General features: G+C 38.9%; 2 protein-coding genes, 2 non-coding genes and 4 pseudogenes across 4 annotated transcripts; 5 read left to right on the top strand and 3 right to left on the bottom strand.

Moving 5' to 3' along the window:
* The first annotated feature begins 22090 nt into the window (after positions 1 to 22090).
* LOC116894847 lies at positions 22091 to 22197 on the top strand. Its single transcript, XR_004387062.1, has one exon. It is a non-coding gene; the product is annotated as a U6 spliceosomal RNA (small nuclear RNA).
* Positions 22198 to 29498: 7301 nt separating this feature from the next.
* Lama2 (laminin subunit alpha 2) lies at positions 29499 to 499731 on the bottom strand. Its single transcript, XM_032895270.1, has 66 exons — positions 499684 to 499731; positions 499559 to 499628; positions 498602 to 498772; positions 489432 to 489544; positions 451748 to 451990; positions 409348 to 409527; positions 405373 to 405462; positions 403892 to 404009; positions 397778 to 397956; positions 394907 to 395006; positions 391563 to 391723; positions 372995 to 373135; positions 369681 to 369854; positions 312558 to 312659; positions 311083 to 311294; positions 294955 to 295066; positions 288324 to 288437; positions 284140 to 284267; positions 276532 to 276618; positions 268151 to 268362; positions 264284 to 264390; positions 260840 to 261020; positions 256685 to 256821; positions 243306 to 243542; positions 241299 to 241442; positions 240456 to 240635; positions 240165 to 240353; positions 239951 to 240084; positions 236645 to 236762; positions 227780 to 227914; positions 212250 to 212374; positions 206138 to 206224; positions 203311 to 203504; positions 188853 to 188995; positions 184316 to 184414; positions 176082 to 176193; positions 171386 to 171548; positions 169947 to 170157; positions 159998 to 160114; positions 159175 to 159338; positions 157041 to 157179; positions 131435 to 131537; positions 119896 to 120012; positions 117969 to 118151; positions 116349 to 116354; positions 113393 to 113547; positions 107688 to 107831; positions 106793 to 106926; positions 104460 to 104619; positions 99193 to 99317; positions 92680 to 92842; positions 91868 to 92012; positions 83759 to 83897; positions 81797 to 81808; positions 78794 to 78914; positions 75973 to 76149; positions 56810 to 56958; positions 51439 to 51615; positions 51040 to 51208; positions 45763 to 45875; positions 45281 to 45470; positions 43170 to 43325; positions 41692 to 41845; positions 34979 to 35109; positions 32563 to 32785; positions 29499 to 29870 (listed from the first exon to the last, which is right to left on the bottom strand). Exons 1-66 carry the CDS (start codon positions 499729 to 499731, stop codon positions 29713 to 29715), a joined length of 9375 nt encoding a protein of 3124 aa, XP_032751161.1. The 3' UTR covers positions 29499 to 29712.
* Positions 321331 to 322172, top strand: LOC116892964 (annotated as a pseudogene).
* A 65138-nt stretch (positions 499732 to 564869) lies between the features above and the next one.
* Positions 564870 to 564973, bottom strand: LOC116894858. The gene has a single exon (XR_004387072.1). It is a non-coding gene; the product is annotated as a U6 spliceosomal RNA (small nuclear RNA).
* Positions 564974 to 787621: 222648 nt separating this feature from the next.
* Positions 787622 to 788978, bottom strand: LOC116894688 (annotated as a pseudogene).
* Positions 788979 to 892640: 103662 nt separating this feature from the next.
* On the top strand, positions 892641 to 893948 carry LOC116893558 (annotated as a pseudogene).
* Positions 893949 to 898116: 4168 nt separating this feature from the next.
* LOC116894689 (histone-binding protein RBBP4-like) lies at positions 898117 to 899729 on the top strand. The gene is given in 1 exon segment (XM_032896389.1): positions 898117 to 899729. A coding segment is annotated over 1 exon segment (1278 nt). The 3' UTR covers positions 899395 to 899729.
* Positions 899730 to 928523: 28794 nt separating this feature from the next.
* Positions 928524 to 929371, top strand: LOC116893559 (annotated as a pseudogene).
* Positions 929372 to 952500: the final 23129 nt, after the last annotated feature.

Raw genomic sequence — 952500 nt, forward strand, 5'->3', positions numbered from 1 at the left:
AATCCACAGCCCCAACACCTTTAATTTTAAGAAGAGCCTTGTGCTCTCTTTGGTTCCGGAGGCCTCACTTGTAGCCAGCAGAAATGGTGTTGCACCACAGCCTTCCAGACATACTTGTTTTTGTTTTTGTTTTTTTTTTTTAGAAGTCCTGTTCCCGGTTGGGGATTTAGCTCAGTGGTAGAGCGCTTGCCTAGCAAGCGCAAGGCCCTGGGTTCGGTCCCCAGCTCCGAAAAAAAAGAAGTCCTGTTCCCATCAGGCCTCCAAAGGTGCCAAGATGGTGGAAAGAGCCATCCTTCTTCTTGAGCTTCCTGTGGTCTGTGGACTGCATCTTGGGTAATTCAAGCTTTTTGGCTAATACTCACTTATCAATGAGTGAATATCAAGTGTGTTTTTCTGTGATTGAGTAACCTCATTCAGGATGGTATTTTATAGTTCATTCCATTTGCCTATGAATTTCATGAAGTCATTGTTTTTGATAGCTGAGTAATACTCCATTGTGTAGATGTACCACTTTTTTTAATCCATTCCTCTGAAGGGCATCTGGGTTCTTTCCAGCTTCTGGCTATTATAAATAAGGCTGCTATGAACATAGTGGAGCATGTGTCTATGTTGTATGTTGGAACATTTTTGGGTATATGCCCAAGAGAGATATAGATGGGTCCTCAAGTAGTGGAACGTCTAATTATCTGATGAACCTCCAGACTGATTTCCAGAATGATTGTACCAGTCTGCAATCCCACCAACAATGGAGGAGGGTTCCTCTTTCTCCACATCCTCGCCAGCATTTGCTGTCACCTGAGTTTTTGATCTTAGCCATTCTCACTGGTGTGAGGTGAAATCTCAGGGTTGTTTTGATTTGCATTTCCCTTATGACTAACGATGTTGAACATTTCTTTAGGTGTTTCTCGGCCATTCGGCATTCCTCAGCTGTGAATTCTTTGTTTAGCTCTGAACCCCATTTTTAAAAGGGTTATTTGTCTGAAGTCTAACTTGAGTTCTTGTATATTTTGGATATTAGCCCTCTGTCTGTTTTTAGGATTGGTAAAGATCTTTTCCCAATCTGTTTTGGTGCACTGTTTTGTCCTAATTACAGTGTCTTTTTCTTTATGAAAGCTTTGCAGTTTTATGAGGTCCCATTTGTCGATTCTTGATCTTAGAGCATAAGTCACTGGTGTGTTGTTCAGGAAATTTTGCCCAGTGCCCATGTGTTCAAGACTCTTCCCCAATTTTTCTTCTATTAGTTTGAGAGTATCTGGTTTGATGTGGAGGTCCCTGGACTTAAGCTTTGTACATGGTGATAAAAATGGGTCAATTTGCATTCTTCTACATGCTGACTGACAGTTGAACCAGCACCATTTGTTGAAAAATGCTATCTTTCTTCCATTGAATGGTTTTAGCTCCTTTGTCAAAGATCAAGTGGCTATAGGTGTGTGGGTTCATTTCTGGGTCTTTGATTCCGTTCCACTTATCTATCTGCTTGTCTCTGTACCAATACCATACAGCTTTTATGACTATTGCTCTGTAATACTGCTTGAAGTCAGGGATGGTGATTTCCCCCAGAAGTTCCTTTACTGTTGAGTATAGTTTTAACTATCCTCGGTTTTTTGTTATTCCAAATGAACTTGCAAATTGCTCTTTCTATCTCTATAATGAACTGAGTAGGAATTTTCATGGGGATTAACTTGAATCTGTAGATTGCTTTTGGTAAAATGGCTATGTTTACTATACTAATCCTTCAAATCCATGAGAATGGAAGATCTTTCCATCTTCCGAGATCTTCCTCAATTTCTTTCTTCAGAGATTTGACGTTCTTGTCATACAGATCTTTCACTTGCTTGGTTAAAGTCACAACAAGATATTTTATGTTATTTGGGACTATTGTGAAGGGTATCATTTCCTTAATTTCTTTCTCAGTCTGTTTATCCTTTGAGTAGAGGAAGGCTACTGATTTGTTTGAGTTAATTTTATACCCCAACACATTGCTGAGGTTGTTTGTCAGGTTAAGTAGTTCTCTGTGGAACTTTTGGGGTCACTTAAGTACACTATCATCTGCAAATAGTGATATTTTGATTTCTTCCCTTCCAATTTGTATCTCTTTGACCTCCATTCACTGTCTGATTGCTCTGGCTAGGACTTCGAGTACTATATTGCATAAGTAAGGAGAAAGTGGGCAGCCTTGTCTAGTCCCTGATTTTAGTGGGATTGCTTCTAGTTTCTCTCCATTTAGTTTGATGTTAGCTACTGATTTGCTGTATATTGCTTTTACTATGTTTAGATATGGGCCTTGTATTCCTATTCTTTCCAGAGTTTTTATCATGAAGCAGTGTTGAATTTTGTCAAATGCTTTCTCAACATCTAATGAAATGACCATGTGGTTCTTATCTTTGAGTTTGTTTATATAGTGGATTACATTGATGGATTTTCGTATATTAAACCATCCCTGCATCTCTGGGAAGAAGCCTACTTGATCATGATGGATGATCGTTTTAATGTGTTCTTGGATTCAGTTTGCAAGAATTTTATTGAATATTTTTGTGTCAATATTCAGTGGACTGAAGTTTTCTTTCTTGGGTCTTTGTGTGGTTTCTGTATAAGAGTAATTGTGGCTTCATAGAAGGAAGCTGGTAGTGCTCTGTCTGTTTCAATTTTGTGGAATAGTTTGGACAGAACTGGTATGAGGTCTTCTATGAAAGTCTGATAGAATTCTGCACTGATCCCATCTGGACTTGGCTGTTTTTGGATGGGAGACTTTTAATGAATGCTTCTATTTCTTTAGGAGTTATGGGGTTGTTTAGATGGTTTATTTGTTCCTGATTTAACTTTGGTACCTGGTATCTGTCTAGAAAATTGTCCATTTCCTCCAGATTTTGCAGTTTTGTTGAATATAGGCTTTTGTAGTAGGATCTGATGATTTTTTAAATTTCTTCAGATTCTGTTGTTATGTCTCCCTTTTCATTTCTGATTTTGTTAATTTGGATATACTCTCTGTGACCTCTGGTTAGTCTGACTAAGGGTTCATCTCTCTTGTTTTTCTCAAAGAACCAGCTCCTGGTTTTGATTCTTTGTATAGTCCTTTTCATTTCTACTTGGTTGATTTCAGCTCTGAGTTTGATTATTTCCTGCCTTCTCCTTTTTCTTGGGTTTATTTATTTTTTTGTTCTAGAGCTTTTTAGGTGTGCTGTCAAGCTGCTGACATATGCTCTCCCTTTTGCAGGCACTTTTTTGCAGGCATTCAGATCTATGTCCCATAAGTTTTGGGAATGTTGTATCTTCATTTTCATTAAATTCTAAGAATTCTTTAATTTCTTTCTTTATTTCTTCCTTGACCAAGTTGTCATTGAGTAGACCATTGTTCACCTTCCATGTATATTTGGGCTTTCTGTCATTATTGCTGTTATTAAAGACCAGTCTTAGTGCATGGTCATCTGATAGGACGCATGGGATTATTTCTATCTTCCTGAATCTGTTGAGGCCTGTTTTGGGACCAATTATATGGTCAAGGTTCCATGAGGTGCTGAGAAGAAGGTATCTCCTTTTGTTTTAGGATGGAATGTTCTATAAATATCTGTTAAATCTATTTGGTTCATAACTTCTGTTAGTTTCTCTACATCTCTGTTTAATTTCTGTTTCTATGATCTATCCCTTGATGAGAGTGGGGTGTTGAAATCTCCTACTGTTATCGTGTGAGGTACAATGTGTGCTTTGAGCTTTAGTAAGGTTTCTTTTATGAATGTAGGTGCCCTTGCATAAATATTTAGGATTGAGAGTTCATCTTGGTGGAATTTTCCTTTGATGAATATGAAGTGTCCTTCCTTATCTTTTTTAATGACTTTTGGTTGAAAGTCAATTTTATTTGATATTCAAATGGCAACTCTTGCTTGTTTCTTCTGGCCATTTACTTGGAAAGTTGTTTTCCAGCCATTAACTCTGAGGTAGTGTCTATCTTTGTCTCTGAGCAGTGTTTCCTGCATGCAGCAAAATGCTGGGTCCTCTTTACATATCCAATCTGTTCATCTATGCTTTTTGTTGGGGGAATTGAGTCCATTGATGTTGAGAGATATTAAGGAATAGTGATTGTCACTTCTGTTATTTTCATTGTTAGAGGTGAATGTTATGCTTGTTTGTCTCTCTATTGGTTTCTTTACAAGGATATTATATTCTTGCTTTCTGTACTATGTTGTTTCTCTCCTTGTGTTGGAGTCTTCCATCTATTATCCTTTGTAGGGCTGGATTTGTAGAAAGATATTGCATAAATTTGGTTTTGTCATGGAATATCTTGGTTTCTCCATCTATGTTAATTGAAAGTTTTGCTGGATACAGTAACTTGGGCTGGCATTTGTGTTCTTTTACAGTCTGTATGACATCTGTCCAGGATCTTCTGGCTTTCACAGTCTCTGGTGAGAAGTCTGGCATAATTCTTATAGGTCTGCCTTTATATGTCACTTGACCTTTTTCCCTTACTGCTTTTAATATTCTTTCTTTGTCTTGTGCATTTGGTGTTTTAACTATTATGTGATGGGAGGAATTTCTCTTCTGGTCCAATCTATTTGGAGTTCTGTAGTCTTCTTGTATGTTTATGGGCATCTCTTTCTTTAGGTTAGGGATGTTTTCTTCTACAATTTTGTTGAATATGTTTTCTGGCCCTTTAAGTTGGGAGTCTTCACTTTCTTCTGTACCTATTATCCTTAGGTTTGATCTTCTCATTGTGTCCTGGATTTCCTGTATGTTTTGGGCTAGGAGCTTTTTGCATTTTGCATTATCTTTGATAGTTGTGTCGATGTTTTCTGTGGTATCTTCTGCCCCTGAGATTCTGTCTTCTATCGTTTGCATTCTATTGGTGCTGCTTGTATCTACAGCTCCTTGTCTCTTCCTCTGATTTTCTATATCCAGAGTTGTCTCCCTTTGTGCTTTCTTTATTGTTTCTATTTCCATTTTCAATTCCTTCACCTGTTTCGTTGTGTTTTCCTGTAATTCTTTGAGGGATTTTTGTGTTTCCTTTCTAAGGTCTTCTACTTGTTTACCTGTGTTTTCCTGCATTTCTCTAAGGGAGTTCTTTATGTCTTTCTTAAAGTCCTCCATCATTATTAAAAAATGTGGTTTTAAGTCTAGATCTTGCTTTTCTGGTGTGTTTGGATATCCAGTATTTTCTTTGGTGGGAGAACTGGGCTCTGATGATGCCAAGTAGTCTTTGTTTCTGTTGCTTAGGTTCCTGCGCTTGCCTCTAGTCATTGGGTTGTCTCTGGTGTTTTCTTGTCTTGCTGTTTCTGGGAGTGACTTGGCCTTGCTGTAGGCCTCTGTGTCAGCACTCCTGTAGAACTGTTTTCCTGTTTTCTGGAGAACAGGTGCTCTGCTCTCTGCTGTGGCGGCGCTCCTGGAGACTGTCTTCCAGCTCTGGGCACGGGCAGGAATCAAAGAGTCCTGCCCCTGATAGCTAGTGTAGGTCCTGCACCCACGGGCACAGTTGGCACTATGGGATTCCCTCTTGGGTCTGGACTGTGGGCAGAGGGCATTCTCCTCTGACTTCTCAGGTGTATCCACACTTCTGAGGTTCCAGCTCTCTCCCCCATGGGATTTGGGTGCAGGGAGCTGTTTTGCAGGATCAGTTCAGTCCTGGGCAAAGACCAGAACCATGGGTACTGGTGGCTTTCTGTTCCTGTATCTGTCTGTCTAGAGGCACTGTGCAGTTTCCACTGGGACCAGGGATGTGGGCCGAGGTGTGGAGAGGTGGCAGTCTATCCTGCAGCCTTGGGGTGTCTGCACTCCTGGTTGGTCTGCTCTCTTCCCCACGGGATTTGGGTACAGGGAACTGTCAATTATCTAATTCTTATACTTAAAAAAAAATCATTGTTCTCTGTAATGCATAGCTACAAAATGATTAGAAAATTCTATGTTTTCGTGATTGTGTTATCCTAGAGTTTGCATACCTAAAGGAACATAAACATTGAGTAAGGAGGGTAAGATGTATACTTAGCACACTTGCTTGCTTACCTGGTATGCACAAAGCCAACACAAGAAAAACCGAATGGACCTCAGGCTTCTGGTCCTAGCACTCTTCAGGTACAGGGTAAAGAATCAGAAGTTCAAGGTCATTCTTGGCCATGTGACAAACCAGAATGGAGCCTGGACTACAGGAACTCCTATTTGGAAAGAAAGGGAGGAAAGAAAGGAAAGGAAGGAAGGAAGGAAGGAAGGAAGGAAGGAAGGAAGGAAGGAAAGAAAAGAAAGAGAAGAAAAAGGTAAAAGAAGGGAAAAGAAAAAAATAAAGAAAACCTATTTTGCTACAGATAATTGGTTTCTGTTCCCAAAGATAAGACTAGATCAGAATTCCCCCTCCCTTTCTGTAAAAGCTAAAGACAAAAATTTGAGAGAGAATATAAAGAGCTATAAGTCTTTCTCTGAGCTTGAAAATACATTAAAGTAGCTTCTAAAAATAATATTTACTTCACAAGAAATTCAGTAATGGAAACAAAAGGTTAGAGGGGTTCAGAAAATTCAATCATACATAAGTAAATTGTGTGAACTGTTGTGTATTTTGAATTAACCTGAGCAAATTCAGTCTGCTATTTTCTTTCCCTTTCTTCTCTGTTAAAGTATGGTTTACAAAGATGAACCTTTTTGACTGTCAGAAAAATATAATGTAAAAACTCCAGTGACTTTTAAGTCATTAACTAATGAGGGAAACGGTAATTTTCAAAAGGCTCAGAGCTTGGTAAGATGTCCAGTCCACGCATTTAATTCCATGATGAAATACGAGAACACTGTAGTTTAGTAAAATCCAGGCTGTTGTGACCTTTTAGTTATCTGGTTTACCTACTTGTGTCTTGGCAAAAGCTTCAAGTCACTTGCCCAGTGCAGTTCTGCAATAACTTAGGGGGAAGTTGAGCCTAGTGATACACTGAAAAAATACATCTAGAAATTTCATGGTTCTGCCTTCAGACTTGGGTATCTGATACTTCTGTCTGAATGATCTTAGTATTAGTGTCTTCCATCCTCACTCTTTAGGGGTCACACCCAGTCCTGGTATTGAAATCCTGATAACTCCTGATGACTATGTGGATAGTTCAGATCTCTCTCCTGACCTCCAGTCTCTTCACCTACCTGTTCACAGTGCCATGCCCTTAAAGCCCTGATACACAGTTGCAGTTCACCAAGACTAAAATTCTGTTTTCTTTTCCATAAAAGACTGCTTCCCTTACCTTTGAGGACTTTCTGATGGGTACTCTATCCGATCATCAGAGGTCCAACAGTTATTTTCTTACACTCCATGAGGATTTCTTCAGGAAAGAGGAATGCACCCTCTGAATTTATCAGCGATCACTTTTTAGCATGGTCACTAATCCCATCTCTTAACTTTTCAGGTGTGCCCTACAGAAGCCCTGAACTCCAGGAGGATATGGGAAATACATCAGCACTTAGATATGTCAAAGAGTTAATGATCACTCCTTTAAACCCTAGTACACAGACCAGGTCTTGAGAAAGTCCTCTCTACAGCTCAAGAAACTCTTATTATGCTCATCATTAGGTTACTGATTTATAATTCTATGTATCTATGTCCAATATTTTCTATGAACATTCAAAAAACCCTTGATTTAAATATGCTGTAGCTCAAGAGGCTGAGGCAGGAGGATTGCCATGAGTTCAAGGCCAGTCTGTGCTATAGAATGAAGTCCATTTAGATCAGGCTAAGTGATAGAGTGAATCTTTATTTCAAAAGCAAAACAACCAACGTTTAAAATGTGACTATTTTGTTACTTTATTATTTATTTTTAAGTTGTCCTACAAACTATTTTCATGTGTACTTCATTTTGACTGGTTCTCTTAGAACTATCATTATGTTCTCCTGCCCCACCCCATCTCCCTGCCCTTCTATTTTCCACTGTGACTTTTTACCTTACAGGAATACCTTACGTGCTCCATGGCTTTCTCACCACTCTCTTAAAGCCTCATCTGTCTTGTGGAGCCCATTATAGATTCCTGGACTTTGCCCAGTTTATTCCCATGTAGATACACATATGTAAACATTTGAAGCTGGATCCATGTATGAGAGAAAATGGGAGCCGTTCATCTGTTGGTGGCAGACTATTCTGATTCCATACCTCACATTCAGATTTCTCTGTAGTAGGGAACAGTCCTTTGGGTACATACCCACATGGTGGTTTGAATGAAAATGGTGCCTGTATGGTTGAATGCTTGGTCCCTAGTTGTAGGATGATATAGTAGGGAGCTGTGATAAGTTTATAACACCAGGCAGAGTAAATGCAGACATATATTATAGAAGTTATTATTAAATAAAAATCTGAGACTCTGGGTAGAGAGCTTAACAGATTGATATATTTTGGGCTAAAGTCCTGGTTTGATAAGTTGCTTATTGGTATTATAATTGATAGGTGTTTAATTTGTTTTATGAATTACCCTGCTAAAGGCCATATGGCTCATTGATGTTGGCTAGCGAGGGTTTGTGGTTATTTTTTATATTTACCACAACAGGAAGCTCTGGTTCTCTTAACGTGGGCTCCACGGGAATTTTGGGTTAATTTCCTGACATGACAGATTAGAAAAGCCTAACAGGATCATTGTTTAACACTATTGTAAGTCAGCCCCAATTAAACGTTGTTCTTTATAAAACTTACATTGGTCATGGTGTCTGTTCACAGCAATAAGACCCTAACTAAGACAGAAATTGGTACTGGGGAATGGGGTATTGCTGTGATAGGCCTGACCATGCTTCTGTTTGGAAGAATGTGAATTTTGGGACTTTGGATTTGGAAAGCAGTGGAATGCTTTAAATGGGGCTTAATGGTCTATTTTAGTAGGAATGTGAAAGTCTTTGTTTCTGAGAATAATTTGAATTGTGCAGGCCTGGCCCAAGAGGTTTCAGAGAAGAATTTAGGTATGTGCTGTAAAGACTGCTTTTGTGATATTTTGGTGAAGAATGTGGCTGCTTTTTGCCCTTGTCTGAAGAGTCTGCCTGAGGCTAAGGTGAAAAGACTCAGATTAATTGCATTGACAAAGGAAGTCTCAGAAACACCCATCATAGACTTTGTTCTCTGGTTAAGTCTCATGAAGACATTTTAATGAAAAAGGGAAGCTGAGAAAGGAAAAATACAAAATATATGGAGTATTAAAGGGACACCAGGAAGTGAAATGGAGCTGAATCCTGTGTTCCAGGATATTAAATTGAATTAAGGGAGTAATGACCTTGGGGCAAGATCCCACTCAGCTAAGTTAGCTCCAGGCAACTTAGTACACACCTTTAATCCCAGGAGATGGTCACACAGATCTCTAAATTCAAGGTCAATCTACAGAGCAAGACCTGGACAGCCATGTTTAGGTAGTGAAGGAGTTGGAAAAGAGGAAGCTAGTGATAATGTAAGTAAGTGATATGTAGAGTAAGGAGGCCATGTTCCAGCTCCTGTAAGCAGCAGAACTCAGCAGCTTCAGCCATGTGTCTCTGACTTTATATTCAAGAGGAGAAGGAGACTCCTGGGACAATTGATGCTGGTTAGCTGGAGCTAAGAAAGAGACCAACATCACTGAGCTGAAATTGTCTGGGAAGCATTTTCTAAGAGCACAAAAAAGCTGTGTTCCAGAGATAGTCAAGGTTGTATCTCATGCTGCAGCTGTACTTGGTAATGTGTAAGAGTCACCCAGGTGGTACTGGTTTTGAAAGCATGAAGAGGTCATGAAGAGCAGCTGAGGCTGGGCACTGTGAGGGGCCATAGAAGGCCATTGGTGAAGGTGCACCCTCAGTTGCAGTTGACAGCCCAGGACAGAAGGGGTCATACAAAGGAGTTGAGACTTGGCACCATGAAGAGGGCCTGTGAGAGGCTACTGAGAAGCCTAGTTGCAATGGAAAACCCCAGTGTATTGGATGATCACCAAGAACAGCTGAGGCAGTGGAGTGGATCAACCTGAGTGCTACAGAGGGTAGAGCTAGAGAAGTGAAGCCAGCCCTGTAGAGGATCATGTGTGGATCCCAGACATTGAAACAAGCTGCCTTGGAGACCCAAAGATGTTAAAGATGCCAGAGCCATGGGCTATCTGCTGAGGACAGCTGCTAACGGGGAGTGGAACCAACTTAGGAGAAAGAAGTTTGTTGCAGTCAACAAAGATGAAAAAGGAGTTGAAGATCTGAAGACTGCTTTGACATCAGACATGGGGATGGCAGAGTTTGAAGTTTGCCCAGCTATTGCCTGTCTTAATTTGGGGATTACAATTAAGTGACTGGATGGATCTCAGAAGAGACTTTGAACTTTGGACTTTTAACATTGTTGATACTGCTATCGACTATGGGAACTTGGGAAGTTGGACTAACTGTACTTTTTTATTATGCTATTTAGGTATGGCCTCCATAGACTCATGTGTTTGAACAAGCCTATGGAAGCCAGGGAGTGGAATGTGATGGTTTGCATTTGCTTGGCCCAGGAAGTGGTACTATTAGAAAGTGTGGCCTCATTCAAGGAAGTGTGTCACTGTGGGGGTGGGCTTGGAGATTGTCTTCCTAGCTGCCTGAGGATGCTTAGGCTGTTCCTGGCTTCCTTTGGGTGAAGAGGTAGAACTCAGCTCCTCCTGAATGCCTGCCTGGATGCTGTAATGCTGCCATGCTCCTGCCTTGCTGATAATGGACTGAACCTCTGAACCTGTAAGCCGGCCCCAATTAAATGTTGTCCTCTATAAAACTTACATTGGTCATGGTGTCTGTTCACAGCAATAAGACCCTAACTGAGATAGTTGGTGTGATCTTGTTGGAGTAGGTATGGCCTTGTAGGAGGATATGTGTCATTGAGAATCTATTTTGTGGTTTCAAAAACCCATGCTATATCTAGTCTTTCTCTCACACTTATGTGCCTGCCTGCTGCTATGTTCCCTGCCATGATCATCACAGCTAACCCTATAAAACTGTAACTGAACCCCCAATTAAATGATTTTTTAAAAATTGTTCTGGAGAGCTCAAGATATTGGGAATTCCAAAGCTTTAGACTATTTATCCAGGAGAGCTATAGAAGGGGTGGGATAAAGCCAGGGGAGAGAAGTGTATTGCATTCAACAAAGCTAAAAGGAGTGGGAGATATGAAAAATATCTAAGACCTTGGACATTGTATATAGAGTTGTAGAATTTGCAGTTTGCCCTAATAAGTTTCCATCCTGTTTTGGTTCAATATTACCTCACTGTTGTCCCAATCCTTGTCTATTCAACAGTAGTGTACATTCTGTGCCTTGCACGTTGGATGCATATGATCTGATTCTTGGGTTTGATTTCACAGGAGATTCCAATTAAGAGATTGCCTCGAGGCTCAGAAGGACTTTGGACCTTTAAACAGTGTTGAGACTGAAAAAGTATGGGAACTTTTGAACTTGGAGTGAATGGATTTTATATTACGATATGGCTACCAGCCTGCAGGGGCCAGGGAGTAGAGTTCAGTAATTTGAATGAGACTGGATTCTTCAGGTTTATACATTTGAATGTTTGGGCCCTTGTTAGTGGAACTATTTGGGAAGGATTAGGATGATAAAACAACCTTTGAGTATATGTACAAGAAAGGTGTATCTGCATCTTGAGTTAAATCAATTCCCATCTTCCGGTGGAACTGTCACAATGGTCACATAGTGTCTTCAATCCCATCAGCAATGAATGGTTATTCTCCACATTCCACATCTTCCCAATATGAGCTGTCATTTGTTTTACTGATCTTGGCTATTCTGACTGGTATAAGATGTATCTCAAATTCATTTTGATATACATTTCCCTAATGACTAAGGATGTTGAGCATTTAGTTTTTTGTTTTTTTTTTTTGTTTCAACTCTTTAGGATTTGTTTTAGATCTATTTAACCCTATTTTTAAAATGGGGTTATGTATCGTCTTAACATTCAGTTTTTTTTAAACATTGTTTATAAATGGATATTCTATCAGATGTATGGTTGTTAAAGTCCTTTTCCCAATCTGTAACCTGTCATTTTGAATGATGTCCTTTGCTATACTGTAGCTTTTAAGTTTCCTGAGGTCCTGTTTACTAATGGTTGTTTCTAGTGCCTAAGCCAATGGTGTTCTGGTAAGAAAGTCTTTTCTTGTGTCAATGAGTTACAGGCTATTCCCCACACTTCCTTTTCTATTGGATTCATTATACCTGGCCTTATGCTGAAGTGTTTCATCCACTTGGAGTTGAGTTTTGGGCAGCATGATTAAGTATGGGTCTATATTCATTCTTCTACATGTGGTCATCTAGTTTGAACCACATTCCTTGTCAAAGATGTCTTTAGGTGTGTGGTGTGTGTGTGTGTGTGTGTGTGTGTGTGTGTGTTTCTTTATCAAAAATAACTTGTCCTCAGGGGTGAGGATTTATAGGTTTCAGTTCTATTTCATTGATCAGTATGTCTGTTTTTATGCTAATACTTTATAATTCTTATTCCTCTAGCTCTGGAGTACAATTTTGTTCAACGGTGATGAAACCTGATATGTTTTAGATGATCTATTTGTGTGTCTGTGTGTCCGTGGTGTGTGTGTGTGTGTGTGTGTGTGTGTGTGTTTGTGTGTGTGTGTGTGTGTGTGTTTGTTTCTATATAAAGCTGAAAACTTTCCTTTCCAGTTCTGTGAAAAAGAATTGCATTTGAATTTTGATGGGAATCATATTGAATTTGTAGATTGCTTTGGTAAGATGGTCTTTTTCATTAATTTCATGTTAATCCTACTGATGCATGAGCATGAGAGATATTTTCACCTTCTGATATCTTCTTCAATGTCTTTCTCAATGCCTCATACAAGTCTTTTACTTACTTGGTTAAAGATACCCTTAAAATGTTTTTTTGAGGCTATTGTGAAAGGTACTGTTTCTCTGATTTTTTTTCCAGTTTGTCATATTTGTGTATAGGAATGGTACTAATTTTTGGTGTTAATTTTGTGTTCAGAGACCTTGTTGAAAATGTTTATCAGCAGTAGAAGATTTCCCGGGGAACTTTTATGGTCATTTACATATATGATCATATCATCTACAATTAGAAAAGTTTTGACTTCTTTTCATTCTATCTGTATCCCTTTGATCTCCTTCTGTTGTTGTATTGCTTTAGCTAAGACTTCAAGTCCTATATTGACTAGATATGGAGAGGGTGGACAGACTTGTCTTGCTCCTGTTTTAATGGGAATCCTTTGACTTTCAAATAGAGTTAATAAGGTTAATATAGGCCATGGGATTGCTATAAATCACCTCTATCGTTTTGAGGTATGTTCCTTGTATCCCTAGTCTCTCTAGGATTTTCTCTTTTTTTAATTTATTTTCCTATTATATCTATTAATCCATAAGCATCTGTAGCAATATGTTCTTACTATTCAGTCATGGTAGGCAAGCAAGAAAAACAAGAGTAGACTATATTGATTACAGTGTTTCTTTGGACATTCTCAATTGCAATTAATAGTGAATAATTACTCTATGCCTGGAATTGATAGTTTTATTTGATTACATATAGCCTTTAAGGATCAACACTGTTCACTTGAACAAAGTATATCTGTTTAAACTATTTTTACTATCATTTCATAATATCCCATAATTCTACAATGCTCCATTAACATTTTTCTTTCTTTTTATTTATTTATTTTTTCACATTTTTCTTTTTTATTGGATATTTTATTTATTTACATTTGAAAGGGTATTGTATTTTGTCAAACTCCCTTCTCCATCTAATGAGATGATCATGTGCTTTTTGGCTTTCAGTCTGCTTTCATGGTGGATTTCATTCATCAATTTACACAGGTTGAACATCCTTGCATTTCTAGGATGAAGCCCCTTGATCATGGTGAATAATCACTTTGTTGTGTTCTTGGATTTGGGTTGTGCTTTATTGAGAATTTTACAACCATGTTTGTAAAATTATCTCCTGTGTGTTTGTGTGTGTGTGTTCTTTATGTGGTTTAGGTATTAGGATAACTGTGGTCTCAAAAATATTGAGCAATCCTACTGTTTCTATTTTGTGGAATAATTTTAGGAGTATTGACATGAAAGTGTGGTAGAATTTTGCACTAAAACCATCTGACCCTGGTGTTTTGTTTGTGTCTTTTTTGCTGTTCTTCTTATTTGTTTGTTTTGTGGAAGTGTTGGTTCATAGACTTTTAATTACTATTTCTGTTTACTAGGGATTATAGGTCTGTTTAAATTGCTCATCTGATCTTGTTTTTGACTTTGGTAGGGACTATATATGGAGAAAATTCTGAATGTTTTTAGATTTTTCAATTTGGTGGATTATAGGTTTTTAAAATATGTCCATATGGTTATCTGAATTTCCTTGGTATCTGTTGTTACCCCCCCATTTTGTCTCTAAATTTGTGAATTCAGATTCTTTCTCTCTCTCCCTAACTCTCTATTGCCCTCCCTCCCCCTTCTGCTCTCCCTCCCTCCCTCCCTCTGTCTTCTTATTATTTGGCTGAGGGTTTGTCAGTCTTACTGATTTGCTCAAAGAAGCAACATGATTTCATTGATATTTTGATTGTTTATTTTGTTTCTTTGTAGTTTATTATTTCTTTCAGTCTACTCCTTTTGTGTGTGATAACGTCTTTTGGTTTTCAGAGCTTTCAGGTGTGCTGTTGTTATTAATGCTAGATCTCTTGATCTTTTCTTTTTTTTTTTTTTTCATCTTTATTAACTTGGGTATTTCTTATATACATTTTGATTGTTATTCCTTCCTGGTTTCTGGGCCAACATCCCCCCCTCCCCTCCTCCTATACATGGGTGTTCCCCTCCCATCCTCCCCTATTACCACCCTCCTCACAACAATCACATTCACTGGGGGTTCAGTCTTGGCAGGACCAAGGGCTTCCCCTTCCACTAGTGCTCTTACTAGGCTATTCATTGCTACCTATGAGGTTGGAGCCCAGGGTCAGTCCGTGTATAGTCTTTGGGTAGTGACTTAGTCCCTGGAAGCTCTGGTTGATTGGCATTGTTGTTCATATAGGGTCTCAAGCCCCTTCAAGCACTTTCAGTCCTTTCTAAGATTCAACAAGGGTCCCATTCTCAATTCAGCGGTTTAATGATGGCATTCACCTATGTATTTGCTGTATTCCGGCTGTGTCTCTCAGGAGAGATCTATATCCGGTTCCTGTTGGCCTGCATTTCTTTGCTTCATCCATCTTTAGTTTGGTGGCTGTATATGTATGGGCCACATATGGGGCGTTCCTTCAGTCTCTCTTTAAAACTTTGCCTCCCTATCCCTTCCTAAGGGTATTCTTGCTCCCCTTTTAAAAGAAAGAGTGAAGCATTCACATTTTCGTCATCCTTCTTGAGTTTCAAGTGTTCTGTGAAATGTAGGGTAATTCGGCATTTGGGCTAATATCCACTTATCAATGAGTGCATACCATGTGTGTTTTTCTGTGATTGTTACCTCACTTCAGGATGATATTTTCCAGTTCCATCCATTTGTCTATGAATTTCATAAAGTCATTGTTTTTGATAGCTGAGTAATTCCATTGTGTAGATGTGCCACATTTTCTATATCCATTCCTCTGTTGAAGGGCATCTGGGTTCTTTCCAGCTTCTGGCTATTATAAATAAGGCTGCTATCAACATAGTGGAGCACTTTATCTTTGTTATATGTTGGAGCATCTTTTGGGTATATGCCCAAGAGAGGTATAGCTGGGTCCTCAGGTAGTGCAATGTCCAATTTCCTGAGGAACCTCTAGACTGATTTCCAGAATGGTTGTACCAGTCTGCAATCCCACCAACAATGGAGGAGTGTTCCTCTTTCTCCACATCCTTGCCAGCATTTGCTGTCACCTGAGTTTTTGATCTTAGCCATTCTCACTAGTGTGAGGTGAAATCTCAGGGTTATTTTGATTTGCATTTCCTTATGACTAACGATGTTGAACATTTCTTTAGGTGTTTTCAGCCATTCGGCATTCCTCAGCTGTGAATTCTTTGTTTAGCTCTGAACCCCATTTTTAATAGGGTTATTTGTCTCCCTGCGGTCTAACTCCTTGAGTTCTTAGAATATTTTGGATATAAGCCCCTCTATCTGTTGTAGGATTGGTAAAGATCTTTTCCCAATCTGTTGGTTGCCCTTTTGTCCTAACCACAGTGTCCTTTGCCTTACAGAAGCTTTTCAGTTTTATGAGATCCCATTTGTTGATTCTGATCTTAGAGCACAAGCCATTAATTTTCTTCAGGAAAATTTCTCCAATGCCCATGTGTTCGAGATTCTTCTCCACTTTTTCTTAGTATCAGTGTATCTGGTTTGATGTGGAGGTCCTTGATCCACTTGCACTTAAGCTTTGTACAGGGTGATAAGCATGGATCGATCTGCATTCTTCTACATGCTGACCTCCAGTTGAACCAGCACCATTTGCTGAAAATGCTATCTTTTTTCCATTGGATGGTTTTGGCTCCTTTGTCAAAAATCAAGTGCCCATAGGTGTGTGGGTTCATTTCAGGGTGTTCAATTCTATTCCACTGGTCTATCTGTCTGTCTCTATACCAATACCATGCAGTTTTTATCACTATTGCTCTGTAATACTGCTTGACTTCAGGGATAGTGATTCCCCCTGAAGTCCTTTTATTGTTGAGGATAATTTTAGCTATCCTGGGTTTTTTGTTATTCCAGATGAATTTGCAAATTGTTCTGTCTAGCTCTTTGAAGAAATGGATTGGTATTTTGATGGGGATTGCATTGAATCTGTAGATCACTTTTTTGGTAAAATGGCCATTTTTACTACATTAATCCTGCCAATCCATGAGTATGGGAGATCTATCCATCTTCTAAGATCTTCTTCAATTTCTTTCTTCATTGGCTTGAAGTTCTTATCATATGGATCTTTCACTTGCTTGGTTACAGTAACACCGAGGTATTTTATATTATTTGGGACTATTATGAAGCGTGTCGTTTCCCTAATTTCTTTCTCGGCTTGTTTCTCTTTTTTGTAGAGGAAGGCTACTGATTTATTTGAGTTAATTTTTATACCCAGCGACTTTTGCTGAAGTTGTTTATCAGCTTTAGTAGTTCTCTGTGGAACTTTTGGGATCACTTAAATATACTATCATATCATCTGCAAATAGTGATATTTTGACTTCTTCTTTATCAATCTGTATCCCTTTATCTCCTTTTTGTTGTCTGATTGCTCTGGCTAGAACTTCAAGAACTATATTGAATAAGTAGGGAGAGAGTGGGCAGCCTTGTCTAGTCCCTGATTTTAGTGGGATTGCTTCAAATTTCTCTCCATTTAGTTTAATGTTAGCGACTGGTTTGCTGTATATGGCTTTTACTATGTTTAGGTATGGGCCTTGACTTCCTATTCTTTCCAGGACTTTTATCATGAAGGGGTGTTGAATTTTGTCAAATGTTTTCTCAGCATCTAATGAAATGATCATGTGGTTTTGATCTTTCAGTTTGTTTATGTAATGGATCACATTGATGGTTTTCTGTATATTAAACCATCCCTGCATGCCTGGGATGAAGCCTACTTGATCATGGTGGATGATTGTTTTGATGTGCTCTTGGATTCAGTTTGCCAGAATTTTATTGAGTATTTTTGCGTCGATATTCATAAGGGAAATTGGTCCGAAGTTTTCTTTCTTTGTTGGATTTTTGTGTGGTTTAGGTATAAGAGTAATTGTGGCTTCAAAGAAGGAATTCGGTAGCACTCCATCTGTTTCAATTTTGTGGAATAGTTTAGATAGTATTGGTATGAGGTCTTCTATGAAGGTCTGATAGAATTCTGCACAGAACCCATGTGGACCTGGGCTCTTTTTGGTTGGGAGACCTTTAATGACTGCTTCTATTTCGATAGGAGTTATGGGGTTGTTTAAATGGTTTATCTGTTCCTGACTTAACTTTGGTGCCCATTATCTGACTAGGAAATTGTCCATTTCCTGCAGATTTTCAAGTTTTGTTGAATATAGGCTTTTGTAGTAGGATCTGATGATTTTTTGAATTTCCTCTGATTCTGTAGTTATGTCTCCCTTTTCATTTCTGATTTTGTTAATTTTACACACTTTCTGTGTCCTCTTGTTAGTCTATTTCTACGGTTTATCTATCTTGTTGATTTTCTCAAAACCATTTTTGGTTCTATTGATTCTTTGTATAGTCCTTTTTGTTTCTACTTGGTTGATTTCAGCTCTGAGTTTGATTATTTCCTGCCTCCTACTCCTCCTGGGTGTATTTGCCTCTTTTGTTCTAGAGCTTTTAGGTGTGCTGTCAAGCTGCTGATATATGCTCTCTCCTGTTTCTTTCTGCAGGCACTCAGAGCTATGAGTTTTCCTCTGAGCACAGCTTTCATTGTGTCCCTTAAATTTGGGTATGTTGTACCTTCATTTTCATTAAATTCTAAGAAGTCTTTAATTTCTTTCTTCATTTCTTCCTTGACCAGGTTATCATTGAGTAGAGCATTGTTCAACTTCCATGTATATGTGGGCGTTCTTCCCTTATTGTTACTGAAGACCAGCGTTAGCCCGTGGTGGTCTGATAGGATGCATGGGATTATTTCTATCTTTCTGTATCTGTTGAGGCCTATTTTATGACGAATTATATGGTCAATTTTGGAGAAAGTACCATGAGGTGGTGAGAAGAAGGTATATCCTTTTGTTTTAGGATAGAATGTTCTATAAATATCTGTTAAGTCCATTTGGTTCATGACTTCTCTTAGTCTGTCTATGTCTCTGTTTAATTTCTGTTTCCATGATCTGTCCATTGATGAGAGTGGGGTGTTTAAATCTTCTATCAGTCTTGTGTGAGGTGCAATGTATGCTTTGAGCTTTAGTAAGGTTTCTTTTTTGTATGTAGGTGCCCTTGTATTTGGAGCATAGATATTTAGGATTGAGAGTTCATCTTGCTGGATTTTTCCTTTGATGAAAAGGAAGTGTCCTTCCTTATCTTTTTTGATGACTTTTGGTTGAAAATTGATTTTATTTGATATTAGAATGGCTACTCCAGCTTGCTTCTTCAGACCATTTGCTTCGAAAGTTGTTTTGCAGCCTTTCACTCTGAGGTAGTGTCTGTCTTTGTCTCTGAGGTGCGTTTCCTGTAGGCAGCAGAATGCAGGGTCCTCATTGCATATCCAGTTTGTTATTCTATGCCTTTTTATTGAGGAATTGAGTCCTTTGATGTTGAGAGATATTAAGGAATAGTGATTGTTGCTTCCTGTTATATTAGTACTTGGATGTGAGATTATGTTTATCTTTGTTGTGTTGCCAGGACGATTAGTTTCTTGCTTTTTCTAGGGTATAGCTTGCCTCCTTATGTTGGGCTTTACCTTTTATTATCCTTTGTAGTGCTGGATTTGTAGAAAGATATTGTGTAAATTTGGTTTTGTCATGGAGTATCTTGGTTTCTCCATCTATGTTAATTGAGAGTTTTGCTGGATACAGTAAATTCGGCTGGCATTTGTGTTCTCTTAGGGTCTGTATGACATCTGTCCAGGATCTTCTGCCTTTCATAGTCTCTGGTGAGAAGTCTGGTGTAATTCTGATAGGTCTGCCTTTATATGTTACTTCACCATTTTCCCTTACTGCTTTTAATATTCTTTCTTTGCTTTGTGCATTTGGTGTTTTGACTATTATGTGACAGGAGGATTTTCTTTTCTGGTCCAATCTATTTGGAGTTCTCTAGGTTTCTTGTATGTTTATGGGCATCTCTTTCTTTAGGTTAGGGAAGATTTTGTTGAAGATATTTACTGGTCCTTTGAGCTGGGAGTCTTCACTCTCTTCTATACCTATTATCCTTAGGTTTGGTCTTCTCATTGTGTCCTGGATTTCATGTATGTTTTGCACCAGTAGTTTTTTTCCCTTTTATATTATCTTTGACAGTTGTGTCAATGATTTCTATGAAATCTTCTGCTCCTGAGTTTCTCTCCTCTATTTCTTTTATTCTGTTGGTGATGCTTGTGTCTATGGCTCCTTTTCTCTTCCTTTTGTCTTCTATATCCAGGGTTGTCTCCCTTTGTGCTTTCTTTATTGCTTCTATTTCCATTTTTAATTCCTTCACCTGTCTGATTGTGTTTTCTTGGAATTCTTTCAGGGACTTTTGTGATTCCTCTCTATAGGCTTCTACTTGTTTATTTATTTTTTCCTGCATTTCTCTAAAGGAGTTCTTTATGTCTTCCTTGAAGTCCTCCATTATCATGATCAAATGTGATTTTAAATCAAGATCTTGCTTTCCTGTTGTGTTTAGATATTCAGTGTTTGCTTTGGTGGGAGAATTGGGCTCTGATGATGCCATGTAGTCTTGGTTTCTGTTGCTTGGGTTCCTGTGCTTGCCTCTCACCATCAGGTTGTCTCTGGTGTTACCTTGTTCTGCTATTTCTGACAGTGGCTAGACCGTCCTATAGGCCTGTGTGTCAGGAGTGCTGTAGACCTGTTTTCCTCTTTTCTTCAGCCAGTTCTGGGAACAAAGTGTTCTTCTTTCAGGCTTGTAGGCTTTCCTTTCTACTGGTCTTCAGCTGTTCCTGTGGGCGTGTGTCTTGGGCCCACCAGGCAGGTCACTTGGAGCAGAAGTTGGTCTTACCTGTGGTCTCAGGCCTGAAGTTGCTTCTGGGGGACTGCTTTTGAGGTCTCCATGAGGGTGGCAGGCAACCAGAAGGACCTGCCCTGCCTTTTCCCGGGCCCCTGCGCACAGGGTCTCAAATGGTGTTAGGTGTTTTCCTCTGGAGTCAGAAATGTGGGCAGAGTGTAATCTCTTCTGGCTTCCCTGGCATGTCTGCCCCTCTGAAGGTTTAGCTCTCCCTCTCATGGGATTTGTGTGCAGGGATCTGTTGACTGGGTCCCTTCAGATCCGGGTGGTGTCTGGACTGCAGGGGACATGCTGCTTGAGTTCTTCAATGTTTTTTTTTAATGTAGGCACTTAGAGCTATTAACTTCTTGCCCCTTAGAACCATCTTCACTTTGTACCCTAAGTTTGGGTACACTGTGTACTCATTTTCATTCAATTCTAGAAAGACTTTTAATTTCCTTAATTTTTGTCCTGAACCATTGTCATTCAATAGTGAATTGTTGAATTTCCCTGAGTTTATAAACTTTCTGCTGTTTCTGTTGTTACTGATATCTAGTTTTAATCCATGACATTTAAATAGAATATAATCACTTTGACATAAATTTTATTGTATCTGATGAGATTTGTTTTGTGTCCAAGTATGTAGTTCATTCTGGGGGAACATTCCATGAGCTACTAAGAAGGTATATCCTTTTGTATTTGGGCAAAATGTTTTGTAAATATCTGTTTGGTTCATTTGATTTGTGACACCATTTAGCTTTAGCATCTCTCTGGTTTTTAGCATGATAACCTATTTGTCAGTGAGAATGTGTCTTCACCTCTTTAGTTGATGTTTTCCCTCTAGTTTCTTCTTGGGGCTAGATTTATAGAAAGATTTTGCTTCAGTTTGCTTGTTTTTTTTTTTTTTTTTTTTTTAAATCATGGAATGTCTTATGTTCTCCATCTGTTATTTATTGAAGGATTACTGGGTATAGAAGTCTGGGCTGTCGTCTGTGGTCTCTTAATTTGTAGGTCATCTATCTAAAAGCCCTTCTGGCTTTTAGAGTCTCCATTGAGAAATCACATGTTATTGTGTTATCCAAGGTCTAACTTTTTATGTTATTTTGTCTTTTTCCCTTGCAGCTTCTAATATCATTTTTTGCTATGTATGTTTAGTGTTTTGCTTATTATGTGCTGTGGGGAACTTCTTTTCTGGACCAGTCTAGAAAAGAAGACCCGAACAAAGACTAGGGGATTGGAACTAGATGACATGAGGGAGAGTAACGATCTTCTACAGGATTCCCTGGCCAACATGGCTTATGGGGTTCTAGGGAGTGCCTGCAGCAGTTGGCAGCTGAGATGAGGGAATGGAGTTGTAGAGGAAGAGTCCAGGAGAAGATCTGAGTGATCTGCTGGGAATGGCTTCAGAGAGAGAGAGGGGAGGCCACAGCAAGCACTCTGTTACAGGACTGAGGATAAGACTGGGGCATTGGACTTGTAGGAGAAAGGCTCATTCATTTTCTTGATGATAGTCATTCTGACTGTGGTGAGATGAAATTTCAAAGTATTTTAATTTACATTTTTCTGATAGCTAAAGATACTGAACAGTTTTCAGAATATTTATTGGCCCTTTCTTCTTTTGAAAACTTTCTGGTGCTCACTTCTGCAGCACATATACTAAAATTGGAATGTTACAGAGAAGATTAGCATGTTCCCTGCCCAAGGATGACACACAAATTCACGAAGTGTTCCATATTTTTACAAAATTCAACACCCCTTCATGATAAATGTCCAGGAAAGAATAGGAATTCAAGGCTCATACCTAAACATAGTAAAAGCCATATACAGCAAACCAGTAACTAACATTAAACTAAGTGGAGAGAAACTTGACGCAATCCCACTAAAATCAGGGACTAGACAAGTCTGCCCACTCTCTCCCTACTTATTCACTATAGTTCTTGAAGTCCTAGCCAGAGCAATCAGGCAACAAAAGGAGATCAAAGGGATACAGATTGGAAAGGAAGAAGTCAAAATATCACTATTTGCAGATGATATGATAGTATATTTAAGTGATCCCAAAAGTTCCACTAGAGAACTACTAAACCTGATAAACACCTTCAGCAAAGTGGCTGGGTATAAAATTCACTCAAATAAATCAGTAGCCTTCCTCTACACAAAAGAGAAACTAGCCGAGAAAGAAATTAGGGAACCAACATCCTTCATAATAGTCCCAAATAATATAAAATACCTCAGGGTGACTTTAACCAAGCAAGTTAAAGATCTGTATGATAAGAACTTCAAGCCTTTGAAGGAAGAAATTGAAGAAAATCTCAGAAGATGGAAAGATCTCCCATGCTCATGGATTGGCAGGATTAATATAGTAAAAATGGCTATTTTACCAAAGGCGATCTAAAGATTCAATGCAATCCAATCAAAATTCCAATTCAATTCTTCATAGATTTAGACAGAACAATTTGCAAATTTCATCTTGAATAACAAAAAACCCAGGATAGCTATAACTATCCTCAACAATAAAAGGACTTCCAGAAGAATCACTATCCCTGAACTCAAGCAGTATTACAGAGCAATAGGCATAAAATCTTCATTGTAATGGTACAGAGACAGGCAGCTAGACCAGTGGAATAGAATTGAAGACCCAGAAATGAACCCACACACCTATGGTCACTTGATTTTTTGACAAAGGAGCCTAAACCATCCAATGGAAAAAAGATAGCATTTTCAGCAAATGGTGCTGGTTCAACTGGAGGTCAACATGTAGAAGAATGCAGATCGATCCATGCTTATCACCCTGTACAAAGCTTAAGTCCAAGTGGATAAAGGACCTCCACATCAAACCAGATACACTCAAATAGAAGAAAAAGTGGAGAAGAATCTCGAACACAAGGGCATTGGAGAAAATTTCCTGAACAAAACACCAATGGCTTATGCTCTAAGATCAACATCAGACAAATGGGATCTCATAAAGCTACAAAGCTTCTGTAAGGGAAAGGACACTGTCGTTAAGACAAAACAGCAACCAACAGATTGGGAAAATATCTTTACCAATCCTACAACTGATAGAGGGCTTATATGCAAAATATACAAGGAACTCAAGAAGTTAGACTGCAGGGAGACAAACAACCCTATTAAAAATGGGATTCAGAGCTAAACAAAGAATTTACAGCTGAGGAATGCCGAATGGCTGAGAAACACCTAAAGAAATGTTCAACATCTTTAGTCATAAGGGAAATGCAAATCAACACAACCCGGAAATTCCAACTCACACCAGTCAGAATGTCTAAGATCAAAAACTCCAGCAACAGCAGAACTAGAGAGGATGTGGAGAAAGCAGAACACTCCTCCATTGTTGGTGGGATTGCAGACTGGTACAACCATTCTGGAAATCAGTCTAGAGGTTCCTCAGGAAATTGGACATTGCACTACCTGAGGACCCAGCTATACCTCTCTTGGGTATATACCCAAAAGATGCTCCAACATATAGCAAAGACACGTGCTCCACTATGTTCATAGCAGCCTTCTTTATAATAGCCAGAAGCTGGAAAGAACCCAGATGCCCTTCAACAGAGGAATGGATACAGAAAATATGTTACATCTACACAATGGAATATTACTCAGCTATCAAAAACAATGACTTTATAAAATTCACAAGCAAATGGAATGAACTGGAAAATATTATCCTGAGTGAGGTAACCCAATCACAGAAAAACACACATGGTATGCACTCATTGATTAGTGGATATTAGCCCAAATGCTCAAATTACCCAAGATGCACAAAACGCATGAAACTCAAGAAGGATGACCAAAATGTGGATGCTTCACTCATTCTTTAAATGGGGAACAAGAGTACCCTTGGTAGGGAATATGGAGGCAAAGTTTAGAGCAGAGACTGAAGAGACACCCATTCAGAGCCTGTCCCACATGTGGCCCATACATATATAGCCACCAAACTAGATAAGATGGATGAAGCAAAGAAGTGCAGGCCGACAGGAACCGGATGTAGATCTCTCCTGAGAGACACAGCCAGAATACAGCAAATACATAGGCGAATGCCAGCAGCAAACCACTGAACTGAGAACGGGACCCCTGTTGAAGGAATCAGAGAAAGTACTGAAAGAGCTTGAAGGGGCTTGAGACCCCATATGAACAACTATGCCAACCAACCAGAGCTTCCAGGGACTAAGTCACTATCTAAAGTATATACATGGACTGACCCTGGGCTCCAAATTCCTAGGTAGCAATGAATAGCCTAGTAGGGCAAGCCTTTGGTCCTGCCAAGGCTGGACCCCCAGTGAACAGGATTGTTGGAGGGAGGGTGATAATGAGGGGAGGATGGGGAGGGTAACACCCATATAGAAGGGGAGTTGGAGGGGTTAGGGTGATGTTGGCCTGGAAACCGGGAAAGAGAATAACATTCGAAATGTAAATACCCAATTTAATAAAAATGGAAAGAAAAAGAAAACTTTCTGTTCAGTTAATTGGGTTGTTTATTGGTCATTTTGCATCGTTTTAGGGTTTAATTTTTGTAGTTCTTTACATATTCCAGATTTTAACCTTTTATCTGAAGCATAGGGGGCAAAGGTTTCCTCCCATTTTGGAGTGTGTTCACTTTGCTATTTCATATTTTTTTGCTGTGTAGAAGCTTTTCAATTTCATTTTCCTACTTCCAATTCTTATGGCGCTTTACTTTGCTATTAGAGGTCTATTCAGAGTTTTCTGTCTATACCCACATCCTGATTTATTTTCTCATATCTGTTTCAGTGTTCCTAGCTTTAAGGTTTTTGAGGCAGTTTGACTGAAGTTTTGTGCAGGGCGATCTATTTCCACTCTGGAAACGGATCCACACATATGGATCTATTTTCATTGTTCAGCTAAAGAACCAAAATTTTTACTTTTACAAATTATTAAACTTTTGATAACTGTAACACAAAGGACAATAGTCAATTTCAAAATAATTTATTTCTCTAACACACCTGTCACCATTCTGGAAACTGAAATGCACTGATGATGGAGCCTTAAATTAAGAACATATTATTTATACATTAATGAAGGAGCTCTTTGTGTCAGTTTGTATGGTGGTTTGAATAGGAATGGCTCTGATAGATTCATGTATGTGCATGTTTGGCCAATAGGGAGTGGTGCTATTAGGAGGTGTGGCCTTGGAGTAGGTGTGGCCTAGTGGAGGAAGTGTGTCACTATGGGGGCAGATTTTAAGGTCTCCTATATTCAAGGTACGCTCAGTGTGGCATAGATCAAGATCTAGAAACTCGGCTCCTTCTCTAGCACCATGTCTGCCTTCCTGTTGCCATGCTTCCCACCATGACAATAATGAACTGAACCCCTGAAATGGTAACCCAGCCCCAGTGAAATGTTTTCCTTTATCAGAGTTGCTGTGACCATGATGTCTCTTCATAGCAGTAAAACCCTAAGACAGTTTGCTTAACAAAACACTACAGACTGAGCAGTATAAACAATATAAAATTATTTTCTCATATTTCTGTAAACTGAATGTCTAAGTTCAAGGTGTCAGAGCAGGGGGTGGGGGTCTCTATCCAAGGCTTCTTTACTTTGTAAGTGGCTGTCTTCTCTCTGGTCTCTTCTTTTAAGGTCACATTGGTAACTGGAATAACTTTATGTCCTTACATCATTTTAATTAGCTTGTTGTAGGTTCTATTTCCAAAATTAACCATATTCAGAGCTGGAGGTTAGGACTGAACATGGATTTTGTGAGGACACAGCCCACTTCTAATATCCTCATATCAGTAATGGGCACAGAGGTCACACCCACTTAGGTCACTGGTTCCAATTCAGAGCTTTGAGTCTTACTACTATCCAGATTCAAAAGTAACACTTGAGTTCAGCACCCAGGCCAGGCAGCCTTTCTGTCCAGGTACCTTTGGGACCTGATGTCTGCCCTAATTTCACAGAAGCAAATGAGGAAACTTTGTTTTGATAAGTGGGCATATCCCTACTGACTAAACAGGAAAGAATAATCAAAACAAGATGAGATAGCTTGACCAGCAGTGTGATATCAGCAGTGTCCATTACTGATTTGAGGGTATTAGGAGTGAGGCTGTGTCCTCACAAAATCCATGCGCAGTCCTAAACCTCCAACTCTGAATATGATTAATTTTGGAGATGGATTCTATAACAAGCTAATTAAAACAATGCGAGGGCATAAAATTAGTGATAAAATTGCAGGTGCTTTTTAAAAGTGCCTCCTCACAGTTTTGCATTTGTGTTAATAATAATATTTATCAATTTTATACACAAATAAAACCAGCAAATTTACCATAAAATCAGAAGATTTCAATTTGTTAAAAAAAAATTGCCTTTCTTTTGTGAAATAGGAAATCTAGAAGGGTTTTGTAGTTAGAGACAATAGGCTAAATGGAAGCGGGAGACCATAATTACGATTTTTACAACTGCTAATTGAAGCTGTGTTTGTCAGTGTTCTGGTGACTTTTGGCTGAGATCTGTCTGCTCTCTTCTGTATTTTCCATTCTTGGTGACATTTACCATGGTAACTTCCATAAAACACCCTCACAATTGTTTAAAAAGTTCCAAGCACCTTTTTAAGAAGAAAGGCTAACAACCCGGCAGGAGTGAGTACTTGGAAACTAAATGAAAACTATTCAGCTTTGTCTGCGATTGCCACAGTGACAGAAGGCGGGGACATCACTGAGAAGGTCTGACTGAAAAAAACAATGTAACATATTGTGGGGTAAAAGTTAATGTTTGAAGTGGGCAATTAAGTATACTGGAGAAACTTCTGCCTTTCATAAGATTTATTTTTGATTTTAAAATCTTGATAAGCTCTGTTTAGGCAGAGTCAAGGGTCCAACCCTTCGTATAGTCTTTGATGACAGAAATCTAGCCAAAGACTGGTAGACTGAATTTCGCCCTCACAGTTACTTCTCTGGCACCATCTTGGGAAAATGTACTAATATGAACATTATAGCTCATTGTCACACTTCAGGCTACTTTTTAGTCCTACCCAGTGAAATATGGAGGCCACAAGAGGCTTGAGTTTTCCGTCTCAGTCATATATTAGACTCAGTCAAGACTGGGGAGAGAAGGTGTGAGAGGACCCTACTCAGGATAATTGCCTAATTGGTACAAGGCCAATCTCCACATATTTTTTGTTTAATGTCTTGCTAGAATTGGGAGCTACTCACTGCATCATCTTGGAGGCCACTGAACCCTTCCCTTCCCAAGCACTCAAAGACCTGACTTCAGTGTTACTTACCTGTGATAAAGCATCAGTCATGCACCTTGGCTTTCAAATCTATGTATCATTCTGAGCAGAACTTGAGGGACCAGGGCCTTTTTGTTTTGTTTTGTTTTTTAAATTTAAGGAAGGCATTTTTATTTGTGTTTATCTCACTTAGCATCCAAAGTAAATCCAATAATCTATGTCTAGGTTCACTGCAGAAGTAATGGTTGCCTTTTCAAGACACGTTGAATTTCAAATAGTTTAATGGCTTAAAGGCTGATTAAGAAGCAACTACATTCAATGTAATTTTTTATGTGTTTGAAAATAACCAAGTAGGAATTTCGAATGACTATAACACTCAGTTGCCAGGGCTCATGATTTTTTTTTCCTTAACAGTAATGATTTTCTTCCTGGGAAGGATTCTAAAAACTCTCCTTTTCTACACCAAATAGAAATTGCTCTATCTGACCACATGTTTTTTTTTTCTTTTTTTCTTTTCAATATCCCAAGAAATAGCTTTCAAACCTGAGCTTAGGTGGAGAATCATTTTCAATGGGTTAAGGATGTGTGGACAAATCTTAGAGAGCAAATGGCTAACGGTGAAATGTGTGGCAAGCACTCACTACCACAGTTAAGAAAACAGGACCTTCATTGTCCTGGTGGATGCCACCAAGCCAACCAAGGACTTTACTCTCCTGGAGCTCAAAGTACGACAATGAGGCAAGGTTCCCGGTCTTTTACATCAGTGACTCTCAACCTGTGGGTTGTAACCCCTCTGGGGATCAAAGGACCCATCCACAGGGGTAGCATATCAGACATCCTGCACATCAGATATTTACACTATGATTCATAACAGTAGCAACATTGCAGCTATGAAATCGCAATGAAAACACTTTTATGGTGAGGGAGCCACCATGATATGAGGAATTATATTAAAGGGTTGCAGCAATAGGAATGTTGAGAACTGATGTTTTACCAGTTCTGAGTTATTCAATCATCACAACAATTCCTTCTGAAGGTGGCAATTGAAATATTTCCTTTTAAACTTGATGAATAAAATCCTGACTAATTTTGGTTCCCACACCACTTTGAAGATGGCTGAACACGCACGCATGCACGCATGCACGTACCATGCACATATAAAATAGACTTTTTTTGATAGGAAATAAATTTGTGAGGTCAGACTACATCTTCGAAAGATTAAAGGGAAATGACTTTGAAGTTTCTGGTGGATTGTCTCTTGATAAACACAAATGCCTATCAGCATGCTTCCTCCTCATGGAGTGTAGGTTGTGACTCCCTCTTATGAATCTAGAGTTCATGATCTCAGTACAGTAGCAGGAGCTGTAAGCTTCATTGTCATTCTGCAGCCTGGCTCTGGCTTCCTCTTGAAGCCTATAAATCATTATCAAACAAGAAAATCAAGTAATCAAGCTCGCTGGCCTGAATCTGATCTATAGTATTAAACTCCAACATGAAAAGATATTCACTTATAACACTAGTTAAATGCTCTAATAATGAGCTTGGATTAGGGAAATGCTTCTGCATACACAGGGACTGGAGGTCCTCATTGCCTCTCAATCACACGTACAAAACCCACTCAGTCTCAGCGGCTTGAACACAAATCCAAAGGCGACAGGCAGCATACTAGGGAGAGAGGATGGCAGAGGTATTCGTAGATGTTGTCTCCTTTTAAAGTTGCATCCATAAATTATATGAGCTTTTTTTTTTTTCAAATTTTGTCTTCAAATGACTTCAGGACATGTTGCAAATTCATTTCATGGTCAGTTACCTTTCATCTTTAAAATCACACGAAACATGCAACTCTTTAGAATGAAATAATTGGTTTAATAATCATAAGCTTGAAAGAGAACTTGAGTTAAAATTCAATCTGTGGTCTGAATTATCACCATCTGACACAATGCAGAGAGAATTTTATGTATATGCGCACATTAGTTTTTATTAATATGGTGGGAGTGTATACTGTTTAACTTGATATAGTTGTCTTGGTGAATTCTTCTCCGGATTGAACTTATCTTTATTAGGTAGTCGGGCATGATACAGGTTGAACACCCCTCAGTTCCAGGGCCTTGGCAAAATTAACCTCCAGCGGCTTGCCTGTCCCTTTGGTGAGCCTCAGAGATCGGATGCAGCCTCGGAACCTAACGTTGGTGGTCAGGCCAAACTGATTGAGGCCACCTGAAAAGACATAGGAGGGGTCACTTTTGTTTCTCATTCTTACAAATGGTGAGGATCCAGCCCAGAGACCTTGTGCACACTGCACAAACACTCTACCACCAAGTCAACCACTACTCCCTCAGCCTCATTTCTGAAACATCGCTACAGCAAACGTTTGCAATCACACGTCCAAGTCAAGTCTCAAGCCTGAGGTCGACTCGGAACGCCGTCTATTGTAAGCTGTGTGATTTTGCTTGGAGACTTGCTAACTGGTTTGTAGAGAATTATCAACTTCCTACGAGTTGAATTATAAACTGTGGAAACCTCAAACAAGTAATTTGGTTTGGAACAAACATATTTAAAGTTATAAAGTCAAACTATGCAATTATAGCCAGGTCTGATGGTACATGGCTATAGCACCAGTGCTACAGGTGGAAAAGGAAAACCCAAGCTCTAGGGTAGCTTGGGCTAGACAGTAAGAACCTGCTTCAAAATTAATAAGGAAGGAAATAAGTTGTGGTGGTTTGAATACGCTTGGCCCATGGGACGTGGCACTATTAGGAGGCGTGGCCTTGTTGAAGTAAGTGTGTCACTGTGTAGGTGGGCTTTGAGGTCTCTTAATGCTCCAGATCTGCCCAGTGTAGAAGGAACTTCCTCTGGGCTGCCTGCAGAAGAGTCTCCTTCCTCCTGGCTGCCTGGTGAGCAAAATGTAGAACTCTCCCTCAGAGCACCATGCCTGCCTGGATGCTGCCATGCTTCCCCACAAGGATGTTAATGGACTGAAGCTCTCAACAGGCAAGCCAGCCCCAATTAAATGGTTTCCATTAGAAGAGATACCTTGGTCATGGGGTCTCCTCACAACAACGAAACCCTAAGACATAACTAAACAACAATAACCCCCCCCCCAATAAATCTTATACAGTTGTATTTGATGAAGCAAAGAATTGATAAAATACTTCTAGTGTTAAAGTAGGACACGGGATGTTCTAACACTGCAAAAATAAAACCCCCAAATGTTCTGTTGGTTGGGAGCTTTTGGGTTTTTTTTTTAAACTAACAAGACTTGCTTGTTGCAACACGATTCAGCAATGGAACTGTGTGAGGAGAATTCTGAGTGCTTTAAAAACAAAACAAAACAAGAAGTCGTATTGTGATCTCAGTTTCTTCAAAGCTCAGAATCGCTCTTGGAGCCTCTGCACTCCTCCCAGGTATAGAGGGTAGGGGTGAGATGATGTCCGATTACTCATTATTGCTTACTGGTGTTAATCGGTTACCTGTTTACACTGGCCTTTCTGTGGAAAAGTTTCTGCCATGTGTTGCTTATCCTTGTGGTCGAATACCTTACTCGTGTGATTCCTCTTGACCTTCAGAGTATAAATTGCCTGATTCTCTGAATAAAACGGGCTGTTGCATAGTTGTTTACTCTGCCTCAATTTTAGGCCCTGCTTTCCCAGGCTTATGCCCCCAACTAGAGCAGCAAACAGAGATGCTTCTCTCCCCAAGCCTGCTGGATCCTTGGGAGGATCTTGCTTCATAGCCTGTTGGCGGAGAGGTACGCTGTCTCCCTCAAAATACTGAGTTTGTTACTGATAGAAATATTTATTTATATAGCTCAAAAATTCGTATCCTTTAAAATAATGCACAGTTGTGGGTCTTTTTGCATAGTTGTGGCTCAGTGTTTAAGAGCACTAGCTGCTTTTCCAGAGGACAGAGGTTCAACTCCCAGCACCCACAAGGATGCCTCCCACTCTAATTCCAGTTCCAGGGGATCTGATGCCTTCTTCTTGCTTTCCTGGGAAGCAGCCATGCACACTGTACACAGACACACTGTGCACAGACACACACGCTGACAGAACACCCATGCCCATGATACAACTGTTAAAACGTTAAAGCCAAAAGTAACTCTGGAAGGAGCCCATTTGTCCCCTCTAACATCTTTCGTTCTGTCAACCTATGCTGAATACCGCACACTCTCTTTTCTTACACAAAGCCCTTCTGCCTTGGAAGCAAAGCTAAGCTTTTTTTCTAAAATTCTGAAAGCTTACTCCAGGACTCTGTATCACTCCAGTGCTCAGTACAAAACTGGACTCATTGCCCAGCAGCTCCTGCCCCTGGCTCCTTAGGTAACCCTGGAGTTCATATGCTGAATTTAATGCTGAATTTAATGTACTGGCAGGTTGGTTTTTTTTTTTTTTTTTGATGCAGATTTATTGCTTGGGCTCTCTTGTAATATGAATATAAACTCTTTAATAACCTATGTGGGAAATTAGCTCCGTTTAACCTGGAGAATTCTAGAATGAGAGGAAATAAGTTGGAGGGCCTTTTATGATTCCTCTGATACATTTCACTTTAAAACGGGGGGTGGGGGTGGGGGTGGGGGGAAGGGAGCCCTCACAATCCTGGCTTCAACCGCTGCTAAATACTTTATATCTTTTATAAGGTAAATTCATTTCCTTTAGTTTTAGCCTCCCCTTGGATAAAAACCTTGGGGGTGATTATGAAAATTTCAAGTCCCATGTGGTTTAAATAAATAGTCCTCTCATTTTACAGATTGGCAATTTTAGGCCAAGTGTTATTTATGGAAAGAGATTCTAAAGCGTAGAAACAAGTGGCCTTAAGTACACATTCTTGGACACGGTTATACAAATACAAATGTTTAAAACCACAAACATAAGGAGCAAAGGGCTCGTTTGCTGCGGCAACCAGCACTCACCTGGGAAACCGCCAACAAAAACAGGGTCGTTTGTATCTGCTGATGTCGAGGCTGCGTTTGGGCTCTGGGCATCCACCTGGTTCCCATCTACCACCAGCTCAAGGCGGTTTTTGATCTTCTTGGCAGTGACTTTATGCCATCGTCCATCGCACATATGGCCTGGGCTCCCAGCATCGTAGACCGCAGTGAATCGGCCGGCGCCATTATCCACATGGAACATAAGCTGGAAAGGTAGGAAAATGACCTGTCACAGGTGGCTTCAGTCGAGGCGAGCGCCACAGCCCGTACGATGAAAACCAGAGGCTGAAGCGAGCACAACATTTCTCAAACACTGGACAAAGTTAGGTCTGGAGAAATAGCTCAACTAGTCAAGGGCTCGGCATGCAGAGAACACAAACTGCTATACAGTTTAAACTAATTTATTTAAATATCCAAGTGTGCTTATCTACTCAGTGCGTGCGCATCCCAGCCTCTGAGTGCTTGGATGTTTTACTCTATCATTTATGGGAAGGTTTGAGGAGTGAGGGGAGGAGAGGGAGATGTGGAAGGCGCGCTTTAGATCACCATTACCTTGTGGGAAACATCAGCGTCACGGGACTGATATAACGGGCACTGTTGAAGTACTTAGTTTCAACTTAAGTTGAAGCTTTTAATTTGGTCCCCAGAACCAATGCGGGAAAACCTAGATGTGGCAATCAAGGGTTCCGAATCTCAGCATAAGAGGGGCAGATTGGCCAGATTCCCTGGCCCGCCCCCTTTCACAGCTCTTTGTACTCCAAATAGCAATGGATAGTACCTCAAACTGTAAGGTGAGTAGCTCCACATACTGTCCTCTGCCCATCATGTGTGCGTGCAACCCAGGCACAGGTGTGCATGTGCACACAGGTACACGCGCACACGCGTAGGCACATACCCAGGAACAAGTCGTAGTCTTTGCTCTTGGGCGTTGCCCGTGTTACTTGTGCTGTTTCAGAAGAAGCACCCAAGTCCTACACCAAAACAGAACCTAATCGGCACAAAGGTTTTCAGCTATCCATCTTTTTGGACTATGAGGTGAACCTTCCAAAACTTTCTTAGGAGAAGCCGCTTCAAGCAACTCATTAATGGGCTTTCAAATATACTTTAAAGTATTATTTATAAATTTAAGCTTTTGAAGCTTTAATTGTGTTTTTCTTTCTCCTTCATGGTTTTCACTCTAAATACAGGATTGAGAGCCACATAAATTACTTTTTTGGGGCACGTTTCATGTCACAGGTGCCAAAGACCCGAGCCAGAAGGCCAGTTAAATTCCCAACAAGGAAGAACTTGATTAGAAGTTCTTGTTTAAATGAGAAAAATCTGTTTTTAGTAACGTGGCAGGATCCCTGAAATTCGAGACATCAGAATTCTTTTGAAGCTGATGAAGGAAAGGAACATGTTGAAATATTAAAAACATTAGTCAGCTAGGCGGTGTACTTGACAAGGTGGACGAAAGAAATGCTTTGTTTGAAAAAGATTAATAGGGCTGGGCGAAGTTTGCAAAATGTATAGTATTGTAAATATTAGTGTTTGGAACACTGAGCGGAGTTTGTAAAAGTGACATTTTACTTCTATGAAGAGCTTGATGGAAAAACCACATGACAGAGTGACACATGAGTGGTAAAAGATTACAAGCAAGAAAGGGAATTTGAAAGAGATGCAAGGAACATAGGCTTTAAAAATTCAAACAGAACCAGAGAATTTTGTCTATCTTCATTTTTTCATCCTTTTTACCTAAAAGCACTTGGATATTTTTTTTTCTGTTGTTTTTGGAATCCTTTGAGCAAGAAGGAGAGAATGGCAAGGAGGGTGTGTTTTAGATCACCACCATCTTTCTGAGTGAGCCCGTTAGAAAATCTGTGAGATTTCTTGCTTATTTTCCTTTTAACCCGCTTTCTACATGTACAGCTCATCTCCCTATAGGTTGCTGTCCACAGGCAGTCATGGATAAGGATCTATTTATGATTAAGCTATTGCTTGTCCACTTGTCTATGTTTGATTTTGGGGGAAAAGTGTCTGAGTGCTTGTAAGTGAAAGTCAGGAACTGGTATGTTGCAGGTCTCAGTGATGTAAAAGGTAGGCTGCTTTCAGATAACTTGAGCCACCTCCTTCACTGCACTGGTAATTTTGCCAATTTAGGTGCACAGATGTAGACGTCCTTGGAGCATCACACTGAAAGCTGGGGATCCAAAACCACGTGAGCCTACAGGTGGTCAACCCAGCTCTTGGTGTAGTAGGATTGACACATTTAAAGTGTGGCTGGGTGCACAGGATGGGTGTGATAAAAGTGTACACGGATTGTGATGACCCAGAGGGTGAGAAGAACTGGCAAGACCTCGAACCAGAGCTTTGAGTGGAGAAACCAGTGTCAGGAGAGAACAAGCAGACATTTACCCACCTTCTCGTCAATCATTTCAATACCCATTCCATCCATCTTCTGACTGCTGACTCCCAGGAGGACTCCAGTGGGTCTTGTGGTACGGAATTCAAATTCTACAAGAAGGTCCAATCCAACTTTGAACCCACCAACTGGGGAGAAAAATTGATTAGACTTTGGGGTGAATTAATTTCAATCTGTGGCTTCCCAGAGTGTTTGTTGCTGATGCTAGAGGCCAGGATTTTAGACTGCTCATAATTTTCCTCTTGGTACTGATAGGAATCTGGTGCACAGTGGAGCTTTAATCATTGGATAACCAAATGAATGAGCACACTATAGGACTGACTGAATCAAGGGCTCTCAATACCAGGTATGAGGATTTTCAAAGTCTGCTGGGCTAAGGAAAGAATTTCAATGGACACTCAGTAAAATTTTATTGGGACATTCTAAATGGCACTACAGTGACTGGAGTGAGTTCTGAACGTCCTAAATATTTTATTAAATGAAAGATTGCAAATGTAATTTTTTTTATGGAAAGATTCTAGGACATAATCTTTTCTACTTAATCCAGTGAATCTTTTGGTTAGACATTTTGATATTTGACTCATATATTTAGGCCTTCTATAAGGAGTTAAGATATTTCATTTAGCAAAAAAAATGATTTCCTAAGAACAGTTAAGACTACATGAATTCTGCAAAATATTGGGAAAGCACTCAAGAAAATTCTATCTGTGCTTTCTATTTACCAGGTGGACCATACATGTCATGTGTGACCACAGCTGTCCCTAGTGAAGAGTGGTATTGATGATGTGCTAGACTTTTTGTTCTTCCAGGATCCTTGATGAGCTTGCATGGAAAAGGTGGATAGATTTAAAGTAAGGGTAGAAGGGCCAAACTGTTCAGGAAGATAAAATAAGAGGCAAAGAGGAAAAAGAAATGATGTAAGGTGCTTCAGCTGAAGAAAGAAACAGTGATGTGGTGAGATGATGTCCAGCAATTGGTGGGCTGGGTAGCTTTTAAGAACAGAGATATTGAGCCTCCTATAGGGAATGTGTATGGTTTGCACCAAAGTAACCTGCAGTTCTGACCACCCAAGTCTTATGTAAATTGTATTCTGCTGTGAGTTGAAGGGATGGGAAGAGCTGTTGGAAAATGGAGTTGAGATTTTTTGTTGTGTGTTGTTGTCGTTGTTCCATATTTTGATCTAATACCAAAAGAAGGTAGGAAGATCAGCCAACCCATCAGCCACAGAAGCTGAAGCCAGGTATCAAGCCTGGCTAAGAGAAGGGCATCACAGCCACTTGTGGACTGGTAGAAATCGTGGGGAACTTTTGGCTTTCACAGCACATGACATGGCTTTGGTGCAACATCATATCCTCCAATATTTCCAAATCTGATATGTCTCTGTATCTCAAGGTTCTGCCTATACAGAGGTGGGTTTCTACCCTAGCCTGTGTTAGAGGATTCTAATGTCCACTTCACAACTCTGCATAGAAGTATTCAACTCTGAATATCTATGCTTCAAATGCAAGGGCACCTACATTCATAAAAGAAACCTTACTAAATCTCAAAGGACACATTGCATCTCACACAATAATAGTGGGAGATTTCAACACCCCACTCTCATCAATGGACAGATCATGGAAACAGAAACTAAACAGAGACACAGAAAAACTAAAAAGTTATGAAAAAATCAGATATCTATAGAACATTTCATCCTAAAGCAAAAGAATATACATTCTTCTCAGCTCCTCATGGTACCTTCTCCAAAACTGATCATATAATTGGTCACAAAACAGGCTTCAACAGATACAAGAAGATTGAAATAATCCCATGCATCCTATCAGATAACCACAGACTAAGGCTTGTCTTCAATAACAACAAAAATGACAGAAAGCACACATACACATGGAAGTTGAACAATACTCAATGATAACTTAGTCAAGGAAGAAATAAAGAGATTAAAGACGTTTTAGAATTTAATGAAAATGAAGACACAACATACCCAAACTTAGGGACACCATGAAAGCAGTGCTAAGAGGAAAACTCATAGCTCTGAGAGCCTGCAAAAAGAAACTGGAGAGAGTATATATTAACAGATTGACAGTACACCTAAAAGCTCTAAAACAAAAAGAAGTAAATACACCCAAGAGGAGTAGATGGCAAGAAATAATCATACTCAGGGCTGAAATTAACCAAGTAGAAATAAAAAAGAACTATAAAAAGAATCAACAAAACCAGGAATTGTGTTCATTGAGAAAATCAACAAGATAGATAAACCCCTAGTCAGACTAACCAGAGGGCACAGAGAGAGTATATCCAAATTAACAAAATCAAAAATGAAAAGGGAGACATAACAAAGGAATCTGAAGAAATTAAAAAAATCATCAGACCATACTACAAAAGCCTATATCAACAAAACTGGAAAATCTGGAGGAAATGGACAATTTTCTAGGCAGATACCAGATACCAAAATAAAAACAGGATCAGTAAACCACCTAAACAACCCCATAACTCCTAAAGAAATAGAAGCAGTTATTAAGAGTCTCCCAACCAAAAAAAGTCCAGGACCAGAAGATAGGTTTAGTGCAGAATTCTATCAGACCTTCATAGAAGACCTCATACCAATACTGTCCAAACTATTCCACAAAATACAAACAGAAGGAGCCAATTCCTTCTATGAAGCCACAATTACGCTTACACCTAAGCCACACAAAGACCCAACAAAGAACAAGAAGTTCAGACCAATTTCCCTTATGAATATCAATGCAAAAATACTCAATAAAATTCTCCCAAACCAAATCCAAGAACACATCAAAATGATCATCCATTATCATCAAGTAGGCTTCATCCCAGGGATGCAGGGATGGTTCAATAAATGGAACTCTGTCAATGTAATCCACTATGTAAACAAACTCAAAAGAAAAAAAGCACATGATCATCTCATTAGATGTTGAGAAAGCATTTGACAAAATTCAACACCCCTTCATTTTAATAGTCTTGAAAAGATCAGGAATTCAAGGTCCATCCCTCAACATAATAAAAGCAATATACAGCAAACAAGTAGCCAACATCAAACTAAATGGAGAGAAAGTTGAAGCAATCCCACTAAAATCAGGGTCTAGAAAAGGCTGCCCACTCTCTCCCTGCTTATTCAATATAGCACTCTAAGTCCTACCCAGGGCAATCAGACAACAAAAGGAGGTCAAGGGGATACAAATTGGAAAGGAAGAAGTCAAAATATCACTATTTGCAGATTATATGATAGTATACTTAAGTGAACCCAAAAGTTCCACCAGAGAACTACTAAGCCTAATAAACAACTTCAGCAAAGTGGCTGGGTATAAAATTAACTCAAACAAATCAGTAGTCTTCCTCTATTCAATGGATATACAGGCTGAGAAAGAAATGAGGGAAATGACACCCTTCACAATAGCTACAAATAACGTAAAATACCTCAGAATGACTCTAACCAAGCAAGTGAAAGATCTATATGACAAGAATTTTAAGCCTCTGAAGAAAGAAATTGAAGACCTCAGATGATGGAAAGATCTCCCATGCTCATGGATTGGCAAGATTAATATAGTAAAGATGGCCATTTTGCCAAAAGCAATCTATAGATTCAATGCAATCCCCATCAAAATTCCTACTCAATTCTTTACAGAGATAGAAAGAACAATTTGCAAATTCATTTGGAATAACAAAAACCCAGGATAGCAAAAACTATGCTCAACAATAAAAGAACTTCTTGGGGAATCACCATCCATGACCTCAAGCAGTATTACAGAGCAAGACTGATAAAAACTGTATGGTATTTGTACAGAGACAGGCAGATCAATGGAATCGAGTTGAAGACCCATAAATGAACCCACACACCTATGGTCACTTGATCTTTGACAAAGAAGCTAAAGCCATTGATTGAAAAAACAACAGTATTTTCAACAAATGGTGCTGTTTCAACTGGAAGTCAGCATGTAGAAGAATGCAAATTGGTCCATTCTTATTGATTTGTACCAAGTTCAAATCCAAGTGGATGAAGGACCTTCACATAAAACCAGATGAATTAAAACTAATAGAAGAGAAAGTGGGGAAGAGCCTCAAACATATGGGACTAGGGAAAATTTCTTGAACAGAACACCAATGGCTTATGTTCTAAGATCAAGAATCAACAAATGGGACCTCATAAAACTGCATAATTTTTGTAAGGCAAAGGATACCGTTAGTAAGATAAAATGGCATCCAACAGATTGGGAAATATCATTATCAAACCTACATCCAATAGAGCACAAATATCCAATATATACAAAGAACTCAAGAAGTTAGACTTCAGAGCACCAAATAACCCTACTAAAAATGGGGTACAGAGCTAAACAAAGAATTCTTAACTGAGCAATATTGAATGGCTGAGAATTACCTAAAGAAATGTTCAACATCCTTAGTTATCAGGGAAATGCAAAACAAAACAACCCTAAGATTCTACCTCACACCAGTCAGAATGGCTAAGATCAAAAACTCAGGTGACAACAGATGCTGGTGAGGATGTGGAGAAAGAGGCACACTTCTCCATTTATGATGGGATTGCAAGCTGGTACAACCATTCTGGAAATCAGTCTAGAGGCTCCCTAGAAAATTGGACATTGTACTACCTGAGGACCCAGCTATGCCTCTTTTGGGCATATACCCAAAAGATGCTCCAGCTTATAACAAGGACACATGCTCTACTATGTTCACAGCAGCCTTATTTATAATAGCCAGAAGCTTGAAAGAACCCAGATGCCCTTCAGAGGAATGCATACAGAAAATGTGGTACATCTACATAATGGAGTACTAGTCAGCTATCAAAAACAATGAGTTCATGAAATTCACAGGCAAATGGATGGAACTAGAAAATATCATCCTCAGTGAGGTAACCCAATCCCCCCAAGAAAACCACACATGGTATGCACTCACTGATAGCCCCAAAGTTCCCATTACCCAAGATACAATCCAGAGACCACATGAAGCTCAAGAAGAAGGATGACCTGTGTGGATGCTTCAGTCCTTCTTAAAAGGGGGAACAAATATATTCTTAGGAGAAGATATGGGACAAAGTTTGGAGCAGAGACTAAAGGAATGGCCATTCAGAGCCTGCCCCACCTGGGGATCCAGCCCAAATATATACAGCTACCAAAACTAGACAATATTGATGAAGCCAAGAAGTGCAAGCTGTTAGGAGCCTGATATAGCTGTCTCCTGAGAGGCTCAGTCAGAGCATGGCAAATACAGAGGCAAATGCTAGCAGCAAACTATTGAACTGAGAACAGGGTCCCAGTTGGAGGAATTAGAGAAAGGATTAAAGGAGCTGAAGGGGTTTGCAACCCCATAAGAACAACAATACTAACCAACCAGAGCTCCCAGGAACTAAACCACTACACAAAGACTATATATATGAGCAGAACCATGGCTCTAGCTGCATATGTAGCAGATGATGGCCTTGTTGTGCACCAATGGGAGGAGAAGACCTTGGTCCTACCAAGGCTGGACCCCCTCCCCCAGTGCAGGGGAATGTCAGGGCAGTGAGGCAGGAGCGGGAGTGGTTGGGGAGGGGGAACACCTTCATAGAAGAAGGGGGAGAGGGATGGGATAGGGGGCTTATGGATGAGAAACTGTAAAAGGGAATATCATTTGAAATGTAAATAAAAAAATCCAAAAAAAAAAAAAAAAAAAGAAGAAGTATTCAACTCCTATAATAAAGCTTTTTTCAAGTATCTGTTTCTCCATTAAAAACTTTTCTGGCTTCTAGTCAAAATCAACCTTCATTGTAAATCTGTAGAATACTCTATATCTTTTATGGTATTTAAAAAATTTCTTTTCCTTTTTGTGATTTCTCTCAAAATTGAATTTTTATTATTGATAACACACTTCTAAAGGCAGAAATTACATCTTATTTTCCCATTTCTTATAATTGGCATTCACATATGGCCTGTTCCTTATTTTTTCTTCCTAATGAACCAATATGTGTGACTCATGGTCCTGAATGTTCTCTTTTAGTAGCTAATGTAAGGGGTTTTATGTGAACAGAGAATTACATCTTATTTTCCTTTACAGTGTGATGTTCAATTTCAGTAATGCAGACATATATTGGAAAGTGATAGTGAATGCCTGGCATAATGGCATTTTTTGCTGTTATCAACAACAAATGGGTACCACTGAACCTGTGTGTATGTAGATGTTTGCATGTGTGCATGTGTGCATATGTGCATGAAGAAATGGAACCCGGAGAGAACTTGTAAAGGAATAACGAGAGATGGTCTCTCATCTCCAGAACGAGAGACAGAGAACACTGAAAAGCAAAACATTACATGTGAGCCTTCTTGTATAGTTAGGTTCATTTTGCTGCCATTGTCCTCCAAATAGCCTTCCTTAAGTCACTTAATGTTTTTCCTTATAAGCTTTTCTCAGAATCACACACGTGAGTTTTTGTTGGCGGTGGTTTGCTTTGGCTCTTAGAGACAGAACTTAGGCCCTCAACCTTGCTAGGCACGTGCTTTACCATTGAACTACAGTCCCCGTCCCCACTATCCACATGTGAATGTTTTCGAGGTAAGTTTTTTGTTAGTTATAGAAACTAATATTTCTTTTAAATGAAGACTAATAGCTCAGGACCCTGGGGAAACTATCGGTTTTTGACACAGCAAGAAGTCAGCATTTATATGTCATGAATATTCAACAGAAAGGAAGCAGATGGAGCTTACCTGCTGTAGCAAAACCAGTTCCATCAAAGTAAGTCCCCTTCTCTGCATTGGCAAAGCATGTCCCAACGTGGAAATTGGAGGTAGGCTGGTCCAGATCAACAGGGGCTTGTTCCATGTGAAGATTCCTAACACAGCCATCTAGGCTGTAGGTTACCTGAGCAGTCAGGTCAGAAGGAACAGGTATCAGGTTTAGCAATGTTGGGCCTCTATGTGTAGTACAACCACCTGAGTGTACACTGCACACAGTCATTAGCTAGTTGTCCTAGAACACGCCTCAAAGCTTCCTGGTATTGGACCTCTGTAGCCCATACCTCACAGCTCAGGGGATAGCAACCCAACATCAAGGTTGTCTGCCAGGATGCATCTAGCTGGGACCATAATGACCTGATGTTCTGAGGACCTACTCACAGTATATGCCCACTGACTTGACAGAGCTGTGAGCCCCATGTAAGCAGGGTAACTTTTGACTCGTCTCTTATATTACTGATTCCATATTTCTACGAATAATTTGTTAACCTTACTATCAATGCATTCAGTTGTGATCTATGTTTCAATTTCTACTAAAAAAAAAAAGACAATTAAGTTTGGATCACTGTCTTTGGAACAAAAATCTAACGAAAGCAATGGTCCCTCCTCTAAGAAAATATATGTACAAAATATGAACGTTTGTATAAAGCATTTTAGAGATGACAGAACTTAGAACCAACTTAACTCAATGCTCTGATCCACTGTAATTCATTTGCTTTAGAAATTCAAGTTGATCATTTTTGTTGCCATCACTCCAGACTCTTATTTTTGATAGGTAGGTAGTAACCCATAATTATGAAAAGGGTGATTTATATAATCCATACAAACACAGACACAGGGAGAGAGAGATCTCCAATGACACTTGCTAATCAAGTGGGGAAGTGTAGTCGCTTGCATTACGAATGCTTATTAGATTTTCCCCAAAAACTGTTTACACAAGTATCTGCACATAGCTTCCTGGAACCTGCCCCCAGTTGGTTCTGATTGGTTAAAAAAAAAGATGCCAACAGCCAATAGAGGAGGAGGACAAACACAGATGGGTTTTGAGAATTTCTGGGGCTTGGGACAGGGAGAGAGGAAGAAGATGATACACCATGCTCGGAGAGGTAGAGGAAAGGAGAGATGCCTATGCCTGAGAAGAGTGGAGGGCAGAGAGACATAGTCACCATGTGAAGGAGCCAGCCAGGAGAGGACAGCCCAGAGGGCTGCCCAACTGGCCCAGGAAAGCCAAGATAGAACATAGAATTTAGTAAGCAATAAGAAGGGATTATTGGCAGGAGGTGGATTAACCACACGGAGGTTAGGAAATGGCCCAGCTATTGCATTAAGGCCTATCACAATATAATGGTTGTATGTGTCTTTCTCTCTCTCTCTCTCACACACACACACACACGTATTCATGCACAAGTCACTAACTCTACCAAATAATCAACAAGGAATCAGACACTCACTGGACCAATTCTGCGTGTGGTATAGTTGATCGGCAAGCCACCGACATACAGAATCCCCACAACATCCAGGATGTCGGCTTTCTTGGGACTGATGGTTTGGTTGGAGGCATCATCTACAGAAAGAATTCCCTCCTGCTTCACTCTCGTAATCTTAATCTACAAAACAAGGAGGCATCATCAATGCTAATCCTGAACAAAGCCACAAGACAAGGAACTTTCCTGGTAGTTCCAAGAGAGATTGATATCATTTAGGTGCTCAGTCCATAATACAAGTGAAGGTAAATATGTTTTACAGAGCATATCAAATTCTGACTTTGAATGCAATTTCTTTTCTGAGTAAGTTTCAGATAAAATTTCCAGCATAACTCAGTGGATATATGCCTCAGAGGTAGCTGTGCCATGATGAATTTTACAGACCGATAGCTCTGACTTGAGCTAAGAGAGCTGCCAAATTCATGCCTTGATTATTATAATCCTGATTATTGAAACAAGGTCTTATTACATAGCCTAGGTTGGCTCTGAACTCAAGATCCTACTGCCCTGCTTCTCTAGCACTGGTATGATATCAGTATATATCATTGAGCTAGGTTTCCAGCTCTATGTTTAGTCCTGTATTAATTTACTGGGCTCCTAATACATCTTCATGTAAGCATAGTAGCCCTCCTTGTACAACATCACGGGTGGGAAGATCAGGGCAGGGGAGGGGCACTGCTAGTCTTGTAGCAGCTGACTGGTTTGAAGTCAGGGAGAAAGAGAAAAACCTAAGATCAGTGAACACATGACAGGAGTGTAGGAGAGAGGAAAGAAAAGCAAGGCCTGGGGAGTCTGCATTTAGTCAGGGGATGATGTAGACCTTTAAATGCTGGAGCATAAGAGTGCTGGAAAAACAAGATATAAGAGGATTAGAACAATATAGCACAACATTTGAAACACATTTATTTATATTTAGAAAGTGGTGTTGTTTTAAACATTTACAAATGAAATCTGTCCTTACTACTAAGGCTAATTATCTTACATAAATTGCCTTTCCTAACCTCAACTTGGTGGTCCATCAATACGTCTATTTTTCTTCCCTCAAGCGTTGTATTTCCTTTTCTATTAGCTGGAGAACAGAAGAAACTGACAAAGTTTCTCTGACCAGAAGCTTCATCTACTACGTTTTTTTCCCCAAGCTAAAAAGATCTCATGTCTTATTTCTAGGGTTACAAACTGATCGGCTTGAGGTTTATATCGTAATTCTATTTTCTTCCATTCTTTGGCTCTCTCTCCAACATGACAAGCCAAAGCAGGTTAATATATCAAATCCAACATCTAATAATATTGCACTCTGAAAATTAAACATTTTATTGGTCTACCTAGGGAAACTTTACTTAATAGGCTATCGCAGGTGCAGAGACAAATTTCAAGAGTTTATTTTAATCAGGCCACATATTTTCTACCTGCAGTCATGCCAGAGAGGAGTAAGTTGGCAAATGAACCTTCTGTGCCCACAATAGCGCTAGTTTCTGGGTGGAAAGCCAGCATTTAAAGTTGTTGCCAATAGCTTTCGGTGGAAATGGTGCCTGGGGGCCACTATCCTTAGTCTTGCAGACTTTCAGTCTCCTGACTTTCAGATCAGGGTGTGCTTGGGTGAGGGATAAGTCTTAGGACCCATCGCAATGTATCCGGCGTATATTTTGGCCATGTATCGTTTTCTTGGTAGAGAGGAGTGCACAGTCTTGGAACAAACTTTGTTTCTCTAAGCTGAATACAGAAGCCTCATGGGGAAAGCGCTCTGTAGTCTTCTCATTCCTGATTAAACAGATGGAACCATCTGCAATGGCCTGAGTCTGGTTTGTTGATTGTTGCTTGGGAACCACAGTTCCATTACCCAAAGCAGGACTGTTGTAGCACACTGCGCCCATAAGTGATGAATCAGAGAGCTACCCACATCTAGACACGTTCTCAAACTGTGTCCTTGTACACACCACTGGCCTTTTGTCCCGTCTCTGCCATTGTTCTGTTACTCTAGAGTTAGGGGCTGCACTAACACAACAGCTCTGGCAGGGGACGGTCCATGGTTACTTCTAGAACCCTTCTTAGAAGACCACCCGCGTCCTGGGGACTGTTACCTTGTGCCACTGGCCATCGTTGATTCGGGTGGGGATCATGGTGCTTGTGTCCCCGCTCCCCAGATCATAACTGAAGTAGGGGAAGCCATTCCTCAGCTGAACAGTAGCAAAATCTGCATGATTGATCCGAGCCATGTAAAAGAGTAAGCCTGATTCAGCCTCGGTTCGCACTTCCAGCTCAATGGTGAGGCTGCCAAATGCAAATGTGGGAAGAAAAACAGATCGGAGCATCGTTAGGCTAAGACGCAGTGGTTTTCCGCAAGGATATGCATGAAGGATAGAAAACCGGAAGCAGAGGGACTGTCTAGGGCTACGAGTCTCTTACTTTTGAGTTCAAGGCAGACCGAGTTCTATTTTTTACTTTACTCAGTGAATTAAAAAACAAATCTCTAACGCTAGGAATCTGACACGTAATTGATTAAATGTGAATATTTGGTGCTCCGATGATCAGTTCTCGTGCCCCGTTGCAGAATGATACATACCGGTTTTTAACTTTGGTGTCATCAAAAGCCAGAGCAATGTGGCTGTTTCTGGAAAGCCCGAACTGCTTGCTCCCCGAAAGAAAAGCTGGTTCTGATTCTGCAACACACGGGCCCTGAGAAATACCAAGGACAGGAGATGAGATCATGGCCATCTGTACACGGGCAACGTTGCTGTCAGGAGTGTATCTTCTGTATTCTCTTCCTGACTTTGAACAATGCAGGATTCTCTAACACTAAAACCTACCTCTTATTCATCTCTGTAATCCGCAGGACAATAGGTGCTTATGAAGTGCTCTGTGCATTCGAACTAGTTTTTCTTAGCAATGCCTTGGAACTGCTACAGGGATGTGTTTAAAGGGGTATGGGTACATTTATATTCTCCTTATTCTCTAAGGAAAACACTGCTTATATTCCTGGGGAAATAGCAATTTCTTTTCCACATTTACTTCACTGATGGGGAGTTTTATTCTTAGAAGATAGACCAGGGAGAATTATGGGCTAGCTTTGGATTATAAGAGTAGAAAAATGTGTTCCTCCTCACCTCCTCATTTCCATTTCCCATCATAGTATTTTTCCTCGGAAATTATCAGTCCACTAGAAGGTTGCTGTAAATTCAGAATTTCAAGATGGTGTATCTTGAAACCTGCAAGTCAGCCCATTCAGGGCCTTAGCTGGTTGCTAGGCAACCAGCACATGTGGGTTTTTTCTTTTCTTTTCTTTTCTTCTTTTTTTTTTTTTTAAATGCAACCCACCGTACACCATTTCCCCTGCTGCTGTTCAAAGATCAGCTTCCTAGGGTCCTTGAGCAGGACAGCTAGGTACACAGATGTTCAGTCACTTGCTCTAATGCTATGCTGTCACCGCCTGGAAATTCATAATAACGTTTGATGAAGGGGGCCCTGCGTTTTCCCTTTGCACACGGCCTCACCAATCACACAACTGATCCTGGAGACTTGGACTATACAATGCAGGGCTCAGGAAATAAGGTTCCTCAAATGACAAAGCCGCACACAGTCTCCTCGCTCTCTGTCTTCTCAGGCTATCTTTATATACAGGTGGCTGAGGAAGTTGTTTAGAACCTGGGGTGTGTGAGAATTCACAACAATAACCTGCACCCTTGCACGAACGCATCTGCTTTTCAGATCCGAGTTTAATAGCTCAGAGAGGGAGGCAGCCCCAGCCACTGCTGACTAAGCAGGTCCTCCCAAACGGCCTAGGGCAACGTTTTGATGAGGCGTGTTCTTCTCCAACAGAGTACCTCAGACATGACTCATCTGCACTCGGGACATCTTTATGCGAGGAAAAGCCTCATTCTCTTTTTTTCTTGAGCTTGGTCAAAGGCGCCCTACATTATGCCACAGTAGGTAAAAGGGCTTAAAAGTGTTTCGGGAAAGCTATGAAATTGGTCTTTATGGAGGTAGTTCCTTTTTTTTTTTGCCTCCCAGGAGATGGTCAGTTACAAAAAGAAGACTGGCTGAAATTCATACATCTATGTAAAAGCCCAGTGGGCAAGGCGGGATAATCTATTCACAACACACAGCAATGCCTTTGCTAGTACAAGGCCAACAAAGAAAGCCCAAATGGAAAGCTTTCTGTATGTGGCTTAATGTCCTGGCCCTCGAAGGCTATTAATAGAACAAGGATCATTTTCAGCACATACTGTAGCATGTAGCCTTCTTTAGAATTCTCTGAGAGAATTCTATGTGCTGTGAGTTCTTGGGGAAGAATTTCACCAAAACATCTCTAAACCTTTACCTCCAGAAATAGACGTTGGGAACATCAATGGATGCCATGGAATTAGGAACCAATAATGGGCAGGCTGAAGAAATGTACCAGTGAGGGATGCTGCTGTTCCTGCTGCCACAGCCACTTAGCCATTCACCAAATAATATGCTAATATGTCATATTCTCTGATGGCTGTCTTTGAATGTCAGGTGATAGCCACACTCTATGACTTCGCCTGTCGGTTAACTGGAGAGGTATTGAACAGGTCCACAGCCGAGCAGCAGTCCCCTACACCTTGAACATATCAGATTGTCTAGACGGGCATTTCAGAAACATTTCCAGTTGGAAGAGAGAGAGGATTTAGTCTAGATCCTTTGATTCCTATGCCAATACATATGACACAATCACGTAGAAAGAGGGGCACGCTGTAAAGGATAAGTGTCACTTCTGGGCTCAAGGATACTCTTTTCCTGTGTTTTGGAAACAATAATCTCTGGGGAAAAAATGCTAAAACAACAACAGCAATAATAGTAATTTTTTTAAAAAGAAAAAAACAGCCTCAAGACGCCCATTAATCTCAACGTGGTACACTTCTGCCATCTGGTGGTGATGCTTCATAATACAGGTAGTATGTGTGTGTATGAGGGGGGAGGATAAAAGGCAGGAAGGATGATTTGTTTCTGCTTTGCAGGTGACAATTCTCAGGCACACAGGGATGCTGCGGAGGGACTACTGGAGTAGTGTATTTGTCGCTAAAGTAGCTTGAAAGGAAGCCACCGTCACAAGGAGAGGGGTCAGTTGTCCCAGCAAACCTTTCCACTCTGTTAAACGTTTAGGCCAGAATAAAGCAGTGGTCAGTTCTAATTCCAGTGCGGTGCCGACACTTGGAAATAGGTGACTGAATTCAAGGCCACGGATGCTTCCTTGGTAAGTGGACTTTGAGTTTAGATAGCTGGAGATCAGGGATTCCCACTGCATTTATCAAAATGAGTGGCAAGTGATGAGTCATGCTAAAAATTGTGTAATTTTCTTCCTTCATGAGTCAATGATCCCGCTAATAAGTGTGGGCTATGGTCCCATCTGATGCTTGCCTTCGGTGCTCTTTGTGGGTGAATACTGACTAGGTACTGTTTTCAGCGCTGGCTTCGATGTTCTGATGTATACAATGCCCGCTGCTGTGTTTGCCGAGACACTGAATCATGTTACCTCTTTCTCTGTGACCTCTTTAGTAGGAACTGACCATTTACAGGCATAAGCTGTAAGATGGGTCCAACTTGGGGTGTGGAGAATCCATTTTCCCTTTAAACACATGTCATCGCCCATGTCACTTATCCTATGGCTTCGACTGTAGCTAGCTTTTAACGCACTGGTACTCATGTTGCTACAGGAGCCACTCTCTCTTGCTCTCCCATTGTCCTTCTCAGCTCCGTTCTCTTCAGTTTCCTGAGAACCTTATCAGAACTCTTCATTTCTACCAGAATTTGGAAGTGCCACATTCAACTTTCCAGCAAGATTCACATAAAAGAAATGCACATGGTCTTCTCTATCCTACCCCAAGCAAAGCAACACACAGAGATGAAGAACTGCTGATGAGAAGGTCCAAGAGGTTTGCGTGACCAAGCATGATTGCTAATTAGAGGCCAACTAGTTGATGCATTTATTGGAAACACGCATGTGGCAGATCTCAGCAGTACCCCAGGAAGAAATCACCCCACTTGACCATGGCCTTCTGTTTTTTTTTTTTAATATATTATTTATTTAATGTATGTGAGGATACTGTAGCTGTCTTCAGACACACCAGAAGAGGGCATCAGATCCCATTACAGATGGTTGTGAGCCACCATGTGGTTGCTGGGAATTGAACTCAGGACCTCTGGAAGAACAGTCAGTGCTCTAACCGCTGAGCCATCCCTCCAGCCCCGGCCTTCTGGTTGTTAATTGGTGACCCTACGCATTTCTATTCTTAAGGAGTGGGATAAAAATGTTTCTAAAAATATACATAAGCGAAGATAAATATCACAAAAGTAATCATTTTCAAAGTTTCACATAACCACACCCTTTGATATGCATATTATCATAAGACTACTGATTACAATATAATCATTACTGTACTTTCATGATAAAAATTCTAGTGCAGGAAGATTCATTTATCAGAGGCTTAAATGCTGATTTGGTAAATACTCAGTTTTTCTGCATAATTATTTGGCTTGTCATGTAATAAGTATCTTGAGTGACAAGGAACCAGTTAAGGAATAAGCTAAGGAATGCTGTATCCAAGTGTTCTCAAAATCTTTAAAACCACAAATGCTTCAACCATTGTTAGCCATGGATCAGAACTGCAATTGATACGTTTGCTCCTGAATGCAGTGAGGTGGACCCTCTCTAATGTTAATGGTGAAGCTGTAAGCTGCAGTAACTTCTGGAAAAAGCAATTCTGACACAGGTGAGACCCTTATCTCGCCTGTCTCTTGGCTTCGTGGTTTCCTACTGGAAATCTAATAAAATAATGAGCTGTGATGGAGGACTTTAATTCTCAGATGCTCTTGGATCGTTATACCTTCTAATAGTGAAAACTAGAAATCCACTCAGTAGTCCTCACTGGTCTATCCGAGAATAATGACTTATGAGAGCTAGCCTTGAGACTCTGGCGTACTGGATTAAAATCACCATCCTGACATGTGTTTGAGTGAACTCGTGAGTTAACCTCAGATCACAAATTCTCGCCCAATCTACGGAAAGTGGGATACCCATTCATACTTCACAGAGCTGTGGTAGAACCTTAGCTAGACGTGGGCATGCGGTAGGTAAGCCTTGAAAACAGCAATGGCCAATCACTAGTGTCCCTTTAGTTTATTTCAGGCATTTAGAAACTGTCTTCTGAAATTCCTATGAAGTCTGACAACTGAGCTGTTCATATCCATACTTTCCAAGTTAGGTACCCGGGGCCTTGCTTCATAAAGTAGCTTTCTTTCCCACATTCATTAGGTGGTAGGTAGGAGAGCTGGGATTAGGACACGTGCTGGCTGACTGGACCTGAGGGTTTCATCAAGGATATCCCATCTCTTATACTGTGGTGTGTTTTATGTATGTGTAATGAAAAAAGCATGTTACACACAGCCATACGTTTAAGTGGTATAGACAGTTGTGATTATGGATTACCATGTTTAAAACTAAAGGCCCCAGATTACATGAGGTGTATGTGTAAAATTCGAAGGGACCAAAGGTTGACATAATTATCTCTGGGAAATGGTGTTATAAATGACATTGAATCTAAATTTTGAAAATCTCTGTCTTCTTCAACTCTTCAGTGGAAAATCATTTCTAGGTTACGAACATCAAAATACAAGGGATAGATATGAAAATAAAAGCAATCCAAAGAAGATATAAGGAGGGATTTTTGTTTGTTTGTTTGTTCATTTTGTTTTGTTTTTATAGACAGGTTCCTGGTCCTCCAGTGCTAGTGGCAGAATCTTACTAGATATCTTGAACAACTTCCCTTCTGAAAATGGCTCTAACTAGAAGGTTCTAAGCAGTGTCTATGTGAACACTTACATGTACCATGGTGGGGGCCGGGAAAGGGAAGGCAGGGGTAGGCACTGGCTGAGGCTGGACAGTAACTTCAGCTGGAACGGCATCGTCTTCATCTTCCCGGGGCTTTTGATAGGCACAGCGGCCAATGTCAGCATTTTTGAAAGCTATAGGCTGTGCAAAGTCCATGGGGCTAAGGAAACACAATCAAAATGAAAGTTTTTCTTATTTTTTCATTGTTTTCCTCCTTCACATTTAAATCAGTCCCCAACCCTGCCTTGAAATGGCCAGGGTAGAAATCCAGGTGTAAATTAAAGGTCTTTATAATCTCTTTCCTATTATGGTTTTAGATAATGTGGATGCCACAGGGCCCTTCATATTAAATTATAAAGCAAATGGGCAGCAGAAATATGAGTCACTTACATGGAGTTAATAACAAGGTTCCACACACAGCCTTGAAAAGCTGGGATATTTCTGAGTGGGGAGGGCTGGAATTCAGGAGGAGCACCCCCAACAAAGAGCTTTTTCACTTCGATGGGCTGCTCCTCTGTCAGGTTTTGCATATGTCTTCTGTTTTCATCAACTTGAACGGTGAAGACTCTGATAAAATATTTAAAGACAACCGATACGCAGTACCATTAGAAATGTCTTTCCTGTCCCACACACTCTCTGCTCCCAGGAATTTATTTTTCTATTATGTTGTCATTATTACTATTGTTGAGAACAAGTCTAGATACATAACCTGGCTTTGAACCCATGATTTTCTAGCCCATCAACACCTAGAATTTTATAACCATGTCTGTCCTATGGCATTCTGACCTCCCAGAGCTTCTTAGCTAGCCCAGATTGGATGACTAGGACCTGGACACCAAGCAACTAACACACACCTTTCTTTCCTAGGACTTTGTGCCTTGCTCATTAACTTGGATTGATAGCTCATTGAAACTCGGAAATTGCACAACTGTGTCACGTGTCTCCGATGCAGGTGGTAACACAGGTTTGCAGCCCAACACACAATCTGCAAGAAGAAAGGCTGCAGGGCTGAGCAATGTCTAATCGGATAAGGATCTGTAAGCTTGGCACAGCATAGGTTGCATTTTGTTTGGCTTTCTGTGTCTTGGTTTGTGCTAGCTATTATCTTCTTGCTAGGGGACAAACTATCCTCCTGAGAGCTTAGATTGGAGGAATTCAACAGCAAACACTTACAGTACATTTTATAAAGAATGTAGCTGCTGGCTTTTGAATAGAACAGGCAGGCCAGAACACCGAGCTAATTGTTCCTTGCAGTGATTTTCCTCAGTGGCTGTTTCATTAATTTCCTCTAATTTGCTTATGAGTGATTACTCACACACTACTAATTGAGAACTGCATACTATGTATTCACAACAATCCTTGGATCCAAAGGCAAAGAACCAAGAAATGGAGTTCTAATGATGAAAATGACCAAAGACATGTTTTTTTTCTTTTCTTTTTTCTTTTTCCTTTCTTTGTACGGGCAGGTTTTGAGCTTGGTCCAAACAGTGACTACAGTTCTGTTCACCATCATGGATAGACTGTAAATGGATTACCGAGAATTTAGTCTTAATCTGAAGATGAGACCTAAGTGAATATTAATTGATTTTTGTTAACAATGGGGGGTGGGAAAGAGAGAGAGGGAGAGGGAAAGGAAGAGGGAGGAAGAGAGGGAGAGGGAGGGGGAGAGGGGAGGGGAGGGAGAGGGCAAACAAGGTGATCAAGCTGGAAATAATAAATTAAGACATGTTAGGACTTAGAACTGAACAGTGGATCCATTTTGGTCTAATTCCAACATAAGAAAATAGAACAAAATGAACTTAGTCATGGCTTGAAATGGCATAGTTAAGCAGTTATAGAGGCACAGTAAAGACTTTGTTTTAAAACTAGGGAGAATTTTTTGTTTGTTTGTTTTTTAAGAAAAGACTGGAAGAATATGTTGGCAAAAACTGGAGGTGCAACTTCATTGCCTGGACTATCAGTGGTTTGTAAGACTGAGACAGGCATTCGCTTCCAGGCGTGAAGGACTTACTGAGAAGCATCTTTCCCCAACTTCCTCTCATGTTAAAGCAGTATTTTTCTAACATGCAGAACAGAGCTCCTGAGGATTTAGCTGCAGATTCAACCCACTACTAAGGAATGTTAACTTTCTCATCTTAATCAGAGTATTAAGGAATCGGGCCCAGTCTTTTTATGAGATAGATTCCCCAACAGTTCTGTTCAATCACGGCAGCACAACAACAGGCCTTACCAAGCAGTAATGCAGAAGGAATGTGAGATTCTAGGAAGCCAGATTGGAATTCAGTATTACTGTGGCGTCTTCCTAGCAGCGTGACCTTGGGCAAGTTATTTAATCATGCTTAGTTTCATTTTATTCATTTATAAAATGGAGATTAAAAATGCTTACTTCAAACAGTGGAATACATTAATTAAGAGTTTGCCCCGAGGCTGTGGAACATAATAGGGGCATTGCTAGAAGACTACAGTTGAGTTTTCCTCACATTTCACATTCAAGAAGCATTAAATATAAATAACTTATTCAGTTCCTTTTTAGATAAGGATGTTAACAATGTATGCATTCTGGCATGATAATCTGTTTTAGTTGTGTTATTTTTAGAGATTCATTGTAGCTGTAATTATGTGTGTGTATATTCCTCCCTGTGTAGGTAAATGTGAGTGTGAGGCCTCTGGAATGGAAACAATGGCATTGGGACACCCTGGAGCTGGGGTTCCAGGTCATTGTAAGCCATGGGATATGGTTTCTGGGAACCAAACTTGTTCACCCCAAGAGTAGTATGTACTCTTAACCACATCTCTCCAGCCCCTCATTTATAACTTTTAACTGATAGGCTACTTTATGTTAAATACTATAATAAATTCTCATCTCCCTATTAGTGCTGTGAAAACAACTAACTATTTTATAATTTCAGTGGTTTGATTCTCACAGTTTCATGGGTACTTTATTTCTTATATTTCATTCCTTATTTATCTGCAAATGGGTCCAATAATTCTCAAGTATTAGGCAATTGTGTATGTGGAGGAAGGCATTAAAAGCAGTATTTGTAATTTACATGGAAAAATAAAATGATTTTTTTAGTGACATATACTGAATGCTAAGGGAGGCAATGTTTGGATTGCTACATCTGAATCATGACCTCTGGAAGTCCTAACTTCTGAAAATCTACTGTCTTATTCTTTAGCTTAATTCTGCAACTGTGTACTGAATGCTTTTACAGAGAAAGGACAGACTCAGCCCAGGCCTTTATTTATCCAAGTCACCCAACTGGCTATTTCAGCCCTCAGGATTTTAAAGTTTTTGTCCAATTAGAACTGATGTCCGTGGGGTAGACTCCAGGGGAGATAAAAAATCAAGGCAGTCAGAAAAAGCAAGGATTGCTGGGTATCTGGAAATTAGATAAGAAGATGACTGAGCTTCTTTTCCCTAAAGGAAGAGGTAAAGAGGTGATGCTGTAGGGGCTAAAAGGAAGCAAAAGAGGAGAGAAGGTCAGCCTAGAGAAGTTTGTCTTATGATTTGATATAAATACAAATAATTTAAGGATGCTTCTACAGTCACCACATTATTCTGGAATTTAGGGGAAAAGAAAGATCGACATTTAGCATATGAAAAGCATTGGGAGAAAGCAAGTGTTTTCAAATTAGTAATAGGATATCATACTCAATACCTAGGAATATAAATCTTTAAAGTCCCCAGTGGGTAAGAACGAATAGCAGGCCAAGCACAGATGAAGCATTTAGGCTGGTTATAATTTGTTTTAAACCTGGCCCTTGTTTCTACTATGCAACTTGAGGCAAATTATGTAATGTTTTCTCATTTGGGATGAAAGGACATTAATACACTTCTCACACACAATTTAGAATGGTTAAACCACAATTCTGGCCTAGAATGTGGCACAGTGGATCCTTCAAACTGCTGGAGGAAGCGGTACAGCTTTTCTGAATGTAGTTTGTAGTTACTGTTTACAGTGTTGTTAGTGACGTTTGCTTATCCAGCTTCAAGTGTTTGCTTCTAGAATAGACAACCACTGTGCTTTGACCTTGGGGTGCCAAGGAGGACACAGTAGCAAACAGGTTCCTCTTATGGGCACAGAGATTAGATAACCACACAGTCATATGTCTAACACATCATCTCGTAATTAACAATGAATGGCAAACCTGTTTGTTTATATGACCAATTAACCGAGTGACCAGTTTTCAGAGGCATATTGTATACAAAGTTTAATCAAATGAAGGTTGGATTGATGGCCAACAGCTGTGAGGCTGGCATAATAAAATGCCCTTCTTGAAGAAACACCTGTTTAAAGGACATCTTAACACAACATGGTGATGTGGTTCGGTTTGGAATTTCTAAATTCTTTCTCTTGAAAATAACACAGTCTTGGTGAATTTGGGTCACCTATGTTTCTATAATCTGCACTTGTTTGTTGAAATAATTTGAGATCTAAGGACTTGTAAAATGTCCTTCTCACAAACAGAAGAATTAACATTTGGCAAGTAGCCTAAAATCTAGTAAAGACAAGTAAACTTGTATTCTAAAGCACTGAGCAAGAGTTAAGCGAGAAACGCTAGTTGCCCCCATCCCCACCAGACACCCTGGCTATGACACCTTGCTATTCAACCAGTAAAAGTTCTGAGTTGGTTGAATATTGGTCACTCATTGCTCAATCATAGTTTAAAACCTATCAGTCTAGATACAACACAAATGCTTAGTATTAATTCACCCTACAAGGGAATGCTCTGTATCATAACAACAAAGCAAAGTAAAGAAGGCTTTATTACTTATGTAGAAAACAACATGTCCTTGATACTTACCTAAACTCATACCTATATAACAGGTGCACTGGACCATCACTCTCATCTACACCCTTGCTGCCCTCCCAGGTATGCTCTGTGCTTTGACCTTTTATCACATTAGACTTCCAGTACTTTTTCTCTGCATTTGGTTTAATAAGTGGGTCCTGGTCTGGAGGTCTGAGGCCTCAAGTTCCTAGGCTTCTGTTTTTCCTGTCATTGTCCTTCTGAACTAGTTATCTCTCTGAGCTGTTCCGCAATACTCTGATGAAGAGCACAGATGATGTTCCCAATAGAGTAAGCACAAAGCACTGTGCAGAAATGAGGGACCAGTTTATATGCTTAAGGAAGATTCCCTTGATCAGGGACCAGGACAAGTATCCTAGCAGATTTGGAGAGAAGTGGCCACTAGAAATGATCTCAGATGGCCACCCTTCTTTTCTGCTTTGATCCATTTCTTCCAAAAAGCCACTACAGGGCCCTGCATACTTTAGGGAACAGATAAAAAGTAGACCCCTAAGAGACTCAGTAGATCTTACACTACTGTTTTGCTCCACTGTATTGATGGGAGGTTTCTAAGCAAACCTAAGCATAACTGGCTTGGAACCTAAATGAAGTAGCGGGCAGCAGTCAAAGGCTGCTGGCTAGCTCTGAGCTGTCCTGGTTACCTTATTAGAGGAGAGACTGTAGGTGAAGTGCAGGAGGAGGGATTTTCCTTCACAGCTTGAGAAGATGCATCATCAGTGAGTGAGATGCAAAGTGGTAAGAAAAAACCATGCAGAAGGGAAACAGGAATAGCAGAACTCCCCAGATGCCTGAGGTTCCCAAACACAAAATACAAGGAGGAAGGCACCAGTGAATGGTCATAGCGTGGTGCGTGTGGTCTGTCCACACAGGGTGGCTTAGGCAGAGAGCTCTGTTGACAAAAGGGGTTTACATTAGCTATAGTAGCAATCACTCTGTTTCTAATTACCCTCTGGTTCTTTCTACGTGGACAGAATGTTCTCTCCCATCATGGAACACATTTGGCTCTGGTTTGATGACAATTTTCCTCATCGTTCGTGTCCCCGAGGAGAGATGCACTTCCAGACGGCCCTTGTTGAGGAATATGGCATAATAAGCCTGCAGCAAAACACAAAAGGGACTGAAGTTTAAACAGGAGTCGCGTCTGTCATTACACGTATGACTTAGCTGTGGTCATCTGCTCTAACATTCTGTCTGTCTTTCTCACTTTGCACAGGTCCCCTCACTGAACCTGTACCTAACCTGGCATCCCTCAAGGCCCCAGCAAAAATCCCGTTTCTGTCTCCCATAGTTCTGGGTTATACGCTCTCTTACTGCCACATTCATGTATATCCTAGGGATTTGAACTCAGGTCTTCTGCAGAGGTCCTTAGCCATTCATCTACCCCCTAGCCTCTCAATATTTACTTAAACAGAGTTGATGAGATTGCAGGAATGACTTTTTTCAATCCATTACCATTTTCCTTGTTGAGTATAAGGGGGTAGTTGGATATATTAATATCAGTTCTCTGACAAGTTTCTAATGTCTGCTTACCCGTGCCCTCTAACTTACAGGAAACACAGGGTGTCAACGAGTTTTTCTTCATTGCAATCACAAGTGGGCAGCCAGGTTCCTGAAATTTGGTTGGACTCAATCGCCTGGCGTTTAATTGCTCGCACATTAATTTGTCTCCAAGCTGGTGAAATAGATCACTGCCACAGACACGTAACTTGTCTCCCACAGTCAGAAAGAAGGAAGACAATTTCCCTTCCACAAGCATCCCTGCTTTCTTCTTGTCACTGTTACCATGGCAACCAGTATGGTTTTAATATCAGATTATGAACTCCGGGGAGCTTGGGTGCAGTCCTTGTACACAGTGCTGCTGTTATATGTTCTCCTCTCCTAGGTAGTACTGAGGCACGTGCTGTACAGTGACCACTCCGTCCTCCATGAGTGAATAAGATGTATTCTGTCAGCATTACCATCTTTTCAATAATTCACAAGATTATCTATGCAGGTATGTGCCCAGTATACAATGTGCTCAAGGTTACCCCACATCAACCCACAAGCTACCTACTCAAAAACTATTTTAGCTGATTGTTTGATATCACAAGCATATGTAAGGTGACACAATCACAAATAACATTCTGGGTATGTCAACTGTTAGCTTTCACAGATTAAAATATATTCGTTTAGGCAGCACTGATTCATAACACACTTGGACAAGTTAAATGCTGTTTTCTTTTGAAGATAACAACTATTCCATGATTTTGAAAAGCTAGACATTTATTATCTTTAAATGTTTGGGGCATTAAAATTTTATCTTTGATGGACTTTGTGATTCAGTACTACTTATCTTTTTGTTAATTGTTTTAACAGGAACATATTCTATTTTAAGAACTTACCTGAAATTTGGTTACTTAAACCATTTATTCATTGCTAAGATATTTGGACCTGATAGGAATTTAATGGTAGTGACCAAAGGGACAAATGTCCTATAGTGAAAATTGAAAAATGTTTGGTTTGGCCCTTAATCTCAATATAATCCAAGTATCAGTTGCAAAAGTGAGAAAAGGTTTTTAGTTTTCACGATTAGAAGATGAAGGACTTGGTAGGACTCCTTTCAATATCTATTCAATGATGATTACTCTTAGTGAGAAGTTAAATATTACTTGTCTTCCTCTATGTGTCAAGAAAAAATTGAGACTTAAAAAATTTAAATTATATATATTTCTTCTTAATTCTCTGCAAGAGCTCAAGCCATCTTTCCAGCCCCTTGAAAATATTTCATCCTGATAACGTGGTCCACATGATACATTTATGTAAATCTGTGGTATTTTGCCATGCAATTTAAGAACCTAACACTATATATTCCATGAACTTCTTCATGACCCCCTCTTTCGACTCTCCCATCTCAGAGGTACCACTAATATAGGATTTATTATGCCAGGATTTTCATAATTATTTTTGAGGATTCACATATATATCTGTAAATAATATGCTCAAATGTTTCTTCTGACATACACCTAGACAAGTGAAGTTATTGTGTCTCTGTTGCTATTTAGTTCTCATTCATCCAGTTCATCCCTCTTGTCTTGTTACTTTGAGGATCATCCCTTGCTACTACTGCTTTCTACACCATTAAGTCAAAATACCAAGTTTACTGCTCTTTTCTCCAGCTGATGAACCTTTGGGTACCTTTTTCTTTCCTGTTGTAAATAAGAACTGTTCTTTGGGGGACACTTTTGTACCTGTCTCATTGCATAGCCATGTCAGTGTTTGGGTCTGTGTACCAGCACTGGCTTGTAGAGTACACATACAGAAGGGATCCAACCCAGTCACCAGAGCAACTGTATCAGTTTTCTCTGTTCCCAGCAGTAAGAGATGTCTTTGACAAAGCCTTGCCAGCACTTGGCATCATTGCACTTCATAATGTGTTTCATTTCAGTGGATATAGAATCTAGTGTGCATTAAAAATGCATTCCTCTATTAGCTTGATGTTGAAAGTTTTAAAAATAATTTGGCACCTTTCTCTTCTATGAAATGTCTGGTCAGATCTGTTCATTACTGTTTCAGTTGCATCTTGGTGTTTGTAAGTTTTTTTTTCCACATTGTGATTACTAGGCGGTTTGGACGTTGTATACACAATATCTTTGCTTTTTGAAGAATAGAGAATTTTAATAATATGTGGCTATACTTATACTCTTGTTTACTAGATCTCTTTTAAGAGATCGGAAAGATCAAAACTCTCTACCCACCTATCATTCATCTAGTGTATCTACAGCTATCTCTATCTATCTATGTATCTATCTATGTATGTATGTATGTATGTATGTATGTATCTATCTATCTATCTATCTATCTATCTATCTCTACAATGTATAGATGGAGGGGAGAGACAAGATTTTTCTCTCTGTGTAGCTCTGGATGTTCTGAAACTCACGATATATACCAGGCTAGCTCTAAACTCAGAGAGATATGCCTGCTTTTGCCTCCTGACTGTTGGAATCAAAGGAGTATGCCACCATGCTCTGCTATTTTCTTCTAAACTTTTAAAACTTACATTTATTTCCATATTTACATTTTTAATTTTTCGGGAACTTAATTTTCAGTTTGATACAAAGGAGAAATTGCTTTGTTATTTCCTGTATAGAATGATCTGGGATGCTACCTTGGGGAGAGCTTTTGGGGCTGCTTCTAGAAATTTGGCAAGCACTTGTCACTGGGCTCAAGGAAGTAGGCTCAGGCAAGAGTATTTTCATTAGAGCTAATACAAAGCTCAAGGCAAACTCAGCCTAGGAATGTGTGGCATTCCTTTTATCTTGGTAAGCCTCTAGAAACAGTAACCAAGGAGCTTTGTTTATTGCCTGATTTGATCCATTTGTTTATTACCTTGTTTAATTATTTTGTCTTTGATCTAAGAACTGACCCTATTCTCTGCAAGTACCTTGAATGGTATAAAAGCTGATTGGGAAAAAAAAAAATCAACCCTCTTCAGCCTCAGCACTGGCTGGAGTCGTGTTATACTGTTGTCTAATTGTCTTTTTCTTTTCAATCCCTCACTGCCTGTTGACTGACTTAGATGGCTTGGTTAGGTAAGTGAAGGACACAGTGGGAATAGAAAGTGTGTGCAAAGGTAGCAAAAGCAAATGGAAATAAACAAGATTTGGGCCAGCAGTGAGTACACCCTGGAAGACTGGTGAAGGTAATGGCAGAATGCCTTACGTAATTATACTTAACGCTAAAATCTAGAGGAACAACATTTATCTTGGTTCCCCGAGGAAGGTACAATAAATTTGCAGACATGGGGAAAAGTAGGAGAAAGGTTAAAAGGGTACAACCCATGGTCCTGAAAAAAATCTCCATAGATACTTTTAGCCTTTGGACCTTAGTTAGAGTTACTTTTGATCCTAGACATGAAAGTTTAAAATTAGGTAAGAAATTGGAAGACAAAGATAGTGAAAGCAAGAGGAAAGACAGAGTTGTTCCATCTGCACCTCCTATTGAGGTTTTGGACAAGACAGGAAAGAATGATTGACTTCCTGCTCTGGGGGAGGACTTTGACCTGGAGGAAGAAACTGCTAAGGATCATAACAAGGATTGGCCTCCTTTCCAGGACTCTCTCAAGGGTTTTTTGTTTGTTTGTTTTCTTTTTATTTTCTTTTTTTCTTTTTGCAAAGGAACATGCATGGATGAATTGGCCCAGCAAGTTTCCGTCTGCACCCTGAGCTGACACTATGCTACAGCTCTCTGTACTTGGATCCCACTGGGAGAAAGTTGGTCTCCCAGGCATCCTGACACACTTGAGAGCACAGGTAGGACAACACTTCTGCTCCCAGAAACCCACCTGGAGCTGTTGGGACACAGGAGCAGAGGAGCAGTCTGGCACAAGATTCTTCCAGTTTCCATCTGTGCCCAGAGCTGACCCTGTCCCACAGCTTTCTGGGCCTGGATCCTACCAGGAAAGAGTGGGTCTCCCAGGAGTGCTGACACAAAGACTTAGAGGTTAAACTACTGTCAGAAACAGCAAGACCAGCTAACACCAGAGATAACCAGATGGTGAGAGGCAATTGCCAGAAACTGAGCAACAGAAACCAAGGCCAAATGGCACCTTCACAAGCCAGTTCTCTCAATATAGCAAGTCCAGGATACCCCAACAGAAAAGCAAGATTCTGATTTAAAATCATATCCATGATGATGTTAGAGGACTTTAAGAAGGCCATAAATAAATCCCTTAAAGAAATACAGGACAACACAGGTAAACTGGTAGAAGCGCTTAAAGAGGAAACACAAAAAATCTCTTAAAGAATTACAGGAAAACACAACTAAACTGTAAAGGTATTGAACAAAACCATCCAGGATCTAAATATTGAAATAGAAACAATAAAGAAATCACAAAGGGGGACAACCCTAGAGATAGAAAACCTAGAAAAGAGATCAGGAGTCATAGAGATACCAATAGAATACAAAAGATAGAAGAGAGAATCTCAGGGGCAGAAGATACCATAGAAAACATTGACAAAACAATCAAAGAAAATGTAAAATGCAAAAAACTCCTAACCCAAAACATCCAGGAAATCCAGAACACAATGAGAAGATCAAACCTAAAGATGATAGGTATAGAAGAGGACAAGGATTCCCAACTTAAAGGGCCAGTAAATATCTTCAACAAAATTATAGAAGAAAACTTCCCTAACTTAAAGAAAGAGATGTCCATAAACATACAAGAAGCCTATAGAACTCCATATAGATTGGACCAGAAAAGAAATTCTTCCAGACATAATAATCAAAACACCAAATGCACAAAACAAAGAAAGAACATTAAAAGCAATAAGGGAAAAGGGTTAAGTAACATATAAAGGCAGACCTATAAGAATTACACCAGACTTCTCACCAAAGACTATGAAGACCTGAAGATCCTGAGCAGATGTCATACAGACACTAAGCAAACACAAATGCCAGCCCAGGCAACTATACCTAGCAAAACTCTCAATTACAGTAGATTGGGAAACTAAAATATTCCATGACAAAAACAAACTTACACAATATCTTTCCACAAATCCATCCCTACAAAGGATAATAGATGGAAAACTCTAACACAAAGAGGGAAATTATACCCTAGGAAAAGCAAGAAAGTAATGTTCTTTCAACTAACCCCAAAAGAAGACAGTCACACAAACATAATTCTACCTCAAACAACAATCATTGGTCGCTAATATGACTCAACATCAATGGACTCAATTTCCCCCAAACAACATAGTGTAACAGATTAGATAGGTAAATAGGACCCAGAATTTTGCTGCATACAGGAAATGTACGTCAGTGACAAAGACAGATACTTCCTCAGTGGAAAAGGCTGAGAAAAAAATTTCTAAGCAAATGGTCCCAAGAAACAAGCTGGAGTACCAATTTTAATATCAAAGAAAATCAACTTTCAACCAAAAGTTATCCAAAAAGATAAGGAAGGACACTTCATACTCATCAAAGGAAAATCCACAGAGCTGAACTCACTATTATGAATATCAATGCACCAAATGCAGGGGCACCCACATTTATAAAAGAAACTTTACTAAAACTAAACACACACATAACACCTCACACATATTGGGTGAGCTCAGGACCCCACTCTCATCAAGGGACAGATCATGGAAACAGAAATTAAACAGAGACACAGTGAAACTAACAGAAGTTATGAACCAAATGGATTTAACAGATATTTATAGAACATTTCATCCTAAAACAAAAGAATATGCCTTCTTCTCAGCAACTCATGATATCTTCTCCAGAATTGACCATATAATCAGTCGCAAGTCAGGCCTGAACAGATACAAGTAGAGATAATTCCATCCATCCTATCAGATTACCATAGACTAAGGCTGGTCTTCAATAATAACAAAAACAACAAAAAGCCCACATACACATGGAAGCTGAACAATGCTCTACTCAATGATAAGTTGATCAAGGAAGAAATAAAGAAATTAAAGACTTTTAAGAATTTAATAATAATGAAGGTACAACATACCCAAACTTACAGGATATGATGAAGCAGTGTTAAGAGGAAAACTGATAACTCTGAGAACTTCCAAAAAGAAACTGGAGAGAGCATACACTAGCACAAATTAAAGCTCTAGAACAAAAAGAAGCAAATAGACCCAGAGTAGTAGAGGGCAGGAAATAATAAAACTCAGGGCTGAGATCAACCAAGTAGAAACAAAAAGAACTATACAAAGAATCAACAGAACCAGGTGCTGGTTCTTTGAGAAAATCAACAAGATAGATAAATCCTTAGTCAGACTAACCAGAGGACATTTTGCAAATTAACAAAATCAGAAGTGAAAAGGGAGACATAACAACAAAAACTGAGGAAATTCAGTAAGTTCCCAGATCCTACTATAAAAGCTTATATTCAACAAAACTGAAAAATCTGGATGAAATGGACAATTTTCTAGACAGATACTAGGTACCAAAGTTAAACCAGGATCAGATAAACCATCTATACAGCTTCTTAACTCCTTAAAAAATAGAAGTTTTTAAAAGTCTCCCAATCAAATAAAGTCCAGGGTTTAGTGCAGAATGCTATGAGACCTTCATAGAAGGCATGATGCCAGTACCCTCCAAACTATTTCATAAAATAGAACAGGAAGGAACACTACCCAATTCATTCTATGGAGCCATAATTATACTTATACCTAAGCCACACAAAGACCCAACAAAGAAAGAGAACTTCAGACCAATTTCTCTCATGAATATCAATGCCAAAATACTCAATAAGATTCTTGCAAACCAAATCCAAGAACACATTAAAACGATCATCCATCATGACCTGGTAGGTTTCATCCCAGGGATGCAGGGATGGTTCAATATACTGAAATCCATCGGTGAAATCCACTATATAGACAAACTCAAAGAAAAACACCACACGAGCATCTCATTAGATTCTGAGAAAGTGTGTGACAAAATTCAACACCCCTTCATGATAAAAGTCTTAGAAAGATTAGGAATTCAAGGCCCATACCTAAACATAGTAAAAACAATATACAGCAAACCAGTAGCCAACATCAAGCTAAATGGAGAGAAACTTGAAGAAATCCCACTAACATCAGGACTAGACAAGGCTGCCCACTCTCTCCCTACCTATTGAATATAGTAATTGAAGTCCTAGCCACAGCAATCAGACAACAAAAGAAGGTCAAAGGATACGAATTGGAAAAGAGAAAGTCAAAATATCACTATTTCCAGTTGATATGTTAGTATACTTATGTGACCTCCAAAATTCCACCAGAAAACTCCTACAGCTGATCAATAACTTCAGTAAAGTGCCTGATATAAAATTAACTCAAACAAATCAGCAGCCTTCCTCTAATCAAAGGATAAACATCACCCTTTATAATAGTCACAAATAATATAAAATACCTTGGGGTGACTCTAACTAAGCAAGTGAAAGATCTGTATGACAAGAACTTCAAGTCTCTGAAGAAAGAAATTGAAGACCTCAGAAAATGAAAAGATTTCCCATGCTCATGGACTGGCAGGATTAATAAAGTCCAAATGGCCATTTTGCTGAAAGCAATCTACAGATTCAATGAAATTCTCACCAAAATCCAAATTCAATTTTTCATCGACTTAGAAAAAGTAATTTCTAATTCAATTGAAATAACAAAAAACCCAGTACAGCAAAAACTATCCTCAACAATAAAAGAACTTCTAAGGGAATCATCATCCCTAACCTCCAGCTGTATTACAGAGCAATGGTAATAAAAAAAACCTGTATGGTATTGGTACAGAGACTGGCAGGTAGATCAGTGGAATAGGCCAGAAATGAACCCACACATCTATGGTCACTTGATCTTTGACAAAGGAGGTAAAACCATCCAATGGATAAAAGAATTTTCCACAAATGGTTCTGGTTCAATTGGAGGTTAGCATGTAGAAGAATGCAAATAGAATCATTCTTATTACTCTGTAGAAAGCTTAAGTCCAAGTGGATCAAGGACCTCCACATCAAACCAGATACACTCAAACTAATAGAAGAAAAAGTAGGGAAGAATTTCGAACACATGGGCACTGGAGAAAATTTCCTGAACAAAACACCAATGGCTTATGCTCTAACATCAAGAATTGACAAATGGGATCTCATAAAGCTACAAAGCTTCTATAAGGCAAAGGACACTGTCGTTAGGACAAAATAGCAACCAACAGATTGGGAAAAGATCTTTACCAATCCTACAACTGATAGAGGGCTTATATCCAAAATAAAGAACTCACAAAGTTAGACTGCAGGGAGACAAACAAAGAATTCACAGCTGAGGAATATCGAATGGCTAAGAAGAACCTAAAGAAATGTTCAACATCTTTAGACATAAGGGAAATGCAAATCAAAACAATCCTGATATTCCACCTCACAGCAGTCAGAATGGCTAAGATCAAAAACTCTGGCGACAGCAGATGCTGGCGAGGATGTGGAGAAAGAGGAACACTCCTCCATTGTTGGTAGGATTGCAGACTGGTAAAACCATTCTGGAAATCAGTCTGGAGTCTCCTCAGAAAATTGGACATTGCACTACCTGAGGACCCAGCTATACCTCTCTTGGGCATATACCCAAAATCTGCTCCAACATATAACAAAGACACATGCTCCACTATGCTCATAGAAGCCTTATTTATAATAGCCAGAAGCTGGAAACAACCCAGATGCCCTTCAACAGAGGAATGGATACAGAAAATGTGGTACATCCACACAATGGAATATTACTCAGCTATCAAAAACAATGACTTTATGAAATCATAGGCAAATGGAATGAACTGGAAAATATCCTGAGTGAAGTAACCCAATCACATAAAAACACACATGGTATGCACTCATTGATAAGTGGATATTTAGCCCAAATGCTCAAATTACCCAAGATGTACAGAACACATTAAACTCAAGAAGGATGACAAAATGCGAATGCTTCACTCCTTCTTTAAAAGGATAACAAGAATACCCTTAGGAGGGAATAGGGAGGCAAAGGTTAGAACAGAGACTGAAGGAATGCCTATTCAGAGCCTGCCCCACATGTGGCCCATACATATACAGCCATAAGATGGATGAAGCAAAGAAGTGCAGGCTGACAGGAACTGGATGTAGATCTCTCCTGAGAGACACAGCCAGAATACAGCAAATACATAGGCGAGTGCCAGAAACAAACCACTGAACTGAGAACAGAACCCGCGTTGAAGGAATCAGAGAAAGGATTGAAAGAGTTGAAGGGGCTTGAGACCCCATATGAAAAACTATGACAACCAACCAGAGCTTCCAGGGACTAAGCCACTACCTAAGACTATACATGGACTGACCCTGGGCTCCGATTCATAGGTAGCAATGAATAGCCTAGTAGGGGCACCAGTGGAAGTGGAAGCAGTTGGTCCTGCCAAGGCTGGACCCCCAGTAAATGGGATTGTTGTGGGAAGGGTGGTAATGGGGGGAGGGTGGGGAGGGGAACACCCACAAAAAGAGGAGGTGGAGGAGTTAGAGGGATGGTGGCCTGGAAACCGAGACAGGGAATAACATTTGAAATATAAATAAGAAATACCCAATTTAATAAAGATGAAAAAAAAAAAAGAAATGTTCAACATCCTTAGTTATCAGGAAATGCAAATCAAAAGAACTCTGAGATTCCACCTCATATAAGTCAGAATGACTAATATCAAAAACTCAGGTGACAGCAAATGCTGGCGAGGATGTGGAGAAAGAGGAACACTCCTCCATTGTTGGTGGGATTGCAGACTGGTACAACCATTCTGGAAATCAGTCTGGAGTTTCCTCAGAAAATTGGACATTGAACTGCCTGAGGACCCAGCTATACCACTCCTGGGCATATACCCAAAAGATGCTCCAACATATAATAAGGATGCATTCTCCCCTATGTTCATAGCAGCCTTACTTATAATAGCCAGAAGCTGGAAAGAACCCAGGTGTTCTTCAACAGAGGAATGGATACAGAAAATGTTGTACATTTATACTATGGGATACTACTTAGGTATTAAAAACAATTACTTCATTAAATTCTTAGGCAAATGGATAGAACTTTAAAAAAATCATCCTGAGTAGGGTAACTCAATCACAAAAGAACACACATGGTATACACTCATTGGTTATCGGATATTAGCCCAAAAGCTCAGAATACCCAAGATACAATTCACAAATCATAAGAAGCTCAAGGAGAAGGAAGACCAAAAAATACTCAGAGAAGGAAATATGGAGACAAATTTGGAGCAAAGACTGAATGCAAGGCTATCCAGAGACTGCCTGACCTGCAGGATCCATCCCATAAAAGGATACCAAACCCAGACAATGTTGCAGATGCCAAGAAGTATATGCTGACAGAACCCTGATATAGCTGTCTCCTGAGATACTTTGCCAGAGCTGGACAAATAAAGTGTTGGATGCTCACAGCCAACCACTGTACTGAGAATTGGATTCCTAATATAGGAATTAGAGAAAGGATTAAAGGAGCAGAATGGGTTTGCAACCCCATAGGAAGAAGAAGAATATCAACCAACCATACCCACCAGAGCTCCCAAGACCAAACCCCTATCCCAAGTATACACAGGGATGGACCTATAGCTCCAGCCATATGTTTAGCATAGGATTGCCTTGTAGGGCATCAATGGGAGGAGAGCCCCTTGGTCCTGTCAAGTCTCGATGCCCCAGTATAGAGGCATCTCAGAGTAGGGAGTTGGGAGGGAGTGGGTGAGTGTGTGAGGGAGCAACCTCATAGAAGCAGGACAGTGAGATGGGATGCAGGTTTCTTGGGGCAGAAACCAGGAAAGGGGATTTAAAAAAAAGAGTTCATCAAGCTTATTGAAAGATTTGAGGAACTTCTCAGAGAACAAAGGAGCAGTGGTAGTTCATATTTGAAAAAGATGTACCAATAGCAGAGTCAAAATGAAGAATTTTGCCTCTTCCTGTGGGGTGATGTCACAGGTGAGGCAGGTACAAGATAGGAGTCCTGTCATTGGATGAGAAGGAAGGATGGGTGGGAGAAAAGTTTGAAGGGAGAGGAGGAGACTGGAATGGAAAGGAGGAAGAGACAGGAGGGACAGGGAGAGAAGCCAAAGGACAATATGGCAGGTGATGCTAAGATTCCACGCTGTACCTTTACAGGTTGTTATGAATGTTTTTAAGGGATGGACGTGTATTGGGCTTTGTATGTTTAGGTGGGCAATTATATCTTATCAATTGGTCCAAAGGTTATTGTGTTGTGTGTTCTTTCATGTAGCGATTTAAGTGTGAGAAAGTGTGCAGCAGCTGGTCGAGGCTGCCACGGAATTAGGATGTGTGTTTCTGGCATGGAAACCTGCCCTGGGAACTAGATAGGTAGAGAGATTGCTGCCAGGCTCAGAGAGAGGCCTTTGGCAGTGTGATATGGGATGGAGCAGAGCAGGTGAGACACTTTGCTGACTGAGAATTAAGATATCCAGCAGATATCTTGGGGCACTGTGGTGTAGACCTAGTGGGGATAAAAGACAGCGTTTTCTTTTTTGTTTGTTTGTTTACAACAGATGGAAAACCAACATGATAGGCTTGAATCTACTAGTAATCCTGAGTTGAGAGAAAGTTTTATTTTCTAAGTAAGAGGAGGCCAGCACCATGTTAAGTCATGTGATCTCTCAAGTGTGGGGATTTAAACAAAGAAACAGGGAAGTAGCCTGGGCTGGCAGGCTGTAGGTCCCCTGCTATGTGATAAGTAATGGCAGATCAGAGAGTTAGAGATTAAAAGCTGATTTTTATGAAAGTTGTTTAGAAAGTCTTTCAGGATATTCATATTCCTTTTAATGTGGGCTCCACAGGAATTTTGGGTTGAAATCCTAGTTAGACAAGCTACTTCTTAATGATAGGTATTATTAAAAGGTGATTTTGTTTTTAGAAAGAAGAGAATAAAGAGATTACCCGAATCACATGGGGATTTTCATCCATGGTTTGGAACTTAGATAGGGAAAAGTTAGTCACTGACTCCAAGTAGAGAGTTGTGATAAATGTCTGTAACACCAGGCAGAGTGAATACAGACATATATTATAGAAGTTATTAAGGTTAAATAAAAATCTGTGGCTCTGGGTAGAGAGCTTAACAGATGGATATAGTTTGGGCTAAAGTCCTGAGTTTTAAGTTGTTTATTGGTATTAGAATTGATAGAAGGTGTTTAAGTTTGTTTTAATGAGAGTACAGAGATTACCGTAATCATGTGGGGATTTCCATCCATGGTTCGGAACTTAGATAGGGAAAAATTAGTCACTGACTCCAAGTAGAGTATTGTGATATTTACAAGTTATTAAGGTTAAGTAAAAATCTGTGGTTCTGGGTAGAGAGCTTAATAGAGAAATATATATTTAGGGTATTAAGGTTAAAGAAAAACCTGTGGCTCTGGGTAGCGAGCTTTAAAGTCCTGGTTTGCTTATTGATATTGCAATTGATAGAAGGTATTTGGTTTGTTTTATAAATTACCCCGCTAAAGGCCATATGGCTTGTTGATGCAGGCTAGCGAGGGTTTGTGGTTATTTTTGATATTTACCACAACAGGAAGCTCTGATTTTCTTAACGTGGGCTCCACAGCAATTTTGGGTTCATTTCCTGATATCCTTAGAGTACAAAAGCCTATCAGGCTCATTGGGTAGTTTACTTCCTTTTTTTAAAAAAATGTTTAATCTTCATAATGCGTGTGACTTTGAGTTTTATGGTTATATTATTACTCTGGGACAGAGTGCAAGATACAAGCTTTTCTGGTTACAGACTAAGAAACACAGTATTTTGGGAGAAAGAGTTTGTCTTTGTGTTGTTAAAAAGTGTGATTAGGCTCTGGAAACCTCACAGAGTCATACTGATCAGATTTGATAGAGGTAGACCGCCTGAAAAAATTGATTCAGGAGAATCAAACAAAAAGATATCTCGATTCTAAACTTTTGTCTTGAGAAATACTTGTATTTTACAGAATGTGCCTACTTGGATTCCTGGTCTCAAGGACTTTCAGCTGGGTCTAGTCAGGACACATCCCACTACAACATTTGCTTCATTCTTCCTATCCCCTAACCCCATGTGCAGCTTGAAGAAGTTATGGAGGAGTCATCGCCCTAATTCCCTGGAATTCTGGGGGGCTCAAAGCAGTTATTCTAAAATTTTTATGAGGAATTTAAAGTTGGTTGTAATTTAACAGAGAGGAATTAGCTAGATTGAGTTGTGCAGTCATAATCTCATTTGGTAACTAAGCTAAAATCATATCTTTGCTTTGGTATAGAATTTATTTGTCAAAAAAGTTTAAAAGTACAAGGTTTAGAGCCAGTCCTTCTATTGATGTCATTACACACTTCTGAGTTGATTACACATGTGAGTTAAGGGCCAAATAACAAATTCATGGCTCTGACTTGGTGAGAGTACTTTCAAGATAATATTAAGATATAAAGAGAACAGTCTAGATTGTCTTATATAGATAGATGGTTTTCAAAAATGTCAGAAATCCACAAAATTTGAGATTAAAGTTATTTATCTTTTGTTGAGACATATCTGCTCCTAACAGTTCCCCTTTGGCGAATTTAATGAATTTGAACATCTCTACCTCCAGGTGAGCCAATACTTTGTGGCTAGGCAGCCACTGGACAAAACTGCCTGTTTCATCTACAGACAAAGTACTGTCCAGAAAAGGACAAAGTTTGCAGAATAGTTGACTGATAAGCTCTGCCAAGACAGGGTGATCAGCCCTTCAAAGTCTGCATTACAAAGGTTTGTCAGATGATTCTGGGCCTGAAGGCTGAAGACTGATGCTCCGACAATTTGAGGAATAGTGGGACTGTCCAGGTGATCAGCAGTCTCTATGAATTAGCTAAGTTTGGAAGCAATGTTTTGTGCTTCTCATATTTTCAGGTAATATTAATCACCCTTGGATTTCTGATGTGGTTGAAGACTGGTAGTCTAATAAGCAACCCAAGCTGTTTAGTATTGAGAAAGATAACAAGTATGAAAGGGTGGTTTTTCAGGTGGCATAGGATCTAAAACCAGGATATAAGTCAGGTATAGTCTTTTAGGAAGTGGTTAATGGACAGAATTGATGGACTGGGTGTTGAGTTTATCGTATGTTTTATAAATTAGTAGGATGGTAATAATTATACTCAATTTATATATAAGGGAAAAGGCTTTTTAACTGGACAAAAAGGGGGAAATGTGGTTGCCCTGGAGTTATCTGTATTTTGATGCTAATTCCTCTGCCCCAAGGATGGCTGCATAGTCTTGTATTCAGGACTCAGGTGACCTCATCAGAACCTTCTCCCATTGAATTTGTAAAATAAAGGCAAGAGTGAGTGATTTGGGCAGGGGAAGGGAAGTTGGAGGGGAGGAAGAGAGAGAAATCATCGGAGGAGAAAGGAGCTGAAGACTTGGCATGGAAAAACCGCAAGTTATGAGGGATTTCAGAGCTGGGGAATAGGATAGATCTGCCCAATCTAGGCGCTAGCTTGTACTCATATTAATTGAGTTGTGTTTTCTTTGCGCCGGTATATTCAGGTTGGAGAGGTTACTGCAACATCTTCCCGTGACTTTGAAGAGCAACAGAGATGAGGGGCAATCTCTTATTTTAAATCCTAGTGTTACTCTGTTAACACCTCTTCATGGAGGAGTATAACAAGCTGTAGAATGAGAGGAAGGCATACAAGGATATGTTTTGCAATGCCCTGTGTTTAAAGTGCAGGATCAACAAGGGAACCCTGTTAGATACACACTCTAATTTCCTTTAAACAGCTAAAGGAACTAAAAGCAGTCTATGTTCAGTGTGGACCTACTGTTCCGTTTACCGTGGCTATGTTGGGTGGCCTGTCCACTGAGGCTCTTCTGCCTGCATATTAGCAACAGTTAGCTAGTGCATGTTTGAGAGGAGGAGATAATCTGTTACGGAAAATGGAATTTTTTGAAAACTGCCAGCAGACAGCAGATTTAAATGCTAGAGCTAGCAATCTGGTTACTTATGAGATGTTAGCAGGAGAAGGTCAATATCAGGATATACAGAATCAGTTACAGTTTAATCCTGGCACTTATGTTCAAATTGGTGCTGCTGCTTGTAGGGCAGGGAATACCTTGCCTACTAAACAGGATTTGTCTCAAGATATTTCAAAAATAAGGCAAGGACCTGATGAGCCTTTGAGGAGTTAGTAGGCAGGCTGATGAAAGCATTCGGGAGAGTATTTAGAGATGCCAATGCTGGAATGCTTTCAGCAAAGCAACTGGCTTATGAGAATGCAAACACAGCCTGTCAGGCTGCCGTAATAAGACCTTATCGAAAGGCTGGAACTATTACAGACTGTATTAGATTATGTTCTGACATTGGTCCCACTTACGTGCAGGGTATGGCCATGGCCCTGGCACTACAGGAGAAAACTGTACAACAAGTTTTGCTTCAAAAGACTGGAAAAGGAAAAAGGAGAATTAATGGGCCTCCTGGAAGTTGTTTTGTGTGTGGACAGATAGGATATCAAGGGAGGAGTTGTCCAAATAGAACTAAGGAAAATAGTAATGAGAGAAAAACTGGGGCTCTGTCCTAGATGCAGGAGAGGGACACATTGGGCTAATGAATGCAGGTCTAAGAGAGATGACTTAGGAAATCCTCTCCCTTAGGGAAATGGGAGAGAGGGCCAGTGCCGGACCCCGAAACAATGTTATGGGGCAATGCAGTTCATTCCTCAGCAAAACAGTTCTTTCAGGATCTCTTTGGAGCCACCCCAGAAGTGCAGAACTGGACCTCAGTCTCTCTGACTACATAGTAATAACTCCTGAAATTGGGGCTATATGGTCTGTTACTGTCAGGAACTGTAGGACTGTTATTAAGAAGAAGCAGTGCCACTGTGGTAGGATTGATGACTGCTTCAGGAGCTGTAGATGCAGACTATACTGGGGAAATTAAAATTATGACTTCTTCGCCTACCCATATTTCTGTCATTCAACCGGGACAGAGAAGTACTCAATTACTCCTTATACTGTTGGATATTTTCAACCTTACATTGTTTCTAATCTGTCTGTTAATTTATGGGGAAGAGATGTAATGAAGGACATGGGAGTCTTTTTATACAGTCCAAATAACAAATGTTTGATTGTGGTTATTTACCTAACAAACCATTAGGAAAACAAATACCAGGGAAAATTAGAACCCATTATAGTTACCCCTAGAAAAGGAAAAAACCGATCTAAGGGTATTTTTAATGGAGACGTTTGACAAGCCTACACTCCATGTAGATAAAATTCCTTGGAAAAGTGATATTCCTGTCTGGGTGGACCAGTGGTCTCTTACTTAAGAAAGAAATTCTGGCTACTCGACAGCTAGTGCAGGAGCAATTGCAAACTGGCCATGTTGAACTTTCCATTTCTCCCTGGATCTCACCCATATTTGTAACTAAGAAAAAAAAAATCAGGCAAGTAGAGATTATTACAAGATTTATGAAAGGGTAGTGAAACCATGGAACTTACGGGAGCATTACAATCTGGCTTGCCTACTACAGCTGCCATTCCAAAAAATATGCATAAAATTAATATAGATTTAAAAGACTGTTTTCATACTATTCCTTTGCACTCTGATGATTGTAAAAAGTTTTCATTTAGTGTGCCTGTGTGTATAAAAGCTGAATGGGAAAAAATAAACCTGCTTCAGCCTCAGCACTGGCTGGAGTCGTGTTATAGTGTTGTCTAATTGTCTTTCTTTTTCTTTTCAACCCTCCCTCCTTCCCTTGAGACCCTGTTGGCTGACTGTGCTGGCTGGGTCACCACCTTTCGGCCATATCCATTCTTCTCTATTCTGTATTTATTACCAGGACAGAATTTCCCAGGAATGAGTATATTACTACAGTTTAAATCTCTGCTTAGAAGGAGCTAACGTCTGATACAGCAGCCCTCCCACCATATTTCTCTATTTATGTAGTTTTGGTGGATTTTGATCTTGAATATAAATTAAAAAAAACAAAAACGTAACATGCTATACTCGGCAAGAAAGACAAGATGGTGGTCTAACTGAAATGAAATCTATACATCGTATTAAGGAGAATTGACATATTTTTAATAAGTTCTTCTTTCTTAAAAAGATAAATATGGGCACTTATTGAGGATGCCTTTAATGGCTTTCAACAACACTTTACAGTTTTTTTTTTCATCTATGTCCAACTCGGTGTGTTTATTTTTAAAACATACAGTTCCTTTTGTTTTCTACCTACTCATTTTTGTTGTTGTTGTTGCGTCAGCGGAGAAGTCGATGCATATGAAACAGCCATCCTTTCTTAGGTCTTATTTTATAGCACGTCACATATCTATGATGTTCTTCCATCAGGACCAGTGGCCATCAGTTTTTCACAGACAGAATGTTTCTTCCTCTTAGTTCACTATGTGTGTGGTTTTTTTTTTTTTTTTTTTTGGTTTTTTTTTTTTTTTTTTGGGGCCCGAACCCAGGGCCTTGCGCTTCTTAGGCAAGCGCTCTCCCCCTGAGCTAAATCCCCAACCCCCCCCTTTTTTTTAAATTGAATATTGTTAAATTTTACCCAATGTTTTTTACTAATCTCTTGAGATGGCTGTATGATTTTTAATTTTAAAATATTGGATTGTAATTTCATTAAGAATTGTCTATTTATTCGTTTTGTGAATGTGTGTGCGTGGATGTGCATGGGGCTCTTGGGGCCATGGCACAAGGGATAAATGCAAGAATGAGAGGAGTGCTTTTGGGAGCCCATTCTGTTCTTCCCATATAGGCCCTAGGGATCAAACTTGTACAGCCCATCGCCAGCAAGGACCTTAGCCTACTGGGCCTTCTCATTTGCTTCTATCACAACAGTCTTGAGATTCTCATGCTTATGCAGTGTTTGCTCCTCTTAACTAATCTTTTCTTGTTGGTGTTATTGTGTTTTAGAGAAGGAAATGAAAACTCTATTGCCTACCAATGATTATTTAATATTAAAATGTTGCAGTTTAAAAGGTCTCCGGTCAAGGCCTGCGAGATAGCTCAGTTGGTAATGTACTTGCTTTGCAAGCATGAGGCGAACCTCAGTTCAATACCCAGAATCCATGTTTTTAAAAAATTCAGGTGTGCTGGGTCATGCCTGTAACTCTAACACTGAGGAGGTGGATACAAGCAGATTCATGGGGCATGCTGGCCAGGCAGCCCAGCCTAGCTGGTGAGTTCTAGACTAGTTTGAGACTTTGTTTCAAAAATAAAGATGGGTAGCTGCTGAACTTTGACCTTTACACTTAGACACAAGCACACATATGACAGACACCTGTGCCTAAACATACACATATCCTTCCCTACAGACACATATACATATACTGATATCTAATAAAAATGATACCATCTCATCTGTAAAGGTGTTTTCATATTCAAAGTTATATCTGTAATGCTGCTTGTATATTTGTGTGATCATACCTTACTTGGCAATAGCTATGATTTGTCTCACTTAGAATGATCAATCCCCAGCCAACCAAGATAATAGCCAAAATAAGTGATTCAAGGCTAAACTATAAAACCAATTAAATGGTGCAATGCAAGGTACATATGTCACCAACTGAACATCTCCCTACCCTCTAGAGGTGCTGTTTAAAAGTGAAGGGAAAATGTCTTATGACTGGGCTGTGGAGGTACCTGTGTAGTTTGTCTCCGTTTTCTCCTGGGTGGTGTGAGTGTCCCTCCACTTCCCAAGAGAATGATCCCAGACTCGTTCCTGGTACTGAAGGACAGGTTGATTTCCGTTCCGACATCAATGGACACAGCAGCAAGCTCTACAAAACCAGGCTTGGGGAAACTAACTGTGTAAACATTCTGTTGGGACAAAAGAAAAGGATCGTTAGAAATGAGGGGCCAAATTCTCCACACCACCTCCTTCCTCAGGAAATTCAACATGATTACAAAAATAGTGTAATTTTAGGGAGCATGAAATCTATAGTCACCTTGAAAGCTTAAGGACAGCTGAAGTTGAAGTAATATTGTTTCAGTGACTCTTCAGAATAGTTCAGTTTAAAATTTAAAAAACTATGGCCTCTGTTTTAAATATTGGACTATTGACATGAAGCATGGAAGATATTTGGTAGGTGAAATTTCCTTTTGGTTTGAATCTACCTTGCTGTCTCTTAATTCTCTTGACTATGTAGTAACAGTTTTGTTTTTTTTTTATATTTTAAAGGTGTGTGTGTGTGTGTGTGCATGCATGTGTGTGCATGTGCATGTGTTTGTGTGTGTGTGTGTGTGTGTGTGTGAGAGAGAGAGAGAGAGATATCATGGCTTATATCTATATTCTTCATCATGATGAACCCATGGGAAAATGTTCATTCATATCAAGAATATTTAGAATAATTTCTAGAGAAACAACCTAATTATTAAAAATAAATAAACCAAATATTCCATATCTGCTTTTTTTCAAAATAAAAACAATACCATTGTTTTCTTGTTGACCAAAGAATTCATATACTCATGCTTCAGAGACTAACACAGTACAAAGGAGAAAGTCACCCACTTCCTAAAGCCATGAAGAAACATATAGCCTTAAACAGATATCATCTGTTCATAAACTTTACTTTTCACAACCTTGTCCTCCTCTTCCTCCCTTCTATCTGTTTTATATCTAGATTGAGTCATCTTTTTACTTAGATTGCATTTAAATCTAAGTTGCATGCATGCATGGCTGTTGGTGTGTGTGTGTGTGTGTGTGTGTGTGTTGTGTGTGTGTGTACGTGTTGTGCATGTGAATGCAATGACCATAGAGGTCAGAAGAGGACTCTATATGTACCTTGTGATGGAGTTACAGACAGTTGTGAATCATCTTTTGTGGGAACACAGGCAATTCCTCTTCAAGAGCAGAACAGGCCCTTAGTGACTGAGCTATCTCTCTGGTCCTGCAACCTCTCTTTTTAAATAGAGAATTTTTTTGCCAGTAAAGATTGTTTATCACCACTTATAATATCTGGAGGAGTTCTACATTCTGAAAGTGTTGCCATTTATTTCAGCAAGACCATGTCATTGGACATTTAACTGACCTAAAATATTAATTTTTAAAAGTCTTGTGTTTTGATTTTTTTTGTTTTCTTTGTTTCTGTTTGTTTGCTTGTTTGGAGTAAAAGCAAAAAATCCTTTCATGTGGACTATCCCAGCTCCCTTCTGCAAATAGGGTTCTAAGCTCAGTTAAATGGCACAGAAGTAGGTGAAAAGTAGTTGGTAAAATCTCCTTTCTATTCTGATTTTCAAATTTCACAGTTTTAGATGGTTCAGATAAAACTACTGCACAGACTTTGCAATATATATCCATATTAAATTCCTGTATCCTGTTTTAGCCAAAAATTTTGATTCTGGAATGCCTTTACATATGCATTGCCAAGGTGCACACAGCTTGTCCAGTCCACTGCTCTCAACAGCTAGCTTTCCACTCTAGCAGATAAACCTTTTGACCACACATAAGAGTTAGACATTGAAGATTTAAACTCTCAGTAAAATTTTCTTCTAGAAGACAGCATAAACCATTAGAGTTTTAATTCCTTCCGCATTTCTTCCTTTCTCGTTAAGTTTGGTGTGGGAGGCTGTGACCATTTCCCACTAAAGCCTGTAACTACGAAGACCCAGGCAGGTCTGTTCCAATCTTGACCCACTGCTCAGAAGGCAAATTTACTCTTTCGGGTTCTCTGTCCTTTCTTCTGGAGTGACTCAAAATGACTTAGATTGGAGGAATCTATCAGAAGGAACAGTTTAACACAGTAGGTAAACAAAAATTTGTTTTTCATAGATTCAACATTTTCTTATTTTAAAATCTCATCATTATAGATTTTCCATAAAATTCTTGCTAGTATTTTCTGGTCATCTTTAATTGTACCATAGATATTTTAAGAGATAAAAGTGATGTTCTTTGTGTTTTCTCAAAACCAAATGGCCAGAATTGAAGAGTCACTCCTGAGTAGGCATCCCTGAGATTTTGCATCTATCACATGAGTCTTTGCAGACATGAATGAGGTACAACACACAACTTCAAAGCTGTAGGCAAGATGCTACATACTGGAGGGAGGGTGGATGATGCTACTGTTCGTGTGGACTACTGATATATCCTAGGGAAAAAGGTAATCAAGCTGTATAATATGGAAAGGGGAAATGGAGTTAGGAAAGACGACAAAGCTGAGAAATAGTATTATTGGAAAGGAAGAGAGACCCAATCAGAAGAGCTATTCATATTAAAGGTACCTGCTCTATACTTAAGAGCTATATGATTTGGAAAGTAGAGTATAATTTTGGCTCTTCATAATACATTTCCATTGCAGTGATTGGTTGAATGCTTTTGTCTTAATATGTCATGTACGCATGACTAAGAAAAGATCGGTACAAGTCTAAAACACACTAACAAGGGAACAATTCTAATAAAAGCACTCATGTGAAGTAACTGAAGTATGATAAAAATATGTTATAGAACCTTTAGTAACAGACCAACCTCCAGTGAACAGCCTTTGGTCACACCAACATAATTGGGGCTGCTGAGGATATTGTAAGGAGTCCTTGAAATTTCAATGTCCTTGAGGCAGCCGGAGTATTTCTTCACATTGACTTCTGGCCTGTTGAGGGGGGCAAATGGAGAGCAAAAGGAGTTCCATTAGATGGGTGGCGGTGTAGACTCTGAGCACTGGGGAGAGCCATGTGTAAGAAACACACACACAGGCAAGAGCATGTCTATCACACGTGCACTCAGTAAACCCTGATTTCTATATGTGATGGTTGGATTGAGAGCAAGTTGACATCACTCTGCACCAAGAATTCTGATGCTGTTCTCCTCTCTAAGAGAAACTTCACTGACAGCATTTTAATATGAGGCCAAGAAATCAACTCATTTATTAGTGCTTCACATGCATAATGAAATAAGTGCTTCTTGTTCCTTGTTTCCACTAAAGAGCAGATGATTGTGTGGGCAAAATAATTCAATTATTTACAAAAAGCTCTTAAAAGTTTTGTTTGAAATTGTAGGAAGAATATTTGGAAATGTTTATTTGACATCTTCCTGAAGATCTAGAGGTGTGTGTGTGTGTGTGCGTGTGTATGTGTATGTGTGTGTGTGTGCACATTTTTTGTGGATATGTTTGCATTTGTGAGTGCATGTGAGAGAGTGTGTGCATATGTACATGCATGTGTGAGTGTGTGAGAAAATATGTGTACATAAATGCGTGTATGTATGTGTGTGCCATAACAATAAGGCAACCTAATGCAAAATAGTTCTTTTAATATGGTTGATACCTTATCCACCTAAATCTCACTTGAATACTTGCTTTCTGCTCACTAAGACACAGCATGCATGTCAAAAATTACAAGTCAACTAGAAATTAATTCCTTGCCTTTAACTCTAACATGTGGCTCAGATTATTTGAAATTGGCCAAGTCATCTGATTTTTCTAGGACTCCATCCTTGTATCTATAGGACACATAACGGCCGTAGTGTATATGAGCAAAGTCTGCAGGTACTGCTGAGAACAGAACATCGGATGCACGATTGGCACATGCAGACAGGATGTGAATGGTGGTGACATCTCTGGAGTCTATGACAGCAGGACTCTGTGATGATAGACATGCCCTGTTCGATACTGTCCAGCTGATAGTTCACTAGTTCCCATGCATATGTGCCTACTGGGACTTGCAATGTGGTTTGTGTGAAGGAGAAGCCGAGTAATGTTAATACTGGGTATTTTAAAGTTAAATGGCCTCAGTGGTTAGCCGCTACCACATCGAAGAGTTGTCGAAATATAAGGGTAAAAATTGTAATTTTTCATTATGTACTGTTAATGAGCATCTGGAACGTGTCCAATCGACACCAATATTATACTTGATAGGCTAATGATTAATCCTCCACTCGGCGTCCCTTGATGCCAAGTTTCTCGTTTTCATCTTTATAAAAAGCACATGGCATGAGGGAAAACAGGTGGAAAAGCAAATTAGACCCTGGCAGTCTGTACCAGGTGATTTATTTCTTGTCAAGTATTTGTTCTGTTCTTCACCTTCATCCCCACCCCCTTCTTTCTGGAACTTCTTTATTTCCTTTGATCACGGTTGCTGGTCCCCAAGGCCTTCTCTTTCCGTTCCTTCAGTCAGTGATCATGAAGAACGTGGGCAGCTGAAGGGAAGGACTCTTGCTTATCATCATGGAAAGACAAACAGGATGTTGGACTTCATGTCCTGTGCTCACTTGTCCCCGAACTGTCTGTTAGAAGAGGACAAGTCTATGGCACTTTGGGGGGATGAGGAGAGTTTTGTCAATAAAGTAAATCGCACCAAGTTTATCGTTTTGTGGAAATACTGAGGTCCTTTACAAAAAGTAATGGTTTGGCAAAGTAAACCTTGTGAAAGCCCCAGGAAGAGACACGGTACAGTGATTTGCTTCCTAAGGAGACCACAAGTCTCTTTCCTGAGGTTCACCACTCATGCACAAAAACTACAAGGTGACTGTGATACCCTGCAGTTTTATTCATCCGTATGTATCCACTGAATGTTCAGTCTTTGCCTTTTGCTCATCTCTGCAAGCAGAGCATGATTAGTGCCAGAATGACGTCATGAAAAAAAAATATGAATTGTTATTTCCCCTATATTCAATGTGTCCTAGTTTCTGATATTAAACTGTGGTCTTTGCTTTAAACATCCGTGGATCATTTTGGCTTCATTATCTCCTGTTCAGAAATCTGGCAACAGTTAGGCTCCTGAAATGGCAAAACACCTTTGGCTTTGGCAAGGGTCAGCCAGCCATCTCCGGGACTTGATGAGCCACTCCTGAGGCTGACTAATTCTTACTAATACCTGCCAGCAGGGAAGAATGTAACGGTTTCTGAAAAGCCGTGGGGAGACTGTATTTAAACCTCTCAGATTTTAACTCAAATATTTACTTGAAATGTGGCAATGGCACAGGTTCTTTCCATAAATCTCCATAGATAATTTTCTATCTGACGACAAAGAAGCAGCTTTGATAAGAGATACGATGGCCGCGTAAATGCACATTTGCAGGCCTGAAGAAAGCGTGAAGGCGGGACTAAGCTTTCGGTAGCACAGGTGGCTGGGCAAACAGCACAGTACTAGGGAGGCCAGCATTTACGGTTCTGCTCTGGAAGCCATCTTACTATGGTTCCACAGAATTAGACTATATCCAGCTTGGCTGACCAGCCGCCCTTTCGGCATATCCTGCTGGCCGCTGGGAAGAACTGTGCCAGGTGTTTGAGGATGTTGTGAAATTCCCTTAGAGCTGGCGAAACGACAGACATTGTAACCCAGTGATGGTGGGCAAGCACAGGCTCGTCTTAAGTGCTGGGAAGCGTGAGGACTCTCGCATCATTTGCGCCTGAAATCTACTGTGGAAGCAACTCCATGGCGTCCCTCACAGTGCCTCTGCACTGCTTCTGTCCCCACAAAGCAGCGTCTCCCCAGCCATGCGCTTGAAGAAGGCATGCATAAATTTAAATTTTACCTTGCTTTCATACTAAGCCAACGGGAAAGAAAGAAAAAAAAAACAATTTACTCTTAATTGCATTTTCATTTAACAAAACAACAAACTTTAATAATAAATTTTGTTGTAAGCCCATCTTATAGAAAGGAATATTTAAAAAGGACAGACACCGAATAGATATATGTCCTCCATAGAAGTAAAACTGGAAATCAGAGATTTCCCAAACTATACCTCTTAGACATTTTTATTTTGGAATACAAATTCAAAGCTCTTACTTTTATTGGCATGATATATGGGAAAGTGAACCAACATGGTATTTATGGACAGCTTATAAATATTGCCTCTCAAGTTTAACAATACATGTGAAAATAATTTCTGTTTACCACAGCATCATATAGAGATGTTGACTGCACAAAACAGCAGGTAAACACTTGGCTGCTTTGTCAATCACGAACATGCGTGTAAAGATTATTTTGTAACAGAGCGCCATAGTACAGCAGTATTATCATTTAAATTGCCGGATGGAGAAACATTTCAGGAGTAGAGACTCAGAACATAATTTTGAAAACTATACCCAAGGTATAAACCATTCTCAATTAAGTTAATTCATGATGTGTTTGTGTTTTACAAACTTACTTTCTCGTGATAAAAACTGTCACTAGACTATAATGAAATATTTATAGGTAGTCCTATTTCACTACCTTTAATTCATTCTGAATATAGTTAATGATTTTTAAAGATAAATCTTGAATTTAAGTAATGGAATACCGGCTTTGGTATGCTGCCTGGTAGACAGCAGGTATTCAGCAATCATGTGTTGAGTGTCTGTTTAGCAAAGGAACTACTCAGTGGTAACCACATCACTGCTCCAATCACTTTGTCGTTCAGTGATTTTTATAACTTGATACCTCCAAATTATATTACTAAAAATAAATATGCTGATCTATGTGTAGATATATATGATAACATATGTGCATGAATATACACACATGACCTGTACCATGAAGATTATCAATACACACCTATAAAAGATTGGCAGTTAGACAGTCGCCTGGTCTATACATAGACTTTGGGGAAAGCACCTTCAGTTTATATGAAAGTGACATATAGGGAGTAACTCTCCTCCATGATTTCCAACTGTAGCATTTTAAAAATTCTCCAGATGTAGCATAGGACTGTCACACCCTAGATAAACCACCAATAAAAAGCCAAAATCCAAAATTGAGAAACCTCAAAGCATGGTACTTCTTTGAGGGTGTCATAGCTACCTGTAGTCTAACGAGATCGTTCATTCTGTCTTCACCAGATTCAGTTAATGTATAGTGCATGCTAGATACTTTACGGGAATTATTTCCCAGGTTTCATATTAAGCAGTAACTTAATTATATGATGCACAGACTATTTTCTGACTTTTTTAGTTCCTGTTTTTGAACTAACTGAACTGTGAGCTAAAGATGTCTTCCCGTCCTTCTGACTACAGAGCTTATGAGAAACTTCTAAAGTGAACTAGAGTAGGCATGTGAATAGCAAGTGTCATTTAGTATTAAGTATGTGGGAAAGCTCCGCTATGCTATTATGATGCTAATGACTCACAATAACACAGATTACACTCACAGCATCCTGAACACTGACTAATTTTCAGAAGCCTGCACAATGTCAAATGCCATTCTCTCTGGTGACTGTGCACAGAGAACAGCAATTACAAAACCCACAGTCAACTTCAGCTCCCATCTTTAATTACCTTCATAATTCTTTTCAGCAGGTGTATATAAGAGAAATAGCAATTCCAATTTATCTCTCTAGCAAAGATGTCAAATTAACCCCCCAGTTTCTAAATCTTGGTGCTGTTCTTACATGCAACGTTATTTTTGTGATTAGTCCTTTCTGTAGCTAAAGGTTATATGACATTGCTATTGTAATGAAACTTTACAACGCTACTGACCGCTTAATTAAAACTTTCACTTTAAATACGAACTAGATTACCTCAAGTTCCTCAGAGTTGGCAGGCCACCAAAATATATTTTGTCGTCTGCTTTCAAGTCAAGACCAAAGTTGTTTCCAGAAGATGAAGTAGCTATATTCTCCTCCTGGTTAGAATCAATGTCTACAATTGATACGTTCGCTGAAACGGAAATAGGAATATTCCACTTAATTAGCACAAGGATCACCACAGCTATGTACTTGCTGACAACTGGAGATGTGTTGTCCATGTTTCACACGGGCACTGGTATTCTCTCAGCATGTGTAGTACACATGTAGCCATTCAGTCTACTACAATAGCTTTGATGCAGTACATTATCGAAACATTCACACCAGAGCAGGAAAATAATGGCTTCCACACAAGGAAGACAGAGCAGGAGACAAAGAAGGAAAGTGTAGATGGCTATCAGCAAAAGCGCTTGATATCGTTTCTTACACTAAAGAAAATGGGTATTGTGTTATCACAACCATCTAACTAGAAATTGGGTAATTAGAAATGTTTCAACTCTTCGCCTCTTCAAATTTGCGAATTTCAGCATCCTCAGAACTACTGAGGTTTCTGTTCATTTGCAAAGTGTTACTTGAGTAAAACCATAGCACACAAAAGTAGAGACGTGTGGATAATTGGTCCCACGAGGTGACGAGATCCACATCTACTGTCAAACACAATGTAGACCAGGAGGTTGTGTTGCTGAGAGATGCCCTGTCCTCATGTCTTATTGCTTTCTTAGATCTCAAAGGGGTTTTCCCATGTGGAGGGGAGCAGACATAGGAAGGGAAGAAGACAGGAGTTATATCTCTAATGAGACTTCTTTGTTTAGAAAGCAAATGGGAACTCTTCATATTGTCTATTTTCTCACTCATTTCTAAGGGTCAGTCTTGGCTTCTTCTAAATTACATGCTTCCTCAGCACGGTACCTACTTAGACCTAACCCTTAAGTACTTCACATGTTTTAGGCCCTTGACGTATATTGAGGCATCAGCTTATTAATCTTACAGATTTTGCTTCTGGATCTTTGCCTGGTGGAAGACAAGAATTAGGGTGGGTTTGGAAATGGGCATTTGAGCCATAAGGGAATCTCTAAATGTTTACTGTTTGCAACGTTAGTTTCTTCCATGTCCCTGGTTCAATGCCTATGGTACATGCTGGACCAGTGTTGAACATATATCGTAATGCATAGCTGCCTGGATCTTTCAGCATGTTTCAGAACAACTCAGTGTTCTAAGAGAGGGGCACAGATGAGGCGATATTCAAATATGTTTGAACATGCAAGATTATTATACTCTGACCATTCATCATTGATTAGAATTGAGATTCTTTAGAACACAAAATTTACCAAACTCCAAACTTCCTTTGTAGTCTACGATGCTACTGTCCCTCAAAAATCTATCTTCAGTAAACTTGAATACCATCAACGCCTAAAAAATAATGACTCTAATCAAATATCCCAAACTTCAAACCTTTTGTTTGTGTGTGTGTGTGTGTGTGTGTGTGTGTGTACAGATCAAGTAAAATAGATTTATGCCAGAGCTGTTTTTTTTAAGACTTTTTTACATCTTCAATTTGTTTTTTACATTCATATCACAGAGAAAGGTTTACAATAGCTCTGTTCACTGGAATATGAGATGTTTCTTTGAAGACTTGGGAAGTATTTAAATGCTGTGTATGACATGAGACTCTGCTTCTGTCACCACCAGCACGCTAGTGTTTGGACATACTTTCCCTCTGTATCCATGAGAGAATATATGTAGTTTTAGAGGCCATTCTCAGAACCAAACAGCATCAACAGAACTCAAGTGGAACACACGAGTCCTACACTAACTCTGAGGAAGGCTCTCTTGCAGCCTTTGAGATGAGGAAGGTTTGGTAGGGAATGTTACTCTTGCCATTCTTTTTTAAATTTGTAGACTATCAAAGTAGCTATCCCCCATACACATTTAGATTTGGTGGGTTCAGCAATCCATTTTATGAGTAACCATGGGGAAAACGGGTGTCATTCCTTAGTAAGCACAGCATGGGGGCTTTTCATATAATTTTGAATCATCTCTAGGTTGCTATACACCATTTCTACCTTGTTAATCCTTTTCTTTTCTAAATCCAACAAAAACTTAGTTATTTTCAGCTTTGGTCCCATTCTGTGCACTCTGGGGATTATGTTCCTATTAGTCGCTCTGCTTTTACTCCAGAGTTAAGGAAGGTACAAACAACCTCACAGATTGATTCTGAATTTCAAGAGAGCAGTGTTTTTACAAACAATAGTCTGTACAAAGGAACAAATGTGGTCACCAATCAAATGCAATCACTTTCATTGCTACAGCCTTACTTCTTCTCACCTCAGTACTTGATGTGCTCCTATCTTAAAACCTTCTGGAATTCCCTCCCTACTCCTAAAACCTAAGCAACTTAAGTCCTAACCATAGTTTTAATGAGATATTTGATGCTGTTAGTATTTCTTTCATTGTAGGATTTTTTTTTCTTTTGCCTTCCAAGGTATCAACCTCTTTAGTATTTTTACCTTTAATTTTCAATCTCTTCCCCTTTATCCTTAAGGAAGGTTTTGATTATATTTATTAAACATGTGTCTGCTTGTGTGTATGTATGTGTGTGTGTGTGCGTGTGTGTGTGTGTGCGTGCGCGCGCTTGCGCATGCGCACCTATGTGTGGAGGTCAAGGGCAACTATCAGGAGACAGTTCTCTCCTTTGACCATGTTGGTTCTATGGATCAAACTGAGGAGGTCAGAATTGGTAGCAGGCATCTTTAGCTGCTGAGTCGTCTCACTGGCCCTTCCTACAGATCTTTGAATACTTAGGATATATATCGATCTGCACTAATGTTCTTTTCTTTGCTCACATCTTAGTTTTAGCTAACACAGGAAGCTCAAGTTTATTTCTATGTATAAATATAATAACAACATCCAAATATTCATGTCTGGTCCTGAATTTACCCAAGAATTCACACTCGGCAAGTAAGACACCATTATTGGCTTTTTTAAAATGAGAAACATATTCTGAACCGAAGTGGGGAACTCTGGACTCTCAAGCATCGATGAATTATTTTATTTGGTTGCATCGTTACTCCTAGTCAGTCTTTTCAACTTGAAGCATCCCCCTCAGCATTCATAGCTAATCAAATCGATGTCCTCACTGATGTGGTTATTCTATGCACATATACTAATTATGATATTTAAGAATAGCTTTAGTGAGGTATTGTTGATTGGCTGACATATTAAATGTAGCCTGTGTTTAATAGGTACACTCTGACAAAATCTGAAGTATCCATACACCCGTGGAAACTATGAACGTGTCTATCCTCTTCCTTGTGAGTTCCTGCAGGTCTACCTCCTTAGCCTACACCTCTGCCATCTTGAAACCCACAGACCCATTTGCTTTATGTGGGATAAATTGCTTTATGTGAGTATAGATGAGTTTGCATTGTCTATATAATTTAGTAAAGTTTACTCCTATTGCCTAACTTATATCATGAAATAATTTGTATTCATTCATTTGTGTTATATTGTTTGTTATTTTTTGTGGTCAATAAGTGTTTATAACAATTTATGTATGTCTATATGCTAAAGAATCACTCAGTCATTCACTCAAAATAACAAATACTTGCCAGTAATTTAGGACATGCTAGAAACCAATGGACAGCCCTAGAATGTTCTCTTAGCTCCTGACTCTTGCGCTCCAACTCCATACTCACAGTTGATAGCTACTACCTTTTACTCTCTCTCCTCTTGGATTTCTGAGTCAAGCTTCCTTTGGAATCAGTTTATTACCACAGCACCTGCTTTCCCACAGTCCTTTGCACCCTAATAAACAATTACAATCCTTCTATAACTACACTCCTACTGTTCTTTTCAATACTACCTTCAAACCACAATGTCTTCTACATCTCTACTTGTTATTAATTCTGTTACTCTTATTTCTATCAGCATTCTATGGTTTATGATAAGCTAAATTATTTTTCTTCCTTTTCCTTTGAGACAAAGTCTTATGTAACCATGGCTAGAATTTACTATTTAATCAAGAATGACCTTTAATCCTTAATCCTCTTGCATCTACTTTCCCACAGCTGGGATTGCAGGCATGTGCCACCAAGTCCAGCTCTTCATTCTTCGAAGAAATGTGTTCTTTACCTACTTTAATGTCAGGCTTTCACAAAGACTCAGTTTGGCTTTCTCTGATCATTTCTTTATGCCCCCTTTACAGGGTCTTCATTTAATTGCTGTTTCAATACTTGTGGGCTTTCAGGCTGTGGGCCAGCTTGAGCTGATATCATCCTACCCAGCTATTTTCAACGTAATCCGTCTCTGACCATTGTGAAGACAAGGATGGTTCCAACTTTTCCACCTCCTCTCTACATTTCTATTATCCTTACTACATCTAATTACCTGCCAAGTAAACAGTTTCCCTGGGCCATTGAAGATACTAAAGAAACTGTGAATACAACATTTCTCAAATAGAACTGACTTTTTCAAACACAACAAAATTCTTGATATTTTTCTTCCACTTTAGCAACTCCTTCAGTAGCACCATCATAATCTTGTTATCTAAGAAAAAAAGGATTCCTTATTTATCGACTATATGATATTTGAGATCATTCAATCCCATTCTTCCCTCTCCATTCTCATTACTAATTTTACTTTTATTCTGTTTACTGGACCTTTCAAGATTTCAGAAGCAACCAAAATGGTCACAAAGATCCTGGCCAAGTTGCTCTGAAAGAAATTTTCACTGGAGCCTAGATCTAATAGTACCACAATCTTGGTGGAGTTATGATACCCTATGGCTAACATCATTTTATTGGCTCACAAGGCTCTGCAGACTCACCCTGCTATCCAAGCATCATCCAGTAATTTTCTAACATCATCCATCCACTCAGTTTACAGATTTACTGATAGCGATTAGCGCGATTGCTAACACGTGTTTGGCAGAATATTGATGACGCAGTAGTGGAAGGGTTTGTGTGATTAAAGAACTTTGGGAAACATCCAATTAAATGTCCTTCCTGAACTACACAGAGTTCTTGTGGCTTGAGAGCTTTGTGTCTTTCTTACATGGGGACAAAAGATGCAGCATGTTAGTTTACACAACGGTAACATTAGCTTTTCTCTTCTCTAAGGAGTTTCTCCAAGGAGATGTATCTTCAAAGTGGTATATCTCATTCTCTGGTGGTCCCAGGATTTGTGCAACTTTCCTTTGAAAATTCTGCAGGTGCTTTTACCTAGGCCATTTTTTACCCTTCTTCGTGTCTCAGGGGTATTCCTTGGAGCTGATTTCTCCCTACCACTCAAATAGTTTTCTTCTGAGATTAGGCACCAGCTAGTTTTATATCAACTCGACACAAGCTAGAGTCATTGGAGAGGAAGAGATCCCAACTGAGAAAAATGCCTCTGTAAGATTTGCCTGTGGGCAAACCTGTAGGTAATTTTCTTAATTAGTGATTGATATGGGAGGGTCCAGCTTATTGTGGGTGGTAGCACCCCAGGTCTGGTGGTCCTGACAGCCAGAAGCTGGAAAGAACCTATATGTCCTGCAACAGAGGATTGAATACAGAAAATGTGGTACATCTACACAACTGAAAACTATTCAGTGATTAAAAACAATGACTACATGAAATTCTTAGGCAAATGGATGGAATTAGACAATATCATCCTGAGTAAGGTAACCCAATCATAAAAGAACACACATAGTATTCATTCACAGATAAGTGGATATTAGCCTGAAAGCTCAGAATACTCAAGATACAATTCGCAGACCACATGAAGCTCAAGAAGAAGAAAGACCAAAGTGTGGATACTTCAGTCCTTCTTAGAAGAGGGAACAAAATACTCACAGGAGGAAATACAGAGACAAGTGTGGAGTAGAGACTGAAGGAAAGGCCATCTAGAGACTTCCCGACCTGGTGATCCAACCCATGTACAGTCACCAAACCCATACACTATTGGGGATGCCAAGAAGTGCATGCTGACAGGAGCCTGATATAGCTCCTGAGAGGCTCTGCCAGAGCCTGACAGATACAGAGGCAGATGCTCACAGCCAACCACTGAACTGAGAATGGGGTCCCCAATGCAGGAGATAGAGAAAGGATGAAGGAGCTGAAGGAGTTTGCAACCCCATAGGAAGAACAACAATATCAACCAACCAGACCCCCCAGAGCTCCCAGGGGCTAAACCACCAAACAAAGAGTACACATGGAGGGACCCATGGCTCCAGCTGCATATGTAGCAGAGGATGGCCTTGTCAGGCATCAATGGGAGGAGAGGCCCTTGGTCCTGTGAAGGTTCAATGCCCCAGTATAGGGGAATGCCAGGGCAGGGAGGAGGAAGGGAGTGTGTGTGTGTGTGGGTTGGGGAGCACCCTCATAGAAGCAGTTGAAGGGGGCATGGGGTAGGAGATTTCCATAAAGGGGATATCATTTGAAATGTAAATAAAAAATCCAATAAAAGGGAAAAAAACTGAAAAAAGAAAAGAAAAGAAAGCCAGGTGAATAAGCCACAAGGAGCAAGTCAGTAAGCAGCACTCTTCCATGGTCTGTGCTTCAGCTCCTGCCTTTAGTGACAATATGGAAGAGTAAGGTATATAAACCCTTTCCTTCCCAAGTTGCTTTTGGACACAGCAATAGAAACACTTACGACGACAGCTAGCTTATTATACTCAGCTCTCCTAACAATTAACCATTTTTCTATCATCTGACTAAGTTTTTGAAGGCAAAAATTTGCTTCAGGTTTCCTTTAGTTCTTGCACTGTGCTAAGAAGATGATTCACAAAAAAATAAATAAATAAATTAATTAATTAAATACAGAGGGTGGGGTAAGGTGGTACATGGTTAAATCTAATTTTTCTTAAAATATTACATTGGCTTCATAAATATTAATTAGGTCTATATCTATTTGTAGAAGTATCAAAGTTTGGATTTCAGATATTGGTAATGCTATAGTAAAGAGAATTATGAGATTCTATCCAAATAATTGGATCATTACACCATTCTAAGTACTAAGAGACATGGCCTTCCATCTTGGTTATGATTAAACATCTTGCTTTAATTAGCTTTCTATTGCTGTGATAAAGCCCTCTGACCAACAACAATTTTGAGGAGCAAAGAGTTTATTCGACTTAGAGGTTAAAATTCATCATGAGAAAAAGCCTACATGGTAACTCAAGACTGGAACTTGAAGCAGAAGTCATCCTATTCTTTGGCTTTTTCCCAGTGATATCTTTAGCTACCATTCTTACACAGCCCATGTCCACTCCACTTTGGATGGACACATCTACAGAGTGCTGGGCCACTCTACTTTAATTGGGAATAAAGTACCTCACAGTCATTCCTTATACAGCAGCAGATAAATCTAATAGAAGCAGTTCTGGATGTGAGGTTGCATTTGCACAAGTGACTTGAGCTAACAGTCAAGATAAGCCCTCTCTCTCTCTCTCTCTCTCTCTCTCTCTCTCTCACACACACACACACACACACACACACACACACACACACATACTATGAGTACACTATCTATATGAATGCATTTGTATACACCCACACGTTTGCCAGCATACCTAAATTTGAAAGGTACATCTCCCATTCTCTAACAACAGATCAAAATACTTCCTTATATAATCAAGTGAGATAATGATTACTTCTAATAAGTCTCGGAACCATAATAAATGTCGTGCCATTTTTCTCAGTTAATTACTGGAACATGATTACAGTTTTGTTGACATTCTGGAAGTGCACAGAACTAATAGCTGTACCATACCGCCCTACAGATTCTCAAGGAAAGGAACATCTCAACAAACCAAAAGACACACAACCATTTCCAAACCTGTTTGTTATAGGGTATAACTTCATAGGCTGAGAGACACTTTCATGCTTTCCAATTAAGCTCTCGGTTTCAAAAAAGAAAATGACGGAGCACCATTTGGCTTTTCAATCAGTCTTATCTAATCCAAACCACCTATAATGTAAGCCAAAGAAATGACTGTATCTTTTTTCTTTAATAGAACATGTGAGTAGCTGAAATTACAGGCAAGGCCCTTCTCATGATGATGTTCATGGGTGCTTTGGGTGGTATGGCTTAGGCCAACACTGCATTCTCCCTTTAAAAACTCACCTTGTTTCTGAATCCTTGACAGCGTGAATGATTTCCATTTCCCATCATTATGGTTTTGATTGCTGACAACGGAAGCCATTCCTGAACCCAGGTCATAGCTGACTTTCACGTGTCCATCACTGAGCTCTACACTCATGAAATCTTTCTATTAATAGATCAAAACACAGCAGCGATTGGATACACAGAGAAATATGTGGGCATTCACTTTTTATGGGGTTTGTAAAAGGGTCTCTCGGCTAGATTGCTGTGCATGTCACATGGGACCAGAGTACATTTCTGAAATAGAACCAGTGTTAGACTTTGGAATATTTCTTGGCTTGTGAATGTGATGCTATAGGGCAGATGGCCACAATCAAATCAATGGGATATATTTTCTTATGACAATAGTGAAAAGGAGGTTCCTTTGAAAATGCATTAAGCAAATCAAACAGTAAGACCACCAAAAGAATTTACTAAAGAAACACAGATCTGAGAAAAATGAGGGCAAGGAGTATTTGGAAATATCTTTCAGCTTAGGTTTCTCAAATAGGAACAGGGAACTAGACTTGTTGCTACATAATTCCATCCCGGAAAAATGATAATTGTATGCTTCTCATAGTTATCTGGGGTCTGATACTGCAAAGGAAAAAATAACTACATTATATTGTGATTAAATCATCACTGAAAATATATAAGCATTTGCCGTATCATTCTTGGTTACCCCATAGCTATTATAAACTTCCTTTAGGCTTAACTGATATTTTATCAGTAAGTAATAATTATATTGGTATTATCCAAAAATGAAACAAACATATATCCATTCTCTATGTTACCAGGTCTCGTGTGGCAAGATACATCAGGAGAGCATTTGATGAAAATGTCCGGAACTTGAACATGACTGTGGAGATGTTGGGGTACCAGCGGATGGGACGGCTCACCAATGCATACCCTTCTCCATCAAACTGGATAGTCCCTTCACTGTCTTCCACTTGCGGGCTGAAAAGAGACATTTCACACTAGTTAGACCTCTTCAGTTTGTCATCCTTCAATGAACCATATTATTTCCTAGGACTGGATGATAAGCTGTTGTGGGACACAAACTATCTCAAACGTGGCATGGATCTCTCTCACCCCCACCTCCACAGGCCAGTATTAGAACCACAACCTCTTACCTGGACTTTCATGGGCTGAATCTAGTACACCACTTCCCATCTACAAAGCATGGTAGAACATATACTCTCAAAATAATCACCATCCAACAGGTCCTCCTTGGACAAATTACATTCAGATAACGAAAGATACCTGTGTTTTCACTCTGTCTCTTTAATTTGTGTTTATTATTAGTATGTGACTCTAAGAGGCTGTTTGGATATTAGGGGTCCCTACTTATATAGCAGACATATAGTCAAGGTCTAGGCTAGCCAATTTAATAGATTGCAGTAAACATTTATGGGCTAAAGGAGATTTTCATGGAACAAAAGAATTCATAGAGAATATATGTTCAATATTCATTTAATAATTAGTGATGGAGAAAAATCTTATAAATAAAACATTTGAAAAGTATTTGCCTTTCTTTTTTTCTGTGTGTGTTAGAACTTCTTTTTTTTTCCTCCATCTTTATTAACTTGGGTATTTCTTATTTACATTTCAATTGTTATTCCCTTTCCAGGTTTCCATGCCAACATCCCCCTAACCACTCCCCCTCCCCTTCTATATAGGTGTTCCTCTCCCCATCCTCCTCCCATTACTGCCCTCCCCCCAACAATCACATTCACTGGGGGTTCAGTCTTGGCAGGACCAAGGGCTTCCCCTTCCACTGGTGCTCTTACTAGGATATTCATTGCTACCTATGAGGTTGGAGCCCAGGGTCAGTCCATGTATAGTCTTTGGGTAGTGGCTTAGTCCCTGGAAGCTCTGGTTGCTTAGCATTGTTGTTCATATGGGGTCTTGAGTCCCTTCAAGCTCTTTCTGTCCTTTCTCTAATTCCTTCAATGGGGGTCCCGTTCTCAGTTCAGTGGTTTCCTGCTGGCATTCGCCTCTGTATTTGCTGTATTCTGGCTGTGTCTCTCGGGACGTATTTGCCTTTCAAGTGTGAGTTTATCTCATCTATCCATCCGGGCATTAAGTACCTAACCATGCATCCATCCACCTAGCTGTCTCTCCGCCCACACACCCAATCATTTATGTACCAGTTGTTCTTTCAGAACAAGTCTCACTGTGGGGAGAGTCTTCAAACTTTTAATAGCTGCATATCGCTTACTATCCATGTAATCTCTGAGCGGTGTATTGTTATTCGAGGGTAGAGGGGCTAAGGAGAAGTGTGATGGGCTTGACCTTAAACAAGAGCCTTAAAATGCTATTTTCCTAAAATCAGGGCTAGTGAGATATAAAATTGAATGTGCTGTGTGGGAAAAGCTGCTTCATATGTGTACAAGTTGGCTCGCTCTTGCTTCTGTGTGTGTGTGTGTGTTCATAAAAATCTTAATGTGAGGAACTGAATTAGCTTATTAATTACACACTTCCAGTGAGTAACTAGGTTATTATTTAGCCTTTCATTCCAATACAGTAGCTTCTGAAGCACTGCACTAGGAATGAGAGGATGGTACAAGAGACTCTATGGCTTCCTTGTAGTTCTCATTCGCCAGAGCTTTGCATAGTAAACCACCCTGATACCAAGAACATCCCAGAAAAGGGTTGCAAGAGTCCTCCCTCTCTGCTTTTTATGTGCTTTGTCCTCAGACTTTGCTACTTATTGATAACTTTAAAATTACACCAAAAATCACTACACAACTCTAGACTTAAAGGAGAAATGTCAGTTTATTTTGTGATATAAACATAGAAAGTTAAACCCTGACAGCCTCCTGTCCCAAATCTATCTACTTCTCAATGTGGATTAGATATCACGTACCCCAGGGACTGCTGCAGAATCTCACGAAAGTCATTTAAAGATTCGTGTTGGAATTTCCCAAGCGTGACATGAAAGTTTCAATCACTTTTAGATTTGTAAAGTCTCTCTCAACTCCACCACTTGACATTATCTCACTACGGCAAAAGACAATTTATGGGAAAGAGTTTTGGGTGGGCGGTGAGCACGGGCGCTGGTGTAGAACGGCTGCCTTCACCCGATTCACTACAGAGTTTAGTCAGAAAGCAAACTCCCACTTTGAATAACTTGGAGGTGAGAAAAGTCAGTTCATTTATGTATATACTATAATAGTCCAACATGTAGTATTTTATTATTAGATTTATATTAGATTGCCATGTCCATTTTGATCATATTTTTTAAAGGAAATGTTAACAATTGTTTCTCATACACAACAAATTCATAGTACCTTATTTTTCTTTATTTTATTTCTGTGCTAAAGCTGGGGATCTGGTCAAGTAAGCACAGAGAACATGTCTCCGTACTGGAGCAGTCACATCCTGTGCCTGTTTGCTCGTACGACAATGATATACACTGTGTCTAATCACTTAAAATTTCAGCATCATTTTCACGTTCAGCTAACTGCATTTTATTTCTGGCACTTTTTTTAAATTTGAATCCTAATGTGACTTTTCATATTGAAGAAAAGTTGAGTTATTCCTTATCTAATACTCTAAGTATCATGACAACTGCTACCCTCGATTTCACCTAAAAATGCAGCTTTCCAAAACTGACGTTCCGAGCTCTCCCCAGAACTTTCCCAGCCTACCTCCCATAGACTTATAATTTATCTTTCCCACAAAATCAATTTTATCCTTTAAATTGAATGGTTGTTCTTTATGTAAAAATGTGATAAAGCTTCCTGAGAAGAAAACAAAAACAACAGTAAATAGAGTTCTAAAAAATTATTATTGTAACAAATACAAGGTCACAAGGGTCAATAGTGCTGGAGATGACCACTCAAAACGTAGGCAACTATAGACTCAAAGCATATAAAACAGTAATAGCAACCCTATCGAAATAATTTTACAAAACAAAAAGATACTTTTCAAAATCCTCAAATATAAATTTTTTTATATAAATATAGAACGTTAAAAAGGAAAGATATTCTCAGTGTTTCTCTTTCTTGGCTCCCATATGCTCTCTTCCCCTCTCCCTCTCTTCTCTTCATCTCTCACTCCCCATCTCTCTACTCTCAGGGTCTGGCTCAGTCCGCTGGCCTGGTTCAGTCTGGACCGTCTCAGATGCCTCTGGCTCTTCTACCATTCCTATCTACAACGAAACTTCCTCAATGATAAAAACAATCATAAGCGTTGTGTGGCAGCAGGAAGCATAATGAAGGTCTCCTGAGTCGTTTTTGTCCTCGATAAGCTAGAGTCATTTGGGAAGAAGGAACATTATTGAGAATTTCCGTGAGCAAGATTTTCTTTGAGCAAGTCTATAGGATATTTCCTTGGTTAACGGTTGATGTGGAGGACAAAGTCCGCTGTGGACTTTTCTTCCACAGGGCACATGATTCTGGGTCCCAGAAGAAAGGAGGCTGAGGAAGCCACAGGGAGCAAACCAGTAAGCAGCATTCTTCTGTGGCTTCCGCTCCAGTGTCTGCCTTTAGGTTCCTATCCTTCTTGAGGTCCTGCCATGACTTGGACTATGATCTCATAAGCTGAGACAGACCCTTTCTTCTGGTTGCTTTCTTCTGGTTTCAAGTTGCTTTGAGTCCTGGTATTTTATCATGAGCAATAGAAATCCAACTAAGACAGGAGGGTCAATACTGCAGAGAGGTAGGGCTGTGGCAAAAATGTATCACGGCAGAGAACTGGGCAACGGACACTGACTCTCTGGGTTCCTCACATTCGACTTGGTTAACATTTTTATTGGACTTTCCTACATTCTTGAGGATCACCTCAGATGTTACCTCTTCCACAAAGCAGATTTGCAAAGCGGCACTGTATACCCTTCAAAGGGGTACTTATTTGTGCTTTCCATTTTACCAATCTTTCCTCCTTTCCTGGTGGTACATCTTTTCATGAGTGAGAATGAATTGAATTCTTCCTAGCATCAGAAGGTTGGAAGTATACATGTCCTAGATAACGTATTACATATTGACATTTTTTTTTACATAGCTGAACCTTAGTGATGGGATAGTCTTAGAATCCATGCATGACAAAAATGAACATTTGCTGTTTTAGAATAATGCTTTTTTCCATAAGATAGTTATGAATGTGACCCATGCATTGTAGATGACAGCATCCGACTGCAATCTCAAGGGATTGGATAGTTCTGCAAGACTCTTTTACTACACTTGCTAATAATCTTCTGAAAATGCCAATGAGAAATCTACCAAGGAGATGTTTAGGGCGAGTCTGGGCCTCGTGTGTCTCAGGCTGGTGTTAGGCTTAATAATCTTCCTACCTTGGCATTCTTAGTGCCAGAATTACAGGCATGTGCCGTCAAACCTGGCAACATATCTCAGGGTTTTGGTTGAATTGAAATATTAATATTCTGTGTTAATATTTTCTGGATAAAACTATCTTAAATATGTGAGACTCTCTGCTGCCATGCTGATAAGCTGTGATACCAGAGGGACTTGAACATCAAAACTTTCGGAGATGTCTTGGAGATCCCTCCTATATGATAAGGTAGAGATATTTAGAAGAAAATATAAAATGTTCTCTACTGTGTTGATGGGGGTTGGGATTTTGAAATGCCTATGCACTTGTTAAATTAGAATGAAAAAAAAAAACAAATGCCTTAGCAATTCTGAATTCTTGTCTATAGTATTTTAATCCTCCAGGTATTTAATGTATACTGCAGAGTATTACTATCATCAAATTATTTTTAGGCTCAAATTACTAGGCAGACTCTAAACTTTTATGTTGAGAAATCCCCTACTCTTAATAGTTTATTATTTTTATACTCTCTTGTAGGGTTAATGGTGGGATCCCTTGGCTACTCTGTCATAAGGCTCGGGCCACTCAGGGGAGGCAGAATGGGAAGCTGACAGCGCTTATCCCATGCTGGGTGGGTGTTGGGCTGTGGGAAGCCATGGGACACCGCTCCAGGGGTGGGGAAGGGCAGCCTGTGTTGTGGGATACAGCTGGGGTTGGCTTGGGGGTTCCTGGCATCTGGTTCTCAGGCTCTTGGGCATCCAGGTGGTGATGGGATGCCTCAGAAGAGCTGAGAATGAAGTGGGGGCCCACAGGGCTGGATCTAATCTGTGGCTGAGGGAGAGGGGAAGGTCTGGCAGGTCTTGGGGATACGGGGAGTCCTTGTCTGGATGGAGGTGGTAGTCACCGCTCAGAGCACAGGGAGATCTTCTTTGTGAGATTAGTCAGCCACTCTATGGATGAAGGCTTTCTCTGTGGCTCCCCTTGGAGGATCCCAATGAAAAGAGGCAGTCCATGGTTTTAAGGCATTTATTGTCATGGCTGAAAGTGGATGAGCAAAACCATAATCCATGTCTCAGAGTGGGCCTGAGATTAAATGCCTTTTGCAGGGAGGATTGTCTAGGAATAAAAGGTGATTGGCTAAGCCTCCAGGCCTTTAGGTACCTCATTATAATAAAGATCTGTCTTGAGCCTACATGACCTGTGGTCATGTCCTCTACCTGTGGAGGGGTTTGGGGCATTGCCCTTATGTGACTGATGGTCACAAAATTATGGAGGGCTTGCAGCTAGTAGCAGGCCTGGTTTCCTGGGAGTCAGGTGAAACACCTACCATCCCTTTCAGGGTCATTGGAGTTTCAAACCTTCTCAACCGGGAACCATGGTGCCTTTCACAGTCCCACACTCTCTATTCAGGTTTATATCAAACTATTTCCTGCATTTGCATTGTATGCTGTATATACTTTAAAATCCTGTTTGTTCTGAACTCCTTCTTACATTCGATGCTATGTATTATGGTTCTTCTTCCAGGATTGACTGGGTACCTGTTATCTCTCCCATCTTAAGCGGCATCTCAAAGTCCTCCCCAGTTATCCCTGTAAGCATTTGTAGGAACTCACATGTCAACTTGAAAACTCCTACAGGAAAACTAACATAAGCTAGGTTTCTACATGTATACTTTGTTTGGGGGGGTACTCTCCTTATAAAATAATAATTATGACCAGAAGTCATTAATGGGCAAGCAAACTTGTGGCTATGAAGAGACACTGGTATAGGAAGAGACTAATGTTATTGACTGTGGTTCAAATCTCTCATATGTGAAAAATGTATAAAAACACATAGCCATGTAAATGTACTGTGAAGGTTATTTTCAAGGTCCTAGGAAGATGCCCACACAGGTTGGGAAGGTATTTGAAGATTCACTGACTTGGTGAATCCACCGTAAATAGAATCAAACCTTTTCCATATCATGATAGATAGAGACCCAGCAAAATGCAAACTGTGTGCTGCATAGAACAGGCCTTCTCAGCTCAGCTCACCTGACAGTACATCCTTTGCAGTCACCTTCTTTCTCCCGGAAGTTCCACAAACCTATAGGCTTGTTGTCAAAGTATGTTTCTCCCATACAGCCGGTGAAGGTAGTCACACGTACAGCATCAGCCTTCTGCAGAGAGACGTGATATTTGTAGGAGTTAAGAATTTCATGAATTACAGTATTTATTAATTATTAGCAGCAGAGGGTAGAATAGTTCTTATATGTTCCATATGTTCCATATGACAATCTTAGCAGTCTTCTTTTAGCCTTTTTTTGTGTATTTTATTGTTTACATTTGAAATGTTATTCTCTTTCCTTTCCCACACATAAGCCACCTATCCCATCCCCCCTTCTTCTATAAGGGTGCTCCCCTCACCATCCACCCCCTTCCCACCCCTCTAACATTCCTCTACACTGGGGTGTCCAGCTTTGGCAGGACCAAGGGCTTCTTCTTCCATTGGTGTCCAACAAGGCCATCCTCTGCAACATATGCAGCTAGAGTCATGGGTCAGGCAATGTACAGTCTTTGGGTAGTGGTTCTAATCCCTGGGAGCTCTGGTTGGCTGGCATTGTTGTTCTTATGGGGTTGCAAGTCTCTTCAGCTCTTTCAATCCTTCCTCTAATTCCCCCCAAGGGGGTCCTGTTCTCAGTTCGGTGGTTTGCTGCTAGCATTCGCTTCTGTATTTGACATGCTCTGGCTATGTCTCTCAGGAGACATCTATATCCCATTCCTGTCAGCCTGCATTTCTTAGCTTCATCAATCTTATCTAGTTTTGGTGGAGATATATATATATGCCACATATGGGGCAGTCTCTGAATGGCCTTTCCTTCAGTCTTTGCTCCAATCTTGGCCTCCATAGACCCTCCTATGAATATTTTTGTTCCCCCTTTTAAGAAGGAGTGAAGCATCCACATTTTGGTCAGCCTTCTTCTTTAACTTCATGTGGTCTGTGGATTGTATCTGGGGTAATTCGAGCTTTAGGGCTAATATCCACTTATCAGTGAGTGCATACCAGGTGTGTTTTTCTGTGATTAGGTTACCTCACTCAGGATATTTTCTAGTTCAATCCTTTTGCCTATGAATTTCATGAAGTCTTTGTTTTTGATAGCTGAGTAGTACTCCATTGTGTAAATGTACCCCATTTTCTGTATCCATTCTTCTGTTGAAGAGCATTTCAGTTCTTTCCAGCTTCTGGCTATTATAAATAAGGCTGCTATGAACATAGTGGAGCATGTGTCTTTGTTGTATGTTGGATCATCTTTTGGGTATATTCTTATGGACTTATTATGCCCCCACAGCAACAACAGGGCAGGTCAAAAAAGGAAAAGCTCAAATATCTTATCAGTGGCTCCTACTTTAAATAATTCCTAAACTGGAACTCCATTTATGTGTATTATCTCCATTAGTAGAAGTAATCCTTCTTTCATATCCTCCAATGATTTATTTAAACACCTCAGGAATATACAGTCCTTTGATTCTGAAGTCTCTCAATATAAAATACAGTATAGTATAGTATTTTTATATAACATACATACAGGCTCCTGAATACTTTAAATAATCTTCAAATTACATAGTAAACCTAAAGAATATAAATTCTGTGCCATTAGCCATCGTACTATATTTTTTTCAAAACTGTAAGAGAACATCTGTACATTTTTGATATAGGTGAAATTTTATTTTTTCAATATTTTCCATTTTTCGTTTGTTGGGTGTGAGGATAGAAAGCCTATGTATACTTGTGGCAGAAATAAATGATTTCTGGCTTCCAACTTTAGGCTAGCTACTGAACTTCGCCATAGATGGCTGTGACATGGGATTATCGTGAGAGATCATTTCTGGTTCTCGGTCCAATGCCCACTATAGTGTGTGTTGCCATCATGTTTACTTTGTATAAATATGGCTTACCACATAATAAGATGTTTTTTTCCTTGAGATCATAAGCAGTTTCCCACTGGAGTCTCAGCAATGAAAGGGAGAACACAGGAATACAATAGGCTGTTGTGACAGTGTTCGTCTAAGACAGTGGCTCTCAACCTCCCCAATGCTGTGGCCCTTTAACACAGTTCCTCATATTGCAGTGATGCCCAACCATAAAATTATGTTTATTGATACTTTGTAACTGTAATTTTGCTACTGCTATGAACTGAACTATAAATATCTCTGCTGTTCAGTGGTCTTGGGTGACCCCTGTGAAAGGGAAGTATGACACTCCCAAAGGGGTGGTACCACGTCTTCCTCTCCTTTCAAAGATGGGTGTACCCACAGACCAGGAACCAAAATAAACCCTTCCTTTCTTAATTTTCTCTTGTCATGTATTTGGTCATAGCCACCAGAAGAGTAATGGACATATAAGTCTATCTGAATTATCTCGGGGGGAAAAAAGAGTAGATTGCGATGTTTCAGAAAATAAATGAGATGGTCAAGAAAGGGTAAAATATTCTGGTTACAGCTTTAGTCCTAATGTAACAATATGCATTTCTTCCCAGTACTGTGGCCATGCAGAAGAGCTGGGGTCAAAGGCCACTGTTTTAGTGAGACAGGTCTCTGGAATGCTCTTAACAGCTGAAGTGTCTTGGTTGACTGGAGATGGACCATCCTGCTGTGGCTTTTACTTGCTTTTCCAATTTCCCTGCATCCTGAGATGCCAGGCTTGAGAAATCTTCCTGCTCATTTGAATTTTAAGCAGTAATTTTGTTAAGTGCGTGTTTGTAGGTTTTGGTCTATCATTTGTGTAGCAGGAGCCTGGGAACTCTTGGTCCAAGTGATTTCTTGAGAGTTTCTACAGATTTCCTTTCTTCTGTGTTCTCTTTATCCTTAGACCATTGAAAAACTGCTTTGCACTAGTGGCACCTGCATGATGATGATGATGATGGTGATGATGATGATGATGGTGATGATGATGGTGATGGTGGTGATGATGGTAGTGGTGGTGGTGATGGTGATGATGATGATGAGATGATGATGATGGTGGTGGTGGTGATGAGATGATGATGATGGATGACAATGATGATGGTTATGATGATGAAGAATATTTGAGTTTGGGTTTGGGCAGGTGGCTTAGCTAGTGATTTTCCAGTGGCACAGCATGAGGACGTGGGTTTGGATCTAAAGCACATCCATGAAAGTCAGGCATGGCAGCAGACTGTAGCTCAGGCACTGGAGTGGACAGCATACTCCCATACTAGAGCTGGGAAAGTGGTTGAGGAGAGCCATACTGGAAGATACCTACCAACTGCCTTTGGTTGGTAAACACATATGTATGTGTGCATGCATACCCTCATGCACATGTAAATATAAAAACATACAAGTACACAAAAATTTTAAAAAACTATTTAAGGTATAAAAACCACACTCTAGGAATTTTCTATATATTTTAAACACATCCTCTCCCTCCTCACTGTGGGACTAAAGCATGAATATTAAAAGCAGTGTCCTCCTACCCCATGTTCAAGTTCAATCCCTTCCACTAATGACTATGTAACATGGCCAAAACATTCAAATTCTCCCTTCTTCAGTTTCCTTAATTAGGAAACAAGGGGGATTTTAAAATCTACTCTGCTATGGCCTGAATTTCTATATCCTCCTCAAATTCTTATACTGAAATTCTTACCCTACAAAGCCAGGTGTGGTGACACATACCTGTAATCCCAGCACTTGGGAGGCAGACAGCTGGATCTCTGTGAGTTCCAGACCACCCTAGTCTACACAGAAAGTTCCAGAACAGCCAAGCTATGTGGAAGTTTAGGAGGGTGGAGCCTCCATGAATGGGATTAGTGTCCTTGCACCAAAGGCCCAAGGAAATTCGTGTACGGTTGCTCATACGGGAAGCACATAACAATGTAGAGCCTCCCATGTAGAAAGGGCTCTCATTACAAACCAGCCTGTTGCTACCATGATCCTGGACCATTTAGTTTCTAGAACAGTGAAAAATTTGTTTATTGCTTATAAATTGAGTAGCCAAAATACATTAAGACACTTTCTTATGTGCTGAGTATTGAATAAATCATGTAAATTGCTTAGAATGCAATTTAGCACATGATGAGGATTATAAAATATTAAGAAAGTTTCTCATTATTTCTTTTAACCTGAAAGTGAGACATATTTTTTTACTGCTCTTTTGTAGTACAGAACACGGAGCACAAGGGGTTAAGTGTCTTACTTAAGAACATATTTTATACGACGGAGGAAGAATACAAAGGACGTATCTTCAAAATTCATGGCCTTGTACTACTATGTGTTGCCCTAATTTTTCTTTAGAAGAGTAGAAAAAGTTGTCAATATGACTATATATTACTGCGTACTATATATATTTATATGCAGTTCTATGGAAGAGGATGGCTTTACTGTGCAGCTGTAGAATCAGCTCCCGCATTTCAGAGTCCCATCGTTTGCACAAAGCAAACAAATTAGCTTCACACTCTGAGAAAAGTTGAGTTCTCACGAATGTGGGGTCACCCTGGCTTTTCACATTTTCTGACTAATCTCATCTCCGGGTGATTGTGACAAGTCCAGGATTATCCATTATATTCGGTTGTGTTCCTGCATCTCACCCTCGGGTCGTTTCTCAACACCTAATTCCATCTAATCAACATAAGCTTCTCTCAAATGCAAGCACTTTGCAATTTGAAATGCACAAGGACCTGCCACAAGGCAATTATGAATATTAAGTGTATTCCTCCATAAGGACGAAGAGAAGAGCAACTCAAAAACTTTTGAAAGCATATCATGATTTGAAAGCGTATGGCCCCTATGATATTTCCCGAAAACTCGTAAATCTTTTAATTAGATGTATGAACTTTATAGCACTTCACTTTTGTAAATCATAAAGTAATTGCAAAGATGATGCATAGTTAAGAAACACTTTGCTTTTGAAGTGACTGGAAAAAGAAAAGAATGCCAAAAAAGAGCATGTCGCAGTTAAGAAATAAACTACTACTGAAGGCTTAGAAATATGGTGCCTCCAGATTGGAATGTTCACAAGTCAAAGATGGCGGTTCTGTTGGGTGTCAGGACACATGCCTGTCATTATAACAGCTGAGAGGCTGAGACAGGAGGATTACATGTTCCAAGCAGGTCTGGATACAGTAAGACCACATCTCAAAAAAAAAATAACTCAGAGCAAAGAAAAAAACAAACCCCCGGAGAAGAACATTCTTTAAATGGAGATTCACAAACACAAGCTAAGAAAACATGGGCGGATGTGTACGTCATTCTCTACACCTCTTAGTTGTCTATAAGGGGGAGAGAAGGGAGGAGAAACAGCTCATTACCTTAATTTTTCCAGTCAGGCCGCCAACAAACAGCATTGCATTTGCGTCCACATCTAGGATAGTGTACCCAGGAGGAGATACTGAATGGTAGGTGCTGGGCACCATACTGGCTTTGGGCCCATCCAAAGCTCTCACAGAAATAGATCCATTTCTCCCCGTTCTTCAGGCATACATGTGTGTTGAAAGTGGAAGGGAAAAAAATACAGAAAATAAAATATGCATCACATTTGATCACCTTCAGGTCTCAAAGACATGAAGTAGAGATAGTCATCTCAGGTGACTTCAGTAAACTGTGTTTAGGGCCAAGCACTCTGAAGTCAGTGCTTCTGAAGCAAACACAAAGATCTGACATCTGTGTAGTATTTACCATAACATTCAAATAAGGAAAGAACAACCTAACCCAATTCTGTGTATGGCTGTTGATATGAAAGGAACACCGTAGTCAGCTGATAGAACAGTTACAGATCAAAAGGGAAGCATTTCCCTCTGGCTTTACATAATAATTTGCTGCTTTATACGACATGAAACGTAAACACATTTTATGACTTCATTTGTTATTTTGTCAAATTTAACTCAGCACGTAGAGTCCAAATGAGCCACCCTTCTGCAGAACAAGCTGCATAATTCTGCCTAAAATTCCTTTTAATGGATCTTAATTTGTTGGAGCAGTCTTCCCAGAATTGCGGGCCTTATTGTTGGTTATGTCATTTTAATGTATAGAGCACAGTCTCTCGTCTGCAGAGTTGTGTATACAAATTTGTAGAAGTACTCTTTTAAATTCAGTTACAGAAGAAAAAAAAAACCCCTGAAAGTCATTATCATTTCATTTTCTTTTTTTAAATGATTGATTTCCATAAGTTGTTAAATATGAAAATCTGGTCTCTTCAGAGACAAGCAGTCATAACAAACCTTCCTAATCATAGCCTTCTCCCTGCTGTCTCATTTTGGTAAACTCTATCTTTGAGGCAGTTCTAAGTGAAATCTGTGGAACAAGAGAAGTTTCTTGAATAGGGTGAATCTCTTCAGACAGAACTGTACACACATCATGAAACAGAGTAAAGTACTCAGTCCTTCCGATACTAACATGGGGGGTGAACTCGGCTTCGTCCTTTCTCCCTTCCCACCCCTCCTCTCTCTGACTCTTTCTCCTCTTACGTACATATCTTAAAAGGAACTAAAGTTACTGCTTTTGATTAAGTTAACATGTAAACATTTGTGTGCACTGGTATACATGAGTATATGTATAATTCGAGTGTATGGGTGGACAAGTGTGTAAGGCTTCATGTGCATGTATCTGTCCCTGCATGGGAATGTCCAAGGCTGATGAGCAGAGTCTTCCTCAATCATTTTCTCATCTTAATCTTTGAAGGAAAATATGGCAGTTGAAACCAGTATTCACTAATATGAGTAGACTGGTTAGGCAATTCTCTCTAGAAATTCTCCTTACTGCTCTCTGGATGCTAGAATTACTTGAGGACCACCACACCTGCCTGGCATTTCCATGGGCCTTGGAGGTCTGAGCTCTGCCCTGATGCTTGCCTGAGAAGCACTTTATCTACCAAGCCACCTCCCCAGCCCTTCTTTCAAACATTTTATTGTAGAAAAGTTCATTCCCATTTAAACTGAACTAAACTGTTTGGATCTCTCACTTTGAGCAAACCCGAGTCTTTCTCTTTCTCTGATGAGTTTTACCACCATCCTGAAGTCTTCAACAATTCTACCTAACCACTGGCTCATCTGGGCTCAACGGTGAAATATGAATTGGAGAAAGAGGGTAAGTTAAGGAGAATAGGATTAATATGGTCCCATATGTAGCCTACATGTTCCTAGATGTTGAAAACTGAATTAGAGTTTTGGAGAGAGCAGCTCTGTACTTTCCCTTTAAAATAGTATGGGTGGCTCTTGTGTGTTAGACCTACCCTGTATTTTGGGATAGAATAGGTCTGGGATTATAGGTGCTGTGTAGACTAGAAGTGAATGAAGTATACAAAGGTAGTGATGACGATTTTTATGCCCTCGTGTCTGTTTAGTAAGAACAGGTAGGTGCATTTTTTTTTCTCTTGTCTCTTCAGGTTAAGATGTGTGAGACAGCTTTTCTCACCCTACTCCAGCTCCTATCAGAAAACAGATTAAGAAGCCAGGGGCTGGAGATGTGGTTCAGTCATTAACACCTAGGTTCACAACCAAAAATATAAGTTTATGAAGTTAGTATTGGAATAGCTTTTCTGCCTCTGCACACACGGATCCTCCTATACAGCTACCTCGTTAAGATGACAGTGGACTTACTTTAAAACCATACCATCCAGTTATCTTATTCTTTGCTGAGAAGTTACCTTGATGCTTCAATACGGTACCAATATGAGTCGTCGATGGTCAAGTCCGGATACTCTACTCGGCCAACTCCAGAGCCAACATCCCAGAGGAAGCTGACTTTCCCTTTACGCATTTCTATCGCCAGAAAGTCAATCTGGTTCAAAGGAACAGAAAACAAAACAGATCAAAACCACACGTCAGGACAAAGCACTCTGAACAGTGGAGCTTTGGGGAGTAATTTTCAATGACGTGTAAAATAATTGGGTTGAGAATTCTTCATAGTTATACCCATGATACACATCTTATATCAGAGGAATCTGTGGTGATTTTAACAAAGTGAGAGAGGCCTCCTCACATGAAGAGCAAAAGCTAACTTCTGCCAGAGCCAGTCTGTTCAACACCTTCTTCACCTTGGAAATTTTCTATAAACAAGTCACGTTCACTCTAGTGTGTGAGAGTTTGTAGACAGGGCTTATGTAATTTCTGTTTGAGTCATAAATTCAACAAACAGCACGAGTTTGCCTTGGTTAGAACTAATACACAATTTGTTATTTTCACTTCATTAACACAGAGGGCTATTATTATTGAATTTGAGAACAGAAAAAAACATTTTTTTTATTCTTATTAGATTTTCTTCTTAAACAGCTGGATCTGAGCAAAGTATAATAAAAAGCAAATATCAGCGTACTGACAGATAAAAAAGAGATGTGCCTGGACCCGGGAAAGAATTGCTACCTGTTTATATTTATAACATAGCTAGAACTGCAAACATTTCACACCTAGGATTATGAGATTTAAATCATGAGAAGCTACTCCAGCCACTCTCAGAGCTGAACTACTACATTCTATATAATCTCCTCACTGACTAACCTTTGCCTTCTTCACACCTTTTCAAAAGTTGAATGTTACACTTACAAATTTTGCACTCCCAAGGTAGAAAAGGAGGTTGTCAGCAACAGCAGTCTTGACATGGACAACGATATTATTGTAGCTTCCTTTCTTGATTTCTGGCTTGTATGTTCGAATACAGTCACCTCCCGAAGATACAGACACTTTGATCTTCGAGGAAAACAAGAGGCAAAATCCTGTGAATCTCTACAGCTAAATGTCTCTGTAGATTTGAAGTATATCCCAAACCACCAGACAGTCATCCTCATTCCTTGAAGTAATTTTTCAGCCACCAAGCAGTATCATTAGATATCCACAGGCAGACACCATTGCGTTGACTGGGGAGTGCACGGAGGACTAGCTCTCTATTAGCATTTTGCCAATGATGTTCTTGTAATTCTTCCCCTGGCTGATAATCCTGCCGCTCTTTTGGAACCATGCAGCTAACACGCCTTCATACTATTCTTTGAAGGAAAACTTTCCAAGTGGGATTTTACACAAAAAAAACAAATGGAAATGGTCTTTACTGGGGCTATCTGATAAAAAAAAGTTTTAATTCAATTTTCAGTGATCTGGGTATCATTTTCAGAGGAAACCAGTTTTTGTTTATTTCAAGAGGGTACTGCCAGCCCACCCACGCACTTACAGTTTAAGGAGGCCAGGCAGAGTTTGTTCTAGATCTTCTAACAATACGAGTACTAATCATTGCTCTCTGAATACATATTTCAGAATAAATTACAGTTCTTATTAGCCTACCAAGAAATGAGATGGAAATAATTTTCAAATGTCTATCACTACTAATACATGTAACAGCTCCCTTTCCTTTTGAATAGTACTTCAAAAATTACTATAAATTGCTAAGAAGGGAATTCTCATGTGAATAGAAGGGCACTGTTCATGCCAATTTTTACTTCCGTGAAAGGAGGCTTCGTTCAGTCACAAATAGCACTATTTGATTATTGGATTTAATTTCCTTTAGGTCAGGTACAAAATCACCATCAGTGATTGCTGCTCGGCGCGGCAAGGAGAAGAGAAGATGTGGAACTACTTTGCTCCTTGTTCAAATGTCTGGTCTTAGGATACCTATTGGCCTTACCTGGTTGTAATTTCCCACTTTTCACATCTTCTTTCACTTTTCACTATTCGTATCGCTTTCGTGTTTGAGCAAAGCCAACTAATATCGTGGTTACCCCAATGGAAAACTTGTTCAGACTCTAAGATTGATTAGGATACCACACACCTCTATGTAGTATGGCATACATAGCAGGTATCTCCGTGAGTTGTCTCACGTTGGGTCTGAGCACTGTGTGTCTTTTCTATGGAAGAGGAAAACTCGCTGGAGGAGGTCTAGGTGCAAAATGTTTCATGTTTAGAAATGAAAGTCAAGGAATGCTATTTGGCTCTGACGGACAGATTCACATTTGGGGACTTCTGGGAAAAGAACGAGTCTGCTGATTCTCCTGCTGACCCTGCAGAGGCCTGTGCTTGACAACTGTTTCCTTATTTGGTCACTAAGCAATGTCTCTATACGGAGGAAGGGTCTACAAAGAAGCAGGCTTTGTGTGGTGGTCTGGACTTGTAGTTATATAAAAAGTCAACTTAGATGTGTGTGTGTGTGTGTGTGTGTGTGTGTGCGTGTGTTCACGCGTGCACCTTTGTCACTTGCAAAGCTGTGATCTAACTAGACAATGGATGGCTCAAGCCTAGGGGTCACCTTAGATCCCAGATATTTGCTCTGTGTTCCTCTTATAAGATGGCCTTGGTTGTCTCTCCTATGAAAGACTTTCCCTGCTATATGCAGTGCTGAGAGTAGTCAAAGCGGAATGAAACGTAGAAATTCCAAGCCAGTACTGTGAAGAAGCTGTGTGGGCAAAAGTCAGACAGCAGAATGGCAGCTGTGCAAAGACTTATCCAAGGGTCAGAGGTTAAAAGGATAAAGCAACAGAAAGGAAAGACCCTGTAATAGCGAGTAGTTAGACGAAAATGCAGTTGTCAGATACTTTTTAATGTTCAAACAGAGGTATACTATTTGAGGACTTTTTAAGAATTTGCAGTGTGTGAACCAGATGCTTCGTGGAAAAAGACCGCGGCACTGAACAAATTGGTGTCTGAGGCAGGTTCTACAAGCCCCTGGTATCATAAGAGGATCAAAGAGAACCTGAAATAAAAGATCTGACTGTAATTCATGAATAGGATTAAACAGTAGATGCAGCCATCCCTGGCAGGAAACCATATTCAGAATCACCAAGGGTCTGGACTCAACGATGAAAAGTAACTGTGCATAGTTTATTTTATCTTTACTCATAAGTGCTTTACAGGCATAGGTCTAATACCACGCTATCGCTGGGTGAATCGTAAACAAGTCATGTTTCTTTAAAGAACCCAATTAAATAATACCCCTCGGCTATGGTGTGGAGAAGGATGAGTATATAAAATGTAAGCTCATAGGATGAGGTTCAGACCTGCTCTCCAAAGCTAAGGTAGAAGTAATAGATCGCACAACTGGGACACCAGAAGACGGGGGTGCCAAACGGGAAGAGAGCACCCAAGTGAAATGATAAAGCTCAATTTGGGAGCCCAGTTCATGCGTGTGACCATTGAACCCCGGGCATGCATCATTTTACTAAGATTTGCAACTAAGGTACTCTGTCATACACTTTCCATATCCATAAGGTCTGGTTCTCTGACGAGAAGGGCGGTAGTATACGCAATGTGCCAGGATTATCCTGCAGAGTCACCTGTTCTCAGCCCTTACCCATTCATATAACCCCCTGGACTTGCTGTGTGTTTTTTTCTAATGTATCCTGAATACCTGGAATACTCAGACAGTCCAACTGTTTACAGCTAGATCATAACTATACATTTATTCTTGTAAGTACCATATGTTCTGGCTTCCAGTGGGTATAGGCAGTGGTAGAGTGTTTGACTGCATGTGAACAACTTAAAATAGCTAAATCAAAACAGAGCATTTACACAATTCTTGAAGAGAAACCTCTCGGATGTATTCCTCTTGCAAGAGGCGTGAAATTTCTGGAACACAAATACCCTATTGGGATATTCGGTTCTCCCGATTTACTGTATTCTAGTGTAACCTCATGGTGAGACTTATGAAATTACTGCTAAGATGTTGATGTTTCTAAGGTGCTCCTGGCACATTACTCACCGGATAAACACCATAAACACAGTTAAATTTTGTTAGGTATCCCAATGCTCTGCATACTGCAGTCTTTCAGCTAGTGATTAAAGAGCACAAATGACTCAATTATACAATCAATGAGCTGAAATAGCCACTTTTAAAAGAAGTGCACTGAGTTCCTTGATTAGGAAATGTCTTAACTGAGCTGGCAAGATAGGTCAGTAGGTAAAAGTGTTTGTTGCCAAACCTGATGACCTATTTTTGATTGACAGGACTAGTCCTGGACCATGTCTCCAGAGAGCTGCTGAGGGTAGGCAATGTATGGCAGGACTGGAGTTTGGCAAGGATGTTCTACGAGGCTACTGCCTGGATGGGTAAAGGTAAAAGCTAAGTTGCAATGGGAAACTCAGGTCGTTTTTACATGCCAGACTCATGAGCTAGGGAAAGTATTGGACTAGAGCACAGCCAACGAAAAAAGCTGTGTATGCTGTGGTGGGGCAGAGCCGGGGGAGGAGGGAGATTACCCATGCCTTTTATAGCCCAGAACATTCCATCATGAATGCTGGATGCTGGACATGGATCTTCAGGGTTTATTTTTTTCCCTGTTGTGTTTCTGTCCAATTAACCTTCTGTTCTTCCCCGTCAAAATGGAAAAGCTTATTCTGCATTGATATTTTTTAGAAGTATGCATTTTTCTTCCTTATTTTGGTTGGGGCTCAAGGTCAGAGATGGTCTTGTGAAAAAGCCCTACAATAGAGCTGAAATTGTCAAAGATTATGGGAACACTTGAGTTTGGGCTGAGTGCACTTTGCACTGAGCAGACAGAGCCTGGCAGGTGCAGGGGTCAGAAAAGTGGTATAATTGGGCGTGAAGTTTGCGAAGAGCAGAGTCGTGTGACTGACACTGAAAAGAAAATGTCCAGCTCGCCATCTACATTTGGTTAGATGAAGAAGACTCATCCTAACTGTGGGGAGTGCGGTTCCATGGGCTGGGATTTGGAACTGAACCGAAAGGAGAAGGCAAGTTGAGCACCAGCATTGGTCACACTCTGATTCTTGACTACAGACCCAGTATGACCAACTGCTTCCTGCTCCTGCTGCCCTATCTTCTCGGCCATGATTAACCACATCCCTGGGGAACACGGGCCAAATAAACCTGCCCTTCCTTGAACTGCTCTTTTACAGCGAGGAGACAGAAAACCAATATTAATCCCGATTTTCATCTACTCTGTTATCAACCTTCTGAGTACAACATCTACCTAATTCATCTTTGCATACTTCACTGGAGAAGGATTGTGCATAAGAGATACAGTTTTTCATTATGTATGTCTCTGAGTAAGCTCGTAACATTGAGCTTCATTTTACGTTGTGCAAAAAGCACACAATGATTACCTGTCAATCATACCACACCATTTTCATATTATAATGGAATAGGCATCTTCTCTAATACCATTACTGCTTCTTTTTATCTTGTATTATACCGTCTTCTCTAATCTGTTTTTTTTCCCCCTGAGGTTTTCTTTAGTAAATATAAGGTCCTTTTCAATGTTCTCCTGGAACTTGATTGCCACAGCCTTGTTTGGATGTCTTACATACACATAAGGAAGAACAAATATATACTATCATTTGGGCATATTCTTGGCCACTACTAAAAATAAAATAATTGATGGATTAATGAGAACTTCTTTCTGATTATCCCAGCTACTAAGTTTTTTTAATGAAATGTTTTATGAAATTTTAAGTTAAAATTGACAATACTCAAACGTATCTTAATAAAATCTATCATTTCTAAAGCCATCATGGCTTAACTTTGCACATCTAAAGTTTCAAAATGTCATTTAAGTATCCTAGTTCAGGAATGGTAAGAATTCTTGCTTCCAGCCTGACAGAGTTCAATCTCTAGCACCTACAGGGTAGAAGGAGAGAACAGACTCCCACATGCTGTCCTCAGACCTATACACAGACACTGTGGCCCAAACCAAAAGAAATAAATAGCATAAAATGTGACCACCCACTACCTTAGCATGTAACAGAGTTCTGTTTGTCTGAATAGTTTTTTAACTGAATAAATACAGGGCAAAAATTCAAGTGAGATATTTCCTATTTTTACTTCATAAATATAAAAACATCCTACAACAAAAATAAGTTTGTGTGTGTGTGTGTGTGTGTGTGTGTTTATAAAAATAGGCAAAGGCTATATAACACTTAATTAGAATAATGGTTCTATTTCTCCTACACTTGCTTGTTAACTCAGGTTGCAACCCTACTCATTGGACTTTTTAGGTCTTTCATGAGTAAGACACTTATGCCTTTCAGCATGGTACTTTTGTTGTCTGATTTACTATATTAAAGAATAAACAAAATATACTGGACTTCCTAATTCTCAAACAGTAAGTATGGCTTATTTTCATGAAATGCCTTTGAAATCTGCAGGGGAAAAAGAAGTGCTACCCTTTCCTTTCTACCCACCGAAAATAGCCTTTAAATGAAAAGGTAATGAATGATTCATTCATCAGGTCCATCGAGGAAGACTCTCTCTGGGAACAACAGTAACGCTTATTAATCAGTAGTTCTTAATTCTGAAAATAAGATCTTACAGAGTTAGCTTGTTTCCGGGCTTGGTTGATCAATTCCTTTATTTCAGAAATGTTTTTCTTTAGGTTGTCCTCAAGTTCCTTGATGGGCTTGAGTTTGTCTATTAGCCGATCAGCTTCCTGTTCTAGATTTCTCACAGTAGCGCCTGCGTCTGCAACTACACAGAGCAAAATTAGCATCGGTGTGTGTGGCGGGGCATGCACTGACTCCCACCCCAACCAACCACCACCACCACAGACACAGGAGACAGAACAGCAGGAAACAGTATTCATTAATTTCATTTTACCCACGTGACAAAAGCCAGACTGTGATTGATGGCTGAAAGACCGTGATGGCGGCAGGCCAATTGTGAATAGTTTAGTTAAGATTAGAGCAGGCCAGAGATGTTAGAGGAAGCCTTCAGCTTTGTGATGAAGATGAAATTTGGCATTCAAAACAGAAGATGTGATAAGCTTAATCAGAGCTGACTTTTTCTTCCCAAAGCTGACCTTTACAGGATCGAGCTTTAGTCATAGACAAATGAAAATGGGGTGTGTTTAAAATATTGCCTGGCCTGTCCACACATAAGCCACATTAAAATTAAGGTTCTTGAACAAAATTGTTTGGTTTGTCTTTTCTTTTTCTTCTTCTTCCTTTTTTTTTTTTTTTCCTTGCACATATTTGCGAGAGAAGCTATGGAGATACAGCTTGAAGAACATTATGTTGAACACTGAATCTAAAGTCCTTTGTTATTCTTTAATTAAATCTTTCAAATTTCAGTTCAATTTTCCTTTCATAATTCTGCACTGTATACTGGGTTTGTACGCTCTTTTGTAGGTTACAAAGAGGTTGAAAATTCGCAATTTTAAAAGCTTTAACCTAAAAATGGTTAAAGATTATCTGATGCAAGGACCAGTGTGTGCTCACAGGGCTGTACAAGACACCGTGGAGGGGCGTATAAGGGGTGGGAAGCCAATTATTCAATTTCTGGGATGCTGGCCATCTTATCCAAACCATGACATCTGTTGTCTAACCGTGTTTGTACTGTTCAGCTCTCTATAATTGCGACCCTAAAAAAATTCTACAAGGTCCAAATCTACCTGGTCTGGACTTAAACGATGACTAATCTGCTGCTTGGCTGAGGTTGGGAGGCTGAGAACTAATCTTTAGGACTGAAGTCCATATATTCACATGGACATAAGCTATTATTCTGTTTCATTTCGGTTTTGTCTGAGCTAGGGCCAGAACCCAGGGCCGAAGGCTTGATCGACAAAAGCTTGACTATTGAGCGCAGTCATCAGTCCTAAACATCAGCACCTTTAAACTGCATTTTGAAATAGGTAACTTGGATTTATGCTCATCAATGTGAATTATACTGTTAGTGGAACTTAAAACAATATACAGCTACTACTAATGTTTGCAGGGTTACTGGATTGAGGCGCCAGTCATATAGGGACCGTGTCATTGCTACCTCTTGTGTTCTGTACTTGTCTGTTGTTCTCTTTCTTCTAATCCTCTAGTGTTATAATTTTATGACTTATTCTAGAATTAATGGGGTTTTACAGCTAGATTCATAACAAAGAAAACGAGGAGTTAAGCCAAGACTACTAAGGCCAAGGTTAAATATTAGACCCATTTCTCCTAAATCTCCTGGAAGCCTTTTCAGTTGCTTTAAAATGGAAATAAATGGAGGTTGGCCCTCTGCCCTCTGCCTCTACTTTCCAAAGTTGTTTAAGCCCCATGGAAACCATCTTTCTGCAGCTCTGAGACCCGAGTCATCCGTGATGCTGGATCTTTGAGGCTTCGTGTACAGAAGTATTTGAAAATGTTCTCATTTTGCTCCCCAATTGTCTGATTGAGTAGATTTTAAACTAGCTTCTCCAGTTAGAGTTTGACCAATGGAGCTTTCTTCTGGAATACTGTCGGCTGTATGCTGTAGGCTCTAGAATGTACTAGGATGGACTTTTCCAAAGTACTCTCTTCACTGCTACACTTTCTTCTTTATATAGTTCTATGGCCTTTAGGAACTACCTGACTGTGCTTTCGTTTTTCTTGACTAACCCTCCAACTATCTGTTTTATCGTTTTCTGAACTCTAACTTATTAGTTGCTCAGTACTTTTTTATGTCGCTTTTATTTTTCTTATACTCCATGCCAAGGGTGAAGGCCGTGTTCTTCAGTGGTCCTATAGTTGTTTTTTTTTTTTTTTTTTTTTTTTCCGGAGCCGGGGACCAAACCCAGGGCCTTGCCCTTGCTAGGCCAGCGCTCTACCCCTGAGCTAAATCCCCAACCCCCAGTGGTCCTATAGTAATTCAGTTCTTCTATAACATTTTTCCACGAAGGCCAGCCTCAATCACGTTTGTTAGATTATGACGTGTTTGATGTTATTATTCTCCCTAGTTAAGTGTAGTGCTGCTATGAAGTTCAGCTCAAACTATGAAATGTTTAAGAGACAATATTTTTAGAGTTAAATGAGTTACTCATTTATTTAGGACCAACTTTATTTCAAGAAGAGTTGTTTAGAACCAATTTAATCATGAGAATGGTTACTTAGATTGAATGAGGAAAAGTAAGCTTTGGGGGTAGTGACAACATAATCTATTTTAGCTCCTTTCACTCATGTGCAGGGAAGTCATTCGAGCTCTTTGGCTGAATTTGTACTATCAGAGACTTGGTGATTTATCTCAATCTGTTGAAAAAGTCAGTTTTACACTTTTATGTGCCTAAGAGTCAAATATTTCACTAGGTTTCTACCACACTATTGAAACATTTTATACTGAATACACCCACATATTAGTCTCATTGGCAAAAGATTATATATATATATATACATATATATATATATACACGATCATGTAAAGAGTAGCTAGGCAGTGCTGAAAGCAGGTCCTATTCATGGTCACATGCAAACCTGAAGCTCTCTTGCTATAAGCGGAAGAATACAGAAGTTACTGAAAGCATATGGAGAAGGTATACATACTGATTTCTGCAGGAAATTCCATATGGAAGTAAAACAAAAAGAAATTAGAAAATTCGTGAGGGAAAGATTTTCTACAGGAATTATAAAGTATCATAAAAGTAGCACTTTTAAATAGATGCTTTTTACAAATACATTTTATCTTAATTCACATAAGCATTGAAGATAAAAGCACTCAAAAATATGATCAAAGAACACTGCACGAAAAAACATTTTAATTAAGAAAAAGAAAAAAGGCCCCTTCAGCAGGCTGTTTACACTGAAGATGTTAAGATAAAAAGATAATATTCAATTAATATTTAGCAATAGATGTTTCTTTGGTGGAGGATACAGTTACACAAGCAACAGCATCATGTCAATGGCTTCATCAGCTGAGATTCGTTCTGAACCACAACAAAATGATATCTTACATTATGAAGTAAGAGAATTAAAATGGCAAGTCTACTTTTAAATCTGTTTTCCTCTGACTTGAAGACGTGTTGTGGCATGTCAGAAGGAGTAAGTCCAGTGGGGTGGCTAAAACATATGGGTTATCGCTGGGTCTACACAAGAAAGAATAACATTTGTCCTTATCCCCTTTCTTCCTTGAAGAATGGTAAGGGGGTAAGGAGTGGGTCTTTCTTTCTTCCTCCCAGATCGGAAGCATATAAGTTTTGTCTTTACTTTCCTCCTTGCTCAGAGGGCTGTCATGAACATCTTCCTGAATGACTACCATAACAAGGTCTCCTGTCGTCACAGTCTATAAATGTTCTTACACTTTATCAAAATGCTAGTGGATAGTCTAGTTTCTTAAAAGCAAAAAGTAAAAAGAATTTACACATTCCCTTTATGGAAACCATATGCCATGATACTATCTTACCATGTGACAAGGAAGGAAAGTGTGGAAGAAATACCAATGTTTGTGGACGCAACTTAAACATAAATATAAATATAAATATAAATATAAATCGTTACACTAAATTCTTTCAGATTTCTCAATAAATTCTAATTAAGTCGACGAATTTGATGCAATATATGAGATGTGGGGACAGTATTAGTTATAAAGTAGGTAACTGTTTTGTTTCCTAGAGATACTAATTGGACTTTAAATAATAAATACAGAAAAACGTCTAAAGTTAATTAATTTTAAAGTGGTATCTTGCTCTAATATGACTACTGATGAGTATGCCCCTTAAACTCTGTTCCAGGCAACTCCAGTCTTTAAGCATATAGTCACCTGAGTATAACTGTATTTTTAATTACACTAACAGATTAAAAAATTTTGACATCTACATACCAAATAGCCTATAAACTTTGAGAATCCCTAGCTTCCCCTTGATTGGATAAAATTAAATGGAGAAGGCTCCTTGGCAGAGCTGGGAGACTTCAATGCTGGCATAGTGGGCCCTGCAATTCCATTTTTTTTTTCCTGGAGCTGGGGACCGAACCCAGGGCCTTGCGCTTGCTAGGCAAGCGCTCTACCACTGAGCTAAATCCCCCACCCCAGGCCCTGCAATTCTTACACCCGCATCCTCGCATAAGAGGGCATGAACTCAAGGGTTTCAAGCTCTACCACTGTGACAAGGCTACTGTCACAGAGTGGAGTAATAGATGATATTGTCACAGTGAGAAAGGCGCTCTTACTGTTTTTGGAAGGATCTTTCACCACAGCATTCGTTTTGGCCACGCTGTCTGCTAGTTTATTGTAGTTTCGCTTCAGGCCGTCTAGGTTCTGATGCAGATCTTTAACCTGGGCCAGGACAGCTTTTGCGGTGTCATTGGCTTCTCTGGCTTTCTCTTTGACAGCCTGCAGTTTAGCAGCCGTGTCTGTTGGCACAAGTGGGCATGAGAAAGGAAACAAAGAACAAACGTTGACGGTTCCATTCATGCTTGGCAGAGGGAGGTTGCAGCTGGCTGACCTCAGGGACGCATTTACGGAGGGCAAAGGCGGAGCTGGTGTTTCAATCAGCTGTAGCAAATGAAGCAATTGATTTTTGTTTTTTGGTTTTATTTTTTTTAACTAAATTAAATTAAATTTTCTCAGGGAGCTTTATGATAAGTGCCCAATTAGTTTTTAAAACAGCAAAGTGATTACTTTCTAAGTATGCAGTTTAGGGGCTATATGGAGATTTCCTGTGGAGGGAGGAATCCATACCCATGGTCCATGAAACTACATCAAAACTAGAGTTAAGGTTTTTCCTGTATGTCCATGGAAGGAAATGATTGTGCTTTCATTTTAGGGTAGACTTCTTGGGAATGTTAGAGTCTGTGATTCTGCATTTATACTTGTTTTCTGCACGGGCACTTTACCAGTTTCCATAAAAAGTTACTCAATAAAATAAAATCTAATTTTTAGTATTTTTTATTTTGTAGTATTATGGCCTTATTTCTGGATCGTAACTTGTATATAAAACACAGTCCTTGTGGTTTGGCTAGAAGTTCCTGTGTTAAAGGACTTTTGCCAGAGCATGGAATTTAGGAAGTGTTTGAATGATAAGTTATTTTGTTCATCTATGGATGAATCCACTGATCAAATAATAATTTGATTGCATTATTAGGGGGGTAGAAACTGTGAAAGATGGTGGTGCCTGACCAGAGGAAGTAAAGCACTGAGGTATGATTTGAAGGGTTTGATTCCCAGCCTCCTTCTTCTGGACCTGTCTTTTGGCCACTGTGAGGTGAGTGGCCACTTGATATTCTGTCTCACCACAAGGACAGCTGGGTAGTCAGCTAACCGTTCACTGAAACCATGAGCCAACATTCATCTGTTTCTTTAACCTGTTTATATGCTTTTTTTTATTTCAGAGATATAAAATGACCAATACAATTGTATAAACAGACCCATGCTTGTGTGGCTGTCTAGGTGGCTTAGGATAGAACTGCAAAGTTCAAATCTCATGCACATCACTTTGAACAATGGCCTTCACTACTCTGTTTCTTATTTGCAAAATAAAAATATCAATTGTAGCCACCTTGTAGAATTAGCATGAGAGATTAGCATGTAGTCTGCTAGTATAGTGTAAAAATAAGATCCCTAAAAGAATTTTCACTGTCAGAAACTAATGTCAAACAAAAATTGTAAATAGAAAACCATTGTCCAACAATGAGTTGGGCAATATTGCAGAAATGGGTTGACCAGTAATGTTTTGGAAATTTGGATTGGTTAAGGAGTTCATTCTAGCTGAGCAGGACACGAAATTGGTATAGGCTCTTGTCTGTTGCTGTGGTGACTTTAATAATCTGTGACTCTGTTATAGTAGAGAACAGTACATTATGATTTTGTTCTTTCTCACTGCTGCCAGAGTACTTAGGCCAAAACAGGGATGACAACATAGTAAGACGACATCTATATTCTCCTTTTATAACATTTTCCTATGCATGTCAGCTGAGGGTAATGAAGAATAAGCACTATCATAATGTTAAATGAGGTTCTGGTTCTCAAAAGAACAATGCATAATTAAGGAAGCCTGTGTCTGATGGAGATGTAATGTTAAGGAAAATGGTAAAAGCTACCAAGACTCATCCATGTTAGAGATCAGCTGGTGCAGAACGCAGAGACCCCGAGGCTTACCATTCGGAATGGCTGATAACTTGTCCATGGTGTCATTTAAAGCTCCTAGGAGTCCACTGTTTCTAAGGTCAGCAGTTTCTAACCTGGTTTTCAGGCCACTTAGATCATTGTGATTTTCTGTGAACATAAGCCAAAAAGAGATGAAACGGTTTATATTATTCTTGGATGTGTGAGTTCAATGAACTAACACACTGTTAATGATACACAAGAAGAAGGATATAATTCATTTATTATCATCTATCCATTCACACATCTCTGCCCTAAATACATAGATCTATGACCATTTGGGACATTAGAATGTTTAGCCATGCCACTTTTCTCCTCATGTCTGGTCTCCAAGACTTAATTTGATGGTTTCCTATGGGTTAGAAATCTCTAAAGATTGAGTCTGCTTGTGCATTTTTGTTATTCTCTTGATCTCACTCCATTGATTTTTTTTTACACATTCAGATTTTATTATCAAAATGGAACATTGTGTTCGGTGTTCAAAATCTCATATATATCACAGATAATAACACCCTATTTCAGTAAACATCACTTAGTGCTATTTGGAACAGAAATAAAGACTAAAGCAAAGGAACCCAGATAAGTCTGACATGTTTCACAGAGAAAGCAACCTTTTTAAAAAAAAACCCCTAAGAAGACTTCAGTGACGACTTTTGCCTTGCTACATTGGCTTATGTTATCTTGCACTCAAATCCAGTGCTTTCAAGTGATGACTTAATGTTTCATGTTCATATTAACTTATCTTTTTATTTGTATTAAAATTTTTTAAACTTTAGTTTTTATTGTCATAAGAACTGTGTGCTTTATATTTTAGCAATGTCGAGAACTTTGCAATCTCTAAGAAGTAAAATAAAGGTTAATTTAAGGATTTATAAAAGGTAAGCGTACAAATCTTAAGCTTTGTAAGCTTAAGGAATGAGTAAACCGTAAGTATACATGTGGTGGTTTGAGTTTGTGGTAGTTTGCTCCTTGCGACTCCCCCTCCCCAGTAGGGTGAGGTCTTTGAACACTTGGTCCCAGGGGCTGGTAATGTTTAGTGAAGTTAGAAAGCATTTGAGGAGCTGTCAGACCTTGCCGGAAGACACTTGGCACTGGAAGGCTTTGAGGGTTTTTAGCTCTGCCTGACTTCCAGTTCACTCTTTGTATTTTTGGGTGTGGATGAAAATGTGATCTCTCAGTAACCTGCTCCTATCCACATGTCTGCTTCATTACATCCATGCCTCCCCTGACATTATGGACACCCCTCCGAACTGTAAGCCAAAATAAACTATATAGTCTGTAATTGGCTTTAGGTCACAGAGTCATAGCAAATCATAGAACCAAAAGTCACTAATACAACATCTGAATATTGGAGTTCATCATGAGCCATCTTTTCTTTCATTATTTATAAATAACCAATTGTACTTGGAAAACCAAATTACATAAAATTGGCTTCACTGAATAGTATTTGCTATGTCTTGAGATGTGTGTGTGTGTGATGTATCTGTGTATGTGCAAGTATATGCACCTGTGTGTGCATGTGCATACATTGCAGAATGCAGAGGTCAATATTGTGTGCCTTTTTTCTCTCACTATCTTAACTGTTGAGGCAGGATCTCGGTTTCAGGATCTCAGTGAACACAGAGCTTGCCACTTTGGTTTGACTAGCTGTCCAGTTAGCTTGGCAAATCCTCTCATCTTTACCTTCCCACTGGATAGTAGGGATCCAAACTCAGATTCTTATGCTCATCCTTCATCCACTGAACCACTTCTTAAGTCCCTTTGAACATGTTTTTGATAGTTTATTATACCATAATGTAAATTTCCTTTGGGATGTGAACACTGACTTTTTTTTAAAGATAGCCTAAAGGAACGCAAAGTGGAGAGAAAATGGCAGAATCTCCAGGTAAGGTGGTACATTGAAAAGGGGACAAGGAAGAGAGGGTTCTTTCGTCTTCTTGAAAGCATTGGGCAGCATTTGGTTAGTGGTGATGGTAGCTGCCTGTCAGTGATTGGGTGATACATGACGCATGCAATGACTGACAGCTCTAGCAAGTCCCTCCCCTCCTTTCTCTCAGCATGATTTCAGGGTCAACAGAACGAGGGCATCAGGCAGTAATGGTCTTCCCACCTTCGCTCACAAGCCCAACCTTTCTGCACGTCCCTCCATCTAAGTGCCTCCATCTCGTGTCTCCTATGTTGTTACAGTTTCAGAAACGAGAGGAGAGTCTCACGTGTACAGTCCATGTGCAAAAGCAACAGGCTAATATGCCACGTCTTATGAACTGAAGATAATGGAAAAAATTGGCAAAGGTTGAATACGATAAATTAAAACAAAAAGAACCAGTTATAAAATTAAAATTCTCAACATTATCATAATACAAAACCATAAAGAAGAACCAAATATATATGTATATCTATATATGTGTGTGTGTGTTTACATATACATATGTGTGTGTTATGATGCCTCTCCAGTAGTAAGTTTTCAGATGACTTTTTCAAAAGGTCTTTAGTTTTTTTTCTCACGCATTTCATCCTCTGATCTACAGCCTCTCCATTCCACACAGCTCTTCCGGTCTCAGTCCTGTTTATCCATTTAAACCACTACATTATATCTTTCCTCCATTTAAAGCCACCTTCACAAATTAGCCCCTTACTAATTTCCTGACTTCTATGATATTCCAAGTAAAACATACATGTCTAAAGATTCCAAGTAATCACCCATCTTAACTACACGTGAATACCATGAGCTACAGTTATGGTATAGTAATAGCACCTACTATTAATATTCTACTAAATTGATATAATATTAAACCGGGTGCTAAGGATATCATTGCTCTAGCCATAGATTAGTGTATCTCTCAATCCTCATTAGAAGCTTCTCGAGTTTCTTTTCTTGATGGATGGTCATTAAAGCAGAGACACACGATTGGTCAAGGTACAGAGAGTGAGAATCTACAGAGCACAGGGGCGCCTGTATCATATCCCTCTTCCCAAGGCTCAAGGTTAACTGAGGAAGAAGGAGTAAGAAGATGACAAGAGATAATGGTGGTGAGGGTAAGACCACAAGGAAACAGCATTTCCTACAAATAAGAAGAAAGTTGGACATATAAGCTCACAGTGGTTGTGCTAGCATGCACCAGAACTAAACAAGTTTCAGCTAGATAAAGTCCCAGCACAGGCAGGAGATAGATATGAATACCCATGGTTGAGAAGCTGCTGGCAACTTTAGAAGATGGAGAAACAATTTTCGTTAGGGCACCTGGCAGGGCATCCGTACACACCCGAGAGTAAATGGCCAGCATGAACTGAATTTGATGAAGTTGATGGGTTTTAAAAAATACAAGGACACAGAATTGGGTGGGTACAGAAGTAGGGTATGGATCTCAGAGGAGTTTAGGGATAGGGTGGATGTGATCAAAACACATTGTATGAAATTTTTACGCAAATAATAAAAACGAAGGGAAAGTCTGAGAATATCAAGTGCTCACAAGAGTGGAAATTGACAAACAGTTCTGCTTTCTAAGGGCCCATAAATTTAAATGGACATGAATTTGGTTTGGGAGTTTATTTCAGTACTTGGGATTGAATTCAGGCCTCACACATGCTAAACAAGTGCTTTACCACTGACCTTTGTCCCCAGCCTGGGACCAGCAGTTCTACTATACAACGTAGCCCATTATTACATGTGTGGCACAAGCTTAAATCCTCAGCAATTATGAGGCAGAGGCTAGTGTAAGATATACAGAGCAAAAGCTTTCAAAGTTTACTAATTTATATCGCCCAGGATGCACATTAAATCTTCATTTTAGAGAAAAAAAAGAAACTGTTATGTAATTCAGTTAAGTGTATTCTTTACAGCAATATAGCATGTCCATACAATAGTATGTATGTATGTATGTATGTATGTATGTATGTATGTATGTATGTATGATGTAGCCTTTAAAAAGAATTATATGAATATATGTAGGTATATAAGGTCACTGAATCTTCTCTGTCAATCACAGTTCATCTTTCCTGTAACCTCTGCCTTCAACACTGGTTACTTTAGTAACCGAGTGGCTTACCAAAGCCTTATGGAGCTGGTCTGATGGCAAGAGCATCTCTGTGAATTCCCAGGATGACACTGAGAACCTGGAGATTTTCCTTGGTTTAGTTTTTTTTTTCTTTAAAGCCATTACTTTTGAGATACCATTGGGTTCATAGCATTTTGTGCATTCTCACAGTAAAAAAAATGGCTGAAAAAAATCTGCCCATTTTTCAGGAGAAAGAGTCACTGAGAAATATTTTGGTTGATACCCTTCAAATTGTATTTCGACATTACTATTTTGGTCCTTTGGTTTCTGTACTAGAAAATAAAAATGTAATATTATTAAAAACTAATGCACATACTCTGAGTATTCAGATTTCATGTTTGATCTCTTTGACTCTGAATCCTCCTTAATAATCCATCCTGACAATGTTCACTTTATTAGAATTTTAAATGGACCTGAATTTGGTTTGGCAGTTTTCTTCAGTAGTTTCTGGAGTGTCGTGAAGCAAGGGGAACGTCCTAGAGCTTTGTGACTAGAGCGGGTAAGCAACAGTTGGACTTAGTGAATGAAGCACGGATTCTAAGGCAGACTACACAAGGGCTGCAAAAAAGGCGAAAGGTGAGTACGGCAGCTACGTGAGGCCTAATGGAACCACAGCCATGACAGGACAAAGAAGATATGCGGTCCTCCTGGAATTATAACAATGAAGGAAACAGAGTCATCTACGGTAATCACCTTATCTAAGTCTTCTGCCTTTGGGAGAACTCTTGTTCTCCACAAGCTGCATGTATAGGCATGCCTTTTCCTTTCTACACAAAAAAACGACATCCAGGAACAGTAGCCACATCATTCTCTCTTGACTTCTTTCTGAAGATTACATTTACCAAACCTCAAACTCCCCCTCCTCGTTCTTGCTCTGGCTCTCTGGCTCTGGCTCTCTAGCGCTCTCTAGTGTTCTCTCTCTCTCCCTCCCCGTCCCTCTTTCCTTCCCTCGTCCCCTTCCCCCTCTCCTCCCTCCCTCTCCATTTTTTTTTCATAGAAGATCATGTTTCAAGCATGAGCTGGATACAGATGGTGCTCATAAAGTGAGGAACGCTGAAGCCCTCCAGAAGCAGAGAGCGAGAAGGTGCCTGCCAGCGCGACTTCCTTTGTTGCAAGCACAGTGGTTCCTATCCACACCAGAAAGTCCAGCCAAAGCAACTCCCTGGACAGAGTTGGAAATAGCATCTACAGTTGCGCTTTCTCAGGTTTTCCACGTCCCTGGGACAGTGCCATAGGCCCTCTACTCCCACTCTAGGGCTCAAGATAGTTTCAAGTTCTCAGAATTTCATTTTGATGTTCTCTGAGGTAAGATGCATAAAGAATATGGGGAAGGATCTGACATAGCAATTATCTAGGAGAGAGCTCAACTTGTTTGGGCCAAGAGTTGAGAACCACTTCCACGTAAAAACAGATTCGTGTTCATATGCTTACTTGACCACACTTAGTAACTAAAACAACAGAAGGAATGGGACCTTCAGATCAGGGTGCTTTGTCCTTGTTTATCTCAAATCTTAAGCGTTGTTTTGCAAAACGTGAATTAGGTTTCAAAACTGAATAACACCCAAAGCCTTTGATAAGTGTAGAAATTTGGTGGCTTCACCTTCCCCTGAAGTCATTTTCCTCAAAGCCTTTGTGGCTGTTTCTGCTGGAATGTACTTTTTTTTAATAACCATATATACCTATATAATTATTTATTGAAATTTCAAATGTCTAGATAATTTCTGCATGCTGTCATTATTTCGTAAGGTCTTCCTTTCTCTTAAATGTGTACACATACACCTTCTTTTAGAACATCCAATTCTTTGTTAAACCAATGAAACATTTTACATTATTCTTGATCATTACTTTATTTGACTGTTGTTTGTATTGTTTATTTTGCTCTGTTGAAAGTCTCATGTACGCTGAGATACCCTGTCATACAGGAGGGAAGGCTATATAACATGGCTATAATGTAATAGCCATGTAAACTTCAAAATTGAAATGTTGACTGGAGAACCTATCACAAACCCTTAATAGACTACTCTTCCTTTAAAGATTTGATGCAACCTGAAAAGATTTAGCTTACTTTAACTAAAGTAATGAATTTTTTTCTCCAACATTTCAAAAATTCTTTTGTTACCTATCTAGAAAATAATTTTAAAAGAGAAGAGTGTATTAGCCACATTGGTCCTAGCAGAAGAAATTTTATTTTTCCAAAGTTGATACTAACCAGGTTCACTCATATATATAAATGCACTGAATTATATATATTAATTTATAAATATAAAACATATATTACATTAATACATGACTGTCTACAGTATACAGTTTTATAATTCCTCAGATATATGGGACCTTCAAGATGTATATTTGCTGTGCTGTCCATCAACTGTCATGATAAATCAGAGACAAAGCTGAGATCATATTGTCTGCATGGCTTCCCTGGACCACAGTTCTTCCTGATTCAAGCACAGAACATCATCAAATGAGTCACATCATAATCTTAGTTTACTTTGTGCATTTCTCATTTCTCCCCAAAAATGAAAACATGTCTTTTATGCTATTTTGATCTCCTATAGATTTGGAAGTACACATGGACACACACACACACACACACACACACACACACACACACACATCACCATTTGTACATTTTACATTATTTACCAAGCACTCATTGAGGAAGCAGAGAACATCCAAATTAGGTCTTCTAGGACTGGGTACAGTGATTGACAGTCCCCTAATAGTTACCAGGTACAACTGCTGTGCTTTTCCTCCCACTGGGAGATCATAGCAGAGCCTTTCTGACAGGAGCTGGGGCACATGTCTAGTGACAGGGTCTCTAAATGTTTAGGATGTGGAGCGAGGTAGTTCTTTCCACACCTAGATTAATAAAACTAAATGACAAGACTTGAGACCCACATCCTATTCCTACCTGAGAGCCCGTAGACTTCTTTTGTTTTAGCCAGCAAGGTAATTGGACTTGAAAGCTTCTAAATAGGATAGGTCTCTCTGGTTTACTCATACCTCGTTACTGCTCGAGTTACACGGAAATTGAAGATATTTGTATTATCTCCACCATGTGCAATCTGACTGGTAAATTCCCTTCCACCTCCTAAAATCCTCGATTCTGGTTCTGAATGGAGAACGAAGCCTAGGTAACGTGCAGGTCGGGTACCCACTTGTGTTGTGTAGGATCCTATCTCTGCCTAAGACGGCACTAGTGAACTTCCTGAAGGTTCGCTGACAAAATGAGGGAAATGCTAACTAAGCAGCTTCACTCTCAGGGATGATCGTTCCTAGTGCTAATGTCTCGATGCTGCTACTGTTTTGCTATTTCTTCGATGTCATATTTAACAGTGCCTTGGTATTCCTATTTTTTTTAACATATGCATAAAATATATAATAAAATAAAATCTTTTTATAATGCTAGAACCTTAACTATAAGTATTGCAAATGCACCATCTCTGTTGTCTCAGATTTTTCAGATACAGTGGTGTGGGTTACTTCCCTGAGTATGTGGTACACTATAGTACAGAACAAAGGTATTGACTGTTGCAATAAATGTAAAATGATGGGAACACAGCTTTTCTAGTTTTATATGTGCACAGTACTTTATATCTAAGAATTCTCAGTTTGATTATTAGTTAATTAATTATTCTTGAGCATAGAATGATCTTTTTATTTCATGTCAGCAATTCCCAGTTTATTGACGGATTACTTATTTTCCCAAGTAATTAACTAATTTCACTTTCCTTGGGCAAAGCTAACGATTAGAGCTAAACCAAGAAGTGAATTAAATTGAAAGCGACTCCGTTGAGATAAAGCACATAAAATCTAGCATTAACCCAGTTTCCACACTGCAAACTACCTCACTCTTTGCCCTGCACATAGTCTGTGAGAACCCCAACAGACTATTTTATTGACAAAACTTGTCCCTCTGTAAGGCGGCATTCATCTGGTGGCGTGAATTCATCTTCTGACCTGTTCAATCCTCAGCTTGTCCCTCGTCCCAAATCCATCACCAACATGATTTTTAGTTCCACTGACATTCAACTGTGGGTTGGAGACCACTTCAGAGCTCAAACAAGTGCAGGGGCAAATTGACTTTTAACAGATGTATATTCAAAAATTAAAAAGCGAAACAAACCGCTGCTGGCAAGTTCAGACTCCCTCAAGGCAAGGACAGCGTAAAAAAGGCAGGGAGCAGCAGTAAGTCATTTGTGACCAGAGTACGGGAACAAACTGAGCTGTGCTGACTTGAACGAGCAACAAATTAGAAATATGGAAGGCATGCTGGCCCCACCATTTTTATTCTCTCTAACTCCAGGCGCCACAGAGAGAGAAATGACTAAATCTCTATTTTAATAGCTGCTGTCAAGAGTTTTGCTCTGCGGGGCCTATTTCAGCAGTTCCTCTTGGTAATATATGGCATTTCCCTGATTAACAGCCATTTTATAACCTGTGTAATTGGCCACAAATCAGGAGAATGTCATAACGTAGCAAGAAAACATTCCCATCTCCGTCATGGCCTTGGCTTGGTTTTCTGGGGGAATTATTACTTGAGTAGTTTGTGGGTTTTCATTACTTTAAATAATGTACTACCTGAAGTACAGAAAAAGACATTTAAACTAATGAACACTTCTGTCTCATAACCCTTTCTACCACCCGGGTCTTCAGATTTTCCAAATGTGACAAAATGGAATTGGCGTCTTTTTATGTGGAGCACTAGGATTTCGGGGAAACAAAGGCAAGGACGGGGTGGTCAGGAATGTCAAGCACTCAGCTACTCCATCAAGAAATGAGATCTGAATGAACGTCCCCAGAGCCGGTACTCAGAATACAAGCATTTTCATAGATGGTGTATTTTTTGAGACAGGGTCTCACATAGTCCAGACTGGCCTCAAACTTACTATGTAAGAAAAGGTGATGTTGAAGTTCTGATCCTCCTGCCTCTGCCTCTCTAGTGCTGAGATGACAGGTCTGCAGAGCTACACACAGTGTATTAGGGAGTAGGAACTGAATCCAGGGGTTCATGCATAATAAGAACATACTCTACCCACATAGCCACACTTCTAGTCACCTCCACTTCTAACATCAAAATTAATACAGATACGATTCATGAAGAATAATACATCAAATGTTTGAATAAAGACAGAGTCTGCCTCTGTATGGGCACAGACTCTTTAACTCTACTGAGTTAAGACTCCAAGTAAACTGTAGTCTCTGGCATAATCATTAGATAGGAAAGAGTAGCTATGAGGGATTTGGAGCAACTCTACTCATTCAGTAAGAAAACAGACCGTGGCTCTTTACTTAGTGAACGTATTATGTAACTAGGAACTTGTGCACAGTCCAAACCATCTGGGTATCAAAGTGACTGTTATATTAGAGGTGGCTCTTATAATTCCATTATCAGTTGCTAAAGGACTCCAAGCTATTTAACTTTAAAGCATATCAAATCTGAATTGTTTTAAGATTGTGTGTTCTAAGTCGAGTATAACAATTAAAAATTCTGCTGCTATTCACATATAATTTATTATTTATTTGAAGTCAGTAATTATTTTATAATTTGAGCTAGGCAGTAGGTTATACATTATAAATTCAATGTTAAAAAAAACCTTATGTCTTTCCTGAAGGGTATAAAGCCCATAACAGATGTGGTTTAACATGACTATGACAAAGATTGCACAGACAGATTGAGTGTAAATCGAAAATTCTGTTGTGTGTTAGAGAAGATATCTCAGTAAAGATTGTTTATATTTTTTTCTATTCAAAGTCTCACAGTTATTTAACTATTAACTGAGTGAGTGATGAGTGTGTGTGAGTGTGTGTGTGTCAGTGTGTGATAAGTGTGTGAATGAGTGTGAGTGAGTGTGTGTGAGTGGTGTGTGAGTGAGTGAGTGGTGTGTGTGTGAGTGTGTAAGTGTATGAATGAGTGGTGTGTGTGTGAGTGGTGAGTGTGAGTGTGAGTGAGTGAATGTGTGTACATGAGTGTGTGTGAGCATGAGTGAGTGTGTAGTAAGTGTGAGTGTGTGAGTGTGTAAGTGTGAATGAGTGGTGAGTGTGTGTGAGAGTGTGTAACTGTGTGAATGAGTGGTGAGTGTTGTATGTGTGTGTGAGTGGTGAGTGTGTGAGTGAGTATGTGAGTGAGTGAATGAGTGGTGAGTGTGTGTGTGAGTATGTTAGTGTGTAAGTGTGTGAATGAATGGTGAGTGTGTGTGGGGTGTGGGGTGTGGAATGGTGGTGGTGTGTGTGTGAGGGGGTGGAGTGGAGTGTGGTGGGTGAATGTGGTGCATGGTGTGTGTGCATGGGAGTGGGTGTGTAGTGTGGGGTGTGGTGTGTGGTGTGTGGGTGGTGGTGTGTGTGGTGTGTAACTGTGTGAATGGTGGTGGAGTGTTGTGTGTGTGTGTGAGTGGTGAGTGTGTGAGTGAGTATGTGAGTGGGTGAATGAGTGGTGAGTGTGTGTGGGAGTGTGTTAGTGTGTGTGTGGTGTGAGTGTGTGTGTGAATGAGTGGTGGTGTGTGTGTGAGTGGTGGGAGCATGTGGTGAGTGAATGTGTGTGAGTGTGTGTGAGCATGCCAGTGAATGTGTGGTAAGTGTGAGTGTGTGAGTGAGTGTGTGAAGAGGGAGGGATGGAGCCTAGGATCCTGTGTGCAGTAGGTGAGTCCTCTACCAGAGATTCTTGTCCCAGTTCAGGGACTCTTTTTATCTTGAGCTTGTTCTTCTCTTGCCCTTTCTACCTCCAGCATCCGCAATGCTGTTAACCTCTAATGTGATGCTGGTAGAAGATGTGTAGATGAAGAAAGTACAGGAGAACGAGCAAATTTAAGGAGATAGAATCTGACTATGAACATATGGCACCTTGGAATGACAGTGTGTGTGCGGGTCCATGTGTAGCAACAATTGGCGGGTGGATCCAAGCCAGACAATGCTAAGGCATGAGACCGGAGAAAGCAAAGTATTGAGAAAAGGTGACACGTGAATGAAATGATAAATACAATAGTCAGTAGTTTATATTGACAGCAACCATGTTTCTGAGCATTAATAATATATCAGAGTAGAAGTTACTTTATGTACTTTTATGTTTTCAATTAGGAAGAAAATACAAGACTATTTTGTAAATATTTATAGACTTCAGAATCTATTAACAAAACTGAAGGTTTCACAAACACTTTTCTGCCATATCTTCCTATCTGTTTTTTTTTAATCTGAATTTTATTTCTGAAACCATATAACATGGGGTTTGGCAGTATAAAGATTTATTACAGAAAAATTTTCTGTTTTAGATAGGTGGAGCAATGCTGTAGAAACTGGATTGAAATTGTGAAATGCTGTTTGATGAAGCTTGGAGATGAAGCATTGCCAGGCTTGTGAGAAAGGCCACTTGTATTACAGATAGGTCGTGGCACACAATTTCATTTTTAATGGTGTGGCATGGCATCCTCCCATTACAATGCTATTAACCTTATCATAATAGAAACACCGGCCACACTAACCTTTCACATCATTTGCCAGCTTCTTGGCTTCGTTGAGGATCCTGAAACTTTTCTGAAGGGAGCCTTTGGCATCTTCCTTTAATAAGCCCTGAGGACTTGTTGCCTGTGGACAGAAGAAGAGGGGTCACACATTAAACCGCAGGGTGGGAAACCATAGGAAGCAGTGCATATACAGAGTTCAGGAACTATGCTTTTAGAGTTGCGGGGTTTCCATGCATATTTGATGACTGGAAACTGTTCCTTGTGACTTGAGATTGTTTATAGCAGAATCCTTTGGTCTTTCCTGTTTAAGGCAAGTAGAGAAAGTAAGGCTGGTAAGTCCCTTGGCATACCAGAGAGGAACAGAAGAAATGAGGAGGGTTACTATAAAATTAACGACACAAAGTAGAATTTGGATTCCATGAATGAAACCTTCAAGAGTTGTAGGATATCATCTGTTAGTGTTAGGAGCTACAGAAGTGAAGCAAATTAAGACCTAAAACCATATACTAACCGTCCCTCTCATCATCTTTATTGTTACAGGGGGACCAGAAAGCCCTCCTTACATTCTCGGTGTGGGAATGGAGACAAATACCAATCGCTTCCCAAACACATCCCCAGGTTCCACTGTAATGGTGGACTTCTAAATGAAATCTTAGAACTGCAAGGATCTCTAGTGAAGTTCAGGCTTAGATCTGAACGGAGTGGTGTAAAGATGAGAGGACTGAAAACGCATTGCAGAGAAAAATAAGAACATTTTTTTCTATGTCCCTAGGTGTCTGTCTGTCTGTCTGTCTGTCTGTCTGTCTGTCTCTCTCTCTCTCTCTCTCTCTCTCTCTCTCTCTCTGTGTGTGTGTGTGAGAGAGAGAGAGAGAGACAGAGACAGAGACAGAGACAGAGAGAGAACATATTGAAGGCTGCTACCATTTTTCTTTGAGATACCATTTCCCATTGGCCAAGAACTCCCTGGTAGGGTTGGGAATCAGTGTGTCTCTGCTTCTTCAACCTTGGGAATACAAGCAACTATGCTTAGTTATGGTTTTTTTTTTTAAATTTGAGTCCTAGGGATTGAACTCAGGTCCTTCCTTCCAGACTAAGGAGAGCCTAACATTTTGACATAGCACAGCCTTGATACCATGACAACAGAAGCAGAGAAAACACAGTACTTTCTTATTATTCTCTTACTTTCCCCTCCACCCACATCTTCCTTATTTCATCTTATTTCCAATATCATGTTTGCATTTTATGCAGTCTTCTATAAACTGAACAATTTAGCGTAGCGTCCTTTTGTCCAGCTTCTTTCATTGGAATGCATTCGGATATTCCTGAGTTGGGCATGAATATTTGGTTGCAACTGGCATGCAGTTTCATTACACGGATGTGCCTCAAACCCTTTATTCATGTACTCATTTATCACCCGATGGCTGTAGGCTTTGTTTTTAGCCCTGTGTATGCTAAAGACAGGTTCTCTGACCATTCTTGCACTATGTGTTTACTAACATGTGTCTTTATTTCCTTAGAAGGAATTACCTTGAAATGGAAAGACTGGATCACAGATAGGTATAGGGTTGAGATTTTTAAAAAATACCACCAGGAGATGGATAAACTTTCTAAACTGTTTTAAGTTCTTACTAATATAGATGTTCTATTTCTGTACATTCTTTCCAACACAATCTCACTGTTTTGAAGTTTAATATTCCAATGTTGGCATTTTGCTTTCGTATTAGTTTTTCTATTGGCTCGCCATGCTAAGCATCTTTTTGTGTGTTTATCTGCCATCTTCCTTGGTGGGGAACCCGTTTAAATCTTTTGTTGTGTGCTCTGCGGGTTCCATGCAGCCCAGGATGGTGTAGAAGTTGCTCTGCAGCCGAGATTTAACTCCAGGTTTTCCTTTCTCATTTTCCACAAGTGCTGGGATCCCAGATGTGCCTGATGTTTAAGTGTTTTGTTTCATTTTTTTATTGAGTTACTTGTTCTTATTAAGTTTTGAAGGATATTAACATGTTCTTGTTCTGAGTCATTGATCAGACACATAATTTTCTAATTGATTTTACTGTATTGGGATTTAAAATCTTATTTTATTAAAATTAATTTATTAAAGGCATCATCCCCAAATTCTAATGAAACCTGTTTATAATTTTTCTCATGGCAAGTATCAAGCTTTCATTATTGTATACTAAAAATCTTTCCCTATGATGAAATATATTTCCTTCATATTTTAAGTGTTCCATATTTTTATACTTTATCCATAGGTCTATAATGTTTTGTGGGTACTTTTGGAATATGGTATAAGATATTTTTTGTACACAAATATCGAATTGTTATATGTGTATTTATTGACTTAACACGAATTGCTTTTGTAAGCATCAGGGTCTCTGGTCCATGAGGTCTTGCTATACCTCATGACTCTTCTGAATTAAGGAGCTGCTTGTTAACATCCCCCAATAACACATTGTCTATACATTGCAAGCTTGTGGTAAGTGTTGAAGTCCAATAGAGCAACTGGGTTACTGTAGTTTTTTTACTCCCAATGATTTCAAGAGATGCGTCATTTTATAAGGAATAAAGGCTAGCCAGGTTTTATTAGGATTTCTTTCAGTGTATATTCCAATATTGGATTTTCTGACCCATAGACACAGTGTATGTCTTGATTAGTCAACTTTATTTATTTCAAGAGTGTTCAGTTTCTGAGTATTTTGAGCTCTTACAAAATTTGTTCCTATCTTGATTAATGATGCTATTGCCCATTTTATACCTCAGCTTCGAATTCCTTTCTGACAGAATCTACAAATGATTAACTTTATGTATTTCAACCGTGATCAATCTGTTTATCAGTTTTAGTAACATTTTTTTAATAGGTGGCAATCGCGACCACACTTAGCATGGTCCTTCAGAGTGAATACCGATGTCCATTGCACTCAGTGTGGATAATGTTTGCTTCCTCTCCCCTCCCTACAGGTGGCTGGTTCTGCAGGACAGCAATAAATTAAAGTGATGAGTGTAGATATCCTTTCATTTTTCCTGAACTAAGATGAAAACTTTGAAACATTTTGCTCTGAAGTGTGATGGTAGGGGAAGGCTTTACTTCTAAGTAACAGACCCTTTACAGCTAATAAGCAGAGATGTTCTCTTAGTCACAGTACGCTGAGAATATTGTTAAGAAATGATCTTGGGTTCTGCTCCTTTCCCTACAGTCAGAGACATAACTGATATGATTTAATTCTTTAATATTTAAAGCATTGATTTTCAAATATTAGTTCTATTTCACTCCTTTAATTAATGTTACTTAGAAATATCGTATAATCTTTTTAATGAACAGTTGGATTTGAAGTGTTATAATTTTGTTAATAATTTTTACACATGCAGCCATGATGAAAAGTAGTGTATATTTCTGTTGTTACTCACTGGCTTTGCCTGGAATTTGTATGAGAGTAATAGTGGGCTGATGAAATGGAGTGTATGCATGTGTGCCTGTGTGTGCATGTATGTATATGTGTGTGTGTGTGTGTACGTGTGGTTCTAAACTACATTCTCTCATGAACACAAAGTTATACATTTCTGATATATTTTTTAGAAATTTTTGAGGGTTTTTATTTTTACTTCATGTGCAATGGTGTTTTGCCTGCACACATGTCTGTGTGGGGGTGTAGGATCCCTTGGAACTAGAGTTATAGGCAGTTGTGAGCTGCCATGTGGGTGCTGGGAATTGAACCTGGATTCTCTGGAAGAACAGCCAGTACTCTTATCCTCTGGGCCACCTCTATAAAGCTATACTAATTATTCATTTATTTGGGGGTAAATTTTAACAGTTTGAAATTTGTAAAAAAAAAGTGTCTATTTCAATAAGATTGTTGGATTATTGGCAAGCATAATTTAAAATATATTATGAATTTCTTTTCCTTTCTGCATAAGGTACAGGGACATCACATCTTTTATTCTCAGCTTGGAAGGTGATCAGTCTGGCTGGCTGGTTATCATCTGTCAATCATCTATCGCCTGCTGTACCTTTCTGTGTAACAAGCCTGCATTCTTCCTGGCTGATTTTCCTACGACCTCTGGTCTCATTTTGTTTCTTCTTTCACATTTGCTTTTTAAAATAAGTTGTGCCTTTTCACTCCAATAATCTTATTTTCCCTAAATTCTAGAAAGCTGGGAATTTCTGTAGAGCTATAGTTTCCTATTCCTCATTTACCTATAAGGAGATCAGTGATGGATAAAGGCAGAGAGGGGATAGAGTAAAACCAGTGTTGGTAAAGGCAGAGGGGCAGGCAATTTTGATGTATGGATGAGCAACCAAGTATTTCTATTCCATGGGCTTATGGAGTATGCAGACTTACCATGAAATAAAACGTCATTAGATGTGATCTTCCCATAATGTTGGAAATCAGATTAGGGGTACTGGGGAAATGAGCATTATATATAGTTTCAGAGTTGGTGAGTTTAATCGGTGTTATAATGAGAGAGACTGAATTGAGTAATTATAGAAGAAATCGTCAGTCGATCATTGCAGTAGGTCTGTGGAACTGAAAGGTTTGAATGCACAAAATGTAAAGGGATTAAAAAAAAAAACTGGGGCTGGAGAGATGGCTCAGTGGTTAAGAGCACTGACTGCTCTTCCAGAGGTCCTGAATTCAAATCCCAACAACCACATGGTGGCTCACATCCCTGAGATTGTATCAGGATGCAAAGCCTTACTTGGGTGTGTCTGAAGACAGCTAGAGTGTACTTTTATACATAAGTAAAAAAATGTTTTTAAAAAAAGCCTTAATGTTTTCAGACAATCTTCAAAATATTAAACAGCTGATGGGACGCAACTGTCAGTTACAAGCAATCTGCCGGTACCCAGGTTTGGAAGGCAGGCTCTCTGATGATAAAAGAACGGCGCACACTAACATCTTATGGATGAACAGAACTGTTTCGACTCGCTGGGATTTGGAGAGACCCTTTCCAACACTGCTCAGTGAGGTACTGAAGCACAGCGGCGGAATCAAGGCAGGTGATAAAGCAGCATTCTCTGAGCTAATTATGCCTCATACATATTCATGAGCACAACATCTGAGTTTCTGAGCTGTGTCTACAACATATGGGAAATACAAATGAGTGTCTCGGAGCTGCAAGATATTGTATTTCTTGTTTTTAAAGAGTGTATTTCTATAAATATGCTCTTTTGTTCGGAGCATATGGTTTTATATGTGTTGCGTGTGTATGTATAACTATACATACAATTATACAAATGTTATTTAAAATAGTGTTTATTTTATATACACTTCTGTATGAATTATTCATTTATAGTTAATAGGATGTGGAAGAGTTTAAGATATTATATATGTATATTATATATGAAATGATAAACTTTGCAAAGATTTAACCAAAGGATTAATGTTTAAGTGCACTTTCATGTAAATTTTAGTCTTTGTTAGAAACCCAAAGTGGTTCATATTAAAACAAAATATTATTAATACAAAACGAATTTATTAACTTGTCTGACAAATGTTTTTGGTTTTGAGCACAATGGTTAGTCCTGGGTTTCCAAAATGGGAAGACGGCAGTTTTTCCTGATGGAATTAGAGGGGAACAAAAGAGACAGATAAGCGTGAAAATCACTGCCAAGGAACAAATGACCTCTCCCACTAGGATCAGACGCATGACACCAGGAGCTGTGCTGTCAGAGAAGAGGGGGAAGGACAGGGTGTGAAAGGAACCCTGAAGGTCGGTTAGAGTTCATCAACTGGATAAAGTAAGCCTCGGTGACTCATTTTTTTAAAAGCTTAAAAGTTGTTTGTCTTGCTTTCTGTATTAGACTTTACAATGTCCCTGAAATAAACTTAACAGAGATAAATTTCCCGAGTTTGCTGGAAGAATTGACGATTTGAACACATGCAAGATATTCGTTTGTATTTTGTTAAAGCAGTAACTGACAGTGCCGTTCTGTTTATGAAATAACTCATTTCGGAAGACAAATTACACACTTCCAGAAGGGGGAATGTGCCAGGATAATATGCCAGCTGACGTGATTTTAAATTTAAAATGTTTTCAACAAAGAAAACTATTTAAAATGTAAAAGCCATAGGTAATGTTGGTGATCGGGCGCGATGTGTTTACATAAAGTTTGTAAAGAGGTAATTATACACGCTGTGGTGCTAGACTGTGGGAATTAAGAGCGAAGCCCTGGTTAAATGACTTATGAGAGGATCGAGGGAGTCCCCTGTTCCATATACTTGGAAATACATAACTTTGGAGGGTAACGCTAAGAATGTGTTTTTGAAGTCGGTTGCTGTACGACGCTACGAATCAGTTACACTCAAAAGACACAGTCGTGGAAAGAGTGTTAGCATAAGAAAAAATAAGGCATAGACAGACAACAACGTTAGAAATAATCATTTCTGGTTAGATGGATGCTGCATGGTTTGATTCTCTTCCCTCTTCCTGGCCCACGTTTCATATTTTTAAATGACAGACATGAACTGTCTGTATACTAATGCTATATGGTTCATATGTGTTTGAAAATAAGGAAACCACTGTGTATCAATTTAAATACAGTTATTAAAATTAACCTTGTTTTCTTTTTAAACTTCAGCATCGTTAACATCTGCGTGTATTAGACGCACGTGTGAGTGTAGGTGCAAACGTGTTTGCACACAAGTGGATGTTAGAGGACACCTGATTTAGGAGTCTCCTTCCACTTCAGGACCCAGGAGGTGAACTCCGGCTCTCAAGCCCTCCTAGCAAGCACTTTTGTCTGATGAACCATCTTGCCGGCCCCAGTTGTGGATTTTTAAAGTACGAGTAACTAAGAAGAAGTCGAATGGATCGAGTTGATCACTGGTGGATCACAGCACTACGTGGTACGTTCTAGAATGATAGGAGGACTGGGTGAGTTCTTGTGGAGGACAGAAAATGTGCAGAGTCCGCAGAAAATTCCCAGGATTACTTCCGGGAATCCGAGTTCACGGCTAACTTCTTAGCTTGCTGAGAACACAAAGACAACCAGAGGGGAGCTTAAAATATGAAAGAGTCTGATAAATATTCCGTCAAATGTCCAAAAAATAAAAACATAAAAATTGTTTTTCTTTGATTCTGCTATGATAGCCACAATCGATTTAGGGGCTGTAAGTGCCATGGGCTTACTATTATAAGGCATGAACTGGGCTGGCTAGACCTTTGGTAACATTTGATGCTATCACTTTTTAAATATGCCCAATGTCCAGCCATGAAAAAGCACTGGCTTTTTTTTTTTTGCTTCTGATAGACAATCATTTAGTCATTGACATAAGTGTGTGTACTGCGTATGAAGAAGATGACCGAGGTCCTGGTGGTACAATGAAGCTGGTTTTCACACGCAGGCAGACTTAGTATGGACTCCGCACCTTAGATCCTCTGTGACATTTTTGTATTTGCTCATGTGGGAAATGTTTGGTTTCCCACATGATGGCCACTCGACAATAAAGAGGAACAAGGTGCTGTTCACCACTTTCGATGTCACATTGAACTGTAACATCAAGTGTGGGTTCTTATTTTCTCACCAACATTACATGGGCATGCATGTTAATTCCTAAAATTATAAAAATTTATAAAGAGCCAATTGCTCTCTGGGTGACTGTTATGTTACTATTTAGGGAATAAAAATGGAAAACAAAAACAAGAAGTGCCTAGATTATAGCAGATGCATCATGGCTGATATCATACTGTATTTGGACTCGCAAAATTATTTCTGTAGGAAACTCTCCAAAATCACCTTCCTGCTTTTTTTTCAATTGTGTTGTTTCATCCAGTTATAAAAAGAAAATTTAAATATTGAACAAAACGTATGCCCATATATCTAAACAAACACTCTTTAGCAAGGCTCTAATGTTTAATCACGTAACTGCATGATTCAAATTGACTCACTGTCTTATAGTGAATAAAAATATCCTGCCCCCCTGGATCCCAGAGATATCTAAAGCAGATGATAAATTATTTGGGTTAGGAGTAACATGAAAGAAAATAATATATGAGAGAAAACAGCAGGAGGAACAGAATAAAATAAAGGAAATGAGGAAATTCTATAGATAATATTCAGGAAACCCTTATTTTTTATTAGCAAGACAAGTGATAAAAAAAAAATAAATGTTTATTCTTGATTTGAGGGCAGAGAAGAATTTCATTCATCTTCATATATCCTATGTGTTTAGTAGTACTATTTATTCATTAATTTTAGTTGCTGTACAATAAAAATAACTTTAATATTAATGAGGCAATAAAAATATAAGCATGTTTAATATGTCAAGTAAACAAGTACTTTATAACACATCTATTATGCATATTATAACTTTCCTGAGCTTGGGAATGAAACGATCATCTATAGTTGTAGAGTCAACTAAAATTAAGATCTAAAGTTGAAAGGCACAAAATCTGCCCATGGAAATCAGTATGTTTTGTTTCCAGTGGGATGCTAAGCACCCAATACAAACTAAGGAAATTCCCTTGTGACATATGCTCACACATATGGGTCACTGCCTTAGAGATATCAGCCAGGTTCAAAAAGACAAAAGCCACATGACATGATCTCACCACTGTGTGGCACCTGATGTTGTTCTCACAGAGGTAAATTGGTCATTTTGAGAGCTGTGGTTAAAGACAAATGAGGAGATGTAGGTAAAAGGATACAATTACATCACACAGCAGGCCTCCAACTGTCCTCCGGGAACTGTGGTTGATGGTGGCCTGTTTTATCCTCTTGAGATACTGTGCAAAGAATGGGCCTTAGCCACTTTTACCACAAGGTGGTAACACTGTGAGGTAAAACTTTTATTATTACCTAGGTTTAGTCATTCCACAGAACAATCAATGCAGAGAGGACTCACAAAGGATCATATCTGGTTTGTCTGTCTGCCAAGGACTCAGTCCTGGGAAATTTTTCTATATAGCAGTATTAAGATTTGATTAGACAATTAAGAGATGAAGACCACCCACCTCCGTGGGAGAGAGAGCTCATTGCCCAGACTTGTGGGCACTCCTGAGACCACCAGTACTGTCCACCCTTGCCCACATCCTTGGCCCAAGAGGAAACTGTATAGGGCCTCTGGGAGCAGGAAGATAGGGGCACGTAAGCTGCAGGAGCCCTGCGGTCTAGACTGTGCCCAGATCTGAAGGGACATGGACAAACAGCTCCCTGCACCCAAATCCCGTGGGAGGGAGCGCTAGACCTTCAGAGGGGTAGATACACCTGGGAAACCAGAGGAGACTACTCTCTGCCCACATTTCTGACTCTAGAGGAAAACGTAGCACTATCAGGGCCCCCTGTGCACAGGGACCCAGAAGTAGGGGCAGGCCCTTCTGGTTGCTGCCTTCATGAGAAGCTGAAACCCAGCCCTGAGGAGCGACTACAGGCCCGAGACCAGAGGTAAGACCAACTTTTCTGCTCCAAGTGACCTGCCTGGTGGACTCAGGACACATGCACACAGGACCACTTGAAAGCCAGTGGACAGGAATGACTACATGCCTGAAAGCAGAACACTCTGTTCCCATAACTGGCTGAGAGAAAACAGGAAAACAGGTCTACAGCACTCCTGACACACAGGACTATAGGATGGTCAAGCCACTGCCAGAAATAGCAAAACAAGGTAACACCAGAGACAACCTGATGGCAAGAGGCAAGCACAGGAACCCAAGCAACAGAAACCAAGACTACACGACATCATCAGAGCCCAATTCTCCCACCGAAGCAAACACTGAATATCCAAACACACCAGAAAAGCAAGATCTAGATTTAAAATCACATTTGATCACGATGATGGAGAACTTTAAGAAAGACATAAAGAACTCCTTTAGGGAAATGCAAAAAAATAGAAGTAAACAAGTAGAAGCCCTTAGAGAAGAAACACAAAAATCCCTGAAAGAATAACAGGAAAACACAATCAAACAGGTGAAGGAATTGAAAATGGAAATAGAAACAAATAAAGAAAGAACAAAGGGAAACATCCCTGGAAATAGAAAACCAAAGGAAGAGACAAGGAGCCGTAGATACAAGCATCAGCAACAGAATACAAGAGAGAATACAAAAGAATAGAAGAGAGAATCTTAGGAGCAGAAGATACCATAGAAATCATCGACACAACTGTCAAAGATAATGAAGAATGGAAAAAGATACTTGCCCAAAACATACAGGAAATCCAGAACACAATGAGTAGATCAAACCTAAGGATAATAGGTATAGAAGAGAGTGAAGACTCCCAACTCAAAGGACCAGTAAATATCTTCAACAAAATCATAGAAGAAAACTTCCATAACCTAAAGAAAGAGATGCCCATAAACATACAAGAAGCCTAAAATAGATGGGATCAGAAAAGAAACTCCTCCTGTCACATAATAGTCAAAACACCAAATGCACAAAACAAAGAAAGAATACTAAAAACAGTAAAGGAAAAAGATCAAGTGACATATAAAGGCAGACCTATCAGAATCACACCAGACTTCTCACCAGAGACTATGAAAGTCAGAAGATCCTGGACAGATGTCATACAGACCCTAAGAGAACACAAATGCGAGCCCAGGTTACTGTATCCAGCAAAACTCTCAATTAACATAGATGGAGAAACCAAGATATGCCATGAGAAAACCAAATTTACACAATATCTTTCTACAAATCCAGCCCTACAAAGGATAATAAATGGTAAAGCCCAACACAAGGAGGCAAGTTCCACCCTAGAAAAAGCAAGAAACTAATCGTTTTGCAACAAAACAAAGAGAAGAAAAGCACACAAACATAACCTCACATCCAAATATGAATATAACAGGAAGCAATAATCACTATTCCTTAATATCTCTCAACATCAATGGACTCAATTCCCCAATAAAAAGACACAGATTAACAAACTGCATATGTAATGAGGACCCAGCATTTTGCTGCCTACAGGAAACACACCTTAGAGACAAAGACAGACACTACCTCAGAGTAAAACAACTTTCCAAGCAAATGGTCTGAAGAAGCAAACTGGAGTAGCCATTCTAATATCGAATAAAATCGATTTTATTTATTTGAAATAAAATTTTCAACCAAAAGTCATCAAAAAAGATAAAGAAGGACACTTCATATTCATGAGAGAAAAAATCCACCAAGATGAACTCTCAATCCTAAATATCTATGCTCCAAATATGAGGGCACCTACATACATAAAAGAAACCTTACTAAAGCTCAAAGCACACATTGCACCTCACATAATAATAGTAGGAGATGTCAACACCCCACTCTCATCAAGGGACAGATCATGAAAACAGAAATTAAACAGAGGCATAGACAGACTAACAGAAGTCATGAACCAAATGGACTTAACAGATATTTATAGAACATTCTATCCTAAAACAAAAGGATATACCTTCTTCTCACCACCTCATGGTACTTTCTCCAAAATTGACCATATAATCTGTCACAAAACAGGCCTCAACAGATACAGAAAGATAGAAATAATCCCATTCGTCCAATCAGAACTCCACGGGCTAAAGCTGGTCTTCAATAACAATAAGGAAAGAATGCCCACATATACATGGAAGTTGAACAATGCTCTACTCAATGATAACCTGGTCAAGGAAGAAATAAAGAAAGAAATTAAAGACTTCATAGAAATTAATGAAAATGAAGGTACAACATACCCAAACTTATGGGACACAATGAAAGCTGTGCAAAGAGGAAAACTAATAGCTTTGAGTGCCTGCAGAAAAAAACACGAGAGAGCATATGTTACCAGCTTGACAGCACACCTAAAAGCTCTAGAACAAAAAGAGGCAAATACACCCAGGAGGAGTAGAAGGCAGGAAATAATCAAACTCAGAGCTGAACTAAACCAAGTGGAAATGAAAAGGACCATACAAAGAATCAACAGTTGGTTCTTTGAGAAAATCAACAAGATAGATAAACGCTTAGCCAGACTAACGAGAGGACACAGAGAGTGTGTCCAAATTAACAAAATCGGAAATGAAAAGGGAGACATAACAGAATCAGAGGAAATTCAAAATATCATCAGATCCTACTACAAAAGCCTATATTCAATAAAACTTGAAAATCTGGAGGAAATGGACAATTTCCTAGACAGATACCAGGTACCGAAGTTAAATCAGGAACAGTAAACCATTTAAACAACCACATAAGTCCTAAAGAAATAGAAGCAGTCATTAAAAGTCTCCCAACCAAAAAGAGCCCAGGTCCAGATAGGGTCAGTACAGAATTCTATCAGACCTTCATAGAAGACCTCATACCAATAGTACCCAAACTATTTCACAAAATTGAAACAGATGGAGTGCTACGTCTATGAAGCCACAATTACTCTTATACCTAAACCACACAAAGACCCAACAAAGAAAGAGAACTTCAGACCAATTTCCCTTATGAATATTGATGCAAAAATACTCAATAAAATTCTGGCAAACCGAATCCAAGAGCACATCAAAACAATCATCCATCATGATCAAGTAGGCTTCATCCCAGGCATGCAGGGATGGTTTAATATACGGAAAACCATCAACATAATCCACTATATAAACAAACTGAAAGAACAAAACCACATGATCATTTCATTAGATGCTGAGAAAGCATTTGACAAAATTCGACACCCCTTCATGATAAAAGTCCTGGAAAGAATAGGAATTCAAGGCCCATACTTAAACATAGCAAAAGCCATATACAACAAACCAGTAACTAACATTAAACTAAATGGAGAGAAACTTGAAGCAATCCCACTAAAATCAGGGACTAAACAAGGCTGCCCATTCTCTTCCTACTTATTCAACATAATTCTCCAAGTCCTAGCCAGAACAATCAGACAACAAAAGGAGATCAAGGGGATACAGATTGGAAAAGAAGAAGTAAAAATATCACTATTTGCAGATGATATGATAGTATATTTAAGTGATCCCAAAAGTTCCACCAGAGAACTACTAAAGCTGATAAACAATTTCAGCAAAGTGGCTGGGTATAAAATTAACTCAAATAAATCAGTAGCCTTCCTCTACACAAAAGAGAAACAAGCCGAGAAAGAAATTAGGGAAATGGCACCCTTCATAATAGTCCCAAATAATATAAAATACCTCGGTGTGATTTTTAACCAAGCAAGTGAAAAGATCTGTACAATAAGAACTTCAAGACACTGAAGAAAGAAATTGAAGAAGATCTCAGAAGGTGGAAAGATCTCCCATGCTCATGGATTGGTAGGATTAATATAGTAAAAATGGCCACTTTACCAAAAGCGATCTATAGATTCAATGCAATGCCCATCAAAATTCCAGTCCAATTCTTCATAGAGTTAGACAGAACAATTTTGCAAATTCATCTGGAATAACAAAAAACCCAGAATAGCTAAAACTATCCTCAACAATAAAAGGACATTCCAGGGAATCACTATCCCTGAACTCAGCAGTATTATAGAGCAATTGTGATAAAATATATATGGTATTGGTACAGAGACAGGTAGATAGACCAGTGGAATAGAATTGAAGACCCAGAAATGAGCCCACACACCTATGGTCACTTGATTTTTTTCCAATGGAAACCATCCAATGGAAAAAAGTTAGCATTTTCAGCAAATGGTGCTGGTTCAACTGGAGGTCAGCATGTAGAAGAATGCAGATAGATCCATGCTTATCACCCTGTACAAAGCTTAAGTCCAAGTGGATCAAGGACCTCCACATCAAACCAGATACACTCAAACTAATAGAAGAAAAACTAGGGAAGCATTTGGAACACATGGGCACTGGAAAAAATTTCCTGAACAAAACACCCATGGCTTATGCTCTAAGATCAAGAATCGACAAATGGGATCTCATAAAACTGCAAAGCTTCTGTAAGGCAAAGGACACTGTGGTTAGGACAAAACGGCAACCAACAGATTGGGAAAAGATCTTTACCAATCCTACAACAGATAGAGGGCTTATATCCAAAATATACAAAGAACTGAAGAAGATAGACAGCAGGGAGGCAAATAACCCTATTAAAAATGGGGTTCAGAGCTAAACAAAGAATTCACAGCTGAGGAATACCATATGACTGAGAAGCACCTAAAGAAATGTTCAACATCATTAGTCATAAGGGAAATGCAAATCAAAACAACCCTGAGATTTCACCTCACACCAGTGAGAATGGCTAAGATCAAAAACTCAGGTGACACAAATGCTGGCGAGGATGTGGAGAAAGGGGAACACTCCTCCATTGTTGGTGGGGTTGCAGACTGCTGCAACCATTCTGGGAAATCAGTCTGGAGGTTCCTCAGAAAATTGGACATTGAACTGCCTGAGGATCCAGCTATACCTCTCCTGGGCATATACCCAAAAAAGAGATAACATATAAAAAAGACACGTGCTCCACTATGTTCATGCCAGCCTTATTTATAATAGCCAGAAGCTGGAAAGAACCCAGATGCCCTTCAACAGAGGAATGGATACAGAAAATGTGGTACATCTACACAATGGAATATTACTCAGCTAAAAACAATGACTTTGTGAAATTAAGTAGGCAAATGGTTGGAACTGAAACTATCATCCTGGTGAGCTAACCCCAATCACAGAAAGACATACATGGTATGTACTCATTGATAAGTGGCTATTAGCCCAAATGCTTGAATTACCCTAGATGCCTAGAACAAATGAAACTCAAGGCGGATGATCAAAATGTGAATGCAGATCGCTCATGAGAGACACAGCCAGAATACAGCAAATACAGAGGCGTATGCCAGCAGGAAACCACTGAACTGAGAACAGGACACCTGTTGAACAATCAGAGAAAGAACTGGAAGAGCTTGAAGGAGCTCGAGACCCCATATGTACAGCAATGCCAACCAACCAGAGCTTCCAGGGACTAAGCCACTACCCAAAGACTATACATGGACTGACCCTGGACTCTGACCTCGTAGGTTGCAATGAATATCCTAGTAAGGGCACCAGGGGAAGGGGAAGCCCTTGGTCCTGCTAAGACTGAACCCCCAGTGAACGTGATTGTTGTGGGGGGGCGACAATGGGGGGAGGATGGGAAGGGGAACACCCATAAGGAAGGGGAGGGGGAGGGGGATGTTTGCCCGGAAACCGGGAAAGGGAATAACACTCGAAATGTATATAAGAAATATTCAAGTTAATAAAAAAAAAATAAGTAAACAAAAAAAAAAAAAGGGAGTCTAATAACCCTATTAAAAAATGGGGTTCAGAGCTAAACAAAGAAATCACAGCTGAGGAATGCCGAATGGCTGAGAAGCACCTAAAGAAATGTTCAGCATCTTTAGTCATAAGGGAAATGCAAATCAAAACAACCCTGAGATTCCACCTCACACCAGTCAGAATGGCTAAGATCAAAAACTCAGATGACAGCAAATGCTGGTGAGGATGTGGAGAAAGAGGAACAGTTCTCCATTGTTGGTGGGATTGCAGACTGATTTTGCACTACCTGAGGACCCAGCTATATCTCTGTTGGGCATATACCGAAAAGATGCTCCAACATATAACAAAGACTCGTGCTCTACTATGTTCATAGCAGCCTTATTTCTAGTAGCCAGAAGCTAGAAAGAACCCAGATGCCCTTCGACAGAGGAATGGATACAGAAAATATGGTACATCTACACAATGAAATACTACTCAGCTATCAAAAACAATGACCTTATGAAATTTATAGGCAAATGGATGGAACTGGAAAATATCAACCTGAGTGAGAGTAACCCAATCACAGAAAAACACACTTGGTATGCACTCATTGATAAGTGGCTATTAGCCCAAATGCTCGAATTACCCTAGATGCACAGAACACATGAAACTCAAGAAGGATGATGAAAATGCAGATTCTTCAGTCCTTCTTTAAAAGGGGAACAAGAATAGCCTTGGGAGGGAATAAGAAGGCAAAGTTTAGAACAGAGGCAGAAGGAAAGCCCATTCAGAGCCTGCCCCACATGTGGCCCATACATATACAGCCACCAAACTAGACAAGATTGATGAAGCAAAGAAGTGCAGGTCTACAGGGACTGGATGTAGATCTCTCTTGAGACACAGCCAGAATACAGCAAATATATAGGTGAATGTCATTATTAAACCATTGAACTGAGAACGGGACCCCCGTTGAAGGAATTAGAGAAAGGCCTGAAAGAGCTGAAGGGGCTTGAGACCCCATATGAACAACAATGCCAAGCAACCAGAGCTTCCAGGGACTAAGCCACTACCCAAAGACTATACATGGACTGACCCTGGGCTCCAACTACATAGGTAGCAATGAATAGCCTAGTAAGGGCACCAGTGGAAGGTGAAGCCCTTGGTCCTGTCAAGGCTGGACCCCCAGTGAATGGGATTCTTGGGGGGAAGGTGGTAATGAGGGGAGGATGGGGAGGGGAACACCCATAGAGAATGGGAGGGGGAGGGGTTAGGGGGATGTTGGCCTGGAAACTGGGAAAGGGAATAACATTTGAAATGTAAATAAGAAATACCCAATTTAATAATGATGGGGAAAAAAAGGAAGATCCCATGCATGACATGCATGTATGAAATTATTAATGAATTAAGAGAAAAAATTAAAATAGAATTTGACAGTCATCAAATTCTGCTTCAGAAGGAGCTCGCATTTTATTGTAGGATTCACCTAGTTCTCACAAGAGTTTAAGGTAAGAATAAACCTCTTTTGCCCAGACTCTCTTTTGTCCTTATCACAGGATCTCATTCTCTGATACAAGCTCCCACTGAGACACCATTAGTTCATTGTGCTTTAGAACACTGTATTAATGATGCCATCTAATTTTGGAATTTCAGTCTCCAAAGCTGTGGGATAAATAAATCTCATTTCTTTATATATTCCTCAGCCTTGGGCATTTCATTTCACTGGCAGAGAATGAACTAATTGGGGATGAAAACTTAAATAGAGATAAGGGAGTTAGAAAACAGCCACAGAAAACATAAAGGAAGAATGCCACACACAGGGTCACGTGTTTTTTGGTTTAAGATATATCAGGAAAAGCACAAGCGTTAAAAAAAAAAAAGACAGACAAAGGAGAGTACATAAAACTAAAAATCTGTGTAGGAAGGAAGAAATTAACAGAGTTTCTTATTGAAGGGGAAGAAATATATTTAAGCAACACACTAATTCCAATGAGTATAAAAAAAGGAGCTCAGGAAAAAGGAGAAGATAACAAAGATGATCAAAGAAGTGAAGTGGATCTCTGAAGAAGAAGGCAATGGTGTTTATGTAAAGCATTCACAAGATCATCAACCACCAGGGAAATGCAAAGTAAAGCCACAAACTAAGATCTCGAGCTTACTAGAATCTCACTCAACAGGCATGCTATGTTACAAGCTTGAGTTTGTCGGTTAAAAATAGTAAAACCTACAAGCTAAACTGTACATTCTAGGAACTGCCTCTGGTGTAAGAATTCAACCAGCAAACCAGCAAAGGACAATCCACCCCGAACCATGTTCTGGGAAATATAAAAACATAGTGACAGATTACTGCCTGGATAATGAGAGACAGAGACAGAAACCTAATCCCCCAATCTCACCCAGTATTGTCTTCTCCTAATGTGAGTTCCAAGCATAGTGTTTGAAGCTAAGTAATTGACGTCTTACAGAACATTTAGACTCACACAGATATTTAAATGGGGCCCAACCTATGGGCAGAGAGAGAGGGGAGAGAGAGGGGGGGGAATATTTGTGTTCTGTGTTCAGCTTCCCTATGTCTGTGTCAATATAAATGTTTTATTAACTCTTAATATCTGTATCATAATTATTATGTATTTCTAGTTCTATTATCTGTGTCTGGGCATGGAGGAGGCATTCAGGGTTTCCTAGTCACTAACTGTATACAAGGCATAAGAGGGACAAGTAGTGTTCAATAGTCGTCAACTCCATGGAAGGTACCTATAAGAAAACTACAGAATACTGGGTAGAATGAAGTCAAAGTCTCAGGGTAATTTTTGGTTATTCAAGTTTCTGTTCACTAAGGAAGTCTGTTGACAGCTTTAATTTTAAATCTGGAGACACTGTAGAAAAGAAGAGTAGAAATAAAACACTGTCACTACCAGGCAGAAAATGCAGAGAGAGGAGCCACCAAGTAGACGTTTTACAACCAGGAGAAGAGAGAACCTCAGACCTCCCCAGATCTATCTAGGAACTGTAGATACCAGGGTAGCACTCGAAGCTTCCATCCTTAGGCAGAGAGAAAAGGCATGTGGACTTTGGCTTATGAAGTTGAACAGATTGTCTTTCCTACCTCAGACCGTAACTAGTAGACCGTTGGAGGCCCCTCAGATATTTTTCCAATGGTTAGAGGAAAATACAAAGTAAGAAATATATACAATAGTTAGAGGAAAATACAAAGTAAGAAATATATATTTTATGTGTATGTTACTCAAGTTAAATTTGAATTTTCACCAAAGGACTGGTCATTCTTTACAAGATAGCATTGAGAATGGAGGGCGGATCACTGGGGAATTAGAAGTAGAATGGAGGTCTATAGAGAAGTTCAAAGAGGCCACCCCTCAGCAGAGAAAATTTTCATCTACGGGATGGACGCCCTTCTCTACCATACTAATATGTTTATATGGGTATTTAATTTTCTACAGTTATTCCTTTACATCCCATATAGAGGAGAATAAAGCAGGGGGTTAATCCACAGAATCTGTCACACAAAGACACCGGGAAACAGAGGGATGTCAAGGATTGGAGTCTGTCATGAGAACAGAAAGAAACTTCTCTGCCCTCTGTCGTCCCTTCCTGCAGAGTGCCCCCCCCAACCCCTCTGGAGGAAGAACAACCAGAGGGTGTCCTTTAAGGAAAGCAAATGAATGGAGAGAAAAGATTCCTTCATGAGAAAACTGTAGGTAGAGACCTAAATCATCCCACACCACTCTACACATGTGGACCCACTGCCAGGTTCACTGCCACGAACAAGAAAAGGAGCCTTGGGGATGATGGCATCATTGAAAAAGCAAAGAATCCAGACAGGGTCTGCGCCAACCGTGGGTAAATAAAACCTCGGGTGGATAACTCACTGACCACAGTGGTAGTAAAACCTATAACACCCCACGCAGGGATGAATGAAACCCACACCGGCAAGACAGATGAAGAAACACTTAAAAAAAAAAATCTCAAAGTCCTTGCTCCCCAGTGTGTGATCTCAGAAGTGAGAAGTGAGAATTTTACAAACGTGGGTGTATCATGAGCCCACAAGAAGTGGGGAAACTCTGCCTCCAGGCTCCTTTTAGTCTTACTTTCCAAATTAAAAAAACAAAAACAAACAAAAATAAAGGACAAAAATAATAAAAATAACTAACCTTCTAGACATGTTTTAAATTTTTCCTGTTCATTTTTATTTTAAGTAAAACATTTAACTAGATGATAGTTCAGGCATACAGAGGAGAAGAGAAATGCAGACATCTGTACTCTCGGCCGTATCAGAAACAGGATCTTCCAGAGTCCTAAGTCCTACATGTTTTAATACATTTGATAATGTTTTACATAAACTTCCTCATTTCTATTAAAAGGATTGTTTTATATGTAAAAAAGGGATGAAGGGAGGCAGGGAGATGGAGGTGGGATGGGGGAGGGGTGTGGGTTGGGGTGAGTAGGGGGCTAGGGGTGGGGGGCAGTGGAGGAGGTGGGAAGGGGAGCAGGGGGCAGGAGGGCAGGGAAGCAGAGAACAGGAAGGCAGGGGGAGGAGCAGAGGGGGGAATGAGAGACAGGGGAGGGGGCAGGGAGGCAGGGGAGGCAGGGAGGCAGGGAGGCAGGGAGGCAGGGAGGCAGGGAGGCAGGGAGGCAGGGAGGCAGGAGGCAGGGAGGCAGGGAGGCAGGGAGGCAGGGAGGAACTAACTCTTTAAAAAGTTGGAAAAGTGGCTGGGCTGTTGAAAGTGGCTGAGATGTCAAGAGCACACACTGCTCTTGCAGAGGCCTGGGGTTCGGTGCCCAGCACCCATGACCAGACAGCTCGCACGCTCCTTGTAAGTACAGCTCCAGAGCGCCCTCTTCTGCAGCAACCTGCACATGCACAGAACTCATTCCCAGGGATACACACATGCACATGCGCAACACAACACGGAAAATAAACCTGAACAACAATACACATTACCATTAGCCCCTGAGTTTGTACCCAAGATATTTTTCAGTTTTATAAAATAAGCTGGGGGCCCTCGCTTTCCTTTCCTGTGCTTTGGGAAGTTTTGTTTGCGCGGTCCTTGAATTCATGGTAGACTTTACCATTTGGCTGGAGATAAATTGTGAGCTACTGATTTAATTCATTTGACAGAATTCTTTGGAAGTCTATGATTTTGTTTCTTGAGATAATTTTTCTCTAGACTTATTTCCTCTTCATCTGAGTATGTAAAGTATATCGCTGCGGTGGGACTCCGGTGTATTCATGTTCTGTTTTGAACCTGCACGATCTCTAGTAGCTATGGGCTTTTCATTCCTACTCCTGCTCCTGTGTTTGCTTAACCCACTCTGCCTTCTCCGTTGATGTGCTGCCCGTTTGTCTGATGAACCAGTTTTCTATTTTGTTAAATCTAATGTTTTTTTCCTATGTCATTAATTTCAGCATTTATTTTATTTCCTCTTTGGCTTTTTAAATGCCTCAAACAGAACCTTAGATTTAATTAGTTTTCATTTCTATCTTTTCACAACATCTTTCAGTAATTACCAGTTTATTTGCAGTCCATAATTAAGTTATTTTTGGGGGGCTACATATTTGGTGTTTTCAAACTATTCTGTATCCTTTGACTCCTGAAATATTTAGAAGTGTGTTTTAAACTTTAAACTTATACTTACTTGTATTTTGCATGTGTAAATGTGTGCATGGATGCCATGTGTGTGCACTGTACCCATAGAGGTCAAAGGAAGCTCTTAGATCCTCTGTGCCTACAGTTCCCGGTTGTTGTGAGCTGCCATGTGGGTGCTGGGAAGTCTGCAGGGACGGCCAGTGTTCTGAACCACCTTGGGTTGAATTTGTCCACGGACAGTTATGCAGTGTTTTGTATGCTTCTGTTTTTATTATCTATGATGATAGTCTGCAACCTGGATGACCTCAGGTCATCATGTCTTTCTGTACATCCTTTGTTCCCTGTTTCACAGTCCTGCTGTTGATGTTGTTAGAGTCCATGAGGACTTTAACTAATGAGGCATGAACAATTGATCCTCTGACTGTTACAAGGTTCCAAAAAGGCATTCGTTCATCCTTTCTATGGTACTTCTTAAAGTTGCATGCCTATGTTTCTCTGCCAGACCTGTCAGTTTTTAAGAGACATGGGAAAGAGTCCCACTACAGACCAAATGAGTTTTTTCATGATGGTCTTTATTTATTCTCAGGCTCTTCTGTAAAGACCTTGTGAGTTTACCAGGCCTGAGTTTTACTATGAATTCATTCTCTTCCTTTTACTCTAATGAGGTTTCTTATTGTTCCCTAATAACTCCTTCTGTGAACTCTAAAGCCAATTGTGATTGTTGCTATTAACAATCTGTTCCTCCATTTTTTTTCTCATTACTTTCCTGAGTTTATCCTTCATTTACTATCTTGCCATATCCTCACAGTTCAGTGGTATTTTGTGTAAGCTCTAACAGTTTTAATCCAGTATGAAAATCATTCTAAACTGGCTGAATATTTGAGTCACTTTGCATTTAATTATAAGAACAACTTGTGTTATAGCCTGTTGGTTCTGGGCAGCATTTTGGTGCTTTCTTTATGCTTAGCCTTCACGTGGCTGGATTGGGGTGCTACTCCATTCTGGTCAGTGCTCGCTTGACCCCACATGCATTCAGGTCATGCATCATATGGCGAGAGCTAGAATGTTGCTCTCCCTCTCTGACAGGACAGCTCCGAGTTCTGCGGAGTGTGGTGTTAGCTGCAAGGAGGACAAAGACTGTGCCTTGCACAATGGACTGTGATGTAAGACACAGAACTGAACTGTGTCAGGATCTGAAAGTTCTAGACTATTAATGTCGACTAGTGAAAACTGTTCTGACTTGTGTACTTGGGCTTTATAAATTCTATCGTTTTAATCACATATGTGCCCATGAATGTGACAGTTTTCCATTTGTGTCAGCCTTGCCTTTTATGGCACAGATTGAAGATTGTTCTTCTGATCACATCGTGGTGGTTATTCTGGTTGTCAATGTGGTTAGGCTGTGGTTCTAGGTTCTGATTCAAAGATGTATTCTATCCCTGCTTTGTAAGCTGCGGTTTATGGAATGCAAGGGCCACTAAAAACGGGCGAGCAGTCAAAGGTCTCTGAACGTGTAAATGTGAATCCCAGGCATGCTGGCCACTCTGCCCAGCGTTACTGCAGCCTTGACACAGGAAGTCCACACTTTGCACTGTGGACTCTGACACAACACACTACACCAGTGGAACATCACCATTCAGATTTGAGACTGTCGTAGGTTACAAATCGCAATGATTTGATTATGCACGTGCTCTCTGCTCTTATAGAAACATAATGGTTTAATTATAGAAAAGAAAATATTTTCCAACTATTTCCAGCATGATTGTAGCACATTATCATGTCTTTATTATGTTAGCGTGCTTGGCTTTAAAACATGCTGCTTGAATTGCTGAACTGAATTGCATAAAACATCATTATGTAAAATTTTGTTTAGGACTAGGGCAGAATTTTCAATAAATCTTACAGGTTGATAAACATATTTTTGTCATTTTGAGAACATGTTTATGTGAAGTGGTGCCAATTACAAAATCAAAATATTATCTCTGAAAAAAAATGTTGAAGATTTTCTGTGTTCTGCTATATTAAATATTGAGCCAAAAATTTGTCCATGTAAAATTAAACAAGAGTATAAATCCCATTATTAGGCAAATTTGTTTAAAGTTTTTATGAATCATAAAATTATATGTATATCAACCTAATATTTAAATAAATGTATGGATGTATGGTCTACTTTTAGTAAATCTCTGATACATATGAATACACCAATAATTGCTATCAATACATATGTTTTACATATCTATTAACTGGGGTTCTGTAAAACTTTCTCAAGCTAAAAGAAGTCAAGGAAAGTTTAATAGAAACTAGTTTAGATGTTGTTATAATTTTATTTTTAATTATGATTACATTTTAATTCAGTAGATTTTGCATAAAACAGATCAGTCTCCTTATGCTAAGAGTTGGAGCAATATTTGTCCATGCAAAAATAAACAATTTCATCTCTTTTTTTAAGAGGAAAGACTGAGGTCCATTATGAAGAGCTTTTCCCTCTTCCTCTAGAGTCAAGATGGCAGCATGCCTTCTTCCTGGGCTTCCACCCTGCTGGGCTGACCCACAGATCCAGCACTTGCCAGATTTCACAAATTCTTGAGTTAATTCTTTATAATCTCTTTCTGGAGTCGGACATGAGCCATGTTTTGGTCGAGAAGGATTACTTATGCAGTGGTGCTGCCCACCATACGGGCTAGTATGAGGCCAAAGGCATTGCGTTCTGTGTGAACTCATGGGGCTGCTACGTGAGCAAATGCCTAACACTGCATTTCTCAGGACAATAAATGTTACGAATCTATGCCAAGGTCTAACCAGTTCTATTTCTCTGGAGAGATCTAGTGTTATTATTTTTATGCATTTATGAACATTTTCAATATTATATCTAATAAAGTTTATACTTTATAAAGGTTGGGGGTGGTCAGCTATTTCACTCTCTTTCCCCAAATCCAAGAACCCTAAAAATTTCAAACTGCCCACTTGTTTTGTTTCCCTCTCACCTCAAATATTTTAGTCCTTCCTTTTATAATCTGTGCATTACTAATAGTTATCATTATGTCTTTTCATCACATTTCCTTAGATTTATACACAGCTGTTATTTTTGTTTCTCTATGTGTCTTTAGTTCTCATTCTCATTTTGTGCAAGTTTAGTTAGTGAAGTGAATTTGTCACTCGTGGACTTCCCCTTGCTTGTCGGCCAGATTATGCTGTAACAGTTTGTTTCTCAGACATTTGAACCGAAACAAGGAAAATGTTCCTTGGAGTTTCTGCAGATTTTTATTCTCCTCATATTAGTAAAGGACCACTGGCAAGTCCCTTACAAAAGCCACTTCACTTATATATCAGGACACAAATTGACTTTTAAGGCATTTTATATAGACATTTTCTATAAAGGCTTCACATTTTCTTCTATTTGGATAAATCTCATGTATTGTTCATAGCATTTTAAAAAGATTTATTTATTTATACATTTTATTTATATTTGTATTTTGCCTGTATGTACATTTGCACACCAGAAGAGGGTATTGGATCTCATGGGATTACCACAGATGGCTGTGAGCCACCATGATAGTGCTGACAGTTGAACTCACGACCTCTTGAAGAGCAACCATTGCCCATAACCACTGAGCGATCTCTCAAGCTTTGATTGTATTATTCTTTACTATCCTTGATTACTGTTTCAATGAGACAATGCATATATTTCAAATTGCTCAGACTTTCCTGTATTTTATGTTTATCATAAAAATGCTTGGGAAATACCCTGCAGAAGACTTTTAGAATCACATCTCCCAAGATATATGAGTTAGTGCAGAAATGAACACCTTGGTGTTGAAGAACTTAGAAGACTGTTCTAGGTCTTGGAACTGAAGGCTAGTGTCATGGTTATGCATCAAACTGTCTTGACATTGGTGTCCAGATAGAACTTTGTCACTGGGTTTGTCTAGGAGGATGCTTTGAGATCACAGTAAAGAAGGCACACTACTTATGAAAGGCTATGCATGGATTATTACCATGACTGGAGATAAAAATCTTTCAGATATATGTATAACCTAGAACTTCAAATCTCTAAAATATTAGTCCCACACATACTTTGAACAATGACAAAAAGAGAGGAAATCTTTAGCTCAAAAATATACTCTATAGACTTTAGAAACACATGCTCTGATGTGTTTTATAAAAGTGCACTTGAAGTTGAACTTCATATACAATCAACACAAAGGTGATTGAAAGCAGAAGTGTTCATTTCAGGATATATTTCAAAGCTGATTCCATGTGGACTAATGGTGATTACAGTTTTGTTTAGAGCCATCTATTTGTTTAATTTTGTGAGCTGCAACAAAAATCTGCTTGAGAGTGAGCAGTGAGCTCTGAACTTGGACAATATTAAGTAGACTTGACTGCTGTGACTATAGATAGAGAATATTTTAGCTGAAGTTTTATGAAATTTTCAGTAACGAGTCTGAATTCAAATAATTATTCCAATTTACTAGGTTTTTCATATCTCACTTAAGTTTGAAAATTAATTTTAAAAGATTTGACTAGCTATCCCCTAGAGCTAACCAAAGAGCTCCACAGAACTGATAAAGAAAATGTGGTCCTTATACACAAAGGAAAATTTTCAGACACAAAGAAGAATGAAGCTAAGTTGTTAGTGAGAAAATGGAGCTAATGGTATTGAATGAATCAAGCCAGTGACAGAAAGACAAATATTGTATATTTTCCTCGATTCTCAGCATCTGGGTTATTTTTTAATAGTGATATAAATCATGTATGTACATGTGAAGTTGAAGTTGAATTGAGATTGTCTTGAAACGAGGAACACACGTGGGAGACAGGAGGATTGAGAAGTAGGAGGGATGGGCATGGGGGACAGGTTGAGTGTTTCAACTTTCATTGTTTCATGGTTTAACTTTCATTGTTAGCACAAGGTTCCCCCGGTTTCTCACCAGTTTTGTAGCCTCGTGAGCAAGCTCTTTGGCTTCTCCGGCCACTTTCTCAGCTTCATCGATGTAGTCTTTAATATTACTGTAAGCTCTGAAGGCCGCCGTGGCATTGAAGGAGATGTTCTTAGCCTCATCCAGGATTCTGTCAGATTAGACCGAGAAAAGAACTTTAGAGGAATTAGCACTCAAATAAAGAACAGTCAAGCCGTAACAAATCCAGCTTCAAAGGGATCATGGCCAGTATACCCAGAATAATTCTAAACCCTAGTGATGTGTCTATTGATTGTATTGTGCTGTATTGTTCCATTGAAACTTACATTCCTCAAGGCTTGTTGTGAAGGATAGGCAACATTTCTTTAAAAATTTACATTCATTTAGTTTCTCTCTCTTCTTCCCATCGTCCCTTTCTCTCTCTCTCTCTCTCTCTCTCTCTCTCTCTCTCTCTCTCTCTGTGTGTGTGTGTGTGTGTGTATTTGTGTTTCTCTGTGTGTATACAGACAAAGATATATGCACATGTGTATAGCTTGATGGGAGTCAGTTCTCTCCTACCGTTTGGGTTTTACAGACTGAACTCACGTTATTAGGGATTGAATTCAGGCTTGGTGGCAAACATCTTCACCCACTGAGCCACCTTGGTAGCCCCCACCAATATATCTTAAACATCTCGATAGCCTGCAAAGGCTCGTGCAACTATGTGACCAGGCAAGTATGTTCGGGGCAACTGTACTTCCTGTTATTTGTGAAGCAAAATACAGTTTCCAGAGCACTTGTATGCCATTAATCAAATGAATTTTACAATGCCTTCAGAGTAGGCAGACTTCCCAGAGAGCATAAAAAGATCACAGAAAAATCGAACCATGACTAACACATCCCTAATGGGATATCTGGAACCTGGGTCTGCCGATTACTGGCCACTAATTCATCTACTACCCTTTGTCTAGACTGGGAAAAGTTTGTGGGGAAAAAAAACTAATTGTGCATGGGTTGCCAAGTTTTTAAATCGTAATTCTTTCTTTCTACATCAATGATTATCAAAGATGATCTTGCATATAGTACATATTAAATAGATTTATTTTGGAAAATTATTCCTAGGATGACTAGCTCTTGTGATTTTGTTTTGTTTTGTTTGTTTTATTGCTGTTGCTTTTTTTTTTTCTTTTTTGTGCCAGTCACAAAAGCATAAAGTGGTGGTTCTCAATCTGTGGGTCATGCCTCTTTTGGGACAGGGTGTCAAATTATCCTTTCTTAGGGGGTTCACATAGTAGATATTTACATTATGCATATCAGATATTTATATTATGGTTCATAACAGTAGCAAAATTACAGTTATGAAGTAGCAATGAAATAATTTTATGGTTTTGTCTACCACAAATATGAGAAACTGTATTAAAGGGTCACAGCATTAGGAAGGTTGAGGACCACTGAACCAGGGCAAGTAAATCACATCTAAAATGCAGTCTAATGAACAAACCCTGTTCTCCAGCTTCCTTTCTCTGACTCATGGGATAATCCCCACTATAGGGAACCGTTATTTATTTCATTTCTTTTTCTTTTTGGCAGGCTTTCTTATAGCCCAGGTTGGCTGTGAGTATACTGTAGTTGAGGCTAGCCTTGAACTTGTATCCCCATAACCACTTTTCAAGTGCTAGGGTCGCAGGTGTACACCATCAGCTTTGAACGGGCATTTCAGGGAAGAGCCTGCAGATACAGGAGCACAGAGACCGGAAGGCACTGCATTAGGCTATACTTTCCGAGGAGAACAAAATGATTAGGTTCCATTAGAAATGTAAAATTAAAATTTGCAGCAGAATGAGTTCATGTATTATTTAAAATGCTAATCAGACAACCCCTGTGCTTTCTAATGGAGAACAGAAACAGTATTGTTTGAGTAGCCTGAGGCTGTTCGTTTCCTAACCAGGCGTTGCTGAATTCACTTTTAGCTGGGACTGGTGATGCTTTCTCAGGAGTTCTTTGCCTCCATTCTCCTAATTAGGATCTTCCATAGAAAAGCCATGCGGCTCTTTTGTTCATAATTACAGAAATCAAGACTTGAAAGTGATTTTCCACCCTTTCTGCTTGTCTAAACTTTTGGATGAGTGTCAAGCTAGGCAGACACTTCCAACAATAAATGCCTTACCCATCAAGCACAGCAGATGAGTCGTTCAGCTGAGCAGCGTGGCTCTCAGCCTGGAACACCTTCTCAGCAAGCCTTCTGTCCTTTATTTCCTGGGCGAGGTCATCTATTTTGTCACTCAGCTCCTCAGACATTGGTGGCAACTTAGTTTTAATGTCTTCGACATACTGATACAGAGAGAAAAGAGACAGCATCAAGAGCAGTCCAGGCCTCTTTGAACTTGTTAATTTCTCTAGGAAATACAATCGCATATGGCTAGGTTTCTGCCTTTAGAAAACTATTAATCTACCAGCAAAGAAAGTAGAGAATAAAAACTGTTACTTAATAGAAAAACACAGAATTGCATGAAGCCAATTTACACTGGAATGTCTATTATTTTTGGTAAGGTTACTTCCTAGTAACAAACGAACAGGCGATGGTCATTAGGACCTTTTCGTGTCCCTATTCTTGCACATCACGATGCATGAGACACAATGTCAAAGCTTTGTTACAGATTTGTATTTCCTTTATAACTACTGTTATATGGGATAATGACAGATGGTAAGTATTTGCTTAAGGACCAGGAATGACCTGGCCACAACACTTAAAAAAAAAACCAAACCAAACCAAAACAAACAAACAAACAAAAAACCAAGTACCCTAAGGGCCAGTTCTAGTAAGAGAACTATTGCCAGTAGATGGGTATGTCCACAACATTATATTTCAATAATATATTCTCACACAAAAACAAATCGAGGTTCTGTTTCTGTTGCTGAGTTCCATTGGCAGCGTATGAGGGAACTGTGCTGTTATCATCTCTTGATTCCAACCTGTATTGAATACTCACATCTATGACTGAGGTAATTTCGCCCGCGAGTCGGTTGGCTTCATCAAGTATGTCATTGCCTTCCTTTAGAGTGTTTTCTATTTGTCGCTTGCTACCTTCAATAGCCTCCTTCTTTGTCTGTGGCATGTGAAGAAAAAGGTTACAACAGTGTTTGGGTAAAATCCTTCTCTTGTGTATTCTTATTTCTTCTGAGTTGTCTGAACAAATGGTTTGCAAACACAGTGTATGATACTGACTGTTAGGCTAGACAACAACAGTAAAACTTACCCGGTTAACTCTCTTAAGAATTCTTCAACCTAGAACACATCTAGGTCATTTTTCCTTCTCAACTGACAGAGTCATCCAGGCAAAGAGAAGAAAGTGATAGTTGGTAAAGAATTGAAAGAACTGCTTAAAAAAGTGGGATATCCATCTTCAGGACAATGCCCGTGTAGGATGTCTGCTTGGCATCTAGTGTGCCAGACTAAACGGGAAGTATGTACAGCGTTCTACTACCTATTAGAAATAGTTATGTTAGGGTTGGGGATTTAGCTCAGTGGTAGAGCCCTTGCCTAGAAGCGCAAGGCCCTGGGTTCGGTCCCCAGCTCCAAAAAAAAAAAAAAAAAAAAAGAAAAAAAAGAAGTCCTTCAGGACACTCATAAAAAAAAAAAAAAAAGAAGAAGAAGAAATAGTTATGTTGTGAGCATAAACATGCTCTAGAGAGAAAGTGTAAGATTGAGAAGGTAGGATTTTTCAGGGAAGTTGGAGAAAACACTTTTGAAGAAGAGGAAGAAGAAAAGGAAGAAGAAGAGGAAGAGGAAGAGGGGGAGAAAGAGGGGAGGAGAAGAGGAGGAGGAAGAGGGGGAAGAGGAAGAAGGAGAAGAAGGAGGAGAAGAAAAAGAGGAGAGGAAGAGGAAGAAGAAGAAGAAGAAGAAGAAGAAGAAGAGGAAGAAGAAGAAGAAGAAGAAGAAGAAGAAGAAGAAGAAGAAGAAGAAGAAGAAGAAGAAGAAGAAGAAGAAGAAGCAGCAGCAGCAGCAGCAGCAGCAGCAACAGCAGCAGCAGCACCACCACCACCACCACCACTACCACCATCATCATCATCTATCACCTGAAGGAAGAACCCTAGTGGACTATTTCATAAGATGGTAACAGAGTAACTTCTCTGTGAAACTTACAGCTGTATCAGTGCTATGTGAAACTCATTCCTAGCCTAGATGAGGAAAATCAATGGGAGAAAATTACTGCCAATGCCTTCCTATGGAGTTTACCTTTGCCTATTATTTTCTTTATACTTCAAATGCATTCATATCCTTCTAATCCTCATTCTCCCTACATGTTCAATGAAAATAATTACAATGTAGGTCTCTGGCCTTTATATGTTCTTTGAATAAATTTTAATAATAGTTTATATTCATGGGTTTTTTCTACATGTACAGGGCAGTCTGTAAGTCTTTGATTCTATGGGTCCAATGTTCATCGCTAAAATGAGCAGGAAACCAAGCCATTGCAGTGTTGTGGACTTAGTGTTTGGTCTCCATCAAATTTCTATGTCAAGGTTTAATACTCCAACGTGTTAGTATTAGGAGGTGATGACAGCCTGCAATGAAAACCTCATAAATGGGGCCAGTGCCCCTATGAAAGAGTCCCAAGGAAGCTTATTCACCTTTCCACCATGTAAGGACACAGCAAGGAGATGAGCTTGTGAGCCAGCAAACAGGTCTTCACTAGTCACTTGTACTCTAGCACCTTGATATTGGACTGTCTACTCCATGTCCCCTGGGCTGTATGTTATACATATGTTAGAAAATCCTGGTTATTTTATGATAACAGCCAGAATGGAGTAAGACATTATCTGGTCTACGCAAGGAACCATAGGCAGCAAAGAGTAGTTGAACATGTAATGCTGTGGGTTTGGTACTGAAGAGATAACTCAGCAAATAAGAGCACTTATTGGTCTTGCAAATTACTCACGTTCCTTTTCCAGCAACAGCATGGTGGCTCGAAACTATGTGCAACTACAATTCTAAAAGATCTTAAACCCATATGACCTCCCTGTGCCCAGGAAGGCATGTGGTACATATACATACATTCAAACATACATATATACATATAAAACAAACACAAATTTTAAAGTGTACCTCTGTTATAACTAACAGAGTGGGTTGTGACAGGACCATGTCTTCGATTACAGAAATTACACTTAGTTGCATGGGGTAAGTGCTAATTTCATATCTTCTTTTCCTAATCTTACCACTTGCCCCTTCACCATGCTCCCAGTACACAGGCCTTCTCAGTTCCATCTACCACATGTTCCTCAGCCCTTTGGCCTTGCTCCTCTTTCTACTTTATGCTCATGGCCAATTTCCTGACTGTCTCCCTGAAACAGCACCTGTGTTCATCCTAACCATTATGTACATACTAGGAATTACAGCTTAACACCAGCAACAGCCTACCTGCAATGAATCCGGCTTAGAAATCTACAAAACTCTGAGCAAGCAACATGGCCTCTTCCAAATTGCATAGTTCCTCACTACTCGAAGTGAGGCTCACTGAGAAGCAGCCTTGGCCTCAACAAGAAGCTTGTTAGGAATGCATCATCTCATTATTTTCTGGGAAGTACTGACTCAGAACCAACATTGTAACAAGAACTTGGGCTTCTGTGAAATCAGATAGAAAAGACTTGGCTGGTAACTGCTGGGCACAGGGACAGCCTATGTGATTATTAACCATTATGTTGATGATTTTGTTCTAGTCCCTCTTATCTGAACTGTGTGTGTGTGTGTGTGTGTGTGTGTGTGTGTGTGAATGTGTGAGTATAGGAGTGTTGTGAATGTATGTGTATGAGTATGTGAGTATGTGTGATTGTGAGTATATGTCTGTGTGTGTGAGTGTATGTGAGTGGTGTGAATATGCATGTATGGGGGTGTTGCGAATATGCATGTAGTTGTGTGTGGGGGTGTGAATATGTGAGTGTATTCATGATTGTATCTGAGGGTAAGCGATGTGAATATGTATATGAGTGGGTATGAGTTTTGTGAATATGTATATAGGTATGTGTAAGAGTGTGAATGTATATATGTGAGTATATGTGTGATTGTGTGTGAGTGAATGTGAGTGGTATGAATATGTGTGTGACTGCATGTGAGTATATGCATGTAAGTGTGTGATGGTATAAATGTATGTGTGATCGTATGTGAGTGTGTGAATGTGTATGAGTAGTGTGAATATGTAAGTGTGAATGTCTGTGAATGCGTGTGTATGTGTGACTGTGAGTACCTGAGTGTATCTGTGTACATCTGAGTGTTTGCTCTTATATGTCGTAGATGTATGTTTAGGTGGGTAAGGTCATATCTGCAAGTAGAAGCATGTTCACATATGTACATGTGCATGTGTTAACAATAGATGTTCTCTTTAGTCGCTCCTCATCTTACTTCTGACACAAGGTCTATCCCTTGAGCTCTAGCAAAAAGAGCTCAAGGGTGTGTCTTGCTGAATGGCTGAGGAGCTGCAGGGATCTGCCTGTCTTTGCACCCAGTCTCTGGGGCTGCAGGCATGGGCTGCTAGGTAAGGGACCTAAACTCAGCTCCTTGGGCTTATGTTGGAGGCATTTTGTCAACTGAGTCACATTTGAATTTTATTCTATGGGGTGTTCATCAAACATAAAAATAAAAATGACTGTTACTTTTTAATATAAGTTGACACATCTTTTTAGTTTTATTGGGGTGAGTTCTAAAAAATATAAGTTAGTTAGTTAATGGACATCCAAGAAATAAACACACAGATTCATAGTCCACTAAACTGTGTATAGAGATGGTCCACATACCAAACATATCATGAGGAATCTTAATACAGATTGCAGATCATGCATATACAGCAAACCATTACTATATACATTATCTCACATGTCCAGACACCCAAACATTTCATAGACTCTCTAATTGGTACCGTGAATATATTCTTCATGACAGTGTGAGCCCCACAGACAGTCTTATGCATCACTGTCTCTCTGGTACCTCTAAGAACTTCCTCAATGAATGGTTTTGAATGAGTAAGTGAAGATGAAGTTGTGTTGTGACACAGCTGACTGAGGTACTCTGGACAACTCAGTGGAATATTTGATGTGTCAATGCCTCTTCCTTGACAACAAATGCAGACGAAGTTTCTATGTCCCTGATTTCTGACATCTTTGCTTCAAGAGTCTGAAATTCATTATATAATAGCCATTCACTCACTCTTGTATAAACTTATGCAAAGGCACAGTATACACAGAAGCTCAAAGTGTTCTTTTGATTGTGGCTTCTTTGTATTAATACACTAAGGTCATTTAAAATAATACACCAAATAGGAGGAAGGGCTATTTCCATGGATGTGTTAAGCAAAGAGCTAAGTTTATTTCAGTTTAAATAAACTGGAGAATATGTGTTTATAGTTCTAACTAGGTCAGTTTAGAAAGCCAACTTCAATATAAGGTCACCGTGTTCTTTATCACAATAAAGTAAATGATGATCTTGACAGTAAAGCACTTTTAAAAAGAACTAATTTTTCATGTTAGATGATATACTCTAGCTTTGAAACAAAGAAATATGGAGATTTGTAGCTTGGGAGGAAGTCAGAGAAAACATTGATCTCTCTTTGCTTTATGCCATTCTTCTTATTGATTAATGAAAGTGTGTTGTATTTGTGCTGTCAACCATTTGGGGTTCTGAGGATACAATCAGAATAAAAGTGTGCTTTTCATGATTCCTCTGGAAGAGTATTATGGTATAGATCTTAAATATTCAACAAAGGCCACAGGTACCACTAATGCACAAAAGTGAAACATTTAGCAGAGGAGTCAATCTCTCTCTCTCTCTCTCTCTCTCTCTCTCTCTCTCTCTCTCTCTCTCTCTCTCTCCTCTTTCTCCCTCCTTCCTTCCTGGCCATCATAAGGTCACCATATTTTCTCTACTATGATTTTCCAGCCATGATGCTGCTTGCTTCTAAGTGCATCAAGTGGCCAGGGACTGAGATCTCTGTCAATTGGAAATTAAATAACCTTTTCCTCATCATTTTTTTTTAATTTTGTATTTGTTCTGTTGCAGTGATTGAGAGATAACTAACACAGGAGGAAGAAAGCATTTCAGTAGATTAGTGAGTCATCTTAGGTCATCATGAGATTCGTGCTATAAAATTAAAAAGGAATGGATAAAGATTGATGGAATTGTTATTAGAATTACAAGACAGGGAATTCAGAGTGTCTAAGAGACCAAAAAGGAAGTCCCATATATAGAGATATATAGAGATAGAATTTTATAAATTTAAGCCAGCGATGGGAGAGCATTGATGAAGTCATAAGGACTCCTAAAGAGCTATTGGCAACCGCTGGCTGCTGTGGAAGGGAAAAATGAGTTTTCTTTAAAAATGCAGCCATTGCTTCTCGGCCTTTTGGCTAAGATCAAGCGTAAAATGTAGGTTATGCTAGCTCCAGGGGATGACCTCATATCTATGAATATATTTAAAGTGGAAGGTCCTAGTTTCTTTGGAGATGCTGGAAGATTGTAATGATGCTTTGCTGGGGCAGACAGGTGAAAGTATGTTTTGCTGAAGCAGACCTGGGTGAAAGTATGTTTTGCTACTAGCAAACACATGAAAGGATGTTCAGGAGAATAATGTTTAGAAGAAATATAAGTATGACCCCAAAGACAGTGAGAGTTCAAGCATTGGTTTACTTTGCTCCAGCTCGCTCGTCTTCACTGAGGACATGAACGAATTAAGTCACCTTCCATTGCATTGCTGAGATTTGCTTGTGGTGACGTCATAAAAAGAAACTCGCCAAAGAACTTCTTGTAAGGTTCCTGTATCTTCTTCCAGCTTCCGTCGACTCAGGCCAGTTGTCCAGCCTCATGGTTTCAATTGGATTGAACCGCCCTTGCTGGTTTGTGTGTGGTGTCTGCCAAGTGGACTGGACTGCACCTGCCGATTCATGTTTGATGTTTGCTAGTGGACTCGACCAAGAAAACTGAAGGTTGGAATTGCCACAAAGAACTATTTCTAATCAGGTCCACCTCCGCCCATATCCTATTAACTTTCCTTTTTTACTACTTCTGGTGGGTGGTGGACTATCGAGGAGGTTAAACCCTTACTAAAATAGGGTGAGAAAAATAGAGGCCTACATATATTGGTAGCTCTAAATAGCCACAGTGGAGTTAAAAAAAAAGAGCAGACACATGAAGTTGGGATGGGAAAGTGGAGTGCGTTGGAAAGAACTGGTGGTGGATTTGATTAAACACATTATAGGCATTCATGAAACAATAAAAACATATGCCCTAAGCATAATAGTTAATTCATTTGTTTAGATACCAAGGATGGTTATACTCCCGACTTTGCCTTCTAATTGATTAGATTCATCCATTCAGAGCCCTTCTGGATAAATGCTGTCCTTCCCTTCCACTTCTGTTTATCACAGCTTACACACCATCTCCTTGTATGCCTTTATGTTTTCTTTCTTGCCTTCTCTTCTCCAGGCATGTTGTAAGGGAAGACTTTGGGGCAGAGGGTTCGGTGTGTATCCCTTGCTTCCCTGAATTGTACATGTAATGTCTTTCTGTTCATCAGTGCTCAATCCCTACCCTGGTTCCTCTCCACTCCTCGAAATACCTTTCTAACTAAGCTCCCACAGTATTTGGGGCTCAAAGCCTTCTATCATGTCATCCCAGCTGGCATTTATGTAGGTTATGAAAGAGCTGGCCCACTCTACCTGACATTTCCCACAATCACCTTGTACCTTCACAGTATTGTATTTGATGCATATCGTTCTCTCTCATTCCTTTAAATTTCTCACAATGTTTTATGTAACTAAATGTGACAATATTTTTACAAATCTTTTTTGACCCTCCTAGCCAATATAAATTACATATTAAGTATAGGAACAGATAAACTAGATATTTTTCATATTATAAGTTTGATGCAGCCAGTAATTATTCATGAGTGTGTTACCAACAGCAGCTAGATTTGATCAACATTTAAATGTTAGATCTGTGTACTCTCTGAGCCTAAGAGCAAATTATTTAATAACACGCAGCTGAGTTTTCAGTTTACACGTGCCCTTACCAAACACTTCAACGTGTAATTTTAATATATGACTCCGCATTTTGATTGCTTCCTATAGTGTTTAAGCCACAAACAACACTCTGTAGTCACACAAGCCAACTTTCTTGTAATGAAGAGTCTGGAATGTGCTTATTCCAGCTGGCTATCTCAGCCACTATCCAGCCATACGCACGCTGTTCCAATTCTACTAACCATGAATTCTCCATCAGATGTTAACTCTTTCTTTACTTTATAGGCTCCTGTTTCTAAAAGGTACCCCGCCCCTGCTTCTACTGAGTGGTACTCATACAACAAACATCAGAATCTCGACGAAGGTGCAGAGAAGCTGTCCCTATCCACTTCTATGACTGCTGTGATAATTCAGTGAACAAAGTGGTTTGCGTCTTTGCCTGTGTGTATCTCCAAGTAGATTCGGGTTATTAAAACCACCAGTTGTTGTTTTACATCATTGTTTCTTAGACTTCCGGTTGTATCTGAGTGATTGGAGAATTTGTTTTGTTTTGTCTGTTTCTCTTGATAGGGCTGTGACAGGCATCCAGTATTGTTTGGAATGTATCCTTCTGCTTCTACCCCACAAGTACAGAAATTACAGGTGTGTGCCACCACTCCCAGATTTAGAGAATATTTTTAAAAACAAGGTTACTAGCTGACTACCTTAAAAAATAACTATCCATTTCACCTGGATCTTAATATCATTTTAATAGTAGATCCAGTACAATGGATGCTTAAAGCCATATCATTATTGAACTCACTGTGTACAATGCACAAAGCCAGTGTTTTCAAATCTGTGTGGCTAGTAAGCGAATCCAAGGAGTCTTAGGATATGGGTCACCAGGTAACATCCTATAAGAGCCTATACAGATTCTTCAGGGGAGCCCAAAGACCATGGATATATGGATATACTCTGTTTAATGAATTCTCAGTTGACTTTTTTTACAGTGTGTGTGTGTGTGTGTGTGTGTGTGTGTGTGTGTGTGTGTGTGTTTCTGTATGTGTGTATACTCATGGAAATGTGCATGCAAAGGTCAAAGAACATAGAGTCAGTCTTCTCCTTCTACCACAAAAGCTCTAGGAATTAAACTCAGTTTATCAGGCTTGGGTATAGGGCTCTTCCCATGGAGCGATCTCAAATGGCCCCAGGTGACAATTTTTAAAGGCTAGTCTAGCATCAATCTTAGTAGAGCTGCCAACTTAAATTACACATAATTTATTTGTAAGAATTTACACAATTCACCTCTTTTATCCAGCAAGCATTTAAATAAGTCTTTAGTTAAGCATAGCATCTGAGATAAAAATATGAGAATGAAGTCTTGGAACTCCAGGGGTAACTGCATAGGCTCCAAGCCTCTCCCACAGTGCCTGAGAAGTATAGTTCTTGGTTTTATTCACCACTAACGTGAGGAACAGCTGAAATTCCCATTCAGTGTGCTGCTATAACACCTCTCAAAATAATTTCCAAATATCGAGTATGATTTCCACACAGGGAATTTTAATTTCTTAAACCGTTGCCATGAAGTGGAAAGAGAACTCTGTGTAAGTTGCTGCACTGGGGTGTCTCAGGCTGAGTGCGTCATGCCACAGCCGAGATAGCACAGCCTTAGCATTTCCTGCCTTTCCAGACAGCACTTTCTCTTGACTATTGCTAGTTTGTTAGTGGTCCCAGATTGGTTAAGATTAGTCACATGACTTAGAGTGAAAGTCCTCTTCTTCAGCTTTCTACCACTATGACAAGGCTAAATGCCAGGACAGAGAACATCTTCTCCAATTTTCTCTTATTTGATTGTCTTTAGACTTAAAGAAAAACAGGTCAAATAAGAGAGCAAAAACTAAAATGTGTGGTTATTTAGTTTTCTGTCAGTGATACTCAACAAACATTTTAGAGATCTTGTGCAATGCTTGAACGAGTATTGAGTTATTGAGAAATTCTACATTAGCAGAGCTGTGGGTTTCCTGAAGCATTCAGATCCTCTAAGAAGCCAACAGCCAGATGTAGGGTTATAGATGGAGAGGAAGATGTTTAAATACCAAACACAATTGTGTCCACTAAATACAGTCTCAGAGAATATAAGTATTAACTATGTTATGATCAAGGAAGAGACTGAAAACAGTAAGAGAAAGAAACATGGAAGGGAGGGGAAGAAGGAGAGTGTAAGAGAGGGAAGGATGCTATTTTTATTTTAAGCTCAGCAGCACTCTGGGAAATAGTGACTGGTCTCTGTGAGGAAAAGGAGGGAAAATAATCCAGACTCATCAGTCACATTTGTACCTTTGAAAATGTCTTGTCCATAAAGTCATTGCACAGAAGAAGAGAAGGAAGGTCCCCTAGCTCTAGTCTCTCTGGTTTCTCCTAAGCTCAGCTTCCTCACAAGCAGAAGGCACTGTACTAGTTGCTGGCAACCGGGTCTCTGCACTCAACATGTGGAGTAGGTAGGTGAATCTCAAAACTGTATGACACTGGGGTTGAGCCATCCTTTGTGTAACTTCCATTATAATGACTCATTGTAGACTGTGGAATGGATTAATCCCAGGTGGATTTCTAGGTGATAACTTGTCATTGATATGAGATTCCATGTTTCTCAGGGATGAGCTTCTTCCATGCAACTTTTTTTTTTAATACAAACCTTCTACAGTCTGACTGCGTCTAAGTGGTCATTGACTCAGTGGGAGATGGTCATTAAGGATACATGGACACATGGAAAGACAGATAGACAGAAGACAGACAGACACACGCAAAACAGAGACACATACACTGTTCTGTTTCTTAGAAGCCTTTACAGAGTCATAGTCTCGCCTTTGTAAACGTATGTCAACTTCATTATTCTAGACACATTCAACCTGCTTCTCATTCCAAGAGAGTAATGAGTGGATCCCTAGCTCTCACCTCCAAGATGGTCATATTCTTTTGGTTGGCAGCAGACAAGCGATCAGCATCTTTAGTTTTCTTGGTGGCTTCTCTCAATAGATCCCATGCATCATCAAGCTTGTTCTGGTACTCTGCCAGTTTCTCACGGAGATCCTTTTCCATTTCTTCATTCTGGGCTCTGGGTTCTCCAAACAGCTTGTTTACTCTCTTCAGAAGGCCTTCTGCTGCCCTGCAAATACCCCCAGCCCGAGAGAACAAAATGATATCATTGCTCATCTGAAGTCTTTCCTTATGTTAAACTAAGTTACAAGGGGATGCTAACATTAAAAAGTTAAAAATACATGCAAACACACCAACAGATTCACAGTGATTGTCAAGGGGAACTGATACTGAACTGTGGCAGAAATTTTTATTAAAATTGAAAAAACTTGCTCAGTTTATTAGTAAGCTTACATTTTTAATTGTTTAGGAGTCTTGCCACATGGTCACATTGTGACTGACAAAAGAAAAAAATTATGTTTTACTGCACCTGCAAAAGCAAACAGACCAAAATGGCAGCTGTCCCATCACAATGAGAAACTTTCTTTGACTGTATAGGATTGTTGACATGCTTGCTTAGTAATTGCAGATAGAACTCTCATGTTTTTGCCATCTTCACCTAATGCCATAATTTTGATCTTCTCTACCTTTTCTTACAACGCAGCAGTCTGAAAATTCCTTGACTTAACTTACCAGAATTTTCTAAAATGGTAAATAATGATGACCTTGAAAAGTGTGACATTATGTCATTTATTAACGTAGATGGTTATGTCCTTTTCCTTTTTCTGTCCTTCATCCTCCTAGTCCTCCTCCTATTCCCCTTCTCCCTTTCCTCTTTTTTTTCTACTACTCCCTCCCTCTTGACTTGCCTCCATTTCTCCTCCTCCTCCTCCTCCTCCTCCTCCTCCTCCTCCTCCTCCTCCTCCTCCTCCTCCTCCTCCTTTCCAATGAGACAGGGTTTCATATATACTAGGATGGCCTTGGACTTGTTCTATGGCCACGATGATCCTGAATTTTGGATCTTCCTGCCTTTATCTTAAAAGTTCTAGGATTGTAGTAGTGCCATCCTGTCTACTTTCCATAGTGCTGGGAATCAAAATCAGACATGTTAAGCAAGTTCCCACTAATAAGCAAGTCACAGCTCCAGCCTTATTGATAGTTCAAACATTTCTAACACCAGCAATTGACAAAGCAAGCCCATCAGCCTAGTTATAAAAAGTAACACTGCAAAGTTCAGTTATTTTATATACAAGCAAACATGGTTTTAAAGCAAAGTATGTAGGGCTAACTGAAGACATGAAGAATAAGTAGCACATATTCCCAGATAAGAAAACTGTGCCCTGCTCACCTGTAGGAGAGAAACTTAGTACGGCTGTTCATTTGCCAAATTAATAGCCCCCCCCAGAATGTCAACTTACACCAGCTCATCCTCAGCAACTTCCTTCTGTGTCTGAAGATCTTTACTTCTAAGTTCTTTCAGCATCCGGTCAATCTCCTTCTGAAGCTCTTGTAAGTTTCTCTCTGCTGTCCTGTCTTGACTTCCTAAGGTCTCATTTAGTTTTATAGCTTTTTCATTTACAGCTGTGAGGGGCGGGAGGTAAGGAAAATTTTGTAAATTAAGTAATAAGCATATTATATGCAAAACTGGCATTCAACACTTGGTCTTTCCATCATCCCCAGGGTCTTGCTGAGAACCAGTGGCAGGTACCAGGCCAGGCAGCGAGGAAAGAAAAAGTGACATAGTTCTCCAGGCTAAACTCCTTTTGAGAATATAGTAGTTTAGGTATTGTGTGTAATGGAGGGCATATAAACAATGAACAGACTCAAACTCTCTTCAGGTAAGAGGTAAAAGTAGGAGATGTATGGTTCAACACTATGTTGCTAAACACGTAAGATCTTTCACATTGTTGACCAGTTATATCTACCAGCTTTAGAATCCTGAGGATAGAAATACTCTGGGCTGTGAGCTTACATGGACCTGTCTGTGCACTTCTCCAGCCTTGTCACCGTCAAGTTTTAAAGAAGGAAAGGTTCATTGGTCTAGGGGAATAGATTAGGCTCGAAAGATGCCTTCAGTAGTAAAGCCCATCCCAGGAGTCTGTGTTTACAATGACGTAAACAGGGTTTGGAGCTGTGCTCTTTGGAATATTAGGATTCTCCAGGTGCTCAGAGTACTCTACAAATGATGTCTGCTCTGCCAGGAAACTGCATGATAGGTTGGCGTTCTGTGCACGATTTCATCTGGAAAAAGAATTCTCTGTCAAATAAAAGTTTAAAAACTTGGTGAATTGAAACAGTTACATGGCGCTATCATTCATTTTAGCCTTGCGCTCTCTGAAGAGTGTTCTATGGGACATTAATTTGGTGAGTTGAAGGGAGATATTTTCTCAAGCTCTGTGTCTGTGGAATGTATATTTCTACAATATTCCACATGAAAATCTTCAGAGTGAAGAGTCTGGCCTGCCCAAGAGCTCTTTCCTAACATTTAAAGGTACATCTGAAGACCTGTTTAAAGTGTAATAGATCATGAACTTTCCTTATTAGAGAGATTATTCAGATTTTCACTTGGCAGAGCTCCGTCAGGCACACACAGAAGCCGGGATGGGCTTTGAGTAGGTGGCTCTGAAATCTTGAACTCCATCCAGAGGCAGCAGGAGCAGCTTGGAGGTTTTTAAAAGAAATGCAGATTCCTAGGCTCCACTACAGGTTACCTGAGACAAAACTTCTGGGAGCAGGGACCTACATCCTGGTGTTGGACCAAATCCTTCAGAGGCTTCTAATGCTTGCTCGGTAGAAAGAACTCTGAAGAGTGGGAGAAACTGAGGCTGTCTCATCTGTTCTTTCCAAACCATACCTTCTCCTTATAAACGTGTTCAGGAACGGTGCTACAGCCAATAGCTTCCTGAACATCACAGCTAAAGACAGGATGTTTATTTTCCTTCCAAAATCATGATGCAAAATTTAATTCTTACAGGATGGTAGGTAAAGATGGGGTCTCTGGGACCTTATGGTATCTTCTCTATCTGTTCTCAAAGATAAATCTCTGCAGAGAAAATGAGCAGAGAAGAATGAGGAAACCCAGACCTCAGCTGCATCCTCTGGAATGCACGTTACTTCTCTTCAACCGAGGTGACATGCGAAGAACTACGGAAATTAATGGGGCATGGGAAAATCATAAAACAAGCAAGAAAATGGTGCTGCATTAAGAAAGAGAACACCATTTTTATATAAGCAGGTCAAGGGTCAGAGGTCAGTGGTAGAACATTGCCCAGCATACACTTAATTCCCAGCACTAAGAAGAAAGTTGAGTAGACCAGGTTTGATCTTTCTACTGCTTATATTGTATAGGTGGGATGAGATTGTAAACTAAAGATTAACGGGTTATTAAATCCTTATTCCAAAATATATAGTGTCCCTTTCAATATCTTTCCTGCAGGGTTGAAAATAATTGTAAAACATATTGCATGCATTGACTCTACTTATTCCAATGTAGCTTGAGAAGAGGGTTTTATGCTAACTAAAACTTTCTGAAGACAAGATAAAAGTCAACTTAAAGGGAATGAAGAGGAAAATGAAAATGAGGAAAGTATTTCTAGATAGAAAGGTATACCATATTGTTTGTTCTGAAATACTACAAGTCTACTTAAAATCATGGCAGCTGCTGGTGCATAGCAGAGAATAGATGGGGCCTTCTTAAGAGAAGTGGTCAGCACCCTTAAAACAACAGCTCACTGGGGGGAGGGAATATACTTTCCATATTAAATCTGAAAAACCCTTTTATGAGTTAAGTTTATCAGGAACAAAATTTGTTCACCTGTCCTGAGAAACAGCCAAAGAAGATGACTAATATTAAGTCCTGCAATAAGCTAGGACATAAATAGTAATGGGGTTGAGCTCTGTCCCTCACTAATTCTAACCCAGGAAATAAAGTGTCGTTCACTCATGGTCAGATGGAGAGTCAGGGCATAGTAGATATAAAATTACAGTTGACATACAAGTATACTGCGGTTGAATAGAAGTTGATTATCCATGAAGAGGTCATGACACATGATGGAAGGCACTATGTGAGATGAACAAGCCATCTATCTAAACAACAGACAGATGCCAGGGAGAACCACTCATTTTCCATAGCAACTTAGTGCCACTAACAAAATACAAAAGTGCTCCTGATTACCTCTATCAGCGAGGTATAGGTAAAGGAATAAGAAGGGTGGCTGTGTAGCATAATATAGTTAATATTTAGGCAATTCCTTTTCCTCCTTGCTTTCCTTCTCATCTCCTTTTCCCCTCACTCCTCTTCCCCAAACCATTAAGCCTTCTGCAGTACATCTTGTAGAACGTCTTAACTAGAATCTAGCATATTTCCGGTACACTGTATGTAAATTTGAAATTTTATGTAATTGTAGACATTCTACTAATTCTACCAAACAGTGTCTGCTGGCAGAAATGGACCCAACTATCCCAGAGGACACCATACATGAGGAAGAAGATGGTACACCAGCACCACAGATGTATGCAGATCATCTGACCAAAGCATAACGGAGAGAATGAGCGATCTTTCTGCTGATTGGCAAGGCTTCGCCAGGCCTACAGACCCGCAGATCTGGTTGGGGATCATCTTTACGTTACTCCTCATGGTGACTTAGTGCCACTGACCAAACTGTAAGATGATACCCAGGAAAACAAACAAATGAAAAAAGCCTATGCTGATCAAACTACAAAGCCGTATCTATGTCTCTCTGTAGGTAGAGGGGGTAGGAGGTGAAAAAAGGAAGCTGTGGTGAAGCTGATGTCCACTAAGCCATATTAGCAGTTATGTTTGTGAACACACACACACACACACACACACACACACACACACACTTGTATTTTATTTTATTTGTATGTGCATGTGTCTTGAGTGTTTTATATGCATACCTCATGTATGCAGATGCTTTTCTGAGCTGCCTGATGTCAATGCTCAGAATCAAATCTGAGTCTTCTACCAGAAGGGCAAGTATTCTTGACCCACAGATTGAGGCTGAACTGATTTTAAAACGAGTCTCCAGAAGACTGTCGGGTGTTGAGACTTCAGACAGAAGATGGGGAAAGTTACCACGGGAGATCCACCTGGAGGAACGTGGCTCTCTGTCATACACTTGGTATTTGGGGATATTTTCAAATAGCATCAGTGGAAAAACAACGCCAGGGAGCACACCACAGTTTCATGGACCAGAGTATGCAGCACCGTGAGATTAACTGAGATGCTTTTCTGGGGGAAGTAACTTGTACTGTCACAAAAAGGACAGCCTCCTCAGAAAATGCTGCTGCTCCACACAATGGGTAGTCAGCCATTTCCGATGAGGAAGCACCAGTTAAAATCTACTGTGAGCTTGAGCTCATATTATCAAAGGTCCACAGCACTGTAGCACAGTAAAGATGATTACGTTTACCCACCTTTAAAGATGTTTAGAAACACAAGAAAGCCACCTTTTGAACCTTCTGAACATGCATGCGTATTTAACGTTTATTTCAAGAGACTGGAGAACTAAGGGCTTCTTCGTCTGGGTGTTTGCCCAGAGAAGTGACTTTCACTTCAGTTCTCAGCCACATTGGGGGATGCCAAGAACTAATTCCTAGGGAACTGTGGACTAAATGCCAGGGAGCCTCTGGTGAACGTGGGTCGCCAAATCCCAAGCACCAGATGTTCTCCTGCAACTCGTACCAAGTACTTGAAAAACCATTTCGAGAAATGAAAGATCGGCATCCGTGTACCAAATAGAATGGTGAAAGTCACTTTTAAAAAGAAAAGACGAGCAAATTTTCACTAGCTCTGATCACAAAAAGAGCGAAGCATAAGTTTTCAATGAATTATTTAAACAGCCTAGAATTCATTCCTATTCTGCACCCATAATCTTTATTTCATCAACTATCACTGCTCACTTGGTGCTACAGGCTGTAGATTTCAGCTAATCATGACCCTGAATAGCTCAACAAAATGCTTTTTTATACCTATGACTTGAATTTAAAAATAATACCTCCTTATAGGGGCTATTCAAAGCCCCTGCAATTCCTTCTTTTAATTTTTCTGTAAGAGGAAAAGTAAAAGTTAAAAATGTGATATTTTTTAAATACCTTCAGCGTGCTGGACAAGCCCTTTAATGAATTCTTCCAAGGACTGTGCTCTGCTGTTGGTCCTCTCAGCGTCTTGTCCCGTTTGCTCACCATCTGCTGTCACTTTGGTTGCCTAATGATCCAAATTTAGGAAAAGCATAATTAATAGAGATGATGAAATTAGAGCTAGATAAGCTCCCTCTGGCTACATTTTTCTTTCAGATTTTACTTTGAGCCCAATGCAATCGATGAATTATTGATCAGATGTCCTGGCAATGACACCCTGTGCTCAAGTATACAATTAAACTTTACGACTGTTTCCATTTAATGGAAATCAGAGAGCCATATTTGGTCCTATTAAAGTCCCTTTTATAGGTTGCGACACAGAAGTGTTAAAACACGGTCGTTCTGAAGTATATCTTCAAGGTTCCAATGCTCAAGTCTTTAATGGAATCCTTAGCCTCCACATGTTCCTGTTTTGTCTGAATTGTATTTTATGAAACCTTGTGGAATGCAGCAGTGACCTGTTGAGAGAGGAACCGGCCATCTGTCTCCATAAGCTTGATCTTATAGATTCAGTTTTGATCAATACATTAATTAAGAAGCACAGGGGGCAGAGAGTACTTAGCTCTTCAGTAGTAAATTCTGTTTTGTAACACTCCAAAGATGCCCGTAAAACATTAAGGCAGAATTAATACTTGCTTTCCCGTATGACATCATCAGAAGACTCACACGCCATGGTCAGAAATGGAACCAGAAGGCCCCAAACATCTCTGCCTTCCAGTGTGTAGCCTTAAACATACTCATTTGTGTTCACGTTGGACATTCCTTGGATGCAATGGGATGGATTTGCCTTCAAGGCAGACATAACATGGTCAAATACAAACAGTGTGGATGATGTTAAATATTTCTTAATAAAAAAGATACAAGGTTTCCATCACAATAACATGGGCTTAAGTGCAGTTTCTTGATGTCATAGGACTTCTCTTTTGTTCAAAGAGGCTGGTAATCTAGTTACTGACAGTGAATCAAAGAATCAAAAGGTGCATTTGTGTGCTATTCCACGATAATCAGGTTTGCAGAGTTTAACATTCTAGAGCAGTGGTCCTCAACCTGTGGGTCACGGCCACTTTGGGGGTAGGCCAAACGATCATTTTGGGGGGTCAAATGATTTTTTTTCACAGGGGTTGGGTAAGATCATATATTTACATTGAGATTCATAACAGTAGCAAAATTACAGTTAGAAAGTAGCAAAAAAATAATAATTTTATGTTTGGAGAGGTCACCACAGGATGAGGAACTGTATTAAAGGGTTGCAGCATTGAGAAGGTTGAGAACCACTGCACAGTCTTATGTCAGAATGTTTTCATTCTAGGAAGAACCAGAGAATTAATTTTTTTTATATAAATATACAAGTGGATTTTAAATAACAAGTGTTCGTTTGGCCAGCACATAACAGGACGGGAGATGTGACAGGAATTGATCTGCCTTTTATCTCTATGCTGGGGAGGGAGGAAGCCCCCCATTGCAGGAGGGGCATAAATGGTTAAATTCAAGGTGGAACCTGAATTCCAACTATTGTTACACAGTCTTTAAATTTGCAAGTATGAACATCACAAGGATGAGAAGGGAAGACCCCATTGGACCATTTAAAACTCCAGTTTGAAGCTGGCAGCAATGACTCTGAGAATACTAATCAACACACTTGATGCTCTGACATTCTTCTGAAATATTAATAATAGGACTATTTTTCCTTTAGATTTTTGACAATTCTTTTCAGAAGTAAACTATGCACATAATTTCCAAGTATCTCAATTACCTGCTTCCATGGTAATTGTTACAAATGTGTCCCCGGTGATTTATTTCAAATCAGCGTTCTCTAGCTATTTATAGTCATGGCTTAGATGGGTCAAATAATTTTACACATACATACACCCACATACACACACACTTCAAAGTTACTTTTTTTTATTGCTAACTAAGCTAGACTATTCAAGATATTGACAGTCTGAAATATCTTAGAAGTTTTTGTAGTGTAAACGGTGTCCTGATTCTGCCTGCCCTCCATGACCCCTTCTATGTTAACATGTCACAGAACACCATAATGGAATTGGCCTACAATATGGTCATCTTCCAATATCTTATGAATAAGTATATCCACCAGTACCTGTATATCTTAATACACAGAAATATATACTTTTTCACTTAAAGTTTAGTTTTTGCCTTGCCAGTATCTTTTCTATATTACCAATATAGTTGCACCATTAGGTGCACTAATTCTTAAGAATTTAATATATCTTCTCCTTTAAAACATTTATCGGTATGCTCTCTCCTATATTTGGATGGCCAAGAACATATCCATTGTATTTCTCTCCTGAGTTATTGCATTTATTGAGTATTGTGCAAGCAACTTAATTAACAAATACTTCAGGTTCACGTCTTGTCAGCACTCTAGTGTCATCTTGGGTAAGAAACATGTTTACAAAGGTAATGGCTAATAAAAACTCCCTGGCTCCCCTTGGGTATGTCACATAAGCCATGTATTCCCCTTCTTTGAATTCTCTTGTTTCTTATTGTCTCTATCCAGATGAGCTCATCAGGTAACATTCAAAGACTTTTTGTTTATTCATCCAGTCCCTTTCCAGTTTTCTTCTAAGCCTGGCTGTGGACAGGGCTCTTACCTAGGTTTGCACATTCACTGCAGACAAGTGCTTCCTCCATTGCACAGAATGTTTTAGAACCACACTATAGAGAATAGATAACCGACGTACCCACTTCGTGACTTCCCCTCTTCCCCAAAACATAAGCACCATGAGAGCAAGTTGTGGCCTGCCGTATTCATCTTTCGGCATCTCTCTCGGTATGGTGCCTATCTTAAAATAGTTCGTGCATCTAGTTAACTAGGTCACTAAACAATTGTCCACACAAAACTCATCAGAATTGCTAGACAATTTGCTGTATCTATCTAATTTCCACCGTCGGGTGCTAGCGATTCTGTTTTACTTTCTTTATTCCTGAGCAAACCAGTTATAGTCTGAGGCAAAACTGCAGGGGTTTTCAAATGTTGGATGGATGGCTGGTATAAAAATAATCAGACCAGCCACCCTTCTGAAGTGCTAAAGCCTGCTGGAGGGATCCAGTGCCATTCAGACTGACCATATGCCTGGTGATATGCTTGCCAGGCAATGTGGACAGCGGAACAGGTTTCTGGGCATTTCTCACTGCTCACATGAAGCGGCTACTTATGAACTGCAGCTGAGGACTTGGGAGGAGAGCCAGGCAAGAGGCTCTCCATTTGCAGGGGCACCACATTCTGTCTCATTCTGGTAACTCTAAACTCTGACGATACATGAGACTCCAGGATGTTGAAGGCAGCAGGGTGGAGGTTCAGGATAGGTAGAGTGCTCGAATCCTGTTCAAGGCTTACTTAGGATGAGTCTCTTTGGCACATATAATCACTTCCTCTCCCTGGCATCAAGACACTGGCTTGGGTGGAGTAACATGTTAGAGGGCAGATTATAAAGTCAGCCTTCACCAGACTGCATTCAGTGCACAATCACAAGGGCTTACAACACTTCCCATCCGCAACTTTCCTTCCCTGAGAGATATCCCAGAACCTGGGCCCAATTTCTCCAGGATACAAGTGGAAGTGACGGAAGCTCAAATGCTCTACTTGAAATCACAGATATGGAGCTGAGGAGAAAAACCCTGCAGATTTACTGACTTTTTTTTTTCTTGGTCTGTGCCAAGTGCTATTGCATATCTAGCTACATCCAGGTATATGGGGAAAATACACAGAATGTCAGGCCATCTGAGGTGCGAAGAGGAGGCCATGGTTGACATGAAGTGTATTAAAATCATTTGATAAGTCAACACACTTCACAGTCCACACCAGAACATCCCTTAGGGATAGATATTTCAAATCATATTATTCCATATTACCTAGGTCACCATCTCATCAAAAGGGCCCCAGAAGAAACCTAAGAAGGAAGTCTTCTACGAACGCTCTGTTGCCTAGGGCAGTGGACATTAGCAGAGATGTCACTTAGGGTCATCTCCGACTTTTAGTGCTAGGACTGTGTATTCCTAAGATTACCAGGCACCATCCTTCCTACTAGATGTCGTCATTCCTGACAACTGGCTTGGTGTACACAAGGAATCAGTTTACGCAGGACAGGCTGTTGGCAATACCACTGAAGAGAGCTAAATATCAGCTGATTGGAGTTGCCTCCCTCCAGGATTCAGTCTGGAAGTTCTTCTGTTTTAGAAAATTGCCACTCCTATCTGTGAGCCATCCTCCCTTTCCACTGCGGTTAATACCTTTTACTTATCCATACGCCTTTCATCATCTTTGATTCTCTTACTTTCCCTGCTTGTATGCTGCAATGTTCCCATATAAAAATGCTATGCACCAAAACGTCTCTTTACCTCTGATTATCTTTTGAAAATATTATGCTCCTTCAACTAGATTATTTTTCCCCTGGTTTTTAGTTTTTGTTGATTTATTTCACAGTATTTATATTCAGACAGCATGCTTGACCACCATGCTGACATTAATTTGCATCTGAATGGTAGCTTTTCCCTCCCTGAGGTAGCTCAAGCAGGTCTCACCACATCTCTTAAAATTTGCACATAATTTTCTTGGTTGGATATTACTAGTATCTTACATTGCAGGCTTCCCTATGTTAAAACAAGAACCTAATGGAGCACATCTAACTACTGAATAGACGACATTGCCTAAATGCCATCCACTTCTGAATCTGCACACTCATATGAGTTCTTGCTATAATTAAATTTCAGATTGAATTTAATATCATTTACATGATATTTTGAAGGCCATCTTTAGTCACTACTTGTGCCATATTATATCTAGGTGGTAATTGGTTCACTCCACAGCCAAGCTGTTGGGCCAACAACATACAGGGAGAGAGACAGGAAGCTGTCACCTGGCCCTGTGGAATGACAAGGGAGACATTTCTAAAGCAATGCCTTCCTAAATATGTCCTGTGTCAATGTTCCAGGGCGCAAACTGAAGCAACGTGAGGAACAGTAAAGGGCGAGCAATGCCAGCTCCTTGAACTTCAACTTTCAAAAACTGAAAATAAGCAGCGCACACATATGACATTGCTGGTACGTAAACATTGAAAAAAACGAGGTTTTGTTACTTTGCAAGCGCTTCACCTCCTTTAAGCTTGATTTCCCATAGACAGTAAAAGACAATGTAAGCAAAGCTAAGTTTTGGTATCCGGGCTGTTTATAGCACTGTCTTCTCATAGAATGTAAAGCACGCGGGAAGCAGCTTTCAAAGATCATATCTAACTAATGTAAGTGCTGCCTCATTTTAGTCCAGTGTCAAGCCAGTGCTGATTTGGGAGTTTTCTACATTTCTTGTAGCTAGTCTTAGACTTAGGTGTAGAATGAAAAACTTTAAAGTTACCAAAGGGTAAGACAATTGCAGCAGCAATAAGAAACCCAGACATCCTTGGGTGATGGTGATGAGTTCTAGGCTAAAATGCCAAATAGACTCTCTCATGAGGATCAAAGAAAGAACAAAGCACAGACTGATACACTGGACTACATTAGAATGAGAAACTCCTGCACCTTTAAGAAAATGAGAAAATAAGCTAAGAATAGAAAACAATTACCCAATAGAAAACAAAGACAAGAACCTTTTAAGTTTAACAGACAGGCTGGGGAAATGGCTAAGTGGGTGTGGTTCCTGCTTTATAGTCAGGAAGAGCAGCACCCAGGTCAAAAGCTGAGCATAATATTCTGACTCTATAATGGCCCAACTCTCCAAACCTAACAATACCAAAACCCACTAGGGAGGTGGAATGACAGAAACTCCCACTCAGTGCTTGGAATTCAAAATGGTATCCCTAGTTCAGAAGACACGGGAACTTTCTTATGATAGTGAACATACTCGTGGAGAAAACACTCCAGCAGTTAGGCTGCTTCACGCTTACTCGAATGAGAAGCCTATCTACACAAAAAATCCGAACGGAGATATTGACAGTGAATTTCTTCACAATGCTAAAACTTGGAAGCAATCAAGACATCCTTCATTAAGTACATGGATAAATCAACTGTGGTGTGTGAAGGGAATATTTAGAGCCAAAAAATAATGAGCCAGTAAGCCCGGAAGGATGGAGGGGAGCCTTAGGTGTGAATAATTCAGGGGAAAAAATAAGTCAGTCTGAAAATGCATTTTGTGTTTCCAATTATGACATTCTGGCTGAGACGACATGACAGAGAGACCCTAGAAGGTATTGGCTCTATAGGATTGTGTGCAATGACAGGGGTGAATGGGAAACCAGGTGACAGACCTTGGAGAATACATAGCACTGTATTGTACATAGTACTGTAGGTTCACTGACAATGGCAAATGACAATGACAAATGTCCCATTCTAGTTGGGCAGGTAAACAGTGGAGTAGTTATGAGTAGGGGGCCGAACGGTGTGTAGAGACTCTCTGCACTTTCCAGTCAGGTTTGCTTTGAGACTTTAACTGTTCTTAAAAGACTTCTAAAAATATGCAAATTTAGTCTGTTGAAAAGAAAAATAAAAGGATGTGGGCTGAGACATAAAAGAGATTTGATGTTTGCAGTGAAATAGCCCTGTGTTTCTAGACTGAGATCATTAGGCTACACAGGTTCCGGGAGGGCAGGAACCGTGGCAGCTCCCCTTGCAGGTTTATCCACAGGTCTTGCCATAGAGCTTGCAATGGTGACACCAGCAATCAGCTGCTGGGTAAGTGACATGCTGCCTGTTTCATGGCCTTCTCCTCTAATTGTGCTTGACCAGATTAACCTGTTGTAGTTTTAGGCATTTCTCATGTATGTTTTCATTCATTTCATACTTTATTATGTATTTGCATGCAGTTATATTATCCTGCATACACCAAAACACACACACACACCCACACACACACACACACACACACACACACACACACACACACACACACACACACACACACACACACACACACACACACACACACATTAATATACATGACTAAAGGCTCCAGGAGAGTGTGTGGAGCCTCGTTTATTAATATTTTTCATCGGCCAACCCTTAACATGGGCTTTGGACGGAGTGGACAAAGAGAAGAGAATGAGTTGAACGGAACTGAATTTAACAAGACTTCCTTAAACTCTCATTCACGCAACAGGTAAAAAGCAACTAGCTAAATTAAACCAGTATAGGTTTTTACCAACTTCAGCCAGAGGTTTTGCTCTGTCTTCAAGATTTGCTTGGGTAAGCTGGAGTCTTTCAAAAGGGATTTCCAGTGATTTGGACCCTTAAGACGGTTGTTCATCAATGTGTACTTAGCCATTTAATTTTCCTGCAGAAGTTTCCCTGATCCAGTAGCAGATTTTGTGGAAAGGACAGGACCAGGGCCAATCTGGAGCTGGGTCCTGCTCAGGACTCCCAGACTTTTAGCGAGTTGTAAAGCCATTGTTAATTTATTCCCTGTTAAGCCTTTCTTTAAATAGACTAGGAACTCTCCAAGGATATTCTAACTCCAGCGTTCTTTGTCATTTAAATCCCGTGGATCCTAGATTGTAGGCCAGTCTCCGGATTCATGAATTTTTCTAGCCACAAGATGGCAGACTTTATGCTGTTTTTCTTCTGCTTCCAGTGGTAAAACAGGGCCTTCTTGCGGGTTTTGTCAATTTAGCCTAAACCAATTGCTGGGAAAAGCCGGCTAGAAGCAGCATGGATTTTTATATCCTGACTCTAAATGGTGTCTTAAATGCTCCAGATTTTGACAGTAAAGATTTCATTTTCTGTGTAGGAGTACTGCTTGAGACTATATTTCTGTAAAAAATGTAGAAACTCCATAAGGATGAAAGACACAAGTATTTTCATCTGTTTTTCTTTTCTTTTACACAACCAAGGTCAGAGTTTTTGATCCTTAGGATTGATTAAAAGAAAAAAACAACTTGTACAGTGGAGTCTACTAGATAAGATACTCAAAATATATAGTCATCCTTCATCTTTTTCCCCAACCAAGGGCAAGTATGTCAACCCTGTTTATTGATTTATTATTTGTGCCTTTGGAGACCACCACAGGGAAATAAAAATTCCTTTGGAGAACATTTAACCAACCATTATTCCTGGAATTCATGAGAAAAGTTATGAATTAGAAAGGAGATTTCAGAACGTAAGTGTTGTTTGCTTTAATTTGAAGGCAACCAATTCCCTAAGAGATGTGTGCTTTAGGGACATCCACGGCTTTTCCGACTCACTCTGGTCAGAAGCTCATTCATTTCCATCACGAGTGTGTTCATGTTGCCCTCTGCCAATTGAAGGAGCCTCTCTGGTGCCCGCTGCGGCGAGAGCAGGTGCTGGAAAAGATTTCAGACCGTATACATCTTAGTAAATGCTTTGGCAGTCACCCTAGGGTCGAACAGAGCACATTTCTTTCCCTCTATATACCGAATACTTAGCACTTCTACTGTCAATACAACAGAAACTACTCTAAGTGGGCAGTTAACTCATCAACTGCCAAACCCAAACCAGATATGGAGGTAAATATTAAGACTTGCTGTGCTTTATTGAGAAATTAGAATGCACTAAAGTCTTTTGTTTGCTTCTTTGTTTATCCTTCCCCCCACCCCCATTAATGTCTTATAAGAACTCGGTGAGATAAAAGTTACTCCGTTTTCTGGACGAGCAAATGTTGACTGTAGAGAGTTTTTAACAATGGCTCATGAGCTGGTACCAAGCTGCATTTAAAATGATCTTTGCATTTATCAATACTCACATTCCAATCAGCCTAGCTGCCGTTTACAAATGAGAGAGAGAGAGAGAGCAGCCGCTGCTACAGGGACCTTGCTTGCTAGGCTGGTCCTGTTGTCAAGATGGGTAGGCGCTAGCTTTATACACACAGCTGTGCCAGATTCCGCCATAATCTACGGGGCACTATTTTTAGACAGCGTCGCCGTGATAGTGATAAATGTAATGAGAATTAGGCTACCAGGCCACTCTGCAAGCTTGTCAAAGGGCAGACATCTCCATGTCCTTGTACATATCAAAAAATAACTACCCCCATCTCATGACTAAGTAGGAGTGGCCATTATTCCTCATTAATCATAATTTTAGTACTCCATTTTTCTTCTCTAGGTAAGATTCACTAGAATTTCCAGTTAGGGGTTTACTCTCTCTATCGAATGGCTCAGTTGACTACTAGCTCCTGTATCTAGGAATCTGGTCCATGGTAGAGGCCACGTACAAGTCTAAAGATCATCTGTCATAGTCCATGCACTCTCACGGAGATGTTGCGTGATTCCACGTGGCTTAAAGACAATGATGGCAAGGAGTTAATACCTTCAGCTTTGGCCATCGTATGTATTGTCTTGAAGAATGTTAGAACCATAACACTACAAAATATAGTTTCTCAGACGCTGTAAATTATCAAGAGAGGATCTTAGGTTTTCAAATAATAGATAAATCATGGGAAAAGGATAGAGATAAAGAACAAAGAAAAGACTGGAACTTCGGAACTATCAAGGTCATTTTCATAAAGTCTAAGGCATAAGGAAGGGGAATGACAGAAGCCTTTGCTATTAATGATGCCCATAGGTAGATCCCCTCAGAGAGTGCCTCCAAGAACCTCGTCATCCACTGGCCACATGCCATTTAAAAAAAATGTTTATGCCCAATGGAAATATTTGATTTTTTAACTAATTTCCTAGCCTGTATTCTTTCTAAGTGTGTGGAAAATCACTGGTCAGGCTCCTTTCCATGTAGTATTTATGTCTGAACGGGAGATGTGAGGTAAGTGGGTCTATAGCCTAGCTGTCAAGGTTTTCCTTTATATTGGCCTGTCCTCTAGAGTTTCAGCCTTATCTTTCCCAAGCAGACCAGACTTCTAGCATCTGCTGACAGGTCCAGTGCATATCTGTGCACTGTGCATATCATGCAGGTGGCTCTCCTAGGCAAGAACCAGCGGGAAGAGCCTGGCCTTGGGCCAGGGAGGCCTCAATACTGGTTGAGTAGATTTTTCTCACATGAATTATTTTTGTCTCTTTTAGGTTGGAACAGATGTTCAGTCTCAAAGGCCCTAAAGTCATACTGCCTATATTCAAATGTCACCTCAACATTTATTAGCCACGTAATTGTGCTTCAGGCAAAACTATGCCTCAGTTTCCCTACTTAAAAATATTTAATACAGTACTTTTGTTTTAGTATTTTTGCAACAAAAATTTCCATAGGTGGCTTGAACAAAATGGATAGTTCTCAAAACCGAACAGCCTAAGGTGCCAATGAACTGGGTTGCTGGTGAGGCCTGAATATGGTTGTCATCTCCCTGTGTTCTGAAATGGCTGGTGAACAGGAAGCTCCTCCTCCCATTCTTACAAGGATCCTATTGAATCATGCGGGCTTCATTCTCTGTCCACAATTTAACAAAGATCACCTCCCAAAGATTCCATTTCAAAATACCTTTACAATGGGAAATGGGGTTCGTGTCGTTCATGAACTGATGTGTTGAGAGGCTACTCCTGTAAGGTGCTTTCGGGAAGTGATTAGGTGATGAGGGAGCCCCCTCCTGCTTGGGATTGTACTCTGTAAAATATACCCAGAGAGCTCGCGATTCCTTTCTCCTATATGGGGACACAGCAAGCAGTCACCCACATACAAGGAATGAGCCCTTACCAGAAACAAGGCTGCCTTCCACTTGGGCTTTCCAGCCAGCAGAAGTGTTAAACTAGCACTGCTATTGTTCATAAGCCAGCCAGGTATGGCATTTGGTTAAGGCAATCGAATAGACCAAGACACAGTCTCAGAGTAGAAGCTTAGGGAGGCATATAGTTCATCAGAAATCCATTTCTGCTTCTTGTGTTTTGTTGCTATAATACATTAACAATCTTTTCTTTCTCCAGAGAACACTGGTCTAAGCTACCTTAATGTGGAAGCACATTCACCACATAGTCTTCAGATCACAAAACAGAAGGAAAAACAGGCATTCTATTCCATGAAAAGCATTTATATACATTCAGGTAACATGATTACATCTAGAAAATATAAACCAAATCAGCAATATTATCTTATTCATACTATTCATACTTATTCATACTATATAAAGACCATTAATATTTTTCTTTTTTTGCATTATATAAATTTTTCATGAAACGTTCACAATTTTAATTATATAGCTTTTCAACAAATGTTAGTAATTTTTACTGCTATGAGCAATGGTGACAATTAAAAAATATTAAAGAATATATTCCCTAGAAAAGCAGAACCCCTAGCCAGTTACTGAAGTAATGATTCCCCCCTTCCTCACTAGCATTCTGCACTTCTCATCCTATTAAAGCTGCCTCTGCCAGACAAGCCCTAGCAAGCCTGTGCTCTCACCAGTTTTTTCTGATTATTATTACTTTTTGTATTTCAAAGTTTTAGAAGGTATGTGGTAACCATGCATTTCTGCTCATGGCATAATTATTCAACTTTTTTAATTTTTCATTTTTTATTTGTTTAGTTCTTTTATTTTTTGATTTTTCCTTTTTCCTCTCCTCCTCCTCCCCCTCCCCCTCCCCGTGCCCCTCCCTGTCCTCCTCCTCCTTTTCCTCATCTTCCTCCTCTTCCTCCTCCTCCTCCTCCTCCTCCTCCTCCTCTTCTCTTGTTTTACTTTTCTGTTTTATCTTTTTAGACAGGGTTTCATTGTGTGGCCTTGACTATCGTGGAACTTGCTCTGTGGACCATGCTGGCCTCAAACTCATAAGAGATTCACCTAACACTGCCTTCGAAGCTCTGGGATTAAAGGTGTACACCACTATCCACTCATTCCACTCCTCATTTAACTATTTTTTTTTTCTTAAGCAGCAGAGAATGTATGTAAGCTTCCTGAATGTATGGGAAAATGCACAGGGAACTGAGTGCAACTGGGGACCCTATGGATTTTCAAGTACTTAAAAACTGGGTGACAACATTTGAGTAACTACTTCTCACCCCGTGTAAACCGCGTTAATTTCTAAATATGACTAGCCTTTTACAGACTGAAAGCTTAAGTTTTAGAACAGCTTAGAATGCCTTGAAATGGTACCTTCCAAAGGACTTTCACAGATGCTGAACATTTTAATCAATTTGGTTTTTCAGGAATATTAAAGACTAGTGAAAGCTTTCCTGGACCCCAGGGTATGGAACTTGGAGACAGGCGCTAGCTCTTAAGACCTGCTTTGGCATTGGTCAAAGGTCAATTTGAGTGCATAAGTTGTGCGTGTTGTCACTTCAGGACCCTTTGGAGGGGGCTGTTTAGTCCCCCTGTAGAAATGTGGAACTGAGTAACCTACCTGCCACCTGCAGGGGTAAGAGGCAGTATTATAGTCAATATCATAGTCTCCTTGCAAGAAGCAATTTACTTTCAGCCAAAATCATATTACTTTAGATTAATGCTTTTAATTTGAGTTTTATTGGATTTGCAGACTTTTGCAAGGATTAATTTGTTTTGATTTTATGGAGCTATAAGTATAAGGGGTACATACCTGATTTTATGTTTGCACATATTTAAGTCACGTAATAAAACTGATTTATACCAAATGTAGGGGGATAGAAGAGTATTTGTCTTTAATGGCACTCTGCGTAATACAGTTCTCCAGTTTGAAACACTACTTTAGGAATTACTTCCTGCATTTGCTTTTCCTGGTTTGGAGAAGTTAAAAAAAAAAAAAAAAAAAAAAAAAAAAAAAAAAAAAAAACCATGGAGTAATGATGGCCAAGACCATTTAGGATGCCTCATTTATCTCAGCCCCTGGACCTGCTGCTATTAGGGCTTGCACCTACCTTGAGCTCCTGAGTTGCATTTTCAAGACCATACAGAATTTTATATGGAGCAGGCAGTGGGCCAGTGAGGTTGATGTTCATGGCCATCTGCTCTAGACGAGCCAGGTCACCAAGAAGAAGGCCTGTACACTCATCTCCACAAACTGTGAAAGGGGAAGAACAAAGAACGTTTGTTCACGCGGAACTCTCCAGCCAGATGTTCAAAGATTCCAGCCGTGAAACGGTTTATGGCCCAACCATAAGTCTATGACGATGGTGACATGCAGCATCTCAGATCATTAATGTTATCACACCGACGACAGCTGACGAAGAATGAGAACAACAAAGGGGCAAGTAATATCTGTTACCTGGAATGTGAAAGACAGAGGGACCCAAGAAGAAGAGCAAATGGAGTCTGTAGGGGGGAGGAGGAAGCATATTGCAGAACTAGAAAGGAAAGGCAAAGCACAGAAAGTGAATCTATGAGAACATTGGAATGTTCTCTCTACCCAACATGCTGTGCATCCTCTGTGGTACAGCAGAACATCTGTAGCAATTTCTCCTGCAAAGGCTTCATGTACTATGAAAAAAGGCCCATAAGTACTATCTTGCTACATAATAAAAAGATTTTGCATGTGTCTGTGTGTGCATTTATGTACAAGTGCAGGTTACATGTGGGGATTCTATGTGCTTATGGAAGCCAGAGGTCAATGTTAGGTACTATCCCTGGACAACTTCCCCAAAGCTGGGATTATAGTCACACCTAGCTTTCTACTTGAGTGTTAAGGATATGACCTTAGGTCCTCATGATTATATGGCAAGCGCTTTACTGACGGAGCCCTCTCCTCCTCCTCTGGTGAATTTTAAATCAAAAGAAGGAATCTTTCTTTCTGTGGTGATTTTCTTCCTTGTTTTGATGTTCACCATTTTGGCCAGCATCTCCTCCTTCCCCAAGCATTTTCTCTCTCAGTGAGCTGCAGCTCCAGGAATCTCTGCCCTGATGTTAATTTTATCCAGGCTGTTAAGTAAGCAGCTCCCAAAGGGAGAGCACGGTCTAACCGTTACATAATTGACGTTGCTGGTACTAGTCATATTATCTTTAGTGATCAGAAAAAGAAGCTATTCAAGTTCCTAGAGGTGGTGGTAAGAGTTGGTAAAAAGAGAAATGGACTTTTGTTAGTATGTTATCCAGTTAAACTTAAAATTAGCATCACAATTTCTAAAGAGAAAACATATTCATTCTGTGGAAAATGTAAAACCGTACATACTTAGTTTTGCCTGTCTTTTAAAGACAAGGTCTTATTTATATAGCCCAGGAGAGCAGTGAATGTGCTATACAACGGAGGATGCTCTTAAAATTCTGATGCTCTGGACTCTACCTTCTGAGTGTTGAAATTACACGCATGAGCTGCTCTGTCTTGTTTACATAGTACAGGAACCCAGGGCACTGCGAGTGCCGCGTAAATCCTCTGGCAACGAAGCTACGTCCCTGTCCCCACATGTTGCACCATTCAGTTTTACATGTAGAGTAAGGCATGTATCTTTACACCAAGGAGAAGAGAATGCCGTAATTATGCTGTATACATAAATCCACATATACAGATACAAACTCTATCTTCTAGTCTATTGATGGATCAAAACCACATCCATGTTAGAAGAGAGAAAAATACGTGACTTAGAAAACACTGAGTTCTGGAGCAGGATTGGCTTGTGCCCCAGACTGGCAAGAATTCAATTAGTTCTCTAAACAGCACTCCCCTGAGCACTTAATGGAGAGGAAACCATTAACAGAAGCTTGTAAACAAAGAGAAAGAAGTACAGAAGGGGAATTTTTGTGATAGGACAAGCAGTTAGAGGTAAGCTGCCATATCCCTTCACAGGGATCTAACAGCCCCAGCAGGGCTTTTAATAAATCACTTCCTTGCGGGTGGCCAGTGCAAGCGTAGCGTGTCATCTGAGTTACTCTGCAAGTTCCTGACATTTTACAAGTGAGTGAACAAGCGTCTCGGGAGGCAGGGGCAGAAGTCGAGAGCTAGGACCAGGCCTCTTACTGTTCCTGCTAGAAGGAAAGAGAATTTTTGAATCATGGAAACAAAGTAAGAGGAAGAGGGAGCAGTGGCTTCTTCACACCCTTGGGCTGTGCGAGCTTCAGGAGACCTGTCGGAATTCGGCTAGAGATGAGGAAGTGCTGGCCCAGTGTGGTTCTCAGACTCCATTTGGCTTCTGGATCACTGAGAGGGGTTTTAGAACTTCAGAGACAAGGCAAACTTTTGGATTTCTCATTCTGGAGGTAATGGGATGCCATGCTTTCTGATACTTATGTTGAGAATGCACTTCCCTGACGAGCTCAAAAGAGACACTGATACTTCTGGTTTGGGCACAATACTGTGATAACAGGTGGACCAGGAGTCTTGGCATCACCTGGGAGCTTAATAGACAAGCAGAACCTTGAGCATATCGATCCCAGACTGCACAAGTCACAGGCTGCACTTGAGAAAGAAAGAGTCCATGTAACCCACATAGGAAAAACTGGCCAGTCTGCTGGAGACCAGTGGTTCTCAGCCTGGGATACACAGCAGAACCACAGGGATTCACAGTGTGCTCTGACCTGGGCCTTCCCCTTTCCATCTCCTAAGAGCTGGGTTCAATATGTCCATGGAAAACTCAGCCATGAGTATTTCTGAAAGATTCCAGTGGATTCTGGAAGCCAGGGTTTTGAAAGGGTGTGCTAATATGAAATGGTGGGAATTCCCCAAAGAGGAGGATATTGTGCTTGTTATCTTCTCTGTCTGGGGATTTCACCTTCACCGACCTGGTTCATAAGCCATCAGTTTAAATGTTAAATGATTTTTCTGAGAAGGAAAAGCTGACTAGTGAAGTTATTGCTAAGTGAGCTAATAAGTCGTAACTCTCTCCTGTATTCTTCATGTTTTAACAACTTAACTCTTGTGCCGGCTATTATATTTTATTGTTTACACATTGATAAGTTGTTTCTCCTTGAGTTCAGAACAGACTTTAAACATCTTTTGCTGAGGACTGGTCTTTTGCTTGTGTTGTCATGTTAAATACTGGCAACCCAAGGCCTGGTTGCTCCCAGGGATGAGTGTGTGACTCTATATAACCTTGCCCCGAGTTATCCTTGACTGGGGAATAAAGATGTCTACGGACAATAACAGGGCAGAAAAGAGTTAGGCAGAGTGTTTGGATTCCTAGATTTGGGGTCTGAGAGGTCTACGAGGGAGAAAGAAGGTGGAGAGGAGAAAGACACCATGGGTTAGATGATTCCTGAGAGCATGCCCGTGAGGGCTGGCCAATTGGAGTTAAGTGCAGCTAAGATAAAACCTAGTAAGTAATAACTTGGAGTTATCAATAGGAAATATATTGTTTTTTTTAAGATTTATTTATTTTACATATCTGATACATTTTGACTGTCTTCAGACACACCAGAAGAGGGCACTGGATCCCATTACAGATGGTTATGAGCCACCATGTGGTTGCTGAGAATAGAAGAACTTTCAGCTACTGAGTTATCTCCCCAGCGCAGGAAAACAGATTCTAACATCTTAGAGGATAGATATCTGCCCAGCTCTAGTGCTGATTAAGGCTTATTATAATAATAAAAGTTTTGTGTCCTTTGTCTGGAAACTGAATGATCAAAGGCAGGATAGATAAAGCAGATATGAGATTAAACATTCGTGATAATAATCCTTGCCACAACGTCTAGGACACTGTACACAGTAAAAATTCAATGGATGTTTGCACATTGTTATCTTTGCTAAAGAAGGATAAGAAAGTATTTTGGACAAGAATAACAGGGGTCAGCATGGCATAATTATGCACATTCCTGAAAAGAAAGGAAAACCAGGGAGGTGATGTTTGAATGTGAGAATGCTGTGTTTAATGGCAAACAAAGAGCCACATAGATGCCTAAGGAACACAAAACAAATAAGAACGACCGTTGGAGGAAAATATGGTAGCGTGGGTGACTACAGAGGACATCTCTAATCAAGATGGATGGTTGCTCTTGTTATGCTCCTGGCAAGATACCTAGAGAAGTTTATATCCCCACCCCTGAAAGAGTTGCTTATCTGTGTTATTGCTTCTCAACTCAGAATAGCTAAGAGAATCAGCTAAGAGGTGAATGAATAACGAAAATGTGAAAAAAAATCACACAACAGAACTGCCTTCAGCTACGAAAAATTGATATGGAATTTGAAGGTAAGTGGGTGGAAGCAGAAAAACATTATAAATCAGTTTTGATTCCTCTTCAGTTATTGAAATGAAACTCACTTAATTGCCTTTCCAAGAACTCACTGGTGTCCTTTTAAGTCTCTGGATCCAAGGGTCTACTATTCGTTCCTATGTTATGGTCACTGTATTTGCTTTTTAAGGAACAAAGCAAAGCGGATTTCTATAAGCGAAAGGTAAGTTTTATAGTAAGTGCCAGGTATTACTTTCACGTCTGTCTGAATCGTTCAAAAAGACCTATGAATGTAACAGCCACAGGGGACTTTTCAAAGCTTCTACCCAACTGAACCATGGAATTTTAAGGTGTATACACTGGTCGCGTTACCATTTACTTAATGGCTTGTCATTTTATTCTGACACAAACCAGTTTACTTATGCCACAAACTACCTGAAAGTGTATGGAGTGTATGGCGATGGGCACGCAAAGAAAACAAATTGAATTTACTAGGACAGGAAGATCTGAAGAGCATGGAGAGACATGGGGGCCTTCTCATCCTATAAGAACAGCTCTCCAACAAGACTGCTGGGTAAATTAACACCTGTCTCATAATCAGGACACCCTCCAAACCTCTCCAGACCATTCTCCTCATTCCATAATACAGGTAAGATCATAAAGCTAGAGCCTGCCAAAAATGCATGAACGTAAAAGCAAATATTTCAAGACTATGATTAGATTTTACATGACTAAACGCTTCCGAGTCTTTGTCTATAAAAGTGTCAGGATAAATTTGTGTCTGATATTAACAAATGTGGTGCTAAATCCAGATCGTTATAGCTGGGCACACTGAAGGGGCAAATCGTGCAGCCGATATTGCACATCTTTCTGTTAGCAATTAGTTCAAAATATTGCATTTCCACCAGGATCCCCCATGCATAGTAATTGCCGGCTTACTATCACAAAAAATTCACAAACCACATTTAAAAAACGAAGGAGCTGAAGCCGAAATGAGCACACTGACTGCTTGGAAAGGCCAAACTCTTTAAGTAATTTTAGACAGAGATTCATAAATTGTCTGCTCAGATCAACTAGGGGTAAGTGAATATAAACTCACATTTTTAACAGAAGATAAAATGTATGCCATAATATGTATCTGTTAACTTAATTAGGAGAACTGAAAGACATTGATATATATCTTTGGCTCTGATTGTGTGTGTGCATGTGCGTGCGTGTGTGCGTGTGTGTGTGTGTGTGTGTGTGTGTGTGTGTGTGTGTGTGTGTCGCTTAGTCGCTTGAAAAAGCAACCCTCAAGCAGGACAGATAGTTCACATTTACAACTACTGTGTTTTAGAGGAAAAGACAGGAGAATTGAGAGTTCAAAGCCAGCCTGGGATACATGGAGAATACGAAACTAACCTGAGGTGAAATCCCTGTCTTAAGAAACAAGGAAACTTTGTGTTACCCAATTTGGGGCTTAATTAAAAACAGATTCGGTGTAATATTTCATCATTTATAAATCAGAGTCTGTTGTAAGATTTGATTTCAGACATATTCAAAAAGTTTATTCACCTATTCTTTCTTTTGTTAAGAGGAAAAGTATTTGGTAATTGTTAGACTGGCATGGGAAGGCCCATTATGAGAAAGCACCACCTCCTAAGCTCCACCTCTAGGTGGAGACATGCTGTCTCCTTGTTTAGAGTTAATCCCGTTGGTCAGATCAAATGGCCTTGCTAAGGGAGGCAGGTTCACCTTAAGCCATATTACAGAGGCAGAAAAACTGTCCCTAAGGAGATGGTCTACTTTATTTTCCCAGAATTCCTGCCATCTTGGACAGTCCCTATGAGGCACGGTGAGACTCTGCCAGGTCAGACTGCCTTTCTGAATCCTGACTTAGACAGCACTAACTGTTCTTGTTCCTTCTCCTGTCTTTTTCTTTCCAACGCCCAGCAGAGCCTCATTCTGCTTTTCCTGGTACTATAGGCTTTACTTTTCCTCCAAAGCCCACTTCCCTGCTGTGTACGTGCCTGTTTACCTTGTGGCCAGCATCCATGCTGTCTTAAGCTCAGACAGCATTGCTTTGTTTCTTTGTCTTTTATATTCTCTCCTCTGGGGTGCTGCAGAAATCCACAGCTTGCCTACGCTGAAGTTTTCTTCTCCTCTTCTCCTTTCCCTCCTCTCTCTCTCTCTCTCTCTCTCTCTCTCTCTCTCTCTCTCTCTTCCTTCCTTCCTTCCTTCTTTCCCTCTCTCCCTTCCTTCTTTCCATCCTCCCTTTCCTTTCTTTTTGGCTTTTTAATAAAATCATCCCAGGCCTTCTGTTTAACTTTGTTCTTACATCCTTTTATTGGGACTAAGAATTACAAGAGGGGACCCTGATTTCTCTGGTCACATCAGATAACAACAAAAACGTCTCCCAAATTTCTAGTAATGTGAATTCACTAGGTAGAGATTCAGAAGTCTGTACATATAGAAGCTGCGAAATACAATGTGTGTACCATTTAAAAAAAAAAACAAATTATATGAGTAGGAAAAGCACGATTTGGAAAGAACTCAGACAGTACAGTGCTTGCCACACAATATGAGGACCTGAGTTTGAGCCTCAGGACATCCTTAATAACCCAGGTATGATGGGAAGTCAGAAACAGGTGGATGCACTCGGCTTAGTGGCCAGCCAATCCAGAGGAGTCAGTGAGTCCTGGACCACAGAGAGCCGGCCTCAAAACAAGGGCACAGAACTTGAGGAAAAATAACACCTGAAGTTGTTCTCTGTCTTCTACATATATGTACACAAAATTGCACACATACTGGCAAAATACAGAACACACACACACACACACACACACACACACACACAGAGTAAAATTCAATGGAGAAAAATAAAGCAGTAAAGACGCGCCTATTGCAGTTCAGTGATGATAAAATTTTTCAAAAACAAAATGGAATCATAAAAGCATATAAACACCAGAGGAATATAGCTTTTGTCTGCATAACAGTTACACCACAGTGGGCAAGTACTTTGTCAGCTCTAGCTCACATGATCCTAACAGCAGTTTGGCGAGGATGGAAACCGTCATGGACAGTGGTTAGGACTGTAGAAAGAATGAGTGCAGAAAGGAAAGAGGAACGTAGAGAGAGCCTGAGAAAGGTTGTCACTGACATGGAGTATAGAGAACTAGAGATAATTAAGAAAAGTGTGATTCAGCCGTAAGCCAAGGAAATATTTCATCCAAAACTAATGAGACGTTCAAAACACCATGCTTTTAAAAGTAGCCAAAGTGTTAACAGGAGAGGTCAGGTTCTGCCCTGGCCTGCTTTCTATTGAGAGGCTAAGCATAATGATCAAAAGCAACTTGGGGAGGAATGGGTTAATATCATCTCGCAGTTTATAATCCATCATGACAGGAAGTCAGGACAGGGACCTGGAGGCAGAAAGGGAAGCAGAAGCCGTGGAGGGGTACTGCTTTCTGACTGACTTGCTCTTCCTAGCTTGCTTAGTTTGTTTTCTTAGACAGCCCAGACTCACCTGGCCAAGAATGACACCGCCCATGGTGGGCTGGGTCCTCCCATACCAGTCTTTATTAATAAAAACAAACAAACAGACAACAAAGCAAATCAAACCAAATCAACAACCAAAAATCTTTCCCAAGTCTTTCCTACAGGCCAGTTTGATGGAGACATTTTTCTTACCTGTAAATCACCCAAGTGTGTGTCAAGTTGACAAGAAAACTAACTAGCATTTTTATAAAGATACTATCAATATGTATTATTTCAGTTCTAGAGATTATGAACCAATAGGTGAGTCTACTCTTCTTTGGGGAGGGGGTATTAATAAACCTCTTGGGCTCATTCAGAGTGAAAAATTGAAGTAGACTTTAGTTTACTCTTAAATCAAAGTCTGATTCAAATAAAGGCAACAACGACTAGCAGTCTCCATTAGCCACCTGCCCGGTGCCTTAATTTACTAAGGCACAGGGTTGTCAATGTGACACGAAGAGAAGTCATCCAGAACCAGCCTCACAAATGCTGTTTTACACAATAGTAGTACAGAATGATGCAGAGTAGACTGCTAACAAGAAAAACAAGTGCGTACTACTACTAAAAGAGATAAGTAGAGGAAGGCTCATAAACTACCTTAGCACACCGCTCTGCACTTGAATTTGAACATCACAGCATGGCTTAAAGTTCTACAAAGCTACGGCCAACATACTAGCCTTTGCAAAGTAGCCTCCTTGAAAGCTAAGCGGTGGTAGAGACAGTATGACATTTAGGGGTGAGAATACAGGGTGATCACATTTGACATCATAGATTAATAAATCACTCCTGGAGATCTTGTTAAGCCATATTTGGAACAGTAAGTATTGTGTATTTGTATAATGACAGCATTCCACTATGTGTTCCTATATATAGGAAAGATTAAGTATCCTTAGTAATCTTTGATTAGAATGGGTCACCAGTATTCTAGAAATAACAAGGGCTTGTATCTTATGATGGTGAGGTGCTTATTGGCAACTAGCTAGCTATTAAGAATGTTGGGCCAGTGAGATGACCTGATGATTAAGGAGGATTGCTGCCAAACTCAGTGATCTGATTTTGATTCCCACAACTTACATAGTGTAAGGAGAGGATAAACTTCCTCAGGTTGTCCACTGAGCTCCATATGGGTTCCATAGCATGGATGGCGCCCTCACCAATAAAGACCATGAAATAAGATATAAAGAAGATGGACCCTCACTGTGTCTCTGCAGAATTGAGAACATTTGTAACTGCAATACTGATAAGAAAAGCACCTTTTTATATGCTACATTTTAAATAAATTGTGATATAAATAATAAAACAGATATGTCACAAATACCTCTTATGCACTGGCTAGAACCATAAGCACGAATTTGATATTTATAAGCTATGAGGTGGAATTTTGGGTTCATTCTATGGAGTAAGATTTTGTCAAAGTTGCTAATTTTAATTGCAGTTCCCCAGGAGTTTTCTATATTTTACTCTGCCACTCATGGTCTATTTTAAACATCGTGTGAGTTAGTCTGTTAACTATACATTTAAAGAAAATAGGACATGAACAAATCAACTTTTGGATTTCAGAAATTTTTTCTTTTGCATTGAATACATAACAGCTTTCATGTTTGTTCTCAAATTTCAGGGTAGGTGGGTATTCTCATTTTATGAAATGACATATCAGTTATAAATAAGAGAGTAGGATGGATTTGTATAACTTAACTTGACCAAATAGAAACCCTGTTCTATGAATTACAATAAAATATTCAGAAGCACAAATACACCTAAGGGATAAACATAGTCCAGCCGTCCTAAGTAAGTCCTTTTGTTTTAAAGTTTGGACTAGGATGTAGTTCAGTAGTAGACTGCCTGGATAGCATGAAAAACAAGCAAACAAACAACAAACAAACAAACAACAAACCAACCAACCAAAATCCTCTGAGTTAGAAATAAGAAGAAAGAAAAGTCATGAATTAACCTAAGCACCGACATCTTGAATCTTTTTACTGCAATGAAGTACAGCCTCTTTAGACAATGCCTGGTGAGTAAGTATTGATATTAATTAGATATATGATATTTCAAACTTAAAGCCAGGCTCTAAAAGAACAACAGATGACCTTGCGTTGATTAGACAGCTCAGCAGGCAAAAGGACTTGCTCCCAAACCTGACAACATGAGTTTTTCTTTGGGATCACAAGGTGAAAAGACAGAAAGCAATTTCTCTGAATTGTTCTCTGACCTCTGGAAACATGCCTTTTTTATACTCAGACATGTTCACAGGTACACACACACATACATGAACACTCATACACATACTCACACATACATGGACTAAATACCTAGAAAAATGTAAATGCCATGAAATAATTAAAAAAAAAAACCAAACTGTAAAGCCTATCTAACATGCTTTTTAAAATAGTGGGTTTCTCTGATTATATCCCTTCTTGTCCTAACATGTTTCAAATTATAAAACCTTATGTGTCTTCTACACTATGGTCTATGGGTCTCACGCCACTCCTCTGAATTAGGATCACCAGGGGGCTGAGGTAAGGCCAGAACGGGTTCTCAGTGACATTTACAGATAGGCTGCAAGAATGACCAGGAATGCATAGGGGTTGAACACAACCCAGACACTGGGACGTCCCCTGCAAGGTGAGCCTCTAAACATTGTTATGACAAACCTGTTTGTGGTGAAAGGAGTGCTTCAGGGGATGTCTGACATCTGAATTTGGAATCTGAAGGGGCTGGGTACTGAGTAATTATTGACTCAGTGGAGTGAATTAATCACTATGACGGTGCTAAAGCCGGCTTACTGAGAGACTCTGGGGCCTCCATATTTCCCAATGAAACAATTATTGTATAAATTATTATTATTATTATTATTATTATTATTGAAATATAGTATATACAATGATTGCATCCTGTAGGAAATTCTCCCTTCCCTTCCCAGTTGATTTCTTTTTCAGACAGGGTCTCCTGAAGCCCAGGTTGTCCTCAAACTTGTGCAGTAGCCAAGGGTGACCTTGAACTGCTGATCATGTTGTCTCTTTCTTCTACTTCTCAAGCACTGGCTTACAAGCATTCACCACCACACCAGGTTGAGGAAAGTCCTTTTTAAATACAGTTGCCTTATTGGCCATGATGCTCATAAATAACTAACAGACATTTGCAGAAATTCAGGTAGTGAGAGACATCACAGGATTTCCTCATTTGTTCTGTGTTGTCCAAACTTTATAGCATAAATCTTCATCTTTTATTAAACAAATAGTGAGTCTGTAGATCTTAGGCCTTATGACTGTATGCAAATGTCCTATATAACACAGTACCAAGTTCAATGGCTATACATGATGAAAAAAAGTTTAGGAATGAAAAAAAAATAAGGATTAAAAACAAAACATTTAAATTTATGATATGAATCGATTTCAATTGTGTTTCTTAAAGAATAATAAAGGAGAACCAATTTAACTCTCATATAATCCATACAAAGAAATCATCAGAGTAGTATCTGGTTTCTACCAAGCCGAGACATAACTCTTCTCGCAGCCAACACAACACTCACCGAGAGCAGCATGGACATTTATTTTTCTTACTTCTCATATTCTGTCTCTGCGCTGAGTCCTTCTCCTAACTCACACCCCCAGGCAGTGTGGAAGCCCACTGTGATCCCATGTGATGAAGCAGGCCCCAAAGATAAGAGGCACCCGGTCAGTCTAGTCTTTGGTCCCTTGATCTAATTTAGCTTGGGGATAGAGAAGTCTCTTACAAAGAGAATTGAGGATGAGGCCGAGTTAAGTCCTTGCTGGTTCTTGTTTTCTTAAGATACTTTCAAAGCAGGGGTAGGAAGTAGGAATTGAGAGCTGTAGGCTGAGGGAGGGGAGCAGCTGAAGCAAACCACGGCATGTTTGTACTAAACCGCAGAAACTGTCAACGATGAGAAAGGAAGGAAAATCCAGAGTAGCTCTGTGTAATGGTTCTTAGGCTCAACGTAAAGAAGGGTGGACGGAAAGGTGCAGAAGCAAGAGGGAACCACGAAGCCTGGAGGAAGATTATAGAAGTAATGTCTACTTATACAACATAGCTATAAATAATATAGGATAGAGGTACAGAGAGCAAAGAAAGTTCCACAATTTAACCTTTTATCACGAGATAAGAGTCACTGTAATATTCCAGAAGGAAATGAAAATCTCCAGGTCACAGAAATGGGGATGAACCCCATGGTCAACGGGTGAAAATGCACTGCTAGACAAGAATAAAGCGAACGGACAGTCCAAGGTTAAGTGGCTGTCACCACGGGCTCAGTGCTCTTCACGTGAATATCAGATAGAGAAAGTGGAAAATAGAGATGTACGTCAGGGATGAGTTAAATGTTCGTATGATACATTTATTCACTATGTAAATAAAGAATTAATCACCAGAAAAAGAACATGAAGCTAATTTGGCTGAGAAAAAAAAAATCACAGTTCTTTTTGAAAACAAATGTTTAGAAGAGTAAACCTTTTATTTCATCTTTTGTTGCTTCTAATGTGCTGTTTAATGTCTACATACCTCATTAAACATGTTCCTTTTCCCAGGTTGACACCTGCATGATTAATAAATCGATTATTCATAGTTCAGTGATTATTGAGATGTGTTTATATGTTACTCAGCTGGTTATATATCCATGATATATGATGGAAAAATAAATTATCCAATAATGAAAAAGTGCTGTGGAATATTTGGCAGCCCACTAAAAACCATTTATTTATTTATTTATTTATTTATTTATTTATTTATTTATTTGTGTCTGTGTGTGTCTGTGTGGGTGTGTGTGCATGTGTCTGTATATGTGTGTCTGTGTGTGTCTGTGTGTGTATGTGTGTGTCTGTGTGTGTGCATGTGTCTGTGTGTGTATGTATGTCTGTGTGTGTCTGTATGTATATGTGTCTGTGTATGTATGCATATGTGTCTGTGTGTGTCTGTGTGTGTGCATGTGTCTGTGTCTGTGTGTGTCTCTGTGTGTATGTGTATGTATGTGTGTGTGCATATGTGTCTGTGTGTGTGTGTCTGTGTGTATGTCTGTGTGTGTGTCTGTGTGTATATGTGTCTGTGTGTATATGTATGCATATGTATCTGTGTGTGTCTGTGTGTGTATGTGTATGTATGTATGTGTGCATATGTGTATGTATGTGTGTGTGCGTATGTGTCTGTGTGTATGTCTGTGTGTGTGTCTGTGTGTATATGTGTTTATGTGTGTCTGTGTGTGTGTCTGTGTGTGTATGTGTATATGTGTCTGTGTGTGTGTGAGAGAGAGAGAGAGAGAGAGAGAGAGAGAGACAGAGAGAGACAGAGACAGAGAAAGAGAGAGAGAGAGAGAGACAGGAGAGAGAACTGTACTATAATGTCTTGGTATCGTCTCTTTATAGTCTTTCCTCACGCCAACCCTCACTCTTGGTGTTTCCTATTATTCCCCATCACGGTGCAAAGGTCACGAGGGAGGCTCTGCACAGGTGGCTTAAGGGCTCCAACACTCACCCACTCACCCCCAGAGGCCTTCTCATGTACTTCAAGCATTACATATTTTCACTAAAGAGACTTGGAATTCAGAGAAAACCCTGCTTCCGAGTGTAAACACACTTTTATTTGTGGATGTGCAGTGTGTTTCTGTGTGGGTGTGTGCACGTGAGTGCAGGTGCCTATGGCCTTCGGAAGAGCCCTTTGGATCCCTGGAGCTAGAGTTATAGGCAGTTATGACCCCCTGGCATGGGTGCTTGGCATTGAACTTGGGTCCTCTGAAAGAGCCACAAGTACTCATTCTCTGAGCTACCTCTTCAGTTCCTAGCCCACATTTAAAAATTTAAAATTTAAAACAATTTCCAAATGGCCCAGTCTGAACGTTTTAACCTAGTTTTAATCCCACCTTTAGCTTTTGAGGCAACTTTTTATCAAGCTGGAGCACGACCTAAGTTCTTAAAATGCAGCTCAGGATGAGACACAATGAGACCATGGTAAAGGGAAGACGAGTCTGCACACTGAAATCTGTAAATACCACAGGAAAACGTGGTGAAATAAATCTCTTTAAGAAGAGCTTAGCCTGCCTCACCAGTCTCCCTTTGACTTTATAAATAACTTATTCTAGATTTGAATTGATATAAGTAATTTTCAGTGTTACATATTTAAACTACTGAATCCAATGTAATTTCAACACTGAATCCAGAATCAGGTGCCATGAGAGACAGTCAGATAGGCAAGGGTGGGGTATGGGGGGTGGGGGGGATGAACAATCCGTCCTCCACTGTTGACGGAGTCAGTAAAAGTACTTAAACACTTGAATGTACTGTAACCACATCCAGTGTTTGTAGTTCAAGAAGAAACCGCAAAGCATTATGTAAAAGCCGTGGAAAGAAATCAGTTGTAATTCAAGGCTTAAAATGCCTATCTAGCCAATTACAAATTCAGGAGGATTCTAAAAATTTAATACACCGGGATCTTTAATCTGTCACAAAGGCAGCGCCAACTTTGGGCGAAATGGCAAATCCTGAGATGGGCAAAAATAAGACTTGCCTGGGGGAGCGTCATCGTAGGTGTTCAATGAATTGACTAAAGCATGCTGAGAATTTTTCCACAGCTCTTTGCTTAGCGGGAGGGAAACAAAGACAGCATGCCAGCAGCAGAAGGTGGGCAGATAGCTTCAGAAAGGAGGCAGAGTAGCACCAGCTACAGCAAACAAGGAAATGCGGACGGAGCTTGTAGGAACCGAGACAGACATGGAGGGCAGGACCACAGAACTAGCTGCTAAGTTAGTATACGTACAGACACACTCCGCGCCCTCGCGCGCATGCCCGTGCTCGCAGCCATCACACTTCCTTCCTGTGGCTCCAGGACGGCACGTGCAGAGTCCCGTGACCGGGTCACAGGGAACTGGCAGGGAGCCATAAGGGTCACACTCACATTCTTGGCAGGAGCCTCCAGGGCTGCTTGGGCTGCCAGCGTAGCCTGGGGCACACCTAGATTGGAATAGGAGAAAAGAATGGAGATCAATGAAAGTCTTAACTTTGTTAAGTCTGCTTGGTGTGTGTGTGTGTGTGTGTGTGTGTGTGTGTGTGTGTGTGTGTGTGTGTGTGTGTGTGTGTGTATGCACTCATGCTAGTGTATGTGCACATGTCTTGCATATGAAAACGTATACTGTAAATCTCTATTCATTTTTGCTTTTGTATTCAGTTACCCAGTTACCCAGCCTGGTCTTAGAAACTCAGTTTGTAGCAGGTTGAACATGCCATCCCCCTGCCTCAGCCTCCTGAGTAGCTGGGAATTGACTTGGCTTGGTTACTGTCATTCCAATCTAAGATAACAAGTGTTTGATAAAAGCATTATTTAAATAAAACCATTGGAATTGTTCCCTAACACACATGCACATGAAATGTACATTCTAAGCATGTTCAAATTGATTATCTCTTTCAAGGGTTCATTACAGGACTAATGAAGATAAAGTGTAGGGAGGGGCTTCTCCATCACAGAACAATCAAGAAACACAAGCAGTTTTAGACACTGACTGCATCTGGGCAGGTCATAAGGTGATTTAAATGATTTATGGAGCTCTCATAAGTGGAGCACATTTATCTGGGAGGTTACAAAAAAAATGTACCCAGACCTTTGGTTTAATTTTGCTGAATAGAAGCAGGTTTTAGGGAACTATAACCTGATCGCTCATATGCTAGCGATGATACATTCAAAGCCATAACGACACTTGAGAATTGCGAAAACAATTCAAACCACGCACGTTTGCTAGTATATGACCCTGCTCATCCATAAACTGCATGAACTGCCAACTCCTACTGATTCTATATTAATGCATATTAAAATGATGGATTTTTGTGATCACTCTGCTACCAAACAGTAATTGTGATCTTACTATACACTCTTCTAGTCTTTTCTACACAGCTGCTTTGGTAGATAGCGGTAATATCAATTTACAAAGTTATTTGCAGCATAAAATATTTATATTATGAATTGCTACACAAGATCCATTGGTACCCAGGGTTGCTTTCAGTCATGATGCTACTGGTGTTTACAAGGGCATTAAACGAATATTCATTTCAACATAACCCCAAAGGACATGGCAGCCATAACGAAGACCTAACCTTATCATCTGTAATCTATGTCCAAATGATGTATGCATCTTCCAAATAACTGAAAATGTTTTTGGGTGATTATACTATAAACTGTTGAATCTCTGCTAATTCTTAGTGATCCAGGCCATATGAGCACATCATTCTGTACACATATGAAAGTGCTAGGTAAAATGCATAGTTATGATATACAGATCTTTGAAAATATATCTTATAAACATATATTTTATTGGAATTCATAAAACCTACATCTAGTTTCTCCATTCAATTCTATAGCTATTATCCATATAACTATTGCTAGTTGTATAAAAGACTCATAAGTAGTTGAAAGGGAATAATAGCAAATACTTTTTTAGTTTAAAATATGACTAACAGTTTCAGGAGCTTCTAGGAATCTCTAGTGAGATGGGCAAACAGGCTATGGGAATGAAAACTGTGTTGAGTGTGATTTCAGGTGACTTGCAATCTTAGCTTTCTTAGACAGAAAATTTTAGAATATAAAGAAAATCTCAAAATTTGTTCTGCTTTGAGGCAGAGGATATAGACTTTTGAAATCCATTCTCTTGTTAATTATTGACCATGAGCCACCAGAGAAAGATGGGGAGTAAATTCTTGGGCAAATTATACCTACTCCTGTGAGGGAACCTGGGCAGGATACCAATGGGGTCCCTTACACACCTGATGATCAGGAAAACAGTGTTAAGCAAGAAGAACAATGGGACCCAGATAAGTTGCTGGAAGTAAGTTATATCTAGGAATTGTTATGAAACTGTTAGATTGTTATCAATTATACTAAGATTACAGAACATGCATATTCCAGTAATAGTTTCAGTTACCCTGCAGTGTCTTAAATACTGGTGCTAGTAACCATTTGAACATCTAGCTTCCTGGTCTCATGAAAATGTGTATGTGGAAAATGTGAATTTGCTTCCTGAGAAAGAGACTGGGGCTGTATCCTTAGCTGGACATTTGCATGGAACCTAATTTTGGTTTCGTGGTGCTTCCCCAGATTTTGTGTTTTCTGAGTTTTTTAAGAATATTGATTGCCTATTAAAAAGGGGGCTGAATAACAAACACTTTATTTTCTGGATAGGACTAATTTCCCTCATTACCATGTAATTCTAGAATACACAAAGTACACAGGCAAAGAGCAAAGGAAAGTACCATGTTTTAAGTTATTGCTGGATACTATTGGCCAATGACCTGAGAACAGTGTGGTCAGTGTCTCAATTTCCATAGCTACCAAAAAGCTTTGGAAGCACACTGGCATTTTGTTCTTATAAAATTATGTGCCTCCTGATGGTATTACAACATAAATTAAATAATCATGAAATTATTTAGGATCACTAAGTTCTCAACCTGAAATTAGAACAAATACATTTTTAAAGGAGCCTTTTTAAAGCTATGAAAGTATCCGCGAAGCAGTAATTACTCAAATATAAATGGTGAAAGTCACGAAAGCAATGAATGGTATGGTGACCCTTTACGGTCCCATGTGCGGTTGTCAGTACCTTTCACAGTACTGTCCTTCATACCCCCTTGGGCAGGCTGTGCAGCGGTAATCTTCCAGACCTTCCAGTACACAAGACGGGCTGAAACTGAACCGGAAAACAACACAGAAAATGTTAGTCTCATACTTGATAAAATTCAGTATTTCTACCCATTACCAAGGTCACTGGGACATTTTGTTGGGGGTGCGTGATAAAATATTTATAAATGTTGATAAAGTTCTTATTTATGGTAAGACAATTAAAACTACTAGTGATAGATAATGAAATCCACATAAAAATAAAAATATCAGCATTTTGAAATCATAAATTATTTTATGAAACGTGTATAAATATTACATCTCAACACAATCACAGTTGTTATTAATTCCAAGAATTTTGATGTGATTGTAAGTACACAGGTCTCTTAGTGGGCCAGGGATTGCTGAACACCCACCAGGTTAAAACCAAACCATAAGGAGGATACAAGGACCATGGTTTTTATTTTCTCTGAACCCTTAGTCTAACTTGCACCGGAAGTTTAATGTATGAAATGTGAGTGGATGTTTCACACAGAATACAACAGGGCCCTTTGCAGTCTACAGACTTCAACACTCAAAGTACGCAAAGTAATTTGATTTAGCGTGTGGCAAGAAGACAGAGCTTTCCAAACCAAAATGAATGAAATGTGCTGTTTTATGGGCTTTTAAATAATTGCCCTGTAATCAACTTCCCTATCCCATGTGCAGACCCCAGCCAGACCCCAGCTCAAACCAGTGCTACATTCCCAGCAGAACATTAGGAAGAGACTACTTCCTCCCTGTAAAGGGGTGATTCAGATAACTGATTTCAAATCATTCCATACAAAGAAGCAATAGGAAGGATTGTTCTCAGGCCAAGACCCAAATAATAGCACATGATAACACCAGACTCATTGATTTGGACATCTTTAGGGTTGTATCTTATTATAGCTCAAATCCATGGTTTGTGAATGGATGCCAGGTTTTAACTTTTGCAAAGTGTGTGAACAAATGGATCTACTACTCATGACCTCATTATCTGACCAATTGATTTTTTTTTGTTTTCCCTAGATCTTGGATCACCCCCTCCCCAAACTGGTAACTTATACATTTATCAAGTGTTCAGTTCTTTAACTTCACATTTGATGCTGAAAACATGTGTGTGGGTGCATGCCCATGCACAACACACTGACTAATAGTCATACATAGGCCCTGGGAAACAGACTCTAGACATCTTAAATATAACCTACGCTGGCCTGTAGAACGAAACTACAATCAATTTCTATTAAAAAATACCTCCCCAATAAATAAAATATTTTAAAATATTGTATGGGAATACAGCAGTTCTAGACGAGTTGATACAAACTGTTGAATTACGTGTTTTGTTGCAGAGTTTGATTTTTTTTTCTTCAAGCACTAAAGGGGCTTTGGAAGGAGCTCAGAGGGATGGAACAGTGTTCAACAGCTCCTCTCCACTCACGCCTCCTATTTCATTTGCAGAAGCACTTGGAAATCCTTGTTCGGTTCGCTTAGGGGCCACTTGTTTTTATTTCCCTGTGAAGACTAGTTTCTAACACATCACCACGCAGTTTGCAAAACTTACAGGGTCTGTTTTCTGCGAGACCCACTCTGGATCACAGAACTGACTGGGCTCCTGGAAACCACTTCCTTCCGGTTTTGATCCCCGCTCTCAGTCTGCTTTTTTAATGGATCTGTGCTGGTAACATGATTTCGAGCTCAGGGTCCGATTTCTCCTCTAAGTCACTGCCTTCCTCCTAGGGGCTTCAAATACGGTGTTGACTTTAACATCTAAAGCTGATTTTCAACTCCTCTGGAGAAACTGCGCTTGATTTTCCTCAGCTTAGTCAATGGTTATGCTTCTGTGTCCTCTGCTGAATGCACAGGGAATGTTGTCCCCTTCTTTTACAGTCCATCAGAGTGCCATTTGATGTCTAAATGTCACGGGAGCCACTCTCAGTCACATCATCCTATACCGTGCCGCCTCTTACCTTCATGGAAATTCTACCTCGCCCAAATCGCTCTACTTTAGCCGTATTAAACCGGTCTTTGCCAGCTGCCGGCTAGGCAGAGGTTTTGCTGTAGAGTCAGTGCACTGTTTCCCCTCAGCTGGATTAATGCTGCAGCTTTTCCACAAGCTCTTTCTACCAGTTCCATTCACATCTCTTGCACCAGCCACATCTGTCTGTGGAGGTCGTTGGCCCTAACTGAAAATGCCCCTCCCTCCAAAACACACACACACACACACACACACACACACACACTGTGGCTACATGCTTTTCCTGGAAGCGCTGTCTCAAGCTAACGATTACATTACGAGACAGTGTTCTAGATGGCACTGCCACTCAATATTAGTCATCAGAGGAATAAATAAAATGCTACCCCTATCTTCATGGAACGTACACTTATGTGGGACCCGTACACAAATGTAGGGCAGGACTTGTTTTTTCTCTCTTATTCGGGATATTGAGATGGAATACTTACTATTTAGTAAAATATCTTGATATCTGAAAGAGCATCTGACTGAAGTCAAGACACCCGTAAAAGCACTCGTGGCATGAAAACGGATGAAGGCGGGCGGTGCCAGGGAAACCACTCTCATGGAAGTGGTCCTTGAACTGGATTCTTAAAACTGGCCTGGATTTGATATGAATTGTCTCGGGCCTTAGTGAGAAGAAAGATTTCTTAAGTTTGTTTGGACACGAGCTAGCGTCTAAACTCAGCCTAACGTGGAAAGGTGCTGTGAGCCATGGCTTGCAAAGACAGACGGGCGTGGGTTCCTGGTGCTACCATAAAGGGGTCTGCCCTTCCCTTGGATGTACAAAGCACAGCACGCAATGGTGTGTGAATGGCGCTGCTGGGCCACATGGCTGAAAGTCTGTGGTATCTGATGTGAGATAAGGAAGCTTAGACTGTGGCAGTGATCCACTCAGCACTCAGTGTTCCTTGCCCTTTCTTCTCATGGACCATGCAAACTGAAGTCACAAAATAAGACATTTCACCTCTCCCATCTGTAGCTCAGACTCTATTTTTACAAACTGGAAAAAAAGAGTGTCTCTCTTTGCCCTGACTTGTTTTTCTACTTTGCCTCTTAATCCTTCTTACCATTCACGGAACTTTTTTTTGTTAATTAGGCTAAAATGTTCCAAGCTACTGCTGGCGAGATTAGTGGGTCATGAAATCAGCTTAGTCTTTTTGAGTAGCATTTCTCTAAAACGTACGAGAAGAAAATTTAATAAATGGTAGGATACACGCACATATATTTGAGCGTCTACGTATTGGCTTTTGAACACTGGGTTATGATATTTTAAAAGGACTAGTTACAGTTGTGGTTGATAAAATCCAAGTCCCATTGAGGCTATAACTATGATGTTTTAAGTCTTTCAGGCTCCTTGGAATAGAATTTATATCCAAATAAAATATCAAATTATGATATAAAAACTGAATGAGATGTTTTATTGATTCTGCTAACCAACCAAGTTAGAATTGTATATTTTCGACTTCCTAAAACTGGCAGGTTCTCTTAAGACTTCCACTATTGGTGACCTTCAGGAGGGACACTTTCAGGTCCAAGCTGCTACGGGTGCCCAGCCTCCCCTGGAAGAACAACACTGGATGCTGCTAACTATTGTTCCTCCCTTGGTAACAACACAGCCTGAGGTTTGGTCCCTCTGGCTTCTCCTGCATTCGCTCTTCATTTTCTAGTGATGGAGACTTCTCAACTAAAGTCCCATCTTGCCTTCATTCTATGTGCACCCCCTCAGGGAACATCTGCCTGGGAAATCCAATCTGACTTTAATTCATTTATTAACATATTTCTTCCTTCGTCTGCTCCCTGCAATTTTCAGATTTCCATTCCGCCAAGCTATTTGCATATTTCCATTCAGACAGACCTTTCACATCAATTTGAACCCATTTAAACCGTAAATTACCTGTCCTTAGCAGCAGCTTTCTCCGGATTCCCTGTGTGAGCTCATGGTGCCGCCTTTTTGGGGGCCGAGCTGGCTAAAATCATCAGCCCAACTCCTGCCTGTCTGCCCCTCACATCTAGTTAGTCACCAGTTGGGTAGTGCACATAAAGAAGTCCCTCCCACTTATCCCAGTGCTGCCCTCTTGTGCCTGTTACCTAGATACTGGCTCTCAATAGCTCTTGCCCAGGTTAGTGCAATTGCCTTTTAATTGGTCTCATTTCTTTTCTTCTTTGCCTGTTTCATTTCTTTCCATTCAGGTCCCCCATGACAGGCTTCCTAAAATGTGCATCTGACCATATTAACCGTTTTGAAAAGAAAGCAAGCCTGGGTGTTTTAAATTAATATAGAAAGTTAAGTAGTAATTTCATGGACTGGCACTCAAATCTTTCTCCAACACAGTCCCCATGTCTCTCATCATCCCCACATCATCTTCAGTAATTGCAGAATCCCGTGTATAACGTGTGCTCCAAATCCTTCTGTTTACTAGCTCTTAAGCATGCCTGCTATTTGTTTTCTGAGCATTTGTGCATATAATTTCTTACCATCCAAACCTGCAAAAATCCCTAATTTACTCTTGGTAATATATTATATATAATAGTATTTCTTTCAATGTGTTCTTGACTATTCTACAATTAAGGATGATATTTGGGGACTGGAGAGATGGCTCAGAGGTTAAGAGCACTGACTGCTCTTCCAGAGGTCCTGGGTTCAATTCCCAGCAACCACATGGTGGCTCATAACCACCATACAGGTGTGCATGCAATTAGAACACTCATAAACATAAAATAAATAATACATCTTTAAAAAAGAATGGTGTTCATGATTTTGAATTCTGTGACCATTTCTTTTAGTCCCAAACTTTTATAAGAAGCATCTCTAAGAAGTGGCAGTATTTTTATTTTGCACACTGTAGCTGTGGGTATTATAGTATACTCAAGAGGGAATTATTACTGATTTTGTTTTAAATCTAAATGGTTCACATTTTAGTAAACAATGAAATGAATGGCATTCCTTTGTTTAAGCACGGGCATCAGAGGAAGAGCTGGGAAAGGGAAAAATAATATTCTATTTCATACAACTATAATTTTGTACTTGAGAAATAAAATCATATATTTTTATCTTCGTCAGTAGCTACCATACCTAACAATCTTTGTTTGACACTGTGGAAAGAATTGTACTTTTGAAAAGAGAGGGCGGTGATTTGGACGAAACTGTTTTCACAACGCAGACAAAGCTAACGGTGAGGAAACAGGATAAGTGTGCACCATCGGAGGTTCACTTCATCTGCATGGCTTTGTGGCCTTTTTATTCCTAAGGTGTCCAGAATTCTAACGCTAGACAAACTGTTATACTTTCTCTTCAAAAGCAAATTCTTAGAGGGAAATGACTTTACCCTGTAGAGATTGCAGTATACAAATCACCCAAGAGAAAGTCCTGATAGTCTTAGCAAAAAGGTAAATGAAAACATGGAGGGGTCTGCAATAATAGATATAAACAACAACAGAAGTTTCAGACAGCATGGAAATGAGATATTTCACCACTTCTTTCCCCGTGGCAGTGTTTCCATGGTACCACGCTCAAACCATCTGAAACAAAAGGGGGGGTCTGTGCTCTTAGCCAGCGCCGACTTCTTAAAAAGCACTTAACAATAAGTGACCCTGACTTCCTCATGCTCTTTTTCAATTGCTTCTTTGATAATTATTTCCCAATATTGAACCAACACATAAGATGAAACATCCACATATGTGGTTTGGTGTATATTCAGACTTTCCTTTCCAACTGAATCACAGATAACATGTAAAGCTTACACAAGACCTGTGCATTCATCACACCACATGCATCAACACATGCACACAGCATTTGTCTCAGCAACGGACCCAATGCCAATATTGATAGTTACATTTATATCAATAAGTATTAATTACTTAAAAGAGGGTTCTAAAACAGAAATAGATCATAGAGTATACACACACTGACATTACTTGTGTTTCTATCTCATTTTAAAAATATCTGCTGTGGCTTGAGATTTTTTTTTGTCTATTCAGAAACATTGGCAAATCATAGAGGCCGTGTGCCAGGCAGATGGGATTACTCATGGGAAAATGCGGTAATGTGCATCAATCTTACTTGTTGCTGGGCGAAATCAGAGGACAAGCGCATGGTTGGCAGTCATTTGGCAGTCCCCTGACAATTCCATAGTAGCCGAGGGCACACCGTTCACAGAAGTCACCGGCGGTGTGATGCTGACAATTCTGGAAAAGAAAATAAAGAGTTGCTTTCAGTGTAAAAGGGGTTACAGTGCATTGTATCCTACAGTTTCCTAGCAATACACAGAGGTCGAGCTCACACACACACACACACGCTCACACACACACACACACACACACACACTCACACACACACACACACACACACACACACACACACACACACACACACACACACACACACACACACACACACTCACACATACACACACACACAAGTACACACACTCACACACACACAGAGAATAGACAGTGATCAATTCTTAGAGATACATTTTTATTTAAGAAGCTGATACATGTGTAGTTGCTATGTTATCAATAAGAGCTTCTGTTTCACATGAATTAATTTCTGTGTACATTGTTCTTTTACTCAAAATTAGCAAATAGAAATTCAAGAATATCTCAAACTTTAGTTCTGTGAGGAGCTCGGGGAGATGCTATAAAATCAGGGCTCTGGTGTACGTCCTTTGAGGGATGCCAAAGTCAAACTAAAGCAGAAAGCTTAGCTATATTGAGAGATGATGCACACAAAAATGACCAGTTTTTATTACAGCATGAATGTCATTTATCTATTTCCTGGGAACCATGAGTGGTTCTTCACCATCATAGAGGAGTCAATCTGACATTGTAATAACCTTTGGTCAATATTTCCTTTTCATGTCTTCTTTAAAGGGAAGATATTCCACTATGTTTGAAGGCATTTTTATGAAGAAAGGAGATGCTCTACGGAGTAAGATACAGTTTTGATATAAAAATGCTCACCATGTAGAATCATACTTCACAAAAAAGCAATCAGTCTAGATATAAAAGGAGGTACCCATGACTCAAGTGAGGAGAAGGATAAAACAATATCCTACCTTGATGAATTTATATCCACTCTAAGAATTTGGAAACAATTAGGAAACACAACAACAAAAAATGTAACCACAAGTATTGTTTAGGAAATATATGATACAGTATTGAGAGTGAGAGGGGAAAAAGGGACACAGGGAATTTAGAGTGAGAGTTCAGGTTGGTTTTGTAAGACAGGATTTGCAGAAGTCAGAGCAATGACTAACTCCTTAATATGCTGAAAGAAAGACTGAAATACTGCAGTAACAAGATATATGTAAATGTATGCCCCCTCTCCAGCCTTGTCTCCAGCCAGTGCTGCCTATGTACTTGGAGCTCACCTCCAGAGAGCATCTGAAAGTCCCTACTTAGGTGTGACCCGCCCTTCCATCGGGGACTTTTCATTTGTAAATCCTGTGTTCAGTCAGTGTCATTTCATCTTCTTACTTGTGCAGCTCATATCAAATGTCTTTTTCTCTCTACCACAGTCCCTGGTGTCCTAAACGTGGTTTAACAGCTCCTTCTATTTAGCTCAAAACAGGGAAGGAAACGCCATCAGCATGTTATTATTCTAAATGACTGAATGAACGAATTCATGTCCTAGGCAGCATGGATGAGATGGGTCAAGATTTTTAAATATGATAAAGGACAGGTACCATAGCTCATAAATGCAGAAAAGTGGTTAGCAGGACAAAATGACTTGTTGAATTATGATGCTAATTTAAATGCCATAATCCTCCTTTACTTGACCATCCAGAGGAATCTACATATTTTAGCAGTCAAAGCCTTTCCATACTTCACTGTAGCACTCTGAGACAATGATTCCAAAATAGATTACTGCATATGGATTTTTGTGTCAAATTATCTAACAAGCCATTGAAGGAATGCGTTTCCCAGGGAAGCCATTAAGATCACATTTTCTAATTACAGAAATAATAATGCCCAAGACAAATGGGTCTTTAATAGTTTTTGGCATTCTGGCATTTACAACAAAATAATTGATTTTTATACAATGTATATATAATGCTAACAACTGAAATCAGTTGCTTAAGTATAATGACCACTGCTAAAAATACAAAGGCCACAAATTGTGGTTTTAATTTTCTTAAATATGAAATTTTACATTATCTCATTACCAAAAAAAAAAACAAAAAACAAAAAAACAAACAAACAAACAAAAAACCCCAAGCATATTTTAACCTTTTCTGAATTACTGAATTTTCACAGATACAGTAACATGCTATACTTGGCTAAGTGAATAAAATATCCTGGCTCATTCCATAAACAAGGCATATAAGTCGTAATGCTATTTTAGAAACGTTGCCACACAGATCCTTCTTATGACTACCCAATAGGTTTTGAAACAGGATGCATAGTATTTTTTCTTACATAGGACATTTTCCATAGGGAAATTTATATACTGTACATGCCTAACAAGCTTAAACACATCCACAGAAGTTTAAACACACTAGTAATTTTCATTAGTATATTAGAATGTGTGAAATTTGCATGCTTGCCTTACACCCTGGATTACAGGTGGTCCATATGACTTCTATACTACCCAATGAATATAACCCAATTTTGTAGCATTTTAGACTTAAGGTGAGGAGTAACTGAATATAATCTTACACTATAGGGACATTTTCTAAGTTTTCTTTCGGGTATGACAAAATGCACAGTTCTTGTAAAGCAGGCCTCTCAGTCTCACATGACTGTAAGCTAGAAAATGTCCCTTGTGCCATGCCAACATTTCATTTCCTTCAGTCTTGTTTTAAGGCAGCAATCTGAGTTATGAGTTCTGCCTTCTAATGTTTGGCAGATGAAGTCCAATTCTCATTTCCCAGAGAGGTGCTCAAATATCCAACATTACTTCGCAGATCTCTCCTAACAAGCTAAGCTGTAAACAATATCCTTACTCAGAGTTTCTTTCAAAGCATTGTGGGTGGGGAGGGTTTACAAGTATGCTGCTGAGATTTGCAAACGTATTATGACTCCTTCCATCCTTGATTTCCAGAGCTTGTAGGCACATCAGTGCCAAGCATGAGTACCTAGTAAATCTGCAATCCAGTGCTCACATCTACATCATCTAAATTAATATAATATGCTGCTATCTTCATCTTCGTATCCCAGCACTGAACACAAGATGGACATATTGGAAATATTTGTAATGAAAGCCACAAGAACACATGGACAGGTGAAATAAATTATTTTTTTCCTGTTAATTTCATATTGTTAATTGTGGGTCAACAGGTCACCTGTTAGCATGTTTCCTGTCATCCTAAAAGTTAGGAACCATTTCAGCTTTATGTAATGGAATATCACTGGGAAACACTTTGAACTTTTACTGTAGAGGGTGTATCCTATGGTTAGTGATGTCTCTGGAGTCTACTGTGTCCCATCTTTTGCTGCCATTTTTACACTCCCTTAATCTTTCAACTATGACTATGCAGATTCCATCTGTAGCTTTGTTTGTGGGGATAATCATAGAACATGAATCAGTTGTTTACTTAAACAATCCGGCATTTGAACAACAAATCCCATCCTCACTGTTTTTGGCTTAAGCAAGTTATTAATTCTGTCGTATCACCTAATCTGTTATAAAAGAAGAAATGATACTGCCTGTCTTATAAATGTATTATAAGAATAAATAAAAAAATCTATGTATAGTGGCCTGTATTTTTACCAGTATATTACCAATATATTTCTAGTCCTGATATATACACATAGTTGGACACACACAGCTAACATTGTTTTAAAAGAATTTGAGATATAATTCATCATCCTGCCTAGGATTGTGATAATATACTGCAGAACAAGAATGTGAAGCCTCACGCATTGTCTGTGTAGTTGGCCTTCCAACTGGCTGGATGTTCGCTATGCTCAAAGAATCTCTTTTCATCTCTTGAAAACAATGTTTATTTTTCTCCAGTTTATAAAACCTTGTTAAATAAACCATAGTGAGATATCAAAATTAACCTCTTCCCTGAGATTCTCCTACCCTGTTTTAAAAAACAAAACCTGGACAGACTTATAACTCACTTCTACCCTGGTACAAATTTTACATTTTGATAATCTCTCCAGTATTTTTCATACGGACCTCTTAATCACCCCTGTAGAATCTGCTTGTTCTCTAGAATTCACCTGAGCTTTCAAAAAAAATCAAACATTCAATAAAGTAAGCATGTGTTCCCTCATCTAGGTTTTTAAACAGCATTTTGTAGTCAAATTAAAGCAAAATTTTCAGACTATTTGGCCAAAGATTTAAAGGCTACCTCATTTTTTAAGCATTAATATTCAAAGCTATTACAAAATATGAATAATCCATATTTTGGCAATGTTGCTAGATATATTAAGGAAAGTTTACATTTTTTAAATACTATACACTCCAATTAATGTCTATTTCTTGAAGAGGAAACTTATTATTTTATTGGATATTTTTTATTTACATTTCAAATATTATTCCCTTTCCCGGTTTCCTGTCCATAAGTCCACATCCCCTCCCTCTCCCCTTCTTCTATAGGGTGTTCCCCTCCCCATCCACTCACCTTCCTGCACCCCCCAACATTCCCTTACATTGGGGGTTCAGCCTTGGCAAGACCAAGGGTTTCTCCTCCCATTGGTGCCCCAAAAGGCTATTCTCTGCTACATATGCAGCTGGACCCATGGGTCAGTTCATGTATAGTCTTTGGGTAGTTCCTGGGAGTTCTAGTTGGTTGGCATTGTTGTTCTTATGGGGTTGCAAGTCCCTTCAGTCCCTTCAATCCTTTCTCTAATTTTCTAACAGGGTCCAATGGGGACACTGTTCTCAGTTCAATGGTTTGCTGCTAGCATTTGCCTTTGTGCTTGTCATGCTCTGGCTGAGCCTCTCAGGAGACAGCTATATCAGGCTCCTGTCAGCATGCTCTTCTTTGCTTCATCAATATTGTCTAGTTTTGGTGGCTGTATGTATTTATGTATGGCCTGGATCCCAAGATAGGGCAGGCTATTAATGGCCATTCCTTCAGTCTCTGCTCCAAACTTTGTCTCCATATCTCCTCCCATGAGTAATTTTGCTCCCCCTTTTAAGGAGGACTGAAGCATCCACATTTTGGTCTTCCTTCTTGAGCTTCATGTGGTCTGTGGATTGTATCTTGGGTAATTTGAGCTTTTGGGCTAATGTCCACTTATCAGTGAGGGTATACAATGTGTGTTATTTGTGATTGGGTAGCCTCACTCACACAGAATGATATTTTCTAGTTATATCCATTTGCCTATGAATTCCACGAAGTCATTGTTTTTGACAGCTGAGTAGTACTCCATTGTATATATGTACTATATTTTCTTTATCCATTCCTCTGTTGAAGGACATCTGGGTTCTTTCCAGCTTCTGGCTATTATAAATAAGGCTGCTATGAACATAGTGGAGCACGTGTCCTTGTTATGTGTTAGCGCATCTTTTGAGTATATGCCCAGAGTGGTATAGCTGGGTCCTCAGGTAGTTCAATGTCCAATTTTCTGAGGAACCTCCAGACTGATTTCCTGAGTGATTGTACCAGTTTGCAATCCCACCAGTAATGGAGAAGTGCTGTTTCTCCACATCCTTGTTTACATAGTGGATCATGTTGATGGATGTCCATATATTGAACCATCCCTGCATCACTGGGGTGAAGCCTACTTGATTATGATGATCATTCTGATGTGTTCTTGGATTTGGTTTTCAAAAATTTTATTGAGCATTTTTGTGTCTATATTCATAAGGGAAACTGATCTGAAGTTCTCTTTCATTATTGGGTCTTTGTGTAGTTTAGGTATAAGCATAATTGTATAAGCATAGTTGTGGCTATATAGAAGGAATTGGGCAGTGTTCCTTCTGTGTCTGTTTTGTGGAACAGTTTGGACCACATTGGTGTGAGGTCTTCTAGGAAGGTCTGATATAATTCTGTACTAAACTCACCTGTTCCTGGGCTCTTTTTGGTTGGAGACTTTTAATAACTGCTTCTATTTCTTTAGGAGTTATGGGACTATTTAGATGGTTTATCTGATCCTGATTTAACTATGGTATCTGGTATCTGTCTAGAAAATTGTCCATTTCATCCAGATTTCCCAGTTTTGTTGAGTAGAGGCTTTGGTAGTAGGATCTGATGATATCTGAATTTCCCCAGATTCTGTTGTTATGTCTCCCATTTCATTTCTGGTTTTGTTAATTTGGATATTCTCTCTGTCCCTCTGGTTACTGTCACTAAGGGTTTATGTATCTTGTCAATTTTCTCAAAGAACCAGCTCCTGCTTTTGTTGATTCTTTGTATAGTTCTTTTTGTTTCTACTTGGTTGATTTCAGCCCTGAGTTTGATTATTTCATGCCTTCTACTCCCTCTTTGGTGCATTTGCTTCTTTTTGTTCTAGAGCTTTTAGGTGTGCTGCCAAGGTGCTAATGTGTGCTCTCTCCTGTTTCTTTTTGGAGGAACTAAGAGCTATGAGTTTTCCTCTTAGCACTGCTTTCATTGTGTCCCATAAATTTGGGTATGTTGTGTCTTCATTTTCATTAAATTGTAAAAAGTCTTTAATTGCTGTCTTTATTTCTTCCTTGACCAAGTTATCATTGAGTAGAGCATTGTTCAACTTTGATATATATGTGGGCTTTCTGTCGTTATTTTTGTTATTGAAGGCAAGCCATAGTCCATGTTAGGATGCATGGGATTATGTCAGTCTTCTTGTATCTGTTGAGGCTTGTTTTGCAACTGATTATATGGTCAGTTCTGGAGAAGGTACCATGAGGTTCTGAGAACAAGGTATATTCTTTTGTTTTAGGAAGAAATGTTCTTTAGATATCTGTTAAATCCATTTGGTTCATAACTTCTGTTAGTTTCTCTGTGTCTCTGTTTTGTTTCTGTTTCCATGGTCTGTCTGTTGATGAGAGTGGGGTATTGATGTCCCCCACTATTATTGTGTGAGGTGCAATGTGTGCTTTAAGCTCTAGTAAGGTTTCTTTTATGAATATAGTTGCCCTTGCATTTGGAGCATAGATATTGAGGATTGAGAGTTCATCTTGGTGGATTTTTACTTTGATCAATATGAAGTGTCCTTCCTTATCTTTTTTGATAGCTTTTGGTTGAAGGTCGATTTTATTCAATATTATAATGTCTACTCTAGCTTGTTTCTTGGGAACATTTGCTTGAAAAATTGTTTTCTAGACTTTTACTCTGAGGTAGTATCTGTCTTTGTCACTGAGGTGTGTTTCCTTTATGCAGTAAATTTCCGTGTCCTCTTTACATATCCAGTCTGTTAGTCTGTCTTTTTATTGGGATTTTAGCCCATTGATGTTAAGAGATATTAAGAAATAGTGGTTGTTCCTTCTGTTATTTTTGTTGTTAGATGTAGAATTATGTTTGTGTGTCTCTCTTCTTTTGGTTTTGTTGCAAGGAGATCGCTTTCTTGCTTTTTCTAGGGTGTAGTTTCCCTCCTTTGTGTTGGAGTTTTCCATCTATTATCCACTGTAGGGCTGGATTTGTAGAAAGTCATTGTGGAAATTTGGTTTTGTCATGAAATATCTTGATTTCTCCATCTATGTTAATTTAGAGTTTTGCTGGATATAGTAGCCTATGATGGCATTTGTGTTCTCTTAGGGTCTGTATGACATCTGACCAGGATTTTCTGGCTTTCATAGTTTCTATGAGAAGTCTGGTGCAATTCTGATAGGTCTGCCTTTATATGTTACTTGACCTTTTCCCCTTACTGCTTTTAATATTCTTTCTTTGTTTTGTGCATTTGGTGTTTTGACAATTACGTGACAGAAGGAATTTCTTTCAATCTATTTGGAGTTTTGTAGGCTTCTTGTATGTTTATGGGCATCACTTTCTTTATGTTAGGGAAGTTTTCTTCTATAATTTTGTTGAAGATATTTACTGGCCCTTTAAGTTGGGAGTCTTCACTCTCTTCTACATCTATTATCCTTAGGTTTGATGTTTTCATTGTGTCCTGAATTACCTGGATGTTTTGGGTTAGGAGCCCTTTGCATTTTAAATTATCTTTGATGGTTGTTTAGATGTTTTCCAAGGTATCTTCTGCCCCTTTGATTCTCTCTTCTATTCCTTGTATTCTGTTGGTGATGCTTGGGTCTATGACTCCTGCTATCTTTCCTAGGTTTTCTATCTCTAGGGTTGTCTCCCTTTTTGCTTTTTTCATTGTTTCTTTTAAAACACTTTTAGATCCAGCATGATTTTGTTCAATTCCTTCACCTGGTTTGTTGTTTTTTCCTGTAATTCTTTAAGGGATTTTTGTGTTTCTCTTTAAGGGCTTCTACTTGTTTACCTGTGTTGTTCTGTATTTCTCTAAGGGAGTAATTTATGTCCTTCTTGAAGTCCTCCATCATCATCATCATCATAAAATGTGGTTTTAAATCCAAATCTCGCTTTTCCAGTGTGTTAGGATATCCAGTATCTGCTTTGGTGGGAGAACTGGGCTCTGATGATGTAAGTAGTCTTGGTTTCTGTTGCTTAGGTTCCTGTGCTTGCCTCTTGCCATCTGGTTGTCTTTGGTGTTATCTGGTCTGGCTGTCTCTGACCGTGGCTTGACCCTCCTGTAAGCTTCTGTGTCAGCATGCCCAGAGGCTTGTTTTTTTTTTAATTTTTTTCAGCTGGATCTGGGACCCGAGAGCTGCTTCTGAGTTTGTGTGTCCTGAAGCCTCCAGGGAGGTCACTTGGAGCAGAAGGGTTGATCTTACCTCTGCTCTCAGATGTGTCAGAGCTCCAGGGGACTGGCTTTTGGCTGTCAGCACAGGCAGAAACTGGAAGGTTCCTGCTGGTGATTGATTGCTCCTAGGTTCCTGTATCCAGTGGGCATTAGGCAGATTCATTTTGTTCCAGGAATGTGGTCAGAACTGGCAGTCTCCTGTGAGCTCTCAGGATTGTCCCCACTTCTGAGAGTCCAGCTCTGTCCCCCCATGGGATTTGGGTACAGAGAGCTGTGGGAGTGTTTCAGCTCTGGGTGCAGGCAGAAACATGGAAGTGTCCAGTTCCAGATGACTTCTGCCTTTGTGTGTCCTGAGGCCACCAGGTGGGTCCCTTGGAGAAGAGGAGTTGCCTTTACCTCTGCTCTCAGGTGTGTCAGTGCTTAACTGGCTTTCTGCTCTTGGCCAAGAGAAAACTTATAATTAAATTACAGGTATTGATTTTGTGTCAGACAAGAGTGAAGGGGATTTGTATTTTTTAATTTCCTTCTAAAATTATACTTCAAACACAATAAAAATATTATTATTACAAACTACCCCTTTAAAATATAAGTTAGCTAAAGGTTCAATATTATGGAAAATAAGACATAAAACTTACAGGTGTATAGCGATCATTACGTGACAACAGCTACTGTGTATGCCTCTACCCACCTGTCGTTTATCCATATGACTCCTTTTATATGCCTCTCTATTCACTCATAGTTAGCACACTACCTCTACTTCTTAGAGTGTAACATCTCATAAGTTTTAACCTTTCATTGATAGAAAACCAAGTCCTATCAGGATCAAGGACAGCCACTGACATATTTGTAGTAAGAAACAGTGTGGAAGGTTTAGAAACTATCCAAACCAAGGATGAGGCGACCACTCTCTTGAAAATGTCATATGGAATTAGGAAGAGCACAGCCACACAGTAGTGCTTATTGGGAGAGTTGTTTAACCACATGTTTCTCTATAATTATATGCATATTCTTTCTATTACTAATAAAGGATGATAAAAAGTAAATATAGTAAGAAGAATAAATGAGCTCCCACCTCTAAATACCATCTCTTCAAGGGGTTTAGCTTGGAATTTGTTTGTTGAATGTCTATACCATTATGGTCCTTTGATGTAATCCTAACTCCTAATGGCATGGTCTTGGGAAGTAGCCCTTTGAGATGTAGTAGAGGATTATGTTTGAACACTCCTGGTTGGAACTGGTGCTCTTACAAAAGTTAGAGTTCCTCTACCATGTGAGGACATTGAAAAATAGTGTTCCTTGTGACCTGGAAATGTCTATACCAGACATAGAAGTTGGTGAGTAGTCCAAATTTTAGAACTATAAAAATTATTTTTGTTGTTTATAAGCCTATGAGCTTGTTGTATGGTGTTTTCTTGTAGTAACTCCAATAAGCTAAGATAGAAAATGTTGCATAGTGCTAGACACAATAATGATTATTTGGATTGTGATTATATATTAATTAATAGCTTGTTAGTTTTAAGACTGCAAATGAAGGATAATGTGGTAATTGTCAATGCCACTTAGAGTGCCTTTTAATTTTATTTTAAAACATTCTATTTAGTTTTATTTTATGTGTTTTGCTTGCATGTACATATGTGCATCATGTGACACTCATGGAGTATCAGGTATATGTGGACTCCTCAAGAGTGTGTTAGATGCTTTGGAACTAGAATTACAGGTAGCTGTTAGCTTCCATTTGAGTGCTGTGTCCTGAACTTGGATCCTCTGGAAAAGCAGCAAATTTTCTTAACCACTGAGCCCCATTTAACTGCTTTTTATGAAGTCAACCATCTGCTAAGTCATGTTTTAAGCTGTTTATTGACTATTTTATTTATACAATAAATAAAATCTGTATACAAATTCGCTGAGAGGTACAACTATTATTGTTATCAATTGATAAATATAGAACCCCAGGCACCACAAAAATTAAAGAAACTGCCTAGGTTCATCCAGTCAGTTGAGAGTTGAAGTCAAAATTTGAGTCAAGATAATGGAGCTAAAGCCTGACACTGAAGCAAAATTAGGGACACAGCAAAGTGTGACAGATATAACTTTAAGCTGGTATGGTAGTTTAAATATGCTTGCCCAGGGAGTGGTACTATTAGGAAGTGTGGCCTTGTTGGAATAGGAGTGGCCTTGTTGGAGGAAGTGTGACGTCATGGCAGGATTTGAGTTCCTCCTCCTAGCTGCTTTGGAAAACAGTCCTCTCCTGGCTGCAGTTGGATCAAGATGCAGAACTCTCATCTCCTTCTCCAGCACCATGTGCCATGTCTGCCTGGACACTGTCATGCTTCCTGCTGTGATGATAATGAACTAAACCTCTCAAATTGTAAGCCAACCCTGATTAAATGTTTGCCTTTATAAGAGATGCCTTGGTCATGGTGTATTTTCAACGCAATAGAAACCCTAGCTAAGACAGCTGGAGTCCACAGAAATCAGTATGCTTCTGTCTCCTTGATTGCACCATGAGGTTATAATAATAGTTGTTTCCTATTTGCCTCAGAAGCCTGCTTCTAAGATAAATAAATATGTCTAACTTCAAAAGTTCCCCTAAGGACAATATCAAAATTCAAGGCATAACAATTTATATATAACTGTGTGTGTTTGATGAACGTATTTATTTGTTTCTTACTTCATCTTGGGATTCTTAGAAAATAGACTCTCAGTGAGGACTCTTAAGGCAGAAAACTATTCATAAAAACCAACTGAACAACAACAATAACAACAACAACAAAAAAGAAAACAGGAAAAGGACAATAACTTTTGTTTAATAAAAGGGAAATTAAACTTTCATTTATGACTGTGTTTAAATCAATCATTTGAAGCAAATGTAATCCTTTAAAACTACATAAGGCTAGTGCATTTAACTTCCACATATTATCTGTTGAAATTTACAGACAAGCAGAAAATAAGGCTATGACATCAAAAGCAAATACTAATTATTTTGGGAACTCAAGGAAAGTTAATATTACTTATGATTTTACTCTCAGTTCTCTCATCTTTAGTCAGAAAAACTATGCACAAAGACCTCTAGAATCTGCCTTTATTCTTGTTCCACCTGCCACAATCATGTGCTGTATTTTAATAACCTTGCCTGATTGAAAGAAGTATTTCTGAGAATATAGGAATAAAAAGACATTTCTTAATATGACAAGAAACAATTGTCTTTCTCAAAAATTATTTTCTTTTCCTTTATAATAATTTATGGTTTATTTTATCTTATGTGCATTGGTGTTTTCCCTGTAGATTTGTCTGTGAGGGTGCCTGATCTCCTGGAGCTGGAGTTATAGACAGTTGGGAGCTGCCATGTGGGTGCTGGGAACAGAGCCTAAGCTCTCTGCAAGAGCTCTTAAGCTCTTAAGTGTTAAGCCATCTCTCAGCCCAGGAATGATTTTTCTTTAATAAACCAGCTCTGTCAAGCTTACTGTAGAAGAATGAGACTCTAATATTAAGATCATGAATTAGAAAGGTTGTTGATTATTTATCTATTTAACATTTTAGGCTATTCCTGTCAATAAAATTTATAAAATAATTATTATAGATATGGTATATGACAAGAAGCTAACATGTACTGTAAAATAATAATCAATAACTATACAGTAAATATAACTAGCTGAACATTGATAGGTTGTGAATAACAATGTTTGAATATCAAACACATATTAAGATTTTATGATAAAGACTAGTTAGCAAATGATCTGCTAACAAAAATACTGGAATGTTAACTACTGAAGTTAAAATATATAATATATATATAATTTTAATGTGCAAAATGTATAACCTATCCTTTAGAATAGTTTAACCATAAGATATAAAATGTTTAAAGAGAGAAGACAATAACATTCCTAGCTTAAGGAAGCACAACCGACCTGTATAAATACAACAGTTCCTTAAAGTGCAGTTTATTTCAATTTCAATCAAAATCCTAGTTATATATCTTAGAAAATGGATAAAATGATGATTAAAATGTCACTGGAACTAATATATGGAATCTAGTTCAGAAAATTACAGGAAGTAAGGGTGATAAAATCTGTGTATGTTACTAAATAGCACATTCTAAAAGGAAGGGAAGCAAAGCATTACAGTAAAAACCAAAGGCAAACAGACGATCTGAGCCTTAAGCAGATTTTAATACGAAAAAAGATAACAATGCATATTTAGAAATCATGAGTTATAAGGAAGAAGGGATATTAATCAAGAAGATGTGTCTTTTAATAATATCTTTGAAGGAAAAAACCACTACCACAAAAACTTATAGAATTACTAGAGAAGAATTAAAATTAAGTGGTAGGAATTATGCAAATAGTGTGGGATCACTGTCTAGGTGCGATCCTTATGCGCCTGTTCCAGATCACTATGGGAACATGTGTATGTAGAGAAGCAAAAGGCCATCCTGGGAATGCAATGTATTGATATCAGGGTAATGAAAAGAGAGGGACAAAGAGAGGAACCAGGGGGAGAAGGGGGTGATTCGAAACCCTCATGCTGGCATAGCTGGACAATCAACCAAACATCAACTTCCGAAAACAACGCAGAGATGTATGGTGACAAACTCTGTTGATATGTCACAAAGGGTAAACCCTGGGACTGAGTGAATCACGGGCTTTACCATAGCCCTGGAAGTAAAAATCTTGATTTTATTAACTGGAGTTCACATAGAATAAGAGAAACTGCGAATGGCATAAAGAAAACTCTTTGGTGATGGAGGGAGTGGTAGTTAGAAGGAGGTATAGAGCCAAAAGACTTGTTCTGTTTTGAATGATGGTGTGAATGGGATGGGAGATTAAGAGAATGGTATCTTTGAACAGCAGAAAGTGTGAGAATCAGACATACACAGTGAAGCCTTGTCTCTCCTTCCTGGACTTACACTCTCATTTACCACTCGCTAGACTCTAAACACACAACCTCGTGTGTGCTCCACAAGAGCTCCACTATGAGTTACATCTCTAGCCTAAGAGTCTGTCTTTTCTAGAAAGAATATTTTTTCCAATGGAAGGAAAAGAGTCAGAGTAAGAGGTAACAGAGACAAAAAGTGATCAAGGGTTGCTGAGGTCATGTGAGCTACAGCCTCCTTTCTTCTGCTTGCTGCTGGTTTCATATGAAACAACACCAAGGGCTGAGGAGATGTCTCAGTTAGAAAACACTCCATCCACACAAGCATGAGGGTCTGCATTTGAGTCCGAGGACACAAACAGGCTTTGCATGGTGTTATGTGTTTGTAACCTCAGCTCTGTTGCAGCAGAGCACTCTGACCAGCCAACAAGGGTTACTCGGCAAGTGCCATGGCACTGAGAGACCCTGCTTCAAAAATCAAAGAGAAAGAGAAAGTGAAAGAGAAGGGGAACGAGAAAGACAACAAAGGTAGATGGAGAATGATAAGAAAGCCCACGAGGACATGAGAAATATAGTGTTAAGTCTTGGTGAGATTATGATGTTGAAAGGCTAAGGGCTGAACAGGAGAGAGACAGACAGAGGCCCAAAAAGAAGATATTCAAAATGGAGAAGGCAAAGGCAGAAGAAATTAAGAAGGCAGAGAGTGGAGAGTTGGTTTTTTATGATCATTAAAATCAAGAAGGATTACATCAGTGGTTTGCTTAGGTGATGGAAACGACACAAAGGAAACCGATTAGAGAATTGGGCGTCTGTTCAGGGGCAAGTGGTTAACTAAACAAGCAGACAGAGCAGAGACAGACATGGGAAAGAGCTAAAGCTGTCTGATGCCACAGAGGAGAAGGTGGGGAAGGCTGAGACTGGCAGTATGGGACAGGGATGCCACCTTCTCTTCAGGGTCAGGAACATGAAGAACAGCAGAAAACAATGACTACTTAGGAGGGCCATATGGGTGGCAGACTGTGAGGGGACAGCCAGATTTCTATAAGCAAACTGAAGAGAAAGCTAGGGGGAAAGAGAATGGTACATGGGATTTTATTGATGTTTTACCGTGAGTTCTACAAGGTTCTGTGGAAAAATGTCAGAAGACTAGAAGAAGATGGGAGACATGGATGTCTAGAGATATAAAGTGATTCAACTTTAGGGGATCAGCAATGACAGAGGATCCTGAAATACCAAGTGTGAGAGACTGGAGGGCCCAGATGGTTCAAAAGCAAATGGTGGTTCAGGGTTCTGCCTGTCACCAGGAAGATGCACCACTAACAGTTGCCTTAACTCTATGAGAAATAGGTAAGTTACAGTGTATACAACCAACGCACTTAAGGATGTTCATGATAGCCACATGTACAAAGCACAATATAAAACTCTAACAGTACTGCATGCCCGGTTTTTAAACACAGACAAACCCAGTGGGAAATATTTAAAATACTAAAATATTTTGTCTTAGGTCGTATTGGGGGAAACTTTTCTGTAACAACTTTTCTTTCTCTTTTCTTTTCTTTTCTTTTCTTTAGATCTTCCTTTTTCCACCACCACCCCTTCCATTGTTTTCTTTTGAATTTTCAAAACTGGAAATCGAAGTTAAGACCTCATATAGGCCATTTGCTCGCTCTACCATCCTAACCCTTTAAGCATTTTGTTATAATTTCCAGATTCCATAAAAACCCGCTTTTGCTCATAATTAGAAAATAATATACCACATAATTTTTGACCAGTGTGTTCTCCTGCGCTCTAAGATGATATTATTCCATTTTTTGGAGAGGAACTGAGGGTTTTTCCCCATCATAATTCTTCATTACATCTTAAAACGTAGAACATGGCGACTGTCCTTGCCCCTTGCGTTTTCCGTTTCAAGCACACAGCTACGCTCCTTGCCGAGGAATCTGCCTCTGCGTGGAGGACTGCATATTTGGAAAGTGAAAGGAGTGCACAGGTCTTGTCCATGAATCTGCAGGTACCTACCTGGCACACTGAGGTCTCAGGATCACACTGGCTACTGTGTCCATTACACTGACAGGGAACACAGGTTCCTAAGGTTGGTCCGGGAGTTCGGCCACCTGGTTCAGAACGCACTCGGTAAAATCCTGGTGCACACGTCTAGAAGAAAAAGAAGGCGATTAGGACAGGTATGTTAGCATGCTTGCTTCCGCACTGAAGTTCTTCAGTGGTTTTAAAGATGTCCTCTCTGTGTGTATGTGAATTTGGGGAGTCCCACTTATAAGCATAAATGACAATTTTAATATGTTTCTGTCGTGGTTTGCCCTGGAGTTATCTGTAAATGATGCTAACTCCACTGCCTCAAGGACAGCTGCCTAGTCAGTACTCAGGACTCATGTGACTTCACCAGAACCTTCTCCCCATTTAATTTGTAAAATGCAGGTGAGGGTAGGTACAGGATAGAAGGAGGCCTGTCACTGGATGAGAAGGAAGGATGGGCGGGAGAAAAATTTGAAGGAAGAGGAGGAGACTGGAACGGAAATAGGAAGAGGGAGGGAGAGGGAGAGAAGCCGTGACAGACCAATACGGAAGGTGACGTTAAGATTCTGCTCTGTGTATTTACAGGTTGTTATTAATGTTCTTAAGGGATGGATGTGTATTGGGCTTTGTATGTTTAGGTGGGCAATTATATCTTATCAAGTGGGTCAAAGGTTATTGTGTTGTATGTTCTTTCATGTGTAGATTTAAGTGTAGTGGAGTGTGGGCGGCTGGTCTGGGCCATCACGGAGTTGGGATGTGTGTTTCTGGCATGGAAACCTGCCTTGGGAACTAGATAGGTAGAGAGATTGCTGCCAGGCTCAGAGAGAGGCCTTCAGCAGTGTGATATGGGATGGAGCAGAGCAGGTGAGAGGCTTTGCTGACTGAGAATTAAGATATCCAGTTGATATCTTGCGGCACTGAGGTGTAGGACCTAAAGTGGGTAAAAAGACATTTTATTTTTTATATTTTTACAACAACATACTTCTGCTAGGTCCCTCTTCTGTTCTCCAGCACAGGCAGCCTCATGCCATCAGATTTTCGCAGAGGAAAGCTTTCATTTGCATCTATTGCCTTTTGCCTGAGAAAGCCTGAAAGTGTCCTTTTCTTGAGTGGTTTATTTTTAACTAACATTGTCATATGGACTAACGAGATGCTAGCCCAGTGTCCTTGACAGCTGAAAATATGCTTTTCTACGCTTGATAGCTAACTAGCAAATGTCCAAAAACATCTTAGTAAAACAAAATAAAAAATCCTATAGTTACATTATTTATATCAATATGATTTAAAACTCATATAAAGGAAAAAAATCAAAATAATAAAATCTCTGGGTCTTGAAACTACCAGACATTTATAAAATTTATTTTTTCCTGATCTGTATTTTTTTTTCATTTTGCAATGAAAACAGAGCTAACAGAAAATTGTTGGTAAGCCTGACATATGCAAAACCCTGAGTTTCATCTTCATGAAAGTTTCGTTATATGCTTGTATCAAGAATAGCATTGGAAAAAAAAAAAAAAAAAGAACAGCATTGGATTTCTGTGAAGAGGCCCTCAGTTTGAGGTGCACTGACATGCATACCAGGCTCAATGCTGTCTCTCATCAGACAGTGTTTGATTTCTGATTAAGAGATGGAAGGCAGTTCCTGGATACCACGGAGGATTATGAAGAGGCTGTTTAAACACCTCTCTTAAAACTCTCTTCTGTTGAAAAGAGAATGACAGCTCGCTAAGTAGGCATATATGTTTTACCAGGAGCTTCCTAAAGCATGCACATGCTTTGGATCTGGCCTAAGTAGCTCAGAATAAAATAAACAGAAGTTCCAGAGAGAGAGAGAGAGAGAGAGAGAGAGAGAGAGAGAGAGAGAGAGAGAGAGAGAGAGAGAGAGAGAGAGAGAGAGAGAGAGAGAGAGAGAGAGAGAGAGAGAGAGAGAGAGAAATCAATGCTCAGTGCTCTCCTTGAATTTATTTTGATTTGTTTAATGTGTACCTCAATTAAGCACTTAATGAAGGGTCTCTTGGCTTTTATCAGCCTATAAGAAATTCTAATGAGATTTAATTCCTTTCCGAATTTGAGCAAACTATAGAAAGGCTGAACCCATTAGTAAAAAAACAACAGAACAAACAAACCCAAAACTTTGTATCTTTTCGGTCTTATAGTACATTCAAATATATATTGTACCTTTGGGTATGTAATCAGTCATGTTATTGACACTTGAGGTTAACTTTCCCCATTGTTACAGAAGGAGTGTAGAAATTACAGCTGAAGAATTCATTTATAGATAACTACCCTGTGAGCTACAATGCATGCTTTGAGCTTTAGTAAAGCTTCTCTTATGAATGTGGGTGCCCTTGCATTTGGAGCACAGATATTCAGAATTGAGAGTTCATCTTGGTGCATTTTTCCTTTAATTCGTACAAATTGTCCTGCCTTATCTTTTTTGATAACTTTCTGTTGAAAGTCCATTTTATTCAATATTATAATTGCTACTCCAGCTTGTTTCTTGGGACCATTTGCTTGGGCATTTGTTTTCCAGCCTTTTATTCTGAGCTAGTGTCTGTCTTTGTCACTGAGGTGTGTTGACCCTCCCGTACCCCTGTGGGTCAGCACTCCTGGGAGACCAGCTCTCCCCTGGCCAGTTTTGGGTATAGAGAGCTGTGGCAAAGGGTCAGCTCTGGCACCGATGGAACCCAGAAGCAGGCCTTTCCTTTTGCTGTTCAGATATTTGGGGAATTTTGAAACGTTCTGATACTTGGCTTTACCCATAAAGACTACAATTGAGTTGATAAAATGAAGGGCAAGAGGCAAGTTAAAACTCCTGAGAAGGTGTTAGTAGTGGTCATGGCCGAGGGTCACTGAGGGCCACTCATCATCCTGTGTTTTTAAAGTGTATTTGAAAGGGGAATGTGGGCTCCCTGGAACTGCACCCTAATGGACATGGGAGCTGTGATTTCGAAGTAAGTCTGTGTGAAGGCTATGGTCCAATTATTGTCTTTTGGACATGACTTCCTTATCCCACAAATCAGCAGGTGTATTAACTGAGCTGACATCTAAACTTTCTTCTTAAAAGTTTAATTTTTTTTTTAAAAGCTCACATTCTCTTTGCTCCTTGCTCTCTTGCTCTTCCCCTCTTCCCCTTTGTCTCTTTTTACCCCAATCCCCTCCCCTCTTTCCTCCACATGCTCATGGCTGGCCTCTATTCCTCTCCTCTTCTATTCTTCTTCTCTCATTAACCCTTTCCACATTTGAAAAAAAGAAACAGTTTAATATGGTGTTTTGGTGGACTGTATTACTAAACAAAGAAAAAGTGACTCTTTTTCAATGTAAGAATTAGAGTATTATCAGATTGTTTTAAAACAACATGTCACATTTATCTCCTTTTAATCCTGTCCTTTCCTGGATCACCTTGAATTTATTATTTCCATTAAAAGTTAATTGGAGGTGTTTTTAAAATATCAAGTCTTTCTGCCCTCATTGAAGACAAAGGGGACAAAATTCAACAGCACAAGAAAGCCTGAATAGGACAGAAAAGGCATTACTTTCACATGTTCTCAAAAAAAATTTTTTTTGGAACCCGATGAAGAATTTAAGAAAAGCAAATAAACACATCTTCAGACTTCATTTTGTTAGCTTTTCTTCCACCTATAGTTCCGATTTTTCCAAAATTCTATTCTCCTGTCCTGAAATTGGCACAACTCAATTTTTTTCTGTTCTTTTTTCATTTTTCCTTTCACCATGTGGCATCTCTCAAAAAACTTTAGAATCAAGTGTGTACAAAAGATGTGGGGAGTAGAGCTAATAGAATTAAGAAGAGCGGTGGGCCAGCATCTCTCAGATCCTCTCCTCAGAGACAATGGAAGCTGACAGGGGCAGGAGCCAGTGAGCACACTCTTCCTGGGATCCCTGTGCTGGTTTTGCACCCAGGCCAAGATGGCTTTAGCTTTTCTCCTGACACTATCGCTGCAGACAGGTTTTGAGTGCAGTCAGCCTCAGTTTCCTGACGTGAAACATGTGGATCTTTTGTATCATAATATTTGAATGTAAGGAAACACTTTTAGAAATAAATAAATCTCAGTTTAAATTACAGCGCTTCTATTGCATAGCTGTGCAATGGTGGGCATGTTCTTTTACCTGCCTGGGCCTCAGTTTCTTCAGTGGGAGATTATAAGTAATGCTCTATGAATAAGTCTGACAGTGTACGTATGCCATAAGACGTGTTTGGGGTTGTACAGGACACAGTACGTGTACAGTAAACTTTATTCTTGTATAGGAATGTTGTGGGGATTAATCCACATACTTAATGCTTTCTACAAATTAACATAACTGCTCTGTCCCAGATAAGATTCAGATGTAGTTGCTGAGAATAAACTAAAAAATAAAGGCAGCAAGAAATTTTCTAACGTTCTCAGGAGAGAAAATGACAGCACAACCCATCTCTCTGTAACGTGTTACAAAACAATGCTTCTGTCAACTACATACCATGTACACAGTAAGGGCCTTATAGATTTCTCTGACTGGGAACATAACAGTCATCTTACTGGGTGCACATGCATGCCATGATATCTGCATAGGGTACAATCTCCTAGTGACACAGTTCTCACATTATGTTCCCACTGTTAAGAACGTACTACATGAAAGAAGCCCTCAGGTCTCCCATATGCCATGACACTGAACTGATAAAGGATCCCCTGAGGGAAATATGCATGTGGAAGGGGCCCACTCTTTCCATATTATGAATTTTGAATTTTCTGACTAGTAAGTATGCATTGGGGACTTTGCTCAAACCAATAGATACCAGTTCAACTCTGATCCAAGCAAATAAGACCTGGGAAGAGGAATTGAGAGAGTAGAACTCTCAAAACATCAAGTAGGCATCATTATTAAACTTCTTGTCTGTTATATCATTGCAGAATGCCATATACACAATGCTGGAAAGTCATAAATAACGGTGTCTGTGTGTAACTGAAAGTGATTATAGGTTTAGGTAATAATCATACCCTAAGCTACTCTAGAAAACTGGCTAAGTATGGGGGTTCTGGAAACAAGTATGATACAAAGAGAGAACCTTTTATTTGACTTCTATAAGAAATCTAGTTTCCACTTCAAATTATTGTGATCATAAATCACAAGAACTAGCTCTTTCAAGGACAGGAATCTGTGCTGAGGAGAGCAATAGGCAGAAGAGTAGTATCCTTGTAACTGGCTGCGTTTTAAATGGCAATGCTTAAGTCTGTCTTCCTGCAATCGTATTTTGCCTAAACATATGAAGTTGTTAGCTTACCAAATGTAAATATCTGTAGGATTCTGCACGCTTGGTGAAGATGTTGTAAAGGAACCGTTTTGTGTATTCATAACCCAAAGCATATGTTACTGGAACGGGCTGGATTATTTCAAAACCTTCCTTAGCTCTTGCTTTGATGATTAGATTTTATGCTTGGGTAATTACACTTTAGAATCAAAATGAATTATAAATAAGATGTATAATGGATTAGAGGCAGTGGGGTGTGGAGAACATGTCAGGTGTCTTATTATGAGAGATAAGCCTTTATCTCCATAATCTCTCCACTAAGTCCTCACTGTGATCGGTGTCTGTAAATAGGAGCGGCGCTCACGGGACACAGATGGAGCTGAGTGTTCACACGTATGTAGGCTACATTCTAGGCGTTTCCCATTTACCTTCATTTGCATTTGCTTAATTTCTGCTAGTTCATATTTTCAAATAAGGGCAAGTCATGAAAATGTCAATGCTAAAGTGTGTTTTAGTCTTCTTAGAAAGCCTATAAATCACAAAACAAACATATAATGTGAAATTTGTGGATAAATGTAGATTGTAGTGAAATAATTTTATTACCTTCCTGTTTTTGTTGAAATATGAAGAGAATCGTATTAAATAAGTGGGGAGAAATGGATACATAATATCTTTCTTCTCAAGATACCGGAAGTCAAGCTTGATCTGGATATTTTCCATAGGAAAATTACGTTACCAAGTCAGAAATTTCAGAACTTCTATCCTATAGTTTTAGATAACTACATAACAATAATTATATATAATGACTGCCAGTGCAGTTAAAGGATTTGGTCAAACTCACACAGCTTTCCAGCAGTGCAGCCACACAATGAAACACAATTCCCTTTTTCTGGAAAGTTCCATGTGTCCTTTCTGCATCCATCTCTCCTGCTTACAAAATGTTAGCCCATTGTGTGTGTGTGCATTGCCTCATTTTCCGGCCACGTTCCACCGACGTTTAAAAGGCATATGTAGATAAGTGTAATAGTTCGTGTTGCATAGAAATGCACGTCCAGGGGAAACTACTGCTTAATAAAGAGATGTGTTATTTGATTGTTTATGAGACTCAAGTGTGCATGTTACAATGAATATCTCCCTTTGAGCAGGCGACGGAGCTACTTCAAGGCAGTTTAGTCATCCCATGAAGTTGTTCTCTCAACACTGTGCAGTCATACAGTGGTGGCTAAGCTAACAGCATTGAATTTGCAGTGTGGTTTTTCTTCCGTGAATTCTCATTTATATTAATCCTTGAGGTGATTCAATAGGTAAAACCCTGGGGTTCAGCAATAAGTCAGCGAAAGAACCTGAAGTGGTGAAGTGAGACAGGAGTTACGACTTTGTTTGTTTGTTTATTATTTAATTTATATGTGTGTGCTTTGGTTTATGCATACCACAATAAGCATGTGGAGATCAGAGGGCAATTCGAGGGAGTTTGTTATCGCTTTCTACCACGTGGGTCCTGGAAATTTCAACAAGTCGGGTGGTAAAGACTTGGTGGCAAGGGCTTTTGCCCACAGAGCCTTCTCACCCACCCCACTTCAGAATATTCAAGATGCACTTTGGCTTTGGCCTTGAGTCATGCATGCCATTCTTGAGAAAATTTCCAAAATCTCATTTACAAAGTTGTCAGATTAAACTACATTAAAAATATATCAGCACATAAACCTATAATTAGTACATGTGTCATAGTATTGACTTGATACAAGTGCCAGTGACCACAAACTAGTGACTTGTTTAAGGTTCCCAGCCTATATAATTGTCATAAGAGTCTTAATCTGTAGTAGGAGGAAACATCAATGACATCAAATCTCATGCAAAGGGCACTAATTCATGTGACCAATGAGACAGAATGCGGGATACAGTAGGTCCCAGAAAAATCTTTAAAGTCAGGAATTTGTAGAATGGCAGGTTATGGAATACCACTAATTACCCAGTCTTGAGTATTTATCATGTTTAGTTTCTAGAGCTTTAGATATCTATGCAAGGTCTCAGCCCTAGTCCTCATACAAATAGCTCTAGTACTTGATGAAGAAGTTCAAATTCATCCCAGTTCCTTATCTCTTCAAACTTACCAATATTGTAGTATTCTTTTGACAAACTAGTATTTGTAGAAATTGATTAGACTACCAGAAGGCATTCAGAAGAATACCTTCAGTCCTACATTGCGGGGGGGGGGGGCAGGACGATTGTCGGAGGTGGAGAGAAGGGGAACAGAAAAGAGGGGGAGGAAATAAGAGTGGCAGCATCAAGGTCTGGAGAAGATATGAGAGAGGTATAGAAAGCCAGAAAATCAAACACAAATATGTAGCAGGGAGGATGGGGAATTAGGGAGAGCCACCAGAGGGTCTCAGACACCAGGGAAACAGGACGCTCTCAGGACCCAAGGGGGATGACTTTAGCCAAAATGCACAGAGAAGTGGGGGTAGATCCTGTGGAGACCTCCTTCAGCAGATAGGCATGGTCCCTGGTCAGGAAATGGGGCCACACACCCATCTCAAAGTTTTTAACCTAGAAATGTTCCTATCCAAAGGAAGAACTTGGACAAAAAATGGAACAGAGACTGAAGGAAGGGCCAACTGGGGACTGCCCCACCTGGGGATACATCATGACTGCAGACTCTTGCCATGGTCAAGACGTACTTGCCAAACCTTGTATGGCGGTTCCTGAGGAAGTCTGGCCAGCAACTAACATGAGTCTAGACCCCACCAACCAAGGCGTGTACCTGGAGGAATCCATGGTTGCAGATTCTATGTAACACAGGATGGCTTTTCCTGACAGCAATGGGAGGGGAGGCCCCTGGTCCCAGGGAGGCTTGATGCCCCAGCATAGGGTTTGCTGGAGGAGAGGGGTAGAAGAGTGTGTGTGTGTGGGGGGGGGAGCACTCTTATAGTGGTAAAGGGGAGTGGGAAAGCAGATGTAGGTTGGGGCTGGTGGAGGGGTAACAGGGAAGTGGGATATCATGGGATAGAGGTGGGTGGGTGGAGGGGGTAACTGGGAAGTGGGTTATATGAGATACAAACGAATGGAGTGATTAATAAAAACATTTAAAAAATAGAAAAAAGCCAATCTAAATATAATTGAAACCCAATAAAGGAAAGAAAAATGGTTTTAAAATTGTGATAACTGAATGAGGGTAGCACGTGGAAACAATTAGGAAGACTATGTTGAATGGAACAGCCTGCTATTTAGTGTAGACGTTTTGTCTTTTCTATATAAAAAACACTCTCAAACTGGATAGGACCATATCTCATAATCACTACCATTTAAACGCCCTAACTGCTCAGAAATGGTGCCAAGAAGATAGATGGGATATACACGCCAGCCTTTTGAGACACGCTTACCCCTGGCTATGGCATATTGTTACAAATCTTTTAATCAGATATTTCCCTCCAGTTAAGATTCTTTACAAGCTAACAATGACAATAACATATTGCCAATATGCACGACTAATAATCAAATAGGCTAAGAGTACACGTGGAAATCAAGGGCAGAGGAAGTTTGAGAAGGACGCCCATTTGGCTCTGGAAGGGAGCTGAGCTCAAGGGAGTTCCTAGCAGCTAGCTTACCTCACAAGACAAGCCGGAATAGCCAGGAGGGCAGTCACATCTTTCTATCAGGTTTGCCAGTGGGCTTGCTGCTGACACGTGTCCTGGTTCGGCTACTTCCATGGAGATTTCAGAAATGCTACAAAGATTGCAAGCGGAGTTAATGATCACACAAGCAGATATAGCCTCCAAGAACTACTCAAGGCTTAAGGAAACCCTCCCCCCTCAGATTTCTGCCAGTCACAGGTAAATTCTTTTCTTTGCTTCTTTCGATGAACCAAAACACATCTGTTTATTAAGGTAACATGAAATTACATATTGTAGAAATGGGGCCATCACATTAATAACTACACTGTTTTGAAGTCGCTTAAGTTCTAGGTGCTCATTTACCTTGTCCAATTACTGCATTTTTATTTCTTCTCAGACTGAGGTTATCTATTAGGAAAATATCCACATAAATCCTAAAGAGTTTACTAAATTGGATGTCTGCTATCCTGTTGAGAAGTTATTATAAGGATTTTTACTCCTCGGTTTTCGAAATGTGAGTAGCTTCATGCAGACATGGCCGATCAATTAGACATTTATATTATTTCAAACAGGCAACCCAAGGTCACCGTCTCTTAGAATGTCTCCTGTAGTCACAAGTGAGATTGCTTTTAATTTACTCTCTTCCTCTGGAGCCTCTGTATGTCCTTTCGAGAACTTGGGAAAAACCCCTAGAAAACAATGCCAGGCATCATCTGACCCTGATCTTTAAAAGGATAAGGTGCCTTCCAAATTAATATTTTATTAGCTTTATTAAATAAATCCTTCAAGTGACTTCCTATTGGTGGGAAAGCCCTTACGGTAAAGGAAACATTCCCAGTGAATCCTCCAGTACTTTTTTCATTAATTTGAAATTATGCATTAAAATATATGCAGCCCATAAACCCAGACTATTTCATGACTGACTGACTGCAACATGAGAATGTTCTGCAAATAAACTTTTAAGTGAGACACTGGGTAGTTTTGCCTCCATAAAAGGCACCTCCGATAGCTTAAGGAGGTTGAATCATAAACTTTATAACAAGTGTAGGTAAGTTTTATTGAATTATGAATGCACATGCTGATTTCACTAGCATTGTGATGAGCGCTTGGGAGCCCTTACAAAACCAATTTTGGGCTAAAATGCAGGTTTTGCTTCCCTCGCCTAAAGCAGCATCGTGGTAGCAAGGGTTGCACAGAGCTGTAAGCAGCCACTCCTCTCTGATAAGAACGCCTTCACTCTTCCACTCCCTGTGGACTCCGTGATGCAGGAGGAAAAACCACTATTTGTTTGACTAGTCTTCATTCCACTGAAACCTTCTGTGGGGATCCATAGCTACTTGTAGAAGATATAAACATCATCTTCCTTCAATTTCTTGTACAGACATGCTTACGAGAGAGCAGGGCTTAAAATCAAAGGCTCTTGAAGAGTGGCAACAATAGATCCTCTGCTGTGACTACTGTTTCTCAGGTGGTTAGAAGAGCTCACATGTGGATGAAAGGGTAGAGAGGTGAGGAGGACGGAAGTGCAAGCAATGGCTTAGCTTGTTTCTGGATATGGCCTCCACTTAAATGCATACTGAATTCTAGAAGTTACTACATACATAACTCACCCGTAAACTCTGGCATTGCCATAGTTTATGTAATGATAAAGATGTTGGGTTATGTCTTACTGGGGGATATTTTAACTTTTATCATATTTCCCCTATCTTAAATATTCAAGTGCTGGTGATGTATCTGCCTCATTTGTTTTTCTGGTGAATATACAATTTTGATAGGGCTTAGAAAAAGTGATATATAATGAAAAATGAAGAAAACTCTGGTCCCTGAAATAACACTAACAACGTGTGCTGTAAACTACTAGACTCTTAGGGTGGTCTGGAGGAATTTGCAAAGTAGTTCACTTGCATATCTAACATGTAAGCCAGCTTTGGTGTCTATAACTGATGTATTTTGCTATTCTAAAACAGTGATTTGTTTCCAGTACATGTTTTTATCTTTATGATAAAAATATAAATATTTTTTAATATAAATGAGAAGATGAGATTTGGCTCATGATGATCTTTCACTGAAAGCTCCTTTACCAATCTAGTGAGCAACTAAATCTTCTATTAGACAAGAGCGAGTCCTAAGCAAGATTGTGTGTATGCTTAGCACAACATGAATATCTGATATATATATATATATATATATATATATATATTTAGATTCATTAATTTGATTATGAGAGGCTTCTTCTATTTTCTCTAGCTTGGTCTATTCATTTGCCACAAGACTAATTTACAAACATCTATGGTCTCCATGTTTTTCCTGAACACAAAAGGAATATAAGACTTAAAAGAGACATTGAGTTATTGAGTAAATTAACAAAATGTTTAGCCTCTGCGGCAAGAAACTTACTTAGATCTGTGTGAATCCTCCTTTCATCTCTTTGGAGGATTCCTTCTGCTTGTCAAAAATCTCCTGGAGCCTCCATTGTTCTCTCTATGCATTTTATTCTATTTTCTCTAATCGCCACCTTTATCATAATCTACAAACATGCTTACATCATTGTCCAGTGAGACAAACATGCCTTGATTTTATCACTGGGTCCTCCCATCACTGTGTGACTAGAGTCATGGAAAACAGTGTTCACAATTTCAATATTACATTCTTCGTGTCTCATTCATTCTTTAAAAATTTGAGACTATTTCCAACCAAAGCCCTCAGTGAATGCTGACATTGAAAATGATTCCAATGTGGCCCCAAGTGCCATTGTCAATGACCCTTGTATTAATGAACCTCTCTAATCATTTTTTTTTGAAGTGTGCCCTGTTTGGCTTCCTTGATGTCATATATGTTTCATCACTTCATCTGTGCTTGGTTTTGTTTGCTATGATTTTCAATCAACGTACATCATGCTATCCAGGGTAAATAAACATACATGTTTTAATGGCGTGGACACATGTGTTTGTTTAGGGATGGAGGACTGGACCAACCTGACCTTGTCTATTCCTCTTTGTGCTTCAAGGTCATTTTCTGAACAGTGTTATAATGGACATACAGCACTACCGCTACCTACATGTGACCTACAGCATGTGTTATCCTGAACTTTCTCCTCGTGCATTTAACTCACCATGACTAATGTAAGAATATTGTTCTTATGTTATTTATTTTGGGGGTAAACAATGGCCATCCCCTGTCAAGTGACTGGGAGCCTTCTTTTGGCCTCAGTCACAAACCAACCAGTTATTGATTTCTAATCCGATGTCTTCTTGACCAACCCTATAGACCCTAGAATAAGAACTTAAGTATTTTCCTTACCGGCTTTGTCTCACAACATTGCCATAAGTAGCCTTGATCAGAATATAGTGAATATCATACAGTATATCCAAGAAGTCTTCCCGGGTCACAGTTCTACTGATTCGAGGATCATCACCATAATATTTCCATTCTTTCTGTAAATGAGAACCAGAAACACCTTCGTGACAGAACTGAGTGAAAAACCGTTAGTATCTTTGCATCAAAACAACTTTACCTCTGTCATTTCAATCTCATGCCGTGTCAACTGGCCAATGAGAGGGGCAGCCATGTGCCTGGTAATAATTCTAGCATGAGTAGGAGTTCCACCTCGAATGATAACTTGAGGTTTATATGTGGCAAAGCCTGTCTCATCCCGGGCCTCAAAATAGATGGTATACTTGAGTTTGCCCCCGTAGGCCATCAACTGAAAAGAAAAGAATAGAATAGAATAGAGATGAGGAGGCAAGCTTCTAATGACCTGACTCCTACTCCATGTTTATTTAGTTCACGTGTGAGGTATTTTTACCTTTTCCCCTTCAAATTGTTCTGGGAGTTTCCAGTAGAAAGGTTCCAAATGGAGATCTTGCCTGACTTCATCCATCTTTGCAACAATCTCTGGTTTCTGGAAAGCAATGCCTTTGGTAGTCGTGTGCTGCAGGGCCTCATCCACCAGAGGCAGAATGGTCTGTTCATCACGCAGAGTCACCTGCACAGGTCAAATTTTAACAGGAAGTGAGATATGAGTCTCTCGGGCATTCTTTTAAAGCTAGGTCTGAGGACAGGAAGTCCTGTCCCCACTTTGGGGAGTTGTCCCAGAAAATGAACTGAGATGTGGTTGTCGAGAGTGGTAGGAAATGATGCTTTGGAATGAGTTGCCATAACTAAACTCAAAGTCTCTGAAAATTGCAATATTTTTTTCCCACTAACAAAAGTTGAAATTAAATTCTGGAGAAACAAAGGGAAATCAGTCAAAATAAGCACGGCGCCATCCAAACAATGTACGGTGTCCTATGGCTGGGGGGAAGATGTGTAACATGTTCTGATTTACGGGGCTGCTTTAGATGGCCACAGTCACCCTTCAGTGCCTCCTTCCTCAGGATGTAGCTGCCTCCAGCTACCACAATGCTTCCGGTTTCCGCCTGCCATTTCCTCATCAGCAGCGAGTGAACAACCTCCTAGGAAGAATTTTCAAGAGGTGTTTGCACTGACTGTCTAATGGCACATAGAGCCTTTACCATTTCTGAGTGCACAGAGGGGATGAGGTTACTTAAATGTTTTGCTAGTTGGTACTACCCCTCAGGGCCCGGCTAAACGATTCCTGAAGGAAGGAGCGCCATACCATTACATGCCTCGGCAGCTTCTTACTCACCCACGTACGGACCAGTCCCTTTGCTTCAGAGCATTGACTGGTGACTCCGAAGCAGTAGCAGCTGCTGCAGCCAAGTGGGTTCTTGGCCTCTAGTCCAAATTTGCCAGGTCGGCACCTGTCACAGTGGATACCTTCCACGTTCACCTGAAGAAAGAGGAGGGTCCTTCAGGGTTCGTTGTAATTGTTATTATAAGGGAAATCGACTTAAGAACAGGGAACAACGATACATTCCTTTTTCGCTAATGAACACCAAACAAATGAATGAAGACCAGGCTACTTACGCATACCTCAAATGGTATTTTGAGTTCACAGCCCCGTCAGGATCTCCTGGGATTTTGAAAGGTACCTGATTCCTAAATGTATCTGTTACTGAGGGCCCTCTATACTGTTTGTGAGGTCTAAGCTGTGCATTTAATACAACTCTGTTGTGAGTAATGAAATTTTCAAAAGCAAATGAAACCAATGATTCCCACCGATAAAAAAAAGGAAACTAAATTCCACATTTATATATTTGCTCTAATATTATATAATTGCTATATTATAACACATATGCAACATGCAGCAAATGTAACATATCGCCATAATAGCGTGTGTATGTATAGAGCATGATAATCTGTTTAAGAAGGGTCTTTCACATAGAGGCTATTTTCTTAAAGTCAAGGTCATATTCACCATGGCTTGTTTACTCCCCAGGTTTCTGTCTACTGTTTTTGCTGGCTTTCTAGGCATAGACTTTGTCTTGAAAAGCTATCTGTGACACTGTTTTAACCACATTTATCCTGGGATTGATTTTTTTTTTCTTCAGGAATATATAAAGGATTAAAAACCCATTTTAATTGGCTGCTTTTCTCCACCATTTAACAGTTTTAATGAGGGCTGAAATTTTCACATAGTTACCCACTGTTTGTAATGTCAGTGTTCACATGTAATGAAATTTTACTAGATTTACATAGGAATAAATATGCTTCGGTGTGCAGTGCCTACCGACTAACAGCTGGAGAAAGGGGTTGCGATGAGCTTGGTTATCATCTGTGGCTTTTCTCTGCCTGTGCCTGAAAGACCCCACTGCCCACTGTGCAGACATGTCTTTAAGCGAGAACACAGAAGCAAAACAACTTCAGTCACTGTGGAGCCTATACCCTGTGTACTGACCAGAGACAAGGTTGCATTTGGGTTGAAAGTAGTTCTTGAAAAGTGGCATCTGTATGCCAATGAGCACATGTCAAGGAAACCTGTGTCTGGACATGAAGGTTTGTTTGCATTGCTTAATGAGGCAAGAACAGAAAACAGTGAATGAAAGTAAAACCAAGACTTTAACATGAAGGAGTGCTGAATTTTGTCAAATGCTTTCTCAGCATCTATGAGAAGATCATGTGTTTTTTTTTCTTTCAGTTCGTTTATATAATGGATCATATTGATGGTTTTCCATATATTAAACCATCCCTACATCCCTGGGATGAAGCCTACTTGATCATGATGGATAATTGTTTTGATGTGTTCTTGGATTCAGTTTGCGAGAATTTTATTGAGTATTTTTGCACTGATATTTATAAGGGAAATTGGTCTTGAAGTTCTCTTTCTTTGTTGGGTCTTTGTGTGGTTTAGGTATAAGTGTAATTGTGGTTTTATAGAAGGAATTGGGCAAGATCAGGAATTAAAGGCCTATACCTAATCAGCATCAAACTAAATGGAGAGAAACTTGATCCCACTCATCAGGGACTAAGCAAGGCTGCCAGGACTAGACTAGACAGTCAGTGCCAGGAAGCAGGAGGGTGTGGGTGGTTGGGTGGGAGAACACCCTTATACAAGAAGGGGAAGGAGGAATGGGATAGGGGGTTTAGGGACAGGAAACCGGGAAAGAAGATAACACTTGAAATGTAATAAATAAATAAATAATAATAATAAAATAATAATAATAATAATAATAATAATAATATAAAAGTAAAACCAAGTGACAGAACGTCTAGTGAATGGTGCCTTTTCTTGGAGCAGCTCAGTCATTCATACCTTACAGGTGCACTGTCCGGTTTGATCACTACAGGAGCATTTCCTAGTCTCTGAATCACAAGTCGTGGCATCTGTCCCTGGAAGAAAGCAGTCACAGAGACTGCAGAGAGGATAGTTCCAGTGACCTCGGTTGCACTCTGAGCATTTCAAACCAGAGAATTTTGGGTGACAGCTGCACTGGCCTGTGTTTACGTTGCATTGTGAAGACAAGGACCCCACCGTGCTGCAGTTACAAACCTGTGGAAGGGAGAAAAACAACTGCTGACTTAACTGCATAGAAAACTTCTTAAAGTTTTAATCCTAACATTTCAATCCCATTATGCACATATCTCTTGAATCCTTCATAACGTCGAAATTTAGTTCTTTGGGAGAAATTAGCGAACATGGCATTAAAAAGCTTCCTGCATTTAGAAAAATGGGTGATAATCTAGAAATCACAATGCTATGTGATAAGAAAGAAAACGTAGGCTTTGATTTGTTGTTTTGTTTTAATCTAAGTTATTTTAATTATATTGTTTATTTGAGGTGTGCACCAATGTGTGTATGTATGTGTGCACATGTGCTTATAAGTTTGTGTGCACATCTTCCTATAGGTGCATGTGGCAGAGGCTGGCCTCAAGGGTCCTTCTTCAAGGACTACCCATCTCATTTTTTGAGATACTGTTTATTACAGGAGCCTGAGGTATCACCTGGCAACCTGTCTTTGTGGGTTTGGGGGATCAAGGGTAGGGCTTCATGTGTGGCAAGCACCATGCACACTAACTATGGCCTCAGTTCTGTTAACAAACTATTTTCCTGTCTCTTCATTTCTATGCAGTGAAGAGGCTGAGAGAGGAATTGCCCTGGAGAGTTTTGAGGGCTAATGAGATGGCTCAGGGGTAGAGAGTAGTGCTATGCTAGTGTACAGGCCAAATAATCTCATCTTACAAGGTGAGAAGAGAGCTGACTCCATGTTCATGCTATGGTGCATGTGTGCCTGTCTGCAGGCATACACACACACACAGACACACACAGACACACAGACACACACACACACACACACACACACACACACACACACACTCTTAAAAACTATCCTTAAAATGTTATTTTATACTAGCAATATGTACTACGGTTATTATTATATTACAAATATGGATTCTTTCCTTTTTCCTTTTTCCTTTTTCCTTTTTTCTTTTTCTTCTCTTTTTCTTTTTCTCTCTCTCTCTCTTTTTTTTTTTTGCAGGGGTGGACGAGGCTGTCTTTCCCTTTCCATTTATTTAATTATACTAAACATAACAATAAAAGGGAACAAAAGGTATTATATGGGTCAAAAAAAATTCAAAACAGGGCTGGAGAGATGGCTCAGCGGTTAAGAGCACTTACTGCTCTTCCAGAGGTCCTGAGTTCAAATCCCAGCAACCACATGGTAGCTCACAACCATCTGTAATGGGATCTGATGCTCTCTTCTGGTGTGTCTGAAGACAGCTGCAATGTACTGATATAAATAATAAATAAGTTTTAAAAAAATTCAAACAAAACCAAAACAAACAACCCATTTCTATATTGTATTCCTTCCTCCTGAATATGGGAGGAATTAAATTTAGTAATTTAATTTAATTGAAATTGAAATATAAATAAGCTATTGAGAACTTGAGAATTCATCATGTGCCTGGAACTATATGAACATTTTCACACTTTCAGTCCCACACTCTAAACATTTTATTTTACTTCCACATGAATTCAGTAAGCAGCAGAACTTTATTGTCGTGTGATAGCTAACACTGTACAGTGGCAAAATTATGTGTCCAGACCTGTGCTTCACTTACACCAACCACTTATTAGCCATACAGCCTCAGTCAGGTTACTTCAGCTCCTGATGCGTCAGGTTTTCCTATGCTCAAGAAACAATGCCCAACTCATGGAGATGCTGCGAGGAGGTCATGAATATCCAAGGGAGTCATTTTTGTTATATTTCACAGAAAATGAGAAAGAAGTTGTAAGAGGTTTTCATACTTGCCCAGTCACAGTTAGGTGACAGGACAGAGATCTGAATGAGCATGTTCTTCAGGAGTGTACAGATTAGTGAGAAAGTAAGAGAGAAAGCCAGATGCACCTTTTCCTAATTTTGAAGAAGGATGTAGGGACACTCAAGACTGCCCAATAGTCAAGCTAGGAATGGGCTTCCAACTCAACAGAGTCCTATGTTCCTGGAGGGAGAGATGCGGCAAGAAGGGGCCTTCTAACAAACAGTTTCCAACACAGAGAATAAACCACTGGGTTGGCTCTGGTGCCTCATCTTGCTTGTCAACTATATTACATCTTGAATCAAATAAAACCCAAGCTCTGGGCTTTCCTGTGAGCGATTTTATTAGATTATTTAAAACAAGAAGGCCCAGTTTAAATCTGGACTGTACCTTGGGGCAGTCCACCTAAAGTCTCACGGAAGAAGGAAACTTCACTATTTGCCTGTTTGTAACTCCGTCTTTATGGCAAATCCAACTCTCCTGTGGCTGAGTCATTTCTTGGCTGTCATTAAAGCCAGGTTTGTGGGCATTCCAATGTAGACTGAAGACAAGCAGCTCTCCAGGAACTGTCCAGGACTCCAGGACCAGAGTGAGACTGCTGAGTGACTGGCCTCATGGACAGAGCAAATACAGGATTCTCTGTTTTTCCTTGTGATGCAACCATTGTTTGGACTAGCTGGACCAAATCCTATAAGCCAACCTAAGAAGTCCCCTTTTAATATAAATATGTATTTCTATTCATACTGCAAGCTATGTCTTGTAAGAGAACCCTGATTAATACAAAGACACTCACATAACTCACTGTTAAAGAATATCAGATGTAGAATGAACTTTCAAAATTAAAATGATTTAGTTGTTCACAGAAAAAAAAATTTGATCCATTTCACTTAGTATGTATAGTCTTGCTTAAAATAACCAGAAAAATAATAATGACATGGCATGGAAACTATCATCATGGGGTAGATATTAAAAAAGTTCCAGAGAACATCCTTATGTTTAGATAACAAAAGTATGAAATGTCTTCTAACCACTTTGCTGTGTACAATCAAGTAACTAGTTCTTGAAATGTTGCTGACAGTACAAGTAGACCTTGGTGTGGGTCCAAATCAGGAAGTTTATTTGAGAAGTTACTGTGGGAATAACTGAGACAGTCAAGTGTATGTTTAGATAGCACTATACCCAATATCAAACTTAAATTAAAATTAGATGTAAGACTTGATTAGCCACAGAGGATTGATTCTCCTATCCTCTATGACTAAATGATGGCAGGCTGGATATTCTCGTACGAAGGCAGCTCAAATGATGTGCATGCTCACACCTCTGCATGGAGCAATTCTTGGTGGCAAAAAAGCACAAAAGTCTCTAAATCTCAAATCAATGTCGTTTTGAACTATAGTCACCCGAGTAGAATGCATGCTCATAAGTAATTTCTAATAGCCACATGGATTTTTATAAATCCTAATAGAAAAATGTATACTCACTCAGAAATTTTGATTTTTTAAACAATAGTTCAACATAATAAAATTCAAAGTAATGTTTATTCAGTGACTAGTAAAGAATATCCCAAAATAACTTTCAGGGACATGAAAGCACATATCTGCTTGATTTATATACTGACTGTAAAGAATCAGCTTTAATTTTAAGAATTTTATTATTAGTATTTGTTCATATGCATTCTCATGAGTATTTTTTTAAACAGTCCCAAGTGACTGAGTAGACACTTGAGTTTGACTTTAAAAAAATCACTTAGAAACTTAGACCACTGTTTGCACTCAACAAAAACTTTCAAATTAATTGAGAAAAGGTATCATTTTTCGAAAATTTACTACTATAGAATTTCAAACTTAATAATACCATGAGAAGTAAGAAAATGAGCATTCTGTCCACTGTTTATGATGCCAAGTCATATATTGAAGCCAGATGTCTTAACTTCCTTAAACACTTATCAGTACTGTAATTCTTTTTGAGGTCAGGGTATTCTAGGCCAGTGTTCACCTTGAGTTAAATTTTTATGAATTCTTGGAGAATTTTGAAAAATGTATTTTTATTAAATTCACTCTCAATCCTCTTTCTGCTAACACTTTCCAGACCTACTACTTACTGTGTGTTCTCCTTTTAGGTTTTTAAAATAACCCATCAGCTCTAATTTGTGCTGACAATATCCTTCTAGTATGGGCCAGCCGCCAGGGCATGGACAGCTTATGAGGAGTTGTACCTTAATAAAGCTGACCCTTCCTCCCCAAGAAGCCATTGACTGCCCATATCTCCTTCCTTAGAGGTGGGGAAGGGAATCCTTTTATCATGTAAAGATACTTTATACCTACTCCATTGAGAATATAGTTCACCTGTCTAGAAGATATTGCCAGGGTGCTTGAAAGACCATAGTTTGTGGTCACATTTCTTTATTCCCAAACTCCGTGTGACTGATTGGTCCTTATCTAATGCTTCAAACACAGTAGATAGTTTAGATCATCCCTGAACCTTTTATATTTCACACACACACACACACACACACACACACACACACACACACCCCACACCCCTACTTATTTTTGGAAACTAATTCTGTGTTTAAGCCATTAAACTATAACAGCAAAACACAAGAAAAATGCATTTAGATATACTTGATAATAAGGCAAAGAACTGATATTTCTGAGAAAAGAGAAGGAAATGAGACTGTGAATAGAGGCAGCTTCTAGGCTATACCTCTAGAAAGAAAGCAGGCCAAGAAAAGGCCCAGCAAACAGCTGATCTGAGAGACAAATGGTACTTGTTTTGAAAATCTGAAGAAGCTAAAATTTACAGGAGCAAGCATAATGTGCTCAGAACGGGAGTTCTATACTGAGAACTCTAGAGATATGCAAAAGAATGTGTGGGGCTGGGGTTGATGCAGATGTGTACAGGGAAGAAATGAAACCATGCTGGGAGAAAGTGAAGCACTGAAGACATCTAGGAGGAAACACTTTTAGACCTCACAGAAACCTTAAACTGTTCAATAGTTCTGACTATAACTGGGAGAAACTGAACAATGCTTTGGTTCAGAAGGGTTATCAGTTGCACTAGGCTTTGTAGCACCTTCCCATGAAAATATATAAGCAAGACTCCTAAGGGTCAAATGATCAGCGAATGAACAGTGTTAGGTAAATTCCAACACTCTTTAAAGGAATCCAACGAAACCTACAATACATTTTATCTAAATACCCAGGAAATGCTGGGAATGAGAAATACAGCTGGAGGGTTTATATGATCCATTCCTTGCTATAAAACAATAGTAATTAAGTCACTGTAATATTCATAAAGTTAAATAAGGAAATAGAAAAGTCTCAAAACCATGAACATGAGACCAGATACTCTGATAAAGGAAGCAAGCTGATTCAATAGGAAGGGAGTCTTTTCAACAAATGCTGTTGGAAAAATTAGACATAAAAGAATAAATTTAATTTCCTCACACTAGATAAAAATTTATAGTAAATGTGTAATGTGAATCTAAATTTAAGAGATAAAATTTTTACAAGAAAACATACACACAACAAAAGAAATCTATAGGTTTAGGCAAACAAATTGTTCCAAGGAAAAACATAAGAAACAGGATCTAGAAAAGAAATGATACAGACTTGTTCATACATATAAGATTTGGATTAAGATACTAAGTAGTAGGCTAGTTACACTCTTGGTTTACACGTGTGCATTTCATGTGTGTGTTAAAGAACAGATATTTAGAATACACAAAACTCTTATAATTAATTTTAATGGAAAATGTTCTCAGAAGAAAAGTGAGACAAAGACTGGGATCAACTTCTTAAAAGAATGTACACAAATGGCAAATAACTGATTAAATAAGCAACCCGATTCCCACCATTGTTTGGCCTAAAGAATCGCAAAGGAGAAAAATAGGAATACACAACCAACTAAATAATTCAAATAAAAATAGAATAAATAGAATTGTCTGTATTGGCAGAGGTGTGGAGTATCCTTTAAGAGAAATTAGAAATTTGTGGTTTATGAATAGACTGCTAACTCCCACGCTAATGTTCATAGCAAAGTTACTAATGTATGCTCCAAACTGCCTATCAATATAAACAAATTAACAAGTTACAGTAGCATATACAATTTATTATTATTAAGCAACTAAATAGAACAAACTTTGGGTGTATGCAATATGAGAGAGAAACTACAAAAGCATAACCCTAAGGAACAGAAGGAAAATCAAGTTCTCTTTTCTCAAGGCTAGAAAAAGCAAAATATAGATGTCATCGTGATTCCTATAATTCATACGTGTGTGTGTGTGTCCTCTCCTAACCTGTCCAGACTAGAGCCAAGAAGTTGTCCTTAAGCCTTCTCCTTGTTGCCTGGAAAGTAGAGGGTTCAATAAGATTCAGGTTTCTGCACTGAAGCCCATACCACAATGTCATTGAAGCCACAGGGTCCTGCCATGGCATCTTTCATGAATATTGCTATAGCAGTCGCATGGCTCACGGATGCTAAGCAAATCTGGTTATAACACTTTTGATAGTCTGTCCACAGGGAAAAAGTGAGAATATTTGCAAGCTCAATATAGTTTATTTGACTCTTCATATTCCTTTCAATCACTTCTTGAAAATTGAAAGCAAGATAATTTGGTACATTTTAACAGCATTTTTAGAAATTAATGTTTTAGTCTCTAATTTTACAGTTGTGTTTTATTATGTCTATGAATAAGATAGTTTTTTGAGATTTTATTATATATTTATTGCCTTTTCCCTTGTCTTTTTATTGGATTTTTAAAAAATTTATTTACATTTCAAATGTTATCTCCTTGCTTGGTTTCCCTTTAAAAACTCTCCTATCCCATCCCCCTCCCATTGCTTCTATGAGGGTGTTCTCCCACCCATAAGCCCACCCCTTCCCACCTCCTCGCCTTGACATTCCCCTGCCCTGTGGGGTCCAGCCTTGGCAAGACCAAGGCTTTTCCTCCTATTGGTACCCAACAAGACCATCCTCTGCTACATATTCAGCTGGAGCCATGGATCTGTCCATGTGTACTCTTTGGCTGGTGGTTTAGTCCCAAGGAGGTCTGGTTGGTGGATATTGTTGTTCTCTTGGGGTTGCAAGCTCCTTCAGCTCCTTCACTCCTTTAACTCCTCTGATTGGGCCGGTTCTCAGTTCAGTGGTTTGCTGCTAGCATCTGCCTCTGTATTTGTCATGCATTGGCAGAGCCTCTCAGGAGACAGCTCCTGTCAGCATGCACTTGGAATCAGCAATACTGTCTGGGTTTGGTGGCTGTATGTATATAGGCTGGTTCCCCAGGTGGTGCAGTCTCTGGACGGCCTTTCCTTCAGTCTCTGCTCCAAACTTTGTCTCCATATTTCTGCCTATAAATGTTTTTGTTTCCCCTTCTAAGAAGGACTGAAGCATCTATACTTTGGTCTTCCTTCTTCTTGAGCTTCATGTGGTCTGTGAATATTATTTTGGGTAATTTGAGCTTTTGGGCTAATATTCACTTATCTGAGAGTGCATAGCATGTATGTCTTTGTGTGTGTGTGTGTGTGTGTGTGTGTGTGTGTGTGTGTATGTGATTTAGTATTTTTTTTAACTCGCACAGTATGATATTTGCAAGTTCCATCCATTTGCCTATGAATTTCATGAAGTCATTGTTTTTGATAGCTGAGAAGAAATCCATTGTGTAGATGTACTGCATTTTCTGTATCTGTTCCTCTGAAGGGCATCTGGGTTCTTTCCAGCTTCTGGCTATTATAAATAAGGCTGCTATGAACATAGTGGAGCATGTGTCCTTGTTATATATTGGAACATCTTTTGTGTATATGCACAGGAGTAGTATAGCTGGGTCCTCAGGTAGTACTATGTCCAATTTTCTGAGGAACCTCCAGACTGATTTCCAGAGTGGTTGTACCAGCTTCCCATACCACTAACAACGGAGGAGAGTTCCTCCTTCTCCACATCCTTGCCAGTATCTGTTGTTACCTGAGAATTTTATCTTAGCCATTCTGACTGGTGTGAAGTGGAATCTCATAGTTGTTTTTATTTGCATTTCCCTGATGACCAAGGATGTCGAACATTTCTTTAGGTATTTTCCAGCCATTTGGTAATTTTCAGTTGAGAATTCTTTGTTTAGCCATGTACCCCAATTTTAATAGGGTTATTTGTTTCTCTAGAGTTTAACTTCTTGAGTTCTTTGTATATGTTGGATATTAGCCCTCTATTAGATATAGGATTGGTAAAGATCTTTTCCCAAACTGTTGGTTGCCATTTTGTCCTGATCACAGTGTCCTCCACCCTACAGAAGCTTTGCAATTTTATGAGGTCCCATTTATCAACTCTTGATCTTAGAGCATGAGCCATTTGTGTTTTGTTCAGGAAATTTTCCCCAGTGCCCATGTGCTCGAGGCTCTTTCCTAATTTTTTTTTATCTATTAGAGTGTATCTGGTTTTATATGGAGGTCCTTGATCCACATGTACTTCAAGCTTTGTACAAGGATATAAGAATGAGTCAATTTGCATTTTTCTACATGCTAACCTCCAGTTGAACCAGCACCATTTGTTGAAAATGCTGTCCTTTTTCCATTGGATAGTTTTAGCTCTTTTGTCAAAGATCAAGTGACCACAGGTGTGTGGGTGTAAGATGTTATACGTCTTACACCTGAGGCAGGTACAAGTTAGAATGAGGCCTGTCATTGGATGAGAATGAAGGATGAGTGGTAGACAAGTTTGAGAGAGGAGCAAGAGACTAGAGCAGAAAGCAGGGGAGACTGGAAGTAATGGCAGAGAAACCACTGGGAGAGAACATGGAGCTTGTTGTTAAGATTCCATGCTGTACCTTTATAGGCTGTTATGAATGTTCTTAAGGGATGGATGTGTACAGGGTTTTTTATGTTTATGTGGTCAATTATATCTTATCAATTGGATCAGAGGTTATTCTGTTGTGTGTTCTTTCATGTGCAGATTTAAGTGTAAGAAAGTGTGTGGCGGCTCCGCGTTTCTTGCAAGGTATCTAGCAGATATCTTTGTGCACTGAGGTGCCAGATTTAGAGGGGGTAAAAGACAACATTTTATAATTTTACAGTAACATGTAGGTTCATTTCTGGGTCTTCAATTCTATTCCATTGATCTACCTGCCTGTCTCTGTACCAATACCATACAGTTTTTATCACTACTGCTTGATAATACAGCTTGAGGTCAGGGATGGTGATTCCCCAGAAGATCTTCTATTGTTGAGAATAGTTTTTGCTATCCTGTTTTTTTTTTATTCCAAATGAATTTGCAAATTTTACTTTTTAAATCTATGAAAAATTGAGTTGGAAATTTGATGGGGATTGCATAGAATGTGTAGATTGCTTTTGACAAGCGGCTGTTTTTACAATATTCATCCTGGCATTCCAAAAGCATGGGAGATTCTTCCATTCTCTGAGACCTTCAATTTCTTTCTTCAGAGACTTGAAGTTCTTGTCATATAGATCTTTCACTTGCTTGGTTAGAGTCACACCGAGGTATTTTATGTTATTTGTGACTATTGTGGAGGGTGTCATTTCCTTAATTTCTTTCTCAGGCTATTTATCCTTTGAGTAGAAGAAGGCTACTGATTTGAGCTAATTTTATATCCAGCCACATTGCTAAAGTTGTTTATCAGTAGCAGGGGTTCTCTGGTAGAATTTTTGGAGGTCACTTAAGTATACTATCATATTATCTGAAAATAGTGGTATTTTGACTTCTTTCCAATTTGTATCCCTCTGACCTTTCGTTGTCTGATTGCTCTGGCTAGGACTTCAAGCACTATATTGAATAAGTAGGGAGAGAGTGGGCAGCCTTGTCTAGTCCCTGATTTTAGTGGGATTGCTTCAAGTTTCTCTCCATTTAGTTTGATGTTAGCTACTGATTTGCTGTATATGGCTTTTACTATGTTTAGGTATGGGCCTTGAATTCCTGCTCTTTCCAGATCTTTTATCATGAAGGGGTACTGAATTTTGTCAAATGCTTTCTCAGCATCCAGCGGATGATCATGTGGGTTTTTTTCTTTGAGTTTTTTTATATAGTGGATTATGTTGATGGATTTCCATATATTGAACCATCCCTGCACCCCTGGGAAGAAACCTACTTGGTCATGATAGATGATCATTTTGATGTGCTCTTGGATTCAGTTTGCAAAAATTTTATTGCGTATATTTTACATTGATGTTCATAAGGGAAATTGGTCTGAAGTTCTCTATCTTTGTTGGGTCTTTGTATGATTTAGGTAAAAGTGTAAGTGTGGCTTCATAGAAGGAATTGGGTAGTGTTAGTTCTGTTTCTATTTTGTGGAATAATTGAGACAGTATTGGTATTAGGTCTTCTCTGAAGGTTTGATAGAATTCTGCACTAAAACCATCTTGCCCTGGGCATTTTTTTGGTTGGATGACTTTTATTGACTGCTTTTATTTCTTTAGGAGTTATGGGATGGTTTAGATGGTTTATCTGATCCTGATTTAACTTTGGTATTTGTCTAGAAAATTGTCCATTTCATTCGCATTTTCCGGTTTCCTTGAGTATAGGCTTTTGTAGTAGTATCTGATGATTTTTTTAAATGTTCAGATTCTGTTTTGTGTCTCCTTTTTCCTTTCTGATTTTGATAATTTGGATACTGTCTCTGTGCCCTGTGGTTAGCCTGGATAAGAGTTTATTTATCTTGTTGATTTTATCAAAGAACCAGCTCCTGGTTTTGTTGATTCTTTGTATAGTTCTTTTTGTTTCTACTTGGTTGATTTCTGCCCTGAGTTTGATTATTTCTTGCAGTCTACTCCTCTTGAGTATATTTGCTTCTTTTTGTTCTAGACCTTTCAGATGTGGTGCCAAACTGGTAATGTATGCTCTCTCCAGTTTCTTTTTGGAGGTACTCAGAGCTATGAGTTTTCCTCTTACCATTGCTTTCATTATGTTCCATAAGTTTGGGTATGTTGTGCCTTCATTTTTATTAAATTCTAAAAAGTCTTAGTTTATTTCTTTATTTCTTTTTGACCAGGTTATCACTGAGTAAAGTGTTTTTCAGCTTCCATGTCTATGTGTGATTTCTGTTGTTTATGTTGTTATTGAAGACCAGCCTTAGTCCATGGTGATCTGATACAATATATGGGATTATTTCAATCTTTTTGTATCTATTGAGGCCCGTTTTTGGACTGATTATATGGTCAATTTTGGAGTAGGTACCATGAGGTTCTGAGAAGAAGGTATATTCCTTTGTTTTAGGATGAAATGTTCTATAGATGTTTGTTAAAGACCATTTGGTTCATTATTTCTGTTAGTACACTGTATCTCTGTTTAGTTTCTGTTTCCATGATCTGTCCATTGATGGGAGTGGTGTGAAGTCTCCCAGTATTATTTTGTGAGTTGCAATGTGTACTCTGAACTTTAATAAGGTTTCTTTTATGAATGAAGGTGCCCTTGCATTTGGAGCATAGATAGTAAGGATGGAGAGTTCATCTTGGTAGAATTTTTCTTTGATGAATTTAAAGTGTCCTTCATTATATTTTTTCGTAACTCTTGGTTGAAATTCCATTTTACTCAATATTAGGATGGCTACTCCAGCTTGTTTCTTGGAACCATTTGCTTGGAAAATTGTTTTCCAGCCTTTTTCTCTGAGGAAGTAACTGTCTTTGATACTGAGGTGTGTTTCCTGTATGCAGCAAAATGCTGGGTTCTATTTATGTATCCAGTTTGTTAGTCTATGTCTTTTTATTGAGAAATTGAGTCCATTGATATTGAGAGATATTAGGGGCCAATTATTGTTGTTTCCTGTTACTTTTGTTGTTAGAGGTTGAATTATGTTTATGTGACTATCTTCTCTTGGTTAGTTGAAATTATATTACTATCTTGCTTTTTCTAGGGAGTGGTTTCCCTCCTTGTGTTGGAGTTTTCCATCTATTATCCTTTGTAGGGCTGGATTTGTGGAAAGATACTGTGTACATTTTTTTTTTTATGTAATATCTTGGTTTCTCCATCTATGTTAATTGGATATATAGTAGCCTGGACTGGCATTTGTGTTCTCTTAAGATGTGTATGATATCTACCCAGGATCTTCTTGCTTTCTTAGTCTTTGCTGAGAAGTCTGGTGTAATTCTCATATGTCTGTCTTTATGTTTCTTGACCTTTTTCTCTTACTGCTTTTAATAGTATATTCTTTCTTTTTGCATTTGGTTTTTTGACTATTATGTGATGGCAGGAATTTCTTTTCTGGTCCAATCTATTTGGAGTTCTGTAGGCTTCTTGTATGTTTAAGGGCATCTCTTTCTTTAGGTTAGGGAAGTTTTCTTCTATAATTTTTTGAAGATATTTACTGGCCCTTTAAGTTGGGAATTTTCGCTGTCTTCTATATCTATTATTCTTAGGTTTGATCTTCTCATTGTGCTTTCTATTTCATGGATGTTTTAGTTTTGGAGCTTTTTACTTTTTGCATTTTCTTTGACAGTTGTGTCAATGTATTCTAGGATATCTTCTACCCCTGAGATTCTGTCTTCTGTATTCTGTTGGTGATGCTTGCATCTAAGACTCCTGATCTCTTTCCTAGATTTTCTATCTCCAGAGAGGTCTCCCTTTGTGAATCTTTATTGTCTATTTACATTTTTAGATCCTGGATAGTTTTGTTCTATTTTTTTCACTTGTTTGGAAATGTTTTCCTGTAATCCTTTAAGGGATTTTTGTGTTTCCTTTCTAAGGGCTTCTACCTGTTTACTCTGTTGTCCTGTATTTCTTTAAAGGTGTTATTTATGTCCTTCTTAAAGTCCTCTACCATCATCATGAGATATGATTTTATATCAAAATCTTGCTTTTCTGTTGTGTTGGGGTATCCAGGGCTTCATGTGGTGGGGGTACTGTGTTCTGATGATGCCACGTGGCCTTGGTTTCTGTTGCTTAGGTTCTTGCCCTTGCCTCTAGCCATCTGTTTATCTCTGTTTTTAGCTGTTCCTGCTGTCTTTGACAGTGGCTTGACCCTCCTGTAAGCCTATGTGTCAACACTCATGGAAACTAGCTTTCTCCCAGCAGGATCTGGGTACAAAGAGCTTTGTCCCTGGGTTAGCTTCAACTAGAGGCAGAAACCAGAAAGATCCTATCCCAGACTCCTCCTAGGTTCCAGTGTCCAGAAGTTTCTAGGCAGATTCCTCTTGGGCCAGGAATGTGAGCAGGAGTGGTGGTTTCACCTGTACTTTCCCTCTACTTTTGTAGGTACCATAAATTCAAATAATAAATGTCTCTGTCATAGTAAAATGGATAATAATGGCTTATGCCTTTAAGATACTCTTTAATAATTCTGTTATTTGGTGAGGTGATACTGGGTTGAAATATACAGTTACTAATCTCAGCTGAATGAAAACTCTATAGGAAGTGATTGGAAGACCATGACCCACTTACCTTACAGCCAGTGACAATGCTGTGGCCCCAAGTGTTGGGTAGGCACTCAGAACACTTTTCTCCAATTGTATTGGGAGGGCAAATGCATTGACCAGTTTTTGGGTTACAATTGTTGCCCAGGTGAGAACAGTCACAAGCTTCAAATGAAAAATAGAAAACAAAGATGAGTCAAAAAAGGTAAAATTTGATATAAAATGTCAAATTCTTAACTAATTGCTTTGCTTCTTTCTACTTTTAATACTATGCTTAAGGATCCTTGTGTGGTGGGGGGTACCTACCTTTCTATTTATATCATAGTATAGTATGTCTCACAAAAGTGCTCCATCAATAAATGTTCCATTTTGTTTTGTAATTTCCAAATTTTTGCATTTCCATTTTTCTATAAAGTAAGCAATACTACTAAATTCCCTAACTATTTTTATATAGATACTATAAAATATGTTCATGTACATAGATTTATTTTATTTATTGATTTGTAGATATTGATTGTTCTTCAATTAAAACGATGAGGGGCTTCTTTCTCTCTAAGGGAGTAGATGCTTGTATATTGTGGCCCAGGGACCTTGGGGGTTTTACAGGGTAGATTGGGGACTCTGGAGTAGAAGATTCCATCTAAGGTCTGGTTTCCTACAGTCTCAAAGCTGTAAATCCTGAAGAAACTGGATATGTTGGCCTTATTGTCAGGAGATCCCTAACTACATAGAGATGGCATCAACATGTCAACTTCTTGGCATGATTTTGGGCAATCAGACTTTTATTCTATACCCCAAGGGAGGAACAAGGGTAAGGGAGGCTTCAGGTTGTTTTCTGCTAATATGGCAGAGTCAGGCTTTTAGGGTCTCTCTAATTGTCTAACAGGGATTAGGGTGGTTGATTTCATATATTTATTTCAAGTTCATTACTATTTTTTCTTTGCTATAAAAATTAAGTTTTTCTCCCTGATAATAACATATCAGATTTTCATTAAAACAAATAAATGTAATATTAATGTCCAGTATGCAATCGTAAATAGCATAGTATATTTAAGTTTTATATATATTTAAAATAGTTCCATTATAAAACTTTTAAAGTAAAATTATTTCTAAATTTTCTTGTTATCCAATTTAGTTCTTTAATTCCCATGTTTTTTCTCACCATAAATGAATTATAACATTATGATTTTCCTATTTCTCATATATTCTCAAAGATGGTGAGAATTGTGTTTGGGAAGATCTTCAAAGCCTACCATGAGAAAAGTGATAAATGCTATTTATTGTGTAGACTCAATCCAACTGCTAAGAGTACAGTTAAGCACAGTACTTAACAAAATAAATTATTCCAAGAAAAGAAATAAGAATACTCAAATTGAAATTGAAGATCAGTGCTGTAGGCAAGCTTTTTACTGGTCACCTGATGGCTAAATCATTTAAGTATTTGATTAATTTAAAATTTAAAGTGTCATACTTATCATTACTCAAAGTGTATTATACCAGCTGTGACTGCTTAGCACAATGCTTGACACAGAGTAAGTGCTAAATAAATGTCAGTGGTGACTGCCAGTGTTTTTGCTAATGATAAGCTGATACCATTATTTACATATGACATTCATTAAAAAGAAATAGATCATTATGTGATATAATTTAAATTTATGTGCTACAAAACATGATGGTACAGTGGAATCATTATTTGAAAATAGAAATTCTCTGTGTAGAACTTCAGTGTGATCACAGAAAGATCTGAGCAATGAATTAGTTTTCTCTGCCAAAGCATAATGTGTGCTACAATTAAAACTGTTAATAAAGATAATGACAAGAAGTAGGATACTTATAGATCTCTAACCGTTATTCTAAAGCTATTATTAACTCAGTGAATTCTTACAAATCCTTTTGATATACTTTTTATATCCTATGGTACAGGCTGAATTTTTCAGTGATAAAACATAATCATATTACAGAATCAAGGTCATAAAATTAGTTTCTAACTGTGCCTAACCAGATACATATCCTATAGAGGATGTTTGGCATGAGTGATACTCTTACTTTGTAAAGACTCCTATGGATTTGGAATCATCCTAGCTCTCAACTCTGCATGTGTCTACTAGGGAGTTTCTAGTGATGCTTAACTAAGAAGGTAAAACTAATCATTCATTCCGTGGCCTGGGATCCCAGATCAAATATAACAGGAAAGAGAGACAGCAACTTGGATACCATCATTGATTTCTCTTCTGAACAATGTGGCCAGATGCCTTATGCTCCTGTCAACATGCCTGCTCCAGCAGGATAGAATATGTCATCAGGCTATGAGCCAAAATAAACCCTTCCTTAAGTGCCCGTCCAAACATTTAGATAGAGACATGAGAACCCTAACATATATGATTATAATCTTATCCAGTCTGATTTTTGCTCTTCTCTATTCTGTCTTTCCGGCTTACAATGAAATTAAGAATGCATTTGTCATGTTCTGCCACTTGATAAATTTAAATCTTCTTATTTTTATCAATAACTTTTGCTAGTAAATCTCTTTCAATATATAATAGGCCATGTGTTACATAGCTCTTTTTTTTGCCAATCTGATTCAAATTAAGCCTATTTGGTGGGTGAGAGATCCTCGATTGAGGAAATGCCCCCACCAGACTGGCCTGTGGGCAAGCCAGTGGGGAATTTTGTTAATTGATGATTGACACGGGTGAGTTCATCTCAACATGAATGTTGTCACCTCTAGTCTGGTGGCCCTCAGTTGTATAAGAAAGCAGGATATGTAAGGCATGAGGAACAATCCACTAAGAAATTCTCCCTTATGGCCTCTGCATCAGCTCTTGCCTTTTGGTTCCCACCTTGAGCTCCTGCCCTGATTTCTCCTAGTGATCGAGTGTGACCTGTGCACTGTAAGCCGAAATAAACCCTTTCCTCTCCAAGTTGCTTTCGGTCATGGTGTTGTATCACAGCAGTGGAATCCCTGACTTAAATAGCTCAAAATTAATTCATAGCATGTCAAAACATTAATCAGAATTGTGCTTAAAGATCAGAATATTTTCAAGTGGTTCTTGATAATTTTGGGGGGGCTTACAGATATTAGCTGAGGGATCACATACAGTTCTTGGAAAATCTTTACCACATCACACATGGTTTAAAACGACTTTCTGATAAAAGCCATAAGTTTAAGTTTCAGGAGACAATCTGAAAGACAGTGGCTCTTTAAATCCTTTGAAGTGTTATTTTGATCCCAACATAAATTTGTGAAAAGAGTCAATGAAAACATCTTAAAATCTTTCACTGGGGCTGTGAATAAAGCATGGAGGTAGTGGCTGTCAGGCCATGAATTTAGCAAGCAGAGGTGCAACTCATTTTTGTGGTCGTTGGAATAGCATCAGTAGTGATATATAAATCAAAACTAATTTCAATCTACTATCACTACTAGTATGCTAATTGGTGTGTGTGTGTATGTGTGTGTGTATGTGTGTGTGTATATGTGTGTGTGTATATGTGTGTGTGTATATGTGTGTATATGTGTGTGTGTGTATATATGTGTGTGTGTATATATGCGTGTATATATGTGTGTGTACATATGTGTGTATATATGTGTGTGTGTGTTCAGTTCATGACTTCTGTGAAAGCTCTGGTTCTACATGCAGAAACACTCTTTCAGGCTACCATGTTAGAAACTCCAATCTATATTTCCCCATGAATTAAATTCCAGGGGCCAACTTGTTTCTCTCCTAGAATGTCAAGGTTTCTGAGACAGCTTTTGTACTAGAAAAACAAACAAACAAACAAAAACACAAAAACAAACTTCTTGGGTACATTTTTTTGTAGGAGAAGTTGAGATGTCTTGGTTTGAAAGAGAGTGTGAGCTAAGATGACCCTGGCATACAACACCCTGAACACTGCAAGTTCAAGCTACAACAGTCATGGGATTGGAGGGCAGAGATTATAGGGCACATCTGGATTGGGATCTGCTGATGGCTGTTCAGTACTTGAAAGCATAGTTACACTCAGTGTTTCCACCTGCATTGTGCTCTTTTAATTATTAGAAATTAATGTATTTGTTACTTTAAATATTCTGCATTGCGTATTTGACTTCCTTATACCTTTGCTTTAACAGATAAATCATTAACAAGAACCAGGACTACAAAATCCACGAGAGAATGGACAGGACATATTAGTCTCAGTCACAGACCTGTGCAGCCTCCTTCTTGGAAGTTGAAGTAGCCGTGGGCACAACGGTCACATTTCTTCCCTGCTACTCCGGGCTGGCACCAGCATTGTCCACTCGCTTCACAGTCAAAGGATTTAGAGCCGAAAGAATTGCAGTTGCAGGGAATACATCCCCTTCCCAGTTGTAGGCCAAAGGTTTCAGGCTGACACGGAAGAGAAAGGAAAGCTAGTGATTCTCAGTAAGCCAGCTGAGACCCTCAATCTAGACAGGGCGGTAGTGAAGACCCGTGGGCCACCAGGTTCTGTGGTGGCATTGAAAACTGTCTATTACTTAATAGATTTCTTTATTTTGACAACGTGAAAAGCATACTTACTTGAAAATGTTATCAAAATTGTATCAAAACAGGCAGGATCAGTATGTTTTTATCTGAGTCTCAGCAGCATTTATGGTCATTTTTTGGTTCCAACAGCAATGGTCACATTTCTGGTTTTAACTTAAATTTTTACTCTCTTTACACTAAACTGATTACTTCCCACTTTTGCAAACTTGTTTAAAATTCTTTTTAATATTCAATATTCTAGATCAAAACCACTTTGTGAAGAGAGATCAATTCATTACATTAAAAGGGTAAAGCCTTGTCTTTTATACAAGTTTGAAGACTGTAGATCTCACAGCTATCGGTACCACATCTCCTTCCCATCATAGGTTGTATTACTAGCTTTGAAGACATTCTTGATATATATGTTATCAGGCCCAGGGTAACTGATTAAAAAGACTGGAGGATTCGGGAATTATCAGTAGTACTAGGAAAATGGAGAGTATATATTCTACTTAAAGTTCACTACTTTTCTTTTACAAATATAAAGTATGCCACATTATTATGGCATTTTAATCTGGAAAATTACTCTCGGTAATTACTTCTTTGTCAAAATAATTTGTATTTAGGAAGATTAGACTTCATAATTACTTCTTGGTAAAAAATTAATCTTGCCATTTATTTGGAATCACGAAAAAGAGAAATGAATAAGCTTTCTCAGATTTTTAATATTATTGTCAGCAGTATTAAGAAATTTGAAAAATTAAAATTACACTGAGAATTAGACTTAATATGACTAGCTAAGAATAGCTGTATTGTTTAAAATGTACAATGAGGTGATTGAATGTGATAATCATGTTAATTTTTACTGCCAGCTTTATTTTAAGTTTTAGTTATAATTCAAATTTATCATATTAAAGTAAAAATTATATAGCAGTGACAATAATGAATAATTTTTGAGAATAAATTTACCTATAAAAAAGTAAAAGTAAAGTAAAACATTTTTATTCACACAAAAAAGTCATTTCAACGTAAAACCCTTAACCTTAGAGAAATCAGCTGTCAGAACAATGAGTAAATAGCAAACATGCTCAGTATACAATGTTCACCACAGCATGTAATTGTAGCAACACTCAAATCTTCACAGTTAGAGATGCACCAAATAAATTATATTGTAATATATTAATGCTATGAAATGAGAGGCAATTAAGTAAACTCTATTTTCAAGTAGTTTTAATGATAAGAATATATTTATGATGCAATGCCAAATAAAAGTTCTAGAAAGCAGCATACACATTATCTAGACTATAATTTCACTTACATAATGTGTCATCGCACTCACACAATGAAACCCACAGGGACACACACACATATCCAGAAACACACACATAGAGACACGCATACAGAGATACACAGAAACACAGATACAGTCATGCATGCTCACAATATGTCATGGATACAAGCACTGGCAGGCGAGAGCACTTGAGTGAGGTTGGCGGAAATTCCAAGAGGATGTTGGAATCCTTGGAACATGACCGACTGTGAGCCGCCCAATAGGGAAGAAACTTTTGAAAGTGGAAAGTTTCTCTTACTTTGTGTCTGTAAGCGTGAGAATGTGTTTCTTGTGTTTGGTGTGCACACGATGAAATTAGCCACATCTTAATTTAAATGAAATGAGATTAAGTTAACATCTTCACTAACTAATTGCTTTAGCTCTCAATTCTCTAGAAAATGTCACTTTTGATACCTTAAATTCCCTTCAACTAAAATGTTTTGGTTTGTCCATAGACATGCTTTTAAAAATACTTTACTTTTTGTGTATCAGTGCTTTTTCTGCATGTATGTGTGACACCATGTTGGTGCCTGGTGCCTGCAGAAAGGTGGTGTTGGATTCTCAGGAACTGGAGTTACAGAAGATTGTGAGTTAGGTACTAGGAATCAAACCTGGGTTATCTGGAAGAGCAGTTAACGCTCTTAACTGCTGAGCCATCTCTCTGATCCCCACGGCCTTGCTTACTGGAAACTTACACACTGAATGCAATTTTGAAAGCATAAACCCCCCAATTTTTAAAAGACAAGCTTTAAGTCAGGCATTGTCTAATTTCTACATTTGCAGTTGGCATACTTAGTGACCAGTCTGCACACTTAGCGATCAAAATTATTTGAGAAAAGATCTCCAATGCAATTCATGGGCAGCCCAGGAACACAGCATTACTCAGACAGCCATGCAGTGCCTACCCGCACAGGAGCCCGATAGGCTCCCCGAGGGCACCCGCTGAAGCCGCTGGAACCCCACCGCCGCGGAGACCCCAGCACCTGCTGTGCTCTCCGTGAAGGCTCCTCCTGATGGCGCATCTGCCTGCTGAGGCTGCACTGTTTTCCTACAAAGCCTGATTTACAAATACATCTTCCTGTCACAGCACACTGTGGTGACACAGAGCCCAGGGGACTGCAGTCACAAGGCTCACAGAATCGCTTCACTGGGTCCCACCAGGTACTGAACTTTCAGACCCAATGGAAGGAAAAACAAGGAGACAAAGCAGAATGATCATGTGATATTATTCAAGAATTACAGGCAGGGATATTTTGACACTTTCTACTAAAGCCCAGCCTGGAGCCTGAAAATTACTTTCTTGTTGTAAGAAAATGTATCTACGTGTCAGGAGCTAGAATCTACAGGCTCTAGGCACCTGCCTTATGCAGGGTAGAACCATCATGTAGGAAGGTACTGAGAACGACATTCCAGTTGATGGGATATTTCATTTCAGCCAACTGAAAAGTCTAAAACCATATGGAAAATCTTCACTAAGTAGAACGCTTATTCACTGAAACTGACTCTTAAAGGACTTGAGGAGGTGGCATTCGCTAACCTCAAAGGAGTTGCACATTTTAACTTCCCCAAGGTAAATTATTGAACTCTGAATAGACTAGAATTAAATCTATGTTATTTGTTGAAGAAATACTTAAATTACAGTAATCACTATATAAATTCCGGAGGTAGGAGCACAGGTCAACGGAAATGTTGAGTTTTCTGTTTGAAAAAGTGTTTCAGTGAGTACAAATATCTCATCTTCAGAAGTAAACAAGTCTGCCCCCTTTGTTCATCATGAGGGTGAAATCCATTACTGAAAGGTGAGGGTAATCCTTACCTTACACTCATCACAGCGCTGCCCCTGCACATTGGGTCTGCACTCACATTGTCCCGTTTTCCTGTGACAAATCTCTGAGAAGGAGCCATTGACGTTACAACGGCACGCTGCAAAGACAAGATACACAAGCGATGAAAACAGTCTTACAGATTACAAATATGGATTGGGTAGCCCCTACCTGAAATGCTTGTGACCTGAAGCTTCTCAGATCTGAGATATATTACGTTTGGAATATATGCATAGACTTCTCTGGTTGAACATTCCTAATCTAATAATATAAGATTTGAAGTGCTGAAAATCTGTAGGAGAGTTATTAAAGAGAACTGAAGCCATGAGAATATCAACACCTGAGTTCAGTATTGGAATGTCTTCTAATGTGCTGGGTCGTCTTTCAGCAATTATTTATTGAATAATAATTCTATTATTTAATCCCTGCAACGTCTCTCTACATTGTAGACATGCTTGGCACATCATTCTACTTAAGTATCAATACAATTGTTATTATGACCTTGAGAATAAAGACAAAGAAGCAAAACATATAATGTCACATGTGTGGTAACTGTTATAGCAGGTCCCAGAATCTGCTTGAGCCATGAAGTTCCCCTTTTCCAGGTTCAGTGCTTTTACCTTTTCTTAGACACATTGGGGTAACATCTAATTGTCATATTCCAATTGTATATAATATAGACCCCTGGAAGGCTGGAGCACTTTTGAGAAATTATCAATATCGATAATCCTTTTGACACAGCATTAGTATCATTTGTAATAAAACATTTCAATATGATATTATTTAATACTGCCAGTTTTTTACTAATCTTCAATAATAATAGTATTTTTAAATGAATATTTATCCATTTTATACCACAAAAGCATTTAAAAGAACAAAACGTTATTTCAAATCTATTAAAATGAAACATAATGATATTTATAATTATATATTGCTAAAAACTCACTTTTATTTTACAATTTTTATTTTTCTCCAAATGTAGGAAGTATAGTAACTTTAATAACTTATCAGTTTTTTTTACATTAGAAAAGTTTTGTAAAGATATTCTGAAACATTACTGACTATGTAAGTCTAAAACCTGTTTTAGCTCTCAGGTATGAGCAGTAATTAATGCCTTACTCTGCTTTGGATGTGTATATTTTTAACGGTATAGGCAATTGTACTGATACCAGAATAAAGTTGTGAGGGGGAGGTGACATGGGATTTAGTCATACATGGCTTTGATAAGTATGTACAACATCACAGTTGATGAATTTCTTGTCAATAGATACAGTGAAATCTTCTGATATTATTCTGTTGACTTGGCTCTAGGTTCTAACATTCTTAATTGCTTTTCAAAGTCCCTCTTCCATCAATGTTTGGCCTTCTCAGTGACCTCCAATTTGAGACCATAGAGAATTTGGCCCAGCCAATTAACCATTCCTTCCTCTCAGTCAAGAGCCCAAGGAGAGTCTACAGGTGGAGTCTAAGAACAGAGTGAGAAAATAAATCATTAAAAGTTCACTTTCTTATGAACATGAGAATTACTCTGCATATTATAACTTTATATATAAATTTCTCATGTATATTATGTACAAGCTTTGCAAATTTCAAATTATTTAGAATCACTAACTTGACCTTTTAAAAGTGGGAACTACAAAAGTAAATTTACCAGGAAGGTGGTGGTGACTGATAAATGTCACCTAAAAATAACAAAAGCAATATCAGATTCATATCAAGTATTCAATATCAAGTATTCATGAAAAATATAGGGTACATAATTTAAAATATTTCTATATACTAGTGAGATATCTATGAAATTTATATTGACAAAAGTACAGTTTTAATAAGAAACATGTGTGTGTGTATGTGTGTTTGTGGTTGTGCATGCTTTAAGATGGTCCCAGTTTGTAGCCCAGGCTGGCCTAGAAATTTGTGATCCTCCTGCCTTAACTTTCTGAATGCTGTGATTACCACAAGTTTAGCACCACGAGTTACAAAGTTAATATAGATGTGGGCTTACTTTCTGCATAGAGGAGATACAATACACCTGAAAATTATAAAAATATTCAGTAAAATATTTTATAGGTGTTTAAATCAAATTATATGCTGAAGAGCCTTAAAAGCCACAAGCAGATCTATATTTCCTGGCAAACTAATGGTGATTCTTATGTTTAGTTGTTGCTGTTCTCAGATTTTTCTCTCATGATCTCACAATACTTCAGGCCATGGATCATAGTAAAAATGAGTTGAATGTCCTTAGCTTCGTGGAGGGAGTTATCGGAAGACATACAGAGAAATTGTGAAATGGATTAACTAGACCTAGAATTAGTGAGGCACCAATAATTATGACTACACAGGGAGACCACTTCCAAAGACTGACAATGGGAGGGATCTCCTGAATCACAAGCTTGCCACATTCCCTGTACCTGCTACGTCCATTAATCCCCACAGAAAACGTGTGACCCTTTGCGTATGGGGAAACCATTCCTAGAGTCACATAGCTGAAACTCCCAGGTAACAGAAAACAGTCTTGAGTTCACTGATGTTTCTGAGTAATGCCAAATTCCATAGTGTTTAACGTTACTCTGGTCGTGGGAAATTTTTTTTTCATCTTTATTAACTTGAGTATTTCGTATTTACATTTCAATTGTTATTCCCCTTCCCAGTTTCCAGACCAACATCCCCTTAACCCTTCCCCCTCCCCTTCTCTATGGATGTTCCCCTCCCCATCCTCCCCCCATTACCGCCCTCCCCCCAACAACCACGTTCACTGGGGGTTCAGTCTTGGCAGGACCAAGGGCTTCCCCTTCCACTGGTGCTCTTACTAGGCTATTCATTGCTATGTATGCAGTTGGAGTCCATATTTAGAAAGTCGATTTGCGGTTTTAACAAGATGCCAATTATTCCAGAGGGTGATTTATTTTGACTTACAAATTATCACTCTGAAAGGATAGAAAGCTAATACTTGGCATTATAATTTCTGAGAGAAACTTCTCTTCCTTTGTGATGGGTCTCCAGGCTGAGTTTCCTTAGGTTCCTGCAATTCCATAGTTCCCGGTCCCACCTCAGCATCAATTCTCTTCTTACAACATTAATTCCACAGAAATAAACGACTGTTAGCCTCATAGCTTTCTTCCTAAAGATTCTAACAGTGATGTTGATAACTGACAAATAGATCGTCAGAACACTGACATGCATTCATATTTTTGTGCTCATTTTCTTTTGCATATCGTTTACTATAAAACAACTGTAAAATCTGAGTATCATTGAATTCTATACGTAAGGAGGAAAAGATTAGAAGAAGAATATATTGTAGCAAAAAGCCTCAAAGCTTTGAGAAGCATTCTATAAACAATTCCGGAATGTGAATTAATCAACTCAACCAGCAGGTGCCATTCCATAAAAGTATTTACACTTATAAAATAAAAAGAAGCAAAAACCTGTAAAGTCTTCACATGAGAGCAAAACCAGTTAACACCTGCTGATAGGTATTATGCAATAATATAGAGACATGATTTATTTCAATCAAATGATTAGGTTGATACTAATGAAAAAGTCCAACGAAGCCTGTATCATTTCTAAACTCCTTTGTTAAAGATTTCAATTCAATTAAAACAAAATTCCTTTGTAGGCATAAGTACAAATATGTGTACCCCTTAAAAAACCAATATTTAGCAATATGACAAGTTTTAAGGATTTATTCTATTTACTGCTACAAGAAATATTTTGAAACGTGCAGACTTCGTGTCTTCATGGGCATTCGTCATCCATGTATTACAGATAATTTCCTGGTCTCCCATCCTCACTCGAGAGCTCATCAGCTCCTCTGAGGTATCATGCATCAATTCTGTCAGGGACATCAATAGTTCAGGACTTACGTTGACAGTTCTTTGCATCAACTGCATCTCCAAAATACCCGTCAGCACAGAGCTCACAGAACCGGCCTGTTGTACCTGGCTTACAAATCAGACAGGAGCCAGACAGGCTGTCACAGCTGCCAGGGATGGAGAAGTCAAGGTTGTCATTGCACAGGCATGGCTGACATGATCCTCCAGGTATGGAAGGTTGTCCAAAATAGCCTTCCGCACACCTAAGGTGATAATTTCCAACAGTGAGATTTTAGTGTGTAAGGACAGGGGACAGCAGGAGGGGAACTCAAGAGTCCCACCCAACACAATGTTTACATTTCTATCATATTCCTCTGTGAGAATAATGGCTTTTCCTCTTAAGTGCTCCTTTCCTCAACTGCAGAGTGATTTTTAAAAATGCCTTTGCGACAACTGCAGTATAGATACAAGATGAAACACTGCCTGTTTCACTCATAATTAGATTTCAGCCAAAAAAAAAAAAATCCTGTCACTGACATTGAACATGAGACCAAAGAAAAGCAAGAAAATGTGGCCGGCACTCTGAATTAAATCTAGGTTCATACTACAAAGCCTTTGTAATATAGCACATCATTGTCTCCACCTCCAATTGGTTGTTCTCTGTCCACATATATAAAGTTCATATTTCTTTTTTTGCTGATGTTCTTATAGCAAGAACTTCTTATGCAGAAACAAACTCAAATACAACATTTGTCAGATAGAAATTGTGACTCGGAAAATAGTGACACTTGGCTAGGAGCTCTGGGCATTTCTGAATTAGTAACAGATTTGTATACATTTGCACATAGATTAAGATGGTAGGTTCAATGAAGTTCAATAACTCAGGAGGAGTCTAAGAAGAAATGCCTGCCTGTTATGATACTACATGAAAGGGCAAAGCTGAGAGGTTACCCAAGTTCACATCAGAAAATTCTAGGTTTCCATAAAAATAAAACCCAACCCCAAACTATATTTATTTGAAAAAAAAACTTAAGTTTATCATGTATAAACTGTGGCAGAGAAATTATATACAGCTTTTCCTATCCACTTGTCCTTGATGTATGTGTTTTACAGTGCTGCCCAGTGCTACCGATGTTCAGATTCACACTTGACAAGGTCTCACTTCCATTCAGCTTGGTCCTCTCAGTTAAATGTTCTCATGCTTTGCATGAAACCCCACTCATCAAAGAAGAAGTGAAATAGCATTAGAAGGCTGTGGCCAGTGTACCTCTGTTATCTGTGGCATCTTATGAAATAGCATACTCTGCAGCGAGGATGGAGAGTGAGGGGAAACAGGAGCTTGGTGCGAGAATATCATTAACTTCATGGTATACAATACTTGTGTTCGGCTCAGATGTAGAAATATACTAGAAAGAGGCTTTCTATCATTTGGAACGCAAGTGTTTGGACTCCAATATGGGGTAGGAAGGAAAGCATTAATAACATTATTAGGTTGATGTTAATTTGATGCAGATACATTTATCACTCTTAGTTTTATTGAAGCTTTATAAGTGACAATATAACGATACAGATTTGAGGTTTTATCATCATCTTTTAAAACTTTTTGAATTATAATCACAAAATGGTTTATAAAATTATAGCTGAATATTCAGAGAATAAAAGAATATTGCTACTAATTAATATTACCAATATTACTTATAAATTTTATTTTTTATTGGATACTTTTATTTACATTTCAAATGTTATTCCCTTTCCCTGTTTCCCGAACATAAGCCCCCTATTTCATCCCCCTCTTATTCTTCTATAAGGGTATTCTCCTCCCCAACCACTCCCCTGTTCCTGTCCCCCTGACATTCTCCTACACTGAGGGGGTCCAGCCTTGGCAGGACCAAGGACTTCTTCCATTGGTGCCCCAAAAGACCATCCTCTATAAATTTTCTACTATAGACAATGAAATGGCACTATAGTGCAGAAAATTTCCTCACAATCACTTCTAGAGTGTATTCAAGATAAATGATTAAGGATACGTCTTTGACTAGTAACCTGATTTTTACCTTATTCGATCTTTAGATATTATGATAGTATCTACATATATTCACATCCCATTTGGCTTATCCTAAGAGTGCCTTTGGCCAGTTAGAATGGGTTCTACAACAGACAATATCAAACCCCACAGAAAACTATTACTTTCATCTTGCCCCCTTCAAAATGTCTTAGTGACCCCAAGAGAGATGGAACTATTTAATAGAGTATTAGACATTTTCTTAACAAAGATAGCAATAAGTCCAAATTCTCCTGGAATTGAAAGTATATACAGAAAATATAACTAAAAAGAACGAGGAAACAAGCATTTGCCATTTTAATTTCAGATATATATATATATATATATATATATATATATATATATGGAAAATGCATGAATATCTATGACAACTCATTGGCCACTTGACTAAAGTAGAACTATTTTCTCCCTCCAAATGCATAGTAACATGTGAGTAACCTCTTAAACAGTTAAACATTGGTTTTTATTACTAGTGTGTGGTGTTTGCACATGCATATGTATGTGTACAACCATAAATGTGCATGTATGTGTATATGTGGTGTGTGTGTGTATGTGTGTGTGTGTGTATTAGATTTTAAAAAGAGGTAAAAAGTTGAGGGATGTGGCCACCCACCCATCTCAAAAATTATAACCCAGAATTGTTACTTTTTAATGGAAATGCAGGGACAAAAAAATGGAGCAGAGACTGAAGGAAAGGCCATGCGGAGACCACCCCACCTTGGGATCCATCACACCTGCAGACACCAATCCCTGACACTATTGCTAATGTCAAGAAGTGCTTGCTGACAGGAGCCTGTTATAGCTGTCTCCTGAGAGACTCTGCCAGCATTTAACTAAGACAGATCCAGATATTCACAGTCAATCATTGGACTGAGTCTGGGGACCCCAAAGAAGGAGTTAGGGGAAGGACTGAAGGAGCTGAAGGGGACTTAAAACCCATGGGAAGAACCACAGTATCAATTACTTGGACCCCTCAGAGCTTCCAGGGACTAAGCTACCAACCAAAGAGTATATAGGGAGGGACCCATGGCTCCAGCCACATATGTAGCAGAGGATGGTGTTATCTGGCATCAGTGGAGGGGAGGCCCTTGGTCATGTGGAGGCTTGTTGCTCCAGCATAGGGGGATGCTAGAGGGGTGAGGTGGAAGTGGGTGGGTGGGGAGGGGAGCACCTACTTAGAAACAATGTGGAGGGAGGATGGGATGGGTGTTTGTGGAGCGGAGACTGGGAAAGGGAATAACATTTGAAATGTAAATAAATAAAATAAGCAATTAATTTTTAAAAAGAGGCAAAAAGTTTCCATTAGGGATTAAAAAGTAATCCTAATCATGGTGAGTATTATTCTGTGTGTTGACTAATAATAAAAATTACTGTTATTACTTATTGGGTGATCTAATTAAAATTAGTAAATATCAATCCCATAGGTCTTCCCAGACTCTCAGATTTTTCCCTTCAGTACACTAATTTGAATGTGAAATCTCCATCTCTTTCACTTTTACCAACAATACAGTGTGAAGACAGTAAAAACAATTTGTAGGATTCTTTGTTAAACATGGGCATCCTGGCTATACTTTTTCATATTAATTAATTTTTCAAATCAAATTATAATAGTTTAACAAAAATCTCTTTAAATGTAAATGTGAATTCAGGCCACACAACAGTTCTGTAGCTGAGTGGCTGCTGCTAGTTTAGGACAATATTATTTATTATAGGAGGAGAAATACCAATGAAAATGAATGGCAGACATAGAAACCAAGAAGGATAGAAAAGCATGGAATAGGACCGATGGACCTCTGCCTCATTCTGTTCCATTATTCCTTAATTCGGTTTTCTGTAATCATCTGTGACCTACATTCCCATCCCCCATCTTCCTTAAAACTTCAAAAGAAGAATAGAGGAATCGACAGAGCCATTTTATATTACATTATTAGAAACAAGGAATTGTATTATTTTACTGTCTAGGCACAAGAACTACGCACTTGCTTATCTAACACAGAACAACTAGAGATACCCAAGAGTCAGAATCAAAGCCTTTTCACAGTGGTGGAGCTGAATGCTGGCAGCTGAACAAGTGACAGTGCCTGGTTCAAGTTTAGAATGACTGCAGTCTTCCAGAGAGAAAGCTACATCATCAGAGGAGGAGCCTGCAGTCTAACCGGGTTGCCTAGACTGTACAATGCTCTCATTGCTTCCCATTCAGCTAAATGCTGGCTTACTCACATGGTGCCTGTGCCAAACCAGAAGGCACTGGTGAGGCAGTAGGCCCAGTTGGACACCTGAGCACAGCCCAGAAGCTGCACTGGCAGGAAACAGTTGTTGGGCACAAAATATGGTGCTAGATCCAAGAGCCGATTGCTCCTTCCTCGTAGTGATGAGATTACTTGTGCATAGCCTCTAAAACCCTCAGCTGTTACAATTCTGATAACAGTGTCAGGAAGGAAGTATACTTCTCTCTATGCAGCCAAGACCCAGGGACTAACGATCACCTCTTGGGCAGGAAATGGCTGCAGAATTGCACCTGAGGGTGAATGGACTTGATCTAGATTAAGATGTTTCTGAAGTAGAGAATATATAAATGATGTTTATGACTTGAAATAAAAAAACTCCATTTATATCTAAAATGAATCTTGTGGTTAAAACTATAGGTGCACTTTCATAATGTTAAGCCTTTGGAGTCAAATTGCCTTTCACATTTTCAAGGGTTACTTGTAAGTAGCCTTTGGGCTTCTCTCTCTTCAACTACTGAGTTCTCTGTATTTGCCATTTGGGGAGAAGATGGGTTTAAGGAATCCGCACATTGCACTGTTTTATATTTTCCTATAGTTAAGGCATCATGGATTTTTGATCGTCTCTATGATGTATGATCTGTTGTTTCAGCAGTAGACGCTGAAGTTGGGTATCAACTGTCACTGACCCTTCATTAGTTTCGTGTTCTTTGCTTTAACTTTCCTATACTGTCCATTGCTCACTTGGTCCCTTCGTGCCTGTGGAATGCTATTTCTTTCTGCTTTTCTAAGCAATAAAAATCTAGAATCGAATCATAATAAATGTCTCCTTGTCTTATTATCCTAACTTTTATTTCCATTATGAAACTATACACAGCATAGAGACTACCCGAGAGTTTCCAAGCTATAATTAACACTTAAAATCCTAAGGACTCCCCTTGATAGTTTGATCCTTAGCAGTATTTACAAATTTCATTCCACCTTTGTTGGTGGGTTGAATTGCTTGTGTGTCATTCCCTCAATTCAAGGAGCAAATCCATCTTGTACGATATGCCACAGGAAAAATAGGAAAAAGGGAATATAGGGAATGTCTAGGCTTTGGGTTGTGGTTTCTAGTGGCTTCTCACCTCTTGTAAGTCTTGTTCAAACAACAAAAGTAGGGTGATTCCTCAGCAGAGTGGAGGGGAGGTGGACACTAAGTCCATGTTACAGAGCTGTTGGCCTTTGTGTACCATTGGAAAAGGAAAAGCCAGCCTTCTTCAATAAATGACACCATGTATATCAACCACACTCCTGAAGCAGTCGCACAACAAAGTGGATTCCACGCATTTGAAGGATTTTGTTTGTTTGTTTGTTTGTTTGTTTGTTTGGTGTGTGTGTGTGTGTATACATATGTGTGCGCACGCATGTGTGTGTGTGTATGTCTGTTTTAAAGAGGGAAGAAGAAATTGGACTAGAATGGAGGTGAAATCTCCATTCTTTCAATTCTTTCGATGATTTGGAAGGAGCTAAAGGAGCAGAATGAATTCAAGAAAATATGTTGTATAAAATTACAGAGAATAAATGCATTATTTAAAAAATGAGTTGATAGAGTCAGAAAGAGACAGAGAAATAAAGATATAAATACAGTCAGATCCCAGTGTTATCCTCAAAGAAGATAAATGGCTCTTGAACAATTGTTTCCCTAAGAGTGAGAAGGAGGGGGAGAGAATTAGCTGAAATATTGGAATGGAAAGCTAATGGTGAAGACCAGGGAAAGGAGAAGTCAGCTGCAACATACTTGGGCACATCATTTTGGACTGGTCAGCCACACTGTGTCAATTCTTCTGAAACACTCATGACCACAAACACTCGTCTACTGAGTACACACATGCACACAAACTCCTTGAACTGCATCAACTGGTTAGAACTTTAATTCATGATGGCTTGCAAAAGAGAATGAAGAAAAACTCTACTTATCTAGTCCATTCTTCTAAGGCATCACAACTTCCACAGAAGACTGGTGTCTCAGGAAGGAAATTAATTGAGATAGAGAATATAAAGTTGGATCGTATCTTCTTGACACATTCATGTCATAAAATAAGTTTGCATGTATAGTCAATGATGAACCAGCCAGGCTGCCTAGTTTCCTCACTATTCACTACAGGGAATGTTAATATGTCTGTGGATATCTCCTAAGCTTAAGTGATTGTGAAAGTCCCTACTGTAGGAATGGTGACATCATGGAAGACACCTTTTCAGCTACAGAATGGTGGGTTTCACTGGGCTGCGAATTCAATGTTGGGTTTGGTTGTGCTGACTTCAGATTTCTCTCCTTTAATGCCCACAGATGCATTTAAAAAATATTTCTATTACTATCTCTGATCCATCTGATGGGGATTTCGACTTAAAAAAAAATCCTCTGAAATGGAAAATCTTAAAATATTCAAGGAAAACCTTAACCCAAGTTCTGGCTAAGGAAATACAATATCTCATTGCCTCTCTAAGAATACTAGATTATTTTAGGTTGGCAAACTTAAATTGCAAGTAAGATGTACCATTTGCCACACAGTCTATGCATCTTACCATCTTCCGACTCTGATTAATATAGATTTTAGACAGGGCATCATGCTTTCTGTCAGCTATTTCTTTCCTTGCAGACTTGTACTATTCAATTAGAATTCTCCCTAGAACTCATGTGTCTATTCTCGCCCACATTCAAGAAGGTTTTGAACTACTTGAGGACAAAGATGGGGAAAAGGCCTCTGTTTGCATTCAGTGTCTTACCTTGTACCTACCATATGGCACTTGGTAAATAAATATTTATTAAATAAAATGTAGCTTGTTAAATTGAAGATGGCTTGGGAAGGACAGAGCACAAAGCAAAGCAATGTAAATGCATCAGAGGCCATGCTCACCCAGATAAGCGGATTTAATAGCCTTGTATGACAGAGCAGCTGTCATTTTCTAGTTGCTTAAAAAAAAAAAAAAAGGTTGCCTGTGGTAAGCTAGGGGGTATGAGACATTGACACAAATCTGTCCTGGCAGTGCTGTGCTGTCCTATTAGAGTGTCATGCGCATGTGCCTTTCTTTATTTAAAAGATACACAATTAAAGACCTCCAGTTTCTCAACTGCACACAAATCCCCCTTTTCAGGTCCGGTCTTCCCTAGATCATTTACAGAAGCTGCCGCAGTCATAAACAGGACTTATTACTGCTGGATACTGCTATTGGCTTGCTGTACACAGACTACTAGCTACTGGCCAATGCTCTCTGGGTGAAAGCTTAACAGTGATGGCTACCAAGAAGGTAGAAAAGGATGGGTAGACATAGCAGCCCTTGGAGTTAGCTGTGGCGAGGAGAAGAAAAACCAGGGCATGGGCATGGACATGGACATAGACATGGACATGGCCTTGCCTTCTTCTTCTGCCTTATCCATATTTTCAGCAGTGGTTACTGAGGCTACTACATTTCAAAGTTAAAAACCGGTGGGACGGTTATTTTATTTGTCTGTGTCATCAAGGAAGAATTTGCGTCTCTTTTAAAATTGGGACTGAATACACACAAGAAAAGTTCCTCCAAATGTACTTCAGGAGAAAATATGTGATTATGGAAACCATCTGAAATAACATCTATGTCCCTGCTCCCCAGAAACTCAACAGGAATTAAAACACCAGTTTAAGAATGATTAGAAGGGGGATATAAATCATGATAATAAATTATGCTTTGTTTTGTTCCAAATATGTTTACAGTAACTTATAGGCCACTTGCTGAACTATGAACTATAAATTTAAGCCACATTTTAAGGACAAAAAGCTAATTATGAAAAATAAATGGTGCCAAGGGAAGACAGCAAAATAAATCTTAAAGTGATGGCTTTCCACTCGAGCAACAGTTTTTAAAGAAAGAGTGTAGGTTAATGCTCAACCTTTAAGATTAAAACATTAATCAGATATACTCAGAGTGAATGGAGATTTATAACCAATTTACAGAGGATAAATAAACTATAAAAATAGAGTGCATCTGTGTGACAGGTGTGATAAGAAAGTTTATTTCCCCCCAGTGAGCACCACAGCTTTTCTGGAGCAGGGAAAGATCGTGTCTGTGGTTTTATAACTCTCAAGGTAGAAGAAATCTTTTTGCAAGGCAATGTGGCACGTGCTTACCTCTCACAGCGTGGTCCTGCATACCCGACAGGACACTCATCACAGATCAATCCCAGACTCCGGTCTAAATGGCATGTTGGACTAAAGCTGGGTGACAGTGTTCAGGAGACAAAGAAGAAACATATACATGAGATCATTAGCAGCATATTCTCATATTTCTTTCTCTGCTACTGCTGTGCCCGAAACAGACAGGCTGGCCATTCTCCTCTCCCAGACAGAATAGAGTCTGGCCAATGGAGGATGAAATGACATAAAATGCTATTTTAGCAGACATGAATCTAGCTTCAGTTGAGAGCAAGATCCCTGTGTCATGTTATTAACTGACCTTTGACTATTCTGGCTCTGAGATCACCGACAAAGAGAGTGGACACATAGCAGCTCTGCAAAAACTCTCCAGGTTGGGGAAAAGAGAGTCTAGTTCACATTCCTCATTTCTGGGCAAAGAACTGAGAATCAGAAGCAGCCTGGAGAAACCTGAGAGACGCTAAAGAGCAGTAGAGCCATAGTGGCTGTGTGGGATCGACATCCAGACCAGGGGCCATGGGGTCTGTGCGTCTGCTATTGCAGCTGTGGACCCACAGGCAGGACGTCATGTGGATGGAATCCTTAGAAACACTTTCAGCAAAGACCTAATGCATACACTCTGCTTCATTTGTAATCAAACAGATCAAACAAAACTAGCCCTTGCCATGTCATATCTCCCAGCATGTTCCAACATACGCCTGTCTTTAAACACACTTCCAGTTCGGGACAGAAGTAACAGAGTGTGATGTCAAGACCAACCCAGTACTATTATACGGTAGCATCAGTTTTACTTTTTTGCCTGGTAAGAAACACCTTCCGTGCAACAACTGACCTGATATTCCCTTTTTTCTGTTTTTTTCCATGAACCCTTGTCCACTTTGAGTTTTGCATTACACTGTTTTTTAAATTTTTTATTTTTAATAAAAATTTATATGAGATATATAAATTACATTAATATAATTTAAAATTTATATAATATGATCATATTTGTATATATAAACATGTATACATGTATATATATGTATATCTATAATTACATATATATATACATGTATATATATATATGTAATTACATGGAGTGCCATAAAGTTTTTCACGGTATAAATTGTTCATACATAATCATGTTAAGTATACCTCCTAAAACATCTTTTATTTCTTTAGGGTAAAAAGTTTCAATGTCACATTTGCATATTTTTGCAATACCCCTTTTATATATACCCCTCTTATATATAATGTCATATGAGAGATTCTTGGTCTCAGTTAACTATAACTTCATATGCTTGATCAACCTTTCCCACTTCCCTGCTTTCCATGGCTCTCCTACCCTTTTCTCATAAGAATGATCTCTTCAAGATCAACTTTCCTAGACTCTACACCACCATTTTAAAGGGAAACTGTTCTCAATTAATCTTACTCCAATTATGTTTTCCCTGTGACACTGTCTATTTTACAGTACAAAAGAATGGCTTAAAATCAAATGATTAGATCACAATAAATTAAAAACATTAGGCCCTGTCTGGTTCTGCTTCTGGAACACTTTTCCATCTTTGCGGCTAATCAGATTATGGCTACCTCTTAAAAGTAACCTCGCTCTGGCTTACCTCTGCGCAGACCTGCAGTGCTTCAATAATTCTCATTTGTCTATAGTACCAAGTTATTAGGATGCATTAGGCACATCGTACTGGCTATTTCGACTCATTTCAAAATCTAAATGAATCTGTGGTGTCAGGGAGAAAGTCTGGCCAGAAAAAAAAATAAAACCTTTGAATTTATAAAAGTTATCCAAGTAAGGGAGGGTGTGATGGGTGCTGGGGAACCCAGATCACGGGCAAAGGAGGAATCTTCTGTTAGAGAAGAGCTTACAACAAAAGGGTTCACATGTGTGATGTCTTAACACATATTAAAACAAACAAATGGAAAGCTGATTCCTCCTACTACTTACTTGTGGTTTGTGTTGTTTGCAAAATTGAAAGAAGGAACCAGATTCTGACAACTCACAAGTACGTACATGTGTTTTTCCAAAATCGCCACTCTCTAGTTGCCTCACGTTTAAGAAGAGAGGGACCTCCAAGGAGAAAGCTGGGTTCTTTAATCTTATCGGACCACATGCTGTGACTGCATGAAAACTGCATGAATTGTTCTTCTAAAAATTCTAAATCAGTTTACCATCACGACATGTCAAAGGTGGCTGATGTGTGGCTTCTGACACCTTAAATCCATTTCTAAAATAAATTTCAATTTCTTAAAAAAAAAATACTCTCTTGTCAGTTAAAACTAAGAGCAGTAAAGTCAAATGTGCTCCCTGACAGAGAGTAATACTTTTCCAGGAAAGGTATTAGGCAATAACAATATAGTCTATTTGACTGACTCTTACATTTTTTTCAGAGTACTTTTTATCATAATTGTACTGAATTTTAGCAAAATCCTATAAGCTGGTTGAGACACTCCTAATTTTACTTCAAGGTTGCACACTATTCTCCAGGAGAATTTACATGAGATCCATAACTCCGGGGTCTTCTTTTGATCCTCTCCTTAGCTCTAACCGCCTGTCATTCAAACTTGCTGATGAGATTTCCCGAGTGCAAGGTCCCGTGCTTACTTGGCCATGCTGTATTCAAATGAAATCTCTTCTTAAAATACCCCCCTATGCATGCATGCTTTCACACTCTTTAAACAATGCTAAGTGAGCATTATTTCTTGCCTAGAGTGATTATAGTCACAGTCACAAGAGAAGGTGATGTGCAACAATATAAGTGAATCAGAACAGGAAACTAATGTACATAGTTATGATGCCCCGGGACTCTGGACTGGCGGAGTGGGCATCTTCCCACCGACTCTGTCCCACGTGTGGGGCTAATTGCTGGGAGACACAAAGAGAGAATGAGAATGACACAAGAGATCCCAATCTCGGGCCATCGAACACTGGTTGGTTCATGCATCACTAACAGAAGAAAAAGATCCTGCTTCATAGATTTTCCAGCCCATGACACCCAACATTAAGTGAGCCAAGAGCAAAATGGGAAGAAAGGCAAGGTATTGTTGGAATGAACTGTACAGCCTTTCTCAATAGCCAAGTATATATTATATGTACAAGGACTTATTTATAAGTATGTATGCATATATGTATGTATGTGTACATATACATATATATATACTTATAATTAAAGTCATATATGACTATGTGTGAATCTATATGAAATATTAATTCACATGTACAGTTATAATTAGCTTTCTTTTAAAACATTATCACAAAATATATTGCTATAGCTTATCTTGAAACACATTTCCCAATTATGAGTACTAAATTTGATAATTCAAATTACTATGTGCATAGAGGTGTCCATATGTGTGACTTACATGTGTGTGTATGTACGTATGTATGCATGTGTGTATGAGGCTGCAAATGCATGTGTGTCCATGCTTGTAGCGGTCTGAAACTGATGCTAGTTATCTGACTTAATTATTATCTACTTTAATTATTGATGTAGTGTCTGTCTCTCTCTCTTTAGACCTACTGCTCATCAATTTGGCCTAGTCCAGCTAGGTAGCTTGCTTTCTCTTCAGACCTCTTTTCCTTGTTTTCCTGATTGCTGAGACCGTTGGTCTCTACCATGCCTGGTTAGCTTATACATAAATGCTGTGAATTTAAACATTGGTCAGCATGCTTGTATGGCAAGTACTTCATCCATCGAGCCATCTCCCCACGCCAATAGAATCTTAGGTGTAAACCCAAGAATCAGCTCGAGAAGTGTTTTACCATTTGACAAACATAGCTCTTAGCATTGCTGATGCCCACCAAGTATTAATGTGACAGTGGTACACAGGACTTGTCACGGCTCCACCACGTGTCCATGCTGTGACAACAATCCCTCTAACGGCATTGTAGAACTATATAACTGAGGGATAGTTCAAAGGGCTTTAATGATAGCATCTACTTCCGTACAACCTAAGTACTCGAGCAAAGATATTCATGGGTTTTGTCTTTAAACTATAGGCTTTGAAACTAAAAATGAATGAATACAAACGGAAATGCTTATACTTTTGTTTATTTCTCCTCCAGATGTAAATTTCATTACTTCAGTTATTATCTATAGTTAAATTATAAACATCAGTAAGATGAAAAGGACAAACTGTACCCACTGAGAGTTGCTGATGGAAGTGATCTTTATTTATAATTTATGCATTATATGCTCATCTCTATCCATATATCTTAATAATCATACCAATCTATCTTTATTTCCCTCACAGTTGATTTATTTAGCAATATTATCTAAGAAATTTGGAGCCCAAATGCCTGCGATTTCTAAGATTCATGGCCAGGGTTTAAGAGATAAATCACTAAGATAAAGTTAACACTAAGCCTGCACTTCGAATGGAGGTTGTAGCAACCTTTAGATCTTTTGTATTATTTCTGAATAACCTGTGACAATTCAAACCTCATCTTACAAACTAACTGTGACTATTCAATTATACCTCTGAGTACCTAGCTAAGACTATAACAGTAAAGTTTTTCAAAGATATTTTTCAATTATAAAGATGGTTTCCTTTACCAGTGAGTAGCTATACTTACTGAATATTTAGATTATTAGATAAAGATAGACTTTTCCCATTGCAGTTGTATACTACATTATAATAACTTTGTAAATTGTTCTCAACTTAATAGAATATATGACTTGAGTTGCAAAACTTATAAACATAAAACTTATGACTATGCATAACATAAACTATGTGGAGTACCATTGATTCTTAATTTTATTTAAAAAAAATACAACTAAATCTGTAATTTAAAATAGGCATCACTCTCCTCACAAATCCACTATTAAAGATAAAAAGACTATGGCACATTGAAATAGTTACTGTTGATAAAATTATCTTAAAACTCAATGAATTATGCCCTGTGTTACTAATGCTATCATATTTTTATTTCTTAGAAAACTTGACCAACATAATTAAACGAGACTGGAATGCATTTTTGTTTTAGGAAACACCATTAGACACTGGGATTCCAATCCCTTTGACAGGATGGATGGGGTTTTAACGTTTGCTGAGTTTGTTGTCTCAGGAAGAAGTAATTAGAACTATTATAAAAAGAGACACACAGCAAACCAAGAGGAGACATGGGTCATGATTACGTGGAATTAGCCATCTAACTTCTTCCCACAAAGGACTCTTCTTCTCTCATGTACAACATTGGTCAGATTTGAGAGGAAGTCCATTATATCTATACATCCAATCATCTCTAAGCTTTCAAAGTATACAAGGTGGGATTGACATGATACACTGAGTGGTCAGTATTACTGAACTGACAGCTGTGTAAACCATTACAGTGTTTTGGTTGGGGAGATGCATTGTGGGAAAATCCTGGGTACCACCTGTCTTTCTCTGTAAAGATTGGTGTGGAGCTGTGATTTTTATGTATAGGCAGATGGTTTGGACAATATCATTCAGCTGCAGTGAACACAGAGGTCTTGCATTATGAGGGTGAACCCTTCAAATGAGCAGCTCTCAGCAGTCTTACCACATTATGTCCAGCAGAGACCTGTGTAACCATTACTTAGGGAGGAACTTCCTTCTTTTATTCCCTTCCAGTCTTTGCTTTTTTATTTCCTTCTTTCCTTCTTCTTTCTGATACCATTATTATTATTATTATTATTATTATTATTATTTGGTTCTTTTTTTTGGAGCTGGGGACCGAACCCAGGGCCTTGAGCTTCCTAGGTAAGCGCTCTACCACTGAGCTAAATCCCCAGCCCCCTCACACCATTATTGATTAAAAGTTCTTTGGTCCTGAGTCTGTCTGGACTCCTTCCCTGAATGCTAGAAATGTATTATCATTAAAATACATCAAAGCGGAGTCTCATTTCTTTTCAGCCTCTTGTCCTCTCTAGGAAGTCCAATTTACCAGGCAGATCCATGAATTGTTTTTAGAATTATCACTTAAAATACATATTTTATTTTTGAAAAAAGTTATTTGGTATATACTGCAGAGGAATGAAAACAATGAGTTTAAATAACTTCACATTTCAATGGGCTACTTGAAATTATGACTGAATAAGTCCCTTTAAATCTGTTCTCAGTTCTCCCTTTCATCCACTATTTTAATTGGCCTGGACATCTGAATGGTGTTAATTCTCACACAGTTCCACAAGGGGGTTAAGCCGGTGAATGGAGTGGCGTTTTGGTAACCTGCTCAAAGTTTTGCATCTGGAAGTGTGGAGTTAGCATGATGCCAAGGAATTCTAACTTTCGATATGACATCTAGAGGCTACCTTCTTTTCAGAAACTTCATTTATTCATCTACAAGAATGGAAACAATTCTATCGACCTCACTGGGATATTTTTGAAGATGAAACACCCAAACGTAATATTCTGGTCGATGTGTAGCTCCGGCAGTCTGTCCTCACTAAAATGTTTGTCCTTTCCTTTTGTCAGCAATAAATTTGGAATAGGGGCAGTTGGAGCAAAGGGTGAAAAGTTCAGAGGTTTGGAATAGCGGGAAGTTCTCGCTAGGACTTAAGGAATGGCAGGGTTATTTCCCAAGCCTTTTGCTTGGACTCTTACCCTCTGAATCTAACAGATGACCATACCATATAACACAGGGATGTCTTGGATATAGCCTCAGAGTTTGCCTTACTTAATCAAAATCTCGTGTTGAAAGGCTACAGCTGATAGATTTCCCTTAATATTTAAACTTCCGCTCTATAGTGTTATCCCAGCATCTGGAAAGGGCTGAAGGAATATATTACAGCAAGAGGTTTATTAAGCACCAACTTTGCCTTCAATAGGCCTCTTCGAAAAGGACTTTTCTTCATTTGAAGGTAGTGGCTGAGCTCAGTGGTAGAGCATGTGTTCAGTCAGCACGCTCTGAGTTTCATTTTCAGTACAATGAATGACAACAATATGAAATAAAATGACACATATTTATAAGTATTTCTTCTAAAAATACTAATTTATGTTCAATGTGGTGTTCCTAATAATGGAATTTGTTTGTTTGTTTGTTTGTTTGTTATGGGGCCATTTGCTTAGATATGCCTGTGCTTTAGGGATGTGTCACTTTAGGAACTGAGATGGAGTATTCTCATTAAGACTCAGTCAAGGTATTTTGTTTTTTTTATTTCTTTTTAAAATGTCTGCTCCCACTTGTAAGCGCGCAAATGAGAGAGACTGATTATAAAGCTTGCGTTATACTTTTTCAAAGTCTACATTATTTATGTAAGGTGATACAGTAAGCATCACTCGGAGTTCAATGCTCATTTACGATACAGTATATGCTATGGAGCAAGGTTCGTAAGACATATATAACATAAATGTATTACAACAAATGATTATTCCTCAAGAGTATAGATTTGTACAAAAGGGGTCTGTTCCTCTGAATTAATTTAGGAATTTGAGTTTTATCCCTTAGATTCTAAATCAGATCTATAGCTGAAATAGCAAAGTCTTTCGAAATGGTTATGATTTTAAACACTTCACCTTTCAAAACATATGTTACTCTCTTGAGAAATCCACAGTCTCTTCTGATATCAAAGGGGCACTCAGAGCAGTGGAAGGGAAGCTCTGTGGTTAGGGGAATCTGCTACTTACTTATTTGATGGGATATTGAGTGGACAGGCACAGGGCTGGCAGTCTTCAGAGGTTCCTCGAGTAGGATCACCATAGAAACCAGGGAGGCATTCGTTGCAGTATGGCCCACCAGTGTGATCCTTACAGCTCTGTGAAGGAAGTACACACCAGTTCTTTGCTTTCATCTCAAACACAAGCACGTTACTACAGATAGTTCTACAGAGTCATTAGTGTGTTCCCAATGGGGAGAGTAATTTCCCACACTCAATGTTAAATTTCATTGCAGGAAAAATAGCATTGGAAATTAATTAACACACAATTAATATTTACCTTACAACTTCTCTCTAGTTTTAGTGTAACAGAGTTTTAAAACATGACCAAAATTCATTCAGAAAAGTTTTCAATATGAAAATTGCATTTTGTTCTATTTCATAAGGCAATGTATAGGTGGTGTGTGTGTGTGTGCGTGTGTGTGTGTGCGTGCGTGTGTGTGTGTGTGTGTGTGTGTGTGTGTGTGTAGGTATAAAGCTCTAAGAACATTAAAAGGAATGCTGGTTTAATGAGAACTGTAGCTCAATATATAAATCTCCTTTGACTTGCTTTCTTAGCTAAGACAATAATCTGGAACTTAGTAGACTCCGATGGATTAGACAATGCATTCCCATATGACATTTATAAGGGCACTGCTTGGGGGCATAATTAAATGTAAAAAAATAGTTTAAAATACAATATATAATCACACACATATATTTATTATTTTACAGATAATCATATATGTACCATTATATAATTACAATATATAGTTACACTACAGGATATGTAACTATTGCCTTTAGAAATAAAAAAGATAGAAACTGCATTTTCTTGCCATTTGTTTTGAGAACACATGTCTTTTTCAAATTGTAATAAAATAATTTACTTCTTGATCTCTTCATATTAACTAGGTACCTTCCTTGGGTTGGGCCACATTTATAAAGGTCACCAAGTCTGAGATTCAGGTGAAGGACTCAGTGACCCTCAGTAGAATTGTCTCTGAGGGTTCCAAGAGTCAACACCATTAGCCTCCAATGATCAAATAAGTGTGTTGACTTCAAAATGCATTAATTATTACTCAAATATTTTCAGTTTAATAAGAATACACAATTATAATTTTCCTGAATTCGGCAAGAGTTCATAGACCCCAGGAGTATGCATCCTTTATTTTATGATCAATAGACAAATTCTGTAAGAGAAATAGCTGAAATATAAATTAACCTTAAACTGAATGTATAAAGTTATTAACCTTTATGACCATTGGAATAGACCAAGTTAATGACAGTCTGAATATTATTTATTTTGATGTTTTAAAATAAGAGTGATCTCAATTATGTTCAGTAAATGGACTGAACAGGAGGATAAAAATAAATAAGTAAAGATACAATTCTGAGAACAACTTATTAAAATTCCTTGGAGAGGTCAGGTTTATTGGTTGAAAGAAATCCAAAATACAATTTATTCAATTAACTTCGAACCTCCCATTTAATTCTGTGAGGTAAAAGAGCTGAAGTTCATTAACTACAAATACACAGATTTGTTTTTACATTAACTGGTACATTTAAAAATGAGTTTTTCTTTGTTTAAAATTATTTTAAAATTATTTAGCAAGCATTGTTTTAAAAGGGCACAGATATTAGTCTTGCTGTTAACGGTTATCGTGCAATACCTCAGGGTCCATTTCCAGTCAATGGTTTTCCCTTTGACTGGGTCTTCCTGACACTTCCTCTCACTTTCTAAGTTCACTTTAAATTGCCTAGTTTTTAAAATTTAAGAAATTGTTTCTTCTTTGAAAGAAAATGGTTTTTGTATATTGTCAAGATGAAAAGATGAAAATTAGATCTATAAAATCTTTAAAAAAGAAAAAACAAAAACCTAGGATCCTTAAACTGATTACACAGTAACCAGGCCAAAATAAGAATTTATGAAATTCAACGGAAAAATCTTGAATAATTTGCATGTCTCCAACTACAGATTTGAAAGAGAAATAAATGCAGTGTGCTCCTTATACCTTCTGTTTTTCGCCTTTCATCGAATTGAAACAAGAGTAATCTTGAAACTCAAGTACGTTTGTAATCAAAAATGAGCTGGCATCAGGCAAGCAACACAATGGAAATCAAACCTGGGAAAGATAAATGTTTTCCTCTGATGAGCTGCCTGCTTTCATAGGTAGCTTTTCTATCAAAGTGACTTTTAAACGTCGCTTGCGATTCATATCATGAAAGCCCTGAAATCCAGACACCTCCCGAGCTTCAAATGCTCCCTGGGTTTTCTCCAAAGCATTAAGAGTCCGGATGACCTCGCCATACAGATCCACTCTATGGCAGAAGCCTGGATCCCATTTTGAAGCCCAGAGTGCTCCTTTATGATCATGTAATAAAGGTAAGCCACACGAAAACACTGTTTTAGAAAGAACTAACCTGATTATGTTCTCCCTGAATAATAAAAAGGAGAAAAAAATGAAAACTTGACTGAGCAGTAAAAATTCCTTTCATATGCGATATTCTAATATTCCTCTGTGCAGACTGTATCAAGAGTGATACATTCAAAATGGGAACTCACCACAGTTAGTTCTAGTACAAGGAAGTGGAACTTCCCCATCTCCCCACTAGCTCCTGCCGGAAACTCAGGAAGAAGAGATTAAGCCTCACTAAGATGACCATGGTTTGCCCAAGACCCTTCCTTCATTTAAAGGTAGACTTCTCTCTAGGCCCTCACACTATCAATAATCTGGTTGGCTCCGACTACCAATTTCCTCATTGTTCCTATTCTCAGCACTGTGCTCAAGAACTATTTTTCTCTGAAACAAACGTTTCCTACTCTGCAATTATCATATCATCAAATGGACCAATATCAGGGTAAGATTAATCTTAATGAACTCAACCTCATATAATACCTTAGAGGGACATTATGAGGGTTGTACTGTGACATTTATTTTTTGTCCTTTCAGGGTAAGAAAAGCAAATTCATGTTAGTTTGGAATGGTATATTTTTTATGGCACGCTAATAAAGTGTCTAAAGGTAATTCAGTATTTTCCCCAGAGTCATTTTAAAAGACTATAGTATAATTAAAATGGAAATCACTCAGTATTTTATTTGTAAGATCATCATTTGAAAAAAATCTACGGATCCACAAATTAGAGCTATCATGCTTTATGCTGCTACGCAATTGAATACGATCTTATACAGAGAAAACAGAAAAAGCATCAATAAAGTGAAATGCCAAATTATATTAGAACAGAAGTCCTAATTTTTCACCTTGGATTCTCCCCAGCAGCATTCAAGTACAGGAGAAAGCAGAGAAATGGGTAAGAGGAATACCACATAAAAATTACAGACAACAGAATCAGCCTTAAACTCTGCTGAGAGAAGGGAGTAGGGTATCCTGCCAAATTGGCATTGTTTCAACTTGTGCTTCTGTGAGCCTAATGCCATGAGAGGTGTAGTTTTAAGCTTCATGTCGTGTCGGGCAATATATAGCTAACAGCTCTGGAGTTACCCTGGATGTCTGTTCTAAGAAACTCTCCAGGTCTTGAGCTCCTTAGTAGCACGGACGGAGCTCACCACTTTGTACAGTCTATTGTCTGGCTGACAATACAGAGCCGATTGTACAAGAAGGAACAATCTGCTGAAGATGCATTACATATGCTTAATATTTTAAAATCTATGCGCAGTGTTTTAACTGATCTCAATGCTCACGAGTTCAAATAAACGTATGCAATATGCTCTGATTGCCAACGCGAAAGAACCCTCTAAGTATAAAAATGTGAATTGTTTTTATTTAATGGTTGCAAATTATGTTTTTCATGCTATAGGGATATAAATCACCTTATGTTTTAGAATAGTCCACTTTGGGTAGATTTACAGAAGAAAGAAAAGGCTTATATATTAAGAGTAAATGTGTATTTGAGTCATTAGTTACACTTTACAATGATATATTTGATCCTAATTCAGTTGTTAGACAATATGAAAAAAATCACTTTTTCATAGTTGCTAGGGAGATCAGATATGAAAGAGCATTCTTAGCTTCTAACTCACTTCTGGATAAAGATGTTTGACCCATCACTTCTTGACCCACATGTTTGAGATTGCAAAGGTAGCAGACAAATTCCAGGGCTTGCTGAGTGAATTTCAGCCTTGTGGATTAGTAGCTTCAAGAGAGAAACACTTACCAGACATTCTCCTGTGACGTCATTACAGGCTTCCGCGTGACCAAAGCACTGACATGGTTCACAGAGGCCACCGAAAATAGTGCCATTAACTCTTCGGTGCCGAGGCCAACACGCCTAAAAGAAAGATAAGGCTTCAGTCACTTTCAGTATTAAAAATAAAAAGAAAGCAATTCCCTTTTTCTGATAATAGAAAACAACCCAGGTAGCAAACTCAGTAAATGTGCTTGTCAACGTGGATCCATTACGGAAACATTACTACCATACCATTACCCCTGACACCGGGGCTTCATACTGACCTTACTGGCATTGGCAGGTATGGGATTAGAGGAAGCATTAGTTGGGTGTCTCTTCTGAAATGGTAAAATAAAGCACAGATATAAGGAAGTGAAATGAGACAGTCTCAAAGGTAAAAGCACAGACGAGGAAACAGAAGGAAGGGCACTGAGAAAAGCAGACAGCATGAAAGGGACCATACAGAGTCCCAGGGCAAAAAGAGTACACAGCGTCATCACAGACTGGTTCTTGGCATGCACTACCTTTCCCCGCATACTGACTGCCTCTAATGCTGCTACTTGCAGAAAGTCTTTGGGATAGTTTGGAAGACATACCCGTCTCCCCTCTTTCATTGGGAAATACACCCAGTGACTGGTTCATGCTCAGAATTTGTACATTTCATCTTTCATTTCCCCCATCCTTTATGCATTCTCAAATTTCAATAAAACAGACTATGATTTATTTAGCATACACTGCCTTGCTACTTTGTTATTTGACTATAAGAATTCACCACTGATTTTTTTTAATTTGAAGTAAAATTATTTATAAAAATAGATATTTATTTATTTATAATAGAAAGCCAATTACAGAGGGATACTGGCACGGTGGGTTTTACCTGTGGGTGAGCATGCCATGTCTCTTCTCGTTGTTTATTACGATGCCTTTGTGTGTGGACTTTCACAGATGAGAGGAGATGTAAAAAAAAAATGTCCAAATATTGCTGCCCTCTGGAAGTTTATGATACCTTCAGGTTGCAATTGCATCTTGTGAGTTATTTACTAGGTTTCTGGATGGTTAAATATACCATCATATGTCAAAAAAAGGTCCCTATTTTGGAAGGAAATGGAAACTAGAGAGAACCACTGAAGTAATAAACTACATAGAACCATGCTGTGTCACGTTGGAAATGATCCTTTTGCCTCAGGATGTGGGGAATCTTCTATCTGAACAACAATAACAAACATATGAAAGAGATATACTGATATTTCTTATCTGAGGAGAAAGTAAAATCTACTTTCCTCTTAATTTGGGCAGTACGGAGACAATTGTTCTAATTTATTTTCTCCTTTCAGTAAATTTTTCTCTGTTTTAATACAAAGGATTCTTTTTCTAAGATATATTTTTCAAGACCTGTAAGCCTACACTATTCAGATGGAGATAAAATGTAAAGATGTTGACAAGACAAAGAGAAGTGATTTGTTTTTGTCAAATCAGGTCCTCGGAGTATCATTCTTGAACACTTTTTTTTAAAACAACACTTTTGAAATGTACTTGAATCAGTCCTCATTCTAAGAGTGTTCCAGTTACTTATACTTTCCAGTGGTTTGAATGAATATAACGTCCGTATGCTCACATACTTGAGTATGTTGTCTCCATTTAGTGGACTTATTTAGGAAGGACTTGGAAGTGTGGCTTTCTTTGAGGAGGTATGCTACAAGGGCTCTGGCATTTCACAAGACTAGGCTCCATTCACAGCATGCCCTCTGTTTTCTGCTTGTAAGTCAATATGTGAGCTCTGAGCTGTTCATACCAATGTGGATTTGCTTTGCCACTATTGCCTATACCCTTCTGAAGCTGTTAGCTAATAATTTCTTCTGTAAGGTATCTTGGCCATTGTATTTTTTTCACAGCAATAGAAAGGTAACCGACACACCCTTTTCCTTAGCCATGGAATTTATATTAATGCTCTCAGAGAAATTAAAGCCATGATACTCATCTTTCCACTTATAAGCCAAATAGCATCAAAATATATCCACACCTCTCTTACCCATCCCCACCTGAAATAATAGGAATGAAGAGAACAGAGTATTTTAGAAGGAATAATATTTTAGATTCTAGAACCCAATTTATGTTTTTATAACATATGTTTTTATAATCTGTCTCTCAGATTTTTTTAAATTGAATAATCACTATCCTTGTGAAAATAGGGCCTATTGTCTCCAGGTAAAATGATCGCACAAGGCAAAAACAGCAAAATCACCCTTATAATCTGTAACTGTCTTGTTTCCAATAAAACTGACAGCATTTCCTTCTCAGTGATCTTGCACATTTTACTCTATTCTTATGTCTACTCAAGCAACATTGTGTTTGCACTGGCCCAAAACTTCAAGGTAGCCGAATGAAATCCTACTACTCCATTCTATTTCACCCGTCATCCTTGTCATGTGACCAGGTGAGTCCTCTCTCCCTCAATAGCTTCTTTTCCAACTCTAAGCCTTCACACTTCCAAAAAGTTCCATCCTTTCTCTTTGCCATTCTTTCCACAGGTATTTAATGGACTGTTATCAGAAGGTCTCTGTGCAGTACTCTTCATCTTAATTCCCATGCTCTTTCTTGAATAACTGATTTGATGACTTAACCCCAACAGTCATCAAACTGGAGAAATGTGCTCATTCACATCCTACACTCTAATCACCCTGACATGGATCTCAGAGACTGCCCAAACAGTCTTATTTCTCAAACTGACTCTTAACTTTTCTCTTTCTACCAATCAAAACATCCCTTTCCAAATCTTCTTCAGTTCAACTGTTGGCATTGTATGTTGCCATTTATCAAACCACAGCCTCTCATTGCTTTCTATGACATTAAAATAAAATCTCAAATTCTTATTAGGCAATCCAAGGCTCCGCAAGTCACACCATAGACTACGCTTATTAAGTTTTGGTTATTTGCACACTCATAGCTTAATATCATGAGTTTTCTGTCTCTGTTACAACAGCTATGCTTCGGTTCTTCAACATTCAGTTTACCGTCACCACAGAGAGACTATTCTCACATTTTTAAGTAGCCCCTCCAGTTTTGTACACTCACACTCACCCATCCATCTACAGCTTCCTTTATTTAGTTCAGCTACTTTAAATTGTATTTATTTACTTTATGCTTTGCTTGCATGTCTGTTTATCACACATGTGTTTTGTGACTTAGCAGGCTAGGAGAGGGCATTATATTCCCTGGGACTAGGGTTACAGATGTTTGTGAGCAACCATATGGGAGCTGGGAACAGAACCAGCATCATCTGGAAGAGAACACAGTGCTCTTAACTGCAGATATGTCTTCTCAACTTTAGTGATGCTTTTAGACTCAACATCTGTAATACTGAAAACATCTATGTCTAAAGCCTTAGTTGTCTCAAAAATTGTCAGCTAAAGGAAAATATAAATACATCTGGAAAGTAGTTAATTCTAATTTAACTTTATAGAAAATAAAGCATTTGCATAAAACCTTTATTATTAGCCCACTTCATTTTCACTTCTTCCTCTATCAGAGAGGCAAATTATAAAATATTAGGCACAAAAATTTTTTAGAAACTAGCCACAGTAATTCATATGATGTAAAACACAATGAGAAGCAAAATAATAGAAAAAAACATTCTGGAGTCAGTGTTCAACACAGAGTTGTGTCTATGGTGGGTCATAGCAAGAGGAATATTTTTGTTCCTAGATATAGAGAGCATACAACCTATATTATTATAAGACTTACTGCAATAATCCTATAAAACTCTCTATAAGCCAAAGTACTATTGTAATACTAACTTATAACTTATCTATTTAAAAGGTTGTTACTCTTCATGAAGAATTACCTCTGATATTTTGTTCCTATAGCATTTTGAAGTAAAATTTGATAATTAAAAATAACCTATCAACCATTATTCTGAGTCAGCATTGTGACCTCCCCACCCCAAAATAAAAGAGAATACTTAGTAATAGCATCATCTGATGGACTGATTTGACTTATCAAGCTAGATAGAACTTTAACTTATAACAGTCTTTGTAGCTTGTTCAACCACACGTCAGACTGTTAGTAATGACAAAGTAAGAGCGACTTGCCCTAAGAATTAAGCTCAATGATCAAGGCAAACAAAACCAGTCAAGGTCAGAGATGGAGAATATTTCCTCTGGGGGAAGAAAGATTTGATAAAAATTTCTGGGGTTAACAGAGGTTAAATAAAGAAAAGGAAGTCCAGAGTTTAAAAATTCATTGCCCCAACTCAATGAGGCCTTTTTAACCATTTCAAATAATTATCCATTATTATACTAGAAGAAGTTGAAGCTTTTATTTTCTCTTTTCTATTTCTTTGTTCTTTCCATGCTTGCATGCTTCCTTCTTCCTCTCTATTGCGTCTTAAGTTCTCCATGATACTTTGCCAGACGTCTCCCTACACTGAACAGCTCAAGCTTTGAATTATTGTCACCATTACGATATGCACCTCTTACTGCTCCTTTAATTACAGGAGTGCTGTGACTCAATCTCCTAGTGGTATTTGTTCTGTTTGTCTAAACAGATTACTAGATCTTTAAGGACAGAAATTATGCTGTATACTTATTGCTAATTTATATATATTTCATAAAATATACTAAATATAAAATTTATTAAAAATATTGCTAAAGGAAAAAGAAAGAAAGCATATAATCCAGCAAGCCCAATATTCAGATGATTTTATATTCAATGGGCATATAGCAAAAAAATTGATAGGGAGATCTGAGAGTAAAGTGGGACTAAATTAAAAGCAAGAATAGAATGAGGGCATTTATTATTCCAACTGAAATAGGAGTTTAAAGCTTCAAAGGGAGCTGCCTGGTTTGAAATCAAAACTAGAAGTCTTGTAATAAAGGAATATCTAATCAAGTACAGCATGTGTTTTATATGTAAAATCAAATTTGAGTTGACATAACTAATTCATATCCATGATAATTTTTCTCTTATCTCTATAAATTTTAGAAAAGCAAGTACTTCAATGAATTCCATTTAGTTTCATTTCTAGCTGGGCAAATCTGTACTCAGGTTAAAAGAAAACACATTAGTCATGAACATGACTTTAAGCTCTGTGTAGCCTCTGGAAGCATGTATTACTTTAAAGCACATGAGAACCAGCAAAGTTATGCCTGGGGTGTTTCTACAAATGGCATAAGTAGTGTTGTAGAGTTGAACATCCCAGAGCACTCAAATGATTCCTTCAAGATACTATCTTAATGAAACTTAAACTCTTATTTACCTACAAGCCATTTCTTCCAACTAGAAAAATCACACACACACACACACACACACACACACACACACACACACGAGAATACACATACACATAGAGAGATTTCAAGTAAATCAAATTTCAAACTACCTATAAGAAAAACAGAGAATTAATCTTTCAAAACTTACTCTAAAATGATATGCCAAGTTAAAAATATTAACATTTAAAAATTACAAATCTAGAACAATAAGACACCAATAAAGATCTCAAGTCTCGCTCTTTTTCTCTTGCTCTCTTGCTCTCTTACTTTCTTACTCTCTTCCTCCTCTGCCCTCTACTCCTTTACTATTCTACTCTGTCTGTCTCTATTTCTGTCTCTGTCTCTCTGTCTCTGTCTCTCTGTCTCTGTCTCTGTCTCTGTCTCTGTCTCTCTCTCTCTCTCTCTCTCTCTCTCTCTGTGTGTGTGTGTGTGTGTGTGTCCCTTTCACTGTCTCTACTATCCCCTAAACTCCCCTCCCCATGCCCTAAATAAACTCTATTCCATACTGTTAAAAAAATGGATTTCAAGCTTCATGTACTCAAGCATGGAAAAAAGTCTTCAGGAGTAGTTATTTCTTTCACATGCTCTGCTCTTGAAGCTTTAAGGGTTGAATGCTTTAGAATACTGGGCCTTGAACACTTTCTTTAGAAAGAAATGGAAGGGAAGGGTGATAGGACATAAAAGAGGGAGAGGAAATAGAAATAAAAGGAAAATATTCTGGAATATTATTTTGCTACAATCAATGGATTGCTGGCTAAAGAGGGAAGAAATATAGAAATCACAGTTATAGTAAGACAAGATACTTTAAAGATAGCTTTGAAAATACATGGTTAGTATTCTATTTAAAAGCCATGAGCTCTAGGCAGACATTCTAATTACTCCATTCATCTAGCATGGATGTAGGAGGGGCTCCTAAGGCCCTACACCTAACTGAGGAGCCACTAGCAACAGACAGTTGCTAGGAGAGGGAGAGTCATTCTTCTTTGGGGTTATGGCCACTGTGGGGTAGGCTGTTCATGCTATTTAAGATGGTCCATGCCCAGACACATATGGAAGGCACTCATTGGACTTAGCAAACTAGTATCAACAATCAGAAAGTAGACACGCATTAGAAAAAGAAAAGAGAACTCATTGGGGGACCCAATGACCTGGTGGAGGAAGTAGGGCTAGATATCATCATATTTCATCAAAAGCACTTATGGAATTATCAAAGGATTAAACAACAAAGCCAATTTTATTTAGGTAATATGCTGTCACTTGTCTGTGAAGCCACAGGCTGAACTCTCCAAAGCATCCATTTTAGAGCAGTTCATTGCCCACACTGTCTGAGGGGCTCATGCCTACGAACTTACTTCACAAGAGCTGCCACTGTACCCGGGTGGACACTGGCAAACTTCCACGGCAGACGCGATACTTCTATCAGTAGGATAGGGGACGGCAGATTCAAGATTCACAGAGCTCAGCCTGGGAAGAGAGTAAGTATAGAAACTATGACGTATTTAGAAACCAGATGGATGGTAATATGTGATTAGCCATAACAACGTAAATATGAAAGAGTTACATATGCTGAAAAAGAATGCTTCTATAATTTGAAGCTTCCACCTTTTATTATAGGATGAATATTGACTACCAATGGACTCGGCATCCATTGACTCAACCACTGTAGACTGAAAATACTTGGAAAAAAACCCTTGCATTTGCACTGAGCAGCTACAGACTAATTTTTGTCAAATTTTGCAAGCTTTATTTTCTTTTTAAATTATCTTTAATCTTTTAAAATATTCTTTGTCATTATTACCTAAATAATAAGTCAACAACCATCTATTTATATAATACTAGGCTTGTATTAGGTATTATATATAATCTAGCAATGATTTAAAGCTATAATTTAAATTTAAAGTGTCCTATATGGTTTCACATGGAGTGTTGAACGCTTGGTCCCCCACCAGCGGTAGTGTTTTGGCATGACTGTGGGGTCTTCTGACATAGGCAGTAGATCACAGTGTGTAGTCATAGACTTTGTCCTTTAACCCTATTTCTGCCTCAAGATATTTCTGCTTCCCAACCCACTGAGACACAACAAATGATACTATATAAAAATGTCTTCCAAACATGCATGTGTTTGAACATACTCCTTAGATGATGGTGCTGTTTTGAAAGGCTATAGAATCTTTGGATACTGGGTGACTGGCAGAGAACTGTAAAGGTATATCTTGAGGGTTATAGTCCCTCTGTGCTCTGGTCAAGCTTTTAGTCTACGGAGAGACTGGTTCTTAAGTTGCTTTCTCCATTAAACTCAACTATAAGCCAAAATATATTTCTCCTCCCTTTAGTTGTTACAGTCAGGAATGCTCTTTAATTTATTTTAACCTGTCACCGTATAATCGAAATATGTATTTAGAAAAATTTGCCAAGGCAAAGAAACAGAAACTATCCAGATGGTCAGTAAGGAAGTTAAGCTACTCTACTTGTTATATTTACCATGTGTGTGTACATGTATAACTATATAGTTATTTATCAAGAAAAACTTAGTGGCTAGAATGTTATAGAAAAATCAGTATGGATAATTTAGGAAAATTTGTGTACATTATCAACAACATTGCTGAGATAGAAATTAGGAAATAAATTTAATTCTAAAAATATCATGTAATAAATTAACCTAAGAAATAAGTTCTTCTAGAATGAACATTAGGACAACAGTGACAGAAATTGAAGAGGAAACAAACTAAGTGGACATCTAGAATTCATGGATTGTAACGTCTAATAGTATTGAAATGCCCATAACATGCAAAGCCTACTACATACATATTCAATGCATTTTTCATTAAAATATTAATGGTATTTTTATGGAGCTAAAAACAAAGGAGAATCAACAATTCTCTAATTCAAACACAAACATTAGAGTCCTGTAACACAGAGAGCAAACTTCAACAACTCTGGATGCATTTCAGTGGCCGATTTAAAAATATTTTTCAGAAGCCATAATGACCTGACTATTCTGATGACCAGAACACTTAGAAAAATTAAACAGCCAACGGAATAAAAAAAGAGAGAGCACAAAAACACATACACAATATTTTTTAAAAGGTATCAAAGACCATACATTAGAGCAGGAGAGCTGGCCCTTGCTGGCTAGAGCATTAGGTGATCTGGCAGGCACAGTGCTGGAAAAGCTGGTCCTACTGGTGTGGTATAGGAGAATTGGCAGGCTCACCAACTCAGTTTCCACCTAGGGCCAGATCTGAGTTGGCCCACTCCAACATCTACCCCATCTATGAACACCTGGAGTGTGTGAAAGGACCTGTCTTTCAGATCTAAACCTTCAGGATCTCCAAAACGGGAGGAAACATCAGGATAACCAAGAGAAGTCTTGGTGAGGATCCAGTATTGATGGTGTAACAGAAGCCAGAAGGCCCTGAACCAGACCAATGTTTCATTGCAATGAGCATTTGCAAACAAAGATGTGTGGACATACTGTGCCATGCTACAGCTTCCATGATGAGATATTTTTATGCTTTTTTATTTTCTTAACTTTTGTTTTCGATTTTTGTTGGGGAAGGTTGCAAGGACAGAGGGCAGATTTGAAGAAGTGGGAGTTGAGTGGGATTGGGGTGCATGATGTGAAACTCACGGAGAATAAAACCAAGTTAAAATATAAAAGTGACGACACCTTCAACAGTTAAGAGAAATCTGTATGCAGATGATCAAGCCTGAACTCTATCTCTCCTTCTACACAAAACTAAACTAAAACAAACAGAAAGAAACAAAATAAGACACAATGACAGAAAAGGCAAAATTGATCAAAGTCCTAAATGTAAGAAATTATGAAACTAGTGGAAGAAACTACAGGTTGGAATGAGTTATGCAGCAAAATTTTGTCTCAGAAAAATAAGATTATTCCACTTAAATAAAAAATTGGTAGATGATATGATCATCAAATAAAAATCCTAGTATTACATGTGGGATAACTCACTATCAGGTAATTGTACAAAGAGGCCCTGACTACGCCAAACAATACAGACTATTGTTAATGTCCTTGATTGCCCAGCAGAATTAGAACAGAAACCCATGTTGCTTAAGACAGCACACACTTGGGTTGTAGGATATTTGGAAATCAGGTAGGATCTGAGATGACATTCCCCTTCTGACTAGTTTTCATAGCACTGAGATAGCTGTGATTCAAGTTGTTTGAATGAAAAAAAATGCCATCAATAGTCCTACTAAGCTGTAAACCCTATGAGGTACAGCAATGACCTAGTGGAGAAAATGTCCTCCGGCCTAATAATGACATGTTGTTATAGGAGTAACCAGTAATTAAACACATTCTGATGAATTATGACCAAAATGTCATGGCTGGGAGATCATACACCCTAGGGTTAAGATAACTACTGTTTTCCTTAATGGTCATAGTGTCATTTTGCCTTCTGAGTATTGATTAGTGTTTCTCTCAACTTTCATCAAGATGTTTCTTTTTGCAGTGGACATTGGTTAATGAAGAGACTCATAACCAGTCAAACTGATGGGAACCAGCAACAGTGGAGGGTTCCTATATAGGGCAGTGCTCTTCTCCCAGGCTCAGGAACACTGTGAAAGAGAGAGAAGAAAGAATGTGCAAGGCAAAAGACGCATAGGCATGTTGTGAGCCCTTGGCTTGCAGTTATGAATAGAGCAGGTACAAACATCTATATGCAAGTATCCCTGGGGTAGTATGAAGAGGACTTCGATTGAGTAGTCATATAGCGGGATCAGAGGGTCATGATGTTTTTAGAAGCCCCACATGGATTTCCACAGTGGCTACACCAGTTTACCCTCCCACTAACTATAAACAAAGGCGCCTCATTCCCAAATCCTCACTCATATTTACTGTCATCTGTTTTCTTGATGCTGGTCATTCTAGTGGAATGAGACGATCTAAAGCAGTGTTAAGATCTGTTTCCCTGCTGGTTACAGATACTGAATACATTTTAAACTATGGATTCCCTACTTTTGTTTCTTCTTTTGAGAGCAATCCATTCAGCTCATTGGTGCCTTTATTGGTTGAAAGTTACTTTCTTTCTTCCTTTTTTTTTCTGCTATTCACTTTTTTCCTTCCTATTACCTAGATAGACCATTGGAATAGGTGTTAATTTTTATATAATCCTTGAAGCAGAAAAGGAAATTTAATTGAATCCTTTAAATAGGTTGATGGATGGAATCATTTTGGGCACTTAGTGACATCTGGAATCTTAAAGTGCATATCCTCTACACACAGTCAGCACTATTTTTGAGTGCTTTCTTTGAGGCTCTTGGTGAAAGGTCTTAGATTGATAGGCAGTCTTTATGGTGTTTCTATACAAGCATTACTTTAAAAAAATCACAAGGTGGAGTTTTTGCTCACCAGGTAAGCCTATACATGAAAGGCACACTTTCATGGGCATTTCTTTATGTATCTCTTACTCTTTAAGATTACATCCACAAAATAAAATTAGTATGCTTTTTTATTAGTTGAGAATTTCATACACATGTAAAATGGATTTTGATCAAATACATTCTTTACTCCTTCCCCTTCACTTCCTCCTCTATTTTCCCAATCCCTTTTCCTTTCTACAAAACAATATAATACTCAGTTCATTGAGTGCTGCCTATACATGCTAAAGTGTGTAATTCTATATACTATATAGATATATAGTATAATTTCTATAGGGCTCTATTCCTGAAGAAAATTGACCCTCTCTGTCTGTCTCTTTCTGTGTCTGTCTCTTTCCATCTTTCCATTCTTTCCTTCTTCCTTTCATTCCTCAATGAATTTTCAATAATTCCACAGTTAGGGGTAGAATTTCACGAGCTCTTCTCTTATTTTAAAGGGTACAATTATGTCATTTTGGATACTCACAATATCATAAAGCAGCTACTTCTATCTAGATCTGTGGTTTTCAACCTTTCTAATTCTGTGGCCCCTTAATACAGTTAGTTCTTTGTGACTGGTGACCTTAATCATACAATTATTTTAGATGCAACATCATAACTATAATTTTGCTACTTTTCTGAATAGTAATATAAATAACTGATATGCAGATGGTCTTAAGTGAACATTATGAACTTCTGATAAATACATGGATGGATAGTTGAATGGATTAAGGAATAAATGGATGGTTGGATAAATGGTAGACATATTCAGGATTAATTAAAATACACATACGTTTGTAGGTAAATGGAATACTGTTACATTACATGTGATGTCTAAATTAGCCAATGACAACCGGTCTATCCACATTTCAAAAATATAAAAAGCAGTCAGTAAGAGTTAAATTATATATTTGATCTGAAACAGAAAAAATGAGGAAAAGTTAATTTGGGCTTAAAACCAGAGTCTAGAAATGTCCTTAATGTATCATGGCATCTAGCTGCCTAGAATTAATGTACTATCAAATAATAAGCCTATATTTCTGATCATTAAGAATCAAATGGTTTCACTGTTGATAAATTAGTTGATTACCATATAAAAGAGCCACAGCTTACTAACTAGCAGTTTGATTTATAAAGACAGATATGTTTCAGAACTTTCATTATAAAATTGACATTTAAACCCAAAGAAAGGACATCTAAAAGAATGATCATTTGAGTTCTTTAAGAAACAATTTAAAAATGAGGATGCAAAACAAAAAATATTTTCAGTGAACTGCCAAGTCTCCTTTGTCTTTTGAACAGCAGATGTTCATCTCCTTAATCTCTTAACCATTTTGAGCTGTGAGAAATTTCAACACTAAACCATCTTTCCCTGTAATATTCCACATTAGCATTCACTGAGCAAGCCCAATGTTCATTAAGTTCTGCTGTTTGTTAAATGAGAATTTAATGCGTTTAACCATTTTAAGTGTTACCCAGGAAGAAGGCTGTGGTTTATTTCTTTCCCCCCTCAATATGGCCATTTGCTTTTCTTGATACCAGGCTGCATTCATTTAAATACAAAGTGTTGGCAACCATAAAGTACTGAACATTGAAAATGCATGAACTCTCAAAGCATTGTCAAAGAAGTCAAATGCTTGAACTAATTCTCCTTATGATAACTTAAAAATATTGGTAGGATAATGGATGGAGAAAGGAGACATGACCATAAAACTCACTGTGGAAAATATGTGAGTCACGTCAGACACTGTCCTGTTAACATATTCTGGTTGGATTAAACTTCTCAACAAAGTTGACTGAGTTATGGTACAACTAAACCACCAAAACAAAATGAAATGCTGGTATCATTTGCCTTTTCTTTTGTACACACATTTTACTTAACCAAAGACTTTCATTTTATTCAACTTAAAAAAATTAACTTAGGATTAGTCAACATAGAAAGATTTTATGGCTAGAAAAATATTTTATTCTGTTTGCATTTGTCGAGGCCTAAGGTGGAGATTCAGCATGAGCATCAATATCGAGCTTGGCTATGTAAGCTTTTGATAACAGCATTCGGAATACTAAGAGGCATAAACAAGGCCATTTCAAGGCCTGCTTGAGCTACAGAACCATCCATGACAACTCAAAGACTATGCTTTAAATGCAGAATAAGAAGAAAGCTGGGGTTTTAGCTCAGCATTGAAAGGATAGATTAACAAGGGTAAGACCGAGATTAACCAACACCAAAAGCCTGTGTGGCCACTATATTTTGGGGATTTTACAAAGTCTTTCTCATTAGAGGTGACTGATCACTTCTACCTCATTTCTTCTAAACAGGCGACAGGATGACTTACTAGTCTGAAAGAAGTATGTGTGTATGTGTGTGTGTGTGTGTGTGTGTGTTTGGAGTTTATGATGTGGTGTGTGTGGTATGTGATGTGTGAATGATATGTGCGATACATGTATATGTGTTGTGTGTGTGGTATGTACATGGTATGAGGTGTGTATGTGTTATCAAGTACTTTAACTGACTTGTATTATGACTTGAAAATACAGATAAGGAGAATTGTGGACAATCCTGACAGCACAGGGGAGACCACCACTTCTGCTCACATTCCTGGCCCAAGAGTAATCTGCCAGGTGCCCTTTGAACACAGGAACCAAGGAGCAGTCTGGGACAGGACCACTCTGGTATCCACCTGCGTCCAGAGCTGACCCTATCCCACAGCTCTCTGTACCCAGATCCTGCTGGGAGAAAGTTGGTTTCCAGGAATGCTTACAGGAGGGTCAAGCCACTGTCTGAGACAGCAAGACCAGATAACATCAGAGACAACCTGATGGTGAGAGGCAAACTCAGGAACCTAAACAACAGAAATCCAGACAACTTGGCAAAATCAGAGCCCAGTTCTCCCACTAAAGCAAATACTGAATATCCTAACACACTGGAAAAGCATGATTTGGATTTAAAATCACATCTCATGATGATGATAGAGGACTTTAAGAAGGATATTCCTTAAAGAAATACAGGACAACACAGGGAAACAAGTAGAAGCCCTTAAGGGGGAAACACAAAAATCCCTTAAATAATTACAACAAAATACAACCAAACAGATGAAGGAATTGAACAAAACCATCCAGGATCTAAAAATGGAAATAGAAACAATAAAGAAATCACAAAGGGAGATAACCCTGGAGATAGAAAACCTAGGAAAGAGATTAGGAATCATAGATGTAAGCATCACCAACAGAATACAAGAAATAGAAGAGAGAATCTCAGGTTCAGAATATAACACAGAAAACAACGACACAACCATCAAAGAAAATATAAAATGCAAAAATTTCCTAACCCAAAAGATCCAGGAAATACAGGACAAAAAGAAAAGATTAAACCTAAGGATGATAAGTATAGAAGAGAGCAAAGATACCCAACTTAAAGGGCCAGTAATTATCTTCGACAAAATTATAGAAGAAAACTTCCCTAACCTAAAGAAAGAGATGCCTATAAACATACAAGAAGCTTAAAGAACTCCAAATAGATTGGACCAGAAAAAATTCATCCCATCAAATAATAATCAAAACACCAAATGAGCAAAACAAAGAAAGAATATTAAAAGCAATAAGGGGAAAAGGTCAAGCAACATATAAAAGCAGACCTATAAGAATTATACCAAAATTCTCACCAGAGACTATAAAAGATAGAAAATCCTGGTCAGATGTCATAGAGAACCTAAAAGAACAAAAATGCCAGCCCAAGCTACTATACCTGCAAAACTCTAATTAACATAGATGGAGAAAGCAAGATATTCCATGACAAAACCAAATTTACACAATATCTTTCCATAAATCCAGCCATAAAAAGGATAACAGATGGAAAACTCTAATACAAGAGGAGAAAAAGCTAGAAACTAATCTTCTTGAAACAAGGCCAAAAGAAGAGAGCCACACAAACATAATTTCACCTCTAACAACAAAAATAACAGGAAAAAAAATCATTGGTCCCTAATATGTCTTAAGATCAATGGACTCAATTCCCCAATGAAAAGATATAGACTAACAGACTGGATGCATAAACAGGGCTGAGCATTTTGCTGCAAAAAGGAAATGTACCTCAGTGACAAAGTAAAACACTACCTCAGAGCAAAAGCCTGGAAAATATTTTTCCAAGCAAATGGTCTCAGGAAACAAGCTGGAGTAACCATTCTAATATCAAATTAAATAAACTTTCAACAAAAAGTTATCAAAAAAGATAAGGAAGGACACTTCATATTCATCAAGGGAAAAATCCACCAAGATGAACTCTCAATCCTGAATATCTATGTTCCAAATGCAAGGGCACCTATATTCATTAAAAAAAAAACCTTACTAAAGCTCAAAGCACACATTGCACCTCACAGAGTAAGAGTGGGAGACCTTAACACCCCAGTCTCATCAATGAACAGATCATGGAAACAGAAACTAAACAGAGAGACAGAGAAACTAACAGAAGTTATGACTCAAATGGATTTAACAGATATCTATAGAATGTAATCTACTATATAAAGAAACTCAAAGAAAAACACCACATGACCATCTCATTAGATGCTGAGAAAGCAATTAGCAAAATTCAATAACCCTTCATGATAAAAGTCTGGTAAGGATCAGGAATTCAAGGCCCATACCTAAACATAGTAAAAGCCATATACAGCAAACCAGTAGACAACATCAAACTAAGTGGAGAGAAACTTGAAGCAATCCCACTAGAATCGGGGACTAGACAAGGCTGTGCACACTCTCCCTACCTATTAAATTTAGTACTTGAGGTCCTTGTCAGAGTAATCAGAGAACAAAAGGAGGTGAAAGGGATACAAATTGGAAAAAAGAACTCAAAATATCACTATTGCAGATGATATGATAGTATACTTAAGTGACCCCAAAAATTCAACCACAGAACTCCTAAACCTGATAAACAACTTTAGCAAATTGGCTAGATATAAAATTAACTCAAACAAATCAGTAGCCTTCCCCTACTCAAAGGATTAACAGGCTGAGACAGAAATGACACCCTTCACAATAGTCACAAATAACATAAAATAACTCAGTGTGTTTCTAACCAAGCAAGTGAAAGGTTTGTAGGACAAGAACTTCAAGCCTCTGAAGAAAGAAATTGAAGAAGATCTCAGATGATGAGAGAATCTCCCATGCTCATGGATTGGAAGGATTAATGTTTGCCATTTTTGCCAAAAGCAATCTATAGATTCAATGCAATCCCCATCAAAATTCCAACTCAATTCTCCATACAGTTAGAAAGAGCAATTTGCAAATTCATTTGGAATAACAAAAAACCCAGGATAGCAAAAACTACCCTTAACAATAAAAGAACTTCTGGGGCAATCACCATCCCTGACCTCAAGCAGTTTTAGTGATAAAAACAGTGAGCAACAGTGATAAAAACTGCATGGCATTGGAACAGAGATAGGCAGGGAGATCAATGGGATAGAATTGAAGACCCAGAAATGAACCCATACACCTATGGGCACTTGATCTTTGACAAAGGGGCTAAAACCATATAGTGGAAAAACAACAGTATTTTCAACAAATGATGCTAGTTCAACTGGAGTCCACCATGTAGAAGAATGAAAATTGATCCATTCTTAATGACATGTACAGAGCTCAAATTTGAGTGGATCAAGGACCGCCCCATAAAACCAGATACACTCAAACTAATTGACAAAAAAGTAGGGAAGATCCTCAAACACATGGGCAGTGCAGAAAATTTTCTGAACAGAATACCAATGGTTTATGCTCTAAGATTTAGAATAAAAAAAATGGGACCTCATAAAATTGCAAAGCTTGTGTTAAGCAAAGGACACTGTCATTAGGACAAAACGGCAACCAACAGATTGGGAAAAGATCTTTATCAACCCTACATAAGATAGAGGACTAATATCCAATATATACAAAGAGCTCAAGAAGTTAGACTCCAGAGAATCAAAGAACCCTATTAAAAATGGGGTACAGAGCTAAACAAAGAATTCTCAGCTGAGGAATAGTAAATGACAGAGAAGTACCTAAAGAAATGTTCAACATCATTATTCATCAGGGAAGTGAAAATCAAAACAGCCCTGAGATTTCACCTCACACCAGTCAGAATGACTAAGATAAATAACTCAGGTGACAAAAGAGTCTGGTGAGATTGTAGAGATAGAGGAATACTCCTCCATTGTTGGTGAAATTGCAAGCTGGTACAACCATTCTAGGAGTTCCTCAGAAAATTGGACATAGTACTACTTGAGGACCCAGCTATACCACTCCTGGGCATATACCCAAAAGATGCTCCAACATAGAACAAGGACATATGCTCCACTATGTTTATAGCAGCTTTATTTATAATAGCCAGAAGCTAGAAAAAAATCCAGTTGTCCTTCAACAGGGAATGTATACAGAAAATGTGGTACGTTTACAAAATGGAGTACTACTAAGCTATTAAAAACAATGACTTCAAGAAATTCATAGTCAAATGGATGCAACTAGAAAATATCATCTTGAGTGAGGTAACCCAATCACAAAAATACACACATGTTATGCACTCACTGATAAGTGAATATTAGCCCCAAAACTTGGATTATCCAAGATACAATCCACAGACCACATGAAGGTCAAGAAGAAGGACCACGAAAGTGTGGATGCTTCAGTCCTTCTTAGAAGGGAAACAAAAATATTCATAGGATTAGATATGGAGACAAAGTTTGGAGCAGAGACTGAAGGGAAGGTCATCCAGAGACTGCCCCACCTGGGGATCCAGCACATATATATACAGCCACCAAAACCAGACAATATTGCTGATGCCAAGAAGTGCATGTTGACAGGAGATTGATATAGCTGTCTCCTGAGAGGCTCTGCCACAGCATGATAAGCACAGAGGCAGATGCTTGCAGGCAACCATTTCACTGAGAACAGGTCTCCCCACTGGATGAGTGAGAGAAAGATGGAATGAGCTGAAGGCGTTTGCAACCCCATACAAACAACAATACCAACCAACCAGAGCTCCCAGGGACTAAACCACCATCCAAAGCAAACACATGAACAGACCCATGGCTCCAGCTGCATATGTAGCAGAGGATGGCCTTGCTGGGCACCAAAGGGAGGAGAAGCCCTTGGTCCTGCCAAGGTTGAACCCCCTAGTGTAGGGGAATATTAGGGAGGTAAGGAGGGAAGGGGTGGGTGACTTTGTGGGAGAAAGGGGATAACCTATGAAAGGTAAATTAAAAATATCCAATAATAAAAAAGAAAGTATAGATAAGATAAAATTGTATGTGTATGTATGCTATGCTTATGTCAGGGATACCTGTGCATTGTGTGTGTATGTCTCTGAGAGGTCTGTGTGTTTGGGTGTGTGTGTGTATGCGGGAGAGGTACATGTTTGTGTACGGTGCATGTTATGTCTGTATGAATATTTTACTCGTGTATGCCAAAAGCATGCATGTGAGCATGCACGAGGTCAAAGTTGGGTATCTCCAGGAATATTTCCCTAGCTCATTTTTACAAACATGGTTTTGCACTCTCAAAATCTGCAGTGCACCAGTTGTACTAGATTGACTGTCCAGTGCCTCATTGGTAATCATTATCCTCATGTCCAGGGTGCTGGGATTACAGTGGAAAGTTGCTGCTAGGGCTCTAAATTTTAGTCCTCATGCTTGTGTGCCAAGCAGTGCGTTTAATAAACAACCTCATCTCCTCAGCCCTTCTCCAAATAGTTTGATCTGTGTCAAGTCGGAGAAATGAAAGAGGGATTCTGATGCTACTACAGTCATTTCTATAAACATAAAATGCTGGCATAAGATTTCATTTCCTTTTCCTTAGCCATTCAACTGCACAAAGTATTTAATCATATTGCAGCAACCCTTATATTACTATAAGTATATGAGTCTTGCTTCTATTTTGGATTTTGCTTTCTTTGAGTTCGTTGCCCCATATTGCATCCCAACCAATGCTGGTAAATCAGGTGCTAGACAGGCATTGTTCCCTCCCCTCATCTTCATTCCAGAAATTCAGGAAATTACTTCCGCCAGTTTACAAGGCTAAGCACTGAGATTTACACGGATACACACGAGACGCTCAGCATGTGTTTGCAGATTGAGTGAGTCAAATATTTACAGACACATGTTAAAGATGCTGGGATGAAACGCCTGTGGGTTTAAGCCCTGGCTCTATCTCTCATTAACAGCAGGATGAAAAGTGTGTTCTGTAAATACTTTTAAGTCCTAGGCTCCTTGTCAATGTATTTTGTTAAAATATGGACACCTGGACAGTTTATTTCAAAAGTAGAGACCAAGTATGTACTCATCGACGCCATGTCTCTGATTACCAAATTATTTTGCTCTTTTTGCTTTATCTTGATAGATAGGACTCTGTCAAATTGTATTCAATACAAAACTTCTAAATTCATTATTAAATTCACATAAAAATATCTTGGCTTTAAAAGGTTCTGTGTAAGGCTGAGTTCAAAGGGCACAATATACCTGAATAAAATACTTATGAAGCTCCTCAATATGTATAACTGTTATATGTTAAATAAAAACGTTTTCGTGGTGCTGGAGAAATAGCTCATCAGTTAAGAGGCACTGGCTGCTGTGCTAGAGGACCGAGGTTTGGTTCCTAGCACCTACAAAGCAGCTCATATCTGCCTGTAACTCCAGCTCCAGGTAAACGTATACCCTCTTCTGGCTTCTAATGTCACCAGATGTTCACATGGCGCATCAACATACAACCAGGCGAAGCAACAATATAATAAAATAAACAAATAATTTAAACGTTTCTTTTTAAAGATGTTGTACTTGTTTTCCTTCAATGAATGCATTTGAAGTGTACCTTCAAAAAGTCACAGTGGGCTTGAGTCTGTCATGGTAGCTACTTCAAATTTGGATCCAGGTCTATAGGGGGATTTCAAAAAATCAACCTTCCTTCAGTAACTAAAAGATTTAAAAAGCCAGGACACTGTCGTCCACATCCTGTTGGAAGTTCAGGTTATTCGTTTTTCTGGTTGTTGAATACACTCTAGGAAGTCTTACACTGGTGGTTAAGTGTTCCCCTTCAGGGAAGATGCCAATGACATTAGTTTCCTTTGCACTGACCAAACTACATCCTCTGCTCTCAAGAGCAAAGGGGATGTAAAAATTTCCAAAGGAATAGAATTTGGCGAACTATGATAATGTCTAGTGTGGAACCAGAAGAAAATTTGTGAAGAGTTTTGTGCCTTATAGGTACTTAGGAAATATTTTGTTTAATTTAATTGTCAAGGATGTTACTAAAGTCAAGATTTAGGAAACGTATAGGGGAAGTACACGCAAGTACTTGATTTATCTTACATTTCTTATTTTGGGGTGTGCGTGTGTGTGTGTGTGTGTGTGTGTGTGTGTGTGTGTGTGTGTGTGTGTGAATGAGTGTGCATATGGAGCCAGAGGTTGGTACTTGATGTCTTCGAGGATGGATATGAAACTTCACATACTGAGACAAGGTCTTTCACTTAAACCTGGAATTTATCAATTTGTCTAGTTTAACTTGCTTTAGGGAACAATCCCCTGTCTCCACTTCTTTTTTTTTTCTTTTCTTTTTTCAGAGCTGGGGACCGAACCCAGGGCCTTGTGCTTGCTAGGCAAGCGCTCTACCACTGAGCTAAATCCCCAACCCTTCCACTTCTTAAGTAATAGAATTCCAGGCAAATGTTCATGCTCACCCGAGACTTAGGAGGAGCTAGGTATCCAAAATGGTACTGATGGTTTGTGTGCCAAGACATTGTTCCATGCCTTTATCTTATTTTTGGAAAAAATAACAAATATGTTTTCTATTCACCTTACTAAGTTAGATCAGAGGATTGATTAGAGGATATCATCAGCCACACTGACTGAGTCTGTCAGCATTGTACATGACAACAGCAATAACAGTTGTGGAAATGGCAGAATATTTCATATGCTGGATGTCTGCAAGTCTAAATGATATTTATAGAAAGTATATTCACCTGGAATGAGATTGGTCAGACATAAACACTTCCTATGTGTGAGCTGATTTTTCTGTTAGAAAAGTGTTTGAGCAATTCTCTAATTCCATTCCCAAAGTGACCTCCTGAGGTTGTCGAGGCAATTGTCTTCCTTGTTTCAGAAACGAAGTGACTGGGGCACAAAGAGGTCAAAGCCATATTCATGTTTACAACTATTAAGTAGCTGTGTTGGAAACAGAAGTCAAAATCCTTGACCCTCAGCTCAGTTTCCTATCCAATTCCACCTAACGGCGGAACTGGGCAAACCTAAGCCCATTTTGCAGGGATAACTATCCTTCAGTAAGTCTAAATATGAATTGTTGCAATATCTTCAATTTCCTTGTGCTTACACATGAATGGTACACCAACTCAGAAGCCCACGGTGCAGCACGAGTTGAAATCAATTCAGGCGGTGTTGAACAAATATGACTCGTTCTATTGGTAGATCAGAGATGAATAAAATATGGCAAGCTTACTAATTCAGGATTCATGCTGACTTTCAGCTCTCCTAGAATGAGTTGGGCCTTCAGTCTGACTCTGTCTCTACTTCTTAGAAAATAGCCCTTCAGTAATAAGGGTGGCAAAAAGCAGTCACCTGCTTGAAAAGCTACTAAATCTCTCCATATAGCCATACTTCATGACCACATTTGTAAGTTCAGAGAGAACCCCAGAAAGATTTAAATGAAACCATTTTAAGATGGGTAGACTTTGAAATTGTCTGACATAAATCAGGAGGAAGTGTCTTTGAATTAACTAGCCTGAGAAACAATGCGACAACAAGAAATAAGCCCTCTAGCCACTTTTGGTCAATTTGGTTGTCATTCACTCTGAAAGCTAGAGGACTCATTTCTTTATACTGTTTAAACATCATGACAATCTCTATTTACTAAGCGGGGGAAAAACATAATTAATTCCTAAGTGCTGCCTCTCATCTTTACAGCACTTTAACCCAGCGTCTAGCAGAATTGCCTATGCAAAAGAGGTACATTGTTTGGCCATGATTTTGTTTATGAATCTGCAGCTCCCTCCTTTGGGAAATGGTAATGATGATTGGAATTTGCTGAAATATTACTAGTGAAAGACAAGCCCAGCAGCACTAGCAAACAGTTGTGGTAGAATCTGCTACTGAAAAATCTGGAGGACGATTAATCTGATTGAGAATGAAGGCGCGATGGTATTTTGTGTTACTAACTGGATTTTAAAAAGGACGAAAAGCATATTCCAGTATATATGAAATAAGTTTTGGTTTTTTTTTTTTTTGGTTCTTTTTTTTTTTTTCGGAGCTGGGGACGAACCCAGGGCCTTGCGCTTCCTAGGCAAGCGCTCTACCACTGAGCTAAATCCCCAACCTGAAATAAGTTTTTTATCAGACAGGATGTCATTGTTTCTAATTTAGAAACATGGGAGATTTTAGTCAGACTTTGGAGAACATTTTTGCTCAAGTCATGGTTCTTTCTTTATAATAAAATATATAGATACTAAGAAGGAACTAGCCTTTTAAAATGACAAAATTAAATATTATTTCAACCATACCCCTGAGGGATGAGATAGATATTGTTAAGGGCTTTATCGAACTTAAAATCGAGGTTCCATAAATACCAATAAATTGCCTAGATCAAAAGAGGGTTATCTTCAAAATCTTCTACTCTTTCCTATCATATGTGACAGTGTTTTATAAAGAGATGTGTGATGATGTAAGTGAAGAGGCCTGCATTTCTTATTACAATCTAAATTCTATTAGAAACTAGTTGATTGATTAATAAAAGAAATATTTTACAAACCACTTTTTGAATATGAGCACCCTGCAATCATGTATCTTCAGTATTTTGCACTCTGAGATGCTGTCCTTTTTGTTTGTCAATAAGGGTCATTATCATAAGCTCTAAAAAAAACTATAGAGGATTTATACGTATTAAAAGTCCAGTACATTGTTCTCAACATTTAAAATTTAAAGGGTGTATATAATTATCTCCTAGAAACTAGAACTTATGGCTATTTTTTTTTACTTAAAGCCATAAACCTTTTAAAATATGTTTTTCTGGCATACCTTCGTTTGCCTCAGATACACAATGGCTCTGGGAGGTGGGGTTCTCGATCTTACCTGAAGATGACGTCCATCCCTAAGTTGTACGTGGTTTGGATGAGGACTCTCTCCAAATTTGTGAGCAAGATCATGAAGTCCTTTCTACTGACTGGCAGATTTGTTCCATGTACGGTAAAGGACTCTTCCTTGAGTGATAATTCCTCAACGTGTTCTTCAGACGGCTCTAGGTGCACCTCCTTATAGGCTGTGCTGATTCGTAAGTTATTTCCCTAAAGGGGGGAAAAGTATATGTAGATAAAATTGCAAGAAAGGTACAAAAATTAGAAAGGGCCTCTGAGTTTGGACTCCCTACTCAAAATTTTCCTCATGAGGGCTTTAACTTAAGGTCAGTTTTCTCTGTCATTCAGTATGTTTCTGATGAGCATGAAGCAAAGACTTAGCAATGGATGATCACCCTTCTTCTCCATGACAGAGTCCACCATTATAATTTTGTATATTTTCACTTTCTCCATTAACTGAAATAATATACATCTTATAAACATATATTGTTACAATACATCTTATAAGCATATATTGTTACAAACGGTTTCACTTCATGAAAGCATGAAACTATAATAGAATTATGGCAGAAATAAGAATTAGAGGAAAGTAGGGAGGGAACTTTCAGTAACATGTACATAAAAAGATTTCTGGCGTCTATAGCAGGAAAGAGCTGCACACTAATGTTCAAAATAGGACAGCAGTCTCATGTTAAAAATCATGTTCACTGAATAAAGGCTTTCACGTAACTGTTTTCATTTAACATTTTAGAGGTACATCATCTCTTGATCTCCGTGTGCAAGAGAACTTCAATTCTGAGAGAAATTCTTCTGCGAGAGTGATGTTGTCATTCTGACAATGACCCCAAAGCAAGCAAGAACAGTGCCTGAAGCTAAGCCAGCACCTTCCATTTGGAACCACTAACTCACATTCATGTGTGTGCCTATGGTACCCCTGTGGCTGAAGAAAGTATTACCACAGCCCAAGAAAGTAAGAGTTGTAAGCATGTTACTGTAGTAGATCTGGACCATGATGGTCCATAGCCTTCTAGTTCCCAAATGCAGTTTATCTCTTACCCTTTCTTCCTAAAGTAAGATTTTGAAGTCAGGAGTTGTCAACAGCTCAACCAGTAAATTACTCTCCCCCCTTTCCTTTTGGCTATCAAAGCAAAAAGCAAACAATAGAATCTACAATATAACACGTTACATAAATCAGTATCGATACAACCTTATCAGTATGGAAATGTAATCACATTTTAACTTTAAGTTTCAAAATATTTCTAAATGGTCTCTCCTTTTTCATCAGCACTCATTTTTTAAAATTTCTTGACGTGTTTCAGATGAAAACATGAACATGGCAGGAAATTGCTGAGGTGTATTTTCTTCCATAGTGTGTAAATATATGTCAGTCAACGTGTATTATAAGCAGTGTGAATGATCTGAGGTAATGTAAAGATATCATATGTTTGCCAAGTGACACGCTTATTTTCCCACCTCTAAGATAATCATCAGCTGAAGGATTTTTTCTGTATCATCTTCCTCTTCTTCGAGGTCATATGAGATGGTAAATGACAACTGTCCTCCAACTGCTGGGAGCTGGAAAAGAAAGATGCATGATAATCTCAGCAAAGGAGTTGTTTTTAAAGTAATATTTCATGTATACCTTAAAATAATTTTATTGTTGTAGTGGGCAATACTTGGAGAAGCAGCGATCACCGAAGTTCAAAGTGGAGAGGACAGACATTTGTGTAGGAACAACCTTTATGTGAACTTTTGCTCATCAACAGCAAGCTTGACATGAACAGACATCCATGTACTATTTCCCCAGGAAGGCAGGCTTGATGAAGGAAGCTAGGTTCTAATCACAGACTCTCCTCTTACCTCCTTAGTCTGTAGTTCTAGTTTCAGACTCCTAAAACAGAAGGCTCAGTGGACAGTGTTCATGCATCCCTATGGTTACCTACATTCCGTGACTCTGAATGCATTCAACAAAGACACTCTTCCATTTGAAAGACACTTTACATAGGCCATGAGCTAAGTTGACAAACATTATTGGTCAAAGAAAAATAAAGTTTCGCTGCAAAATTTACATGCAAATTCGATCAGAATATGCCTGAGAAGGTCTACTTTTGCCCACGTAATCAAATAAGCTACTCTGAATGAATGTTATTACCCGACTTTCATTAAGCAAACTTCATTCCTTCTAAAGTCTGCTTGATGTCTACATTTTCTGACACTGACATTAACCTCGTAAAAAAATATATTTTTTTTAAATGGAACACAAGATCATTTTACAGGGCAGGAATCAAAATTAGATCTGTGAGTGACAGACTCAATGCAAATGTGCCAGGCCTTTCAAAATTCCTCCCTGGCCCTGTAAACAAAGACATTCCTAGAGCAAAGCTGATGATCTGTATTCTGCTGCATGCTCTCTGCTGATATACAGCGTCCCAGCTTCTCTGACCTGGGCTCTCTTTGTCCTTTCATGGCAGACCCTGACCAGAAGGCACTGCCCGGAGAGGCAGTGGATGGAGGAGGAGGAGGAGTCCTGGTTTTTGTAGTTGCCCCATAGGACCACACAGAGCTGGCTATGGTTCATTACACAGGATTTTATACTGCAGTTCAGCATTGGCTTAGAAGAGCTCATTACATGGTACTCCGGAGGGACCGAATTTCAGAAAACATTTATTCCCTTGCTCCGCCGAGAAATGTGCTACTCTAATGTCTTTTCATATATAAAATAACAAGTGTCTGCCTGGACAATAGCAGTCGGAATTATTATAAGTAATGGGGGATGGATCTGTGTACCAAGGTTTTAGCTCCATTAGGGTAAGCATCCAACATTTCACACAGCCAGCTTGCTCAAACCAGTGAGATATCAGCAAGAAGCTAAAAAGGCTGCACTGAATTTTATTAATATCTCAAAGAAATCTGAATTATTTAGTGCTTTCTAAATTAATAAACAGATGCAGCAGGAGGTAGAGATTAAAGATTCCAACTTGGAATCTTTAATCCTGTCTGAGGTAACGGGGACCTTGGCATCTGAATTTTGGGTGACATAACTTAACTCAGAGTTGTATATTAAATTGTCTAATAACACCTCAAATATTCAATACACCCATCTTTAGCTTCGTTTCCTGAATCTTCCTTGAGGAGAAACTTGATCATTTTTTTTAAACTTCCATTACTGGGTCAAGGCAAATGGTGCATTTTAACTTTGTATACAACCCAATATTGTTTTTACATTATTAAATAATTTTCAAATTAGAATGTTCTTGCTAGAGAATTTCTTATAGAATCCCTGTAGTTTTTCAGTAGCACAAATACTTTTCTGTTTGCCTGGTTAATGTCTCAACAGCAAAACCTCTAAGGAAAAGCTTTCCTTAATCCTTCTGAAGCACAGTAAGGAATGATTATAAAACATCATGAGTATTAGAGCTGAAGGGTTCTAGAATGGGTACAGATGTGGCCGGTAGCATTCACTGAATAGATTAACAAAACATGATATCCATGGAAAATGTGTATTGCATGTAGTTAATTTGCCATAATTTGTGGCTTTCTAAAATCCATTTCTAAATCTCATCACTGGGGCTTTCAAATTAGTTCATTTTCATAATTTTATTAAGCCTTGTCATACATCAATAGAACATCTAATTTACTCCCATGATGCAGGAATGCTTTCTTGCTCTCTCTCCATGAGCTAGAGAGGGAAATGGGGCTCGCACAGGTGGAAGCAGGGCACTTTCAGCTCTCTTCCATTTGGTTCTTGTATTTACTGGATAGATTAGACTATCCCCATAAGAGATGAATGTTGTATAGCTTTTCAATGCTGAGAAAAATTAAATTTAGTGAGAATACATCATTCTGTGAAATGTGATATTGACTTAGCATTTTACTTTTTTCTCCATATTTATTGGGGATTTTTTTTTCCCTGTGGGGAGACTCGGCTTAGAAGTAAATAAGAAATTTCCCACTGAAAATACAAACAACCTTCTATTCCAGATGTGGTTTAGGGCTAAATTCTGCACTCTCCAGCCCTCCATTAAGAAAAGAACATTACAGATAGCTCTTTCCCAGGAGTATCTGCTTTAATTCTTCCTTTGTTGGAAAGAAATAGCTTGCTTGCCTGTACTGCTGTTTCCATGCAACATGGGCCACCCGTGTAGCATAAGGACATGGTATACATGGTATACTTTTCATTGAAGATCGAATCAATCAGGAAAGTTTTTCAATAGTGAGTAAAAAATGCTGAAGCTAATTTGTAAAAATTAGCTTTACCAAAGTATTGGGTATGGGGTTGTATTTGTGTTTATTCTACTAAGTTTCAAGAAATATAAACTGGAGGAGTGTGTGGTGGGACACACTATTAAGAACATTGTACGTGGAGAGGAAATTCTTCTCAGAAAACAAGCTTTGGTTCTGTGATCTCAGATTATCATCACTGCTATTCCAGTAAGTGGATTGTAAAACTCAATATTTGCTTCTTCTTACCAGAGCAAACATTTCAAGAGGAATGTAGTGAAATGAAATGGCTAAAGAGCTCTGTAATACTGAACCAGATAAATTAAACATAGCTGTCAGTTTCTGTTTAGTATAACAGACAAGTGATTCATCTTTCTGGATTCTGAAGACTTAAGAGACTAAAATTCTGAAACATTATCCCTTCTTCCTATACAAGTGTTTACAGTGTGTGTGTGTGTGTGTGTGTTTATGTTCAATCTACTCACTGACCAGCAAAGTCCTGTTGTTGTCTTCTATACATTTGTCACACTGAAGTAGAAGCATCATTTTCTTTCCCCAGACTTTATTAGAATAAAGCAAGGCAGAGGGTATGAAGTTATAGAAGATGCAAAATCAACAAAGGAGATGTAAAACTTTGTCACCTTTAGCGTATAGCTAATACGCATATAGCAACCAAGGTGCTGAGGTTGCCAAAAAGAGATGATATATGCTAGAAACATTCCTTTAGAAGGCAAGACATCTCACAGTATAGTTTCTATAGGCAGAAAGCTAGATATTTCCATAGAATCCATGCTGCCATTGCATCAGTGGGCATTTATAACCATTGATGTGCTCACATCAATTGAAGCTATGTATGGGTAATGGCTACTTTTCTCTCTGATAGCCTACACAGCGCCTTTCTAAACTGTTAAAGGTACTCACTGAACATTATCCAGATCATTACCAGCTTTATTTCTCTAGTTTATAGTTCAAGTATGCAATGTCTTCAGCAAAAGAGTAGTAGCATCAGGTTCAGAAGGATTACTGAGAGAAAGGGCAATAGACTACTGTGCTTAGGGGTGACTTGGCCTGACCCCACTGGCCATCAACTCAGGAAGACGTCTCAGTGCTGAAGACCTTATTTTCTAATGGGTAGGGTCTCATAGGAGCACTGTTACCCTATTATAGGGTAACTGCATTTAAATTCTTTTATGTATATGTGTGTATATATTACATATCTATAGTTTTTTTTCTATTCTTATTTTTGGAGCTGGGGACCAAACCCAGGGGGCCTTGCACTTGCTAGGCAAGTGCTCTACCTCTGAGGTAAATCCCCAACCATGTCTATAGTTTTTAAAGGCCCCACAAAACTAGAAATATTTCCACCACATGATGTAGCTATACTGCTCTTGGACATCTGCCCAAAGTACTCTGCTTCCTACAGCGGAGAAAGGGCTTGTCCATGGTCACTGCTGCTCTAGTCACAATAACCACAAAATAGAAAATAGCCTATATATGTAATATATAATATACATATAATAAATGTATATTTACACAATGAAATATTATTCAGATATTATAAAAAATAAAATCATAAAACTCATAGGTGAGTGGATGAAAAAAATAAGCATTCTGAGAGATGAAACCCAGACACAGTAAACTGTTTTCTCCCATATGTGGATGTTAGCTTTGAATCTTCAGATATGTGTTACTCATTTGGAATACCCACAGAGGTTATAAAAACAGTAGACGGCTGTGGGGTGAACAAGGCTTGCAAGGGAAAGGGAAAGAACACAGTGATATAATGGGGGATTAATGTAACTGGAAGGAAAAATGAAATGAGGTGTGAGGTAGAAAAGCAGGTAAGGAGGAACAATGGGAATAATAGATGCTAAAGGATTTGAAAGTATTAAGGTTTTTAAAAACATACACACATAAAAGGAAGTATCAGAAATTATTAAATATTTTCCCAAATATTTGGAGTTTGTCTCTTGAGAACTTTGTGTTTTGGTTCCTTGACCTAATGTTTAATTGAAATGTTTTCTTTCATGAGCTGTAGACTTTTGAGTTCTCTGTATGTTCTCGATACTAACCATCTGTCCTATAACACAGCTATAGGACTAACTTTCTGGTCGTATTTAAGGCCTGTTCAATGAGATGGATCCCATTACTGGCATGACTAACTGGCTCAAGAATGTAAGATTAGATAGATCATAGGCTGCATGGCAGAACCCATTAGTATTATTTCACTAAATGGACTTAGTATTAAAGCATGTCCCAATGACTTATCTCTATAGCTATGGGTTACAGCATCTCTCAATCCTTTTTCCCCAAGAAGATGGTAGTTAACACAGAGACCCACAACTAAGTCAACAGCAGATTGAAAAGACGAAATGTTGAGCCATAATTGGGATATTTGTATTATGACCCCTCTCCCTGAAGCCCAGGGATCATGTGGAAGAGGCAGAGACATGCTGATCCCCAGATGTAGTGGATGACATCAAGGAAACTTTTCTGCGAGAGCAGGGCAGGTGCACATATGAACTCATAAGTGGGAACATGCATGGCACCTGTAAAAACTCAAGCCAGGTAAAAAAAATCTCAGCAGGAAGATGTGAGGGGAGGGGAAGGAAGGTGAGGTGGGGGTGAGGTGAGGTGAGGTGGGATGAGGTAAGGTGAGGTGGCGTGAGGTGAGGTGAGATGAGGACCAAGTTCTATGCCCAAATGAGGAACTTTTGGGAATTTATAGTTGCTGGCAGAGGCATGTTTGGTCTTCTTTAAGAGTGCCACTGACCAGTAGTATTTGACAACATTCTAGGACAGCCTCAATACCCAGGAGTGTTTGGGAAACAGAAACTGGACTCAGTAGTCTCTCTTCCCCTCTCCCCTCTCTCCCCTCTCCCCTCTCCTCTCTCCTCTCCCCCTCACCCCCCACAACATTGTGGTTAGCAAAGTGGGAGAATCTTCTGAAGTATTAGGGTATGAACACTATCCAAATATATTAAATACATTTTTAAAATATTTAATCAAGTATTATTCAAGAGGAAATTGGAGACTATTATTCTTTGTGGCTGTAGTAGAGGCTTTCTTCTTCCCTCTCCAACCTGCCTGCTTTCTCTCCTACACTTCTTGTTTTCTTTATTCCTTTGACCCATGTGATCCATTACTTTCTTTTCTTTTTCCTAACTCAACAGAGTTCTAACAATTTTCACTCTTTTTATTTCATTAATTAGATCTGGAAAAGGCAAAATCTAACTTCTGGACCTTCCTTTTCAACATTACTACTACAATCAACCCAATCTGATTATTTTAGATTACTTAATATCTGGCAGAAAATAAACTTTGAAAATAAAAATGTAGTGGTGAAAATGTATGTAACTGCACTTACAACTGATCTGGTCTGATAATCAGGATTGTTCCTCAATGTAACCAACCAGGGATAGTTCCTCACTATAACTACCAAATCCATGAAACATACAGGCTCAGCTCACTAAGTTTATTATGCTTGAAATTTACCATATTTCACTAATTATATTTTGTTGATGTTTCTTGTTGATAATTATAAGATAAAAAGTAATATAATGTTTTGATTAATAACACAAACAATAATTGTGAGAGCTATATAAAGAGGGAATGAGAGACCAGTGTCCCCATGCACATACTGGTGAATCTATGATCCCATGGATATATTCTTCGTACATTTTATGTTCCATGTTATAGACCAAGACCAAGTTACATGGTTCATACACTCATCTATATTCAATTAAAATAGTATTATAAAAATTTTGCTAGGTTACAATAATTTTGGCTAAATGAAAACCACACTATTGGTCTACCTATAAAAAGAAACCTGTTGATTTGTTTTCATATGTAGCAACCAGTTTAGTGTTTCTTTGCCTCATTTCTAGATGTAATTGTGGTCTCTAGAAAGTATCAATGACCTCCAAACATATTCCCTGGACACTGCATAGAAGATGAAGAAAACTTTAAAAGAGAAAAAAGGAAGCTTCCTGTATAGTAAATTAACACTTGCTGTTTCCTGAAAGTCGCCTTACTCAGAGAGCTATTTATATTTTGTGATACACACTGATAAGATCTTGGGTTGAAAGTGGAGACTCTCAACCAAAGCAAGCTTAGCAGACAAATTCACAAAACTCTTTTGTGTTCTCAGGCTCAGACTCAAAAACAAGGTCTTTGCAACAGCTGTTCACTTTCCATTACTTATGTTTGGATAGAACATTCCACTGGCACTCTTGCCATGAGGTAGATTAATTTATGTGCAAATATCCTGTACAAAATACATATAATACATAATTAAACATGGATCTAATCAAATAAACCATAAAATATAGCTTTATATATATGCATTATATATGTATGTATTATTTTTCTGTCTAGGGCTTACATTTTTCTACGATCTCTGCCAAGAAAATTGCATCATCATGCTTAGGAGACACAACATTGATGCTGGTTAAAACAACAGAGTGCATTTGAATCCAAGCTATATTAAATTAAAAATAAATAGTTTTATTGTTGTAACATAAATGACAGAGGGGTAATATCGAGATGAACAAGCCTTTAAAAATGTTGTGGGAACACTGGGGAGAGACAGAGAGAGAGGGAAAGAGAGAGGGAGAGAGAGAGGGAGAGGGGGAGAGAGAAAGGGAGAGAGAGAGGGAGAGTGAGGGAGAAGGGAAAGAGAGAATAAATCATTGCTATTCTCCTTTCAAAGGAGAATTATCCCTCTCTCTCTCTCTCTCTCTCTCTCTCTCTCTCTCTCTCCTCTGTTTAGGGAATTGTTTTATGTCTTAAGGACATTTATTACCTTTTATTGGATTAGCCATCGTCCAGTTTTCCCTTGCTTTATTACCAAAACAGAAACAAGAGTGAAGAAAAACAGAACTTTTTCCCCTTCAGGGAATCCTCAGTATTTGCAGCTTTGGTAACCCGAGCACAGTCTACCTGGCTGCCTGTTCAGTTCCTTTCAGTTCACATTATTCAGACGAAGAGTGTTTTGAAAGAGCAGTTAATATTTTCTGCAAAAGCCAGCAGTATTCTGATTTGATTCTAAACGTTACTGATCCACTAATATTTCATTTCCTCCCCTCCTTTGTTCATGAACTCTGCAGGTGACTCTTTATGAGGGCAGCAGGAGCTGCTTGTGAATTTCAGAAGATAAGAATTCTAGAGGTTCAGAGGATATGCACTCAGACTCCAGAGAAGAATCAACAATCCAGTAAAGGACATTCAAGTGTCTTCTTCCAGAATAAATGGCTGGGCTTGTGTCTGGGATTTGATGCTTCTATTAATATTCAAGTCTTATATAAATCACATAGAGATGAAGCTCATTCCTAGAGCTTTAACATCCCCGTTTGGTATTCAGACGTTGCCTTTTTGTGGTGTGTTGCTCTTGGGGAATTTATTTATACTTTCAGAGGTTCAGTTACTTTTTACTAATATGACCTGAATTGCTCCTCCCTTAAAAGTTCATTTTGGTAATAAAATAAGATAAACATGGAGTTCGTTTGACACCATGTACATTCCATTGTAGTAAGTGTCATCTTCCAAATTAAAATTCTACAAAGAGCCATCACTTAAGCAGTAATGGCAAGGGTATTTATTTCCTGATTCTAAATGTTACTTTTTTATTTTGAGATTTTTGGGGAGATCACAGTGATGAAAGGCTCAGCTGTCTTAATGTTTCCCTGTGGTACTTTGCAAAAAGCATTTCACAAAGAGTAGACCTTGCATAAATATCTGTTGAATTTTAATAGCATTCATAACCATCTATCATTCCAATGTATTATATATGGAGAGAGTATGAAAGCAAGATAAAGTTGGGCCACCCCAGAGATAATCTGCAGTTGTTTTTAAAACATGCATCTCTTGGTTTCTCTATTCTTATCTTTATTAGTCCAAAAACAAACCAAAGCAAATAAATTCACCCCTGAGTTCACTAAAGTGCACTCTATTGCTATCTAGCAAACAATAAATGCATCAATTTTAAAGGAAGAAAACTTTACCATTTAGAAGTTTGATCATTTTCAGTTGTGAACCAAAGGCTGACAAAGACTATCACTTTGAAGAATGATGAAGATGAGCACTGGCCATCATTAAGAATGGTCAGGGGCTTGGGGATTTAGCTCAGTGGTAGAGTGCTTGCCTAGCAAGCACAAGACCCTGGGTTCGGTCCTCAGCTCCGGGGGAAAAATACTCACGATAAAGAATGGTCAGTTTAGGGCAGGGGCAAAAGGCGAATTACACATTGTAGAGACAGAAGCAATGAACTACGAAGATGGTCCAGTTAAACTAACACTAGCAACTCTAAAAACGTCTGTACAACCAGCAGCTTCCCTTGGGGGCTTTGCGGTTACACCGTCTGTGTCTACCTAGTGGACAGCACCTTGTCACTACAGAGGAAGATATAGAGTCAGAAGATGAAGATGAGGATGACGAGGATGTAAGACTCTTAAGTATGTCAGGAAATCGATCTACCCCTGGAGATAACAAGGCTCCACAGAAAAAGTAAAACTTGATGAAAATATGAGGATGATGATGAAGAAGAGGAGGAAACAGAAGAGAAGGAGGAAACTGAAGAAAAAGCTCCAGTGAAGAAATCTGTATGAGATACTTTAACTAAAGATGCATAAAAAAAGAGCCAAAATGGAAAAGACTCAAAACTATCAACAGCAAGATCAAAGGCTCAAGGGTCTCTCAAAAACCAGGAAAATATCTTCTAACACCAAAAAGACCTACCTCTATAGAAAACATTAAGGTAAAAAGTGCTAGCAAGTACGGAAAAAAGGTGGTTCTCTTCTCAAACTGGAAGCCAAGTTCACTAAGTATGTGAAGAATTATTTCCAGATAACTGACCAGGTGGCCATTTAAATTACCAGCATGGAAGGAAATCTCTTTTAAAAAATGATTTAAACAGTTTGCAATATTCCATCTTACTTTATTCTGTAACCCCTGATGTCTTGCTGTCCTTCTTATAAGGCAAAGTGAAAACTTTCCCTACTGTGTTTGGTAAATGTAGTCCACGTTCCATTGCCAGGAATGTGCTGTCTAAGATGTCTGTCTGGCTTTCAAGGATGGTGCTCCACCCTTCACTTGGTTTGAAGTAGGTATGCGACATTATGACGGGTCATAGTAGTAGTGGTGGTCAGATGTGAAAACGATAGGGAGACAAAAATATACATGTGAAATAAACGAAGTATTTTAACAAAGTAGCACTGTTTCTATTTGGTTAAAAACCAAAACCAAACCAAAACGAACACATCCATGAGAAGACAGAATTGAGGAAACAGAGATGCGCCTGTACCTGGCGCTCATCATTAGTTCCTGACATCACCGTGTCAAACGGTAGCTGACAAATTCATCGGAAGAGGCGTGGGCAGGATGCTGATGGCCAGGCGGGCTGAGCCAGGGGTTTATAAAGGTAATACAAGTACTTAATCTTAGAAGGCTAAGCCTTTGAAAGGCTCTTTTCCTAGAACATTTGAAGGCTTATCATGTGTAATAGAAAGGGAAACTACTGTTTACTGTGTGTGTCAGAAAACTGTCAAGGGAAGGGTACTTGACTTTTTTAATTGGTTATTTTATTTATTTACTTTTCAAATGTGTCTTCCTTTCTGGTTTCCCCTCCACAAATTCCCCGTCACATCCCCTCTCCCATTGCCTACAAGAGGATACTTTTATAAAAATCCTACATAAAATTGACGTCTGAATCTAGACTTGTCTGAAATGAAGTAAGTAAGTTGTGAGCTATCTATGTCTCTGAAAGAGTAGGAGAGAGATATCTGTGTATCTGGAAGGTAGAGAAAAGCGTCTTTATTAGCTGAATTATGAGACTAGAACTGGTGTCTTAGTAGGACATGCGATTCCTTCCTGATAGCCTTACAATTCATTTATTAAGAGTTGATTTCTTTAACGTTAGAGGAAACCCTCTAAGGTTTAGCATAAGGCACCAGGAGAGGAATTAGTTTATTCATACCTGCTTTGAGATTTAGGGCTAAACCATATTCATGGCACAGGGATATAGATTTATAAATACATATAAATAAATAAGTTAAATATGTAAAAATGTAAAAACTACTACCTCTCTAAATGTAGTTCATATATTTACTTTGTGACCTTGAGGGAAGTTAACTCTGAAGTAAAAAAAGGGGGGGGGGGGAGCAACAACAACAAAAAGAAGTTTGAATCTAAAGGGCAAGAATATTTTCCTGCAAGTTTTAGGTTTCTTTTTAAAGCAAGGAATCTATGACAGGAACATGTGTGTAAAGCATATTCTTTATCTTCTATATGAGACATATAGAATTTATTTAAATATCTCTTTTGCTTTTTTATTTGTACTGGGAATTCCATTAAAATAAGTTTAAAAATGTGAAGTGTATAAAAACAGAAATATTATTTTCAACATTACAACATAGTTTCCATCGGAGAGAGACTGTTGAAGTAGTATCAGTCACCTACTAGACAGATAAAGATTAAAATCCTAATAATATGCTCCAGAAGTGAGTTTGGAGGGAACAAATATATTAGGTGTACAACAGCTGGGGAGGAATTGTTTACGGTAAACACAAACCTTAGAAAAATACCCTCATGTCTATTAATGTGGATGTCTCATTGACATAAAAATGATGTGACTGAAGACAATGGTTAAGTGACACGGTCCCGGGTGACACTCTGAGCTGCACTTTTACAAAAGTTAACCTATGATATGCCTGGCCTTAGGAGACAGGCATGTTAGTGCTGACATACTTTCGTTTTAACCCTTGGGAAACATTAACTTGGAATGATGACATATTCAAGGACATGATGTCATAGTGTGGGTCAGAACCAGGGAGCCAAAGACTAGCACAAGAATCAACAGTGAACATTTATGCCAAGTGCTAAGCCAATGTGAGGCTATCGATTCAACTGATAAAGCATTTTTTCACGTTATATCAAATAAAAACAAACTACAACATACGTGGCATTTGATAAGGATTTTTATATATATTTACTGTATGACTTTGAGAAAAGGTAATTTAATTCTGAAGTAAAAAATAAATGTTTGTATCTAAAGGATCAGAATTCTTATCTTTAAGTTTTAGGTTTATTTTCAAAGCAAGGAATATATATATGTATATGTATACATATATATATATATATCTGTACATATGTATATGTATATGTGCATATATATGTGTGTGTATAATATGTATGTGTACATAAGAATAATGTATATGAATGTGTGTATATAAATGAAGTTATATTTAGAAATATAAATATGAAACTAATCCAAAAAATATATGATTATTATTTTGATGTCATTTATTTTTTAAATTTATCAGATGAAATATCTCTCCCTAAAAATGTTAAGAAAAACGTTAGCATTCTTATGTAGAATATGTGAGTGAAGTAAAATATTTGCAAATCTTCACTACCTGCAAAATGTCATTGTTTTTGAATCAGAACTTGACTTTCATGAAGAGTACTTTGAAAATGCATTCAGGAATTCTGAAGGAGTTTCTCTTTGGCTAGCACAGACAGCACAGGGGAAAAGCATCCCTTAGATGAGTAGTGCTCACTTAGCTATGCCATTTAAAAAATAAATCACTTTTTTCTTGAACAAATACATACACACCAACTCCCACCCCCAAATATGGACTATGGATGCAAAAATATGAGCAGATATGATGCCTCAGTTTGAGTATTTCTTGGAGTTATGGCTTGGAATAATATTTATTTATCTGCAGTGAGCTTTAAAATCCTTATCTTTTGTGCGTAAATTTCAACATTGTTATGTTTGCTTTGAGATGTGTTCAATATATTTAGGAAGTACACGCATGCAAATTTTTAAAGAAGGGCTATTTTTAACATTTGAAAATGTTGCCTTTGCTTATACTGTACTTTGAGTATAGCCACTCAACCTCCCTAGTTTCATGAACTGTTTTCTTTTTGAAACTCACTAATTCTCCTTAGTGCTAATGGTATATGCATGGCTGTAGGGTCATCTACAAGAGCATGGGTAGCCTGCCAGTGAGCCCTGAGCAAACTGACTCATTGGCCCTTAATCACCAATTCTCAGTAGCTCCTTTAGAGGGGCAGAGCTTAATAACTCGCCCCCATCCATGCTGGGTTTCAGCTGGCCTGATCTTACATATGCACTATCTCACTGTTTGACACCATTAATTATACGTTACCTATCCAACGTGGAATTTACGTTCACCTAAATAGAAAACTCACGCTTCTTAGGTCATACAACTTAATGGGAGTCCTCAAGATCTCTTGTTTAACTGAAAAATTCTTAATCATGCAGAACTCACTGCCTCCCCGTGAACGGGTTACATAGTACTTCAGACTTTCCTTTTATTTTCTATAAATAGCTTATTAGCATAAAAGGCTTCTTGGGAGCAGCCCTGGGGAAGAAGAGGCAGATGGATTTCTGTGAGTTCAAGGCCAGCTATGGCTACTTATTGAGACCTGGTCTCAAGAAACAAACCCAACCAAGCAATGAAACAACCAAGGAAGCAAAAAGCCAGTTTTCTCGGGATCTGCATATTTAATCATTTGTATATTATTAAGTAGTTCAGACTGTGTCACTCCTAGCCTCAAGAAGGAGAGGAGAGATGAAAACTAATGCAAGAAGAAGAGAACAAACGAAGAAAAGCAAGAAGGAAAACCATGCCCAGTTTTCTAAGGGAAGTTGAGCATTTGCTCTATGATGTACGAGTAAGTTTGGGATGTTTTTCTACGGTGCTTAATTTCCATAAACTATAGGTACCCTTCAAGAACAAAGGGAATACAAACAGTATTCTTTACTATTTTCTAACAAAACAGAGTTCCTGACACACAAAAGCAGACAGCCCCTCAGGGCACCCCACAGTCCCCGCTAGGAGTTCAAAGCGGGACAGGAAACCCTTGCTATCAATCACTACATGAAACGCAGTTTCTCACACTCTCATGGGGCTGCACATGTTTGTGCAGCTTGGGAGACTTGCTCCCTGCATGCTCTTTCACATCAGCACAGTAAATGCATACTTAGTTGGGGGGTGGGCACTTCCATGTGTCCTGTGAACTTTCACCCACTGCTTTAGATTTTGCAGCATGCAATGGATTTTATACATGGTTTCTGCTTTTCTTTATAATTTTTTTGTTTCTTAATGAAAACCCCTTCCACACAGACCAGATGTTTCTCCACTTGGAAGAAGGGAAGTCATTTCACATCATAAATACCAAATCACATCTCAAGGTCACAGTCAAAAGCTTTTATGTCTCATTAAATGTCAGCCTTGTCATTTATTTCCCTCATTGAGCGCCATTTAGATCTTGGACTGTGAATATGCATGGGCCTGGTATTATCAGTGAGAAGGCTTCCAGCTAACAACTAATATAAAACATCTCCAATTACATATCCAGCACTTCACATGCTTACATCGGCAAGTAGCAAACACTTTCCTAATTCAAAGCTCCAAAAGCTTTATGGTCCATGGAACAGCAACTTGTCCCATGGAGAAAAAGAAACAGGATGCCTTTGTAAGGTAATCCATAACATAACTACTGAGATACAAATGTATTGATCATTACTTTTTCTCCAATTAAATGAATTTAGGCCACTTGTAATTCTCAGAAGTGACTGTTGTAATTCTTATATAGTAAAAATAATTCTTGGATTCAGTAGTGAGCAAAGGCAATTGTAACATTTATTCACCCAAGTCTAAGCCTCAGTTTTCACATGCTGACCGAGTGGTATTTTGAGAACAGGAACAACATTCCAGCGCTTCATAACTTTTTACAAGCTTACTTTCAAACGTAATTGTCCATCATCAGGCAAACAGACTCCAATGAACTATATTCATATCCTCATTTGGTGAAGAATCTTGGGTTATTTTGTTTTTAGTGAAGTCCTTATTTCAACAAAGAGAAAACATGATACAGGGAAGATACATAACCAGCTAAAGTCTACCAAAATATTGGTAGAGAATCTGGGCCTTGAGCTTCAAGCTCACATGTTCATATGTAATCCTATGTATTAATTGCTTGGATCAATATGGTTTTTTTATTTGCTTTACCTTGTTACATTGATTTTAAAATATAGCACATATTTTTTGGCATCCATTCCAGTGAGTCACTGAAGCCTTTACAGATAAACAATTTAAATAGGCATATAAACAATGGTAAAACAGAAGCAATGATTAAAAGTTTCCCACCAATGCTCATCAAATTATCCCTCAAATAAAAACAGAAGGAAAATCAACAGTGGTATTTTAATATGGTAGAGTTACCCTGATACTGAAACCATATAAAAATTCAGCAAAAGAAAAAAGGATAACTACAAACTGATTTCCCTGATGAATATAGATGCCAAAATACTCAAAAAGTAATTTCATAATAAATCCAAGAACACAGCAAAAATATCATCCATAAAGGCCAAATAGGCTTAATCTCAGAGATGCAGGAATGGTTCAATATATGAAAATCAATAAATATAATTTATCATATAAGCAAATTGAAAGGAAAAAATGATCATCTCCTTAGATGAAGAAAAGGATTTTCACAACATTCATTGCTCTTCCTGACAAAAGTCCTTGAGAAATTAGGGGAGTTGACTTTAACATCCAACTCTCACCAATGAACAGATCATGGACACAGAAACTAAACAGAGACACAGTGAACCTAACAGAAATTATGAGCCAAATGGTCTCAACAGATATCTACAGAACATTTCATCCTAAAACAAAAGAATATACCTTCTTCTCAGCATCTCACAGTACCTTCTTCAAGATTGACCATACAACCAGATATAAAAGAAGCCTCAACACATACTAGAAGATTAAAATAATCCCATCCACCCTATTGGATCACCACAGACTAAGGCTGATTTTCAACAACAAAAGTAACAGGAAGCTGAACAACTATCTACTCGATAATAACTTGGTCAAGAAAGAGAGAAAGAAAGAGAGAAAGAGAGGAAGAAAGAAAGAAAGAAAGAAAGAAAGAAAGAAAGAAAGGAAGGAAGGAAGGAAGGAAGGAAGGAAGGAAGGAAGGAAGAAATTAAAAACTTTTCAGAATTTAATGAAAATAATGGCATAAAATACCCAAACTTATGGGACACAATGAGAGTCGTGCTATGAGAAAAACTCATAGCTCTGAGGGCTTCCATAAATAAATTGGAAAGAGCATGCACTAGCAGCTTAACAGCATGTCTGAAAGCTCTAAAACAAAAAAGAAGCAAAAACACCAGAGAGGAGTAGATGGCAGGGAATAATCAAACTCAGGGCTGAAATCAACCAGATAGTAACAAAAAGAACTATACAAAGAATCAACAAATTCAGGAGCTGGTTCTTAGAAAAAAATCAACAACATAGATAAATCTTTGGACAGTCTAAGCAGAGGGCATAGGGACAGTATCAAAATTAACAAAATCAGAAATGAAAATGGAGACAGAATGACAGAAACTGAAGAAATTCAAAAAAATTATGAGATCCTACTACAAAAGCCTATACTCAACAAAACTGGGAAATCTAGATGAAACGGATGATTTTCCAGATACACGCCCAGGACAAGATTGTTTGAGTACAGAATTCTATCAGACCTTCCAGAAAGACTTAATATCAATACTTCTCAAAGTATTTCATAAAATATAAACAGAGGGAACACTACCTAATATATTCTATAAAGCTACCCTTCCACTAATGCCTAAACCACACAAAGACCCAACAAAGAATGAAAACTTCAGACCAATTTCCCTTATGAATATCGATGTAAAAATACTCATTAAAACTCTTGCAAACTGAATCCAAGAACACATCAGAATGATCATTCACCATGATCAACTAGGCTTCTTCCCAGGGATGCGGGCATGGTTCAATGTACAGAAATCCATCAACATAATCCAATATATAAACAAACTCAAAGGAAAAAAACCCACATAATCATCTCATTAGGTGCTGAAAAAGCCTTTGACAAAATACAACACCCCGTCATGCTAAAAGTAGTGGAACTAATAGGAATTCAAGGCCCATACCTAAGTATACTAAAAGCAATATACAGAAAGCTAATTGCCAACATCAAACTAAATGGAGAGAAACTTGAAGCAAAATCAGGGACAAGACAAGGCTGCCCACTCTTCCCCTATCTATTCAATATAGTACTTGAAGTTCTAGCCAGAGCAATTAGGCAACAAAAAGAGATCAAAGGGATACAAAATTGAAAGAAGTCAAAATATCACTGATGATATAATAGTATACATAAGTGACCCCCCCCAAAAAAAGATCCACTAAAGGACTTTTACAGCTTACAGTGAACTTCAGCAAAGTGGCTGGATACAAAATTAACTCAAACAAATTAGAAGCTTTCCTCTACTCAAAGGGTGAACAGGCCAAGAAAGAAATTAGGGAAATGACAACATTTATTATGGTCACAAATAATATGAAATATCTTGGTGTGGTGCCAATCAAGCAAGTGAAAGATCTGTATGACAAGAACTTCGAGTCTCTGAAGAAAGAATTTGACGATTTCAGAAGATGGAAAGATATCCCATGCTCATGGATTGGCAGGATCAATATAGTAAAAATGACCATCCTACCAAAAGCAATCTACAGATTCAATGTAATCCCCATCAAAATTCCAATTCAATTCTTCACAGAGATAAAAAGAACAATTCTTAGATTTATCTGGAGTAACCAAAAAACCCCAGGATATCAAAAACCATTCTCAACAATAAAAGAAATTCTGGGGGAATCATCATCCCTGATCTCAAGCTATACTACAGAGCAATAGTGATAAACACTGTATGGTATTGGTACAGAGACAGATAGGTAATCAATGGAATAGAAGTGAAGGCCCAGAAATGAACCCACACACCTATGGTCACTTGATCTTTGATAAAGGAGCCAAAACCTTCCAGTGGAAAAAAGACAGCATTTTCTACAAATGGTGCTAGTTCAATTGGAGATTAACATGTAGAAGAATGCAAATTGACACATTCTTATTTACTTGTAGAAAGCCCAAGTCCAAGTGGATCAAGGACCTCCACATAACACCATATATGATGAATCTAATAGAAAAGAAAGTGTGGAACCTGGGGATGTATAGCTACCAAAAGTGGGTCATTGGAGATAAGCCATGGAGGTGGTATCAACTTCTCGTTCCATCCAAACTCCTTTTCTCTTGAGTCATCAAGATATAAGAAGTTGCTACAAGCTCCTCCTGCTGTAGACCAATCACCCCTGGCTGCAATGCCATTCTTACCTCCGAAATCATGGACTAAAGAAAATCCTTTCTGCTTAACATGTTTCTGACATGTATTTATTCTATTAATGTGACCAGAGAAATAATTGTGTTTAGCTTCATAGACACACTGTAGTTAATGTCCAGTTTCACATGTCTGAGTATGGTTATGACGACTGAGATCGTTAAACTATTGAATATTTAAAAATCCGTTCCATGAGTTTGAGTAAATGACATTAGATACATATACATTGAGCAGTGAGCCTATTACTGTTAACTTACATTGATAATACCTAATTTTAAAAATGCAGTTTGGAGTTCGAAACTATTCATAAAATGTGCTTATCAGAATCAATATTTTGGTGTTGTAATAAGATATAACTAAATGTAGGATGAAAAACCAATATAACATAAATGGGAGGAAAAAAGGAACAGGATTACAGTCTATTCTCATATCATCGCCCTTCCTTTGTTTAATTTCAAGCATCTGGTATTTTGATGGAAAATTTGAGCAAAACGGCTTGGACTTGCTGAACATCCACAGTGGTGAGAGAACAGAATACATTTATGCTTTGTAAAAACATTTTTATATGGACTCAATTCAAATTAACTAGGCATATTTCACTGCTGTGCACACAATGCTAAACATGCCTGGACCAAAGCTCTAAAATGGATCATTCGGTATGAGGAACCCCATTTGCTCATATTTTTCATCAAAATATCTCTTTTTTGGGCTGGCGGTACATGCCACAGAGACTCAGGAGACTGAGACAGGCAGATTACAAATTCAACTGTAGCCTAGGATACATAGTGAGATCATGATCAGCTTGGGAAGATTTTTCTGTAAAAAAGTATCAGTATTCAGTGAAACAGGCCCTCCTGTAATTTGCCATAAAGGGTTTGTCACAAACCCTTTTCTTTCACTCTTTTGTGTTTTGATGGTTTTCTCTTTTGCAATAAGGGTCTAGATATTTTTCCGAGGCCTTAACAAAATGGGAGATAGGAAGGGGGCATATTTCTTCATTTCTTTTATCCCACTGTTTCCTCCTAGTCTCGTATATAAAATAATTCCTAATTCCCTCTATCCAGAGAAGGAGACAATGTGGTGTTAGTATGTGTATGTTATCATTGTGGCTTCCTATAGTATTGGTGTTCTTTTGCTGTCTAAGGAACTTAGCAGTTACCTCAGGTACTAAACAACATAAACATATTTTATCTCTGCTCCATAGGTGAAAATTTCAAAACAGGTTTCCATGGCAAAAGCAATTCGAATTGTTTGTATGGAATATGTCCCCTCTGCAGCTTACAGGGTAAAGCTATTTTCTTGCTTGTGCAGACTGATGGAAGAATCCAGCTGTTGTGGTTGTGCTAGTGAGATTCCCACGGATATGCTGGCTGGCAGTGTCCATTTCCTGATTCTGAAAATGCTCTATGTTCCTGGGCTCACGTGCTCCTCTCTTGGCAAGGTCAATGAGTCCCGTTCGCCCTTCAAATTTCACCTCTGTGCTGACAACACTCTGAAGCTCTTTTGTCTTCCTCTTTTGCATTTAATGCCTCTTATAATTAGATTGTGCCCTCCCTCTTCATCTAAGACAGACTTTCATCTCGAGGCCATTCAGGAGTTAAGGATGTAATTTAGCCAATGATGTCCTTGTCTAGCAGGCCATATACAAAGCCTTGTGGCAAACTCCAACACTGCATAAATCCAGGAGTACATCCCAGAACTTGGGAGGTAGAGGCAAGAAGACAAGAATTTCAACATCATCTGAAACTACATAGTAGACTATGATGGCCTCAAACTCAGAGACCTGCCTTTGCCTCCAGAATGCTGAGATAGATTAAAAGTGTGCACCACCACACCCAGCTATAGAATACATTTGATTACATATATTAGCATATTTACAAGGTTGAGATATTAGGATCCTTGTATCTTTTTTAGGGGGCTATCGTTTATCCTACCATAGCAATATAAGTAAATACCATTCTAGAGCCATATAAATCAGAAATTCTCAACCCGTGGGCCACGACCCCTTCTAGAATGCATATCAGTTACTCTGCATATCTGTATTTCCTCTATATGTATATATTTACATCATAACTCATAGCAGCAGCAAAATTATAGTTTTGAAGTAGAAACAAAATAATTTATGATTGGGGGTCACCAAAACATGAGGAATTGAAAACTTGGGGAATTATATGAGGTAGATTGAAAATCACTGATATAAATAAATGTGCCCCACGAGAAGGTCACAGGATAGGATTTTTGCAAATCTACCCAGAATTTTGGTTTCGAGTCAGGTGCTATGATTATAATTTTGAAATAATGTATTATAACTTTTGGGAGAGGCCTTGTTATAAGACATTAGATGGCTGCACAGCTCTCAGGGAGTAATAGAATTAAGCAGATTAAATCACAATATCCAGAAAACGACAAATCACTGAAAATTCTGACAGGCTTCTAGTAACAGGACTGCAGACCGAGCAGACACGGCTTATAATAGAAACCTTCCCAGCTAATGTCATTCTGCCGAGTTTCAAGCCGGAAGACGCTGAGATCAACTCAGAATATAAATCATGTCAAAAGTAAGAGTTAAATACCAAAATAGATTCCTTAAAGTTTAAAAGTGACTTTGCTAAGGCCAGCACACGTTGACAAAAATTAGAGCCATGTTATATTACTACTTTGTGATAACGTTTTCCCACCAAACAAAAAGCATGCTTTCAGATTGTGAGCTGAAAAGAAAGAACATTACAAAATTAAAAGTTTTAATCAAGGGCTGGGGATTTAGCTCAGCGGTAGAGCGCTTACCTAGGAAGCCCAAGGCCCTGGGTTCGGTCCCCAGCTCCGAAAAAAAAGAACCAAAGGGAAAAAAAAAAAAAAAGTTTTAATCAAGGGGAAGTAGGTGGCCACTTTTAGATTTACACCCATTTGGGTATTTTTGTGTGTGTGTATGTGGAACTCCATGTGTGTTTTGTGGGTGCTTCAAAATTAACTGTATATAGTCAAAATAGAACTACACACTTATAACAAATGTCCCCAATATCTAATGGCATGCTGTTTCAGAAACTGGCATTTTCCTTCGAGGGGTTAAGTCTTTTGATATTTGAGATGATCTGAGCACTATTTTAGAGCGCACATGCATCGCTGGCTTGCATTTTCTTCAAAACTCAAACCCAAATAAAATATGAGCAAACAAACAAACAAACAAAAACAACCATAACTCTAAATCTTAGTCATCAACATGAAAAGCGAGGAAGAAGAAAAAAATGTAAACAGTTTGAGGGACTAAAGGACAGAAACATAAAATGTGTTTAAGCCTTGGGAGGCAAAGGTATATTCTAGTGCAGTTATCCCAGATTGAAAACATCCAATGCAGCCTCTGGTGTGGATGAAGGATGAGTGCCCACCCTGGAGCATCGTGAAGCACCCCTCCCTCACTGAGGAGTGAGCACACTTCATACCATGAGCAGTATAGTGAAGGGAATGGCAACATACTAGAGAAATATGCGAAGAACAAATCAGACAATGCAGGTAAAAAAATTAGCACTGTGCAAATTACATATAAAACACTGAACCTATGACACACACATGTGTATCCTCAATACATTTAGACTATTTATTGTTATTGTTCTTGTACAAGAAATAAAGTAACTATGGAAACCACCAGTTGAAACTGTTCCACATGAAGAAAAGTGCAATTTCTCAGCATTGATTTGGCCTCTCTTTGTTGCAATATTTTATTTGTGATAGAACAAGCACATGATTGGTATTTTTTTTTGAGTCTGCGAAGCATTGTCATATTATATTAAGTCATTTGGTTTTAGGGAGAACTATAAAACCTCCACTTCAATGGAGAAGGAACTGCAATATGTTTAAAATCATGACAAAGATTACATACTACTCACCAAATGTATAATGAAGTAAGTCAAAGCTACTGAATACCGTAACTGCCTTGAATGGGCAGAAAATCCAAGACTTGTCCAACATCCATTGCTCAACAATGTATTGGGTTTTTTTTGTTGTTGTTTTTGTTTGTTTGTTTGTTTTAGTTTTTGAGACAGTTCTGTACTTTGTAGCTCTAGCTGGCCTAGAATTCTCTAGTCAACCAGGCTGTCTTTGAACTCCCAGAGAACCACCTATATTTGCCTCTAGAATGCTTGGATTAAAGGCAGAGACCACCATGACTGTGGGTGTTTTACCAGCATGTTTATCTGTGTACATCCTGTATGCCTGCTGCCAGCAGAGGGCAGAAGACACTGGGTCTCCTAGAATTGGAGCTAAATGCAGAGCATTGTGACCTGCCTTGTGGGTACTGGGAATCGAACCTGGGTCCTCTCCAATAGTAGGCAGCCCTCTTAACAGCTGAGCCACCTCTCTACCCCCCAAGTATAGTATTGTTTTATGGACAAGGAATAAACATCTCTTCTGACTTAAATGCATCTGTCCTGATGGCTCAAACATTTTTTTAATCTCCTATTCAGATTTTTATACTGAACAGCAGATCTGTATATTATCATTTTTTTAATATTTCCATTTGGATATTTCATAGGGTTCTCTGGAATCTTCTTTCATATATCTCACAGGCAAGATGGATAATCTTCCTATGAACCTGATGGGATTTAGAACCTCTGTGTGGTCATACACCTCTGGTTTTACCCATGAAGAGGTTTCAAGGACTTTAGCAAAGCAAGGAAAACCCACCCTGAATATTGTTGGCACCACCCCATGCCCTGGTGCCATAGACCACATGAAAAGGAGAAGAGAAATAAGCTGAACACACACACTTAGTACTTGTGCTCCCTAACTGCAGACATTATGTAATTAGCTGCCTTATACTTCTGCAATCATGCCTTCCCCAACCCCATGGTGCCTTTAAATTAACAAGAAGATTACCATTGGGTTCAAAAATCTGTCAGTCTGTCACATCTGCTACTCCCCCTCTGGACCAAAATTAACAGTGACTGGAAAATTATGGTGTAAGGAGAACTGCAAGTCTTCTTCTGGTTCTTGTCCTTTTTATTCTTGCACAGAAATATTTGATTGTTAAAAAAAATAAATAAGGTGTGCAAAGTCTGTTCCCGATTCTTGAAAAAATAAATACCAATTATAGTGGCAATTCCCTGTCCATCTTGTCACTCTTGTTCCCTGTCCTACTTGTTCCCCATCCATCTCTGTTTCTCTTCTCACATCTTCCTTAAATGTGCAGGGACATGTATGTGTTGTGCTCTATGTGCTGATTTTCTTCTTGCTTTAGTACCAGTTTTTGTGGAAGAAGGAAGACCCACCCTCAATGTGGGCAGCAACATCACATGGGTTGTGAGGTGATGGCTAAAAATTAGGGGGGGCACACAGACATCAGCTTGACATCAGCATTAATCTCTCTCTGCTTCCTGTTGGCACACTTGGGAGTGAACAGCTAGTTCACACCTCTTCTGTGATGTCATTCCACCCTGGTGGATTGCATTCCTCTAAAATGAGAGTCAAATAAAAAATTTTGGTTTTAGTTTCCTTCCTGCTAGATATTTGGTTCCAAACTAAGAACAGTATCCAATATAAGTTTCTAAGTGTGTGTGTATGTATTCTACATAAATATATATGCCATAATATAGCTGTGCTTTTATTAAAAATATAAAACACATTTTAAAAAAGAAATAAGCATTAGTTTAAAGTAGTAATTTGTTGATTTAAAATTCATTTGGCCCAGTGGTTAGGAGCACTGACTGCTCTTCCAGAGGCCCTGAGTTCCATTCCTAGCAACCACATGGTGGCTCACAGCCATCTGTAACGGGATCTGATGCCCTCTTCTGGTGTGTCTGAGGACAGCTACGGTGTACTCATATGCATTGAATAGATAAATCTTTTAATTCTTCTCACTGTAATAACCTCTTATAGATGTAATGTACATACAATTACATTGTAATGCTTGAGGATATGAAATGAGAAAAAAAGTCCAGTTTTTGTACTCAGAATAATAATACACCTTATAGGAGGAACAATGTAGTAAAATATGCTTTTACATTTAAAAAGATATTTTTCTATGGATACAAACATCTGAAGATCTGTTTTGTTTATTCAATACTACAGATTAATGATTTTGCACACAAATGATACAAAAATATTTACCCTAGGATAAGAATTATAGCTACACTGAACCTATTAAGTATGATCCCCTTCTTTTATGCCTAATTATTTTAGGATCCAGTTAAAATTTAACTAACATGTGCCTATTATTATTATCCAATATTCTTAAACTATAATAGTTTAAGAATACATTGATAGTGTATCATTTTAACATGTTTGAAAGAAAGGATTAAAGCAGGAGGAGGAGCAGGAGGAGGAGGAAAAGGAGGAGGAGCAGGAGGAGAGGAGGAGGAGCAGGAGGAGAGGAGGAGGAGGAAAGGGAGGAGGGGCAGGAGGAGGAGGGGCAGGAGGAGGAGGAGGAAGAGGAGGAGGAAGAGAAAGGGACACCTACCACACCACAGGCCAAAGGTGCCATGTAGTCCTCTTAAAAAGGGATGAATGGCTAGGCTGGAATAGCATAGGATCTAATGTACAGAGATTTGACAATATTCATTATCATTCAGAAATACATTTAATAAACAAAATGAACATACATCTAAATCTATGCTCTTACAAATGAAAATATTCTCTACATGTATGATATCATTGGACATATCATACAGAAATGAGCAATACTGCCTGTGTCAAAATTACAATTTCACCTTGTCTCCCATTCACATGTTTTCTCTACCTAGATTGCCAAGATTCTCTCATTTATCTTACCTCTGACTATGTATGACAATGTTATAATAACCACAATCTCTTCATTATAATCAATTTTCAGAAAACACTGGTTAGTATTAGGCATTTAATGAATGTTATTAAAAAATATAAAAAATACATTTTAACTTAGGTCCTATTGCTGATTTATATTGCAAATAAAGGTTTCCACAACCAAGCATCTTTCCAGTTTTTCATAAGAGGCTTTATAATTATCACAACTACACCGAATGCATACTAAGATTTTTAAACGAAGACTTAGTCATTGTTATTGGATACAGTAAGGCTGCTGAACAGCTTTTGTGTGGAAGGGCATAAGAGGATTTACGATCATCAAAACATTGTTCCCTAGGTTAAGCTGTTTTGAGTTCTGAGGAGAAGAAACACTGAACTTTTTCATTAGAGTAAGATAGTTCAGTTCAAATATCGTTAGATTACCACAAATTATCTTATTTTTGATATATTAGGAGTTAATTTGGATGCCCTGTATAGCAATGGTGAATCTGCTCTTAACGTCATCTGAAATAATGGACTTGGGAACAGTATGTGTATTAATCTAGTTCATATTTCAGGGCTTTAAGCTCTGATTCATTACGCTCATTTTCCGTTCTTGCATTAAAAAGGCTGAACGCACAACGAGAGGTTGATGTTTCTGTATTTGATAAAGAATTCAATAAGTTCTGGCAAATTCACAAGGGCTCCACAGGAAGAGTAACTGCGTCATCTATCCTGGACCCTTGGAGGCTTCCAGAGACAGAACCGCCAACCAAAGAGTGAGCATGCACTGGTCCTCTGCCTGGAACACATGGAGCAGACATGCAGCTTGGTCTTCATGTGGATTCCCAACAACAGGAGTGGGGCCAGTCCCTGACTCTGTTGCCTGCCTGCCTGTCTGCCTGCCTGTCTGCCTGCCTGCCTGCCTGCCTGCCTGCCTGCCTGCCTGCCTGCCTGCCTGCCTGCCTGCCTGCCTGCCTGCCTGTGGTTCCCATTTGCCTAGTTGGGCCACCTCATCTGGCCTCAGTGGGAGAGGATGTTTCTAGTCCTGAATGACTTGGTGAGTGTGTAGGGAGTGATACCTGGAGGGTTCTTCATTCTCAGAGGAGAAAGGGAGGGGGAATGCGAGAATGATCTTTGTGATTGGGGGTATTGGGAGGAGAGGGGCTCTGATATTAGGATGTAACACAAATAAGTAAATAAATTTAAAATGGCTGGCAAATTCAAGTACTGTGGAGTACATGCTTTTGACTGACTTTTGAAGAGATCTATGATAATCACACATGGTCGGAATTTCACTCTGTTTCTTAGGGACAAAGGGAGAAAGGTCCTTTTTTTTTGACTCTACCTTGCTCCTAGGAATCTGCTAGATAGAAACTGTATGCCATTACCCCAAATGTATTGTTGTCAAATGACAGTTATATAAACATGTAGGGGAACTTTATGATGTCCATTTGTATCTGAACTTTAGACGTATTTCAAGCCACAGTGGCTGACTATACCCTAGCCTATAAATCTGAAACTGTGTCCAATCGCTAATAAGTCTAAAACACATTACACACTGGGGCCTCTCAGAACCTTTAGTTTCTTTTTTTTTTTCAATGAGAAATACTGAAAAAGCAACAACTAGACCCTCTATTATCATTTCAAAAGGTAGAAGCAGTTCTTGTTGTAATAGGAACAGAATGAAAAGTTTGAATTTCCTTGTAATTTGACAACAGAGCTTGTCCATGCAAGGAACCTTGAGGATGCTTGCAGGAAAAAAACTTCTTTGAATAGAGCAATGCACTGTCTTTGGTAACCTTGCTGACAATGGTTGATTGATATCTGTTGCTCTGAACTAAAGAGAAAACCAACTATGACATAAAGAGAGTAGCGACTTGCTAAAAATAATTGGAAGACTGTCCGAACCATCTCTGTAGTGATGCTTATACACATAATATAACTTCAAACCCTTACACATGGGCAAACTGTAGATACCTGATGTTTGGGCTTACATACAAAAGAAGTATAGTAGAAGGTAATGATTCTAAAACTGTTTTGTGTTCTAAATGCAGCCCTGATTTACTTACTATTTTAAGAATGTAATTATATAGATTACTTTCTTGCCCCAAATCTTATTTTCAATAAAAGATCTTAACACAACTTTATGAAATAATATGAGTTTCTGATAATTATGCCACCTACTAAGTATTCTACATAACTTAAAAATATTTTCTAATTCTTGACCAGAAAGTTGACAACATAAATATTAAAAATTTTACTTTTCTAGTTTTATCTTATTATTTAATATTCAATGTGTTAGTAAAAAGACAGTAGTTTTATTTAAGAATGAAAATAGAAACCATGCAGTTCTTAATTCTTAAAAATTCAACAGTAGCATGCATCTTCATAATAAATATCTTCAGTCACAAAGTAGATTATCTTATACCCCCAAGAAAATGTCTTTTGTATTTAAACCATTAATTAATAATTACTGGTAACACAGCATGATTCATTATATATTCTAGAAAAGCAAAATCTACTTACTGTAACAGTAGCTCAAGGCTATTCAGATAACCATGTGTCTCCATATTTATTTCTGAAGAACATCATTTTAATTGCACAGATTACTTATTATTTATATAACGTACCAGAACATGCTCTGGGCAGTCGTAACATATGAAAGGCATGTTTTGCCCTCAAGGATGTTCTTATACCCTCAAACTGACAAGAAAACAAAGGAAGACCATTTCATAAAATATAAATGATGGCTCTGCAATCTCCACATTGTTATTTACTCTGTAGAAAGTTGCTGCAGGTAACCAGGACGGTCAACCGGATTTTATATTTTCCATTTGCTCCTTGGGTTGTCTGTCATTTCAAAAATAAAATTTTCTTTCTCATTGGAGTTTTTAATCACATTGTGAGCTGTTTGGATTTTTTCAACCATTCCTGTTCATATTTACACTGAAATCATCATTCTATCCATAACCTTGAGAGGTATGGGTTATGGTTTTGCTTTATCAAAAGCAGAAAGCATATACTCAGCAAAAAGCTGTTCAAATAACAAGAAGACAAGCTACCAACAGGAAGTATTTATATAAGACTATATCTGGTTAAAAACTTCTCAAAATATTCAATAACCACTTCAATATCAATAGATAGAGCAAGGAGTTGAAATAGGAAGTTGCTTCATCCACTCCATGTATCAACCTAGTATTGCAGTAGCACCAGGGATGGCACAGCGCCTCTGGGGAATAATGATGGTTAAATAAAAGATTTAAAACTCGAAAGAGAAAAAAAGAAAACATTTCTCTAGTGTGGTCATTTCTGACCTATTTTCTGTAGTACAGACTGTCTGGACCTCCAGAGACAGAAGCAGAAGTTGGGGATGAAGTTCAGATGGCAGATTCTTTGACTAACATGAGTGAGGCCCTGGGTTTGATCCAGCATCATATAAAATTAGACATGGTAGTGTATGTTTATAGCCCCAGCGTGGAAGCAAGACAGTCAGAAGGCTCCTTGACTACATAAAATTTGAAGTCAGCTTGGGATATGTGAGACTGTCTAAAAAAAGGAGAAAAGAAAAAAGATAAAGAAAAGAAAAAGAAAAAAAATGAATATGGGTTCAAAAGTGTGCAAGCACATGAAGAAACCTTGTGAAAGATTACACACACATGAAATTAAGCTTGTGAAGAGGTGCTCAGCACCAAATCATTATAGAATCATAAGTCAAAACAACAAAATGTTACCACTCACCTATTATAATAGCTTAAGTGTGAAATAATAGAGTGTCAGCAAAGATTGAAAACAGAAGACTTTCATGCTAATAAAAATATAAAAATAGCACAACTGCCTCCCAAATGTAAACAGATTAAATTTATTTTAACCAAATTCTTAACTCTGATGTCATAAACTTGAAATTGATGTTTAAAAACAAGTTGCTTGATTTTGCCTTATCTTGTTGATAAAGTGGCCTATGTTTTTTTTGTTTATTTGTTTGTTTTTTGTTTTATTTGTTTTGGTTTTTTTTTTAACATTTTGCACTGGAAAATAGAAAGAGGTCTTAGTGGATGTCGAAAAGTCATAAATTCTGTGTGAGCTTGATCTAAAGAAGTTATTTATTCAAATTTTACTTAATTGCTTGGTTTTGCACCTTCCAATTCCATTCCAGGTGTTGTTGAAATGTTAAACAGGTATCAGAGAAAACAAAACAACACGAACTAACCCAAAACACATCCACTTAAGAGGAAAAAAGAAGCCCTATTGCTCCCTGTTGCCTCCTAACACAGAATGGATGACAATAGGGAACACAGAGAAGCCACATCAGGGCTCAACAATGCAACAGGGTTTAGAAGCCAGTAAGAAGAGGGAAACTCAGACTTTTCAGTCCTGTGTCTGTATAATTGCTCATGTCTTAAATTCCTCCAGAACCCAAGGAAAAGACTTGCATCCACATACAACTCTATAGGTTCATAAAACTAGAAGGTTGGGAAAGAATTTAGAGGACTATTTAGGTCTGCCTGTTGGTTCTGAACAGATGTGAACTTAAATGTATATACATTACATAAAATAATATATGTTATATACATATAAAAATATACATTTAATATACATATTAAGTGACCCTAGGTATATTTTATGCAATGTGTATATATATATATACATTATATAAAATAATATACATATATATGTGATCTAGTTAGATATATATGATATCTACTTAGATATTTCTCAGAAAAATCAAGTAGTTTTACTCAAGTTTCTATTTTTTTTTCTTTAAAGAGTATTCAACCTATATTTTCCCTTCCTCATCTTCTAAGGAAATAGAAATAATGACTATCATCACAAAAATCACGTATTTACTCACTCAGATGAAACTGTAGAACTGTCTAAAGCAATCTTTGTGCTGCTGGGAGTAGAGAACCGAGTTGGAAGAGTGGAGGAAGTAACAGAGTCAAAAGGAAACGTCCTGGTGTTTGGGGAGGGCCCAGGAAAGGGCCCACTCCAGAGCTGTCCAAAGTCACTCCTATAGAACTCACCAGTCTTCATCAATCAGGAAAACTGTGGATAAGATGCTGATGTGAAGAAACTGAGGAAGCATGAGATGTTTATGGACATTTAATGGTGGATGGCGGCTTCTTTTTTTTTTTTTTTTTTTTTTTTTTTTTTTTTTATTAACTTGAGTTTTTCTTTTTTAATTTTCGGATTTTCTTCCCTTTCCCGGTTTCCGGGCAAACATCCCCTTCCCTCCCCCTTCCTTATGGGTGTTCCCCTCCCCACCTCCCCCATTGCTGCCCCCCCGACAGTCTAGTTCACTGGGGGTTCAGTCTTAGCAGGACCCAGGGCTTCCTTCCACTGGTGACCGCTGGCTTTTTCCAAGGGGTTTGCGACAGAAAGCGCTCTGGGTTTTTATTTTATTTTTCTAACGTTTGGCTTCCTAATGGAGACATTGGTAAGCAAGTTCAGGTTTCCTCAGCCTCTCCCCATCAGCTGTGTGAATAGCATTTTAGATCCGGAAGGTAAGGTGCAAAGTTCAGTGGAAGTTTCTGTAATCTAGGCAGAAAGCAATCGGCCCCAAACACTGGTCGTTCCCGGACCTGAATCATCTTTGTGGCTTTGCCTGACACTTTTCCCATTGTCAACGGCTGTGCTCATATCTCATCAGCACATCCAGATGTGGACAATAGCCCAGCGACCAAAGCTTTTCTCTTTTCATCTGTGGTCTGATGGTGCCTTTACCATAGTTTGTCGAGCTTTTATTTCCTGCCTCATAGTCAATGGAAAGAATGATTCTCTATGGTGTTAGATTCAAGCTGTAAAGTCTGCACGACGTCTAATTCACCCCATCTATTAGTTTGTACAACATGTGGCTCCAAAATTAGGCTTTTCTAATCAGACAAGAACTAGAGGTATAATGTAGAATGCCTAACTGTATTACCTGCCATATCTACCTCCGACCAACTCCTTGCTCTCCGGGCCACTCTCTTAGCCACTGTCTCAGTCCTCCACTTAGAAACCCACCAGGTAAGATGTTATAACCATGTCCTGTTCTTGTGGCCCTGTAGCCAGCACCATCTCCATCCCCTGTAATCAGAATTATTCTCACTCCCCCTTGAACCAGTGCCACGTCATTTTCCTAAGTATCTGATGACATACCACCACCTCCTCAAACAAACGCTAGTCTCACCCTTCTGTAACCAGTGTCCTCACTTCTTTCCCTTGCAACTGAAGCAATATCCATACCTACCTCTGAGAGCAAGAACTATTCTTTCTTTTTATTGGACATTAATTTTATTTACATTTCAAATGTTATCCCCTTTCCCAGTTTCCCCTCTGCAACCCCCCTATTTCAATCCCCTCCTGCTGCTTCTATGAGGGTGTACCCCACCCACCCACTCCTGCTCATCTCCCCAGCATTCCCCTACACCCAGGCATCAAGCCTTCACAGGACCAAGGGTCTCTCCTTCCACTGATACCCGACAAGGCCATCCTCTGCTATATAGGTCCCTCTATATATACTCTTAGGCTGGTGGTTTAGTCCCTGGGAGCTCTGGTGGGACATGGTTGGTTGATATTGTTGTTCTTCCTATAGGGTTGCAAACCCCCTGAGCTCCTTCAGTCCTTCTCCTAACTCCTCCACTGGGCTCCCTGTGCTCAATCCAACGGTTGGCTGCAAGCATCAGCATTTGTATCAGTAAGGCTCAGGTAGAGCCTCTCAAGTGACATCCATATCAGGCTCCTGTCATCAAGCACTTATTGGCATCTGCAATAGTGTCTAGGTTTGGTGTCTGCATATGGGATGGATCCCCAGGTGGGCTGTAAATGCCTCAATACTACTTAGAAGGAGGAACAAAATACTCATGGAAGGTAGAGGATAGGAGGGATTTAGGAGGATGAGGGGAGAGGAAGTGGAAAGGGGGGCAGGATCAGGTATGAGAGGAGATGTGTGTGGGGTGAAGTATAGAGGGTCAGGAAATTGAACAGAAGTGTGTAGAAATGGGGGATGAGGAACTGCCACCAGCAAGTCCCAGATGCCAGAAAAGGAAGAGGCTCCCAGGACCAACAGGGATGAGATTAATGGAAATGCCCAACAAAGGGGAGGGAGAACCTGTAGAGAGGGGTTCTCTGGTCTGTAGATATCCAGAGGTTGGCCATGGCCCCCTGTTGAAGGATGGGGCCACCCACTCATCTCCAAAATTTTAACCCAATATTGCTCCTGTCTAAAGGACATACAAGGATGAAGAGGGGAGCAGAGACTGAAGGAAAGGCAAGAACTATTCTTATCTCCTCTACCCAGAGTACTATCCCTCTGTGGTCAGAGACACGTCTACCTTCAACTAACCTGGGCTATCCCATTCTCTTACAACCTCCTCATACATATCACCTATTTAGTGAGTTTTGAACGTTCTAATTAAGAGTTTGTTTAAGAGCCTGCTTTTTCATTGGTTTATTGGGCAGAGGCACCCGCACACAGACCAGATGACCTGAATTTGAAATCCAGATTCTATGAACCTACTCCAGAGGGTTTCTTCTAACCATTCATTCCATGGCATGACTGTACTTACACAAACATATGCCCACACAAACATACAATGATGGTGATGGTGATGGTGATGGTGGTGATGATGATGATGATGATGATGATGATTTTTATTATAAAATGATTTTGTTTTAAACTAGGTCTCTGGCTGAGTGTAATCACTATTCCTGGCAGTCAACTTGTCTATATCTGGAATGAAGTATAATCCAGAATTGGAGGGCACAGCTGTGATTCAGATCTTGTGGCTGGAAGACACAAGTTTCTGACTTGGATCTTGGCATGGAGATCTTGAGGACAGTGACTATGAAAAGCTTAGGCCCAGGCAAGGTAGTGCACTGTAGTGCACTCCTTTAATTCCAGGAGACTAAGGCAAGGAGATCTCTGAGTTCAAGGTCAGCCTGGGATAAAACAAGTCCCAGATCTAGTCGTGGTGGTACACACCTTTAATCCGAGCCACACTTTCTGCTGGTGACCCACATAAGGACATTGGAAGAAGGAAGATTCGCTCTCCTTTGCTTGTTTGCATTTACTAGCCAGCACATCTGTTGGAATCTGCTTCTACAGAAAACCAGCTGAAACAACTAGCCTTATGGGACTGAACAACTACTAGAGTTTTGGACTTCCAATTCACAGCTGACCATTGTCCGGGAGCTAGACTACAGACTGTAAGTCATCTTAATAAATTCCTTCAATATAGAAAGACATTCCATATTTTCTGTGACTCAAAAATCCCTGCCTAATACAATGAGAAATTATAGCCTTCCATTATGTGAGGACTTGAAGCTGTGTGAGCTAAATAAAGGGGTTGCCTATGTTTGTACTTGTACTAGTGGTATCCATATGGCAGCACTCTAAACAAACTTTGGGAAAGTTGTAGCCCTTGTAGGATATGAAACTGTTCCTGACCCCCTCCCCCCAAAACATTCTGTTCTTGCCAATTCCCATTTCTTCCTCATTCCAAAAATTAATGGCTGTGCATATTAGACTTCCTATTCTGAAAGAAAACAGCTGTTTGCTAAGATTAATTTTCTCCCTATGTGAATGTGTGTGCCTAGATTATTCTGCTTATAATGAATCTGGTAATAAATTTAGATTTGCATAACTTGTAGTGGTAGCTGGAAGAGATGTTATGGTTTTCTTGTACATACTAAACTATTAGAAAATAAAGCCAGCCTTTAAATTCAAATAAAGTATATTACAGTAAATTGTCTTAAACCTTGGAAAGCCTAAACTTGCAGAACCATCAACAGATAACTATGCATGGGTGGTTTTAGAAGTCACCCTAAAAAAGTGTAGCGCCTATTGGTAAGGTTGCTCACCTATAGATTCTGGGGCTAGAGAGATGGTTCATTAAATGGCATGCTCGCACTCATGTGATTAATTGACTTCAGAGTCTTATAGAGTACATCAAAGTAAGGCACAGCAGCTCTAAATTCCTATAACAAGATGGGAAGCAGAGAGGAGATTCTAACTGGCAGGATGGAAACTAACTGGCAGGCCAGCTAACCTAGCACATACATAGCTGTGAACAACAGAATGACTGTCTCAAAGAAGGTGGAAGGCTAGGCCAACACCTAAATGTATCTTCTGACCTACAGATACAAAATCACCCACAAGCATCACAGACATGTAGCAGCACACGTGCACACACACACACACACACACACACACACACACACACACACACACACACTTTTCTTTTAAAACAGAGAGGAAGAGGGAAAGACAGACAGACAGAGACAGAATTTTGACTAAAGTATAGATTCTCAGGTATTTGCTCAAGACTTCTGGGACAAGAGATAGTAGTGTTGATGCTAATGAAGACCTCAGATGACTGACACCCCAGGGATGGAGAGACCCACCCTTCAAAGGCTGCCACGGCTATCAATACAACTCACTTTCAAAAACAGATTTAGATTTAATTATTTTCTTAACCCACTACTGTGGTCTGTCTCCTTTTAGTAAAAATATTACACTGTGTGAGTCAGGAAGATGGAGTTAAAGGCTGACCGGGCTGTGCTTAAGGAATCAAGCTGTTGTGGGCTTCATTCCCAGCACAGTCAACATTCTCCCTAGCCTAGATATCTTCACTGACAGGAAGATCAAGAGCTTGGCACACAGAATGATTTACTTTCAAACCAAAATCCTATCTATCATACTCCATGTATCTGCCAGACAAGAGGTATACTGAATTACTATAGTTTAAAGTTACAAGATTCCTCATCAAGACAGTAATTAAGATTAGGTGTTACCATATGGAAATTTTATCTCTAGACTTATTTGGATGGAGAAAAAGCCAGAAAAAACACTTTAATCTTTAAACAGTACTATTGAATCAAAACTTTAAATTATTGGATATAAAAATAGCAACAGCAACAACAACACATGGATCATCTTTTTCTGCTGTGAGGTGAGTAGAAAGAAGCTTGTCAGTAAAGGGCCCAGAGGGTCAACCATTTTGTCTATTGGTTGTTAGTGCTCCATTTCACTAAGGGGGACATTACCTAGGATGACAAAGCTGAGGAGTCCTTCAAATCCAGCTCTAGATGAAAATCAGAGAGACAAATCAGCATCACTTCCTAGACAGGATAACAGATCCTGCTAGTCATGAGATAGTCAAAATACTCTGAAATTAAGTTTACATCATTGGGCTCTTCCTACTCATTTCCTTTTGTATTCTATTTTTTTCATTCTTCTATTTACTTTTTCTTCCCCTCTACCTCCTCCTTTTCTCTTTCCCTCCTCTCCCTACTTTATTTTCCTCTTTCCTTTCCCTTACCCCCCACCTCCTCTTTTTTCCCTGTTTTTGTTTTCCTGTCTTGGCGAATTATAGTAACGCCTCAAAGGAATAATTTCGCAATTAGAGTTAACAATAATAGCTGCACGTAGGTATCTATTATTTTCAAAAACCATTGTTGATTGATGGATATTTAATTCATTTAATTCCCACAATTGCTCTATGAATTAAGTATTAATATTAATCCATTTTTCACTTGAGGGAAACTGGATACAATGAAATGTTACTACACAGCATTCATAAAGCAGCTGTCTGTAAGAACAAAGGCCAACAGAGTTCCTTGATTCCATGTTAAGCAATATTGGGGCTGAGCATAATTTCTAATCCTTATTGTAAATAAATGAATATTTGAGTATGTGTCAAGATAAATTTCTTTCTCAACTAAGATCCAGCTAAGCTAGCATATTTATGGATTTAAATCAGGCTCTTCAATGTGTGATACAAGATCTTTGCCCCATCTTGTTGACAAATGCCAAGGTTTTATAAAATGTGTTCTACATAGTACCAAGAGAGGTCATGCAAGAACTACATCAAAACTCTTGTTTCTCCCTAAAGTCTATAAGTATCACCCCCCACCCACACTCCTTCTGAGCTGCTATTTCTAGTCACTCAATATGTTGAGGCTTTGATAAAATTACAGGTATTTTTTTTATAATTTCCAGAATTTAGAAGCCATTTTTCTAATACATTATAGGAAACAAAAGACTATATTCTTTAATTTGAAATAACTATCTTTGAAGTTCTCCTAAAGCCAAAATGTCAGCTACAGTAGCATATGAAAACTACCCAACTTCAATAACTTCCTGCAGAATTTTTGACACTCCTTCCACAAATCAAAGCATCTACATTTGAGTGATTTTTAAACTACTGTCCTTTATAAAATTTCTCTATAAATAAAAAGAAGGCTCTAAATAGTTTCCCCTGCCCTCATGAAAGATTTAAGAGTTGAAGTTCTTTGTTTCAAAAATTATTCATACATTCATATGTCTTCAGTGGAAGAATTTTTCTTTGTAAGTTTTACACAACCAAGAGACCAACAAGAATGAAATATTCAAACACTGTAAACAACCAAAAACTTAACAAAAGAAAATTCCCAGTCCTATAACCTCAGAACATTACACCAAGAGAAGGCTGTTTCCTAATGGAAGAAGCCAGTACTGTAAATCTTTCCTGTATCAATACATAAAGCACAAGAAGGCCCATTTCTTTGGGAATCACTGTAAATATATTCATCGTCATGAAACAATCATCTGTATCTAGTCATGTGTGCTCTCTGCCTCTGTGGCTGTCACTGCTGTCGATCTGAGGCTGAGAGGTAATGGCCTCATGATTCAAGGGAACTGCTGGAGTGTGTGTTGAGACTTCACTTTGACCGATGGCTTCATTCATCATCATAATAAGCCATTACTGCTGATAGGTCACAACTCATCGAAGAGACAGTCAGTGTAATTGGCTCAATTCCGCTAGCTCTCGATGTGCCTCAAGGAGATAAGCACTCTTTTGCAGGTAATTTTCAATCACCTACAAAACTACCTGTTTAGCAATTCATCACATTGGGATCCTATTGTCTAGCTCCTTCTTCAATGTGGCAAATGTTAGATTTGGGCCGCTCAGCAGCACAGACTGGGTTATGCAGGGCGAGCTTTAGAATGATTCGCAAAGGAGAGAGCACCTGTTCTGACAAAGCCGCTACCTCCGGAAGTTTCAGGAAGACACAAAAAATATCATTTTCAACTGTGTGCTTCTGAAACAGGCCCCAATGAAAAAGCCAAGATGTACTGAAGAGTCTGGAAAGACAAAAGTACTGCTGCTTGAATCTCTGAGATGACTTAAGCGAGACAACCACTTTTTATTTTTTTTTTTTTTTTTTTATTATTAACTTGAGTATTTTTATATACATTTGGGAAAGTGTTATTCCTTTCCGGTTTCCGGGCAAACATCCCCTCCTCCCCTTCCTTATGGGTGTTCCCCTCCCAACCCTCCCCCCGTTGCTGCCCTCTCCCCAACAGTCTAGTTCACTAGGGGTTCAGTCTTAGCAGGACCCAGGGCTTCCCCTTCCACTGGTGCTCTTACTAGGATATTCATTGCAACCTACGAGGTCAGAGTCCAGGGTCAGTCCATGTATAGTCTTTGGGTAGTGGCTTAGTCCCTGGAAGCTCTGGTTGGTTGGCATTGCTGTACATATGGGGTCTTGAGCTCCTTCAAGCTCTTCCAGTTCTTTCTCTGATTCCTTCAACAGGGGTCCTGTTCTCAGTTCAGTGGTTTCCTGCTGGCATACGCCTCTGTATTTGCTGTATTCTGGCTGTGTCTCTCAGGAGCGATCTGCATTCACATTTTGATCATCCGTCTTGAGTTTCAAATCTAGGGTAATTCAAGCATTTGGGCTAATAGCCACTTATCAATGAGTACATACCATGTATGTCTTTCTGTGATTAGGTTAGCTCACCAGGATGATAGTTTCCAGTTCAACCATTTGCCTATTTAATTTCACAAAGTCATTGTTTTTGATGGCTGAGTAATATTCCATTGTGTAGATGTACCACATTTTCTGTATCCATTCCTCTGTTGAAGGGCATCTGGGTTCTTTCCAGCTTCTGGCTATTATGAATAAGGCTGCGATGAACATAGTGGAGCACGTGTCTTTTTTATATGTTGGGGCATCTTTTGGGTATATGCCCAAGAGAGGTATAGCTGGATCCTCAGGCAGTTCAATGTCCAATTTTCTGAGGAACCTCCAGACTGATTTCCAGAATGGTTGCAGCAGTCTGCAACCCCACCAACAATAGAGGAGTGTTCCCTTTCTCCACATTCGCCAGCATTTGCTGTCACCTGAGTTTTGATTAGCCATTCTCACTGGTGTGAGGTGAAATCTAGGTTGTTTTGATTTGCATTTCCTTTATGACTAACGATGTTGAACATTTCTTTAGGTGTTTCTCAGCCATTCGCATTCCTCAGCTGTGAATTCTCTGTTTAGCTCTGAACCCCATTTTTAATAGGGTTATTTGTCTCCCTGCGTCTAACTTCTTCAGTTCTTTGTATATTTTGGATATAAGCCCTCTATCTGTTGTAGGATTGGTAAAGATCTTTTCCCAATCTGTTGGCCAACCACTTTTTAACAGATAGGATGAGACCCTTAATGCATATTAAGGGACTGCATTTAAGGAGCGATTTTTACAGCAATGTGCAGAAAGAGAAATAACAGCTGATAGCAGAGTATAAATTAAAGTTGTTTTAGTTAACATATATCATTTCACAAATTTGACAATTTTTTCCTGAGAATGGGAATAGAACAGTCTTTGACACAAGTTATTCTCAATGCAAATGTTAAATGTGACTCTAAATAACTGAGCCACCATATAATTATATATATTATTTTCCACCACTTGAAGATGAATGCTTGTGATATATGTACGTGTATGTATGTATACCATGTATACACTTAAGCTATTTAATCTATGTGTATCACTATCATCCATTATTTTGCAGCTTCTATACAATAAAATTCTAATTTATTTACTGCTATATGCTGTTTATTTGTATGGCTATAACAACCTGTAAGGTGTCATCTATTGTCTTAGTTAGGGTTTTACTGCTGTGAACGGATACCATGACCAAGGCAAGTCTTATAAAGGACAACATTTAAATGGGCTGGCTTATAGGTTTAGAGATTCAGTCCATCATCATCAAGATAGGATTAAGGCAGCATTTAGGCAGGCAGAACTGAGAGTTCTACATCTTCATCTGAAGGCAGCTAGTGGAAGACTGATATCCTGGAAGATAGGGTAAGAATCTTAAGCCCATGCCCACAATGACACACCTACTCCAACAAGGACACGCTTTCTAATGGAGCCACTCCCTGGGCAGAGCATATACAAACTATCAAACTCATTGATTGATGGATATTTCAGAAACTATGATGCACTGGTGACTCTTTTTACAGTTCTACAGACTTCTAGGCTAAGTGCCCAAAGGCGAATTTTGTAGGAATATGTGCATTTGAGACTTCAGTGACAGTTTCTAAAGTTGGCTTCTTGGATTGCACCAATGTATGTTCCAACTCTCAGCTGATGAGGATCTGTTTCTTTAAGGCCTCATTAATGAGCATACTATCTGTTGTCTTACTTTATCATATGCCATGAGATGAATGACTGCTCAATTTAATCACCATAATACAAAACAATTGTTACATAGTTTCTCATATTTCAGAGCCATTTTCTTTCTTCTCCAATGAACCATTTACTCATTATTATTCATTATTTCAAATGTTATCTAACCCCTTCTCCCTCCTCCACTTCCCCTTCCTGTTTCTGTGAAGATGCTTTGGCTCCCGCTTATCCACTCCCACCTCAACACCCTGGCATTCCCCTACACTGGGGAAATGAACCTTCACAGGACCATAGGCTTCTCCTCCTAATGATGCCAGACAATTCCATCCTCTGCTACATATATAGCTTGGACCATGGGTCCCTCCGTGTATACTAATTGGTTGGTGGTTTAGTCCCTAGGAGCCGTGGGGGTCTGGTTGGTTGACATTGTTGTTCTTCAACTTCCTCAGTCCTCCACTGGGGTCCCCGTGCTCAGTCCAATGGTTGGCTGCAAGGATCTGCATCTGTATCAGTAAGGCTCTGGCAGAGCCTCACAGGAGACAGCCATAGCAGGCTCTTGTCAACAAGCACTTCTTGGCATCTACAATAGTGACTGGGTTTGGGGGCTACATATGGATGGATCCCCAGGTAAGGCAGTCTTTGGAGGACCTTTTCTTCAGCCCCTGCTCGACTCTCTGTCCCTGTATTTTCTCCTAGAGTATTTTGTTCCTCCTTCTAAGAAGGACTGAAGCATCCACATTTTGGTCATCTTCTTGAGCCTCATATTGTCTGTGAATTGTGACTTGGGTATTCCAAGATTTTGTGATAATATCCACTTATTAATGAGTGCATAGCATGTGTGTTCTTTTGTGACTGTGCTTTTCTATTTCCATACATTTGCCTAAGAATATCTTGTAGTCATTGTTTTTAATAGCTGAGTATACTCCATTGTGTAAATGTACCACATGTTCTGTTGAAGGATATCGGAGTTGTTTCCAGCTTCTGGCTATTATAAATAAGGCTGCTATGAACATAATGGAGCATGTGTCCTTGTTATATGTTGGAGCATCTTTCGGTATATACCCAGGAGTGTTATAGCTAGGTCCTCAGAAGTACTATGTCCAATTTTCTGAGGAACCACCAGACTGATTTTCTGAGTGGTTGTACCACCTTGCAATCCCACCATCAATGGAAGAGTGTTTCTCTTTCTCCACATCCTCACCAGCATCTGCTGTCACCTGAATTTTTGATCTTGGCCATTTTGACTAGTGTGAGGTAGAATCTTAGGGTTGTTTTGTTTTGCATTTCCCTGATAACTAAGGATATGAACATTTCTTTAGGTGCTTCTCAACCACTCAGTATTCCTCAGTTGAGAATTCTTTAGCTCTGTACTTCATTTTTAAATATGATTCTTTGATTCTCTGGAGTCTAACTTCTTGAGTTCTTTGTATATATTGGATATTAGCCCTCTATTGGATGTAGGATTGGTAAAGATCTTTTCCCAATCTGTTGGTTGCCCTTTTGTCCCTTTGACAGTGTCCTTTGCCTTACAGAAGCTTTGAAATTTTATGAGGTTCCATTTGTTGATTCTTGATCTTAGAGCAGAAGCCATTGGTGTTCTATTCAGGAAAATTTCCCCTGTGCCTCTGTGTTTGAGGCTCTTCTCCATTTTTTCTTCTATTAGTTTCAGTGTTGAGGAAGTCATTTGTTTATGACACAAGATGATATGTATTAACTCTTTTCTGAGATGTTCAAGATAAAGTGCAAAATATTCTGCAAGCATTTCAAAGATCAACTATTTCTCTTTGTTGCAAAGCTGCTATTGAAGTCATACAATCTTCTTACTTATTAAAATCTCCATAGATGGAGAAACTAAGATATTCCATGTCAAACCAAGTTTATGCAGTATTTGTACACAAATCCAGCCCTACAAAAGATAAAAGGGGAAAACTACAACATAATGGGGGAAACTCCATCCTAGAAAAGGCAAGAAAGTAATTTTCTTGCAACAAACCCAAAAGAAGAGGGCCACACAAACTTAAGTCTACTTCTCATAACAAAAATAACGGGAAACTACAATCACTATTCCTTAATATCTCTTAACATCAATGGACTCAATTCCCCAATAAAAAGACATAGACTTACAGACTGGATATGTAAACAGGACCCAGCAGTTTGCTGCATACAGGAAACACACCTCAGTGACAAAGACAGCTCTACTTCAAAGTAAAAGGCTGGAAAACAATTTTCCAACAAATGGTCCCAAGAAATAACCTGGAGTAGCCATTCTAATATCAAATAAAATCGACTTTCAACCAAAAGTTATCAGAAAAGATAAGGAAGGACACTTCATACTCATCAAAGGAAAAAATCTACCAAAGATGAGCTCTCAATTCTGAACAACTATGCTCCCCATGCAAGGACCATTTTCTATTTGACTATAGGACTTGCTCATATCTTTCTGATTTTTTTTACATAATTGACAGATTGCCTTTTGTTTGCCAAATATTATACTAGGAATGACTGCTATTGTGTTTTTAATATTGGGAATTAATATTTCATTATCTGCTTTGTAAGGCTGCCATAATAAATGTCATGGACTCGACTGTTTAAATAATATAAACCAATATGTGAGGCTAGTGCTGCTGAGAAGGAGTGATCTAGACATCTCTTTATAGCCGGAAGACTGCTGTTTTCATGTTCATATGCTGTTCCTGTTCTTGTGCCTGTCCCTAAACTTCCTCTCATGCAAAGACCCCAGTTATATTGAGTTTGGGTCCATCTTAATTGTTTCAATTTCATTTGCATTATTATTCTTGCCATGAGAGATTGAAGCTTATTTCTTGGATCCAGGACTGATGAGCATAGGATATTCAAATCCTTTTAGTCTCCAAGTCTTCAGAGAAGAAAAGAACAGTGGGCTGTTTATGACATGACATGGTATATATTAGCTCTTTTGTAGGACATTCAAGATAAAATGCAAAATGTTATGCAGGCGTTTCGAAGATCAACTATTTCCCTTTGTTGCAAAGCTGCTATTTAAATCACATAATCTTACTTGTTAAAATCAACATTCAGCTTTAAGGACAGCATTCTCTCCAATTGTTTGGGGACCCATATGAAGACTCAGCTGTACATCTGGGGATCCCACCCTCTCAGAGGAGAAAGGGGGAGGGACTGTGTGAAGGGTGCAGCAGGAAATGGGGCAGCAATTAGGAGGTAAAATGAATCAATAAATTACTGGGAAAAAGTCAATGCTCAGACTCTCTATCTTCATTTGTAATGCAATCATTACCATCAAGTTTCATCTCAGCAACAAACAGACATAGACATAAGTGCCCTTTAACAAAACCCTTTTCTGATATGAAGATTGCGTAGGATGTAAGTGATCATAGCAGATAGCTATAGAAAGATCGCAAAGCAAATTATTTTGGCTGAAGATCTTCTGTGTACCTACGGCATTTTTAAAGAGCGTTGTGGAATTCTGAAGCAGTGTTCTAACTCTTACTTTGAGAATCATGGGAGCCAAGCTTGAGTGGATCATAAGACTATTGAACATCCATTGTCTAACTCATGTCTGAGTAAGATATATAGAAAAAAAACATTAACCAATGTCACCACGAATATTACTAAACCAGGTCATTTGTTAACATACTTAAGAGTTTTCAGGGATTTCTCATGAAAATGAGGAATTAGAAATTGGTTTGGAAGCAAATTGTTGGCTAGGACATTTATTTTCTGTGCAGTGTGAGGAAGAGGTTCCTCTCTTTGGCCTATTAATAGCCATCTCCTCCCTGTGACTTTGTACCATTTCATTCTGCAGACCACAGCATCTACATGGTTTGTTGGTCACAATGCATAAACAAGTAAAATAGAATGTCAAGGGAACCCTTCCTATGACAGGTCAGAAACAGCATAACAAACTGGACTTAAGGTTAAGTATTTCCCCAGTATTAGAGCGGTTTCTGGAGGGCCTGTCCTATATAGTACTGGCTAGTTTGCCACCTTACCACTGGCTCCCCTAGTCCTCTACTAGTGTGCACAAGGAACATAAGTGTAAAATGTTGAGTGGAATACAGAAGAAAGATGCCCCTTTTACATGAAGAGATGGAACATGTGCTTTTGAAATGAACACTGCTGCGTTCTCTTTGGTTTTGAGTTAAGGAGTGGGGAAGAGCAGGGGCACTCTTTGAAAAACACTTACCATGTAGCAGTCTCCCCTTTCCTAAGTTCAGAGAGTGGTTTTACTCAAGGGTTAGTTGAAGTTCTAGATTAAGTTGCTGTTTTGGGTCATTTATTCAATAAACATTGTGTTTGACCTGAGGGCTGAAAAGGTAGCTAGCCAGAGGTCTTGTTTCGACTAGAGGTGGTACGGAAGGCTAAAAACTTCTTTTGTTTATTTTTTAGTACATATAATCTATCTTACAGAGCTAAATTTCTATCCGATACGGCTTGCGCCATTGCCTGAAGAGCTTTCTCCATCTCCTCTAATGTAGCTCTCTGTGATTTATTTCTCTAAAAGAAGTCTTTGTCTTCATTTTTCAAAGATATTTTGGTCTGGTGAAAAAAAATATACTGACAGTACTTGCTTTCTTATTTCTGTTGCCTTTCATTTCTCAAAAAATGAGAGAAAACTCTAAAATTTCTTCGTATTATATTTTAGTTTGCAAAGTCTTACTCTGTAACTACTGTAAGAAAATACCACAAGTGGGGTCACTCGCAAACCACAGTGATTGTTCAGTTTGAAGAATAGTGGGTCAACATCAACTCATCAGTAGATTCAGTGTCTGAGGAAGGCTCCTTCTCTGCTATGTATTATGGCTTCCAGTTTTGTGTTTTTTATGGAATTCCCAAGCATGCAATCGAATGGGTCCCTGTGTCTATATCTGTTTCTTATGCCTTTTCTTGAGTTTTTTTTCATTTGTTTTGTCCTATTCTGACCTGATTTTGTTTCATCTTATTATTATATTAGTTATATTATACTGTTATACATTAGAAGCCTCTTATGTTTTAACAAGAGACAAAAAAGGGGGATAGCTCCAGATGGGTGAGGTGGTTGAGAGAAACTGGGAGGAGTAGAGGGAAGGGAAACTATAATCAGAACATAGTGTACAAAAAATAATCTATTTTCAATAAAAAAGAATACTTTTAAAAAAGAAAGAAAGCTCAACCCTGCGTCCTTAGAGGCCAGGACAGATTTCTTTACCTTTTCACAAGGGAATGAGTAAATCACTTCTCAAAGGTCAATCTATTAGCATTATCACATGAGGTTTGGCATCAACACCCCGATCATCTTACAAACTGACAGACAAGTTTCTTGGTTTCTTTCCTCTTAGTGTGATAAAGTACTCGGGCAGAATCAGCTTTAGGGGAAAAGAGTTTATTTGGTTCACAGATCCAAGCTTCAGTCTATTATGTTTGAGAAGTCATGGGTACTCGAGTCTGAAGCACCCATGATCAGGAATCAAAGAGGGATGAATGAACGCAGATATGTTGTTGCTTGGTTCTCTTTCCCCATCAATGTGACCTGGGACCCTAGCTAGATAATAGTGCTGCCCGAGTGGAGAGGTCTCAGCACTTCTATAATTAACATAAACTGGCTAATCCCCACAGTCACTGCCATATGAGCACCTCCCAGACGATTCTTTATTCTATCAACTTGACAAATGACACAGATATGAATCTGCTGTCTCTTGCCTTTTTCTTCTCTTCATGTTGCATCACTCATTATACCCCAGCTTCTGCTTCTTTATCTGCTCTGTTCCTGCGGTGCTTTGAATAGTTTGGCCCCCATAGGTTCATGTGTTTCAATGCTTGGGAAGTGGCACTATTAGGACGTATGGCCTTCTTGGAGTAGACGTGGCTTAGTTGGAGAAAGTGCACCACTGCATAGGTGGGCATTGAGGTCTCCTGTGCTCAAGATCCACCCAGTATGGAATCAGAGCTTCCGCTTGGCTGCCTGTGGAAGAAAATCCCATTCTGATGCCTGTGGATTAAGATGTAGAACTCTTGACTCCTCCAGCACCATGTCTGTCTGCACATTGCCATGGTTTCCACCATGATGATAATAAACTAAAACTCTGAAACTGTAAGCCAGCCCAAATTAAATGTTATCCTTTGTTAAAGTTGTCTTGGTGATGGTGTCTCTACTAAGACACTTACTAATGTGATTCTATCATTCATTATGGTCTTCCTGTAACTTATGTGTCTCTTTCTCTGACCTGATTTTGCTTCAAGTGATGACTCATATGCTCCACTTCTTCGTGTGCCTCATAATATCTGATGTGACACCAGACATGGTGAATTTTAGGCTGCCTAGTCTTGAATTTCGTTGTCCTTTAATAGGATTGGACTTGGTCTTGGTATGAAGTTCATGTTTTGGAAAATGGTAATTCTTTTCAGGAGATTCTCTCTAGAATTTTCTTTGGGAATTGTTACCATGAGTGAAGAGTAACTTTGGTCTGGAGCTAAGTAAATCCCTCTACTAAGAAAACATCCTTTGATTCTTTACCTGATGTCCTTGCCACTTTATAGGTATTCCAGGTTGGATCATGGGAAAGCAGGTCAATTCTAGAGAGCAAGTTTTGTTCGAGGCATTTTTCTTTTTCCCAACTACTACAGTTTTTGACTCTTAGAGCAGTTTTAGCTTCTTTTCTTCATGCATTGGCCACCTAGCAGTTGGGCCCCTCCTCACAGCTTTGCCAACTTCAGCTCAACTCTGCCTTCGGCAGCTTATTCCTCCTTTGCATTCTGCTGAGCGGACTCTTGCCAAGTTGGCCTCTATGAGTGCCAGTCTTTCTGCTTGGCCTGTTCACGCTCAACTGTGACTTTTCCTCCATGCGTCACTTCAGAAACTCTGGCCCAGGCACTAATCTGAGGCATCTGTAACTCTTTGATCTGCCTTTCTCAATGACTGCATTACCCTAGCAACCGATGCTCAGTACTATGACATGTTCAGATCCATAATTTTGGTCAAGTATTCTTGTGACTTAAACTAAGGAAGTAAATCTAGATCCTGTCAGGCAATCATGACCAAAAGCAGAAATCCCAATGCATTCTCTTCGTAGAATTTACCTAATGCGATTGTGTAGTTTTAATCTTTGTTTCTGCCTGAAGTTCATTTTAATGAATGAGGAAAGGTAAGACTCCATAACTTACCATTTTCCTGTGCAGATAATCTTGGCTGCACAGCCATGGTCTATGCTACTGCCATTCATTTGCAATATGGCTAAAAATCAAGTATTTGTGTGTGAGGGAGGCAGTTACAGACTAAATTTTAATTATGTTAACTTTCTAAACCTTAGTTTGCCTCAATGATTGCTAAAGGGCACTTGTCTCTGTTTACTTTGGATGATGTTTCATGTTCTTACCTCCCTGGTCAAGGTTTATTTCGATCAAGGATATCAAGCCACATAAAATTGCATGAGTTTTATAAGACTGAACACAGTGAGCGGATTTTCCACCTGAGTCTCTGTCACTGTATTGCATTTAGTTATTTTTAAAGGTATTCAAACTTAGTATGTAAATTTCCATGTTTTGACTTTATTTACTTCCTGATATTTCCTCTTTAGTTTTTGAAGTCATTTTTTATGTTCAAATCCCCAATCTTTATTCAAAGTCATTTTAAGTATTATTTCTTCTGTGTGCATGCCCATGCATGCATTTGCATGTGTACATGTGTGTTTGTGCATGTGGAGGCCTGAGTCCATGTCGGTTGCCCTCAGTTGGTCTCCACCACTATTTTTTTGAGAATAGGTCCCTTACTGAACCTGGAATTCGCCAATTGAGATAGATGAACTCTCAAGTAAGCTAGAGGCTTCCTGTTTTTGGCTCCTATGTGCTGGGGGGTTAAAGTCAAGAGTTGCTACACATGGCCTTTATTTACAGGCTGGAGATTCACCCCAGGTCCTCACGCCTGTGCAGCGGACACTATACTGATTATGCAATCACCACAAACTTCCTTCCTGCTTTACATTTCTAACATTGTCATTTCCCTCTTTTGCTTATTTTTTCATTCTATTCCTTCTAATATCAAGTTTGGGTCTGTGTTTCCTCTGTTGCCACTTGTATTCCATTACTTTTATTTATATTCAGATATATTAATATCTCTCTTCAGTCTTTGCTTGAGGTAGGATCCTCTAGCTCAGGCTGGTTTGACCTCAAACCTCTTGCCTCAGTCTTCCAAGAGATGAGACTGAAAGTAAAAGGCTTCGCAGTCTGTTTATTATTTCTGCTCATATGCTTTCTGTGGGATATGCTGCTTTAGTACTTGGATTGAAAGCCAGTGATTTCAAAGAAGTAAGCAGTAAGTAAGTAAGTAAGTAAATGTCTGAACAATGCCTAACTCTGAAGGGTGGCACACATTTAGATATAACTGTGCCTTCCTTGTTTTCCTAATGAAGATATTTCATCTTACTAACAATTTTGACTGTGCATTTTAACAAAGATGAAAACACAAATTCACAGCTGAGTGAATATATTAGACGGTAAGTGTTATGTAGAATTATAGTGGCCACTGGTTCCTCTGGCATGACCAGTACACTTCTATTCATATAATCCTAGATTTTATTAGTTTTGCTGTGAACCAAACCACAACCTATTTAAACTGAAATAGTCCTAAGGGTTTATTTATTTATTTTTGTCAAATTATTTTTAACAATTTGGCTATTAAACTGAACGTTCCCTTACCTAACTTAACTCACTCAGTTAATTTAAAAAAATGAACTTTGTGCCTGTTTCATTTCACTATAGACTAAGGAAAACAAAACACATATAAACATTAGAATGCTCTTTTTTATACTAATCTTCTAGAAGAATTAAGGTAAATATCAAACTAATACTACAGGAATGACATATCTTTACTGTAAAACTATTTCTTGTGAATTTGAACCCTTCTTGGGCATAGGTACTTTTACATAGCAGACTGCACAGTAAAAATACTCAATGAGTGACTTTTTTGGTCTTTTTTATGTTTTAACATTAATTCTCTCACTTATCCATAACAATTTATATATGTTATTCCAGGCAGAAGAAAATTCCTGGGTCTTACTTTATTTCATTATTTCTAGGTATTGGGTTTTGAAATTAAAAAGGACTGCAGTTGATTCAGCCTTATAACTTTTATGACCAGGTCTTTTTCCACATTCATAGTGATTTTTATTAGTCCTTTTGAATTAATCCAACATTTACATTAGAGGAAATTGTGGGTAGAGAAGAGTGTCAAATTCCACTTTTTTGGTTGCTTTTAATTTTAGACCGGGTCTCACTCTATCTCTTTCATAGAGTCACTATGTAGCCATGTCTAACCTCAAAATAATATGATCCTCCTTATTAGTGTTCTGGATTTCCCATGTCAGTACCCTGTCCAACTTGAATTCTACTTTTGAATGATGTCGAGAATTATGATTGTGACTGTTTTATCGTTTTATCTTTTTTTTAATGTATAAGCATGAAAATGGCTTTCTAGTTCCACACAAACTGCCTCTCAGAGGTCAACAGACTAATCAAAATAATTTTGTTTTGATACTTGTTTAAGAATGTGACATTAATTCAGGTATTTTCTGGGGCCTTTTTATGTAATAGTATCATCGTTGTCTGAGCAATTCCGGAATCTACTTTCTTGTTATACACAGACATGATGTGGTCTCTCCAAAGAAAGTTAACAAAGATACAGAGGCGGATGCTTGCAGGCAACTATTGGGACTGAGAACCTGGTCCCCAATGGAAGAGTTAGAGACAGGACTGAAGGAGCTGAAGGGGTTTGCAACCCCATAGGAAGAAAACAATATCAACCAACCAGACCCCCAGAGCTCCCAGGGAATTTAACCACCTTTGAAAGAGTATGCAGGGATGGTCCGATAGCTCCAGCCACATATGTAGCAGAGGAGGGCCTTGTCCAGGATCAGTAAGAGGAGAAGCCTTTAGTCCTGTGAAGACTGGATGCCCCAGTGCAGGGGAATGCCAGGCCAGGGAGGCAGCAGTGGTATGGGTAGGTGGGGGGATACCCTCATAGAAGCAGGGAGAGGGGGATAAGTTGGGGGATTTCCAGAGGGGAAAACTAGAAAGCAGATAACAGTGAAGTGTAAATAAAGAAAAGAAAAAGGTCAAGTAACATATAAAGGCAGACCTATCAAGAGTTATACCAGATTTCTCACCAGAGATTAGGAAGGCCAGAAATACTGGGCAGATGTCATACAGACCCTAAGAGAACACAAATGCCAGCTCAGGCTACTATAACCAGCAAAACTCTCAATTAACATAGATGGAGGAACGAAGATATTCCATGAAAAAACCAAATTTATACAATATCTTTCCACAAATCCAGCCCTACAAAGGATAAGATGAAAAACTCTAACACAAGGAGGAAAACTACACACTAGTAAAAGCAAGAACGTAACCTCCTTAAAAAAGAGAGCCACACAAACATAATTCCAGCTCTAACAACAAAAATAACAGGAAACAACATTCACTATTCCTTAATATCTCTTAGCATCCATGGACTCAACTATCCAAATAAAAAGACAGACTAACAAACTGGTTACGATGTAAAGAGGACCTAGATTTTGCTGCATACAGGAAACACAACTTAGAGACAAAGACAAACACCACCTCAGAGTAAAAGGCTGAAAACAATTTTCTAAGCAAATTGTTCCAGGAAACAAGGTGGAGTAGCCGTTCTAACAATGAATGAAATCGACTTTCAAACAAAAGTTATGAAAAAGATAAGGAAGGACATTTCATATTCCTCAAAGAAAAATCCACCAAGATGAACTCTCAATCCTGAATATCTATGCTCCAAATGCAAGGGTACCTACCTTCATAAAAGAAACCTTACTAAAGCTCAAAAGGACACATTGCACATCACACAGTAACAGTGGGAGATTTATACACACCACTCTCATCAATAGACAGATCATGGAAACAGAAACTAAACAGAAACATAGAGAAACTAACAGAAGTTATGAACCAAGTGGATTTAACAGATATTTATAGAACATTTCATTCTAAAACATAAGAATATATTTTATTCCCAGCACCTCATGGTACCTTCTCCAAAACTGACCATATAATCAGTCACAAAACAGGCCTCAACAGATACAATAACACTAAAATAATCCTATGCATCCTATCAGATCACCACAAACTAAGGCTTATCTTTAATAACAACAAGAAACCCCAGAAAGCCCACATAAATATGGAAATTGAACAACACTCTACTCAATGATGACTTGGTCAAGAAAGAAATTAAAGAGTTTTTAGAATTTAATGAAAATGAAGACACAAGATACCCAAACTTATGAGACACAATGAAAGCAGTGTTAAGAGGAAAACTCATAGCTCTGAGTGCCTCCAAAAAGAAATTAGAGAGAGCATATATTAGCAGCTTGACAGCACACCTAAAAGCTTGAGAACAAAAGGAAGGAAATACACCCAAGAGGAGTAGACTGCAGGAAACAAACTCAGGGCAAAAATCAAGCAAGTAGAAACAAAAGGTTCTATGCAAAAAAATCAACAAAACCAGGAGCTGGTTCTTTAAGAAAATCAACAAGATAGACAAACACTTAGCTAGACTCACCAGAGAGCACAGAGAGAGGATCCACATTATCAAAACCAGAAAGGAAAGGGGAGACATAAAAACAGAAACTGAGGAAATTCAAAAAAACCATCATTTCCTACTACAGAAGCCTATAGTCAACAAAACTAGAAAATCTGGATTAAATGGACAATTTTCTAGACAGATACCAGGTACCAAATGTAAATCAGGATTAGATAAACCATGTAAATTCTTCCATAAATCCTAAAGAAATAGAAGCAGTTCTTAAAAGTGTTCCAACCAAAAAGAGCCCAGGACCAGATGCTTTGTGTGCGGAATTCTATTATACCTTCATAAAAGACCCAATACTAACACTATCCAAACTATCCCACAAAATACAAACAGAAGCAACACCACCTAATTCTGTCTATGAAGCCACAATTACACTTATACTTAAACCACACAAAGACCCAATACAAAAAGAGAATTGCAGACCAATTTCCCTTATGAATATCAACACAAAACTACTCAACAAAATTCTCACGAACCGAATCCAAGAACACATCAAAGCAATCATTCATCTTGATCAAGTAGGCTTCATTCCAGGGATGAAGGGATGGTTCAATATATGGAAATCCATCAACATAATCCACTATGTAAACAAACTCAAAGAAATAAAAACACATGACTATCTCATTAGATGCTAGAAAGCACTTGACAAAATTCAACACCCCTTCATGTTAAAAGACTTGGAAAGATCAAGAATTCAAGTCCCATACCTAAACATAGTAAAAGCAATATACAGCAAACTAGTAGCCAACATCAAACTAAATGGAGAGAAACTTGAAGCAATCCTCCCCTCCCCCCAAAAAAAACCCCAAACAAACAAACCCGGAACTAAACAAGGCTGCTCACTCTTTCCCTACTTATTCAATAAAGTACTCGAAGTTCTAGCCAGAGCAATCAGACAACAAAAGAGGTCAAAGCAATACAAATGGGAAAAGAAAAAGTCAACATATCACTATTTGCAGATGATATGATAATATACTTATGTGACCCCAAAACTTCCACCAGAGAACTACTAATCCTGATAAACAACTTTAGCATAGTGGCCTTCCTCTACTCAAAGGATAACAGGCTAAAAAAAAAATTAGGGAAATGACACATTCACAATAGTCACAGATAATATAACATACCTAGCAATGACTCTAACCAAGCCAGTGAAAGATCTGTATGATAAGAACTTCAAGTCTCTGAAGATAGAAATTGAAGATAATCTCTGAAGATGGAAAGACCTCCCATGCTCATGGATGGGCAGGATTAATTTAGTAAAGATGGCCACCTAGCTAAAAGCCATCTACAGATACAATGCAATCCCCACCAAAATTCCAACTCAATTCTTCATAGAGTTAGAAAGAGCAATTTGCAAATTCATTTGGAATAACAAAAAACCCAGGGTATTGAAAACTATCCTCAGCAATTAAAAAACTTCTGGGGCAATCAACATCCCTGACCTCAAGCTGTATTACAGAGCAATGGTGATACAAACTGTATGGTATTGGTTCAGAGACAGGCAGGTAGATCAATGGAATAGAATTGAAGACCCAGAAATGAACCCACAAACCTATGGGCACTTGATCTTTGACAAAGGAGCTAAAAGTACACAGTGGAAAAAGATAGCATTTTCAACAAATGATGCTGGTTCAACTGGATGCCAGAAAGTAGACCCAGCTATACCTCTCTTGGGGATATACCCAAAAGATGCTCCAACATACAACAAAGACACATGCTCCACTATGTTCATAGCAGCCTTATTTATAACAGCCAGAAGCTGGAAAGAACCCAGATGCCCTTCAACAGAGGAATGGATACAGAAAATGTGGTACATCTACACAATGGAGTACTACTCAGCTATCAAAAACAATGACTTCATGAAATTCATAGGCAAATGAATGGAACTAGAAAATGTCAACCTGAGTGAGGTAACCCAATCACAGAAAAACACACATAGTATGCACTCACTGATAAGTGGATATTAGCCCAGAAATTCAAATTACTCAAGGTACACTCCACAGACCACATGAAGCTCAAGAAGAAGGAAGACCAAAGTGCAGATGCTTCAGTCCTTCTTAAAAGTGGGGTAAAAATATTCATAGGAGGAGATATGGAAACAAAGGTTAGAGCAGAGACTGAAGGAATGGTCATTCAGATCCTGCCCCACCTAGGGATCCAGTCCGTATATATACAGCTACCAAAGCTAGACAATATTGACGATATCAAAAATTGCATGCTGACAGGACACTGATATAGCTATCTCCTGAAAGGCTCAGCCAGATCGTGACAAGTACAGAGGCAAAGGCTAGCAGTAAACCATTGAACTGAGAATGGGGTCCCTTTTGGAGGAGTTAGAGAAAGGATTGAAGGATCTAAAGAGGTTTGCCACCCCATAAGAACAACAATACCAACCAACCAGAGCTCCCAGGGACTAAACCACTACCCAAAGACAGACCCATGGCTCTAGCTGCATATGTAGCAGAAGATGGCCTTTTTGGGCACCAATGGAAGGAGAAACCCTTGGTCCTACAAAGGCTGGAACCCCCAGTGTAGGAGAATGTCAGGGCAGGGAGGTGAGGCAGGAAGTGGGGGTAGATGGGGAAGGGAACACCCTTATAGAAGAAGGGGAGGGGAATGGGAAAGGGGGCTTATGGAAGGGAATCCAGGAAAGGGAATAGCATTTGAAATGTCAATAGAAAGTATCCAATAGAAAATAAATAAAAAAGATAAAGAGGATCAAAAAAGAAAAGAAAGGAAGGAAGGAAGGAAAAGAAAGAAAGAAAGGAAGGAAGGAAGGAAGGGAAGGAAGGAAAGAAAGAAAGAAAGGAAGGAGGAAGAAAGAAAAAGAAATGTCTAATAAAAGAAAAAAAGACAACAAAGCAACTTTCCTCTAGGGAAGTTCCTGTGTGCAGTGGCTTTCATCAGGAGGATTTCAGTGCCTAACTGCAGGCATTCCAAGCTTCAGAAACGACTGCAATGTTTCTCTATGATAGCCACAAAAGTCCAATATGATGCTGTAGAAAGTGGGAAGTGTTTTTGCAAGACAAAACAAAACAAAAACAGAACAACACAAAAAAACCACATAAGGTTAATTCAATAATGTTCAGAGACAGAATTTCAAACCTTAAGAGCTGAGTAAGAACAGAAACAAGCACGCCGCTGATGCTGTTTCTCAGAGAATTTCATGGACACAGAGAACCACTCTTGGCTCCCGCACCGACTATTTCCGTCCGTTAGGGGAGCCCTAAGCAAGTGACGTCATCGGTGTTCCAGCCTAGATGAGTTTACTAAGGCAGTGAATTAGGCTAATTCTGAAATTCCCAAACTGTTTTTGAACAGCAGTTGCTATAAGGGATCTCTGTTCTCAAGACTCCCTCCTCCACTGACTGTTTCCATCCTCTCTTCTGCAAATACCCTAAAGCCAAGCAGGACGATTTGCCTGGAATTATGAAAATAAAACAGAACCCACTGCAACCCAATGGGTAGCTGACTTAACACTCAAGAATTAGATGGGGGAAAATACATAAAAACAAAACAAACAAATAAGACTTGACAGTGGTGCCTGCCAACTGCTCATGTAGGAGGGAAAAAAAAACATGTTATGATTACTATCGAAGAATTAATTCATAGTTGAGATGGTCACATTTGATTGGTGGCCACATCAACGGGCTTTGCTCTTCTGAGCTTCTTCCTCTATCCACACGTAGTCCCCCAGCTCCTTACACATGGCTTATTTTCCACAGAGCAATGTTGTTTCCCAGGATAAAATGTGTTCCTTATTAAATTGGCTTGTGTCTTTGAGTTTGATGACAAGCAGGACTACCTGTGTGTTATCACAGTGTGTCCCAGCAAGGGGCTCTCGTATTATGTCTGGTTAGGATCCTAAGAGTTGAGGGAAGAGCTGTCATTATGATAGGAACAGTTGCCCAGCACCTCTCCCTTCTGTCGCAAGCACATTCCTGAATCTTTTCCATCTATAGTTAGGAAAAAGAGATCACATCTCATAAATAAATTTTTACTTTACGAATTAACACTAAAAACAGTCGAGGGGACACCATATACTCACAGCCTACAAACCATGCCTATCAATAAAACTCAGTGATTAGGCAGATGTAAAAGAAAACCATGATGCACTTTTCCTATCAGCTTCTGGCAGTGACTCTTATTCAAATGGCAATTACTGGCAAAAAAAAATGTAGCCTCAACTATTTAGAAAAGTGGCTTTATTGAATTTACAAACAAGGACCTACAATTTTCCATTTCCTTAGCAAGATATTAAATCAAGCAAGCTAAGTGTGTCATCATGACTATAATTTACGTGATGTGACTTGACAGTTAAGATGTACTGTGGTAATTTCTGAGAGCTGGCAGTATTATTGTAGTATCAAAAATTTATATGGTTCAGTTATTAAGGCAAATTGTTTCATTCATACTGAGAAGGCTGACAGCAAACCACTGAGGGCCTCCATGGTACACTAGAAAATGCCTTCCATAGTCAAACAATTTGCACACTCCGTTACCATCGTTTTGCTCACTGAATGGAAATGGGGACAGAAAGCAGGCAGGGATTTTTGGAGAGAAAAAAGATCTGCTGTGGAATATGAAGCGTTTCATTGTGGGTGGTTAGAAGAAACAGTTCAGCCAGAGGAGGGAAGTTATCTTTGGGATCCAACCACTACGAACAGGATGTCCAAATTCTTAGCTCTGCTGTTATTTAATACCCCGATTGCTTGCTTTCCTTCCGTTGGTTTGATTTTCAGCCAACAGAAAGAAAAGGCATGTGACCGAGAAAGAAATCATGGAAAATATGATAATGGTAATTTCTATTTGTAATTGTCCTTAATTTAAATTTTAGGGGAGAGAGAGAAGAAAGAGAGAGAGAGGAGAGAGAGAGAGAGAGAGAGAGAGAGGAAGGAGGAAGGGAATGGAAGGAAGGAAGAAGGAAGGAAGGGAAGGAAGGAAGGAAGAAGGAGGAAAAGAAGGAAGAAGGAAAGAAGGATGGGCAGACCTGAAACTCATCTGACTTTGACCCAAATTTCTCCCTCAAGCTCCTTTCAGGAATAAAAAGCAGTTTATTTTTATTTTTACTCTTTGACAATGTTAAGCAGTACAAAGTCAAGCTGCGCGCTGTTTTGTTCTTGTCAGGGATATAGGAGATTTCTAACTAGGATAAAATGACTTCATGTCATAAAGGGCCTAGCAAACAAGAGTTTAATTATATTTTTATCACAGCTATTGGATTTTATGCAGCATATGCTGTCTCTTTTAAAAATACATGCGCATTGGAAACCTACTTTATTCATTTACACATTTTTGTAGTAGCATTTAGAAACCTGTTAAAAATAAGAAGCTAGCTATGAGTGCAAATGTTTCAATCAACTAAAATTACAAATTCCCATTCACTGAGCAGTATATGAGTTACTATTATTTCTGTTTCATTGCTCAAATATCATGCAATACAGACAATAATTGTATGTATACTTTTGTTTACTTAGCTAATGAACATTTTTTCAGTATTAACAATATGTTATTAGGGGACAGGTGACACTGTTACCCCATCACCACCTTCTATAATGAGCTAACCTAATCCATGATGAGGTATTAATTTTCACAAAAATACTCACAAAATATTTAAATTTAGTTTTTAACAAATGGTTTGGGGAAAAAAAAGCAAAATTCTAAACACCAAGAAATACATCTAGAGAGAATTCATGTACAATAAAAAAAGCTTCACTCACACACACACATACACACACACACACACACACACACACACACACATTGAATTTTCAAGGCTACTCTCCTTGTTTATTTGTGTGTGCATTTTTACATGTAAGTCTGCTTGAAAATAACATGCATTTTCAATATGGCAAGTTCAAGACACTTCTATCTCCAATGTGCAGAAAAGATGTAGTTTGCACATACCTCATAGCAAGCATTGAAATAGATACATAATAAATCAGTTTCTCCAGTTAGCATGCATATTAGCTAGAAGGGTAAAGGGAACTTTGCTTATCAGTTTTGAGATAAAATTGAAACAGATGAGGAAAACTTTGTAAAAAAAAAAAAAACTAGACTACTGTAAAAGCAGTCATATTTAAATAAACCTATCAGTTTCCTCCAATGCCTAAAATATGTTTTTAAAAATCTCTAGAGATTTCATTTGTATTTGCTCTTTCGAAAATTTACCTGGAACGTATATGAAAATCTAAAAGTGCCATAGGCTTTTGTCATCTCCTACTACATCAGGCACAGCCCATGGAGAAGGCCCAACTTGATCTCATTTAGTTGCCTCTGGAAATATAATATGGTGCATGTTTGATTTCACTTAAAAATATTAAATAAACTCGCTTTCTGGACAGGTCAGTTAAAATACAGTTGCAAGAAGAACGTCACAAGTGGACTTACTTTGTTTCTCAGATATGGCGCTGGTGCGCTCCAGTAGTAACCGTTTGGCAGGGATCGCCGGGCCTCAGAATTACTGACGCTGATCTGCTGGGGTGCGTCAGGGTTATCAAGCTGGGGGGCCACCAGAATGCGGCCAGAGAGGTCTGTGAGGTACCAGCCGTGCATGTCTTGAATCTTAAAGGAAACATAACGTCACCAGTTACAAAACAGAAATAAACAAACAAACAACAGGAGCAGCTTTTGTCCCCCTCTGGCATAGTGCTTGGGGTTTTTGAAACTAGGGGAAAAGCTACAGACACTTTAAAAACATAGGAGTCATGTATATTGTGTCTATCATCAATATTATTGTGTGCACTCACACAGAACCCATTGTTTACTTTTTTATTTAAGTTTTTGAGAACCCTGATAGAACTATGAAATGATCAGTTTTTATTGTTTCCTTAAACTGTGATTCCAAGTACCCTCTGCTTGTGTGCGCGTGCGTGTGTGCGTGTGCCTGCGTGCGTGCGTGTGTGTGTGTGCGTGTGTGTGAGCGTGCGTGTGTCGCACATTCTCATGATTAGCATCCCATATCTTCTTCCTTGCTCTCTACCTTTTAGTTTTTGAGACACGGTCTCTTGCTTAACCTGGTGCTGAGTTAGTTAGCCTGGCATTCAAGCCCGGGGGTCCTCCCATCTCTGTCTCCCCACTGCTGGGATTATAGGTGTGCCCCACTGTATCAGCAATTATGTGAGTGCTACGGACTTAAACTCAGGCCCTTTTGCAAACTGAATCAAAAAATACTGAAATCCATGCTGATTTATACAATGTGTTATAATGTTATATAGTATGTCAAAAAATTTAACCTAGAATCTCACATTTTTGACTTCAGTAGTATTTCTTACAGACTTATGAAACCTGACATCCCACAAGTGTCGTCTATGCATTCGTAAGGCAGAGGACAAAGGAACTCATATGTGCAGGACTAAAAAGGTAGCTTTTGCACAATATTTCCATTCTTCCTACTTTATGAATTTTCAGTTTTGAGGCTCCGGGTCATTTGAATCCACAAGAATGTTGCTATGACAACATCTCCCAAAACTGTATATATTCTTTGTCATAGGATCAGAAGTACTCTGGGGACCCATATCCTAGCCCAGAAAATGAATCACTTTAAAGGAGGAATAAAAGCTGAGTCATGATTTGCTTCACAGTATTATAACTCAGTCAATGATAGGTGTACACTCCCACTTACAAATGAGACCATCCTGTGGAGTTTAGACAAAACGGTTTGCTGAGCTGGAAGGCCAGGAGACATCAGGGTTGTATTAGCTTTATCATCTCTGAGATCAAATTCATCATGACATCAACAACTTCAGAGGGGAAAAGCTTATTTTGCTTCCATGTTCCAGATTTGTGGAACACATTTGTCCATCATAGTGGGCAGACTGTAGTAGAGTAGAACCATTTAACTCAAGACAGCGGGGGGCAGAGTATCCAAGGCCTGATGTTCATTCCCTAAGCTTGCCCGCCTTGTCTTATGTCCTCTGACCAGGCCCCACGTCCAGTGTTCCCACCTTCTCCCAATAGTCTACTCAAAATTTCAATCTATGAATAGAATAAACCATTGATTGGATGAGAGTCCTTCTGATCCAGACATTGTTGTGTAGATCCAGAGGGGATCTCTACTCAGACTACTCAAGCTGATAGCCATGGTTAATCATCGAAGGGGCGGCCAGTTTCAGAATTTTACTGCCTGAGACGTAACTGATGTTACAAGCGATAGCAATCAGAGTAATGATACTAACGACATATAGATTAAATATAATTTTAGTTTTCTTCTTAGGTAGGGATTATTTGAGTTTTGGTCATTTTAAAAGCTTTGGGATAGTGAAGACTGCTTTGGTCAAAAGAAAAGGCCAAACCAGGTCAAAGGCCATTGGCTAGGTAGGTAATAGTAAATTCTGACCTCTGGTTCCCTTTTGGACTTTAGCTGTCCTCAGGTGGTCTGAGACATTTGGGGAAGAGTGTACACCTAGGTTCTGAAGACCAAGACTTGCTACCTATTCCCTGCCCCTGGAAAGCCATGAGACTTAAATCTATTGGTGCCATTGCTAGGAATGTTTCACATGACTCTGTAAACAAAATGTAAAAATTAGACTTTGAGTCCATTCATTAATGTTTTCGTTGAAATCAATACATGGATAAGGCTACAGATATTCACACTTAGATACAAGAGTACAGTCAGAAACTACTTATTTCAAACTTGGCTTAAAAGCAGTATAGACAGATTGGTTGGCTGTGTTCTGGATTCGTTAGCAGATCAAAGCTGAAAGAAAGGAGTGTTTAGGAGATAGTTTTTCATGTTCTGTAGAACATGAGTGTGATAGGCTACTCTGCTGTTCACAATCTATTAATAGCAATCCAGGTAGAACACCAAGTGTCTCAGTCAGAGGCCTCTCTCCTGAACTTAACGTCCTCATCCACCCTGAACGTCTCTTTCCAGCCTGAATCCTCTATGCTCTGCCTCAAAGCCAAGCCGATGTAACTATGGCAATTCCAAAATCCTGTTCACTACTCATATGTTTTCTACTGGGGAAGAAATGGCTCTCCACGGACAGGCAGTGGGAAGCATCCTGGGCAATGTGGGTTAACATATAAAACATGTTTGTTTTGAGAAAGATACTCTAAGTTATTGATGGAGAACTAATAAGTCAGGTTTTTCTTAAGCAACATCTAGATTGTATTGGTGAATGAAATGGCAATGTTTACTATTGAGATCTTACATTTCCTCTCATACAGCTCGTGCTTAGGATAAAAGCAACATGATTTTCATTATGTTTTCCCTTATGGGACTTGACAAGGGTTGTATCAACTTCAGAGAAGACTCAGTCTGTATATTAAAGAATATATAAAGAAGATTATTTTAGTTGTGTGTGTAGGCACACATGCGCATGTGGGTAAAGTATGTGCATCTAAGAATAGGAACCCACAGAAGCCAAAGGAGCATAAGATCCCCTGGAGCCAGAGTTGTGTGTAATTGTGAGCCATCTGATGTGGACAATGGGCACTAAACCCTAGTCCTCTTCAAGAGCTGTAAGCACTGAGTCATCTCTCTAGGCTACGTATAAAATATGAGAAGCTTGGAGCCAAAAATACACAAATTACATTTGAATGAAATTCCACGCCCTTTCATTTTGGATAAGTTTCAGTTGTATCAAGGGTTGTTCTGTTGATGTTTTCTGTTTGTCTTTTCAACTTTCTACAGCAGAACAAGAGTAACAGAGATAAGGAGGCACACGGGGCAGGGCGTAGAGGGCCATGAGCATCCTTACATTCCCATAGGTCCAGTAGGAGCTCTGACATCTGTCCGACACCCCTGAACAGAAACACTCCTCACAGCCTTTCTGATTATCCTCTTGCAAGTTGAAGAAGCCAGATTTGCAACGGCTGCAGTCTTCACCTTCAACATTCTCCTGAAAAGGCAGAGAAGTGTATTAGCAACAGAGGCATCCTTCGAAGCAAGAGCTGGATCTGTGCCCGTGTAAGGAAAACATAACCAGTCCTTACCTCGCCGTTTCATTCATTTCTAAAGCACTGTGCATACTGGTGAACAACGGCCCTAACGTTTCCTGTTATGATCCATTCTTGTACCATCACAGAGGTTATGTGCATGGTAGGTTTACTGAACGCTAAGCACTGTACTCAAACTGTTTTGATCTGTATTAAGAATATAGATTAAAAACTATCATAAATCAAAAAAATGTGTTCATCTGCTGAAAGTTAGCCTCAGCAATCTGTGTTAGGGAGCAACTCCATCTTCAATTATATAATGAACTTAAAACATTTCATCATACAAAATTATCAAATGCCTTCCTATTACAGGTTAAAAATATATCTATTTGAGGCAAGCATACAAAGTTGCAAATATGTACTGCATTTTCCTGATATTAATAAATAGAAAAGGGAAACTTTTTCCCAGCTTAATTTTTTTTACAATGTTTCCATCTGCACCCTGGTCTAGTAATATAGTTATATAGTAATATTATGGAAAAATATTCTTGTTTTGGGACTGTTCTCCAGATTAGTTTCATTAATCCTAGTCCCAGTACATGGAAAATATATTTGCTTATAGGTGAGGCTGTAATGTGTACTCAGAGGAAAGAAAGCTGACTATAAATGAAAGTCTGGGCACGGTGTAATCTCTCTATTTAAGAAATACTTAATCTGGACCACAACCTCCAAATGAAGGCTTCTCTCTGCAGGAAATAGATTTCCAGCATCCTAGGCACGCATGATTCCTCATTCTCTCTTCCTTGCATTCTTCTTCTACCTCATTGTACAGCAATCCCTTTCCTCCTGGAGTTAACTTGTTTCCCAGCTGTTTCTGTAGCCTTAAATGCAATCCTTTATTACAAGCTCAACACTATATCCTGGCATACAAAGGTTATTCTTTCCCAACACACGTCATATTTAGTCAGAGGTGGAAATTCTCCTGTGTATATATTCCCAGAAAATAATAACAGGTTCCTAGACAAGGTTGAAAACTGGCTTTACACAGTTTTATTAAGATTAAATAAATTGCTCCATGGTAGTGTTTTTATGCATGCCAAAGTATTATATCCACATAGTAGATGCTCATTAAAAACATTTGAAGGGCTAAGGAGATGGTCCAGCAGGCAAAATGCTTGCTGCCAAAGCATGAAGAGAGACAGGAGTTTCAGCACTAACATCTAAGTTGATAAACAAGCAAAGAAATAAATAAACAGCAGCAAAAGAATAACAAAAGAATAAGCAAAGCAGTGGAATGCCTCATGCATAATGTGGTAATCCCAACACTGGGGAGCCAGAATCAGGAAGTCCCAGGGGTTTCCTGTCTACCCAATCCAAGCTGAATTGGCAAGCTCCAAATTCAGTGAAAGAGCCTATCTCAAAATAGAAAGGTGGAGTGTGATAGAGAAACACATGTAGCATGGCCTTTTCTGGCTTCCACACAAATGTACACATAGACAAACCTTCACATTCACACACACACAAATATATCTGAGTAAGTCAAGAATGGAAGATGGGTTGGTAAAATATAGAAAAACAGAAGACAGAAAATGGGTCCCAATAAAGAGACACTTGTAACAACAACAACAACAACAACAAAAAGGTTCTCCTTAGATCTGAAAGAATTTGCTTAAACTTCAATTTCTGTTTCCTCGTGCCTGTGATCCATTTAAAACTCCAACTCTGTGCACACCTAAGGGCCTTAGCCAGGTGGCATGCCTATGGTGTTATTTCATAGCTTAAATTTTCATATCTTGACACATACAGTATCAAAGAATTACTAAATGTTTCACCAGTTTTAAATTTTCAAGGCTGAGTCCAAATATTTTGAGACAGTAGATGTCAGCGAGATAATCAATGCCCTCTCAGATCCACTGGGACAAAGGAATCTCTAAAGCACAGAAGTGGAGAGCATCTTCAAAAGCGTGTCCAGGCAGGAAAGATGAAACACGACCATAATTATAATTTAGCTTTTTCCGTTGAGGACACAGTACAGCTGTTCTGAACACCGTGTTCCTCTGTGCTTACTCCAGTCTACTTTTCATTTACTCTAATTTGAAAGCAAGTAATGCCACTTCCTGAGATCCAGACCGAGATAAACAATTAGACCATTTTTTAGACATTAGCTACAATATTCCTTCGCTCCAGTTTACCTTGTTATGTGACCTTGAGAAGAACTATGAATCAATCACCACTTAGTCGATTTAATCTTATAACCTGAAGCAACATGTTAAAGTGGGAATTCGGGGTACTGGAAAGACGAGGGCAGAGTCAAAGTCTCTGTTCATAAAAGCCAGTGTCTATGTAGATAAAGAGGAGATGCCTGAAATCAACTTTACTGCTAGGTGGAAAATGGTCCGTGCATGTCAGAAGCAAATTAGCTCATGAGAACACACTGAAGGAGGTGCGGATCCTTCCTATGAAGGTTTTATGAGGCTTTAGGATGGGAAAGGAATCGCAAATAAACCTTGAGGCCTAGTTTGAAAACTTCTACTTGATCAGTAAAGATAGAAAGACAACTATGTTAGTAAAGATAGGGAAATAATATTTAATATGGGGCAAGCTTCCAAAACAAATATAATGGAAACTTCCTGTGTGCTAGGAATCTCATTTGCCACTTAAAATGGAAGGCCCTATTCTTAAATAATGAACATTGAGGGCTGATCTAAGAGAAGGGAGCTCTTCTCTTAGGCAATGAGAAATAATGAAGGAGACAAAAATCAGAACTATGACTGAGGCACCTGAGTTGACAAAAGCAGGTAAAATGCCTCTGAGAAGTGAGAGAGTGGGAAAGAGATCTTTCACTAGCATATAGCACAGGAATGAGTTAACTCAACATGCTCGGATGCTCATACCCATGGTGTAAAAATGAATGCTATGTTAGACCAGGGGTTCTCAACCTTTCTAATGCTGCACCATTTAATTAGTCCCTTGTGTTACCATGATCCCCCTCGCCAACTATAAAATTATTTTGTCCTGACTTCATAACTGTAATATTGCTAGTGTTATGAATCAAAATATAAATATTTGGAGGGAAAGGGGCTTGCCAATGGGGTAGCAACCCACGGGTTGAGGACTGCTGTGTTACAGGGAATAAGTCAAAAGATCTCTCAAATAGCCTGATAGAATGTTTTTTTGTATATGTGGGAATTATGTTCCCATTACCTACTTTGTAGTAACATGAGAATTCCATATTGACATAACTTTCTTTTTGACAAGTCCCTGAACACAAGACTTGAATGAACCTCTTAGTTGTCGACACTCCCTCCTTGTCACAAATGGTAGGAGCTTTAATACTTGGCAAGCTTCTGCTGAGGAAGGGTAATATCCTGTACTTCATTTCTCATGCACTGTACATCTCCTGTCTTCAGTAATTCTAATCTAAAACTGCTCATGTAATAAAATATAACATAAATATAACATAGTTCTCTGAATCCTAAGAATAGTTCTAACAAGTTACTTAAGCTAACACGGTCTCTAGGAACCCCCAAACATCATACTAGGGATGTAGGAACCTATAAAGTCTTCATAGGACTAATGAGAACATGTGGGCCAACTGTTATTTTTGTCTTGTTCAGTTTGACAATTATTTGAAACAAGGTATTTTAGGTCTGGTTTGCTGTTCTGAAGTTAATCATCCAGTCCTTTTATAATAGGCTATAATTTACCAATATCAACAAGCCTTATACCTAACTTAGAGGATAACATTGCAACAGATGAGTTTCATCCAGTTCCAAGCATCTGAGCCTCAGTTAATTGGAATCAGCTAATTGGTCAGACCATGGTCAGATAGGTTAAATATCTAGACGTAACCATTCCAGCTATTCCTGTATTTGACTTTCTGTTTGTTTACAGGTGCTCATTGCTCATGTTTGACAGCAGAGCTCTCTCAGTATCCTCTGGTTCTGAGTGCTACCTGATTCATGAGGCCATCTTTACAAGTAGATTTCATGTGAACTTCTGAAGCGTATCTAAAATGTGCTGTCAGGTTCTACCAGAGACAAAGGTTATCACACAGCTAAGTAGAAAGGTTGATTATAGGACTTTGTATCGTTCTGGTTACTGTTGTACCTTGAATTAGAAATGACCCTATAGACTCAATCGCTTAACTACTGCTTTCTATAGGTGAGTACTACTCTCGAGGCTTGTAGAGCCATTGGGGGATAGAGCCTGCAGGAATAAATGACTCATCAGGACTCTGAGCTATGATCATGTAGCTTACTTCCCGTCATCCTATTTTCCCTGACTGTAGCCCCCTGGTACACCCGCACCATGAAGGACTGGCTCTCCTTGAAATGGTAGACTCGTTAAGTCACAGTAAGCCCTCCCTCTCTCCTTCCCTCAAGTTGCTTCACATTGCTTACTTCATGGTATCCCGAGAAGTATCTAATACCACTACTCGCAGGGCCATTTAAATTTAGTAGAAAAGGCAGAATCAGAGAAACTCTTAGTTTAGTTTAGTTTAGTTTAGTTTAGTTTAGTTTAGTTTACTAAAACTCTATACTTTCTAGGCTTATTGGGTAGGATACCCTTCATTTACCAAATCCACTCAGAAAGAAGCACGTGGGACAACACATCTAATAGTTATGCCTAAAACTGCTTTCTTTAAAAATACTGGTTTCAAGGCCATAGGTAGCAGTGAACAGCCTAGTAGGGGCACCAGTGGAAGGGGAAGCCCTTGGCCTTGCCAAGGCTGGACCCCCAGTGAACGTGATTGTTGGAGGAGGGCGGTAATGGGGAGAGGATGGGGAGGGGAACGCCAATGTAGAAGGGTAGGGGGATGAGTTTGGGGGTCTGTTGGCCTGGAAACCAGGAAAGAGAATAACATTTGAATTGTAAATAAAAAATACTCAATTTAATAAAGATGGAAAAAAATGAATACTGGTTTCGAAGTGGTGACTAAAGAACACTGTAATACGGGACGCGCATTTCATGTCACAAAGAGTAACGTAATGCAAAGACAGCAGTGGATGCCGGGAGCTTTATGTGTCTTAATAATGCCAAAGGATCTCCCACATTCTACAGTGTGTGCTACACAATCATTGTATAATTAATACCTTCATACTAAAGCATGACCTTGGAAGCCTGTGTCTCACGCTTTCTGCAGGTTTGGGGCATTATGCTTGTGGTTCTGTTTTAACCTGTGAGTTAACATTCTGCCCATGATTCTCATTATCAGAGTCTCTTATCAGATGGCCAGTTGACACAGAAAGATCTTCACAGGTACCTGAGATCTGGAACTTGCAGGGTTTGACTTCTAGCAGGAGAATGTTCTACAGGTGAGCTCTTTGCATAACTTAATATTCCTTGCTACCACTACTCAATGGTTCATAAATGTCCTGCACAGCATTTCTTCCCATGACTCATTCATTGAGTCCCAGCTGAGCTTCTCTAATGCGGGCAAGCTAGAGGATAGAAAACTGCACTTCAGGGGACTGTGGCGAAAACAGGTGGAAAAGTACGCAGATAACTTAGGGCACATTGGAAAGAGAATCTCTGCCCCGAGAGGGGAAAAAGGAACATGTGCTGTCACCAGCACCATATTATTGCCACAGTCCCCAAGTTTCCAAAAAAAAAAAAAAAAAAAAAAAGCAGAAAATGGGCAAAGTTGACTTTAAAGATCCATTTTTGTTTCCTGCCTAACATAAAAAGAAGCCATTACAATATGGCCTCTGCTGTCGGGATATTCTGGGTATGCTACCTGGTGAAGGTTATTTGCTGAAATACATAGATAAAAACTTTGTTTTTCTTCTTCTGTTAGCAAGATTGGCAGGTCATCCAGCTGGTCCCCAAATGACAGGTTGAAGTATAACTGACCCTAAACATTGCACATTGAGAGTGAGTGTATGATTACTAATTATTATGATCTTTCTCCTCCTTTTTGTCCTATTGCTTCTTTGTGCCAATTACCTTTCTAAAAGTTACTAACATAATTTGATGTTTTAAAAATACTAAATGCTTCTTAATCATATCTTGATCAGGGTCTACTGTACTAAAGCTCTCAGGATTTCCAATGGGCAGCTCTTTTCAGTTCACTTTAATATTTTAAGTTTTTACAGCCTATTAGTGATTTTGCCAATTTACATATTTAATGGTAGTTTCTCCATTAAAGCCCATGAAATGGCACCATATAGAGGTTTAATTTTTATTATAGAAGATTTTGATATGTGTTCACTGTTCTAGGTTATTCTAACTGCATATACTAACTTTGAATATGAACCAATCATAGGCTATGAATTTCCCATTGTAAACAACCCATATAATACATCTTCCATATTGTGATATTAAAAATGTCACTTTGCTTGAGGCCAGTGTTCTTAATGTATGTGAATTATTTGTCATTATCATGATCCTCAAGGATCTGCTTGGTGGCAGTACCGTCATAATCCTAATTGTGAAGCCTTAAAACTTCAGATAGACTGTCTGTGCAGATGGCCTGTAGAAAAACATTGATCTGACATATAAAATTGATGATTTTGTCCCTCCAGAACTAACACCTATTCCCTGAGGAACAGTTATTTGTTTGAGCTGATATTTCCACAGTCTGTACCTAGTCAAATGCCTAATAAAAAAAATACTGTGCTCTAGCCTACAAAACTCTCCTAGTGGTTGCTGTTTACTTCTTCAGTGCTATTTTTGCCACAAAATAGATCAATTTGAAAAGCCTTACTAGGTAGCTTCCCTTATTTATTTATTTTTTTTTATTTCTTCTGATCAGAGGCTGCTGGGCTGACATCAATTTTTTTTTCAATAGCTTCCTCAGTACAGCCCCTCTCTGGAGAAATGGAGTCACAATAGCTTTCCTGTTTCACTCTCATGAAGCTGCCTCCTTATAAATTAGCTACAACTTCAGCAATGTGTGTTCAACTGTGACTGTTAGTCAACTGGGAATTCTATTGACAAAGTTACTGAGAACATTTATGGTGACATTTAAGTTATTGTTTTAAAATGATAATTGCTTCAGAAATTTTGTAGTCACGCTTAGTTTTTGAGGCCTGTGTAGTCAATTATAGATTTTTTTCCAAGAAGTCCTTTGTTTTACTGTGCTGTAGTATTAAAATAAGTCAACACATGGAAAGATAATTAGTTAATTAGCAGTGTTTGCTTAGTGCATACTCTTTACATACATTGATTCTAAGTTATGTAATAAGTGGTGGTCTAGGAAAAGACAAAAAAGAAATGAGAGTGTTTTCACTTCTCACAAGCTAATTAATTAAAAAAAACTATCAATATAGTAGTTAAAGTAGGCAAAAACAAAATCAGATTTTACCCAGCAACAATTCAAATAAGATATGAGGTCCTCTGTGCCCTCCATTGCCTGGCCTACAGCTCTTCCTGTATTCCCAGAGGCCTGCTGACATCAGTGACTAGTAGGCCTGCCAATACCAAGGACAACCAGATAGCTAAAGACCAACGTAAGAACACAATCTACAAGGGTCAGGCACTACCAGAGCAAACTATCTTACTATACCAAGCCCTGAATATCCTATCACAGCTGAAGCACAAGAAGATGACCTTAAATCCAAACTTAAGAAGATGACAGGTCCTTTAAAGGGGAAATGAATAAATCCTGTAAAGAAATACAGAAAAATACAATCAAATAGGTATAGGAAATGAATAAAACTGTTCAGGACTTGATAAATAGAAGCAATAAAGAAAACACAAACTAAAGGAAACCCTGGACATGGGAAAAGTAGATAAGAGAACTAGCATCACTAAAAGAATAGACAGATGAAAGAGAGACTCTCAGTCAGAAAAGATATGATAGATGTACCTGATACATTGATCAAAGAAAATGTTAATTCTAAAATGTTTCTAATGCAAAACATCCAGAAAATTTGGGATACTATGAAAAGACCAAAACTAAGAATAATGGGAATAGCAAAAGAAGGTTCCCAGCTCAAAGGACAAGAAAATATTTTCAATAATATCATAGAAGAAAATGTCTCTAATATAAAGAAAGAAAACCCTATAAAAATACAAGAAGCTTAGAGAACACTAAATAGCTTGAAACAGAGGAGAAAAATCTACCTAATACATAATAATAAGAACACTGAATATACAAAACAAAGAAAAAATACCAAAGCCATGAAGGAAAAAGGCTAAGGAACACATAAAAGCAGACCTATCAGAATGAATGAATGAATGAATGAATGAATAAATAAATAAATAAATAAATAAATAAATAAATAAATAAATAAATGCAAGCCCAGGGCCAGATGGTTTTAGCTCAGAATTCTGCCAGACTTTTAAAAAAGAGCTAATACAATATTCTTCAAACTATTCCACAAAATAGAAAAGAAGGAACACTATTAAACTCATTCAATGAGGCCATAGTCACATGCCAAGGACGAGACTCAGTGGAGAGGGATTCTGAGAGAAGGGGTGTCTGGCAATGGTGAAAATAAACAACTGGAAGTGAAATCATGCTTCTGAGCTGGTGGCCTACGTTCTACTCGAGGTCACTTTCCAGATTGCTTTCTCTCTGTGTCCTGCTTTTTCAGGAGATCTCCATTCAGCTTTATCTTGAGAAAGCTTTCTGTTGCTATTCTTTGCTGGAGATAGTTCTCCAAGAAGCTCCTTCTTGCTATTCTAAAAAAATTTTCTGGATGGCTTATTTCTTGAACATCATAAGCCCAGTCCTTTATTATACACATCACTTGAGTCATTTACTCCAGGTTCCCTTCTGATTATCCTATCAATCAGTATCTCATGGCCTTAGCCCCTTGACTCTTAGGAAGAGATAAGAAGCATAAGCACAGACAATATGATAGCTGGGTAAGACTCTACCCTGGAATTATTATTCTCATCATTCCTTGATCCAAATTTGCTCTGTCTCAGGTTGACTTTGAACTCAGGAATCTGTCTGAATCTGTATCTGCCTGTCTTTGTATCTTTCTGACAAGCTGGCTCATAGTGTAGCTGCCTCGGTTTTGTTTTTTTTTTTTTTATATCTTTGAGGCTCCTTAGACAATAGATATTGCATACTTATGCTTTTGCATATCTGAGAAATTATATTTTTGAACTCATGTTTTTAGAGTTATTTTCCATAGCCTTAAGGGCTCTCCTGAATTTCCCAGCATTTACCATTTTGCTAAAGACATACACACACCCTTGACTTCTGGACTCATGCTGTTTCTAGTCATTCTGGAGTCATTGACTTTACCTGGGAGGTCATTCTTCAAAGAAGGAATATGAAAATATATACATAATTATGCAAATGATCCTCATGCTCACAGCAGCCATCAACACTCCTGGACACTTGTGCCCTGTTAGCCCTAGTCCAGGGGTGAGAACTGTGTCTTTCTACCCCTAACAAGGCCAGGCCAGACTTGTCAGTTACTCTGATATCTAAACTACACAAAGACTCAACGAAGAAAAAGAATTTGAGACTAATTACCCTTATGAACATTGTGGTGGTTTGAATATGCTTGGCCCAGGGAGTGGCACTAGTTGGAGGTATGGCCTGGATTGATTAAGTAGGTGTGGTCTTGTGGCAGGAAGTCTGTCACTGTTGAAGTCGTCTTTAAGATCTTCATTCTAGCTTCTTGGAAGCCAGTTTTCTCCTAGGTGCTTTCAGGACAAGAGGAGGAATTCTCAGCTCCTCCTCCTCATGTCTGCTGGATACTGCCATGCATCCACCTTAATAATAATAGAATGAACCTCTGAACCTACAAGCAAACCCCAGTTAAATGTCGTCTTTATGAGAGTTGCTTTGGTTGTGACGTCTGTTCACAGTAACAAAACCATAACTAAGATAGTTGCTGTGGATAGGTCTGATCATACTTTTGTAAGGAAGAATGTAGATTTGAGGACTTTGGACTTGAAAAGCAGTATGATGCTTTAAGTGGGGCTGAATGGGACATCCTAGTAGGAACATGGAAAACTTTGTTGCTAAGGGTGATTTGAACTATGGAAGACTGGTTCTAGAGGTTTCAGAAGAAAAAATTTTAGTATGTGGCTGAGAGACTGTTCTTGTAATATTTTGGTGAAGAATGTGGCTGCTTTTTACCCATGGCTGAAGAGTCTACCTGAAGCTAAGGAAAAGAGATTTATATTAATTGCATTGACAAAGGAAGTTTCAGAAAAGCCCAACAGAGATTTTGTTCCCTGGTTAAGTCTCATGAAGAGCCTTCTGAACAAGTGTAGCAGTTTAGAAAGGAAAAATACAATATGCATGGTTCAAGTAATAAAGGGGCACCACAGAGGGAAAGGGAGTTGAATCCTGTCTTCAGGAAGATAGAGAGATTAAGGAAGTAGTGATCTCAGAGCAACATCCCACCCATCTTAGCTTACTGTTTGTGTTTACAGCTGAACAAGGAATAGTTTTAATCAGGAATGAACTACAATCCAGAAATAGAAGGCATACTTGTGATCCAGGTCTTGAGGCTGGAAGACACAGACTTTTGATCTGGATCTTGAGGAAGAGTGCCCATCAAAAGCTGAGGCCCAGGCAGGGTGGTGCACACTTTTAATCCCAAGCAACAAAGACCAGCAGATCCCTGAGTTCAAGGCCAGTCTGGTACAGAGCAAGGGCTAGGTGAAGAAAAGAAAAGTCCAGGCGTGCTGGTACACGCCTTTGATCCCAAGATTCAGGAGACAGAGCCATGCAATTCTCTCAGCTCAAGATCGATCTACAGAGCAAGTTCCAGGACAGCCAAATGTAGGCAGTGAGGGAGTTGGAAAATAGAAAGTTGGTTATAGAATAGGGAGGGGGGCATGTTCCAACCCCAGCAAGCAGCAAAAAATGGCAGCTTTAGAACCAAAAATAGAAGGGACTACTGGGACAATTGATGCTGGTTTACTGGAGCTAAGAAATTTGCTGTGATTCAGAAGAGAGCAGCATCACTGAGGTGAAATCTCAGAAGTGTTTTCTGAGAGCACAAATAAGCAGTGTTGGAAGTCATCCTGTATCTGGACTTGGTAATGTGTAAAAATCACCCAGGTGGTACTTGTTTTGAAGATATGAAGGGGTCATGAAGAGCAGTTGAGGCTTAGCATTGTGAGAGGCCATTGGTGAAGGTATAGCTACAAGTGTGTAGGTGGCCTAGTTCCAGCCAGTGCGTACTCTCTGGTTGCTGGTTCAGTCTGTGTGAGCACCCATGGGCCCATGTTCGTTTATTCTATAAGACTTTCTGTGTAGTCCTTCCCCATACCAGTTCCCTCCTTTCATCTCCGCACTCTTCTACAAGCCTGAGTTCTGCCTTCTTAGGTTGTGTGTTTGTGCATCTCTTTCCATAAACTGCTACATGAAACCTCTCAGAAGACAGCAATGGTAGGCCACTGACTAAAAGCATAGCAGAGTATCATTAGTAGTGTCAGGGGTTGCCTCTCTCCTATGGAATGGTCTCACGTTGGGTCAGTCATTGGTTGGCCATTACTTCAGTCTCTCCATCATTATTCCTGAACTGCTCATAGACAGGACAAGTTTTGGATGGAAGGCTCTGTGGGTGTGTCCCCACCCCTCCATTGGAAGTTTTTTGTTGCTATAGAAAGTGGCTTCTTCAAGTTTCATAGTCTTCACAGCAAGGAATCTCAAAAGACACCTGAGGGTCTCCCCTGTCCCAGAGCTACCACCCTTCCACTGACTTCTATTTCCTCTCTCATTCCTCCCTTTACACCCTCGTTAACCTAACCCCTGCTTCCCTCCCTACCCCTCCCCTATACAGTTTTCTCACTCCATCTACATCAGAAGTCTATTTTGTTTCCCCTTCTGGGAAGACTGCTACCCTGGATTAGAGGATTAAAAGATAAAAGTATGCGTGTGTTGCATATAGCCTATTGCTCTTCACATATATTTTTCTCTATTCTATTTTGATTAGTTTGTGGTACAGGGATCAAACCTAGGGTTTTGTGCATGATAATCAAATACTTAAACAGTGGCTAAATTTCTAGCTCTATCTTTTCATCCTGTGATGAGTTGAATCTACAGAAATTATGTTCATCAACAAGGAAGGTGAGTTTATTATAAACAAACCATCTAAAAATAGAAAAAGAAGCAATAAAGAAATTCAAAGGGAGACAAAGGTGGAGATAGAAAACCTAGAAAAGAGATCAGGAGTCATAGACCCAAGGATTACCAAGAGAATACAAGAGATAGAAGAGAGAATCCCAGGGGCAGAAGATACCATAGAAAACATTGACACACCTGTCAAAGAAAATGTAAAACACAAAAAGTTCCTAACCCAAAACATGCAAGAAATCTAGGACACAATGAGAGATCACACTTAAGAATAATAAGTATAAAAGAAAGAGAAGATTCACAACTTGAAGGGCCAGTAAATATCTTCAACAAAATTATGGAAGAAAACTTCCCTAACCTAAAGAAAATTATGCTCATAAACATATAAGAAGACTATAGAACCTCAAAGAGATTGGACCAGAAAAGACATTCCTCCCATCCCATAATAGTAAAAAAAAAAACAAATGCACAAAACAAAGAAAGAATATTAAAAGCAGTAAGGGAAAAAGGTCAAGTAACATATAAAGGCAAACATATCAGAATTACACCAGACTTCTTACCAAAGTCTGTAAAAGACAGGAGATACTGGTCAGCTGTCATAGAGACCTTAAGAGAACAAAAATGCAAGCCCGAGCTACTATATCTAGCAAAACTCTCAATTAACACAGATGGGCATACCAACATATTCCATGACAAAAACAAATTTACACAATATCTGTCCACAAATCCAGCCTACAAAGGATAATAGAAGGAAAACTCAAATACAATGAGGGAAACAGCAAGATACAAAAACCAAGAAAGTAATCTTCTTGCAACAAACCTAAAGGAAGAGAGGCACACAAACATAATTCCACCTCTAAAAAAACAACAGAAAACAACAATCACTATTCCTTAATATCTCTTGACATCAATGGACTCAGTTCCCCAATAAAAAGACATAGACTAACAGAGTGGATACATAAAGAGGACCCAGCATTTTGCTGTACAAAGGAAACACACCTCAGTTGTAAATACAGACACTACCTCAGAGTAAAAGGAGGCTGGAAAACCACCTAGGAAATAAAAGGAAAAATCCACCAAGATGAACTCTCAATGCTGAATATCTATGCTTCAAATGCAAGGGCACCTACATTTATAAAAGAAACCTTACTCAAGCTCAAAGTACACATGCCACCTCACAAAATAATAGGGGAAGATTTCAACACCTCACTTTCATCAATGGACGGATCATGGAAATAGAGACATAGAGAAACTAACAGAAGTTATGAACCAAATGGATTTAACAGATATTTATAGGACATTTCATCCTAAAATGAAAGAATATACTTTCTTCTCAGCACCTCATGGTACCTTCTCCAAAATTGACCATATAATCGGTCACAAAATAGGCTTCAACAGATAAAAGTAGATTGAAATAATCCCATCCATCCTGTCAGATCACCATGAACTATGGCTGGTCTTCAATAAAAACAAAAACTACAAAAAGCCCCCCCACACACACACTGAAGTTTAAAAACATTCTACTCAATGATAATTTGATCCAGGAGGAAATAAAGAAAAGAAATTAAAGACTTTTTAGAATTTAATGAAAATGAAGGCACAACTATCCTCAACAATAAAAGAACTTCTGGAAGAATCACCATCTCTGACCTCAAGCTGTATTATAGAACAATAGTGATTAAAAACTGTATGGTATTGGTACAGTGATAGGTAGATAAATAAAATAGAATTGAAGATCCAGAAATGAACCCACACACCTTTAGTCACTTGATCTTGGACAAAGGAGCTAAAACCATCCAATGGAAAAAACATAGCATTTCAACAAATGGTGCTGGTTCAACTAGAGGTCAGCATGTAGAAGAATGCAAATCGATCCATTCTTATTGCCCTGTACAAAACTAAAGTCCAAGTGGATCAAGGACCTCCACATCAAACCAGATACACTCAAATGAATAGAAGAAAAAGTGGGGAAGAGCCTCAATACATGGGCATTGGCAAAAATTTCCTGAACAGAACACTAATGGCTTATGCTCCAAGATCAAGAATGGACAAGTGGGACTCCATAAAATTGCAAAGCTTCTGTAAGGCAAAGGACACTGTCATTAGGACAAAACAGAAACCAACAGGTTAGGAAAAGATCTTTACCAGTTCTATACCTGATAGAGGGCTATTATCCAATATATACAAAGAACTCAAGAAGTTGGATTCTAGAGAATCAAATAATCCTATTAAAAATGGGGTACAAAACTAAACAAAATGTTCTCATTGAGGAATATCAAATAGCTGAGAAACACCTAAAGAAATGTTCACATCCTTAGGCATCAGGGAAATGCAAATCAAAACAACCCTGAGATTCCACCTCATAACTGTCAGAATGGCTAAAATTAAAAACTCTGGTGACAACAGATGCTGGTGAGGGTATGGAGAAAGAAAAACACTCTGCCATCGTTGGTGGGATTGCACACTGGTGCAACAACTCTGGAATTCAGTCTGGCAGTTCCTCAGAAAACTGGACATAGTACTACTTGAGGACCCAGCTATACCACTCCTGGGCATATACTCAAAAGATTCTCCAATATATAACAAGAACACTTGCTCCACTATGTTAATAGCAGCCTTATTTATAATAGCCAGAAGCTGGAAAGAACCAAGATGCCCTTCAACAGAAGAATGGATATAGAAAATGTGTTACTTTTACACATTGGAGTACTACTCAGGTATTAAAAACCATGACTTCATGAAATTCATAGGCAAATGGATGGAACTAGAAAATATCAACCTGAGTGAGGTAATCTAATCACAAAAAAATACATGGTATGTACTCACTGATAAATGTATATTAGCCCCAAACCCCAGCTTACCCAAGATACATTCCACAGACCACATGAAGCTCAAGAAGAAGGATGACTAAAGTGTGGATGCTTCAGTACTTCTTAAAATGGGGAACAAAAATATTGATAGGAGGAGACACAGAGACAAAATTTGAAGCAGAGACTGACAGAAAGGCCATTCAGAGCCTTCCTCACCTGAGGATCCAGCCTATACACATACAGCCACCAAACCCAGACAATATTGCTCATGCCAAGAAGTGAATGCTGACAGAAACCTGATATAGCTGTCTCCTGAGAGGCTCTGACAGAGCATGACAAATACAGATGTGAATGCTAGCAGCCAACCATTGACCTGAGAATGGAGTCCCCAATGGAAGAGTTAGAGAAAGACTGAAGGAGCTGAAGGGGTTTGCAACCCCATAAGAACAACAATACCAACCAACCAGAGCTCCCAGGGACTCAACTGTCATCCAAAGAGTACACATGGACAGACCCATGGCTCCATCTGCATATTTAGCAGAGGATGGCTAATATTTTTCTTGGAAATCAAATCAATTTTTGTGGAGGAGAAGCCCTTGGTACTGTCAAGGCTCGATGCCCCAAAATAGGGGAATTTCAAGGCAGGGATGCTGGAAGGGGTGGGTTGGTGGGTGGGGAACACCCTCATAGAAGATGGGGGAAGGGGATGAGATAGGGGTTTTTATGAACTGGCAACTGTGAAATGGGATAACATTGAAATGTAAATAAAAAATTCAATAAAAAAAAGACAAAGAAAAAAATAGGCCTGAGGTTCCCTAATGAAGTTCTTTAAATTGTTTTCATACCTAATGGTGGGCTCTTACTCAAGGAAACCATGAAAAGAGAGCCAGGCCAGCCAGACAACTCAGCACATAAGGTGCTGTTTGCCAAAGTGACAACCAGTGTTCAATTTCCATGCTTTACAAGGAGTACTGAAAAAAACAACTTCTGCAAGTTCTCCTCGATATTTATAGGAGTGCTGTAGAATTATGCTTACACACACACACACACACACACACACACACACACACAGAGAGACAATAAATCAATAGTGTAATTTAAAAGTTTGAGAAATAAAAACATTTTACAAGTCAGTTATGAAAAATTCTTATGTAAAAATATAAAGAGATATATGTAAATTATTATTAATATGTATTTTACAGATGCATACTTATATACCTATTATTTATATCTATTTTATATTCTACTCATAAATATATATCCTTAAATATAATTATTTGAATATTAATACTACATGAGCACACATGTACACACCTACATACATACATACATACATGCTTTAAACCAAGACAAACACTTATCATTTTATTGTAATATTAGGTAACATTTTTCTTATGAGGCATTTTGATACATTTATCTTTTTAATAAGTTGGCACATCTGATTCAAATCATACTTTAAAAAAGGAAATATCTCATTGCTTTATGCACAACTAGGTGTTTAGTATTTAAATTGTATGTATGGCTGTTTTAAATACTTAGCTATTTATCATTCTGGTAAACAAGAGACAATGGACAATTCATCACAACGTGTTGCCTCTACATTGTGCCATGGTTCATTATTTAGACACCATGATATAATTATGCTGTGACAGGATTTTGTAATAGAACTAACTCAATCACTATGTGTGTATATTTTTTTTTATAGTAAGAATTTTGTTGGAATCTTATAAAACTAGCTTTTGGCAAAATTTTATCATAAGACTTCTTAAGAGGTGATTTTTTTTGCATTTAAAATATTACATTCTTGAAGGACGTTTGTTAATGATGCTATTTAATTCATTTTAAATCACTTTTATGATTTCTTAATCACTGGTTGTTGTAGTATTTTAATCGTGTGTTTTAAGGCTTCAAGTGGCTTTGTGGAGGCATTTTTCTCATGGTTACAATCACTCCTAACAAGACTTGAGGACAGCTTCCAGAGCTGTCCCTGTGAGCACAGTTAATTTCCTTAGCCCTCCTGCTCCAGCCTTTGGGGTTCTGCCTCCCTTAGAATCTGAAAGAGATGAAGCTCGTCCACCTCTTCTATCTCTCCTCCCTTAAGCAGAACAGAGGCATAGGCTCTCTTTAAGGTGTGTATCTAAATGTCCATCTTTTCTCCTGCTTGAGTTCTGTGTTCTACAGACTCACAAAGCTCCGCTCCTGCTTTTAGCCTCGCCCTACCTGTCTGCACTGGAGCAAATGACAAGATGAGAGATGGCTGCAGCACTCTGGGAAAACAAGGAAGCATGAGCAATGTTTGTCCCAGTGCTTTTTAGAGGAGGAGAACTGAAGGCTGTGGGGTGTATGCCATAGCATTCAGTGCAGGGGCGGGGGTTCTGAACCACAGCCACTACTCAATCACTGGGGCTCAGTACTGGTCTGAGAGAGCAATTTTTCATTTCCGATAATACTGGAATGCAATACACTAAATCTAGAAAATTTATTATATTTCAACACATGAGAGCCTTTATAACAGCTTTCTGGTCACTGTATAGCCAATAAGTGGTCCAGTTTTAATAGACCAAGATAGGGGCTTAAATAATCTCTAATATAATACATGTGTGTTACACAAACATTTTATTTATATAGTTTTATTATTATTATACGTGTGTAAGTAAATATACATAAAATAGACAAATAATATACTATGTAGCATTTAAAATGTTTTTTGATACACATTTAAATTAATATTACAAATATTTGTTATGCTACAATATTTGTACACACCAAAATATATATTACTATTACCATGTATACCTAAATATGTGTAATAAATTAATAAACTAAAGGAAGGTTTTCATTTAAATGTCTTTGCTTTTAATAAGGCTCCATTGAGGATATTAAAAGTATTTTCATGTTTATAATAATATGAATGGCACTATTTGAAAAAGATTGCTCATTCACCCAGAAAATACAGTTCCACATTAATCAAAACACCACGAACAGACTTCTGTAGCTGAAGCAAACCAGTCCTATCATTTTGGACTTGTGCATGCTTCTGTTTCCTATGTGTCTGGAGGCTACAGGTGTAATATGTCTCTTAGTGTTAACCTGATGAGCTATTAGCTGATTATGTACAAGAAATAAAATTGCCTTCCTGCAAGTCCCCTTGGGAGAACATATCAAATCTTTAATCAATTCCACTAGGCCTTCTTTCACTTTGATGATGAGACAGAAGAGTTCAAATATGGTGAAAAATTTAAAGACCTGTCTTCATTCAGATTTTTCAGGATTATTTTTTTTTAAATCCAAAATTAAACCCTCAACAGAATTCTTTTAGGAAGCAGATACAAAGGTATATAGTTTTAGTTTGAAACACTTTTGCACAATGGGAGAAAATAATTTTTTTAAGAAATAACATAGACCACTTGATAGAAGGTGTGGTAGTGAGTCTGCCCACCATTTAATGACGCATAGAGTAATATTCACATAATAGATAGTCGTGTGCCCAGGAAAAGCTTTACAAATGTCTAGTAGCAACAGACATAACAGAAGCTGTCCTAAGTCTCAACAGTGGGATAATCAAATTAACCAGCCTACCTTACAGCTACAGGGCCCAACACAAGGGTCCTGGTTTGTGCTCCCCAAGCCACTGCAGTTACAGGGTTGACAGTCTGGGTAACCACGGTAACCCCTGACACAGCGATCACAGTTCATGCCTCCAAAGCCAGGTTTGCAGTAACAGGACCCAGGTTTCAACCCTAAGGGAAGAAGCATTGCACGTCAACATAGTCAAGGGAAAACGGATTTAATTCTTCAGGTTTCAATTACAGTAACTGTTAAATTGGATTTTGATCACAAAATTAGATTTTTTTTTAAAAAAAGATTCTATTTTTTATAAGCAATTTTAAATTTAAATGTATGTTAGTCATATTCTTCCCTACCCCTAAGTCGTTCCAGATTCTCCCTGCTCCCTACCAATTCAAGTTTAAGTTCTTTCTCACAAATAAAAACCTAACACAACAGCAAAAGCTAAAAAACGGAATACAGCACCACCATAAAGAACACACAACACACACACACACACACACACACACACACACACACACACACACACACACACACACACACGAAACTCTATCTAAATAAAAGTACACACGAAAGCTGTGGAGTCCGTTATATGTTGGCCAGTTACTCCAAAACATGAGGACTGCCCTGGAGCAGCTAATATACCCAGCGTTGCTCTATTGAAGAAAACTGAGTTTCCCTCTCCTAGGAGGTATAAGTGACAGTTCAGTTGTTAGCCGTTACCCTAGTGGCTAGTTTGTTATTCATATCAAAATAAAATATTACAGGACAAAACGAAAACTATCACATCCAAGTTGGACAAGATAAATCAACACAAGGAAAAGAGCCCCGAGAGAAGGAACAAGCATTAGAGATCCACTAGTTTGCTTGCCCAAGAATAAAAACACTAAACTGGAAGTTGTAATATCCACAAACAGGGCCTAGTGCAGGTCCTGTGCATTCTCCTTCACTCTCTGAGTTCATATGAACTTTTCTCATGCAGGCTTAAATGACTTTCTTTTCTCATGTATGTCACTAAAGCTAAAACTAGAGAGTCTTTTGGGGCCTAAATAAAAATCGCAGTGGTTATGCAAACATAGTAGTTCTATGTATCTGTAAAATGTATTAAAAGCAAGTGGCTAGAGAGATGGTTAAGCAGTTAAGAGCCCTTGCACATCTTACAGAGGAGCGGGTTTGGTTCTAAGCACTAACATGGTGCTCACGATCATCAGTCACTCCTGTTCTAGGGGATTCCGCCAGCTCTTCTGGCTGCTGTTGCTGGTACCAGACACTCACATGGCATGCATGTATACATTTACTATACATATATACATATGCATACACATACAGATACACATACATATACATGCGGACAAAACATCCATGCCCATAAAATAAACTGTGCTCTCCATGAAGCAAAGACAAGCACAATGGAATGCAATGACACAGTGTAGAAGAACATGGCAAAGAGGAATAGTGAGGATAAACAAGACAAGCACACGTTCCACTACTATCAAGAGTAGGCTTGCATAAGGTGCACAGGGGTCTGGAACATGGCTGGAAATATTAAACACAGAGGACACGAGTCTATGTCAGGAAAGGACGAGGAAAAGTAAATACTATTTAGGACCATGAAATAGGACTTAGAATCATAAACACTAGGTTTATATTGATAAAGATGGATTTTATTGTTTGAGTTTTGCTTCAAAGTAGTACTAACTATAGGTGCTAGAGAGATGGGCCTATGGTTAAGAGTTCTTGCTGCTCGTCCAGAGGACTCTGGTTCAAGTCTCATCTCCCACATGGAAAGTCACAATTATCAGTGTCCCCATTTCCCCTTCAGGACCCGGTAAAAGGAAACAGGTGAGGCAAGAGGAGTACAGTATTAGGTTGTTTCTCTTTATACAATTTTATTATTGTTGCTTCTAAACTACCAGTATATCATATATGTATTTTCCTAATTTTTCTATTTCTAATAGATTTTTTAAAACAATATACTTATTTTAGTGTGGAACTTAATATTATTCATAATCCCATTGGGAATTTTTTGTCATTTAAGGAGAAAAAGACTTCATGATGACAGACTTTAACTTTAAGGTTACTAGGGCGAAAATGTACACGGTCTTTACTATTTGCTACTTCCAATATGGTACCCATCCTGGGCAGCTGGCCTGAATGTAGCTCTCAAATGTTAATTTCATTCTGTCGTCACACTTGATTCCTTGACGTTGAGAGTTTATTGTGAATTTTAATCCTTGAAGTACTTGGTTTCGCCTCATAGTACTGCCCTCTGTGACCCTTCCCACAGGTGTGATGTCACCTACATCCCATAGTGTGATTTTCATTCACTCCCAAGGCTGCACGTACATCTCTCAACACTGCCAACTTATACTGGGACCAGTGAAGTTACAAAGCAATCTAAGTAACAGGATGTAAAACATTATATATATATATATATATATATGTATATATATAATATGTGTGCTTTATACATAAATACCTTTTCTTTTTATACCTCCCCCATCTCTGTCTGTCTTTGTCTCTCTCTCTCTCTCTCTCTCTCTCTCTCTCTCTCTGTCTGTCTCTGTGTCTGTCTCTCTCTCTGTGATTGTCTCTGTCTCTCTCTCTCTGTCTCTGTCTCTCTCTGTCTCTCTCTCTCTGTCTCTCTGTCTCTCTGTCTCTCTCTGTCTCTGTCTCTGTTTCTCTCTGTCTCTATCTCTCTGTCTCTCTCTCTCTGTCTCTCTCTCTACACATACACACACTCACACACACGATTGTCTCTGTCTCTCTCTCTGTCTCTCTCTATGTCTCTCTCTATTCTCTCTCTGTCTCTCTCTGTCTGTCTCTGTCTGTCTGTCTCTCTCTGTCTGTCTCTGTGTCTGTCTCTCTCTCTTAAACACACAAACGATTGTCTCTGTCTGTCTCTCTCTCTGTCTCTCTCTCTCATACGCACACACAGACACACACACACGATTGTCATATATCATCATTTTTATCAAGGATACATCACATAGATGACAGTGCTCCCATAAGACTGCACTGCTTGGTGACATCAGAGTTAGTATAATGACCACTGTGACACTTCTACAATTAATGTGGTTAATGACAAATCTCTAAGAATTTATTTTATAATAAAGTGACACGTTATTATACACACACATCAAGGCAGATGATCAATATTTTTGTTTGCTTTTCAAACAATGCTGTTCAGCACAAAATAAGTTATTATGGTAAAAAAAAATGGGGTCCTACAGAGTACACCATTTGATGTCAGAATCCCGACTGTGTGACTGGAATTAGTGAAAAATTCTCCGCAAAAAAATGATGTTTGGCATCTGGTCATCGTTTCCTCAGTGTGACAGTTCACTGTGCCTCACCTCGCCGGGTGTGTTTCTCATCCTTGATACAGACGTCACTAAGGGAGCCAGCTGGATCGCAGTGACATGGCTGGCACGGCCTTGGATAACTTGGTGACACCTGAAAGATGGATATGGATTGAATCAGGCATAATAAACATGCCAGTATTTTCAACTCAGCGAACAATTCAGGATAAATTAGTTTTAAAAATACGTTGCAAATTATTCTGATAAAATTATAAGTATTTAACACGGATTGGTGGACTTCTACAATCCAATTTCGCTAAGTGGGTACACATCTGCTACTTATGTGTAGCCCTTGGGTGCCCTTTGCTTGGTGACTTGGTCTCTGGGAACCAAGGGTTCAGGTTAGTTTGACTCTATTTGTCTTCCTGTAGGGTTCCTAGCCCTTCCAAGTTCTTTAATCTTTCTCCCCTGGGTAGGAAATTTCAATTTGATAACACCTACATTATGAGACTTTGCCATAGATGCAAGAAGCAAAAAAAAAAAAAAAAAAAAAATAAAATCTAGATTTAGCTGTTTATCTAATTTAAAATTAATTAATACCAAATTTCATTATAAGCAGCCATGAAAAGGGAGAAATCCAAAGCTCAGGAACCTTATTTGGGAATTCTAGTCTAAAATGTACTTAATGTTTGGAACCAGTTTAATTTCCATCCCACACAAATGTTTTTTTAATCTGAAAAAAAAAAATGAAGCATTTCCCAGCTCTTTTGTTTGAGGCTGGTAGAGCCTATTATGAATGACTGACAAAAAAATTGTAAAAACAAAGAATTAAAGTTCCAAATCCCCTTTTCAGCAAGACAAAAGTCCTTAACTAAATAAAATCACACCTTGCGTGAAAATTATATTGTTTTTATAAATTAACCATACTCGATAAAGAAACGCAAAACTGTTTTTACGTCTTGCGAGTGAATACAAATGACAAAGCCAACAGGGAAAGTGAAAATACTTATATTTATTTTAAAAGATGCAGAAGAACATTTGACAAAATGCTTCAGCCTTTTTTTTTTTTTATTATAAAAATGCTCAGCTACCTGGGAGGAGCAGAGAAGTTGCTGAATCTGATAAACAGGATCCATAAAAATCCCATAAATCACATCACACTCAATAGTGAATTATTGTGTTTATATTCAGAGGGAGAAGAAAATAAAAATGTCACCTCTCACCATTTCTATTTAACATCGGAATAAATCTTGCAAAGTAAGGAGTGAGCCTGGCACTATTTGTAGATGAGAGTCTAAGTGCAATTCCAAAAATTACCTTAAGATCACTAGAACAAACAAATGCATTTTCAATCAATACAGATGATAAACTCGGTATTAATTTTTCTTAATAGAAGCATGAACGAATTGGGAAAAAGTTTTACCTAACCATTAATCATTATTTTGGATGCAAAAAAAATTCCAAAAGGCCCATTTAAACTAATTAAAGATATGTAAGGTCTCTATTAAAAAATTATTGTTACAAATCAATTTTTGCAAAGTACATGGAGAAATGATGTGTTCATAAAACGACTCAACTTTAATATGATATTCTTTCTTTCCTTATTATATATAGATTCTAAACAAAGAGCAATCAATGTTATCTTTATTTGAAATTTTGATTGTAAAATTCTATGAGTATTTCTACTGATATGCACCTGGCCAGTCTGAAAACATACGAGTAACATTGTACAGAACCCCACATACATGTATATAATACCACTTAATGAAAAAAGAGGCCACAATTTAACTAAAAACACCTGAAAGGGTGGGTAGAAAGTACATGGGAGAATTTAGAGGAAATAATGGGGTGTGAGAAAGAATTTAATTATAATCTGAAAAAGTAAACAAAGTGATTTTTACAATGATGTTAATTCAGATAATCTATTGAAAAGAGAGTCTTATTCCAAATGCCGTATTAAATGAGTGAATCTGCATTACTTGACACTAAGTGTACTAAGTGTCTGTACAAATTGATTCACATTCTATGGCTATATCATATGTCCAAAAATTTGGTCAAGATGTTGACTAAAATTGAAAAATAAAATTTTATAAGCCAGAAAAAGGTATCTTTTCTTGAGCATGTGCTTCAAGATAGATGGCACACAAATGACCAACGGGCATGTGAGATCAAAATTAAATATATGAAAGAGTTTCAAACCATTGAGAATGACTAAGATCCAAAACCACTGTCAACCATAAAGAGCAGGAACTCACACACATCAAATATTTTTTACCAACCTGTAAAATGTCATTGATAATTTGATAACAATGTGACAATTTCTTATACACTTAAATATAGACCTGTCCTATGGAATGACCATTTTATTTTTAAGTACTTCCAGAAGCTAAATTAAAATGACCATAACCTGGCCTGCATAGACTTGCTTGTTAATCAGAGTCCGAAAATCACCTAAATATTCAATGAGGGGAGAATGGATTGAATGACTTTATTTGCTCATGCAAAAGTATACTATCAGATCCTTAATGAGGAATCATTGGTGCCTATAAGGACATGGATAAATAAATCTTGAAATGTTATCATGTGAGAAATGAAAACACAAATGAATAAGTACTGTATGATTCTACTGCTTTTGTTTGTTGGTTTGTTTTATGTTTACTGAGAGATAAACCTAATTAGTGTTCTAAGATAAGAAGATAGTTTTTCAGGAATCAAATCCAATTGGAAAAAGGCAAAACAGACATTTCTGGAGTGGCCGTAGCACCACATATCACATCCATAAGGAGGTGTGACACTTTGAGATAAGAAAAGTTCTCGTCACCTTAGGAAGTATGGCGTCCAGGGTTTATACATCTTGTTAGTTTGGGATAGATACTTTTTGTGGAAAAGCAAAAATAAAACTTTATGAAAATAGGTGTTCCTTACCCCTTTTGGTCTGAAGAATCCATCAATACACGTCTCACAATTTATCCCAGCCGTGTTGTGTGTGCAGTTGATGCAAACACCCCCTCCAATGTATTTCCCATGTATATTTAGACTTAGATTTCTGCTGTCAACAGTTTCATCATAGTAGCATTCTTCAGCTTTTCCATGACAATTGCATGCTACGATCAGAATACAAAGTGGTAAGTACTAATTTCAGGCTTCAAATATATTTAAAACTATTTTATTATCCATATAACATAAAACATAAATCTATTAAAAGGCATTCTTACTATATATATACACATATTTATACATATATATATATATTCATTCCTGTAATGGAATTTGAAATAATTAAAATCTATAAATTTAGCTGAGTAGCAAAATGCCAATAATTCACTGGTTTTTTAAATATAATTACAATTCTATATAGTTTGACCTACAATCTATTATGACAGATAAATTATTGAACAAACCATGAAATGATTACCAGCCACATAATCTATGATGGATAATGCCCATAGGTGACCCTCTGTACTATATCCTGTGGGTAAACGGACAGGGAGGAGTTAATATATCCTTTTGGTCATCATCAATAACAAGCAACCCTTTGCAATAGGTCAGAATCTCTGATAGTCATTCTACATTTGCTATTATTGATTTCAATTACAATGCAACTCTCTTCATACCTCACTAAACCAAGCCAGAGACAGGTGATTTTGCTATGAGATACCCTCATCACTAGATTCAGGAATCTGCATTCCAAACACTGCTACAGTCCTCTCTGATCCTTCCCAAACAATGAGACAAATACATGGTAGGTTGTAGAGAGAATCTTTTGTGCGCTGGGTGGAACCATCAATAAAAAGCTGATGGCCTATGAGCATAAGGCAGGAAATGCTAGGTGGGAGTTCCAGTAGAGAGAGATAACAATGCTGGGAAAGAATCAAGAGTGGGAGATTCACCCAGACTCTGAGGAAGACAAATACATTAAAGTGAAGAGGGGTAAGTATGCGTCTGGCACACTTAGAATAGAATAAATGGATTACAAAAGTTGATGAGCTAGTTGGTGAGGGAGACAAAGCTTGTGAGATCCTGAGGTAGTGTGGATCAGATGAACTTGCCCGGGGTTAGCAATTATGTGCTATGAATAATGTCCTTATATAGTGTGTTTTCTCATAAACATGAGACAGTCAGTAGTCATTAGCAGATGGGGGTGTCTAAAAGCATTTGCTGAGCTGACGAATACACCACCATTACAATGACATCATTTCCACAATGCCATCACCATAACGCTATCACCGTGTCACCTTCACCATAATGTCTTTTAAACGCATTTGATCAGCTTGTCCTGCTCTCCACCCTCTTTTTCTTTCTCATGTTATATGGTAGGGATTCTAGACAGAGCAAAGGCGAGCAACTTTTCCCAGCAAAGGCTGTGTAAAGCTTTGAAATGTATGGGTCATTTTTATGAGGGTAAGAATCAGGGAAAGATATTGTAAAGCCTCCGAAAGATTTGGTTCTGTGTTCTTTCACTGATTTGAGTTTGTGTATCAGAAGGTGTGCATGTGCACGTGTGCATGGGCACACACACACACACAGGTGTTCATGTATGAACACAGCTGTTTTATGTATGTATATATTCTTCTAAACTGCCTGGCCTTATTAATAGTTGTTCTTAGCCTATCGCATAGGTATCACCTAAGGCTACAAAGAGAACTACTAGAAAGAAGAGGAGGTATGTGTCAGCACCCTGCTAATGGGCAGTTATGGTTATTAGGAGGCTTGTCCTTAAGCAACAGTTCACACATACTGAAGTCCAGGGGAAGGCTGAGAGTTAGGATCTGATCTACGAAACTAAACACTTTCCTGTGTTAAGGAGACATTTCAAGTGTTGGTGCCATTTTATGACTTACTTCTTTCATTTGTTTTGTAAGTGCAAACTACTTTAAAAAGAATTCTGGAGAGGTATTCTTCAAGAAATAAATTAGTAAAGGCAATTAAAAAGACTACAATGGGAACTAGAATGTGGCCTGTGAAAAATATACGATGCCACCTTTGGGTTAAATTTTTGAAAGTGTAAATTTTTTAGACTAAAGCTATGTCAACTTGAATTTTAATAGACTGACAAATGGGCATCCTAAAATGTTATATTATCTCTACTCATAGTCATGGGGTGAAAGTCATGCTCTATAACCTCACAACTATATTTTATCATGCTTTTAAAACCATTATTAGATGCAGTAAGCATACACATATTAGGAGGATGAAGACATACACTGACAAATCAAACAATATTTCGATTGTCTTTATTGGTGTGTGGGTCATCCTTTTTAGTCTAAATTATGAATGCCATTTATACTTTCAAAAACATAAAACTCTTTTGGTATTTGTTTATAACAGTGTTATTGTTTTTCTTATTGCCACATAAGATTTTTCCAATATAGTAAGAATGATAGCTCCTTGTCATGGTTGTTGAAAAAAAAACTGTTTCCAGCCTGCTGACTTTCAATTTAGATATATAATTTCATTATATCTGTAGTTTTTCAAGCTTTATTTAGGGGCAGACACAGAAATGAACATGATCCTGTGTGTGCATTAAAAATGATTTTATGGGTTTAGAAAAATTCACACAAATATTCAAACATCCTCTTTCAAATATATACTGTAAGGAACAGTGAGCGTTTCTGCTGGCAGTGTAGATGAAACTGTGATACAATACTGAATTATAATCAACGCAATAATTACAATGGATGTTGCTGAGTTGTAGACTGGGAACTAATATTTAATGTTTTCGTGGCTGTCCTCAGCCTGTAACCAGGACCCTCAATCTATATATCAACATCAATGGCACTGTGCCAGCGCTGGATATGTGGGCTGCAGAGGACAGGGATGGTGTCTGCTTTGCATGAGCCATTTTCTACTCTGTCTTCAGTAACCTTCTACCCCCACAGAAAATCCTTGAAATGTGCTTTAAAGTCTTAGTAACAGAATATTTGTACACTTTAAATGAGATGGATCAATGAAAATCCAAATTAAACTCAAATTAATTAGTGATTATCTTTTATACATATAGAGTTTCCCTATCACAGGAGAGTTTCCTAATGCTAAACTTGGGAAAGAGACATTTTATGTTTGGAAATGGATACATTGCCAACGGTGTGATCCTCAGCTAGGCCTATGATTAAGACATCTATCATTAATTTCTGGTTTTTGAAAATCTTTAATCTTCAGACTATGGAAATGTACCCTACAAATAAAGGACTTTAAAATCCCCGATATTTCAAAATTATAGAAGGACTGATGGATCCTGCTAGATCAAGGATGGCTGAGAGCAAATAGTGGCCCTCCAGTGGTATCTGACTATTCAATGGCAGCTAGGCCTCTACATATGTCCACTAATGATAGAAACAATTAGATGCATATCAAAGGACAATTTAAGTGAAGAAAGAAAAGATACTCCAAATACAGATAACATGTGTAGCAGCAAAAATCTCAAAAGAAGTGTGATTTACGGTTGGAAAATATTTTATTCAATTGTCTCAAAGTCTCATTGTGTCCAATATTTATGGTCCACGATAAACATAAGCTGAATTGGTTTATATGCAATGTTTAGACACAATGTGTAGGGCTTGTGTTTCTTACTTGATAGTAAGTCTGCCATATTCTTGAACTTAAACTATATGGTTTGGGTTGACTCACTAAAATATTAATACTGAATTCAGCTGAATTTGGTTCCCTGTAAGTGTGAGTCCACGGTTGTGCAAAGGTCTGTGTTTGAGTCTTCTCTTGATCTAAGATAATCTAGTCTATAAATACAGAACTCTCTTCATTTCACGTCACTGGGTGGGCTGCTTAGCCAAATTAGGACATAAACACGGGTGGTAGTCATTTTTGTCAGTTCCTTCAGAAGAAGGCAAACACATTCATTTTCTCTCAAAGATAATGATTTAAAGTATGAACTCTGATTAGCACGTCATTCACTATTTATCATTTCTGTCTTATCTTTTAATGTCCATTGTCCATCAAATGCTACCGCCTAAATTGTGCTAATAATCGCCACAGGTATTTCTTCATTGTAAGTAGTTCTATATTGGTGCTGCTATGAAGAATCTATATTTAAGAGCATTTTGACTATTGGTAATCAGTATGCTAAAGCCACATTTCCCCTCCCACGCTTATTACAGCACTCTTCAAGGCAGTCAATATATGGAATCAATCTAATGACTGTTTATCACTCTAGCTGGCAGTGTGAACCTGGGAGAGTAGGGCCTAGTGAAAGTCTCCTGCAGTAGCTAACTCACTCAGAGCATCACAAAATGTATACTCTTATGGTAATGAAGAGTCACGCTGGGACAAGGCTAAGCCTCAGGTGGCAAAAACTTGCTCTTCCATAGAGGCACCTGAATAAGAACAGTTGAGGTAAACTCACTCCTATCCACTCACTACACCCCTGAGGAGCATGAAAACCAATTCCAAGAGCACTTCTGTGTTTTGAAGAAACTGAGGCCCCAGGATCTTGTTTACTTAGAGTTTTCTCACAAGCACTCAGAATTTTCACAGGACTCCATTTCTGGAATGTACTCTGGCAATGTCTAGTTATTGAGGGAAACAGATGTGGAATAGGTGCACAATGGAATACTATTAAGGCAAAAGGATTATTCTATTCACCATCAAATGAATCAAACTGGGTTATAGTATGTTAAGTGTAACAAATCAGGCACCAAAAGACAAATACAACTTGGCCTCGCTTATATGCTTGGTCTAATAGACATAGGCTCATTATATTTGAGAGTGTTGATTAGCAGAAGTGGGCAGAGCGGGTGGGAGGACGAGAAGGGCGAAGGTTGCATACTGCTTACTAACTTAGTGTTAACTAGAATAGCTTCTGTTGTCTCATCTAACTTATTATACAAAATGATAATTAATATAATGCCTATTTCACAGAGGAGAGGGAATGAATAGCACTACCAATGAGATATGATAGCGGTTTAAGGTTTTAGCAGTATGCAAAATGTATATATAACTAGCACATGGGACCCCATAAATCCGTACAATTTAAAAATGTCAATTTAAAGAGGGATACTCATGTCCACAAAGCTTCATGTCTTGACATCCTTGTCACCTTCCATTATCTTTCCCGGCTCCTGCTCATCAGCCATGCACACCCTAAGTGTGATTAATGAATCCTTTCATTTTTGGTTAATAGCCTGGCTCTAGCTTGAACATAATCCCTCACCTTTGGCTGGACCCTCATATTAGCTGATGAGTGTTTAAAGGCTATTTGGTGCATTGTAAGTGATTATTTGGACCCAGACAGCTAATACAGACGGAAGACCATTTCAGAAGTATCTGTGCTTAGAAGGCTAATACATAGAATCTAGGCTTCACAGACTTCTCATTTCTGCTTCCACTCACCTATGTGGGTGTTGGGTGTTTCTGTTGTCTCTTGTGTCTCTATGAGTATGTGTGTCTGCTTCTGTTTGCGTTCCTGTCTATGTGTGTGTGTGCACGCTTTTGTGTCTTTATGTGTAATCCTGTATGTGGCTATGTAGGTACAGGGGTATGTCTGTGTATTTATGTGCTTCTTTTTATTTCTCTGTGTTTCTGTGTATTTTGTGTGTTTATATGTGTTTGAGTTTCTGAATTTTTATTTATATATATGCTTGTATATGTATTTTGTGTATTTTCATGTTTGTATGCATTTGTATGCATATTTGTTTTTGATGTTCATTGTATGTTATTGTACATTTTACATGTGGTTGTGTGATTTTGTGTCTACATATGTTTGTATGTTCATGTCAGTGTTGTATGCTATAGGTATGGGGTACTTTCTGATGACAAAAAGCATACAAGGATTTTCCTGTATTTCCAATTATCCAAACATTTACAATAAATTAATATCCATTGGGCAAATATTTAACCAATTAGGATAAAAACCCAAGAAAGTTGAGGGTTTTAAGACAGGTGGGTGGTGAATTTACTAGCTCTGGCCTTGGCTAAAACATGTAACTGAAATAGAAGATTGCCTCGTCAACAGTCGCTCACAGAGATGGCCCTCGTGTCCCTAGCCAAGCAGAACCACAGGGCTGTTCTCTCAGGTCAGGAACCTACCTTCACACTCAGTCTTGGTCAGGAAGGTCCCAGCTCTCCATGGCTTCTGATGGAATCCGGGGCAGCACCTGTCACAGCTCTCCCCACAGGTGTTATGTTCACACTCACAGCGCGATTTCTAGTCACAAAGGGAGAGGGGTAAGTTTGGAGGGTTGTACAGAACCACAGAAGAGGGGTTGTCCCTGAAAGGCGGGTATGGCACGTGACAGTTGGATTCAAACCTTCTAGATTATACGCAAAAATCTACAATCTTGGTCAGCATGTGCAGGAGACAATGGCAGTGCTTGGGTTCTGCACTCGTGTGGGCTGGTCCTTGCCATAGCTGGAATCACTAAGTTTATGGTTCTAAAAGGAGTAAGGAGGCCCCGTTGAAGACTGACTTCTCAGTTTCTGTCCCTTTGAGCCTTTATTTTCTGGAGCGTATGTCTATTGTAAAGTTCTCTTCAAGTCTCATTAACAGGCTCAGAATAACAAAACATCACGTTTCATTTCTACTGAGCACCTAGGTACTTAGGAAAAATGGGAGTTTCGACTGTCCTTATGGAACCTGTGTCCTGTGTTCTTGTATCTATTCACAGTCCTTCCAAGGTTGCTTTTTGTACTCTCAATTCTCCAAAAACAGTGTTTACCAGTGACACTGATAGATAACAAAGGTACCATGGAGCAAGCGACATGGCAACCTCGTCCACGAAAATCAGCAGAGTCTTTCATCTTCCTAGGAGATAACAGGATGCAACTCATTCATCAGAAAAGTAGCTTTGAGTATAATGCTACTTGTAGTATATTTTAATAGATGGAAAGAAAGCTGCAAGGCCTTATAGATATCCGCTCATTTTCCAATTCGACATCTCTTCTCTAGGCTACACAGTTGGTGATTTTGAATTTCACCAGTTTGTTTATGACAGGAGAAAAACACACGCTCATCTGTCTTCTTGAGGTTATGCTCACTCAATACATTCATTGTCATTAATGAAAAAATTCTACATGAAAGCTTTCATGCTTGCTCTAGCTTGACAGTCTCAACACCTGAATATTCTCCACCTGGTTTCTTAGTGTCCCTATCCACGTCAGCTTGCTGTCACCGGGATACCTATATGCACACGATTTTCATTTCTTTGCATGATTCTTTTTTTTTTTTTGATTAAAAATTTTCTAAAGGACTGGACAGGTAGATTGATGGCAGCCATTCTCAAAGAGCTAAATCATGCATCAAGCTGTCATAGCTAGAAAGACTTCAAAATAGATACCGCGTTGGAACCTTTATGGGAAAAGAAAACTAATCTGTTTCTTGATGTAGTGACGTTGGATTCAAAGTCTATCATCCTAACTGCCAGCTGCACTTCACCCTGGCAAGGCTTCCTGTTAAAGCATCTAAGTGGGGACCTGACACCCATTCACAGCAGTTCCTTTCAGTAAGCCTCTCCTGAAGTATTTCACAATGTGGCATTTCATTTTCCTAAGCATCCTATAAATATACCTACATTGGTTGCAGGATCAAGTGGACAAGCCCGGGCATGACCATAACAGATGCACATCCCGCCGACTGAAATATCCTTGACAGAATAGTAATACTGAAAAAAAAAGCCAGAAAGAAATATTGTTAGCATTGCTGAAAGGGAAGAACAGGAAGACCGGGCAGGGGGACGCAGGGCAGTCAGTTAAAATGTCACATTTTGCCTTCAGACTTTCTGAAAAGCATTCTGTGTTTCCTGAGGTTAAGTAACTCCTACTTATACACTGCTAGCCCCAGGAAAGGCTGTTGATTTATGCTACATGCCCTTCCAGGATTTCTCTCCCATGGGCACTACCATGTTCAGGCTAGAGCACCCACTGCCACAGCAGCTTTCACCTTAGGGCTGTGGACCGTCGTAATTCTTCATAAAGTTGTTTTACACAATTTCTCATAAAAACAGAAACAAAAACAAAAACAACCTCTTTAGTTGTGATCAAGAGAAACCAAGTATTTATGAGCCAGAATGTTCTCTTTTACTTGATAAATTTGAAACAGAACAATACCTTTAAGGGAAACGGTGGTAGTAACCACATAATTTCTATAAAGATTCACAAGAAATTTGGAAGGAAAAAAGAGGAATGTGAAAGTTTGATGTACTGAGAACTTGCCTTTTTGTTATGTTAAAATGTTCTTACCATCACTTTCCCATCTGAAATTAATACAAAGCTACAGTCATGCTCATTTTAAACCATCAGCTATTTTTAAAATACAATTCATAATTACAGTGCTGGACTAAATTGAAATTTTAATTAATGTGTATAAGGTTTTATAAGCACTGGAGTTTTTTTTACTTTCTCACTGAGTATCCAAATACCCTTCTCTGTGAAAGAAAGTTCTATTAGTACAACAATATACAAGGAGATATGGCAATGTTAGTAAAAATAATGGACATGTATTTGAGTTTCCTAACTAAAATCATTTATTCTTCTCCATATTTATTTTTTATCTTCCCTTTGTACTGTTATATGCATATAGTAGCATGTTTTATGCTATTTGTTATATGGTTCTGACTCCAGAAAGCCATTGGAACTGTGGCTAATTCATCTCTGATTAGTCTCTCTCCTGGTGGCTCTCTGCTAGCCACGGACTCCCTGGTTCTAGCCACCCAGTAAAATCAAGACCCAATAAACTGTAACCCAGCAATCAGATTTACATGTTAAATTCTGGAAGGAGAAGCCCTTGGTCCTGCCAAGGCTGGACCCTCCAGTGTAGGGGAATGTCAGGATCAGAAGGTGGGAAGGGAGGGTGTTTGGGGAGGGGGAGCACCCTTATAGAAGGGAAGGGGATAGGATAGGGGGCTTATGGACTGGAAACTGGGAAGGGAATAACATTCAAAATGTAAATAAAAATATCCGATAAAAAAAAATCTCAATCCATAATATACCCACACAATAAACTTACAACCAATTGATAAGGATATAAACCACCCACCTAGATAAGATGTAATTTGCCCATCTAGATATACAAAATCCTGTATACATCCATCCCTTACGAATAGTCATAACAGGGGCCGGAGAGATGGCTCAGAGGTTAAGAGCACCGACTGCTCTTCCAGAGGTCCTGAGTTCAATTCCCAGCAACCACATGGTGGCTCACAACCATCTACAATCAGGTCTGGTGCCCTCTTCTGGCCTGAAAGCATCCATGCAGGCAGAAAGCTGTATGATGTATACATAATAAATAAATAAATGTTAAAAAAAAAAGAATAGTCATAACAATCTGTAAATATGCAGAGAGGAATTTCCCTAGGCTGCTCCCTCTCCTCGTTCAAGTCTCCTCTGCCTTTCTAAAACTTTTCTCCTGCCCATCCTTCCGTCTCATCCAATGACTGGCCTCATTCTCTCCTGTACCTGCCTTCACCTGCACAATGACATCATCCTACATATACCTATACTTTGAACTAATGGAAATTCTGGGAAATTTGGGTAACAAAAAAAACTCTCGGGGTTGGGATTTAGCTCAGTGGTAGAGCGCTTGCCTAGGGAAGCATAAGGCCCTGGGTTCAGTCCCAGCTCCGGAAAAAAGAAAAAAAAAAAAAAAAAAACCTCTCTTTAGTTAATTTCATGACTTAATAACATAGGTACAAATTTTCTTAAGAGTATTTTTGTGAATGCTTTTAAAATTAGGAAAAAAGTTTTAAGTGTCAGCACACATTGCTTTTGATTTTGAATCTGACAAGTTGAAATGTAATATTCTATTTTCCTTATTTAAATTTGCATGTAGTGTTCACTTAACTTGAGTACTTTTGGGAAATATATATATATATATATATTCAACTGCTCATGTACATTGCTATTATAAACACCATTCAGCCCTGTAAAAGATGATAAAAAGGGTTGGGTATTTAGCTCAGTGGTAGAGCGCTTGCCTATCAAGCACAAGGCCCTGGGTTCGGTCCCCAGCTCCGAAAAAAAGAAAAAAGAAAAAGAAGAAAAAAAGAAAAAAAAAGATGATAAAAAGTAACAATAATTTTTTCCTCGATTTTCCCTGATGTACTTATCAAAGAAGAAACCTCACAATGATACTATTCAGACTTCTTCATGCTAAAAAGAAAATTAAAGGTGTTTTGTTTCAATCTGTGAAGAATCCAAACAGTATCGTGAAGTAATGATTGCTTCTGCATAAAGCAATTGACAATCTGGTGAAATATAATACAAAGTAAAATGGCTTCAAGTTTGGAAAATGGAAGGCGCTATAATATCTACCATATGCTGGGTAGAGATAATTAAAACTCCAGCAGCAGTTATATTGTGATGATGGAGAGGTCACCCATGGGTAGGTTGAGCAATGAGGAGAGAGAGCAGGTGAAGAAGGATGAGAAATTTACACTTGTGTGCTATCAGTAAGTTCTCTGGTGACAGTAGTCTGCTTTTCATATGATCCAGATCTAAGAGCTTGACCTACAGGTCTAGGCTCAGATGACTGTGATTTTTCTTTCTTTCTTTTTTTCTTTTTCTTTTTCTTGACTGTGATTTTTCTTATTCTACAACCTGCAGTCATCAAGTACACTGGTTGCTTACCATGACTGTGCCTTAGGATTCAAGACTGACTTGAACAATTGCAATAGGTTGGTTGTATGGGACCAGACCCTACACAAACTAGTGCTTAGAGTGTGGAGTGCTTAGGGAGGATTGGGCATAATCAAAATCAGGAGTGGTAAGCAGGCTGGTCATCTTTCTCATAATGAGTTTTCAGTTGTCTGTTTGATATTGAAATAAAGCAAGGCCTTAGCTTTGGTTGACAACTGTTGAAAGGCATATGTTAATTGTGTTCCTAAAGAAAAAAATAACACTTGTAGAATCATTTTTATCACCTTTCCCCATGGCAGAGCTGTGTGTGTGCACACGTATCTCTCTGTGTGTGTGTGTGTGTGTGTGTAGCTCATAACTAATGGAGCCCTTAATAAATAAATATTTGTTAGCCTGGTCTTTGGACCAGCAATATTGACATCTCTGGAACTTTCAAGAACAGTCAACTCTAGTCCTGCTGAATCTACATCTACTGAATTAGGTTATAGTTTCCACAAGGACAACAGCTGTGTACATTAAATATATAAAATTTATTTCTTCATGTGACTTACTGTCAAAAGTGTTTCAAAGGCCCTGTACTTGAACACGTAGCTGCTCAGAGCCAACTGTAGGATTACAGATTCTTTAGGTAAAGAGACAGAAACTAATGTCGTTCCTTAAGATGATTATGAATGAGATACCGTAGTGCTCATTTTAAAAAGAGGAAATTTAAGTTGAAAAATGTTGGAAGGCTAGGTAAATCCCATGTAATTAATAAGTCACAGAGCTCGGATTGGTACAAAGGAGGGTCTGCTAGGTTCTAAGGTCACTAATGATAAATGGTTCTACAAATCCCAAAATGGTTTTTCCACGTCTAGACAGACCGTGAGGAAGATGGGCACAGTTCAGGCGCCAATGCGATTCTCAGCACTTACTCTTCGCGTGACAATGGGGTCGATTTCTCTGGGGTCTTTGTGAGCAAACATCATCAAGTCAGCATTCAAGGTGCGGATCCGCTGAAACCTCAGGCGAATATAGCGAGCGGAGGTGAATTCCAGCAGTTCAGGGGAGGGGTCGTCAGCACTTGGTCTCCCATTGATCAAAGAAATGTGAATCTACATGAAGCAGAAAATGGTTTACAGACTTACTTTTCCTCCTTCTTTCCCACACTGCAGATGCAGTCTCGTGCTCACACACCTGAGTGTGGTAAAGTAATTGAGCCTTTCAATACACGTGCGTGGAACGGTTGGCTCATTCCTCCCCTGCTCCATACACTGGATGCTGCATTTATTTGTAATTGTGTCTTCTAAGCCATTTCATCATCTTGCTTCTCATAGCATTTCCAGAAATTAAGTACTAAATCAACTATAATGTTCTCTACAAATTGGGTTTTTAATTATTTAAAAATCTGTTATATAGTTTTAGAAAAAAAACACTTGGTAAGAAAAATGCTAGGCTGTATGTGAAAAAGCTAGGACTCCCCCCACAGTGCATTAAAAATAATTCTGATTTTTAAATCTTCCCATGACAAATGGGGAAATATATTTCAGAGATGATATACAGAGCAAAAATGATAAATTTTGATGGAAACTAGATAAATCTTTGCTCCCAGACATTCCAATAGATTTGTTTTTGTTATGATTTATATATTTTTTAGTAATTGATAGACCAAGAAGACAAAAATTTACACAGGCTATTACATACAGTAAGGAAAATAGATTGCCTGAAAATGTATTAAACCTGGATGTGATAGTGATATTTTTTAAACAAAAATAACAGCACAATTGACACCAGAAGAAATACAATTTGATCAGCCCATTTTCCAAGTACAAATGGAATTCGCCCAAATACACAAAAAGCTGGTGTGCTTTCACAGGCCTACTTCAGGAGCAGATAATCCTTTCTTTCAATTTTTTTTATTTTATTAGTTATCTGAGAATTCCCTACAATGTATTTTGATCATATCAGTTCCCTCTCCTCACTCTTTTCAGATCTTTCTCCATTCCTTTCCTACCCAAGTTTGTGTGTATGTGTGTGTGTGTGTGTGTGTACATGTGCACACATACATGTGCACATGCACTTAAAGTCAATCAAGTACAGTGTGATATCCATTAACTCTTGCATGTCGGGACTTCTCTGAAGCATGATCCACACAACAGCAATTACACACCTAAAAGAAAGTGTCTCTTCCTCTCCCAGCAGCCTATCAACTTCCCACAAAAGAACAGACAACCTATCAGAGAAGAATAGATAACTGTAGGTTTAAATAAAAGAGCTACCACAAACAGAGGAAGTAGAGTCCTTGGTACCTTTAATAGTGTTTTTAAATCAATAAGGGAAAGAAAGCCCCAAAACTAACAATAAATCGGGACAGAGATATAAAAGCATTATTGAGAAAAACCACAATTATGGCTGCTCATCAACAACTGATAAAATCCTATCATTTATGGGGCTGGAGAAATGGTTCCGTAGTTCCGAGCACTGTCTGATCTTCCAGAAGACCTGGATTCAGTTCCCAGCACCCACATGGAAGCTTACACACATCTGTAAGTCTGGCCCCAGGGTTTCTGACACCTTCACATAGAAAGGCATATGGGCGAAACACAACTGAACATAGATGAGAATATATTAAAAATTCTATTATTCATAATATGATAAATGTTAACTAGAAGTATACTGATAAACTATTTTTTTTTTCAGTTTTTAGGTTGATAAATCCCCAATACTGAAAACACACTTTGAGGACAAGGCTAGTTTTGTCACATGTCTTATTTTTATGAGTGTTTAAAGCTAACTGACTAACATCTCAAACATGAATTGGGCAATGCATTTCAGAATGAGAACATGCCTGGTTATTGATTTGAAATTTCTTTTTTGTACAAAGTATATATATTGTAATAATATGAACGGAATATATTCAGTATATTAAAAGTTCCCATTGTCCATTCCCAGATGTATGTGCTGAGTCTGATTTAGTGTGTTGATACATGGAGGTGGGGAGGCCCTTTGGAGGTAATTAGACCATAAAGATGGTGTCCTCCTGAGGGGGATTAGTGTTCTCATGAGAAGATTCCAGCGTGCTAGCTTCTTTTGCACCAAGAAAGAACACGAGACTAGAGTATGAAATCTAGGAAGAGAGGTCTCACTAATTGATGAGCGCTATGCTGACCTCTGACCTTAGCCTGCTAGCTTCTGGAGATGGGAGAAACCTAGTTCTCCCCTTTAAAAGCTATGCGAGGGAAAATCTACCAGCTCAAATACACATGGATACATTCTTCTAGCCCTTTTTGAAATATAATAAGAGAAAGAAACCAACTTGTCAGTGTGTGAGCAGTTCCATAAATCACATACTTACATTCTGTATGAATGGCATATTACTTATAATGTAATTCATCAAATCAAAATTATAAAATAAATGTTGATTTGGTAGTATGCTTTGAGAATACCACATCCAAATGAAGCCATGCACACTTTTGTGTGAAGCATACGCACACGAAAGCACTTGTGAAAGTGACACCGGATTGTTAAGTGTGGAGTGTTTGAGCCCCAGTGGAGGAGAACGCCGTAAAGTCTGTGTATACGCTGCAGAGTCTTGACTCAGGTCAGTCTGGAATCCTCATCTGCTTTGGAGGACAGTATATCATCTGTGTTAATTACATTTTTTGACAGGCAAGTCAATGATATGTATTTCCATCCCAGAATTCCACTTTTAGATAACCCCAGAGAGCATTTTACAAACTGACTGCCAATAAACTACTTCAGGCAGTGGAAAAATAGAGCAAACACTGAGAGGAGAAAACAATTCTGATGCTACACACAGACACACAGACACACACACACACACACACACACACACACACACACACACACACACCAGACTAGGCTGAAACGCATTCTGAGTAAAAATAAAAAACCCTCCAGCAAACTGAATCGAACTCTGATATTTAGTGTTGAATCGACTCATGGAATTGACACATTGGAGGGAGAATGCTCTACAAAAAGGCTGACTCTCACAACATTGAGTATCTTCTGCTGCTGGAGATCTTGAGGCTTACCTGCATTTTCTAATATTCCACGGTTCCAGCGTCTAACCAATGAGCCAAAAAATGTGTTTTAAATTACATTGTTTCCTCTGTGTGAGGAAGGATCAATTAAATGTTTAAAGAAAGAGTAAATGGTCCAGGAAGTTCTTGAAGGTTAACATCAGCACCCTCAAAAGGTTACTCTGTTTCTTGAATGTGTGCCTGAATTTCTTTCCCCTCTTCCCTGGATTGCCCTATTCACAAACAATTTGAAGTGAAAGAGGAACCTATTGAATATGTTGGACTCTGGACTCGATGGTTCCTTGATGTAAATGGTACAGGGAACCACGCTGGGCTATGTGTGGATCAGTGAATTTCTCACACAAACATTTTTTTTTAATTGTGTAAACGTGTTCATTTAGGTTAGTCAGCCCCAGGATAGCACCATGAAGTTTTCAGCAAGAGAACACTTGTCCTCACAGCTTTGGTATGTTCACCAAGTCACTCTGCCAAGAGATCCTGTGAGCATAGTCAGTCCCAAGCTGTTTCGGGTATAAAGAATCAGCCAGCTGTTTGTTCATCATGTGGGCTGCTTCCTTAGACTCTCTCTCCATCTCCCTCCTCCTCCCCCTCTCCCTCCTCATCTCCCTCTCCTCCTCATCTCCCTCTCCCTCCTCATCTCCCTCTCCTCCCTCATCTCCCTCTCCTCTCCTCCTCATCTCCCTCTCCTCCTCCTCCTCCCTCCTCCCTCCTCTCCCTCCTCATCTCCCCTCCCTCCATCTCTCCCTCCTCATCTCCCTCTCCCTCCTCCCTCCCCTCCCTCCCTCATCTCCCCTCTCCCCTCCTCCTCATCTCCCTCCCTCCTCATCTCCTCTCCTCCCCTCCCCTCCCTCCCTCATCTCCCCTCCTCCCTCTCCTCCCTCATCTCCCTCTCCTTCCTCATCTCCCTCTCCTCCTCTCCCCTCCTCATCTCCTTCTCCCTCTCCTCCTCATCTCCCTCTCCCATCCTCATCCTCCTCCTCCCTCTCCCTCATCTCCCTCCTTCCTCTCCCTCCTCATCTCCCTCTCCCTCTCCCTCCTCATCTCCCTCTCCCTCCTCATCTCCCTCTCCCCTCATCTCCTCCTCCTCCTCCTCCTCCCCTCCTCCATCTCCCCTCCCTCCCTCCCTCCTCTCCCTCCCTCCCCATCTCTCCCTCATCCCTCTCCCTCTCCTCCTCCTCTCCCCTCTCCCTCCTTCCCCTCCCTCCTCATCTCCCTTCCTCTCCCTCCCATCTCCCCTCCCTCCCTCATCTCCCTCTCCTTCCTCATTTCCCTCTCCTTCTTCTCTATCTTCTCTCCCCTCTTGTCTTCTCCCTCCCTTGTCCCTTGTCTCCCTCAGTATGTGTGTGTCTGTGTTTGTGTGTGTCCTTCTTTCTTTCCCTCCCTTCCTTTCCTACCTCCATGAGTATCAAATCACAACATTGGATAAGACATTTCCTCTGGCAACACGCTGTCCAACTTCCAGTTTTCAGGGCTGTTTAACATACTTCTGATTTCCTGTGGTCTGACAACTAGAGGGTGTCTGTCTTAGGCTGAAACTAGAGGACTTTAAGAGCACATCCGCCTCGCTGTGAGGCCATGGGGAGCTCTGAACGTCTAGTGCCTTCTGTAATGTTTTCCATTGCAGATAATACTGGTGGGCTGACAGCCATGCTGGCACAGGAAATCGGACCACCTGAAAACATCTGACGATGGCCCTTCGGATTTTAAAATGGCTTTTCTCAGAAAATGCGTTTTTCACAGGCAGATAAATGGGGAAAGTTTGTCAGGATGTTTCTTTCCATTGATAAATGGCTGCTCAGCAGTGCATCCGGTCCAGCAGTTGACTGGTCCTCAGTAGGTAAAGTAAACTACATGCCAAGTTTACCTTCAGATGGCTAAGAACTCTGTGTTTATTTTATTTGGCTTTAAAATGCAATTTTAAATTATTTCATCCAACAAATAATCAGGTTTCTCCTCTGGAGAATCATTCTTTATTATGTGATGATATCTGCTTTAGATGGTTGGAAGCGCTTGTAGTCTTACTAACTCTCCCAGGGACTCAGGGTTGCCGTGGTACTGGGTGGACAATAAAAAGGTTTGGAGGTCATTGATAACACATCAGAAACTTTTCACTGAGTAGTGGGAGGAATGAAGTTCAAAAAGTAGCGTAACCCCTCAGAATATTCTTAAATCCAGTTGGTATCAGCAACCTCGAAGAGTATGCCAATGAAACAGGCACAGCATAATCAAAGTGAACAGACCCCAGGAGGAGAAGCCCTTGGTCCTGTGAAGGTTCTTTTCCTCAGTGTAGGGAAAGCCCGAGTGTTGAGGCAGGAGTGGGTGGGTGGGAGGGGGAGCATCCTCATAGAAGCAGGGGGAGGGGTGGGAGAGGGGCGAACCGGGAAAGGGGATGATAACATTTGAAATGTAAATACATAAACTATCCGATATATAAATAAATAAATAAATAAATAAATAAATAAATAACAACGAGGGTGTATGTATAGAGTAAGATCATCCAATCAGAAGCACCACAAAGGTTTTTACTCAGGAAAGAATGGAAGCTGGTAATGAAAGTTATAAAAATAAGCATGCCTGTGAGATCTAAACTCTGAAAATGACTTTGAAAAATTAGCCTAAGTATTTCATTTTTGGGTGTGTAGAAAAATGATTTGTAGAATGGACGGGGAGTGGGGGAGATGAGGTTTAGAAAGAGGAGATAGTGTGGCCTTTGTTCCACTGCTACTATGGTTTGGCCCCCAGTGGTAATTGGCCTTTTCTGGTTTCCACCTCACTCATACTCTTACTGCTCCAAAGCTACTTCCATTCCGTGGCACTGGCTTTCCCAAAAGTCACCAACAGCCTTTGCAGGATTAGCTAAAGTGACCAGTTCTCAGTCTGCAGTACATCGGACCTACTTCGGAACTGAATATCAATTACACTATTGACAGACCGAGATGGCAAGCTTTCCTCATTTGGATCCTACTCCACCTGACTTTCTCTTCTCAAGCTTCCTCAGTATTTCAGTTTGACAGCCATTAACTGAAAACCTCTAGGCAGAAGGGTGCCACTGTAAAATGTTGTAGATCTCAGATATTTCTGTGCACCTCACATGATATCTTCAGAATGAGAGATATTTTTAAAGATGAAAGTAATTCGTCCCATTTTGGGATGTTTCAGCTTGCATTTTTGGATGAAGTTGTTCATCGCATGCCTTAGCCTCCTCCACTACTGGAGTGGCATGGTGCTTCTCCCTTCTCTGCATTTTCACCTGCTTTTAAAAAACTTCATACATGCATGCGTATGTGCACATGCACACATACATGCACATGCACACACACACAAGCACACACACACGCACACATGCGTACATACATACACGTGTACATACACATACCCATGCACACTTGTGCATGCACACACACATGCACACACACATGCACACACATATGCACACACACATGCACACATACACATGCACACACATATGCACACACACATGCACACATACACATGCACACACATGCACACACATGCACACACATGCACACATGCATGCATACACACACATGCACCCACACACATCCACATACATGCTCACATGCACACACACATGCACATAGACACACTCACACAGACACACACATACAGAGGCACACATGCACACATGTACACACACACATGCACACATGCACATACACGTGCACACACATATATGCACATGCATACACACACACACACAAACACCCTTGCTAATAACTAAAGGTAGTATATAATACAGGTAGGCTAGGCATATAGAACAGATCATGAGCAGCTTCATATCTACTTTTACCCTTCAGGTATTAAATGTATTTTATGTACTTTTTACCATCAGTACAGGAACAAAATAATTATGTTTTTTCTTCTCTAATCTCAGTTACTTGTGCAGTCATTCGGTCAAACCAACGGCTTTACAAACTGTCAATACAGCCATCTTCTATGTCTAGGTCCCCAGGGCTGACTTCTTAGTTTGCATAGCTGCCCAGTAGGAATAACTAGAGCTCCTGCTTTTCATTACCAGCCGTTTCACTAAATAACCGTCCCTCCAGCTACTTCCCACCAACAATGTAGAATCATTAGAGACTTCCTCTTTTTAATCCTCTGTCAAATTTACTTGGAAATATCATTGGTTTAACCTTCAATATACAAGGTAGCCAATCACTGTCCATCACTTGATTGTAACCATCACGTACCACATTCTCCTCATCTGTCTTCCTCTTAAACCTGAGGCATTTCTGCTGATGGTTTCTCTGGGTCTTCTAGAACATGAATCCCTAGTCACAAGAAAGCTCTGGGGCTTATCTTTAAAGTAATGTAATAGAAAGCATAGTGGCTCGTCTCTGGCAAAAAATAATGGCTGACTCAAATTTTCTGAATGAAGAAAGTTAATGAAAGTCGCAAAGACTTAGTAAATTCTACTATTTTCTATCAAGAAAAAAACTTCTTAGGTTTGTTGATGAAAAATTTCTATTAATGTAAGTATGCAGTTTTCATAGAAATCAAATTAAGATTAATAATCTTTCATCTTTTTTATTTCTGAGCATTTTATGTTAAATTGATTTAAAAAAACTTTATATATTAATTTTAGCCTATTATTCCCTTTCCTCTTGTCATGTTAATATGTCTGCAATATAAGTAAATTTTATTACACTTTAGGTTTCCTTTGATATACTATTTTTATCCAAGATTTACACATAAATGTGATTTTAGGAAAACATGATATTGTATTTGAACTTAGGATCTATTCACTGTGACTTACTCAGTCAGAAAAGATCTCCGTTTGTTAATCCCATATCTTTAATAAATCACTGAGAAATTATTAAATCTGTCATCACAAAAGAAAAATTTCTGTAAAGAAAATTAATGGAATCTGCTTGTAAAAATGCATATGCCCCTCCATGGCCCTTAATAGTCCTTTTAAGCAGAACCGGAAATATGTTCTTTATAGCATATAGCATACTCCTTTAATCTAGAGAACGTTTGGTAACTGTCACTTCATTCATTCAGGACCCTAACAGGAATAATTACTCCTTCATGGTTGATGATTTCAGAGTTGATTAGAGAGTGATCCTTTAAAGTTGGCATGCTAAAGACTACGTGGACCTGACTTCTTTACGCACCCTATTCCCAAACTACAGGCCCATGTTAGCCTAGCGAACTGCTTATCACATAGGACTGCACCATAGACAACTCTGTGTTTCAGCGTCCTCTCAGCCCTTCTTTCATTTTCTCATACCAGGAGTTTTATTCCAGACATATACTTTGTTTCAATCGCTCTAAAACTGACATTGTGTTTCTCCCAGTTTTTTTCCAGTGGTAATTCTTGCAATTGTCTTTCCTGGATGAAAGCTTTCCCTGCCATGAGATATTTAAACAAATTCTTCACTGTCGAATAGATTGCCATTAATAATAAGAAACATAATAAGAAAACCAGCCATCTTCATAGAATATTTGTCATCCCTTCCTCTTACTTCTCTAGTCATCTAGTGAAAATCAAAATCCTGGGCCTAAAGGTTTGCATGATTTATCAGCTAGTAAGAAAATATCTTTTGCCTCTTATTTTGAAATAGAGTAGGAAGAGACTTTTTTTTTCTCTCCATACAAAAAACAGATTTCATGGGGCAGTGACTTCTGTGTTCCATAGAACTAAAGACCCCACAGATGACTTAAATTTTAAGCAAACCCACGGACAGATTAAAGTCTCAGCTGCTTTAAAGGTTCTAGTTTTCTCAAAGTCTCAATGTTGAGATTTTCCTGGATTTCAGAGTTTGTCTTATGGTCTTCTTGGTTTCAACAGCTCAAAGCAATCCAGCAAAAACTTTTTTTCCCAAGTCCCCTGTTAAACATGAGCTTTACTAACTTTCCTCTAAACATGCCCTGATGGGTAACCTGTAATCCATCATAATTAAACGAAAGAGCATACGACTCCCACTGGTCATGATGTGTGAGGAGGAGGGAGACTAGTAAGTGCCAAAACTTTCTGAAAGGAGTAAAATCATTACTACATGTGCACCACACCCTTTCCTTTGATTTCTAACTTTGAAAGGTCCTTGGCATATACAAGTTTCTTTTACATACTGTATTCTTAGTGCTTTTAAAGTAATAAAATAATGACCTAGGCACAACAATGTATTTACCACTGTGTTTTTCTTTACACAGTTCTCTAATATTTGCATGGATTAAAAAAAGACTTGTCAAAAAAAGGTTTTCTCAGTCACTTTGGGGAGCTTCTCAGCTACACTTTATCAAATGCAAATGTCATTGCTAAATCTTTGTGCTTTCAAGCCAAGACTATACAGGGATACAGTTATCATGTGATCTTCACAGCCAGGAAGGAATCCAAGCGGAGCAGTTCCAGAGCAATCCATGAGGGAAAATACTAGCAGGAAACTCTCTCACTCTCCTCAGACATTTGCCTTGCTCCAAATTTTACTTTGGGTGTGACTCAACTGGAGATAGCTTAAGAAAATAGAATCATGAACCATCTACTCAACTCCCTCACGTATTTCATTTTGACCTTACAAGTGGACATAGCACTGGTTACTGTTACACGGTTAATACCTATCAGAAAGTACGACCAGAATGTACTGACTGATGCCACCTTAATTCCTGCTAATGCTTCCTGAGAGTTATTACTCTTTCTTAAGGAATAGAAACGCTGGATTTTAGCAATTATGTCCAAGTGTAGCTAAGATGTGTCCTAATTCTATTCTGATTTCACTATGCACATCAGCCCATCTTTACACTATCAAACAGATCAATGGTTCAATAAGCAGCCCTTCAATAAATAACATCTGGTCATGTGGATACAACTGGAAGACTTACAACAGCAGGAAGCCACTGCTGCTGAGTCGTCCATACATCTGTTCCCCATTCTGTCATAAGACATGCTTCTTACTATCCAGCTGTGTCTAGGACAGTGTTGCCGTGTCCTCTCCATTTCCTCTCTGGGCCTCACCCATGATTCTTCAGATTCTTTGGTTCTTCTTTCCCTTAACTAATTTATATGGGATTTGCCCCTCCAGTCTTACGTATTGAGGACTATCTGCTGTGGGATTATTATGACTCTGTTGTCCTACACAGACATCTCTGGAACAGACTGAGAAGAGATTTCTTGAAAGGGGACAGGCTCAAGGCAGCAGAGAGCATGGAAGATTACCAAGCCATGGGACGGTTCCACACTCAGTAGTCCATATAACACTACTCATATCAACAGAGACTCTTCTGGTTTCCAGAAGTAAGCTTTTGGGAAAATCACAACCATAACTACCATTATTATCCAAGCATAATTCAAATTCTACATTTTTTATTAATTTCAAATTTTTCCAAATTTTTGTTAAATTCAGCATGAGCAAAATGTGTGGGTAAAGTTCTGCTTTGTAAGTATTTTATTAAGTGAGAACGGTGGTACACAAAACAATTCACACTTGGTGAAAGCTCTACAAGGTTAAAGTACTAAAACGTTGAGATATAGGGAGATTTAAAATGTTCATACTCAAAATAAGCAGCTGTGAAATTAATAGAACTTTCTTAAACACAGAGATATAAATTAGAGCAAGTCCTGAATACAGGGAGTGTTCCATGACCTACATTGATAGCACAGAACAATTCGTACCCTCAAAAGCCATATAACAGCACAAAGGAAGACTACAGCAACATTTTTCTGTTTTGTTTTCAGTCCCTGTGTGGGAACACTTGTTTAAAATTAAAATCTTGGAGCAGGCAGTACAAATAGTACGCCAGATCCTGTGTCATCCCACTGGAATAAAGCCTGCATGTGTGTTTGAAGGAGAAAAATCAGTCTCCTTCAGCCTTGTTCTCTGATTCAAAGCCTCCTCAGGGATAAAGTATGGTTGGACCTCACAAGCATGACAATGAACATATTTACATTAATATGCTGTTTTGATGAGACATTTTTTTATGACCACTGACAGACTCAACTGATTTAGAGTCATCCGTTGTAGACAAACAAAAAGATCTCTCTGAAACAGCAAGACATAAGAAACTTTAAAATACAGTATAAAAAGGTACTGATATTTGGAGAGAATTTGAGATGTAGCACTACCAAGCTGAGCGTGCTCCTTAGGCTCACTATACTGATGACTGTGGTGCCGTGTGTTTGCAAACCATGATTCACCATCCCACCCTGACTTTTGCTCATTCCTTATTTGACTACCCTTTTCCTCTTCTTCTATTTTCACATTATCCACTTAGTGTAGTACTTTCTACATCTTTTGTCTTGTTCATCTAGCTGTTGTTTAGCAATTTCCTCTAAGATAAGCCCTTCATCTTGAAGAAAGGTCATGTTCAGACAAAAGATGTTAAAAGAAAAGAAAGAAAAGGATGCTCTAAGGCACCGTTTGGGGTTGACTGACCCATTCACAGTGGTTGCATATCAAAAATCCTACAAATCGATGTTTACATTAGGATTCATAACAGTACAGAATTACAGCTATAAAATAGCAACAAAAATAATTTTATAGTTCATTGTCATCACAACATGAGGGACTGTTTTGAAAGGTTACAGCATTAGGAAGGTTGAGAACCATTGCTCTAAGGGGATATAAAACATTCCATCCTGCAGGGAAGCTCATTAAACTCAGGAAGTAAACAATTTAGTAACATCAGGAAGTCTCTGAAACCGACTAGATTCAATCCCAGAGCACACATAGCTATAAAATCAGCAGAAAGACATTCTCAGACAACCTGAAGTACAGAGATGATCAGAGCAGCTGAACAGCACGCAATAATAGGTAGACATGAGCTACATTGCCTACAAGAAGCAGAGAGCACTCAGATGCCTGGAAAAGACTCAGACCAACTTAACTGCTGGGAAAGGACATCCTTCCCACTCTGTTGACCACCTTCAGGCTACCAAGTATCCTCCAGATTTCCAGCTTGCATGAGATGTCACCTGTCCTTTTGTAGATGTCTTTGAGTCAATTCTTCTTTGAGTAACCATCTGTATTCTTCTAAGTAATCCCCATAAAAATCACTGCTTCTCCAAGCTACACATTGGTGGTATCTTTACATTGTTCTGGTTTGGCTTTCCTATGTGGAGTAAGTAGATACTTGTTCACATCTCCCCAGGAATAGTGAAACAGGACACTTGTCCTGCCTACATTCTCATTATAAGAGAAACACTGTATCAATGGTTTGTTAAGTTTCTATGCTTTAAGTGAAGTCACATGTTTCATATCTCTAAACATGGACTCAATTATCTTTGTGTCAGAAAATACTGGTTTTATTCCTCGTGTTTCTTATTTTTTTTTACTGCATAAGAAAACTTTTCTATAACTTTTTTTTTGTAAAACAAAATTTGCATTGCCACCACTGTTAATTAAGTGCTTTATTTTAGTGGGCTTGTGATCAGACCTTAACGTGGGATTCTCTGTGTGGCAAAACTCTTTCTAGTTGTGTGCACATGCGTTTGGTTTTTAACATCTCACTAATTGGAGATAGTATGTGTTCAATGAGGTTTTGGCTACTCACTACTCTGATGATTATTTGAATCATCAATGTCTGTTATTTTTTTTCTTTGTATAAAGCAAACAATAACAATACCTTAAACTTCTATTACGTGGATTAAAGGAAATTCATGTGAAGTTATTATAATAGGACATAGCTCAAAAGGGAAATGTTGTTATTTGTTATTATTGAGAGTAAAAATATAATCATGGAATTACTATGTATCTCATAGTGCTTTCCATTTATCCCAGTTACCTATTGCCAACCTGTCCTGCCTGAGACAGGGGTGACAGCAACAAAGTTTCAACTCACGATGGAGATTCCACCCTGCAGCTGTGAGATATTAAGGTACTTGAGTGCAAAAGGAAGAATATACAGGAAGCCCGCCAGAACATATCCTTGTATCTTCTCTCCTTATCCACATGTGACTTCTACAAAACCAATTAAGGGAGAAAATAACAGAAAAGTTCCAAGCTGAAGACAGCCACATGTGATGAACCTGTTGCCGTGGAAATGACATGATGGTTTCAAGGACTGAGATCAGAGGATGTACCAAGTACCAACACATTAGCTGCAGGAAGAAGAGACTACAGAATTGCTAACATCTGGGCAGGAACTTGTAAGAGGAGAAAGATGAAACGAAAAAGAAGGTAATGTAACAAGGGACCCTCTACAAATCCAACTTCACACTTGAGAGGTGGCTGGGGCCGCTGTTGTGTTTGTGTCTCATCTCTGTGATGGGCATAGACGGCTACATATTCCAAACAAATGAAGTTTAAAGAAAATGTCTCACAAAGAGGTTGACTCATCATGTTGTGTGCTTTACGGAATGAAGGCTGACAATTATTGCCAGTGGCTGTTGCTGACATCCCGAATCGAGGCTCCTTCTTTCACTCTGTATGGCGTAGATCCTAATAATTTATTTACTAAGTTTGTAGACTCTTGGCTCGCTGCACTCTGACATCTGTACAACTCTAACAGATCCTGGGTCCTTTCAAAGAAATAGAGTGTTCCTAGGGACTTTCTGCCCACACACGCGGAAGATGAAGGTTTCTGCAGATTCACTAAGTACACAGTGTTCTTGTTCTTTTTCTGGCTCCCAACTAATAATTGACCACAGGACGCTGCTGGTCGGTGCCCTCAAAGCGCCTCAGAAACAGTGTACGCTGCTGCTGAGCTGTCTGGTGGCAGGACAGACTGAAACCGGGGGCCTTATTTTCTACAAAGACCTGTGCAGAATTACAAATAGTTGGAGACATTAAAATTTGAGGAAAAAAATAAATAAGCCGCTGATTGGAGGTCATCGATCATTTTTTTTTTGTGTGTGAGTAATTCATCTAAAGGAGACATCGTTACACAACATTTCTTTTCTCTTTCCTCTTGATAAACACAGTATAAATGAAAGGTAAGGAGAATAAAGAATTTAATCAATCATCCAGGAGCCAAGGCAGAATTGCTTTTTCGTATACATGTGCTGCCAAGTTCATAGACTCAGGTTTGTTTCCAATTATTTGTAATATGTGTTCCCAGAAGAATTCATAATGGGTTGTTTAGGCACTGCTCCCTCTTCTATTAATGACCAAAACACAACGGTTCCTGCTCAGCCCAAAGCAAGGCAGATAAATTAGGAAATTGTTATGGATATTGTTGTTGGTCTTGGGAGGTAGGTGTTGTGTTTGTTTTTGTTATAAACTGTCTCTAATGAAAGCAGGGACAGGACTATTTTCCTTGCCTTGTTGCTGTGGCTGCTGCTGTAAACTGAGGTCATAGGACTCTTCATCGGGGAAGGTTATCATAATGACACCTTGAAAAATTAAAAGGATATATCAAGGTTACAGGATGTGGCTCTTGCTGTTCAAACACTTGTAAACTTGCTCCTAAAAGCATCACATTTAGTGCCTGAATGCAATACTTCTAATACCTAGATATCATCTGCAGCTCCCCGGTGGCCCCTGCCCTGGGTGGTCATGCCCCTCACAGTCATCATCACAGCCATCCTCGGACTGAGTCAGGTGCACTCAAGGGCTCAAAGGAAGACACAGATTTATTACCAAGAGGAGCCATTACCTGTTGGATGGCTAAGTCCAGCAACTCTGAAACCCCGTTTACAGCAGACAGTGTCCTGAGCTCCCATGCAGACATGATGTCTTACCTCTTCTTGTTCTAAACATTTCCTTTCATCCTATAGGTCCAGAGATCACAGGGGTCATGCTACCCTTCCCGTCTTTTTCCACACGGAACCTGGATACGCCTCTCAGGAGGCAGCTTTAAAACACCTCACGCCTCTGGCAGTGCCGGTATTGGTTGGATTCTTCACGCAAGATTTCCAATAGTCTGGTCGATAGTAACTTCTTTGACTTCATTTGTGAAAAGTTATTTCCATTGTGCTTGTAGTCATAATTAAATCCTTGACTACATTACCACATTAGCCTCTCATCCTCTGTTAACATACATTGTTTGGCTGAAGTAGCCCTCTGACCTAAATACTGTTTCTCTCTCTCTCTCTCTCTCTCTCTCTCTCTCTCTCTCTCTCTCTCTCTCTCTCTCTCTCTCTGTCTCTCTGTGTGTGTGTGTGTGTGTGTGTGTTTCAAGTCCCCTCACTTTATCTCTAAAGTATCCAAATTTAAAACTAAAATGTAACTCACTTTTACTTCTGAAGGGAATCAGCATTTTGCTTTCACTGGACCACCTACCCCCATTATTTCAACACTTCCTTCTTTGCAAAATGTGAAATGACAAGTTGAGATCAATACTAAGGAAAGGATGTATTTTGGGTTATAGACGCCATCAATGACATATACAGTTCGTATGGAACTACACACAAAAGCCCATTTCTTCCAGAGAGGTAAGAACATACCAATGTGTGTGTGTGTGTGTGTGTGTGTGTGTGTGTGTGTGTGTGTGTGTGTTCAAAAACAATTCTAAAATAAGTACTCCAGTGCCTGTCAAGAAATATTGTTTATTTCAAATAATTATTTGAAGTTACTATAAAGAATACTGACTTGTCTCAATACATTAGTTTAATCCAACTATAATTGTTTCTTAGTTTTATAGTGACAGGAAGGAGAAGAAAACTTCAAGGACAAGTAATACTTGGAGAAAGAAAATAGGACATAAATATAAAAGGTCAGACTAAAACTCTAGCTGACACTGGATTTGCTTTCAATATAAAGTAGACATACTCAAGCTCAAGCTTTATGGAGCAGGGCTACAGTTGTGCTCTCGTTACCCACAATTTCTGGGGCCAGTTGTACCAGAATTACCCACAATTCCAGTGATTTCAGAATCCTTCAAAATTACAACAGACAGCTGCTGGGAAACACTGAAGATTTAAGGGAAGAATTGCTAACCAAAAACCATTTAATACACTGCTCCCTTCTAGCAGCTACCTTTTTCTTTAACTTGGCTTAGTCTCAATGACTTGTGGTCATCCATAGTCTCCATACACTACATTTCTATAAATTTAAGACAGACCACATATGTTTAGTTAGAGTACATTGCTATTATTGCTGAGTTAATTATTATCATTAGTCTTTTATTATACCTAACTTAACAATAGATATTATCTCAGATCTGGATGCAAGGGGATATTGAGAGGATTTGGGGTTCTGTTTTTGGTTTTAGGGATCTCCTATGGGTCTTAGAATATCCCCTATAGAAATAAGGGTGGGGTCTACCTTACCTCAAAATCTAATCCATATCTTCCAGTTAAGACTGAACACCATTCATCACAGAAATCAGGTTAATGCATCCACGTCACTTGTTAGAAAAGCTGATTTAGAATTTACAACCATTGGTTAAAATCTGCAATGTGCTTGACCTTAAATTTCAACATATTGCAAATTACCTTTTTAAAAAAATTATTCTGTGTACAAAGTGAGTGCTTATTACTAAAGAGGTCATAAGAAGGTGTCAAAGCCTCTGGAGATGAACTGATACGTGGTTATGAGGAGAGGACTAGGAATTGAATTCAGGTCCCCTGCAGAAGCAGCACATGCACTTAATCATCGAGTCCTCTCCCAAGCTCTACATATTATATTTAAATTATGTTTTATGTTATAAATTCTTTTTAAATTTATAATTCTGCCCACTTGTCTTTTCAGTCAGTAATATCATGGAACCCTAAGAGGTTCACGCAGAGTTTTACACATGATCTTTGAATGTAAGTTCTCATTTCTATAAAGTAACAAGCCCTATTTCACACACTGGGTTATGTTTATAAATTGTGTTTCCTTTCACTCCGCAGACCTAAGATCAGTCCCACACTGGCAGGTCACTGCTTGCCCTCCCAGATTATAGAAGAGGTGATATTTGTTTTCAGAAGAACATGTATCTGACAGATTGCAATGCTCTTTCTCACTTGCCTGACACCAGATATCCATGGTTGACTAGCAACATCACCCAGGTTCAGACATGTGTATGCCATCATACATGACACCGGTTTCGTTTAGCACAAACATAAGTGTGTTTCTTGTATCTGGCGCATCCTGAGAGAAAATTTTCAAAGAAACAAATACTTCATTTTTCTCAGTATATACAATTCTACCTGAAAAGCCTAACTTGCATAAATTAACTTGAAGACAACTATCTCTCAACGTTTGCGTGTACAAACAAAAGCCAACATTGAAAGCTAATTATGAATAGCCAGTGTTAAATGAGACTGTCCATTAGTGAATAGGTCTATTAGTCAAACATTTTGCACACTTGAACTGAGTCTATTCTTCAAATATTCCATGCCACTGTAATATATTTTTCAGTACATAGCAGTAAGCTCTGACAGAGAACATTGACTAGGAACCCTCAAGGGTAAGAAGCATGCAGTAGTTTATTTAAAGTTTAGAGGCTGGCCACAGCTTTCCTGCTGGGTCTGGAGCTCCCTTCTCTTGTCAAGGTTTTTGAGGAACACATTCATGTTCTTGTATGCCTGATGGAATTAAAAAACATTGCTCACCACTTATTCATAAATCACATCCCATACAAGTGCACGCTTCTCAAGCCATATGTCACACCCTCCAACCAAGACGCTCCAGAGCATGTGCAATGTCCTAGTGAGAAAATTTACCTCAAACATTGGGCTTTGAATTTACAGGCTGTTCTCTAACTTGTGAAGGATGATGCCCCTTGTCAGGCAAGGAATGCTATCTTCACAGACATTTTTGACAACATTAGTGCCCTGGTTTTCAATCTCCTGAATTTTATTGCTAAGTGGCACTTCTCATGTAGATTCCAGACTACTGTATAATGTCCATTCACCCTCTACACAATACTGAATAGATCCTTTATGGTTACTAAATCTCACACTGAACTGGACTCCCCTATCAAAATTCCCTGTACTCTTGGTCTTCCCGAAATCATTTAATGGTAACTCGATCTTTACAGTTGCTTCAACCCAGGGACTCATCTGGTCAGCTTCTCATCTCCTTACACCTCATGGAAAAACCATTAATACCTCCTCTTGGCATAACCCGGTAAGTCAGGAAATCCTAGTGGCTCCCATTGCAAGTGTCTGTTCTTTCAGCCATTCCTTACACATTCGCTGCCTCTGCTGCGCTCTAAGCTACCATCATCCGTTCTCCCAACTGTTGCGAGCCTCCTACCTGCTCCTAGCTCTCCCTCATGGCTCCGGCATTGAGCGAGAACAGCTGGAGCAAGAAGCGAGGCAGAGAGGGTATGGAGAATGGCCGTTTCCTTACTGAAAGTTGCTCTTACGAGGGCTGGGCGTGATCTGAGTTTGGATCGTGGTGACGGCTGCAAAGCTGTTCCTATCCTACCCGTGGCTAGCTTGTTCCTGTCAGACTGGTGAGATGTTGGGGAAGGAACCTCCTCGGAAGCTTTTTAAAAAACACTTAAAAGACTGTGAGGGCTCTGAGACTTCATCTTATTTACGAAAATTAATTTAGATGCTAGAGTTTTGTGGAGGCTGGAAGGACATGTGCAGACTGCAAACCAAGGAAGAAGATCACTAACGCTCAACCGCAGGATGCAGAGGGGCACGCAGAGTGCCAGGTCCCACAGCGGCGCATTCTGCAGCAAGGCAGAGGCAGGGCCCGTTGTGTCTGAGTGAACTGTGAGCGACAGGAGATGAATCCTGACTTTAGAAGCAGCATTTTCTTTTTCTGGTATGTGTTCAATGGTGCTTAGCCCTCCCTCTGGATGGAGACCTTGCCCATTCTTCCCAATTTTATGTGACCCTACCCTCCAGGAGATGCCACTTACGCTTGTGGAGGTTGCTGTTCTGTAAACAACTTCCAAACGATTGTCTGGACGACAGGTGATTCAATCTGTTTTAAAAGCTCACAGACGCCTTGCCAAGGTTTCTGAGTTCAAGCCGGAGCTTTTAGATTTTAACTATTAGCTGAAATACTTTGTTTCACGGACACACAATGTGACTCACATGGCTTTGTGTGGTAGGGGTATTTTTTAAAAGCAGGCATTCATATTAGCCTTAAAAAAACACTAGATTGTTGGAGGGAGGGCGGCAATGGGGGGAGGATGGGGAGGGGAACACCCATAAAGAAGGGGAGGGGGAGGGATTAGGGGGATGTTTGCCGGGAAACCGGGAAAGGGAATAACACTCGAAATGTATATAAGAAATACTCAAGTTAATAAAAAAAAAAACACTTTGTGGTTTGTTAATAACATAAAATTGTAGTGAACGCAACTCCAGGAGTAGAGAGTTAGTTATTGAAGCTATGCCAGAATCTTTTGCACCACAAACATGCCCACAACCACCCAAACTTTCTTACAAAGGTATATTCTTATGACACAAACATGTGACATGAGGTCTACTGCATTAGGAATTCTATGATATTCCTGGAAATGGTTAGGTACAGCACCCTATGCTGTAGATCTCTATATCCACCCTACTTCACTGAACCTTTGTTGTTCTTGATCAGTCTTTCACATGCCCTCCTTCCACAGCCTCTGGTAAGCACAAATCTCGTCTCTGCTTGAATAGGTTTTGACTCTTACATGCCATGTAGAGGGGAAACCTATAATATTTCTGCTGTGTCTGGCTTGCTTCATTTATGTCTTCTAGTTTCAAACACTTTGGGTTTCATTGGATTTCTTTCTTTTTAAAGGCTGAAGAACATTCTCCTGGAGGAGGTCCACTCCACATTTTCCTATTTGTCCACAGACAACCTTTTGCTTTTCGTCCATGATTTTGCTATTATGATAAATTCTACAAAGAATGCTAGGGTCTAGCTGTCATATTGAAATACTAATTTTCAAATCCTCAGAAGCAGAATAGACAGTGCTTTTATTATTAATGACTCCACATTGTGTGCTGCCTATAACTTCAATCCTCACCAGTTAATTCTCACAGTTATAATGGTATTGCTAATGGTCCCTACTTTTGCAGGTCAGAAAAGGTTTACAAGATGTTAAAGAATTTCACCAAGAGCAGAAGGTTGAAAAGTTGGTAGGTGGGATTCAATTCTAAGCGCTGGTGAGCTAGTGTGGGCCATGATAAACGTGGCCAACATGGTGAATGCATTGGGCTGGGGCAACTCGACCACAGTCCCTGTCTAGCAACCTGACAATGACTGGTTTTACTAATGCCCAAGTCATACCATTTTTAAAATGTTATACCTAAGGTGCTAGACTTCATGGGTCATCTTGATTTCTGTTGTGCCTTTTAGGAACAGAAAGTCTCACGTAGACGTACACAATGGAAAGTACAGAAAACTACTAAGTGTTCCTCAGTCACCTTGCCCTGATATTTATTTTGATCACAGTATGATGAACTCTGCCTTTGTAAAGTTCATTTATACCCAGGTGCATAGACAGGAAAGACACCTGTGCAGGTGCTTGCCCACCTGGCAAGAATGTTCTACAAGGAATAAGTGCTTTTATTTACTAAGATACTTTAAACCGAGTCACAAATGAAGAGAAATCTATTTCCTCTGGTATTCGTTAATTTCTAAATTACTAGCTCTCAGTATGTTTTCCCTAGCAGTTAGCTGAAATTTTCATAGGTCATTTACCTACATAGAAACTGATGACATTGTAGAATATTTGAGTCTGATTATATGTTTTCAGAAGGGAGTGATCTCTTCGCACATAATTCTGAAATAGTCACCCTGATAATGATTAACAGTCACCAACTGCAGCTTTTCATGTGGTTTAAGTAGCAAAGCATCAAAGTGGATTCCTTCCACCTCCTTCAACTGAAGTGATCACCCTCAGGAAGTATCTACGGGGTTAGGCCATTTCTAAATCCTCAATACCTCAGTGCCTCATAAATTGACAATGATTAATTTAAATTTTTAAATTCAAAACATGCTGTTTTCAATTGGTTACTGCTTTTTAATTGGGTTATATTGCAGTCTTTTCCAGATTGTTAAAGAGTCCATCAGTATGGTTAATCTCTTTAAAAAATCTTGCATGTATATATGACAGGAAAGCAGACTTCAACTGTCTAGAACAATCGGACTGATGTGGGGATGAAATGGGGAACAGGAGGCAGGTGAAAATTTTAAATATATATATACATATATATGTATATATATATATGTTATATACTTGGGAGAAAACTCTAAAAATAAACAAAATTACAAAAAAACAAAAACAAAAAAATAAAACAACACACATACACACAACCTCAATGGACTGAGAAAGTCCAAACTAGAATCTTGGTAACAAAATGATTTTACTTTTCCACAGTGCACAGCATCCCAGTTGTGCTAATCTCTCTGGCTGTTGCTTTACTCCAGGCGTTGTGGGATGGGGGGCTCTGCCAGATTCCATGTGAAATTTGGGGAGATCTTTGAGGCAACAACAACTTCACTAAAAACACAGAGATGCAATGACTAGTTGTGCTGCTACTGAAAATTGTATCTGCATAAGAATGACCCATGCTAAATTAAAGTATACAGGTCAAAGAAAAGTCCGGCAGTAAACCCCACTGTAGGACTCACAGTAAAAATGGAAAGCATACTTGCAAAAGATGCCGTTGTCCTCAAAGAAAAAAAATTTCAAAATGTGTTTCCTGTTGAACTTTGAAATCTTCCAATTTTAGAAAGCCAAGTAGACAAGCATCTCAAAGCAGGGCAAGTGTAATGATGAGGGTGATTCATTTGTTGTTACAAGTTCTCTGTAAATAATTATTTCTGGAAATACATCCTGAGCCCACCATCAGTGAGGAACAATTGTGAGGGCGGTCTCTGACTTCTCAGCAGGGGCCTCTAGGCTAATACACACTCCCACCCACTGTGACCACAGCACAGGGCTCTGGGTAATTTAACTTCACATACTGTTATTCCTGTCAGGATTCACAGGGCTGTCTTGCCAAAGCGCTCTGATTCATGTGGGTTAAAAATATTTTTTCCATTCATAAGTGATTTTCTTTATTAAAGGCAACAAAGGAGTCTCAAGAATAGACATTAGATGCTTTTGGGCATTTCACAGACATCATCCAACATTCCCCTCTTTGGCCTCAAAGGCAAAAGGACTGTCCCGACCTGGGGTGACCAGTATGCTGGAAGATTTTACAAGCTACCATGAACAGACAGACAGACTGAAGCTTCACAGTGAGATTGCCTGAGAGAGTAAATGAACCTTTCAACCAAGCAGGAACAGAAACAACAGCCAAGTCATGAAAGAGAAGGAAGGGGCTGCTTTCTCAGGCCAGGGTATCACACCAGAGGCAAGATGTTTCCATCACACTAATCATGATCTTTTTAGATAGGTCATGGAACAGTTCCACTTAATTTGTTCAAATCTAAAATCTGATTTCTTTTTTAATTTATAAGATAAGTATGCATTTCTACTAAGCCTGGTCTTCAGGAGGCCTACCAAATTCAATGTTTTGTTTGACAGCCACTGTGACAACCTTTGTGACTAGCCACAATTTTTATGAGTGACCAAACACTCAGAGTGATTCAATGCCGATGGAACAAAGCCCTTTTGCTTTATCTCACTCTGTTTGACTTTCATTTTTTAATAGATGATAAACTTTTAAAATGACAGAAATGTTTCATTATGAATTTTTCACTGTTCCAAAAATCCCCAAACATTTAAATGTCCGTTTTCCATGTTGGCTTATTACAGTGGTGATTCGAACACAAATGGCATTTTAGATGTTTGAAGAATTTTTATCTTGACCTTTTTGGGGGGGTAATGGAATATGGATACATTCATCTGAATGTCTCAGATTGAAATATCTTGAAATGTTAAAATAGCATTGATATTGAAATATTGAAACCTTGTAAAGTTGAAATAGCAACTTCAAAATGTTCTTGATGTATTTCGTATGTAGTGTTGACAATTTCTGCCTATAAATAGAACTCTTTCTGACACCGGTGGATGGATATTAGAAAGTATACTTTAAGCCTTCTCACTTGATAACATAAATACAGCTAGAACCTTTATAAATGACTTCTACTAAGGAAACTTATGTCTCTAAGCATACTTAATTATTGTCATTACTTTATCATGTGCCAGTGTGCATCTAAAATAAAATATCCATGTACATTTTGTATGTTTGTTTTTCTTTTTAAATTTTATTTATTTATTTATTTATTTATTTATTTATTTATTTATTTTGGAGCTGGGGACCAAACCCAGGGCCTTGCGCTTGCTAGGCAAGCGCTCTACCACTGAGCTAAATCCCCAACCCCTTAAATTTATTTTTATTTACTTATTTTACTTATTTTTTATGATATAGTCTTTAGCCTGACATATTTGCAGAAGATTTCATGGGAGAACAAGAATGAACACAAGATGTATGTTTGCAAGATACAAGATGTCCATCCAGTATGGATAAATCATGAAAATCTAGAAATGACACAAGGTACCATAGAGACCATAGCATCTAGGGATATGAGTAAAAATATTACAAAGCATCAGTACTGCAGAAGGATTTGGCATTAATGTTTTAAAATACACCAAGGTGTGGTAGTACACAGCTGTCATCCCCAGCAGCCATGAGTACTCATGAGGCAGGAAGATCATGAGTTCAAAGCCAGCCTTGCTATGCAGAAAGTTTTGATACATCCTTGGGGACATGAAATTCTGTTTCATAAAAAAAAAAAAAAAAACCTAGGGTCAGGACACAGCTTCATCATAAAGTGATGAGGATATGGAGACTCTGTGTTGGCTATCAAGCTCTGGAATTAACAAAATAGAAAAATGTATGTCATAGAAATGGAAATGCCCTATCATAATCTCCTGTAAAGGAGAACTGCATTTGTAGGCAAATAAGAATAAGCAAAATTAATCCATCGAACTGAGAGAAGAGAAACATATTCAACTGTTCACTGCTCCAACTGGCCCCTCCACATACGCATGCTTTATATGACACCATTTGTTTTGCTCTTATATTTCTAAAGTGTTTTCCTGGTGCTTAAGTACATATTATACCATTCCTGCTTGTTCCCTTAGAGATTGTACTCCAGTTACCATTCTGACACGAGGAGCGATAAGAACAACTTGGCTTCTCTTCTTGAGAGCTAGCTTCAACCTCTTACATTGCTTAAAGAAACATTGTAAAAAAAAAAAAATCACACATCCTTCTTGCCTTCAGAGGGATCCTATAGATCTTTTTATGTTTCTTTCAAGGTATAAACTCTGCATGCCCTTATTGTACGTCACAGTCTCGTTGTATTTCCTGACAGGCAAGTTCAGAGTAGTAGGAATAAAGTTAGGACAGTTATGACCTGTCACATACTGTCCATTTAATAGACCTAACATAACGTGACAACATTCGTACACTAACTGGCTGTGGTGCTGTCCACCCACGAGACTTGTGTGAACGTTTTGGACTTTGAGATTGCCTCAGAATATCACAGGGTAGAAAGAGAAGGAATCTTAAGCCAACTTATAGATAAAATATAGTGCCTATTAGTTTGCCTAAGGTCCAGAAAAGCTGAACATTAAAGGTGCAGTTACTAAGTACTAAAATTTAGAATTAGGGTAAATAAGATAGTTCGTTAGATAAAGGTGCTTGCCACCAATCCTTAATTCCTGGGTACCAAACCCAGATACGTTCTAGAAATTATCCTATAATTTCCATACATACCATGTAGCATGGACATGCTCTCCAATTCCCTACCCCAAATAAATGGAAGACAAATTGAGAATCAAATCCTGTGGGTTGTTTTTCCTTTTAAAATTCAGTACACTTCCACTACACCATAATCACCATCCAAAGATGAACATTCCATTTTACTCTGGTACCTATGATCCTACTCGTTTATTTGCTCTGCTATTTTATACTGTTTTCAATTTTCTTTATCCCAGCCTTGTGACCATAAAGCAGTTCTGTTCCGTTCATTTGAAGATATTTGGAGAAGAATCATATCAGTGCTCTTCCATGCCTACGTCAGTAAACTTTAGCTAGTGTTTCCTTTATTATAGTTCATGGTATGTCCTCTCCTCATTGCCCCTTACATGTGTGAGCCCACAGTAGCTATCCTTTCGTGTCTACGGGCATGTGCAAACTCATAGACTACTTGATGGCGTTCTCATGACTGACTACTGACGCCATTTATACAGCGTCAGACAGGATTCACGCCTCAGCTCCTCACAAGTGAGATGCATAGTCCTCAGAATGTGAGTAGTTCTAATCAATTTCCTTATTCATAAATGGGAATAATAGTGTTCACTCCATGAGGTACTACTGTTACTAAACACCTTATGGAAGAGCCCTGAATGGGACAAGTAAATGACAGATATTAGGTATTTTTGTTCAAGGTAACATTGGGAAGATATCGATGTCTGTTGCTATCACGAGGTTCTGATAACAAGCAATCTTAAAATATATTTTCGTGTGTGTGTGGCAGCCAGCCTGCTCTCCATGTGAGTAGGAATGCATTCCATATGTACTCATGCCGAAGACCACGCTAATAGGGACGGTTGATGTTGAGCTCCCATTGGGTAGTGCTACCAGAAGAATTTGCCTGTGCACGTTACATTTGAGAGTTGCAACAAATGCACCCAGTCCCCATCATCGCTAGGGCTCTCTGGAGGTTAAGTAATTATGGGATGTCAGAAAATTGTAATGGACTCATTATCATGTTTTCTAGAGACATGGCAACCACAACTGAGCGAAGCATGTTTTTGTATTTCCAGGTTTCTAGTGTGGTAGAAAGAAAGGGTCAGTGTTTTCTTCTTTCTTATTGCCTTGTACCTTTGGCTGTTTGAAGTCTTCATCGAAGGACTTCATTGAAATTTGTTCTGAGAGTGCATTGCCAGGAAAACACTTATCTTGAAAGTTTGGACGGTTTATGTGTTATCACACAAGGAAACAATAGAACAACATTTTCCTTTCTTTTTTTTCTTTATTTGAAAATTCTGTATTCATAGTTCCACTGAAGTAGCCCATTCACCCCAGATGAGCAGCTGACCTGGATTTTAAATAATCTAGATATCTTTTCATTGTTTGATTGTATTGAAATTATGCTTCGCTTTACGGCATTCCATTTTCTTTTTCCCATAAGTTGAGATGTATCATGGGCCTTGTTCTCACCCTAAGAAACTGATTTGTTTTTGCACCTTTCTTATTAACTTGTCTACCTGACTCTAGAAAAGATTTTTCTCAGCATCAGAGAAAGAATGAAAAATTATGCACATTCGCTGCTGGGTTTCCTTATAGAAAAGTATGAGAATAATCAAACTTCATAGAGAAAACCATTCTGTTTCAGAATACTCATATGTAATTGACAGAATTAAGATTATTTTCCTATACTCTGCTAACTCATGATCTGGGCGTGATGGTGGGATAAGCACGCCCACTTTTTATTGAGAGTGTTTTTAATTAATTATAGGAGACTTTTGTACTATTGATTTTATTCACGTTTATCCTCTGTTTTCCCAATTCCCAGATATGTTCCCTCATTCCTCACACAACTTTGTGACTTTTCTTACTTTGAAACCAAGTCGTAATAGCATATATCCTTGAATGTGTGGCTTCGAATGGAGCTGGATTGACCTAAGAGGGGTCACACTCTTACAGAAAACGGCCTCTCTTACTCCAAGCAGCTGTCATTTGGCTAAGGATGAGGCTTTATGTCCGGCTCCACTCCTCACGGTAAATACAGTTTTTAGTCTGTACCCTAAGAGCTTAGGATAAGGGTATTCCCTAATTACCCTTTAACAAAGTAAGTCAGCTACACTCCTTCCTTCTCCCCCACTGAAAGAGCAATAAGTGCGGGGACAAGGTTCTATCTCAACTCCCCAAAATTTTGTTCCCTGGAAAACTTGCTACAAAGACCAAACTACTAATTATATGCGTAGACTTCGCTGGAGGTCAAGAAAAGAAGGAATCTTAATTGTGCTCTGTAGCACATTGTGACAAGCACTCACGCCAGCTGTTGCTTATCAAATCTGTACTTTGAGCCAGATACATTATTTAAATCATCCCATTTAATATAAATAGCTGGGAAGGATTTTATTCTTCAAATCTTGAAGTAAGAAACTTGATCTTTAGAGAGTTACTCAAGGTTACAGAGTTAGCGACTAAAAGACCCAGCATCCAAACAAGCCAGATCTCAAGGGTTCCTAACTCAAGGACACTACTGGTGACATTTCTCATTGTCCCTGACGTACATATTTTCACTATTTATTCCAGGGCAAATGATGATGGGCAAAGAAAAAAAAAACTCATGGGATTTCAGATTAAACATGTTTTGCACTTCCTATGGAATTTTATATGCTGTTATATTTGCTTAACCACATCTTAATAACATCTAGGGAAATTCATTTCTTCAAGAAGTAGTCTGTATGCGTCAGTCAGTTACAAAAAAAATTCCACTCCAGATGTTCATATGAAAGTATCCAGATGTTACAAAATGATCATCCAGAAGGCCAGTGACAAAAGGAAACCAAACTGAGGAATAATTTCAAAAGAGAAATAAAAATGGAGACAGCAATTTGGTGATTGGGGTGAGGGTCTGCTTGGCTGCAGAAGAATGATTATGACTCTGCTGTTTTAGTGCACATGTATAAGAGAGATCTCTAAACGGACAGACGTAAGAGTATTGCTAAATTGTTTCCTAAGTGGAAAAAAATAATAGCTTTCCTGTCCAGGACAATAATCAAGGTCCACCAGAACAGATTTACTGCAGTATAATTTTTTTTTTAATTAAGAGAGCACCTCTTAGGCACCTCAGATATATAAATGTGCAAATAATTTATGCCCGTGAGTAATCTTACGTGCTGCCCAGATTAATATCCAGAAGGATACCCCTTTACCACCAACTCTGCTGTTTCCTTGTGGGTGAGTGAATGGTACACGCAAACACTGCAGAAGTCCAGGGTTCTTCCCCGTCACTGATTCGATCAAAACTGGAAAACTAGCTGGTTTACTGTTCATGACTGTCTAGTAAGTCTGGTTCCACCTTCTACTGCTACGAGTGACTTAAAAGAGATGATGGTCTTCGCCAGAGTCACTACACATGACTATGAAATTATATAAACCGGGAGAAGTGAATGCAGGCAGGAAACATGGTTCCCTATTCATGGGACTCAACAGCTGTCATTGTGACTCCTGAGCGGAGATGACTATAAAACGCCTGATGTCCTACGGAAAGACAATGCCTATAGACACTGTCGAGATTCCTTCATAAAGCAAATACAGCAAGAGGATTCACTATCTGATCGACTCTAATGAACAAACAGGCAAATATGACTTTTGTTCCTGTTTCCACAAATGTCCTTTAATACTTTCTCCTTGGGGACTTGTATGAATTCTAAACACACCAACAGGAACCAGGGATTTCAATAGTTCTGAGTCTTTGGCTGTCCTTAACCATGAAACCTTCTCACAGGACTTGTTTACTTCTCCTCTGCAGCTGGGAGTTTTGGACAGAGTTGTACAGACCTCGATTTCCAAAATTACTCACAATCTCTCTTCCAGACCACACTATCCGTATGCCGTTTGGTTTGGCATATCTCATACTTTAAATCCAACACTGGTTTACATCTATCTCATTAGATATAAGTCCTTTAATTTAGAAAAATAAAAGTGTCCTATTTATCAAGATTTGATATACTTCCAATTTTTTTACTCTTAAAGGACATGGAGATGTTGGTTCCTTTCTGTGGAAACAAGCGTTGGTACGCGGGAGCACCATTTCCCTCTTCTCATTCAGTCTTTGTTTCTTTTTCTGATAGATATATCATCTAGCTGAAAATTACCCATTCTATTTTTAATATGTCCTTATGCCTGAATGTGTGGCTTTAGCCAGAGGATAGCTGACCTTCCTGGCTCCTCCTAGGTGGTCCCACGGAGAGCCCTGCCAAGCTTTAAGTAGAGGCACTGTAGAAAAGAAATCCAGGAAAACTCCATGTTGGTGCACGGAATGTTTCCCCTGCTTATTTGTTTGATTGCTTTCTTGTTGTTTGATTATGCAAGCGTATGTGCTTAACACAGAGACATACAAGAGGAAATGCATTTGTCGATGATGTTATCGTTGTGTGACTATTACACTCCTTGACTGTGGCAAATCTCCTTGGAAGAGCCACTTCATATACATGCTATGTGGAGTGTTTGTATGTGTGTAGCTGGTATGTGTGTATTTGAAGCTGTGTGTGAAGAGACTGTGTGTGAACTCTCTCTCTCTCTCTCTTTCTCTCTCTGTCTCTCTTTCTTCCCTCTGTTGTGTGTGTGTGTGTGTGTGTGTGTGTGTGTGTGTGTGTGTGTGTGTGATAGCTTGCGGCTTCTAAATCCACTAAAAATGAAACAAAATATGTGACGAACTTGTTCAGATTCAATCAGTCTTAGTTGGGAGAACCAGAAAACACAAGTTCCATGAAGCGGGGGCCATTTTCGTGCAGATGACTGCTGTTTAATAACTTGGAAGAGTGTACCTTAAAATAATGCAGAAAGGCTTGAAAGGCACGCAGACAGAATTGCTTCCTCATTCTTACCGCTGAGTGCATTGTGATGTGTTTCCTGAACATACCATGTGTTTGTACAGTGGACAGCACAGTCAGTCTATTTATACCGGTACTGCCACAAACATGAGGAATGTGTCATGCAAAGGCGTTAGGGCAGCCACAAAGTCACTAGACATTAGGAACGTGTCAGATCTACCATATTTTTCTAGATTTATGTTGTGATTGGCTGCAACATCACCATGCAGGGCATGCTGGCATTTAAAAAGCTCACATAAATAGCTGGGATTTTTTTTTCCTTTAGCATGTTGAATGGAATCACTGAGCGGGAAATCTCATGGGCGATCTCACAGCTCTGGATAGTATAGGAAATGTGTGAAGACAAAGCTGGGTGCTCTGAGGATGACTTTTCTCTCCACATCTGTGTTCCTGACTCCTCTAACTCATCCCACCACTAAGGAAAATACTTATTTAGCATGGCAAGGAGATCACAGCCATGTTCTTATAACTAGACAGATTTGTCTATGACTTAAAAGTCAAGTACCACCCTAGGCTTGTTCAGTGAATTATTCAATGGCTATCCCTCAATAGAAAGGATTATTAAACCACTGAGAAAGAGGGAGGATTCTGAAACATTGCACATCTAGCGATGGAGTCCCTCCCCATGAAGAACAAGCCCCTCATTATGTGATCATCGCAGGAGAACAAAGGCACAGTAAGAGTCAGCTTGTGACTCAGACCAAAACTTCAAAGGCTTTGTCCTTCATGGTCATAGCCACCACCCACTTCTATTTCAACAGCATCTTAGCCGAGACCACTGCATGAGGAAAGCATTCTCCTCAAATCTGTCTATGTTTCATCAACATGGGTGGCTTTTTTACTCTATTTTTTTCTTTCCAAAAATGTAACTTTAAAAATGGAATTCTCTCATTCTTAAATTGTTTTACAGCTCTGTACAGAGGGCAACTTTACTCAACTTATGGAGTCATTCCTCAGCTTGAAAAAAAAATCATGTTGAGTGCAGGCAATTACTAACAGCACAGGCCATATTCCTTCACTCAACCATGCAGTTCTTCAAACAGGTCCCTGCCATTCATATTCATTCATTCATTCATTCATTCATCCATCCATTTATTCATTCATTCATTTTCTCTACCCCTCTCTCCCTCCCTACCTCCAGTATGTCTTTTCAGTACCCGAAAAATGTTTATCACCTTCTCCCAAATTCTGAGATCTTTTCTCTGACGCATTTCCTGTCTTATATTAAGCCTCTAAATATAATGCACTTTTATCTCTATCCAAGACAAGGTTTGTCATGCATATGGTTCTCAGTATTTGTTGAATGGAAAAATAAAAGATAAACCTGTACTCACACTATATATTCTCGTGATTGTGTTTTATTTTTTTAAATAGCAATCCATCTGTTGGGTGCACTGAAGCTGTATCAAGTCATATTTTCATATTTTTGGGGTCCTATCTTTTGAGTAAAACATTTGCTTAGAGGCGATAAAAATGTAAGCTGCTCTCCTGCAGCTAATTCAACCCGAAACTTTATCTTGTTATGAGATAACCGAGCACAACATAACAAACTGTTAGAATGAAAAGCACCAGCTTTTCAACCACAGAAATAATGTGCTGATAAGAAAGATGGAAAAATTAAACCACTGTTCTGATTCTCTTTTCCAAAATGAAACATCCTTTTTCTTGACATAATCTCTGAGAGTTATTACCAATAATCTTAGAATAAGATAATACATCTTGAGACTACTAGATTGTCACTCTAAGGGGATATCAGGTTTAAATATACATAAAATGTTGGTTCAGAGACGGCAGCTGTCAATCCTGATAGAGTGAATGCCTACATGTGTGATCATATTGCACATGAAGAGGAAACGCAGTGAGCCCCTGGAAGTACAGATATGCAAATTCATGCAAATTTACAGTCCATGAGGCAAAACACAGGTCCAGACCCATTACTTGTAACCAATATTCTGTCAACATCCACATGCTCCCCACAGCATCTAAGGAACATAATTAGTCCTATGAAAGTGCCACATTTGACCTCCTTTGCCCCCCCCATGAAATGAAATATCAGATTTGATTTGACTTTCGTGAGGTTAGTTAATCATCATACCAATAATTCACCCATAGAAAGACCTTTATAAATCAATTATCAGAGAGTGCTATAAATTATTGTTTCAGCAGAGAGTGGATTCGGTTCCTTTTCGATGCTGTTACTGAAAACGTTGTCCACAACTAAAGCTATATTTAGGATGTTTACCTTTCTACAAGTATTTCCCTTCAGGCTTTCGCATGCATTACTTTAAACCATACAAAACTACATGTATTTGACTAAAAATAGTCTGCTATTGGCAATCTCACGTGGCTGCCAATGGGGCTGGGTATAGAGGGCACTTTTCAATAGAAAAGAGAAATATGCAATTCCTGCTGGATGAAACTGAAAAGCGGCATTGCGGAAAGAAAATGTGATTTTTGTAAGTTGCAGCCTTGCCAGGTTTGTCAAGTGTCTCCTTCACAAAGCAGCTATCAGGGCTCCAGCTACCCATCAGGGAGTGGAGAGTAAACGCTGTGTCTCATGGACTCCCCTGGTAGCCAAATTTAGCAGACTGACTAGTTTTATGTGTTTCCAGTGAAAATATTTCATTGCAATCAGTCTGCTCTCGTGCAAAACAATACACATCCTCAGGCCAGACAGTCCTCTGCAGCAGGTTTTTCTATACTGCTCAACTTTTAGCAGAATGTCTGGTGAAGCAGCTCCGGGTATCTCCCTATGCTAGCTCATAAAGAGTTGTCATAACCATTCTGTTCCTAGGTTACCTGTCTTGAGGACGTTTGATAACAGTTTGGGTGTTGAAACAGTTTCCCTATGGAGCAGAGCGTATTTAAATCGCTTCCAGATCCTTTGTTTCATTTTCAAGTATACTTGGGCAATAAATATTATCTTTCCTGTGTGAGACTGATTAACAGACATGGACACACCTTCAGGTTTTCCCAGCAAGAGACAGTTGGCTAGCATTTAGCTATCCACAGTGTTACCCAAGTCCTTGGGACCAATGGAAGCACATTTAGAAGATGGCTAACTGGACCTGAGGGTTTTGTTTATGGAATTCACCATCAGAAGATCCAGACCTGATATTAATGTTTAACATTAGTCACTTCATGACCTCAAACATCCCTTAGCCTCTATCCGTAGAAATGAGAATGGTAAAATATCAGCTTCCGGTGTCTCTAAGACTTTGATGAGACTTGATGGAAAAACGGATGACAAAAGACTTTAGAAGTCACAAAGTAAATTCATGGGAATGGGTGGTGCAAAAAAATCAGTGATGACAAGCATGATCATCATCTACCAGCCTTCTTCCATGGTTTCCTGGGAGTCACATTTTAACTGGGAGCCTTTAGGATTGTCCTGGTAATGTTGCCTAGAATTGAGGAACCATAGCAAAGCCCGTGCGACCTGTCATTCCTGCAATGGTTTGTTGGCTCAGCAACTGAAAATTGATTTTAAATGTTACAAGATGCGTGAGCACTCAGAAGCAAAAGTGCACAGCGGTTGAAAGCAAGACATGTAACAAGCGGTCACTGAAAAGAGAGAGGTAGAATGGCAAGGGGTGGGGACTCCCAGCAGATATCCCAGAAAATGCTACATACACAGGAAGGTTTCTAGTTCTCCAAAATTGGCATGGGCATTAAAATCAGATGCAAATACTACATGGTTTCTACCACCCTGGAAATGTTAGTTAACTTCTGTATGCCACCGTCTTCTCTGTTGTAAATGAAGATGATTCTTTTATGGATGTTTTGATGTCCACAGGTAATTGAAACAATAGCCCCAAAGCTTTGTATTAAAAAATCTCAAAATTAATTAATAAGTTTCAAATTGTGAATTGACATTAATTATTACTGCAATGATAAGACATCATACCACAGTGCTCCATCCAGGGGTTGTACTTTGTTCCTGCCCATTGCTCACTAAATAAACATGTCTTTCAACGTCACTGTGGTTGTTGTATCTGCAGAGTTTATATTAAAAAGACCCTTAACATAAATAAATAATGACCTGGGACACAGGAGTCATGGTGTTGATGATTCTAGCACAGCATGCCTTCAGAAGTGATCTATTCCATTGTTTGTTGTTGATCTTACCCTGCCTATTGATACATTACACTTATTAGAGTCGTGTGCTTATAGTAGAAGCCATAATATGCATATGATTTCAGCACTCTTAATGGATTCACACATTCACTGGGAGCCCTGAGCTGATCCTGACCCTCTTGCATACAAGCAAAGTGCACGAGACTGCTATATGTGAGTTTATACTTATAAATCCCTTAGATAAGATCTGCCATCAAAGTGGTATGCTATAATTACAAGAATTATTAATATCTCCTGGACCTGAGCTAATGTCCCATCAACACTTGAGGTCGTCTTCTATGCTTTTTGGGAGTTCATTCTTCATGGATATAAAGTTGTTTGCTTCGCTTCTTTCTTCTATACTGTTTTACAGTCCCTGATGCACTCTAAAATTACTCCATAGAACAGTACTACATGGTCCTGCTTCTGGGATGCTCCCTGCTCTCCATCCAGGACAGTTTATCTAAGACAGGGGATGAGCTATAGTAACCAAGAAAATGAGAGACTCTTCAGTCATGTTTTACAGGGTACATGGAAGCATTGCACACATATTGTTACTTATCTCTGTTCCATTGTTGCTTGCTGGCAGAACTACATCGGCTACAACACGTGAAGTGAGAGCATGTAGTCAGTACCACTGCGCTGCAGACCTACCATAGTCCTGTCCAGGCTGGAAGGGATCAGGTTTCCTGTTTCCTTTCCGTGGATGCTGGCATATTCACCTCCATAACGGCTCCCTTGGATATTAGTGTTGTCTCCTTAAGATTCCACTCTTTCCTGCCGGTTCCTCTGCTCATCTTTATTTGCAAAGATACTGCATGAATTTAAGAAGCCCCTTTGTGAAAATGTGGTACATCTACACATTGGGGCACTACTCAGCTATCAAAAACAATGACTTCATGAAATTCATAGGCAAATGGATGGAAGTAGAAAATATCATCCTGAGTAACCAAATCAGAGAAACACACACATGGTATGCATTCACTGATAAGCAGATATTAGCCCAAAAGCTCGAATCAGCCAAGATACAATCCACAGACCACAGGAAGCTCAAGAAGAAGGATGATCAAAGTGCAGATGCTGTGCTCCTCCTTAAAAGGGGAAAAAATATTCATAGGAGGGGATATGGAGGCAGAGATTGGAGCAGCGACTGAAGGAATGGCCATTCAGAGCCTGGCCCACATGTGCCCCATATATACTAGTCACTAAGACTAGATAGGATGGATGAAGCTGAGAAGTGCATGCTGACAGGAAACAGATAGAGATGTCTCCTGAGAGACACAGCCAGAGCATGTCAAATACAGAGGGGAATGCTAGCAGCAAACCACTGAGCTGAGAATGTGGTCCTCATTGGGGGTGGGGAACTAGAGAAAGGATTGAAAGAACTGAAGGGGCTTGCAACCCCATAAGAACAACAATGCCAACCAACCACAGCTCCCAGGGACTAAACCACTACTCAAAGACTACACATGGTTAGACCCATGGCTCCAGCAGCGTATGTAGCAGAGGATGGTCTTTTTGGCCACCAATGGGAGGAGAAGCCCTTGGTCCTGCCAAGACCCCCAGTGCAGGGAATGTTGGGGGGGTGCAAGGGGAGTGATTGGGGAGGAGAACACCCTTATTGAAGAAGGAGAGGGGGATGGGATAGGGGGCTTACAGCTGGGAAACTGGGAAAGAGAATAACATTTGAAATATAAATAAAAAATATCCAATAAAAAGCACCTCCAACCTATTTTTAAAGCTAGGTTTTTGGATACATTTTATGTTAAACATATTTTTACCAAATAAAGGAAGAAAGTTTTTTTCTCTTCAGAAGGAGGAGAAGGAGGAGGAGAGGGGGAGGGGAGAAGGAGGAGGAAGAAGAGGAGGAAGAAGAAGAAGAAGAAGAAGAAGAAGAAGAAGAAGAAGAAGAAGAAGAAGAAGAAGAAGAAGAAGAAGAAGAAGAAGAAGAAGAAGAAGAAGAAGCACCTGTTGCTATTTTCTATGTACACCATATCTAATGTGTATATATTAAAGATCAATGGACTAGCAAAAGAAAGGAAGAATCCAGTCTCACTAACTTTATTCTTATCAGAAAGGTGCATTTTGAAGCATAAGAAATAAAAAAACTTAAATGAATGAAATATAATATCCACGTGTGTAACACTTTATAAACTAAATAACTTCAAGTACTCTGTGTTTTTCATAGTGTATGATAATCTTCAGGGCACAGTGTTAGTTCCATGTTATATGCAGTTCAAGAGCCTGATGCTTGTTATTGTAATGATTATGTATTGGGAAAGATATATAGCAACTGTAAGTAATTATTTACTTCAATCTCTGTTTCTAACAGATAGGAATCGGTAATGTCCTCCTGCTTCTTCCTGAGGGAGCAATTCCAAGGTTCACATAGAAGGGAGAGCTTCCTCATTTCCATGTGCTCATTTTTATAGAAGTTCACATGAAATCATACTAGGCCATAACAGTGTTACATCAAAAGAGAAGCTCCGAAACAGTTTTTAACATGCTGTGTTTGTGTCTTCTCTCCCTTGTCATTTTCAATTCTAAGGATCATCATAGTTATCAGGTGATGAAAAGAAAATGAAAAGTATTCTGTCTCACTATATAAAATTCTGTCATACCAGAAATCAAAATACTATCAGAGCTATAAATATGGCTTTCCAAAAGAAGTGTCTTCAAGAATTAATGACGGTGTCTGTGGGGATTTTTTATATCAGATTGCCAGGCTTCAAAAGTAAACTCAAAGGGAATCTAAATTCCATTGAGATGCACTCCTGTGGGGTGGGAAGGGTTGTATTAATAAGGAAGGAAGATCACTTGTAAATAACTTAAGGTCTCTATATGAGGAAGTTGATGCGACATCACCATGGAAACCATGCATAAGTCAGTTATTTGGTCTAGCATCTATCAAAATACATTAAAAGCAATCCTAGCCACAGGACAAGAAAATTTCATGTGAGTAAAAAAACATTGATTACGATTTTGACTTTAGAATCCCTTAAGCATTGCCATCCACACAGTCATTCTCCTCAACACTGTCAACGTAATTCCTCTCTGCTGCGCCTCCCCAAACATCAATAACTGAGTACACGGTCCAGGCTATTCACTCAGCTTCAAAGCACCCAGAGACTCCACTCACTAAATCATACTAGGTTTCCTGAGGGCAATATGCTTATTGTCTCTCTTCAGGTACAAAATTACCAACATTCTTTCCTTAAGTAACACATTACTCTGTTCTTCTCCAGGGACTGAGGAAGCCAGATTTGTCCGAAAAGGAAGCCAGGAAGCAGAGTCTTCAGGATCAGAGGCACATGTTTAAAATATGCTTCCCATGCCCCTGCCAGATGTATTAAATAAATGAGAGGCTCATTCCCTAAAAAACACACTCTTAAGGAAGCGATTTATGGGGTTTACAAGTAAATCAGACTTCTCAGGGATAAGTCCATTGGCAGCCAGGGTGAGCAGTTCTCAGGAGCTTCCAATAGCAGCTACTTTGTGCAGATGCAACACTCACGGTAGCAGAGTTGCTCTCTGCAGCTCGCTGGGGAGGCATGTCTACATATGGGTGCCCATTACAGCTTTCTCCTGTGGCTAGAGGCGCAACCTAATGGAGGCTCCCTGTGGTCTGCTGCCTTATAGCCTACAACTCCTATTACTGAATTCCAGATTATTCTCTCTGACTAAAGGAAAGCAAATTCCTGCTGAATCCTCTCAGCACTGATGATACAAAATTACTTTTTCTAAAATTAAACTCTAAAGGCTTTTTCTCAATGCCCCCCATGTTTTTCATCCGGGATAACAACACAGGGGTTATCCCCCCAAGGTCATCCATCCCCCCACCATGCCAAGCCCTAATGCTTGATGTACAAACTTTATCATAGCTCACAGGGAGCTACTCTGCTCCCTTGGGATTCAAACCCAGCATGAAGAGCTAATCTCTTTCTTGGTAGTAGTTGAAACTTGTTATCTTGGGAACTTAGTGCAACCCTCAAGTTCCCTCATAGTGAAGCTACATGGTAAACATTTTTTGATCTCTCGAAACTCATGTAGAGTGTGCTGAGAAAATTCAGAGAAGGTAGTGAGTCAGATGCTGGACCAATGAGGTCTGAGAAAAGAGTGGGCATGATGCAGCCAAGAGGAAAGAGGTCAAAGTAAGCACTGTGCAGTGATGATTCCAACAGAGGCAGTAGCCAGCACACATTCTGGGCACAGATGCCAGACTAAGGACCTAGCCTTTACAGGATCAATGCTGAATTGACCTAGTTATCTTTTAACCCAACAATGGTGTATTATCTACCTGAAACAACAAATTAGAATAGCTTGATGGTTTTGATGTGTCTTTAAATGTCTCCAAAAAGTGACAGTGTAATAAACCTACACTCATTGAATTGGACACTCATCATGAAGAGATGATTTTCTATTTATATTCTACTATTAAACCTAAAATAAGTTATATCAGTGCATTATAGTTAAGATGTTCTTATTTCATTGGGTCTTCTTTTCATTGATGGGCTTTAAAATAATCCTTTTCTTAGTTATGACTTAATTTTATACTTAAAGGATATTATGATGGTCTAAATAAAATGATCATTCCATGCTTAGTCAAAAATAGGTACTTCAGATTGTGGTGGATATTTAGTTAGACACTGCTGCCCTTAATAAAAAGTTATCTAGAAGCATAATTTTATGAATGAATAAAAATGTATAAAATATATATTGACTTAAATAAGAGGAGCAAGAGAAAGCTGTTTCTTCCATGATAGTCTTCCCCCAAACCAGGTCAACTTAATTTTTAGACATTAGGCTAGTCCAAACTGAATAACAGTCTACAAAATATTTTTTCCAACAGATCTTAAAATTGTCACAGATTAGAGATTTTGAAAGGAGTACGATCATAAATTTAATGCTTTCTCCAAACTGTATCGAAGAAGAGAAATACAGACACTGATGGAAAAAATAAACAATATCTGAACAAAGTCACTACTTTGGTTCATAATCATGTAACAATGAAGGTTGGCTATTTCACAAACTCATTGTGTAAGACATCGTCTGTATCAATAGCAGTGTGAGAATATCTCATGAGTCTCTATTCCTTATAATCATGTAAATTTAATACAAGTCCAAAATGGAAAACTACATATATGACTTTGATTCTGTTTCTAGTAAGTTAAATAACCAGAACCAACACGTCCAATGACAAATACCAACCAAACGACAAAATACAGAAGAACATCTACTTAAAGCCATTTACGTGCTATAAGAGGATAGAAATGAATGTCCAGAGATGCCTTGGTACAATGTGACAAATCTAAGCCTGCGATGCTTTCCCAAAGACATGGCTGAGCAAACTAAGAATTGCTTTAGACAACCCTGCTGTAATAAGACAGGAAAAGTTAGATTCTGAAATTTAAAGGGATTGGGATTTAGTAAATCCCATGTATATCAGTTTGAACTCCAAAGACAGGCACCCAAGGAATGAGTGTAACTGGGATTAGCGCAGCTGTGGTCAGGTTCCTCCAGAGCTTTACTCGGAATGTCCCAGGAACTCAAATCTGTAAACTGTTTAAAAAGGATCCAGGATGCTATGGCATGGCAGGAACATCAGAAAATTCCCACAGGATAATCATATCCCAGTTCTTCAATTAGGTCCACAAACACTCTTCAAATATAAATTTGCTATTCAAAGTAATCGGGCATACATGGACATGGACGATGTAAAATAGCACCAGCTAGTATTTGGTCAACCAAATACAAAGGTCGGTCATTAGTTTTCAAACAAAAATTTCAAATAATTATAACTTTATACTATGGGAAATAAAGACACAATACTGAGAGTATATATATATATATATATATATATATATGTATGTATGTATGTATGTATCATATGTCTACATGAGTCTGAATAGAAGGCAGAGGGCATCAGATCGCTTGACGCTGGAGTTGCAGTCAGCTATGGGCTGACCCAGGTGCTGGGAGTTGAACTTACCTCTTGTATAAGAACAGTCTGTTCTCTTAACCACAGACACATCTCTCCAGCTCCATAAAGTAAATGTTTGATAGATATAAAATTCCAATGAAAAGTTAGTAACCCTAAACTTCTACTGGAAAATGAACCAGAGAAATTTTAGAAATTAAAAATGATCCTAAACAAAATTAGAGGTTTATAAACAGTTTCAACAGTTTTTCCATAGCTCTGGGAAGAATTTAATACACTAAAAATATGCCATAGCAAAATATTCATACTAATATACAAAAGGAAAAAGGGACAAAAGGTAGATAAGTGACAGACACAGGTGTAAGTAACAAGCATGGTCTAATTTGTTTTTAATTGGGATTGCAGAAGAAAGACTGAAAGAAACAATTCTTGTGGAACTACACACTCATTGAGTTATTTCTTGAACCAACGAAAAACATCACTTTGTAGATGTGTAAAACAAAATGATATCGGAATCTCATCAAGAAATTGATATAACCAAGTGCAGCACTTCCCAACAGAGCCAGGCAAGGTCAAAGGTGCCCTAATGGTGGAAGCCAGTGGCTTGTCATGCACACCTACTGCACACTCAGGATGTGAGGAGTGCAACTAACCAAATTCTAATACGATTTGAAAAAGCACAGATTTGATTTAAATAACTGCAAATGGCTATTGCCTTTTGAAGCATGTATTTGGAGCATCAAACCCATACTACTGCAGTACAAAGGCCAACATGAACACCTTTAAGGAAATCAAAGAAAAGACACCTTGAGGAACAGTTTGGGTAGTTCTGTTCTCTACAGAAACAATGGAGCTCAGAAAACAATTAAATATGCAAAGACTAAATGAATACGCTCTTTTTTCCTTCCAAAGCATGGGGTTGAGTTGAATTCTAACTCAGTGTTAGACCTGGAGTTGGGAGTGCAGAAGGAAGAATGGGATTTGATAGACACAAGGGCTTCCGTAAACAAATAGTTCTGTCTGCCTAAAGCATGGGATGAAAGAAATGGGTTTATTTTCTAGAAACACAGATGACCCTTGGGAACATGTTATGGATCTAGATGTTAGCATATATGTGATCAACTTGTTTCTGGGGACAGTGAAGTGAAAGTGATATCTTCTAAAGACTAGCCCCGACCATCAATACAGAGTTGGTCAATCGACTTTACATTTCCAAATTGGCTTTTTACTTGTTTTGTACATCATCTGCATCTCCATAACCATAAACGTTACTTTTTAACATGGAATTTGAGTACTGTTTCGAATTGTAGAATTGAATTGCCAAAGAAGAGTCTGGTCACCTTATGTCAAAGGCTAAACTTCTTTCTCAGAGGTAATTAGAAGCAATCTAGATTGGCTACAATCCTTTGAATAATAAGATCGGAATGTGAGTTTTCTGGAAGCTTGTATACAAGTCCTTGGATATTGGACTGGGGAGAGAATATTAGAAAGGGCGTACAGACCATGTCCCACAAAGGAATATTTCTGTTTTGATCTTGTGGTGCTGAAAAAAAATGCCATGCATTCAATAGAAAGATCCTTTCAATCTGGATCTTTTTCCAGGGTAGTGACATATAGGACAATTCCTTCCTGTGAAGCCTAATAGCCTTAGCTTCAGTCCTCTGCCAGCCCATGGCACAATGAGAACCAATGAGCATTCTGCAGCAGACTGTGTTGGTGGGTGTGAAATTGCAGTGTTGGTTGTAGAAGATTGTGCTTCCACATCGCAGGTCTCTAAGTCATTTACCTGTGTCTCCAGCTGAGGTCACATATCCACACTGTTTTAGTTTTGATGGCATGTTCATCAAATTGCAGGAGCCAACTCTGTGTCGTAAAGTGGAATTAAATATGTTTGCTTAAGCCAGACTGGTGGAATTGCTCTGAGCATATGTAAGGTAGGTTACAGAAAGCTGTGATGTCTGGAAGGTTGGTCCATTAAATTCATTAGCCAGTTAATGATATTTTTACCTTGTGATAGATGCTTTAAGATATAAGCCCATGGGTAGCTTTATGTGCAATACATTGTTTGATCATACTCACATGTTCATTTGCTCAAAAGCAAATACATTAATTATCTCCAGGGTTCCTAACTTATGAACTAAGGCACAGAGAATTTAAGCAACTGGACTGAAAACAGACAACTAGCATCAGGTCATGCCTTGGATCCAAGGCTTAAAGCTAATGAATAAAAACTAGAATATTATCTCCAGAACCAAAAACAAAACAAAAACAAAAGAGCAACCGCTCTTGAATTATATATGCATGCATATAATTAAGAGCTTAAGCACCTGTATGTGACCATCCAGGAAGACTTCACCCAGAGAGCACATCATGCCTTGGCCCTCCATGGTGAAAGCAGAAATGCATACAAAACCTGACATGATTTCTTTTTATATGGTTTATGTTTTTGCCTTGTTTGGGGTTTATTGTTGTTGTTTAGTTCGTTGTTTTCCTTTTTCTTTACAAAGCCCTTCTTTGTCTCTATTCTGAGACTGCGTTTGCGCACTGTAGAGCTTTCATTAGGTTTCTAGCCTCCAGCAACTGTCATTATTGGAAAAGTCTCTTTAGTAGTGAAATTTATCTCTGGCTTCAAAGCCAAACCCATTTCCTCATCTCTGATCTTTGAGAGAAGAGACACATGAAGGCATTTAACATTCTAATCACCGCAGGTTTTCTTTTTTTTTCCCTAATAACACATTTAAATTGACTTCTGTTAAATTCCATTTTAAAACCTCGCTGATATTAATTACTGACACATTCATGTCTTTATGACAGAGCTATTTTACAGTACTCGATGTGGCTTCTCCATCTTACCTCTCCATTTTCTAAAGGGTGGATCTTGGAATAAAATGAAGTGCAGATGACCTCATCGTCTTTGGCATAGGATGGTGGCCCAGTGCGGGGATAGATATTGTAGAGGGTCAGGCACTCCGTGTCTGTCACCGCGTGATACTGCCAGGGTTTGTACTCCTCGTTGTCCAGGGAACGCTCCAAAATCCAGTTTCCAGGCCGAGGGGAATTGGCTGCTTTCACAATTACGTAGGCAATCTGGAACACCTGTTGGTGGGTGACAACAGCACAGTCCTGAGTTCCGAGGTGCCCTCTCTCAGTCATGCCAAACAGAAAGGTGGCTACTATCGAGTTTCAGGTGTAACTCAATTGTGTTCTGTAAAAATGGTTTTAGTATTGCATAGTCACGTTTGGCTGAGACAAGCTGTTTTATTTTGACAACCATGACTGAAAGCAATATTTAAGTCTCCCTCAGATTTCTGGTGTGATCAAAGACCAATCATAGTCTCTTAGCCAACCCAAGCTATTTAGTATTGAGAAAGATAATATGCATATATATATATATATATATATATATATATATATATATATATGAAGATGGCTTTCAGATACTGTACAAACTAAAACCAGGACATAACAGGTGTAGAACTATAAGTCTTTTAAGTTAGGATAGATGGTAGAGTGCTTTATTTAATTGACAAAATTGATGGGTGGGGTGTTAAGTATATCTTCTACGTTAGAAATTGCAGAGCAGTAATAGCTGTGTTCAACTTATGTATGCAAGAAAAGAGCCTTTTAATTGGGCATAAAGAGGGAAATGTTGTCGGTTGCTGTTTGCATTTTCTGCTTCCTCAAGAGGGCTTCCACAATGAGGAGTAAATCACCTACTCAAGTGATGTGAGGTGAAATCTTAATTGGTCGGCTAAGGCTAGAGCCTGTGAATGGACAGTGGAAGGAAAAGGCAGAGCTGAAAGCTTTAAAGAAGGGAGAGAAGAGGGAGAAGAGGAGGGATGGAGGACAGAGGGAGAAGATAGAAGAAGTCGTAGAAGACGGAGCAGACCCAGGTGGCCTGGAGGAGCGGCGAGTAGCTAGGGATCTTATAGCTGGGGAATAGAGTAGTGTAAGTTATGTTGGCCCAACCTAGGTGCACAGTTTGTGTTTGCATCACTTGAGTTTTGTGTTCTTTGCATGGGAAATTGGGGTTGGAGATTTACAGTTATAAATCTGGCTGGCATAAAAGAAAAAAAGAGTAGACTTGAGTCCTCCAGCAACTCAGTAGAGCATTGTTTCACCCAGTTATCTAAGGTCTCTTATGGCATCAGCATGCAAAACACTGAACACCAATTTTCTCACCTTAGAGTCAAGAAATAATGTACTAAAAACAAAACATGCTTATTGAAATCCACTTCATCCTCAAAAATGGAGACCTCATATGCAACATCTAAAGCAGCATAGCACTTCAGGGGCACATTCCTGTGCTCAAATTATGGGTCCAGCATGACTGAAAACCTAGGAAGATAATCTTTTCCTAGCTGTAGCTTCATTTTCTATGAACTAAGATCAAATGTAAGTGTACCCACAAGACACCACTGGACTAAATGGAGTATTATACACAGAACACCCGGAAAAGCACTTGGCAGTAGATATCTAATAGATGTGGGGTCTTCTGCATCCCCACATAGAAAATAGGAAGTTTAAATTCCAATGGTATAGAGACAAGTGATTGAAACCACAACATATTAAGTGGGCAATTCTGTGCTTTCTCTTTACAAACAGTAAAAACCTGCAATGTCAGAGAAGGAGGGAAGAAACATCATTGCTATAATTTGAGAGAGTAAACTCAGCAAACAGAGGACAATGATACCTTCGAATCGCCATGCAGTTTAGTGGAGAGAGAGAGAGAGAGAGAGAGAGAGAGAGAGAGAGAGAGAGAGAGAGAGAGAGAGAGAGAGGAAGAGGAGAAAGAGGAGGAGGAGAGGAAGAGAGGAGAGGAGAATAGAGAGGAAAGGAGAAAGAGAACATCTAAATATTTGTAACAATGTGTATGTGCCTGCAATGCAATCTGAAAGTCTAAAATAATAATGTCCAGATATTATAAAGTGACTTTTTTGTTGTCTCCTAGACAGAAATATAGATAAAACCTAGATTAAAAAACAGCATTTGCTTAGAATAGAAATTATAAGCCATGAAGAGTAACAATAAAGCAAGAAGATAACATATAGATTAGTAGATCCTATACCTATAGAGAGATCTTGACAGCTTTAAGGTCTGAATGAAGTGGTCACTAGAGGGGATGACCCAAGTGATGGTTCCATCCAACAATGTCCTACTGTGTCATAGGAACTAAGAAAGTAATATTCTAGAGAAACTGTCTTAGCTATTGGAATTCCATGAATTCATGTACAGTATCCGTGTGACAATTTAGATAATTTTAAAATATGGAAACTTGATATAGAAGGGACAATATGGACACAGTTGTTTCTGGAAGATGTTTCCTTGAATGTGGACACATCATGTATTGTGAGATAAAAACAATTCCTTAAATGATTGAATTTAGAGCTAGCATTTACTGGTTACGCCAAGTTGTGGGAAAGCCTAAAATGTTGAATTCTTTCTGCTGGTAAATCACAGTTGCTTAACCATTTAAAACCTTCACTTTCTTGAGGACAACAGATTAAACCAAGAAAGATAAGAAAGATCCAAGATGTCTACTCTGTTCTGAGAGGCCTTGTGTCATTCTGTTCTAATGAGAGCACATAGATGGCAAGTATTCTATTTGTGAGTTCTCTCCTCTCTCTCTCTCTCTCTCTCTCTCTTGTGTGTGTGTGTGTGTGTGTGTGTGTGTGTGTAGATTCTGGAACTCTTTTTTGACTCTTCTCTACCCAATTCAGTAAGGCAGAAATCTTTCACTGAACCCAGAGCTTGCCAATATGGCTAATCTGGGGGGAGCCAATTTGCTCTAGGGTTGTTCTGTATCTGCTTCAAAATTCTGAAATTATTAGCAGACTCTAATATCCACCCGGGTTGAACTTCAGTCCTCACAACTGCACACAGGTGTTAACTGCTCAGCAATCTCAGAGCACCCAGGTTTATATGAACTGTAATGTCAGGGACACACACATCTATGTATACACATGTAAATATCTGAAAATGTTCATGACCACGTTAAAGCCATTTACTTTAAGAATGAGGAATCAAGGAGAGGTAGAACATGAAGATGATTTCTTTATCCCTGTACCCTGTTATTTTGCTAGTTTAACACAGATGTCTTTCTTACCAACAAAGCTTTTGTTATTACTATTTTATGGTTGCACAACTTAGACAAAGAGCCTCTCACACACCAGAGGAACACAGTACCATGGGGCGAGTCTCTAGCCTTAGTTTGTTCTAACTTTCCCTGGCTTGCTTAGAACTTGTGATCCTTCTACCTCAACTTGAAAGTAGGGACTATACTTAAACTAGCTTCCTATGAATCGGGTGGATCATACCCCATTAGCCACAGTATTTGCTGTTTCCAAAATTTTAGGCACTGCCCTTAAGGAATTATCTCCATTTAAGTAGATCTTACTCAACAAACTGTCACATGGATTCCTTATGAGGAAATTTGTTAAAGAATATGCCAACTGATCCCTCATGAGGAATATAAAGGGAAACTGGACTGTACCATACAGTTATGAAATAGTCTCCTTGTAGTTGTCTGTATTCCCAAAGCAACCCTGGTAAGCTTTAAAACAATAAGAAAAGGGAACACCTAAATTGTGACAGCGCAGAGGACTAGGTTCCAGCTATTACATCTTTAAAATTGGGGTAGTTTTTACTACCATATTTTGAGATAGTACATATTTAGCATTTATTACATGTAGCAGAATAATCAAAGTCACCATAGTGTCTGTGGTTCTTCTGTTGGTTTAGCCCTGGTGATTTCTGTTTCCAACAGCTTAAATCCTAGTCAACACAAGGGCATACATGACTTAGTTGGAAGCAAGGCATCCATTTCTCTCTTGATGATCTTTTTCAGCCTTGCTGGCCTAAGGAAAGTAAATAAAACCCTTTAGCATTCCACCTCTTAGGATTTCTTTTCCAATGACAACCCAAGGAAGAGATTGTGAGATAATGAGTCCCCACACAGTGGCTACTCCTTAGATTAGCAGACCTGCTGCTTGTATATTTGAGTTGGTATCTTTTCTTCTAGGAAAAAATGTACAGAGATTTTTTTAAAGATATACAAAAATAAAAGATAGTGAAACATGTTAAGAGAACATAGTTAGTCCATAAGAAAAATAAGGACACACTGGGGTTATAGATAAGGAAGTTGGTTTAGCAAGCAGCCCAGCAAGCAGATAGAGGAACAGGCCAACTTCTCTTGGGGATGTGACATAGATTTATGACTCCAGAGCATCTGTGTTGTTCCTACAATAATCGATGAAAACTTTTTAAACAAAGTATCGTGGAGCCTCATTCCATAATTCAGTAGAACAGCCAGCATTAGGTGCCACAGAAAAGCAGTTACTGCTTTTTACATTATCAAAAGAGTGCCATTTCAAAACAATACCCTTCTTTCATTTGTTTTCTAAGGATTCCTCTACATCACATGCAACATTAATTAAATTTGTTGGCATGTACTATTATGAATAAACTCCTTAAAGTGTTGCTAAATAGCATTATTGAAAGACACAATGAATAGAGGCCTTCTTTGAAGGCCTCAGAAAGTGAATGTGAAGATTTTAAGAGATTTTCTAAGTATTCCACATTTTCAATGCCTCAAACAGAATAGCTCTTTAACGTTGTCTATGCTGTTTTCATTAACTGTCTCTTGTGTTTTCCATATTTAGACTCTCTAAAATCAGTAGCATTTATACCTTATTCATGATAAATACAAGTAAAATTTTTTACAGTGCAAAGGTGCAGCAAGGAAAGTGAGCATCTCGTTGTAAGAGCTACTAAGATCACTAGGCTTCAATGACCATATACTAATGTGATATGCAAATGCTTTTTTTCATTTATTGGTTGGTTATTGTTCTTGTTTCACTTGTTCTTTTGGTGAGAAGGTATTTTTTAAAAATTTAGTGCCTGTAAAAAATTCAAAATCAATTTAAAAATAACAACAAAAAACTGAAATGTTACTGGAACAAAGGGAACTTTCTAGTCCCAAGGATGCTTACTGCTCATTCACATGTATGCAATTATGCAATTACCTCAACTGTGGTAGTGTTGAACTAGATGTTCTGTCTCTAGTAAGTGGTCTAATTGGGGTTTTGAAAGTGGAGTGTTCATTTAGAATGTAATTGGAGAAAGGGGTTCTGCTGAAGGATCTTTCCATAAAAGATCTTTCCACAAAAGATACTTTTCCATGCTGTGGATAAAATAATGTGATGTTGTATAACACTGCCTCAAGTAAGGAACCTGGGAGCTTGGAGTACTTCAAGTTCTTCTGCAGTGAGGGTTATTTGCATTCTCACAAACTATGAAGTCTGGCTGGTTTTCAGAACCAACTAATAGAAGTGTTGCTGCATGCTCTAACATTGGTTTCTGGAACATTTAGGATTCTCCTTTCTCCAAATACCTTGATTGTCAGAAGGATGCTACCAAAAACATATTGTGTTTTGGGTAGTTGAGAGATTTTGAGTGTCTTTGGTATACAGTTAGAAGGTGCAGGGCAAGGAATGTAAAGACGGCTTAACAGTTAAGAGTGCCTGTTGTGTAATCAGGACCAGTGTCCTCATCCTAGTAACTCACAAAACAACCCAGGAATCAAGCAAACGCTGGAAGAGGAGCTTGACACCCTCTTCTGACTTCCACATACATGAACCTACACCCCTAACACACACCACACATGTACATATAAAACACATGCATACATGTATATACATAAGCATACACACATGCACATGCATACTGTGCACACACATGTGTATAAACACATACACTCACATAATGCAATCGTGCACACTCATGCACATGTTCACACACACAATTGCATTCACAAGTGAGTACACAAACACACTCATGAACACACATACACATGCAGGCACTCACAAGCAAATGTATAAGTGTGTTACATTTTTTCCTAAAATGCAACAGGATGAATGTAATTCCTTACAAATGAAACAGGGCCTTCTCTTTAAACTCTTCACAAAGGGCAAACAAATGGATGAAGGCCAGTGGCTTTAAGTAGCAGTGCCCTCAGGGAGAACTCGACCCAACTCCCTCCCCTCTGAGTCCCCTTCCGTTGTTGCTTATGAGGCTAGCCGGTGGATTTCTGTCTTACGTTGTGTACTACCTCCTTCCCTGCACGATGTCCACTTGGGAACCATAGGCAGTAGTTGCCAGCAGGAATGCTTGCAGTATTTTAATAACTGCTTTTGACCATGCTATGGATTTTAACATTTCTCACAGATGCAACAAAATCTCAACATTACAAAAACTGTATTTTGAAAGCCCAATTGTATTCTTTGCTTTGAAATGGTCCATGATCCAAATTGTGTCATTTGGCCATCTTGTTTGAAAGCGATGAGAGTGATCTATTGTCCAAACCAGAAAAGACTGTCCAGAGTATGAATGTTCAAGCTAGGGAGGAATTTGAGATGTTCATAGCGGTATCTATGTTTCTTTGCTTGAGTCAATGGACATAACTCATGTGGCTATTTAGTTGATTTCATCTACAACTACTAAAGAAAAATTAAGAAACAAAACAAAATTCCAATAACAGCAAAGAGTTCAATGAGGAGAGCTTGATCTGTTTTTCTGGAAGATTCATGACTATTGCTGAAGGAAAGCAGAGGTTATAGCCCAGTGAACAACTCAGTCTGAATGTGGCTGTTGTGACAGCCCAGGGCCTTGTACACAGGGCCCTGACAGAAGCTGAAGCTTGGCATAGGCTGAGGGGAGGAACCTCCACACATCTTTGTACAAGGAAGTTATTCGTAATAATTCCCATCTGTGGCACATAGGACCAGGTTCTTATTCTATACAAATGCCGGAGTTATCTAAGAAAAACTATACCACATTTCTCTTTAAAAAAGATGTTAATATGTATGTGCTGATAATGAGATTAAGATGAAATTAAAACATAAGTCAGACACCAAGTTTAAAGGGTTTTAAATGAGCTTTTAAACTTAAAAACAACGAAAAATATTAACCTAAAACCGTCCGCAGTCATTACACTCTATGTGAGTTTTATGTCTATTTATCTATTTATTTCATCCAGGAAAGACAGAATGATACACAGGGGCCTTCAGAGGAATATACTGGCCCATGCGTTCAGTCTTTCAGAAGATTCATTTCAAGTAATTCCATGTACTAAAATGATTTGTAACTGTCACTCAGTTATATAAAGGTGGGCCACTTTACCCCACCCTACCCCCTCCCACAAATACATTAGCACTGCTGAACAGGGATTGATAGAAGTTGCAGGTAAGCAGATGAACCCCTCTGCCTCTGGGTAAGATGTTCTGCCAGGTCACAGGAGGAACAGGGACACTTTGCTCCCAATTAAAACACATTTCTGAAATGCTCATATTACCCTCATGGAATTAATACGTTTGAAAATGAGTGGTTCCAGCACCTAAGGTTTTCTTAAGAAACAATGATCTGACTGGATGGCTAACAATAATCCTATGAAGAGAAAATTTGCAATTACTTGTTGAAATTGGATTTTTTTTTATCATAGGTTTAAAACAATGGTTAACTTTTCAACAGTCTGGAGGGACTTTTTTTTTGTCTCATTCGACCAGAAGGAAAATCTTTACCTCTGGCTCAAAGAAATTAGTTATTTTCCCTTTCTCTTCATTGATATACAATCAACATATACTTGCATACAATAATATGCAATTCTATTTACTTCACTCGAAATACTAGATAGATTTCCTCCAGAGAAGGACAGGCTTATCATAAAGTTAACTTCTACAACATTAAAACCAGAATAGCCAAGAAGACACCAAATTCGAAGTGTAGAGGGATACACCTTAAAATGACAAGAGTCTACATGGGATGTGTCACCACAGTTCATGGCTTGCTGTTTCTTATCATGAGGGAGAATGTATTTTAATCTATAGTTACTTGTACCCACCGATGACCATTGATATCCCCAAAATGGAGACAACTAGACATTCTTACAATATGTTAGAATTATGGCTGGCCACCTATAAAACAGTCATGCTGAAACAGATAAGTCTACTAGAGGAAATCTAAGCTGGGCTATTGTCAGGTCCTCCAGTGGTATACAAACTTTAGTACAGGAGACAGTAAAAGGGAAATGCTAGGACCTCCATCAGACGAATCACTAGAATCCTCAATTAGATAAAGGAATTTCAAGTAACCTAAAAAATACTTTACAGATCAAGAGAGATTTGAAAGATTTAGCCAAATAAATGCAATGTGTGTCCTCATATGCATTAGGATGAAACTAGTCAGCCATTCAGAAAGAAACCATAAGCAAGCACAAGTCTTAATAGCAACAAAAGATAGGTATTAATATTCATCAAGTAGTAATCTTTAGGCACGATGATGATTTTACTCACCAAGCGAAACAATCACCTAGAGAGAGATGTACCAGAGGTTGCTTCTGAAGAACCTTGGGGTTCGGTCAGTGTAGGGTGTGGTTTCGTTTAGAACCAGCATAGGTGGGGGTGCTGACAAAACGGCTCACTGGATCAGTGTGCTTACTGTGCAAGTCTGTGGGCCTGAATTAAAATGCCTAGCACCCTCACAAAAGCCAGGCATGACCTCAAGCAGAAGTGATTCCCTGGTTAGTCAGCCTAGTTGACACCATAAGCTTGAAGTTCCCTGAAAAACCTACCTCAAGGAAATAAGGGAAGCAGACAGAGGAAGATACCTGCCTGGTCTCTTCTCCCCCCCGCCCCCACACAAATAAAAATAAAAATTAAAAAATTGACATGAAGGAAGCCATGAGTTAATTCTTATAAATGAGTGAACATTGAGTCCATTCACATCCATGCTATTTTTTACACTTTTGTGTATATTTGAATTCTTTTCACGACTAGAATAAAAGGCTTACTAATGTATCTCATTTTAATAAACAAATATTTCTTTTTAACAGAACAGTATTACCACTGGCAGTAATTTAGTGCTTGTTCCTAACGTGCAAATGTTTAATACATTTTCTTAATTACCGTGATAAATAGCTAGGCCCTTTCTGTGACTATACTCCATTCAGAGATCAAGAAACGTGTTTTAATAATTATCAAGTCCAATAGCACTGTTGGCCATAAGGTCTCAGTATTTTAGCCCAGACTCACTAAAACTACAGCAAGAGGAAGTAGACTCCAAATTGGATTGAGCACAGCCCTCCCTCTGCTTATTAACACATCTAGTCATCTATGCTTCGTTAAGTTGCTATTGTTTTTAACAATGTTGGCTGCAGGGGAAACCCAGGCAAGCATTTTTCTTGTGTTTAGCACTGCCCTTGACATTCCTCTCCCTTCACAAGGCTTCTTTCTCATTTGAGACAATCTCAAATGGTTTCAAAAGATTGACCTGCCTCCTGTGAGGAAGTCGTTGGCCCAGCATGTCGTTCTCATCAGCTACTGGTAAAAAGAGCAGGTGGGCTGAGCCCTCCACGGAGCAGCCAGTCCTCACAGTTCAGCCGTCAGAGAGTGCAATATTGGTGTGAATCACAGAAAATCAAAACTGTGACAGTTTAATACCTGCCTCCTGAAAATTATGCACTCTAGAGGAATATCCAGCCTTGCCTTGTGTTTCTCCACTTCTACAGTGAGCAGGATAAGGACAACCATCATGCTTTCCAATGGTAACATTTCCGAAGTCACTGAAGTTCAAAGCATTTGGGGAACAATGGGAAAGATGTATCGTGATGAGGAGAGTGAGAAATGGAGTTTTAGCAGTGCAGAATTAAAAAAAACAAAATCAAAGATGGCTGGAAACTCTGTGCTTTTGGTTCATGATTGCTTCCCTCAGGTCAGACACTCAAAACTTACCCAGTTTACCTACTGCAAATGAAGCAGCACCCGCCTTTATCAAATTTGTCTGTTTCTCTACCGTCATGTCTTTCTTTATGGTCATTGTAAAGTAAATGTTGTTCCTATCTGGAGCTTCTAGATCACAACTTCACCACACTTATATAACATCTCCAGAACCAGTGACCTTATTGGAAATTTTATTTTACTTTTTTCTACCTCCATCTTCTTTGAAATATCTACAGAATCTCATTATGCTTCTCTCTCCTCCAACTTTCTGAATCTTTCCCTTTAGAGAAAGGGGACATTCAATTTCTGGGCAGAGTGGCTCATACTTGTAATCTTAGCATTTAGGAACTGTAGTTCCAAGTGTCTACTTGTGAGCCTCCAACCATTCCTTAACATGGGTAATTTGTTTGTTTAAACAGGCATTTCTAGAAAAAGTCTGCCCTCAATTCCTTCTAAAGTCATACAAACTGTTATCTGTGGATTCTGGTTCTGGAATCATTAGCCACTCACCCCCAAAATTGTGTCAAAAGTTTAGAAGCAAAAATGACACATCTCTGGGAGAGTGTTTTCCTTGGCACTGAATTAAGTTTCGTTTCATATGTGAAAATTCAGACAGGAGCCATAATCCAGGAGCTTCCCAGCAAAGAAGACAACAGAGCAGATCAATATATATATATATATATATATATAGATAGATAGATAGATAGATAGATAGATAGATAGATAGATAGATAGATATAGAGATAGAGATAGAGATAGAGATAGAGATAGAGATAGAGATAGAGATAGAGATATATGCCGAGAAAACCACAAGTGGAAATAGAACACAGCAAGTCTTGCCTTATGTCTTATGACATGAAGTCAAGGCTCTAAAATTAGACCATACAGCAGACAGCTAAGAATTGGCCACAATTGTCAGTGAAGATCTACAAGAAAGATGAAAGGTTGAGAATTGGCTTTGAGAATACCTGGCTCTATGCAAGCAGTCACTGTAGGATGGGTATGGAGTTTATGCTCTAAACAGGGGTAGTCGCTGGAACTCACTTTACATGCATGTTCTATGGAGTAGATACCTCTATCCTTCTCCATTAATCATCTGACATTGCCAAGATCACACTGAAGGAAGGGGAGCCACATGACTCTTAAAATTTTCCAGAATTCTCCAAAACAATCCTTCTAATGTCTGGATAGGAAAGTGAAGTTTGAAGATAAGAGGGGGAAGAGGTCATAATTTCTATTGCAGATGTCATTGATATAGGCATAATGTATTATGTACATAAGGTATATAAATATAGTGAAATAACTTCAGGCCAAGCTTTCCTTGCTGAATGTAAATGAAATTACTTAAATATGAACAGGGTATATAGGGATGCTATTATTCTTGGTAAACAAGGGATCATTAAAATAAGGATTAGGGTGAGTCCCAAAATAATCAGTGTAGAAAGGACAGTTGTATCTGAAATAAAATCCACTTGGAAAAGGCTAAGCTCATTTTTGCTTTCCAAGGTACCAATTATAGAATCTGTATATGTATATTAAAGGCTCACCAAATGGTGTTTTAATTAGTTCACTAATGCATTTGTTTTGCAATTATTGGGTAACGCATCATTTACTGTGCCATCCTGTAACGTAGGTGTTGAAATACAGAGGTAAATTCAAAATCCTTCTCTCAGTGGAGTTATGTTTCAGAAAAACAAAGGGCATGCCAGAGCTGTGGGAGAATCAATTCACATGATTTTCAGAAGTCAGTGTGAATGCTTCTCATCAACACCACTCCCAGTGACATTTCGTGAGGTAATGTGCAATCAGCCACTGTAGGAATGGTTTCCTCATGGAGAATGGCTAACAATTTAACTCATGGCTTTGCTGTCCCTTAGAGAGCCAGTTGCTAAGCACTGGCCAACATGCTACTGTACTGACAAACATGGTCAGTAAGCATGTAAAGGAGTTTTAAGTAGAGTTTTCTCTAAAATAGTCACAAAACACTATTCTAAGAAGATGGCATTGAAGTAAAGACTTTAATGACACAGGGGACAAAACTATGTTTTAGCTTAGTGAGTAGCATTTGAGGACAAGTCACAGCAGGAATGGAAGTCTTGATGATGTAGGAATAAATATATTTTATCCCAAGAAATACCCTGTGATCAGAGTAAATTAGACTAAATGTGTAGTCAGAGATGATGCTGGATAGCGCCAGAACCAGGTCACAGGGACACACAGAAGGTAAGGGTGAAAATTTGGGTCTACACAGATTGAGATGCTACAAGGAGGCATGCATAGAGGATAACAGAATCCAGTTATATTTTAATTTATTTGGCTATTCTTGACTACTGGAGGGCAAGTTGGCAGCAGACAGGGATATGGAAATGAGTTAGATCTGCCCTGGTGAGAAGGGGATAGTGGTTTGGATTAGGAAGGGGTGGGTGATACAGATAGTGTCGGATACACTCATGATGTGTTATATAGGTAGTTTTTGAAGTATCTGTATGAGAAGCAGGAGGAAGAAATGATGCTTGGTGGTTATGTACAGAGGCTGAGACCCTACAGCAGGCTACTAAGGATGAACTCTGTGTAGAGTATTGAGGAATAAAGCTGAGACAAACTAGATGAGACATTTAAAATAAAGCTGCTCATTGGGAAATTGATGCAATATGTATTAAATGGGTCTTGTCCCAAAGGTAGTTTTTAAACTTTCTATTCATTGAGAATCTCTTCTGAATCTGGGCAATAGACATAACAACAATAATTCCTTTATGTAGCTCTGACAAATATACTTTGGGACACATTTGATATGCCTAGAGAAGGCTTACCTATACTAATCCTCATTGAAAATTAGCTGTGACAATCAGTGATTGCTTTATTTGTCTCCTAATTGATATATGAGATAAAAGTTATATAGTGACATAATCTTCAAAGGGAAGCTTTATATAGAATTGAAAAATGATCCACATTGAGTATATTTTTAAAAATTTTAACTGAGAAAGAAATTAAAATTGTGGTAGGTACTTATCAATTGGGGATAAACTTTGTCTATGTCTAGACTTCCATCTACACACCAATAGTCATTACAGTTACAGTTTATTTTGTTGGACTTGTTTTTTTTAAAAGATGGTACTAAATGGAGAATAAAGAAAATATGTTTTGCAAACACTACCTCAGAGTAAAAGGCTGGAAGTTTTTAAGCAAATGTACCAAAGAAACAAGCTGCTGTAGCCATTCTAACATCGAATAAAATTGACTTTAAACCAAAAGCTATCAAAAAAAGATAAGGAAGGACACTTCATACTCATCAAAGGAAAAATCAACCAAGATGAACTCTCCATTTGGAACATCTATACTCCAAATGCAACGGCACCCATATTCATAAAAGACACTTTACTAAAGCTCCAAGCATACATTGTACCACACACAATAATAGTGGGAGACTTCAACACCCCACACTCAGCAATGGACAGATCATGTAATCAAAAATTAAACAGAGACACAGTAGAAACTAATAGAAGTATGAAAAATGGATTCAACAGTTAGTATAGAACATTTTAAAACAAAAGAAAAATTTTCAACACCTGATGGGAAAAAATGGAAAATAATAGGTCACAAAACAGGCCTCAACAATAACAAAGATAAAATAATGCCATGCATCCTATGTCATGGACTAAAGGCTGGTCTTCAACAAGAATGCAAACAATAAAAAGCCCACATACACATGGAAGTTGAACAACGCTCTACTCGATGATAACTTGGTCAAGGATGAAAGAAAGAAATTAAAGACTTCTTAGAATTTAATGAAAATGAAGGCACAACATACCCAAACTTATGGGACACAATGAAAGCAGTGCTAAGAGGAAAATTCATAGCTCTGAGTGCCTCCAAAAAGAAACAGGAGAGAGCATACATTAGCAGCTTGACAGCTACCTGAACGCTCTAGAACAAAAGGAAGCAAATACATCCAAGAAGAGCAGACAGCAGGAAATAATCAAACTCAGAGCTGAAATCAACCAAACAGAAACAAAAAGAAGCTGGTTCTTTGAGAAAATCAACATGAGAGATAATCCCTTAGCCAGGCAAACCAGAGGGCACGGAGACAGTATGCAAATTAACAAAATCAGAAATGAAAAGAGAGACTTAACGCCAGAAACTGAGGAAGTTCAAAAATCATCACACTGTACTACAAAATCTGGAAAGTCTGGAGGAAATGGACGATTTTCTGGATAGATGCCAGGTACAAAGTTAAATCAGGATCAGATCAACCATCTAAACAGTCCCATAACTCCTAAAGAAATAAAAGCAGACATAAAAGTCTCTCAACCAAAAAGAGCTCAGGACCAGATGGATTTAGTGCAGAATCTATCAGACCTTGAAAGGACCACAATGCTCTAAAAAAATTCCAAAAATAAAACAGAAGAAACACTACCCAACGTTCTTTGATGCCATAAATGGATTTCAACAAAGTTATCTATAAAGAAAGAGAACTTGCATTTCCTCCCAAACAAAAAAAATCAACAAAATTCTTGCAAGCACAAACCAAACCACATCAAAATAATCATTCACCATGATCAAGTAGGCTTCACTTGATCATCAGGGATGCAGTGATGGTTCAATATCTAGAAATCTATCAATGAAAGCCACTATATAAAGAAAACACAATACATCTCAAAGATAGAAATAATGTCAAAATGCAACACCCCATCATGTTATCTTGGCACCATGGATTAAGGCTGGTTTCAACAAGAATCAATAATAGCAAAAGCCCACATACAATGAAAGTTGAACAATGCTTTACCTGACTGATAACATGAATTCATTATAACACTTGAAGTCCTAGCAGAACAATCAGATAACAAAAAGGAGGTCAAAGGTATAAAACTGTAAAGGATCAGCTCAAAGTATCACTATTTGCTGATGAGATTTAAGTGACCCCAACAATTCTACCAGAAAATTCCTATACCTGATAAACAACTTCAGTTAAGTGGCTGGATAGAAAATTAACTCATACAAATCAGACGCTTTCCTGCACTCAAAAGATAAGCAGGCTGATATAAAATTAGGGAAATGACACCCTTCAAAATATAGTCACAAATAATATAAAATACCTTGGTATGACTAATCAAGTAAGTCAAAGATCTGCATGACAAGAATTTCAAGTCCCTGAAGAAAGAAATCAAAGAAGTTCTCAGAAAATGGAAAGATCTCCCATGCTCATGAATTGGCAGGATTAATAAATAGTAAAAAAGGCCATCTTGCTGAAAGCAATCTACAGATTCAATGCAATCCTCATCAAAATTTCAACTCAATTCTTCACAGAGTTAGAGAGAGCAATTTGCAGATTCATTTGGAGTAACAAAAAAACTCAGGATAGTGAAAACTTTTCTTAACAATAAAAGAACTTCTGGGGGAATCACTATCCCTAACCTTAAGCTGTATTACAGAGCACTCATGACTAAAAACTGCATGGTACTGGTACAGAGACAGGCAGGTAGATCAATGGAATAAAATTGAAGACCCAGAAATGAACCCATACACTTATGGTCACTTGATCTTGGACAAAGGAGCTAAAACCATCCAATGGGGGGAAAAAAGCAACATTTTCAACAAATGGTGCTGGTTCAACTGGAGGTCAGCATGTAGAAGAATGCAAATTGACCCATTCTTATCTCATTGTACAAAGCTCAATTTCAAGTGGATCAAAGACCTTCCCATAAAACCAGATACACTGAAACTAATAGAGGAGAAAGTGGGGAAGAGCCTGGGGAAATTTTCCTGAACAGAACACCAGTGGCTTATGCTCTAATATCAAGAATCAACAATTGACACCTCATAAAATTGAAAAGCTTCTGTAAGGCAAAGGACACTATCAATTGGACAAAAACGCCAACCAATAGACTGGGAAAAGGGCTTTACCAATCCTATATCTGACATAGAACTAATATCCAATATATACAAAGAACTCAAGAAGTTAGAATCTGGAGAGTCAAATAACCCTATTAAAAGTGGGGTACAGAGATAAACAAAGAATTCTCAACTGAGAAATATCAAATTGCCAAGAAGCACCTAGAGAAATGTTCAACATCCTTAGTCATCAGCGAAATGCAAATGAAAACAACCCTGAGATTCTACCTCGCACCATTGGAATGGCTAAGATCTAAAATTCAGGTGACAAAAGATGTTCGGGAGAATGTACAGAAAGAGGAACACTCCTCCGTTGTAGGTGGGATTGCAGACTGGTACAACCATTCTGGAAATCAGTCTGGAGGTTCCTCAGAAAATTGGACATTGAACTGCCTGAGGATCCAGCTATACCTCTCTTGGGCATATACTCAAAAGATGTTCCAACATATAACAAGGACATATGTTCCACTATGTTCATAGCAGCCTTATTTATAATAGCCAGAAGCTGTTACAAAACCAGATGTCCTTCAACAGAAGAAGGGATACAGGAAATGTGGTACATTTACACAATGGAGTACTACTCAGCTATTAAAAGTGAAATTCTTAAGCAAATGGATGGGAACTAGAAAATATCATCCTGAGTGAGGTAACCCAAACACAAAAGAACACACATGGTGTGTACTCACTTATAAGTTGATATTTGCCCAAAAGCTCAGTACAACCAAGATACAATTCCCAGACCTTCAGTCCTTTTAAGAAGGGAGAACAAAATACTCACAGGAGGAAATGCAGGGGCAATGAATGGAGCAGGGAGTGAAGAATAGGTCATTCAGAGTCTGCCTTATCTGGGGATCCATCCCACATGCAGCCACCAAGCCCAGTCACTATTGCTGATGCCAAGAAGTGCTTGCTGACAGGAGCTCCTGAGAGGCTATGCCAGAGCCTTACTGATACAGATGAGGATGCTTGCATCTAATTATCTGACTGAGCATGGGAACCCCAATGGAGGAGTTAGAGAAAGGACTGAAGGAATGGAAGGGGTTTGCAACCCCATAGGAAGAACAATATCAACCAACCAGAACCCCCAGAGCTTCCAGGGAGTAAAACACCAAACAAAAAGTACACAAGGGGGGGACCCATGCCTCCAGCTGCATATGTAGCAGAGGATGGTATTGTCTGGCATCAATAAGAGGAGAAGCCCTTGATGTAGTGAAGGCTCTTTTCCCCAATGTATGCCATTGTATGCATTGTATGCCAGGAATGCCAGGGTGTTGAGGTTGGCTGGGAGGGTGGGAGGGGAAGCATCCTCATAGAAGCAGGGGGAGGGGTATGGGAGAAGGGGGAACTTGGAAAGGGGATAACATTTGAAATGTAAGTACATAAACTATCTAATAAATATTTTTTAAAAAAGAAAATATGTTTTAAGTACATACAATGGCAGTATGAATTTTAAATGTGTTTGGTTATAGACAGGCATACTTACTTAGAAAGTTCATGTTATGATCCCCATGATAGGAACAGACATCATAGTTTAGCAGAGTTTTCTTAAGCTGAATTTATTCACCTTCAGTTACAATTTCCTTACATTTCAGATAAATCACAAACCTGACCTGTTCTATATTGGATAAACATCAACGTTATGCCAATTCCTCAAATCTAACAAATACTGGCAAAATAAGTGAGACATAAAAAAGAATTATCAAATGGAGTTATATATTTTCACTCTAAAGATTGGTGTATTTTTTCCTATCTTTTAGCCTAATTATCTAGTGGTTATTTCATTTCATATATAAAATATTAATATCTTAAAGTTCTTATCGGGCTTTTAGGGATATTTTGATACTGATGTATTTCTTAAACCCTAGCTGTTTGTTATAGAAATTTAATGAGTTTATGATGAATCAGGTTTTTTTCCAGGATACTATGTTAACTTCATTTAACTCGTTGACTGCATTTTCAGAAATTCCATTGTAAAATATTGAGCGTACAATTCCACATAATGTATTGAAACAATAAGAACATTAAATGCCCTGTTGCCATGGAGACACTCAAGTCTTCAGTGTGATTATTGCAGGGAAGTTAAATGTTCTTTCTCAGCAAAATCAACAAATCATACTGAAAGTGAAGAAAAGGGGATTTAATTTTCTGTAAATTGTCTTGACTAATTGGATCAATAATAATAGTTCAGTTCTGTCTTTCTAGTGGTCCTTTTGATGCAATTAGTTTTTCTGAGCTGTCTTTTCAGCTTCCCAAGTCTATATGGCTTCATATGTAAAAATTACACTGACCAATTAACACACTAATATAGTAACTCCATCCAAGTTATTCTCAGAGAGACATCAACACAAACAAACATTAAAGCAGTTAAGAAAGGGGGTGAGGTTCTACCTATAAATGTATGTTAGAGGGTAATAATGGTTTTTGATAAATGGTCAGTACAGTCCTGTGACCAACAGAGAAAATCCTGAAGCTCCTAAATTCTGAGTTTTGCATATGACATTGAAAAACATCTGCTTGGATTCTTAAGGGCAAGCTGTGAAACCAGCATGGAGCTGGGCTCAGATTCCATTGCTTCCCCATTGTTAAATGTTCAGCAAAATGCTTAATCTCTGTCATGCAAATGTTCTCATTTGTAATATTATCTTCCTTCAAAAGTTGAAAAAAGCCCAAATGATGATTCATGGATTCATGTAAAACATTTTGTTCACTGTCCAAGACAAAACAGATTTTCGAGTAGTGCCTACAGCAAATCCCTAATGACACGAAAACCTCTTGAAATTCTAGACATGAGCATGCACACATTATATTTGTATGATAAAACTATAATTTATGCAAATAATAAAATAGCTCATTTACTACCTGACTCTTTTTGACTTATCATGAGCCTTTAACTGATGACATATTTTAGCAGGCTGAACAAAATTGAACAGGATTTAATTTCCTTTAATGCAAGGTTGTATCTATCATGATCCAGGACTTTCAAATTTTACAGGGCACTCCTCATTGCTATTCTTTCCAACAGCAGGTAGTTTAAAAATTATTATGTATTTCTAAGGATGTGTCAAAAATGACCTCGAGAAATATTAAAGAACTCTAGTTGAAAATACGAACCATTATCTTCTTAAACTGATTTGGAAAAGTGTAAGCAGGAAACAGGAAACAGGAAGTATGTGAGGGGCTTCAACTCCAGTGTCCTGGTGATAGGAAAGTCACTGTGAAAATAGTATATACCTTACACAAAGAACTTGTTTAAAATGGAGGTATCTTTTGTATTAGCAAGTCTACCTGCAGGCGCACAAACATAAAACAAATGAATAAATATGTTAATATATATAAAGCAGAAAGAACGGGAAGAAAATTGGGACCTGAACAGATATTCATACTAAATGACATTAACAAAATTATAACCATAACCCAACAATCCATCAGTGAAGTGGGGTTGGGAGATGTACACATACAGTAAGTGGCATTTACTGGGTAGTTCAACCTGTACGGTACCTACTGTAATCACATTCATTCATTAGAATGAGATAGGGAAATATTGGGGTGGGAAATATTGCTTGACAGAGTCTGGGGTGAAATGGAGGGTTTTCATTTAATGAGTTGTATGTGTCAAGTTTTGCAAGAGGCAGGGGGTTCTCTTGACAGATGATACTGTGGCCCCAGAAGCAACATCAATGTCTCAAATACCATTGAACTTACAGATACAGTGATCATGATCACCAAATTTATGCTATAAATTTTTTTATCATCGCCTTGTTGTTGACTGCAATGGTTTACAAAGAGAACTGCAACAGCTCAGTCTGAGAAGACAATTGTTAATTGAAGAGATTGCTCAAAATATTAAATGCTTTCTAAACTGAAAATGGTGACCTCAAAGAAAACAAAATTATTGAGCGACGTGGACCATTTTCCTGTCTGTAAAGAGCTGATTGATCAAATAAATAAGGGCAAACTGTTAAGTTTACAGCAAAACTGAAGAGATGGAAAGAGTATATTTTTTAAGAATATATTTTTTCAAATATGTTTGACCTTGTAAGGAAAGGATCACTACATTATGAAAATCTCCCAAAAGTAAGTTTTTGACCATCTATGGAACTTCAATACACATAATCATGCTACATCCCTATGTTTTATCAGGGTCCATTCTGTGCAATGACATATTTGTATACAACATTATAGTACCGAGATAGTGCTCACTATCTAGAAACCTTGTGCTTTACAAAACGTCCCCACAATAAACTCGCAACCAATTGACATTGGTATAAACTACCCACTTAGATAAGACAAATTGTCCTATAAAAATTCATCCCTTATGAAATATTAATAGCTACCTGGGGCCCTTTAAGGCCACACAGATCTGGGTTGTCCTTCTCTGCCTCCATGTTGATTCTTCTCGCTTTGTCATCTCTCCCGCCTGACAAAAACTCTGCCCCTGCCTTTCTTTGTCACTGCCCAATTACAGGCCTTGCCTTATCCTGTGCCTGTTCTCACCTGCATATAGACCTCAATCCACAGTTCCTAGTCTCTCTTCATTTTGGTTTTAAAATAGTCTCTCATTGAACCATCTATTTGTTGAAAGTTTCAAAATCTCCTTATTTCCATCTTCTCTGTGCATAGATTACACACAGAAGCCTTCTGGATAGATTTGGGAGAGAACTCATAACTCAAACCAAGCACCTCACCTCCGGAGCTATCTCTAGCCCCTGAATCTGTCTTCTTGTATCAGAATGATGATGACGCACTGCTAAGAAGTAAGCTTTGCACCGATTTCCTGACTTGTACCAAATTTCCTTAATTCCTGTTCATTGTTTCCATTAATTTGAGATTAATCTAAAATCAGCTTCCTGCATTCATCTTGGCAGAAAAGCTGCATTAAAATATTTAGAAAAACAAACATGAGATATTTTGACAAAAATACTATATTACTTTGAATATTTAGACACAACCTGGCTAATAAGCAAAGATATTATCACCTCTATTTTATTCTGAACAACTTCATTGGCTATTCTCTTAATTGAAAAGTTGCAGTGTAAACATTTGTGTACTCAAATAATTAAACTAGTTGCTGGTAGATTGTACCGTGCTATAAAAGGTTCCAAATGACATCTCACTGTTTGTAGTCACTTGACATTTATTAAAAATTCTCAAAAAAATCAAATCTACAACAAAAAGAACCTAGATATGTTACTAATTGAAATATAGATGGTGTGGGGTTGTTTTGCACTTTTCCCCCTGCATTCTGGTATTTCTGGTACCCGGGTAGTGGGCTCATCTTTCTCAACACTTCAGTTCCCTCTTGACCTAGTTACCTGTCACCTATAACTCTGGGATGGCCAGGATTTCCTATGGCCCTCCTTTTAACTCTCAACTTCCCTTTTAACTGATGGTAGAGAATGTGTTAAATGCAACCCCAGCCCCATGATCTCCAAGCTTGCACCGCCATGCCACTGTTTCCTGAAATGAGGCTTCTCATCCAGTTCTCTCCTAATTCCACATCTGTAATGAATGAACATTTCAAATATAACAAGTTAACCATGCATCATAATTACCACCAATATCTAATACAACTTGCTTCCTTGTCTGGAATATTATCATAGGAAGATGCACTTCTTGGGCCAGAACCCTCTGGGTCAACATTCTTGCCACCCTCCTGGATTTTTCCACCATTAAATCTAGTCACGTCAACGTCCATCGTAAATTTTAGACCAGCACTCTTCTGCTCTGCCACTGCCCGTTCCCTGAAGTCAGCTCATTGCCAAGAAACAGCATGGTCTAACTGCCTTTCAGTTGGCCCTTCCCTTTCACACAGTGATGCTAACAAAATAAAGGAAACCAGGTTACTTCCTGCTCAAATCTCAATGGTAGGTGACTCATTATTCTCAGAGATAAATCTAAAGTCCTCCTGGTGACTGATTTCTCCCTGCAGTGGCTAAGCAGACAAAGCTATTTCCCCAACACCGCCTCTCATCACCCTCTCCTTTGATCTCTGTGCTTCAAGAACGTTGGCCATCTTACCTTTCTTTTTGCTGAAGACAAATGTACTCCGGATTTTCCAGGGTTAGCATTTCCTGTTACTAAATCCTCAGCTCCAATAGCCCCTGTTCCAGATTGCATACACAGAATGTTTAAATGAAGGTGCTCCCTGTCAGTCCTTATGGGGTCACAAGGCTTTATTTGCTTTTGACCTTGGCATTGTCACTCTTCTAAATGTTTAATTATCCACCCTTTAACATTGACTGTAGAATTATGGAAAGCAAAAAGCCATGTCTCCTTCATACCCAGACCTTCTGTCTGCTAATACCAACCATTCCCTTCACAGTACGGAATTTTCAGGAATGTTATTGTTAATTATTTTTTGAGATGGGATGTTAGTTTAAAGCCTGGACTGCCTCATTGTATATCCCAATCTAATCTCAAATACACAATCAGTCTTCAACCTTCCAGGTACTGGGATTATAGATAGAGCAGGGATTGGTTTAATTATTTTCTTTAAGCACTACTTGGGGAAGACACCAACAGAATCAAAGAACGACATTTCTCTTGAGTATAGCATTTGCTTAAAGTACTCAATAAAACTCTTTTACCTTTTCCATATTTCCTGGGTGATCATAATTTTACATACTCTCTCTGAGTTTCTCAAAATATTCTAATAATTAGCATGTTTCGTTACCAGGACAGATATTCAAAATATTCCTTAAATTCACGTGCACAAATTTTATCACATACCATGTTCTGATATCTGTTTTTGAAGCTCTATTTTATATGTATACATATATTTTATTGGTTTTTTACTTCTCTAAACAAACATAAAAACTGAATAAGAATCAAAGAGCAGCTGCTTGGTGGTGTCAAGAAATTACTGAAATTTCCAGTCTTGAGCAAAGGGCAACAGACCCATATGAACTAGAATGTTCCTCTTGGCAACGTCAATGATTTATGCAAAGGTGAGCAGGGGGTTGAGAAAACCTCTTCCCTGGAGTTAGCCACAGCTGCAGAGGCAAGAAGTTCCACCCTGTATTTCAGGGATACAATGTGGGCTAAGGCTTGGGAGATGGTGATCCACAGAGAAATGGGGGGAAGGTCTCATTTCAGCTTTGGCTTTGAGAGATCTGACAAGAGGTAAAGGGCCAGGAGACAAAGAGCATGCAAAATATGACCCCTGGTTAGCAAAGAGCTAAACTGACTATTAGAAATTTAGACACCTGGGGAATCTGAACTTTGCTAGTCAAGCAGGAAGGGCTCTGGCTAAAAGCTAAGACCTCGGTTCTGCTTCCAGAACCAGTGCCAATTAGAGCAAGTCACTAGAGTTCCGGCCATCACAAACTATGGAGGACCTAAACCATGTTTCGAATTAAGGCCACCTGATCCCTCTCTTGCGTTTGTGAAGATGTAACTAAATCCTCTCCAGGGAAAACATTGTCCAGATTTCATGACTTCTCAGACACGGGGTATTTGGTTCAAATCCATCATGCATGTCACGAGTGAGTCAACAGGGAAAAATGGGGAAAGAAGATTCACATGGACTTTCAGGTATTTCAAGTGTTTCAGTCATTAAGTATATAGTGAGAAATGCATAATATGCACTAGATTGTCACGGGAAAAAAGTGCCCAAAATTTGTTTTTTAAAAGTCTCAAATGATACTTTTAAGAACAGAAAAACAAACAAACAAACAAAATGAATGGAATGAAGTCTTCCAACAGAAGACTAAAAAGTAATCAGGATGATAGAGATATTATCAGAAAGACAGGTCACTAGAAAATGCACAGGAAGAGGATATCCCCACCTCTAACAAATGGAAGAAAATAATAGAATGTGCCACAAACATCATTATCACCCTAATGTATAATTGGTGTGCCACTGAGAATGGAGACATCATATTTGAGAACACAATCTCTTGGAATTTGCCAAAACTAATGAAAAATATTACCTGACATTCTAGGAGTTTAGAATTTCAGGATATTTTTATAAAACAAAATTATGATACTATGTCAAAAGTATCCTGGGCAATTGAGCAAGTTTACTCAGTGACTAAGTCATTTACAGTGTAAGTCTGACAATCTGAGTTCAGCCCTCACAACCGACATGAAGTTCCAAGCAAAGAAGGGACTCCATAAAGTTATCCTCTGACCTTTGCTAACTGACCACAGCATGCACACCTGAACACATACGATGCACACACACATACAAGAAAAAGATAACTAAATTTTCAAAATCACTCCTGGGTACATAAAAAAAAATCTTCTGAATACCGCAGACAAGGTAATAGTAATAGAACAACAAGGGGAAAAAAGAATATTTCAAAGAAAGCAACAGTAATAGCTGTTTCTGAATTCAGAACAAAAATCATAAAAGCCAGGCAATAATACCATGGCATTTTCAAGATGCGAGACAAAAATAACTTCCCACCAAAATTCTGTATTTAATGGGGAAACAAGCATCAAGACTAAACACATCACAGAAAGAAAGAAAAGAGGGAAATCACAGAACCTTCTTTCGAATATACCTTACTTAGTAAAAGAAAAATATTGCCTAGTGGATAATGAATTTGATGCAGGTATGGGGACCAGAGTTCAGACCCCTAACACACATGACAAAACTGAGCAGAGTGGATCGTGGTACCTTCCTCTACCCCAGTGCAAGGGAGACGGAGTAACAAAGATACTGGGAATACAAAAGATACTTCCTTTGATTAAACCCAGAAAAACTTTAAATTTTCCCCAAGAAAGCAAGCAAGCCCTGAGTAAAAATTTTATTACAACAAAATAGCATGAACCAAATAGAAATAAAACTATAGCAATATGAATCTGAATGTCAGCTGTAACATTCAGTATAAGTGAAACAGATGTCTGATTTAAGGGGCGGTTTTTCAGACTTGTTTAATTGTGAATCAAGTCAAACATATAATGCTTATAGAATCCATATCTATAATATACAAAGGCATCCGAGAGACTAAGAGAATCTATACAACAAAAACAGTTATGGAAAAGAAGCTAGTAACTTCAGTCAAAGACAACTCAGAGTAGGATTGCTAATAGTGATGCTAAAATGTGCTGATAAAGCTCCCATCGTGGTCTGTATGCATTTGCTATTAGTTTCAAATAGAAACAAGAACACAAGAGTTCACTGATGTCTATGTAATACTGTTGTCAACGGCTGCCGATTCTGCATTCCTGCAGTACAAAAGGCACTGACATTAGTTGAAAGAAACAGATTTCCAAAGAGCTGGGCCTTAAAGAATCAAAAGTATACTGACTACAGTGGAATTAAGTGAGAAAAAAAAATGTCAAAAGACAGAAAACTTTCTGTAATTTAGATATAAAGCCCACCCACCCATCTCAAAAATTTTAACCCAGAAGTGTTCCTGTCTAAAGTAAACTCAAGGACAAAAGAATAAAACAGAGCAGAGACTGAAGGAAAGGCCATCCAGAGACTGCCCCATCTAGGGATCCATCCCATCTGCAGACACCAAACTCTGGCACTATTGCTGATGCCAAGAAGTGCATGTGGACAGGAGCCTGATATAGCTGTCTCCTGAGAGGCTCTGTCAGCACCTGAGCAATACAGATGCAGTTACTCACAGCCAAGCAACAGACCGACTCCGGGGACCCCAGTGGAAAAGTTAGGGAAAGGACTGAAAGAGCTGAAGGGGATTGCAACCCCATAGAAAGAACAAAAATATCAACCAATCAGATCTCCCAGGGACTAAATCACCAACCAAAGAAAACACATGGAGTGACCCATGGCTCTAGCTACATATATAGCAGAGGATGGCCTTATAGGGCATCAATGGGAGGGGAGGCCCTTGGTCCTGTGGAGGCTGTGATGCCCCACGGTACAGGGACACTAGAGTGGTGAGGCAGGAGTTGGTGGGTAGGCGGAAGAACACCCTCATAGTGGCAAAGGGGAGGAAGTGGAGATGGGATGGTGGGTTGCAGAGGGGAAACCTGGAAGGGGGACAATATATGAAATATTAATAAATAAAAAAGTAATAAATATAAATATAAAAAACCTTTTCAAAAAAATCACCAAAACAGAAACATTACAATGGAAAATTTAAAATGTTTTCAAATAAATGATACTAAAAAAATTCAGTGCCAAAATTATAAAATAGTCAAGCCTATGCAGAGACAAAAATGTTGCCGTATGTAAACATGCTAGGAAACAAGAAAGACTGAAATATAAATAATCTATTTATCTAGTTCAAGAAGCTAGGAAAAATATTAAAAATAAAATCCAAATTAACTAAAGAAAGTAATTATCAGGTCACATAAGGGCAAAATCCAACCTAATACAATGATTTGATGAGAGATTTATAATCAAGCAGTTATTTGAAAAGACTGATGAAATAATACATGCTCGGAATGTTCTCAATTAAAGAATTACCCATGTTACACATATGGTAATGGGCAGGGAAATGACTATGAAACCTTTATACATAGAAAAATAAAAAGAGTAGATGACACACAATTATATACCAAATGTATTTGTATTTGTAAGGGGAAAAGATAAATGTTTCAAAAAAGCTGACTTACTAAACTTAGATAAAAACGGTTCCAACATTTTTTAGTTATTTTCTATTGCTGTGATAACACATGACCAAAATGACTTAGAGTACAAACTGGTTGGAATCCAGAGATCTATACAGACCCAGAGATCTGTTACAGATCCAGAGGTTTAGAGTCTATTGACAATCAAGTAGGAAGCTGGTGGTTGGAGCAATGGCTGAAAGCCATCTTAAATCATAAACAGGATGTTGTCTCAACTGGAAATATATTTCAGTTTTCTACCTATCCCCAGAGAGCTTCTTCCACACACTTTACTGACAGGTACACACATGCTAAGCCACCCCAAATAGGTCTAACTGGAGATCAAGTATTCACATTTTCTAGAATATGAGGAATATCTCATTTAAACAAACACACTCCTTTTCTTCCCAAACAAGCACTAACATGCTCAGGTCTCTTCATCAGTGCGGTTTGATTATGTATTTTCTCTGTGGCTAAACATTTCTTTTTAATAATAAAATGCCTTTTATTGGATATTTTTATTTACATTTCAAATGTTATACCCTTTCCCAGTTTCCCATCCATAAATCCCCTATCCCATCCCACTGCCCCTTCTTCTGTGAGAGTATTTCCCCACCCAACCATCCATTCCTTCCTGCCTCCCTACTCTGACATTTCCCTACACTGGGGGTGGGGGGTCCAGTCTTGGCAAAACCAAGGGCTTCTCCTCCCATTTATGCCCAAGAAGGCCATCCTCTGCTATGTATGTAGCTGGAGCCGTGAGTCTGTCCATGTGTACTCTTTGGATGGTGGTTTAGTCCCTGGGAGCTCTGGTTGGTTGGTATTGTTGTTCTTGTGGGGTTGCAAACCCCTTCAGCTCCTTCAATCCTTTCTCTAACTCCTCCAATGGGGACCCAGTTCTCAGTTCAATGGCTGGCTGCTGCTAGCATTCACCTTTGTATTTGCCATGCTCTCTGGTAGAGCCTCTCAGGACAGCTGTATCGGGCTCCTGTCAGCATGCACTTCTTGGCAACAAGCAATATTGTCTGGTTTTGGTGGCTGTATGTATATAGGGTGGATCCCCAGGTGGGGCAGGCTCTGGATACCTTTAATTGCTTTAACAGCTATGATAGTGTGGTGTGTGTGTGTGTGTGTGTGTGTGTGTGTGTGTGTGTGTGTGTGTGTGTATGTGTGTGCTCATGTTTAGGAATGTGGAACAATTTTATCTCAGAAAAGCTGGCAAATGCTACAAATGGAACTTATGGATACATCCTGGGAGGAGCTAAGAAATATGAGGGCTGTGAAAGCCTGGTTCAAGAGATTTCAGAGATGCACAATGCTAGCAACTGGTAAACAGGCCATTTGTTCTTGTGATATTTTGGCTAGAGTTACTTTCTGTCCTTGTCCTAAGAACCTGTCTAAGGCTAAATTGTAAAATATAGACTAATTTTTTTGGTTGAAGGGATTTCAAGAAAGCTTAATAGTTACTCTGTCATGGTGTTGTTAGTATTTACTGTAAAAGTAACTTTTACTTACCTGATATGATTGTCATCTCGAAGGCTTACTGCTGAATAAGCTCATCCTGTCTAGCTCTTTCTGAACTCTGGCTGGCTGGTTCAACTCAGTTGTTCTGGCTCAAACTCCTCTCTGAGCTGACTGCTTCAAACTGGCTTCGCTCAGCTTCTTACTGAATTGCTCTGCTTGGCCTCAAACTAACTCTGGCAATCTGTTCTAATCTTTTTGGCTCCTTCTCATTCTATCTTCACCTGAATCTAGCTTGTTCTCTCTGCAGCCTGCCTCTGAATTCCACAGAACTGAACTGTCATGGTCTCTACTGTACTGCACTGCCTCTCAACTAAGATTCAAAGGAATTTACTAGTACTCAGACATCTGTAGCATGTCTCTGTCTCTTCAGTGTCTCAGGTGAGAGAAAGAGACCCCGAGAGACCACTGTATGATGCTGTAAAAGTCTGAAGTTTTTCTGAACAACCCGATTGTTAGAAGTTCCAGTGTTATGGCATATCTTCCAAGAACTGCGTAGAGTGAGAGGAACCAGCCCAAGAGAAGGAAGAATAATATATGCACCAAAGCTGGTAAGTCAGAGCCACCTCAGCCCTGTGACACTGGGGACAGAAGTACACAATTTGAAGTTTACTATGCTTAGTGTCTGTTTTATCTTGGTTCAGTGTTTCTCACTATACTCCAGTCTTACCTTATACTATGTACATTCTGTCCTATTGAATGTTGTAAATATGTAATTTACTTTTGATTTTACTTAGGGTGACAGCTATTGCTCTGAGTCATAGAAGACTCTGGACTTTTAATGAAGATATGAAACTCTTGAGAGTTCTGAAGCTATGCTAAATGTAGTTTGCATTATGATGTGGCCATAAAAGTTTGAGTGGTTAGGCGTAAATGTGGTGGTTCTAATGAAATGGTGCCATATTCTTGGGAATTTGAATGCTTGGTTCCTAGTTGGTAGATAAGTTTGGGGAAGGCTTAGTAGATGTACCACTGTAGGAGGAAGTTTGTCACTGGAGATTAGCTTTGCAGTCCCAAAAAATTACACACAACCACAGTGGACTCTCTTGACTTCTTGTTTGCAGTTCTAGATGTGAGCTCTCAAATGCTACTTTAGCCACCTGCTATTTCTGATCCACCGTCAATGACCCTAACACTCTGGAACTGCTATGCCATAATTAAATCTTCTATAAGTTGCCTTGGCCACAGCGTCTAATCACAGCAATAAAAGTATAAGTAACTGATAAATGAGGCAAAGAGGAGGGTAGAGCAGGAAAGAGAATAGAGATTATAGAGTATCTCAGTCTCCATGATGACTGTTAGTACATTGAGCAAATATTCACCAACTTTGCACATTTTAACATTTCTAGCTTTTATGGTAAAGACATTGTTTTATTTTATGCACATATATATATATATTATGAAATACATGTTTTATTAAAAAGCACATACTCAGAAAAGACCAAATCTCAAAACTCAATTATATACTGTTATCGGATAAAACAAAAAGTAGCAAAGTATCTTTACTAATAAAGAAATAGAAAATGGACATGTAAATGGTAACAGAATAAGGCAAAGTAAGATCATCATGTAATGTGTTTATTTGAAGAATAAAGTAGTAATTGGTGAGGTTACTCCTTGATTACAATCAAATAATCTAGAAGACGTACCAAAATATAATGCAAACAATTATAAAAGTGCATCATGACAAAATGATACCTGTTAGGTCCTCTCTATGTAAATTTGAATTAAATAGATTACATTTTTTTCATCTGGCGTAAGATGTGTGCTATCATAAACAGCAGTGATCAAACTCTTTCTGATTTATTCTAGTTTTGCTTGGCTTCTCTACATTATACTCATCAAAATTAGCCCAATTGTTCTCTGCTCAATACATTTCAGCATAGATGACCAGGAAGTATTATTTACTGAATATCAAGTAGACTTGCAGCAAGATATGAGACATCTGCCTACATATTATTAATTATTCCTTAGACCAATGAGGCAGTGACATTGTTAGACCTGTTTTTCACATGAACCAAGAGAAGCACCCATGAAAGTGAAAGACTAGAGAAGCAACAGGTGAGTGTAGGAGCTTAGACCTCCTGATGTTTCCCTAGTCTTCTTTTGTTCTTCCTTGGCCCTTTCCTTACATTTTATAAGCAGAGTAACACAGATCATGCCCCATTTATGGAATAAAACAGAGATATTCCATTTTTATAACTAAAACATGTAGCTATATTGATGAAAGTAAATATGTATTGCAATTACAATTAATACATTTATAATGATATAATTCGTAAGTCTAAGACATGTGTGTATAGTATAGATAACAAGTAGAAAGATAGATTCTAAGAATAAAATGAGAAAACACACAAGATGCCAGTAAAATGATGAAATAAAGATGTTTTGTGTGTGAAAGCATCAGACAGCTGTGAAAATTGCCCTCTTCTATTTTGGGATGTCTTATTCAGGCTTCCCATCATAATTTTGGTATGATTTAAAATGTTAACAGATCTTTCCCACAGCCTTTAAAAAAAAACAACTTGTTTCTCTACGTTCTTTTGTTCCTACTTTTTATTAAGTAATCTAATTTAACCAGTGACTCCGAGAAGCTTTTCCTCAGCAGGCATTAACTTTGCTGCAATAGGATATACATCTCCAAATATTTAGTGTTTTCATGATGGTGCTAGACTTGAGTCTATCTGTGCCGCCAATTACATAAACAAGGTAATATGTCAACACATGTTTAAATGGTATTTCAGGCGCATTATGTCAGTCTTTCCTGGCCCCGTATTTTGCCTGATTATTTTACCACTTGGAGAAACAAAATGCCAATCCACAACAAAATAAATTCAAATAAAGGAGTAAATATAGCCTGTGGTTCCCAATGTCATTACAGAGAGTTATGTTAATTGGAGACTCTCAAAGAGTGCTGTACATATGATAGAGTCACATGGACAGTGGAGAGGTGCCTGACATTGGAATATGTTTGGAAAGATGATTAGGGGAGACCATTTATTTTATGCTTTCTGGGAACTAAACCCTCAAGGTAAATCCTTCATGAATTGCAGAAACCACAGAACACCATAAGGACAAAGCCTTCATTAGTGGCCTTTTAGGAGAGATTCCAGTAGATTTAACTGTTCCTTCTGGGAATCAGAGAAAGGACTGGAAGAACTTGAAGGGGCTCGAGACCCCATATGAACAACAATGCCAACCAATCAGAGCTTCCAGGGACTAAGCCACTACCTAAACACTATACATGGACTGACCCTGGACTCCAACCTCATAGGTAGCAATGGATAGCCTTGTAAGGGCACCAGTGGAAGGGGAAGCCCTTGGTCCTGCCAAGACTGAACCCCCAGTGAATGTGATTGTTGGAGGGAGGGTGGTAATGCGGGGAGAATGGAGAGGGGAAACCCATATAGAAGGGGAGGGGGAGAGGCTATGGGGATGTTGGCCTGGAAACCGGGAAGGGGAATAACAATCAAAATGTAAATAAGAAATAAAGTTAATAAAGATTAAAAAAAAAACTGTTCCTTCTGCCAAATATAGCTACAATAGATCCATGGTGTTCGTTTCTATCATCTTCAATTACTAATATCCATATCTATGCTTTATAGATTTTATAGTTCTTCACTTCCTTCCCCATTGTGTATCTCTAAATACTTTGTTTTATATTGTTTATTCAGTGAAGCAATATTCTCTAGATTTTTAAAGATAGTTTATTGACAATGCAGAATAACATGCTTTTACTGATATTTTTCCTAGTTCTAACTATTCTGGTGGATTCTTTCAGTTTTCTGCATATAAGAACAAATAATTTGTAAACTAAGAAAAACTAACTGTTTTTTTTTTCAAAATTTGGATGTTGTATTTATTTTTCTTGCCTAATTTCTCCGGCTTTCTACTACATACTGAAGAGAAGTGGTAACACTTTTGCCTTGTATGAAGTTCCTTCTTCTGGTCTCTTGAGTACAATGTTGTTAATTATGGGTACATCTTGGATGGAATTTACCCTGTTGATATTCATGCCTATGATAGCTACTTTTAAAAGTATTTTAGCATTAAAAAGTTGGATTTTTGTCAATTTATTTTCTATACCATTGGGATATTCATATGATTTTTATTCTTATTCTGTTAATAAGCAATATCATGAGGCCACCCTTGTTGACTTGCCCTTGTTGGGCTGTTATTTTAACAAGTATTAATTCTATGTGGTTATGGTGAATGAGTCTTTGAAAGTGATACTGAAAGTATACAATTTATAGCATTTTATAAATTGTAGGTTCAACAATTATGTTGACTTATAATTTTTCTTCAGTATATTGGTCTAGTTTTAATATCAATATTAAATATCTCATGGAAGAGCATTCCAGAGTACTACAAAACTTTTTGATTTGAGAAAACGGTTTGAGAAAGATTTGCATTGTTTCTTTAAATGTTTGGTAGAGTTTAGCAATTCATGAGGTACTGGGCCTTTCTTCAAAGGGAGACTTTAAAAAAATATTATCAATGTGTGTGCGTGCATGCATGCATGTGTGCATACACGTTTGTGTACCAAAGCACAAGTGTGGAGATCAGAGGACATCTTGCAAGAGTCTGTTTTCTCCATCTTCTAAGATTAATCAACCTTCGTGGGACACAACTTTGTAAATGGCCTATCTAGGTCCTTCATGGGGCTAATTTTTAGTGGGTAATTTCCTTATTCTAATGGGTTGTTTTTATTTTTCATGACTTAGTCTTGGGAGATTGATTATCTAAGAAACCATTTCTCCCAAGCTTTTTAAATTTATTGCTATTTAAATAATTATTGTCCACAATATTCTTGGACCTGCTCAGTCCATATTGTATCTGTTGCAATCTGTCTTATTTCTGATCTCACTAGAATCTTTTCATTTTCTGGTAATCTTGCTTTGGTCTGCCAACATTGTTCATATTTTTTTTAAATTCTAGTTTTATTGATCACTTGTGTTTCATTATTTCTGCTCTGACCTTTTTTATTTCCTGATTTTTGCTAATTTGGGGTTGATTTGGTTTTTGTTTATTCCTTGAGGAAGAGCAGTAGGCGGATAGAGAGTTCTGTTTCTTTTCAGAAAAAAACAGAAGTATGTGTTCCTACTCAGGTTGCTCTTAGAATTGCTTTTGCTTTGTTCGTTAAGTTTTGATATGTTGTATCTCTATGTTCACCTCACGATTTAGTTTTATTTTCTTTATATCCTCTCCACCTATTACTTGTTGGAAAGAGTTTTGCTTAATTTTTGAATATTTGTAAATCTTCAAAACTTCTCTTTGAGCCATGGGAATACAGAAGAATATTAACAATTAATTATATAAAATAATTAAAACACTGTAATATTTATTCCTGGGTATATGTCTATGTGGAGGAATATATATACAAGTCCTCACTGAAGCCAGAAGTTGGTATCAGATCTCTTAAACTAAAATTACAAACAATTGTGAGCCACCCAACATAGATGCTGGGAATGTGACTTCAATACTTTCCAAGAGCATCAACCACTTATAAACACTAAGTCATTTACCCAGCTCTCATATAATAAAATGTCTTTTAAAACAAACAAAAATTTCTCCTACACATTTGCTCCTCTCTGTGTTACTCCATCTACTAATCTGCTTTCTCCCTAAGCAAATTCAAGGGAAGCAATAAATGAGGGAACCAGATTACCAATAACAAAATGAAATCAGAAATCATGACATAGTCATATGGCAACTTGAAATAGAGTAATGACAATGTGTTAGACATCCTCTTAATCCTTGAGTGTCCATTATCATCTTCTAACTTGCTATATGATTTTGCCTATACTTCAACAGAACATTTCAGTTTCTACTTGAGTTTATGCAAATTCTACATCCTAATAATAGCCATGTTTGCCAGATGGAATTTAGTTGTTATACCGCTATAATCATGATTCCATATTCTTGCTACAATGTAATATTTATTCTGCTAATCTCAGTGGCGAAGCACAGTGTGATTAAATCATTTGCTCAATATAGGTTGTGAGTAAATAGAGCTGGGAAATGTTACCATCCCTTAGTAATAAATGTTGGAAAACAATCTGTTTATGAAATAAGGAGCTGCTTTTTCCTAAATAAATTGTCTTTATTTTCCTAGTGCTTCTCTCAAATGCGAAAACATTAAAGGATCTTCTAAGTGTAATTGGTAAAGATTTGATCAAGCCACTCCAAAGACTGCATCTTATATTTAAAATAGTAATTCATTAAAAACATCTTACAGAGGAGTCAAGGATATGCAAACAAAATCACTAGTACTTTCCAAGATTTTATACATAAAAATAAAAAATAATGAACCTTTTTACTGAGTCAGTGATGGTCAGTGATGACATTTTTTTTAATTCCTAAGCACATCACTGCTTTGACTCTCAGTAGACAACAGCTAGTATGACACTGGTGTGATGTCCCTACAGGGCATGTGTAGAAAGAGAAATTATATCATTTTAGATGTATAATGGTATGTATCAAATACTGAGAGATCTAGCTAGCTGTCTTTGATAGCATAGGCATTAGTAAAGTTCTCCTGATAAAAGCCAGAAGGACAGTAGGTTGTCATTCCTTGAGCCTGAGCTATGTACGGAAATATATGGGAAACAGCAGTAACTCCATGAGCTCTGGTGGGCCTGGTTCTTCAGAATCTTTTCAGACTGGGACCATTCTAATTTTGCATTTAAACTCTTCAGTTGTGAACCACAGCCTTGCCTGCTGGGAGCTTTGTAAAAAAAATTCCAACTCATCCTTCTAAGTCTCTGTGCTTTTCAATTATTAAATGGGAGCTTTTGAGTTCTGACCAATGATTAAAGTTCTTTGCACAAAGTCAAGTCACTAAAAGTGCTAATTTTCTAAGCAGATATAATATTACTCATTTGGGAAAGTAAATGTCTCAGAGTTTAAAGCCTCCAAAACCTATTGAAAAGGAGTAGTAGCACCAACTGCCTGGAGGAGCTGCTGTGAGAAGCGAGGGAGAAGATAGAGAATGTTTATATGTTCTCGGTTACCACAGCATTCGAAAATACCATCCGACATTTCTGCCCTGTAACTAAGTACCAAGAGATTTTCCAAGTTTATTTATTCCACAGACTGAGGATAAATAAAAGTGTGAAACCCCTTCGTGGTCAAAGGAATTCTATTATAAAACCCTGATTACAAAACATGATAAATTATTTTACATCTTTAGTTAATTAACTAAACTAAGATCTGGGGTCAAGTAGAAGTGAGCACTTTCTTCTTATTATAGATTATATGCATATTCCTTCACTTAAATGTATATAATAGACTAATTTTTAAGAAGGAAAAGAAATAAATATAAACATCAAAATGATGAGCATCCTTATAGAAGCAGGGGGAGGAGGGAGAGGAGAGCAGGTTTCTGGAGGGGAAACCAGAAAATGGGATAGCATCTAAAATGTAAATAAAAAATATCCAATGCCCCCACCCAAATAGATGGACATCCCACTATCAGATCATTTGACCCCATAGCCTCTGAACCTTGGTGAATTGAGACTTTAGAGTTGGGCTGACCTTTATTATAAACATAACTTTTTTTTATTGTGGGAACCTCTTGGGTCCCCTGCAGTGTTTGACCCCTGCTGAGCCACACTGATGCTTGTAGAAGCCTTTGTTCCTAACAAAGGAACGCCCTGACCTGGTAGTGACACACCTGGGTGGTACACCTGGGCGATGGTTCATTCCTGTCTTTCATTCTCAGTCTTTGTCCCTGGGACTTAGGCTAGTTTTCCTGGATTTCTCCCCAGTAAATTTGGGGCACGCTTTTGGTCTTTTGCTCCTGAGGCCTTAAGCTGGTTTTCCCACTGTGCTTCCTGGAATTTTCCACCCAGTGAACTTGGGGTATATATTCTGTGAATAAAGCTACAGATTTGGCATTCTCTCTTAACACTAATGACCTGAAATATGTATGTTTTTTTAATCCCAGGCTTACGCCTAGATCTCAGTTGTCAAAAGGGCATCGACAATTTATTATGAAGACCCTTCAGAATATCAGTTCACCTTAAGGTTACTACATGGGAGGAGGCACAAACACAAAAAACAGACCTACTGTGGTCATGTGGAAATCAATACAAGAAACACAGTTAGGAAGTCATCCCTGCCTTCCCTGAAAAAACATGGCTTCCATTCAGGTGAACTCCGAATTCCTAACTTAATGATGAACTAGTTAACTATACAGGATTAATCGGTGATTACACAATATGACTGTACATTGGAGGGGATATTCTGTTCTATTTGATAATGGATAAATGATATTGTTGAGCTCAAAGGGGAGTTTAAGTAATCTGTGCAGATGGTATTAAAAACTGACTTGCTTGATCCATGTGCAAGCTAAAAGCATCAGTGGAGAGTAAATAAGAGCAATAAACATTCACTATTTATTGAGTCCCTATCACCAGCAATGACCTGAGTCAATAGACTGCCATCTTGCTCTTGATGGAAAAGGCTGATTTTTTAATGATCACATGGCGGCGGCTGGGATCAATAAATGACCACGATGCCTTTACCCAGGAAGTCCATTTGGAAGGTATGATCCTCTGGAGACTCACCTACAAATTCTCTAATCTAAAGAATAATCATACTATAAGGAAGGCATTGCCACTCCATGACCAGACAATGATCTGAGACTTCCTAGGAATTAAGAACTAAACTCTAGGCTGACACCTTGATAATAGGTAGGAGTAAACCCCGGTTAGCTGGTCATTTAGCAGTACCATTTCATTTGCACTCTCCAGTTGCTCAAGTGCCATGGAGTCCCTGGAGGGACAAAGGAAGCTCTTCTATGAGACTTACCAACTTCCTCATTCCGAGAGCAGCCATTTCTAACATAGGAATGTGTGCTCCATTGCCAAGATGGGTTGAGAAGCAATAGAAGGGATGCTTAATTCTTGGGTATAGCGTCGATCTATTCTGCTAGCTGATCTCATACCACAGTATCCTATGATGACTATGACTCCATTGTATAGTCTGTGTCAATAAACATCTTCAGCCTCCTTTATTTTCTGACTAGTCTATGTCTACACTGACACAGGAGGAGCAGCCGGATGATTTTCTATGTTGATACAAGAGAGTGAAAGTAAAACAGACCCAACACTAAAAAAACTATCAAAGTCGAACATTTCTTGTCTTAACACTATCTTACGTGAAATTATGTGAATATCTTTTCACATTCCTTTATAAATCCATATATAAGCCTAAATAATTTGGGAATGAGTATTAGTTCTGGTTATTAAACTCAGCCTGACGTGAATATTGTGAATAAAATTAAAAAGTCAAGAGCAGAAGGCAGGCGGGTTTATGTAAGACAATCTCTGACTTCTAACCTAAATTTAGTGGCCCAAGTTTAATTTGAGAATCAACTGTCACTGCTTGTTCAGTTCTCAGGAATAAGAAACAATTGGCTTGAGAACCTTGCCACCCAGGAGCCTTATATGCACCACATTATCAGCAGTGGTATCAGTTTTGTCTTACATGTTTTAACCTGTGCTGTTGTGTTCCCTTCACATAACATTTTGTGGATCTGCACTTTCGGCATCACTCCCAACTAAGGAACTCACACTCAGCTTCTAACTCATTCCTAAACCACCCGCATGGCTCCGTTGGAGCTGTGCTTTAGAAGTAAGTGCCAATAAATATCATAAATGGCTATCTGTGAAACGACAGGACCCTTTGTCACAATATCAAGAAAAGAATAGTGATAAGAATCATCACTATTCACCTTTCATCTAAAAATTGCTAACCAGACAAATAGCAGGCGCAAGGGAGAATTTCAGAAGTGGAAAGTGACGGAAGGCATACTCTACCTGCTGTAAATCCAGGGTAATCGTCACATAATGGTATTCCACTCCGTTCTTGATACTAGGGCTCTGCCACCAAGTGTTCTTGCCATCAATAGCGTTCGTGATCGGGTGCCTCTCTACGGAATCGGCAGCAGCATGAGGAGGAGGAGAAAAGATCAGATGATGAGTTTATACCCGTCTCTTCAGGGCAAAGGCAAAACAAAGATGAGGTATAACAGCCCTGTGAATAACAAGCGTTAGCCGTCAAACCACCTCCGTGATTTCATACTCTACCCAACACGCAGGAAATGACGTCATCACGCCTGGGCTACAAAAGAAGGTATGAAACATTGACCACTGGCTAAACTGGACAACCTTAAAGATACAACCAGAAACTAATGCAGAGAAATAGTACAGACATCTAAATAGCATGCTGATCATACGATAAAGAAAGATTCTCCTGTTGAAAAGGTGCTTGAATGTTGTCTACTCATGCATGTTCTCCTTTGCAGAGACTTGGGCAGTCCAGTATACATGTGGCTTTACTATAAAATGATACCATTTTCTGTCTATGAGGTATTTTCTAACAATCTTTAGCTTGTTACTTTTTTTTTGAATTTTTCCCTTTTTATTGGATATTTTATGTACTTACATTTCAGTGTTATCCTTTTCCCTCTCTCCCCCTCCCCTGCTTCTATGAGGAAGCTCCCACTCCCACCCACCCACTCCACCTCAACACCCTGGCATTCCCCTACTGGGGAAACGAGCCTTCACAGCACCAAGGGCTTTTCCTCCTATTGATTCCAGACAATGCTGCCCTCTGCTACATAAGTGGCTGGAGCCATGGGTTCCTCCATGTGTACTCTTTGGTGGTTTAGTTCCTGAGAGCTCTGGAGCGGGGGTCCTTTTTATTATCATTCTATTCATTTGCATCTCAAATGATATCCCACTTCTCAGTTACCCCTTCCACCAATCCCCCCATCCCATGATATTTTACTTTCAGGTTACCTCTGCACCAGCCCCACATCCCACATCTGCCCTTTCCCCTACCCTTTGCCTGTATGAGATTCCCTCACAATGTAAAACTATATTGGGAGATTCCCCAAACCCCCTATGCAGTATTTGCTTGGCTGTGTATCCCTAATTCCAGAGGAGGAATCTAGTCAACATTTGCAAGCCAGGAGAATGGCGCATGAAACTTAAATGTACCAACCAAACATAGGCTTTTGCACACAAACCAAATCAGGTAGATTTGAAGAAAACCTATTGTGGGATTTAAACAGAGCCTGGAGTCAGTAAGGATGTGTGAGCACTCCTCCAACCATGACTGTCTTTTGTAGGATGAGGTCATACAGTTGAGGCATGTACGAGATAGGACGAGGCCTGTCATTGGGTGAGAAGGAAGGATGGGCAGGAGGAAAGTTAGAGGGAAGAGGAGGAGACTGGAACAGAAGGAGACTGGAGACTGGAGAAGAAGGCAGAGAATCCTCGGAGAGAACATGGAGGCTGACGTTAAGATTCCACTCTGTGTATTTACAGGTTGTTATGAATATTCTTAAGGGATGGATGTGTACAGGGCTTTGTATGTTTAGGTGGGCAATTATAGCTTATCAATTGGATCAGAGGTTATTGTATTGTGTGCTCTTTCTTGTGGAGAACTGAGTTTGCGAGAGTGTGTGGCAGCAGACACACTGGGCTGCCATGAATTTGGGATGTGTGTTTATGGCAAGATATCTACTGGATATCTTGGGTCACTGTGGTGCCGGACCTAGTGGGGGAAAAGACAATCTTTTAATTTTATAATTTTACAGCAACAGTCTTTTAGTATAGTTCTCTTTTTTCTTACAAACCCGTAGCTTATAGATTCTCCTGTTTTCAAATTCATCTTACATATCTGAGAGAAGAAATATCCTCATGTTTCACAGCCGTGATACATTTTGGGCTGTATTGGAACCTCTTCTCCTACCTCATGAGTTCTAGGTCTTTCTTTCTCATGTAAGTATACACAGACCACACCTGGCTGAGGACGGCTGGAGCAGTGGCCATTGACTCTTTCTGCTCTCAGGGCTACAATAAAGATGTCTTAAGTGCCTCAGACCTCCCATGGAAGCCAGCAATTCTACTCCCTGAAATGTCCACCAAGTGTCATGAGAGTCTATGCTAGCGTGCTATCCTCCTGCTCCTTCTGATAGAAGTGTGTCCAGCAGTGCCAGCCTTGGGAACTTGAACAAACTGTCTCAAACAATATTCAGAGATATGGTGTGATGGTTGATTTTGTTTCTCAACCTAACTTGATCTAGGATCAACCAACAGACCAGCTGCTGACACACCTAGGCAGAAATATAGATGCACCTTCCAGTGGCAGCCCAGATAAAAGGAGGTGCAAGAGAAAATCTTTATGCTCCTTGCCTTGTTGCCTTGGCATCGCACTAGCAAGCTTTCTCCTCTGTTGCTGCCTCTGATGCCAGTGGAGTTACATCAAGATTCTTTGGGCTTCCCACATGCACTGGAGATCAATGGCCGTCCAGAACTTCAGCAGCAGGTTGGGATGTCTAATTGAGTGGCCACTGTGTTCTCAGCTTCTCCTTTGGGAAGACAGACATTGTTGGCCTATCCAGGTCATATTGTGTAAGAAATGTTGTTTTAATATATATTTATTTTAATAGATCTGTTGTAGAGAACCTGAAATAATTTTGTCACCATGAGGATCAATCCCATCCTCCTAATTTGCCAACATAATACAGGAGGCAGGACATATATTTCATCTAATGATAGGGAATGAAAGACCATGACACTTGGACTACAAAAAGGAGGCATATAGATGCTAGCTGTTTCATGGCCCCTTGATTTAACACTTAACTGGCCATAGACTAATCATTTAAATTCCATTTTATCCCTAAAATGGGGGCGGCAACACTCCACTCACAGTAGCATTTTCCAGATCCTCGACTTCCAGGAGAAAAGTAAAATCAGAAAAAACAATATGCACATAAAAGATTTAGGAGTTAATATTCTACCCTAAGAATTTTATAAGAAACAGTAATCTTGACTCTGATTACCCTTCATCTGATAAAACCATGAATCCAAAATTCATTCATAAGTTAATTAACATTTAGAAACCTATGATTAGCTTAAAAATATCAAATTAATGAAAATTTAGTCAAAATTTTTCTTTATTCTTATATGAAGACTATGGATGCTTATTTATTGACCTTAGTAGCCATTGATCAGTACAGACATTTGGGTGGGATCCCTTTCTTCAGAGGCTTCCCCATGAGGAACATGTTTATGTAATACTATAATAAATTTTAAGCCTGTTGAGAAAGCATATTGTTATGAATCTGATAGACATATTCCACCTAATAAAAATTGAAGATAAAAATAAAAATTATGGTTTTTGCATATAAAAATCTGATATAATATAAAAATTATCTTTAAAAGAAAGAAATACAGTTTAGTCAGTGAAGTACTTATTTTGTGAGCAGGGAAATCCCAAGAAAGCAGCGTGGTGTGGTGTGGTGTGTGTGTGTGTGTGTGTGTGTGTGTGTGTGTGTGTGTGTGTGTGTGTGTATGTGTGTGTGTGTGTGTGTCTGTATGTCTGTGTGTATGTGTGTATGTAGGTGTGTGTGAATTTGCTCCACACCTCAGATCCTGGTTAGAATTTGGACTGTACTGGAACTCTTTCCAGGAGAACCCTTGGGATTTTTCTGACCAGCCAGCATAGTTGTTTAGGCAAGGTCCAGGAAAAAATGACAGATAATATCTCATTATCAAAGATGGGCAGTTTCCAGGTTATCTTCTGTCCTTTTCACACGCCACAGGACACACACACACACACACACACACACACACACACACACACACACACCCCACATCTGTGTACTCATATACATGAATGAATACATGAAAGAATGTTGATTAAATTTGCTGTTTTTACCTAGTGAATATTTTGATGTTAATTTTGTTTAGACTTCTTTATAATCTTCAATGACAAACATAAATTAGGTAAAGTCTGATGTTCATGTTTTAATCTAGCTACGACAATATAGGACAGAATGGTAATATAGCATTGCCAGTGTTCCATGGACTTGAGTTTGTACAAGTCTTATCACATCAGCAGGCCATTGTGATGAGGCATCCTATCTTATTAATAAAAGAAAGCTGAGGAAGGATTTAACGATCAGTTCCAGTTGGATTCTGTTGATGCCAGGTATAATGTCCCTTTATAAGAACAGCAAATGGCAGGAACATAACTGAATACCAACAAATGTCTCTGGTAGTGTGGGTGAATGCAAAAATCAGCACATTGGGAGCAAAACATAATGTATTATTGGCATTGTCCTTACAGAGAGTTAAATATATAGGTGATAGATAGATAGATAGATAGATAGATAGATAGATAGATAGATAGACAGATAACATTCCCACATCTTCCTTTTTTTGTCATTGCTGTTATCATGTGTTAGAATTAAAGCACGCACATACATCTCTCTCTCTCTCTCTCTCTCTCTCTCTCTCTCTCACACACACACACACACACACACACACACACACACACACACACACATATCCAAACAGAATTCATAGTTTTCAGTAACTGCCAAGAAAACCTGTTTAAATGGGAATCTTGACATCTGCTACCTTGGGTAAAATTGATATGAGAATTAGCCAGGAAAAAGATGAAGATATGTATCAACAGTAAACCAAAACTCTTGCTTTAATAATTATAATTTTCGTATACTATTAATTTTTGGCAGATTTCCCTTATTTAAAAAAAAGATAGAAACATTATCCACCAAGAGAATAAACTGTAAAAGTCAAACGGAGAGGCAACTGCATCTAAAAACTGGCTGGGGTGTCATAAGGCAGTTTCTCAAACAGTTTGTGTTTTAATTAAGAAGCACAAACTCCTAGCAGCCAGAGAGTTCACCTTTCACTTTTTTCGCGTGGTCAGTGTGGGCCTTGCAGATTCATTCTAGAAGGTCCCTGAACGTGTGGAAATTTACCATCTGATACTCCAACTTTTACTCGAACATATTCACATAATTTATTGCCAAATTTTTATCCCTGTCAGAGCCTATTCTTTCTGAGTTTCCGGTATCAAAATTGATTTTGAAACGCAATGAAGCAGCTCACACTGAAAAGTAACGCGAAGTAAATCCCTGTGACAAGTACGTAAAAGTCACGTGAGCAAGCCGAGAAGTCCGCAGCTCTCCTCCCATGCACCTTCCTTCATTGAAAGAATCAGTTCTGGCTTTGATGTGAAAAACTCGGTGTGTCCTCGTTGAAATATAAGCATCTTCCACTGAGATGCGAGAGACCCCAAATAAAAGACAGAAGGGTGACAAGATGGGTCTGCAGCTCTGCTGGGCAAGGGGATGAGTCATTCATTTCTCCAACCCGGAGACTCTACTCAGTTACTTAACATTCTAAACTCTGCATCACTAATGCTGGTTCTATGATACTACTCACTCCATCTTTCTACATTTTGTATAAAATATATACATATACTTAAATGTATTTATATTCTGTATATACTATATAAGTACATTTATATTTATATTATTATAAATATTATTATATAACTATATTGTTATTATAAATAAATTACAAATATTATTATAAATATATATAGAGAGACCATAATATAAAGAACATTTTAATTTCATATTTAATACATATACTGGCTGGTTTTGTGTGTCAACTTGACACAAACTGGAGTTGTCACAGACAAAGAGAGTCTCCCTTAAGGAAATGCCTCCATGAGATCCAGATGTAAGGCATTTTCTCAATGAGTGATCTAAGAGGGAGAGCCCAGCCCACTGTGGATGGAGCCATCCCTGGACTGGTGGTCCTGGGTTCTATAAGAAAGAAAGCTGAGCAAGCCGTGGGGAGCAATCTAGCAAGCAGCACCCCTCCATGGCCTCTGTATCAGCTCCTGACTTCAGGTTCCTGCCCTGTGTAAGTTCTTGTCCCAACTTCCTTTGGTAAAACAGCAATGTGGAAGTATAAGCTGAATAAACCCTTTCCCCGCCAACTTGCTTCTTGGTCATTATGTTTCGTGCAAGAATAGAAACCCCGACTAAGACAAAATGTGTGTTCTATATGCATAAACAGTGCTGTGAACACATTTATCTTTCTAATCCTTCTCTTTCCTACCCTAATCTATGCACACAGCACACCTTCCTTCCACCCCATGTTCATCTTCCCCCTACCTCACTTTTTAAATGTTAAAATATATTTCTTAACTGCATTTTTATTTACATTTTAAATGTTATCTCATTTCCTGGTTTCCCCTCCAGAGACTCGCTATCCCACACCCACCCCCTGCTTCTATGAGGGTGCTCCCTCACCCATCCACCCACTCCCTCCCACCTCCCCACCCTGACATTCCCCTACCCTGGGACATCGAGCCTTGATAGGACCAAGGGCCACTCCTCCCATTGATGTGCGATAAGGCCATCTTCTGCTACATATGTGGATGGAGCCATAGGTCCATCTCTGTGTTCTCTTGGGACAGTGGTTCATCCCTGGGAGCTCTGGGGGCTCTTGTTGATTGATATTGTTGTTCTTCTTATGGGGTTGCAACCTCCCTCATCTAGTTCAGTCCTTTCTCTAACTCCTCCATTGGGGACCCTGTTCTCGGTTCGATGGTTGGCTGTGAGCATCCACCTCTGTATTTGTCAAGCTCTGGCAGAGCCTCTCAGGAGACAGCTATATCAGGCTCCTGGCAGCATGCACTTCTTGGCATGCACACTATTGTCTGGGTTTGGTGTCTGTATATGGGATGCATCCCAGGTGGGGCAGGCTCTGGATGGCCTTTCAGTCTCTGCTCCATGCTTTGTCTCTGTATTTCCTCCTATGAATATTTTTGTTCCCCCTTCTAAGAAAGTCTGAAGCATCCACACTTTGATCTCCCTTCTTCTTGAACTTCATGTGGTTTGTGAATTGTATCGTGGGTATTCCAACAACCCTCATGTCTTAATGGAAACTTTGAGCTACCAGTCCCTGGATAAATGGTAATTTCTGTTCATCAGATCTCATCTCTATTCCCAGGGAAGAGGTAAGTTAATATCCATTAATTCATTTCTTTCCTGTTTTTTCTCCTCTACTGTCTCTGAGTTCTCCTTGACAGTCCATCTACTTATTTCCTAACTTCTCTTTTTTAAAGCCTGACTCAATATCTATACCTCCATCATCCTTCCTTACTCTCAACTAGATGTCACATTTTCCTAATTCCTTGCCTTGAATTTTTTAAGTCTTTATCACTAGATTATGTACAGTAATTCTCTTACCTAGTAATACTTCTCCAAGTTCTAACACTGGCCTTTGGTTCTTAATATATCAAAACACAGACATAGCAAAACCTACCTCTCCCAACTCCCATGCTCACATCAGAGTCACTAAAAGAAAAAATCTCCTCATGGATGCCCTCCATGAAATACATTCATTTTTTCAAATATTCTGGATATACAAGATCAGCAATTTTAATCACAGAAATATCCATATTCCCTATATATGGAAATATAAGTATCCAAGTTTTTTAAATTTATAAATTTGATATGATGTCATTTCGCTCTCTCTCTCTCTCTCTCTCTCTCTCTCTCTCTCTCTCACTCTCTCATAGTTTCATTATTTGCTACAAATTGCAAAATATTCTTCCTTCCTCATCCATTAAGAAACAGTTCAATATAGTAAAAGAACGTTATATATTTGTTCAAGCCCAGAGGCTGTGCATTACTCAGAGTAAGACCCACTGTGTAATGTAGGTTTCTGTGTGCGAATCAGCACTGTAGATGGGGAGAAAACCCTGAAGTTTTGTTAGGAGGCACACACATGCCAGGGAAGGAATGTTTGAGAAATCTTGGTACTCTATTCTTTATTATGAGGCCAACCTAAAACAGTGTTTAAAATAATATACAAAGGAAATTTAAATTGACCAAATTTGAAAATTGTCTAATTATAAAATTTTCATCAGCACTTCAATTTCCATTCAGTATTTACTCTATCAATGCCTTTTCTAGATAATCAATATAGACACTGATATAGTTTCTAAAACATATCTCTGAATCGGCCTTTATCTCTAAAATTAGTAGATTAATTCCCTTTTTGCTCTATCATGTCATATCTAGGTTTATGTATTACTTCTTTTGATAATCCAGTTAGTCTTACTAACTTGTACACTCTCTCTCTATACATGACTCCCTCCCTGAATGTGGGTCTTGGCCTGTTCTTAGTGCCTGATTTACATTTTGTCTGCCCCTGATTTTCTCAATTTCTCTATGACAAAGAATATTTACAATGTTACTTTGTGCTCCAGTATTGATCATAGTACATGTCATAGTACCTGTACTTATTCTGTGAAATAGATATCTGGTTCACAGAGGGCAATCAAACAGCTTAGCAAGCTCCTCTTCTCAGATACTTGTCCATTGGTTTGGAGGACCCTTCCTTACCCAGTTCCAGCTTCTACATTCCACACATGATGAAACTCTGCTCTCTGAGTCTCAACGATTTCAGTTCTTATCATTCTTAACTACTTAGACATCTTTTCCACAAGCAAGCTTTTCTGTCTTATTCTGATTGTTTTCCTTCTCGCCTCTCTCTTCTTCTCTGTTATACTTGTACTTATTAAACTGGTTCGTGCTTGACCTAAGTTTCCACTTCATCATGGTTTCATTGCCAAGAGTTCTCTCACATTGAAACTGAATTTATGACCCTCTTCTCTCACTACAGGACCTGTGTCCATGAACCCTTGGCTCACTAGCTGAAAACCAGAACGTACTTTTTTCCTATTGGATCTGAAGAACAGTACCTAGAAAATAAGTAACCACGGAACAGTCACGTCTCACGTGAATCAGCAAATCCCCAGAGAGCATTCTGAACCAGGGAGTCTAATAATTTCCTTAGAACTTCGACTAGTTAATTCCCCTCTATTACTGAACTTTGTATATGTATGGGACACTAATGCTAAATGTTTATAAAATGAAAAAGAGGATTCATAAAAAAAACTCACAGTAAAAGAAAATTGTGGAATTTTTAGGCTCATGAGTTCTTTGAACTAAATGCAATTTGGCTTCAATGGCTTTGTGTGTGTGTGTGTGTGTGTGTGTGTGTGTGTGTGTGTGTGTGTGTGTGTGTGTGTGCATTGATTGCATTCAGTGCCCCATACAAAATCCATATACAATACATACGGTATGGATGGCTGCTGTTCTGATTGCAGATTCGACACTGGGGATTCCTCACAGGCTGCCCAGGGACATGTTCCACCAACTTGCAGTACATCTCAGGTCCTTTTTCCCCACATGTAGCATTGGTTGTGATGAGCGCATTCGAAGCAAGATTCAGGACAGCAGGAAATAAACCTGAGAAAAGGTGACAGAAGTGGATCAGACCTTTTTTGCTTTATTTTTAAAGTACAATTTAACTGGCATTTTTCAGGGAAGTAAATCGATACAAATAGAAATAACTAGTCAACTAAATACCAGAGTTAAGTCAGCAGAGTGCATCAAAAGTACTCTATTAAAAGAACTCTTTAAAATAGGTTCTGGGTTTTAAGATGTCCTCTTAACATTCAGCCGCTAGTATTTAATTTAAATAGTTATTCAAACCAGACATTACATACCTAATATGATGGCATTATTCTATCAGAATCTTCTGTATCCCATGTCATTTGTACCCAGTATTAAGCTATGGCATGTGTAATTTCTATACAACTGTGTATTCATGTTCTTTATCATCCTTGTATGCCTCAATTACCATTTAGCACAGATTGATGCTACAACACCTCTCTGTGTAGACTGGAGAAAACTATTTGTTATTGATTTCTGTACCACCAAAACTTTATCATAGAATTTAATGGTCTTAGGCCAGAAATTGCTCATTTGGGTGTAATGGAAAGATCTGACTTATGTAGGCCTAGCTCAGGGCAAAGCTGGAGAGGTCTCTTGTTTGCAATGGGAACCCAGTGGAGTCTTCACTACTGCTTAGGTGATGCCTTTCTGCTACACAGAAATGCTACAACTTGCATTCTATGAACCTCCTTCCAGTAATAGTGCCGTAAAACCATTCATCAAAAGCCCTTCTTTAACTGAAACCTCATCATGGAAGAGATATATTTGAGATGTCAACTAAGCGGACTTGAGTTGTACCTGGAACATTCTTAATCCCTCGGTTTCTCTTGGCTCTGCAAATGTTCCAGCTACGTCTGTATCGCTTCGGCTGTTAACAAAAAGCCCTTTGTAACTTTATTTTATACATGGTGCTTTACTGAGACCCTTAGATTTAGCAACTCAGGAATGCTTTCTGCCTTAATTTCAGGCATTGTCACATGGTGAAGACATAGTTAGGACTCAGTATCTGCAAAATGGGGAGGTGCCATCTTGGCTCAAGCATCAATCCGAACCAGCTGCCTATGTTAATATCGCCTTTCCTATTAGTGTACATCCACAGCATGCCAGACACTATTCTGTCTGCGTCTGCCACTGTTCTTGTGCTTTTCATCTTTGGGGACTAATTTGTGTCACAAAACCATCATGTGATCTGTGTGCGCTCTTTTACCTTCACTTCATTAAGCGCTGAATAACTTGCCTGGGATACAGCTGGCAAGCAGCAAGGTTTTGCTTCCCAGCCCCGGTGCCTGACCCAAGAGACTGACATTTACAACTTTCCCTCATTTTCTAGTATTTAACATTAACTTCGTTTACATAATCCCACTGACCAGCTCAACCACTCTTTTTGGAGAAGTTACTCATCTCATCTCTGGTCCTCACAACATGACCCATTCTATCCATGTGTCATGTTATGATCGCTGTTCAGAGAAATATTAGCCCGTCACAAAAATACCGTATTTACCTCATGAAAAAATGGAGAAATATTTTGTAACAAGTAGGGAGCTCACCCAACAGGCATCCATTCTATTTTTCATTTTGTCTTTTCTTCAAGCCAAATAAATGTTATTGGAAATAGTCTTACCATTTTGCGAAGTTATCAAGTGGCAAATTTTAAAGAGTTAGTCCCCGGAGAAACACTTCTTCATTTTAGACATTTTACTCCCTCATTTAGTAAATTATATATGATGAAATAATTAAGGTTCATCTAGGTGTCTTCCTCCTCTGTCATTCTGTACTCCTTTGTGCTACTGTACAATTATTCTTTCAGAGATATTTTGAACATGCACAAAGCCATATATCCAAACACTTGAGAGGTACTAAGATGAGTTTTATGAGGTAGGGAAATGTAAATGAGCTCTTGGGAAAAATACTGAAGTTTACAGGAAAGAACAGGTGTGCCAGGCAGAGGAAATGGTACCTGGGCTGGACTCTTTGGCCTTTGGGAAGCTTCAGAGTATTTGACCCAATCTTTGTCCTAGCACATAAGAGAATGTCTTTGGGTAGGTATGTGACATGGACATAGATACACAGTTACACATAGAGTACATAGAGTGATTCACCAAAGCAGATCATCACATGGTGTCATTGCTGACAACTTTCCCCTCTTCTTCAAAAGTTTAAAGTACAACACAATAGTGTAAGAAAAACACATGTATGGTTTTCTGCTTGGGAGAGAGCTAGATCTTTCTTTTTGGGTAGTAACATGAGGTTGGGTAAGTAAATTCTCTGCCTAACACTTTCCAGGAGAGCCCGTGTGTTTGTTTATTCATATATTATATATATATATATATATATATATATATACACATATACATATATACATACATACATTTAGCAAATATATATATTACCCATGGCCTGCTGGGACATGTCTAAAACTTACTCGGGACCCTGTGAATTTGATTCTGTCAAATTTTCTCTTCCTTAACTATATGTCTCTTCCTAACATATGAAGTCTTGAACTTCATATGGCCATTGGTCCTATCTTGCCAATATTGACAGACATCTTTTCTCAAGTGGTACGGTGCTACAGGGCTTAATTTGAGACCAGTCCTGTGCTATCAAAGGTCAAAGCTGTTATAAAAGAAGGACCAGAAAGAGACAGGAAGGATCACATTAATTAGTGTGTATTCTAGGTTTATAATATGGAAAATAGAATTCCATGTTATTTCCCCCACAGGGATATGTGGATAAAATGAATGAAAAAGATTGAGACATAAGAGGATTATAGATGCCTAAGTGACATTGATCAAGAAACTATGCTCTGTTCTTCATAATGTGGATTCCCAATCATCTACTGTGTAATTGTACTTTTACAAGGCAGTACAATTCATTGATGAGTAACACACAGTTAAGACGGATAATGTAATTTGAGCCTAGCTCTTGGAATCTCAGATTGCTCGAGGAAGACTTAGACCCTGATCCTCTGAAAATCTTAACAATTTATATACTTCGCAAAATACATAGTTATCACTCCATTATTGCTTCCTCGGGTATTTAAACATTATACTGAAGATATTAATACAATTAACATTTAGCCCTTTTCACTTCTTTCCCATTGATTTGTTTCTACTATACGTATTGATTGCATGCTCAAAATTAACCTCTTCACAATATAATTGCCTTGCTTCAAGTTCAGGGAGCAGCTGCTTTATCAAATTTTATCACTATTTTCTGTTTGTTTTAAAAAAAATCAGTACAGGATAATGGTCTTGGAAGGCCCTCAATTAGTTGTTAATGACCAATTCAAAGAATTGGTCGATATTTGAGCTTTTATTGACTCCTTGGCATGTCATATTATGGATTGCAATACGTTTTCATTATATGCTAAACCTATTAGGCTATTCCCATTCATTCCCTCTCAAAAGCATCAGGGTGATACTTATTGTCATATTGATATGAGTCACCTGATAAGATTATGTAATCATTAGGAGTGTAAGAGACCTACAAATAGCTGATGAACATTCTAAGAGTTATTGACCTAGAGTCGCTCAGTTTAATTTGAGATTCTGTAATTTTAATAACATAAAACCTAGTAGTTATTATTTTATATCACCATGATTGATGATTTTCTGAGTAGACTCTAAATAAATTTAGCCATATTTACAGTCATAAAACACCAAGTCTGGTGTAAACCAAATGACTATTTACCTTTCATATTTCATGTATATGAGAAAAAGTATATTCATACTACTTACAAAGCAATATATTTATTTTTCAAATGTAACTAGACAACATGGGAAAGTTTAAGTCTAAGTAAATGAACTAATAAAAATTTTGCTCCCATATGGCAAATATTTAGAAAATTCACTACAAGGTCATTGGTTTTGTGGGCATATTTACATCGCATGCTTCTTTATAAGATAGCATGCCCATTTATGTTGGCATGTGTGGATTATGCACTAAAGCATCCACGGATAGAAGTTGTAAATCCCCTAAATACCTGACAGTCTGTTGACATGGGAGCTGCTGTCAGATCTGAAGAATGGTGAATATTCAAGGAAGAGGACACATGTGTGTACACACAAGAAGGAAATGACATGGGATCATTTCACAAAACCTACTTTCATTCCCTGAAGGATCAAAGAGGAAAACCGAGGAGCCATAACAGTGCTCAAGTGATGTAGGAAAATACTGGTTCAGAGGAATGCAGGAAAGTTCCCTAACCCCACCATGTCACATGCTCACCAAAGGTTAGATGCTAAGAACTCAACCCTAACGGGTTAATAGAACTGCACAGATGGTAGAGATTTGAATCAGATGTGTGAATGCAGTTAGTTACCAACACAGAGGATAGGTAAACATTATTTACAAGAACATAACAGAATCCAGAGTTTCTATAATCAATCTTTCACAAAATCCAATCTGCATTAAAAAAAATTCCTAAACAAAGAAATTATAAAATTTAACTGAAATAAATCTCAGTGGGGATCACTGCTGAGATCAAACAGATATGAACATCAAACAGGAATGAGCATTTAAATCTGTTTTGTTTTATGTTATATTAACTAATATACACTCATGGACACACACATGAATAATGCTTGCAATGGCAAGAAATTTAAAAGTCTTGTTATCAAAGTTGAAATAACAAACACATAATTCAGTTGTCTGAAAAGTTTAAATCAATCACATATTGATAAAATTAGTTAACTAATAAATAGAAAACTGTGATATAACAGAAAAAAGTAGAAACATAGATGAGTGAAAAAATTAGTAAATAAAAATTAAATTTAAAGAACATTAATGTAAGCAGTCATACTTAATCTCTGGAAAAAATCAAATAATTGCTGCTTTTAAAGGCAGAACATATCAGGGAAGAGGCTTAAAGAAAACTCTGCCCACAGCAGTGCTCCTGCCAATAGTTTGTATTATACGAGCATATGCATCTGTGAAAACGTGCTTTTACCTGGTATAAATGAATGCTATATTCAGAAATGGCTGATGTGTTTTGTTGTGGGTAATTTTAACCCAGAAGAAGTATAGCAGTAGATAACTCCTATTATTAATGAATATGATACTGCATTGTTTTCAATTACGAAAGGGCTACTTCATTGAATAACTAGGGAGAGAATGGACAGTCTTGTCTAGTCCCTGATTTTAGTGGGATTGCTTCAAGTTTCTCTCAATTTAGTTACTGTTGGCTACTGGTTTGCTGTATATGGCTTTTACTATGTTTCAGTGTGGGCCTTGAATTCTTGATCTTTCCAGGACTTTTATCATGAAGGGCTGTCGAATTTTGTCAAATGCTTTCTCAGCATCTAATGAAATGATCATGTGGTTTTCTTTCTGTTGAGTTTTTTTTTTATATAGTGTTTGTATTGAACCATCCTTGTATCCCTGCGATGAAGCCTACTTGATCATGATGGATGATCATTTTGATGTGTTCTTGGATTCAGTTTGCAAGAATTTTATTGAGTATATTTGCGTCAATATTTATAGGGGAAATTTGGTCTGAAGTTCTCTTTCTTTATTGGGTCTTTGTCTGATTTAGGTATAAGTGTAATTGTGGCTTCATAGAAAGAATTGGGTAGTGCTCTGTCTGTTTCTATTTTGTGGAATAGTTTGGACAATATTGGTATGAGGTCTTCTATGAAGGTCTGATCGAATTCTGCACTAAACCTATCTGGTCCTGGGCTCTTTTTGGAAGTACTAGCCAGAGGAATCAGACAACAAAAGGAGGCCAAAGGGATACAAATTGGAAAGGAAGAAGTCAAAATATCACTATTTGCAGATGATATGATAGTATACTTAAGTTACCCCAAAAGTTCTACCAGAGAACTATTAAGCCTGATAAACAACTTCAGCTAAGTGGCTGGGTATAAAATTAACTCAAATAAATCAGTAGCCTCCTCTGCTCAAAAGATAAACAGGATGAGAAAGAAATTAAGGAAATGGCACCCTTCACAGTAGGCACAAATAACATTAAATACGTGACTCATACAATTAAGTGAAAGATCTGTATGACAAGAACTTTAAGTCTCTAAAGAAAGAAATTAAAATGATCTCAGAAGATGGAAAGATCTCCCATGCTCATGGATTGGCAGGATTAATATAGTAAAAATGGTTATCTTGCCAAAAGCAATCTACAGATTCAATGCAAAATTCTTTCTCAATTCTTCAGAGTTAGAAAGAGCAATTTGTAAATTCATTTGGCATAACTAAAAACCCAGGATAGCAAAAACTGTCTTCAACAACAAAAGAACTTCTGGGGGAATCACTATCCCTGACCTCAAGCAGTATTACAGAGCAATAGTAATAGAAAGTGTATGGTATTGGCACAGAAACAGGCAAGTAGATCAATGGAATAGAATTGAAGACCCAGAATTGAACCCACATACCTATGGTGACTGGATCTTTGACAAAGGAGCTAAAACCATCCAGTAGAAAAAAAAGATAGCATTTTCAACAAATGGTGCTGGTTCATCTGGAGGTCGAACAATAATGCAAATTGATCTATCCTTATTTCCCTGTACAAAGCTCAAGTCCAAGTGGATCAAGGACCTCCACATAAAACCAGAAACACTCAACTAATAGAAGAAAAAGTGGGGAAGAGTCTTGATCACATGGGCACTGGGGAAAATTTCCTGAACAAAATGCCAATGGCTTATGCTCTAAGATCAAAAATCGACAAATAGGCCCTCATAAAACTGCAAAGCTTCTGTAAGGCAAAGGACACTGTCGTTAGGAGAAAACAGCAACCAACAGTTAGGAAAAGATCTTTACCAATCCTACACCTGATAGAGGGCTAATATCCAAAATATACAAAGAACTTAAGAAGTTAGACTCTAGAGAGCCAAATAACCCTATTCAAAATGAGGTACAGAGCTAAACAGAATTCACAGCTAAGGAATATTGAATGGCTGAGAAACATCTAAAGAAATGTTCAACATCTTTAGTCATAAGGGAAATGCAAATTAAAATGACCCTGAGATTCTACCTCACACCAGTGAGAATGGCTAAGATCAAAAACTCTGGTGACAGCAGATGCTGGCAAGGATGTGGAGAAAGAGGAACACTCCTCCAGTGTTGGTGGGATTGCAAACTGGTACAACCATCTGGAAATCAGTCTGGAGGTTCCTCAGAAAATTAGACATTGCACTACCTGAGGACCCAGCTACCTCTCCTGGGCATATACCCAAAAGATGCCCCCTACGTATAACAAGGACACATGCTCCACTCTGTTCATAGCAGCCTTATTTATAATAGCCAGAAGCTGGAAAAAACCCAGATGTCCTTCAACAGAGTAATAGATACAGAAAATGTGGTACATCTACACAATGGATTACTACTCAGCTATTGAAAACAATGACTTCATGAAATTCATAGGCAAATGGAGGGAACTGGAAAATATCATCCTGAGTGAGGCAACCCAATCACAAAAAAGCACACATGGCATGCACTCACTGATAAGTGGATATTAGCCCGAAAGCTCAAATTACCCAAGAAAACATCCACAGACCACAGGAAACTCAAGAAGAAACACAACCAAAGTACAGATGCTTCACTCCTTCTTAAAAGGGGGAACAAAAATAGGACAGGATATGGAGGCAGAGTTTGGAGCAGAGACTGAAGGAATGGCCATTCAGAGCCTTCCCTACATGGGTACACAGCCCATTTATATACAGCCACTAAAACTAGATAAGATTGATGAAGCAAAGAAGTGCATGCTGATAGAAGCCTGATATAGCTGTCTCCTGAGAGGCTCAGCCAGAACATGACAAATACAGAGGTGAATGCTAGCAGCAAACCCCACTGAACTGAGAATGGGGTCCCAGTTGGAGGAATCAGAGAAAGGATTGAAGGAACTGAAGGGGCTTGCAACCCCATAAGAACAATACCAACCAACCAGAGCTCCCAGGGACTAAATCACTACTCAAAGACTGCACATGGACAGACCCATGGCTCCAGCTGCATATGCGGCAGAGAATGGCCTTCTTGGGCCCCAAATGAAGGAGAAGCCCTTGGTCCTGCCATGGCTGGACCCCCCCGGGGTAGGGAACTGTTTGGGGGGTTGGAAAGGGGTTGGTTGGGGAGGGGAACACCCTTATAGAAGGGCAGCGGGATGGGACAGGGGGCTTATGTCTGGGAAACTGGGAAAGGGAATAACATTTGAAATGTTAAAAAAAAATGTAAAAGTCCAGGTTAAAAAAGAAGAAAGATAAAAAGAAAGGGCTACTTCAAACTCTTGTGACCTCGGTCAAATACCCCTCACACTGGATTTATTTCCTGATATTGTTGTACTGAGTTTGTTTCCTTCTTGGTGTGACTTAGCACATTTTATCATAAACCTCATAATGTTTTAGTCCTGTGCAGTAGATATCTAGTCCATAACTGAGTATATCAATAACACCAGCTAACATTGATACCACTGAAATGAAAATGCATTAAATGAGACTAAAATATGCACTGGAAACTCTTTCTGGAGAGGACTCACCCACGATGTCCATACATTTACGGGAGTCTAGGAATGATAAAAATATGGAACTGTTTGGAAATTTAGCCAAATGCAAGAAAACTGAAGGAAACTCTTTCCGTGGTTGGAAAATAAAGGAAACTTTTTGGGTGACTTGCTACTCTGCATCCCTGCTCCTTATCTATTTCCTTTGTTTTTATTTTTTCTATTTCATTCTTTCTATCCTATGACAAGTGGAAAAAATGAGAGAGACACCTATGCACAGATGCCTCGTTGAGATATTTATGGGAAAAGAAAAAACAAACCCCCCCCCCAAACTGTGCTTTTCCTGTTGCCCACAGCAAAACAGCCCGATGTCTTGGTAACCTGAGCATGCGCAGTGAGAGGCCAACCACCGATCTCAGGCACCAATCGCAGCAACCAATTACGACTTTTTTTAAAAAAGGTCCAACAATAATCCAATGATGATCCATAGCCACGGGTCATTTAATGATTGAATTTAAAGGGAAAAACATCTTTCTTTACTTTTCAGCCATTAAATCTTCTACTTGTGTTATCTTCGTGTAAATTTGAACTTCTTTTTAAATATCATTTAAAAATATCTAATGTACCTAGTGTATATACTCAAGAAAATGTGATACTATGTGGTATTAATACTCAACAGACAGGTTTTGTTTCTGTTTTTAGTTTAATAAACTAAATATTGTGGAATAGCTATCTTCATTACTTATGACTATTAGTACAATATTTTACTTCTCAATTAACAGTCAAAGGCACCTATACGAACACCTATGGATATGTGCGTGCGCGCGCGCGCGCGCGCGCGTGTGTGTGTGTGTGTGTGTGTGTGTGTGTGTGTGTGTGTGTGTTGTGTATGCATATATATGTACTCGATTTTTCAAAGAATGCTTCTGGTTACTTTTCATAATATAGCTTGAAATATCCACGTTAATATATGCAACTGATATTCAGTGGTATTTGGTGGCTTGCTGGGAAAAATCCTTGAGTCACTGAAACAACTGTTTTCAATATGCTTATTTTAATTGTGGTCTTCAGTCATGTATTATTAATAACACATGGCAGATCTCTGACTTCTTCCTTGTCATTTCCTCCCTTCCTGTCATAGTAGTCTGGATGCACAGAATTTCTTCTCCGAGTTCCTGCCAAGCACCTATCACCTTCTGAGAGAAAAAATAGTGTGTGGAATGGGGCTGTTTGAATATTTCTAATTTTCCATTTCAGTTTCTGGGTCTGTGGAGCATCTTAAATATATTCATGCGTGTAAACAGGGCTGTTTGCAAGTGATTCGCTATTTAAAAGACAAAAAGAGAACATGCCAATTGCAAATGTTCTAAGATGTGTCAAGGAAGTAAAAGAGACACTTGTCTGCTGAAATCCCAGCTATGTGGGTGTGTAGGAATACACTAGTATAAAACGAAATTGGAAGAAAACAAAATGTTGAGGAGAATGGCTTCCAGCTGTGCACCACGGGAAGGAGCTTAATGCTCTCCATCCACATTGCAGATGGAGAGTTTTACAGAACTGAAAAATCAGCCCAATTTGAACTAATAGCCGTCCAGACACACAGCGCTTGGAGAGAAATAATGTTGAATCTACTTGGCCAGAAGCAAAGAAGCCAGGAGACAATGTATTCCACTTCTGTTTGCATGGCTTGCAAATCTGTGACTTAACTCTGCCCTTCCAAAATAACAGAACATTTCCAAAGGTCTCTGCCTTACTTTGGTCACCGGAAACAAACAAATAAAAAGTAGTTCATGTTCCTCTGTGGAATTAATTTTAAAAGTCACACAACTCTTAGTCTTTTAATAGACAAAGATGAAACGTAGGCTTTCTTCTTTCATCACCAAAAGGGAAATAAACCAGATGTGATCTGCCATTGGCTGTGACATGATCAGCTGAGAGGCATCTGTATTAACTCTGCATTATAGGCACCACAATAGAGTAAGCTTTATAAACACAAATAGCTTCTCACCCATTTGGTCCAGCTTAGAAGACACTACTGCATTCTTCACAAAGGACACCATTCTTTTTTTTTTTTCTTATTTTTTTGGTTCTTTTTTTCGGAGCTGGGGACCGAACCCAGGGCCTTGCGCTTCCTAGGCAAGCGCTGTACCACTGAGCTAAATCCCCAACCCCACCATTCTTTTAATTAAAGCAAAACTACCTTATCAATTTTGCGGGGTCTAAAATTTAGCCATACCCGAGAAAATAGTTGTCATTGCATTCCAAACACTTGGTAGGACTCTAAAGTACACAGAAAAATCACAGTAGTCTAAAAACAGTGGTTTCCGAGGGTGATATTTGTACATCAAGCTCTCCTAGTTTCTGAACATACTTTATGAAGCCAGTTCTAACTAGACTATGCTTGGCAAAGTACTTACTCTAACATGTTTCTTGAAGTTAAAAAAAAAAAAACCCTCAGATTTTGCAAGATACCTTTTGGATTAGATTGGACATATTTTAATCTCAAACTGAACTGCCCTGGAAACAGGTCCCCACCATACTCTGTTCCCTTCCTTACCAAAAATCCTGCTTTCTTGCAAACACTGCGCCCCTTGCATTTCCAGTCCCTACACAGGGCCCAGAAATCCTCCCTGCCACCCGGCAAAGCTGCAATCCACCCACCATTTTGTTTGGGTTTGATTATGTTCTTCCTGTAAGAGAATCCTGAATAGGCATCCCGATGGCTTTCAAAAATCAGTATGTTAAAAAATAATTATCTTTGTTGAAACATTTCTTTGGAAGGTTCTAGCACGAGAGTACCCAAATATTTACTGAGGTAGCAGTTGGGGTGAAGCAACTTCATCCAGGTTCCTTCCAGCCCCACTTCATCAGTATCAGCAGAACATACACTCACCACCTTCTCTTGTCCGCCTACTCCAAAACCAACCCTTCCAATCATAGATCTCATTGGCAGGTCTTTAACGCACTAATGCTGGAATCGAGAGACTCATGGTGGCAATACCATAGGAGAGGTCTTTGTAATACAGAAAAGTAAACAGAAAAACTTTGTCTATTTCTGCTGTTAATGATTTAATAAAAAAAATATGCCAATGCTATACCAGAAGTACATGCTTGCAATTATGGCCTTCAAGCAAAATTATCAGATGGGACTCACACGTATTCTAATGAACGCAACTCCCTCGGGAGAGAAGGTGCCACATGATCTTTAGTGTCTGCTCCTTTATTTCTTATCTCTATTGATGAAACCCACATGAAAATCTGGTTATGCATTCTGTTTACCCTGGCTTAAGAGGACTACAGGAGTGGAAATAAAAGGCGCTTTCATTTATTTCACACTTGGTTTGTTTCTATGAAGTTCCTTGGAAACTCTTATTTCATTCTTTCCTCCCAATAATTTCATATACTTCCAAGTCATCTCTGGAGTCAATAACTCTTCACTGTAGCTGCAGGCGAGAAATGTTTCTAAGCTTTAGACTTGTTTACCCTCATCCGGCCTGGTGAGTCCCCTCAGATGTTCAAGACACATCAAAACTCTGCTCAAAGGAAAGATGGGGATTTCCCATGTTCTAAAATTTACCCAGCACATACCCTGGATTCATTTCTCCTGTGTTTTCTCTACTATGCTACCTGGTCCACCAAAGGCATCATGATGAAAACTGGAAATCAATAAATATTCATGTCATTTCACCACTCAATATTATTCTAATTCTAAGCCAATTTTAAATCCAGCCGTATTTCCAGCACCACTGCCGACATGTAGAAGCAAGTCAGAAGGATTTATAACATCAGGACTTCTGCAGTCACCTCTGGGCAGACTCCTGATAGCATTTTGCCTTTCTTTCAACATTTTCTAAATACATAAAATGAATCCTCTGTGAGATGCAAAAATGACTAGGTCACTCCTTTTCAAAAGACTTTTTCAACAGACTGTTACTCTGGATGTAATGTAATATTATTGCAGTGACCAACGAGGTCTTCCCATCCCATTCTCAAGATTCCCATTCTTAGTAGGCTGCTTATAGAAAAGGCAATGCTTTTGCTTTTCTTCCCCATGATTCTAGAAGAGTCTTTGCTATGTAACATTCACCCACTCCTTAAACCTTCCTATCTCTTAAAATTGTTTCTTCCTTCCACTTTGTCTTCTCTGTTTTCTCAAGTGGTGTTATTGTGTGTGTGTGTGTGACAGAGACAGAGACAGAGAGAGAGAAACAGAGAGAGAGAGAGAGAGAGAGAGAGAGAGAGAGAGAGAGAGAGAGAGAGAGAGAGAGAGACACAGAGAGAGATTGAACTCAGGGCTTTGTACATACTACATACTAGCCAAACATTCTACCAATGGGTTATAAACCAATCTTTGTTTTAATTTTTCATTCCCCTCTCCACAAGATATGGGTCCTCTGTAGAACAGTCTGGCTGATGTCCTAGAACTTTTTTGTAGACCTTATAGAACTTGCTTTTGTTTTCCTGGAACTCATGGAGATCCACTTGCCTCTGTCTCCCAAGTGCTGGTATTGAAGGCATGTGCCACCACACCTGGTTTTATTTTTTATTTTTTCATTTCTTTATTCCAATACAAGGTTGTTTACTTATGTAGGTTGTTCTTGATCTTGTCATCCTTCTCTCTCAGACTTCCAAGCATCTATAATCATAGGCCTAAGGCACCAGATAGCATCTTCTGTTATAATGCTTGACAATTTTTTTCTTGTAAAGAACTAAATGCAATATATAATTTTTAAAAATGTGTGAAACATGAACTCTGTGGTGGAAGAAATGATATTTGCTTTTCTTTCTGTTGGTGCTGATTACCAAATTCTAAGAATGCAGGGAGCTATACACTTAAGGTCCAGGGAAATTTCCTCCCATTCGAAAATTGTCTCAGAATTCAGTATAAAGTTTGTGACGGTTCTGAACACCCAGCACAGCCCTACATATGCTACTCACAAAATAAAAACTAAGGAAGCAAGTAGCCAACACAATAAAAACTAGATACAATGAGATATTCCTTTCATTGTTCTAGTGACAGGCAGATAGAAAGTGTTTAAAGCCAGTGTTTTCTATTTACTTTGTTAACTGTTTCTTAAAACCCCACACTTTTCTTCTTGGTGGATTTAACATTTTCTGTGTTGGAACATGAACAAAGCTTTCATATTTTGTGTGCTTTTAATGAGCTATTTTTAATTTGTTCATATTCCCCAGTCTATGTTTCTAACACAGATTAGAAGACACAAGTGGATTACTCAAGTGAATATACTTTTCAGTACCATTAACTAGGATATAGCTTCTAGAACATTCCCACTGCATTTTAAACTGTACCAGGCCTCACTCTAACATGTAGGCTTAGGAATTAGAATAAGAGATGAGGCAGACCAAAAGACAAGTGGGGGCTTTATAGCTGACATATGCATCTAATTCAGTTTTGTGCTATCAAGGCAAATTCTATACACTTTTAGTACATTTATGGAAAAACTTGTTTTATAGCAAATTCCCTTTAAAGTGAAATCTGACTGTTTATAGGAAAACACTTTGTTTTCTAGCAGCTGTTTGAACACACTCATAAAAATGCAGGAAAACACAAATATTCTGCTTCTTCTTGTAACTACTTGAAGTAGGAAAAAAATCAGCATTTTACAGTCATTGGGCACAGTTTTGCTAATAATGCTTTTCATTTACCAAGTACACGTAAACTCTCACACATAATGAGTTTTCTGTCAGAATTTTATTTTTGTCTTTTGACACCCTTCTGTGACCAGTTGACTCTCAATTCCTTGGAGGCTGTCGCTGTGGTATCTTAATCTTTTCATTCTCAGATACTGGTCTTTGACAATACACACACACACACACACACACACACACACACACACACACACGCACGCACGCACACACACACTCAATCAATCAATAGCAAAAAAATCATTAAATATCCTTTAAAATGAGTGCATCACCCTAGACTATGACCTTTGAAAAGTTCAACGTGGAGTACATTCATTATACTGTATCTGATCTTAAATAGGGCCAATAAGAAAATACAAGTCATGCATCTTTGTCAGGTACTTGAATCATGAACCTTTGAGTCATTATGGATAAAACATATGGAACACTCAAATTTACAGGAGTATTTTTACTTTTCTCTGGATTGAATCTCCTCCCTCCCTCCCCCTCCCTCCTTTCCTCTCTCCCTGCTTCCTTCCCCCCTCCCTCCTTCACTCCCTTCTTCTCTCTCACACATAAATCTCTTACATATACTGGGCAGGCATCATTAACTAAATTTCAGAAAGCAAATCAAGGAATATCAACAATGAAAGATGGCTTTCTAATGTGAGACACAGTTTTCTATCCAAATGAAGGTTCTTCTGAAAGTATCTGACACGTACTTACTGAATTTCTCTATCTGTTATTCAACTGAGACCTAATGTCCCAAAGTGACAGGCACAAGAGACGTCCTTTGTTTCCATAGAGCTACCGAGCAATGCAATGTAAATTATGTAGCATAGCTTCTGAATACATGTTAGAAAGCACACTGCCATATTAAAAACGAAAAGGATCTAGAGAGAGTCTCAAAGATAAGGAAATGGAGTCTAGCTTGTAGTCAATCATAAGGTGAGCAATGATAAGAGTAGACAGAAATACAGGGAAATAAGCCCCAGCTGGTATTTACATTCTTAGGTGAGGATCAGCATACGAGCTTGGAGAAGAAGTGAGGACAGACCTTGAACCAGTTATCTTCCTCTCACCCAGCAGCTTCCCTAGGAAGCAGCTTCCAGATGAGACTCAGAGAGACCTTTAATATCCAAGCAAATCTAACTCTATAATTGGAGATAAGACATTTACAACTGGTCACCCTAAGGTCTTTGAAGGTAAGTGGACACCGGGGGTTGGAAGATGGCTCAGTTGGTGAATGACACATTTGAGCTCAAGTGAGGAACTGTGAGCTTGGATCCCCCAAACCCAAGTAAAGCCAATGTGATAGGGTAGGTCTGTGACCCCAACTCTTCCAAAGAGAGAATGTCGCTGGGACAGGGGAATTACTTTCTACAACATGAAGAAAGTGCCTCTTGCACTAAAATGAGCTGCCCCTGTTACACTGACTGATTCCCAATCAGCTTGGCACTCATACTGGGGCAGCTGTTGCGTTCTATCCTATTTGGGATAAAGGGAAACATCTCTTTAATGTTTCCAAGGAAGGAAAGAATTGGGACTGTTATTCTCCCTACAAGAAAGATACCCAAAGTGAGAAATTTTTATCTGAAATCTGCTACAGAAGCATTCATGCAACTGTCCTCTAATTAAATAATTTTAATCAGTTTTCATCCCCCACTCCAACAACATGACTGCCTAAAATTCTATACACTTCTGAGGTTTTATGTTCTGCCACACATGACACGCTCTTATTTATACTCTCTGGTATGTAACTGCATGATTGTTAGAGCTTCCATTGTTGATGCCTAATGAAATCTCAGTCCACTCTGGTATCTCTAGCTATTTTCCCCCACACTTGTATGTAAAGTAATTTCTTCATCATCCTGTTCTAGTGCCATAAGATTTTCTGCTTTCCCAGTAAATTGCTTTTTTGTTCCTGTGTGAAACATCTGATTTGTGTATTGCTCTCTCCCTGAATCCTGACTAATGTTTTGTCTATTCCTGTATTGTTGGCTAATTTAGAACTATATTATGTCATCCGAACTCATAAGTAGGTATTATATCCTGAAATTGCTTTAGAGGGGAAAACATATTTGGGGATTTGGTCTTGGTATTACAACCAGTGGCTGGCCATTTTTTCCTTATTATTATGGAATGTCACTATTGCCACCAGCAGGAACTCTGAAAGTTGGAATTCGCAGTTTAAGTAAAATATTCCAAATATGGTTCATTGACTCAAAATAATAATAACAATAATTAGAACTTGAAAATATGCTAAGTACTTAAATAAGAATATACCTATATGATTAAGCCTGAGACCACATTCTTCTGAGCTCTAAATGTATTCAGAACTCAAGGTTAGCTTAGCAAACGGTGTGTTTTCAGTGTATGGATTTATTCACTCACAAAACTGTAAATATTAACTTGTCCCAATTATGTCAAAGCAAACCATTTTGAAAACACTAAATATTTGCTTGACAATAGCAAACATGTTCAGAAAAATGCTATTCTTTAGAAACATAAACGTTGCCCACTTGTCAGATTTGGAAATCATGTATATGAAACGAAATGGTTAAATTTGGAGCCTCAATACTACACATGAAAATAATATTGATTATTTCTCTCGAAACCAGATTGAAAACACTGTCTAATAATTTACCTGCTCAATGTAATGCCAGACCCAATAAAATACTCAAATACTTGACAAATGAGTTGACCAGAACACAAATACAGCACATGAGGCAAATGCCGGCATCAGTCATAGATGTGGACATTGCATAGAGTATTACAAGTGGAACATAAAGCAAGAATATATATATATATATATATATATATATATATATATATAGTATGCTCACAAAACTTGGACTCAAGATGAAGCAGACCTTCCTTCTTTACAATCTGCAGATGTTATTTTTATTGTCCTTTTAAATTCTGATTATTCTCCATGATACTGCAGCAGTCTTCATTTACATTAAAAGAGATTAACATAATTTATTAGATTCCTATGCATTGGTGTAGATTAAGGATCACAGAAGTCCACTTTTTTATTACCATAGATCTCTAGAAACTGAGATATTTTTCAGTTAACTCCAATATAATTTCCTCTAAGAAATCAAAGTATTTTACACTATCACCGTAATCTACATTAGCTATCAAAATGTATTCTAATTTTTTCCTATTTAATTCTCAATTAAAGAGTCATTTTGTAGTTAAATGAGTCCCGTCTTCTCTCTCACTGCACCACCCAACTTCCTACCTTCTCCAGATGCTGTTCATGGCTCCACATGAATTATTCCTCATAAATTCTAGAAGTGTTTCCTTCAAACTCTGTTCAAATTCATCTCTTTGGACTAAAAATAAGTCTTCATTCTTTCTTGTCCTTCAGCAATGACTTTACAGAATATGACATTTTATTTTAAAATTCTCCTTTTACTTTTAATGCAGTTGGACTTGTAACATAAGCAGCCGTGCTTCTCCTCGTCTGAATTTCCACAATGCCTGGCAGATCTCTAGGTATACTGTTAACACGCAAAAGTTCCTACTAAGCCCAACTTCATTCACTTACAACATAATAACACAAATTTTCCTGTAAAAATACATGTTCACAGGCTCATCTCCACATATAAAAACCTGCCAATCAGTTTGCTAAAAGTATATCCATATAGGCAAATTAATATGTGTGAGTCATTTATTCTTTCTACACTTGCTAATTATGAGACTGTGTGGTTGTTAATTTATCTAACTTCTTCATGATTTCCTTGTATATGGAAAAAAATAAAATGTGTTGAAAATAAACAAAAGGCCTTTTAATCATGGAAAGAACTCCCCCCGCTTTTTTTCTTTTTTCAATTCTTTTTTTTTTCTTTTAACAGCTCTAAGATACTCTCTTTCAATTAGGGACATTACTTTTAAGTTTTAATACCAAACAGTTGACTTTTTTTTTTTTTTACTGTCTTGAAAATCAAAAACTAGCTGGAATTTTCCAGTTTTAAAAACTGTTCAGATTTAGTTACACATGAATAGAGAAAGTTAGGTCTGAGCAGATGGCTGTCAAAACACCAATGACTGCACACCATGGCTGAGAACTTGCACACAAAAATATGCAACTTGGTGCACAGTATAGACTTCTTCCATGTAAATGCCAATGGCCATCTGGCTTGAAAGCTCTGCAGAATCAATTTGATGCAATTCTATATTTGCCCTGTCTTCCACGGGTATTAAAGTATATCAGCATCTGTTAGAATCCCTGACAGGAAAAAAAAAATTCTGTCCCCAAAACCGTTCCACGCCCCTGCATTTCACTTTTCAACATTAAAAAACAGCTGGAAGCTAAAACATGACTCCCACAATAAGGCAGTCACTCACATGAATGGAGACGGTTGGAGACCAGAAAGAGCTAATGTGTTCCACTTAGAATAAGCCATCTTTCCCCTATGGGACCACCTCTATTGCTTCCTAAGGGTGTAGACACTACATTCCTCTCTACGGTTAGGTTCAACTTAGTGCACATTTATGCAAAATACTTTTACTACCATATTGCTGGAAATTCAACAATCTGCTTTAATTAAAATGTCACGTAAGTTAATAGAGAAATATACACTCTACAAATTGGGTTTTGTCTGTTGGGTAAAAATATATTTTTTTTTCTACACAACAGAAAGATAATTGCCATTATGACTTTATTTGGTAGACTCTTTCATTTTATGCCAGATTATATTAAACACGAAATCACTCACTGATCTTACAAGAAATATTCTCATGAAATAAATGTTTATTATTGAGGAAGTACATTAGGATACAGAGAAGAACACAAATTTAAGTTGATAACTGAGTTTAATACAATAAAGAAATATATACTATAACCTTGCATGCATGAGTGTGTTCAGAGGTGTTCTGTATTTTAAGTGTAGAAAGGTTAGGAAGCTATTCTGGAAGTTGTGGTACAAAAGCAAATTCTTTGTTCTACCAAAAAAAAAAATATCACCGTGGATTTTCTTGTTGCTCTTTGATGAAAATAGCATTTACTTAACTAAGCAGAAGCATCCACAAGTAGATTGTGGCCACAGAGCCCCCATCTGTGCTGCTCAGTGGCTGGGCAATTTCCCATTAAAAATGGATGAAATTGCACATACTATTGAAAGGAACAAAAGTGGTTTCTGTGATTTAAATATTCTCAATTTATTTTGAACTCTCACGCGGTTAGTCTCTTTCCTCCCAGGACTCTTCAGTTTACGTAGGTTTCCCCCTTGACTCAGTGGCAATGCCATTGGTGAATAAGGTGACTGCAGCCACAATGAAGTAAGAGGTCATGTCCCCTTCCCATCCACAAAGGCAAAGTAATCATTCTCAGACCTCGATTTAAAAATATCCTTCAGCAAAACTTGTGATCTGAGCTCTAGAGTTTGTCAAAGGGATAGCATGTACTTAAACACCATCCCTTCTATTAAAATGTCTACCAGTGCCTTAGTCAGATGATGTACAAGCTTAGAATAGAGGAGTGGAAACTAAGAGAAAGATTTGCATTTTTTGTAATTGAAAATGAAAAGTCTACTTTATATAAAAATAGAACATATTTCATATAATTTTCTACGTCTCAATGATTTCTTTCCTCAGTGATTCTAACTAAATTAGACTCTCAGCTAAGTCTTCAATACAGACACTTGTAATATTTAACAGGGAACATTCCCTCCTGCAAAATTCACGTCTAAATGTTATGGGCACTGAAACTATTTAGCAACAGACTAATTTTTAAATGCTATGAGGAGAAAAAAAGAAAAAATTTTAAGACCTTGAACTTTATATTTTGATTTTACCACACTGTTGCTTAATCAAAAAAAATAGAAAGATGCATTCATATTAAAAATCATGTAAATTTAGGCTTATTTTGGGTAATGCTAAATGGTCTAAATATGTTTATTTGACGCATATTTCCTCCAGAAATTAGAAAGTAGTTTTGACATGCTTTTTATGTCTTCCCATGTGGTATATTTATCTTACATGTATGTAGGATGGAGCTCAAATATGTTCAATACCAAGGCTGTGTAAAGGGTCTACATTAAAATTCTGGGTAACGGAGGGATGGTTCAGTTATGTAGAGCTAGTAATACTCTTACAGAGAACCCTGTTCAATGCCTGGCAGCCATGTCTGAGACTCCCGCCTGTATAGAACTCTAGCTCCCTGGAATCTGATGTTCTCTTCAAGCTTCTGAGTGCACTAGACACATGTGCAAAAGCCCATACAGATACATTTGAATACACACATGTTTAAACCTTTAAAATTCTTGAAAGTATGAGTTATCTCACAGACCTGTAACAAGGGCAAGGAAGATTTAAAGAACTGCTATGCTGCTGTTTTTGCAGCCTTTAAAATGTCATTCAATATCTATGACCAACAGGTCATCCTCACCCCCTCTTTTCTTGGTTATTATCATTTAGTTTAGGGTCCTTTAGTCTGTATTTTTCGTCTATATCTTTACTTCTGCATGCTACTTTCAGACACACACACATTGACTACTATGGCATGGGATGAATGGAAAATAAAAAGTATTAATGGTAAAAGCAGTATCTGATACTTCATAAAGCTAATGAACTGGACTCATACATCTTAAGTCAAATCTGATGAAATGTGGTGCACGCTGATATATTATGTAAAATTTAGAGACATCAGGGTCATTGTCTAAATAGGGCTTGCCACACTATCAGCAGCTGATCAACAGGTATAGTGCATTAATATCTTGGGCATGATGCAAATATGGCTGGATAGTACTGGCATTGGGTATGGAGAAGGAGAACCAAATCAAGAGACATTTACAAGGTACAAGCAAGTGACATCGGTGGTCCATTGATGTCAGGATAAGAAATAAAATGATTGGAGGACTATCCAGGTTTCTGTGCTGGTACTCACCAAGTGACAGGTCACATTGGAATCCTAGAAACAAGAGTGTCTAATGATAAAATAAGCAATGTAGTTGTGTTATTAGATACACACTCAACAACAACAGCAACAACAACAACAACAACAACAATAGCAACAACAACAGAACCACAAGCAATACTACAGAATCCAGGACACTCCTTTACAAGAACTATACGGAGAAGTTTGGGTGACATGGGTTTCTAGATACAACTTGAAAATAATTACTAGTTACATAAATGGATATAAGGCATGAGGGAAGAATGTGGATATGACAGCATATATTCTAGCTTGTTTTCTCTTTACAGTGAAAAGGAACTACGCAAGTGAAATACCGAAAGTATTGGGCAAGGGGAATTTTCTAGACCCCAGACATTCATCAAGCTGCTGGTCGGCCTCAACCGGCCTCAACCGCACTATGATTTAGACAGAGCCACAGAGTAACAAAATATAACTATGAAGACATCATAACAAAATGAAACCATAACGATGAGGTGGAGAAAGATACATTGAAATGTAGATGCAGACTTCACTCTTAAATATCTAGACCGGAAACAATCATTTCTGAAGTCACATTATCCTTGTGAACAATGGTATCTTCAAGTTAGACATTCTGCTCTGCTTATGAGTGTTAGTCTATCTTCTAGAAAGAAGGTTTCTTCGAGTAGGAAGTTGAGAGAGTAATTTTTTGGTTGTAACAAGTGTTCTTAGTGCTGAAAATAAAATTTACCCTCCAAGCTACAGTGGCGAATACATTTGAGGTACGATGATTTTATTTAGGCTCTTCATATTCATCTATTGATTTTTGCTCACATTTATCGAAATCTAGCAAAAGGCTGACACTGCATGTCAAAAGACTATTTTTTTTGCTAAACTTTGTGGCTAAATGTGATTAAAGTACAATTTCTTAAGTGCCAAGAAAATTTTGCAACTGAGAAGGAATTTATAACATGCATATCACTGAACGCTAAATTTTATAGTAAATGGGGGTTTGGCATTGTGGTGAGTATACAATGGGAGCTTGTCAGTGGACAGCATTTTTTTCTGTGCCTCATGAATAAACAACAATGTGGAATAATCAAGAATGTGCAGCCCCATAACATTCCATTTAAGTAAAACAAAATAGAAACTTGCCCTTAGAAACCTCAGAAATGTATGACGTTATCTGAAAGCCCCCTAAAAATTGTTAGTCTGCTGGCCCAAGGAACTTTATGTATATGCTGAAAATCAATAAGCAAAGAAATTAACAAATAACCAGAACCCACACACCAACTGAAATGACAACATGGATGATCCTGTACTTGGGCTCACCCAATCACTCCTTGCAGGAAAAAAATTTCCAATGTGCTTCCCTTCTTTTTCCTTCTAACACTGTCAAAAGTGCTGGGAAACTCAAATGGATGAAGCATCCCCAAGCCTTGTTTCTACAGCTTCCTGGCATGCCTTACGGGCTATTTTTATTCTGTGACCTACTTAAAGCCATGTTGTAGAGACTTTCTTTTGGAAACAGAGGCAAGTAGAATTTCCAAATTAGTCCTCATCTCTTTTGAAACCTGCAGACCCTAAAGAAATGACATAGATTTAAGAGGAGGAACACAGCATGCTGTCCTGGCTTTTTTTTCCCCTTTGGCTATTTACTAGTCTCTTGTTACTTTCCCCACAAGTTCTTATCAGGGTAGGACACACTTCCAATTACACAGAAGTCACTTACGGGTTCCTCCCAGGATAATAACACTTGTTCTTGCCTGAGCCATTCAAGGGGATGGATGCTCTGGGCATGCTTTCCCTACCCTTTCTCTCCAAAGCTGACACTAATTCTTGTTGTTAGAAAAGCAGCCACACCATAAGATGCTTGTAGCAAATGGATGACAAACAACAGGAAAAACCTTCTTTGCACTTAACATTTTTATTTCCAGAATTATGCGCACTCTCTAGGTAATTTCAAGAAATGAGCTATATTATACACAACATATATTTAATCCACCTACAGTCTACTTGAAATCAATGAAAATCTAATTTCAGCTTCTGAATAATTTGCTTTATTTTTCAAAATTATCTTTTAACTTTTATATAAAAAGGCCTACTTGAAAGAGTAGTAGTCTATAAATGCAACATTTTAAAGTACTATAAGTAACATACTATTTGAAGCAGCTCACCAACATGTTGGCCAGTGTTTTCGTGTTATAAATTAGTGCCCAGAAATCATGAACAAAATTGATTGGACTGTGAATCAAAGTTATAATTTTCTTCAATGCCAATATTTAAGATTAATAAATATTTAAATGGAAATCCAAAATGGAAACTCTTCAGGGGAGTTAGTGGAGAATTTAAGTTGAGAGGTCATGTTGCTTTTGTTCTGTTATATGGAATAAGGCTGAGAGATCTAATTATACTATAAGCAGGATGTTTTTCTCTCCTTGTGGCTCCTATTTTATATACATACATGAAATCATAAGCATGTATATGACCTAAGAGTACATGGAACTGTCTAGGGGAAATGGGGTGCTAACAGGACCAGGAAAGGTGTGACAGAAGAGAGCTATGGGATGATTTGTTCAATGTACAACATACACTTACATAAAGATAACCTTATGTGATAGCGCCTTGTACAATAACAATACACATTGTAAAGGAAAAACAGAAATGTAATATGTACAAAATATCGGAACTCTTAATACAGGAAAACACTTCTTACACTTGTACCCAAAAAAAAAGAGCTGTGACCCCAGAGCACTTGTGACTGCCAATCGCCTAAGAGGAAATGTGGAAGTCAGCTCTGCAGGGAGACAGCCCAGAGGAAAAATGCCGACAGTGAACTGGGACTTTCTGATAACTGACTGCCCTGTCCTATCGTAAAGTGCTGTCAATCACTTCAATTGGCCCCTTGGGTTATGTCAAGGATTTCACAACAAATTGTAAATAGTCAAAGAGAAACATGAAATGTTCTGAGCTGACTCACTTGTGGATGAGAGGGACCAAGATGGCCATGGTGCCTTTAAAAGATACATTGCTAAGGTTCTACAGATACTGGGAAAAGAAAGGGCTAACGTGACATGAAATAGAAATGACAAATCCAAGAATGTGTTTGAGGAAATAAGATATAAAGCAAACAAACAGGGGGAGATTAGGGAAGTAGTGTGTTCAGATGTCTACGATGATGGAAACCATACAGAAGTAAGAACATGGAGGACAGGAAACCAGGAAAAAGAGATATCCAAACCACCGAAACTGATATGCATGTTCATGGGATCATTACAGGAGAGGACAGTTTTCATAAGGTTGAATCTGTGAGGTGACTAATTTTAATATAATTAGAAGGATCAATACAGAAGACTGGAAGATGAAGTGTAAGAAATATGCTTCAAAACCAAGAAATATTAATGATATGGAACTGAGAAGAAGATGGTTAGGAGGAGGGAAAGGGTGAGGTGTGTCTGTTTCAATCGGATGAATTAAAACACACAAAACTGTCTTCTCTCGCTAAATTTTCCTCAATTTATGTATCATTTATCAGCCCTGATAAATTATCCCTCCCCTTTCCAGAAGACCTTAATCAGCTCCTCCTGGAGTGATAGTACTGTATAGGCAATTGTGAGTGGCCCGGCAAGAGTGCTGGGAACCAAACCCAGGACCTCTGCATGATCAGCGTGTGGTCTTAAGTAACCATCAACTCTAGCCCCACCAGGATCATTGCTGAGACTTCTGGTTTACGCTAAGGTGACTCATTTAGACTCATTATTCAACCTCTCTTAAGATATTGAGTCTCCAAAAGTAATCAATGAATAGTGGGTTCGGGAGTGTAGAGAGGAAGAATGCATCAAATTGGGTTTGGCCATGGTGGGAAGAGGGAGAGAAGAAATGGAACAAAGGGGATAAGAAATAGTCTTGATTTATTTTAATAAATAAAAACATGAATTAAAAAATTTAAGTAAGGATTTCCAGCACACCTCTTTGATTCTTATTTCAAGGAAAGAAAATTTGACAAAGAAATATGTTTAATCTCCCTTTTATGTTGTTCATGGAAAGTAGGCAGGAAATTCGCTCTAAATTAGAGCACAATGGGAAAATATGCCAATAGAGATAAAGCTACTGAAATCTGGACATTAGTGTCCCAGTAAATACACAGCTGTGCAGAATCTAATCCAAAACAACTGTATTCACCTCCAATCTCCATGATGTAGCTTTAGTCTGTGCATATGCATGTGTATGTTCATGTGTGAATTTATTGAGTGTGCAAATGCATGTGAAAGTCAAGAGTTGAGCCAGGTGTGTTTCCTGTTTCCCACCATATAAATTGAGACAGTGCCTCTCGTCTGAACCTGGAGCTTACTAGTCTAGCTAGTCAGCCCAACTATCACTTCCTCAAGAGCTGGGATTAAAGGTAACAGGCTAGTAAGCAGATGAGATCAAGCCCCTTATCCCCTACCCCAGCTTCCCAGCTCCTTGATGCTAGCATTTTAAACAAGGATTTGATTATCATCAGTGATAGCCTTCAAAGTTTTTCTAAAATGGTCACTTTTCTCCTTATTAGGATGGATGAAGCCATGTTTTCAGAAAACAGACTCTACTGATTTTGAAGCACAAAACAATACTTTACCTCTTGTCTAACATCTCCTGTCATGTGTGTCCTTAGCCATGGCATGGTTTATTCACATTATATGTATCTGGTAGAAGATGGCTATTGGTGTTGCCTTTAGTATTATTTTGGAAAATACATCCCAATAAATTTTTTTAAAAAAATAGATCTTTAACACATTAATTGCATGGTAACCTTTTCCTAGAATTTCTGTTACCAAAATTCAGCTGCCAAATGCCAGGTGAGTGGACCAAAGTCCTTAGTTTACTTGATATACTTTACAAGCTGCATGTGTATAATTAATAAGTGTGAGTGTTTGCATTTGTGTGTGAGAGAGTATGTGTGAATGGTATGTGTATATAAGCGTGTGAGAACATGTCTGCTCACTACTGAAATCAATAGTACCTTTATCCACAAAATTGAATGAGAATTTCTATGTGTCTGAGATACATGTATAAAAATTATACAATGCCTCCCAAAAAAGAAAAGCAAAATAAAGTTATTTAATAAAGAAAACTGAAATGAACTGTTTAACTAGATAAAACATTAGATACAGCCGAAAGGCTGAGCTTTAAAAAATTGACTCCTATTAAACCTGTTTATGGTCAACACACTTGCAGTTTATTCCAATGCAAGGTCTCACTTGAATTCTTTAAGTGGCTAAATCAGATGAATGTAAACCTGTTCTTCCGCAGATGCAGAACTGCTTACGTGACAGGTTCTAACACAGATGGCCCACAAAAGACACTGGTATGATTGAGTGGCATGCCTTGGAGAGGAATAGAGACTTTCTTATTTACTTAACATTTTCTTCTTTCTATTCATAAGACATTTTAAAACCTGGTGGATAATAAAAACTCTGTGTGTATGTGTGTGTGTGTGTGTGTGTGTGTGTGTGTGTGGTACGAGCACTGTTTCCCACTCTGACTTAAGCTTTGCTCTCCCCAAGAAGAATACTGCCTTCTCCCTAATGTGAAAACCAAGCTGTGTCTGTACTCGATAGTTACACAGATGAAATCAGGCTGTATCTATTCTTCTATATCTGCCATCTTCTTTTAAATATTACTTTTAAGGGTTTAGCAGTGCTGGTGGCCATGACTCTTGCTGCTTTATAGTTCTCCTTTCATCAACATGCCATCAAATATTTATCCATGCTAATACAATGTCATGATGCCCAGTTACGCATTCCTAACCACAGCACTGCACATATTCTCCAGTATGTGCTTTGGTGCACAGACGTGCACGTTTCTCTCGTGTCTGTGATTACCAGTTGGCTTGCCGCGTCACGAGCACACATATCTTAAGTAGAGCAGATAATGTCAAGCAGCTTTCCAAAGTGGTGTATGCCACATGCTTGTTTTTTTTAAAACATTTTCTGTGTAATCTGCATCGTAGAGAATTATTTGGCTGTTGGGCCCTCAGATAATAGGCCTTGCCCTATTACACATAATGATATAAAATGCAACTTTAGTTTTACTTTTAACATTGCTGTACATGACACCTTAAACTGTTCTTCAGCTACATGGAAATTTCTGCAGCACTCACCACTTTAAGACACAAAAGCAGGAGAAAACATTTTTCTCTGTCAAATACAGCATGCCATGCAGATGACAGGTCCTAGTACTAAAGAAACCAAAACAGGATCTCCTGCTGGCTGAAGTGCAGACAAGAGTGGTGCTTTTTCTCAGCTCGATGTAAGTGTACTGTACTTCACAGCTGCCACAGACTTCAACTAAAGATTCAGCTGCCACAAAAGACAGAAGGACTCCAGATACCATTGGCAACTGTAAACGCAAACGCTTGTGAATATAAGCCATCTGAAGCGACATAAGCAGCCAAACCGGCCACCTAGCAAGCCACACTTCATGGACAGCGTAATCAGGCTACAGCGAAAGTGAGAAGTGATAAGGAATGCCTTAATTCTTTAATAGCTGCCTTTATCGCCCACATCCCTCAATCCCCAAAGAAAGCAGCACAAATCCAAAACTCTAGAGTGTCTTGGACATTGAATTTCCTAATAAAAGCAGAATCGATTTTTAAAAAGTGTAGGTTTCCTGTTTCATAATTAAAATGTTTAGTGGTGTTAATGATTAAATACATGAATGTCACTAAACTCATATTCCAAAGACTCCGATAATTCACAATCCAAATCAACTCTAGAGGGCTGCAAAGGCTGGTTGAGTATCTAGGGCCCTGGTGTCTCTGAGCAGTGCTTCTTAGTCTGGTCTTATCACCATTCGCTTACTCACCAGTATGTCTTAGATGTGATGCATGGCTTTCATGATCTCAGGTCAGAGATATCAATGATCCTGGTGATCTCAAATTTGTTCCGCACATGACTTAGGGTGTAGAACCCTGGAAACTGGATATGATTATGAACCCTTTATTACATATACTTTGGTTTTGGGCTCATCGTAGAGTACTTCACTTCTGAACTCAGATGCTTGTAAACTCCTTTAAGAAAGGTGCTTATACATTTACTGATAAATGACCTATATTAAGTTCAGTTTCAGACAAAGCATTCTCAATTAATATGGAAAAGCCTTAATTGGTGACTTTATAATAAACTGCATTTAATTCCTTGTGAATAGACATTTTTTAAAATATTTACTTGTTATGTATACATCATATAGCTTTCTGCCTCCATGTATGCCTGCGGGCAAGAAGAGGGCATCAGATCTCAATACAGATGGTTGCGAGCCACCATGTGGTTGCTGGGAATTGAACTCAGGACCTCTGGAAAAGCAGTCAGTACTCTTAAGCACTGAGCCATCTCTCCAGCCCCATGAATAGACTTTTAAGTTATGCTTCAAAACACCAAGGCTAGCTAATTCTCCTTCCAAAATATAATACCCAGTATAGTCATGCTTCATTAGCTGCTAATGATAATATTGGACTATTAATATTTCAAATCTGTATAATCTTCCTTTGCTACAGTCATAGTATCAGCACTATTAGAGTTTTAGTTCCTTGTTTTAAAATCAGAGGTCAAATAATTCAATCACAGATTAACATTTAGCAACTGGAAGATCTGGCATTAAAGAACAAATATAAAATAACCAGAAAAGGGAAAGTGCAGATGAAATATCCACTCCTTCCTCTGACTATCCAAAATGTGAGATGCCCTTCCCCCAACACAAGGTCATCATGCTCTGTGCGCTCTATCTCTCCAATGGAATGCAATTATTCCCATCTATGTCTAAGCTCTCCCACATGGTAAGCATTTGTCAAAGGCCTTCTTCCTATTGTCAGTTTCCTTTCACTCCTGAACCATCAATCTTTCCGATCATTCAAGTCAGTCCATAATACGCAATATTTAAACATCAAAAGGGATAGACATGTGAATGATTTCTTCCGTTCCTCTCTTCCCTTCTTCCTTGCCTTTTCTTCTTATCTCTCATGGAAAGCCACACTGAAGAAAATAGCTAGTCACCTTCTCACGCCCATCTGGACCATGCAACAACACAGAAGATGTTCTTCCCATATAGTAATCTCCAGCTGTTCATATAACATTTGACAGTGCTGACCGTGTCCTTATACATTTTATCTTCCATTTTTAGTTCTTTATTTTGGAGATTGTATTTTAACTACAAAATTCCTCCCTTCCCTTTCCCCTCTCCAAACCCTCTCATATAGCCTTCACACCCACCCTTCAAATCCATGGCCTCTTTTTCAATTGTTACATCATACTCATATGAATTTGTTTAACCAGCCTGTTGAGTCCATATAACGTTACTTTTATGCATGCTTTAGGGGTAATCACTTGACGCTGGGCAGTCAAGGGGGGTGTTCTTCTTTGGGGAGGATCACCTCTCTCCCTCTCAGGTTCACTTGGTCACCTCGCGATCTCTGTGTAGGTTTGAGGACTCATGGAGTTCTCCCCATCCAATTTGCCATGTTCATGTGTCCTCCTTGGTCAGCTCAAATTTAGGAGGTCATGTTGGTGAGACTTTTTGGTGTAGCTTCTGATATTGCAAGGAGACCCAGTCTCGCAACAATCTTCAGCAATTGTCCCTGAATCTTAGGTTTGGGAAAGCTTTGTTAAACAAATCAAAACAAAACCACCCAAAAAAACTAGCTAGCCAGTCAGCATTAGTGAAATCATGGTTATTAGAGGAAAATCTTTAACTGTTTACTTACTAATCCAGAATAATGCCTAATAAGAATCTATAAACATATTTTCTTCATCTTAGGAACAGTCTTCACCCCTCATTAACATCATCTTTGAAACATCCTGAGATGACAGAGAAAACCACCAACAAGCAAAATGGCGGAGTTGTGGGGTCAAGTCACAGTGGATACACGTTCTCTTCTTAGCCTGGCTGAACTGCACCCATCTACTTCCATACTGTCAACATAGCTATTACCTCACCATCTTGTCCACAGTTTTGCAATCTTTTCTGAAGTGCCACAAAGCGAAGTGAGAACATCCTTTATCCACCTATTCAATCTTAGTTCATGACGTTCCTTTACCTCAGTTCTATGGCTTTAAGCACTGCCTATAATCCACGGGTTTCTACTGTTGCATCTGCTGGTTAGTAGTTTTCTTAGAAAATCACAGCTACTTTATTCAAATATCAAGACAGCATGTCTATTGGGATATCTAAAGGGTATCTCAAATCCAATATGGCTTCATCAGAATGCTTTATTCCCTGGCTTTCCCTTCCTGAAACACTGTTTCCTATCTGATCCATTCTATCAGTATCTAAGGATTTGTTCAAGATAAAAAAAAAAAGCACACTTTATTCTTCCTCACTAATCATGCTGATTAAAGTTTTTCCTTGGTCTCTTACTTCCTTACTACAATTGTTTGTTCCATCTGACAAAGTATTCAACTGGTTTTGCCAGTTTCCATGAAATTCACCCTGTAGCGTGAAATAAAAAATATGGATCCCACGCTCCTGTTAGAAAGGCATTGGTGGACAGGAATGCCTGGCCTGTTCTTAGCCCAGCAGACTCTCTAGACCCGGAGCTCTCAAATCTCTCCACCTAGCTTGCTAAGCTCCCATGGCAGGGTGCTGCCACGCCAGCCCCACGCTTCCAAATTCTCATAGCCTTTTGGAGTGCACTGCTCACAAACCCATCCTTTCCCACTGTACCTTTCTCTCTGGAACCCAGTTGAGTCGTCATCTGAAGGAAAACACCACACAAACTTAATTTAGAATCAACAGGTAACACTCGCCGAGTGCAGCAACTAGCATCCTAATTTGTAAGCCATTCTAAGTTAAATCCTCTGGTAGCAGATTACAACGGATCCGCCACCTGAACTGGAGGCCTCCAATACCTATATTTTGGCTCCCATGGTCCTCTTCTGTCCAAAAAGGAAGTATCTTTCTCCTGCTGCCCCTCTTCCTTTCTCTGACCCGGAAGTCCCGCCTAGTCCTACTACCTAAGCCATTGTTACTCTTGGCTTCCTACAGCTCTAACATTTTATGCCTCAATAATATATTATCTTTCTGGTAGTCCGGCTAGCATTTCCAGAATTCAGGAAAGAAACAAGTCATATTACAGTTTAAAATCTACATCAAATCAAGTCGAATATTCCTCCTGTTTAAAGTGTTTCACAATCACATTCACCACCCATGTCTGGTATTTTTCTGTAATACAGAGATATTTCACTTCTCAACACACATCTTTTATGTTTCAGCCACACTCGTCATCTTTTTGTCTTCTATCAATGGATATGTTGATTGTGTGAGAGGCCCTTGATTCTTGGTAGCTGTCTGGTCAATTTCTAGGGTACTATTCTATTTACTCAAAACATTTTAATAAAAATGTCAGTCATGAAGAAATGTTGAAAGATTAGTTCAAATAACAACTAAATACCCTCTTCCCACCTTCAATAATTTGGTGATATTTGGCCGTATTTGCTTTGTCTTCAAATGTGACTTTTATACCATAGCCTGGTGTCTACAGGTAATAATGCTTCAGGATGTGTGCAATATTGTATTGGTGCGCGTGTGAGAATATGGTGGCTTTCCCTATTTAAAATGAACAAATCATAATTTTTTTAGCCTAAAGAAATTTACTTACTCTACATTACACCCTCAGAAAATATAAATCACATAGGCATGATTCATGGAAGCCAAGTACAGAAAATTCTAAATTATTTTCTCTTAATAAACTAAAGGACATAACTAGCATTCTCAATGGAATACTTATACATTGCCTAAGAATTATCACTCTGATGAAGCAATAGAAACAAACAGCATAGAATATATTTGGCCTTTGGGAAGTAAATATTTGTAGAGCACCTTTCTTTCTGGAATAAAAACAAAAGCAACCGACTAGCTTCAAAAATTATATTAATGAGGCCAGGATAACTCTGAAAGACTTACGTAAAAATTTGAAGTCTGCAACAAATGCTCAACGAGGAAAATGTATCCTAAAGCAAACTAAAATATGCATATGGAATGAAGGTATATTTTATCAACAGGAAAATACTTCATTCATAAATAATTACAAGAGGGTCTTTTCTTTGCTCAATCTTGAGGCTATGTGCATATTGATTCTAGGGTTGGACAAATTTTGAAGAAAAAAACTAAAATTGACAACAGGACAAGAGTTGGTGGTTGTATATAGTAGAAATGGATGGTTCTAAATGAGTTAACAAGGCATAGCATCACGACTGTATTCAGATGAGAAATAAAGCTATAAAAATAGTGTGCCACAAAAATAGGTAACTTGATTACCTACAGTCTATTTTAATAGCATATCTGAACACAAAATATAGCTAAATTCAAAATACATTTCTGCTAAAGAATATATTTCCTGTGGTTTGTAGATGAATGAGATTTGAACTGCCCATTCATTTTTGCTTTGCCAAAAAATAAAATGTAGTGTGGAATTCTGTTTAATAATGACAATGATAATGATAATCTCACCTTTTTCAATTGATTCCAGAAGAGAAGGGCACAAAAGGATAAAGTATATGAATGAAAATGACCATATTTGCCATTCTATTTAGTCAATGTTCCATAGTCAACAACATTATACCTGTTTTGTTTACAGTTGAACTTTGATTGAAAGTGTAACAATTTTTAAAAGCCTAAAATCATTTAGATTTCTGCCTACCCCTTATCTCCATCTCTTCACTAGTTAAGATGAATTACAAGGTGTATGTAAGAAAGCTAGCAAAAATGGCTTTGAAAGAGAAGCGAAATTCATTGCAAAGCTTTCCCACTGACCCTGAAAGTCCCGAAGTAAACAGCAGGAAGAGAAATGTGTGCTCAGAATGGGAGATTGTCACAGCCATCTCCGGGAAGGTCTTTTCTTTGTTCAACCTTGATGCCGAGTGCATTAATGCTGCCTTCGATGCTTGAAAAGCCTGGGAAGGACCAGGAGAACAATTCCCTTCCATTAGGCAGAGCCTAACCTAATTACATGAATGCTTGAAAAGACATAGAGGACAAATCGCAGCAATTTCATAAATGTGCCAAGGGCACGGGAATGGGTCCATGGTTTCCAAATAAGAGAACAGTTAGTATAGCTCTCTTTTCTCCACACTGGGAGCTTATGCAGTGTAGGTATGTCTAGTCCAGTGACACACAGACAGCAAGGACATGACACTATAAATACATGGCGACTGCAACATTTGCCACCCAAAAGATCTATGTGGGCAACCTTTGTAGCCGAGGGCTCTGTTAGGTGAAGGCTTTATTAGTAAAGGAATAAAAGGCAGAGTGTGAGTGAAAGGTTCTAAGAAAAGAAAGTAAGTAGGCTGAGAAAATAGAATGCAGAAGGGGGATATACAGAGATAAACAGGATTAAGACTAAATCTGCCTTTCTCATGAATAACATTTGAATATGGAAAAAAGGAACCCTGGAATATGTCTGGTTGTTGATATTCATGTATAAATATATAAAGCTGCAGATATGAAATGTGAGACCCGTGCCACTCGCTTCGGTTTGGATTGGTTTGCGTCTGGGTTTATTGAGAGTTTCCTTTATAGAAAGCAAACACTTCAGGTAGAGTAGCATGTTGCAGAAAGCATTATTGCTATGATGAATAATAAAAGAATTGCTTTCCCAGTCACTTACCTGAGATGCTATCCCTATGACGTTCTCAATACATAATGGTGTAGACTAGGAGGACAAAGATAGTTTATATTCTGACTTATGGGTTCCTTTTACTTTATTTAAAGTAGGGGGAATATATTTTGCATTAAAACTGATCATGAGAAGCTTTTTTTGAACCCCTTTCTGTTAAGAAGAGAATTTTCTAGAATAGTCAAAATTACATCCATCAAGTCACAATGTGAGCATCTTCCAGGCAAATTTCTAATTAATAGTATCCTTCAATGCGCTTAAACCACAGACCGAGAAAACTACACAAATACCATCCCCTTGCCTTCTGCTTTCCAAGATTTTTGATAGAGCGTCTTCCAGTATGGGATACGCCTGGGAGAAGGCTGTCTTGGTCCGAGACCATGAATTATCAGTTCCCAAGTATGGGAAATCTGCCGGTCACAACATAGATGTAGGATCACGCCAGTTTGCCACATAAAACCAGCGTCTTTATAACAAGGAGACTTTTTAAGTCTTTCAAACAAGCCCTTCAGCATCCAGTTGAAGTCTGATTTATTATTGTTGTCGCACTATGCCTGACAAATAACCCTGCCATAATCAGCAACAGCTGCCCACCAACAGGTGCTGCCAAGAACATTGACACATTGAGCCGCGAGCCAGAACCAATTCGGTCCTCTTTCCTGTTACAGCCAGAGCATTTTTAATCTTTCCTTTAATATCTTTCAGAAACAGAGGTGGAAAAACAGGACCCCACTGTATCATCAAGAAAATACACTCGCCGTCACGATAATTGTTCTCCCGAGCCTCTCATTTTATGACTTCGATATAAAACTTAGGAGGGAGGTCATATTCTGGAGTCTGAGCACTGCCAGTAGGCAGGAAGAATCACTGTACGTACACTCCCAGGCCGAGATGTTGTCCTCCAGGTTTCAAATTGTAAACAGTAATCATTCGCCATCTTGGAATTAATATTAAGGCATTTAAAACCGTTTTTGTCCCCTGGCCCAGAGTCTGCATTCAACCTTTACTTTTAATGGCTTCTCTCTTTTAGAAAATGGTCATTTGAGATCTAACAAATAAGGTCAAATATTTTATTAATGACTTCAAACTTCTTTTATTAAGAAAAAAGATTCCTTCGCTTTTCTAAAGACATGTTTTAATGTTTTAATTTCTACTTCTATTACGTTTAATTTCTATTTCTCAACCTGAATTTTTGGATTAAGCATGTTGTGACTTTTCAAAATGATTCTCCTAATTAGAAGAAAATGTGGGATTTTCATCAACGCTTTAGCTTAAAAATAAAACTAATCATAACATCTGATTTTTACCGGCTATGAGCCGAAATTTATAGTGCTTAGAAAAGGAAAAGAAAATTCATTTTTACTCATGTGACTGATTTTGATCTTGCTTGGAATAAAGGTAACTTATTTCTACAATGTCAATCAATTATAGTATATACCATGTTATTCTCCAAATGAGCCTTAATTTAACTAAAAAGTTAATATCTATAGTATATTCTCCAAAGACACCTGAGGAAGAAAACTTTCCACATGACCTCCAGAGGAGGCTTCAGAGGGGACCTGCTCATTAATTATGCTTATTAGAAATGCTAGTATGATTAACATTATGAAGACATTTTTAAGGAAAGTGTTTGCTTTGTAGTTAGAACTGCTAAAGCCATTAATCTCAACCTAAGCCTCTGGATTATGCATATAGATGGAAAACTTACAGACCACACTGCAGTGAGCATGTTGAATCCTGGGAACAATGCCTTTGTTATCCCCTAATTGTTTTCCAAGCTACGTAGTTAATTCTGGGTGAGTTGTCTAGAAAATTCCCACAAATGATCCTATCCCAAACATCATCTTTCCTCTTGCCAAAGTTCCTGACAGCACGTAGATCCTGATTTGATCAGTCAGCTCAAGGAAAGTTTAAGAGGTTTTTAAACGGTGAAATAGATATTCTTAAACATAGATTTCCATCAACATTCCATTACCTTGAGAAATATTATTTTTCACATGTAGGTTTAATAAAGAGCAAAGCATGGTGCAAAAATTAAAAGTGCAGTCTGCTCTTACAGAGAACGAGAGTTTAGTTCCTGGCACCTGCATTTTCACATGGACTTACAACTCTATCTCCTGCTTCAGGGGATCCAACCCTAATCTTTATCCTCTTCATTCAAGCATACAACCCCACCTTAGCCCACCACACACATACATAAACATAATTTAAAATAAAAATGTTTAACAGAAAAATGACTGTTTTGATAATCTTCAATAACTAATTAGAATATAAATCCTGGTTATTTCATCCTAGGATCAAATGCCAGCATACCATTTAGTATCTTGCTGGTGTAATAAAGATAATATTTCCACTCCTCTGGAAATAAATTAGATGACGTATGTAAATTACTTCACAGTGGTAAGACTTTTGTGAATATCGTGCTTTATACTCTCACCTTTCAATACTAAAAGTGAACTTATCTTACTTACCTTAATTTTCAAACATTTAAAACCTTGTATCACCTTACTTAAAGAAGCAACCATAAGATCCAGAAGATGGACAGCAGTGTTTGAACCAGTGAGTGTACCAGGGTTTCTGCAAGCTTTGGCTCAATAGCATAACCTGGGGTGATATCATCATTCCACTGCGCTATCCATGAAAGCAGGTGTAAAAGCTGAATAAGCCTTGTGTTTTGTCTTCCATGATTTTAATTAACCCTTAGCTGTCCTTATGTAATTAAATTGGTCCTCTTTTTACTTCTAAAACTACCTTGCTACCAGAGTGGAAGTTTCTCAAGGATGTATCTCATTAGGTCAAAATTGCCCATAAAATATAATAATTAGTGAACACACAACCTACTAATTGTAGCAGGTAGCAGGTAGCAGGTAGAAAGGAAGCAGCAGTGGACCCCTGTCCACCCAGTGCCATAATCTGGTAATTTAAGTGTACTCCAAAGACAAATACACCATAAATACCATTGTACCAGCAATATACTGTGTTTCCATATTTCAAAGGGCAAGTTGGGTATGGTTGATGTGTAACAGCTCATAGGGAGAAGATGGCAACCTGAAATAGGAAGAACAGGCTGTTGGTGTTCCTGATTTATTCCTGCATCAGAAGGCTCTTGATAGAGAGTTTCCCTTTCATAGTCACCATCAGCGGATGGAGTTAGACTAGATGATCATGCAATATTTACATACAGATAGTGATAGTTTAGCTTAATATCTTTAGATCCCACACATCTTCATCACCTCATACTGCATTACAAAATAAGTCTATTAAGTGTACTTTACACTGCCTTTCATAAATGACTTACTATGAGTTTAATAATGGCACCTGCAATTCTTGATTCAAGAATGTTTATTAAGGGCCTACTAAATGTAAGTCATGTAATCTATTTGCCAAATACTATGTGGAACTTAGGGTACGTATAGATAGGTCGCAGGCATAGCCCCTATATTATAAGTGCTCATAGAAGGAACCAGGGGCAGATATAACAAAAGATGCTTAGATTTCCTTTTATTTCCCCTTCCTTCAATAATCTTCACAGGCTTTCCTGTTTCCATCTTATGAACATCATCATGTTTTCTTGAATTGTTTTCACCAGATTTCTTCCATTAATTTCATCTCTGCAAGCTCATCAGGATGGAGACAGTCAAGGGTGATATTGTGGAATAAAAGATATAAATATTGAGATCATTGAAAGACAAAATATGGTTGTTTGCAGATCAGAATGTCCAGATTCAAGAATTTTTTTTCTTTTCTTTCAGAGCTGGGGACCGAACCCAGGGCCTTGCGTTTGCTAGGCAAGCGCTCTACCACTGAGCTAAATCCCCAACCCTCAGATTCAAGAAATTTTTAAATGTGATGGAGTATTACTTTTACAAATAGGTATAAGAAAGACATAGTCATCTGCCTGTGGGGCACTATGCATCCACAATTTTCAGGAAAGGCAAAATGCAGCCTGACAGATATACTGTGCAGGTAAGAGAGCTGTCAAGGATTGGCTTGACATGGTGAGTGAGAACCAGATTATACAGAAGATACGTACCTTATTTTAAGTTGTTATTTACATTCATCTTGAAGATGTGCTGGCTACTTTTATATCAACTGGAAACAAGGTAGACCCAATGTGGGAAGAGAAAAATTTCAACCGAGAAAGTGGTCCCGCCAGATTGGTGTGTACACAAGCCTGTTAGGTGTTTCATTGGTTGATTGATGAAGAGAGGTAAGTGATGAATAATGTGGGAAATCAACTCACTGTGTGTGTGTGTGTGTGTGTGTGTGTGTGTGTGTGTGTGTGTGCAGTGCCATTCCTGTGCCAATAGTCCTAGATGCTATAACGAAGCAGGCTGAGCAAGCCAGAAGGAACAAGCCAGTAAATAGCACTCCTCCTTGACCTTTGAATCAGAGAGCATTCAGTGGGAATGATATGGAATTGAAGGTGAGTATTCTAGGGTGCTGCCTATGATAACTCAAGAGACATTTTAGAATAAAAGGAATAAAATTTCTGGCTGCAGGATGGAAAAGAAGGAGGCAGATTTCAGAGAGACCTCAAGAGGCAGTATCTTTAGAACTTGGTTCTGTTGAGAGTGAGTGTAAAATAGCCCTTTATCATGTAAATTGCAGTGCTGATGGATGGACATATGAGTGAAAATCAGTTAAGTGGAAGAAGAGATAGAAGTCACTCAAGCCATTCAACAGTTGCTAACGTTGAGGCAAACAAGATTAATGGGTAAAATAATGTTAAGAATATTGTTCATACCATATTTCTCATTTCTTACTGAAATACTTACTTTAGCACAAGTAAAAAGACATTAAGCTCAATGACCAAACCATTAAAATGCTCAACAATTATTAATTCCTGTAGACGTTTCCAGATGCTAACTAAAATGGTGCTTGTTCCCCACACACAATTATGGGGATTTATACTATCAAACTGTTCCTTGTTTTAGACCCTGAAAGTTGGTGTTTATTCAAATACAGAGTTATTGAATACTTATTGAGCATTTACAATCTGCTACTAATGACAATGATGGACAGTGATTATGGTGGTTTAAATAAGGAAGAGAAACACTCTTCCATTATTGGTAGGATTGCAAGCTGGTACAACCACTCTGGAAATCAGTCTGGACATTCCTGAGGAAATTGGATATAGTACTATCTGAGGACCCAGCTATACAACTCCTGGCAATATACCCAAAAGACACTCCAACCTATAACGAGGTCATGTGCTCCACTATGTTCCTAGCAGCCTTATTTATAATAGCCAGAAGCTAGAGAGAACCCAGGCTAGTATGTATGCCCACAGGGCAGACTGCAGCATCCTTGGTCTCTAGGCCAGTGCCTGTGGACCAGTACGTTACACCTACCTGAGCTCATGGAAATGCACAGATCTTCTAGGACACAATTCTATTCTCATGCTTACAAGACAAGCACTTTATCAACTGCTGGCTTATTTCCTTTAGCACTGTCTCCTTCAAAGCTTCTTACCTATCTTTTTTGATTCAAATTATCAATTTGAGAAACTTCAGACCTCACAATCTATTACATTTAGTTTTTCACCAACTTCCTTTTTATTAATATCTAATTCCTTGAACTATGGCATTGACATAGTATTTGACTCTTAAAATTCAATTCACAAACTACCCCAATATCAAATATAAAACCCTAGCTTGAAACTAACATGCTACCAGTTGCCTAAATATCATAGTATATTATTGAGGTGATTAGCCTTTAATTCAAATATCCATATATTGACATGAAATATGCTCTTGTATTTAAGAACCATATTAGCTTTACTTCTGTACCTGTTAATTACAGTAATTTTATGAGATCAACCAGGTGGAACTGAGAGATGATTCCTTTCTTTCATAGAGAACTTATTTCAGAAATCCCTCTGAATCAATCTCAGTGTCTCTCTATCTCTTCATATTTTGTAAGCCTTATTAAAAGTAACTACTAATCCTGCATCAGTAAAGGCTATGTATCTTCATGTTGCTGCAACAATGAATCCTAACAAGGCACACCTTACAGAACTATATTAATAGTAAAACCTGGAGAAAGTAAGGATATAGGCAATGTTTTTTTTCCTATTAAGATAATGAAAAGCTCACACAAGGGCAAGAATAGACACGTCCAACTAGCCTGACTTGATGTGTACAATACACTCTTAATAAAATATGTATAAATCGAACATATATAAGTGAATTTGAGTTAAATCTCCAGCTCTTCATAGGTTGCTTAGCAACAGAGGCACCATGAGCCACTGTCAAGACAGCGTTGCTGAAATTTGTGAAAGGTAACTGTTCACCCATTGTTCAGCTAGAATCTATACATATTATATGCATATTCTTACTGGATTTTTCCATAATCTCCATTGGTCAACAGTATCATTATATGGAAAGGGCACCTTATTATTTTCCTTTGAGTCTTTTAGTCAGAATGATTTGAGTAATGTGTGTGTGTGTGTGTGTGTGTGTGTGTGTGTGTATGGAATAGTGAGCCTTGAGCTGTGGTTATTTAAAATGTACTGCTGTGGTGAAGTGATTTCATCCACAGGAAGGTTTTGCAACATAGCAGAGGAATGGTTTTCACTGAAGGCAGAGAATTAAATAGTACCAGTGATGGGATTGGCATATGATAGCCCTTACTTAAAAGATTCTGCTATCACCTCATATTCTTCCTTTGCAAAAGCCTGAACTAGAGCTTCTCCTTCTTCCTGACACAGAGGTTCCCAACCTGTGGGTTGTAACCCCTTTGGGGGCATCCCATCATATGTCCTGCATATCAGATATTTACATTACAATTCATAGAAATAGCAAATTTACACTCATGAAGTAACAACCAAGTAATTTAATGGTTTGGGGAGTTACCACGGGATGAGCAACTATATGAAAGGGTTGAAGCATCAGGAAGCTGCACGGCAAGAACAAGTGAAGGCCGTGCAGCGAAACCACCATACACAGTGATGACAGAATGGCCAAAGCCATGTGAGAAAACCAAAAACTCACAGCACAAGATACATAGATTGTTATAAACTATGACGTCAGTATTGACCTTTAGCTAGGTTTGCTTGTTGGCCACCTGTGGCTGAAATTAGAGCACAGATGTCTATCATTACAAATTTGAGACCAAATTAATGCCTGAGCTTTCTTACAATTACCTGAAACTATAAGAGTTGTAATTGTGAATGTGAAATATTTAAATGCCAGGGACTACTCACTGGAATACAAAAAAAAATATTAGTGGGATATATTAATTGCCCTGTAGGATTCATTATATATTGTAGAATCAATTAAATAATCTTTGTATAAAAAAGTTCTAGCCATAAATAATGGTTGAAAATCTATTATAGTTTAAAATAACATGGACTTAAAGCGTCTATTGGACTGTGACTACATCCTCCCATTCATTCTCAGATGAGACTTCTTACAGGATATTTTTCACTTCAATTAAATGCATATAGAAAGATCAAGTGTACATAGGAGGACTGTTGCATGCTCAAGTCTAAACGGGATTTCCGTATCACCTTCCAATGCACCAGGAACATCACAGAAGATGTACATGAAGATTGATGTAAGAGCAGGAGAAGACAAGATAGCCCACCAGAAGAAGAGCACAATTCCAACAAACTGCTGACCTGAGTTCAATCTCTGGAATCCAGAGTGGAAAGAGAGAATGGACTTCCAAGAGTTAGCTTTTTTTTTTTTTCTTTTCTTTTTTTCGGAGCTGGAGACCGAACACAGGGCCTACCACTGAGCTAAATCCCCAACCCCAAGAGTTAACTTATAACTTAGACATTCTCTCTCTCTCTCTCTCTCTCTCTCTCTCTCTCTCTCTCTCACACACACACACACACACACACACACACACACACACACAAACACACACACACACAATCCAACAATAATAGTAAACAAAAGCCTCAAAGAAATGCATGAGCAGGTGTCAGGAAAGAAGTGCAGAGTCCTATGGATATCAGATGGCCCTTGTACATATGAATTTATAGTCACAGCTGCTACATTTTCTGCACAATGCTCAGAATCGGGATAGGGAAAGGGCTCATGGCTCATGTGCGGTACTTTTTCTTGGGAGATGTGGGCATGTGATGGCTTCTGGGTGAACAAGAGAAATTATCTTTAGTGGTATAGCTATCCCATGATTCTGTAGCTATTGCCACTTCCATGCCTATACACACCTAGACAGCTCTACTTAAACTCAGTGGGTCAAAGGTAACAACAAAAGCAAACCAAAAGATGGGAAAATAAGAGAGGAAAGGTTGGTTGGTGTTGGAAGAAGATCCCAGATCATGAGGGTGGAGTATGCTCAGAATTTATTATGGCATTAAGGACATGTATAAGATTATGAAAGAATGGGATTTCTGCCTGCACTTGGAGGCAGATCTCTATACCCAAATCCCATGGCGGAGAGAGCTGGACTCTCAGAAGTGCTGAATTTCTGAAAGCTCAGGGACGACTTCCATTTCTACTCATTGTCCTGGTCCAAGAGGAAATCACCTAGTGCCCTCTATGCCCTCTGCACACATGCATCTAGGAGAAGACAGAGGTAGGACCTTCCCCGTGTCTGCCTGCTCCCAGAGCTGAAAGCCAGTAACCAGGAGAACCTACACACCTGAGAGCAGAGGTAAGACCAAGTCTTCTGCTCCCAGCAACCTGCATGGAGGCCTCAGGACACACAAACCCAGGAAGAGTCTGAGACAGGACTCTTCTGGTTTCTGACTGTGCCCAGAGCTGAATCAGTTCCACAGCTCTCTGTACCCAGATCTGGCTATAAGAAAACATGTCTACAGGAATGCTGACACATAGGCTTACAGGAGGGTCAAGCCATTGTCAGAGACACTAAGACAAGCTAACATCAGAGGCAACCTGATGGCAAGAGGCAAGAGCAGGAACCTAAGCACCAGAAACCAAGACAACTTGACGTCATCAGAGCCCAGATCTCCCACCAAAGCAAATACTGGATATCCAAACACACTGGAAAAGCAAGATTTGTATTTATAATCACATCTAATCATAATGATAGAGGACTTTGAGAAGGACATAAGTAACTCCCTTAAAGAAATACAGGACAACGAAACCCTTAAAGAGGAAAAACAAAAATCCCTTGAAGAATTACAGGAAAATATAACCCAATAGGTGAAGGAATTGAACAAAACCATCCATGATCTTAAAATGAAAATAGAAACAATAAAGAAATCACAAAGGGAAGAAACACTGGAGATAGAAAACTTAGGAAAGGGATAAAGAGTCATAGACGCAAGAATCACCAATAGAATACAAAAGCTAGAAAAGAGAATCTCAGGAGCAGAAGATACCATAGAAAACATTGACACAATGGTCATAGAAAATGTAAAATGCAAAAAGTTTCTAACCCAAAACATCCAGGAAATCCAGGACAAAAAGAGAAGATCAAACCTAAGGATAATAGGTATAGAAGAGAGCAAAAACTCCCAACCTTAAGGGCCAGTAAATGTCTTCAAGAAAATTATAGAAGAAAACTTCCCTAACCTAAAGAAAGAGATGCCCATAATCATATGAGAAGCCTATAGAACTCCAAAGAGATTGCACCAGAAAAGAAATTTCTCCTGTCACATAATAGTCAAAACACCAAATGCACAAAACAAAGAAAGAAAAGCAGTAAGGGAAAAAGGTCAAGTAACATATAAAGGCAAACATCAGAATTACACCAGATTTCTCACTACAGACTCTAAAAGTCAGAAGATCCTAGAAACATGTCATATAGAACATAAGAGGACACAAATGCCAACCCAGGATACTATATTCAGCAAAACTCTCCATTAACATAGATAAAGGAACCAAGATGTTTCATGACAAAACCAAATTTACATAATATCTTTCCACAAATCCGGACCTACAAAGGATAATAGATGGAAAACTCCAACACAAGGAGGGAAACTACACCCTAGAAAAAGCAAGAAAGGAATCTTCTTGCAATAACCCAAAAAGAAGAGAGACACACAAACATAATTCCACCACTAACAACAAAAATAACAGGAAACAACAATCACTATTCCTTAATATCCCTTAACATCATTGGACTCAATTCCCCAATAAGAAGACATACACTAACAGACTGGATACATAAAGAGGACCCAGCATTTTGCTTCATACAGAATATGCACCTGAGTGACAACAACAGACACTAACTCAGAGTAAAAGGCTGAAAAAATATTTTCCAAGCAAATAGTCCAAAGAAAGAAGCAGAAGTAGCCATTCTAATATGAAATAAAATCAAGTTTCAACCAAAAATTATCAAAAAAGATAAGGAAGAACACTTCATATTCATCAAAGGAAAAAAATCCACCACGATGAACTCTCAATCCTGAATATCAATGTTCCAAATGCAAGGGCACCTACATTCATAAAAGAAACTTTACTAAAGCTCAAAGCACACATTCCACTTCGCACAATAACAGTGGGAGATTTCAACATGCCAGTCTCATCAATGGACAGATCATGGAAACAGAGACATAGAGAATCTAACAGAAGTTATGAACCAAATGGATTTAACATATTTATAGAACATTTCATCCTAAAACAAAATAATATAGCTTCTTCTCAGCACCTCATTGACCATATATTCAGTCACAAAAGAGGCCTCAACAGATAAAGAAAGATAGAAAGAAATCCCATGTGTCCTATCAGCTAAAGCTGGACTTCAATAAAAATAAGGAAAGAACGGCCACATATACATGGATGTTGAACAATGCTCCACTCAATGATAACTTGATCAAGGAAGAAATAAAGAAAGAAATTAAAGACTTTTAAGAACTTAATGAAAATGAAAGCACAACATAACCAAAACTTATATGACACAATGAAAGCAGTGCTAAGAAGAAAACTCATAGTTCAGAGTGCCTCCAAAAGGAAACTGGAGAGAGAATACAATTAGCAGCTTGACAGCACACCTAGAAGCTCTAAAACAAAAAGAAGCAAATACACCCAAGAGGAGTAGACACCAGGAAATATTTAAATTCAGGACTGAAACCAACCAAGTAGAAACAGAAAGATCTATACAAAGAATCAACAAAACCAGGAGCTGGTTTGTTGGGAAAAATCAACAGGATAAATAAACACTTAGCTAGACTAACCAAATGGCACAGAGAATGTATCCAAATTTAAAAAAAAAACATCAGAAATAAAACAGGAGACATAACAACAGAATTGGAGGAAATTGAAAAAAATCATCAAATCTTACCACAAAAGCCTATATTCAACAAAACTTGAAAATCTGGAGGAAATGAACAATTTTCTAGACAAATACCAGGTAGCAAAGTTGAATCAGGATCAGACAAACCATTTGAATAGTCTCATAATTCCTAATGACATAAAAGCAGTTACTAAAAGTCTCCCAAACAAACAAACAAACAAACAAACAAAAAAGCCTAGGGCCAGATGGGTTTAGTGCAGAATTTTATCAGACCTTCAAAGAAGACCTCATACCAATACTATCCAAACTATTCCACAAAACAGAAACAGATGCAACACTACCCAACTCTTTCTATAAAGCCACAATTACTCTTACACCTACATCAGACAAGACCCAACAAAGAAAGAGAACTTCAGACCAATTTCCCTTATGAATATAGATGCCAAAATACTCAATAAAGTTATTGCAAACTGAATCCAAGAACACATCAAAATGATCATCCATCATGACAAAGTAGGATTCATCCCAGGCATGCAGGGATGGTTCAATATACGGAAAACCATCAACGTGATCCATTATATAAACAAACTGAAAGAACAAAACCACATGATCATTTCATTAGATGCTGAGAAAGCACTTGACAAAATTCAACACCCCTTCATGTTAAAAGTCTTGGAAAGATCAGGAATTCAAGACCCATACATAAAACATAGTAAAAGCAATATACAGCAAACCAGCTAACATAAAACTAAATGGAGAGGAACTAGAAGCAATCCCACTAAAATCAGGGACTAGACAGGGCTGCCCACTCTCCCCCTACTTATTCAATATAGCACTCAAAGTCCTATCCAGAGAAATCAGACAACAAAAAGAGGTCAAAGGGATGCAAATTGGAAAGGAAGAAGTCAAAATATCACTATTTGCAGATGATATGATAGTATATTTAAGTGACCCAAAAGTTCCACCAGAGAACTACTAAGCCTGATAAACAACTTCAGCAAAGTGGCTGGGTATAAAATTCACTCAGACAAATCTGTAGCCTTCCTCTACTCAAGGGATAAACAGGCTGAGGAAGAAATTAGAAAATGATACCCTTCACAATAGTCGCAAATAATATAAAATACCTTGATGTGACTCTAACCAAGCAAGTCAAAGATCTGTATGACAACAACTTCTAGTCTCTGAAGAAAGAAATTGAAGATCTCAGAAAATGGGAAGATCTCCCAAGCTCATGGATTAGCAAGATTAATATAGTAAAAATGGCCATTTTGCCTAAAAGCAATCTACAGATTCAATGCAATTCCCATCAAAATTGCAACTCATTTCTTCATAGAGTTAGAAAGAGCAACAAATTTACCTGGAATATTAAAAAAACCCAGGATAGTGAAAACTATTCTCAACAATAAAAGAACTTCTAGAGGAATCACCATCCCTGACCTCCAGCTGTTTTTACAGAGCAACAATAATAACAACTGTATGGTATTGGTACAGAGATAGGCAGGTAGATCAATGGAATAGAATTGAAGACCCAGAAATGAACCCACACACCTATGGTCACTTGATCTTTGACAAAAGAGATAAAACCATCCAGTGGAAAAAAGATAACCTTTTCAAAAATGGTACTGGTTAAACTGGCAGTCAGCATGTAGAAGAATGCAAATCTATCCATTCTTATTGTCTGTACAATGCTTAAGTCCAAAGTGGATTAAGGACCTCCTCATAAAACCAGATACACGGAAACTAATAGAAGAAAAGGTGGGGAAAAACCTTGAACACATGGGCAATGGGGAAAATTTCTGAACAGAACACCAGTGGCTTATGCTCTAAGATCAAGAAGTGACAAATGGGACCTCATAAAATTGCAAAGCTTCTGTAAGGCAGAGGACACTGTCATTTGGATAAAACAGCAACCAACAGATTGGGAAAGGACCTTTATGAATCCTTCATCTGATAGAGGGCTAATATCCAATATATACAAGTAACTGTAAAGTTAGACTCCAGAGAAGCAAATATCCTATTAAAAATATCATACAGAGCTAAACAAAGAATTCTCAGCTGAGGAATATTGAATGGCTGAGAAGCGCCTAAAGAAATGTTTAATATCTTTAGTCATCTGGGAAATGTAAATCAAAACAACCCTGAGGTCCACCTCACACCAGTCAGAATGGCTAAGATAAAAAACTCAGGTGACAGCAGATGCTGGTGAGTATGTGAAGAAACAGGAACACTCCTCCATTTTTGGTGGGATTGCAAGCTGGTACAACCATTCTGGAAATCAGTCTAGAGACTACTCAGAAAATTGGATATAGTACTACTTGAGGACACAGCTATACAACTCCTGGCAATATACCCAAAAGATACCCCAACCTATAATGAGGACATGTGCTCCACTATGTTCATAGCCGCCTTATTTGTAATAGCCAGAAGCTAGAAAGAACACAAATGTCCCTGAACAGTGGAATGGATACAGAAAATGTGATATATTTACACAATAGAGTACTTAAAAATAATGACTTCATGAAATTCTTAGGCAAATGGATGGAACTAGAAAATATCATCCTGAGTGAGATAAGCCAGTTACAAAAGAACACACAGGGTATGCACTCACTGATAAGTGGATATTAGCCCAAAAGCTTGAATTACCCAAGATACAATCCACAGACTATATGAAGCTCAAGAAGAAGGAAGGCTAAAGTACAGATGCTTCAGTCCTTCTTAGGGGGAAACAAAAAATATTCATAGGAGGAAACATGGAGACAAAATTTGGAGCAGAGACTGAAGGAAAGACCATCCAGAGACTGCTCCACCTGGGGATGCAGCCCATATAGAGAGAGTCACCAAACCCAGACAATATTGCTGATGCCAAGAAGTGCATGCTGACAAAAGCCTGATATAGCTGTCTCCTGAGAGGCTCAACCAGAGCGTGACAAATAGAGAGGCGAATGGTAGCTGCAAATCATTGAACTGAGAACTGAGTCCCCATTGGAGGACTTACAGGAAGGTTTGAAGGAATTGAAGGGGCTGGCAACCCCATAAGAACAATACTACTAACCAGAGTTCCCAGGGACTAATCCACTACTCAAAGTCTACACATGGGCAGACCCATGGCTTCTGCTACATATGTAGCAGAGGATGGCCTTCTTGGGCACCAATAGGAGGAGGAGAAGAAGCCCTTGGTCCTGCCAGGGCTGAACCCCTCAGTGTAGGGGAATGTCAGGGCGGGAAGTGGGTGTGGTTGGGGAGGGGGAACACCCTCATTCAAGGAGCGGGAGGGAGATGGGATAGGGGGCTTATGGACCAGAAACCAGGAAAGGGAAAAACATTTGAAACGTAAATAAAAAAATCCAATAAAAACAAAACAAGACAAAACAATGAAGATTATGAGAGAATAAGTTCTTTTAAAGAACCATAAAACTAAAAGAGAATACATAGGTATTATTTCTGAAATTAAAACTTGAGTGATTTTCTAAACATATCAATTACTCACATAATTATGGTCTTATTTTTTCTCAGAATAGATTTTGCAGGCTATGTGTAAGTTTCCTTTACAAGGTTTAAGCAGTTAGCAGAGAGCAGTACCTCCTTTCTCCCTAACAAAACAAACGATTCTTTAGAGCCCTGCTTTTGACTTCACTGCTTGATATGAACAGCAGATTGTTTTCTCTTCTTCAATTTATTGCGAAGAATTCTAAGATGAGTTTGGATGTAATGGTGTGAGCTGACTATATTTCACTCCGAAGGATTCGTAAAGTAGAAATGAAGGTGTCTCTGCTTCTGTAATAGATTGGAGCAAACCTATCCATTTGCATCAGGAGAGCCCTGGGTAATCTGAAAAGGCTGCCCCTTCATGCTGCAGGACTGAAGAACAGATGGGAGATCGCCAATAGAAGCAGTAGTAGTAAGAACTCTGTCTGTTGATAGAAATTTCTATTTGTTTAAAAAAAAAAGCCATCATGCAGTGTAGAAGAAAGGAAGATCAAATCTAGGAGAATGAAATACTTTTCAATAGGAGGCTGTACTGGAAGTAAGTTAAATGAAATTAAACACACAAAAAGGCTCCTTTTCATTTTTTAAGGCTAATACCCCAATGTCCCAAAACTTTACACTTTGAGTCACAATCCAGTTTTAACAATCACCTCTCTGCTGACAGCTATTTATGCTGCTTGTTCACAATCTTCCATCTACTCTAGGAAGGAACAATGGAATTGTCCTCTTTCTAATTAGACATAAATGTAAATGCCTGTATTTTTGCCAGGAATCCTTCCACAAGGGGATTCTTCTAACTTAAATCCAAGGACACAGATTAAGGTATCTTCTTTGCTCACAGAAAGAGATAAATAATACCATGTGATTGATGTTCTTTCAAGTCATGTGCTTACCATTCAACTAAAACCACTGCCCTCTCACTTTTTTTTTTTCTTTTCTTTTTTTCGGAGCTGGGGACCGAACCCGGGGACCGAACCCAGGGCCTTGAGCTTGCTAGGCAAGCGCTCTACCACTGAGCCAAATCCCCAACCCTGCCCTCTCACTTTTTTAAAGTGGCACACATATACACAACACAATCATTTCATGGGAAAGCTTTGTAATAAACAGTGGACTTTCTGCTGAAGACAAGATGAATAGTGAAAGGGATCTACTTGAACTCAACAAAAGTAGGAGCTTGCCTTTAACCGTGGTAAAGACCTAGTTGAAGACCCAGCTCCAAGACCCACTATAATGGCGAGCCAAAGAACGGCACCACGTTTTGCGGTGGGTTCTTTTGCAGGATGCCAGGCACTGCATGCACATTTGTATCTGAGATGTTTGCTTTCCTAGCTAGATGTGCACGTACGAGCTGCCTCCCGTGCACTGCGTTTATTGTTATTTTATTACTGTGGGCCGGATAAAATGATTTCCCTTAAAACCATAAATAATCAATAATTAAAATAATTGCTTCTTTCAGAGAACTAATAAGAAATACAGAAAAGAATAATATTTTCTTCCTATATAGCACGGGGTGAAAACTCACCCCACCCCCAAAACACAGAAATGCTTAATAGCATATATACGTAAGGAAAGCTAATAAATATTTCCTTTAAACAAAACTACATAAAAATACTGATATTACCGTTCCATTTCCGGTTTTGTTTGAACAATGATGACAACAAAGAATCAAAAAGTCCTGTAAAAGACATCATGCCCTGGCCCCAATTCTGTCTCTTGGTCTCTCTGTCTGTCTCTACTCTCTCTTATACCCTACTCCAAGAATGTCTCTTCTTCCCACTTCTCAATAAAGCTCTTGACTTAGATCTGTTGTGCGAAGTGATCTGTGCAGCAGACCTTGGCCTAGAACACCTAGGAACTTACTCATGCATGTCATTCTCATGTTACTTCATAATTGAGATTTTTTTTAAAAAGCTGATCACCTGTGAGAAGCATGAGTGACTTCAATGCCTTGAAGGACATGAACAGCTCTCTCACTCACTTCATATCTATCCCCTTTGCAGCCCCTAACTCTGTTTCGCTCCATTGGCCTTCATGTTTTGCATGTGATTTGCCAACTTTTGAAAACAAATATTTTATGTGTATGTAAGCTACTACAGATGCTATTGTGAGAACTTAGAAGAACACAGAGCCCATTTTTGAGCCCGTTTAAAAACATAATTAAAGAATTATTGAGTGAATTAAATTGGATATTATGGAACTAGGGAAACTAGCTTCCAATATAACTATAACATCTTCTTGTTTTTATTTTAAATATCTCATAAACATAGACCACCATCATTACCAATTTTTGCACTTTGTGGAAGAGAATTCTTTACTCTTCTAGGATGTGTAAGTAAGGGGTGAAGGGGAGGGGTGTATTCATGTATATACATATATACCTATGAAATCATGAAGGTTGTTTTCTTTAATTGTCCCCCAAAGGATAATTTCAGTTTTATTTAGTATCCTATTAATTTCAACAAAATCTAATAGACATTTAAATTAACAATTTCAGCCTGAAGAAATTTCTGCATTTTCTAAATTAAATGCTTCTTTTTTAATTTATTTGGCTTAACTCTGATGAGTTTAATCTCTAGCCTACATGGAGAGTAAAAGTGAACAAAATTTCTCCTAGTCATATGATTTAAAACCCTTAAATTTAAAAATAATAATAATTAATTTGAAATTCTAAGAAGTTGTCCTGAGCTCTCTGTGACTGACAACGTTATTTGTGTTTCCTTCCTCAGGTCTTGGACTAAACTTTGTATGACATACAATACCTAAAATAGCTCTGGGAATCAAAGTTTACTAAACTTATTCATCTTGTTGATTCTGATTTTTGCCTATACAAACACAGAATTTTATATACTCATCCAAGGTTGTATACTCAGAGCCTATGTTTGGTTTTACATTCTCAGGACTTTCTTACCAGTACTTACTGGATACTTTTACCCGTGGTGGACTTTCCCTGATCATGGCCCCCTGCTAAAATTCTTTTACTTCTGTTTCCATAACTACTGTTTAAAGAGAATGATATCTAAATACAAGACTGAATGCTAGCATGGCTGCCACAAATAAGAGGATAAATTAAATAAAATCAGGTAGGAGCTTCAGTTAGCCGTTCATTTTCCCTGATTTTGATTTGTCTTTTAAACACCAAACATTGTAAAGGAGTTTGAAAAGGTGTACCTGGCTTCCAGTTGGTTACATTTTCTTAAGAAACAAAGGAGAAAAATAAAATAAAAACGCATATTCAGGTTGAGCCCCCAGCTTTTGACTCTCTTGCAAATGAGTTTTTTCCGCTTTCATATTAGAGGCAACACATCTACTAAGGATCATTTATCTCCTCGAAACATTATCAAGTGACAGTTTTTGGAAGGATCTAATATTGAGAGTTCTGGAAATATATAGACTTCTAAATTAGTAGGCAGCATGAAGGCCAGCATGCTTTTTACCTTCTCTAAAAGTTGAGGTTGAACTCACCCTTGACTAAAAAGCTACAGAAACCTAATACCACCTGGATAGAGGTATTTATACTTATTTCCTTTAATTTAGACAGAGGGCTTTCATCCCAAGCATATTGAGAAACCATAATGTTAAAGAAACCAAGAGGTTTCCTGAAGACTGTTAGGAATCAAAAGCAGAAAAACTTACTAGGGATAAGATTTGATACCAATATTGACTGTATCATGGCATAGAGTATATAGTAGCACTATTCTGTAGAAATGTACTCCAGCATTATTCTGGACAAATGAGACTATATAGTCAACCCACTGAAGTGCCCTTGATCACCTATGCTGGACTTATGGCTTGATGCACACCCATACACACAAGTATATGAAACCATTCACACTTACCACAACCCACACTCAGATAATAAGGTTGTGATTATATATGACCGTGTCAGTCTATCAAAAATATTGATACCTATGGCTATGTAACCTTAACCCTTAAATAATCAGTAATCCTTTCTTAATCTCACTTACTCATTTGTCCAGCAAGGATATTAGCTCCTTCTTTATGAAGTCTTTTAAAAAATAATTGGGTAATTATTGATGCAGCTAAAGTACTTAGCATGTCAATGTAAATGCATTAACCATTATCATCGTGACTTATTTCACATATAGTTTTTGGCCTCATGAGATGCTCCAGAGTTCGTTATGATACCAGGAGTCTTAAAATCACCAGACAGAAATACCCTATATTTTTTAATCAGAGGACAAAAAAAATCCAAAAGTATTTACCAATAATTATCATTTTAGCATTTTAAAATTATGTGCTTAGTAACTACTGTGGACAAGGATCTGTCATCTCATTCATAGATGTCCTCTGATTCAATATTCACCATAGAACTATGAAGCAGATGACAGAAGTTAACCGGTCAAAATCCCAACAATGAAACAATACTCAAGGGCTCATTGGAATTAAACCTGAGTCCTTACATTCTAAGTCCAAGATCCTTGTCTTCAAGTTTTGTTTTCCTTTTTCCCCCACAACCAACTATTCAAGATTACTGTTACCAAAGCTCTGGGATATAAATGTTAGCAACATACTTAACTGAAGAATGGGTTGAAAAATTAACCTGCCACACACCAATCTTAAAAGTACAAAATGGCACCACTTCCAGGAGACAAAATTATGTCCTCTGATCAATAACCACATTCCTCGAAGAAGACACACGGACCGAATGACTGTTGCAAGACTGTTTATAGTAGTAAATGGAAAGGAAAAAGTCTTGGGTAGATTTCCTGAAATTAAAAAGTTCTACATAAGATTGTATTTGAAACTTCAGAGAATTCACAATCATTGGGAAGAGAGAAAAAGAGTAGAAGAAGATGGGGACAGAGGAGGAGTCTGTATATCTCATTCCAAAGACTTGACACTAGACCTATGAAAAAAAGTTTTCCTTCCTTTCTTTTTAAGGATATTTTGTGTATTTACATTTCAAATGCTAGCCCCTTCCCCTGCTCTCCCATCCCACATAACATCCTCCCACTGCTTCTGTGAAGATGTTCCAACTCCCACCCATCCATGCCCACCTCAACACCCTGGCATTCCCCTACACTGGGGAAACAAGCCCTCACAGGACCAAGGGCTTCTCTTCCTATTGATGCCAGACAATGCCATCTTCTGCTACATATGCAGCTGGAGCCATGGTCCCTCCATGTATACTCTATGGTTGGTGGTTTAGTCCCCGGGAGTCCTGGGGGTGTCTGGTTGGTTGATATTGTTGTTCTTATGGGGTTGCAAACCCCTTCAACTCCTTAAGTCTTTTCTCTAACTCCTCCATTGGGGTCCCTGTGCTCACTGATGGTTAGATACAAGAATCCTCATATGTATCAGTAAGGCTCTGGCAGAGCCTCTCAGGAAACATCCATATTAAGCTCCTATTGGCAAGCACTTCTTGGCATCAGCCATCTAATCTCATATCTAATGATCATGTGTGGGTTTTTTTTCCCTTGAGTTTGTTTATTTAGTGGATTACATTGATGGATTTCTGCATATTGAACCATCTCTGCATGCCTGGGTTAAATCCTACTTGATCATGACGAATGATCATTTTGATGTGTTCTTTGATTCGGGTTATAAGATTTATTTTTTGGAATATTTTTGTATCCATATTCATGAGAGAAATTGGTCTGAAGTTTTCTTTCTTTGTGTGGTTTAGGTATAAGTATAATTTTGGCTTCAAAGAACAAATTGGGTTTTTTTCTTCTGTTTCTATTTTGTGGAGTAGTTTGAAGTGTATTAGTATTAGGTCTTTTAAGGTCTGATAGAATTCTGCACTAATCCCATTTGGTCCTGGGCTTTTTTTTTTTGATTGGGAGACTTTTAATAACAGCTTCTATTTTTTTCAGGGGTTATGGGACTGTTTAGATGGTTTATTTGATCCTAATTTAACTTTGACACCTGATATCTGTCTAGAAAATTCTCCATTTCCTCCAGATTTTCCAGTTTGTTGAGTATAGGGTTTTGTAGTAGGATCTGATAATTGTTTTGGGATTTCTTCAGTTTCTGTTTTATCTCTCCCTTTTCCTTTTCTGGTTTTGCTAATTTGGATACACTCTCTGTGTCCTCTGGTTAGTCTAGCTAAGAGTTTATCTCTGTTGTTGTTTTTCTCAAAGATCCAGATCTTTGTTTTGTTGACTCTTTGTATCGTTTTGTATTGTGTTTCTATTTTATTGTTTTCAGCTCTGAGTTTGATTATTTCCTGCAGTCTATTCCTCTTGGGTGTATTTGACTCTTTTTGTGACCAATTATGTGGTCAATTGTGTCAATGTTTTACATGGTAACTTTTGTCCCTGAGATTCCTTCTTCAACCTCTTGTATTCTGTTGGTGATGCATCTATGACTCCTGATCTCTTTCCTAGGTTTTCTATCTCCAGGGCTGTCTCCCTTCGTGATTTGTTTATTGTTTCTATTTCCATTTTTAGATCCTAGATGGTTTTGTTCAATTCCTTCACCTGTTTGGTTGTGCTTTCTTTAAATCTTTAAAGGGTTTTTGTGTTTCCTCCTTAAGGGCTTCTACTTGTTTACTCCTTTTGTTCTGTTACTTTTTTAAGGGAGTTATGTTTATCCTTCTTAAAGTTCTCTATCATCATCATGAGATGTGATTTTAAATCCAAATCTTGTTTTTCCAGTGTGTTTGGTAATCCAGAACATGCTGTGGTGAGAGAACTGGGTTTTGATGATGCCAAGTAGTCTTTGGTTCTGTTGTTTAGGTTCCTGTGCTTGCCTCTTGCCATCTGGTTATCTCTTATGCTCATTTGTCTTGTTGTCTCTGAATGGAGCTTGTCTCTCCTATAGGTCTGTGAGCCTGTGACTTTAGGAGTGAGAGCACTCCTGGGAGACCAGCTCTTTCCAGGCAGGATTTGGGTCTGGAGGATTGTGGGACAGCCTTAGCTCTGGAAGCAAAATTTTATATCAAATAAGAACCAAAATTAAAAATGTAAAATAAATCTAGCTATGGATAAAATTTGTGCCTTGGTTATACAATGTTTGGTGTTCTTTTTTATTTTTTTATTGGGTAATGTTTACGATGTCCTAAGGAAATAGACAGATAGTTCTAAAGTTAGTAAAGCTTGCTGCTCTTGCAACACACCAAAATTTAATTTTTAGTACCCAGGTTGAGTGGTTTATAATCATGTGTAAGTGCAGCTTCAGGGATCCAAACCCTCTTCTGGCCTTTGTAGATATTTACACTCAAGTTTGCATAACCCAAACACAGACATGTATACATACACTAAAGTTAAAAGAATACAAATCTTTAAAAAAAAAACACATACACACACAAAACAACTATCAGGAGAGTTATCTCAGTAGCTGTTATGTAGAAGACAACAGCATTATTCTTATGAAATTACACATAAGATACTGTTGGCATTATTCTTCTGAAGTTACATATACAGACACCCAAGCTGGTAGACGAAATGAATCATCAGGCATGAAAGTTTTTAATGAATGAGGAAAAGCATCACTTATACAAAATGTAAGTAAATACAAAAACATCCACCCTAAATCCCCCAAATGAATATTGCAGAATGAACTCATGGGGTATTTTGATTCTTTGGCCAACTAACACTATAGTAATGGTGACAACCCCTGCATGCTAGATGGAAGTCTTCTGTACAATGCTATGTTTCATGCTCCTTAGTGATATTACTCTAAGATGACGGGAGGAAATATATAGGATCATTTAACACCATCTCCATATATACTAAAAAGCATGGAAATAGTGATGGGATGGTTGGCTTGAGTGGTCTAAGAATACATAATAGGGAATCTTCCCTAGCCAAAGAGAGGTCCATTTAGGCAGGAAGGAGGTATTAGCCACAGTAGATCGAAACACATCTCATACATTGAAAACCCATGATTTCACCGAGATACCCCCAAAATAATCATTGTAAATTTTTCTATCCAAAGCAGCCAAATAAATGTTTCACTGTGAAAAAAATCTACCTGGTGGGAAACAGTTAATGATTAAAGGCTTTTCTTTCTGTAAGTATCCCAGCCAAAACAACAACAACAATAACAACAACAACAACAACAACAACAACAAAAACATTTTCTAAGGCTCAACAGTGGCTATTTGAAGATAGGAAATAATTAATGCTGAATTTTATAGAACTGTTGATTTTTAAAGCTGCATTACTAAAGATATGCAGATTACAGATTATAGGACATGGTATCATTGATTTTAAAAAAGCCAGGCAGAGCAGGGGGAAATCAGAAAAGGTAGCAATGATGTTTGCCGACCACCGCCATCATGAAGCAGACTGAAGTCTCCTCACATGCTATCCTCCACTCTTTATTTGCTAACATTTCTATAACAAAATGTCTGAAACCTTAGGATATCAGATTTTTAAAGTAGGCAGTCCACTGATACTCCATTCAGCTTGGCAATGCTCTTATTTCTTCATTGCTTTTTCTACATCGTGAAGGTGCAAAGAAATTTTTATTAAAGTCAGTCTTTCTCACCCTCCCAATCTTCCAACATTTTAATCTCTATTTTTTCCCCTCACTTTCCAATGAAATGTCTGCTCCTGTCCCAACATCAAAAGCCCAGAATTTTGCCATGAGCACCGAATAGTTTCAAATTTCATGGTATCTTGCAGTATCCAGCCTGGTAACAGAACTGTTAACCTTGACTAATCCTTATTTTAAAACAGCACCCTTCAAAAGAGCCAGGAAGATATTGATTTTTTTTTACCCCCAATCTGCACAGACAACCATATGACCCACTTTTCTTCACAGAAACCCATTTCATACTCAAGACCACATATATCATAGGCATAAACCTAGCAGGAATGAGGAAAACTAAGAAAGGAGATTATGAAACATGATGCATAGAAACATGATGCATGATGTGCCCTATGCAGAAAGACTTGAAACTGATATAGAATGCGGGAAAAATGCATATCTTCAGTCCAATAACTCCCCCCCCCTTTTTTTTTTAGTTCTATACCCAAATACCAAGACAATGATCATTTTGTAACAATGTACAAAACAGTCATGAGTCTTTATTTTCTACCCTGAGGTGTACACATGTACTCCACGGAAGATAAGAAATTGAACTATGCTGTATTTGGGACTGTCTAAGGGGCTATCAGCCACAGTGGGAATTAGGGGGAAATAATGCTATTGCTTAGGATTACTTCCTTAATGGTTTCAAGAACAAACAAAGCAAATTCCTCAAATTCCCACCTATACAAAGAAAGCTTATTCCTCACGGAATATTTTCTTAAGAGGAAGTTGAAAGTCTACAATGTTTTAAATAACACATCTGTGTGTCTAGAAAAGGGCGTAAGGCATCTAAGCTGGATGCTTGTCACTACTGACCTTCCTCTTTGAGGGGTATGAATGAGTCATTCAAGAGGAAGGTCATTCCTCTAACACTGCCCATAATGGGGAGGTCTTAGTCAAATGAGCTTTACATAGGAGCTCTCACACAGCAAGAACAGGAACAGGGCATAAGCAACCAAAGATCACATTGGGTTACAGAAGGGATTTGCTAGCACTTCTGAATTGTATCAGCATCACAGCAGGAGATAAATAAAAGGATGTGGTTTCTGAATTCTATACAGGACATGGGAAAGTGTGAGTGACTGAAGACTGGAATAAAAAGAGTTGAATTTGTAAGAAACTTCCACACTACCAAGTACAGGTACTGTTGTCCAGGTAACCACTGTGTTTATTCATTATTTACTAGGCTGGAGATACAATGGAAAACATTGGGCAATGCTTAATGGGGTCTGATTATTTAAATTTTAAGTTTAGTGAAGAAAATAATAGTATTAATGGTATATGTTAAAGAAATATCATTAACATTTATATTGTGTTCACAAACTAATTCAAATCACTGAAATACAATTTATCAGGTACATTGTAATTACAGTCAATTTTTCTTTGCTGCAAGTTCTTTCTGCTCACTTCAGACCATTAGCATTTTTTGTCTGGTCTACAGCAGTAGTTTTCTAAATTGATTTCTGTTCCATATCTTCCCCTCCCTAATTCCTTAACTTCCAAAGTATCTTTCACAAACTCATTCTCTAAAATGAGTCACTGACGGAGATGGTACCCTGTTAGAGCCCATTAGTGAAATTCCATCTAGAAGATGAAGCCTAATCTGTCTCCCATGGCATTTCCCCATCTTCCTTTCTCTCCTGTAATTCTGTAAAGTAAATACTAACCTAATAACCTCCCACCTACCCATATATCTAGAATGTTCCCATCTCCCCAAGCCTCTGGGTATTAAGGCTCATTTCTTTAGAAAAACAGGAAGTCACTAGCAGTTCAGTTCTAGAATATCAAAGTCCAAGGGAAAAAAGTCTTTAATTTTATTAATAAGAGCACCAATGATATATCAGTTTAACTGAAAGAATTGAGAAAAATAATTTACATAGCAGTCTATCTTTTGGCATATTTATCTAAAATTAAATTTTTGGTGGTCAATCAGCAATTTTTAAGTAAATATATAAGAATTAATTAGAAAGGCCTCACCACATTTCTGAAATTAGAAAACAAGAAAGCAAATATCACAGATACATAGCACCTGAGTTTCAGATACAGTATGTGTATATACCATAGTGATTGTAATGGAAATAAAAGCAATAGTCCTATGCTAGCATTTGTAAAGGAAGAATGGGAGTTAGGACAGATCATGTCATGCAACATTTATCATTTATTAAGAAAAGGTGACAATATGTCAAAAGTTCAAATTTCTAAGGAACAGGAAAGAAAAGATAGATTTTATTATTTCCCCACAAATTTATTTTAGTGTAACAATGATGAAGACATGGTTGGTACTACCATGGTTGGTGCTTAATGGCTTCAAACAAGTAAAATGAACTACTCTGTGTGAGCAATTCGACTGGAAGGACGCACTGTGCTGTGGGTGGAGAAAGGTGAATTTGTTTCCTGTAGAATTTTTTTCCATAACCAAATATTTGAGGGGATAAAGGGAAAAATGATTTCTTTTGTCTTATGGTTTCGTTGGTGTCCGTCAACTGTGGTGGGAAGCACAAAGGAGCAGAACAGTCACATCACAGTGAACTAACTGATCAGGGCACTAACCTTTTCCATGTCAAAAATTAAAAAAGAAAACACCATTTTAGTCTCAATACACTTGGTTTTTGGCAACAATTACCACTGAAGTCCTGAAAATGAATATTGAAGCTATTGAAATACTATCACACATTGTGTTACATAAATTTAAGTAAACCTTTTGTGGATTCTAGATCTTTTCTCGTGACATTTATATCAACTGAAACACATCACGAGATATATACATGAATGAAATAAATCTGCTTCTATTGTTGAAAGGAATTTTTTCCCTCGTGGAAAGGTTTAATGAGAGAAGAAGAGTAGAAGAGGAGAGGAGTAAAGGCCAGCTGTGAGCACATGGAGGGAAGGGGGAGGGGAATGGGGAGAAAAGGGACAAAGGGGAAGAGGGGTAGAGGGGAAGGGCATGAGAAGAGAGCAAGAGCTAAAGGAATTTGAAAGGAATTCATAAGAACCAAGAAAAAATTTATAATATCCACTGTGATTTGCTAAAGAAAGAAAGAAAGAAAAAAGGAAGGAAGTAAGGGAGAAAGAAAGAAAGAAAGAAAGAAAGAAAGAAAGAAAGAAAGAAAGGAAGGAAGGAAGGAAGGAAGGAAGGAAGGAAGAAAGAAAGAAAGAAAGAAAGAAAGAAAGAAAGAAAGAAAGAAAGGAAGGAAGAAAGGAAGAAAAGAGAAAACAGACACACATTTACTAAGCAGAAGTGGGGGAAACATTAGTCAATGGTCATGATATGTCAGCTGGTAGAAATCTTTTTATATAAAAAGTCTTAAAATAAGCTTGTTTATTTACAGATGTGAATTTCCTTTGTCAGATATGTGGACAGCTCAATAAACATTCGTTTCCTAACCCTAACCTAATATGACCCAATATTCCATGAGAACTCATCTACAAACAAAAAAATTGAGAGTGTTATTTCATACACAAAAATTAAATCCCTAAGAGAAACTCTCGATTTCTTCCTTTGCTCTCGGTGAATATTAACATATATAAAGTAAAAACTGTAGTCTAACTAGTCTGCAAACTGCAATTAGTGTGCTAGTCCTAAAGTCAATGATCTTTTGTATTCAAACTGTCCATACTCAGAGTTTACTGTCATTTCAAAAGTTCCATTCAGATAGGCATCTTTTTATTAGAAAAAGGAAAATATTTTAAAATGTACATCCATTATTTGTGTGTGTGTGTGTGTGTGTGTGTGTGTGTGTGTGTGTGTGTGTGTGTATGAGATTTTGGTGTAGAAGAACAATACATTTTGTTTCCTGGTGTCATATTTAATATTAGGAAACACCGTTGCTATCCATCCATGATATTTTGATTAGTGAATGTAACATGCAATTTGTTCTACATATTAAGCTATACATAGGGTGGTATTGATCACTTTCCATGTCAAGGCATGAAGAGTAGAGTTGGACCTTTACCTGTCTGCCTCCGTCAAGGTGATCACCACTTTGCCAGAGAGTACAGCATGACTTTGGTCATGTCTGGCCTGTAGAACAGTGCTGCTTTCTCCACATCCCTGATAACTGAGTTACAGAGTGAACTAAAATGAGACAAACTCTGTTGTTTGAAGCAGCCAAGATGTGTGGGTTTGTTTATTTTATCAAGACTGTCTTGACTAATGTAAAGGAGTATAGTAAAGGCCCGAGGTAACGGTAACACATCTCTGTGGTCTCCAGGGCTAAGGTGGATAATGTGCAGCAAAACAAACGTTCATCTCCATCTAACTTCTAGTAGTTGTCCATCTTCTTCAAGAATAACAAAGAGAAACTCTATTCCTGAAGATCTCAGGAATATGACATGGCACTTTATCTCACGTGATCTTACCTCAGAGAGAGAGAGAGAGAGAGAGAGAGAGAGAGAGAGAGAGAGAGAGAGAGAGAGAGAGAGAGAGAATATCACATCCTGAACAAATACAAATACATGGTGGTTCTCATTGTGTAAGGCACTGTTTTATACATGACTGAAGGATACACTGGACAAAACATAATAACCTCACTTCACCATGAGGAAAGAAGAATTTCTAATTGATCAGTAAAATAACACTACACACAAGTATTCAAAAGTCTGAGTTGTACCTCCTGGGATTTTTTACTCTTTACTTTTAGACACATAGATGGTAGCTTGTCCAGCCCTTGAATATCCTTGAATATGAGGGAGTGGGGTAACTAACTCCAAAGACAAGCATTTAACTGCCTATCTGTGCCTTTTGTCTATTATGACCACCAGTACTGGCGAAACATTGACTGCTCCAACCATTTAGTAATATCAGTGACTGCCACTAATAGATGCATACTGACACCCCCTAGGATGTACTGTGAGGGGCAAATGTGTTGGTTGGTGGTGGCTTCTAAAATCCTGAGAGGTGACATAGCCCATCCTTAGTATAATATTTTCTTCCTTTGTGTTCAGCATTCTAATCTCAAAACTTTTAAATCACCAAGTGACGTTTGACAAAGAATTTTACAGTGGTCATGTCAAGAGAAAAATTACCATACCATAAAACATTTCTATGGAATTATTCAAATAAATGAGTGCCAGGAGCCAGCAAAATGGCTCGGTGGGAAAGAGTGCTCACCACTAAGCTTGGTAACCTAGATGCAAACTTTAGGACCCACATGGTCAAAAGAGAGAACCAACTCCTGCAACATGCCCTCAGACCGTCACCCATGCTCCCAAACACGCATCATTCACACAGATACAAACACATTAAATAAATAATTTGAAACTAAAATCAAAAGAAATGAGTGGTGTGATTGAAGTCTTTTTGGCTTCCCCCGAGTTCATCTGCATACTTTGATGCTAGCTCATCATTCTTTCCAGCTTAAGCACTAAACCCATGCTGCTCATGGGCAGAACCCTTTGTCTACAGAGACGGTGGGTGCTATGAATCAGAGGAACTTGAGTGGAGCCTCAGAAGAGCGTTTGTTCTTGCAAGAGGCGCTTAACTGCATCCTTTGAGCAGGTTCACGTCCCTAGTGATCCTTGCTTTTCAAGAATCCTTTCAAACATTTTTCTTAGCTTCCATTCCCTCTAGTATCCAATTTCTGGCATTTCTTTTTTCTTTCATGTTATTCCTCTTGGTACATGATCCAGGCTGCTGCTTTCTTTTTGTGACAATCCATCAAAGGGAAATCAAAGGACTTCATTTTTTTTTCTTAACCTAATTTTCAATGTATAAATTTCATTGATGCTTGCTGAGTATTCATGATGACAGCCGTCTAAGTATATTCATATTAGTACTGTGGAAGCATTTGGAAATAGGACAATAACTTTAAATTTTACTTAACCAGGGAATATGCAAGGTGCTATCTGTCACTTATTTCACCAATAAAGTTTTATTGAAACACAGTCACATTCATTTTCATAAGTGTAGTATATAGCTATCTCCTCCTTGCAACATTGTGGCTGCATCATAACACAGACCTTAAATCATCTGCAGTATTTACTATGTGCCTTTTATAAATATGTTTTTGATCTCTGACAACTATCACTTAATAAGAACAAGCATTTCATCCGTAAAGATTAAAGAGAACAGAGACTATAAGCAAATTCAAAGATAAAGCAAAATCAAATATGTTTTTGACAACTATTTTGTAGCAAATGATGGGTCTGTTCTGTGATACAAAGAGCCTCACTTTGGAAGGGAAAGGAACCTTAGACCAGATCTTGTCCAGGTCTTCTGTACTTGGGTGACAGTATTTTCTACATTTGCAAAGTCTCTTGTACATGGAACAGAAACCTATGCTTCACATAACTTGTTTGGATTCATTTGCACTAAAATGACAGAGATTTGAAGATCCCGAGAGTCAGTTCACCTTGGACACTAACATTCTTCACATTGCACTGTTTGTTAACAAGACACTGTATTAAAGCTAGTCTGAAAAACAAGAGATTCTTTCTTTGTTTCTATGTTCATGCTTTTCTTAAAGAGAAAACTGTAAGCACAGAGTACACGCTGGGGCAAGTTTCTCTTCTCCCAGGCTTTTGCTTTTCTCATGTACCAAGCTCATGCCCTGGACTCTGCAAGTCTGCACTAGCAGTAGCCGTGGACACCAGTGAACCTTGTACACTAAAGTACTGTAGTCAGTTCTGTGAAGGCCAACTCTACTATGGTCTGACTCTCAACACTCACCTGGAACTGGATGCTTATGAAGTACCAGAAATTAGAAACTAAATTAAACTAGGAATTCTCATTTCCTTTCAAAACTTGATTTTCCTTCAACCACATCAGAAGTCTGTGTGTTCCATCATGCCCCTTCTTCTACCATATACTCTATATGTAACCGATTACTAAGTCCTGTAGAATAGAAACGCTGCAACAATCAGCTGGTTTATTTCCATAGTCCATCCCCTCAGCAAGCATCCTATTTCAAGACTTGAAAATTCCTTCAATTACTCAAACAGATTCTATCTTTTTAATTATTTAAAATTTAATTTTTTAAAATAATTTTTCTGGCATAGGACTCAGAGGCACCTGAACTGAATCTGACCTGAAGGCTTCCTTACTGAGGACCAGCATTCATGGTAACAGAAGGTGTCATGAACATTTCCAAAGCAGAGAAGCACCCAATAGCCCTACCTAGCTACGTTGTCTATGATCCACAACTATCATCACACCTTGATAGCCTTTATAGGTGCTGTAGTGGCACACGTAGGTGGTAGTGGCCAACAGCTCTCTAATTGGACTCACAACCTACTCAACTGGAAGAAATCATGCCTGGTATTGGAAACCTCTTCAACTACCCAGGGCTATGAAAGCCATGGGTCTTAGAGGAGAACACACATTGCTACCTTACTAAACCACCAATATCTCTAACTACAGTCTAAATATTTGTAATTGAACTCACTGGTAAGTATAGTCTTACCCCTCATTAAAGAAAGGTCTTTTTGCAACCATTACAGAAGACCACCGCCAATCAAAATGCAGAATTGTGAAGCTTATGCTTAGTTCCAATTGATACATCAACAACATGTAAGATGATCCTGCGCTTGAGGCATAGAACATTATAGAAGAGATGGTGGGAAGAGTGTAAGAATCTAGTGAACAAGGAGCTTGCTGTAAGATTCTTAGGAATATCAGAGGCTACCCCCATATAGCCTTGCCAACATGACTGACTAAACATAAGCTGAATAAGGATATCAAGGAGAGATATGCCAGAGAAGGAAGTTCAGAGAAAGACCATATGTCTCAACTCTACACACACACACACACACACACACACACACACACACACACACGCACGCAAAACAAACAAACAAAAGTAGGCAACTGAGGAATGCTGAGAGTAGAAGTCTTCCTTACAGAAGGGACACTAATTGATTATTTAATACCAAATAGTCAATCAGGAAAAATATATACATACAAGTAACATTGTATATCCTGAGTAGGTTGTGGTTTTGTGTTTAGAAATTCAATTACAAGGCCATAAATTTGAAAGAGGGCAAGGTATACACCCAAGGTAGAGAGCTTTGGAGGGTGAAAAGGGAAGGGGAAATGATATAATGATATTATAATCTCAAAATAATGAAGGAAATGACTTTTATAAGTATGTGTCTGTGAGTGAATATGTACATATATGTTCAGGTACCTGTAGAGACCAGAGGTGTCTGGTCCCCACACAGGCCCCAGGAGCTGGAAATACTGGTGATTGCAAACCTCCTAAAATAGATGTTGAGAAGCAAACTCAGACCCTTCACAAGAACAGCCCTTGTCTTAACCACAGAGCCACCTGTCCAGTCCCATTTCGGTAGACTTTTAATAAACTTTGACTCTGTGGTCCGCCCAGCTCATTTCCAGCCTGCAGTCAGAAATCTCTAGCAAAGCTCACAATGCAATCCATGACTTTACCTCCTCATAATCTTTACCTTTGACATTCGCTTCCTCTTCTAGATCCCTTATTCTCTACATACTCTGTAGAGGGTTGAATATTCCAAATCTCTTTCAGAGCAATTAGTAATAAATAGATAGTAAGAAATAGTAATAAACATGTCTGCTTGGTTGGGTTCTCGTCATAATCTATGCTATATTAATTCTCTGGACGTTTTTTTCTTTATTAACTTGAGTATTTCTTATCTACATTTCGATTATTATTCCTCTTCCCGGTTTCCAGGCCAACATCCCCCTAACCCCTCCCCCTCCCCTTCTATAGGGGCTTCCCCTCCCCATCCTACCCCCATTACCACCCTCCCCCCAACAATCACATTCACTGGGGGTTCAGTCTTGGCAGGACCAAGAGCTTCCCCTTCCACTGGTGCTCTTACTAGGCTATTCATTGCTACCTATGAGGTTGGAGCACAGGGTCAGTCCATGTATAGTCTTTGGGTAGTGGCTTAGTCCCTGGAAGCTCTGGTTGCTTGGCATTGTTGTTCATATGAGGTCTCGAGCCCCTTCAAGCTTTTCCAGACCTTTTTCTGATTCCTTGAACGGGGGTCCCGTTCTCAGTTCAGTGGTTTGCTGCTGGCATTCGCCTATGTATTTGCTGTATTCTGGCTGTGTCTCTCAGGAGAGATCTACATCCAGTTCCTGTCGGCCTGCACTTCTTTGCTTCATCCATCTTGTCTAGTTTGGTGGCTGTATTTGTATGGGCCACATGTGGGGTAGGCTCTGAATGGGTATTGTTTCTGCCTCTGTTTTAAACTTTGCCTCCCTATTCTCTGCTAAGGGTTTTCTTGTTCCCCTTTTAAAGAAGGAGTGAAGCATTCGCATTTTGGTCATCCCTCTTGAGTTTCATATGTTCTGTGCATCTAGGGTAATTCAAGCATTTGGGCTAATAGCCACTTATCAATGAGTGCATACAAAAATATGGAACACTTCACGATTTTGCATGTCATCATTGTGCAGGGGCCATGCTAATCTCTGTATCGTTCCAATTTTAGTATATGTGCTGCTGAAGCGAGCACTCTCTGGAAGTTTTATATACTCTCCACACTTTACTCAACTCTAAATTCTGTTTCTCTGAACTTCTCTTGCTTGTTCTAACATTTTCAGACTAATACATCTTTCTTCAGGAAAACTCCCTTAACTCATCTGTGACTGTTTATATATGCTTGGCCCCGGGAGTGGCACTATTAGGAGGTGTGGCCTTGTTCGCAGGTGTGTCATGTAAGTAGGCTGTAAGACCCTCATCCTAGCTGCCTGAGAGCCAGTCTTCTCCTAGCAGCCTTCAGAGGAAGAGGTAGAACTCTTAGCTTCTACTGCACCAGGCCTGCCTGGCTACTGCTATGCTCTTACCTTGACGATAATGGATTGAACCTCTGAACCTATAAGCCAACCCAATTAAATGTTGTCCTTATAGGAGTTGCATTGGTCATGGTGTCTGTGAACAGTAGTAAAACCCTGAGACATCATCTAAGATTCAACTAATCATCTACCCTCTCATCCTACAGCATCAGTCAGTAAAAATTTGTTGTACTTATTTCATTGTATGTCAATTACCTTGCTTTCAAACATTTTCTCATTCAGCTGTGTCCTAAAGAAGATACAAGACCTGTTTGATTTTTTTCCACAGTGACTAGATCAAAATTGTGTATCATCAGAGTGACTAAAAATGTATTGCAAATACCAGTAGAAGTTTAGGGCACACTGTTCAAACTCTGACTAGCATTACTACTATCAGCCCATTATTAGAAAAAATGTGAGTTGTTAGTCCAGGAAATCTCCTGCAAAGGGTATCTGAAACTGCATAGGCACTTTCCATTCCATCATCTGACAGGATTAAATGAATTTCAACCTAAAACAGGATGTAACTGTATAGCCTATTCACACTTTTTGCTTCTACTTTGCAAATTTTTATTTATGTCTATATATGTGCACATGATTGTATGAGCCAATGCGTGTAGGTTGCTTGCGAAGCTTCAAGAAGATGTCAAGTCTCCTACAGCTAGAACTACGGTCAGTTGTGAACCACATAATATGAGTGCTGGGAATCAAACTCAGATCCTCTGCAAGAGCAGCCAATGATACCAAGTGCTGATCTGTCTCCCTGGCCCCCATTTTGAAAGTTTTTTTCACAAGGTAGCACCATATAACCCTATAGGTTTTGCTAGCCTTTGGCATACTGACAGCAAAGACACATTCGTTTTTGAACTTGAGAGTTAGGTCAATCTCCTTGACTGATCTCACAAGTCACAATGCTTTTGGTGGAAAGACAACATTAGAAAAATACCAGCAAGTGCTCTGTAATTTCAAGCCACTCCTTTGGTAGGATCCAGAGATATATTTTGTCCTCATGGTCATACCTGTGTTTGATAAAGCAGGTAGAGAGTAACCCAAGATGATACAAAAGACCAACTAAGATCCTATGTAGAGCACGCTGGTGCTTGGTTACTTACTTTGATTAGATTAGTTAGTAAGTGACAGAGTAGGACTTTTACATGGTATAGTAGGTCTCTTTTAATTCCAAAAAGCTTTAGAAAGCATTTAAAGAAGATAAATTCATTTGAAACACTGGTCAGCATTTGTGCCAGGATTCCCTATGCTTAGTGACATTGTCACTGAAAAGAAGTCACTATATCCATTCGCAAGGTAGATAGCTATCATCGTGATGAGCCTTAATCATCTACTCATTGGCACAAGAAAGATTTGTGCCCTTGCCTCTGTAACATTAACTTTCAGCCCTTCATTGCCCCACTGAGAGACTAAAACCCTCTTCCTTTGTCTGCCTCCATATTTTCCCATCCTTTGTCTTCAAATTCCCACAAAAAACAAGAAAATTCATAAGGAGTAATGGCTGAGAACAAGAGACTCTTAATCCATATAGCTAGGTAATTATATAGTTATATATATATATATATATATATATATTACATATATATTTCCACACTGTGTCATGAATGAACTATACCACTAATCAATGAAGCCGGAGTTACAGGCAGTTTTGAGTCACCCAACTATGGGTGCTGAACACGGCCCTTTACAGAAGCATCACGTATTTTTAACTGCCGAGCTGTCTCTGCATCGCACCAGCGAAGCTTCTAAAGCTATTGTGAATAAAATAATGCCTAAAGCAGAAAGAACAGTGAAGTTTTAATAATGCTTCTGGTGTATTGCTTGTATGTTTTGTTTTAAGTAACGTCCTGTCCTCATTCCTTTTGAGTGTTTATAATGTGATTCTGGCAGAAGAAAAAAATTTGAGGCATGTCAAGTTTCGTTTTTATCAGGATCCTTTCCTGCACGTGGCTGTGTTTTTGAGCCAAACCCAGAGGCAGGACTATCACACCATACAGAAATCAGAGTCCCACTCTGCAGTGAGATCTTCTGTTTTCAGCTCATTAGCACTGGCGCCAAAGTAGTAAAAAGTCTGGAGCACATTAGATGGCTTTGATTCAGCACCATTTCCTGTAGCCATGGCTTCAGCTACTAGGGTAACTCTGTGGAGTCACCAATGCTAAAAAGCCTTTTTTTCTTTCTCATTTCCATATAATAACTTGCTAGTGCACTGTCTTACATTTGAGATATGATAATCAACTTGTAATTTTCTGTATATTTTCAATAAACTCATTTGGTATTTAGTTAAGAATTTCTATGTCAGCACTGAAAGAATATTTAGACAAAAACACAACAGCAGCATAGCTAAGAGGCCATTGGTATGTTTTCAAAGAACAGTGGGAAAAGCATTTTATGAGACATAGAGACCACTTAGGATTATCCTTAAGGCATTACAACATCACTTCAATAAAATGACTTTTCCTTGCCATATATTTTCTGGGCCTCTAAGATTTCTGTAATCCATCCTCTCTAATGCTTCATTATTTCTAATTAAGCAATTTCTTATCCATGAGGAAGCAATCGTAGAGTTGTAAAGAGACAAACTGTGAGGAGGCCTCCAGGCCAAGAACATACACATACAAATGCCAAGGTGGCTGCCTCCTAGACCCTAAGTCCAAAGTCTGATCCTCAGAACTCACCAACGCCACTGAAGGTCTCACAGAGAACATAAAAGCTTTGGAATAAACTAATACATACCATCCAAAGAAAAGTTATTGTTCACCATGCACAGTGTTGAATTCTCCAACGTTATGCATATAACATTCACAGTCTAGCAGCACTGCTCATTATAATCTACAACAGATGCGTACCAGAGGATCACAATGGTCCAGTAATGAACATGACAATGATACTCGGGCAGCAAAAGACAAAGCCGTGGTTAAGGGTAACTCTTTCTAACTCAAAATCCAGTGCTGTTAATGGGCAAAGTGTCTCACTGGTTAAAGAAATAATTCCAATTGGAAGTCATAACCCATGCGCAACAAGTATTTCTGTTGAGCTGGACTACTGTCACATGCTATAGCCTTCTGTGGAGTAACCCATGTTTCCTCTGCTTAAATTCTGCTAGTGCCTTCTCCAGAGTCCTTCTCTAGACCCAAGTTTCTATTTCTGACCTTTAACAGGACTTGACTGCCAGTGGTTTATCGCTGAGTCATTGCAGAGCGGGGCCGTTGTGAATGACACCATCCTTACCTTGAATCACCTACTGACCTTGATCCCACTCTTTGGTTATAGCCAGTAACTAACTAAGGAGGAAAGACTAGCCAGATCCACACCCTGAATATTGCTTGGCTCTCATCAAAGTTACACCAAGGCCCACTTTCTCCCATACCCTTTGCTCTTTTCCTCACATGGTCAGAGAAAGCAGTCTCTACTAATCACGTATCCTAAGTGCCTGCTACAGGCTCTGATTTCAGACCCTTCTGCCTCCAACCATTTCTGGCTTCCCGCTCATCTCTGCCTTCTTCAATCCCAATGAGTGCAGTAGAAGCCCTGCCTCCATTGGCCATGTCTTTCTCTGACTATTCAGTTCTCATTATTTTCCTCAACATTCGCACATTGCTTTTGTGTCTGTCTTCTATGACAGCACTTTACCTGTTTCCCCACGAAAATACGAATTTCTTATCTCTAGCCATCATTAGATAATGGACTTTGTTAAAAGAATTTTTTACGGGGCTGGAGAGATGGTTCAGTGGGTAAGAGCAATGACTGCTCTTCCAGAGGTCGTGAGTTCAATTCCCAGCAACCGCATGGTGGCTCACAACCATCTATAATGAGCTCTGATGCCCTCTTCTGGTGTGTCTGAAGACAGTGACCGTGTACTCACATACATACAGTAAATAAATAAAATCTTTGAAAAAAAAAAGTATTTTTTACTCCATTTCTACCTATGACAACACTAAGAACATTAAAGCCACTGATCATCGATTGGATTTGTTTTGAAAGACCAAAATAGGCGTTGTGTTCATTGTGAATATGATCAACAGAATGTTTTTAAAGTGTGTTCTCTATATAATGATTAGTTTGGGTCATTTGTTTGTTTTTATGTTTGTTTATATTTTTTTCTTATTTCAGTCTCCACTGTCTCAGTGATATCAGGCACAGGAGGGGAGAAAGACAAGCTGGTTCTTCTCGACCATCAGAGCTGTGGAGACAAATTCTTCTGATTCAAATGACAGACTGTCACAGAGAAGGAAAGGGTTTCACATGCCAGCTACAAAAAAAAAACAAATGGCTTTGGCTCTTTTTCCTATCTTTCCACATGGCCACCAATAAAACCAGCCATATTCTAAGTAAAATTGGCTCCCCGAGATATGCAAAAGAAGGCTACCAACTCTTACTAGTGACATATCTTGCTTTTAATTCTCATAGTTGAATGTTATTCCCATCCCACATTACAACATAATCCTTTTCCTTCAAAGACAACTAATGCAAGACTTCAAGGGGCAATGAATGATTTTGTAATGGTCATGCAAAGCCAAATCCTAAAAGCCTTTAGGAAGAAGGTGCCTATGTACTTAAAATAAATAAGTCACAATAGGATTGGACATAATTTCCAACAATTGACTATCTTCCTTTTGTAATGGAAATGTATTTGTGATTATTCAGGAATAGGATTTAAAGAAAAGCTGATTAAGAAATACACAAACACACACACACACACACACACTCACACACACATTTGTACTAAATGAAGTTATGCTTAAATCTATTAAACTTTTGAACTTATTCGCTTTCCGTTATAAAGACCTAGATAAGTCATCTTTCCTACCTGCATTCACAAGATGTTAGAAAAATTAAATAGAGAAACCTTTTAGGCACTTACCATTGGCTGGCAGTATTCTACAGAGAAAATGATTAAAGGTGATTAAATTCTCTTCACATTTTAAGTTATGCTGTTGGGCTTTAAATTTTTCACTGAAACAACACCTTTTTAGCCATAGGTTCTTGTCCTAATCTAGCTCTGTCAGGAAAGCACAAGACTCCTGAACATAGGCGCTTACCTTAAATCTTTGTAAATTTGCATTCATTCACAGATTGCTGTGATCAAATCATAACACACATGGCTATGACACTACATTGGGTAAGAATATTATCTGTTTTTAGAATAGTTAAAACTGATCACTTTTAAAATATGAGTGTTAGAAATTTATACTTATTTCTTAAAGATAAACATAAACAAAGAAACTTAAATTTTCTTGAGAGATAGATTCCTAATTTAAATTAATATATTTAACACTGCTTTTTTCCTGCTGGGTCAATCATATTCTTTTTTTTTTTTTTTTTTTTTTTTTTTTTTTTTTTGATGCGTGTAAATGTTTTGCCTGCATGTAAGCTATGCACTGTGTCAATACTTCAAGAGGCCAGAAGGGAGCATTGAACATCCTAGAACTGGAGTTACAGATAGTTTTGAGCTGTCATGTGATTTTTCTTTTCCTCTGGCCATGAGGCCCTCTAAAATGAGTAAATCCTAAGAACATTAATGTATTCCTTTCTGCTTTTCCTATTGTGTAGAACAATGACTGGCACATAGTGGGAGCTCAAACTTATTCACTCAACAAATAAAGAAGCACATGGGTATTGTTTTCCTTGAGATATGTAGACCTAGAGCTGGGACTTCCATGGTCCTTAGAGAGCAAGTAAATTGGGGATGACCCAAGATGTTAAATTACATCTCATACTTTATTCATCCACTGAACGGTAGAGCCTGTGCTTCCCTAGGGAAATAAAGGAATCTCTCTTGGGGATACTTGTTCTCAAAACTGTTCTCCCTCATTTCCTTCCTCCTGAAGCTCATCCAAGGCTTAGACCCTTGATTGACAGGTCTTTCTTTACACTTTCCGGGATGATAGTCTTTACTTAGTAATTTCCTGATAGCTGGGACAGTTCCTGCTGGAGGAAAGGGTCCTCAAGCCTCAAGACGACAACCACCCTTGGAAAATCCATGACATTCAACAGATACCTGAGATTCCTGCTCAATGATACACAAGCTTCATGTAGTGCAGGGTACTCAAAGAGAAATGTCTTTTGTTACTTATCATCCAAGTTGGGATGAGTTCTAGGTAATGCAGCTGCCTTGCCATCAGCCATGTTCCTCTGAGTAACCTACATAAATTCACTGACTAATTCACTAAGCTAGATTTGGGTGGAACTGTTTATCTGATCTGTTGTGAGTGTGCTCCTATCTGGGGTGAAAATATGTTCATATTTCCCCAAGAAAAGTCATTCAAGAATAGTTTTTTTAAGTGTTTGGCAAAGTTACTCATCAAGTACTGTTTGGCATACATTCTGGTCAAATCCTGATCACTATATAAGGCGAGCATCACATCTCTCATTAAGGGGGCCAGGAGTATATTTTGAGCTGGCCATCCTCTGTGTGCTGCTGGTACAATGCACACAGAGACAATCTAACAGTGTTGGGTACGCAAATATTTTATTCAATAAACATTTGGTGAAATTACTGAGATTTTCTTTCTTTGCTGCCTTGTTAAAAAGATAATTTCCTTGTGTCCTTCCTTTTCCAAACTCTACTTCATCATGTCTCTTTGAATGAATGGACTAATTTTCCATGGTTTTGGAAAGAGTGGAAAGCTTGAGTCTATTAGATTTCTGAGTTCTAGGTACACATAGTTTCTTTGCATGTTTGCTGTGTGCTGCAGTGCCTGTCATCTCTGCCTGAGCCCATGCCTAAGGTTTCACAGCAGCAAGAATGCATTGTACTGGTTCATTCTCAGGCATGTTTCTAGTCTGTATTCACAAGAATCGGAAGCAAGGATCTCTAGCAAGTTATACCCAGCGTGGGAGCACTTTTTCATCCACCATAAGTCACTCCATGAAATCTGGACCTTCACTGGTTGTATAACAAAGAAGAATTGTGTCCTTGAAATGTTTTCTATGCAGTGTGTGCACAATGAAGTTTAATTAATCAATTCTAGATTAAAAACAAAAAGACCATTTTTCTCTGTGGAGGATTTTCATTATTACAAGTACCCTATTTGCTGGGCTGATCTTTGCTCTTATAAAGTGTACAGAATTAACCATTTGGTAAAGAGAAAGCTCATTTCTCATCACGCTGACCTATTTTTTTTTCTTAACCTACATCACTTTAAAAAGGTTTACGTGAATGAATAGATACTTTTTGTGAATATTTAGCCTTGATAAAACAATAGAATCATTTATCAAAATAATAAGGGTTTTTCAAGCTATTCAGCTAAAGGCACACACAATGCCTTCCCTGAGGAGAGTTGGCACGCTTGAGCTTGGCTCAAGGAAATCTTGGGAGTTGAAATTATTTTTCTTCTGTTTCTTGTCTTTGTCCACACATACTATTTTATTTTATTTTTAGTTAAAGGTCCTGTGTACTAACCAATAACAGCATAAGATATTTCAAGAAATTATTCACAGAAATTATAAATTACAGAAAAAAATGTATTTCCTAAAAGTTATTTAGCTCCAAAAATCAAGAACTTGAGCAAGGGCTTATTTTCTAAATTAACATGAATAGCAAACATTTGAAAAACCGTCACATTTTAAAATTCATGATCAATTTCTAAGACTGTTCCTTAGCAGAAAAATGAATTCTGAATTTCAGAGACAGGCCAGAGTCAAGGTGAAATTCCACAGATTTAAAGATGTAATTCTAATGGATAACTACTTAAATACTCAAACTATCATGTCCTTCTGTTCTTATTGTAGGCTGGATAAGGGAAGGCAGATCAGACTGGCCTCAGAACTGTAGCAATCCTGCCTTGATCTCAATGTTGGCGTTGCAGGCAGAATCCTTTAAAGGGAGCTTCCGTTTCTTGTAAACTTCTGTGTGGTATTGCTATTCTCTTTTGGCATTTAACAATATCCAGGACACCCCAGATTGGTTTAAACATACACAAAGCAGAGCAGTTTCCATGCTAATCTTTAGAAGAGCAAAGGTATACCAATGGGAAAAACATGTAGAGAGGGGGGAGTTTTTTTCTAGTGCATTTTAATACTTTGATTCTAGACTCAAAAAATGAGAAATTAGAATGTAAATTGAATTAAGAATGATTTAAGGATGGCACGTATAAGCACATGCATCAGAACTACTGACCTCTGTCGGGTCCCCAAAACACATGGGGAAGGAAAGGACTGATTCATGAAAGTTGTCACCTCTCCATGCTGTCCCTGATGGGTATGTGTATGTATGTGTGTGTGTGTGTGTGTGTGTGTGTGTGTGTGTTTATTTACATGTGCATATACACACAAAATGATGATGATGATGATGATGATAATAATAATGATGATGATGATGATGATAATGTGAAAAATTTAAAAGTATGACTCAAATATTTCTCTCTGGAATAACATTGGGCAGCTTTTTGCAGAATAATTTGTGAAAATTATAAAACAAATGGAACTCAAAAGACGATACATTAGCTGTTTGAAGTTTTATATGCCATAAGTAATAATATCATTTAAAATTGTTTGCAGTTTCCAAACACCTACACTCAAAATCTGTTTTAATTTTTTTCTTATTTTCTTTTGAAACTCAGGTTGCTCCTCCCCTCCACTAAAATTAACAAAAGGATAAAATGTGTGATTCAAGTAAACAACCACTAATGAGAATAAATTTTAAAAGTTGAAAATGCCAACTGCGTTGCCTGTTTTAGAATAATAAAATAAATAAGATAATTTGTTTTTGAGCATGTTATAAGAACTGTGTCTTAGGGTCTTATTGCTGTGAACAGACACCATGACCAATGCAAGTTTCATAAAGGGCAACATTTAACTGGGGCTGGCTTACAGGTTCAGAGGTTCAGCCCATTATCATCAAGGAGGGAGCATGGCAGCATCCAGGCAGGCCTGGTGCAGGAGGAGCTGAGAGTTCCACATCTTCATTTGAAGGAAGCCAGGAACAGACAGCATCCTCAGGCAGCTAGGAGGAGGGTCTCCAAGCCCACCCCCACAGTGACACACTTCCTCCAACAAGGCCACACCTTCTAATAGTGCCACTCCCTGGGCCAAGCATATGCAAACCATCACCAACTGCCTCCTATTCTCAGACCTGTTTCTGTACTTGGATAGCCTGAAAGAGTTTCTGCTTGCTACAGTGCATTTAAATGCAAACAGTCTCACTCAACTTGAACTAGAAAAAGATGAAATCACACTGATTAGCCTTGGTGGCCCCGGCCTCAGATGTCAAACAGCAACATCAAACTATTCTGCTCGGAAACATGTATTCTGGAGTATTTCGGTTTGCTCATGCACTGATGAGCTCGGCACTCCTCAAAAGTATAAATCCCTTCTTCCAATTGCTATTTGCCAAAAACATATATTTGAGATAAGATTCGTGAGTGTTTTGGAGGTGTCTTTTCTGGTGATTTAGAGTGTCTCAACAGCACGCTGTTCCCTGTGGACTCCTGGGATATCACTGGGCTTCACTTTATGAGCCTCCCGTATAAATTGTTCATGAGGGGGACTCCTCTTACCAACTCCAGAGACAAGAATGCAGCCTGTACGTTTATGTTACAGGTTTATGGTGATAGATTGTTCTTGCCACAGAACTGGAAGCAGCCCAAGCCAGTTTATAAAATCTGTTAACAGAAACAGTCCTCACACTGACGCACCCTCATTTACTGAGCAACCAAACTATGGGACACATATTCAAATTCTCTAGATGCAATCAGAGTTGCCCTTCTATAGGAGGAAGTATGTATATAATAAGGACAGGAGTTTTAGGATTTTAGCCTTCAGTTCTCATTTGTGAAACTTAAATGCAGGTGACTCATTTGACTGATAAAGTGCTTTCTGTTTTGAGTGATGTATTTGTCAAAACATGCAAGTTTGCAATGTTGCAATATAATGGAAGGAGACTGAAGTTTGCCTACAACATGGTGCTCACCTCTTTTGTGTATGTCTGGTTCTACACATATACACTTAAAGCCAGAGGTCAACCTTGGGTAGCATTTCTCAAACGGGGTCCACTTTTTTTTTTTTTTTTTTGAGACTTTCTATTAATGGCCTGGAATTTGCTGATTAGCCGAGGTTAGTAAGCCCCAGAGGTCTCCCTGCCTTTGCCACCCGAATGCTGAGATTGTAGAAGTGGATCGTCTTTTTCTGCTTACTAATGTGGGTCATCCTGAGGATTAAGTTCAGTAACCATGATGGCACAGCCAACACATTATGGGTTGAGCTGTTGTTACAGACCCCAAAGTTCATCTGCATACATTCGAACCTATTGTCAATAATTGCTTCTCTAAACCAACATCTGGAAGGAGAAATTCAAAAAGTTGTGGATCTTTTGTCTGTGAGTGCTCTGGAGCACCCTGGCCTGTGAAATTAGGCCAGCATTCACGATGGGAGAGGTGAATTGTATTTGACAACGTATTTGCAAGCACTGTGTAATGAACCTTCAAACTTCAATTAGAACCTATCAGAAAGAAAAACAAACACAATTTCACTAAAATGCTGCTTTCAGGAGAAAAGCAAGTCAGCTGGAAAATACAAGTTCAACATCATTGGTTACTCATCAGCCGTCCACATCCCGTGGCAGGTATCATAGAAAAGACAGATTTTTGAAAGGCAATAATAGAGCTCACTCTTACTTTTAAATTCGGGATATTAAGCACACGTGATATTCTTTGAATTGCAACAATTCCATACTCCAAACTTTAATGGTTTCTCTTCACTTACCTCAAAAGAAAATAATATTTTCCCCAAGTGCATTGGAAGCCACTGTTTATTAAAGGTGATCAGAAATTCATAGCTCCAAAGGAATACAAAATCTTCTGGAGACAGTTCAGAAGCACAGAAAGAACCAACATGTTGGGAGAAATTAATCTAGAAGGACGCAAAAGGTTCATATCCTGAACTTGTGACGTGCTTCCTGTACCATAATTTAAACTATTTGGGTGATGAATTTCTGAGTGTTTCACACAGACAGCATTTCAACAAATGTTTTCGTCAGCTAAAATGCTGAAGCCAGCTTGCTTGTAACCTCTGCCACCAACGGTATTAGGAGTCTGCAGACATTTTAACTATGGGAAAAACAGACACGAAGGGGGCAAAATGATAAGCCCAGTTAGTTCAGACATGGAACAGGGCTGCCATTGCTGATGATGTAAATTACAATGGGGGTATCTGGCTTCTTCAAGGTTTTACTGAGACATTTTGGAGCAAGTTCTCTATGGATGAAACATGTTGATTTAAATTTCCTGGTGTGGAAAGAAAACACACGGTGGGGTTTATTGAAAATGAATTCTGCAGATAGCCATATGGAATCACTTCACATAAAACAAGACTTGAACAGCATTTTTATGGCCAGAGATACTGTGTACCAAGAAACAAATCAGATTTACCAAAATACTCAATACCATCCCAGGGTTTTCCATAATCCATATTGAGGGAGAAGGAGTGTATATTTTAAAGTGTCTATGTTTGTGTGTCTGTATGTGTCTATGTATGTCTAGGTGTGTGTGCGTGCGTGTGTGTGTGTGTCTATGTATGTCTAGGTGTGTGTGTCTATGTCTGCACCTGTGTTTCTGTGTGTCTTTGTATGTAGGTGTTCTTGCAGCTGGAGGTACTAGAGTTGTGAGTTGCCCAACATGAGTGGTGGAATTTAAACTTGAGTCATGTGCAACAATAGTGTGTAATCTTAAACACTGAGTCATGTCTCTGTCCCTACAACTGGATTTATCAATCACTCCACTAGCTCCAATGTATTCAACATTCATGGAAAGGCCTTGGGTTAAATTTCTAGATTCATTGTGCTCATAAGATCATAGATTAAGAGAAATGCTACTTTGACACTTAGTAATTTAAAACCACTGCCCAATATCTAACAACATTGAGTGTAGTTAAACTAAAGTTTCATTGTCTTTTTTTTCTTAATGGAGAAAAGCTTCCTCACAAAAAGCTTGCAACTGAAAAAACATGTGAGGCCAACACCTTTTTTTCCGTAATAACATAACACACATAAAAGAACCAAATTCACAGCTGGACAACTAGTAAAGTGACTGCCACATAAGCATGAGGAACTTGAGTTTGATCCCCAGAATCCACATAAGGTATTTTGTCTATGCTCGTAATCTCAGAACTGGGAGGTAGAGACAAACCGATTCCTGGGCTTTTTAACAGCCAGAGAGCTTGTCTAATCAACAAGTTCTAAGCAAGCCAATGAGAAAACCTTGCAAATAGCAAAATACAAAACTAATAAGAAAAAAATGACAAACAGGAAACAGCTCCTGGAGAATGATATGACACCCACTGTTGACCTCAGGCCTTCGCATGCACACAGACACATACATAGGTACTCATATATGAATTCATGCAATACACACACACACACACACACACACACACACACACACACACACACACGTGCAGCTTCATGGCGTTATTCTTGATGTGATCATAGTATAAACGGGGCTTAGAATCACTACCTCTCAGAAGCAGGGGGACTGAGAAGGTATCATATTTTTGCCTCACAGGAAAAGTAGCCATTCTTAGAACTTGGGCTAAACAGGGCCATAAATACACATTCATTAAATAATCCTAATACAAAACTTGCTGAAATAGGACTTATCGAAGGAATAAAAAAGGTGCATAAGCATTAGATAACCAAGTAAAAGATGACAGCAATTAAAAAAGAGGAACGTATGAGAGAGGATCGAAAAATGGATGGAGTGGAGGTGGCTCAGAGTGATATGGAGGGGTCCTTCAATACAGAGGAACAAGCCACAGCAGTTGGTGTTGCTAAGTCCCTGAAATTTTCTGAAATGTGTGGAATGAAATAATGCATAAGGATACAGGAAGTACTGAGGTTGTGAAAGTTAGTTTCCCATGTCTTTCTGCCAGGCCTATAAAGCCTAGCTACTAAACCCACGCTAGCAGGAGTCATGAAGGACGGATGTACTCTTTAGAGTGATGGTTCTCAACCTCCTTAATGGTGCGATCCTTTAATACAGTTCCTTCAGTTGTGGTGAGCCCAACCATAGAATTCTTTCATTGCTAATTCATAACTGTAACATTACTTCTAATTTACATAATTTTAAATCATTATGTAAATAGTTTTGGAGACAAAGGGTTGTGACCCACAGGTTGATAATTGCTGCTCTAGACACGTTGACCTGCTAACTCTTTAGTGTTCGTGAAGTAGATAAGAAGAGTAAGGGAATATTCCATATTGAAAACAAAAAGTAAAATCCCTTATACTGAAGAGAGCTAATTATTCTGTTCTCTTAACCCACTTCATCTCCAATAGAAAGAGCAACTGACAGAAGTTTGGAAAATATCTGTCCATAAAAACAATTTGCACTTATTGTAGGACACAATAAGTCATACTAGAGTTAATATACTTTTCAGATATCCATTCATTTCACAATGTTGGTGATCCCAATTAAAATTAGACAGCCAAATTTATTCATAACTTTTATATTTGACCTGGAAGGTGGAAGAGTGGAACACAAAAAATATGTGTGAGGTACTTAAGGAAGCTATAGCAACTTTCTAAACTCAAAACTCAGAGAAGCAGCAAAACCTATGATGCACATGAAAAAAAAAAACACATGGGAACACTTTGAATGGCATTTTAATGGGTATTCTAAGTATAAAATAATTATCAAAATTAAAATTATAGTGCCAAAACAGCTATAAGAAATCAAAGATGAAACCTTCCAAGTGGGGGGGGTAAAAATGAAAGTAAAAAGAATGAAATCAAGCAATTAAGAAATAACAAAAATTAAATCATTGATCTCTAAATGCAGCATATAACTAAGAGTTATAGAGATACAGAATTCCAGGCAGTGACCCATGTGATGGGTTAATACCATATACAGTCATATGACAATTTATTAATAATCAATACAAAGATCAGAGCCATGTGTTTGAAGGTTAAGAGACATTCATAGCATAAGGTTTTCATCATTAACTGCAGAATATTGTAGATCAAGATGTGACTTCAAAAGTATAGCGAGATGACCAAAATAAAGAAAAAAGAAAAAAAAAAGTATAGCGAGATGAAACTTAACTTGTACATAAGATATGTTGGATGAGGAAAGCTGGCAAGACCTCTCTACTGCAACGGAAAAAAAAATAAAATAATTTAACAAATATTTTTGCATCATCTAAGCACGTTTCCTGTTTGTTTCAGTAATTGCAATCCAACACAAGTCCTTACACAATCTATGCACTCTAACACAAGACCTTAAACAAGCGAGGCAATTGAATAGAGGTCCGTACACAAGCTAAGCAAACTCCCTACCACCCAGGTATATTCAAAGCCTTCTGGGCTCTTTTATAGATGTACAGTGATGTGTATAGTAGATTTGAATATGTCAATTATTAAAAAGAAAAGAAAGTAGGAGGACAGTGAGAAGGTTCAGTAGGTAGAGGTACCTGGAGATACACCCAATGACCTGACTTTGATTTCCAGGGCACACATGATTTTTTCCTGAGCTAGACATGTCGACTGTGGAAATTCTGTACCCCCGCAAACATGTAGACATAATTAAATATAATTTAAAAATTTTCAAAACTTAATTTCTCCACCTTATCATATTTTTATTTTTCTCAGAGAGCATGAGGTATTGTGAGTGAAGCAAAGATACACAATAAGGGTTTCTTTAGGGAAGTGGTCTGTACAGTGTATTTAAAGATAAGAAAGGAAAACAAATTGGGACCAAGTTCAGGAAACCAAGATTAGTAGGGCAGAATCAATTTGCGAACCTACATGAAGAGGTACAAGGCGACTTCCTGGGAATGGTCCATTTTCTTAGTTTTCAGTAAGAGGGGAAGCCATGAAGACTTTTTGGGAGGAAGAATTCCATGGAGTGGCCCATAACAATGGGTCAAAATCATACATAATCACATGACATTTTTGTCCCTCATGAGGGACAAGGGTAGGATATAAGACAAACTATACACATAATTTTATTGCATAATAATATAATAAAAACTATAATTTTTAAGTCTTATTTTTATGACTTTAATATAAAGTAAGAAAGATAAAATGCATTAAACATATAAATGACACTTTGAAATTTTCTTCTCAAAGGAATTCAGACTTTAATGACACCATTTGGAAGTCACAGAAAAACTTTCCACAGAACAAGAATGTTAACAGAAAAGAAATAGTTTTGGAGGATCATGTCTTGAAATAAAATTAAATTTAAATGATACAGGATGGGACAGGAGAGAACCACAAGTAGAGAAATGCTTTTGCAAAATGTTAATGTTTTCCGAGTTTGAGAAAATTGTATATTTCCTAATCAGAATCTAACAACACATGCTAAATATTAGCAAACCTTATTTTTGACTGATGTGATTATTTCTACTTGTATGAGTTTTTCATAATTTAATAACAGTATGCTATATTCTCGGACCAGGAAACAGAACATGTGACAAGAGAATAGAAGGAGAAAGCAGAATCAGGCTATAGAACTTCACTGAGACACATTCTTTCCTCTAATGGCTAAGGATTTTCAAGGGAGACCTCAAATTGGTAAATGACACATCTCTGTGACTGTGAGAATCACAGAAAGAACCGTATTTAAGTGACAGCTCTCAAGCAAGAGGCAGAAAATGGGCCTGAAGTATTATACGGATGAAAACACTCCACATTACACTTGTCAGTGACAAGTTCTGAGATCTCAAGAACCTATTGTCACTTGCTGTAAAGTACTCCTCAAAGACAACAAATTCTGGGCACCGAGACAGCCAGCACGATCAATGAAATTATTCCTCATCACTGGACTCCAAAATAGTGGAACATCTCTCCACCCACTCACACATACATACAGTCCTATGGAAATACACCTACAAGATCTGATGGATGACAAAGAATAAAACTCTCATAATGCAGACACTGAAGGACAGACATAGTCAATCCTTGGTGCTTACAAAATTTGTTCTGTCCACCACACCACACCACACCCATATCCGTCATAGACACCAAAATCTGCTGCCAAACTTCCCTATGCAAAATGGTGTGGCATTTTCATATACCAAGTACACATTTTCCTATCTACTCTCTTCATTTCTTGTCTCACCTAATATGAAGTAAGCGTGTGTGTGTGTGTGTGTGTGTGTGTGTGTGTGTGTTCATTTATGAGTAACAATAAGAAATCTGTGCATGTTCAGTATACATGCAATTTTGCCCAGCAATTTTTCCACTGGTAATTAGTTGTGTCAGTAAGGTTCTGGACCTGTGGATGGGGATGCCAATTGTATCTCAGCCTGGGGAAAAAAGGGGGGAGGGAGGGAGGGGAGGGAGAGAGAGAGGCAGACCCAAGGGCCATGCCCTTTGAAATCTACAAATGACATAAACATTAAAACTAGAAATACGGGGTTGGGGATTTAGCTCAGTGGTAGAGTGCTTGCCTAGCAAGTGCAAGGCCCTGGGTTCGGTCCCCAGCTCCGAAAAGAAGAAAAGAAAAGAAAAAAAAACTGGAAATACATCAAACTCTGGCAGAGCCCAGGCAGTAGACCTGGTTTTTTTTACCTTGAATGTGAAATGTTTCCAGTGGGCTCAGGTATTTGACCATTTGACCATAGGGCTGTTTTAGAAAGGTCTGAAAACTTTAGGAGGCAGAGATGTAGATGACCATGGCCAGCCTGAAGAACATATAGCCAGTCTTCACTTCCTGTTTTCTCTATTCTTCCTGAGTGTGGTCACAATGTGATGGGCTGACCTCTTTCTCCCATGATGCTATACCCTTCCACCATGATGAAAGGATCTGCTGGGACCATAAGCCAGAAGAAATCTCTTCTTCCCTTGAATTGCTTTTTGTCAGGAGTTTGTCCAGAGCAACAGGAAGATTCACTGAAACATTCTTCAGGCACACAGGAGTAAAGAAATGAAGACAAAAGGAATCGCAAATATCAAACCTATAGGATCTAATTAATGGCCTTGAACAAGATGATGCCCATATGAATTCACAGAGACTGAGACAGCCTGAACAAAGCCAGCACGGATCCGCACCAGTCAGGGTCCTGGAGCTAAAGGGAGAAGTGGACGCATGTCCCCACCCATTCCTAGCTCAGAAGCAATCTGATAACCACTTGTAAATGAGAATTCCGTTTTCACCAGGGGAGTCTCACTGGGGAAACAAAGTATTCTGAAGCATAGGTTGCAAGCCCAGCCATAGACAAGAAACAAATGTAACACTGTCTTTGGAGGTTCCTTATCTCATAATGTAGCATTGTTTCTTTTTACACTCTGGAGCCTTTGCACATATATTGTGGCTTCCAGTTTAGTGGATTTATGGGATTCCAGAGTGTGCCAATTAGTGGGTCTCTGCTTCTTATGCCTCCTCTTGGGGGTCTTTCCTTCTGTTTGTTTTGTCCTATTCTGATGTGTTCTTTTTTCCATTTGCTTTTGTTAGATTTCATCTTACTAGTATCCTTTAGAAGACAGCTTGCTTTCTAACAAGAGATCAAAATGGGGTGGATCCAGACGGGAGGAGAGGCGGGAAATGAAGGGAACTGAGAAGAGTAGAGGGAGGGAGGGGGAATTGTAACCAGGATATATTATATAAGAAAAATCTATTTTTAATAAATGTAAACATAATTAAACACACTCTAGCTCTTTTTGGGTTGCTGTTAGCACAGTACCTCTTCCCTACCTCTTTATGATTAAGTCTGTAGGTAAAGTAAATGTGTGTACAACATTTACACAGCTATATCGTATCAGTTAATATACTCTGTTAGGGGTGGGGAGGTGGGAAAGGGTGGGTGGCTGGGTGGGGGAAAGGGGATAACATTTGAACTATAAATAAAAATATCCAATAAAGAAAAAAGAAGAGGGGCTGGAGAAATGGCTTAGTAGTTAAGAGCACCGACCTGCTCTTCCAGAGGTCCTGAGTTCAATTCCCCACAACCATCCCTCTTCTGGTGTGTCTGAAGACAGCTATAGTGTATTCATATAAATAAAAAGTAAATTTAAAAAAAGAACAAAGAAATATACTCTGACAGTGTTTCTTTTTTTTAAGTAAATTCATATAAAGTAAAAGTTACAGTTAACTGAAAGAATAGTCCACATTTCCTAATTCACCCAGAAATTAGTTGGTACATTGCTCATAATGAATACTTATAAGAAAAGAAAAATCACTTAACAAAACAGTGTAACTTAGGAATACATCCCTTGCCTGGTCATATTGACACCATGAAGCCCCTTTCCCGTGATTTGATGTCACATGAAAGTCAGATAAATAACTAAGGCATTGTAGTTCTTATAATAATATAATGCTCTGTATGGACGAAATCCTAACACAAGAATAAGCTTAATTTGTGGAAGAATTGCCTGGCTTTGAGATTACCATGTACTAGGACTTGGAGCATTTTATTTTGAATTTCTCACCATACAAGTCAGTCACACATAAAACCCATTCACACCATCATTCAATTTCAGAGCTCGATTCTTTTCTTCATTTGCCTTCTTTGTGTCCTGCGAGAACTGCATTCCTGGAGAACGAAACATGAATTTGGATGACATGACAGATAAAACGGAAGCAGGCGATTGATCGTGGTCGCCAGAGGCAGTGCTGCGTCATGACACAGAACGACACTAAAAACTCGCAAAGCATAGTAATTGTCAAGGTAGAGAATTACTAGATACATCTCTCTCAGTATTGTTAGTCTCTGAAAGAATGTCATCAATGCTGTTTTCTGTTCCTTATATATTAATACTCTTTGTTCTCTTTCGTCTCTCAGTATTGCTAGTCTCTGAAAGAATCTCATTAATGCTGTTTTCTGTTCCTTATATATTAATACTCTTTGTTCTCTTTCATGAGCAAAACTATTATTGATCTATCTGTACTTTCGGACTAACAGACCAATACATAGTGAGGCTTTGAAGAACATCTCTGTTTCAGCTTCATTGTTGGAGTCATATTGTGTCAAAACTTACTACCAATCTACAGAGAGGAAAACTATGGAGAGCTGCATTACCTCAGACAATCTAGAACTTATTTTTTTTTAATTTCCCTGAGGCAAGGAAGAATAAATAGCTATACCCCGAGGGCTCGTGGCACAGTTCCAACTTCTAACATAACAGTCATGGCTGTGAGATTGCTTTGAAGACTCGGGCAGGATATTTTAAAAATGCAAATATGTTATTCTTCTACAAGACATTTTTAAATATTAAAATGTTGCCAAATTTGCCTTTGAACAAAATCGATGGCCTAAGACAAACCTCCATCTTCCTACCACTCGGGACATCCTATGTCTCTGACGATAATTGCTCTCCAAACAGAATCCTGAAGATTGTTTTTTTCTGTAAAGGGGATAGTAAAGTTCATGGTATTGTAAGAAGTCATAAAAATTCATGTGTTTTGATCAAATGAGTTTATTTTAGCTTTTTGCTCAGAAAAGACATCTTTACAGAACAGGGTGTGCATTTGAATATATATATATATTTTTTTTTTTTTCCGGAGTTGGGGACTGAACCCAGGGCCTTGCGCTTGCTAGACAAATGCTCTACCACTGAGCTAAGTCCCCAATGCCTGCATTTGAATATATTGATCAGCTACCCTATTTGTTTGCACGTCTGCCACCATTTGTAGCTCTCACTTAAAAGATATAGTTATTTAAAGCGTGTTTGCAATGACAGGTTAATGATTTGACTTCATGTTAATGCATTTTTAATCTCTGGTCTCTAATGGTACCTTGATTTTTGGACCTTAAATTTAGCAAAACTAAATTTAAATAACCAAATAAATGTAACAAGAAAGTACTTAAGAGGAAGCGACCTTAGAAATTTAAGCTATATAGAAACTCCCATGGCGAAGAGTAAAAAGGTTAGATGTGTTTTTTTTTCTATTAAAACACACTGACAGAGCTGAAAAAATACGTTACTTGCTAAAATACTTGCCTTGCAAGTTGCAAGTTCATTTTCTGAACTTCACATACATGCACACACGTGTGTACATGCATAACACATGTATATACACCCTGATTATTTACAATCTGGGGTGCTTCCACATAGTTTGATGTTTCCTTTTCAAATACAGCAAGCATAGCTCCAATGTATCCTCTCTATATAACTTACTAAAGCCATAACTACCAGGAATTGAATCATAGATTCTAGGGCCTATTCCTACGGGCCCAGGTACGAGTTTTCTGCAAACCTGCTGTGTGGCCTTGGAAAAGTGACTTAAGGCCTGAGCTCTGTGTCTGTGAAATGGGTGCAGCAGTAGTGCCCATCTCAGGGTTCTTGAGAGAGAGAGAGGGAGAGAGAAAGGGAGAGAGAGAGAGAGAGAGAGAGAGAGAGAGAGAGAGAGAGAGAGAGAGAAATATGCATCAAGCATCAGAACATGTGTGGGCACAGAATGATCACCATAAAAGATGTCACTTTGTTTATCTCCAATAACTTCAGGAGCATGGTGCATCCCGGAGGTGCCATAGTTCACAGAGTAACTGCCATGACTGCTGCGTCTAGCACGTTGTGAAGCTTGGAGGCTCTTTTAACTGCGAGGCTTCACAGCAATGAGGTACGCTACATCATTCTTATCCTTACTGCTCACCTCTCGCTTTCATGCTATCGTTCAGCCTGCAAAGGCTGTTAGATCCCAGTCTTCTGTCCCTGACAGACTGAAGGACATTCATTAGTATTGAGGGAACTTAAATGTATATGTAGAGTTTGTAGAATGGTAAAATTCAATAAAGGGGTTGGAAGAGTAACTCAGTGGTAAGCTACTGCTTTAGCATGGGCAAGATCATGACTTCAATTTTGGTAGCACAAGAGCAATGATATTGATGATGATGATAATGACAATAATAATAATAATAATAACAATAACAATAATAACAACAACAACTGCCACTTGAACTGGACACATGGGCTCATCTCATCTCATGAGCCCCATGAGAATGTACTTTTCTAACGGACATGAAAGGGTGGTTTTAAAAATTCTTAAATAGAACTCCTTCCGTGACTTACAATGTCTTCACTCAAATGAATTGCATTTGCCTGTGCACTTAAGCACAACGGAGTGTTCCTGTTGAATAGATTTATCCCCTATGATAGGTCAGCACCAAGAATAAAAATTAAATCAAGGAGCTGATAATGTAAAAACGCCAACACACCACATATGCCTAGAAACAACTCTGTGTTTCAGAAATGTTAAATAAAATCAAATATGATGACTGGTAGCAGCCTTCTGCTGATACAGAGGTTTCTTTCGAGGGACCATAAAAACAAGACTTTTCTCTCAATGAGACGCAGAGGATTTCCAGAGCTTGCAATTTCTTCCTGACATAATAAAGTATGAAAAACAAAATCTAATTTAAATATTCATGCCTTCACTTTATTTAATGCCGTGGCAATGTGACTGTAGAAATTGTACTTTAATGCCCTATGGTGCTTCTCCCTGCTTTAAAACAGCTAAAATGATAGCTATCTTCAAAGGTACTATGAGAATGCACTGGTGTGTTGGCAAGTTTTTCTTTCTTTCCTTGAAAGATTTGTTCTACTACAAACAGCCTCTGTCATACACATACTCCATTTCCAAAAAGGAAAGAAAAGAAACCCACTGGTGAAGCAGACAAACTTTGGGATTCTGTCTCCCAGAGGACTTAGGCAGAAGAGATGGGATCAAATTTAACAGAACAGGAAAAAAATCTGAATAATATAATTTTTTTCGCTGAAATTTTTATAGTAAAGAAAAATCAACTGGACTTCAACATTTAAAGCACATTGTCAATACATACAATAATACAGATGCACTTTGCATTGTTGGCCTTTGACTAGAAGCAGCTGATAAATGAGCTGATTTGAGAAATGTTCTCATTAGAAGAGGAAAGTCTGCCCCCTGTGTAGAGTGTGCACACAAAAAGTATCCATTAATTAATTCGTAAGAGAAATCGGGCCATTAATATCAACTGTAATAGCATCTAAAAAGCACAGTCTACTCCTTGCTTCTCACTAAGATACCGCATGCAAACTCAAACATACACATCTATGTGAACATGTGCACACGAACCAAATGCAGGTTCTGGGAACATTGGGTATATCCAGGTGGTGGCAGTGAGTTACAGGACTGGAAGAGCTTGAAGGGGCTCGAGACCCCATATGAACAACAATGCCAACCAACCAGAGCTTCCAGGGACTAAGCCACTACCCAAAGACTATACATGGACTGACCCTGGGCTCCAACTGCACAGGTAGCAATGAATACCCTGTAAGAGCACCAGTGGAAGGGGAAGCCCCTTGGTCTGCCAGACTGAACCCCAGTGGCGTGATTGTTGGAGGAAGAATTGGTAATGGGGGAGGATGGGGAAAGAAGCCCACATAGAAGGGAGAGAGGAAGGTTGGGGGATGTTGGCCCAAGAAACAGGGAAGGGAATAACAATTGAAAGATAAATAAAAATACTCAAGTTAATAAGGAAAAGAAAAAAGAATCCATGTTGTATTTGTGAGAATCCCAGTGTTTTACAAGTTCTTTCCTTTCTTAAAGATTAGATTCATTAAGGAAATGTGATTTTTCAAAAGAGAAAAATATGAAAGGAACTTACATTTCATTTGTACTTGCAATTGACAAGTGACAAGTCTTCACATACAATTAATACAACAAGACAGGAAGCAGTCTTGCCCGAAAAGTACTTCTAGTGGAGGCGGGGAGATAATTTGGAAGGAGCTTGGATTCTCCTTGCAAACCTACTTTCCTTGGGGGAGCAATCACACCACCCAGTTTTCCCTCAGTGAAACCCAGCAGTGTATTATGTAAACTCATCAAGGTACTATGTTCCTTGTGAGGAGATTTATCTTCTATGGTTTGGAAGGTAGCACATGTAAAGTCATCAGAGAGTACAGATTTTGGAAATGGGCACTATCTGTCCTCTTGTGGTTTAAGTGACTGACTTCATAACTATTAGTGGCTCCTTGTGGAGAGAGCCCCAGTGCAAGTTGGGACAAACAAGACTAAATGCTATGGTGTGTGCAGGAGGGACACAGAATGGTGAGACACTAGAAGAATGAGGAGAGAGGGAGAAGAAAAGGAGATGGTAAGGTAATACTGAGCAAATAGTAAAAGTGCCAAGGATGCCATTCTGCCTCAGATAATTGGATGGTGCAATCAAGACTCCAACTCTGACCTGGACAGATGACTTTTGTACTTCTTCTTCTTCCCCATTTATTTATTTTTTATTTATTTATTTATTTATTTGTTTTATTTACTTTACATCCTGATCCTGCCCCCCTCTGGTTTCCCTCATATAATCTCTCCTCCATCCCCCCTAACTTCTGCTCTCTGAAGGCAGAAGTCTCCCCCTGGGTATCTGACCCTGGCATCTCAAGTCTGTGCACCAGAGCTAAAACATCCTCTCCCCACTGAAAGGCGTCTTACAGAAGAGTTATAGGAGAATCAAAGCGCCATGAAGAGGATAAGGGACTCCACAGTAAGGCTAGCAGAGTCTATTTACCTGGACCCTTGAGGGCTCTCAGAGCCACCAACGGAAGAGCACATACTGACTGAGCATAGGCCCTGCACACATATGTAGTAGATGTGTAGCTCAATGTTCATGTGGGTTCCCTAACAACTGTCACTAAAGCTGTTGCCTGTCTGTGACTTTGTGCTTCTATCACCTACCACTGAAGACAAACGTAAGAGAATCTTACATCCACCTAGGCCTAAAGTATCCAGGATAGTACACAGAGGTTCTCAACAATGTTAGACATTACTGTGTTGATGAGAGCACAGGCCTGTTTCCTGTTCAGAAGGAATGTCCAAGTTTTACACTGTAAAATTCCATGCCTGCAAACAGAGTCAAATTCTTTGATTCTCTAGCTTCGTTAAAACCAACAATGCTAATTATCACATTCATATTTCTTGGTATCTTAAGAGTTGAACTTCAAGAGTTTCCGTTGTATTGTGTCTAAATTGTATCTAGGTCCAAGAACATGAAGTCAGTGCCTTAATGTAAATTCTCACAGATCATGTGTCATTGATATCACGTGGCAATGATTGCTATTTCTGTTGGAAATGTTCAGATTAGTAAGAAGTGCTCGACTGCTTAACCAAATCCCCAGTAACTTTAAATTTAGAATGCATAATAAGAAAGGCAGTTGCTTTTTCACATATGTAAAGATGAATCTTTTCTTCAAATTTAGAAAGTGGAACTAGGAGAACTCAGAGTGCTTTTGAATTTTTGAGGACTGGTGTGATTCATGGGCTACAGAAACGTTTAAAATCAGTAAAAAGAGGTTGAAAATATCTTTAATATGAAAGCAGGACTAGAGAAGCTGCATTTGGGGGGAGGAGGGCCTATGGAGCCAAGCTTGTTGCCAACAGCTTTGGGGGTTACCAAAAGCTTTCGCTATTGTAAAGGACAGCTGGCCTGGAGAACATAGACTGAGACAAATGAAACCTACAGTCATCAGTCTAACAGATTTCAAGATGTAGCACAGTGAGTTGCTTGGTATAAATTCATAATGTAATTTATGGTTACCACTTAATTTGGCATTACTCATTAAAAAATAATCCAGTATCAAACCTAATTTTTTACCTAGAAGCATGCCATCTTTATTCTACCAGCTTCCTTTACTTACAGCTACAACATATAAAGATTTCCTTGGGCTAAATATTTACCAGTTTCTGCTGTCTGTTATCACATTTAGTCCTCTGTATAAACCTTACAAAGTAACAAGACTTCATATTATAGTTTTTGTTTAGAGCTGTGGTCCTCAACCTTCCTAATGCTTTGACCCTTTAAGAAAGTTCTCATAAAATTATCTTCATTGCTTACTTCATTACCCAAAGTTTTGCTAACCGTTGAGAATCAAAATATAAATGTCTGTGTTTTCCAGTGGTCGTTAGCAGCCTTATTTAGAATAGCTAGCTTAGTTGTTGTTGAAGGTATCTGTACAAGACCAAAGAACTAGAGAGAATGAGATGCAATTGAAATTTGAATCCACAATAATTCCAGTGTAGAAAAACGATTACAGCTTTAGGAACAGTCAGAAAAGCATCACATGTCAAAAAGTGCACCTAAGTGAGTAACCCAATCCCACCCTCCCTACTACCATTTAGTCTTCTTTTTTCCTGGTTCCTTTTAGGTAAGTTCCATCAGAAATGCTGACATATACCCATCATTCACCCATGCAGAGTACTCACTTTTCTCAAAGTATCATAGCCTTCCTAGATGGCCAAAACAAAAGACTCCACCATCAGTTACAATCTTGAGTACCTCCTTTACGCAGCACATTAGTGAATCCCAATAGAATAGACATCAATGTTACACCTGATTGACTGCTTTCTGCCATTTGTCTAATGAGGGTATCCTACGTTATCTATGGAGACAATGTTTTATTTTATGTTTTAGCTCCCTGAATTACCTGTGATGAGTGTGTGTGTGTGTGTGTGCGTGTGTGTGCATGTGTGTGTGTTTCTTGAGAGTTCACAATCCTTTAGGTATACAGGACAAAACGATAAACCAACAGATTGGAAAACTTTACCAATCCTACAACAGATAGAGGGTTTATATCCAAAATATACAAAGAACTCAAGAAGTTAGAAGAGGGAGACAAATAACCTTATTAAAATGGGGTTGACAGAGCTAAACAGGGTAAGCTTCACAGCTGAGGAAATACAATGGCCCTGAAAACACCTCAAAGAAATGTTCAACATCCTAGTCATAAGGGAAATGCAATCAAAACAAGCCCTGAGATTTCACCCTGCCCCCAGTGAGAATGGCTAAGATCAAAAACTCAGGTGACAGCAATGCTGGGAGGATGTGGGAGAAAGGGGAACACTCCTCCATTGTTGGTGGGGTTGGGACTGCTACAACCATTCTTGAAAAGTCTGAGGTTCCTCAGAAAATTGACATTGAACTGCCTGAGGATCCAGCTATACCTCTCCTGGGCATATACCCAAAAGATGCCCCAACATATAAAAAAGACACGTGCTCCACTATGTTCATCGCAGCCTTATTTATAATAGCCAGAAGCTGGAAAGAACCCAGATGCCCTTCAACAGAGGAATGGATACAGAAAATGTGGTACATCTACACAATGGAATATTACTCAGCTATCAAAAACAACGACTTTATGAAATTCGTAGGCAAATGGTTGGAACTGAAAAATATCATCCTGAGTGAGCTAACCTAATCACAGAAAGACATACATGGTATGTACTCATTGATAAGTATTTATTAGCCCAAATGTGAATTACCCTAGATGCCTAGTAGAACAAATGAAACTCCGGATGATCAAAAAGGGAATGCCTACTCCAGAGAGACACTTTTTAACAGCATGTTTCTTTAGAGGCAAGTTGCCAGCAGGAAACCACTGAACTGAGAACAGGACCCATCATTGAAGAATCAGAGAAAGAACTGGAAAGCTTTTTTGAAGGAGTATCGAGACCCCATATAGCAACAATGCAAAACAAAAAGAGCTTCAGGGACTAAGCCACAACCCAAAGATATAGCCATGGACTGTAGTGACTTCCCCATAGGTAGACAATGAATATCCTAGTAAGAGACTAGTGGGAAGTTCTGGGTCTAATAAGACTGTCCTGTGAACTAGACTGTTGGAGAGAGCAAGGGGGGGGGATTTTATGGGAGGAAACCCCTGAAGGAAGGGAGGGGGATGTGTGTGTGGAGTGAATAACACCTAAATGTATATAAAAATACTCAAGTTCAATAACCTTTAATAAAATATATATATATACACAATGCTTTATTATATTTTCATAGTCTAAATTCTTTACATACATCAAAAGAAGTAATTAATATTCTTGCTAAATTTGAATTGAGTTTATCATTAACATTGGGGGTAAATGTCAAGTTGTCACATAAAATATAAATCCCAGGGTTGAGAACATGATGGCTTCAGAGAAAAATGAACATGTAAAATGTGTTATGTGAGAAAAGAACTAAAAATGATTGACTGGTTTTCATTGCTGAGTGACTATTTGGGTTATTTTCTTAATTTTATTTTGAGTCAATATAGCTAAAACTCACCTGCAGGCAGTTACAGAGAATCACACTTTGCAAGCTTCCCCTCCCATCTGCTGTCCTTTCTATTTTCTCCTTCTCTCTCTCTTTTCTTAGAAGTTAAAAATCTCCTAAGTTTGCCCTTTTGTGTTAGATGCTTCCCAGTGGGGTATCTGTATTGTCTTGACTCCTTCACCACCACAACACACAAGGGCACTTGCATGTTCATCTGTGCACACGTGCATGCAGACACACAGACACACAATTAATGTCTTAAGGTCTAACTTTCACACAAATTTTCATGAGAAGGTCTATAATTTTAAATAACTCAAGCATAGTGAAAATTGTATGTGTGCATGCATGTGCATGTGAGTGTGTGTGCATGCGTGTGTGTGTGTGTGTGTGTGTTAAAAGGTTTAGAGACAGTAATGGTCTATCTTCAAATAAGAGAAGACAGGCTAGGATCGGGAGAATTCTGTTTCAGGAAGTTATCTGCAAGTATGTAAACGTGGAATTTACTAACGCTCAACTCAATGTTCAACCAGACTGCATTTGGTTCCTGTAGTTTTTCTGCTCTACCACAGGGGTGGCTCAGGGTGGCTCCAGATATGCGGGCCAATCTACCAACCAGTCTGGAATATATTCAGGTCTCTCTGTTGCTTTATTTTGTTTATTAAATGTTCTCAATCTTTACTTCCCCAGGACAGCCTTCCACTCATTTTACTTAATCTCAGCTAACAAGCTGGCTTAATTCAAACTGTGAGTTTCAGCTGTGCACATGCCTTGTCCCCATTTCTGCATTTTACACAGCCTTCTCAACTCTTCTTGCAGTCTGAGGTTCCCATTCTCCATCTGCAGGCCAACCTTGTCACTTACATTTCAAATCTACATTAACTCTGCTCTTCTTCAAAAGTATTGCTGTTTTTCGTCTTTTTTCCTTTGTCCAGATTGTGGTGACAGTTAAACATCACTCTCCATATGTTCTTTCTTCCTTCTCTGTTGCTGGGATAAAACACTGACCAAAACTAACTTAGGAGTTAAAAGCAGTGGTTTGATTGGCTTGTACTCCCACACGACAGTCCATCACTGAACATATTCAGAGCAGAAACTCAATCAGGAACCAAGAGGCAGGACCAAGACAGAGACCAGAGAGGACAGCTGCTGTTTTTGTTATACTGCATGGATTCCTGAGCCTGCCACCTTATACAACCCAGGCCTCCTTCCCCAGCTCCTGGAGTACTCAGAGTAGACTAGACCCTCTCATACCAATTCATAATCATTGTCAAGAAAACATCTTCACACATATGCCCACAGTCTGAAGAAGGAAATTCCTCAAGTGAGGATCACTCTTCCCACATGACCCTATTTTGTATCAAATTGGCAAAACCTAACCAGTGCCCCATAATATATTAATTTTCCTCAGTCTTACATCTCCCTTGCTGTCCATAATTTCTGCATCTGCATCCTCTTGTTTCCTCTTATACTTAAGATAGGATCTAACAAAGCTAACAAAGCTAACAACTAAAATAAACCAATAACAAACAAAAACCAGACAATCACTGCCTTACTTGCCTTAAAGTACTCTCTCTTGTGTGTGTGTGTGTGTGTGTGTGTGTGTGTGTGTGTACACATACCCGTGTGTCTGTGTTTATGGTCACAAAAGTAATGCATGTTTAAGTATATGTGATTTAAGAAAAATGTGATCTCAAAAATAAAATCTGTTATCTTATAATTAAGCTATGCCCAAATGTCTTTAGTTTGAAAGTATTCATTTACAAAAACTAAGAGTAGAATTATAAACTTTGGATTATCCATGTTCTCAGAACTGAGGAACAGAGCATATTATGAGGATCTGACAAAGACTGATAAACCAATAGGTAAGTATAACAGTCTTGAGATTGGAAAAGGTATGTTATGACAATGTTGTTTATGTTTATGACTACATACAGTGTCTGAGTACATATAATATTACACTGTAGTTTCTGACTACAATGCTTATGACAATGTGATCACTGAGAGGTCAATCATCTACCACGTCATACACAAGCATTAGATTAACATTCAATGTTCCTGGATCAGAGGGAAATGACGTCATGTTCCTTATACTTTCACCTGATTATGTAGTGTGTCTCAACCAATAAGATTCATTTTATAAACGTTAACAGAGAATTATCTATAAGAAAATGTCAGCCAGATAGCTCATGCATATAAACCCAGTACTTGAGAAATTCAACAGGGATTTGCTCTGAGTTCAATGCCACACTGTGGTGCACAGTCACTTCCAGGCAAGTCTAAAATATAGCATGAGAACCCTCTGTCTTTAAAACAAAAATGAGTGAAAAAAATCATAAATCTAGAATTCAAACCCTGTTTGAATCCTGTTTTGACTTGTTAATGAAAGAAAAGGAAAAATATTTTAAACTATTTTTTTAATTAATAGGGATAGTCTACACAAATAGAAATATTGCGTGTTAGAAAGAAAACATTTGCTGTTTGAGTAAGGAGTATCTACCTGATGATATTGCTTAACTGGATGCATTTTATAAGAAATTTCCATAAACTTAGTAGCTTAATTAAACATATGTTTACTATCACAGTTTCTAGTGGGCAGGAATGGTTACATAGTAGATGGGTAACCTACATAAGACCCACCAGGTAACAGTCAGCAGTGATCTTGCTTGGTCTACCCCTTTATCCTGGCTGTCACCCAGGCTTCCTACAATTCCTAAATTTCCCCTCATGATTTGGCCACCTGTTCTTTAGGACCACCCGAGATGTTCTCTCAGCTGCAGGTGTTCTGCTAAGAGGGCAAGGGGTCAGTGAGGCCAACTGAAGCTAACCTCTCTCTTGAATATCTCAAAGAAAGCTAATTATATCCTCTACTTTATGATACCAGTTACCCTAATCCTCTGAGTGACACTTTCGTTGAGTCCCATTTACACCACTTTAGAAACAACTATACAGAAGAGATAACCTAAGGATCGAGGAATGTGAACATTCCAGAAACTTCTGTTTCACTGAATCACCTTCTAGTCTTCCAGCATAAAAACCAGTTATTTTAAAATCAAGCAGGATTAAACTCAGCACTATTTTTCTATGTCCTCTTATTAATATTTAAGCTAAGCTTCATTTAATAGAAAATGAGTTCTGATTTAAGATTAGGCTATTGGAATTACCTTGGAAAAATTCTGGTCTCTAGTTATTAGCACCTGGATGTCATGACAGATGAAATGAGATGAAAAGAAGACCAGGAGTTGTTGTTTAACTCCCGATGGTATCAGTGTGACATTGTAAGCTGGTAGGTCAGTTCAATGGCAACTATGGTGCTTTAAAAATAAACGCAGATCTGAGTTCAGAGAAACAAAGGTATCTTAACTGATATAAATACATCATTTTTATCATAGGAGGAGGTTTCAAAAATTCTAACAGATGATCATGGAATAAAAAGGCATATTTTAACTTGCCAATGAAAATATTCAATCAAAACTTCTTAACAAGTAAGGCACACAAATGAATATACATCCTAATGACAGTCTTTCAGATATTTAAAGACAAAGAATACATGTTTTTATATCAGATAATATATGCTCCATCAAAGATGATATTGTAAACCTTGACTATCACTGCAGCCTTCTGAAGTGTGGCAACCTGAGATTTGTTTTGCCCTATTTTGGTTAACAAAATGAACACAGGTCAACTGCCACTATGAAAATCTGTTGCAATAGGGGCACAAAAGTTGTTGTAAGGAACCAATCACTATTGGCTTGATTTGAGGCCTGCTGCATGACATGGAAGTCATGACTAACGCTGCTCAAGCAGCCATGGATCTGAGACTAGGTAGGTCACAAACATGTGGAAACGACAAACACTACTGTTCTAATAAAGAATGTAACACTCAAATGTTTCCTGATGACATTTTGCTATACTCATAGAACAGTGTCTTGTCCAACCATCATTAGCAAATCTTCTTTCTGTAATAGGTGGGAGCAAATACAGAGTCCCACAATAGACGATGGACAGAGTTTGAATGCAAAAAGGGAGTCCATTAAGTTTACTCCTCCAGGGTTCAACAATCTTTTCAGAAGAGAAGGCAGAAACATTTTAAGAGTCAGTGAGAATGAAGGACACCAAGGAAACAAGGCCTTCTAGATACAGCACATATAAACTCACAGAGACTGTGGCAACATGGCAACATGCATGGGGTCTACACTGGCCAGATAAATTCCAAAACCAAAAGAGAACATGCACAACACGCCTCGCCAAGCCAGACTCAGAAGGGTTACCTATCTCTAACTGACAACAGCTTACAAAGGGAAGATTACTTTACTCCAATGAAGTTTCTCAGGGTATACAAAACATATTTAAGGGCAGGACCCCTGTCCATTAGTACATGGACAACACAAAATAAACACAGTGGTATTTTTCAAGGGTTTTTGCCTCTCAATATTTCAGCTGATAATCATTTTTAGTCTTTTTTTATTGGATATTGTTTATTTACATTTAAAATGGTATTAACTTTCCTGGTTTCCTATCCAAAAGCTCCCCATCCCATCTACCTTCCCCCTTCTTCTATGAGGGTGTTCCCCTTTCCCAATCACCCAACCCTTCCTGCCTGCCTACCCTGACATTTCCCTACATTGAGGGGTTCAGCCTTGGAAGGACCAAGTGTTTCTTCTCCCATTGGTGCCCAACAAGACCACCCACTGCTACATATGCAGTTGGAGCCATGGGTCTGTCCATGTGTACTCTTTGGGTAGTGGTTGAGTCCCTGGGTGCTCTGGTTGGTTGGTATTGTTGTTCTTATGGGGTTGAAGCCCCTTTGGCTCCTTCAATCCTTACTCTAACTCCTCCACTATTCTCAGTTCACTGGTTTGCTGCTAGCATTCACCTCTGTATTTGTCATGCTCTGGCTGAACCTCTCAGGAGACAGCTATATCAGGCTATACTTACTGGCTTCATCAATATTGTCTAGGTTTGGTGGCTGTATATATATTTATGGGCTGGATCCCCAGGTGGGGCAGACTTTGAATTGCCATTCCTTCAGTCTCTGCTCCAAACTTGGTCTCCATATCTCCTCCTATGAATATTTTTATTCCCTCTTTTCATCATAGAAGACTGAAGCATCCACACTTTGGTCTTCCTTCCTCTTGAGCTTCATGTGGTCTGTGGATTATATCTTGGGTAATTCAAGCTTTTGGGCTAATATCCATTTATCAGTGAGTGCATATCATGTGTGTGTTTTTTGTGCTTGGGTTACCTCCCTCAGGATGATATTTTCGAGTTCCATCCATTTGTCTAAGAATTTCATGAAATCATTGTTTTTGATAGCTGAGTAGTACTCCATTGTGCAGATATACCACATTTTCTGTATCCATTCCTCTGTTGAAGGGCATCTGGGTTCTTTCCAGCTTCATTTTTAGACTTATAGGTCTTTGGCTCATATATTATTGTTTCCATAGATTGTGTTTTTATGGCATTTCTATGTGTGGGAATGTGTGGGTTTCTGCATCTCATGTTTCTTCTCTCTCTCTCTCTCTCTCTCTCTCTTCCTATTTATTTTCTCCTATTTTCTTTTTTGTTTCCATTTGTAAGTTGCCTATTTATTTTCTAAAGAGAAAGTAGGTATGTGAATTTGGCTGTGTTGGGAGGTGGGGAGGATCTAGGAAAAGTTTGGCAAGGGGAACTCTAATCAGAACATAGTAATTGAAAAAATTCTATTTATAATTTTAAAAGGAAAGAAAATAGGCCAAGGCTATCAACTTCCATGTTTAGCATAAACATATAAATTCTGAAATTATATAAGAAGTTTGGGGAAAGTTCAAATTTCCAAAAACAATCTACCAATTGTGATTTAATTGAATTTAAGGGCACACTACATTGTGTACTTCTAAATCTGGGTATTTATATTAGTTAAACCTTTAAGGAATCACGTCTAGTAAAAATGAAGTCCTCTAGTATTTTGATTTTTACTTATCCTATCAGAGTTAAGACATCTAATAAATTTCCAGTCCACTAAACTCCCTAACATTTGATATACAGGGTAAATACTATGAAGTATTTGCCTGTCAGAATTTTCAAAATCACAGGGGTTTTGATATATCACTATTAATTAAATGATAGAAATATTTTTCAAAATTTGAAAAATCCTGGAAAATGTTTTGAGATCTTGAGTTTGGTACACACACACACACACACACACACACACACACACACACACACACACACATCAAACACGCTTGCTGTCGAAAATATATTTACAGATGCTTTTCTAACTTTTTAATGCCGGATACTATTTCCTTCCGAGTCACCTCCTTCCTCTCTGAAGCCAGGCTTCTGACCTACATGGTTCTTACAAGATAGATATGTTCTCTCCCTTCCTTAATGCTATAAAACAGTGTAATGCTTTCAGCTCTGTTTTCTGGGATAGTGACTGGCAATATTTTTAATTGATATTTTATTTATTTACATTTCAAATGTTAAACCCTTTTCTGGTTTCCCTCCACAAACCCCCATCCCATCCCCTTTCCCTGTTTCTATGAGGGTGCTCCCCACCCGCCCACCCATTCCTGCCTCTGCCTTCCCCCACCCTGGCATTCCCCTATTCTGGGGCATGGAACCTTCACAGGACCAAAGGCCTCTCCTCCCAATGATGCCAGACAAAGCCATCTTCTACTACATATGTGGCTAATCATGGATAGCTCCATGTGTACTCTTTGGTTGGTGGTTTAGTCCCTGGGATCTCTGGGGTATCTGGTTGGTTGATATTGTTATTCTTGCTATGGGACTGCAAAGCTACTTCAGTCCTTTAATTCCTCCAATGGGGTCCCCATGCTCAGTCTAATGATTGGCTGAGAGCATCTGCCTCTGTATTCGTCAGGCTCTGGCAAAGCCTCTCAAGAGACAACTATATCAGACTCCTGCAGCATGCACTTCTTGGCATCCTCAGTAGTGTCTGGGTTTGGTGTCTGTATATGGGATGGATCCCCATGTGGGGCAGTCTCTTGATGGCCTTTCCTTCAGTCTCTATTCCATACTTTGTCTCCATATTTCCTTTAGACAGGAGCAATTCTGGGTTAAATATTTGGAGTTAAGTAGATAGTCCCAACCCCCAAATGGGGGCCTTGTCTAACCTCTCGATATGGTCTCTACAGGTTCTTCCTCCCCTTTGTTGGGCATTTCAGCTAATCTCATCCCTGTTGGGTCCTAGGAGCCTCTTGCTTTTCTGGCATCTGGGACTTGCTGGTAGCTACCCCCAGATTCCCATATCCCATCGCTACAAACCTCTGTTCAGATTTGTGATCATCTATATACAATCCCCATCTCCTCCCATACCTTATTAAATGGAGAGAAGCTTGAAGTAATCCTCTTAAAATTGGGGGCTAGACAAGGCTACCTACTCTTTCCCTACTTATTCAATATAGTACTCGAAGTCCTAGACAGAACAATTAGACAACAAAAGAAGATCAAAAGTATACAAAATGGAAAGGAAGAAGTCAAAATATCACAATTTGCAGTTGATATGATAGTATACTTAAGGACCCCAAAATCTAACAGAAAAACTGTCAAATCTTATAACAACTTTAGCAGAGTGGTTGGATATAAAATTAACTCAAACAAATCAGAAGCCTTCCTCTACTCAAAGGATAAGCAGGTTGAGAAAGAAATAAGGAAACACTTTATAATAGCCACAAATAATATAAAATACCTTGGTGCAACTCTAACTAAGCAAGTGAAAGATCTGTGTGACAAGAACTTCAAGTCTCTAAGGAAAGAAATTTAAGATGATCTCAAAAGATGGAAGGATCTCCCATGCTCATGGATTGGCAGAATTAATATTGTAAAAATGGCCACCTTGCCAAAAGCAATCTACACATTCAATGCAATCCCCATCAAAATTCCAACTCAATTCTTCATAGAGTTAGAAAGAGCAATTTACAAATTCATTTGGAATAAGAAAAAATTCAGGATAGAGAAAACTATCTTCAACAATAAAAGAATTTCTTGGGTAAATCATCATCCCCAACTTCAAGCTGTATTACAGAACAGTAGTGATAAATAGTGCATGGTATTGGTACAGAGACAGGCAGGTAGATCAATGGACTAGAATTGAAGATGCAGAAATGAACCCACACACCTCTGGCTACTTGATCTTTGACAAAGGAACTAAAACTATACAGTGGGAAAGACAGCATTTTCAACAAATGGTACAGGTTCAACTGGCAGTCAGCAAGTAGAAGAATGCAAGTTGATCCATTCTTATTGCCTTGTACAAAGCTCAAGTCCAAGTGGATCAAGGATCTCCACATAAAACCAGATAAACTGAAACTAATAGAAGAGAAAGTGGGTAAGAGCCTTGAACACATGGGCACAGGGAAATTTTACCGAACAGGACACCAATATGATGTCGTAATAATTGCAAACCTTCTGTAAGGCAAAGGACATTGGCAATATATTTGTAATATTATTTAATAAAACAGAAATTAAAAAGGAATGTCAGGAAAGCATCATTGTTTTAGAGAGCTCTCAGAGTATACACATGACCTTAAGGAAAGTCTAAGTTAATTTCAAAGAACATAGGTTGTTTAGTATACAGTGTTAATTTCATAGGAACAAATCTGTATACTTCAAAAATTAATTCATGTTTAAAAGAAAAAGAAAGGAGACTAACGATGTGCCTAAATTGGTAGGGTGTTTTCTTAGCATGTGTAACACCCTCCCTTGGCTTGATCCTCCGCTGTGATCCCATGACTCAGAGGTAAAGGTAGGAGAATCAGAAAGTCAAGGTCATCTTTGATTACATAGCAAGGCTATATTAGACCCTGTTGCAAAAACAAAGAACCGTGACCTGATAACAGTAATGACAGAGAAAGGTATAAGAAATGACATTAGAGAGTGAGAGGGCATGACGGAGTGAACTATATGGAGCATATGTGATAGAATCTTCTGGAACATAGGAATGGACTCTTCAGGGAATCTGTTGCTCTCTAGCAGCGTAGATTAAGAAAGGGCTGCGCAGGGTTGGGGATTTAGCTCAGTGGTAGAGCGCTTGCCTAGTGAGCGCAAGGCCCTGGGTTCAGTCCCCAGCTCCGAAAAAAAAGAAAAAAAAGAAAGAAAATAAAAAGAAAGAAAGTGCTGTGTATGGACTCAATAATAAACCCCAAATTCCACCCCTGTGGATCTTCCTGCTGGTCAGTTCCCTTGGTAAGACCCTGGCTTAACTAGGACCAAAGAAGCCTCCGTTTGGGTTGATAATTGTCATTATTCCATGAATATACAGCTATGTTTCACTTGTTAAAAACAGAACAATCAACTAAAGAAATCTGCCATCCTCAGTATGAAAAACTAAAAAGGAAAATATTTTCCTCTCCATGACAACAATATTCAGACACACACAAAATTATATCTTTTAGAACTCATTTAAATAAATCAATTCAGTTATAAAAATCAAATTAAAAGTATTAATTTATTCAGCACGTCTGGTTATTCCTTTTTTGCAAGCTGAACTGAAAGGAAAAAAGTTCTTTTTAGCTCTCATTGAAATTTCAGTACACACAGTAAGTTACAGCACAAAAGATCAGATACTTTGAGAGAGAGAGAGAGAGAGAGAGAGAGAGAGAGAGAGAGAGAGAGAGAGAGGCGGGGAGGGAGAGAGACTCTATAGATTTGCTATTGTATTAAAAGAGTTCAGGTGAAAACTTCTGACTTGTACAGATTTTTCAAGGTTTTTCTAAAAGAATTTGTTCTATTCATGTTTATTATATCCATACAAAACACTGAGCAAAAACAACTGAGGAAGAGAAGGGCTTTTGTCACTTACAGGCTGTAGTCCATCACTAAGGGAAATCAGGGCAGAAAATTAAGGCAGAAATATAGAGGTAGGAATTGGTGCAGAGGCCATGGAGAAATGGGGCTCACTGTCTCAGTTTCCATAACTTGCTCGGCTTGCTTTCTTACTCAACCAGGACCAGTACCTCAGCCATGACATCAATCATGAATCAAGAAAATGGACTACAGATTGCCTATAAGCCAATCAAATGGAGGGAAACCCTCTTTGCAGATGAGTCTAGTTAGTGCCAAATTGACGTAAACGAACCTTCACTGAGCTCAATATAAAACAGAACATTGGATAGGTGAAGACCCACAACTGTTTCCAAACAGGACCTGAACAGGTAGAGAGTTGAAAGTAAAAGTCATGAGAAGTTAACATCCTCTGCGCTTCAGTTGTAGGTGGTCGGTTTACCTTTTAATCATGTATCTTGGAATTGTTTCCTGAGCTGGTCTTAATGAGATTGTTTTCTGCTGCTCTTAAGTGGGGTACCACTTTGGGCATCGCTAATTTAGCCAGCGTCCTCTAGAGATGCTCTTTTCGAACTGAGATTAACGAAGGCCAACTTCATTCCCCTTCATCATGTACTGCTGAACTTCTCAGTGTCAGAGGCTTGTGAGGGTTCTATATGGGTCCCTTGCTTCCCAACACATTTGAAAAATCACTGTCAGGAGGAGATAATGGCACAATGGGCATAGAGAATAAAAGTAGCATCTACCACATGGGAATGTGGTCTTGTTAATGAAACTCATTATCATCTTCTCACTTGTACATTTACCATCTCTCAAAATGTTTAGGTCTATGCCCTCTTTTTTCTTTTTAATAGCATGCTGCTTACTTGTTTGCAAAACTTAAAATTCTGACTCCTGATGAATGCAAATAATATTAAAATAACTCCTAATGGTTGGTTAAACTTGTTGATCAGCACATCATTTAACCCTCACCACAGACACTTCGTGCAACAGATGGCAGTTAACAGAGAGACCCACAGCTGGTAGATTTTCAAGAATAAAAGCCAGTGGATTACTTAGCTCTAAATGGTTGTCTTATATCACATCTGTTGCCTCTAGGTTCAGGAATCTTCTTGGAAGAAAAGATATTATGAGAGCCAGGGGAAGTAGATGATTTCAAGTAAATACTGTTTTCCAAGAACTGGGAAGTTGCATGCATGAACTATAGTGATTATCACAATATGTGTCTGAGCACGGGCAAGCTCAAGCCAGATAAAAGCCCAGCCAAAGGTGGAGAGGTAGACACAAAGTCCTATACCTATTCAAGTATCTATTGGCATTTAATGGTGGCTAGAAGACTGGAAGATAGTTTTCTTTCACGGCATGACCACCAATTTACTGACAACACTCCAGGGCAGGTCCCACACCCAAAAGTACTTTGAGAACACAAACTGAACTTTATGGGGGGAAAAGGCAAACACAAAGATTGGTGGATAGTGAGGGTAGGTGAATTTGAGAGGAATCGAGGGCTTATTATGATTCGAGTATGTTGTGTGAAATCCTCAGAGTTGATAGAAATAGTATTTTTTAAACTACTTTTTTCCTTTAACAAATTAAAAAAGATCTTAATGGATTCGTGAAAAAAGCTTAGAGTTCACAGTTGAGGGAATAAACCTATCCAAGGATATTTAGAACAGTCTCTGACAGTATGATTTCATTTACTTGATTAATTTACTTACTCATTTACCTATTCATCCAAAAACATCCTTCATAACTTAACAACAATCTTTCAAAATCTTTCTGCATCCTAATGTGAACTCTATGTATTTTACTTTTTATAGGGGCAATTAATAAGTAAGACAAAACAAAACATAGGAAAGCTCTTCAGTATTTTCTTTGCAAATACTTTTTGGATATGAAAGCATAAACATAAACCAAAGGAAAAACAACCAGACACACCAAGATCAAAACCAGAAAGGTTTTCACTACAAAGGAAATGGCATCAAAAAGAACCAGGCAACTCTGAAATGACATAAAATATTGGCAAACTGCATATCAGATGAGGAATAATAAAAGAATACATGAACAAATCATTTAAGTCAGTTACATCAAAAGTAGCATACTCATTATTCAAAACAAAGAACCCAAAGCAGTGTAAAGAAATAAATGTTTTTCCTAAAATGTATAAATGGCCAACAGGCATATGAAAAGAACAAAGATCTCTAATCATCAGGGAAATGCAAATCAGAGCCACAATATCACTTCATACTTGTTAGGATAGCTATTAACAAAAAGACAAGATGTAACAAATATGCGGTAAGGTGTGGGGCAAGGGACCTTTTCTGTGTGCTGTTGATGAGAATGTAAATTGCTATTGCTAATATGGAAAACAGCAAATGCTGTTTTGAAAAATCAGACGGTAACACCACATGGCACTATGTAATCTATCTGTGGGTGTATAGTCAAAGGAAATAAAAACAAGATTTCAGTGAGGTACCTAGATCCCCATTACCACTGCTGCATCACTCACAGTACCCAAAATACAGAATCGGCTCTTGTGTCTATGGGTAAACAAATGGCAAAAAGGAAAAATGTGTATGCGTTAGAAACTTATTTAGCTGTGAGGACAGATGGGCTGAATGATAGTTCGATTGGTAAAATGCTTGTCTGGCAAACCCTATATAACCCTATAAAAAAGCCAGTCTCCATAATACCTACTCGTAGTCTCGGTACTGGAGGGGCAGCGAAAGGCAGCTCCTCGGGGATGACTGAGCAGCTGCTCAAGTAGCCTACTTGACTGGTTCTAAGCCAGAGTCACGTAGTCTCCATAACAATGTGTACATCATCTGAGTTATAATGGCCCAGGCTATCCTCTGAAGTCCAGATGCACACACATGTCTACCACACAATATATTAAAATACACACACACACACACACACACACACACACACACACACACACAAAAGAAAGAAATTCTGCCAGCTACAATCACACCAAGAAACTCAGGGTATTAAGTGAAATAAATCAAGCACAAAAACAGTAATCAAACAAATTTTAAAATATGCTCCCCCTTGTGTGAGGAATGCTGACAGTTGAACCCACAGAAGCAGGAAGTAGAATGGCCATCACCAGGAGCTGGCCTTCAATGGGAAGAGGGGAATGATCACAAAAGTTGCTTTTTCTGGCCACCTTGGGAAGAAGGAAGTTGGGAAGACCTTCTAGAAGGTACCAGAGACCTGGGGAGTGAAAGACTCTCAGGACTCAAGGCGGGGGGAGGGAGGGACCTAGATGAAAAGTCTACAGTGGGTAGAGGGAACTTATTGAATCCACCTCCAGCACACAAGGCATCAAATGGGTTGCTGTCCCACAGCCAATGCTCTGACCCATAATTCTTTTCTGAAAGAACTGCAGGGATGGAAGTGGAGAAGAGCCTGAGGAAAAGAAGGTTCAGTGACAAGGCCCAAAGGGAGATCTAGCTCAAGGGGAGGCCCCAAGACCTGACACCATTACTGAAACTATGGGGCATTCACAAGAAGGGACCTAGCATGACTGCTCTCCAAAAGACCCAACAAGCAGCTGAAAGAGTCAGATGCAGATATGAGTACCCAACCAACGAACAGAAACTGCTGAGCCCTGTGGTTGAATTAGGGAAAAGCTGGAGGAAGCTAAGAAGGAGGGCAACACTGTAGGAGGACCAGCAGTCTCAATTAATCTGAACCCCTGAGATCGCTTAGACACTGGATCACCAACCAGGCGGCATACACCAGCTGAGATGAGGCCTCTAACACAAATACAGCAGAGGATTCCCGGGTCTGTGTTTAGTCAGAGAAGATGCACCTAACTCCCAAGAGACTGGAGGCCCCAGGAAGTTTAGAGGTCTAATGGGGTGGGATCATCCTTGTGGAGATGGGAGGAGAATGTTGGGTTGGGGGCAAGGAGGAAATATGGGATGTGGAACCCTCGGGGGAGGGGGTGGACTGGGAGGGGAATAAAATCTGGAGTGTTGAATGAATGAATGAATGAATGAATGAATGAATGAATGAATGAATGAAAAATTGCCTTTCCTAATACTGCAGGGAACAGTAACCTGGGCTGAGGAGAGGGGGCTTTATTCCATCTCACAGGTTATCTACCATTAAGAGGGAGAGAAGCTTGGTATTTCACACAGCAATACCTCCAACCAAGGAACTCATTTCACCACCAAAGAAGCAACGCAAAAGCCATGAAGGATGTGGCTGGCTGGATGGCTGGCCTTTGCTTAGTTTTCTTACATAGTTCAGAGACCAAGTACCTAGAATTTAGTAGCACCCACTCTCCTACATCAATTAAAAATCAAGCCAATTCATACAAGCATGCTCACAGGACAAACTTATCAATGCCAGCCCTCAGGGATAACTCTCTCTTTTTGGTGGACTTTCCATTGGAGTGGAAATTTCTGATTTCTTTGGAAATCAGTTACATCAAATGATATTTTGTTGAGGCACATAGATGAATGCATGTTTTGCTAAAGCAAACATGTGAAAGGACTGGTGATGTTAAGAAGGAATATAAATATAATCCAACAGCCAGGGGACGACACTGGATGGTATCAGTATGCCTTGTCATTCCTTATTGATCATCGTTTGTTGTTACTTCACAGAAAAAATATGCATCAAAAAGAAAAAAAAAACATTCTGGTGATGTTCTTGAAGCGTCTTGCCGCTTTTGCAGACTCCAGTCAATTGGAAAAGGGAAGAGGAGTTTCTGAGAGACAGACTCATGTGGTCTTTGCCTGTTGTAAGAGCCATGGAGGACACCTGATGTTCGAAGGAGGAGTATAAATGGGGCTCAATAGACAGTGACAGCGGGCTTGTATAGCTAGCTTTGCAAGACTTCGTTGGTCTCACATCTTCGTCTTCGCCGATTTTTTTCTCTTCATTGAGGGAAGCATGGTAGAGAACTTCTCCTGACATCTCTGTTGGTCCTGTTAGCTCCTGCTGACTCGGGCCAATTTGGCGGAGGTCTGGCTGTTTCTGTTGCGTCGCGCCATTGCTGCTGATTCGTGTTTGCTATCCCGACACCGCTAAACTGGATGGCTGGTATGCTGACAACTGGGAACCGAAATTGTCCCCAAGAAACTCCTTCTAATTGGCAAAGGGCAGAACCTGCAGCTCCTTCCGGATCAACCTGCCACTGCTGATTCATGAACGATGTCTGCAAATGGATCAAGCTGCTGCTGCTTCATGAGGATTGAGCTGCTGACAATACAGATTGGATTTGCGCCAAAAGACAGGCACACGTAAACTCTGTGAGATGATACACTTAACCATGGTAACTATTTTACAGTGTGCATAGACAGAGTAAATCACTACTCCTCTCTTTACGAGTTATATTTTTAAAGCCCAGAGATAAAAATCACACCTAACTCTAGAACGTGGTCTGTTTTTTGTCAAATTCCACAAATTACTCATAGCTCACTAACTGATCCTTAATGCTGCCTAAATACTGTTCTTCTGCACTGGTAGATTGCTTCTGCTTCTCGATTCTCCTACTCGGAGACTGCGATGTATACTTTGAAATTTAAACATTCCTTCCCATGCATTTTTCTGTAATGTACGTGAGCCTTGTCTTGAATATAAGCTGTGGATGTGAGCTTACATGCCGTGGTAAATATTCTCCTTGGTAAGAGCTGAAGCACAAGTATAGTAAACTCATGGTGCATAGTTGTAGCGATGGATTTAAAGAGCCCAAGGCACCGCTAATGGAAAGAAACTCAACTGGATAGATTTACATAAGATGCAGTCACTCCCACTGAGGACACCTCATTAGCAAAAGTGAAGCCCTGGCTAGAGAGCTCCACTTGTGAGAATATGGCCATATCTATTTTTGGTTTTGTTGTTATTTCCTGGATGGCTGCCATTACAGAAGATGGGGTGGGATAGACTGTTGGAGTCAGAGGAGATGGAGGGCACCAGAACACAGCCCACTGAATCAACTAAGCAGGGCTCCAGTGGGCTCATAGAAACTGAAGCATCGAGCACTGGGCCTGCATGTGTCTACATCAGGTTCTCGGTATATGTCTATGGCTGCTAGCTTGGTGGTTTTGTGGGACTCCTAACAGTGGTAGACTCCTTTGCCTGCTCTTGGAACTCTTGTCCAGCCTGCATATGAGGGATTTTGCCTTGCCTTATCTTGCCTGGCTGTCATCTTTTGGAAGCCTGTTGTTTGTTTGTTTTTGTTTTTTTGTTTTGTTTTGTTGGGATCTTTTAAAAGGAAATAAAGGGGGAATGGATTTGAGGGAGAAAAGAGGTGAGGGGAAGCTAGGAGGAAAAGAGGGAAGAGAAACTATGGTTGGGAGTATTGTATGAGGAAAGAATCAATCTTCAGTTAAATATATATTCACATACACATACATACATATATATGTGTAATTTTAAAAGAATAAATTTAAAAGTAGAGACCCATTAAATATGACTTTACATGAGAAACAGTTTTGAAATGTTTTCTTCTTTTTGATAATCAAAGCTATTAGACAATGTAGACCACTCATTTATCTTACTCCCTTGCCTTATTCACTTAAAAATAGTCGGTGCCCTCACAGCAGTTAGGAAAACTATAATGAATAACTATTTTTAAGGAAATTAATTTAAAACGAAAAGATGAACATTGTTTCTACAATAGCAGGAGGAGTGAGATAGTCTCTGCAACAGTTTATCTAATAAAATTTTAATGTTTAAAACATAAAATGAAGTCACAAAGAAATGCTTGAAAATCAAGTAAGTTTGGAGTCTAAAGGAAACCTCAAGACATATTTCAGACAAAATAGTTTGTAAGGACACCTGAGCTAGGAAAGGCAGCATGCACCTAAAACCACAGGAGCCGAGAGACAGAGACAGGGGTTATGGGATGTCTGAGGAGAACCTGGGTTGCACTGTATGTTCAAAAGCAGTTTTCCTACAGGGCAAGGCCTCATCTCATTGAAAAAAATAAATCAATAAAACAAGAAAGTAAATATTTCTTAAAGAAAATGATTACCATGATATCTACATTTTTTAAAACGATTTTTATTGGATACTTTTTATTTACATTTCAATGTCGTTTTCTTTCCCAGTTTCCCAGCCATAAGTTCCCTAACCCATCCCCCTCCCTTTCTTCTATAAGGGTGTTTCCCCTTGCCAAACATTCCCCCTTTCTGCCCCCCCGACATTCCCCTGCACTGTGGGTCCAGCCTTGCCAGGACCAAGGGCTTCTCCTCCCATTGGTGCCCAACAAGGCTATCCTCTGCTACATATTCAGCTGGAGCCATGGGTCTGCTACTTCAATCCTTTCTCTAATTCCTCCAACAGGGACCCCATTCTCAGTTCAATGGTTTGCTGCTAGCGTTCACCTCTGTATCTGTCATGCTCTGGCTGAGTATCTTAGGAAATAGCTATATCAGGCTCCTATCAGCATGCACTTCTGGCTTCATCAATATTATCTACATTTTTAATAAAAAAAATTTTTCTGGCAATGCCTATCTCATTGTTGTTAATGATCTCAAGGCTTTAAAAGAGAAACATGACAAAAAGGAGAAAAGCAAAATTCTTTTATTCCTTAACTTTAAGGTACTTTTCCCTATGCATAAGAATTTGGAACAGTGTCATTTCCAAAAGAACTTTATATAAGCAACTTATTCTTCCCAGAAGTATTATGACAGAGCAATCCACTAGGTTCCTTCCACTGAAGGAGGAAGAGGTCAAAATCATAAGACGGAGTCTTCTAGGATTCCAGGATGTTGCATAACTTTGATCTGAAGTCTTGGGAAATAAAACCAAAAACCAAAACAAGAATTATTTTCTGCTTCTTCATGTGATGGGTAGAGTGAGTTCTTATTTTCTGAGGTAGCCATCTGAAAGGTCATTTGTAGCATGGCAAGCGATGTCTTGGTGTTAAAGGGTTCAGCCTAAGAATATGTTATGTTGCTCCTGCTCATATGACCTTGACCTATGTCTAACATCATATGATCCTCATGTGCCTGAAAGGAGAGAAACTAGAAATAGCTATACAAAAAGAAAATAGCAGCACCTACTTCAAAAATGATGCAGGCAAAGTTTCAGAAAGAGAAAGAACTTGGCAAAAGTAAGAAGTAGTCTAGAAATGACATTGAGACCTGCTTGATAAATATAATATGAGAGGAGAGACAAGGATCTAGTAGGGGGTTTACTGCTCTAAGGCTGGTAGTACCTCTTATAGATTTTTCAAAGTAAGAGAAGAAAGAACTAATGGAAAATAAAGAGCAGAATGAGACGCTTCCAAGGCAGAATGCTGGGACTCCTAGAAAGACCCATGAATACAGATATCCAGAATTCAGATGAAAATTAGAAAAGAGAGTTCACAGAAGAGGAAACAAACACTCTGGAATCACTAACAGAGAAATGACTCTTTAAACTATGTGGATTTAGCATCCGCCACGTGACTTGATCACATTCTTGAACCAAGAGAAAGCTCATCTTATTTCTGTGGTTTTATACCACAGAAATATTCCGGGGTGGGAGGGTGTGTGTGTGTGTGTGTGACAAGGGCAATAATCATATAGCGAAGATTTCTCTGGAGCACTGCTATTTTAAGGATTGAAATCTGGGGTGGAATTTTGAGTCCTTCAGGAGCCCTTTGTTAATAGAGTCTTGCAGCTTTCACATGTCACTCCTACAAGGTCACAGTGTAAATACAGGAAAGATGGCTGATATGGCCTGAGATAATTAAAAAGTTCATGCCTGACTATGATTCTCAGAAGTGTGCCATAATACTCTTGTTATTTATTTTTTTTGAAGAGGTTTCTTTCCCTTAGCCCTAGTGTGTACGGACATGAACTTTAAAAAAAAAAAAAGACTACTGAGGGAAATCTTTATGAGAATTTTAAGAAAGTTTTCTGAGCAGAGACGGTAGCTCAGAGAAACATGCTTACTCTCTGGCCACTCCTCCTCAGGAAACACTCACTCCTCAGGAAGTTCATCCAGTCCCATGATAAAGTCAAACATGAAATGAAACAGTCCAAGGATGGTTTCTGAAAGTTGTTGTTAGCATATGTTTATGGATTTTTAAATTCAGTTTAGAGGGTCAGAACCAGTATTAACAAAGAACATAGAAAAGGAACTGAACTAGAATGCAATGACCAGTCAGTTCAGTCAGTTGTAGTATTTCCTCAAAATAAGTTATATCATTATTTATTTGTTATCATTATTATTTCTCTCTCTCTCTCTCTCTCTCTGTGTGTCTGTGTGTGTGTGTGTGTGTGTGTGTGTGTGTGTGTGTGTGTGTGTGATGGAGATAAATGGTTAGAACTTATAGATTTTGTGACTGAGAAAGTAATTTGAAAGTTACTATTCAAGAAAAGTCAAACAAGAGAAAGCCCACTAAGGAACTGAACAATGAACACTGCAGGAAATTCATTAGAAGGGATACCACAGAGGGTCCCAGTCTACCTTCCATTTTAGCTCAGCACTAACACATCGTTCTGAAGTCTTTATTCCCACCAGGTTTTAAATAGTCTTTGTGAGTTTGTACGGGAGTTTAGTCTCCCAATTTTAGTTAACGGTATTTGGAAAACAGACATTTACCTAACTGTGGATTTCTGAGAGAAGGCTAGAGTAGGGCATTAGAACTACTGTCCCCATGATTGAATGGAAGGGGGGTAGAATAAGAGAGGAGGGAGAGGAAGGGGGAGGGAGGAGAGAGGAAGAGACAGAGATCACAAAGAGACACACGTGAGCTTGTGCCTTATTTCCAGCCTCTGAAACAATAAATGAAAGCCTCTTTTCTTTATAAGCCGCGTGTGCCAGGTACTATGTTACAGTACTTCGGTACTGACTACCATATGCCTGGCTTCTCTCAACTTCGCTATCCTGTAACTTACTCCCCAAACTACACCATAGAGGATGACGGTGTTCAAACTGGATGTCAGCTTTAATCATATTCATAGTATACCCACTTAATTCTCCATTTTGTCTTTGTTAACTGAGCTTGAGTGTACTGGGATTTGTTTCACAATTTTAGCAATAATACAACAGTGTTGTCACTGATGAATACTAAAACACTTTCCAGCTCAAAGCATTAGCACCACACTAAATCTTTCTAATTGGCAAGAGGTCTTATCTATTTCAAAGAGAGAAAGGGGTTAGGGAGAAAGGATTTTCAGAATTTACTACTATAGAGGAATCATCAATGTTAAAGGCAGGCATCAATTTACAAAATATGACTCCTAATATCATTTAGGAACATGATACCATACTGATATTAGATAATATGAAACACCAAGTTTCTCTGTGTTGGAAAAAGAAAGAAGAAGGCTTGGCGGATCAAGAGTCTGTCAGTCTGTTAGAGCATCAGAGCCTAGAAAAGCTTTGAGAACCCTCGTCTTCATTTTGAGTTCACCCTAAATATTGTGAAAAATAAGATTAGTAAAGAATAACAAATTCATGAGTAAGCTCCGTGGAATATAAATTTGGGTAATGTGTTTCCATCCTTGAAACTGACCATGACTTATGTCTACATGAAGCAGTTGTAAATAACAGCAGAAATTTGTCCTTCCAAACCCTGTTCCCACAACTTAAGAGACTAAAAGTTAAGGAAACTTAGAGTTGTGCATATATGTAAATTCAACTTAGGAGAGCAATATTTAACACCCCATATGTCTCTCTCTCTCTCTCTCTCTCTCTCTCTCTCTCACACACACACACACACACACACACACACACACACACACACACACACACACACACACAAGGCGCTTCTGGATTCAAGCATAATAGGTATACTTTAGGTGAAACAAGCCAGCGTTGAGGGAAGTGGTATAAATGATACCGGTAAAATACTTCGAAACACTATCAGAATGGCTCATTTGTAAGAAAGCAACGGACAGCATCAGCCTTGTGCTGAAAAGACCACAGAGCATATCAGGAAAGTGACATACCACCAACTCCATTTGGGCTGGAAGTTCTCATGCCTCTCCTCTCATAGCTGGGCATCATGGAACATGAAGAACAAATTGTGTGCATGTGATACATCTGTGTAAACAATGAAGTTAACCAGCATATAACTGAGTTAGAATGTGAAGTGGGTGAGAATGCAAAGAGGAAAACCACAGGCTTTCTCTAGATAAACACTTGTGGTACAGTAATTTTTGAAGTTTTCTTAAATTGTGGAAAAATACATGTAACAGAAGTGTGTCATCCTAACTATCTCAAGGGCCTGGTTTGACACTATTAATGACCTTGACAATTCTCTGCACCCATCAACACTGTCCATCTCCAAATCCCCCTGCATCTTTTGAAACCTAAACACTATACTTTTGATGCACTAACTTACATCCCTGTCTTCCTTCAGCTCCCTACAACCAACAGTTTATTCAGTCTCCAGAAATCTGGCAACTCTAGGTATCTCAAGTGAACCATATAGTCTAGCATTATTGATGTAAGGATAAAATAAATTGAGGAGCATAATGTTTTCAAAACTTGCATGCCTTTAATAAACCTTGAAGACTGTATTTTTTCATCAGTAAGCTTAAGAAGAAATGTCTGTAGTTGTTCCCATCAAGTACATCTTGTATCCCATATACAACTCTGCCCCTAGCAGTTAAGAAGTTCAGAGTTAAATTCAGTATAGTAAACTCCATTTGCTTTCCTTAGTGAATTATTGGAGACCTGGCGTCAATTCTATGTTAATTTCATCTAAGCCTCAGTAACTGGGGAAACCATCGATCTAGCTACTGACATCACAAAACCAACTGGAACTCTGACTCATTCAATGGACCTGCCTACACATTGCATTATTTCCTAATCCAAGAAGTAATCATGGAAATGTTGAGAATTTTGAGTTATGGTTAAGCCCTGATCGTATGACTCCAGTAGACTAATATCAAAGTGAATTAACAGTGAAGTGGAGAGAAGAAACCACAGTGGGGGACATGCGGTGTACAGAGCTAGATTATACAATGAGAGGTCACGTCTTACGGGTAGGTCAGGGGGCTTAGCTGTTTAGAAGATGCACTGCTCTTACAGAAGACCCAAGGCTGGGTGCCCTGGTTCAGGCAGTGCACGGCAGCCTATCGCTCCGGCTCCAGAAGATCTTGCACCTCTAGCCTCTCCATGGGCATCAGCGCTCACATGTGTGCATAGGGACACGCACTTTTTCAAAAAAATTTTTTAAACTTTTAAAAGCCATTTTAAGATGAGAAAGGTGAAAGAGAGAAAGGGAATACATGTAAGGGGAAAGAGTCAGAAGGGACTATGTAGGAAGAAGGGGACCAGGAAAACTTCCAGGGGTATGAAAAAAGGCAATGAAGGGGGATAAACAAACAAACAAACAAACAAACAAACAAACAAAAAACCCAGACCTCATGATACCCAACGGAACTCCTCAAGGCATGTCCATCATCATTCCTTCCCTTCTTCTCCATCCAAATACACTGATGTATTTTCTCACTTTAAAGGAACTCTACTGGCTGCCTCTTGATGCTGTACCAAATCACATCATCCCAGGTGGCTTTAAAAGAAAGATATTTACTCTTCTGCATTTCTGGATACTAGACACTCTTGGTCAAAGCATCTGCAGCCTTGGTTCCTGTAGACTCCACGAGAAAAAGAAACCTTTTGCCCTTTCTCATGAGACATGGAGATCCCTAGGGTTGCGTGGTTTGTGAGACTATCGCTCAAATCCCTGCCAGCCTTCCTGTTTCCTCTATCTTTCTCCATCATAGGGCTCAAGATCATCCTATCCCAATATGACATCATCTTAACTGAGTCACACTTACAAAGTTTCTGTTTGTGGAAAAGGTCACAGCCGCAAATACTGAGAGACGGGAGTTCCAAATGGCTCTTTGAGAGACACAATCCAACCCATAAAAAGCAGCTCAGTAACGATGTTCCACTTCAGCGTCCTGCTTTCATCTTCTGGAAGTAAACACTATAAATTGGATTGAAACAACCCTTACTTTTGTCACCATTTCAAAAATTGTTTTTTTGTTTGGCTTAACCTGTTACCAACTTTAAAAGGAGAATTCATCTTTGTTCAATACTTTCTCGAACTCAAATAAAATTACTCTTTATTGGCAGAAATTATGTTACTATGTAAGATGCTCTAATGCAACTGAACACTATAGGAAAATATAGTAGACTTCAGGTTCTCTTTTATTTTCTTTTGTTTCTCATCCTTTTCCTCCTCCTTCTCTTTTTTCTCATTCTCCTCCTCCTCCTCTCTCCTTCCTCTCTCCTTCTTCATATGTGCTTGCTAAGTGCAAGCAACCACACAATGGCAGGGGCAAACAAGAAACAATGGAATACAGTTGTCCATCCAAATGGTCAGCTTAAAGGATCTCAGGTATTTCCCCCATGTTTCCCTCTCTTGATATTCAGACACAGCCCTGTACTTTCTCTTTTGTCTTTGGTACGGCGGTGTAGACATACGGACATACAAATGGACACACATTAATAGCACCTAAATAACCCAACATTTATAAAGTCTTGTGAAAAAATGAGAAAGCACTGTTTTACTGCAATTCACACTTTAAACTGCAGCACAGAAGTCAGTAGACGAGCACAGTTAACTGGGGAACAATCTGATTGGGTAGTTATGGGGAAACTGGAAAAGAGAGAAATTCAAGCCTGTAGTTCCAGCACGCGGGAGATAGAGGGCAGAGGATTCAAAACTTATTCAAAACTTAAGGGGAAATCTCAGCAATACAGCAAACTGAAGGCAAGCTTGGGTTATAAGTTAAAGGCAGAGTTAGGTGGGGGGAGGGAGGGAGAGAGACAGAGGCAGAGAATTCAACGTCCTCTAAAGATGGGAACCTGTGTTTTGAAAGAGTGAAATAAATGTGACCATGGTAGCTGTCATGTATTGCTCTCATTAAGACAAAGGATGTTTCAGGACTAAGGTACATGATAGACCCCCAGTTCAGAAATGTCATATCCATATAAGCAAAGGGATTACAATGGTGGAAGCTCAGATTATGACAGGGAAAGGTGGTGGTAGATACCACAGGAAACTTGTAAAGATAAGGCAGCCATATAACTAATCATTCAGACCAGACCACAGTTGAGACTAAACGGGTGCACTGCTATTAATTAAGCTGGGACTGCTGTCAGCGTAACTAGCCACTCTCCTGTTAGCAGAGCTTGGACTTTGTACGAGTGTCAACAAATAAACCATGGCATTTTAGAGAGAGGATTTTCGTTTTGGTTTTATTTTGCTTCCATGAGATTGTCTCTTGCTTGAAGTACAGGAAACATGTGGGAGAACGCTAAATTGCAAGCAAGAAGATCCATTAAAAGACCATTCCGATAACTTCTGCCTACTGAGATAACGGTTTCCTGAACCATTGTAAAGGTTGGGTAAGGACTATAAGGAAATTGATAAAGCACTATTCGGTTGACTTACATGAAGTACATGAAGTTGCTGAAATTTCTTGACCTAGAGCACGGCAACTTCATAAGAGTCCCCCCCTGAAGGATTTTAAGAAAGTAGAATTGGCTGGTCACAAATGTTAAACATATAATTGTTCCATGAGGGTACAACAATAAAAATTAGCGAGAGCATTATCATTATTTCACTGACTGATGTAAACTATAGATCAAAATTCAAAGGGTTGGAGATTTAGCTCAGTGGTAGAGCACTTGCCTAGCAAGCGCAAGGCCCTGGGTTTGGTCCCCAGCTCCGGAAAAAAAAAATTCAAAACATGGAACATGTACTGGGATATTAGAAAGCTTGACTAGATATGGCTCCTACACGTAGGCAGAGAACCAATCCCAGGAAAACAATACCCATGAGGACGCCAAAGCTTTCAAAATGGCAGGTGAGGGAAACTGTATGCCATTAGACATACAGCTGAGAAAGGAGATTTGAATGGAATCAGTTTGAAGTGAAATAGGAATACCCATTACGTATCCCCAACCTAATGCTTTCCTCTGCGCTGCCACGTAGGTCCCAGTCTTTTGTGTACACTGAAGAATGATAAGGAAATTGATAAAGCACTATTAGGTTGACTTACATGTAGTTGCTGAAATTTCTTGACCTAGAGCATGGCAATTTACTCGAATCATTCCCATTAACAGGGAGAAAAGACCCAGAATGAAGCAAATTCGACACCCTTCCAATTTTACCTGACTGTTCCAACCAAAGAGAAGCTGAGTGGCGAGGCTCAGGCTTCTCTCTCTCTTTCTCTCTCTCTCTCTGGTGATGGGCTGACTTCAGAGCCACCACTGTCGTGACACCAGAAGTGTCTCTATGCTGTGGACCAGCTCGGTCTTCCCCAGGTTGATACGATTCCAAAGCACTAACCTAAAAGCAAGGGCCTCAGAGTTTGAAGAAGCCTGCAGCTACCATAGAAGCCAAATCCTAGTCTACGACGGCACATTACAGGAGTAGGATGTGAGATCCCAGTCCTTTCATAAAAGTAGATTTCAAGTGGCGTCCTGATAACAGTGACACTACCAACATGTCCCAAGTCAGGTATCCAAGAAAGGGGACGCACAGGCAATGCATGCAAGCTGAGAGAGCAAAACTTGCTATTTGCAGATAGTGCTTTCTCCTTTGAGTGCCTCCAAATCCAGTGAATAGAAACAGAAAGTGGCTGATGACCACCATGCCTGGTCTCCATTCTCATGCTGCCCACTTAGGGCCACGAACCCAGGACTGACACTTGAGATGAACAGAAAGACTGTCACCAAGAGAGGCGAGTGGAGAAAACACAGCAGCTCTGAAGGCACAGTGAGTAGAGTATTCACTGACATGACTGACTGAGCGGCTCGCTACCAGGCACGCACAATCTCACATGTTTCAACTTCACTGAAAATCATAGTTAGATATTTTACACGAATGTCTTAGTTAAATTATTCATACTATTTTTGAACTGCAGAGCAAGCACATTATCTCTCATCAAATGTACACGATGGACTAGGACCAAGCCGTTGAATTTATCTACAGTCTCATTCCTTAATTTATTGTTCTCTCCCAGGGAACAATTACAGCTTTCACTACAAACATCTAAATATAGACTTGTTGAATTTCTCTTTCTTCTGTGACCTCAGACGTCCACTTCTAACCTATAAAATAGCTGGGAGGCTCTCTACTTGCATAAACATTATTCCAAATTGTAATACAATTCATGTCAGACAATGTATTTCACACTGGTTAAGTAATACTCCCATCGAGTAGAGTTATATAAGACACCACCAAGTTTACCTGCAGGGAAACACACTTCAGTGGTTCTCACACAGCATGGTTCCAGCATTTCTGACACTATTACTGGCTTGTGGTAAACTGCCGTTGAGCATATTCAGAGGCCTGTACTTACCCTACACAATTGGAAGACAGCCTTCATGCTGTTTTGAAGAATACGAAAAGAATCAAAAGTGCTCTGGGGAAAATTCCTTTCTCATATCTTGCCCTATACTCCCTAAAGTCAAAAAAAATACTACATACAAATCCACCCAGCACAGTAGGAATTAAAGGACGAAAAGTAGTGCGTATGTGCACGCATTTCAAGAAAGGTAATGAGGTTTTCTTTTTGTTTGGGTTTTTTTTTCATTAGTCTTTCTGTCTTGTTTGATGTCTAAGAAGAATGTTTGCAATGTGCTCTTCTTCGTTCCTTTTTTTCTTCTTTTGAAAATGACAGACAAGAATGTGTTTATTGTGCAGAACATGATGTTTGACATGCTCATCACTGTAAATGTTTGCACAGAGGCAAAAGTAGTTAATTTTCAACATTTGGCCAAATATAGAAAAATAGCGGTAGCATTTAGGCCAAGGTCCATGTGAAACCAGTGTCTGAAATTAAAGCAAATAGTTTCCTAGCTTACCCTTAACTGTCTCAAGAAATCTAGAAATGAAAATAATAAAGTCTAAGGGCAAAGCTGTTCCTAGGTTGGTTTGTTATTGTTGTGTGTGTGTGTGTCTGTGTGTGTTTGTGTGTGTGTGGTATGTTATGTATTTGTGTGTGAAGGCCACTGCACTGTATATTTTAGGCTAGCTGTCCCATAAGCTTCCACAGAGTGGATGGTTCAGCCTGTCTCTCGCTTCCATTTCATCAGGAGTGCTGAAATTATAGACCCGTGCTACCACCTCTGGTTTGTACTTGGGTTCTGGGGATCTGAACCTAAGATGTGAGCTTGCCCAGCAAACAATTTTGCCTGCTGAATCATTTTTGTGAGCTCTTCTTTATAGTGTCCAATGTTCTGACTTCTGCTTAAAATCGTCTACGGGTAATAAGGTCTTCGTTACGGTTTCCATTCCTGTCATGAAATACCGTGACTAAAGGAAAGAGTTCATGCCATCGTATAGCTTATAATCCATCATCCAAGGAACTCAGGGTAGACACTCAAGACATGGACACAGAGAGAGGAACTGATGCCCAGACCATAGAGGAACATCATTTACTGTCTTGATCCACATGGCATCATGTTCATGCTACTTCCTAGTACAACTAGTGGAGGGGACAGCACTAGTCCCCTCCCTGCATCCATGGATGGAGCTACCCACAAAAATAACCAATTTTTTAAAAATAACTATAGATAATCTGTAGGCATTTTCTTAATTGTCATTCTTCTTGCCAAATAATCCTAGCTTATGTCAAGCTAAAATCAAACCACCAAGAACAAAAACCAAACCAAACCAAAACACATAAACTACCAACAACAACCCAACCAGGACAAACAGATTAAGATATTGGTTAGAAGGTGTTATTTTTGTTGCTTTCTATAAGCTAAAGTTTGTGAAAAAATAAATGAATGGCATAGCGAATTAACCTCAGAATTTAGATAATATAAATTAAAGCATGTGTAGATTCATTCTTAGTGAGCTCAAGGATCACTAACTCTGGTTCAATCATTGTGTTTAGCAGATTGCAAAGTTCATCATAAAAGAATTATCTGGAGGACATATAGCTGGGCCGTTTACCTCACACATTTCTAGCACAGGTATCCACAAAAGTCAGCTTTGTTATTTTCCTATGGGCAATCATTTAAAAACCACAGCCTATAAAATAAAACACGTCTGTGGCAAATTCGCCTTATGAAGTGAGCATACTTATTTTCGACTTAGACATGCTTGAGGTGACACTGGGGACTACTGAGCCCAGCAATGGTGCTGAACTTGACAGTATGGCATCCATACATTACAGAGGATGACACACTGAAATTACACAGGACAGTTGCTTGGTTGCTCAGTATCTGTTTGCATTTGGATTGCTGGTTTCAGCTTGCACTTGGCACGTAAATACACATATTTTTTCCAAAGTGGAAAATGAAATGTACCTAAATACTATTGAAAGAGCGTCTACCCAATGACTCGAGTATCAGGTTAAAAGACCATCTCCAAAACCATGTTTAGTTTTGTTTTGTTGTTTTTTTTGTTTCTGTGTTTTGATTTTTAAATTTCTGGTAGTAATAAAGTATCTAAGAAAATTAAAAGTATAAAACTTCCTCATTCCACAGCTATTTGAGAAATTATATCACCTAATAACCTTGGAGGAAAATAGATGAGTTAGCTTTATTCTTCCAGTTTCTCTATCTCTACAATCCTTCTTTGCTATTTTTGATATTTTGTCCAGGTTTATTTTCACATTCACAGTATAAAACAGCAGCTGTTCTTATAGCTCCCACACATATTCTCAAAAAAATTGATGATTTTGGATGTGATAATAAATTACACATATATGGTCTATTCAACAGATTTAAAATCACACACACACACACATACACATATATAATTTAAATTATATATATATATATGTTCTATATAACAGATGAATTTTGACTACCCATGCAAACAAACCACAATTATAAACTTGTTCAATTTAGATTAGCTGTGAGCTGAGGTAATTTCCTAACATAAGGTATGTTTGTGCCTAGTGTATTTTGACTATACTTTATTGTTAATTAGCACTGTATAATTTGCTATGAGAGCTTAACACTGATTGCTTTGTTACTACAATGGTGTGTATCATGTAGAGGGTGTCATAAATCAATTCCAGAAGTGGAAATACAGGAGATTTACTCATTGTATTGCAGTAAGTTACAAGTACAGAGTTTTTTTTTTGTTTTTTTTTTTAAAGAATCGCTGGTTAATAGTCACTAAACCCAAATTATGAAATTTATCTAACCACAGAAGAATAAAGCTTACATTCATGTGGACATTTATCTCAGAAGAAAGGCTGTAAGAAGAAACAAAGGAAGCTAGTATAATTTTTTTTCGTGGATATATGTCACAAGAAAAGTTATGCTAAATAAATTGTTAGAATAATCAATCGCTTGGGAATTTGGCTAAATTTTGAAAAGTACTTGAAGAGCTAAAGAGATGGCTAAAATTAAGAGCATTTATTGTTTTTACAAAGGACCTGAGTTAGCTGGACCGCAGCAGCCATATTAAACGACTAACAAACACCCACATGTGCATGGATACACTTATGCACACACTTCAAAATAAATCTTTAAAAGATAAAAGTAACATACAATATGATCAGACATTTAAAAACCATCATCTGTTACAATTACTAGTATGGGAACTATCTTTCTCATGGCTTCCAGACCTTCTTAAATCCAGGAGCTAAGTCTGAATGTCATGTCAAAAACATATAATGAGACCCTGCTTCACCTTTCACAATCTTTCTAGCAAATACTGCAGACTCGGAAGAAATTCTACATGTTTTCCTTAGCATGAGGAAGTTAAAAAGAGACGCCGACTTACAGGTGGAAGAGTGACTGTCAGGCTTGGGAAGAGGGTCGTCATGGGATGGGGCAGAGAAAAGGCGGCAGCATCTGGTTGGATCACGTTGTTTGCATATACTGAAACGTCACACGGATGCTCCTTAATGTAGACCGTTAAGATACATTGATCAAATGTTTTTAGATGATGTTGGGAGTTGGAGAGACAGTGCAGCAGTGAAGAATGCACTCCCGGCATTGAGGTCAGGCTTCTCACTGTTGCACGGAACCTTTTCTGATCCAGGGGATCCAATACACTTTCCTGGTTTTCTAGGGTCAGTACCGTGCATACGTAAATGCACCCACAATTTAAAATAAAATTTTAAATTACTTCTAGTTTTTCTTCTTTCAAGATAGGTTTTTTTAATTGGATATTTTTTTACATTTCGAATGTTATCTCCTTCCCCAGTTTCCCCTCTGCAACTCTCCCACCCCATCCCCACAAACCAGAATAGTAATAAGCTTACATTCAAATAGTTTTTAATACTGATAATTCTATATCCCTGGTTGTAAGCCTTGACTAATTTCTGTGTCTGCCTGTGAATGAGGAATTCACACTTGCAGCCCAGCGCTCCCTCTCCCTGAGTTGCTTTGTTCCGATCTGCCCATCAAAAGTCTGGTGGACTCAGTACAAGTCGCAACTTCTTTGTAATACTGTCCCTTTTCCTATGAAATGGAAATTCCTTTCCCTTAGAATCTAAAAACACTTTAATAACCGTATTAAAACCCTCCACATACACTGTCCCTATGTTTACCTCATTATATAAGATACATTTTTTTTTTCTCTTTCTCTACTCATATAATTCTAGTGGGAGAAAATTATACCTTTGTCCTATTTGTATCTACATTGCAATTTTTTTCTTACTTGAAGCACCTGGTTCGAAGCATTCCTGTAATAGGGTTCTTTTTTTTTTTTTTTTTTTTTTTTTTTTTTATCCCTTATACCATCCCATTGCCTAACCTGCGAGAATAATGCAGGAAGAACCAATAAAAAGCAATTAAACAAAATGTATTTATTTGGGCCAGTGTGGTAGTTCAATGGATAAAGTTGCTGTCATCAAGCCCGATGGCCCACTTTTGCTCCTCAGAACCACATGACGGAAAAAGGGAACCAAGACTTGCATGTTGCCCTATGACCTCCGCATGAACACTGTGGCATGCATATAAATAAATACATACACACATGTATGTGCATGCATGCAAACACACACACAACATACACACATTCATACATATACATGCACACAAACACACATGCGTACACACACATGCACACACATTTGCATAAGCACAAACACAAATATTTTTAAAGGTACTATATATTTATTTTATGGCATCCACCTTAACAATTTTTTAATATTAGCTTTGTCATTCTTTTATAAAGATAAAATCTTTCCATATAACAAGCTTTTTCACTTTTATATTTTAAAATTATATGAAAAGGGCCAAAATGTATAAGAAAATATGAATTATAGCTTCACCTATTACCCAGAATGTTTACTTCCATTCATGTATGTATCTATATACAGTAACACAGCACTCCCCTGTTATCATGCTGTGGTTTTGAAAAACAATTTTCTCCTTTGTAGTAAGATTAAACAATATTTTACACAAAATCCATATATTTCACTCTAAATGTGAGAAATGAAAACATAATCTGCAAAATAATTGTGAATGTCAACTTTAGTCACAGTAGTTAAAAAGTATAGCCTATATATATACATATATATATATCATTAATAAGCAAATTTGAAATCGAAGTGCATCATCTGTACACGGGACATCCTGGCGGCTTGGAAGAACAAATATCAATGGACAACATCACCTTTGAAACGAAGTCATCAACTTAGGCAGAAGAAGGAATGCCCTAAGGAGCACAGAGTTGAATAGCAGGGGTTTCAGAAATTCCAGGACAAATTTGAGGACAAAAGCAACTATTCTGATAAGAATTTGGAGAGAGTGGGAGGAGACTGCATACTCCCCGGGTGGGGGTGGAGGAGAACTCACTCACTGGAAAAAGTTCTATGTCTTGATTGGGGTGGTGGTTATATGAGTGTGTACCTTGTCAAAAAAACATACATCTTTACATTTATTATTAGATATGAACTATCCCTCAAAGGGTTAAGTTAAAGCATAAATCATGCCTTTGTGATATTTCTGACAATCCCCCAATTCAGAGCAGCTGCCTACCCTGCTGTAGAGTCATAATTGCAATATTCTGAATCCTCAGTGAATCTCAAGTATGGCTGAACCAACATGAATAGGCTGTCTGGCACATAATTGGCACTACCCCTTAGAGAGAAGAAAAAAAAATAGTCAAGGGTTATAAAAGCCAAATGGAGATGAAAGGTCTAAATACAAACTATATTTCAAAGAAGGTCATCACACATTTCTGCAGGTATGTATAAAATCCAAACACTTTTCAAATCACATATCAGAAAACAGCAGTGGTCTGGCTGTAAGTCATTAGTTAGACCAGGGCTCTAAGTAATAGTTACTAGAAAGGTTGATTTCAAAAGTAAAATGGCAACCTATGCATTTCACCAGAAACTATAACCTAGGATACAACGTGCAGTAGAGAAAGATTTGAGGATTATCTGGTTTGTAAGACTCTACACAGCCATGCATTGAAGTGAGCAGCAATAGCCTGATTTCCTTCCAAACAGCTCATTATTTCATTCAGCTTCTTAATTCCTTCAATTAAATTTCACATATAAGCAAATGAAAACCATGCATAATTTGGAAAAGAGACATTATTCTGTTAACTCCCACACATACACAAGAATAGTAATCGTAAGCAGCTGTCTCTCTTTTAACTAAATTAACAATGCTTATTATGTTCTGGCTTCTAGATGCAGAATAGCATGCTTCCTGTTAATACGCTTGGTTTCTGACCTGACAATAACGCCAAAAAACTCAGCAGGAAACTCTACTCCCACATAGTGCCAGCTAGGGAGAGAGGGGCAAAGAAAAATCGTGTTGCTGGAAATTAAGAATGCTTATTACGACCTGCATCAAGGGCATTTCTGAGCACAATCTGTTGCTATAAGTTATGAAGATTCCCTCAAAACAAGCTGAGGAATCTGTGGGTAGCATACTGATGAAACAGAAAGCTACCAATTGAGGTTACTAACTTGGTGACTCTTTCGCTCCAGACCAGGACAATGAGGAGGGCTGTGGTAGTGCTTTGACACTGGGTGCTGGTGAGTGATATCAACCAGGAAGAGTGTACAGATATCCTCCCACCACAGTGGATGCAGTAGATGTGTCTTGGGCTTTGATCTCTGATCTCAGGCCCTTGGGGAAAAAAATGGTTCCAGAACTCATAGTGTTAACCTGCTTACAAGACAAATGTCCTGCTGGTCTAGCACAGTAACACTCTTTCAAGCCTAATAAATGAATTAATTAAATGAAAAAGACTGTTTGTTGGCAAGTGTGAGACTTCTGAGGACAGATGAGATCCTAGCACCAAGATTTCAAACCCAAGGTCACTTCATCTATCTTTTCTTTGGTTTCCTCCTTCAACACAGATCTTTCTCCCTTTCTGCCCACACTGCAACTGTTTAACCAACACAGTCCCAAAATATGTAATCTAGTAGAGGATGTTATTCACAGTAAGCTCTGTCCCCTAAGCTTGGGAAAAATTGATAGATGATGGATGGATGGATGGACGGATGGATGGATACATAGAATATATATAATATAGAGAGACAAACATAGATGATAGATTAGACATATATGTGATAGAGACATAAATAAAATTGACAGATGATACAGATAGAAGATAGAAAGAAAAAAAGAAAGAAAGAAAGATACATAGATAATAGATACATAGATAGATTGATAGATAGATGATAGATGTTGCAAGAAAAGTACTTTATGCTTTATAAGGCATGGTGTCACATAACCTGGCTGGTCTTGAACTACTAGAATGGAATAGCAGGCATATATCACCATTATCTTTAGATATTGCTAGGGGTCAAACCCAGGGCTTTGGGGATACTAATCAATTATCCTGCCAAATGAGTTACATCTCAAGCCTATAATACTTAATTATGTACAAAAGCTTGATTTTTTAAGGTATAGAATAAAAGAATATTGTGAAGAAAAACTACAATTATATCTTAAGATCCACAGAGGCTTTAAGAAAGTTTATAATTGGGCTGGAGAGATGGCTCAGTGGTTAAGAGTACTGACTGCTCTTCCAGAGGTCCTGAGTTCAATTCCCAACAACCACAGGGTGGCTCACAACCATCTGTAATGAAATCTGATGCCCTCTTCTGGTGTGTCTGAAGAAAGAGACAGTGTACTCTCATACAGAAAGTAAATAAATAAATCCTAAAACCAAGAAAGTTTATAATCCATAACTTACCTCATTTTATCCAATAATTGTTTTATCTAGTAATTTCAACTACACTACAAAATATTTTCAAATGATTTCAGAAACAAACACAATTCACTCTAAAATCATGAAATGACATTTAAACAGAATTCTTCCTTGTAACAACTACGTAAATCAATGGTCATTTCTTTAAAACTGAATTGAAAGTGCACATAATGCATGTTAATGCACAACAAAGACTTTAAGGTCTGAAATTATATAAATGTCAATGTGTCTGGAACACACTTATTGTTGAGTCAAATGGAATGAAAGTCCATTTATAATGAAACAGAATGGAAGGCTTCATGATATCAAAGGAATGTAATGCACAAAACACAATTCCAGTCATGGTAAACAGTTTCCAAAAAGAATTCGGTGAAATCATTTTGCTCTGAGAAACTCTGAGATTGTTCAAATACACATACTAGATTTGGACATCAATAATTAACACAGTGAATCATAATACATTCAACCTTCTAGTGTAGGAAACCATATACAAATATATCATAAAAGGACAAAATATGTTAATGAGAAATGAGGAAGTATAGATTCTAAGATGTTTCTATTTATGAATAGACTGTAAAAATAAATTATACAAGTGGATAAGTGACAGTTATCATAAGCACATGATAAAATGGATATATGGCTCATTTCAGAGTATGAGAAATCAACACATCTTAGTACATTCTTTAAAACATGTATTTTAGGTTTGTTATAGGTATATTCTAAATAAATTCTAATCCTATCATGTATAAATATTGTTATGCTGGTATAATTGTCATGTTAAATTTCTCAGACTTCAACTGTTTTTTTTTTCAGTACTGAGTGAAAATGTGTAATTTATGTAGCACTTGAATCCATTTTAAGATGTGAAATACATGGAGGTTTGTCCCCTTGTCATTATCAGTCTGTCATGCACTCTTAGCATTGTTCCCCTGCATCTCCATCTACTGGTTACACTGTAATATCCATTATAGATTCAAGATGCGAAGGCTAAACCCCCATGATGCCAGGTGCTTCACAGATGGAAAGAATATGATAGCAACATGATAGAGCGGGAAATTATAATAATATAATCAATCAGTCATGGTTTTATGGTATTTGTTCAAGGAAATGTACAGAGATCCAAAGTAATCCTAGTTACCTAAGAATAGAAATTTAATTTGTAGAATCTGTGTTAGTCATCAAGGTAAAATTTATTTTATCTTAGAGTGCTGTATGTTCAAATTCAAGACTGGGCAGTTCCATTGGTTTTGGGTTTTTGACTAGGATGACCAGGGCTGATACGTTTCTTGAAGCACATATATCTGAAGTCAAGAAGCTGAGAGGAGACAAGGAGAAGTCCCACAATCTACTTTGGTAGCACACTACCCATGATTCAACCAGCCTCTGAATGGGCCATAGGGCTCCTCCATGCTGCAATGCTAGAGAGCTAGGTTTATAAATGGACAGTTGAGATATCCATCCAAACTAGTAGCAGTTGGAATAGAAAAACTGTAGGAACCGGAAGATAGGGGCACTCGAGCGGCAGGTACCCTGTATTCCAGACACCACCTGGACCTGAAGGGACCCGGTCAACAGTTCTCTGTACCCAAATCCTGTGGGAAGGAGAGCTAAACCTTCCGAGGGGCAGACACGCCTGGGAAGCCAGAAGAGACTACACTCAGCCCACATTTCTGACTCCAGAGGAAAACACCTAATGCCATCTGAGAACCCAGTGCAGGCACTCTTGATAGCCACCCTCATGGAGAGCTCAAAAACAGTCCCCAACAAGGAACTTCAGACACAGGACCGTAGGTAAGACCAACTTTTCTGCTCCAAGCAACCTGCCTGGTGGACTCAGGACACAGGCCCACAGGAACAGCTGAAGACCAGTAGACAGGAAAGAATACATGCCCAAAAGCAGAACACTCTGTTCTCATAACTGGCTGAAAAAAAACAGGAAAACAGGTCTACAGCACTCCTGACACACAGGCCTATAAGACAGTCTAGCCACTGTCAGAAAAAGCAGAACAAGGTAACACCAGAGACAACCTGATGGCGAGAGACAAGCGCAGGAACCCAAGCAACAGAAACCAAGACTATATGGCATCATCGGAGCCCAATTCTCCCACCAAAGCAAACATTGAATATCCAAACACGCCAGAAAAGGAATATCTAGATTTAAAATCACATTTGATCATGATGATGGAGGACTTCAAGAAAGACATGAAGAACTCCATTAGAGAAATGCAGGAAAACATAAATAAACAAGTAGAAGCCTATAGAGAGGAATCACAAAAATCCCTGAAAGAATTCCAGGAAAACACAATCAAACAGGTGAAGGAATTAAAAATGGAAATAGAAGCAATAAAGAAAGCACAAAGGGAAACAACCCTGGAAATAGAAAACCAAAGGAAGAGACAAGGAGCAGTAGATACAAGCATTACCAACAGAATACAAGAGGTAGAAGAGAGAATCTCAGGAGCAGAAGATTCCATAGAAATCATTGACACAACAGTCAAAGATAATGTAAAACGGAAAAAGCTACTGGTCCAAAACATACAGGAAATCAAGGACTCAATGAGAATATCTAACCTAAGGAAAATAGGTATAGGAGAGAGTAAAGACTCCCAGCTCAAAGGACCAGTAAATATCTTCAACAAAATCATAGAAGAAAACTTCCCTAACCTAAAGAAAGAGATGCCCATAAACATACAAGAAACCTACAGAACTCTAAATGGATTGGACCAAAAAAGAAAATCCTCCTGTCACATAATAGTCAAAACACCAAATGCACAAAACAAAGAAAGAATATTAAAAGCAGTAAGGGAAAAAGGTCAAGTAACATATAAAGGCAGACCTATTAGAATCTCACCAGTGACTATGAAAGCCAGAAGATCCTGGACAGATGTCATACAGACCCTAAGAGAACACAAATGCCAGCCCAGGTTACTATATTCAGCAAAACTCTGAATTAACATAGATGGAGAAACCAAGATATTCCATGACAAAACCAAATTTACACAATATCTTTCTACAAATCCAGCCCTACAAAGGATAATAAATGGTAAAGCCCAACATAAGGAGGCAAGCTACACCCTAGAAAAAGCAAGAAACTAATTGTCTTGGCAACAAAACAAAGAGAAGAAAAGCACACAAACATAATCTCACATCCAAATATGAATATAACAGGAAGCAATAATCACTATTCCATAATATCTCTCAACATCAATGGTCTCAACTCCCCAATAAAAAGACATAGATTAACAAACTGGATATGCAATGAGGACCCTGCATTCTGCTGCCTACAGGAAACACACCTCAGAGACAAAGACAGACATTACCTTAGAGTGAAAGGCTGGAAAACAACTTTCCAAGCAAATGGTCTGAAGAAGCAAGCTGGAGTAGCCATTCTAATCTTGAATAAAATTGATTTTCAAGAGGAACACTCCTCCATTGTTGGTGGGATTGCAGACTGGTAAAACCATTCTGGAAATCAGTCTGGAGGTTCCTCAGAAAACTGGACATTGAACTACCTGAGGATCCAGCTATACCTCTCTTGGGCATATACCCAAAAGATGCCCCAACATATAAAAAAGACACATGCTCCAGTATGTTCATAGCAGCCTTATTTATAATAGCCAGAAGCTGGAAAGAACCCAGATGCCCTTCAACAGAGGGATGGATACAGAAAATGTGGTACATCTACACAATGGAATATTACTCAGCTATCAAAAACAATGACTTTATGAAATTTATAGGCAAATGGATGGAACTGGAAAACTATCATCCTGAGTGAGGTAACCCAATCACAGAAAAACACACATGGTATGCACTCATTGATAAGTGGCTATTAGCCCAAGTGCTTGAATTACCCTTGATGCACAGAACACATGAAACTCAAGAAGGATGACCAAAATGCGAATGTTTCACTCCATCTTTGAAAGGGGAACAAGAATACCCTTGGGAGGGAATAGGTAGGTATAATTTAGAACAGAGGCAGAAGGAACACCCATTCAGAGCCTGCCCCACATGTGGCCCATACATATACAGCCACCAAACTAGATAAGATGGATGAAGCAAAGAAGTGCAGGCCGACATTACCGGATGTGGAGCTCTCCTGAGAGACACAGCCAGAATACAGCAAATACATAGGCAAATGCCAGCAGCAAACCACTGAACTGAGAACAGGACCCCTGTTGAAGGAATCTTAGAAAGGACTGAAAGAGCTTGTAGGGGCTTGAGACCCCATATGAACAACAATGCCAAGCAACCAGAGCTTCCAGGGACTAAGCCACTACCCAAAGACTATACATGGACTGACCCTGGACTCTGACCTCATAGGTAGCAATGAATAGCCTAGTAAGAGCACCAGTGGAAGGGGAAGCCCTTGGTCCTGCCAAGACTGAACCCCCAGTGAACGGGATTGTTGGGGAGAGGGTAGTAATGGGGGGAGGATGGAGAGGGGAACACCCATATAGAAGGGGAGGGGGAGGGGTTAGGGGGATGTTGGCCTGGAAACCGGGAATGGGAATAACAATCGAAATGTAATTAAGAATACTCAAGTTAATAAAGATGGGGGGAAAAAAGAGTTTAACATAAGAGCAGTTAAGCACACTAGCTGCTCTCCCTGAGGTCCTGAAATCAATTCCCAGCAACCACATGGCGGCTCACAACTATATATATATATATATATATATATATATATATATATATATATATATATAAATACTGTCAACTCTTGCAAAGGGCTCTTGCAGGCTATAGATCATAGCCCACATTGGAGAAAGTCAGGAGAAGGACTTAAGCAGAAACCTGAAGCAGAAACAATGGAGGACAAATCCGTTCTGAAACAGAGTTGGGGGCCAGCTTCCATCTTGTAAGTTGGTGGATGTGGCTGAGCCAGCAGTTTACAGAGGGCCACAAACCTTTGGGAATGAGCTCTAAAATGATCTGAGAAAGACAATTCCCGTGCAAGAACACTGACATCATGGGGCTCAGGGCTGGTGCAAGTGTGTATGTGTACTTGCCTTTCACACAGGGCACACAAGGTAGTATGGAAGAAGGCAACATGGCTAGGGTTTAAGGTGGGCCTGGGTGTGCAGGGCTAAGTTTAGGTGTAGGGATAGAGATGCCATTCAAGTGTAAGGACTGTTTGCAAAGCTGAGGTGTGGCCTGTACCCAGACATCCCTTGGAGCAGTGGAATGGGACACACCTATGTAACTGTGTCTAAGTGTGAACCTGCGAAATGGGAAGGGACCTAGAAACATTTAGGGAAAGTCCTTTGTGAAGAGGGGACAGCAAAGGGACCCCCAGGAAGTGACCTCACTTCCTTCACAATGACCCAACAATCCTGAATGCTGATGACCAGGCAGCCAACTGCTTAGAGACAGCCCAGCAGGCTCACTTGTCCAAGAGCTTAGAGAGAGCAGGATGTTCTCTTGTTGTGTTTGGACTACTGAAGGCTCAGGCCTGAAGAAAGATAAAAATGAAGGCCAGGGAGGGACCTGGAAATTCATGCTTCTTTCTTGCCTGCAATGTCTCTGGCCATTTGCCCAGAAGGAAGCAGACTTGACCCAGGACAACCGGGCCCAGGACCACGCAGACGAGGGTGAGCATGAGTGTGCCCCGAAGGTTGTGACGGAGCCCTGTAGAGAGTCCCGCATCAGTGCAGACATGGTAGAAAATATGGTGAATCGTCTCGTGTCATCTCTGCAGGGCGGGGACCCCTTCTTTATCCCTGCCTTCCTGTACGCATACCGACAGTTCACCACCACACAGCATGTGCTGGATCTGCTGTTGAAGCGGTTTGCGTACTTCTACCTGGGTTGTGAAGAGGATGAACAAATAAAGAGCGCTCTCTGTTGTTTCCTGGACACATGGATAGACCAGTACCCTGAGGAGTTTAGTCAGACCATTCTAAAAAAGTTGAAGACCTACTTGACGGTGAACATGCCCTCCTCCGATCTGAATCTCGGTGTCCATGTGCTCCTCAAGGAGTTGCAGCAAGAGTCCAATGAGTCAGAGGGAAAGGATGATGACTCAGTTTCACTGCCCGTTACCCTTCTCTACAAGACTGCGTCGGCTGCAGATTTGTCTTCATCTGTAGAAGTGGGGAGCCACACCTCTGGAGATTTAGAGATCGAAGCCTGGTTTCCCTCAGGGAACGTGCAGCCGGAACCAGCTTATCCGCACGAGACAGAGACCCCACAATCCACCATAAAGGTCATCTCTTGGGACTAGATGGGACAGCAGCAGCCCAGCCAGCATACCTGCTAGCAGCTGTGGAGCCTGTGTCTCACCGTGTCAGCCAACACCATGGCCTTTCATGCACCTTCTACCCTTCTCGACCTTGTTCTATCTCCTTAGAGAATGACCCTGTCATTATCACCTCTGGGCGTCTCTCTTATATCTGCTCTGCAGACAGCACCTGTCTGATGTACTGGCAGAACCATTCCCTGATTTCAATATAGCAACCTTCCTTGCCCCACAGCCAACCCTCACCTGAAAAATGGCCTTTTTACTTGTATGGTTCTTTTTATATTGTTTCTTTTAAGTATTTGTTTTAATAAATTGTTAGTACTCCTTAAAAAATTGTAGTATGTGTCATATCAATTCTAAGTATTGGAGGAATATTTACCATAAAAGAAACTTACTACTGGGCTAATAACTCTACATCAGGCTACCGAGTTTTTCTTTTGATCATTTTACTTTTTCTTTATCTATGAAGAACGCACTGGACAGGAAAGTAACAGTTAAAGCAAGGTACCAGGGGTCATCAGGAATAGATGCACAATGAGCTGAAATTGATCCTGGGTCCCAAGGTGGAAGGAAAAAACTGACTCTCAAAAATCACCTTTCAGGGTTCCCCACATGGTAGCCCACAACCATGTGTACTGAGATACTGAGATCTGATGCCTTCTTCTGTCATACAGGTGTTCATGCAGAGAGAGCATATATATATATATATATATATATATATGTATATATGTATATATGTATATATGTATATATATGTATATATGTATATATGTATATAATGTAAATCTTTAAAACAATTGCCTTTGGATCTCTACACATACACATTCACACATGCCCATGTGCACCCACATATTATATGCACAAACATACACTTTAATGATCAATAATTTTAAAAGATGTGATTTTTGTTGTATTTATATTTTTCCACTTAAAAAAATGTTGCCTAAACTTAGTGAGCTTAGAATTTAATGACAAGAAAGTTTAGAGAAATTAGTTTAGAGAAAGCACATAATTTTGAGGCTAATTCTATCTTTTCCATACTCTTAGTATGTAAATACAAAGATTTAAACTAACTTAAATAGCTCAGCTAAAAGAGAGCTTGAACACAGATACAAGTATATAAAAGGATCAAGAATTTTATGCCATACATTGTGATCATGGTGCTAACATGACACCACCATCAGACAAATGCATTTTTACCAATTGTCTTAGTCAGGGTTTGTATTCCTGAACAAAACACCATGACCAAGAATCAAGTTGGGGAGGAAAGGGTTTATTCAGCTTATACTTCCATATTGCTGTTTATCGCCAAAGTCAGGACAGGAACACACAAAGTGAAGAAACTTGATGGCAGAAGCTGATGCAGAGGCCACGGAGGGGTGCTGCTTATTAGCCTGCTTCCCCTGGCTTGCTCAGCTGGCTTTCTTTCTTTTTTTTTTTATATTTTTTTATTTTATTAGATTTTTTATTTACATTTAAATGTTATCCCCTTTCTCAGTTTCTGCTCCAAAAACCTGCTAGCCCATCCAGCTCCCCCCCCTTCTAATGAGGGTGACCCTTCACCCACCCACTCCCTCCCACCTCTCTGCCAACACATTCCCCTAAACTTGGGAAACAGCCTTGACAGGACCATGGGCCTCTCCTCTCATTGATGCCTGGACAAGGCCATCCTCTGCTACATATGGAGCTAGAGGCATGGGTCCATCCTTGTGTACTCTTGGGATGGTGGTTTAATCCCTGGGAACTCTGGAGGAGGGATTTGGTTGGTTAACATTGTTTCTCTTATGGGGTTGCAAACCCCTTCAGCTCCTTCAGTTCTTCCTCTGACTCCTCCATTGAGGACATCGTTCTCATTTCAATGACTGGATGCAAGAATCCGCCTCTGTATTAGAGAGGCTCTGGAAGAGCTTCTCAGGAGGCAGCTATATCAGGCTCCTGTCAGCATGCACTTCTTAGCATCTAGGTTTGGTGTCTGTATATGGAATGGATGCCCCAGGTGTGGCAGTCTCTGGATGGCCTTTCCTTCAGTCTCCACGTTTTGTCTCCATATTTCCTCCTGTGGGTATTTTTGTTTCCCTCTCTAAGAAAGCCTGAAGGGGAGGGGGACGGGATAGAGAGCTTATGTCTGGGAAACTGGGAAAGGGAATAATATTTTAAATGTAAATAAAACAAAATCCAATTTAAAAAAGTGAGCAAAAATAGATTTTTTTCTATTTCTTTTTTTTTTAATTTTTTTTATCTTTATTAACTTGAGTATTTCTTATTTACATTTCAATTGTTATTCCCCTTCCTGGTTTCTGGGCCAACATTCCCCTAACCCCTCCCCCTCCCCTTCTATATGGGTGTTCCATTTTCATCTTTTTAAAAAGATGAAGAAACAAAAAAGAAAAGAAATGTTCAACATCCTTAGTCATCAGGGAAATGCAAACCAAAACAACCCTGAGATTCCACCTCACACCAGTCAGAATGGCTAAGACAAAAACTCAGGTGACAGCAGATGCTGGGGAGGATGTGGAGAAAGAGGAACACTCCTCCATTGTTGGTGGGATTGCAAACTGGTACAACCACTGTGGAAATCAGTCTGGAGGTTCCTCAGAAAATTGGACATTGAACTACCTGAGGACCCAACTATACCACTCCAACACATTACAAGGACATATGCTCCACTGTGTTCATAGCAGCCTTATTTATAATAACCAGAAGCTGAAGAACTCAGATGTCCTTCAACAGAGGAGTGGATACAGAAAATGTGGTACATCTATACAATGGAGTACTACTCAGCTATTTAAAACAATGACTTCATGAAATTCTCAGGCAAATGGGTGGAACTAGAAAATATCATCCTGAGTGAGGTAACCCAATCTCCAAAGAACACACATGGTGTGAATTCACTATTAAGTAGATATTAGCCCAAAAGCCTTTAATACCCAAGATACAATTCACAAACCACATGAAGCTCAAGAAGAAGGAAGATCAGCTGGCTTTCTTAATAGAGACCAAGACCACCAGTCCACGGATGGCACCACTCCTAATGTGCTAGGCCCTCTCCACTTGATCACTAATTGAGAAAATGCCTTACAGCTGGATCTCATGGAGGCATTTCCTCAAGGGAGGCTCCTTTCTCTGTGATAACTCCAGCTTGAGTCAAGTTGACGCACAAAACCAGCCAATAGAACGGAGAAAACGTTGCTGAAACCTCATTTCAAAACAGAAGAGGAGGAGGCAGCGTGTTCCAGAGGAGGGGGAATAAGGAAGAACAATGATGGCGTTTTTATGACTTAAGTATTCTAGTAAAATCATTAAATGGGTAATCACTTTGGTGTGTGCTGAGAAACAACAAACAATTGGGAAATGGGGGCACTGTGTCAAGCTGATAACCTTTCATCACTAGGAGAATATGTCTTTAAGGTTTACTTATTACTTCTTATTTTAGCAAAGGTCTCATAAATCCAAGGCTGGCATGCAATTTCCAAGGCCGCTCTTGACCTCCGAATCCACCTGCCTCTATCTCCTAGAGGCTTTGGATTACGTGCATGCACCCCAACATCCAGTTTTATGTTTTATGGATGTATTAAAGCCATGCTCTCCTGAAAGATAGACAAGCACTCTAACAACAAAGTGAAACCATCAGTCTTGAACCTTTTATTCGTTCTGCATAAGCCACCCAATTTGATTGTTATGAAGTACAAGGAAGATACCACATCTAAAGGAACGTTCCAGGCGCTGACTTGTTCTGCAGTTCTGTGGAGACTTTAAGAAATTCTTTTCTGGGTTTCGGAGGGAAAATACTCTGTGATGTTTAAGACAAAACAATGGAAAAAGAAAAACAGATGCCAATCAAGTCTCTCTGTGTGAATTATTATTTCCTCTCTCCAATTTACATCTTAAATTGGTATTATGATCTGCTGCATTGCAATTCCTCTTCTAAATGGCTTCAAATACCTAATAGCTCTGATTAAACCAAGAAATGTTCATTTCTCATCCAAAGTGTACAGGCTGTTTAACTCTCACTGGAATGTCTAAAGGAAAAAAAAGAGTAACCCAAGAACCAAGATTTAAGGTGGCCCCCATTTCTAAAGTACTTCATTTATCATGTGAGTAGTCCTGATACTGATCTCCTGTAGCTGCATGTACATGTGCATCCATGGAAATTTATATATTATATAAACTCATCCAGATAGCAAACCTGAGGGAAAATAAAATGGAAATAAATGCTTTTGGGTAGAGCTAAAACAGACTGAATTATTCATGTAGTTGGTACACTTTTTTTTTCTTTTGGGCACTTAACACATGTCACATTAAGTTAGAGATAAACCGTTTTAAAAATGAATAAGTAAACAGCTAAAGGTTTATCGTTATAAATTTGTGAGATTGTTTTCTGTTTATTAAAACACTGAAACCACTGGGAAAAAAATGATTGACTAAAAACCCTTCTAACTTTCCATAGGAGGCTGCTATGGATGAGTCATAATATGAATGGACTCATCTTCTTTTATATTACATAACTGGGCATCATAAGCAAGAAATTCTTTATTTATATGAATCCAAAGTTGACTTAGCTCATGGAATTACGTTCAGAAGAGACTAAACACAGCCCTGTTCAACCTAAGAAATATTCATGCACAATATCCCCTGGGCTCTGGAGATGATGGTTCACCTATAGCTTGCATTCTACCAGTGGCAGAAGACAGACAGAAAGTCAGAAATAAAGACCTTCTTAATAAACATTAAGCTGTCCAAAAAATGTATAACAGGAAGATAAGTCCACAAGAAGAGCTAATTTAAACTAATGCTCAGAAAAGATCTGCGAGGAGATGCTAAAGGAAGTATGCACGAAATGGAATGCAATGGAATGGAGTAAGCTTGGCACATTTAAACAAGAGGAAAATGTCCACACTGCTACTGGAAAACAACAACAACAACAACAACAACAACAACAGAATAGTTTGACATCGGAAAAGACTTTGGAGCTCACTAACAGATAACGGGGTACACCATGGAGCTTCTATTTCATCAGACTGGAATTCTGTGGACACTTCAGGAGGAGGCAGATCTAATATGATTTTCTCTTTTCTGAGCTCACTTTGACTGTTCCCTGGGAAATGGATTACAAATTGGGCAAAGGAAAGACTGAAAGGGCAGCTGTGTGTGGGAAGAGTACTTCACCTCAGACTGCAGCCAGGACAAAAATGTACGGAACACAAGAAGTAACCTTCGGTAGTGTAGTGAGTGACAGAAGTAATTGTGATTTAGATAGGAGGCAAAGGAAAGAAAACAGTCTGATGTTATTCAGTAGGTGTGTGGTGATGTTATTTTCCACGCTGAGGAAAGCTAGACTGAAAGGAACACAGAGGGCGGCAATGGGGGAGGATGGGGAGGGGAACACCCATAAAGACGGGGAGGGGGGAGGGGGATGTTTGCCCGGAAACCGGGAAAGGGAATAACACTCGAAATGTGTATAAGAAATACTCAAGTTAATTAAAAAAAAAAAAAAAGGAACACAGAGTACTTAAACTACTAGACTGCTAGAAAAGTTCATTCCGAGAGGCGAAGTAAAGAACCAGGTCTTGATGTGAAGTAGATACCGCCCCTATCAGGTGAAACCGGTAGTGCAGCTTAGATTTAGACCAGCAGGTGATTACCTGTAAGCAATGAAAACTATAACCAGACAGGCTAGTTCTATCTGTCCTAAGTCAAAGCACTAAGTGGTAATGTTGATAACAACACACGGAGGAAAGGACTTTGAATGATGATGCCACCATTCTCTTTTTCATATGAATTTAGCCCCTGATTTCTTGCAATCGTGAGACTAGACCAAGAAAGCTATTAATATTAGCACAATTTTAAAGATGGAGACGATGCTTGAAAGAAGCAGAATAATTCACCCAACATCATTCAGCCAACAAGGTATGGTTTTAGAGCTCAGTTTCCAGGAAATCTAATTTCAAGATATGCATGTTTAACACGCACACCAGCTGGATTTCTGATATAAAATTATAGTCTTAGAAGTAAAGGATCTATCAATTAGGAACTTCACTATTAGAATTAAGATGATACCCTTTGCTCCGATGTGTTATGAAAAACATGCCTTATTTAGTTATAACACTCCAGGACAAGTAAACCGGAAGAAAATCATCATGATTCTGTTAGCACGAAATGAAATGTTTAAAGAGCGTTCAGAAGTAAAAGATAAGTAATAATATCATAAAAACACATGAAAGAATAAAACTCAGATATTATAAGCAGCTATTCCAAAGAAAGATAAAAGAATCAATTCTAGTAACTACAGTAAAAAGAGTAACAAAGAAACAAGTCAAAAAGATACAATGAGAGATGAAAACAAATAAAAATAAGTAAAACAACAGAAAATAATTAACAATTAATGAAATGGCAGGATTAAATTCTCACCATTAACAAACTGGAATATAAAAGATTAAATTCATCAAACAAGAGACTGAAAAAAAAAAGAAAAAGAAAAACCCAGCAAACAATATACTGCCTACAAGAAACTCACTCAGTAAATACATAGACATAAAGTAAATATTAAAGATCAAAAAAAGATATTTTGTGCAGGCCAAACCAAAACCAATGAGAAGTAGTTAGACTTATGTCAGATACAATTGATTTTTAAATATCAACTTTGAAAAATAAAGACAAAAGAGGCAACTACAAAACAGGGTGTCTACATACTAATAAAAGGAAGAATTCAATCATAGAAAATAATAATAAACATATATGCACCTAAGAATACAGTATACAAGTAAGAAAACATTGTTAGATTCAAGGAAAAACAAAGTTCACAACAATTGTAAGCACTTTGTGATTACATTGTAATTAGTGGACAGACTTAAACAAAACATCAGTAAATAATAGATAGCATCATTCCAGGGATTAAACCACTACCGAAAGACTATACTTCCAGGGCTCCAACTGCTTAGGTAGCAGTGAATAGCCTTGTTGGGGCACCAGTAGAATGGGAAACTTTTGGTCCTGCCAAGGTTGGACCCCCAGTGTAGGATGGAGAATACCTGTATGGGGGAGGGGGAGGGGACTTATGGACAGGAAACCGGGAAGGGGAATAACAATTGAAATGTAAGTAAAGAAATATACCTAATAAAAATTTTTAAAAAAAATAATAGCATCATTAAATGATGCTACAGAGTTAAAGGCAATAGCAGATACTTATTTGCCATTTCCACTAACTTTAAGGCAAAACTCTTTTTTTCCCACCTACAGGAGAGACCATAAGCTAGACTGCAAAATAAATGTAAATAAACACTTTTAAAAATCATGTCAGCACTCATGGCAGCTGTGACTTTATGTACAAGACTTGCATAAATACAATCCAGTCAACACTCCAGCTTGGGTTTTTGAGGGATTCATGATATTCCACCATTAACTGAAGAGATTTGGCATGGCTGCTTGTGGGAGAAAGAGGAAGTTATCTTCAGGAATGTTGGCCCTGAGAGACTGCTCCTGCTACTGTAGACTGTCCTACACACATGCACACTGAGTGAATTATCTTAGCATATGAAGTTGGGAAGGAGGAGTGGTAGAGGCTTTTAGGGAGAAATTGGAAGGAGGGAAGATGTGAGTTTTATTATATGCATACATGATACATATGATTTTTACCTAAAATTAGATAAAAATTAACTAAATGAAAGGAAACAGCTTGCTATAAATGCTTTATTGCTTACTTTAAAATGTTTTATATATGTTACCTAAGGTTTTTTCTATTTTCTTCAGAACTGGTTAGTGTTTTTTCTTTTTAAATATATTGTTATTAATTCTTCGAGAATTTCATAAAACTGAGTGATTTTCATTGTATTCATCCTCACTCCCAATGCTGACTCCTCCTAGATCTACCCCACTTCCCAACGCCCATGCTACTTTGTGTCCTATTGTTTTGCTAATAACCTCCTCAGAGAAAATAGATTTTATTTTCCTAAACTTTTCTTACCAAGAGGACCTTAAGACATAATAAAGAGGGGTTGGAGATTTAGCTCAGTGGTGAAGCCCTTGCCTAGAAAGTGCAAGGCCCGGGGTTAAGCCCCCAGCTCTAAAAAAAAAAAAAAAAAAAAAAAAAAAGACATAATAAAGCCTGGAACTGTCAGGAAACGCCAGCAGAAATTAACTCACAATTAATTGAATCTTAGCATCATAGTAGGCACTTTAGAAAAGAGGAAAGAAAAAGGTTCTCTCCAAAGGAATTAATGCCCGAATATAAAATTTGCCAACTTCACATGGTGAGAAGCTTTAGAATTCTGTTGTGTCCTCCACACTTCTCAGATAATGTCATATAAGGAACACAATGTATAAAATCAACCACACAAAGTTGAGCAGAAAACATTCTGCATAAGGATAAGGAGGAAGATAAAAGGAAATGAAAAAGAGTGTTTAATGAACAGGTAAAGAAATTATGGTACACTTACACAATGGAATATTACTCAACTCTTTAAAGAAAGAAAATCATGAACTTTGTAGGCAAGTGGATGGAACTATAAGAAAATCGTCCCAACTGATGTATCCAGCCACAAAAAGATGAATGTTGTATGTATTTGTTTATAAGCAGATGTTAGCTGTTAAGTCCTCAATAAACAAGCTACAACCCCTATAACCACAGATATTATATACAGACGAGCATGAAGGGAAGGGTCTCCCTAAGGAGAAAAACTAGAATAAACAGTCATGGATGAAGGGAGGCTGTTGAAACGGGGTGATTAAACAGTGAAGGGGAGGGGAAAGAGGGACGAAGGAGGAAATACAGCAAGGACTGAAACTAGAGACCATTTGAGGGGGTCATATGGAAAAGTAATATAGTAGAAGCTTCTTAGAAATCCATATACCTATGAAAGAAATCTAAATGAAATCATCAAATAACAGTGGAGACAAAACCCTAGCAAGACATCTCTTGCCACCAAATGAAACCTCCAGTATCTGAAATGGCTTATATCGAATCAAGTTGATGGCCAAAGGGGGTCTCATGAAAACCCCCATAATGATCCAAGTTATGGCCGAGGCTATAGGTTGGTCTCCACAAACCAGTGTTAAGTTCCCATTGCTGGAGACAACACCTATCTACCTCACTGAAGACAGATAAGGCAAACTTGTGCCTACCTAGAGCCTTTCCTTACTGACTGCTATTCATGGGACTAGAAGGCACTCTGTATCCTAGCAGAAGAGAAAAGTAAACACCAAGTCAGTTACAAATCCATCTATCTACAATGGTGTCCTGCCTACAAGATATGCAGAGACAATAGTGGCACAGACACTGTGGTAGTAACCCACCAGTCCATGAGATCAAACTCATGCTTGACACAGGCTGCCATGAGCTTCATATTAGTTAGGCTACAGACCTAGGGAAAACCAACTACTGTTTGCTGAACAACACAGCAATAAAATGACTCATAACAACATTCTGCTGTACTCATAGGTCAGTGTCTTACTCAACTGTCTTCATAGAAGCTTCTTCCTGCCCAGATGGGAACAAGTACAGAGACCTACATTTGGATGCAGTACATCAGGATAGAGCAAACTCATTCCTAAATGGAACGTTTCCATCAAATCTCTCCCCTCAGAGCTCAGAGAGCTCTGGAAGAGGAGGCAGAGACATTGGGACAGACAGTGAAGATGAGACAGCAAAGAAACAAAGCTCTGTAGAGAGAACAGAACATCTACACCTACAAATTCACAGAGACTATGACAGTATTCACAGGGCCTACACAGGTCTAAGTCAGAGGAGGCCCCAGTACTGAGAGGAGAAGTGAACACAAACCTTCATCCCTAAACCAAAAGCTATCTTTAGTTGCTAACTACTCACAAGGAAAAATTGGTTTACATTTGTAAAAAAAAAAAAAATATATATATATATATATATATATATATATATACATATATATATATATTACACTGTCAGTGGCAGGTCCCATGCCTAGGATTATGTACCTAACACACATGCACTTACATACACAGGCGTGCATGCACGCATGCACGCACACATGCACACATACATACACATACACACACACACACACAAACCAATACCTTTGGTAATTTTTGTTTTGCTTGTTTGATCTCAAAGTATATGTGATTTTGTTTTTTTTTGTTGGTTTTTTTTTTTTTTTTTTGCTTTTGTGCACTTGTTTTTGCTTATATGGCCTTTTGGGTTTTGTTTCTATGGGTTTTCTGTGTATGTGAATATATGTGTCTCTGAATCTGTATGTATTTCTTGTGATTTTTCTTTTGCTCTTTTTTTCCTATTTGTTTTATATCATTCTGATTTCTCTGTTTTTATTTCATCTAATTTTATATTGTTATTATTTTTTAAAATCCCTATATTTTAGTGAATGAAAAGGTGTGGATTTGGATGGGTGAGGATGTTGGGGATGATCTGGGAGAAGTTGGGGGTGGAAACCATAATCAGAATATATTGTATAAAAAATATATTTTCAATTTAAAGAGAAGATCTGATGAAAATTAGAATAGAAAGATTATATCTCAACATAATAAAAGGCTGTATGACAAAAGAGGGAAAAGAGAAAAGTATCTGTGCTTGATTATAAAATGCATCACCTATACATAAAATGTGTCTAGAATGAATTACGAAACTAATAAAGATGGAATAGCTACATTTAAAGTTTTTCCTCCCATATCAATTTTCCTTTTCTGTTATTAGGATATGGTGCAAGAAAAATGTAGAGAAAATAGAGTTTTCTCTCCTATGAATAGCATAGATTTTTAAAAGGTGTGAAAAAGGAAGAAACTATTTGAGTTTAGGAAGGACCAAGTGGAAGAGAAATAGGAGAAGATGATTTGAAGAATGAATATAATTGATGCGCAATATATACAGCTATAGAAAGATCATAATTAAAATCATTATTTTATACAATTAAGGTTTATATTTAAGATATAATATATAATTAATATTTTAACATCTCTCTCCAGGTTAGTATGAAACCTTCTTTCATGACCATCATTTCTCTTTGTTAGACATTAATATAAATAAACTACAGTGAGATATTTTCTACAAAACATATTTTCTCCATCTCACCAAGCAAGCATATATACTTTGTAGGTGAAGAATAATAGCTAACCTTTACAAAACACTGTGCTGTAGTTTTCTAAATTCACTACATGCATTACAGCATTCTATTAGACTTTATCAATACTTACTTAGCAAGTCTCTAAAACTGAGAGAGACTGAAAACCAAAATCACCCTTTAACTGAAGGAAATGCAAAGTCGAAAAAGTATTCAAAATGTCTACATGGTGTTGTCTGTTTCAAATCACTTCTCGCACCGAGTTAGTGCCATAAAATTAGTTCATTATAGATGCTTGTGTATCCTGTTATTTCACATACTGACCAGGGTAACCCTGACAGAATTTTTCAACACATCTACACTGAGTTGGTTTTGGACATATATTTTAGAGTGTTTTGCATTTATAAGCAAAATTAAACTCATGCGTGCTAAAAATATTATGGTTGAGCCTCATGCTCAAAAGAAAAAAGTAAAAAGAATAGTCACTGATTCACTACCAATCACTTTCATGTGCATTTTCTAGCACAATTGTGATACTAATAGGATAAACTTTATAAATTAAAATTTTGATATTAGTCAAGTAGTGATGATTTCTCTATCGATTTAATTATTGTCATTTTCCAGGTCCTTGCTGCTTCTCCCAGAGTTATTTGTAAAACAGGGGAATGGGTGTGAAAATTGAAAATATCAGGAGACACACAGTACTAATTATTACAGCCTGAGATACAAAGTTCAGACTACAAGAGTAGAAATTCTAATTATATTTGAATTCATACATTTCTTTCCTCAAGTACAGAACCAAAGATTTTCACAAATTGTCTTTGGTGAATTTGGTCAGACACAGTGTTGGGAAAAAGTATTTTGTTGAGCCAGAGAATTTCTTGGCACCATTTCAGCCTTTCACGCTACTGAGGAACTATTAGAAGTTGAAATATGCCTCGTGTGTTACCAAACCTCCTGACAGGTAACTGAGACAAGGTCTCCCCACCATGATAAAATTGTTTTATTTTGTGTTTTTATTCATAAGTTAAGCCTTATTTAATCATTGCAAAAGACATCTCAGGCAATTAGCCTGGGAGCTATGACACTTATTAGGACTTGGAGGAAAGACACAAAAATATATACTCTATAGAGATTATGTTTTCTCAACAAATTAAGAAACCCTAATGGGTTAAGAAACCATAAGTTAATAGATAGTATATTAAATATTCTAAATGTAGTAATGAAATATTCTATCACAGAAGAGTCCAGATAGTGACACTTAAGATATGTATGCATGTCCATGCAGCTCAAGATGTGTACGCATGCCCATGCAACGGAAATATAGGCAACTGACATCTTGTGTTCACTAAGTCACCTCCAAGGGGCAGTCTGAATATCTTTATGAAGTTGGCAGTTCTTCCTTCTGTTCAGTAGAAAGATATAGACTAACCCTTCTCTGGTTTTCAAGTACATACGTTTTAAATTCTTTTCTTTCATTACTGGCATTTTTTTAATTCACTTCATAGAGAATACTATTGCTTGAAACCTGCAGAAGTAATTCCAGAAATGCCCATAAAGAACCAGTTAATGCTTTCTTATAGTAGTCCACCCAAGCCCTAGAGGTTTAGGGATTAAAATGTAATAGATTATTTCATTAATAGTTTTAGTTAGTACATATGTTTATATGTTCACAGGGTTCTATGTGTTATATGTAGTTTACATGAAGATAGCCTCTAATGAGTATAGTCTAGCGATTTTGTTTTCTAATTAGAATAACATAATTCACAGGGAAGAAATTATTTTAAGGTATGTTATAAAGCATAAACATCTAAAACTCAAACAGGGATGATTACTTAGAATTTATAAAATTAGAGGAACAAAACTGAACTTTTAAGTCTCAACTTACACTAGAATTGTTCTTTGTCCTTGACAGACTGGAAGACAAGATCCCTTTCCCTCTACAAGATAAGAATAATTATGTTAACTCACTAGATACCCACATTGTGTAAGTAATATGCTAATGTATAAATTCTACTAAATACTATTATACCAAATTAAGCCATCTGGCATCCGAGAGCAGTTAAATGGAGAGCCCTGGGGAGATATGCAACTCACAGTCAGCTGAAAGGACAGACATGGGGAAACATTGTAGCATCACACGAGGTTCTGTGCCTAAGTGCCAGGCACCACAGCACCCCAACAGTGTTCATGATTCAGACTTTGCATGACTAGCTTGCTCTTTGAGATAGATTAAGCTTCTTGTGGTATTCTAAGGAATGACCCACAAGTAGAATCAACCTCATGATTCGTAACTAAATGACATGTCTCTAAGTAAAACTAAAAATATAGCAGAAAAAACTCTCTGCATTAATGTTTACATTCAAAGGCTGGAGTATGACTCAGCAGGAGCCCTTGTTAACATGTATGAGGCTCTGATGGTCAAAGTCTTGGATTTCATTCAAGATAATGCAAAGAGGTGTGTGGTAGCACCAGTGTGTGAGTCCTGAACCTGGGCTATAGAGGAGCAGCATCAGGAGTTCAAGGTCACTTTTGGTTATAAAGAATTTTTAACACAAGTTGGGATACATGAAGCCTCACATCAAAAAAGAAAAACAATAAGTAAGAGGATCCAAGGGGAAAAATTAATCTATGTTATGTATCTTTGACTAGCCTTTAGCTTTAATTTGCCACCTAAATTCAGATTGTCTCAGAAGCATCTTAGATAGTAAATATCAGTGCCCTTTAATAGGAAAGATGTAAGTGAAATTTCCCGCTTATGTCTTCTTAAAATTGTAACGCTAAAATCATCTCTTTCAACTAGCAGGCTGCTAAAGAAGAATTGAAAAAAAAAAGGCCACAAGGGAAAAGCTAAGCAATTTTCTTCATGTAACTTTTGTCTCCAATGACAGAATTAAACCATGCCTAAATTGCATTACTTTGGCCCAAAGGTCACTGTAAGATTTACAGTGGTTCTTAAAGTATTTATAAAAATTGAAACAGAATAGAGAATAAACTTCTGTTCATAAGACAGGCAGTATTTCAAAGTTCGTTTCATAAAAGAGGTCATCAGACCAATGTATCTTTCTGTCATTTTAACAATGATATCTAAAGTTTGCTTTGATATTGAAATGGATAATAACAAAGGAAACTCAAAAGTACAGATGAATATGTATAGGACTGAAAATACCTTACTTTTGTTTTAAAGTGAATACAAGTGAAAATTACCCTTAGACGTGCCCACTGTGTTTCTGAGAACACTGGCAGAATGTTAAGATAGCTGTAGATGTCCCTTGTATAAAAGTATTTATGGAGGCTGGCACTGACACACTTTGTATTGTGAGATAGTACTGATGACTAAAGGAAGACAATGTCAGAACAGGTATCTATGTTTCATAGCAAGAAGCATTTTGAAGGAGAATGTTCTACAACACGGAATCACTTAATAGCCTCCATGCACAGAACCTGCTGGACAAGGAATAAGTACACCCCAGCTGTCTTCAGACACACCAGAAGAGGGCATCAGATCTCACTACAGATGGTTTTGAACCACCATATGGTTGCTGGGAATTGAACTCAGGACCTCTGGAAGAGCAGTCAGTGCTCTTTACCACTGAACCATCTCTCCACCCCATGGACAAGGAATAAATGGAAAATAATCTTATTCTTGGACATTGGGTCTAGGCCCAGTGACCTGTGCCTACAGAAGAAATGATGTATGATTTCTTTCATTTATTAACAATGATCAAAACCTGTACCATTTCTATGTCACTTAGACTATAAAGCTGGATATTTAAATGGCCTATATTGTGTGATCTAGCTTATGTACTTAGACTATAAAACCAGATACTTACAATGACCTATACTGTGTGATCTAGCTTATTACTTCTTTGAACCTTCAAATATGGCCCAGTCAATGTGCTTCCTGTTTAGGGAGTCCACTTCCACCAGATAACTGCAGTGACACTCTACTCTATCTGTCAGCATTTACGATACTAGTCAATCTCCCTGCTCTTCCGGGGCCCCATCTTCCCATTGTATGCTTGTCACAGTGTTCATCATCAACCAGATTCGGCTTTTATGTATGACTTTGTTACATCATTATATATTCACCATATTCATGTCTATCCCAACTAAGTATAAGGTCTACAGGGAGCAGGGTTTGTGTCTCGTGTCTTTTTGATACACAACACTCTTGACAAGAATTTTGCCCTAATCAGTTTTTGGTTTTCCTCAATTTCAATCCTTTTTTTTTTTTCACTCGCCATACCTAGGCTTCTGACCAAGCTATCCACTTCCTACCAGATTTAAAAATTGTAAGTGTACTCAAATCCTACTCTTCGATCTCTTTGATTAAGAGGAGAATAATAGCAGGCTTGTTAGCCTCTAAACTGCTAAACTAAGACTTGCAAGCTTGGCAGGTTACTTGGGGTAACAACAACAACAACAACAACAATAACAACAACAACAACAACAATAATAATAATAATAATAATAATAATAATAAAATTTCTCTCTACTTGGAAATCTTTCTAGCTGGCTCAAACACAAAGTAGAACTCTAGAGACTGGAGAACTACTGTGGCATGAATTAAGCACAATGTGGTTTAGCCTTTGTACTCTGTAACTTAAGCAGCCAGTTGCCCCACTGAGGTTGCAGTATATGATCCAGATTAAGGTTATTGCCATTCTTTGGACCTTACTAGGTACTCTACTTTCATTGTGGACAGATGTGTGGTCCTCTGATCTTGTATGAAGAAAGGTATATGCTAATAGGGTTTACTTTCTCCTATTATGTCTATTTTGACGCAAAGAAGTAGCTTTCTAGTTGCAGAGGTGAAGCGCATTGACTGCCAAAGACTATTTGGTATTTACTAGATGTGTGAATGAACTATTAAGTACCAGTGCTCTGCTCTGAAAAGGAAAACTGAAGTGAATGAGTTGGGAAATGTATCAAGCAAACTTTTTAATTTATAGCTATTGTAAGAAACTATCCAGAAAGGGGTTGGGGATTTAGCTCAGTGGTAGAGCGCTTGCCTAGCAAGCGAAAGACCGTGAGTTCGGTCCCCAGCCCCCCCCCCAAAAAAAAGAAACTATCCAGAAAAATGTAGGGGTTGGGGCATTGTATTTTATACATATTTATGTTACAAATATATGTGTGCTCATATGTTAGCCAGAGGTCAACATCAGTGTCTTTCTTCACTAGTTTTCATCTTACTTCCAAGAAAAGGTGCCCTGGTAAACTTGGAGTACATCTTCATTTCTCCAGTTCCTGAACTGGGTTACTGGGTTATAGACATGACCAGCACTCCCGGATTTTACAAGAGTAGTGGTGTTCCGAAACCAGATCCTCATGCTGTACATCTAACGCTCCCCTCAGAGAACCATCTCCCCAATCTTCTGTTCTGAAATTCCTCCTACTTAATCCCTCCCATAAAATATGACAGCATGTTTCCCAAAGCAGTCACTCATGGCTAGAATCTTTGGGTTACCTAATTGGGCTTTATAATGGCCATAGGTAAAGGTGGCAGCTGAATTATATTAAGGAAGTGACCTGAAACAGAACCATAAAAGCATGCCCAATTCTTACCTCTTAATGACCAACATCCTTGAAATAGATGCAATTCAGTACTTTACATGATATTCCTTGATACAGAAATCTTAAACTCCACACAGAAATCTTCATACATTAATATATGAAATTTAAAGCATTTGCATAAACTTTATTAGCCCTACTATATAAATCATAGCTGTTTTTGAATATGTTCTTATTCTCAATTTTACATTATGAATAAATTTTACAAAACTACTAGGTCAGTCAACAGTAAATACTCTATCAAGTCATAAATATAGCAAAACAAAAGTTAAAAAAAAATAGCTGGGTTTATGACCAGAATAAACCCAATGACACTATCTAGGTCATTTATAAACTGTTCTCATATTTTATAACACATGATGTTTCAAAATCTTGCAATTGTTAGTGATTTTGAAATTCCTTAATAAATGTTTAAGTATTTTTGCCAAAAATGAGCAAGGTTTGTCCCAAACATGTTTTTATTTTAAATTCCAGAAGGCATCTAAATACATATTTAAACACTCTTAACATCTTGTTGACATTTTTAAGAACCCAGATATTAGAATACAATGTTCACTCCAAAAACAATAGACTGTAATTCCAGAACATTGGACCTGAAACAGGATTGGAGACATCACATGCTGTAACTTCCTCTCCGCATAGCATGATACCCTAGGGCACACTTGGCATGTTGGGCATCTTCCCACCATGGGGACATGCCAGAAGCAAGGAGCCCCCAGCTGTTGCTGAACTGTTCAGAATGATTGATAAGGAAAACATGGCAGGCAGAAGAGGATTCCAATTTGTTTTAGAGTGAAGCCTGTTAACTTCTCATATTCTTCTGTGGACCCAATTCAGAAAGCCTCTGTCAGCTCTTACCAGGTATCAATCCCTTAAAGTCTGAAGATACTTTTTATAAACCCTTTCCCTCTCTCCTTTTCCTTCTCCTCCTCTTCATTCCCCTCCTGTCCTCCTTCTCTTCTTTTTTCTGTCTTTCTTTCCTCCTTGTTCTTCCTCTTCCTCGTCCCCTTCTCCTTCCTCCTCTTTCCACCTCCCTTTCCTTCTCCTTCCCTCCCTCTTCCTTTTTACCTTCCTTCCCTCTCCTTCTCTTCCTCCTCTCCCTCCACCCTCTCCTCTTCTCCTTCTTCTACTCCTTACCCTTCTTCAATGAAGTCTTCCATTGGACTGTTGCTCCTGTGGATCTTTTCAAATCCTTAACTACTGTTCCCTTGTCTGTGGATCTGTCTGTCCAGGACTCCACTGTGCTAACATTGTCCCATGTATATATGAAAGTTGACTTTTCTGCCATAGTTCCAGACGATATATTCGCACTGAAACTACTGCAATTCACACTGGTATTTTCATCCACATTCCTGTTCAGATAACGGGCATAGTACATTTCCAGAAGAGAATGAATCATTTAGCATCTGGATATGAATAATAAATGAATTTCATACAGATTCTATGGAGTGGAGAACTCTGAAATTGCTGGACCTGTTATTCACCACCAACCAAATTTAGACAAACACATCAACTTCAAACTAACTGGCTTTCTGGTAACTTAAATGGCATATCAAGACAGGAAAGCAGAGGAAAGCTATCACACTACCAGACTGAGCTCACTTATTGTACAATATTCTTGTGAAACTCTTTTTCCTCAATTATAGATCACGTAGTATTATATTTTCATTACTAGATATTAATCACAGGAATATCAGACAGCATTTTTATTTTCTGCTGTGCTAAAAGGTAAATTTACTTTGACTCAATCACTCTATTTTGTTGCTATTAATAGGAGAGTAAAAATTTTCTTATAAATGAAAACTTATTGAATCGATATTTCCACTACAACTCAATATTCTATAGAAAGTATGTAATATTTTCAATAAAAATGAGAGGCAAATAAATAAAATTTATTAGGTTTCTACTTCTGTTTACAGCAGTGGCTCTCAGCCTTCCTAATGCAATGACCCTTTAATATAGACCTTCATGTTATAGTGACCCTCAATCATAAAATTATTTTTGTTGATACTTCAAAATTGTAATTTTGCTACTGTTATGAATGATAATGTCAATATCTGTTTTCCAATGGTCTTAGGCAACCCCTGTAAAAGGACTGTTTGCCCCCCTAATTGAGTCACAATACATAGGTTAAGAACCATTGTGTTGCAGAGTCTAAATACAGGACAAGTCAGCATCCTTAGTAAGTTGGCACTAGTCTATAAGGGAAGACAGAAATCTTTCACAGTTAGTGCCAGGACATGAAGGCCATTGCAGGTTCATACAATCAAAACTAGAGAAGTTGATGTTAGCCAAGAAAACATTTTTTGTTACACCATATTAAGTGACTCTTACTGATATGCAATACCAAAGGGGAAACAACCTTCTAAAACAGAAGGAAAGAGACCATGGCCCCAAGAAAAGGGAACGTGAACATGAACTATACTGAGTGCACTTTTAGTTTCTGACAACAATATTCTCATTAGTTATGTGAACTTCCATGGCTATTACTCAAGGCTTAGTAGCCCTGTGGGAATAATAACAATGGAAGAGGAAAGCAGATCTTGTGATCCAAGGGTATATGACTTCTGCATAGGTTCATTAAATTATAAGGCACTACATTCATTTAAGCCATCATAAAAGGTATCTTAAATATACCTTTTATTATTAATAAATTTAAATCACTTATCCTAGCCCTACCCTCCCAACACACTGCAAATGACTGTAACAAAGACAGTAACAGAGCCCAGGGAGAGAGGGGAGATGGCTCCTTTACTAAGGGCATTTGCTCAAGCTTAATGACATGAGTTTTATACCGGGAACCCAGATGGAGAAAGGAGTTCTGATTTATCCAAGCTGATCTCTGACCACACACATTTCGTCACATTATGTGTGTACCCCCACTACAAACAAACACACAAACAAATGTAAAAATAGATCCCAGGAGGAGAACACACACATGAATACTCAGAAAGAATTCTCCGGAATTCAGTAGGGTACTACACTCCAGGAGTGGAAGCTTTGGCTTTATTCAAAGTGGAGGAGAGTACAAAGACCATCTCTCCTAGTTCCCCAGCAGAATTAAACTACCACCAATTTTGTTAATCACAATTGAAGAAAGGACAAAAGTTAAGTGTAGCATTTTTTTCAAACCAACTGCCAAGGACATTTCCCCCAAAGTACAGTCTCAGTAATTCTATTATTTGCACCACACTGACCCCATTTTACCTCTGCAAAAATAGAAGGTTATCTGGAGAAACTGGGCGTCATTTTTATTCTAGGAAGTATAATCAAAGATTATGGTGAGGCGCTCATGCTATCTGTTATGTTCTCTTAAACAGTTCTGTGCAAAGTGCTAGACTAGAACAAGAATGTAGTGAGACCTATTAGCATGGCTTGGTTCCAGTTAATGAGAGAGAGACAGAGACAGAGAGAGAGAGAGAGAGAGAGAGAGAGAGAGAGAGAGAGAGAGAGAAATATTATATTTCAAAACTCTCCCAGACTCACCCTCATCCCACTTCCTAAAGTTTTTTCCTCTAGATTTTGCACTTTTGAAGATAAATCCTTTGAAACAAAGCTAACATGTTTCTGAAATACGTTTTATTTTGATTCCGATTTTTCAGCTTTGGGAAACGTTTGCTGGAAGAACGTGTTACAAATCATGTTTCTCAGTGCTGTGCATGCATCTCGTTAAAAACTCTGAAAACTCTTCCGAGACTACCAAGCTTTTAAGAAAGATATGCACATAAACAATCGGATGCTCCGATAAGAATAATTTAGCTGCATTGTTCCTCGAGGTCCCTGAGGTGAGCTTGTGACCGCTGGAATCCAAGAATGCACAGAAATCTGGTCTATATTCTGAGCGAGAGGAGGTTTCACAAATGTGTGAGTGGAGGTGTTAGCCACATACCAAACTACTTTTTGTAAATAATTAGAAACATGATCCTTAAAGTTAAAAAAAAAAAAGCACAATTACTTAACTCAAAGTTCTAAGATAAACTCAACTACAGCTCAGGGAGCTCTCCTCTGCAGGAACAGAATCTAAATTGATGAAATGTTTTCTCTCAATTGAAAAAAAAAAAAAAAAAAAAGTCTGCCTTGGGAACTTTAGAAGTTTTCCGTTGAGCAGTTTCCAGGATTTAGTGAGCTGAGTTTGGTGAACCTTCAGCTGGAGGTAATTCCCCTGCCCCGCTCTCTCAGGGGTCTTACTCTGAACTTGCAAACGAAGTCCAGTCCCTTGCGCCTGGAAGAGCATGCCCTAAAGTAAAGCAAAAAAAAGTGGACCCCAGCCAGCGACTCTTTCCCACTAGCTGAAGTCAGTTAGGAGCAGCGATCCCGGGAAAGGGCGCCCTGCACTGTACCTCGCTGTTGATGAGCTGGAGACTGTCGCCGCTGCTGTGGCCGCTGAGTCTGGGAGCCTTCGAGTATCCCCAAGAGCAGGAGCAGGAGGATCCCGCCGGCCGCAGGCATCCTGGCCGGAGCAGATCCACTCCTCTGGAACCCACGGAGTTGCTGCCTCGGGTCCACCCAGTTGAAGTGAGCAGCTGCGAGGGAAAGAGGAGGAGACAGCCCTCCCCAGCTCTGTCCTGCCACCGCCCAAGGGTGGGGGAGAAAGGGCAGTCCCCACCCCTTCCCAGGCTTGGGCCTTTAAAGGGTCCTTGGTTGGAAGAACCTGGGCTCCCTGGTGCTTCCCTTGTCAGGGGAATTGGGCCTCTAGCAGGAGTTATTCAAACTTCTTTAGCTTTAAGAAAGTAATTGATACCAAGGCACTCTGGGGTCTGTGAAATCTTACCAGATGGAAAACATTATCGCTGAGAAAGCCACATAGCTAAAAACTTTGGCTCCTCAGAAGGTCCTGGAAAAATTGCACGCAGCTACCCTAGGTCCAGGTGATCCCAGACTGCCCCAAGGTTATGGTGCGAACTACTAGGGAACTGAGGCTGCCTATGGGAACCCTCAAACTGGATGGCGCATTGGGCAGGGACTCCAGGAAGGCAGCTGTCCAAGCATCAGTGGGTGATGGACTAAAGCTGTCCCAATGCTACTGAAAAGTTTCTGAAATCGCTCCACTGGTTGGAAGCTATAAGCTATAAGCGAGGGACGTTATTAAAAGGGAATGGAGTGTCTGTGTCTGCAAGGATTTCCTATCAGTCATCGCAACTTCTTTTAACTCAACAGAAAAATATTCTTTCCTCTGTCACCAGTTCACATGACCACTCCATAACAGGTTGTAATTGACAAGGCCACGACAGTCGGACCTCGGATAGCAACTTCATAGGTTTTAGGAGGCAATCCTTTGCATCAGTGTACCCTGGCATCAGGATGTCCTCATAGGACAGAGCAACCCTACACCATAAACTGTTCCCTCTTGAACTTCTGAATGACTGAATGAGCCACCTCGTGTGTGTGTGTGTGTGTGTGTGTGGGGGGGGGGGAGTCAATTTGAAATAGTATCTCACTATGGTCTCAGATTTAGAGATGCACCTGTCCCTGTCTGTCAAGTGCCGGGATTAAAGCCATGGGCGACTCACGTAAATATTTCTAAGAGGAAAAAAAAAGCTTTATATTTGAAATCTGACTGAAGTTTGCTTGCAAATAAAAATTTGTATTTATTAGTTTTACAGGATGTACCATTTAGGCCAACTGAAGATAATACTTTATGGGGTACCAGTTCACCAAACTGTGCACAACATTTCAGACCTATTAGTATGTTCTGGTTTGCCTACTAATACGTTTATAAATACATTTCTCTATGGCAGTGCACATAGTTACATGGATGACTAAGTTTCTTTTGAGTTTATAGTTAAGATGTATCCATTTTTAAGATGCCACACAGAAGCTACAGTATTTTCACTTCTTAGAAAAGAAAGTAACTCTTAAAGGATTGATGAGAATCCACAGTTAAGATCCACCCTCAAACGGTGATATTTTGACTTCTTCCTTTACAATTTGGATCCCTTTGACCTCCTTTTGTTGTCTATTTGCTCTGGCTAGGACCTCAAGTACTATATTGAATAGGTAAGGAGAGAGTGCAGATAATATGATAATATACTTAAGTGACCCAAAAAGTTCTACCAGAGAACTCTTATACCTGATAAACAACTTCAGCAAAGTGACTGGATGTAAAATTAACTCAAACAAATCAGTAGCCTACTCAGGATAAACAGGTTAAGGAAAAAATTAGGGAAATGATACCCTTCAAATAGTCACAAATAACATAAAATACCTCAGTGTGACTCTAACCAAGCAAGTGAAAAATCTATATGACAAGAACTTCAAGTCTCTGAAGAACGAAATTGAAGAAGATCTCAGAAGATGGAAAGATCTCCCATGGTCATGGATTGGCAGGATTAATATAGTAAAATTGCCCATCTTGCCAAAAGCAACCTACAAGTTCAATGCAATCTCCATCAAAATCCCAACTCAATTCTTCATAGAATTAGAAAGAGCAATTTGCAAATTCGTTTGGAAAAGCAAAGAAAAAAAAAAAACAAAACAAAACCCAGGATATTGAAAACTACTCTCAACAATAAAAGAACTTCTAGCGGAATCACCATCCCTGACCTTAAGCTGTATTACAGAGCAATAGTGATTAAAAACTGCATGGTATTGGTACAGAGACAGGCAGGAACAGAATTGAAGACCCGGAAATGAACCCACACACCTATGGTCACTTGATCTTTGACAAAGGAGCTAAAACTATCCAATGGAAAAAGGACAGCATTTTCAACAAATGGTGCCAGTTCAACTGGAAGTCAGCATGTAGAAGAATGCAGATTGAGCCAGTCTTCTCTCCTTGTACAAAGATCAAGTCCAAGAGGATCAAAACCTCCACATGAAACCAGGCACACTGAAACTAATAGAAGAGAAAGTGGGGAAGAGCCTTGAACACATGGGCACTGGGGAAATTTTCCTGAACAAAAGACCAATGGCTCTGCTCTAAGATCAAGAATTGACAAATGGGACCTCATAAAATTGCAAAGCTTCTTTAAGGTAAACAACACTGTCAATAGGACAAAACAGCAACCAACATATTGGGAAAAGGTCTTTACCAATCCTACATCTGATAGAAGGCTAATATCTAATATATGCAAAGAACTCAAGAAGTTAGACTCTAGAGAATCAAATAACCCTATTAAAATGGGGTACAGAGCTAAACAAAGAACTCTCAGGTGAGGAATATGGAATGACTGAGAAGCACCTAAAGAAATGTTCGACATCCTTAGTTATCAGGGAAATGCACACCAAAACAACCCTGAGATTCCACCTCACACCAGTCAGAATGGCTAAGATCAAAAACTCAGGTGACAATAGATGATGGTGAGGATGTAGAGAAATAGGAACAGTCCTATGTTTTTGGTAGGATTGCAAGCTGATACAATCACTCTGGAAATCAGTCTGGAGGTTCCTCAGAAAATTCGACATTCCACTACCTGAGGATCCAGCTATACCTCTCTTGGGCATACACCCAAAAGATGCTCCAACATATAACAAGGACACATGCTCCACTGTGTTCATTAACAGCCTTATTTATAATAGCCAGAAGCTGGAAAGAACCCAGATGACCTTCAACAGAGGAATGGATACAGAAAATGTGGTATATTTTCACAATGGAATATTACTCAGCTATTAAAAATAATGACTACATGAAATTCTTAGGCAAATGAATGGAACTAGAAAATGTCATCCTGAGCGAGTTAACCCAGTCACAAAGGAACACACATGGTATGCATTCACTGATAAATGGATATTAGCCCAAAATCTTGGAATACTTAAGAAAAAATTCAGAGACCATATGAGGCCTAAGAATAAAGAAAACCAAAATGTGGATGTGAGAAAAAATACTCACAGGAGGAAATACAGAGACAAAGAATGGATCAGGGAGTGAAGAAAAGGTCATCCAGAGACTGCCCCACCTGGGGATCCAACCAATCATATACAGCCAACAAACCCAGTCACTATTGCTGATGCCAAGAAGTTCTTGCTGACAGGAGCCAGATATGGGTGTCTCCTGAGAGGCTCTGCCAGAGCTCTACTGATACTCAAAAGAATGGTTGCAGCTAACCATTGGGCTGAACAAGGGGTCTCCAAGGGAGGAGTTAAAGGAAAGACTGAAGGAGCTGAAAGGGTTTGTACTCCATAGGAAGAACATTAATATCAACCAACTAGACCCCACCAGTGCTCCCAGAGACTAAACCACCAAGCAATGAGTACATATATAGGGACCCATTGCTCCAGCTGCATATGTAGCAGAGGATGGCACTGTCCAGCATCAATAGGAAGAAAAGTCCTTGGTCCTGTGAAGACTCTGTAGGGGAATGCCAGGGCATTGAGGTTAGAATGGGTGTGTAGGAGTGGGAGTTCCTCACAGAAGCAGAGAGATGGGGGAGGGTTATGGGAGAGGGGGAAAGGAGATAACATTTGAAATGTAAATACATAAAATATTCAACAAAAATAAAATAAAAAAAATCTACCCTTCATAAGGGACCCTCCTAAAGGCACGTCTAAGATTCTACTTTTAGATCTATGTGTGTTGCCTGAAAAACAGGTTTTAGCTCTCTCTCTCTCTCTCTCTCTCTCTCTCCTGTCTCTGCCTCTTGCCCTGCCCTCATAGAGGCAACATTTGATACAAATAGTATAGTTCTTCATTGGATGACTTTCCCCCTTTTGTTCTTCCCAAAATGAATTCATCCTATGATATATGTATATATTACATATATATATATGTGTGTGTGTGTGTCAGTTTCCTTATATAGCTTTAGAATCCTGTACTTGTTTATAAAAATAAATAATTAACTACTCTAGACCTTTTGCATTTTACAGTAGTTGTTTAGAGAAAATGTTTTCATTACTAAAACTAAGCATTTTTACTTTATAGTTTTAGAACTATTTTAGATTGATATCAATAGAGCAGAAATTAAAAGGTGTGTGTGTATCTGTATGTGTATGTATGTGTGTGTGTATGTGTGTGTGTGTGTGTATGTCCTCTGTTTCCAACACTCCCTCATAAAGGTACACTTGTTACAAGTGGGGACTCTTTCACCACCCAGTCTGCACAATACATATTAAGCTGCTGCCTCATATGAATGTGAGTTTGAATAAGTATGTCATGCTGGGTCATTTCACTACCCTAAACTCACTCCCTAATTTACCACTTCATCTGCCTTCTCATCTTCTGACCCAGCAATCTTAGGCAATCACTGATTATTTTAAGCCTCCTTATTACTTCCAAGCTTGAGCAAATACTAATAGTTGTTACAGGCATCTGTACACAGGTATTTGCATGGAAAAGACTTTTCAGATCTTTGGGGAGACACCCAGGATCAATTGCTTGATTGGATCACAAGAGTATGTTCATTTCTATGAACCCCACAGCACTAACTCATCAATTTCTGCTTATGTAAAAGAGGTAATAGGGACTTTGACAGCAGTTAATTTGAGTCTATAAATTAAATGAAGGAAAGTTGGCATCTAAGTAATTCTGCAACTTCCATGCCATAAAGTATCACTCATAAATTTACATTTTTAATATCCTCTCACATGCTTTCAAGTTTTCAACACACATGTCTCAAATATACTTTGAAAACTTTAAAGGCTTCGTGGTTTAATGGAATTCTGTTTAGTGTTTTGGTCTTCGAATAGCTATACTGATAATAATATAACTAATGTAACTTTGGACAACATAGGTTGAATCTTATTTGCAGGATTAAGCTACACAAAGCAGGCGATTTTTTGGCCATGTGCGTCTAGCAATGACCCCACGTTGAACGCAAGGGTTGAGAACTGACACACCTGCCTTGATTCTGATCAGAACAGGAAGAAGCCAACCCTTCCACTGACACCCATCATAGGAAAATGGCTGTAGGTTTTCAACGGGCACTCACCATAATGTGAAGTTTTCTTCCTGGATGAGAATTCTGTGATAATATTCAATTTTGACATTAAAAAAAAAAAAACCTAAATGAACATCAGCAATACCAAAAACTCTTCTCTGCATCTACTGTAGCTGGTCTTTGCTACTTTGTAGGTTCTTCTTTTATCCACCCTTTATGCCCCTGGTTTCACCCCCTTACACTAGATAGGGGAGAAGAATAGGGGAGAGAGAGAGAGACAGAGAGACAGAGAGATTCCTGAATTTACTTTCTTTCCTTTTGTCCTCTTTGAGCATGACTACCAACTCCACCTAGTGTGGGTCTAGCATTTATGTACCCTCCAAAAAGTTCCCAGAATTCCTAATGTCACACAATCACTTGGGCAAATACCCAAAAGATGCCCCACCGTACCACAAGGGCACATGTTCCACTATGTTCATAGTAGCCTTATTTGTGATAGCCAGAAGCTGGAGACAGCCCCATGCCCCACAACAGAAAAATGGATACAGAAAATGTGGTTCATTTACACAGTGGAATACTACTCAGCTATTAAGAATGAGGACATCATGAGTTTTGCAGGCAAATGGGTAGAAATAGAAAATATCATCCTGAGTGAGGTAACTCAGACCCAAAAGGACATGCAGGGTATGTACTCGCTAGTGAGTGGATAGTAGCCAAAAAAGTACAGAATACCCAGGACACAATCTACAGAACTCAAGAAGGCTAACAAGCTGAAGGGCCCAAGTGAGGATGCCTCAATCTCACTAAGGATGATGAAGAAAGCAATCCCAGGAGGTGGGGATGATGGGAGGGATGTGGGTGGGAAAGGGGACAGGGAGAGGAAGAGGAGAACAGGACTAAAGCCCTGAGGGCCAGCAGAAAGAATGGAAACAGGCAACCTTGAGAGGTAGGAGGTTGGGGGGACATTCTAGAATCTGAGAGACTTGGGAGGTGAGAGATCCTCAGGACTCAAATGTAGGGACCTTAGATGAAATGCCATACAGTGGGGAGAGGGAACTTGTAGAGTCCACCTCCAATAGAAAGACAGGGCATCAAGTGGAGGGATGGGGTTGCCATCCCACAGTCAAAAACTCTGACCCATGATTGTTCCTATATGAAAGAACTGCAGGGACGAAAATGAAGAAGAGCCTAAGGAAAAGGAGGTCCAATGGCAGCCGAAATTGGGGTCCAGCTCAGGGGGAGGCCCTAAGGCCTGACACCATTACTGATACTACGGTGTGGTTACAAACAGGGGCCTATCATGACTGTCCTCCGAAAGGCCCAGCAAGCAGCTGAAAGAGTCAGATGCAGATATTTACACCCATCCAATGGACAGCAGCTAGTGACCCCTGTAGTTGAATTAGAGAAAAGCTGAAGGAAGCTGAGAAGGAGGGTGACCCTATAAGAAGACCAGCAGTCTCAATTAACCTGGAACCCCGGGATCTCTCAGACACTGAGCCAGCAACCAGGCAGCATACACCAGCTGATATGAGGCCCCCAACACATATACAGCAGAGACTGTCAGGTCTGGACTCAAAGAAGATGAACTTTGAGCCTCAGGGGATGGGGATGTCTGATGGAGTTGAGGGGTGGGGTGCAGACATCCTCTTGGAGATGGGGGAAAGAGGTGCATGATGTGGAACAGTCCAGGATGGACCAGGATGGGGATAAAGTCTGCACTGTAAAATAAGATTAAATAGGTAAGTAAATTGAGATCATATGCAATGATTAGACTCCTCCTTTTGAAGGGAAAATATTTAAAAGTGTCTAGGTGCATTTTTAAATCATCACCATCCTGTAAAATAGTTCTTTGAGATTACAGTTTCCTCATGTAAGGCTTCTGGTAATGATGAAGCTTGTCAATGGTGCTTATGTATATATATCCTACCACCCTTGAATGAGCAAATATTCTATCACAGTGAAACCTGAAAACACCTCTGGAAACGTCTTTTTGCTAAAATCCACTGATTATGCAATTCCTCTTTGGTTGCCAGACTGCCCATAGTCAGCCTTTGTCTCTTACAGTCAACATTTAATTGAGTGTTGCATTCTCTGCTGTATTATTCTGGTGTTTGCACTTGAACTTTGCAGTGCAGCGGCCACAATTGCAACTGATTATGTAAACTGAAATAAATAAAAGTAATCATTCGGTTCTTTATTTCTTCAGCCACTGTCCAAGTATCCAAACAGCACATGTAGATAATTTGCTGTCTGAATGGGGACCTTGCCCTTGTCACTGGAAGGTCAACATGCACTTCTGATTCATGATCTGTGGGAGAGAAATCAGCATGAATGAAAGCAGCCCTGCACTCTAGTCACAAAATACCACTCTCTTCTGTAAATTTCTATTGGTTTGCCCAGAAAAGGATAATATTTAACTAGAAAGCTTATAAAATCCACAAAAATATTAGTACAAACAAAACATAAAAGCAAAAGATGCCCTTTAAAATGCAAATAGTTGAATTTTATATACTTAACAAAACATAGGTTGAGGTAATAAATATACTTTAATCAGTGGATCTTAACTATTTTAATCCTTTAATACAATACTTCAGGTTGTGGTGACCCTCAACCATACATTTATTTTATTAGCACTTCATAACTGTAATTCTGCTACGGTTATGAATCATAACATACATATATGATATGCAGCATATCTGATATGGTACTCCCATTTGAGTCATGACCACCAGGTTGAGAATCATTGTTCTAGATGAAGAACTTACAGATTCTTTCTCTTTGCCCTAAACTCTGTTATCAGTGGAGGTTTTTGCTGTTGCTGTGCTCGTCATGAACTTAAGACTCAATATGAACTCTAAGATTTTTTTGCATAGTATGGTCTATTTGATTCTACTCAAAACCTACAGTGGACTGGGAGTAATTCTGCTGCTTTCTGTGTGCTAAGGAAACTGACGTCTGTTTTGCATTTAGGAGGGAATGGTTTGTAATCTGGGAAGTATCATGGTCAGATCTCTGTGCTTGATAAATGGTGAATCTGTGCCACCAGTGTTTGTTAAGCAAGGAGTAAGGGAAAGAGAAGCCAATGAACCTAATAGTGAGGGCCGCATGTGACACCTTTATTCCCTCATTCATTCCTTCATTCATTCTTTTTACCAAGTGACTGTTAGGAGTTAGGAGCTGACACAGTAGTAAGCAGACACATTGGATATAGCCCAGCTATTGAGGAATTTACATGCAAGTGAAAAAGCAGGGTGCGTTAGTAAAGAGTGGGAAACGAGTCACAACAAATGGTTTCAGTGGCTATAAAGGAAACGAAGAGGCTTAGCAGCAACTGTAAAAGGATGCTTCCTGAACGGCGTGTCAGGAAATGCTCTCTCAGGAGGTGACATTTAAGCTGAGATCTGACAGGGGACAGGACTCCTGTGAATGCAGAGTCAGTCAAGAGGAAAGAATAGTTTGGAGATCATTGGGACAGTGAATTCACAAGTCTTGTGAATCAACCGGACATGAAGAGTTTAGGATCCTTCTAAAGTTTCTGCCTGGAGCAATGGGCTGTCTGGCAGGGAGAATGCCTGTGATAGCAAACACAGGCTGGCTGCCAGGTGTGAGCTCAATATGGTGAGGTACTTGACACTGGAGGTATCTGGATGGCTATTTTTAGTTTTGATAAAAGCATCTCGTAGTTGTTTTGTGAATAGAGCATATAGGCAAGGGAAAAGATTTTTCTACAAAGAAGAAGAATGGGTGTGGAGGAAATAATTAGAAAACATAACACACCTAAGAGCAAAATAATTTAACATCTGTTATCTCATTTGCAGCATGAATTAATATAAATAAGGAAAAAATACCAACTGCAAAGGTTTAGGCAACTGGCTAAGAAATTGTGGAGATGTCAAGTCAATATTTCACATATACAATTCCACGTAATCTTATGATCAAATGTAAAGATAACTTGTATAAAGTTATGGGTGAATTAAGGAAAATGCATAAAAATTCACTCTAGTACCTGTGAGGTAGGATTAGGGAGTAGGTAGTTGGAATAAGATGTCAGTAAAACGTAACACTTGAAAATAATCTGGCATTGGTTCTGTTACCATAGAAAATAATCCCTAGGGTAAAAGAATGTGATAACATTTTATTAGAATGTGAAATCACAGAATATCTGGAATATTGGAAAAATGGTATAAGATGGGTCATGGAATAGAAGAAATAAAAGAAAATATTTTGTAATGATAGAGAGATTCATGCCAAACCAATTACTTGGCTTTCTAAGACATTTTCAGAAAAACGGCACAAACTACTCTGCCTCCACATGGAACAAGAAGAATGAAATAAATGAACTGACTAAAGTTCACCCATTGTCAAAGATCAGCAATTAGAAAACAGGTCCCACTCTTTAATTTGCACAGGTCTGTGTCCTTAGAAAAACACAGAACTAGGCCTATGATTTAAAACTCAGGGGTGATGCTGTACTCCCAAAGCAAAAAGTGAGACAGAGATTGCAATCATGCATTAAAGAGGAACCAGGAACAGACACAGAGTGAGCCCATCAATCAAAAGTCACCAAAGCAGCCAGCTCTGTCATTCAGTGCTTGGGTAGCATGTAGGAAGCCCAATATTCAGTCCCTGACACCAGATGCACAAAGCAGCAAGTAGAGCAAGTTACAGCCATAACTTCACCTGCCTCCAGCTCTGAGGGAATGGAGCAAGCTTTCCTTAGGCTATTATAGGAGTAGGATGAGTCATGTGTATGCACTTGAGGTGATGAGATTTAGAAGATTAGAGGATAGATAAAGGAGAGAATACAGCAATAAGAGACAGAGGGTAAAGGGAAAAATAGCAGTTGCTATTCCAAGGGCAGACACTCTTTGAACTGTAACTGACCTTATCACAATCACAGTTTAAATTATTATTATTGTTATTATTATCATTATTATTGAAAACACATTCTCTTACACAATACATTCCAACCACAGTTTTCCCTCCCTCCATTCCTTTCAGCTCTCCCCAACTTCTCTTTTCCCCATATCTACTCCTCTCTCTGTTTCCCAAAGACCAGGACTCCAAGAGACAACAACCAAACACAACTAAACAAAATACAATAAGACACGGCAAAAGCCCTTGAGACGGAACAGGGCAACCTACAAGAAGACCAAGAAGCAAGCAAAAGAATGAGAGACACATGTGTCCCCATTGTTAGGAGTCCCACACTAATATCAAGATATATATATATATATATATATATATATATATATATATATATATACATACATACATACATACATACATACAGCGGACCTGGTGCAGACCCATGAAGGTCCATGCTTGCTGATTAAGTCTCTGTGAGCCCATATGAGCAATCTCCTTTGTGGATTCCAGACCCAAACGTATAGGTTTAATGTATAACCTAGACTAACCACAGAAGGCAGAAATGCAGAAGGGAGCATTGAGAAAGAGGAGAAGCCCTAGAGGAGTAGCAGGATATAGGTGCTATTAATGAGGAAAGGGAAAAATGGAGGAACGTAACTGGGGGAAAGGGATAAAAGGATAACGTAGCAGGAGACAGGAGGAAGAGGAATAAGTAATACCAAGGATTTTTTTAAAAAGTCCTAAAGAAACCTATTTCTTCGATAAGATGACTTAAATATATATATATATATATTGCAAATGCAGTTATCCTATATGTGCAGTAATGCCCACCCAAGGAATCATAAACTACCAAACAGAAATCCAAGTGCCAGGCAAAATACCAGAGTTGTTGGTCAAGGGGAGTCCATGAAAATCCCAAAACAATATAAGATACTGCCATTACTTTTGCTCTCCTGCTAGAACATGAAGGCAAGTCCCTATTGCTGGAGATACTGTACATTTTGTTCACAAGACTTAAAGAAATCATATTGCTACTAGCATAGAAGCTTCCTTCTAGAGAGTTTCCTCTCACTGTGTCAGAAGATGTTATCCAAGCTGCCAAGGAGAAAAGCAATGAATAGTCCTATACAGCTATAAATCCTGAGAACCAAAACAACAATGGGATTGACAAGTCATCTTGTGGGCAACAAACAGCTATCCAATTGCACTTCAGTCCAGTTTAATTGTAGGGAACTTTGCCTAATAATGTAAGGCTAGCCAAGAATTCATAACTACAGATGTCATAGGCCCAGACAAAAGCTACTACTACCATATTACTAACACAATGTAGTTTCCGGTTGCCTTTACAATTGTACCCAACAACAAACACAGCTCTCACATATCAAAGTAGGTCCTTTTCTAGCAGATAGAGACTAGTAGAGATCAAAAACCCTTCAAAATGCAGAGAAAAAGCAACTACACCGTGCCTAACTCTAAATGGAAAATTTATAATACAACCCCTACACCTAAGATTCAGGAAACATTGCAGAAGAAAATGTAAAAATTTTGAAAAAGCCTGAGAACCAAGACAACTACTGTGTGATAGTTTCTTCTGGGTCAGCCAGGGTGTTGCTTTCCTAAATGCTCAATCAAATATTAACCTGCTCAAGACCTGTAAAAGCTGTGTCAATTGACATGTCAACATGGAGGAAAATTTCATAAGACCATACCTCTAGCTAAAGAATTGCAGGCAGTCAATGACAGAGGAAGGAAAAAGAATCAATTTGGTTTTGTAGGAATAAAACCCTAATTTAAGGGGTCAGCTCATAACAGCTAAAGAAAAAACAAAGATTAACAGGGGAATCATAAAATCAAAGATACATATTTCTCTTCTGCAGCCTTAGAAACATTAATGAAAATAGTAATGAGGCGTCCATTTTAACTATCATGAGTAAAATAAATTGGTCAAATATTTAAAAGTTAACCATCCACATTGAAACAGGTAAGAAAACAGAATGACATTCTCAAAGCCTGTAGATAAATTGTGAACAATATTTGGGAGAACACTTGTACAGAATCTATGACATGTAAATTTCATTCATTCATGCAATATTTAAAGCACATGGAGCCTTTGACCAATTATTCTATTTGTAGAATCATTCATTTCATCAACACAGTCTGTTTCATCCCAGCTCGGATTTATCTGATGTGAATTGGTCACATTTGATTCATAAATAGGTCATAGATGTAAAACATCACAAAGAACTTGGACGCATTCAATAACCCCCCTCCCCTCCCCCACACAAGAGAACAGCAAGGAAAGGATGGGCAGATATATAACCTTCAGTGAGCAGAAAAGCTCAGAACCTAGTTCACACAGAAGTAGAATTCCATTAAGAAATGGTGCCTACTCAATGAATATATGCATCACAACTTCGCATCATACCTCATAAATATGTGCAAATATTATGTGTCAATCAAAAGGAAGAGAGTCAGTGCCTGCATCCCGACTTCTCCTGTGATGGCTCCCCTTCAGCCTTATTAGTTCTCATCTTATGGCCGTTCTTACTGCTTCCTCTGCCACCCCCGTCCCCCGCCCCCGTCATCCTCCCGGCTCCCAGCTCTGATCCAGCAGCCCAGGCTTCACCTTCATCAGGTCTGCTCTTATCGGCAGTTTCCCTTAGTGATTTCAGCCATTTTTTAGCATCCACTGTGATGGCCTCCAGCACAGCGTTCTCTAGCCTGGGTAGCCCACGTTACCTTGAGTACCAGTTTCTGATTCTGCGCTTCTGATTTCAAAGGGTCTCGGGCTTGGTAGGTTTTATTTGCTGTTGTGTGTAATTTTCATTCACCCTAATTAAACTATTTTGAAGAACGTGACTCCTCTTTATTAAGAGTTCAAAGAAGAAAGCCTATATTTGGAAAAAATGTATAAAATTGTTCTGTGGGTATAAGGATGATGATGGAAGGAGTGTATCCAATAGGATAGAACCAGGAGGCTAGGATGGGTCAGTAAGAATAAATTATGATCTATTCTTTCCATGGGATGCTAAACCATCATAAAATGGATATTTATAGACATGTGAATTTTATAAAAATATTCTATTTTCTTAAAAATTTAGTAAACCGTGTGTGCTTTTACATTTAAAATGAGAATTACATAATTATATTTAGATATACCTAATTGTTCTTATGTTTACATATAGGAATGGAAATATTACCAATGAAATTTTGTCTATGAACACACTTCTCCAAAACTTAAGACCTCTAAAGCAACTTACATGTGTTCGAGTCAGAAATTTAAAAATATCTCATCAATTGAAAAAAATCTAAAACTTCCCATAAAATACCCAAAACTTAAAATAGAGAAAACTAGAAACAGAAAGAGATAGTCTCCATTAATAAGATTCAAAATGTTTAAGCAAAATGAAAACATGAACATAGCCTTGAAAAATCTGAGACAAATCGGACATGAGAAGCTCTCTTTTTACATTTTAGTCAGGGTTATCCAGGGATTCCCGAAAGATTTTAGGATACTGGTATTGCCCTTGGTTTCCTATAAGAGGCAGAAGGAAAATCCCTATTGCTGAAGACACCATGTATTTTGGAAATAAGACCCAGAGGCCCCTGAGCTGGCAGTGACCTGATGCCCCATCTGTGATAACTAGCTTTCATGGTACCATACTGAAGCCTCCCCAAAACAACATCTCCACCCAGCTTAGATGCTTCTTACCAAAATGACCAGCATAGAAAGATAACCCTTAGAGTGGAGTAGTGGTACATATACCTTGGTAGTAACCAACAGCTTTTTAATTGAACTTAAGACCCACCCAACATGAGGAAGATCAAGTCTGATCAAGTATGACTGGAAACCTAGTCAAATATCCAATGTTAATAAAAGCATGCATCTTAGAGAATCTACAACCAACTAAATCCTTACTTATCCAGAATAATCCTAGCTACACTCTAGATATTTGTTCTTATATCCATGAATAAGTGTAGTTCTCGCCACTCATTAACAAAAGCCATATTGATACAGAGTCCTTGAGCCCAGCCTACAGCAAAACTCTGCACCTAGGGTTCAGAGATCACTGCAAAAAGAGAGGATGGAAAGACTGAAAGGAACGGAGAGTTTTCTGTGAGCTTGTATCTTTTAGAAAGGTCAGAAGCTACAACATAAAATCTCATGTCTCCCTAAACACGAGGTGAACAGGGATGGCACCAATAGACAATTCTAATGGGGATGGGGGAAAGCTCATAAGACCTCAACCCTACACAAAGAATTCCAGCGAATAAAGCATGCTGAGACTCAGAGAAATAACCTGCCCAGGGAAAAGCACACCAATTTATTATCCAATAGCAAATGGTCATCCCTGAAAACATACATACAAGTAACATTATACAGACTGAGGAGGTCGTATTGGTGTATTTAGGAGTATCTGTGGTGTGTGTATGTGTGTGCTTGTGTTGTGCATGTATGTGTGTGTGTGTGTGTGTGTGTTTGTGTTTATGCGTGTAATAACAATAAAGGAGACAAGGAGCATTAAGCTAAAGGCGAGCAAGGAAAAGTATAAAGGTAGATTTTTGAAGAGGGCAAGGGAGGGAGAAATGACAAAATTATATTACTATAATATAATATAATATCAAAACATATTCTTGATCTGTGTCTTGAAAGCAAGAGTTCTAACAAAAAAATACAGAGAGAACAACAAAGTCCTTATAGCCTTTTTCTGACACTGCAGTGCCACAGATATCTTCGGCAGTAAGCACACTTACATCAGATGATTTAGTCACAAAGAACATAACACCATAGTCTCTCCTAATTTTAAGTGAATGAACAAATTACCCTCCCAAAGTTCAAGTACCCTAGTCAGGACATAGAATCCCAAAACACTCTTAATGACAGAGACTCAGAAATGGCCAGAGAATAGAAGGTCAAATTTAACTCTCCTACTCTCATTTTGTTGGTGATGTTGTTCAAGGTTTGGGGCTTTTATTTTTGTTTTGTTGTCTGGCTTTGACACAGAGTCTACTTTTATAGCACAAGGAGGCCTCCAACTCCTGTCCCAGCCTACAAACTGATGGGATTAAAGGAATACATGGGCAAGCCAGGCTTGACTTCTTCTTTAATCATTTCCCATTTTCCCTAGAGGAATAAGCAACCTGGCATAGCTATGGTGAGCACTTCAGGGCTTTGGATCAGACTTCTACTTAGTTGTTTGTGACAGGGCCTCCAAAGTCCCCCCAGAGTCCTACCTACGAAAGTCCCCATTATGTCCAACTCGCCTTGCTATGTGCCTGACCTTATCAAATGGGGAAATGTGATATCTATTACTTTTGCGTGTCACTCCAATTATGTCTTGGGACTTAGTAATCTAAAGAAGACAATATCATTGGCCTGAGTCCTATGCCACTTCTAACAATGTGGCATATAATTGAGACATAAGCACTAGCCATTGTAAGACTTTCAATTGGTGCCCCTTCTGGACTCATGGGGATGCTTTCCAAACAGTAACTGTCCAGGAAGAAGGAAATAACAGGCCATTTCCTTTTCTGGATTAAAAATAAGCAGCACAAAAAAATTATTCTTTTAGTTTATATTCCTTTGTGTCTGCATGAGTTGATTTACTAAAACAGGAAAATGATCATCCACTCTAATGACCTACAGACTTAATAACTAACCACCTTTATTTCTGAAAAAGAAAACAGAAACAGCTTAATGAAATTCAGAAGCTAAATTTCAGTCTTATCTTTTAAAAAGAACACCTATCATTTGCTCTCTGATCTGCATCTACACGCACAGTCATTTATTAAAAGAAATCAAAATAATACTGACTTTTCTTCCATTAAAAGGAAAATGCAGCGGCCTGTAATTCCAGAATCACATAAGGTTCTATTTATTTTTCTGTGAATAAGCAGACTTAAATTAATCAGAGAATGAATAATGGTGGTGCTTTTAGAAAACCATGTAATTTTCAAGTGAAAAACACTAATCTTAACATATTCTTAGGCGAAGAAGGGTATGGCCTCCTCAGAAGAGCTCCATGCTTTTGACTAAAATAACACTTTTGAAAAGAGTCTCTACACCTTGCTTTGAATAGTACTTCTGTCACAAGAAAATGCTGCCAAATGCGTTCACAACTGATTAATAAGGAAAATAATTTCTTCCTGCTAATTCCAATCTTCCCTACATCTTTGCCTCTCATGGACTAAGCCTGAAGACTACGTGGCATAATTGTCAAATCTAAATCTAGCTTCTCCTCGCCAGTGGCCAATGAAGTGCAAACACAAATTAAACTGAATTGAGGATTCTATTGCTTGGCTGTTTGAAAATTTATTTTACTGCAAAGCTTGCAGGCAGAGAGAAGCAGATGGGCAATACCGAGAAAATTTTCTTTCTGGGTATTACCCATCTGTTTCCCATTTTTGTTTTTCTACTTCAAGCTATTCTAGATGTCCTGTTTCTTTTTATGCAATGGCACAAATTAGTTATTCAACTATTCAGTGGTCATACATGTAATATCAATTTAACCATTTGAAAATAAGCAATAATATAATTTTAATTTATAGGGAGTACCTACTGGGTTCTTGTCATGTTCCTAAACCTTGAAAACGTCTTACAATTTTTTCATTACACTGAATAGATCCTATTATCATCTTCATTTTACAGATGAGGAATTTGAAGGATAAAGAGCTTAAGACAATTTTCCAGTTCATGTTGCTTGGAAATGTTAGACTAGGGAATCATTGCTCTTTGAAATGCAATGTCTTGGGCACAAGGGAGAAGGGGCATTTTGCTTCTTTACCCTAATATTTGATGTACTCATCTATTATTAACTTCGGAATTTTAAATAAAGAGTCCAACATAAAAATACATTTTATTTAATGTCCCAAATTCATCAAAGATCTTTTAACACAATTGAGATGTCTCATATTTTCCCAAACTTACTTCTGTTATTAGAACTGGTGAGAGTGCAATTGTCAGGCCACTGATTTCAGATTTGGAATGGGTATCAAATGTGCTCTTATCCAAGACTCATCAAACAATTAAGCAGCAGGACCTTATCCTCAAATGATATTTGATGGAAACTTGATACAGACAGCCAGTAATTGCTATGGTTGGAGTGAAAGAGGGCAGGGGTGTAAAATAGCAGAGTTGGCTCCCATCCACTCTGTTGTCCTCTCTTCTTCCCCACCTCTCCCTCTCTTTCTGACCCTCAGTACTCACTCATGTAGCCCTTGTGCATCTCTGATTGAACCTGGATGCTCTCTAATGACAACATCTGCTTCATAAGACAATGCAGTGCAGTAAGAGCTAACTCGGTTAATCTCACAGTGTAATGTGGACTCTTACCATCCTCAGCCAGCCTGTGTCAAAAATGAACCTTAAGAAGACCATTAAAGCCTTTACCTCTTCTACATGTTTCTAATGGGGGGGAAATGAAGCAAGCTTTAATGAACCAAGCTTGGAAACAGTCCTAAGAACAACACTACCAGCATTGCCCATCAACCTAAATTTAAAACATTCTCAAATTTACATGCAACGATGGTAGAAGATGAAGAAATCTGGATAGCTTTGGACTAGAGATCACTTTGGATCTTGAAACCAAGTTGGGTCAGGGAATCATGTCAAGCTAATCTTCAGAAGTAGATCTACATGGAAAAAAATCACTAAGTAGAATGGAAGATAGAGAATTGGTTTCAGTTATTAGCTTTACCTGTTATCTTTTGTTTCATTGTTTTGTTCCTTCTACAGTCAAGGCAGAAACATGGTGCTTCTTTTGTCTCCTGGTGTCTTTCATGTAATCCTTTTCCAAAGAACTGAAAATATATATTAGCAAATCACATTCTATCAAATTTAGTGTCTGATGGGGTCAAGTTGACCACTGGGACTAGCCTAGTGACCAAGCTAATTAATAATACAATATATTTTACTTAAAAGATAACAATTTAAACCCCAAGTAGCAAACTACAGGAATTTTAAGCAACAAATCCACTTTATTGATAGAATTATCTATGCACATGTGCACTTGCAAATATATACAGCGTATCATTAAACCCTTAAACATTAGTGCCGCCATCCCAAAAGGAGATAGATAAATACTGGAAATTAGCCACATTAGAAGTTCTGGTCAAACATAGGAACTATGAACGTGAGAAGATGTAAGAGATGCAGGGATCTACCTCATTAGTGGAATCTGGAAGTGGTTGTGTGTAAGGTTTGGTGAGGTCCTGCATCTGCTCCACCACAGAGCTCTGCCATTCAGGGAGGCAGCTTGCAGGAAGTTGACGACGCTTACCTCATGCTGTCACCGAGCAGGTGTCAGGGGGCTATGATGAGGCTGGGGCCATCTGGGTCTCAGGCTCTTGGACACCCAGGCACCACGGATGCCATGGAAGAGCTGAGAACTGAGTGGGGGCCACAGGTTGGATCTAGCCCAGGGACAAGGGGAAAAAGAGGGGAAGCTCTGGCTGGTCCCACAGAGAGAGCCCCTGACTTGTTGGGGGTTTGCTTGAGCTTGACTTGGCAGGAGGCCATGGGAGCTCAGATCGGACTTCTACAGGAGATTAGACTGTGGCTCTATAAGCAAAGGCCTTCTCCCCATCTCCCCACGGTGGGTCCCGATTAAAAGATGTAGTCCATGGTTTCAAGGCACTTATTTTCATGGCAGAAAGTGGATGAGTAAAACCATATCCCACTTCTCAGGGTGGGTCTAAGGTTAAATACCTTTTGCAGGAAGGAGTGTCTGGGAAGGAAAGCTTATTGGCTAAACATCTAGGCCTTTGGTCACCTCATTAAAATGGAGGTCTGTCTTGAGGTCACTTCCTCTACCTGTGGAGAGACTTGGGGCGTTTTCCTTACATGACTGATGGCCACAAATCTATGGAGGGACGCGGCCAGTGATAGGGGCTTCGTGCTCGTGAATGAGGCAAAGCGCCTACCATCCCTTCAGGGTCACCGGGGTTTCTAGCCTTAGCTCAACCAGAAATCAGGCTGCTTTTCACAGTTATGTCAATGAGTTGAGTCATGGCTGTACGACTCCTCTAAAGGATGGGGCAAGCCACTCTGCTGCACACTTATTAACACAAAGGAGGAAGTGAAATACGTGGTAGGAGCTCTGGGTTGCTTTCTTTCGAGTTTTTGCTGACAATTAGTTTTTCCCGGGATCATATTTTGGCTTCAGTGAATTACCCTGATAAAACAGGAAAGCTCCATGGATCCGATCTGCGTCTCCTTACCACAGTCATTCTGTCTCATGTCTCAGGCAGGTAAATGAATGTTTGGCTAGTTACTACACATATAAACTCCAACCACACACATACCAGAAATGCCGAGGTAAGTAATCACAATCGAGCAGTCCTTATTGGTTGACAGAAATACTCATTTCTCTATCTCATCATTGCTACTAGCAGCCAGCAGAATATACCACGACACACATTCTAGCTCTCACCTACTCTTTCTATCATGTGGTAAACATTCACAGGCCAATTATATATCAAGAATACCTTAGCAGAAATTGTGCCTAAGTGATGCCATTTCCAAGGAAGAATTTACTTTCTGGGAGCAGAGTTAGCATTTTTCCCATTACCTTGACCCTACCTTGAACATGACTATGGAGGGAAACACCACAGTGGCCAACCTTTGACACGACAAAGCAGACATGTTGAACATGTTCACTCCTTTCAGATGTTATGTGAATTTCTTTTTATCACATTCGTTGGATTTGTATCGCCAAAAGGGAGATAGCATCTTCATAGGCACATGTGGGTTGATCGGATGATTAAATAAGACTGCTTAAGCCATAGTGTCTCTTTGCATTGAAAATGCAGAAGCTATATTCATAATTGGATGGCATCTTTCATTGGCAATCCAAGTACTACTAAAAACACAAGCTAATGGTGTTTTGAGAAAAATCAAAAGGTTAAAAGGGAAAGGAGGAGCTGCAGGAATAACTCAGTGAAGTACTTGCTGTGGAACCATGAAGGCAGGTTTGCTCTCTAGAGCCCATGCTTTGAAAGCCAGGTATAGCGGTATACACTTGTAATCACAGCGTGGAGAAAGCAGAGACAAGGAGAGCTATGAGGCCCACGGGCAAGCCAACCTAGCCTACAGGCTGACTTAGATGCCAGAGAAAGTGCCTTTAAACACACACACACACACACACACAATGGGTAGATAGTGCCTCTAGAACAACATTCGAGGTCGATTTCTGGTGTGTGGATACACAACCCCCCCACACACACACACACACACTCCATTGTACAAACATGCACTCTGCCCACAAACACAAATCAATCAATTAATTGATCAATTAATAACAAAAAGTCAGCAAAGCAACAAATTCACTCATGATTCAGGAACACGGAGTTGGGGATTTAGCTCAGCGGTAGAGCACTTGCCTAGCAAGCGCAAAGCCCTGGGTTCGGTCCTCAGCTCCAAAGGGGGTAAAAAAAAAAAAGATTCAGGAACACAAACCTTTTGTGTTCGTTTTGTTTTTCACATCCCATCTGTATACAGCAACAGATGATAACATACGCCCCCCCTTTAACGTGGTCATAAAAATTTTGTTATATCCAGTCTCTGCCCTAAGCTAAGAGTTTTTGAATTGAGGACACCACCCTCTGTTTTGAGTATGTCCATAAATTTGAAAAAAAAAATCGTTCCACCCATTGGAAGCCTTTCATGCTTCTGTGTAACAGCAACTGGTCTCTCAAGAGCCTTGCACTAAATGGATTTTTTCACTGTAGATGACCACAGGGAATAATTTAATTAGTGGCGCAAGTGCCACATGCCATTGACTAGCAAAGGTCTTTAATATTCACTAGAATCTTTTTGCCTCCGGTCTCCTCACCCCTCGTGTGCCCTCACCCTCCAGTTTCCCTTAGGCTTATCACTTGCAAACATGTTCTGACTCCAATTCTATATTAATACGAGTTCTGCACTGAAAGTGACAAATACTGACTATCACTGCATGGTTCAAGATTTAAGTATATAAAAAAAAGATGTTTTGAAGGAAATTCCGATGAGGTTGGAGAATCAGTTTCCAAAGTCTTATAGCCATAAGAGAAGACAAAAATCACACTGTAAGAGTGAACTTGACACTCTCAATGACCACTGCTGTCACTGATGAAACTGGTTAAAAGGCATAGGAAGGATGTCTAATAACAGGAATAGCATTGCTGGTCTCCTGCTAATGCCGACCCTTTAAGTTCACTGCCATGGTTACGGCTGCTTTTGCTTTCTAGCAGGCACATTTACGTGTGCAAACTTCTTTGCATCAGGATCTCACCCATTCCAAAGCAAGGTTTCTAAGCCTATGTTGAGGGAATCTAGATAGATGAGCACACTAATTACCTGACAGTAAACTTCTACATAGAAAGACTGACTCCCACTCTGTGTAGCTCTGTATAGGAAAGCCCATCCCATGGTGTGGGAATGGGGTGTGCCAACCTGGGTAGGTTGTCATAGGTATGCTATGAGGTGCAAGCCAAGAAATGGTGTTTCTCCACATCCTTTTCATCGATTCCTACCACTAGGTCTTGCGCTGAGCTCCTGCACTGACTTATGAAATAAAGCCTACTCTAGCCAAGTTGCTTTCAGTCATGGCAGTGTATCACGGCAATAGAAACCCTAACCAGGACACCCTCCAGCAAGGAGTTCTGGTCCGGAACAAGCAATCATAAGGACAATATTCAGTAGAAATTGTTAGCATATCAAGTTCCTGCCACTACAAAGCCCTGCTTTATGGACTTTCTTAACATTTATTTATTTATTATGTATAGCCATACAGCTTTCTGCCTGCATGTATGCCTGCAGGCCAGAAGAGGGCACCAGACCTGATTATAGATGGTTGTGAGCCACCATGTGGTTCCTGGGAATTGAACTCAGGACCTCTGGAAGAGCAGACAGTGCTCTTAACCTCTGAGCCATCTCTCCAGCCCCGCTTTATGAGTTAACTTTCAATCTGTTAACTCAGTAGACTTCCATTTCTCCATCTTCCCAATTTCTGGCATAGAAGCTAAAGTATATGAGGTTAAGCGGCTTCTCTGAGGTCGCAGCTAATAAGAGACAGGCGAATTATTACTTCGCTGAAGCCCTGTCACATACCACCTTCCCTTCATTATGGCCTTTGTTTATAATTGCCTAATTAATTGCTCACCGGGTCCAATGTACAATGTAGTTTTGACATAAAATTTCATCTTTATCCTTTGGGGGAAGTTTGAGAAGTACCGAAAATGTATCCTGTGAACAGAGAAAACTGTGAGATTGTTATTGAATCTAAACCTAAATCATTAAATCATAAATTGTGACTTTGCCACAGGCCTCAAAGTTTCTAAAATCACAAAATTGGGTCAAAAGACTCTAGCTATTAAATTATATTTTCCGCTAGAATATATTGCAGACCTCTGAGCAGACCTCTGCCGGTGTATGTTTTCTTTTCCTGCTCTGAAACAATGACTCAATATCCTGCTTTCCAGATAACACCTGCAAAGATAATAAAGAAAGTGATATTGCCAGGGGTTCTTTTCTCTTTAATGGACAATAAAACAGCAAAACACTGGTTTCTGATATTGGCAGAAGTTATATGGTATAGAAGAATGCTTGCTTTCAAAGTCTGAGTGATATAAGAAATGTTCTCTTTTTCAAAGTGTCTATATTTTAGGTTAATAGATATATTTACATGTCTTTAAGATAATATGCTGGTTAGTTTTATGCCAACTTGACCCAAGCTAGAGTCATCAGAGAGGCAGAGCCTCAAATGAGAGAATGCCTTCATAAGATCCAGCGTTAAGGCATTTTCTTAGGGATCATTTAGTGACCAATGGGGAAGGGCTCAGCTCCTTATGGGTGGAGTCATCCCTGAGCTGGTAGTCCTGGGTTGTACAAGAAAGTAGGCTTAGCAAGTTATGAGGAGCAAACCAGTAGGCAGTACCCCTCCATGACCACTACATCAGCTCCTCGCTCTGGCTTTCTACTCTGCTTAATTCTTGCTCTAATTTCCTTGAATGATGGACTTCAGTGTGGACGTATGAGCAAAATACACACTTTCCTCCTCAACTTGCTTCTGGTCATGGTGGTTTTTTTGTTTGTTTGTTTGGTTTGTTGTTATTTTGTTTTTCATAGCAATAGAAATTATTTTTTAATTGGATATTTTATTTATTCACATTTCAAATATTATTCCCTTTCCCAGTTTCCCCTCTGCAAACCCCCTATCCCATCCCCCCTTCCCCTGCTTCTGTGAGGGTGCTCCCCCCCACCCACCCCTCTCCCACCTCACCACCCTAGCATTCCCCTACACTGGGGCATCAAGCCTGCACAGGACCCAGGGCCTCCCCAGTCAATTGATGCCAGATAAGGCCCCTTCAGCTCCTTCTGTCCTTCCCCTAACTCCTCCTTTGGGATCCTTGTAATCAGTCTGATGGTTGCCTTCGAGCATGCGCATCTGTATTGGTCAGGATCTGGCAGAGCCTCTCAGGAGACAGCTGTATCAGGCTCCTCTCAGCAAGCACTTCTTGGCATCAGCAATAGTGTCTGGGTTTGGTGTCTGCATGTGGGCTGGATCTCAAGGTGGGGCAGTCTCTGGACGTCCTTTCCTTCAGTCTCTGCTCCACTCTTTGTCTCAGTATTTCCTTTAGACAGGAGCAATTCTGGGTTAAAATTTGGGAGATGTATGGGTGGCCCCATCAGTCAACCAGGAGCCATGCCTTACCTCTGGACAAGATCTCTACGGTTCTCCTTTCCCTCTATGGGGTATTTTGGCTAATGTCATCCTGGCAAGCTTTCTCTTTCCTGGCATCTGGGACTTTGTGGTTGCTACCCCCAGTTCCCCATCCCCCATGCTTCACACCTCTGTTCAATTTCCTGACCCTCTGTACATTGCCTTCATATTCTCCCATACCTGATTCTACCTCTCTTTTTTCTCATCCCCTCCTTTTTTCCCATCCTCTACTTCCCATGATTATTTTCTTCCTCCTTCTAAGTAAGACTGAAGCATTCACTCTTTGGTCTTCCTTCCTCCTGAGCTTCATGTGGTCTGAGAGTTGTATCATGGGTATTCCAAGCCCGTTGCTTAATATCCACTTATCAGTGAGTACATTCCATGTGTATTCTTTTGTAACTGAGTTACCTCACTCAGGATGATACTTTCTGGATCCATCTACTTGCCTTCAAATTTCATGAAGTCATTGTTTTTAATAGTTGAGTAGTATTCCATTGTGCAAATGAAGCACATTTTCTGTATCCATTCCTCTATTGAGGAGATCTGGGTTGTTTCCAGTTTCTGGTTATTATAAATATGGCTGCTATGAACATAGTGGAGCATGTGTCCTTGTTACATGTTGGAGCATCTTTTGGGTATATGCCCAGGAGTGGTCAGAAATCTTGACTAAAATACTAAAATGAAAGTATTAACAGAATATAGTAGATTTTACATGCTTATCAAATATAATGCTCCTGAAGGTCCATAGTCTGGATCATGGTACCTGGACGCTGTTTTGTAATTGCTTTCTGATTGAAGAAATGCCTTCTCTTTTGCAGTACCCTCTCCATTTTTCCCCTTCTTTCAAATGTTCTCTTTCATTCTTTAATCTATTTCCTCTGTCTTTTTTTTTTCAGAAGAAGACAGTCAGAAATAAAAATTCATCAACTAGAAAGTAAAAAGTGTGAGTTTGGATATCAAGGAGAAAATTTTAGTCCCTTCACAGTGACAGGGAAATGTTAGTGATCCCAAAAAAACAGAGAGGACCCAATCTGATGCAACTCAACAGCAGGATCTTTATTCTATTTGAGCTAGTTTGTGATGTGGATTCAGTAGCAGGGTAATAATGCGGTTTAAAAACTGAAGGGCTGTCACTAAACAAAAAGTATCATTGCAGATAAAGCTGTCACATGTGGAAAGGATAGAGAGAATCAGGAGTTTTGTAGGAAAACCACAATCTCCACTACATAAACAATCCCCTCCCAATAATAAAAGTGTACCAGCTAAATTTGGCTGAAACTTTTAATAGGTCTTTTTAAGCAATAAGCAACATAAGACCATTCTAGGGCAAGGAAATGAGGTGATGCATAGTTTGAACATTTAATATTGCATCTTCAGAATTTATGTACTTTACAATAGAAAAGATACTTTACATGTCATACAGAGACAAGGCTAGAGACATTCCCAGTAGGTTGCTGGGGCAAGACTTGCATGGTGTACATATCCTAACTGCAGCCTATCCTAATTCACCAACCATGGAATACCTTCTGCTAAGTGCCTTATGTGTGTTTTCTCTCCTGTACCTCAAAAAACAACAAAACAAAACAGAACCAAAAATCCACAACACAGGCACTGTTACCTCTAACGTATCGAAAAGAGAGCTAGAAGTCAAAGTGGTTATTCAAGGTCAGGCTGATTAAGAAGAACTGGGTTTTGAACTAAGATCTGGAAGCTGAGTTCAGACTCGATGACTGCACGGGTGAGCTCTGTCTGCTCTAGGAGTGGCTTGAAAAACTAAGTACAAGGGAAGAATGAGAAAATGGAAACCAGAAAGAGGTTGTCCTGGTGTGGCTCTCTGCTGCTGAGATAAAACCTGGACCAAAAGCAACTTGGGAAGGAAAGGGTTTATTATCTTGCACTTTACACTCACCACTGAGTGAAGCCAGGGCAGCAATGGATGTAGTCTGTACTGATGACCAGCTTACTCTACTCTCTCTGGCTCCCTCAGGCTGCTTTCCTATACAAATCAGGTCAGCATTTCCATACTGTCGGGGCCCTGTCATATCAAGCATTAATTAAGAAAAAGTGCCCTCACAGACTTGACTACAGCCCAATATGATGGAGATATTTTCTCAGTTAAGGTTCCCTTTCACTAAATAACTCTAGCTTGTTGACAAAAACCCAACCAACTCTGGGGCAATGTTACATGATTCTTAAAGAGGAGAACAAGCATTTTGGTACACAAATGAGACCAGCCTTAGAGGAAAGAAAATTTGATTCATGGCAGTAGTGTGGAAGGAATGAGGTCATCACTATGCTTTCTGCCTTGGACAATCAACTGTTACGGAAGAAGGGAAATGGAAAGAAAACGTTTATACCTGCTCTGATTTGAATATGGTTTGTTCCTACCCAAATGTAAACTGAGGCTTCATCTCTGATGTGGTAGTGTTGGGAGGTGGAGCCTGAGAAGCTTTTCAATAATGGATTGTGATAGGCAACGATTCTAACACTAGCCACATTTCCAGTCCCTATTTATATGCTAAATAGAAAATGAACAGGTTATTACATGTGTCAGTAGCTCTGTAGAAAATATGATCCACTTACCAGGCAGAGTGCTTAGCTTAGTAAGTGAAACCAACAATTCATAATACAGGCAGAACTCGAAATATATTGAAAGAATATACTTAAATTAAATGAACAAAAAAACAAGTTCTACCTAAGATCCTTGGAAAACACCAGTGTTGAGGCAATGTAGAAATGATATCAATGGCGGCAGGACAAGGACAGTAAGCTCTTCTGAAATCTGATGATTACACTAAGCTGTTTTTGATCTTTAAAGCATCCATTCTCAGTCTGTGGGTCAAGACCCCCACAGGCAGTATCCTATCAGATATCCTTTATATCAGACATTTGCATTATGGTTCATATCAGTAGCAAACTTACAGTTATGAAGTAGCAATGAAATAATTTTATGGCTGGGGGTCACCACTGAGGTAAAGGGTCACAGTTCTAAGAAGGTTGAGAACCACTGCTTTAAAGACTTTCCTTGGTAATTTTAGCTTCCCACACTATGAAAGGGGACTCCTGGGTCTGACTTGATTTATTTAATTCTGCATGTTACTGGTAACTAAACTAACCCATAGCCATCCACTATTCATCCACTGAAAGTAGAAGTCACTGACACAGAAACATACAATAAAGAAATGGGCATTTTTTTTCTCTCACTGAAATACATAACATTACTATAACATTGGCAGTTGCCTCTTCTGTTGTAGATTTAGTATCAAGCTCATAGCATGAAAAAATGACTGATATCTATGTGCTTTAACAATGAGACAGTCTTATTAATAGCAATAACTCAAATAAATATTGCTGGGTTTCAAACCCAGCAATAAAAATTACTCAGAACCTACTCCCAGCTTCCCATCACTGTCGTCTTATCTCATATTAGTTTAGAAGCAGTCCACTGTTCTGTATCCAACCTCCCCCAGAAGCTTCCAATCCACGAATATCCTCTGAAGAGAAGCCCCCACGGGACTGCTGGTTCTGTGCCCACCATGAAAACGTTTTTTTTTCCAAAGTAAGGGCAGCATCTCTTGCTGCTTATAGAGTCATAAAGTCACTAGGGAACAGAATAACACTGAATTTCCTTCAGCCATCACTGTCTGTGCCATGCTGTCTTGGTACAGAAAAAATAACAATAAACAGGTATAATGCTCTCTTCTTCTCTCTGTCTTGGTTACATTTCCAACCAGAACTCTAAAATGGCAGCGCAGGAACCTCCTTTATCTAGGAATTGGTTGTTTAAATCACTTATGGTTTTTTTAAAATTTTTTGTTTGTGTTTTACCTGCATGTAAGTATATGTACCACATATATACCCAGTGTCCATGGAGGCCATAAGGTATCAAATCCCCATGGAACTGGAGCTACAGATGACTGTGAAGCACCACGATGCTGCAGGCAATGGAACCTGGTTCTTTCACAAGAGTAGCTCTTTTTTTTTTTTTTTTTTTTTTAATTAACTTGAGTATTTCTTTTTTACATTTCGAGTGTTTTTCCCTTTCCCGGTTTCCGGGCAAACATCCCCCCCCCCCCCCCCCTTCCTTATGGGTGTTTCCCTCCCACCCTCCCCCATTGCCGCCCCTCCTCCTGACAGTCCTAGTTCACTGGGGTTCAGTCTTAGTAGGAAGGGCTTCCTCTTCCACTGGTACTTTACTAGGATATTCATTGCACCTATGAGGTCGAGTCCAAAGTCCATGTATAGTCTTTAGGTAGTGGCTTAGTCCCTGGAAGCTCTGGTTGCTTGGCATTGTTGTACATATGGGGTCTCAAGCCCTTCAAGCTCTTCTTCCAGTTCTTTCTCTGATTCCTTCAATGGGGGTCCCTTCTCAGTTCAGTGGTTTGCTGTTGGCATTCGCCTCTGTATTTGCTGTATTCTGGCTGTGTCTCTCAGGAGCGATCTACATCCGGCTCCTGTTCTTCACTTCTTTGCTTCATCCATCTTGTCTAATTGGGTGGCTGTATATGTAAACATGTGGGGCAGGCTCTGAATGTTCCTTCAGTTAAGAGTATTTAACAGCTGAGCCATCTCTTCAGCCCTTCATAGAGTTTCTAGAAAGATTCTCTGTTAAAACCTTCTGGCCAACTATGCATAGGCTAAAGCCCTTTCTCACATTCCCACTGCAACCCAGCCCCTCTATCCTTCATCTAAATCAGCAGATACATGCTATGACTTCAAAATAAGCTATTTTACATACTAGGTACCAAACTCTGTTATTAAATTGAACCTACTTTTTTCGAGAACTACATTATCCTTACTAGCACAACAATCCTTCTGGGGATTTTTAATTTGAACATATACACATCTTCAAGACATCCATCCTCTGTTTAAAAAAAAAATGTGTAAACAGGATGGGCAATATTACTCAGCAGGTAAAGGTATTTGTCGCCAATCCAGGGGACCTAACTTTGCTCCTGGAACCCAAATGCTGCAAGGGGAAAGCACACATGTCCTCTGATCTTCAAAAGCATGTCCCTGTGGCCCCTTCTATCAATATGCCCTCCTGCCCCCTACACTAAATAAATAAATGTAACTAAAAACTTTAAACAAAAATGTATAGATAACTAAAAAATATCTCTATAGCTTTAAAAGATTTGGATCAAATCTTTCCATCCTGTTCATAACAGCTGTTAAACAAATTGCCTCTGTCACCCATTAGTCAGTTTCTAAGAGAAAGTGTCCTCCTCTTTTATTAGGTGGAGGCTAATTTGACGTCTCAGCTTTACTTGGTCCAGGGGATACTCAGGGTGATTCTGAGAGAGATTAGCATTTAGATAGGTAGTGTCTTAGTTAGGGTTTCTATTGCTGTGAGGAGACACCATGACCATAGCAACTCTTATAAAGGGAAACATTTCATTGTAGTTAACTTAAAGTTTCAGAGGTTTAGTCCATTATTATCATGGTAGGAAACGTGACAGCCTCCAGGCAGGCATGGTGCTAGAAAAGGAGCTGAGAGTTCTACATCTTTATCTGGAGGCAGCAGAAGGAAACATTCGGCCTAACATGAGCATGTGAGAGCTTACAACCCATCTCCACAGTGACACATCTCCTCCAGTAAAGCCACTCCTACTCCAACGAGGCCACACCTAATAGTGAGACTCCCTATAAGCCGAACATTCAAGCACATGAGTGAGTCTATGGGGACATTCCTATTCACACCAGTATAGGAAGGATGTTAAAACTTATTTTACACCCTAATGTAGGCTTATCAGAAAAGATGGAGCTTCCGAGCAGAGAGATTTCTTCTTGCATTCATGCCTTCAAGATAAGACATTGGTTTGTTTTAATTATTTTATTTGTTTTATATATGTGTGTGAGTGTGTTTTCCCTATGTATGTATGTGTGCACCACCTGTGTGGAATACCAACAGAGGCCAGAAGGAGACACCAGATTTCTTGGGATTGTAGTTACAGACTGCTGTGAGCAGCACTCTGAGTGCCAGAAAACACACCAAGTTCCTCTGGAAGAGCAGTTAGCATTCTTAAACACTGAGCTGTCTCTCCAGCCCCAGGAGCACTCTTTTTTATTTGTTTGCTTGTTTTTCTGCTTTCTTATTCAAACAGAAACATTGGCTTTTGTTGGATCACTAGGTGTGCAGGCTGTCCACCAGTCATCATGCTAGAATTATACCATCTATTCATCTTGTATTTGAGGCTCCAGACTAATTTAGAATAAAACACCAGTCATGTACTTTTTATAGTTTTCTAGTTGCTGGGAACATTTTAGCCTCTATGGTTATGTAAGGCAATTCCTCTATCTATCTATCTATCTATCTATCTATCTATCTATCTATCCATCTATCGATCATCTACCTATGTATCTGTCATTTATTCATCTGTCATTTATTCATTTATTCATCTATGTATCTGACATTTATTCATCTATTATATCTATAATATATATATGTATTATATATTATCTATGTATCTATAATCTATACATCTATCATCCTTCTATGTATTTATCACCTATCTATCATCTATCTATCCATCCACCCTATCTCTAAAGTACCCTACCCACTATCTATAACATAGTATTATTCTCAATCTCATTTTAACTGGAGTTGCCTCAGCTCATCCACAGGGATTTTGATGAAGCCAACAAAAGAGAGAGGAATGTTAACTATTCCTCCATGCCTCAAACATGACATCATTGTTTTTTACATGTGATTTATTTCTTAATTGAAAATATTCACTATGTTAATCTTACTGATTGATGAGTGTGAGAGATCTTGCTATCGTCAGATGTCTTCTTCAATTTCTTTTATCAGAGATTAGTAGAAGTTCTTGCCATACAGGTCTTTCATTTGTTAGAGTTACATCAAGGTATTTTATATTATTTGTGACTATTATAAAGGCTATTGTTTCCTTAATTTCTTTCTCAACCAATTCATTGTTTGTATAAAGGAGGGCTATTGATATTTTTAGTTAATTTTGTATCGAGCCACTTTGCCAAAGGTGTTTATCAGTTGTTGGAGTTTTCTGGTATAATTTTAGGGTAGCTCATGTATACTATCATATCATCTGCAATTCCAGTTTGTATCCTCTTCATCTCCTTTACTTATCTTATTGCTCTAGCTAGAACTTCAAGAACTATATTGAATAGTTAGAGGAAGAGTGGAGGGCCTTATTTGATTTACAATTTTAGTGGAAATGCTTTAAGTCACCCTCCATTTTATATAATGCTGGCTATTGGCTTGCTGTATATGCATTTATTCTGTTTAGGCTTGTGCCTTATATCCCTAATCTCTCCAAGACTTTTGTCATGAAAGAGTGATGGATTTTGACAAATGCTTTTGGGGACTCTAGGGAAATGATCATTTTTTTTCTTTCAGTCTGTTTATATAGTGGATGCCATTGATGAATTTCTGTATATTGAACCACCCCTGCAACCCCTAGAATGAAGCCTACCTGATCATGGTGAATGATGCCTTTGATGTGTTTTTTAATTTGGTTCACAAGTATTTTACTGAGTCTTTTTGCATCAATGTTCATAAGGGAAATCGGTCTGAAATTCTTTCCTTTTTGAATGTTTGGTTTGGGAATCAGGGTGACTGTGGTCTCCTAGAATGAGTTTGGAGAGAGGAACAGATGGCCAGGATAATGAATGGAAATCTGCAGCTGGCAGGACTTGGGGCCTCTGGGCTGGGAGATGCAGGGGGCATCTCTAGGATATCCCAGAGACCTGGAATGAGGGAGGCTACCAGGAGTCTATGGGGGTGACTTTAGCTGAGACTCATAGCAATGGGAATAAGGAACCTGAAGAGGCCACTTCCTGTAGCCAGGCAGGAACTGCAGTGGAGGAATAAGGACAGTAACTCACCTTGCATTGAATCTGTAGGTTGCTTTTGGCAAGATGGCCATTTTTACTAAATTAATCCTGCCAATCCATGAGCATGGGAGAGTGTTCCATTTTCTGAGTTCTTCTTCAATTTCTTTCTTCAGAGACTTAAAGTTCTTGTCATGCAGATTTTAACTTGCTTAGTTAGCATCACACCAGGGCATTTAATGTTATTTGTGACTCTTGTGAAGGGTGTGCTTCCCTAATTTCTTCCTCTGCCTGTTTATCCTTTGATGAAAGGAAGGCAACTGATTTCTTTGAGTTAATTTTATATCCAGCCACTTAGCTGAAGTTGTTTATCAGGCTTAATAGTTCTCTGGTGGAATTTTTGGGGTCACTTAAGTATACTATTACATCATCTGCAAATAGTGATATTTTGACTCCTTCCTTTCCCATTTGTATCCCCTTGATCTCTTTTTGTTTTCTGATTGCTCTGGCTAGTACTTCAAGTACTATATTGAATAAGTAGGGAGAGAGTGGGCAGCCTTGTCTAGTCCCTGATTTTAGTGGGATCGCTTCAAGTTTCTCTCCATTTAGTTTGATGTTGGCTACTAGTTTGCTGTTTATTGCATTTACTATGTTTAGATATGGGCCTTGAATTCTTGGTGCTTCCAGGACTTTTAACATGAAGGGGTGTTGAATTTTGTTAAGTGTTCACATGATAAGATGATCATGTGGGGTTTTTTTCTTAGAGTTTGTTTAAATAGTAGATTAAGTTGATTGGATTTCAGTATGTTGAACCATCCCTGCATCCCTTGAATGAAGCGTACTTGATCATGATGGATGATCCTTTTGATGTGGTCTTGGATTCTGTTTACAGGAATTTTATTGAGTATTTTTGCATCGATATTCATAAGGAAAATGTTCTGAAGTTCTCTTACTTTGTTGGTTCTTTGTGTGGTTTAGGAATAAGCACAGTTGTGGCTTCATAGAAGGAATTGGGTGGTATTCCTTCTGTTTCTATTTTGTGGGATAGTTTGGAGAGTATTGGTATTAGGTCTTTTATGAAGGTCTGATAGAATTCTGCACTAAACTCATCTATATGGTCCTGAGCTTTTTCGTTTGGAAGACTTTATAACTGCTTTTATTTTGTTAGGAGTTATGGTACTGTTTAGATGGTTTATCTGATCCTGATTTAACTTTGGACCTGGTGTCTGTCTAGAAAATTGTCCATTTCATCCAGATTTTACATTTTTGTTGAGTATAGACTTTTGTAGTAGGATCTGACTTTTTTTTTTAATTTCCTCAGATTCTGTTGTTATGTCTCCCTGTGCCCTCTGGTTAGTCCGGCTAAGACTTTATCTATCTTGTTGATTTTTCAAAGAACCAGCTCCTGGTTTTGTTGATTCTTTGTATAGCTCTTTGTGTTTCTACTTGGTTGATTTCTGCCCTGAGTTTGATTGGTTCCTGCAGTCTACTCCTTGGGTGTATTTACTTCTTGTTGTTCTAGAGCTTTTAGGTGTGCTGTCAAGCTGCTAATGTATGCTCTCTCCAGTTTCTTTCTGCAGGCACTCAGAGCTATGAGTTTTCCTCTTAGCACTGCTTTCATTGTGTCCTATAAGTTTGGGTATGTTGTGTCTTCATTTTCATTAAATTCTAAAAAGTCTTTAATTTCTTTCTTTATTTCTTTCTTGACCAAGTTATCATTGAGTAGAGTTTGGTTTAACTTCCATGTGTACGTGGGAATAGTGATTGCTATTTCCTGTTATTTTTGTTGTTAGAGGTGGAATTATGTTTGGGTGGCTCTCTTCTTTTGGGTTTCTGGCAAGAAGATTACCTTTTTGCTTTTTCTAGGGTGTTGTTTCCCTCCTTGTGTTGGAGTTTCCCATCTATTATCCTTTGTAGGACTGGATTTGTGGAAAGATATTGTGTATATTTGGTTTTGTTATGGAATATCTTGGTATCTCCATCCATGTTGAGAGTTTCGTTGGCTATAGTAGCCTGGGCTGACATTTGTGTTCTCTTAGGGTCTGTATGACATCATCCCAGGATCTACTGACTTTCATAGTCTTTGGTGAGAAGTCTGGTGTAATTCTGATATATGTTACTTGACCTTTTCCCTTACTGCTTTTAATAGTTTTGTGTGTGTGTGTGTGTGTGTGTGTGTGCGTGCGTTTTGTGTTTTGACTATTATGGGATGGGAAGAATTTTCTTTCTGGTTCAATCTACTTGGGGTTCTATAGGCTTCTTGTATGTTTATGGGTATCTCTTCCTTTAGGTTAGGAAAGTTTTCTTCTATAATTGTCTTAAAGATATTTATTGGCCCTTTAAATTGGAAGTCTTCCCTCTCTTCTATACCTATTATCCTTAGGTTTTATTTTCTCATTATGTCCAGGATTTCCTGGATGTTTTGGGTTAGGAACTTTTTCTGTTTTACATTTTCTTTGACAGTTATGTTAATATTTTCTATGGTATCTTCTGCGCCTGAGATTCTCTCTTCTATCTCTTGTATTCTGTTGGTGGTGCTTGCATCTATGACTCCTGATCTCTTCCCTAGGTTTTCTTTCTCCAGGGTTGTCTCCCTTTGTGATTTCTTTATTGCTTTTATTTCCATTTTTAAATCCTGGATGTCTTTGTACAATTGCTTCACCTGTTTGGTTGTGTTTCCTATAATTAGTTAAGGGATTTTTGTGTTTCCTCTTTAAGGGCATCTACCTATCTACCTACGTTCTCCTGTATTTCTTTAAGGAAGCTATTTATGTTCTTCGTAAAGTCCTTTATCATCATCATGAGATGTAATTTTAAATCCAAATCTTGCTTTTTCTAGTGTGTTTGGATATTCAGTATTTGCTTTGGCGGGAAAACTTGGCTCTGATGATGCCAAATAGTCTTGGTTTCTTTTGCTTAGGTTTCTGCATTTGCCCTCTCACCATCAGGCTGTCTCTGGTGTTAGCTTGTCTTGCTGTCTCTGACAGTGGCTTGACCCTCCTGTAAGCCTGTCTGTCAGCCCTCCTGCAGACCTGTTTTCTTTCAGCCAGATATTGGTACAGAGTGCTGTGGGATAGGGTCATCTCTGGATGCAGACAGAAACCGGAAGGGTTCTGTCCCAGACTGCTCCTGGGTTTGTGTATCCTAAGGGCTCCAGGCAGATTGCTAGGAGCAGAAGAGTTCATCTTACCTCTGCTCTCAGGGGTTTCTTGCTTTCAGCTTTGGGTGTAGGCAGAAAGTGGAAGGCTCCTGCCCCTGACTGCTCCTAGGTTCCTCTTCCCAGAGGGCACAAAGGGCACTAGGCAGGTTCCTCTTGAGCCAGGAATGTGAGAAAAAGTAGTGGTCTTCCCTGAATTCTCAGGATTGTTGGCAGAAGGCAGAACCTGGAAGGGTCCTGGCAATATGTACCACTTTTTAAAGCAGAAAAACTAGGCAGAGTTAGGAATTAATCAATCAGAAGGTGAATTTTTTTGTTACTTTTTAATTCTAAAACTATTTTGATAAATGGGGCAGAAGTGATTTACAAAGCTATTTTAAACTTTTTATATTCATTGTATATAAGTAGTTGACAATTTATCATCCTATGTGGACTCAGTTACTTTTCACAAAACATAGTTCATGATGTCCCAATGACCTGCAATACAATCCAATTATATTGACTGAGTATCAGCAGTCTATCCTGGCACTTGTGGGAACAGAACAGCTCTTTCTAGGGATAGAAGGACATTGCCACCCTAGGGATAATGTCAAAGCATTACTTCTGATAGATCTCAGGAAGTCTCTTTTGCACAAGGAGCCTTCCAAACACTGTAAAACTCAATGGATCCTGTGTATACAATGTAGCACTGATAACACTGGCCCAAGAGTGCCATTGCTGCTTTCATTTCAATAATTCATCCCACTAAACAATGAAGCTCAAAACCATAATCCCATCACTGGAAGTCATGAGTTTTGATTGAGTCTAACTGACCAAGCCCTGAGGTAATGAGCTTTTATTGTCCCATCTTCCTGGTTCCTTGGCCTACCAGTCGTGATAGCTACAGTGACCCCAACCCCCAACAGCTCCTGACTTGTTTGGCATCTGTGGAATGAATTCTGGTCTTTAGACTTGCACGGCAAACACTTTTACTCATGTTGCTGGTCCAAGTCATGGTTCTAATGAGTAAAAAAATAATATTCTATTAGATTTTTCCTTAAAAACTCCAAGGATACAGGGTGAGAGAGCAATGAGAATTGTAGAATATTAGTGGCTGTTTAGCTCACTGTAGCAAGTTGGATTATATCTTTTTACAATTTTATTTATTTAAAAATTGACTTAATTAGTAAATACACAATTAGTAATGACACACCTCACAACCTCTTGACCCATAATTTTACTTCAACTGTTAATATTAAATCCAGCTGTATATAAACAACATCTGGTTTCAGTGTTTGGCTCTTGCTCTTCTCTCCCTCCCTCTCTTTCTCCCTCCTTCCCTCCCTCCCTTCCTCCCTCCTTCTCTCCTCTCTTCTCTTCTCCTCTCCTCTCCTCATGAAAAAGAGATTCTCTATTGTTTCATTATTGAGTTGTCAGCAACAGTCCACTGAGCCATTGAAATACAGAAGCAAACAGCAATGCAAGGAACTTCACACCCTGTGGGCAACACTTAGCCATTAAGGGGTGTAGGTGGGGAAGAAGGAATAGTTTTCTCGCTCATTCTGTAATGGCACTTGACCTAGGATTTTACAGTGATCAGCTCAGTAACCACCCTTGGGGTATGTTTCACTCTGTCCAGTTCCCTATTCCTGTCCCTTGGGATGACACAGCAAAATTAGTTGTCTAGACAGGAACCCCAGGCACTGGCTTTGTTTCGTGGGTGAACTTGATGGAATAAAGGGAAATTAAATTACAGACTAGAGTGGATTTTTTACATATCAGACACATCAGTTAAAATGCTCTGACACTAGGGTTCTCTGGGAAGCAGATTGTAAAAAACATAGGAAGTCAGGAGCCTCACTGGGCAGGAATGCCCGCCAGAGATAAAAGCTGAACAAAGTAGGGTATGGCACAAGGCAAGGGACCCCATGGAACTCTCACACTTAGGAGAAGGGATTAGGTAGAGCAATCTGCCAACAATGCATCGGACCCCACTGGGAACCCTCCAGCAAAAATTGTCACTCAACAGAGCCTGTCCTTTGCCAGATGACCAAAGCCAGTATCCATGCATGATTCTGTGGATATGCATAGCTTTCTGAATGGGGAGGGATCTGCCTTCCTGTGTCATATTTAATTAACCTCAAATAGCATTTAGAGATCATACTAGTTGTTAAACTGATCTCACCAAGTATCTCTGGTGTCTTCCATTAAGAATTTCTAGCCCCATGCCATTTAAAAGCGGCAACCAGGTGAAAGATGTTGAGGGCACAGCTGAAGGCTCAGACCTGAGGAGCCTTGGGAAATCCCGAGAGGAACACTTCAGTTTGCTTGCAGCTCTCCACGGCTTTTAAGAGATTGTTTTTCTGTCTTTGAACAACCTTAAAACTAGAGAGGTCGTTTACGTTAAGTCTCATGGGAAAAACCACCATGGACATCTTTCTGGAAAATTTACTGTCTCACCTTGCATGCCACCACCCGGGAAAAAATGGTTATCACGCTGGGTACAAGTTCAAAACACAATGTACCAAGTTACCCTCTGTGACATTACACTACCCACCTGAAAATGTGACAATAGTCAGACTGCAATCAATCAGGTACAGGGTTCTTTTTGTTACTCAGAATAACAAAGCCTTCTGCAAACAGGCGTGCTGACACAATCCTCTAATGTCAGCACTCAGAAAGTTGAGGTAGGACAGTTATTAGGCATTACAGACCATCATGAGCTACATAACAAGTTCTGGGCACACATCTACACATTTCAAAACATGGTATATTCAAAGAACTTTAAAATCCTTCTATGAAACTTTTCAGAATAGTAGGTCTATCTAAATGGTTCAACATTCTGTACAAAACTTTGTGAAACACACACTTTGTTCAATGTAGTCACTTACTGTTTCTAACTTTATTGGGCATAAAGGTTCCACCAAGCACTATCGCATATTGTTATTTTTATAATACAAACTGACTATCAGCTACCGGACACTCTCAACTAAGCCAGAAGCTCGAAATAAGTCTAGACTTAGTTGGTACATTTATATATAACACAGCAGAACCGAAGCAGTTATTTCTGGTCACTACTTCACCAATTCTGAGAATAAGCCTGTGAAGTCATGAGTGCAGGGTGTGACTGCTCCATTTTTGCTGTGTTCAGTTATAGGCCTAGAACACTCCGGTGCCTGAGTGTTTGCCATGGCTCCTGAGCTGGTGATGAGTAACGTGTCTTAATCAGCAACATAAAGCAGATTCTTTCCAAGGGTCCTCCGTCTCATTTTATGACACAGAGAACCTGTAAACACACGGCTGAGAAAATGACTAAGGGCAGATAGAAATAGCATGGCAAGAAGAAGGCTGGGTGGGTTGAACGAGGTAACCGCTGCACTATAGAAATGAAGCCAAGGAGAAGGTGGTAAAGCGGTCTTCTGGGGAAGAGGAATAAAGAAGGCACTGACAACACTGACTAAAGGAATATGTGGTATATGTATGTGTGACATGGGCATGTGTACATATATTTGTATGTGGGCTAATGGGTGTGTGGGCGCATATGATAAGCCACGTATCTTTTTTTTTTTTTTTTTTTTTTTTTTTTTGGCCATACTGTTTTTTTTTTTTCCTCCATCTTTATTAACTTGGGTATTTCTTATTTACATTTCAATTGTTATTCCCTTTTCCGGTTTCCGGGGCAACATCCCCCTAACCCCTCTCCCTTCCCTATATGGGTGTTCCCCTCCCCATCCTCCCCCCATTACCGCCCTCCCCCCAACAATCCCGTTCACTGGGGGTTCAGTCTTGGCAGGACCAAGGGCTTCCCCTTCCACTGGTGCTCTTACTAGGATATTCATTGCTACCTATGAGGTCAGAGTCCAGGGTCAGTCCATATATAGTCTTTGGGTAGTGGCTTAGTCCCTGGAAGCTCTGGTTGGTTGGCATTGTTGTTCATATGGGGTCTCAAGCCTCTTCAAGCTCTTTCAGTCCTTTCTCTGATTCCTTCAACAGGGGTCCTGTTCTCAGTTCAGTGGTTTGCTGCTGTCATTCGCCTATATATTTGCTGTATTCTGGCTGTGTCTCTCAGGAGCGATCTACATCCGGTTTCTGTCAGCCTGCACTTCTTTGCTTCATCCATCTTATCTACTTTGGTGGCTGTATATGTATAGGCCACATGTGGGGCAGGCTCTGAATGGGTGTTCCTTCTGCCTCTGTTCTAAACTTTGCCTCCCTATTCCCTAGCAAGGGTATTCTTGTTCCCCTTTTAAAGAAGGAGTGAAGCATTTGCATTTTGGTCATCCTTCTTGAGTTTCATGTGTTCTGTGAATCAATGATACATGTTCCACTATGTTCATAGCAGCCTTATTTATAATAGCCAGAAGCTGGAAAGAACCCAGATGCCCTTCAACAGAGGAATGGATGCAGAAAATGTGGTACATCTACACAATGGAATATTACTCAACTATCAAAAACAATGACTTTATGAAATTCATAGGCAAATGGATGGAACTGGAAAATATCACCCTGAGTGAGGTAACCCAATCACAGAAAAACACACATGGTATGCACTCATTGATAAGTGGATATTAGCCACGTATCTTTTTGAGACACTGAACCTAGAACTCATTAATTCAGCAAGACTGTTAGGCCAGGGGCTCTCCATGGATCTTCCTATCCTTACCTCTCCTAAACTTGGATTTGAGGTGTATACTACAACATTCAGCTTGCTACATAGGTGCTAGGGACACAACTAAATCCTCACACTTGTGACTGAGTCATTGTCACCACCCCTGGTATGAGCATTTAGTACTCTCTTGCAGACCTAAGAATCCTTCTGTCTACGTGTAGGTTCTGTTTAGGCCTGCAAACATTTAATGAGGATCTATCACATGCTGACCCTTGGATTCAGTGCTGTCAAGGAGGCAAATACCCCTCAGACAGGCCTAATAATCAAGACATTTACAATCTATCTATGGTACTAATTTTCACACGTAAAATCATTAAAACCTAATTAGGGGTACTAATCTGAAGGCAATAGTCATTCAAATCTACACCCAGCAGAGCTGAAACTTTGTCTTCAGACTAGGCAAGAGCTATGATGAACTCTGAGGGTAGGTAGAGATTTAAGACAAAAAGAAATGTGATTTTAAGACTAGAAAATGAGAATAATATAATATTCACTTGGTATTTGGTGCCTCGGTAGCAAAAACCCTCAGATAACAATGAAGTTGATTGACATGTTTCACTGGAGAGAATCAGAGTTAGTGTTTTAAGTTCAGGAAAAAGCATAATTGTAGCTGTCTACAAAGAAACAGATCAGACACTAAATTGGATGCTTTCTGATTCAGATTAAAAAGAAACAAATAAGTACTTGTGAAGTTTCAAGTACTCATGATACAAGGCAAAGGAGAGAAATATTTCCTTGTGTCTCATATGTCCATGCAATGTACTAACTGTCTTAGTTAAACTACAATTGCTATGATAAATATGATCTTACTATCCCAACGTCAACCAACTCTACCCCACTTAATTGTAGACATGTCTCTATTAAGGTACTACCAGCATGGTGTAATATTGCAAGAGAATTTTCTAACATGTAATATCATCTAAAGGAGCCCCAGTGCTTCACTAATGCCTGTTTTCTTTGCCTATACCTATAACCAGAGCAATGGAGGCTCCACCCTGAAAGTACTCCTAACATTTGCAAATGTCCAAATTGTTCTGTACTGACTGAAAAGGCTGTTTTAGACTCTCAAAATCAGGTACAAAAGCATTTAGACTCAGTTACTTCAGGAAAGAAATTTCAGGTATGTATCTTCCTTCTGTTATCTTGGTTAACTTTCGCAGCACAGCTCCAATATCCTCCACATTGACAATCCAGCTGATGTGATGATCCTGCCCTCCTTCCCAGGTTCTTCAGTCTCTATAGACCTCACCTCTCCCAGCAGGCGGCTGCTCCTCAGAACTGTTGGCTTTTGGACAAGCATGTTCCTCTATCCTTGTACTTGATGTGTAAGTTCCCTGTATTTCTCTGCATATCAGTGCATGCCTGTCCTACTTTGCCCCCTGTTGTTATGATAAACAGAGATCAAAAGTCTGCCTAGGGGAGCAGATGGTTCAATTGGCTTAAAGGTTGCATCCATCATCAAGGGAAGCCAACCAAGAACTCATAGCAGGAACTTGAAGGCACGAACTGAAGGAGAGATAATGCCTCTTTGCTCATTGCCTTTGGCTTACACAGATAACTTTCTTAAATATCCATGCCTATCTGTTCAGGGCGGGGGTGGGGAAGATCCCACAGTAGGTCGGGCCCTCTCACAGCTATCAGCAGTCAAGAACATGTCTCCACAGCCATGCCCACAGACTCGTCTTAACAGAAGCAGTTCTTCAGTGGAGGTTTCCTCTTCGCAGGTGACTCAATTTATATCCAGTTGACAAAACTAACCAGCATGGTGCCCCACCTCTACTGTGAAATGTAGCTTAGCATAGCCAAACAGATTTGCTGCTCATTCTTTTACATGTGACAGGGCATGCATTGAATGGTACAAGTAACATCACACTTGCCCCTCTGTATTGGTCATTTTTTATTGGTGTGATAAATCACAATGACCAAGGCGACATTGTAATAGCTAGTTGGGTTTTTTTGTTTGTTTGTTTGTTTGTTTCATTTGTTTTTTGCTGTGTGTTTCCAGAGGGTTAGAGTTCAGGGTGACAGAGAGAAAAGAAAGCAGAAAGAGTAGGAAGCTGAAAGCTCGCATCTTGAACCACAAACAGAGGGCACACCGGAAATGGAATAGGTATTAAAACCTCAGAGCCCAACCTCAGTGACCCACTTCCTCTACCTCCTCCACTAACTGGGTGTTCAGACATCTGAGCCAGTGGAGGACATTCTCATTCCAACCACCTCACCCTGCAAATTGTAACTTCTGAGAGTCTGACCTAGAAGTTCTCCTTCATCTGCATTTCATGTGGGTAGTCAGTAAACTTCTCCAAAAAGACTCCTTTCTGTGTCCTTCTTAAAAGTTGAGCATTCTTTACATGCAATGCCAAAATGCTTGAAGCCAGAAGTGAAACACTGGGTTTTATATATTTTGTAATATTTGCATTCACATAGTGAAATATCTTAGGAATAGGACCTAAGTCTAAACTTGATATTCATTCACGTTTTAAATACATCATACAGACATATGTAATTTGATGGTAATTTACATAATACTCTAGTGCATGTATCCTACAGCAACACATCACTGAAAAGTTCAAGTGTGGAGTTTTATTTCTACCTGTATCACTCTGCCGATGCTCTTAAGTTTTAGATCCTGAAACATCTTGGCCTTTCCTATTCCAACTAGGGGTAGAAGGTTGTATTCCATAAGCAACTTAATAGCAGACATAGTTATTCTTACTAGGGGTTTCCATGCCTGGCTAACCGCTGCAATCTTTCTTATCAGTCAACACTCAATGCAGAAACTGTATCATATTCATAGTGAATTCTTACTAACTTACATATACATAACTGCAGTGCCTCTTCAAAGAATATTTTTTGCTATTTTCCAGATTTGAATGAAAAACCATCACCTAAGCCCAATAAAATAAAGGATATTTTGCTGCCTAAGAATACATTCGTGCTGAGAATACTTAATAAGTTCAATGTATAACATATTTGTGTGTTTGTATAATGTATATATGCATATGTGCATGTTTGTGTGGTATTGGCATATATATGCATGTACATGCATGCTTGTTCATTTACCTTTATAAGCATTAGCAGTTGTCAAAAAATAGAAATTGTCAAAAAATAGAAATTGTATGTGCATATTACATTTTAATTGCTGAAGGTATCTTGATATAGCAATTTCTTTAATGATTACTTATTGATTACATAAAAATTACTTTGGTGACACATTATTCCAGGATACTCCAGATAATACAGTCTTGTTATACGTATGCATAATTATCTAGTTGGGAGGCAAATCTGGACCCAGTAATTATAGATACAACACGGTGACTTATTGGGATTTACATTTCATAGAGGCACTGATCTGGGTTCTTGGTCTAATTGACAGACTGTGGATTTATCATGCAAGAAGCCTTCATCTGGGTTGGGGTTGTACTTAAGATACACTGGTTACTTAGTATCCAGGAAGCCCTGGGTTTGATCCCAAGCACCATGTAAACCAGGCATGATGATACATACTCTTATTCCCAGAATATGGTTAAGTGGAGTCAAAAAGATTAGGAGTTTAAAGTCACCGCCACCTACTTAGTGAGTTTGAGACCACCCTCTGCTACATAAGAACCCTCAAGCATGAAGAAAAAGAACTTTAGCCATAGAAATCTCCCCAATCTTTATATTATAAACCTTTTGATTAAATATTTCTTCATTAACACATGTTAGCTGGCTTTAGGACTGAATACTTCTCCCTAAATATATTCCTACATTACTTAACACTTGAAAGGAGTCTAAGCTAAGGACTCATGAATTAAATTTTTGTAATAAGTTCACCCCAGAGTATGCCTATATTAACCCAGGGCTTCCTAGATACTAAGTAACCAGTGTATTTTAAGTACAACCCCAGCCCAGATGCAGGCTTCTTACATGCTAAATCCACAGTCTGTCAACTAGATCAGGAACCCACATCAGTGCCTTGATGAAATGTTGGTATAGTTACTACTGTCTGTCTAAGCTATATGCATGTGGATATGATTTAAAGTACTGTTCTGAGGGCCTTTCTGAACAAACCAAGAGAGTGCATTAAGCCCCAAAGGAAAGCCAAGTGTCAAGAAATAATATTATTCTGCAGTCAATGTGCACAGTACAGTTTCACAATAACACATTTTTAATGAATAGAAGGCTTTTTTAAATAGCAAATCTGAAAATTCCAGTTCTCTCAGCCAGAAGCCTTAATTCATGGTTGTTTATGAACTCTAAGGGGCCCTGGCTGGGATTTCCTATTTTCATGTTTCATCTTGATTTGAGTGGGAAGGCAATGTGACTATAATCTAATAAATATATTCATTAACAAAACCCAGTTAATATGTAAACCTAGAACATATCTGTTCACTATCCTTATCAAATATTCTGTGTGCTGCACTGTATGTTCCGTGCAGCCAAGGTGGTAGGGTTATTGACCCCAATGTCACAAGAAAGAGATAGAAATAGTCACACACTGCCATATTTTGCAGGCTACAGTGTCATGGGGGCATGGGAATTGTTCTCCTCTGTTATGAGAGCACTTCCGTAAATGTGATCCATGACTGACACATGTCATGTCAGCAGCAGGGGTCCAAATTCGCACTTAGGGGCTGTCTTCTTGTGGTACCCGTGCTTTCTATGTTCGTGCCTCTTGTTTTGCAGCACCTTCCCCTTTGCTCTGAAACGAGGAGGTGACCCTGAGTGAGTGAGGAGCATTGTCATCTCCCACCATGCTGTCGTTTCTGTGTATTCTGCTCTCTGTCATCAGTTTCTAAGTTTCTGTGTACGGCTGCTACAAAGCTTGAGTCTTTGTGCTTTGCAAACTTCTTTTTCCCAGTTTCTGAACTCTGACTTCTAAAGAAAAACAAAATGACTTTTACTTACTTGATTGTGCCTCTACCAATTTTCTGTAACTTAAGCTGTCGCCTTCAGCTGCTAAATCAAAAAACCCATACCACAGCGATAATAGCAGCTTTTGCCTGTCACCTTTTTCATGCACAGGTTGGGGCCAAATGCACAGGGCTGAAAACAGAAATTTTAGGGCATGGTTTTCTGGGACAACATGATCAATGTCAATTGGTTTTAGTGAAGTACAAATCTGTCTGTTTCTATGCATCTTTAGAATTTCTTTTTCGTCCAACTCTGATCGTGGAATATTTACCTAAGAGCAGTTATGCCTCACAATTTGTGTGATTAGTATCCAATATTAGCATGATAGAACGGCGACTCACCTGGGAGCTAGGACTCTGGAAATATCTGTAGGAGGTTAATTTCATTGCATTCACTGAGGAGGAGACAACTGTGCCCTGTGTGCGTCTGAACCTGATTCCCAAAAACTATCTCCCCGATTGTTTTGATTTCCTATACTCCCTTGGTTCCCAAGGTTGCTCTTCTTACATTAAATTCAAACCATGAAACATGTAGCATTAAGGCCATCTCACTTCTTCTTCAGTAAACATGGGGTTGCCATAGCTCACATTCCATTATAACAGGAGACTGGCAATTTGGCGTTAATAACTTGCCATCAGGGATTCTCTCTGCAGGCACTGGAGATATGACTTCGTGGTTAAGAACAATGGCTTCTCTTCCAGTGGAATGGAGTTTGGTTCCCAACATCTATGTCAGGTAACCACCAGTAAGTCCAGATGTGGATGTTTTGACGTCCTCTTCTGGCTTCCACAGGAACCTGCACACACACACACACACACACACACACACACACACACACACACACACACACACACACACACACACGATATCCTACCATCAGCTTTCACTGATAGAACATTGGCAGAACTATTTCAGTTGTAAATACTGAATGATACCCCAACAACATAGTAATGAGTGCTAGCAAAAAGTGCATCGTGGAGGAATTTTTTGAAGCAGGACCTTACAGTGCAGCTCAGGCTGGGCTGGAACTGGTGATCCTTCTGCCTCACTCTCTTGAGCATTCCAGGTTTGGGCTCCATGCCTAGCCTCCTTCCAAATTTCCTCTCCACTTGAATCACTTTGTGTATTTATTTTGAATATCAACACAGGATTTCCTTCAATAATTTTTAGGTTAGCCAATCCATTTTGTTATGGCCTTGTCATACATGCTTTGTTGATCCCCCCACCTCTCCCTTTTCCTATCCCCCCTCCCCCTCCTATTGTTTTCTCCCTCCTCAAAGTATCTCCCATTCTGTTCTGATGTCACACGTATTATCTTGCCATCTTCCTTTTTCCCTTAAAATCCTTCCCCCATGCTGCTCTCTCTGCTCTCATGCACACCTGCACACCATGCAGTGTTTCCACGACAAATATTAAACCTTTCCCCTCATCTCTTCGCTCTCATCTACCCTACCCTTTGCTGCCAGCCAGGAAATGCTGTGCTCTCTCTTCCCCAACAGACCCTGAAGGCAGCTCTAAGACTCTCCTAATCTCGTTTTCATTTAGTATTGTTGCAAGGCTAGCGATCTCAGCAAATATTATGGAATTACTTGGAAATTGGTCGCTTATCATCTCCAGAAAGATACAGGCTTGGATACAAACAAAAGGTACCCGTTTCATACAAAGCCAATGAGTGGCTAACCTGGGAAAGGAACCAGCATGTTGGCCAGAGGATGGCGTTTATTTTCATTTTCATAGTACTAAAGAAGATATCTAGTTGTGGCTATGGGTTAAACAGAGTTCTATCCATGAATATTTGAAGAAATTTAATTTTAAATGTCCATAGAATTTTTACTCTGTAAATGGAAGGCATTCTGATGGTACTTTTAAAACTATTTTAATTACATTTATTTATTGGCAGCACATGCACAGCACACATGAAGGGGCCAGAATAAAAGTTCCAGGAGTTCTCCTTCTAGCAGTATAGTAGAGGAAACAGGTAGAGTTTAAGGTAAAGTGAGCTACTCTCAAAGGTCAGTCAGGCAATGGCAGACCCTACCACAGAGAAAAACACCCAAGAAGAGAGAGTGGACAATGGCCAAAGATACCACTGTGTACATGGTCAGGAAGGCTCCATCCTGTGTCTACCATCGTAGGCTAGACAGTTTTCCTGACCTTGCTTTCCTGTACCTTCCTTGGTCGATAGGTACATTTGAATAGTTTCCTGATTTTTTTTTGTTTTGTCTTTCATTCTCTTTTGAAACTATAAGCATGCACCAGCAGAGACTGGATTAACTCTTACACGAGAGGCAAGAACAGGCCAGCTCTCTCGCTAGATAATAATCTTTCTGAATTTTACAGCAGTTCAAAATGTCACATCTCCGGAAGTGAATAGATTAAGATTCCGTTCTTCTGGCCAGTCACTGTGAACATAGCAGATTAAGAGGCTTTAAAAACAGAAGCAACACAAATAAACTTATGGGGGGGCATGTTTTACCACAAAGAAGTGACCCTTTCTTCATGAGCCTCCAGCTTCCCCTTTCTGTCTAATCAGTAGCTACTTTTAGAAGGAGAGGCTGGAATGTTATTTCTCCTTATTTACTGTTCTTCAGTTTTAAGTGCAGTCTGTCATAGGGGCACAGGAGAAGCAGCCTGGAGCTAGTTTTCAAAGAAAAGAGTTAACTGCTGGAGTTCAGAAACAAAGAACTCTGCTAAAAGCATAAATATCACCAGTCATTCCATACCCTACCCCAAGAAATTACTTCTGAGGGGAGGGTGTACAGGAAGTGCATTTCTTCAAGATGAACAGACTTCAACCCATTTCTCTATGTTCAAAATGGAATAAAATCATCTTTTCCTGTGATATCTAATTCCAGATATTTGAGGAGAGGAGCAAGTTGTAGAGCCTCCTGAGCCCACGACGATTAGAACTGTAAACTTTCAGTTCTTGGATTATGTCCAATAAGTTCCAAGCGAGCCTGCTAATATCTAGCCCATTATACTCAACGACGAATAGAGTGTATGGTCAGTGGTCAAAGCAACTTTCAGGGCTCTCTAAAGAAACTCTGTAGACCAGGCTGGTCTTAATCTCACAGAGATCTCCCTGCCTCTGGTTTGCAAGTGCTGGGGTTAAAGGCACATACCATTGCCACTGGGCTTTAAAGAAAGTACCTTAAGACCACTGTGTATATGTTGCCCGTGCTGTGGCAGAAGTCTGTGTTGATGTCTTTGGTCTGTACTGCTACCGGAGACCATGCAGAGGTCCATGGTAGGTGCTTACAACAGAAACCATGTAAAACCCTGATCTTTGCTCCTGCTGATGGCAAAAGACAAGGAAGCTACTTTTGCAGTGACAGTAGACTAACTAATGGCTGAGGAAGAGGGACGTAGGTTTCTGTGATAACCCTACCCCAACTCCAACACATCACCCCCAAACAATAACAGCCTAGACAGATAACCACTGAAGATAACTCTAACAAATGTGTTAAGGATGCTAAAGTATAGTTCACCGAAATCGATGGCTTCTGGCTGGTATGTAGGTGAGGAAGGAAGGACGCAGTTTTCTCTAAGGGGACGGCCACTGGGAGTTCGACCATGCTCCAGTGAGTACATGGGCAACAAATATTGGATTGTAATTTTTCTTATGTCTCCTCTTTTTTCCTCCTCCTCCTCCTCTTCCTCCTCCTCCTCCTCCTCCTTCCCCTTCTTTCACCTTATCTCCTCCTCCTGAATGGAGTAGTAGTGTTAATGGCAATTGATTTCTAGCTCCCCACTGAGAGAGGATCCTTTGAGTGACTGAACACTCTCCTCCATTGTGCTCAATCAGGTCGAGAATACTTTCTCACATGTGTTTTTAGTTTGCTGACGGAAGGTCTTGGTAAAATTCATACATTGGTTGCTAAATTTTGTCTAATGCTTCTGAGGAGGTGACCATATTTTTGTACTCTTTCTGATTAATATGCTGAAATTACATTGACTGATATCAAATGTTGAATCAGTTTTGCTTTTGCCTTCATAAGGAGGCGCTTGGTCATGATTTATTATCCGTGTTACATGTGGCTGCCCGTGAGCTCTTTGCTGCATTACATTTTGTTAGGGCTGTCTTTAAAAGTAAACAAACTGGGTGTTGTAAAGCGCAGAAACTGATTGTCTCATGGTTCTGGAACCTGCGACTTAGTATCTTTTAAATGAAAACTTACAACTGGGTATGGTGACTCATCCCTAAAATTCAGCTCCATGGAGGCTGAGGCTAAAGAATTTTTTTTTATTTGAGGCCAGATTAGGCAACTAAGAGATAAAAACCAGTCTTATCTAAATAATGATGTGGAGGGAGACGACTAGCTAGGGAAAGAGTTCAGAAAAAAAAAAAAAAAAAAAAAAAAAAAAAAACACTTATGCATAAGCTGGAGGACCAGCACTTAAATTTCCAAGAATGATGTAGTGCCATATTGGATTTGGGCCTGGCAGCTTTGTAACTGCATGGCCACAGTTAAGAAGTCATGGGATTGTTGGACAGAGGCCTGTCCCATGTATTTACGGCACAGGAAGAAAAGACCAAGTAGTAACACCCGGTGTCTCCACTGCATGACCTCTGCTGAGCCCGGCTGATGCATGTGGAACCGACACACCTGGACCACACCTGGGTGGTGGTCAATTTACTTCTGCCTTTTGCTTCTTCAGCCTTTATCCTGGAGATTTAGGCTGGCCTTCTCGGATTTCTCCCTAATTAATTCAGGTCTCCTAGTCGGTCTTTTGTTACCGAAGTCAGGAGCCAGGTAGTCAGGAGCCAGGGTTTCCCACTGTGCTTCCCAGTTATTTTCTACCTGGAGACTTGGGTATATAAGTGGTGAATAAAGCTACAGGAGACTCTCACTATTCTACCTCACTCTCACTCTTCTTCCTCACTCTTCCTTCCGCTCTTCCACTCTTCCTCTCTCTCTCTCTCTCTCTCTCTCTCTCTCTCTCTCGCTCTCTCTCTCTCCTCTCTTCTCTCTCTCTCCTCTCTCCCTCCTCTCTTCCTCTCCTGGCTTGACACGATAACCTGTATGTGTGTGTGTGTTTCTTTCATCCCGTAGGTTTTTGCCCGATTCTCGGTACTGTGTCGGTGCTGACGCCGACAGAATGATATATAAGATGACTATATTAGTGAGCATCTGTAATCTCAGTGTTCCTTTGGGGGTTGGGGGAAGCTGCCTGAAGAATCAGAATCTCATGGCCACCTAACTTGGTATACGTAGCAGCTAAGACCAACAGACTGATTCAAGCAGACTGGGAAGGCAAAGACCAGCATCAAAAGTTATCCTCTGACCTTTACAGGTGCACTATGGGAATAATACACACTAACACATAATACATATTTTAAAAAGAAAGGAAAGAAGAGATAGATGAATGGATGTGTAGATGGATGGATGGATGAATTGTTGCACTAAAAATAAAAATGTGGCAGAACTGGTTCCGAGAGGACTTTAGTCCCGGCTCCAACGACCATTGGAACTACACTAATTCATCTGAGATTAGTATCTCTCCTGGTGGCTCTCTGCTATCCCAGAACTCTCTGGTTCCAGCCGCCTGGTAAAATCAAGACTCAACAAACTGTAACCCAACAATCGGACTTACATGTTAAATTCTCAATCGACAATACATCCACAGAATGAATTCGCTGCCAATTAATACAGATAGAAACCGCCCACCTAGACAAGATAAAAATTGACCTAGACCACCTGGAGCAGAATCCTCCTCTCCTCTGTCTCCATTTTCCTTCCTTTGCTCCTCCTCCTTCTCCTTCCTTCCTAAACTTTTCCCAGCCTACCCTTCCTTCTCATCCAATGATAGGCTTCACCTTATCCTGGACCCGCCTTGCTGCATAATGACATCATCCTAAAATGAATGGATGGAGGAAAGAAGAAAAGGATAGAGGAAGAAAAGATAAAAGAAAAACCCTCTTGCTCGACAAGAGGCAAATCTTGGCGTCTTTAATAGCTCAGTTTCTGCTTTCCTCTAGAAATCCTCGTTGAAAACTGTGCCTGCAGTATTGGGGGATGGGCATCACTCCCCTGTCTCTCTTCTTGCTGAGACACCCTATTCTAAACATCTACGCTCTTGGTGTTTTCATCTCTGTCTTTCCAATCCAGTAAAACTGGAAACTTTTATTTGTTCTCTATTTCCCATATGAGTCAGAGAATGGGAAAGTACCCTCGGGGAATAGACAAATAAATGGAAGGATCATTGCTCACTTCTGTTTCTTTAACCGGTTGTGTCAAGTATAGTAGCTCCCGGTGCTTTGTATTACTTTCTAATATCAAACCGTGTAGCCAGGTCATGACCGCTACCAAAGGGAGGAGGGATTTGATAAATGTTACACACTGTTACTAGAATCGGAACTCTAATCAGAAGGCTGGGCTTGTTTCTCAGTTGGCAGAGTGCATGAAACTCTGTGTTCATGAACCGGAAGAGGTATGGTGTGATGACAAGCCCAGCCCTCAAGAATTAGAAGCTGGAATATCAGTTCAAGATTATCTTCAGCTGGGCCTGCATAAGAGCCTTTTAAGAAGAGGGAGGGAAACTATAAGCAATGCCGTTAAAAAATAGTTACATAATGCAATCTGTTCATGATTCCTGTCTATTAATTTCCTGTTTACAGATTATTTCTAAATGTTGAAAAGTTCAATTTTACAAAGTTGTTAATTTGGTAATTCATGAGTTATAAACATTTTAAAGTAGCATTAAATTACTGTTTAATTATCCTTTAATTTTTATTCCTTGGTTTTTAAAGATAACTATTATCTTAACATAATAAATTTAAGATGATAAAATTTAACATAATTTTATTGCTTGGTGTCTTAGTTAGGGTTTCTATTACTGTGAGGAGACACTGTGACCAAGGCAAGTCTTATAAATGACAACATTAATTGAGGCTGGCTTACAGGTTCAGAGGTTCAGTCCATTATCATCAAGGCAAGAATATGGAAGCATCCAGGCAGGCACTCTATTGGAGAAGCTGAGAGCTCTACATTTGATCCAAAGGCAGACAGAAAAAGAGTAACTTCCTGGCCGCTAAGGAGGAAGGTCTCAAAGCCTATCCCCACAGTTACACACTTCCTCCCACAAGGCCATAATTACTCCAACAAGTCCACTCCTCCTAATAGTGCCACTCCCTGGGCCAACCATATTCTAACTACTACATTTTTACATTATACATTATATGAAATATAGCTTTAAACACTAAATTTGAAAGATTCCTATCTTGTTTATGTTTTTAATTAGCATTGCTTATTTCTCTACCCTATTCTCTAATGCCAACAGAGAAATGGCCTCATGCTATCCATAACCTGATAGAATTCATAGAGAGAAACAAACTCTGATATAAATATGAAGTATTTAGGCCAGAATCCAGATCTGGGAAGATAGAGACAAACTGCTATGAAGGAGTTGCTATTGAGATCCACAATGTCCCTGTAAAGCATAGTTTAGGAAAGCAGCGAGATAATGGCTTTTCGCTGTGACTCCAGCTTATGGGAAGCTGAAATAAGAGGATGCTCATGAGGTAAAAGCCACTATGCATTACGTAGTGAGTTTTGGGTTACTTCTGGTACAGAGTGGTCCTAGAACTATCACTTGTAAAGGTGTAGAAGAGTTTTCAGGACACTATAAAATTTCAGTCTGTGGAGTAAGGAAGGAAGACCTGTTGTCACCCCATGTGACCAGGCAGGAACCTTCCCACCTTTGAGGTCCCATAGAGAACCAAAGGCAGATGAAAGATACAGGGATGGAAATAATGGTAGATTCTAATAAAGACAATGGGGTGGTGGTATAGCTGTTTGTTTCCATTGTTGTTTCTGTCCTGTAAGAGGCAGGCATAGTTGGAGGGAAAATGTTACTGCAGGTGCTGGGTCAGAGTCGTCTTTACATTGCCACTTCCTTTTGTCTGCTTCCTGATTGCCACAGAGTGAACTGCTTTGCTCTTCTCTCTACTCCCACCAGGGTAGACTCGACTGTCCTCTCTTGGTTCTGTCAGTAACAAAATTGATAGCTAAAGACAAAATTCTAAAATTGATTCTAGGTTAATGCATGTCTATTAATTTGGTGCAGGTAACAGTAGGACAATTAAAGAAGGATATACAAATATATAGTCTCCCTCCCCCTCCCCCCAAAAAGACTGAAGGAGACAACCATGGTGAAGCCTACCTCCTGAGCAGTAGAGAGGCAGAAGCAGGAGGATCTCAGGTTTGAGGACAACTTACACTACTTGACGCATTATCAAACACACAGCCATAGCAGTAGCAATAGCAAATACACAACCTGAGGGAGACAGTTTAGGTTCTACTTTATAGAAACATACATATTATTCTTACATGTTGCCTACTAACATCAACTCATTTTCTGTGTTGAAGAAAAGTTACTTTGCAAATGTAATAATACAGCTTATAAAAAGAAGTAAACACAAATGATTGAACCTTCCTTAATAATAAAGCAGTTCTTCCGTGATTAAAAAAAAAAGCCAGCATGTTTTGTAATAAAAAACATCAGAAGCACCCTTGCTAAATTCAGTTCTTTAATAATAACAAAAACAAAACTAAGTTGGGAGTGGTGGTGCAAGCCTATAATTCTAGCCCTCAGAAGGCTTAGGCAAGAGGACCTTTATAAGATCAAGTACAACTCGAGACAAAGCCAGGGGTAAGAAGCTAGATGCTGTCAAAATGAAAATATATGTCCTTATTATTTAATCTTTTCATTGGAGATATTTGCAAGAGAGTAAAGAAACTACTTAAAGATGAATGTTGAGAGAGAATGGAGTGATTTTCTGTTTCTAAATGAAATAATCATGTTTATGTGAAAATCAAATAACTGATAGGTAAATTATGACAATGAGATAATTTGATGGGGTGTCAGGTTAAAATCAACATAGTCTTTCCATGTACAAACATAAACTACCTAAAACCCTATGGAATATAACAGATGTGTGTACATATATAGGTTAACATATTATGTATAGTGCTCTGATAATAAACATATGTGCCCTGTCCAGAGCTGCTGGGTCCTGAGAACCTGACGAGGACTGGCAAGGGAATGAAGAAATAACACTCAGGCATGTATATGAAAGGGAGATGAAGGGGGGCTGTGCTTGCTCAGAGGCAGCAACACCTGGGAACCTCAGAGTTTATTATATATGGCGCAGCAGGAAAGATATTTGTCTCAGTAGAGGGCAGTGTAGGACAGAAGTGTCAGGCTATAGATGTGTGGAGGAGGGAGTAGCAACAAGTCTTTGTACACGCTGTCAACATTCACACTGGGACAGAGGAAAGCTTTGCCAATTCTGAGCCTGACTCATGTGTGGAAGGCTTTGCCATTGCCATGGGTCTCAGACATTGGTCCTTGACATGGCTGTGCCCATGTCAAACACTACCCATTTCCTCTGTAATTTCTCCACTTTACACCTTAACTTAAGGCTTCCTCAGCTCCCCACATATGTACATATCTAAAAGTCAATATAACAAGAAATATACAAAAACCTAAATGAAAATTATGAATAATACATTAGTAGACTTGAAAGGACGGTCTAAGGGTATGGCAGACTTAGCAAGGAAAGCCTGATGATAGGGCAGACTGGGAGAGGAAGATTTGATACCAGAAAGACAGCAACACTCATTTAGCTGATTTATACATTTAAGGTAAATGTTTTAGAAATGTCATTACAGAATTTTTCCTTGAGCTACAAAGTTAATTTCAGAGTGAATAAAAAGTTGTAAAGGTCTGCACCAAAAATATTAATGTCTGAGAACTAGCACCCCCATTTACCAAAATATATTAAAAATGCCTCTGTAATTAAAATGATAATGCTCAAAGAAGCAGATAGGTCAGAGATATGAAATTCAATTACATGTGTATACTTAACTGTTATAGAAACATGCAAGGAAATGTAAGTAGCATCTCATATCAGTAGGGAGAAAGCAAGAGCTTTTTAAAGTGGTATAGATAGGCACAATCTTATAAAGGAGAAAATTAGGAGTGGCCCTGTCTTAGGATTTCTATTGCTTCAACCAATGAAACACCATGACTAAAAAACAAGTTGGGGAAGGAAGGGTTCTTTGGCTTACATTTCCACTTAATAGTCTTTCATCAAAGAAACTTTGGATAGGAACTCCAGCAGGGTAGGAACCTAAAAACAGGAACTGATGCAGAGGCCTGGGGTGGGGAGTGGGGGTTCGGGGGCAGAGGATGCTGCTAACTGGCTTGCTTTCCATGCCTTGCTCGGCCTGCTTTCTTACAGAAGACAGGACTACCAGCCCAGACACACCACTCCCACTGGACTGGGCCCTCACCATGGATCATCAATTAAGAAAATGCCTTACAGCTGGATCTCATGGAGGCATTTCCTCCACGGAAGCTCCTTTCTCTCTAAAGACTCTAGCCTGTGTCAAGTTGACACACAAAACCAGCCAGAACAGGGTGCGTTCTTCCTAAGTCTTCTTCAGAGAAGCCCTAAGTGGATCAGAGGTAATGGTCCACCTACTGGATGTATGGAAGAGCTGGCAAGACGACGAGATGAATGCAGGGCAAGCTATGCAGTCATGAGGGTTTGAGTTCAAACCCTCAGCCGCCACACAAACAAGTCAAAACTCCAGACATGTCTGCACCCGTCACCCCAGCGCTGGAGAGTGGACACACGTGGGACTCTATAGGGAGTCAGTCACCAGCTAGTCTGAATGAAACAAGACGTCTGGGTCACCAAGAGGCTGTGTCAAAAAATAAGGTAGAGAGGTAGGTGAGGCAGTGACTCCAGGATGCTCACGCATGTGCGCTTGACCAAACATGTAAATGCATTTGAACGCAAACACACGCACCCAGCCTCCACTGCACACATGCACACGTGCATTTGTGAAGTAATTATTACATAAATAAGTTTACAAACTAACCTGTGGCTTAAGTGCAGTGTTACCTGAGGAGAAAGACTCTTCCCTGCTGTGACTCAAATTGCAGAAGCTGAGAAGACAAGGACTGATACATTTTGTCATATAAAGTACGTATTATCACGATGTTATTAAAAAAGCAACGGATTATTAAGTGGGAAAAGTTGTCATATCTTTATGACAGAAAGTTGTTCCCATTGTAAATACATAGTGTGCTTCTAAAATTATGAAGGAAAGCCAATCCAAAAAGAGCTGTAAACACTTGCTTGGGAATCAGAGGCGGCGGAATGTGCCTGTAAAATAGTCTGGATAAGGGAGAGGTGAAGGCAGCAGGACTCCATGTTGAAAGTCATCCATGAATACGTAGCAACACCAATAATATCCTGAACTACATAGGATTCTGTCTCAAAAAAAATCCTAGGATATAAACAAACAAAGAAAAAAAATGGAAATAGTTCTTAACCATGACGCAAGCCTGTCTCACTTGTAAGAAAAGTGCAAACCAAAATTATGTCAAGAAATTTTCACCTATCAAATTTTTCACTTATCATGGTCTATATTTAGCCACATTCTTCTTGGCAAGCTATAGGGAAGAATGCTCTCAAATATTGCTGTGGAAAAGGAAAGTAATAACATTTGGACAGTTGTTAGAAAAACATGTACGTGTTTGTCACTTGAGCCAGTGATTAGATTCCAGGAATCAATACCAAATCTATGAGAACACACAGAAATGGATTCATCAAGAAGACACTGCAGCCAGAGACAATGAGGTGCGGCCTGGTCTCTTGAGAAGTACAGTGGTTATGACTAGGATCTCTGCTCTCAAGTCTCTGCTCACAAGAAATAAGCAGACATTTCGAGCACTAACAAAAGGATTTAGGTTGTCTCTGGTCATCAAAGACACACAGAAACATCATTAATTGATTTTGGAGTAGGAACAGATAGGGAAGAGGCAGCAAGTCACACACACACACACACACACACACACACAAAGATAAAGACCAGATAAAGACAACTGTGTCATCCTTCTAGTCCATACATAGATGTACTTTGTTTCTGAATGTACACTTTAGATGTAAGATGATCTCTCTCTCTCTCTCTCTCTCTCTCTCTCTCTCTCTCTCTGTGTGTGTGTGTGTGTGTGTGTGTGTGTGTGTGTGTGTGTCTTCCTCTATCTGCATCCATTCTCTGAAAACAGACACTTTAGTTGACTAGCTAAGCCATGATGCGTCATGGATGAGCTATGTGAATGAGTAGTGAATGAATTCAGACCTTAGACTAGTATAGAAAGATCAGTTTACTGAGAACACTGAGAGGGAGCAAATGGTTAGTCAGTAACTAGAATACTGGACATTTTATCAGACCGTGGGGTAAGATGTACCAAAGAGAGTAGTACCAAGGACCAAGACGAAGCTTCAGAAACCCACATTCCCCATCTCAGCCACCTTCACGTAACAGCCAGAAGAGATGATTACTGACAAAATGGAATTTGAGGCATGCATGGGCTGGGTAGAGGACCGTAGATGATGCAAAATGGCCAATGGTTCTGATCTAAATAATATGCATATTATACATAAGCTATTCATATTTATACACACACATATATATATTATATACGTTTTGAATGGTATACAATGTTCTTTGTCTCTTTGTCTGCCATTACAGAACAGGACAGTTTCAATATTCTAAAAGTGCTCTAGGTCTCACTTGCTTATCTGTCTGGCCATGCCACAAGCTCTGAATAACCACTGTCGATGTTATTCTTTTCCAAGTGTCTTCTAGATAAGGCAACACAGTGTGCAGCCTCCACAAACCAGCTTTCATCTGCTTCAACCATACCTAGTGGAATTTAACAATCTCAATATCCACCCGAACCCCTGTGTGTGTGTGTGTGTTGTGTGTGTGTGTGTGTGTGTGTTGTGTGTGTGTGTGTGTGTGTGTGTGTGTGTGTCGCACATGTGGAAATCAGAGGACAAATTTCCAGAGTCAACTGTATCCTTCCATTTGTTTTAAGGCAGGATCTGTCTTGTTCAGCCATGAAGCATCCTTTGCCCTTCTTGACCTTAGAATTTCTGGCTGATTCTTCCAGATCTGCCTCCCATCTTGTCATGGATGGGCTGTGATTACAGATGGATAGATAGGTGGATAGATAGATAGATAGATAGATAGATAGATAGATAGATAGATAGATAGGCAGATAATAGATAGAAAGATAGGCAGAGATGATAGATAGATAGGCAGATGATAGATAGATAGATAGATAGATAGATAGATAGATAGATAGATAGGCAGATAATAGATAGATAGATAGGCAGATAATAGATAGATAGATAGATAGATAGATAGATAGATAGATAGATAGACAGACAGATAATAGATAGATATCTTTAAAAAAATAGATGCTGGCCCTTTGGTTGACATAAGCTTAAAGGTGTAGAACCCTAGCTGCAGCTGCCCAGCCAGGCGTGCTGCTTTTGCTCAGAGAACACTATGCAGTACGTTCAATGAGCATGCATGTAACTGAACATGTGTGTGTTTGAATCTCCGGAAAAGGGAAGAAAATAAGTCTGCACACACATGGAAGTTGTAAAGCTCACAATCACAATTCGACCTCGGAGTAAGTTAACTCCATGGCTCCAGCTCGTAGTAAAAGCCCAAATGTGAACTCCGAGGAAGCCGCCTGCACATCTATTGGATGATGGCTCAGCAGAAAGAGGAAAGACAGTGCAATCCAGGTCCAGAGAAGACTCATGGGAAATGCGACAGATATAAACTCATGAAAAATCAGAGACCTCCATTTCAGCAAAATTTTAGGACATGTGTAAGTAGGAACGAGGCAGGACACTTTCAAATTAAAAAGACAAATTGCCCTATCTTGGTTTTGACGTCAGAATACTGAGATGTTGTCTCCTCACATTGGGTACCAGGAAAGGCTACTTCCTTGGATAACAGTCCTCATAGTGAGGGATGAGGTGCCTGCTCTTAGGGCTATATACAAGTCAGTGTAGCATATCACAAAATAAAAATCTCAATGGTTTACAAAGGAGGGCGGGGCTGAAGGTTTTCTAACTCTCACTAGGTAGCCCACAATGTATGCATCTGGAATTCCAGAGCAAAATCACACCGCTACACCAAGGAATTATGTGCCTATTTGAAAACAAAAACAACTGATAATCTGGTGGGCCACTGGGACCTGCTAAACAAAAAAATGTTTGACCATGCATCTGAGGTGCATGTCAAAGCTGTGGTCAGTTCTATTTGATAAGTGGCAAAATCCAGCGCAGGAGACAGCAACCCATTACTAACTGGAAATGGTCTATTTGCGATTGGGCCTGTACAAGAATGAGGCAGATTTAGAAGCCACATGATCAGGCATTCTGGAATCCCAGCTCACGAATCACGCTTGTACCAACTCCACAGCCTTAGCTCGCTGGAGGGGAGAGTTTAAGCCAGGCCACTGAGAGCTCAGGAAGAAGGGTGAGGCGTTGCCAAGGGTTGGGATGGAACTGAGTGCGTATTCCCCTGAGATGCTGCGAGTAGATGGGTTCTAGTAGCGTCGATTAATCATGAAGAAATAATTGTTAAAACTACATGAAAAATGTTTAGACGTTTATCACACAGTTTTATTTTAAGTACCAGCTTAAAATAAATAGACCATAAATAGTCAAGAGACCATAATTTTGAGAAAATTTAAATGCAAAATTAAGGTGAAAAGCAGTATGGGAGAAAATAAGGAAGTCCTCAATGAAAGCTCACACTATTAGGCTGCAATAGCAAATGTCATTTCTCGGAGTGTTTTTGCACAGTTTTCCAGCTCTAAGCTAGTTGGTCTACCAAGAAATTCCCTTTGATGAATAGCAGTGGTGTGGAATGTTGTGGTATTCAGAGATCTTGTGTGGAAGGGGTCCTTTTGTGACTCTCATATTGGCAAGGTGCCACTGCTGAACTAAACTGTGAACATGAATGACGCCTTTCTGTTCCAATTGAAAAGCATACAATATATTTCTTGTCCTGTTGCTAAAAAATGTTGGGCTTGTAGTCGACTCCTTTTGCAGGGGGGTACGCAACTGTACAGAAATGTGAGTGGAATCAGCATTATGAAGCGCAAAGACAAACCCAGAGGTCATTCACTTCTTCTCTTATTTTACAAATGAGAAAAGGGGAACTTCTGAAGTTCTTGGGGTCTTCTCACTGAGTTGAGACTAAAACACAAAAGATGGCCTCTGTGTCTAGTGTTTCCTCCATAACCACACTTGAAACCACGATAATATTCCCGCCCGTAGATTCAGCCTACAAATGAAATATCTCTAATGAACGTTGAAGCAAACTTTGCCCTTCAGGTACTTTCTCCTTAACTCCTTCTCGCCTGTCATCCTGAGAGAAGACTTAAAACCAGCCTTTGTAAGCAGCTCTTCTATCATGGCACCTGACAAACAGTGATCACAATATGCTCACTGGAAAAGAAAAAAGATGTGGCAGTTGCACCAAAAATTCTAAAGCTCTTTCTAAAAGCAAAGTGGCTGTCATGTCTCATCAAAAAGATAAAAGAGGGAATGTGTTTCTAGAGTACGAAGGTAATTAAGTTTGAGCATTGAGTTTTGTCTTGTGCAAAGTAATTTACTCACTTTCAGTAGTACAAACTGTTACAGGTAGTGGGTGAGGTTTCTCTCCGTTCTATGAGACTCACTAAAAACCAAACACATGATTTTTCTCAATTATCCTAATAATGAAGAAAATTTGTCCTAAATGCCACCGCATAAAGTTTTACAATTCAAGATTAGAATATCTGGAGCTATCATATCCTCATTTCTCCCAAAGAAAAGTTTTAACTGCAGAAAGGATTTTTTTTTTAAACGTTGCATCTAAACTCATTTTCATTCCAAAAATAAACTCTGTTGTATTTTAGAAACCAAACTAAATGAGATTATCATTTGTATCTTACGTGAGAGTAAGATGTCTTTTCATTCTTATGCATGTTCTCTTTACCAATCTAGGAAAACTCTGTGAGCGCGAACACAGTCAAGTAAATCCAATAAAACATTTCCTGCCCCAGGTAAATGAGTGCCAGCAAATCAAGTAATTCATTCTTGTGTTTAGGAGGGCTTTTTAGTGCACCCTTGTGGCAAAGTAATAAATTACAAATGCAACCTTAAGGAACAATTCTGAACAAAAAGCCAGAGAAGCAGAGTCCACTCTCTTCAGTACTCCATTCAGGAAGCATCACTGTTGCCTGATCCCAGAAAGGGGACAAAAAAACAACAAACGAACAAAAATACAAAACAAAAACTAATGCCAGTTTACAGGACACATGGCAGAAATGCGTAACATGGCCTGAGAGAAAAGGAGAGGCTTAAGTTTTTAAAAGACCAATGAAAACCAGGCATATTAGCCCACTTTTCTGAACCCAGCACTGAGGATCCAGAAGCAGATAGATTCCATGAATTCCTGGACATCCTGAGCTACCTGGCAAGTTTCAGGCCAGCCTGGTACACAGTGAGAGCTTGCATTAAAAAAAAATCAATTAACTAATCAATTAAATTTCAAATTGCTTGTTCAAATTCCCACTCATCATGAGAGACAATGACGTTTGGACAACTCTTTCAAATTTTCAAACCAATTCACAACTCTAATCTCATTGTTTGTTTCTTCATTTATTTGTTTTAACGAAACACAAGAAATGCTTGAACTCTGTAAAACTGGATGCTTTTCTCTCACTCACTTATACATCTAGTACAAACAGCCTGCCAAGTGTTGTTATGGGCATCTTGATCAGCTTGAGAAACAAGAAATCTTCCTACGTGAAAGTGAAATCACTCTCTGAGATGTTCTCACAAAGATTTAAGACGATATACTTTTCAAGGATAAATAGCAAGGTCATACTTTCATCTTTATTTTATGTTTTATGGGCACAGCTCTGTACATTAATGCATCTTCTAATTAATGAATTAGATGCTGAGAGCCTTCCTCTGTTGCTCTCCAAATTATTACCTTGAGAAATGGTTCGTCGTGAACCTACAATGCCCCCATTGTAGCTGGACTTGTCTGGTTATAGAACTCTTGGAATAAAACTGTTTCTGCCTCTAAATGTCGGAGTTACACAGCTACATTTGCCTTTGTTTTCGTTTTTTAACTGTCAAGTGTTTGTGTGGTATGTACATATGTATGCATGTTCACGTGTATTGGGGCATATGTATGTGCACGTGTATATTTCAGTGCATATATGTGAGTGTATACGTAGATGGAGCCCCAAGGTTAGTGTTGACTCATCCTCCATCGTTCTTCCACCCTATTGAGTGAGAAAGAGTGTCTCGATCAAACCCAGACCTCCCGACGTGGCTAGTCTCAATAATTAAGCAATCTCTGTGGTTGCCCTGACTTGCTCTTCCAAGGCTGAACTCACAGGTGGACTATTATACCTATCCAGCATTGATGTGGGTTCTGGGGACGTGGAACTCCTGGCCTTCCTCTTGTAACAACAAGCACTTAACCAAGCAGTCTCTGTAGCCCCATGAGTGGCTTTTTACATCCTTCCTGGACTTCAGGATTATACAGAAAGTGCTCTTACCAACTCATATCCTTGGGATCCTAACATTTCTTATTATTTTATTTATTTTCATTTTAAATGCTGTCCCCCTTCCTGGTCACCCCTCTACAAACTAATTCTTCACTCAATTCTCACTCTCTTTTACCTCTAAGAGGGTGCTCCCACACCCAACCCACCCTCTCCTGGCATTTTGACTAATGTCATTCCCATTGGGTCATGGGATCCTCTCACATCCCTGGCATCTGAAACTTTCTAGTGGTTCCCCATCCCCACTATTACATAGTTCTATTCATTCTTCTGGCCCTCTGAACTTCTCTCATGTCTTTTCCTATACCTGATCCTGCCCCTCAACCCATTTTTTCCCTCGCCCTACCCAATCCTACCCTGGTCCCTCCTTCCTCTGCCCCCTGAGATTATTTTAATGCCTCTTCTAAGTGGGAATAAAGCACCCACATTTTGGCTTTCCTTCTTGTTAAGCTTCATATGTGAGTTCTATCGTGGTTATTCTGAGCTTTGAAGCTAATATTCAATGATCAGTGAGTACACACCATGTATGTCCTTTGGGGTCTGAGTTACCTTACTCAGGATGATTTTTTTCATTCCATCCATTTGCCTAAATAATTCATGAATTCTGCATTTTTAGTAGCTGAGTAGTATTCCATTATGTAAATATACATTTTCTGTATCAACTCTTCTGTTGACATCTCTTAACAATTAAAAACTTTTGGAAAAAAAAGACCATCCCTTATCTCAAGCTGTACTACAGAAAAACAGTGATTAAAAAAATGCATGGTATTGGCACAGAGACAGACAGGTAGATCAATTGACTAGAATTGAAGATCCAGAAATGAACTCACACACCTATAGTCACTTGATCTCTGACAAAGAAGTCAAAACCACACAATGGGAAAGAAAAGCATTTTCAACAAATGGTACTAGTCTGCATGTAGAAGATTGCAAATTGATCTATAGAAGCAAGGGGAGGGGATGGGATAGGGAGGTTCGGGGGAGGGGTCAGGAAAGGGGATAACATCTGAAATCTATATACATAAAATATGCAATAAAAATTGTTCTATCCTTTTTTTGTTATTCCTAATGAAGTTGAAAATTGCTCTTTCTAACTCTATGAAGAATTGAGTTGAAATTCTGATGGGGATTACACTGAATCTGTAGATTGCTTTTGGTAAGATGGCACTAAAATCATCTGTCTCTAGGGTTTTTTTTTTTTTTTTGTGGGGAGTGGTTGGAAAACTTTTGATGACTGCTTCTATTTCTTTAGAAGTTACAGAACTTTTTAGATAATTTATCTGGTCCTGATTTAACTCCTGATTATCTATCTAGAAAATCATCCATTTCATCTAATTTTCCAGTATTGTTGATTATAGGATTTTGTAGTAGGATCTGATGATCCTTTTGAATTCCTCGGTTTCTGTTTTAATATCTCCCTTTTTATTTCTGGTTTTGATAATGTGGATACTGTCTCTGTGCCCTTCAGTTAGTTTGGCTAAAGGATTATCTATCATTTTGATTTTCTCAAAGAATAAGTTCTTAGTTGTGAGGATTCTTTGTATAGTTTTTTGTTGTCATTGTTATTTCTAATTGGTTGATTTCAGCCTTTAGTTTATTATTTCCTGCCACCTACTCTTCTTGCGTGTGTTTGCTTTTTTTTGTTCTAGAACTTTTAGATGTGCTGTTAAGTTTCTTTATGACGAAATCTCAGTGCTAAGAATTTTCCTTTTAATACTGCTTTCATTGTCTCCCATAAATTTGAGTATGTTGTACCTTCATTTTTGTTAATTTCTAGAAAGTCTTTAATTTCTTTATTTCTTTCCTGACCAAGTTATCATTGAGTAGGAAGTTATTTAGTTTCCATGAGTATGTGCAACTTTCTGTTGTATTTATTGTTATTGAAGACATTAGTCCATGATGATCTGATAAAATTCGTGTGATTATTTTAGGCTTGTATCTGTTGAGGCTTGTCTTGTGTCCTATTATATGCTCAAGTTTGGAGAAGATACCATGAGGTACTGAGAAGAAGGTATATTCTTTTGCTTTTGGGTGAAATAGTCTGCATATGTCTGTTAAATCCATTTGGTTCATAACTTTGGTTAGTTTCACTGTGTCTCTGTTTAGTTTCTGTTTCCATGATCTGTCCATTGATGAGAGTGGGGTGTTGAAGTCTCCCCCTATTCTTGTGTGAGGTTCAATATTTGTAATAAGCTTTAGTAATGTTTCTTTTACAAATATGGACGCCCTTGCATTTGGGTCATGGATGTTCAGAATTGAGAGCTCATCTTTGTGGATTTATCCTTTGACGATTGTGAAGTGTCCTTCCCCATCTCTTTTCATAACTTTTGGTTGAAAGTATTTTTTATTGAATATTAGAATGGCTACTCCAGCTTGTTTCTTGGGACCATTTGCTTGGACATTTTTTTATAGACTTTTAGTCTGAGGTAGTATCTCTCTTTGTCTTAAGTGTGTTTGCTGTATACAGCAAAAATACTTTCCTACTTATGTGTCCAGTCTGTTAGCCTATATCTTTTTATGGGGGAATTGAGTCTACTGATGTTGAGAGATATTAAAGGCCAATGATTATTGCCTCCTGTTATTTCTGTTATTGATGTGGTATAAGGTTTGTGTGGTTTTCTTCTTCTGGTTTGGTTATGAGATGATTAATTTCTTGGTTTTCTTTGGGTATAGTATCCCTCCTTGTGTTGGAGTTTTCCTTCTATTATCCTCTCTAGGACTGGATCTGTAGAAATATATTGTGTAAATTTGGTTTTGTCGTGGAATATCCTGGTTTCTCCAAGTATGGTGATTGAGAGTTTTTCTGGGTATAGTAGCCTAGGCAGGCATTTGTGTTCTCTTAGGTTCTGAATGATATGTGTCCAAGATCTTGCTTTTAGAGTCTCTGTTGATAAGTTTGGTGTAATTCTGATTGGTCTATCTTTATATGTTACTTGGCCTTTTTCCTTTATCGTTTTTAATATTCTTTCTTTGTTCTGTGCATTTGTTGTTTTGGTTATTATATGACAGGATGAATTTCTTTTCTGGTTCAATCTATTTGTTGTTCTGTAGGGTTCTTGTATGTTTATGGCCATCTCTTTCCTTAGGTCAGGAAAGTTTTCTTCTATGATTTTGTTGAAGATATTTTCTGGCCCTTTGAATTGGGAATCTTCACTCTCTTCTATTCCTAGTATTCTTACATTTGGTCTTTTCATTGTGTCCTGAATATCCTAAATGTTTTGGGTTAGGAGCTTTTTGAGCTTTGTATTTTCTTTGACTGTTGTGTCAACATCTTCTATGGTATCTTCTACACCTGAGATTCTCTCTTCTATTTCTTGTATTCTGCTTGTGATCGTGCATCTGTAACTCCTGCTCTATTTCCTAGGATTTCCATCTCCAGTGTTGCTTCCTCTTGGGATTTCTTCATTATTTACAATAGCATTTTTAGATCCTGTATATTTTTGTTCAATTCCTTTACCTGTTTGATTGTGTATTTCTGTATTTCTTTAAGAAATTTACATGTTTCCTCTTTAAGGGCTTCTACTTCTTTACCTGTGTTCTCCTTTATTTCTTTAAGGGAATTATATATGTACTCCTTAAAGTCCTCTATTATCTTCATGAGATGGGATTTTTAGGTCAGAATCTTGCTTTTCAGGTGTGTTAGGTTATTCATGGCTTGCTGTGGTAGAGAACTGGATTCTGATGGTGCCATGTGGCATTGGTTTCTGTTGCTTATGTTCTTGTGCTTGCCTCTTGCAATCTAGTTATCTCTGGTGTTAACTGGCCTTGCTGTCTGGAGCCTGTCCCGCCTGTGAGCCTGGCTAAGGTGGGCTTCCCGGGAATCAAGCTATGTCTGTGGTGGGTAGGTCTTATGTCCTCTGGACCCTGTGGGAGTCCCAGTTAGGCCAACTTCCTATTTTTTTAATCACTAAATTACCTATTCTTTAGCCAGAAAAGTGGTTACAGAAAGATAGTGATAAAGGGTGGGGGAGAAACATGAAGAGCCAGGCAATTAGATGTCTATTTTCTCAACTGGATGTTAGGTTAACTTGTATTTATTACAGTATTACTTACACATAAAAACATATGAATAAACTACACAGGAATTTTCATTGACAGTACCTGACAAAACAAAGATAAAAATTCTGTGCCAAGGGCTACAAACAACAGGATTTAAAAAAAGGAAGACAAACATAATTAATGTCAGTTTTTTGCAAATTATAAAATATAACCATGAGTATGGTGTGGCTAGGCTGTGTAGAAAAAAGCCCAGCTTCCTATGAATTATTAATTGGCTGTTTTGTTATCTAGATGTACACTAGTTCCTGGAGCAGATGTCCCTTGCCTTTTGTTGAGCCTTGTGTCGATCCAAAAATCAAGTGTTGTGCTTAATAAATATCTTATGACCGATGACATATCTTCAAATATTAAGCTTCCTTTACCTTTAAAATGGTTCTAATATTTTAAACCAGAAAAGATATTGTTTCCAAAAATTATTTAGACATTTGACACACAATTCCTTTTTGAAACACAATACCATGATTCTCCAGGGGTTGTGCCTTACTATAAAACATGGGCTTTGCCCTGAGATCAATCCTCAGCTCTGCTATAAAAAATGCTATACAGATTTAATTTATATATTAATAACATTTACAAAAGCATACTTTTATGTTAGTAACTAAAAATGCCATTGTTTTGTATTAAAATATTATCTGATCTGTAGATAATATTTTCTACTTATTTTTTAGCATTTATTTATTTATTTATTTATTTTTACACCCCAGATTTTATTACCCTCCTAGTCCACCCCACCTCCAGAGTACCATATCTTACTCCCCTGTCTCCACAAGAATGACCCCCCCCACCTACTCCACCAGACCTCTAAACTTCCTGGGGCCTCCAGTCTCTTTTCGGCTAGGTGAATCTTCTCTGACTGAACCCAGACCCTAGAGTCCTCTACTGTACATGTGTTGGAGGCCTCATCTCAGCTGGTGTATGCTGCCTGGTTGGTGATCCAGTGTCTGAGAAATCTCAGGGGTATAGGTTATTTGAGACTGCTGGTCCTCCTACAGGGTTGCCCTCCTTCTTAACTTCCTCCAGCTTTTCCCTAATTCAACCTGAGTGGTCAGCAGCTTCTCCTTGTGGGTTGGGTGCTCATACCTGCATCTGACTCTTTCAGGTGCTTGTTGGGTCTTTTGGGGAGCAGTCATGGTAGGTCCCTTTTTGTGAGTGCCCCACAGGTTCAGTAATGGTGTCAGGTCTTCTGGCCTCCCTTGAGCTAGATGCCATTTTGGATTTGTCACTGGACCTTCTTTTCCTCAGGATCCTCTCCTTTTTGATCCCTGCATTTCTTTTAGACAGGAAGAATTGTGAGTCAGAGCTTTGACTGTGGGATAGCAGCACCATCCCTCACTTGAAGCCCTGTCTTTCTGCTGGAAGTAGATTCAAAAAGTTCCTTCTCCCCAATGTAGGGCCTTTAATCTAGGATCCCACTCCCTTTGAGCCATGAGAGTCTCTTACTTCCCAGGTCTCTGGTACATTCTAGAGGGTCCCCCCAGCCTTCTTCCTCCTTAGGTCTCCTGTTTCCATTCTGCTGGCCCTCAGATGTTTAGTCCTTTTCTCCCACCCAATAGAGAACATGTTTCCCTCTCCCACTACCCCCATCCCCTTTCTCATGTCCCTCCCTCCCTGCTTATGGTTGCTTTCTTCTTCATTCCACGTGGAACTGAGTCCTCACTTGGGCCCTTCCGCTTGTTGACCTTTTTAAATTCTGTGGACTGTATCTTGGCTAATATGCACTTATTAGTGAGAACATACCATGCATGTCCTTTTGGGTCTGATTTACCTCACTCAGGATGACATTTTCTAGTTCCATCCATTTGCCTGCAAAACTCAGGATGTCCTCATTCTTAATAGCTGAGTAGTATTCCATTGTGTAAATGAACCACATTTTCTGTATCCATTCTTCTGTCATGGGAAATCTGGGTTGTTTCCAGCTTGTTTCCAGGCTATCACAAAAGAAGGCTGCTATGAATATAATGGAATATGTGCCCCTGTGGCATGGTGAAGCATCTTTTGGTTATATTCCCAAGAGTTGTATTGCTGTGTCTTTAGGTAGGCCTATTTCCAGTTTTCTGAGGAAGTTTCAAATTGATTTCCGGAGTGGTTCTATCAGTTTGCAATCCCACAAGTATCGGAGGAGTAGTCCTCTTTCCCCACATCCTCCCCAGCATGTTTTGTCACCTGAGGTTTTGATCTTAGCCATTCTGACTGGTGTAAGGTACAACCTCAGGGTAGTTTTGATTTTCATTTCTCTGATCACTAAGGACTTTGAACATTTCTTTGGGTGCTTCTCAGCCATTCAAGATTCCTCTATTGTGAATTCACAGTTTATTTCTATACCCCATTTTTTGATTGTGTTGTTTGTTTTTTGTTTGTTTGTTTGTTTGTTTGTTTGTTTGTTTTTGGTGGTAAGCTGCTTGAGTTCTTTATATATTTTGGATAGCCCTCTATCAGATGTGGGGTTAGTGAATATTTTTTCCCAATCTGTAGGATGTCTATTTGTCTTATTGACTATGTTCTTGCCTTACAGAAACTTTCTAGTTTCGTAAGTTCCCATTCACCAATTCTTGATCTTAGAGCCTGAGCCATTGGAGTTCTGTTTAGGAAATTTCTACCTCTGCCAATGAGTTCAAGGTTCTTTCCCACTTTCTCTTCTACTGGATTCAATGTATCTGCTTTTATGTTGAGGCCCTTGATCCATTTGGACTTGAGCTCTGTGCACGCTGACAAACATGAGTCTATTTTCATTTTTCTAAATATAGACAGACAGTTCGAGCAGCACCATTTCTTTTTTTCCATTGTATATTGTTGGCTTCTTTGTCAAAAATCAAGTGTGTGTAAGTGTGTGGTTTTATTTCTGGGTCTTCAATTCTATTCCATTGTCTATCTCTGTACCAATACCATGCCGTTTTTATTACTATTCTGCAGTAGAGCTTGAGGTCCGGGATGGTGATTACCCCAGTCATTCTTTTATTGTTAAGTATTGTTTCACTATTCTGGGCTTTCTGCCTTTCCAGATGAATTTGAGAATTGCTCTTTCCATGTCTTTGAAGAACTGTATTGGAATTTTTATGGGGGTTGCATTGAATCTGTAGATTGCCTTTGATAGGATGACCATTTTTACTATGTTAATTCTGCCAATCTGTGAGCATGGGAGATCTCTCCATTTTCTGAGATCTTCTTTGATTTCTTTTTTGAGAGACTTGAAGTTCTTATCATAAAGATCTTTCACTTGTTTTGATTATAGTTAACCCAAGGTAATTTATATTATCTATGGCCATTGTAAAGGGAATTCTTTCCCTAATTTCTTTCTCAGCCTGTTTATCATTTGTATAAAGGAAAGCTACTATCTATTTAGTTTTATATCTGGCCACTTTGCTGAAGTTGTTTATCAACAGAAGAAGTTCTCTGGTAAAAGTTTTGGGGTCATTTATGTATACTATTATATCATCTGCCAATAGTGATAACTTTAATTCTTCTTTGTGAATTAGTATCCCCTTTATTTCTTTTTGTTGTCTTAATGTTCTAGCTAGCGCTTCTAGTACTATTTTGAATATATAGGGGGAAAGTGGGCATCCTTGTCTTGTCCCATATAAGTTGTTTAGAACCAACTTGTCTTAGCACCTCAATATTTTCTGCTCAGTAACTTGTAATAAGACTAGGAAGTCTGCCTGCCACCAGTTGAGACAAATAGTCTTTGTCTCATCAAGAGAATCTGGTGTGAAAAGAAAAGAACCACGGAAACTGGGACCTAAGATAGCCTATGAGTGGTTGGATAAAGGTGTGAGCAGTGCCAGCTGGCTACTGGAAATGGTAGAAGGCCTTTCATGACACAGAGTGAAGAGAATATATTGGCCTTAAATTGAGTAAAACCTGGCCCTAAATAGAGACTCCTAGGGTTCCGTAGGAGCATTGAGCTCAGAGAGAAAATTGATACACTCTACTGAACACCAAGCTGTTGGAATAAGCAGACATATGATTGACTATACAGAGTGAAATAAAAAGCTTGAGCAGGTAAGCACTGCATAATTATATTAGGTCATTTAGTTTGTTTTAATGCTACACATATTCTAGGCCTCTAATGTTAATTCCATCATCCATCATCCAATCCCAAATTATAATATCTAAAAGATATTTTTCATTTACCCATTGCATGACAGACTTACAATGTTAAGCCTAGAGTAATTAGAGTTTAAAAGTCTGTTATATAATGGAAGATAGGAAATAATTAAAGATGAATTCTAAGTAGAGGGTAGGTCTATAATATATAAATGTCTAAAGATGCAAGACCACCTTGTTGCCTTAAAAGAAGCACATGATCAGTGTGACTTGCATATAGGCAATGAATACTAGAGTGGAGAGAAGGTCTTGATATCAAATTTATATAAAACCTTATACTGGACATCTTCAATATGTAGCCCTTGCACCACATGCTTCTTAGAACATCTAAAAACATGGTCCAACACATCTTTAGATAACAATATAATATCATCATGTCAAAAAGATGAACACCCCTGTACCAACTCAAGCTTTTATTAGACTTCTCCTTTTTCAAAAAATTCCATGAAAATCTATGGAATGGTCTAAATGGAGTTGTTATCTTGAAGAAACTTTTATTATACACACACACACACACACACACACACACACACACACACACACACGTCAACTTACTACAAGGAAAGAAAAGAAACTTTACATCTAGCTTAGGGGTTTCAAGGACAAGGTTTCTATTTGAAACAATCACAAAAGCATACGAAATGTGAAAAACTATTTTTTATGGACTTCTCCAGTTCCTATCCTAAGGAGATGAGACTCAGGGAGGTACATCTTGCTGCTTCCTCAATTTGGTGCCCTGTCTTTCAAATCTCCATGTAGGAAAAGGGTACAGAGGAGACAGTCAGATTCCCTGGGTGGAGAAAACAGAACAGACAATCCAAGCTACGGAAAGACACAGAGATTGTCAGTAGGAAGAAAGCCTCAGAGAGAAAATACCACAGAACATTATTCATCTGAGTATTAATGTGAGGATCCCATCAAAAGCTAAGAAAAAAACATTTAAAATCATTAGAAGCTGAGCGTGATGGTGCACACGGAACAGCAACACTCGGGAAATGAGATGCAGGAGGCTTAAAGGTCCTCCATGTCTTCTACGGAGTTCAGAGAAGCCTGGAATATGGAAGTACCTTTTTAAAGATAAAAAAATGGGACAGTAAAAGAAAAAAGAAAGGAAGGAAGGAAACAGTGAAGACATAGAGAGGGAGCATTTAGAAGAACCTGTCCATATTTGGAATAAACTCAGGCCCTAAAATAACGTGTCTTTCGATGAACCTGTGTAGTTAAGGACAGAACTTGAGATGTAATAAACAATACTTAGAAGGGTATGCTTACGTAGTCACATAATATAAACCCTAAATTAAATGCTTCTCCATATCAACTGTTTTAATTATAGTAAAAACATAATGATTCCACAATATATTGTTGGGAGCGATGCCCTTAAAACCCTCCATTATTGATGTTAATAGTACAGTTAGAGTTAAGTATGACTGGGTTCATGGAAAATCCCCAGCCAGCTGCAGAAGACTAATACAAATCTGGTGGCCAGGATGAATAATGATATGACAAAGTTGTGACCTTGCCGAGAAATACATCTGACATCAGGATGCCCAATGATATGACAAACCTATGACCTTTCTGAGAAACCAACATCCTGTTGACATCAGCTGACCTCATGAGTACTGTGACCTTGGCTTGTGTAGATGCTTCCCACTCCTCCCTCCCTCTGTTACCCCTGCTATGGTATAAGTTCAGCCTTGGGAAAAAATAAAATTGTCACCTTGATCAGACTCTTGTCTTGGCATCTTTCTTCACATCTCTTGTCCCCCATTCTCTCCTAGGTGGTGCCCAACCTCTGCTGACTACCCTGTGGACCAGGGCAATATATGAGAAATCTTATTTTTCAACACAATCAACAAGATTTTAACATTAACTATTCCCATAGGTTTATAATGGCATCTTGCTGTGGCTTTAAATTTGTATACTTAGTAAGAGCACATCTTTCCTATTTGCCAATTATATAAATACATTTATGAAGTATATGGTCAATATTTGGCCTATTTTCTAATCAGATTTTTAAATACTTATCTGAGTTATGAGGACCAGAACATCTGCTTTGAGATAATCTCTTCTTCTATATATGACAGTTAAGCTACACCCAAAAATCCCAGCAATGTGGTCATCTAGGTAAAACCAGTACAATGACAATAGCAGTTGTCATACAACGTAGGTTAGGGAGTCTCACACAATCCACCCTTTGATGAAAAACTGTAGAGAGTTGATGGCTGCTAATAAAATGAGATTTGGTCATCTACAGCGATGAGTGCCCTGGTCAGTTATCCTAGCCTATGTGGCCAGCCCTAAATCCACATGCATGCAAGAAAAATAAGTAAAGAATAATAAGTACATCAAATGGCCTTCTCTTTGCAGCAGAGACCATCACAGACACCAAAACTGGCCAAATTACAGAGAACAGTTGATTGTGGGGTGCTCAGCCCCAAAGGATAGATACATTTATAATAGAACTCCTGCACCTAAGGCTCAGGGAACACAGTAGAAAAGCTGTGAAATGATTGTCAGAAGCAGAGGATTACCTACATCTGCTGTGAGACTTTGTCTCCTGAAATTGACAGAAAAGCTATATCCATAATATTGTAATAATATGCCTTAGTAAACAAGACCAAAACAAGAACTACAGGTTGACTGTTAAGAGGGAGAATTAGACTTCTCCAGCGAAAATCCTCCTGAGAGCCCCTAACTGGCTATAAAAAGCCAAGTGGTCATATACACAAGAAACACTAAACAGGCTCAGCAGGATGATGTAAAGTCAGGTCTTGGTTCCCCTCCCAGCCCTATTGCATGAAAGACCCAGACTCAAAACATATTTACAAATGCTATGGCCACATATCTAGGTTCTTCTCTGAATAGAACTATAATTTAAGATAACCCACTTATTTTAACCTACATTCTGCCATGTGACTGGTTACCTGTCCTCTGTCCATCCCCTCACATCTCAGGCAAATCTCCCAACACATCACTCTATCCCAGGATTCTTTCTACCTCCCAGATGTCTCATCTTCTATTTCATGCCTAAGCCATAATTCATCAGATTTATTATTGACAGATGCCACATCCATATAGAAATAGGATGTTCTCTCTGCAGGATGTATTTACATATTTACACTTGTGTGTGTGTGTGTGTGTGTGTGTGTGTGTGTGTGTGTGTATGTGAAACAATAGTTGTTAAAGCAAAATGTTCTTGAATTTGAGATGGCATTGGAAGAACACAGGAAGAATTGTAACAGAAATGAGGTACATGTATTACTTGTTACGTATGAAATTCTCAGAAAAAATAAATTAATAAATAATAGCTTTTATTTGTTATGCTTATGATTTTTAGTAATTTCTCTCAGGTAAGGACTTTTATTCCATCTTATAGAAGTAAAGGATTCTTTGCATGGTAAACTTCTTATAGATCTCCTACTATATTAGCTTGCCTTACGTTTTAAATCAATACTCTATTTTGAGTCTTCACTTAGTTGTTTCTAGCTCATTGATGTTAATTGATCACAGACTGTTAGTTAGAAATACTTCTCTGGTACTGAATTATTTTACTAGCATGACTAAAGTCAGTTTGGCACATTTGTACATATCTATTTTTTTTATGTTATCGCATTGGTCAGTATATCTGTCTTGCTACAATCCAGCATTGTAAAAGTGGATGGTGTTATTTTTCTTAGACATACTTGTCTAAGCTTAAACAACATCCTGTTAGTAACTTACAGAAATTAAATTTATTCTGTACATAAGATTGAAGAAAAAATTTATGAATGGTACTCATAGACTCATGTGTGACTGCTTGGCCCATAGGAAATGGCACTATTAGGAGATCTGGCATCATTGGAGTAGGTATGGCCTTGTTGGAGGAAGTGTGCCACTATGAAGGTGGGCTTTGAGATCTCAGATGCTCAAGCTAGGCGTATTGTCTCAGTCTTCTTTTGCTGCCTATAGATTAAGATGTAGAATTCTTGGCTTCATCTACAGTACCAAGTCTATCTGCCTGCATGTCACCATGCTTTCTGCCATGAGAATAGTGAACTGGACCTCTGAAACTATAAGTCAGCCTCAATTAAATATTTCTCATTGTAAGAGTTGTTGTGGCCATGGCAATAGAAATCCTAAGAACATTCTCATGCCTTCCTTTCACAATGGGTCTTCGATAGTTTTCCTGATGGTCTCATCCTTCGGCCATTTTTGTGAGCCTGGTGTTTCATTTAGAGAAACAGCTGGAACACTTCAGCACACACTGTGACCTTTGACAATGTACTGCTTCATGTACACCATCTGCTACTGCTCGAGACCTTTGTGGACTCTGGGCAAATATCTTCTCCATGAAGAAATTTAAACTGTGGAGTGAAGTACACTGAAGAAGGACTTAGGTACCTGGGAATCCAGAGCTTCTCAGATAGGCTCAGAGGTTCCTGGGTTCATTGGCTTTTGCCCATTCTCCCACAGCTGAGCTCTCTTCTGCCTGATCCTGGAGATGTAGTTGAGGACATGACCAAGACTCTACCTATTGACAAAGATGTATCAACAAAGGAAATAATGCAGTCAGGTAAAGCAGACTCAAAGACATAAAGGCTTATTATATGGTGTAAATGTGACAACCCAAAAGAAGGAAAAGAAAATTTCATAAAAACAACTGGAGAAAAAATATAAACATTGAATAACCCTAAATTGACAAAAAAAAGTTAATTTACTCTCACTTCACTTTACCCCAAAGAAAATTCCAGAATAATAGTGTTCACTGATTTCTCTCAGATACTCTAAGAAAATAAAAATTGTTAATAAAAATTAATCATAGAAAATAAATTACCCAAGTGATTTTATATGGTCACATTAACATAAAAGGGAAGGAAGAGTGGAGAAATGTAATATCCACCAATAAATAGGTAAAAAAAATCTTAGATACTGTGATTCTAATTAAAGTAACTCTATTAATTTACACAAGGATAAGGTGAAAAGGTAGTGAATATTTCAGGAATTCAATGCTGTTTTAGCATTTGAAAATCAAGCACTGAAATTCAGTAAAATGAAAAATAAAAGAGGTCAGTCATATGAATCAATATATTCAGGAAGACAACCATGCAAATTAAAATTGTTTGAGAAAAGTGAAAGTCAGAAAAAGAATCCTCAATGAGGCATTAGCATCCATGAAAACCTTAGCCACAATAGTACACAATTCCCAACAAGACTGGATGCTCTCACCAAACACCAGAATCAGTGAAGTCATGCACATTTCTTCTATGCTACAATCTGTAGTCAATGTAAAAAGTAAAAAAAAAATGCATCTAAGAAATAAATTTTGAAGAGTTACAGATGACTCCCATAAGTGTCTCTCATAGAAAGCAGCAAAGAACATACAAGATAACAACAATAAACTGAATCAGTTCTCAGTATAAAAATAACAAAAGCCAGTTATACTTCTGTTACCAGCAATCAGGAAGAGAAGGGTATTTTATTGAGTATTTATTTAGGGTATTTTGCATTTGTGTGTGTGTGTGTGTGTGTGTGTGTGTGTGTGTGTGTGTGTGCATTTTAGGCAGAGTGTCCTCAGGCAAACTAGGCCGGCCTCAACATCACTATGTAACCAAGGTTACTTTCTAACTTTGATAAATCCTCTGGTCTCAGGCTCCACATCCTGGTATCTGTATCCTCACAATCAACTTGAACACAAAAATTAAAGTGCAGCAGTTTATAAAAGTATGAGATTCTTAAGAATTAATTTATTGAATGTATTTATAATAAGGATTTAAAAACACTAGTCAAAATTTTAATTAATGACCAAAAGAAATGAAGATATACCATTAATCGTGAATTTGAAAATGACACATTGCTGAAATAATTCTCTACAATTGATGCATCTTTTCAGGACAGTCCAGGTAAAATATAATCAGACTTTAAAAAAAATAGGCTGATTCTAAAATTACGAAAAAAAAAAAAAAAAAAGCACACAAGGGATCTATGATAAAAATAATGCTTTAAAAAAGAACAGAATCAAAGTATATATACAACCTTATTTTAAGGATTATTAGAAACTACAGAAGACAGAATGTATTGCTCCAAAGATGGATATAAGGGATAGATATTAAGGACTGAGTAGACCTCTACATTTGTGATGACTTTATTTATAGGGAGGTATTAAGATAATATAAGAGGGTCTGATCCCAGAGCTGCCCAGGTGCCACAACTCTCTGTACCCAGATCCTGTGGGGAGACAGCAGAACTCTCAGAAGTGTGGACATTCCTGAGAGCAGAGGAGAGACCACCACTTCTGCTCACATTCCTGGCCCAAGAGGAACTAGTCTGGAGCCCTCTGGAAACAGGAACCTAGAGCAGATTAGGACAGGATTCTTCTGGTTTCTGCCTGCACCCAGAGCTGACCCTGTGACACAGCTCTTTGTATCCAGATCCCACAGAGAGAATGCCAGTCCCAAGGATTGCTGACACACAGGCTTGCAGGAAGGTCAAGTCATTGTCAGAGACAGCAAGATTAGCTAACACCAGAGATAACCACATGGTGAGAGGCAAACACAGGAACCTAAGCAACAGAAACCAAGACTACTTGACATCATCAAAACAAAGTTCTCACACCAAAGCAAATACTAAATATCCCACACACTGGAAAAACAAGATTTGGATTTAAAATGACAACTCAAACTGATGTTAAAGGACTTTAAAAAGGACATAAATAACTCCCTTAAAGAAATACAGAACAACACAGGTAAACAAGTAGAAGCCCTTTAAAGAGGAAACAAAAATCCCATAAAGAACTACAGGAAAACACAGCAAAACAGGTGAAGGAATTGAGCAAAACCATCAAGGATCTAAAAAAGGAAATAGAAACAATAAAGAAATAACAAAGGGAGACAACTCTGTAGATAGAAATCTTAGGGAAGAGATCAGGAATCATAGATGAAAGCATCACCAATAGAATACAAGAGATAGAAGGGAGAATCTCAGGGGCAGAAAATACCATAGAAAACATTGACACAACCATCAAAGAAAATGTAAAATGCAAAGAACTTCTAACCCCAAACATCCAGAAAATCCAGGACACAATGAGAAGATCAAACCTAAGGATAATAGGTATAGAAGAGAGGGAAGATTTCCAACTTAAAGGGACAATAAATATCTTCAACAAAATTATAGAAGAAAACTTCCCAAACCTAAAAAAAAGAGATACCCATAAACATACAGGAAGCCTACAGAACTCCAAATAGATGGACCAAAAAAGAAATTACTAATGTCACATAATAGTCAAAACACCAAATGCACAAAACAAAGAAATAATACTGAAAGCAGTAAGAGAAAAAGATCAAATAACATATAAAGGCAGACCTATCAGAATTACACCAGATTTCAGACCAGAGACTATGAAAGCCAGAAGATCCTAAGCAGATATCATACAGCCTGAAAGAGAACACAAATGCCAGCCCAGGCTATGATTGCCAGCAAAACTCTCAATTATCATAGATGGAGAAAACAAGCTATTCCATGCCAAAATAAAATTTACACAATATCTTTCTGCAAATCCAGGATAATAGCTGGAAAACTTCAACACAGAGGGAAACTATACCATAGAAAAAATAAGAAAGTAAACTCCTTGCAATGAAACCAAAAGAGGAGACACACATAAACATAATGCCAGCTCTAAGAACAAAGATGTGACAGGAAACAACAGTCACTATTCCCTCATATCTCTTAACATCAATGGACTCATTTCCCCAATAAAAAGATATAGACTAACACACTGGATACATAAAGAGGACCCAGCATTTTGCTGCATACAGGAAACACACCTCAGTAACAAAGATAGATACTACCTCAGAGTTAAAGGTTGGGAAACAATTTTACAAGCAAATGGTCCCAAGAAACAAGCAGGAGTAGCCATTCTAATATCAAATAAAATTGATTTTCAACCAAAAGTTATCAAAAAAAGATAAGGAAGGACACATCATATTCATCATAGGAAAAATCCACCAAGATGAACTCTCAATCCTGAATATCTATTCTCCAAATGCAAGGGACCTATATTCCTAAAAGAAACCTTACTAAAGCTCAAAGCACACATTGCACCTCACACAGTATTACTGGAGGCTTCAAGACTCCACTCTCATCAATGGACTGATCATGGAAACAGAAACAAAATAGAGATGTAGAGAAACTAACAGAAGTTGTGAACCAAATGGATTTATCAGATATCTTTAGAAAATTTCATCCTAAAACAAAAGAATATACCTCTTCTCAGCACCTCGTGGTACCTTTCCCAAAATTGACCATATAAGCGGTCACAAAACCGGCCCAATAGATATAAAAGATTGAAATAATCCCATATGCCCACAGACTAAGGCTGCTCTTCAATAACAACAACAACGACAGAAAGCCCACATGCACATGGAAGCTGAACAATGCTTTACACAATGATAACTTGGTCAAGGAAGAAATAAATAATTAAAGAACTAAATAATAAATAATATTTTAATAATAATAAATAATTTTTAGAACTAAATGAAAATGAAGAAACAAAATACCCAAACTTATGGGACACAATGAAAGCAGTGCTAAGAGGAAAACGCACAGGTCTGAGTGCCTCCAAAATGAAACTAGAAAGAACATACACTAGCAGCTTGACAGCACACCTAAAATCTCTAGAACAAAAAGAAGCAAATACATCCAAGAGGAGTAGACTGCAGGAAATATTCAAACTCAGGGCTGAAATCAACCAAGTAAAAACAAAAAGAACTATACAAAGAACCAATATGGTGAGGAGCTGGTTCCTTGAGAAAATCAACAAGATAAATAAACCCTTAGCCAGACTAACCAGAAGGCACAAAGAGTGTGCCCAAATTAATAAAATCAGCAATAAAAAGGGAGAAATAACAACAGAAAATGAAGAAATTAAAAAAAAACCCATCAGATCCTACTACAAAAGCCTATACTCAACAAAAGTGGAAAATTTGGATGAAATGGACAATTTTCTAGACAGATACCAGGTACCAAAGTTAAGTCAGGATCAGATAAACCATCTAAAAAGTACCATAACTCTTAAAAAATAGGAGCAGTTATTAAAAGTCTCCCAACCAAAAGAGCACAGGACCAGATGAATTTTGTGCAGAAATCTATCAAACCTTCATTAAAGACCTAATACCAACACTGTCTAAACTATTCCACCAAATAGAAATAGAAGGAACACTACGCAATTCTTTTTATGCAGCCACAATTATGCGTATACCTAACCACACAAAGACACAAGAAAGAAACAGAACTTCAGACCAATTTCCCTTATGAACATTGACACAAAAATACTTAATAAAATTCTCACAAACCAATTCCAAGAACACATCAAAATAATCATCCACCATAATCAAGTAGGCTTCATCCGAGTTATGCAGGAATGGTTCAATATACGGAAATCCATCAATGTAACCCACTGTATAAACAAATTCAAAGAAAAAAATCACATGATCATCTCATTGGATGCTAAGAAATCATTTGACAAAATTCAAAAAGTCTTGGAACAAACAGAAATTCAAGTCACACACTTAAACATAGTAACTAAAGCACTATACAGCAAACCCATAGCCAACATCAAACTAAAGAGAGAAATTTGAAGCAATCCCACTAAAATCAGAGACTAGACAAGCTCCCCACTCTCTCCCTACCTATTCTATACAGTAACAGAAGTGCTAGCTAAAGCAATTACACATCAAAAGGAGGTCAAAGGGATAAAAATTGAAAAAGAAGAAGTAAACATATCACTGTTTGCAAATGATATGACAGTAAACTTAAGTGATCAAAGAATTCTACCAGAGAATTCCTACACCTGATAAATGACTTCAACAAAGTGGCTGGATATAAAATTAACTCAAACAAATCACTAGCTTTCCTCTACTCAAAGGATAAACAGGCTGAGAAAAAATTAGGGAAAGGACACCATTCACAATAGTCAAAGATAACTTTAAATACATACCTTGGTGTGACTCTAACCAAACAAACGAAAGATCTGTATGACAAGAACTTCAAGTTCTGAAGAAAGAAATTGAAGAACATCTCAGAAGATGGAAAGATCTCCCATGCTCCTGGATTGGCAAGACTAATATAGTAAAAATGGCCATCTTGCCAAAAGCAATCTACAAATTCAATGCCATCTCCATCAAAATTCCAACTCAATTCTTCATAGAGTTAGAAAGAGCATCTTGCAAATTCATTTGGAATAACAAAAAACTGGAATACTAAAACCATCCTCAACAACAAGAAAACTTCTGGGGAAATCACCATCCCAGACCTCAGGCTGTATTATAGAGCAATAGCCATAAAAACTGCATGGTATTGGTACAGAGACAGGCAGGTAGATCAGTGGAATAGAATTGAAGACCCAAAACTGAACCCACACACCTATGGTCACTTAATCTTTGACAAAGGAGCTAAAAATATCCAGTGGAAAAAAGATAGCTTTTTCAGCCAATGGTGCTGGTTCAACTGGAAGTCAGCATGTAGAGGAAAGCAAACCAATCCATTCTCATCACCATGTACAAAGTTCAAGTCCAAGTGGATCAAGGACCCCATATCAAACCTGATACACTCAAACTCAGAGAAGAAAAAGTGGGGAAGAGCCTGGAACACATAGGCACTGGGGCTCTATTATCAAGAATCGACAAGTGGGGCCTCATAAAATTGAATAGCCTCTGTAAGGCACTCTGTAATGACACTGTCATTAGAACAAAATTGCAACCAACAGTTTGGGGAAAGATCTTTACCAATCCTACATCAAATAGAGGGCTAATATCCAATATATACAAAGACCTCAAGAAGTTAAACTCCACAGAATCAAATAACCCTATTAAAATGGGGTACAGAGTTAAAGAATTCTCAACTGAGGAATATTGAACAGCTGAGAAGCACCTAAAGAAATGTTCAACATCCTTACTCATCAGGGAAATGCAAACATAAGATACTACTTCATACCAGTCATAATGGCTAAGATCAAAAACTCAGGAAAACAGTAGATGCTTGTGAGGATGTAGAGTAAGAGGAACACCCCTCCATTGTTGGTGGGATTGCAAGCTGAAATCAGTCAGGAGGTCCTCAGAACATTGGACATTGAGCTACCTGAAGACCCAGCTATACCACTCCTGGGCATACACCCAAAAGATGCTCCAAGGACACAGGCTCCACTATGTTCATAGCAGCCTTATTTATAATAGCCAGAAGCTGGAAAGAACCCAGATGCCCTTCAACAGAGGAAGAGATAAAGGAAATGTGGTACATTTGCACGACGGATTACTACTCAGCTATTAAAAACAATGATTCATGAAATTCATAGGCAAATGGATTGAAGTAGAAAACATCATCCTGAGTGAGGTAACCCAATCTCACACACACACACACACACACACACACACACACACACACACACACACACACAAAACAAACAAACAAACATGGTAACATGGTATACACTCACTGAAAAGAAGAAGGAAGACCAAAGTGCAGATGCTTCAGTCCTTCTTAAAATAGGGAATAAAAATATTCATAGGAGGAGATATGGAGACAAGGTTTGGAGCAGAGACCAAAGGAATGGCCATTCATAGCCTGCCCGACCTGAGCATCCAGCCACCAAACCTAGACTATATGGATGATGCCAAGAAGTGCATACTGACAGGAGCTGTCTCCTGAGAGGCTCTGACAGAGCCTGACAAGTACAGAGGCAGATGCTTGCAGCCAACCATTGAACCAAGAACGGGGTCCGCATTGGAGGAGTTAGAGAAAGGAATGAAGGAGCTGAGAGGTTTACAGTCCCATAAGAGCAACAGTACCAACCAACCAGAGCTCCCAAGGACTAAACCACCATCCAAACACCCTCATAGAAAAAGTGGCTAGGGTGTGTTAGGATAGGAGGTTTACAGATGGGAAACCATGAAAGGGGATAACATTTGAAATGTAAATTTACAAAAGATAATTTCCAATTTAAAAAAAAAGACAATTTAAGAGGAAATTTTCATCTTTTTTAATTAATGCCCCTAGAACATCAATATATCAGTATACTAAATCATAAACTTTGCTTTCATGGCATAGCAAACAAAACATTTTTTAAGACTATTATGAGCCAAAGGCTAAAACCTCAAACCATATTATAATTATTAGGAAGCACCAAGACTCCATCATTGTGATACTGCAGGAGATAAAGGAAAAAATGGCACTAATGAAATACTCTGCAAAGCAGGATTTTGTCTCTACACCACTAGATTTGATGGCCGGTATAAAAAATAAACTGGTAATAAGTATATTAATTTGAAAAGGAGCTCATGAATTTATTAATTTTAATAGACACTTAAATGTCACCCAACAAAAATTAATATTAAAATAGGAACTCATAATAAAACTCAAGTACTGTCTTAATAGGGTAAGAGGGGGAGCCACAAGATGAATTACAGTACTAGATGAACAGGTTCTCTAAAGAACAAGTGAGAATATCATCCTTCAAATAAAAGACGTAGAGTTGATCTGCCTTTCTCTGTTTCCTGGTTGTTAAATGTCCTGGAGGTTGTGGAAAGAGTACAGGAGGGACAGCTAAAATTAGGGGGCATTTGAGTTATGGTATGTAAACCTAGTACAGTAGAAACTTCCTAAAATATGTGTATATATATATATATATATATGTGTGTGTGTGTGTGTGTGTGTATGTGTGTGTGTTTGTGTGTGTGTGTGTGTGTGTGTGTGTGTGTGTAATGCTTTAACTTTCCTTGTCTCAGGATCTTTATGTACTACAACATTTATAGAAAGATATTTTATAAACAATTGTTATGATAGTGATTATTGCTGTGGAAAAGATAATTTATGCAACATGCATTCCTGGGGAACTACAACTGACTCCATTCATCCAGTGTGGTATTGTTTGAAGTCAATGAGTCCACAAGTGTAGGTATGCGATCTGATTTCAGAACAGAGATGTATAACCACTGTTGTGCTATATAATCCTACTATAAAGTGGAAAATGAGAAATTCTCAAATTACAGAAATAAAGATAAGCCATAAGTGATTATAAAGGTCAATGAATGGTCTACATATAATGAAACAGCAAAGTAGATTGAATATTCTACCAAAATCATGTTGGTGCTAATAGTTTACAGTGATTTTTTCTTGTTTTTCCATTTTACACATTAATGTAAATGTATATTTATATGAAAATAAAAGTTATGAATACTTATGTCAAAAAAAAGATGGTGATGTAATGAAATGTTTCCATGTCTTATCACCAAATAAACCTTCCAATACCAGGGTTGAGTTACATCTAATTGGGTTGCTGACCAAAGGGTCCCTCTTAGTAACCCCCAAACTACCCAGACTGTTGCCAAGACAATAGTTTGCTCTCCACAAACTAACAGCAAGGTTCCATTGCCGAAGATGACACCTACACAAATCATTGAATATGGAGATGCCCAGTCTGAGCCTCCACAGAATTTTCACTCCAAGACTCCAGGGTTGTTGGTACTCTGCATATTATCAAAAGAGAAATGTAAACACTAGATCAGTCACAAACTCTCTATCTACGAAAATGTCCTGCGTGATATTCTAGTGCAATGGTGGCACAAAGTTTCTGGAAGTAACCAACCAATAACTGATTTGACTTAAGCTCATTCCACAAGATAGTAGCCATACCAGACATTGTTTGGTTGAACAAGAACCTGAGACTAAATAAACCATCGACCTAGAATTAATTAAAACCAAAAAATACTGGTCTTTAAAAAAAAGTATGGGGGTTGGGTTGGGGATTTAGCTCTGTGATAGAGCACTTGCCTAGCAAGAATAAGGCCTTGGGTCAATCCTCAGCTCTAGAAAAAACAAAGCAAAACAAAGCAAAAGAAAAAAAAGACTATTCAGATATCCTGCTATACTATAAATCATTGCCTTGATCAGCAATCATCAGAGAAGCTTCCTCCTGTAGCAGGTAGGATCAAATATAGAGACCCACAGCCAGATATCAAGCAGAGTATGAGAGACCTTAGGACGTACTACCCTAAATAGGATATCTACATCAATGCCCTCCTGTGGAATGATGTCATACAGGTGAGGCAGGTACATTATAGAATGAGACGAGTCATTGGACGAGAAGGAAGGATGGGCGGGAGAAAAGTTTGAGGGTAGAGGAGGAGACTGGAAGGGAAAGGATGGGACACAGGAGGAGACTGCAGAGGAAGCCACTGAGGGTACAAGGAGGCTGATGTTAAGATTCCACTCTGTACCTTTACAGGTTGTTATGAATGTTCTTAAGGGATGGATGTGTACAGGGCTTTGTGTGTTTAGGTGGGCAATTATATCTTATCAATTGGATCAGAGGTTATTGTGTTGTGTGTTTTTTTCATGTGCAGATTTAAGTGTAAGAGAGTGTGGCGGCTGGGACACTGGGCCACCACAGAATTGGGATGTGTATTTCTAGCAAGATATCTGCCAGATACCTTGGGGAACTTCAGTGCTGGATCGGGGCGGGGTGGGGGGAAGAAAGCCATTTTTTATAATTTTACAGCAATGCCCTCCCATCAGAGCTCAGGGAACCCTGTGTAAGAAAAGGTGGAAAAAGTCCAAGAGCCAGAGGGAATGGACACTAAGAAAGAAAAAGAAGGCCCTCTGAAATCAACATGAGCAAAGCTCACATGAATGCACAAGACTGTAGCAGCATGTGTAGGGCCCATACCGTGGTCCGTATATCGTCTTTGGCTTCAGTTTAGTGTTTTATGGAACTCCTGAGTGTGCAAATGAGTGGGTCTCTGATTCTTGTGCCTTCCCTTGGGTTCTTTTCCTTTGGTTGGTTTGCCTTGTCCAACTTAAATGTAGTTGATTTGGTTTCATCTTATTATATTTTATTTCATTATATTTTCAATGTGAAGGAATAAACAAACAAACAAAAGAATAAATGAAAACCTAGGCACTGGGGTAAAAATTAACAGCTGAGCTGTCACACATACCTCATAGGAGAGGGAATATCAGCTTTCTTCAATCCTGTGTATGTTAACCACTCCTGGACAGTCCTCATGTTCAGGACCAACCGATTCTGGACTCTGCCATTTGAGGTGTGGTTTTATTTTGTTGTCTTGTTTTCTGGGGGAAGCAGTGTTACTATATTATTTTTTTCTTTGTTTTTTGAGAAAGAACTAAAAGTTGGGTAGGTAGAGACAGGGAGAGGAACTGGAAAGACTTGCAGGAGAGGAAAATAGAATCAAAGTCAAAATATATTTAAATTTAAAATTGTTTTAAGTAATAAAAAATGTAATACAGTTTTTTCTGAGGAAAGGATCTTAGATTCTTTTTAAAAATAAATCTGACTTTAACAGCTAAAAAGGTAGAGGGCAAGTCTCTCTCTCTCTGTTTCTCTCTCTGTGTCTCTCTCTCTGTGTCTCTGTGTGTCTCTGTCTGTCTCTGTTCCTCTGTCTCTCTCTGTCTCTCTCTGTCTCTCTCTCTCTCAGTTTGCTGTCTTCCAAGTATATTCAATTCAAAATAGTCAATATACCAGAGCAACAGATTGGCGTATGCTGTGTATTGACTACCTTTCATCTGCAATGCCTGTTCCTTGAAGATACATCAAAAGTGACAAAATGCCAGCCCAGAGACCTTTAATTATAGCTTCTTGGGAGGCTGAGGCAGGAGGATCTAAAGTTCAGGCCTTTCCCAGGTTATAGGCCAGCACAAGAAACTTGGTAAGATCCTGTCTCAGAGTGCAAAGGTGCAGAATGAAAAGGGTACAGACCAGTGACAAAGCTCTTACATAACATGTAAAAGCACTAAGGCTTAATTCTCAATAGTGCACACACATACATACACATGCACACTGCCCACCTGTAGATTGATAAAACATTTTTCAATACATATTTTACAAAGTTACTTGCACATCATTAAAATATATAACATTTACAGCTAAATATTTAGAAGAAAACCTACACCTTTGACAGTAATTAAAACAGATATCTCACAGAAGAAAATTCACAGATGCATATGCTCCCACCATTAGTGGTAGGTGATATTTGGTACATTATGCTATGACTATATGCTTCTGAAAATGGCCAAGGTAAAAGTAACAGCAGGATCAAGTATTGCAGTGAGGACAGAGTTCCCAATAGCCTCTCTCCCCACAGGAAGAAATATAAACTGATTTTTAAAAAGTTTTGAATATACACATCCAAGCCACACACTAATTCCACTTAAATTTATTTACACAGTAAAAATGAAGCCATATGTTCATATAGGATATGTTCATCTCTAAGAACAGTGTGTCAGGATTTTTAGTGACTTTAATTAAAAATAGATAAAGACATGAAAACTTGACCTAAAAGCAGGAAATATTTTATAGATGTCTAATCAAACTCAAGTTCACAACATGTATGTTAATTATTGAGAAACTACAATGCATTTGGCTCAGTAATGTTATCATTGACATAAAAAGGCAGTAACACAGTGTCATCAAGGACTCTAGGAGTCAATGTCTTAGCTACATGAAGGTTCCTTAGGCTTCCTCAGAATATGCAATAGATTGGAGTGCCTAGGTCATACATGACAAATCTTCCACTCTCATATTCCCTTAGCTTCTGGATTCCTTTCTTCACTTTATACTGGAGAAACTTGGGTACACTGACTTCTCTCCATCAAAGTTTCAACCACAGATCCTACTGTATAAGTAGAGACACAAAATCTGAAGTATGCAGTGATGATAATAATTTCTACAAGTTGACCTAGTAAGTTCTATCCTCTTTTTGCTTATCAAGCTTACAATGATTTCCTATGTCTACTCTTCATTTACGTGCAACAGATATGAGAAAAATATGGCAGTGTCTTTGATGAGTCAACTGCTTCCTCCCTGTTTTGACTATGCTCACCAATCTGTAACAAGTCAACACATGGCCACATAAACATAGGTAGGGCCTAGTGGCAACTCAGTATGACTCAGTACTTTCTATGGTGATGTTACCTCACCTGGCATCAAGTGTCTTGTAGGTGTGATTATGTACCTTGAGGTGACTATTCTGGACTGTCCACTACTGAGCATTATCACTAGGGACCTTAAAATAGGAAGAGAGAGGCAAAGAGAAGCTCAACATACTATTATTGAAATGTCATTCACCCATATTTCTAGTTCTTAAGTTGAAGGAAAGACAACGTGAGCTGTGAAACACAAGCAGCCTTAGAAACTGGCAAAATCAAAATCACAGCTTCTCTTCCAGAATCACCAGAGGGAATGATCATTTGCAGGCACCTACTTCTGCCTTGTGGAACCAGCACTGAGTTCCTTGCCTAGAAAATAGTACAAATGTGAATCCGTATCACTCTGAAATTATACTTCAAGGGAGCCACAGGAAATCCATACAGGATAAGATTAAGCACTGATTACCAGGTAACTATCCTGAGAGAGGACCCCTAAAGAGAAAGACATCCCCTCAGCTCCCACAAGAGGAACTCTTGGCCAATTAGTGTCTGAAAGACCACCACTGTACAACTTAGCTCAGTCTAGTTTCTTCTTCCTCATCAGAGATTTCGAGCGTAGGGATATTAAAGTTTTCTTGTTCTTGGAAAGAGTTGGTTTTAATATAATATAATGATTATTCCCAGGGTCCATGTGTTAAAGACCTGTTCCCGAACACGGTGCTATTTTGGAGGTAGTAACTTTTTAGAGATGGGTCCAATGGGATATTTTTGGGTCCAATGAGCATGTTCTCAAAGAGGATTTTAGGACTATGTGTCTTGCTCTCTTTTGTACCTGAGGTGAAGAGGCATCCTTTGTCACATGTCCTATCCTATGGTTTATGCTTTCATGTAGCAATGACATTGAAATTAACTCCTCATGAACCTAAGTGTCCTCTGGTGAGTCAATATAAACATTTTCTTCTCTACTAGTTTATTTGCACATGCATGATAGCATGTGTGTGTGTGTGTGTGTGTGTGAGAGAGAGAGAGAGAGAGAGAGAGAGAGAGAGAGAGGAAGAGGAAGAGAGAAGAGAGAGAGAGAGAAAGAGGAAGAAGAAGAAAGAAGAGAGAGAGAGAGGAAGAGGAAGAGATAGAGTCATGTACATGTGTGTAAAAGTGTGGTGATGGTGTCACATTGTTCATGTATAAGTCAAAGGACAACAGGCATGTTCTACTTGCTTGAGACAGGGTCCACTGTTGACTGTTGATTCACATGCAGGCGAGCTGGCCACTAGTATCTGTGAATTCTCTTATATCTACTTCTATTTACTGTAGGAGCCCTGAGATTTCCAATGTGTGTAACGGCGTGTATGTATGTCACTTCCAGGAATTTGCACTAGAGTCCTCACATTTGCTCAACGAGTACTTATCCATTGACCCAAATAAAACCCTAGCCAAAATAAAACCTTTTAAAAAAGTTAATTATCTTAGACAGCTTGTCATGACAACAAAAAGTAATCAATCAATTTTTCATCTTTTAAGATGATTTCAGTAATAGTATCATAAATAAGGCATTTTCTCAGAACAATCATGAGAAGCTGTTGAGTTTTATTGAGTAGGGTAATGGATGATGCATCTAGAAGAATATTGGCTAAGAAAAACTCACTTTTGTTTGCATTTCAATATGCTTATGTGTCAATGCACATATGTATAATGGAAAAGTTAAAGGAATTTGAAAATACCTATTATTAAGCGAATGAGCAAAATGAAGAGCCTGAAATGGTGTGAAGGTGTGGAACACAGATGGGTAAACTGAGGCAAAGGATGGAAAAGCATCTCACTGTGACCCGATGAGTGTGATAGAATACTGACTGGAAATGAAGGTCCTGACTAAACTTTTGCTTCTTTTTCCAGAGAAGGTGACGAAGGCAAGTGCTAAGAACAAAAGGGAAGAATATTTTGAAGAATCAGAAAGGTGGAGAAAAATCAGCAATTTTTGCTGTGGATGGGAGAGATCATTAATCCAACATTAACAGAGGAGCCATTGAGAAAAGGGTGGGCTTGTAATTCCAATGAGGCACACAGCTCTCCACCTCCGTGTTTCTCTAATAGTGCTCATTAGCCCATGCACAGACGGGATAAGGGACACAATAACATTTACACAGCTTAGTAAGAAAACTCTCCGTATTTTTGCCACTAGCTCCCAAACATGTTTCTGACTTGGGAAAGTCTCCTTTTTGCTTAGTGTAGTTGATGATACTCACTCCCTCATCTCCAATTACCAAAAGCAAAAAGAGACTCTCTTCCTCCATTTATTAAGCCAATAATATATAACCATTTAAGTTTCAGCCTGACATATGCTCCTGTCTAAGACTTTGAGTCCTAAGAAAGTAAGACAAATGGCTAATCCTGCTGATATTTTATGCGGCAACTGTACAGCCTTGGTAGTGACAGCAGGACCTGACAGTGGTGGCAATGCTGTTCAGATGACCCACCCCACTGCGTCCACCCACGTTGGTGTCAGCATCCTATATCCTACACACATCTGACTGTGTCCTGAGCCGTTCTTTGTAAACTCCCTTGGTGCCGATGTATTTACTGAGCTCTGTTCTCCCTGACTTCTATCCCAGTTTGTCAGCTACCCAGTAGCTCTTCCAATATCCCTTTTCTGCTCTGATGATTTGGAATCATTTTCTATCCTTTTGCTGTGTGTTTCCTGGAAGATGGGATGGGAGGATAAGTTGATAGGAGTTTCAACATGATAGAAAGATAATAACAAACCAGATCATCTACTCTGAGTAAGAACACACGAGAGGCCAAGGCAGGTGATGGAGGAACGAACAGCTCATGACTCTGGTGAGCACAGAGAATTGACAGGAGAAGGGAACTAAGTAGGCTGGCCAGAGAAGAGGCTGAGGCTAAAAACTGGAACGTGCATCTTAGTATTCCAGGATAGAGAAGTCCTGAGGAGTCAGGTGATGATAGTGAAAATGAGGGAATCAGTGCATTACAGGTGAACGTCCAGGAAACAGTAAACCGAATGCTTTGGATATCACCCGCAGTCATTATAGAATGGAGACATGAATGAGGTATAATTTATTATTAAAGCTCTCAATGAACCAAATGGCAAGGCTAAGAAGCCTGGCGTAGGTGGTATAGAGTGGTTGGAAAGGGTACAGGTAGTGCAAAAGGAAAGTTTTTCAGTGAAAGAACGGTTCTGGCACCTAGTCATGTCGGAGAGTGCAGACGTCATCATCAGGGGACAACGGGGAAACGTTTTGTTGAAAGTTCTGTGTTTCAGCTATAAGTATGAAAGTTGAAACGTAGTTAAATAATCTTGTTTCTTTAACCTTGAAGTGGGGAAATTGGTTTTGATGCTTATTGTCCTAGAATAAAGTAGATTTACCTGGAAATGTCTGTGATGATAGCATTATTCTTTAGAAAGTCATGCTATACAACGAGACAACATATAGGATGCAAAGATGTTCGGATTCTAGAACATTACTGTTCTTTGAAATTACTAGTTAGCTGTACCTTTTTAAAAATTAGCTTTCCCTGGCAACACAATTTTCCAGATAATATAAAACCCACACATAAAGATAGAATGCGTTTAGTAAAAAGTAATCCATTGTATACATTTTAAGAATTCTTTTCACTGTTTTGCTGACTAGTTTTATGTCAACTTGACACAAGCTAGAGTCATTTGAGAGGAGGAACCACGACTGAGAAAATGCCTCCATAGACTGGGCTACAGGCAAACTTACAGAATACTTTCTTAATTAGTGATTGGTAAGGAAGGATTCAGTCCATTGTCAATGTACTGTCTTGGGCTGTTGTTGGTCCTGGACTCTATATGAAAACAGATTGAGTACGCCTTGGGGAGAAAGCCATTAAGCAGCACTCCTCCATGACCTTTGCCTCAGTTCCTGCATCCAGGTTCCCGCCCTGCTTGAAGTCTTGCCATCATTGCTTCTGATGATGAACTATCAGATGGAACTATGAGTGAAATAAACCCTTTCCTCCCGAAGTTGCCTTTTGGTCATGGTATATTGTCATAATAGTAACCCGAATTAAAAAACATGTTTCTTTAAAATATCTTATATGCATCATGTCCTACTATACATTTTGTTTAACAACTGTTTTACTGTCCATACAACAATTATCAGTATACTACATGATTTTAGATTTGCCTTTCTACTCACAGGCACTAAATAAATCAACTACTTTACTAACTGAAAAGGAAAAACAGACATCAATTTAATTTTTAGCACTTGATCATTTAATATGATTTCAAACCCAAAGGAAGGAGGAAGCCTCCTTGGTCCTGTTAATAGCAGACATGAAGTCAGGGTCCTGCTGTGACTGTCCATAAGGCTGGCATTCATTTAAGCTGGGCTTTGTGGTCACTACCTATCCCTTAAGCCATCTGAGGAGCCATTGTTTCTGCCTGTCAAGCAAGATGGCCAATAGCTAATCTGAGGGTTTCTTTCCCTAATAGCTCTACCAATCATTTTGACCTCTGCTGCCATCTTGAGCATTTATTAACAGGTGTGAAAAAATGTTCAAGAAGTAACATCACAGGATCCTGGATAAACTCAATCTTTTGAAAATGTTTTTAGTAATATTCAAGGAGAGCTGTCACATGACTGCAGAAGATTTGAGACATTGGTACTAATTCATTCAGTCTCTCTCTCTCTCTCTCTCTCTCTCTCTCTCTCTCTCTCTCTCTCTCTCTCTCTCCTTTCTCTTTTCTTGTCTTTTTGTTCTTTGAGGCAGTGCCTCACTATAGAGCACAGGATGACTTCTGTCTTAGTTAGGGTTTTATTGCTGTGAACAGACACTATGACCAAGGCAACTTTTATAAGGACAACATTTAAATGGGGCTGGTTTACAAGTTCAGAGGTTCACTCTATTATCCTCCAGACGAGAGCATGGCAGCATCCAGGCAAGCATTGTGCAGACAGAACTGAGAGTTCAACATCTTCATCTGAAGGCTGATAGTGAAAGACTCACTTCCAGGAAGCTAAGGTGAGGGTCTTAAGCCCACACCCACAATGACATTCCTACTCCAACAAGGACACACCTCTGAATAGGGCCACTCTCTGGGCCTAGCATATACCAACCATAACAGCTTTCAACCTGTGATTTTCCTGCCTCAGCTACAGTGGGATGGGATTTCTAATCTCTGCTATCATAACTATCTCACATTCTACTCTAGCTTCTCAAACTTCACAGTGTCACATTAGATCCTCTTTACATCCCAACACCTAACCATTGAGAATTCTGTTGACCTTACCCAAGAAATTCGCCGAGAATCAGACTCTTCTAAAGACAGCACACAAGACCAGATACAGCCATTTTATCTTCCAATGCTATTCCAGACAGCTTCGAAAGTGTGTCTTCACCATATCAAATCTGCTATAATCAGATATTTATGCCACACATGTTACCTTTAAAAAGGAAACCAAATTATTCCCGTCTGTCTAACATATTCATTCAGAGCTTGCCCATTGTTGCAGCATGAAAAGGTCTACAGAATCCCTACAATTTGGTTCCCAACAAGTTCTCAGACCTTATCCCTCCTCAATCTTCTGTTTTGCTGCTGCAAACTCTTTATTTCTCTGTCCTTCTCCAAACACACAAAGGCTTTCCCTGAAAGGCTCTCTGCAGGGTCACTGACTTATCAAGTCTCTTCCTCCCCTCCCAACCCCACCCCTTCCCCATCACCCATTAGATGTCACTCCACCAAAGAGGTAGCTGAAGTAGCCCATTGTAAAATCTTAACTTTTACTTGGTTTTTAAATAGAACTTATCACCAAACATACACATAAACTTATATATTTTTTCAATGTGGACACGTATGTGTAAAAGGAAAATCATACAAGGACATATAAAAATCATTCACCAATTAGGCTGTAAGATGGTGATTTTTTTAAACCTAGAATATAAATTCTAAGAGAGCAAAGATTGCCCTGTGTCACCACTAGGACACATTTGGCACATATGCTTAATAGATATGTTTTTACTACATGAATGGGTCCCTGCAGCACTGACAGATCCTAGAGACATTGAAAAGCTTCTTTTTGCTCTTGTCTCCAGTAGCAGGAATGCTGTACATGTCACTGTCGACTGTCCAGTGAGATTATCCTCCTAGTTATGGTACTACCTGAATGCAGGAAATTAGCAAAACCACAGTCTAGAATGTAACTAGACTGCTTGAATGAATTCGTCAGAATCAGCCATTGGAGCCTGAGCCCTCATGTGTCTCATCCTATATTAACATCCTTACCATGTGTCCCAAATACTAAAGTAATAAAGAAAGCAGATCTGTTAAAGTCTGGAACAACTATATTGATTCCTCTGAATTTGTCAGTAGGCATCAAGCTGGAAATAATTCAATCAGCTCATATTAGAGTATTTCTCGCCCAGAAATGCTCTGTTTCACAATAAAGGAAATTTTTCAAAGGAAAAAAATGAGGGTAAAGAATCCCTCTACATTTGTGAAATAAGAGATATACCATTGCTGACACTAAGATCATTTTGAAGGGGTAGAGTCAAAGGCCAAGTGTTAGAAACAGATGCACTGGAGGGGCAGAGTTGAGGGACAAGAACTAGAAAGAGATGCACTTGAAAATAAGAGACAATTTCTGGTTCTCTCTTTTCATTAAAATATCAGGACAACTTTGGACAATACTGCCTTTAACATGCTTCCCTTAAAAAGTAGTTTGCAGGCTGGCAAGCTGATTAATTGTTAGCTTCACAAGCATAAAAGGATGAGTTAGACTCTAATATGGTATTAGGTTTGTAATTCCAGTGCTACAGAGGCAAAGACCGGTAGATGCTTAAGGCTGGTGGCCATCTAGTCTACTGTACTTGAGCTCCAGACCAGTGATATAGTCTGTCTCAAAATTAAGAACAGCATTCAAGGTTAATGTCTGGCCTCCACACATACATACACTCATGCATCTGCATATACATGTCCCCCCATATCCCACAAACAGGCACCCATGCACTTGAATACACACAACAAGCAAAAACAAAAACTATAGCTATTAGGTGTAATCATTAAAAAAAGAGGTTATTAAAATGATTTGTAGGAATTTATCTTACTATCCAAAACTATTTTTTTCTACTCTGACATCTTATCTGTTTATCTCAGAAATAAAATAAGAGTGATCTTTGGGATATGCAGATTCACCAAGAAGTTCTCCATCTCAAAATAATATATCAATGTTGTCAAAAACTGTCCCTAGTTCCCAACTATCTTCTTGGGTTGCCCAGTCTAATGTCATCTACATTTCATATAATCACTATTTCTGGTTTAATTTAAAAATCGCCATTGTTCCATTAAATTCTTCTTAGCTTAGTTGAAACATTTCATAGTCTGTTCACTGTTGACTTTTCAAACAAGAATGTTTATAGGGGAATTTCCTCTAGTTATTCCATAGTCTGATAAAGACAACAGAAAGCCAATAACTGGGCGAAAATATAGAGGTGGGATCTTCCGGGAAGACAGGAAGAGGACAGGGTGAGACAAAATGGAGGACAGAGGGAGACAAAATGGAAGGAGAAAGAGTTGAAAATGAACGATAACCATGTGGCCTGGACAAGCTGCAAGCAGCCAGGGATTTCACAGATGGGCAACAGAGTAATGTAGGGTACATCTGCCCAATCTAGGTAGGTAGCTTGTACATTATATTATAATATTATATTAATCATTATATTATTGAGTTGTATGTTCTTTGCTCGGGCATTTTGGGGTTGGAGACTTACTATAATAAGTCTGACTGGTATATTATCAGTCTCTAGTGTTATCATTTTGCAGAGAGAAGGGGATCTGAGCAAGCAGTAGCCGACATTTTGCAGGCTAGCCACAGAGGGTGGATGGCCTAGGAAGTGCAAGTGGTTTGCCAGGAAGCAGGCTGTAGGAACCAGGATGAGACCACCGATGCTTATCCAGAAAAAGCATACATTGCTTTTCAAAAGTTACGCACTGCAAATGTTCTTTTTTATGCCATCTTCAGTGTAAATGTTTACAAGTGGTTTCTCATTAAAAAAAAACAACAGTGGTTAAACAGCTGCTTTCAGTGGCGGTTGCTTGTGCCGTTCCAATTGCTTCCATGTTGATTTGCTGATTGCCTTAATGCCGGAGGAATAGTGTACTGTGAGGAACCTTTGAAGAAAAAGGTTGGTGATAATAATGTTGTGCTTGTAAGATTGTTTATAACTGTTCTCATCTTTTTATTATTATATTACAATTATACTGTTATATTAGAAATCTTTGGAACTCAACACTGCAATTGTCATTCAAAATATTAAAATAGTCCTAGGAAATTCCTAGAAGTTTTAAAATTAAACTTAAAATCATATATTGGGTTTCGAGGTGGATTTTATCAGTAGAGTGTTTGGCTATTACACAAAAGGCGCTAAGTTTAATCTCTAGCATTGAAAAATATATTACCAGTCATGGCCACAGCCCCACCTTATGATTAGCAGAGGCAGGGGAGTCACAAAAGTAAGTCTGGGCTACATAATGAGACCCTATTTAACTAAAATACACACACACACACACACACACACACACACACACGGGTGTATATGCAGGGGACAGAGAGGGAGAAATGTAGAGACAAACATAGAGACAGAGACAAAAAGCATGCTAATAGAAAATCTACAGACTAAATTTCCTACTGACCAGGAAAGTGTCCCCCACAATATTAACATAGCATGATTGGGTGGGTTTCTTTGTGTATTATTTGCTTGTGCACTAACTACCATTTTGCAAAGTAGCAAGAACAACAATCATCTAATTTTCTTCATGACAAGATGTGAGGTTGAAAGAGCTGTTTGAAATTAGAAGACAGACTTGAAAGAATGTGACCTTGGAACGTTCAGGAGCAGAGATATAGTTTCAAGGTGAAGAGGGTTTCCAGCTAAAATACAGGGTATCTAGTTACACTTGAATGTTAGGAAATTTCTTTTTTAAAATCACAGTTTCTGACATACAACATAAAGAATGACATACTTTTTCTGAAATTAAAAATTGAGCACTGATTTTGAATGTTTGCTGATTCTAGTATGAAAAATTATATAATAAAAGCATCAAAACACTGAAGTAACTGGTTTGAGAGAAGTATTATAGGCTGCTTGTCTAAAAAGTAATTTTTATCCTTAGCTGTGATAAATAGATCCACAGAAATACTCTTTTATCTTTTCTTTGTAGAAATTCATCTACATGATTATGTTCTTTATACATCAATTCCTCTGTGAAATTCATAGTATAAGAAATGAACTGCACATGAGACTAGTAAGTTAATATGGAGAACATAAGAAAATCAAAGACACAACAAACAAAAGAGAATTACAAGCCAACAATTTTAATCAACATAGTTGCAAAATGTTCAAAACATTACTAAGAGCCCAAACTCCATGGCTCTTTACAAGACTTAAATATGATCCCTGCCAGAGATGTAGTAACTTCTCAGTACAGGTAAATAAGTAAATATTGTGACACATGAGCATAATGAAAAACAACAATCTCAATTGTTTGAGAGATAACATTTGCTATGATTCAACATCTTTGCGTGTAAAACTTCTGCATACATAAGGCATGTATGGAACATATTTTGGTGTAATAAAAGTCATTTATGATCAGCCAACATTGTATTGAATGAGGAAAAGCTGAAGGCTTTCTTTCTAAGATCCAGGGCAAGACATGGATGCCAATTTTTAACATTTCAGACCCCAAGAAGTACTAAATCTTGTCTGTTACAGCAACATGAATGGAACTGCAACTCATTGTGTCAAGTGAAATGAACCAAGCACAAAAACTATATGTCCTCATGTGGGGGGCGGAGAGAAGCAGGGAAGAGTTTGACTAATGGGATCTAAGTCATTTCTATTTTTAATGTGATAATAAAAATTAAATTTAGAAATGGTGTTTCACGACACACACTTAGAATCACACACTTGAGAGGCTGACTCTGGGGAAATCTTGAATTCCCTGAATTTAAGAATACCCTGAGCTCCACACCAAGATACTGTCTCCAGAAATAAAAGTGATTAATTAATTAATTAGCTGATTTAAAAATTTAAGAAGATAACACCAGTTCCTTATAGAACCTACGTTCTTTTTCTCACCCATATTAAAGTCCTAGATTTTGACCTAGAGCTATGCACACGATAAGAATACATTCCAGCACTGAGCTACAAGCCCAGCCTTGGACTTACATTTTTATGGTATAGCTGCGACATCCCAGCCGACTATCAAAGACAGATCACAGAGCAGAGAATGCAGAGTGTCATGAAATGAACCAAGGCATTGATGGTTTCCAGGAGAAGAAAATGTCTCAATGTGTGCAACTTAAAGAGTAAAAGTGATGTGAGGATCTCAGCCAGCAAAATGACTCAGCAGTTAAGGGTATCTGACTCAGCACTTAAAGGTACCTGATACAGCAGTTAAGGGTGACAGCCACCAAGCATAAGCACTGGATTAAATCCCTGAGACTGACATGATGGAAGGCATACCCCATGTTTTCTATCCACAGATGACCTAAAGATGTATCTCTTCTTCAACAGAGGTTCACTAGGGATATAAACTTTTTCTGGGCCTAGGTGGGCAAAACAGTAAGGAGCTTGTCAATTGCATTGAAAGAGTGAGGTGAAAACAGCTCATCTTTCTTCTAAAAAGTGAAGTTCAGAAGAGAACATTGAAACTTAGAAGTATCTCAAGTATAAAAGGAAAACACTGGGCAGACCATTTTTCTCCCTTGGTTTTCTGAAGTTTGTTCAGAGAAGGAGAGTGAAGGATGAGCATGAGCCAAAAGGATGAACATTCAGCAGTATGACTATGCAGTAGATGTTATCAGGGATACAATGGCACCGGAACCCCGTTAGAATGGAACATGTTGTGGTTTGTAGGAGAATGGCTCCTGTAGGATCATATATTTGAATACTTATTCCCAATTGGTAGAAATGTTTGGGAAAGGTTAGGAGGTGTGGCCTTGTTAGAGGAAGTGTGTCACTGACTGTGGGCTTTGAGCTCTCGAATGCCCACACCATTCCCAGTTAACTTCCTCTCTCAGCCTTGAACCTGTGGGTCAGGATGTAAACCCTCAGCTACTGCTCTAGCACTATGCCTGCCTGCCTGCTGCCATGCTGTCCAGCATGATGATCTGATCTGATCCTCTGGAACCATGAAGTCTAAACAAACATTTCTTTTGTATGTTGCTTTGTTTGTAGTGTCTAATAACAGCAACTAAGATAAAAAAAAAACAGATCTAAATATGTCAGCACCCTCCATCCTGGCATTTAAAATAGAAGCCCTCCATGGTAAGAAGGAGGCATGAACACTCCAAGACACATACATAACATCCAGAATTAGGTAGGCATTTTAAAAAAGGACAATGTAATACAAGCACAACTCATGTCCCATCCAGGCTTTGAAGTTAGTATGCAGTGCAGGGAATCAAGAATTTTTAACATGTTAAAATAGCTAAGGAAGAAATGGCTAGGATGCGTTCAATCCCCACACCATGCTAAGAAGAAAAGGATTGACGAGGCAGCCTATACTTACAACCCAGGACTAGAGAAACTGAGGCAGTGCAATTCCTGGGGCTCATTGTCAAGCCGCTCTAGCCTACTTCGTAAAGTCTCCTAGCCAATGAGACTTTGTTTCAAAAAAAACAAAGTGGTCACTCCTGATGAATGACACCTAAAGTTAACTTCTGGTCTCCAAATGCACACACACACACACACACACTTGCAACTCCCCCACAACAAACATGTATGTTCCTCCCCTATAACTATGACTGTGCATAGACATATGAAGTGGAAGTTTCTGGATTTTTCAGGTGATAGAGACTCGTGTAGTGTTTTGTTAAGACACACTCACCTGCTCTTCTGCTGAGGCAAGACCTGTAGGAGAAAGTATAAATAGGACTCACCAGACAGTGATGTCATGCTTGTCTATCTAGCTTTGCAGTGCTTCATGGGTCTCCTGTCTTCAGTCTTCATCTTTACTGATGAAGCAAATTCTCCAGTCTTTTTTATCTGGTCCTGGTTACTACCACTGACTCAAGACAATTCAGTGGGGGATTGATGGCTTCTGCCAGATCATGCCACTGCTGCTGATTCATGTTTGATATCCTGACGCTACTGAACTGGATTGCTGGTATCTTGGCAAATGGAGATTGCAATAGCCCAAAGGAACTGCTTCTAAACAGGTCCACATCCTCTTGTCCTACTTACCATCTTTTCTCTCCTATCTGGATGGTGGACTAGAAAGGGGGTGGAAGCATTTGAGAGCCTTATTAAAAGTAGGGTTTTTTAAATGTATAAGCCTACAGACATAATTCTCTCTCTCTCTCTCTCTCTCTCTCTCTCTCTCTCTCTCTCTCTCTCACACACACACACACACACACACACACACACACACACACAACAAATAAGAAAATAACAAGTAACAATTACAGATTTTTAACATTGCCTAATTATCAATCATTAGACAAAAATTTCACCCAAAAGACATTTAAACGAAATTAGCATACTCGGCATACTTGACAATGTGCACATTTGTGGACACTCTACCCTATAAATGCACAAGAGATATCCTCAGTAAGTGGACCTGGAAGATTGTAATATGCTGTGAGCTGGCCCATGAAACGAGTCAATCAATCGCAAGGATTTTAATAACTATTTTCCCTTTGATCCTAGATTGAATTCATAATCAATAACATTTATAAATAATTAGTAGCAATAAAACTTTCAGAAGAAAAAAACATGATTTCAAGCCAAATAGTAATTAAAATGCAATATGTCAAAATTTACATGATGCATTAATTAACTGAAAATATCATTTTCAATACAGACAATGAAATGAATAAATATTTTATACAATCTGTGCATATACTTTTAAAAGCTACCAAAATGATAACAAACTAAGTACACTAATTAAAATAGAAAGAAGTAATGAAGACACTTGGGAAGGGCTGACCCCTATGGTCGGATTAGGGAAAAGCTGGAGGAAGCTGAGGAGGAGGGCGACCCTGTAGGAGGACCAGCAGTCTAAATTAACCTGGACCCCCAAGATCTCTTAGACACTGGATCACCAACCAGGTAGCATACACAGCTGAGATGAGGCCTCCAACACATATACAGCGGAGGACTCCCTGGTCTGGGTTCAGTCAGGGACGATGCACCTAACCCTCAAGAGATTGGAGGCTCCAAGAAGTTTAGAGGTCTGGTTGGGTGGGGTGGGAACATCATTGTGTAGATTGGGAGGGAGGGAAAGAGTGAGGTATGGGATGTGGAACAGTCGGGGAATGGACTGAGAGGGGAATAAAGTCTAGAGAGTAAAAATAAATAAATAAATAAATAATCCCCCCAAAATAAAATAAAATAAAATAAAATAAAAATAAATAAATTTGAGTTCTGAAAAATAGCTTTTGTTGTTAATGTTTTATTTGTGTTTATCAGCAAGTTATATGCATGTATGTACATATGTATAAGCATGTACATGTGCCTACGCAGAGACCAGAGACCATCAGCTACCTTCTATCATTTCATACTTAATCTTTTGAAACAGAGATCCACACTGAACCTCAAGCTCACTAGGCTACTGGCCAGAGATTTGAAAACAATGCTCTTAATCTCTGATGAGAATACTCATGAAAAGGAGCAGAAAGGAAAAAAAAATTACACATTACCAATTTGAGGAATTAAAAAGAGCTATTATATAGACCGCACAGGCATTAAGTTATGAAGAGCTTTTATCCCATTAAGTTTAATACCTTAAATGAAAAGCAAAATTAATTTTAAAACTATCTTTACCAAAATGGCCTAAGTAAAGAAGTTTTAATTACTTCTTGTTTATTTAAGATATTGAATTTTTATTGGTATCTCCACAGAAGGAAATTTTCATGCTCAGATCACTTCAGTGTTGAAATCATTCAGTATTTAAAATTGAAATAAAGAAGATATAGCAGTACATGCTTTTTACCACACTTGGAAGATGGAAGCAGGAACATCACAAGGTCGAGACTACTCTTGTCTAAATAGTGCACTAGAGGCCAGAATGCATTACATGGGACCCTTGTGAAAAAGTAAAATAATTAAAACAATAAAATAATGAAAGAAATAATTACTGTCTTAACCCATTAGTGCTACTATAGAATCATATAGAGGACACTATACAAACAATAGAATTTTATTTGCCATAGTTGTTGTGGTGTTTTCTTTTTCTTTTTCTTTTTTTTTTTTACAGAATTTTTTTTATTAACTTGAGTATTTCTTATTTACATTTCGAGTGTTATTCCCTTTCCTGGTTTACAGGCCACCATCCCCCTAACCCCACCCCCTCCCCTTCTTTATGGGTGTTCCCCTCCCCATCCTCCCCCCATTGCTGCCCCCCCCAACAGTCTAGTTCACTGGGGGTTCAGTCTTAGCAGGACCCAGGGCTTCCCTTCCACTGGTGCTCTTACTAGGATATTCATTGCTACCTATGAGGTCAGAGTCCAGGGTCAGTCCATGTATAGTCTTTAGGTAGTGGCTTAGTCCCTGAAAGCTCTGGTTGGTTGGCATTGTTGTACATATGGGGTCTCGAGCCCCTTCAAGCTCTTTCAGTCCTTTCTCTGATTCCTTCAACGGGGGTCCTGTTCTCAGTTCAAGTTGTGGTGTTTTCAATAGGAATGACCCCCATACACTCATACATAGATCACATTATTCCATAAATACAGCTAGAGTATGATAAAATCAAATATATTTACATATCTAAAACAAAACAGGCCACAGAGTGACACAGAAGCTGTTACTCATATTCAATTACACACATGTATACACATACAGATAAAGTTCAACATACCGCGTAAGTGGCTAGACGTGGCTTATCAACGGTGTCAAATAGTACACAGAGTCAATGTAAAGTCGCCTTTGTTTGTCTATGCTAGAAAAAAATTATGAAAGGAAAGTCTTTAAAATCTCATTCAGGTGAGGGTGGAAGACTGCAGAATAATTGTGAAAGTAAAGGTAAGTTGTATCATCCCAAGAACCTGGAAGCAGCAAACATTTGAGACCCTGAGGAAGCCAAAAGCTCTCCATTCGTAGGAGGAATACTGACAGTGCACATGACAGTCTTTTCCTCACTTCCCATGGGTAGGATTCTATCTTAAGCCACCTGCTTCCTCCTCCTCCCCCTCCCCTCCTCCTCCCCCTTCCCTCTGGCAGTCTTTGAAGACTTTCAAATGTTTCGATGACAGGAGTGTGGTGCCGTAGTAGAATGTCTTCCACATATGCGAGCAAAGCCCTTGATTAGATTAGGTCAAGAAAAATGAAACAAAACCAAAGACTGTTTGAGTGATGTACACAGATTTTTTTTTTATAAACTACAATGTAATTGTTTTCTTCTAATTTAATATCATTACAGTGATCAAATTTCCTTTGATTCTGCCAAGAGTTTGGGGCCTCTCCCCTCTTTCGTCCCTCACAACTTCTTGCTCCTGCTGCCGTGCCTATAGCACCATAGGCCAAAATATACCCTTTCTCCCATAAGTTGCTTTTGCTCATGCTAATTTATCTCACAGTAACTAATCCATAGGCCTCAATTTGTTTTGTGTGTTTGAAAATCTCCACTATAAAAATAAAATAGGAGCGTTCATTTTCAAAATAAAAATACCCTGACTCATCTTAGGCCTGGGCTTGTGTTAGGGAAATAAACACTGTTCTCCATGCTCAGTCAAAATGTTAGGCAGCCTGGCAGCTTTGCAAGGTCATTCTCTGAATCTCTGCTTCTCTTATTATGAAGGGACCATAGTTCTCACATAATATCAAGGGGAAAAAAAAAAAAAAAAAAAAGAAAGAAAGAAAGAAAAAAAAATCAACAGGCTGTTAGCAGTTTTAATAATAATTACATAGGTGAAAGTAATTCATTTGCTACAAGTTGAAGACTACGACTACTGTATTCTATAATAAATCAAGAACAAAATGAACTACAATAAAAATTTAATGTATGTTTGACCAGACCTAATTAGCATTTAATATCTTTAAAACGTTTAATGGTACTCTTATTGTGCTGTGCAGGAAGGTTCTTCTTGAACAAGCAGCCCAAGTCAAGGCAAGGAATTCTCTGCCTTAAGAAAGACTTTCCTAGATTAATTTAATAAGTGTATCAGAAGGAAAGTAAATGGTGAGATGTTTCTGTTAAGTCTGAATGAGTTCTGCAAACAAATAGAAAACACAAGCCCAGGACAGTGCTCTGGGCAGTTGAAGATATGTATGCATGTATGTGTACATGTGTGCATTTGTGTGTTTACAAGAAGTACCATTTGTTTCTTGCACTGACTAAAGAGATCAGTGGTTATGAAATTGAAGATGTCAACAGTCTCCAAGTATCCACATTAAAAATAATTTGTAACCTTCCATATTTAAGAGAAGCGAGACTTGAAAATCTCATTTAAACCTTGAACGTCTCAGTGACTCCAAGACTGAATTGCTATTAGACTGAATTGCTGAAGGACTTGTAGACAGTGCAACCACATAAAAAAAATGTGACTAATCCACAGGAGGATGGGAGTGGTAGGTAGCACTGGCTAAAAAAGCTCTCTTCGATCTTCATTTATGAAGCCTACTCAAGTAAAATGACTCCATTTTACAGTGTGTTTAAATAATGAAGGTAAACTCATTATAGATCTGTTAAAATGCAAAGTATCCCTTTCAAGTAAAGTATCCATTTTTTTCAACTTATACTCCATATCACTGTGTGATCAGATGATTGTTTTTCAATTCATGTTTATTTTGTGGTGCTTATATGCCCAATACATTAACTAAAAGTTATTATATACGGTCTAACAATCCATGACATTTTCATTTCTATCCTCTGGGAACTACAACAAATCTATTTAGTAGTCATAATAGTCCAAGGTAAGTATGATGAAATAGATATTTTTATTACAAAATTTTAAAATGGGGTTATATTTTTATTCATGTGTCCCATGCATCAAACTAGTTAACTGTCTAACACAAAGTTATGGTTCCTCTCCGCAATGTACTAGCTCCTGTTGAGACCCAATCGTTCATCAAAGTGTACAAATGCAGGCTGTACTATCTTATCAAAGATGTTGAAATAATGTGGGTCAAAAAGATACATGGCACCATAGTCTGAAACGAGGTCTATGCTTTAGTGACACTGTTCTTTATCTGCCACCTGATGCTGGGGTTATGGAAGATTGAAGGATGGAGAAGGGACTTGAAAGATGTCCCAGAAGTTAAGAGATGTCCTAAAGGACATTCGACGCTCTTCTTTCTGAAACACACACATACAAACACACATGCACACATACACACACACACATGCACACATACACACACACACAGAGAGAGAGAGAGAGAAAGAGAGAGAGAGAGAGAGAGAGAGAGAGAGAGAGAGAGAGAGAGAGAGAGAGAACAAACTACAAAACAACAACATAGGAGGTTTGGTAACACAGATGGACACATGTCAACCAAAAGCCCCTGCCCAAGATTATTATTTTAGCATAAGCCATTCATTTATATATAAGAATTCAAATTTATTCATGCCGTGTTTTATTTTATCATTTATCATATAAGATAATCCAAAGTAGTATATACATTAAGAATTTGAATGCAAGAAATGTCTTCCAACCAGGTAGTGGTACACATCTGTAATCTCAGTCCTTGGGAACTGGAGGCAAGGGGCTTCTGAAGTTCTAAGCCATCTTCAATTATATAATGAATTTAAGGCCAGCCTAAGCTACAAGAATCTATAACACAAAACAATGAATGAAAGAAAGGAAGAAAGGAAGGAAGAGAAAAAAGGAAAAGAAAAGAGGAAAGAACAGAAAGGATCTTGCCTATATCATGCTGGCTCAGGAACCAGGCAATAGACAGTGAGGTAACTGAGAGAAGAAATGAAAGGATGGATAGCTGTACTATGCATAGTCAACTACTCCATCAACTGTCACCATCATGTACTGGCTATCAAATCCAGGCAATGAAAGTGACAAGCAGACACCATCACCATTTGGCCACTGCAGCTAGAACCATGCAATTCTAGGGAAAGAAGCTAGGAAATGTCAAAGTGTACAGAGCTTAAGTTGGCTGTTATAGCCTCCCACATTTTGTGTTCCCATGAATTTTATACCCTAGCCTCAAGACTATTAATCACTGTAATCATTGCTGTTTGTATGAACAGTCTATGCTTAGATTTACTGGCATGATAAAGCTTATCATCTCAATTTCCATGTTTCTATTCCAGGCTACTTTATTTCTGTCATAGCCATTTCCTAAGAATTTCTCTTAGAACTGCTCACAGTAACTTTTCCCTTTTGTTTGAGAATGTCATGAAATATATCTCTGTATTTTCCTATGGCTATGTAGTTAGTGATAGAACCTAGGTAGGTCTTTTTCCCTCTGGCATGTTAAAGATGTATTTTCATTGGTTTCTGGCTTCCATCATTTCTACTCAGTAGTTAACTCGCAGGCTTCAAAGACGAAGTGTCTTTCTGTTGGGAGCGATGCCCTTGAAACCCTCCATTATTGATGTTAATATTATGGTTAGAATTAAGTATGACTAGGTTCATGGAAAATCCCCAGCCAGCTGCAAAGACTAATACAAATCTGGTGGTCAGGATGAATAATGATATGATAAAGTTCTGATCTTGCTGAGAAATACATCTGATGTCAAGATACCCAATGTGATGACCTGTGACCTTTCTGAAAAGGCAACATCCTGCTGACCAATAGATATGACAAACCTGTGACCTTTCTAACATCCTGTCAGCATCAGTCGATTCTCTGACCACACAAATACTGTGTCCTTGGCCTGTGTAAATGTTTCCCACTTCCCCCCTCTCTCTGTTACCCATGTTATGGTATAAATTCAGCCTTGGGAAAAAATAAAAACTCTTGTCTTGGCGTCCTTCTTCACATCTCTTGTCCCCCATTCTCTTCCAGCTACCCTTAGCACCCTCATTGACATCTTTCAGTTTTGCTTATTTTAAGATTTCTTTCTGTTTTTTTTTTAATTTTCATTATCTCTACGCTATTTCTGGATAGGATTTCTTTATATTTTTGCTGTTTGAGATTTTCTAGTAGAGTCTTTGTCTAACTTGGGCTGCTGGATCTTCTATCCTTTATAAAACTCTTCCTGTTATCAACTCAAATATCGCCTCTGGTTGGCCGTGGTAATGCCCAGTAGGGTCTGCTGAAGATGCAGAAGCAGGAGAAGTAAATGTTTCCTCTGGTATATTTTCCCCCACAATCTGGAACTTCATATCATAATCATATACTCCAAATATCAATTTTACTCTTTCTCTTTTGATGACCCATATGGATATTTTCTGTTGAGGTTTTGTCTCCTACTGCTTCTAGCCATTTATAAGGCCCCGTTTCAGCCATAAATGCAACTGCTTTTTACTTCTATGATAACATTCTTTAAACTTCTCTTTTTCCATGTTTTCTCATGTCAATTAACTATGATAACCTTTTCCTCAGTTAATAACTGAATCATATGTAGATCTGCTTCCACTGTCCATTTTTCCTCTTTATTTATGACCATCTTTTGGCATGCCTAGTAATAAGAGTAAATTGTAAATTAAAAATGTGTTAATTCTAATATTGACTTCCTCCAGATGGGATTTCATTGTTATTATTGCCATATCTATGGCTAGCAAACTTGAGAATTGTAGCTGCCATGATCTACTGGGATGCTGGAATGAGTACAGTATAGATCATGGTGGCTGGGCTTAGTGTTTCCATGTGACATTAAGGGTAAATTTACTTGAAAGCCTTCTAGTGCTGCATACTGAACAACTCTCTTGTAAACAAGCTATAACAGTAGGCTAGGTCGTATATTCAGTTGTAGACCAGTTTGAGAACTTTATTCTTTGTTTGTTTATTTGTTTTATTTTCTTATAAATTTGGGCTACAGCAGTGGCTTTGGGGCACAGAAGTGACATAACAATGAGTGATATTTCAAACAATTTTCTTGAAGATTTAAATATGACTATAGTAGGGGAAGTAACAAGGACCACGAAGGAGACAGTAATATTGTTCCTCCCAAAGAATTCATCAGAGAGTATTGTAGAAGAGTTTGGAGAACAAATTCAGGAGACAAGGTGGGAAGCTGTGTGGAACCCTGAGGTCAAAGTCTAAGACAGAGCCAGCGTAAGGGGAATTGTATGGAATCCTGATGTCGCAGTGTGATACCAATGTCTCGCTCAAGCTCTTAGCAGCTGTGGTGATCCCACAAGATCTGTGCAATATTGTCTAACCAACAACCTATCATGAAAAGTGGAGGGCCTCTTTGTGAGTCTATTTTTCCCTAAGTGCAGTCGCTTATTGATGGGGAGGAAGGACAGACATTTATATGTTCATGTCCCTATAAATAATTTTTCATCTACACTCCTGAAAACAACCCTAGGGAAACTCATGGGCTCAGGAAGAAAAAGAAAGTAAAAAGGAAAGAAGGGAGGGAGAGAGGGGGGAGGGAAGGAGGGAGGAAAGAAGAAAGCAAGGAAGGAAGGAAGGATGGAAGGAAGGAAGGAAGGGAGGAAGGAAGGAAGGAAGGAAACACAAGAGTCATGAAAGTAGAAATGGGGCTAGTTCTCAATAGAAAGTAGATTTCATGGGATGAGAGAAGAAGAAGAGAATATAACAGTAGGTAAATATAATAAAATTCATTATGTCCATGTATGGAAACTGTCATAATGAAACCCATTGTGCTAATATCAGAAGCATTATTTTAAGCGAAGCCCAGGAAGCAGGACAATGCCTCTAGTAAGCATTATGTCTGTGTCTGGTGGTTCAAACAGCTAACATTAGATACAATATATATCTTTAATTACAGCAAACAGTATTTTCTAATGCCTAGTTGTGGGACAGGTGCAGAGAAGAGGGGACAGGACTTGAACTCAGGCTGTGGGCCTGAGTATACGAAAGAAGCATCCTTCTGGCTTACTACTGTAACATCCTTTACACCGTTTGGTAAGGGGGAGATGTCGGGAGGCCTGCAGCCTGGAAGTACAGTTCCACATTCACTATTGCGGGCTTACATAGCTGCTGACGTTTGAGGTTCACAGGGACAATCCTGATGGAAAGTGAAATCTGTGTGTGAGATGAGATAAAATGGATCTACACAGATTCTGAAGAAAACCACAAGAGCTGGAACCAAATATAGCCAACTGTTCTCTAAGAGATCTTCTCCCCCTCAACTTCTAACATCATGTGTTAGACAAGTGGCATTTCCTAAGATGGACCAGCCATTCTTGCTTCTGTCCCTCCCCCTGCTGCCAATTCTGAGTATTACGTCACTTCTCCCAAGCTGTTCTTTTTAAAAAACATTACTCTATGTCATCAGAAAAAAACAAAAAGTGATAGTTTGACTTCTCATCTGTAGGCAGAAAATAAGTCACTCAAATAGGGACTTGGAGGGAAAGGATGAAAAACAAAATAATAGATAACCTGTCACCACCACAGCGAGGCGAAGAGCCAAAGGACAGTTACATGTGGAGCTGGGCGACTTGATAACAGTGTTAAATGGGTTGTGGTACTTGATATGTTTTCCAATTGTGGAACAGAATGTTTACTTGAAGAAATGGGAGAACTGTGTAAAACACGTCAAAGATTATTTCAGAATATGAGTCCCCTGCTCCAAAGCCCTTACGAATGAAAGTCAAGGCATAAATCTATTACCACTCTGAGGATTCCTGATTTAGAAATAATGTGTACATGAGCTTATCACCTGTAAAACACATGGTTTGGCATCTTAAGTATAGTTTTTACTCTGAAATTAAAAATAAAACCAGGTAAAGAACTATAGTATTTATAAAATTAGTTGATATGTTTATGATCTAGAGACTGGATAAATATACAACACAAGAAAGCCAAGTTCACTCTAAAATCTAACTTACACATTATCAGTAAATCATCAATTCTTAACATCTTACCATAAAACTGATTTTTATATATGAGTATAGGCCAGAAAAAAAATTCAAAACAAAATCTAACATTGAGGAAGATTCATAAATAACATTTAGAGCTGTTAGGAACCATCCAGAGAAATATGATTCAAAAGTGATTTCTGTCTTATGCCAAAAAAGCAGAATATTATTTTGTTCAAATGCTGTTATATTGATTATAAAGAGTCTGCTTTCAAAGTCCCTCTCAAATTCTATTATGTAAGATCCAAGACCCATTCTACTCACTTTGGTCACACAATTTTTTCTTCTTCTGAGCATAGCAGTCAGGAGGAGGTGCCTAACAGGCTAGGCTCACCCCTCTTCTCCTCCACTTTCAGCCTGTCATTCAACTCTCTGATCCTTTTGCTATCTCACATCCATAACTCTAGGTATAAGCTATCCACACACAGAAGGATAATAACAGTGTGTCACTTCTGAACCATTGCTAGTTTAAGATAAGGACAGCTGCGAAGAGACAGACAAAGGCTCTCTCTACCTTCCCCATTTGATACAAGTTTACACGAGTCTCCTCTCCTGTCCACCAAGGAGCAAAATTAATCATTAAAAATAACTGTGGACACCTTTGATGTGGTCTGAGTATGTTGGTGCTCTCTAAATTCTGAGTAGGTTGAAATGCAATCCTCAGTACGATGGTCAGAGCTTGAGGAAGATGACTAAGTCATGGCCGTCAGCTCTCATGGATGGGAATGATGTGCCTGAAAGTAAAGAAGAAGAGCAGAGGTGTTTGGTTTTTCCTTCAGGTGAGACATCATTATAGAATAAAAAGATGGCCTCCCAAAACACTGGGGCCGACGTGCCTTTCTGTTGAGTTCTATAGCCTCAAGAAATGCTATTAATTATAGCCACCTTATCTGTTACACAGCCCCAAGAAACAGTGACACCTCAGGGCCCCTCTCAGCTCTGTGAGTGCATGTGAAGCATCTGTGTGAATGTCAGGGACTGGCTTATTTCAACCATTTCTTACACATTTGTCTTAAGTCTCTGAAAATGTATGGCTTCTAGTGAAGATGGCCTACAAGAAGAAAATCCAAGCTACCTTTTTAACCATATGGTGATTTGTAACCATAATACACACTGATAAACTAGCCTTCCCATAAAAAAAAGAGAACAAAGCAACTTTCTGGAAAGTTATTTATTTTAGGTTATGTGTCTTCAGTTTGAAGTTTGTCTCATATACCCATCTATAAAGGGTCCAAGAAATACAGAAAGCCTTTATGGGAAATAGAATTCATATTGAATTATCCCCAAGTTGACCTGAGGCTTCATCTCCCAAACACTATTTCCTTCTCCTATTTGAAAAGTCCAATCCTCCAGGAACCAGTGTTTTAAGTTCCTCCAGGAACTTTGTTTTAAGATAAATGTATGACTTTTCTGTGTTCAACTCACATGAGCATTAGAAAAGGTTTATTGAAAATATCCCACAAAAGGGGGATCTTTTAAGAGACAGGGAGGAGGGCTGGGAGAGAAGGCAGGAGGAAATAAAAGATTAGAGACCAGATTAGCAGAAGTAAACATTAGAAGGGAAACTAAGACAGGAAGCAGTACAGTTCATGGTTCATCAGCTCTCATGTCCCTCTCATGTCTGATCAGTGGGAGTGTTGTACTGAACATTCTCCTTTAGTTTCCCAAATACAGTATCAAGAGATTCCATCTGAGCTCTTATGCCTCTTCATTTCATTTCTGTGAGATGGGTGGGGGACAATGCCTCTCTTCTGGCTGCTTTTCTTTGTAGGAGAAGACTTGGGGAAAGTCCTGGATTTGAGGAACTAACTGCAGCTTCAGATGGAATTTGAAGATGAGACAAGTATTCCTCTGGCAGGAAGATTGCAGTGGACTTTGACCTCTTACCTTAAGTTGACTGGAACTGGAAGGGGCTTCTTCAGATCCATAAGGATTAGGGAGGAGGTCAAAAGCCAAAGGAAGATAGGGAGCAAAGGGCAGTTTCAACTGAATTTCAATTTTAAAAGAACATCACCAAGCATGTTGTACAGTCTGTTGGAGACCAAGCTCACGCAATCACATATTTAACATCTACCCAGATGTTTCCACTTCACCTAAAATTGTTTCATTTGAGATCACAATAGTTACAAAGACTGCAATCAAAGCAAACATTATTATTTTTTTGCAAAGAAATAGGAGAATGTAAAATTGGAAAATAAAACAGTGTTTTATTTTCTGGCATAATGGGATGTCATAATGAATGTATTACTGTATTGTACATGTTTACATTTGGGTTTATTTGAATAGAGACACAATCTTCTTTAAAAAGTAAAATAAACCAAATGAAATAACTTTCTCTGAATTTCTTTGTGACTTATTTTTGTAGTGTCATGACATAATAGTCTTTAAAAGCACTGACTAAATTTATTAAACTGTCTTTGAAAGAAAACTGGGGTCTCAGGAAGTTAAGTTTTAGTGCTGACTAGAAATAGTATGAATATGTACCTTGTTAAAATGTTGTTTTTAGACAAAATAATAAATTATTAGTATATCAACTTACAGTAAACACAGTTGCATTTATATTGTGTGGAGAATAATGTTGCACTCTACCAAATTGAAGAGAAACACTGATTAAGCTTGCGGAATTGTAAAGCTTTCACCCCAAATCACATTGTCATGCATAAATTAGAAAGAACTGACCCAAATGACCAATACAGAGTCAGGAGTGAGCATTCCATAGACAGTAAATGCAAAAGGGCTCATGATAAAACCGCAATCGTGACCTCATAAATGTAAAAACAAAGAGATCATAGTTTAATGAGCAGCCAAGAAGACCCAAGTCAAGGTCAGAGTCCAGCAACACCTACCATGTCAACAATTGGCAACACCAGTCAACAGGAGCAAAGCAGAAGATGGACAGTGAGGGCAGGGCTTCAGCACATGACCTAACTTCAAGCAATGTGTGTGAACAAAATAAGGTCTCTCTGTGACACAACCAGGAGGATTTGTGCAGCGTACGACACTTTACTGTTCCCATAGGCTCAGCCTACAACATGCAAGGAAAACTGACCAAGCTCAATAGAGATGATCCCAGTGTGAGTCCAGTTTGTGCTGTAACTCTTATGGAATTTTTCTAAGCAGGAAGCCAGGCAGCTGGTTTATCTCCTCTCTTGGGAAAGTTCCATTCTGGGGAATTTCTCTCACTTTTTCTGAATTCTTTACTTTCTCACACTTCCTTAATTTTCTTTTGCTTAACCTGCTTTTTCTTTGCTTACTTGTTTGTCCATTCACGTTTTAAATGTCATCCCGCCACAGTGAGCTATAGAAACATCTGTCTCAGGTTAGATTTTGGAGACCTTTCGGTTCCATACTTGTATCCTGTGTGGCAGATAAAAACCCTGAAACTCTCTAAGATTCACAACACCACATAGTAAGTTACCCTCCTTGTTTCTACTATAAAAATCCTAACTGCTGCCCACTGCATCCTGAATGCTATTCACGAGATTTCTGCTCTGTGAGCCATGTTGGAAAGGATCTGCAGCCAGAATGAATTCTTGTGCAAAGTTTGATAGAAGAAGTAAAGAAATGCACTTGGGTGATCCCTGTAATATCTATTACAAAAGGTCTGGTCATGTCCTCACTCATACGCCATATCTTTTTCAACAATGGAGGGGTAAAGAACTCATACAAACACACACACACACACACACTTAAAAATATAAGGGACAGATGGACCAACAGTTAGGAGCATTTTCTGTTCTTGTTGAGAATCTAGATTCAGTCCCTAGTACCTATATGGTGGCTCACAACCATTTGTAATTACAGTGTGCTGGCACCAATCATGCATGTGGTACATGATAAATGTAAAAGATTAGTGCACATAAAATAAACAAATCAATCTAAAACTGGAAAAAAATCACTGTGAAGATATTAAATTCAAAAGGGTTGATCTTCAAATTAAAATACTGTAAGTGTACTGGGACTATTCAAAAAGTAGTAAGACAGATACAGTCTTGATTTATAAGGAGTGATAACTGCGTAAGCTTGATCCAAGTCTGAGGCTCTATGAGATGATTATTCAATCTAAAGAGTTCAATTTGGGGGCTGGGGATTTAGCTCAGTGGTAGAGCGCTTACCTAGGAAGCGCAAGGCCCTGGGATCCCCAGCTCCAAAAAAAAGAACCAAAAAAAAAAAAAAAAAAGAGTTCAATTTGAAGCTCACTCCTAGGGAGTGAGTGAAGTCCTTGCTCTATTGGTCTGCCATGTAAAGACCGATGCCTCAGCCCCACATGAGTGGTAAAGCTTTCCCATCGTATAGGACTATAAAGTTTTCTAATCTCAGTGGATGTGCTGACAGTGGATACAGAAAGTGTCCACACAATAGCTTTCAACCCCAAGTTAAACAACCAGAAGACTGATCCTCTATTAAGAAACTACTCCTACTAAGATTAGCTAAACTTGTCTCCTTGTTCAGCTATACATAATAATAGCGGTGCTTCCTTGTTTTATATATATATATACATATATATATATATATATGCTGTATTTTCTTTATTGTTTTGATGCCTCCACTTAAGTATCACTAGAGCATGAGAGCATGAAGGATGCAGCATTTATGTCCAAACAAAATGCAGAAAGAAACCTCCATTTCCACCGATCCGAGGAATGAACTTTCAAAAAGAACTTTGCCTGGCATCCAGAGAGGACCACACTTGCATCCCAGAAGACCAGATTATTTTCTCTTTCAGAACGGAAACTCTGGCTGGAGGGTGTAGTTAAGTTGATGGAGTGACTATTGGCAGAATTTTTTTTCATACCTCTCAAGATTTTATTTATACCTCTTAAGAATTTTTATTTTGTAAAAATAAAACCACCTTGGACCCCACTGCTGGTGGTCTGGGGTGATTTCTTCCATGATGCAATCTTTCCTTTTTCTGTCTAGTATCTATAAAGACTTTAAAATAAAGTCTTTAGAAAGCTGGTCCATGGTAATGAAGCCTTTACTCAGTGGCCCCTCGGTCTCAGCTATTTTTTTTTTAAAGGATAAATGGAAGAACTCAATAGATTGGTCTGGTGCTTTTGTGCATAGATATGCTCCTAGCAGCAGAGATGTGTGCCTACGGAAATTATGCTGAATTTCCTGAACTGTTTATACTAGCTGTACTTCTTACTACAATTATGTGATTAAATTAAATGGTATGCAAATTGATGATAAGTGATTGATGGGGGATTTGCTGTGTAAACTAAGTTAAATGCTTTGAAGGCGTTCACAAACGTGAGTGCCTAACATACACTCACTGTTGTGTGACAAGCAAGGAAATGTAACCATTGACGAGGGTCTTGGAGGTAAAAATCAAGAAGGAAGATACACTTGATCTTCTTTTGTCAAGTTCACAGACAACTACACTAAATTTAAAGAAATTAGAACGGGAAATCATAAAGCTCATCATTGCTGGGTTGATATCAGAAAGAAAGCAGAGTGTTTTACTTAGCAGACATCAAAGTAATGGTTCTGGATCACCATCAAAGCCTTGGCAAATGAGTGCAAATTCATTGGTTTTTAACTTAAAGTGAAATGTTGATGTGTGTACTAACAAAGATTATCTCCTGGAGCCAAAGCTTTGGCATGCTGCCACTGAACTCTTCTCTTGACTGCGAGTCTTTTCTTGTAGAATTTGATTTGAACAAGAATCCCCCTGACTTACTTAAGTAAACGTCCCCATCATCAGCATCTGACTTCCTTAGTACATTTGCCTCCCTGACCCTTAGCAATCATCTATCAAGTTATTATCCCTCACCTTCCTCCATGTTTAGGAATTTTTCATAGAATCAATGACAACATGAAGCAGGAACTGGTCAGGTAGGTCTTGGATAAGGAGCTTCAATAAGAAAAAGATTTCTAGCCCTATGGGCAGCTCTGTCCTTACTGAGGACAAGAGATGCTGGAAATATTTTAGGCAAAATGTCCTTGGTCTGACAGAGCATAGAGAGTGCCAACGGGAGCAAGGGCTGGTTTCTCCTTATCTCTCTTCCCTTACATGAGCACCCTTTCCTGAAATCTATCCATTAAGCTTTGACCTAAGGTGAGAGGAGGCACATGAGGACCGCCTGGCTCAGTGTACTGGACAGCTCACCTCTCTCACCATGCCTCACCTCAGTTTCTGCCTCCAGAAAAAAAAAAAAAAGCCCTAGCCTAACAGCTTTGTGTCATTTCCTGGGAACCTCATTCTCCAGTCAATTTCTGCCTTCTTAAGCTTACCCCTATGACTCTAGAAAAAGCCTTCTTCTGAACTCACTCCCTCTTCCTGGAGTTTCACTCTTTGATCTCATAAGACTCCAGATACCACTGACTCAGCACAGCTCTCTGGGACTCTGAGCATCTGCTAAAGCCCACTGAGGCTAGGCAGAAGCCTCCTATGAATTCAAAGATACAGGGGTTTTCTCTTGTCACAATGTTCATGGTCCTCAACACTTCTTGACTATTAATCCTGATGGGTCCTTGTTACAGCCAGATCTGACTTTAGGACCTGTCTGCACTCTCTAATCTTAGTGATTCTCTGTCAGCAACTTACCCCTGCCATCTTTAGCAAATGCCTTGTCTCTTTTTTCCTTCCTCATAGCTTGGTTTTACTTCAAATTTTATTTATACAATTTTGTTAGGACCAAGTTTTATGTAGCCCAGGCTGCCTCAAAAGTCTAAGTGGCTAAAGTTTGTCATGAAGTAGAGGTCCTCCTGCTTCCACTTCCTAAGCACTGGCATTACAAATATATAGCACATCCAGTTAAGGTGGTGCCTGGCATTGAATCTGAAAACCTTTGCATGCTAGCAAATACTACCAACTGAACCAGTGGATCTCAGCCTGTGGGTCAAGATCCCTTTGGGGTAGCATAGAAAGATATTCTGCATATCAGATATCTATAGTAGGATTCATAACAGTAGCAAAATTACAGTTATGACGTAGCAAAGAAATAATTTTATGGTTCAGGGGTCACCACAACTAGGGGACTATATTCAAGGGACTTAGCATTAGGAAGGTTGAGAACCACAAAACTAAACCATGTCACCAAGTCTGATATCTCACGTCAAGTTATGAATTAATAGGAAGAATATGTTCATTTTTTGAGACAGATGGGTCCAACCAGGGTCGGCAAGGTGACCTAGAACTCACTGTGACTTCAAACTCACAGAGATCTACCTGGCTCTGCCTCTTTATTGGTTGGATTAAAAATGTGGGCCACTACAGGCCCAGGTACAAAAGATAAGAACAGATTGCCAAAGTTAGTTTGAGGCCCAGCAGAGCAATTCAGTAAGAAGCTAAGAAAAGCCAGTTTGAATCGGCTCAGAGAGGAGTTCGAACCAGAACAACTGAGTTGAACTAGCTAGCCAGAGTTCAGAAAGAGCTAGATAAGATGAGCTTATTCAGCAGTAAGCCTTCGATACGACGATCACATCAGGTAAATAAAAGTTACTTTTGCAGTACATACTAACAACACCATGACAGAGTAACTATTAGCAAATACTTAAAATCCCCTCAGCCAAATAAATTAATCCATTATTTTAAAATTTAACCTTAGACAGGTTCTTAGGACAAGGACAGAAAGTAACTCTAGCCAAAATATCACAAGAACAAATGGCCTGTTTACCAGTTGCTAGCATTGTTCATCTCTGAAACCTCTTGAACCAGGCTTTCACGGGCCTCATATTTCTTAGCTCCTCCCAGGATATATCCATAAGTTCCATTTGTAGTATTTGCCAGCTTTTCTGAAATAAAATTGTTCCATATTCCTAAATGCAAGCGCGTACACACACACACACACACACACACACACACACACACACACACACAATCATATCTGTTAAAGAAATTAAAGGTGTCCAGAACCTGCTCACCTGGGGATCCACCCTATATACATACAGCCACAAAGCCCAGACAATATTGCTGATGCCAAGACGTGCATGCTGACAGGAGCCTGATAAAGCTGTCCTGAGAGGCTCTGCCAGAGTGTGACAAATACTAAGGCAAATGCTAGCAGCAAACCATTGAACTGAGAACAGGGTCCCCATTGGAGGATTTAGAGAAAGGATTGAAGGAGCTGAAGGGGCTTACAACCCCATAAGAACAACGATACCAACCAACCAGAGCTCCCAGGGACTAAACCACTACCCAAAGACTATACATGGGCAGACCCATGGCTCCAGCTGAATTTGTAGCAGAGGACGGCCTTGTTGGGAACCAATGGGAGGAGAAGCCCTTGATCCTGCCAAGGCTGGCCCCTGCAGTGTAAGGGAATGTCAGGGCGAGTGGTGGGAAGGGGTGGGTGGTTGGGTTGGGGAACACCCTCATAGAAGAAGTGGGAAAGGCAATGGAATAGGCCGTTTATGGAGGGGAAACTGGGAAAGGGGATAACATTTGAAATGTAAATAAAAATATCCAATAAAAAAAGATAACTAATTTTGCTAGTCCCAGGAGAAGTCAGGGTACAGTATTTTAGTACCAACTCTGTGTTTATTCAAGACAAACTATTAATATCCTCCTTCTTTGGAAGCATTAGATTGATGAAATCATTGTGTATGTAAATATCTGTCTTAGACAACCAAAGTTTCCAAGGAAACATGCTTTGAATGCAACTGAATATGCAAATGAAAACCCCTTTCATGGGATAAATTGCCTCTAACTGAGAGACAAAGCCTGAAACAATAAGGCAATTTGAAGAGATAAAGAGAATCCAAAACCTGCAAAGTGACTCCAGCGGCTGTTTCAATAGCCAAGAAAATCATTTTCTCTTGCCTTTTGTGCCTTGTAGCACCAAGAATCAATATTTGCCTATTGTCAGTGGGGGAGAGATTAAAAATGAGTTGGGCTTAAACACTCTCCAATGTGCACCATGGTGTCTTTGCCTCTGAATGATATCTATTTAGCTAGTTGATTATTGAGATTAAATTGCTGTGCAGAACAGCTCAAGGTTTTGTTGCGAAAAGAAACTCGAGATTTCTTTTTACAACAAAAGTCAGTGTGGCTTCCCTGCTAATGAAAAACAAGTAATAAGAACAGGAAGCCAGGGAAGCAACATCTGGGGAAAGTGCTGATCTGGCAGGCTTTCCACGGAGAGTCTCATCTCCAGAGCCCACAGAAGGGTGGAGGGAGAGATGGAGAGAACCTGGCCACACGGTAGTCCTCCAACCTCCCCTACAGGTCCTGTGGCACTCACTATAATAATAAATAGTTTGGAAGACAGAAGCAAATGGGAAATAAGAGAGCCCTTACAAAGTGTAGGACTGTATTTTAGTTGCACATCTGGGGCACAGTTAAGGTGACTCACTATTCTACACTCTCAAATAATTGTTTTAGCAGGTTGCAAAAAGACAAGGAAGAGGGAGACAGATGATAAGGGGAGCTATATTCCATTCAATCCCTATAAACTGAGCTTCCCACCGCATCCTCTACCATCCTTCTTCAATTCTAAAGCTAAGCAGAGGGGTCTCCCTCCTTATCCCCCAGACTAACAAGCAATATCCATTGGGAAAAGAAAAGTTATAGCTTTGCCTGTATCTGCTCCAATTGCCTCAACACACAGATAACACTGGAAATCAGGCTATTTTACTTTCAGCAACTTACATTGTTTAAAACACAACACACACACACACACACACACACACACACACACACACACACACACACAAGAAAGAAAAAAGAAACTGACCTGTGAGTTTACATGGGAAAACTTAAATGGTACTACAGGATATAGCCCACCTTTTACAAAATAATAGAAATTTGTTTTGTTTTGTTTTGTTTTGTTTTGGGGTTGTTGTTGTTGTTGTTGTTGTCGTTCTCTTTCTTTTTTTTTATTGGATTTTTTTATTTACATTTCAAATGTTATTCTCTTTCCCGGTTTCCTGGACATAAGCCCCCTATCCCATTCCACTCCCCCTCTTCTGTAAGGGTGCTCCCCCTCCCCAACCAACCCCTTTCCAGCCCCCACCCCAACATTCCCCTACACTGTGTGGGGGAGGTCCAGCCTTGGCAGGACCAAAGGCTTCTCCTCCCATTAGTTTCCAACAAGGTCATCTTCTGCTGCATATGCAGCTGGAGCCATTGGCCTGTCCATGTATAGACTTTGGATAGTGGTTTATTCCCTGGGAACTCTGGTTGGTTGGTATTGTTCTTATGGGGTTGCAAGCCCCTTCAGCTCCTTCAATCCTTTTTTCTAATTCCTCCAACAGTGACTCCATTCTCAGTTCAATGGTTTGCTGCCAACATTCATTTTTGTATTTGACATGCTCTGGCTGAGTCTCTCAGGAGACAGCTATATCAGGCTGTCAGCATGTACTTCTTGGCCTCATCCATATTATCTAGTTTTTGTGGCCATATATATATATGTATATATATATGGGCTGTATCTCCAGGTGAGGCAGGCTCTGAATGGCTATTCCCTCAGCCTCTACTCTAAACTTTGTCTCCATATCCCCTCCTATGAATATTTTTGTTCAACCCTTTAATGAGGACTGAAGCATCCACATTTTGGTCACCCTTCTTCTTGAGCTTCATGTGGTCTGTGGATTTTATCTTGGGTGATTTCGAGCTTTTGGGCTAATAACCACTTATCATTGAGTGCATGCCATATGTGGGTTTTTTTTGTGATTGGATTATCTCACTCAGGATGGTATTTTCTAATTCCATCCATTAGCCTATGAATTTCATAGAAGTCATTGTTCTTGATAGCTAATAGTACTCCATTGTGTAGATATACCACATTTTCTGTATCCATTCCTCTCTTGAAGGATACCTGAGTTCTTTTCAGCTTCTGGCTATTATAAATAAGGCTGTTATGAACATAGTGGAGCATGTGTTTTTATTGTATGTATAACCCAACAAATAAAGAGAATTTCAGACCAATTTCCCCTATGAATATCTGTGCAAAAATACTCAATAAAATTCTCACAAACTGAATCCAAGAACACATCAAAATGATCATCCATCATGATCAAATAGGCTTCATCCCAGGGATGCAGGGATGGTTCAATATACGGAAATCCATCAACGTAATACACTATGTAAACAAACTCAAAGGGAAAAAAAACCACATGATCATTTCCTTAGATGCTGAGAAAGCATTTGTTTTGGTTTTTTGAGTAAGCGTTCTATTGTTCAGGCTGGACTCAAACTTGCCATGTACCTGAAACTGACCCTGAACTCCGACACAACTGTTTTCCCCCATTTAAATTGTGGCGCTAAAGGTACACACCACCATGCCTGCCTCCATGGGTCTTCTCTGAGGAACAGTCAAATCTTTCGGTATTCGCAGAAAGCAAAGAAAACGGAAAGTGATTACATTTCACAAAGTTTATTCGAGGGAAAAAGAATCTAAAACCAGACATCTTTCAAACAAAAAAAATAATTCAATTCTGAATGCCTTACTCTATTCCATGTGCAGCTTATGTGTTTAGCCAGTGAGAAGACATGACATAGAAAAACCACAGAATTGCATACAGTTGACATTTGCCCTACATGAGTGTATTTTAACCTCTTTGATGTCTATAACTAGATGAAGCATCAATGCTGTGGCTGGCTGGCCTCTGGCTGACCACATGCATATACATATGCACATTTCAAAACATTCATGAGCACACACAAAAGAAGATAACAAGGAGAAGTTTTAGAGGAAGGTGGAAATCAGAAGAGAAAGAAGTGAAAATTATAACCATATAAAGGAATATAATCCTAAAACACAACCTGGAAAATCAATACTTTACTATTTGAGTCCATTACAATTAATTACAGTTTGAATGAGGAAAAAAAACAGTGCTAGTGTTTTAAAATAGGTGTTATGAGTTTTCAAGATAAAATGGCTGTCTTAGTCATCTAAGAATAGAAAAGACTGCTTAAGTTTCCCCAAACTAAACAAGAATATCACTTAAATAAAATGTAGTGTATGTGATTGGTTTGAAAAAGGAACAATTACTAAAAAGATGCATAAAGGATGAACTCATTGAGAATAGCGTTCAAGGCATAAAAGATAAAACTCAATTAAGAAATTTCAATAGAGAAGCCTGGGGAGCTAGGACAATGGAAGAGCTAGAAAGCTGGTGAATCTACATGTGAGACACATGGATCAAGAGGACAGAGGGATTCATGATTAAGTTCCACACATGCATCCAGAGAGCTGGTGGCAGAAATGAAATGACACTCGAGAAAATGTCGGAACAGCAAAGATAAACTACTTAGTATTCACAGTCAGACGGGAGGTAGACTTCTCATTTACAACAGCATATTTCAATAATTATGTCTAAGCACAGATGGAAGAAACGAGGAAACTATCAACAAAAAATTTATACTTGATTACACTGGTATTCAGCAGTAATGTAAAAAAAGGTATTTTCAGACTAATAACTAAGATCATTAATCTACAAACCATGCTTTTAAAACACTTTATATTACATTTTAAGTGTGTGTGTGTGTGTATGTGTGTGGTGTGTGTGTGTGTGTGTGTGTGTGTGTGTGTTTATGTGTATTTAATCTGTGAAATTTTGGTTCTCTCCATCACGTGGGATCTGCTCATTGAACTAACTCTTGTTGTCAGACTTGGTAGCAAAAGCCTTCACTAGAGCAAAGGTGGAGGAGGGACCAGTATGTGAGTTCCCACAGAGTCCTAAGGTGGTTGTTGGCCAGGCACCAGAGAGTCAGGGTTCTTCTTGCAATGCATTCTTTCCCACTTAAGTGGATCAGCCACACACTGCATTATACCCACCCACACTGGTAAGGACAGGTCTCCCTTTTACATCCCATTAATACAAGAGCTGGTCTGGGAAACCACACACTCAGAGATACCCTGAAAGAGCGCTGCACCACCCATCCAGTGTTACCTAGTCTAGTTCACCCATAAAATTCATCAGGAAATTGGAGTGAGTGACCATTTAATAAGATAAAATATCCTCATAAAATCAAATAATTTTTCAAATAATAACTTTATTTGTCGTGAAAGTGAAGATATCAACATTTTAGCTAAAATAGCAAGAGGAGTACTGAAGATTACTCAATGGAGAATCATGCTAAAATCTTAACTACTGCTTAGTAGGAAACATAAATACTAAAACGTAGAAATATGAAGGAAAAGTATACTTACTATTTTTTTCTAACTGAAAAGCAAACCAAAAAGAATATTCATCTATCAAATCCCTTGGGAAGGAAATTAATTTGGCAATTATATTCAGGTAGTGTAAACATTTTACCTCAGACAAAAATGTGCAGAAAGTTTAAACACAAAAACGTTTAAGGGGTATGTCATGAAATAGTAACAGAAGAGACTGAAGCAATGTTGACATGGTTGTTAGGGAGAAAAACAAAATCCTAGTTTAAAATATCATTGAATAAAGAAGGTTGCCATGTAATTTCCCAAGAAACAATCTTACAAATAGAAAAAAAAATGACAACTACATACCTCACAACTGGGGCTACCATATTCAGCCAAATGACTGAAATGCAAAATGTAAGATCTGCTTGAATTTTAAGGAGAAATCTTTGAAGTCTACGAATATGGTGAAATTCTTGTTAGCAAATTTCTGTCAGAAATAATCGAACACATGCAAAAGAAAGTAAGAGATAAAGGGATTTTTTTTTATACCTACTAAGGACTAAATATAAGTAGCCATGTACTCTAAAGATTTTTTTCTATAACTGATCCCTCTGTCTTTCAATGAGACCATTCATGAATAAAGAAAAACTAAGAGAAAAAGAAAAGTGTGAAATTATGATAGTCCGAAATGGTATCTTATAAAAAATTGTAAAGAGAACAAAATAAGAAATAAAAGAATAATAAATAAAGTAAGTCAGACATAGTTTTACATGCCTGTAATCTCATTATTCAGGAGGCAGGAAGATTTTGAATTTCAGGTCAACCTGGGCAACTTGGTAAAACCCTATCTCAAAAAAGAAATGTGTGTGTGTGTGTGTGTGTGTGTGTGTGTGTGTGTGTGTGTGTGTAATATTTTAACACATCAGTAACCTTCCATTTACACACAATGTTTCTAAAAATTCATATACAAAGCCAACCATTTCCCTCATTTAACCAGCAGACAAAAACCATGTTGTGAACAGTCAAATGACATCAACCTACCGTTGCTTTAACATCCTACAGAAGCTTTGCTCATGTTATTGTAGTGCAGATATAGATAGATAATATGCAGTCAGGACTTAAGCTCAGGAAACCACAGGATACAAATGTGACAGGGATCAGCAGCAAATGTTTGCATTGAGTCTAACCACATGGACCCCTTCAGAGCTTCCTTCCCCGCTTTTCTGCTGAAACATACCAATATTAGACATATTGATTCTTTTATTCCTTTGAACCAATTCCTGAACAGATACATTTTTAATTTACATTAACTGATTCTTCAATAAGTGATTAAAATCATTTTTTAGCAAAGTTACTAACATTTCCTATACAATAATGTTTTTCCACTTTACGTTGCCAGTTAATGTAACTGTCTTTGAATTGGTATTTTACAAACTACGTTTTCCATATCTTTGTACTTTAACGTCCTCGTAACTTTGTAGGATAGGGTAATGCCAAAGTAGAGAGTGATTTCATTTTATTCCTTTTTTTACATATTACAATTTTTCTTTTCGTTCTTTTTTTTTAAGGAGTACTAACAATTTATTAAAACAAATACTTAAAAGAAACACAACATAAAAAGAACCATACAAGTAAGAAGGCCATTTCTCAGAGGGAGGGGAGGGCTGGCTGTGGAGCAAGGAAGGTTGCTATATTGAAATCAGGGAATGGTTCTGCCAGTACATCAGACAGGTGCTGTCTGCAGAGCAGATATAAGAGAGACCCCCAGAGGTAATAATGACAGGGTCATTCTCTAAGGAGATAGAACAAGGTCCAGAAGGGTAGAAGATGCATGAAAGGCCATGGTGTCGGCTGACACGGTGAGACACGGGTTCCACAGCTGCTAGCAGGTATGCTGGCTGGGCTGCTGCTGTCCCATCTAGTCCCAAGAGATGACCTTTATGGTGGATTGTGGGGTCTCTGTCTCGTGCGGATAAGCTGGTTCTGGCTGCACGTTCCCTGAGGGAAACCAGGCTTCGATCTCTAAATCTCCAGAGGTGTGGCTCCCCACTTCTACAGATGAAGACAAATCTGCAGCCGACGCAGTCTTGTAGAGAAGGGTAACGGGCAGTGAAACTGAGTCATCATCCTTTCCCTCTGACTCATTGGACTCTTGCTGCAACTCCTTGAGGAGCACATGGACACCGAGATTCAGATCGGAGGAGGGCATGTTCACCGTCAAGTAGGTCTTCAGCTTTTTCAGAATGGTCTGACTAAACTCCTCAGGGTACTGGTCTATCCATGTGTCCAGGAAACAACAGAGAGCGCTCTTTATTTGTTCATCCTCTTCACAACCCAGGTAGAAGTACGCAAACCGCTTCAACAGCAGATCCAGCACATGCTGTGTGGTGGTGAACTGTCGGTATGCGTACAGGAAGGCAGGGATAAAGAAGGGGTCCCCACCCTGCAGAGATGACACCAAACGATTCACCATATTTTCCACCATGTCTGCACTGATGCGGGACTCTCTATAGGGCTCCGTCACGACCTTCGGGGCACACTCATGCTCACCCTCGTCTGCGTGGTCCTGGGCCTGGTTGTCCTGGGTCAAGTCTGCTTCCTTCTGGGCAAATGGCCAGAGACATTGCAGGCAAGAAAGAAGCATGAATTTCCAGGTCCCTCCCTGGCCTTCATTTTTATCTTTCTTCAGGCCTGAGCCTTCAGTAGTCCAAACACAACAAGAGAACATCCTGCTCTCTCTAAGCTCTTGGACAAGTGAGCCTGCTGGGCTGTCTCTAAGCATTGGCTGCTTGGTCATCAGCATTCAGGATTGTTGGGTCATTGTGAAGGAAGTGAGGTCACTTCCTGGGGGTCCCTTTGCTGTCCCCTCTTCACATAGGACTTTCCCTAAATGTTTCTAGGTCCCTTCCCATCCCGCAGGTACACACGTAGACACAGTTACATAGGTGTGTCCCATTCCAGTGCTCCAAGGGATGTCTGGGTACAGGCCACACCTCAGCTTTGCAAACTGAGTCCTTACACTTGAATGGCATCTCTATCTCCACACCTAAACTTAGCCCTGCATACCCAGGCCCACCTTAAACCCTAGCCATGTTGCCTTCCATGCTACCTTGTGTGTGCCCTGTGTGAAATGCAAGTACACAGACATACTTGCACCAGCCCTGAGCCCATAATGTCAGTGTTCTTGCACGGGAATTGTCTTTCTCAGATCATCTTAGAGCTCATTCCCAAAGGTTTGTGGCCCTCTGTAAACTGATGGCTCAGCCACATCCACCAACTTACAAGATGGAAGCTGGCCCCCAACTCTGTTTCAGAATGGATTTGTCCTCCATTGTTTCTGCTTCAGGTTTCTGCTTAAGTCCTTCTCCTGACTTCCTCCAATGATGGACTATGATCTACAGCCTGCAAGAACCTTTTGCAAGAGTTGAGAGTATTGGGTTTTTTGTTTGTTTGTTTGTTTGTTTATAGATAGATAGATAGATAGATAGATAGATAGATAGATAGATAGATAGTTGTGAGCCACCATGTGGTTGCTGGAAATTGAACTCATGACCTCTGGAAGACCGAGCTGGGGACCGAAGTGCTCTGCCACTGAGCCAAATCCCCAACCCTCTTATAGTTAAACTCTTTTTTAAACTCTTTTTTCCCCATCTTTATTAACGAGTATTTCTTATTTACATTTCAATTGTTATTCCCCTTCCCGGTTTCCAGGCCAACATCCCCCTAAACCCTCCCTCTCCCCTTCTATATGGGTGTTCCCTTCCCCATCCTCTTCCCATTACCACCCTCCCCCCAAAAATCACATTCACTGATTCAGTCTTGGCAGGACCAAGGGCTTCCCCTTCCACTGGTGCTCTTACTACGCTATTCATTGCTACCAATGAGGTCGGAGCCCAGGGTCAGTCCATGTATAGTCCTTGGGTAGTGGCTTAGTCCCTGGAAGCTCTGGTTGTTTGGCATTGTTGTTCATATGGGGTCTCGAGCCCCTTCGAGCTCTTCCAGTCCTTTCTCTGATTCCTTCAATGGGGGTCCTGTTCTCAGTTCAGTGGTTTGCTGCTGGCATTCGCCTATGTATTTGCTTTATTCTGGCTGTGTCTCTCAGGAGAGATCTACATCCGGTTCCTGTCGGCCTGCACTTCTTTGCTTCATCCATCTTATCTACAATGGCTTATGCTCTAAGATCAAGAATCAACAAATGGAACCTCATAAAATTGCAAAGCTTCTGTAAGGCAAAGGACACTGTCATTGGACAAAAACACAACCAATAGATTGGGAAAAGATCTTTACCAATCCTATATCCAATAGAGGGCTAATATCCAATGTTATTAGAGAACTCCAGAAGTTAGACTTCAGAGAATCAAATAACCCTATTAAAAATGGGGTACAGAGCTAAACAAAGAATTCTCAACTGCGGACTATCGAATGACTAAGAAGCACCTAAAGAAATGTTCAATATCCTTAGTCATCAGGGAAATGCAAATCAAAACAACCTTGAGATTCCACCTCATATCAGTCAGAATGGTTAAGATAAAAAACTCAGGCGACACAGGACTCATTTGAAAGAGGTTACTGTTAAAAGGGAATCATGTCTGGAAGCAGAAGGCTGGACCAGCAACATGATCAACAATCTCTTCCTATCTTGCTTTAATTGGGGTTGTTTTAATTTTTGTTTTGCTTTGTTATACTTATATTACTGAGTCTTTGTGATATAGTCCATATTTCTATGGACTATAAATAAAATTTGTAAGCTTCACACATTAAAAAGAAATATGCTTGATTTATAATGGATCCAAAAAAAAAAAAAAAAAAAAAAAAAACTCAGGCGACAATAGATGCTGGCGATGATGTGGAGAACTAAGAACTCTCTTCCATTGTTGGTGGGATTGCAAGCTGGTACAATCACTCTGGAAATCATTCTGGATCGACATAGTGGACATAGTACCACCTGAGGACCCAGCTATATCACTCCTGGGCATATACTCAAAAGATGCTCCAACATACAACAAAGACACATGCTCCACTATGTTTATAGCAGACTTAATTGTAATAGCCAGAAGCTGGAAACATCCCAGATGTCCCTAATAGAGCAATGGATACAGACAATGTGGTACATTTACACAAAGGAATACTACACAGCTATTAAAAACAATGACTTCTTAAAATTCTTAGGCAAATGGATGGAACTGGAAAACATCCTGAGTGAGGTTACCTAATCACAAGAGAACATTCATGGTATGCCCTCACTGATAAGTGAATATTAGCCCAAAAGTTCCCAATTACCCAAAATAGAATTCAGGGACCCCATGAAGCTCAAGAAGGAAGACCAAAGTGTGGATACTTGAGTCCTTCTTAGAAGGGGGTACAAAAATACTCACAGGAGGAAATATTGAGACAAAGTGTGGAGCAAAGACTGAAAGAATGGCCATCCAGAGACTGTCCCACCTGGGGATGCATCCCACATAAAGCCACCAAACAATATTGTGAATACCAAGTAGTGCATACTGACAGGAGACTGATATAGCTGTCTCCTGAGAGTCTGCCAGGGCATGACAAATATAGAGGCGGATGCTTGCAGCCAACCAGAAGGGGTCGCCAATAGAGGAGTTGGAGGTGAAGGGCTTTTCAACCCCGTAAGAACAACAATATCAACCAACCAGATCCCCCAGAGCTCCCAGGGACTAAACCACCACCCCAAGAGTGCACAGGGATGGACCTATGGCTCCAGCCTCATATGTAGCAGAGGATGGCCTTGTTGGGCCTAATAGTAGGAGAGTCCTTTGGTCCTCTTAAGGCTTAATGCCCCATTGGAGGGGAATATCAGGGCAGGGATGTGGAAAGAAGTGGGTGGGGGCACCCCTAAATAACAAGGGATAGAGAGCAGGTTTTTGGAGGGTAACTGGTAAATGAGATAACATTTGAAAATAAATTTTAAAATATCCATTAAAAGAAAAAATAAGAGTATATTGGTCTGCCATTTTTTATTTTAAAAAGTTCTTAACTAGAAATCATAAAATATGACATTCTCAATTCTTAGTAGCATTAAGTTTAAATTGAGTTTCCTCCCTTCTCTAATTTTGTGAATACTGACTATATGTTCATAAATGCCCATATTGTCAATGGATAAATACACACTATAAATGTCCATCATCCTAATTCCCATAAGAAACTATTCAGAATCAGAAATGTACTCCATTGAAATTACATGTTTTCCATTTATGTTGTAATAGGTCATTAATTACTCAAGAAAGGATCTTTGCATTTTACATAATTTATTTTTGATAATGGCATCTGCTTTGCCCTCCCCCCAATCTTTGATGTGAAAAAAAAACTACAAAATAAAAAAAAAAAAGATGAAAAAAAAATCAACCTTCAGACTAATTTACCCCTCGGGAGGCAAAACAAAAAGACGAATCTCTGATCCTGATTATATTTTCTCTTCACTTCTTTGTAGTGTGATATCATGGGGAAAGGGATAGTGAGTGTCTGGTTATAATGTTGGCTTAGAAAAGCCTCATTATTGAAATATTACAAAATACTGTGAAATGATTGACAAGTGAAGCCCAGCCTTCCTGTGAGCTTTGATCACGGGTGTTGGTACAAGAAACTGTACAATAAACATGAAGTAGTTATTTGCGCTGTGTAATTGCTCATCAAAATTCCCCTGCTTCCTAATATTGCCCTCAGTGAGTGAGAATCTGGGGAGAACGTATGATAATTCCAGTTTGTTTTCACTCTTGTGTATTTAGTCAATGTATTTGAATAAAGTCTATGCCAAGAAACCACCTTATAAAATAATAAAAACTCAACAGATCTTAGAGTAGCCTGCCAAAAGGCCAGCACTTTGCTTTAAGTCCTAACATGAAGACAAATGAGGAGGACAAAAAAAGAAAAAAGAAAAAAATTAACCGTGTTATATCTAGATGGCTATTTGGTAACACATTTGACATACCTGTTTATTAAAGGTCTATTCTTCCAAGAAAAATGGGAAGTGAAAATGCCTGAGTGGTGGTCACATTTCTAGTCAGTATGTATCTGACAGAGAGCTACCCTGAGAAGACCGGTCCCTGGCTATGTATTGCCAGCCTTAAAGCCTGAGGACAGGGCATGAGGAGATGGTATAACAGGCCTGCCGCAGCTGTTCATTGATAGTAGTGAGGGCGGGCAAGACAAACAGACATGGGCATTTTCTGGGGTTCTTTGCATGAATCAATTTCATTTAGTTCTCAGAAGGAGGCTATAGAGCGGATAGTGATGCTGGCTCTCTTTTAGACAGGAGGGTATGTCTCAATCTAACACATTCCACTCTTAACCTTTTAAAAAGTGAAATCGTTTCTGGGTTCTTTAAAAGAAAAAATCTTTATGGTATCACTGTGTTCTCTGCAATTGAGTTATAAAAAGGCACATTTTCACCTTCTTTTGTAGATTTGGGGTAATTTATTGGAATTTAAAATCCTAAAGGCATATACTTGCATATCTTTGGATATCTAAAATTAGCAAATCTTTGGGTTTTATTGCTATTTGTTTCTAGACTTGGCTTCACATGACGAAACCTGTTCCCACAGACTGTAAACGCGAGTGTGTGCTGACGTGCCAGGTTTATGTGATGGAGACCAAACCCACACCTACAGGGCAAGCACTCTACCACATAAGCTATATCGCCAGATATAAATCTAAGATCAATCGGTGTTTGCTTATGATGAGCTTCTTACAAAATTATACAGTCAACCAATACGCTTTCTTTCAGACCCTGATACAATATGTTTTGCCCTCTTGCCGCTGAGTGAAAAGGAGACTGCAAGCTGATCACATGACCATGTAGGCAATTACTGATTTCATGTGTCTCTTTTTTAAAATAATTTATCCTGTGAGAACTGGGATGCATGAACAAAAGGTGTGGTCTCAGCTGGACTGCCTGCCTGTCCTGCAGGGTTCCTCTCCTTCCACAGCTCTCTAGCTTCCCACGCAGAACCTCCCTCTGTCCACTCCTGAAACTCTGCGAGCTGGGCTTCTTTTCCGTGCCTCAACAAGAAAGGTCTTCCCTTCTCAGGACCTTCGTCTGTCAGAACCTTGATCTGACGAGGACACCGTGTGTTCCCTTGAGAGTACAGGAAAGTAAGTGAGATAACACTTGGGATGGAGAGCTTTCCAGACAGCGCTGAGTTATGTACTCCTAGGACTGGATTGCTAGCTGTGCATTTCTTTCTGAGTCCACAGAATTTTGAAGGCTTCTGTAACATAGAATGAAGACCTTTAGGGAACAGTGTTGTCCAAAGCTCCAGCTCCCTGACAGTCATTGCTGACCCTGCCAAACTATGATATGTAGCGAAACTGAAATCAAACACTAGTGTGTCAGCTGCTGTCTCCCAGACCCTAGTATACACTGTATAAATCCAGGAAGAAGAGAGTAGAGTGTGTTGGGTATCTTGGTGATATCTTGTCTTTTATCTTTTTTTCTCCTTTGCTTTATAGGTTTTTAAATCAGTTTGAGAAACAATAATGGTATTTCAACTAAGATTTCTTTGAGTGCTAATATATTATGTACATTTTATATCTTTTTATAATTTTACATTTTTTTTATTCTTTAAGCTTCTTTTACAGCCCAGACTTTATCCCCCTCCTGGACTACCCTCTGAGTGGTCCACATGACACACCTTCTCCCCTTCCCCCCTCTGTCTCCAAAAGAATGTCCCCACCACCCCATACCACACCACACCTCTGACTTCCTGGGACCCCAAGTCTCTCAAGGGTTAGGTGCACCTTCTCTGACTGAGTCCAGACCCGGGAGTTGTCTGCTGTACGTGTGTTGGGGGCCTCATATCAGCTGGTGTTGCCTGGTTGGTGGTTCAGTGTCAGAGATTCTGGGGGTCCAGGTTAATTAAGACTGCTGATCTTCCTATAGGGTCATCCTCTGCCTCAGCTTCTTCCAGCTTTTCCCTAATTCAGCCACAGAGGTCACCAGCTTCTGTCCATTGCATGGGTGTAAATTTCTGTATTTGACTCAGTGTTTCAGTGTTTGGGTCTTTCAGAGGGCAGTCATGATAGGCCCCTGTTTATAGGCACACCATAGCATCAGTAATAGTGTCATGCCTTGGGGCCTCCCCCTGAGCTAGATCTCAATCTGGGCTTATTACTGGACCACCTTTTCCTCAGTCTCACTCTATTTTTGTCCCTGCAGTTCTTTCAGACAGAAACAATTCTGGATCAGAGTTTTTGACTGTGGGATGGTAACCCCATCCCTCCACTTAATGCCTTGTCTTTCTGCTGGAGGTGGGCTCTACAAGTTCCTTCTCCCTACTGTAGAGCATTTTGTCTAAGGTTCCTCCCTTTGAGTGCTGAGAGTCTCTTACCTCCCAGGTATATTCTTGAGGATCTGCCCAGCTCCTACTTTCCAAGTTTGCCTGTTTCAGTTCTTTCTGCTGACCCTCAGGGCTTCAGTCCTGTTCCCCTACCTGACCATATTCCCCTCTTCCCTTTCCTGTCACCTTTCCCACCCATGTCCTGTGATTGCTTTCTTCTCCCTCCCAAGTGGATTGAGGTATTGTCACTTGGGCCCTTCAGCTTGATAGCATTCTTGAATTCTATGGAATGTATCCTGGGAATTCTGTACATTTTTTACTAATATCCACTTATCAGTGAGTATATACCATGCATATCCTTTTGGGTCTGAAGTACCTCACTCAGGATGATGTTTTCTAGTTCTATCCATTTGCCTGCAAAACTCATGACATAGTATTCTATTGTGTAAATGAACCACATTTTTCTGTATCCATTCTTACATTGTGGGGCATCTGGTTTGTTACCAGCTTCTGGCTATCACGAACAAAGCTGCTATGAACATAGTGGAACACGTGACCCTGTGGTAAGGTGAGGCATATTGGGCATATGTCCAAGAGTGGCATAGTTGGGTCTTCAGGTAGATGTATTTCCAATTTTCTGATGAATCTCCAGATTAATTTCCAGAGTGGTTATACCAATTTGCAATCCCACCAACAACGAAGGAGTCTTCTTCTCCACATCCTCACCAGTATGTGCTATCACCTGAGGTTTTGATCTTAGCCATTCAGATTACTGTAAGATAGAATTTCGAGGTCATTTTGACTTGCCATTTCCCTGATCACTAAGGACTTTGAACATTTCTTTAAGTGCTTCTCAGCCATTCGAGATTCCTCTGTTGTGAATTCTCTGTTTAGTTCTATACCCCATTTTTTGATTGGGTTGTTTGGCTTCTTGGTGGTTACCTTCTTGAGTTCTTTATACATTTTGGATATTAGCTCTCTATTAATATTTTTCATTGGATAAACAACAGATGTCTTTTGGAACACACCTTGAAACCATGTCAAAATGCATACAAAAAATAAAACTGTCATAATTTCACCTTTAAACAAAATATTTCTATGGGGCATAGTACCCGTATTTCCTATGTTAGTATTCATATACACAATGTCTTTTATGCATAAATATATTCATGAATACTGTACCTTCTTGTTTTCCGGAGCCACAAGAATGTTCCAAAACACATGTAATTTATTCAACCAGTTATTTATTGATAAACTCCTCTCTAGTTTCCAACTTTTCACATAACAATAATATGACAAAAAAAATTTATGTAAACTTCAATATACATTAATAGGCTTTTCGGTATGATAAATTTCTAATAGCACATTATTGTGTTGAGGAGGTTGTATATTAAGGTTTTATAGAGGGCAGGGCTATGAGATCAGAGACTACTGTCCAATGTGTCTAATATGTTCATGCATTGCCTGAGACAGCCCTCAAGGTGTACTCTTGAGTAAATACACAGAAATATCTCACCCAAATCCCCAGGAGATTTATATCAGTTTGCCTTTCTACCAAAAATATATTGAAAAATTGTGTGTTGTTTACACTTGTCAGGCAAGATTATCACATCTTTGTGATCACAACCACTAAAAATTGGCACCTCATTCTTCTTTGTATCCCCTTATAAAGATGACCTTTAACCTAGTGGAATTTAATTTAATTTGTATTATTTTTCATTTTTATTATCTTTTAAAGCTTTTAACTTAATATTTTAATCTTACTAGCATTGTTACATTAATTAATTAACATTAATACATTGATAATACCCAGCCTCTCTTTATTCACTCGAGCATCTGTAATCTCTTCTATCACAACTTTACATACAGACTGACAGTTCTTTAAAGTTTATCGTATGAGTTGAAAACATTCAAGACATGTCATTCTGTGCCCTGCTTACTTGATATAATGTCTTCTCATTCCGTGCAAGTTTTTACAAGTAATGAAAATATATTTTTAAGATTAAGATTAAGTAATATCACACACACACACACACACACACACACACACACACACACACACACACTGAGTTTCTTTACTGTTGACAACAAAGGCTGACTCCTTATCCTAACTATTCTAAACAGGGCCTATAATCCATATGACTGTTGGATTCTGTCTTTGTTGAGGTCATTTGAGTTCCTATCAAAAGTAGGATACTTTGATCCTCTGGTACATGTATCTTATAAAAATTCTTAAAAATTACTCTTTTAGAAGTATTTATTTATATTTTACGTGTATGGATATTTTGCCTGCATGCATGTTTGTGCATACAGTGTCTATGGGGACCAGAGGGCATTGTCAGGTCCCCTGGATACAGACAGTTCTACCGTATGGAATCTAGGAATCAAACCCAAGACTTCTGCAAGCAATGTGTCTCTTAACTTCTTGTCACTGTTCAGTCCTCAATTATCCTGAGTTGCTTTGTTTCTAAGCATATTATTTAGACATAATTGCACAAATATTCATCTCATCTTATTTTCTCTCTTTTTGTTTAAATTTCCATATATAATCATTTCTGAATTTTCCCCTGATTATTCTGAGGGCTTTTTGGGTATTTGGGAGGTTGTTTGTTTGTTTTTCTCATAAGAAAGACCTTTTCTACTTAAAAATGTTTAAATATGCATGTTTTTATGTTTAGAATTTTACTTATATTCAAGTCATTAATATGCCTTAATATTTTGGTCTCGGGGACAAAGACCAAGAACTAAGGTCTATTTCATTCTTAAGTTGTTTTTAGGCCATTTTGATTTGTCCTACTTTACCTATTTTAATCATCAAAATAAAATTCAGTTTTATTAGAAAACACTCTAGGTGGGAAGGGGTTTCTTCCAAACAACCATGGAGGTTTGATAATTTACACGGCATTCTTGAGGCAAGACCCTGTCCACTGTGTGTCCTCTGGGTGCAACTCCAAGCCCAATGTTACTTCATCTACTTGTCCTGCTGATCAGTCAGAATCTTGGGAGAGGGCTTGGCGTCAAAGAGGAACTTGCTGATCTCTTCCACGTGCTCCTCCTCTATGCTGTTCTTCCCATTGATCTTTGTCAGCAGGTTGGCTGGGATCAGCAGCCGCACTGAATACCTCAGAATGGTCTTGGTGCCCATCTCCCCGAGGTAGTTCAGTGCCTCCTCACTGATGTTGATGCCGTCCTTCTTAATGATCTGCATCGTCTCCTGTGGTGTATACAGCATGGTCCTGATGATCATCACCTGGTCCAACAGGACCAATGGGATGCCACGTGGTGAAGTGATGTCCTCAGTGCCCATGAAGACACAGTTGCCTCGGTTGGATGCAAAGATGACAATGGGGTGATGGAGGACTCCAGGGCTCGGTGCAGGTAGGTAAAGCACTCGATATTCAGCATATGGACCTCATTGACAAACAGCACTCCAGGGACCAACTCTGCAATGCCCTGGTCGTGCATTTGTTCACCACCTTGTTGATCTCCCCTCGAAGTTTATCTGTGATCTCTGTCTTTTTTGGCTCCAACAACTGGCTCGTCATAGACGAAATATCTTGCCCACCCTGAGGCCGTGAATCGGCCACATCCAGTTCAAGCAAAGTCGCATCCTGTATGATTTCCTTCTTCTTGTGCGCATCTCCCTTTGGCAAAGGGACGTACTCTTCAGCCTCAAGATCAAATTCTGTGGCATAGGTGTCACACCTGTCTTGCCTCTTCACAGCTCCACTGTTAGCTTCGATGTAAATCACATCTCCAGACTTTACTCATTCTTTCTGCAAACTTTCAAAAAATACTGGGATCCAGCTTCATCTGTTCAGTTCCTTTGGCAGTCTTGAGCCCTATGATCACATGGCTGATAGTTTTGCCATACCCACCCATGGGATTCTTTGTCTCACAGGGAGTGAGCTCTGTCACCTCCCCTTCATACACTTCCTTAGTCTCCTTTATCCACAGCCCAATAGCCCTGCGCAAGTTCTCCATCAGAACCTCTGTCTTCTCCATCTCCGTTGAGTATATTCGCTAGCCACCATCGGGCAGAAAGGAATTTTACTGCCCAGTTCCTGAGCAATAGCCAGAGCCAAGGCTGTCTTGCCAGTGTCAGTAGGCCCTGCCAACAGGACAGCTCTTCCAGCCATTTTCTTGCTTTTGATTAATTTGACTGGGTTGCCACGTGCCTCTCTCATGTTCTCTTGGCCCACGAGCTCCGAAATCACCTGCTTGGCCAGGCATCTATCGTCCAGCCCAAGACCTTTCATGTGACTGTGGGAGGCGATGTGCTGCATCGTCGTGGTGCTCTTCCCCTCCTCAATCTTCATTTTGCCGAGTGTCTGGAGCCACAACCTGTGTGGAGAGGTAGCTTGTTCTACTTTATAGGGTTGGGGTCCAGGAATTGCTTCACAGACCACACAACTGATCTCAGGCAGCCATAGTTTATTGAGCATACACCCAAGACTGATTAACCAGAGCCACGGACCAGATTCTGGAACAACCATGACCAAGTTAAGATCTTCCAGGGCTTTTAAGCCCCAAATCCCCAAATATCTATGCCAAGTTATTCCACCAATTAGGATTTAGGGATAGGGGATTTCCTTAGGAATATTATCTTTGTTGTACGTTTATCCTGTTTCCATTGTTCGAAGTATTCAACTGTGGCAGGGGGCTTGCCTTGTCTAATATCCATGTCTTAACTTGAATACTAGAATGGAACTTGTCTTGTCTAGCATTCATGTCTTAAGTTGTCAATCTGAATGTCAGTTAGCCACATACAAGTCTCTTTCTGCCAAGTAGGATGTCAATTCCCAGGGAGGTCTTGGGAACTTAAACTGCTCAAATACTACTCAACATGGAAGTCTTATTCCAAATATTTCTTATAATGGTGCAGGTGTCTCTTATGTTGGGGTATATCCCAGGGTCAACTTATAAAAGAAAATACCATAAAAGCACATATACAGGTACAGGAAGCATTGTTGGGTGGTTGGTTCGGATCCAAGCTTATTTTGGGTAGCTATAGAAAACAGTTCTACTGACTTCTATTGTGATTGGTTTCCATGGGCACAGAACATAATAGAATATGCAATCAATCTTGGTATTAGGAGTTTCCTAGTAACAATGAAAACACATGAGGAAATTTCCTTATAATGGCAGGCTAGTTAGGGCCTGTTACCTAGGCCCTAACATTTTACCTAGGTCCTAACAATGAGTTTGCTCAATTTATTTTATTATAATTGTATATGTTTCTTCAATCTTAAAAGAAAGTCTTAAATAATAACAGTATTATTTATCAGGCGACCATGAGAAGCATTCATTAATTACACTTTATTCGTGACATATTGCCTTGCTCAGAGCCCAGGGTCACTCTGAACTTCTAATCCTTTTGTCTTTGCCTCTCACAGGAATAAAAATGCAAGGTTCATAAAAGAGTAAACTTCAAAGGAAGCTGAAGATATTTATTTTTGATAACTAATAAATTCTAGTCCTCAAACAGAGTTAAGAATGGTAATAATCTCAGATTCTCTGATAATTCCCTGTCTCTTCCTCTCTCTCCGTTACCTCTGGGACTGGATCCACCAGCTTTGTGTGTACTAGGAAACAGCTACTCAGTGCCTTGTTCCCTTAGTGCTGAGAGTTTCTGCCGATGGGGCTATGAGATGTTAAGAACAATCAAGTGGCTCCCTCAGCTTTACACTGTTATAAATTAACAGTTTAGAGCAAAGAGAATCTCGGGCCCATACCACTGCTACTCACACTCAGCTCAGCTCCATTTCTAAGAGCAGAGAGAGTTACATCTTCTCTTCTCTTATTGGGACCAATCGGAAGCTCTTTATAGTCAAAGGAAATAAAGAGGTAATTAGTCTAGACTGGGCCAAGCACTAGCCATGCAGCTTTGGGATGAAGGTAACTGCTCACAGGTCATGAGGCAAGGTTTTAAAAAGAACAGGGGCGGCGGGGGGAGACATGAGACTGGATTCATGCCTTCGTAGTCAGGGGAGCTTGCTGCTGCACAGTCAAGAAGACCAGAGTCTGGATCCCTGCTACCAAAAAAACAGATGAGCATCATCTGTAACACCAGCTTTGAGGAAAGTGATACTCTCTCATAACACACACACACACACACACACACACACACACAAGCACACTCACACACACACCACACACAAATAAATAAATAAGACATGCATATACATTACAGAAAAATAACATCAAATGCCAGAGAAAAAGGATCCACCTGCTCTGACATATGGGAAGCTTTCAGTCTGTCACCGAAACTTTACTTTTTCATATCAGCATTCGAAATGATATTTCACTTTTAGATAGGACATGGTCTATCCAATTTGCCTTTATGGTCAACCTCTTACTTACACATTTATGAATACTCTATAAGTGAACTAATACATAATATCTCAGAGCAAGGCAGACCTACAGAACCCCATTCCTAAATTATGAGATGGGCTCACGTTAAACGGTGAAGAAGGATGCAGTTGCACGATTGCAGTTAGCTGTGTCTTGGTTTACTCTTAATAAACTGTACAGATTATATTTATTATCTTTCAGTGGCTAGTGAATTGAAAAGCAAAATAAGAAAACCACAGAAAACTGAGTAAAAACTGGGGCTGTGAGACAATAGGGCCTGAGGAAAGTAGTTTTAAAATTTTTTTATTACATGTATTTGTATGTGTATGTGTGTATACTAGTGCACAAACATATGTGGGTGTACCTGTGTATGTGTATACTTGGGTGTTACTTCTTGGGTGTGCATGTCCCTGTGTGTCTTTGTGTGAGCTTGTGTGTGTATGTGTGTGTGTGTGTGTGTGTGTGTGTGGTTTGTACTTGGGTGTGTGTTTTTTGTGTGTGCTTCTGTGTGTGACTATGTAAGATTATGTGAACTATGAACATGCAGGTACCTGAAGAGGTACATGGGTATTATATCTCCTGAAACTGTGTTTGTACGTGGTTGTCTGCCAATGAGGTGGGTGCTGGGAACTGAACATAAGTAGGTGGGTCTCTACAGCAGCTGTAAGTGTTGTGCACAGCTGAGCCATATCTCAAGCCCAATATTGTAGTTTTTAGTAGAAAGCCAAAATGAAACACACAAGTAATGCTTGTGTTCAAGAGAATGCAAGAATAAATAAGTATAAGGAGATGAAGAGCTTCTAGTATGTCTCATCATAAAACAGAAAAGCATCACAGGGATCACATCAATACACACCATGTATTGGACAAAGACTTTGGGTCACAGACACTTAGAGTACAACAGTGTGGCCCCAATGAACAACAGTGGGCTGCATGCTTGCAAGGTTCAAAACATTAACTATTATCTGAGCATAGTTGATCATACCTCCAACTCAGGATCACCACAAGTTCAAAGCTGGACTGGGCGAGAGAGAGAGAGAGAGAGAGAGAGAGAGAGAGACAGAGAGAGAGAGAGACAGAGAAAGAGAGAAAGAGAGAAAGAGAGAGAAAGAACAAGTTTGATGTTATATGTTTCTCCACCATTTTATAAAAAATACTACAGGTTAATGAAGATGGCATTAAGAAATTATTCTGGGCCACAAGACAGCCAAATCAGAGAAGGAACTTGGCACCAAACCTGATGGACTGAGTTTTATCCCTGGGAACAGCATGGGAGAAAATGAGAACCGACCTCACCTCCAATTGTCTTCTGATTTCCTCATTTCCTGTCAAGTATTTTCTTAATTAGTGATTGATGGGAAGAGGCCCAACCCATTATGGGTGAGCAATATCTAGCCTGATGGTCCTGGGTTCCATAAAAAGGAAGGTTGAGAAAGCCATATAAAGTAAGCCATTAAGTATCCCTCCTCTGTGATCTCTACATCCAGTTTCCTGCCATGTTTGAGTTCTTATCCTAACTTCCTTTGATGATGAGCTGTGATGTGGAAGCAGAAGCTGAAGAAACCCCTTCCCCCCAAGTTGCTTTGGTCACGGTGTTTTATCACAGCAATAGTAATCTTAACTAAGATAATGAGTCCGTAGTATCGTTCCTAATCTGTTCTGATTGTGTTTTGGTCTAGAAGTCTATTTTGTCCGTCATTAAAATGACTATATCAACTTGTTTCTCATATCCATTTGCTTTGCATATATTCTCCTATTCTTTTTCCATGAGGCTATGACTATCATTGATATGGAGGTGTGTTTCTTGGATACAGCAGAACAATGGATTCTGTTTCATCATCCATTGTTAGTCTAAGTCATTTTTACTGGGAAAATGAAACCATTGATCTTGAGAGATATCAATGAATGGTCTTCGCTGAGTCCTGTTAGTTTGTCTTGGAGAGAGAAAGAAAGAGAGAGAGACAGACAGAGTTTCTCCTGTTTCAATTTGTTGTTCTGAGGCTATTTAATCCTTGTTTCTTTGAAATGGTTAACATCTTTATGTTGGAGTTTTCCAACTTAAAAATAAGTATTATTTAATTTGATCTTATCATGTAGTATCTTTATCTTTTCTGTGGGTGAATGGGAAGAAAGGATGAAGGAGAAGGTCTACATGATCTGGTGGATACATGGGAGGAAAGGAAGGCGAGGCCACAGTAGGTAGACTGTTACAGAGCTGGAAATGAGACTGGGGGATTGGTTTTGGATGAGAGGAGGTAAACTTGAAGTTACCTTACGTGCTTCTCTGGCAGATTTGCCTGTGGGTTCCCAGATGATGGGTGCTTAAGTTGGGGCTGGGGCTCAGATGATGAGTGGGAAGAAGGACATTTCGAGAATACTTTCAAAGCCAGGTGCAAGACTCTCAAGCTGATATGCAGAGAATGGTGAGTGGTGCCTGGTATACGGTGTCTAGAGCACTCACCAACCCAGAGCTTGGAGAACTAAGGGAATTTAGTGAAGAATGTTGGAAGCATGTTCCATTTTAACCATTATAAGGGAAAGTAGATGAAAGCTGTTTCTGTTTTCTTTTCAAGACCAAACAAAATGTCATTTTAAAGTCATTTACAAGATAGGATATCTCTACATATCAAAGTGGGACAAAGACTCTCCCTCTCAGGAAAAAGCAGGTTCCTATCTGGTGCAATGATGGTTACAAAGGACCTGACCCCTACCCTAGAGCTCCCAGGGACTAAACCTCCAACCAAAGAATACACATGGAGGAACCCGTGGCTCCAGCTGCATATGTAAGAGATAAAGGCATTGTCTGGCATCAAGGGTAGGGGACGCTCTTGATCCGACCATGGCTTGATGCCCCAGTGTAGGGAAATACTAGGGCAGTGAGGTGGAAGTAGGGAGTAGCACCTTCAGAGAAGCAGGGGAGAGGGAGGGAAGAGATGGTGGTTTGCAGAGGGAAAACCTGGAAGGGGATAACATTTTAAATGTAAATAAATAAAATAACCAATAAAAATTTTTAAAACGGGGCTGGAGAGATGACTCAGATGACTCTTCAATTCCTCATCATCTATAATGAGATCTTGTGCCCTCTTCTGACCTGCAGGCATACATGCAGGTGGAACGCTGTATACTTAATAAATAAATCTTTAAAAAAATAAAAAAAAAATAGTACCCATGAGCAAAGAGAAGCTTGAATGTCCAATCCAAGTGCAAGGTCCATGCAGTCATTCATTAGTCCAGGAAAAAGTTATACCTTCTTTACTCCATTATCTCACCAGATATGCATGCCTTGAGAGGAAAGGGGATGAGCTAAATAGAGCAAGGTAAAGGCAATAGGAAGACAACTATGTGACTCTCTTTCGGACCTCTGAACTCTTAGAATTTCTAAACTCCAAAACTACTGTGTGTGAAACAGTATTGGCCAATGCTGGAAACTGGCAGATTTCATGAGATTTGTTTTATCAATTCAGATAAAATATCAACAAAAGCAGTATGTGTGGATGCCAACAGACAGATGCCTCAGTACACATCTAGAATACAGGAGGCTGGTTCCTCCACCCTCGAACAGAGTTTCTGTCAACTCTAAAAACGATGTGAGAAAGCTTTAATTCTCCAGAACACATTAAGTTTGGAAAAATATTATTTTGACTTCTTCAGAAGAACGTCTAGGTTGTCACTTGGGAATTATCCAAAGAAAAAAAAACAAAACCAAAAAGCAGTCACCGTGGTCAGATGAGTAAGCAATATTCAACTCCATCCTACCTTCCTCTTCCGTTCCCTTCTCTTCCATTTCCTTTATAACCATTTCTTCTCTTTTCTTCCATTTCATCTTTCACACTGCATAATCACCTGGGGATATCTGTCTCTCCTTCTGACTCCCAACCATCACAAACTGACCACACTTGCCTAACATAGCGTCCCCATGAACCCGGCCCCAATTTCTCCCTTGAAAGTATTGAGCAATATCTCAGTAGCAGAGTTCCTAAAGACTGAGAGCACATTTATTCATATCTTTTTTTGTTTCTTTTATGTTTGGCATAATGACAGTTATTAGGGATGCCAGAGAAAAGTTACATAGTCTTAGCTTCAGTGAGTTTGTAGATTCAGTATATGAAACTGGGGATAGAATCAATAGGGTTTGAATATATACAATGTGTGTGTGTGTGTGTGTGTGTGTGTGTGTGTGTGTGTGTACATATATTTTGCTAGAGTATCAGTAAGAAAAGAGAAATTCCGTGTTCTTAATTTTAGCAAATAGATAAGTGTAGAAAATATCTCAAATATAAATTTAATCGCATCAAATCCCCACTGACTCCTTGCTGCTTTTCAAACACACACAGACATGAATATTACTGAACTGTGGAACTTCTTCAGTCAGTTTTCTAACATACACAACAGGCTCTGTGTTAATGGGATTCTTCCCTTCGAGTTAGTGTGACTGACTTTCAGGAAACAATATAGTATCTTCTGTGACTCCCTACTATTGTCACGTAGCTATCATAGTGATCCTGTTTTATATATGGTAAATATTATATTATAGATACTGTATTATATATGCATAAAATAATAATAATACATATAATTATATAATATGTGAGATATATACCAAACAATCCTTCTTTAGGGATAGGGCTATAGCTCAGGACTTTCTAGCATGCATAAGGCTCTGGGTCAATCTTCAGCTGATGTAACCCTGAGAATGGATGGACAACTCCGTCACCCTAGTACTGTATTCAGAAACTCAAGATCATTCTCAATTACACACCAAGTTCTAGGGCATCATGGGCTTATGTAAGAACCAGTCTCAACAATAACGATAAACACCTCCTTTGAAATTACAACATGGTCTTCTAACACCAGTTTCATGTTGGCACTGAACTCACTGTGTAACTGACAAAGACCTTGAATTTCTGATCCTCCTGCCTCCACCTCCCAAGTGGATCTATAGGCACAAAAAAAGTTTATATAATGCTAAGAGCAGAACCCACGCTGGGCAAGCTCTCATCCTACAATGTTGTGTGATGTTTCCTAGGGAGATATAAAATGTTTATTTACTCCAGATATGGTACTGATGATGGACCAAAGTAATGATCCCACCCCAAGAATAGGTTAGTGAACCAGTGATCTTGCTGAGGTTACTTGAGTATGGGTGAGCAGATAGTTGTAGGCACATGGATGACTCACCAAAAGCACACCCTACACAACTCACGATAGCTGAATCTCTGAAGCCGCCTTGCTTCTACAACCTTGGAGGAGGCCTTTTTGAGTCCTGTCTGCTTTTTGAGACTTCCTGAGACTTGTGGTATGTCTATTTCTTGAGTATTGTATATTGCATTGCTTCCTGAGTCTTAAGGAGCCTCCCCCAGGATAGAATGCTTCAATATAGAAGAAATTGTTAAATAATATTGATACATCCCAGCCCTACATTTGCCTTAAGGTGGCTTACTGGGTATGGTATTTAGTTAACAATGAAGCATTCTCATCTGCAGGCTAACAACCTGACCAGACCTTAGAAACAAGGATTCTCAGTTCACTTGCACAGTTTCAAATCCAGCCTTTGGCACTAAGGAAACACAAAAATCTCTGTTTATTCACTTATGAAGTGAAAATGTTGTAAAGACCCTGTACTTAGCGCACAAGAAGCATTAGCCATTCAATTTTCTACTTGTATCATTAGGATGAATAAAAGCTAAACAAAACTATATTCAAAGCATAAGAAAATAAAAATCCAAGTCAGAAGAGGTCATGGCAGGATTTTTATCTTCATATCAACACACAGTAATGAGTTTCCACAACATATTTTCATTCAATGATGTCATGCACTTCATCTGCTTTCACTCTCCATGTTTCCCCTTTTCTCCTATTTTGACCTCCACTTGTACCCATTTACCACCAAATGGCCCAATCTTCCACAGGGCAGGACAAAACTCCGTTGTGTGTATACACCACATTTTCTTTGTCCATTTAGGTGCTGACAAATACCTTTGCTACTATGAATGGTAATGCAGTAAATATGAATGACTTGGCATGGTAATGTACCTCTTTAAGACCAGCAGTCAAGAGGCAGAATTTTAGGACTGCCAGGGCTCTCTAGTGAAATGCTATCTAAAATCCTCACACATATAAATATGTAAGTATCTCTATGGTATGTTCAGTTATCTTTCGAGGATTCCCTGTTCATTTCATTAACATGATTATTGAATTTCATCTTGGATGGCCTTTGAAACTCAATTTCTTGAATTCTATGTATATATTCTTGGTATTAGTCATCTGTCAAATGGATAACTAGAAAAGATTTCCCCCATTCTATTGCTGCCTCTTCACTTGTTTTCTTGCTGTGTAGAAGCTTTTGACATCATCCAAGTCCAGTTATCAACATGTGGCTTTATTTTCTGGGTGACTAGAGTCTTTTTAGAGTCCTGGTCTATGCCTCTGTCTTGAATTGCTTTCTCTGGTTTTCCTTCTAACAGTTTTAGAATCCCATCTGTTACACTAAGTATCCATGTTGAATTGGTTCTTCTGCAGGATGAGAGTAGGCACATCACTCTTCTACACTTAACTATCCAGTTTCCCCAGGGCCACTTGTTGAAGGAGATGTCTTTTCTTCAATGCGAGCTATTAGCATCTTTGCTGGAAACCATGTTCTCTAACAGTGTGGTTTACTTCTGGGTCATCTACTCTACTCCACTGATCCGTGTGCCTATCTGAATGACTGTACCATCATGTGTTCTTGTCACTATGGCTCTGTGCTATAACTTGAGGTCAGGGATAATTATACCTCCATTGTTATTCTTTTTCTCAGGATTGCTTTGACTATCCAGGGCCTTTTTTTCTACATATTAACTTTTGGATTTTTTTTTCCTTCTCCTCTTCTTCTCCTTGGATCTTTGATAGGGTTTGCATTGATCTTGTTGAAAACTTCTGACAATATAGCCATTTTATAATGTTAATTATGCCAATCTATGATTTCAGAATTCTTCCCTTCTTTAGTGTCATCTTCAATCTCTTTTTCAGCATTTTATATTCATTTTAGAAGTTTCTCACATCCTTGGCTATGTTTACTCCTTTGTGTTTTTAAGCTATGAAGAATGGAATTGTTCTTTATTTATTTCTCTGTGTGTTCATTATATTTAAAATAGCTTCTGGTTTTCAAACGTTAATTTTTGTATCCTGCTTCTTTCTTAATGGTGTTCATTAGTTCTAGGAGTGTTTTTTTTTAAACTTGACATATATTTATTCCTAATACCTTTTTCCATTTTTTTATTGGGTATTTTTTATTTACATTTCAAATGTAATCCCCTTTCCCAGTTTCCTGTCCATAAACCTCCTATCCCATCCCTCCTCCCCCTTCTTCTATGAGGGTGTTCCCCCCACCCATCTACCCACCCTTTCCTGCCTCTCCGCCCTGACGTTCCCCTACACTGAGGCATCTAGCCTTGGCTTCTTCTCCCACTGGTGCCCAACAAGGTCATCCTCTACATATGCAGCTGGAGCCATGGGTCTGTCCATGTATACTCTTTGGATGGTGGTTTAGTCTCTGGGAGCTCTGGTTCTAATGAAGTCTGTAAGATTTCTTATGTACACTATCATATATTGGGGGGTTTCTTTGTTTGTTTAAGATAAGATCTTCTGTAGTCCAAGATGGCTTTGAACTCTCTCTGCCACTGAAGATGACCCTGAACTTCTGATTTACCTGTTTCCACTCCCTATTGCTGGGACTACAGGCAGAGCTGGGGATCCAGCAAGCTAAGCAAGGCCTGTCCCAACCGAGCTACACTCTATGCTCTAGGGTCCCAGTTTTAAAAGCAATGTGTAAAAGTGCTGAATAGTTAAAAACAGAATATTGGTATTTTATAGCCATTTTATGTTTGAAATATTCTTGTTGAGAAGGACTAAAAATGTAGATTGGTGAGCTTTCTAACAAAATTGATAAATCTATCATTTGCTATTGTAGATGGAAATATATTTACACACACACACACACACACACACACACACACGCACACACCAAAATATAAATAAAAATTATATGGACCAGCACAATGTTTTGTTTTGTTTTGTCTTGTTTTGTTGAAATATGTCTCACTGTATTCTGACTAGCCTGGAATTTACTATGTAGACCAGATTAGCCTTGAACTAAAGAAATCCCCCTTCTGAGCCCTTGGATTAAAGACATTCACACTACACTCAGAAGTCTACTGCATTTTTATCTTTAACTTTATCTTTAGATATCATGTTTAAATCCTTAATTATATATAATCATAAGTTACCTATTTCATTTTGTGAATACTGTTTTATTAAGGTGTTCATTTCTAAAATAATACTATATATGCAAAACCCCTTTTTATAATTTAGTTATTTGAAGTATGTATAAACACTAAAATATTTACTGTCTTAAGAGACCTGATTAACAGATTTAATTTTTATTCCCAAAACTGTTTTGGTCAAAAAACTCAATAGTGTTTTCATATTCATAAAACTCAGTTACAAATTAGGTCTTCTGGGAAAGACAGGGACAAAAACACAAAAAAACACTGACATTCTTAGAGCTGAAGTTGTTTGTTTTTCTTACAAAAGTGCTTACTTTCTTCTGAGATTAATGGAATGTCAATTAGACTCGAACAATGACTAAAATGTTACAATAAGGAAGGGCGACCCCTAGTGTTGCTCTTCAGAAATTAAATTCATGCACAGCTGCAGAAATTCCAGATGCGGATGTTCTAAAATTAGTTAGAATCCCAGTTTTACTGACCTCAATTGTCTTTAGATACAAAAGTTAGTATTAATTAAGAAATTATTAAAATATTTTAAGGGATTCTTTCAAATGCCAGCAGTTCCTCACCCCTGAAATGGCTTTTCAATGACATCAAGGATACAAACTAAAAAGAAATAATGCAAGAGGGAAATGCTCAAATGCTTTGCTTGAATGGGCAAGGAGAAAGCTAGCTAAGGGAAAAGCAAAGCCTAGATATTAACTCCACCTTGAGCTGAGGATAAATTATGCTTAAATCAAGGCAGGAGCCTTACATAATGCGGAACAAGAAAATCCTAAAGGAATAGTTTACCGCTTTATGGGTTTTTGCATTGAAGTCTTCACCTGCACAAGCTCAAGGTCGCCAGTCCAAAAGAAAAATGAAAGTCGTTCAGCTTATACACCTGTCACTTGTGACAAAATAAAATGAAGCAAGGGGTCAGAAGAGACTTACAGTACAATTTAATCTATTATCTCTCAACAAGAGGAGACTCCAAAAAAAAAAAAAAAAAAAAAAAAAGAAAGAAAGGAAGGAAGGAGGAAGGAAGGAAGGAAAGAAGGAAGAAGGAAGGAAGGAAGAAAGACAGACAGACAGACAGACAGAGGACCTGCTGGAAAAGAGCAATTTTGTACTTCAAGGAAAATGAAGAGAAAAAATGCAGTATTTTAAGAAATTTCTGGCATTCCTTTCTATTATATTTTATTGTCATTGTCTATTAAAATTCTTGACTGAAACTGGATTGATACCATCACAGTCCTAAGCAAAAAAATTAGACCCATCATACTCTTCTTTTACATTTTGTGTTTCAGAGTTATGTAGAAGAGTTGCTTAGACCAAGTTTGAGCTCTGCCATTTTCTTTTGCCCAAAGAAATATGACACACCAATGTGCAGAATGACGGAACAATTAAGACTGAGATGGAAACTGAATGTGGTGCTCAAATTGCCAGCCGCCATGCTAGGTAGAACTCAGCAAAGGATCTTGTGTGATCACTGATGCTGACTCCTCCAGCAGGACACTGTACATTCCACTTTATGATCTAGAGCCGAGGTCCCCAACCTTTCCTAATGCCGTGACCCTTTGATGTACTTCCTCATGTTGTAGTGAGCCCTCAACCATTAAATTATTTTTGTTGCTACTTCACAGCTGTAAGTTTGCTACTGTTATAAATCGTAACATAAGTAACAGGTATGCAGGATATCAAATAGGTGACCCCTGTGAAAGGATCTTTTGTCCCCCAGACATGTTGGGACCTATGAGCTGAGAACCACTGTTCTAGCGTCATTTGCTTTCTCCTGACGTTTCCATAAAAGGAAACTTTTGCTGGGTTAGACCTTCATACCTGTTCTCCTATGCTTTCTCCATGCATGATGTACCAGCATACCGATCTGAATAGTCACTAAAAGCCTTCCATGCTTATGAATTCCCCTATATTTGATAGAGAATAGACTTCCCTTTTGGTTTCTCTCCAACCTCCTGAGATACAACCAATCCCTCATCAAGCCAAGTAGATCCTTTTATGTCTCATAAACGGGGCACAGTTAACATCTCTACTCATGCTAGTAACTGTAAATTATTTAGATCATACATGCTAAATTATTTAAAACAGTACAAGGAAAGAGTTATATACATTACCAAGGAACAAGACTTTTCTCTATAAGATAATTTAGCACTGAGAGTTTTATTTAAATCTTTTATGTCTCTGGCTTCCAGCACTTAGAGGAAAGCAAATTTCTTTTTTCAAGTCTGCATTTTTAGTCTCTTTATACGGATTTATTCAAACAGGTTGCCTTGAGTTCCCACTGTCATTTACACCCCACGCAATCAAGAACTTTCAATTACTAGCAATGTGTCCATCATAAAAATTTTCATTTATTTAGTAAGGAGGTAATCCTTAAAAGGTGCATGCATAATTTCATTTTGTATGACTGATTTACCTGCCTACTGATGCTCAATCTAGCAGAGCATTAGCACCCTCCTGGAACTGCTATTTCTTCTAAAAGCTGCATCAATTCCTTCCAGTGACTAATTTCACAAGACACTGACATGGCCTCTTTGAAATTCTGCTTTCAGTGCATAGAGAGTCTAGGAGTTGCTTTTTTCATGCACTATTATGCTTTCTTCCCATATAACTTCTGCTAGTAAGCATAGCAGGCCTCCAAAATACACTGGGTATGTAATCCCTGCTCACTAAATACCACAAAATGGTGCCCCATGCAAGTACACACTCTCACATTCTCAATGCAAAGACAGCAAAGTTAACTGAGCAATGCTATGCACTGGAGAGGCAGAGTGTAAGGACACTTGCAAGGTAATAGTTGCAAAAGAATCCATCTTGGAAAATCAATTTATCAAAGACTTGGTTAAATAATGATGGTTTGTTTTATTTTCTACTTGAAAGTCCTTTTTTATTCTTTCCTTTTTTTCTTTATGAGAGAGGGTCTTTTTTGAGAGCCAGGCTGGCCCAGAACTCCCCCCTAGAGCTCTATGTGATTCAAAGATACTTAGTATTTTTTATATTAAAGATAGACATTTAGAATTCTAAGTGATTTAAACTAATTTCTGAAATCCTTTTTGGGTTTATAAATATTTGTATTCTTCCATTTAGGATCAATTTATGAAAACATCGAAGATCAAATTCTTTCTGCTTAGATCCTCCTAGGAGAAATTACACATAAAGGTGTTAATGGTATATGTGTAGGGTAGAGGGGGGAATGCAGATGGGAAAGTGCATGTTTCCCAAGTACAAAGATGTGAGTTTGATTCCCAGAATCCTCACTCTTGGAAGTGTGAGGTTTAAAATGCACAGCTGGAGTTCCAGCACTGCGAGATGGAGACATGAATACACGGGACTTGCTGACCAGTCGGCGTTATAGGTAAATTCTGTCAGGATGGTCTCGCTCACAGTTCTTTTTGGAGACTAGTTTCTAATTACAGAAATTGATTTCAGGAAAACTCAGGAGTTCCAATTCAGCAAGAGAGACCTTCTTAACAAAATAAGGTAGACTGCACATAAGGAACCACACCAGAATTGGATCTCTGACATCTACACACATGTGTATATGAAACATAGGAACATATGTACACATTTACAGATGAAAGAAAGGACAGGAGAGAGGGAGAGAGGGGACAGTAAGCTTTCCAAATTGTTCCATTTTAAGAAACAGACCTTTAAATGATAAAAATGTTTAGAAGGACTTGTGTGAATGGGAAATAGAGAGACTGAGTAGGTAGTTTTAAGGGCAGGGACTCTGACCAAGGAGAGTTCTAATTCTTGTCTTTGTCTGAATGCTGGAACTATCTTTCATTTCTGTCCTGACCAGAGGTTAGAACTGCCAGAAGGGAGCTCCTACCTCAGGACTACCTTCTCCTTATTGAAACTATTCTAAAGGAGCATGTCAGCCTGGAAGCTGTGTGTGAGGATGTGACCCAAACTAGAGGAGGTCCTTGGATACCATCGTGGGTGGATAGACTGGACTAACTACCTTTCTGCAGCTCGCCAATGTTTCTACCTTGAGTCCTATAGTAAAAGCCCTAGTCCAGCAACTCAAGGCTCCCACTTCCAGGGGCACCTCTTGCTACCCATGAACTCTGTCGTCCTTTACCTATGCTCTCAGCTGTGAGTTTACATAAAGTCTGTTTTCTAGCCTCACCCTACAGTGTTCTGTGAGTTGCATTCTTCATATCGGTAAGGCAGGAACCTAGAGGTCCCAGACAGCATTAATGAGGTTTTTTTCTACAAGTTTTCAAAGGAGTTACCCCATGTTCTCATTGTTCAGATGAAGAAATTGAGATGTAAATCTTGAGAGCCCATGTCTAGTACTATACTGAGAGCAAATAGCTTCACTGTTGTACTGAAAGTTTCTGTTCCCAGACTAAGCACTACAGACGATCTTTCTGCTTCTTTTAGTTGCAAATTGAACTCACTTTAAGAGAAGGAGTCCATTCTGAAGGTCCCTTAAGAGCACAGCTTTGTCTTCTCTCTAGAACAGAAGTCTTAAATGTTTTTTTAAATATCTCCATAAAAATTCTTGAGAACTAAAATTTTCATTATAATCTTAAATCATTGCAAAAAGATTACTTTTCTGTTTATTATAAATACATCACTTTGAAAATAAACCCGTCAAGTCACTTTAAGACAGATCTACTTCAGTGAGAACACCATGGAGACTTGGAACCATATTCCATTTAAAATAAGATTTCCTTCAGAAATAAAAAATTTTCTTATTCATCATTTACTTCCCCCCATAAAACCTTACACAAAATTTAAAATACTTTATAATATATTTTGCCATTTTTATCTCTTAATGTATTTCTCTTCAAAAAACTGTATAAGTTTACTTATTCTAAGTTTTTAGTGTTAAATTCTTTCTATGACTTGATTCTAATTTTTTTGCTTCTAAATTACTGGTGTTAAATTATTTTTCCCAGAAATAAATGACTGGTTGTACTTTGTTGATTTAAGGAATAAATTAACCAATTTGGCCTACAGAAGTAGTTCTACAGCAACATGCTCAACTATATGTTCAAGGCCCTGGATTCAAACCCCAGGATTGTACACACAAATAAAATATAAGTTTGGCAATTTCCAGCCTTGAAAATATAAACTTTAATTGACAATGCATTTCTTAATGAAATAGGAAAGTAATAAAACTTTTCTGATCTCTCAATAAGTCTTTATTATTAATTCATATATGCATTGGTCGGTGTTATTATTCTTGAGACAGTGTTCACGAACCATCTCATCCCTATTTTCATTTTCATACATATAAGAGCTAAGAATGCTTGATCACGTAAATTAATAACTAGTTCCCGGGGGGAGTTTAGACTCAGCAATATTGTTCAATTCCTTGAACTTGTTATTAGGATATAACAAAAATTACTTAGCAGTATTCCTTCAAATATTATTTTTAATGATTAATCAGTAGAAATTCTATTAGGTTCTCTAAGTTTTATTTAATTCAGTGAACAGTAAATCCCATGATCTGCAAGAAGATTTGCTTTCTAGTCACTAGGCATTTGCTCCTTCACGCCAGCATCAATATTTCCAACCTTCTTTATTCTGGTACCCGAGTGGCTACCTAGTGATACAATATTCTATTGTAATATTCAAGAAGACTTGATGAGAGTTGTATCTTCACTTATTTTAATTTTCATTATGGAGAAGGCTATGTGCCCAGGCATGTGTGTCCACAGAGGCCATAGGTATAGGGTCACCTGATACTGGAGTTGTAGGCCACCAGATGTGGGTGCTGGGTTTCTATGTAAGAGAAACAAATGAGTAAATGAGTGCTCAGAGACTGAGCCAGCCATTTTCCAAGTCTACAAGTCTTCACTTGCAAATGAGGCTAAGCTTATGTGAAAATGGAGATGCAAGAAACATACTTCCTTACTATATTCCTTTTAAACAGAAAGTTTTAGGAAACCATATTTAGGAACGCTGAGGATTATGGACATTGATTCCCTTACACAATCTTTGAGCCCCAATAAAAATGTAATGGTCTATCCTGTCAACTTGACAATGTAGAATTGATGGAGACCAGCCTTGAAGCATGTCTGTTATGGTACCATGGAGCCATGGGGAGCAAGCTTGACGCATGAGAGGAGTTGAGCAGTGTCTAAACCCCAGAAATCTCGCCATGAGATTGGCAGGAGTAGGATCACTTCTCAGCTCCGTGCACTGGGCATGCATGTTTCTCCAGGCACATAGCCCTGTGCCCCTACCTTTATTCTCCCAAAGGAAGTCACAGTGCAAGTTAAACTTCCTTTCCCCTCATAATATTGAGCAGCCGCTGGAATTCCTCCTTATGCAAATTAGGTATCCCTAATGAGGGTCCCTGGTTCTAGACAATGATGTACATTCACCCAGATAGCCTCTACACACCCCACAAAGGTTTAAAAGGCCTTTGTGCCCCCCCCCTCCAAAATGAGCTGTCTCACTGAAGCTGGCACCTGAGAGTCTATTCTTATAGAGCTCACAGATATCTGTGGTTACTCAGTTACCACCCATTCCCATCCAGCTCCCCCGCTCAGGATACACAAATGTGATTACTGATGATCACATGGCTATGGATGGGGAAATGGAGCCTGAACAGCAGTGTATGATGGATTTTTCTAGATTAAGTGAGTGAGGGTGGGAAGGCACACCCTCAATGTGGTTAGCACTATTTTCCAGGCCAAGATCATAGACTAATAAAAAGGAGAAACTGAGTTGAATGCAAGTATTCATAACTCTCTGCTTCCTGACTGTGGACACTGTTGTCAGGTGCTTTCTGTTTCTGCCACCATGCCTTTCAATCCTGGCAAACTGCAACCTCAAATTGTGAAACAAAGAAAACCCTTCTGGGGATTGGGGATTTAGCTCAGTGGTAGAGTGCTTGCCTAGCAAGCGCAAGGCCCTGGGTTTGGTCCTCAGCTGCGATGGTGGGGGGGGGGACACGGACGGACGGATGGACGGACGGACAGATGGATGGACGGACACCCTTCCTTCCTTGATTTCCTTTTTGCTATGTATTTTGTCACAGCAACAAGACAAGTAACTAAGGTAACAGATTCCTGGTGACATTGCCTTGGATAGAATCTGCTGCTCTTTGTCCTTTCTAATCACTCTGTGTCTTGACATTTTAATTACCAAATTCCATGGAAAAAAAAAACATAGTTAATCTAGCTTGGGTGATCTTCCTAGACTGTGCTTCATGCATCATGGTTAGTAGAATAGGATTATAAGTTAAACACAGAGCCCTAAGTATCATCTTCCACATTGGAGGTTAGTCCTCAAAAACCATAGAATTGTGGACTGAGCCATCTTACAAAACTTGCGGAGACCAATATACAGCCCTGATAAAAAGTCTGGGTTGTTTGGGAGATTCCATGAGACCCCATTGGCCAATAATTTGGTTAGATGAAATCCATTTCAGGTACTAAGAGCTTCATTTGGTGTCAGGAGTTGTCCAGTTGGGGCTCTGTCTTCTATTATTTGGTGATTTCATTTCTAGAACCTTCTCATATGTATATATTTTAGGAAACCTCTAGGAATTAGATTTCTATACTATCCCTCAAATGAACTTTAACTTTAGCTAAAAAAAAAAAACAAACAAAAAAAACATAATCTCTCCCTCATCTCCCTCTTTCCTTTCTCCACTTGTTTGATCCTCCTGTTTCAGACCACTCCCTGTCCATATATAACTATCTATTATATGTCCCTTTTCTGGGTAGATCTATCTCTCCTCAACTGGTTCCTTACTCTGTGGTTCTACAGATTATAGGTTAATTATCATTGATTTAGCAGCTAGTATCCCCATAAATGAGTGCATACCATATTTGTCTTTCTGGGTCTGGGTTACCTCACTCAGGATCATTTTTTTTCTAGTTCTGTTTACCTATGAATTTCATAATTTTTTAACAGCTAAGAAATATTCCATTGTATAAATGTACCACATTATCTTTATTTATTCATCTGTTAAAGAACACTAGGTTGTTTCCCATTTTTGGCTATTATCAACAAACATGGTGTCTCTATAGTACAGTAGTTCTAAACTGGTAGGTTGAAAATAATTTTATAGTTGGGCATCACCACAATATGAGGAACTGTATTAAAGGCTCTAGCATTGGGGAGGGTAAGCACCACTGCTACAATAGCATAAAATGCCCTTTGGGTATAAATGGATCATGAAATAGATCAATTCCCATCTGAAGTGATTTCCATACTAGCTTTACAAATGTTCACTCCTACCAATATTAGCTGAGTATTCTCCTTACTCTATATTCTTGCCAGCTTTAGCTGTCATTTGTTTTATTGATCTTGGTGATTCTGACAGCTATAAGATGAAATCTCAAAATAGTTTTGATTTGCATTTCCCTGATGAAGGATGTTGAACATTTGATTAAGTACTTCTCAGCCATTTGAGTTTTCTCTTTCAAAAATTCTCTTGTTTATATCTGTACCTCATTTCTTAATTGTATTACTTGTTTCTTGATGTACATGTTTTACTTCTGAGTTATTATATTTTAGCCTTCTATTGGATATGTCATCACTAACAATCTATTCCCATTATGTAGGCTACTATTTTATCTAAATGATCGTGCCCCTTGCCAGCTTTTGCCAGTTTTTAGTTTCACGAAGTACCATTGGTCTTAATGTCTGTTCTAGTGAAAACCTGTATGTTCAACTGGAGTTATAGAATTCTGTTTTTATAGGTTAAGCACTCTCTGATCGTGTTGTTAGGTCCCACCTAACTGTATGATTGCTTCCTTCAGCATCTTTTAAAATCCCTCAAGTAAAGCATGAACATGAATTGACAATACAAATAAGAAGCTTCATAAATGCAACTTGCAGCAAGTCATCGAACCTATAGTTCCCAGCAAAAATATTAGAGTACTGGTCTACCAGACCAAAGGGCCTGACAGCACTTTCTGTGAGACGAAAATTCTTCCACCAAAAGAAGTGGGAGATTACTCCCAAGAATGACAAAATCATGAAACAGAGAGAAGGAGTTAATACTTAAAGATCTGAAACAAAGCAAGAAAAGTCATTTTCAAATAAAATATGTGCTTATGACAGATTGTTTTTCTAAAGCCCTACAGGCTCCATCAAAAACCTACTTATCTAGAGGGTAGCGTAAATTTGAAGATAAAGAATTAACACATGAAAATAAATCCACAATTCTCTACAGTAACAATACACTGTGCAAAAAAAGAAAGCAAAGGAACAATTTAATGTATAATAGCTACAAAGAAGAAAATTCTGAATTTAATCAAAGAGGTGAAAAACTGATATACTAAAGACTATTACAGTTAAAGAAAAATTGAATGAGACACAAATAAACAGAAATATATATCATGTTCATGGATTGATAACATTAATATGTAAATATTTACAGTACAGATTTGAGGGTTTGTTTTAAAAAACTGGTATTTCTTTCTTCAATAGACTAGTCTTGGACTCATGGTTCGCTTGCCTCAACCCCTTTAGGGATAGGATTATAGACATGTTCAGTCACATCTAGCTATGGGATTTATTTTTTAATAGATGAATTGACATGTACTATGGAGGGACACCAAGAGATGATGAGCCACATTAAAATCTCAGGAGCTACCTACCCTGTTAAACCAAACTTAACTTCAAAGGATTCAATAAACAAAGGTAGCTGGTAACTGGGTTATTAATCCTAATAGCAACAATGAGATAGGACAATGGAGTAGATGAAACAAACCACACAAATGCAATGGTGGATCTGTGCCTGAGAACTCAAATCTCTCACCAATGTGAGAAAGCAGCCAGATCCTTGGAATCTGTAACTATGACCTGGAGATTCCAAAAATGGTTCTTCATCTTAGTGATTCCTATTGGCAAATATGATTCATCAGGCAAAATGTTTGGAAAGGGGAATATTATTTTATGTTTTTTTATCCATAAGGAAATGAGAGTTAAGGTTCTAAGCACTATGAGAGCTCCAACATTGGGACTTAGCAAAGGAAACAACAGAAGAATGAAGAGGAATATTGAAAGAAAATGAGGATATAAGAGGAAAAATGTTAGTATTGAGGACAATACAATGTTCTGTTGATCCAGAGGTCAAGGGAAAAGCAATTTTAGGCAGAAAGAAAAACTGAGCAGCCTAAGTGGATAAATATATTTTAGAGCTGAAAACAAGTTTTTCTCATGAGTGAATTCTGATAGGGAAACAATAAAATGCACTTAAAAGGAGGCTAATAGAAACAAAAGGACATTCACAGTGCTTTTCAGTAAGGAAAAGGAAGGAAACAACAAGCACAAGACCATAAGCAACAGAAGCCAATATACTTTGGCATCTTCAGAACCCAGTTCTCCCACCACAGAAAGCCCTGGATACAGAAAAACAACTAAAAATCGGGAAGCTGACCTAAAAATCCTATTACACGAAGATAATAGAGTCCATTAAGGAGGATAGAAAAAACTCATTGAAAGAAATATAGGAAAACACAAGTAAACAGGTAGAAGCCCTTAAAGAGGAAACAAATAAATCACTTAAAGAAATACAGGAAAACACAATCAAACAGGTGGAGGAATTGAAATAAGCAATCGAAGAACTAAAAGTGGAAGTAGAAGCAATAAGGAAAACACAAATAGAGGCATCCCTGGAAATGGAAAACCTAAGAAATAAGTCAGAAATTAGAGATATAAGCATCACCAACAGAATATAAGAAATAAAAGAGAGAATCTCAGGCATAGAAGATACCTAAGAAGATACTGACACAACATTCAAAGAAAAAATTAAAAACATAAAAAGCACCTAATCCAAAGCATCCAGGAAACCCAAGACACAAAGAAAAGACCAAATCTAAGAATAATAGAAATAGAAGCGAGCACAGACTCCCAGCTCAAGGTACCTGAAAATGTCTTCAACAAAATTATAGAAGAAAACTTCCCCAACCTAAAGAAAGAGATGGCCATAAATGTCCAAGAAGCCTATAGAACACCAAATAATTTAAACCAGAAAAGAAAATCCTCTCATCACATAATAATCAAAACATTAAATGCACAGAAAGGACAGAATATGAAAAGCTGCAAGGGAAAAGGGCCAAGTAATATGTAAACAGAGACACTAAAAGCCAGGAGAGCCTGGACAGAAGTCATTCAGACTCTAAGAGACTGGAAATGTCAGCCCAGGCTATTATACCCAGCAAAACTCTAAACAACATAGATGGAGAAACAAAAATATTACAGGAAAAAGAGCAAATTCAAACAGTATCTCTCTACCAATTCAGTCCTACAGAGTATTCTAGAAGAAAAACTCCAACAAAGGACACCAGAGAAAAAACAAGATATTAATCATCTCACAGCTAAGCCAAAAGGAAAGAATCACATGCACATAATGCCACATACAAAAACAAACATAACAGGAACCAACAGCTATCTGTCTTTCATATCTCTCAATAGTAATGGACTCAATGCAACTGTAAAAAGACATATGCTAACAGACTGAATAAGCAAACAGGATTTAGCAGTTTGCTGCATACAAGAAACATACTTCAAAAAAAAAAAAACGAAAAACAAAAAACAAACAAAAAAAAGAAGAAGACAATACCTCAGAGTAAAAGGTTGGAAAAAATCTTCCAAGCAAATGGTACCAGGAAATAAGCTGTAGTTGCCATCCTAATAAAAATTGGCAACCTACAGTCTGAGAAAGAAATCTTCACTACTACTATCAAAAATATATAAACTCAAGAAGCTAACTACCAAGAAACTAAACAACCCAATCAAAAAATGGAGTATGGAACTAAACAGAGAATTCACAATAGAGGAATCTCAAATGACCGAAGAGCACTTAAAGAAATGTTCAAAGTCTTTAGTGATCAGGGAAATCAGAATGACCCTGAGATTCCACTTCATACCAATCAGAGTGGCTAAGACCAAAATCTCAGGTGGCAACACATGTTATAGAGGATGTGGAGAAAGAGGAAAAGCTCTTCCATTCCTGGTGGGATTGTAAACTGGTAAAACCACTCTGGAAATCAACCTGGAAATTCCTCAGAAAATTGGAAATATACCTACCTGAAGACCCAGCTATACCACTCTTGAGCATATATCCAAAAGATGTCCCACCATGCTACAGGGGCATGTATTCCACTATGTTCATAGCAGCCTTGTTTGTGGTAGCCAGAAGCTGAAAGCAACCTGGATGTCCCACAACAGAAGAATGGGTACAGAAAATGTGATTCATTTACACAATAGAATACTACAACATGAGTTTTGCTAGCAGATGGATGGAACCAGAAAATTCGATCCTGAGTGAGGTAACTCAGACCCAAAAGGACATACATGATATGTACTCACTAATCAGTTGATATTAGTCAAGAAAAGTACAGAATACTCAGGATTCAATCTACAGAACTCAAGAAGGTTAACAGGACAAAAGGTCCAAGTAAGGGTCCCTCAGTCCCACTTGGAATAGAGAAAAAAGCAATCACAGGGGTGAGTAAGGGAGGAGGGACCTGAGTAGAAAAGGTGACATGGAGGGGAAAGGGGGAGCATGATCAAGTATTAGGTGGGGAGAACAGGACTGAAGCCCTCAGGGCCAGCAAAAAGAATGGAAACAGGCAACCTTGGTAGATAAGAGGTAGGGGGACCCTCTAGAATGTACCAGAGACCTAGGAGGTGAGAGACCCTCAGGACTCAAGGGAGGGACCTTAGATGAAATGCCCTACAGTGGGGAGAAAAAAACTTGTGAAGTTCACCTCCAGTAGAAAGTGGAAGAATAGGGTTGCCATCCCACAGTCAAAAGTTCTGGCCCAGAATTGTTTCTGTCTAAAAGAACTGCAGGAACAAAAATGGAGAAGAGCCTGAGAAAAAGGAGATCCAGTTCCAGTCCCAAATTGGGATCCAACTCTAGGGGAAGCCTTAAGGCCTGACACTATTACTGATGCTATGGTGTGCTTACAAACAAGGGCCTATCATGACTACCCTCTGAAAGACCCAACAAGCAGCTGAAAGAGACAGATGCAGATATTTACACCCAACCAATGTACAGAAGCTGCTGGCCCCCGTGGTTGAATTACAGAAAAGCTAGAAGAAGGTGACAAGGAAGGTGATCCTTTAGGAAGATCAGAGCTCAACTAACCTGGACTCCTGTGATCTCACAGACACCAAGTCACCCACCAGGCAGCTTACACCAGCTGATATGAGTCCCCCGACACATATACAGCAGAGGACTGCTGGGTCTGGGCTCAGTCAGAGAATATGGAACTAAAGAGACTTGAGACCCCAGGGAAGGGGGAGGTCTGGTGGGGTCGAGGTGGGGAGGTGAGAATATCCTCTTGGAGACAGGCTTGGGAGGAGGAACAGTCAGAGGGTAGACCAGGAAGGGGATAAAGTCTAGACTCTAAAAAAAGATTAAAGACTACATTTTTAAAAAAGTTAAAAAAAAATCAGTAGAAAAGAAGTTTTTTAAAGAAAGTCAAAGATCAAGAAAGAAGAGTAAAGGAAATAAAAGCAAAATATGCTATTAAAAGGTTAATCTAGCTCTTTCCCACAGTGCCTCATGGGTAGTTGGCTGTGTCAAGATGAAGCTGAATACTTCCTTTCCAGCTACTGTCTGTCAGAAACTCATTGAAGGGGACGATAAGCACAAGCTTTATATTTCCAATGATAAGTGCATGACAAAAGAAGTGGTTTCTGATGCTCTAGATAAACACTGGAGTGGTTGTGGGGACACAACCAGTCGTGGGAATGAAATATAATGTGTTTCCATGAAGCAAGAGATCCCAACTCACAACAGTGTGTACCTGTTGCTTGGTCACTGACCAAAAGGAACTGAAGTCTGAAAGAGGTATCAGAATCTGAGAAGTTTTTCATCTTTCTAAAGAAGGTGATGGCTAAAGGAACAATGTACTGAGAAGAATGAGGAAAGAGGCCTGCAGAATATGCTGAACTATAGGCCAAGTGAATTAAAGAAGGCAAAGAAATATGTAAGGCACAGTGATGGGAGATATAGGATATCCTCACAGAGAGCTTCTACTCCTAGGACTAAAGACAGTAAAAAAAAAAAATGTCAAGAGTAACATAAAAGATCAGATCTTGAATTTCCAATAATAAGCAATTGAGGGCTGGTGAGATGGCTTAGAGATAAAGGCACTTGCTGCTACCCAGCATGACCTGAGTTTAATCCCCAGAACAAAAATGCTGAAAGATCAACTCCCAGAGGTTGTCCTCTGACCTTCATATCTATGCCTACATATGAAACCACATGCATGTACAGACTTAAACTAAAATAAGTGAAATCTAAATGATTTACAATATGTGCTAACATTTCTGCTCACGGTCTTCTCTCAGGTCATTTTTTTTCAATATTCATGTACTCCTGGGTAATTCACTAGGAATCTCATTCCTACCTACAAATATTCCTACTAGAGTCAAAGGGGAAAATGCTATTTTTGTTGTAATTAATTATTCTTCAAATGTAGACTATCCATAGTAGGGAAGAGAGGATTCCTAAACTATATACACCCTCTCCCCCAAGAAATATTTAAAGCAGGCACAGTTCAAAAACTTGAAGGAGTTTAAAATTGTAAGCTTAAAGCATTAGCCTTGTTCAATTTTTGTATTTATTTTATTTCATATACAGCAGAGCAACATTTCCTACAGCAAAAAAAAATATGCTGTTCCATTTGGCTTTTAAAACTTCATATTGTAATAGAACTTCTCCACACAAAATATTAACTATGATCCCAATATTTCTTTTTAATATCTGCAAATTCAAATATTCTAATGTAATAGCTTGCAGATAACCACCTTATTAGCAAATGATGTAAAAGTCAAGGCTTCATGTTCCCCCAAGCCTTCTTAGATGATACAATACTTTTACATGGCTATTAACCCTGTGCCACATGTGATTTTCCACCAAAATAAATGAATTCCTGACTACCATTTTTTACTTTAGAAAATAATAATGAATTAAATCTGTGCGGTACATGGCAAAAGCTTATTATTATAGCAAGGCTTCTCTATGATTATGAGTTTGCCTTTGAGCTCTTGATATATGTTTTTAATCATACTAACATTAAAGTTTAAATAGAAAATCTTCTTAGTGTTTTATGTTATTTTATATCTCCTCACGTACACATGTTTTCAAGACTAACTGTTGGTGGCTTGATGTAATAGCTTTAAACAATGATAAAGTGCCATGGTTAGCTGAGATCACAAAAGGAAATCACTCAGTGGCCAAAACCAGCCAAAGCCAACCAATCTTCAAACCTGTACTTCTCATATTCAAGAGAAGGTAGGAGAGGTTCACAAGTTCAAGGCCAGCATAGACTTCATAGTTAGAACCCTATCACCCAGCAAAAATAAACAAAACAAACAGCGATGCATCTCCCAAAGTAAGCAAAGCAATGCACTAGGGCTAAAGAGGAGCATATTTGTAAAGAAAATATCTTACCCTTTGACATGTGATTTCTCTATTTTTGTCTCTTGTTTTCTATGTGAGCACTTTTCTTCTTTTATGTCTAACATATGCTTTCTTCCACATTCATGTTAATGAACTCTTATTATCTTGCCACAGGGATTGGCTAATTAGCAAATTTCTAATTGATCATCTTTGAGCTAAAACAAAATTATGCATGAGAAACCGAGGTGCTGATGATGACACCGGATGGACTGAGCTATCAATCAAACAAGACTCCAAAGTTTGTGTGCCCATGTTTTGAATCATAACGTGCACTCTGCAACTTCATGTTAAGATTTCATTGGTGTTAGTGACTAAGCATTCTATGTGCCTAAAAATGTTTATATTATGAGATTACTTACCAATGTTTGAATGTGGTGGTTTGAATGAAAATGGCCCCCATAGACTTACAGCAATGGCACTTAGGAGGTTGGCCTTGGAATGGGAATGTCCTTGTTGGACTAGGTGTGACCTTGTTGGAGGAAGAGAGTCATTGGGGATGGGTTTTGAGGTTTCAGAAGTTCAAGGCAGGCCCAGTGTCATTTGCTCTTCCTGCTGCTCCTGCTGATCTAGATGTAAAACTCTGAGCTCCTTCTCCAGCAGAATGTCGGCCTCTACAGCACCATGCTTCCTGGCATATCAATAATGGACTAAAGTTCTAAACTGTAAGCCAACTTCAGTGAAATATTTTCCTTTATAAGAAGTTGGTATGGAAGCTGGAGAGATGGCTCCGTGGTTAAGAGCACTGGCCGTTCTTCCAGAGAACCTGAGTGCAATTCAAAATAAGCACATGGTGGTTCACAACGATCTCTAATGGGATCAGATGTGTCTGAAGATAGCTACAGTATACTCACATGCATAAAATAAGTAAAAGAAAGGAAGAAAGAAAGAAAGGAAGGAAGAAAGAAGGAAGAAAGAAAGAGAGAGAGAGAGAGAGAGAGAGAGAAAGAAAGAAAGAAAGAAAGAAAGAAAGAAAGAAAGAAAGAAAGAAAGAAAGAAAGAAAGAGGAGGAGAAGGAAAAGGAGGAGAAGGAGAAGGAGGAGGAGGGAGAGGAGGAGGAGGAGGAGAAGGAGAAGGAGAAGGAGAAGGAGAAGGAGAAGGAGAAGGAGAATTGCAAGTGGAAAAAGAAAAGAGTTGGTGTGGTCATGGTTTCTCTTGACAACAATAAAAACCCAAAATTAGACAGTTTCCAGGAGTTCTTTTTTAAAATGAGTTATTTATTTTATTTCTTTGGATACTTGCAGAGCCCAGAATTGGTTATCACCTGGAATTAAATTTGCAGACAGTTCTGAGCTGCCCTGTGCACTCTGAAAATTAAGCTGAGGATCTATGCAAGAGCACCAAGTGCTCTTAACCACAGAGCTTTTGCTTTATCCTCTTCTAAGGGTTTTTAAAATGTGGATAATGGTTTAAATTTTAGATGCCCTTTTATGCTTGAATGTTTTACTAATGTGTATGTGTGTGTGTGTGTGTGTGTGTGTGTGTGTGTGTGTGTGTGTGTGTGTGTGTCTACCATGTCCATGCTTGGTTTCTATAGAACTGGAGTAATGGATGATTGTGAATTACCATGTAGGTTCTGGGAATCAAACCTAGGTACTCTACAAAAGAAACAAGTACTCTTAATATCTGAGCCATCTCTCCAGTGCCATGAAAAATACTTCCTATGTTGGGTTTCTATGTATAGCCGAACTTTCAAATTTATGATGAAGCCAAATCTGTTGTCATTCTTATCTCTTTGTGTTTTGGTTTTCTTGGTAATATACTATCTGAATAAGAGAAGAGGAAGAGCTAGGAAGACAGTTCAGTAAGTAAAGTGTTTTGTAATCACAAAACAGAACTTCAATTCAAAACCCAAACACCTACATCCAGGCACAATGGCACAAAGCTGTAAAGCCACACTAGGAAAGAGATCCAGAAGGATCCCAGGGTCGTATTGTCCAATGACTTGGCCAGACTAATGATCTCAAGATTCTGAGACAGACCCTAACTCAAAAATGATCATATGAAAAGTGACTGTAGAAGACATATGATGTTCATCCTTCTACACAAATGTGCACCCACACATACAAGCATATCTGCACACATCATGTGTGTACCGCCATACATACACATGCATGCACGCACACGTACAATATGTAGACAAGCATACCACATACAGTGGTAATAAATTTCAAAGTTCTTTAAAAAAAATCCCATATATTATTGATGAGAACTTAATGATGATAGACACTGTAAGGAAAAATACAGAGACTTCTTTCAAAAAATAAAATGAAGTTTATCCGAAGGAAAGGAAATTAATGTGTGAAAGAGACATTTGTTTCTGCTCTATTCAACAGCTAAAATATTACCTAAACTATGTGTCCACAGACAAATAACTAGATGAAGAAAAATGTAGTTTGCATACAAAAGAAAATATTATTCAGCCATAAGGAATAAGAATATCTTGCAAATGTGTGACATGCAAATAGCACATGATCTCATCATATTTGAAACTGTTTTAAGTTAAACTGTTTGTAGACCAGCATTTATGAGTGGTTGGGAAGGAGAGAATGCATAAATGGTGTCTTGTTTATTCAGTGCACATTGTATGTAGGTGTTAATATATTATATGCTGATTCCCATTAATATATCCTAATAAAATAACAATTTTATTAGGTCCATGAAATTAATGTGTTTATTCATATCATAGCTTTCTAGAAGAACGACTCCCTAATGGCAGCCTGTAGAAAATCTACTTCCCTCTCAGCAATCTCTAGTAAATTATCCCATTATTTTATTAACTGGGTACTTGGTCGCACTAATAGCTATATACCTAGGAGGAGTGAAAACATCTATCCACTAAGAAACTTGTAAACGACTGTTTTCAGTAGTGTTATTAATATTCACAATGTGTAGAAACAATTCAAACTCCCTCACCTAAGAAGCAGCTCAATGAATCTGAGAATTCCAATGTTCCCCCCCTTTTTTTGAGGAAGTCTTATGTTCTGGACTTTTCTATGTAGCTGAGGTTGGCCTTGTATTTCTGACCTCCCTACCTCCACCTCCCAAGTGCTAGCTACACAAATGAATAATATTATTCGCCAATAAAAAGTCATGCTATAAAGATACACGCTGCAACATGTTTGAGACCTGAAACTATTAAGGTCACTGAAAGAAGCCAGACACAAGAAACCCACTCTGTCTGACTGAGTTCCCAGAAGCCTATGTGTGGAACAAAACACAGGTTAGGGGCCATGGCTGAGAGGAAGGGCAGAATGCTTTAGGTACATGTGAGGAGTAGCTGGAGTGAGTATAGAATTTCTTTGGAGGAATGCAAATATTCTAAAATTGATTGTAACAATAGTTACATAACTGGATATATTAAAACGGTAAACTGTATATCTTCAATGAATGAATTAAATAGTAATGCAATTTATATCACAGTGACCTGTTAGTAAAAATGAAAAGGTAGAATAGTCTTAGGTTAGAGTATATTTAGTGCACGTTAAGTCGCCTGGATTATTAACACAATCATGGCAACACTGGGACTACCAATAATTTCTCTAACATGCATGCTGTCTCCAACAGTGAAGCCACATAGTACTTTTAGAATAACTAAAACTCCATCTTGAAGTGTTCCAGTTCTGTTCTATAAATAGGTGTATTGAATAGAAACTTTGATTGGACTTTACTTCTTCCAAGACAGTTCAATACCTATGGACATATGTTGCAACTTAGCAACAGAGATCTGGAAATGGTGGTGAAAAGCTAAACTCCATCTGCAAACTTGTCTTCAAACCAGCCTAAAACTGTTGAAGCTACCTGGACAGAGAGAGCTCTCTAGGCATGGAACAAAACCACATGGGCACACTTAACAGGCACTTAAGCCTTGTCAAAAACTGTGACTTGTTATTATAAAATTCCTCTAGGGTTGTTCCCTGACATTCATATATGTACAGCAAAACCACCTGGTTAATTCAAACAAATAGTTCTTTATTTTGAATGCATGGTGCCATTTTCTTGGTGCCATTACATCCAGCAACACTAACTTCCACCAACTGTCACACATCATATGATAACTTATGATAAGCTTAGTCAAGCTTAATAAACAAAAATGAAAAGGACATGTTCCCCTGAAGAGACCCCATTAGAGAAGTCACTATCATGATTTCTTTAAGACTATATTCATCGTGATAAGAACGTATAGAGCGTGTTTATAAAGGTCACACCAATTCTCCCCTAAATAGTTCAACTCCCACCATGACTAGTGTCAGCCCTGCATTAAATTATATTAAATTTGTCCAACACCAGCTTTTTTCGGCATCCTTGTTTTCTTCTTTACAAGCATTTATCTACTTGTACATTTTTATTATACAAACTAGATTTTGAAAGCTAGCCTGGAGAAAACCTAATCTGTGTGGTGTAAGCAACTGTAACTGTCTTAAGTCATATTTTGGAGATAAATACCAGAGACTCATAGTTAAGTGCAATGTGACAGTTGAAAGAATGTTAAAAATTAACTCTGAAAGAGAACGCAAGTATCTATAGAAATTTTAGTCCACATGAGCGACGAACTGTAGTTCCTGATGTCTGTGAGTCTGTTTAAATAGCAGCCTTATTCCTTAAGAAATAATATAGGCTTTTTATTTTTCTGCATTATGTGCAATAAGAGAAGCGCTGTGTGGTGATGTGGCTGAAAGGTTATTATTACGGGAACGACAGAAACAAAAGTATATTATCACTGGGATGATGTCAATGAAAGGGTATCATTACTTCTTCTGAAGAGAGCATTCTGGAAAGTAAACACACAAGTGTGATATTTATTACATTTTATTCCACATTTGTCTCCAAGAAAATCTGGGGGGTTGGGGATTGGCAATGCAGTTTGCGATATTGAAAGAAAAATCATCGTTTTTACTTGTTCAAGAAGACTCTCTGCAACAATTACATTTCCATCAAATTTCCCTTCACAGCAGAAAATTCTATTTGCTGTCTATGTAGTGTTCTCACCCGTATCTCTAATGTATCTTACTATGGGGAGCGAAAACCAAAATCTAAGTTCTACAACAACATGCTTGAACTTTCAATGGTAAATCAGTCTCTTCTTGTGCTTATCAGACTGAGAGATGTACAGGAGGTCCTTGCAAGCATCCCAAATCAAGCATGTTATTCTAAGAAATGTCTAATGAAGGGGAAAAAACACTACTGAGTATTAGCAAACAAATTTTCCCAAAACCTTCGTTTACAGTGAACTAAAACAATTTGTTAAACTGCTTATTAGCTTCTTAGGAATCAGCATTCCTTGTTCTTTCCATTAGACTAAATGGTATGTCAGGCTTAAAAAGTTTTAAATATGTGTAATGAGGCTACGGGGATGCAGATCACACGAACAAATATAACCCCGAAGCCAAAATTCTCCTACACTCGTTAGACAGCAGCCTGATGTTCATATGCACTGAAGGTCTTGCTTACCTCTCAGAACTTCCTCTCTGAACACTTTCCATGCATCAAAAAGGAAAAGAAAGGACAGAAACTACAGCCTCCACACATGGTTTCTCTCTTGCTTCTTTTGTCAGTCAGCACCTGGATTGAAGTACCCACCTCTACATAGGTGAATCCTTAAGATGGTCTGGGGAGGTGGAGCTTAGAACGCTCGGCAAAGTACATCTGGTTGTTCCCTTTAGTTCTCATTAAGTAGAAAATAATTGCTGTGTAAATAAGTTCGTGCACAACACATCCTCCCATTCAGGACCTCACAGAGAATATCTGATTGGTTTATTGATAAGCACAATTATTGTAATGACTGTTCCTTTCCTTAGTTTGCCCCCACTCCACCCCCTATTTTCTTTCTTGTCTTTTGCAAACTTCTCCTCTTTACATAGCCATTGTTTTCTGGTTATTTATTCCCTCAGGATTCTATTTCTGATATTTGCGTTTTGAAAACTCATTTATGGATTGTGGTTCACATGTTTGTTCAGCTCGCCAGGATTCAGACCATGGGCATCAGAGCTCTTATTTCAGAAGAGGGGACTTCTTAACTTCCTTTACAGCATTCACAGACGGAATGTCATTCAGAGGAATCCTGGCAATTCCCAATTCTCAGCATTTCTACCTAATCTTCGTTTACTATTTCAGCAAGTAAGCATGGTAAGATCTAGCTTTTTGAGGTTTCCATCGAAGGCTCCCCCGCGACATTCACTGTACATGCCATGGCTCCTCTCATCTCTGTAGCTGTGTGATTTCCTGCTGTGGTGGCTGTTTTGCTCATCAACTTCATTACATCTGAAATGAACTAAAACCCAAGAGGTTGGGTACACCTGGGAGGGGCTTTTCTTTTCTTTTCTTTTTGGGGGGTGGAGGTGGGGGAGGGACTTTTCTTAATTAAATCACTTGAAATGGGGAGACTAATCTTGAATCTGGACGTTCAGAGATGGAAGATCCACCTTAAATCTTGACTACACTGTCTACTGGAAGCTTATGTAAAGGACACGAAAGAGGGAAGTTTTGTTCTTTGCCTGTTGTCCCTCACACTCTGGCAAGTTCATTCTTTCACTGGTATTAGAGACTTCTTCGGGATTCCAGCATTTACTGAAGATAGACTGAGAAACACAACCTAGTGTGAAAGAATAAAAAATGCAGCTAAGAAGTCAGAAGTTTAAAAAAGCCCCAAATACCTCAAATTCCAGACCCTGCCCTCTACCTGTACTAGCTGACCATAAAGTTAGATTAAAATCTTAGAGAATAATCTTGAGAAACAGGAAGCTCCTCCCAGGAACTGATGGACCATAAAGTTTAACAATCTTGAGAAACAGGAAGCTCTTCCTTGTGATTTTTCATTAGTATTCTCGACACTTTCCAATGACACCATCCCTGCCCCCTCGGGTTGTGGTTTCTCCCTTTAAATACCCTTTCTCCCAGCCTTTTGGGGTCGAACTCCACTGCCCCTGCGTGGGATACGAGTCTCAACCCCAGTGCACTGGTTCCCATCAATAAACCTCATGTTTATTACAGCAAGGACGGTCTCACGTGAATTCTTGGGGGGTCGCATCATCCCGAGACTTGAGTGAGGGTCTCCCCGCTCCAGGGGTCTTTCAGTAAACAAATCAGCCTCAGGACTCTTGGACTCGCAGTTGGTAGGCAGCTATTGTTGGACTACCTGGACCACAGTCTGTAAGCCACTATAATAAATCCTTCATGACATATGTGAGTATAAAACATATAATACATATGTATGAGTATGTATGTGTAATCCATCTATAAATATATACATATACACACATATGCAAATATTTTTTTTCATTCTATCAGTTCTGTTCATAAGAGAACCCTGACTAATACACCTGGGGAAATATAAAGAAACTCCTACATACATAGACCAACAGAGGAAAAAACAGATTCCATCCAAATTGAGCTAGGAGAGTCAACAAGCTTACAGAAGACAGCAAGCGACTCAAAGCAGCTGTATAGATGCAAAGTCCCATCGCCAGCATGGGTGACCCATGGAAACCTCCCCATTGGAGAGCGCAACCCCTAATTATCTTTCTCCCAAACCTCCAGGTCCCACATAGCTGGGACAGGAAAAAGTGGCATGGGATCCCCGGAACCCCTGACCCTCCCACTTCCTTAGACTAAGGATCGTCAATAGTCTCAAGCCCTTTACCATAGTCTTGGTTTTTGGCTCTCCCATTCTGCTATTCCATTACCAAGCTACCTTGGGTATGTCCTGTTCTTCATGGCAGTGATGGACAGACCAGATTTACATGGAATAGCTTCACTGCATACTGCTACTCTTAGCTTATCCTCAAGGAAACAGAGCTACACAGAGACTATGATTTTAACGTGTTCATGCAGTTAATTTACAAAACTTAGGTTTTACAACCAGGGTGTTAACTACATAGAATGGCATCCATAATCACCACATCACAGCAACCTTCAGCCCTCTTTCTTCTGACCCTCCACGAAGCTTAAAAAAAATTCACACCTAGAGAACATAGGCTTTAAAATGAATATTGGTAACTTTTATTATTCGGGCTACTAAAGCATGAATAGAAAGGAAGGCTAATCTTTTGAAAGTGATTTAAATTAACCTTGGACCAAAGGGGCCAAGACAAAAAAAAATCTGTAGTCAAATTAAAATGCAAATAAATATAGCCATTTTAGGTCCCCTTTGGTTACAACTGTGTATGCTGAAAATATATATTTCTGCATCCTTGAATATGGGGAGGTTGGAGGAAATATTAAATTAAAGTTCTCTCTCCCATTTGTTCAAAACTGGAAACAGGTATCAAAAATATCAGAGTGTTAGCATTGTTGCTAACAGCAATAAATTAGAGGACTCATGTAAATCTGTAACTTATGAGCTTTCTAGCACATGCTCATATTCTAGACTTCAGAGGGCTTGAGAGGTTGGCAGACCGCCTTCTTCAGGCAGCTGGAAACAGCTCAGGCCTCACTCGGTGTGACAAAAACACAGAAATCACAAGAGCTTTTCACATTCAAGAATGCAGAGCAGGTGTGGTTAAGACAGGCTCCCCGCTCACCCTTAGTTAAATTAGCATTTCCCCAAGGAAAGGTGGAGATGAAGATTCCCTGCAGCGTGCATTGAAAGTTGCAAAGCCTACCAGGTACAAATTTGCAAGAAAGAGTTTAACAAATGCAAGGCAAAATACTTTTACTCGCCATATCCTCTGATAATCAATACAACATTGTATATGATGCATAATATCTATAATGTAAATACCTGAACCATCTGAAAACGAAGATATACATGTGTGTATGTACATACACATGCCTTATAAAAATATTTTACATATGTTATTCCTAAAGACTACTATAAATACTTATTTAAGTCACAACAAACTAATGACATTTAAACAGTGCAAATAGTGACTCCTCCCAACCTCAGCCAACCCAGAGTTTTAAAAGGATCATGATGTTTGAAATGATAGGTGCCATGGAGGCAGGTAATTAACAAAACCGATGAGGATACTTAAGTTTTCCAACTGTTTCTCTTGCATGGATACATTTTTATTTAGTTATTTTCCGAATAAAAAAAAAGAGAAAATTATGGTCGTAATATCACATGCTTTCAACTCCAGTGACAAAATCAAGACTCATAAGATTTTAAAGGTATTGACAGGGCTGGAGAGATGGCTCTGGGGTTAAAGCATTTGCTGCTCTTGCACAAGACCCAGGTTCAGATCCCTGTGCTCACATCGGGTATCCCATAACCACCTGTAACTCCAGGGCCAGGGTGTCTTCTTCTGCCCTTCTCAGGAAAAGAACTGCATGTCGTGCACATGTATACGTAGACACACACAAATTAAATAAAATAAATCTTTTCTTTTAATTCAAAAATATTTAGACTATGTGTGAGGAGGAGTCTTGCACCAACTAAAACCTGTAACTTCCAAACATACAGATCCTAGTTACAAATGCTTCCCATAAACCCAACTGCCACTGCCACAGCAAAAATGACGAAATAATTTCCTACAACCTTTGTGCCCAAGTTATATGCTCTCCATTGACGCAAATGATCATAATTATATTTATATATATATTTCTATTTATATTTGAATTTTAATGACAGGGTTTCTCTGGTAGTCCTGACTGTCCTGCAACTCACTCTGTAGACCTGGCTGGCCTCGAACTCACAAAGATCCACCTACCTCTGCTTACCAAGTGCTGGGATTAAAGGTGTGCATCACCACACCCAGCTATTGAAATATCTTTTCAACTAATGTTTAACAGCATACATGGCACATATTTAGGGAATGCCATGTGGCATTTCCATACACATTCATATGGGGTAGCTCTTAAATAATTTATGAACACGTTTGCACAAATAAGCACTACATACACTTGTTTGTAGTTATTCGTAATAAGCAAAAATTAGAAACAGTGCTGATGTCTATCGGCTGAAATCTGAACGGATAAACATAGTATATGCAAACATAGAAGATTAAAACAAGCATGGTATTGCATGCCCATAATCCTGACACTCAGCAGGCTGAGGCAGTAAGATGGCTATGAGTTTAAAATCAGCTTGGGCTAAATAGCAAAACCTAGTCTCAGCTAGAGGCAGGGGTGGGGTGGGGCAGAGAGGAAGAGGGAGAGAATGGTGGAAGGAGGGAGAGAGCAATCTAAACTATTCCATTAATAAAAGGAACCAAATGTCAATACATGCAGAACCTGATAGTTCAAAAGCATTACACGTGTAAATAATGTGTACATAGGAGACTTTGAGCCACAAAGAGATGGAATGTCCAGTTTAAGTGGTACTCTAGCAAGAGGTAAGTTTCTGGCCTGCCTCTCTTACGTCCTTTCAGGACATAAGATTGAAATCAAGTACAGTAGTTGCTTCACTCAGATTAGGGTCAGCATTCAAAATGCACATCCTTAGATGACCTTTGTCTCTAGTTCTTTGACACTAGGAGTTAACTTCCCTATTAACTGAGTCCCCACCACTGCATGTTAACCTATGGGCCCATTTAAAGTCTAACTTTACGATTCATAGAGAGAAGTGACTGGAAACTATAAAGGAATTGGGAGGGCAGAGAATGTTCTATGGATTCGATGTTCTCTTCACCTCTTGGCTTATATCATCTCATCACTCGACCTGATGGTGCCATTATCCAATGAACTCTCCAGCATTGCCAACTACACCAGCGTAATCCCGCTTCCATTTTGCATCTCTTGCCAACACAGATTCTTTTTCAAGTCAGTCTCTTGACTTTAAATTACTGTCTTGGTTTCTTTCTGATTGGAAAGCACGAGGCACAGTGTATTAATTATTCAGTACTGAATGTCGATCTCAGTGGGTCCTCTTGACTCATTGCCTCTCCCTCCTTTGCAGTCCATCTGTCAGAATAAGAAGCAGCTTGTGTTTAAAGACTTCACTTTCCCAATGTTCTTAAATTTTCTCTGAAGTCAAATATAGCCGAAGATGAAATATATAAAGTATCAGAATGTCTCTGTGGAACAGCAGGCCATCTAAAATATGTGTGGTGATTTGAATGAGAAACAACCCCAGGGGCTCATGTACTTAATGCTACTGGAGGCACTTCTGCTGTTTGGAAAGGTTTTGGAGACTTGCGCTGGAGGACAGGGAGCACTAGAGACAAGCCTTGAGGATTTTGAGTCCAGCCCTACTTCCTGTTGGCTCTCTGCTTTCTGAAAGCAGATGTAATGTGGGCCTGCAGCCTACCCTGATGGAATGTAACCCTCAAACTGTAAGCCATAAAAACCCCTTCATTCCTTAAACAGTACCTGTCACAGTGCTGTGTCATAGCAATGAGAAAAGGAACTAGTAGTCATAATTCAAAACAAAATCCTATAACTGGGCTAAAACAGAAATTATTTAATACATTCTTGTGCATCCTAAAAAGTTAAGTCTACATCCCGTGGAAAACGATTTTCAAATTTGCTACTTAACAAATGTTTCCTAGGTCACATGCTCAAATGAGCATCCTGGATCGGTGAACTTAAACACTACACGGCACGCCCATGCAGTCAGGAGACAGAGGTGAGAGAATTACTTGAGCTCAAGTACAAGCCCAAGGTGGTTATGATGGTTAAGCTAAACCATCAACTTGATGCAAGCTAACATCGTCTGTGAGATGAGCCCAGAGCATGCCTGTGGAAAAAAGTATCTGGATTACGTTAATTGATGTAGAAAGCCCCAACCGCTGTGAGTGGGACCATTTATTAGGATGGAATCCAGGCCTGTATAGAAAGAAAAATATAAGCTGAGCACAAGAAGTAATTACACTGCTTCCTGACTATGGATGTGATGTGGTCAGCTGCTCTCCTTGGTAGACTATATCCTTGACCTGTGAGTCAAAAGAACACTTTTTCTTTTTAGCTACTCTTGTGAGAGTAAAACTAAGACATTAGACAATATATACCACAAGGCTATAAGTATATAAATTAAACAAGTAATGAATGAATGAGCAGCTAGGGAAAGTGGATCTATAAGAAAGGCCGCCTGAAAGTAGTTGAGGGCACTGGCTGAGAGACACAGCAAATATGGTGGTCTGATTACTTAAAAGATGGAGTTGAGAAGCCAATTCCTCAAAGCTCTTGATCCTTATCCTTTCAGGTTCTTCAAGAGTGTCCTTGAGATAAATACAACCAGGAACCAAGTATAGGGGCACTCGAATGTGAAAGTCTTAAAGCCATCATTTTGAGCATATAGAATGTTGGACAAGGGTTTGGAAAGTCAAATGGCAAAAGTTATTCAAGATGGCATGAGTTTCAAATAATAATATTAAAAGAAAAAATGTTAACAAATGTAACTCTGCCTGAAATAAAACACAAAGACAGACAAAAAGACAGAAAGAGAAACATAGAAAGGACATGTTTGTGTATGTATACACAAATATTTACCACAGGTTTTAAAAAAAAAAGAATCTTGGCACTTGGTGCCTGTGGAGGTCTGCTGGAACAGGACTTCTAAAATTAAAAAAAAAAGGCAATTATGTCTGGAAGACCGTGGTGCAAAACTACAAGCGAAGCCTCCAGAACTGAACACAGCACACACTTCTTCTGAAGGTGTTTATGGCAGAGATGAAACTGAGTTCTACTTAGGCAAGAGGTGTGCTTATATATACAAAGTAAAAAAACAATAGTGACTCCTAGGACCAAGCCAAACAAAACCTGAAGGACTCAGGCCCATGGAAACATGAAAGCACAGTTCCTGCCAAATTCCAAGGCAGTCTTTCTGCAAAAGCCATTGGACGCAGAATTTGTGTGATGCTTTACCCATCCAGGATTTAAATTAATGGAGAATAAATAAATAAAAGTGGATTTGTGAAAAAAAAAGAATAAAGCAAAATATAATATATACTATTTTCAAAAGTTTGTCTTTAAAATTGTTTGAAATTTAAAGAATCAATAATAATGATATTTCATGAAGATTGATAAAGTGGTGCACCAGGCACATAGTAACTAGTTTATCTGATCCACAAACATCACTGTTACTAAACAATAGACCCTAAACTTTCACCTCTGTGTCCCCATTTGCTGAGCTCTGTGTTTATGAAATAGATGTAAGCTTATGAGTAATCAAACGAGTGAAAGAAAATAATGAGTTAACTCTGGGGTATAGTAGTCAAAGCTTTTTGTTGCTCTTGTGTGTATATATTTACTACTTGGATTGAGTAACCTATTCCCCTGAAGAAGACTGGTTTATCCTGACTCTGGCTCTCTGGTTGTGTCTGTCTTCCCCATCCTCACTGCCTCAATTCTATCCATTAATTTCCTATGTATAGCATTTCATATAGGGATAGACTCTTGGAGATTTCCTCATCCATGTTGGCACACAACACATCATTGTGTATGCCTTGTTGATTTCATGGGTACTGTTTCCCTGTCATATATAGAAGATTTTGTCCTACATCAGAATTCAGGGTTCCCTAACCCTTACAGTCAATCCCTCTGTCCCTTCTTCAGCAATGTTCTCTGAGCCTTGAGAGGAGGAGTTACATTCTAAATGACTCACCTGAAACTGAGTGCCTTACAGTCAGATATTCTCTACATTTACAAGTATGCATATATGTAACATCAACAACTAAAGAAGAGATCATGAACTGAGAAGGAATGAAGGAGATATAGGAAAGGTGAGGGGAGAATGGAAACCACATAAATACATAATTATTTAGGAGCTTCTGAAAATAAAATAAAAATTATTAAAAAAAAAGATAAAAGCTATCTAATGACATTCTCCATGTTCCCAGTAGTGTTTTCCTCTACTGTCAAATGATTCCTGATCCAAGCCCTACATTTCCCCACTGCTCTGTGTTCTTCATTTGTTCTCATTTTTCACTAGGTAATCCTTTGTTTTGGAAGATTCTTCTATGTGTGTTCTGCCTCATTCTTCTAAATATGAAGAACACTTTCCCTAATGGGACAACTAAAGAGGTCTCCAGACAAAATTACATGTCACAAGGTCTGGAAAATTATCAAATTGGGAACCGTAGTTCTTGGAAATGACTCCTCTCTGTTTGTCTATTAATTATAATGGGACACCAGGATGTTGCCATCACAAAATTGTGCAGTTCTCAGAATTGCACGATTTTTGGAATGTTGACAGCTTGTGTTCTACAGCACCTGTGTAGCACCAGTGTGACACCTGCGTAGCACCGGTGTATCATCTATGTAGCACCTGAGTAACACCTGAGTAACACCTGTGTAGCATCTGTGTAGCACCTGTATAGCACCTGTGTAGCATCTGTGTAACACCCGTGTAGCACCTGTGTAGCATCTGTGTGTAGCACCTGTGTAGCATCTGTGTAGCTCTGTGTAGCACCTGTGCTTTACTTTCCACCCCGCCTTTAACTAGTTGACACTTTGCATTAGATATAAGTTCCATCAGTGTGAGAATACTACTATGCTCTTCAATGTAGCTAGTGTAGGCTCCTTCACAGGCTATGGCGTTTGTTCCATATTTGTAAGAAGACATGAAGAAATCTGTGTCTTCATTCTCAGAATAGCCATTGTCTAGAGAAGCTGTCTTTGTGGTAAGTGAAAGTCTTCAGATACAGGTCCTCTAACATGGACAACTTCTTATGGCTCTGAGCCCATTGCACCTTTGCTGGGCTCCGAGAAATGCTGCAAAGCTGACAATCAGGTTTCATGGCAATATTTCATGTTCTTTTCATAAACATCAATTTTTAAATTTCTAGTTAACATCCAAATGAAGCGTGTGGAGATAACTTGAAGAGACCAGATACAGAGCTTTTGCTAGTTAATATTTACCATAAAAATTTACCTTCAGTAATGAGGCCTATTAAATTGTTTTATCTTCAAAGTGCTCTCAGGCATTCATTAATGATTACAAGACTCCTGTGCAGTAAATATTATCATCTCTCCATTTATTGATGGGAAAATGAACATAATAGATTAAGAACTTTCTCCAGTTTATTTGGGTCAGTCTCAGTATAAAGATCTGATGGCTTTTGGCATCCCCTTTTTTCATTGTATAAGCTGGCATAAGGGCCACTTTTTATGAAATATAGTTTTACAAAGTTTGGTAAGAGAAACCTCAAATAATTTCTAATATCAGAGCAATAAATAATAAACTCCTATTTCCAGCGACTATTAAATCAAACTTCAATCTTCAGTCTTCTGGTGTCTGAACTATAAAGCTTTAGGACGTGGTGAGCGCTTTTCAGAATTACTTTTCCATCCCCTCAGCATCATTATTAGTAACTGCATGTACAACTGGGACAAAAAAAATGTGTAATCTTTTTAAATTCGAGCTTTAAAAAGTGAAGCTCAAAACACAGTTGATGATATTCTAGGATTTACAAACTCAGCACTTCCCTCGGGAATTAAATAACAAGAAATTGACTGTGTTCTGTCATCTTTTGTAATGTTTTCAGAAGTGAGGTGTCAGGGAAGTTTTGCTTTTTCTGTCAATTTTCTGTTTGCAGTTTTTCTGTTTCTAGTGAGTACTAGGCTGTTGTCATAGACTTGGAAAAACAGGTTCTGTATCCCCTTACTTCCATAGAGGGTGGATTTGTGTATCATTCTCCCATGGATACTGGAGATGACACTTAAAGCAGCACAATCTGGACCTAGGTCTCCTTGGCAGTACAAACTTGTCTGGACATCTTTTTCTCAATGGTCACCTAAGGAACAACTGTAACAATATACTTAGGGCTGGCCTTCTGCTGCCTAGTATATGCCTTTCCTATAAAGTGTATCACATGACAGCCCTGTCACTCTGTAAGAAAGCAAAGTCATCTTAGCAGAGTTTTACTAGGCCTGCAACCTGTAATGCAGGAACTGAGGGGAGGAAGCTCAGAGTCAGGCTGTCAGTGTAACCATGGAAAAGAAGGGATGTGATAGGCAACATCAGGTTGCTATGGGAACAGAGGATGTTTTCAATGATGTGATGTCTTCTCTACCTCCACTGAGGTCATGGCTTCTGGTGGAAGGGGACTACTGTGATTGTTCACAACAGACACTTCCAAATGTCGCCCAGAAAAGGCCCATTTTTAAAATCCTTATTCTTCTACTTTTAGGCATCTCTATACAGGCTGTCGCTAGCAAGTTAGTTAGAATGGGTAGTAAATGGAATTGTCAGAGGAGCAGGAAAATACTCCTGAGATGTTACAGAAGGAAACCAAACACTAACATTCTCCCTAAGCTGACAGTGGAAATGGCCATAGAAAAACGTTCAAATTCACGCACATTGGTTTCTCTTTTTTGTTTTCATTCAGAGATGACCTAAGTCTCCAATGCTAGGAAATTTAATCATCATCATCATCATCATCATCATCATCATCATAAGTCATCATCATCTTTTGACTTAAAATCAGGTAGGATAGTGAAATTAAGTCTATGTCATTCGCCACCACTAGATGGCGCTGGTCTTTTAGATTTTAGCTCCTATAAATTATAAACATCATGTTTTGGTGATGAGGGATGAAGGCAACCAAGAATAAATAAAGGACACAAGGCTTCCACCATGAGAAGGACAGGGCTAAATCTTCTTGCGTTGGGAAATGGGACATCAAGGAGAAAGGTGGTATGAATCCCAGTGGTAGAATGCTTAGCATGCATGGGGTTTTGAGTATTTATATAGCAGTACACAAACACCAAACAGTAAAAGTAAAAACCCGGTGTGATGGCTGTTGGCACTTGGGAAGCTCAGGCAGAAGGACCATCGTAGTTTAGAGCCATGTGAGTGAAGAACCAGTCCGAGCAATAAAAAAGAAAGACTGAGCTAGAATACTACTTTACAAGAAGAAATGAAGATGAAGAAGAGGAGGAGAAAGGGAAAGAGAAGGAAGAGGAAGAGGAGAAAGAGAGAAGGGAAGGGAAAGGAAGGAAGGAAGGAAGGAAGGAAGGAAGGAAGGAAGGAAGGAAGGATAAAGCATTCATCTACCTTCCACTTACTGCATGTGCTGTACTTTGAAGCTTTTTACATCTGGTTTATCATTTACTCATTTCATGATGATAGAATATTTATTTATATATAAATTTTATGCATTTTAAGACAAAATCCCATGACATAAACTTGCCCTTGAGTAATTAATTAACATAAATAAAGGTTACAATCTTTTTCTACTTTCTATCTGATGTCTCATTTATACTAGGAAACTATTAGAGTGAAGAGAACAATTGGGACATGTCAAAAAGTTCATTCTGGAAAAGAGAAAAGAAGAAAGAAGAGGATAAAAAGGGAGATTTGTTGGTGTAATTAGAATTGTATACCATCTGGAAGTTGTTAACAACAGAGAAATCAGGACTGGAGAGATGGCTCAGTTTGGTAAAGGGCTTACTGAGCAAACATGAAGACATGGATTTGAGTCTCAATATCTGTGAAAAAGCCCAGCATGGTGGGCTGCACCTGTAACCTTTGTGCTGGGAGGATTGCATAAGCTTGCTGGTCAACCAGTCTAACCAATCAGTGAGTTATAGGTTCAGTAAAAGACCATGTCTCAAAAATTTAGGTGGAGAGCAATTGAAGAAATCACTTGACCTCTATTCCAGGGTCTCTGTGCATTAATATACATTTTGGAACACTCACAGCAATACAAACACAAGTACACACACACAGACACACACACACACATATACACACAGAAACATACATACACAGAGACATACACACAAAGAGAGAGACACAAAGAGAAACAGACACTTAAAGAGAGACAGACATACACAGTCAGACATACACACACACACACACACACAGACATATACACAGAGAGAGGCAGACACACGGAGAGATAGATACACAGAAACAGACAGAGACATAAACATAGACACACAGATATAGACATAGACAGCACACACACACACACACACACACATACACACATTCACTCACTGAGAGAGAGGGGCGGGCACACAGACACACAAAGACAGTCAGACACACACACACAGAGACATATACACAGAGAGAGAGACACACACACACAGAAACATACACACACAGAGACATACACACAAAGAGACACATAGAGAGACAGACACTGAAAGAGAGACAGAAACACACACACAGACATATACACAGAGAGATAGATACACAGAAACAGACAGACAGAGACATAGACAGAGACATAGACATAGACAGCACACACACACACACACACACACACACACACACACACACACGAATAAAGAAAATGATACAGATCACAAGTTGGAGCGACCATAGCTAGGACTTTCTGCTTCATGCAAGGCAAAGACATGAGTCTAAAGTAAAATAGCCCATGTACGATCAATTATTCAGCTGTATACACTCAAAATGCTTGTCCAGCACAAGCCAAAACTGGTGTAGACAGGCTGTATTTACTTATTACTGCACCTGGTTTTTATCTTTTCAGAAAAAATAATAGAATATATTGAGAAAAGGAAGGGGAAAGAGAGAGGAAAGGTGGAAAAGAACAGGGGGAAGAGGAAGGAGAGGCAGAGAAAGGGAGGGGGATAAAACTACTGGCTTCCTCCTGGACAGCTCTGACAAGTCATGCAGTGCAGTTAGTTTTATCCTGTAATTACCACCCGTCAGACAGCTCAAAATTCCATTGGTGTTACATATTTCCCAGCCAACATAACACTGTAGATTCACATTAATTCTTCAAATGTTTCCTCAGGTACATTCAATGGCTTTATTAAATCCTAAGAACTACATATTGCATATACAGTCTTTTATCATTCTCAAAGTTGTATTCTGTATGAAGCTATCATTTTCAATATAATTTATTATTTAGAAGATGGTATCCCTTATTATTCATATGAATTCTATTGCCCTCTTAAAATCAATTACAGTTTTATGACAGTAAACCCTTTTTATTTCACCTTCTGTAGAAAATGCTATACATGGCACAGAACAAGGGCCCAAAAAATACATCAGTTTTCTTCTTCATGTGAATAGAGATCTTTAGAAAGTGTTGTTGATTATTTGGAAAACTAAAAAGTCAGAAAATTTCTTTGATCTTTTACTTTCTTTCATCTCATTTAATTTGTTTGTTTTTTATTTGTTTTAAAGAGATCTCTCCATTAGCTTAGACTGACCCAGAACTCCCTACATAGTAAAAGGTAACCTTGAACTCTCATCCTCCTGCATCTAACTCCCAGTTCTCAGACTACAGGCATGAACACCAAGTCACTTTGCACGCTATATCTACTGAGCTACCTGTAGCCCCAAAGTCATAGAATTTCTTATCTTATAGCAAGAAAGATACAACACAATTCTAGTCCAACTTAATTCTGTTTTTCTATTTTGATAATTTTGAGTGATTTGAAAATGTCAATGACTCAGAGACCAGATCTTTTATTTATTGAGAATGTCTTTGCCATCATGAAGTTCTGGTGTTGATCAGGGACAAATCACAAGCAAGAAGCGACAGAACTCTGTGCAGTGTTTCTGCAGTGTTGTTTGCAAGAAATGTTGCTGTTCTGTGGGTACCATTTAGAAACTGGATCAGCCATGTGAAACAAGAGAGAAGCAAATAGCAGCTTGAACAGATGATAGTCCCATTTGCTTTTGCAGGCAACCCTTGTGAAGGAAGGCAATGAGACTTTATATTTCTGCTTTCTTAAAAAACAAACCCAGCGTGTACTTCCCATAGTCAACGTCAGCTTGAAAAGTTGGGAAAGAACACACATGCTCTTAAAAATTTGGCAGAAATCCCATAGGACATTTACATTTATACATGATTATACATGATTCAAAAGAAATCAGCCACAGACTTATACTAACCACAAGCAATGGATCAAAACTGTCCTTTGGTCAAACAAGGGTCAAAGACTCTTTTTAACAAAGGAGACAAATGGATATACTTAGTAGAGTCCCATCTTTGTTGTTCATTTTAAAGACATTTATATCATTTTTTAGTTATGTGTATGTTTGTGTAGTGAATGGGGGCTAGTGTGTGTGTGGGTGTGTGTGTGTGTGTGTGTGTGTGTGTGTATGTATGTATGTATGTATGTGTGTGTGTGGCCCATGGCTGAAGTTAAAAGCAGTTGTTAACTACCTCATATGGCTGCAGAGAACCAAGCTCTGATCCTCTGAAGAGTGGTATACTTTTATAATCACTAACTCATCTGTCCCGCCCTGTTCTTCATTTTAAATACTATTCTTTAAATGTTCTTTCCAATCACTTGCTGTGCTCTTTCTTCTGATGATGGTTCTTATTACTGATCCCTACTCTGTCAATGTCAGTGTCTTGCAAGGCAATATCCATCACCCAGCCTCCCTCCCCATCTCTTCACAAGTCTATTTTCACCTCTGCATAGACATTATACAGGAATAGAGACAATATAACAACTACACCCATTTTCTTGCCTGCTTTGGCTTTTGGTACAGGATAAGGAAAGACTTCATTCCTTACCCATTGTTGCTCCTAACTTAAAATCAGATAATTAATCTCAGGACACTGATTATTGACACAAGGCTATATCCTCTAAAGTCATATTTGATAATTCACTCCTTCTTCTAAATCTAAGGCAGAGAATGACAGCCCCCAAGGTAGGTGTATTAGTCACTACAAACATGTGAGTCATCCAGGAAAGTCCCTACCCTAACTTGTACCTGACATCTTAATAAGCTGATCAGAATGGCAGTCTGTCCCAGTAATATTAGTAACTCTACTTGATACAAACACATAGATTTTACACATATGTCACATTCTATAATCAAACATACTTCTTTGCAGACTAGTTTTGTAGAAGATTAATCATGTTTTGAATTATATTCTCTTTACATGAACCAAAATAAACTAAATGTGATGTGATGATATTTAAAGTATGAACAGTAGAGAAATTGCATATATATATATATATATATATATATATATATATATCACAAAGAAGAGGAATCACAATCAGAAAAATATGTGAGCACTCTTCAAGTAAGCTCTAAAAATAACCCAGCTTAGACACCATGAAATATTCTATCTCCAATACCATGTTGAATGTACTTTGTCTGAAGTGCTTGACATGTAGATCAGAGCTTAAATTTTTCCTGGTTTTGAAGTATTGGCATATTTATAACAAGATATCATATAAATCGAACTCAAGTGAAAATACAAAACTGATTCATGATGCATACATTCCTTAATAAGTTTGCAGAGGAAATGTTCCCCAAGATCTATGTGGTGGAGGATTATGACTAAGAATCAGCCTAATGGGAGGTTATAAAACCTCTAACACTTGAGGAGAGATCTTTTGGTTTCAGGACATGCTATAGAAGACATGGTTGAGTAACCATGTAAAGGGTAAAGACCTTTTCTACCAAGTCTGGGTCAATCCTCAGGACTCACATGTTAGAAAGAGAGAATTTACTACTATAATTGGTCTCTCTACCATACGTTCTAGCTGGGCTGCCTTGTCTGGCCTCAGTGGAATAGGATGCTCCTAGCCTTGCAGAGACTTGATGTGACAGGGTGAAGGTGATACCCAGTGAACTCCCATGCACTGAGAGAAGAGAAGGATGGAGTAGGATTGTGGGAGGGGTAACTGGGAAGAGGGAGTGATAAGTACTGTAAAGTGAATAAGTAAGAAAAAAAAGTCTCCCCAACCTTCACATGAACATATGATGTAGATGTTATTAATTAATTAATTAATTAATAAGAAATAACTGAACCACAACTTCCTCCTCCCTTTCTTTCTTTTTAGTTCCTGATCATAACGTGAGTGATTATGCAAAGTCACTTGCTTATGCTGTGACATACCACCACGGACCCAAAGTAGTGGGGCCATAAGACTGAAATTTCTGAAGCTGTATGCCACACCAAAACTTGTATCTTGTTAATTTGTTCGTCAAAGGTTTGCATCATTATGACTGAAAGATGGCTAATACACAGCTCATTCACATAGCCTATCAATAATTTTGAACAATGCTTTTATTAATTTTGTGCATAAAACGAAGTTTCATAGTCTTAAGATTTCTCACTTGTAGAATCAGGTCCATGTTCAAAAGCCTTCAGAAACTGGGGCATTTCAGACTGAGCATAATTTGACAACAGACAGTCAGCTGTACCTGCAGCACCCATGCAGTGAGAATTACTATCTAATCTCTGTTTAGACTGAAGACAAATGTTGTGTTGCTTTGTGAAGAGTTGAGATACTGATGTTGATGATGTTCAGGAAGATAGTGATAAGGCTTTCTACAGAGTTGAGTTGAATATGTATCAACACTGCTTAAAGATGTTACACTCATGTCGAAATTTTCATACTTTTAATTACAGTTCTTCCCTTGAAAGTTATCTTGAATTTGCTCAAGACTGCAACTCGATGAAAGCCACAAATGAGCAATTAAGAAGAAAAGGAATCATCAGGAGACAAATTAAGTCAGCCAAATCTTCCTTAGTGATTAGCGCACTAATAGATGTCAATGCCGAATCTCTTTTATATCCGGTGAATTTGGGAAAGGTTGTTTTTCAGCATCCTCCTTAAGGACTAGCTTTTCTTCATGAGAAGGCACCATGCAGTCTTCCAAATAAGAGGTGCAACCAAAAGTCCTACATAGCTATGATGCAAATGAAGCACATCAATGACCAGAATTAATTGATAACCCTAAGGCTGTAGGGACAGAATTCCTGGGAGTATCCAACGCTTTCTAATTGGGGTCAAGACCTACTAAACAAGAGGGAAATCATGTCTGACGCTGGAAACGTAAACAACTACCGAGAGCTAGGAAAGTATCTTATAGGAAAACCTATGTCTGCCTCCTTACTAACCCAACATAACCCCTAACTCCATTCTAAATACGTGTCTTTCTACCCACGCGTAAGTATAGTCTCCACCCATATTGAGGAAATGTCTCTTTTCCATATCATTCCAGAAAAGAGCAACCAATCAAAATGCAGAGGTGTGGAGCCCATTCCCAAGGGATAAACAACCCCCGTACTTCACACTCTGGGATCATTGTGGAAGAAGTGGCTGAAAGATTGTAAAAGCTAGAAGATGAGGGAGTTTTCTATGAGATCATGTCTCCTGGTACTATCGGAAGCTACACCCATTAAGACTCAACAATAAGGCCACCTATATAAAGCTGAGTAAAGAAAACAATAACAAAAATGCTAAGGTGAATGGGGGAAATCCCAGGAGTCTTCGTCCCTACATATAAAATGTCAGACACCTAAAGAACACTGAGAGTAGAATAATTAGTGTTCCTCATGGACAAGCACATCATTTGGTCATCCGATACCAAATGGTCAGAACTGAAAATGTATATACAAGGAACATTACACAGATTAAGCAGGCTGTATTTGTATGTTTAGGAATATATGTATACATTTTTATACATATGTATGAAATATTTATGAAATAGTGGCATGAATTTTAAAGAGAACAACAAGGGGTACGTGCAAAGGTTTGAAGAAAGGAAAAGAAAGGAGTAAGTGATAAAATATAATGCTCTCAAAAAATGTTTTACCTGTGCTTACTAGGACACGTGCTATTGACAGAGCTATATCAAATATTACATGGTTGTAATATGTTAGATGGTTGTAATATAATGATTGTTGACATGCCTGAAAATATATAAAAGCATGAAATAAACCTTGCAGTGGTAAACTGTAGCAAAAGTCCTTAACAATTCTATGTTCCTAAAACCTGTACGTCATAGAGGATGCCTATCTGACACTAAATAAGGTGAAAAGATGAAGTTTCCTCCACCTCATGAAACAGCTCATAGCTCGAATGGCTTGAGAGTGACAGTCACAGGATACCTTTTCTATCGGTAATTGCTATCAGGTGCCTGGGATAACTCTCCAGAAACACTTAAATATATGTGATATCAAATCCAATACTACTTACAAAGAAAGCACCAGATCTATACAATGTATCCTTTAAAACTTTGCCAAGGAGAAAGTTGAATATCTCACTCACTGGGTAGGAGCACATATTGTTCTTGCAGAGGACCTGAATTAGTTCCTAGTACCACATCAACAGCTCACATAACATGAAACTCTTCTGAGTCCTGCAGGTGCCTGTATGCATGTGTACATATACATACATACACACACACACACACACACACACACACACACACACACACACACACACACATTTCCAAATAATGAAACAAAGCTTAAAATTTTTACTTGTAGAACAATAACGTTTGAACAGTATAAGTTAGGATAATAGTCATTAAAACAATAAAACTAAAAGACATAGATAACGATATATCCCACCCTATCCAAAAAAGGAAAAAGGTTCTACCTCTTCATAGATGAGCTAATAATTAAAAGGGCTCTGAGCATAGGTCTTCCTGGGACTATCAAATGGCAAGTCATCAATTCCCATTAGGAAGAAAGAAAGCATTTCAGGCTAAAGAGCATGCAATATCTACTGGGAGACTGAAGCACAAGGATTTTTCTCTTAATGAAACACATTAAGCCATTGCCACCAGCACACACCTCTACTCCTGGACCTTAATCATGATTCCTACCTGCAGCTCCTAAGTGTGCCTCCCTTCCCTCCAATGTCCTCCTCAACAGCTGAAACACATTTTCATCAACTAGCATTCTTTTAACTATTTTCAAAAGTCGGTAAGAAGCCACCTCAAAAGACTTTTGTGAAATACTTACAAAAGCAAATTACATTCTGCTGGGTTTACCATAATTAATTTGGATAGCAAATAGTCTGTTCTACAAAGGTATTCCTTGCTTCAGTAATTTTGACTGTTATCCTGTTACACTATTCAGCTTCCATTTGTAGCATGCTTTTCATTTTCCCAGGCTCCCTCATTGATATTCATTTTTTTCCATGAGATAAGATAAATACAGCTTTTTTTTCTGGCTTAGAAGATGAAGAAAATGAAGCACAAAAAGATCACACAACTAAACGTAAGTATGCAATACACCTCATGGCTCCCAGTTCATTAATAAGCAACTTCAAGTTTCTGTTCTGACCCAACAAAGCTATCAACTTCAACCACAGTACTTAATTTGGATTATAATTAAACATTAGTGAGACTTTTTTTTAATGTTACCATCTAAGAAGTTCAAAAACTCTTTTTGTCACCACCATAACCCTATACAAAGCATACTCTCTAAGGACTTAGAGACACTCAGTGGGTATCTATTGCATGAATGTTCAAAGATTTTTATCAATTAAATGGTATCTAATCTTTGTTCCTTATAATTAGACTGTAACTGTGCCTCGATATTTGATCTGTAGCTAACTGTACCTCTTATGTCACTGACACATCGTTACCTTGAATTACTTCTAGATTTTTAACAATACATGGTGGTCAAGAACTTAATACAGGAGCTTGGATATATAGCTCAGTGGCAGTGACTTGCTTAGTATGCAGTAGGATCCAATCTTTAGCATACACAAGGAGCAACAAATGCAAAAACATCAAAATTAATACATGCTCACACCCTAGGGGAGGTACTTAATAAATATTAGGGGGAGATGTTTTTTTCTATACAGCTTAGATAAGAGTAAGGCAAGACAACCATACAAGAAAGCACTAATGAATTCCAGAGCATGTGGTCCTACCTCTAAAACATTTTCTAGGTGAACTGCTTATCTCTAAATCAGGACTCATAGCCCAAACATGTCACCTCACAGTTCAGTCCATGGGTGAGTTTCCCTCAAATGGAAAAACTTTCTAGGCCAGGGTCATCCAACACGGCAACTCTGATATTTTTGTCAATAGGTTAATCTTGCTATTACCCCTGCTCTCACAGGTAATCCCTTGTCTCTTTTTCTCCCTCTCTCTCCCTCTCTCTGTCTCTCTCATTCACTCCTCTTTCTTTCTCATTTTTCTAGCTTCTCTTCTTCCCATTCTATCTCAACCTCCTTCCCTCTCCTTCCTCTCCCCCTTCCATCCCCGCTCTTTCTTTTCTCTATGTCTTCTCTGTTCTTTAGTAGTCTGCTTTTCTGACTGTTGATCTGAGCACCCTTGCAGGATCAACGTGTGCCCAGAGAGTTTCTGGTTTGCTGCAGAATTGTTGAGTTTCTTTGAGAAACAACAGATGTTCCACATAAGCTGGTTTAAGCCATCTTCGCTACTTGTTTGATGATTGGTTATACTTTAGCTTTACTGACATCTTGGGATAGAACTCCATAGTAAATTCCTGTCCGTGGGAACCCTGTAGTTTCTATGAACATCCCTGTAAATATCTAAACATGATGAAGTAGAAAAGGAAAGAGAATTCTTGAAGTCACAGCGGTCCCATTCTGGAAATATTCTACCTACTTATTAATTCATCTGACCCTTACTAGCCTAGGAAAAACAGGTTGCCCTGTTTCTCATGCAAATAGAGAATGGGGAATTAACTTGAAAGGTTGACCCCCGGCCCTTGCCATTCACTGATCACTGAAGACCTGCTTGCTCTATTGATATCTGGTACGGTTTTGAGGTCAGATTAGAAGGTTAAAGAAACAAGAGTTGACTTGGTAAAGAGTGTGTGACATTCCCGTATTATCAGATTCTTTTCTCATTGGGGAAACAAAGTGTCTAGGAGCAACTTAAGAAAGAAAGAGTTTGGTCTAGCTTGCAGTTCAAGAGCATCATCCATAATGATAGGAAATCATGGCGATGAGAACCTGAGGCAATGGGGCACATCACACACAGTCAAGAATCAGAGAGCGGTTGAATGTGTGGCGCTTAGATTCTTTTCTCCTATTTAGTCAGCCTGGGCCACTAAGCCATGGAATGGATCTTTCCACATCCCATAACCTTGTATAAATGCCCAAAGGTTTGTTTCTGTAGTGATTCTAAAGCCCAACAAGTTGACTATCAGATTAACCATCACAGCCTGGAGTTGGGCTCACTGGTTTCTGGGTTCACTGAAAGGTGGACATTATGGAACTGTTCCCTGTGTTTGCCTGCCATCAAGGCTTGCACTTGAAAGTGAGAAATGTCAGGAGAAAAAGTCCTGACCTAATGTTCTACAGAAGTTATCCCTCACGAAGCGAGAAGGCCGAGCACTTCCAAACGATTCCCCACACCTCAAAAGGGAGAAGTGACATTTTCAGTCTCTCCTTCTCCATCAGGAATAAAGTCTTACCAATTTAAGAATCAAAACCAGCCACCATTCAGAGACATAGTAAAGGTCAGCAATACATGATATAAAACTATGTCTGTAAAGGAATCACTACTGGGAAAGGATAATGCTGTACTCTCATCCTTCAAACACACTAATTAAAATCATATCTTTTAAAAGAAGAAAGTGCTCAGTCAGACACAAAATAACAGCCCAGTTTCACTGAAACTCAATTTCATACGATCAAGAGGTTTTTAAATGTCACTCAAACCCCCACACAAATGACATCAATAGTGATGTAAAAGGAGATGTTTTATTGGCTTATAAGATTCACATTCTTACTCCCAGCCTTCGGTAATGAAGGGTTGAACTCCTATGTCTATTTTAAAGGGGGTCTGGCTGGGGGTCTGCCACTCCACTAAATTTCAAATAGAACCATATTTACTTTTATACCTAAACTATAGCTGTCTGCCCAATGCATTTTAAGTTTCTGATCGCTTGCTTCCGATCTTTACACTTTTACTCTCAGAAATCACAAAAATAAGAAATTGCCATAATAGGAACTTTTGCCATAATTGTGTCTCGGTTGAAAATTTGATAGCATCAAACTCACTTCATAGCCAGAGATGACCCTGAACTTGTGATCCTCCAGCCTTGACACCAGTGCTCAGATTACAGTAGTGTACCAGTATTTTGTTGTAGGTGGTGCTGGAACATGAGCCCAAGACTTCATAGACAAGATTCTACTCCCCGAGCCACATCTTCAGCTCCAAAATATGCTTTTGGAAATTTTTCCCCTAACTTCTCAGCTTACTTATCATCTTAGTCTTATGATGATGAATATTATTATTTATTGACACAATCAGTCCTTCTGATAAACACACATCCTGCCACTGAGCTACACCTCTGGCCTTCACCTTTAATTTTGCTTCCATGATGCTTAAGACTTGCTTTAACCTTAGGCATGACGATTATGATCTATAAATATGTCTAGCATGAAAATTAACACCACATTCCAATTTCCTGTGGTTCCTAGAGAACATAAAATATAGCCATAATCCAAAGTAAAAGGTTCAAGCTTGGGCTCTGAGGACAAAAACTGAGGTAGCTGTTACATGAGGCAAGATGCTGAGGGAGATCAAAATATGCCACTCCGAAATAGTCTTCTTTGACGTAAGAGTTATTTTGAGCTGAAGTGAATTGGAAGCAGCAGGAAGCATTCTCTAGCCCTCCCTTTTGCACCTTAACACAAGGACATATGTTTCCCTTATGAAAGAGTACAAGTCTTCTTTGCCAAGGTGTTCCCATTGCTTGTAGCAAGAAGAGGTCACAGTTCTTCGTTGTGTAACTAACAGGACTAAATGATCCTTGGCTACTGTATGTTTCATACATTCCTACAAGCTACTGTTCCTATGAGCTGAAATCCCCCTTTTGTATTGTCTAATTGTCATTTTCCCATTTATTGCCCATTTGCCTAAATTGTATGCCCATGACTCTACATGCCTCTGGGTTTCAACTTTTCTCTGAGACACCCAATATAAATGTATGTATTAATATCAATAAACCAACTACATATCCAAAGTGTGGCAGAATAGAGGATTTTAGCTCCCATTCCTGCCATCCCTTTCTTTCACAGGAAAATTTGTGGCCCATCAGGGTTTTCTTTTTTTCTTTGCTGTGCTAAGGGAGTTTGGGAGAATGAAGAGGAAGAAAAACTCACACTGTCCTGCCTGCTCTGCCATGTGCTGGTGACTCTCACCCAGACCGGGAAACTCTAATCAAAGCACCTTTTCTTGTGGAAGATTATCAGTTCAGTATTTCTGGGCAGGGTGGTTTATAAATTATTATTAAGCATAGATTTTAAGACACAGTAGTAAAAGTAGCAATCTAGAGAATTGATTCAACAGTTGAGTTCTGTTTTTTCTACCTAGGGACCAGTATCTAGATCCTAGCATGGACTTCAGAATACTCCTAGCTACCTGTAACTGCAACTCAGGAGGTCAGACACCTTCTTCTAGCCTCCATGAACACACACACACACACACACAGACACACACACACACACACACACACCTATGGCACAAATACAAACACATAAAAAACTAAACAAAAAATATTCTAAGTACTAAAAATGCTTATAAACAAAGCTGATTAATAAATATACAACTAAAATAAAATAAATTAGGGTATCAATTAAATAGTTAGGGAAATAAATCTAGTTCATGTATAAAATTCAAGTTGTCAGTAGCTAAAATAGTCTATCACAACCATATAGTTGTAAAGATGTCTCATGACAACCTCAGAGAAAAATTGAGAGTAAATAAATGTCTTAGATAGAGTTCCTTCAGGGAGGGAAAGGTTTATCTCTGTTTACAGTTTCACACTACTGCCCATCATCAGGACAGAGACTCAATCAAACAGGGCAGGAACTTGGAGGCAGGAACTGAATCGGAAGCTACTGAAGCTACTTACTGGCTTTCTCTGCCTGCTTTTTGATTGATAGCATCCAGAACCACCAGCCCAGGAGTGTTAACACCCATAGCAATCTGGACTCTCTCATATCCATTATCAATATTCAAGAAATGCACCACAGCTTTGTCCGTAGCTAATATGTTGGGGGGCCATTTTCTCAGTTGAAGTTCTCTCTTTAGAAAATGACTCTACTTTCCACTAAGTTGACACAAAACTACCCAGTACAGTACATAAGAAAAGAGAATCAAATATTTCATTACAAAAATTAGTAAAGTACAAATAAAGATAGTAAATGAGGAAACGAGAGACAAAACAAAAACTTGTAAAACATACAGAAACCAATTAGAATAAAAATTATATTCCCATAGTCATAAAAATTACTATAAATGTTAGTGGATAAAAGTTAGAAGGCAAATGTTTCATCCAGGCTAAGTAGATTTAAAAATTACCATGATGGGGGCTGGGGATTTAGCTCAGTGGTAGAGCGCTTGCCTAGGAAGCACAAGGCCCTGGGTTCTGTCCCCAGCTCCGAAAAAAAGAACCAAAAAAAAATTACCATGATGGAAACGTAAACCCTTACCAGCAATGATTTCAGAGCACAAATACACTGAAGGTAAGATATAGGAAAAAGTAGTCCATGTACTGAAAAAGAGCATGGGTTACTGTACTTCTGTCCAACTAAACAGCTTTAACAAAACAACAACAACAACAACAACAAACCCTACCATAAAATTCAAGGAAGATTAAGTATTTTTAAATCAGTTATTTCAAAAGGAATATATGAGTATAATTATATAAACTATCAACACTAAAGCATCCAAATACATATATCATTGACATTTCAAAGCAGGGAAATAAATAGCAATCCAACTATTGTGATTTCAATGATGTGGGCTTATGAAAAATTATAGTGTTACCACAGTTTAAGCAAAGAACCCCTGCTCCAGAATTTTTAACAATGTTGATGCAGTTCCTGTCCTAATACGCCAGTTAAGTAAATGAGTCATTGCAAAGGGCAGAGAAACAAAACTTCATGTAGCCATGTGGGAAAGAACAGATAATGCTGTCTAGTGATGCTAAGTCCTCCTGCAAAGTACAGACGTAAACTTTAGGTTGCATAGAGTAAGAACTAGAGGTAAGGGAGCAAGGGCTGAAAATAATTGAACAGTCTTGGTGAAGCTGTGGTCTGGTGAATCACTAACCCTGATAATGTGGGAAGACCCATTTGTTCTGTGGGCAAGGGACAGTCCCTAGGCAGAGGTCCTGAATTATTTATAGAAAGAAGCAGCTGAAAGCTGGTGTGTATGCATTTAATCTCTGCCTGTTTGTTTGTTCCCACATTATCTGATTCTTCTACAAGTAATTCAAAGATGTCCTTACTGCTTATGAGCACACACCGATTCCATGAGGTGAGTCGGGTGATCTCATCTTTGGGTGATCTGTCATGAGGCTCCGCTCTTTCTAGAATCAAATGAGGTTACAGATTAGGACAACGGCTGGAAATTCTGGGGTGTTCTTTTATAGAATGGGATACTATTAAGCAGATAGTAGGATGTCTCCATTATGTATGTCTATCTGCTTTTGCCTTGAAGGGACGTGAGAAGTAGGTTGTCCCGTGCGTCTCATGGACACTCCGTGTGGTTAACATACTGACTCGAAGTTGAAGCAGACTGACCCAATGTTTTCAGGTGAAGGTAATAGATACACATAAATAAATGTAGGGATACCCGGGCTGTTTCCCTGATTGTAGTTAACTTGTGGCTACCAGTAAGAGGAGTCAGTGTGTCTCACTTTGCTTTCCTGTCCCTGTGATAAACTATTCTCACCAAGCAGTATAAGGGAGTTTATTCTGGTTCACAGTTCAGGTTACAGTCCGTCATGGTAGGGTAATCACAGTGTAAGGGAGAGTTTGAGAGGCCTGGGCACATTGCATCTACAGTCAAGAAGCAAGGTAAAAAAAAAATGCATGCTGTACTAGCTTGTGTGTCAACTTGACACAAGCTAGAGTTATCACAGAAAAAGGAGCCTTAGTTATGGAAAGGCCTCTAGTGATCCAGCTGTAAGGCATTTTCTCAATTAGTGATCAAGGGAGGAGGACCCAGCCCATTGTGAGTGGTGTGGTCCCGGGCTGGTAGTCTTGGGTTCTATAAGAAAACAAGCTGAACAAGCCAGGGGAAGCAAGACAGTAAGAAACGTCCCTCCATGGCCTCTGCATCAGCTCCTGCTTCCTGACCTGCTTGAGTTCCAGTTCTGACTTCCTTTGGTGATGAACAGCAATGTGGAAGTATAAGCTGAATAAACCCTTTCCTCCCAACTTGCTTCTGGGTCATGATGTTTGTGCAGGAATAGAAACCCGGACTAAGACACATGCACACCAGCAATCGTCAGCTTTCTCTTCTTTAAACAAGTCAGGACATCTGCCTTGGAAATGGCCCCTGCCCACAATACAAATGGCCCTTCCCACATTCATATGAATTAGGATTTCTATTGCTGTGATAAGATAGGATGCCCAAAAGCAAATTGGGAAGAAAAGATGTATTTCATTTTAAACTTCCAAATTGTAGTCCATCACTGAAGGAAGTTAGCTAAGGCAGAAACTCACGGCAGGAGCATTAGAAGTAGGAATTGAAGCAGAGGCCATGGAGTAGTGCTGCTTAATGGCTTGCACACCATGGATGTGCAGCCTGCTTTCTTCTACAGTCCAGGACAGCGTGCTCAGGAGCTGGACCACATAGAGTGATCTGGACTCTGCTCCATAAATTGGTAATCAAGACAAGACCCCACGTATTCGCCTACAGGTCAATCTTATGGAAGTATTCTCTTAAATTCTCTGTGTCCAGATATGTCTACGTTAGTGTCAAGATGATAGAAACCAAAGGCCGATCTCTCAGGGAACTGTAGGTTCTACGGAGTCAACCTTTAACACACACCATCGGACTGTGTGTCTTTATAAGTGTAGCTATCAAGTATACACTACAGACGTGGTGACCTCATTCGGCGTGTACTCATCTACAGACTCAGCAAGTTGCGAGCATTAACTACATCCATCTTGAATATCAATCGATACTGTGAATTTCAAAAACTGAAGCATAAATCCTCTCCACTTACTAATCTGTCTTCTGTCAGTTTGATTTGCAGGATGCGAGGTAATGAATCTAAAGGGGCAAAGGATATATTCTCCTCTCTTGTGGGGCTTTTGGGCTCAAGAGTTGAAAAAGCCATTAAAACGACACTGGCCTCCATCAAGATATTTTGTCTGTTATACAGAGGATGGGAGCTAATGGCAGGTGAGGACGGCCAACTGGTCAGGTCATCGGTCTGTGTCGCCCTGTGTGATGTGTCCTTCCATCTCTTCCTCAGATCTTCATTAGAATGGGGGGAGGGGTCCTTAGGCTTGCCCGTGCCAGGAGCATGGCTGAGCTGCTTTCGTGTATCTCCTCATTACACAACCAGATCCCAAAGCCAGGATGAAAAGAGGGCATCTTCATTTCCTTGTACCCCTAAATAGCTGTCCCTGTAACTAAAACTGTGCCTGAAGTTAGCCAAATGATGTCTGTCATATCTCACTTGCTAAATTCTGTCACAAGCCCATGCCACAGTGAATCACTTGGCAGGGCTCTGGCATTGCCATAATTGGCTGGGACAAATCAGGCCTCCCCTGGAACCGGAGAAAAAGCCAAATTCTCCGGGGGCTCAGAAACCATGGGCAAGCACAAAGGAAGTAGATTCATGCGTACATGCCACCATGAGCACAGCCTGTGTCCACTGCTAAGCCAGCCTTCATGCCACTCATCCATTTCCCCCTTTCTCTCCAATTTTCATTACACTCAATGAACAACCCTGACTTGTTTGTTTAATTTTACGACCCCATGTTTTTATCACCAGCTTCAAGAGTTCCCCCTAGACCTTATTCCGGCGTGGCTTACAAGTCGGCAAGCATTCAGGATCACTTACAAGCACATTAGGAAATGCAATTGTCCATTTACTTTCTACTCCTTGAGATCAGCAGTATAATTCTCTCAAAGAACCTTGGGCACAGGAAGTAGCCACAAGACACCTGTGATTCTATGCTGTAGTTCTTCAGGCTTGAAGATCGCTGTATTTGTGGTGCATTATAAACTCCTCAAGAGCAAGAGTCACACTTTCTACAGTGATACGTTGTGGCTGATTAATAAGTATTTATTAGATAAACCAAACTGGTGCGATTCCTTTTGGAACTTTCTTTTACACGCTTGACTTGATAAAGACTGTCTTTTGCAAGTTCCTTAAACCTTCCACATCTGTTTATTCCTTTACTTCCAGAAATCTAGACCCATCCTCTGAAAATGAGTTCTATTTGAAGTGAGACTGCAGAATCCTATTTCGCAGTACCTCAAACATTTAGGCTCCTGCTTGACATTCTGTGTTTGGTGAATGTAGGGACAGCCTTCCTTCTTCTAACATATCAGAGCTCAAAGGAGTCCACTACAGACCGTTCAAATACAGGCGAATACGCAATGCCTCTGCTTTTGCTGCAATACTGGCGTGTGCCTTTTGACATCTCCACTGGCGTCCTTCCATTCTGTCTCCAGTTTGCTTAGCATTCTACAGATTATGGCACTCCCATGCATTCACTTGTACAACTGCTGCTGCTGGAAATGTTTTGCTATGTGGATTCTGTCTTCTCATCTTCTTTTGAGAGTCCTCCCCCTGTCAGCTTGCCAGATATCCTGAAACAGATTTAGATGCCTCCTACCTAATCACACCTTTGGTTGGCTTTTTAAATCTAATTGTTGTTGTTGTTATCATCATCATCATCATCATCATCATCATCATTACCTGAATTCCAAGGGTTGCTCACAGGTAAACAAACTTGCGTTGAAAGTTAACAAAGTGGCTATGCCACCTTGTCAACCCCTTGGCTTTTGAATATATTTTTCCCCTTATTGAGATTATAAAATTCTTAGAAGAAAGATTTTGTGTCTTGCTTTTTAAAAATATCCCATTCCCTGTTTGCAGCCTTTTTGGTAGGTTTTGATAAATATGTGTTAATTAAATTGCTAAACTGAATATAAATATATACCACACAGGGAAATTTTCACCAATTATTAGAGGACTGCTGTTGTTTGTAGATTTATCTTCCTTTCAGTCTTCTCTGTGCCTTGTCAGCCTCCTTGACAGAAACACTCTAGAGGAAAATGCATTCTTTGGTTAAATCTCACATTAAAAACACAGTTGACAGTTTCTTTAGGCTATGTACTCATGTGGAGTGAGGACTTTAACTGGGATAGGAGAAAGAAGAGTAACAAAGAAAAGGGATGAAAGGGATAAGTAACACTAGGGAGGTTTGAAAAGGGCATAGGGAGAAATTGTTTTAGGTTTACTTAAAAACACAAATATGACCATTGGAGGAATTAGAAAAAGGATTGAAAGAGCTGAAGGGGCTTGCAACCCCATATGAACAACAATACCAACCAGAGCTCCCAGGGACTAAACAACCAACCAAAGAGTACACATGGACAGACCCATGGCTCCAGCTGTATATGTAGCAGAGGATGGCTTTGTTGGGCACCAATGGGAGAAGAAGCCCTTAGTCCTGCCAAGACTGGACCCCCCCCAGTGTAGGGGATGTCAGGGGGAATAGAGGGAAGGGGTGGGCGGTTGGGTAGGAAAAGAGGATAACATTTGACATGTAAGTAAAAAATATCCAATAAAATTTTTTTTAAAATACAAACGTGATACATATAATTTTATAATTTTTGCAAATGATACACTTAGGGTGTATCATCCATTGAGGGTGATAATGTTTCTCCCAAGAGACACAATCTACCTAACAAGTGCCAAGCATAGAAAGTCTTCTTTGAGTTGTTGGTAGAGGAGTCTAAGAGGCTCCTGAACCAATACAGGCAACTGCCATTGCCCTTGATAATCTACCACACTTGAAGGTTAGACCCTACTCCTGAAGACACCACAAACTTTGAAAATAGGACTTTGGGAAATCAAGCTGAAAACAGCCTGGAAGCCTTGTCTCTGAGGACTAGCTCTCACAGTATCCAAAACTTCTATGCAAGATATCAAGTGAGAAAAGCAATCAATAGATGTGATCAGCTCTGATGCTAATGGGTGACCACACAAGTGACTACTCTGCCATGTATCCACAATGGTACAATAGAAGTTCTTATATCTTGGGAGTCACCAACAACTGTCTAACGAATGTAAGGCCTGATCAACAGAAGAGAATTCATTCCTGGCATTATAAACCTTATCAGTTGTCTATGGCTGGTGAAGCCATGGAGCCTACAGCTGGTGAGGGAATGAATGCTAGGTGATGAGGCCATAGATCCTACAGCTGGTGAAGCTGTAGATCCTACAGCTGGTGAAGCCATGGAGCCTACAGCTGGTGAGGCCATGGAGGCTACAGCTGGTGAGGCTATGAATCCTGGTGGAGAACATGCTTTTGCCACTCTCCTAAATCTTTGTCATTTCTAACTACATTTTCAATCCTTTATACCCACAGATAAGGGTAGCTGTCACCCCTCTTTAGAGGTGCCTTTTTATGCATGAGATGAAGACTATTACAGAAATCCACAAGGGGTCAAAATGAAGACAACAAAAGATCGTGGCATCCCCAACCCTAACTGAAACTTCTACAACTCAACTCTATACCTAAGACTCGGGGCACATCGCGGAAGAGGGGACATAAAGATGATAAGAGACAGAGAACCAAGACATCTGCTGTGAGATAATATCTCTATACATGATGGGGACGATGTACCCATTACATCAAAAAGATCTAAACGAGAGCTATAAAATGACAGCACCAGTTAACCCAGATGGGGGAAATTTCACAAGGGCCCTCCTTTATATGGAAAGTTACAGGCAATTAGTGACTGCTGAGAAAGGAGGAATCAGTCTTCTCCAGGAACAGAGTCCCTGATAGGTTATCCAATTCAAAATGGTCGGCTCTAAACACATGTACATATGAACAACAGTAAATAGACTTAGCAGGTGTGTATATGTCCTTTTATATGTATTTGTGTGTGTGTTTGTATGTGTGTGTATATACATATATATATATATGTATGTGTGTATGTGTGTATGTATGTGAGTGTGTATACATGTACACATATGTGTATATGTACATGAGTGTACATAAATAAATATGTATGTATTATATAATAATAACTGAGGAAGAAACAGTCAATAATTTGAGAGAAGAGCCACAGGAGAAGTTGAAGGGGAAAGAGAAGGATAAAAATATTGTAAATACAATCCATGTGCATAAAATTTTCAAAAAAAATATGGCATCAAAATAACCAATAAAATTATTTTTTAAATTCAACAACAATTTAAATTTTAAAAATGTACAACTATCACCTATAAATAAAAGAAAAAATGTAAAATAAATAAATAATTGGAAACGGCCATATAGTGAAGACCTTTGTTTTACAAATGTAGTATGAAGTCAATTGAATGCTGCTCTCTGACTGGCTAATACACTTCTGACTTTTCCCATTTCTGCATTGCACTCCTCTTTCTGGTTTTTGCTTATTTGATTGTTTCTTATCAGTCTATTGCAAACCATTGCAATTAATGAAGAATAAAACTATTCAGAAACCATTGTCAATATCAACACTCAAGTTACTTTACTTTTTGTTCTAATGGAATATTAATGCCAAAAAATATATTCTCTTCCAAACTCAAACAAGCAAATTTCTTGCCTATTGTTTTGCAGCAAAAATTAAGAAGTGTCTACAGTTCTTTGCAAGATTTTTCCTCACAACTTGTATGCTACTGCACTGTGACAGTCACACTCATTGTGAGGTCCTGCGCATCCTTCATGCCATGCCCCTGTGACAGTCACACTCACTGTGAGGTCTTGAGCATCCTTCATGCCATGCCCCTGTGACAGTCACACTCACTGTGAGGTCCTGAGCATCCTTTAGAGTGCAAATCTCAAGAGTTACAGCTTTGCTTTCTCAGTCTTGTCTTTCAGGCCCCTAAAACTCACGTAGCCCCCAAACACAAGTGCTCAATGACTTCTTGCACTGGAGAGGAAACTTATGGCTCCTGTATCCAGACAAAGAAGACATTTCAGTGTTTACCAGGGATGGAGAGATGGTTCAACAATGAAAAGAACATACTAACCTTCCTAAAGACCCAAGTTCATTTCCCAGCACCCACATCCAGGGAATCAAAACCTCTTTTAACTTCAGGTCCAAGGTCTCAGGTACCTCTGTCCCCCATACACACCTGTACTCATGTGCACAGATTCACATAAAAAAAAAAAACTCATATACAAACAATTTTGAAGCAATAAAAACTAATCTTAAAATCCACCAAATTTATATGTTTACATTTCCAGATCTATTTTACATTTGTAAATTTACCAATTTTAACTTTCAAAAACATTGGAATACTGCTTCATACTGATATCTTAATTAGAATCCAAAGCCTGCTGAAATTTGGGCAAACTTAAATCAGACCTAATTAAAGGCATTCCCAATTTTTAAATGCATTTTCTTCTTTTAAATCGATTTCAGTGCTTCCATTCATAAAACGCTGTCCATTTCCTCTGTGTGTGTCTCCATCCTTTTTCCACCTTTACGAGTTTGCTTCCAGGTTTATCTTACTTTCTCCCAAAAGACAGCATCAAAGCTAATAGTATAAGTATTCTTATACATGTCACATTCTGACATGTACACACACACACACACACACACACACACACACACACACACACACAGAGAGAGAGAGAGAGAGAGAGAGAGAGAGAGAGACCGAATACTTGAGTTCATAACTATTCTTTTAAACCACGAAATGATATTCGCTGTCATTTTAATTTAAGTAAAAATCCTTGCCCAAAAATATTAGCTATGGAAGGATGACCAATGAAGATAAACCCTGATCATCAATATTAACAAAAAGGGGTTAGTGAGCTCTCTCTGTTTTGGTGGACTTTTCTTTTTCTTTATTCCTATCTCAGAGCATGTCAGGAACAAGGAAGATAATTAAAAGGAATGCAATAGGTGAAAATATGCTTGGGGAAACACTTCAGGAGACAGATTTGAAACTTAACTGCTTTATGTGTTCAGCCATTTTGCCGTGTTCTTGTTTTCCCAAGATAACTATATATGTAATTTTAGACCAAATACTATCCAGAACTACACAGAAGCAACAGATCCAGTCATTAGGTCAAAACTGTAGTCAACCATCTAAGTGCCAAATTACAAGATTGGATTTCATGGGAACCTACTGGCCACATCCTGAGGGAAGCAGATAGACCACCTTCAGACCTCCCTCCTCTCCTCCAAGTCCAATCCCCCAGTCTCATCCCCAGCTCTGTCTCAGACTACTGACCGTTTCTCCCTCTCTGCCCCCATACCTAGGTGAATAAGCGAAGTGGGCTCTCTCACCCCCTATCCTTCTGACCCATATTCATACCTAAGTTCTGAATACCAAGAAACACATTATAACAAAAACAACAACAACAAAACCTAGTAGCCAACACCTGGCACTATCTCAAAAGCATTCCTTACCAAGCAACTCTAAGGCACCACACTCTCTGAAGAGCCCGAAAGGCCAAGAAAAACCAAGAACACCCATCAAACAGACAAGACCGGATATCAGCACCTAGGATTATAATCAATTACCCAAATGCCTTGACATCAGTGCAAAAACATAATCAGTAACAGCCGAGATTATTGTCTCTATGTCTCCACTAGAGCCCAGCAATTCTACAACAGTAGGCCCCGAGAAACAAACACAGCTGAAGCAAAAGACTTCAGAAAAACTTTTAAGAATATTTTAGAAACTTAAAATATTAAGAAATTTATGAAAATACAAATAATTAAATTCAATGAAGAAAACACTTCAAGACTTGTAAACGGAAATAGAATCGATTAAGAAAACGAAAACTGAGAGAAAACTGGAAATGAAAATTTAAAACCTCTAACAGGAAGCTCAGAAGCAAGCCTCACCCACAGAGTGTAAGAGAAGAGAGAGTCGCACACATTAAAGACTTAAATAAATTCCACAAAATTGAGAAACTATGCCAGATTGTCCACTCTCTCGATACCTATTCAATATAGTACTTGAAGTCTTAGAACAATAAGACAAAAGAAGACAGCCAATGGGGATACCAATGAAAGGGAAGATGTCAAAGTATCTTTATTTGCAGATGATATGATAGTAGACAAAATTGACCATAAAAATTTCACCAGGAGGCTCCTACAGCTGAGAAACACTTTCAGCAAAGTAGTGGGATACACAATTAATAGGTAAAAATCAATAGCCCTCCTATATACAAATGATAAATGAACTGAAACAGGATTAAGGGAAACAGCACCTTTCACCATAGCCTCAAATAATATTAAAATATCTTAGGTAATTCTAACCGAGCAAGTGAAAGGCCTGTATGAAAGAACTTCGAGACATTGAAGAAAACAATCAAAGATGACATCAGAAGATAGAAAGATCTCCCATGCACATGGATGCACATGGCTCAGGAGGATGAATAGAGTAAACATGACCATCCTACCAAAAGCGATCTGTAAATTCAATGCAACCACCATCAATTCTAACAAAGTTCTTCACAGATTTTGAAAGAACAAGTTTCAGCCTCATTTGGAAACACACACACACACACACACACACACACACACACACACACACACACATCCAAGACAGCTAAAGCAATTTTGAATAATGAAAGCACTGCTGGAGGGATCACCATCCCTGACCTCAAACTGCAGAGCCACCATAACGAAAAAGGCATGTCATTGGCACAAAAACAGACATGTTGATTGATAAAACAGAAGCTCAAGACCCAGTCAAAGTCCACACACCTAGGAACACCTGATGTTTTATAAAGAGGCTAGAAATATACATTGGACAAAAGATACCTACAAATCCTATCTACAAGAATGACTTACTTGCCTTTAAGATATCATTTCAATAGCGGCATAAAGTTTGTTGAAATATCTGGTTTGAGTTACCAGCCTACCCCATAAGATGAAATGCACACCTGATACTGCTTGATTGGCCGAGAATCTGAGACTGGGTAGACCAGGTAACTAAAGGAAAACCAAACACCACTGTTCTGCTAAAGAGACATAGCAAGAAAATGACTGCCAATGACACTCTGCTATGCTCATAGATCCACCACTGATGGCACCATGCACAAGTGCTTGCATGGGTCTGCACCAAATGGGATCCTAGAGCTGAGAGAAGTGCACAAATGTCCTCATCCCTAATTCAGAACTGTCTCCAACTGATAGCTTTCTCTAAGAGATTCTCATGAGGGAAATAAACCACTCTGGAGTAGGCCTCAGGCCCAGCAGCAGGTGATCAACAGAAAACAAACTTAGGGATTCTTTGTCTCATTATGTTAAGTCAAGGTAGTGTGTTTGTGTGTGTGTGTGTGTGTGTGTGTGTGTGTGTGTGTGTGTGTGTGTGTGTGTTTGATGCCTTCCTTTTGGTGGCTTTATGGGATCCATGTGTGTGAACATTGTATCTGTTATGTATGTGTTTCCTGTGCTGTTTCCTTGGTTCTTTGGGAGCTTAGTTATTTTGTCATATTTCAATTTTTTGTTTTTTATTTGCCTTATAGCATGTCGTTTTATTTTGTTATTCCTTATACACCTATCTGTTTTTTAAGGAGATACAGAAAGGTCATGGGTCCAGATAAATGGGGAGGAGGGGAGGAACTGAGAATAGTAGAGGGAGGAGAGCCTTAATCAGAATACATTGCATGAAAAAAATTGTTTTCAGTGAAAGAAAAGACAATTTGTTAAAGACTTTCAAAACTATACATGTCATAATGTTAAAACAATGTATGAGACTGGAAACAGAAGACAAGTGCTAGAACTGGAGGGGGGAGGGGGGGAGAGAGAGAGAGAGAACGATCTAAAGAAAGTGAAGTAACTCCATAATTTCATAGAGAAAATGACACTTTAAATTCCTAAATTGATTTATTCTATGTTACACAATAATCCTCTCCTGAAGAAAGAAAATCTCTATTTTGACTTGTTTCTACAAGTTCATCTCTACTATTATAAATAAGAAATATTGCAGCTTTTTAATACCTAGCATTCAATTTGTAGAGAATTCTTAGACTTGAAGATAAAGCCAATTTCAAAGGAATGGGTAACCATATTAGGAGTCTTCTGCACGGATATATTTGTCTCACTCAGAGACTCCAGCAGAAATAAACACATTTAGAATATACAAAGACCCATTCATCATTTTGTTAAAAGTATTAAATAATCCACTTGGGGAAGAAATCTGGGGAGAAAAACCCAAGAGCAATGTGTGACTCTGGAATATAAAATCAGTTTGGACAAATCATTAGAAAATATACTGTACAAAACAATCCATGTTGTTCCCCACAGACTGCTCGGCGTGACATAGAGGGAAATTTGCATTTATGTCATCAATAGAGCTCTATCCTTAGGATACCAGGATATGAATCAACCTCTAAGAAGGACATTAACCACTTCTTAGCCTGCAGTCCTCTCAAACGTCTACAGAGTTCTTCTATACGTTTAGACTCTCCAAACAGAGGAGTGCATCATAAAAACTAATATTGAGTGAGGCTTTCAAATATCTGGATCCCTAGTTGCTACACTCTAAAATTACAAATCATTAATGTGTCAAACCCAAGTAGCAACCTCTCTGACAGCTGTCAGTCTCCACTTCAGATGTTGTGTTTGTCCTATTAAGAGTTTGTGTGTGCTTGTAGACCTCATAGTAACATGCCTCTTTCAGAACCTTAAATATTTGTTGTCAAGACTCTTGAGGAGATAATTTTGGTCTGATTGTACCGCTTAGGATCTAAATGTCCTTTTCCTTTTAGATAGAAATTTAATATCTTATATTCTTTTAATTACTCACATGACCAAGAGTCTATGAAATCCACGCTTACTTGGACAGCTTGGACATGAATTAGTCTTGTTAAACCAGAGAAAATAAATGAAGACTTATGCTTTCAACTAGTAACTTCAGCCCATGGGTCTCTTTTAAAACTAACCACCATGCATTTACCCTTTATCTCATAGTAGTAGTATTTATTATTTGTGTCATGAGCAGTTCGTGTATATAATCTTTTTTAAAATGTATGTGATAACATTACTATTGGTTAAGTATAATCCCATGAGGTGTGCCCAAAGATCTTTCTACTTTGAATATGATAGCAATAAGGCAAAAAAAAAAAAAAAGGAGGGGGACAGTGGTGAATTATTTCCCCAAGTCCCATGACTTGTGAGGAACAAAACTAGGATTTGAATTCAGGTGAATTTGACATCACTGTGTGTGGTCTTGACTCCTATGGGCTCTGAATTTTCACTCCCATTTTGATTCCCCAGTAGCCCTATACCCCTCTTAAAGGAAAAAGGAAAAATAACAACAGTGACAACCAAACAAAACTACTCCACTCACAGTCGGCTCAAGCCCCTGTGGTCCAACGAACATCCACTGCTGGAGGCACAGAAAGTCACTAAGTTTCTCTCTAGGGAACTTATCCTTCTGACAACCAAAAGCAGGAATGCCTCCCTGCCCCTCATGACTCAGGCCCTTGCATGCACTCTTTCCTTGTGAGGGCTGGAGGGCATGCAGAGCCGTAATGTATTTAGTAGTTCCTTCCTTGAACTCCTGTCTGGCAACCCCTCTTCTGGCAACTGGTCTGCAGTATGTGGAAGATTCCTGCTCCCAAGCCAGCTCTTGTGACTGGTCCTCGTGGGCCAGTTTTGCCTCGATGTCGTTACTGCTGAGTTATAAAGTCTTCCCTCCTAGTGCCAATCTGTCCATCAAATGTTGCTCAAGGAGACTCTCAGAAATAGTTTAGTCTAGGAAATCTTTGCATTGTTTCTATGATCGTGCAGTTGCCACTGGGCTACCACATTTCGCACTCACTAATCTCTTAATAAGAATGGAAAGAAGCAAGAAGGAAGTTAATGGAGGTCAGAGAAAGCAGGACAAGGAGAGGGGAAATAACAAAGAAGTTATTTGTTGAACACACCGATTCTAAGGATAAAATTTAAAACAGTAACTAATAATTGTAATTTAATCTAAACTTTGACATTGTAAAGACAAGAGGCAATTAACCCTTCGATTATCTCTGTGGACCAACAGATAAAATGAAATATACGCTGGGCTAATAGCTTTCCCTCCATAAAAACTTTTAACAACCTTGAACTCCACTTTGAAATCCCAATCTTTTAAGTAATGATTTATTTTTTATCATTTCTAGAAATGTTACTCCAGGGGGAAAATGAGACCCAAAAAGATAAATGTTAGCAATTAAACTAGAATCTTCTATCTTACGCTAGATGGTGCATTTTAAAGCTACATAGAAAAATATGAATCATCTTTATGACAATTGTTACGAGAATCATTAGTACTGGTCTTACATTAAGTAAGAAAATAAATTGCTCTGCTTAAAATTTAATTCAACTTTCCCTTTACATATGCACGGAAGTGAACAACATTTTACATGCTCGAAGAGCAACTAAGGACTCCATGCTCCTTGCAGCAAACAATTAATATGCGATATCATCAGAGAACAGCTAAACTTTGACAGTGTAATTAGACTAGATGCGGTATAGAGGCTTGTCTGGTTGTTTTGATTGATCCGGCCTGTCAAATCAATTCAAAACCATCAAATATACTTGGCATAGATAAATAATCCCACGTCCAAGAATACCATATTTTATAATACAATGCAGTGTGGACTTGGTACCATGTATGCAAGACAATCATACTGAATGAAGGCACTGGATCCGCCAGTAAAATTAATCTTCATACAAAAGTTTCTACTTTCTGGTAAATATCACATGTTTCCTCCTCTGTGGGTATTCTAAATGATTGTATAGCTCTACTTTTGGTTTCAAATGAGTGAGTTTATCAAATATGCATCAAACAAAAATAAAGGATCAGCTAGCAAGTAGCAGATAGACAGACAGAGATGCTCAATAACAAATCATTGTGAGACCAGACACTTGTGACATCCAACAGAGATGACTACAGAAGACTAATTGAGGGAGCACAGGTATCATCCTCAAATGGAAACTTACAACCTACAGCAGAAACAGACTTAGCCTAGATATAGGCGTGACACAGCTTGTGATGGAAGGACTAAGCCAGAGCAGAACAGTCCAACTGTAAACAAGCATTCAGCTTCCCATTCTCACCACAAGCCTTTTATCACTTGGCTTAAGCAATAGTAACTTCTGTTGGAGATGGCCCACTGTCTCCCTGTTCTTAACAACCCTTTCTGCTTACTGTTTTTCCTCTCCCTGCCACAAAGTTAGGTGGCCTGTGAATCACCAAACAAGGAAGGTTGGAGGTGGACATTTGAGACAAACATACTTGGTATGAAAAGGTAATTGGTTCTGTGAAGGCTCGATTCCCCATGTAAGGGAATGCCAGGGTGTAGAGGTGGAAGTGGGTGTGTCAGAGTTGAAGCATCCTCATAGAAGCAGGGGGAGGGCTATGGGAGAAGGGAGAAAAGGGATAACATTTGAAATGTGAATACATAACGTATCTAAGAAAAATAAAATTTAAAGAAAAAAAGAAAAGGTAGTTGGGTCAGGATTCCAGCTCACCTTCCAACATCTGTTTATCAGTAAACAGAAGAAGCACATTGTAATTTACCAATATAATATACATTATATTGTGTGTGTGTGTGTTTGCATGTACACATTCTTGCATATGCATGTGTGTGCATGTGTGTACATGGGTGCGTGTGTGTGTTTGTGTATATATGCTTGTGTGCGTGTAAGACATTCAGATAGGAAGGGGACAATGAAAGCGGTCTAAAGAGGAGACCATGTAAAAGCAAGGATAGGTGACATATTTGCCATGAAAGCAGAAGGGACTCTGCTTTCACCATGCTTTAACCATGCAAGCAGAGTCTCTGACATCTTGTCTCCTGAACGTCCAGTTTTATATTTTAAAGTAATATCTTTCAGTGTGTTCCACATTTACACACCTTTCTTTGATTGCTTGGTTTTTTTCTTCCTTTGCATATAATTGACTTTTGGATATTGTTCTAGTGTTTTCTTTTAAGGTGAATAAGGTAAAGGAAGCATTTTCATTTTTCTCTTAGATACAATGTTGGTCAAGAAAATATTTAATTTTGTAAACAATTTTATACAAAGGAGCTTACTCTGCAGCTAACTCACTCTTACTCTTCCCTTTTCTACTTTTCTGTTCAAAGACAAAGCCTCTCTAAGTATCCCAGGATGGCCCTATTCCCTTTATAATCCAGGGTAGCCTCAAACTCAAGGAGTTCAAAAAGTATACAGATGTATTAAAGGCATCAGAATTAATATATTTACTCAAATTAAACATTTGAAAACTTAAATACAGAAAGTAGTTTAAGTTTTAGAGTCCAGAGGCAACACTGTGCCGGTAGGTAAAATATGCAAGAAAGGGCTTCCAATAATTTTTGTTAAAGTTTATGGTGTTATCTTTACTGAAAAACAAAACAAAGCAGAACAAAACAAAACAAACAAACCAAAAGAAAAAAGAAAAAAACCAACAAACCTTAGTCCTGTACAATTTTTGTATAGTTGGCTTTTCCATTAGCCTGCTTGTATTTGGAGCTCTACAATACTGTTCTATGAGTCACTAAAATTGAAAGTCTACTAATTCCTATGAGTCTCTGTTTCAAATGTTAATTTGTTCTCTATGCCTACTTAACAATTTATTGTGGCAATAACTCCCCTGTCAGGCTGAGGTTGGGTTCTCAGGCCCCAACTCTGCTTCTCCATCCTCTCCTTTGCTATCCTAACCACAAGGTCTTGAACTTTGAAGACTCTTTCTTTCTTTCTGTTTGGTTGGTCTCTACTTCTAATCTCTGCCTGTATGCACAGGATAAAACATTTGAAATATAAGAGAGAGAGGCGGGGGCTAAGATGACAAGACTTCTTCCTAGCCCGGAGAACCATGAGGCATGATGAGGCCACAGACACTGAGTCATTCTGACCCAGTTAGGGTGGCTTCTGTAGCCTCCCAGATGCTGTGAAGATAATAAGTAACCTCATCATAGGCCTCCCTCATTACTACTACCTGAAATGAATAACACAAGGTCACATCCTGGGCTATTCTTGTGATAACTACAGTTATTATAACAACTGACTGGCTCCAAATCCATTCTTGTTCCTTCAGACACTTCAGATGACCTGTAGAAAACAAAATTCTAAGTGGAAAGAAGTTTGTCTCCCAGAATAATCATCCTTGGGTGGGTTTGAATACACTCTTTCCACTCACACATGCTGTACTCGTTACTCTTTGTCACTGTGATAACCACTGAGCAAATCGGCTTAAAGGAGGAAGCATTCATTCTGATGATGCTTCTCAGTCCTTGGCTTGCTTGTTCTGTGGCTGCTGTTCTGTGGTGAAGCAAGAGTCCACAGGAGAGGCTACTTACCTCGCAGCATCCAAGAAGCAAAAAATTGGGGACACGATCTTCCCTTCAAGAATTTACCCCCCCCACCACACACACATACACACACACACACACACACACACACGGTTGCCTGCTTTTTCTACGTCAGGCTCACCTTCTCTTAGCCCATTTAGTTGCCAACTGATGGGTTAATGCATTGAAGAGATCAGGACCCTCCATACCCATCGCCTCTCAGCAGTGGCACTGATGTCAAGCATTCAACACGGGATGCATATGATATACATTTGATATACATACTTACAATAGAGCATTTGAAATATAAGGGGAGGGGGTGAGACACTCTGTACATCAGCCTGCTTTCGCACTGATACATCCCTCTAGGGGTTGGGGATTTAGCTCAGTGGTAGAGCCCTTGTGTAGCAAGCACTAGGCCCTGGATTTGGTCCTCAGCTCAGCTCCAGGGTTGGGGGGTTGGGAGGGATACATCCCTCTAGGGCCATGTGATACTTAATCTTGTTTCTCAACTTGACTTCAGAGACACCTAGAAAACTGAAAACTGATAAAGTGCACTTCTGTGTGGGTCTTTGGGGTAGTTTTTAGTGAGGACTGGTATGCGAGTGAGTCAGAGAACTGAGTGGGATGCGCATAATCTCCCTCCGAAGTAGTTGCCTTTACGAAACTGGTACTGTCGCCACTGGATATCAAACTTGAGAATATTCAGCATTTTAATGCATTACCCTTCAGGCAGCGTCTTAGATAGGGGCTACATTCTGGGTTCCTCTTATTTGAAGCTTCTAGCTTCTTGGACTGAGCAGTTACTGGTTATGCCTAGCTCCTAGTTTAAAGACGACCATTGGGTAATTATTCGCTGACGTCATAAACCAATAAAATAAATCTCATCCAAACTGATATGACTATGTCTATTGATATGTATATTAAATTCTGTATATTTTATATGTACATATATATTCTATTCATTTGGTCCTTGTAGTAAACCTGAACTAATATAGCCCAATGTAAAGATTTTTCCCCTTCTAAAATCATACAGAACTTTAAGGATCTGAGTCTTATTTCTTTCTCCTTTTTCTAAGAACTCACTTATTTATAATGATTGTAGCTTGCACAAGTTGTAACATAAACACTGCTTATAAGTATTGTGCTATTGTATTAGTTACCTTGTTGTTGCTATGCTAGAACGGCATGACCAACAGTGAGACTTTAATGTAGCTTCTAGTTCTAGAAGGAGAGTCCTTAACACTGGGCAAGGCACGGCAACAAGTGACCAGAGAGTGTAGCTGAGAGATCACCTCTTCAACAGAAAAGGTGTCACAGAGAATGGAGAGAGGCTACAAACCCTCAAAGCCAGTGCCCCAGTGATAGACTTCCTAGAGTAAAATCAAAAGGTTCCATAACCTTTCCAAGCAGCTCTTCCCCAGGGGAACAAGTGTTTGTGTATAAGCCTATAGAGTGCATTCCTTACTTTATGACAAGTGTACCAGTAACAACTTGCCATTTATGTTCAGCCTATTATCTCATTGCATACTGATGTTAGATCATGTTTATATGAGAATCCAATTCATTGAATGGGTTTTATTGAATGTTGATAATGAATTCCATATCACCATATGACACGACACCCTAAGGATACTTTTCAAATATCTAAAGTGACTCTATTTTTATCACATTTAATTTACTTATTGTGTGTTGGGGATGAGTATCACGTCACATTTCCTGAAGTAAGAGGATTGCTTAAGAGAGCTGTTTCTTTCCTTCTACCGTGTGAGTCTCAGGGATTGAACTCAGGTCTTAATGTTGGGAGGTGGTCTTGAGCAGAATATTCACTTGCTGATTTCTATATCCAGACATCTATTTACAGTCTGGATGATGGTTTGGTCAAACATCTCTGGTCTCAATGTTATGTAAAAGTTGTTTTACATCACCTCTGATTGGTCAATAAAGAACTAACTGATTCAGCCTATGACTGGGCAGAGGAGATAGGAAGGCCGGATTTCCAATCCCAGTCAGGAGGCCAAGATAAAGAGAAAAGTTAAGAGAAGGACCACAAGGAAAAGAGGAGAGATGGCCTTGAGGCAGAGGGTGCAAAAGGAGCTATGATGAGAAGGTCACCATGGGATTCACTATAAGGACACACATAGAGCAGAGAAAGCCAGGGTATGACTTAAATTGCAAGTGATACAAGGCCTATGACTGGGAAGTAAATAACTAAGAGAGTTAGAATAGATGGATTATCTGCCCAGTCATAGTGCTTAAAGCTTGTTAATAAACTTCATAGATCTTTATGTCAATTGTTTGAGAGTTAGAACTGGAATAAATAAGGTTTTCATACTTAAATTACTGCCTACATCATTAGACGTGGCAGCAGGTCCACTGACTAAGCCATCTCACTGACTCAAAATATTTTCATTTGTAATGAAGTAAACAATGGCCAAGATGGGTTCTAGTTGAGATATTATTCACATGCTCAGAACAAATCTGTAAACAGGTTATATATTATGTATATTTTCAATACAGCTGCAGAAATTAGAAATACATGTCATCCTATATGGTTTTTCAATAAATTATTTTGCAGATAGAAAAAAAAGTATCAAATTGGCTATGCTAATCATTTTAATGTATTTTTCTGCATCTTTTACATGATCAATGTTGTAGCCTTCCTTTTCAACCCTATGAGTTTGAATAAAAGGCAGAACTGAGCTATAAAAACACTAAAATGTCTATTTTGCTTTCCTGTACTGTAATTTCAAAAAGAAACCCCACAGGTGGTCTCTTAAAGCAAACCATAAAGGAACTATAAAGGGGGCATAAAATAAGAGATTTTTAAAAAAAAAATCTCTATGTTCCCTACATAATGAAAAAAATCAATGAAACTAAAATAAACCTGAGAAATATTCAAAATAAGCCATGTGGTGAGTGAAGTAGATTGAGGGGTTAGATGGAAGAATTACTACTAATACAGATATTAAAGATATTTACTTCCAAGGATCCAGACTGTAATACATTTTTGGGGCAAATAGTTCGCAAATGTCTTCCCTAAAGAGTTTGGGAAATTATTACTGTGATGGAAAAGTATCTGACTCACATATGCAGGATAAATATGGTGTTTTCCCATAAATTATCTTTGAATTAAGGGCACATCATTAGCACAGTGTTGCTCAAAATCAATATCTGAAAACAAATTTCATCTTCTTGCAATAATTACACTCACCGGCAATCTACAGAGCCAGGACCTTAATCTCTTCAAGCTCTAGATAGAGCAGCTGAGTTCACTTCCTCCACATCCGGGTCTAGACCAGTGGAGCCCAAACATATTTCCACCCTTGGTTGCATACAGCCCTTCTTTAGTAGGTAATTTTTTGGAATTATTCACGATAGGTCCTAGCAAACAATATTGGGAAGAGAGGGAATGTATGTAGACTTTGCATGTGTGTCCTCTCTAGAGGAAGCATTTCAGATTTATGACATGCAAACCATTTAGAGGAGTCCTGTGTTATGATTCCAGATGGCTGCTCAGTTTTATCCTTAAATTTATCTCAAAAATTTTTAAACATTTACCACTGATAAACTATATTGGCAAAGATGGATGTGATTGATTAAAATTGATGTTTATAGCAGGTGGCCAAATTACACAAATCTGCTTTGCCATGAAGCCGTATTAAAAACACCACACATAAAACTAATATGCCATTTTAAGACTGTAGTTGAAACCAGCCCAGTAGCTGTTGCTTTTTAAAAAATTGACCATCTAGCTGGACATCCCCTACCAATATATGCTAATATCCATCTGGACAGATGCCATGAAATAATCCTAAAATGCCAAGAGGAATGATCCCCAAACATTTTTATTTGCTTCCTAAAAGCAGTAGGTTAAAAATCACTCTATATTTTTTGTGGTGTGTGTGTGTGTGTGTGTGTGTGTGTGTGTGTGTGTGTGTGTGTGTGTATGCATGTGTCTGTGTCTTCATATGTATGAATTAGGTTGGCAGGACGCCATGATGGCAGACCTATCGAAGAAAAAGGACAGCTTTGGGAAACTGGTCTTCATCTTCAACCTTGAGACATGACCTCTTGGGTTACCACTGCCATGTGCTAGTTTTGTTTCTGAGACCTGTGCCAGCTTCCCATTTTATCTTAAAAGCACTGGGATTATAGATGGGCATTACCATGCCCTGCTTTGTGGGGCTTCTGAGAGTTCAGGAGAAGAAGGTCCTCCTGTCTATACAGCAAGTTCTTCATCCTCTGAGCTATCTGCTTTGCAAAGCCCTTTGAAAGAAATTTGGTATTTTGATGGGGGATTCTATTGAATTGTTGCAGAATGCCATTTTATCCCCCCCCCTATGGGAGATGTTTAATTCCATTACCTTGTAAGGAATTTGAAATTTTATACCAGCCAAAGGTGTCATGTTGACATCCAAGTCCTTGCATGCCTTTTCCATTTGATTCTGTGCTATGCATTTGATTGAATATTTGTAGGAACTGGGGACTATTCTTTCAGCATCATGAAAAGGGGTGTTGAATTTTGTAATGAAAATGATCATGTGGTTTTGTTCTTTCAGTTTGTTTATATAATGGATCACGTTGATGGTTTTCTGTATATTAAACCATCCCCATGCTGTCTGCCATGGTGAATGATTGCAGTCTCAGAACCAACATTTTTATAAGACTTTATTCTATGAAATTGGTTAGTTCTCCCAAATCTACGTAGTGCTGCCATCTGTTTCAAGCTGTGAGGACCAGAAGATAACAGATTTGCTTTGCCCATCCCATTTTTGATAATACTGCCCGAGACTGACAGCATAGTAGCCGAATCAGACACCAAGACCTGCTGTCTGTATCTAGACTGTAATACGCTAACATCACCAGTGTGTATAAGTAGGGCCAAGTTGTAAATTTCGTCAGAGCTAATTACTAAAAATAAAATACATTAAAGCATGCAAAATTAAATAGCTTGTATTTTAAAACTTAGATCTTTCTTAAGGGAAAAATTTATAAAACCTGGATTTATGGCAGAAGGTTAGTTAACTAGTATTTTATAACATTTTCAAAATCTTGTGACAGAATATTTAAAACTCCATTACATTTACATAAATTGCAGTATATATGTGCATATGTATACATATATAGCATGCTCACATACATGCTTATGTAAAATATATACATATATTAGTATACTGTATATATGCACAAATACATGTATAGCATGTTCACATGTATATATATGCACACATACAAATACATATACAGATGGTAGTTGAGGGGTTTTGTTTGTTTTGTTCGTCAGACAATATAGCTCATTCTAGCCTGGAAATCAATATGTAGATGAGCTTGACCTAGAATTTCTGGTTCTCTGAGTACACACTCACACACACACACACACACACACACACACACACACACACACACGTGCAACTAACAACCTGGTCTGGGATTTATGTTCTCTTAGGGTCTGTTGACATCAGTCAGGAAGTCTGGTCTGATTCTGAAGTCCTCCTTTATCATTCAAATATGATTTTGAAACTAGTATGCTCGGGAGGTGTTTCTTTTTCTGGTTCTATTTGGATTTTGTGGGTTTTGTTTTGGGGCTTCTATGAGCTATGTAGTTTCTTTTCTGCCCTTCTAGTTTTATTTGTTTGCGGGTTCTGATTTCCTGTTTTGGACCAGTGCTTTTTTAGATTTTCTGGAATCTTCTGCTCAAAGCTTGTAACAACTCCTTGTGAGTTGTTCTTTTGGTTTCTATATCTGGGTTTGTTTCATGTATTTCTTTCTTGGAAATTTTCCATTTTTAATTCCTCTTGATACTTGCCCTTGAATTCACTGGTTTCACACCATCTTTAAACATCAGAAAGTGCTATGCAGCTTTGGGAAAGATGGATTGGAAATATTCCATGGGATCCTGAGTCATAAAACGTATTTACATGTACAGAGATCCTGCCATTTCATTTTTGTATGTTTGACTAACTCAGGCCACTGCTGCTGTGAAATTTCACAAAAATACTGTGACACATGGTTTAGAGAAGATTTTTCTCTTTAGAGCAGTAAAACTGTTTCTGGTTCCCATCTAAAGATTTGAAACTTAGTTCTATCTATTGAAGAGATTTCTGTTCACATCTACAGGAAACAGCACACCTTCTTGTTATCCACAAGATTGAAACTCTGACCATCTGTCACATGTTCATTCCATTTTGTTCCTTCCTCTGGTTAATGCCTGCATTTGTCTGTTACCCTGGGTGACTATCCATACCGTGTCCATTTTACCACAAATACCATATTGTACATTCAGAGTGTAAGCACTTACACACACACACACACACACACACACACACAGAGAGAGAGAGAGAGAGAGAGAGAGAGAGAGAGAGAGAGCTTTGTTCCAAGTTACACTGAGCCAACACACAAGCTCGAAATGTGTTTTTATGAGAAGACAGCAAGCTTTTAAGGGTAGAACCCTTCTCTGCTAATCTTTTTTAAATTGTCTAAACAGTTTTCAAAAATGATCCACAGAAAGAAGAAAAATGTGTGATACAAAGAATTACAGGATGTGAATGTAATATGCTAATGTGATATGAAGGATTATAAGAAGCTAATGCAATATGTTACATGTGTCCTTTAAATGGCTGTGCACATGGAAACTTGTTGCTACAGTGTACAAATATTTTGAGCTTTATGCAGGATAATTTCTTTTATAATTTTTAAGGATTCATCTTATTGCATGTGTATGAGGGTTTAGCATGAACCATACACATACCTGGTGCTGCCAGAGGTCAGAAGAGGCTATCAGATCCTCTGAAATTCCAGTTATAGACAGCTATGGGCCACCCTGTGGGTGTTGGGAACTGAACCTGGGTCCTCTGTAGATCAACAAGATCTTAGCCACTAAACCATCATTTCTCTAGCCCCTAATTTCCTTTTAAATCCAGTTTAAACGGTAGCTCTGAAAATTGCTAAATGCCTCGATTCTCTCTATCAGCATTACTGGGATTATAGTTTGATAGAAAGAGCATACCATCATTTAAGGGATGTTCTTCTCATTCTGACTTTCTTAATGCTATAAAGTACTTTTACAGTGGTGGATCTCAAGTTCTAAACCTTCTAGCAGTCATATTTTTCCTAATATTTCAGCATAATGAACAAAATTCACATAGGTAGAGTGTGTATTTACTAGATTCTATTAATCAATCATTCAGTATTCTCTGTGGTAAATTATTATGAGATCATTTGAACGGATTCAGAATGTCGTACTTGGAAACCAAGAGCAGCTGGCATAGCTGGCAGTATACAGAAATGATCACTATTTTTCCACAGCAAGTCCCCCTTTCCACCCTATTCCTCCCCAGCATGCTTGGCACACACTGGCCAGGGCTCCAGAATCATCCTTTCACCTGTCTGCTTGTGTACAATTCTGCTTCTTCAGAAGGAAAATGGAACATGTCTGAAGAGACCTGTATTCCTTAAGGAACCCAAAAGACTGAGTAAGGTTTAACATTGGAAAGAAGCCTTAAAATGAAACTATCCAAGACTGGGGTTCTCCAGCCTTCCTACTGGGACCCTTTTACACAGGTCCTCACAGTGTGGTAATGCCCCAACCATACAATTATTTTCTTTGCTACTTCTTAACTATAATTACACACTGTTGTGAATCATAATGTAAACATTTTTGGAGACAGGTTTGTCAAAGGGGGTGCGACCCACAGGTGGAGAACTGCTGATCTAAATGCCACTTTCTTTCTTTTTCCTTTTCTCACAAAGAATGCATAGTGGCTGTTACAGAACAGACATGATTGGGGCAGGGAGAAAAATAGAGCTGCTTTCTTTTTAACCCCCATCCCTTTGACTCTCGTAGGCACTCACATTATCAAGAGGATTGCACCTTCCCAAGGCATCCATATTCCATGGTAGAATAAGCTCTTCACACCGAAGCCATTCATAGCAACAACCATAAGGGTTAGAAGTTAATATAAAACAATGCAATATCCACAATGTGGCATAGGCGTGAGTAGACGTTGGTGTAAGTCAGAAAAAAAAGACCATTTCTTAAAGGCATCATACAGCTTAACATTTAAAGTAATGAATGGAAATCCTCTCACACAAAATCCTGCTGATAATTAATTTAGAATTGGAAGTCAGCTTGTCAGTCGTCCTTAGTAGGGAAGTTAAGCAGACAGTTAAGCGAATGACGTGGAAAATGTAGTCACGCTGCGTTTTGTAATGTGGGTGTTCATTACCCTGCTAGATTCCTATTCGAATAATTTATGACGTTTTCATTTGTGATATGTACAGTCCTCTACTTTAAATTCCACAGACTTTATTAAAAGTTTTCCATAAACAACGTTTTTGAATTGTTTTATATGAATAATAAAACAAAATTTACTACCAGCATGAGACCTAGCACTACTCTAGGGCTCAAATGACCCTGAGGCTCCCTGACTTGGCATTTCATCTTCAAGTATGCAAAACACGCTCTTGTTGAAACCTGAGGAGAAATGATGCGACAACTTGAGAATTAGTGAGACTTTTGTTCCTCTCCTCATACTACAAATAACTGCATAATACTGAATGTCGGCTGTGGCAAATGTGTTTGTCATGAAACTATGAGGACAGTATCACAATATCCCAGTAATATACCTTTCCATGAGGACAAAATTCAGCTTCATATATTGTAGATCTTCCCTCTTCTTCGGGGGAGGGGATGCTTCCTTCCTTTATCGACCTCTTAAAGGGACCACAAGACATTGCACGGTGCCTATGATACTCTGTACCACTTGTCTTGCTAGATACCAAGAGGAGGGCACACAAGCACAATTTCTGCATCAAGATCCCACTCAGGCAGTCTAGAATGAAAAGTGACATTTTGTTCTTGTCTCCTATAACCTCTATCAAAATGTCTTAGTGGCAAACACTCTGTAAGATATATGACCATTGTTTTTACTTTTCAGTAGTGTCTACCACAGATAAGTTACATTTTTAAATAAATCCTACTTGTTTTTTTTAATCAAGGAATGGAGTGTTTATCACTTAACTGTCATCATAAACTAGGTGACTCGAGGCCACTTCCCTGTGTCATTTACTGGTTGTAGTTTACCGATGTCTTGTACCTACTTTCACTGTTATCAAATGCTAAACTAAGTCCAAAAAAAAATCCCGCAATAGAGTCCTTCACATTTAAAATGTATGTGGTCTCAAGCTTTACTGTGTATATGTACACAAAGAAAACACTGCATTACCTCAGACTTGATGAGGATGGAAAAGTGTTAGACATGAGGGTCTGTGGAGAGTGAAAAGGATATTGGATAGTCTGTAAGCTCAACATTCAAGAGACAATAGGCTGTGGGAGTCCAGTTACATCAGTAAGAACTTGGTCTATTTCCTCGTCCTGGAGCTGCTTTTCTCCAGCTCTTAGGCTTGCCCAGAGAGTCACAAAATAAGTTCTTCACAACTCTAGGATAAGCGACCAGCCTACAGCAAGCACAGTAGAAAGAACCTTTCTCAAAATCCAACTGTGGGACTCTCTCTGCAAGATAGGATATATCTGCTATTGTTTCCCCTCTAAGCAATGTTTTGTGGGTGTGCAAGAACCAGATAGTATTGCTGGCATCTAAATGCTAGATTAGTTGGTTGTCATTTCAAACAAGAGTCATAAAGTAGTGATCAGCAAAGTTGCTTGAAGGAGACACGAGGAAAAGAACGTTGTGCCAAAACCAGAAATACACATCAGGCAGAAATAGTAGATAAGCAGTTGTAAATATATGCAAATAAGTAATTTTTTAAGATACAATCTTAACTTCATAATCAGAATAGAAAGAACGTGTGAATATATCAACTATAAGTTGGATAGTGCCAGCTAGGCTCTTAAGACCTGGGAAAGCAGTGGGTAGTGTGGTCACATCAGCTGGTCCAGAACATTCTCCAACAAAAACACTGAGCTTGATCTGCTTCTACAAAGAAGCCACCTTGACTTCTGACCTTAAGGAATAACTTCCCAGCCCCTTTCACACAAATCCAAAACCCCACATTCAACACTAATTCTACTACGTCTGTATCATTCCCTCATTGGTTCTTCTAGCCTCTATAAGAGAGTTCTATGTGGACTAGAAGAGAAAATATATGGGCTGGGAATGAGTGCATACTAGACAAACTAAAGAAAGAAACTCTATATGCTATATCAAAGAATAAACTCATTTTTCTTCTCCGCGGGTTCTTTTAGATAAAGTACTACCATGATGTCATAATAACGGGCTGTTGGCACTGTATGGAAGTGCTTTGCTAAGAGACTTGGGGAAAGCAGTCTCTGATAACTCATCTAAAAATAGACTAGCAATTAGATGCTTTCCACAGAGCTCTGAAAGGAAAGATGGTGGTCTCTCCTTTACAAAAGACCTTTGGAGACCAAAAGAGTGATTGTTTTAGGTCAGTCTGAATGCCGTGGAGCAGCAGACAGGGAAGGGGACACTTTCTAAGCTTCCCCAGCCTATGATTCAGACAGTCAGACTGCTCAGTGATGGGATAATCTACAACCCAATTGTTAGATGAGACAGCTGGGGATGGGCTAAGTGAAAAAAGAAAAGACAAATTACAGGGTAAACTCTTAGACTGCTAGAAGATGGAGTCTTTTATCCAATTTCACCTGTTGTTTTGCTACTTTACTAGTTGTTATGTGGTAGATTCTCTTTGGGGGGAAAAACGGATAACTTACAGTATGAACTATTGTGAAAATAAAATGCCCTGTAAAATTCATGTAATAGTGTCTTTATTTCTTCAGTAATCCGAATAGCCTGAGCTTTTAGGCTTGCCCACGGTTTTTGGTTTGTTTTTTTTTTCTTTCTTTCTTTTTATGTTAGCTTTTCTCTCCAGAAGGCTTTCTTTCGTCCAAAAGCTAGGTGGTCTTTTTTTCCTCCCAAGGCTTAGAGATTTTATGTTTACTCTTTCTGCCAGACCTAGTTCGATTTTCACATTTCTCTTTTGAAGCTGTAGATGATATTTGACTTTAGTCATGACTGGCATTCTGTTCTGGGATTTAGAGTGCTACTGGTTTGGGGGTTCTCATTGTTGGTCATCGAGAACCACACTAGTAACACATAATTTTTCCCTTTCCATCTGAAGATAACTTAACAAAACTGTCATTTACTCACTTAGACAATGATTTAGTTCCATCTGCCTTGAATGAGTCACAGAACAGGTTTTAATAAAATCACACTGCTCCTAATTTTACAACATAAATTTCAATATGCTTCTACATCATTCTTACAGTATGAAAAATGTATGTTGTATCAGCCGCCTTGAATCCCACGTTGATTTCCTAACTGTCCTATAAGGACTTAGAAGAGAACATGATGTCTAATATATTTCATGTACTATAAGCTTGTAACATAATGTCCACCACACAGTAGCACATCTTCAATCAACACTCAATGCCATAAAGGAATTGAGAAATGAATGAAGGCATAAAGAAGTGGGACACTTGGCACACAATAACATCTTCACCATTTGTTAATAAAATGAATACAAAATTATGTATTCTGTGCTCAGAATTCATATTCACCTGCCGGTATATGATACAAATACTATGTAGAAGATTTGAGAAGAGTGGCGAGATGCCGCATCTAAATTTTTTTAATATAAGTAAAAAATTTCCAATCTGAGGAAAAACTACAAGTTAATATACAAAGCAGACTTAAATAAAACAATGAAAGTTATCTAAAGGGGAATAATTACAAATTGTCAAATTTTAAATACATGTCTTACTGATAGGCTCGATGAGTCAGATCGTGGTCTGGCTTGGTTGTAAATTGAATGTAACAAGAATTAGTTGAGAGAAATACTCAAGTGTTCATCTCTGTCTAACTTAAAAACAGGTGACCCAAAGGTTGGACTTGTTCAATTTCAACAGCATGTGTATTCATATTATACAGATGGGTTTATAATATTATTTTTAGGTTCTGTCAAACATCATGGTCCCTAATTGGGCTAAGAGAAATAGCTTAGTTCTTAGTATGCTTGCCATGCAATCACAAGAACCGGACTTCAGTCCACAGGATTCATGAAAAGGCCAGATGTGATATTATCGCACACTCAAGAACTTGCCATACTGAGGAAATGGCAACAAGAGGATCCCTGAGACTTCTTAGCCAAATAAGTTTATACCAATTCATGATCCCCAATCCCAGTGAAAGATCCTCTTTCAATAAACTAAGTGATAGCTATCTTGATGAACAGCTCCCAGGGCTGGCTTCTAGCCTACACATGCACATCCACATACATGAATATGCCTCTGCACATAATGTATGCAAGCACACATGAGCAGGCATGTGTGCACACATGCAAGCATGCATGCATGTGGATGAGTGCACACACACACACACACACACACACACACACACACACAAGCAAGTCAAATGTTATCACTAATTCTCCTGTCCAGTAAACTAAGTGTCTTTATTGTAGAAAATATTTAATCCCAATCCGGCGTTTCTATTCCACCTTTGACCATTTAGTTCCCAGATAAAATACATACACACAGGACCTATATATTTATAATAAGCCTTTATTAGCACCAATGCCAGGCAGATATCTACTCTATACTGTTAAAATCTATTTCCTATTGATAGCTCCAGTTATTACTTTGATTCATCGGGGATGATCTTACCTCCAATTGGCCAGCCCTCAAAAAAATGCTTTCTTGACTCATAAACTATAATGTTCTTTTCCTTTCTCCACCTTCTTTTCTCTCCTTATGGTCCCTCTGACACTCAAGCCCAAGAACCGAAGACCCTGCCTAGCTCTTTCCTGCCCAGCTATTGGCTGTAGGCATCTTTATTCACCAATCCTGGATAACTGGGGTGGGGGAGGAGACAAGATTACATAGCATCACTTGTGTATATGCAGACTCTCTCGTTCCTGGGAGCAACCAGGTCTTGGGTGCCAGTACATATCATACAAATATATTTCATACATACAATACATATCAAAAGATAATCGTCAACATGTCTTTTGGCTCAGAGACCATGCTAGATTACTGGCTCAAAATGAGCTGTAGCACCTAAGATAGTAGAAGAATTGAGTTGGAATAACTGAAAATAAAATGTTTTTAAAAGGTAATATCCAAAGCAACATTGAAAGCAATGTCCAGTGGGTGACCATTAGTACAAAACAACTAAACAAATGGAGAGAATTAAGGGAAGTACAGAACGAAACTAGAAAACCGAAATGAAAACAACAGCAGCACTTCAGGGAGGAATTGGGTCGACATTCACATAATGTCTGCAGCCTCAGATGAGAAAGAAATACCTATTTAGGGAGGGCCATTCCATGCTTTCCAGAGTTTTACTTAATAAAATTAATAATCATATCATTTGCAACCTTGAGAAATCTAGTTTTTCATACATTTTTTCTGCGTGTTTAGTAAGTGCTAGGTCACAGGGAATAGCCTGATTTTCTTGAGATTCAAGTCCAGAACTGGTAAGATTCAAGATATTCCTTAAGAAGAATGGAAAGTACTAAGGGATACAACACCTTGCAAGTCAGCCAGACCACTATGACGGTTCAGATGCTGAGAGTATTTAAGGAGGTGATGTGCCTGTTAGGAAATGAAACACAGGTTAAAAAAATGAGTTGGGGGGAGAGTGCCTTGATCCAGACACGCTTGCCCCACTGTTTCCCCAAAGCATTTCCCATGAGGATAGTCTGTTCCCCTTCCAATTGTGAGCTGGTATAAGCCCTCCTTCCCTTAGGTGAAACTTATCTAATATTCTACCATTATGAAGAGAAAATTAATAAGTAAAATATATTTTTCTCTAAACATGAGTTTCTGTGTTGTCTTGGATGAGTCATATTTCTTCCATGAGAATATGGACTATGGGGCTGGAGAGATGGTTCAGTGTTTAAAAGCACTGAGTTCGAATCCCACCAACCACATGGTGGTTCACAACCTTCTGTAATGAGATCTGATGCCCTCTTCTGGTGTGTCTGAAGACAGCGACAGTATATTTGTGTAGAATAAATAAATCTTTTTAAGAAAAGAATATGGACTCTTTTATGATTGTTTTCATTTTATTGTAAAATACACGAACAAGTAGAGTTTTCACAGTGTGTGTGCATGCGTGTGTGCATGCGTACTCTATGGAGTATGTAGAGATCAGAGGACACCTTGTGGAATCTACATTTTCTTTTCATCATGTGAGTCCTGGGAATTGAACTCAGGTCATCAGTCTTGGCAGCAAGCACCCCCACCAACTAAGCCATCTTTGTTGGCCCTAAAGTCATTAAATGAAAATTGCCAGACTCAGAATACTTCATTTTATTTTCTTCCCATTATTGCTAAGTATATTATCAAGAAACAGCCAACCATTACTAGTAAGCAAGTACTGTAATATCAGTAAGGTATTAAGTGACTAAGTTACTACAAAACTATTTCACTGCTTGCTGTTGAATTCACTCTGCCTGGCATGTAGCACTGGGTAACAGCATTCTAACTCCCACATTCAGGCATGGTAGTTCCCGCCTTTAATTCCAGCACTCAGGAGGCAGAGTCAGGTTGATTTCTGTGAGTTCCAGACCAGCCTGGTCTAGAAGGGCTACACAGAGAAACCTGTCTCCAAAAAAAACAAAACAAAAAAAAAGAAAGAAAAATGGAGAGAGAGAAAGAAAAAAAAAAAGAGAGAAAAGAGAGAGAGAGAGAAGAACAGAAGGAAAAGAAAGATTAAAAGAATGGCCAGTGGCCAGAGGAAGCTAGATGTAGAAGGTTAAATTGTGTTGATAACAGAAGGGGTTCAGAGGCTCACCATTTTAAATATTTCCACACACTACCTCCCTTTCTCACCTTAGACAATGTCTTTGCAATTGAGCTGCTATCCTGAGGGGACAAAACTTCAGGGCTTAACTCTTTGCAAAGTTCAACTTCTATAGTGTTGAAGTCTCGCATGTAGGCAGATATGGTGGCACCTGCCTGAAATCTCAGCACACAGGAGGAAAAAAAGAGACAGAGTCGTCAAGACCCGGAACCCAAACAATCACAGTAACAAGTCATATCTGTGGAGATGGAAAGCTTGGTCCCCAGTGATTTTATTTCCCTGATTAACAGCAGGAGGGAATGTAGTCCCGCCAGAGCGTGAGGATGGGAAAATGCATTCCCTGTGTAAGGACCCTTTTGCTATTCAGAGAATTTGTATGTGGGATGCTTCATTCCTTTGCAGCTTACGGTTTGCCTGGAGAAAGGCTTCGGTTTTCAAATTAGTCATTAAAAAGTTCAAAAAGGAAAAAACTATTTATCAGTTGTAATCCAGGAATCTGTCAGCCCAATTCAGCCCAATCTGTCCAAGAAAGAAAAAAAAAATCAGTGTTATTTCCTGCATTTGAAAGAACTTTTCGATAAAAATAAATGAATTATAAGGCATTTAAGACAAACATAGTGGGGCGCACCTTTCATCAAAGCACTTCGAAGGCAGAGGCAGGGGGTCGAGAGTTGCAGGCAAGTTTCATCTACATAGTGAGTTGTGGGCCAGCCAGGGTGATAAAATGACACCCATTGAAGTAACTAAACATTTAGTTATGGTTCTTAATCTTTTCAAACAAAATATGGTAAATATCACCCAAAAATTAAGTCTATAAAAGTTCAAACAATTAAGTCCATAAAATTCTTGGATGCATAAGGGAGAGAAGGGTATGAAGATAAGGATTATCAGTATCCCGCCTGTCCTTCCAAAGCCACGCCTTTATTCTAGGGAGAAAATAATCCCCTTGTATTGAGAAAGGTGATTCAAAGGTGATGTTGTGAGGATTGACACTGTCCAAAGCTGCTACACGCAATTTTTTCAGCAGTGTGACAAGACTTTTTTGTATCTATAATTTTGTTCTGTTTCCAAAAATATTACATGAACACAGAATACAATATTGAGTTCTAAAAAAAAAAATCACCATGCTATCAGATTTGATGCAGAAAACAAAACTAAAAAGTCCTCAGTTTCGGTTTTAGCTCAGTCGATTGTAGTCAGAAACTGTCCAAAATGAGGCGGCAACACAAGAAATCTTAGTCTCACAAACTGTCCAAAATGAAGCTATGACATAAAGAAATCTTACTATACTTTTTTCCTTTCTGTCCCAAGCTTCAGAAGTTACGCATGTACAGCTATTGTTTTATCATTGAGCCCTAGCCACTCAATCCTGTCATCTCTTAGCCGACCCTGTTATCATAGGCCACCTTTAAAGTAATTCTACCTCTGCTAGCTGTCAGAACTTCTAATATGTTAGCATCTTCTCTGGCAAAAAGAACCCAGGAGAGAACGGGTTTATTTTAGCTCCAAGTTCCGTCATCTTGGGGAAATCAAGGTACCATAACCTGAAGCAACGGGTCACAACCCATGAATGAACGCATACATAGGAATGCTTAACTGGCTTTCTCCACCCCTGTACAATTCTAGAACCTTGCCTATGGAATGGTGCCATCCATGATGTATTGAACCACTCCACCGCAATTAACATAGTCAAAACAGTCAGCCATAGACAGAAGCCTTTCCCACAGATGATTCAACTGAGGTTAGTGAGATAAAGTATTTTTGCACAGTGTGTGTCCATGTCATTCTGATTTTCACACATGGCTGCTGAGAATCTACAGCAAAACAATAAAAATCTGAATGTCTTTAGACATTATAGAGGCAGTGTTAATCATACTAAGGTAAAAATACCTTGCAAGATGTCACTTCTTTCAAACATGATGTCCCTTTTAGGTGCTATACAGTCCGCTGTGTATTTCTTCCTCACCCCTACTCATGGCTTTTCCTCCTATCTGTTGATACCCTTTCTTTTCAAGAGCTACATTCTGTTTTACCTTCTACAGTGTCGTATTTTCAAAACCTCATCTCTATCCACTCTGACGTGTCCTTCCTATTTGAGCATCCTTCATCCCAAGATTCCAAAGACATTCCCCCTATAATTTATATACACCATTACTCAGACTTGACCCTACTTGTCCCAACTCCCTTTAAGTACAATTTTAAAAGAGACCACAAATAATATTCATATCGCAGGAGTCTCTCACCGGAACTTCAAGTCTGGTACTCGTGGTTTATGCTCCTGCAGTACTGTGTACACATAACTGAAAATCAATGGGAAGCTAATGGAAAACGAATACCACAGGGAGAGTCAGGCACTGCCCATAACATTCTTGCAGAGCAAGAGAGAAAACATTTTGAGCAAATGGCTGAAAACGGGTTTGGAAATTTGAAGAAAAATGGATCGGTTGCTTTTATGATGCTTCCTTTAGGGAATCTATAACTTGACTTTGGGTTCAATACGCTTGCACTTCTTCACATTAAAAAAAAAAAGCCTGCTGGGAAAACATTGAGAGAAGCATTCTGATTGGGTCAATTCTCCAGGGCATACTAGAAAGTTCATATATCTTTTCATTCTCTGAGGTGTAAGAAATGAACTCTGAAAGGTCTGGGTACTTTGAAAATCATGAATGTAATGAACAACTAAAATACAAATAGATCTGCTTGCTCGAAGTTGATCTGGACCCGGACACACCTATAACCAGGAAGGCAGACTAGATTCAAGCTCTTCAGTACTGCCATTGACCAAAAAGCTGTTCTTTAGAAATCCATGGAATGAGTTCTGATTGGAAATGCAGCCTGGCATGGTAATACAGGCTATAATCTCAGGTACTGAGAGATGGGAACTGGGAAATTACAAGTTTAAAGTCTGCCAGGCCACTTACTGAGATGCTGTCTAAAGCTAAAAACCTTGTAAAAGGCGGGTTAGAGCTCAGTGGTAGAGGAGCATCTGCTTAGCCCATGTGAGACCCTATATTTACTCTCTAGAACTACCAAAAAAATCAAATGAATTCATTATAAACAAATGAATTGTTTATAAGCATTTGCTGAGTATGTCATATGTACATAATAGCTTGCTGTTACATATTTTAATTATTCATTCAATGATTGATAAAAGATTGTATATACAGTGGTTGGTGCCATGGCTTCTAGAGTCAGAATTTAAGACACACAGACAGATAGGCTTTTGTGCCTGCTCCATCTATGTTACCATGAGTATATAAGTATTTAGTGTTTATATAATAAAAGTAATATAATTTTCCTCCTTGAATTAGGTATAGAAAGCATCCCTACCATGGTACCATTACAAGTTAGTTATGAAACCACAGTCACCCTGATACCTAAATTACACAAAGACTCAACCAAGAAAGAGGACTTCAGACCAATTTATCTTATGACTATTGTGGCAAAAATACTCCATAAGATATTTGCATGCTGAGTCCAGGAGCACATCAAAAACGTCACTTTCAATGATCAAGTAGGTTTTATCCCAGGAATACAGAGATGATTCAATATAGAAAAAAACATCAATGTAATCAAACTGAAAAAATGTACATGATCATTTCATTAGATGCTAAAAAAGCCTTTGACAAAATCCAACACCACTTCATGTTAAAAGTATTAGAGAAATCAGGGATATGGGGCACATACCTAAACATTATCATAGCAATATACAGCAAGCCAATAGCCAAATCTAACTAAATGAAGAGAAAGAAATTCCACTAAAATCAGGGATAAAACAAGGCTGCCATCTCTCTCCCTATCTATTCAATATAGTACTTGAAGTTCTAGCCAGAGCAAAAAGACAACTAGAGGAGATCAACGGGATATAAGTTGGAAAGGAAGAAGTCAAAGTATCTCTATTTGAGGATGATATGATAGTATACATAAGGACCCCAAAAATTCTACCAGAGAAATCCTACAGCTGATAAACATCTTCATCAAAGGGAATTAATACAAAATTAACTCAAAAAAATCAGTTGTGCTCCTTTATACAAATGATAAATGTGCCAATAAATTAGGGAAACAGCACCTTTTACAATAGCCATGAACAATATAAAATATTTGGTGTACATAACCAAGCGAGTGAAAGATCTGTAGGTCAAGAACTTCAAGTGTCTGAAGAAAGAAACTGAAGAAGATAACAAAAGGTGGAAAGAACTCCCTGGCTCACGGACCAGTAGGATTAACATAGTGAAAATAGGCATCTTACCAAAAGCATCTACAGAGTCAAGGTAATCCCAGTCAAAATTCCAGTATAATACGTCATGGATCTTGAAAGAACAAGCTCAACTTCCAGGATAGCTAAAATGATCCTGACAATAAAAGAACCCCAGGAGTTATCATTATCACTGACTTCAAGCTGTACTACAGAGTAATAGTAATAAAAACTGCATAATATTGGTATAGAAACCAACAGGTGGATCAATGAATTTGAATCAAAAACAAAGAAATAAATTCACACACCTACAGACACTTGATTTTTGACCAAAAAAAAGCCAAAGCCATACAAAGCAAAAGGGAGAGCATCTGCAACAAATGAAGCTGGTCTAACTGGATGTCTACATGAAGAAGAATGCAAAAGATAAATATTTATCACCCTGCAAAAAACTCAAGTCCAAATGGAACAAAGACCTCAACATTAAGCAGACACACTTAATCTAATAGAACAGGAAGTGGGGAATAGCCTTGCATTCATTGGTACAGGAGACCGCCTCCTAAACAGAACATCGATGGCTCAGGAACTAATGTCAAGAATTAATAAATAGAACCTCATGAAACTGAAAAGCTTCTGTAAGTCAAGGAACAGTATCATTAAGACAAATGGCAGCCAAGAGATTGGGGAAAGTTCTTCACCAACCTTACATCTGACAGAGGACTAATGTCCAAAATATATAAAGAACTCAAAAAATTAGACACTAATTATCACTAACTATCCAAATACTCCAATTTCAAAAAGGGGTCCCGAGCTAAACAGAGAATTCTCATTAAAGAATCTTGAGTAGCTGAGAAGCACTTAAAGACATGTTCAAGTCCTTAGTCATCAGGGAATTGCAAATCAAAACAACTCTGAGATTTACCTTACACCCATCAGAATGGCTAAGATTAAAAACTCAGGTGACAGCATCTGCTGCCAAGGTTGTGGAGCTAGGGGAACACTCCTCCAGTGCTAGTGGGAGGACAGACCACTTTGGAACTCAATTTGGCAATTTCTCAGAAGATTGGGAATAGCTCAAGATCCAGACACACCACTCCTAGACATATATCCAAAAGATGTTCCCCCATCCCACAAGGACACTTGCTCAACTCTGTTCATAGCAGCTTCATTCATAATAGCCAGAAACTGGAAACAACCTAGATGTTTCTCTACTGAAGAATGGATACAGGAAAGGTGGTACATCTACACAATGGAATACTATTCAGCCATTAAAACAAGGACATCATAGTTTCAAAGGCAAATGGAAAGAACTAGAAAATATCATCCTGAGTAAAGGTAAGTCAGACATACAGAGTATGTACTTACTTTAAGTGGATATTAGCCATAAAGTACAGGATAGCCATACTATAATCGACAGACCCAAAGAAGCCAAATAACAAGAAGAGCACAAGAGGGAATGGTTGAATCTTTCTCAGAGGGGAAACAAAATAGATATCGAAGGTTAATGTAATTGGGTGGCAGATGCGAAGGGGAGTGGAGTGGAGGGGGGGTCATATGGAGAGAAAGCAGGGGAGAGAGAAGGGAGATCGTCTTCGATGGGGGCAATCTCTAGGATGTGCCAGAGACCTGGGATGGGGAGGGGCCCCAGGGGGTCTAAGGGATCAACTCTAGCTGAGACTCCTAGCAGTAGGGGTATGGATCCTGAAGTGGCCACTCCTGTTAGGCAGGACCGCCACTGGAAGGATAAGGTCAACCATCTAACCCACAAAGCCTTCAATCCAAAAATATGTCCTGCCTACAAAGATGTGCAGGGACAAAGAAAGAGCAGAGTCTGAGGGAATGGCCATCCAATGACGACCCCAAATCAAGACTTATCCATGCACAAGAACTAATCTCCAACACTAATAATGGCACTCCATTACACTTGCAGACAGGAACTTAGCATAATTGTTCTCTGAGAAGTTCCACCAATAGCCAATGGAAAGAGATTGAGAAACTCACACCCAAACAGTAGATGAAGCTCGAGGAGTCTTCCTGAAAAGAGTTGTAGGAAAGATTAAGTGACCCACAGAGGACAAGGACTCTACAAGGCTACACAGAGAAACCCTGTCTGAAATAAATAAGTAGATGGATCAATGGATGGTAGATAAGTAGGTAGGTAGATGATAGATAGATAGATAGATAGATAGATAGATAGATAGATAGATAGATAGATGGATAGATAGGATGGATGGATGGATGGATGGATGGATGGATGGATGGATGGATGGATGGATGGATGGATGGATGGAGATAGATAGATAGATAGATAGATAGATAGATAGATAGATAGATAGATAGAAATGGATGTTAAAATATTCTCTTCTGCTATACAACAGATATAAATAGATAAATAGATTAAATAAATAGATAAGAAAAGTGAACTACTAATTAAAAAACAGCAGCCAGAAATGATTATGCCCCTCCTGTTGAACCAGTATGTAGCTTGTGCATAAAACTGTCTGCTCTCCTATCTTTATTTTCCTCTTCTGTGTCTGAAGCCTTGGAGCTCTGTGCAGCAAGCAACAGAGAGAGAACCTGAGATGGTGTGAGGAAATGAAAAGAAGCACAATCTTTTGCCTGGCGCGTAAGCCCTTCCCACTCAAAGTAGGAGGCTTCTTAGTATCAGCCTTTGCACTCACCACACCCACCTACAAAGCCAGGCAGCTTATGTTTAAGTCACAAGACTAACACATATCTCAGAAAGAAAATTAGTGTTAAAGGCATAGAAGAGAATTCGGAAACTTAAGTCCACACGCTTTTATATTTCGGCTGCTTTTGTTACAAGTAATTATAAAGTGATTTCTTTAAATAAAACCCTACATACCCCCTGGAACAAGCCTGACACCTTAAATATACATGCAAATGCTTTATTCTCTTTCTCAAAGGTCATTTCCTCTGCCTGATACCTTGTCAATTTACGCCGTCTCAGACCTTATTAGCTGCCCTTTGCTCCCACCACGGAGACAATGAAATAAATACATGTGCAGTTAATATCACGGAGAATGCTATGGGTAAGCCATGTGATGGGCTAGGATCCAGAAAGGAAAGAATTGCTTTGGAATTTTTAATTTTACATTAAGCAATTTCAACACTTCTCAAGCCTTCTCCCTTCTCTTTTCCTACAGTTTTATTAATTTTATTAATTTTAGCATACTCTCCCATGCCGATGGGGCAGTAGGAAACGTTTTGATACACACATACATTGCATACTATTTATAAATCATGTCAAACATATTTCCTCAACTTTCTATTTGCTCTTCCTGCAGAAAACTTTCAAAATCACTTCTAGCTTTGGGATTTAAGAAAAATTAACATTCATTTATTATCTGTTTGCCCAGACACACTTGCAGATGTGTGTTCATCTGCACACAGCACATATGTTGAAGCCAGAGGGGCTTCTTCTGAGAGTCAATACCCTTCTTATGCCATGTGGGGCCCACCCAGGAAAGAAATAAGGCTTTGTAGCTCTGAGCCTCTGCATCAGCCCCAAATGGTAGGTGCCACTTTCTTTTCAATGAATAAATCTTCCGTTGTCTCTGCTTCTGCATCTGTGGATTCATATTGAAGGTGCACCCAGTTCTCGATTCCTCCTTTCAGAACAACTAAACAGGCTGCTTATTTTCGCTAAGACTACCCTTCCATCCTCCTTTTCTGCAGAGATCCAGACTGCTTGGCGACCAACTGTTGTTGTCACTCTTTTTGGCATTAGAGGACAACCCAAGCCTGTGTTTATACACTGTCAAAGCACCATTCAAGAAGGAACAGGAGAGTACCTATAAAGGGTCCTGTTTACTCAGAGGCATCACCCTGGAAGCCGACTTGGGACAGATATTTTGTCTAAGGACAGGCTTGTGGTTAGGCCCTTCAGGATTGTATAGAGCCAAGGACAGAGTCAATCTGGATGGACAGCCCATGGCTCTATGTCATTTCTGTGGCTACTCTAACAAGCTTCATTGCACCCTGAACCTATAAGCATATCACTGCAATCAGACCAAGATTTCCCAACTCTGCCTTTTACTTTAAGTTCAAGACCTCTGCAGTTAGCCACAGGCAATGATTACTCAAGTGATATAAGAATTGACTCAGCTTTGTGTCTTTCCCTGGTACTGAAGCTATTCCACAGGGTCTAGCTATGGGCACGCCTAGAGTTGAGGGCTAGGAAGATCATTCAAATGTTAAATTCTATCATTCTATAGCCAAGATCCAGACCAGCCTTGTGCTTACTCCTCCATCGTATATCAAGCACATGGGTTCCCACGAGACACTGTGATGCTGGAAAAGAAGGAACGTTGGTAAAGTCAGTCCCTTGGCCACCTAAGTTTCTTATTAAGGAAAACTGTGCCTAAGTATTCTGGATGCAGGATCCTGCACCACTCACAGTCCCAGTGAAAGGACAGGGGGAACTCAGGTTCATTCCAAGTTAGAAATTATTTCAGTTCAAACTTGAATCATTCTAGAAAGTAGACCTGGCTCTGTGTAATGCTGGATCTGGCCTAGAGGCCCTGTTAGTGCAGACCCTTTCCGTTTCTGTGCTGATATTACTATGAAAACGCTGGTGCTGGACTTTAGGACAAAGCCTTTGCTCGCTCTTCTGCCTTGCCCCACCCCTCCCAGTGGATGGAGCTCTACAACACAAGGCTGGGGAGAGACAGTAGTTATAATTAACATCTTCCTAGAGCAATTGCAGCCCTTTTCAGACTGCCTGCCTATAAAATCAGAGGGGTTTACCAGAGAACTTGGTTTCAGTGAACTAATATGATACTATATCATTAAGCCTGACACTAGCCTTTAAATCTAAAGCCTATATTTAATTCTCCATCTCTCCAACAAGAAGGTATCTCTGTGTACTAGGTTCCTTAGAGGTGGGGAGAGGTAATACCTGTCTTTCCTTCCTGCCTATTATAATAGTCTTTCAATTTTGCTATATTAAAAAACAAGCACTTGGGCTGAAGAGATGACTCAGGGATTAGGAACGCTGTTCTTCCAGAGGTCCTGAGTTCAATTCCCAGCAACCACATGGTGGCTGACAACCATCTGTAATGAGATCTTATGCCCTCTTCTGGTATGAAGACAGCTGCAATGTATTCACATACATAAAATAAATAAATCTAAACAAACAAACAAACAAACAAAAAACAAGCCCTCTTATCTCTTACCTGGCTTTCTTAGCTCTTGTAAAGACAGTCTTTATAACTGTTCAGATTGGTGTCTCTCTAGATAACATATAGTCAGAGGGTTTTACTCTGATCATCTTGCTCTGCCTCTCCCTGTTGAAATCAGGTACAGTTTCATAATAAGAGAAAGAGATGATGAGAGATGACATGGCACTCTAACACATTTGAAGATATAAAATATTTTTAAATATTTAAATAAGCAAAAAATAGTTCAATGTCTTTTTCAGTTTCCTGAATTAAAGATGAATTCATGCATAGGAACTGAATTAGATAAAGAATAATGAATGGAAACATTAATGGTTTTTCACCGTGTAAAAATTTCTAGATAATCAAATATAACAAAAATAAGAAAGTTAAGATCAAATGAGAAATAATTCGCAGATAAATGATATTCAAAAAGTTTGAGATTATAAAGGAACTTGTGAAATAAGATAGCAAGTGCTAGTAATATGTCCAGTCATTCTTAAATTACGACAATTGAAGTCATAATGTTTACAGTGAAATTCATCTCTGAAATTTAAAATGATTTTTAAAAATCAAAATAGGGGTTGGGGATTTGGCTCAGTGGTAGAGCGCTTGCCTAGGAAGTGCAAGGCCCTGGGTTCGGTCCCCAGCTCCGAAAAAAAGAATTAAAAAAAAAAAAAGACTTTAAAAATCAAAATATACTCACCCAACTACTCTATTACAAGAGCAACTCATTCGAGTGTCAGTATTTGTGTATGAAGATTTTTGGAAATTTCTATTTTAGATGCAGTGGTGTTTTGCCTACATGTTGGATCCCCAGGAACTGGAGTTACAGATAGGTGTAAACTTCCATGCAGGTGCCGGGAATTGAACTTGGATCCTTCGGTGGAGCAGCCAGTGTCCTTGATCACTTTCAGTTCACATGAGTAATTAGCAAAGATTATAGTGTGGGTGGAATAAGGAAACCGTGCAGTTATAACTAAAGGAAACATGAATCAGAATGCAGCAAAGGACGAGAATCTCAAGAGGAGTAGGCCCACAGGGAATGTCTAGCCGTGTCCAGGGGAGAAGAGTTAACTCAGCTGGCCAGAACTTTCCTGGCATGAGAGATGGTGACAGTAGGAGGTGCCCTGATGTCATCATTTGAGGTACAGTGTATTCCCTAGTTAGCTGCTGAAGTCTCTTTGGAGAAAAGTGTCTTTTCCTGGCCAAAGTATAAAAGAAGAGAGTTGTACAGGAAGATGCTCAAAAATCTTCATGGATTCCTTCTCCTCCAGCCTTTACCTCAATCCTGATTGGTGAATCCCTAGGAGGAGAATCTCAAGGCACGAAAATGAACAACCTGTACTGACAGTCTCCATTGGATGGCCACACAAGTGGTTCATGCAGCAAAACCAAAAGTCATGAAACCAGGAAAAACATAGATAAGGAAAACAAGAGGTCAGAGGGATGGGAGACAGGAGTTTTGTAGGGATGGGAGACAGAAGGTTGGTAGGGATTGAGGGCAGAGGGTTGGCGGGGATGGTAGACAAGAAGGTTGGTTAGGGATTGAGGGCAGAGGGTTGGTGGGGATGGTAGACAAGAGGTTGGTAGGGATTGAGGGCAGAGGGTTGGCGGGATGGGAGACAGAAGGTTGGTTAGGATTGAGGACAGAGGGTTGGTGGGGATGGTAGACAAGAGGTTGGTAGGGATTGAGGGCAGAGGGTTGGTGGGGATGTTAGACAAGAGGTTGGTAGGGATTGAGGGCAGAGGGTTGGTGGGGATTTTAGACAAGAGGTTGGTAGGGATTGAGGGCAGAGGGTTGGCGGGGATGGTAGACAAGAGGTTGGTAGGGATTGAGGGCAGAGGGTTGGTGGGGATGTTAGACAGGAGGTTGGTAGGGATTGAGGGCAGAGGGTTGGTGGGGATGGTAGACAAGAGGTTGGTAGGGATTGAGGGCAGAGGGTTGGTGGGGATGTTAGACAAGAGGTTGGTAGGGATTGAGGGCAGAGGGTTGGCGGGGATGTTAGACAAGAGGTTGGTAGGGATTGAGGGCAGAGGGTTGGTGGGGATGTTAGACAAGAGGTTGGTAGGGATTGAGGGCAGAGGGTTGGTGGGGATGTTAGACAAGAGGTTGGTAGGGATTGAGGGCAGAGGGTTGGTGGGGATGGTAGACAAGAGGTTGGTAGGGGATTGAGGGCAGAGGGTTGGTGGGGGATGTTAGACAGGAGGTTGGTAGGGATTGAGGGCAGAGGGTTGGTGGGGATTTTAGACAATTGGTTGGTAGGCATTGAGGGGCGAGGGTTGGTGGGGATGTTAGACAAGAGGTTGGTAGGGATTGAGGGCAGAGGGTTGGTGGGGATGTTAGACAAGAGGTTGGTAGGGATTGAGGGCAGAGGGTTGGTGGGGATGTTAGACAAGAGGTTGGTAGGGATTGAGGGCAGAGGGTTGGTGGGGATGTTAGACAAGAGGTTGGTAGGGATTGAGGGCAGAGGGTTGGTGGGGATGGTAGACAAGAGGTTGGTAGGGATTGAGGGCAGAGAGTTGGTGGGGATTGAAGACAGGAGGTTGGTGGAGATGGAAAGGATATTAAGAATACATGTAAAGCAACCAGAATCCATTATACACATAAGTGAAATTGTCAAATAACTAACACACAACAGTAACAAAAAGAGCAACCCAGAAGCATTAGAAGAGGGAGAGGAAGGGTAAGAGTTTTCTCAGGACCAAGTACAGCAATTCTTCTCAACAGTCATAAAAGGAAAACAAGACTTTGGAAAGAATAGGCATATACATTCGTGGTGTGAATAAAAAGCTAGGTGCCAGGATCCCTCATAACGAAGATTAAAAACAAGGCCCAGAACAACCAATCATTTTTCAGGTAACTTCACCGTGTGCCAGAATAAATCTCAAAAACATTTATAGTAATACGAAAACATCCAGCTCCAGCAAGATGAATTTCACAAAATCTGCTGTAGGGACAGAAAGAGAACAGGGAAATCAGACTCATAATGAGTAGGAATATACATCAAAGCTGGCTTCCAAATTACGCAGATGATAGAACGTGTAAACAAAGGCAATAAATCTTTTAATACAGAGCCAGCCAAACAAGGAAAGATTTGAAATAGAGACATCCCTGATACAAAAAGACAAAGTAAACTAGAGATGGTAACAGTGCAAAAGCCATAAAAATCCAACACAGTAACTGTCAAGAAAGAAAACTCACGGCCTTGGGGCTGGAGAGAAGGTTAAGACCACTGGATGCCCTCCCAAAGGCCACAGGTTCAGTTCCCAGTCTTCACAACTATCTATAATCCCAGTTCCATGGGAATCCAACATCCTCTTGTGGCCTTCACAGGCGTTAGACACATGTTGGGCACATATATGCATGCATACAAATACATACACATTAAATAGATATTTTTATTGGATATTTCTTTATTTACATTTTAAATGTTATTCCCTTTCCCGATTTCCTGGACAGAAGCCCCCTATCCCGTTTCCCTCCCTTTCTTCCATAAAGTTGTTCCCCTCCCCATCCACTCCTCTTCCCCCCTCCCAACATGCCCTTACACTGGGGGTCCAACCTTGGCAGGACCAAGGGCTTCTCCTTCCTTTGGTGCCCAATAAGACCATTCTCTGCTACATATGCAGCTGTGGCCATGGGTCAGTCCATGTATAGTCTTTGGGTAGTGGTGTAGTCCCTAGGAGCTCTGGTTGGTTGGCATTGCTGTTCTTATGTGGTTGCAAGCTCCTTCAGCTCTTTCAATTCTTTCTCTAATTCCTCCAACAAGGGTTCCATTCTCAGTTCAATGGTTTGCTGCTAGCATTCACCTCTATATTTGACATGTTCTGGCTGTGCCTCTCAGAAGACATCTATGTCCGGTTCCTGTCAGCATGCACTTCTTAGCTTCATCAATCTTATCTAGTTTAGTGGCTGTATGGGCCACATGTGAGGCATACATATATATGTTCCACATGTGGGGCAGGCTCTGAATGGCTGTTCCTTCAGTCTCTGATCCAAACTTTGCTGCCATATCCCCTCCTATGAATATATAAATACTTTTTAAATCTTTAAAAAACTTGCAACCCAAGTTTGAAAGCTAAAACTAATAAATAAATTAAATAAATAAATGAATAAATAAAGCAAGCAAGCCTAGGCGAAAGTCTGTGGTTTCGATACACTATTTCTAATTTTTGGTTACTGGGGTTTTTTGCATAATATATAGCAGTATGAGCTGAAAAGAAATATGTTGATCATTGTCTTTCATCAAGATTGAAATGACGGTTCTCTGAAAGAACTGTGCTGCAGTCTGGGAGTCAACAATCATAATAGATGTATTTGACAAAGATAAAGCTTTTATATCACCAAAATAAATAGATAAGCATTTCATATTCAATAAGTATATGAAACAGTAACACATCAGTAACCAGTATGAAACTAACATTGATATCACTAAATATGTAGTAAAAATTATTAACATTTTATAAGTCTTATGAGTTAAAAGGGTGACAAGATTGTGAAGCGATGGGCTTTTGTACACCACTGATGGGAATTGAAAGTTTCCAAACTATCATTTTGAAAACTCTTTTAAACTTCTTTGTAAAACGAATTACACATTTAGTGTTTGAAACTGTCATTCTAGCTCTAAAATGTACTTAGGAGAACCTATAACAAAAGATTGCCCTGCATGACAACAGGACAATGAGCTGTGGCAGGTCTGTACCCTGGAATGTTCCATAATGCCTCTTCTGGAGGTCATGGGTAAAGTATACATTTGTCAAAATACATTAAATTAAAGAGTGAAGATGGATACAGTTTTAAATAAAAATTAAACGTCAATTAAATTTCAAATTTTTAAGAGCAGATAGTCCTGCACGATCAAAGTGATCTGGTGCATTGGTCACTTTTTCTTGTTCTGGCAATTGAAAAACCCCACTGAAGCAGGAAATATTCATTAGGGATTCCTGGTGGCCAAGGTTCCAGTCTCTGTTCCCAGGCTCTATTTTAAGGGGCCTCTCTATGAAGCAGGACATCATAGACAGCACTCTATGGGGCTGGTAGAGGCAGAGCTCATTTTAGTAGCCAAAAAGCAGAGAATGAGGAAGAGGAAGAGTCCAGAGATCATTCCCTCCATGGAACAAGTTAGATAACGATTCCTCTAATGAGGTCCCATGTCCTACGAGTTTCAGCAACTCTGCACTCCTCAACACAATAGCCCACTGATGAACTCAGGGTCCTTATGACCCAGTCACCTCTCAACAGTGATGCCAGATGTGGATCAATCCTTCAACACCCCAACAGTCTTTTGGGGAGATATTTTACATTCCAACCACAGATAAAACTGAGTTCGTTCTAGGAATGTGTATTCAAGAGGAGACTTCGAAAAAATCTCACGTGGCGTTGGCATTTATTTTCCTTCTTAGTAACCAAAGTAGAAAATGAGACTTTGGGTACAATTTGAACTGACATAAAAATTCAGACTTTTAACACCAGAAGTCTATACTAACAATTATATCTGACACTAAACCTGAGAATGGGGAGGGGTTCACGATCAGGTGACCAAAGCAAAACAAGTCAATTCTGGTTTACAAATATGTCCAACAATCTTGTACGGATTGTCTATAACATTTCAATCCCCAGATGCAATGGCCCTTAAGGAGGATGGAGAAAGAGATCTTCCCTCCGCCAGAACTGCTGCTTCTGTTTGTTTTTTGCAAAAGAGAGCTCCACAATAAACAATGGATAATGGCTATAGTATGCCTTAGGATTTTGAAAGAACCAGCAGAAGGGAGTGAAAATAAAAAGTAATAAGCAAATGTGAATGCATTAGAGTTTGAAATGGTGCTTCAAGTTTCTTCTCACAAGCAGATGTCACCTGCCAAGCACTTTCATATTCCTGAAACACAGATAATTCTTCTGTTGATACTAAGGACCCTGTCTCTAGCCACTCAACCTTGACCAATAGGCTCATACACAAACCAGTCAAGGCATCGGGTACAAATACTACACATTTTGCTAAAATACATAGCTCTCCCTTCAACAAGTCTGTTCTTGCTACCACAATTGCTGGCTACCTAACAGGCTGATTCAGTTTGTTAGCGCTACTCCCCAAAGAACCTGAGAACCAAGTTAACTAATTCCATCATTGAAGCATGAACAACATGTTTCATCAAAATAAACATAGATAATAATTGCCTTCCCTGGGTATTCTACGTTGGTATTAACTACTAACGGTGGGCTAAAGGAATGTTCGATTTTTCTCTGATGAAAGCCACTCAACTTCGCCTATAGTCAAAGAACACACGTACCATCCAGAAATGAGAGAAAGGCTCACAGCCATACATTTCATTTATCTAAGCATATACCTTATCAGTGTGAGTTGGCTTGCCGCAGACAGCTGTGGAGTACTCTTGCAAGACTAAACATATACACATACATATATACATATACAAATATATACACAAATATATATACAGATATAGATATACAGATACAGATATACAGATATAGATACAGATACAGATACAGATATAGATATAGATATAGATATAGATATAGATATAGATATAGATATAGATATAGATATAGATATAGATATAGGTATAGGTATAGGTATTTGTAACCAGCAGCCAGTATGACACTATCTTTCCCCCAAAACCAAAAGCACATGGATCAAAAGATTTATAGAGCTGGGAATAGAGGTAGTTCCTGCCTTTTTCTGTTACCCTTAAGGAGCCAATCACAAGAATATGAATTCTTCTTGCCAATGTTTTAAATGTGTAGGCTTAGATGTTTTGTTTTTAAAAACCAAATGGAACTTGCGGATTCACCTCTGCCATATAATGTTGAGTTCTTTGTACCATCAAACCAACAGAAAAGGAGGAATTTCCTGGATTAATTGCAGGGATAATGATGGTTATTAAAGCAAAGTAAGGGCCAAAAAGAACCCTACCTAAGAAAGATAGGATTCAAGGAATTTTTTGAGTACCCTCATATTCATGTGTCCAGTGTGGGCTGCCTGCCCATTGCTACGGACAGTGCCATCACTCTGGCAGTTCCTTCTTTAGCTCCTGTAGGAGCCTCAGGACGAGCACATAATCTGCTGAACATCTAACAATGGGGAGTTCAAGCTTCTGCAGGCGGAGGAGGATTCACAGGAACAAGCCAAAAATGAATTCCGATAAACTCTGCCAAGCCCTGAGATACTACTCCATAAAGAGCATCACTAAAAAAGTGAATGGTCAGAAGTTTGTGTACAAGTTTGCCTCCTATCCAGAGATTTTGAAAACGGATCCACTGTCAGTAGGCAGGTTTGAGGGAAGACTGTGAGATTTTAAATTCGACTGAAGCCAAAGATTCCAAAGATGCGGAGTGTGGAGGAAAGGAGAGGCCACCTCAGCCTGGAGCCAAGACATCTAGTCGCAATGACGACATACATACAGTCTGGTTTGTACGCTCAACTCTCTGAGCACCTCCAATAAGTAGCTTTTCAAGTCGATAAAGATCGAGAATCCAGGGGAAATTAGCAGAGAAGAAAGCTCAGTAGCCAACATGGTCCGTGATCAAATCTGTGACAACACCTGCCAAAAAGCCGCCCATCGAGTCTGTCGCTATTGCCTTTTCAACGAGTCCTAGTATTTCTCCATCTTCTGAAGAAACTATCCAAGATTCGGAGGCATTGGTCAATCCCACACTACCTTCCGTGGAAGCCCCAGCCTCTGTATCCATTCTGGCTACCACTTTTAACCCAACCCCTTCAGTTCCATCCATACCCCTTCCTCTAAAGGAGTCTCCCAGGACACCTTCTCAACCGTTGAGTTCTAACCCAGACACTGACACAGACATTGAATCAGTGCTTTCTCAGCCATTGAAACGTCCAGAGAACTTGTCACTGGAGCCTTAAAACGAGGACTTAGCCTTGCCTTAAAACGAGGACTCAGCCTTGCCGGAAAAGGACAAAACAAATAACTCATCGAGATCCAAAAAGCCCAAGGGTTAGAACTGACGCCTGCCCTTATGGTCACAGGCAGTGACCCCAGCCCCTACAGGATCTTATGACCATCTCTCCCAACAGCGTCTCTTACAGCCGGACTCTTTTCACAGACACCCATCCTGCTGACCTCGAGCCCCTTGCTCTCCAGCATCCATTTTGGAGCACGCTCGGTTCATTTGCTCCTCTGAGTCCAGACAGACTACGAGGTGCTACTTCAACACTTTCCATATTCCTTCTGTTCTGAGCAGTCACGGACCATTCGCTCTGTCTGCCCTGGATGGACCCATTTTCTCCGGACTTAAAGAAGATATAAGCAGTGCAATTGTGGACAAAGAGACCAAGTACTAAGAGACCAAGAAGCTCACAAATAGACAGCCATCATGACTCAGTTCGAAATAAAGGATAGTTCTGCAGTGCTCATAATAGACCGTTGTGATTTTTCCCACTGCCCGTTGACGATCCTTTTCAGGATTCTCAAAAGATTGTACAAAAAAAATACCTTAATTGGAGTCCAAGATCTGCCTCACTTCTTTTTTAAAAAGGTGGGTTTGTCGTTGTTGTTGTTGTTGTTGCCCTTTTTTTTCTTTTTTTTTTTTTCTCATTATTTTTTTAAGGCTTTGTGCAAAAACATTGGTCTGTTGGGGTTCAGCAACTGTCTTTCTCAAGAGAGTCACAAAACAAAGAAGTGGTCCTGGCTGTTAGGACCCTTGGACCAGAGGGAAACAGTATGCTTAGAATTTGTTACTTAAAGAAATACTTGTTAACTGTGTATGGTGGCCCACTTCTCCGAAGCTTCTTGGGAAGCTGAGGTGGGAGAAGACCAAGGTTGGAGGACTGTCTCAAAAAGACAAAACTACTACTTAAATGAAACTAGTACTATATTTTTAAAAACAGAACACTCCTGCATTGTTGGGAGTGCAAGCTGGTGCAACCACTCTGGAAATCGGTCTGGAGGTTTCTCAGGAAATTTGACATAGTATTACCTGAGGACCTAGCTATACCATTCCTGGGCAAAAGATGCTCCAACATATAACAAGGACACATGGTCCACTATGTTCATAGCAGCCTTATTTATAATAGCCAGAAGCTGGAAAGAACCCAGATGCCCTTCAGCAGAGGAATGGATACAGAAAATGTGTTACATCTACACAATGGAGTACTACTCAGCTATTAAAAACAATGACTTCATGAAATTCTTAGGCAAATGGATGGAACTAGAAAATATCATCCTGAATGAGCTAACCCAATCACAAAAGAACACACATGGTATGCACTCACTGATAAGTGGATATTAGCCCAAAAGCTTGGAATACCTGAGATTCAATTCAGAGACTACATGAAGCTCAAGAAGAAGGAAAACTAGGGTGTGAAATCTTCAGACCTTAGGAGGGGGAGCAAAAATAATCACAGGAGGAAATATGGAGACAAAATGTGGAGCAAAGACTGAAGGAAAGGACATCCAGAGACTGCCCCACCTGGGTGATCCATCCCATAGTCAGATACCAAACACAAACACTATTGCAGATGTCATGAAGTACATGCTGACAGGACCCTGATATAGCTGTCTCCTGAGAGGCTCTGCCAGAGCCTTACAAATGGATGCTAGCAGCCAACCACTGAACTGAGAACAGGCTCCTCAATGGAAGAGTTAGAGAAAGGACTGAAGGAACTGAAAGATTTGCAACCGCATAAGAAGAACAACAATATCAACCAGCCAGACCTCCCAGAGATCCCAGGGACTAAACCACCATCCCAAGAGAACACAGGGATGGACCTATGGCTCCATCCGCATATGTAGCCTTGTCAGGCATTGATGGGAGGAGAGGCCCTTGGTCCTGTCAAGGCTGGATGCCCCAGTGTAGGGGAATGTCAGGGCGAGGAGGTGGGAGGGAGTAGGTAGGTGGGTGATGGAGCATCCTCATAGAAGCAGGGGGAGGATGGGATAGCTGGTTTCTGGAGGGGAAACTGGGAAAGAGGATAACATTTACAATGTAAGTAAAAAAATCCAATAAAATAAAAAATATATGTGTGTTGGTTTATGTCTGGGTTTCAATTTTATCCTATTGTTCAATGTTTCTGTTTTTATATAAATACCGTGCTGTTTTTATTACTAAAGCATTGTAGTATGATGTGATCTGAGGACTAGTGAGACCTTCAGTAGTTCCTTTACTGTTTAGATTGTTTTAGCTGTCCCAGGCCTTTGAATTTCCCATATGAAGTTGAGAATTGTCAACTCCAGTCCTGTAAATAATTGTGTTGGAATTTTGATGGGGATTGAATTGAATCTATCTGTAGATTGCTTTTCATAGGATGGGCAGTTTTGCTATAATAATCTTATTGATCCATGAGTATAGGGATCATTCCATCTTCTTCTAACTCTTCAACTTCTGTCTTCAAAGACTTGAAGGTTGTTTGTTTGTTTGTTTGTTTGTTTGTTTGTTTTTTATCATACAAGTCTTTCACTTGCTTGGTTAGCACTACCCCAAAATATTAATTTATATTATTCGCAGTTATTGTGAAAGCTGTTATTTCCATGATTTCTTTCCCAGTTTGTTTAGCATTTTGAGAGAGGAGATCTATTGATTTTGGTGGGTTAATTGTATATATAGCTACTTTGCTGAAAATGTTTATCAGCTTTAGGAGTTTCCTGATGGGATTTTTTTTAAGAGTCACTTATGTGTATTATCCTAACATCTGCAAATAATGATACTTGGATTTCTTTCATTCTGATTTTATAACTGAGTTGTCCGTTGAGCAAGCATCTATTTTAAATGTTGTATGGCTCCTGTAGTGTTCCTGTAAGTTTGCTATTAAAATCTTCTAAGATGCTTCAAAAACAAAATCGTTGTTCTCTCATTGCCATCAAGTAAGGTGTTAGCTGTGAAGCTCTGAAATGCTCTACTCTCAGGCTAAAAAAAAATGGCTCAGGGTATGCAAGTGCATGTGTTCCGACCCAAGGTCCTCTGTTTGACTCCTAGATCCCACGAGGTGTCAGGGTGAACTGACACCTGGGAATTGCCCTCTGACCTTTCAAACTTGTCCCCATCTTCCTCATTCCCTCCCTCTTCCCGCTCTTCCTCTCTTCCCTCTCTTCCTCTTTCACTACCCTTCCTTCCCCTCCCCCTTTCTCTCTGAGAGAGGGCCTTTAGTCTGTTGACATGGTGAATGCATGTCAATTAATGCATTGATTAATTGATTACCGTTCTAACACCGAGCCAGCTTTGTAGGCACACGTAAATTCCGTTGTTCCTATTCCACTACTTTCCTGGCTTGTTAGTTCTAACAGTTATGTGCATGTATGGAATCCTTACATTTCCATGTACAGCATCACGTCATCTTAAAACGAGATAGTTCTGCTCTTTTCTTTATAACTTGAATGCCTTTGGACTATTTCTTGACTTGGTGCTCTGGCTAGGTGTTGTGTGACTTTTCCTGGGGAGACATGAACAAACATCAGTTTTCCACAAACAAGCGCCAGCAACAGACCAAAGAAGCTATTCCACACCAAGTTCAGCCGAGTAAAGCAGTGGGTTCACTGCAGTTCCTCATAGGATCATGGGTGACTCGGGAGCACTCGCAGCATAGAAAACACCACTGCCACATGGATTACAGACTCAGGAACACCTTCATCCCTGCTCCTCCCTGCACAACTTTCAGGCAGTTCTGCTGGTCAGGGTCTTCCACCAGCAATTGCGTATTGCCTCTATAACCTTGGGAAGGAGCCTTGTAAGTCATAACTGAGAGCCTCTGAGCCTCTCTCTTTTCTCTAGGATGAGTGTTTAAATTTGGAAGCAATGGCGACATAACCCTAGGCTATCATAGGCTATGCTGAATGAAAATTGTGAAAATGGGCATTCAGGTCTTGCCCTTGGGAAGATATTTTTCCAATTAATTAATTAATTGCAGCTCCCCCATCCTCTTAGTCACCCCTTCACAGAGCCCTCCCTCTATTCCCCCTTCCCTTCTCCTCTGAGAAGGAGGATATCCCCAACCGGATACCAACACACACTGGCACATCACTGCAGGACTAGGCAAAGCCTCTCCCATTGAAGTCAGACAAGGCAGTCCAGATAGGAGAACAGGACCCATAGGCAGGCAACAGAGTCAAGGTCAACCTGTAGAAGAGCTTTTAATCTTCCATCACTGAGTACAGTATTCACCATGGCTTTTTCATATGTTAGACACAGTTATGTTAACACAGACCCCTTACCTTTCTAGTTTGTTGAGTGTTACTACTTGAATAGGTGTTGAATTTTGTCAAGTGCCTTTTTTGTGACTCACTTTTTAGTTGGTCATATGTTTGTTTCCTTAATTTGTTAACACCGAATATAATTTTATTGTTTTTCACATACTTAAATATCCTTGCATTCCAGAAATAAATACTACTTGATTAAAAACAAAAACAAGGCGAGTAGCCTCCCTGCCCCTCCTGCAATTCACAACCCCAAGATCCCCCAACCCCTCCCAGCTCGCCTGCCGCCATGGCTGACAAGGAAGCAGCCTTTGACGACGCGGTGGAAGAAGGTGTGATCAACGAGGAGTACAAGATATGTAAGAAGAACACCCCATTTCTTTATGACTTGGTGATGACCCATGCCCTGGAGTAGCCCAGCCTAACTGCCCAGCGGCTTCCAGATGTGACCAGGCCTGAAGAGAAAGATTTCAGCATTCATTGGCTTGTCCTGGGAACACACACATCAGATGAACAAAGCTACCTTGTGACAGCTAGTGTCCAGCTCCCTAATGACGATGCTCAGTTTGATGCATCCCATTATGACAGTGAAAAGGGAGAATTTGGGGGTTTTGGTTCTGTCAGTGGGAAAATTGAAATAGAAATCAAGATCAACCATGAAGGAGAAGTAAACAGGGCCAGGTACATGCCTCAGAACCCTTGCATCACTGCAACCAAGACTCCTTCCAGTGATGTTCTTGTTTTTGACTACACAAAGCACCCTTTTAAAGCAGACCCTTCTGGAGAATGCAACCTGGACATGCGTCTCCGTGGGCATCAGAAGGAAGGTTATGGGCTTTCTTGGAATCCAAATCTCAGCGGGCACTTACTTAGTGCTTCAGATGACCATACCATCTGCCTGTGGGACATCAGTGCAGTTCCAAAAGAAGGGAAAGTAGTGGATACAAAGACCATCTTTATAGGGCATACAGCAGTAGTAGAGGATGTTTCCTGGCATCTGCTCCATGAGTCTCTGTTTGGGTCAGTTGCTGACGACAAGAAACTCATGATTTGGGATACTCGTTCAAACAATACATCCAAGCCAAGCTACTCGGTTGATGCTCACACAGCTGAAGTGAATTGCTTACCTTTCAACCCTTATAGTGAGTTCATTCTTGCCACAGGATCAGCTGACAAGACTGTTGCCTTGTGGGATCTGAGAAATCTGAAACTCAAGTTGCATTCCTTTGAATCACATAAGGATGAAATACTCCAAGTTCAATGGTCACCTCACAATGAGACTATCTTAGCTTCCAGTGGCACTGATCGTTGGCTGAATGTCTGGGATCTAAGTAAAATTGGAGAAGAACAGTCCGCAGTAGATGCAGAGGATGGCCCACCAGAGTTGTTGTTTATTCATGGTGGTCACACTCCCAAGATATCTGACTTCTCCTGGAGTCGCAATGAACCTTGGGTAATTTGTTCTGTATCAGAAGACAATATCATGCAAGTGTGGCAGATGGCAGAGAACATTTATAATGATGAAGACCCTAAAGGAAGTGTGGATCCAGAAGGACAAGGATCCTAGATATGTCTGCACTTGTGATTTTAGACTTTCCTTGTTTTCCTCTGAAGCCTGAGATGGATTTAACATTCGTTTGGGACACAGACTTTGTTCAGCTATCCAACTACAATAGGTCCCACCAACAATGCTATTAGCCCAAACCATGGGTGTTTTCTAAATCTTAACTGGGGACCTTAATTCAGCAAAGCCTCATTGGCGGCTCCAGTTGTGGCTGGATGGCTGAACAAAGTCTGTTTTTTGTTGTGTGTGGTTTTTTACTTCCTTTTTCTTTTTTCTTTCTTTCTTTTTCTTTTTAATTTTTTTTTTCTTTTTTAAACTTGGGACCACCAGTTGTAAAGATGTACATTTTTACCTGGCAGTTGTACCACTGGTGAACTGTCATGTTGAGAAAGAGTGGATTGCTAGTTTGTATTTGTTTTTAAGATTAAATTGATCCTTGATAAACGTTAAAACAAACAAACAAACAAACAAAAACACTAGAGGGCAATTCTCAGAACATCAAATCCACTTTGTGGAGAGGTGGTAAACTGAACAGGGTTAGAGCAGACACATAATATCACATCCCACTACTTCTGAGTGTGCATGGTAGAACATATGTGGAGGCTGTGTTGGCCAACTTTGGATAAAACCAGTATGACTCTTAGATTGATATCAGTACAGCCTGCCTTTTAACTTTTCTCTGCTTCAATGAAAGGATATCAGGCATTTCATCATCCAGAATCCCTTTCAGTGGACGGCTACAGACTGAACTGAGTATGACAAACGAGCACGAAAACGAAGAAGGGACGAAAGGAGAAAGGACATTCTTTTCTTTTCTGAAAGCCACCAAACACACAGGCAAACATGAGATTCTCCACGAGAAATTCCAAATCGGTCACCCTGGCATTTCACATAGAACAACTAATAACTACATCTTAGAGATTCCTGAGGACTATGAAAGCTTCCAGATGAGCACTGAAGAATCCCTTCTAGGAGTTGGAGAGATGGGTCAGTGGTTGAGAGCATGTACTATTCTTGGTTTTCAGCACCTACATCTGGTGCCTCAAGCTGCTTTTAACTCCAGCTCCAGAGGACCTAGTGCCCTTCTCTGGCCTATGCTTGTAATGTTCATACATACTCATACACATTATACACATACATATCACATACATAAACACGTCACATACACATCATACACATCACATCATACACATGCACATACACATGGCACATAATTAAACAAAAAGTCTAAAAGAATCTTTTCTGGGTCACCTGGACACTGGAAAGTATGGGTAGGCTTTCCTGAGAGTCACTCCTAGGCAAATCTATAATTACATTTACAATTTCAGTAGCAAAACCATTCCTATTGAAATAACCAGAGTGGCTTCCGATTTCATGACTAAAACTCTCCATTTTAGAGACAGTTAAGTGCGATAGAAAAGTATGAACCATACCCGCACTATTCTGGTACAGTCCTGGGTCAGCATCCATATTGTATAATTGGATTTCTCAAGTTCTATGTATATGGAGAACAAAAGAACTCTTGTCTGACCTTAAGAATTACTTTAAGACCTAAACATGGTGATATGTACCTTTAATCCCAGCATTTGGGAAACAGAAGCAAGAGGATCTGTGAGTTTGAGGCCAGCCTTGTCTACGGAGTGAGTTCCAGGACAGACAGGGTTACACAGAGAAACACTGTCTTGCAAAGCAAAAAAAATTTGATTTAAAATACTGTTCTTCTCTACTTATACATTGTCATGATGGAAAACTACTCTGCCACTTGATCATCAACCAAAAGTTCTAGTACAATGAATGATCTTTTTCCTTGTCTTTGTTTTTCTGTTAAGGGTAATCATCTAAAGCCATCTTTCTCTTGGAGTTCACAATTAATCTCCAGAAATGTATTATCGGTTATCTCAGATTACTATATTTAATCTACCAGATTCAATTTCCCTCAAGCAGAAGGTATATTTAATAAATTCTCATCATCTTAGAATACTGAAAAAATTGGAATTTACTCCCCAATATTAGATGACATTAAGCAATGATTAGGTTAGTGAGAAAAAAAAACAAATTATCATTTCTCTAGTTAAGAAACACTTCATGCAAGTAACTATAATTTAGCTTTTTATCCCAAAGCCAATCGTAAAATTAATTCTTATTTTTAGGTGATTTGTAGTCATACAACAATTAAGGAAAATACTTCTGTGGGCAGGCTGAAGAAAAGCTCATTTCTAAGTATTGAAAGTTTTAAATGAAGACTCTCTCTGTTTGTGAGTTTTATATGTAGCTTTAAAAGACAACTCCCACTTAATGGGAAATTCTCGTGAGTGTCAAAAAGAAACGTTATGGTCGATTAATGCTCCTAAGAAGAGCATTTAAATATTTCATTGTTCCAGGGAACCCATCATTCAAATCACTGAATATTTATTCCCTTTGCATGTGTTAAAAACAAGACTAAATTAGAGCAGCTTTTCATTAAAGATCTATTTAGCCTATAAGAAGTAAATGAAGCTTTTCAAACTAAAAATAACCCTGGCCTCTTGATGCATTTTTAGCATGCTAGCAAGTGACATTCTGTGACATGAGGAGCTAGACAACTGGAGTGAACTCAGTGTGTCTTTTGGCAAAGAGTAAAGCAATGTTCTGTTCTATCAAGCAACCCTACTGTCTGCTGTATAACATGACGCCTAACTCTGTCAGCTACATCATATTCAGCTTCCAGATAAGTTTCACTGTTACCACGTTCTTCTTAGCAGCAAGTGACAAGAGAAAGTGTCCAGTACAGTGTTTGGAACTGCAAGCACTCCAGACGCATGACAACCTAATCTATGTTCAACTGTGCTCTTTGGTCAACTTATAAAAATGTAACCAATGGCAACAAACTGTGGGAGAAGTGGATTCCAAGGCACAGAGGACAGACTACCTCAAATGGTTCCAAAACAGGTCACGACCTTGGGTGGAAAAGCCAACGCTGGGTCATAGCAAAGCAACACTATCTGTGAGACATGGCATAGAAAAATAAGAATATATTTGAGAAAAAAATCGGGCGACAGGGAGCAGTTTATAAGCAATAAGCTGTATTAAGGAAGTATTTTCTGATGGATAGAAATCATAACACAAAGAACAAATGGGGCATATTTTATGCAATATTATGTAACCATGGGCTTTTTCACCCCTGCCCAAGTTTCTGAAATAACAACTCTGAGACTGAATTGCTTATTAATAAATGCTTAGGCCAAAAACTTTGACTCGTTCCCACTAGTTCATAACTTAGTCATCCCATTTATTCTATTCTAAGTCCTGCCATGTGTCTGGTTACCTCTTCTTAGGTTCGTGATACAGTCTCCATAAATGTTACATGGAATATCTTCCCGTGCTTGACCCTACCTCAGGGTTCTCTCTCCTTACCAGAACTCCCGCCTCCTATTTCCTGCCTAAGCTAATTGGCTACTCACCTTTCTTATTGGCAGGCAATGCCCCCATACAATACACAAAATATTCCCTACCTAGGATATTATTTAGTTCATTGGAAAGATAGTGCTTCTATAAGTAGCTTCTAAGCCTGAAGATTTGGCACCATTAGGGAAATGCTTGACTAGCATGCACAAAGGCATGTATTTGATGTGCCCCACCATAAACACTTCACACATCTGTAATCATAGCACTTGGTAGGCAGAGATAGGAGGATCAGAAGTTCAAGGTCTGTCTCTGATACATTTGAAGTGGGAAGGCAGTCTGACACACATGAGGCCCTGTATAAAAATAATAATGATGGTGATACCAACTGCCACTTTTTAAAACCTATGACATACTGGGCACTCTGTCAGCATAGGCATTCTATTGAATCATCTTACTTAATTCTTTTTTTTTTTTTTTTTTTTTTTCGGAGCTGGGGACCGAACCTAGGGCCTGGCGCTTACTAGGCAAGCGCTCTACCACTGAGCTAAATCCCCAACCAACTTAATTCTTAAAACAAGGTTTTAAGTTAGTTATTATTATCCTCATTCTGTAAATGAGAAACCAAGGTTCAAAGGTCAATGAATGGTCCGAGATCACACCACTAACAAAAGGAAGTGTTAACATTTGTTTCCAAATCACATGTGTACACAGATCCTTCATCCACATACTCTAGGGCATGTTGAAGACGGTGTTCAGCACTGTAGGAGTAAACACCTATATGGATCTATACTCAGTTATGCACTACTTCACCTTGAAAAGCTAAGAAGGCAGAAATTCAAGAGGGAAACTAGAGGCATGTTTAAAGAGAAATAGTCTCAGAATGGATTTAGACAAGGTAAAATGTCTGAGTAACTTTTCTGAGATTTTCATAGTACCGAAATAGTCTTCCGTATAGAAAATAGATGCTAAATACAGTTGTTATAAACTATAAGGAAAAGTATTTTGTAAGTGTTCCTTAAAAGGGAACAGTATCAATATTCAGGGAAATTGTAGATATCTTGGAGAAATTTGAAACTATCTTGGTATATTTACCATAAAATAGCTCTCTGTGGGTGTGTTATCAAGGCAGGGTAAACACATAGAGCAATTGGCCAAATACTCCAGAACCTATAGTTTGATTTTTCCAGAGAAAGAGATGAAAATATACTTCTGTGTTCAACAAAGAAATCACAGGATACAGGTAGATATTGCTGTTGACTTTTTTTTTTACCTCAAGTTTGAAAGTAAGAATGAAGGTTTCTGAGACTGATCATTCAATCACAAGTTACCAGTGCTCATCTCCTTTTTAAAGATTTTTTTCACTTCTCTATGTTTTAATAAACAGAAGAGTAGGTTCAGACTGCCTGATGAATTTCCCTGGTAGCTAAAGACAGGAAGCCGGCTAATAATTATATCTGTGTCTACAGGTGATCTGAGAACATAAGACCTTTTACTTTTTTTTTAATATGATTTTTTTTTATTAACTTGAGTATTTCTTATATACATTTCGAGTGTTATTCCCTTTCCCAGTTTCCAGGCAAACATCCCCCTAATCCCTCCCCTCCCCTCTTTATGGGTGTTCCCCTCCCCATCCTCCCCCCATTGCCGCCCTCCCCCCAACAATCTAGTTCACTGGGGGTTCAGTCTTAGCAGGACCCAGCGCTTCCCCTTCCACTGGTGCTCTTACTAGGATATTCATTGCTACCTATGAGGTCAGAGTCCAGGGTCAGTCCATGTATAGTCTTTAGGTAGTGGCTTAGTCCCTGGAAGCTCTAGTTGCTTGGCATTGTTGTACATATGGGGTCTCGAGCCCCTTCAAGCTCTTCCAGTTCTTTCTCTGATTCCTTCAACGGGGGTCCTGTTCTCAGTTCAGTGGTTTGCTGCTGGCATTCGCCTCTGTATTTGCTGTATTCTGGCTGTGATAAGACCTTTTTCTTACTAGTTGTATAGACCACTGTCCATGGCCTTGCTTGAACCTCATTGTCTGCAAAGACTAAATAAGAGAACTGAATTAAAAATCATCTAAAAATTGATCAGCTCTCCTGTGATTTTTGTACATCAGGCTGTTAACTGTGGCTGGGTCCATGGAGTGGACATTGATGGAAAGGACTCCTTCTGTATTTTATTTAGTTTGTTTGATTATGAACCTCTATTACTTTTGAGAACATAAATTTCATTATCAATTTAATTCATTATCTTATAATAACTGACATAACTGAAATCTGGTTACCTTTGGTGCCTATTGTAGCAACTCTCCATCAAGCATTTTCTAGAAATAATCTCCCATGCATACATTTTAAATATCTGGCATAGTAGCCTCCTGTTCTAATCTTTCAGAGAGGATTAGTTTCATTGCTCTTTTTCAGTAAGTAAATACCCCCATTCTTTTCTATCTTTTCTTTCCTTTCTCAACTTTATTTTATAGACTCTAAGAAATGATTTGTCGGGGCCCCTCACACTATCTGACCAAACTCAGCTGAAAAGAAAACTTCTGTATTTCCCTTTTGATCATGTGAAGGGTATGTCAATCCCTTTCTTGTTCTAGCAAGAACAAGGCTGGCTCGCTGCTGCCAAGTCATTATCGAGTTTCTCTTGCTTTTGTGATAAGCGTTTGGGATTTCAACCAACTGTGGGAGGACTCCCTGAGACTGTCGCTACAGCTGGATTCCCTGGATGATCTTCATCTGCCCCACATCTCAGTGCATCAAAGAAGCTGGGGCTTGACAGCCAGACTATAATGTTTCCTTTGTGTGATGGGGGAAAGTTCCCCATTCGTCTGTCAGATGTAAATTCACTGAGGTTGGCACCCACAGGGAGTTGTGAGGAAAGATTGTTGGGAGATGTCTCTTCTGGGTTTTGCAGTAGCATGATCTGTTTTCTGTTTTTCATATATATATACACATATATGTGTGTGTATACACATGCATATATACACTATTAATGTATTTCAGATATTTTTAAAGGAATCACTCTTTAACAGAAGCAACTTTCTTTATTAATAACTTACACGCTCACCAACCATAATATGAATCTTATTTACCCAATCTATGATTTTAAAGAATAATTAAAAATTTAGGCAAACACGATAGAGATCCAGCTGCAGTTTCCATGAAATAATGTAATGAAAAGTCTTCTTCTTAGAGCTAGATCATGGGTCATCAGTTAACGGCCCTTTATGCAGTTCCAGACCTGAACTCAGGACCCAACACAGATGTCTGTAACTCCATCCACAAGGGATCTAACATTCTCTTCTGACCTTGTGGGCACCGACACACATGTGGCTTTCAGACAAACATACAAACACACAGAGACATTCATAAATAAAAATAAAATACGTTGTTAAAGTTTAATGTCATCTGGATGTTCAGATATGTTGATAAGAGGTTTGGATTCTGAGGAAGGAAGCTCGGATGTAATCACTTTGCTTACTCAGTACTATTCCATCAAAACTGCCAAGGTTATTTACCATTACCAATTTTCTCCATACCAATAGCCACTGCCCACCTTCTTTCTAAACCGTATTTTCCCTCACCTACAGTATAGCATACTACATAGAATTACAACCTCTCAGATAGCCAGAACAAGGACGTTTTCCAATTCATGTGTTATGTTGGTCGCTGTATTCATTTCTTAGGCTATTAACACCAAACTTTCCTAAAACAGACAGCTTTAAACAGCCAGACTTTATTCCCTTACAGTTCTTACAGGCAGAATAAAATGGCACAGAACTTCACTTTGTCCTTGAACTCTGGCATTTTTCTTCATTTCTTTGACCTCTTAGGACACAAAGCATTTCGCCCCAATCTTTGTTCTCATCTCCACATTGCCTCTTCCGTTATCTCATCCTCAACTTGTCTGTGTGCTGTCCCCTCAGCCTCTGTCATGTAAGGACACATAATAATGTTCAGTAATGTTCAGAGCTCATCTAGGAAAAACAAGAAAGTACATCTATTAATCTGAAATTCTTAAGTCATATGTACAAAGTTTTTTTTTTTCAAATAAAAGATTTGCTGTCTTTGTGAGCTTATAATCAACCTACCTCTGTTAGGAAAGATGGGACTTATGTTTTTACCTTCAGATTCTTAGCAGAAACAACTTACTCTTGCCTTTTCTGAAGAGTTGTGGTCAAGCATCCCGATGTGTTTTCCTCCCTGTCACTACATGCTTCACTTAAGTTTACTTACTAATCTTGAATATTTACCAAGATAGAGTCCTTCTGTTCAGTTTTCCCTACTGCAGAATGACCATTCTATAGATTTCAGGTCCTTTTGTATTTCTTTTAGTCTCTGAAAAGTTATATGTATTCATTTGACCAGTAAATATACATATAACCATAAAACACACACACACACACACACACACACACACACACACACACACACATCTCAAAAATTTCTTACATTTCCAAGGTCTCTGAGAATAGCTCAGAATAATTCCATGGTTCCTCAATTTTAATTAGCTTTGGAGTCCTATTGACATCTAAAAATAATTCTTTTTTTTCCATTTATTGAAAATATATTCTTTTCTCAAACAATATTTCCTAATGTTAATTTACTCTTTCATTTCTCTACTCTTTTCATTTCTTCAATTCCCTCCTTCCAGGTCCCCTCCCCCTTTCTGTCTCTCATTAGGAAAAGAACAGGCTTCTAAGGGATAGCAGCCAAACACGACAAAATAAGATCTAACAAGGCAAGTCAAAACTACCATGTCAAAGTTGGGGGTGGCAGTTCCACATATAGATAAGAGCCTTCAGAGCAGGCACAAGCATCAGAGACCTACTTACTCTCCCAGAAATTATATAGAAGCATTAAGCTAAAAGCTCTAGTATATATGCAGAGAACCTGGTACAGACCCCTGTGCTTGCCTTTTCAGTCTCTATGAGTTCATATGAGCTTCAGAGAACCTTGTTCTGGTGTGCTCCATTCCATCTGGTTCTTACAATCATTCGGCCTCTTCTTCTTAGGGGCTCTTTCCCTGAGCCCAAAGGAAAAGATATAATAAAGATCTCCAATAGAGACTCTCTTTCCTCACTGTCAGAGCGAGCCTCTCTGATAAGACACTGATATCTGAGTACGGCAGAGTATTATTCGGAGTCATTTTACTGATACTTTTTTAAGACTACTAGTGTTGGGTTTTCCCCTAAGTCTCTGGGCTATCTAATCTCTTTCTTGGTTATCCAAGCACTGCTGTGTATGGGTGCCTTCTCCTGGAATGGGCTTAAGTCAAATCAGACTTTGGTTGGCTCCTCCCACAAGATCTGGGCCACCTTTGCTCTGCCATATTTTGCAGGCAGGACAGTTTGTATGTCAACGGTTCCCTGGCTGTGTTGGTGGTCAGTAATGCCTCTCTTTCAGTGGCCTACAGAGTGCCTTCCTGCACCACAAAGAGATGAGAAGAGTAGGGAAGTTTCCACATAGGCACCAGTGTTACTTCTTCATGTTCACTGAGTAGTGTGGCTGTTGTCCTAGGAAATGGGGTCCATGGTTAGTTGGCAGAGAATAGCAATTTGCCTTAAGAACAGGATGGAGACTTTCATGGGACCTGCTGGGCCAACAACTCAGTTGAATGCAACCCTGCCCCACTGCTAGAAGGCTTGCCTGGCAACAAAAGATGACCAGTTGAGACTCCATATCCCTCATGACTTGAAGTCCTCATTAGAATTACTTTCATACACTAAAGAGGTTTCCACTGCCCTAGGTAAGAAAACATTCTTTTTTTTTTTTTTTTTGATTTTTTTTTTATTAACTTGAGTATTTCTTATTTACATTTCGAGTGTTATTCCCTTTCCAGGTTTCTGGGCAAACATCCCCCTCCCTCCCCCTCCCCTTCTTTATGGGTGTTCCCCTCTCCATCCTCCCCCCATTGCCGCCCTCCCCCCAACAATCACGTTCACTGGGGGTTCAGTCTTAGCAGGACCCAGGGCTTCCCCTTCCACTGGTGCTCTTACTAGAATATTCATTGCTACCTATGAGGTCAGAGTCCAGGGTCAGTCCATGTATAGTCTTTAGGTAGTGGCTTAGTCCCTGGAAGCTCTGGTTGCTTGGCATTGTTGTGTAAGAAAACATTCTTACACCCTGTGTTATCATGAATTCCTTCATATACACAGCAGATGTGTAAAGAGCTATAGTAAAACCAGCAACAGCTAATATCTGCTAGATCTTTTGAACCCCAAATTTCCAGTACTCTTTGGAACACTCAATATATAACAGGAAGCTGTCAGAGAGCACCTTTAGTAACGCATGAGCAATGCCAGCAGAGTCAGTAAGCAACTCTTGATACAATGGGGTAGCTCCAAACTGAGGATCTCTCTGTACTCAGCAGCTGGGTATTTGGGGGTACTAAACTTCTAAGGGGAAAGAAATAGAGATTTAAGTTTAGAAAGAAATTTCTCTAACTACAGAAAGCTAAAAACAGAGGAAATTTTTTCTAATAGGCAGAACTCCCTACTAGCAATCATTGTTGTTGTTTGTTAATATTATTTTCTCTTTTATTGTATATGTTTTGCCTAAGTGTGCGTCTGTGTTCCATGTGCATTTCTGGTGCCCATGGAAGCCAGAAAACAGGTACATCTCATACCTTTTTGCAGACAAGTGTGATACCCCATATATGGTAGATATTTGCTTCAAATTTTACACACATAAATGACAGAACAAATATGTATTACACAATTCTTTATAGAAGAGATCAAATGTTACTCCAAGTTCATAAATCAAGGGACATGGTTGAGAAAATTAGCACGCCTTAGAGACTCTTCGTACATAGTAAATAGTTATTACTGAATTAGATGCAAATCACAGTACAGTTTGAGGCGTATGGGAAGTACTCAGGTAATGTTAGTTAAGTCTCAGCAACTTCCTATTTTAAAAGATTATACCAGTTCAAATTCTTATTGCCATATTCATTTAAATCCAGCTTGTCCAAATCATTCCTCTGGATAACTGTTGAACTTTGGAGGTGGGTCCCAAGTTCTGATCATACCCCAGTGCCAACTATCCACTTCCAGGTTCTCTGCGGACTCCAGGTACTATGGTAGCTGTAGACCAATTTCTCTGGACTGAACAAAAGGGTCCCATGAGGAACAACCCATCTCTAAATCTGACCCGTAGCAGCATATGATGCAGCTCCCATTTTCTCAAACACAGAGGTGAGGTAGAAAGATGGAGACCCAGAAATAAATAGGTATCCCACACATCTAAATGATTCCAGTGGCTTGGTATTCTCTACAGGGAACTCCATTTTATCTAAGCATTGCCAGGGAAAAATTCCCAGGGTTGATATATATTTTCCAAAGCACTCAGCACCTTGTGGCTAGGAGCACTGGCTTCTCCTTTCATATTTTGAAAGGTGTCTAGTTTAACACATGGGCTAATATTGTAGTTGCCTTGTACTTGACTATAACGATGATTTATAAGGGTCTCTTTCAGATGTGTGCTGTTTGATCCCAAAGGGCTGACCTTTGTTCAGTATTAAAATTGGTAAGAAATCAGCTCATTAAAAGGCAATATCATATCACTATTCCACTGTCATGAAGATAAAAATGAAATAAAACATATCTCAAGCCCATGTTTGTATTCTTTCCAGGTCTCTGTTGAATATTAAAATTATACTATTATAATAGTAGTTGAGTGTGTTTTGTGTAATTCTATAAGATTTCGCCCTAATGTTTGTACCAGTGAAGATTCATTTATCCTACAAGAGAAACTGTTCCTTGAATTTGAAGTTTCATTGTGACTTTCTCTTGTTTGATCCCTAGGCGTACATGTGGCCAACATCCAAGACTCAACATGGCCATTACAAGGGAACACTGTGCAAAATCATTAGCTATACACACTATATTGATTAGAACATTCATGTCAGCTTGAAGGTCATGGGTGTGGTTCTGGCCCCAAAACACATACTTTTCTACAGCACAAGCTATTCAATTCTTAGGTGAGATTGTGACTAACAAGATGACCACAGATGAGTATTTGAGGTGTGTTTACTTGCAAGTAAAGACAAACAAATATCAACTATAATCTTAACGTACCATGGTCTAGGCAGTAAAAACACATCTTCTTCATCATAAAAAGTGTTTCAAACAGAGCATTTGACAGACTGGTTTTTATAAAAGGATATAAATAATAGAAGAAAGGGAATGAAATGGGAGAATGATTAGAAACAAAGGAGAGAAAATGGAGGGAGGGAGGGAGGAAGGAAGGGAAGGAAAGAGGGAGGGAGAGATGAGAGTTCTTGGGCTGATAATCTGTAATCCCAATTACTTTCTTTGGTCTGCTGTTTAGAAAGGTTTCGGTTTTATTTTTCCAGATTCTTCTCTGTGCACCACTGATTTTGTTTGGGATTTTCGGAACTACACCTTGATTAAATTTGCCTTTTAAGCAGAAAGAACCAAATTCCCTTGTGCTAAATATTAACCTCACAATAATTGCAGCTGCACATCTTTCCCAAAGAATCTATACTCAGAATTCCCAAGAGTTCTACACCTTAACCTCTCTGAAAGTAATTATAAATACCTTTATGACTTTTTGATAGCAGCCAGTAAAACTCAGAAAATATTCTGATGTTCACTTTGGAAAGGTCTTTCACGTGTGCACAAACAATAAGTAGATTAAAGGTAAACTGTAATGAAATGCAAACCGTCCCTAAAGAAACGCCAAGAGTAAATTCAGAGCTTCCAACCAATCTTCCCTGCTTCACAAACACAACAACGAAAATGTCTGAAGGGCTGGTAAGATGGCTCAGTGGTTAACAGCACCGCCTGCTCTTCCAGAGGACCCAGGTTCAGTTCCTAGAAACCACATGGCCAATCACACTTATCTGTACCTCCAGTTCCATGACCTCTGACATCCTCACACAGACAAAACATCAACAAACATTGAAAAAAAATAAATGTTCAAAATTTTCTTCTAAAAAATATAATTAATAATGGTAAGAAGAATATGACCTTAAACACCAAATCTATGTTCTTACACTTACAACTGTGTGACATTATTATACATAACTTTAGGAAAAAAAGACATATTTTAAATAAACTGAAGTACGCTCATTGTTGGCTATTAAGAGTAAATAAAAAAAATTAAAATCACTTATAATCTACTACCCTGAAATAAATACAAAAACTACATGACCAAGTTCCTGTTTTCAACATGATTTTATAAAATTTTTTGATTATATGTGATCCTTTACTTGTGCTTTATGTCTTTGGTTTTGTCAATGTGTATATACATACACGTATGCAATTTAATACTCTAATTTTCCCTTTAATTGAAAATAGATTCTTTTCTCATACAGTGTGTCCTGATTACAGTTTCCCCTTCTTCTACTCCTCCCAGTTCCTCTCCAACTCCCATCCCTACTCCCTTTTCTGTCTCTCATTAGAAAAGGACAACAAAGAGATAACAACAAAACATAACAAAATAAAATATAACCAGATAAAACAGGAGACCATTTCTTCAGTATTAGTCAGTTCCATGTAGCTCAATTAATGTTGAAGCATTTGATCATTTGAAACTTATTTATTCATTCCTTGGTATTCCACACCAAAGTTGGTCATGGCAAACCAACAGAAGGAGAAGAGCCCCAAAAGAAGACACAAGAATCAGAGATCCACATATTCACCCACCCTCAGGAATCCAAATTAGAAGACTAAATTGAATGCTACAACATATATGGAGAGGACCGGGTGCAGACCTGTAGAGGGCCTATACTTCCTGTTTCAGTCTTTGAGTTCATATGAGCTTTGCTCCGCTGTCTTACAGGACTTTGTTTTCCTAGGGTCTTCTGGCTATTCCCCTCTTTCTGCTTCCTCTTTCCTGGGATTCCCTGAGCTCTGAGGGGAGGAATTTGATGGAATTGTGTGTTTCCAACTCTAATTTTTTAATGTACCAATAACTAATGGGTGTTTACGCCACGAAATAACATACTTACTCTTTTTTTATTGCTTTTCTGTATTATAACATAGGAATATACAATTGGCTTAATCAACTAGCTTTGAGACATTTGAATTATTTGAAACCTAATTGCTAATTTCTTAGTATTTCATGTCTTCAGACACATAAAAATGAAAAACAGAAAAGGAGCAAAGTCAAAGGGTCAGTTTAAAAACTAAAAGATCCAACACAATGGTTATAAGGATTAAATACAAATTAGACTGACTCTCAATGTCTCTTTCCTTATCTCCCATAATCTTAAAAAGATAATTTAACAGGATTTAAAAATATTGTTTAAAATTAGTAGCTATTCCTTGGACAAGCAAGAAGCACTTAGTCACTGATAATCTGGGTCAATAGACAGAGAAGTAGAAGGGACTTTATTATGCTAGTACCAGAAACTATAAGACAAAACTAATTAAATCAATCTATGAGTAAAATTGTGGGAGTTTTAATAAACTTAGGGGAAAACAAAATTATGGACTACAACTGAGAAATAAAATTTTTTTAAAGTATTCAGTTAATTCTAGAAATTAATGAACATAAACATAAAAAATTTAAAACTTGCCTAGAAGCGCATAAAGGCCCTGGGTTTGAAAATTGAACAAAAAAAAATAATAATAATTTTTAATTTTTCTTTTTAATTTTTAAAATTTAAAATAAACTAGTATAATAAATGCATCACTGTATGTAGGGGATTATTATTGTTTTTTCCTTGTTATTTGTTAAGAGTTTCGCTGTGCTAGGCTGTCCTGGAGCTCAGTATCCTCCTGCCTCAGGCTCCCAAATATAAGAATTATAGATATATACACCACTCCCTGGAAAACATATCAATTTTTTTTCTTTTTCCTTTTTTTTTTTCAGAGCTGAGGACCGAACCCAGGGTCTTGCGCTTGCTAGGCAAGCTTTCTACCACTGAGCTAAATCCCCAACCCCAAACATATCATTTTTATCACACATATTTAATAGGTTGTTGTAATGTGCAGTTTTCTCACTTAGTAATGTTTTTGAAATTGTTTGACTCTTGATTATTTTAAAGCCATCATATGGACCATCATAGAACACCTGAAGGCCCCCAAGTTCCTCAAGACCAATTAGGATCAAAATATCTGAGGTTACAGTACTAAGATTTCAAATTGTATCTCCTTTGATCTTAGAATTCCATAGAAATAATTTTACCAAATAATTGCACGGAAATCAAATTTAACTGTAATCCGTGAAATAATCAACTTGAATCTGAAGTTGTGCTTGTGGATATTGGGAAGAGTGAATAAGTAACGAAGAAAAAAATTAAGTTTTGAACATTCTGGATTTTACTTAATCTTTGGAGACCATTTCAGAAGCTGGGGGTTTCTCTAATAGGACTAAGCAGCACTTGGCTAAGAAGCCTGTAACAGATAAACTAGAGTGAGGAGCAATGTCATAGAAACATCATAAAGAACTGAAAAGCAGGGGTTGGGGATTTAGCTCAATGGTAGAGTGCATGCCTAGCAAGTGCAAGGTCCTGGGTTCGATCCTCAGCTCCAAAAAAAAAAAAAAAAAAAAGAAAAAAGAACTAAAAAGCAGCCAGGTAGATCTGCCGTGCCACATTTCCATTCTACTTCCTTTTAATCCGACAAAGACACCTAAAGGCACCTAATGCACGGTTGTGCTGGCATTGGGATAGTCCTAGAAGAGCCAGGACCCATCTGAATGTCCAAAGCCACAGAGCTAAATGTTCTAAGACAGGGTCTGAAGAGCAAAGCAAAACTGGTCAGTGGTGCAAAGAGAACAAAAAGCCAAATGTGAAAATGAACTAAGTAATGAGAAAAGCAGAGATAGATAGGCTTGGGGCTGTCATGCATTTCACTTCCACAAGTGCCCATCTAAACGCTTCCTGTCTAGCACATGGCCATTCTGCATCCCAATAGTAAAAAGCAAGTGACTCAAAAGAAAGTACCATCCATGAGGTAGCTCCACAGGGAAAGGTGCTGCTGCCAAACAATCAAACCTCAGTTCAAGGAAAGAACCAATTCTTCTAGGTTGTCCTTTGGCTTCTACACATGCACCAAGGCAAGTACATACCTACCTCATACCACCCAACAGACAAACAAAATGTAATTGTTTTTAAAAGAAGATAGCAGGACTGGGAAAATGACCAAGTGTCTAAGAGCATATCCTATTCTCACAGGAAGTCCACATTCAGTTCCCAGCACTGACATCAATCTGAACGCCACAGCTTCCTGTAACTCCAACACGCCCTCTTAGCCTCTCCGAGCACCCACATCCACATGGAATACATATGGAATTCATTCACCCATTAGATTAATGTGCCAAGAATGAAACATGAAGAAATATCCCCACAAAAAATGACATTAACACCCAATGTTATATTCATCAATATGTTGCTGATGAAGATTGTTTTAGCAGACAATGTAAAACATTGTGTGTGTGTGTGTGTGTGTCTGTGTGTCTGTGTCTGTCTGCGTGTGTGTGTGTGTGTGTGTCTCTCTCTCTCTCTCTCTGTGTGTGTGTGTGTGTGTGTGTGTGTGTGTGTGTGTGTGTGTGTGTGTGTGTGTGTGTGTGTGTAAATTACAGGCAGCTCTACTAACAAAGCAACCATTTTTGGCTATACATGTTGGGAAGATGCCTGGTGAGCTTTGTGACTTTCAGGGTTTCAGGACATTTCCTTCCTTAGCTTTCTAAGTTTCTTTCACTTCCTCTGTCTTAATGACCTTCCTTTCTTCTTCTAGGCAATAATACCACTGTTGGGACGAAGTGGCCATGCAACGCCATCATATGACTAAAACAAGATGAGTTGTGTAATTGAGATGGGCATTCCTATGACATTTCTCAGGGTTTGAAAAACTAGGAAAATTACCATCTCCTAAGTCTCTCACAGGTGGATCATCTTTGAAGAAAGTCTGTCTCTTTCCCCAAGCGCCTCCTGCAGTTCTTTTAAAAATTAAAAACTGAGTTCAGTGGATAAAGCTTAGTTCAGTGGCAAGCTTAGTGACCTGAGCTCCATTCCTGGAACCCACATAAACACATAAAAGAGGAAAAAGGAAGCCAGCGCTACAGACATGCTCTCTGACTGCCACAAGCCAACTGTGGAATATGCATACCACTTGTACACACCATGATATATACGTACATACACACGCAAAATAAAATAGAAACGGGTTAAAATTTAAATATGAATGTGTATGATACCAATAAATGTGTTAAAATGTATGAGGAAATTTTCATGAAGCCTCAACTCTACATGAGAACTATAGGCAGCTACAAAATGCTAAGATCAGGAAAAATAGTCTTCCCCAGGGAAAAGCACACAAATTGGTTATCTAGTACCAAATTGCCTTGGAAATATACATATAAGAAGTATTCAGCCTGAACAGTTGGATTTATGTACTGTGGAAAAATATACACAAATATATATATATATATGTATATATATTCTATACATACCTATCCAATGCACATAAAATATTACACATTTAATATATACATATATTTGTGTGTATATATATGCATAAAAACATACATACATAAGTAATAATTAAAAGAAAATAATGGTAGAGGTACTAGGATAGCTTAAAAAGAGAAGGAAAGGGGACATAGTGTAATTATAATCTCAAGCGATAAAAATATTAAAAATAATTAGACAGAAATATATAAAGAAAAAAGTTACAACATATACACAACTAGGGAGACTTAAGAAACTGTTGATGGCAGAGTTTAATCTCAAATTTCCTTGTCATGTCCTGAAGCAAATCTGTCAGTTTCATATGTTATGGCCATAGGCAATCATTTCAAAGGTGACTTAAGTCAAATTCACAGTGTTAGATTATGGAAATATTTAGTAAAAGTCTAATTGGTTTTCCAGCTAGGAAGAATATAAATCAATTAGGAAGTAAGTAATGGTTGTCACATACAGCTCCAGGCATATTTTGTGCGTCTAAGCTGACCTCTCTGATTCTGAGGAGGCAAGAGCTTTCCTGTCTCTATCAACTGAGATTAGCATACATTGCCACTCTGAACCTGTTCTGGGGATGGAGAGTCCCAACCAGCTCTGTTCAGTTTGTTAAAAGAATGGAAGCTTCACTTCTCAGTCTTCCCTCTACCTTTAGTTGAAAACAGATCCAAGAAAGAAGAATACATCTGCTCACAGAACAATAAACTTATTCAGAAAGTTCTATTTCTTCTGAAGCTTTATTTATTAATGGAAGAGATTGGGGAAGAAGAGAAATTTGTATTACAGAAGAATAAAATGAGAAAAAACCCACCTGCTGAATACCCATCCCTTTCCCCCTGTCCTTTCTGCTGGGACAGACTGCTAGCTAGTCTACTCCCCAGAAGAGGCTATATCCTGAGACATGCCAGAGGATCTGCTATACTCAGCATATGGTAAGAAACACCCTATCCCGGAAGTCTCACAGCTGCCACTGGGGGCCAGTAGACTCAGGGACCAACCATAGTCCCAAAACCCTACTTGCCAAATACCAATCCTCTTCTCCCTGACCCCTTCTGCTGGGACAGACTGCTAGCTAGTCTACTCCCCAGAAGAGGCTATATCCTGAAGCTGGCCAGAGGATCCACTGCACTCAGAACATTTGACTCCACATCCCGAGGCATCCCAGGCAATCTGAGGCACCCAGGATATCTGACCAACAACCAGAGACATACCAGCAGATAGACTGACACCAGAGCTTGAAGGCATCCCAGGAGTTCCTCTGTACACAGGGCACCTGGGCAATTAACACCACAGTCTGAAGACTTCCCAGGGTCTCTGTGCCATATAGGGCAACTAACACAAAAGACTGAAAGCTTTCCTGGAGTGTGGTGGCACACAAGGAAACAGAAACCCCAGTCCATTGACCTCCACACCAGAACAGCTTCTCACAGGACAACAGAGTGACTGCTCCTCTGAAGACCCAACAGTCTGAAGGCCTCCAAGGAGATCTACTGCAGCCAGGGCAACAAATCAGCAGCTTCTGTGCCTCTCCGAATACCCTCCAGTTGGAAGGCCCCACAGGAGGTCTGCTTCAGCCAGGGCCACAAGTCTACCTGAAGACCTGTTTCAACCAAGGAACAAAAGAGGCAGACTCCAGACAGAGTCACCCAGACCAGAAACACTAGGGATAACAAGATGGCGAGAGGCAAGCGCAAGACCATAAGCAACAGAAGCACCATATGTGGGAATCATGAGAGGCCAGTTCTCCCACCACAGCAAGCCCTGAATACACCAACACACCTGAAAATCAGGAAGTTGACCTAAAATCCTATCTCATGAAGATAATAGATGCCTTTAAGGAAGATATAAATAACTCACTGAAAGAAATACAGGGAAACAGGTAGACGCCCTTAAAGAGGAAACAAATAAATCTCTTTAAGAAATACAGGAAAACACAATCAAACAGGTGAAGGAATTGCATAAAGCATTCCAAGACCTAAAAGTGGAAGTAAAGAAAACACAAATGGAGGCAAACCAGGAAATGGAAAACCTAGGAAAGAGGTTGGGAATTACAGATGTAGCTATCATCAAAGATAGAAGGGAGAATCTCGGGTGGAAAAGATAGCGTAGAAGAGATTGACACAACAGTAAAAGAAAATTCAAAACATAAAAAACTCTGAATCCCGGTTGGGAATTTAGCTCAGTGATAGAGTGTTTGCCTAGCAAGCACTAAGGTCCTGGGTGCTGTCCTCAGCTCTGGGGAAAAAAAGTTCCTAACCCAAAACATCTAGGAAATTCAGAACACAATGAAATAACCAAATCTAAGAATAATTTGAATAGAGGAGAATGAAGATTCCCAATTCAAAGGACCTGAAAACATCTTCAACAAAACCATAGAAGAAAACTTCCCTAGCCTAAAAAAAGAGATGGCCATAAAGGTACAAGAAGCCTACAGAACATGAAACAAATGGGACCAGTAAAGAAAATCCTCTTGTCACGTAATAGTAAAAACACTAACTGCACAGAACAAAGAAAGAATATTAAAAGCCACAAGGGAAAAGGGCCAAGTATCATACAAAGGCAGACCTATCAGAATTACACTATACTTCTCAACAGAGAGACTATGAAAGTCAGAAGAGCCTGGTCAGAGGTCATGCAGACTCTAAGAGAACACAAATGCCAGCACAGGCTAATACCCAGCAAAGCTCTCAATCAACATAGATGGAGAAACCAAAATATTCCAGGACAAAACCAAATTCAAACAGTATATATCTATCAATCCAGTCCTACAGAGGATCCTAGAAGGACAACACCAATGCAAGGAAGATACCTACAGCAAAGAAAAGTCAAGATATTAAGCATCTAACAACAAAGTCAAAAGGAGAAAACCACAAGCACATAAAACTACCTCCAAAAGCAAATATAACAGGAACCAACAGTATTCTGTCTTTAATATCTCTCAAAATTAATGGACTCGATTGACCAATAAAAAGACATAAGCTAACACATTGAATACTCAAACAAGATCCAGCACTTTGCTGCGTACAAGAAACACCCCGCAATAACAAAGACAGACACTATCTCAGAGTAAAAGGATGGATAGAGGTCTTCCAAGCAAATGGTTCCAAGAAACAAGCTGGAGTTGCCATTCTAATATCTAATAAAAATAGACTTTCAACCAAAAGTTAGCAAGCATGATGAGGAAGGACACTTCATATCCCTCACAGGGAAAAGCAACAAAGAAAAAGTCTCAATTCTGAACATTTAAACCCCAAATGCAAGGGCACAAACGTTCATAAAAGAAACTTTACTAAAACTCAAAATACACATTGAAACCCACATAATAATAGTGGGAGGCTTCAACACCCCACTCTCACCAGTGGACAGGTTATTGAAACAGAAACTAAGCAGAGACAGAGTGAAACTAGCAGAAGCTATGAACCAAATGGATTTAACAGTAATCTACAGAACATTTCACCCTAAAACAAACAAAAAAAATACATGTTCTTTTCAGCACTTCATGGTACCTTCTCCAAAATCGACCATATACTTGGTTGCAAAAAAAACCCTCAGTTGATACAAGAAGATTGAAATAATCTCATGTACCCTATCAGACCACCATGGCCTAAATCTGGTCTTCAATAACAGCAAAAGCAGCAGAAAGCCCACATTCATGTAAAAACTGAATAACTCTCTACTCAATGATAATTTTGTCAGTGATGAAATAAAGAAAGAAGTTAAAGACTTCCTGGAATTTAATGAAAATGTTGACACATCATAACCAAACCTATAGGACACAATGAAAGCAGTGCTAAAAGGAAAATTCATATCACTAAGTGCACTGGAAAAGATTCTGGCAACTGAACCGATCCCACAGTTCCCAGCACCCAACTCCCATGGGGAGAGAGCTGAACTCCCAGAAGTGCGGACAATCCTGAGAACGCAAGACAGACTGCTACTTCTGCCCACATCCCTGGCCCAAAAGGAAACTGCACAGTGCCTCTGGACACATGAATATAGGCACAGTCAGAGGCAGTAACCTGCTGATTTCTGCCTGCTCCTAGAACTGAACTGAACCAGTCACACAGCTCCAGGAACCAAAATCCAGTGGGGGAGAGATCTGACCCCCTCAGAAGTACAGACACTCATGAAAACTCAGAGGAGACAACTGCTTTCTGCCCAAATTACTGACCCAAAAGGAAATAGCCTAGTGTCATCTGTGCCCCCTGGGCACAGGGACCTAGGAGCAGTCAGGAGCGGGACCCTTCGGGCTTCTGCCTATGCCAAGAACTTAAAGTCAATTGCCAAAAGTGCATACAAACCTGAGATCAGAGGTAAGATCAACTTTTCTGCTTCAAGTGACATGCCTGGTGAACTCAGGGCACACAAAGGCAGAAGTCCTCTGCGACAGAACAATTCTGGTTGCTGGCTGTGCCAGAACTGAACTGAACTGATCCAATACCTCCCTGCACCCAAATTCCATGGGGGAGAGAGCTGAACTCCCAGAAGTGCAAACAATCCTGAGACCATAGGACAGACCACCACTTCTGTCCACTTTTCCTACATCCCTGGCACAAGAGAAAACTGCATAGTTCTTCTCGATACAGGAATATAGAAACAGAAAGCAGAAGTTACCTGCTGGTTTCTGCCTGCTTCCAGAACTGAACTGAACCAGTCACCAGTTGCACAGCTCCAGGATCACAAATCCTGTCGAGGAGAGAGCTGGACCCCAAGAAGTGTGGACACACCTGAGAACTCAAAGGAGACAACTACTTTCTGCCCACATTCCTGACCAAAGAGGAAATCGCCTAGAGTCATCTGTGTACCCTGGACACAGAGGCCTAGGAGCAGTCAAGGCAGGACCCTTCAGGTTTCTGCCTATGCTGAAAGACAAAAGACAGTTGCCAGGAGCACCTGAAAGAAGAGCTCTCTGTTCTCAGATCCAACTGAAAGAAAACAGTTCTACAGGAGTGCTGACACACAGGCCTACAGGAGGGTCAAGCCACTGTCAGAGACAGCAAGACAAGCTAACACCAGAGACAACCTGATGGTGAGAGGCAAGCACAGGAACCTAAGCAACAGAAACCAAGACTACTTGGCATCATCAGAGCCCAGTTCTTCCACCAAAGCAAATACTGGATATCCAAACACACCAGAAAAGCAAGATTTAGATTTAAAATCACATTTTATCATGATGATGGAGGACTTTAAGAAGAACATAGTTAACTCCCTTAAAGAAATACAGGACAACACAAGTAAACAAGTAGAAGTCCTTAAAGAGGAAACACAAAAACCCCACAAAGAATTACAGGACAACACAACCAAACAGGTGAATGAATTGAACAAAATCATCTAGGATTTAAAAATGGTAATAGAAACAATAAAGAAAGCACAAAGGGAGACAACCCCAGAGATAGAAAACCTAGGGAAGAGATCAGGAGTCATAGATGCAAGCATCACCAACAGAACACAAGAGAAAAAAAGCTTCTAGCCCAAAACATCCAGGAAATCCAGGACACAATGAGAAGATCAAACCTAAGGATAGTAGGTATAGAAGAGAGTGAAGACTCCCAACTTAGAGGGCCAGTAAGTATCTTCAACAAAATTATAGAAGAAAACTTCCCTAACCTAAAGAAAGAGATGCCCATAACCATACAAGAAGCCTACAGAACTCCAAATAGACTGGACCAGAAAAGAAATTTCTCTAGTCAAAACACCAAATGCACCAAACAAAGAAAAAATATTAAAAGCAGTAAGAGAAAAAGGTCAAGTAACATATAAAGGCAGACCTATCGAATTACACCAGACTTCTCACCAGAGATTATGAAAGCCAGTAGATCCTGGGCAGAGGTCACACAGACCCTAAGAGAACACAAATGCCAGCCCAGGCTACTATATCCAGCAAAACTCTCAATTAACATAAATGGAGAAACCAAGATATTCCATGACAAAACAAAATTTACACAATATCTTTCTACAAATCCAGCCCTACAAAGGATAAGAGATGGAAATCTCCAACACGAGGAGGGAAACTACATCCTAGAATAAGCAAGAAAGTAATCTCCTTGCAATGAAACCAAAAGAAGAGAGACACACAAAAGTAATTCCACCTCTAACAACAAAAATAACAGGAAGTAATAATCACTATTCCTTAATATCTCTTAACATCAATAGACTCAATTCCCCATTAAAAAGACATAGACTAACAAACTGGATACATGGGGTTTTCGTGTTTCCTCTTTAAGGACTTCTACTTGTTTACTTGTGTTGTCCTGTATTTCTTTAAGGGAGTTAATTATGTCCTTCTTAAAGTCCTCCATCATCATGATAAAATGTGATTTTAAAGCTAAATCTTGCTTTTCTGGTGTGTTTGGATATCCAGTATTTGCTTTGGTGGGAGAACTTGGCTCTGATGATGTCAAGCACTCTTGGTTTCTGTTGCTTAGGTTCTTGTGCTTGCCTCTCACCATCAGGTTGTCTCTGGTGTTAGCTTGTCTTGCTGTCTCTGACAGTGGCTTGACCCTCCTGTAAGCCTGTGTGTCAGCACTCCTGTAGGCCTGTTTTCTTTCAGCTGGATCTGGGAAAAGAGAGCTGCTCCTGGGTGTGTGTAACCTGAAGCCTCCAGGCAGGTGGCTTGGAGCAGTAGAGTTGGTCTTACCTCTGCTCTCAGGCACTCTTGGAGACTGGCTTTCAGCTCTCAGCGCAGGCAGAAACCTGAATGGTCCTGCCACTGCTCCTAGATTCCCTTGCCCAGAAAGCACAGATGGCACTAGACGATTTCCTCTTGGGTCAGGAATGTGAACAGAACATAGTTGTCTCCTCCGGGTTCTCAGGATTGTCAGCACTTCCGAGGGTCCAGCTCTCTCCCCCACTGGATTTGGGTGCAGGGAGCTGTGGGACCAGTTCAGTTCAGTTCTGGGTTCAGGTAGAAACCAGCAGGTTCCTGCTGCTGACTACTGCCATATTTCTTTATCCAGAGGACACTATGCAGTTTCCTCTTGGGCCAGGAATGTGAGCAGAAGTGATCAGAAATGGCAGTCTCCCCTGAGGTCTCAGAATTGTCAGGACTTCTGAGAGTTCAGCTCTCTCCCCAGCCCCCAGGTAAAACTTTCTAAACAGGCCAATATCCCAAAAACGAAATAGAAGTCATTAAAAACCTCCCAACCAAAAAATATCCCAGGGCCAGATGGATTTAGTTCAGAATTCTACCAGACATTCAAAGATGACCTGATACCAATATTCCTCAAACTATTCCATAAAATAGAAACAAAACAAACACTACCTAATTCATTCTATGACACCACAATTACTCTGATACCTACACCACACAAGGACCCTACCAAAAAAGAGAACTTCAGACCAATCTCGCTTATGAATACCATTGATTCAAAAGACACAATAAAATTCTTTCAGGTCAAATCCAAGAACACATCAATACCATCAACCACCATGATCAAGTAGGCTTCATCCCAGGGATGCAAGGTTGGTTCCATATATGAAAATCCATTAATGTAATTCACCATATAAACAAACTCAAAGAAAAAAAATCACATGATCATTCATTTCCTTAGATGCAGCAAAAGCATTTGACAAAATACAACACCCGTCATGTTAAAAGTATTGGAGAGATCAAGAACTCAAGGCCGATAACTAAACATAATAAAAGAAATTTACTGCAGACCAACAGCCAATATCAAATCAAATGGAACGATGCTTGAAGCTATCCCACTAAAATAGGGGACAAGACAAGGATGCAAATTCTTTCCATATATATTCAATATAGTACTCAAAGTGCTAGCTAGAACAATAAGACAACAAAAAGAGATCAAGGGAATACAAATTGGCAAAGAAGAATTAAAGGTATCACTATTTGCAGATGATGTGACAGTATATATTAGCAACCCCCAAAATTCTACCAGAATTTTATATAAAATATAAACATTTTATATCTAGCAAAGTGACTAGATATAAAAATAACTCAAATAAATCAGTAGCCTTCCTTTATACAAATGATAAACAGGCTAAGAAAGAAATTAAGGAAACAACTCCATTCATAATAGTCACAAATAATATAAAATACCTTGGGGTAACTCTAACCAAGCAAGTGAAAGATCTTTATGATATGTACTTCAAGTCTCTCACAAAAGAAATCAAAGCAGATCTCAGAAAATGGAGAGCTCTCCCATGCTCATGGGTTGGCAGGATTAACATAGTAAAAATGGCTGTCCTACCAAAGGCAATCTACAGATTCAATGAAATACCCATATAAATCCCAACAAAATTCTTCAAAGACATGGAAAGTGTAATTCTCAAATCCATCTGGAAAGGCAAAAAACCCAGAATAACAAAACAATTCTTAACAATAAAAGAACAGCTGGGGGAATGACCATCTCTGACCTCAAGCTCTATTAAAAAGCAGTAATAAAAACTGCATGGTATTGGTACAGAGACAGACAAGTTGATCAATGGAATAGAATTGAAGACCGAGAAGTAAACCACATACCTACGCACACTTGATCTTTGACAAAGAACCCAAAAACATACAATGCAAAAAAGAAAGCGTCTTCAATAAATGGTGCTGGTCTAACAGGCAGTCTGTATAGAAAAAATTAAAATAGATCCATATTTGTCACCTTACACAAAGCTCAAGTCCAAATGGATCAAGAACCTCAACATAAAACCAGATACACTGAATCTAATAGAAGACAAAGTGGGAAAGAGCCTTGAACTCATGTCGCAAGGGGAAATTTCCTAAACAGAACTCCAATGGCTCAGGCTCTAAGATCAAGAATTGATAAATGGGACCTCATGAAACTGAAAAGCTTCTGCAAGGCAAAGAATATAGTCAATAAGACAAATTGGTATCCTACAGATTGGGGAAAAAATCTTCACTGACCCCACATCTGATAGAGAGCTAATATCCAAAATATATAAAGAACTCAAGAAGCTAATCATCAACAAAACCCAAACAATCCAATCAAAAATGGGGTGTAGAACTAAACTGAGAATTCACAGCAAAGGAATCTCAAATGGCTGAGAAGCACCTAAAAAAAAAATGTTCAAAGTCCTTAGTGATCAGAGAAATGCAAATCAAAATGACCCTGAGATTGCACCTTACACCCATCAGAATGTCTGAGATCAAAACCTCAGGTGACAACACATGTTCATAAGTATGTGGAGAAAGAGGAACACTCCTCCATTGCTGGTGGGATTGCAAACTGGTACAACCACTCTGGAAATCAATTTGGAGGTTCCTTAGAAAACTGCAGATAGACCTACCTAAAGACCCAGAAATATCACTCTTGGGAATATACCCAAAAGATACCCCACCATGCCACGAGGGCACATGTTCCACTATGTTCATAATGGCCTTATTTGTGATAGACAGAAGCTGGAAACAACCCAGATGTCCCAGGACAAAAGAATGGATTCACAAAATGGGGCTCAGCTCAGCTATTAAGAACAAGGACATCCTGAATTTTGAAGGCAAATGGAAGGAACTAGAAATATCATCCTGAGTGAGGTAACTCAGGCCTAAAAGGACATACATGTATGTACTCACTAATAAGTGGTTATTAGCCCCCCCCCAAAAAAAATGTACAGAATACCCAAGATACAGTCCACAGAACTCAAAAAGGTCAACAAGCTGAAGGGTCCAAGTGAGGATGCCTCAGTCCCACTTGAGAGGGAGAAGAAAGCAATCATGGGGCTGGGGGGGTAAGGGTGGGGGAGGAGTTAGGGGAGGGAAACAGGATGGAGGTTGAGGTAAAGGGGAACATAATCTGGTATTGGGTAGGGAAAAGGACTGAAGCCATGAGGGCCAGCAGAAAGAATGGAAACAGCGACCTTGGGAGGAAGGAGGTTGGGAGGACCCTCTAGAATGTAGCACAGACCTGAGCAGTGAGAAACTCTCAAGACTCAAGGAAGGGACCCAAGATGAAATGCCCTACAATAGGGAGAGGTAACTTACTGAACCAACTTCCAGAAGGAATACAGGGCATCAAGTGAGGGATGGCATTGCTATCCCACAGTCAAAGCTCTGACCCATAATTCCTCCTGTCTGAAAGAAATGCAGGGATGGAAATGGAGAAGAGCCTGAGGAAAAGAAGGTCCAGTGACAGGCCCAAAGTGGGATCTAGCCAAAGGGGAAGCCCCAAGACCTGATACCATTACTGAAGCTATGGAGAGTTCACAGAAAGGGACCTATCATGACTGCCCTCCAAAAGACACAACAAAGAATCAGATGTAGATATGTGCACCCAATCAATAAACAGAAGCTGCTGACCCCTGTGGTCGAATTAGGGAAAAGCTGGAGGAAGCTGAGGAGGGCAACCCTATAGGAGGACCAGAAGTCTCAATTAACCTGGGCCCCCCAAGATCTCTCAGACACTGGATCACCAATCAGATAGTCTATACCAGTTGAGATGAGGCCCCCAACACATATACAGCAGAGGACTCCCGGGTCTGGGTTTAGTCAGAGAAGATGCACCTAACCCTCAAGAGACTGGAGGCTCCAAGAAGTTAAGAGGTCTGGTGGGGTGGGTGGCGTGGGGACATTCTTGTGGAGACAGATCAGGTGGGGGGTGGACCAGGAGCAGAATAAAAATAAAATCTGGAGTGTAAAAATAAATAAATAAAAAGAATAATTTAATAGAATAAAATGAGAAATTTCAGATCTACAAAGTGCCTAATTACCCTCTTTTTCAGATGTTGTTTATCTAAAAAATACAACGCATGCCTGTTACAGGAAGTAGAAAGCCCTGGGAAATATCTCATCCTTTCCTAAGCCCAAAATATTATTTGCATTACTACTTTTCCCCGGACCTTTCTCTTCCCATCTTAGCCTTGGCATCCTGACTGCTGTCGCTCTCAATATTGCCTGTGTCTATTTTGAGCTTTCTGTGGTCACTTTGCTTTGAAGTGGAGGCTGACCTATTGTTTAGAATGATATTGTTGGGTAATAAAGGGAAGTCATATTTCATTCCTCTTTCCTGTCTCTGTTAGGACCGGATTCAAACTAAACTTTCATTGTTTACACAAACTTTTTTTTAACATAAGCTCTTATATTTAAAAGCTAAGTTGGAGGGCTAGCACATTGGCTCAGTTGGTAAAGGGACCTGCCACCAAGCCTGACAACCTGAGCTTGATTCCTGGGCTACCTATGCTAGAAGAAAATAAACACTTCCCATAGGCTGGTCTTTGTCTTCCACTCAAGCTAGGTAGTTAAATTAAGTAGGTAGGTAGGTAGGTAGGTAGGGAGGTAGGTAGGTAGGTAGGTAGGAAGGAAGGAAGGGAGATAGGTAAATAGGTAGGAAGATAGATAGATAGATAGATAGATAGATAGATAGATAGATGGATGATTGATAGATAGATGTGTGTATGTGTACACATGTATGCCTATGAGTCTGTATGCATGTGCATTCACATACACCAAAAAAAAAAGGTAATTTTTGAAAATGTTAAAACAGAAAACTGAGTCAGAAAGAAAATCATTCCTGTGGGACTCTATTGGTAGGTCAGTCCAGAGCCCTACTTCATAAGGGGTGCTATAAAGTTTGGAGGAGTTGTTTTATAGTTTTAAAGTTAAATTATTATCTAGTTTTATCCAAAGTTAATAGTTTTATCCAAAGTTAGTAAATTGTTCCTATAATTGTGTCTATATTATAGACCCAGGGCTATTAACACTATTCTAAAAAATAATACTGTAAGTGTGTTTGACATAAAATATAAGTGGAATATAAGTCACATCTGAGAAGATCTAAGTAGTTTTGGGGCCGATTATGCCATTGCAAATATTGTAGACCCCCAAAATCAACAGCTGACTAAAATGACAAAATTGGTTCCAGGAGGTTATGTAACTACCTTTCTTTCTTCCTCTCTTTTGGAGGGAGAGGCCGTTTTCAATGCCAAAGCTCTTGCAACACTAAGAAAAATAAATGAAATGAAGGATTTTTTAATCAATTTAATCAGTTTAATTTGGGCTTTGCATCTCAAAAAGAAATCTTGCGGACTTATTCTACACGACTCACTGAGACTGGGCTCTCCAATTCTGCATATTAATTGGTTGTCATTTTCTGTCCACAAAGAGTTCTACTAGCAAAGACACCAACCCAAGCTGAAACGTTAGCTGAGCAAGGTGGACACGGATGAGCACACCAACCTGGATGGGGGAAAGCGCGTAGTACCCCAACCCTACACGAAGAATTAATTATAGGCAACTGAGTAAAGCTGAGAGTTGAAAGGGAAGTCTTAACAAGGGAAGAGCAACCAGTTAGTTGTCCGGGGCCAAATAAATGGTCATCCCTGACAACATATACACAAGAAACACATATACACAAGAAACACTATATATGAACTCAACAGGCCGACTTTTGGATGATTACCCAAAATTCTTCATTATGGGAGCAGACAATGTGGGCTCCAAGCAGATGCACATCCCTCCAAGGGAAGGCTGTGGTGTGATGGGCAAGAGCACCATGATGCACAAGGCCATCCGGGGATACCTGGAGAACAACCCGGCTCTGGAGAAAGTGCTGCCTCACTTCCGGGCTTCGCGTTTACCAAGGAGGACCTCACTGAGATTAGGGCCATGCTGCTGACCAGTAAGGTGCCTGCTGCTGCGCTAGCTGGCGCCATTGCCTCATGTGAGGTCACTGCGCATGCTCAGAACACTGGTCTGGCGCCTGAGAAGACCTCCTTCTTCCAAGCTTCAGGCATCACCACTAAAATCTCCAGAGTTACCATTGAAATTCTGAGTGATGTGCAGCTGATAAAACCTGGAGACAAGGTAGGAGCGAGTGAACATGCTGAACATCTCCCCTTTCTCCCTTGGGCGGATCATCCGGTAGGTGTTCAACAATGGCAGCATTTATAACCCTGACGTGCGGGAACATCACAAACCAGATCCTGCATGGCCAGTGTCTGTCTGCAGGTTGGCTACTCGACTGTTGCCACAGGGCCTCACTCTATCATCAGTGGGTACAAGCAGGTCCTGACTTTTGGCTGTGGAGACTGATTACACCTTCCCACTTGCTGAAAAGGTTGAGGCCTCCCTGGCGGATCCATCTGCATTTGCAGCTGCTGCCCCTGTGGCTGCTGCCACCACTGCTGCTCCTGCTGCTACTGCCCAGTCAAGGCCGAAGCAAAGGAAGAGTCTGAGGAATCAGATGAGGATATGGGATTCGGTCTCTTCGACTAATTCCTTCAATGCAACCAAGTCAGCCTGCTTAATTTGAGAAAGATGGAAATAAAGGCTTACTTCTCCTTTAAAAAATTAATATATACATCTGGATGCCGTAACAATTGAAAATAGTCAATTAGTTTGATGGAAAGAGGGGCCTACAAAGAAGTATTAGGCAAGACAAAAGGGAAAGACTTGTAATTAAGGAAGGAAGGAAGGAAGGAGAGAGAGAGAGAGAGAGAGAGAGAGAGAGAGAGAGAGAGAGAGAGAGAGAGAGAGATCTTTTTACCTTAACAACAAAACCTTAAAATGCTATTTGGCTATAACCACCTATGATGTTGTGTGGCCCAGATTAAATGACCCTTGTAAGTCATGATCACGCTTGACCTCTCTGGACTTTCTGTCTTCTACCTCAGTGTGATCCCCTGTACTGTTACCTGAGATTCTTCATCACCTTCACTCCTGCTTCTCTAGCTTCTGGTTCCCGTTTGTTTTATTATTTCTTTTCCTCCTCCTCCTCCTCCTCCTCCTCCTCCTCCTCCTCCTCCTCCTCCTCCTCCTCCTCCCTCCTCCTCCTCCTCCCTCCTCCTCCTCCTCCTCCTCCTCCTCCTGTGTAAATAGAAAGTTTTCCCAAGGTTTCCACATTTGACCTCACCTAACCCACTTAACAGAGAGTAATTGTTCTGTCTTTCCCATGCCCCATTCAATCAATCTAAACTCTTCCGTATTTCTTACACCAATGCCATCTCTTCAGCTGCTGCCCCTACTCTCCAGTTCAGGCATTAATCACTCCTACCTGCAGTATTCAATGGCTTTCCAACAGTTCTCTCTCTCTACCATGTGGACCACAGCCCAGCCCTCTGGTGTAACAACAGACAGCTGTATCCACTAGTGATGGTTCTGAGCCTTTATATGTGGAAGGAATTCCTTTACTTCTCAACACGCTCTAATGAAGTCCTGGCTGTTTTTATCTACCTTCTCAATTTATAAACTTCTCGAGAATAAAACTCACATTTGACAGCTCTATATCACCATCATCTCGCCTGCTGTTTTCATAAATGTTTTCTGAATACTATTAGACAACTTTCAGTGCTTCGGTGAATTAGAAATAAAAACAAGTTTCACAAGGCATTTTTGTTTTGATATTTTTATACGTGGTATTCTCAGAGGATCTTAGAATCTTCCAGGTAACACTTCTGTCATAGTCAGAAGATAACTATGGATTCCTAAGCCCACAGTAAAGTGTATTCAACAGGGCTGTGTGTCTGTCTAAGTATCATGAAGAACATCACTAAAGAAGACATAAAATTCCACGTATTTTTATTCTGTAAAAGTAGCTGGTTAATTGATTAGGCTGAATTTATCTGATGATTTTTTTTAAATTGGTCCTAAAATTCAAGTTTAAAAAATAATAAGAAAAGACAGATTACTTCTTGTAGATGTTGTATAAAGAAATTAGTGAATATATTAAAAAAATTCAACATGTGTGAATTAAGTTACAAATCGTTCTAGAAAAACTACTAAAAAACTTAAACATGCTATCATTAGATAACATGGTCTTTTATTGTCTCTATTGTGTTCAATATTATACAAATAACTAGGTGCACAGGTGTATGTTCATATTGAGCATACACTTAAAAATACCTTAGACTTTTGAGAAATTGTGATAATATTACATTTATAACCACTGTGGAAATATGCTTAGAATGTCAGATGGTCTGTCAATATCTATTCCATTAAAGAATTAAACTGGAAGTTTGAGAAATGAAAGCACTCTTTGTTTAACGCTCTCCAGTCCTCTTTCAGAATTACTGTTCATGCAGTCTGTAATCTGAACTCAAGGTGAGGTAACTAACTCCCTGTCACCAACACAATCAAAGCAAAGAGTCACCTTCTAGACTTGCCAGGACCACTGCTCTCCTAAAGGGTATCAGTCGGGACAGAGAGCAGAGTCTCATCTGTTGGAGTTTCCATATCAAGCCTTCTAAATCTCCGTGGAACCCTGGGACTTACTTGTCTAGGTATCTGCTAGATTCGGTAGTTGTTCGTTCAATTTTTCTTTAATTTACTTTCAATAAATTCTCACTTTGTTCTTTCAAAACTGGACTTCATACCCATTTTATACACATGCACAGGGTACGGAGGATACAAGAGGAGTACAGAAAGTAATGCCCTTGCTTTTACAAATTTTATAGGTTTTATTTGAAGAGGATAAAGATGATTGAGTGGCTCACTAGATAAGATAGTCTTTTATTGTCTTTATTAATTGTTTATTAAATCTTATACAACTAGCTACGTGCATGGGTGTGTTCTTCCATTAAGGAAAAATATGTAGAGTGATGCAGAAGGATGACAGAGAAGAGAGAAAGGACTTCTTTGCTACGCTGCATTTTCTCTCCTAGCTCCCTTTCTCTGTATTCATCTCCAAGCCAAAGCTTTGTTTCTCAAACACCCCAAGGCTCTTCCTATGACAGATCTGACTGTTTAGCCATCTTCGAGACCTGTCCTGAGAATAGCTGTCTTGTTCACAGGCATTGCTCAGATATGTTTAAATGCTTTTAATATTGATATATATGTTTTCATTATGAGTATATCTTCAGTGTGTGTAATAATCATAGAATGATAATACCAGAAGTTTGTTGTTGATATTATAAATATGACAAAAGAGATATTTGGGCCATTAAATGACCTGACAGTGGGCTGTTGGATCTAATTCAAATTCTAAAGCTATAATGGAATTGTACTAAAGATATGGAGAAATAAACATTTAGTTTAGATTCCTTTTGTGAGAATTTGTGACCAGAGCTAGCTAGGAAAGAAAAGGAGGAATTATTTTTAAAATTTCATGGTTTTCCCAAAGGATAGTAATAAAGTTGTCTAGTGGGAGGTAATTACCAGGCACTAAAGTAGCCCAGCGCTTATTTGCACTACCGCATCTCTATGCCACAGTAAGATTCAACCACATCATCATGATATTTAAAGCATTAAACCAGTGTCCACTGTTGAAAGCACGAGGCTGACTGGTTTTGCATATGAAGCAAATTCTGTATAAATATTAATTTGACAACTGTCAGCTCCACATACTTGGAGTTCATGTTACATAAACTGTCAGCCCACAGGCAAGTTGGAGAGGGGGTGGATATACTCCAGGGAACCCATCTCACCCGCTTTGCCCCACAATGTTTTTGAAGGAGGAGCTGACAGAGTCAAGGGCAAAGTAATGAGAGCTGCAGGATTTATAGCTCTTCTGAGCTCAGGACGTACTACTAAAGAGCAGAGGCATTCTCAGCCCGAAGAGTCCACATTGATAACACAAATCCAGGCACCAGGATTGACTTTGCCATTAAGGACAAAACCGAGTAATAGGTTTCAATTTAGAGCACAGGTATTTTTCCCCCAACTCCGTAACTATGGGTAAGTCATTCTTTCCAAGTACCAGGGTTTTCCCAAACTTTTTGAAACTTTTAAAGCAATAATAAGAGCCCAGGGGGGACGCAAGAAAGGCAAATAACAGAACAGCACTCAGCAAAAAATAACTGTGGCCAGATACCTATTCACAAAGCTACACATTCAGGGAGCCAAGCTATGCCTGCCTCTGCCATGCCTGGCTGCTCTCCTCGACTTTGTGGCCGTTAAAGTCTTTCTGATGAAACACATGCCTTACATCTCCCTTGATCTAAGCCCACTGCAGCTTCGCAGCCCCTGGCAAGGGGCTAGGTCAGGTCTTAACTAAAACCCCAGTCCCTCTGGCTAGTTACTGTTCTCTCAATGACTCATGCTGGGTCCTACCCACCAGAGGCTGTCAAAGCCACAGACACAAGTAGCTACTTCTAGCTCTAAACGAAGCATAAACACGCACACACTGAATACTTTCTGCACAACCTTAGCCTGAATGTGGAAACCTTCGCAGCAGAAAGGCTTGAAACCTGTGTCTTCTACAGAGTCTTTCTGCCAAGGTCAACAATATCTTACGGGACTGGATCGTTTGTTTTCCCCGACCAAGTCCTGGTAAAGGTTTTCTACCTCAATACCATAAAATGTCAGAGGAGACACCCCACAGTAGTTAACTTATCTGTGTGCACCCTCCATAACAAAGTTGTATTGAAATACTGTCTTTTATCTACCAAAGAATTGTGAGGCTGCGTTACTATTAATTGTGGCAGGATGGTGATAAAAACATGGCACCCTCAGCAAATATAGCTTACTAGGGCTCATACTAGGTTGGGAAGCTCTATACTGCCCACCCCACTGCTACTTTCCTGTGAGAGTGGCTATTTGCAAAGCTGATTTACAATGTGAGCAAATCAGAAAAATGAGAAGATATACAGCTCCAGGGACGCTTTGAGAATCGCCACGCAGGCACTGTTCTCCAGTGCTGGGCACCATAAATTCTCAGCAGATAAAGTGTAGAGCTCAGGAAGCAGTGGGCCATTTTCTTTATTTCCCTTCCTTTCAGCCACAATTCTAAAATCAAAATAGGGCAGGGTGAGCAGGAGCCACCAAGGCCAGGTCTGTGACTAGCTATACTGGAACACACATGACCTTGGACAAAGATCATCACACTCCCAGCTGCTTTCCATGGCTTGTTAAGTTTTTGAAATCAACAAATGTATAGTATTCTATAATTGTCAAGTATTAATTGTCAAGAATATATACACTTGTTAGATAACATTGCGTCATCACTTGGGATGTAATAAAGTATATAAAAGTAGTATCATAACTGAAATACAGTTCTTGTACATTTTTTCATGTTAATGCTAGATATACAATGGTGGGTGGGTTCGATATTAGTTTCTGATATTGTGAGATCTCCAATATGTGAGAATTCCAGTATAGCACATAAGTAAAGCCATTCACAATCTTTCTCATTTTCCTACAAATAGAAAACAAACAGCAACAAAAAATCAGTTCTTTTTGCTATTATTAGTTTTGAGACAGGATTTCACCTGTAGCCAAGGCTAGCCTCAAAATCCTGTTCCTCCTGACTCAACCTCCTGAAAGCTGGGTTTACGAATTCCACTCCACACCAGGTTTATGAATGGGATTTATAAGTATCACTTTGTGTATGTGTACTGAGAGGGTTTTCTATACTAGCTGTTTGACAGTTGTTGTGAAACACAAGACAATCTGAGCAATCAGAAGGCCTTGCTAGGTCAAGACCTACCTGGGCTACACAGCAAATTCAAGGGCAGCCTGGCTTACAGATTAGGACAGTCTAAAAAGACAAAAGAAGAAAACAGTCGTTTGAAAGTGGGTCTGGAACCAGTTAAAGTACTAAGACAGTGGAAATACATAGCATGTGAAAGCCTTGAGCCAATTAACTCTCAGGTGGATGATCGTGAAATGATCTTTAAAAAGATGTACAATTAAAATAATTCATGTATGTGTCTGTGTGTGCACGTGCGTGGGCATACATATGTGCATGCATGCTTGTTTGTGTTTAAGATGTAGTGCAGTGGCTAGAGGCTAAAAAGCTTGCCGGAGTTCAGATCTTCAGATGCCGGGAACCCACATTAAAAAAATCAGATGCAGTAGCAAGCACCCTATCTTCTATTCCAGTTCCTATTACTTGACAGGAGGCAGAAATGGGGACATTTCCTGAAGGTTCACAGCCCAGCTGGCCTGGAGCACACAGGAAGTAACAGAAAAGAGATCTTGCCTCACCATGGTGAGATGCAAGAACCAACTCCAGGTCATAAGAGTTGTTCTCTGACCTCCATGTGTGCATGCACCACACACCCACATACACATATCATACACACACCTTCATACATACACATTTACACATATACCATATACACACATCATATACATACACATATGCACATACATATTCATACATACACATTTATACACATACCATATACATGCATCATATAAATACACATATCATGCATACATATTCATACATATGCATTTACATGCACATACCACACAGAGAGACACATCAAACACATATACCCATAACAAACACGGATTCATACATACATATTTCTATACATACCACACATACATCATATATATATATGTATATATATACACATTCAACATGAACCTACATACAATATACACATACCTTCATACATACACATTCATACATACACATTTACACATATACCACACATACATCACACACATACACATCATGCAAACACCTTCATACACACACATTTGTATGTATACCATATAATGCATATAGACATAGATACATCGTGCACACACCTGCACATACATGCATAACACACACGCACATCATACACATACACATACCTCCATACATACACATTATATACACACATAATACACACACATCCCTATGGAAACACTGACACCACCAATGCCAAAGATTACAGAACAGTAAGGGAAGAAGTACGACTAGGTGTTATTATAAATCACTGGAGCATTTCGTTGAAATCAGTGAATGTTACCACATGAAAAGTATATCTGCAAACAAACCACACAGGAGAGTCCCACACTGTAATCAACATGTACTGAATGTCTGAAGTAGCCAGAGGAAAGCCTAGGCATGGTAGGTGTGTTAGTTGAAACAAGACCAACCAACATCGTATCCTTCCCAACTGATAGCAGCAGGGAGGATACACATTCAGAGTTGAGGGCTAAATAAGCGACTGCAGTAGGCAATGTGCTGCTTCGTGTTACCATGACGTAGGGTCTCCAGACAGAAAATGAAGGCTTTGTGATATAATACTAGGGACTGCAATTCCTGGAGGCTTCTAATTCAGGTGATAGAAATTATACTGGCAAGAGAAAGTAGACAGTGGGCTGGATGGGGAAGACTGAGCAGCGGACCTGGGGCTTTTCAATTTAGGCAGGACTTGAGAGTTAGTTTCAGCAACATGACTCAAAATCACAACAACATGGCCCATCGCCCTGCATCCTCAAGCCTAAGGTGGTACAAAGCCCAGAACTTAGCAAGTACAAAGCAGAGGAGAGAAATTCCCAGGCTGCTAAGTCTAACCCATACTCACATCTTTTTAGCACGAGGTTCTGAAGTTACCATACTCACTTATAATTGCACCTATTCAAACAGAAACAGGTTTTACTCCTAATGGCTAGCTATGTACCCTTTTTGACTTTCATAACATACAGAGGGAAATGAAATTTCAAAACTTGAACTTTTTAAGATACGAAAAGACTTTTTGTGTAAGTGGCTTGAGGTGGCATGTGAAAAGGATTTGGCACTTACTTGTCGGGGAAAACACTACAAAATCTTGCAGCATGAAAGACTCAAATCTTGAGGGTGGAAAAATGGCTCAGCACTGACTGTTCCTCTAGAGGACTCAAATTCAATTCCCAGAACCCACATGACGGCTTGCAACTGTCTATAACTCCAATTTCAGGGGATCCGTGTCAACAGGCATGCATATGGCGCATATATATATATATATATATATATATATATATATATATATATATATATACGAAGGATGAGCTCAGAACGAGATTCCACTGGTCCTTAAGAAAATGGAAGACAAACAAGACAATAGGGAAAACCACAAGCTTCAATTAGGCCAAACTGAAGAAAATTGAATCCACAGAAGAACACATGCCGATCAAAAAGACTATTGAATAGGAAAAGAGGAGTGAAATTTCCCAAAAGCCTAGGGGGATTTCTCCTCTTGTCAACTCCTAGACCCCGTAGTAATGTGAAAGAAGGGCCACCTACAGGATGGGTGCAAGTCTCAAGGGGTCCTGTGAACCTGGGCACTCCACACCAGTGCCCCAGCGGGTCCCTCTGAGGAACCACACACACACTAATTGGATGACCAAATTTCACTGGTTTATCTGAGATATAATAGGAAATTATTTGTATGTTTCATGAAAATAAAACACAACTCCTGGCAAAAACAATAACCAACAACAACAAACCAATGAAACTGGTCAGACCCTCAGGGTTATATGCACAAGAGAAAAGCCAGCAAATTCTGAAAGTGGTCACTTTCAAAAAGCAATATGGAGGAGAGAAGAAAAGGTGGAAATGGTGTGAATATCGTGCCCATGAATAAAATTCTAAGATGTTTTTTAGAAGGAAGAAGCAATGTGTGGATTCTGGTGGTTTTATTGTACTGTCTATAGATGCACCCAAGTCAAACAGTAGGAATGGACACAGGATGGATGGTCCAGAAAGGATGCCAAATGTTCTGCACATGTTTAAATACATGGAGTAATGCTGAACGTAGGGCTATCATGTTGATTGTCTAGTCACTGGCAGGAGGTAAGCAAGCAGCCAGTGGGAACCACTGAGTATTGAGTATGGAGAGAGTATTGTGAGTTAACCCATAAATGAGCTCCCCTGCTACTGAGGTGAGCCTTAGTGCAAAGGAAAATCGCGCTTCTGAGCAGTAAGAGGAGGATGCTCAGAAGACAAAGAAATTTCAGAATAAACTGAAGAAACACAACCTTATGGCATGAGACAAGACTCAGCATAAAATGAATGCAAATAAATGTTAAAAATCAAAAAGAAACTTCAAATCAACTGCATTCCTAGAATGTGTCTCCTAACACACACAGAGGCAGTTTCTAAGGGTGACATAATTTTACTCACATCTGAGTTAAGCAGCAGTCAAAAGGTTTTAAGGAAGTACTTTGCAGAACATGCCCTACTTTAGTCACTAAGTGGCTTTTTGTTCTAAAGTTACTTAATCTTGGGGAGTCCCAGTATAGCCATCTATAAAACAGAGTTAACACTGCCTTCAAAGAGTCCAACTGTGAAGTGCTAATGCTCTCCTAATCTGCTTTCTGCTGCTCTAAGTGAACAACACTGAGAATCAAGGAGCATAGGAACAAACTCTGGGGACAGCCATTTTATTGTTATCATGGAAGAAGATATCCGGAGGCAAAGCCTAGCAAGCTTCCTAGGTCATTTCTCTTTCCTCATGATTGCACCTAATCCTATTTCTCAAAGCCCCGCCTCTACATATGAATAATGTGTGCCTGCAGGATCAAGTTGGCAACAGCTGACTGGAAGAACCCTTCAGAGGTTGTGCTTCCAGTTGGAACAAAATGTTCTTTCTTGCCTCTCATCCTAAAGCCAATCAAGGAAGGACTAAAGGGATAGAAGATCTCTATCTCTCTGTCTCTTTCTTTTTCTGTCTCTCTGTGTGTGTGTGTCTGTCTGTCTGTCTCTGTCTGTTTCTCTTTCTCTGTCTCTCTCCTCTGTCTCTCTTTATCTCTGTCTCTCTGTCTCTGTGTGTGTGTGTGTCTGTCTCTCTTTCTCTTTCTCTGTCTCTCCCCTCTGTCTCTCTTTATCTTTGTCAGTCTCTCTCTCTCTCTCTCTCTCTCTCTCTCTCTCTCTCTCTGTGTGTGTGTGTGTGTGTGTGTGTGTGTGTGTGTGTGTGTGTGTGTGTGTGTTTCTTTGTCTCTGTTTCTCTGTCTCTCTCTGCCAGGCTCCCTCTCCCTTAATCCCTCCATCCCTCCACCCCTTCCATCCCTCCTTCCATCCCTTCTTCCCTCACTCTCTGCTCAATGCTTTTTGCAGTAAGAAACAATGGATGAAAAAAATGTACATTTTAGCCAAGTAAGGAGGGCTTTGAAGGTTGGGTAGAAAATGCCTGCCTCCAGTTGAATAACAAAGCACATGTTTAATAAAAATTGGATTAAGTAGGATGAAAACAGTGACAATGTTTAGTAGCTGAAATGAATGCATGAATGAACCAAAGGTGATTAAGGGTTTCCCACTTCACAGAGTCTTCTTCCTCCTGCATAAGTCATTTTAAATGCTATTTCCTTCTATGTTGGGGGCTTTCAACACTAGTTATGTAACAGAAACACATGGGTAACATTTTAGATCCCTATATGTGGGAAAGAGCATCGTCTTTTCTAAAAATCTCTTCATCTAGTTTTGTGTTGACATGATGTCACAGATGAGTAGTTCACAACAGTGCAACTGTAATGGACCATAGTTACAAAGGCTGAGCATGCTCAGAATAAGGGAAACATATCCTAAGATCCTACTCATTGCCTCACCCAGGGAAGAAGACTGAAGGACAAAAGAACATCAAAGAAGTACACCTGAATTTTAAAACTATACACTTACTAACTTAAGAAGACTGTTTCTGCAGTTATCAGCCCTCTTCTTCATGAACATCAATGACACTAAGCATGGTAACACAGGCCTTTAATCCCAGCACTGAGATGCAGAAACAGGAGAATCTCTGTGATTTAGAAGCCAGCCTGGTCTACAGAGTGAGTTCCGGAATAGCAATGCTAAACAGAGAAACCCTGTCTTGAAAAACCAAAAAAGTAAAAACATCAATGAAGACAGTCCTTGTGCACTAAACATGTATTCAACTACTACCTCTCAACACTGTGGCACTGAGAATTATTAAGGTAAGAATTTTAAAGAACAAATTCCAATACAACTCAAATTTCACCAGGGATAGAGGTTCAACCATTTTAGGCTAGTGTATGGACAACTCATATATACTTATTTGAGAACAAGCATCTATCTCCTGGTGTCCTTGATGTATGACTATTCTTATGTTCTAGTTAGTTGGTTAATGGATGAGAATTAAATCATATAATCCTCTATATATCTTGTCAAAAAGTCACTTCTGTTAGAAAACAATCTCAGTACCTGTATCCCTCCAGGACAGAGCTGGTTTCTCAGGAGTGCTGACACACCTGAGAGCACAGGTAAGGCCACCACTTCTGCCCCAAGGGACCCACCTGGAGCCCTCAGAACACAGGAAACAAGGAACAATCTGGGGCAAGATCCTTCCAGGTTCCTTCTGTACCCAGAACTGACCCTATGCACAAGTACTCAAATCCCACCAGGAGAGAGCTGGTCTCCCAGGAATGCTGACACACAGGCATCAAGACACAAGCCACTGTCTGAGACAGCAAGACCAGCTAACAAAAGCGATGCCCAAATATGGAGAGGCAAATACAAGAACGAAAGCAACAAAACCAAGGCCACTTGGCATCATCAGAACCTAGTTCTACCGCCACAGCAAGTCCTGTATTCCCCAGCACACAAAAGCAAGAGAAAGCAAGATTCTGATTTAAAAATCACATCTCTTAATGGTGTTAGAGGACTTTAAGAAGAACATAAATAACTCCCTTAAAGAAATACAGAAGAACACAGGTAAACAAGTAGAAGCCCCTAAACAGGAAACACAAAAATCCCTTAAAGAATTACAGGAAACCACAACCAAACAGGTGAAGGAAATGGACAAAACCATCCAGGAATTAGAAATGGAAATAGAAACAATAAAGAAAGCACAAAGAGAAACAACCCTGGAGATAGAAAATCTAGAAAAGAGATCAGGAGTCTTAAACACAGGCATTACCAACAGAATACAAGAAATAGAAGGGAGAATCTCAGGGGCAGAATATACCAGAGAAAATATTGATACAACAGTCAAAGAAAATGCAAAATGCCAAAAACTCCTAATCCAAATGATCCAGGAAATCTGGAACACAAAACTAAAAATAATAAGTATAGTAGAGAACAAAGATCCCCAACTTAAAGGCCCAGAAAATATCTTCAAAAAATATATAGAAGGAAACTTCCCAGACCTAAAGAAAGAGGTGCTCATAAACATACAAAAACCCTACAGAATTCCAAATAGATCAGACCAGAAAAGAAATTCCTCTGTCACATAATAGTCAAAACACCAAAAGCACAAAATGAAGAAAAAATATTAAAAGCCATAAAGGTAACATATGAAAGGTCAAGTAACATATGAAAGCAAACCTATCAGAATTATACCAGGCACTCATCAAAGACTATGAAAGCTAGAAGATCCTGGGTAGATGTCAAATAGCCCCTAGGAGAACACAAATGCCAGCCCAGGCTACTATATCCAGCAAAACTCTCAATTACCATAAAGGAAAAAAACCAAGATATTTCGTGACAAACCCAAATTTACACAATATCTTTCCACAAATGCAGCCCTCCAAAGGATAACAGATGAAAAACACCAACACAAGGAAAGAAATTACACCATAGAAAGAGCAAGAAAGTAATCTTTAACTAACTCAAAAGAAGATAGCCAAAAAACATAATTCTACCTCTAACAACAAATAAATAGGAAACAACAATCATTGGTCCCTAATATCTCTTAACATCAATGGACTCAAATTCCCAATAAAAATAGAAACAGACTGGATGTGTAAACAGGACACAGGATTTTGCTGCATACAGGAAACACACCTAACTGACAAAGACAGACACTTCCTCATTGTAAAAGACTTGAAAAAAAATTCCCATGCAAATGGTCCCAAGAAACAAGCTGGAGTAGCCATTCTAATATCAAATAAATCAACTTTCAACAAAAAGTGATCAAAAAAATAAGGAAGGAAATTTCATACTTGTCAAAGGAAAAATCTACCAAGATGAACTCTCAATTCTGAATATCTATGCTCCAAATGCAAGGGCACCTACATTCATAAAAGAAACCTTACTAAAGCTCAAAGCATACATTGCACCTCACACAATAATAGTGGACAACTTCAACACCCAACTCTCATCAATGGACAGATCATGGAAACAGAAACTAAACAGAGACACAGTGAAACTAACAGAAGTTATGAAACAAATGGATTTCACAGGCATCTATAGAACATTTCATCCTCAAACAATAGAATATATGTTCTTCTCAACACCTCATGGTACTTTCTCCAAAATTCACCATATAATTGGTCACAAAACAGCCTTCAACAGATTCAAGAAGATAGAAATAACCCTATGCATCTTAAAAGATCACAACAAAGGCTGGTCTTCACTAAAAACAAAAACGACAGAAAGCCAACGAACCCAAGGAAGCTGAACAAAAATGTGCTCTGTGATAACTTGATCAAGGAAGAAATAAAGAAATTAAAGACTTTTTAGAATTTAATGAAAATAAAGATACAACCTACCCAAACTCATGGAACACAATGAAAACAGTGCTAAGAGGAAAACTCACAGAACTTAGGGCCTCCAAAAAGAAACTGGAGAGAGCATATACTAGCAGCTTGACAGCACACCTGAAAGCACTTGAACAAAAAGAATCAAATACACACAAGAAGAGTAGATGGCAGGAAATGATCAAACTCAGGGCTAAAATCAACCAAGTAGAAACATAAGGAACTGTACAACACATCAACAAACCCAGGAGCTGGTTCTTTAAGAAAATCAACAAGATAGATAAATTGTTAGCCAGACTAACCAGAGGGCACAGAGACAGTATCTAAATTAATAAAATCAGAAAGAAAAGGGAGACATAACAACAAAACCTGAGGAAATTTAAAAGATTATCAGATCCTACTACAAAAGCCTATACTCAACAAAATTTGAAAATCTGGATGAAACAGACAATTTTTTACACAGATGTCAGGTACCAAAGTTAAATCAGGATTAGATAAACCATTTAAACAATCTCATAACCCCTAAAGAAACAGAAGCACTCATTAAAAGCCCCCCCCCCAAAAAAAAAGAAGGCAAGGACCAGATAGGTCTAGTGCAGAATTCTATCAGGCCTTTATAGAAGACCTAATACCAGTATTGTCCAAACTATTCCATAAAATAAAAACAGAAGGAACACTACCCAATTCATTGTATGAAGAAAAATTACAGTTATACCTAAACCCTAGAAAGACCCAACAAAGAAAGAAAACTTCAGATCAATTTTTCTTATGACTATCGATGCCAAAATATTCAATAAAATTCTTGCAAACCGAATCCAAGAACATATCAAAACGATCATTCAGCATGAACAAGTAGGCTTCATCCCAGGGATGCAGAGATGGTTGAATAAACAGAAATCCATCAACATAATCCACTATATAAACAAACTCAAAGGAAAAAAAGCACATGATCATCTCATTAAATGCTGAGAAAGCATGTGACAAAATTCAGCACCCTTCATGATAAAAGTCTTAGAAAGATCAGGAATTCAAGGCCCATACTTAAACATAGTAAAAGCAATATACAGCAAACCAGTAGCCAACATCAAACTAAATGGAGAGAAACTTGAAGCAATACCACTAAAATCAGGGACTAGACAAGGTTGCCCACTCTCTCCCTAACTATTCAATATAGTACTCAAAGTCCTAGCCAGATCAATTAAACAACAAAAGGAGGTCAAAGGGATACAAATTGGAAAGGAAGATGTAAAAAATATCACTATTTGCAGATGATATGATAGTATATTTAAGTGATCCCAAAAATTTCACCAGAGCACACCTACAGCTGATAAACAACTTCACCCAAGTGTCTGGATATAAAATTAACTCAAACAAATCAGTAGCCTTCCTCTACTCAAAGGATAAACACGCTGAGAAAGAAATTAGGGAAACTACACCATTCACAATAATCACAAATAATATAACATTCCTCGGTGTGACTCTAACCAAGTAAAAGATCTGTATGACAAGAACTTCAAGTCTCTGAAGAAAGAAACTGAAGATCTCAGAAGATGGAAAGATCTCCCATGCTCATGGATTGGCAGGATTAATATAGTAAAAATGGCCATCTTGCTGAAAGCAATCTACAGATTTGTAGTGAGCCATATTGGATTTGGGCCTGGCCGCTTTGTAACTGCATGGCCACAGTTAAAGTCATGGGATTGTTGGACAGAGGCCTCTCCCATGTACCCATGTATTTACAGCACAGGAAGAAAAGACCAAGTAGTAAACACCCGGTGTCTCCACTGCATGACCTCTGCTGAGCCCGGCTGATGCATGTGGAACTGACACACCTGGACCACACCTGGGTGGTGGTCAATTTACTTCTGCCTTTTGCTTCCTCAGTCTTTGTCCTTGAGATTTAGGCTGGTCTCAGATTTCTCCATAATTAATTCAGGTCTTTTGTAGTCAGTCTTTTGTTACCGAAGTCACTCAGGGTTTCCCACTGTGCTTCCTAGATATTTTCTACCTGGAGACTTGGGTATATAAGTGGTGAATGAAGCTACAGGAGACTCTTCTGCTCTTCCTCTTCCTCTCTCTTCTCTCTCTCTCTCTCTCTCTCTCTCTCTCTCTCTCTCTCTCTCTCTCTCTCTCTCTCTCTCTTCCTCTCTTCCTCTCCTGGCTTGACATGATAACCTGTATGTGTGTGTGTATGTGTTTCTTTCATCCCAGGCTTTCCCCCATTCTCGGGTGCCGTGTCAGTGCAGGCGCCGACACAGACTCAATGCAATCCCCACCAAAATTCCAACTCAACTCTTCATAGAGTTAGAAAGAGCAATTTGCAAATTCATCTGGAATAACAAAAATCCCAGGATAGCTAAAACTATTCTCAATAATAAAAGAAATTCTGGGGGGATCACCATTCCTAACCTCAAGCTGTATTACAGAGCAATATTAATAAAAACTCTACAGTATTGGAAAAGAGACAGGAAGATAGGTCAATGGAATAGAGTGAAATATCCAGAAATGAACCCACATACCTCTGGTCACTTGATCTTTGACAAAGGAGCTAAAACTAACCAGTGGAAGAAAGACAGGATTTTCAGCCAGGGGTACTGGTTCAACTGGAGGTCAGCATTTAGAAGAATCCAAATCTACCAATTCTTATTGCCCTGTAAAAAGCTCAAGTCCAAGTGGATCAAGGACCACCACATAAAACCAGATACACTCAAACTAATAGAAGACAAGGTGGGGAAGAACCTCGAACACTTGGGCACTAGGGAAATTTTCCTTAACAGAACACCAATGGCTTATGCTCTAAGATCAAGAATTGACAAATGGGACCTCATAAAATTGCAAAGCTTCTGTAAGGCAAAGGATACTGTCATTAGGACAAAATGACAACCAACAGATTAGGGAAAGATTTTTACCAATCCTACATCTGATAGAGGGTTAATATCCAATATATACAAATAACTCAAGAAGTTAGACTCCAGAGAGCCAAATAACCCTTTTTAAAATGGGGTTCAGAGCTAAATAAAGAATTCTCAGCTGAGGAATATGGGATGACTGAGAAGTATCTAAAGAAATGTTCAACATCCTTAGTCATCAGGGAAATGCAAATCAAAACAACTCTGAGATTCCACCTCACACCAGTCAGAATGGCTAAGACCAAAAACTCAGGTGACAGATTATGGCTAGGATGTCGAAAAAGAGGAACACTCCTCCATTGTTGGTTGGATTGCAAGCTTGTACAACAACTCTGGAAATCAGTCTGGTGGTTTCTCAGAAAACTGGACATAGGATCCTGGGCAAAAGATGCCCCAACATATAGCAAGGACACATGCTCCAGTATGTTCATAGCAGCCTTATTTATAATAGCCAGAAGCTGGAAAGAACCCTGATGTCCTTTCACAGAGGAATGGATACAGATAATGTGGAATACTTACACAATGGAGAACTACTCAACTATTAAAAACAATGACTTCATGAAATTCTCAGGCAAATGGATGGAACTAGAAAATATCATCCTGAGTGAGGTAACCCAATCACAAAAGAACCCACATGGTATGCACTCACCGATAAGTGCATATTAGTCCAAAAGCTTGAAATATCCAAGATACAATTCAGAGACAATTAAGCTCAAGAAGAAGGAAGACTGAAGTGTAGATGCTTTAGTCCTTCTTAGAAGGGGGAACAAAAATACTCACAGGAGGAAATACGGAGACAAAGTGTGGAGCAGAGACTGAAGGAAAGGCCAGCCAGAGACTGCCCTACCTAGGTATTCAGCTCATATAGAGCCACCAAACCCAGACAATATTGCGGATACCAAGAAGTACATGCTGACAGGAGCCTGATATAGCCATCTCTGAGAGGCTCTTTGCCAGAGTCTGACAAATACAGAGGAGGATACTCGAAGCCAACCATTGAACTGAGAATGGGGTCCCCAGTGGAGGAGTTAGAGAAAGGTCTGAAGGAGGTAAAAGTATTTGCAATCTCATAAGAACAACAATATCAACCAACAGACCTCCCAGGGACTAAACCACCATCCAAAGAGTACACAGTGATGGACCTATGGCTCCATCTTCATATGTAGCCGAGGAAGGCCTTGTCAGGCATCAGTGAGAGGAAAGGCCCTTGGTCCCCTCTTGGCTTGATGTCCCAGTGTAGGGGAATGTTAGGATGGGGAGATGGGAGGGATTGGGTGGATTGGTGGGGGAGCACCCTCAGAGAAGCAGGAGGGGAGATGGGATAGGGGGTTTTTGGAGGGGAAACGAGGAAAGGGGTAACAGACTCATAAGTCCAGATACTATAAACAGTCACTTGTCATGGCTACTTTGCTGGGTCCAGTCCGCACTCTGTACAGTCTATGTTCAGCTTTTCTGTCTTGCCTATGGTAAAATTAATTAATTAATTAATTAATTAATTAAACAAATCCTTACCGCTTGCTTACTCTAAAAAAAGAAGAAATAAGGAAGGAAGGAAGGAAGGAAGGAAGGAAGGAAGGAAGGAAGGAAGGAAGGAGAAGGGAAGGGAAGGGAAGAGAAAGGAGGAAAAGGGGAAGGGAAGGGAAGAGAAAGGGAAGAGGAGAGAAGAGGAGAGGAGAGGAGAGGAGAGGAGAGAGAGGAGAGGAGAGGAGAGGAGAGGAGAGGAGAGGAGAGGAGGAGGAGAGAGAGAGGGAGAGAAAAAGAAAAAAGAAAAGAAAAGAATCATAGATAGGTTTGGACTGCCATACCAATTGTTACTGAGCAACAGAATTCCTGGTCTCTCTATCAATATTTCTCTCTCTCTGAAACCCGATCATTATTTCTGTACCACAGAAAGAGAATCTCACAGTTGATACCCAGGCAACAGACTCCTTTTGAAAGTCAAGAAAAACACTGGCAAGGCACAAATTATTCACTTTCTGTTCATACATTGGCTGTGACCTTTCCAACAACTCCTGCTAATAGTCAATAGAGAAGGCAAACCAAAGTAATGACACCCTTGCTTGAATGTAAGCCAGCTGGTTGCCTTTGAAAAGCCCACAAACCTTCATCGCTGTTCTCAGACCAGATGAGATCTCCACCCTGCCTGCTCTGACTTCAAGGAGATGTAGTTTACATGTGACGCATTCCTTTGCAGCCTCAATATACCACATAAGTAAATATTCTTTGTACTCTGATGCTCTCCTTGAATGAAACTGTATATTATAGGGGTTATAGTGCACTATAATTAATTTGTTTATAATTGTTAAGAATTCTTTTCCTTCTAAAAAGCACAGCTAGCTGGCTACTATATTCCACAAAAATACATAAATCTATTTATACGGTGGCCTTTCCTGCTATTTTCTTTTTGTGGTCTGCTATCATTTATTTTTTACTAAGATGGTCTTGATTTATTTTACCGCTCAGTTAGAATGCTTCTTTGGTTGCTTGCTTTTGAGGCTGTAGTTCACCTGCTCTGGAACTCACAGTTCCCTGGACCCAGCCTCCAGAGTGTTTGTAGAAGAGGCCTAGCCACCCTGCCCAGAAATCTTTTTTTTTTTCCAGAATTTTTACCACTGTCCCCTCCTTACATCACAGTTTTTATTCCACTTCCTACTCCAGGAAAATGAAGTTCAAATGTAAAAAAACATTTTAAGACCGTTTGAGCACATAGAGGCATAAATACATGTGGTACCTGCATTGTTCGCTACGTAGAAATAAAATCTCGTTGTGAACACTCTCCTTTTACTGTTTTCCACTTCAGGGATTATTACCTCATGAAAAGTTCCCAATTCTTTTACAAATCTCTGGTCCATTTTCACTAGGTGCAAGATAATAAATTACATGCAGATGCTATATCCCAGTTATGACAATGAATATAGCTTCCTTCTCGTTTGCTAATAGGAACAATGCCAAATCAAATGTTCCTGTGTATTGATATTTGTATATTGGTGTTTTTAGATTTACATCCTTAATACCATGCCAATATCCTAATAGTCTTAAATCTTAATAACTATTTCTAGTTTTTTAATCCAAAATAATAATAATTCATACACCTGATAACAGTATTTGCAAATAACACTTTTCCTTAGACGAAGAAGTACCTAATCCTTTAAGTTATGGTTCCCTGACTTAGCAAATTTGATCATCATCTCTTATAATTGTTGATCTTTGGATTTTTTTATCCTGTGTTTTTTGGAAATGTTTACCCCCAACAATTTGAAAGACATGTTTTTTTGGAAAACATTTAAGAAAGAAAAATCACTTCAGCTCTGTTTGTAATGAATGACTTGTTTTCTAACGAGCATTTCTGTAAATGCCTAATACGTGTTTTAGATGGCATTTTCCCCCTCTATTGGTAGAGAATTGATTAGTTTGTTAACATTTATTTTACGTTGAACCTTACATTAAATTCTGCTCCCAGGTCTCCTGATAGATGATCATTTCTAAAATAAAAATGCTATCATAGCATATTCGTATGCAAATCTTTGAGAAATTATAAACCATTTTATCATCTAGTTTGTAATTTTATATATGTTAAATAAAACTGGTATACCTTTTCTATTTAAGGGATATCAGATGTTATACTTACAGTCTTGATGGTGTGCACACCATGTTACTCCTACACCATTGTTTTATTCAAAACAACTTTTAAAAAGTTTTCTCTTCTGGCCTTATATCAAACTAAAACCTTATTATAAAATTTCCAAGGCTGGAGATATGGCTCAGTGGTTAAGAGCACTGACTGCACTTCCAGAGGTCCTGAATTCAATTCCCAGCAACCACATGGCTCACAACCATCTGTAATGAGATCTGATGCCCTCTTTTGTGTGTCTAAAGACCGCTACAGTGTACTTATATATAATAAATAAATAAATCTTTAAAGAAAATTTCCTTATGAATGTAAATTCAAATATCTTTCAATTTAATATCTAATGAAAGTGTATTTATGGGCTGGAGAGATGGCTCAGCGGTTAAGAGCACCCGACTGCTCTTCCAGAGGTCCTGAGTTCAATTCCCAGCAACCACATGGTGGCTCACAACCATCTGTAGAGAGATCCAATGCCCTCTTCTGGTGTGTTAGCTACAGTTACTTATATGTAATAATAAATCTTAAAAAAAAAAAAAAAAAAAAAAATGAAAGTGTATTTATATACTTAGCTCTGTATTTGGCACATAAAAAATTTCACAGTAAGTGTATTTCCTCATAAATAGTAATTTGTTACTATACATTTTCTTCTTTATTCTGATTATAATAGATATCCTTACAATTCATCTTCTCTGATATTTGAATTACCGCCCTGGCTTTCTTGCGTGTTTACTTTTATCATAGATCCCTTGCTTGTCCCTTTGATGTCGAGTGGTCCCTGTGAAAGCCATACACAGCAGGCTTTCTCCTGCAGCCTGCCAACCTTTCTCATAAAGAGAGATTCCCTCGATCAATGCTCCCAGTGCAGAGGGATAGAATTTCTTCTTTCAGTATCCATACAATATACGGCACTTGGTTTAACACAGGAACTTGTTTTGTCATAAATTTTAAGTTCGGAAAAACTGAACACAAAACAAGCTTTCACTGCTAATGAGTGATTGAACTTCAACTTTCAGGAAGAACCGGACAAAAGCAGAGGACAACACCAAGTGAAGGCAGCTCTCTCAGATTGACAGAAGAGCCTTGCCCTGCTTCCAGGGGCTGAGACCCAAGACAGTGATGTCGGAAACCCTCCATGCTCCAACTGCAACACCATTTCCTACGTATGCACGCATATATATATATATGTATATATATAGTATATATATGTGTATATATGTGTATATATATGTGTATATATATGTATATGTATATATATTAATATATATACACACACACATGTATGTATTGATTAGGTACAGTGAGATGGAAGCAACAGTAACTAATAAAGTAGAACAACGATAACATATTTTAATATATTGCATATGGGCAGGAGTATGTTCTGGAAAAATGTGTCATTAGATAGTTTTCATGGTGTGAACACCATAGAGTACACCTAGACAAACCGAGGTGGTATATGCTCTTTTACATACTTTAGGATATGTAATATATGGGACATACCCTGTTGTTCCACGGCCTTTATAAAAAATGACATTAGCAGAGATAAACAAGGCAGTCCTGAGACACAGTGTATGTGGGACTGTCCACAGAAAAGCAGGACACACTATCTATCATGAACCTTGATATACGTAGAAGGAAAACTCTGTAAAATAATGATAAAAGCACAACATAGAGAACACACAAACCTTAACATAATTACTATCATTATCAGATGACTGTGACTCGATATGTTTGTTTACCCCAGCATCATCAATAAGAGAATCTTATTATTCTGTGAGGGTCATCAATAAGAGGATCTTCATACACTCGATCCACTGTTAACTAACGCATTATTCTGTGGCACATGACTCTGCTAAAATAAAATAACCTTCTGGTGCCACTGAATTTTGAGTCTATTATTAGGTAGCATAATAATTACTTGCACACAGGTCAAATATCACCCTTTGGTGATGCTCCATGCCTGTCATTGTCACTAATTGGCTGCAGCAAATAGCATATACGTTGTTGGGGGCTAGCATCAGGGAAGACTTAGGTTCTAAGCGGAAGAGAGCTGGGGAGGATTTCTCCAAAAAATAATATGCATCCTGAGAATAATACGCATTTGAAAATACATCAATTGTTAATGTCTGGATTTCTCCATGTGCACAGGAAAATTTTATGCCAACTTGACACAAGCTAAAAGTATCTGAGAGGAGGGAACCAAAATTAACAAAATGCCTCTGTAAGATCTGAGGGCATTTTCCTAATTGGTGAGTGATTGGGGCACAAGTGCTCAACCCATTGTAAGTGGTGCCATGCCTGGGCTAGTGGTCCTGGATTCATTGCAATACCGGGCTGAACAAACCATGAGGAGGAAGCCAGTATGTAGCAAGTTTCCATGGCCACTGCCAGATCCCACCTCCAGATTCTTGCCCTGCTTGAGTTGCGGCCCTCCTTCCCTCCCCAACTTGCTTATGTTCAAGGTGTTTCATCGCAGCAATAGCAGCCCTAAGGCGGCATGTAAAGTTTCTAGATCTATGGACAAGGAAAACCACAGGAAGTGAAACCAGGGGAAATAGTAACAGTCTGACCAGATCTAGAAGAAACCTGTGAGAGTACCATACACACTAGCATTGGGATGACAGTAGTTACCGTAGTGAATATGTTTGGCCGAAAATTCGCTTACCGAAACAAAATGGGAAGAAAATAAAAGGAAAAGTCATCAGGACAGAAAGTCACACAGCAGAGGTGAAAGAGAAAAGGAGGAGGAAGTAAAGGGAGAATATAGCAAACAGAAAAGCATTACCTAAGGAACGGACATGAGTCTTTATAAATTATAATACTGACTGTAAACTCCCCGAAATAAAAATGTGCTGGTGTAACAGATGGAGAAATAGCACGCCAGCCATGTGCTTATTTATACAAAATCACTTAACAGAAGACAGTGAAAATGGAGATAGTAATAAAGTTTTATTACACAGGTAAGAAGCAAAAGTGAACAAGAATGCCTTTCTTCACGTCGGTCACCAGAAACACCTTTTACGTCAGAAGGCTGAAATGCCAGTGAGCATCGCCATGTAATGACTAATGTCTCATCTCAATGGGAGGACAGAGTCATGGTACGTAGATGCACCCCAGTGCATGCCTGCCTTAGTTTGTTGAATTCCAGTGATTGGAAAGGAGAGGTGTGTGACACACAATGGTCACCCTGCAGTCAGTAATGGATAAGTCATCCAGCTTTGACCTCCAAGTCCACAAGTGAGCATCATAATTAAACTACGCCAGAGATCAAATGGACACAATAGACATTTCCAAAATCTTTCCTCCAGTAGCCACGAAACATTTACACACTTTCTCCGATTAACACCTGAAGCATTGTCCAGGATAGACCATATGACAGACAGCAGAAATTCAATAAATCAAAAATGATTAAGTCAGAGTATGGGTCTTCTCCAGCCACATTGAAATAAAACTATAAACCAACTTTGGGACTTACTTTAAATCTGATCAATAAGGACTTTATACATGTATTAAGATGCATAATGTCCTATAAATATATGTAATTGCTATCAATTAGAAATAAAGACATTTTTTAAAGATTCCACTCTCTCTCTCTCTCTCTCTCTCTCTCTCTCTCTCTCTCTCTCTCTCTCTCTCTCTCTCTCTCTGTGTGTGTGTGTGTGTGTGTGTGTGTGTGTGTGTGTGTGTGTGTGTGCATATGCCACAGTGCACATACAGAAGTCTGTCTTCCATCTCATGTC

Source organism: Rattus rattus, chromosome 2 (assembly GCF_011064425.1).
Source record: "Rattus rattus isolate New Zealand chromosome 2, Rrattus_CSIRO_v1, whole genome shotgun sequence".
NCBI classification, from domain to species: domain Eukaryota; kingdom Metazoa; phylum Chordata; class Mammalia; order Rodentia; family Muridae; genus Rattus; species Rattus rattus.

Bases quoted from the DNA above. Each gene is read 5' to 3' on its own strand.
- Lama2 (XM_032895270.1), bottom strand. From the start codon at position 499,731: ATGCCTGAAATTAAGGCAGAAAGCATTCCTGAGTTGCTAAATCTAAGG. The intron at 99,318-104,459 runs GTAATGAGCTGT...GTCTCTCTGCAG, and splicing joins GCCTGACTGGAAAAATTAAG to AAGGCTGATGCTGTACGTGT. The intron at 41,846-43,169 runs GTGAGTGTCTGA...CTGACTGCTCAG, and splicing joins CCACACGCAGAATTGGTCCA to GTAACCTACAGCCTAGATGG.